This window comes from Lissotriton vulgaris, chromosome 3_1 (genome assembly GCF_964263255.1).
Source record: "Lissotriton vulgaris chromosome 3_1, aLisVul1.2, whole genome shotgun sequence".
Lineage (NCBI taxonomy): Eukaryota > Metazoa > Chordata > Amphibia > Caudata > Salamandridae > Lissotriton > Lissotriton vulgaris.
In genome coordinates this window covers 542,109,625-543,039,092 of record NC_141689.1, presented here as the reverse complement: position 1 = coordinate 543,039,092, position 929,468 = coordinate 542,109,625, and the positions used below count along the sequence as shown (strand labels likewise).

General features: G+C 45.9%; 2 protein-coding genes across 2 annotated transcripts; one reads left to right on the top strand and one right to left on the bottom strand.

Annotated features, from left to right (window-relative positions):
- Nucleotides 1-60,500: 60,500 nt before the first annotated feature.
- MRPS27 (mitochondrial ribosomal protein S27) lies at nt 60,501-454,007 on the bottom strand. The gene is made up of 11 exons (XM_086960802.1): nt 453,906-454,007; nt 396,780-396,857; nt 366,554-366,624; nt 361,928-361,986; nt 276,384-276,498; nt 269,664-269,742; nt 211,935-212,050; nt 179,186-179,288; nt 143,625-143,767; nt 106,465-106,650; nt 60,501-60,921 (listed from the first exon to the last, which is right to left on the bottom strand). The coding sequence occupies exons 1-11, from the start codon at nt 453,988-453,990 to the stop codon at nt 60,673-60,675; spliced, it is 1,284 nt and encodes a 427-aa protein (XP_086816928.1). The 5' UTR covers nt 453,991-454,007; the 3' UTR covers nt 60,501-60,672.
- A 92-nt stretch (nt 454,008-454,099) lies between these two features.
- Nucleotides 454,100-648,065, top strand: PTCD2 (pentatricopeptide repeat domain 2). The gene is made up of 10 exons (XM_086960801.1): nt 454,100-454,330; nt 466,711-466,803; nt 498,760-498,889; nt 531,602-531,719; nt 543,774-543,852; nt 552,744-552,835; nt 553,446-553,559; nt 568,276-568,350; nt 580,922-581,035; nt 645,938-648,065. The coding sequence occupies exons 1-10, from the start codon at nt 454,228-454,230 to the stop codon at nt 646,160-646,162; spliced, it is 1,143 nt and encodes a 380-aa protein (XP_086816927.1). The 5' UTR covers nt 454,100-454,227; the 3' UTR covers nt 646,163-648,065.
- Nucleotides 648,066-929,468: the final 281,403 nt, after the last annotated feature.

The window sequence follows — 929,468 nt, the reverse complement described above, 5'->3', positions numbered from 1 at the left end:
GCCCAGAGGAAATCTGCTGTATGGCCTCAATTTTTGCTACAGTCTGCTAGATGTCAATATAGCACTAAAGGAAGACAAGCTCCAAGCATATGGAGGTTTACTTTCTGAACAGCACTGAAGTAGTTTACATTTGTAAATTCTATACTCGTGAATGGTAACCCTGTTTTTTTAACGTATTTAATTAATTTCTTTAATTTAACATTGCCAGTTTTTTTCTAAATATTCACAATCATATGTTTGCACTATGAATGTTTCCAAAGTGTTTTTATTGTACTTTTGCAAACAATGTCCTGTAAGTTTGGAGTTGTTTGAATTATTTAATGCTGTGAATTATACTTCTGAACGGTGATTAGATGAAAACATGTTTACTTTTAATTTTGTTAGGAGTTATATTTATTGCTTGAGCTTTAAAAGCATCAAAACCTTTTCCATGACAGAATCATACATAGTTTCATTTAGTTAGGTCACTTGTTATTTTTAAATTCATTTATGTTGACTTTGCATTTTTTTAATAGAACTGCCAAGATTTTGTATTGAGTAGGTTGCAGGGAATCTTATTGAACATGTTACCATTTCCGGCCTCCTTTGAATTAGAAAGTTATGTTAAAGTGAAAAACATTTTCATGAATCTAGAAAATATATACATCATCAATGGTATTAGGCAAACTTTTCATAGGACCTACCACTGCAAGCCAGTTTCTGCTGCTGTCGCGTTCAAAGTAACTGTATCCAGGCAGGCAGTGTAAAGAACCCACAAAATTATCTCTGAAATTATTTTGAAGTCAGCAGTGCGACATCAATCAAAAACAGTTAAGTCATTGAATCTAAATATTGCTGCCCCCAAAAAGGTTTGCCTAAATTATATTTCAAATTCAAATTTGCAATTATATTTATTTATGCTAGCTAGTTAAAACAATCGCATAAAACATCATGTTAAAAGCAAAATATTTAATAATGTATGCTTCTGATGGCAGTGGTTGGTGAATGATATACAGCTGCCGTCATTTACTGACAACATAGTCACTATCAAGTATTAAAAATGTCATGCCTGACGAGCACGAATTAGCTCATATGAGTCTTAAAACATTGCTCAACGTTAATGCAATATTGCAGCTTACGGTTTTGCATGTGTGCTGCTAACATAGGTGGAGCAAAAACGTAACATATGCAGTCTCCTAATGATGCATAATTCAGGCGTACATTCTTGTTGTGTTACCAGTGAATGCACACACATCAGTTCGACAAATAATGGGCCAAGATGGTGCAATGGATAAGCTTTTGAAGTTGCACAGATCACTTTATAAGAAGGCTGTGAGACTTTAAAAGATTATAACAAGAGGTCCAATTAAAGGAATAAACCCCTGTACTTTTTCATGTTTAGATCGAACTAATATGGCAACAATCATACCCTTCGAGTATGTCTTGCACGCATACATTCACACATACAATAACAACTGAATTGTTAAAAATATTCTTTGCAATAGCATTCTATCAAGCTACCAGCTCCACATAGAATAAATAAACTAATCGTAAGACAAACCATGCATATTGGTATGCATTGATCTGGATGGTGCCCAATTACCTTGTCCATACTATGAAGTCACACATCTCCGGTTACATATAATGAGCCACTAATGAGTAAGTATACAGCTACTTTCACAAACCAATGAACACCCCCTCAAAATGCTGTTGATTTTAACTTAGGAACATAAAGGAAGACAATTCTTAAGAAAAGTCAATGAGCCATCTTTGTCTGCCAAGTATAGAATGTTAGTGTTAGTGATTAAATGGTTTTATCTATGAAAGTGCACAGCTTATGTAGTATTTCAGCATCTAGTTTCAGATCCCGAACACTGAATATTGATGTATTTGTAAATAGTGATTAGACATGCCACAGTATTTTGAAATTTAACTTTTATTATAGCACAGCTCCACCAAATGATGTTAGAGTGCTTTACAGTGAACCGTTAGAAATATATCTGACCTTAAAGAACAAAGGGATGTATGAGATGTTAGAAAGGCATTATCGAAATTTCCTGGACTCCGGTCCAAGTTTTAAAAAAAAACAGAAAAAAGGAGTCTATGTGAAATTTCCTGAACAAAAGAAGGGAGGGTTAATACGTTCTTATGTGGACTGCCACTGAGTTCCGCAAGCTAGTTGAAGTGCCAATAAAAGACGGAGTTAGGAGCAATGGGCGCTTCTGCTTGATATACATGGGGGCAGGTCTGGGACTATGGTGCCTCTTCACGTTATTGGTATTATTAATCAGCATGTTTATTGTGACTTTCATGGCCTAAAATCTACATAGAGTTAAAATATACAGAAAGGCAGATGGTGACATTGAATACATAATAGAAATATTCATCACTTCCTTGCAACAACTGCCAACTTAGAACTGGTAGCGGACTTACAAATGTGAAAAAAAATCAATATTTTAACTAAGTTCATTAGGACGGATTTCCAGATTTTAGTAATTGAAATAAAACAATGTGAATTAACAAGTAAAGCAACTGACCCAGTGTGCCAGAACCTGTTGCTAACTTATATGGCAATTTAAGCATTTCAGTTTCTCTTTGTCTTGTTCAAAATGTTAATTACTTATTAGTGGCTGAGCCAAAATTAAAATTTTGAGCCAAATACAAATAAGTTTATCAATCAAGGAAGTGACACTCTTAGTTTATTTCATTGTGGAGCATGGAAGATAGTCTAGATAGCGCATGTGAATCATCCTAAAATGAGGAAAAGGGTTTAGTTGCAAAACTAATCTTCATTTCAAGCTCCCTAAAAGAATATAACACTGAATTTCACGAGGTACGGTACATATCTAGAAATGGTCTACACTAGCTCCAAAAGGATGCAAACTTTGTGAAGCGCAGTTGACCAATGTTATATTGTAACTTTACCCAGAAATGTCAGTTTTAGTGGCCTTATTGTTTCTGAAATGCTGTCATATGCATGCCAGTCTACAATCAGTAGTCACCGAAGACAGTCATCAGCCACATTTGTGAGGTAAAATAATGCCTGACTGTAGCATCTGGAATAGCATGTCTGAATGAGAGTGTGATTGTATAATGGAATTTGTCAAAACACAAATGAACAAAGACACAGAAGAAGGAGAAATAGTGCAACACGGTTACCATGTCAGGCTGATAAAATGTATCTAATGCTTAAATTATTTGTTTAACTGTTAAAACAATATATATTATGCGAACAAAAAAACGCCGACCAAGACGTTTTGAAACGGAAGAACGCTTCTCTGCACTGCTCCAGCTTCAGGCTCCCCACTGCAGGAGCTGAGCGTAGCCATCAACCAAGCCTGAGTGTTGTAAACCACCAGATCACATTGGCAGCTGTGAAGTATGCTTTAACACTTTTGCATGCATCCATGTATCTTGCCACCTATGGAAAGGAAGAGTCTTGTTGCTGGCCGAGAAGCACCTCACAGTCCTCTCTCTTGTTCTGAATGGTGTTTGTGTCAGTCTGCAGCTGTGTATGGTATTATGTCTTATAACCTTGCATCACCTTTAGTCTACCAAGTCATATCTAATGTAGAGAAATAGTTTCCAGTGAGAGTATTATGTAGTGCTTTTATGATATTTGTGTGCAATATCCCTCTCCCATGGAGGGTATTTGATGTTATGGAAACAACCCCAGTTCCACAATAAAATACTCAAGTGGTAACATGGCGATATTGTGAGGCTTTTTTGTCTGTGCATGCATGAATGTTCTCTCAACTGACCCAGAAGAATCTGCTGAACAGCCAGATGGTATCACAAAACGCAACCAGGAGATGGTACAAAGCCAAAGGGGCTACGTTTGTTAGTGAAGTGCTCCTGCAAATGAATGTGTTCATTTATAGGTTGTTAGTATAGTGTATCTGCCAAATTTCGTATTATCCATCGTTCCTACACTTATCCCGAAAAAAATGATGCCCCACGTGTGTGGGTGGGTCTAGCACCTGCAATAGCACACAGCACAAAAGGCAACATAGACACATCCATATTTTCCACTCAGAACCAACCATTTCTTTGCATTTTGGATAACTGTATTTTGGGCCATAGCTCAGTCTTCACCCTAGAAAACCTACCAATTTTTCACATTTCGGAGGGAGTCCAGGGCAGTGTGCCTTGTGTGGATCTCACAAGGTTTTCTTACTCAGAAACACTTGCAAATCTCAAACCTTGGCTAAAAACACACATTTCCTTATTTATGAAAGGAAAAGACACAAATGTCCTACCATCCAGCGTTCCAACAAGTCTCCAAATAAAATGGTATCTCACTTGTGTGAGAGGTCCAGGAGCCCACAACAGGAAAGGGCCCAAAACTAAACATTGGCACATCAAATTTTTCGACTCAAACCAATCCTTTTTTTTTTTGCAACGTGGGTACCTGGGATTTTGGCCCAGCTCAACCGGCACCTAGGGAAACCTACTAAACCTGCACATTACTGAACACCAGACGCCCGAAGGTGTCCAGGGTTGTGTGACTTGTGTGGTTCTCTCAAGTGTTCTTACCTAAAAGCCTTTACAAACATCAAACTTTGGCTAAAACCATGCATTCTACTCACATACCTGAGACGGAAAGTTTCAGATTTGCGGGGATCCTGCTTCCCATGTGTCTCCCAGTACATCCCACTTCTATTGGTTATCCTAGTGGCAACAAAAGAAAAGGCCACAAAACGCATCATAGACACATGAAAACCTACCCTTTTTGGCAATTTGGTTAGCTGGGGATTTTATGGGTCGTACTTCAAAGGGCACCCAGGGAAACCTACCAAACCTGAAAATGTATGAAAACTGAACACCCTGGGGAATGTTTTAGGGGGGTGTGACTTGCCTGGCTCTCCTGAAGTTTTCTAACTTAGAAGCCCTTTCAAACCTCAAACTTTGGCTAAAAAACACATTTTCCTCAGGCCTAAATAACTCAGCTACCGCTATCACTTATCCCTCCAAAAATATATATTTTTTAAACAAATGTTATTGTGTCAAGCCACAAATATTCTGCATAGCCATGAAACCAAGAGAACATCTGCCACATACACAATAAAATAAAAGCATTGAGGTTTATGCTTTACAAATTATAAGGCAACATGTAATACCAACAAAAGACAAGTAATAAACCCCCCACCCCAATGCACTGTCAATATACCCTCCCCCAGCATTTGCAGCTCATCCCTCACAGTGAGAAACAAAATCACAAGGAAATACAGAGGAAGGCCCCGGCCAAGCGAAGCCACTCCCGAACTACACTGTAACATACCATCTTCAGTGCGCGACCATACCAAGTGAGGTGGGTTCTAACGAAAGTCCTCTATAATCAGCCCTCCAAAAAGTATTTTAGGCCTTGTATGTCTGAAGCTCATAGCTCACCCACACACATGGGGTACCATTTTTTATGAGGAGACATGGGGATGCTGGGTGGTAGTAAATATTTGGATCCATAAACATAAAGTGTACACTGAGTCCTGGGATGCACAAACTTTATTCAATTTTTTTTTTTATTTTTAAGAAATTCTTTATTCAAGTCTTCTTCAAAATTGGCAGTTTTTCAATGTAGCCAACGCGTTTCGCTTCTTTACAAGAGACTTCTTTAGAGCAGCGTTGGTAATGCCTAACTACCACATCACATAAATCATATATTTTTCTTAGTCTCCAAAGTATCTATATTCAATGGAAAGTTCTTGACATCTATTCAAGACATGTGTATAAATGTAGCTTTTTCCATTAGATCAATATGGCTTAGTTCCAAGTGTCTCTTATTGCTGTATAGGAATCCCGCTCACCGGGTCAGGGGCTAATTTTCTAATGCACATGTATCAAGCCTATGCTGGCATCTGAGATCGTACAAATGGTGAACAGAGCCTTGTGTGTACAAGTGGTTCAAAAACCATTCGTACACACAAAACGCTTCTTGAAAAACATTTGAATCCCGACAGATTCCAGAACTTTTCATCAGAAAAGTGTGTAAAATGTGTTTTCTAACCAAAGTTTGAGGTTTTCAAGGGCTACTGGATAGGAAAACCTTGTGACATTCATATAAGTCACACCACCTTGGACCCCCCACACTCCCCAGGTGACTGTTTTAAAAAAAATTGCACTTTGAACAACAGAGTGCTCTGATGTGTTTGTCCCATCCTGTGTTATGTGCAGTGCTATAACTGTAAAGCACTTGGTAAAAAGCAAACAGAATAACTACAATTTTTTGACGGAGGATGAACACTGCAAGCAGACCACTAATATGACCCATGTGTGTAGTGCTGTATTCATGTTCTGTGTGTCTCTCGTACCTTAATTACCTGCCTTCTACCTATGTGATATATCTATGACAGCATTCCTAGGCTATGCTTTTCCTACCTGTTCTGACTAATACAACGTATATGCAGAGTGAACATTCAGTAACACCTACTGTGGCAGCCACCTGAGGCCCAGGAAGGTGTGTCTTTCATGTACCTTTATCGCACTCGCTGTGCTAAATCCAACTCCTTTCAGTTTGTAGATGTAAGTTGTGGGGTGTCCGATGATGCCTTCGGGACTAGGCCTACATTTCTCAAACTTTGTGAGGATGGCTACCTTTGAAACTAAGATAACCATGCTGAGGAAGACTATCTAAGTTTCCTATAGAGCACTTCAAAAACATCTAAGAGCTTTAGGTTTTGCCACACAGGGTACACATTGACAGCGTAGTGCATGTTCCGTTCATTGTTATGTGCAGTGCTGTGACTGTAATGCACTTGTTATACAGCGAACAGAACATCTACCACATTCTGATGGCAGATGAAGGTATCAAGCAGGCCATAAAGAAGACCAAGATGTGAATGACTGCTGGCCTAATAAAGTAGTGGCCTATGGAAGGTATGTATCCATGTACAGGCCGCTCCTGGCACACAAGGAGCACCGGCACCTTGCTGCTCAAGCGAAAGAAATTCAATAAGCTTAAAACCTACAATCGTACATTCTCGGGCACCGCCCCGAGAATCTGGAACGCCCTGCCAGTGGAGACAAGGCTTATTCCATCCACTTTTACCTTCAAAAGGGAAGTTAAAGCTCTACTAATGAACAATGCACTGATCTAGAAACTTTGCTTCCCTTACCTCGCGACTTTTTGGATATCCTAAATGTTACCTGTCATCTGTGGCAACCTATTGTTGCCTGCCATAATGTCCCTTTAGTTCTTGATGGTTATTGTCCTTATCTTCTGGCTACCATAGCCTTCTCCCTATTTCCCGCCATTATGTAATTTTTGCTCTTGTTGCACATTGTCCTACTTGTACCTTGCATTGTCTATTTGAGCTGTGTGCCTATTTCTCCCTCAACTTATGTAGAGCGCTCTGATACCCACTTGGGTCATGTTCGTGCTATACAAAACTTATAAATAAATAAATATACTATCACTAGGGCAGCTCCACTTCTGTCAGTTTACCAAAACTTCAATTTTCTTATGGTCAAAGTGAAGCAAGTGGGAAATCATAGGCCTGGCAAAGATGGGCACAGGAGACAGTAATGCACACTCTCCTGACTATTTCTTTGCTTGAGTCTTTCTCACTGTTGCAGGAAGCGGTTGACAAAGGCCAATCCTGCAGTTTTGACATTTCCTCAACAGCAGATGAAGTAGAGGCTGCTGCTTCTACAGCAATAAGACTTTCAACGATGGCCAACTGGAAGTCAAAGAAAGACATTGGTTTCCATAGGTGGTCTGAAGGTAAACTACATATATATTTAAAGATGGCAACGGGATCAGGTGGCTAAACAACTTTTTATTCCATATGCAAGTTTAATGGGTCGCTTTATATATCTGAAGGATCTTGTTCTTCCTATCCACTACACCCATGTACTTGTTGTAATCAAGTAAACAGTTGGGCTTGTGAACTTCTGCCAATTGACCTCAAACTGTGACCAGGAAGTGCTCTCATCCTGGATTTTTGTGAGCATGTATACATCCCGCCTATCTAAGAATTTGAATGCAAGTAGTTCCTTGGAGTGCAAAGCATTGCTCTGTCTTTTTGGGAGATTTTGACAAACAAGCTCCTGCAAGAATCCTTTGCGGCAAAATAAAAGTGTACCACATTCCACAGTGCCAGCTTTATATAGCTCACTGAACAACTCAACTCCTGTATAAAGGTTGTCAACATACAGGTTATAACCTTTATGAAGGCGTGATTGGACAAGCTCCCATACAATCTTTGAAGTGATTCCTAGCATGGAAGGGCAACCTACAGGATTTAAAGCGGAGTTCATTCCTGTATATATTCTCAGTACATAACCAGTACAGCTCTCCCACATGTGCATCTTGATGCCATAATAAACTCTTTTGCTTGGTAAGTATTGCCTGAAGAACAGTCCCTTTGTATACAGGATTAAGGACTCATCAATGTCTATATTCTTTCCAGGAGTATAAATCTCTGGAAACTTGACACACAAATTTTCCATGGCAGGCCAAATTTTGAACAACCTGTCATAGTCTGGAATGTCCCGGAGCAATGCCTCGGAATTATCATTAAACTGCAGTGTGCTCTGCAATATAAGAAACCTATCACTGGTCATGACCGGCGGGTAGTTAGGTAGTGTCCAAACCATGCTAGAAGATAGGTAGGGCTGTACACTTATAGGCATATTTACAATGCCCCAGCTGCACTTTTATACCACTGGAGCATCACTTTTGTGGTCCGGCCCATATTTACAAGGCTATGTAAAGCCACCAGGCTTTTGATAGCCTTGTTAATATGGCCCCTTTGGACGTATTACTATGCGAGAAAGGGGAGTTCCATAGGTGTGTCTTCCCACGCAACATCCATGGAATCTGACGCATTCCCAGATTTACAAGTCTTCGTAAACCTGGGAATGCGTTAGATTCTAACGCCTCCCCAGGAGAGGCATGAAAGCGGTACAACCGAGGAGAAATACCTTTCTGTCTATTTGTTGTTTGCTCTTTCTATGTGAGCTGCATTCAGCACCACACACAGAAGAAGGAAAACACCAACAATTATTGTTTTTGTGCAGGAAGGTGTACATAAACTATCATTCCTGCAGTGCAGGCACAATGGTGCAAGGGTGTCTGCGTTGGCACAAGGCAGCCAATTGTGCGCCAGCGTAGAAAAAGCACAGGGATGCGTCGTATTGCTGTAAAGACGAAGCATCCCTGTATTTTACTAAATACGCAGCTCAGGGCAGCAAGATGGCTTGCAGTGCCACCCTGCATATTTTTTTAGTAAATATACCCCTTAGTTTGTGCAATATCACTATGTTGAGCATATGGTAGACATTTTTTCAACTCCCCAAGTGATGTGCATGTAAACCAGTGTGCCCTACAATGAGGCCTAAGAGTGCCTCCATGCTCCCTCAGAAATTGTCTAGCACACAAATTTGTTTGGTGCACAATTTTCTCAAGGAAGTCAACAATCAGCAAGAGATAGATGTATCCACGGGTAAAAACCTTCTGTATTGACTTTACATCCAGTGTGCAGTGAATGGGGAAATTTGGAGAGCTACCAAGGGAGAACTTGGTCTGTGCTTGCTGCTGCTGGTTCCTGTTTTCTGGATTCAGCTACCCTTCTACTGTTTCTCCACTGCACAGATTGTGCTTGCAAACAGATATCACGACTACCATGACCATGTTCCTCAAACGCACTGGAAGACAAATCATCAAATTGAACTCCGCCGTCTGAAAAATCACTTTCAGATTCTGCTCCACGTTTTACTCCCTCTGATGCGGTCTCAGTATCTGATCCTACCCCAGAGTTGTCCTTTGTCACTCAAGGTAGGGCCTGGGCAGCAGTCATCCACTGGGAAACAATCTCTTTGGACTATCTAAAAGCTTCCTTCTGAAACACTGTGTCCTTTGTAGCAGCAGAAGTATTCTTATAAAAGAGAGAGAGAGGGTGTGTGTGTGTGTTAGATCAAAGTGGAAAACTAAAAAATCACTTAGCTTCTCAATGCTGCGATCTGGAGAACTCCTTCAACGAACGTCTGCAAAGTAGATAACTGAGACAAAAATCCAACATTTACTTTAACTTTCCACATTCACAATACAACCGCATACTTCATTGGATATGGGGTGAATCCATACAAGACACTGTTTATTTATTATGGCACTCACATGCAGTATAGGCACTTTTAGGTCAGACAGCTAAAACCAAGCCATATTAGAGCCAGACAAGGACAGAAAGTAGGCCTCCTGGCACAACAATATAAGTGCCCTCCATTCACAAATCCATGTCAGTAAATATCTTTATTGTGTATGGTTGATTAAAACCATTACCATTTTTCAAAAATAAAAGCACGAAACATGCAAAATAAGAGAAACTCTTGGCATGAAGGAAGAACACACCGATTTAAAAAAGTACAATACAGCTAGGACGATTATTACTATGCCGCATCACTTATATCAATCAATCACTGATAAAATTTGTAAAGCGCACTACTCACCCGTTAGGGTCTCAAGGCGCTGGGGGTGAGGGGTGTTGCTACTGCTCGAAGAACCAGGTCTTAAGGCGCCTCCTGAAGCTGAGGTGGTCCTGGGTCAGTCGTAGGTGGGTGGGGAGGGAATTCCAGGTCTTTGCTGCCAGGTAGGAGAACGATCTTCCTCTGGTGGTGGTTCTGCGGATCCGTGGGATGGTGGCGAGAGCGAGGTTGGCTGAGCGGAGCTGGCGGGCGGGGGTGTAGAACATAAGTCGGCTGTTGAGGCATTCCGGGCCCAGGTTGTGGACTGCTTTGTGTGCGTGGGTGTGCAGTCTGAACGTGATCCTTTTGCTGACGGGGAGCCAGTGGAGATCTCTCAGGTGGGTTGATATGTGGCTGTGGCGGGGGATGTTAAGGATGAGTCGTGCGGAGGCATTTTGTATTCGCTGGAGACGGTTCTGGAGTTTGGTGGTTGTTCCAGCGTAGAGGGCGTTCCCATAGTCCAGTCGGCTGGTGACAAGGGCCTGGGTGACTGTTCTTCTGGTTTCGGTGGGGATCCATCGGAAGATCTTCCGGAGCATGCGCAGGGTGTTGAAGCATGAGGAAGGGACGACGTTGGCTTGTTTGGTCATTGTGAGCGACGAATCCAGGATGAAACCCAGGTTGCATGCGTGGTCTGTGGGTGTCGGTGCGGTGCCCAGTGCCGAGGGCCACTAGGAGTTGTCCCTTGCTGAGGGGGATTGTCCGAGGATGAGGACCTCAGTCTTGTCCGAGTTGAGTTTGAGGCGGCTGTGCTTCATTCAGTCAGCTACCTCCCTCATTCCTTCCTGGAAGTTTGATTTGGCGATGGCTGGGTCCTTGGTAAGGGAGAGTATCAGCTGGGTGTCGTCGGCGTAGGAGATGATGTTGATGTTGTGTTTTCTTGCGATGGTGGCGAGGGGGCTCATGTAGATGTTGAAGAGTGTTGGGCTGAGAGAGGATCCTTGGGGTACGCCGCAGATGATTTCGGTTGCCGAGGATCAGAAGGGGGGAAGGCGGACTCTCTGAGTTCTGCCGGTGAGGAACGAGGTGATCCATTCCAGAGCCTTCCCCTGGATGCCCGTGTTGTTGAGGCAGTGTACTAGGTTGCGGTGGCATACGGTGTCAAAGGCTGCAGAGAGGTCCAGGAGGATTAGGGCGGCTGTTTCTCCGTTGTCCATCAAGGTTCTGATGTCGTCAGTGGCTGCGATGAGGGCGGTCGCGGTGCTGTGATTTGCTCGGAATCCGGACTGGGAGGGGTCGAGCAGGTTGTTGTCCTCGAGGAAGGCGGTCGGTTGTTTGTTGACGGTCTTCTCGATGACTTTGGCAGGGAAGGCGAGAAGCGAGATGGGCCAGAAGTTCTTGAGGTCCCGGGGGTCTGCGGTGAGTTTTTTCAGGAGGGCGTTGATCTCAGCGGGCTTCCAGCTTTCTGGGAAGGTGGCTGACATGAAGGAGCTGTTAATGACGTTCCGTATGTGGGGTGCGATGGTGGTGTCGGCTTTGTTGAAGATGTGATGAGGGCACGGTCTGCGGGGGAGCCGGAGTGGATGGTGTTCATAATGTGGATGGTGTCTTTACTGCTGATGGGGGTCCAGGAGTTGATGGTGGTGGTGGGGGTCGTTGGGCTGGTGTCCGGGGGTGGAGATTTGGGTCCGAAGCTGTTGTGTATGTCTGTGATCTTGCGGTGGAAGAACGTGGCGAGGGAGTTACAGAGGTCTTGCGAAGGGGTGATGTCGTTGTTGCTGGCGTCAGGGTTCGAAAACTCTTTGATGATGTTGAAGAGTTCCTTGCTGTTGTGGGTGTTGTTGTCTAGTCGTTCCTTGAGCGAACTCCTCTTGGTGTTCCGGATCTGCTGGTGGTATTCGCGGGTGGCGGTTTTGAGGGCTGTCATGTTCTCCGATGTCCGTTCCTTGCGCCAGGTCTTTTCGAGGGTGCAGCAGGATTTCTTTGCGGCTTTGAGGGCGTCTGTGAACCCTGAGGGTTTTCTGGTGGTGGTCTTGCTGGGGGTGTTTTGTAGTGGGGCGAGATCGTCGGCACAGTTGGTGATCCAGTGTGCGAGGTTGAGTGCTGCGATGTTGGCGTCGGGTGTGTTGGTGTCGGCAGGTGGGATCTGGCTCAGTGATGTGGTAAGCTGGTCCGTGGTGATTTTGCTCCATCGTCTGTGGGGGATCCAATGCGTGTGGTAGTGAGATGTGGTTCTCTTGAATGTGAAGTGTACGCAGCTGTGGTCGGTCCAGTGCAGTCCTGTGGCGTGGTCGAAAGTGAAGAGATTGCTGGCTGAGAAGATGGCGTCAAGGGTGTGGCCGGCGAGGTGAGTGGGGGAGTCCACTAGTTGCTTGAGTCCGGGGCTGGCGAGGTTGTCGAGCAGTGTGGTGGTGGCGTTGTCGTTGTTGTTTTCTAGGTGAAAGTTCAGGTCTCCGAGGAGGATGTAGTCTGGTGAGGCTAGGGCGTGCGGGCTGATGAGGTCGGTGATGGTTTCGCTGAATTGTGCGCGCGGGCCTGGGGGTCTGTAGATGAGTGTTCCTCTGAGGGTGGTCTGGGGGTCGGTGTGGATCTGGAAGTGTAGGTGTTCGGCAGTGGGTATGGTGTCTTCGGTGTTGGTCGTGACGTTGATGGTGTTCTTGTAGATGATGGCGATTCCTCCTCCTGTTTTGTTGATGCGGTCCCTCCGGGTGATTTTGTAGCCGTCCGGGATGGCTATCGCGATGTCGGGGGCTGAGGAGGTGTTCATCCAGGTTTCCGTGAGGAAGGCGACGTCAGGTGTCATTGTGTCGAGGAGGTCTCAGAGGTGGATGGCATGCTTGTGTACGGAGCGGGTGTTGAGGAGGATGCACTTGAGGTGGTTGTTGCTGCTGGGTTTGGTGGGCGCGGAGCGGTTATGGAGGCAGGTGAATCTGCAGGCTTGACAGGTGAAGGGTCCGTGGGTGCGCTTGGGGGTGGCTTGATAGCAGGCGGGTGGTCGTCCGGTGTTGAGAGCGTTGAGGTTGGCAGTGTCGTATCTCAGTTGGTTGGTCTGGGTCTGGCGAGTTCCAGGGGTTCTGGCGCTGGGCGCGGTCCAGGCGTGGACGGGAGTAGACGGGCTTGCCTTTGGCGCGCCCGCTGCACGTGACCGCTGCTCCTTCTCGTGGACTCCGTCATAAATGGCGAAGAGGGAGGGAGGAGCAGCTGGGAGGCGGGAGCGGGGCGGCAAGTGGGAAGGGGAGAGGGTACAGAAGAGAAAGGGGTGGGGCCGCAGGGGAGCAACGGCGGGGAGCGGGGGGAGCGAAGAGCAGGAAAAACAGTCCCAAGAACGGGCGGCGAAGGACAAAAACACAGTCAATAAGCAGTGACACAGAATAAAAAACACAGTCAGAAATAACAGGCACAGGATAAAATTACAGGGCACAAATACAGTTAAGCACTGAAATACTTATCATCCGGGGGCAGAGGCGAACTCGCGGCAGCAGCGGTGAAAGGCTGAGCACACCTGCGGGGAGCCGTGCGGTGCGTGGAGCGACCGGCCCTGACCAGGGTCAGAGGTCACTGTTCACCACCGCGCGGTCACTCACTAAGTATCCAAGAGAGGGAGGAGCAGCTGGGAGGCGGGAGCAAGGCGGCAAGTGGGAAGGGGAGAGGGTACAGAAGAGAAAGGGGCGGGCCGCAGGGGAGCAGCGGCGGGGAGCGGGGGGGAGCAAAGAGCAGGAAAAACGGTCCCGAGGACGGGCGGCGAAGGACAAAAACATAGTCAATAAGCAGTGGCACAGAATAAAAAACACAGTCAGAAATAGCAGGCACAGGATAAAATTACAGGGCACAAATACAGTTAAGCACTGGAATACTTATCAGCAGGGGGCAGAGGCAAACTCGGGGAATCAGCTGTGAAAGGCTGGGCACACCTGAGGGGAGCCGTGCGGTGCGTGGAGCGACCGGCCCTGACCAGGGTCAGAGGTCACTGAGGAGCAAAGCACTAGAAAAAGGAGAACCTAATAAAGGCGATAGAGACATTAATACAGTAAATAAAACATGCAATTGTTCAAATTTGCCAAGCACAGAGGCCATACAAAGTTTCTGGAGAAGCACACATCACTGATATACTGAGAAAAGACATCTCGTAAGAGCTAGTTCATTGGATATAGAGGCAGATTGTTGCTTAAAATGATCATCATCTGCATTATATCACACTAAAATCATTTGGCATATCACTTTAACTTGAAAGATCAAAGTGCTGGTGCAAGGAAGCACCTAATGAGGAAAGTAAGGTCATCAATACATTAAGTAAAAAAGTGCAGTCAAGTCAGCTTAGCGCAAACGCCTCTTAAAATGTTGTGAAGAGATCCACCTCATTGATGTACTAGTGAGCGATGTCCCACAGGGACTGATACAGATGGAGTAGCAGCAAATTATTCATAAAAACAGTCATCATCAAGGTAATATCACACTACAGTGAAAAAAAATGCAATGACTGTTTAAATACCAGCATTACTTCAAAAAGAGAAATAACGGGGGGCGTGGCTAGCAGCCAATGGACATGGACGCACTTTAAAGCGGCTGCGCAGCCCTCGCCGTTTATCCTTCAGACATCCGGCACAAATCCTGAATCTACCCCCTGGCGAAGGGGTGTCCCGGCCCGACATCCCAGGGAGCTGACTTTGGGCAAATTCTGTGTGGATAAATTGAGCTCCGGCGGAGCCCCTCCAGTGCGGCTGGAGCTCCGTGTAAGCAAATGGCGGCGCACCCTCGCTCCACCATTTAGAGTGGTGGAGGCGTAAAGGAGCTACTGGCAGTTTGACCTTCTGCGGAGGCAACAAAATAGACCCTCAGCGTCCTGCTGGTCCCGTCGAGCGCCTGCAGGAGTCAGGGACCCAGACGTCAGACGCAGCAACGGCAAGCTGTCCGTGTTTCTACCTGAGGCCCCGGCTTCAGGGGGCTTGTGGGCCGCAGGGCTGTGTGAAAGGGAATACCAGTAATGGCCGCTCTCTGCCCTGGAATGAAGCAGTAAGCTGTTTGTTCGTGTGAGGGTGCAGACGGGCTTGGGGGAAGAGCAGCGTGCCTCCTTATGGCCCTGAGACCTGGCAAACGCAACGGACAGCGGAGGAGTGTGCTGCCCCATTGCGCTGGGGGGGGGGACTTTTGGAGGTTGTGCCTCACATCTGGTGCGCGGCCTCGGTGTCTTCCAGTCAAACATCTTGAACTACCCCCAGGCAAAATGAAATATGGGGCAAGAAAGTGCAGTAAATTTTAACTGCGACAATATAAGCCTAAAGACAGGCTCTACACCTTTCGACTATCACCTGGGGTGCAACTGCTCTGTTCTGCGCCTCATCCTGTTCCCTCCCCCAAACTGCAGAGCGGTCGGTTGACCAGGAAACCCGACAGGCCGGCAGGGGACGGTGGATTCCCCTGACCAGGCAGCGGCGTGTACTGGGACGGCTCTCTGGAAGCTCCGGAATACAGTGATCAGCACAGGGTAACCATGGCAAGCGGAAAAGGAAATAAGACAACTGCACAGAGCAAGCTGGCCTGGTCAAAGGCTGGCGGTGATGAGAACACTGCATCTCAAGTGGGGTCAGGGAGTCAGCAACACCAGACACCCAAGCAAGACTTGACACTTCAGGATATCATGGAGGCCATTACGGAAGTGCGGACCTCCCTGGAGACTCAGATTGACTCTGTGAACATTGAGGTCTCCCTCATAATATCCGACTTTAGGAAAATGGATTCCAGAGTGAAGGAGGTGGAGGATCTCATCACAGTTTAGCCCTGCTAAAACAGCAAGTGTGCCAGTTGAAGGATCAACAGACTAGAATGGAGGGGCTGCTCGATGAATACGAAGGCAAGGCGCGCAGGAACAATTTACGAATCCTGGGAGTTCTGGAGCAGGTGAAGGGTCCTGCAGTGGACCTATTTGTTGAGGACTTAATTCTGAAACAACTCCAATCGTTAAGATTGTCAAGCTATATCTTCATTGAACGTCCCCATCGGGTCCCTGGGGGGGGGCCTAAACCAGGACCCCCCCGCAAGGCCAATCATAGCACAAGTCTTCAACTTTAGCTACCGTGATGTTATACTTCAGACTGCACAGGTTAACCCACCGATTAAATTGGATGACAGTATGGTCACCTTTTTCCCAGACTTTACTACCAAAGTTCAAGCTCAACGACACAATTTCATGGCATTGCGCGATAAAGAGATGAAGTATGCCATGCTCTTCTCAGCGAAACTCTGTGTTGAATCCGAGGGGCTTGAGATTGGCTGGTGGGTTGGAGGGTTGGCGCCGGGTGGAGAAACCAAATAAAGACTGAAACGGAGGACCCCGAGTTAGCAAACCGGACAGCAACACCAGATAAAGAGGTAAACTTGTCCAGAAAGAGACAGACTCAACATCATGTAGCTAAGGAAGAAGGTGCTTGTGGTGCTAGTATGAACTAACTTTGCTCCGAATAGTGACTCTGGGATAGGACTGTGGCAGAAGGTAACGGGGTAATCTCCACCAAATCATGGCAGGCACTGTTGACCTGATTATAATAATTCAGGGCTGGGAAGCCTGTTGTGTGGCACATCAGGGCTGAAGGCGGAAGAAGGGGTCGGGACCTATCCCCGATAGTTTGTATACCATGCAACCATCCTTAACCCCTTCGCTGCTCATGACGAGCTCAGCTCGTCATGAGGCACAGTGGAGCTGTGCTTATGACGAGCTGAGCTCGTCATGAACAATGGAGCTCTCCAAAGATCAGCACAGGAGGGGAAAACCATTAGCAGCCAAGGTGTTAATATACGGCAGGGGGGAAGGCTGTAAACCAAGTACCTGAAGTGGCAGGGAGGGCGACAGGCACTCTGCCTTGTTGGGGAGGAGCAGGTGGGAAGCGAGTTTTCAGAGTTTGTTTATTTGTTCGTTCTCAGATCGCACAATGTTAAATATCAGGCTTCGGCAGTCTTGTCCTTTTTTTGAGTGCATGGTATGCGATTTTGTGGTTCCTGGGAGTTACATGCTCAAATGTCATTTCATGCCCATAAAATTGGTTGCAGTGCTGTTGAGTTTAACAATTGCCCCCCCCCCCCAGTGGATCTTGCATGCTCCCTGCAAATCTCTCATCATAACTTACGATGGGAAGTACAGTAGAAACATCATTATCTATTTTAACGTGGAATATAAACAGGCTGGGGGACAAAATAAAGCGAGGAGTGGTGCTACAGTATCTTAAGGGACAAGCTCCAGACTTAGTCCTGGTGCAGGAAACACAATTGGTGGGTAATAACTGTAAGGCCCTCAATAGGTAGGGTTACAAACTCCTGGTCCACGCGGGGTTTACCCCAGGTTCAAGGGGCACCGGTATCCTAGTTCAGAGAAGCCTTGCACTTACTCCCACCTGCACATGGGCAGATCCTCAAAGGCGGTTTGCAGTTGTGGCGGCCAGTTGGGAAGGGAAAACGCTTAATGTGGTCTCAGTGCATCTTCTCCCGGAGCTGGGTAAGGAGGCACTTAGTGACCTGGTAAAAGTTCTGGTACATCTCATAGGCACTTTAATGCTGGGAGGGGATTTTAATATGGCCGTGGCTGACCGCATAGATTGGCATCCCCCAAGGCCCCAAACAGGCCCTAACACTCAGAAGGAGGAATTTACTCGGCCATGGGACTAACAGACGTGTGGCGATCTCAACAACCAGACATGACATATTATACTTACTATTTCAACGCACACAAAAGCATGTCCCGCATAGACTATTTCCTTACACATCTGGCAGATATAGGCCATTTTAGATATCCACGTGGGCTGCCACGAGGTATTTCAGATCATTCCACAGTATGGCTCGAGCTTAGCTATCATCATAAAAGGCAGGCACTGGCCCTAAAGTTGGGCTATATATGAAAACAAAACCAGCGGCTATCACAACTGGAGAGTGAACTCCAGCAGCTGGCGGCACAAAACAATTCCTCACCCAGTAAGGCCACCACACACCACTTAACAGTCAAGCAAATGGAATATAAAACTATGGCGCAAGAGAGAACTCGGGCTAGTCTATTGCACACATGTCATAAGATTTACGAACTAGGAGACGGGCCCGGAAAATACTTGCTTGGCTGGAGAGGAGGGAACAAGGGGACCGCTGGGTACCCACATTCTCCATTGGGGGCAGAGCAGATCTCAGATCCACAAGACATCGCAGAGGCATTTGCAGACCATCTAGAGGCGGTTTATACCTCCTCAACCATATATACAAAAACGAAGACTCCCGGCAATTGTTAGCAGATATGCACCTACCTACCTTGTCGGAGGAAGACAGAAACATAATGGAGGCAGATCTTACAGAGGATGACATTTGCAAAGCAATACACAGTATCCAATCAGGGAAGGCAATGGGGCCTAATGGGATTCCCATCGAATTCCTTAAATCCATGGCCTGACCAGTCGCACCCCACCTTAAAAACATGTATAATGAAAGCTTTGAGAAAGGCATCCTGCCAGAAGACCGACGTCCTGCTACTGTTGTAGTCATCCCAAAGCCCGGAAAGCCAGCTGACAGCTGCGGCTCTTATTGGCCAATTTCCCTAATTAATGTTGAGGCTAAAGTTCTGGCAAAGCTCACGGCTTCCCGTCTGGTGTCAATAATCCCTTCATTGGTCCATGCTGACCAATCAGGCTTTATGCCGGGGCTCACAACAGCACTGAATATTTGCAGCATTCACAATGTTTTGGGGCGTCAACACTGTATAGATGAAGATGCAGTGGTGCTCTCCCTTGATGCCTCCATGGCATTCGACTCTATAGAATGGCCTTATCTTTTTGAGGTGCTGGGACACCTGGGCTTTGGCCCGCAATTCCTGGGGTGGATTAGACTACTCTATACGGAGTTACAGGGACAAGTAAAGGTCAAAAACAGCACATACCAAAAATTTACATTAAGTAGAGGCACTAGACAAAGCTGCCACCTAACTCCCTACTTTTCACCTTGATGCTGGAACCACTGGCATCCTGGTTGAGACGGGACGTAGTACTTTGAGGGCTGAAATAAGAGTGAGGCATTAGGACAGGATATCATTGTATGTAGATGACATTCTGCTCTCTCTATCGTCCCCCTCTGCCTCAATATGTAGACTTTTGGATATTTTTACGAATTTCAGCAAATACGCTGGCTATGCCATCAACTGGACTAAATCGGTGCTGTTTGTTCTGCAGGGGCCCGTTCCCAAACTTCCCCAGGGATGCGAGATTGAGGTAGCCCTAGATGGATTCCACTACCTAGGGGTCTTTATTACCCCAGACCCCAAACCTTCTATGACAGAAATTTGGCTGTCCCCTTAAATATACTCCACATTGATGTTAAACATTGGAGATCACTTCCACGTTTGTTGCTGGGCCGTGCCGCCCTGTTTAAGATGCTGACTCTTGCACGATTTTTATATATCCTCTAAAGTTGCCCCAACCAGATTCCTGACTCCAATTTTAAAAGCATTGAAGGAGAGGTCCGCTCGTTATTGTGGAATGGGGGTACGCCTCGCATGGGGTTGCACAAATTGACTAAAGTTTGGTATGAAAGGGCGATTGCACTTAGTAGTAATAAATCACTGGCTGTACCCTCCTCTGACGGGCCCAGCATACAGGTTGGACAGATATCAAATGGGACGAGGGGTGCCTGGGAGCCCTATACACGAAGATCCGGAAAGGGAGGCATCTGGGCCCTATGGTTCAAATGGTGGAAATTTGGCATCAGGCGACTAAACGTCTGGGCTGGTTCGGGGTGCGGACTCAGGCCACACCCTTGTGGTCCTCTCAAAGACTGGGGTTACTGTGTCATCAATTAGGTTTTGATAAGTGCAATACAATTGGTCTGTCCACCATAGGGGATCTAGTTAAAAATGCCAAAATCCTTACATTCAGTGAACTACTAGAGAAATACAAAATGGTGCAAGGGGAGATATTTCGCTATCTACAGATTTGCCATGCACTCATGGTGGTACTCCCAGACATAAGAAATGTGCCGCAGTCAGCTCCCCTGGAAGACCGGTTGCTTTCTGAGCCCATCCCAGACAAAGCTATATCACTAACATATCGTACATTGTGCAATAACCTGCCAGATCCCTTTCGAACTCTTTGAGACCACTGGCAAGCTGATATCGGACACATTGAAGATGATGACTGGCAAACTGCACTGATGTCCCCAAGGAAAGCAGCCATAACTCATCGATTTCGATTGATCCAATTAAAAATCCTACAGAGAACATACCTTACCGGGGTTACCTTAGCTAAAATAGGAACAAGACAGGATGCGCTATCACATTATGTGGGACTGTCCCCAAATACGGCCCATATGGGACAGGGCAACAACGCAAATGTAGGACGCACTAGGGAAACAAATAACTTTAACACCACCAATGGGGCTTCTTAATATTTGGGAGGACACCGATCTTACGGAAGTGGAAAAGCAACTAGCCAGCCTGGGTTACACTATAGTTAAATGAGCAATTGCAATGAAATGGGGGGGCAGCGGAAAGACCATTGATTAAGGTTTGGGCGGCGGAAATGTACAAATGTATGATCGCAGAAAAAGAAGTGTATCAATCCAGGGGCTGTCCTAAGAAATGGGATAAAAAATAGAGCGGGTGGAATACACATAGAGGAGAACTGTGTGTCTCCCCAACTGTGGAGATGGAAATGTCGAGAAGGGAGGGACATTCATTTGAAACAATTAGCTGAGTCATTGTGCACTGTTATGTTGTAACTAACTGTTATATTCAATTTGGAATGCAGACCACTATCTGTGATTATTGAAGTCTAAAATCAAGAAAAACATTTTACAAAAAAAAAAAGAGAAATAACTGGCAAAGTGCCAGTGCAGTGAAACAGCACAATAGTCATAGAATATATTTCCAGGGTGGACCTAGTGGGAGCGTACCAGGGATGGGAGCAGAGCCCCTCATTGAAGTCCCTGAATGACTGAGCCTGTTAAATGCAATTGATACAAATTTAATCAGCTAGATATTTTGAGAGGTATTGTCTGAATTGAAGGCTGCACAAATGGCCTTGTGTATACGAGAAGGCTGTGAGAAAACCTTTTTTCCAGTGCCTATAGGGTTGAGAAGATCCGAAGTCGGAGTACAACCTCTCACATCAAATTGTTAGACCTCGAATAAATACTCCAACTGACCACAAAGTGGTCAATCAAAATCGCACTTGAATGGGTAGGGGCGAAGTATGAAGTGTGAGGATAGGTGTATGACTTCACGGTATGGTGAGCAAGAAAGCAATTCCTTTTTGTTTAGTTACCCTCACACGCCTTAGTGGTGTCATGCTTTATCATCGGGTCACCCCGACGCCTATAAGTCGGGGTGGGCTCAACCACAGTGTTGGGAGCGGAAAGCCGGGGACCGGAACCGAGTATGTTAACAGGTGGGGCAGGACTCTTGACGGAGGTTTGACTACAGAGCTACCCCTATATCAAATGAGGAGGAGGGGAGACGGAAGAAGCTGCAATCGATTTGGCTTCCTTATTTGTATACCAAAAAATTTAATTGGGGAATGGATCACTTATCCAGAGTAACCAGGGTTTGTTTATTTTCGTATAATGTACCGATAAAAAACCCTCATTCACGTACAGAGGCTGGGGTGGCGGTATATCTTGATTCTCCGCTTATCTAAAAACATGACAGCATCATCATAGGGTTAGTCCTCATGCTTCCTCCACCCAGAGGTAAACCACTGGTTAGTGCAATAGTGATCAGTGATAGTGGATAACAGTGTAGAGGAAAAATAGGTTAAAAAGCTTGTATAGTCAGATAAAAAAGTATTTTAATGGGTCTGGGTTCGAGCTTCTTTAAAATTGCTTTGTGCATAGGAAGGGAGATTAGGAGTCTTCCGCACTATAAAATGTCCATAAGAGGTCGACATGTTTCAGCCCTATTTTTTGCCCAAGGGGGTCAGGGAGGCTTTGTTCAGGAGCTAGAAAAATTAGTGATAGAGACCATGTGTTGTCAGGGTCTATTTAGGTCAAGATGTGTTCACAGACTCTTTTAAGGCTATATAGTACCTTATTCCATTAGTGATTTTGCATCAACGGGCAGCTAGGGGATTTGGTTCCTGCTATTGCGCAGGTGTAGCACAACTTGTGCTGACTCTACCTCTGGGGGCCCGGTACAGAGCTAACCCAACAGGCCGAACGGTCCCCTGAGACATGGTTACTCTCCACAATATGGATGGAGAACCACACATGACAGAAGAAGTATCTGTTACACACATAAGGAGCAGCTACTCTACCCTTCACTCACTGACAGGATAGGGAATCCCTTCACTGTCCCCCAGGGTAGATGCCCTGAAGAAAGTCCAGGACCTTCAAGGCCACATATGGACTGAAACATGTTGGCACCATGGTCATAGGACTATAATACTCCCATTGACCCGTTTTTTAAGATTTTTAATAACCGGACAGACCCAAGAATAAAGGGAAACTGGGGATCTGTCTGAGGTTTTTTATCTTTAGCTTCCCCCTGGTCTTCAACTATTCCAAAGGGCTTCCAACATTGTGGTTGAACCCACCTCGACTTATAGGCATCGGGGTGACCCGATGATGAAGCATGACACCACTAGGATGTGTGAGGGTAACTAAACAAAAAGGAATTGCTTCCTTGCTCACCATACGGTGAAGTCATATACGTATCCTCACACTTCATACTTCGCCCCTACCAGTTCAAGTGCGATTTTGATTGACCACTTTGTGGTCAGTTGGAGTATGTATTTGTGCACTACTGGCCTGTCAACAAGTATAAACTCCCAATTTGTTCAAATTTACACTCATTTAACAAGGCTGGGCAGAGGCACACAGCATTTTTTGAGAGATTCTTCACACTGTCCACAGCCTCTATAGAATTTCCCTTCTTGGGGTGACACCAGTTGGCAAGTTGCTTCAAGAACGGCCACTCCCCCAACCTGAGGGCCTTAAATCTTGCCTTCAGATAATCAGAATGTGTACAGACAAGATATGGGGGATCCTGGCTGGTGCGTATTAACTGCCCAAGCATGCTTGTGCTTGGCTAGGATGGCTCTGTCAGAGTGGTATGACTAGAGGTGGACATTTTCTAGTACCAAATTTGAATGCTGATTGACTCAGATTGGTGTCCCAAAGTTCATTCACCTTCAAAGGGTGCTGACAGTCCTCGAGGAAGAGATGGTGCACTTGACCCACCAGAGTTAATTTCAGTCCATAGCAATACCTTCGAAAGCCAGCCCTAGCTCCCCGTAGCGCCGGCTGATCAGGAAGACCCAGTTTCAACCTAATCTGGGCAGTGGATGAGAACTTTGGCAGTCTGAGAACACATTTATATATTCATGTGATGAGTTTGTTTAATACACTGCTGTCCTTGCCAAGTAAGACTTCACTACCATAGGTAAATGATGGGGAAAAGTTGGCCCTCCTAAATTCCACCCGGAAAGAAAGGCTTGGCCCTATAAGTGTTTTAGTTAAGGTCACCCTGAGGGTCAGGGTCTTTGCTTCAAATCCTTACATTGCCTGATAAAGGAGCCCCTGGCGTCAATATGTACCCCCAGGTACGTGTATGATTGTTCCACCACAATCTTGTTGCTGTTTAAAGCCAGCCACCTCCCCGGTACATTTTACTACCAAACGTAACCATCTCCGTTTTTTGCAAATTTACCTCCAGATTATTAATAGTTGTGTAGGTATGCAGATGGTTTAGTAGGCGTTGTAACCCTACTGTTGTGGAACTAAATAGAGCAAAGTCATCAGCAAACAGCAGGTTACTGATCCGTATGCCACCAATTTTGGGGGTGGGAGGTGAATGTTGATGGAGTCGATGGATTGTGACAAGTTATCAATGAACACATTGAAAAGTATGTGGGTGAACATGGACCCTTGCTTTACACCCTGTGAGGTGGTGATTTTCCTGTATAGATGGCCACCGTCCCCTAGTTTTATGCAAAACCAGATGTTGGAGTGTAACTGGATACTGGGCTCCAGGAGTTTTGAGGAAATTCCCCACTTCTTTATGTTGGACCAGAGAAGCCCCCTTGGTACTCAGTCAAATGTCACATTGAAGTCAACAAAACAGCAGTGCAGCAAGGAGTGTGAAGAGGTTGCCTTGTCCGTCAAGACTGATATTGCTAACAGGTTGATTAATGTACCAGATTTTGCTGTAAAACCTGTTTGGTTCCTTGGGATAAGCCCCTTCGATTCCATCCACAGCCGTAGATCCTCCAGCGAGCTGGCTAGTTTAGTATTTGGCCTCATTTTCAATAAGCTCAATCGACCTGTATTAACTCGGATCTGATCTAGGGACCCCTTTATAAATGGGGTGGATTATCGCCTGACGCCAGGATTCTGGTTTAATTGAACTCCTCAGGCAGTAATCAAAGAACATAGAGAGCCATCCTACCCAAAGCGGAATATTCTGTTTGAAAAGGGCCTGAGGCAAGCCACTGAGCCCGAGGGCCCCGTCCTTCCTTGTCTTCGATATTACGTGGACGAGCCGACTTGTCAGGGGGAGCATTTCCATGGCTGGGGAGAGGAAGCATGCTTGATCGTGGGGCAGGATGAGAGTGGAAATTACATTTAGACTTTAAATGCCCCTGTCCGACAGACAGTCTTATTTCTTGCTTGTCAAAAAATGCTTCGGGTGGAAGAATGGCCATTCCGACTTGATGATATTCACACAACACGGCCCACAGGTTATGTTCATTTGTCTATTCACTAGGGCCCAATAACTCCTGGAATCTGGATTCTTACTTGCACATAAGAGAGTTGCCCCGAAGTGTTGTAGACATTTTCGCCTCTCTGAAAAAATTGCCTGCCTTTAGGTATTCTGTGCCAACTTAAATACAGCAATAAACTCCTTTGCTCCAGGATACTTCCAAATGACCCTCAGGGCCCTGTTATGGGCTTTCTTTATATCTTAAATCTGTGTTGTTGCGACAATTAGCTTAGAAGAACTGGGCCATCAAGCTGGTCGAGAAAATTTGAAGAGGAATCGGGTGATGAGGCTTGTCCATGCTGTAATTGGAGGCCCATTACCTGCCCCAACTCCAACTATAAACCATGATGATATCACTGACAGTGTCACTCCAATTAAGGCGCTTAAGATTCTCAGCTGGTATTCCTTCACAAATAATGCTGGCGGAGGCGAGATATAAGCTGGAGTTTATGGTGATGATCTGGGGGATTATCACTCTCTATACTTGGAGCAATACTATAGTTTTCACCACAGCCTGACTAATGCCGGCTTCTGATGCGCCTCGTCGTTCTTCTAGCTGACTTCTCTCTCCCACGAAACCCGACCAGCAGCTTTTGGATTATCGCGATTCAGAGCGATCTTTCTTGTACCTTGCAGGAACCCCTGGGACTTCCAGCCGTCCCTTCCAGCAGAGGCGTCCCAGGTCTTTCTCGATATGTTCCAGGACCCTGTCAATCTACCAATTATTGTCAGTTGCGATACGTCCCCACTGCCATATAAATAACAGTAACCTGGTCCTGATGATGGCCTAAACACTTCTACAGGCCGAAATGCTGTCGACTTTTACAGCGATAATTTCAGTGCTATTTCCTCAAGGATACCCTACTTGACTCCTTTTATATATATTAACATTTATTATTTGGCTATCCCAATTATGTAAATCTCACTCTAACTTGTTCTTTGTTGCGCCCCTTCATGTCGCTGTACATACTTCCTCACATGTCACTTGCGCCGTTACAATTTTTCACTAGCACTTGTGCACAGTATTCCACAGGTTCCATGCCATTCAATGTAACGCAGTGTCACCCTTCCATATGTTTGAATATATGAAGTTAAATATGACAAATACATGCATTTATTAAAGTACATTGTATGTTACCAAAAATGTTGTCTGCCTGGTTTTCTCTTTCTCTCCTTCCGTTCTCAGCAATTAATTGTGCTGCCTGAAATTGACCTTTAATTAACACCCTTAGAGACATTGTTGCATGTTACAGATGTTCGCCCTAGTCTCTTTAGGGTTTATGTTATGTTATGTTATGTTATGTTATTTATTCTTTTGTATAGCGCACGGCTACTCAAAAAGAGTGTCCCGGCGCTTTATTGGAAAAGGGAAGGCTGCAGCATAATAACATAACACCGATAAAAGAAAGGAAGAATACCAAAAAAAATACATACAGGAAAAACAGACTACTGGCTAAGCAACCAGGTTTTTAGGCCTTTTCTAAAGGCAAGTAGGCTAGTAGCTCCCCGCAGAGCGAGCGGCAAAGAGTTCCACAACTGTGGCGCCAGCAATCCAAAAGAGCGGCCTCCCAAACGCGCTCTCTTCACGCGCGGGACAACCGCCAAAAACAGAGATTCCGACCTCAAAGACCTGGTCGGTTGATAGAAAGCCAGTCTCTTTTGAAGGTATTTTGCTCCCACCACGTGGAGAGCTTTATAGGCCAGAGTCAAAGCCTTGAAAGCGATCCGTTTCCGGATAGGAAGCCAGTGCAAGGATTTCAACAGGCCCGATGCACTGGCCCGTCTATTTAATCCAAAGATTGCTCTCGCAGCAGCGTTCTGCACCACTTGGAGCCGCTGCAGCAAGTACTCTGGTAGGCCCAGGTAGAGAATGTTGGCATAATCCAACCTGGACCCAATCAAAGCCTGCACTGTCAGTTTCCTGTGCTCCTCGGACAGCAAGGGAAGGAACCTCCGCAACATCCTAAGGATGCCGAAGCAGGTGCCCGCCACCCCAAGGATCTGAGATTTCAATGTTAGCCCCTTATCCATCTTGACCCCCAGATTCTTGGCGACTTGGGATGAACAAGACGGGGGAAACATAGTAATCGGCCACCAGGCCTGCCAGTCTGGCTCTATGTCACACCCGAAGAAGAGTACCTCGGACTTATCGGAATTGCACTTGAGGCTGTTCAGTTGGAACCATTGAAAAACAGCCCCAAGGCAATCCCGGATACTTTCCTCATCAAAGTCTCCTCCTCTCTTACAAGAGAAGAGGAGCTGGGTGTCGTCCGCATAGGATACGATCTGGGCGCCATACGACTCCGCCAACGCCGCCAATGGGGTCATAAAGATGTTGAATAGGGTCGGGCTCAAAATAGAGCCCTGTGGGACCCCGACTCCCAGAGGCGGCATCACGGCGGAGTCTAGCGACGCCCAGACCGTTTGCCGGCGGCCGGCTAGAAAGGAAGTAAACCAGTCGAACACCGTCCCCGTGGGCTAACTCCTGTAGTCTGATACTGCTTTCTACAGAAGAAAGCATATTCATATGACAGATCGTATAATCAAGGTGGGAGCAAGTTTTTCCATGGGTTCTTGTCCAGTTTGGTGGTATTTCTTATGAAAACCAACCATTCAATACTTATAGCCCATACTATTAAGTTGAAGAACAAAGAGTTTGCCTAAGGTGCTTAGTGAACAACCCCTTGATCTGGATTGTTCAATGATGTTCTGCAAGTTCCCTGGAAGAGACCCATCAAAGTCCTTGTGATGATCTTGGAAGAGGTTTGTGTTAAAGTCCCCGGTTATAACACAATCTGCCTGGAGAAAGTCCTTAACAAATTTGCATAGGATCAGTATTAAACGATTGAGTTCTGACCTCTTTTCCCTTGTACAGGGATTGATGTAACCATTGAGCAGCAGGAGGGGATGCTGTTATCTCCAATTGATAATTTTGATTCCTAACAACAAGCGCTCTTATAACATCAATAGATCGGTATTCCCTAGCAATTTAACTGAGGTGTATACAGATACACCACTTGTTGACATACCATACTTGTGGCTGACTTCCAGTGAGCTGGCTTCCAGTGCTCAGTGAAACCTGTTATCAGACAATTGAGCTCAGCCCAAGTTTCCTGCAAAGTGAAGATATCATGACCATTTAGACACGTGATTAGATTCGGAGACGGTAATTTCTGCGGAAGGCCATTAATGTTCTACGAGCACAGGAATAGCAAAAGTGGCTTGGAGCACCTGGGTGCCCTGGGGCCGGTCCAGTCAAAACTTCTGCAAGCCAATTCGATTCATTCCTTAGGGGATTGGTGACTGTCACTCTTTGTTCACTCGAAATTGCAACGGCACCACCCTGGGCATTTTTTAAGATTGAAGAAGGTTTCTTCCTGCCAGTCTCAAAGGGTGTCTGGTTTCGCCAACACAGCTGGATAACCAGTTGCTTTGAAGGGGCTGATCTCAATGCCCCATGCGTTCAATGTCTCCAATCTAGATAGCACTGACGAGGCAAGAGTAGGTGAAGTAAACGTTAGTAATGTAGCTTCTGAAGTTTGAAAAGCCTTAGTGGGGAGAAATTCAATTGTCACTCATTTCAGGAATAGCCCACAGTATCCTTAAAATGTTCCCCCTATTTTCAATCTGTTGGCACATAATCTAGATCATGGGTACTCACAAACTTTCTCTCGGGGGCCAAATTTACACTGTGGTTTGTTTCCGAGGGCCGCACCGGTGGGGGCGGGGTCAGTGGGGGAGGGGGCGGGGCTAGATCAACCAAAAAACCTATGACCATGAGGTTGATCACAGGTCCCTGCAGCGGATACCTTCGACTGCGCCACCACACCCGGCATACACACATCTATCTCCCGCCCTCTCTCGCTCAGTCTCCCTCCATCCCTCTCTCGATCCCTCTCTCTCCCTCCCTCGCTCTCGCTCCCTCTTTTTCTCCAGCCCTTGCTACCTCGCTCTCTCCATCCCTCGCTCCCTCCCTACCTCTCTCCCTCCCTCTCTCGCGCTCTCTCTCCTTCCCTCCCTCTCTCGCTCTCTCTCCTTCCCTCCCTCTCTCGCTCTCTCCCTCCATCCTTCTCTCCCTCTCACTCCGTCTCGCTGCCTCTCTCCCTCCCTTGATCCCTCTCTCCCTCCCTCGCTCCCTCCCTGTTTGTCTGACTGTCTCTCTCACTCCCTCTCTCTCACTCCCTCCCTCCCTCCCTCTCTCTCCCTCCCTCTGTCTCCCTCCCTCTGTCTGTCTCTCTCTCTCCCTCCCACTCCCTCCCCCTCTCACTCCTGCCCTCACTCCCCGCCCTCACTCCCCCGCCCTCACTCCCTCGCCCACACTCCCTCTGTCGCCCCCACTCCCTCTGTCGCCCTCACTCCCTCTGTCGCCCTCACTCCCTCTGTCGCCCTCACTCCCTCTGTCGCCCTCACTCCCTCTGTCGCCCTCACTCCCTCTGTTACCCTTACTCCCTCCGTCACCCTTACTCCCTCCCCCTCACTCCCTCCGTCACCCTTACTCCCTCCGTCACTCTACCTCCCTCCGTCGCCCTCACTCCCTCCATCGTCCTCCTCTTTCGCCGCCCTCCCTCTGTCTCCCTTTCTCTGTCTCCCTTTCTCTGTGTCCCTCTCCCTCCCTTTCCCTCTCCCCTCTCTCTCTCTCTCCCCTCTCTCTCGCTCTCTCCCTCCCTTTCCCTCTCTCCCTCTGTCTCCATCTCTTTCCATCCCTCCCTCTGTCTCTGTCCCTTCGACCTCCCTCTGTCACGCTCTGTCATCTCACCCTGCCTGTGTTTCAGCCCCGGGTGAGACAGCTTCCTGACACACACACAGCCGCACCCAAGCACTTCACAGGTCGTTAAAGGCCATTTGAATGCTAATGAGGCTTTGTTGTCTTCCACCTCTTAGGCCCATGCAGCTCCACTCTGGCTAAGTGAGAATCGCCCGCCCCTGGCCCCCACAGAGCAGCAGAGACTCTCAGAGTCGCGCTGCAGCAGACAATCTTTTAAAGAAAAAAAAAATACATTGGTAGGATGTCTGCAAGGTCCGCGGGCCGCCAGGGAAGGCTTGCCGGGCCGCCCCTGGCCCGCGGGCCGTACTATGAGTACCCATGATCTAGATGAAGCAAGAATCTCCTTACTATCAAAAGGCCTATCATTTGTCCCACGTGCGAGTGCAAATAGATTTGAATTATATCAAGACATACATTCATTTTTTAGAAAAATTAGGCCACATAGATTTTTTGAAAATGACGATAACATAGATAATCTACAGACTACCAACAACATAGTATCACTACCTTCTACCTTCACTCCGAATTTAGAAAAAGTAGGACATGAAGTCGAAATATTCGAAAAAGTAGTCCTAAATTGGTTAGATCAAGCCTTACTCTACATTCCCAAACCACGATATAATATCAATAAAGAAGAATTTAGGTCACTCAAAGCTCTTATTTAAAAAAAACAATCTGTGGTAGTAAAAAGCTGTGCCAAAGGGGGAGGGATCGTTGTAGTAAATTCTGAGGATTATGAAATAAACATGCAGAATATGCTCAATGATCAAACATTTTACACGAAAGTAAAATCCAACCCCATACCCCCACAGAAGCAGTATCTAAATATATAGATAACATTTTAAGGCCCTTTATACCCTTAACCAATTCCTATATCAAGGACACTTGTGAAATGATCCAAAAAATATAAAATATACAATTTGACCCCCATAAAGACATCCTAGTAACCTTAGACATAGAATCATTATATAGTAATATACCGCAAAAAGAGGCATTAGAAGCAGTTATCTGGTTTATAGATATAATATTCCCTGTTCGAAAATATTCATCCTTGAAGGTCTACACCTGATTTTAACTGAGAATATATTCGCATTTGGAGGTACTTTATATCGCCAAACAAAAGGAGTCAGCATGGGGGCCTTGGTAGCACCATCGATAGCCAACATCTATATGGCTCATTATGAAACTAAATTCATCGATAATGAGATAGCCCCTTTCTTTGAGTCTGTTTCCCATTGGTTCCGATATATAGATGATATATTCTTTATCTGAACCGATGGGGAACAGACCCTGTAAGAGTTCCTTATTTGGCTAAACTTGACAAATACAAACTTAAAATTTACCGCCCATACTAGTAAGACACAAGTCGAATTTTTAGATATAATTTGTTTTTTAAATATTTTTTATTAAAAGTTTTTCACACTTATCTTGCAATACTTTTACATCCAAGCACAGCTTAATACAGTATATCTAAACCGTCAGTACTTATATACGGTGTATATGTACATTGCAATTGAGCTTCATTACAATATACTACAATAATATAAACTGTCTATATTTGTCCAAAAGGGATCGGGCACTCCAACCTGGGAACACTCTTATTATATTTTACAAAAGAAAAAAAAGTAAGGAAAGGTTAAAAATAGCCAAAAATAGAGAAAGGAAAGAAAAAAGAAAAGAAAAACATACACAAGAACAAGTATATCCATCAAACAGCAACGAGTTCAATTATTCCATCACTCAGGACAGTTCCAATCCCTCTTTCCATCTCCTAACAGGATCCCATATTCTCAGCCCAAGCTGCCTCCCTCTCCTACCTTTCCGTGCATAGATTGATTTTTCCAAGTTATAGGCAGCCAAGAGGTTTGCCAGCCAAGTTTGTAATACCGGGGGGCTTTTATCCAGCCAGGCCCTGGCTATTCATAATCTATAGACTGCCATAGCTACAAACAAATTCCCGCTGAGGGATGTCGATTCTGGACTAATTCCCAATAATATCCAGGTTGGTGTAAGGGTTATTTGAATGCCTATTGATCTAGCTAAGAATAACTCTATATCCCTGATAAGGGTATGCAATTGGGGGCAGGTAGCAAAATGTGTACAATATCTGCTTCTGAGAGAGTGCAACGAGGACAGCAAGTCCCCGAGGTACCGCCCCATTTTGCTATCCTTGCCGGGGTAAAATAAGGAGAATATAGCGTTTTGTAGTGTTGTGCCAGCAAAGGTGCTGCACAAAGGATTGTACGCCCCAGGTCCAATGACTCCTGGAACCAGTGTATTTCGACGCTCAATTTCTCAGCCCATTTAGTACTGTATTTACCTTTATCATCTGGTTTCCCTGCAGCTAAACTTGCATAGAAGCTACGGACCGTACAGTCACCCCCTTTCCCTATTTTATCCAGGATTTCATTACTGCCAAACCCTGCAGGCCCACCCTGTTTAGGATTAAAAAAACTCCTAACCTGTAGGTATTTTAAAAAACTCCTAGTGTCTATACCGTATTTATCTTTTAGTTCAGTGAACTGCACCATCCCGTCCAAATCCATAATATCACCAATCTGTACTACCCCATTATCAGCCCAGCCTGCCATAGTTGAATCCGCGAAGACCACCTCTGGGAATGATCTATTCTTATACAACCTTGTGTATCTATTATATCTGCCTAGACCATATTTTTTCAAAAAGGCAGTCCAGATTCTGATAGCGGCACTAACCGTCTTGAACCTCGTCCTCTTATAATATACGAAATCAGTGCAATTTAAGAAACAATTTTCCACCTCCTCCCCAAAAACCGCTGCATATACCTCTGTGGAATTATTAGTAATCCTTTGATCTATACCACCACCACCAATCAAACCCTGCATATATTGCAGAGCCGCCGCCCAATAGTATAGCCTAAAATCCGGGGCGCCCCACCCACCTCTATCTCTGGGGAGGGAAATAAACCTATATGCCCGCCGTGTTTTACCATGAGCCCAAATAAATCTATTCAGAATTGCTTCTAAAGCATTAAACAACCTAGCCTCAAAATATAAAGGAATGGCTCTAAAAAAATAAAGAAATTTAGGCAAAACTAACATTTTGATGACATTGGTGCAGCCAACAAGGGATAGATGTAGGTTATTCATTCTCTCTAAATCTACCCTTACTCTAGCAATTAGCGGAGTCATATTGTTCTCCACCACCTTATCCAGATTTGCCGAGATCTCAACCCCGAAATATACTGCAGAGCTAGTGATCCGTGTATCGCTGCAGCATGTGTAGGTATTTTTAACTATCTGGGTCTTAGTTCTGTTAAGCCTGTAGCCTGAGACCTAATCGAAATGCTGAGCGTCAGCTTCCACTTCCCTGATAGCTATAGTCGGGTTAGATGTTAAGATGGCCACATCATCCGCGTAAGCCAATGTTTTTACCTCCCTGCCATTTATCCTTATTGGTGGGATAACAGGATTAGCTTCTAGGCTACGCAGCAATGCGTCCAGGTATAATGCGAACAGCAAGGGGGAGGAGGGGCAGCCTTGTCTTGTCCCTCTGAAAATATTGACCCCAGTTGAATACCCTCTATTAGCCCTGATCCTGGCTGTTGGTTCTCTATACAAGGTCTGGATAGCCTTTATGTAGCCCTCTCCTATACCACACCACCTCATTGCTGCCCACAGATAATCCCAAGAGACCCTATCAAACGCCTTTTCCGCGTCTAGGGTCTCCTGGGACTCCCGCCACATCAAACATTGTGACTACCTGTCTGACATGCTGAGTAGTGTCTTTGCCAGGGATAAAGCCATGCTGTGACGGGCTTACCAAACTCTCGATAATCCTAGCAAGTCGTTTTGCTAATATCTTAGAAAAGATTTTCGCGTCCGCATTCATTAATGTGATTGGCCTATATGACCCGGGTGCTAACGGGGGTTTCCCTTTTTTTAATATTACTATGATGTCCGCCCCCCCTCCCCCCCATGAGTTAGGAATCGATTCCCCTTGCTGTGCCTGCAACATAATGTTAAACATATCAGAGACCAGCACTCCTTAAAATACTTTATAAAATTTTACCGGGATCTTATCCGGGCCGGCAGCCTTGCCCGAAGGAAGGCTGCCCAAAGCTGCAGTAAGTTCCTCTAGCTGGAGTGGCAAATCTAAAGCCACCTTTTCTTCCTCAGGCAGGCTCGGGGGTTGGATGTCTCTAAGGAATCTCGCTATATCAAACAAGCCCCTCTCACTATCTGGAGTATGTAGATTCGTGTAGAATTGCCTAAACACTTCCCTCACCATATCTGGTTCAGAAACACAGTTGCCCTGTCTATCGGTGATATCCTTAAAATCAGATGAGGCTAGTCTCTGTCTGGTACGGATGGCTAATATGTGGCCCACTCTCTCACTTAGCTCATAAGCAGTTTCCCTTTTGGTAAGATAGTGCTCTGCGGCTTTATTGGCAATGCATTCTGAAGCTTCTGCTTTGAGCGCCACAATTTTAAGTAAGTAAGTGTTGTTCCAACGGGAGTTGTTGCTGGATATCTCTGGTTAACTCTTCTTCCGCCTTAAGCAGATTTTTAGTCAATTCCTCTGCCCTAGTTTTTCCCTCTTCTGCTTATGCAATGAGAAACTCAGTGTCTCTCCCCTAATCCCTGCTTTAAGGGCATCCCACACCATGCCTGGGGATGTTGACTCTCTATTTATTCCCCAAAAATTCCTAATCCATACTTCCATATGTTTAAAATATGCCTCATCTTTCAACAATGCCCTCTCAAAAGTCCACTGCGTTTCCTGTTTTTGTGCCTGACCTATTTTAATCGTTAAGACTAGTGGGCTATGGTCTGAGATAACCCGGGGTTGTCTTTCAATCTGGACGCCAGGAACCAGAGAGTTGGATATCAAGAAATAATCCAGCCTGACCATGACTTTGTGGGGAGCTGAGAAGAATGTGCTGCCATCTATATACGGGTGTATCTTCACCCAAGGGTCTACCAAAGAATTATGCTGCACCATGTCAGACAGTGCTCTATATGTTTTCCTCTTCCTCCCTGAGTACTGTCCCCCTACTTGTGTGAATGAACTAGTGAGGTCGTGAATATTAAAGTCGCCGCAACAGACAATTGGTTCAGGCCACTGAGCCAACTCTACGTCTAAAAATTGGAAAATATCAGGGTCGACCTCAGTGGATCCGTAAATTGTAGCAATCGTAAACTTCTCTCCTTTATAGGTTATTTTCAACAGCACCCACCTACCTCATTGATCCTCTTTATTCCTAACAACAACCACATCCCTGCTTCTGCCCAAGACTGCTACTCCTCTGGTTATTGACCCCTGTTTAGTGTTTGCAAGTAGTGAGAACCCCAGCTGCTCCAAGAGGTACCCTTTTGCACCCTCTATGTGCGTTTCTTGTAAGCAGAACAGGTCTAAACGAAGTGTTTTAAGAAGTGCAGCAACTCTAACTCTTTTGTTCACGTCATTAAGTCCACAAATGTTAATCGATGCAATTCTGCATGTCATTAGAATACATCAAATGCTTTGCCAGCAAGTAGAAACAGCTCATTAAACATAATAAAGCGAGAAAAAAAGACAATTATACTGCATTGTGCATACTAAAAAAGCTGTGCAAACTGTGCGTGCTCCCCCTTCCCGACCCCCCCTCCCTTCAGCTGTTGAGTGCAGTAGCCGCAGCCCCCCCTCCTCTTAATTTAACCCTCCAGTAAACCTTCCTTCTCCTGACCTCACTTAAAGTATGACAAAGTAGGACCAACCCAGATACCATACATCCAAACCATACTCTAGTTATCCGCCCTTCTTATCGCCCAGGTCCTTAATGTATTGCTGTACTGCTAGCTCAGAGGTAAACATCCTGACATTACCCCTCACCATAGTTTTGAGCCTTGCTGGGTACAGTAGATATGCCTCATGTCCCAGATTTTGTAGGGGTGTAATCAAATGTCTAAGCCTCCACCTCCTCTCCACTGAGGCATGGCAAAAATCTGGGCACGCAAAAAAGTAACCCCTTCAAATGTACGTCTTGCCTCTGGTCTCGCCTTGTCCATGATGTCCTGCCTAGCCAAAAAGTTACCAATATATACCAAAATTGCTCGGGGTTTTGAATCTCGTGCTGCTCCGTAATTCTGCATCTGAACCAACGGAAAGCGGTGCGCCCTCTGCACTTCGGACTCCCAGATCCAAGATGTAATGTCCAGAAATGCCCCCTTTAGTAGCTTGATTACATATGCCCTTGCGTCCTGGCCTTCCATTCCCTTCGCAACCCCCAAAAGCCTTATGTTGTTTCGCCGCTGGCGATTTTCGAAATCTTCAAGTTTCCATTGTATATCAGAGGATATTTTCTCTTGTGTTTCTTTAAATTCCTGCCAGCTGGTAACATCATCTTCTAGTCTACCAGTCCGTTCTTCCACGTGGGACACCCTGTCTGCCATCTCTTCGTATAGCTTGTTAATTTTCCTCATGGAGCTCTGCATCTTTTTAGCAGTCAGTTTGGCCCGCCGACTCTCTGATCGAGCCTCAGATTGCATCTGCTTTAGGGTCGCATATACAAGGTCCAGTGAAGTGGCTTGAGGTGGACTACCCCCTTTCTCGCCCTCCGTTTGCAGGCCCCCATCGGCTCCCTCGTGGTATAGAAGAGAGGTTGCTGAGTAGTCCCAGCATAATTTCGTATTTGAGCTTTGTGCTGATGGACTATTTGAGGGATTAGATGTAGGTTTAGATTTTTTACGTATTTTCTGTAAGTTATTATGGCCTGGCGGGGCTTTCTGAACCGATGACTTCCTTGCAGATTCAGATTCAGAACAAACTCTCATCTCCCTCCTCACTTGAGAGATAAGAGTCAGAATCTTCATTTAGGGAGAAAAAGCAGTCACCTTCAGGGGTACCAGGAATTCCGGGGACCCCCCTTCTGTCAACTACTGGGGCATTGCCATCCCCCTCCTCTGAAGCGATCCCACCAGTTGCCCCTTTTATCGCTAGGTCGCTACCCTCCGAGTGTGCTTCTTCTAAGAGGTCACCAATTACCCCCTTAGAGTGGTTTGCCTGGTTTCGACACCGGCTCATTGTAATCTCAGCCCCCTTACATGGATTTTGCTGATTGAGATCTTCAGGGTTTTCGATCCTCACTGTCCCGTGTTTTTCCACTGTCGGAGCCTCCGCTGCTTTAGCTGGCGTCCCGATAGCCTGCTTGTTCTGCCTCCGCTCCTGCCGTGGCTGTTGCCCGGCAACCGCTTTCCCGGCGTCTCCAACTGGAGATGCCTCGCGTCCTGCCAGAGCCTCCGGGGTTTCAAGGAGAACGATTCTTTTAGGGTTGGTTGGCGCAGTGCTGGATCTCTCGGGTCCTTGAGCATTCTCGCCGTCTGTTTTGCTGAGGCACTGTCATTACCGTTGACCTTGCCGGAGTCCCCGATCTTTTCCTTCGTGATGCCTCCGCCGCCATTGCCACGAGACTCCAGTTGCCTTCCAAGATTTCTCGCATGCTGGGCAGAAGTCCGTGATGCCGCTGCTGCTACGGCATCCTTATCTCCACTCAGAGGCACTGGGCGTTTCAGAGGGTCCGCATCTTTCTGCTGTCTAACGCCCTTCGGTGCCATCGGTCTGCTGTCCCTGAAATGACGAAGCCTTCAGTGCAGAGGATGCTGAAGCTGATCCCTTAGTTCTACGTTAATTTTACTCAGCCAGAGAAGCAGACCTGCCTTCTGAATAAGGTAAGGGAGCACAATTATTCCAATCATTCCGTTATTCCATTATTACAGCATCTCAGAGGCCAGGTTTCTCTTTTGGGAGGAGAGTGAGCTTGCTGCGACTGTCCGCTGCAATCAGTCAGCGGCCATCTTGCCCAGCTCCTAGCAGCTTCTTCCGTACATTTGAATTCCTGTCTCTGTAGCTTCAAGTGCAACACCGAATTATTAGATATCATAATCAGACATAACTCAGGTAAACTAGAAGTAGATCTATACGTAAAGCCGACAGCCAGAAACACTCTATTACATTTCCAAAGCACCCATCCAAGATGTCAAAGACAAGGTATCCCATTTTCCCAATTTTTAAGAGTCAGGCGTAACTGCACAAACCTCAAAGACTTTGAAAAACAAGCAGTTACCATGAAAGAAACATTCCTAGCCAGAGGCTATCCTCACCATCTGGTGGGGCAGTCATATAAAAGAGCACAGTTTTTTGACAAAGACCATCTTTAGAACACAGATAAAACCTAAAATAAATATTCAAAATTAGTCTGCATCACAAAACATTCCACCCTTAACTCAAAGATTAAACAAATCCTCAATTCTAATTGGCACTTATTAAATAGTAACCCTGATCACAGAAAAATTGGCAAACCATTTTTTGCGTATCGTCGAAATAAAAATATTAAAGATATGACAGTGCATTCCAGATTCACTACCAAAACAACTGACCGTCTGTTCATACAAAAGTCCATTGATGGAAGTGCACCTATTAGAGGTACAATCAGATGCTCTGCACGTAAATCTTGCACTAGCATACTGCCTGGAGAAAAAATTACTGTAAATACCTTTGAAATTACAGCGAAAGGACTATGGAATTGTAACACCCAGAATGTAATCTACCTCCTTCTCTGCCCCTGTAACCTAGCATATGTAGGGGAAACCTCCAGAGCTGTCAAAACTAGGCTGACAGAACGTAGGTCAGCCATCAAAACCGCAAAAATCACTGCACCGCTGGTCGAACATTTTAATGAATTCCACCATAAGCCAGAAGATACCAGATGGTGCATAATAGAAAAAATAAGTACCCCAGAAGAAAAGGGAGGACATCAAATCCGTAAAAAAAGAGAGGTTTTTTGGATGCTTTCCCTTAACCGCATCGCTGCAGCGGTTATTTTTCCCCTACGCGGCTTTTTTCTAAAAGCCGCGTAAGATGACGAGCTGAGCTCGTCATCCGCACACGCCCCCGTGGCTGATGACGAGCTGAGCTCGTCATAAGCATCGAAGGGGTTAATACATTCAAACAAGGCTTGAACAACGATCTTCCATGGGAAAATGTAAATATTTACATTTCCCCATGTTGCCTTCTTGCGATCGGAATAATTAGCAGTCTTACTCAAGGCACCATAATAGATTATGTCACAATGTCCTCTGGCGACAATATGTGCTGTCCGAGAGCAAAACAGTTAACAATAATGGGCATATAGTCTAAACAACTATAAATTGAAATAGTCAAATTTAGATATATTTACAACAAGAACAGCCTCTAATAACGATGTACATAAAGATACAAAGCTGACAAAAGAGGCTGGAATTAACTGCCCTATTTATACATTTAGACACCATTCATCTGTCTATACCCCATGGCCACAAGATAAACTCCCTCATTTAAAAAAAAAATAAGAATAATAAGAGTAGCATCAATAATATTACTATTCCCCGAAAACCTTCGAGGATACAATAAGGCTATGTCCTTATTTTCATTTTATTTACCTGATACTAGTAACAAACTTCTGCTAGCAAACATAAAAAGAAACAACAGATTAGCTGCCCGCCAATGATAATCCATCACACTAAATACAAATATGTCAACCCCTTTAAGCAACAAAACATGTAACACCAAACACCCAGTTAGACACTTGTATTTAAAGAGCTCCTTCAAACACTGCTAGTTGGTTCAACGAAATCGAGGCTAGTATCTGCTCCACATCGTTTATTAATTCGGGGGCATTCCTCGCCCCACAGGTATGCACCAAACATAGGGGCCGATTAGGATTGCGGTGATTCCGCATCCTCCGGGCCGGCGGAAGCCACCGCCGGCCCGGAGGATGGGGAATCACAGCAGCAGTGCCTTCAAAGATCCCCCGCCAGATTAGGATGGCTGGGGGGTCATCAACGGACGGGAAAACCGCCCGCCGCATTTCCGCCGCGGTCGCCTTCCGACCGAGGCGGAAAAGCTCTAAGAAGGTCTATCAGACACCGCCAGCCATATTAGGATGGGGCAGGAAACATGCTTTTCAACTGCGGCTTTTCCGCCGTGGAAAAGTATGTGGTCTTCTGAGTTTTGGGGGCCGTTGCGGGCCCCCAAGGTGTCAGGGGGGTGGGGTGCACATGGGGGGTACCTATGGTAGCCCCCTGCATTTACATGCAGGGGGCTACCGCGCGGTGCCTGCCGCTTTGTGCACGTAAATGCAATACTTGCATTTTTAGGTCGAGGGACTATAGGGCTTGGCCGTAGGCCAAGACCGGAAGTCCGGAGAATTATTGTTACTTAGTAGGGCTGCTTTATCCCGCCTCTCTTTTTGTCTCTCCTCCATTGGCTGGCTTCCTAAACGGAGGCCAGCCATTGGAGGAGAGAGCCGTCCCTCCAAAGAAGCTCCGTCTTAGTAGCGCTGTAGAACCCGCCTCCCTGCCCCGTATCTCCTCCATTGGCTGGCTTCCTAAACGGAGGCCAGCCATTGGAGGAGAGATGCGTCACTCCGATTTAGCCCCGTCTTTTTCGGATTTGGGGGCGTAAGTTTTGCTGTTCTTTAGACAGTGATGTTGTCTGTCACTCATAACAGCAAAACACGTCCCCGAATCCGAAAATTTTCAGAGTTGCCGGCCGCCATTTTTTTTCACCGCAGTGAAGGTGAGCATCGAGCCTCTGCCCCCGTTTATGCCGTTTTTAGTGCTCCTGCACCCCTGTTTGATGCTCTATATCTCTTATGCTGCCCCCACAGTCCCCCAGCCCCCTCTCTGCATGATGCGCGTGTTCCCCTCCCCTCTAGTACTGCATCTTCGGCTTTCTCCTTCCCGCCCCCACCTGAATGCTCCACGCTCGTCCGTCACCCCGTCTCGTCTCTGTGTCTTGTTTACCTCTGGCATTTGTAACATGTTGCAGGACAAGTTCCAAATGCCTTCGCAAAGGTGCGTGTCACCTGGGTACCAATAGCTTCGGCTGCACGCTTTGACCACAAGGTTCATAATGTGCGTGTGTTTTTGTAGCTCTAAGAGGCCTGGTTCTTTAGGCGCTAGGCTTCAAGGATTCACTTAACCTTTATTTCCTCAATAATATCCCATGCTGTTGAACCCTCCCTGCTTGAACCGTGTCCAGATACGAGTGAGGTGTGAATGTTGCCATTTTAAATGTAGCCTCTTCAACGACCTGCGCGATAGAAGGAAAACATTACTTTAGGAAAAACATAAAACTTAAAAATTTAAAACAAATAGATTTTAGCTGAAACCGTTCTGTAAAAAATGTGTGGATTTCCGCTCTCGTTCATGTTCACAATGTGCAACAGTTCCAACATTTTGAATGACCTCGGATCAACATTGGCGTGTCATTACCTCTCAGGCACTGGGGTACAGAGTATCCGGGTATTATATAAATATGTATAATTTAAATGTGAATATGTTGATGCTGAAGCTCTCCAATAAACTGATGAAAGGAGTACCCTCGGAGCCAACCACAGGGCCTGGTGCTCTCTGCTCACTTTCTGCTGCTGCCGCCGTGAGCTCGGACCCTTAGGAGCGCCTGCCCCCAGGGGCTCAGAATGGGTGAACCCCTCCAATGCGCGGATGAAAGGAGTACCCTCAGTGTTTGCTCTCTTTCTGCAGCCGTCCTCAGCTCGGACCCTTAGGAACGCCTGCCCCCCGAGACACAGAATGGGTGAACCCCTCCATGCGCAGATGAAAGGAGTACTCTCAGCGTCTGCTCTCTTTCTGCTGCCGCCGTGAGCTCGGACCCTTAGGAACGCCTGTGTGGGGCCCACTCTTTCCCTTACAACACTCCTTTTAGAGGGGACTCGCTTTGTATGGGACAAACACCTGTGTTTGTCAGGCATGACATACACAGGCGTTGGTCCCATACGAAGCTCCCTATATGATAATCTTTGCATATGAGTGTCCGGGTGTTGCTATAGGGGATTGCCCACGGTCCTGAACACTCTTCTGAGGCGACACGACCCTCCCACCCCGGACCGTGCGTCCTTCATCGAGGGGGCTCGCTCTGGGGCTGGGTCAATTTTGGGTACCTCGTGCCCTCCCTGAGGTACAATTCAGAAAAGGGGGTGGTGATGGACAGAGTATCTGAATTAAGCAGACCACTCCTACCCAGTCCAAAGATCAGGGCTTGATCCATCACCGTTTTTTAGCTCACTGCACCATCCCAGCTCAGAACCTGGCTACATGCAAATTAGTCTGTCCCTGGCCCAGTGCATCATGGGAACAGGGCAGACCAAACTACCAAGCCAATTCCTTTACTGGAAAGGAAACAAGCTTCCGGGGACCGGTTTCTGGCATTACAGCCGTCTTCGGCCCGGCTTGCTTGAATCCTGATGGTGCAGTGAGCAAGGGACTCAAATCTGAGCATACCCTTCCACGCTTGTGGTGGACAAAACGATTCAGAAAAGGGGGTCTTCAATTTCAGCACCCTGTCTTATTGCAGACCATGTATCCCACTTCGTAGTTCTTTTTAGGTCGAGGACCTAAAGGCTGTGCTTGCGCAGTCTGGGGTCGGAGATTTAATGTGTCTTAGTAGCGCTGTAGAACCCGCCTCCCTGCCCCGTATCTCCTCCATTGGCTGGCTTCCTAAACGGAGGCCAGCCATTGGAGGAGAGATGCGTCACTCCGATTTAGCCCCGTCTTTTTCGGATTTGGGGGCGTAAGTTTTGCTGTTCTTTAGACAGTGACGTTGTCTGTCACTCAGAACCACAAAACCACGCCCCGATTCCGAAAAATATGCAAGCTTGCGGCCGCCATTTTTTTGTCACCCGCAGTGAAGGTGAGCCGTTCCTCGCACATGCCCTTACTTCCCTCATCATTTCTCTCCTCTTTCCCCCTCGCGTATCTTTCTCTCCACAAACTCTCCTTTCTCCGTTGCACAGCCCTCCCTCCCCCTGTTTATTCTCCCTGCTCCTAGGCCCGCTCCCCCTGGTTCCACCCTGGTTCCACCCTGCCCGGCCGCATCTGCCTCTTCTCAGCGCTGTAGATAGTTGGAGATTAAGTGATTTGTCCAGAATCACATATGTTGTGCAGACGCCGAGCTGGTTCCCCAGCTCCAAAGTCGCGAGCTCTGGCCGTTGCGCCACATCCTCCTCTCTTCTGCCTTTCGCCTCACCCATGCCCTTACTTCCCTCATTATTTCTCTCTTCTTTTCCCCCTCGCGTATCTCTTTCTCTCCAAGTGCTCTCCTTTCTCCGTTGCACGGCCCTCCCTCCCTCCCCCTGTTTATTCTCCCTGCTCCTAGGCCCGCTCCCCCTGGTTCCACCCTGCCCGGCCGCATCTGCCTCTTCTCAGCGCCGTAGATAGTTGGAGATTAAGTGATTTGTCCAGAACCACATATGTTGTGCAGACGCCGAGCTGGTTCCCCAGCTCCAAAGTCGCGAGCGCTGGCCGTTACGCCACACCCTCCTCTCTTTTGCCTTTCGCCTCGCCCTTACTTCCCTCATCATTTCTCTCCTCTTTTCCCCATCGCGTATCTCTCCCTCTCCACGCGCTCCCCTTTCTCCCTGCACGGCCCTCCCTCCCCCTGTTTATCCTCCCTGCTCCTAGGCCCGCTTGCCCTGGTTCCACCCTGCTCGGCCGCATCTGCCTCCAGGGTTGTGAGAGGGGGTCATCAATCTTAGGGCGGACATTTGAGGGGGGCGCTTTCTGGATCTTGAGCCTGAAATACTCGCTATAAGGTACGGATCATCCAGGATGGAACAGTAATGCAAATCTTAAAATGTGACCGATATTTGATGAGCCCCACAAAGTGGAACTCTCTCACTATCTCACTCTCTATCTCACTACCTCACAACTTCACTCTCTCTCTCTAACTCACTACCTCACTCTAACTCACTACCTCACTCTCGCTCTACCTCACTACCTCACTCTCTCTCTTTCTATCTCACTAACTCACTTTCACTCTCTTTCACTACCTTACTCTCTCTCTATCTCACTACATCACAACCTCACTCTCTGTTTCTATCTCACTACCTCAGAACATCCCTCTCCCTCACTACCTCACTCTTTCACTACCTCACTCTCTCGGTCTCTCACTACCTCACTCTCTATCTACCTCACTCTCCATCTACCTCACTCTCTCTCTCACTACCTCACTCTCTCTATTTCACTACCTCACTCTCCCTATCTCACTACCTCACTCTCTCTATCTCACTACCTCACTCTCTCTCTGCTAATGCAATAGGTCTCGCATATGCAAGCAATTAAGCTATTGCCAATATAAATGACAATGCCACTTATTTAGGGATACAAAAAAAAAAATAATAATAATGAGCAATGCCAATAGCTCTACCTATAATATTGCCAAGACCATTGCATTGTAAATGCTGGTTAACCTTGCGGCAGGTGCTGCTTCAAGCAGCACCCGCCGCAAGGTTAAAGATACGGGATGTGACCGCCAGGGTGGCGGTCACATCCTAATTGGCATGGAGGGCCCGCCGCTGCCCCTGCGGACGGTCCCTCTACCTCGGGGGTGGCGGACGGACGCCATCCTAATGACCCTCATATTACGCCGGCTTAGAATTAAGGCATCGATTGTAAACGCATGAGTTCTTGCTCTGTTTTCTATTTTCGTTCCGTTTTTAGATTACAACGATATCGAGCATACAACAAAAAGCCGTCCCGTGGGTGGTTACTCATTTAGACAGAGAGCCGCAAACGAAACCGTTCAAAACCACAAACCTTAATAGCGCACTCCACGCATTTGGAGGCTCCTACGCCCCACAGGTAACCGCCGTTTACAATCACTATTGCTTTGAAGTACAGCTTTTTAAATAACAAACATGAGTGCAATCTCCATGCATGTTCATTTTCTCCCCTGTCGTTCAAATTCCAGACGGACACCCTAATTGCCTAAGAACGTTTCTTTGCTTCCACTTCGAAAAAGAACACATTAATAATCGGGAGAGGGACATTTAACGAGCTCACCCAGTCTGTAGAGGCCATACCGCCTGAGAGGTAACTAACGATGAACCGCTTTTCTCCTTATTATGTGCCCCTATAGATTACTAAAGAGATGTCGGTTTTGTCGTACAAATAAATATGTTTAGACACTCTAGACATAAATAGACGTTGTATTACAACAAGCGAAGTGTATTACCTTTAATTGAGGTCCTTCCTAGAGCTAAAATGTTTTTTATAATTACCAACTAAAAGATTACTTCATTGTAATGTTTGCAACATAATGACTATAATATCATGTATGCCACCCAACAGATTTTCATTTTCGCAGTCATCAGGACATGATATCTATCAAATTGTCTACAGACTACATTCTTGTAGCGAGCATAGCATAACGATACACATCATTATGTGCGTTTCAGCTCCACATATGAAGAGAGCTCGCTATCACATCGGTTGATAGACATCCATCCTAGCTTGGTAGATCGCTGAACCATTACACTACCAAGTAGGTCGCAATCCCTCATTTTGAAACAACTACTTAGCCAAACTTATTGTCCTTCAATATATAACATATACTTATCATCTCTCGCTTTACAGAGCATCATTGACCAGTATATATTTTTAACTACTCAAGCGTGACGATTCACCTTCATCTTTACAGTGTCATAGACAAGTAAGCGCAAATGTTGCCGCATTACAAAAACTTATCCCCTTCCTTCATCTCACACCATTGAAGGTTTTCTACACCTTTTCATCCTCTCATTCTGTACCTTCTCTGTTTCCCTCTTCTTTCTTACCCTGGTAGATTTTCTTTTAGATTCCCTTTTCTTTCTCCTTTCCCTTCCCAACCACCCCGCCAAACCCCTCCCCTCCCGGCCCTCTGCTCCTTCCGTCCCTCTCTTCCACCTTTTCTCCAACCACTTCCCTGTCTTTACCCCTCTTTCTCCCCCCCTTCCCCTCCCCTCCCTCCCTATCCACCATCCTAAACCCTAACCAATCAATCAATCAATCAATCATGACACTTCTATAGTGCGCTACTCACCCGGAAGGGTCTCAAGGCACTGGGGTGGAGAGGGGTACGTTACTGCTTGAAGAGCCAGGTCTTGAGTTGCTTCCTGAAGGAGAGATGGTCCTGGGTTAGCCGGAGGTGGATGGGGAGGGAGTTCCATGTCTTGGCTGCCAGGTAGGAGAAGGATCTTCCACCGGCGGTGGCGAGGCTGGTCGGGTGGGCGTGTAGAAGGTCAGGCGGTTGTTGAGGTACTTGGGGCCCAGGTCGTGGAGAGCCTTGTGTGCGTGGGTGAGGAGTCTGAACATGATCCTCTTGCTGACGGGGAGCCAGTGCAGGTCTCTCAGGTGGTCGAAGATGTAGCTGTGTAGGGGGATGTCCAGGACGAGTCGTGCGGAGGCGTTCTGGATGCATTGGAGTCTTTTCTGAAGTTTGGCTGTGGTTCCGGCGTAGAGGGTGTTTCCGTAGTCCAGTCGGCTGGTGACGAGCGTCTGGGTGACCGTCTTCCTGGTTTCGGTGGGGATCCATCGGAAGATCTTTCGGAGCATGCGCAGGGTGTTGAAGCACGATGATGAGACGGCGTTGATTTGTCTGGTCATCGAGAGGGAGGAATCCAGGATGAAGCCCAGTTGACGTGCGTGGTCCGTTGGCTTGGGAGTGGTGCCCAGGGCAGAGGGCCACCAGGAGCCGTCCCAGGCGGAGGAAGATGATCCTAGGATGAGAACGTCCGTCTTGTCTGAGTTCAGTTTCAGGCGGCTGTTCTTCATCCACTCGGCGACATCTTTCATCCCTTCGTGTAGGCTGGCTCTGGCGGTGGCTGGGTCATTGGTGAGGGAGAGGATCAGCTGTGTGTCGTCGGCGTAGGAGACGATGTTGAGGTTGTGTTTGCGTGCGATGGCTGCGAGGGGTCTCATGTAGACGTTGAAGAGGGTGGGGCTGAGTGATGATCCCTGTGGTACGCCGCAGATGACTTTGGTGGCCTTGGATCTGAACGGGGGGAGGCGGACTCTCTGGGTTTTTCCGGCGAGGAACGAGATGATCCACTCCAGTGCCTTCTCTTGGATTCCGATGTTGCTGAGGCGTTGCACTAGGGTGCGGTGGCAGACCGTGTCGAACGCTGCGGAGAGGTCCAGGAGGATGAGGGCCGCTGTTTCCCCGTTGTCGAGCAGGGATCTGATGTCGTCAGTGGCTGCGATGAGGGCGGTCTCGGTGCTGTGGTTGGCGCGGAAGCCGGATCGGAGTGGTCGAGGGATCCGTTAGTCTCGAGGAAGGCGGCAAGCTGTCTGTTGACGGTCTTCTCGATGACTTTGGCAGGAAAAGGGAGGAGCGAGATGGGGCGGAAGTTCTTGAGGTCGGTGGGGTCCGCTGTTGGTTTCTTCAGGAGGGCGCTGAGCTCGGCGTGCTTCCAGCTTTCCGGGAAGGTGGCGGTGTTGAAGGAGGCGTTGATGATGTCCCGGAGATGGGGTGCGATGATGGAGTCGGCCTTGTTGACGACGTGGTGGGGGCAGGGGTCGGTTGGTGATCCGGAGTGGATGGTGTTCATCGTGCGGGTGGTGTCTTCGGTGCTGACCGGGGTCCAGTTGCAGAGGGTGGTGGTGGGGGGCGTTGGTTCGGTGGTTGAGTGCATGGTCTGTGCGCCGAAGCTGTTGTGTATGTCGGCGATCTTGCGGTGGAAGAAGGTGGCGAGTGAGTCGCAGAGGTCTTGCGACGGTGTGATGTCGTTGTTTCCGGCATTGAGGTTGGAGAACTCTTTGACGATGCTGAAGAGTTCCTTGCTGTTGTGGGTGTTGTTGTCCAGTCGTTCTTTGAATGTTGTCCTTTTGGTGGTGCGGATCAGCTGGTGGTGTTTGCGGGTGGCGTGCTTGAGGGCAGTCATGTTGTCTGTGGTTTGGTTGTTGCGCCAGGCATTCTCAAGGGTGCGGCAGTTTTTCTTGGAGTTCTTGAGTTAGTCGGTGAACCAAGGGGCTTTCTTGCTGCTGTGTTTGCTGGGAGGGGTCTTCAGTGGTGGGAGGTCGTCTGCGCAGTGGTGATCCATTGTGTGAGGTTGCCGGCTGCTTCGTTGGGGTCCGTTGTGCAGGCGGGAGGGTTCTGGCTGAGGGAGGTGGTGAGCTGGTCAGCGGTGATCTTGTTCCAGTTCCTGCAAGGAGCCTGTTGCGGGTGGTGGTGGGTCGTGTTTTTTCTGAAGCTGAAGTGGACGCAGCTGTGGTCAGTCCAATGAAGTCCAGTGGAGTTGCTGAAGGAGATGTACTGGCTGGAGGAGAAGACTGGGTCCAGCGTGTGGCCGGCGTAGTGGGTGGGGGTGTTCACCAGTTGCTTGAGCCCGAGGTTGGCGAAGTTGTCCAGCAGGGTGGTGGTGTTGCTGTCCTTGTTGTTCTCCAGGTGGAAGTTGAGGTCCCCTAGGAGGATGTAGTCGGCGGAGGGGAGTGCGTGCGGGCTGATGAAGTCTGTGATGTATTCGCTGAATTGTGCGCGTGGTCCCGGGAGTCTGTAGATGAGGGTGCCTCCGAGTGTGGTCTTGGGGTCGGTGTGTATCTGGAAGTGGAGCTGTTCGGCGGCGGTGAAGGTGTCGTCGGAGCTGGTCGTGATGCGGATGGTGTTCGTATGGACGATGGCGATGCCTCCTCCAGTCTGGTTGACACGGTCCCTCCGGGTGATCTTGTATCCGTCCGGGATGGCGATGTCGGGCGCTGAGGAGGCGTTCATCCAGGTTTCCTTGAGGAAGGCGACGTCTGGTGATGTTGTGTCGAGCAGGTTCCAGAGTTTGACGGCGTGTCTGTGGACAGAGCGGGTGTTGAGCAGGATGCACTTGAGGTGGTTGCTGCTGGTGCTCGGCTTGGTGGGTGCGGTGCAGGTCCGCAGGCAGGTGTATTTGCAGGCTTGGCAGGTAAAGGGTCCGTGGGTGCGCCTCGGGGTGGCTTGGTAGCAGGCAGGGGTTCGGCCGGCGTTGAGTGCGTTGAGGGTGGCGGCGTCGTAGGTCCGTCGTGTGGCCAGACGTCGGCGGGGGCCAGGGGTCCTGGCGCTGGGCGCGGTCCAGACGTGGACGGGCGTAGACGGGTTTTCCTTTGGCGCGCCTTCGACGAGCCATCGACGAGCCCGCTGCGCGTGAACGCTGCGCGTGCGCGCGGACTCCGCCATAAATGGCGTAGTGGGAGGGGTGGAGTAGGAGGGAGGAGCAGCTAGGAGGTGGGAGCGGGGTGGCACGGGCGGGGATCGGGGTACAGAAGGCAAAAGGGGGGGTAGGGCCGCAGGGGAGCAGCGGCAGGGAACGGGGAGGGCGAGAAAAGACGGCGAGAACGAAACAAAAGCAAGCACTGGAAGCGAGCAGGTAGAGGCAGGTAGGGAGACCGGGCACACTTACGGAGAGCCGCGCGGCGGGTGGAGGGACCGTCACCGACCAAGGTCAGGTATGGTCACAGCTCCCCGTTGCGCTGGAACACCTTAAGTATCCGGAGGGAGGGAGGAGCAGCTGGGAGGCGGGAGCGGGGTGGCGCGGGGAGGGGATCGGGGTACAGAAGGCAAAAGGTGGGGCAGGGCCGCAGGGGAGCAGCGGCAGGGAGCGGGCAGGTAGGGAGACCGGGCACACTCATGGAGAGCCGCGCGACGGGTGGAGCGACCGTCATCACCGACCAGGGTCAGGTCAGGCCACCTAACGATACATGTAGATACCCAATGTTAGCAAACTAGTCTTTTTGTCCCCTCTCATCCTCATAAAACGAGGGTTTTTATAAGCATTACTCTAAGGGTGTCCTTCCAGGCAGAGTTGCTGTTGACTAGGGTGGAAGGCCTAGATAGTTCAGGAGGAAAGTCCTGGTTGGTCAGCTGCCCATTTTCACTCAGACCTGTGCTAGTAGTCCTTAATGTTGCATGCATCTTGTTGCCTGAGCCATTGACTCTGCCCATTACTGGGAGGGCCTTGTGGAGCGTTAGTGCCAGCAGACGCTGGGTAGTCTTGGTGGATCGGAGATGGATTTTGCAATGACTGTTGAGGTCCTCTTTGCTCGCCATTAAGTGGAGCAGGCTCTGATTTTTTACTTATGAACAGCAGAAACAGGTTGCGAGTTGCGGAAGAGGCATTGCTAGTTGTCTTGTTTCATATTTTTCTAGTCTTTTCCTTTCCCTCTTACTGAGAGGACGTGATGGCTGGAGTTAATCGGTGACCATTTTTCCAAGGACAGGCTTGATTGCTGGGGTAGGAGCTTCTGTTATAGGCGGTGAGGACGGTACCCCTGACAGTTCTAGATTCGTGGTGATTAACTAAATGTTTGTATTATTAGGGGGGCATGTTGTTTGTAGGTCATCTGAGGCAATTTTTCCAGGGGGGGCAGGTTCCAGGCCAGAACTAGAGTGTGCATCTGATGTTTTACATCCACAGGTATTTGTTGGGGGGTTACGCATGTGTGTTGGCCGCAGCCACTGGGAAGTCCCTTAATTTGCATCATGACAGTGTTAAGAAACATCAAAAGTAGAGTCCGGCTGCCTATGATGGGAGAACAGCAGCACACAGACTGCACAAGATTGGTGGTTCATTGTGCTCTACGGAACACTTTATCTTGGAGAAGTGTGGCTCAATGGTTAGAGCGGTAGTCCCTGATGCAGAGGTCTGGCCCGGGACCAGGGTTCAATTCCCACCTCGGTGGGTCTTAGGCTCAATTTCCTCGGACCTGATAATTCTCGCCTCAGTGCCTATTCTAATCATGGGTCCCACTCTGCAACTCTGGGCAATAGCTTGCTTAATCTCCACAACGGCCCCAACAACACTGGGATGCCTGGCTTCACCTTGGGGGTGCCCAGGAGTGGACATTTCACAGGGAAAACCCAGGAAGGGTTCCACAGCAGTATTCGTTATAGCGCCAGGACACCCCAGTTGGGGTATCAGTGCGCTTTACAAGTACAAATTACATCGCATGTAGATTGTCAAGCTTGTTGTCTGCTCCTGCCATGAAAACAGCTAATGAGTTCAGGAGTTCCACTTGTACATCCAATTTATCAGCATTATTATTTAAGGCATGGACAGCATTTGTAGTGTTTGCAAGAGTTGTGACTAAATTGTGCTGGGGGAAGCTGTAGTTATGTCAGGAGCAGATTTATTTCGCGGGCCAGGGCTTTAAGTGGACCCTATAAGGAAGAAGGACAGTTCCAAAAGGGATTGATCATTTAATTCCATGTCACCAGATCTGTGAACACAGTTTTCTGAACTATCCAAATTGGGGGTTTTCGTAGGTGAAAGTAACATTATATTTCTTTCAGGAGCCCAAGTCCACTGGGCAGCCGGTGGACTGATGATGCCTTGGATCTGGCAGAGGGCCCGCTGCTGGATTTAAGTAGCCTCTGGTTTGGAAGCATTGCACGTCCTGATGAAAAGGCTCCTTAGAGAAAAGAACAGCTTCTGAGGGAACAAGAGGGAATGCAGCTGTTGGTGAAAAATGATAAGGGGATATGGCGCCCAGGGGAAAAACTGTTGACCAGACTGCTGTTTGCAGAAGCTCAGCAAGTTCTTTCTTGGGCTCTGCCAGCTGGGCTCCAACACCCTCGCCCACCAAGCTGCGTATGGTCCCACTGCAATCAGGAACAGGCAGAATTAACAAAGGAGAATTTAAAGGTCAAAATGTAAACATCAGATGCCTTTTCTTCGACTGTGCCGGACTAAGTAGAGTGGGGAGATCAACCTTGCTTCCTGTGGTGACTCCAGCGCTGTCTACTGTAGAGGATTTTTTTAAATAATCCCGGAGGGTTGTCACACAGGGGCCTGGAGTGCCAACTGCTCTACTGCTGTGTAAAGGAGTGGTCAGAATATGATCAGAGGCTTTGGTTGAGTCTGAACATTTCAAGATCATAGGAGCAATATCCCATGCAGGAGACTAGGATGGTATAGGCGGTAAAGAGCATTGTTGACTGGGCTCTGGGTCCGACGGGAGAGATTTCCTGATCCCGCGGGGAGTCCCCACACTCCTCAACTGGTTCTTCCTGTGCCAGGGGGCAGTTAGGGGCTCTTGTTGCCCGACCTTATTGCTCCCAAGGGCAGGGACCTCTTATAACGCTGTCTTGCCTTCCCTCTGCGGTGGTCTTCAACCGGATACAAGTGAAGAGAACGAGTACGGTATCTTCAGTGAACTGGGGTGCCTTGTCCAATACTTTGAAGACAAGGGGGCACAGTGTTCTCAAAATGCACTTACTCATGGCTGCCTGCTTGTTTAATGCTGCCTGTTGTTGCATTAGAAAAGAGGACTGTCCAGTGCTTAATTTGAGCAGGTGCTTTCAGGTGCTCAGCACCGGCGCTTCTTTCACAGGGCTACAATTTCTGACCCTGCAGGTGGTGGTCTCAATATTAATTGTTCAAATTAAAAATAAAAAGAATAACATACATTGCATGGTGACTGGCTGGTAGATATTCATTAACAGGCCAGCATACCCTTGTCCAGGCAGGCATGTGTATCACCACGTTAGTGATGATGTCATCACGCTAATCACAAATCCAAGAAGTCATCAACAAACTATGGCTTGCATTATATTCCCAGAGTCTGCTGCACCCTGCCACTGCCTGAGCCTAAGCCTAAGCCTCCCATTGGATAATTGTAGCTGGGGGCTGGCTTATGACAGAGTTGAGGCAAGGAAGCTGCAAGAGCGCATTTGGAACTTGGGAGTGAGGGCTCTTGAGGAAGAATATACGAAAGTAAGTGTGGATTTTCAACTTGCTGCGTAGCCAGAGTAGCATATCCTGCAGCCCTGCATTGCTGCTATCCTCAACGTGCTCGTATTGTGCACCATGGCGTCACCTGTAGATTCTGTGCGCTGCACCCCAGCATGGTAATTGCTGAGTGTGTGAGTCCAGTAGGCACCACAGCCATACTTGCCGGCATTGGCAGCATTACGGCTGGGGACAATGCCTGTACTGGAGCAGGCAGCGTCACAGCAAGCTGAGCAGTAGATGCTGATGCCGTCGCCATCCCTGGACCTACTATTTACAGGCAGCACTAGCAGTGACATCACCTGCTGTGCTCGAGCAGCCGTCTGTTCCGCAATAAACCCAGTCATACCGCACTGATTAATATATGAAAAAAAAAGCATTTTCATTTGATGTACATTTTGTTTATGCACTCGGTGTAGATAAAGTAAAACACACCATCTTCCAATTCTTTAAGAATCACAACAGGGAAACGCAGAGTTCAAAATAGCAGGGACATGTACATGCTGACGACAGGGGTCACAGGCAGCAGCAGTGTTATAGTTGAGAGAGAGTGCAGGAGTAAAGAGGAGAAAGAAACAACAGGAGAGGAGATAGATAAGACGGAGTTAAGTAGAAGAAAATGAGAGCAAATCAGATACAAAGAGAAAGTTACCATGAAGTGAAGAAGAGAGCATTAAGAAGAGAGAAGATAGAATGAAAGGACGTAGAGGACAGGACAGCGGAAAAAAAGCAGACATATGATAAAACAGAGACACAGCTAATCACTGCTAGAAGAGTGATAGTAAAGAGCCAAGATCGAGGGGAGAGAGAGCAGAGCATGGATAAAAGTGAAGAGGAAAAAGGGCAGGGCTTGAATAGAGGGCAAATCAGAAATACAGGGAATAAGGTAACACACCAGGTGTGACAAAGATGATAGAAAACAATTAGAGAGGTGAGAGGATAGACTCAGAGCAAAAACCTAGGGGACAGACAACAGATCAAGGTTAGACGATAGAGAATGAGGCAGTGAGAGTGTTGAAAGTGGGGCTCACCGGAGGAAGAAGTGAGCTGTGGCCTCCTTGCCAAAATCTTCAGCACCTGCACTTCATTTTTTTTTTACAAATTAAGCACTGGGACTATCTATTTTTGACTGCATGCAACAAGCAGCTTGGCATGATGATGAGCTGGATAAGTATTGTAGAATAATCGCTGCGGGTCCTGTGATAAAAAGCCTCTGGGAAACAAGCAGGTGCTGGCCGCCACCCCGACGTGCAAGCCGCACCAGCCTAACGCTGGCTACTTCTGCACAGCTGATGGTCATGGCGGCGAGCCAGGTGTCAAGCACCATCCATTGGAACCAGAGGGGAACGTCGTCAATCATCCCATCTGATCTGGTCTTGGCCTTATTCCTGATCTGGGTCGCTTTGCATGTGCTTTATTAGTGCTCAAAGCCATGTGGAGGAGATCTTTGGGCTTCTTCTGGGCTAGCGGTTACCAGCAACCAACCATCAGACTCCCGCAGAGCCTTGATCAGCAGACTCCCACAGAGACCCTTGAGCCTCGACAGACAGGTGAACACACTGGTGGTGCAGCGCAAAAAACGCTGCACTGCGATGCTGGCTCGCTCACTTTGCCCATAGAGCCCCTGAGATTACTGCAAGCCACGGGTATGAGCAAACAAAAAAAACCTTTGGGCTACGGTCCGAAGCAGTCACTCGAAATCCAGGAGACCGAGCTAAGTCTACTGCGCCGCCGGAACCCGAAACCACGCTGCACCTCCTTCCTCTTTCTTGCAGCCTGCACAGCGCGTGACATCAACACAACATAGAGGAAGTATAAATGAAAGGTGAATGAGTGATCATCGGGGAGGGGGATCACTATTAGCAAACCAGATAGCTAAACAACCATTTGCAAAGCCAATTGGCCTGGCGTCCAGTGCCAGCCTTTTGGCTTTCTCAATGCATGTTAAGTTTTGTCATGGCTTTAGCAAAACTGTATTGTTGGGGGGAGCTGCTGGGCCTTCGACAGTATAAAATAAAACTGTCTGAAATCAAAATTCTGGCTTTTGTCTCAAAAAGCACACATTGTTATAGTAGCCTCTGGAATTGAAGAGTCCTCGTTTGTGTGCAGAAACGTTCCTTGTGAAAAGGCAGAATACCATCACTCAGAGTGAAGTGGGCTGACCCATTGTCCCATGCTGTATGCTATAATTGTTGGAAAAAAAAGATGTGAATGGCACAAAAACAGATCAATGGATGAAGAGGGCTGGCTTGAAGTCCCTATAACTATTTCATTTCTACATAATTAGTAAAATCAAAAGGTCAATAAGAAGACACAACCTAGCAAACACATCGATAAGCACCTAACCAAACTCAAGTTTCACCCTTCTGTAACTCACTTCACTCATTTCATTCAGCTTACTTAAACGATAAATTTTTGGGGAAAAACAAATGCTACATAACAAAAACCTACCCATGTACTTGACTGTTAAAATAAGCTGTTTCAACCAGATGTGAAAAAATGCCTCTAAATATAGTCTTCACCCACATAAAAATTCTATCAACTATATAATTATAAGTGCATACACGTACACGTGCTTCATCTGAACTAAGGTATTCCACTTATCACATCGCAACCTACTTATTTACAGAGCTCCTATCTTCTCTAGCAAAATTCGAAGCCTAGGATGCAAAAATCTTAGCAGTTCTCTGTATTGGAAAGTCCAAGAGAGAGGGGTGTGAGTTATCAACCCCAGGGTCCAAAGGTTTAGACAGAGTAGTAAGGAACTTTCCCTGGTCCACATTTGGCACATATATGTTAATCAGAGATAGGTCGCGTCCCTCTAATCGGCCAGTGACTATCACATATCTTCCTTCTGGATCTATCAGGTCCCCGTATGCTGGAAAGGGACACCCGCCAAGATTAGCACCCCTCAGGTGTAGGCTGAGTACGAAGTATAATAAACCTGACCTCTCCATCGTCTTTGTAATGCAGCCCCCTCTTTAGCAGTTATATGTGTCTCCTGCAGCAATGCCACTTGTTTACTCCTCCTATTTAGGAATGAAAACACCTTGTACCTTTTAGTCATAGTGTGCATTGCCCTGATATTACATCAGAGTATTTTGTAATTCAAGGGGGAAGCCATTGCGCTGCTTAAATATTACTCCAAGGTCTAACCTGGCTCCAAAGCGATCCTCCCCATGGTTTCACAACTCAAATATGGACTTTCACCCATATTAACGGCGAGGTGCGACTTGTGGTTCCCCTATTAATTAATAAATAATCGTCATCCCAACTCTCCTCATGAAAAAGAGGCACACCCCCCACCCCGCCCCCACCCAAGGCACACACGTCTTTTCTTAAAAAAAAACAATATCAAAGAATTCATGCAAGGTTAATTTTGATCCTCCCTTCCGGTGATCAAATCAGCTTACTCTTGGGAGCTTAATATTTTTCTTTCGAAGCCAATGGGTCATTTTTTTGAACTAATTTAGAAAGCGTGTAAGATGGAAAAAGACAGCATTACTATCAGCCGTTGTACTTCATAGGTGTACTGGATTTTCCAAAGATTTGATGCATGCGTTTAGGACTAGCAAGCAGCAGATAATGAAATTAGGAAGGCTGGAAAGATGCTTAAATAATTGCCATGTGTACCGACGCACCACATTTCCAATTTCTGTATCCCAACTTGAATTACACAACATTCAAACAGTAGCCATTTGTGAAAGTACGGAATGCATGCCAAGTTGCTGCTTTGCAGATACAAAATGCCAATGGAACCATACTCTTGGTGAAGCTTGCATATGCCCCTCAAGTGAACGGCCAAGTGAATGGTGTCTGTAGTAAAGTACCCCTTTGTGACATGGTCACTCCCACTTTTTGCCACTGGTACTGATGTTTTTCGACTTATGTGCACTGGGTCCTGCTAACCAGGCCTCAGTGCCAGTGCTCTTTCCCTAAAATAAACTACATGTTCAATTGTAAAACCAATTGACAAGGACTTTAGCACCCCTATAAGTCCCTAGAAAATGGTACCCCTGGTACATAAGGCATGGGCACTAAAGAGGGTCCCCCAGGGCTGCAGCCTGTTTTGTGCCACCCTAAAGGACCCATGCCTAAATCCATGAAGATTGCCACTGCAGGCAGCTTGGAATTTTGCACACCCTTGTGAAAACACGTCATGACATCCACACTGCATGCAACATATGTAAGTCACTTCTACAGCAGACCAAAAGGGTGCATTCTACTACATGTGAGGGCACATCTGCATGAGCAGATATATATCTCTGTGATGTTTAGTTCCAGTGCTAGATATTACAAGTGATCAGGGAGCCATTTAAATATATGTGCTGGGCAATGGCCATTACAAGTTACACAGCTACATACTGACTTTACTGAATATAACAGTGTTTAGTATCAAACACCTTGTCTTACCAAATCCATACTGAAGCCAGTTTCGGATTTGTACTGGCATGCACCCAGAGGGTACCTTAGAGGTGCCCCCTGAATCTACTAGTCTCTTAGTGCACTGGTTGACTGGTATCGTCCAGCCTGCCACCACAGACCAGATCCGGACCCCCCTGAAGGTGACAGCCCATACTCTCGGAGGTCAGGAACAATACCTGCCTTGGAGGAAGGTTTTCACATCACCTCCAGCAGGATGGCTAGTGATTTAGCATATCAAGGCCAAAGGCTTCGAAGCCTCTACCACCTTTGATCTACGACCCCGGCTTCCTCCAAACCTGGGTGATGCCCCCCTGCTCTGAGGGCCATTTGGCACCAGGGAATGCAGAAAAATTAGCTAGTCAGAAGGCGTGTTCACTCTCAGGCTTGTCACACCGTTAAGGTGGGATACCTGAAGTTGACAATGAAAGAAGGTTTCTACCATCTTGTTTTTAGTGGAACTAGGAACTCTGGGTCTGATGTATGCCCACTCTCCACAGGAAGTGGTCATATAGGGGATGTAGAAAGCCCAGTAGCCCTTAACACCCCTACGCTCAGTATTTAGATGGCCCACTGACACCAGGAACTCAGATTATTCTACTGGGAACAGTAGGAGGACCAAGAAGACTGACAAACCCTCCCTGCCTGCTGCTGTCCTAACAATTTCAAGGACCCGATTTGTCCAGCAGCTGTGCCCCCTCCCAAAGCCTTGGAGGGCTGCCAGCACTTCGCCAACCAGTCAGCATCTCCCTTGAAGTGGAGGAGCCACTTGTCTGCAGGCACTGACCGCATTTACCAGGTTCACTGAGGAAACAGCACCCCAGGAAAAGGACTTTGTGGCTCCCAGAGGTCAGCCCCGGCTCCCCAGCGCGTTTCGAGCTGCTAGACCCTCTAGGAGCCTCCAAGCACCAATACCTTGGATTTCGGAACCCGTGCAGTAGCTAAGGCTTGTTACACAGACCCTGAGAAGACCGACTTAGCGATGAGGGACATCAGCATCACCGATGCCATCCCTGAGAGTGGCCCTGCTGACCTGTTTGCCCCCATCATCAGGTCAACACCAAGAAGCAAGAGCCTCGAATGCAAGGGACTTGCCGGACACAACAGCTCTGCATCCAAGCCCCACAGCCCGAGTCTGAGCCGATTGACGGTGTCCCCTTGCTCTAGAGACCTTAAACCCCCCCCCCCCCCCCCTCCACCCCCCCTGGGATTCTGCTGGACTTGTCTTTAAGTCCCCACTTGCAGCCTTTTTATTGTTACAGGTTTCATACACCCCAGGGCAGGTAAAAGCAAGCTGCTAGTGGTTCCTTGGCCCCTAAGCACCTTAATCCAAGAGATCAACCCTAACAACCGTTTGCAAGTATAACTATGCAGTGCAAGTTTCTTCCATAGGATAACATTACTGATTTTAAGGCTCTTGCCTCAAATCTGACAGCTTTCCCTATTCTACTGTTTTTCTATAAAAACAATAACTCCTAAAGTACTTACCTGATTCCAATGATCTTGGTGACTAAATTATTATAAAAATCTGTTATTTTTCTAAATTGGTGTCAAATTTCTTCTTGAGTGTGTGTCTCATTTACTGACTCTGTGTGCACAACATATGCTCAACACACCCCTTTGATAAGCCTAAAGCTGCTCGACCACACTACCACAAAATAGAGCACTTTGGGATTGTTAAAGCAAGCTCCTGTAAACCAATAAGGGTGACCTGAAGTTTCTGCACAGTGTACCTGATTTTGGTACACTATATAGAAATTCCGTTTTCTACAGACTCCACACTTGATATTGGAACAATTCAATACGGGATGCGATCTACTGAAAGATTCCTTGGCATGACCTATAAAGGACTGGGTGAAATAAATTACTGATCAGGCATTATGGTACTGTCAAACAGAATTTGAGAAACTGTTTAGTATAAAGAATGCAGAGATCTTTGTGCTGGAGAAAAAGGGACCTGAAAGAAAATATGCAGGATTACGGAGAGTTGGATTTAGAATTCTGTAGGAAATTTAAGAATCAATCAGGGTTTGAAGAAATTATGTATCATTTCCTCTCCGAAAATGATTGAAAACATTTATTAAAACAAGCTCCTTTTTTGTATTGCAAAAGCCCTCTCCTGAGTGATACAATTTAATTGTGGGGTTTGATTTAATCAGGACTGCCCATAAGCCAAACATTGGTCAACCACCATTCTTCACATCAGCCCTTACGTCCGATGGAGGTTCTATTACTTAAGTAGTCTCTTCATAGGCATAGCAAAATGAGTTGTCAAATGCCTCCATGGCCAAATAAATCAGCTGCCCATCTGGCAGGATGAAGAAATAAGCATAATAATTTCTTGAATATTTTGAGTGGGTCTCTGAGAAAGTTAGGTTTAGGATTTCCTGACTGAAATACAGACACTCATTACACAAAGGAGCCAAATTTTCGTTCTGCCTGTGGGTAAGTGGGGTTAATACCCGGCAGAAGGTCCCACCCGTTATAGAAAAAGATCTTTCCTGATGACCATCCTGGTGGTGAGAAACGTCTGCCAACAGACTTCCCCACTAAGCACCATGGATAAGCAGGAGACTGATTAAGTGAGGCCTGATTGCATTACGCCTTGCAACCTACAAATGGCAGCAGAGTACACAAACGCTGAACTTCATACTGTGAGGTCATATACCGTCCACACTTAGAGCAGCATTCTGATGGGATATATATGTGAGGTTTATGCAAGGGGTGCTGGTGGGTCTCTCTAAGACCGGCCAGCATCTGTGGTGATAATAAGGTACCCCTTCAACCCTTGGGGAGGGTGGGAGGGAGGCAGAGGGATATCCTCCTCCTTGGGGGAGAACCACAGGCATGTAAAGAATAACTGCCTGATGTACCTATGCTAACAAAGAGTTTCAGAGATACATGTAGTTCAGAACTCTCTGCTCTAATGGCAACAAACTGCTTCGCACCAACCCAATGAGCTCCATCTATCCATCAGGGTTAAATGAGCTTCAAAGTCCAAAATGTTTCCTGGAAAACGAACTTTCACCATCACTGAGATAAGAATATCCTGACAAACCATTTACATCCCCTTGGAAATACTTTATGTTTCAGCACTACCTGACCTCCCCCGGTGTTTGGCTGAAACATGTCATGGCCTCCATGGTATGAGACTAGAAAAGACCCACTTCTAAGTTACCAGACCGCATTATGCTGCTAGGTGAGAAAAGGTGGAAGCGATCTGGAAACTACAGCAAGCTAAAGCTTCTAGAACAGCTAACCAGTGCCTTAAATGGCTCTATGGTGTCTAGGAAGAAGACAGTGCCTAGAGTGAAGGCTTTTGGGAACAAAGCTATATTTTGGCTAGAAAACAACATCCTACGACTTCCTAGAGAAATACAAGATCATTCCAAAGGTCTGGCAGACACCTCGGAGGCCTACCTGGAAAGGAAGTAAACAGGTTACAAGTGTGGACATGGTGACTGAGATCTGGAAATCTTAGGTAATACACTAATATTTAAAGCTAATCTTCTGTAGCCGAATAAGGGAGCCAGAAAGAGCTGTAGCAAAGGCGTCGAGCTAAAGAGAAACATCCGTGTAATCCATTTACATTACACATCTTATATTATTTTGATTTAATTAATGTCACATAAACAAGATAAACACGTATACTCAAACACACATGCACACTTAAGTAATTTAAGACATGAAACCTCTTATTGAGAAAAAGGTGTGTTATCTTTATTTATCTACAGGTAATTCTGTTGCAAACAAGAACATTGTATTGGATATACCCCATGAAAGGTGCAACCAACTGTATATAAATAGGTATAAACCAACAGACAGTTTAATTTTTAGAAAAAATGGACAACCTCAAGTTGAGCACAGGAGCTATGCTGTTTGAGTCACACCTTTAGCCGCAAGTCTGATTTCTTGCTCCCGTTTGGCTATTTCTCTCATCTCTTTTTCTCTCTCAATCAATTTTGCCTGCTCTATACCCCAATCTTTCATGCTCTGCTCATAGGTTGCAATGTCTTTCGCCTCAGCTGCAGGCAGTTTTTCTTGCACAAGATGGTTGATGCAGGTCAGAAGACTCTCAGATTCAATTTTCCCGGATGAACACAGCTTAGAAGATAGTTCCTGAGAAAGGAGAGTGAAACAAAGAAATAAAAAGAAATACAAATCAGAGTACTTCTATATAAAGGTGAAACTGGAAGATCATTTAACAGTCATAGTTTCTCACACAACTAAAATAGTTTAACCGAACAGTTAAATTATGCTGCACAGCACTTGAATTCTCATACTTTTTAGAAGAACTCTTTGCCTTTTAGGTTTCATGCGAGGCAACTATTTTTAATTATTTTACAAACAATCGACATAGTTTAATACAAAAATGTAATGCAACAACTCCCAACTAGCCTGCTTTTGAAGAAACTAAAATGACATTGCCTGTAAATAAAGGACAGTAACCTGGTAGAGACTCGTTCTAGCTGCAGATTCCTTACCTCAGAATATTCCCCAGGCATCAGACTGGATACGGAACGCTTTCTGAGCATTCTCCTTTGTGCGCCAGTAGGTGCTTCCAATTGGTGACGCATCTGTGTCATAGGCATTGTCCGTGCCAGAAGTGACATACAGGGTGCAAGATAGGTGCTACCCCAGATTGCTGACCTCAGTTTCATGACTACTTTCCATGCCAGGAGCACGGAGCTTTACTGAGGTAATGTGACCAGTGTGCTAAAGTGAAGTACCCACAGACCTCTTTGGAAGGAAGCTGCAGCTTGTACAGCAGGGTGGATCGGCAAGGAATCTGTGGCTAGATAGAGTCTGCAGATTTCTTACCTTATATTACATACAGGCAATACCTCCCCAGAAGAGGGTCTGCAAACTGGTTAAACTTGAATGTTCAGGAGGACCGAACAGGTGAAATGTTCATCACGTCAGACCTGACTGTATAAGCAGTAGTGCTTCCTAAATATGTGCAGTAAGGCCCATGTGGCTGTCTGACAGATATCCAGAAAAGGCACTCCACAAGCTAACACAGGCTCTGGTAAAATGAGCCTTCACGCTATCAAGGGGTTGCTTCTTGGCCAGTGCATAGCCTATCTTGACACAGAGCACAGTTCACCTGGAGATGGTTCATTTGTGTACTGCGTTCTCTTTTTTTTTTTTGCTCCAGCAAACCCAACAAAAAGTTGATCACCCACCAGGATATCTCATGTGATCACTGTGGGCCCAGCTGGTCCTGATCTTCTTCAGAACACGGGGTAAGAGTGGTATTGGTGTGAAGGCATACAGAAGTCCTGAGCTCCACTTGAGATGAAATGCGTCTCTGAGAGAAAGCTGCTTTGGAAATTCCAAAGCGTAGAAGTGCTGGTATTGCGGATTCTCGTCAGTTGCAAAGAGATGTAGTAGGTTCTTCCCAATCGTCAACAAGACCGTTGACCACCTCAGGGTGAAGATGCCTTTTGTGATGTGCGAGGCACTGGCGGGTGAGTTAGGGTGCCCTGGGGTTTAAGGATCCAGACAGATGCTGCACAACCAGGAAAATGTCTTCATGTACCAGCCATGATTAGAGGCGTAGACCTCCTGGCACAGGGTTAAGGACCCCACTCTGCCCTATCTGTTGCAGTACCACATGGCAGTGGTGTTGTCCGTGAATACCTGGACCAGCCTCCCCTTGATTGATAGGAAGAAGGCTTTCAATGCCAAGCGTACCACCCTTAACTCCAACATGTTGATGTGGAGTTGAGACTGTGGCAGAGACCAGAGACCTCTGATATCCACCTCTTCCAAATAGTCACTCCAATCCAGAGTGGACACATCTGTGATCACTGTGATTTCCGAGTGGCGAAAGGAGAGAAGTCTCTGCCACAGATTCAATCTTTGTTCGTCAGCCACCGCTGCAGGTCTTTTGCATTTCCCTCGAATATCAGGACCAGATTAGAAAGATTTTCTTTATGGTGAATCCTGTGGAACATCAGGTCCCACTGCAGACCAATCATATTCCAACAGACATGCTTTACCAGCAGGATGCAGGAGGCCATGAGACCCAGAGGCCTCAGAGTTAGTCTTACATTTGAATCATAGCGGGATATCCTGAACTCACTGCTCTGTAGGATAGGCTCAGAAGTGTACTGTGTAAAGTGAGCGTCTGAGCGGGAGTCAGGTGTGACTTCAGCACACTCATAAGGATTCCCAGCAAAATCAGACGGTAGTCCATAGACTGGATGTGGGTGATGACTGTCTAAGGCAAGCTTGCTTTTAACAACCAGTTGTCCCGTTAGGGGAACACTAGAACCTCTAACCTCAACAGGTAGGCTCAAACAACCATCATCCCTTTCATAAACACCCAAAGAACACTGGTAGGTCGAAAAGAGAGCACGGTGAACTGGAAATACTCGACCCAGCATGAACGGCAGGTAACGTCTGGCAGTATCAGAATATGGAAATATGTGTCCTGCAGATCCAGCACTACTATACACTCTCTGTGATCCAAGCCAGGGAAGACCTGAGCCAGAGTGAGCATTTTGAACTTTTCCTTTTTCAGGAAGTAGTTGAGAGGGTTTACGTCTAGAACAGGACAGCGGCCTCATCCTTTTTTTCAGAACCAGAAATTAGCAGGAATAGCAACCACAACCTACTTCTGATATTGGCATCTTCTCTATGGCTCCTAATGCCAAAAGAGCCTGTACTCCCTGTTGCAGGAGCAAAAGGTGGCCCCCGTCAGCCAATCTGAGGTGGCAAGGGCAGTGGAGTTTATTGTTTGCCACTGAGGCAGGTAGTGACAGATCCTGCCGCCAGCCAGCTTCTCATTATGTTGCGAGGGCATATTAAAGTGGCTTTGACGTTGCGGCTGCTAGGTGGACCTCTGGCTATGGGTCTCAGAAGGTCTGTGGGAGCCCCAGACACAAAAGCCTGATGGGTGGGATGGCTAGGGGGAAAGGACGCAACTCGTAGCCCCTACTGTAGCCACGTAAGGAGCAAACGGTGTGGCTCTCACAGGGCCATCGTGACCCCCAACAACCTAGTTGGAACCATGCTATCCTTGAACCGCTCAAACACTAAATCTGCTTCGTTATCAAGCAGGCGAGTGCAATCGAAGGACATGTCCCCTGAAAAGCCAGTTGATCTCAGCCAGGTGTGGCCTCTAAGCAATCGCAATCGCTGTGCAAAGAGAGTTGCTTGTAACCAGTCCGCAACATTTGGTGAACTTTGCTGTATGTCTGACATCAACAATTCCTTGGGAGAGTATGGTTCAGGCCTTCTCTGAGACCATGAGCAGCACTTGCGTAGCCGAATCCCATACCACATGGAAGTGTGGCCCAATAAACATGTGGTGTTAACAGACCGCAGTGCAAGGCTGGTGGAAGAGAAAATACTCTTCCCAAAAGTATCCAGATTCTTGGATTCCCTATCTCGTGGTGTGGTAAGGAATGCACCAGGGTTAACTTTGGTCATAGAAGTTTGGACCACAAGGCTCTCAGGGGTATTGTGCTCGTTATTAAAGGCTGGGTTCCTGGGCGCAGGGCAATGGTGGCAGACAAGGAACCGGTGCATGGACGTGCCTGTGTAGGGCTTGGCCCAAGCCCGGAGCAGGACATCAGTGAGGGCTTCATTAAAGAGGAGTAGAAGTTCTGAAAGGGATAACCCGGGTTGAAGCCCCTCTGCCAAGATGTCGGTCTTGACCTCTTCTGGGGGCAGCGTGAGCTTGAGGACCTCAGTAGCCTGTTGCATCTGTAGCCACAGTAGGAGAGGAGACCAGAGTCTGATGAGCTATTCAGACCACTGGCATCAGCCAGTTCCTCATACCAGTTTTCCTCGGCCACGGTCTCTTCTAGAGGTTTGAGATAACCATATGGATTCTCAGATTCCCGCCAATTATAATCCTCACAGGGTCTTTCAGGAAAAGAAGTCCCTGTCTCAGAATCAAACTGTCTGGATCCAATTGACGTAGAGCCAACTCCATATTGGAGTCAGGAATTACAATGGGAGCAGCGCCAGGAACGGCGCCACTAGAACGAGCCACGGTGGAAGTTGTGGATTCGCGACTCGGACGGGACCGGATCCATGAGGCTAGATTGGCACCTCGGGGGAACCCGCTAGCAGAAATCCAGTTGGGGCCCCTCTCTGACCCATGAGGCTTGAAGGAGCTCAAAAATGAGATGCATGGCCTCATGAAATTCTTTAAGTTGGGGAGAGGTCGCTGTGGCAAACTCGTGGAGGTGTGGAGCAGACCCAGTCCAGGCTCCATGGGAACGACCTGGGAGCGGGTCGGTCCTTGACTTGTGGCATCATTCCGGCAACTTATCTGGTGACTTGGACAAGCACGAAGAAGTCAAAGAACGCCTTGCCTTGTTTGACTTCTTTGTGTGGGACTTACCCGACAAAGTAAGGGATTGTGACAATGACCAGCGTGAACGACTCCAAGAGTGACCGGGACTGTAAATGTGCGGAGTCATGTGATGAGTGACTAGGAGCTTCATGGCTTGCTCTTGGATAACCTTCGGATGCATGGTCTTGCACTCCGTGCAGGCACTGATGTTGTGAAAAGGCTATAATGAATAAAGATATGCATCCTGTATCACAAGATGCATTCCATCCATGCACTCCTTTTATCTTTTCATTAAATTTTCAAGAGATCGTTTTTCGTTGTCATGTGATTTATTTATTGGTAACGAAGATTTTCAGTATTTGCATATTTTGTTTCTGAATATTTTATATCATATTCCAAAATATAAGCATATAGCCCTTCTTCAGGGGACTTCAATTATATCTAGAAACAGTGTGATATGTCAGTAATGGGTAACATAAATTCACAGAGAAAACAAAACAATACATGATGTATTACATTTTTATAAACGTCAATAGGCATTTTTGGATAAACTACCTTTGTACTCTACAACCAAAGGGGCTCAATGAAAGGATGGATCTGCATTGTTATCTATAACCCACGAATCAGAATCCTCTGAGTCTGCCCCACTTTATTCACAGACATCTTGTCCAGCTCATATGAACTTCTAGACATTTATACACAGACATTTCTATGTGTGTATTTACGATTCAATTTTGATATGTATTTTCTATATATTTTCTACATATTTTCTTCACTTGTTTATTTGTTTTATAACATTATAGGCACACTGTGAGTGTTCCCCAGAGTCTTACTCCATCATCTACTCCATCATCTACTCATATCCCCGACACCCGGAATTTGCACGTAGTCATGGTTACCTTTAGCAGATACGTCTTTCACGACGTCTTTTATGTTTGCGACGCCTTCGCATCCCGTACCACGTGATTACGGACTCGGATTCTAGAGTCACATATTTGCATTCCCCGATTTGTTTATCAACACCGTAGGCACATCATATATACATACATGTTCCCGAGAGTCTTTAAGTACTAACTTATCGCACAACCTCGACACTCGGAATTGGACTATAGTAATGGTTACGCATAGTACACACGTCCTTCTGACGTCTTTTATTTTCATGATGTTTCCACATCCCGTACCACGTGAACACGGACTCTGACTATAGAGTCGCGAACCATAGAGCACCGCATTACAGAGCGTTGCACGCCCAGAGTAACGAGGAGAAAACTACCGACTTACTTTCTCAGTAAGATTCTATCTATTTACCTGGTAAGAACCGCTCGCCTTTAACCTCAACAATGCCGAATTATGAGTTATTTAGTTGTACTATTATCTTTACAGCACATCCACCGCGCTGTAACAAACCCAATCAAGGTCAGTCCATTGCAATTTTTTACCATTATTTCTGTGTACCTACGTTATTTTTGTGAACCACGTTCTTGATACCACGAGTTCACACGGGGCTATAAGGAACAATTACTCTCTCAAATTGTTCATTCATATAAAATGCTTGAAATGACACATTATATGCCTATTGACGTTTATAAAAATGTAATACATCATGTATTGTTTTGTTTTCTCTGTGAATTTATGTTACCCATTACTGACATATCACACTGTTTCTAGATATAATTGAAGTCCCCTGAAGAAGGGCTATATGCTTGAAATGCATTGGGCAACAAAAATATTTTGGAATATGATATAAAATATTCAGAAAAAAAATATGCAAATACTGAAAATCTTCGTTACCAATAAATAAATCACATGACAACGAAAAACGATCTCTTGAAAATTTAATGAAAAGATAAAAGGAGTGCATGGATGGAATGCATCTTGTGATACAGGATACATATCTTTATTCATTTACTTACAAATCTTGGCAGCCCAGCAAGATTACCACCACATGCACCAACGAAATATAATTACACAATCATATATTTAGGGTTTCCTGTTTTCAGTTTCTATTTTTAGTAAATTCTGGTGGGGGGTTTTCAGTGTTTTCAATGGATTTCAATACCTTACAAAACAGTGTTTATCAGTGGCTACACATTTTCGCTCCAGTAAAAACTGCAGAAATAGTGTTTTTCCAGAGTTTATGGAACGTTTACTTTTATTATTGCTTGCTTTTTGAACTGATTGAGGTATATAGACAGTATACGTACAGTGCATACGAGGTCCAAATAAATTTTTACAAATCAAACATATTGTAGTATGCCATACAATACTTCTTCAGTGGGTCTTTGGTCATGCGCACTCGCTCTTTCCTTCCCATGTAAGCTTTTATCCATGAAAAGGCCCTCTCAACATTGGCACTAGAGACGGGCAATGCCAAAACAGCCAGTGCACAATTAACTTGCTAACTCTGGCCATTGACATAGCTTCCATGGCAATACTGGCGCACCTGAAGATTGTGATTCTCTGGGACAGGTTCTGCAGCAAATGCTTTGAACTGGGGGCATATGCCCTCAGAGTTATTGAAGCAGTCAAAAATTAAGCAGCACTTTTGAAAATCCAGAGAAAATTCCCTTTTAGGGCAGGGATCTAGAACTTGTGCAGAGTACCACAGTGAAACTTCATGGACTTCAAATGCCATGGCTTGTGAAGGGACATTTCTATGCATTGTTGCAAGCCATTTTTCATACATTGTAAAACAAATCCTGACTTGCTCCTCAGCATTTCTTTGCTTACCAAGTGACAATAACTCCAACATGGAACATGTTGTAGTGTCAAACTCACTAAAAGTGTCTTCCAACCTACTCTCAAAGAGATGTTTCACATCTACACCAATTATGCTGAAAACGTGGTACACAAGGGTGTTTTCAGACTGGATTTTATTTTATTATGTCTACTACAGCAGTCATGTTTTCCTGTAAAAATCTAAGAATGCATTAGTGTACTTTTTTTAACAGCACTATCAATATGCAACCGAAGACCCTCATATTTCTTGCCTTTGGCATCATCGCTCAGCAAAGATTCTGTAAACTGTTGCCACATGGATAATATAGCATTCACGACCTAAAGGACTGAGAACCACCAGCTAAATGACACAGTTAGGCAGACTCTTTTCTGATGTCACACAAAGCACAAAACTAAAAATATTTGCTTTTGAGTTCCCGTGCATAAGAAAACAGTGCACCAGAATGGACTAAAACATCAGTAGCATTCTTCATTAACTCTGAAGATTGTAAAGAGGCTGTCAGCACACCACCTAGCAAGTGGCAATGATCTCTTACAGGGAAGCATTTAAGCTCTGCTATTGATTTTGGTAGATCCTCACACAATTTTTTCATGTACGTAGCTGAATCACTGCAAATACAAACAATATCACTCCAATCTTTGTTGAACTTGGTAAGAACTTATTGCAGCAGCATTCCAAGTGACACTGTGTTCTCTGTTTTCATGTATTCACCACTATCCCAGATGCTTGGTTTAGAACAGTTTTTACATTTACTTGTCACTACACCTTGCATTGAATATTTAAAGACTGTGGTGTTTGGTATTCACCTACTATCAACACTGACTAGCTAGAAAAGGCAGCTGATGTATCAAGGAGGTTTAACCATTCTCTGTGGGTAAATGTGATGGTACATATTGGGAATGATTCTTATGAAACCAGCCATTTTACCTATCAGTGAAAAAAACAAATGTAGCCAAAATACCAAACATGATCTTATTTCCTGATTCTCTACAGTTTATAAAATAATTAAACAGGACCTAAAGCATGCTTCTAAACCCTGCATCTTTAGACCAAAGACCACAAACCTGAAAAAAGCAAAAGGAAGAAACAACATTTTAGTGACATACCTAAACAACAAAACTCAAGCAAAATAATGTTAGCCCAGTCTTTCTTACTGCTACCTTTTATGACAAAGTTATGACAAAGTTACATTGCTTTGACCCCTTCAGGAAGAAATAAAAAATACTCCTTCACTCTCCATTTCGTTTCTTTGAATAGAATTTAGTTTGTGGTTGTGCAGGTGTTTTTTCAGTGTTATATATATTTACACTGGCGAGGGCTATTTCCCTTTCGGTGGGGTTTTATCAGTTATTACAGGTTTAAACCTAAAACAGGTCAGCCTACGTACATTGTATTTTAATAACTTTAGCACACTATACTTTTATTAAATATGAATGTTAAGTTTGACAAACAATGTAAAGTACTGTGTCAATACATTTTAAAAGCAGCATTTGAGTTACAAATTTCCATTTCTGAGCTGAACCTGTCCCTATTTTGAACTTTCTCACCTTATAAGACGTGTACAACATCATAAAACTAACAATGACGGACACAAGGCTCAACACGTAATGTTCGTAGGTGTCACCGGAGGCCTTAAAAACTGGATTTCAGGGTCTGATAGGAAAATGCTGATTTGAAGAATTTGGATTTCCATGTGGGAAGCATAGTTATGTGAATAGGAAGCCCTCATACCTTTGCAGACATCAGTAAGCCAGAGTATGGGTTAGGAAAGGAGGAGTGTGCTCTTGGGGGAAGCAGGTGGGAGACACAATCCTGCACACATCCACACAGTTGGAGTTTCTCTGTGGAAACACTTGTAAAAGAACTCCTACAAAATGTAGGAGTGTGTCAAATTATATACTGCTGTTTTTGGGAGAGTATTGGTAGGATGAAGTTGGTGTAAGCAGTAACTTTCCAGATTTTTTGGCCTTAATCTTTGAAAAAGGTGGCCATTGTTCAAAGAATGTCTTGGCTAGGCTGAGGGTAGCTGGCAGTAGAAGGCCTAACCACATAAGATATTAGGTAAACAGTTGCAAAAAGAGGTGAACAGAGAATCAATAAATCCCAAGTTTAAGGGAGACTTGCTTGAACGAAAACTCTTACTTGGTTCCAGTGGCAAGCTTTATCAACAGTTTGCTACTCACCAAGATCAAATTATTAATACAAAGCGTGCTCCGTTGGGAGCTCTTTGTGAGGGAATATTAGTTACTATATCGCAAGAAATTACATCAGGAGTCGATTCTTGGAGGAAGGCATATGGGATTACCTTTACAATGTGGTTCTTTACATCACATTGCATTTACTTCGCAGATAAGGTGGTAAGTATTACTTCTAATCTCATAGATAGAAACACACACACACAATATACATACATACATATTTGTATGTTTTCATGTGTTTTAATTCTAAAAAATCTAATTTTGATTTAAATATAATAATATTTTTTCAATTTCACTATTATTTTTAAACTTAATATAATGTAATTTTAATTTATCCATCCCTGAGGGTTGTGTGGGTTAGGCAGCCAAGATGGTGGTTGAGTGTATAGATTGGCTATTGCAGCCCAACAAAATCCAAAGACATCCCACCTGACAGCATAATTTCACACACCCCCTGGCTTCCCTCAGATATTGCGACACTCCTGCAGACCATCAGACCCCAACCGGGGCTCAGGCTGAGGCATCTGAACCCTAAAAGGCAGCTCCGAGGGCTGGGCTCAACATGGTGGTCACTGGCGGTGAGGTGTAGCGACCACTGGAGACTGGGACCATCAGTACCCTGCCTTTACACAATGAGAAGGGAGCATAGAGAGTGGCCTCAAAGCCATCACACACAAAGGGGTAAGGCCTGTGATGGGGCGCCTGATGGCGCTGTTGCCAGCCGGTCCAGCTGGTGATGGGGTTTGCCCTCAGGGAGCCAGATAGGCGGATGCTGTGACCCGGACGGGCGGGGCACAGCACGGACATGACTCCGGATTACCTACTCTTGCAGTAGCCCCTCCTCTTGAAGACCGACACTGACCTCGTGGGGCGATGAACTCCCCCTCCCCCCGAGCAGCTGATGGTGTGGGACAATCAGCAGCCTTGAGCTTTCCTGTGCCCCTCCTGCACTCAAGCTCACCTGACACTTGACTATCCTTGGGACTGAAATGGCATCCCGGTACCCCTTGGGATGCCATTTCAGCGGGGGTTTGTGCCTTATGGAAAAGACCTTGCCTGGTCTGGGGCACACACAGGAGCCGTGTCACTGGGTTGTATGATGGTACAAAGCATGTCCCAACAAAGCATGCCTGAACCACGCAGTCTCAACCACGACCGCTCTTTACCACGCATGCCTTCACCACAGAATTTCATGGCAAAGACATGACTGGTAAAGGGACATGTATGGTAATGATCACACCCCTGCCCCAGGCCTGAAAACTGTCTTTTTTTCCCTGTTCCACATAGAGCCCTAAAAATTTACCCCACGCCCTAAAAATGACCCTGACCCCAGCCCCCTGCCCTGAGGCCTAAAAACTGTCCCCCACACAGTAAACTACCCCGGCTCAGCCCCTCCCCCCTAGACCTTTGGCTACCCCCAGCCCTGAAAACTTCCCTTTCCCCGCCTGAGCCCTAAAAACGACCTTGCCTCGCACCCCCTGCAATATATATATATATATATATATATATATATATATATAAACATACATACATACATATACACGCACACATACATACACACATACATACTACTGGCAGTCACCAGTAGGTAGTTTAGATAGGACCATGTTTCCATAGGAAGAGCGTTTTTTGACTTGCCTAGATCTTTGATGCCAGTTGACAAATCTTCACGCAATTTTCCAAATAAAGTGCCCTTGTGATTCTTCTAGTACATGGAAAGTTCTGGGTGATTCGGTAGCGGGGATAGAGAAAAAGGTGGGGGGAGTCAAAAAACATACTTTCCCATTCAAATTCCCATAGGAATTTTAGACACGACTAGAGCCCGAACCGCTGAACGGAATTACAACGAATTTGGCAGCAAGGTGGCTGTTGGTCCAGACAGTGACCTTTTTGTGAATTGGTGTAAATCTGTTCAGCAGTTATGGAGATATTAAAGGAAGGAAGATGCTACTTACCAGTATGCATCTGTTTGTGGCATGTAGAGCTGCAGAGTTGCACACCGTGCATAGATCGCCACCTAGTGTCGGGCCGGGATGTTTGCAGTGTGTTGTTGTCCTGAAAAGTTCTTTGGAAGTCATGAGATAGGTGACTTCTCCTTTGGACCACATTGTGCATGGGCATCGGCTCCATCCCCAGATTGTTTTTCGCCATTAGGGAAATGATGGAGCTTTGCAAGAAATGGAAGGATGCCCATGTTATTTGCATCTAATTAAGATAATACTGGAACAGACAAGGGTAGCCGGGGAGGGGGTGGGCGTGTGCAACTCTGCAGCTCTACATGCCAAGAACAGATGCATACTGGTAAGTAGCATTTTCCGTTCGAGGCATATGAGCTGCAGATTGCACACTACGCATAGATTGTATAGCAGCACCCATCCTTAGCGGCGACCACCCCTATCTGTTGCAGTAGTTTGGAATAATGTTTTGAGAACAGCCTGGCCCACATTAGTTTGTTGCTTGGTTTGCACATATACACAATAGTGTTTTGTGAATGTGTGCGGTGTAGACCATGTAGCTGCTCTGCAGATGTCATCTAGGGGAATGTTCCCTAAAAATGCCATTGAAACCCCTATTTTTCTGGTAGAGTGGGTTTTAGGAGGAACAGATAACTGAGAATTAGCACGTGTACTACATTAGACACTACTAAAGAGTCTAATGGTGCTGGACCTTTAATATAGACTGGATCTGTACTGGCAGCTTTATATTTTTTCTCAATTCGAGGATTGAGGACCCTAGCCCTGACAGGGTCTTTAAAAACCTTTGTTGCATGTTTGATTACACCCTTAAGCATTGGTAAAATGGCAGTAGACATTTGTTTGTTATCAAAAGTGTCTAGTAGGAAATCTTCCTCCACCGCATCTGTGTGTAAGTCCACCCCATGATATTGGGCAGCTCTTTGGACTAGTAGGTTAAACCCTATAGTGTCCTCTGGTGAGGATGGTCTAGAAGGGTATATGTCGTCTTGTGGGACATTAGGCACATCAGGGGTGTTGTAATCATCCCATGGATTAGGTGACTGAGGGGGACTATTGATCCCTGCTGGGTCATGTGCACCTCCATCTGCGTTATCAGAGTCTGTGTCTACATCATTTTGTGGATCAGGGGATGGTGTGGGTGAATGGTGAGGTGGAGTATTTGTAGGAGGGGGAACAGTATGGGGAGGTGGAGGAGAAGGCACCCCCAATGGAGAGGTTGCCATGCCTCTCTTCTTTGGAGGAGGAGGAGGAGGAGGTGCTGGCGCATCAAGTGGTCTCTTTTTGGAACTGAGAGTCAATTGACCAGTCTTAGGATCCTTGACAACAGTTTTTTGGTTAGGATCAGGTGTGAAAAGTTCCTCTGAACAGGGCAGATCCTTCGGTGTCGAGGTTTTCGGCTCCGTAGGTATTTTCGGCACCGAGTCGCTGATTTCGGTTTAGTAGTGTGCCCTTTTGAAGTGTCCTTTACCGGAACCTGTTTCTTCGGTTCTGGGTGTTTTTTCGGTTCCGAAGCGTGTGAATCTGGAGCTTTAGGCGTTTTTTTTGTTGGCATCGATGAGCCGCTGCCAGTCTTCGGTGCCGTGTGCTTTGGTGTCGGAGCAACGGTCGGCGTGGTTGACGAAGATGGCTTTTTCTTCGGTGTCTGTGTAGGATCGGCACCGTGGATAGGCTGGTTCGAGCCCGAGCTGCCTGAAGGCTTAATGGGCTTCTTTGCCGGGCCCAAAGGCGGGGCGTCGGAAGCAGTCTCTCTGTGTGCACCCGGGCCCGAAGGTGAGGGTGTGCCCGAAGGTGAGGGTGTGCCCGAAGCCTTTATAGAGGGTGTCGAGGAAGGGTTGGGGTCGACGATCTTACTTACGACCTGTTGAGCTGGAGTGACTTCCTCGACGTCGGAGTCTTCGGTGTCTGAGGAGCTGGTACTCTCTTCGGCGTGCTGGTGTTCTGGCACGTCGACGCCCTCTACGAAGATGTCGTTGGGGATCGAAGCTGACGAGCGGGCCATTGTTTTTCGATCTCGCCGGTCCCGGATCGTCTTCTTGGAGCGGAAGGAGGCACAAGCGGAACAGTCTTTATCCTCGTGCTCCGGTGAGAGGCAAAGGTTGCACACCTCATGTAGGTCGTTGTGGGGAAACTTCGACCCACATCGAAGACCCTTCTTGAATGGCGTCCTTTCCATGAGCCAGAAGTAAGGCCCAGGTAGGCCCGAAGGCCTTCGTCGACAACCAGAATCGAAGACTTCGAAGGTGAAGAATTGCGTTGATGTGTAGCGCGATCGAAACAATACAGTCGAACAGGGTGAGGATTGCGTGCCGAAGGAAATTTCATTCCTAACCGAGGAGCAGGAAACACATCCGAGCCCGATGGCGGAAAAAAACAATCTGGGGATGGAGCCGATGCCCATGCGCAATGTGGTCCAAAGGAGGAGTCACCTATCTCGTGACTTCCAAATAACTTTTCAGGACAACAACAAACTGCAAACATCCGGGCCCAACACTAGGTGGCGATCTATGCAGTGTGCAATCTGCAGCTCATATGCCTCGAACATTCAATTATGTTTATGTAAGGACACGACTACTCTGCGAACCCTCCCGATCTTGTCCTGAGATCTGATTGGCTGACAACACCTCTACCAGCTAGTGTTGGGAGCCATCTTGGGACTCTACTTCAGCCAAGTACCTGAAAAACAGTAACAAACAAAAAAAACGTCAAGTTGGCGAACGCGAGCGAGGAAAATCAACCTACCGGCGAGATTTTTCTCTCATTTGCGATCGTTACGTGGGTGGGGGGTCAGGTTTCTCACTGCGAGAGGTAGCATATGATTGCGACGAGAAACTGCTTGGTTGCGTTGAGAAAGCTGCTGCTCGAGTAAAAATCTACTTGAGCAACAGAAAAGAGAAAGAAGGGACCGCTTGCGCTGTGAAAGGTGCCATTCGCAATGATTGCACAGTGCGGGTGCACCTTTTAAAATGTGCACCTAGCGCAATCAAGGAAAATGCGCCGTATTAGGGTGAATGCACTGCCCTCAGCACATTCCAGTGAAAAACAGAGCGGCTGCTTTGAAACTGCTCTGTGTTTTCACAGTGCAGGTGGCAACCAGCCTGCACTTTGAAAGGAGATTACAGATCACCTTCGGGAAGGTGCAGTGAGTGACTGGACCTGCCAGCAAGGGGATGTCTGGGGTCCATTGGGGTGCAATCAGTGCACTCCAGCAGGCTGCAATCATGGGGCACACTGACAGTGTGCCACCTTATAGTTGGTGCACTGTCAGTGTGCCTCCTGAGAGCTTCCTTGCCTTCGCGCCCACATCTGTAATACACCACGGGTGCAGGGGCAAAGGGATTTCCTCATTTGCATGGGGCACGCCCCCACGCAAATAAGGGGACGCATTCTAAAGTTTGTGCTGGTGCTTTATGTGTGCCAGCGTTATTGGTATTGCAGAAGGGGCTGCACTAGCATCTGCTGCCCCTTCTGTAATACCAAAGTGGGGACCAGGCAGAGCGGGCGTAAATACCCCTTTGCGCCCCCAGAGCCCTTGTATAATACGGCCCCAGGAAGGATACAATAGGGTGTCTCTGGACATGAAGGGTGAACCTATATGCTACCAAATATAATGCCCAAATTTTTCTCAGGACTCCTCTTTTCTCTGCAAGGTGATAAAGATAGTGATTGCAGATGAAGCTGGGCTTTTAGTACTATGGGGACGTTAACGAAGGTTGGAACGCTGAGGTGGACAGATCATGCTCAACACCCATAGATCACAAGCAATACTGAAGCAACAAAAGGCCTTTTTACAGAACAGGAACTAATATATAGTCGGAGGTACTTCCATCTAGAGGACCAAGATTACTCCTTGTACTCCAAGGCCAATAGCTTTTACACAAGAATAGACTACATATTTATCTTGTAGGCTCTGTTGCATAGGTTCAATAGAGTGAGCATAGCAGAGATATCTATCTTGGACCATGCCCAAGTGGGAGGCAGCAAGGCCCGACATTTTGATAGACAACATAGCTGAACTAGTGCAGGCAATTCAAAACTATTTCACCATAAAGCATACTTCAATTGTTGTTTACTGGGATGCCTTTAAGACAATGGTTAGGGTGGTGGCAACAGCTCTGACTGTGAGGACCAAAAGGCAGAAGCAGCTTGTGGATGAACGATTAGTTGTAGATGTTAAGGAGGAGAAGTGGATGGCAGGTTACAGGCTTTGTGGTTATGGGCACACAGAGAAAAAGTGTACATATCCTGATTAAGAAGCACTGCAGGTGAGATACAGGAAGACAAAAATGGGAATAAGAGCTGTTCCACGCCCTCTACCAATGGCCTTACTTCTGGGAGCAAAAACATCGATGGAATTACTGACCTCTATGCAGATGATATGGCTATGGGCCGACAGGGTCAGGGAACTGGACATGCCAAATGAACCCCAAGAAACACAACAAGCAATTAGTAGCTTAATACCAAACAAGTCTCCAAAACTTAAATAGCTTTATTGCGCCATTTTATAATACTTTTACCTGGAAAGTAGGTAGACGACTGCAGGTTCTACAGAGGCACAGCCCTGCTCAATTTGGATGTTAAGATCTTCACCACTGTACTTAGAAACAGGCCCCAAAGGGGTTCCCCTACCTGGTTGGTCATATCAATCTGGGTCTGTCAGGGGCAGGCAGGTTCAGTATAATATTTGGAGAGTGGCTAACTTACTTTAACACCATCGCTGCTTGAGAGAAATTTCCTCCGGTGCTGACTTGTTGGAAATCCCATTGTTCATGACGAGCTGAGCTCGTCATAAGCACAGCTCCACTGTGCCTCATGACGAGCTGAGCTCGTCATGAGCATCAAAGGGGTTAAAAGAGGAAGGTAAAAAAAAGTCAGCTCTCATAATGGGTTTAGAAGCTGAAAGGTGTTTGATATGATTTGCTGATATTTCCTGGAGGCTGTAATATGGAAGGTGGGCTAGGGCGGTTGATGATGGGGAGGATCTTGGCCAATAACCAGGCTCCAGAACCACGCATTATAATTAAGGGGAGCAGCGGGGTGGGGTGGGAAAGTCAGCGTAAAGTTTTGGTTTTCATCTTCATTTTTCTATAAACAAATTGTACCCAATGATATTGTCATATTTGGTAATTTGTCAGTATCTTGTCGCATAATGATATAGGTCAGGCAATTTCCCAAGTGGTACTATAAAAATACCATTAAAATGGGTTTTCAAAAAGAAAGAAATTAAGGAGAGGCTTATCTGACATGATGACATTACAGTGAGACACTAAGCAGGGCTGCACCGTCACATGTTATTTTTGCCTTGGTTATAGAGCCCTTCAAAGCGCTGGTGCAGGAGTGTCCAGACGTTTAAGGTGCGATTTGGTGAGCTGGAGAACAAAAATAGCTTATTTGCTGATAACGTCCAACTTACCCATGACTGAGCTGGGTACCTAGATTCCAACTATCTTGTGAGTTACTGAAAAGGATTACATGGATGAGAAAATCTAGGAGGTTAGTACATGAGAGTATCCAAACTTAGACTTTAAATCACCCGCAGATTCACCAACTGCAAGGGAAGTACAGAATCTATTGGTGGCAGGAGATTTTGAATCAGCTCCCACAGTCAATATGGTGATGTAGTGAGGGAGGAAAGGGAGCTGACCTTCAGGCATGCCATGGCAAGGTGGTGTTGGTGGCCGAGGACAAAGGAAGATGGGAACACAGCAGGTTCTGGATTCATAGAGAAAAGGTCAGCAGTCCCTGCCATCAAGGAAGCTCTGGGGAGTAAGGATGCTCAGCCAAATTTTACACACAGCAGAACTTCCATTAAAGGAGGAGCCTAGAGGTACCAACAGGAACTCCACTAGAACTAGGAGGAGGAGGAGGAGTCACGTATTGCCGCCACTGCAGCTGTCCTTGTTCGCTGCTTTCACTCCCGCGGCTCCCTGCTGCTGTCAACGCCGCTCCCTGCTGCTGCTGCTCCCCCCACGGCTCCCCCCGCGGACTACGGCCCGCCCGGGCTCTGGAGAAGGATTTTGATTTGCGGGGGCGCGAGCTCCGAGGCCCGGTTCTGGGATCAGAAGCAGGCAGTAAAGGGCAGTACAGCGCTTGGCCGCGCCTGGAGAGCGGTGTGCGGCCGGTTTGAGCTCCTGGCGTTGGAGCTCCCGGCGTTCCTGGCATCTCTTGCCATTTCTTGGTATTCCTGGCATACCTCCAGGCCCCCCTCTGCTGAGGTCTGCACACAGCTGCATGGTGAGTCCGAACCTTCTACAAGCCACGTTTTTTAAGCAGCTAAGCTCACACAGACAGACAGAGCACTAGACTCGTACTAGACTTGCATAAGGCTTTGTACAAAACTCATGAAATCACAGTACCTCCTGCAGTTTCTCCTGTGGGGTATAGCGCCTTTCCAGCAGAGAGCGGCAGAGAATAGCGGTGCCGAGGAGATTTTCTGAAGCGACGGAAGCAACTTGAGCAGCAGCCGCCGCAGCCGCCGCAGCCGCCGCAGCTGTGGTGTTGCGCCAGTGTTGCATCAGTGTTGCGTCGCTCTGGCAAACCTGCCAGCAACTTTAAGTTTCAAACAGACCCTGGATAGCCCATGAGAGCGGGTGGCGCGGTTCTGGTAGTTGTGTGTGTGTATAGAGCCAGACACATACAAAAGTCATACAAATCAAATACAGCTATCATACTTCAACAAGGAGGCTCACCAGCATCAATCTACATCGCGCAGAGAAGAGCCCCAGTTTACGGCACTTGAGGATGACTCTTAAAAAGATCCAGTCCAGTACGGAGGAGGAGGAGACGAACCCTGAATGCTCAGCACAAAGAAGGATAACAAGGAGCATAAGCTCTCCTAAAACCCAGGAAACAGTTAATGACAATTCCCTCCCACAAGGACTCATCACACATTTTTTTCAGGCCTCTAGTGGCTCCACTGCCTGGGATGAGAGACAACGAGAGTCTGAGAGCGTCTCCACACCGGGGCCACCAACGACCAATCAGGACCAGAGGGGTCTCAAGTCTTGCCTGTTTGCCATCATTGAGAAAACCGGGAATCCCGATGCATGTCTTCAGCCTGCCGTCAGGGCGAAGAGCCCGTTTAGGATCACAGCCGACATTCATCGCGAGACCCACAGTGGGGGAGAACGTGGAGAAAGATACAGAGGAACAAAACGAGGTACTCGCGGCCATTTCCCCAAAGAGCACAGGCAAGCGACTGAACACAATGGAGACAATGGAGACACCCCGGGTAAATCAGAAGACAACCTCCCCGGGAATGGACGCACTAACAACATAATTTCTGCAAAAATTAGAACAGTCCATTGAACGTACACTCGAAGCAACACCTATAAATCCAGGAAGAATTGATGTCCTAAGAACAGCACAAACGGAGGGATGGAGCCCGCTGGGCCGAACACATCAGCAAGACGTAACTGAAGAAGTCACTTTCAAAGAGTTAAACCTGTCTGCCATAAGAGAAGTTCAGGACACAATGGCCAGGGCGCTGCTAGGGCAGTCCACGAAGATGGAAGTACAAATCGACCTGCTGTACTCAATTGCCCAGCACCTAGTGCGCCAAGATGATAAGTTGGCAAAACTAGAGGCTCTATTCGACGCCCATAACGCCAACGCAGTCAACATCAACTCCTGCGCTGCCATAATTGAACAAGCATTTACAATGCAATGGTTTTGCCTTTGTTAAAGTTAGAGCTATTGGCATTGCTCTTGACATTATTTTTATTTATGTTTTTCTTAACATAAATAAATGGCATTGTCATTTACAATGCCACTAGCTTTATCTATCGCAAATGACACACAAACACACACAGAGCCCCCCCACACAGAGCCCCCCACACACAGCCACTTAGAGCCCCCCACACACACGGAGCCCCCCACACACACAGCTACACAGAGCCCCCCACACACACAGCCACACAAAGCTTCCTACACACACAGCCACACAGAGCCCTCCACACACACCCACACAGCACAAGCAGGCAACAGGGGCACACGGAGGCACAAGCAGGCAACAGGGGCACACAGAGGCACAAGCAGGCAACAGGGGCACACAGAGGCACAAGCAGGCAACAGGGGCACACAGAGGCACAAGCAGGCAACAGGGGCACACAGAGGCACAAGCAGGCAACAGGGGCACACAGAGGCACAAGCAGGCAACAGGGGCACGAAAACGGAGGCACAAGCAGGCAACAGGGGCACGAAAACGGAGGCACAAGCAGGCAACAGGGGCACGAAAACGGAGGCACAAGCAGGCAACAGGGGCACACGCAAATATATTAACCACCACCACAGTTGTCTTATCAGTATTAGACCCTGAAACGTGGTGACTCATGGGTAGCAGGACCTGGATCACCCCAAACTAGATAAAAATAAAACCAGCTTGTGACAAATTAGATGAGCCAAACAGACTGACCATCAATTTTTTTCTTGTTGTCAGTTTGTTTGTGGCAAGGTTTGGAGAAAAAAATAATGGACAGGTTGACGGTCATTCACTCCGATCTGCTCCGTGCTGCTCCTCAACGCACCTGTCACACCCCCCAAATTAGTGTTCCTCGTAGTAAATATTTTCTAGCCCCTCCTTCTATCGCTTGCTCTCTCTCTCATTCTCAGTTATCCGCTTTTTCTCTGCTTATCCCTTAATATTGGGGACATTTATATACCGCGACTAGACAGAGTCGTCTGAGGAGCATAGCAAAGAGCTTGCCGTAGACTTACACTATGCAACGTTATCATCTTTATTCAGTTCCAAGACCATAAAAGCATACAATCCATCGTAAATTACGTCTCAGAAATGTTCTAGATTCCATTGCAGTGGATAAGCACCAACTCACAACCGGTCATGTTAGGAAAGAACAGGCCTTTGTCGATATTAAAGTGCAAAACTGCATTGTGTAAATTTAATATTTTGGGAGTAAGTATAAAAACTGACTTACACAATAAAATGTACAGAAATTATAAAGTGCATAGTGCATTATAAAACATACCCTGTGCCACATGTTAGTTTGAAGGGGAGTGGGTAGTGGGTGTTGTGTTTTTCTGGGGCAGAAAAAATGTCCTTGGGGCAAAAAGAGAACGAAGAAAGCACCTAGTTACTTTCTAAATTGCTATACATAGAGTGGAGCCTCTGCAAGACAAAGGGGCTCTTCCAGCATCAGGGTGCCGGTGCATAAAGGGTTAAGGCTTGTTCTCCTGTTTGTTCCTTCTATACCTTCTTGTTCTACTCTTGCTGAGTTGTTTCACAAGTCTAGCTAATGGATTCTGCAGCTGTTTCATTTTCTGCATATCATAACATATCACATGCTGCATAATTTGAATATTTTAACTTTGTTTCTAGCTGAAACAAATCAAACGTTACTTTAAAAATTGCATCAACTGGTGCTGTAAAGTAGTAAACCCTTTGCAAAGTTTACCTTGTCACCTTTGAGATGGGGATTGCTGTAAACAGTTCTAAAAAGAATATTAAAGGGGTGAAACGTTTGTCCATACAACATTATTTTGTGTGTTAAATAGCGCAACGCTATTGGCAGAGAATTATGTTGCCTATTTTTTTTGTTGTCAGCTTTAGTTAGGGCCCCTGAAAGACAGCACATCAGTTAACAAAGAGGATACATGCACTTAATGTTCCTCACATTTCTGAAGTGAGTGCTGTGATTTGAGTTATTTTGTGCCTCAGCGTGGATGCTAATAATAATCCGACTTCTATGTCTGTGGAACGTGCTGGTCTTTGGTTTTCAAAGATGTGGTGGTCGCCCTGCTCATTTATGTTGCCATTTTCTCTCTCTCGTTATCCTTTACTTCTCTCTCGTTCTTGTTGTCTCTCTGTTCTCCCAGGTCTACTTAGAGAGGCCCACTTCCAAACTCGATTCTTGTTCTTTCTCCCTTTCTTCTCCACAGCAGTTTTCCTTTCACAATGTTTAAGTATACCTCCCAGTCGCTACCCCCTCTCGCTGCCTCTCTTCTCTTCGCCTGGCCCTCCTGCCTCCCTGTGCCAGTCTGCGCTGCGTGACATACAGTGGACTGAGGTCCACACATACACGATCCATGCCTAGGCGACCCCTCTCGGAGTCCATCATCCCGCCCCGAGTCCCTTCAGCCTCCTTGTCACTCGTCCAACACTCACCCCAGCTCTGCGCCTCCTATTCACCCTCCTCTCCGCCTGCAGCACCCAGCCTATTACTCCCGGCTCGCAGCAATTCTCTTGCCCATCCCCGAATTACCATAATCCTTTACCCTATACATTTTCCCAAATCCCCACTTTAGCCACTTAACTTGGACATTCACTCCCTGCCTGCTTTTCAGCACACTCACTCACCCCTGTACCGTTCAGCACTCAACCCCTTTCCGCTGCCCCCATCCTTTCAAACTTTCCCCTCCCAGCCCCCAAACGCGGCCTCTCATCACCTCCACAGATGCCATCCCATACACTCACTCCGCGGCCCCAGGTGTCGGACACTCACTCCGTGCTTGGCCTCCTCCTCCGCCTTCTTCCTCTGCAGGCCCCGGTCCGCCAGGGTCATCAGGTAGGCCCACACCTCGCTCCTCGGCCGGGGGGCACGAGCAGGCCCTGAGGGGCCTGGAGCGGCCCGGGAGAGGTCCAGGCGGAGCCGCTGTGTCCCGCCCGCCTCCATGGAGCTGTGTCCAGGCTCAGCCTCCAGGAAAGAAGCGGGAGGGGGCGGGAAAGGGGGAGGAGAGAGCTGACGACGGCCGGCCGGAGCAGAAGGCGGGCACCAGGAAACAAGCGGGAGGGGGCGGGAAAGGAGAGGCCGGAGCAGGAAGGCGGGCATCAGAGAGAAGCGGGAGGGGGCGGGAAAGGGGGAGGAGAGAGCTGACGACGGCCGGCCGGAGCAGAAGACGGGCACCAGGAAACAAGCGGGAGGGGGCGGGAAAGGGGGAGGAGAGGTCGGAGCAGAAAGGCGGGCATCAGGAAACAAGCGGGAGGGGGCGGGAAAGGGGGAGGAGAGACGCTGACGACGGCCGGCCGGAGCACGAAGGGCGGGCACCAGGAAACAAGCGGGAGGGGGCGGGAAAGGGGGAGGAGAGGCCGGAGCAAGAAGGCAGGCATCAGGAAACAAGCGGGAGGGGGCGGGAAAGGGGGAGGAGAGACGCTGACGACGGCCGGAGCAGGAAGGCGGGTGCCGGCAATGCCGGACCAGAATCGGGGGCGTTCCCGGCTTTCGGCTGACGTCGCGTGACGTCGGCAAAAGCCAAAGAATCTCGGGAACGCCCCCGTGTCTCTTCCGGCATTGACGGACAGGCCCCTCGTCCAATGGCTAGGCTCCATTTATGGAGCCAGCCAATGAATGACGAGGGCCGACCCAAACCCACACTACAGTACTCATTAGGTTTTCGCCTGCGCGAAAAAGCTGCGCAGAGCGCAGCTTTCGCCAGGCAAAACCTAAAAATGGGCAAGTTTACCTGAAGTTCTAAAGGACATGATGGCACTAGCCAAGGGACAAGGAGAGATGATTTCTCAAGCATATGACCCACAAAAGTTATCAGCCTTGACGACTGTGGTGCTGAAATGACCAACCATCGCACTGCGGTTAGCAGCCTACCTAAGGAGCTATTGGTAGGGCCTAGCAATAACATCACTTTTGTAGGACAAGGGAATGGGGACCGTGAGGTCTTGGATCTCCTCTTGGGATCCCTGCTGTCCTCCCTGGCTGATTCACGGGCCCAGTAGGATCACACTCACCTCCTCCCCAGGCTCAATCAGCGGCCGCCATCTTGGGTGAGGGTTAGGATAGCGCGCTAGTTGCCTCGGCCGATTTGGGGCCAGAGGACTATAAAATGGACCACACCTCCCGTCCGCACAGCGGGCGCGTCTATGGCGCGCCTGAGGCGCGCCAGAGGCAAGCCCGTCTGGGCCCGTCCGGCCACTGCCGGGCTCAGGGCGAGAATCTATGCCCGTCTCCAGATAGCCCCATTTGCTATGCCCGAAGTGAGCTCCTTTCTTTGAGACCACGCAAGAATAAACACTGTCATTATGTGCTTAAGTATGAGGACACCTACACGCCCTGTGATCTCTGTAGATCAGACTCGTTTGCATCACGGCACCACTACCCAGTAACCACTGACTTACGTATGGCCTCACTGAACTGCAGGTCCCTCCCAAAACACTCTCTCGAGATTAACCTCCTGCTCCAGGATCTTAACCTGGACATCCTGTTTCTTACAGAAACGTGGCTATCCACCAACTCTAAGGCCGACATGGTCTGGGCCCTTCCCCCAGGATATCTCATCCATTCACAGCCCAGACCCTCAGGTAAAGGGGGCGGACTAGCTATTCTGTACAAAAACCATTTAACGGGCAGGATGAAGGATGGCGGAATCTCGGATCCTGAAAACTGTCATTTTTACTTCCACCTCTCCCCCACCTCTTCGTTTACAGGCCTCCTTGTTTATCGTCCCCCAGGGAACGCGGGTCTTTTTCCCAGTTCTCTCCTAGAGACGGTCACCGTCCTAGCCTCATCCGCCCCCAACTTCACCGTTCTAGGTGATCTAAATTTCCGTTTTTGACGAATCCCTAGACAAAGTAGCCGCTGACCTGCTCCTCGATCTTGCGTCCTACAAGATCCACCTCCTGAACACAGGAGCTACACATCACAAAGGCCATCTTTTAGACCCGATACTGTCTAATATCAGGTCACTCCAAACCATTTAATTTTAATTTAATTTAATTGCGGGTTTATATAGCGCTAGGATCGACTCCCAGAGGAGTATCTCCGCGCTTCGACCGCTGGGGAACCCGTCCTGGCTCACCCTGAGAGATGGTCCCTAATGGGTATCTCTAAGGTGCCACCAAGCATCCCCGGCAGTGTGGGGGGGCCGTTGTGAAGATGAGGCAAGCTAATGCCCAGAGTTGCCGAGTGTGGTCCCTGACTGGAGTAGGCACTGAGGCGAGAATTATCGAGCCCGCTGACCCTGGTCCACGACCCTGCCGCGTCGGGAATCGAACCCTGGCCCCGGGCCGTCCTCTTCTTACGGGTCTGCCGCCTCTAACCAGTGAGCCACACCACTCCACTCCATCCCTCCGTCCCCCCTTCCCTGGACAGACCATTTCCTTCTGACCTTCATTTCGCAGGTCGACCTCAAACCGGTCCTAACGCCCTATACCTCCACCCATGACAGAATGTGGTCGAGACTTTCTGTGGAGAAGTGGACTGACACCCTAGAACGCTCCCCCCTACCCCTTGCCTCGGACCCCATGGTAGCTGACACCAACTTTACTAAATGGCTCTCCAAGTCATTGGATCTAGTCCTACCAAAAAAAACTCTGCGGAAAAAGCAGACTAGAACGGGCTCTGCCCCCTGGTTCACCCCTGAGCTCAGAACCCTAAGGCAAGGTTGTAAAAGGCATGATGAGCGTATCTGGAGAAGAAATTGGGATACTGCTAGCAAAGACACTTACCGCAATGCGATTAGAGCATACAAAGTCGCCCTTAGAAATGCCAAAACCACTTTCTATGATAACAGAATCAAAAATGCCTCTAACTCCACGAGAGAAACCTATAAAATCATGAAAGAACTTCTGAAGATTCCTGATCCTCCGGTGCCCCAAGACCCCTCGGGGTCCAAGTGCAACAACCTAGCCACCTCTTTTGATCAGAAAATAAAGAACATCTTATCATCTCTTCCCCAAACTGAAATCCCCTCACGGAAAGATAACGAGAATGAGAATCTGCCCCAGGATCCGGGCCCTCAGTTGAACGCCTTTCATCAAATCTCCAAGAGGATTTCCTCAAAACCTTAAGTAGTATTAAAAGTGGTTCCCCCAGCGACCCAGTTCCGATGCGCTTCCAGAAACAGATAGCTGCCACTATTTCCACCCCGGCAACTGAGCTCATCAACCTCTCTCTTTTACAGGGCACTGTGCCTCCCAGTTGGAAAAGGGCCATTGTTAAGGCCCTGTTGAAGAAACCCCAGCTTGACCCTCTAGAGCTGGCCAACTTCAGACCCATATCTCTTCTCCCCGGTCTCAGCAAGATCGCAGAAAAAGTGGTGAACCACCAACTTTCCCACTTCCTGGAGTCCAACGATCGGCTGCGCAACTCCCAAACCGGATTCCGCCCAGGCCAGGGAACGGACACCGCCCTCCTCTTCGTTATTGAGGAGGCTAGGCGCATTATGGACTCAGGAGGATCAGTGGCAGTGATCCTACTGGGCCTTAGTGCGGCCTTCGCTACTGTGAATCACCGTATCCTGATCCAGCGCCTGGCCGAAGCAGGAATACGTGGGTCCGCCCTTTCGTGGCTAACATCCTACCTTTCCAATCGGACCTTTCAGGTCTGGGAAGGTAACTCACAATCCGCTTTAATACCCCTCCAGTGTGGAGTGCAGCAGGGCTCATCCCTGAGCCCCACATTGTTTAATATGTGTATGGCCCCCCTGGAGGATGTGGTCGCCCCTTTCGGGATAAAAATAGTCAGCTATGCTGATGATACCCAACTGGTCGTCTCACTTTCGCAACTCGACCAATGCCCCGATAATTTCCATCAGTGCCTGACTAAGATCCATGCCTGGATGAGTGACTCCTCACTCAAGCTAAATGGATCTAAAACAGAAATCATGAAGTTAGGCCATAAGGCGGCTACTATGCCCTCCTCCATCTGGCCTGCCTGTCTAGGGGATCCCCCCGCCCCAAAAAAAGAAATTAAAAGTTTAGGGGTCTGGCTCGATCAGGAACTTTCGCTTAAAACACAAGCGAATAAGACAGCAGGTACCTGTTTCGGCCTACTCCGCTCTGCCTGCAAAGTTCTCCCTCTCCTTCCCCTTCACTCCAGGAGGTTATTGATTCAAGGTCTAGTTCTTTCAAGACTAGACTTCAGTAACGCAAATTTCCTAGGAGCCCCTGAAGCCACAATCAATAAATTGCAGCAAACCCAAAATGCCACTGCCAGGTTATTAATGGGTATCCCCCTTAGATCATCAGCTAAACCTGCTCTCAAAGCGCTTCATTGGCTCCCCGTGCGAGAGAGGATTATCTTTAAATCTCTTTGTATTACCCACAAAATCATGCAAGGCAAAGGACCTCCGATTATGAGAAGTCTAGTCACCCCCTACAAACCCAACAGACCCTTGCGCTCAGACAAAGGGTTCTTGGCCTCGGTGCCTAGAATTAAGAAAGCTCGGACCGGAGGCCGCCGCTTCTCGGTGAAGGCGGCCTCACATTGGAACTCCCTCCCACTGCAATTACGCGCTGAACCCGGTCACCTCCTCTTCCGAAAAACACTAAAAACCTTCCTCTTTCCCAATTGATTCTCTGTCCTTTCCCTCCTCCCTCAGAGTATCTCTCAATTCAGCGCTGGGATGCCTTCTGGTAACCACGCACTTTACAAAAACGACATACAATACAATACAATACAATACGATCTTGAAACCACAAGTGATGACTCATTCATCGCTGCTCCTCCGGCGGAGAAAGCTGAAGGCGCACCGGCAGGTGCAAAGTCTCCGCTCTCAAGGAGGGCCAAAAAAAGAAATCCAAAGCCAAAAGCAGATATATACTACCGGTAACACAAACCTCTGGTGTTACAGAAATTAAAAGTAGCCCAAAACCACTCTATCCAATTTTCCTCCCCAAACAGGAAACTAAGGCCAGGAAGACCAGAGACGCACCTCCCGTCATAGGAGAGGCCCAAAGACATCAGATCCTCCTCTGGGAGGGTCAAACCAACTGGGAATATAGTGTGATAGATAACCATACACTAGAATAGAATGTATGTCTTTTGTCCAGCCGGACAAGAATTTATTTTCATAATATTTTTCAAAAGTAGTATCAAATAAAACATTTTGAAAAATATTATGAAAATAAATTCTTGTCCGGCTGGACAAAAGACATACATTCTATTCTAGTGTATGGTTATCTATCACACTGTATTCTCCCTGAATAAGGACCACTGTTCTCTATAACATGAAATTGCCCAAGGTCCCTGTCTAAATTTCCTTTGGGTTCCCTTGTTTTGTATAATAGGGGGACATATTGTGCATTCAAAAGACCTGGGCGAGGACAACCACTCCAATAGGCGGCTTTTACGAATACTTTAAATCAGCAACAATAAGGACGATCTTTGGACGCCCGTCAGGGGGCCTTTCAATCTTCGTAAGCTATGCCTGTAAACTTAAGATCACTGAACTAAAATTGGTGTCACCTGATCTTCAAGCCATCACAATAGAGGGGTTGAAATCGGGCCAAAAGTCCTGCCCTCTATTACTAATCAACTGTTACATCAATCCAACCAAATATCGAACACTCGAGGCCATGGAACCACTCACTACCACACTGGAAGATCTACTCATAAGCCTGGCGCACCATGATGTAATAATTGCGGGCGACTTCAACACAAGAGGCCTGGGTCTGACCACTGTTGCACCCTCAAGCAAGAAGATGGGCCCTTTGATTGACTTTTTCTCAAATTTCAATCTGCAATCAACCAATGGAATACAAAAAATGAGCCACCCCGCATGGACCGCTAAACCGACTTTTAGGACTGTCTCCACCATAGACTATATTTTAACCAATGAAGGGCTGGCTCACAAACTTTGCGACTTCACTGTGGACGACAGAGATAAAAGCGACCACAGGCCCCTCCGCGCAACATTTAATCTTGCACGGGAACAGGTGGAATCTCAGGTATTAATCGGAACAACCACAGGTGAAGAACATCATATAGTTATCAAAAGATTTAAATGGTCGTCCAGCCTTAGCCACAGACTGTTGACTATGTAGCCAGCAGGGAGGCAGAACTCAGGTCACAAGATATAGAGAACATCACACACCTCTGGGAAAAATTGACCAAGGATTTATTGAAGTGCCTGGGTAACACCAACCAACTAAGACACTGTCACAATAACACCAAGCCAAGACGCTTAATATCTCGGAGTTTGACACAGAGCAAGCGCGCACTTAACATGGCAATCAGGGCAAAAAAGAAAGGCAATCATTTGCCTGGGAGGTCTTCAATCTCAGCCCTGCGAGACATCCATAAAAAGAAACTCTGGGACCTGAAAAGGCAGCGGGCAGAACAAAACTGGCTGACAGTGTTTTCCTTAAACAAAGAAAAAGATAACAGCAAGTTATCGCGGTACATCAACAGCCTGACCTCTAGTGGCGTGCACAAGGAAAACAGTGTTGCAGGGAATGTGTGGGAACAATATGCTAAGGGGCTGTACACCTGCGAGTCTAACCGGGCTAACCCTGGCAGTCTAGAGTGGTCCAAGGCGGCAGCTGTAACCATCGAAACTCAAAGCGCGCCGATTGAAGTCCCAACACAGAGTCTATCCGTAAAGTACACAGAGGAGGAGGTTTTAAAGTACATTAAGGCCATCAGAACCGATGGAGCTCCTGGCCCTAATGGAATCCCCGCCCAGGTTTTTAAAGCCGCCTCAGCCTTTTTTGCAACCACACTTACCCCCCTATTCAATCACTCATTCGCTACTGCAATTCTGCCAACCTCCTACAAAGGCTCAGACTTATTCCCCATTTACAAGAAGGGTGACCACTCGAACCCGGCCAACTACAGGCTCATAGCCCTTTTAGATATAGAAGCCAAGGTATACGCCCGCCTCCTATTAAGGGACTTGGAGGCCTGGGTGGATAAGAACGGCATTCTCCCGCCCTCACAGACTGACTTCAGGGCTAACAGTTCCACCCTGGATAACATCACAGCGCTTTCCTACCTTGCGAAGAAGGCCAACACGAGGAATAAGCCGCCTCTGTACTGTTGTTTTAGATTTCTCCACGGCCTTCGACCGAGTGAACAGAAGTCGACTATGGGCAAAACTGGAGTCCTGGGGGCTTCCCCAAGCCCTGCTAAAAGCCATAAAAGCAATCTATGAGGGGACATGGGTCCAGGTGAAACTAAGTCAAACAATTACAACAGCAAGAATTGACACCAACTCTGGACTTAAGCAGGGGTGCGTCCTGGCCCCCCTACTTTTCAACTTGTATACTGCGGACATGGGGCAAGCTCTGAAAGATGCCAACTTAGCACCTCCAAGATTGGGGAAGCTGGTCTTGGGCACGCTCCAGTACGCTGACGACACGGTCGTCATGGACCACACTAGGGTGGGTCTTCAAAGAGCCCTAAACAGCCTGGCAACGTACAACAAGGAAAATGACCTACGGATCAACCTGAGTAAGACCAAGATAGTAATCTTCGGCAAATATCACCGTAAAAAAGAAGCAACATGGGCCCTGGGGGAACACCGAATCATTACTGCCTCATCCTATAACTATCTGGGAGTCTGGGTGTCTGAGAGGGCCACTGCGGTCAAACACCTAAAGGAGCTAAAACCAAGAATAGACAAAACAATTCTGTCTTTAAGACGCTTAAGCTATCGCTTGGCCAGTCCTTCAGTAGAACCGATGCTTACAGTACTTAGGGCAAAACTGCTTCCCTCCATCACGTATGGCCACATTGCCTATCCAGGTGCATTCGAGAAAGTGGTCAACTCGGCCCAGGCGAAAGCGTATAAGATGGTGCTACAGGCCCCTAGACATGCAAGGAACAACAGGCTACGGCTAGAATTAGGCCTGAATCGACCAGAGATGGCACTACTGGGGGACCTGATAAAATATTACATCAGAGTACTGAGAGCGCCTGAAAACACCCTAAAGCTCTCCTTAAAAACTATATTTGGTGAAGTGGGCTCCCCTTGGCACTCCAAGGTGGCACTAGGCATTGACCTATTGAAAATCGAGGGCAAGAGCTTGCCCCTTCACGAAATTCCATACTGGGCCCAAGCCATAAAGCGTCAAGTCCAGACCACCTTGTTCGAGCTTGACCTTTTATCATTACAGCACAATCCATTAACTCTGGCCCTGGATAAGTCCTATATTCCTGGCAAACCCCAACCATACCTGCAAGACTCACTAACAACCCACGCGAGAAAGAAAATCCTGTATCTGCGCCTCTTGGCCCTCATGATCGCGGACTTTAACCCAAAATGGGCACGAATGGACGGTGCAATCGCCTGCCGATTATGCAACTACCGCAGAGAGTCTTGGCTACACCTGCTGTGTTACTGTACAAAGTTTGTCAGCGACCGTCATCGTTTGCTGCGCCCGGCCTTCTGGAATCTAGGCCATAGAACATACAGAGAGGCCTCGGACTGGTGCTTCTCAGAAACTACAATCTGTCTTTTGGCTAGGGTCGGCAAGTTCACCCATCAAGTCAAAATGGCACTCGATCTCCATCAAAAGGCTAAAGATCCTAAGGGTCTCGACACTGTGCAAGGGGCGCCATCCGGTGTCCTAACGATGTCAGCTTACAGTTAATTTAGGGAGTTCTCGCATAGTAACTGAACCCAGAAATTAATTCAGGGTTTGACAAAGGTCCAATGAAGAACTCATCCACTGTGCAGTACAGTGAGAACGTTCTTGCCGAACTTCCACACTTCCCCTAGACTCTAGAAGTAGTGAAGTTAAGGAACAACAAAACCCTTTTTCTTCTTTTAACAGAACTTTGATTGGACCAAAATTATTCTATTTTAAAGTTGTATATATGGTTTTACTGGGTAATGGGTGCGCCGGGGGTGGGGGGGCTGGGGGGTGGATATTTTTTGTGTTTTGTACTGTAAAGATTTTAAGTAATCGCGCAGTTTAATAAATTTGATCTGATCACTAGAACCAGTGGAGGAAGGGCCCTACTTCCAATAACTTAGCACAGCGTCCAGAAGAGTGGGGTCCTCCTTCTCGGGCGTGAGGTAATGTCTATCTTCCAATTGTCCCTCACACCATCCATTCCAACTCCCACTTCTCTCCAGCTATAGTAGGAAAGTCCTTTCTGGTATGGTGGAAGGAGGCATGCCTCCAGGCAGTTATGGCTCCTGGCAGCCAATGTCTAGTCTTTCAGGGAATGCAAAAAAGAATTCAGGGTAGAAGACACTGACAGGCTGCAGTACTTGCAGCTGAGACCATGGGTGTTTAACCCTTCCAATAAGGACGTGGCCATCAGGCCTCTTACTGACTGTGAAAAGCTCATGACTACTTCTGATGGGTCAAAAAGACGGATATCTTTGAGTATATGCCGTAGTCTTGAGCTGTAAGGTACGACCGCACTGGAAATGAAAAGGGAAATAGGAGAGGGGTGTCGGCAGGCCTGTTGAGATGATGAATGGCAAAATATGCGGGGAGATGTTCACAGATTTTTTTAAGAGCATCCTTCATATAATGATGTTACGTCAATTAACATAGTATTGTTTTCTGACTCTACATCGCCTGCACCCATTTTACCCAGAGGCTCAAGAGAAGTGTTGGGGGTGTGGTAAGGAGACAAGATTAATGCTGCACCTTTGGGAGTGCAAGCACATTAAACGTTTCTGACAAGAAACACTCGAGCAAGTAGGGAAGAGTTGGGATATCCTATCAGTTGACTCTTGTATGGCTCAGTTACAGTGGAAGCAAAGGGATCAACCAAAGGAGGTAATGAGGACCACCGGCTGTGGCACACACTTTTTCTGGAAACTAAACAAATATACAAAGAGTTGCCCCCAATAATTATCTTTAGGTACGGTAGAGGGGTGATAAGACCATTATATCACCTGTATTCCTTCTGTTCCTGAACACATCAACTGATAATCACTGACATACTAAAAATATACTTTTTTTTAAAAAAAATGTAAATTTCTTTGTCACAAATGTAAAAATATTTTCAGTTGTTATAACATTTTAATTTCAAATGTATAGTCAACAATACATATCATACATTGTAGTTATATTTTACAATTTAAGGTACAAAATGCAATCCATTAGTCACAACCCCTAAAACAAATCTAAAACCCTCACACACATAAATCAGGACACCTCATACATACTCATAGGCACTCATTCACAATATCCCCAACCGCTCCTTCAACACCACAATGAGGAGATTGTCATTTATATTATCCACAATTGTTGGACAGTGGTATGGGACTTAGAAACGGTCCAAACCTTTCATGTAACTTGAAGCAACAATGGAAATGGTTCAATAAATTTGGGCCCCATTGTTGCAGTATCTGATGAACATCTTCAGGGAATATCCCCCACCCACCCTTAGACTTAGTGTGAGGCAACCATTTCATTAGGGCCCGATTAGAGCAAAAAGGAGCACATGCAGGGGAAACGTGACCACGCGGGTATAGGTGCCTGGTGCCCCAGATGCCTCAGGTGTGCCCTCCTGCCTCGCTTGCTACCTTCCTTTTTGTTTTATCTGCTTTTTGCTATGTTTCCTTGTGTGCTGTTTGACCTGCTTTTTGCTTTGGTTCTGTGGGGTGTTGCTCACACTCCAAAACTTACAACCGTTTCCAGTCCGCCTCCCGAACTCCGCCTCCTCCCAGGAGCTACTTATGGTAGCTGCAGCATGACCCCATTGAGTAGGTGTCTGGTGCCCCAAGCTGGCTCATGTACGCTCTGCTGCCTGCCTTGCTGATACATTACTTAACTTTTTTGTTTTACCTGCATTTTGCTCTGCTTGCTTTATGCTTTGTTTTACCTGCTTTTTGCTTGTTTTACCCGCTTTTTGATTTTGTTCTGTGGAGTGCTGCTCACACGCCACAACTTATTGTCATTTTCAACCCCATCTCCCGAGCTCCCCCACCCCCAAACCCTACCTAAGGCTGCAGCGTGCAGCGACCGCACCAAAGGCAAGTCTATCTGAGTCCGTCCACGCCTGACCACTGCTTCCACGGCGCACCCCAGTCAGGCCCTTCTCATGCTCACATTGCCACTTGTCATCTCACCCACACCCGAGCATCCAGCACCATACCCATCCACCACCCTTAAGCACCCACCATTCACCACTCCCATACACCCACTAGCCGCCACCAAACACTTGCATGCTTGCTACTAAACACCCGCTAACCTCAACAAATATGCCACTGAGGTTTGGATCGTCATCCACACACATGCACCAGAACTTGCTTTCCTTATGGAAACATAGCTTAGCCCATCATCTGCCCCTGACATCGCCAACACCATCCCAACAGGATACAAGGTCCTGCACTAGGACAGACCTTCAAAGCCTGGAGGAGGTGTCACAATAATTCACAAAGACAATATAAATTGCACTGCCAACAATGATCCAGATATGATCTTCACACAGCAGCTCCAGCTCAAGATCCAGATGGACCGCAAGTCAACCACTAAGAGTTCTCACCTACCTAAAGAACTCTTTACGATCATCAAAAGATTCAGTTTGTCAAGAGGAGGGAGAGCGATCTGTAGATCAATTGGGCACCATTTACCACTAAGGAAAGTGGAAGGTCCAGTGTCAGCTTGCGCCCTCAAGTGTATATCAACAAGACTGGGTTGCTGAACTGTTCCTTAGATAAGGGATTGTGTGTATCTGGCGTGACCGGAGGGGTGGATGTGATCCCTTTGGGTATCCATTTTGTTGGAAATATTTGCGTCACACACCCTTGCGAGTGTCATGCTTCATCATTGGCGTTGCTCCTCGTCGGGAGGCGGTGCAATCCCCGACGGGCTCACCTCAAAGAGGGGCTCTTTGGCGGAGATCTTTTAAATCCAACAGCCTTATGGTGAAGTGAGGGTATGCGGGTAGTGCAGTGTGTAGCCTAAAGGTGATTTAAAATGTAGTGGGGGGTACCGAAAACTACTTTATTAAGGGGTCCCCTACTACAGATAAAAACGTGGATCTAACCATCCAGGTGCCAACGAGTTAAGTGTAGTGGCCCTAGATTAGATATGAAACGACAATGGTCAACATGTTTCTCGCATGGGTATAGTGCCCGCGATTCATCAGGACCTATTATGAGTAAAAACAAGGTCTACAAACGTGAAATAGCATGCTAATGTTATGTGTCAAGTGCCCAATTGTGGGATATTTATTGTTTACCTCTGTAGCTATGTCCTATACCTAGTAAGCAGGAGCTAAGGGCCACAACAATACTCGGCGGGTATGTGCAGCAGGATGGAGCCTTCCGGTTTAGCTCTCGATCTCCGCGCACTGGTATTGTCACCTACCCATCGTCGCCGAGCTCGGGATAGCTTTGGTCGCAGCTGCCTAATGCGGAAGCACAGCTTAGGGTACCACATCCCAGGTGCCCTCAGACTAACAGGGGAAGCAAGGGTTTGCCACAATTAACGTGTTTACCCCTGAATGCATGTAGGTCTTAAGTCAACAAAGAGGATACAGTCTTCACTTTGAAGAAAGGGAAATGTATGCAGTAGAGTAGAATGTGGCCTGTTTCGTCAGTTTAAAAACTACTAGGCACAGCCTTCACGATATACGTAACAAGAGGATATATGAAAGGAATGACAATAAATGACCTGACATTGTCTGAGCAGCAGCTATGCTCAATGTGTAAGAGGATTCAGGGCAAGCAGGGCACCTAAATGCTTATGGGGAGGCTGGGCTGTCCACTTCGGTAGTAGCGTCAGCGGGACCATTGAGACCTAAATAGTCACTCTTTGGAAGTCAAATGGCTGGCGCAACCATCATAAAAGTTTCAGTAACTATGTTTTTTTCAAATAAAAATAAAATACCATTCTCCTGCATGCCAAAACCTGAAAGAGGAAGCCATGCAAAAGAACAGAGACATCCTCCTTCTGCTCAGGTAGCGACACTGCAATATTTACTTTTCACTGTAAGATTGTGTTACATTTGCAGTAATAAAACCACCTGTGATCAGTGGTGTCTCAGCCAGTGGGGCACTAAATGTAGCAGAGCAGAAGGGTAACTGGAGATAAAGACGGACTATCAATTCCCCCTGTAAGACCCGCTGTGATGGCCATGTGCCGGCTAAAAATACAAAGATGGGGAAAGCACAGTGGGTCTCGAGTAAGAAAAAAGACTCGTCACAGGCCAAGGGAACAGCAAGGTGCAGTATGAAAGGGAGGCAGTGAGAGACAATTAGAGGGTTCAGATAAAGGCAGCAGTCACTGACCAGGGTACGTTGATATGGGCTGCAAGAACTATGCATCTCAACACAGCCTCCTGGGAAAAATTGTAAAGACCATAAAGAGATGCCAGGCGCTAATGCCTGTTGCGACTCTGGGGCACTTCTCTAATATGGCCCCAGGTCCTCAGCTTTTTGTGGAATGGCAGATGTGTAAGCACTTCTTTCAAGTACACTATCCGCGCCAGACACATACTAACTTAAAAATAATAGCTGGCAAAAAAGGACTGCATTTATATCTCAATGCCAAAAGTCAAAAGTCAAAAGTTTTTTATTTTTGTCACGGTACTCTATTGAGGACCACAAAATAAAAAGTAAAAATATACACTTTATACATTTCATTTAGTGCATTTTCAATGTGATTTTCATAAACTTAAAAATTCTGTAACAGACATATTCGTTGGGGGGGTTTTTACATACTGATAAAAAATCCTTTGAGTTAACAATCTTACAGGACCGATAGATGGGCTTAAGACATGTTAACCTTGCGTTTACTATTTCTATATTTGGGCATATAAAAAGTAAATGATCCAAATTCTGGATGCCCCCTTGACAAAGGGTACAAAGCGCAGAACTGTCTGAACTCCAGGAAGAAGTAAAAGTTTGTACCGGGAGTGTTCCTAGGCGCAACATCATTATTGCGCGCCTTGCACCATGTTTAAGAGTGTACTCTAAATAGGGCTGGCTTTGTTTATATTCCTGGGAGTCTGCATAGATCTTATATGAGGGTAGTTTATCGCAATGTAAGTGATCAATCTCGTAACTCAGTTTGGGGGTGAGGTTTTTAAGAAAAAGTTTGAGTTGTGCGGGAGACCACATAGACAGAATTTCCACGCTGACTTTTGCCCGCTGAAAGGCCTCTCGCATATTTTTTGAAAAGGTAAAATTGGTAGAGTTGATATTGAATGACTCAACTTTTAGTAGGTTTCGTAAAGTGCCTTCTTTAGAATGGATAAGGTTATAGGCCCACCTTATAATACTAGCTACAGCTGTAGCATATGTACTTGTGATGGTACATTCCAGTCTCAATGCCTGTACTGGGGTAGATGTAGATATATTCAGTAGTTTTTTTAGTATTTTTCCTTCTGCTGAGTCCATATATGTCCATTGTTTGAAAGGAATATATTCCGCAGCATAAGACAGGACCGGTGTAATCTTAGCTCGGTAAACTTGAATTAGTGCAGAAAAATGCCTATGTCCTGTGGCCGAATATAGGCGAGACAAGGCTCCAGCATGTAGGTCACTTTTCTTTTTTAGATGATTGATTTGATTGATGTTGCTCATATTTTGTGTGAAAATTCTGCCCAGATATATATACTCCTTTACCTGTTCTAACTTCTCACCTCCCAGCTTCCATTCGTACCTCACCCTTTTCTTATGTTTTGAAAAAGCAACCACTTTTGTTTTGTTGATATTTGGATTTAAAAAGTTATTTCTGGAATATTGGTGTAGGATATCTAGAAGATTTTGTAGTCCGAATGGTGTTAGGTCAAACATGACTATGTCGTCCGCGTACAGCAGGGAATGAATACATTCAGTGGCTATCTTTGGGGGAGTGCATACTCCCTGTTGTAATTGGGACGGTAAGTCACTTAAATATAAAGAAAATAGAATTGGAGCCAAGAGGCACCCTTGTTTCAGGCCATTTGTTGTACGTATTTTCTTCGATAGGCCCTTATCACCCCCCATTTGGACACGGCACCAGGTGTCACTGTGTAGGTTCACTATCAAATTTAATAGCTGTTCCGGGATGCCCATTCTTCTTAGCTTTAACCACAAAGTCGGTCTATCCACCCGATCGAAGGCAGTCGAGTAGTCGATGAACGCTGCATAAATTGATTGTTTTTTCCCTGAAACATACTTATCTAGAATGGTTTGGAAGATTGCTACATTGTCAGTGACTGAGTGGTTTGGACAAAATCCAGACTGGAACTTAGGAATTAGACCCAATGTAAATGCCCAATTTTTAAGCCTGTCCAGAATTTCTGCTGCAAAAATCTTCCCGGCAGCGTCGATGAGGGCAATTTGCCTATAGTTTCCCGGTGTGCTTCTTTTTCCTTTTTTATGAATCGGGATTATGATGCTTCCCTTCCAGGAGTTTGGCATTTTGCCACTGTCGAATATATAGTTAAATAGTGGCGAGAGCAACAGTCCCCACTCTTTGTGGTCAGTTTGATAGACCTTGATAGGTATCTGATCGGGGCCAGATGCACCCGTACTCCTTGCCTTTCTGATATTCATAGAGACTGACTCTGCCGATGTTTTGTTGATTTTAGTATCATTTGTTCCCACAGTTTGTTCTTTGACCTCGTCATTATTATTAGACTTGTTCGGTTTGTATAGCTCACAGAGGTAAGTATCCCAGTTTTCTTCAGAAACAGGAGTCGCTTCCAGCTTTTTTTTGGATCCTGTCATTCTCGCAATCAGGGCCCAATATTTGCGTTGGTTGTTTTGTTTAACTGCTAGTTGGATTTCGGTCCAGTTAAAGTCCTGCTTCTGTTTTTTCTGTTTCATTTTTCCTCGTCTTATTTGGTTCTTTAGTCTGTTAATTTTTTTTTTGTTTATAGACGAGAAGTTCAGATACTGAGCTCGAATCAGCCTATTGAGTTGTTTTACGACTGGTTGGTTCCAGTTTTTACTCTTACTTCTCCATTTGCTTTTTTCTGATCTGGTGTATTCTAGCTTACTTTGTAAAGTTAGTCGGAGTTTATTTGTTAAATGTTCAAAGTTCTTAATAGGGTCATCCGAGTATATGGTAGTCAACAAATTGGTATCGGAGATTAATATCCTCAGATGGTCCAGATTTTCAGTCCCCCAATAAATGCGACTCCTCATTGTGTTAACTTCCGTTTTAGTTGTTTGAAATATTGGTTGGTTCTGAAAGGAAGGCTGTGTGATCCAATGAGTTGATAAGAACAAGAGGGCGTGATCACTTTCTTCCTTAAATAAGATCGAAAGTTGACTCATTTGTTCCTTTACTTCAATATTACATATAAGATAATCAAGGATAGAGGGAGATCCGTTTCCCTGCCTTGTATACGATGCTGGTTTGTCTCCGTTGATGTTACCATTTAATATTGTCCCGTTAATACTGGGGAGAAGTGATAATAGTGCACGTCCTCTTTTATCTGATTTAATTCCTCTTGGGAATTCAGGAAGTGGTGTTTCGAAAGATTCCTCTTTGAAGAGACGAGCCCATTTCTTTATCTCGCAGTTTGAGATCTTAGCATTCAGATCTCCCATTATGATATATGGCAAATAGAACTGATCTTCAATGGTTTGAGTAATGGCCTCCATTTGGCGGTCAAACTGCGGATCACTGTTGTTGCTAGGGGGTGCATAGATATTAAAAAGTAATATTTTTTCTGGTTTAGCGGACATTTGAGTCTTAAGTGATACTTTTAAGCATAGTAGATTATCCGTGTTTGTGTCAATTATTTCCTGTGACCAAGAGTGATCTTCTTTTAATAAGATTGCCAGACCACCCTTGGCATGACCCCTTCTAGATCTCTTTGCCATAATTTCATATACGTAGTATCCTTTCTGTGTAAAGGTATTAGTTAACCATGTTTCCTGGAGGGCGATGATATCTGGGAAGTCCTTAGTTGCATGTTTCATTTTTATATCAGTTTTCCCTGCCAAGTTCCAGGACAGAAGTGTCAAACCTTTGCTAAACTTGGTATTGTTGTGGATTAACCGTCTTTTTGCAGTTTAATGTTTCTGATAACCATGCCCAAGATTTTATTGAATTCTCAGTTTTACTTGAGCTTGAGTCCCGGGACCATACTGACCTCTCACCTCGTATTACTTGTATTTTGAGAGAGTCTTTTCTCAAAGTGTTTGTTGCTGGATCTCCCCAATTTGAAGTAATGTTTTCTTTTCTACTATTAATTTGTCCTACTATACCTTTGTTTTGATTGTTGGTTTTAGGGTCTACTACAGAGATTATGTCATAGCCATTCTTGTGTAGAATTTCTTTCTCTCTAATTATTATTCCAGGCAGAACTGGAGAAAAAAAGGATACCTGTACCAATTTATCATTTTCTTTTTTTGGAAAGAGTACTAGGTCGATTTCTTTGCTTGTCAGAGAGTTGAGGGATGGTATTTCTTGTAAAAGATTAATTATTCTACTCCGGTTAAACGGCATCTGATCAGTGGGGAATAATTCTTCTATAATTATGTGTTTAGATGGGATTCCTTCCCATGATTGCGGATTGTTATCATGTATTTCTTTTATATCCGAGGAGTTTTGCAATGTTGTTCTATTTTCTGTCTGTGGACAAAATTCGTCTGCTTTTGGATTTAAGAATTTTATCGATGGGGTTTTTGGGATTTCTGGAGAGCTCACCGTGTTTAAGGGGGTGAATTTTTGAAATTTAAGTTTATTCCCTTTTTTCCTCTGTATTCTTCTCAAAGGTTTACCCTTCTTCTTCCCCCGTCTTTTTTCCCTGGTATTACTTTTTTCAGACTTTTCTCGTTGGCTATATTCCTGCTCAGCAGTGGCTCTCGGTGACTCTGCTTTATTTTCCCCTGTTGTTTGATCTGGGTTAATGTCAAGTACTTTATTCGAAAAAATAGGATAGTGCTTAGTTTTGTTTTCGGTAATTTTATCCGGATCTTCATTGAATAGTTTTTTAAGAGAATAGGTGATAGGATGTTTTTCCCTATTTCTTAGTTCCTTGGTTTTGGTCTCTATTACTACATCGTTCGTTTGTGAACTTGCCTCCTGTTGATTTGGAGTCGTACTTCCTATTTTATGGAGGTCGATTATTTGTGGGGAGTCGACAGCTCCATGTTGTTTAGATGTAATTTTAGTTTGATCTTTTTTCTTCTTTTCTTCGACCAGATATTTAAGTATTCCTATTTGTACGTCTAAAGTATCGTCAGAGTTAGCTAGTATTTGACCAAGGTGAGTTAGTACTGATTCCAGGATTTCTTGCAATGAGAAGAGTGCTTTTGACAGGGGAGAGGTAGTGTTTCCAGGATTTAAGTTTATAAAATTGGGGTCAGTAAGGTTGGCATGATTAGAGAAAAGATTTGGTGACTTTTCTGGTGAGCTGGTCAGTGGATGCTTTTGACTTAATAATAATGATCCTGATTTTTCTTCTTCTATCATCATGTTATCGTTTTCAGACACATCGAGAGGTAAATCATTTTCATTGACCTGATTTTTTATTGGTGTTATAGATGTGATTTGAGACGTATCGAGAAATGATTTTTGACATTCTTCAGAATGAAAGATATTTACCAGCTTACTTTCTAGTGATGTTTGTCCTTGTTTATACAGTTTTTTATCAGGGAAGAGTAACAAGTCACCTTCAACCTTAGTTGTTGAGGGGTCCAGCTTATTTTGGTCATCCATTGGATATGAAGATGGGATCTTTTTCTTGGAGAGAGTAGAAAAAAATTCACTTATAGCTGGAGTACTTGATATTTGTCCAGGTTTCAGTGCTTTGTCCACAGATTTTCTGACAGCAGCATCTGTCCCCATACGCCTCATGTAAATTGTTCGAGATCGTAGTTTTTTTAAAGCCCTCATATTTGGAGTCGAAGATGTTTCACCGTTTGTGTTTAGGGGTTGATCAGTAGAGATAGGGATATATTTTCAGTTCAGGTTCAGAGTATGACTGGATAAGATCCACTGATATTAGACGTAAGTGGGGTGGCCCGTCCCGTCCTCGGTCGCCCTCGGACGGCCTCAGACGGCCTCAGACGGCCCGCCCTTTGTCCGGGCTTCGTTCCGCGCTTTGTCCCGCGCGCGTCCCGCGTTGCGGGAGGTTTTTTGCTTTTTCTACGTTTCGTCGATGGGCGTGACCGTGGGCGTGTCGCCTGGGGGAAGAGGCACCAGCTGATCCCAGCTGGGGATTCTGGTCCTCGCAGTCCCCCGGGCTAGGCGCGCTGTAGTTTATCTCCCAGCCTCGACCCTTCTGACTCCAGCTGGGAGCGATAGGCAGAGCGTGCGGATTGCAGCTCTCGCTCACACCAGCGAGTCAAGGGGAGGCGCTCCACGGAACGATAAAGGCAAAGAGCGTCAGCTCAGGCACAGCAGCACAGAGTTCAGTCAGCAGGTTGGGATAGCAATCCCTCGCCAGGCACGAGCAAACAGCAGTTCAGCAGATCCTTTTTCAATGAGTGGCGCCCGCGAAGCGGGTGTCACGAACCTTTGTCCTGCCTCGTCGATGGGCGTGACCGTGGGTGTGTCGCCTGGGGGAAGAGGCACCAGCTGATCCCAGCTGGGGATTCTGGTCCTCGCAGTCCCCCGGGCTAGGCGCGCTGTAGTTTATCTCCCAGCCTCGACCCTTCTGACTCCAGCTGGGAGCGATAGGCAGAGCGTGCGGATTGCAGCTCTCGCTCACACCAGCGAGTCAAGGGGAGGCGCTCCACGGAACGATAAAGGCAAAGAGCGTCAGCTCAGGCACAGCAGCACAGAGTTCAGTCAGCAGGTTGGGATAGCAATCCCTCGCCAGGCACGAGCAAACAGCAGTTCAGCAGATCCTTTTTCAATGAGTGGCGCCCGCGAAGCGGGTGTCACGAACCTTTGTCCTGCCTCGTCGATGGGCGTGACCGTGGGCGTGTCGCCTGGGGGAAGAGGCACCAGCTGATCCCAGCTGGGGATTCTGGTCCTCGCAGTCCCCCGGGCTAGGCGCGCTGTAGTTTATCTCCCAGCCTCGACCCTTCTGACTCCAGCTGGGAGCGATAGGCAGAGCATGCGGATTGCAGCTCTCGCTCACACCAGCGAGTCAAGGGGAGGCGCTCCACGGAACGATAAAGGCAAAGAGCGTCAGCTCAGGCACAGCAGCACAGAGTTCAGTCAGCAGGTTGGGATAGCAATCCCTCGCCAGGCACGAGCAAACAGCAGTTCAGCAGATCCTTTTTCAATGAGTGGCGCCCGCGAAGCGGGTGTCACGAACCTTTGTCCTGCCTCGTCGATGGGCGTGACCGTGGGCGTGTCGCCTGGGGGAAGAGGCACCAGCTGATCCCAGCTGGGGATTCTGGTCCTCACAGTCCCCCGGGCTAGGCGCGCTGTAGTTTATCTCCCAGCCTCGACCCTTCTGACTCCAGCTGGGAGCGATAGGCAGAGCGTGCGGATTGCAGCTCTCGCTCACACCAGCGAGTCAAGGGGAGGCGCTCCACGGAACGATAAAGGCAAAGAGCGTCAGCTCAGGCACAGCAGCACAGAGTTCAGTCAGCAGGTTGGGATAGCAATCCCTCGCCAGGCACGAGCAAACAGCAGTTCAGCAGATCCTTTTTCAATGAGTGGCGCCCGCGAAGCGGGTGTCACGAACCTTTGTCCTGCCTCGTCGATGGGCGTGACCGTGGGCGTGTCGCCTGGGGGAAGAGGCACCAGCTGATCCCAGCTGGGGATTCTGGTCCTCGCAGTCCCCCGGGCTAGGCGCGCTGTAGTTTATCTCCCAGCCTCGACCCTTCTGACTCCAGCTGGGAGCGATAGGCAGAGCGTGCGGATTGCAGCTCTCGCTCACACCAGCGAGTCAAGGGGAGGCGCTCCACGGAACGATAAAGGCAAAGAGCGTCAGCTCAGGCACAGCAGCACAGAGTTCAGTCAGCAGGTTGGGATAGCAATCCCTCGCCAGGCACGAGCAAACAGCAGTTCAGCAGATCCTTTTTCAATGAGTGGCAATATCTCAATGCTTTCTGACTTAGTTCTAGGATAAATTCCATACCAGTCAATTCGCAAGCATGGCGTGAGTAGTTCCAGGCACACCTTGTGATCTGCACTTTTTCCGTTTACCACATGAGGCAACTTGTTTTATTTAATTGATAACGGGTGACAGAACTCTAGTTAATTAAACATATGGATAGTCACGTGCTATTTTGAGGTATGCCAAGAAGAAAATGCTGTAGTGCTTGCCATGCACAATTCTACACATGAACCCTGGCTTTGCTGTCGCAATCTCTTGGTGGGTCAGCTCCAGAGTCAGAAAAGTCATGCGCTCTACAATGTTTCCTAGATCTTCAGTGGATTAAATTATGGGACGTCTGTGAATATCGGATCCAGCAGCTAGTAATGAGCTAGTTTGTGGATTCGGCTGGCTCAACTGGAATATGCTGAATTTGTCCCGGTGTAAATTGCCGACACCAGGACACAGTCAACAGCGCCTACATGTTGTCTGCTTCATGTTGAGAGCAGCAACTTGCAGGAGAAAGGACTTTCGCATTTTCATTTCCAGCCAGGACCTAAACAAAAGGCTGATTTTAAGGGCCATCAGCTCTCCTTTTGTTCAAGTATCATCCTGGGTGGGAGCCATTTAGAAATTAACACCTTAACACCAATGAAAAGAAGGGACACAATGCAAAGCCGATATGTTAGAGATATGTTTGGACTGTGAGAATGTCAGCTATATCTGCCTGCATTATTAGTTACACAAATAACGATTTAAATAGCATGTATTCATTTTTTTAAATGTAATTATTTTATATCCCTACTGATTCTAACGTAGGATGTCAGAGCGCTTTACATGCATCAGTGGAGGACCAAATCATGTGGCAGGGATAATTGAATTATGTGGCAATAAAAGGCAAATTATGCTGCATAATGCGGCACATTATGGAATAGTATTACTTCCTTATTTTGTCATTGTCACACAGGGTAACACTGGGCAGTGGCGGCTTCCCCATTAAGGCGGAGGAGCATCACCCCACTTCTCTCTGAGCAGTGCAAAAAGGAAAAATAAAATGATAACACAATGTTATCATTTTATTTTTCAGTACTGAGCCAGTTTAAGGTGAGGCAGAGCTGAGCTATCATCACGAAGCAGGGAGGAGTGGTGGTGGGCACCATAAGTGTGCATTACAGTTTGGTCGGCCATCTTAGGATGACCAAAACGGACATGCGCACTTAGCATTTCTCCATCCGGCTATACTGCACAGCTGGGTGGAGAAAAGGCCAAGGCGCTGTCTGTACGGCAATCACAACGCTGCTTTGACAGCAGCATTTTGATTGGCTTAGGGGAGACTGGGAGCCTGTTTGCCGTTGGGAACTGACAGGAACAGAAGAAGACGGAGGAGGGGCGGCAGCCGGGAGGTAAGTGATTTTTTCTTTTTTTCACCCCCGCCCCACCACCTCTGTTCCGTAGCAGCCACCACTGTGTCTGAGCAAAGGTTTCACACCAATAGTACCAGCTTAACACACAAATAAAGCATTAGGCAATAGAAAGGACACCAGCCAACCTTTGCAAAGGGTCTTCCACTGAGTTGCAACCAAGTTTTTATTAGCTTATGATTCATTTCAGTAATACATTTTTTTTAAATAAAATATGCAGATGCGAAGCAGATAATGGATTATGTGGCAAATAAGACAAATCCATAAGTATGTGGAAAATGCCACAACCGCAAAATCGCATAAATCCAGTGGCCTTGACTATGGGCTATAAGTGATTGGTCCAGAGGAAAACAAAGTCATGGTTTAAAACGTAATAGAGCGATTGGGATTATCTGTACTAATAAAACTTTGTTGCTACCATAAATGAACCCTTTTGAGCAGTCCGAGGATAATGACAGATTGAGAAAAAAAATCAAGTTTCTAAATCCACGCCTTGCAGTTTGCATGCTGCTCCTCTATACTGGTTTTTAGCTCACTGTGCTATATGAGGTGGATTGCAATTTACGACAGTAACAAAATGATCTCTGTGTCAAAAGTAGTATTCCATTTACCAATCTACATAAAAGACGAATCTGTGATCTAAATGTTGCACAATGTTCTTTGCACACCCTATGCCACCTTGAATCATAACTGTGACTAGACAAAACACAGCTCTCTTTAATAAGTGCATTACGCACCAGAGTTATCTTACCATTATTATTTTAGTTTAAAATGTAGCCCGTTTGTTTCCAATTAAGCCAGAACACTTTTACTGTCATTGTTGCCCTTGCTGCCAATTTCTTTGCAGCAGTATTTTTAGAAATTAATGTATAAACTGACTGTGAGACTCAACTTGTCGTGGCTCCCTCCCCTCTCAGCTGCCACACCCCTTTACCCCCTACTTTGGGGTGCCCGGAGTAAAGTGTGTCATTTTCCAGCAGGGACTGTCCCTGGTTTCACTTCTGAAAACGGAGATAAGGATGGCGCTTAACACCGTATCCAAATTATATAATGTCAAGTTTCTTAAATTTATCTCAGATTGACACAGTTAGCTCACGCCGCAGGCTGCGCTGTTGCTAGGCGCTACAACACTGGATGCCCAGTTAATGCACAGCACGTAATCATTTAGTCTTATAGGTGACTGGTCAAACTAGGCATGAAGGAAGGAAGATTATGCCTTAAAACAAGTGAATACGATAAACTCTCCATTTGAAGTGGCGATCTGACCAGCCAGGGTATAGGGCTGCAGTGAAAAATCCACTCTGGTAAAGAGGGCTCTTATCTGTCAGCAGGCTGTCCTCGAGATGCAAGTACAGTCCCAGAGGGCGAGCAAACACAGATGGCCTTGTCCTCTTCAGGCTCATTTCCTGTTGGAGGTAATGTAATTGCATGACGTCAGCCTAGTAACAGCACGCACGCACGCGCACACGGCCTACCTTGAACCGGTCGCAGTACTCGGGCAGCCGGGGCCGCTCGGTGTCTTCCTCGGCCGGCTCCTGCTCCTGCTCCTGCACCTGCTCCTGCTCCTCGCCGGTCGGTGATACGAGCTCGGCCGTGTCCAGCGGCTGCGGGTCAGCCGGTGGTGAGGCCGCAGCGTCCAGCACGCTCCCCAGGACATCCACCTGAAGAACAAACACAAAGATTAATCATGGCCACCTGCTTCCTGGCACCCACCCAACGCCATCCCCAGCAGACAGACTGAGACCAAAGAGGGACAATATAGTGCCGTGCACTGAGGCGGGCTCGGAGACACGAGGACCAGGGAAAGAAAACTGTGAAGCAAAGCCTGCACGAGGCACCCGTCACTTCCGGTTATCTGAGACCAGCCCTATGCACCCAATGACCTTTAAACCCCTCCACACACGGACCCGTGTAAAGCACTGCTCACAACACCGCTGCCTCCCTCTTTCACTCTACCCAGAATGCTGCTGCCCAGCCCCTTAATACCTTTTATATATGTCACCGCCTCTTTTGCAAGGCCCACTCCAATAGTTCAAACACCATTTTTTAGGCAATGCCTTGAACGCCATTCGTTCCCCTGCTCCTCCTTGGGTCTTCTCTGCAGCTCCTCTCTCCTCTCATTCTGGCCTCTTCAGTCATCTTCACAGGATGTTCTGGCACCCTCCCCCTCACCTCCATCGCTTATTCTGCTCCTCGGCCTCGAAACTCCTAGCCTTTCGGAAGTTTCCACTTTGACTTTGTCAACTCCCGCCTCTGAAGCTTCAGAACTGACCCCAAACCTCCCCCCTCATGCTTTCCTGTACGGGCCTAGCATTGCTCGCCAGCACTGCTCCTTACCGTGCACACATGAACACACCCACGGTGTAAGAAGGCAGGTGTGCTGGGCGAGTTCACAACTACTGCTGAAGCAGAGAGGGTGAGATTCTCGCGCAGGACTGTTCCTGGGAGAGCCCCTCTAACACTATAATATCACGGACACTGACTATGTATAGGATATGTTTTCTGTCCGCCCTGGAAAGGTTGCGCGGCAATGCTGTGGTGTCTATTGATAATATAAAGAAACCCCTCTTCTGATACATTCTTGTGTCTCATATGTACTCTGCATATTTCACTACTGTTTTGTGTTTATGTAACATAACAATTGAGAAGCTATGACATTCGGTAACCTATTTTTTTAATTTCAGGAAACATGTTGAAAAAATTAATAACAACAAAAAAATATATACACACTTTTCTCTATCAGGTCTCTCTTCTGTGTGGAAGCTCGTCAGGTTCACAATTGCCAAATTTCAAACAATGCTTGAAAACGAGAATTTATTCATTTAAACAACAATGAATTGACGTAAAAACATGTTGTTCCACAAAATGAAACAATTCTAAATATCTCAATCAATCACCTAGCAAGGTGGTTCAGCTCTTCGACCACTATCCTTACCCATGAACCAGTGTAGGGCTGACAAGGCAGCACTAGAGGATTAGCTTCTTTCACATTTCTCCCCCAAGAACAATATCATTCACCCGGTTTAGAGTTACTGCATCAATTCCCTAGATGGATAGGAGTTGACCTCAATGACCAGAAACAAGCGTTCACACGTAGCACCACTGTTTTAGACTGTGCTTCTACATTGCAAATCCTGAGGGCCATTTTACTCATGGCATTACATTAGATGTTTTAGCTATACCTGATCAGCTCAGGTGATCATCAAGTTGACCAGGTTCAAGTAAGCATTCACCCTGTTTAGTTACATTAGAGATTGTCCCATACATCTTAGTTTACCCTCCTAATCATAATACAGATCTTTCAAATCTAATGCTCATCATTAATTCTCCAGCATTAACGCTCTTCTTCCTGGCCATCAGTCTTTCGGATATATTGAAGTTATATTAGCTTGTTCATGCATTATTATTAATAATGTAGTTTATGCATTACAGAGTTTAATGATCCTGGTTACCCTGTATTACTTTCCACTTTCTCTGAAATGACTGTAATGTGGACGACTAGCAGAGTCTATGTCTAACAAAGGATATGTAGAAACTGTAAAAAAACTTTACTGCAGCCCTTTACCAGTAAAAGCATGAATATTTCATGCAGCAAAAAGCCATTGCCATCCCTGACTTAACAGCCATCATCAAACAAGCATAAGCTCAACATGGGAGTCTTATGACTGATCACCTAGCAAGGCACCAATTGAGGTTCAAGTATGAACAGACACCAAAGTGCTCATTATAAGGGACCTCGTTTTAGGAAGCATACTTGAAATAGCACAACAGTGAGCAGCATTGGCACTTGTAGGGTACTAAGCAGCACACATATTACACTGAAAAAAGTATTAAATCCAGTTGCACAACGATTAAGGCCTGAGGATACATGGAGATAATCGAACAATCTGTACATTCCGCCTTTAGATTTCTTTGTCTTAAAATACCACGCATAGAAAAACACATTAATGCTATTTTTTTGTAAAATCAAATTTCTTTCCTGGTGTAAATATGACTTTTGTTTACGTCTCTAACTTCCAACACCTTAAGATGGAGAAGTTCTGATCGTGACCGATCTGGGAGGGGGGAGGGGAAGGATCCACGTGCATTTCAGTGCCTTCATCATTGTAATAAGATATCACGTCCCATTGGTACATTTCAGCATGTATGAACAGCTGTGTGTAAATAAATACCTTACAGCACACACAAACTCTAAGACACGTAAGAGTTTCAATTTAGGGGAAAACAAATAGGGCAAACAATGGTTTCAGCAGTAAAGGGAGGCAAGGATCCAAAACGAGAGGTGGCAATTTTCCACAATCTTAGGACTAGGGTACAGAAATCATCCCCCATTGCTCGATTTGATGAGAACTATAGTAATTCCATGTTTCCCTATACAAAAAAATTTCTGGTAAGTTCTATGCCATCATTTAGAACGCATCACTTTGATGACTGTGCTTTGCTGCATGCTTGGCATCGGCTTCCCAGTACTGTCATCTACCACCCACGCCCAGTTGTGGCAACCATCCTAGACAAGGAAAGTCCAACTTAAAAGAGGATGCAGGGGAAAGTTGTTCCAAGAAGCAACTATAATGCTCAAGACACATCAGAATTGTCCCCGTCGGGGTCTTCGTGGGTGGATAGTACCAAGGACTGTGTATGATCTTTCTGCCTACGTCTACATCATCCTGCAATTCACAGCACCAATGTCAGGCATGTCAAACAATGAAATGTGTCCTAAGACTAGCGCCATCGAGATGCAACTTTATAGATGGATAGTCACTATAGACGAGAATGCACACTTATAGCAGTGGTGGTATTATGTGCAATTTATCAACATTTAGACAGCGACAAACTATTTTCAATCAAGGGAGAGGAGTTGGCCTAACGGCTAGGGGGGTCGACCTCGAATCTGGGGAACTGGGTTCGAGTCTCGGCAACGACGCTGAACATCCTGTGATTCTGGGCAAATCACTTAATATCCCCGTGCCGAACAAAACAAGCATTGAAAATGCAATCGGTCTCACCTTAGATTAAGTTAAAGCCATTTGCTTTGCTACTGGTATTGTATAGCATAGCAAATGGCTTCGTAGGATCATCTTGTGAGCTGCCAGGCTCTTGATAAGTAGAAAAAAAGGTTGCTTTTCAAGCTACTGATGTGGCGTACCCTTTGTTTAATCCAGGTACTGCAGTGCATTTAATAAACCAAGATTTTAATGTAGTAAAATATTTTCTTAATCCACGGCTCTCTGCTCCTGATAAAGTGTCGCTAAAGGTGTCATATGTGATGCATGCATGCCAATGCACCCGATTCGGGCGGGAGACTCTCGATTTGTGATGCAACAATTAGCTTTACTTTTGCTGTCTCCTGCCTGAAATTGCTTCTCCTTCCAATTTGCTCCCTAAAATGATGGCATGTTGCTCAAAGGTGCGTGCTGTAAACTGGACAGGACAGCTCCAGGTTCAAGAAAGAACAATATATTTCCAGGGGCAAAATATTTCTTTACAGCTAAACATTTAATAGCATTTAAAAATCTCACTTTAGAGGGTCCTTCCCATGATCTCTCTCCATCAAAGGGTTATATCATGGCCATGCTCCAGAGAATTGAAAGAAATACATTCAAAAGTAAAAAATAATGAAGATAAAATCAGAAATGCTTTACACAAGTTGCATAGCAGATGCCAGACTCCAATGAGGGAGCCACAAGGAAACAGGAACGACTGGGCCGCAACTGTAGTGGTTGAGGTGGTCTGCGACTGGTATCCTAGGGTCCACCCTACTATGCTCTGCAAATTGAGCAAAGTACACCCTTCCTGTACTTGACTCTCAGGGTGTCGAAGGTGAGTAGTCAAATGCTTTTCAGTGTACTAGTGCAGGGGGCAGAGACTCAGAACTCAACAATCAAACAACAGACACAAAAATCACTGCCCAGGCCAGTGCTTGTGTTTTTAGTAAGAGAAAGTACATTAATATCGCAGCAGTATGTATTTCTACACTATTAGATAGGGGTATGGCTACATGGTTAAACAAACTCTCCCAGGGGCTCTTAAAGCACTGCCCCCTATAAGGTGCCCTTCTTCACACTCTATGGTGTCCCCCAGGGTCTGCGGTGACCTCCACGCAAATTGAGTTTAGGCAAGATTAGTCACAAGTGCAAGTTTCACTAAGCAATCAGCACTTCGTAAACTTGTAGGGCAGTTCATACAGTTCTTAGCCCAAATAGCCTCACCAATCAGGACCCTTCCAATTGCAGCTTACTTAGGTTCGTGTCACAGTCTTTCAGTCTCTGGAGGCTGCGCCTCACGGTTACCTATTGAGCTGAGGCGCAGCCTGGTCAGTGCCAGTGATCACAATGTGTGACGATGTTCGGCACCAACACTTATTTTCTAAACACCTGCACTTATTATTCAGAGTCTACTAAATGGTGGTGCTGTCTACCATATTCTTTGACCAGAGCACATTACCACATCAATGTACTCTTAAAAATATTATACAACTAGCACCACCACGCCATCCGTACTGAATGAGCAGACCTGGACAAGTTGGAGATGTTGCACTTGTAAGAGTGTGGCAGTAAAAAATCTAATGCTGGCAATCTGCAGCAGTGGCAGGAGTTGTGGATGGTGCAAGCTACTGCGAAATGTGAAATACCTTGGGCCCTGGCGCCTACATTTTTACAAATTAAGCACTCGTTGGCGCTGGAAGGTTTTCATGTTGCCTTGCACGGTTGGCCTCTTCTTCAACATCGCTTGATCACAGCGCGTCTCTCTTAGACCACAGAGGTTTCAGAGTAGCAAGCCAGACTGGTGGATGCGCCTATTCTTCAGCAGTTGCTGCCTTTGGGCAGGACTGGCCGGTGCTCAACTTCTTCGGCATTTCCAGGTTCTGGGGTGATCTCGCGAGCGCTCAGTTTCTTCAACTGTAGCAGCCCCCAGCCAATATATCCGGTGCTTGGCTTCTAGAGCGATAATGGTGGAGCAGACTTGTTATCCTGAAAACAAAATTGAGTCTTTAGAGAATTTTTGAAGGAAGTCCTATCCTGAGGGCTATTAGCTTTCCCTTAGAGCTGGAAGTTTGTCTCAAGATGGCTTTTAGATGCCTGTCACCTTACCTAGATGGTGCTACAGTGAAGATTTTCAGATGCTTTAGATTAAACAGTAGGGAAGATAATACTGCAAAAGGAGGGGGTCAGAGTGGACCAGTGTTAATGATTCCATGGCCACTGCCACAACTTGGGACCCTCCCTTTAAATACCTTGCATTTTGGAAATCTTAAAAATCTCATTGTTTCTCCTTCTTACCAGCCGTGATCACCAGTTATTGGCTTTCGGTCCTTCTTTTTGGTGCTAGAATCAGGACACCCTTTTCCTGGGTAACAACGCACTTTATTAAAAAAAAATCAATTTAAGTAATACTAAGGAGAGGGTGGTGCTTCTGAAGGTAGCTATAACGAGAGGTCTGTTATTTGGCAACAATCCAGGATCCTGTTATGTCCTGACGGGAGCCAGAAAACAGATCAGAGATGAGGAAGAAAGAAAGGCCGAGGTTCAGCGTTAGGCAAATAGGGGCAACAGCGAGCCTGCTGTTCCCAGCATACCTGACAATTACCATGGGGTGAAGAGATGTTTTTGGGTGAGATGGGCGATGCAAAGACATTGCTATGTTCTTGTGGCACACTATCCCAGAAGGATGTGGTGAGAGGCATGTTGGGGTTCAGAGGTGGAAGAAGGGGTGCTGGAGTGAACGTGTGCAAGATGAGGGATGAGCTGCTAAAGTGGCCATTGGGTTGAGGGGGTTGTGCTTATGCTAGACTGATGTATTTTTGGGTGCCAATACAAAGCAGATTTCTGGCAAGGAAGACGATAAAAATAGCAGACATTGACTACATGAGGGTGTCATAGTGGGCATAAAGGGCTTTAGATAGGCGAAGTATTTTCAAGTTTAATAATTTCACTTACAATTTGTGAACTTTATTAGGTATCTATTTTCGAACTCTAAAGTATACTTTGTTTTGCTATTTTTCTTTGCAAATTAACATACCCAAATACACTTTGGAGAACTATCATGGTAGCAACTGATGTATTTTTATAGGTTATTATTGTGTGGCAAGGGGATGGCTGACCTCTGAAAATTATTTTGACATTGGTTGTTTATATATTATAAACAAAACCTGAAAAGTCTAAAACAAAGAACAGTTATAATCTCCTAATGTCTTCTGTTGAGGCCAAGAGTCTCGGTCAGCAATTTTCTTTGCATATTGCATGCAGTAGACTAAGGATGTGATCAGATTATTTCTAGTTTATACAAAATCTATTCTGCTAAATTTAATATGAAATGGATAGATTCAGGTGTGAATTGACGCATGGTTTGAGCATATGCTTACCGAAAAGTTCACAACACTAAAGAGGAAACAGGCTATGTACCAATGAATGATAACGCAGAAAATGTATAAACGGACATAAGGGAATGTTTTCTTGTCCATTCCGTAAGTAAAATCCTAGACCAAGAAAGCTCACTTCCATTTTGTTGCTTACACCCCTGAGTGATGTTTGGAAGATTATGTTGATACCAGTTTCTGAGTATGAGAGTAAGGAAGAAGCTGGTCTTTAAAAACTTGTATGGCACCCTTCCTGACAAGCCACAGAATGCCCAAGAATTAAATTCTCTGTTTCAGTGATAGCGATTGGTTGGTTCACAGGTGAAATGCAAGATGATTTACTTGCTGAGGCCCAATACCTGTCTGACTGCTGCATGTTGCATTATCTGCAGGTGAATCATAAGATACTTAGGAAACATGTGATACAGGACATTTCCATGATCAAGGCGTGACCATAAAACAATGACTGTCTGGAGCATACCTTTGTAGGAATCTAATCTTAAAAAGCAGGAGGATATAATCCGTTTAGAACGGGGTTCACAGCATAAATCCTAAAACCCAAATATTCAACTAGGAGAACATGTTTTGGGCACACACTTATCCAGCGAGAAGGATGAACTACTCTTTTATGAGTGGTCATGAACCAATGAACTTAATTGCTGGATCCTGAGAACACAAAGGCATACAAAATATTTTGGAAGGCAATAAAGAAAGAAAATTGACTTCCTCAAGCAGATGAATGCAATTGTCTTGTTTGGAGTGTGGCAGTAAATGAAAGATTAGAATTCAATGTAAAGCATACCAATTTGGCACATGAGCAAGGCACTGGTAATCATCTATACAGAAATCAGACAACCCCTTTCGAGAAACATATTTGGCATTTTAAAATTATAAGTTACTTAATTTTTTATGGTTTCTCTTATCATTTGGATTGTAGCAGTCCAGCTTTTGTTGGTGACCAAGTAGTTCCAATTAGATTGGAGTACCACAATGTATTTATTGTTTTGTGTCACAAGCATATTGCTGCATTGTGATGTTGAGGGAATACAGCACCTTCCCCCTCAGGCACCATAACCAAAGTAAATAGGATAGAAAGGGACAAATTTGCTGATTAACAATGGGAGCAGATAAAAAATCCCTTAGGTTGGACACAATGTAATGTCAGTACCCCCCACAATATCTATGAAGGTACACAGTAGTCAATGTGCTGAACTATTGATGGGGGTAGTTAGACCTCCATGAACTGCTACCCTACTACAGGAGCTCTGCACAGTGCATTGATTAAATACTGGACACAGACCCTCTATCACACGCAAACATCTCTCACTTGCTGCCATGAATAACTACTGCCTACATTAGACTTCTGAAAACGTGTTTACTTACGGTTGTTTTAATTGAGTTTAAGAAGTGATGCATTCTGCTAAATATGTATAACAAACGGTGCACTCTTGAGAACGATCAGGTAATTTGACTATCTATTGACTTGTAAAGCATTCTAAATAAATAGTGTAAACAAGTGATACATGAGTTACAGTCAACCTTTCTATTTTAAATAGTGTACTGATATTGACATTGAATTTGAATTGCTTCTCTGCATGTGCAGTGCCTTTTCATGCACTTTCAACTAATGAAGGATGGTTAAAAACAAACATGGAGGGGCGTGGCCAAGCTGACGATTGAGTGAGACGTGCCTCTCTGTGCCTCCGCTCCTCCACAGCCTACTAAAGCAGATCCCTCAGCTTCAGGACCCGCAAATCTGCCACAGGGGCCGCCCTTACCCCCAAACCGCTGCTGGCTGCTGAGAGAATGAGCGGATCAGCCGCCATTGCAGAACAACGGACTGGTTAGCTGTGACCGTAGGGTGACCAGATTCTCAAAACAAACAAGCATTTACAATGCAATGGTTTCGCCTTTGGAAAAGTTTGAGCTATTGGCATTGTAAATGACAAAATTTGTATGTATGTGTTGGTTTTGAAAACAGATAAATAAATGGTATTGTTATTTACATTGCCATTAGCTTTATCTCTCGCAAATGTGAGACCTATTGTACCCTACGGATGAGCTCAGCAGACAGCAATTACTACCACACACACACACACACCCAGAGCCAGCCACACACACACCCAGAGCCAGCCCCACACACACATACCCAGAGCCAGCCCCACACACACATACCCAGAGCCACACACACACACACCCAGACCACACACAACCACACCCAGAGCCACACAGCCACACACACACACACACACACACACACACACACACACACACACACACACACACACACACACACACACACACACACACACACACACACACACACACACACACACACACACACACACACACACACACACACACACACACACACACACACACACACACACACACACAGAGCCACACATACACACTCAGAGTCACACACACAAACACACCCAGAGCCACACACACCCACACACCCAGAGCCCCACACACCCAGAGCCACACACACACACACACATACATACACACCCAGAGCCACCCAGAGCCACACGCACACACACACACCCAGAGCCACACACACACCCAGAGCCACACACACACCCACACACCCAGAGCCACACACACACACATCCAGAGACACACACACACACCCAGAGACACACAGACACACACACGCACACACCCAGAGCCACACACACCCACACAACCAGAGCCACACCCACCCACCCAGAGCCACACACACAAAAACGTCCCTAGTTACAGTTTAACCGGCTTGTATATGGCTTTGTACTAATGGAATATGTTAATGTAACAACTCACGGTATGATGTTTCATTGGTTTCTCTGCTCGTGATGCATAATTCTGTCCTCAGTCAAGTTACCGGAGCATTCAAAATACCGCGATCGTCCCCAGCAGTGACAAAGCCAACGCTTTGTCTGTACAGCACTGGCAAAGTAAGAACGATTGGCTTTGCCAATGCTTGTTTGCTGTATTTGTATCACTGGGAAAACATTTTTCTCCCCAGCACCCGAATCAGATTAGAGGGTTCCTTTTCCGCCCTTTAGAAAGCAACAGCATCTATTTGGAAAAAACCTCTAGAAATTAGATGAGGACCAGTCGAAAAGTGAAAGTTGTTTCTTGTTTCTACTGAGTATCTAGATCTGAGTTTTAGCACCAGTCAGGAAGAGCTAATTCTCCTTTACCCAGAATTGATATTACCTTTGTATACCGTCATGCTTTCCTTTCGAGCGCTGATGTTGGTGTCATCTACATCCATTTGGAATTGAAGGTTCCCATGACTATTTTATTCCTTTTATTTCCCACATAGTAACAACAAGAAAACAAAATAGGCAATTTTTTTAATGAAGTAAACAAAAGAAACATTTGGTCATGAAAAGACAATTGCTGGAAAAAAACAGAAAATTTGCTGACCGGACAAAAGTCGATTGTTGCAATACCTCTTCTTTCAGTTATGAATTAATTCTATTAAATGAAAGGCTTTTGGAAGGCGGATATGCTTGGCTCTGTGTGTCTTGTGGTGAGTTTAAAATCTTGGCTTCTTATTATGGTCTGTTGACCAAATGCTGTATGTCAGAGCACGTAAAATGTCAAAAGAATGAGTGGTGTGCTGTGTAAACAGAAAAAAGCATGCTACATCTTGTGAAAACAGAAAGCTGGACATTAGCTCCAATAAGTAAAGCCCACTAGCCTCATTTAGAGTCCTGGCTAAAATCAGAAATTAGTCCCCTGTAGTGCCGATTACTTACCTACTGACTTAGAGTTTTGCTGTACACATTGTGAAACTAATGGCATGTCATGGTGTTTTTACAGTCTTTCGTTGGTGATCACAAGCCATCTATTTTCCATGCAGCGATGTGGTATTTTCACATTACTGATGTAGTAAAACAACACATGTGAGGCAGTATTGGCACATGCCCTAAATGTGTGCACACAGCTGCAAGCACTAATAAGGCCAATCACCAGCTGTTGTGCCGATGGCTTCCTCGATGACGTAGGTGGCACTGCGTGTACAAAGAGAAGGGAAATCCAGAGAGAAAATGTCTCTCTTCAAAGGCTTTCCCTTCCTGCTACAATGCTCATCTAAGTGACATCACACGCCTTAAGCAGTGCAAAGAGAGCATGCGCGTGCATGTTCTAACGGAACACTAACAAAATACCAGGACATTTCTATGTTTAACCCAGACACTGTTCAAAAACCGGGACATTTCATTCACTTGGAGAAAAGTGTCAGGACACTTCTCCAAAAACGGGGACCGCCCGGGGAAAACCGGGAAGTCTGGTCACCCTACGTTACCGGGGATGTGCCTGCAGCTAGAGCCACTCTCTTGATGCCTACGATGGGGTTGCCTGCTGCTCCCAGACACCCTTGTTGGACCCATTCCCCATCTCCTGAGCCCTCAGACCCGACCTGCCTCCCTCTGCTACGGAGGAAACCGACTGACCTCCTTTTGCCCCCCCCACCCCCCCACTGCCCCTGAGATCACTACCACACGTACTTAGGCTGACTCGCCCGCCATCTTGCAGCCTCTGACTCTACTGGCGGATGCTGCTGGAGACACTGTTGGGAGCATACACTGCCTGGTGGCCCCTCCGGGATCACTCGTCTGAAGCTGCGACATTCCCGGCCGAGATCTCTTACTAGCTGGGGAGTGGCGTATAATCTGCAACGTTACTGAGGAGGGGCGGCCCACCTGGGAGAGGCTGTGATGCCTAGACTGCTTGCCGCTCGACCTTGCAAAAAGCCTTGACTTTGGGCCTGCGGACTGACTCCGGATCCCTGGGCGAGCCTACCAGTTCCTGCTTGTGGACCACATGGCGGCCTACCCCACCGGACTAGACCCCAACTAACTCACAGTATACTGCGGTCTCCCAGTTCCTCCTTGGACTCCAGGGGCACGCGATTTGAGGATCCCTGCTGTCTTCTTGCCTACCCCGCCATTCCAGGCTGTCACTGGCAGGGATAGCAAGGTCTGCATTGCACTGCACTCCCTGACACCTCCCCGGGTCAACGGCCTACCATTACAAAATCTATTGGCGGCCCCCGGCAGTGGCGGGGAGGTATGGGGGACAGCGTCCCTTCACTGGCCCTGGGAGAGGCAATGGGGAACCACGCCTGAGACCTTTCTTGAACCAATTGCCCGCGCTGTGCCAGCCCCAGCAATGGACCTGATGTGACCAGATATCACTGGACACCGTGGCTTTGCAATAGAGGCAAGGGGTGATCAGCTGCGACACCTTGCAACGGGTTTCTCTCCCCCACCCCCTCATCTGGATTACTGTTCCAGGCCCACTTGAGAGGCCTCACTGCACCCCTACAAATCACAGAGCCTTGGCTGTTGGACATTCGGGTGTTCCTCCCCGGGCGTTCCCCCTCCCCCGCTATTGGGATCCTACGCCTTCGTGGTCTTCCGGGGAGTCTCAGGGCCCTCCTGGCCCTACACTCTGGCTCCGCTCCAACACCGCCAAGGATCGCTCTCCTTACCCTGTAACTCCTCCTGATTTGCTCATGGCATGCCGCTGGGGCCTACTCCGAGTTTTCTACACCCAAAGCCTTCTTGGGGGACCAGTGTGCCTGTCTGACCCCCTGTCTGACCCCCTGGCCGGACTGGGCTCCAGGGAATCCTTTGCTCCTAGGATCCTCATCGGGGCCTTCCAACACACGATAATTTGAGCCAGCACGAGTGCCCGGGAGGTCTGAAATGACCTAGCCCGCAGGGGGGGGGGGGGGGGGGGGCTCTACGCATTTGGTACAGGCAGGGGAACTATCCTACATTATCTCCTTGATTCCCCACATTTATTACCTGCAGTTACTCTGAGAGGATCGCTAGCCAATACAGGGTTCCCACCATGAGAGTTTCGGACCATGGCTACGCTCCTCCTAATATGACCACCGGCCTCACCACAGCGCCCTCCTGCGGCTTTCACTAGTCGCTCACAGACCACGGGGCTCCCCCTTGGCCATACCATGAACCAAAATTGGCATAGATACTCCAGCCGCCCCCTCCAGGGACAACCTGGTTGCTTCCATGTGGCTCAAGTCAGGCCCCCCGGTCCCGGCACCCACAGACCCCACTTAAGCAATGGACCCCGGCGAATTTACGACGGTCCCTCTCACACAGGCCAACATGAACAATTTAGTTCAGGAAATAAAATCTGAGATTGGCTCCCTCAAGACCGAATTCAAGGCCTGCGTTCACGACCTTAGAAAGGATGTTGTTAAGATTGGGGGACAGGTCGACGACCTGGAACGTACGATGGACGCACTCTCGGAAGACTAGGAGAACTTGTGGTCTAGAATGGCTCCTATTGAGGAGGCAACAAATTGACCTCCAGCTGAAGCAGGAAGACTTGGAAAATAGGAGCAGGAAAAACAACCTCCGTATCAGAGGGATACCCAAAGGGACTGAAGGCTCAGACATCATGGCGTTCACGGCAGACCTACTCCAGATAATTATAGGCAACGGAGACGCCTCACCACTGGCCTTGAACAGAGTCCACTGAGTTGCCATGGCCCAGGGTTGCTCGGACTTCATCCCTGACATACTCTCACGAGTACACTTCTTCACTGAAAAGGAGACTATCCTACAGGCCGCACGAAGCAAAGCGGAATTGGTTCACAACAGGCACACTATCCAATTATTCCAAGATATTGTTCCGGTGACGTTGCAGTGTCGTAGAGACTTCAAATCCGTCACAGACAAACTACGCAACCTCAACATTAAATATCAGTGGGGACACCCCTTTGCTTTGAGCTTTAAGTGGGAGGGCAAACAACGGGTGTTCTGCTCCTTGCGGGATGAAAACAACTCTTGTATCTCCCAAAGGGATCCCGAGACGCCAGCCCATCTCCTCCTCATGCCTCATCCAGAGAAGGTATAGGCCCTGAATGGTCTACAGTGTCCCCTCCTAAGCACAGAGTCCACGCTAAAGAACAATCATCTTCGCAAGCCAAACAAGACATCATCCAACACCTCCGCTCCATGGACGATGCACACTCCCCAGTCTGATCTTGTGCGGCCTCTAAGTAACTGCCAGCCCCCTCCTCTCTTGGCTTGGATCCGATCTGACCCATGGTTTTATTAAGTGCAGACCGCCAGTGCAATGCTATCCCGGTCCCTGCGCACAGAACAGAGTCAAAATGAGGTGGCACACATCCCAAGACTGTTGCAGGACATTTGCCCATGCTGGTCTCCTTAAAGCTTGCCTTTTCAACCCCTGCAATGGACCACTAACGGGGCTTCCTTGTCACTGAATCAGGCTCTATCGAAGGGTTCTCCCAAGCCCTCACGTTCACAAGCTGTGGAGGCCGGAGACCAGAAGATTTACGGAACTTTCTTCCATGCCTCCCAGCTCAATTTGTGCCCTTGGAGAGTGACTTTTGCAGAATGGCCCTTGCCAAGACTAATGGGCCATTCCAGGACTTGAATATAGTTTTTAAGCCTGGTTGGCCTTTTATTGTCTATGTTATTTCTTCCCGACAGTGCTTCATTTGCATCCTAACCTTGGGGAATCTCGGATTGGAGATGGGTCTTTCTGGGCTCTTCTCTATATCAGTCCAACACTAGGGGAGGCTTGCTACTCACCGCAAATGCCGACACAGCACTTTGACTTCTTTGCTTCTTCCCCCCCTTCCCTCCATCCCCTAGGAATGGGGGCACTATCTTGAAATACCACACATGCCCACCAAGACTTTTGGGTCCGGATTATTCCATACCTGGAATGGCCACTCTTTCATACTGGCTCCGCCATAGCAGCTGACTTTCTTGCTGGTTTATTCTGTTTACACAGCACACCACTCATTCTCTCTGGTTGATGTACCATACATTAATTCCTCTCCCTCATTGTGAAGGGACTTAATGCCCCTAATAAGCAGCACCAGATCTGGCGCTACCTACTCATACATGACTCGGACATAATTTTCTTACAAGAATCACACCTCTTACAATCTGATACAATCACATGGACACCCAAAATACCAGATTCAATATTAGGAGTCCTCCTCAACCAAGACGGGCGGGGGTTGCAATCCTATGTAAAGCAAGATTCTGCTCCAAGGGATCGCAGGTGGTGCAGGACAGGGAAGGACGTTATAGTAAAATTAGGGTCCAACACGATGCACAGCCCCTCACCCTCCTCAATGTGTATGCGCCCAATCAGTCACAGGATACATACCTCAGAACCCTACTGAAAGAACAGGTGTCACAGGAAGGGGAGCGCTTAGTCATTGGGGGGGGGATTTTAACCTGGTCTGGGATACTGGACCCCAGCACTGCTTCTTTCCAGGCTACGAGGCGATGTCTGCTGCGTTGAAGAGGGACTTTACCGACCTGGGCCTCACAGATGCATGGCGGTACAAATTTCCAGACACTCAGGACTATTCTTTCTTCTCTCATGTCCACAGTTCATATTCACGTACTGATTATTTCTCTCTCACACTCGCTAACGTGAACCTTGTAGTCGGCGCTCATCTCAGACCTCTCTATCTCTGACCATGCCCCTTTGGAGTTGGTCCTATGAAGCCGAAGCGCTACACCACGCTCCTCTCCACACTGGTGGCCTCGCCCCATAGCCTCTGTGATCCAGTCAACGATGACGAGGTACGAAGGGAGTTTTCAGCCTACTGTGAAGCGAACGCTCTCCCTGAAACCCCACAATTTATCCTGTGGGATGCCTTTAAGGCGACCACCCAGAGTGTCATTACCTCAATTGTAATCACCAATATCCGGGAGGCACAGCTGGTTGAGACTCGTCTGGCTAGGGACATTAAGGCCCGGGAAAGAATGGACCACTCAATGCCCTCTGGAAGACAAAAGAAGCAGAGGGGAGATACAGTGGGATCAATCTTGGCCTGCCGACTTCGCAGCAGGCGACTCAGGCCCACACTTGAAGATTAAAAACAAACGGTACATTGGCTACTTCTGAGCCTGATAAGCAACAGGTGTTCCACCATTCTTTCTACAATACTCTCTATAGAGAGGAAAGCCACCACCAGAATGACATTAGCTGTTTTCTAACCTCTTGCCTGTGGACAACCCTCGACCCTCACCATACACAACTTCTAGAGTCCCCAATTACATTAGCTGAACTACAGCATACACTTAAAGATCTGCCAGTGGGCAAAATCCCTGGCCCAGACGGCCTTCCGGTATCATTCTATTGCATGTTCTTGCCCCAACTACAGGACCACTTATTACGCCTCTTCAATTCATTCTCTGAAACCACGGGGCTCACCCCTACTATTCCTATGGTGGAAATAGTTCTCATCCCTAAACCAGGAAAGGAACCCTCCTTGTTCGCATCCTACCGCCGTATTGCACTGCTAAACACCAATGTGAAGATTTATACTAAAATCCTGGCAAATCGCCTGGAGCCGTATCTACCCGGCCCTGGTAGATCCAGATCAGGTTGGGTTTATACGCCAGCGCCAAGGCGCAGATAACATTTCTCGGGAAGCCCACTTAGCCTTAGACCGGGTTGGTTAGGTCTTCTTCCACGCAGTCCTGCAGAAAGTCGGCTTAGGCCCAACTATGACATCCTGGATAATGGCATCTTACGCTACTCCTATAGCACAGATTTAAGTTAACGGTCATCTCTGCTCACCCATACAAATGGGCACTAGTCAAGGCTGCCCGCTTTCCCCTCTGCTCTTCACCCTGGTGGTGGAACCACTGGTGATATCCAGATGGCGGATATCACGGGTATCCCCATTGGTGGATTTAAACAAGGTTGGGCTATTTGCAGATTACCTTTTACTTACACTGACCACTCCTAGAAAATCCCTGCCCACACTAGTACCTCTTCTTCGATCCTTTGAGAAGCTCTCAGGATTCAAAATGTAATATGGCCAAATCCCAGGCGCTGAACCTATCGATCCACCCACAGGATGTACTCTACCTACAATCACTTGCCCAAATGGGCTCATCACTCGCTCCGTTACTTAGGTCTGAACTTGACCCCATCCCTGTCCTCGTGGTCTCATGCTAACTGGTCGGAATGTAGATCCGGTCTTGAAGACCTGCGACGTTGGAGACTGCTTCCTATGTCCTGGCTCAGCCGTCTCAATGCGGTCAAGATGACCATTCTACCGAAAGTTTTAAATTTATTCCAAACCCTGCGCACACCTATTCTGCATGCGGATATTCTATGTCTTCAACGCGACGTGAACTCCTCTATCAGGGGGAGGAGACGCCTGAGATTCTCTAACAAACTTCTCATGTTGCCCAGAGGGGTTGCTAACTTGTCCCAACCTCTTGGAGTATTACCGGGCATCACCCCTCCGATACATATCGGAATGGGTTGTTCACGAATGCGAAAAACATTGTTTACATATGGACCGCGCAGTAGCTCGTAGACCCCTTTGGGACCTGGCCTGGCTCTCGAGACATACTCAGCCCGAAGTATGTACATAGCCACCCCTATGGAAACAGTCCTCGACATCTGGGATAAGATCGCAATCTCCACGGGTCTCACCTCCTTCCCTTCACCCAAAACCCCATTGGCTCGTAATTCTAGCTTCCCTCTAGCCTTGCAGCCGCAATCATGCTCAGCTTGGGGTGAGGGCAAATCTGATCTCTTTGAAGGGGATGTATTCAAACCTTTGACCAATGCAAGTGAGATTTTCTCCTTAAGGACGCATCTAGACTACAATACTACCAACTTCAGCACTGGCTGCTCACACCACTGAATGCACAGGGGGCAACAAGCCCACTCACTCCTTTTGAAACACTGGTAATGCTCTTTCGACAGCACGCAGGGATGATCTCTCATACATAACAGGTGTTACAACACTCCACCTCTATCCACCTTCATACTTACCAAACACAATGGCACACAGAATCGACAGAGGATATTTCCCCAAAACACTGGGAACAACTATGGAGCGATATACCTCGGATATACAGGAGCATGTCCCAACGCGAACCCACCTATAAACTTATGACCCGTTGATATTATTTCCAGACACATTTACAGTAAATGTTCCCTGCCCCCCCCCCCCCCCCCCCCCCCCCCCCCCCCTTTGCTGGAGCTGTCAATCAGCAACTGTTGATTTCATCTATATTTAGTGGTCCTGCCCACTACTCACTTTATTCTTGAAGGAAGTCCTGAACCACATCAAAGACACTGTAGGTTTCCCCATACTGAGCTCCCCCACAGTGGTCATCCTGGGTATCGGGCCACAACAGCTCTTAGCCAGGATCCTCTCCAATTAGCGCCTCATCGCGCATGTTGAGGGCAGCCAACCAATACTTGCTCTCCACCCCACCCATTTCCTTGTAGTTCATGCTCCTCTGGCATGTCATGGCAATGGAACTCTTAACATGCTGGATTACACATGCAGAACCCAAATTCACTAATTCTTGGCTACCAATGATTGATCACTTCTCCAATTTGGAATACTCCTGTTTCACTGACTCCGCGCCCTCCAGCTCTTCGAAGATGTCCAAAGTCTGTGGAGCTGAAACTCCATTGTGAGATGCCCAATCCCATTACATGGGAAATCTGCTACTCTCCTCCTAACCTCCAATCTTTCTAAAGTTACCAAGTAGCCCAGGTAAATGTGGGAGCGTCCAATTGTGCTTTTTAATCTTAGAAACTTGTAAAAGTCAATATCAGGGAGGTCGGATTATGTGCGTAAAGTAGAAAGCAGGATTGGATTAAGCCGAATATCCAGGTCTCCTACGGTATTTATGCCCTTAATAGCCTATGACTCCCAATACAATGTTTTCTCATCTAGTTGAATCTTATGATTATGCAAAAGAAAGCCATATCTAAGCCACTCAACAGTAGGGGAGTTATTGTATCCAACATTAATCACTATGAGTGTTCCAGAGAAAGTCTTGCTATGTTGCGTACAGAGAGGGTGGAGCTACAAAAAAAAAAAAAGGTTTGAGCTAAGTGGACCTCTATGTCTAGCCATGGGGAGGAGCAGACATCCTGCGTTCTAAACAACCAGGAGCCTCGAGAGGTCAGGAAAGCCTGTGTAGTGGGGAGAGCGTACCTCCCCTAGATGACCCTCCCTCTTGCTCCCCACACCAGGACAATGCGGATCACGACTCGCGGTATTTCTGGCCAGATGACAACGCAGGAGACGGCTCCTTTAACTGGAAGTCTGTGATGGAGGAAGCCACACCCCGGTCTGACGTATTCACCACCGGATTGGTGAAAAGAGAGGAAGCAGAAAGGTTGGCGTGTGACATCACCGAACGCCGGTCGGAGAAGGAACAGCAGCTCGAGTGGAAGTGTAAGGACAGGACAGCAAACGTGGAAGACGCGAACACGGAAGACGGTGCATACGGCACAGAGGCGGAAGAAGGAGAGAAGACCCAGCCGCTGCTCGAGCTAGAAGGAAAGCCAGGAGGCCAACAGCAACGCGAGCCGCCCAGCCACACTCACCAGGGAGTGTGGCTACACCAGGTACGGCAGAGCGTTACTGGGTGGCTTGAGAGGCGGGCAGACAACGTCTAGTCGAACCCGCTGTATAGGACGCCTGTTAGAATAATTGTACCGGCACCCTGCACACTAGAAAGACGTGGCATGTATCACGGTGATCCCTGCACCCCCGGGTATTCCTGATGGGAAAACACTCCTTAGTTCATTTGCCCTAACGTTAGTCCTCTTTTTCTTTCTTTTCGGTCCCGTATGAACTTTGGTGGAGCAACCGATGAAGACCTGGACACAGAGCAAGAAAGCAGCACCCCACACCCTAAGCCAGGAAGCAGAGGAGTCAACCCTGCGATATTTGCGAGAGAAAGAACTTCCCAGAGGAGAAAGAAAACGTTTATAAAAATAAAGCCCTATATACCACGCTCCAGTCTTGGTGCCCCTCATTCTCCCCCTTCACCCCCGCCACAGCCTGTTGATATCTTGGAAAGTAAGGAAGGTTAAGTCCCCTTTGGTCTTATTAATTGTCAAAGTATTCTTAGAGATCCTGGTTCTCTTGCCCTTCCATAGGAATTCAGATATGTGTTTGTCTACGGTTCTAAAAAGGAGGGGGAAAGAGCGACTGAGAGCACACTGGACAGGAAATTAACCAGTAGAGCTATCATCATTTTAGCAGTCTGAGCCAGACCCCACCATTTAACATTTTTGGGGGACCTGGGTCCGTATTACGCGAGTGCCCCGGGCTGAAACGGGCGCATGCGCCTGCTGTGCGCACCCCTGGAGCACCCTGGCGTTATAGAAGGGGCCGCAGACGCTTGTGCAGCCCCTTTCTGTATTACCGACAACACTGGCGCACGTAAAGCATCAGCGCTATCTTCAGGGGGCATTCACTCATTTGCATGGGGGCTTGCCTCATGCAAATGAGGGAATCCCTTTGTATCTGCACCCGCCCTGTATACACAGACACAGACGCAGAGGCAAAGAAGCTCTCTGGAGGCGAGGCACACTGTTAGTGCGCCCCCTGATGCCATCCCTCTGGAGGGGGGAAAAGGGGTCCCATGGATCCTCAGACATTCCTTTGTAGGCAGGTGCAGTCATTGACTGCACTCGCCTGCAAGCAGATTTCTAATCCCCTTTAAAAGTGCAAGCGGGTTGACGCCTGCCCTGTGAAAACACAGAGCGGCTTCAAAGCATTTGCTTAGTTTTTCACCGGAATGTGCTGCAGGAGCAGTGCATTCTTGCTAATACGGCGTATTTTCATTGTTTCTGCTGGGCGCATCTTTTAAAATGTGCATCCGGCGCAAACAATGATAACGCGCCTTTTAGCGTAGTATGTCCACAGGCTCTCAATAGATACTTTAATTTGGTCAGTATTTGATTTTCGTTGTAGGTTTTTGAGTTTTTCAAGTCTCAACTAAACCAGATACCTAAATATTTCAGCTCTTCTAGCTGCCATTTCAAACCCAAATTGCCTATCACTGATGGAGTGCAGTAGATGTTTAGTGGGAAGACCTCAGTTTTGTCCCTGTTAAGGGAGTAGCCTGACACCAGTGAGTACCTCTCCATCTCCTGCATAATGAGGAGAATTACCCGATAAGCCTCCTCTGTAAGTAACAGAACGTCATCAGCATATGCAGCTACCAACTGCCTGCCAGCCCTGGAGATAATACCCCTAATATTATGATTACACCCAAGTGTTGAGTGCAATGGCTAAATAATCAGCGAAAAGATGAGTGAGGAAAGCAGGCTTTACTGACTGGTACCCTGCAACAGTGAAAATGGTTGGGAGAGGTGACCAAAAACCCTAACCTTCGCTATCGGGTTCTAGTACAGCGCCATCGCCATGGGGATAAAATCTTCCCCCAAAAGATATCTGTGTAGTGTGGCATAGAGAAGGCCCAGGAGACGTTGTCAAAGGCCTTTTCTGCATTGAGCACCAGTGCAGCTGTTGGAGATTGCACAAGCTTTGCTTTATCCAATGCATGGAAAAATAAGCGGATGTCAGCAGCGAGTCTACTTTAGCAAAGCGGTTTGCGAGGGAGAGAAAAGCCTTAGTATAACTGACTCCAATCTATGCGTGATAATTTTGGCATGTGTTTTGCAGCCGAGATTGATGAGGAATAGGGGTCTTTAGTTTTGAACATCCAAGTGGTCCCTCCCCTCCTTCGGAATGACCACAATCGTGGCCTCGGTTGCAGACTCCGAGATAGATCCTGAGTCTGCATACTGATGATAAACGGCCTTCAGCGGGTCCACAACCAGCTCTGCATACGTTTTATAAAACCCACCTGAATATCCATCCGGACCCGGTGCCTTCTAAGTCTACAGATAGCTGACAGAATGTCCCCTTCCACAATGGGTGCATTAAGCGTAAGCAGGGCTTACTAGGATACGCATGGGAGAGCACATGAGTCTAAGTATTCATTGTTTATATTCATAGGGACTGTTTGGCTGGAATTATACAGGTTGGAGTAGAATGTTCTAAAAGCATCCAGAATGCCTGAGTGGACGATACAACCTTCCCATTCCTTATTGCTGGTATAAGAAATTAATTTTATGTATATTTCAGATAATTCAGCAGCGCTTTCCTGGCCCTGTGTCTGTTATACAATTTGCCAGCTGCAGAGATCTCCACCCACTTTTGTGCTCTTTTGCTGTACTCATACTGCCAGTTGCTTAGTTTCATTAGATTAACCGAGCCCTTAGAATGCCTGAGTTGATGAATCAGCATCAGTATTTCAAATTCCAGATGGCTGTTTGGACATGGATTTGTTTTTAATTGACATTAGGTGAATCATGAGACCTCTAAGGGTGGCTTTGAGCGCTTCCCATTTAGTGGTGGGATGAGTATCGTCCACCTGATTTTCTTTCAAAAAATGACCAATCGCTACCACATCTTCTTCCCTACTTGCATCCTCGTAAAGAAGGTCATTGTTTAGACACCAATGCCTAAAGGACGGAGAGGAGTAGCCAATTTCGAGGCCAAGGGATACATAGGCATGATTTGACATTACTATTGGTTCTGTTTTAGAGGTATGAGACATAGAGAACAGTCGTTTACTAACCATTATGTTATCAATCCTGGAAAAGGAGTGATGTGGTGAAGAGTAGAATGTGTAGTTGTTACCTGATGGGTTATGTAGTCTCCAGACATCAACTAAATAGTTATTTTCACAGCATGTTCTCATTTGTCGATGCGATCTATTACCAAAAAATATATGGGACAACAATCTGTTCAGAGTCCCGTCCATCGGAAGGCTAAAATCTCCTCCCCAGAATTACTTCTAGGTGGTCAGGCAACTCTGCTGGTTGTTTATCAAGCTCTTTCCAAAATACCACTGAGTTGTCATTCAGGACGTAGACATTTACTATAAAGAATTCTTCATTCCATTTCCTTGCTCTGGATTTAAGTCATCTGCCCTGCTGATAGCATGTGAATAAGATAGTACAATGATTTTTTTAAATTTTAGATATTATAGTGAGAACCCCATTTTTTCTGTATTGCTGGGGAGAGCCCAATATCCGCTATCAAATGACTGTAAAATGCAGCATCTCAAATGGAGTAAAGGTGCATTTCTTGTAATAGTATGAAGTCACCTTTCAATTCATTACAGTAGTCCGCTATCGTTTTGCATTTGATAGGGTGATTCAGGCCCTTGGTGTTTAGTGAGAGTATTCTAAGGGACGAGGATATTATGGATCTGTATGTTGAGATGCATGTGCAAAATATATATACCCAAAATATATGGGGTAGTGTTGCTTTCGTCCCTTTGTGTAAGCATGCATTGGAGTGTGAGTCAAGGTGAGAGATAAGATGTGGGAGTAGTTAATACATTTGTGAGAGACATTGATAAAGACAATGTCGCTAACAAAAGTAGGATACCATCTATTGAAGTAATGTAATGTGGTAGTTCCGCAATATTCTGTAATGTAGAGGGAAGAGAAAGAACAAAGTTAAAAGGGATTGAGAAAGAAGAGTAGACACACAAATGGTAACAAAAAACCCCAAAAGAAACCCATAATCAGCTCCACTCCCCACTTTACCCCAGAAATGCGGCAATCTCACATTTCCCCACCCTTTAACTAGTTGGGATGTGCTGGTCCATGAGTAGACCAATCCTAATACCGTCAATCCCACCCAGATGCACTAAATAAGAACTTATTTGGCTCAGGTAGAAAAGTACAAAGCTTAATACCCCCTGTTGCCCAAAAGCAACAACTTAAGTAAATTCTGCCTATAACAGCAACTGTAAACACAACTATCAATCTGGTTATTAATGAAAAAAACATTCTGAGTGTTCTAATCCAGAGAGGAATAAAGCATGGTATACACTCTCTGCAAACAACATGGGGAAAGCCTGTATAACCAGTAAGATATTTGCTAACAACATCGACGTAGGGAATAAGATGGACAAGCAAAAGAAACAGGAGGGGAGTGGGGGGCATCCTCGCCAGTAGCTACGTTACCATGTCTGAAAGAGTTGAAGAGTTTATGAACTATTGCAAGTCCACTGGGTCAGTAAAGATCATTGTTTTCCCCTTGAATACAATGTGGAACTTGGCAGGACATGCAACAGTGAAGGGGATGGAGAGATCTCTCAATGACTGACAAATGGCCAAAAAGCCTTTCCGAATGGATACTGTTTCTTTAGAGTAATCCAGAGCAATAGTTATCTTGGAACTATTCCATTGTATGTGCTGGATTTTTTTATGTGGGAAAGGATCGTTTCGGTGTGATGATAACCAACGCATGGGTCTGAAGATTATCATTCTCGGGTTTTGAGAGGTGTTGCCAGGGTTAATCTGTTGCTTGCCCATAGGTCCCTCTCTATTTTAAAGTCTTTTTCAAATTTGATCCCAAAGGTACGTGGTATCCAGTATTCCAGAAATTCAGCACACGAATTTGCATCACCTTCCACATTCTCAGGAAGACCAAAGATCTGCTGGTTGCCTCTACGACTGCGGTCTTCAAGCTCAGATAGCTTTCTCGTGTCCACCTTATGGGTTGTCATATCCGCATGTTTCTTCCTTGAAATGGCGGAGTCCTCAAAGGCACCGATTCGGGATTCCACTTCAGTGAATCTGCTTGCCAAGCCCTTAAGATTGTAGAGCAATGTCTGTATGTCTTGATGTACATTGTCAGTGTTGGTCTTGGTGTCTTGCGCTAGATCATGCAGAGCGCCAAGTCCTTGTAGTATAATGGCCAAGCTTGCATTTGAGTCAGTTTTGGGCTTAACTGGTGAGTTCGGTAATGGTAGCTCTGCCTTGGTACGTTTCAGGGTGGTTTGGTATCTTTAGTGTCTCTTATATATTTAGACTCTTTACTTCAGTGATCTACTATTATAAGTAATCATGAGGACAGACAATGCGAAGGTTCCAGCAGAGAGGGCTAACAAAGGCTTTGCAAAGCATACACTATAGCAGAGACTCTCATGAACTATTGCCCAGGTGAGTTAGCACGTAGTGGTGTGGGCAGCCCCGGGAAAGGGATCTATCAATATATGCCTGGAAGGATGCAGCCAATAAATCATCAAAAGCTTTCTGTGCGATGTTCAATGACATCACCAGAATTGGCTCATTTAAGGCGTTAAAAGACTTCTGGGGTCCGAAGGATGGATGTGGACAGGTCACCGAGCCCCCAGGGTTGCCCTCGCAGAGATCACGAGCATAAGAGGTAAGAGCCGGCAGCTGTGATGAAAGCACAGGTGACTTGTGTCAGTCGTCTGCACAGTGGTAGTATTGTTGTTTACTAGGGAGGATAAGGCGGGGTCCTCTACTCAGGTCCGGTGTTTAAAACGGGAATCCTGCAGAATTCTTATAGCCGTCTACATGGCTGTAGTCCTCGGCAGTCATTGCAAGCATCAACAGCACCTATGGTGGTCACCTTTTTGTTTTTGCCCGGGTACAGGGGGGAGGCAGGGAAAAGCTGTTGGAATCCTCTGTATCTGGGTAAATTGGTGAGCTGTTAGTGTGGGCTTGAAAAGTACAGATCGTCCCCTTGCAGCGATAGTCCTTATCATCCGTCAAAGGTGTGTGGGTCTAATGAAGCAGGGATCGGGTGCAGAACAGTTGGATCAGATTGGCATGGCGCTCTGACGCAGACTACACCCCCCTAAGGCTTGTTGGGCCCATAAAAGCAGAGATTGGGCCCCCCTAAGGCTTGTTGGGCCCATAAAAGCAGAGATTGGGTGCAGAGCAGTCGGATCAAGCTGCCATTGTGCTCAGACGCAGACCACGCTCCCTGAAAATCCGAAATCCTTAATTTTATTATATCATCAGGCGGCCTACAGCATTGAAAGCATTTACCCCATTGGTACTGGCCAAGGCATCAAATAGATACTTAAGTCTAACTATTTCCATCTCTATTTCAGACTGGATGGGACTTAACCAGCGCTGTCTGAAATTTCAGATCTTCTCAGATCTCTCGCAATGGAAGGGACTGTTTGTGTCATGGATGGCCAGAATTAATGTTTGTAAAATGAATATTCTTCCCCACCTCCATTACCTGTTCTTGTTTTGGGTCCATTTTGGGCTGTAGTGTAAGAAGTTGGTCTGGCATATGATGTCCACTATTCTAGTGGGCACCTTGTACCAGTCCAAACGACCCTTATAGATGGTAGGTTTAAAGTCAACCTTTATAGAAAGCTATCCTAGTGGTAGCTTTGGAGAGCAGCATTCAGGCTAAGACTTGGAGGCGAGTTAAGTTAGTTGTTTTACCAATTATAATCTCTTGAATTATCAAATGAAAGCACACCACACAAGGTATATATCAAATATATATGTATTTATTCTAAACACAACCCTTCTGGACTCTTTATGAGGTCAGAGGTAAAAGTACAATACAAGGAACTTAATTAGCATACGATAAGTTGCACAGTATCCATTATGCCCTAGGAGCCTCACAAACCATATACTAAAATAGTGGCATAAGAACCACGTGTGAGTTAGAAATTAGGCCTAGGGCCTGTAGAACCGCTGGGGCTACCTATAACCACCCAAGGTTAGGATGTAGGAGGCCCACAGGGGCGCGTGCAGTGTCTAAACACAGCCTCGGATCACCATTGACTTTCTATGGAGAACAAACAAGTTACAATTTTAAAGATTAAGGGAACCTAGAGGTGAAATACGATGGAACCGTTTTAGACTAGGACACTTTGAGAGTCAAGACCCATGGGAGCACTGGAGTACTCGTGTTACCTCACCCAGGGAAGCCGGGTGCATAGGTGTCTTTTGGTGTCAGGTTTCGTTGTCGATTCCTATGGAGAGCTGCGAAGAAATGCTGCAGGTGACCAGAGGAAAAGTGTCCGGTGGATCACAGGGTGGATCGGAGATGTGAAGAACCTGAAAGCAGAGTCTATTCAGTGACCAGGATGGCGAGGAGAAGATGCCAGCCGATGTCGGGTGATTTCAGGTAAAAAAGGTGAAGCTTTATTCTTCAGCCACGAGGACCAGGAGGTGTCAACGATGACCAGGAGCAGGATTCGAGTTATCCCACGAAGGATCTAGCTTACTGCGGTGTCGGAATCCGGATTGTACCCAACAAGCCTTGGCAACAGCAACCCACGCAAGATGACAAGATTGGCTTCGGTGCAGACCAGCAAGGTCTGAGAGACTCCTCCTTTGGAGAGGAGTGGAAGCACATCTGGAGCAACCAGGAAAGCTCAAGAAACAAAGGATTGGCCTTCGTGGGGACTCACTAGCCAACGGACTAGGAACCGCGAAGGCGCCTCGAGCTGCGGTGAAGAAAGGGGATTCAAGGGACACTCTTGGAGTGCTGGCCCTTGTACTTCGGTGCAAAAGGAGCTCGGGGCAGGGGCTTCAAATACCCCAATGCACAACTTCGGGATACCTCAGGAAATAGGTGCAGTTGCATAAATGCAGGATGACCAGGCGTTCTGGTCCCATGTCTCTCGTGTCAGCTACGGGTCTCAGCTTTGCTGGGAGCTTAGGTCAGCTTCAGAGATGTCTGGAAGTCTGTGTCCTGTGTCGTAGATTCTTCAGGATCCGGTGGGAGCCTCGAAAATGCAGACCGGCAAAGATGCAGTTGGTGCTTGTTTGAACAGGTTGGCCTCTCCTTGACTACAAGGGAGATTTCTTCCTTCTTCCAGTTGATATGGAATGTCGAAGGTCCAAGATATATGTTGCAGAGTTTGGTCCAGGGTAATCTAAAGTCCTAGGGACTGGGGTTCTATACTTATAGTAAGTTTAGGGGTTGGACTAACTCTAATGTACCTCCTATGGGTGGACCTAGGGAGGGGGTGGTTATACCCCTTCCCCGTTGTCCAGTTTCGCGCCAGAGCTGGGGCTGAGTGCCCCAGCAACCGGTTTGAACTACTGGGAAATGCAAAGGCAGTGTCTGAAAAGCATTCACTGAATGCAACCCACCTTGCCCCAATACACCAAAGCCTGTCTGGGGAGGTGCTAGCACCTCCCTGGACAGGAAACCTATTGTCCAGGCCTCCCCTACCGGAGTTTTGTCCAGCAGCAGGAAGGCAGACTCGTGTCTGTGGCAGCAGCATCCATTTTGTGATGATGGGGCTCTGTTTAACTTTAACAGGGTTTACTAGTAACTACATGTCTTCTCCCTCTAGAAGGGTGGAATGCTACCCCCGCCGCCAGAACTGGCGAGGGGGTGGGGGTGGGGGGTGGAGGGTAGTATTCCAAAGTGTTTGACACCTTGCACAACATGTTTTGATAAAGCCAAACTAAAGTTAGCATTAACCGCAAGGATTATAAAACACTTAAGAGTATATGGTATGGCTATATCATAGAACAGCTATAAGGACATGGTTCCGAAAGCTGCAGAGGGGCTCAGCTCTTGCTAGGGCACCCTCACAGAAAATCAAGGACTCTGCCACCAGGATTGTCAAGGCCAGCCATAGAAGTGACTTATAGGTTACTATGTGTTTATATATAAAGGTATTTATAGGTACACTATATCGAAGTAAAGGGTGCTTACACCACCTTACCCAGGCTTCAAGTGCAGACCTGTGGTGTCAGTTTGGAAGGCTAACCAGGGCTGGCACAATACATGCTCCAGCCCCTGGTAGGCCTCTGGGGTCCCTATGCTCTGGGTACCTAAGGTACCATATACAGGGGCTCACAAGGGTGACCCAGTAACCAATCTGGTATGTACCTAAAGTACATGGTATCAATTTAGAGAGAGAACAGCTAGGCTGTGGGCCTGATTAGCAGGGCCACAGCCATACTAAAGTCGAAAAATCTGTGAAACACAGCAAAAAGTGGGGGTAACCATAGGAAGCAGACCCTACTCTCCTACAAGTAGTAACTGTACAAGTGTACTCGGTGAAAAGATGTAGGATTACTCTTTTGAGGATGGGTTGCCATTCCTCCCTAACCCTTCCCTGAGCATCCCTTAACCACTACCTATTGCCCCCAAACCTCTTCCCTTCTTTTTATTCCTAGGTATTCCCCATTGTCGAGCCGCAGCCATGTGTCTCCTACATTTATTTCTAAAAAATATTCCTATGGGTGTTGAAACTCTGCACATATAGGTATAGAAGAGAATGAGGCATAACCTCCGCAAGTAGGTTTGTGAATATCATTTTATATGTTTTGTAGTACTACAAAATGCTGTTTGTGAACGGACCCCACACAGTTTATCACTGAACAAGAGCACTGACTGGTAATTTGGTTCTAGTGAAGTAATCATTCCTGGTTGGCAGCACCATGCTGATATAATTTAGAAACAGTAAGGCAATACACCCCATTTAGAGGAAATTATTTTTAGTACAGCTTTTTACTTAATTTACATAGTTAAAAAAGACAAAAAAATTAGACTAGGTTCAAATTGCAGTAAAATCAAACAACGGCAACAGCAGCTATGCCTCAAAATGTAAAAGTTCTTGGGGAAGTCCAAGTGTGATTCAAAGTTAAGTAATAAATACAACCATTGTCGCAAGTATTATTCAGGAAAAACAGCAAGTTATACGGAGTACATGTCCATTGCCACTTTCTTCACTACCACACAGCTGTCATCTGCTGCAGGCTGATGAGGTTTGGAGCTAGTGAAAGTATATCAGAACCAGTTTTACTTTTTCTCATAAAGGTAGGCCTTCAAGGCAAAGGCATTAATTTCTGTTCTCGAGACAGCTTTAGTTTAAGATTTCCGTGAACATACAGTGTGGCGTACACGTTAACACCCATGCGCATGATGGGGCTGCAGCAATGCGGACTGTCCTTCAAGGTTTAGGTACAAAACCGTATACTTTTAGGAAGTGTGAAGAACCGGGTTTTAGAACCCAGCGGCGCCAGGGGGACGCCCAATGTCTTCGAGTTCACCTGTCTTAGAATACAGAGACACAGGATACTTCTCGGTGACGTCAAAGATCAAATTTATTGGCTGAAACCAGGAACAAAAGTCTACGAAGTACGACACAAGTAGGTTCGCTAGAGACTGCTCAATTTTGGTATTGCGAGACATCGTCTTTTATGCTAAAAATCACATTCCTGACAAACACCCATTATTTACGAATTGTCCAATCATAGGTAACATTGCAAAAGGTATCGCATGACGACAAACCCACTTTTCAGTTGTCCAGCCCACCATCAATTACACGGGTAACCCAACATTCCTGATCGAACAGGCCGGACGAACCCACAGTAAAAGACCACAACCCAAACCATAAACAGACCATAAAAGAAGGAACAGAAACAGATGAGAAGCAAGATGTGATGTGATATGATTGGGTTCTTGTAGAGCGCACTATCACTCCGAGGAGTATCTTGGCGCTTAAAACTTCCTGTGTCTAGCAGATGACAATGTCTAGACCGTTTGAGAAATGGAGAGGATCCTATTAGGGTTCGACATACTGTGTCTGGTAGTGAGTAAATCCAGGTTTTTAGTTGTTTCCTGAAACTTATTTCTGTGTTGGCAGCACGAAGAGATTGGGGGAATTTATTCCATGCTTTCGATCCAATCACGGATAAGGATTTACCACCTTTCATCGTCAGCCTGAACTTTGGGACGGTGAGCAGATTTAATGAGGATGATCTCAGTTCGCGTACAGGATGATATTGTTGAAATTATTTTTGTAGATAGACTGGGCCTTGGTGGTGGAAAGCTTTGAAGGAGATTGTCAGGACTTTGAACAGAATGCGCTTTTGTATTGGGAGCCAGTGTAATGTATTTAGCGCGGCAAAGGCTGAAGATGTTCTTGCCCAACCTAGAACAAGTCTGGCTGCGGCATGCTGTACCATCTGCAGTCTATGAAGGGCAGATTTATTAAGCCCTGCATACAGACTGTTGCAGTAGTCTATCCGGGATGTAATCAGTGCCACTGCAACAGTCCGTCTGGCACTCAGAGGGAGCAGTTTGAAAAATTTTCTTAGACCTCTGATAATATTGAAACAATTTCCAGCTACCTCTCTGGTTTGTTGGTTAAAAGACAGAGTATTGTCGAATTTAACCCCTAGATTTCTTGCAGCATTGATAGTGTTTGGTGGAGCCTCTGCCTCCTTAGGCCACCAAGATTGAGGGGAGAAGCAGTTGTTAGGGCCGAAAGGTATTATTTCTGTTTTGGCAGAATTACATTTTAGATGATTGTTAGTCATCCATGCAAATACTGCCGAGAGGCATTCTTTCAGGGTGATTTCGGCATTCGTCATATTTTTATCCAATGTTAGAATTAACTGGGTGACGTCAGCGTAAGCTATAGAGTCAATACCAAACGTGGAGATAAGTTTGATCAGGGGGACCATATAAAGGTTGAATAATGTGGGGCTCAAACTTGAACCCTGCGGAACCCCTGTTGTCAGCATTCTCTCTTTGGAGCGGAATTGACCTAGCATAATAACCTGACGCCTGTGTGCCAAAAAACTTCTGAACCACTCGAGCACGGTTCCTGCTATGCCTGCATTAGCTAGGAGGTGTAAAAGGATAGCATGGGATACCGTGTCGAATGCTGCAGAAAGATCTAAAAGGATCAGGACCGCCCTCTTGCCCTGATCCAGTGCAGCACGGATGGTTTCGGTGGTAGAAAGTAGGGCTGTTTCTGTCGAGTGGTGTGTCATAAAGCCTGCTTGACATGGGTGGAGGATTTCATTCTCCTCCAGATAAGTCATCAGTTGTTTATTTACGCAGGATTCAGCCAGCTTACATAGAATTGGAAGGAGCGAGATGGGGCGTAGGTTGGTAAGAGTGGCTGGATCTTTCATAGCTTTCTTTTGTAGGGGTCTAACTGCTGCTACTTTCCAGTTGGACGGGATCTCGCCTGTGGAGAGAGAGGCATTAATGATGGAATTTATTCCAGGGTTTGTTTCATTTACTATTGCTTGCAGCAGTGTAGGGGGACATGGATCAAAAGGGGATCCAGATTTCATAGTTGATATTGCCTTATGCATATCTTCCAGAGTGATGGGTTCAAAGGTGCACCAGCCGTGTTTTTGAGAGCTAGTATTGGTCTCGCCATCGGCTTTCTCTTGCTTGAAAATTGGGTAGTCTTTCGTGATAGTGTCTATTTTCTGGGAAAAGTAATCAGCTATCTTATCGCATAGATTTTGAGACGGTGGGATATCTTGCGTTAATGCCTTGGGATTTCTGAAGCTGTTCACAATATTAAATAATTCTTTTTGTTTATTTCCTGTCGCTTCAATCTGTGCCGTATAATATGCTGCTTTAGCATTTTTGATAGCGGCATGGTATTGTTTCCGTTCTGTCTTATAAATTCTTTGATCCTCTAGTTCATAGTGACACTCCCACTTTCTTTCTAGAATTCTGACATTGGTTAGCATATCTTTGAGCTGACCTGTGAACCATGGTGCCGAAAACTTTCCTTTGTTAGATTTAGAGCCTGTTCTTGTGGTTGTGATCTTATTTCCTATCGTATTCATCCAACCTTCAAAATTCTGGTTGTCAGTGAGTGTATTTCCTGTGTATTTCCTGTAAAGATAGGTTTATTGTCTTTAGCCCAGTTTTGCAGGTCAGGATGTTCGATAATTTTGCCCCAGCAGGGTACCCGTTTATCCTTAATGTCCAAAACCTTCTTCCTTCTCTCAGTTTCATTAGTGCTAAAGTTGAATTCTATGAATTTGTGATCCGTCCATAATTGTTGTAATGGGGATTTTACATTCATCATCTCAATATTGGTACCAATACAGTCGAGTATGTGTCCTGCAGAGTGAGTGGGTTCCGAGATGTGCATTGAAATCAACACGCAGCTGATTTAATTGAAATCAGCTGCGTGTTTATCATTGGGATCGTCTAGGTGGAAGTTTAAATCTCCTAGTACAGTGAGGTTTGCGAACCTGAGAGTTTGGCCACTAAGTGCTTCCCCTATAGTTTCTAGGAATTGCTTGGCATATCCTGGGGGCCTATACAGTAGTACACCCGCGAAGGAGAAAGGGTCTCCTATTTTAATGCAAAAACTTAGGCTTCCTGCTCCTAAAATGTCAGTCAGCTCTGTTGTTGTGCATTTGATGGGTGTGTGTGTGTACAATAAACTCAACTATGTCCTGCTCTTTGATCTTTATCTGGCCAGCTACCGGACAAGGAACTGGCTTAGCAAGGTTAGCTTCAGGCAACGGGGTCAGTTCGCTCAGGTCATCTAGAAGTCAGCTAAAGGTGTACGTGTCCCAAAGACTCGTTCGGCCGTAGTCATCGGCCTATGTGAGGGTAACCACAAAATGGCTGCCGTACACAAAATGGAACCCGAGGGTTCAGAACAAAATCCCCGAATACATAGTGAATCCATCGATCGAACATGACGAAAACATTCGTACTCGCCATTTACGGTTCACTACTACCAAATTCATGGCGATACCATAACCTTTATGAAACGGGTTCAGAATTACGGAACCTCAAGTGTAGTATTTTAAAACGGCTCAAGAAACAAAATAAGTAGCTCAGTACTAGGACATCGCTTTATGGACATCCAATGAGGATAATGGCTAAGAGAATATCTGCAAAACTGGAACAAGAAGAACACAGTGAATACTAGGTCAGGATACCAGCTTTAAATGAGTTACTATTGCTTTTCCAAAACCTGAAGCCATCAGAACAATGTCTGAAACGAAATGCCATCTGCTGAAGGAGGTAGAGCTCTTGTGAGACAGGCAAGGCCTCTTTGGCAAACGAATCAAGACCACACCCCTACACAGCAGTTAGATACTAATTCTCAGTATCGAAGAAAGTGCTGTGTTCTCTACAGGAAAGATTTTACAGTGTGTAGACTATGTCAGATCTTCCAGTGCGCTGCTTGCCTTTTTCAGAGCAGGACTTGCTTGAGGGACCTGTGCTGTGTGACCAAATATGGAGATGTCCTCAGTTGGCATCAATTTGGTAAGTTTCCTAGGTCGACCGGGCTTCCGGAGGAGTTCTTGAAGTGAATTTTTACAAATATTCTTTCCTTTCATGCATTTATTTTGAAACAGACAGAAAATGTCTTGGAAAGAAACAGTGATCATGGTGGTGGGAAGTATTACAGACAAATGACCCTTATGAACGTAGTGGCAAAAGTGCTAGCCTAAGTGCTGGATACTAGAGTATTAGACCCCTTCATACAGCCTGACTAAAATGGTTTTGTGTCGGAGCACTCTACTAATATCATCACCTTCACAATGTATTAGCCCTAACACATAGGCTGCAGGGTTCTCTATAAACATAGAAATTGCATGTTTCGTACAGGATTACTTGTTCGAAAAATGAATTTGGCGCTACATTGCAAACATATCGTTGGCTTCTGTGTAAGGCACCAATATCAAGGACTCACACGAACAGGACATGAACTTGGCCAGAGGAAGCAATATCCTTTGTCAACCTTGCACTTTGTCTTGGTCATCAAGCCACTTTTTCTTGGATCAAATGAGTCAGGCAGGCAGAGTGAATTGGTTGGCGGAACAAATATCATTATATGGAGATAATCCTATTGTCTACCTCAGTAACCCAAAGCTGGCCATGTGCCTGAGTAATGTTGATTCTGGACAGGTTTAAGGAATATTCATGTATCCTCTTTAAATAGCTGGAATCTGAAATATATCCGCTGCATGGGGAATAACTAAATTCTGCTTGGACACAAGCCATGTGCATTGAGATGGATGGATTTTTATATCTTGGGCGTGCATTACTAGAACAGAACCTTATTTTCTAGTAAAGGAACATTTCACTTTACTAGATTCTCTAAAGCACAGTCTGGATCACCCTTGGAATCTCTTCCTGTGATGTTCATAGCGAGAACGGCATTAGTTAAAGAGGTATATTTCTCAAGGTTTTAGTCCCTTCAGAACTGGTCGTATCAATTATCCTTTTTTATCTGAACATTAGGTGTCCTTGCTTTGTGCCTTTTAAGGGGCTATTCAATACCAAGAATAAGAATCTGACCTATAAATCACTTTTCCATGGGGACAGAAAATATTGTGGCAAACTACTGTGTATCCCACTAAATGGTTATAAATTATTTGCTCTTTGGAGAAGGTCCTCCAATTTCTAGATTAGAACTGTGAGCACCGGGACAAGCATCACCCATATGCTTCACTTTCATTATCAATGGTATCAACCAATATATCGCTAGGCAACATAAAACGTGTTTATATTGCGGCAAGAAACACTAAACACTCTTGGAAGAGTAAACTGATCCAGGAGACACCATAATGGGATGATGTTAGAGTATACCTCTTAGGCAGGTATCTGCTTAGGTGGGTTTTAGGAGCATGGAAACCCTGGGATACCAGAACTGGGAGACAGACACTGCTGTGAAATATTTCTCAGACGTACAGTTTCTGCTTGGCCATTACAAGAACCAGTTATATAAAAAAAATCTTGTATCTCGCTCTTTCACCTCATATTGTGTTATATTAGTGTACCGTGGTAAGGTACAAAAAGGGTCCACGCTGGTTCCAGGAGATAAGATTTATTAGTTGCCTCCACTACTCCACATCACAAACAGCTTGCTTGCCTCACAAGAACAAACCCAACATTCTAAGGCAAGCTCACAGTCCAAACTGTAGGAACATTCTAAGATTCTAAGGGGAGGAGGGGAGAGGGAATGTACCAAATGGGTAAATAACCAGGTTACAACACATCTTTCCCTGAAAGAATAACAAGCTTGAGTCTACAAAGGAGACTCTTACTTTAAAGGTGATGACAAGAAAGAGAGTGAGACCCCAAGGCTGGGGTCAAACCACAGGAGAGGGAGGGAACCCAGAACAGAAGGAAAGAAGAAAAACCTAGAACAAAAAGAAAAGACCATGGAAAACAAACAAGTTCATGTGTTCATTGTGTAGTCCTTGTGCCATGCAGGCCCTTTGATTTGCAGTCTAGAGGTATTATTTCTCCCATGGTCACTGCTCCCGCTTGGTCTGAGGAGCTCCCACTGGAGGGCAAAGACTGAGAGTTATGGTGAACCAGTATGTCCATACGCCAACACTGCCCATTGTCCATTATGGCCACATTCTGTTTAGTGGTCGCAATATGCATGGGTTCCAAAAATTTAGACTCACCACCGGCACGACCCATCCTTTCTTTTTACACACACTCAGTAATCAGCTGGCCACAGTTGACATTTAGTGCTATGCTTGACATTATAATAACTCTTACACCTTGCTTGGCGAAGGGCGATTTTGTCTTTAACAATTGATGATTCATGCTTTATTCTGTCTTCCCCTCCCAAACAAGCTGGGAAGAGTTTGGTACTGGGTTTCCTGCCCTTCAAAGTTGAGAAAGGAGATACACCTGTTACAGAGCTGGGAGTGGTATGGTATGCCCACAACATTTCTTGTATAGCATTCTCAACCTCCAATTGATTTATACTAGCTAATTGGATGCACTCTTTAAGCATACAATTGACTCTCTCTACTAACCATTGGCTCGGGACAGTACAGAGCAGTTTTGAGATGAATTAGGTTGAGATGAAAGAGGAAATCCGCCATTGCTGATTACGTCAATTGCACCCTATTGTCAGTAACTAATGTGGTAGGGATGCCTTCCCTTGAATGCTGATTCATCTCATATTGCAAAAACTGATCCCCTCCCAGACTTCCCCCATGGAAGGCAAGCTAACTAATCAAGTGTCAGGCTATCCGAACATCTTCTTAATATATAAATCCTTACTTTTTAAGACACATGCTTCCATAGCTAAGGGCCTAGGAAGGAGTCATCAGAGCTTTATCAGACAAAAGTAGGAGTGCATTAGGGGCTCCCATCGAGGTAGCAACTTTCTCCTGTGTAGGTTAGATCAGCTTCGTTATCTACCTTGAATATACTAATATACTACACTAGAAAGCTTCTATGGGTTATCGCATGTGAACACTTCTCCGATCACTTACTGTATCACTTGGAAGAAGGCAGATTATCTGCACATGGTCTAGGGTTGCAAAATTATAAAGTGTTTTGGGGTCATGGTGGGAAATATCCTCTCAGGCATTCTGGGATGGAGACTCACTGCCAAAATTGCTCGATGAAATGCTTTCAAGGACAAAGTGGGTACACTAGTGCATTTATTAAGCGTTGGGCCATCCCAAGAGGTTTGAGAATATTTGGAGTGCATGGCCATCACATTTTGGATTAACAAATATTTGGTTGTTGAGAGGTGGCTCTCTGATAAGAGATAAGCACTGAAACTGAATTATAGTCTTAAAAATATTATTTTCTTCTCCTCAATTTGGATTTGGATTGGCTGTATATTTTGGATTGTTAGCAGGTCGGTTTTGCACATCAATATTGGCCAGAATGTTGAAAGTGCTGCTAAATTCAAACCAAAAAAAAAGCCTGGACAAGCCAGAGATGGGATGCAGGTTAAAGAGAAGCATGAGAATCCATAATAAGATCACATGTTTGGCAGCTGTAATGATCAAATGCTGGCCTGAAGTAAGATGCATATTAATTATATGCGTACTCACACTTGAAGTTAACGATGACAAGCTTTAATTAGTACTTACTGCTTTCTGGCATAGTTTCAAGTCTCCAGGTAATGTTAAAACTTTCTCCATCACTTGTAAAGCTCGGTCCAAGTAGCCTGGGTTCCACATCAAAGGCATTTGGTGGTATACAGCACGCAAACCTTTGGAAGTTTCCACTTTCCCTGCAAATGACAACAAAATACCATTTCATTCATAAAAAAGATGATTTGCCAATTGTAGACACCAAGTGACCTTATTAGTTTCCACACTATCAAATGAAACATAATAAGCAAAACATATGTGTAGAATACACAATAGAAGTCAAAAAAGTATGTTTCTTTTCTAGGATTTATATCTTTTTATTGAGTTCTACATCATATTAACAACAGCTGCCACCTACATCCAATGGCCGGTGGGGAATAGCAACCATTGTGAAAGTAAATACCTCAACAGGGAAAAGGGGCATGAGGGGTTGAGAGAGACTGGGAAGAACGCATTCAACAGCCGAGAATAAAATGCCCCTTTAGAGGGATGTCGAGGCCAGCGACTGTATAACATTCACATTCCATTTGTAGTGCCCGAGTGAGGTGGAGTACCCGCAAGTATTTCAGACAGGTTAGTTCAACAAATACAGTCGCTAAATAGTGATAGTGGAGCCCCATGTTTTGTCAAAGTGTGGTAGGGTGTGTGTAACACTAGCTATGAGTTTCTCCATACAAGCGAGATCCCATATTTTATATAGGCAATCCAATCGTGACTACGTCAGTGCCCCAACGGGATAACAGGAGCTGTTTAGCTGCGCCCAACGCTAAGGTAATAGCTTTCCCACAGCAGGATCTTTGGGGATAGGGCAAAACATTAGGCAGACCCAGTAATATTCAATTTGGGAATCTGGGTAATTCAGTCTCATAGAAGGTATTGATCTCGGACAGGACTGCTGCCTAGAACTGCTGGATTGTAGTGCAGTCCCACAGTAAGCCTTCCTGCTCAGAACCACGCCAGCAATGTGGATCACCACCGGCCTTCCAGCGAGCCACTTACCCTGGGGTGTAATACCAATACTGAGCAATTTTGAGGAACATCTCTTTGCCCGTCGTCTTGTATGAGGAGGCCCTTTGGACAATATTCTACCATTCTTTGAGGGAGAATTCACGCTCACATTCAGATTCCCACCTGTGCTGGAGTTTTTGTATGGTGAAGCGGTGTTGTGAGAAATGAGTATATGTCTGAGAGTAGACGTTTATCTGACTGGCGAGTGATAAACCAATTTTCAAAGTCTGTCAGGGGTCTACCTGACAGTGGATACACCTGGGGTTATGTGACCCAGAGTCAAAGGGCGAGGTATTGCCAGTCCTGGGGTATGCCGTATCCAGTGAAGAGCTAGGTGAATTCCATCACCCCAATTCGTCAAAAAGGTCCCCAGCCGCTTTCAATTGGCTTCTTGCCATTTAATGAATCCCTCACCATTCAGTGCCGGGGGGAAGTCCCGGTGGCCGATGAGTGGAGTCAATGGTGATGTTGGTGTGGAAAGGTGACTTGCAACTTGTACCCTGTCCCATACCCCCACCGTAGCCCTTGGTACTGGGGAGATATATACTACATCAGGACGGTGTTTCTTTGGCAGCCAAGGGACTTTCCAAATATGGATCCCTACCACTGCACAATCGATAAAGCACCAGTGTTTCTCAGACCCCATGCAATACCATTCTACCATATGGTGCAATTTGGCGTGCTGGTAGTATCTTTCCATAATGGGGGGCTCCAAGCCCTCCATCCTTCTGTTTGAGTTATGTCTGCCGCTCGCTTAGAGGTTTGTGTTGTTTCCAGCATTCCAGCGTGATCCCAGCCCTACCTGACCTCGCTACAGGAGTAGCTGCCTGCTGACAAGAACTCTGTGTCCCTGAGGGAGGAGACGTGTGGCCGCAGAGGAGGTGAGAGGCGCGGCCCCGGGACTGCGAGGCACAGCGTTTCCAACACCAGCTGTTTCCTCTTCCCGCGTGAGCCGCGCCCCCTCCCAGTGCCCCGCCCCCTGCAAGGCGTACTTAACCTCTCGCGGCCCCCGCTTCGCGGGTGCCGCTCGCTTAGAGGTTTGTGTTGTTTCCAGCATTCCAGCGTGATCCCAGCCCTACCTGACCTCGCTACAGGAGTAGCTGCCTGCTGACAAGAACTCTGTGTCCCTGAGGGAGGAGACGTGTGGCCGCAGAGGAGGTGAGAGGCGCGGCCCCGGGACTGCGAGGCACAGCGTTTCCAACACCAGCTGTTTCCTCTTCCCGCGTGAGCCGCGCCCCCTCCCAGTGCCCTGCCCCTTCCTTACACTTCACTACAATTATAAAAACAGGGATAACTACGCGCACCGCGGGACGCGCGCGGGTCGACGCCCGGGCGAAGCCCGGGCCAAGGGCGGGCCCGTTTAAGCCAGGGTAAGTCTGGTCTGGGCCAACCCTCTTTCAACCGTATCTTCCCGCCTTGTACATTACCATCCGCACTGGGAGTCATCCACCACTATTGTTTTAGCTTTACACCCTAAGGGTGTTTCTCTGCTAACATGACTACCAGGGCTATGAGGAACAAAACGGCCCATGGAGTGGGTGAAGTAATTGGCCCAATCGACCAATTTATTACCAAAGCTAACGACGCTATCAATCAGGGAATTGTTTTGCTTGAAAGACGCGTCTCCCAGGACCTCGCTGCAGCACGGAGGTCTTCTATGGGCCTTCTCGCTCTAGCCAAAACACCCATCCACCAGGAAACCAACGCTCCTTTATTACAAGAAATTCGTGCTGAACTTCACACCATCCCAATGAGCGTCGACTTATCAGTCACTCATCTCTCACTAGGGGAAGCCTCTATGGATGACCTGGAGAAAACTCCTACTCTGGTGATCAGCCCCACTCAAACCGTGTCTTCAATTCTGATAGAGTCACAACCTCAGCCTTCACCCTTAGCTGTAGCCTCACCCCCGAAATCCGAGAAGGTGTCCAAGGAGGGAGCCATTCCCAAACAAACCAGTGTAAGGTCAATACCTAAGTCTAAGTTGCACTGTCCACCGAAGCGCACTAGGTCTAAAAAACCTCCACGTACCAACCTTCCAAAGATATCTAGACAGTCATTGCCTGACAACGTGGATGACTCTTCTCTTTTGGCCGCCTCGACGGAGGAGACTCACAGGGGTCATGACACTGTTAAATCTAATCATCTAGAACTCACCGTACAAGTTTTTGACTCAATTAAGGATTTTATAAAATTGCAATTACTCCCAATCGAGCGAACGCTAAATAATATTGAGAAGCAGCTCGCTAGACTAACAAACCAGGTTAACCATCTCAAACCTTCTGTTACCACCGCAGTGCCACTAGCCTCTACGACCACCAAACATGTCCAGGCTGTTACTTTACAGAAACCAGCGCCTCAACCTACAATGCATAAAGCTCCCCCACCTATAGAAAAAAAACCAAAAACTCCAACTATTAACCAAACTACTTCTACAGACACTAAGGGTTCCACCAAACAAGTACAGGGAAAACCAGCAACAAGTGTAGACCCCACCAGTAAGAACTCTAAGCCCCCATCACCTAAACCCTCGGCCACTCAACAGGCTGCTGAAGCACCCAATAAACCAGCTGGCCCAAAGAGACCAGTCCATCTTCCCCCTGAAGCAAGCCCCTACACCGTGATCCTTACAGGGGTACCAGAACTGGAAGAAAAGATGAGTGAATCCACCTGGTCATTAAAAAACAAAGTCATGCAGTGGCTCCAGATTAACAGACCCCTTCCCTCACACTGCAAAAGTAGACTGTCCATGGTACGAAGAGTCCCGTGGATAGGGGATACAAGGAAAAGAATAAAAGGGGATTGTATCATCATCAATTTTGATAACCCAGAGACAGTGAGTTATATATGTTCCTGGTCAACCCTGGAGAGAAAGGGAAGCATAGACACCAACCGTCTGTCCTTCTTTTACCCACCAAGGTTTCCACGTGAACAAGATTTCCCCCAAAATTGGGGCCAATCCCCAGGCTGGAGTTGGTCTCAAGTTGAAACACGTAATAGGAGGAGGGACTGGGATTACCCGCCCTGGAACCCAAGAAGAGATCATCCATACGAAGAGGGGTGGAGAGGGGTCCCAACTAGTAACTACTTTTCAAGTTTAGAAATGGTCGACTGACCATTAAAAAATTATTTACCGTTTAACAACAAGCCAAGGTCCCCCAGGTATCCTGCTAGCCCAGGGATGACCCCAAGCAAACATGGAAACCTTGCCCCTCCCCAACCCACTGAGGACTCCCTTAACCTGGCTCTGTCACACGGCCCTTCTGAACCGGAAAGCTCACAAACCAATGACTCCCAGATTTCTTTTTCAATCCCAACTTCTGACCTGAATCACCCAAACTGCACCCCAACACATTCCATCGAGGACAAATATCTCTCTATTTTATCTTGGAATATAGCCGGGCTTTCAAATAAAATAAATGACCCAACCTTCCTGAATTACATACACACTTTCGACATCTTAGCGTTCCAGGAATGTTGGGATCTGACGCCCGTAAATCTGGATGGTTATAGCACACATTTCACTCCCTCTACTCAGTCCCATAGAGGCAGATCCTCTGGAGGTCTTTGCTTGTACGTTTCAAATAGATTAAACGCATCATTAGAACGCGTTGACCTCCCGCAAACTGATCATAGCCCAAAGTCCTTTGGCCGCCTACTTCAGGCCTTTAAAATATCTGGGAAAGAGGTTGTCAACTCTCTCATAATTAATCTATACAACGGTGCACAGAGAGATGATCAAACAAAATTCATGGAGTTTCTTTCTACAGTAATAAAGAAGGGTATGGGAGGGTCCTCCTCAGACCAGCGCTTGATCATTCTAGGTGATTTCAACTGTCACTTATGCCCATATAGTGGAACTAGGGTTTGTGATCAAAGAGCCCCAAATGGAGAACACACCACCCATTTCGAACATTCAACCATGGGTACCCAATTGAATAACTTATTACACGAGTGGGATCTGGGTTTCTTCAACGATCTAACTGTGCCCCCGACTGATTTTTTACCCACATTCCATGGAAGGGGATCGCTCACGACAATAGACTTTTTCCTCTTGTCCCACACTCATCATGGAGACGCTTTAGAACTTAATAGAGAGGAGTTGGTTCTGAGCGATCACTACCCCATCAGCATTAAAATATATTCCCCCTCCAGTGGTACTAAGTCTAGGAGCATCGTGGAAAACCTTTTTTCACACATCATCTCACTTTCGTCAAGAAACGGATACACCTTAAAATGGGCTAAAATTGACACCTCGAAATTTCTTGAAAATCTGATCAAAACGGCTCCTGACCTTTTCCGGACCTGTTTAGAACTCCCACCCAACCCTTTGGAAATTATTTCTGCCTTCGATCAAATCGCCTCACAAATTAGAAAAAACTTGACCAGAAACAACAACAAAACCAACGCCCCTAAGAGCCAAAGTTGGTTCGATCACGAGTGTTCTAACACTCGCGACATCTTGAAGGCCAGCCTCAACAAAACTCCAACAAACCAGGTGGAAATCAGATCCGCCCGTGCCGCTTACAAACAGGCAATTAAGAACAGAAAAAAGGAACTGAAAAACGCGGCCTGGGAAGCTCTGTTGAAAGCCAGCACTTTAAGGGACAACACGGCATTCTGGAGGGAGGTGAACGCCCCTTTCTTTAGTGACAGGACAACCGACTGCATAGAAATTGCCATCACCGAAGATGTCTGGATAAACCACTTCACTGATCTCTATAAACTAGATGACCGAATTGAACCAATGGAGAGCAATGAATCGCTAATCAATAACCTAGAGCCGTTTCCACTCTCCATCTATTTTAACTACTCGGAAGTGGAACTGGCTATTCTTGAAAGTTCAAATGCCAAAGCGCCCGGCCCAGATGGAATCCCCATAGATTTATTCAAAGACAACATCCAATTATGGGCACCTATTCTTACCAACGTCCTTAATTCCTATGCCCGTAAAGGATTCCCTACAACATGGCAAGAAGCGATTATAATACCCATTTTCAAAAAAGGAGAAAGAACGGACCCAAAATGTTATAGACCTATCTCTTTATTGGACTCCATGATGAAGGTGGCCGGGAGAGTCCTTTTAAATCAACTACAAACATGGGCACAGGAGAATAACATTTTATCTAAATTTCAATATGGGTTCGTTTCTGGTCTCGGGACAGTGGAACAATGTTTAAATCTAGCTCTGATTATTGACAAACATGTGCTGGCAAAAAGAGGCAACCTATATATGACTTTTGTGGACTTAAGCTCTGCTTTTGATTGCCTCAACCATAGCTTACTCTGGTCTACCCTCAACAACATGGGCGTTGATCCAAACATCTTATCATTCATAAAAGAACTCTATCGTGGAGCTGGGGCCAAGGTTCGATATGGGAAGGACGGAGCATGCACCAACAAGTTCCCTATTAGAAAGGGGGTCAGGCAGGGCTGTATCCTTGCCCCCTTTCTTTTTAATCTGTATATCAACAGCGTCGCCGACTGACTGGCCAAATTAGATGTGGATTACCCAAAAATAAACGGCCTTGCGGTTCCAATTCTTTTATACGCGGACGACGCCGTGATTATGTCCAGGACCCAACTAGGGCTTCAAAAAGCGCTGTCCGCCTTTTCTACCTTTATGGACATGAGAGGTCTCAAGATCAATGTAAGCAAAACTTTTACAATGTGTTGCAGCAACAAAAAAAACATCACTTGCAATACATACATTGATGCTAAAAAGATCAGTCTCACAAAAACTTTCACCTATTTAGGTATACTTTTTAGCAGGATAGGCACTTGGAAGAATGCTGTACACACCCGAAACCTGGTCTTTACCAGACAAATCGGAGCCTTAAAAAAATTTGCGACCAAATTAGGTGGGAAACCAGTAAGAATCCTGCTGGACATATATGCTGCCAAATGCGTCTCCACCGCAACATACGGAGCAGGTATCTGGGGCATGGCGGACTGCGGAGAGATCCAAATCAGTGAGAACGCGTTTTTAAGATTTCTGTTGGCTGTTCCCCGATCTATTTCAACCACAGTCTGCCACAATGAGTTAGCACGAGTATATATCTCTGACATAATTAAAACCGCTCCAATCCTGCTATGGCACAAAGTCTGGTCCTCGGATAAAACGGTGTTAAACCAGGATATAATTAAGGACTGTATGGCCCTAACCAACTCAAGGAAAATACCCTGGCTCGCCTATGTACAGAAATTTTTAACCTCCCTGGATCTAGCTGATATGTTTACCAACCCCACAACGTGCCAAACGATTTCCAAAAAAGACCTTAAAGCTCGCTGTTTAGGCTTACTTACAGACAGACGTTCCTATCTTGAAGGTAACAAACAATCGATCGCTAACCACAACCTCTTACTACATGATGACGGCATCCCATCCTATCTTTCCCCCTTCATCACCCCCTATACGAGAATGCTGCTGACAAGGATGAGGACAGACTGCTTCTTCCGCCTACTAACATTTCCCACTGTAAACGATTGGTCGGTTACACCGGCGGTCTGTCCTTGTGACAATGTCTCCAAACAATCCAACATTCACGTTATTTTATTCTGTAAATTTTATGACTGGGGTAGAAGGAAACATCTTCTCCCGCTTCTTAAATTGTGGGGCTTAAGACAGTGCCGGCCAGCCTTACTTAAGCTATATATGCTGGAAGACGAACTTGCAATCAATGCAGCTAGTAGCTTTTTGAAATTTGCAGTAAGGTGCAGAACATCAATGAATTAACTGTCTTCTGTTCCCCACCACCCAAAAAACTTTACATGATTCTTTATAAACCTAAACTTTTAACCTGTTTTTAATATGTAGCATGTTTTTCGATCGTATTTCATAGTCATTTTATATTGTATTATATGTGCTTTTATGGTTTTCTCTGCAAAAATCGAATAAAGCTTTATTTGACTTGACTTGACTTGAGTTATGTCTGGTGCCGGGCCATGCGGGGTCGTTTGTCTGATCAAACGAAATCCCCAATAAGGTGCTGCAGTTAGTGAGAGTCGATGTAGGGGGTCGCAGTGGTGGTATCTGCATAATGTACAAGATTCGAGGGAGTAGGATCATTTTTACCGCCACCAGCCTGCCAAGCCAAGACCGTGTGTGTTTCTTCCAGGCCGCAAATTCCGACCTCGCAATAGCGATTGAGTAGGTGTAGTTGTCCCTGGACGTATGTTCCAGTGTGGGAAAACTCTGTATTCCCAGGTACAACACCCCTTCAAGTGCCCAGGTGAAGGGAAACAGAGTGGTCAGGCGTGTTTTGTCCTCACCGGGAATAGCCAGGCTGAGAGCCTGTGTCTTCTGGAGATTAGCTTTAAAGCCAGACACCGCCCGAACTCTGCCGTGGCTCGCAGCAAGGGAGGCACAGAGAGGAACAGCTGCGTCAGAATTAATATCACGTTGTCAGTGTAAAGTGAGATTTTACGCTCCCTGTCCCCCATGCAGATCCCAGTGATGTTAGCCCGTTGCTGAATTCACTCTGCAAATGGCTGCATGTACAGCGCAAATAACTGGGGTGATAAGGGGCATCCCTGTCGTGTTCCACGAGAGACTTGAAAGGTGTTAGATGATGTTCCGGTCATGCGGACCTTCGCTACTGGAGAGGTGTAATTACATAGTATCCACTTCCGGAGTCTCTGTCCCAGCCACAATCTAGCTAGCACTGCTTGTAGGTAGGGCCAGTGTACTCTGTCAAAGGCTTTCTCTGCATCTAATGACAAGAGTAGGGCTGGTATTTGGGTATTTGACTTATCAAGGAGGTGGCACAGCCTCTGGGTGCCATCACTACAACTCCTCTTGGGAATGTTTCTATTTAAGAACCAAATCTGAAGGCTTGAAGTGTTCTATAGCCGCAAAGGAAAATTTTAGGGTATTAAATGAGTACTATGAAAAGTAAGTCATCCCCTTTCGAATTTCAACGTGCCCCGTTGTGTGTTGCACACAGTTATTAAAGCAATAGACCAAATGTTTGGGGGGCTTTTTGCATCCTGTAGCCAACTGCAACAAAAAAATGCTCATCGAATGTTACTGAAAAGTAACATTAAAATCTGCGCGTGCTGTCCACAATGGAGAAGGTGAGACACAAGTTGATATACTTTTTCCTCCAACCATGAGCTTGTTTTTGGTACTAACACTTGTGATCAGCAGCTTGTTCCTGGTGCCATCAGTTTTTCTAAGATATTCTGAACGGAAACTGGCAATATTGCACCTTGCACCCCCAATCGCATCCCTTACCCATCCGTTATGCCACACGCACACCCCTTACTGGGCACAGCCCTTGTTGGGCCTTAACATTTAATTACTCACTGGAGCAACCACTTTGGAAATGGAGGGTCAGGGATAAGCACTGACTGCTTAGATCCTGTTGCCCTGGGAATGAAGAGGGCCGGAGCACCTCTTAACCCATTGGCAGAGTAAGGTGAGAGCCCTGTCGTCTCAGTCCTCCCACAAGCCTAAACACGTTATGAGAGACCACTGGCGCTCCATTAGCTCTCTCTCTTTTCAACAACCTCTTCAAATTTGGGCTCTACAGAGTTATATATTGATGAATGAGAGAGAACAGCAAGGTCCCCCTGTTCCTGCAGTCACCTGGGTAGACCTCTGAGAACACATTGAACAGACTGCCACCCGTCCAGAGACCCCAGCAATCAATAGGTTAAATGTGTACATGACTCCGACAGAAGTGGCTGTGCCAATGCACACAGCGGAGCTATCTCTCTGACGCACACAGCAGACTAAAGCTCACTTATCCCAAACTGCAGTTGTTCCTCACTTGCCACAGACAGCATACAGCTACTGATCAGAGATATCCCTTACTGGTTACAGACAGTAAAGCCATGCCCTGGTTCCCTGCTCTATCTCTGCATATCTGTGTACCGGTCTGTTTGATTATCTGCCTATCTGTCGACAAGTCTGTATCCATCCATCTATGCAAGGACCTCTTGGGACATACTGCCTCAGGCAATGACTCTTCAGCAGAGACGGGGGAAGGAACAGGGCACCTGGAGGAAAGGGTACGCTAGACAACTGTGGTAGGGCCGGGAAAACGAGGTTGGGAAGTATGAAGTAGCAGGAGCAGATGCTCTAACACTGAACAACTGTGTATTGAGAAACACAAGACAAAACAAAGGAACGCTGCATTCAAGAACAAAAACAGGGCAAGAAAAAGGGACAGAAATGGCTTACCTGCAAAAAAAACAGGGGAACACTTATCAATGGCAGCAGATTTTCATTAGAACAGAAACAATAAACCCCAGATGACGCCACACAATGGACTAACAGACTGAGTAATGTGACCACATACATTGTTGGGAATGGCACAAGGCCCATTGCACCTGTATGAAAACCAATGCATAGCAGGCACAGATGAGGTGGATGGTCAGAAGACCTGAACCACTCCTCCAACCTATCTTGTAGGAAAATGTAGGTCATCAATCTGATACATTCTGGCTAGGCTGGAGATCTATCCCAACCTCCAATGTAACACTAGCCCAGAGAAAGCCCACCACTTAAAACCACAGCACCCTCTCACACATGGAAAGACAGACAAACCCAAGTCCCACAGAGGCCCTCTATTGGGTAAGCCAGCCCAAGAGAAGGAAATCTTCAAGAGGGCAAGTTGATGATCGTTGGGCTATCCAAAGACCAGCAACAAAACATTTGTAAATGTAGAGTTGATAGCAAAAGGTTCAAAATAATAAAGGTTGACAGATATACATACCATAGTCTTCCACTCTTTTAGATGGCAGCACATACAGCGGTGTGGATCTAGGCTACATTTGAATAAGATGCTGCTGAGGTGTTTCAGTTACATGGCTAGGATTAAACACTTTCACAAGCCCAGGGTAAAACAGCCTTAGGTACAGCGAAGGCAGTTTGGGACTTGCCTATCCAGCCTAGCATTTTTCAATGTTTTGTTTGTTTTTCTTGGTATCTATATTGAGGGTTAAGGTGACGGTGAATACGGATCACTGAGCGATAACAACACTGCTTTGGCTATTCCAGGTATGGGTGACTACACTTTTGGAGATGTCATTTCATTGTTCCCTTTTCTCCAAAAATAACGGTTAGAACTGGCTATTTCTGGTTGGCTAAGGCTGACGCCAAAGCTAGGCAGAAACCACCATTCTAGTCAGGGCAAAGGAGTCACACGCCAAGATAACCCCTGCTCTCCCCCTGGTAGCTTGGCACGAGCAGTAAGGCTAAACTCGGAGGCAATGTGTAAAGCATTTGCGCCAGCACACAACAGCAACAACATACTAGGCACACCACAAAAGGAACTCCACACAAGGTTATTATAAAATAACTTTTGTATTGTAAAAACACATCAGATAGTATCACACAAAATACATGGTGCCAACTGGCACGGGCAATATTCACAAGGGATTATGTACAGGACAGGGCCACATGGGCCACTGTCAGAATCAGAAATAGCACTTTTAGAATAAAGAATAATAAAGAATAAAAATCATAGTAGCACAAATTAGCAACTATGGCACACAACCAGTAACCACTGGTAACATGAACCAGGACTTCACTAGGACCACCTGTACTAAAAAGAACAACCACCTAAGTATCACACAGTGTTTAGGGGTATAAACAAGAACACATTACCCATGATGCATAAATATACATTCAGAGGAGTAGTAAAGGAAAAACACATGATGCCTAACAACATTCAGAGGTGTAAGACAAGGGAAACACATGATGCCTAAAAACATTCAGAGGTGCCAGAACAATACAATAGCGCAAAAATCACATGATGCCTAAAAACATTCAGAGGTGCAGGAATAACACATGATGCAAGAAAACACATTCAGAGGTGCAATAACCATACAATTGCGCAAAACCTACATAAGCCACCACCTGTGACAGTCCCTAGGCCAACTGGCCTTGTTGGGGCTAAGATGCCCTGTGTCTCAATGTCAGGGGCCTAAACGGTGCAGGTGCCCACTAATTGCTGGGCACCTGTAGACAATCCCAAGCGCCTAAACGGTGCAGCTGCCCACTAATTGCTGGGCAGCTGGGAACTTCAAACTGCGACAGGGTCCTCACTGACCCTAGGACAGCACTGTGCCAACTATGGGAGCCACACAGACTCTGAAACCACTTGTGTCCCCCAAGAGCCTCACGGGGCTCTAAACATCCATGTGGGCGGGGAACCTCTCAGGGCTCTACAAACAATGGCACCTTGAGCCTTGCTGGGCTCGTGAAACAATAATGTGGGCAGGGAGCCTTGGGGCTCTACACAAAGAAATGCCCCCTCTGAGCCTCCGTGGCTCTAAACAAGGAAATGCCCCTCCGGGCTCTACAACGGTGGGGCGACCCTCTGCCAACCGGGGCCGCCCTACTTGCCCAACAGCATCCGGGGCCTCGCGCTGCACTTAGCACCCGCCCGGAGCTTCCCCCAGCAGCCCCTCACTCACCAGGCTGCTTCTCCATTCGCGGGGCTCCTCCGGGCAGGCAGCAGGACACCTTCTGCGTTCGCGGTGGGGGCAGGCACCGGCAATGTGCCTCGCGCCCCCTCCGCTCTTCTTCTCTCGGCGGCGGGTATCTCAGGTCTCCCTCTCCTCACGGGAGACCGGAAGGACACATCCTGGCTTCCCTCTCTCGGGGCTCCCTCTCGGTCACGGGAGTCCCGCAGCGGCTGCCGCCATCCTCTTCTCTCTCCCCGGACAGCTTCTAGCCCACAGCCAATCAGAGCGCGGGTCTATCAGACAAGCCTCCCGCAGCCCGCCTATGACAGCGCAGCGCCGCGGACGAGCTTCGTACCTCCAGCCAATCCCTGCGCGGCGTTGCTGAGGGGGCTTGTCCTTCTCAACCAATGAGAGGACAGTTTCGCCGATCTTCGTTCTCCGTAGTCCCGGCGAGGCTTCTCAGGCAATTTCAGGCCCCGGGCTGCGGCGGTGATCAGCGACCCGGCAGTTTCGAGGTCGTAGGAGGCAGCAGGGCGCTCGGGTGTCATAAGGACCTTTTGGGCACTACCTCACGAAGAGGAGCACCACGAGCCCCCGATCTGCAGTCAGAATGTGCCGATGAGCACACCGATCTCCCACACGGCCACCAGTCATTAACCACGCACCAAGCAGTGACGGAGCACCTGCCTGGATCATAAAAGCGCTCCCCAGCGCTATAACAGCAGAAAGCACTCCCAGGTGCTTAGGACAGAAAAAAACAGCGCTCCCAAGCGCTAGAAGGTAAATCAAGCGTTCTCTGCAGGAAAATGCAGCTTCTCCATGGTGCTAAAGGTCCTAGAGATTCCAAGGGGCAAAGCAAAGTCCCCCCCAATGAGCCCATGCAAGGCAGAGGGGTCCCCCAGAAGTCCTCCAGGCATCCAGGAAAGTCCATCAGGTGTCCAGGGGCTGGGCAGGGCCCAGGGATTCCCCTGGGCCCAAGCAGCAGCACACCCCTGGTAGGATTCAAGTCAGAAAACAAGAACAAATTGGAAGGGGACACAGCCCCTTCTTATACAGAGAAAAGTCTTTGAAGTCTTTGTGCAGGCAGTGTGAGAACCAGCTAGAACTGGTTTTATGGAACTCTCTTCAGTGTCGGGGACAGAGGTGACAATCGCCCAGCGGGAGGTGGAGCCAGCATTGTGGTCAGGCAGGCACAGCCCTAGTCACTCCCAGGTGCCATCTCCTCCCACTTCCCTGGCAGCAGATGCAGCCTTTCATCCACGGGCTGACTCAGACAACCTCCAGGGGCTCCCCAGCCCCTGTCATCCTCAAACCAGACAGTCAATCCACAAGCAGGCCCAGGCACTCCTGGACCAGGCTCACCAGCCAATCACACGCCAGACACAAATTACACAAATATGCCAACTTCTAAAAGTGGCACTTCTAGACTAGACACAATCATGCCGCATATACCATTACGCAGCATTCAATCTCACGAGTTCGCACATATCAAACTCGCCCCTGCACTCCCCACACATCAGAAACTACCATGGGCATACATATTCCCCCTTCATTCCTATGGGAGGGCAGGTCACTCACCACACATACACAGAGAGCTCAAGCACTTTACACTGTACCACAGTGAAAAAGTGCGCAGAGGCCTAAAATCACCACCACCAGGTTCCAGAAACAGGCTAGGAAAAAGTAAAAAGTCTTGGGGTGAACCTGCCAAAAGGGCCGGGTCCAACAATAACTAACAGGATATCCCTTTTCTCTAAGATTACAAGTGATTTTGAGTAGTAGAGGAGCTGGCTTCATCTCTTACTAGAGAACGCAAAATGTCCAAGCTAATGTGAAAGAAGTTTTAGTTCTATTAGGGAAATGGATACAAAGATAATGTTATACTTTCTCCGTGTATTTCTCCAGCAGCAGTTATATGACAAACATACCCAACTACATGTCACATGGAACTTCTAAAAAAACAAAACAATCTCATAGCCAATCATCATACTATCTCCTAAAGAGGCTCCATAACTTTCTGTGCCCCCTCTTTCTCCACATGAGAGCCATCATGGATTCCTGGTCATGATAGTTAACTAGGTTAATCAAAATAGAATATCATTAGTATCCAGAAGTAGCGCACCCATAACATATCAAAAGCTAAAAGAAACATTACCATCAAATCCCATGCACAATGTTTCCAATACATTTATGAAATTGGTTAGGCGAGAAGCAGCTGCTTATAGGGAATAAGGATACCTCGGCAAAGAGGCAAATCTCCACTCATTATTCTAAATCCATATAGGGTGGGTAACAAATTATGCGACAGCCAGAGGAAAGGATAATCCTCACTTCGGTGTCCTGAATAGAACTAAAACGTCCCTTTGTGTTAGTTAGGACCACAGATGAGGAGTATTGTAGCTCAAAGCTTATTTACCACCAGCAAGGTCACGTCCACAATGGGTTTAAAGTAAAATCTCTTAAAGGTAGAAACTGGAAATCAGTCTGCTGCATTCATTATGTGTTCCAATCATACCCCAAAAGCAGAATAATTAGATACCATAGTTCCCCCAGCTGAGAGGGACCCAAAAATGTTAACATTGATACCAGCTTCGTGAATCAATTAGCTCTCTGTTGTAGGAGAGGAAACCCCCTTAAACGGTCTCTTCAAATTAATCAAGAGTATCTTTTACCATGAGTCCGATCCTCCTACGTCATACTCTCAAAGGCATTGATTCATCCCAGCCTGGGCAACTTCAAAGTATGCTGGGGAAGAAGTTACACTGGAATGTGATTTTTTTTCTCCTAGACAAGTTAAACGGGACACCTTCTGGAGTAAACATCCTATGATATGATATGTCCAGCGGCCTAACATCTGACACCCTTCAGAACATCACTCTGCACTAGGTACAAAAACATTGCTAATGTACTTGAAATTTCGCTCTGGGAAATGTATCTACATGCGTGCCAGGACAAGAACAAATTCAGCACTCTATTCTATTCCCATCACTCTGAGTATGTAGGCTCAGGTCGCAGGGAGAGACAAATGCTCCTAAAAAGTTCCTGACCATGGAATGCTTCACTACTGAGGTTCTCTCTAGTGGAATGTACCCAGCTCATATAGCAGTTGTATGGATTATGTTACTGAAGCCTTTGTTTGTGGCATGTAGTGCTGTAGATTCAAATGCTCTGCATACTCCTGAAATCTAATGTTGGGCTCAGACGTTTGCAACTTGTTTTTTTTTTCAAAGAATTCTTTTGAATCACAAGCTATTGAGACTCCGCCTCCCTGTGGCAATGCGAATGGTCATCGGCTCCATTGTTAGATTGTTTTTTGCACATTGTAGGAGAATGCTCGATTGCCAGATCTGTTTTCCCGTATGCATGAGATGTGTGCAAGCAAGAGTTCAGACAAGCAGAGGTGTCTGGAAGTTTGTGAATGCAGATGTAATTGTTGAGGTACGGGGGGCCAGCTAGTGTTATTTGGTGCCTTCGAAAGTGTGAAGGAGGAATTTGAATTGTGCTAATTCATGTATGAAGAGCCAGTGGAGCTCTTCAAATGTAGAGTGCTGCATGGTAAGTTGAACGTGATTCTAGCTGCAGAGTTCTGAATGGTCTGTAGCCTTCTGGTGAATTTTTTGTTGATCCTACCATAAAGAGCATTCTCCTAGTCCAGCTTGCTTGTGACCGGGGCATGTGTGACGTTTTTATAGGTGCTGTCTGGAAGCCATTTGAAACTCTTCCTCAGCATCTTCACGTATGGATTAATGAGGTGTTGATTTGGGCAGTCATGTTGAGGTTAAGGTTGATGACAATCCCAAGTGTCTGGAGTGGAGACCACTACCACACCCTTTGTTCCTGGGAGGTATACAATTGGTAGCGTCAACTTGAGTCTTTAAGCAGAAGCACCAGAAGTTCTTGGCCAATTCTGTCATGACCTTCAATCTGGTTCCACCTACGTGGTTGAGGTAGCATACCACCAAGATATTGTTGATCTACAGCTCTACACTACATTGCACTTTCCCATTAGTCCAACACAAAGGATCTTGCTAGGAGTTCCAGGCAGTAGATATACAGACCCAGTTCCTGTTCTAACCATTTCCCTCTATTAGACAATCCTCTTCATCTTATGTCATAGCCCTGCATATTGGTGTCAGACTATCACTAAGCGTGGATTGGAACGGACATGACTATACCATTCCACGTTTCTATATGTGATAGCTACCAGCTATTATCCTCTTTGGCTTTACATGACAGAGGTACCATCTCTGAATAAGAGAGCCTTGAGCCCCCATAAAGTCTCTTGGGAAAGTTGATGTTTAGGAATGACAAATTGATGACAAAAGAAGACTGACCAATCATGCGATCTGTCACAGCGAGGGACTAGCCTTGAACAGGATCCTCCATAATTTATGATCTATCCTTGCCACCTTCTTCGATGGGAGGCTGATGCTTTATTTGACTGATTCTATAATGAAACCTAAAAATGTTAAATCTTGAGAGGGAATTGTCAACGTCTTAGTTCTATTCATAATGTATTACAGTCCCTTCAACAGAGAGACCGTAGTTCGCAGCTCGTTGCTTAGCCTCTTGGGGCATCAATCCATTAGCACGATATTATCTAGATGCATGATGAGACGTAGCCCCTGAGGAGCTCCATCACCAATTTTAGGACTTTTGTAAAGCACCAGGGCTCCAAAGAAAGCCAGAAAAGAGAGAGTCATGAATTCAAACACATGCTGTCTCCAGATGAACTGCAGAAACTGCAGTACAGTCTCAAGATGGGGACGCATCTCTGAGGTCCAAAAGCACCACACAATACACTTGTCTCAGAATGCCCCCGAGTTGGTGTATGGCCTCCATCTTAAAGTAGCGAAAAACCGAGCAGTTGTTGAATTCTCTGAGATTTATCATCATTCTTTGGCCATTGTCCTAGTGTTCTTCAAGGAAAAGATTGATAAGGAAACCCCAGGGACGCAAAAATGTTCAGGATATGGCCAGCTTCTCTTCCAGGCCTGCACATATCAATCTATCAGGAGAGATTCTGTTTTGGAGAAAACCAGAGGCAGCGGATGACCAAAATAGCTTGGGGACCCACAGAACACTATATTGAAATCTCCAATGGTGTGCAGTACCCATACAGCTGAGGTAATCATCTGCCAATAATGCACACATGTTGCCTGAATACCTCCTACTCTTACATAGGAAGAAAGTTGGGCACTTACCAGAAAACCATCCTGCATTCAAGTTGGTTCTACCCAATTCTCTCTCCATTTTCACTATTCCGACTCCTTTTTTTGGGGTGGGGGAAAGAGGAGGGGAGAATTCTCCAAAGCAGGTCAGATCCTGCCCTGCTCTCTTTTGGAGAACCTGCCTCTTTGAGGGGCTTGATTCTGGAAGCGACTGGTCCACTGCCCCATGCCTCATCTGGCCACAAAGAAAAGCTTAGGGGCAAAATCTATTTTAATGAATGCAGGTGGTTTGTCCAAAGATGTAATGGTTGAGACGAAGTAACCCAGCTATTTTCGGAAAGGTATGCTGTACAGTTCTCGGGATACGATAAGCCCTACCTGCGAAGAGGCCAAGTTCCCCAAATTTGGATCCACTTTAAAGAGAAAAGACCTGTGTCTCTCAGTAGAAATCGCTCAATTGGTGTTTCCTAAAATGTTGATGGCTCTTTGGGCCCAACCAGTCAGAAACTCTCTGGGAAGATCACTGAACTCAATTCCTTGGCCTCCTGAGTCATGTTCAATATCTATCTCAGGGGTCCTACCCCATTTAGGAGCTTGTCTTGGCCAGACTGCCATGAGCGGTTGAGACCCTTTTTGGGAGCCTTGACGTATTATGTCAAAAAGGTGGCAAAGTTGCTATGAATATTGGGGATCACTGAAACCTACCCTTCCAGAGTTGAATGTGGCCACTCGACCCAAAGAAAATTTAAATCCTCCTTGTCTAGTGTTTTTCTGAGGTGATAGGCTATAGAGGAGGATTCTTTGGCCACTGGGACTCAGATTCTGGACCGACAATGATATATATCCTCCGGATCCAACATGTCTGATGGAAAGCAAGTGTATTGTCTTCAGTGTTTTGTTTTAAATTCGTGAAATTTGATATGGGGTGCCATGGTCTTGTCACCTCTTCCTCCCCTTCTGACTGAGTCGTAGCCAAAATTGTGATCCTCATCATCAGGATGGAGCTGCGGAGAGGCAGGGCGAGAGGAATTCCCTGTAGCCTCTGCACCCTTACTATCTGGCCCCTTGCCGGAGAAGTACTCTCTGGATAGGAAGGCCAAAAGCTTATCATAGTGTCCCCGTCTACAGATTGCTCCTTTTAGTGCTTAGATTTTGCCTTAATAAGGAGTCGTGGTAGTACAAATAAGAGTTTTATTCAGAGATCAGATTCCCTCAGGACACATTTCTTAAGGATTTTCTTGTCTAGGCTGTGTCCCCACTGAAAGAATGGAGCTCTGAGAGGGTTGTACTGATCCTGGGTACAAGGTGTCAAGCTCCAGGCCCAGATGGTGGTACAGTTCATTGCCCCTCTCCTATCCATCAGTAGAGGTGCCTGAGTGGTTGGGATCTGCGCTAACAGAGCAGGAGGGAGCACAGGCCTCGGTAGATCAACAATGGCACATGAAGCACAGGTACCCTCCAGCTGTCGGAGGACTGCATCATAAAGGATTGCGGCTCTGCAACACCACACAGGCATGGCCTCGGCTGGCCCTATAGCATCCTGTAAGGAAGGGAAAAGTAAGTTAAGAGCAACAAAATGTTAGTTCACTTATAACCGTCTACCAAACTAGCGTGAAGGACCACCAAATTAACTCTGATGAACGCAAAGCAGAAGTAAAGAGAGCACATATCTGCTGCTGGAGCTGCAAAAAAACAGAAGAGGCACAGAAAGTGAAGGGACCTTCTTCAAAGAGTATGAGGATGATGACTGGATAAGAAACGGTTGTTCATTTCCTGAGTTCCATGGGGAACGTAGTTGGATATGTTTGTTATCCAACTGCTGCTGGAGAAATAAATGGAGAAAATATGGCATAATCCTGAGCTGACATCAAACCAAAGGTTCCAGGGGCTCTTAGAAGCTATTAATTGGCCTGGAAGTGCTAGGCACGTTGAACTAATGCAGTGGATATGTGCTTCTGTTTTAGCGTAAATCATGACAGTGTTGAATGCTTTACCACAATTGTTAAGTAAACGTAAATGGTCTCTAGTACGTCAGCAGTATCTGCAGGCACTTTAAAGATGGAGACATTGTTTTTTTTTTATTTTGACATCATGAGTGATTATTACAGATACTGATATGCTGCAGATTTCCGGGCAGTAGTTGCAATGTAGCCTGGCGAGGACCAGATACAAGTATTTGGTCTACTCTAGGTTATTTACAACGAGTTCACCAACTGGGATTCAGAGGCCACTGTTGAGAAGCAGCTGGTGTTGTGCACTTGGGTTTACGTTTTCCCAAAAGCACATACAATTTAGGAGTCAATATTGCTTACTGTATCCGTCACAAAACAGGATTTTTCTGGCTCAAATCACAGCTTCAATCCCTGAGGGGCAGATATACCCCTAGACCCGACAGAGCACCTTATACCTAAACTAATCAAATATGTATAGGGGGTACACAAGCTATACACCTAAGGAAGATAACTGCCTGATGGATTAGGAGGAAAACGTCATGGTTACTACTTAAATTGTTGGTTCTTTGAATGTACTGGACAGGTTTTTTCTTTTCCCTGCAAAGGGTCAACAGACAATGATGGCAGAGGGCACATGAAGGCCCACTGTAGATGCCAAGTGAGTCTGAAAATGGAGGAGGGCGAGTGAAGGAGTACAAGGAGTAGAGTGGAATAAAAAAAGTATAGCCTGTGGAAGAGGTAAATTGGAAGAAAGAAAGGGTCATTATTGTGGAATTACATTTTCAGTAGGAAACATAATACTTTGTAACGTTATGCTGGATTAGAATTAAAGGAGGGAGGATAGAGATTACAGGAGGGATGAGGAAAAGAGAGCAGAGGAGAGGTTTGCTGGGGTCTTGTAACATTCTCTGATTTAAGTTCAATTAATACAGGCAATGGCTTTTGCGAGAGATAAAAGTGTTTTAGCTGGTGGGGCCTCTGGAGGTCTCACATTGTACGTCTAGTGCTTGCCAAGGCCTTTTAAATTTACTACAGTTATATGTATAATATCCTTATAAGGGCGTTCAGATAGCCCTCTTCATTAATTGATCCTTCCCCTGTTGACTCCGTAAAGAGCCTTGGTATTACCATCTGCAAGTATCTCTCTATGAGGGCACAAATTAACTCAGTTATACCCATCTGCTTTCATCACTGACGTCGTATCGGCAAAATTAGAAGACTCCTCTCTCACAAGGCTCTTATACAGGTCATTCTAGGACTCGTGATCTCACGCATTGATTATGCGAATGCCCTATACGTGAGCATACCAGCATATCAATCCAAACGCCTTAGGCTTATTCAGAATCAGGCAGCCAGGCTGGCCTACGGCCTGCCAAAATTCACTCACACTAAGCCCCTCTTAAAGAATCTTCATTGACTCCCTGTTGCACAGCGTAGCCTCTTCAAACTTGGCTGCCTGATCCACAAAGCTTTTTCCTCCCAGGGACCATCTTTTATTTCTTCCCTCTTACACCGTTATGTTCCTCAGCGCGACCTTCGCTCTTCTAGTCACAATCTTCTCACTCCCGGTCGTTTCAGCGCAAAAAACACAGTGGTTTGCGGTTTTCCACTCAAGCCCCTCTCTTTTGGAATTCTCTTCCCCCTGCACTCCGCCTCCTCCCATCCTATGCTCAGTTTAGAAAATCTTTTAAAAAACTTAGCTCTTTTCATCAGCTTACAATTAGCCCACCCCATCTGCACTGGCCAGCCTTCCCACTCCAGCGCCAAGAAACCGTAGGTGTACGTGCGCTTTATAAGTCCTCTTTTCATTCATTCATTGATCCCTCATTGTGTCATCCATATTTGTATTTTGCCTACTATAGCATAGAGCGTGGGGGCGATGGGTCAGCCCTCTTCAGCTATTGGCTAACTTCAATGTGTGTGGTGGCATTCTTCCCTTTCACACGAGCACATCCACACACAAAGTAGTTCCTTTCAGTGGTAGGTACTATTATCAGTGTGTGCTTTCTGAGCCCAAAATAGTTTTACTTTTTTAGCCAATACTTTCTTTAAATTGATGAGGACGCAACAGCTTCCTGGCACAAAAATTTTCTAGAAATCCATGACACAACAAACATTGACAAAGCCAAAAGGCTGGCAGCCAATGCCCAACCTAATGGCCTTGCTATTGGTCGTTCTGAATAGATTTCAATCCCCACCCTAAGACGGGCAGGGTCACGGCTTCTTGCTAGCAGGTGTGCCACATGGGATCAGTGATCAACTTGGCATTATACAACACACATTTTCTGCGATAAGGAAGGGAACTGCCTCGAAAGAAAGCAAGGCTATTGTCAAGATGACTAGCCACACTGCAGTCAAAATCGTCTCAATGTGATGTGGTCACTTTTTAAACATGTATCTAATTTGCGCCACTGACTCCCAGGGCCCATTCTTTCAAGTTTGTTTCTTTATAATTAAAAAGAATGTTGAGTGGCTTGCAGCAATATAGTGGCTGGCCGGGACTGTTCTAATGCACCGGTATTCAGTTCTAATGCACCGGTACTCAGTTCTAATGCACCGGTACTCAGTTTTGCTGCATCGGCAGATGATCTTTCGCCAAAGAGCGCCCCACTGACACAGCGAGGACCTCTAACTTGGGGGGCATCCCTCTGATAGTGGGGGGCGAGGGGGGGGGGGGCAGAAGAAGAAACTATGGTGGCCCAGTGGACCTGCCGACCCACCTCTATCAGCAATACTCTAGCCCCTAAGAGTTTAAACTTGGGGGCAGCAGAAATGTCCGTGGTGGGAGATTTTTAACTAGAAAGTACGTATTTTTTAATCAACAAGTACATATTTAGATTATATTACTTGGTCAACTGGAGGCATATCTGTTCCATTAAAAATAAAATGGCTCCGGGGCTGGGGCACAAAGTGTGAACGTATTCCCCTCCCTTGCACATGACGCCGTCGCACAGAATGCACAGTATACAATTCGCAGACAGGGTTATTGGCAGTGGATACATTTAGCCGCCGCAGTGCTGCAGGCCAGGCCGCGGCCACAGACATCTCTCATGGAGGTCAGCGCCGTTAGTGCTCGCTTGTTCCAGGAAGCATTACTGGCAGTGCGCTGCTCTTAGGCAATGAGTGTCAAAGTCATGGGGTGATTGACACGTGGTTCACACGGGCAGACGCTAAATGTGTTTCCGGAAGAGCGAGGCCTTCGGCCATTTCATCTGGAGTTGCAGGCCACGATGTGGAGCGAGAATCAATATCTGCGTCGGGGTCAGGCGTGGAGGTCATTGGTCAGCTCCGTGCATAATGAGTGCCTTCAAAGGGCATTCCAACCTTCCTGCCTGTTCAGACAGATTGTTCTGTTTGACTGGAACAGTCAGACGAAATCATCATCTTTAGGATGTCACTGTGCAAATCTGTCTGCCTCATCCGTCCGAGTGCAACCGCAGGCTTCTTTGCACCCTCGACCGTCCACAACCCGGACCGCTCTACGGAAACTATGTAGCACGGAGGCCTTTAAACCATCATTGGCATGACAGCAGGGCTTTAAGTGGGCTGGGCCTCCCCTGTGCTGAGCACCGGCAGTTTTTTAAGGGAGGCCTCGAAACAGGTCTTTATCGGGCTCTGTTTTGTGCCCTGGCACAGGCGGTACATTTTTCCCCCGACTGTAGTGACAGCAGGCACATCGATGTTCGCGTGCTCATACAACTCACTTCTCACTAGTGGAGACGTTACGGCATGACGTCATGCCAGGTGAGCGTTGTAGGGAAAGGGAAATCCTTTAAAGACAGTCATGTTCTCTTTGGATTCCCCCTTCACGTTTTGAAGCTCAGGAGCAGCAACATTGTCGTGGTGTCACGCGGGCTTTAAGTGCAAGCTTTTCAATATTATATACATGCCATAGTTACTGCTTATTTATCTCAGTAGTTAACAACCATCGACAAAGCCAATAGTACAGTCTTGTTGTAGGTATGATGTTACTTGTTGCAACATCTATCTGCATGCAATGACAGAAACCGCAAAATACAAGTCCGGCGACACACTATGCTAAGCACAGGTTTTTGGCTTAGGTGTTTCTAAACCACGCCCTTTATTAACATTGCCCACGCCCAGTTGAGACCTTCCCATTTTTTTCATCCCACTTAAAGCCCTGCATGAGGGCTATCACATTAAAGAGGAATATATTCTGTTAACCCAGTCATTCCAGCGACAGGGAACAGGGTCGGGCTAAGACAGAAAATAGGCCCTGGCCCCCAAATAAAAGTGCCCCCCCGATTTGTGCATTAAATAGCTTTAAAAGTGGTCCTTGTTTGTAAAGGCATGACGTGTAAGTAAGTGTATGGGAGACAGCGTGGATTTCAGCTTCTGACAGGCAATGTGTGTTTTAATATCAAAGAAAGCAACAGTAAAACCGGCCCAGCAGACCATAAACAAGCCACAAACAGCAGAGAGAGGGCCTGCACAGTGTCTGTCACTGCCTATCTCAGTGGCGGCTGGTGACATTTGAAAATGGTGAGGCGTAAAAGTTGTGGCTGAGTGCAGTATGGCGATTGAGCCTAGCCAGCGTGCCAGACCGGCATAACAGGGGTTCGGGGGTATCTTCCCCGAGAAAAATGTGAAAGAAAGGGTGGGCAAATGGTGCATTTTCAAGCAAATTTGAGAAAACCAGAAGGTTAATTAAACAATTGTGAAAGAGCACATACATAATCATGGCCTTAACTACTTTGTAAAAATAAAATAGTATCAGTGCCCTTCCTTATACCTCGAGGTTGTGAAAAGCAGAAAAGGAGGTTTGGTTCTATGCAACCCCTCTCTGTCCAACTGTCCAAACATGTTCACTTCATCAGGCTGTAACAAATGCAGAACATGAAAATAGATGCAACAGTCCATGGTGCACCCAGGTCTGGTTTAGAGCTGCACTCATGCATCCATTTGCTTTTCAGACCGACGTCGTACCCGTATTATTCTCTCTAAATGCATTCTGCACTCCACCTCCCGCAACAGGATCAGTTTTGCAAAGGTATGTACAGGGGGCTCGGGGTTAGCTGAGGGTGGCAGGAGGGGTTGTTGGGGCTCAATGGCAACAGTATCTGGGCATGCTTTCGAGCAAGGGCTCCGCCGCTGACCCACATCTCTTCCAATTCTGCCAGCTCACGGACATTTTCTTTTGCAGGGAAAGAGTCCAAGTTCGAATGGATAGCCAGGGATCCCCCCCCCCCCCGCTTTTCACCCATACGTCCCAAGTTGATGACTCCCTGCTAGGACCTTCCCAAGATGCACAGCTGAAGGCAGTCATGGACCTGATAAGGGCAAAGGGGGTGGCATGGGCCAGCAAACTTTTGAATGCTAACAATCCCGGGGACTCCGGGGTCGGCTTGTCGCCCCCAGCAGCGGAACAGGAGATAACAGAGGAGGTTGGGCCTACCAGGTCCAAGAGAGTGCGGAAGACAACAGTGAAGGACTTTCCCGCGGACCCGACACCTGCCAAAGTCCGCGCGCCAGAGCCAGCCAGAAATGTTATCGTGCATGCGGCCGCATCCCCTCCCGCTGCGGTCAGGGTGCCCCCCCCACCCCCCCTCTCGGCGGCACCTGCGCCCACCCCGGACTTTGCCACATGGGAGGACCTTGGTAAGCTCACCAGCACCCTGGCAGACTTTATGTCAGAGGTCAGAGCAGGTTTAAGGACACCTTCCCTCCCAGCGGGGACAGCACCTGTATCTCCCGGGGTAGGGACAGTGGCACCAGCGCCGGCACCTCTGGCCCTGGCCGAAACATTAGTTACACAAGTGTGGGGCGGGTCCACAGCTCAGGGAGGAGCAAGCACCAGCAGCGCAACGGTCACCTCTCCAGAAGTTCTTGTTGACCCGGTTGCTTTGGGTGTCCAGCTATGCGCAGCGCCAGTCACGCCTCCTGCCCCAGCATTGCCCCCTGCGACCCCATCCGCCTCTGCCTTGCCCGCGCAACCTGCAGCGCCTCTCCCCCCCCCAGCACGGCCTCCCCGGGGGTGGCACCCGCCTCAACGTCACAAATGACCATGGCCCCCTTGCTGTCGGGCAATTGCTCCCTCGCCTGGCAGGTGCCTCAAGCGGCTAAGGAAGGTATCTGGGGTAGGGAGTTTATAGATATTTTCTCCTTCCTCATGCTGGGGGCCGAAGGGGTGGACATTAGGAAAATGGGGGGCAAAGAGGAGGACAAGAAGGTCCGCTTCCAGGCTTGGCCAGAGAAATCTATTAAGACTTGGAGACAGGCGTTCTCCATCCTAGCGGCAGTCATCACGGAACGCTTTCCCGAGCAGGCCCAGGGGCTTTTCCAGTATGCGAGCGTCATAACGGAAGAGGCTGAAGCAAATGGTGGCATGGGCTGGTACAGATACTATTGCGAGTTCAGGAAGAAAATGGCTGTTTGTCCAGAGTTAGATTGGGACCAAATGGAAGTGAGGGTGTGGATGCAGCACATGGGCAAGGGTAAGGCAGATGCTATCGACAAAAGTAGCTCCAATGATAAGAAGGTTGAGGCAGGTAAGGGCCAAAAGCAGGATAGGAAGGGGCATCCCAAGCAGTCCTTTCGAGGGGCTGAGGTGGAGGAGGCTTCCACAGCGGCCCCCATCCCGCCACGTCATGCGACAAGCGCGATTCTCCAGCGGGCCCGGCAAGGGTCCCCGACAATAGGTCACCCATAGATTTCCCCACCTTACAATCCATGCTAAATGTCCTACAAGCAGTGGCACACTCGCAGTTCGAGGCTTCCCTGTTTGCGGCGGCCTTTTGCCTAGCCTTCTTCGGAGCTTTTCGGAGCAGCGAGATAGTGGCGTGGACCAGGAGCGACAGCTCGGGGGACGCCCTGGGGCTGGCAGACATAAGGCGTAGACAGGAACCTAACCATCACCCTCAGGAGGTCTAAGACAGACCATGTAGGGAAAGGGGTAGTTATCGTGCTGGCCCCCCTGGGGGACCGTAGATACTGTCCAGTTGCAGTTTTACAGGCCTATCTCGCACAACGCCCAGCAGCGCAAGGATACCTCCTGATTCATGCAGACCTAAGCCCACTCACTAAGTACCAAATGGACAAAATCATATTGGCATGCCTCTCCAGAGCAGGACTGCTGGGGCAGAATAAGAAATTTTCCAGCCACTCTTTTAGAATAGGGGCGGCCACCGCGGCCTTCAAAGCTGGCATGCAGCCAGCAAGTGTTCAAAAGGTGGGACGCTGGGAGTCCCTTTGCTACAAGCAGTACATCCGCCCACGAGGGGCATGTGATGCCGCAGTTGCAGTGCAATTTCAACTGTAAATATTGGTGTGCAGTGTTTTTAGTGAGTTGTGCAAACCGTAAGTCAATAAAGATAAGAAAGTGAATCCTGTCTTGTTTTGACAGGGTCAAGAGTGTGGGTCGTGGGGCATTCGACCGTCAGCAGGTTGGGTCGGTGGGCAGCGATCAGGAACTGGACGAAGGCTTTCTCAAACACGGAATGTGTGTGGTTGGGTTTCCCCGGCATGCGCTGGAACAGCCTATTGTACAGACTAAGGGAATCGCTAACAGCATTGGGTGCCCCGCCCCATTACTTGGTCATACACCTGGGGGGTAATGACCTCATGAACCTGGGAAGGTCTACGTTATTGCAGAAGATAAAAATTGACCTGGGAAAGTCTGCAGACTAGTGGGGGAGTGCGAAATCTGGTGGTCAGAAATTGTGCCACGCAGGGTGTGGCAGGGCGCTAATTCAAGTGAAGCAGTAGACAGGTCTAGGAGAAGAATCAACAGTGCCATGAGGAAATTCACCCAACAGAGGGGTATTGGTTTCATTAGGCATGAAATGATTCAGGACAAGGTCAAGGGCTACTTTGAGGTTGACGGGGTGCACCTTTCTCCAGTCGGGTTAGACTTGTTCCTTTTGGACTTACGAGAAGCTCTGGTGAGCAAAGGTTGCAGGTAATCTAGGTAGCTAAGTGGTGGGGGGCCCGGACGCCGACGGTGGCCGGCGGCCGGGCTGTGGCGGAGTTACAGGGCGATCCGGAAGCAGAGAGGTGCAGCACTGTACTTCATCGGGCACATAGGGGTGCCAGAGCCAAAAACCTGGAACCTCAAGGGAGGTCCGGAAACCGTGTCGGCGCCACAGTAGTCCTTCGGGCAGTTGTGGGCCTGTGCAACCGGGTGCTTGCCTAGATTGGCTCCGCCCGCAAGGGGCGTGAGTATATTTATTACCATAATAGGGCAGCACATAGGTGGTTCGCCACGGTGCTGCTTGGCTCATCAGGCGGGCAGGTGGCGAGAATGCGGCCTGCCCTTGGATCGCAGTAAGATAACCCACCATGATTACATAACGTTGTATGTAATAAACCTGCAGCAACTTTCCCCAACTTAACACTGGTGTCTTGTGTGTTATTTGCGGGATGTTTGGTTATGTGTGGGGCCGGAGGTCCTGTTGCCATGATGTGACTATGCGGCTGCCCGAGGCCACCCGGTGGCCATCAGGAGGGCGGCCCGTAGTCGCAGAGGGCCTGCCCCCGCCCCTCTTGCCTTTCGGTCATCCACTCCTCCCTGGGCAGGTGGAGCCCCGGCAGGAGGGTGGGCGGGCCAGTGATGCGCGTCCGGGGCGGCAGGCAGGGCGAGGGGTATTTAACTTCCCCTCGCCATTTTAGAAGCCTCTTTGCCGCTCCGGACGCCGCGCGTCGTTTCTACAGGGACACTCTTTTCCCTCCCTACCTCTTACCCTGAGTGTCAGCTGGTGAGGGGGGACTGTCGGAACTTTTAATGTGTACTTTTTTTGTTGCAGGCGGAGTTACAGGGCGATCCGGAAGCAGAGAGGTGGAGCACTGTACTTCATCGGCACATAGGGGTGCCAGAGCCTAAAACCTGGAACCTCAAGGGAGGTCCGGAACCCGTGTCGGCGCCCCAGTAGTCCTTCGGGCGGTTGTGGGCCTGTGCAACCAGGGGCTTGCCTAGATTGGCTCCGCACCACAAGGGGTGTGAGTATATTTATTACCATAATAGGGCAGCACATAGGTCGTCCGCCACGGTGCTGCTTGGCTAATCAGGCGGCGAGAATGCGGCCTGCCCTTGGATCGCCCGTAAGATAACCCACCATGATTACATAACGTTGTATGTAATAAACCTGCAGCAACTTTCCCCAACTTAACACTGGAGTCTTGTGTGTTATTTGCGGGATGTTTGGGTATGTGTGGGGCGGGAGGTCCTGTTGCCATGATGTGACTATGCCCTAGGCATCTATATGCACTACAGACGCTTCCATTACATAGTATGCATACCCCTTACAAAAAACACTCAATCCCCACATCTGTCACATCATTGACTAAACAACAGCCACTGTTGTTGGTCCATGGCGTAGACTTTATTTGACATAAAAGTGTTCCTTTTCCTCTTGATCATCTATACCGCATAATTACAATATCACTTGATTAGACCTTCAAACAATTACATGATATAGCAAGGATGCAAGATATGCAGAAGATTAGGAGCGCGGAAACTGGTTTTACATTCACATAAATATTGCATTACACATCGAAACACGCTCATTGTGTATAACACAGTGCTCGCTGTGCCAGCAGGCCCCAACTTGCACAGGCCCCTGGGTACTCCCCCACAGGCATCCAACAGCATAGTAGTGTCACATTGACCAGGAGACATGGGTAGCAACTATACCAACCTCTATCCCAGAGGCCACTACCACACCAGGGCGCTGCATAACGCATTTGCCCCACCTTGGTTCCTGATCACAGGTGCTCCCCCAAAGTCCTTTAACCACAGGCATCTCGGGTAGGGCGAGAGAGTCCAGGACCACTAGCAGGTCAGTCCCCCCTTCCGCCAGCCCGAAGCCCCCACTGAATGCTCTCCCTGTCCAAGGGGTAGTCATTCCATACCAAAAAGTCCACATCTCAATATCTCTGGCTACTTTTCCTGGCAAGGACACCGCCACAGGGCGGCGCACTCGCCCCCTCCCTTAATTTGGCCACAGTTTACCTGGTCAATGGCCCATTGAACAGTCTGGACGTAAAGTTCCTGGCGCTTGGGAGACAAGTGCACCCCTTCTTTGTGGTAGAGCTCAGCCTTGGATACCTGAATCTACTTGTGCCTGATCGTGCGCATTGATGAGCCAGCCAAGATTTTGGAGACTGCGTGGTTCAACTTCTTAACTGAGTCGTTGACTGCCTGAATGGGAGCACCCCTAGGCCATACCTGTCGTGGTATTACCTCTGACCACAGAATGATGATAGTAGATGGCAACAGAGTCCGTTCCCGAGACAGCGTGGAGAATAAAGCCTCCTTTACTCCTCTCCGTCCCTAGGGAATCAGGTCATTGACCTCTGCATGAATAATAAGGCCGTTCAGGTTCGGCACTTCACCGATTTTGATAGACTTTCGCAAGTGATCAAGGAGGTCTTTAAACCGCAGCCTGCCAATGCCCACCCAGGGATGCCTGAATCCTGCCTCCAACTGTGCCCTTTCCAATTCTCAACTGCGAAATGATGCGTCGCTCGGCACACAATAGAATGACCACACCAACATGCTTGTGTCTGGGGACGCCACACCGCTGCAGGGGAAGAAAGACAAAGGGGGGGGGGGGGGGTTACCAAAAGGTTATGCAGCGGGGGAGAGTAGTAGTGGCGCCAAGAACACCCTACCTACTTATGCCTAATGGGGTCTCACATAATGCACGAAGCACAACAACTTCCACCTGCCCACCCTTTTGATCGCCTCTGGTAACAAACCCATAGCCGCCGCGGTTGTGGCCGCCCCAAAGCAGAAGGAATAGGAAGTGAACTGCGACGGCTCCTCGCCCAGTAGGGTCAGGGAGCGTTGGTATATGCGTGTGAACTGGAATCTAGTCAGAGGGGAGCCATCAGAATGCAGCAACAGACTCTACTCCACCCTCCGGCGGCATCCGTAGGAATGCCTGTGTCAGGGCCTCCGGACAATAAGGGGCCCCCCGGAGCCGCACGCAAACATACCCATGCCCCTTTACCCGGCAGGTCTGTCTTGGATCTCTTAACTCTGACCTGTAAGGTGTCCCCTTTTGATAGCGCTAGGAGTTCAGAAATTCTGAATGCCCCAAAGAAGGTGAGAGAATAAGCTAGGCTGGACAAGCACACCTCATAGGATGATATGCAGACCTGGGGTAATATCCTCAAAATATGGGACAACATAGCCACGTTAATAGGCCTCCTGCTGTCATCAACCAATGGGTCTAAACGCTCCCATCCTTTCATGGCCCGGCGCACCCTAGGATCCTTGGTCGGGTCGGCTACCCCTTCCAGCCCTGCAAAGAAGACAATGGCTGATAACTGTTTGCATGCTAATGACAATGATTTACGAGATCCCCGCTGCTTAACCAAGAATTGCAGTACCCCTTGCGGTGTAACACAGCTATCCACCCCCGAGAGACCGAAAGATGCCACATACACCTGCCATGCATGCTTGTACATACGCTTTGTTTTGGGGGCCAATGGAGCCGCTATCGAATCGGAAGCAATGGGGCATCAAGCTTACACAATTCTTTGGGAAATTCAGTCATCTTCCTGTCTGCATGAGGCCACCGCGCTCATAATTCTGTCAACTTAGAATGTGACAGGGCATCAGCTACCGCATTATCAACACCTGGCACATGCCTAGCAGTAAAGTAATCATTACGCGTGAGGCAGCAACGTATGAGCTCCTTCAGCAAACGAAGCACCAGGAATGAATGAATGAATGAAAGTGGATTTATAGAGCACATGGCTGCCCGAGAGCATCCCAGCGCTATAGAACAAGGAATGCCAGGGACAGTACCAGCGTCTAGGGATCCTGGGGAAACAGAAAGGTTTTAAGGAGTTTTCGGAACTTCGGATGGCTCGGCTCCATCCGAATCCTGGATGGGAGAGCATTCCACAAGGTCGCTGAGTTCAGTGAGAAACGGCGACCCCCAGTCTGCGTCTGCCTCACTCTCTGAACAATTGCCAGATTGGCATGATCGGAACGGAGCGATCTAGTGGCCTTGCAGGGGCGAACAAGATGCCCTAAAATGGGGGGTCCGTTCCCCTGCAGGGACTTGTGAACAATACATAGCGACTTAAATTTAACCCTTTCACGAATTGGTAGCCAATGGAGCATTTTATAGTCTGATTATTGATCACTAACACTGCAGACATGCTGTCTGACCAAAACACTATTCTTTTGTTAGCTAATATAGGCCCCCAAATGTGCAACGCTACCATGATCGGAAATAGCTCTAGGAATGTCTCATTGCGAGTCAGCCTGGAGGACACCCACCTCGTTGGCCAATGTTTCATGCACCAACTAGTGCCACAGACTGCGAAGAACCCTACGCTGCCTGTTGCGTCCGTATAGAGCTCGATCTCCGCATTGGACTGTGCTGATTGCTGCCACAGCAGTGTACCATTAAAATTGGACAAGAACCCCTTCCAGGCGAGCAGATCCTCCCTTACCTCTGAAGATAATCTAGTGTGGTGGTGTTTTGCCTGCAACCCAGTCATAGCCCTCGAAATGTTCCTGGAAAAGGCCCTGCCCATGGGTATCACCCTAAGTGCAAAATGTAGCTGCCCCACTAACACCTGCAGTTGAAGTAAGGTAACTCTCTTGGCAATTAGACAGGAGTCAATGGAAACCCTGAATGCTGAGACTTTCTCCTGTGGGAGCCTACACACCCCGGCTACTGTATCAATCTCAATACCCAGGAAAGCCATGCAAGTGGCAGGACCCTCTGTCTTATCCTCCACCAAGGGAAGTCCTAAGGGCTGAGCCAATTGTCTGAAGCCCAGCAGGGCCTTCTCACAAGCTGGTGAGCCCAGAGGCCCCAAAAACAGAAAGTAGTCCAGGTAGTGCACTATGTCCTTGTCTGCACCAGATCTTTAAGCACCCACTCCAGGAAACGACTGAAAGAGCAAGAGATAGAACACCTCATTGGTAGGCATAGATCAACAAAAAAGCACCCTTCGAATGTAACATTCAGAAAACGAATGCCGTCCAGATGTACCAGTAAAAGGAGGAAGGCGGCCTCAATATCAGGTTTTGTCATCAAGGTCCCTTTCCCCAACCCCTGCAGCGTGTGGATAGCAGTGTCAAAGGTGGTGTACCGCACTGCACAAAGACCGGGATCCAGCATGTCATTGACTGGCGGTCCTGGCAGGAAAGATAGGTACTGCCGATCCGTCTTCGGTAGTCTCTGGAGGTGACAAAGAGGACCTGTTCGATCTTTTATCTGCATCTGGGAAGCCTTGCACACCCTGATGACGTCACCGACTGCCCCTCTTCCAGGAACTGCTTCCAGGGCACCAAACAGAAGAACGTAGCTCCCACCTGAGATGCAACTAAGGGTGCCACCCCCCGAGGTGGGGGTGGTGCCGACTCAGTTTTTCCTACGCAACAATAATAACATAAAATAATGCAAAGTCAAATGTAAACATATTCTGTGCATCACATAATATCAATGGAACAGACTGTCTTAAAAAGATGAATCCTCTCTAGAAATAGAAATGACTGCTCACCCTGACAAGGAGAACCGTTACATACAAGGATATTGTGTTAAAAAAAACCTTGACAAATTCATGTGCAGTATCTGGATGACTAGTGATTTAACTTATTTGCACCTTATGACCTCAGTTAGAAGTGTGTAAGACAGACAGATGAGACAGAGCATTGCTAGCCAATATAATAATTAAACCTATTCTGTATCTCAGGTTCTAATTTAAAATCACTTTTGAGAACAGAAAAGACACAGCTTGGCATCGCACACATACACAACACAATGCACAACACAATGCAAGAACAATAGCACATTTCGACAGGGAATATATACTAAGACTCAATAACTCAATTCAACATATGATAGACGGTCATGAAAATAAACCACAAGAACAGCCCTCTTAGATCAGGAAAACCATTCCATAAGACCGGAGAAGGGCGAGCAGAGAGAGTGTGGTCAGAGCTCCCAAAACACATGTAACTACCCCACAATAAATGATACATTCTCTGGTCCTGTAGATGAGCCACTTGAAATCATCAAGAAATAACGCAAGGCGAGCCTACCAAAAGGGCAAGTGCCAGCAACAAACTACAAAGGAAACAACTCTATGGGGAACTACCCTGGGCACTCTCTCCGCAGCCTCAGGAGCGTGTGACATAAGAAATTCACAGTGGCACTCTGGTTCAGAACTCATGTAAACACTACCTCCAGGTTTTAGCCTCAGTCTTGTGGTGAACGATAGGGGACACAGTACACTCTGGGAAAAAAACTATCTTTGGTATCCTCAGTTCCTGCCTCCCAACAATATTGCCTGGGTTAGGGTGAGGGACTGATGAGCCATCACTCCAGAAGAGCAAAGGTCAGACTTCCTGGCTGCAGCCCAGGTCCCCATTTTCCTCTGTCAATACGACCAGTAATGTGCCCTAACTCAACTTTCTGCCAAAAGAGTCCTGATGACTCTATATCGGTCCCGTGTCTTCTTGCTGCAAAACGTGTCGTGTATCTTTTCTATTTTTGAAGGGGGGGGGAGGGGGTGTCTAAAGCATTCTGAGAGAGATGCTCCAAGTCACATTCATCAGGGACTCTACTTTGGTTTCAAATGGCTTGAAGAACATTTACCGTTTTCATAATTATTTCAATAATCTGACATCAATATGGTGTCTAGCTTGTCCCCCATCAACACACAAACCAGTCCCTCACGGTTGCTCGTGCCCTTCTCATTTTCTGTCCCACAGATCTTAAACTGCTTCAGCAACTTCTTCACAGCCACCATTGTGACTGATGTTACTTAGAGGATTTTTGAAGGTCACTCAATCCTGCCACCATCATCTTTCCTACAGAAAATACCTTCCCACCAGTTTCATGTTCCTCGTGGTGCTCGTCAAGTGCCCCTTTGATGTAAAGACATTAGGAGTGCGGAAATCACGTTTCTCTTTTTCTCCCCTTAATTTATTTACCTTCAGCAAATTATCATCAACTTTGAGCGTTTTTCACTGTTTGTAAAGAAAAGGACGACCTACTCTTCGGCAAGAAGAGAAGTCTTTGGATGCCCACAGCCATCAACGCATTTGTCCCTCTGTGTTAAAGCCAGAATTTACCAAGAAGACGTTGTGCTGAGATTGCAGAATGAAGTCGCTCGCAGCCTCGCACTGTCGTCTTTGTCGGATTCTGCCTCAGCTCTTCCTGTCACCACAATCCGCCTGGCACTGCTAAACACCTCTCTGTGCTAGTATTCCAAATGGCCCAGAGACTCTCTTATGGCTGTGATTTTTCTTTGCCTCCAGTGATGTTGATTACCAGCGTGTCACTACTATAATGATATAATTGTAGTCATAGGAAAGGGGTGTAGAACTCCAATCAACCAGGTCAAGCATGTGTATTTCAGTGCACTGGTAGACAATCATACCGTGGGTCCTCCATTTCAACCAATCAGAACCTCTTAGAGCCAGACTTATTATAAACCTCAGCATTCTATCACAGCTCCAGACGAGGAGCCCTGCCACTGCCACTGAGAATGACAGACATTTAGTGTGTGGCTGGCTCCACCCCCAAAAACACAATATCTGGTAAGGCACAGCTGCACTTGGCATGACTCAATACAATCCCACAGCAGACAGATTGTGGTCACATCAGAACCAGAGGTGGTGGAAAATTAGACAAATAAAAACCTATCAGGATCAAATGGGCAGGGGTGGGAGAGTGAGCTACAAGAAGGGTAGTGCGAAACTAAAGTACAACAATCGGACTATGGTTTGTGGTTATTTTTCGAAAAGATCAGTGCTAATGAGTGATTCTGTCTTAAAGACCTTCTTGTTCATATTTTAGGAAAAGGGAAGGGGCAATCATTTAGATGTTCTATGAGCCTTTTCTGGTGGAATGTGATTACTTCCTAGTAGCCATGCATGTCGAGATCTAGCCCAGGCCTTCAAACATGGTCCTAAAGACAATTTCCGAAACGAGAGCTTTGACAGTAGAGAACAGTATGTGACTTAGAAATGGTTTAAAAAGAAAACAAAAATTAAAGTTTTTGATCTGTAACTTACCAAGGAAAGCAAGTCCATACAGTTGGGAGCTATAGCCAACTGTATTTTCCTGTTCCAGGCCTGTGAGAAACAAAGATGCTCCAATATTCCTCTCATCTTCCCACTGAAATATATGTAAAAGAAGAGAAAAGAGCTAAGCACATGCCATGCACGATTATAAAGTACACTCAGAGTATAAACTCTGCATGGGCTTTACTTAGGCTTGTTTTCAGGAGCAAAAGGGGAGAGCAAAAGGGGAGTACATATGGGACAACCTGATGGAAAGAAAAACCACTACTTAGCTGTTAAACCAGTTCTCAGTCGTGGTTACCTCCGTTAAATTGATAAACCTTAATATAGTTCTGCAAACATGAAGGATGAAGAACGAAATTCAGGAGAGAGAAAAAGGTATTTTCGGTAACAAAACAAACAGTGACTCTTCTTTACATAATTTTAAAGAAAAAATATGAAGAAAAAACCCCCCCAAAAAACGAATATGAAAATTGCCTAGAAAGCAAAAGCAGAAGCACTGAAGCTCAAACATTTTTTATTTTGCTCTCAATAAAAGAGAAACAATTAAAGGGAAAGGTTGACATAGGCAAAACACTTCACATAAAGCAACAATTGCACAGTGGCAGTTCCTCAGCTAAGGCGGAGGAACTTCGATCCACCGCCAAAAGGAAAACTGAAATGATAACCACTGTTATTATCATTTTAGTTTTCCTATTTCGTAACTGGTGGGCGGGGCTGGGTTGGTCAGAGCAGGGGGAGGAGTGGTTTACATTTCCTAAGTGCATAGGACTGCTTGGCCGACCCTCTTGCGCCAGCCAAATAGTCCTGCGCACTTTGCATCTTCCCCACCAGGCTGCATTACACAGCCTGGTGCGGTACATGCAAAGTCTTCCGTTTCCGGTCTGAGCACCGAACCACGGCGCTCAGACCAATCACAACGATGCATTGCAGTGTGTGATTCTATCAGGGGAGCTTGGGAGCCCGGGTGCTTCCTGTTGCTGGCCGGGATTTCAGCAAAGGAAGGAAGATAACAGAGGATGGAGGAGTGGCCGCGGGCGGCCGTTACAGGTAAGTGCTTTTTTTATTTTGGTTTTTTGTAATCTCTACCTCTCTCCCTTCCCCCACCAACCCACTCGGGTCTGGTAGCAGCCGCTACTGCAATTGCTTAGTGGCATTAAGGCAATAATGACCACCCTATCGTGCATCGAAGCATGCCACACAGTGGTAGTTGATCCTCGAGTTTCTTTTAACAAACTAGTTAAGGGAATAAGGTGACATTAAAAAACTGCTTCTTATCCCATGGTTCTAATAGGGAGGATTGTGAGTTGGTTCTGAAATTAACGAATAGACCCATCACAGAGAATGCATGTTACAGGCAGCTAGGCTTTTCATCTTCATCAGGGATCTTCTTTAATATTCAAAAACATTAGACAAGAATAGCAAGTTGATCCCTTCAAAGGGGGGCGAGGAGGCAGAAAATGGGAACATTACCCAGGATAGATTGAACAACTTTAGCATGTAGTTAGCAAGGAAACACAGATACCTGCAAGACAGATTCTGAAGAAGAGATTCATGAACTAGAGTCATGCTATCTTAATAACTAACTCTTCTCTCTGCCCTTCTGCAAATTATAGTCTCGAAAAATCAAGGTGCTGTAACTCATCTACAGATTCTTTAACCACTGTACACATCCGAATCCAAGGAGCTGATCTGTGGAGTCCCTCAGTGTTCATTACTCAGGCTAACCCTGTTCAACATCTACATGACCCTCCTCACCAACTTCATTAGATCCAAAGGCATCACCACCAAATCCTACGTCAATGGAACCCAACTTATCCTCTCTCTGACAGAAAGGTCCCACCACCACAAGAGCCAACTTCTTCAATAGCATGATCAACGTAGCGGACTGGAGAAGGTCTAACTGCCTGAAACTTAACTCCGACAGACCTCCATGAGAGACAGGGGAGTCTCCCGTCCCTTGCGTACCATCATACCTGATTAAAGCCAAAAACAGCGGTGGCGCATATTGCAACCTGCCTAATTAATATTCATTAGACAGATTGTTATGGGACTCCATGTGCATGGTTATTTTGTACACTTGCCAAACAGAACATAGGTCATTTCCCAAAATCGGAGTCCTTTTGCCAAAAGTCAATGCGCAGTTTGCGACTGGACTCTTAGGACATCAGGCCTAGATCCTTTGAGCCGTGACCTTTGAGGCTGACCAGGATAAGTGAGATGCCTCCACCCATACGGAAAAACTGTAGAGAAGTGTGAGATGAAAACGAATGTAGCACGTTACAAAGCGTGCTTTTACCACGCGGTAGGTAACAACGCGGTTGTTACAACGACCGCGTTGTTACCACGCGTGGCATTACATCGCAATTCGTTTCAACGACTTGCGCTAGGTGGCTCTGGACTTAGGAATAGTATAAATTACTATTCCTACTCCAGTTAGCGCAACAGAAGGGAAATCCAACACATTCCTCGTTGTTGCATGCCACCTAGTTCAAGGAGTTGAAACGCCTTGTGATGTAATGCCACACGTGGTATTGACAGCGTTGTAAACGCGGTTTACCGATGAAAACATCCTGAGCCAGATGAGAACCAGGATCTGCACACTAGCAGTGAAAACGAACAATGAAAAGCACACAATTGCATCAAAGTTTGGACAGAGTAAAAAACAGGCTGAATTGTCAGTCAAACTTACAAAGATTCAAATAGTGTCAAGGGGAAGACATTTCTTATTCAGTTACACATACTTGTCCCTTTGTGAACATGAAAAAAATACATATTTTCTAAAAATCATAAGGATTTTTCCCCTGTATATGACTGTACAACATTTCATCATTTCTTCAGAACAGTCTTTGCCACTCAGTCAACAGAAAGGCTAAGTTATGCTTTTATTAGAAGCTGCAATTTGAGAAGGAAGACGTTCATGTGAATAATCAAACATCTACCCTGCCTTTGTACAAAGATTTGTCTTACACAAATAAACGTCCTGCGATTTGTAAGATGGAGGCCACAAATGTATACATTGCTCCTTCCACTCCCTATTACCTAAACTGATAAAAACATACAAAATAAAACAAACATTTACGTGAACAAAAAAATTGTCTGTCCCTCCAGACAAAGAGAGCAGTCACTTAACTCTGGCTACGGCAGTACCTCTGGCCGTCCACGTGGACTTTCAGAGTATTTTGAGGGAAACAGCCACTGCTCTACACTTAGGCCTTGTAAAGGAAGGACAAATTGATTTATTCTGGGATCCAAAAACAGGATTTAATCTTCTCTCTGTAGATGAAACAAGCATTTGCAATGCAATCGGGCTCGCCTTTGCGACCTTATATGTATTTAGCTATGAAGCACATTAGCCTGGGTGCTGAAACAACTATTGCTCTTTAACATGGAGGGAAAGTAAGCACTAAACTGCGTGACACGTCGGTATGGGATCACATGGAGAGAAATATTGCCTTTCAGCAGGAAATGGTATAGTCCAAAGCTCTGTTTTTAATATAAAATCAGGGTCTTCGGTTGTCATATTACTGAAAATACAAGATTTAAAAAAAATATTATTGTCTACGAGTGCTCGTGGAAGACAATTTCTATGGACTGGAATCTAGAGAATGCTAAAGGGATTCTGGTATTTTACTGACCTCTGTTGGTCGTTTTCTATCAAGAAAGTTAAATAGAGGCAGTTCCCAGACAATAAAAAAAAGAAAGTCCCTCAGCAGAAAGCAATTCTGGTATTTTAATGACCTCTGCTGGTCGTTTTCTACCAAGACAGTTAAATATAGGCAGTTGAATAGAAAAAAAGTCCCTAAGTGGAAGCAGACAAGTCCTAGGGATAATCTCCAGAGCCCACAAAGTACAAACACATATAAGTATATGCTAAAGTATATACTAAAGTATATACAAGAGGCCTCGAATGCTAGACCTAAATATATTAAGTATATACTAAAGTATATACAAGAGGTCTCGAATACTCGACCTAAAAAAAACGACTGTTCTACTCTGTACCGATACATTCTTAACCACAACATTGAAAAAAGGGAACTCAGAGGAACATGAAGGCACTTCAACACTCATTTAGTCTCAAGAGCCGAAATAAATGATTCTGGAAAACATGTAAAGTATAGATATACATTCACTTTGGTGGTAGACTGTTCCCATAGCACTCAGTTAAACCACACCAGGCTCCTCTTCTTGTTCCAAGAAGAATTCATGTCAGCACCTATAGAAATATATGGAGCCATTCTGCCACCTATTTCAAGTGAGCGCTCAGCTTTACAAAATAGAGGCTGCCATTTGCTAGCAATTGTTAACTGACATTCTGTGGCACAGTAATTGAACATTTATGTTCGATGGGCACAGTAATTACAAAATATATAGCCTTAGAGTATATATTGATAAATTAAACGGACATGTAAATGGGCATTATTTCTGTCAAAATACTTCCAATGGTCCGGTTCTTCGATATGTTTATTATATGGCCATTCATTATACCTCCAGCTACAGGTTCTATGAGAGATTATATCATCGCTGATACGACTTCTAATTTACAATATTTGTGCTACAGAATTATTCTTTCGATAGAACTGACTTCTACAGTGGCACAAACATCTTCCTCGTCACTTGAGCATTTACATAGTACTATACAACCGAAGGCCTGGTAGTCAAAATAATTGCTACAATCCATTAACATATCCCATTTAGAACCAGCGCAGCAAACATTTGTCAGGGGTCATCACTCCCAATTCCAAATAAAAGTGGTAACCCCTCAGTTCAGTGCTTAATTTGAGCCGGTGGAGTCCACCAGCGCTCATCTTTCCTTATCAGACATTATAAACAAGCATTTACAATGCAATGGTTTCTGCATTATTAAAGGTGGAGCTATTGGCATTGCTCATGACATTTTTTTTCATTTTTTTTTAAACATAAATAAATGGTATTGTCATTTACAATGGCAATAGGCGAGCATTAGAGAGTAGTAGAGAGTATTCGCGGACACAGAGCTACATACACAGACAGAGCCGCGCACACACACACACACACAGATAGAGCCGCGCACACACACACACAGACAGAGCCACGCACACACACACACACACAGAGAGAGCCACACACACACACACACAGACAGAGCCGCGCACACACACACACAGACAGAGCCAAGCACACACACAGACAGAGCCACACACACAAAGCCACACACACACAGACAGAGTGTGTGTGTGTGTGTGCGTGGCTCTGATTGTGTGTGTGGCTCTGTGTCCGGGAATACTCTCTAGTACTGTCTAATGCTCACCTATTGCCATTGTAAATTACAATACCATTTATTTATGTTTTGAAAAAAAAGAAAATGAAAAAAAAAGGTCATGAGCAATGCCAATAGCTCTACCTTTAATAATGCAGAGACCATTGCATTGTAAATTCTTGTTAAACTTTTTGTGTGAACGGTTTTAAATTACAAGAATGCATGAATTCCCTGCAACATCAAAATGTCCCTATTAACTCACAATATATTCTCCTAATGCAACGGAAACGTTTTGAAAAAAACCTTCCGTAACAATAATTGTGTAATGGAGGAATTAAAAAAAACACAAAAATGATTTTAAACAAATTAGAAATAAAAAGTTCATTAGAACCCAGTAATTTTGAGGGTCATATGTCCTTTTGATACTAGGAGAACTCAAGGTACTTTTCATATTTGTAATGAACTGGTCCGTGTTTTTTTATATCACAGTAATGTGTGCTTCCCCTGGGTGTGTTCCGAATGTGTGTACTGTGTGCGTTCGTTTTGGGTGTGTTTTATGCATGTGTGTTTTCGTGTACGAGTATTTACTTCTGGCCCTGGCCATGTGCATTTCCATGTGCGTTTGTATGTGTGCTTCAACGTAATCTAGTTTGAATGACTTTGTGTGTTTCTGCGTTTGTGTGCTTCTTTGTATACGTAAGTGTAAATTGTGTGTTATTGATTGTGCTTCCCTGTATCTGTGAGTGTGCCTAACTGTACCTGTGTGTGTTTTTGTACTTCCTTTTATCAGTGTGTATATATATATAATTTATGTGTGTGCACTTCTCTGTAAATTGTGCACGGGTAGGCTTAACTGTATCACTATGTTAGTGTGCGTGCTTCCGTGTACCATTGTGTGTGTCTGTGTATATATGCCGCCTGTACCTAACCCGTGTGTGCATTTACTCCTCTTTATCAGTTTGCCAGTGTGCTGGTCTGTGTATTTATGATTCTCTGCATCAGTGTGTGTCTGTGTGTGGGTGTGCGTGCTTCCCTATACAAGTGTATAAATGTGCCCGCGTCTCTGCTTCTGTGTATGTGTATGACCCTTGTGAGCGAGAGTGCACTTCCCAGCGCCCACCGCTGCTTGTCTCACGGCGCGCTCGAGCCGCAGACACTAGCTACGTGCGCGCATCCTGGCTTCTGGGAGCTAGCGGTCACAGGACGAAAGCTCACTTCCACCCCAGGCCAACACATGACATGTCACGCTAATGCGTTTTATTTCACGGATTGCTGACCATGTGCCCCACACACAGTCATACGACCTCACAGGAAATGTGTAATTCCACAGCACTCCCCACCTCACAGAGAACACCACAAATGCAGAACCGTGAGGTCAGCAAACATTTCAGAGGCCTTAAAAGGGAAGCAGTCTCTTCCCCGGTACATCCATTCCGATAAAATAAGAGTTCACTTATTTACCGAGCACCGGCAGGACAAAACTATTCTTCAAATCCCTTGTACATATATTCCCGTGTGCCGTGTCTCGGCAGTGTGTACTTTCAGCTCTTCGTTGGGCAGAGGGGAGGGACAGCGCCACACAGACTGTATTTGTAATAATTTTCAGTCACAAAAGACATAGCTTTAACGCCTGGTGCCCGCTACGGCCAGTCCGGCTCTGGTTAAAGGTAGCGCCTTAAGTGGTAGTAGTTCAGGAAGTTCTTCTGGCATAGAAGTTCACACGTTTTCATTAGGTATAATAAGCAGAGGACAATGTTTTATCGTGTTACTCTCCAGGTGACTCGTGATAATCTCTACCCACAGCTCTGTACAGCGCTTCGATGCATTTTACTTGGTCGGCGCTATATAAATCTACCGACATATACATGTACACATCCGAACACGACCCAGAAATCACCCAGTGCGCTCTGTCACTGAAGCACATGTCGTTTCTGTGTGCGGCAGGCTCCGACAAGGGGAGGGGGAGGGAGGAAGGAAGGGGGAGGCACCAGAGGGAAAGAGAAGAGGTGGGAAGAGACGGGGCAGGAGGAGGACACCAGGGGAGGGATCGTGAAAGAGCCCCCTCCTTTTCAGACTGGGGGGGGCGTGTTTTTTGCTGAGTGACGGATGACGTCACGGTGAGAAAGAACGCAAAAAACACGCCCCGGAATCCGAAAAAGACGGGGCTTAAAGAGAGTGACGCCCCTCTCCTCCAATGGCTGGCCAGCATTTACGAGGCCAGCCAATGGAGAAGAGGGGCGGGTTCAAGCCCCCTCTAAGAAACATTAAATCTCAGAGCTCTGCCCACACTGCTATGCAGTGCGACGCAGTCCTCGACCTAAAAATGAGAATCTCAGTCTTATCATTTAGTTTGAGAAGGTTATGGCACGTCCTGGTAGAAAATGAGGTCATACAATTGTTGAAGTTGGACCGTGTAGAGGCAAGATCTTTGGTGATGAAATAATGATCTGGGTGCCATTGGCATAGGAAGTTATACAGAAACCATGAGATCTTACCAACTCTGTCCGAGAGGCCATATAGAGGTTTAAAAAAAGCTGGGCTTCGAGAGGAGTCCTGTGGCACCCTGTACTGTGAGGACAATTCTGAAGCCAGAAAAGGAGTGGGGTAACTACTTGGCTTCTGTTACTAAGAAAGGAGCAGACCCACTTTAAGGCCAACTTTTCTATGCCCAATTCCGTAAGCCTGGTGTGCAGAAGGTGGTGAGAGACAACACCCAAGGTGCGGTGACATCCAGCAGGATGAAGGCTAATAACTGATGTGATAGACAGGCATGCCAACTATCCAATAGTTTGTTGCCATTCCCACAATATAGTAACTGAGGGGCCCAGCCCTACAATACCGATATGTACCATCACTAACTAGCACAAGGGACAATGTATAGACCTTGGCTTACAGTGTATGCTAATAACAGCGTAGAGTTGTAATCCAGGTCAGTCATACGAGTCTAGGGGAAACTGATCTCATTGCCATCTTACCCATCATCTGGTCGAAAAGAAGACTTCAAATTGGTTTATGTTTAGTTTATAGACACTGTTAACAGATTTGTCTACTCTGGAAAGAATTGTGTTTCCCACCCTGTGGGAACCATCTAAATTTTCCCTTTACCCACTCAGTCCCAATGTTTGAGCTCCTTTCAGACAATTAGATTGCAAAAGTAAAATTCGATTTGTGTGCTGGTACACCAGATAAACTGGCAAGATATCGATCTTTTTTTTTTATTCACTAAAACCATTTAACTGATTCACCCCTAAATAGGTAAAGGTACTTTGCAATCACAACTATTGTCTCCTTTCTTGATTTGTGGCATTTCTAATATTTATATGTAGGGGATAGCAGCATGTTTTATGGGAACTCGACTAGGATTCACAATTTTAACATATCCCTTTCCCCCTTGGCCAATCAGCAAAAAAACATTACAGGACCAAACTTGTTTGCAAGTATATGTTTTATTGTACGTTTATGCAGATTTCTGGTTTCTGTAAAGATAGATAGATAGATAGATAGATAGATAGATAGATAGATAGATAGATAGATAGATAGATAGATAGATAGATAGATCAGGCAGAAAGTAATAATTGCGTGCTGTGACTGAGGGAGAGATGGGCAGATAGGGATGGGGACTCAGAGGCGGCAGGAGCCCTGCCCTGCAAATACAGGCATCTGGCCGCGAGGCCTGTGCTATTAAAAGGCTCAAGGTGGCAGAGCTGCGGTGCTGGAAGCTGCCATATGATGTAGGTCTGTGTTCTAGTGAAAGACTTTCTGCCAGAGAAAAAGGCAGACGGGGTGGAGGGGCGATAACTAGGAGGGATGGGGAGGGGTAACTGGACGTCAAACATAGAATTACGAATGAGCAAATGCCAACAAAGAGGTTGTTATCACACTGACATCCCGAGTCACATCAAAGGCCACAAAAGTGAAGCACGAACAGTTTACGGCAATCAGAGAGACACCCCCATGAATTATACCGGCCACTCACAGTGGCATTTGCAGGTCCACTCCGGCCTTTTAGCATCCTATTTGATGAGCATAAAGGGTGACCAGAGGTGTCACGTGAGAGCCATGAATTAGCATACTTGCCCTATCGCCCCTCACCTTACAAAGCACCATTCAGTGTACCCTAGCATCACTCCGCACCTTCTAACCTCATCCCTCAAAAACGACATTCGCAAGAAAGCCCGGTCTCTGTCCAGTCACACCCTCCCCCTCGGTGTCTCTCACACAGCCGCATACTATACCTGATTAGTTTTCACCACCCCCTATCTCAGTCACAGTTCTCACTTCCTCTCAACTAGCTAGCTCCTCTTCTTTTAGAGAAAGCATCGACCGTCAGCACCTTTGTCAGAGTGACAGGTCTTCCCACCCTCAAAAGGTCTCCACAGACCCGGGGGAGGCAGAGGAAGCAAGACCACGCCCCACCCTGACTGGAAGGTACAGCTGCTCGCGCCTCCCCCCCCGGGCCCCTTGACAAGTGACATTTATTTATTTAATGCGTTTTTATATAGCGCAAACTGTACCCGAAGTTGTCAGAGCGCTTTACAAAAGGACCAGATACACATTACATTACATTCAAGGCTGTAGTGGAAGGGTGGCTCCGTAGAGTTGCACTCTGGTTTGGACAATGTGCCGGCACCAACATCTCCACTTTTCTCGGTTCTGTGAAGACCTGGTGGAGACATTTCTCCACAGACTGAATCGGGCACAGCCTGGTCTCTATGGTTACAATAGGAATCATTTTCGAAAAGTAGTCCCCAGACTTTACCAAAACCGCTGCCACGCCAGACCAATGGAAGAATGCGCATCATACACATGGCAAAAATAAAAACATTAACCAAAGCGCGCGAGAGGCGCAGAAGCAAAAATGCATGCACGTGATGACCTTGTCTCCCTTTACGAAGCCTGCAGTGAAAAACGAGCGGCGCAGGGATATCTCTGGAGAGAGCTCCCTTTTAGCGCTGCTCGGCGGGCCGCGGATATCAGGTGGTTCGCCTTCAGCCTTAGCAGTCCGAGCTGTTCTTCAGGGCACACGTGACGGGGAGCAAAGTACCGCACACCACTGAAGAAAGGCCAACGGGGTCAACCGGTCCTGAGAGCCGTCAACACGGCTTGACAGCTGAGCCATTGACGCCGAGGGAAGGGGAGGAGAGCGGAGGCCGTCGTGAAAGAGCCCCGTCCTTTTCAGACTGGGTGGCGTGTTTTTTGCTGAGTGACGGATGACGTCACGGTGGGAAAGAATGCAAAAAACACGCCCCCGAATCCGAAAAAGACGGGGCTTAAAGGGAGTGACGCCCCTCTCCTCCAATGGCTGGCCAGCATTTACGAAGCCAGCCAATGGAGAAGAGGGGCGGGTTCAAACCCCCTCTAAGAAACATTAAATCTCGGAGCTCTGCCCACACTGATACGCAGTGCGATGCAGTCCTCGACCTAAAGGGCAAAGAGGGGAAAACACACAAATGGCAAGAAGAAAGAAGAGAAGATGGAAAAACCGCCCACAGGGGAGAAAGCAGGAGCCTGCCAGGGTGAGACGAAGGGAAAGGGAGTGTGTGGCATGAGGTGGATTCTAGACTAAACAGCCTTGGTTTTCGGCATGGGCACTGCCGATTAAACCCTGTGGGGGCCCCAAGTCAGTCGAAATTTCGGACCCCCTCAAAAAGTATCTCCTAATACCCAATGCACCAGATATTTTTTTTCACAAACTGGCAGCTGCCAGAAGATGGGCTTTTAAGAGAAACTGTTATGTAAATCTGATGTCTCTGGTTTATGTACTAAGTTGTATTTTGATCTGTTGTGGCGGGGCCCTTCAAAGGAGTGGCGCCCATAGGCCGGTGCCTACTTTGCCCTTTTGGTACTTGTGCAACAGGGCTCGCAGACATTTAATAGCAACAACCACCATCTTTTGAGCCATGCTTTGGGAACCGGCACTCATTATGTTACAAATTAAGCACTGCCTCAATTACACATATCAAAACCAAAGGGGATGATGGACGGAGTGTAGAACATTGTAAACACTCACCCCCAGTCAACTGATCTAGGTTTAATCCATCATCATTCTTTAGCTCACTCCGCCACCCCCTTTCAGACATGGCCATATGCAAATCAGCCTGACCCTGTGCCTCATAGCAACAGTCCAGCCCGAACTGCCAAGCCATGTCTTCCCTGGACCGGAATTAAGCATCCTGGGACCGGTTTCGTGTTCATAATCCTCATCAGCCAGGCTATCTACACATATAGCAACAAAGTGTACACGCAAACAAAAAACAATAGGAACGGTGTGAAGTGCACATGAGTTGTATGTTTATGCCTGTTGCCAGACATAAGTATTCTGAAGAGAGAGATGATAAATGGTAAGGTAAAACAAGCATTGTCAAAGCCAATAAGTCTTGCCTATACAAGTGCTATTTGATTTCGCAATGTGGATTTGCAATGTTGTACACCAGTGTAGCTGCTATTCAGCATGGCTAATAGTTAGTGGTGTGGAATGTCCTAGACTAAAGTGGGAGAAGTACAGTGTCACAGACAACATTTGTTGGATTAGAGTGGAGTGGAGAAGGGGTAGAGTTCAGTGGCAGAAAGTGTCGTAAAGTACAGTGTTTAAGGGGGTTTGTTGTGTGGAATGGAATAGGGTGGAGTGGGTTGGAGTGGACTGAGGTAGTGGGGTGGATTGGACTTGAGTAGATTAGGGCGGATTGGATAGGGGTAGCGTGGGTTGGGTGGGGCGGGGTGGATTGGGGCGGGGTGGATTGGAGTGGGTTGATTAGATGGGGTTTATTGGATTGGACACAAGTATATTGAAATGGGGTGCGTTGGATTGGAGTAGAGTGGGTTGGGTGGATTGGAGTGGGTGGACTGTATGGAGTGGATTCAAATGGAGTGGGGTGGATTGCGATGGGGTGAGTTGGATTGAAAAGGGGTACATTGGGTGGATTGGAGTGAAGTGGATTAGATTGGTTTGGGGTGAATTGGGATGGGGTGGACTGTATTAGAGTAGGGCGGTTTGGCGGGGTGAATGGAGGGGTGGATTTGATTGGGGTGGGGTGGATTCGATTGGAAAGGGGTGAATTGGGGGTGGCTTGAAGTGTGGTGGGCTGAACAGATTGGATTGAGTGGGGTGAAGTGAACTGGGGTGCGATGGACAGAATTGGACTGGTATAGAGTGGGGGGGACTGGACTGTAATGGGGTGGATTGGAATGTGGTAGACTGGATGGGGCGGATTGGCGTGGGGTGGAATGGAGTGGGGTAGATTGGATTTGCGTGGGGTTAAATGGATTGGACTGCGGTGGATTGGCTTGGAATGGGTGGGTGTGGTGAGGTGGATTGTATTAGAACTGGGTGGGGTGAGGTGGATTGGGGCAGATTGTATTTTGGGTGGAATGGATTGGGGTGAGGTACTTTGGACTGGAGTGCATTGGATTGGAGTGGGGTGGGGCAGACTGGATTTGGGTGAGGAGAATTGGACTGCGGAAGATTGTTTTCGATTGGAGTGGGGTAGATTGCTTTGGGTTAGAGCTGGGCAGATTGGAGTGGGGCAGATTGTTTGGGTTTGGGGCAGATTGTTTGGGATTGGGGCAGATTGTTTTGGACTGGAGTGGGGCAGATTGTTTTGGATTGGAGTGGAGCAGACATGGCTATGAGGCAATTGTTTTGGATTGAGATGGGGTGGACTGGATTGGAGTGGCGTTGGGTGGATAGGGGACGGAGTGGGGTGCATTGGATTAGGGTGAGGTGGGATGGATTGGAGTGGGGTAGATTGACTTGGACTGCATTTGGGTGAGGTTGATTGGATTTGTCGGTTGGAGTGGGTGCATTGAAGTGAGGTGGATTGTTTAGGACTGGAGTGGTGAATATTGGATTGGGGCAGAATGGAGTGGGATGGATTGCAGTGGAGCAGAATGTTTTGGAATGGAGTGGGGTGGGGTGGATTGGAGTGGGGTGGATTGGAGTGGGGTAGATTGGAGTCGGGACGATTGGAGTGGGGATGATTGGAGAGGGGATGATAGGTGAGAGGATGATTGGAGAGGGCAGACTTTTGGATTAGATTGGGGCAGATTGGAGTGGGGCAGGATGTTTGGGATTGGGGCAGATTGTTTTGGACTGGAGTGGGGCAGATTGTTTTGGATTGGAGTGGAGAAGACACGGCTATGGGGCAATTGTTTTGGATTGAGATGGGGTGGACTGGATTGGAGTGGCGTTGGGTGGATAGGGGAGGGAATGGGGTGCATTGGATTAGGGTGAGGTGGGATGGTTTGGAGGGAGGCAGATTGACTTGGACTGCATTTGGGTGAGGTTGATTGGATTAGAGTCGGTTGGAGTGAGGTGGATTGTTTAGGACTGGAGTGGTGAAGATTGGAGTGGGGCAAATTGGAGTGGGATGGATTGCAGGGGAGCAGAATGTTTTGGAATGGAGTGGGGTGGATTGGAGTGGGGTAGATTGGATTTGGCTGTATTTTGGTGGATTCGATTGGAGAGGGGGTAGGGTGGATTGGAGGACAGATTAGAGTTGGGTGGATTGGAGTGGGGAAGATTGGGGTGGGGCAGATTGGAGTGGGGCAGATTGGAGTCGGGATGATTGGAGTCGGATGATTGGAGTGGGGATGATTGGAGAGGGGATGATTGGAGAGGGGATGATTGGAGAGGGGATGATTGGAGAGGGGATGATAGGAGAGAGAATGATTGGAGAGGGGCAGACTGTTTTGGATTGGAGCGGGGCAGGCTGTTTTAAATTGGAGTATGGCATATTGTAGTGAGGCAGATTGTTAAGGATTGGAATAGGGAAGATTGGAGTGGGCAGATTGTTTTGGACTGGAGTGCAGCTGGTTGGAGTGGAGCAGATTCTTTTCGAATAGAGTGGGGTAGAATGTTTTGGATTGGAGTTGGCAGAATGTTTTGGACTGAAGTTGGGCAGATCGTTTTGGGTTGGAGTGGGGCGGATTGGAGTGGGGATGATTGGAGTGGGGATGATTGGAGTGGGGATGACTGGAGTGGGGATGATTGGAGAGGGGATGATTGGAGAGGGGATGATTGGAGAGGGGATGATTGGAGAGGGGATGATTGGAGAGGGGCAGACTGTTTTGGATTAGACTGGGGCAGATTGGAGTAGGGCAGACTGTTTTGGATTGGAGTAGGGCAGACTGTTTTGGATTGGAGTAGGGCAGACTGTTTTGGATTGGAGTAGGGCAGATTGGAGTGGGGCAGATTGGAGTGGGGCAGATTGGAGTGGGGCAGATTGGAGTGGGGCAGATTGGAGTGGGGCAGATTGGAGTGGGGCAGATTGGAGTAGGGCAGATTGGAGTGGGGCAGATTGAAGTGGGGCAGATTGAAGTGGGGCAGATTAAAGTGGGGCAGATTAAAGTGGGGCAGATTAAAGTGGGGCAGATTGGAGTGGGGAAGATTGCAGTGGGGAAGATTGGAGTGGGGAAGATTGGAGTGGGGAAGATTGGAGTGGGGAAGATTGGACTGTTTTGGATTGGAGTGAGGCAGAATGTTTTGGATTGGTGTGGAGCAGATTGTTTTGGATTGGAGTTGGGTAGATTGTTTTGGATGGGAGTTGGGCAAATTGTTTTGGATGGGAGTTGGGCAAATTGTTTTGGATTGGTTTTGGGCAGATTGCTTTGGATTGGAGTGGGGCAGACTATTTTGGACTGGAGTGGGGCATATTGTTTTGGATTGGAGTTGGGCGGATTGGAGTGAGGCATATTGTTTTGGATTGGAGTGGGGAGGATTGTTTTTGATTGGAGTGCTGTAGACTGGAGTGGGGAAGATTGTTTTAGATTTGAGAAGGGCAGATTGGAGTGAGGACGCTTGGAGTGAGGCATATTGTTTTGGATTGGAGTGGGAAAGATTGAAGGGGGTGGGTTTGGAGGATTGGAGTTAGAGGATTGGATTGGTCTGAGGTGGATTGGATTGAGCGGGTGGATTGGTATGGGGTGAAGTGGATTGGTGTAGGATGGAGTGGGGTAGATTGGAGTGGGGTGGACTTGGCTAAGCTGCAAGATTATGTGTAAAAGCATGATTTCAGAAATTACACATAAGAAAGAGACAATCTTGCTTTGCAATAACATAATCCTAATTTTTTGAGAACAGCACCCACAATTAAAAGTAAAAGAGAAGATGAGTACAGAGTGATGAAAGAAGACTTGCCAAAATATAAGAAAGTTAACTATAGAAAATATATCCTTGCAGTTTTGTTTGTGCTGGATGACACCTTTTTGCCAATCACATGTCTTCTGTATGCAGGGCACTAAAAGTTGAAAAGAACAAAATAGTACCTCAAACATGTCGAGAACAGTGGACATGCACTGATTAAGTTGAATCAATCGCTGCTTGGTCCCTGCTCCAGAGAGAGGAAGGGAAAGGGTAGGTCTACGACTTATAAGACAAGCCAACAAATGGTAAGCAACGGGAGGCTTTCCAAGGCCTTTTTTGCATGCAAGAGTGTCTGACAAGTGAGACATATGCGCTAGTGCATTTTCTCACAGGCTAGACACTAAAAAGACAAGTAAAGTGTATTCACAAAACCCTCCATGTGTTTTTAACACATTTCGACAACTACACATTAGTAAACCAGTCAAAATGTATATCTAGACAAAATGCAGAAATTAGTCCTTTATGAGCCTATTAATAGCCAAGCATTACGTTTTTGGGCCAGGAGACATTACATCTGGCTCTTTGTCCATTAAAATGTAAGTACTTTGACTTGCCAACGCATTTTACATATTTAATCCCTACCCCTGGGTCGAAAACAACAACATTTGAGGATATGCTATGTTTACTTCGTTGGTATTGCTTCACCATGTAGGTAAATGAGTATGTATTAGATTACCGGAAATGGATCGCCAGCACTGCATGTCTCGGTGCAGTACCGCAAGCTGCTCCTAGAAGTCCCTAGTGAGCAAGGCACCAGCACTGCATGTCTCGGTGCAGTACAGCAAGCTGCTCCCAGAGGTCCCTAGTGAGCAAGGCACCAACACTGCATGTCTTGTTGCAGTACCGCAAACCGCTCCTAGAGGTCCCTAGTGAACAAGGCACCAGCACTGCATGTCTAAGTGCAGTACCGCAAGCTGCTTCTAGAGGTCCTCTGAGTGAGCATCATAAACTATCTAAGCGAAACAGTACACAGCTGCTTGAAATATGACCAATTATATGTCTTAAGGCCATGGGGATATTAATGGACAGCTGACGATCCACTATAATAAAACAAGCACACCCATGTCAAGGTAAAAGAAAAGCACATCTGCCATTATCCTATCTAAGGCGGGTGTGCTGCTTACATTTTTTTTAAAGTTTTGTGAAAGAGAGAGTGTGTCCTGCCTGCAACAGCAGGTAGAGGAAAGCCAATTAAGAGCACTTCCAGGCTCTAATTAAAGCATACGTGTAACAACCGAAGTAGAAGGGCCGGTCCTCATGGGAGGTTACAAATGAAGGCAAGGCAGTACTAAGGAGGGACTAACAAGCCTATTAACCAATCAGAAGCCAGCATTTACGAAGGACAAGGACAATGACAAAAGCAAATGACAAATATGGACGGAGAGTGGCCGGCGCTACAAGTACATACTGCAATACACCATGCCTCGCAGAGCAGCGCATGCGCGCAGACTGTAGGCTCAACCTAAAAAAGCTAACGTAAAAAACATTGTCATTTTCAACGCCAACAGCTCTAACTTTAATAAATGCGAGACCTATTGCATTGGAAATACAATTGGTCCCACATTTGTTGGAGTTACTGACATTATATAAATGCCAATGTTTTTTAACTAGCCATGTTGCAGGGTGCAATACAATTTGTGGCTAAAAGAGGTCCCCATTTGGTACTGCACCCTGCAGAAGATATCCACCCTATCCATAATGCATTGCATGCAAAACAGTACTACAAGTACATGCAAATAGCTATGTCCATATATACAATTAGTAGCTTTGAAATGTGATAAAATAATCATTACATTAATTTCGGATTAGGTTGAACTGTGTATGGAGCTGATGAAGGGAAATTTAGAGACGGTCTCATATAAATATGAGATGTTCTAGTGAGTGAAGTAACCACTGTCCACCTAGCTGCGGACCAAGTGTGTGTCTGGCCTGAAGCCTTTTCAGAAAATAGTGCCTCGAGGCTGTAATTAAAACCTAGGGTGTAACAACACATGTAACAGAGGGTGTCCTCCTGAAAGGTTACAAGAAGAGACAAGGCGGTACTAAGGAGGGACTACTAAGACTATTGACCAATGAAAAGCCACCATTTACAAAGAACAGGGACAGGAGCCAATAAAAAAGATGGGCGGAGCTTTATGCCCATATCCTGAATACAGCATGTCTCGAAGAGACAGCGTAAACGTTGCCTAAGTGAAACCTAAAAAGTGCAACATGCATATGAAATGTAAATACAGCATGATCAAAAAACAATAAATAGCTAAAAGTGAGGCACTATTATATCAATAAAACAGACATTGTTACTCTTCCATTGAATTTCTGGCTCTAATTGCAGCTTTAAGAAAAGCACTCACCCTAAAACAGATAATTAGTGTATTCAGACGTTGTAACTTGTGTAGGGCCTGACCAAATCTACAGTACCCTAAGGTTTTTAATAGAGTGTTTAAGAAAAAGTCTCTGCGAATAACTAAAATAGTTGCAAAAGAACATATAATACAGTAGTGATTGCTCCACAAGGACAAGCCTGGGAAATTCCTACTAGGGCATCTGTAAGTTTTCTGAAGCTCATGAGCTGCCACACTGAGCGAGATCTAAATCGGAAAAGAAGAGACCTTTTCCATTGCATTAATACTAAAGAAAGGTAAAAAACAGGCTCCGGGATAGAGAGTCTGATGATAACTCATCACAGTACTTTTCACCAATTATTTTTGCAACATTTTTTTAGCGCAAGATTCCAAGAACAAGCTCTTTACCCCCTTGATTTATCTGCTTTCTTTAAATTTATAGGGGACAACAACAAAGAAGACAACTCCAATACCTGGAATGTTGAGGGGGAATGTTCCAGCCATGGGATAGAGCCACAATTATTCAGACTAAGACAACCTACAGAACTGCGCCAGAGGGTTTGTCCACATTTTGACCCAGAGTAACAAAGGGGCCAATTGGGCACTGCTCTCAATATAGCACTGATTTAACTCCGTGTGTAAGATAAAGCCAGGCGTGGCAGGAGGAAGCAGTGAAAACCTTCAGCATATGCGATTTTCCTCAAGCTGAAGGGGGGAACATGTATGAAATCCTCATATCCCCGCCCCGTACGTAGCAGCTTGGCTGCACTGGGCAATGTACATTTTTAGATTTTTGATTTGACTAATTTGAGGATGGCTCCGGCTGTCCTGCTAATTTTAAGGCAAGAACTAGACAGTTGGGACTGCCACGTACCTGAGGAATTAAAGGTGACGCCTAGATAACAAAAATCTTTTAAACTATGCAAGGGCTAATCCTTTAAAATAATTCTAGGGGCGTCAATTCTACCTGGTCCACAGGCCATGATGTGGGATTTGCCATAGTTCGTGGCTAGGTCGAGGCAATCCATGAACTGGACGACTAGTACACGCAGCGTTTTTGGGGTCTGAGCAAGTAGGACTGCATCGTCCGCGTACAGAAGTGCAGGCACCAGGGTGAATCCAGGGGTGTCAACCTGACTAGAGGTCAAGAGAGGACATTAATATATAGAATAAAAAGTATGGGGTAAAATACGTTCTTGGCGCACACCTCGCTTGAGGCTAATTACCAGGGACATTTCTCCTTCTGGGCTTAAACGCACTTTAGCCACCAGAAGAGTATTCAAGTTATATAATCAATTCATAAAAGATGCTTCCACACCCTTATCCAAAAGCCTTAGCCACAACTTGGACCTGTCAGCAGAGTCAAATGCCGTTGAAAGGTCCATAAAGGCCATATAGAGAGGAAAGTGTTTGACTGAGATGTACTCATAATTATTAGGCTCAAATTTAAACACTGTTCAATTGTCCCCAATCTTGCACGAACCCCAAATTCCTGGGCCTATGCGATTGTAAATAACCCTACCAATGATTTTAAAAGTGCTATCTAATAAGGAAACAGGCTTGTAGCACTTTGGGAACATCGGCTTTCTTAAAAATAGGTACAATTATTGCCAATTTCCATGATTGTGGGATAGGAGTATTTAATGAACTGTTAAAAACATTAGTGATCAAGGGACCGCTAAGAGCAACATTATATCTTATTAAATCAATTGCTGTCTCATCTGGGCAGAGGGCCTTACCGCCTACACTCGCGAGTATAACTGATTTAACTTAAGGCAAAGAGGGAGAATTCATTAATCTGTTGTGTAAGAGACCAATTGCCTCTACATCTTCTTCCAGATGGTAAATATCAAAGAAGTGAGAAACGCACTCAGCACCAAGATTATTGCATTGTAGCAAAGGGTTATCTGGGACTTTTCTTGACCTAATTTTTTTAACGGAGTCTCACTTTTCTTTTACTATTATTGCCAACCGCAGCTGTTTCCATGATTTACCAGTCCAGCTTATGGAGTGACTTCTTTCTAGCTTTAAGTGCTAGCTTATATACTTGATGAGAAAGTCGCACATCAGAAGGCACTCTGGGGGAGACAGTTAAAGCTGACCTACGGATCCTGTTTTCCACTGAGCAATGCGTGTCAAACTAATGGGAGTCCTCTTTATCTGCCCATACTGACTTGGAAAGAACATGTTTGATGATCTGAACTAGTCCAACATAGTGATCTAGCATGGCACCCCCATAGGCTTCTGATAAGCAATTCAGGAATAAATCCTGGGACTGAGTTAAAATGGAGCCATGTGTGATTAAGCTGTCTTTGAGGCACCAGACCAGTCTAAGCTCATCTCTAGAATACTGGGTGGGTATAACATTACTCGTCGGTTGAAGCCTCCTCAAGGGAAGCAACCCAATAATAGACAGTGCATTGTGGTCCCTCCATTCTGTAAGCACGACCTCCCCTTTAGTGTAGTGATCCGCTAACTTCCAGGTTACAAAAATGTAATCAATGGTCGATTGACGACCATGACCCTTATACGTTGGCAGAAGGCACTTATCTTCATTTAAATGATTAACTAGCTCAATGAGATTGTGTAAATCCACATATTTTACCAGCTCGATCCCCCTAGCTTTGCTGAGCTACCTTGGAGATCTCCCCTCCAGGATCCCTCTCCAGCTATTTTTGCATTAGAATCAAAAGATATATGGAGGCTGCGACTGGACATTATCTATTGGAGATTTTAAATTGGACAAAAAGTTAAACAACTGAGCAAAGTTAATACATACAGAGTTAACAAAATCTTTGTTATAAACATTAATTATGCAAAAAATAAAACAAGAAGATCGACCCTCGACCTTTATGATTTGTAAAGCTGGGGACCTGGTGGTAATAGGTGTCACATCCACACAGAGATTTACACAGACCCAGGTTGCAAGCCCACCTATAGCCCTACCACGAGGAGATGGAGCTGTTTGGCACGAATAACATGCATAACCATCAAATGAAATAGGAGTGGCCTTCTAAGTTTCCTGCACAATAATAATATCAGATATGTTAATAAAAGTTCACCAGCCAGGATTGTTTACTTTCCCTCTGAGTCCTGCAGCATTCCAACTTAAAAGAGAATAAGAGCACACAGTATTATGGACCACTAAGATTTTGTCTGAAGTGGCAATAATCTGGCTACTAGCAGTGTTGATGGGCATGTGTGCCACGTGTGTGAGTCAATTGATGTCCACAAGCGAGTCAAATCTATTCACAGTAGGGATTGTGAAAAGCACAGTGGACCACTGTGGGTAGTTGCAGGACCTTGAGAAGAAGCCCCAGATGGCATTCTGAAAGTGTGCAGGATGAGTTGGCTAAAAGAAGGCAAGTGCTGAAAAGCCTCAGCAACTCTGGGTCCATTTAATGGAGGACCTATAGGGCTAAATCTGTTGGGATGATAAACAATTAGCAGTTTATAAAAGAAATCCAGTGGCGTAACAACTATTCTCTGGGCAGTAGGCAAGCAAAAACGAAACAAATTATAAACTAAGAACGGGAATCTGAAATTGATGATTATAAAGACACTATTGTGGTCTCCCGGGTCAGGTCTAATCCATGTACATCTGCGCACCACCTCTGATATCCTTCGGGATCAAATAAAATATCTGTTGCAATGATTAACAGGAATCCTTTGTGCCGTACTGATCAGTCCAGAGTTTTATTCTATAGTTCCTCGTGAGCTTCAGATTGGTCTATGCTCAGAGGAGGTAACCCGATGAGCACGGCCAAGTAAGGACAAGCTGCAGGTGGTAGATCAACTAAGGTTTGGTCAGGCACAAGTTTGTGCCCTAGGGGACCCGTGGCCAGCTTAAGGACCTGAAAAATCATAATAGGATGCCAAAAACTAGTGGCTGGCACAGAGCTAGTACAAAAACAACAGGAGTATAACCCATAGACCAGGTTGAGATCTCCTCCCCATAAACAAATTCGTTTGTTCTCCTTTCAATTGGGCAGGCCACGCTGCCCTTTGACTCCCGCCTCCTGCATCCTTCAGGTAGGCTACTCTTCACCCACCCTTGCGCAGGCTCCACTCTCCAATGCGCACCATCTCCTTGATTCCAACCCTCCCTGATCTTTCCCCTTTCCTTTTTGTACAGATGATCCTGAATAAATAGTATTGAAACGCCGTCGACCATTCAGCGCAATCTGCGGCGCACATTCAATTATGGTTTGCATAAAATGTCTAACCTAACCTTGACCAACTATTGTAAATAATCTTTGATGAACCATATATTTCTGTATATATGTCACTTTGCGCCTTCCGCTGCTTTTGTGTCACGAGCGCATTAGTGCACCAAGTTCATTTAGGGTTGCCCTTTCAATTCTTGCACACAGTGCTGATACAACTGTTATATATAATTTGTTCTTTTAAATATATGATGCCAGGAGCTCTTTCTAAAACTTACCACGAGGCTCCCTTCTCCTTCTTGTAATGTCTTGTACATGCATATATACTTCCCTTCCTCAATGATACCGGTTAAGACATTGTTAGTTTTGCTGGCACAGAGCTAGAGCAGGTATCCTGCTGGGTAATCCCAATTGCCCTAGTCTTCATATGGTTTTGACTGACGTGCTCCTGATGTGGGGGGTTCCGGACTTGAGCTGATCTAGTGGGTGCCTCACTATTAGCTACCAAGACAGGTACCTCGCTTCTAGCCAAACCAGTGATTATGCATCCTAGGGCAGCTGGGTGACAGGCGTTGTCTATACAAGTAGAGGCTAAAGAGCAATCACATACTGGGGCAGACGCTATTTTGGTTTCCAGTGTGTCCAGGTCTAATAACAAGGGGGAAGTTCTGACTTAAGCCATGTCTTAAGCTGATCAAAAAAGCCTTCCAATTGCAGAGATAATTTATCGCTGGCCGCATGCTGAGGGCCCCCCTTGGAGAAAACATACAGTGGGGGAGAAGACAGGACCATAATTCATCAGTATGAGAGGAGATTGACTGTTGAAGCCGGATCAGGGATAATGTCCTGGCAGCACTGTATATGAGCTCCCTGTTTACATTTTCTTGCTGGCACTGCTACTTTTAAAGAGAATGGTTAAGCGACTTTGAAGAATTCTGGCTCAAAGGGGGCACATATGGTGGGATACCCGGCGTGCCCATAGCTAAGGGAGGTAAGCAATCCACCGAAGGATTTGACCGACTGGGTCCAGTACTACACTTCTGATAACCAGTGCTTATGAGCAGCCTTCACTCAGACAGCAAAACCTCTCCACTCACAACGCTGATCGCCTGCTCCATCAATGGCAGTAGACTTTGAGGGTGGAGTAGTGGTAAACTCAAGACCAATGACCTTCTTTTTCCCAAAGATCCATGGTTGAGGCGCCTGAGCAGGTGGAAGTCTGGGAATGGGGTCCGGGCTGCTCATGCTGCCCTTGGAACCATCAGTATTTGCATCAGATCTTCGGACCACAAGGCATTCTTGGTGATGCTGTGGGGTCCCAATCCCTACCCCCAAGGAAAGACTACCTCGGAGGTCTGGCAGTTTCCAGTACCTGTGGAGGTTGTGGAACTTCACACTGGAAGCATGTGCCAACCCTGGGGCAAGCAGGTCTGGTATCCTCCACCCTTCCCTTGACTAGGACTGGCGCCGGAGGGCTCCTGCAAATCACGAGGAGAGATTTACTTCCATGGCTCCCGGAGGCGGGGGGGGGCAAGGAGGCAATCCCTGCCCCCCTCCACACAGCAGGAGCACCAGGGCTGCTAAGGATTCAAGTGAGGAGGTGAAGAATAAGGTGGGAGAGGTGTGGATCGACGGCTCTCTCCGGCACCAAGACCTTCAGAACGTACCCCAATGTTCACAGAAGCAGAGACCCACTTTTCCACAATGGAAGACCAGGTGGTCACCCTTAAGAAACAGGTCTCCAAATTACTTTCCTCTACGGTGGTCCTGGAGGCACACGCTGAGATGCAGAAAACAGATTGCGCAGGAATTACTGAAGATGCGTTGGGTTCTCAGCTGCACGGAGGCCTCAGATGCTGAGAAATTTCTGGAGAACTGGCTGCGGTCCTGGCTCCCCACTTAATCTATTTGAGGTGGCGCGGAGGATGGGAGCTTTCCCCAAAACTTTAACCATGTGAATATAGTGGTTATCCCTGGGGAGAGGAGACCGTCGAATCTTTGCTCTTCCTATAGATGCATTTCCTTGCTAAAACACAGAGTAAAATTCTGGCCAAGATCCGGGTGACTCGACTTATAGGGGTGATATCTCTCTTGATACATCCTGATCAGACAGGATTCATGCCAGGTTGAGCAACATGGTTAAACCTTCGTCAGCTGCAGTTGTGACTTGACAAGGTCAAACCAGACAGAAAACCTAGAGTGATACTGTCTCTAGACTTTGAGAAAGCATTCAAAACCATGGACTCGAGGTACTTACTAAAAAAATCTAAGGTGGTTCAGATTTGGGCCTAGGTTCCGTTGCTAGGTGTCCCTTCTGCACACAGCACCCACCGCAGCAGTGTGTGTGAAGGGGACGGTCTCGTAGTCCTTCAAGCGATGGTACAGTACGGGACAGTGGTGTCCATTGTTGTTTGGTTTTGCCTGGAATCGCTGGCCTGCTGGGTCTGCTGTAGAGCTGATATACTGGGCACCCTTTCCTTGAACCGAATGGGCAGGGCCGCCCTGTACAAAATAATCACCCTACCCAAACTGCTTTTAGTGTAACAAAACACCCCATTTTCAGCTTTCAGCCTCGATAAAACACTCCTAACGTTGTTATGGACTGGGGCACCCCTGGAGTGGGTCTGCAGATGCTGTACTGCTCAGTCTACAGTGGAGGCATAATGTTACCTGACATGCAAGCATATCATAGGGCTGCCAGCTACAAATCATTAGTGCATGGAGGCATAGCCCATTGTCTAATAGCCATATAGGGTGGAGAGGGCAGCGATGGGGGTGACGACTCATGTACACTACATATATGGGAAACAGCAGAGGCGGCCCCTGCTCAAGCCCACCAGGACGAAATTAAGGGCTAGGGAGGAGGCAACGTGATACCTGGGCTGGAAGGGGACACTCACGGTGGCTACCTCAGTGTGGAGAGGTACACACTTGTCCAAAGTGAGCATATTCACTGGCTTCCACAATTGGGAAAGGATCGGTATAGAGACATTGGGGGGGATGTGCTAGCGGGGGAGAGCTTAAGTCATTTGAGGTACTCCAGCGGGAAAATGCCCTGGCTCCTACACAGCAATTCTGATACATGCAGCTCTCCCATGCCTTGAGAGCAGAGGGGACCTAGGGGAGGAATTCCCAGAGGGTATCCCCCTAGGGACCTGGGAAAAGATCTTACTCATAAGGCGGTGTCTCAGTTATGCCATGTTATCCTTAATAATATCCTGGCTAACCTTGGGAAACTCCGGGAATGGTCGGAGTCCAAAGTTGGGTCCCTGGAGGATATTGACTAGGATACGCCCTACGCTGCGATTAATATAATTCAACATCCTACACCGTTCTTGCTACAACAGGCCCTGTTGCACAAGATGGGAAGAGCTGGCAGTATTGCATTTCTCCGGTGCAGGGTGGCAGTGGGTACCTTCTTACATACGGTTTACGACTGCCTCAGAGTGAGTCCTCTTTCGGGAGAAGTTGTTACCGGACTGGAAATGGTATTGGCATTAAACTCCCAAGGACACCCCAGCTGATGATCCTAGGCATACCTAATGACATAGATATCCCTCGGATGCAATTGGTATTCTGCATGCTGGAGTTAATTGTGGCAAAAACAGATGTGGCCAGATTATGGGGGCGGGATCAGACCCCCATGAGGGCCGAACTGAATAGATGCTTGGAGGTGGAGCGGGTAGTGTATGAAAGTAGTGGATGCCTAAAAGTTTCAAAAAGTGTGAAGAAGGTGGAAGTTTGACAGAGGATACGACTGTCGCAGCAGAGGAGGAGATCTCCCTTGGAGAGGGGAAAAGGGAAGACTTAGATGGGCGGGGGGGGGTGAGTAATGAGGAGTTGAGTGTCAACAGTATGTGCAAGTTTACCTGTTATTGTGCCATTTTAGAAATGAAACTAATGAAAAGATATTCATTAAAAAAAATCCCTGAGAGAATCCCCTGGGTAACAAGAGGGGTTCAATGGAACCCATCAAAAGAGGCTAAGGCCCTAATGGCCCTAATTGAGGGAGGGATGCATAACCCAAAGGTGTAATTGAAAATATTGCTAATAGCGTAATATTTCCTACACTTGTCAAGCAATTTTATTCCTCCAATCCCCCTGGTAAAAACATGTCGGAAATGGCCTGTCATTCCCCTTCTACCTAAAATGTATAATTATCTCTCTGCTCGGCTATGTAAAAGTCTGGGTTTGCATTATTGTCTTTTTCTAGTTATCTTTCCTTTTTCTGTCCTTTTCTCTTTCTTTCTTTTTGTCTTTCTCGCCTTTCTTCTCCTTCTTTCTCTCTATTTCTTAATTTGTTTCTGTTGCTTTCTCTCACTTCCTCTCATGCATGTTGATTTTGTTTCTTTGCTTCTTTCTTTTCTTTCCATCATATTTCTCTCCTTTCCTTGCCTCACTCTCATCCTTTTCCATTATTTCTTTTATGTCGCTTCTTTTCTTTGGCCAATGTTTCTTTTCCCTTTTTCCGTGCATTTTTGCTTTTTCCCCTTTTGCCTTTCATCTCTCCATGTCAAAATAAAAAAGGGAGTTACCCTAGTTTAAACTAGGGACCGGGTAGCACAGTTAGACAAGGCAAAACGTCCCTATTCAAGACAAATATTGTATGGAGCGGAGTGTTCTATACTTAGGGGAGTAAAAAGTCCCTATTCAAGACAAATATTGTATGGAGCAGAGTGTTCTATACTTAGGGGAGTGACTTGATATGGATCATGTGCTATATTCGTAACCCAATCTAGAGCACAGACATATTTTGAGGGAACTAGACAGAATACACAAATTAAAAACAGCTTTTAGTTTAAAGGTATGCAAAAACAAGATTATTGCAATATAAATAAGAGTATTTTATATTCAATAAAAATTACAGGTTTAAAAGTACAATATACACAAGGTTAAAAAACAATCTTCTTCTCATGGAGAAGTATGCAATTCATTCTATGCAAAATACCCAATACAATTGGTTTCTTCTACAGTTAGAAGGAACACAAATGATTTGAAAACAGATACTTATCTAAGTATAGAACACTCTGCTCCATACAATATTTGTCTTGAATAGGGACTTTTTAGCGGTCTTCTCTCCTTGTGCCATTTGTTTCATTTCTCTGTTTAGCCTCTTCTTAAATTTCCTTCCTTCCTCTACTTTCTTGATTCATTCGTCACCTTCCTTCATGTTATGTTATGTTATGTTAAAATCAATTTGTAAAGCGCTCGTACGCCCGTGGGCTTCATGGCGCTATAGGAAGTATGAAGAGTCCGAACAACATAACACTAAGCTGACAGAGGTTAATGGTAGGCTTGAGAGAACAACCAGGTTTTTAGTCCCTTGCGGAAGGTGAGCAAATCCTTACTCTGCCTAATCGGTAAGGGGATGGAGTTCCAAAATGAAGCTGCTAGATGGCGAAAGCAGCAGCCACCCTGTCTCTTCCTTTTAAAGCGAGGCACCTCCAATAAGAATTTTTGAGCGGAGCGCAGGCTTCTAGTGGGAATATATTTAGAAACCAGGCTGCGAATAAAGGCAGGGCCTTTATCTTGTGTGGCCTTGAAGGTGATACAGCCAGCTTTAAAGGCAATGCGTTGGGAAATCGGAAGCCAGTGTAGCTTTTCTAGTCCTGGTTTGATAGAAGACCATTTTGGCTGTTGTAGGATGAGTCTAGCCGCCTGGTTCTGGACTAGTTGAAGTCTCTTTGATAGGCCCACTGGGAGTCCCAGGTAGACGCTATTGGAATAGTCCAAGCGGGACATGACCAGGGCAATAGTAACCTGGATTAAGGCAGACTGGGTGAGTAAGTGAGCAATTTTTTTTATTTTCCTCATTTGGAAAAAGCTTGCGGAAACCACAGCACCCACCTGGGTTTTTAAGGACAGGTCCGTATGGAGCATGATCCCTAGGCTCTTTACAGCAGCAGACCTTACAGGAGGAGTGCCCAGGTCTGCTGGCCAGTAGTTGACACTCCAACTGGATAAACTGTTCCCGGGCAAAAGTAGTTCTGTTTTGCCCGGGTTAAGTTTTAGATGGTTTTCGTTCATCCAGCATTGGATGTGTCTCATGGTGTTCTGAAATTCGGACACGGCATCAGGGATGTTCAGTTGGAATAATAGCTGTAAATCATCCGCATAATTGAACACCGTGACTTTAAATTTCTTGAGGGAGTGAAGAAGAGGGCGGAGGTAAAGATTAAATAATAAGGGGGATAATGACGACCCCTGCGGGACTCCACAGGTGGATGTGTGCCTAGTGCCTGTAAAGCTGCCAAGTTAAATTGCCTGAGTCCGGCCCTCAATAAAGGAAGTAATCCAGCTCAATGCTGATCCTCTCAGGCCGGCCTGTTCGACACGGTTGAGCAAGATGTCATGGTCAACCGTGTCGAACGCAGCCGAGAGGTCGAGCAACACCAAAGCTTGGTGTATGTCGGCGTCCGCATTGGCTCTTAGGTTGTCTTGGAGCGCCAGGATCACCGCCTCTGTTGAGTGACCTGGGCGGAACCCCGCTTGATTAGGCTCCAAATAGTTGGTGGTCTCGATGAAATTAGAGACACTCTTAGAGACATGGGCCTCCAATACCTTTGAGAGGTAGGGCAACAGGGAGATAGGTCGATAGTTTGTAAGATCCGAGGGATCCTTCCCTTGTTTTTTTACTAACGGTATAAGGAGGGCTTTTTTAAAATCTGTGGGGACTCTGCCTTGTCTGAGGGATTCATTGAGAATAGGCAGGAGTGCATGTGGAAGAAATAAGCCTAATTCTCTAAAGATGGCAGGGGGGCAAATGTCATTGGGTGACCCAGATTCGATCCGTTGAAGGAGTTCCGACAGTTGTTTGGGTTCAATCGGAGGAATGTGGTCTAAAGTCTCTGGATTCTTGTAACCATCCTCAATGGTGTTGCTGGCAGGGTGTAGTGGTATGCTTTGTTTGATTGTGATGATTTTATTAATGAAGTAGTTGTTCAAGTCATCACATAAAGCTTGAGAATGTGCGATAGGTAGTGACGTACGCTCGTCGTTACAGAGGTCGTTCACTATTCTAAAGATGTCTTTAGTTTGATTGTGAGAATGCAGAATTATGCCTGAAAAATAATCAGTCTTCCTCTTAAGAATGGTTTTTTGGTAGAGACGGCGACTAAGGCAATAGACCTCTTTATCTTGTGGAAGATAATTTCTGCGCCAAATCCTCTCTTTTTGCCTGACCTCTAGTTTAAGTTGTTTGAGGTCCGCAGAGAACCATTTATGAGCCTCTTTGTCGCGTGAGCGTGAGAATTTTACACTAGGGGCATGAGTATTGGCAGCGCTTTGGATCCATAGGAAGAGCGCTTCATAGATTGCATCTACGTCTTCCAGGTTGTTAAGTGGTGGCAAAGTAGAGGCCAAAGTGTCCAGAAAGGCAGGAAGATCTATCGACCCCCATTTGCGAGTTTCCCCTCCAGGCTGTGGAGGAGTCTGATGTTGTCTCGTTACTTGAAGGGAGAAGTAAACAAAATAGTGATCAGACCAGATGCAGGGCTGAATCAAGATAGACGTTAGTGGGAGATTATGCGACCATAGTTGGTCAAGATGATGGCCTTTGTCATGGGTGGTAGACTGTGTGAATTGGATCATATTGATGTCAGTGAGTGAGTCGAACAGTTCTCTGGCTTGGGTGTCAGAGTCAAGGTTGTCGAACCACAGATTAAAGTCTCCAATAAGGATAGTATGAGGGTAATTTGTGGTGATAGATGCTAATTGTTCAGCAAGACTTGAGGGAAAGGTGGGCATAGGTTGTGGGGGGCTCCTTCCCATCTTTCCCCCGGCTTTTCACCCCTCAGTCCTCCTCCAACCTTTTTTTACTCTCTTTTGTCCCCTTTTTCTTTCTTTCCTTTTTTACTTCTTTCCTCGCATTCCGTTTTAATTTCCTATTTATTTCGATCTCGCTGTTGCCTTTTCCTTCCTTTCTTAATCTGCCTTTTTCTTTTGTTAAGTGTACTTAACACTCTAAAGCAATCTTTTAATCAATGAACTGGTCTTTTGTTTTGCCTCAGAGCTATACTCACAAGTATGGGGATGGCCACAGAGATGTTAAGTTGTACAGCGCTTGTAGAGATATTAACTTCTAGAGCCCTATCAAGGTTGCATGGCCTTAATTGTGCATCATCAAGGCACTACGTGCTTCTGGACCTCAACTAATGAACTTTATGGCAATTAGATAATGGAGTCTTTAGGGCCCTATCAGCCAATGAAAGTAGTGCCATCCGAATGACGACGAGGCAACAAACCCCAGTGAGACACTCAACTTTCACTGCTGGTTCAGAAAACGACAGGGTGCAAAACTGGTCCTTGGGAACCACACAGGTAAACCTTTCTCGATACAGTACCACTGCCATTAATGATTTATGCCAGTGTTTCCCAAACTGTGGTCCGCAGACCCCCAGGGGTCCCTGACACATTCCCAGGGGGTCCGCAGGCAGCAGTTTTAAAAGCACTGTAAAGTATCTTGTTTAATTAGCAGTTTTCAAAGAACAATAAAAGTGTCAAGATAACGCCAGTGATTAATGTCCCTGCTGGAGAGAGAGGAGAGTTCTGTCCAGTAACAGCTTTGACTTATCTAATGTAGCACAGAGGGTTAATATGCCAACTGCAAAGAACGTGTGCCATGAAATTAAAAAACTGTATTTTATATGCATAGGTCAGTGGGTTACTGCTTTTGTCAGAGAGATTCTTTTGTGAAAGTGAAGTTCATAAGTGACAATCGTAATCGAGCACAGTGACCTATAAACTGTCATCAAACAACTGCTTGCAAACTGCAAGGTACAAGTTCGTGACTTATGTTTTTTCCAGTCTTTCTTTATCCTGATGCTGCTAAATAGGTTTATTCAGGTGGAAATACATTTTTATTGTTAAAGTCAATGCTAACCACGTGTTATGTTCTGAATCTTGAGTTTGTGCTTCTCCAGACCAAATACTCTTTACAAATGCCTACCAGTATGAATGACATGTGAGTTCTACACCTTGTAGTCCCCTTTGCCTTATGTAACATTTTCTATGCACTGATTTACACATATGATTCACTGTCTCTTTATGTCTGTGATGTAAATTGCTCTAACATACTACAATGGTATGAGAGATGCTATAAAAAATGAAATGCACATGACAGAGGGGCTATGGAGAGATGAGAAGCACTGTTGGAAGGTGATAGAGGGGGAATCATTGAATAACCCCGAGAAAGATTTTCGTATTCTGGTGCATAGTCAGGTCTTCATTTACTATTCTTTAAAAGCTCATACAATTCAATATATAATGATAATGATAAATGTGTTGTAGACTGCACCATTGTTTCTTAGGGGGAGAGTCTCCCAAAGCCCCCTTTGTGGTGGTCAGGCTCACTCACTGCCCTTGGTGTGCATGTATGGGGACTGGTCTGAAATCATTTGCCAGGGCTGCTTTGGGTTTCCAGTCTGGCCCTGGCAGGAGCCGGGGCCTCGTACTACGAAATAAATAAAACCAACCATTGAAAAGTTGGTCATGGAGATGCAGGACCAACCTTCCCATTAACCTTTTTCGTTTTCTTGCAAATTCTTTCAATATAAAATACAACAGAAGTGGCGGAGAGTGTTGTAAGCCTTCTCGGCTCAACAACACACTCCGTCACTTCAGAAATGCAGGGCTGCACCATATGTACAAGAATATGGTGCAGCCCTGCATTTCACCTGCGCTGGCGCTACACTTAACAGGGGAAGATTGTTTATGTACAAGAAGGTCCCCCTTCCTGCACATAAACAAACTTGAAATGCTGTTTTGTCACTTCTATGTGTGCTGCTTAATGCAGCCCACATGGAAGTTACAAAATGTCATTATTTTAAAGATTGTTGATGTGCAGGAAGGGTCACCTTCCTGAAATAGACAATCCAAGGCGGCTTGCAAAAACGAGTAGAAATGAAGCATTTCACCTTGTTTTGCCAAGCTAAGACCATGTTTTCCCTGGCCTTAATTTTGGTGCTGCCTCTCATTTACGCTGCTCTTGTAAATATGGGGCAGCGCCAAAATCAATGGGTGTTGCAGGGGAAACGCTCACTGCAACACCCACTGCCCACCCCTTTCACGCTAAGCATTGGGTGAAAGGGGGTCTTATTTACAAGGCAACGCTAAGCCACTTTAACCTCTTCAGCGCGGCACAAATTCCCGCGCTGCGCTGAACGTTCTATTGGGCTTATGGACTCATGACGGAACGGTTCCGACATGAGCACAGGCCAACCGACGCTCATGACGGAACCGTTCCGTCATGAGCATCGAAGGGGTTAAGTGGCTTAACGTTGCCTTGTAAATAATGTGAAGCCCCTTTCGCCACAGGAACGTCTCTAAAAGTGATGTTCCCATGGAGATAGGGGCTTGGAAATATGCCCCTAAAAACATTAGTAATTCGAGTATTTGTTTTGTGTGAACACGTGTTAATTTTTTTCGAATTACTGTTTTAATGTTTGAAATTTAAATCCTACAAATTGCTTCGGGGTCCCCGGCTTCCAGTGGTGGTTCAATGGGGGTCCTCAGGAGTCAAAAGTTTGGGAACCAATGGTGTATGCTAACTGCAGCAGGACTACATTTTGTGCTGGTATCAAATACATATATTATAAGTGGTAGGGTAAATTTGAGCACGATAGGACATGGAGGTGGCAGCTACAAAAAGCTTCCCGACGCGCCAATATAAGTTGATACAGCCTGCTAAGAAACCATTTTTATTTGTTGATTAGCTCCAACAATCTATTCCAGGTACTCGTTGGGGATATTAGTTTCCTAGTAAAAAACTGGGTACTTAAAATATAACTTATGGATAAAGACTTTGACTATGATGTATTCATCATTTGTCAACCATTTTTAATTCAGGATTTACCTTAAGATTAGGCTTGGCTTCAAGGTATTTAAGCAAGGCATAGAAAGAGAGAAGCTGTGTAGAAACCTCATCAAAACTTTCCTGAAGCATTATCTCCGTTACCACTAAAACAGCATCTGGTAAGAAATAAAAGAGAAATAAATAAAATACAAATGAAAATTTAAACAGGATGTCAAATAGACTGTATTCCGAACATAACAATTATAAGGCAAGATTATATTGCTAAGCAAACAAACCTGAATACTGCCTGGAAATCTGAAACCAGGGTCATGAGACAGTTGCTTAGCAAAATTCACAAGTAAGCAAGTGTAACAATTAAATAAAAAAACAGTGGACAATTAATAAAAGCGTACAAACTGCAAGGACACAAAATATACAATTCAATTCAAAAGTGCTTTATTCGAGTAATTACTCATAAAAGCAAGACATACAAACACATTAAGAAGCAATTAAATGTACAAGTACTCAGAAAATACAAAGCACTTACAAATCCATAAAACCGTTATATAAAACAAACCACAATGTTAATAAACAATTAAGAAGGTGTAAAAGTTCATTATTAAAATCTTGATTTTAAATGACCAAAGTTAAAAACCTTAATATACATTTCATGGAGACACTGTCAATACATAAGCAGGGAATAGTCAATTCACTAGCAATCTCTGCTTGTCATCGGCAGAGAATAGTTACATTACTAGCAGTCTCTGCCTGATGATCCAAGCCCACCCATGGTATTTTGCAGCGGCAATTATGATCCATGTAAGGGAAGTTGTACATAAAATACGCAACGCAACTCTACTACATGTGGTACCAAGGTTTCTGCACATAGGTGCCAACCAGACTCGTTTAGGAACACTATACACTTTGCAAGAAAACAAAAAGTGTCCGAGAGATTCACTACCTGAGCCACAAGCAGGGCAGATAGTGGACCCTCCAGAGCCCCATTTTGCTGTTAGTGATCTTAAGGGGAGTGAACCAGCTCTCATTTGGAACAAAAGTTTCCTGTCTAAGGGTTTAGATATAAAATCCCAGTACATTTCAAATACAGGAAACAATTTGACCTCCAGAAAACCAACAGCCATGGACCCATTATTAGAATTACTCAAACTGACGTTAGCAACATATTCCCAATACATGTTCTTTAAGATTGACTTGGACGGAAATAAAGCTCCTGATGGGTCAAACCACAACTCACTTAACCCGAGCTCAAACAACATTAGTTTTAGCTTTTTAAACCAAGTAATCTTATGGAAACAGTCTGCTTGGATAACGTCAGTAAATCCTTCCGCATAGTGGGCGAGCTCAGGGGTAGTCCAGAGCCTACGCCAGTATAAGATTGGCCGTAGTCTGGCTAAGTCCACAATTTGCTTCCTGCCAAGATCGTATCTCAAGGGCAGTAATGGAGGGCTATTCGGGGTACCAGTAATTAACCTCAAAAATGTATTCTCAGATATTTGGAGCGCACTCAAATTTTCATAACCCCACATCTCTGCCCCATAGAGCGCAGACCCGATTGCCTTGGCTTCATAAATCATCAAAGCTGGTTTAACTGGTTTAGTCAAAGACTTCTTATGTTCCAGATTGATAACACCAGCTAATTGTTTATGGAGTAGAGTTGCTATATCAATATGATGACACCACCTATTGTTATCCGCTATGTGGATCCCCAGGTAGGTGAATGAATTCACCACATCAAGAGGACGACCACTCATGACGATTTTGGACTTAAAACTACGATGTGGATTAAATATCATGAGCTTCGTTTTAGACACATTCACCTCCAAACCGTGATCCACACAGAAGGTATCAAAGATGGCCAATGCATGTTGTAAACCACTTGGGGTTTTGGATAAAATTAACGTGTCATCCGCAAACATTAAAATAGGAACTTTTACACCTGCAAGAGAGGGAGCATCCACTGACTGAGATAACATACGTGGGACAATACCGTTGATAAATAGGGTGAACATGGTTGGGGCCATTGAACACCCCTGCCGAACCCCGCGCTCAACGGGAAATTCAGCAGTGTCCTTTCCATAACCCCCCCACTGGATTTTTGCATAGGTTAACTCATGAAGTCTCATGATCATAGTCAGAAGAACCTCAGGAACCCCCAGAACCTCCAGAACCTGCCATAGTTTTGCCCGCGGCACCAGGTCGAAGGCAGCCCGTAAATCGACAAAAGCCGCATAGAGACTGCTTCCTCCTAATACCACGGTCCTCCACTGGATCAATTGAAAGCGAAAAACTTGATCCACTGTGCTGGTTGCCCTTCGGAAGCCAGCCTGGCAAGGTGATAGGATGTTATTATCATCTGCCCATTCAAGCAATCTATTAACAATCACTCGGCCGACTATTTTTTGTATAGTGTCGATCAAGCTTATTGGGCGATAATTACTTGGCTGAGCACGATCTCCCTTTTTGTGCACAGGAATAATCACAGCCCCCGCCATGATGCCGGAATGTCAGCACCCATAGCGATGTGGTTAATAAGCAGATGAATGTATTTGCACCATCTCTCTTTATCATTTATACATAAAACAGTAGTGTAGCGTCTTTCTAGCCGGGGTACCCGCAATGTCTACGCCACACATGGAGCTTGGTATCACATACCTTTATTCGCCTGCGTGTAACTGCAAACTCAACATTCTAAAGCAGCCTTCACTGTAATACACTCCATTCATTACATCATAGCTCTACAGAGTTCATTAGGAGTCAAAAGGGTTTCATCGCTGTTAACTCGCAAGACACTACATCTCCCCTTTTGTTAAACAAAAACTTGCCAACTTTGCAAAAGATATGCACATATATACATTTAAATCTCTCCAATTAGTCTCTTTGGTGCTGTACTTGTTTGACCTGAACGTGTCGAGCGAAGTTGAGACCGGACACCAGCATGATCCAAGAGCCTCTGGGATAGTGAGAAGACAGCAGCAGTTACAGGTGCTTCAGAGTCAGTCTCTTCTTCACCATTGAGATCTGGTGAACTATGAATCAAACGCTGAAAGTGAGAAGAGTTTCTGGAAATGGACTTACCAGGGCACCGGGCAGTCACCATATGTCCTTTGGTCGATATTACTTGGGAAGGTTCAGCATCACAGTGAGCATCAGATTTTCTTTTCCACATCTTCCATGTTTTTCGCATGTTGTCTTCGGTCAACAAATGTTTTCATCTTTTGTTTCTTAACCAGGTCCCTTGGATGAGTTGCCGTCTCATCTCTTTCTCTTTGATTGGTCCACTGGGGTATCTTGGTAGTTATTGCTCTCCAAAACAACAATGTTGCCGGACTCGAACTGTTTGTAAATTGAGCTTTCCAGGTGTAGCACGCTGCACAGCTTTCTTTAGCATACTCATAAATCTTTCAACCAGTCTGTTGGTCTGCGGCCACAGAGTAGAGCTATAAAAAGTCTTTGAACTTGCGACTATTAAAAGGCGGGCCATTGTCAGAGTTTAGTAAGGCTGGAAGACCCCATGTCGCAAACATGCCATCCAGTTTCTCTATGACTTTTTCTTGAGTGGTGGATGAGAGATCCTCGTTAATGGAAATCGCGAGTATTCATCCATAATCACCGACAGGTTCTGTCCTTTGTCGATGGGACTGAAAAAGTGAATGGCTATTCTTTCCATGCATGCTTCGGGAGTACTAACATGTTTAGGGCGTGTTGAATAACTTTTGTAGATAGGCATTGCATAGATGACAGGCCTTTAATTCCTACCTAACTCGCTCATCGAGATATGGAAACCAGACTCAGTCTTGCAGAACTTGTTTTGCAGTAACAATTCCCCTATGTCCTTTGTGGACCCCTTAAATACTTTTCTGCTGGAGACTCTACGGAATCAAGATTCTCGACCCTCGCAATACAACTCCCTCTTGAGGTATGAACAGTTGATCTTTAACATTTTTGCATTTTTGATGTTAACCCTCACTGGTAAGAGGTCAAGTGTGCCACAACTGATGTGTAATTATATCTTTCAACTTTAGCATATCACTATCATGGCTTATGGCATGGAAAATCTAGGCTAAAGAAATGGCAACTGGTGTGTTTGATTTTACGATGAAGTTGATATTAGCTTCGGCTGGCTTGGATAGAGTGCCTTGACCTTGAATAGGTACTCTGGAAAAGTAGTCAGCAGAGTTCTGAACCTTTGCTGGCATATGCACAATGGTATACTTGTAATCTTGTAGCCGTAGTCCCCAACGTTCAAAGCAAGGAGTCATCTTGGCCTTCGGAATGCCAAATATTATTAGTAAAGCTTGATGATCTGCTACCAGCATAACAGGCTCTCAGTACTGGAATACATGGAAGGGTTCACACGCCATACCATTGGTAAACTTTCTTTTTCAGGTTGTGAGTAACTGGTTCTGGTTGGGACAAACTCGAACTTGCATACGCCACAATATGTCTTTGCGGTACAAAAGGGGGTGGTCAGACTGATTTGCATATAGCCATGTCTGAACTGGGGTGGCAGAGTGGGCTAAAGAACGGTGATGGATTAAACCCAGATCTTTTGACTGGGTGTGAGTGTTTGATTGGTTCAGATGCTACGTCCGTTAACACCCCCTTTTCTACCGCTTTTGGCTGCATAAGTGTGGCAGGGTATGCTCAGACGTGAGTCCCTTGCTCACTTTGCCACTGGATTCAAGCAAGCCGGGCTGAAGACGGCTGGAATGCCAGAAACCGGTCCTCGGAAGCTTGTTTCCGGTCCAGGGAAGGCATGGCTTGGCAGTTCGGGCTGGACTGTTCCCATGAGGCACACGGTCAGACTGATTTGCATATAGCCATGTCTGAACTGGGGTGGCAGAGTGGGCTAAAGAACGGTGATGGATTAAACCCAGATCTTTTGACTGGGTGTGAGTGTTTGATTGGTTCAGATGCTCCGTCCATTACCACCCCCTTTTGTACCACAATATGTCTTTGAGCATGGGGGTGTCCGCTGTACTGTGCAAGGATAGCACCTAACCCCAGTGGGCTAGCATCAATAACAACCTCTGTATGGAGTAATAGATCGAAATGAGCCATTTCAGTAGCATTCTCAATGGCTTGTTTGAGTTTCCTAAAAATTGTTATCACATTCATGGACACACTTAAATGAAACATTCTGTTTTTGTCAACTCTCTCTATGGAAGACTTCCAGTGGCAAAGTCTCCTATACATCTAGAACAGTAGCTAGCCATGCCAAGAAATGAACACACAATGGAAACATCTTGTGGGTGATCAGCATTTGACAGCACTTGTACTTTAGCAGGAGGTAATGTCAGAAAAGATAGGGCCAAATAATATTCTCTTTGTCTTATGAAATTCACATTTGTTTGCATTCCAAGTTAATCCTGCTTCATCAAGTTGAGATCTGGTGCAGCCTTCCTTGTTTTACATAATTCATGACCGTTGTATTGTCTGTACGTATTAGAACTGCAGACTGCTGTATTCACGGAAGAAAAGCCTTCAAGGCCAGGTGAATCGCTCTGAGCTCCAGCAGATTGATATGTAGAAGACGATGTTGGGGTAGCCAACGGCTCCTTACATGAAGGTCCTGCAAGACTGCTCCCCAGCCCTCCAGCGAGGCGTCTGTAGTTATTATCCGAGGAGCAGGGGCGATCCTGAAGGAAAAACCCTGAGAAATGTTTTCCTCGCTCGTTCACCATGATGCGGTGTCCCTTATCGCCACGGTAACTGAGACCTTGTCGTCGAAGGATCCGTCGACTTGGCGCCACTGCAAGTTCAACTCCTCCTGGAGAGGATGCATCCGCAACTTGCAGTGAGGGATCGGAGGATGCAGGAGCAAATGGACCCTAGGAGGGACTTGTAGAGACAAACTGAAAGTGACTGTCTTTTTAACAGCAGACGGGCCATGGCCATGAGCTATTCTTGCCTCTCCAGGGTCGGAAAAGCTTTGTTGATGGAGATGTCCAGAATGGCTCCCAGAAATCTGGCTGTTCTGGATGGAGAGAGATGGCTTTTCTGTGTTGAAGTTAGTCCAAGATTGTCGAATAGGCATGTGCACGCTATGACTGAATCTTTTGCTGCATGCTTGGTAGGAGCCTTCAGCAACCAGTTGTCTAGGTACGGGAAGACCTGATGCTGTTATTTTCGTAGAAAAGCTGCTACCGGAGCTAACACCTTTGTAAAGATCTGCGGAGCAGATCGGAGTCCAAAAGGTAGGACCTTGAACTGAAAGTGGCTCTTGGCTACTGTGAAGCAAAGAAGCCTCCTGTGGGCTGGATGTATGGGCACGTGAAAATAAGCATCCTCTAGATCCAATGTGGCCATGTAATCCTCTGAGTTGAGAAGATGAAGGATGTCCTGCAGAGAAACCATCCGAAAAGATTGCTTGATGAGATAGGTGTTGAGCTCCCTCTGATCTAGAATAGAGCGCTACTTTTCTAAAGGCTTCCAGACCAGGACGAACCGGGAGTAGAAACCTTCTCTGTGAGATAGGGACCGGTTCTATCACTCCTTTGTGGAGCATTTGAGGGACTTCTAATCGTAGAAGACGGAGAAGTTTTGACACAGTGGCGCGATGGGGCTTGGAAGGTGGTGCTTGGACAAACTCCAGAGTATGGCCGCATTGAATGATCTTCAGCACCCAACAGTCCGATGTTACTCGTTGCCAGTTGTGGAGGTAATGAGATATTCTGCCTCCCACTGATGTTACAGGAGGAGAAGGGACAGGAGTAAGAGACAGCAAGTCGCTATTGACACTTCAAGGAATCTCTCCCCTGGCGTCCCTGTCTTTCTTTGTTTGACGATCTAGAGAAAGAGGAGGATTGATTTTGCCGCTGGTTATAACTCGGCCAGTAAGATTGCGAATTAGATCCAAATGAGGATTACCATTGTTGCTTGTACCCTCCTCTATATGTGGCATTACCTCTCCCTCCGGCTCCACGGTAGGGGACCTTGCGGAACTGCAGAGTCCCTAAGGATTTTGCAGTCTCTGTGTCTTTTTTGATGCCCTGGAGCGCATCATCAATAGGTTTCCCAAAGAGCGCTTCCCCATCAAAGGGAAGATCCAAGATCTTGTTCTGGACCTCATGACGGAACCAGGTAGCCCACAGCCAGCCTTGACAGCGAAGGACAGCAGCGCCCGCAAGGGAGAGGAACGTCGTTCATTGTCTATTGCACAGTCAATCACTTCAGCCAACGTTACTTCTCCTTCCTGCAGAATCTTCTTAGCCTCTTTTTTCGCATCTTCAGGCAATTGGTCCAGATATGGCGGAGATCGCACCACATCTGGCGATCATAGCAACCAAGTCTCGCTAAGGCGTTAGCAGTCCTGACCAACAGACTGGACATGGACGTAAACCTCTTGCCCGCATTATTTAGGCGTCTGCCCTCTTTATCTGGAGGTGTCGTGAGGGGAGCTGAAGGATTTCTCGACTTTCTCTGGGCACCCTGAGAAATGACAGAGTCCAATTTAGGCTGACTGACCAAGCAGGCCTGACTATCGTCTGGAGCCGTATATTTCTTCTCAAGGCCAGGCAAAACTGGAATCACCTTAGCAGGATTCTTCATCACCTTCAACCCCTACGTCCCACATGTGACCAACAATAGGGATAGAGCGAACTGCTTTCCTGTAAGGCTCTTTGAAGTCATAGAGGAAGCATTCAGACTGCACTATGTGCATGGGCAGCTCAAACCTCTTTGCGGCCCTCACCATCAAATTATGGAAACCCCCTATGTCTGCAGAGGGAGAATCAACAGGTGCTGGGGCAGGAGAAGACAGATCAGGAATGACATAGTCATCCCACTCTTCGTCTAGATCTGGTATTGTGCCAGTGCCCTGGTCCTCATCAGAGGTGTCTTCGTGAACGAGAGACACAACAGGTGGTGCGTCTTGAGTCATAAGCATTGGTTGAGGCGTTGGCAATTGGGGGGTAGCAGGCTGAGCAGGAGGAACAGCAGCACCTGGTACCAAAACTGGAGGTTGCACTGCAAATATCCTTCTATAGCCACAAGCATAGATTGCAAGTCCACTGTAAGGAGGAAGGCATGTAGACCATCTCCTGCATGTAGTCCTCTTGATAATCAGAGGAAGGATCATAGTGCTGCTCCCGTAATCCCCCTCAGAGTCTGTGTCCTGACACTTTACGTGTAATTGAGAAGGGCTATTCGCATAGGCAATAGGACCATCATCTTCTTCAGATCCTTCTTCTTCCAGGAGGAGTGCCGGAGGTAGAGGAGTCACCCTCCTGGGGGACGTCATGTCAGGCGTAATTTGGCCCTTTTTGAGAGAAATAAAAATGTTTTCCACTGACGACGATGAAAGAATAGTCGATGAGTAAATGGACGTCGTAGTCGACGTTGTAGCAGTCATCACTCTCATAGTCGATTTAGTCAACACCAATGATGACAACACTGGTACCACCGGCGTCGAAGTCGTCGACACGGAACTCTGAAACAGTGCCAGAGATTACGAAATTCCAGAGATGAAGGAGAAGACTGTACCTTTGATGATTTTGTCGACGGAATCATTGACAGCATAGTTGACGATTGAACTTTCTTCACAGATTTGACCTCAGAAGAGAGTTAGGAGGGCTTCTTGAAAGTCTTTGGAGTCGCTGGAGGAACAGAGCTGGATTTCCTCTTGATAGAACTCCTTTTGACAGTCCTTCCCTCTCCTTTACACCTCAGTGAGGAGATTTGACAGGACTACGCCCTTCAGACCCATGAGAGGTCTTTAAGGCCATACCAGGACGTTCTTCAGAAGGTGAAGGGGAGGCGCTACCCCTTTTTGCAGACCTTCTACATGATGCAGCAGAGGATGCCTCATTTTTTTTGTAAATATCTTTTTATTGCAGCAAATTAGGTGGTACAATCAAAACATTTGTGTCATTCCCACTGTTGTCCATTATATATATATGAATCTCCATTATATGTGCCACACAGCCATTTAGCTCACACCCCGGAGGTCGAGCGGCGCAACAGCGGAGAAAGTTCTGTGCTGGAGAATACAGCATGGCTCAGCGACAACCAGTCATTCGGGAAATGGCAGTGCTGCTTTTCAGTCCTCTCATTCCCCCCCATGTGCGCAATGTCCAATAGACCCAGTAGTCCCTCTTCTCCATTTCTGATCAACAACCCCCTTCCCGCCCATCCCTCCCAACCCCTCCTACCCCCCTCCCCTCTCCTAGATCTACTACCCCCGCCCCTATCTCTGCTTCCCCCCCTCCCCCCCCCCCCCCCCAGGCGTGCCAGAGTACCACCAGTGCAAGTCCTCATCCATCCCGACTAATGCAGACCCGAAGTAGACCATCAGGAGCAATCAACAAACAACTGTCAGTCATCACATAGGAAGTAGGGGAACAAGGGAGGGAGCCTAGGCCACCATCTCTCCAGGCGGTTGTTCTGCCGGAGCAGGGCTATGCGCCGGGGTGTCTTCCTCATCCAGGTCCAAAAGTGTGAGGTCTAAGACCAACCTCTCCCACGCCCTGGCCCTCTCCAGAGCCGCGTGATTGCCTGCTCTAAGCGCAGACTGCATACGGAGCTCTCCCTCACACCGGGCCCATTTGTGAAGCTCAGCCTTCCATCTCTCCACCGTGGGGCCCCTATTCGCCTTCCATTGGGATGTTATGGCCCGCTTCGCTAGGAGTAGACCAAGGTCCAGAAACTTGCTAGTAATCTTGTTCTTCGATGTGTGTGGGAACCAGTGTAGGATGCAGTGTGCCATGGTGAATTGCAAGTCCCTCTCCGTAACCTCCCTCAGGCTATCCACTACCTCCCGCCAAAAAGAACACAACTCTGGGCAGGACCAGAACATGTGCTGGAAATCAGCCAAGTCCGCCGGGCATCGCGGGCAGGCCGCCGGATGGGCCGGGAAATATTTATGTACTTTGTCAGGGGTCAGGTAGGCCCTGTGCAGGACATAAAAGTGCACCAGCTGGAACCTAGCGTTGCGCGTCCCGTTCCGGGACCGTTCCACTATGCTAGTCCACGCCTCCTCAGGGATCTCCGTCGCCAGGTCAGCCTCTCATCTCGACTTCAGGGACAGCAGTGGGGCGACAGTCTCCGAGACCATGCGCCTATATAGGCACGTGACTGCCTTGACCGTCCCCGCCATCATCACCACGTACTGGCAGCCCAGAGACAGAGCCGGCTCCGTCATGCCCGTCTTCCAGTGCTTGCGGATCGCCGTCGTTAGTGCCGCATGAAGGAGGAAGTCCCCCCCCGCTAGCTCAAAGCGGTCTCTCAGAAGGTCAAAAGGCAGCAGCACCCCGTTCTCATAGAGGTCCCCCATGGACGTCAGCCCCTGCAGCTCCCAACTTTCTAGTCCGTGCCACGAGCCCCCATGCGGTAGTGCCCCGCACAGCTTGAGAGGGATCTCAGGTGCATATGGGACTGCAATACGGCCCCTCAGGCGATATCTATTCCAGCATTTCCGGGCCGTCGCAAATTCCTGAGTGAGGTGGAAATCTCCCACCGGGAGCCCCAGAACAATCCGGGATAACACCTGAACCGGGCCCGCCGGCTCCCCCCATCCGTCCTCCCCTCTCCTGGCTCTCGCGACCCATTGTGTCAGCCATTGCAGCTGTGCCGCTAGGTAGTATAGCTCGTAGTCTGGCACCGCTAGTCCTCCTTCCGCTCTAGGGTGGAGAAGTGTATTGTGTGCCCGCCCCCCACAGAAAGCCGATTACCATCGACCTCAGCCGCCGGAAGTAGCTCGCCGGGATCCAGATCGGGAGGGTCCTGAAGAAATAAAGCAGCCGCGGCAGGGTCACCATCTTAAGAAGCGCCACTCTCCCCATTAGTGACAATGGGAGCGTGCTCCAAAAGTCGAAGTTCACTTTTAGCCGACCCAATATTTCCCTCAAGGATATCCGCCTTATCACGGAAGATCGAGGTCCCTAGGTAGCGAAGACTCCTCTCCTCCCACGACACCCCCTCCATGGACTGTGGACATATTCTTCGTGGGCGAGCCGGGAACAGGTAGGACTTCGTCCAGTTCACTCGGAGGCCTGACACCCTGCTCAATGATTGTAGGAGGGACTCAGCCCCACGCAGAGAGTCAGTCGAGTCCGCCAAGAACATCAGCAGGTCATCTGCATACAATGCGATGTGGTGTACCTGTTCATAGACATCCAGCCCCTGATATGCCCGACCCAGCCGGACTCGCGCCGCGAGGGGTTCGACAGCTATGGCGAACAATAGGGGGGAGAGAGGACACCCCTGGCGGGTGCCCCTACCCACTGCACACATCTCAGAGATAACTCTCCCAGTTCTGACCCTCGCCGTCGCGTTCCGGTAGAGCAGCGCCGTCCAATCCATGAAGCCCTCGCCCAGGCCCAGCGTGCGCATGACATGGAAGAGATAAGGCCATTCCAGGCTGTCAAAGGCCTTCCCCATGTCGACTGCAAACAACACCGCCTCATCGCCGCCATAGGTGTCAGCCTCCAATACATGCAGGAGCCGTCGTACGTTAAGCGCCGTGTTGCGGGCCCGGATGAAGCCGGACTGGTCCGCGTGGATCAACATGGGCATATGGGGGAGCAAACGTGCCGCCAAGATTTTACTCAAAATCTTATAGTCCAGATTGAGCATGGACAGTGGGCGATACGCCGCCCTGTCCCACGGCTGTTTGCCCGGTTTTAATAGGGGGACGATAAGCGCTTCACCAGTGGTCACCGGCAGGCTGCCCAGCCGTTTCGCCTCATTGTAAAGCCACATCAACCGGGGCGCAAGGAGGTCGACATAGGTGAGATAAAATTCAGTTGGGAGCCCGTCAGAGCCCGGCGTCTTGTTCCTCGCCATACCCTTGATGGCGACTCTCACCTCCCTCTCCTCAATTTTACCCCCGAGCAGCTTTGCGTCCTCCTCCCCCAGCTCCGGCAAATCTAGCCCCTCCATGAAACCCTGGAATTTGTCCACGGACGGCAGGACCCTGCTGCGGTAAAGCTCCGTGTAGTAATCATAGAATGTCTCATTAATCCCCTGTTGGTCAAACCGCGCCACTCCAGAGTGATCCCTGAGCTCAAGGATGACCGAGCTCCGGCGAGCCGGATTGGCCAGCCAGGCCAAAAGAGCTCCTGACTTATCCCGCTCCGAGTGCGCACGTGTGAGGTAGGCCTTGTAGTCGAAGCACCGGAGGCACTCCACCGTCGCCGCCACCACTTCCCGCGCCTCAAGTAGGGCCTCATGTGTGTCCGGTCGCTCAGGCCTTGCTCTCTCCAGCCCCCGTAGCTTCTCGTCCTCCCTTGTGATGTCCTCTAGCAAGGTCCTCCTAACTCCAGACGCCGTCGCATTGCATTGCCCCCGCACCACTGATTTGAAGGCGTCCCATTCAATGGCGGCTGAGCCCGCGTTGCCCGCATTGACCTGAAAGTACGCCTCGATGTTCGAGGCTATTGTGGTTCGGAAGAGCTGGTCGTCTAGCGCCTCTGGGCGCAGCTTCCAGGCAGGGACTCGCGGGCGGCACTGCGACCAGCGCAGCTGCACAAGTAGCGGGTTATGATCGGAGATCGTGCGCGTGAGATACTCACTGTGGCACACCTCTGCATGCACGTCCTGGGAGCACAGGATGGCATCGATGCGGACGTGTAATTCATGGAGAGCGGAGAAAAACGAATAGTCCCTGTCCGACGGATGGTTAGTCCTCCACGAGTCGACCAGATCCCATTGGCGTTGCCAGGCAGAACGCGCAAGTGCCAGTTTGTCAGCTGGTGCATTAGGTAGGGGGGTGGGGGGGTGCGATCTGTCCAGGGCAGTGTCAGTCACGCTATTAAAGTCCCCGCCAAGGAGCAAGGGTTCCACCAAAAACGGGGCCAGCTTGTTGGACAGCAAGGAGAGAAATGCAGGTTGGTCTACATTCGGGGCGTACAGACAACCCAAGGTAAGGTCCCTCCCATCCAGTTTGCCTCGCACCATGACATACCTCCCCTCTGGGTCAATTGATTGCTGTGTGCATTGGAATGGTACACCCTCCCGTATCAAAATGGCCACCCCCCTAGCATATGCAGTGCGATAGACCTGCCCCCTCCATCTCCGTTGCAGCGCCTTCCCCTCCTTAGCAAGTAAGTGTGTTTCCTGGAGGAAGGTGAAGTGAATGCCTCGTCTGACTAAATAGGAGTGGATCTTGTGGCGTCTATGCATTGTATGCATCCCTCTTACATTCCACGTGAAACATTTGTAGCCTAAGTCGGGTCCCATTGTAGAGCCCATCGTGCTTCGTCCACTCTCTCAGCGACTCCCCTGGCACGCCCGAGTCCCACCCCCATCCCCCCCAACCTGATCAATTAAACTTCCCCAACTCCCACACCCCAGGACAGACAACCAACATGGAATCCCCATCCAAACTCAAGTAGTGAAAGTGTATCGCAATAGAATAGGGCTAGGGTGGCCATGACGCCGACCCAAACAGGCCTGAAGCCCCCCCTCCCCCCCCAGAACATTCAGGAGGAGCCCCACGGCTCTTCCCCCCCCCCCCCCACAACTCAGTGATAAGTCCCAGGAGGCATCCACACCTCTCCGCACAGCGTCCGAAGGCAGCCTCAACCCACAACCCAGTACCTTACAAATGTGTCCAGTGTCCTGCGGTCCACATCAGCCAAGGATTCCGTCCGCTGTTTGGGGAGTCACCACCGGCAGGTCCGTCTCCGAAAGATCGTGCCCACTACTGGAGCCAGGACTGGGAGCACTGACCTTCGACTGCTCCGACGCACTACTGGAAGGGCTGGCGTCTCCCTGGCTGATGGCCACCACTGCCAGCACCGCCTTAGCTCTTTCCTGCTGCCATCCCGACGGGGAACCAGACCTCCGCGTCGGCGTCGTCCCAGTAGAGCGCCTCCCAGGCGAGGTCTCCGGAGGGGCATCTGCGCCCGACTCCCCCCTGGCATCTAACCAGCTCCAAGCCTCCTGCGGTGTGAGGAAAAAGTAGGTGCGTCCTCCAGCGATGACCCTCAGCCGAGCCGGGAACAACATAGCATAGGGCAGCTGCAGCGACCTCAATTTCCGCCTGACCGCCAGGAAAGAGGCCCGTTGTCTTTGTACGTCTCTGGTGAAGTCCGGGAAAACCATGACCTTGCTATTATCAATTCTCGGGTCCGGCAGGTCCCTGACCCTCCGGAGGATGTGGTCTCTATCTCGGAAGTGCAGGAGGCGCATCACTATCGGCCGCGGCGGTCCTCCCGGCTTGGGAGGGCGCGCCGGGACTCTGTGGGCCCGCTCTAGGGCAAAAAACGGGGAAAGTCCTTCTGGAGCCACCTCAGTCCGCAGCCATCCCTCCAGGTAGGAGACCGCATCCTGGCCCTCCACTTTTTCTGGGACCCCCCACGAGGCGGAGGTTGTTCCGTCTGAAGCGCCCTTCACTGTCCTCGGCCCTGAGCTCCAGCACCCGGACCTTCTGCGCCACCTCCGCCAATGATGCTCTCAGAGTAGCCACATCCCCAGGCAAATCTTTCAGGGTTACCTCCGAGGTCGCCACCCACTCCTTCAGCTTCCTGTGGTCGTCCTTCAACAAAGTCAGGTCCGATCCGATGGTGTCTATTCGCTTTTCAAGAGCTTCCCGCGACGCTACTATCGCCTGCATGATGTCTCCCAAGGATGGATCTCGTGGGCGGGTCGAGCTTCCCGCTCCAGGCGCCGGCGCATCTTCCTCCACGAGATGGCCCGGGTCATCCAGTTTCAGTGCGTCAAAGCCCTTCTTTCTGCCTCCTCGCACCATTCTGCCGGGTGGCAAGACTTGCGTGCCTCTGCGGTGGCCTCCAGTGAATCAAGGCACCCTTGAACTCCTCTCCGGTCCCGCCGCAGTCGCTCGGCACCTCTGCACCTACGGGCCCTTGTCAGTCGGGGCTCCAGTCCGTCAACCAACTCAGGGAGCAGGCCTCACTCCACCAGGGTGGCGGGGCACCAGGGTCTTCGCTCCAGGCGCTTGGCGAGTCCTCCCCCTCCGGGGTGCCACAGACTGTTTTTGCGCCTCCGAGCGCCAGGCCTAGGGTAGCTTCTGGCGCGCGGGTGCCCAGCGGTCCGCCGCCCCTGGCCAGGAAGCAGCCCCTCACCGCTATCAGCCCGGGTGCCTCTCTGAAGTGGATGACAGGCCCCTCCGCTTCTGCGCGCCCCACCGCTGAAGCCCGCTCACCGCTAGTCTGCGGTCAATGCAGGCGCCACGCTTCCCAGAGCGGGGGGCACCAGGATTACCCCCGCAGCAGTAGGGTGGGTCCAACACACCACGAGGCCTCAGGGTTTCCACTGCCGGCAGCTAGGGCAGCCTCTGTCACGCGGGTGGCGCCATCTTGGGGTCAGGCAGTCTGTCAGCCCCTCGCCCTCTGGTCTCACCTGTGCCGCGATACCAGGCGATGTCTCCCACCTCCTACAGTCCCGAGGGACCTCCGCTGCCGTGTGGGCGATTTTCCTTGCTCCTCTGGGCTCCCCTCCACTGTCAGTTCGTGGCCGTCAGGCATATCAGGCAGGGACAGCTGCCGCCATTTTGGATGCCCGCTACTCCGGTCACCTCACCTCCCGAAAAATGTTCGCCGTAGGCAGCTGCCGGGACTCCTGGATCGCCATGTTCACCCCTTGTGCTCCCTAGACCCTCCTATGTGTGTTTGGGGGTCCGGGGATCGAGCCGCGGTTCAGGATATGTTGCGGTGCGAGGCGGGCGCGTTGGAGCTCCGGAGTCCTGCTTCCACCTACATCGCCGCCAAAGCCACGCCCCCCCAGAGGATGCCTCATCACTGTCACTGGAGACTGGTTCCTCTTTTGACTTTAGCATCTGGAGCCAGGTCAAAAGATGCCCCTCACGGTCTCACAGAGTCTTTGTAGAAAAGTGCGGCATATTTTACAGTCTCCTACCTTATGGTCTGGGTACAGACAGTAAATACAATCCTTGTGCTTGTCCTCCACCTATAACCTCTTCTTAGCACAAGTAGCACAGGCTTTAAAGAGGGCCTTCTTCTCCATATCAAAGGTCCTGAAGCAGTTGTTGAAAAAAACAGGTGAAAAATCTGTAGAAATAAAGTTAACAAAGTGCAGTAGAAAATCTGAGGTCCTGAGCTTCTCTCAGGAGGGTTCTATGGGGTGAGGCTAATCAAATTGGTTGTTCATTTTTTTGGGTCTCTTTTACAAGAAGTGGTGGATAGGCTGCAAAACAAGAATGGGCCTAGGCCTAGGTTCTGTTTTGGTGATGGTTTCTACTGCTATTTTATGTATACCGGGGACTCACATCCTGACGATGGGGAATGATACAATCATGGGAATCTATGAAAGTTCCAATACTGGAGTAAATGTATATAACATTCAAGTGCGTATAGTGCAATATGTTATATTTACAGTGATTGTTCAGAGGCAATGAATGATACTGATAAAGTTTAAAGGGGGTCAGGATACCACGGTTAAGTCATGATAATCCACAATATTGCACATGCCATGGAGCAGCAAGTGACCTTCCACCCTTTTATGGTCCTTCGTGGGTCATGAATGGGTGATAGTATAGCACCAGTCATCCTTGCATTACAATTAAAAATACCCTACACCTTTCGGCAAGCTGGAGAGGAGAAGGGCATTCACTACACCCTTACCGTTATGCAAGGCAGCATGGGGAGCAATACGACCACTAATGCCATGTACTTGATGTGGATTATACTGAACATCTTGCCCTTTCCAAGACAATTAAAAACAAAAACTTTGCCAATGTTGGTCAACAGCACAATAGGGCTTGCAGGAGCAAGGCAGGCTTCCACAGAGAGTTGTGACTCGTTGCAAAGGACAGACAACAGAGGGGCTGCAGGATACAGGAGTGGCGCACAGAGAAACAGCATGGGGCGTACCAGGATGGTACACGAGATGCAACAAAGAAGATTGAAGGCTGGTGTAGGCACACAGAGAGCCCCACAGATCAGAGATGACGCCAGTCTGCAAGGAAGAGTGGGGGGGGGGGGGGGGGGGGGGAGACAGTTGGACAGAGAGTATCTTGAGAACCGTAGTGGGCATACAAAGGGGCTGCAGGGGGTGGAAGGCTCCTCAGAGGGGCATCAGGACAGGTGGGAGCACACTGAGGGACTGCTGTGGATCTAGGGGTAACACAGAGGGGCATGCATGGGTAGCATAGGGCTACAGTTTAGCCAGGCACATAGATAGTCTATAGGGAGTTGACAGCATATAGCGAGCAGACGAGGGACATATACAGCTGATATAGAGGGGGAAGGTTAATGGGGTCTACAGATGAAAGGCAGAGAGACACAGAGTGTCTGCACAGGAAAACAGTGGTTCCTAGAGGGAGGGGCACTTAGCAGCGTCAATGTAGGTGGAGGGTAAGCAGATGACGTCCGGTGACAGTAGCGCACAGAGAGGGCCAGCATTGGTGGAACAAGACAGCATGCATGCTGTAAGGAGGTACAAAGCACTCTAAGGATTGCGGGGGGAGGGTCATATGTCAACACATCAACCACCACACGTCAACACATCAAACATAATAAGACACCATATCCACATCATACGTCCAAACATCTGACATCATATGTCAACACTCCCACTACACTATTCCAGCACCCACTATTACTTGCCATCAAATACACCAACACAACCCCCATCATGCATCTGGATATCCAACCTCATTTAAAACACAAAGAAACACTGAAAAATGAAATTACCTTAAAACTGAAAGGGATTTAAAGTTGACTAAAATATTAACAGTGGCTCTGTCATAAAAACGACAACGTTATGCTCCAGATGACTGAGTTTCAGTGAGCCCAAATGCACTTTAACTGATTTAGATTTGTTCCTGTGAGAGGCTGTAGAGGATATTTGTGGGGCCTGAACGAAAGTTCTGTCCCTTCCTGAGGATTGCTGATTGGATGCTTCTCACTCTGTAGCCCCCAGTGGATTGAAGCGTCCGTGCATAAGGCATCCCGCTAACAGGGCAAGTAGATGGGGTCAGAAGCTCTGGTCAGTCTTCCGCGGAAATTACCATTGTTGATGTTTTTTTATTTTGTTACTCAAATTTATATTGAATCTTTTTCTTGTATGATTGTTTGGGTGTGCGGTCACGTGCCTGTACACCAGAATGCTCAATGAAACGTTATTGCCTTTGGACACTTTGAAGGGGAAATGGGAGGTAGATGTAGGGAAAGCCATTCCTGATGCGGCCTGAGCGCAAATAGTGCGGAGGTCCTGGAAAAGTATGAGAAACGCTAGGTTCCAATTAGTACACTTCTATAATATTCACCGAGCATACTTGACACCAGGGAAGATTAAGAAATTCTTTGACGTAGAGGAAGCAGCGGGCCCAAGGTGCACGGGAGTAGGGGTGGAGATGGCGCATATGCTATGGACCTGCCCAGAGGTGGGTCCATATTGGAAAGAGGTAGGTTGCACATTAAATGCGATAACAGAACGGCGGCTAGATTTTGATATGGCCGTAAGTGTCTTACACTGGTTCCCTCACTCATCCAAGAATAAGATTACGAGCAAGTTTGTGGATATGGGGCTTATACTGGCGAAGCGCGAAATCACAAAGCACTAGAAAACAACAGTAGGCCCCAGCACACACAGATGGAAGAACGAATTTCTCAAATGGGCTAGCAGCGAAAGCACGTTACGCTATCAGCAAGCGCAGGCTAAATACTGAGAAAATGCTAGAAGCAGCGACAGCATGGGAGGCATTGGTGCAGGCGCTACGAGAACATGGGACACCGGATAATGGTGTGGAATAGTTCTCTGATTGAGGTATGACCGTAGACCATGACAGGGCATCATGTAGGTAAACACATTCAATCCTGCGCGTATCTATCAAGAAGATCGGACACTACTTCTGGCGTTGGTGACGGGTTTTGGGGAGGAGGGAGGGGGAGATGGGGGATAGATTGAAGTATGTTGGGTTAAAACATTCGAAACCTTGTTTAAATGGAGATTCTGATGGTAAGAACTGACATATTTTCATGGCATATCACCACAGGGGTTGGGATAATGAGTGCTTTGTAACTGTCAATGTATGTTTTGTGTAGAAAAACAAACTATGTTTTGAAAAAAAGAAGAAAAAAATTATTGTTTGGGGGTTGCACAATCCTAATAGGAAGTAAACAGTCAAATAAACTCGTAAAAGCGCCAGACAGGAAATCATTAGGTCAAGTTAGTGGTAGTGTAGACTTTCTTAAGGTGGGAAAGGGAAATTATTGTATTAAGAACTATTGTAAACCAAAAGGTGTTTCCTGAGCTAACCATGAGTTGTCAAAAAGTTGTTTCTGCCCCTGGTGAGTGAGATTGCAGCACATGCCCACAAAGCACTGGAACAGAAGATTGGAATTCATGGCACAAATAAGTCCAGAACTTGCATCAGCATCTGATAAGACAGATTGCATAACAACAATTAAGCCTGTGGTGTTAAACCTAGGTTTTACCACCACATAAAATAGATTTTTTGAGTGTAACAAATTGGATTATTAGTTGATAGGGGTGAAAACTCACTTCAAATAATAATCAACCAGGCCCACTTTATGGAGGTACCACCTATGCAGAGCACCTGGCGCTGAGCTCGAAAGGGGGTTCAGCCATAGACTACGTAATTATTGCTTCTGGTCTATTATCATTAGCTTCACGTATGATAATACTTTATACAGATTTGAGTGAGCATAATTAAATTCTCGGCTCAATGGCTCTGTCAATACAAGACTTGCCCCGAAGAAGAAGTATTAATCACAAAAAGTAATGGTAGGGTATAGTAGGGACAACACTCAGTCAGTCAGTCAGTCAAATTAACTTTATTCGATTTGATAAAATCATACAAAGTACATAAAACAGTATTATTTACAATTAAAAAAGAATTACACAATTTCATGTGTAAACAAGTTAATTTGGCCAAATGGATGCATTAAAATATTTAAAAAACACGTTATGTACATCAGTTTTCGAAATTCATGCTCCTTCTGGCTCTGGTTGCTGCCACAAGGAAATTGGCCATGGCGAAAGTAATACAGGTGTTGCCCAATGATTGTAAATATAGCATGGCTGGTCTCACCTGGGAGAAGCCCGCTTCTCTTAGGACTGGTAGCAGGTATTTTTTTCTTTGGGCGGAGAAGAAATCACAAAACATAACAAAATGTAAACTGTCTTGAACAGAAAAATTGTCACAGGTGCAAGGGGGTGCTAACTCAGGTTTCGTCCAGGTATTAAGATTGCCCAAATAAAAATGGATAATGTTAAATCTGAATCTTGTTAACAAAAATCTGTGGAAGGGATTTGTGACAAAACATAAATAAAGCTCGATTGCAGGTGACTGGAGTGACAAGTAATGCATTCGGACAGATGGTTTTGATAATTCAACTTCTTCTCGCAACATGTATGCCCTAGACATAAACTGTTTTTTTATGAAACTCACATCCTGCTTTGTGATACACGAGGGAGAGGTGAATAAATCTGGGCGTCCTAGTTCATTAAAAGACAACACTCAATAATGCAATTACATTTTGAAAATCGATGGAAAAAGGTTGTGTGTATTTTAAAGGGAAATTTTACTGAACTATGATCAACTAATTTAATGCCTTTTTGAAAGCACTTCCAAAAACAAAGTTTCAAGCAATTATACTAGAGACTTGGCTGCATCTGGAATTGCTGCATCTAAATCGAAGAAAGAAATAATTATTTGCAGGACTCTAAATAAATTGATTCGTTATCAGATTTTGGAGAATAGAGATAGGTATGCTACAGAGATAGTGCGCTTTAGCAAGCGTTTTCGTAATCCCAGACGAGTGGTCAGAGAAATAAAAAAGCAAAGTTTGATGGCTGTTGGCCAGGGTAGCGACAGCAAATAACAATGGAGGGAAGAAGGGGTTGAAATTTATGGCATCAAATACACACAAGACCTGTTCCCTAAGGCTTAACTAGTCACAAATGTGGTCATAGAATTATTTTCAAATCAAAGGTAGTCGCAAAAACACATAGGGTGTGTTTTTTTAAATCATTTGATTATTTTTTAGGGGACACTTATAAGTTATAGCAAAATGGTTGCCAATGATGAAAAAAGTGAGCTTAGCTGGTGAGTACCAATCAGCAAGCTCGACTGGTGGTGCGCACATGAGGTGCCATTTTGCTTTTATCACTAGTTTTGAAATATTAGAACACATTTATGGATGTGTTTTTTTGGGTATATATACCGGGGTTGCCCGTCTAAAAGTTGATGGGTTATGACTGTCACTTGACAAAAGAATCAATTTTATAAACAAGGCAATTGAAGTGGTGTGATACTACCTTAGAAAGTAGGAAGGGGTAACCGACGTAGATAGAAAGAAAATAATTCTACGACCACATTTGTGACTAGATAAGCCTTAGGGATAAGCCTTAGGGAACAGGTATTGTGTGTATTTGATAAATTGAGAGGAGGGCGACCTGTGTCCTTTGTTCCCTCTACAGCTCCATATTGTTAGAATAATTGGAATTTATGGGACAATGTTTCAAAAGTCTACAGTTCCTATTCCGTAGTGAGAGTGGGGCAATTATATTTCAGTAATATATCCCAGAAAAGGGATGAAATCATTTACGAAGGCAGGGATTGCAAAATTGCTCCACGTAAGATGTGATTCTTGTCCCCTCGTATGATTACAAAAAGTATTAGAAGAGCAAGATACACATTGCGCAGGGCCCAGATGGCTTGCCCGTTACAATATTAAAACAGCATTCGGAACTTTCGGGAACATGTTCGGGGCCCCTGTGTGCTAACAGTTATAATGAGGGTATAACATTCTTGTAAAGGTGGCATAATAACGCCCATGCCCAACAAGCATTTACAATGCAACGGTCTCGCCTTTGAAAAAGTTAGAGCTATTGGCATTGTAAATGACAACATTTTTATTTATGTGTTGGTTTTGAAAACAGATACATAAATGGCACTGTCATTTACAATGCCAATAGCTTAATCTCTCGCAAATGCCACACACAAACACACAGACCCACACAGAGTCCCACACACATACATACCTACAGAGCCACACGCAGAGCCACACACACATACAGAGCCACACACACACACATACACAGAGCCACAGACACACACATAGCTACAGACACACACACAGCTACAGACAGACACACACAGCACCCACACACACTTCATCCACCCACACACACTTCATCCACCCACACACACTTCGTCCACCCACTAAGTCCATCCACCTAGCCACCACTCAACTCCATTCATCCACTGATTCCATCCACCCAACCACACCTTGTCAGGGGTAGTAAGCACTATATAAATACAGTTACAAAACAATACATAAAACGAACTTGTGCAAGTACATGACACCTTAATGAATCACAATCACTTGCTCTGCCTTGATCCAGGTTTAAAAGCAACTTAAACAAGATAAAATCTTTGTAAATGAACCCCATTGTAACCATCGATTTGCCAGTCTCTCCCTTCCTCATTGCTCTTACTGCCAACTTTACAATAATGATCCTCAATCAGAAAAGAGAAGTATATAATTGAATGGCACAAAACAGACAACTGCACGCTATATAATATTTCACAACAGATACAGGTGAGATAATGGCATGGGAAGATGTTTTTACATTAGCAGTTATGTACACAGGTGACGCGGTGCAACAACACTATGGCAGCTCCCACTATCTGCGCCCTGCTCTTCTTGGGTGGCGTGCTGGTCACGCCCGTCCGCATGCAGTCAGACCCTTGCAGCACAGCAAACCCCACCACCTCCAACATGCCTTTTAACCTGACAGTGACGCAACCTACACAGGTAAGTTGAGGCTTTGCAATCATAAATGTACATACGCATGGTCCTTTACACCGCAGTGTGTGAAGATTTGTATTCCTGTGAAAACAAGACGTTCCTCTCAGTCGCAATCAGTGACCTTGATTTGCAATTGAGTGTTTAGCGCTTGCTATTTCCAATAAATAGCGCTGTGTGGAACAGCTGCCACTCTTACTTGTGCAGGTTTTTCAAAATAGTGGTAAGTGAGAATGCGTTTTATATAGAACTCCACTTTGCCAAATGTGGCGCTGTGGAAGCAGGCGCAATTATTACTACAAATCAAAGGAGATGCTTTTTAATAGTGATTATGGAATAATAATATATTCTTTTATTGAAGCGTATGCTTTTGAACAATTTAAAGCATTGTTAACCAAGCTTAAGGGTATTATTTTTTAATATAAGAATACCTTTATTAGTGGTTGCTACTAGTTTTTAACACATCGTAGCGTCGCTAAGTACAGGTGGTCATGTGCCATAAATGTGTGTGTGCATGTTTATACATACATACATATATATATACATATATATATATACATATATATATATATATATATATATATACATATATGTGTGTGTGTGTGTATATATTTGTGTGTGTATATATATATATATATATATATATCGAGAGAGAGTTCCCCAATATGTGGCTCCGTGAATAACAAGTGCAGCAGTTATGTCATGCTGTAGCATGTTTTCCCTTAATAATAACAATCCACCTTCTCATCATCATATTTTGTTTTATATAATGCTTGCTACTGCACTTCTGTGTTTTTTTACCTATTGGTAGCACCGTGAAGAACAGGAACCTATTGTTTCTATGACAAAAGGCTTCTATTTTTATTGACCTTTCGAGGTCTGGAGGATGAGTCAGCACTGCAGAGATTCAATTCTGTCTGGCTCCTCTTCTGGTGACGTGTTCCTTCATATCTCTCTACACAGCGCCCGAGTAACGGTGCTCAAGTTGGCATAGCGCAACACTCCTCTATAATGCGTGTTCCAGTGTCTTCAGTCTTAGCATGTGGGCTTACATCGCCCTCCATGCTCACCCCTAGACCGAGGTGCCCCCAGTCCTGTCCGCATAGGTGCATGGTGCACAAAGGAAGTGCCACATGTGTACACACCGGTTCGAGGAATTCGACAAAATGGAAGTAGAGGGGGCTTTACTGGTCTATCATTTTACACAACGACGTGGAAACACGCGAACCCAGAGGTATATAACAGGCTGTTATGGAGGTACAGCGTGGTCATCACAAGCAGATCCCCCCGAGCCCAACATGGCTCTGTGCTCCCCTGGGTGCTCGCTGTACACTCGCTGCCAACGTGTGAACGGAGATGCACGACATTCATGGCACACTTGGTGTTAGCACTCGTACAGTGAGGCAGGGTTAGACAGAAAGCGGCACAGAAGAGACACAGACATGCGGTGTACACATGATTTCAGTCAAATACTGAGCACTGACGTATAGACTCTCCGCACAGAGGTACGACACGACGAGGTACGGGCAGGTTGTTCCCCAAATATACACAGCCACTCACTGTACATTAAGATACAGTCACTTACTGCACGTAGATATAGGCACAGAATTACGAGTCACGGGCATGCACGCAAGCACAGACCCTTGGTGTACACAGAAATAAATGCAGGCACATACTGGGTGCATGCACTCACTGTGTTCAGAGATACTCAAACTTGTAGAAAGCCCCTCTTACAGTGCACATAGATATGGACTCTCGGAACGCGTGTACTCAGTGGCTCTCTGTACACAGAGGGGCTTATTTACATGTGCCTTGCACCGCCGGTACGTCACATTTTTGCCATATTAAAAGTGACGCACCGGCGGCGCACAGGGCTTGTAAATAAGCCCCAGAGTCTTTCATAGTACACAGAGGCGCATGTGGCTCTTAAAGTCCGGTACACTCAGACGCAGAACCTCTGACGGTACACATGGGCCCAGGATTCCAGTGTACACAGGTGCTCCCTGTAGGTTTACACAGTCAAATCATCGCCAGTTCACGAGAGACAAGCACACGCCATATGCAAACATCCTCCGCTGGCCTTCTCTTACCCCCGGTTCTTTCCGCTACCTCCTGAGGCTGAGCACACATCCTTCTTGTAGGCGGATAGGACGGCCTGCAGGAGATGCGCTGTGTTCTGTTATTCTAGGATGTCTCGGTGCTTCTCGACACGGTTATCTCAGGGTAACCACTCCCTCCACGCTCACTTGTTAATCCACTCTATTGTGTTGGTTTTTCACCTGTGTCTCTCTCTCTTTCCTTTTCTTTCCACCTCTTCCCTCCCTCTTCCTCGCGGGCGCCATTTTCCAAGTCGATGATGTTCGAACCGTTATTTCTTGTTAATGATATATTATCATCAAAACACAAGACCATCATTTTAAGGCTGGAAGTTGATTGCTGTCAGTATGCGAAGAGTCTCACGTGTGATGGCAGGGGCGCAGGGGCGAGGCTATCAATGGTACAGCAGGTGCAGTGGTACCGGAGCTCTGGAATGATATGTGTTATATTTTGCCATTCAGCAAGTGTATTATGTCCATTCTCCGCCCCAGCACCGGGGCACGTGTCACCCTTGCTCTGCCACTGCAGGAGCATAAAGTGAAATAGATGTTTTCTCCGTTGTTGGTGAATGATGTATAGATGGTCTCGGCAGTCAGTCTTAAAGAGCAAATTCAGAAATACATGAATGACCGAGTCTATTTTCACCACAATATGTGTGCACCAGAGCTCGCAATAGACCAGTTCTATGTGCCAGACCCTCAAGCTGGCCAGGGTTTATCGTTGCATCTTGGTACTTGTAGTCCATTAAATCTTGGGACCAGAATGCAGATAGAAAACCGGTAATAGATGAGGACCTCACATGTGGAAAAATGAAAAACAAAACCTCCGCATTTTGGGGCGGTGAGTCTTGCATCCTAAATTGTATCTGTATATCTGAGAACTTGAGGTAAATGGGTAGCCAGAAACAGGATGTTAGTGGAAGGAACACGGCTTCCATATCTTGTTCCCGCGCCTGATGTGGGTTTTGCATGCTGTAAATCATGGACGACACTGGTACATTTCTTATCTAAATTGCCAGTAGGCTGTGCAGAGGGTGAAAGGCGCTGCAGGGAGTCAGAGAGAAGTATGGTAGCCAAGGACGGCCGTGAGCAGAAGTATCGCAAAGACAACAAGCCGCTCTAGCGGACCGAACGCTCTGCTTTCACATCAACAATGGCGGCCGCAAGCATCCTGAAAAGAAAAAAAAAAGGAAACGCCCACCTCTCCGTGACGGCAAAAAAAGGGGCGAGATGAAAAAAAAAAAGCGCCGGAACGCCCACGAATCGCCTCGGACAATGACGGACGCCTCTCTCTTCCAATGGCTAGCCTCCATTTATGGAGCTAGCCAATGGAACAGAGAGGCGGGACAAAGCCACATACACTGTTCTCAAAAGATTTCGCCTGCGCGAACGCTGCTGCGCAGCGGATCGCCAGGCGAAACCTAAAAACTGGTGGCCGTGGAGTGCGTCTGAATAACAGCCTGTGTGTGGGGGAAAGTTTAGCTACAACAGCACCTCTATATAACCTGTGCAGAGCCAAGAAATAGTGCTGAGGAAGCAATATTAGAGCCAGGACCATGCAAGCAAGGATCGGGGGGGAGGGGGAGAAGTCCAGGTTTTTACTTTGCATTCTGGGACGATTACCCAAGGGTTTTTAATACTACAACAGGCCTACAGATCCCAGAATGCAAAGCAAAAACATGAGCTAATTAAGCATTAATATGGATAGCGCAAGCGTTCCGCGAGCTATTTGCCTTCTAACTATCTAAATCGGTCTACCTTGTTACTATGCTACGTGCATGTTTGTCTTACTGTTATCTTTCTCTGTTTAAAGCTCCCTCCACAAAAAGATTTAGGTGCTTAGTCCTCGGTCACCATCTGATATATATATTACCCTATTTTGTACATAGCATAGCATCACTGGCCTATGTAAAAAATGCCAGGTAGAAACGACATGTATAGCTAAATAAACGAAAAAATAATGCCTCCATAAACTACCCTGCCTTCACAAAGAATCAAATTAAAGTGGCGCAGGGGGCTGCCATGGATGGAAACGTGGTAATCCAATGACAGCAGGTCACTGGGCTCTGAGGGGCGGTATGGCTGGACAAACAACGCCGACATTATCAGGCCTAGGTGAGGCTCTTTCTGCCTCCTTTGAAAGGCATCATTAAGTCACAAAATCTCCAATTTTACATACTGGCCGGCTGGGAGAGGAACTGGTTTACCGACTTTATCTCAATCGCATCGATGCATTATACATTTTTTCCAGGAAATAGATTTCTACAAGACGCGTCTTGGTTTAAGATTCGTGTCCAGCTGACTATTTTCTCACGTATCTGGTGATTTTCAGAATTGTGGTGCGCTGCTCAACACGATCACCCATCAATATATGAGGCAAACCTGATAAGAACCTCGCGAGGGGTGGTCATGTTTGTGTACCGATCGGGGCTCTGACTTTAAGGACTACTATGCGTGTTCAGTTACCTGGCCTGTTTCCTAGGAGGCCCCACTGTACACAGCGTAGCTGTCACTTGAGCAGCAAGTAGGGCACCGACCACATCAGTCCATGCCATTTCAGACAGATTCCATTCTTGGGCTTTTGTGTCTCAACTTAATGCATTCTGGGTGTTCTAGTCCTGGTTTGGGTCTACTGAACTAATTAGACAAACAGTTGATAGGAGTGATTTGCAGGTCAAAAGTTCAAAACAGGAAGCACTGCCCATGGTGATGTGGAGTGAGGTATACACCCTTGAAGCAGTATCTGGGTGTTCTAGTCCTGGTTTGGGTCTACTGAACTAATTAGACAAACAGTTGATAGGAGTGATTTGTAGGTCAAAAGTTCAAAACAGGAAGCACTGCCCATGGTGATGTGGAGTGAGGTATACACCCTGGAAGCAGTATCAGTGGCACTGAGGCCCCTGTAAAATGCCCACTCCACTGCCTTCGGGTTAGGTTTGTGCCATAGAAATACCCCATACACATGCACCCCAATTAGGACTGCCCGTTACTACCCAATAATCAGGACCACTGGTATTGTGCAGCCTGGGATGACCAAGTTATGTGGTGGGGAAGGCCAAATTATGTGGCAAAATTATGCGGTGTAAGACAGCACACTGTGTGATAGTGCTTACGTGTAATAGTGACAAAATAATGGGGTAATACTATTTATTTATTTATTTATTTATTTTTGATATTTATAAAGCGCAGCATATACCCTAGGGCGTCTTGGCGCTAATAAAACCAGTTACTTGTGGTAAGAAACGTGGGGTCGGAGGAATCATTGATCGAACAGCCAAGTTTTTAGGAGCTTACGGAAGTGAAGGAGGGAGGGGCTCTGCCTGATGTTTAGGGGTAGAGTATTCCAGAGCGTCGGGGCTGCCACCAAGAAGCGTCGATCACCCCAGGATACCGTCTTTGTACGAGGAATGACCAGTTGGCCGAGGGTAGCTGAACGTAACATTCTGCTAGGTTTGTACGGTTGCAGCTGCTCTTTCAAACGCTTTAAACTCACTAGAACCAGTTGGACGCCTAGATGCGGCAATAAGGAATAGAAATGTGACAGGTCAACCCTTCCACCTTCAACATGTGTTGCTGCGTTTTTTGTAACTTTTGAGCCTTCTGAGATAGAAAATGTTTTTTTAATTCTTCAAATAATGCTGTATGTATAGCCTTTAGGAAGGGTATCTTGGCGCTAAAGAAGGATCTGCATTGGCCGACTCAATGCTGGTGCTAGGTAAAGAGCCCCGAACCTGCCTGCTGTGGATGATGGATCATATGACAAATCCATATTTATGCGGAAAATAACAACCAAACCTCAAAATTCCGGTCGCCATGACAATAATTGTGGGCTTACCTGTTCTACCACTGATTTTATAGTATATTAAACTACAAGTACAGAAAATGAATCAACCGGGAAGGAAGTCGATATTAGAACCCCGGCCTAAACACGAATGTAACTCCGTGTTGGCAGCTCTTATGCGCTTAAAATAAAAGCCGAGTTCGGATATAAACCGGCCACCTGCGTGACATCCACAGATCTCAGCAGCAGGCGCTTGCCCTCAATGAGCCATCCTGTCGGCTGATTGCTTTAGAGCTTGGCAATATTTATCAGATTTCTGAACCCAAGTGCCTGGCAGTAAATTAAGCACAGAAGGGAAACACAAAGGTAAAGAACTGGAACTCACAAACAGAAGAGCTAACAGAGACAAATCACAGGATGGGTTGGGGAGACAGGAGCACGACTTCCCTCCCTTGCTATCTCTGGTGGCGTCCTGAGTGAGGCCGGCTCTGGCCCAGGCTTGTCCCTTCAGAGTCCATTGTTACTGCAGGGCTCTGCAGACTTTTAAGAAGGGGGGGAGGGGCCTATGCATAGGTGTGAGAGAGGGACCTGAAAGGATGTGTGGAATGGTCTGGGGCTGCGGTCTGGGAATCAAAAGGAGTTTGCTGAGCCAAGGGATTTCAATTTAAGAAGATCAGATGATGGCAAATGGGAGGGGCTACGCATAAGCAAAGTGCATAATATTATGGGAGGAACGAAGGGGAGGGTGGGTCAAGTGAGAGATCCATAAAATGCCACCACGACACAAACATTATGCTAATCATAATGCCCCAATGTTGCTAGACTAGAGGGGGGTACAAAATGCTATAGTTGAATGCAAATCCATGCTAAAATGGTCCCTAATAATGCCAAACTAAGGGACCCAATGGAAAACTAAATTAAAGGGCCCTACGTTTCGCCAAACTGTGGGACTCAAGAATGTCAGAGTGGGCATCATACTTGGGAGGGGTAGAATTGAGGGGGGTGGGGGTCATACTGAAGGATAAAATGGGGTGCTGAACAAAGGACCCCAAAGGTGCCAAAGTGGGGACCTAGGGAAACCTGAGAAGTCCCAGGAGATGCCGAACTCGGACCACCTAAGAGATGCCAAACTGTGTTACCAAGAGGAGTCCAATGAAGCAAGGGTTCGATTGGACGACAAATAGAGTAAAAACAGATGCCAATGGAAGTGCCATTACGGTTTTCCAAGTGATGTCACGTTGTGGTACCAGATACAAGGAGAACAAGAAATGCCCAATTCAAGGATCACGTGCTGTGAGGCCAAATTCGTGGCCTAAACTGAAGCAATTGGGTGGTAAAAAGTGTGTGGAATTTACAATCCAATTAGGGGAATTAATGTGGACATGTGTAAGTGACAATCGGGTCGAGAAATGGCACTTCAGTCACTGGATATTTATAGCTAAGGAGAACATTTAGCGGGGTTGGTAAAGGAGACGATTGACGGGGTCTAACTAATATTGCTTATTTTGGGGACTGTGGTTACCCTGCAAACAAGCCTTGAGTTTTGCATCAAGTGAACAGTGGTTTAAAGGGGTAATAAAACAGAGCGCGAGACTGAGTTTGGGGCAGGGGTCCAGATGTTAAAACAGAGGAACATAGAAGTGGAGTGAAGCGGTCCCACACACTCACCCGCTGGGGGTACACCTACTCATCTGCAGTTCGTAGGACTCCTCCTCTTTCTCACCATAGTCCCTCCTCAGTAGGGTGAAGCCGTGCCTGCAGCACACCAGCCAGCATAGCCCCTGAAAAGGCATTCAATCCGCGCTGGGCCCGGGGCGGAAGCGCCCCCTGCACCCCGGCAAGGCCTCTCGGGGTGCTGGGCTGCTGCTAACATCCGAGCGCAGCCCAGCGCCACTGCTTGGAGGTAGGGTCACTGAGACAACTGTCCGAGGGGTCCTGGGGTGCACAGGCTGCGGAGAGGTCGCTCTAAGTTCGGGGACACAACCATAGTACAAGATGGTGAATATTTAGGGCTCCATGCAGCAGAACAGCTGGAAAGTCTGCGAGGTGCTGGCGCAACGCGTGCAACAAAATCCAGGGAACAGCAGTAGTCAGATGGGAGAGACGTCGTGCGCCAAGATGCAGCTGAAGTACGTAGGCAGAGCTAACACCAGGCACTAGTGAAATGTTCTGGTCTCCCAGGCTTCATGCCCGTCGTTTCTAACGTCCAGTCGTTACTCCTAGTGGTCGCTGGATCCTCTATCAGGTATCCAACCCGCTGAAGGCGGTAGATGGCTGCTTGAAGTGTATGACCAAACTCTGGCTGCAAGGCCTTCCGACTGCCGGTCCCTATACAAAGTGTACTGCCCGGCGCTGACGGCAGGCGTTAGTACAAGGTGCAGCCTGCCGGTCTCTCTAAAGTGCAAGGGTCGGTGCCAGCTGCCAGGGGCTGCCGGTCACTTTTCCAGATGTATGGTCCGATGCGGGCCGGTTTCCATCCTGAGCGTATGGCCTCCCCCTCAGGTAAATGGTCCGGCTGATGCCTCTCGGTCTGTCCCGTGTGTCGGTCTGTCCAGGGGTGGTATGGACTGGTGCACGGTCCGGACTCCGCTCTTCCGGTTCCTTAAACCGCTCATTGATGGGCGCTTGGCTGCTGCGGGTCTCCCATGCACGGCTCTCCAGTCCTACTGCGTGCAGCTTCAGACTTCCTGCTGCCCAGGAGCACGGGGGAGGGCTGAGGTGGGCAGCCAGCTGAGGGGCTTGGACTCAGGCTTCACAGATGGAGGCGGGAGGCAGCCCGCCTACCGGCTGGAAAGTTGCCAGGCAGCTTGTGCGAGGAGGTGGGAAGGCAACTTTGGTGGTGGCAAGAGCCAGGCATTTGTGGCGGAAATCGGGAGGTGGGTAGCCAAGTGGGAAAGACGAATAGGCTGAGGTCGGGTAGCCGTAGTGGAGGAAAAGGGGACCCTCCCAAATTCGCGCATTTAACACCCCGCGCTACCGCTTAGCGGCCATACCAGAATTAAGAGCGATGACGCAGTCTTTATTTCACTTTGAAAAATAGTCAAAGCAACAATCAGTGGACCATCAAATATCATGGTGCCTAAAATAGAAAACCAAAAGATGTGCTCTGCCAGGAATCTTCCCCTTCCCAAGACCACTCGGTAGGCAGTCACCTTCTAGTCGGGCTTTGTTCACCACCGATGCCCTTCAGTAACAAGCGAAGGATAACATTGTGAGCGTGCACCTCAGCTGTACGGGCGCACACACAAAGTCACGCTGGGCGCGTTTCCATGTGCCGTGAGCGTGCACATCGGACGTCTAGGAAACTCGTCATGGAGAGCCCCGCCTGCTGCCGAGCCTGAGCCGCTGACCCTACACACCTGAGGAGGAAAGACCGGCCTGGAGTGCAGCGGGGGAGTCCTGAGTCAGCCCGGTGAGTAGGGTTTTTTTTTTGGTGCATCAGGCTAGCGAGACTGGAGATGGGCACTTCGAGTGTGTGGATGCGCGTGTGTGACTGTTTGTGTGAGCCCGTGAGTAGATGGGGGGGAGGGGGGGGAGTGTGTGTGTGTGCAGTGTGTGTGTATGCCTGCGTGTGTGTGCGCGCGACTGAGAGAGGCATGGCTGACTGACTAAGATGTGCACGGCTGGGGGTGGGGGGAGGGGGGCTGGGCGTGCTCGCCCACGATGGGAAATCGGCGCTCGTGCAACGGCCTATCTCCCTTGAGGAGCAACTCGGCGACAATAGGTCGAGAGAGCTCGACCTAAAAAGGACTTCAAAACGACACCTGAAAATATAGCTTGCCAGCTCCTTTCTCGTTTTTCCTGTATATTTATGTTCTACTCAAGCTACCACATTCCTGCCATAAATTCATCACACCTTCGGGTGGAAAGAAAATCAATATCCTGCTTCATGCAGACGATGTTCTGATCATGGATCTAACTCCTACTGACCTGAAGTCGGCTCTTGCAGCTTGGCATTAACTAAAGGTCAATAGAGAGAAAATTAAGTTTGTGATTTTTCATAAACATCAGAAGAGTAATAATTATTGGTGACATCAGAATAGAGTAGGATTGGAAACAGAGTCTAATAAAAGGTGTTTGGGTATTGTAGTGCACCATGGTCTTAAATCTACTTTACTCTTCGAAAGATTTTTCTTTAAAAATTATATATTCGGTGTTATTGTTAACTGGCAATGAATTTAAGGATGGCGGAGTGATATTCATTTTAGAGAGAGATATTAAACATTGCTAAAACACGGGAAATAGTTCATATTGATGCAGAATTTAAGATAGCTCGCTTCTCTAATCATGAACTGCAAAGGTTAATGATAAAGCTCAGACACATGGTCTCTGTTTGAGGTACAACTATGCACAACGGCTTGGCAAATGTTATGAAGTTTCTATGTGCTAGACTTGCATTAGTGGATCCAGGATCTTAAACATGTATTGTTTGTCCTGCCTTCGCCGCCTTCCGATGCCGATGTTTATGCTCTCATTTATTAGTAATAATGTACACACTGCAGCGGACTACCTTAATTTTACATATATCACGTTGATGGCTGTGACAACTGTTTATTAGAATTATAAAATTTTAAAGGCTTTTTATAGTTGTTAATGTTAGGTGTTGATTATGTTTTATGAAATTTGTTTGATAGAATTGTCTTGAACTAAATCAAACTTAAATAAATAAAAGTCATGAAATTCTCAAGTCAACCATAACTCAAATCTAGAGGATACCGTTTTTTCAAAGACACACATCCTTCAAACCAAAAATTATGTTTCACAATATAAATGATTATTAACTACATTTTACACCGGGGGGGCGTGGCTTAGCAAGCCACGATGGCGGCGGTGTTTTGCTGAGGCTCCGCTATCGGGCTTGCATCTCGCCCGTTTCCAGGGATCGCCGTGAGCCTCAGCCAACACAACAGGGTCCGGCGGAAGCGACAGCACCGGGGCTTCCTTTGAGAGAGCCGCGCCCGCTGCAGAGGCATCCAGGGAGGAAGACTCGACCACCGGAGCAGGGAGCCGGACTGCAAGATGGCGGCCGCGTCCCCGGTCATTTAGACCCGAGGCGTCTGCACCCTCGCTGCCGGACCGGAGACCCCGGAGGCCGCACACACGGACCGGAGCTGCGGGGCCCCTGGCAGATCGGCGCACCTGACTCCCGGAGGGGGGTTGGACACTGGACCCGCTGCGGCGAACGCGCATCGGCGCGCAAGATGGCGACCCCCGGACTGGGGCCTCACCCCACCAGCGTTCCTGCCCAGTTGGCTGCCGGCCCGACCACCATGCACTGAGGACGCCGGCGAGTACACTACCAACGTGGTGCCCGGACCCTACTGCGACGGAGAAGCTCCCGTCGTGCGGTGAGTGCCGCCCCCCCCCCCCCCCGGGGGCCCTCATCGCAACCCCCCCTAGAGACTTCCGACCCCCCCCTGAGACCCCCAGCGGTTATCCTGCACCGCTCTTCCTGGACAGGGGAACGAAGCAGCACAGACACTCCTGGCGCAGCGGACAGCTCCAATGATCGGGCTGCCTGACCTTAAAATGGCGCTCGAAAGGGCTTAGATACCAGGCCTGGTCAGGGCCTTCCCACAACGACGGCGACAACGACGACCCCCTCCCCGGGACGCAGCAGAGGCGCGCCACAATAAGGCCAGCTCCTCATCACCACGGTTCTGCAGGAGCCCTCCACCCGGCCCGCCCGGTCTCGACTCCAGCCATAGCCCATTTACAGCCTCGAGGGGAGAGGGGCGCAGCCCCATATCGCGCCAACTGCCTGCTGCTGTGAGCCTGCAGACGCCAGCACAGGCCCCACCACCGACCCTGAGAGACCCCGAGGCGAGCCCGGGGGCACCTCGGCAACCACAAAGACTGCATACCTGATCCCTACAGGATTGGCCCCCGCCCCAACAACCCTTGGCTTCAGGACCCCACGACGCCACGGCGCCCCGTCCCGCAGCCCAATGGGGAAACCGAGGGGCACGCAGACGACAGCCGTCCCCGAAACGGCCATTGAGAAAATGCCGCATACAAGGACATGGACTCAGGCAAACACGCCAAGCGCGGATCCCACGCTATCGGCGAAACTGGACCAGGTACTGGCGGCGATCGAAATGTCCCGGCTCTCTATGGAGGAACGTCTGGGCGCCCTGACAACGGACATCAGCCTAATCTGTGACGATCACCGCAAACTGGCAGACAGAGTGAAAGAGGGAGAGCGAAACGTGGCAGCGCTTCAGCCCACGGTGAAAACGCAAGAAGCAGACATGAAGGAAGTCATGCGCCGAGTGGCGGCCCTCGAGGAGCGCACAATCGATTTGGAAGGACGCTCAAGACGATGCAACATCTGCGTCCTGGGACTGCCGGAGGGGATTGAAAACTCGGACCCGCTGACCTATATGGAATCATGGACCAGATCGTTTACCCCCGAGTCGGAGCGGTCAGCGTTCTTCTCAATCGAAAGAGCACACAGGGTCCCCGCCCGGAAGCCCAAGCCGGGCCTGCCTCCACGCCCTATGTTGGCCAAGTTCCTACATTTCCGGGACCGGGATGCGGTGCTTCGCGCGGCCTGGGTGGCGGGCCCTCTGCAAGTGGAAGACCAACAGGTCATGGTGTTCCCGGACTATGCCCGCGAGGTACAGCAGCAACGCTCGACCTATCTGGAGGTTAAAAGGCGTCTCCGCGAAAATAATCTACAGTACTCCCTACTGTTCCCGGCCCGCCTCAAGGTGCTTCATAACGGGAAATCCATATTCTTCACCACGGCGGAGGAGGCACAGGACTGGGCGGAGTTCCACTGTCCGTTGATCCCTAAACCCGGCCCTCAGCAGAGACAACACAACGACTCACGACGGTCCAGAAGACGAGGCATGAATCGCACCTGGACGGGCAACTCCAAGAGTCAAGCGCCCTCTCCCTCGGGCTCGCCCGATCTCACACAAATTATGCAGGAGCGACGGGACGCCCTACGAGCGGTGACCGAACTGCACACCTCTCCCCAAGCCTCGGACCTGGAGAGCCAGCCACACCTGTTCACCCCTGAGAAGGCCCGGGACAGCGACGGCACGATGTCAGGATTTGGTCCGATCTCATCTCCCCTCCTGGTGATGCATACCACAGACACTACCCAAGCGGGCCAACCAGGCCCCTTTTCAGGATGAACAATTGGACAATTGCTGTATCCTCTTTCTTTATAGTTGTTGCTCGCGCTGTGCGAAGTCTGCGCGCCAAAGAAGTTCAATTAGTTGGCTGCATATGCACATGCGCGAATGTCACCTCTCCTACAATTGCCCGATCTGCGAATAAGCCCGGCAGTAACACTCGCTGCCACCCCCACAGAATTTTGTTATATTTCTCCCCTAGTGGGACACTAGTTTGGATATGCCACCCTCGGTGATATATCCCTGGCATTGGGACTGTTACCCACCTTTGTTTCTACCTGTTGTAGCCCCCTTTAGACCCTCCCCTACACATACGGAAGCATGGCGCGCAGGTGCACACACGAAACACAGGACCACACGATCCATGGGAGGTACAAGGGTTCCCCACTCGCAAGCACAAACTCACAGCAATGGCGACTTCATGGTCAGACGTTAACGTTCTCACGCTGAATGTACGGGGTCTCCACACACCTAGCAAACGCTACTCCGTCTATTCCTACATTAGGCGTATGTCAGCATGCGTAGCACTGTTACAAGAGACACATACCAACGCTGCCGAACTGGGCCGATTGTAGGCCAAATGGCGAGGGACCTTCTGCGCCACGACCTACTCAGCGTTCGCTCGTGGCGCTTTAGTGTGGGTTAGGCCAGGCACCCCTTTCCGAGCACTTAGACGGGTGGTTGACAGGGAGGGCAGATACGCACTGTTAGAAGGAATCCTAGATGGGCAAGGGGTCCTCCTGGGCAGCATTTACGCCCCTAACACTGACCAAGATAAATTCTGGGATCACCTCACAGTAGTCCTGGCCCAATTCACTACCATTCCATGGATTTTGGGAGGTGATTACAACTGCACGCTGAACCCCGCCCTGGACAGATCACACCCCCCCCCCCCCGTAGGCTCCCCAACCCCCCGACAGGCGGAACTCTTCAGAGCCTGGACCACACACTGGGCACTCACTGACGCATGGCGACACCTACACCTGCTGGCCCGTGTCTACTCGTTCCACTCGATTCCACACAACCTTCGGGTCCGTCTGGACAGGTTCTTATGCTCTGCACCTATCCTCCCAAAGGTAACATCCTCGGACTACCTGGGTCGGATCCTCTCGGATCACGACGCTCACATCTTACGCCTGGTCTGGCGCCCCCCACACCCTCCAGTCCCCACCTGGCGCCTCCCTAAGGACTGCTTATCAGACCAGGTCTTCAGGGATACACACAAAACCAGCATACAGGAATACTTCCTAAACAACGTGGAATCGGCATCATCGACGTTGGTGAAATGGGATGCATTCAAAGTGGTGGCACGGGGGGACTGCATACAACAAATCGCAGGGGTTCGCCGCGTACTAGAACAGACACTTCTCACGTCGGAACGGCGCCTGGCCGCGCTTACGAAACGAACCGACGACTCGGAAGAGACTGTCACGCTCACGGCCGAGGCGAAGTCGGTATACCAAGCTGCCTGCGCCGATCTCCGGAAATACAATTTCCGGGCCTATGCCTCCAGGGTACACAAAGACCGGGACAAAACGGGGGCAAGGCTTGCCTGGATGGCTAGGCAGGACACCGAGATCAAGCCAATTACGGATATCATCAACACGGAGGGCATACTGGTGCGATCCCAGGCCGAGATCCTCCGGGCGTTCCAACACCACTACGCACAGGTATACGAGGCCCCAACCCGCTACGCTCCGTCATGCGTGGATCGCTTCCTCGATTCACTGACGCTGACCGCGATATCAGACGTTGATAAGCGCACGCTCGACACTAAAATAACGCCCTCGGATATCACTCAGGCGCTGCGCGCCCTGTCCCGGAATAAAGCCCCGGGACTCGACGGCTTCCCACTGGAGTACTACTCGACGTTCTCTGCCCAACTGGCTCCCCGACTGGCTCGGATGTTCGCGGCAGCTCTCCATCTGGGAGTGCTCCCCCAGTCACTCCGGGAATCCGTGATTGTGACCTTCTCCAAACCCCACAGGGACCCTTTACAATTGGGATCGTACCGTCCTATCACGCTCTTATCGGCGGACTGCAAAGTCCTCGGGAAGATCTTGGCTGACAGGTACGCCCAGGTCATTTGCCCGCTGGTCCACCCTGACCAATGTGGGTTCGTCCCAGGCAGGAACACCTCACAGAACATCCGCCGCGTCTTCCATGTCCAGGATCAGGTTCGGGACAGATTCCCACGCGCCGCTTGCCTGATTATGGATCTGGAAAAGGCGTTCGACACTCTCACTTGGCCGTACTTATTCGCGACCCTGAGTCGTCTCAACGTTGGCCCGACACTCATGGCATACACTCGCCTCCTGTACACCGGCTTAACGCGAGTGCGGATTGGGAAACACATCTCCTCTGCATTCGAGGTCCGCCGAGGCACAAGACAGGTCTGCCCCCTGTCATCCCTGTTGTTTGCCCTAGCAGTTGAACGGCTGGCGGTCAGACTGCGTCAGGAGGGAGTCCATTGGGGCATCCCGCTGGCGGACGGAACGCATTGCGTCTCTCTGTACGCAGATGACCTCCTACTATATGTCCGTGACATAGAGGCGGATCTGACTCCCATAGGAGTGGCGCTGACAGAGTTTGCGGACGCCTCGGGACTCCAGGTGAACTGGGACAAGTCCACGATCTACCCCCTCCACCCGCACTTGCCTCCCCGGAACGTTGAGCTGGGAACCCATAAAATCTTGTGGTCCGCGGAGGCTCCTCGGTACCTCGGTGTCCGCTTGTACCACTCTCCGGCAGACATCTTCGATGGCAATCACCGGAAGGTGCTCGCTGACCTACGTCCGACTGTAGCCTTCTGGAACAAGCTCCCGCTGGCCCCGATAGGACTGATAGCCCTGGCAAAAATGGTGATGCTCCCCCGCCTTTTCTATCACTTCACAAACCTGCCGGTGGTGCCGCCCAGATCCTTTTTTCGAGACCTCAACTCTCTCCTAGGCACCCTTATTTGGGGCGCGAACCGACACAGAGTGGCCTTGAAAACCCTCCAACTCCCCACAACACTAGGCGGACTCGGAGCTCCTTCCTTCGAATCCTACTTCCTGGCGGCACAGCTTCAATGGCTGTCGTATTGGACAGCGGATCGCTACACCCAAGAGACTTTCACCCCGACCGGTAGAGTCCCGACCCCGGAGCTCACCCGTCTCCTTCTCCCGGGTACCAAACCCAGACGAACATACCCCCACCAAGTCGCGATAGCGCGCCAATGTATGATGCGGATCCACCGGATGGCCCCAGCCAGGACCCCATACTCCCCGTTGCTACCGCTGGCGGGCTGCCCCAGACAGGACTCCTATTTCTCAGCGCCGATACTGGCTGAGTGGACGCGTTGCGACATCACGGATATGGAGTCGCTCTTCGAGGAGGGACAGCTGAAACCAATCACTCAGATGGCTGCAGAATATGACCTTCCCCCAGGTCAATTTCTCAGGCATCGGCAGCTACTCGAGGGATTCCGCCCCTACCATAATCTCAGGGCAGGAGAACCAGACACGCACCCAGTAATACATGCTATCTTAACCATGGGAGTGGGACGCCACCTGGTCACCTGGCTGTACAAATCAATCCAGGAACTCTCGCACACCCCTCTGACGGCCTTGCGAGCCACCTGGGAGGAGGACATCGGTCGCCCACTACACGACTCAGAATGGACCAAGGCGCTCGAGGCCCCGAAACGCGTCTCCAGGAATGCCCGATTCAAAAACATCCAATACTACATATTACATAGGGCATACCTTACACCGGCGCGCCTACAGCGGTTTTACCCATCCACGCAATTCCTTTGCCCCAGATGCCGATCCCCCGATGCAGATCTCCGTCACATGTTCTGGGACTGCCCCGACCTCCATCCCCTGTGGAAAACAGTGCACGACACATTGACAGATCTCACGGGCCTCACAACACTAGCCTCATGGGAATCCAGCGCACTAGGCATCCTACATATCCCTAAGCAAGAACCTGTACACAGGCGGTTCGTGTCCTTGGCGTTGCTGTTGGCAAACAGATGTATAGCTATGCATTGGCGATCCCCGGAGGGCCCCCCTATAGCGGCCTGGAGGGGAGCGGTCTGTAAGTGGGCGGCGGCGGAGGAGGATGCCCTCAGGGAAGAAGAAGCCAGGGGCGCGCGTAAACATCCCATCGCCATGGAATGGGCCATGCTCCTGCACAGCTTCCGGCAGTCCCTGCGCACAGAAGACCCACCTACGGCCCCCCCCCCACCCCCCACCCCCTCCCTCTCCCGAGTGACCACATAGCTCCTAGCCAAGACCCTGACCCCACGCTAACCATTCCACTAAACACTAACATGGTATGCCCCTGATCCCTGACTACGCCACCTTGACATGGGCGCACTCTGAGGGAACCCCTACTCTCCCAACATCCGACACCTGCTCTTCTTCTACCGTCTGCCTGCTAACGCCTATATGCTCCCCCCCACAGTTGTGTTTCCCCAGTTACTAGTAAGACAGTTATAGGAACTGTACAGACCCCGATCTTACGCCGCCAAGGCGGGCATTCATGTATCCACTAATATCCTCCCCTCTCTCTTACGGAGCACGATTATAAGACCCCAGCCTGGGAATATATCTGATTGATCTGTACTGTTCCACAGAAGAAATGTCACATTCCACAAGTTTCTACACAGAAAAGTTGCGCGCACGGCTGACCGCGGCTGAATGTTGAAGCCACGCCAGCAGCTGATTCTCTCTATGTGATCAATTATTATGATGCAACAATAAAAACAAATTAAAAAAAAAACAAAAAAAACAAAAAAACTACATTTTACACCAACACAACCACCATCATCATATACATGTCTAAAAATCCAACATGTGAACCCGCCTTCATACTGTGTATCCAGTGCCTATCATATGCATACCACCACACAAATTGCATGGCTGCACCAGCATACACACACTCACTCACTCCCTATTAGACAACCACACAGCCATGTTCGTACACTTATAACCTCAAAAAAATGTACTTACATCCATCATCAGAAGCCCACGCATCCACCATTGTACATCAACACATCCATCATTTGCCAACACACTGCCATCATATATTCAAACACCCACCATAGGACAAGCACAGATCCACCAACACACACAATAGTGTATTAATGCAGGCGAGATTGCTCCTGCCATTAAATCAGCCATCACCTATAGCTAAGCAAATAGCCTGAATATATCTAATGTAATCAATTCAGCCAGAAACAAAACAAAACACACACACACACACACACACACACACACACACACACTGCAAGTGTGTGTACATAGTGACTTCACTTTAAACACAAACTCACAAGAGTCGTCGGGGCTCTGAGGAAGGACTAAATGGAGGGATCATCAAGAAAGGCAGCAGCAGAATTGCCAGTGCTCAATGCATGAGTTTTTCACCCGAGCTCTAGCAAAATCATGTTGGAGTATTAATCTCCTCACCACCTTTGCTGACTGATTGTAGACAATGACCAGAAATGTCTTCTTGGTACTGAAGAACAAAAGCATAATTATCAAGTGATCAGCAGCACACATCAAATACTTACTTAGATGATCGAAACAAGAAAGTTGTCAGACAGACTTAAAAGCAAAATGAGTCCAACTTTCCAATGTGTAGTAGAAGTTTAGCCAAGGGTTTTATTCCTAACAATCTAAAATATCTCTCTCCGGCCTGCTTCTTTTTCATTTTAAGTACTTTTATCAGCAGCATGTTTACCCAGCCAACGGAACAAACAAGAGCATAAGGGCTGAAGTAGAAGCCAAACCAGAATGGTCAAGATCCATATAGGCTTTGTGCACCATATAAAACATGTCACCCGCCAGACAACTTCACTCGGCTCAACTTGCCCTGGCCTCTGACCCAAGGATCCACAAGACCAGAACCGGGGGAAGATCCTTCTCCTACCACGCCGCCAAGACCTGGAACACCCTATCCCTCCACCTCAGGCAATCCCCGTCGATTACCTAATTCAGGAAGGACTTCAAGACCTGGCTCTTCGTCTAAACCTCCATGCCCAGACAGATCAGCAGCCCCAATTCTCCCCCCGCAGCGGCTTGAGATCCTCACAAGTGAGTAGCTGCGCTATATAAACTCCTGATTGATTGATTGAAGTGGATCTTCTGTTCTACAGGCATGAGACACATGATCGTTCTTCTTCAGATGATAAAGCAGATAGACGGCTACATTTTGTATCACTGAAGTTTGGCCAGAGCATAGTCTGGTAGCTCCAAGCAAAGTTTTTTATTTTATTTTATTTTTTTAACTTTATTTATGATTTTAAGTACATTACAGTAATACAATGCAATATAGTACACAGTGATTCAGAGCATATCATTGGTAGTCTCTGCAAGTGCACAGTCCGTCTTCAACACCATGCATAAGGTAATACAATAATCAACATAGGTCAATGAGTGGCAAAAAAAAAACAGTGACACAGGACTCTGGGGATATACAATGCAGTAGTATATTCGGAGTATCTCAGGGCTGAGACTCAAGATACATAGGCAAACACCCCTCTTCCATTGCAGTAATGCTGGGTTCCTCTTGTCTGAACTGGAGCATCAGGACAGGCATGCACGAGAATTAAACAAGGGATGCTTTGGGAAACACTCCTCAAATTATTCATTCATCATTAAGTGTTGTGGTAGTAGTGTCTTCGGGAGTCTGGGATGAAAGATACCCTTGTAGTGGCCCCCATATGTCTTTAGGTTTAGAGGCTCGTGGTAGTAACTCGGTATATGTGGTTGTCTGCTCCTGACAATATATTAGGTCCACTAACCCTTCCTTGAACTTAGGGGTGCGACCCCTCCTCCATCTACATGCCACTCTCCGCTTTGCCAATAACAACGATATAGCAAGGAATTTCCTATATGTTTTAGGTATCTGTGCCGTGTATCCAAGTAGGGCAAGTAATGGATCTTGTACCAGATATCATTTTTTCAAGTGCCACAAATACGTGGTCCCAAAATTCTTGTACTCTCCGACACCTCCAGGCCAGATGTATGAATCCCACCCTGTTGGCATCTCTCACACCTGTCATTCTCAGTAAGCTTGAATCTGTATTTCTTCATCGGGGAGTAGTATAGGCGGTGTAAGTACTTATAATGTATCACTCTCAGCCTACAGCTTGCCGAGATCTCTGCTGTTTGCAAACAGCAATACCGCCACTGCTCATCAGTGATTTCCCGCCCTAGGTCTTCACCCCAATGTGTCCTCGCTGGATTGGGAAGTCCTACCCTGTGCATACGTATAGTGTTGTACAAACCTGACACCAAGTGTTTTCCTTCAGTGAATCCCAACATGTGGTGTGATGGTATCAAGTGTTCTGGCTCTTGTGGGAAGTCAAGAAGGATTGAGCGCATTCCCTGTCTCAACCGTATATACAGACATACGTCTAATGGTGTGTATTGTACCCCTTGCAGGAAATGCTCCAAAGTTCGAAATGTCCCCTTATGAAATAGGTCTCCCCATGTATCTATGTGAGCCCGCTTACACAAGTCTCGAAATCCCTGTTCCTGTAGTAGAGCTAGACTGGGATGATGCGACAATGGAAGTCGAGGGGAGTAGAGGAGAGGCATGGTCATGATAGTGGTTATCTGGTTCCAGGCATATATTGTGCTGGTGATAGTAGTAGGTGGCGTCGTTCGGGAGCACATATGTCCATGTATCAGTCCACTTGGTGGAATTGGATCCGCAAGCCAATCCTCTACAGCTATTTGCGGCATGTAACGAGGGGGGTGCACCCAATAATAGGTGTAATGTGCTTGCGTGCTTAAATAATATGTCTCAAAATCAGGAATGTCAAAACCTCCCAGCTCATACGGCGAGGTTAATATCGATCACTTAAGCCTGGATTATTTCCCTCCCCAGAGCTGTCTAATGAGTTCAGAGCATAACGTCATGAAAAAAAGTCATCCTGGGTGATATGGGATGTTGAGGAATAAATAAAGAAACTGTGCAAGTATGACCATTTTGATAAGGGATGCTCTCCCCGCCAACGAAAGGGGTAAGGGAATCTACTGTGTGACCTTAGTATTTAGTCGCTTTATAGCAGTTCCATAGTTCGCTCTTATGACTTCGTCTCTAGCCCTAGTTATCTGTATGCCTAGATATCGTAGGTCTGTAGTGCACCATTCTAATGGGAAATCTGAAGGGAACTGAACCACTGCCAGTTTGAGGGGGAATATCTGAGATTTACCCCAGTTGATGCTAACTCCAGATAATCTGCCAAATTTTATAAATTCTCGCAATAAGGGGTTTATATTATGCTGAGGATCTCGAACGTACAGCATCATGTCATCGGCATATAGTGATATTAAGATATGCCTCAGACTACAGCGAAATGCCTTATTCTGGTGTAACTTGCGAAGTCTGGCAGCCAGCGGCTCCACAGCAAGAGCAAACAATAGAGGGGAAAGCGGACACCCCTGACGGGTACCCCTGGAGATGACAAGTGGCTGGGACACGTGTCCATTTATCAATATCTTGGCAGCGTGTTGATGGTACAATAATTTAAGCTAGGATAAGTATAGGGGCGGGAACCCCATCCTCTGCAAGATTCCAAATAAATAATCCCACTCCACTGAGTCAAACGCTTTGGACGCGTCAAGGAATACTGTGGCAAGTGGGAAATCGGGAGCCACGGTCTGGATCAACAAGAACAGGGTCCTGAGGTTATGGGATGTGGCTCTGACCGCAATAAACCCTGATTGGTTGGGAGCAAAGGTTAGTCCATTAGGAGGGTGAGGCGATTAGCCAGAACCTTCGCCAATATTTTTGTATCACAATTCATCAGCGATAGTGGCCGGTATGAGTCGCAAGATTCAGGGGATTTCCCTGGCTTTAGCAAGGACGTAACTACGTCTTCCCTCATCGAGGGGGGAAGCAGTCCTACCTCTAGGGATTCCTCAAACACCTCCTTTAGCACCGGTGCCATGATGTCGATGTAACTTTTATAAAATTCAGCTGTCAGGCCATCTGAACCTGGCGCCTTCCCATTCTTCAGTTGTATTATGGCTTCTCTAATCTCATCTATTTCAAATGGGATATTAAGAAATTCCTGTTGCGTATCTCCAAGCCAGGCAAGTGCTACCTCACCAGTAAAATCATCGAGGTCAAGGGTGCCACTTCTCTGAGATGAGTACAGCTTCCTGTAATGCGTGACAAATATGTCTAGTATAGTTAAGGTATCATGTTGCATCAGGCCGTTAGGCCCCTGTATCTCTAAGATGTGTGAATTGAAATGGGGACATTTCGTCACTTCTGCTAGCGCTCTGCCCGGCCGTTCCCCTTCCCTATATCTGCAGGCCACCCAATAGCGTCCCTTAAATTTTGACTCCCTCTGTGCCGTGTCTTCATACTCAGAGATTTTCTCCCAGAAGTTCTTTAGTACTTGTCCTGTCTTCCCCAGAGTCATCCGTCTCTCCAGGCCTCGCAAGTCTTGTTCCAAAGTCTGTAGCGTGGTCCGTATATCTTTCGAAACCCCAAAAGTATTTGAGATACAGAATCCCCTTATCGTCACTTTGAAAGCCTCCCATATCAGTTCGACACTTTTCACTGAGCCCTTGTTTCTAATAAAGAAATTTGTAATTTCCTCCCCCAATTCCGCTTGGAAGACTATATCTAACAGGGCTGTGGGCTGCATCCTCCAAGTCGGCCTAGGTCTATTATAACCCAGTGGGGTGAGCGATACCTTTACTGGACAATGGTCGGAGAATGTCCTAGCCAAGTGCATCACACTTCAAATATCTGACCCCAGACCCCTCGAAAGTAGACAGTAATCGATCCTCGCCCATGACCCTCGGTGGGATGTGAAGTGTGTGTCTTCCTGTACTTGCGGATGTGTGTGTCTCCAGCTATCAATCAGCCCACCTTCCTCAATTCTGCCCCGTAGCGCCTCCTATGCATTGGTATAATGATGTGTAGCCACATTGGATCTGTCTTGCTGCGGATGTAATGCAATGTTGAAATCCCCCCCAAATTATATGAGTGGAGTCCACCGTCAGAATCTTGCCTCACATTTCAGTAAAGAAGCTGGGACTGTCCGTGTTGGGACCATAATAGTTTGCAATTGTCACTGAATCTCTACCCAATATACCTGCCATGCGAATCTTCTATCGCTCCCACCAGTTCAAACCGGGTTTGTTTGTTTTTTTTTTTTTTAATTTTTGAAAACCTTTATTGTGCAGTGGTAAAAGTACAAATACGGGCCTACAACCATAAGGCCGGCCACGAAAACTGTTGAAGCACTGGCGCATGCATTACGGCGACACAATAGCACATGAGGGTCATAGGCAAACATTGAGAGTTACACTGTAAAACAACGTGGTATCGTGTCTCAGGAGCATTGAAGGTTAATTTTTAAAGTTTTTTTGTTGCAACCATTTAAGTCCGACTTTCCTGTTTTAATGCAAAATCAAAACTAAGGTTAGAGAAGCAGGGTCCGTGTAGGTGTAAGCGTAACAATAGCGGTACTTCCACCATACAGTTCAACAACCCAAGAGTCAAGTTCCCGCAGGCGGCCTGGGGGCTCAAAATGTGAACAACAGGGGTAATAAGACTCACAGCCTAACAGACGTTCACCTCCACCCGCCCGCTCTCAGTCCCAACACAGACCCAAGATGGAGTAAAGAGAAAAATAAAGAAAGAAGAAAAAACAAGGCACCATAAAAACCGAAACTAGAAAACCAAAAACCCCTCCCCCAACCCCCACCCTACACGCATGCAGAGGCTACGGCCTACCCCCCCCCCCAGCAGTGTGTCTGTCGCCCAATAAACCCGAAATTTAGTACAAGAAGAAGAGAAGAAAGGAAAAAAGAAGTGCAATAATACCTGAAATATAGAGAGTAAAAGAAGAAAATCCTAATCTAAACTCCCATAAGAAACATAAGCCCGGAGGAGGGCCAGGAACACTTAAACCCGGACTCCCAGCCCGCACCAAATCTACGCCCCATCAATTATAACCCACAAAAAAACAAGTCAATTGCAGCCGTAGGTGAGGAATGATAGCACTACTATAGGCTCTCAGTGCATCCAAAGAGTGATACAGTCCAGGTCCTAACCAGCAGAACAAGTAAAACATAGTGGAGACGTCTCCATCAGCACTTACCCCCGGACTGCCTGTCCACAGGAATCCCCACCCCATAGACATGAGTCAGCAACTGTGCCCATCAGTTACAGCCTTATGTGGGGAAAAACATTACACAGAGCGTATTAAGAAATTCCAAGATAATAGTCCAGTCCGGGTCTCCGCCAGCCAAGCAAACAAAATCAGCGCAAAGAATGCCGTCAACCCTGGCCTGAGCGTTGAAAACCTTCCAAACATGGGCACCGCTGAAAGCAAGCCGAAAGCAGAACAAAGAACCAAGATGGCCGTCCCCGATGAAGAAGCAGCATAAGAGGATGGAATGGATGCCCCCATTCACCAGTAAGTCCAGTGTCAAAAAGGACGAGCGTATCAACGCTTACAGGAGGAAGCACACTTAGTCGATGAAGAGAAGAGGCTCCGGGGGCAAGAGCAGCAGGGAGGACCAACAGCCAGGGAGTCAGCAAGCGATGTAAAGGCAGCGACTGCAGAGGCAGAGTCTCAGGTCTCGGGGTGGGGAGAGACAATGTAACCGAGTCTCCATCGATGGGTAGATCCGAGTCATTGTATCCAGGGATCGCCCGCTTCACTGTATACGCTTGCTGAGACACAGTATCCATTTCAGGAGTATTTGTAGGCGGCAGGGAGCCAGATCGCCTCAGGCGCCCCAGTGCAAATGTCGCCTCGTCAATCTTGCGACCCAGCTTTCGAGCGTTCTGCTGCCATGTAGTCCTTAAGTCCGCAATGGCCCCCAGAATATCACCACAATTCAGGACCCGCTGCAGTCCCGTACAAAACGAGCCTTGGGTCGACATCGTCGGTCCGTCGTGGTGGGCAAGGGCAGGCGGGACAGGGCGTACCGGGGACAGAGAAGCGCTCTCCTCCCCGTCTTTAGAGACCGGCGCCATCTTCACCACCTCAATAGGATCACAGTGGAGGGAGAGGGGCGACGTCGGTATCAAGAAGCATCAGGCAGGGGCGCCGGTAAAAGCCCGGCTCACTGTTCAGAACGGTGCACAATGAGCGCCCCTTCGCCGCCGGACCATTAGGCCGCTCTCAGGCAGAGAAGGCACCGCAAGATGGAGTCGACTCAGCCCATCAGCAACACAACAAAGAGAGGCGAAGGGGGAAGGGATCCTGTCCCGCCAGTACACATCGCCACCAAGCAGGGAGTCCCACCGGATCGGGAAAGGGCCACACCGTCTCCCTCTGTAGGCAGCAGCGCTACCTCGAACATCGGCGCCTCCACAAGCCGTCTTACCGACACCGGTAGAGCAGGTGCAACAGCGGCGATCGGAGCAGGGTCCAGGGGTAGCAACGGCAGCCGGCTTGCGCAGCGAGTTCTCCGTCCAAACAGCCAGCAGAGACCTCGGAAGAGCGTGGTTGCAAGCAGCGCGTTTAATCCATCGTGTCACCGCAACATATATTCAGGATTAATAGCAGGATGCCGGTGCGGGAGTGAGAGGCTCGCGGAGCCGGGAGCCTACACGTCCGTCCTGTCGGCCATCTTGGCTCCTCCCCCCCGGGTTTGTTTTTTAAACAGTATGGCTGTGCCGCGGGCATAGGAGGAGTAAGAGGAGAAGAGCCGCCAACTCGCCCATTTGCTTGCAAAGGTGGTTGTGACTCCGGGATTAAGGTGGGTTTCCTGCAGTAGGGCTATATTTATTTGCTGCCTATCTAAATATGCCAGCACCTGTCTCTGCTTCCTCGGATTTCCCAGGCCCTGCACATTCCAAGACAACACCTTTATCATGGTGCTACCCTCCTGTGCAATTGTACCTTCTTGTATCCATCTCAGGGATGCATTGTGAACTTATACATACCCAATTTCGCATAATGTGAGAGACATATACATGCAAGACAATACTTGCATTTGAATCACTGTAACCTTGTAACTCCCAGCCCTTCCCTCCCCCACCCACTGAAGCATCCCAATCATGCCAGTTATTAATGTCCCCCCTCCCTAAACTCCCTCAACTCTTCTACATACTCAATTAGATCTAACCTCTCCCATTTCGAATTTGAGAGGAAGATCTAGAAAAACAAAAACAAGGTAAGAACAATAGTGGGGTATTCCCAGGCGGGGTCGTGCAGCTGGGTGGCCAACGAATACCTCTCGTCAGACCCAGTATGGTTCATCGCGTTAATGGTCCCTGGATCGACTATGAGGGTGGTCAGTTACAGAGGTAACTCAGCCCCCATACGTGGGGTCAATCAGTATCAGTTCCATTGTCCTCATGTATACAGTTTCGTTATCCAGCAATCATATACAGTAATTTAGACAGAACTATAACCATGTGCCGTGAGACATCTCCCTCCACCGGCTAGAGTACTCCTACTGCAGTGCTCATTCCACTTCCGGAGAGTGAGAGCGAAGTGAATCCTCCGGCGTTGGTTGTTGTCTTCTCTATTTGCGAAGCTGTTTGAGAAATTCCTCCACCTGTTGAGGCCTTGTGAAAAACGTTTGAGTCCCCTGGTGGGTAACAAGGAGACGAGCTGGATTGAGAAGGGCGTAATCGATTTGTGCTCGTCTCAGCTTTTGTTTCACCCCCAAAAATGTACGCCTTTCATCCTATACATGCAGGGTGAAATCAGGGTACATTGTAAACGATATCCCTTCATAGTTCAATTGTTTTTCCTGCCTGGCCACCCGTAAAGCAACATATCTGTCCCTATAGTTGAGCAATCTGGCGATTATGGGCCTCGGAGTACTCCCCGGCGGCGGTCGTGGTCCAAGGACTCTGTGTGCTCTTTTGACTATAAAATGAGGGGATAATAATCCCGCTCCCACCACTGCTGCTAGCAATTTTTCTATATACTCCTCCATCTTGCCCGTGTTTGTGCTCTCCGGAATTCCTAAGGCACGAATATTATTTCTTCGACTACGCGCTTCTACGTCCTCATTCTTAGACGCTATAATTTTAAGCAACTTATCGATTTGCGCCATCGCTGTCTGCACCTGGTTGGTGGTGTCTTCAACACTGGAGATACGTTGTTCCGTCTCTTTTATGCGCGTCTCCTGGCCCTTAATCCGGCGGGCTATTGCATCCATTCGCGTTGACATTGTATCCATTTTATCCGTAATGGTCGCAAATCCTTGCCTCACCTCCAGCAATATCGATTTCAAATCATCTCCAGACGTTGGCTGGTGTTCCTGTTGTGAGGGTGCTCCTTCGAGATCTACTTCGGCTTGTTGCTGTCTCGTGGACTACCTAAATTGAGCAGAGCACCAACCACACGCCGTTCTGCGTCTGGGTTCTGGCGTGTGCCGCAACACCCTAAAGTGTCCAACACCACACAATCTGCAGCACCAGTACTTTACCACTGCACAGTAGGATGGTCGTCTATTATTCACCTCCCAACGCAGAGATATCAGTCTGGGTTCCCTACAGGGGAGAAGGCGTCCATGCTATTCGGATATATCTACCCATACAGCCTCCAGTGGTGGTTAGCGTCTTCCGTAGTGTACCCTTGCGGTGTCTCTCCCCCAGGCCAATTGCAATGGGAAATTAGTACTTAATACCAGCCCTTCAACACCACCGCCACGCAGGCCCTGAGCATGCCCAGCACACTCTGCCACTGCCCAATATGTAGAGCTGATCCAGCATGCCCCTATTCCCAGCAGGGGGCACCAACAATAGTATCTGGCCACTCCGCGCCCTTTATTATTACTAGCACACCTCTACGCAGTCAAACTTCCTCTGTGAAAATTCTCTCAGTGCAGGGTGCCAGTCGCACAGCCATGCAGGATGAGGAACTCCCCTGATACCTTGTCATGTCCTGCAGTACAGATATTGTTTATAGAAAGTGCCCTCTGCTGCACACATTTTTCTCTTGTCTCTCTTTCACATGTGCAGAGGGATGACAGCGCACATCACTTCCAAAGCACCATGTTATACAGAGCACGGGTTGTCGCTGTATATTCGCCTACCCTGGGGCGCCGCCGACAGGCTAAATCCAATTTCAGTTGCTGGGCCAGTGATGTGTATGGACAGAGAAGGACCAACTCTCTGCGCCCGTCACTGACTTGGCCGCCTCCTCATCCCGTCATGGCGCTGTCAATCTCTGTGCCCCATAAGTCCTCCCCTGTTGTTTAGGTGGCGCTCCGCTCACCTCTCTGGCGTGTAGTCGCAGTCACCGTCCATCGATCTTCCTTGACGGGCAGACACTCCGGGGCGTGGGCGCCGCTCACTTGTTGCCTCCGGTAAAGCGATCCGGCCTGCCCTCCACGTGGGGACCCCGGTCCTCACGTAGTCTGTCTTGCCGCACGGGAGCTCCAGGCGCGTCTGTCACCAACGCTGATCCACAGCACCAGCCATTATTTTTCAGCACCAGACACCTTACGCTGCTGACAATGCCACACCGCTGTGTTCCAGAAGGTGGGGGGAGCTGCCCCACACTATTTCAAATGTTACACCAGTTGGAGCAGGATAAATGCCATATAGAGAAGCCGACCTGCGGGAGCCTCATGTTGTGACAGCCATTCCGCTCGTGCGCCACCTAGCACCCCTTTGCTCCAAGCAAAGTTAACGTGGTGCTATTAAGGATATTGTCAAACCCCGAGATGCACAGATACACAAAATTATTGTTCCTATCTGCATTAATGCCTCAAAGGATGCATGAGGCCCAGCAGCCTCAGCGTCATTCTTACCGAAATCTGGGATAGAGGCTGAAACATTTGTATCATAGCCCAAATATCCCGGACTCACTGCTCGATTGGGGTGGGAGGGGGATAGAACCGAAACTGCACATTGGTATCATAGCCAGAATATCCGGGACTCGCTGCTCGATTGGGGTGGGAGGGGAATAGAACCGAAACTGTGCAGTGTTCAGAACCGCTCTGATGAAAAGGAGCTTATAACACAGAATCAGGTGTGACTTTGGCACGTTGACTGTGAACCCCAGCGAATACAGGAGGTCCGCCGTAGTCTGGAGGTGGGAGACAACAGCCTGGGGCAGGCCCGCCTTCAACAGCCAGTAGTCGAGATTTGGGATGACTGGAACCCCTGATCTGTGCAGATGAGCTGCAACCACTTTCGTGAACACATGTTGGCGCTGATAAGGCCAAAGGGGAGCACGGTAAACTGAAAATGCTTGTGGCCCACCGTGAACCGTAAGTAACACCGGTGGGCCAGGCAAGACGGGGATACATCCTGCAAGTCCAACACTACCATGCAGTCTCCAGGGTCGAGGGCAGACAAGACCTGAAGCAAGGTTAACATTTTGAACTTCCCGTTCCGGAGTAAGCGGTTGACGTCCCCGAGGTCAAAGATAGGATGCAGGCCTTTGAAATTCTTGGGTACCAGGAAGTAGTGGGAGTAGCAACCACGACCTACTTCTGGCACAGGGACGCTATCGAAAGCTCCCTTGTCCAAGAGAGCTGTAACTTCATGGTGGAGAAGGGCCAAGTGATCCTCCGACATGCGATGGAGTACTAGTGGTATTAAGGGAGGGGTAGCTGGGTCCCACATCCCCGGCCACGCAGAGGCTGGGTAGCTTGCACAACCCTATGGCTCTGGGTGAAACGTGGTGGGGCACCCCTTCCCAAGCCATGAAGGGGGCGAAAGGCAGACTGTATGGGGCGAGACGTTGCCCAAGGATCTGTCCATAGCCCTGGAGTCATTAAAATGCTTGTGCGTGTTGTCCGCCTTATCACCAAACAGTTGACGGTCATCAAAGGGCATGTCTAAAACGGCAGATTGGACATCCCCAGAGAAGCCAGATGTTCTCAGCCAGGCATAGTGCCTCAGGGCTACCGACGTGGAAACTGTTCTACCCAGTGAGTCCGCGGTATCCAGCCTACACAGGATGGTGAACTTTGTTGCATCCCGACCCTCTGCAACAGCGCAGGTTAGCATGGCCCATGCCTCCTTCTGGCACTGTGACAGCACTTGCACGACCGTATCCCACACCATGTGTGTATAACGGCCCAAGAGAGATGCGGTGTTCACCGACCACAGTCATGAGATGGCAAAAGAATACATCTTCCCAAGATGGTCCAGCTTCTTGGATTCCCTATCTGGGGGAGCAGTAGGAAATGCGCCTTTTTAGGATGAGGCTTGGACCACCAAGCTCGCAGGGGTAAGGTGTTGGGAGAGGAAAGGTGGGTCGCCAGGGGCCGGGCGGTGGCGTCGGGTAATCAACCTGTCCACAGGGGCACCTGTGCTGGGCTTGGACCAAGTGCCCAGAAGGATGTCAGTGAGGGCCTCATTTAAAGGCAGCAGGGGCTCCCAAGGCCTCAGTCGCCCTATGCAACACCACAGAGTAGGAAGCTCCCTCCTCCGTAGCCAAGGTAGAGGGAGAAAGCATAACAAGGTCTTGGGAGGTGTCCAGACCACTGGCATCACCCAACTCCTCTCTCCAGTCCGGTTGCTCAAGTTGGTCTGCAAGAGGGTCAATAGACCACTCCCAGACCTCCTCACCCTTCTCTGGCTGCCACTCAGGGCGGTAGGGAATGCCAGGTATGAACAGTGGGACAAAAGTAACCTCCGGCGCCGGTACGGACGTCGGTACGGCACCTTGTCCACATCGGGGGTAAGGCTGGGGTCGAAGCCAGTTGGGGGCACAACTGGCGTTGGGGGAGTCGGCACTGGAATCAGCGCCAGGGAAGGTACCGTGAGGTCAACTGGCACCCATCCGGATCCAGCGTGTTCCGAGGAAGGAGCCGGAGAGCGACGACACTCCGGGTCCCGCGTTGTGTCAGCTGACGGACAGGGAGAAGGTGAAGAGCAGCAATGCTTCTTCGCCTTCTTCTTGTGCTTCGACTTACCGGATGAGTGCGAAGATTTCAATGATGAGTGGTGATGGCTCCACCACCAGTCCCGCGACCTTCCCCTCGACTGTGACCACAAGCGGAGTGAACTGCCGACCTCCAAAAGCTTTCGGGACCACTCCCGCAAAGACTTTGGGTTCAGGGCCCGGCAGTCAGAACATGACTTCGGGTCTTGGTCATGCTCCAGGCACCGAAGTCACATGAGGTGCGGAACGGTGACCAACATCAACTTGTGACAGGAGTCACAAGGCTTGAAACCGGACCGACTGCTGGACATAATCTTCGTGCACCAGGAGTCCTAGGACTCAAAAGCCGTTAACAAAAAGTAAAAAAAAAGGTTAGTCAAAATGCAACTAATGGGCAAGCTCTCTCCGGATCTGCCCTGGCTGGAGCGGAAAAAGAAAGAACTAACGTCATCGTGCAGGGGCGGCGTCTAATTAGACACCGCAAAGTGTTCTCGGCGACCACGATGCCATCAACAGACGTGGAGTCGATTGGTGCCACCTACCGACACACAGGGGAACTGCTAAGAAAGAATTTCTCCTGAACCAGTCTGACGCCTGGGATTAATTCTAAGGTCAGGAATCTATAATGAATAGTCTCTCTTTCAGATCTGGGTTCACAAATAGGTATAATGTTTTTTGAATTTGTTTCCACACTTGGGGTGGGTGATATAGCATTAGGTCCCCTCTTCAAATGTAGCTGTAATCTATATTCTGCACAGGTATAGCATTATATTGCAGCTAAGCCACTGCCAATGACCTCAAGCTGTCATCAATACCACTGTGCACTGTCAATGTACGCATGTATTTGGCATTTATGTAGTAAATTGCTAGCCAAAAGGAAGTGGAGAGATGATTATTACCGAAAAAAAAGCAATTGAAAAGGCGTTTTTTACAGCTGCTTATAAATTGGGTCTTGTATGACTATTCCTCATGTAATTTCCAAAAAGCAAAGTATTTCCATCCAAGTTTGATATTGGAGAGTTGTTTGTAGGTCGGTAAAAGGTGAGTAGAGGAATGTTTCCTTTAAACTCCTAGAGCAAAAATCAGAAACCCTCTGTTCAAATGTTATAACCAGTAGGTTTGGGGAAGGGAGTAGGTGTAAGGTAACACTCTACAGTCAGAGACTGCTGTGCTAGGGTGACCAGGCGTCCCGGATTTCCACGGACGGTCCCCGTTTTTGGACCAGTGTCCCCGTTCCGACATTTTCTCTAAATTGTACACATGGCCTGGGTAATGTCCTGGTTTTTAATGGAGGGTCGGCTGAACCTGCACGTTAATCACAGTATGTGCAGGCTCAAATTTCGACCGGCTCTCTTAGGAACGGGGACAGAGTTCAATTCTTTAGACTCCTGCTGTGCTACTTCGCCTCATTTAAGCAGCACAGCAGGATTTAATGAGGTGTGAATCCGGGCAGCAGAGGCCAAAGGGCAAGTCCAGGCCCACCAGCAGCCGGACCCTGGAGCTGTGGTAAAGTAATGAAGTAAAGTGAAAATATTATTATTATAGAACATATATATAATATAAATAAATATTATGTATATATATATATATATATATATGTATATAAGAAGCCCTGAGACTTAAGAGACTTTCTATGCCTATGCCCGTCCCGGTTTTTCATTCTGAAAATCTGGTCACCCCATGCTATGCGTGGCTGATAGCCATATAAGTTTGCGATAAGGGAAGTGGGTGCATGTGAGGTACAGTCTGAGGGAAAAGGGGTTTTAGCTTTGGGCCTGCTCTTATCCCAGAACTTGCTATACATTGGTCGAATGTGTATCTGTGGCACTCTTTCTTCTCTTATCGGCCCTAATAGCAAAGCAGTTCAACGTGGGTAAGCTAAAAAACATAAAATACGATTTACAAGTTTAAAGTCCCAAGATTGATTCAGAAAATAGGGAATGGTGGAACTTTACACCCACAAAGGGCATTTCTGAATGTAGAAATACTGTCAATAAGGAATGTTGTAATTCCCAATGTGCTATGGGTGCAGGCTCTGGCCTTAAGACAGGTCCTGCATTCGTCAGATCTACCCCTAATTACCACTGAGCATTACCCTCAACTATGTCCACTGACCTATAGGTGTTGAGACTGCCCTTTGTAAAGACGCTGCCATTAAGACCTTTGCCACAAAAGTTCCCTGGGTGTACACTTCTGCTTTGCTCGGTGAGCTCTAGATGAAAAGCCATACACCCAAGGTCTGTCTTTAACATCACTTCCCCGAGAGATCAATATATTCATGCTTTAGTGATGCTCAGTACATTCTAGGTACAGGGTCTGGCCTTCAGACAATCCCCCTACTGCCTGCTCAGCACATTAAGCATCACGTCTGAGGTCATCAGCAGCACATCAGGGGCTAACATGGTTACTTTGTTCCCATAATTGACTGGAGTCATATTTAATTTCTGCATAGTAACAAAAATGCTCCATCAGCTGAGGTTGTTTAGTGGAATGTCTATATATTTGTACAACTCATTTAGATCTCATCTTCCATTTAAGAAAGTATTTTCTGATAACATCTAGGTTTTTTCGCATCATGTACTTTGGCCCCTGTGATCTCCGAGCAAGGGAGGGCCGGATGCTATCTCTTGAGCCCTTTCACTGTACCCCAGAGCCCACAGCTCATAGCCTAGTCAATGCACAGCAGAATCTGGGGAAAACGTATGCACTCCAGCTTAACACAGGGCATGGGTGAAATCCATGCACTGTGCTCACTACACTCAGGTCATGGCTCCCAGCAGCATGCTTTACATGCTATTACCAGTAAGTACTCAACACAGGGCAGGGGTGAAATCCATGCACCGTGTGCACTACACTCAGGTCATGGCTCCCAGCAGCATGCTTTACATGCTATTACCAGTAAGTACTCAACACAGGGCAGGGGTGAAATCCATGCACCGTGTGCACTACACTCAGGTCATGGCTCCCAGCAGCATGCTTTACATGCTATTACCAGTAAGTACTGAACACAGGGCAGGGGTGAAATCCATGCACTGTGTGCACTACACTCAGATCATTGCTCCCAGCAGTACACCCTTCATGCTACTACCATTAATGACTGAACACAGGACTTGGCTAATGAGGATTTCCTGGTCATATACATACAGGTTATGGTCCTAGGAACAAGTATAACGCCCATGATGTACTTGTCCCACAGGACATGCTCTGCACAAATGACATGCATCACTCGGCCATAGACCATAATCTGTGTATACACCACACCTGCATCACATTGTGCACAATACATGACTGCAAGCACAGTCAAGGCGCATCCTTACAAAGGCCATAAAATTAGCTGAAGAACCTCATGAAGGGGTGGGATATTTCTTGAAATGTACTCTTCCTGCTTCAATAAAAACCTTTCTAATTCCAAAAACATATAGGGGCTCAGCAGAAGACCATGCTCTATTCAAACTGGACTCATTAGTGATACCCTTGGTGAGGATATATTTAATGCATCACTGATGTTGCAGGCCATGTCCACTTTATGTTCTGAAGACGGTACATTAAAGTAATACGCGGTTTGTTTGATGACATGACACGTGATGTCATTATTAATGCCATTTATGATGTTATGTATGAGGCCAGGAGCATTTCATGGGGAACGATGTAGCACAAGCGAGTGTCCAGAAACAAAGAACCGGGAAGTGTAATTTTTGATTGCATACTTCACTGTTGCAAGGACTTCTTACAATATATGTTTTTTTATGAAGATATCCAGGAGTGCGCATTACAATTTAAAGAACGAGGACGCACTGAAAGTGAATAGCTAAGGTAGGATGACTCACTTGAGAAGGCTTACTGGTTCTTAATTATTGAAGAAACGCATTCTCTGCAAGACGAAGAGAACAGAGCTGCATTACTGTGCCTTAAATGCACGTCTGAGAAAAAAAGCAGCAGTAAATGAAATATCTTTCTCAGAATAAAGGAGATACTTTCAGTGAATGAGTGAATAACATTTAAATGACTACTTGTATGAGTATTTTAAACAGCATTTAGAGAAAGAACATTGTAATAGTCGAGAACGGTATTCAGAATGACTGCAGTAGATTTGGCATTGGCAACTATGTTATTCTGGCTGTTTTCCATTGTAAAGGCTGCAATGAAGAAAGTGTTTCTAAGCATCACTAATCAACAATAAAAATAAGTGTAGTTGTGTGCGTTTTGTTCTTACCTTTATAATTTTCACTCTTTATAAAAGAATCCAGCAGCAAATTGAAAGTAAAGTTATCTGGGAAAAGTCCATATTGTACCTGTAAAAGTTATAGTTCACACTTAAAAGCAGTACACGTGTCGATCAGCAATTACATCAAAAATGTTTTCAAATAATCAGTGAATGCAGCAAAATACTATGAGCACGATTTAGAGGCGGGTGGTAAGTGAAAACCCTCCTGTTACTGGTGGAAGTCCTGAATCCAGAGCAGAATTCACTAGTCAAATTTTCTGAACCAGAAGAATAAACTCGAGCAAGAAACTATAGACTTGATTTAGTGGTGGAGTATGCTTGCCGCCAAAATAACTGTCGGCCCACCAGATTTAAATTTGGGTGGACCACTGGTGTAACCACAGCGGAGACTACTCCATCTTTACAATTGTTATCCCTCTCGGACGGCCTAATGGAGTAAGGACCATCGGAGACTGACCTCTATGTGGGCGTATGGACTACATACAGGTCAGTTTTCTTCACTGCCTGTCACAGCCAGGAAAACCCTTGCAGTATGGGGCAGTGATAGCGGTCTAAAGCGTTCCTCACCATGGGCGATAACTCTCATAGCGAGGTGGGCATTTTTCTTTTACCTTCAAAAATAAACACCCGCTTACAGATTTTCTTTTTGGAAAAATAAAGAAGTGTGCCGGACGGCTCCGTCATGTTGATGGAGCTGTGCGTCAAACTTAAATAGGCAATGACAGGTACCGCCGTGACAGCGCCTCCTGCCAATGCTTTCGAAATGATCGACGGCTTGGTGGTCATTTCTAAATTCGGCAGACCGGGACTTTGTTAGGGCACCTAAGTCACTTATTCCATAGGTCTGACAGAGTAAACTATGGCCGTCAATATATAGATGAAGCTCTATTTCAGTTGCTTCTCCTCCAGAATTAGCACTTCATCTACAAAGAGGATTTTCCATTACCAGCCAACTCTAAATCAGTAATGATGTTTGTATTTGTTGATCCCTTCCAACATCATGTTGCATTACTGATGTGATCACTAAATATAGACATTAAAAAGGTCATCTCTAGGGCTCTTTTGGAAAAAAAAGAAGATTATATTTTTAACTCTGTATAATCTAGTTACAAAATTTGAAGCTCCCTAGGAAGTGATGGCATATGAGCGAATCAGACATTCTGACTGACAAAAACAAATGGTTACTAATGTTCTATTCAATATTGATGTGGACGTCCGGCAATTTAGAATTTGTATTAAGAGTGCTCATTACTCAGGTCAAGTGGAAAAAAGAAATATTGCTGGCCCACCTCTTTATTTGGTCTCACTATGAGTTTAAGAGACAACAAACAAATAACAACGTCTCTTTGTTTGTATAGGGAATTTTATTTAACCCTTCTGTTCATTATTTTTAGGAAGATTTAACCAATCGGTAGGCGAGAAGAACACTCCATACACCTATGTACAAATACAAAACATTAAGACATATTTTACAAGTGCTAACAAATATCACATAAATAATAAATCAAAAATTCATCAACAAACTCCTCGTATGGAAGATAAATAACAATTCTATGTACGCAAATAATTAATCTTTGCGAGATAATCAGCAACCGCTATTGAACCCAAAAGGTTGTAAAAGATTCGACAGACATCAGAAATTGATCCATAGTTAGTTTTGACCATCAGAGCTGCACCCATCAAGTGCAATTATTTAAAACTCTCTATCTGTCGTTTGCCTTGCCAACGCGTTTCGAATCTGTCAAGAATTACAGATTCTCCTCAGGGCTCTCTCAATGTTTTCAATCTAAACAAAAAAATAAAATGAAGTTTGTTTCAGTATTAACACCTTATTTACAAAAGAACGTTTTTTCAAAGACCCCCTAGAGCTGGCTTGACTTTGCTGGACTAGTTACCTCTATGGAGACTGCGGGGGGCTCTCGTGGTTCAATTTGTTCACGAGGGAGTGCCGCAGAAATCACTGATAATGGAAGATATTCTGAAAAAATAATAAAGACTTAAAAAGCCATCTGGGGCAGTGCCAAGCGACTGCAACAGACCTAATGCAAAAACGTTCATACCTTCTTCAAGTGTTGCATTGAATGCGGTATTGAGTTCTCCGTATGCTCCTTTTATACTTTCTTTGCGACCTGTAAAGTATGAAGGTCGCGCTCAGTAATGGCATAAATTGTGGTTACAGAACGTTCGTTAAGTATTGCGGGAAAAGCTTAAAGCCACCTACCCAATTTTGTGGTAGTAGACACGGGGCGTCAACCGCCATGCCGTGTGTTTATTGTCTTAATCTAGCTTAGTCAGTCGCGAAGTCGTGTTCCTCACCGTTATATCAAGAAACGTCTCGCTCGCGCTGAAAGGCAAAAACGGGGGCCTTATAGTCACTAACCCAGTACAATGTGAGAGCGCCGCAGTCTCACGCATCGGGAGTATCACGTACGCTCACCTTCCTTCAACCGGAGCGAACCAGGAAATGAGAACGCAGGAGCAGCCGGGAGGCTGTCCAGGGCTCCTACATCATTGCGAGCCTCCAGCTAGGCATTGTGGATATTGTAGTTTCTGACCTAGTGGGTGCATTACAGTCTCGAAATTTCAGAGAGTGAGTTCAACCCAGTTTGGGTACTGTTGAACTTAAGTATTAAATAAGCCTCTTTTTTCAAAAGGATCTGATCTATGTTGATCCCCGTTTTTGGTTGATTAATACTAAAAAGCACTGTCCAAGTAAAATCATTTTCCCCGTGTTGTTTTTCGGAGAAATGTTGGACAAGGGGCGCAGTTAACACTTTCTTTTTAATGCGTGACCTGTGTTGTGTCATGCGTACATTGACCTGCTGATTGGTCTTACCAATATAAATTTTTTGGCAGGAACAGATTATGGCATAAACGACATTTTTTGTTTTGCAGTTGCTGAAACTGGTGTGGGACCAGGACATGTTAGAATGTTGAAAAATCGTACCCTCAATAGTTGAGTCGCAAGCGATGCAATTTCCACACCTATGGTGTCCCTCAATGGGTTTGAGACCCCATTTTGATAACAGGTCACTTTTAGGTTTGGCCAATCTTACGTCCGCACGGACTAGTTGTTGGCCAATGTTCTGGTTTCTTTTAAAAGCGAATATAGGACGGGGAATGGGTGTCTCTAATTGTTCCAGTAGATGCCAGTGTTTCAAGACCATTTGGCGTATGTTGTGGGTTTCGGGACAGAATGTCGTCACGCAGACCAGATTCTGAAGGTCACGTTTAACTTTTATTTCAAGAAGGGTCTCCCTCGGTGTGCAACGTGCTCTTTTAAAAGAATGCTTTAGAAGCTTTTTGGGATACCCGTGTTGCGTTAGTTCTTCACAAAATTTTGATCCATGTTGTTCAAATTGTGCCAGCTCTGAACAATTTCTCCTGATTCGCAGGAGTTGTCCATATGGTAAATTTGCTCTCAGATTTCTGGGATGTGAACTCCCATAATGGAGTATGGTATTCCTGTCTGTTGCTTTCTTAAAAAGTGAGGACTTCAAGGACCCGTCAATACCTCTCATTTCTACGTCAAGGAATGTCATTTTGACGTTACTTGAGTCAATTGAGAATTTTATGTCCCTGTGCCTATTATTGAGCCACTGGTGGAAGTCACCCAACTCAGCGCGGCTCCCCTCCCACAGGGAAATTACTTTCGCTTCAATGACGAGTATTACATGCAGGTCAAGGGCACCGCGATGGGGTGCCCTTATGCCCCAGAAATGGCCGTATTATATATGGCCGAATATGAGAAAAAATATGTTGAGTCAGACAACCCTTTTGCACATCATATTGTGCACTGGTATCGATACATCGACGACGTGTGGCTCCTGTGGGAGGGGAGCCGCGCTGAGTTGGGTGACTTCCACCAGTGGCTCAATAATAGGCACAGGGACATAAAATTCTCAATTGACTCAAGTAACGTCAAAATGACATTCCTTGACGTAGAAATGAGAGGTATTGACGGGTCCTTGAAGTCCTCACTTTTTAAGAAAGCAACAGACAGGAATACCATACTCCATTATGGGAGTTCACATCCCAGAAATCTGAGAGCAAATTTACCATATGGACAACTCCTGCGAATCAGGAGAAATTGTTCAGAGCTGGCACAATTTGAACAACATGGATCAAAATTTTGTGAAGAACTAACGCAACGCGGGTATCCCAAAAAGCTTCTAAAGCATTCTTTTAAAACAGCACGTTGCACACCGAGGGAGACCCTTCTTGAAATAAAAGTTAAACGTGACCTTCAGAATCTGGTCTGCGTGACGACATTCTGTCCCGAAACCCACAACATACGCCAAATGGTCTTGAAACACTGGCATCTACTGGAACAATTAGAGACACCCATTCCCCGTCCTATATTCGCTTTTAAAAGAAACCAGAACATTGGCCAACAACTAGTCCGTGCGGACGTAAGATTGGCCAAACCTAAAAGTGACCTGTTATCAAAATGGGGTCTCAAACCCATTGAGGGACACCATAGGTGTGGAAATTGCATCGCTTGCGACTCAACTATTGAGGGTACGATTTTTCAACATTCTAACATGTCCTGGTCCCACACCAGTTTCAGCAACTGCAAAACAAAAAATGTCGTTTATGCCATAATCTGTTCCTGCCAAAAAATTTATATTGGTAAGACCAATCAGCAGGTGAATGTACGCATGACACAACACAGGTCACGCATTAAAAAGAAAGTGTTAACTGCGCCCCTTGTCCAACATTTCTCCGAAAAACAACACGGGGAAAATGATTTTACTTGGACAGTGCTTTTTAGTATTAATCAACCAAAAACGGGGATCAACATAGATCAGATCCTTTTGAAAAAAGAGGCTTATTTAATACTTAAGTTCAACAGTACCCAAACTGGGTTGAACTCACTCTCTGAAATTTCGAGACTGTAATGCACCCACTAGGTCAGAAACTACAATATCCACAATGCCTAGCTGGAGGCTCGCAATGATGTAGGAGCCCTGGACAGCCTCCCGGCTGCTCCTGCGTTCTCATTTCCTGGTTCGCTCCGGTTGAAGGAAGGTGAGCGTACGTGATACTCCCGATGCGCGAGACTGCGGCGCTCTCACATTGTACTGGGTTAGTGACTATAAGGCCCCCGTTTTTGTCTTTCAGCGCGAGCGAGACGTTTCTTGATATAACGGTGAGGAACACGACTTCGCGACTGACTAAGCTAGATTAAGACAATAAACACACGGCATGGCGGTTGACGCCCCGTGTCTACTACCACAAAATTGGGTAGGTGGCTTTAAGCTTTTCCCGCAATACTTAACGAACGTTCTGTAACCACAATTTATGCCAATACTGAGCGCGACCTTCATACTTTACAGGTCGCAAAGAAAGTATAAAAGGAGCATACGGAGAACTCAATACCGCATTCAATGCAACACTTGAAGAAGGTATGAACGTTTTTGCATTAGGTCTGTTGCAGTCGCTTGGCACTGCCCCAGATGGCTTTTTAAGTCTTTATTATTTTTTCAGAATATCTTCCATTATCAGTGATTTCTGCGGCACTCCCTCGTGAACAAATTGAACCACGAGAGCCCCCCGCAGTCTCCATAGAGGTAACTAGTCCAGCAAAGTCAAGCCAGCTCTAGGGGGTCTTTGAAAAAACGTTCTTTTGTAAATAAGGTGTTAATACTGAAACAAACTTCATTTTATTTTTTTGTTTAGATTGAAAACATTGAGAGAGCCCTGAGGAGAATCTGTAATTCTTGACAGATTCGAAACGCGTTGGCAAGGCAAACGACAGATAGAGAGTTTTAAATAATTGCACTTGATGGGTGCAGCTCTGATGGTCAAAACTAACTATGGATCAATTTCTGATGTCTGTCGAATCTTTTACAACCTTTTGGGTTCAATAGCGGTTGCTGATTATCTCGCAAAGATTAATTATTTGCGTACATAGAATTGTTATTTATCTTCCATACGAGGAGTTTGTTGATGAATTTTTGATTTATTATTTATGTGATATTTGTTAGCACTTGTAAAATATGTCTTAATGTTTTGTATTTGTACATAGGTGTATGGAGTGTTCTTCTCGCCTACCGATTGGTTAAATCTTCCTAAAAATAATGAACAGAAGGGTTAAATAAAATTCCCTATACAAACAAAGAGACGTTGTTATTTGTTTGTTGTCTCTTAAACTCATAGTGAGACCAAATAAAGAGGTGGGCCAGCAATATTTCTTTTTTCCACTTGTAAATTGGGTCCAGCTGCCCCCCTGTCCCAGGACCAAACTCCGTTGTTGCATTACTCAGGTCAAGCATCTTAAGTTAAGCTATATGACATCAATAAACTAGGACCCACTGATTTCGAAATATAGAAAATCATCCTTGTTATAAGGGGCTAAATGCAAAACGCTAACACCATTGCACTATGAAGATTACGTTGGCTTGTCCTGTAAAAACCTTTTGAGATGATCATAATAGATTTAACTATTTACTGATGTACTTAGATTAAGTGGAACCTCTTAAACCATGACAGAAAATCCCTATGGAACTTGCCATTGACCGGATCTTTGAAATTAGGAAAAACACAGAAAATTTACACCCAAACAGAAATCTGTTTCTATCTATTCTATCCTACATCATTTACAACCAATAAAATATGTGGGCATTATGATGCAGTTTACAGTACATTTGAATTAATGTTTAACAAACTCATCAGTGGGAATCTATTTTTCTCTAAAATTCTAACCTTATTTCGTAACACATACAATGCTTTGTCCTCAGCACCATATCTGAGGCAATGTCGAATCCAGCTGTGGATGGTCCAGTCTCTCAAGTAAAAGCAATTTGGACTATGGCGAAACCTGAAACACAGACAAAAGAAAAACATTTGTGATAACCATTGAACCAGCAAGCGAAACACACACACACACAAACAGTTCTATACTGGCAATGTTTATCAGCCATTTTAAACGCAGATTATTTAAAATGTTATGATTGCTAGATAGTATAATGCTCAAATATATGGCTGTTAAATAAACAGTGCCTGAGTGACAAATAGACTTACCCCACTAAATATGCCTAAATTACAAATACGTAATAAAGTGTGATTTGGGAAATTAAAAGAGCCAAGTTATATGTATGTGTCTATTTGAACATGTGAATATTACAAATGGGTGTGAAAAGTTGGCGCATCAGAAGTAGCACATTGAAATAAGTGAATTTGGCAGATAAAATGAGAACCATGGAGCAGGGTCTCAGAAGTGACTAAGAGAAGGCTATGCAATTGACAGTGCTGGCTATCAACTAGGCAAATGACACATCGCATTTGGCAATTTCCAAAATAAAAGGCACAGATTTGTTTAAATTACCATAGGTCATTGCTCACAACAAAATTAGGTAGGTATAAGGTAGGCAAGTTACAAGTTCGAATTCTGTGTTTTGGTTTCATTATTAATGCAAGAATAGCACAAGACTGCTTACATCTTATTGTCAATATGCTCCTCACACGGAAGTTTCCGGCTGCTCATTATTTTCATAAGCCTTTAATCAGTGATGCTGCCATACCCAAAGGGGAGACTTAACAGGACCTTCATTAAATGCGTTCCTATTCTCTGGCCTTGGTCCAGTCTTATTATGACTGGTAATCAGAGCTTTTTGGGGAACAATATTAAGTATGGATACCTGGATTTCTCCAACGCTAGGGAACATTTTAAATCACCAAATTAAAGACGTTCTTTATAGTTGGAGTATTGTACAGCTGCGTGCACGTTTCATGGTATATTGACACGCCCGAGTTTTGGATCCTTACAGGTCTACTCATGTGGCTTTACTAGATCTCTTATCTGTGCCTCTTCTCATGCCATGGGTTTGAGTTTAGGTTCGTTCAAAATGAGTGTCTACCGGTCAAGTGGGAAACATTTTGATTGAGTAATGAGATACTTATAGGATTGTATTCCATAAAACTGCAAGAATAGGTCCCCTCCCTTTACACTTCGCAGTTCACACTGGGCTCTGGATCCCCAGGGGGTTCCTTGACAGCCTATTTAATCCGCTTAGAGCTAATGCTTCCTGCGACAGTAATTATTAAGCAAAAAGGGTATAGCTCTTATTAGGTTTGGCTTAATAGCACAGCTGCCTGCACGACCAGTGGCCACCAAATATTTTGAATACGCCTTGGGAGGGCATTTGTCCACCGAGATAAGTGTTTTTCTCTTAATTCATGCTATTGGTTATTTAATTTATCATCCCGCCCTCAAGGAAGTGCTTTCATTGGGATGCAGAAGGGACTATTTTTCATTTGAAAAGTACAGTCAATCATCAAGTCGTTTCTAACATTTAATTATTTATACCCTATGCACCTTCTATACAGAAACCAACTATTTCTTCTGCAGCATTGGCAAAGCAAATGAGTCTGGATAATTGTGCATTTAACTCCGGAAAAACACGTGTGCACACCGGAGTTTGCATGAATTAGCTAAATAAAGCTAGCTCTATTTGCTTTGCTAATGCTTGGATCATTTATGTTCATCCAAGGAGCAGAACGTGACACTACATCTAGTGTTATTGGTTTCATTACTTCCGCTAATAACAGGCTTCACAAAGCTAGAAAATAATGAACACGAGGAAATACCATAATGTAGGCCCAGTTTTAGAGTTTGGTGGGCAGGGTACTCCGTCGCAAACATGACTGTTCCTTTCATTGTACAGAAGTGACCGTTGACCCGCCAGTCATCTCTGCATGTGTCCTCCACCTTCCGACGAACACCACTCCGCCTGTCAGACCCTACTTCAGTTGCAATGCCGAACACTCTTTTGATCCCTTGTTCAACCATTGCAGCCTAGAGTACCAGACTGATGCATAGTTTAAGCCCTCTAATTCATAGGAACAGAACCATTTCTCTTAGTTGATGTTCATTCACAACAGAGCAAACAGTAGTGTACTGCCTTTTCATCAAAGTGGAACAACAGAGAGGACATTTTAAAGTATTGTACCTCCATTTTAATTGGATCCTACTTTTTTCTATACGTTTCTCATGCTGTAGAAGACATTTTTCCCAAGTTTTTTTTGTAAAAAGCAGAAGGGCTGCTACTAAACATATCAGTGAAATAACCAGCCAACTAGGAATGGTAAAAAAAAAGGTTTTCTTTAAAAGGTCTACTTCGAATTAGATGTTCAATAGTTCAAAATGGCTTAGTTTCATAATACTACATTAAAAATGAGGCTTAATTGTAGTGCTTAATTTGTAAAAATGTAAGTGCCAGGGCCTTTCTCAGGAGACCGTGCAGCTAGCGTCAACCATTGCCCATGCACCGCTGCCAATGACAGTACTAACACAATTACTAACCATCACACTCCAACAATTGTAACAATTGAGTCTATTCCGGGCATCCAAAAGCTATCAGATTTGTGTGCGTGCCAGTTATCATGAATTTTTAATGCATATTGAATAATTAAAAACTGTTGTTGTGCTCATCTCAAAATTAGACAGCGCCGCCATGTGATAGATAGTCATTAGTCCCGGTGTTGAGAATTAAGTGCTGGTGCCCAGCACCAGAAACCACAGGCTCAAATTAAGCACTGCTTAATTGCTCGTAAACTAACTTCTCACTAAAAAGACTGAATTGTGTCTGCACAGATTTCTACACTATCGATGGAATACCTTCAGCAAACTCTGATTTACAACACACACGTATCCTAGCTTTATGATTTCATTCCACATATACTGCTGAACCCACTATGTATTCGTTCTGGATTACATATCCTGCAAAGTGCTTGAAAAATGCAGACCTTTAACAAATGTATAGTTGTGCACATGTCCCAGACATTATTTAATTCAACTTTATTTCTTTTTTGATGATCACTGTTTAGGTCTCATTGTAAAAGAAATATAATACATAGATAGCTCAGTTGACACTGCAAAACTTTCTTAAAAATTAACGTCAAGTAAGCATTGGCCCAAGTCTTTAGGATAAATTCAGCTGTTTCCCTCCTAGAGTAGTTAAAGTCACTCAGATCTCAATACCAAGTCCACAATGGAGAGGAACCTTTCAGTATCACTGTGGCATCACGGAGACCTCACCAGGATATGCATGAAATGCAAACAACCTAGGACAATCGAATTCTATGTCGGGACTGGAGGCGAGGATTATGCTCATCTTTCTTCACTTTAATGAAAGCAGCCCTTCTAAGTTAAACAAAATAAAACCACTATTCCCATGAACCATAGGGAATAATAATGCAAGAAAAATAGAGTGTCCATGGATAAACAGTCCTCCTCCAATGCACCAATCACAGGGCTCCTGGGAGTATGTAGTCCTCTGTTACTCTCCATTCCTCCTCTTTGCTTCTTTTTAGGGCTCGCCTAATGTTGCAGCGCAAAGCGCTGCCGCCAGCGAGCCTTATTGTTATTGTGTTGCCTCCCCAAGTGGTACAGACCGGTGCACGAGCAGACTCCGGTCTGTGAACGCGCTTCTAAGACGCGCTTCCAAGAAACGGGCGAAGACTACAGGCGCCGCCACTGGCACGAGCTGCAGGGAACGCCAACGTGCACGCTCACGGCGTCACGTTCCTGGCCTCCCGCGTCTCTTCTAAGGCTGTTCTGCGCTCCAGGCCGACTTGTTCGTGCAGTGAGTAGATCGTATTAACGCAGGTGTGGTGTTAGTATTTGGTGCAGTGTTGTTTTTTTTACTCGTTTGCTTGTTCTACAGTGATTAAATCAGTTTAATTTATGCGTGGGCCACTGCAAGAGAGGAGAACCAAGTCTCTATGGAATGAGGAACGGGAGCTAGCTGCTGGTGTTGTCACTCAAATTACCGTAAGGCAGCAGTTCGGTGAAGGATTTCTTAGAATGACTGTAGTGATTCCTTGAGCGGCTGTGTCAGAGGCAGGAACAGAGCGTGCAGGAACCTGGAGTGTCAAGTGCGACGTCACGATGTGGAGCAATGACGATTTGCATCACGTGACATTGGTGCATGTCACGAATGTTCCTTGTTTATGAGTGTTAGGATAAGGTAGAAGTGCGTCACAAACAGTGCTTGGCACAAAGCTCCGCCCCTCCGACGACCCGCCCCCTCCACTCACACAGTGAAAATGTCGAGAAGTTAGAGGTCTGAATAAGCTAAATGTGTCTCTCGTGAGGCTGCTTTGAGTTTTTGCAGAGCCATGGACCCGATCATAGAAACTGCCAAGAGGAGGCTAATTTACACTGGAGTGACACCATATTACACACTGTCAAGGACTGCTATTTCGCTTCATTTATTTTTCATGGCTGTCAGTGCCCGTCAGCCAGAGCAGAAATCATGCTCTTCGCAGATAAAATACAAATATTGTTTTTTCCTGCTGATGAACCGCAACAGTGGCAAAAAGAAGTCTATCGAAATAGCATCTCCCTGAAAAATGCAATATAGTGCTAAATGCCTACGTGGTGCAAATAGGCATCACTCGGGCATATCTTCGCAGTGACCATGCAGTGGCAACGATTGAAGATACAATTCATGCCATTTGAACTCCTAAACACATTCACCTGTTTCATGGCACAGGCTGTCTATGCAAGAGAGGCAGGTTCCAAGTTGGAAGGATTTTATTAGAAATCGGATGTAAACATAAACACTATTGTTAAATGGTTCTTAGTGATCTGTACTTAAATATTTTTTTCCCAAAAATGGAGAAATGTTGGTGCTGTTAATTTTACGTCTTTTTTCACAAGCATGTTGTTATTAAATATTACATATACTTAGAGTGGCCTTTGGATCAGCCTCTTCTTCATGATGAAATGGCTTTGTGGTCTGTCTCAAATGCTCTTGATTTGATGGCTTTTCTCCCTGTTCTTGTGTTATCTCGCCTAGGATCATTTCATGTTCACAGTTCTGATTGATTGAGGTCTATCCCTCCACTGCTGATTTTAGGGGGCTCTTTTTTCTTTCCATTTTAGCGCTGTGTGAGAGAGTAGGTGCATTCTTGATCCTCCTGACATCTCTTCCACACTGCTCTCTGTTTCTCGCTTTCAGGTTTCTCCGTCCACCTCCTACTGTTAAACTCCCTCCGTAGTCTAGTCACACAGCCACTACCCATGAACTCTTTATTTTGTATCCCCCACAGTTCTTTCACACAGTGTCCTCCGTTGCTCTCTGTCCTTCTTTTCATGCACCCAACCACTTGCATGATGTCTACTATTCCCACTCTGCTCATCCTTTCATCCCCTGTGCTACTTTTTTTTTGTATGAGGACCTGGATTCTGAAAAGTGCTACCGGTCATTTGCTAATAATGCAACTTCTAAAGTTACTAGAGCTATAAAGGACCTAGAACAGTCATAAATGTTCAGCACCACAGATGGCCAACCACCAGTACTGGAGCACCACCCCACAGAAAATAATAGATTCAAGGTCATAAATAGAACCCCATAGAAAATAAGGTTATCCGTAATAAACGTATTTTGATGTTTTTAACCCCTTCCATGCGGCCGCGATTCCCCTGGTGTGCTGTAAACAGCACGAACAGGGGCGGGCCATGACGAACCCCAGCCGTCATCAGCACACGAGCACCGTAGTGCATGACGGCTGGGGTTCGTCATCAGCATGGAAGGGGTTAAAAAATAAATATAGATCTTTGTATTACTGCATATTATTTTTTAGGTCGAGCCTAGACAGCGCTTGCGCTGCTTGGAAGATCTGTTGTATGTATTTTGTGGGATCCGGAGATCAGTCCTGGGATTTGCCTGCTTCTGACTTTGCTTAGGGACTTTTTTTTCTGTTCCACTGCTTCTGTTGTCTTGATAGAAAACGACCAGTAGAGGTCAATAAAATACAAGAATTGCTTTCTGCCTATTCAACTGCCTCTAATTAACTGTCTTGATAGAAAACGTTCAGCTGAGTTCAGTAAAATATCATAATTGCTTTCTACTTCGGGACTTTCTTTTTTTCATTTTTCTGGCAACTGCATCCATTTAACTTTCTTGATAGAAAACGATCAGCAGAGGTCAGTAAAATAGCAGAATAACTTTAGCATTCCCTAGATTCCAGGTCACAGAAACTTGTATTCAACGAGCACCCGTAGATGATAATATTTTTTTCAAATCTTGTATTTTCAGTGGTATGACCAACGAAGGGGATGATTTTATATTAAAAACAGAGCTTTGGACAATATAATTTCCCACTGATAGGTAGCATTCTCTCCATGTTAAACAACAGTAGATGTTTTTAAGCACCCAGGCTAATGTGCTCCATAGCTAAATACATATAAGGTCCGAAAGGCGAGACCGATTGCATTGCAAATGCTTGTTTCCTCTCCTCATAACTTGTAGGCATTTGTGCTGTTGTAATCAAGAATAATTTGTTCTCTGACTCGCGGTAGCGTGCTCGCGCTCCGCTTTATTTTATTACTGTTGTGCCCTTTGATGTTCTGTGGCAGTTTACTTTTAGCGTTATTGTGTGGCGCCCGCCGCTTCGGCGCTTCTTTTTGTATAGTTGTCCTGTTTCTGCAGTGTTTCCGTCTGAAGTGTCTTATTGGTTTTAGCGCGGTAACCGCTACTCTGTTCCCCGTGCAGAACCGTGGGGCACTCTCACTCCCTAACGGCGCGTACTGTGGTGCTGGCTCGCGGCGCTCCCTCCCTCCGCTAGAGGGCGCCTGTGCGCGTTCCTCACTCGACGTGCGTCTCCTGGCATACCGCGCATTCCTTTGCCAGAGACGCATCGCCGATCTGAGCTGTTGCCTGCCTCTACCCCTGAGTGGTCTGTTCCTGTCGTGAGGCAGTTATTTACTTTGCTCACGTCCCCGTGAATGCTCGCGCATCGACGTAAGTCTGTCCCTGCCATTAGGCAGTAATCTAGGTTTTTTTTTCCCGCCTCAGGGGTCAATATTAACTTAGACCTTCATCTCACGCTCTCTGGGAGAGTCAGTATTGGGACATTGCTCATTGGCAGGCTGCCCTTTGTTCTCAATGCACCAGGGCTGATTGTCCCATGGTTTGGACTCACGCTTAACGCGAGCACGGCCCGCACCTGATCTAGGCTGATACCCAGCCCCCCGTATTGTGAAGTCACCCCTCTACACGAATTCCCACTTACCTGTGTGGCGCTCCGCCTTCCTGGTAGCATGGCAGTATACAATGAAGAGCCCTACAAGGATGATCTGTGGGAGGAGGATACCCTCCCACTGATCATGTCTCAGTGCCTGTCTCGCAAAATTGAGCAGGCTTGTGAGAAACTGGCCAAGGCGGCGCAGGCTCTCCCAGTTACCTCGTCCGGCTGGCGGAAACCCCGCCGAGTCTCAGCCCCCACCTGCTAAACGCCCTAGAGACTCCGGAGTGGAAGAGGACGCTTTTTACAGCCTTAAGCAGACGTTCCTAGTGAGCAATCTCAAACCAGTGACACCCCCTTCGCCAGGGGACACCGATGGTGAAGCGGACGATGAGGCTGGCCCGTTCCGTCCAGGGCACCCGGCCCATCCGGACTCCGTTCCAGACGCTCAGAATCTGTGTGCGGACATGCTAGACCCTGATGATGTCCTACACCCCCGTTTCTCCGACTGGGCCCCCTCAGAGAAAGTGGCCCAGTACGTCACCAGCAGAATCAGCCAGCCGTTAGAGGCCACAGCAAGGAACTGTCTCAAGGCCGAATTCCCTGACCTTCCCTTGCGGGGAAGGTGGCAGCTACCCCGGAGATTGACCCCCGTATGGCGAAGTTTCTCCCGAAGTTTGTTAAGGACCCCAAGAGGGGTATTGACAGATCCTGGCACGCATGTCAGGACAAGCTCCTCGATGCCCTGGGCCCCATTATAATAATATTACATATGACGGAGGAGGCCAAAGTGTCACGCTCTCTGATATCCCCCGATAACCTCTTGTCCTGGGTCCAACGCGTGGTGGTTTTCTTAGGAAACCACAAATGCGCACTTTCCACGGAAAGGCATTGGAGCTTGTTGATCAAGGTGGACCCCAAACTCAGGGACTTGGCTGACTCGGAAGCAGGGCCTGTGGCTCAGGGTGGTCTCTATGAAGAGCCCTTTATCAAGGAGCTGGGAATATTAGTCAGTAGGTTCACCTCCCTAGACAGGGCCCAGTTCTCCATTAGGAAGGTCTTCCGCCATAGTGTTTTGGGGGGGCCAGACGAGGCAGGGGCCGCTCGTCCGGCCGTCCAAATCCGGGCAGAGGGCAAGGCTCCGGTAACGGCAACTACCAAGACCAAGAAAGATTCAGAACCTTCTATCCGCCCAGCGGACCTCGAGGGAAAGGCAAAGGCGGTCGAGGCAACGGAGCCTCCAATTCTTCCGGTGAGTGTTCTCCCTTCTTCCCTTTTAAAAGTGGGGGGCCATCTGGCGTGTTTTTTCCAGGCTTTGACTTCGGTCACAGGAGAAGCTTGGGTGTTGCAAACTGTCCAAGGGTTTCATATAGAGTTCCAAGGGGAGCCCTTGCAACTGGTCCCTCTGCGCTTTCTCACCTTCTCGGCCGCCGACGCGACGCTAGTTGACCAGGAGGTCTTCTCGTTGCTCGACAAGGAGGCGATCGTGGAGACGCTCCCTCATCCCCGTGGTTTTCTCAGCAATTTGTTCTTGTTGGACAAATGGGACGAGACAAAACGACCGGTCATAAACCTCTGAGAGTTCAATGGGTGGCTCATGTTTCGCCACTTCAAGATAGAAGGAATCCATCTATTGCGCGACCTCCTCAGACCCAACGACTGGATGGCGCTCCTCGACCTCACGATACCCATTTTCCCTCCTCACAGGCGGTTCCTGCAGTTCCCCTGGCGGGACAAGGTGTACAAGTTCACCACTCTTGCGTTTGGTCTTTCCTCTGTGCCTTGGTGTTTCACCAAGGTTCTTCAGACGGTGATCGAATGCCTGAGGGCGTCCGGAATGCGTTTGATAGTATACCTGGACGATATCCTGCTCATGGCACAGTGCCCTCAGGCCTTATTGTGTCAGCTTCAATCAGCGATCACCCTTCTTCAGAGCTTGGGCTTCATTATCAACAAAGCAAAATCCACTCTGGTTCCGGCCCAGAAGGTTGTGTTCCTGAGTTTCAGGGTCGACTCAGTGGCGTCCACACTCAGCCTTCCGCCTCGAAAGATGACGATGATCTGCCACAAAATCAGGAGGGCTCTGGTTCATCCCCGCCAGTCTCTGTATCAACTTGCCCGGATAGTGGGTCTTCTGTTGGCCTCCATCCAAGAGATCTGTCTGGGCCCGTTGCATTACAGGGCCCTCCAGCACCTAAGGTCTGCCACCTTCGCATGGGTCTTTCCTACTCTCAGAAGGTCACCCTCTCGGCCAAGGCCAGGGAGGCACTCCAGTGGTGGCTTGCCAATATGGAAGCCAGGAATGGGCGGGCGATCTTCGGCTCTGCGCCCAATATCGTTATCGAGTCCGACGCCAGCAGGTGTGTAGAGTTCACTACAGGACGTGTGTGGTCTCCTCAGGAGCAACGGCTCCACATCAACTGCTTAGGGCTCTTAGAGGGCTCCATCGTGATCAGACCCTGGATCAAGAACTGGGTCAGGTCTTGCGTTCTCTTCAAGATGGACAACATATTTGCAGACCAGTACGTCAAGCATCTAGGGGGTACCCGATCGCGGGCTCTATCTGACCTGGCAGCGAACTTCTGGCAGTACTGCCTGGATAATCACGTCTAGGTGACAGCGGAATACCTCCCGGGTCAAGACAACCAGGTTGCGGATTTTCATTCGAGGCATTTTCAGGTTGTGAGCCAGTGGAAGCTCCATCTGGGTGTGTTCACAGACCTCCAGCACCTCTGGGGCCCGTTCTTGGTGGACCTTTTTGCCTCCCGTTTAGATTTCCATCATCCCCGGTTCTTCAGCTGGAAGCCAGATCCTCTGGCGACTGGCACAGATGCATTTCTGCGGAACTGGAGAGAGGAGGCGGGTTACGCCTTTCCCCCGGTCGCGATGCTGTCCAGGGTCTCGGTCCATGTGCGTCGACAGAGGGCAGATGTGGTACTGATTTCGCCGATTTGGAGGTCTCAAGCGTGGTTTCCGGTTCTTCTGGAACTTTCGTGGGATTTTCCAATCCTACTCCCCCGCTTCCCGACTCTTCTATCCAATCCCGACTGAGCTCCTCATCCACTAATCGCTCAGGGGTCCCTTGCACTGATGGCATGGTGGATTACCGGGGACGATGGGTGGACCCAGGCCTTTCAGGAGCAGCTGAGAAGTTCATGTCGAAAGCCTGGGCCAAGACAACCAGGTTGCGGATTTTCATTCGAGGCATTTTCAGGTTGTGAGCCAGTGAAAGCTCCATCCGGGTGTGTTCACGGACCTCCAGCACCTCTGGGGCCCGTTCTTGGGAGCCTTATTGCCTCCTGTTTAGATTTCCATCTTCCCTGGTTCTTCAGCTAGAAGCCGGATCCTCTGGCGTCTGGCACAGAAGCATTTCTGCGGAACTGGAGGGAGGAGGCGGGTTACGCCTTTCCTCCGGTCGCGATGCTGACCAGGGTCTCGGGCCATGTGCGTCGACAGAGGGCAGATGTGGTACTGATTTCGCCGATTTGGAGGTCTCAAGCATGGTTTCCGGTACTTCTGGAACTTTCGTGGGATTTTCCAATCCTACTCCCCCGCTACCAAGACTCTTCCCCCCCAATCCCGACTGAGCTTCTCATCAACTAATCGCTCAGGGGTCCCTTGCACTGATGGCATGGTGGATTACCGGGTACGATGGAACGATGGGCGGACCCAGGCCTTTCGGGAGCAGCTGAGAAGTTCATGTCGAAAGCCTGGGCCGATACGTCACCAGCAGGTCAAGAGGTACCGCTCCTCTTGGAGACGATGGGTTCGTTGGTATATGTGATGGACTCTCGATCCCGTGGCAGCAGATGTGACTTCGATCCTAAATTTCTTGGCCACATTGGCGGAGGACGGGTTGGCCTATAGAACCATTAATACCTTGGTGGATGGTTCTCCCGTGGGTGAGCATCCTCTGGTCGGTAGCCTCCTTGGGGGCATTTGACTCTCGCTGCCTCCGGAACCTTGCTATTCCCAGTTGTGGGATGTCAATCAGGTCTTGAACCTGTTTCTGTCATGGCAACTGAACCGTTACCTGTCCAGGATGGAACTTTCGGCCAAGCTGGCCATGCTTCTTTGCCTTATATTGTGAAGGCGAGTCTCGGACGTCTGAGCACTGAACATCTCCGGCAGGGTCTTCTCCCCCTCCGGGGTCACCTTCACGATCCGGAGGCGGACGAAGTGTGGGACAACTTCTATTTCATACCCGGCCTTTCCAGATTCTCCTAAGCTCTGAGTTGTATCTTGCCTCAAGGCTTCTGAGGAGATGTCAGAGGAATTCCTTCCTCCTGGGAGCGTCAATTGCTCATCGCCCTCAAGAAACCCCATAAGGCGGTATCCTCCACCACGATAGCCCGTTGGGTGATGCAGGAGGCTGGGATCAATCTCCGGGTCTTTGAATCCCATTCTACTAGGGGGGCCATGATCTCGAAAGTATTTACCCTGGGAGCTCGTCTGGAAGACATTCTCAATGCGGCAGATTGGTGTTCGGACTTTACCTTTAAAAGGTTCTATTTTAAACCGGTGCTAGATATGGCACACTTGGTGGTTAGTAAGCTTAAAACAAGCATAATCCTCGCCTCCGGTCCTGACATAGAATGAAAAATTTCCTAGCTAACGTAACGGAAAATTTAAATTCTATTAAGGACTCGGAGGCGAGGATTATCCCACCCAGGGTACTAGTTGCATTGTTACCTTCCCGCCCTCGTAATGGGGTAAGTAACTGGTTTTCAGGTTTCTTGCTGTTCTCCTGAGTAAGCATGGAATGTTTTGGTGTCTTCTTTCCCCTGTAGGGTTAAACCTTAGCCTCTACAATCGCTAATAATGTGTCTCTTGAGTGTAGGCGACTCTGGCAAACAAGATTCGTGAGGATCTGGGATTGGCTGGCCTAATGCAACGAAAGAGGGGCAATGGAGAGTAACAGAGGACTACATATTCCCAGGAGCCTTGGATGAGGACTGTTTATCTATAGACACTTATTTTGTTTAACTTTGAATGGCTGCTTTCATTAAAGTGAAGAAAGAAGAGCATAATCCTTGCCTCCGAGTCCTTAATAGAATAGAAACTTTCCGTTACCTTAGCTAGGACATTTTTCATTACACAAACCTACTTTCAGAGTCATACGTGCAAAGATGATCTAAGCGCATATCTGGCCTGATGGCACACCCAAATCTTCCCACAAAGAGCGCCTGTACGCTATGCACCTCTCCAACCACACATGCGGCGACATCTTGCAGTCACTCACAGAAAAGGTAGCAGTGCTACAATGCCACAATAAAAGCAATTGCCAGGCATAAAATATGTTCCCACATTTTATATGCTCAAAGATTTTGTGCAGATCTTGAGCTTAAAATTCGCCATTCAGTATGAATGAAAGAGATTTTTGTAGCGTGCAACAACCACCCACTCTTTGCTGTCCCAATACTGAAAAAAATGCAATATAAAGCCCAGAAATAATGTAAATTAGAACATTGGAATATTGAGAGCTCCACTGAAAACAATGGAGTGTTCCGGGCTTCTAATGACCGGTAGAAGCCTGGAGCTCCAACATTCCAATGTTAGTTCACAGCTACTGCTGCGAACAAAAGGCCTCTCGGAGCCTGAGGGAATTTCAATCTCCTCAGGCCCGATGAGGCCTTTGTTTTATAAATTAGAACATTTTGCCCTTTAGGGACAGATTGTTCTAATAGCCTAAGTGCCCTCTGTAGTGGACTCTACTGGCCATTAATGTCCCGCTCCCTTGTTAAAGGCCCTCGCCTTTTTTTTTTTAAACCTTTATTACGAGAAAAGTAATACAAATACAGACCTACAACCACAGGGGCCGGCCAGTAGCAGTAAATATCGAAATCAAAAATAATACACAGCTCATCAGCCGACAACCCGGGGGTTCGGCAGCGATATAATATGCCCATGCGACGTTCTTGTGCTGGTAGGAGGATAAATGAAAGGTTTCACATTTTACATTTTTTTTAAACAAACATAACAACAAAAATCCGAGGTGATATATAATATAAGTGGCTGTCTCAGATAGCAGGGGGAGCGACCCAGCTAAAAAGCTGATGTGAAAAAGGATAAGGAAACTCAAGGAGGGAAGGAAGGGGTCGTGAGCAGGCAAGCAAGTAATATACAATAGGATATAGACGTATGGAATGCTCGGTCATGGGGACAAAGGAATATCATTGGTTTCTACAAAAGGGGGGGGTGCAAATCTCTCCACGATACGAGTTCCATTGACCCCATATCCTCCCCCATTTCTTGGGCCTCCCACGGGCGATGTATACAGTTTTTTCTCTAAACATGCACCAATCCATGTTTTCCTTCCAGGTTGAAACCAGAGGTGCCCTTTGAGACCCCCACAGCTGGGCTATGTCTCTTTTCGCTATCATGTTGCCGAGGGTGGCCATTGAGTCTGCGCAACGCTGTAATCATTCAGCTCCCAAACGTTCAACAGGCACCTTCTGGCCTCAGGCAATAATGAAACACCCGTAACCTCTTCCATAACCTCATGCACTCGTCTCCAGTACACCAGGACATCCGGACATTCCCACAAAATATGGAGAAAAGTAGCAAGCATACCGCAGCCGCGTCTACACAACCCATCCATAGAGTAACCCATACTCATCAGGCGTGGACCCGTGACATACACGCGGTGTAGAATCTTCAATTGCACCAGCTGGAGACGCGCCGGAATCGCGACTTCCTTAGGGGATGATATCGCGGCCTGCCAATCTTCGTCATCCAACTCCAGCCCATCACCAGTCCAGGCCCCACGAAGCTGTACAAGAAGATCCGAGCGGTCATTGATGAGTTTTTTATAGATGAGAGAGATGGTATTATCAGGGACATACCCGTCAAGCACTCTGTCTTCCAGGGGAGAGGACTCTGGGTTAGCGGTACCAGCCTCTCTCGCCTCTTAACGCTGAAGCAAGCCTTTAATGGCCGGTAGAGCACGCTACGGCGGCCACTAAGGCTATATCAGAAATAAAATGCCAGGTTTTGAGTTTCTTGTATAAGGCAGAAACAGATATAGCATGACAATGTTCTCCAAGGAGAGACTTCTGATGCATAGTGGTCAAATATGAGAAAAAGTGTCTGCCTCATCTACCATGTCGGATACGGGGAACTCTGAGTAATGTAGTCCCATCTGATCTTAAAGACCTACCAGGGGAATACTGATGCACTAAGTTACGAAGGTACGTGGGACCAGAATTATTCAAAGCTCTAAAAGGAAGCACCTTAGATTTAAACAAAACTCTTTTCTGAATAGGGAACCTGTGGTATCCAGCATTTTGAGCAGCTTCAGCGGATGTTTACCACGGTTCCGGGTCTGGCACTTCTTGAAGTTCCACCTGAATGTTCCAAGGTTCTAAAAGTTTTGCTTGTTTTGAAATTCTGACATATGACTAAAGACTGTGGCTTAGGGGCAGAAGTTCCAGGTGAGGAACTGCAGGACATTATGCAAATTACAAGGAAAGTCGTATGCGAAAAGCAGTTTGAAAATCTGTAGTACAAAAGGGGCATTTCAGCAAGTGCTGTAGATGTGTGAGTAAAGAGGCCAAGGTCTCTGAGATAGTTAAATTAGATGTAATCAAAATAGCTAATATTGAGTATAATTGGACGAAATGCCACCCCAATAATGGTATTAAAATAAACTAAGAACCTGTTGATGTTATAATAGAATCATTGCTCCAGTTAACATCGACTTCTAATGATATATTGGACAAGCAGTTTAGAGGGGTGGTAGGGTTGGTATACCCTAACGTGACCCTTCAAGATTATGAGGTAAACCTATTGAGATTTTGGGCTACATTGATATAGCTAGCCAAAGTAGGAGATAGCACGCTTAGTTGGTCACATCAGGGTGTCATGGGCATATCTCTTGATCAAGGCTGATCTAATCCTATCAATCTGGAAGGTGAATGAGGGGGCCATGCATGCACTGTCCCTGATAGACAAGCAGGTCTAGAATGTTGTTTTACTAAGAATAGAAGGAGTGTCGTTCTTGATTTTTTTTATTGAATTACCTTAAGTTTTTAATGATAAATTAGGATGCCTAAAACAAATCAGGTCCTAAAATTTGACTGAAGGCAGGTTCTGTATCAATTGAAGGCAAAGTTAGAGGGAAGCCCTTCAGTGTGAGAGATGGGGTGAGAAAAATACTGACTGATTTAGATCACACTGGGAAATGCATGGAAGGGTTAGTGCTGTAGTTGTGATGCAGGAGGCCTCATGTGTTCGGTGTCTGTGCATTGATTTAAGGGCTCTGAATAAATGTGTGACTGGGGATAGTTTTCCCTTGCCAAGTTTTTCTGAAATGGTGTCATCTTTGGCTGGTGTGATACTCTTCATAACACTAGACAGCACTAGCACTAGACAGCACTACCCTATCATCAGATTACGCTGTACATCAAATCAAAATATTTAGCTGCTTTTATCACCCTGTTTGGCACTTTCCAACTTGCCAAAATGCCATTTGGATTATTGTCAGCCTCATCATTCCAACTGGCGATGTGCAATTCGTTGAAGGGCATTCTTGGCATACACTTCTATGAACAGGTCATTCTGATGTGTGGTAAAATCAAGCCTGAGCTTGATGATAGAGTGAGGCAGGTACTTGAGGTGTTGCAAAAGAATAGTTTGATGTTGCAAAAGAAAAAGCGCACATTTGGTAGTTAGGAAATAGAATATTTATGACATGATCAATCCTGATGGGACGAAACCTAAAACTGAAATGGTCAAAATCATAAATGATTTTAAAGACAATGATTTGAAGCGTTACTGGATTGCCAAAGTTGAGATAGGTTTGGAGTGGAAAATGGTAGTTCACAGAGCAAGGCCGAGTCCTCCTATATCGTCTTGGGGGAGGTTACTGGTCTTTGTGCATGATGGTCGCCAAGCCATTAAGAAGACTGAAGGAAGGCTTTGATGGGATTATTGATGAATAAATGGTTTTCTTAATCAGTTTCGAAGCAGGGAAGGCTTCCCCTGCAGTCTACTTATGGATAAAGGGTCTGAAATGGTATAACAGAACATGGGAGATTTTCTGAACAAGGAGCTATTTTGCATAAGAAATGCACAATATATCACGCAGAGTTAAACGGTCTGGATGAGCATTTTTATAAAGCTACATAGCTAGGGATTGTGACAGAGTGTAGAGAGAAAAGACCACAAAGTAGTTAGTGGCATATATAATGACACTACAAGCAATCACCTGGAAGGTTTCTTTTGAATTACTTAAAGGAAGGAAGGCCAATATCTGACTTTCTCCAAGATGGTGGAAGGGTAAAAAAGACAAGACTGCTGTGGGATGCTGATGATTTGAGAACTCAGGAAGTGTTTAAGTTGAATGAGATGTAATCTTACTATAATTTAAGCAAAGCTGTTTGTGATCCTTGTGTGGTGGTGGTGGACATGGCAGTTGTAAAGCTTTCGACTGCAAAACCATTATCTACGTTTTCGGCACCCAGGACATTGGTTAAGTTATTCAAAAGTGGAGTCAGGACAGACGATGGGTGCATATGGAACATGAATTGCGTGTCTTTGTGTGGTTATTATTGTGGCTGTTATGATCCACTGTTCTGTTTGAAGTATTTCATGCTAATCTTGGATTTCTTGAAGGTTCCATCTGTGTTTTCCAAGGTTCAGAAGGCGTTGCTTTTTTTATACTGACATTTAATTTAAGACCGTGACAGAGCTGCAGAATAAAGGAGTTACTGAACCCATACCCATCCTGCGTATGCTTTCTCATTTAAATTTCACAGAGCCAATGGATCTTTCTTAAATGAGAAGAAATAGACTGATGTCTAGAGAAGTTCAAAATAACTCAGACCACAGCATTTTGAAGAGTTTATATGCAATAAACGAGATATGTTGGGAACTCTAATAAAGTAAATTACCGTTATAAAATCTATCCGCAATCCTGTCATGAACTGCTTTTTTATGGATCTAGGGAGTCGACTGTCAATCGCCTGAAATTTTTCAGTCAACAAAAACAAATGGTTGAGAAAGTAGCTACCTGGAGTCTAAAGATTGGATCTCAGTCAAATTAAATTCCAAAGTTTCTAACCAATTTAGAGGAAGCAGGTAGACTAAGCTGATCCTGATTGTCAGGCTCCTAAATTGATGAACATATTGAACTAGGCTTGTCAAAAATTAGTATCTCTGTTTTTTCAGAATTAATCTTAACTGGTAAAATTATGTAAATCCGAAAAATCACCACCACTATAGGATGGCAAATATGTTCTTAATTAAAGGAACCACATATGTTTGTTTCTACGATAAAGAGACTATAGTAGATCTAATGAATCGGTTTAAGAGCGGACATAATAGAAGCTTAATGAAATCTCAACACAAGATAGAAGGCTGCAGAAAAGTATTTACAAAAGAGGACATTTCTTGAAGCGAATTGGAAGTGGCTAATTCATCTACGTTCTATGTAGCACAAGGTTTCTTTATGAGGCAGTGGTAGTTTTCTAGAGCTGATCTGTATATCTGTTCAGAACGTTAGTCAGATTTCATTCTCCCTAGTTGTCCACAGCAATTCATGAGTACTTTGGTTTAAATACAGGAGCAGTGAGCTTGCACGCTACACTGTAGCGTGCAAGCCTATGATAAGGGGTGTATGTATCTACAAGCAGGCAGGGGTAAATAAACTACCAGTACACAACTTTGAATGGTGGAGGATAAGTTAAAACAGCTGGGGATAGAGTGGTCCTGCACCCCGATGTAGATCTATAGACAGAAAAGCACTCTACATTGCTACCATGCAGGGAAACAGCAGACAGGGAAGCAAATATTCGGAGGGGGGGGGGGGGGGGGGGATATAGGGCGCCGGCTCACTAATATTGTGAAGGGAGTTACCCAGTAAAACTCTGGCATGGCTGCTGTAGGCGAACACAAAAAACAGTACAATTCCCAGTATCAGAGATGAAAACTGGGAGCTCAGATTGGCAAAGGATGAGGTTGCGTAAGTTTTCAATCGTTACAACTCTGACCCATGTACCTCCAAGATGCAATTTACAGACACAGGTCTCTGAATATCTACAGTACTTAATAATGGCGTGGCTAGAACAAGGCGACTAGCTGCCAATTAATGGACCCATATAATTAGAAGATGCCTCAGAAGCTGTCAAAGGTACCGCCACTAGTAAAGCCCCTGGGTCAGACTGCCTCACTGCCAAATTCTATAAGGCTTTCAGCGAGACCCCTCTCTCCACATCTCCTTGAGGTCTATAATGAGGCCATAACAGATAACTGCCTACCGCCCTTGATGAGGGAAGCCATAATTATCACTCTGTTGAACCCTGAGAATGATCCGCAATCTATCAAATCCTATCACCCTCTACCCCTCCTCATTATTGACAGTAAGATATTTGCTTACATTATTGGAAAGCAACTTGTAGGATTTATTAAGGGCCTAGTACTGCCCGATCAGACCGGGTGTGTGCCAGTCAGATCCACCACACACAATCTTCGTCTACTCTTCACCCTGATGCATCAAGTTAAATCACACATTCCCATTGCAGGAGTATTGTTGGATGCGAAAAGGCTTTTGATTCTGCTAAGCGGTCTTTTTAGGTCGAGCCTAGACCAGCGCGCATGTGCTGCTCCAGGAGAGGGCCTTTAGGAATTTGTCTGCACTTTTCAAGCACGAGTGCTTGTGGCGGCATCCACCTTGCGGGAGAGAGCATTGGCGCGGCCACGTTAATTACAAACAGATGGCCCCTGAGCGCCGCTGCTCGCTCCCGCAGGGTGGTTGCCGCCACAAGCATGAGTGTTGAAAAGTGCAGATCACTTGTTTTCGCTGGTATGTAGTGTGATCTTTTCATGCTGTTCGGACATAGTGGCTTTCCATTGCGCTCTATGATGTGCTGCTGCATTCTGTGAAGAACTCCGCCTAGGAGGGCAAAAACAATTTGTTTTGAGAAGGGTAGCGCGATAGTGCACCTTCACAGTCCCATATATTTGAACAAAGCCCTCAAAATGTATTGGGGACAGGCCGCATTTTATGTTGCTAATGAATGCGAAGATTTTGTTCACCTCATTAGCAAACTTCAGCTTGCTCAGAACGGATTGTCTCACACAATATACCAACATCAAGCAGCAGGTCCAAACTAACCTTCCCCCATCCCACTACAGTGATGAGCTATTAGTAAGAGAGGTTTGTTAAAAATTCATAAAGTGGTCTGCAGACTTTTGCCAAAATCTCTTCCATGGTAGTGTATCAGGAGATAATACTAGGTTAAAAGTCCCTGCTCCTTCCACATCTAGTTTTAAAAAATAAATAAATATGCAGGCTTTCTAGTTCACTGGTTATTATTGTTATTGTATGCTTTCTTTTGGTCACATGGGTCAGCAAACACGTTGTGACATTTTATCTGACGCCTGAATCAGGCATTCTTAATATATTGATTCCGTATGTGCATTTCGGCATGTTCTCTAGACATAACAGAAAGTGCACTGCTTTTAAATGTGTCGCTTGTTTCAGGCTTCCAAAAGAAGCCATGTTGCTTCAAGGTTTATAAAATGAACTTTTGACTGCGATTTTCACAATTTATATGCTTTAACATTTTATTTCAAACTGGAGTTTCTGGTCGTGGCATTTCTGACATTCTGCTGTTGTTTTGTTTATATTGAATGTTTTTAATTATTATTCCTTTAACATGTTTTGTTACATAATGTAACATTGATTTATTTACAATTTAAGCTGGATGTTGTCCTTATAGGTAAATCGCTTTCACACTACCCCAATTTCTTTTTTCCATTTACTGATTCATACTGGTTTGGCACAAAAAAGAGGTGTCATACGAGCGTGCACACATCCGTGCATAGCTAATTACATAAGCGTGTGATTATGAAAATATGCTTTTTGCAAGCCATGACGCGTTTTCGTTTTTATTTTGGCCAATGATGCACCACCTTGGCAAAAAATGCTTGTTGCCGATTCTATACAACATTGCCCAAAAGCAAAACCATTAGTCCTCAAAGGCGAGACCTATTGGAGTTGCCAATGCTTGTTTACATACTGTCTTGGATCAAATAGGCCTTGGGTATACTCTATTAAGCACGATCACTCTATTATATATGTCCCCTGGGCCTCAAACGGTATCACACGATATCGAAGATTTTCAGAAAAATAGAGCTATTTGTTATAAGAAGTACACAGTATATCACCCAGAAGGTTATGTCTTAATGGGTAAAGAGTTTCCCTGTATTGCTCTGATATTATTTGGATTGCAGTAATGCTGGTTTATGCTACTTAAACGGACAGAGAACTACTACAAACTCAGCCAGAAAGGGTAAGGCTGGTCAACTGATCTATAATAACATTAAAAAACAAAACAACGAACGAACAGCTTTATGAGTGGGGCTAGAAACTAACTGCAAAATGTAAAGCATATACAAAAACTAAGACAGCGGTAGAGGATGGATGTTGATTTCATTACGTTTACACAATCCTATATGCCAATATATCTATAAGTCCGGTCATAAATGCTCAATAACTAACACTCCGTGCCACTACCTATGTTATAACTGCTCTCGACGTTTATACAATGCACATTATTCCACAGAAGAACAAGCATTGGAAATGCAATAGGTCTCGCAGCATTAGAGTTAGTGCTTTTAGAATTGTTTATGGTTTTTTTTTGTAAATCTTTAGCATTTTTGTTTCCTGTAGCCAATGCTAAAGAATTACAAATAAAAAAAGCCATAAACAATTCTAAAAGCTCTAACTCAAATGCTCCGAGACCTATTGCACTGTGTGAGGGTGAGGGGTTGAGGGTGAGTGAGGGTGAGGGTGGGTGAGGGTGAGTGAGGGTGAGTGAGGGTGAGTGAGGGGTTGAGGGTGAGTGAGGGGTTGAGGGTGAGTGAGAGTGAGGGTGAGTGAGGGTGAGGGTGAGTGAGGGTGAGGGTGAGTGAGGGTGAGGGTGAGTGAGGGTGAGTGTGAGTTAGGGTGAGGGGTTGAGGGTGGGTGAGGGTGAGGGTGAGGGGTTGAGGGTGAGTGAGGATGAGTGAGGGTGAGTGAGGGGTTGAGGGTGAGTGAGGGTGAGTGAGGGTGAGTGAGGGTGAGTGAGGGAGGGTGAGTGAGGGTGAGTGAGGGTGAGTGAGGGTGAGTGAGGGTGAGTGAGGGTGAGTGAGAGTGAGTGAGAGTGAGGGTGAGTGAGGGTGAGTGAGGGGTTGAGGGTGAGTGAGTGAGGGTGAGGGGTTGAGGGTGAGGGGTTGAGGGTGAGGGGTTGAGGGTGAGTGAGGGTGAGGGGTTGAGGGTGAGTGAGGGTGAGGGGTTGAGGGTGAGTGAGGGTGAGGGGTTGAGGGTGAGGGGTTGAGGGTGGGTGAGGGGTTGAGGGTGAGGGGTTGAGGGTGAGTGAGGGGTTGAGGGTGAGTGAGGGGTTGAGGGGGCACAATGTTCATTCTTTTTCAGCATACTGTAAGGGTTTGAGCTCTGTATCTACTATTACCTTATTTGCATGCAAAGTGAAAAGTAACAAAAGGCCATGTTGTGAAATCCTTTGAAAGATCTGCAAAAGTTTAATTATTTAAATGAACCATAATCCCTTGAATGCCCCATCATGCAAGAAGCTGTGAACACTGTGCTCAACTTTCAGTTTGCATTAGTGTACGGTTATCATTATTTCTCTCGCTGTTCAGTATATCAAAAGTATTCGCTCTTGTGGCACAAGCATTTGTATGCTGATGTGCATGATTGCTTTTAATGAGCATAGAATGTTTTGATGCACACATACAGGTCTACTGGTGCCGAGGCCTGATGCTTCGAAGGTGCTCCGTTGAATCCCAAAAACTGGATGAACTTACCTGCCCCATAGAATAGTACAGTTACACAAAGCTCCTTAACCAATACTTCAAGTGTGTCATGGGACCCCAGTGTAAAGTAGCAGTGAGCCAGGAAGAGGTTAGGTGAGTAGTCCGGCCAGTGCAGCAGAATTACATAATTCCAGTGTCCCTGACTTTAGACAATCGTTTTCACTGCCTCACATAGATGTGCAGGAAGCAAAATGAGCAGGAAGGCAAACAAGTTAGCATAACCTGGAGTGCACAGCATTACATAATCAATATTCTGAGAACAAAGTAAAACGTTTTATTTTTAAAACAACTTTTGATTTTGTGTTTTAACAGTGTCTGCCTCAACCCTGGTCAGTTCATAGCATTGCATTTCTCACTGAGTGATATATATGATTGTTGGGTAGATTTCTTTTAAAGTTCATAAACATTTCTGAGTGCGTGTATGTGTTTATATGAGTGCATGCTGGTGTATACATTTTACTTCTGCGTTTACAGAAATGGAAGAGGGCACATATCTTGATATTAACATTTATTTGTTATTCAAACGTATTTGCGTTTAAAGCTTTTAGCAGTATCTTGTGGTATTGGCGGGGTATGCCAGGGAAGCCTGCCTTTCTAAATTCTGAGATAGGGAAGGTCAGGAACGGAGCGCGCCTCCGCGAGACTATAAAAGCGTGCAGCGCGGGCCTTCTGATGCATGCTGCTTTCAATCTGCTGCGTGCCGGCGGGAGGCGCTGGAACAAAGTAAGATGGAGAAAAGATAATGCTGAGAAATGATAGAATAGTTGTGACCTCCGCGCGCGGGCTGCAAATCCAAGACATAGATTTCACTAAGCATTCCTGCTGCGTTCCCCGGCAGAGTTCAGTTGTCATAAAAGGACAGGAGTCTGCGGTAATGGCGGCGGCGGATGATGGACACTTCACGTTGGGTGTCCACCACACAGGAGTTGGGGGTGCGGGGAAGGGGAGATTACGTAATGATCATGACGTCCACAGGTCACAACTTCCACGGGCTGTGGCTAAACCCTTTGTCGAGGCTTTCCAGGCCAGATAAGAAGTAGAATAAACGTGAATGGGGGGAGGAGGGAGGAGAAATGCGTCTCGGCCGGAGCAGGGGGCGGAGCAGGGAGAGCGGGCTTTGGAATGTAATTGACACGGCCGGCCGGTCATGAAACTGAAAGCATGGCCGGCCGGCCGTGAAAGCCTTTGATGCGGCAGGGGAAATGCGAGACGGCGGGAAGGGGAGGGGGCGGAGCGGGTAAACAAAGACGGACGTGCACGCGCTTTTAAGCTCAATGCGCATGCGCATTGAGCTTAAAAGTCACGGGCACTGCAAGGAATCGCCACGATTCCTTGCAGTGTGGATAAAGAGTGGATAAGTCCCAATACTCTCGCTTGCTCGATGCGCATGCGCATCGACAGGCGAGACCTAAAAATGGACCTTTCAAATGAAGCTCAATTTGAAACTTTTAGCGGATTAAGAATGCATATTTCACAGACATGCACACCCAATATGGTACCACTTTCAGCACAAATGATAAATAGTAGTACATAAGGTACGAATTCAGAATCAGATGCATAATTTCTACCCTCCGAATCCGAATATTTACAGTAACTCCAACTATTAACCTCACCACGCTAGACGCGATTGCTCCTAAATGGAATGCTCACCATCAAAATACAATGTCAGATATTGAACATAGACGTCTCTCCGTTACTTAGTCTTTGCTACCATTACAAATCTCCTGTTTCATCAAGAATTGCAAACACTGGAACAGAACCCTCAGACAGTACATCTCACCATCTCTCTGTACATGATAACAAGAATCCTTTTTATAGATCCAGGCCTCGTCTGAGTGCCAACATTGTCACCGAGATCTTCGCTTAACAGCTTACCATGGATACCTGTCACACCGCTCACTGTGCTGCAAAAACGTCGATTCAATTTAGGAAAGGGCTGAGGACTCGCCTCCTTAATGAACACTGCATCGCAATGCTTTAGCTGTCCATAACCCAGCTGCCTTACCTATCACTTGTTGACTTTATGCTGCCTTATCCATCACTTGTTGACTTTATGCTGCCTTATCCATCACTTGTTGACTATATGCTGCCTTACCTATCACTTGTTGACTTTATGCTGCCTTATCCATCACTTGTTGACTATATGCTGCCTTACCTATCACATGTTGACTATATGCTGCCTTACCTATCACATGTTGACTTTATGCTGCCTTACCTATCACTTGTTGACTTTATGCTGCCTTATCCATCACTTTTTGACTTTATCCTGCCTTACCTATCACTTGTTGACTTTATGCTGCCTTATCCATCACTTGTTGACTATATGCTGCCTTACCTATCACATGTTGACTATATGCTGCCTTACCTATCACATGTTGACTTTATGCTGCCTTATCCATCACTTGTTGACTATATGCTGCCTTACCTATCACATGTTGACTATATGCTGCCTTACCTATTACATGTTGACTTTATGCTGCCTTACCTATCACTTGTTGACTATACGCTGCCTTACCTATCACATGTTGACTTTATGCTGCCTTACCTATCACATGTTGACTATATGCTGCCTTACCTATCACTTGTTGACTTTATGCTGCCTTACCTATCACTTGTTGACTATACGCTGCCTTACCTATCACATGTTGACTTTATGCTGCCTTACCTATCACTTGTTGACTATACGCTGCCTTACCTATCACATGTTGACTTTATGCTACCTTACCTATCACTTGTTGACTATATGCTGCCTTACCTATCACATGTTGACTATATGCTGCCTTACCTATTACATGTTGACTTTATGCTGCCTTACCTATCACTTGTTGACTATACGCTGCCTTACCTATCACATGTTGACTTTATGCTGCCTTACCTATCACTTGTTGACTATATGCTGCCTTACCTATCACATGTTGACTATATGCTGCCTTACCTATTACATGTTGACTTTATGCTGCCTTACCTATCACTTGTTGACTATACGCTGCCTTACCTATCACATGTTGACTTTATGCTGCCTTACCTATCACTTGTTGACTATACGCTGCCTTACCTATCACATGTTGACTTTATGCTACCTTACCTATCTCTTCCTGAATTTATTCTGCCTTAGCTATCACTTGCTGACTTTATGCTTCCTTACCTATTACATGTTGACTTTATGCTGCCTTACCTATCACTTGCTGACTTTATGCTGGTCTTCGACCCTGTACAGCAGTCCTCTCTCTTTTGGCTAGGTTTGTATTATAGAACTGCCATATATATAACATAAACATATATTATTTCCCAATTTAAGAGTTCAAAGTTCAGAGATGTGTATGATATTCAGTACTAAAATGAGCTCTACTCATAGCGGTAAACAATGGACACATATTCAACAAGGTTTCCGACTACTTATACAATGAATGGGACACGTTTTAAAGTACCTTATGCCCTACAGGCATATCAGTATCCAGGCATAGATAACTACTGATCTCCAAATGAAGCATCCTCTTTAAGAAGTGTAGCTGCTGGCTTCTAAAACCAGTTTTCTGATTCTCAAGAGATCACCTCTGGTAAGCCAGCTGAATTGTTTAGCATGCAAATATTATCGTAAAAGTTGCTTTACCAATATTTACTGACTTTCATGGTCAAGGGAATAAGTATTAAAATCGAGGCCTGGTTGGGAAATGTAGGATTGTTTTTTAATTGCCTGGCCTCCATCTGTTGTAAGCCAGTTTCACTTTGTGTTTTATTGAACGCGTTATTAATACCTTTAGTAAGGTGGTGTCAGGCAGAGAGGGGTGATTGGGGGTCAGGAAAACGATCAGCCATGTTCTGACTGTCCAGTCCATCTTGGCTGGGTAGTGGGGACTGTAGCTCTGTCTGACTGATGCTTGTGTTTTGGCGTTTTGGTGTCTCTTGGTGGAGTTAAAGATCACAGGCATAATGGAAGACAAAAGTATTTGGTCTTGAGTTCTCGCCTAACTTTGACATCCGTGCAGAGGAAGAGAAAGGGGTTTTCGTATGGTGCAGCACTATGTATGTAGGAATCTTTCCCCAAAACATTTGTAGCTCACAGTATAAAGGCACCTTATGCGTAGGGGATTCACCGTTGGGCATCGTGGGCTTTATTATACATAGTGCAATTGAATCCCAATGATCTCTTTAGCCCACTGTAAACACACCCAGGACATTCTGGGATCACAGAAGGGGCTGTAGACGTATCCGCTGACCCTTCTATAACATGAATTGCGCTAGCAGAAACTTTTGTCCTCTATTTGCATGGGAATGTAACTTAGGAAGCTTTTTTTCACCCTTGCCGTATTGCAGAAGGGCAAATAAGTTGTTGGGGGGGGGGGGGGGGGGGGGGGCGCACTGCTTTTATGCCATATATGAAAAGCCATTCAGCTAATGCACACCCAAAAGGTGCCCCCAGGGAGGGTTTCCCAGGATTCTTCTGCATCTGCTTCAGATAGGTGTATTCGCACACTGATTTCCACAGGCTAAAAATAGAATACATTATATTCTTTTGCTTCTATGCAGTTTTTTCCCAAGGAATGACAAAGAGACCTGCAAAGCTCACATTACAAAAGTCAGGTCCATGGCGTAGACTAGTGTAATCTTGCAACAGGGAGACAGTGTAATATTGTACACTCCTTCAGACGGGCACAGGGGGCAGGTGGAGTCTTCTGCAGTCTTCCTGGGCTTTTCTGACCAGGAGGGGAGGAGTCTTCCGGGACACCTTGAATCATGTCAGGCCTTGGCGCCATGAGGTCCTTAGGGCGGTGATAGAGATCAGGGGAAGTAGTGCTGTGTTAGAGCTCAGGGAATGGGCACCATGTATGCCCCCTCCCCATCCAAAACCAATAAAACAAGGATGCACTGACCGGGGGCTTGGTCCCCCCCGGGGTGAACATCTTGAAGGACAGCAAATAACTGTGCGCTTTGTTTTCCATCCAGTCCCCGAGGGGGACCAGGTTTGTAGCCTCAATTTTTCCCTCTCCGTAGGTGGAATGAAACATTCTTGTGATCGTTTTGCTCCTGGCTGCAAGCCATAGCTACCAGGTCCTTCTTACCCAGGCCTCTTGGCCTCTCAAATTGATTTTCATGTCGAGAGCTGTTCCTCAGAAGGCACAAGGGGACCAGCAGGACATGCCCTGGAGAGACCCGCCCAAGTCCGGGGAGTCCGCTAGAAGTAAATTACTTAATTTCATCCTTGCAGTAGCATCAGGTTGCTTCTACTTGCAGTTAGGCATCCTTTGTAATCATTACTCCCAGGTCCAGTGCCATCTGATCAGTCTCTACCTTGTGAAGAGGTTTTACGGTCAGGGTGAAAAGTTCTAGATGCTGGGAACCCCTAGCATATCCTAGGGTACCACTTCATCATTCCACCCCTGTCCAAACCTACTCCAAAACATTCTGGGACATTCCAACTTGGGGACTCCAAGTGGTCTATGAAAAGCTTCATCTCACCTCCCTACTGACACAGCTGCAAGATTCTTTCCCACCTTTCAATTTCCTCCCTACCATTTCTTTTCCCAGGAACTGGGTAAAACACTGTTAAATGTTAATAATCTGGGCCAGGAACGCTGCCCAATACATTATTTGTGAGTTCCCACCTTTGATCACACCCTCCGCTGCAATTATTGATATTTATTTCTGCCTAACCTTACTTATAACACGCTACTTACTCGTTACATTGTACGGTACCACCTGTGGTAAACTAGTTTTATAATCACTCAAAATGTCTAAATCTAAAACACACCAAGCTGTTAACACTCTTGATAATTACCTAGTTCAGGTTGTTGCAAAAATAAATAATGATAGGAGATCCTCCTTGGGCTTGAGCCTCTCCCCTCCATTGCCATCAATTGAAAATGTGCCTTCTGACATACCTGTTCTTGATACTAGCAATGAGGTTTTTCAGCAGTCCATTCATGAGAGTAACTCATTAACCCAGCTAATAGTAGCCTTAGCGGAGTCAGATGCTGATAATATACCCGACGAAGAAATAGTATTACTAGAAGATGAGCTCCCAGCACCAGTACCAGTACCTAGAGCTGCTAAGGGGGGGATAAGAGTCTCCCAAAACGGGGTGGGCTCCGTTCAGGTAAAAAAAAACCCTGACACCTCTCCACCTAAAAGGGTTGGAGAAGATGAGAGGGGTATTTCTGGAGGGAAGTTACTACTGGACGAAGATCAATTTAAGAGATTAGTAAACGCCCTAGACACTAAAATTAAGAACATACCTAAACCTCTTCTGACTAAAATCGACCATCTCACTGAAGAGGTGAATAGGTTAGGGGGACTCCTGCAAAAAACATTACAGGAAGTGGCAAATATCGCCAAACAAGAGACGCTCAGAGTTGAGACAAAAGAAACTCAGACAGCGCGCAGGTTAGAACCCATGGTTAATACACCCCCTACTTCCACGATGAGCAATGATCTGGGAGGCGGGGTTACTGGGGGACTGGGTGTAAACAGTGGGGCTTATGAAGGGCTGGGGCAAAGGGACAGGCTCATAGACTGCAACATTCAGAAGGGACCAGTAGAATTAATTGTAGAGGCTTCTCCTCTAGTATTGGTTCGCGCTAATGTCCCTCACTTGGAATGTGGGCAAGGAGAGAATTCATCTTCCCTGATAAACAAATCACTGCATTGGCTTTCACGTAATATGGCCTTTTCTCCAGGGGGGCATGGATCAGCTGGCACAAGAGGTAGTAAAGGCAAGAAGAGTAGAATGGATCGGGGGTGGTAATAAAAAATTTAGAGGGGACTGTGTGGTGTTACACCTCTCAGACCCCAAAGTGTTGCCAAATATTTTGGCTAACATATATCATCCCCAGCGTAGATCCACTGAGATAGTTCCTTTAACATTAGACTTTTTTATGCCAGGAAAGGTAATACTCTAAATCCCACAGTATTGAGAACAAAATGGAATACTGTGGTAAAGAGGGGAAGTCCTTTGGTATAAAAAGTAACTGGGGTTTGCCCTTGGAAAATAGATTCTCTGCCCTATCTGACCTAAATGAGTGTGACTGACTGAATGGGATGGAGGGTGCTGCCCAAGATCGAATAGGCGGTACGCTACTTGGCGAGATTGACATTGCTGAGAAGAGAGTTACTTAACATAGTTCGCTTGCTGTCATCAAATCTCACGATGGGAGTATATATTCTCGGAATAGGATTGAGCTTAGCACTGCAAGGTATCCGGCTCCTACTACTTGTTACCTTGATAATAGTTGGGCAACCAGCCCCTCACCTAATCTGGCCCAACCTCCCTACAGTCAAAATGTATTGCTATCACAAGAGAGGGCGGGTCCAGTTAAGGAGGGCCTTAAACTCCTATCATGGAATCTGGCTGGAATTATGAACAAATTAGAGTCCCCAGAATGGTGCGAATTTATTGAGCTCCATGATGTAATCATGCTGCAGGAAACTTGGGCAGTGCTCCCTGTCTATCGGCAAGGGTTCCTAAATGTCTTTACCCCTGCAAAAAAGAATACCAAAGGGCGGCCTTCAGGGGGGCTAATTATATGGGTAGGTCAATCACTGCAATGTACTATAAGAGCGAGATCCGTTATTAGCTGTGATAGATTGCCAATTGTGATCACTTGGGCTGATGGCCACGAGATGGTCCTCTTCAATATATATGCCAGGGGAGTAGTGGGGGGGGGTAAAGCCTCAAAGGTGGTAGCTGCATTAGACAATGACCTGGAACTCCTCTAACCGCACATTACAATTTTGGTGGGGGGAGACATGAACACCACATTCGAACCACTGGGCCAGGAGGATAGTGAAATGTCCCAAGAGGAGGATGCAAAATGGGGAGTTCCTCAGCTAGATTTGTCCCCGGTAAAGAAATGGACCGAGGTGGCAGTACAGATAAAGAGCATGTGTCTGGCCAGGGGTCGGAGGGCAGCAAACGGACGTACCCCGTCTGACCAACGGGGGGCCCATACTTTTGACAATACAAGGGCAAGTAGTCGGATAGATTACATCCTTGCTAGTAGACATGAGGGTTACATCTAGATTGGAGAGTGATCACAACCCGTTGTGCTGGCTCTTCCAATTAAACCAAGGAGTAATAGTGCCAAATTCGGGAAAGGGTATCACGCCCCTGGACATTATCTCTTCTAATAACCAACGCCATGTTAAGTGGGCAACAGTGCTAGATAAGCCAGAGAAAATGCAAGATCTAATGGTGGCTGTGGCAAGTGAGGTTAGTAGTTTGTGGGATCATTGTAATGAGCCCAATTTTAACAAACAAATTGAAGAGTCACACCCCAAGTTTTTCTCAAAACTACAGGGGTTTTTCTTAAAGCAAGGTAACCAAAAAAAGGGTGCACATCCCCTAACAAAGAAAGGATGGTATGATCAATCCTGTAGAAGAGCACGACAGAAACTAAGCTTGGTGCTGAGGAGTAAAAACAGAGAAGAAGTCCTGAAGGCTAGGGATGATTATAGAAAAGTACAAGCTAGGGCAAAAAGGTTGTGGGATGAAAATCAGTGGCTGGATCTAAAAAATGCCTGTGCAGCCAAGCAGCAAAAATAGTTTTGGGCAATTATAAAATAGGACAGGGGTGAAATAGCGGAATGCCCAAAAAACCACGTGGCAAAGGAATCTTGGATTGATTTCTTCAAGCCGCAATATTCTTGCAGCCTTTCCCTCGGGCTGCAACCCCCCCCCCCTATGGCATTTTATAAAGATGAAGTATTTACACTAGGGGATGCAAACGTAGCATTGGATGGGGTGACAAGAGGGAGGGCCCCAGGTATTGATGGAATACCGGCCGATATATTTCTATGTGACAGGGAAAACTGGTGCCAATATTTTGTCTGGCTTGCAAATTCCATAGCACAAGGAGCCATAATACCGGTCTCGTGGAAGGGAGCGGAGATCATCCCAGTTTTCAAAAAAGGGGATAAGGCTTTACCAAGTAATTATAGACCCATCAGCCTTATCGATTCGGCACAAAAACTGATGGGTAGAATGATACAAAATAAAATACAAGCCTGGATAGATGATAAGGATGTTCTTTCCCCGTACCAAGCTGGTTTCCGCCCCCTAACCAGCTCTATTGACCAAGTATTTCACTTTCTAACTCTTTACTGGAAAAATGTGACCCTGGCAAATGGCCCATTGTATGCCGTTTTTGTCGACCTAAGGTCAGCATTTGACCTAGTGCCTCGACAAAAACTATGGATTGTCCTTAGTGAGCTTGGTATAAGCCCCGAATTATTGACATTGCTAGTCCGTATGCACGAAAGCAACTACGCCAGGATTCGGTGGGGGACCCAGGGCGAGGTCACTGATTCTTTCCCGGTGGAGCGTGGGGTGAGACAGGGATGTGTCCTGGCTCCCACCTTATTCTCCCTCTACATTAACGGAGTAGTGGACTATCTCAAGAAATCGCCAACTGATGCCCCAATACTTGGTGGGGTGCGGGTCCCAGTACTAATGTTTGCTGACGACACGCTTCTGCTCTCGCGAACCCCTAGTGGCCTGCAAAAGACAATCGATGCATTTGGGGATTTCTGTCGGATTCGGGGCTTAGAACTAAACACGACAAAGACCAAGTTCATGAATATGAATCCTGCTAAACAATTTAAGGGCACAATAAATTTTAATGGGGCAGCGCTAGAAGAGGTGGATGCCTTCACGTACCTTGGTATTTCCTTACAGGGCAACATAAAGTGGAAATCTCATATTGATTCTGTGGTCTTAAAGTTCCATCAGCTCTCTGTGGCCATAGCACTGAAACATAAATCTTCTCTAACTAAACCTATCCATCCTGTTTTGGAGATTTATGGTATGAAAGTGCTGGGTGCATGCCTTTATGGAGCAGAACTGTGGGGTTTCGCCAATGTTAGTGTATTGTCAACTGCGGAGAATAAATTCTTACTTCGGTTGATAGGAGTCCCGCAGAGCACTCCATTGATCCCACTCCTATATGACCCAGGGAGGAAAAAGATTGGGTCCAAGCCCCCATGCAAATGAGGGAACGCCCTCTTGAGGAAGAGCTGGCACTGTATGTGCGCCAGCACTTTCAGTATTACAGAAGAGGAGAACAAGCGTCTGCGGCCCCTTCTGTAACAGGAAAGTGCCCCGGGGGCAAGCAAAGTGGGCGCAGACACCTGTTGCGCCCCCAGGGCACTTCTATCATACAGGACCAGATGTGCAATGTCGCTGCCACCAATCAGTCTTTGTCCATAAAGTAGATTGCAATCAATAGCGATGAAGGTAACAAAAAGCTCTGAAAAATCATGGCTTGTTCATGACCATGACCGCTAGAGTATGGAAAATCCATTGTGATGTTCAAGAGAGTTCTTCCATTTTTTGCGACACAATAGGTTGAAGCCTTAATGGAAGTCGAGCACCAAGACATTTTGTTAGACACAGAAGCTGAGTGGAGTAGAGACGACCAAATTGAGGGTCTCATTCATGCAACCTTAGGAAGAGCTGGAAGTTTTGTAAAGGCTGATGGTCAGCATCAGGTTCATCAGCAGGTGATTGATTATGACCGGTCAAGGCACTGAACCTTCTAAAAGTGGTGTGTAGGAACTAAATGAAGCAGAAAAGGATGGTTATGCAATAAGCACAGTGAAATGTCAAAATAATGGCATATCTATTTAGCTTAACTAAATTACAAGCATCAAAGCATCTGGAATTACACAAAAAGTGTACAGATGTGCGATTAGTGAACACAGGTGATTTATGGCTCAGAAGCATAAATCTGGGCTGTTCTGGATCACACAACTTTAAGATGCACCCGAGAGGCTGAAAATATACAAATATCCATGCTCGCCACGCACTGCAGTCACCGCTTGAGACTGTGCAGATGCTGGCAGTGGCAGCCCGAAGGCAGCCTCCTCCGTCTCTGGCTGAAGGCTGGAGCGTCCACCCGAACGAGCACGCACTCCAGAACATTTATCCGATTATCACAGCCACCGCCCTTTTCAGAGCCCCCCCTCCCCTTCTGCCACCAGAGCCTATCCTTCTGCATTGTACAGTCCGTCTGACCGAAGGCAGCAGGCATTGAAACGAAGAGAAGAGTCCGCTCCATGATGTCTGCTGCATTATGGCTTTTACAGTCCCGCCATGAGCCGCCAGCAAGGAATTTAAACATACTTGTCTATTAACCGTAACAGACATTTAAAGGGGCGCTCCTGTGTGGAAATAAAAAGGAGTACTTTAAAAATACCACCGCGCATCCTCTTTGTCAGCCTCCTGCGCCTTGCCAAATGCGTTATGTTTTTTTGCTTACATTTTCCTGCGCGCTGAGAGGCGCCTCCCCTGCGAGTTTCACCAATACATTTGGCAGACTTTCACTTGTTATGTTTTTCATTTGATCATAAATGTGGCTCTTCTTGCAGCTCACTAGGAACATCTGGAGCTTTCGCTGCGCCGCTGGGATTACAGTCCAAGAGGCAGAGTGATTGAAAATCTCCATGCATGCTACATGCAAACACCAATCTGGAAACACGCGAGCGGTACATTCAGCAGTAGAAAAAGCGGGAATAATATTTTACTATTACTTCAATTGGAATGAGGAGTAATAAAGAGAACATCAGAAAGAAAAAACGAGAAATATGTACAATGATCGCTAAAAAAATCGGTTTAATCGACAGACAGATTTGGTCCCATAACAGATGTGAGAAGGTTATAGGGTTTTGGTTTTCTATGCATTTTGCATTTCTAGCACCATAACACAAAGAATAAAACAACAAGCAGCAGAGTACTGGTGAATGCATAGAAAACAAGCAGTTGCAGTGCAATAGGTCTTGCATTACTGATAGTTTGAGGTATTGTCGTTGCAAATAATGCAACACCAATAGCTCATACTTTCAGTAATGCAAGACCTAGTGCATTCCAAATGATTGCATAGTAACCCAGGAACCAGCATTGGAGGTCTCACTGCAGTACCACACAGGCGGGAAACTAGAGCCAAATTTCGGAGGGGGGGGGGGGGGGGGGGTTGGGCTAATTCTACCACCACAGACAGAGTGGCTGTAAGAAGGGGTGAACACACAATAAAAGCCTCATTTACAAGTAAATGGTCTTTTAAAGACCTGTTAAGTACTCGGGTGCGGCTGCAATTTGATGCTTGCCAGCCCGCGAAGCTATCTTCCCTGGGCTGACACACACGATGCGCGGAGGGGGGCGGGGGTGGGGGGGGGCGATGCCCCGTAAGCCCAATGGGTGTTGCGCGCCTGGTACCACAAGCTGCTCCTATAGGTCCCTAGTGGATGCAAGGCAGTAGCACTGCAGTTCTCTGTGCAGTCCCGCAAGCTGCTCCTAGAGCTCCCTAGTGAGCAAGGCACCAGCACTGCATGTCTAGGTGCAGCACCGCAAGCTGCTCCTAGAGCTCCCTAGTGAGCAAGGCACCAGCACTGCATGTCCAGGTGCAGTACTGCAAGCTGCTCCTAGAGCTCCCTAGTGAGCAAGGCACCAGCACTGCATGTCTAGGTGCAGCACCGCAAGCTGCTCCTAGAGCTCCCTAGTGAGCAAGGCACCAGCACTGCATGTCCAGGTGCAGCACCGCAAGCTGCTCCTAGAGCTCCCTAGTGAGCAAGGCACCAGCACTGCATGTCCAGGTGCAGTACTGCAAGCTGCTCCTAGAGCTCCCTAGTGAGCAAGGCACCAGCACTGCATGTCTAGGTGCAGCACCGCAAGCTGCTCCTAGAGCTCCCTAGTGAGCAAGGCACCAGCACTGCATGTCCAGGTGCAGTACTGCAAGCTGCTCCTAGAGCTCCCTAGTGAGCAAGGCACCAGCACTGCATGTCTAGGTGCAGTACCGCAAGCTGTTCCTAGAGGTTCCTAGTGAGCAAGTCACTAGCACTGCTTGACCAGGTGCAGCACCACAAGCTGCTCCTAGAGGTCCCTAGTGAGCATCATAAACTTTAAAGATATGGTAAATCCACCATATCCGATAATGCATTGCATGCAAGACAGTACATTCAAATAGCTATGTCCATATATACAATTAGTAGCTTTGAAAAGGGGCAAAAGAATTATATTAATTCCAGATTAGGTTAGGTAGGTTAGGTACTCTATGCAGAGCTGCTGAAGGGACATACTTAGAAGGTCTAATATAAATGTGAGATGTGGTAGGTGCGGTACTGCAAGCTGCTCCTAGACGTCGTTAGTGAGCAAGGCACCAGCACTGCCATTACCGCAAGCAGCTACTAGAGGTCCCTAGAGAGCAATGCACCAGCACTGCATGTCTAGATACAGTACCGCAAGCTGCTCCTAGAGGCCCAATTAGTTCCATTGAAATGTGACAAAATTATTATTGTATTCATTCAGGTACAGTACCGCAAGCTGCGTCTAGAGGTCCCTAGTGAGCATCATAAACTTTGAAGATATGGTAAATCCACCCTACACATAATGCATTGCATGCAATATATACAATTAGTAGCTTTGACATGTGACAAAAGAATTATTACATTAATTCCGGATTAGGTTATACTCTATGTGGAGCTGATGAAGGGACATTTATAGAAGGTCTAATATAAATGTGAGATGTGCTAGGGAGTAAAGTAACCACTGCCAACCTTGTTTAGGACCAAGTGAGTGTCCTGTCTGAAGGCCTATGAGAAATTAGTGCTTTGAGACTGTAATTAAAATCTAGGGGGTAACAACACATGTAATAGGGGGTGTCCTCGTGGGAGGTTACAAAAAGAGACAGGGAGGTTCTAAGGAGGGACTACAAAGCCTACTGACCAATGAAAAGCCACCATTTACAAAGGACGGGGACAGGAGCCAATTAAAAAGATGGGCGGGAAGTAGGCAGAGCTTTATGCACATATCCTGAATACAGCTTGTCTAGAAGAGACAGCGCAAGCACTGCCTAGGCGAGACCTAAATTTTAGGACTGGGGGGCCTATGTATGGCTGACATGCGAAGACTTTAGACCTTTGCTAATGGCGAGACCATCACATATGATTGTCTTTTACGTAGACACACTTACAAAAGAACCTTGTACATTCAAAAACACGTTGGCAGAAACATTTCAAGGCAGGTGAATGTCGCTGAAAAGCTGGTAGGGATTTTCATGGGTCTCAATGGCGCCTTCTGGTTAGATTCGACATTCATTTTTAGCCACATCTGAGAGCCACTGGCAGACACACTAATGTCGGAGTAGCCCCAACATACCATCACATTTCAGGAGCTATGACCAACACCCTCCTGTCTGAGGATCCTTCACTGAAATCATCACATCTGATGCACTCTAGACATTTGTCTGAAAGGGATTCTCACCAATACCCACCTCCACACCCACACTCATAAATCTGAGGGGTCCTACCATAATTTTCAAGTCAAGACCCTCACATATGAGGAACCTTGACTGAGACTATCGCACCTGAAGAGCCTAAAACACTGACATCAAGGATGGCCTGACCAGGAGTCCAACAAGCAGGGGGTGTGAACCTCCTAACCCCTGCCCAGGGACATATTGTTTACGGTTCAAGGACAATAAACCAGTATTTCAATGATTTATTGCAGTACATTTGGTTTGCATTAGTGACACAGGGACTCCACATTAAAAAGAGCGCATCTTTGCAAAATCTAATAACATGCGTCTATAGCTAATGATATCAGAATGTTCGTTGATTATCTGCAGATTTAGTTGAGCTGAAATAGCCCCCAGAATCTCACAGCATTCTCTGAAAACCTCAAATATCAAACTTATTTTGTAAATATACCTTGGGTACAACAGCTTCAAAACAATGCAAGCGAGTTTCAAATTAAAATCCATTCAACTTCTGATGAAGTTTATAGGCACCTATTGCGAAATGCTTAAATTCCAGTGTATATACATTTCACAATGCTTGACTACCGCAGTATATAACATTTCAGAAATGTATCATAAAATAAAATGTGTTTGATTCATGCCAATATTTCTAAAATAGTGGCATGGTGGGTAAAAAATAGTGTACTGGAATGTGACGTCGGGTAATTGCCAGTTCCACCCAACACTTGTTTGTATATTTCAGTCAATATTTTTGTGGCAATATTCTTTCCAGTCAGAGTTTAGAATTTAGTAATATCAAGATGGTGGACACGTGCTCAATGATTTTTCTATAGTACTCTGCATATAAAAATCTATGCTTCTTCGCTTGAGTATGTAAACTGCTCCTTTTCTCATATACTATGAAGATTCTCATAATAATAATAATAATAATAATAGTAATAAATACCACTGAACTGCAGGCTCTGATTTTATAAGAGTCTGAAGGGGCATATAGCAGTTTCTTCTATCACTAGGCCCTAAGTACGTAACTAGAATCACATTCAATCATTATACATGCGCGGTAATGAATGATTTATAAATGTTAAAGTTAAACCAAATTTAAGGCAAAACACTTAAAAACAATAAAGAACGCAGACAAATATTTGTGGGAGAGCGATACAAAGCAATGAAGACAGAGACGAGGGATCTGGAAAAGGCACACTGGGATGGAGACAAGGGGAAATATTAAGGGACAGATGGGAAAGCCGCCCTTCCTCTTTATTTGTACTTTCATTTTAGTTGGAAAGGAATGAAAAAAGTAAACCATGATCTATCAAGGTACTTAAAAACTCATAGGCCATAAGTATTTCGTAAGAAGTACTACATTAAAAAAAACTCATTCAGTAGAGAGTGTGTATAGGAAGGATTTACCAAAAGACTGCTGACACCAGAAGTGAAACTTAAGCAGGAGAAAAGTTTTAGTTTGTGCTTTCTTCAATAAAAAAATTACTGGGAAAAAAAAAAGAAATGTTGCGACTTTCACAAATCAGAAGGGTTTCAACTGGGGGTTCCAGATGTTTTGTACATGGAGTTAATCGATGCACGACTGATGTACTAGGAGTGACTCAAGACGTGCCGGACATGCCGGACATGCCTTGTAAGGAATACAAACCACATTAACTGGATCAAATGCTTTTAGAGATGGCGGGTGTAACACAATGAGATACTGGAAACCTCATTGAAATTATAAGAATTAAACACATATCAAGGATTTGAAGCAAAAACACATTTGAAAAAGGATGTAAAATCATTTTGGCAAGCCGCTCTACCATCCGCCATTGTGTTGCTACATATGACTGCATAGAAGCTATAGAATATGGAGCAAAGACACAAAAAGAAGAGCTTGTTAATAAAATCAACCTAAGCTTGTTTAGAAATGGGGGCATGAAAGGATAGCTGAGAATTGAAAAAGCAACCCATGGTTTTGAAAGTGGTACAACACTGGGAGACAAGACAACAGCCAGAAGCGGCACGCTACAGTGCCAGATTGAATAAACAGTAGAGCTTTGGCAGAGAACAATCCTCAAGAATTTAGTGCTGCTGGAGTTGAATTTACCTTCTGTCCATCAGAGTAGACATACAGACAAGGACCATGTTTCGCCACTCCTTTCTCTTAGTTAAGCAGCAGTGAAGACTCCACCACTAGAAAACATAGTGGCTGCATCAATAGAGTTTAGAAAGTTTGTCAATTTTCAGTCTGCTATATAAAGGTTTACTTAAATTTGTCTTCAGCATTAACTTATCCCAACACGATGGGCCTTCATCAAATGCCTTTAACAACCCTCTTTGTTTTCTTTATTCAGGAGTTTCTGCTAACAAGGACTGCAGAAGTCTAACCCGGCAACTCCTATTTCCTATATCAACCACAAAATATTTAAAGAATCAATATCCTTGGACTGTTATTATCCCACTTCCTCTAAGCATGTCCACATTTCTTTGTTTGTCTTCACACACTCTCCTTTATTTCAATAAAGTGAAATCCTCAAAAATCAAGAAGACCTAAATTTGGCTGAGGCTTAGAGGAAAAACAACTTTACAGCATTTAGGGATTCGTGAAGTAACACTGTTATTTTTTAGTGTTTTATTTTGATGAGCTTGGAATCTGATTATGAACAGATTCTGTCATTTTACCAAATTAACCAAATTACAGATATAATCATGATATCATTTATTAAGTTAATATGAACACCTTCAATAAAGTTCCCCAAACAAACATTTTATAAATTAAAAAATATTTGGGCTTGTTACAGAAACTCGCCGAAGTCAGTTTTGCATAACAATGATCTTAACTCACACCAGGATCTGCTAATGCTATTATAATGATGGAATGGTTTCCGCCATGCTGGAGGCAGACTAAAGAATATCCAAACTAATGCCTTACATTAGACTATCCTTAGACAGAATAAGCTTAGAATGAATCAGAAAAGGCCCAGCAACAGCCATTCACAGGAGCAAATTCACAAAGCATTTCACTAACACCAGTTGAACTTCGGAACACAAAATTACAGTGGTGGTTCCATAATATGAGCGCCAGGGCTCCACCATGCCCCGCCCACTATTTATTTCCTTTCATTTTTACATACAGAATGTGGAAATAATACATTATGAGATCACTTGGCTCCTCGCTCTAAGCGAGTCGGGAAGTTTCTAAGGCAAATGCGCTGTTATGCACTGGACACTGAGGGAACCCTGGTAAAAGTCCAAAGCAGGAATTAACACTCCACGATCAGCTACATTACAATGTGGTAACAAGCCATGTGTGATCCGAGACAGATGGCTTTTCTCCACCACCTTGGAAAAATAGAGACAAACATGTTATATATGGAATGAAGAGCTTCTACATTATATGGTGGCTGCTTTGCAATACCACAAGGAAAAGCAACTATGGACAATCTTTGGACAATAGATACTTCAGATAATCCATGGCTCAGAATATTTCCATTCGGTTACTGCTGGGATACACATTGCATGAAGCATTTGTTGCAGCCTGCCAGATATTGCAAAAATGTAGAGCGTGCACCTGTGATCATCCACTTGTTCTTTTGCCGATTCTGTCCCTGCATAATTCATTCAAAGTCAATAGTACTCCATCACTGTGCAGTTCTGTTGTTGCTCAAAGGTAGCAACAAATATAACCCTGCACAAGAGGAATGTAGGGTCATTCCATTCCAGGAAGCCAGCTGGACCTGTGCCTCTCTTCAAACAAGACTGAGATTCTATAAGAGTCCCACAGATCATATGTCTCTCGTTGATTGTTCATTTAAAATCTTTGCCTTCCAGGCTTTCAGAAATACGAGACATTTCATTTAAGCCCCAATCTGTACCTCGTTGCCTGGAAGAATCCCAAGCGTTCTGAAATGGTGGTGTTGGAGAAGAGTTAACAACAAGGTACAAAGCTTTCCAAAACTGCACTGAGGGATACAATTGATCCACAGCGGTTATATGTATACGTTCAGTAAAAAGAAACAACATTAAAATTAACTATGTCCTTAAGGGGTATCCCAGAGAGAGACATTCCCTTCACTGCGTAAAGAGACCATATCACTTCTCCTACTCACCGAACAACAGGGTCTACCTGAAGTCATTTCTTAAAAAATGTTTTGTTTCAAAAGAAGACAAACACGCATGTAAAACAAGCCCCTTTCATTTCACAAGCCAAGTGTGCTCAACTAGGAGGTAAAAAAATGCAAAACTGACTGGTTACAAACTCCTGGCGGGATAATTAAAGGTCTTGTAAGCTCACAGGGTAATTGGTATGATAACAAAGCTGGATAATTAAATAACAAGCTTTTGTGTTAAACCTGTTAAACCATTCTGTATTCTAGGCTCAAACCACATAATGCACTTAGTGTAATGGCTGTAGGCTTGATTCACAAAGCCCACCATTTAAAAGTTGCATGTTTTCTCCCAATAGACTGTTTCTACTTTTAGGGATTCTCAGAGGATACCAGGAGTACTCCAAGGAATATATGACAGAGCAAAATTTCCCAGATTACTCCAATACTTAGCATTTACAAAAGCATATGTTAAATGTGCTCGCTTAAAATGAATGCAAAAGTGTATGATACAGTGTTTAAAAAAAATATATTTTTATTGAGTTCTTGGCAAAGATTCAATAACATAATAATTACCAAATATCCGACAACTAAATTTGAACATAATGAACTAAGATACATTGAAATCGCCTAAAATAAGTGCAGAACAAACAAAGAATTTGTATTTAAGCAAAAACATGGTATTCCAGATATCCAGCACTGAACATTTTTCTCAATCAAAATAATCTTTCCAGATTCTATTAAATTTACGTAAAGCTCCGATCCTTTTTGCATACAAAAAATCACTGTTTCTGACTCTCTTAATTTTTTGAAAACACTCATCTGCTGTTGAAATTATTTCTGTTTTCCAATATTTAAGAATAGGAGATCTGGCAATTGCAACAATGATATACAAAAGCTTCACTAAGGAATCTTCCAAATTAAGCTCTGGATCAACCTCAAGTATAATTAAATTATTATAACTAACAATCGTAAAATGTAAATATTGAGGCAATATAAAAATATACTGTCCCAAAAAAACGTAATTTTGGGACAAAGGGCAATGATATGCGACCAATTAGCCAAATCCGGTTGAGTGCATCTAAAGCAATTAGACGACGCATTACTATACATTTTTGACATAGCTGCAGGCGTATAATACAATAGCCATTTGCTAAAGAAAAGCATACGTCTCCAGTTGGCAAATCGAAGAACCGTGAAATTTAATTTATTTAGGGTTTTCCAGTTTATTTCCTTTAAGTTGAAGCTTTCATGCTTCTGCCATTTTTTAATCGCTTTGGCACTTAAATCCTCCTCCCTATTTTCCGCCAAACTTTTCCTCCATGCTCCCGCCCTCTTGAATACTGGGGACCAACAGATATCATTTGTTAAATTAGAGATCTGACTTATTTGTGTTATATCAATATAACTCATTAACCTATACAGTACTACGTATGAGCCCATAAGGAGAAAATTACCACGTATTAACAATGACATCTCATCGAGAGTCAACCAAGCTCCAATTTTAATAAAATTAGATAGTTGATGAACCCATATCTCGCCCAAGTGTGTGTAATATCAGATTCTAATCTGGTCCCCAATCCAAAGACAGCCTCTCTTAATGGAGTTACTAAGGTCAGGAGAGAAAGTGAGTACCTTTTCAGCATAACATCTCGCTTTTTGAGAAACCAACGCAAAGTCTTACATCTGACTAATTTGGGTGATTTGAAAATCGTGAGTGGAGAAGGTATTTTTGATTCTTTACAAATTAAATCAAAAAAGAAATTAATAAATAATACATCTCTAAGTGCTGGATATTTAAATCTCGAGAGATACTGTACAAAATATGCATAGTAATAATCTTTCAAATTTGGTAAGCCCAATCCACTGTGTTCCTTATCTGCATATAGGGTTTCTATAGCTATTCGTGGGGTCTTTTTGGCCCAAACGAAGGCTGAAAAAAGGGATTCAATCTTTGAAAAAAAAATAGCCTGGAAGGGAACAGGAAATGGTAGAAAACAAAAAGTTAAATAGGGGGAGTATTGACATTTTAATTAATGCCACTCGACCTAAGATGGATAAAGGCAGTGCTTCCCATCTTAGAAGCATATCAAGCACTTTCCTAATTAAGGGTTCAAAATTGAGCATATATAGATCACGTACTGAAGATGTAAAATAAACCCCTAGATATCTTTTGGGTTTATTGTTTATGCATCTCTGAATATCTGGATGCAAATCCGGATTGATATTACCGCAAATTATGATCTCAGTTTTCCGTTTATTAATACAATACCCCCCCCAATGCTTCAAATTGTGAAAAAATAGAAAAAACTTGTACTTGCGACTGCATCTCAGATTTCAACAAAAGCATAATAGCATCTGCGTACAGTTTGATCTTATCCATACCATCTATCGGCGGAGAGATATCTTTACTTTTTCTTATTGCAGAGGCTAAAGGCTCAATAAAGAAAGCAAAAAGAGTAGGGGAAAGAGGGCAACCTTGCCTCGTTCCTCTTTGAACTGGGATTGACCCTACCATCGATTTATTAATTAGAATATGGGCTTTTGCTCCCTGGTACAGATTTTTAATTAAATCAATGACTTGAGAAGGTATACCAAATCGATATAAAATGAAAAAGAGAGTGTCCCAAACTACTAAATCAAAAGCTTTTTCTGCGCCTAAAAGAAGAACTAAAGCCGATACCTTACGTGTTTCAAAAAATCTAGTGCCTCTACTAAATAATGTGTGTTAGAGAGCAGTTGACGGCCAGTAATGAATCCATTCTGATCTGTATGAATTAACTGTGACGCAACCTTATTAAAACGGATAGAAAGCTATTTTGTAATAATTTTGTAATCAGAGTTTAATAAAGTTATAGGCCTATAAGAATTTGGGTCTTTTGCTTCTTTTCCTTTTTTAAAAAACTGACCACTGTACCATCATGGAAGGATGTTGGGATCACTCATCCCTGAAGCATTGAATTTACTAATAAAAGAAGTACTTCAGAGAGACAACCAAAAAATGTGATAAAAAATTTGTCCGGAAATCCATCTGGGCCGCAAGCCTTACCGTGTGGCAGATTTTTAACTACCAACTCCAATTCGTTAATAGAAAAAAAAGACGCCATTACTTCTTGATCCGTATTGGAAAGAGATGGAAGGGAGTATTTATCTAGGAACTCATTTAAACTAAATTGATCCAAAATATGGTAAGAAGAATAGATGTTCTTGTAATGGGATAACATAATTGCCCCTATTTCCGCCTGATCTGAGGTATCTACTCCGGTAATTGGGGATTTTAAAGATCGAATCAGGTTAGCTGCGGCTTGTTCTTTTACTTGCCATGCCAAAAAAATTCCGGTGAAATTACTATGCTCATAAGTTTTTTGAGCTTGCCTATAAAAGATTTCCTCAATTCTTGAAAAATTGTGAGCACTCAGTTCACGTTTTGCAGCGCTTAGTACATTTTTTAACTCAGCCGAGGGATTATAATACTTTTGATGAACTAAAGCCTGTATTTTTTGCTGTAGCTGGTTTTTTGCATCTCGAAATATAGCTGCTTCCCTTGCATCCCTACTTATAACGATGCCCCGAATAAACGCTTTCAAGGTGTCCCATATAATATGAACGGGCGCTGTCCCCATATTTCGTTCTAAAAATTTTTTGATCTCCGCCTGGACAGACATAACCCAAGGTTCATCATTCAAATAGGTATTGTTAAAGACCCAACGTTTCACAACATTAATCCTTTCATCTAGCTCAATTTCAAAGACAAGCATTGCATGATCGGAGAAGCCATTATGTAAAAACTTATGGTCCCGACTAATCAGTAATGAAGAAATTAGGAAGAAATCTATATGAGAAAATGACTTGTGCCTCCCCGACCAGCATGTATATTCTCTTGTATGAGGGTTTATTAACCGCCAACACTCAGCTAGATCAAAAGTCCTAATATTATTCAATATAGTCTGATGAGATTTGGGTTTAGGCTGCTTTTTTCCGCCCAAGGTTGAATCAAGTTGTGGGTTCATCAATATATTAAAATCCCCTCCAATAACCAGATCTCCGTCGACCATAAGGAGAGACTGAAACATTTCTTGATATATTAAAGGGCTATTGTTAAAGGGAGCATAGAAACTCACAAAAGTAATGGGTGAAAGTCTATTCTTAATTTTACATTTAGCCCAGCACCAACGACCCTGTTAATCTGCTTCAGTATGAATTATTTCTGCCTCTAGTTTCTTATTAAAAAAGAGTGCAACCCCCCGCTGTGACTCTGAAAAAAAGGAGAACCCTCGATAGTCAGCCCAGCCTTTAAACATAGAAAATGTATCTGCTTTAGAGATTGCGATATGAGTTTCTTGTATCATAATGACTGCAGGGTTCTCTGTCCAAAGCCATGCCTCTATTGCCCTCATTTTCTTCTTATTATTGAGGCCATTAACATTGAAAGAAATAATTTTCAGACCAAGCTTAGACATAATACAGACATATGATTAGAACACATACCGTAATTTTCATCCCTTATTTCCCCAGACTTCTTAGAACCATCTGCTCCTTGATTGAAAAACATATTAATCATCAAACATAGACAAAATGACAAAGCAAATCTCCACCAAGAACACATTTTTAATTTTACACCCACCCCCCCCTGCCTGTGGCACCCTACTAACTCTCTATCCTCTTCCCCCACGCTTGCCACAGCACCCCTTCCCTTAACCTTGGGGTGTAGTGTTGAAACACCCCCTGACCCCCAGACCCGTGCTCCTCCCTCCCCTCCCAAAACCAAAGACTATAGCCATGATGGCGTTAAGATACGCTGATATGTATATTCTTCAAATTAATACACTGAATAGAGAGGAAAATAAATAAATAAATAAATAAAAAGAATTAATTTGTCTATCACCATTATACATTTTGTATTTCGTGAAGAAGATCCTGTGCTTCCTCGATATCGGATAGCAGATAGAATTTACCTTTAATCAAAACTCTAAGTGTAGATTGTTGTGCTATCATCGCCTGAGCACCTTGAGCCTTAAATAGCTGGAGCATCTTTACACTTTCCTACGTCTGGCCGCGATAGCTGACATATCTGAGAATATTCGGCATTTCACCGTAGCATTCACAGGGAATTGTCTTTGTTTGATTGCCCTAGACAATATTTGTTCCTTTACCCTAACATCTGCAAAATTTAGTACAATAGTGCGCGGAAGGGTAGAGTTCGGAAATGGTCGAGCAGGAACCCGATGGGCTCTTGTGATAGTGAGGTCTCCTTTATATTCCGGTATCACCCCCTGTTGAAGAAAAGAGGTCACCCATACCAATGTGTCTGATCCCTCAATTCCCTCAGGAACTCCTACAATACGTAGGTTGGACCTCCTATTATAGTTTTCCAACTCATCTAGTTTTAGTTCAAGAGCCTTTGTAGTTTTTGTAGTCCCTTTAAAGTCTTTTTAACTTCGACCATTTGATCCTCCAAAGTTGAAATCCGCTCTTCTGCTTCCACTATGCGGGCTGGAAAAGTAGACACTAATTCCTCAATTTTGTCCATTTTATCCAGTCTCTGGTGGATTGCCGAAAGTTCTGCATTTTGCGACCTTTTTATTTCTCTGACTTCATCCAGAATCAGGTTAAGCATATCTTTCACGGACATCTGCATCTCTCCCTCTGTTTCCGTATTCATCTCGAGCAGAGGTCCAAGGGGGTCTGCCACTCCCCCACCTGTCCCCCCTCCTGCCCCCATGTCGGTGACTTGAGGTGGCACCACTGCTGCAATTAATGTATCTTTCGTTTTGTCATCAGAAATATCGATTGTCTGCTTTGAATCACGTGTGGCATTAGTGAGTGGTGCCAAATTTGAAGGAGTAGCAGCTGTACTCGGATCATTTGAAGTAATTGTACCATTTGATTGATTTTGTACTGCGCCCAAATTCAGCGAATTATTTGAGGGGACCAGATTAGGTGAAAGAGGTGAGACTTTTTTTGCAAACAGGGGGAACTGCTTAGCCGCAGAAGGAAGAGGCGGAGGCGGCAAAGGTGGATGAGAGGACTCATGAGTATGGGATAATTCATCGAGGCGAGGTTCGGTCAAGTTATCTCCCATTTGCGACTGAACCAGACTGTCTGTACGCAAGTCCTCAACCTCAGAGTTGTCAGATGAGTGTGCTGAGTCGTCATCCTTCAAGGAACTTTCTTCTGTTGATTTAGCTACTGCCTCCTTTGCCTGCTGTCGCCGTTGTTTGGCTTTAAGACGAGAATTAAGTAGTTTCCCCATTGTGCTCAGGCTAGTGGCTTTCAATGGGGATAGTAAACTAAGTCTTTAGTTAGTCTTTGATTTATTATGAACAGATGGGAGCTGAAAAATCGAACAAAACCCCCCTTTGCTTCCTTGCTTGGTTCAACCCAGCACTACAGGCTGCAGCACATGACCAATTACAAAGAAAAAAAAGGAAAACGAGAAAGGGGCTTACTGTTTTATGTGTCCGAGCCAGTTATTATAATCCCAGAATATGCAGTGTATATCTGGTAAGAATCCAGATTCGTTTTTCACCACACGGTAAATACACTGGTCATTTCTTTGCTTCTTCTTCTTACAGAAAAAAAAGGAAGAAAGAGCGCACAAAATCAAAATAACACGTCCCAGCTGGCCGTTTACAGCTTTTACAACCGCCTCCTTCGGCACTTCAGCTATCAGGTTGCCCCTAAACAGTCTTCGCAGCCTCGGCAAACACCTGCGGCAACGCACGCAGGGAGATGTTCGTGTTTGAGACTTGAGTGCACTCTGGATTTCAAAAGCGCTTCAGAACGCTTGATACGCGTAATAGCAGCGCTCCGCCGTTCCTGACGTCAATCTTGCCGTCGGCTACAAAACGAAGACAGGGAATCCAAACGCCGGCAGAATAGCAGCTCTCCGCCGTTCCTGCTGCCAATCTGGCCGTCGGCTACTAAACGAAGACAGGGAATCCGAATGCCGGTGGAAGTAACTGCCCGCTCTCCGTGTCCGCCGCCATCAGGAACAACCTCGTGGAGGGGAGGAGTCACAGCACGGCTCACAGGTGCTACGTGGAGGCGTGGAACTCCACCGTAGCGGCACCCCGTGTATGATACAGTGTTAATAAATATTAGAGAATGTTTCTGCTATGCTTCGATTAAATATGGGGGTTACTGGTTGAAACCTCACCTTTGCCACCATTGGAAATGTGAAAACTACTTATTTGGACAGGTGCGGATTTAAACAGGTTTCCAGGGTGGGAAACTATCTTCAAGTGGAAAGCAAATACTTGTGATTTAACGAGTTTGTTTATTCGCCTGGTTTTGCAAGCTGCCTCGCTCAGCAATGGCCAGAATCTAGCACCGTACCATAAACTGACGGATATGGTAGTCCCACCATACTAGCACTATTTGCGCATTCATAAGTGCACCTTACATATGCAAAATTCCATCCGTTTTGGGAACTCAAGTTTTACATTTGCAAAGTGTTCATTTTGTAATGGTTGCTGCTGAACTTTGAACTTGGTGGGGCGCAAGCAGCAAGCATGCGTTACTACAACAAGAAGGCTTGACCAAGTGCGGGTCTCTCCCAGGAAAAGGCGTCTGGTAGACTTTCCACCTTAAAAGGAGAGGTAATTAAGCAACCCTGTCAAATATCAAAGTTGTTCCACAAGACGGACACCAGAGCCCAACTTTTCTAGTCCTGGGCTAGCTTAAAAATCAGTGTTTTCTGGTGTGCTAGTCCAATAGGTTTAAATCAAAACTGTACAACCCAGAATAAACAGATGTGCTTCCTTTGTCACAGTAGAATATCTCCAAAAACAAAACGATATCTTAACAGAAGTCAGGTAGAAATGTGCAGCTTTTGGGCCACAAAACATGTTTTTTTATCTAAGCGTTTTTTTGAGAGGGGAGTTTGTGCCAAAAAATCCATAATATTGATCCCAGAGACCTAGTTTACAGAGTAGTAATTCGCTACTACAAAATATGCGCACATATTCTGACTGGATTGTCATGCTGTTAGTTAGAAGCTAAGAGCCAGATGTACGACCATTCTGTTTTGCGGGTCGCAAATTGCAGTTTTTTAGCGACTTGCAATTCCCAACCAAATTTGGGACCACTGCCGGCTCTGAAAATTTTTTAGCGCGCTACTCACAAAGGGGAAGAGGTCCCTAGGTCACCCCTTCCCGTTTGTGAATGGCTGTGATTGTTTTGCAACCGCATTTTCGGTTAGACATTTTACTTTAGTCAATAGTGTTTAGAGTAGTGGTTTAGAAGAGACAAGTCTATCTTCTGAAAACTCCACTGGGTGATAAGTGAGTGTTGTAGTTGATAAGATTACAGTGAGATCTCTGCTGTACGTCTCTCACCTTCCTTCACGACTAATGCGTGAGAGCAGGACGGAGCGCACGGAGAGTCAAGCCCGTTAAATGCCAGTTTTGGGGCTTCACCTTTATACGAAGATTAGAGATTTGTAACAACTTCAGGTTACTGACACCCTTGATATCGGAAACCTGCTGGTCCACTACTAGCCTTTGAGGCTGCCACTCATGCATAATGGCTTTTGGGTGCCCGACTCCGCCCACCACTTCCCTAGTCCTGATGAAGACCCCACAGTAAGGCATCAATCAGCCTACATAATCCAGGGGTCGAAACGTCGACTTTCGTAACGATACCTACCCACGATCAACAGATTACAATTACTGTGTTCCAATTGGGATAGGATTTTACCATTGTTAGAAATGTATGGGGCTAAATCTATACGCCCATGTGATGTCAACATTGAATGTCTTATGTGACCACATCTGCCTTTTGTGAAACTGTTCTACACACCCCTTATTCCTCACGAACACGTACCTCTCACTACCCCTTCCTGTTCTTCTCCTCACTCTGGGCACTTGTTTGATCTGTTTAAAAGCATATATACATGAAATGTATACGTAACGAGGATGTGAATAAACCACATCACTCATTTCATTTGTGCTTTGAGTCATATGTATTTGACTGTAGAATAATTCTTGTTTTTTGAAATACGTTGACTGGGACTTACCCTTTTGCAATAAGTCTCTCAACTGTCTACTTTTCTTATTTAAAAAAAAAATCAAATGGCATTTTATGAAGCATATTGAAGTTTATTTTGCTGGATGATGTCATCAGTGATGTCATTTGAGTAATGTAATATGTAAAGTCATAAGCAGTGCATTGCGATCGCGTGAGTTAGCTCAGATAACTAGAACTGCTGAATTTCTTTGGTTCTGAACCCAACTATAATGTTCCTGTAACCTTCATTTTTCCAGTAAATTTCTAAGGTTTTTAATGTTGTTTCCTACCTATAACGTCCCTGTAACCATTAGTTTTTTAGTGAATTTTACAGTTTAAAAAAATATATAAATTGTACTACAATTTGACCTATGAGTTCAATTAACTAATATACATTTTCACAAGTTTTTAAATCCATTTTATTCACACATTCATTCTTAGTATATATTTTAAAACAAAAAATTACGGTAAGGTTACTTATGTAATCTTTATATACATGGAATGTACCAAGTCTTTTTTTTTCTATGGAAACACAGATCCATTCTCAAACAAAAGCATACATTCAATACTAAAACATCAACACATTTAATACAAACATACACTATTGCAATTTCTGTAAGTGTATCACTGTGGTGGTGTGAGTGACTGTGTGGGTGTGTGAGTTGCTGTGTGGGTGTGTGAGTTGCTGTGTGGGTGTGTGAGTTGCTGTGTGGGTGTGTAAGTGGCTATGTGGTTGTGTAAGTGGCTATGTGGTTGTGTAAGTGTGTAGGTGGGTATGGGAGTGACTTGTGGGTATGGGAGTGACTTGGGGGTATGTGAGTAGGTGTTTGAGTGGCTGTGTGGGTTTGTGAGTGGTTTTGTAGGTGTGTGAGTGGGTGTGTGAGTGGCTGCATGGGTGTGTGAGTGTGCAAGTGGTTTTGTGGGTGTGCAAGTGGTTTCTGGGTGTGTGAGTGGTTTTCTGGGTCTCTGAGTGGGTGTGTGAGTGGCTGCAAGTGTGGGAGTGGGTGTGTGTGAGTGGTTGAGTGGGTGTGTGAGTGGATGTGTGGGTCTATGAGTAGGTGTGTGAGTGGCTATATAGGTGTGTGAGTGGATGTGTGAGTGGTTGCCAGAGTAGGTGCATGAGTGGGTGCATGAGTGGGTTTATTAGTGGTTGAGTGGTTGAGTGAGTGTGTGGGTGGTTGAGTGGGTGTGTGAGTGGTTTTGTAAGTTTGAGTGGGTGTGTGAGTGGTTTTGTGGGTCTGAGTGGGTGTGCGAGCGGCTGTATGGGTGTGTGAGTTGCTGTGTGGGTCTGTGGGTGTGTGAGTGGCTGTGTGTGTGGGTGTGTGAGTGGCTGTATGGGTGTGTGAGTGGCTGTGTGGGTGAATGAGTGGCTGCATGAGTGTCTGAATTGGTGTGTCAGTGAATGTGGCAGAAGATGTGTGGGTCTGTGAGTGGGTGTTTTTTTAATTAGGAGCTGGATCAGTGAACATGCTGCGGAGCACAGAGGGTCGCGCGGAGCGCTGCAGTGGATCTGTGCACCCTTGTGCTAATGGGGTCAAGGTACCTCTACACTGGCCCCTTCTATCACTTTTACATTTTATTTTCCCTCCTGGGAACAGAGTCCTGATGCACAAAATGGCAGGTACAAGTTTCCTCTCAGGTTACGGCCAGCCAATCACGACATTGCTGTTTGCGCATAGCTCGATGGATACGCCTCGGTAGATATGCATCTCTAGATATACATAAATCTTTTTACTTTAATAACTCAAAAACTACTGAACAGTTTTACACCAAATTACAAAAAGCACTATTTCTGGACTAAGATCTAGCTTTCTGACAAATTTGGTGGAATTCCGTTCAGCAGCTCGGAATGTAATAGTGTCTAAATCCCATTGGGGAAATTGCAGGGGAAAATTAGGTCCTAACTATAACGAACTACTGGTGACTACCAGCAGGTAATACATAGATGCATACAAAAATTCAGACATATATAGCCCAAAACTCCTTCATAAAAAAAGGACGACAACGCTGTGTGTGGTTGCTTTAATTTATTGATGTCTGGCTGCCATCAAACATGTTTTGGCTTAACACAGCCTTGCTCACCGATGCCGAGGCGCCATTTGCAAACCCTTTTTCTTTCTTACAAATGTGACGTGTGCTAACAACAGGTGAAAACAGACTTCAACTTGTCTCCAAAATAACACAGAGTTACCATCGTCTTTCTTTCAACTTGCCACAGTACTGTAAGGGGGAATTCATAATTGCAGCACATCCACACATTGTGAGGTAATCTCGACGCTCTGCAAAATACCATGGTATATAATTGATAATAAATTAACTTTGTGTCACATTAGATATGCAAGCCAAGTGTGCTGAAATACATTCGGTAGTTGTGTATTCCTGCCTCTCAAACTCCAGCACACGCTTGCATATAGTACATATAGTTCATTCAAAATTAGTATTCATTTTGTTTAAAGTTATGGGAAGGGGGCATGCGGCCCAATCCCGTAACATGCTTTGTCCCTGGGGACCCCTTATACCAGGGCTGGCTCCTTGACGGTGTCCCAGGGAAGACATTCACTAAGACACTGTATTTTCCATTCATGCGAGAGCATGGTCATGGAAGTCTTCTTTGCTCTTTTGTGGAAGCACAAATGTTTCTCACTGACCACGTTCTTGTGGAGAGGGAAACCTAGAATTGCTTTCGCCTGGCGGGAACAGAAAGAAAAGATGCTCCTGCCGGGTGGGAAGGAGCAGTGCTGGCTACCGCCACACCCAGGCTGGGAGTTGGCAGGGGAGTCAGGCGGGGCTGTGAGGGCTGTGGGGCTCCCTCGTAGCTCCCAACATCAAAAATGATGTGGGAGGCCACAGGTGGGCAAGAGGCAACTCAGGTTTGGTTTCTAAAAAAATTAATAAATATAGCGTTGTCAAGTCCTGCCTTTTAGACAGTTAGCAGGGCCACAAGGGCATTGTGGCTCCCCAAACGGCCCCAACATTACAACTGTTGTAGGGTGCCCTGGGTGGGAATGGCGCCACCTCAAGTTAAATTAAGAATTTAAACAAATGCTGTGGCTTGATTCTGTTCAGCCCCTTTGAATCGAGCCACTTGCAGAGAGCCAGCAAGGCCTAGGGGCCATGGGGCTTCCACCGCGGCACACTACAAAAATTAAAGCTGTGGGTGTCCCGAATGGGAACAGGACATCCACAGAAATAAACAAAAAACAAGCATTGGCATAGCTAATAGGTCTTGTCTTTGGGCCGTTATAAGTGTTTAGACATGCAGCATATTACCCTGGCTGCTGTGCCGTCATATATCTGGATGCAACAACAGAAACGGCAAAATACAATTCGGGCGGCACACTATGCTAAGCACAGGTTTTAAGCCACACCCCTTTGAGAGACCCCCCAGATTTTTTCATGCCACTTAAAGCCCTGGGTGTAGATTCTGGTATTGATCTTTTTTCATGGACTTTATTGCTTGATTTTACTTGTGAGAAAGTGTCACTCCAAGTGTCGCACATTGGTCGTTGAATTTCACTCATAAATACACCGAAACTATGAAAATGCCAAACATTAGCAATCTCAAACTTTGGCAGCTACAAGTGAACTGAAACGAGAAAACGATTTGAAACACCGGAAGTGACCCGAGGAAAATGGGTATACAAAAAGCCAACTTGTGCAACATGGCTTTACAAAATATTTGTACATTGCTCAACATTACTGAACAGAAAAAGGATGAATGTGTTACCTGTAAATGGAGAAACAGCCGATGCCAAAATAATGCAGAGGCAAAGAAACCCAGCCATCTTCCAGCTGCACCGCATGGCTACTGAAACCAGGAAGTGGGCGCATTCTACACAGTTCAGTGACAGTCACATGATACTCTAACTAGCAAGGTGAAAGTTGTTGTAGTTCCCTGTCTAAACGCATCCAGTGAATCATACGAAAGAAGGAATACAAACAAGCATTGGGATAGCCGGTAGGACTGGGCTTACTGTGCTACCACATGCAGCACTGGAGCAAAACATGAGTGAGACAGTCCCGGTGTTGCACAATTCTTGTAGCCCCCTCGAAGACCCAAATTTCGACTGTTTTCGGAGACGAAACTTCGCCCAAGCAGCAGTGTCAGGCCGAGCAGCGGATCTTTTCTCAGGGTGAGTTAGGGGATCCGATTCAAGGGGAAGCCGAATTCAACTTCAGGTTTAAATTAACGGACACTTATTGCATTTGTTGTACTGCAGCGGGCTACTGCGGCACGAGTACAGACAGGCAGAAAAGAGCGCTTAATGCAAAGAATAAGAACACATGAAATAATGGGCGATTAAATGAATGCATGCACACAGAGAAAGCAAGGACAATATTTGATGGAGAAAATGACATCATATATGAAATAAACACAAGGGGAAGAGATCGAAAGAGAAGGAAAACAATGGCAGGGGTTATAATAGAAACAAAAGCAAGTGCGGCCACGTGGCAACCGCGCTAATTGGAAACATGATCCCGAACATATGTCGCCACTGCTCGCTTCTGCAAGCTGTAGGCCGTGGGTGGATACTTTTACTGGGAAAGGTGGGACATGCACCCGCCTTTGCTCAATTGTGTGCTGTCTTTTTGGAAAGACGCACGCAAAGCCCAATTGAAACAATGCTGAAAAAAAGCCACATGCACGAGCCTGTGAAAAGTCCAGAGTGATTCCAAGAGACCCTCTCCGAGCGCAGCGCATGCACGCTGTGCTAGGCTCGACCTAAAAACTGAAAGGGAAGACTAATAAATGAGCGACATTTAACATTTTTTATTCCTGGTGGTACTCTTAGAAGGGTCACCACCAACCATTTTTTTATGTTGTGAGGGGCTGCAGGGAGTGCAGCAGACTCCAACAACATTAAAAAAAAAAACAGTAAGTCTACAGGGTTATAAAATCCATGACCCCAGGAGAGCTTACTTTATTTTATTTTTTTCGCACTCTGGGATGGAGCTGTATGCTCTTTAGCTGAAGTGCATAGTTCTATTGTGGTACAGTCTATGGCTGCACTGAATGGCCTGAAACTGTAAAAGACTCAAAGACATGTTGATTTTTAAAATGACAAATCACTTTTATTAAACATTGCAATGTATGAATTTATATAATGTACATTTGATTCTAAATTATTGCTAACTTTTGACAAAGATAATAGGTCTTCTTTATAGATGTTAATATGCCGACCCCTTCATAAAGCCAATAGGCCCACTTTTTATATTTTGGTGTGCTGACCCTAAGAGAAACTCAGTAGGTCTGCCTTACCTAAAATGGAACATTTTACATTGTAACATCAAAATCAGCCGTGCCTGTCAGCGGGGTTTTGGGTGCTAATGGGGGGTTTAGCGCCCGAGGGGATTACCGCGCAGGGGCTGCCTGCCGGCCATGTGTGTCAAGGTGTCGGGTTTCAGTGTGGGGTTGGTAACCCCAACCCAACGCTGTGCACATTGATGGACTTCTATCTTACTTTATGTTAAAAAACCATAGAATTTCACAACAACAACAAAAATCAAAGGTTAAAGTGACGTTATAGTTAGGAATTGTAATTATATCTTACTTTACATTAACAAAAAAAACCTTAGAAATTCACTGACAAAACCAAAGATTAAAGCAATGATATAATTAAGTACAAATGGCAGTTCAATCATACCGTTTTAAACAAAACCATTAATCTTCACCAGTACCTTAAAGTAACTATAACTCGCCCCCTTCCCATGCACTGCTAATTATTTCCCATATTATATCGTTCATGACAAGTTTTATAACATCATTGATAACATTATTGCAATATCGGAAATGGCGTCATTGATGAAAAGCCTGTGCGTGGCGGGAGCATGATGGCCTGGGGAGGCCCCGCTTCCTTCCCACCCCTTTCCACTGTCCTCCATGCCATGGAAACTTGTAATGTTGAGTAAACATTAGCATTGCTGAAGCTAGCGTTGCCTCATGGAAGTGTATTCCTGCAACCCAGGGAACATCGAATGATTCCCCAATAAAGGTGATTCAACACATTGGGAACATTCAGGAGTCTTGTATGTCTATTTAAAATCCAACTTTATTCAATATTTCAATACAAAGGAGTTATCCATTCAGCCTAGCCAACATGTTTCGCCCCTTTAGGACTTCATTGGGATTGAGTATTACATTAGTATCAAATTACTGATTGGTGTATGATCTTCTCCTCAATCCAGTGTTCTTCACGGAGAAACTTCATGGTTTTGGGTGGTACATACCCCCTGTTCTATCTTCCGTCAGCGCCGCTTCTGCAGGAACAGATGTCGCTGGTGACAGTGGAATGGTGGCCGGACCGAGCTGTGTATGTGCTTTCCCTGATGGAAGATAGAACAGGGGGACATACAAGACTCCTGAATGATCAAAACGTGTTAAATCATCAATATTGGATTTCTTTGGAATAGTACACACTTGTTGATTAATAGAATGAAACTTTTTGTTAGTAAATCCAAGCTCCTATTCAGTTTATGAAATTGTTGTAACAAATGTGTAATCTGGGCTGCACTATATGGTGACGTAGCAGTATAATAATCAGTTACTGGCCTCTTGCTTTAATAATAATGAAGCTACAGTAAGTAATTTTTCAAGTTTTGCATTCTTGAATGTATTAGTATTTGATCAGCAGAACGGCATAGCTCCTTCAAGTGGCGGTGAGAATAATTCAAAACCACAACATTTACTTCTTTCAAATGACAGCATGATTTTACAAATCTAATTGCATATATTCCATTCCAACTGCGAGAAGACTTCTTATTCTTCTTGTATTATATCACCCTATTTCATTTCATATTGAACAGCCCTCAAACTAGAGCATGATTATTGATATTGAAACTACCCCATGGAAGAGGCATGTTACACTAGGCCTCTCATGCAGAGTCAAAGGAGACAATTCATAATCTTGTACCAAGCCCAAATCATATTTTGAATCTCTATTGCTTAAAGCTTGTTGCTTATCAGATATTCCATGAGAAAAAGTCTATTTATAACATTCCATGCCTGTTGTGTTTTTAGCACATGTAAAAAAGATTGGAAGTTTGTTATAAAAATATAGCTTTGTATTGCTCATGTTTCTTTCTGTAATGTTCACAATTGTACATGCTGGTGATGTCAAGTCGGACACTGTATACAATGTTTTATTCAACATTCTGAGATCACCATCAATTATTAGAAGTATACTGTTAAAGTTAATGCCAAGTTCCCGGATTCCTTCAGCTACCGATTTGGCAGACCTATGATATTTTTTGCATCAGTGCCTTGAATGCAAGAGTTATCAGATCTCTTTTGGATCTCTTCTTTTAAGGATCTGCAAGAAAGTGAGTTACATTCATATTTTTCTTGAATAAGTCAATATATTGTTTAACCACAGCTAAAGGGTGTTCCTTAGACCATTCTTAACAAAGTTCCCCTACACTGTATGTTTTAACTTGCACCGGACTATTGTGCTTGCTTCTTTGCTAGGGGAATGTGTGAGAAGTTGGCCTGGCATATGCTGACCACAAGTTATAGTGGGCACCTTGCACCAGTCCAAACAACCCCTTAGAGGTGACAGGTTAAAGACAACCTTTATTGAAAGCTATCCTAGTGGTAGCTATGGAGAGCAGCCTTCAGGCTAAGTCTTGAAGGAATGTAAAGCAGCTTGATTTACTAGTCTATAATCTCGTGAATGACCAAATGAAAGGAGAACCACACCATGTATATATATAAAATATATGTATTTATTCTAAACACACCCTACTAGTCTCTTTAGGAGGCTAGAGGTCAAAACAAATAAGTTACACTTAATAGCACACAGTAAATTAACACAATATACTATGAGCCCTAGTGGTGTACCAAACCATATATTAAGAAAGTGGTATAAGAACCACGACTTGACTAGACACATGTCCTAGAGCCTGTAGAATCGCTGGGACCACAAGGAACCACCTAAGGTAGTGACACAGAGGACCCAGGTGGGACGCGTTGTGCAGTGTGAGAACACAGCCGCAAATCACTGTTAGCTTCTATGGGGAAAGTCGTAGATGGAAATTTAAAGATAAAGGACACTTGGAAGAGGACTTTGAGCAAGCCCCTTTAGACTTAAGGCGTTCTAGGGCCAACACCCACGGGAGCACCGGAGTACTCGAGTTACCTCACCCAAGGAAGCCGGTGCATAGGTGTCTTTTGGTGTCAGGAATCGTCGTTGATTTCAATGGCGATCTGCTGCAAAGTGCTGCTGCAAAGTGTTGCTGCTGTCGAAGAAGAAAGTGTCCGGGGTGATCCAAGCCTGGATTGGAGAGGAGACGAACCTGAAAGCAGAGGGGACAGAGTCTGGGTCACTAGCCAGTGACCAGGGGCACGATAGACGAGTGCCCACTGATGTTGTTTGATTTCAGGTTGAGGAGGTGAAGCTTGTCTCGTCAGCCACGCGGACCAGGAGGAGGTGTCCACGATGACCAGGATCTGGAATCGAGATGTCCCATGAAGGATGTCGAGTGCTGCGGTGTCGGTGCCCGGATTGGACCCAACAAGTCTTGGCAACAGCAACCCACGCAGGAAGTCAAAAGATGCTTTGGTGTAGACAAGCAAAGTCCGAGGGACTCACCACGCGGTAGAGAGTCAGGGCACGTCTTGAGCAACCAGGGAAGCCCAAGGAAAATCAGAGTTGCCTTCACAGAGACCCACCAGTCGACGGACCAGGGATCGCGGAGGGGCTTCAAGCGGAAACGCACAGAGCTGGCTCACGGAACACTCGTGGAGTGTAGGCCAGCAATCTTTAGTGCAAAAGGTGCTCGGGCTTGGGCTACACGTAACCCAAAGCACAGCCTCAAAGAACGTTGAGAAACTGATGCACTTGCAAATGTGCACAGTGTTCAGGAGTTCCGGTTCCACGTCACTCACAAAGGCTGCGGAACTCAGCTTTGCTGGGGACTCGGGTCGGCCTCTGAGAAGTCTGGAAATCCACCTCCTGGGCTGCAATTACTTTGTCGTCCGGCTGGAGCTTCGGCAGTGCAGATGGGCAAATGCTTCATTGGTGCCTGTCAAGCAGGGGAGTAACTCCTTTACTCCAAGGGAGATTCTTCAGCCATCTAGTCGTGTAGATCGCCGAAGTTCCAGGATATCTGTAGCAGAGTTTTGACCAGTTGTAATCTAAAGTCCTGTAGTCAGGGGTTTCTTTCTTATACCCAAGGAAGAGGTTGGACATACTCTGGGGACCAACCTATGGGAGGGTTTGGAAAGAGGGGTGGCTAGGCCCATTTCCTTTCTCCAGTATCGCGCCACAGCAGTGGCTAGTAGCCCCTGCAACCGGTTTGAACTGGGCTATGCACAGAGACACCAAATGTGCCCCTAGTGCAGACTTCAAAGCACTCTAAGAGTGCCCCCACTCAGCCCCAGTCCACTAAGGCCTGTCTTAGAGGTGGTTACACCTCCCTGTGACAGTAAACCTATTGTCCAGGCATCCCCCACCAGAGTTTCATCTAGCAGCAGGAGGCCAGACTTGTGTCTGTGGCTGCAGCATCTATTTTGTGATGCCAGGGCTCTTTTAAACTGGTACCGGGTATACCGGTCTGTACATGTCTCTCCCTCTCAAAGGGTGGAATTCTACCCCAGCCGCCAGCACTGGCAGGGGGTGGGGGTAGGATTCCAAAGTATTTGACACCAAACACATGTTTCCCTGCAGTCATTCCAAAGTTAGCATTTACCGCAAGGTTATAATGCACTTAAGAGTATATGGTCTGGTTGCATCATAGAACAGCCCCAGAGAATAGGTTCCGAAGGCTGCAGAGGGGGCCTGCTCATGCATGGGCACCTTCTCACACAAAACCCAGCAGCCTGCCTTCAGGATTGATAAGGCCTGCCATAGGGGTGACTGATAGCTGTATGTGTGTAGTATTTAAGGTAGATAACGATAACCTATATCTAAGTAAGGGGTGCATGCACCACCTTACACAGGCTGCAGTAGCAGTCCTGTGGTGTCATTTTGGAAGGCTTCCCAGGGGTGGCATAATACATGCTTCAGCCCCTGGTAGGCCTCTGGGGTACCTATGCCCTTAGTACCTAGTGTACCATACACTAGAGACTCACAAGGGAAATCAAAACAAGCAAGTAACCTTCGCTGTTCTTCTCTCTGGCAGATACACTATGCACATGGAATGGGAAATACATCTCTGGGAGAAAAGAGGTCTTGTCAAAATCATCAAGTTGCCCCTAAAGAAGGTGATATGCAGAGGATGCAAAGTCAAAGCTTGTATATCCCTGACAACTTAGCTTGGAGATGGTCAATGTGTTGGTTTTCACACTAGCCCATAAACTTAACCCAATGGCTGGAATAGGTAGACTTGGTAGAAGAGCAGCGAGCCATCAGGATCATATCCACCACTTCCAATAGCAGATTAAATACACTTGATTCTGCTCGCTCTCCACTTATGGAAGTGTAGATTGTGGTGGCTCAGATGTATAACCCTTTCCTGTTGCTAGGACAGCAAGTCTTTCTGAAGAAATTGCCAGAGAAAGGGAGAGATGTCAGATTTAGCAGTTCAACGTACCAAACTCCTGGGCAATCAGGATGAACTGAGCCTTGTCATTCCTGACCTTCCTCGGGACACCAGGAATCCGCATTAGTGGCAGAAATGGATAGAAGAGGCCAGACACCTAATGTAGATGAAACTTGTCGCTCAGTAAATCCTGACGAGAAAACGCTATAATGCAAAGGTGAGTCACCAAGCTTTCATGGCATTAGTGAAAAGAACTATCCAAGGCATACCCCACTGGGCAAACACATATGACCCGCCTCTGGGTGGAGATACCATTTGAGATTGACAAGAGGACCCCTCCTGATACTGCATACTCTAATGTTGAGAGAGCCCACCAAGTCACTAACTGTCAACACTATCTTGTGAATGTCTAGCCACTGGCAAAACCTCAGCACCCCCAAGTCTAGTATTTGATACCCTACCGCACCCTGCTTATTACAGTACTATATGTCAATCGTATTGTTCCTCAGAAAATCTTAACAGACCTGCAACTCATTGTAGTCAGAAAGGCTTTAGGGCAAATCGGATGGCAGCAGCTTCACAAGGTTGGTCTGGTTATTCTGCTTCTCACCTTGGGAACACCTTCTATCACCTACTTGGTGATTAGCATCTGAACTTCTTTGGTTAGTATAGCAGCATGGTCCACCGACACATGGCCACAAACTGGAGGAATGTTGGGAGGTGCGGACAAAAAGGTGAGGGTATATCCAAATTGAACAACTTGCAGGACCCATTAGTCGGAGGTAATTGCACACCAGATATATATACAAACTTCAATTTAGCTCTGCACCTGCCACATATGACAATTGGAAAGGAAAATAAAGCAGCTTGATGGCAGCCACAGCAGTCGAGGAGGAGGAGGAGGAGGACAGCAACATCTGCTAGTGGCCAGGGTCTCTGCCATCACCTCACCTTTTGGAGCTGCAAAAAGGTTAGGTGGGCTTCTGTAGAGGCTGGAAGTGCAGCCTCCATCAGTAAGTCAAGCTCCAGAATTGCCAGCACTGTTGGCAGAATTGACGGGCAGGAAAGATCAGCAAGAGCAAGTGGGCCCTGGCCCGACTATCCTTAACCACTCCAGGGCTGAGTCTGCTTTCTCGCTGAAGAGCCGGGAGCTGCCAAATGGCATTATTTATTTTATTTAAAGAGTTTAAAAGTGCAAACATAAACCAAGAGATCAGAGCAATGTACATAGACAAATCCACCCCGTTACAAAACAAGTATAGTCTGAAGAAAAAATGTTTGTCGTCCGTGATCATTCTATGGAGGCTCAATCACGAGAATCATGGTTAAGAGGGTGTCGGGCGATCCCTGGGAAAACCCTGGTCTCAGTCGTTAAGGTGTAAATCCGTTTAGTAGCAACCTTTTAATCTCTTTCCTGAAAGTTACTGTTAATGGGTTCGCTCAAATCTCAGGTGGGAGAGAGTTCCAGATCCTTGGTGTGGACTCCGAGAAGGGGCAGGAATAAGTCTTTTTTTTCTAAATCTTGGGGGTTTCAGCCGTAGGGAACTGGCACTCCTTCGGGAGTAGCTACCTTCTGAGATCGTGAGTTTTTGTTTGAGGTGCATTGGTGAACCATTTTGCAGGTCTTTGTGTGTTAGGCAAGCCATTTTCTGCTGGATCCTTGCTTCGAAACAGAGTCAGTAGAGAGACCTCAGAGATGTTGCGACGTGGTCAAAGTTGATTTTTTTTGTTCTCAGTGTTGCCATTTCATTAAGGGTCTCCTTGAGTGGAGCTGTTTGAGATTTCGGAAAACCCACCAGGGTTGCACTACCAAAGTCCAGTCTAAATATAACTAGGGATTGCACTGTCATTTTGAAATCAGGAAGGGGGGTGAATGGCTTCAGCTTTCTGCGCAGGGTTGAGTTGGTGAACTGACCTATGAGTGGATGTGCATATGTATTCTCGCATGTTGTGCTTTTAAACCAGGATGATTCGGAGAGATTTCATTGATTCGATGATGGATTTGATGATGGTTAGTTTGCATTTGCGGGTGTCTAGGTGGTTGATCAATTCTGAAATGGGAGTGGAGCAGTTGGGTGCGGAGAGGAGGAGGAATTCTGTTTTCAGGGCAATGCTGATTCTCATATGTCTAGTTAGAACAGTATTATTGTTGAATCCTAAGAATTTTTAATTCAGGTAGCTCAACCCTATTTGCCTATTCGAAACAATCTTGCAACCCGGAAAATCGGATAGTCACTCTATCATTTGCATCAATGCATTGAGTGATTATTTAGGTCATGAAAATACCATCAGTTCATCTTACGGACTTTACTTTTCATATTTTTATTTCGATGTTTGAATCTTTTTAGTCTTCGAACTTTTCTCAATGATGTTCGACAACAATTCCAGCACCAGCTCAAACAGCAGGGTTTGTTAAGGGGGACGCTGGCAGCTTGTAATGTGCCCTTACCGCCTAGTTGCTTACTAGTAAAAAATAATTCAACAATACTACTGCTGACACAAGTTGTGAAATACATATTCATCACCTTAACCCTTTTTTAGGAGTGAATCCTCAACACTGATCCATCAAGGGTTGTGAATTAGTGCTTGATTTGGACATAAAAACATGTAAGTGCAGGAGTCTACAGCTTTTTTCCGGAAGTCTACCACAGGGTTTGCCAAATACCATGACGATCTAGATTTGATTCCACTAATTGGCATTTCCTGTTTGTTTCTCTCCCTCTTGCAGGTTCTTTTTCATTAGTGCTTTTTATTTTTTTGGAAAACCTTTATTTAACAGTATGTGCAGACAAATACGGGCCTACAACCCTCAGGCCGGCCTCGACAATAAAGGGCACATCAGCAAGCAATTATACAACTCAGCAGCAAATCAGTACAACAACGAATAGACCAGGTTACGTTATACACAATTGTGCCGCCAAGCGCCAGGATAATGAGGTTTAATTTTATATAAAGTTCTGAAATAAGTCCATAGCAACAGGTCTGGAAGGATCCGAATCAGAGCAATGCAGTTAGGACTATAGTGGGCAGCGATCACAAGAAGGGTCAGCCAGCATTATCCGTAAGGTAATCAATCGCACTCAATGAAATCAGGATAGTAAAGAAGCATATCACATGGCGATCTCCAAACACTACCCATAAGTACCCACTCCTCCCATAGACCCAAGAAATAAGAAAGGAAGGAACCAGCTAGAAGGGTAAAGAGTAGAAAGGGAGAAGAGAGAAAGAGATAAGAAAGAAAGAAAAAAGAGGCCCATAGAAAGAAAAAACCAACAAGGAAATATACCCCCCACCCTACACGCATGCAGAGGCTACGGCCTACCCCCCCCTAGCAGCTTGTCTGTCGCCCCAGAAGAGTACCCGAAATATAGAAAAAGAAAAAGAGAAGAAAAAGAAATAGAATGTCACGGTTGATCGGAGGAGGGCCAAGGATCTATTCAAGCAAGCAAAATCGTTACCCGCGGTCACCCAACCCCAGGCCCCAACCTAACACCCATGCTACATGTACCTCCAACAGTCACAAGTCCCAGCCCCAGCCTTATACGTTCCAATGTGCAACAAGAAAATCCCCTTCTTCAGCCTTGGCCCCTTCGAATCTGCAGTCCAACAGAATCCAGTAGCAGTACAGCCAGCTTGGACGAAATGGACCACCATGGAGTCCGTTGCAAAAGTCGAGGTGCAAGAGACAAGACAAACTGGAGTGAAGCTCGATAGTAAAGGACCAAAGAATGCGCCATTACCATGCTACGGCTAGAGCAACAGGGAGCAGGACGATGCACAAGATCCAAAGTAGCGGCCGGCCGATGTACAGGAAGCAAGTCCAGGGGGACGCTCAGAAACGTGGCACCAAAGGACAAAGGAGATGGGCAAAGCGGCGACTGAGACACGAGCTCCGGCCATACCAAGGGAGCAGTATTGTCAGACTCCTCCAGGGTAGAACCGAAGAGTACCGCAGCGGGCTCTGGGACACGTCCCCCCGTCACTGCCACATACCCCAACTCGGGTGATCCACCGACAGTCGGCTGAAGATGTGGCTTAACATGCCGCACTGGAGAATCATCATGGCCAGCTGAAAAAGCCCCATCAAGCCGGTCCCCCAAACCGGTGGCAAAGTCGCGGAAGGCCAACCGCAGGTCCTCCAGTGCAGCCAGGATGTCGCGAAGCCCCAGCGGTGGATCAAGGATGGAGGGTGCTGTTGCGTCCGCCATCTTAGGCAAACAACCATCGAGCGCCCCGGGAAGCAAGCCCCCTTCACCAGCCATCGGTATCTGGAAAGTAATGAACTCTCTGCGGGGCCCTGGTGGTGCAGGAAACGTGGAGGCAGCCAGTCGTGGAGAGGTTCCAAGGACAGGAGAATCTGTGGTACAGGGAAACCCACCGGCAAGACCAGGGCGTCCGATGCGGAAGATGGCGACCGCTGCTGAATGCTGCAACAAAGAAGCAACCCCGGCCCTCTCCCAGCTGGGCCGGGATACAGTAAACGGGAGCCTGATACAATGTTGCGAGCGAGTCGCGCTGGGCAGCCGAGCAGGGAAAGGGCTGCTGTGAGAACTCCAGCGCCGCGCTCCAGGTCCGGTGCACCGGCTCCTCCCTCTCCGCAGCGGCCACTGCTGTTGTTGTCGCTGCCGGCCGTCCCCACCAAACAACGGCCCGGCTGCACCCACTTGAAAGGCCGGAATGGAAACCGGGGCTCAACTCCGCCGGGGCAGCTCCGTTCTCGACCGGAGTCACAGCAACGTGGTCAGGAGCATAGCACAGGTAAGCGTAGGGCTCGGAGGCACAGGATTTTTGCCAGGATATCGGCGAAGGGCGCAAGGGCCGGCGGAGCCGAAGAGCTAGGCGGCCATCTCGGCTGCAGGCTAGGCTCCTCCTCCATTAGTGCTTTTTAGGTCTCGGACCGTAGGCTGCGCTTGCGCAGTCTCGCTCCGAGATTTATTGTTTCTTAGTATGGGGGCTTTAACCCGCCCCTCTTCTCCATTGGCTGGCTTCCTAAATGGAGGCCAGCCATTGGAGGAGAGGGGCATCACTCCGTTTAAGCCCCGTCTTTTTCCTATTTGGGGCGTCTTTTTTCGCTTCTTTCTTGTTTTCTTTCTCTCCTCTTCCCATTGGCTGTAATTTGACCTTCCAGCCAATGGGAAGAGGAGAGAAAGAAAAACACGCCCCTGAATCAGAAAATGACGCTGCTTTCTCCGAGGCATTTCTGCCTCGCCTCGGAAAAAGATGGTTGTGCTGCTTGGTTTCCCGCCCGCCTCTCAGCCACAGGATTTCACATCGGCAGCCTCCCTTCCCCCCCCCCCCCTCCTGAGCCGGGAAGTTTTTTTTCTTGCCTCTGTTTCCCTGATTGTGCCGGTTTTCTTGCCTCTGTTTTCCTGCTTGTGATCTGGTTTTTCGTGCCTCTGTTTCCCTGCTTGTGATCGGTTTTTCGTGCCTCTGTTTCCCTGCTTGTGATCCGGTTTTCCGTGCCTCTGTTTCCCTGCTTGTGATCCGGTTTTTCGTGCCTCCGTTTCCCTGCTTGTGATCCGGTTTTTCGGGTCTCTGTTTCCCTGCGTGTGATCCGGTTTTCGTGCCTCTGTTCCCTGCTTGTCTTCTTTGCAGCTTATTTCTGAAAGCACGTCAGACAAGCTGCAAAGCGAATGAATGCTGCGTCAGGGGTAGTAAGCCATATATAAATACAATTTAGAATTTCTGCCAATGATAATGAGCTTTTCTGCGAAGTAGTTGCTACACAGTTGTATTTCTACGTTTATGTCTTAGTGCATGCCCTGTTTTTGATTTTCACATTTTGGTCAGGGCCGCACTGGTCTGGGGCCACTTTCAGAGCAGGATTGACCCCGCTTGACCCGTCCATGCCCTCGCGACTCCATTCAAGCCACGGCTCCTCTGGGTGGGGGTGGTTTGCTAGGGCTGAGGTTGGTTTCTCATCAGAGGGTCTGTGCTATGCCGCTTTAAGAAAAACTGTTTGGTTTATTAAACCACAGGAAAACACAGGTGAAGAAATCCTCAAAGCAAATGCTGAAGAAAATAGTTTTGAAAACAAAACCGCAGTTCAGTGATGTATGCATTGTTGTTCAAATAACCTGTTCTTTGTACCTCCCAAACCGCAGATGACACACATAGAGGTGCGCGTTACACTGTGTTCTGAACCTGCTAAGGTCCCTCTTCCGTCGTGGAGGCATTTCTACCTTACTGCCAGCCGCCGCCCATTCCCTGCCCCACTCATTTACACCCCTTCCCCCTCCATGTGTTTCTGAGGGATGTCACACAATCTAAAGAGCTGTCTTCGGTGTTTGTTAGAAACACACACAGAGCCTTTGTTTGCCCTCAGAGTCTCAGGAGGGCAAGGTAGTGGGACAAGTGAGTGCTAAAATATATCCAATTTCCAGGTCCTTAGCTGTGATCGCACCTTCTCTAGGACTATCCCGTGTTGTTTTTCCGATCCCACGCCTCCGCTGAACCACAGACAAAATATCGCGCACAAAAGGGCTGTCTCTCTTACTTTCAGTTCTTCATGGAGCCATGTTAGGAATTTAAGCTAGGGTTACCAGGTGACTCAGGGTTACCGGATGATAAGTTTCCAGAGCCCAGTTTTCTTTTCCCAAATCATTGCTTTTAGGTGTCAGCCACATTTAACTCAACCACCCCAGACCAGTCGTTCAGGAGATATCCCCATTAGGGGATTTTGACATTCTTACATGTCCTTTCTTCTCTGCATCTTTCTTTCAGTCTTTTTTTCCAACTTTCTTTCCATCCTTTTTCTGTCTTTTTTCCATTGTGCTTTCTTTCCATCCTTTCTGTAAGTTTTGCTATTCATCCACCTTTCTGCCTTTTCCATCTACCCTTCCTTCATCTTTCTTTTTATCCACCTTCCTTCCGGTGCATCCTTCTCCTCCCTTCCTTCCCTTTTCATTCCTCTTCATTCCATCCATCCATCATTCATTCCATCCACACATCTCTCCATTCACCCATTCAGCCTTCTCACCATTCACCCTCCTCACCATCAGCCATTCTTCTCCACAACCATCCTTTTCTCCATGCATCCCTTCACCCTTCTCTCCAGCCACCTATCACTCCATCCTTCCTTCTGTCCGTCCTACTGTCTCTTCACCCTTCCTTCTGTCAGCCTACCGTCTCTCCAGCCTTCCCCCCTTCCACTGCAAGAGATTGTTTCTACGAACTTCATTGAGACCTGAGTATCCAAACAAAGTCAAAGAAGCCATTAAAAAGTACATTTTTCATGTTACACAAAATGGCCCTGTGATGGCCACCCCCCAGATCAAGCTGCTTAAGTGTGTGAGTGTGTGTGTGTGTGGGGGGGGGGGGGGTTAATGACACCCCATCGCATGGCAACCATAATTTGCACCACTCATGTTCCTTTCCACATTCGACATAAAGCACTTTTGTGAAAGCGCTACACAAATAACGGATTTTTATTTTAATAAAAACAAAAGGTGCGGTGTGCAACACCTGCTTGTTTTCTGCTTTTGGGAAGCAGGTGCGATTGAGCAAATACATCAGTTATTTAAGAGTTCAAAAATGTGATGACATGCTATAAAACAAGCACTGATTAAGCCAATAAAACTGGCATTGGCTGCCACCCTTTTGGCTTTGTCACTGCTTGTTTTGTTTTATCATGGTTTTTCGAAAAGGTTATTGTTGGGGGAGGATCTGGGCCATTGACACACAGCCCAACCAACACTTTTTTCTGACAGCTCTAAGAGGCACTAATGACACTCGATGACCGAGCGGGAATGGTTGCCCACCCCCCTCCACCCCCCCCTCCCATGGTAGTCAACAGACTCTGCATCGGCAGGAGTTGGGGTGGGGTAGACCTCGTCTGCAATGGGGAGGTTCATGTGTTTATTTTTTTATGCGTTTACACTCACCCTCACACACCCTCTCCCACCCTTACCCCTTCACCTTCGCACACCCCCTCACCCTCATACCCCCTCACACTTTCATCCCCACACCCTCTCACCCTCACCCACCCTCTCACAGCCTCACTCACCCTCTCACAGCCTCACTCGCCCTCTCGCCCCTCACTCACCCTCTCACCCCTCACTCAGCCTCACACACCCTCATAGACATTGCTTGCCTGGGGTGACGACTTCCCTGGTTCCTATGCTTCAAGCCTTTGCTGGCTCTTGGAATTATGCTCTGGGGCTCTGTGTATGTGGTGGTGTGTGTGTGTGGGCGTGGGTGTGTGTGTGTGTGTGTGGTGCTGTATGTGTGTGTGTGTGTGGTGCTGTATGTGTGTGTGGTGCTGTGTGTGTGTGGTGCTGTGTGTGTGTGGTGCTGTGTGTGTGTGTGGTGCTGTGTGTGTGTGCGGTGCTGTGTGTGTGTGGTGCTGTGTGTGTGTGGTGCTGTGTGTGTGTGGTGCTGTGTGTGTCTCTGTGGCTGTGTGTGTGTGGGGCTGTGTGTGTGGGGGCCTGTGTGTGTGTGTGGCTCTGTGTGTGTGGCTCTGTGTGTGTTGCTCTGTGTGTGTGTGGCTCTGTGTGTGTGTGGCTCTGTGTGGGTAGCTTTTTTTGTAGGTGGCTCTGTGTGTGGGTGGCTCGGTCTGTGTGAGGGTGTCTCTGTGTGTGAGGGTGTCTCTGTGTGTGTGGGTGGCTCTGTGTGTGTGGGTAGCTCTATGTGAATGACTATGTGGGTGGCTCTGTGTGGGTGGCTCTGTATGTGTGTGTGGGTGGCTTTGTGTGTGTGTGCAAATGAAATAGGTCTTGCATTTGCGAGTGATTAAGCTATTGGCATTGTAAATGACAATGCCATTTATTTATGTTTTAAAAACCAAAACATAAATAAAAACAAGCATTAGAAATGCAATCGGGCTCGGATTTATTTGAGTTTGAGCTAATGGCATTGTAAATGCCAATGTATTGTTGCTATGTGTTATGGAGTGTGTTCATGTGGTGTGTACTGCCAGTGATTTCATTGTGAGTGTGAGAATATTGCACCGTTACTGCCTGTGTTGTCCTTCTTGTGAGTGGGAGAAGCTTGCACCTCAGCTGCCTGTGGTATCCTTGTGAGTGTAACAAGCTTGCACAGCTGCTGCCTGTGATGTCCTTCGTGTAAGTGTGCACTGTCATCGGTAGCATGTAGAAATGCACTATTACGCTAACCTGTAGATATGCTCTGTCAATGCTAGCCTGTAAATATGCACTGTCATCGCTAGCCTGTAGATATGCATTGGCTTCAGTAGCCTGTAGTTATGCACTGTCATAGCTAGCCTGTAGATATCCTCTGTCATCAGTAGCTTGTAGATATGCACTGTCATCGCTAGCCTGTAGATATGCATTGGCTTCAAAAGCCTGTAGATATGCACTGTCATCGCTAGCCTGTAGATATGCTCTGGCATCGGTAGCCTGTAGATATGCATTGTCATTGCTAGTCTGTAGATATGCACTGTCATTGCTAGAGAGAGTGGAGAGTGGTAGTGGAGAGTGGAGAGTGGTAGTGGAGAGTGGAGAGTGGTAGTGGAGAGTGGAGAGTGGTAGTGGAGAGTTGTGGTGGAGAGTGGTAGTGGAGAGTGGTAGTGGAGAGTTGTAGTGGAGAGTGGTAGTGGAGAGTGTTAGTGGAGAGTGTTAGTGGAGAGTGTTAGTGGAGAGTGTTAGTGGAGAGTGTTAGTGGAGAGTGGTAGTGGAGAGTGGTAGTGGAGAGTGGAGAGTGGTAGTGGAGAGTGGAGAGTGGTAGTGGAGAGTGGTAGTGGAGAGTGGTAGTGGAGAGTGGTAGTGGAGAGTGTTAGTGGAGAGTGTTAGTGGAGAGTGGTAGTGGAGAGTGGAGAGTGGTAGTGGAGAGTGGAGAGTGGTAGTGGAGAGTGGAGAGTGGTAGTGGAGAGTGGTAGTGGAGAGTGGTAGTGGAGAGTGGTAGTGGAGAGTGTTAGTGGAGAGTGGTAGTGGAGAGTGGTAGTGGAGAGTGTTAGTGGAGAGTGGAGAGTGGTAGTGGAGAGTGGTAGTGGAGAGTGGAGAGTGGTAGTGGAGAGTGGTAGTGGAGAGTGGTAGTGGAGAGTGGAGAGTGGTAGTGGAGAGTGGAGAGTGGTAGTGGAGAGTGGAGAGTGGTAGTGGAGAGTGGAGAGTGGTAGTGGAGAGTTGTAGTGGAGAGTGGTAGTGGAGAGTTGTAGTGGAGAGTGGTAGTGGAGAGTGGTAGTGGAGAGTGTTAGTGGAGAGTGTTAGTGGAGAGTGTTAGTGGAGAGTGGTAGTGGAGAGTGGAGAGTGGTAGTGGAGAGTGGAGAGTGGTAGTGGAGAGTGGTAGTGGAGAGTGGTAGTGGAGAGTGGTAGTGGAGAGTGGTAGTGGAGAGTAGAGAGTGGAAGTGGAGAGTGGAGAGTGGTAGTGGAGAGTGGAGAGTGGTAGTGGAGAGTGGAGAGTGGTAGTGGAGAGTGGTAGTGGAGAGTGGTAGTGGAGAGTGTCCTTCTTGTGAGTGTGAGAAGCTTGCACAGCTGCTGCCTGTGAGTATGAGAATATAGCATTGTGCATCTCTCTGCAATTCCTGTTTTTCATTGTTGCGAATGTGGAAGTTTGCATCTCTGCTGCCTGTAGTCTCCTTGTGACTGTGAGAAGATTGCATCAATACAGTTTGTCATGTCCTTCTTGTGAGTGGGATAAGGTAGCACCTCACCTGCCTGTGGCCTCCTTGTGAGTGTAAAATGCTTGCACAGCTGCTGGCTGTGATGTCCTTCTTGTGAGTGTGAGAAGCTTGCACAACTGCTACTTGTGATGTGCTTCTTGTGAGTGGGAGAAGATGGCATCAGAGCTGCCTGTGGGCTCCTAGTGGATGTGAGAAGTTTGCACTGCTGCTGCCTGATGTATTCTGCAGGGCTCCTCTGTCTCATCATCCTTCTTGACTATGCAAAGAACAGCTGCCTGGCACTGAAGCCTGATCTGTGCTAATGTAATCTGCAGGGCTGCTCTGTGTCTTCATCCTTCTTGCGTCTGCAAGAAGCAGCTGCCTTGCACCACAGCTGCTTGTGATGTCTTTCGTGCGAGTGTGAGAAGCTTGCACGTCTGAGTTGGAGAAGATGGCATCTGAGCTGCCTGTGGGCTCCTAGTGGATGTGAGAAGTTTGCACTGCTGCTGCCTGATGTATTCTGCAGGGCTCCTCTGTCTCATCATCCTTCTTGACTATGCAAAGAACAGCTGCCTGGCACTGAAGCCTGATCTGTGCTAATGTAATCTGCAGGGCTGCTCTGTGTCTTCATCCTTCTTGCGTCTGCAAGAAGCAGCTGCCTTGCACCACAGCTGCTTGTGATGTCTTTCGTGCGAGTGTGAGAAGCTTGCACGTCTGAGTTGGAGAAGATGGCATCTGAGCTGCCTGTGGTCTCCTAGTGGATGTGAGAAGTTTGCACTGCTGCTGCCTGATGTATTCTGCAGGGCTCCTCTGTCTCATCATCCTTCTTGAGTATGCACGCTGCCACTGAGCTATACGAGGAGCGCGGGACATTAAAGGAGGCACTTCAGTGTGCTCTGGCAAAACAGCCAATATTCGTTACAGCTATTGCAGATTCTGCAACGTTCGGAGTTTGAGAATTATGGTATAGTCCAATCGGAGTTTGAGAATTATGGTATAGTCCAATGAACAAAACATGTACGCAAATGTTAGCAAAGCAATTTGGGTATTGCGATGTATATGAACGGAAGTGACTGGCTACAAATTAACTATAGTGTCACTGAAGAAGCTGGCAGCCCTCTGCTTGAAAGGTGTTCACACATGCAAGATGTTTTAACCAAAATATATGGGGATGTGTGAGGAAACCACATAGTGAACAAATCATGTAATATGTGGTTTGTTAAATGCTATTTCAGGGAATACATTGATCAAATATAGCACCTTTGCTATCCTTATTAATACAATACTTTATATGGTGTAATGTCATTGATGAAGTTGCCCAGAATCCGTAAAAAAATATTTGTCCCGTAACGCAGGTCGTTTTGCATGGCCGATCCTCGGCATGTTTCACCTCATGGTGCTGCGCCTTTCTTTTTAAACCTGTCCTGTTTCCTGCTCTCCTACCGTCAGCATAGGCAGAACAGCTGACTGTGCGGGGTATGCAGGGATGCGTGATCATCTACACAAACAGCTTCACATTCACAGGCGCCATGGTGAGCTCGTTCTGTGGTGTGTTACATGTTTACAGCAACAGCATTCTTTCAGAGGAGCATCAAACAATTTTGCGAACATTACTGTTTGAACGCAGCAGCCTATTCCACCAGAAGCAACATATCTTCACAAAAGCCATTAGATCTGCACTGACTGTAGCAGCCCAGGAATGCCATGAAAAGCAATTAGCAGCATTTAAGGTGGAAGGGGGGAAAGCCACTAATAAAAGCACAGACAAAACGCCTACCATTAATTTAAAAACAAGAACGTTTGCAATCCACATTAGGAAGTAATTTCCTGCTACATAAGAAATACTACAGCAAATTGAAGAAAAACCTCCAAATTGCAGCATGTATGCCAAAATAGCAAATGGGGAGAAAAAAGTGTAGCCTCGGATGAGTGAGGCTGATGAAGCCCTTTCCCGGCCTGGCATGCAGCAGCTGCGCGCTGAGTGCTGCTGAATGGTGAACGCGCCCGGCCATCTGCATTCACTTACGGAGGCACCATGACAGCTCCTAATTATAATTAATGTACTTCTTTGCGCGAGCACGAACGAAATATGCACAAAATGGCGGAACAAAACTACATTTACCCTATCACTTCAAGCCTATTAAAACGACAGCACAACGAACACGAATAACTGGCCAGATGACAGAACATGCAAAGGAATGTGTGGAATTTGGTTCGGCCAAAGCCCTAGGAGATACTTTTTTTTCTTCTTTAACATTAGTTCTCGAAACTCCTCCCACTTTTCAGTGGGGAGGAGTCCGAGCCCTAATAATGTCATGAGCAATTCCAATAGCTCTAACTTTAACAATGCCGAGGCCATTGTATTGTAAATGCTTGTTCTCTTTGTCACTGTCTTGCAACTTTTTTCTTAGTCTTTTTCGCTCTCTTTTTTCCCGGACTTTTATATAGCGCGAACTTGAACCGAAGGTATCAGGTATCAGAGCGTTGTACACAGGCACCAGTTGCGCTACATGAGGACACATTCATTTTTTTTAGGCACGGGGAGATTACGTGATTTGCGCAGAATCACAGGATGTTGCGTGTCCTTGCAGAGACTCGAAACAGGTTCCCCAGATTTGAGGTTAACCGCCCTACCAGTTAGACCACATCCTCTCCCTCTTGGTCTGAGTCAAAGTCTGATGATGAAAAATAAGTCTTGGTACCAAAAAATGGGTGTAGGTGCCCACCATCTGCAGCAATCACACAAATATTAAGCCCTGTTCTGAAGGTGTAGTCCTGTTCAGTTAAAAAAATTTCTTCTTCACGTCTAGCGATGATATTAGTACAGGATTAAAACAAACAAAAAATATATAACCACCAAAACATCAAAAAACTTTTAAATGTTTTGGTTTTACCTGTTTATTTTGCATATGTGACATGGATAGGTAAAAGTACTACATCAGTGAAAAGGGAGCTGCATGTAGTAGTTGCAATTATTACAAAGAAACAAGCAGAGTCAAGAGAAGGAGGAATGTGTGGAAGTGGCCAGAACGGGGTTTGGAACTCAGCCCCTAGAAACAATGAATAAAAGGAGGTGTCTCTCCAGAATTATTAGGAATACACACAGCAGAATTGTAAAAGTTATATTTTGGAATCAATGTGCTTGATTTTCGATGCTTCATATTTCGGCTGCCTCTTGATGTCCTACGTTGCACAAATCTAACTTTTGACTCTCAAGAGTAAGGGAGCCTATTTCCCATTGTTTGCAAGACCTTTGTCCAAGTCTGCATTTATTAGGGGGACACGTCTACCACTGTTCACGCTGCCGCCTCTGTCAGAGTTTGTTTGGCCTCTGAGAAGCGCCACAGTACATTCTTTCATTACCTGAAATGCATTGCCACTGGGTGTAGCATTGGGTCCGAACTAATCCTGAGAAAGTGGAGGGGGTACATGAAATGATGAGACGTTCTTAAAAGTACTTGCTTTCAAAATCAATTTAAAGGCACAGCTGTATGCTCACAAAATTGCACTGAAAAGCCCTGAAAGTGCTAGCTTAAAGGAAGTCCAAAAGTGACTACTACTTGAACTTCCACTAGTCTTTGTAAAATGAAAAGAAGGTGATTGCGCATTGAGAACAACAGTGAGGCCTGGCTGTAGATGAGGGCTCTTTCAGTGCACACACCTTAAAAATTGTGGAGACTAGATTACCTCGCAGTTCCAATCCACACAGTTTTATTTTATTTCGACTTCCAGTCAATTATGATAATTAACATTTCTGACAATTAGACTGTAGCCCCACTCTTCCTGAGTTCAGAAGTGTGAACATATTTTAAAAATATGAATCTTTCTATATCTATATACTATTTTCTAGCGTATTAACTATGTCCAGCACACAGAACCCATAATAACAACGGGAAACTGTGAATGAGACAAACATGACCCGTTATTTTAAAAGATCATTCTCAAACACCACTTGATCGGGAAGCTTAGCAGATGCTCAACTGAGGAAAGTAAAACGTGTGGTTCTCATGTTTTCAGCTGCAATGTAGTAATGGGCAATCGAGCAGGCTTTTCTAAGCTGCTCAATGGAAATCCTAGAACCCATTACAATAAAAAGAATAAAAAGAGGCCCCTGGATAAACCTTCTTGTAAAAGGTACAGAGGTTTGAATATTGGAATGAGGAAACATCCAACAAGGGCTCAAAATTGAGCGGCTGAAAGTTAATCTTCAATGATTGAGCAAGATGAGTTCATTTGGAGTGAAGTAGCATGCATTTCTTTAAAAATCCTTTACATCCTTATTCGTGCTATAACTATAAATAATCAGCACTACAAATAAATTATTGCAAACAAGCATTCTGTTTTTTCTTGTGAGGTGGTATACTTCTAGAATGTTTCAGGGTACAAATCCAAGATGGCACCGATCATTCGCACCGCTTTGTTCCAAATGGAAATGTGTTTTTCACCAAGAAATTCCACAGTAAGTCAGGAATAAAGAAACACTACTCATAAAAAAACTTTCTGAATAGCCCCTAAAAGTCTGAGTCTGGAGTGGATAGTCCTAGAAACTGTGTTGTGTGATTTCAATGTGGATCTAGACAGTCGTTGAAGCACTTTTTATGCAGTGATGTGACACTTCTGACCTATCAGGCTAATGGAAATCAACAAGCCTTTTCCTCAAGGTTGGCTGAATTCCTTTGCCAAATAGTTAACACCAAACATAACAGGAATTAGCAACGGAAATGCTGGGCCATAAATGCAGAAATGGAATGAAATTAGATCTGTTTAAAATGAAGAGTAAAAGTGGCTCCTTGGCATCTCCTATAAAATACAAAGCTTTTCCTAAGTGTATATCCATATCCATTACTATACACCAAGGTTTGTAGAAAGGAGTTTGCTCTACTTTGCTGGGCCCAGAAGTCTCAACAGCAATAGTGCACAATGATTTGCTTTCCCAAACTCCCTTTTGTGAAATTTCATTCACCATGATTTACAAATGAGATGCTGCAAATTTTGAATTCGGAAACCGCATGTGCCAAAGTGGCGAGATGCCATCTTTTCCCAGGTGCAGGAGGAGAGGAGATGGAATCGGCCATCTGTAAGGGATAGTGCCTCTGCGATCCCTGCGGTGCCTGAAGCATGGCGTCCATATGGCCACGCATCCTTCTCCGCACTTCATCCCTGGGCTTCGTTATTAGACTGCATGGCACTCTGCAGACGCGCTGCAAGCTACCACAAACAGGATATCAATGCTCAGCTTCAAGTGTTATTCAAAGCCCGCCATGCGCGAGCCAAGCCAACCTGGCTCCATCTCGCTGGAAGAGCGACATCAGATGCGGTGTATAAAGGGCACGACCTCAGGAACTGCAACAACTGTTACCCATGCTCGCAAGCACACGCCACACTGAAAAGAAAGCCAGACCAAGAGCAGGACACAAAATGAAGGAGCAAACCAAGACAAAGGAGGATCCTAGATCGCTCCTTGAGATGGATGGCTTCTGCATAGCTGGCAAGTCTTTAGCTAGTTTATGAGTGACATTCCAGGTTTTTAGAGCGTCCTTGTACGACATTTCAATGCATTATGTGACACTAGTACAAGCAAAACAGTAGGAAAGTCAGACATATCACTTTGCTGCTGTCTACTGGTCTAGAAATGGCATAAAGCACTGAAACGGCCTTGAAGTGTTTTGCAAAGAGGTCTTGGTTAATAGCCGGGATGGGCTAAAGATGTCAGTTATGTCTTGGACTTACGACTTCTATATCCTGCCCCCCTACATGCATTGACTGATGATGTACAGTCCAGAAAGTTCCCTTTCCACCCCAAAATATTTTAGTTCTTTTATATTCCGATTGTAGCTGGAAGCAAACATTGACACCATAGTATGCGCTTGAGAGCACGGGACTATCTGGATTATTCTGGTCTTTGCACTGTAGGTATGTATATTGAAGTATGGTATTTCGCTTACTAAAAATTCCATTACTTATCATTAAAGTTCTTAGGTTCTGCATGTTTTCCTTGCGATATAGCCAGAAAAAAAGACTTGTTTAAAAAACGTATAATTTATAAACTCATTGACAAGTGGAGCAGCAGAGTGTGGAGTGGACTTCTTACGGTGCATGGCATTCAAGATGGTGCGGTGGTGAGGCAGGCTGGTGGGGGAGCAGCCTCTGTGCTCTAAATCACGTGGAGAAAGTATTTCTCTAGCGCTGGCAGTGTGAAAGTAATTGTCTTTATTAAATCAAGTGAGCAATTGTAAAGCACAACACTGTTGACCCTAGGGGTATCTGGGGGCTGGGGCTGCGTCTACATCGAAGAGCTAGGTCTCTAGTCTCTTTATGGTCTGTCCCCGAGGGGGCTGTACGGAGCTGGGGGGGTGGGTGGTCGTTCCAAGTCTTGGCAGTTAGGTATGAGAAGGAGGGGCCACAGCTGCAACGGATGCAGTGTATGTGTGCGAGTGCCTGGTAATAGGAGTGCAGGTGTTTAGCAGGTTGGTGGAAGTTCAGTCAATGGTTGAGGTAGGCAGGTCCTAGGCCATGGAGGGCTTTGTAGGGGTGTGTGAGGATCTTGAACTGATATATTTTCTGGATGAGAGACAGTGGAGGTCTCTCAGGTGTGAGGGGGGGGGATGTCCAGGATGAGTCTGGCTGCTGAGTTCTGTATTTGCGTTCTTTACTACATGGACCAAGGCAAAGGTCTTTTTATGTTCATGCCGTGCAAGCAAAACGGTGTGATTTATTAGCCCAAATACCTCCGCGTCTGTCAGTTCTTAATTAAAAAAAAAATAACAATAATGATAATAATTGCTAGAGCCCTCGTCTGGAGACCACTGGCACTTGCGTTATCCATTGCCTCAGTCAGCGGTGTCAACAACAGTACTAACCGTCTAACCATCACACTGCCATAAGTGTGATATTTCCTAATATTCCAGGTCCCCAAATCTATAACAATGGCTTAGGCGATAGGTATACGTCATTTTTATGTATATTGAATTAATAGACAACTGCTGTTGTGCTTGTAGCCAAATTAGACAAACATCGCCATCATGTGGCAGACTGTCAATAGTGCCGGTGTAGCAAATTCAGTAGCAGTGTGAGCACTGGAAACCACTGGCTCAAATAAAGCCATGGCGCCTGTCCCTTTCAAGCAGTTGAGGAAGAAAGGGAGAGCAGTTATTTTACTTAATTTAGCCCTTCCAAGTAATATTCCATTATTACGGGATGTGGATAAAACACTAACTTGCGTTAGATTAACCCGAGATGGGTGGCACTTGGAAGGGCTTATTCAGGCCAGAAATATGACCTGAAGCCATTATTGTTCGGCCTCTCTGGTGTGACGTAGCTTTGAATTGTTGCAAGAAAGCCCTAGTTTTGCTCTTATTGGTAGCTGCGTTATTCCTCCTTATCTTCTCCCCTAATTTTCCGGGGTGCTAGTTAGCTGTAGAGCTGAGGGGTTACCTTTTCTAGAGGTGGACTAAGAAAATGTTCCTAAGGGGAAAGGAGCTTTATTGGCGACATGTTTTTATTTATTTAAGGTCTGTTAACTTTGCGTGTTTCAATTCTTCGAACTAAACCGTTTAGACAAAAAAGGACAATCATTTGCGTTTCTCCGCCTGTTCTCCAAATAGCTTTTCAAGCTTTCTGACAAGATACTACCACGATGCATGAGTAAGGGATATGATTTTTTTATTCGCTGTGTGCATCTTCTTCTTTAAAAAGCAGGCTAATGATCAGTGTTACAGGATGTGATCAACTCAGCAAAATGAGAAGACTGCTGTGGTGAGCGGTTGCCATGGAGACCGAGTAATAAGATTTTCTCTGCTGTCTCCTCAGTCCCCACGCAGCCATTTAATGCAGTCTAAGGTACGCCCTGCACATCTATTAATGACACTGCTCCATTGTTCCCGAAAGCAGGCAGTCAGCCAGGCACAGTAGATGCCCTGCGCTCCATGCTTTACAGGGCCTAAAAGGCACACGCTTTCACCCAAAAATACCGCCTTCCATTAAAAAAAATGACATTTGCAAACTTTCTCCTCGTGTGCGCATTACCCACTTCCAAAGTAGAAAGCAATCATGAAAACCACACCATCTCTGCGGCCCTACCCACAAATATACAGCTGCATCGCGAGGATGTGTAGTTTGCACTGTTTTTAAAAGTTTTTTTATAACACGTCACACAAAGACAACGCCAAGAGGTCTGCTAATATATTTCTATAGTAACACATCCTTCAGCGATGAACTTCCAGGAGCCCAGGGCAACAATGGACTTTGGGGAGAGGATGTGGTCTGAGGCTAGATTGATGACTTTGGTGTTGGAAACCAGGGTTCGAGCCTTGGGGTCTCACCCACATCCCGTGATTCTGGGCAAATCACTTGATCTCCTCGAGCCTGAATGCGTCCTTGTGCAACGTAACAGGTGCTCATGTAAAGCGCTCCAAAACCTTCGACTCGAGTACGCGCTATATAAATCTACATAACATTTTTTTTTTAAATGTGGTTCAAGATGGCTGCCTCTGTTAACTATAGCATCGAATGCGATGAGGCACATGGCCTGGACGTGTCACCCCTTGGTGGGATCCTGGGAAGAGGAGGAGGCGGGCTCAAACAGGCAACAAAAATACCCCTCAAATAACGTCACATCCCTGCTGAGCGTTGTGCCGAAACCTCACAGGAAGAAATGCCTCACAGATCCCAACCCTGGGCCTCCTAGGCCCTCGCGGAAGACCTCCGATTATTCAGGACTCCCTTGTGAGTGGGTGGAGATATTAAATCGGTTGATCTATAATTTATAGAATAGTCCATAATGAGCTCTGCCACCGAGACTTGTGTCAGCCGGCAAAATGCGGCCTGCAATCGGGGGCGCAGGTACTTCCGGGGACCCCGGGCGGGAACGTTTGGATGTCCGTGTGCCTCCACTATGCAAACTCAACCGAACTATGTGCATGAGTTGTTCTCTCTATAGCATCTTTCGCATCAGAATGCGTAAAAATGAAGGATTGGTGACATTAGAACAATGTGTTTTATTGCTAAAGGAAGTCCAAGGCCACCAGAAACATTATTCCCACAGAAATATTGCTGACAGAATGCTGTTCGAGGCGAGGTGTGCCACCTAAATGGATAACAACTTTGAATATATTCATCGTTTCCTGTGAGAAGTAATGCCGATTAGACCCCCCCCCCCCCCCCCCCCCCTGTGGGATAGGGCCGATCCGGAGTAAGTGCACGGATTACGGTGAGCCTCAGACAGACGGTGCTCGGTAATTGCCAGCTTGAAGGCTCAGTGGGCCCCGCACCTGCTAATTAAATGTTTGAACCCTGGAAGAGGGGCTCTGGCGCCTTCCATCAATCAAAGGACCAGAATGTAGGCTGGTAATCGAACACAAATTGAGAACAGTTCGACGCCACAATTCAGAGTGCACTATAAAAATAACAATATTACGTTTTTGTAGTTTAAATACTGGAAAACACCAGGCTGGGAGGAGACTGAAAATTTTCTTTAAATGATTCATCACAATATTCTAAGATAAGAAATGCACGCAGTCAGGATACTTTGCCTGGAACATTCTGCGTAGTTATCTAGATACAATCTCCTCATAGCAAGGGCATGTGTGCACAATCAAGTCTGCCCATAAAGCACAGAGACAATTAATATAATAATATAACAAAAATGAGCCCCATAATATTAATGGCACGCGCATTACAACGGCAAAAATAAATTATGCATCATATTATGTCACGAGCACATTATCTAAATTGTATGCCATGGCGGACAACTTATAACTGCGTTATAAGTAATTAATCTTCTTACTGGGCCAAGTGATGTGGGCCCCAGAATATATCACATAGTTCCTTTTCTAAGGTAAGTGTCAGGAGAGGCACGACTTAGAAAGCGCACCATGAGGCACATGCCAAGACCTTTGGGCGATCAGACATATATTTTTATGTAGGAGATTTACATTGTACTAAACATAGCCTCATGATGACTTCCGAGGGCTGTACAGATCAGATTGCAAGTTCCAGATTTGTGAGGTAGTGCCATGTGACCGAATGCAGGGGTGACCACTATGCAATATTCCTTAGTTACTACCTGCAAGCCTGTGGTATGATGACGAGCACTAGCCTACACTGAAGCCACTTCTTTATCCAATCGTGTCTCGAAGAGTTCAGTATTCCTGAGCTTTCTGAAATGGAGGTGACTGGGTTCTTGCCTTCAGACTGGAATGTAAAAGATTTCAGAGTTTGAGGCCAATTAATCCCAGAGATCGGTTTGGTGTTGTTTCTTTGATGGTGCATTCTTAGAAGAGCTGTAAGTTGACTGTTCGTAGGTTCCTGATGGTGGTGTAGTGTGGTGCTAGGCTTTCAAGATATCTGGATCCTTCGTCTTAAGAAGTCGTGTGAATGGTATAGGGCATCTTGGATTTTATCCTGGACTCCACCGGGAGTCACTGGAGTGCTTTTAGACTAATTGCCGGGGTCACGTTTCAGAAAATTGAGGCATAATGTGGCTGCTTCAGGTTGTATCATTTTAGGTTCAGTGAGCTTTCGTGGGAGCCAGTGTGGATTATACTCCCATATGCCAGATGGCCTGGTACTAAGGATCTATCTGGTCAGCGCTACTCTGAGGTTAATTTGCTTAAAGTGAGGGTATTTTCTTGAAGAAAGTTGAAAGCTCATACCTTTGACCTACTGCACTGAGTTGTGGTCAGTGAAATAGATCTGTATGGAAAATGATCTCCACATTTCCTGCTTTTTCCTCGTCTTTTGGGGGGTCTGACTAGGTTGGAATGAAAGTCAAAGTGGAGAGGGACCTGAACTTCGAGGTTTTTAGGTGAGCATTTTCAGGTAATTTTCTCATGGAATTTCCATACGAAACTGAGACCAAATATTTGTTGACAGCCTGGATAGGGTGCCCAAAAATAGGCCGTTTAAGAGGCGTTATTGGAGAGGAACAGTAGGAAGAACCTCCTTCAGAAAGTAGGTATTAGATACAAAATTAAAAGCAATTAGAAGAAAAGACAGAGATGATGCATAATTTTCTCCAACAAGCTTGTCAAGATGCAATGGAGGCACAAAGGTTAAGCAGAAAGTGTTTATCTGGTGTAAATTAGCAAGATTCCAAAGGGTACGTCAACACCGAGGGGGAGACAGTATTAGTGCGCATTATCATCACTTGTGCCCTCAATAATAACATTTCTAATAATTTAAATATCTAGGAAAAAACGAGGGTTAAATGGTTTCTTTCCGATTATGAAAAATAAGCGTTTGTCAGTAATCTTGTTCCTAGTGACCCATTTCGCAGTTACCTCGGGCAGAGGGAGTATCCCCATTCTGAAGATAATAACCGGTTTTAGATAATGGTGCGGCTTGATTCAACTGAAACACCTTTCTCTTTCCTCACATTTCAATCTTAAAATTCACTATGATTAATTACTCCTCTAGACCTTTTCCCATTCATAGATATATCAATGTCAATTTTATTGTTTAGTTACTAAAAAACATAACGATTTGTGCCCATACAATACTAAAATAGCCATCCAAATACTAAAATTGCTAAAATTAAGAACCATATTGTAAGGTTTAAAGAGTGTTTCCCAGATCTCCCCGCCGATTTAAAGGACAAAGTGCTTCCTGTAGAGCAGAAAGTGGAAACTCTTGACAGCAGGCACCTAAGTGTAAGCACAGGGATTGCAAGACCTAAGTCCCTCCTGGAGAAAAGGTGACCCCAGTCACCAAGGACACAAGGTAGAAAAGGGTAGTTAAAAGCCAGAATTAGCAACTAGTCATCTCAAACCTCTGTACTCTAAGTAGAGCAAGGAGGCAGCAATTCATGTTGATGATTTCCCCTCTCTTGCATCCCATGCCACAATCAGACCATGCAGCAGTCTTACCAGCTTTTGGTAAAGCTATTTCAACAAACCTCTCTGTAGGTCTTTAGCCATTTTAAAAACTAGTTTTGAGTTATTGTGTCTTGTTCTGACCAGAAATGCCTTAGATCACAGGACTGTAGAGACGTCTGGTAACCCTGCTACCCCCTTCAACTTACCTTTATAATGTATCAGTGTTGAAATCAACCTTATCTTATTTAAACTAGAGTTAGCTTAAGGGCTGCCTCAAAATCTATTCCAGGTTCAAAGGGCAGTTAGATTCATTGTCAGTATTCCCCAGTAGATGCTTTAAGAATTTCTACTGTTTTGTTGTTCAAGTTTATACTTCAGCCTAGTATGAGCTTGCTGGCCGGCCACACTTGACCTTTATATCAATGCTAAGGTTGGCCCCAAGGTGCAACTGAATTCTGCAGTCCTGTTTTTTAGTTGGCCGAGTACAGAAACTGGTCGCAAAGATCATCTGCTGGATGTAGGGGAACCGGGATTCAGTTGTACCATTCAGCAGCATCTTCAAAACAGGGACCTGTTTAAGACCAAGAGACAATATCAAGTGGTTCCTGAATCAGGGTGCACAGCAGTTAACTGCCATAAGACCTAAGAAGTAAAGAATAAACTCAATGTCCTTCCAAGGTAGGTTGAGGGGACAGTGTGGGCGAGTATACGGGGGTGGGGGGAGCATCCAACCAAAATGTAACTAAACTTGCAATCCTTAAATGATCTCAGCAACTCCTCAACCTCCCGGATGCTACAGTATTTCTTAGGTCGTTTTTGACAAGGTGGCTGCAAAGTCCTCATGGCAGTTCACTCATTTAGGAAAACCTTCAGGCGGGCTTCAGCACTCTGGTCCTTGCTCTTTTTCCTCCTTGACAGCGAATGGCTCCTCTCTACACAGGGTGGTTCAGCTTCCCTTTCTTCCAGGGCAGGTTGGAGCGAAAGGCTAATTCCCATCCTTCAAGGAGAACCACAACCTGCTCCTGGTTAATGCCTCTCTATGCCAGATCAACACAGTCCGTGGAATCCAAATCTTTTATAAATGTATTTATCCTCCTTAAGGGGTAATGAAGGAAAGCTAGGGCCTACTATAGTTCGAACTACTTTCACAAAGTAAACACTCCTCAAATCTGCATAGGGCATGTCTTTCTGGGCCTCATGGAGATTGGATCGGCCTGGCATCAAATTGGACAGAGAACAAGGGAGGAAGTCTTGACCAGTGAAAAACGATATCTTTTTGGATGGGGCCTCTCCTTTGATAAGTAATGATTAAAAGTGCAGAGGGGGTGGGTGGTCAGTTAGGGCAGTTATTTGCTACAGGGCCGATGTGCAAGATCCAACAAGAAAACCCAAACCAACCAGGACCCAAGAGGGACAGAGATCATGGGACAGCTGCAAGCAGGGTGTTACATTCTTCAGGAAGACAGAGACAATTTGTACGGGAACCACCATTTTATGTAGGCACCACATATGTCAGCTTTATGAACCCATTCACTCTATCCAATCTTTTTCAGCCAGCCACGCACACTCAAGTGCATCATTCCACATATGTGGCACATAACACATAGGGCAGTGAGGACTCCAGTTACTGGGGGGCGGGGGTGGGGGGGGGGGGGTAACTACAGAGAGTTTATAGGATTGCTGGTAGAACGTGTCTTTCCTGGAGTACAGAAAAAGAAGATCAATGCCCGAGTTAAAATCAGCTGTTACCCCCTTCTGGTTCCATCTAGTCCTGGTTAAGGAGGCAGTTATTTGCCCCCGACCAGAAAAAGAGTGCTCCAGGTGCTTCTCCAGACTACAAATACAAGTGTTCTGTGGTCAGTGTAAGAATAATTGTGGAGAAGTAAAGAAGGAAAAGTAAGATAGGGATAGATTAGCACAGCCTTCTTGTCAAGGGATGAGCTTTAGCTCTAAATGCTGTTTTATTGTCTCGAAATGCTGTTTTGAAGAGCTTGTGATCATATGTAAGTATAAAGCATCGGATACATCACCCCCAACAGTGGAGTTTTTCTCCATTCCTCTTCCATGCTGTGCCTTTCCCTCCTTATACGGGCGAGGCACGTCCAGAAAAAGGCGTATTTGGTGACCTCTGATTTATTTCTCATGTATGCAGTACAACGTAATATTTAAGTCATAAGATATGGAGAGGAAAACTTGATACTGAATACTTTTATGTCAAAAAAACAATACTGCATGCATATGCAAAAGTAAAAGGTGACAAGTTTTCGCCAGATCATACTGAACTATTTTCATTGTTAAACCTTTCTCCTACTATTTGGCAAAGAGGTTACAGTAGTGAATTGTCTATATAAAATTACATTTTTGTGCTAAAAGATAAAGCTGTTTTTTTTGTGGCTGCAGTTTTAAATAGCTCAAACTCTACCCGAGCGCTTAACATGACCACCAGTTACATTACACAAGGACACATTCATTTTTGGTAGGCAGGGGGAGATTAAGTGAATTGCCCAGAATCACAGAATGTTGAGCCAATGCCGAGCCTCGAACTTGGTTCCCCAAAACAAAGTTGGCAGCTCTACACCACATCCTCTCCCCTGTTGGTCTGCATTTCTAACAATTACTTCCATTTTACTATTTGCATGGCAAAATTCGAACAACATTTTTCACGAGGGAGTACATTATTCATGAGGATTTTTACATTAACAAATGTAATGGAATTACGAAATCATGTGATAACATCAAAAAACAATCACAATTTGCTTAACATTATCCATCATACATTCTATAGACTCTAAAGCATACGTGGACTGTCCAAATTGGTAACCACATTATCTAGTAATGGTGTGGTGTGGCTCACTGGTTAGAGGCAGCAGACCCGGAAGCAGAGAACGGCCAGGGTTCAATTCCCGGCGCGGCAGGGTCGTGGACCAGAGTCAGCGGACTCGATAATTCTCGCCTCGGTGCCTACTCTAACCAGGGATCACACTCGGCAACTCTGGGCATTAGCTTGCCTCATCTCTACAACGGCCCCCCACATTCGCTGGGGATGCCTGGTTTCACCTTGGTGATACCCAGTAGGGACCATCTCACAGGGAAAGCCAGGACGGGCTTCCCAGCGGTCTACAGCGCCACGACGCCTCAGGGCAGCAGTGTGCTTTACAAGACACATACATTTACATTTAGTAAGCATGAGTTCATAGCAAGGATTGGAGTTACTCATCATAGTGTGTGTCGTCAATGGAAGATTAAAAATGAAAAGATCTCTTACTTGTACAAATAATATTCTGCTTGGTCTATTTCTTCTCGTGAGGTAATGCTGTCGACAAACTGAGAAAGAACGAACATTAGATTAAACAGAAGCATACACCTCTCTTATTACGATTCAAGTGGATCTAGCCTGAAACTTAAGAACATGAATCTCTCATCCAGTACTGGCATACATTACAATTCAAGACACAAATTAAATCGAAATCCTCTGTGTGAAGGCATGAGTGACAAGGATAGTTGATCTAATTACGCCCAGAAGATCAGGCAGTCTAAAGGCCAGCAGAAACATCAGAACTTTACATGGAGAAACTAGTTTGAAGCGTGGAGACAGAGAAGGCTGGTGGGGAAACTGGCATGATATAAATGAGGAAATTCTGTTTTTGTTTTCGTTGATACAGTTTGACCAAATCTGTACTCCAATCAGCAGACACTGGCTTATTCACACCTGGTTTATTGATCCACGTGCGGTAGGTATGGGTGGAGATTATCCGTGGGATCAATAAGCTACCAGTGGGAATCCTTTCTTGGAGGGGTGTATAAAAAAATCATCATTCATGGTTGCGCTCTGATCGATCAAAAAGTACTTGACAGAATTACACCAGATATTCTATCAGAATAGATGTTTTTTCGTGGACTGACAAAGCAATTCAGTAGACCTTTAATTATTAAAGAATAAAAATTGCTGTTTTTTGCAAAATGAAACATATCTGCACAGTTAAGTTTGCATAAGCGATCGAAAAAATCTCTTCATTAAAATGGCATATGATTTATTGCGATGACTTTACGTTTGTGATTTCATAGGGCCAGTTCATAAACCAAGAAACAAATGACAAGGCAAATAGGCTTGCGCTCTTTGCATTAACCCGGTATTATGTGGTTCATGAATCAGACACAGTGGAAAACGGCCTCATTTCCCACAAATACAAATTTCACAAATTGAAACAATATTTTCAGACAGTTGGTGTATCAAGCTTGAGGATGTTTAGAGTATCATAAACATTTCATAAACCATAGTGCCAAATTAAACATAGTCTGTAAACCAACATATGGTCAATATAATTTTTCAATTTTCTAACCAGAAAACTTGTAACACTGATCATGATCAGTTGCATTTTGTAAACCGGCAACCTCAACACGCAAAGTTATTAAAAAACAGGAACAAAAAAATATGGTGACTGCAAAACGACAAATAAAAAAAAAATGAAAAAAGTATTAACTTTATAATAATCATAATACTTAGGATAAAACTCGAAAAACCAATTTGATTGGCTAGGATGCTTTATTTGCACCACTGGGAACATAGCATACCCACGGTAAAACTTAAAAGAGGGAGGCGTGGATTTGGTGTACTTTAGGGTGCTTGGGATGATAAACCACTATTTCATATGTGTTTTTTGAAAAATATTTTTGCCTCAACTATAAGATACTTTTAAAACTGTTTTTTAAAGATTTAATAAAATATGCAAATACATGTATGGATAACTTCATTCTTTAAGAGAAAAAGAGAACAAACAATGAGAAGAAATCGAATTAATAACACTGGACAATTAGTGGGCAGTTATGGCCATTTACTGAATTCTACATCCTAACTTTCCACGATGACACACATTCTTAAGCAATAGAACATAGTTAAAGGGATATTCACAACAAAACACTTCTGCTGTATAGTTTCTTACTCCTGATGATGATGTTGCATAAAAAAGTAACAACCTCATAAACCCACTTATATGAGTAACGCAGGCAAGGGGAGAGTTATTATTTGCAGGTACCATAACTCGGGGTAATTCACAGTTATTTAGACTTTGCATTATAATATCACTTTAACTGTATTTTCCTTTTAGTTCTCGCCTAGACAGCACATGCATTGTCTCTTCAAGACCTTCTGTTTTCTATCAGTGGGCTGAGAGATCACCGATATTACCATTGGTTGGCTTAATTGTCATTTCTGTGCTTGACCCGCCCCCTTGGAGCATGGACGCATCATGTGTGTCCTTCCACTGCTCCTTTTTTAAGCACTACTTTTTTGTTTGCATAAAGCATTCTTGACTTTGTGAGGCAGCTGACAGGGATACCGCCCAGGCGTTGGTGCTTCTTGACCTTTTGGCGGCATTTGACATGGTCAACCAATATATTCTGGTGGACCGTGTCAAGGCCTCCAAGGCAACGCACCAAATTGGATTATTTTGTTTCTGAACGACCGGTCGCAGGGGGTCAGACTCGCCACCTTCTGCTCTCCTAAGGTCAGACTGACTTGTGGTGTTCCTCAGGATCTTCCTTGTCACCCTACATTTTCAATCAATACATTCGTCCACTGGTGGATGCCTTGTACCAAATGAAGGTCAAAGACTACAATTACGCAGACAATCTGCAATTGATCTTTACTATAGACAACTCCTTGGAATGTGAAACTTTTTTCCGAAACACAATGCTATGTATCCAGGATTGGATGAATGACAATAAGCTCAAGCTGAATTCCGATAAAACCGATATTGTCATTACCAGAAACAAACATGACCCGTGAAGGTCCACATTTTGGCCTGACACAATAGGCTCTCCTTCTTTGCCCAAGTAATCAGTTAAGGGCCTTGGAGTACTGATTGGTGCCAATCGGTCTATGAAACCTCAAATAGGGACTGTAATCTCTTCCTGTTTCCTACAACTCTGCAAAATTTGAAAGCTCAGTAAACTCCTTTCCTTCGAGGCTCTCACTCAGGTTATTATTGCATTGGTCATCTCAAAGTTAGATTATGCTAACTCTCTTTACTTAGGCCTTCCTAGGGGTCTGAACCGCAGACTCCAACTGGTCCAAAATCAGGCAGCCAGGCTACTGTACCAACAACCTCGAAACTGTCATATTACCCCCTGTTGAGGAAACTGCACTGGCCACCTGTAATACAGAGCTCCATCTTCAAGGCTGGTTGCCTTAGTTTTAAATCATTACACACTGGTAGTCTCGTCTTCATCTCTGCTTGCATACTAAAATACACCCCCACTCACAACCTGAGGTCTATGCATTCAAATTCTTGTATCATTCCTACCTTAAAAATAAAGACACTCGGCAGTTCCAGATTTCCGGTACTTGGCCCCCGCATCTGGAATGCCCTGCCATCTGAAATCAGGTCCACCCCGTTATACTGTGTTCAGGAAACTCCTATAGACCTGGCTTTCCAGGCTCGCTTATGAGTAAAGATCAGTTGTTTGCTATGTTCCAGTTGCCATATCGCCATGAAACCGTTTTCGGTGTACGTGAGCTCTAGAAATATACGTAACACAACATGTTACGTGCCAGAGTGTGCCTTTTTCAGGTGGCTCCTTCGCACACTTTTCTCTCCCCAGTGCTGAGTTGCCCCACCTGCCTTCTGTTGTCATGCCTCCTTGTCCACATCCTCCCTCCTGTTGTCAGTGCTGGCTTTCTGTTGTCCGTGTTGGCTTTCTGTTGTCCGTGTTGGCCTGCTCTCACAATCCCTCCTTTAGTCTGTGTTGGCTTGTCCCCACCTTCCCTCCCGTTTCCTATGCTGTCTCACCTGGAACGTCCCTCTTGTTGGCTGAATTGCCCTGCTTCCTCCCTTCCTTAGTCCGAGCTTGCTTGCCCCCATCCTGCATCCGGTTGGCTGTGCCGGAATGCCAATACCCTCATGCCCATTGTCCGTGCTGCCCAGCCCCACCTTCCCTTCGGTTGTCCATGTTGCCCTACTCTGTCTCAACCTCTCTCCCATTGTTCATGTTGCCCTGCTCCCACTCTCCTTCCCGTTGACAGTGTAAACTGTCCAACCTCTGTCCCTCCCTTTGTAAGTGTCGCTCTCCTACCACCCTCTCTCCTGCTGTCCTGCTACACCTGCCCTGCAGACGTCTCTGTTTCCCTGCTCCTACCCACATTAAAAAAGTGATATGATGCGGAGATCGTTGCAGCTTCATAGTACCTCCCCACTCCTTCCGTTATCTGCGTTGTGCCTCCCACCTACCACCCATCATAAGAAAAAAACTATTAAGCGGACACCACTGGCAATGTCAGAGCGCTGTTTTTACCCCCACTCACTCTCTGTGTTGCCTCATGCCCGCCCGCCCTCCCTCTCACTAGCAAAAAAGAATAGAAAAGCGCTACGATGGAGCCACCATTGGCCACGTCACATTGAAAGTAAAAAAAATATTTTTTTATTAAGCAGCCTCCCTGGTTTACAAAATGGCGAAAAGCATTTAAAAAAGACAATTGGTCCTGGACAATGCTTGTTTATTTTCTGAGAATATTTGGTTTTGCATTCTAACTATAATGTCGCTGTATGTCTAGTTTTTCATGAAAATTCTAACATTTTCATGAACAATAATTCATTTTATCACGTAAAGGTAACGTAACAGTCCTTTAACAAAGTATTTTTAGTATTCATCTGAAACATTTGAGATCGATTCTACAGTCTACTGAGCCATTCACATTTTGTGCATTTCTTTCCAGTACAAACATGTGTGAATCCCAGCTTTCCGGTTTCAAAAAACGGTGTGATCTTGGCAAGATTAGATTTATGACCCTCTATCAAAGCTCCCTGCCTTGTCAAACAGGAAAGAGTGCATAGAGTGTGCACTACACAAAAGAAAGCACTCATTTATTAATCATGGCTCATGATCCTTTTCTTACCCGAGATATAAACAAAGAGCTGACCGGGAGCTTTTTCTCATAGGTTCTGTCCATTAGCATGGCAAGGTCAGCTGTGAAAACAAATAACAGATCAGAAACACAGCATTTATTATAACAAAAAAATATTCAGTAGATGTAAGAACTGGCATACCACAAAAAACATTGTTCTGAGGGATGTTCCACTGCCCAAAGATCAAGACACCATCAGCCATACTACTGAGTAGACCAATATATTTGTTTCATCAATTGACTTTACCTAGGATTCATAAGCATTACTTAAAAGTCTAACCAATATTGAATAACCAGGAGCGTTCTCTCTTTTTTTAATCTGTTCCTTTTCATTTCGCTCTTTCATCTTTTTGCTTTTCATCCTTCCTAAATTCGCAGGACGGCAAACATTTCACAATAGTGAATTTGATAACTTCTAAAGTATTAATGGATTCAATAGTACCTTTCTTTCACAAATAATATTATGAACAGCATGGTGTCTTGCTTTTTACTCTATGATGAAACTGTGGCTTTTATAACAAAACATAACATAACTGGTGTATTTGTAAAGCGCGCGTTCACCCCAGCAACGGGGCATCTTGGCGCTGTAATAACAGATGTATATTGTTACCAAACTCAATGGTACTAATTTTATCGACCTCAAATGGATGAAATGCTGAGTGGAGCTGAGGGATTTGAACCTGTGACCATGAGGTCGAACACATGGCCCTGCAGTGGATGCATTAGTCCACGGAGCCACCAGACCCGGCTATTTTTGTCAATGTATTAATTGTGCCACCTATTGGGACTGTAAGGTGGTCCATTCAATGACAGGTTTTGATTAAATTCCACAAGTAGGAAATGTTTTTTTGAAATGCTCTAACTTGCTATTTGTTTTTTCCCTTTATGTTTTATTCTGTCTTTTATGTACTTGATACTGGTTTTGGTCGCTTTGTGTTTGTGGCAACATTATAATTTAGTTAATTTACTGGCCCTGATGAAGCAACAATATAGTCGCAAAACAAGTGTTGGTTTCCTTTTGTTTCATATGAGATTGGCTGACCTCTTGGAATAATAAAAACTATTAAGACCTAGATAAATAAGAATTAACCCTTTGTTAACAACTAAAAAGGACAGTGAATAGAAAACATCACATTCATTATTATTACTTAATCCTCAGACCTCAAATACTGTCTGTTTTTGTTATTTCTATGTATTAACTTCTACACATAGGTATTTAGTTTCATGACATCTCACAAATTACCTTTGCAGGGAATGGTTTAGGTGTTGGTTACACCTTGTGACAAACCCTAGGGGTAGAAGATGTGCAGTGTAATAATTGCTGCTAAACTTTCTTCGTAATGCCTGAGGCTCCGCAGTCTACCAGGATCTTATACTAAAAACATCATTAAATAATACATCCATAAGTATTACATCTATTTATACACACAGAGATACATAAAGTGTCAGCTCTCTTCTGCTATTAGTGTCCTTTACACTCTGATCCATCCATGACAGCAGTGGGGTAATAGTTCTGTCTATAGTCATTGGTTCTCTCGCTCTGTGATTAACAGCATTTTCTGATCACTTATTCCCATCCACCTGAAAAGAAGTGCGCTTTATTATCAAGGCTAGTCGGACATCCCTTTAGTTTTCTTTTTATAGTTTCCCTTTCATTTCTTTGCTTCTCCTTTTTTACTTTCATTTCTTTTAAGAAGATACTACAACAGTCCAGTCAGTACCTAGGGGTGGCTGTTCATATTGGTTCTAAATGTGATAGATATGCTGGTACTTCAGAGCAACAAGAGACTATTGACAAAACCTCTTCAAGATGGACACCATCTACTTTGTATTTTGTTATTGCAAGCATATGGGTTATGTCGGTTGAAAGGGGATGCTCCACAAACAAAGTAGTTAACAGAAAAAGGATTTATTCCTTAAGATAATAAAGTCAGCACTTGGGCCCCTTCTGCGACACACCAGAGAATGAACAGAGGAAACCGTCCAGCCTGGAATACCCCCTAGGGACGCTTATGCAATAACTTTCCAATCACCATCACATAGCATCAATCTTAAACACAGAAGTCACAGTATAAATACATAGATAATACATAGAATAATATGACCTACATATATAAAAACATAACACGACACAATGCCTACCATTTTTAAACAGCAGCATGTGTTTTTGTTTGTGTGTATTTTATAGCAGTTTTGACAAAAGGTTAATGCAAGTATGAGTCCTGGATGGGTGAATGGATACATGAGCGAAAAGATAAATGACAGAGGCATGTATGTAGACTTTTTGAGTGCCTAAATTCATCAGTGACACAAAAGGCACTTTTATTCACAACACAAGCCAGACCATTTGGCCTTGCCAATGCTTTTTCATTGTGTCTTGCAGACGAGCCCTGTCTATTGACAGAACAGTGAACGGAAGTACTTAACTTGTTCTGTGTATTAAATTACTCATTTGATAATTCACCTGTTCCGAGAGGAGTCTATGAGCGAGTGGAAAAGCTCATGGTGGACACATTTTGAAACCTCGCAAAAAGGAACATTTCACAAACATAAAAGAAGGAATCCAGTTTTCCATCACCAAAGAACACAGAAGACTTAATTGACAGCGTCACCAACACAGAAAACAGAAAATGAGGTTAACAGGAAAAAATAGATGCAACATTTGCACACAGTATAACCTGTGTTTACTAAATCACTCTTCTGATATATGCCCGGCACACATCTTACGGCAGATTTATACTGTCTGCCCTCTGCCTCCTCTGGGTTTCCTTAACGACTCACTGGTTCGAGGGGTTGTCACTCCATCGCTAAAAGCCGCTTCCATCGTCCCCATCTTGAAAAAGCCAGGAGCCGACCCCTCTGTGATGGCCAACTATCGCCCCATCTCCCTTCTCCCGTTTCTGGCGAAGGTGCTTGAGCGACATGTTACATCTGCGCTCAGCTCCTTTGCCGAGGAGAATGGGAGGCTGGCTCCGTGCCAGGCTGGGTTTCGGCCCAAGCACTCGACAGAGTCAGTGGTGGTGTCAGTATTAGACACCCTCAGAGAGGGTATGGACATGGGCAGATCTCAGGCGCTGGTACTCCTTGACTTGTCCGCCGCTTTTGACACGGAGGATCATTCCATCTTGCTTTCCCGTGTCAAGGCGGCGGGCATAGGAGGCTCAGCCCTTATCTGGCTTTCATCCTTTTTGAGGGACCGGACCCAGGCGGTTCACCTTGGGGAGTTTTCAGCTACCCCCTGCCAGGTCCAGTGCGGTGTTCCCCAGGGCTCTTCTCTCTCTCCTTTACTATTTAATCTTTATATCGCCCCTCTTATCTTTGCCCTACAGCAGCTGGAGGTCACGGTATATAATTATGCCGACGACCTCCAGCTCATCTTCAATCTGTCTTCTACCCCTGACTCTATCTCTAACTTCCAATCTATCCTATCTTTCATCAGGGACTGGATGAATTTCAACCACCTGAAACTCAATCCCGATAAAACGGAACTTGTGGTGACGGGTGGTTGCTCCAGTCCCTGGAATTCTCTCTTTTGGCCCTCCTCCTTTGGTTCTCCTCCTACCCCTGTTCCCTCTGTTAAGACTCTTGGCATCAAGCTAAATGATAAACTCACTATGCACTCCCAGATTGGTTTGGTGGTTTCTTCCTGCTTTCTTATTCTCCGTACTATCCGCTCTATCTCTCGCTTCTTTTCTTTCTCTGCACTTAAACTAATTATGTCCGCACTGGTCCTGTCCCGCCTGGACTACGGGAACATCTTGTTCAATGGCATCCCTCAGTACAGCCTGCGTAAACTGCAACTAGTGCAGAACCAGGCTGCCCGCCTTGCCTTCGGTCTTCCCAAATTCCATCATACCTCCCCCCTCTTGAAAACCCTCCACTGGCTCCCTGTGCGGGAACGCGCCTTGTTCAAATTAGGCTGCATGGCGTTTCAGGCCAGGACTGGCCTGGCCCCCCTTTTTATATCCTCCGCCATCAAGGCCTATGTCCCTGGCAGAGAGCTCCGCTCCTCGGCACATCTTCTTTTAGCAGTCCCTCCCTACCGGAAAAAAAACCAGGGTGGCTCGAAATTTTCCACTCTTGCCCCCATGTTCTGGAACTCTCTCCCCTTCCATCTTAGGTCCCTCACTCAGTATTCTAGTTTCCGCAAAGCTCTGAAGACCTTTTTATTTTCTCAGGCTTTTCTACCGTAAGCCCTGCCTGCCTTTCCAGTCGACGCCTTAGCAACTGCTCTTGCCCAGCTGGCTGCCTGCTACTTTAGCGCCAAGAAACCGCCCAGGTGTACGTTGCGCTTGATAAATATTTTTAAACTTAAACTTCTAGGGGCAGCAAACTCATTCTGTGCTGGTACACAGGAAAACTTGCCTCCTCCTGTTTTCAGTTTATATATAGGTGGGTTACCCAAACATAGTCACTGGGACCTGGGTTCAATAAGTACTAGGAGGAAGGGGTCCCAGTGTGAACAAAGAACCATTTAAACAATTTGAAGAATTAATCAAGAACAATTAGATCCACAAAGTTTTATTCACTAGGGGATCAAATGTAATGCATACAAATAGCAAACAATCAACTGTATTCAAGGTCATACAGTGCCCCGGGAAGGGAGAAGTGAAGTGATAGATGTGAGGATAAGGGAGTGATAGGGTTATGTGACAGTATAATCAAACATTTAGAAACAGATTTGGCTATAACTTATATAGCAAAAACAGCCATAATAATAGTGGCAACCATCACTTGGAAAGGCATACTCCACAAAGTACAGTAACTCTACACAATGTTGGTGTGAAGTTGCCACAGGAGAAACAACAGTCGACGTTTCGACCCTCTCATCAGTGCAGGGAAATTTTAGTGTCCTTGCTGCGGTGTCTTCATCAGGACCAAGGGGTGGGGCAGGTAACCTGAGATTAATCAAACATTGGACATAAGCTGAAGTTCAGTCGCGTGTGTCCCAAGAGAAATGTCACCGGGTAAGAATCCTCAGTAAGGTCAATGAGCACTGAGCTCTCCGATTCAATCGGCCCTAACGAATTTCGGATTTATCTCCGACGAAGCTTTAAAAAACGGGTCCAGCACCGCACGAGTGCTCTTCTTTCAGATCGGTGCTGCCTGAATATTGATGACGCTATAACCATTGACCTTACTGAGGATTCTTACCCGGTGACATTTCCCTTGGGACACACGCGACTGAACTTCAGCTTATGTCCAACGTTTGATTAATCTCAGGTTACCTGCCCCACCCTTTGGTCCTGATGAAGACCCCGCAGCAAGGACACTAAAATTTCCCTGCACTGATAAGAGGGTCGAAACGTCGACTGTTGTTTCTCCTGTGGCAACTTCACGCCAACATTGTGTAGAGTAACTGTACTTTGTGGAGTATGCCTTTCCAAGTGATGGTTGCCACTATTATTATGGCTGTTTTTGCTGTATAAGTTATAGCCAAATCTGTTTCTAAATGTTTGATTATACTGTCACATAACCCTATCACTCCCTTATCCTCACATCTATCACTTCCCTTCTCCCTTCCCGGGGCACTGTATGACCTTGAATACAGTTGATTGTTTGCTATTTGTATGCATTACATTTGATCCCCTAGTGAATAAAACTTTGTGGATCTAATTGTTCTTGATTAATTCTTCGAATTGTTTAAATGGTTCGTTGTTCACACTGGGACCCCTTCCTCCTAGTACTTCCTCCTGTTTTCAGTCAAGCCTCTGTGAAACCGGGACATGGGCTGAAATGTGCCAGGACAGATGGTGACAAATAAGGAATTTCATTACAAATCTAGTACTTCTGGTCACCAGAGGCCTGTTGACACAGGCACTGCTGCTGAATGAGGATTTTAAGTGTGGTATCAGAATAGCACAGCCAGGAACTGCGTTTGGCAAGTGATCATGTCTACTGAATAAGGAGTTATCGCTGTGTGAAATAGTGACTGGGCTGGGACTGGGTAGTGAGTGAAAAAGGTGTGTAGACCAGGGATGGAGTGAGTAATCTCGATGTGTGCACTAGAGGTTGAGGTGTCCACATTTTTGTAGAAATATACAGAGGACGCAGGGAGTGACGGAGCGCTAAAGTGCCCGGCAGGATTTTATCCATCAGAACACAATGCACCCGGTTCCTTGAGTGCAGAAACTGCACCGTGGGCCAGAACAGGCACGAACACGGACTACAGTCTGCATTTCGTGAGTTTCTCCCCAGCACAGAGCTGGATTAATGAAGCGTGTCAACAGGACGCGAGTCGGGGGTCCACGCGGGTGGACGGCGTCCCCCCACTTCTTTCACAGGGTGGATACCGTCCACCCTGCCAAGAAGTTGGGTCCCACTAAAAAAGATGCTGAAGTTGACCCGATGTAATTTCCAAACACCGGGACACATTCAGCAGTGCCTGCACGTTGTTGTCTGCTTTCGATCACCACAATGGGGCTCTCTTATTTCTGACTCCTGCTGGGATACTCGGCCATAACAAAGGCCTAGTCCCAGGGGTCATCAGGCCTCCTTTTGGCAGCAGTCAGGAGCCTCACGCCTGATGCAAATGCAGCAGAGGGGAAACAAAGGCTTTCGCCTTGTTAGCACTTCACACAATCTTTGGAGAGGCAGCTTTTCACTTTGTTAAGGCTCTGTTTAGGAGATTTGCATGCATTGTTAGAACGTCAGATGTGTTCATCTTTCCCAGTATTTGCACAAAATAAATTGCATTTATATATGCTTATTACCCTTGAGGAGGCGTTGTAATAATTTAAACATCACAATTTCTTTTAAAGCACTATGGTTATAGAAAGCTTAACCCTGACAAATGGTAACATTGTTTTATGTGTAGTGTACAAAAGTGTGAATCTTCTGCCTAAATCAGGAGGGTTTGCGAGTATACTCGAAATGTTCTCAAATGTACTCATGATGCACCTGCTAAACATATATGCGAGGGCTTAAGATCTGATGTCACTTTTGCGATGCCAGTACCTGTGATGTCACGCGCCTCAATGTCACACGCTGCAATGACACTTGCATACTGATTAACTAGGTTAGTCCCTCCACTTCTGTTTTTAGGGCTCGCCTGCTGATGCGCTTGCGCATAGCTGGCGAAGCTCTATAGTGGCTTATCCAGAGTTTAACCATTCCATTCCATGCAGTGCATGTGCGCTTATTAGGTCATTGCGCAAGCGCAAGCCCTAAAAAGCGCGTGCACAATGCCACCAGCCGCCTGCCTGCCTGCCTCGCATTACCACATCAAAGGTAGCCCAGCCTCCCTCCCACAAGCTTCTCAGCGTGCGCTCTGCATTTCTCCTCCCAGCGCATTTCTCATCCCCTAATTATTCACGGCCGGCTGGCCGTACTTTCAGATTCACAGCCGCCAGGCCGTGTCTCTTTTTATGCTTGTTTTTTTTTTTTTACATGTTATTAAATTCCATTCTGCGCCTGTAAACACTTTGCGGAAGAAATAATAACATTACTTGGATAATCTGATATAAACAAAGTAAAAAAAAAACAACAGAAATAGCTCTGAGTTAAAATAAAAGAACAGGTTTGATTTATTCCAGTCTGTGAGAAAGAAATCCTGTCCTCTTGAAACTGAAAAATCTCTGATCAAGGGCTCAGCCGAACAAGAATGAATACGTGATTTGCGGCAAATAATGTATTTTGTTGAGGTTTCATTCAGTAATTCATGTTGCTTTGAATCGTCTTGAATGTGTCAAACAGGAAGTGCGTTGCACTTGGCGCATGTGAGCCTGGCTTGCCCTTACCGTGGTGTGTGCTGGAAAGCTTGTGCAGCTGCGATTCGATTCAGTTCTATAGGAAGCGTTACGTGCTGGTTTCCTTTTTTGTCTTTTTGAAGTATTGTGTCTGCATTGTTTCAAAGTCCGTTTTTGTGGCTGTGGAGCATTTGTGTTTATGCATTTGGGAACTCTGTTTGTGGGTGTGATGGTTTCTTGCTAATCATGCTGGTGTGCTAAAGATCATATTTTTTAATACGTGGATGGGCTTTTTGTTTTTAATATATGCAATCAGGGCAGTTGGTCTCCAAATTGTCGCTTTAGTTTTGATGCGCCTTGGATGTCTTTGTGTGGACTTCACTTGTCCCCTGACTTTCGGATTTTTTCCTCAATAGCTACAGAAATTGCAAATTGTTTTCGACCAAGACCCTTTTGCCAACTGCTTGTTTAGGACTTTTGCCCTGCGTGTCAGGCGAGGGCAGCAACACTGCTCCAGGCCGTGCTAGAGACAGGGCTCTTTTAGTTCATTCCCTCTTCTTCGTTTGCGCTCTTCACATAGTAAATACATAGGAATAGTAGTCAGGTTCAGCAAACGGTGAGCTAAACCTTGCGGTTCACTGTACCCTGCCGGATAATGTATTGTTGATTTTCACCCGAAGAACTGTTCAAAATAAGGTTGATGGTCAGTATCTATACACGCTGAATACAGATCCTATTGTGTGCATGCACACTCTCTCTCGCCATGCAAATGTTGATAGCAAGTCATAGCAAGGAGAAACGAACAAGAAACCATGTGAACTGGACCCTGAACTATGAAACTTAAAAATAAGTTTATGTGGGTTTGTCTCGTATTTGGGTGCTCTGTCCTGTTGCCTGCATTCATATTAAACAGATGCTAAATTCCCCACTGTTTTGCTGCTCACAGCTAACTCCTTAATGGGGCACCTCACACTGGCAGGGTGGCCTCATCTATTTCTATGTATGAGCTATGAAAGAGGTGCCTGTACGTGGCTGGGAGGTGTAGTGTCTTGCGAGTTAGAAGGACGGAACCCTTTTGGCTCCAGATGGACTCTGTAGACTGATTGCCTGAAAGTTCAAATGTTGGGAAGGGAAGACCGGTTTAGAATGTGGAGTTAGCGTTTACACGCTGAAGAATCAAGATGTGTAAAATTACCATCCGTGTGAAGTGCAGTCATTTACTAGTTACCAGGCTGGAGAGAACGTTACTGGAGGGAGGGCCTGTAGCACAGGAGGGGTCCTGAACAATGCAACTTCAGGGACAGGTTCACCTTTAGAGATGCTAATTGGCAATGTGTAAAGCTACAGTTCTACAACCCTGAACATGTGAATGAAAACTATGCTAGGGCATACCTTGGGAATATGCTTTTAGTGTTTATTTCTTGCGTTAACCTCTTTCAAGTTGCATATATATTGTCAGATCAGGGGGCAGGGCCAGAGAGTAATATTTCTCCAAGATCAAACCGTTTGGTAATGCTGGAGATCCGAGATTGTAATTTAGTACGGTTTGTTCTAAAGGCTATGACTTGAGCACTATATTACATATCACCCCTTCCCTGAAGGACTATCCAGTTCAGTTTTTTTTTTGTCAAATGCTTATCAACAGCTCTTTAGAATTATTTTAAATACTCTCAACCGTGGAGAAAATTGGGGAAGAGGAATAAGTTAGATGATGATTGCTAAAGAGCACACAATTTGGCCAAATAGAGAGGCCGGGATTAAAAACACGCATTGGCAAAGCCTATATTTCAAGCCATTTATAGTGAGACGTACAGCCACCGGCAAGAATTTTCATATTTACTTTAATTTACTATTCCAAGATGGCCAAATAACATTTTGGAATGGTGAATGCAAAAAATTAAGGTATCCACAGATGACTGTGTAAACTGAAAGAAGCCACTGTGAAGCCCCTTCATAAGAATTTACAAAACATATAGCAGGAGGATGGGCAGGGGAGCAACGTCATTCCGTGTTATGGTGGTTTCAAAGCATATATCAGGTTATGTCACGCCATGTTGGGTTGGCTTTCAAACATATGTTGTATTATGAGGTCTTTCAAAGTATACGTTCTGAGAGCATATGTTATTTTATTTAGTTTTTCAAAGAATAGGTTATTTTATGTTTCCTTTCAAACATATATTATGTTTAGTTATGTCATAGTGGTTTCAAATCCTGTGATGTCGTAGTGGCTTCCAAAGCATATTATGTTTATGTTCTACTTGACGGTGGCTTTAAAAGCACAGTTTATCTGTGTTTTCAAAACAACTGTTTTGTAGGCTTTTAAAGCATGTACTACTGCATTAAACAGTTGATCAGCTCTTTCCAACTCTTGTGGGGATACATTTAATGAGCATGTGTGCTGGACCTTAGCTGGACGCTCCTTATCCCTTCTTATTCTCGTTGACCTGCAATGCCAGCCAGGGTCTTGTTCCTTCCCTAGATGCCTCCCTTTCTGGACTTCTTGGAGCAGATACTCTCCTCTCTCCCACTGGCATCCAGAAGCACAACAACTGCAAGCATGTCAAGTCAAGTCAAGTCAAGAGATTTATATAGCGCGCTACATACCCATAGGGTCTCAAGGCGCTTGAAGAAGGGTGCGGAATTACTTGTCGAATATCCAAGTTTTAAGTTGCTTTCTGAATGCTAGGTGGTTCTTGAGTAAGGCGAAGGTGAGTGGGAAGTGAGTTCCAGGTTTTAGCTGCCAGGTAGGAGAAGGATCTACCTCCCATGGTGGTTTTGTTGATGCGAGGTACAGTGGCAAGGGCTTGGTTGGAGGATCGTAGCTGGCGGGAGGGGGTGTAGAAGGACAGTCGTGTGTTGAGGCATTCGGGTCCAAGTTCGTAAAGTGCTTTGTGTGCATGGGTTAGGAGGCAGAAAGTAATCCTCTTATTTACGGGGAGCCAGTGGAGGTTTTTCAGGTGACCAGAGATGTGTTCTTTACGCGGGATGTCTAGTATGAGCCTGGCTGAAGCGTTCTGGATGCGTTGGAGTTTTTTCTGGAGTTTTGCGGTGGTACCGGGGTATAGGGTGTTTCCGTAGTCCAGGCGGCTCGTGACCAGTGCGTGGGTGACCGTTTTTCTAGTTTCGGTGGGGATCCAGCGAAATGTTTTTTTGAGCATGCGAAGAATGTTGAAGCAAGATGATGAAACGGCGTTGACTTGTCTGGTCATCGAGAGTGAGGAGTCCAGGATGACGCCCAGGTTCCGTGTGTGGTCCGTCGGGATGGGTGCTTTTCCAAGGGCCTCTGGCCACCAAGAGTCATCCCAGGCGGAGGGGGAGGTGCCTAAGTTGAGGACTTCTGTTTTGTCTGAGTTCAGTTTCAGACGGCTGTGCTTCATCCACTCGGCTACTTCTTTCATTCCTTCGTGTAAGTTGGTTTTGGCGGTGTTAGGGTCTTTGGTGAGTGAGCGGATCAGTTGAGTGTCATCAGCGTAGGAGATGATGTTGAGGTTGTGTTGGCGAGCGATGGCCGCAAGGGGGCTCATGTATACGTTGAAGAGGGTGGGGCTGAGTGACGATCCTTGTGGCACGCCGCAGATGACTTCAGTGGCCTCTGACTTGAATGGTGGGAGGCGGACTCTCTGGGTTCTTCCGGTGAGGAACGAGGTGATCCATTCCAGTGCTTTTCCTTGGATTCCGACGTTTCTGAGGCGCTGTAAAAGGGTGCTATGACAGACTGTGTCGAAGGCAGCGGAGAGGTCGAGGAGGATGAGGGCGACTGTGTCTCCATTGTCCAGTAGAGTTCGAATGTCGTCTGTTGCTGCGATGAGGGCGGTTCAGTGCTGTGTTTGGCTCGGAAGCCGGACTGTGAGGAGTCGAGGGATTTGTTGGTTTCGACGAAGGTGGCGAGCTGGTTGTTGACAGCATTCTTGATGATTTTGGCCGGGAATGGAAGAAGCGAGATGGGGCGGTAGTTTTTGAGTTCGGTGGGGTCAGCTGTGGGTTTTTTCAGAAGGGCGCTGAGTTCTGCGTGTTTCCAGCTTTCCGGGAAGGTGGCGGAGTTGAGGGAGCAGTTGATGACATCTCGGAGGTGTGGTGCTATGATGGAGTCTGCTTTGTTGAAGATGTGGTGAGGGCATGGGTCAGTTGGGGATCCTGAGTGGATGGAGTTCATCAGGCGGATGGTGTCCTCAGTAGAGATTGGGTTCCAGTCATTAAGGATGTTCAAGGGGGGTGAAGGTCCTGCAGAAGGTTGGGTGGGTTGGTCTCCGGGTCGGTTGTCGAAGCTGTTCTGGATGTCTGCGATTTTGTTGTGGAAGAATGAAGCTAGGGAGTCGCAGAGGGCTTGAGAGGGGGTGATGTCGTTGGAGTTGGCTGATGGGTTGGTAAATTCTTTGACGATGTTGAATAATTCCTTGCTGTTGTGGGCGTTGTTATCTAGTCGGTCTTTGAATGCGGCTTTCTTGGCAGATCGGATTAGTTGGTGGTGTATGCGGGTGGCGTTTTTGAAGGCGTCCCTGTGCTGGTGTTTGGGTCTTTTTTCCAGGCCTTCTCGAGGGAGCGACAGAGTTTCTTGGATTTCTTAAGATCATCGTTGAACCAGGAGGCGTTTTTGCTGCCTAGTTTGATTTGACGTTTTTTCAACGGTGCTAGGATGTCGGCACTGTTGGATAGCCATTGGGTGAGGTTAATGGCTGCTTGGTCGGGGTTTGAGGAGTGGGCGGGGGGGTTTAGAAGAAGCGATGAGGAGATCTGGTCGATGGTGATTTTGTTCCAGTTTCTTCGCAGAGTGGGTTGAGGATGGTTGTGGATTGTGGTCTTATTGTAGATAAAGTGAACGCAGCTGTGGTCCGTCCAATGAAGAGCTGTGGTGTGACTGAATGAGACATGTTTGCTGGAGGTGAAGATAGGGTCGATTGTGTGACCTGCAATGTGGGTGGGGGTAGTGACAAGTTGTTTGAGTCCGAGGTTTGCGAGATTGTCCAGAAGGGTGGTGGCGCTGCTGTCATTGCTCTTTTCCAGGTGAAAGTTGAGGTCTCCCAATAGGATGTATTCCTCAGAGGGGAGGGCGTGTGGGGTGATAAAGTCAGTGATGTCGTCACTGAATTGTGCACGGGGTCCTGGAGGCCGGTAGAGGAGGGTGCCTCTGAGTGTGGTCTTGGGGTCGGTGTGGATCTGGAAGTGAAGGTGTTCGGCGCTGGCAAGGTTGACGTCTGAGCTGGTTGAGATGAGGATGGAGTTCTTATGGACGATAGCGATGCCTCCTCCTGTTTGGTCGGTGCGGTCCTTACGGATGATCTTGTAGCCTTCCGGGATGGCAATGGTGATGTCTGGGGCTGATGAGGCGTTCATCCATGTTTCTGTTAGGAAGGCGACGTCCGGGGAGATGGTGTCTAGTAGTTTCCAGAGGTCGATGGCGTGCCTGTGGACCGAGCGGGTGTTGAGCAGGATGCATTTTAGGTGGTTGGTGTCGGATATCTGTTGTGTGTTCGTAGATGAGGAGTTGTTCTTGGTGCCGTCGAACTTGCAGGAGTTGCAGGAGAAGGGTCCATGGGTGTGTCCAGGAGCGGCTTGGACGCAGTTGGGGGGACGGCCAGGGTTAAGGGCTAGGAGGGTGGTGGCATCGTAAGTAATGCGGGAGGGGTGGGTGGTACGGGGGCCAGGGGGTCTGGCGCTAGGCGCGGTCCAGGCGCGGACGGGCGTAGACGGGCTTACCTTTGGCGCACCTTCGGCGCGGCCGCAGCGCGTGGACGCTGCGCGTAGGGACATGTGGTATAAAAGGAGAGTGGAGGGGGCGGAGCGTGGGAGGGTCAGCTGGGAGGCGGGGAGGAGACACGGGCAGAAGTAAATAAACACAAAGATGGCCGCCCGGTAGCTAAAACGAAACTGGGGCACAGCCGGAGTTGTAATGTTCCTCAAAAAAGTATACTGTAATGCCTATCGTGCAAATGCAGTCAGTCGCTCTACAATAGTACCAATGCAACAAAGACAATGCCAGATAGAGACGATGCCAAGCGCCAACAAAGTAGCAAGTACAGCAATTAAAGTGCGAGATGAAAATAAACGATACCAAGCGCTGTAAAGTGAGCAACAATGCGCTGTGTCAGGGCAGGCAGGCAGCAGGACTCAGTGCAGGCAGGCAGCGGGGAGCAAAGCGTCCGATGTGCGAGCAGAGTGCTGGGTGAGCGACCACCAAGGAGGGAATCCAGATGAGCAAGTTTCCTGCTTTTGTTGTTTTGGCATTCAGAGGTCCTTCATCAGGGGACTCCTCTTGGTTAACGCCTGCCAGCCCAACTTCCCCACACACAAATAATTCCAGTTAAAAAGACATATGCAGTAGCATTTACACAGAGGAATCTAGTAGGTATCTCCTCCTGAAGGAATCAGGGAAAAAGGTCATCCTGCCACAACTGCCAGCCCACAGAGCCTTTATCTGAAAGCGAACTCCAGGGTTGCAATCCAGTTAACAGAGATGACCCTAAATAAGCCCATCATTGTAGAACTCGCTGGGATTTAATAACAAAAAAAGACAGAAACCTAAAGAGACAACAGGGCATGGTGGCACAGTTCTCCTGTGCCTCACTGGAGACTTTGCATATCAACACACGGAAACACAGCACATAAGCCATGGTGCCTTCAAGCCCCTCACTCCCAAGGTGCAGCTCAGAACAGCATATGTACTGCGCTGTTGTGAACTCCTGAACTGTTGCGTCTACCTGAAAAAACGTATTAACTACAGTATTACTAGCATGTTGCGGTGGCTGAGGCCCGTCACCAACCTCTGAATAGATTACTCAAATCTTTTCTTTAATTTACACCAATGGGAAGAAGCGAGGCGCAGTCAAGACGAGGAACCCTGCTTAAATACACAAACGGCTCTCAGTGTCCACTTGCTACAGTAGTTTGAGAAATGTCCCGAGACCCTGGGATGGAGACGTTTTCCATCGTGGAAATAATTTCATGCATGGGTCAGAGGAACCTGCAGTGGCTGAGGTGACTCTACCGTCGTGAAAGGCTTTGGAGGAAACATATGAACCAAACATTTGAGGAAAGTAATCACAACAGCTGATTTGAACAAGCATGGCTGCTCCGGTACCCATAAAAAGGCAGAAAGGGCCAAAAGGTAACCGGATAGCTTGGACTGCAATGGGTCCGTGGTACGGACGCGACCCCAAGCATCAAACCTGTCTCATCATTCAGCATAAACAGATCCTACAAAATCAGTTGAAAGCCACCTGGCTGCCAGGGTGACATCCACTGCTTTGCGAGGTAGACCGAATGCAGTCAACTGCCACTGCTCAATCTCCACTAACGGAGATGTAGATTGTGTAGGCCAGGGTCAGGGTGCAAGACCGAGCGTTGCTGCTGTGACAGATGATTCTCCCAAAGAGGCAGCATGACCGGAGAACTGATGCTCATGCCCACTTGTCACGTATACCACACTATTCTGGCCCAATCCAAAGCCACAAGGAATACTTGGGCATGGTTGTTTCTGATCTGCTTCAGAACTTGGGGCAGGAGAGGTAGCAATGGGTAGGCATACAAGAGTCCTGTGCTCTTCATTAGGTGGAATGAGTCTCCAAGACTAAGCCTTCTTGGGAATTACTATGTATAAAAGTGTTGACACTGCACATTCTCTACAGTGGCAAAGAAATCAAGGCAGGGTTCTCCCCATGGTTAGAAGACGTGTCAGTGCGAGGGCACCCTGTGAATATTCGATTAAACTACAGCTATCCACAATTTTATCTCACCGACTCGAGCGATTCTTACATTCTCGACAACAGGACAACACAGATCCTTCACTTGAAGCGCGAAAGCGTTTGATATTCTCTTACCTTGTTGACCCTACGCCTTATGAAAACCCCGGTTTACGGGCCACAGGGGGCGAAACACGTTTTGGCTGTGCCTCACAAAAGTTTCTTTACCATGATCGTTCATGACCTCAAATACATTTTGGAGCAACCAAGAGAAGATACGAGTTTCCAACTTCATTTCTTATCTAGTACTAAACTAGATTCTGATTTTGGCCTACAACGAACTTTTCCAGAACAACCACTTGCCCTGGGGCACTTTTTTACATACTACCAGGATCTCAGGAGCAGGAGGTTGTGTGAGAAAGGATGTGTGACCCAGATAGGTTCAGGGGCGATGTGCCACCTCTCTGTGCACAGGTAGATTTATCCCAAGTGCTCATGGGGGTGATAATCAGGGCTTCGTTGAACGGTGTTAGTGCTTCTGAGGAGGTTTGTCTGGGCTGAAGCACTTCTTTGAGGAGGTTGGTTTTTTCCTCAATGGAAGGTAACTGTAAATCTAGCACTCCACTCCCCGTCTAATGACCACGGTGAATGAGGCAAAGTTGAAGGGCAAGCGGGAGAACCCAACACAATGTCAGAGGAAGTGCCCGGCCCACTGGTCTCTAGTAGGTCCATATAAAGATTGCCACCATCATATTGTGGGGAAAAGTCGTCCCCACTATCACCATCATCACCAAATGTTTGTTGGCTCTCATCAGAGCATGATACAAAGAGTTGCTGGAGCACTGGGGGCCAGCTACTGGGCAAAAGCATGGTCTTATCAGAGTAAGATTGAATTGGGGCTTGGTGCGTCAGGACTGTGACAGCATGTGGCTTTGACCAAGGTAGGGCATGGAGTTGGCTCAGAGGGCGAACCACCGGCTGACTGGATGATTCTACAGATTTGTTGGGTCTGAAGGGGCACCAAAGGAGACCAGCAGAGTTCCAAAAATGTGGAGCCTGGCTACCTTAAAAGCTTAAACCTGTTGTGGCATCGCTGACAGACCTGGGAATTCAGGGTGCATTGGAATATGCTACGGAATCGACCACTCAGTAGGGGACAGGGCATAAGACAAGGGGGCACCTTGGCATCCTCATGACTCAAATGAAAAGTGGTGAGGCTGGGACAAGGCCCACTTGGACTTCTTGTGCTTCATTTTTATTTGGACTTACCGGAGAGCGGGAAGTTGTTCGTGTCCTTGACTTTGAGCAAGAGTCGATATTACATGATTTCCTGTGGTGCCCAGCTTTGTACAGCTAGGATTCGTGGTTGCAGATCGCGTGGTTGAGATTCATCAGGCACACTCCCCGCAAGACTTGAAATTGTGGATTGAACCCAAACAAATGTCTCGGTGGGATCTGGGTACAGACATTTGTTTGCAACAGTCCCTACAAGACTTAAACCCGCCATATTCCCTTCGGCACTTCGGTCAGAAGTTTCCACTAGAACTAAAAATCACTGAAACCTACAGCACACAGCATTGAATTGGTCTCAAAAACATCTTCAAAAGTGCAATAAATCTATGTATGCATCATTCAAAAAGAACATAAGTCCAGTCTCTACCAAAAAACTTGGTCACAGACCGCCCAAAAGACAGGTGCTCCAAAAAGCACAAAACCTTCAGGCACCTGAATGTTGATCTCTAACTTTGCATACATGTTAGAGTCTACCTTGTCCGTGGGGGACACAAAGATACTTCTATCAATGATTTCACAGTAATAAAAACACAGATGTAAAGTATTACAATGCGCATTCAAATCATTACATTGTGTTTTTTAACCATCCTTCCCCAGAAGCCAAAGATCTATGCAATGCTCCAACTGATGTGATTAAGGCTGTGCTGCCACCTGGCGGTGATAAAGTAGAGAGCTGTCCTTTCAGAAGGCTCTGAATTGAACTTGATGGAGAGTGGGAGGACTGTACACGCGTCTCAGAGTGCAATGAGTTTGATGTTGTGGTTCAAACAGAAGAGATTACTGAAGTCAGTGACGTTGTTCCTATCAGTGTTTAAGTGTTGGGGATACCATATGCCTGCATTACTGCATGTACTTATCAAATAATACAAAAAGTTAGGAGTTTCCTTCTCCCCCTTTAATCTGAACACTGACTTGTAACGTCGAGAGCCACAACTGAAATCTGTGAATGACTTTCGGAGGCAGAAAAGTAAATGGAAGATTCAACATTCTGCTGGTTCCAGAGACTGCCTTCTCCTCAATTGTAAGATTCATTTAAAACAAGAGTGCGGATTCAATGCCAGCAGGGAGCTGTGGCAGAGAGGAGAACTGCAGCTCCTGCATGCTGAACCGTGCCGCAATCGGACTTGTCCTCCTCGCAGCGCGTGCCGGTATACAGCCAGAGTTCAAAAATACAATGAAACGGCAGCCCGCAGCAGTCGAAGTTATGTTACTTTCTGTAACCGCCATGTGTACTTCACGTTCACTGATTACAACGGATCCGCATTACTCTCTTACATTGGTCCAGACTCCAGTTCCCTTCTGATCTGGGCGAGCAGTGATCAAAGACCTCTGCAGGTTAGAGGAAGGGGTGTTTTCTAAACCATAGCATCCTCAGCATAACCGCACTTTACACGAAAAGGCGGCAGCTGGGGATCTTACACAGGTTCCCGATATTAGGAACAAGATGGACTACATTTAGAAAATAAACCGACAAGTACTGGCAATCAGACTTGCATCAAATTGCGTCATAACCACTTGTCAGAGGTGAACTAAATCATAGAAAAAAACTTAGACACGGCGGGATTCCTTCCTTATCATGTGTTTGGAATTTAAATACTTGTTAAATCAGCATCTTAATTCTCCATGCAAATACATTTAGCAGAAAGTACACAAGCCTGAGTTATTTCCCCCCAGGAAGACCAACTATGGCACGTATTAGCACGTCAATGGAACACATCTCAAAATAGGTGCATATCTATTTGGAACCTTTGGTACAAAACCTTCAGGAAATATATATACAGGGCACTAATTTTTTTTAACAAACTGGTTGACATCATCTGGCATTTGTAACCTTGGATGTCTGCTCTCGAACACAACGTCTTATAGCACTACAGAAATTCCTATTGTGGAGGGATGGAACACTATTAGAACACACTAACATGCTAGTGGACACAGTCTCCATTATTTTAAAGGACAGTCCATTTTAACATAATGGCCAGTGGTTTCTTCAGTCCTGGAGGGTGGCAATGGGTTCCATTATATATACAAGTCAGCTGGTTTTAAAAGTCGCACATTTGGACATGGAACTATACAATTTCTTGGCAATCAAAACAGCCCTAACAAAATCAAAACTAACCAGGCACAAACCCTCAATCTTCCACTACATGGAAACCATAAACAAGACAGGCCATCAGGTCTCACACCTGTACAAACTCCTGCGTCCTGTATCCACCAGACTCAACAACAAAAACACCGACTATTGGGAAACACAGCTAGGTTCTAAACTCACTGAACAAGAACTACAATCCTTTTGGGCAGCCCCATCGAAAAACATGATATTGCCGGTGTTAGCACAAACGAAATTCTGGCTCCTACACCAAGCATACTGGACACCAGCGCGTCTAGCATCGATGGGCCTGAGAGATAACGACAGATGCTGGAACTGTGACACAGAAAATGTTGACCTTGCACACCTCATCTATCACTGCAGTAAGGTCAGCAAATTCTGGGGGAAAGTGTTCAGCTTCATCAACAAAACCATATGCTGCACTCTAGATCAAACATTCGTCACAACTACCACAGCTCACATCACTGACGTAGCAACACAACAGGACAGAAACCTCCTGGATTTCCTCCTGACAAGAGTAGTCAAAACCGTACTAGCCAAATAGAAAGATACCACCAAAGCCACATTCAAAGGGTGGCTGAATTGGGTGACATTTCTTAGAGGGGCAGAGAACACTACACTGAGGAACACACCATGGAAGAACCCCAACAGAGGCATGTGGCCAAAACTAGACATATTCCTAAACCCATACAAACCGCCATGAAGAACACAAAATCCTGAACCTAACCAGCCAAACAATTCCACAACGGCCCTAGAACCTGACACCAAACAACCGCCCAACAATTCTATGTTCTGTGTAATGTTTTATGTATCAACCAAACACGCGACAAACCGCAATAACCTAAATGTTCAATTTATATGTGCCCAAAACTGGGGGACAGACACGAGAAGACTGTAAAACCAACCTCCCATACAGAATCTAACACAACCACCACCAAAAGCCGCAATGCCCTATGTTAATGCCTGATAAACTTGTTATTTGTTGTATGTCACACTGTACTCTGTAACATGTAAATACCAATAGAAATATACTTAAAAAAAATAATAATAAGTCGCACATTTGGACCCATGGTCGCTTTGACACGACAGAGCATATCCTCCTACACTGGGAAAAATTCATTGATGAGGATATTTTATTTTGGACAAAAGTTAGGACTTCCTTCTAGACTTTATTCAATATCTTCATGTTAGCACATTCAATAATTTATTAACTTCTATAAATAAAATATGTTTTATGGATGTGGAACTTTATGTGGAAGGGAACACAATTGCATCAAAAACATAGAAAACTTACGACATGTAATCCTCTGTTGTGCCATATATAGCACCTTCTTTGGGTATCCTCTAGTCAAAAACCTTTCTAGCCTCCCCAGTCTAGCGCAGAGGAACGCCCGGAGACACCGACGGATAGAGCGGTGCTCCTCAATTACCTGAGCTGCAGCCAGGTGAGGTGAGGCGCTATCCCCACAGAAATTGGATTGTGGCGGAGGATCTGTACCTGACGAACAGGTGATATGATTCCTTTTTATCATTATTTTGTTCACTATATTTAACAGCAGTAGCAACACCTAGGTCCTGATGAATGCAGAGGTGCTTTTCCTCGTATGCAGAAACATGTTGACCACTCGCTGAGCGGATATTCTGTCAAATCTGCTATCACACTATTGTTTTTATGTTTAGGGAGCTGAGAGAAAATATTAAAGCCTTTACTTCTACTCAGTCACACCTAATTTTATTCACTTCACCTAATTTTATTCACTTCACTAATTATTTCACTTGCACTGCTTTTTTCAGTTGTAACATCAAACTGACACCACTCATTAGATAAAGCGTAGAGTCTTCTTACTCTCACAGTCCTCTTTTCCAACTTGTGTGACTGTGTGCACACTAACTCCTGGGTAAGGAGAACCCAAATGATGTAAAAGTGGTGGAACAGATCGACAACTGATGGGAAAATTCTCACCTTGGGTATGTGTCGCACGTGCATTTGTTTATATGGTATCACGTGTTGCCTTAGTTCAATCTAATATTTAGGTCACAATCCCTTTTTGTCATGCCAAATGTTGTCTGTGATTAGAATGTGTTTTTGACTCCTGGATACTTTTTGTGTGAATCAGGTTATTGTGAGGGGCGTGTATCCAGTGTGGAGTCGCTAAACTAGCCCTTGGACCCTCTTCTAAGTAGTGTGTGTTATAGTCAAAAATATTGTCCCTGTTTGAGGCACTTGAAATTTCATCTGCAACAGTCCCTCAAAGATTATTCTTGTATCCTTAGAATGATTTAACCTCTCTCAGTGCTGTCTTCAAAGGCCTCAGGTTAGTTATAGCTATGGGGAGCTTGCTATTACTTGTTTGGGCTCTGGGCCTCTGTACTATCCCCTGAACCAACTTAAACAAAGAATTACCATAACAACTGTTTCTTGGGCCACAGCAATGCTATATTTGGAGCTGTGGAGCATTAAAAAATGCGAAAGGACAGGAGAACAAGAACAATCTCATGACAATTCCTTTTGGTCCAACAAGATAATAGTATTGTGCCATTGATTAGTTTAATGTTTACCAAAGTGCATCAGCTACTACAGTAAATCTTGTTTACGCGTTTTTCCTGTAAAATTGTACCATTTATGTGAAATCCATTGTAAACGGAAAAGACTGTGTGTGTTTTAAGTTGATGTAAGCACAGAGGGTAACAGTAGTCTTGTATTCTGTACAGTACAAAAAAGCTGGCACTCGCAAGGGATTGCATAAAACCCGAGAGGACCTCCATCCAAGGAGTTGTGGGACTACAAACTGATAGCAACTCTTGTGTGCAACGGTAATCGAGTTTGTTCATGTAGGGGTAGTTTCTTTCTTCCCATTTGAGTGGTTTAGGGGTTGTCCACTCGCCGTCTTGCACCTTAATAATTAGCAAGTCTATACTGGTGTGCGTATAAACGGGCAGTGCACCCAGGGCCTAACTGATTAAAAGCCCTTCAAACTTGTAGCAACTCTTGTGTGCCTTCTCTCATATCCCTATCTCCCTTCCACCCTCTTCGCTCTCTTTGCAGAGTGCAGTCTTGGATGCCCTCAGCACTTTCAATAGGGAAGGAGACTGGTGGGTTACAAGAAACATTCAGATCTTAGTGGTGACTTGAGTCTGACACTGCATACTTACACAAATTTAAGTTAGGCAGGCAAAGTACTGTTTTTGATTTGCACATGGTTTAGAGACAGCAGTGTATACTCTGTAGTGTATGAGAAAAGTGAGGTATACTTAGGGAACCAATGCATACAAAGCCCTGCACGACGAAGGCCCAGCATCCATCAACAAATGAAAGACCATCCACCAACCAGCCAGACACCTGCGATCCGCCTCCCTTTTCCTCACAGACACCCCCCTGGATTCGCCGATCCAACAGCGTAGTATGCTCCTTCTCTCACATGGAGATCAAATTCTGGAACTATGATTCTCCTGCACCTCAGGAATGCTGCATTGCTCCGGGAATTCAGAAAAGGACTCAAGGAAACAGCTACCAACTCCAGCGCCTTGAGACCCTCACAGTGGATGAGCCGCACTTCTTAATCCTGATTTATTGATTGATTGATTGATGCAAGACAAGCAGCACAGAACACTGCAGGCTCCACAACTATCTGTGCATAGTGCCAGATGTGCGAAAGCAAACAGTACAAAAACACAGTGTAAAACAAGTACTTCAACTATGGTCTAAAGGTTAATATGAGAGTGCATGGGTGCAGAAGTAGGGGGGGTGAGAGCAGCAGACATTTTCTATTAGTAATAGTTCATCTGGTGGAACAAGCTCAGTGGATTAAGAGGTACCTGTTTTAGTGCCCTCTGCAAACCACACAAAGCAGTTCTTCCCTGAGCACCACACTCCCAACACATTTCACCTGTTATCGCCTGTCCAGTGCAGGCAGACAGTGTCTCCTTTGAAAAAGAGAATATCCTGTCTCCCTTTCCGGCCCAGGCTGTGTAGTATGAATGTTACAAATCCCATCGCTTTATCCCTTTCATCTTGCTTCCCTTGCACCTTTTCACTGCCTCTGTTTTCTTTAGAAATCTTTTCTTTTGATATCCCTTTTGACGCCTGCAAAAGCATGAAAGGCGGAGCAACTATATAGTCGGCAAAGTTAAGCATCCCAGCCCCCGCATTTCTCCTCAACCCTCAGCAAAACTAGAGACTACGCTCAAATGTTATTATTTGAATACTAGGTCAATGGCCAAACACTATATGGACATATTTCTTCTGCTACGAACTGAGCAACCTGATATTTTGCTCCTCACGGAGACTTGGCTCAACGCAGACTCCTTACCATATATTCTGGCGGCCGTTCCTTCTGATTATTATATTTTAAATATCAATAGATCTGCTGATAAAAGGGGCGGAGGAGTTGCAGCCATTATCCGCAAAACTTATAAGTTTTCTTTACTATCATCCCTCGACCTTACAGGGTCAGAGAATATTGTTTTTAAAATGGTCACTGACAGTGGATCATTACTAATGATCCTCATCTACCGCCCCCCTCAAATTATGCCTACGTTTGCTGCATCATTGGCAGAACAACTAGCTCCCCTTACAATCAATTACAAAAAAATTGTGTTGTTGGGCGATTTTAATCTTTGGTTTGATGCCAGTGCCTTAGACACTCAGGCAGCTGAGCTGAAAGAGGCATTATTAGATCTGAACTTAATTCAACAGATTCACTTGCCAACTCATGAAAAAGGGCATAGCCTTGATCAAATATGGTCCCAGAATATCCCCCTGGTTATTTGTTCCATTACTCCCTGCATTTGGACGGATCACTTTCTGATACACTTTACACTTGCCATTGTGAAGAGTAAAAAGCAGCCTTTCCAGACTGGTGGGAAAGTTAGAATATGGAAGAACACTGACATCTCAGCTTTTCTGGATACTCTGGCGTCGTCTCTTCCCCCCATGGCCCAGGACATTGATGGCATCGAAGAAGCCTATTCCAACTGGTTACGTCAAGCAGCTGACATACATGCCCCTTGTTCTAATATTCCCCGTTCCCGCCCTAATGACGCAAATAAGTGGTTTACCCCACACTTGAAGTCTCAAAAACTGGAAGTCCGTCAAAAAGAGCGGAAATGGCGAATTGGTTATTTGGCACAAGATAAAGCCAACTACTGTAAGGCCCGCAAGGACTATCAGAAACTTGTCCTAAAACATAAAACTGACTATTTCTCGGAGAAAATCCTGAACTCTCATAATAAATCAAGAGAACTGTTCAATATTGTAGATGGTCTTAGTGGTAGTGACAGAACTACTCCATTGGTCACTCCTACTCAGGACCTCTGCAACTCATTGAACTCTTTTTTTCTTAATAAAATCTGCACCATAAAACAAAGCATTTCTACTGCTCTGCCCCCCCCCCTTCTGGATGATGCGTACCATAACTCTTTTACGCTGGAATCCTTTCCCCCTATCGATGGTAACACCCTGTCCAAGCTGTTTACCAGGGTCAAATCGGGTTCACCTGATGATATCTGCCCCCCGCACATCTTGAGAGAGGTGGGAACAGTTATCCCTGAGGGTGTGCTTCCTTTATTAAATGGATCACTTCTACAGGGTAAAGTTCCCAATAACCTTAAAAAGGCCTTACTTATCCCCCTGATTAAGAAAGTTGGAGCAGACCCGCTTGACCCGCTAAATTATAGGCCTATATCATTGCTGCCTCATAGTGCTAAGTTACTGGAGGCTCACGTCTGTGCAAACATGTCTAAATTCATAGAAGAAACAGAATACCTTGAACCCAACCAAGCCGGCTTCCGTTCGTGTCATTCAACTGAAGCAGTCATCTTGGCGGTACAAAATACCCTGAGGCGGAATGCGGACAACGGAATTCACCAGGCCCTGGTTTTATTGGACCTTTCGGCAGCATTCGACACGGTTGATTATACCATCTTGGTCAACCGTGTCGAACAAGCTGGCCTCAGGGGGCCTGCGTTGAGCTGGATCCATTCATTTATTACTGGCCGCACTCAATCCGTAAGACTGGGCCCTTTTACAGCCCCCACTATTTCTACCACATGTGGAGTACCTCAGGGCTCATCTTTGTCACCTTTACTTTTTAATTTGTACCTGCGCCCGCTACTGTACTCCCTAAGAAATGCGAAAGTTACCATCTTTAACTATGCAGATGATCTGCAACTCATCTTCCCTTTGAACACCAAGGACTCGGTGGAGGAATTCCAAAACACCATGTCACATATCCAGGGTTGGATGAGTTGTAACCATCTGAAACTCAACCCAGGCAAGACTGAATTGGCCTTGCCTGGGCAGAGCGTATTAAGTTGGAGCCCATGCTTTTGGCCATCTAGCATGGGGGCTCCACCTTCTAGATCGCCCTCAGTTAAAAGCCTGGGAGTATTAATTAGCGAGGACCTCTCTCTGAAAAGACAGGTAGGCGCGGTAGTTTCCTCCAGTTTCTTTCAATTAAAAAAAATAAGAAAAATAGCCTGCTTTCTCTCACAGGCCGCCCTCATCCAGGTCATAATTGCCTTGGTCCTGTCTCGACTGGATTTCTCCAATAGTCTCTATTTGGGGCTCCAAATTGGAGAGTTAAAACGTCTTCAGCTGGTCCAGAATCAGGCTGCTAGACTGATTCTGGGACTTCCAAAAAGGCAATCTATTAGACCTGGGTTGAAACACTTACATTGGCTGCCTGTTGCGCAGCGAGTCGCATTTAAAACAGGGTGCACCCTATTTAAATCTTTACAAGGCCCTAAATTTACAAAGATCTGTTTCTCAGATATAATCCATCCCGAAATCTTCGTTCCGCTCAAAAATCTTTACTGATTGTTCCATCTTACAAAAGGAAGCGCCTAGGTGGTAGCTGCTTTGACCATCTCGCAGCCACCTTTTGGAATTCCCTTCCCCTTCAATTGAAACTGAGCGGTAACCTTCTTAGCTTCCGACACTCCCTTAAAACCTGGCTATTCTCACAGGCTTATTGCTGAGTTTTATTATTACCATCTTTTAACTGCTGTGTTGTGTTCTCTTCTATAGCGCCATGAAGCCCCCAGGCGTACGAGCGCTTAATAAATACATACTAACATAACATAACAAACCCTCCTAGAATTCTCAATTGTGACTTTCATGTAGCACTGAGTTCTATAGAGAGTGCAGCAAAAGATAAGCAATCTTTCCAGTCCAAGCAGAAATATACATCTCCATAATGGCAATCTGTAGATCTGATCAAACATTGAAAAAAGGTGTAAAGAGCTTATGTCCAGCACTAGGTGGTCTCTAAATGATAGTTACCTTACTATCATTACACAAGTAACTATTATAAAAATCCTGCAAGAGGCACCTAAAAAAATCTAGAATGCAATTCCATATTCTCAAAAAAGACCACTTCATCAGGATGATATACCAATGTTAAGCCTTATATTATACTCATTCTCATTCGAAAAGGTATGGCGCTTGATGAGTTCATCGATGGTGCCAGTGTAAAGCTTCACTGTATCTTCCCCAAAGGAAGTTTTGTCTTCAGTGTTATACAAATCCTCATTCCAAGCATAACTTTTTTCAAACCACCACATGAAAATATTTGTATATGAAGGCGCACAGCAAGAACCCAAAGCAGTCCCTTTCATTCGTGGTACAACTGGTCTTGATAAAAAAAAAATGTTTAGGAGCACACATTTAGTCAAATCAATAAGCATCTGTATATGTTGCTAATAACCAGCTTATTTCATATACAAAAAACTTTCTAATGCTTTGATGCCCTGATCATGAGCCATAATCGTATGTAGAATCTACTCATCCATAGTAACCAGGATGTAGGTTGGATTCCATGGAATGTCATACATTTTCTGAAGTAGATCCTTTGTATCTTTAATGTACGTAGGTTAACTACAAACGAATTTCAAAATATGTATTTTTATGTATTCCAAAACTTTTTCTGTACTTGAACCAATCCCTGAAATCATCGGACAACCAAGAGCCCCGGACCGGCAGAGAATACATACTTGCTGATGAACTTTTGCTACTTTATCTAAGAATCAGAATCTAACTTATTTTCATGTTGCCCGCAATGGTTTTAAACTGATTCTTCAATATTAATCTTTTTTTTTTATTACTGGCATGTGTCAAACACCTTTTACTAAATAATTCCTCTGAGAAATGGTATTCAAAGTTGCTCAATAATTTAACAAATCAATTTTTCACGTGGCATTTTTTAAATGTACATTTTATTTTGAAAGTAAACTATTACAAATGTTGTTTTCACGCGTATGCACATGTTTGCATATATCCTGGAAATATTTTGACGGCAATATAAATAGTTTCAAGTTGTGTAATTTTGCAAACTTGTGTATGTTTTTATACTGAACCCCCTCTCAGTAATGCAAGCAAACTCAATGCATATCTTTAGTGTGCTTTCTCTGACAGTGAAGGCTTTACATTAATGATTCATATATAGAAAATTAAACAACCTACACATATGAGGCTCTACGCATCCTCGGGACAGATACAAGGCCACTAATAGTATGTGCAATGGCCAAATTCCTGGGGAGATTTTGGTTCATTAGGAGGCAGAAGCTAAAATGAATTGAGCATATCATCTGACTAAGTATTACTTTTCATAAAGTGTTTAGTTTGCACCGGATGTGTTATGATCATGGAATTTTATGACCCATGTACATACTATAAAGAACTGAGCTACTTTGCACTTCTAACAATTATGCACCAGCACTTTTTGTATTTTCTATGTGTTTTTAGCTTGTATGGTTTGAATACCTCGGAAGCCAGTTTTTAAAATTTGCTTATATTCCTTAATGGCTCGGGTTATAATATGCTTGTTGTTGTATGAATAATATCATCTATTTTAGCTTACAATTTTATCATGTAAAATGTTGTTTTATTTACCATACTTTTGCACGCTTATGCACTTTGATGGTCTTAATGACCGAATAAAGTTAATGATGATGATGACATATGAATATAAGCCTTGCCTTAGTGGCAAACAATATTCTTTCACAGATCCATACTGTTGTACTATAAACTGTCAGCCAAATAGTTTGTTTTGCCCAGTGGCGTAGGAAGGGAGGCGCTGTGGGTGCGGACCGCCCCAGGTGTCTTCATTGAGGGAGTAACAAAATGGCAAAAATATGTGTTTTAAACACATATTTTTGCGAAGCCGGGGGTGACAAGTGAAATCACAGAGGGGGTGACAAAATGGCAAAAATATGTGTTTTAAGCACATATTTTTGCAAAGCCGGGGGTGACAAGTGGAATCACAGAGGGGGCGACAAAATGGCAAAAATATGTGTTTTAAGCACATATTTTTGCCACTTTGTCAAGCCGGGGGTGACAAGAAATTTTCTGCACCGGGTACCACCTGACCTTGCTAGGCCACTGGTTTTGCTGGGGGTTAGAACTACTTCTTTAGTGGACAAAATAAACGTGGAAACTTGTTCTTGATGTCAAGCAGCATTTCCTGGAGGTCGGTTGATAGGAATTCCACACTCCTGAATACCTAATGCTTGTGACTTTAAGTCACACATAAAGCAAGCAATCCACTAGATGAGAGGAGGAAACACTTTGACAATTTAAAGTGATTTATCTGTTCCCCGAGGTTTTAATGAGTTCATGTTGTGCCTCATAAATTAGACATTTGTTTACCTATTTTAAAACTAGGAGTGTGGATAGTGTTATAAGTGTTTTTGAAATAGACAAACTCCACTAAAGTGACATTTCTTGACTATTCAGGCTGCTGTGTTCGAATCCAACTCACTCTGCAATAAACATATGGATACATATTTGATGAATTCAACAAATATTGGCTCCTACTTAATGAGACCTCGTTTTGGGATAGTATGCTGCCTAACATCTATGAAATATTGAGAACAGGACAATTCATTTAGTACAAGACTTTGATATTCAAAAATGTGCTTAATAATTTTCCCCATGCTTTATAATGTACATATCAAAATAATGGTCTCACCTGTTGTTTTTATTTAAAGTCAAAATGTTATTAGCTTTGAGCTACAAAGTGCGTCCACATACATCATCTTTGTGTTATCAGAGTTGTAAAGATGGTTCTCCACCCACCCCGTGATTATCGTTTTCCAGCACTTGGGAATTTGGCAAGATAATCTTCACACTATCAGTGAAGTAGTTTAACCTAAAGCTTTTCCTATTGCTCTAAGACGAACTAAGGTAACTTCAATTCCCCTGCAAAATAAATGCACTCCACTAGACAGAGCAAGAGTCATCTCAATGGCAGGGATAGAAAGGATTTCTTATAAAAATGTTTCAATTTGAGAGGACCATTATGAAAGCCATCGGTACATGGAAAAGATACAGAAACATCTGGTTTTATATGTCCTATCTCAGTTAAATGTCAATCTCTGGAACTGAAATAGGTGAATAGATTGGCATTAGTGACTGTCGATTTACTATGAACTGCTCTTTATACTACAACTGTGCTACTTGCTTCAGGTTGCCTCTCTATCTCATTATCACATACATGATAAAATATGTTTAAAAAGCAATGCCCTTCCACTTGGGATCTACAGCTTACACTAATTACTAATCCTTCTCAAGGCTGTCAAGTCCTTCCTGTTTATGTAATTTGTCGTCTGACTTCAGAGTAGCCAACCGATCTGGTGTTTGTCACCCTTCTTGGCCTACCATACCACAGCCATCTCAAAGTACAAAGTAGATAACTCTGGAGAACACGTAGACCCGTAGAATGATGCCTGAGAACAGTATGTAGGCAGGCCTACTTGGAGTTGCCAGGTACAAGACTACGAGGTAGGCGGAAGGTTACTGGAGTGGTTGCTGAGCAGACAGAGGGTCAAGATAGGACTACCAGGAGAAAGGGCCCCATCTTCAGAATTCAAGCAAAACCGTGATGTGGGCTGTGGAGACAGAGAGGTGTTTCAATGTCAGGGTATTGTAGTGTCTAAAGAGAAATGAGGAGCAAATAAAAGGAAAGGTGGATTTTACAGTTTCCCTGGGGGGGGTCTTAATCAGTTATAATCCAGAGCAACCATAAGCTAACCATGAGACCTAAGCATCCCTCAGAACAATCAGAACTGCAACACTTATTGCCTGGAAAGGAAATTCCGCAAAATCGATTCCAGGGAGGCAAAAGGTAGAATTAAACTCTGCTGGGATTTACCCGTAGACCAAAAATTACCCTGGTCACAGGTAAAAAAAACAAAAACGGACGATCTGCTTAGCAAGGCAAAAGGGGCAGATGAAAATCTTTCTCAATACCAAGGTGCTACCGAAGTTCGACCATCCCTTGTGTAATACAGAACAGAGCAGATTACATTTCTACATAAATAAACAACTCATTTTTATCACGGAATAAACTAGACCACCCAAAAAGGACCACATATTTTCAAATAGCTTTATCATCTTCTTCCCCTCAATCAAGTATCTAACATTTGAGTACAGCAAAGCAAGCAATAGCACCTACCTAAATTATGGAGATCCTTTTCTCTTTCCTCCCATCTTAGAGGATCACCATATGCAGACGACAGAAGAAAACGTTTGCCTAAAAGCACAATAAAAAGAAGTTAGTTGCAATTAATGTTTCACACATAGCAAGCATTGACATGCTGTACTTCAAGCAATCACAACATGAAACTAAGCTGGGTATTTCTGTCAACTGGCTTTCCTATAAGAAGCTTGGCATATTTGTCAGGTAAATTAAGATTTTTAGTTTAGAGAGATTTTATTTATTCGTTTATATTTTTATAAATTATTTAATGTATTTACTTAGAACTGGACTACAGACAGCCTTCTCCAATAAATGACATACACTTAGGGCTCCGGGTCTGCCCCATTACCATTATTGGACAGCTTGGTTGCTTATCTAACTTCGCTGCTTCCTAGTGGATGCCTCTCTTCCCTGTCTTTGTGTTTGGCACGTCCAGGACAGGAACATTGAGGCATTACGCTATTCTGATGGTTTAATTTATATCCTGCCTCTGGACACAGTGCCTCTACAATACGAGCGGGTATAGTTTGTATCTGAAAAGAACACTCCCTCATCACACTTTTGTTTATCTTTTACATGCCTTGTAAACGGAATGCAATCCTTTTGTAACTGTTTTCTACGCAGGAGGCTTTTTTATGTTTTTGAGAGGCCTCAAGGTGGGAGCCTGACCTTAAGATGGCCGTTCAGCACCACCGGCTCCAGCCTTGTTAATAATAGAACACAGAGCACCCACGCCCTATCAGCTCGGAGGGTCTAATTCAGTTCGAAGGGATTATTACATTCAAGTACAAAGTGCACATTTTCCTTTTTTAAAGTATTCCTGGTAAGTAATCTATTTGGACCTTTTTTGTTATTGTGTAATGAACATCTTGTGGTATAACTCTTAACAATCGGTATCACTTCAATATGGTAAACTCGGTGCTTTGACAGGGACTGTACATTCCCACAGGCCAGGTGCCGGTTTCACTTATCTTGCAGCTGTTGCCAGTGTAGAGAAGGTGTAACCTGTGGTGTGCGCTCTAGTCTACCGGCGTACACGTGATGACGCGTGACGCCGTAGACTAGAGCGGAGTAGTCGCGCATGCGCAGAAGCGGGAAAAAGTGAAAGGCGCAAAGAGAGAAAGACGGAGCTGGCGACCGGAGCGCAAACTGTTAGACGCTCGGCGCCCTTAGCGAGTAACTTGCAGAAATAGAGATAATAAACGGAGTAAACCACCTACCTGTGTCAGAGCATCCTGTGGGGGGAACATACAACATTACAGTGGCGACGAGGCTGGGACCCGGACACCACCAGGTGCAGGGACGACGGCAAGGAAAGCAAAACTCCCCACAACCACGGCCACGAGCCAGGAGGGCACAGGATCTGCAAGGAAAAGCAAGGGCGTGGCAGCAGCGCAGCAGCACGACCAGGAGCTAAACACCAACAGCATTAGCCAGGTCAGTGTGAACCAGGACACCGGGAGCCCCCAGGCAGCAACCTGGCAACCAAGGGAGACACCCCTAAGTCAGAAGAAGGGGGGAGAACAGTGCAGACAGCGCACACTACGAGGGATAATACCCCAGGTAGCCCAAGGGGTCACGGGGACACGGCAGGGAGCGCAGGAGCGTCCGGTGAACCCACCCAAAGGGCCCAGGAGGGAGTACCCAGAGGAGAAGCCAGAATGGCGAATCAGGCATCAGCCCTAATGGCACCGGTCCCATTCCTAACCAGGCCAGGGGAACCCCAACTTAAATGGGAAGACTGGAAAGAATATTTCCTCAATTACATTGAAGCCCTGGAGGATGAGAGCGAAGGGGAATACAAGCCGGAAAGAAAAAAGAGGCTGTTGCTCCACAACTTAGGCCCAGAAGGGGTCAGGGTGTTTAAGAATCTGGTGCCCAAAGAGAGGGGTGCAGACGAGACGGACGTCTTTGTGAACGCACTGGACGATCTGGACAGTCATTACCGCCCAGCAGTTTGTGTCTCAATAGACCGCTATAACTTCCAACAGAGAAAACAGGAGGCAGGAGAGTCCATTGATGACTATGTGGCAGCACTCCGCCGGCTAGCAATCACGTGTAGGTACGGGAACCTGCAGGATGAATACATCAAGGACCAAATAGTGATGCACACCACCAGTAGAGCAGTCCAAGACAAGCTGTGGGCGATGAATGAAACAACCCTGAAAGAAGTGGTAGCAATGGTCAAGAAGGCAGAAATGTCGAAGAGGGGCGCAGACGCGGCGAAAAGAGAAAGCGGGCCGAGACCGATGATCAACAAAATCGACGAGGCGCCACAATCCAGCAAGCCCTAAAGCACCTACGGAGACCCGAAGAGGGACACAAGAGGGCCGGGGAAGCAGTTGCCTCGCCCCAGCCAGGGAACAAAATTTGCGTGCTACCGATGCGGCAGTGCAGCGCACGCGGCCCAGGATAGGCGTTGTCCCGCGTTTCGCGCCAGGTGCTCATTTTGCGGGTTGAACGGTCACTTTGAAAAGGTCTGCCGAAAGAAAGGGACGAAGTCCACAGTCAAGTGCATCGAAGCGGCCGCAGCCAACGTGAGTGAAGAAGAGGACCAGGAAGAAGACGATCTGGTACTATGCATAGAGGATCAAGTGCTGGACGTATCCGGGAAGAGAAGGGATAAGCCACGCACCGATATGCGCATTGGGGGCGTCAAGGTATATGTGGCCGTGGACTCTGGATCCCCCTGGACCATAGTGCAAAGATCGATATGGGAAGAGGATTTCGCGCCGGTATTAGGACCCGATCTGGAGCCGCCGGACATCAGACCCATCTCGTATACCGAGAATTCCATTCCATTGGTAGGATGCAAAGACCTGGAGTTCGAATTCAGAGGAAGATCGGCCACGTGCACCCTGTATGTAGCGGAAAAGGGCCCATCCGTCCTAGGATGGAGAGACGCAGGTGCCCTTGGCATAATACTCAATCCGGGAGGGAAAGAACAGATCTTGCTCACAGATGAATGGCCCCTCTCGCGGGAGGAAGACTGGAAAGCAGCATACCCCAAAGTGTTTGAAGGCACGGTTGGCAAACTGGACAAATTTGTGCACAAAATAGTTCTTAAGGAAGGAGCAGTGCCGGTAGTGCATAAGGTCCGGAACATACCGATATCCACAAGTGAGGCAGTGCGCCAGGAACTACGGAAGTTGGAAGAACTGGATATCATCGAGCCAGTGGACAGTGCAGAATGGCTATCGCCCTTGGTGGTGGTAAAAAAGCCCAATGGCAAGGTCCGGCTCTGTGTGGACCTGAGGGAGCTTAACAAAAACCTCATAGTGGAGAGGTTCCCGCTCCCCAGAATAGAGGAGATGCTAGCAAAGACAAAAGGTATTAACCATTTTTCCACCATAGACCTCACATCTGCATACTACCAGATAGAACTCCACCCGTCGAGCAGGAAGTACACAGCGTTCATAACGCCCTTCGGATGCTACCAATTCAGGAGAATGCCCTTCGGCCTGGCGTCTGCTGCGGCCGTTTTCCAGAAGCTGATGCATAAATTGTTTAAGGACATCGCGGGAGTGCAATACTTCCAAGACGACATCCTAGTGATGGGCTCCAACAAGGGAGATCACGACAGAAAACTACACCAAGTGCTGGGAGTGCTGCAAGGCAAAGGAATGACGGCAGAATGGAGCAAGTGCAGGATTGGGTCTCGCTCAGTGACCTACCTTGGGCACGAGATAGGAACACACGGTATCTCGCCGAAGGAGCAAAACGTGAGGGCAATCAAGGACGCCAGAGCCCCAACTACCAAAGAGGAAGTGCGGTCATTCCTGGGAATGGCCGAGTATTACAGCAAGTTTGTTAGACATTTTGCCACAAGAACGCACAGGATGAGACAACTGACCAGGCACAATACAAAATTCGAATGGGATAAGGAGGCCCAGGCAGAATTTGAGTCCATTAAAGACTGCATCAGCCATGCAATTCCACTGCAGGGGTATGTCCCCACGGGCAAGACTATGGTAACGACAGACGCAAGCGACAAGGGCTTGGGGGCTGTCTTAGCGCAGGAAAGGGACGACGGAACAAAAGAAACCATCAGTTTCGCATCCCGGGCGCTGTCCCCGACGGAGCAGAGGTACAGCGTGATTGAAAAGGAGATGCTGGCGGTCACGTGGGCGTTGAGCAAATTTCGCCAGTTCATATGGGGCACGAGATTCAGACTCCAGACGGATCACAAGCCTCTCATCAAAGTATTGACGTCATCTGGTCACGACACAGCCACCCCGAGAATAGCAAAAATGACCCTGAAGCTGCTTGATTATACGTACGACGTGGAATACCTTCCAGGTACGCAGAATAGGGTGGCTGATTATCTCAGCCGGGCATCGGCCATGGAGGAAGCGCCGGGAGAGAGTCCGGACACAGAGGAGATGGTCGCTAGCATGGAGGATCATGAGTCATCCATCAGTGCGCAGGAATGGCAGGCGGCTTATGGGCTCGATGAGGAGAAGATGGACGTAAAGAGACATCTCACCGAAGGGTGGCCGGACAAGAAGAAGCTATCGGAGGGCGTCCGACGGTTCTATGAGATGAGAGAAGAATTGTCCCTGAGTGACTCGGGGATATTCTTGTACAGAGGAGAAAGAGTGGTGCCACCAGTGACGCTGATACCCCGACTGCTGAAAGTGCTCCACGAGGGGCATCTGGGCATAGTGAAAACCAAGGCATTGGTCAAACAGATGTATTGGTGGCCAGGAATGGATGCCCACATCGAGAGACAAGTGCGGGAGTGCGGACAGTGCCAAGGAGCGGACAAGGTACTCCGCCCTCTCAGACCCGCTCTGGGGAAGTTCGACACCCCGCATGGCCCTTGGGAGGATGTGGCAATAGATATCCTGGGGCCCGTCCTGGACAGTAGAGGAGTAAACAAGTACATCTGTGTATTAATAGACAAATACTCCAAGTGGCCAGAGGTGGACATACAGGATGCGATGGACACAGACACGATCCTGAAGTTCCTGACTGGGGTGTTCCTCAGAGAAGGAATTCCCAAAACAATCCTCAGCGACAATGGCCCGCAATTTGTATCGGACAAGTGGGGAAGATACATGAAAAGGAATGGGATCGAGGTGAGACACACGGCCGTGTACCATCCGGCCTGCAACGGCCAAGTCGAAAGGTTCAATAGAGTGCTCATGGGCTCCATCCAGGCAGCCATATCGCAAGGAAAGGACTGGGAGATGGAGATGATGAACATGATTTGGGCCTACCGGATAACGCCCTCTGTAGTGGGGTACAGTCCGTTCCAAGTGTTGAGAGGACGGCACCCCTTCACCCGAGACAACGTGGTATGGAGGGAGAAGACCATCACCAGCAAGTGGTCCCCAGCCGTGGTGCAGCACAATCTGGAGAAGGCCCAGAAGATTTACGCAGCACACTACAACAAGAGACGCAGCGTGAAGGAAACGGCGCTGGAGGAAGGGGAGTGGGTTAGGATCAAACTCCCCACCCTACAGAGGAAGGGCGAAAGCAAAGTCAGGCAGCCGCTACAAGTCAAGGAGGTGCGCGGCAGGGCGGCTCTCCTCAGTGACAGCAAGGTCTGGTCGCAAGACCGCATGGCCAGGGTCAACAAAATACTGGTCTGGCCCAAGGCCGAGGAAGTCGAGAGATGCTTGGATCACCAGGAGGGTAGACCTCTTCCTGAGTTCGACTCGGACAACCAAAGGGAAGATGCAGGTGAGGACAATGAAGAGGCCCTGAGAGCCAGGCCGAATGACGGAGGAGGAATACAAGCTACGGCGGAGCAGGGAACAGATGTGAGAGAAGCTGGGGTGTCCCATGGAGAGACGGAGGCGAGAGAGAACATGCCGGTAAGACACACCCGCAGCGGAAGGGCAGTTGTGGTGCCCTCTCGTTATAATGACTTTGTGATGGACGGACACTAGCTTGGTGCCAACCCCCGGTGCCCCACATAGACTATGTTCACAGTTGGAGGACACTGGGTTGGGGGGAAATGTTTTATGTGATGTTTGGTAAAGGGGGGAGATATGTGGTGTGCGCTCTAGTCTACCGGCGTACACGTGATGACGCGTGACGCCGTAGACTAGAGCGGAGTAGTCGCGCATGCGCAGAAGCGGGAAAAAGTGAAAGGCGCAAAGAGAGAAAGACGGAGCTGGCGACCGGAGCGCAAACTGTTAGACGCTCGGCGCCCTTAGCGAGTAACTTGCAGAAATAGAGATAATAAACGGAGTAAACCACCTACCTGTGTCAGAGCATCCTGTGGGGGGAACATACAACATTACATAACCATTCACTAGGTTCCAGAACAGGTACACAGAACCTACATGTTGCATGAAAGTCCAAGCCTTGGCATACAAAATCAGCATTTATGCCACTGAGGGGTGAGTGAACTGCTGCAAATGTAATGCAAATGGACTGCCGAAGAAGATGGGAGTTAACATACGGGGGACGGTTCTCTTAGAAAACCCCTGCATGCAACTCCCTAAGAAAGGCACGCATCACAGTTACTTTCAGCAGTGACAAAAAAATCTCTGTATTGTTAGTGGTGTATAGTTCCCCCCTCGGTGACTATATGGAGACCATGCTTGCCACTCACCCTGGTGCTTTGCAGCGCCTTTTAAAATCAGTGAAACGTCCATCAAGTACATCACTTTGTAGATCATTCGATGTGCCTTTTATGTCCACTAAAAGGCAAGCCTTTCAATAGGATCATGCTCAGAATGTGCAATTAAAAAAAGGCCTGTTTCATTCGTACCATCTAATCAAATTAATCGTATTGATGGGAAGGTCAATTGGAAATTTTTTTTTGATTTTATGTGTACCAAAAAAATTCGTTTTCATGTTTTATGAAGAGGTATCTAAAACATAACAATGTTTTTTTCACATAATATAAGGATACAAAAGTTTCTTAAAAGATACGTGTGTACAATGCTAGTGAGTGGATCAGCACATTTAGCAAAACACTGAACAGCATGGCTCACTTTGTACTAGTGTTTGGCTACGGGGCACATACTGCCACTCGCTGTATGATGCAATGTCTTTCTGTCAGATCAGCTCAAAGCAAACCACGGTGTATGGAGAGAATACCTTTATACTGGTCTATGTATGGTGTATGCCAACAAGTAAAGGCTAAGCACGCTCACTGCACACAGGTGGAAGCTGACAAGTGTGAAATTTGTTTCCTTGGCATGTCACACGGTGTGGTGATTAACAAACAAAATGGTTCTGTTGGGTAGTTAAAACAATTCCTTTGGAGGAAGCTGAGAACAGCTCCTAGATATACAACAAGCAAAACACTCTCTGATATGTAAAGTTTTTATATGTATTAAAAACATGAAAAAAGAGACAATATACTGGAATTACTTCATTCCACTACATTACTAGTAAACACTTTAAATTCGTGAATGGTGACAGTAGTGATTAAAGTGACAAGTGCAATGTATATAGTGACACTTATATACACAACAATTATTTACAATAAAACCACACAGGGAGGGGACCGGGGGTAGGAAGAGAACGAGGTATTTTCTGTCGTTTATGAGGCCAGTCTTTTTAGGTTAGTATTCCAAGGAAAACCAAATGGTTAATGTCCAGGTTCCTGGAGTTTAGCTTGGCCAAGGTAAGAGCGTCGACGTTTCGACCCTAGTTGCGCCCTAATTGGTGGTCGCGGCGGGTCTTTATAAAGACAAAGGGGAAGGGAAACGGTCAAATGATGGGTTATTCCAGAGGGTCGCCCGTTGGTCAACCCTCGAAGTGGTATCAAACGCGGTCTTAATCCGCGGTGTGGTTCAGCGTTCTGCACACGAGCGTCAAACAAACTGTCCGTGAGTGATACTCGAACTAATGGGTTCAGGCTGGAAACGCTAACTATGTTCGTAACCAGGCAACCCAAATCGGGATTGAGGCTGGAGATGTTGCGGCCAATCAGAGAAGAGGCGCCTCTTCTCTGATTGGCCTCAACATCTCCAGCCTCAATCCCGATTTGGGTTGCCTGGTTACGAACATAGTTAGCGTTTCCAGCCTGAACTCATTAGTTCGAGTATCACTCACGGACAGTTTGTTTGGCGCTCGTGTGCAGAACGCTGAACCACACCGCGGATTAAGACCGCGTTTGATACCACTTCGAGGGTTGACCAACGGGCGACCCTCTGGAATAACCCATCATTTGACCGTTTCCCTTCCCCTTTGTCTTGATAAAGACCCGCCGCGACCACCAATTAGGGCGCAACTAGGGTCAAAACGTTGACGCTCTTACCTTGGCCAAGCTAAACTCCAGGAACCTGGACATTAACCATTTGGTTTTTCTTGGAATACTAACCTAAAAAGACTGGCCTCATAAACGACAGAAAATACCTCATTCTCTTCCTTCCCCCGGTCCCCTCCCTGTGTGGTTTTATTGTAAATAATTGTTGTGTATATAAGTGTCACTATATACATTGCACTTGTCACTTTAATCACTACTGTCACCATTCACGAATTTAAAGTGTTTACTAGTAATGTAGTGGAATGAAGTAATTCCAGTATATTGTCTCTTTTTTCATGTTTTTAATACATATAAAAACTTTACATATCAGAGAGTGTTTTGCTTGTTGTAGATCTAGGAGCTGTTCTCAGCTTCCTCCAAAGGAATTGTTTTCACTACCCAACAGAACCATTTTGTTTGTTAATCACATATACCCAGGTTCTGAGGGACACAGGGTCACCCCTTTTTGCTAAATCACACGGTGTGGTGATGGCAACTGTCCTGACAACAATAAACACAATTTATAAACTTGAATCCACCACCAGGCAATCATCTGCAGAGTAATTTGTCCCGGTCGGAGCCTCGCAGCAGCTCATTACAATAAACTCTGCATGGAGCACTTTTGCTTCCCGTGCTCTTAATGTTTGCTTGTGCACATTTTCCCCTTTCCTGCACGGCAACAGGCCGCATAGCACTGGGTCGACGTTACCCGGCCACCACTTCTAGGCTTTGTAAGAGGCTTATTATCACTTCACATTCTTTCGACCTGAGTTGCTGCCATAGAGTACTAAAAACACTTTTTATTTCTGGCCTCCTTATGCCTTCTAACAACTATTAGAGGCACAGCACGTAAACTGCATAAACCTCTTGTGAATTCAAAGGATGTTAATATTACATTTTGAGCGCAATCAGATTTGTATTTGCTTTGAAACTTTAAAACAATAAATATTAATTCACAATGCCTTCGTTTCAATACGTTTGTCAAAAATATCACTACAAAAACTATCAAACTGTCATGGCAAGACCTACTGGCTTTATCAATGTTAGCTTCACTTCGCATTTAGCCCATGCTTTACCATGAGCTCTTCCCCAGTTGTTTGTGTGACCTCTGCATGCTCTATTTATACTGCCCCCCCCCACTCCTCACAAAGTTTATTTAAATGTATTTATTTATATATTTTTTACAAAGGCATGGCAGGCAGCAAAGTGCTGCAAGGCCACAATCTGTCTTTACTAGAACTGCTTTTTTTGTGCTTTGCCAGTCTTGTGTGCTCTATTTTTACCCCCATACAAACCTAAGGTTTATTTCCTATTTTTTTGTTGCCCACGCACTCCGTTTTTCTCCCCTTCCGGTTCCTCAGATGATCCCCAACACCCTCCCCGTCACTCTTTAATTTTTTATTTTATTTTCAATTATTTTTTAGTATTAAATCTTTTTTATTGAGCAACAAACAGGAGGAGCATTGCACCTCATACAGCCATCAGCGCCAGCCCGTGTACAAGGCGGTCACAGACAGTGCCAGTGTGTGTTCATGACCATCGGGAGTATCGACCGCTACAGTTAACACAGCAAGCCGGCTACAACCCAATCGGGCCGGGCCCGTTATAAGGAGTGCTACGGAGGTGCAAGCGGAGCCGATATTGAAGCGAGAATGAATAAAAAGGACAAAAAAAGGCAAAACAACCCCTGCATTCCCACCCTCCGGTCACAGACAGTGCCAGTGTGTGTTCATGACCATCGGGAGTATCGACCGCTACAGTTAACACAGCAAGCCGCCTACAACCCAATCGGGCCGGGCGCGTTATAAGGAGTGCTACGGAGGTGCAAGCGGAGCCGATATTGAAGCGAGAATGAACAAAAAGGACAAAAAAGGCAAAACAACCCCTGCATTCCCACCCTCCGGTCACAGACAGTGCCAGTGTGTGTTCATGACCATCGGGAGTATCGACCGCTACAGTTAACACAGCAAGCCGCCTACAACCCAATCGGGCCGGGCGCGTTATAAGGAGTGCTACGGAGGTGCAAGCGGAGCCGATATTGAAGCGAGAATGAACAAAAAGGACAAAAAAGGCAAAACAACCCCTGCATTCCCACCCTCCTCCCAAAACCACCCCTCTCCTTGTCCATTAAGCGAGAATAGAAACTATAGTCTATCACTTTCTTACTGTGGGCCAACCGGTATAGTGCCTGCTGGGGCTTTGCGTTTGCGTGGCTGCGTTCTAGGCTCCGGGAGTGGGGTGTCTGCAAGACGCAGCAGTCGCAAGTAGCGGGGACAGCTTAACTCCCGGAATTCTCCGGTCAGCAGGGTCAGAAAAGGTCGCCAGACTGCTGCAAAGTCTGCCCCCATCCCTGCCTTGGCCAATGACAACTTTTCCATTCCTAGGATCGCCCAAAGCCGATGCAGCCAGCCCAACTGTTGTGGGGGTTGGACGGCCCTCCAGTGAGCCACAATATTCTGAACTGCTGCCCCCAGCGCTAGCGCAATAAGTTTCCCTCTCCAGGATTTCAAGGGGTACATCAGGGCGTTAGGAAGACCTAACAGAGTATAAGATGGAAATCTAGGCAGCTGCGTGTCTAGATGAGAATCTATCAGATCAAGGATTGGGGTCCAATAGGGCTGGAGTCTGTCGCAGCTCCAGAGCAGGTGCTCCAGTGTTCCGAGTTCCCCACATCCCCTCCAGCAGCGGTCGCTAACTCTGGGGTCCCATCGATGTAGCCTTTCGGGTGTATGGTACCAATAGGTGGCAACTTTGGTCATTGTTTCGGTAAGACCTGTGTGGTGTGCTGAGTGCCTAGCTCTATAATACACTCCCTCCCATTCCTTCCTTGTGAGTTGACGCCCCAGGTCTTGCTCCCATCTGGCCCTCCCTGCGTTATAGGTGTGTATGTTGGTGAGGAGTAAGTGCTGGTAGAGGTCTGAGATTAGTTTTTTGTCAGAGGTGCGGGTTAGCAGCCACTTCTCGTATGGGGTGAGGTGTCGCTGTGCCCCGGGTTGGATCGAAGGGTGCAGAACCCAATGGCGGATCTGCAGGTAAGGCAGGCGGTCCGTCTCAGAAATACCGTAATTCTCTTTCACCTTGTGGAAAGGGAGGATGCCCTTGAGGTCGAACATGTGTCCCACGTCCCTGCAGGAAGTCGCCCTCCAAGATGCATGGGCCTTAGAGTCTAGTGCCGGTGTGAAGTCCGGATTGTCGAAGATTGGAGTCATCGGTGAGGGGAAAGAGGTGAGCCCTTGGGCTACGGCCACCCTGTCCCACACCCCGAGGACCGTGCTAGTGACCATTGAGGCGTACAGGTTGGGGGGTCTATGACCACGCGGCAGGAACGGGACGCCTTGTAGTGGGCGACCTGCCACAGCCTGATCTTGAAAGAGCCAGTGTTTGCCTGATTCTAGTTGGTGCCACTCCACTAATGTGCGCAGTTGTGTCGCCTGGAAGTATAGTGTGAGATCTGGCAAGCCTACTCCCCCGTGTTCAGGCGGTAGCGTGGCAATAGTATGTTTAAACCGTGGGCGTCGGCCGTTCCAGACAAAGCGTGTTAGTTCCGACTGTGTCTTCTGAAGCCCCCCTGCTGGCGGACGCAAGGGGAGGGTCTGGAATATATAAAGAATCTGGGGCAGCAGGGTCATCTTTGCGGCCGCGATTCGGCCTAGCCAGGACAGATTGAGGTGTTTCCATCTCCTGAGATGGTCTCGGAGTTTCATGCTGAGGCTAGAGTAGTTGGCCTCTGTGGTAGCCTGCACCGTTGGCGCCAAAAGGACACCCAGGTAGGGGATGGTGGACTCAGTCCATTGCACGTCGAACTCTGCCTTGGCATCCTCCAGGACCTCCGGTGGCAGCGATATATTCAGGGCCTCTGACTTAGCTACGTTGATCTTGAAACCCGACGCCAGCGCGAAGGTGTGGAGCTCTACAAATAGAGCCCGTAGGGACTGCATCGGGTTGGTTAGCGATAATAAGATATCGTCAGCATAGAGACTGATCTTATGTGTGTCTCCGCTAAAGGGGATGCCAGAAATGAGGTCGTGTTGTCTCACTCGCTGTGCCAGTGGCTCCATATAGAGCGCGAACAGGAGGGGAGAAAGTGGGCACCCCTGCCTGGTCCCCCTGCCAATTTCAAACCGCTGGGAGGTGTGACCATTGACCCATACTGCTGCATTAGGTTGGCGATAACAATTAAATATGCGATTGCGGAGGACCTCTCCCACTCCGAAGTGTTGTAGCACCCGGTCGAGGTAGGGCCAATGCACCCTATCGAATGCCTTCTCCGCATCGATGGTGAGGAGCATACAGCCCGGTCTCGTGCGCGACCCGCCTCGATGAGATGAAGATCTCGCCTGGTATTGTCGCTAGTCTGTCTTTGTGGGATGAAGCCCGCTTGATCAGGCTCCTCCAGTTGCTGCATGTACGGTGCTAGACGACTTGCTAGGATGCCAGTGTAGAGCTTCAGGTCGATGTTCAACAAGGAGATTGGCCGATATGAGCTGCAGCTAGCTGGGTCTCGCCCGGGTTTGGGGATTACTGAGATGGCCGCTTCTAGAAGGTCGGGGGGAATGGTGCCGGGCTGGTCAAATGTGTTGAAAAGGTCACGCAGCAGAGGGGCCACTTGCGGGCAGAAGGTCTTATAAAAGGCCACTGTATAGCCATCCGGGCCTGGGGATTTCCCCAATTTAAGGCGGGAGATCGCAGAAATGACCTCCTCAAGGCCAATGGGGCGATCGAGAAACGCCGCCTGCGCCTCGTTTAGGGATGGGAGTGCCGCGCCTTGCAGGTAGTCCAGGCTGGCCTGCGGGTCTAGGTGGTCAGCATCGTAGAGGGCAGCGTAATAATCGCCGAAGGTCGCAGCGATGGCTGCATCCTCAGTGATAAGGGCGCCTTGGGTAGACCGGAGGGATCGTATATGTTGTCTCTGGCGTTGTTCTCGTAATCTGCTCACCAGTTGCTTCCCGCAACGATCTCCTCCGGTGTAGTACGCATGTTTGAGGCACATGGCGGCGTATTCCGCCAAGTCTTGGTCCAGGACTGCCAGCATTTTCCTTTCAGTGCAGAGTTGGCGCCACGCCCGTGTCGCCCCGGTGCGTTGGTGCATCTGCTCCTGTTCCGCCACGCGTTGAGTGAGTTCGGCCCTCTTCTGCGCCCGTTCCTTATTATTAGCTGTAGCTATCAAGATGAATTCACCGCGGAGGACCGCTTTGAGGGCTGCCCATTGCGTGGCTTTAGATGTGTCCTCGTTGGCATTATGCGTCAAAAACTGAGCGATCGCCGTTTTGAGCCGTTCCTGCGTGGCCGAACCTCTGGCCAGAGCGGTCTGCTGTGTTGTGAAACACTAAGTTGAGGTCACCTCGGAGCAGGAGGTGTGGGTGTGTCGTGGCTGTGGATGCTTCTAAGGCTGTGTGCAAGAATTTCTCCTGACCCTCATTAGGAGCGTATACAGTGCCTACCAACAACGTTTGGCCCGCTACCTGGAAGCGATGGACAAGCAGCCTCCCCCTAGCCTCAGCCTCCTTCTGCAGGACTCTCCCCCCAAAGGATTTGGCCACTAGAATCGCTACCCCCGCTACTTTTTTATGGGCAGACGAGAAGAACTGCCAGGGGAAGGATCGAGACTTTAGTCTATGGTGATCCTTAGGTACTAAACGAATTTCCTGTAAGAGGCAGATGTCCGCCTTCGAGTGTTCCAGAAAGGATAGCACCGCTTTGCGCTTGACCGGGTTGTTAAGGCCCCTCACGTTAAACGTGAGTACTGTCAAGGGATGTGTCATCGCGAGTGGGTTGTAGGGTTAGCTAAGCGCAGCATCTGACCTGCAAATGTCCGTGGCAGGGTCTTCCCCTGTCTGACGTGGACCAGCCCATCAAAACCGGATGGCGGAGTCAAAATCCCCTGGACAAGGATAGCCCTCCCCCCCTTCCCACACCCCCAACACCCCTGATACCCGAACTCCCACATCACCCTCCCGTGCTCCCCCTCCCGTACCCCTACCCCAACTGTGGAAGAGTCATTAGCGAACATTGTCCCAGGTCCAGTCAACAGTCCAGCTGGTCCTGTGGTAAGGTGTATCGATGATGGGTAGGCAATGGCAATCACAACCTGTCGGCTCCCTGCCCCTGCCCCCTCGCCGCGCGGCGGCCATGCTCGTCAAGGTCTCGACCACTATCGCTCATGGTGCGCTGGCAGTGTCTTTTGACACCTCTTGGATAGCGGCTGCGTGTTCCAGGGCCACGGTTTCGGGGTCAGGCTTATTAATCTTCTTCTTGGGGCGCTTGTGCCTCACTTTCTGCCAGCCCCCTCTGTCGCCTGATAGGAGCGTCGCCTGTGATGGGGGCGCACCTGAGTCGTCTCCCGAAACTTCCTCCTCGTGCAGGATGCCCAGTAGGTCACATGTGTCGTTTAGTGATCTGAGTTGCAGCAGGGACCCGTTCCATTTAAAAATGATGCGGAATGGGTGTCCCCAGGAGTATGGGATCCCCTTCTCTCGCAGAAAGGCCGTAACTGTTCTGAAGGCCCTCCGCTTTTGAAGAGTGATTGCGGACAGGTCCTGGAAGAGTTCCACCGCTTGGCCACGATAAATGATGGGTTGTTTTTGCCAGGCCGCCTTCAAGATGCGTTCTTTGAGCGGGAAGTCCGGGAGGTAGGCGAGGATGTCAGGTGGGGGGTTGGTTGCTCGTCGTGGAAGGCCCACCCTGTGTGCCCTGTCGATCCTGATCTCAAAGTCGTCCGACTCCCCCAATATGTCTCTGAACAGGCCCTGTAGATAGGCCGTCACGTCCCCCCCTTCGGTCTTAGAGGGCACGTTCCGGACGCGTAAGTTATTGCGTCTTGAGAGGTTCTCCAGGTCCTCTGTGTGCACCAGCAGGTCGATTTGTTGCTCCTGGAGTCTAATTATTTCTTGTTGCAGGACATGCACTTCCTCGCCTCTGGCAATGTCCGCTGTCTCCACTTCTGCTACTCTTTCTCCAAGTTCATCCATATCTCTTCTCAGTTCTTTGTATCCCCCAGCCATCTCATGCTTCAGGGTCTGAATATCTTCCTTGAGGGAGGTGAATAGCGCTTCCATAAAGGACTTTGTGGCTGGCGCTTCTCCGTCCGCTCGGTCGCCATTTTTAGGTTTAGCCATCTGTGTCGGTTTGTCGGGGCTCTTATCCCCTTTGGTCGCACCCTTCACCAGCATGTCGGTGATCGTGCATCCAGCACGGCGGTTGGACGAAGACATGGTCAAGGCACGGCCTCTGGCTGAGGGTTCTCCGCTTTCCGGGCTGCCCGGGAACCCGCGGCGGTATCGTCGGTGGCAGCTGGTGGCTGCGCGGCGTAGGCCCCGTCTCAGACCCTGGGACACCGCCGCCCCGCGTCTTGGTTCACCGCCCTAGGAAATGGCAGGCCTATCCCCCCGGTCTGATTTCCTCACTGTCCAGGTAGGTTGGAGGCGGAATGTCTGTGGCGACGCTACGGTCTCCGCGCCTCAGGGTGATCGGCGGATATTGCTGGCAGCTCAGGTCTCCGTTCTCTTGGGTCGGTGGGCTACCCCTCCGGGCGCAGAAGATCCGTGGGTGCTCAGTCTGCGGCGGCAGTCACCCAGCCGATGCTAAGGATTCGCTTGTGGGATGTCGCCGCCAAACCCTCTCGTGACCGGCAGCCTAGGTTGCCATGAAACAACAATGTCGATCACCGGGGGCTCGATTGTGCCCCCCGAATCTCCCGACTGTCACCCCCAGGATCGCTCCTCACCTCCAATCTTCTGAATGCGGCAGCTCCAAGCCGGGTGGGGATCCCCGTTTCCCGTCCAGCCACCTCTCCCACTGGTTCCCGCCTCGTCACTGCAAATGGCGCCAACGAGGCCGCTCTGCCACTCGGTCCGTCCCGGACGGGATCCGGGCTGCTACATACACCTCTAGCCTCCGCAGGTTGTGCCGGTCGCCACACAGCCCCGGGCTCTGTCCGCCGGGGTCCGCAGGGCCCGTGTTGTGGTAGGCCCGGGAGCCGGGGCCTCGAGTTTCACGGCACCGCGGGCGTCTCTCTTCCTCTCGGACGGGCTGCTGTAGGGGGAGGCGGAGGTCTGGGTCCTGGATGTGGTCCCTTGGTTGGAATTTGCAGGTTGCAGGACCCTCGGGGATAACCGGCGGTGAGCCGACCGGTACTCTCTCTACGCGGGTTGCGGCGTCTTGTTAGTGCAGCGCCGGCGGGCACACCTCAGCGTCTGCCATTTCCCTCCGCTGCGATCTCGGATCTGCTTCGCCGTCGATCCCCTCTTGGTCAGGCAGGCTCCAAAGCCGTGTCAGCGGTGCAGTCCGCAGCAGCGAGCAGGTGAGGGTCAGTGCTGTGGTCATGAGGCCTTAATTGGCCGTGTTAAAGTGCTTTAAGCGAGGACCGGGGCAGGGAGCCACAGAGACCTGCGTCCGATCAGGTCGCCATCTTCGCCACGCCCCCTTCAATTATTTTTAATGAGGGCATCATCTTTTTGTTGCACTCACTTGCACTTATTTTTTAACCCAGTCTACCATGGCCATCCACAAGGTTAGGTCGCAAAACGTAAACAAAAACGTAACAATGCAACGGTCTCGCCTTTGCAAAAGTTAGAGCTATTAGCATTGTAAATGACAAATTTGTTATTCATGTGTTGGTTTTGAAAACAGATAAATAAATAGCATTGTCATTTACAATGCCAATAGCTTAATATCTCGCAAATGCGAGACCTATTGCATTTGCACCCACACAGAGACACACACACAGAGCCACAAACACACAGCCACACACACACACACACAGCACACACACAACGTGCAACGATGCATCTTCAAACTTGGTTGCACTATTTTCAAATCTCTTTTTGTCTCTGCTCCCGCTTTTATTTCTTGTTGCCTACACCTTTATGTTCCCCCCGACACCTTAGATCCTCTGCCCACAACTTGTTGGTCATTCCCAGGTTCAGACGCAAGAAGCAAGGTGGTGCTGGCTTCTCTTTCCTTGCCCCATTCACTTGGAACTCCCTTCCCCTCCCAATTCGGCTCACTCCTGATTACCCCACTTTCCGTAAATCTCTGAAAACCCACTTGTTCCGTCTTGCTCACGGCTAGTCGCCTACACTCCCTGTGTCCTATTCCATGGTCCTGAGCGCCAAGAAACCAATTGGTGTATGTGCGCGGTATTAAAAAGTTTTAACATAACACACACACACAGAGCCACACACACACAAAGAGCCACACACACACAAAGAGCCACACACACACAAAGAGCCACACACACATATCTGAAAAGTTGGGGCTAATGTTTAAAATGGTGACTCATGTTTAAACTAATTGACGATCTGATCTGGTTTTCAGTGAACAATAGCCACCCGCTTTTAAATTACTTATAACAAATTGCTTCAAAATTGCTGATTGGTAGTGTATACCACGTACATATTTACGTTTGCTCCATCCTCCTGAATTAAATTCTGTCTTTGCAGTGTAATTTAACCCTCATTTTATAATGTATTGAGTGCGCGGCGTTTGTAGAGAAGCAGAGATTCTCATATTGTTTTTAATCTAAGTTTATACATGGTATTTGTTTTGTGGTGCAGTTATGTTACATTGGTCAGCAGATGGCATGGCTTGGCTGACAACCTTATCACACCAACATTAGAAACACAGAAAACAATAGGGAGAACCCTAAACACACCTACCGATTTTGAAGATTTAGTATGCAATGTGGACGGTAAACTTGGCATTTGGGAAAAAGACGTTTTCCATATTTTAAAAGTTTTACCGTATTGTGTTGATGATAATATGCAAATGCCCGGGGCACAGCTTCTAGGCGTAACATATGTTAAACGAAACACAATTCAGATGAACAACAAGGCTGTAAAAAAAAGGAGAGAGTAGCACTTGTAATGAACAGAAAGACTTTGATTCCGAGTGATGGCTTTAGAGGAGGGGGTGTAAAACATGACGAGTCGGTTTATGAAAATAGAATGGGAAAAAATTGATTTTTCATTAGCAGGTACCTTCAGCTGTGAAGTCACACATGCTGTGCGCGCGTCGACTACAGTGAATTGCCAGCTAGCAGTCTTCAAGGAACACTACATTCGGGTTCCAGCTACTAAAAAGACAAGTCGTCAGGTCAAGGGTCATGCGTCCGTTTTATGGGGAAAGAGGGAGGCCATTGGCAGGGAGTGTTGCAGAAACCAGTGGGAGGGCTTGCTTTCGGCCAGCAGGCCTGTCGACGCACTCAATCACTGCCTTTCGTTTCTGACTAAGTCAAATCTGCCTTGCTACTCTGTGCAGACCTTTGAATTACGGATGATGTGCGTTGGCCTCAAACCATAAGGAGAACGCATCAGAAGTAGCTTTCTTTCCAAATGTGGCAAAAACTCATTTTTTTTGCGGACAAGTTTTTACTTTGTAGTTACAGTGACCAGCCAATATCGATAACGGGGTTAGAGGCGAGTGCGGGACGGAGGAGGCCTGTGGGCAGAGGGAAGGGGGGGAGGCGAGGTGAGAGCGCAACGGAGGAGAGCTGCGGCAGAGGGAAAGGGGGAGACGAGAGCGGGACAGAGGAGAGCTGCGGCAGAGGAAGGGGGGGAGGCGAGGTGAGAGCGGGACGGAGGAGAGCTGCGGCAGAGGGAAGGGGGTAGGAGAGGCCAGAGCGGGACGGAGGAGAGCTGCGGCAGAGGGAAGGGGGGAGGCGAGAGCGGAATGGAGGAGGGCTGCGGCAGAGGGAAGGGGGGAGGCGAGAGCGGAATGGAGGAGGGCTGCGGCAGAGGGAAGGGGGAGACGCGAGTGGAGCTGAGCAGCTCTGGAAACACCACCATGTTTCTCCGAGGCCAAGCAGAAATGCCTCAGAGAAACGCACAGTCATTTTGGGATTCGGTGGCGTGTTTTTCTTTCTCTCCTCTTCCCATTGGCTGGAATGTAAGATTCCAGCCAATGGCTGGCCTCCATTTAGGAAGCCAGCCAATGGGGAAGAGGGGCGGGTTCAAGCCCCACACTAAGAGACATAAGATCTCGCCGGCGAGACTACGCAAGCGCAGCCTACGCAGACAGAGACCTAAAAATGGCTGTGAAGCATCACAATAAAGGTGCACGTATCTGCAGCAATGTTGGAATGAGATTTCTTTAATAAAAGTAATTGCGGAAATGCCAGCCATGCATGCACATGTGCTACAGCCCTGCTTTGCATTCATAAAAAAGCATTGGCAAGACCAATAGTTTGGCCTCTTGCATCAAAACTTGTTTTGTCTATTTAGTCCACATTTGCAGCTCCATTTATAAGAAGCACAGACAAAGTCACAACAGCTGACTTTAAAAAGAGAAAGCTTTAATTTGTTGAGTAACGTAGTTGGCGTAACAAAGAGCAAACATGCTCATAGTGATGGGGCTAGCAAGGGACATTTTAAACTACAATGATAAGAAGAGTTTTTACATTTAAAGCCATAAAAGAACTGAAGACTAGTTAGAGTCTGCGGTATTGTTGCAGGTAGGGAAACAAATAGACTACATTGGCCAGATTTATGTCTCACAATATATATTAATATTCCAACACAAGAACTTCCGAGAAATATTTCACAATGTCTAAATAATGATTCTAAACAAACGCTGTCCCCGCAGATGCAAACTGCACCATTGTTTATTTTCTCTTTGAAGGTTTCCATGTTAAACAATCTTCCCTTTATTATTATTATTATTTTTTTTACCCACGCATCTCCAAGTGAGACCTGAGCTCAGCATCCTTCCATAAGGACTGCTCCAGGTCGTTACCTAGCAGACAATCTACAGGCATGGCAAGGCTCACAACCATCCTCAAGGGACCTGAGGCCCCCCCCCCACTCAAAGGCAACCTGCGCCACCAGACACTGGCGCTCTGAATTGTCCACTGCAATTACTTGGTGGAATGCCACTGGGACTACCTGCTTCTCAGAGACCAGGTGACACCAGACTGAGGTCACACTGGCTCCAGTATCTCTGAGAGCCTCTACCCTTTTCCCATTGATGGTCACTCAGATGCTGTATTTCTTTGTGTTAGGGGGCACCAGGTTTCCTGGGACCATCTCACTGTCCCCTAGTGAGACAAGGGTCATTTATGCGGGGTCTCCACCCTCCTGTAGGTCCAAGCGCTACACTAGTCAACACCTTGGACTGCCCACCAGTGGGTGTCTATGCCCCCTTTGGGCACTTGAGGTCCCCCTTCATGTGACCCACCTGGTCACATGCAAAACACTTGCGGGCCGGTCTCAGCATGCTTCCTGACGAGATCCCTTGTTTCTTATCTCCGGGGAAAGGGAACCTTTACCCTGGGTATCAGTTTGGGGCCCTTTAGAGAACTCCTGTGTTTTAACCTTCTCTCCCCCACTTTTCTGCCGGGGACCCTGCCCACCTTTGGCTAAGTCTTCCCATACGCTTTCCTGTGGACCCTGGTACTCACCCAGCGGTTCGCCTTCATAGCAAGCTTTCTGGGGTCAGTCAGCTTACTATCAACTAGGTGCTGGCGCAGATCTGCAAAACATAGACTAGACAAGTGCTCCCATGCAATCAAATTGTAGCGCCCCTGAAAATCTGTCACATTACTGCCCTTCACCCAGCCATCCAGTGACCTGCAAAACATATCTACACATTCCAACCAAGTATTGGCATCGGACTTGTTACTGCACATGAACTGATCCCTGTACTTTTCAGGAGTGAGACCATGCTTAGTGAGAAGAACGTCCTTCATGTCTGGATAGGTGAGGTGATACCCCTTACACAAAGCTATTAAAGTATCCCTTTGCTTTTCCTGGGAAGAGAGACTACAATTACGCTCCACAGTTCTCCGCAGAGACCCCATTCATGTGTATCGCTGCCATATAACCCTGAAACCACCTTTGTATGTCATCCCCCTTCTTGAATTCTTTGCCTACATTCTTAGGGATGTGCACAATCCTGTCTGCCTGTCTTTTTTTTTTTGTTGTAAATCTTTTTATTGAGAGTAAAAAAAACAACAGGCAATAAACACAATACAATAGGATATCAGTCCGAATGTGGAAGGAGGAATAAGTATCATACAACAAAGTATACAAATCATATTAGGTGATGGGAGCAGGGGAGAAACGAGTTAAAAACAGATTACATTTATTACAGTACGAGGAATGAAAGGTCAGGGAGAAAGTGGAACTTCAGGTATATCCACAAGAGGAGGAGTGCAAATATCTCCCCGGTAAGTGTTCCAATAACCCCATATCTTACCCCATTTCCTGGGCCTCCCTCTCACCACATAGACCGTTTTCTCCCTAAACATGCACCAATCCATGTTTTCCATCCAAGCCTCGACCGTGGGTGGCCTCTGGGAACCCCACAACTGCGCAATGTCTCTTTTAGCCACCATATTTCCCAGGGTTGCCCACTGTGTCTGTGCAACATTATTATCAGTCGGTTCCCAGACATTCAGGAGACAACGTCTAGCCTCGGGAAGCAAATAAATACCAGTAGCCTCCTTCATCTTATTGTGTACCCCAGCCCAAAAGGCAGCTACTGCAGGACACTCCCAGATTAGATGTAGAAACGTCCCGAGCAGCCCACAACCACGCTTGCAAAGACCATCCTCTGAATAACCCATTCTAATCAAGCGTGGGCCAGTCACATAGACTCTATGCAGAATTTTAAGTTGCACAAACCGGAGACGGGCCGGAATTGTGACCTCCTTGGGAGAAGAGATCGCACACTGCCAGTCCTCATCATCTAATTCAAGACCGTCTAGGGGTCCATACCTCCCAGAGGAGCACTAACAGGTCAGTCCTACCATCGATCAGTTTTTTATAGATTAAAGAGATAGTACTATCTGGCAAATAACCATCTAGTACTCTATCCTCAAGCGGAGAGGACTCCGGGATCTCCGCACTATCAGTAAAAACCGAATGCAGGACATGATGGACCTGAGCGTATCGGAAATATTCCCTGTCACTAAGGTTAAACTCAACCCTTAATTCCTCAAAGGTTTTAAACTTGCCTTTTACCCATAGGTCACCCACCTTACTGATACCGGTCTTTCTTTTTCTACCCCTGCTGCCTGATTTGAAGCCTCACCTCTCAGCACAGCGGCCAGGCTTGGCTCTGCCATATTCCAGCAGAGACCGACCGGCCGGGCTTGGCTCCGCCGGCCGGACTACATCCCCCAGCATCCCTAGGGGGGTAGCGACGACGCCAGTAAGCAGCGCGCCAGGAGGCGCATAAAGCACCGGCAGAGGCCGAGTTCCCCGTCTTTCTTTTTCTACCCCTGCTGCCTGATTCGAAGCCTCACCTCTCAGCACAGCGGCCGGGCTTGGCTCCGCCATATTCCAGCAGAAACCGACCGGCCGGGCTTGGCTCCGCCGGCCGGACTACATCCCCCAGCATCCCTAGGGGGGTAGCGACGACGCCAGTAAGGAGCGCGCCAGGAGGCGCATAAAGCACCGGCAGGGGCCGAGTTCCCCGTCTTTTTTTTTCTACCCCTGCTGCCTGATTTGAAGCCTCACCTCTCAGCACAGCGGCCGGGCTTGGCTCCGCCATATTCCAGCAGAAACCGACCGGCCAGGCTTGGCTCCGCCGGCCGGACTACATCCCCCAGCATCCCTAGGGGGGGTGGCGACGACGCCAGTAAGCAGCGCGCCAGGAGGCGCATAAAGCACCGGCAGGGGCCGAGTTCCCAGTCTTTCTTTTTCTACCCCTGCTGCCTGATTCGAAGCCTCACCTCTCAGCACAGCGGCCGGGCTTGGCTCCGTCATATTCCAGCAGAAACCGACCGGCCGGGCTTGGCTCCGCCGGCCGGACTACATCCCCCAGCATCCCTAGGGGGGTAGCGACGACGCCAGTAAGCAGCGCGCCAGGAGGCGCATAAAGCACCGGCAGGGGCTGAGTTTCCAGTCTTTTTTTTTCTACCCCTGCTGCCTGATTTGAAGCCTCACCTCTCAGCACAGCGGCCGGGCTTGGCTCCGCCATATTCCAGCAGAAACCGACCGGCCGGACTTGGCTCCGCCGGCCGGACTACATCCCCCAGCATCCCTAGGGGGGTAGCGACGACGCCAGTAAGCAGCGCGCCAGGAGGCGCATAAAGCACCGGCAGGGGCCGAGTTCCCCGTCTTTCTTTTTCTACCCTTGCTGCCTGATTCGAAGCCTCACCTCTCAGCACAGCGGCCGGGCTTGGCTCCGCCATATTCCAGCAGAAACCGACCGACCGGGCTTGGCTCCGCCGGCCGGACTACATCCCCCAGCATCCCTAGGGGGGTAGCGACGACGCCAGTAAGCAGCGCGCCAGGAGGCGCATAAAGCACCGGCAGGTCCCTCGTCCCGCGAGGACGCACGCGGGACGCGCCGGACGAAGCCCGGACTAAGGGCAGACAGTCTAAGACAGTCCGAGACTGTCAGAGACTGGACTGAGCCAGTTACTCTGCCCGTAACTCTAAGGTGAGACTTTCCCAGTGCTCGAGGCCGAACCAGGACACTATTTGCCATAGTCTTTGTATGAATTGTGGCTAAGTTGCCTTGAGGGTTTGCGGTACACATTGTCATCGCATCTACACAGTGTTCTTGGGAGGGTACTGCATATTGGTGTGCTATGTCTAGTAAAAAGCTATCCCCGGCAACAAATACCATGAACAACTACCTAGTACACTAGTTGCTAAAATCAATAGTGAGAGGAAATCCTCACTTGGGTTGGGTGTATCTCCTAAATCACCTACATCCATTCTGTCGGCACCTGACCCAGCCCAATTCCCTGACTGCCTGTCTTTTTTTTTTTGTTGTAAATCTTTTTATTGAGAGTAAAAAAAACAACAGGCAATAAACACAATACAATAGGATATCAGTCCGAATGTGGAAGGAGGAATAAGTATCATACAACAAAGTATACAAATCATATTAGGTGATGGGAGCAGGGGAGAAACGAGTTAAAAACAGATTACATTTATTACAGTACGAGGAATGAAAGGTCAGGGAGAAAGTGGAACTTCAGGTATATCCACAAGAGGAGGAGTGCAAATATCTCCCCGGTAAGTGTTCCAATAACCCCATATCTTACCCCATTTCCTGGGCCTCCCTCTCACCACATAGACCGTTTTCTCCCTAAACATGCACCAATCCATGTTTTCCATCCAAGCCTCGACCGTGGGTGGCCTCTGGGAACCCCACAACTGCGCAATGTCTCTTTTAGCCACCATATTTCCCAGGGTTGCCCACTGTGTCTGTGCAACATTATTATCAGTCGGTTCCCAGACATTCAGGAGACAACGTCTAGCCTCGGGAAGCAAATAAATACCAGTAGCCTCCTTCATCTTATTGTGTACCCCAGCCCAAAAGGCAGCTACTGCAGGACACTCCCAGATTAGATGTAGAAACGTCCCGAGCAGCCCACAACCACGCTTGCAAAGACCATCCTCTGAATAACCCATTCTAATCAAGCGTGGGCCAGTCACATAGACTCTATGCAGAATTTTAAGTTGCACAAACCGGAGACGGGCCGGAATTGTGACCTCCTTGGGAGAAGAGATCGCACACTGCCAGTCCTCATCATCTAATTCAAGACCGTCTAGGGGTCCATACCTCCCAGAGGAGCACTAACAGGTCAGTCCTACCATCGATCAGTTTTTTATAGATTAAAGAGATAGTACTATCTGGCAAATAACCATCTAGTACTCTATCCTCAAGCGGAGAGGACTCCGGGATCTCCGCACTATCAGTAAAAACCGAATGCAGGACATGATGGACCTGAGCGTATCGGAAATATTCCCTGTCACTAAGGTTAAACTCAACCCTTAATTCCTCAAAGGTTTTAAACTTGCCTTTTACCCATAGGTCACCCACCTTACTGATACCGGTCTTTCTTTTTCTACCCCTGCTGCCTGATTTGAAGCCTCACCTCTCAGCACAGCGGCCAGGCTTGGCTCTGCCATATTCCAGCAGAGACCGACCGGCCGGGCTTGGCTCCGCCGGCCGGACTACATCCCCCAGCATCCCTAGGGGGGTAGCGACGACGCCAGTAAGCAGCGCGCCAGGAGGCGCATAAAGCACCGGCAGAGGCCGAGTTCCCCGTCTTTCTTTTTCTACCCCTGCTGCCTGATTCGAAGCCTCACCTCTCAGCACAGCGGCCGGGCTTGGCTCCGCCATATTCCAGCAGAAACCGACCGGCCGGGCTTGGCTCCGCCGGCCGGACTACATCCCCCAGCATCCCTAGGGGGGTAGCGACGACGCCAGTAAGGAGCGCGCCAGGAGGCGCATAAAGCACCGGCAGGGGCCGAGTTCCCCGTCTTTTTTTTTCTACCCCTGCTGCCTGATTTGAAGCCTCACCTCTCAGCACAGCGGCCGGGCTTGGCTCCGCCATATTCCAGCAGAAACCGACCGGCCAGGCTTGGCTCCGCCGGCCGGACTACATCCCCCAGCATCCCTAGGGGGGGTGGCGACGACGCCAGTAAGCAGCGCGCCAGGAGGCGCATAAAGCACCGGCAGGGGCCGAGTTCCCAGTCTTTCTTTTTCTACCCCTGCTGCCTGATTCGAAGCCTCACCTCTCAGCACAGCGGCCGGGCTTGGCTCCGTCATATTCCAGCAGAAACCGACCGGCCGGGCTTGGCTCCGCCGGCCGGACTACATCCCCCAGCATCCCTAGGGGGGTAGCGACGACGCCAGTAAGCAGCGCGCCAGGAGGCGCATAAAGCACCGGCAGGGGCTGAGTTTCCAGTCTTTTTTTTTCTACCCCTGCTGCCTGATTTGAAGCCTCACCTCTCAGCACAGCGGCCGGGCTTGGCTCCGCCATATTCCAGCAGAAACCGACCGGCCGGACTTGGCTCCGCCGGCCGGACTACATCCCCCAGCATCCCTAGGGGGGTAGCGACGACGCCAGTAAGCAGCGCGCCAGGAGGCGCATAAAGCACCGGCAGGGGCCGAGTTCCCCGTCTTTCTTTTTCTACCCTTGCTGCCTGATTCGAAGCCTCACCTCTCAGCACAGCGGCCGGGCTTGGCTCCGCCATATTCCAGCAGAAACCGACCGACCGGGCTTGGCTCCGCCGGCCGGACTACATCCCCCAGCATCCCTAGGGGGGTAGCGACGACGCCAGTAAGCAGCGCGCCAGGAGGCGCATAAAGCACCGGCAGGTCCCTCGTCCCGCGAGGACGCACGCGGGACGCGCCGGACGAAGCCCGGACTAAGGGCAGACAGTCTAAGACAGTCCGAGACTGTCAGAGACTGGACTGAGCCAGTTACTCTGCCCGTAACTCTAAGGTGAGACTTTCCCAGTGCTCGAGGCCGAACCAGGACACTATTTGCCATAGTCTTTGTATGAATTGTGGCTAAGTTGCCTTGAGGGTTTGCGGTACACATTGTCATCGCATCTACACAGTGTTCTTGGGAGGGTACTGCATATTGGTGTGCTATGTCTAGTAAAAAGCTATCCCCGGCAACAAATACCATGAACAACTACCTAGTACACTAGTTGCTAAAATCAATAGTGAGAGGAAATCCTCACTTGGGTTGGGTGTATCTCCTAAATCACCTACATCCATTCTGTCGGCACCTGACCCAGCCCAATTCCCTGACTCAGTTAATAGTAACTGTCCTGCTGTAATACCTGATCTTGATGATAATGCTATTTCGGTTCAGACTAACTGTGTACTGGATGTTAGTGATAGTGAAGATGAGGTTGAACTACATCCAACTGAGGAAAAAGGCCCTACCCCAGTGCCTGCGCCGCGCACTACTAGAGGAGTTAGAAAGGGTCAGCCCAAGCGCGGAGGGCTTCGTTCAAGTCGGAAAAAGCCTGCCTCTCCACCTAGTAACATTGTGGTGGAGGAAGAAGGGTCAATTGACGAAGTCTGCATGTCTTTAACTAATGAGCAATTTAAGAAGTTGTTGGGCATGATAGATACTAAGATTAAGGGAATTGTAAAGCCGTTGGTAGGCAGGATAGAAAAGCTCACTAACGAGGTTAACCGATTAGGGGACCTTCTGAATAAAACCTTAGATGAGGTAGATAAATTGCCTGTTGAAGTCGCTAACAGGGTTAAGCTAAAGAAGGGAACCTCTAGATCGGAGGGTGGCGGAGGAGTATTCCCCTTGTCTAATCATCCTGTGGCTCCTCAGACAGTCGTAGTGGATGGTGAGCAAGGGGCAGTTGTTCCTCCAGTTGTACCCACATCTCCGGAACCTGTGAAAGGCTCGGTTGAGCTTATAGTTGAGGCTTTCCCTCTAGTCCTTGTTTTAGCTAATGTCCCCACACTGGCTCCAGGGCAGGATGAAACTAACTCATCACTGCTGTCCAAGGCTTTACACTGGCTGACTAATAATATGGTGATAACTCCCTGGGGTAAGCAACAGCTGGCAGAGGAACTAGTTATGGCCAGGAGGGTGGAGTGGATTGGAAGCAGTCCAAAAAGATTTAGGGGTGATTGTGTTGACTTGAATTTTTCAGACCCTGAGGTATTAACCAACATACTGCCCAACCTTAAACTTACCATCAAAAATATAGAGACTAGCCACAATGACATCCAGTTGATCAGGGTAACTAATGATGTATCAGGATCACTTGATATATACAATATATATGCTAGGAGTGCAAAGGGTGGTCGATCTGATGTTTTAATTGCCTTGGGTAATTTTCTTGACACATTTTCCCACGACAGCAATGTTATAATAGCAGGTGATCTGAATCGGACTTTTGAGCCTCTGGTCACGTGTGAGGCCTTCCTTGGAGCAGAAGAGGACTCCCATTGGGGTATCCCTGCGTTAGATCTGAAGCCAGTCACACGTTGGACCGAGGACATAATAGATCTGAATGCTATGTGCCTCGAAAAAGGTCTGAGAGCTTTGAACGGATGAACAGCATTGGACAAAAATGGCTCTATGACCTTCGACAATGGAAGACACAAAAGCAGGATAGACTATGTTATTTGCAGCATAATGCTGTGGCCATCTGTCTGTGACATGGAGGTTGTCGTGAGACCCGAGAGCGGCCACAACCCCCTAATTGTGGAGCACAAATGGTAGTCCGCCGGGACAAATTTAACCTGCCCGAATGCTCTTGTTCCACCTTTGATCATCCCAGACAATAACATGCGTAGGCTTAAATGGGCTAGTGTAGTGACCAATCAACAGGCTATTGATAATATCAATTATGAAACTGACAAAGCTATAGTAGCTTTGGAAACAATTAGCGTTTCTCCCTCTGGCCTGGGGGATGTAGTTTATATCCATGATACCCTTTTTGTTAAGATCAAAAAACACTTCCTGAAACCTGCTAGACGCAATGGGGCTAGAGTTAGTAAAGATGCAAAATGGTATAATGCCGAATGTAGGGCCGCACGACTTGCTCTGGGCCAGGCCATCAAAAAGAGGGTGACCAAAACTATCCGCCTAGCCAGAAAGGGTTATAAAGCCTGCATAGCGAAAGCCAAAAGAGCCTGGGATGAGCAACATTGGTGTAAATTGAAAAAAGCTAGCGACAGAAAGGATTCCAGAGCGTTCTGGAATATTGTCAAATGGGGTAGTGAGAGAGTAGAGGAACCCCCTAACAACAACGTACCTCAAGAGGCCTGGGTAGAATTTTTTAGCTCAGAGTATGCTCTTAACACTCAGATTACAGGTGAGGACAGTATTAATATGTCCTTTTCTTAAGGTAATCTTTTTACTTATAAAGAGATTATGATTGCTATAAATGCTGTGAATAGAGGACGTGCTCCTGGTTCAGATGGCGTCCCCGCAGATATTTTTCTAAATGACAAAGAGCGGTGGTGTAAATATATCCATTTACTTATCAATTTCATCGCTAAGGGTGCTGAGGTCCCGGCTTCTTGGAGAGGAGCAGTGATCATCCCAGTGTTTAAAAAGGGAGACAGTGCACAGCCGGGTAATTATAGGCCAATAAGCCTTATCGACACCGTACAAAAAATAGTTGGCCGTGTGGTTGTAAACAGGCTCCTTGACTGGGCAGAGGACAATAACATCTTATCACCCTATCAAGCGGGATTTCGAAGGGCAACAGGTACGGTGGACCAAGTATTCCGCTTTCAATTGCTTCAATGGAAGACTGTGGTGCTGGGAGGAGGTAGCCTATATGCGGCCTTTGTCGATTTGAGGGCTGCCTTCGACCTGGTGCCACGGGCCAAATTGTGGCAAGTCTTACAGAGTCTAGGGGTCCCTGGGGAACTATTGACCTTGGTAATGCGACTGCATGAGCTTACTTTTGCTAAAATTCAGTGGGGAGGTCATGGTATGGTCACAGATGACTTTCCCGTAGAAAGAGGGGTTCGACAAGGGTGTTCAATGGCTCCAACCTTGTTCACTTTGTACATAAATGGTGTTGTCCCCCGCATGGTAACAGCTTCAGTAGATGCTCCCTCTCTTTCAGGGTTAAAAATCCCTATATTAATGTTTGCGGACGATACGCTTACTCTGTCTAAAACCCCTAGTGGCTTGCAGCGTGCTCTGTCCATCTTTGGGAATTTCTGTGGGGAACATGGATTGGAGGTGAACGCCACTAAAACTAAACTCATGACTTTTAAGCCACACCGCAGCTTTAAGTCTAAAATTGTCATGAGTGGGCGGCCTCTTGAGGTGGTAAACTCATTTACATATCTGGGAATCCTTATTGCAGATAACAACAGGTGGAGTCAGCACATAAACATTGCTACCCTGCGACATAAGCAATTATCGGGTGCCATTAATTCGGAACATAGGAAGTCTTTGACCAAACCCGTTAAGCCAGCTTTGCTGGTTTACGAAGCAAAGGCAATTGGGTCCGAACTTTATGGCGCGGAGATGTGGGGCTTTGAAAATTTGAACTCTTTACAAGGTTCAGAGAACAAATTTTTAAGGCTACTCACTGGCACCCCGGAAAGTACTCCACTGCTGCCTCTAAGATATGAGCTTGGTAGGAAACAAATCAAGGACCTAGCCAGACTACGACCAATCTTGTATTGGCGAAGGCTCTGGACTACTCCTGAGCTTGCGCATTATGCTGAAGGTTTTATTGATGTCATAAAGGCGGACTGCTTTCATAAAATTAGCTGGCTCAATTCACTGAAAGCAATATTGTTTGAGCTTGGGTTAAGTTCTATATGGCTTGATCCAGCAGGTGCATTATTTCCTACCAAATCTGTTCTAAAAAATATATTCTGGGAAAATGTTGCTAGTAGGAGCCTGAGTAATTCCAGTAATGGGTCCATGTCTGCGGGTTTCCTTGAGGTCAAACTGTATCCGGCTTTGGAGTCGTACTGGGATATCATCTCAAAGCCGGGTGACAGGAAGCTCCTATTCCAATTGAGAGCTGGAGCCCTCCCCATAAGATCACTGACAGCCTAATGGGGCTCAGGGGGGTGTGACACTTGTTCAGTCTGTGGAACGGGGAAGGAAACTCTTGGTCATTTTCTGTTCTCCTGTAAAGCTTACTGTGTTCCAAGGCGCACCTGGCTAGCACCTATGTGTAGGAACCTTGGGACCACCTGTAGTTCTGTTGCCCTGCGTATTATATGTTCAAGCCCACTTACATGGATATTAATAGCCACAGCAAAATATATTGGTTGGGCATGGGCGATCAGACAGAGACTGCTAGTTAATTAACTATTCCCTGTCTGTAAAATCTGACTCTATGAATTTGTTGCTATTGCTTTTTAGACTATTAATGATTTTGTAACCAGACAGACACTGCTAGTTAATTGACTATTCTCTGTTTGTAATACCTGTTCCCATGAAATTGACACTATTGCTTTTTAAACTATAAATGTTTTTATAATTTTGCTATTTCTTAATAATGTATTAATCTAATCTCTTTTTAATCATTTAACAAATACTGAGAGAATCTTTCTTAATTGAATGTATTTTATGGATTCAATAGTGCCTTGCCAACATGTTTGACTGTAAATTTAATTCCTTTTTAATATTTTTAATATTATGTGTATGTTTTGCTTTTATGAGTAACTACTCGAATAACGCACTATTTGAATTGAAAAAAAAAAAATTGATACCGATCATATCCCATTTCTCAAATCCTTTCATTCTCCATAAGTTACTCAGCTTCTCGGAAGCAAAAAGTGGGGTCGCACGAGTAAGTCGATCCTTCCATCCCATAGCATTGTTTGCACAGTGCCAAACCTGTACAGCAATCTTTGTGGGCCCGGAGAGCTTCCCTCTATCCAATCTAGAATAAAGCGCTCTATAATAATCGCCCCCCGACAACAGCCACCTGTCCATGGCAAACGCAGGGTTCAATCTGGGACCATACATTCCATGATTAATGGCCCCCAATTGAGACGCCCAATAATACCGTTTGATGTCAGGGAGAACGATACCACCGTCATACCATGGGAGCGTCAACCTGGCGAGAGCGATACGCGAACGCCCATCCCAGATCAACTTCCTCTGGAGACCCTCAATAGTCCGAAAATAGCTTGCGGGAATTACATGAAAGGTGTTCTGAAGAGCATACAAAAAGCGTGGAAATGACATCATCTTAAAGAGCGCTGCACGGCCAAGCGGCGAAAGCGGCAGCTTGCGCCAGCGCAGCACATCCAGCTTGAGCCAGGTCAGCGGCGGGAGCAAGTTCTGTTCATATCGGGCAGCCGGGTTCAATGATACATAAACCCCGAGATGTAACTTTTTAAGTAGCTTTGGAAATTGTAATCGTTTAAAGTTTTCATCAGGGGGCCTGGCCAAGATGGCGGCAGAGTAGGGCGCCTTTCCTCGTCTCACCTGCCCATACCCGGACCAGTACACCAGCAAAGCCGAGACTGGCTCGAGAAGGCGGCACATACAACCAAACCCGTCGAAAAAAACCCAGGGCACCAGAGCTGAGCAGCAGGAGGCACAGGGGCCGGGCGCGGGACCCTGTACAGCATCTGAATCGCAGCTGGCTGCACTAGCGGGTCCAGAGGAGAAGCCTGTGACACACAACCAGACATTGAGCCCAAACAGTGGAGAAGACAGCGGGAGCAGACGTCGGACTGATATTATACTGCGACAGGCCAGAGAGGTCTGCAGCCGTGGGCTGGTGGAGTCGTCTACAACCGCGTGGAGTAGAGCATGTGCACTGGAGCCAGGCTCAATCAGAGAATCACTGGTTATTCCAGTACAGGGTGGTGACCAGCACATCACTCTTGAAAGTTCCCCTTCTAAAGAAAATGTATAGCCCCCGGAATCTTTACATGTCCTCCATCACACAGGTGACTATGATAGCATGGGACCGGGCCTCTGTTCGATGCAGACTGACTTCCTTTCCCTCACTGATGACCCCACTATTGAACACCCCGGACTTCGGCCCTGGTATGGGACCAGGGACTTTCGGGAGATGGCGGTAGTCAAACTGTCGCTCAATGGAGCACTTATTCGATGAGGAGGGACAGCTCTCTTTTACCCAAATGCACACAGATTACAGCCTCCCTGAAACTGAATGCCTCCATTATATGCATTGGATAATGCATCCACATTGTAGGGCTAACGCACAGCGTCACCTCACCCAGTACGAGAAATGACTGATCCCTAAAATATTGGATAAAAGACATATCTGAGATATATGCATTTCTGAACCAAAGTAATAAACACATATACAAAGCCAACAGGCTAGATGGGAAAAGGACCTGGGGAGACAGCTTAGTGACAGAGAATGGGAAGATATATATTACACAGCCAGGCACATAGCCAGCGATGTAGCCCTCCCCGAAACACTCACCAAAGTAATTACGTATTGGTAGTATACTCCTGTATCCCTACATAGAGTCAACCCAGCTCGGAGCAGAGCCTGTTGGTGGTGGTGTGGGGCGCAAGGGACCCTGGTCCACCTATTGTGCGACTGCCCGCGGCTACTATAATACTGGTCACAGGTACTCCATGATATAGATCTACATCTTAATACACGATTGCCAAGATTTCCTGCTTATACACTAATGGGGCTGCCCAACCCCTTAACGTACCACTAAAAGTCCAGGCATGGGATAGAGATCGGCTTGGCACTAGGGGTAGCTATCCAGAATATTCTTCTGCACTAGGGCACTTCGCAGAGACCCACCCACACTGGATGGCTCCATAGGCTATGGCACATCCCAGGTATGGAAAAGATTTTGCTCACACTTACTAATCAGGACGTCTCCTTCGGGGACCTATGGCGCTGCCTGAGACTAACGGAGACGGACACGCAGTCCCAACTGAATCACCAGGCAGTAAGAAACGGTTGTGGTCAGCAAACGCTTTTTTAACAATATGAATCGAGTGGGGGGAGGTGAGAGCGGGTTAGGAAAGGGATATGTCTGCCAAGCTATTGCTTTTCTAGATAGGATTGCTTCGAGGAGCGACCTCTCAGGTTTTTGAGAGGTCAGTGTTATTGATATTGGCACTGTATTGAAACACTAATAAAAAGATTTGAACCATAAAGTTTTCATCAATAAACAACTATGATATTTTAAAAATATAGCTTACCTTGATGTTGTAATGCTTAAAAGCTGAAGGATAGGCAGACATAAGGACTGTGGGACAAGGAGTGCCTGGGGTGAGCTGCTCAATTCAAATAGTACAGTTGTTTAAATTAGAGCAATTTATTTTTCTGCTCACTGTTAAATTACGGATATGGAAAACCACTACCAGTTAAGTGGAGGCAGCGAGGGTGGCAGATAACCTGCTATGATAATTCAGACCAGACTCAGGGGGACTGGTCTCTATTCATTCTTTCATCTCGCCAAGTCAGATGTATGCTTGCAAGTCAGAATACAAAAATATCAACATCCGAAAATATAACCGAAAAATCTGTACAACCAGAATATCGAGCGGTAAATCATATGTTGGTAAGTACAGATTTACTATCCTTAACTCCATGGCTATATACCTTTTTTTTTTAAACAGATTTTATTAACCCTTTTTCAAAAACAGCATAGTATGTCAGCAATTCACAACATAGCATTCAATATGTGTTCATTCAACATATTTACTAATGATGACATATTAGAATGCTCCATAATCACAGCTCATGTTGGATCCACAACACCTCCTTATCCCACCCACCTTACCCATGAATCGCAAATGTAATGATTGTGTCTTGGTTGCAGGGATGCAGTCATGGCAAGCAGTTTGGGTGCATTCGTAGTGTGTTGCCACACAGAGGCAGTGTATTTGTCTGTGGGATCTGTCTGACATGGAAACTATCCGGGTAATGTTGGTTCTGGCGGTGCATATGTGTCAGGGGGTGGGCCCTATGGGTCTACTCCGTCCTCCTCTTGGGCCTCCTCCTCCAGGCGCTCTAAGTCATGCATGAGGGTCTCCAAGGCTCTGGCCATCTTAAGGTTTGCAGGCCCCCTTTAGCCTTCCTCATCAATATTCGCCCCTCACATCCACCTATTTCAGGAGTTCTTTTCTCCAGGTGGTCAGATTAGGGCCTCTTGTGGCTTTCTAATTCATAGTTATCTAGCACTTCGCCAGCACGAATGCCAGGTCCTGGAACTTACTGGTAACTTTGGATTTGGTCGTATGGGGGAACCCTCCCAATAGACAGCGTGCTGGGGAGCAGGGGATCTCACTATCAACGACCTCATCCACAGTTGGTACCACCCCCTCCCTTGAAGTATCCTCATAGTTGGGTGCAAGTCCAGAACATGTGTATAATATGTGCTTGTGCTTCGCCGCATCGTGGGCAGGCAGCTTCTTCTGTTTGGAAAGATCTGTGAATGTGCTCAGGCGCCAGATAGGCTCTGTGAAAAATGTACTAATTTATCAGCTTGAATTGGCAATTTCTGGATAGCTTGGGTATTCCAACTAGGATATTGTCCCAGTCCTTCGTTGGGATTGGTGTGTCTAAGTCCTCTTCCCACTGGAAGCGGAGTACCTCCAGCGGACGTAGACTGTCCACATGGAGCACTCTGTACAGGCAGGATACTGCTTAGATAGTTCTTGCTAACAGTGCTTAATATAGCAAAGGTACATATATGTGGAGTTAAATAGATGCTCTCTGGTCGCAGGGTCGGGGGAGACACAAGAAAATAAATATTGCCGTATCTGGACAGCCTTGTGTACGTGCCTTCTTCACTCGGAGCAGGAATATATATATATATATATATATATCCATACCACGCCCCTCTCCAAAGGAAAAGTACGAGACACACCTGTAGCAGGTCAGAAACGCACTTTATTAAGCATTCCGGGCATGACGCGTTTCGTCGTGTAGACTTTCTCAAATGCCCAAATCAATTAGAAGTGCTTTCATAAGTCCACCTTTTACCCAGCTGGCCTCATTACGATTGACTGACGCCTGCTGGCCGGCGCTAGGGAGCATCACACAAACTCGGGCCTCTGAGTCTTGCAACAGGCAGTCATGTTACGTCAGTACTCCCCCCAGTGGGCGGTGACTGCCTTCAGTCCACTAGCGCTGACATCTTGATGGCAAAAGCGGCTGTCCTGAAACAATCACCCACCCGCAGGGCACATCTGTAGCCTAGGAACGACACACCAGTGCCAGACGCTCCCTCGTGTGTTCACGATCCAGTCAATTGGCAGGTCACAGCAGCGCAATGCGGTGCCTCGGCAGCATCCCCAGTCGATGAGGTAAACCAAACTTTTGGCACTACTGCCGCCGAACAGCTTTGTTGGGTGGGGGGCTCAGTGTGCTGTGGCCGCACACAATATCTCCATACCACGCCCCTCTCCAAAGGAAAAGAACAAGCCACACCTGTAGCAGGTCAGAAACGCTATGTGTATATATATATATATATATATATATATATATATATATATATATATACACACATACACACTGATCTCTATGTACTTTCCTGTGAGATATTCTTCCAGTTGATACTCTGATCACAATGTTTTTGTGTATCAATGTTTAAAAGTGAGTCTGGGGTGTGTATATCTCACTATTCAGACCCACAGGAATGAGGCTGCACACTGTCCTTTTAATACTGGTGTTTTTTAATCGCTCACCAACAACAACGCGTTTCAGCCATACATTTCCAATTTCATTACACAGAATTGGCATTCTTTAAAATCCGATGGAGACAAATAGGTGAAACGTTTACATTATTATTTTTATGTTCTCTCAATGGGTCTTTACTTGATTTTACATATTGTTAATCATGTGTATGATTCTGAGAATGTGCGTACTAGCAATATGTATTACAGCACTGTGAGCATTAGCAATACAATTTGCATGCCTGCGTAACTTTTCTATTTCCAAGAATATGTACGCTGTAGGACGGGCAGCTCAGATCGCATCCTGGCAAGACTCAAATAGAATTGATTATATTTAATTGTATAATTTTTACGTTTCACCAATTTGTCTCCACCTGATTTTAAAGAATGTCAATTATATGTAATGAAATTGGAAGTATACCGTTTCCTATCGCAATGTATTCATGCACGGAAACGCAAAGTAACTCGTTCATGTCCATCATGACGTTCAATGGTTAGAAATGTCTGCCTGGTAACATTCTGGCAACTTGACAACGGCTGTTTTACAGCTGAAACGCGTTGTTGTTGGTGAGCGATTAAAAAAACACCTGTATCACAAGGACAGTGTGCCGTCTCATTCCTGTGGGTCTGAATAGTTCTTTACATATTGTGGTTACAGCTGCCATCGCAGGCACCGTCACCTTGGGCAGGCGTGCAGTGTTCAGCGGACACTTCTTTGATATATATATATTTTGCTGGCTTGGTCTCCGTAACATCCAGATTTCTCTTCCAGAAAAAGACGAACACGGACCCAAGGTTTCTGGTGCATGAATACATTTATTTGCTGCCCCGCATCGCCGCCATTATGCATTTCGGACTCTCAAAGTCCTTGATCACAAGATATATATATATATATATATATATATATACACACACACACTGATTTCACACCCAACTAATATTTCAGATGGCAAAAGAAGAGAAAAAAGATAGCTCATTCTCTTTTTTGGAATGTCCACAGCATGAATAAATTCTGCTAACACTGGGAATATCCTAACCCTTATTAAAAGATGTGGGATTAATGCGATGATGCTTCAAATTTCTCAACTTTTCAGCTGCACAATGAAAGACTTGAAAATGATTTGGAAATGACGGTTAATGTACGTCATATTTTGCTCACTCATTCAAGAGGTTTAAACAGATTAGAATTATGTTTCACGGGTAACTGATAGCACTGCAAACATTGTTGCAGGCCTTCAAGTATCACGCTTCAGGTGTGACTAACGCATTTCAGTGCGGTGATCCGCATCACCGCACTGAAATGCATTGTCACATTTATAGCGCCTCCTCTCCATGACAGAGCCTGCTAAATGAGCACCACACGGAGAGTAAAGCTCTAAACTGGCAGCGCGTCTATGCACTGCTTGCAGCAGGGTTGGTTGGGGGCTGGCTCGCTCAGAGCGGTCTGGACCTGCTACAAATGTAACTTTCACATCATCTTGGCATGGCAAATCGAGATTCACTGATTGACGACATCACGAGAGTCAGTAAACTCGAGCGCTAATTTGTCCAATCGCAGCGCGAGGCCGGAGGCACAGTTTAAAAGTTTAGCAGTCTAAGTCACTGTGCAGCCGCCGGGAACCTGCTGCTCGCACCACGTTGTGTTCGTGCCGGCCCAAATCGGGGCCTAGCAGGCGTAATGGGTGCCTCACCCTCCGGTACCTGAGCGCTGCTTGCACCGCGTTGTGCTGTGGTATCATTGAAACTGCCGCGACAGGAGCCGACCCTCACCTTTCCAATCCACGCCCTGTACAGCCAGGCCTCCTGAGCCTCGGACTTATGCTGGCCGGTGTTTGCCTCGGCCGGGAGTCGTTGCGGCTTTAAGGACGAGGCAGCCTGCAATTGCCGCTCAACAAGTAGAGTAAGTGAGTGCCTGTTTGAGATATTGGATTCTTTTTTTTGCGCTAGCCGTAGCGTGCAGTCACAGTGGACTGGTGTTTCCAGTCGGTGCAATAAATGACAGTCAGCGCGGCTGCACATACAGCAGAAAAGAAGCACTAGGTCTGTAATATCCTTCTGGTGTGTTCGCTGGGGTCACTGTCTTGAGTGCGGGGCTGGCCAGATGAACATTATTTTCAGGCAGGGAATAAATACACTGATGTGCAAGCAGAAGGTCTGCACCTTCTCACTGCCAAATTGCGTGGCTTTCCATAGCTGTGTGTCTTGTGCAGGCTTGTAGCATGCACAACACAGAAGCACAAGCCTAAAAACACACACAACTGCAAAAAAATAGTTCCTGAGCTACAGTTCAGAGCATTCATTTAATATGTTGCAAAGGAAGTTTGTGATATTTGTACAATTTTAATTATATTTACTTAGGCATGAGTATCATAAATGTAAGCCATGTAATCATTATTCCTTACTGCTGTAGCTGAAATGGGTGTAATTTCTGATATTTACGTTTCCCCATTCTTCATAGCGTGATTTTGCGCGCAAGATTGTGTCACTCAGTCGTTAAAATGTCACTCATCATTTCTCTGAAATTATGAAACTGTCACACATAATCTGAAACCTTGGCAGCTATGTTGTTGGACAGGATTAATTAGCTCAATTAATTTTTTTGCACAATTATTTTGCATGTTTTATTATGAATTGAGTTTGAATTGGTACTTAAGCCAGATATCAACTTGTTATTGCATACAAGTAAATGTAATTAATATAGCTAAAATTGAAAATCAAGAGTAAATGTAATTGGCAGCAGTGATTCATTGAAAGAATTGGTCATAATATCGTGCATGGTATTTTTATTATGATATTAGGAGGCGCAGAGAACGTGACACCTCCCTGCCCTCCTTTCAAACAATGGAGATGGTACAGAGGAGTGGTGCTTTTGGCAAAGCCTGAAGAGGCAACTGAAACTGATGTGTTTTAACAACTTGTGCCAAGGGGCTACAAATCTAACCACAGAGTGAGACTCAGTGTTTCCGCCTTATTAACAAGAATTCTACCTCAAATAAAAGGGAGATGGATTAATGTAAAAGGTGAAGCTAATACTATAAATGATGTTTTTGTAGATATTTTGACCAACTGGATTATTTGGTGATGTGACATTAAACATGCCCTTCTTCCCTGGACAGTGCAATGTATTACTATACCGAAGGGAGGTGAGACAGAGAAGAGAGGGACCAACCTGACGGCTGGGAGTAGACATAGAATATATGCATGCAGTAATATGATCAGGTCTATGCCTACACGATTAGGGTTTTATGGAGTAGGGAACATACATTTTAGTGTTCAGCACGTTTCTCAAGCATGATTTATTCATATTTTGTGTTTACTACGACAGCTTTTTGGTGTAGTTCAGACTGAAAATATTCTCATACATATTCAGTCACTGCCACATTAAACTAACAATTACACTGGCTGGAAAGTTGATAAAAAGAAGCATCCTGGTTTAAAGCTGTTACATTTATTAAATGCAGCCATTTGATTGACTGTAATTAAGTTATATTTTTGCCAGATGTATGGACTTTCTTCCTTTGAATATAAATACATTAGATGAACTATATATTTTTGGCGTAATGTGTGTTCATAATATAACTGACTCCCCACTACCCTTAATGTATTTGCACATCAATGCCATATTAAACTAACAATTACACTGGCTGGGTCAGGCCTGGCCTAGAAACGAACTCCACTTCCGCAACAGAAAATGCAGTCCCACCAGTACTGTTTACTAAATGGCAGTGCTCGGAATGAACTCATTAGCGGCCCCTTGCTTACAAAGTCTTCATGGAATTTTAAAGGTAGGCCTGTCTCCATCCTGTTGACTCTAGTGTTTGGGTCTCCACCGTCCACCTACAGGATTGCAGGCAGTACACTTCCCCTGTCTGGGAAGTTGACCTCATCATCCATTTTGTGCCATGTTAAACCAGAGGCAACCAAAATAGACCCCACTAGCCCAAAACACTCTCACACAGAAACCTTCTACCATACATGTGCTACACATGCACCGCACGTACACACCCACTCGACAAACACACAGAATGTCAGTACAAGGTTCTGGGTCTGAACTTCACATGAGAGAGGTCAGTACACCTCACTCTTTGGCATAGGAAAAGGTACAGTCAGATTATAAATCATGAAATATGGTACACTACTAACACCGCTTTACATGATGCACTCAGGACAGGAACAATAATCCATCGTCTTTTACTACAGTTCCTTAAACTCTCACTGCCAAGGACAGACCTAAACCTCTGGACTAATGCTAGATTAGCACAATGTCAGGGTTTAAATAAAAAATCAGGATACCAGTTTCACACGCAGTTGGGCACTCAAGGCAGGGGATTCGTCCATTTGCAAGGCAAGGGGTATTACTGTCCCAACAGCCTACCTTCCCCTGATCCCCCACCCCCAGTTCAAACTACCCAGAACCTTACTGGTTGAGACGTCTGGCCATCTGTTGGGCAAAACTTGCAGGAAATAGAGCGAGCACATCAAGACTTAAGTGAGTCGATCAATTGATGCAATAAAAAGAGTTCAAGAAGCTGTAAAGTTCTTGGTGTGTAACACCGGTTTTAATGTTCCTCTGTACTGGCCAACACGTGTTTCATCGCAGGGAACAGACTGCGAATCTTCAGGGCTGGGTATAGATACAAAAAATGCATTTGTAACGGTGTTTAGCACGAAATTAAAGTTCAAGTGGTATGTGTGACCGGGGTGAAAAAATGGCATGCCTTGGAGTGACATTGTGTCAATAGTGACTTGATACAGTAGGTGACTGTAGTGGGAGTGAAAAGTGAATATGATACTGTAAAGTATCAGCAGATGTATATTCGGATAGTCACTCAAGTCATCCGGGGGTGCGCATTCGATATAGATATATACACAAACACCCACTATTTACTCCGTCACCTTCACGTTCTCTCACACTGGTCAGTGTCAATACAAATGTTTGTAGACTCGCAGAATACAGTCACTTTTTCACCATCTGCTGATACTTTACAGTATCATATTCACTTTTCACTCCCACTACAGTCACCTACTGTATCAAGTCACTATTGACACAATGTCACTCCAAGGCATGCCATTTTTTCACCCCGGTCACACATACCACTTGAACTTTAATTTCGTGCTAAACACCGTTACAAATGCATTTTTTGTATCTATACCCAGCCCTGAAGATTCGCAGTCTGTTCCCTGCGATGAAACACGTGTTGGCCAGTACAGAGGAACATTAAAACCGGTGTTACACACCAAGAACTTTACAGCTTCTTGAACTCTTTTTATTGCATCAATTGATCGACTCACTTAAGTCTTGATGTGCTCGCTCTATTTTTCTCATTGATACTGTAAATCACTAAGTAATTACTGTTTGTCTACAGTGCAAGGGCTTTGTTGTTATTGTACAATTAGTGTGGATCCCTGGGGTCCCACCTCGAGCGGTTACGAGGGATTACCGCCCGCCCTTCTTTGCCTGGACTGCTGTACTCTGGAGTAGTATATACCTTGCGGTTACTCAGGTGTGCGCCTGGTCATTTCTGGAATAACCCCAAACCCTCCCAGTCGTTTTCGGAAAACTTGCAGGAAAGCCCACCTGCATCTTCATGATTCTTTGAGGCCTTCTGCTCTACTGAGAGAGCTAGATCTTGTAACAATACAGACCATTTCAGCAACCTGGGAATCTCGCCCTTCATTTCCATCCATCACTTGTGAGGTTTGTAATCTTTCTTGAGCACAAACTTCAACAAGTAAGGCGGGAACCTCCTCAAAGCTTGCCATATCACAAAGAATTATTTTTCAAGGGATACTCAGTTCTGTTGCCTAGGAAGCAGTCTGAGGCTGATATAGGCCACTGGAAGTTCTCTACCCTTGTCACCATCCAGCAAGTACCACTCCAATTCTTTTATCTGAGGTGTAAGTCTATACAATAAAGGGCGGGCCATCGCATGCACAGTCAACACAGATGCATTGTAAAGAGTTGTCTTAGGGTACTCAAAGGCCTTCTGACACTCAGCCGTCTAGAGCACTTTCTTAGACTGTTTCTTTATATCAGGACTGTGATGGGTGCAGCTACTGTGCCATAGTTGGCCACAAAGTTGCTGTATTAGCCAGAGTCTTAAAAATGGTCTCACTTGGGTCTGAGTGGTACAACATCCCACTCCAACACAGACTGGATCTTCGCATCCAATTGGTGAATATTCCCGTTGTGAACTTGATGACCACTGTAGATTTCAGAGGACTGGCCCACATGCACTTGATTGCCTTGATGGTCAGTTTCTGTTTTTACATCCTGACCAATACTTGTTCTATGTGCATCAGAGGTCCTTCAACGAACTGCTAAAGATGGCAATGTTGTCACTGTACACCAATCACAACTCTTCCAGCTCTGAGAAAACATAGTTCACAAGGAGCTAAAAAGTGGTAGGAGCATTCGTAAGCCCAAAAGGCATGACCCTAAACTAGTACAATTCCGCTGGCATGGAGAATGCAGTTTTGGCACTAGGTGCTAACTCGATCTGCACTATAGCCAATGGTTACCTCAATGATATTCACTCAGATAGCCCCCAGCTTGTTCTACTAGCTCATAAGCTCTGATGATCGGGTTTGTGTTGGTCTTGGTCACCTCTTTGAGGGTACACAAAAACACAAGTCTCTGGAGCCTTGCTTGAGAACGAATACCACTAAACCAGGCCAAAGACCACTGGAATGCTCGATCACCCCTCAGTTTAACATCCCTGCAACCTCCACCGAATCGTACTCCTGGACTTAGGCAGGCATTCTCTAAGCCTTGCTCTTCACTTGGAAATTATCCCTATATCTATGCATGTACACAGACAGGTGTCAACCCTGGAGGGAGCAAAAGGAGATGGCATAATCGTCCCAGCACTTCTCTACACTGTCTTTTCTGATCATGGAAGTAGTTAAGGGGCAATCTGTACAGCAGCAACAGAACCATACATCACATCACTATGCAGTAGATCAGAAAGCGGCTAAAGGGCTTCCTTAACCTCACCTGTGTCATCGTATGGAATCCCTCAGTTCTATTGAGGCATGTGTCCACCAAGTAGTTAACCTCAGAAACCTTCTGCACTACGTTATACAACGCACATCATTTATCCTTCGAAGCTCTTGGACAAATGGTTTTCAGCACCAACACCTCTTAGTACTACATGAGCACAGTTTTAGGGGATTTCATTATCAGCTCTCGGCTCAACTGAAGGTTTTTCTTTGCCTGACTCCTCTACTGCTTCATGAATTTCCTGAGGCAGGCCAATCACAGAGTTCAGTACATCCTTCTAAGAGGTCTCCAAAGTTTATTCCCACCCTTCTGTGGCTAAGTTGATCGGACCAACCACCAGGAGCCCAAATAGAGGTTCAAAGTGACTTAACACAACTCCTTTCTGTTGAATGTATCCATAGGTGAACCAGGGATAAGTCATAAGGGTTATGTCAGAAGGAGATCTCACTTTCTACTGAGGTTCCCGGTTAAAGGTCCCATATTCATCTTAAGGGTCTTGTAAAACCTTCCCACCAACCCATGCTCTGTGAAGAAGTGATACGGCATACAAGGTCACTCTGCCACCTCTTTCATGTAAGAAGATAAAGTCTTTTCCACTGTCTTAGGAAATACAGCCCATGAAAAGATCCCTATGAGTGATTTTGCTACTTACCTTGCTTCTCAAAGGGTACTGATTCTGGATTCCTGGTGGCATGATATATAACAACCAAGATATATTTCTTTCCTGATAGTGAGGGGGTTAAATGGACTAATGTTGTCAATTCTCACCTGCTCAAACAGATTACCTACCACTGGCACGAACTGGGCCATGGGTTTATTTCCACAGGTTCCACTAAATCGGAAAGTAGGATCTGTTCTACAGAATCTCTCTGTATGTCTGCACGTCACTGGCCAGTAGCACACAATTCAATTTGTGCCTGAGAGAATTGTTCACAGATACATACTCCAGCAGAAAACAAACCCTGCCCCTCTGACAGTGACCAGACTCCAATACCTTGTCTGCAGCGGCAATGGGTGCCATGGCCTGTGCCTTCTCATAATCTGTTCTAATCTGCTTACTACGTTTCTCTGGACCTTAGGAATCTAGGACAGTTCCTGGTCAACATAGCTGACAATCTAAGTCAAAGAAGGATTCCGAAATGCATTGGGATTGAGTTAATGGATATACATGAATGAGAACCCAATTTTGGATCTTATATTTTGGATGAATATATGAATTGGTGATTAAAATCAAAGAATTTCAATAAAAAGCATTATTGAAGAAAATGGATTAAAAACTTTATTTCATAAGAAGAATTCTTTTGGCAGTGTGAGAACTGCATATTGAGCCTGTGTCCAGGGGACACCCACACAACCCAGTGTTGGTGCAACTTAGTCAGAGGTAAAACGACATCACAAGTTACTCAATTAGCATAAGATAAGTTGCACAATATACAGTAATGCCCTAGGGGCCTCACGAACCATATACTAAGAAAGTGGTATAAGAGCCACGTTGGAAATAGAGAGTAGGCCTAGGGCATCGCTGGGGCTACACTAAACAACCAAAGGTTAGGAAGTAGGAGGCCCACGGGAGACGCGTGCAGTGTCTAAACACAGTCGCGAGTTACCATTGACTTATAATGGGAAACGGAGGAGTTACAAAGTTACTGTTTAAGGACACTTCCGGATGGACTAGGATGAACCCCTTTTAAAATAGGACACTTCGAGAGACAAGACCCACGGGAGCACCGGAGTACTCGTGTTACCTCACCGAGGGAAGAAGGGTGCATAGGTGTCTTTTCGTGTCGGGTTTCGTTGTCGTTTTCTATGGAGATATGCAAAGAAGTGCTGCAGGTGACCAGAGGAAAAGTGTCCCGGTGGATCCAAGGGTGGATCGGTGATGTAAAGAACCTGAAAGCAGAGGGGACAGAGTCTGGGTCACTAGCCAGTGATCAGGAAGGAACCAGGCGATGTCGCGTGCTTGAAGGTGAAGAAGGTGAATTTGTCTCTTCAGCCATGAGGTCCAGGAGACATCGACGATGACCAGGCGCTGGATTCGAGCTGGATCTAGATGACTGCGGTGTCGGTGTCCGGATTGGACTCAACAAGCCTTGGCAACCGCAACCCACGCAGGATGTTGAGATTGGCTCTGTTGCAGACCAGCAAGGTCTGTGGGGCTTCTCCTTTTCAGGGAAGCTGTAGCAACCAGGAAAGCAAAGCAAATTAAAGATGGCGTCTTCAGGTGGCTCACTAGCCAACGGGCAAGGAACCAGGAAGACGCGTTGAGCTCAAATGCAAAGGCGGGACCCACTGGACACTCAGGGAGAGTGGGGGCCTGGGTGCAAATGGTGCTCGGGGCTGGGGCTTCTCATACCCCAATGCACAACTTACTGAGGCTTCAGGAAAGGAGTGCAGGTAGCAAAATGCAGGATGTCCTAGATGTCCGGTCCCACGTCTCTCGTGTCCGCCACGGGTCTCAGCTTTGCTGTGGATGTGGATCGGAGTCAGAGAAGTCTGGAAGTCTAGTTCTTGAGTCGCAGAGCCTTCGGGTTCTGACGGGAGCCTTGAAACTGCAGACCGGCGAAGTTGCTGTTGGTGCCTGTTTGCACAGGGTGGTCACTCCTTGACCACAAGGGGGGTGTCTTCCGTCTTCCAGTCAGAATGGAATGTTAAAGGTCCAAGATATGTCTTTCAAAGATTCGTCCAGGATAATCTAAAATCCTGGGGACACAGCTCCTATACTTATACTAGGGATGGGGGCTGGATTACCTGACTAGGTCCCTCCTACGGGTGGACCTGAGAAGGGGGTGGTTACACCCCTTTCCCTTTGTCCAGTTTCGCGCCAGAACTGGGGTTGGAGTGCCCCAGCAACTGGTTTGAACCGCGCTATGCATGGAGCACCTTGTGTGCCCCAGGCAGTGTCTAGATGCATTCACTGAATGCAGCCCTCCCTGCCCCAATACACAAAACCCCTGTCTGGGGAGGTGCTGGCACCTCACTGGACAGGAAACCTATTGTCCAGGACGCCCTTGCTGGAGTTTCCCCCAGCAACAGGAAGTCAAACTCGTGTCTGTGGCAGCAGCATCCATTTTGCGATGCTAAGGCTCTGTTTAACTTTACCCGGGTAATGCAGTAAGCTACATGTCTTTTCCCTGTAGAAAGGTGGAATGCTACCCCCGCCGCCAGAATTGGTGGGGTGGGGTAGTATTCCAAAGTGTTTGACACCTTACACGGCATGTTTTGATAAAGCCAAACCAAAGTTAGCATTAACCACAAGGATTATAATGCACTTAAGAGTATATGGTATGGCTATATCATAGAACAGCTATAAGGAGATTGTTCCAAAAGCTGCAGAGGGGCTCAGCTCAAGATAGGGCACCCTCTTACATAAAACCAAGCACTCTGCCTACAGGATTGTTAAGGCCTGCCATATGAGTGACTTATAGGTTATAGGTATACTATATCTAAATAAGAGGTGATTACGACACCTTATCCAGGCTGTGTGAACAGACCTGTGGTGTCAGTTTGGAGTACCAGCCAGGGGTGGCATAATACATGCTGCAGCCCCTGGTAGGCCTTGGATGTACCTATGCCCTGGGTACCTCTGGTACACTATACAGGGACTCACAAAGGTGACCCAATACCCAATCTGGTATGTACCTAAAGTACATGGAGTCCATTTTATAGCGAAAGCAGATAGACTGGGGCCCTGAATAGCAGGGTCCCAGGCCAACTAAGTCGAAAACCAGCAAAACACTAGACAAAAAGTTGGGGTAACCATATAGTCAGATATCCACCTTCCTACATTGGGGTACTCCATGATTTTGCTAATGGCTACCAAACCTATGTCATTGGCATCAGGGAGCATCTCCTAAAGTTTGAGATATTTCTCTCAAACATAGCTCTTAATATCTTCCTCCAACGAATAGTTGCTGCCAACAACAACAAAAAAAAACATGATGGATGGATGTGCTTAAGACCTTCTGCATCTCTTTCCAAAATGTCCATGATACTAGGATGAGTACAACAGGGCCCTCTTGGGTCGCTTCACTCAAAAACAACACACTTGCTATCATGAGTGTAGCTGGACTATTTCACCTGACAATCTCTTTTGTAAGGCCTCTCCTTGTGACACCAATAGCAAGTAATCACTTTAAGTGTGGAAAAACTTTCTAGTTTTCTCTTCTCCTTGTATTTCTGACTTAGAATCGAATTCTTTTTTTGCTTGTATCCTCATCTCCTTTGGAAATGACCCAGGTTTTAGACATCCACTATCCAGTATGGGCCGAAAAGCAGTACAAATGTCACTTTTTAGTAATGGTATTTCAGCAAAAAAGGTGGAAAATGCTATTACTCGGGGCATTCGCCATACAGTGCCTGGGCTAGATAAGGTGCCTTTGGATTTTTTTAAGGATAATACAAGTCTTTGGGCCCCACTACTAACAAATGTTATTAGAGCAGCTATTGTTGGCCTTTTACCTGGTTCTTGGAGTGAGGTAATAGTGGTTCCGGTTTTTAAAAAAGGGAACAAAAATGACCCAGCCTGTTACAGACCGATTTCATTGACTGACTATTATAAATGTTTTAGGAAGAGTCCTCCTGGTTCAATTAAAAGATTGGGCAGCCAACAATCATGTATTGTCAAGGGTCCAGTATGGTTTTCGGCCAGGATTGGGCACCACAGAGCAATGCCTCAATTTGTTCTTGTATGTTAGTAAGTACACTAGGTCCATGAAGAGCTCTTGCCTTCATAGACCTATCAAGCGCTTTCGACACTGTCAATCGGGACAAGTTGTGGCTCATGATGGGCATCATGGGAGTAGAGTAATTACTTGACACCTTATTACGTAGATTACATTCCAAGACAACAGTGAGGATTTGGTATGGCCCAAATGATGATAACAACGAACTCCATAACATCAATGAAAGGAGTCCCACAAGGGTGTACTTTGGCACCTTTTTTATTCCTTATTTATACGAATGGTTTATGCCTCACTTATCTTTTTTTATACATGGGGTGTGGAATTTACTAAAATATCTACTTGTCCATGGAACAGGTTGCTTTCTAAATCTACTTGTCCTGTAACAAAGTCCACTTGTCCCTTTGAAGCCATGTAGTGCAGCGACAAATTATGGCAGCAATCGTATTATATAAGAGCTCTGATATGGCCTCTCTGATTATGCCAGGGCTCGTACCATAGTAGTGTTTGAATAATTGCAATCCCCTTATGTTGCCATGTTTCCGCAGATCTGCATACTGGGGTTGAAGGTAGTGTTAAGTAATAGTTCCAGGGTTAGAATGCTCTTTTGAGTCTGTGCAAACCTAATAACTCGCATGATTTAAGGGTTTTCAACAACTCTTCTCTAACTTTTTCCCATATTGAGAAATGTTGGAAATGTATTCCTGACAATGGCAGATGTAAACCTTCTTCCACAGTTGGGGAAAAAAGTGGTTGGAGGGAAAGTGAACTTGCAAACACACAGATTTTCGTAAGAGATAATCTACACATGCACATTTGCTCATGCTAAAATGCAGTTAACAAATATTTTTTAGGAGTATTATTTCTTGTTCTACTTCTGTAAATTCTCGGGAATTCACGAAAGGTGTATAGCTGCACATAATGCAAGGACATATACCAAGGGTGCCCTTTTGAAACTTTCTTTAATAATTGGGCCGCTAATTTGGTTTGTCATTGACCATCACCTTTTGCGTTCATTAAAATTCTCTCTCTCTCTCTCTGTATCGGCTGGCTTCACTGTGAGTGACAGCGTTCTGCTCTTTCACAAGGAGCATATCGGCACACAAAGTAGTTGTGTTCACTGACAGTAACTACTGTGGCAGTGTGTGCTTTTTGAGACCAAAAACAAATTTTGATTTTGCCAATGTTTGATATAATGGTGAGGGCCTGGCCGCTCCCACACCAATAAGATTTTACAAAACCCATGTCAAAACAATTCACACATTGACAAAACTAAAAAGCTGAACACCAATTTCAGACCTACTGGCGTTGCCAATGCTGGTATATTTGTGTTTCCCATAATCTTAATGAAACGGATTACACTGATTTTCCATTATAAATATTTTCGGGAAATACTAGCATACATCATTACATGTTACTAAATGATGCTACAAAGAAATGGTACCTGAAATTTTACAGTAGTTTAGCTAAATGTTTTTTTTCCGGCTTTCATTTTTTTAAGAACATTTTATTTTGAAAGCACAGAATCATCAATCTTGCTTTCAAGCTTCTGCAACTATTTGCATCAAATCAGAGAGCATTGTGGGAGCATTATACATATGTACAAGACTGGCCCTCAGGGTACTCCCACAACAAAAATTATCCAATACAACAACAAAATATATAAAGAATAATGAATAGGCACAGTTCTCAAAATGAGGAGTGAGGACGTGCTACTACCACTATTGGGAGCACAACCTCTTTGTTAAATTACCCTCACACACTCTAATAGTGTCATGATTTATCATCGGGTCACCCTGGCTCCTAAAGGCCAGGGTGGGCTCAACCATGTTCCAGGGAGCTCTCATGAGAAATGGCCAGAGGGGGGGTTAAAGATTAAAAAAAACACCATCCACTCCAGGTATCCCTTTAATAAGGAGAGAGGGTAGTTATTAAAAAGAAAGGATAGGGAATTCCCAGGATACAATGGTCCTATGACCCTATATCTGCCAACATGTTTCAGCCAGTGACCGGCCCTATGGGTCCATGGCTTTCATCAGGGCCAAATGTGTATAATATCCCTCCATGAAGGTATCAGAAAAAAGTTGTTTATTTAAAAATTCTCTGAACAGCACACATACTTAACGCTTAATGGATATACTGATACTTGAGGAGGCGTTCCCATTTCTAGATTGTTCAACCAAATTGTGGTGGACTAACCGCCTCTCACGAGTGCAGAGAAGAGGGGTGGTCTTGTAGTCAAACAGTCTTCAAAGATCCCGATCCCGCTCTACTACCAAATCGGTTCTGCAACTCCGGCGTGAGCATTATACATAGCCTCATATTGCTAAGCTTTGAAAACGTATGTACACATTTTTATACTGGAACCACTGTCAGTAGTGCAGTCAGAGCTTACAAAATGTACTTAGAGAACTCACCCTAATAATAAAGGCTTTTATTTAATGAACCATAAATACAAGTTTGAACAGCATTAACATATGGACAAAAATATTAGCTTAATTGCAGACAGTGCTCTTCCCTGTGCCATAATGCGGTACTGCAAACTGGCAGCCAAAGGGTTTGTGCTGCAGGGGGTTGGGCCTACTTGTTCCAAGGACAAAATACACATGAAAATCTGTTGCCCTTGACCCCAAACAATATGTCCTGGGCATCAGGCCATAGGAATTCCACATCCCTGTATACTCAAATGTATTAGTTTTAATCAAGCAAACAAATAAACACGACTGTTCATGATAATGGATCACCCCCGTTTGACACCGACCACATCTACTATGCCAGGCTGTCATTCCTTTCTATACAGTAGGAACACATGGCAATCCTGCAGTAAGATCAAGGTTGTAGTTCTCTATATCCCACCCACGCCCCTTTAATCCAACAGTCCCAGCCATTTATCCCATACCAGTTTATATTTGGCTGGACAACCCCTTGCCTCATATACAGGTTGTTCATGTGCAGTACACCAGTCCAGTCCTCTCCCCCACTGGGTGATTGTAGGGGGGGGGGGGAGGGTTTGGTCACTTTGACCCTATTGGCCACCATAGTTGCCGTGCCCAGAAATGTTTTGTCCGCTCTGGAGCCTCCAATGCCATCCAAGACGAGTACTTTTATCCTGGTTCCCCTCAAAGAAACGGGGTCCTCACCCTGTACGTGATCAGGCCCTCCTCCAGGGCGATTAGAGGGGTGAGATAGGGCCTTCTTCCGCCCCAGATGTGCCGGGTGCACTCTTCAATCCCTCTGAGGCACTCGCTGCGACCACTATGATTCACACTTGCACCTAGGCCAGCTCGTCCGGTGGGAGCTGGCCACCAGATCTGGGTTTTTGGTGGGACACAGGTAAAGGGGGGTAACGCCACCCGACCGCCCCGCTGCTCCTACGGTCTCATCATGTCCGGATGTCCCCACCGCCGCAAGACAGGAGTGGTCCGACATCGGCTTCAGCCGCCCCTGCTGCTCCTCACCTGCAGGGACAGCGATTCGGGAGAGTCAAGGCTCTGGCCGGACTGCTGCTTCTCCAGCCCCCTCGTTGTTGCCCTACAGTGGTGAGGCCCATCACCTCTTCTCTTCTGGAGGCCGCAGTTTCGGGTGGCAGGTTCTGCACCTACTAGTCCGTTTTCCTTCAGGGACCTTCGTCCGCCTGGCTCCTTCTTGAGCCTTGCCGCTCCACTGCGGAGGGGGCCCTCGCTGTTTCCAGACCATGGCACTTCTCAGCTGTGACGTCCTTTATCCGACGGCAGGCGGGCGGCCACCCGGTGCCACAGCTCGCCCCGCCATTCGCTCTCTGATTTCTCGCTACGTATCCAAGAGTCAGGCGACCGGGTTGACTTGTGTCACCGATATTCAGAGCGGGCAGGATAGGCTCCCGTCAGACTTTGTTCTATCGCTCCCGATATGCCGGGTGCGGCCCGCACGGTCTCCAGGCCAGAGTTCACCACAGCCTGGGCACCGCCATTTTGCGCCTGGGCCGCGTTGTCTCTCCGCTGCGGCCGCCTGGCTTCTTGGTCGCAGTGGTGGCTTGGGACAACCCAGTGCCATGCCAGGGCACTCATGAACGACTGGGGACAACACCAGCTCCTTGTCTTTGGGCTGGATGTGAGAAGATGACGGAGGGGTCGGGAGCACTCTCAAGGTGCGACCCCTATCTAGACACTCGTGGCCACCAGTGCCCTACTAGTTGAAGGAAAAACTTGACTATCCCAAAGTTTGGAGTGAATTTATCCCTACACTATTATATGCGTACAATGCTGTCCTAATAGCTAGGACAGCAAACAGTTTACAGAAATCCTTTGATGGCTTTGGGGTTTTTATGGAATCTCTGGACGTAAAAGTGAACCATAAAAAATTATATATTTTGGTGTGCTGTCCCAAGAGAACTAAGTCCAAAATATTTGAGGTACAGGGCATGGTGGTCAAGAAAGTTTCAAGGTTCTCCTACTTGGGAATAGTTTTTAATTCACAGGTGTCTTGGGATCTTCTACTGCCACTAAGAGCTATAGAGACGACCAGAGCTATGGAGGCTCTTTTCTGTTTTGCTGCCCATCTGGGTCATAAACCTGTTAAAGAGATGATTAACTTATATAGAGCAAAATGCCTTATGATTGCCTCTTACGGGGCAGGAGTCGGGCTACAGTAATTGTTCCAAGCTCCAGGTGGTAGAGAACACTTTTATCAAAAGGCTTTTATCAGTACCCAAAGGTTCATCTACGTCCTTATGCCACCAACAATTGGGCTTAGGACACATTGAAGACAAGCTTCATTTGGCTCCCTTACTGCTATGGGCAAAGATCTGGCTTACCTCAGAATTAGAATTTACAAGGTCCATTATTCTAGATCGTCTTTTATCCAAAATGTATTTTATTCCCTGGTTCAGTTATCTTAAACGTACATTTCAAGAATTGGACCTAGCTGATTTTTCTCTCAATACTTCTAATCTACCCCAGCAAGTAAAATCTATTCTTAAAACAGCTTATGAAAATAGAGTGAGTGCAAAGCATTTACAGTTGCTGAATCAGTAGAGTTCTTTAAGTCATCGGACTGTGGGTGAGTGGGTTACGGAACCTCAACCATCTCTTAGTTTATTTACAAACCCCCAACATAGATTTAATCTGTCTAGGTTCCGCTTGTCCTTAATTCATTTTCTGGTCGCCTTCCCGCAGCAGAGGATGGGCAAATAATCTTCCATTGTGCCCATGTCATAACATGACAAAATAAAGCACTCTGTGCTTTACTTTGTTTTGTGCCCTGCATAAGACAGAGAGAGAGAGAGAGAGTTCTGTTACCTCTATTGAGGGCTCATCTCTTATATTGAAGGTTTTGGGTTTCTTCTTTCTCTGGATTCTCCTGCTATCTGTTACTGTGTCCTCGATTTTATTAAAGAAATGATAACAGTCAGAAAGAGTTATGGATTAGAGGGAGAGTTTGTGTTTTAAGTCAGTATGATATATAATTTTGTAATTATTTATTTTTCAGAATATCTTACGGGAGAACTGTTTTAACCAAAATGATAATGTAATTTTATATAAATCGTACTAATTGTGAAACTGATGTCTGTTTAACTGTAATGTTTTATGATTCATATATGAAATTGAATAAAGCGTGTTTGGCTTGACTTGACCCTGGCCCTTACCCGCAGTTTGGAACCAGTCGGTTGAGAATTATTCTCTCCCTTTGGTTTAAATTCATGCTGTTCCAGAATAAAAAGGAATACCTGTCCTTATGTATACTCTCGTTCGTTGTGGATTTGGAGCTTATTGGTGCACCATTCCAAAGTAAACTCAAATCTCTGTTCCAGTCTTTTGTTAACCCCTTTAGCTAACCACTTGTCAAGCAACACCGCAAGCTTCTCTGGGTCCTTTCCTGTCAAGTCTTACAAGATAAAAACTTGGTTTGAAGAGAAAACCATCCGCTCTCTTGCTGGCTTTAAAAATCTGAAAGTATGGAGTTGTCTTCAGCCCAAACCATCCAATCATAGCTTCCTTCATTTGCTCAGAGCTCATTTCATCAGATACAGGCATTCCCCCAATGACTGCTGTACCTTCAACGGGCAAACAAACCATTAAAGGGGTAGACCTAGACACATCAGGCAAAGTCTACGTTCAACAAGAAATTCCATAACTCACAAAATATACTGGCTTTCTACATACAATTTACAAGCTCTTTTGGAACATTGGTTGGTCCTGTATTGCTAAAGATGGAATCGCCTTTCCCAGTTGTAGCTGTCTCTGTTGCTCTGTTGCCAGTACGAGTTTTTCCTTCGGTAAGGCTAGCACCTCTCTCTCTTCCTTTCTTTTTTATACCTTTATTTCTGCCTCTCCTCTCGACTCCTTTTACTTTCCTCACAGGCTCATTCCACCTGTCTAAAAATTTTCCATCTCAAATTCCTTGGCTTTCTCCTCTTCCTCAGATTTTGGGAGTTCCAACAGCAAGCTCAGGATCTCAGTCAGTCTTAATCCACCCTCATGGGAATAGCTCCTAAAATTGGTTACAGTAGAACAATTGAAATGAGAAATGGGGTCTCGGTGGGGTGGGGGGGATTATCTTCAGTAAACAAATGGACACACTCGGTGTGTTTGAGGAAAACCCCTGTACTAAGGGACTAAGAGAGGCTGAGGCTGCATCACCCCCTTCAAGGTGTCAATCATAGCACCCTCTCTAGAGTCCATCACAGTTACTTCCTTATCACATTTTCTATAACTACTCCTCAACAAAGCAAACAAAAATATCCCTATTGTTGTTTCAAGAAGCCCTGCACATTCTCTCCAAATAGATTGACATCTAATCCCACCAACTTTGTATCTTCCACTGTATTGTATAGGTAATGCTGTGCTTAACGTGGACTTCTTGTTTGATTGAAGACAACTGGAACTTGCAGATCTCACACACTTGCCACCAATTGTCAGACCCCGTTCAGGGGCTGTAGGGCAGGCAGGGGCTACTGGGCCCCAATCATGATGGTTAAGGTTGTTTTGTATTGATTTTCTGGGGTTTGTCCTATTATGGTTATGCAAACTGGACCAAGTAAAACCGCTTCCGCACTGGACTCACAGGGTCGCAAGGGCAGGCAATTGACAGGCGTCTCATGTAGGTGGGGTAGCAAAAATTTAGAACTCAACAGTAAACCTACAGATATAATACCTCAGAGCCCAACCAAAGGCTTACATTTTAGGTAAGAAGAATGCACTTTAATCACACACCAGAACTAACAATTACACAATTCAAATGGATTAACAAACACTGGATTATTGTCAACATTACACTGTTCACCGAGTGCCACACTGATATTCCCATACTATCTGCCTGCCCTAGAAACCCTATTAGGTATAGTTCATGATATATTGTGGGCAGAGGCATGAATCATCACAGGTGCTAACCATTTCACTTTTACCCCTGCAGTTTAGGCGCACAACTCAGTTTGCACGCTTGATATCAACTTGGACAGAAAGGCTCAAGTCCTCATGCTTCATTTCTCAGTGAGTATTCAAGTCTCTTATTCCAATTGTAGGCTAAGCCCTAAATTAATATTGTTATTCATCAATGTGTCCTATGACTAATTTATTCAATCTCATCTATCGGCTCTAAAAGTAATCGACTATATGTACCACTCTCTGATGCAGACTAATCAGGCTACACTACAAAACACTGTACGAAAAATTTATTGCTGAGATGCCCAATGTAATCAACTGAGCTATCACCCACTGAGGGAACGTTTCCTGAAATTTGGAGTGGTCAGAGAAGGACTCCTGGTGTTTGTGATCAGAGACTAAAAAATGTGCTACATTCTTTAAGAAAATTCAAATTATTGAAGTAAATTAGTTGAACAACAATGTAATTTATAGTAACAAAACAACATTTTGATTAAAATTGAATTCGTTTCAACTCTTGACATGAACAACATTTGCAAAACGTGTATTATATATGAAATCTCATTATTACAAATTCTGAAACATAACATGTCACACAATACTAAATGAATGCTTTCCTGAATTTGAACAAGAGTTATTAAAAACTAAAATACAATTTAACAGTTGCCGCCTCCTTTGGTGATAGAGGTTACAAGCATGGGCAAGTATACACTTAGCACGGGAAACAACCTTTACAACGCAACTTTTACAACGCACTACCATTACAACAAAACTTTTACAACGCAACATCCATTACAACGCATGCCATTACACCGCAACCATTACAACGCATGACACTACAATATATACCACTACAACGCATGTCATTACAACGCAGTCATTACAACGCATACCATTACAAAGCATACCATTACAACGCATACCATTACAACGCATAGTACCCTTACGCTATCCAACACTTACCCTACTGTTGCACCCCCTGGAGTTAGAATAGTAATTTTTACCCCTACACTATCCAATACTTACCTTACATGCAATGATGTTATGCGTTGTAATGGTATGCGTTGTAAAGGTAGTTTTTAAAAATTCGTTGTAATGGCATGCGTTTTAATGGATGTTGTGTTGTAAAAAATGTGTTGTAAAGGTGTGCGTTGTAAAAGTATGCGTTGTAACGTCATACATCCACTCAGCACCATGAGCAATGTGAACAAACGGTTTGAAAGCAGTGCCACAAAGAATGGTACCCAAATAAGCATAGTCGAGCAATGTTACAAAGTGGAAGCAGAGAATCCAGAGCTCTACAAAACATGAACTCAAAAGAAAAACAAGTTTGTACTCTAGACTATGGGTGGGCAAAAATACAAGAGTCCCCAGATAAACAAACAAGCACTGTCAAAACCAATCAGTGTGTCCTTGCCTGCCTCTTTGCCAATGTTTGTTTTTCCTTGGTTTAAAAAATAAAACATTGTTGGGAGAGCTACCCAGCCCTCGCCAACATTATTTTTTTTAAGTGTTATTTGTTTCAAAAAGTATACATTGCATCAGAAGTCCCTGAAACAGAAAGGAAATACATTGTGTGAGTGTGCTTGCTCCTTATTAAACAGCAGAACGGTGCCACTCACGGTGAAGTCAGCCGATGGCAGAAGTGGATTGTCCGTTGCTCTATGCTATAGTGGGCAGAAGAATGTGAATGACACACTAGACCCATTAAGAGGGCTGACACATAGCCTATAGAAATACATTATACACACGCACACTGAAACGAAACAAATGTCAGAGCTAAATAGAACATAAATAAAACAACGTGAGCACTCCTTTTCAGCAATTACAAAGTAAAGCAAACAGAAATGCACTCTTTTCTCAATAAAGTATGACAAGGGCGCTGGGCCAGCGATCATTTAATCGGTCTCCTATGCAATGGACAGGAGTCGCGCAGATGTCGTTTTTGGTCACCCAGTAGGCACAGTGGCTGCTTGTGGTGAACCGAAACCCGTTACCTGCACACAGAGGACGAGGGGCTGTTATTGCAGCAAAAGCACCCCTGCTTGACAGCCAGCACCGCCGCACCATGGAGGCCGCCATCTTGGAATGTACTAAGTGCCCACGTGACAGCGGAGGTGCAGGCTACTTTTCTGAAATTCACGTGGGAACTTTATTGACACGTATAAAGTAGTTGCACGGCTTGTGTTTAGAAAAGTATAGCGGGCGTAGTTATCAAATGCAATAAGGGATCACAGGCGTGCAGCTAGTCCGTGCTCTCGCGTGTCTCAGTCCACCCCCCTGAAAACAGTACTGAGGTAGTCCGCCCAGGGGGGCAGAATGGCGGCTGCACGGTGGGCGTGCGGCAGCCGTCGGGCGCTGCTGGGGTGCGGGAGGGGCACCGTGGAGGTCAAGGACAGTTGTTGGAGGTGGCCGCATGGAGGTAACAAGTGGGCAGTGAAGTGTTAGTTGCGTTGTTAAGCCGTGACCTTTCACACTGCAAAGTTTGAAGAAACGTTTTTGCAAACTATTTGGTATGGTGAAAGCATCGACGGATAGCCCCGTAACTCCTTCTGTGACTCCACCTTTTTAGTTTTGTTTGCTACGGAACTCTGCACGATGTTTGCACTTGTTGGACTGGACCATGCTCACAATTTCTGTAATATTTGCTCAGGAGTAGCGAAGGCTCAAATGTTGTTGGGACTGACCTAGTGCTGAATCCGTGTCCACTACTCGGTGTGTTAACTGCAAAATAGCAAAAGCGATACTAAACCGAGGGACCTTATGTACTCGTTCGCCAGGCGCGTTTGCACTGTACCGTGTGCTTTAAATGGAAATATAGTAGTGCAGGTACTTACTAATCAGAGTATCTGTTTGCTCATGAGAAGTGCCTGTTTTTCTCTTCCATTAATTGTATTGCAGAAGTAATGAGAAGTGTAAGTCCCCTCCCTTTCAAATTAAAGAATCGCAGGTACTCCGTACCGGACAGTACCTGCCCATTTTAGGCGCTGACTGTATCCTATAACCATATGTAACTATTTGGAATTGGCATGTCCTGTTGAAGGAACGGCATCAACAAGCCGCATCAAATATATAATACGTATACTGTGGTTAAAAAGATGCTTGTGAATACTCGGCCGTTTGAATATACTTTTACCCCTTGCATGGAATTCACAAAACATTCAGTACTGTGTCTGTAATGCTGCACTAGTACCAGCTTTCAGGCTAGGTGTAAAGAAGCCATGGAGTCAACAAATATATAACAATATTTATTTAAGTGCCATAAAACAACCCACTGGTGCAAGAGCCAAAGCGTTCAGCTCTAGCCAACTCCAACCGCTTCTGCCACAATTCAAACCTAAGCTCTTACATCAGTGAATTCTAAGTTATCAAACATTACATCAGCGAATTCTACATAACATAGATCAATTCCAATGACACAGATAATTCCATGTTATTTAATAAACATAAAAGACAGGGTAAGGATACAATAACCACATGCATGTTTTTTTAAATGTATTTTTTATAAAAAGAAATCACTTTAGAATATAATCAATCTTCTTTGGAACTCTGGTGCTTCTCTTTTGTAACACGAGATTACCCTCATCAGAAGAACCCTGTAGAATACTTCCTTCCACAGTAGGTTCAACCTGATGAGCCTCAGGATTGTTCTTACTTCCACTGGAACTTTCAGCAACCATACCAAGCCCAGTGAACCAGGAGCAGGAATACACTTTACTCCATTCTCCTCAAACCACACATCAGCATCCACAGCCTTTTCCTGTTCAAACAAACATTCCTGCCCAGGTTTGAGTACAACTATAGAGCTTTTGTTCCACCAACCCTTGTCCTTTAGTAAAACAGCAGAATCAGTCACTCTCTACACTTTGAAAGGAACAGTGAACTTAAGACGAATCCTTACACTTCAATGAGGGTTTGATAACACATACCCACTCACCCACTTCAACATTTTTGCTTTTAGCCTTCTGACAGGTGTCATGATAACATTTTCCATAAATGTGTGAATCTGTTATGTTACTTATGTCTTTAGCAATGCAAGACTCTAAAGTGTCTGCTTTTGCACTCTTTCCAAAAAGAGGTCTCAAGAACGTTTTGACTTGCCTACTTCTCATCAAAAAGTATGTAGTCACTCCAGTGCAGGCATTTGGAGTAATAATATAACTCCAAACCTTTTCTTTCAAAAATATCAAGTTTGCTCTCTAATGCAGTCTGGATCCCTTCTTTTATGAACATGTTGACCCTCTCCACTTGACCCAATGGCCCTAGGACAATACAACGGTGCCACCCCAGAATGAACACTAAATCCACTTTAAAAATGTAACATTATTGTAGAAACAAATTGCACTCCGTTATCTTACATAAGAATCACAGGTGCTCCTTCAATTCTGAAGATATGTTCTAAAAAGAAAATAACTTCATCAGTATTGGGATGTTCAAAAAAAGTGTAATACATCCATTTTGAAAAATTGTCAATGACAACAATAAAACATCTACTTTCCCTGCCTAAACAATCATATGGTCCTGAGAAATCAATGGAAACATTCTCCCAAGGTCCCATAGGAGCATCCTGAACAGACAAAGGCTCAGTGGAAATTTTCCAATGTTTGTCATCCGTGAATACTACATGCCATAGACCAATTCCAATGGCTTAGATAATTCCATGTTCTTTAATAAACATAAAAGACAGAGAAAGGATTTGATTACCACACTAGGGTAACCACCACCAGGGGGCGCAACTAAACCCGAATTTCGGGGGGGGGGGGATTGAGCAGTCGTCTTTAACACTGGTGGCGCTGTGTGCGACAATGTCTGTTGGCTCCCCTCCCTCCCGCCAATGACAACCTCTGTCGCGGATTTCATAGCTACCACCCATTAACAGTTCCCCTCAAGTCTCCATATACTGTTTCTCAGATTCATTTAGTTTTTTTAGCACCACTCGTTCTAGTGTCAGAGCGCTTTACACCACACACACATTGCAAAGAGACAATCATATGTGTGTAATCAGTTTGTAGGAAATGTTACATCAGACAAGACTACAAGGTGTAGTGTAGGAGTGACATGTCAGCGATACTGGTAGCCAATATAGTTTGAGTCCTTATTCTGGAAAAGCATAAATTCTGATTTTAAAATGTAGCATCATTTTTAGGGGTTCTCTTTAATAATAAGAAATGTTTTCTACCCAAATGAACCCTTTTGGCAACATTAGGATAATGAAAGACTGAGCAAAAAACATATAGCTATAATATATTCCTTGCAGTTTGCATGCAGCTCTTTGACAGTTAATGGCTCAATATTCTATATTAGGATTTTGACTTATAAACGACAAGTAACAAAAGGAGGTCTCTTATAGAAGCAGTAACCCACTGACATGTTTACATTATATGCACTTTGTTATCTGCATGGCACACTGTGCTTAGCAACAGGCATTTTAACCCTCTGCGCTACCTTAGGATGAATCAAAACTTCCACAAGACAAACATTCGGTCTCTTTGCAGGAAGTCAAGTAATGACAGGAGTTATCTTGACGTTTTAATTGATGCCTAAAAATTGCTGATGGCCAGGAACGTAGTTGCAGGTGCTTTCAAAATGAGAATATACTTGCAAAAATGACGCCCCCACCCCAAGTCAGCGACCGGTGCACTGGCACCGATCGTACCGGCCTAGAGCCGGCCCTGGAGGGGAGGTGGGGCTGCTAACACTCCCAGCCTGGGCCAGTAGTGCTGTTGCTACAGTTTTTAATGGTGCCCCCTACCCTATGACCTTTTCCCTGATTTCCCTCACTACCACTCACCAACACTGCACCTCATCTCTCTATAACCTCTCTCTGACAATTTTTTTGAAAACGCTTCTTATATTTCGATTACACTCATTTCTGTGACCTGCATGGTACATATTCTTTGCAGCAGGAACATTAACCCTCTGTGCTACTTTATGATGAGTCTAAATTGCCACTAGAAAACATTCGATCTCTCACCATTAGGAACATTAATCACCAGAGTTATCTTGACATTTTTATTGTTGCTTGAAAACTGCCGGATGCACAAGAAAGTTCATGTGCTTTTAAACCAAAAGTAATTTTTAAGTACAATGCCCTCCACCAAAGTCAGCACCAGGTGCTCGCCATAAAGTCGACACTGCTCAAAGCAATGGGGCAGGACACACATTTCTAGAAATGAGGTTGGAGCTAACCTCATAGCCATTATATGAGGACGCAGTGTGCAGGTTAAACATACTGGACAAACCTGATAGTATACTAGTATTTCACACATATCTTGGTAGATTTTACACTGTACCTAGGGTTCACCTCATTGCAAGTCCATACAAATGCTTCTGACCTATTGTTGGCTGAAGGTACAGTTTTAGTTTACCCAATGAGATGTAAAGTATTCATGGGTAAGGCAGCCCCTATGTACAGGTATTGGAATATTACACTTAGTAGCAGTGCTCAATTTGAGCCGGTAGTTGAAGGTGGAGCCTGCTGGCACTCATTTTCAGGTTCCCACACACATTTTCCTCCTCAGACTCTGTTACAGAACAAAAGAGAGAAAACCCAAAAGTGGAACAGGAGAAGGATGGCAAAATTGTGACCAAGGAATAAAGCAAAGATGAAAAATAACCTGCAAGAACTAGGAAAAAAAGCAGAGGGAGTGCCCGGTGGTGGTTGAAAGTGGCACACGGTAGACTCACACAGAGGCAGTCTTGGTATTTGGCTCTCACAACATTTGAAATTGCCGGGTACAGGCTCCTAAGCAAGACTTTGGGCCCTGGCATTTATTATTTTACACAAAACTGCTTAGTGGGTTACCACTCGTTACGTTGGGGTATGTGACTGGTAAGTCACAGATTCAGTTACAAAAATACGATTAATTCATTCTGGGTTAATTGTGCGTAATGAGTTGGCAAGATTGCTGCGTGTAAATGCACAACCACACACCTGTGCTACACTAATAACAAATCCAATAGTTATTGTTACTGTGTCACATTGAGTAGTTCCCATATAGAAAACATATTAAGCCACACCCATGCAGGAATGCACCAGGCTGTTATTGACAAGCTGACAAAAAAAGTTTGCTTGAAGGGAGTATTATGGGCAGAGGTGCCCGCCCCAATTGTAATGTTCTAGTTAGAATACAGATGTAAACTTATTTATTTAGGAAGATTGGGCCAATTCCCAGTAGAGATGAAAAGAATCAAAGGCAAGGGAGAGGTCAAGGATGATGGGTAATCTGGTTCTCAATTTTCAATCTATTTCAGTGTTTAAGTAATCTCGTGTGGACGTCAGGGCTGCTTTTGTGCCACAGCCATACCAGAATCTGTTTTGGTAATCTGAGCGAAGGTTGCTTTCTCAGCTGAATGTAGATACTTGTCTTGAAGCCGCTCTTTCAGTCATTTTGGCTAGAAACAGTTGGTTATTGACCAGAAGTTCCAAGGAGCCTTTGTTTGAATCTTTTTGATTTAGGGAGTTCTTTTGTGAATAAACCTTTAGCCAAGGAGTTGATCATATTTCTAGCTGGATCAACTGCAGAGCTATTGGAGGAAGGTAGGGTCTGCTTTCATGGTTACCCCTACTGTTTTTGCTGGTGTCTGTATGTTTTTGTGACGAGTCTGTCTGGGATCCTGCTATTCAGGACCCCAGCCACTATGCTTCCTCCCTAAATTTGCTATGGTAAGTACTTTGGTATCTCCACAATTGGCTACTGGTGTACCCTTGTAAGTCCCTAGTATATGGTACTAAGGTACCCAGGGCATAGGTATACCAGGGGTCTCTCATGGGTTGCAGCATGTATTATGCCACCCATGAAAGACCACTCAAAACTGTGACTACAGGCCTGCGATAGCAGCCTGTGTAAGCTGGTGCTAGCACCAATTATGACAGATATACGTTTCCTTATGTATGATGTCACTACACTTAAAACCTATAAGTCACCCTTCAGGCAGGCCTTTCAATCCTGAAGGCAGGGTGCTGGGTATTAAGTTTGAGGTTGCCCCTGCATGAGCAGGACACCCCCACAAACCCCTGAGTCAATTCTCCAGGCTCTGTAAAGTGGTTAGCCATTTTAATACATATAGTGGACATCAGTCATTACAAGATGTCAAACTATATTGTGGCTGCACTGAAACTGGTAATGTTGGGATCATACCCCAACACTGATTCCATTGTTGGAACTGCAACAGCCACTTTCCCATTGACTTCTATTGAGTACACAGCTGTGTTCCCACTCTGCACACAGCCTCAGTGGGGTTCCTGGGTACTTACCCCAGCTCTTACGAGTCTCCTGGGCCAAGTCCCAACTTCGGTCGCAGTTCACATTTCACTTTCCTAGTATAGTGTTTGGTCTCCCCCTGGAGACCATTGTTTATTGTGCTTACCTACCTCTTGCAATTGGAGTATTGTTTTGTATTTGTATTGATATCTCCAGCTAGGATATATACCAATGTGTTAGTGAGTGTTGTGTAATAAATAGACATATTTTTATACCTACACTGTGTGGTTCTTTTTCGTTTAACCTACTCTACATCATTAGATCAAGTAAAATAAGCTGCTTAACAGTCCTGGATTAATTCTAAAGCCTGCTTTCAGCAGCTATCACTTAGAGAGCTTTCTACGGTTGTCTAAGACCACTAAAACCACCATAAGGGTTGTCTAGATTAGTGCAAGGTGCTTCACCTAAATAAGTGTACACCATATACTAAGCTAGCCTCCTACACCTAGCAATAAGGATATTATTGTAGCTAGGAACAGGACATTGGCCTGCCGGTGATCATGCTGGCCTCCAAGATTTTGCAGCATTGATGAAATACTGTGTGGTCACAGGGCTAAAGGTGAGTAACTGTGGTTGTTTTCATGACTTGTTTTCTAGTAAACTGTACAGCACTGCTTGCATTGTGATTGGGCAATAGAGAGGGAAGCAGGAGGTCATAAATGATTTGAAGGATTGGAAGGAATGCAGGTGTGATAGGCACACAGCATAGGCAAGTGGTGAGACCTTCTACTACACAGTAAAGACATCTGGATGTCCAAAGTCCCTGTCGCTTCAAGTTCAGTGCTTGGAGGACCCTTTTTTCTGTGAATTATTTTAGCAGGTCTGTTTTTGTGACCTTGAGGTCCATCATACGATCTCCCATTTCTGATCTCCTGCCTCATGTTAAGGTCTCTTAACCACTATCTACTCTTCAGGCCACAGTTCAGCTTTCCAGGACATAGGGCAGGTTATTCTAAAGTAAGGTATGCATCCGGTATCATGGCGTTCCTGGCTCCAGTCAGGTTTTCCTGCTATCTACTCCTGGGCTATTCTTCCGAAGAAAAGAAAATTAAACCTCCATGCTGCTCACCATATAAAGGTTGAGCAGTGGTGTTTGCTGTAAAGACATGGGCAAATATTGGAAAGCATGTATACCAAGTTCAGTGATTTCACACTTAAGCACATATATGCATCAGTTTAGTATCCATGCAATGACACATTTAATGGAGTCCACTAAACATGTACGGAATGAACAAACACTAAGTGAGCCAGTATTAATTTAGGAAAAAAATAATGTTGCATGATTATGCCCTACTGGAATGGATACATATTCTGACAAGACAACTGTGCACTACCCAACTCCTGGTAGTCCCTGGCATTCACTTAATAAGATTTCAATGAACCAAAGTCAGAATGGGTGCAGATAGGAACTGTGCAAGATTATTGGCAATAATTGAAAACAATGTGATTTTTTAAAAAATAAAACAGTGTAATAAAACCACTGCACTGCTTCTGGATAATGACTAAAACCCTGCAACCATTGACATAACTCCATGCATCAGTCTGGGAAAGTTAGATACTTGTATAGTGTTGTGATACACTTTTTTTAAATTTAAAACACCTTAGTTAACACGTGCTTCAGAACTTCTAAGATTCAGAGTTTAACTTTTTAGGTCTGGATGCATATCACAGCAGTCACCTGACCATATGTGATCAACAGAAAAAAAAGCTTTAAGAAAACTTGCCCTGCTGCTTCTGCTATACCTGTCTTGCCTTTTAATTAAACATAAGGAAAACATATTTTGTACACGCTAATCCAAAATAATAATATATAGCCTTTTCAATGTTTTTTGCAGCAGAATGATGTGAATGAAAAGTGGACTTCCTTAAAATAACTTTACAGGGTTTATATATGGTTTCACATGTGGCTCAAACACTTACCGTATTGGAATTGAACAAATCCACTTTCTAACCTGTATTATCACAGCGTCCAACTGAACTTATGAAATGCTTGACTTCTTCGGCAACCATAGATTTTATCCAGTAGCACTTTGCATTTTGGGATTTTCAAAACCAATTTACAATGCAAAAAAATCTGGATGTCCCGGAATGAAGTATTGTGGTGAATGGAAAGCCAGGACTGACTGAAGGTGTCACACAATCCTCAATCCAGCACCCTACCACTCAGCCCTATTCTTCCTCCTTGTGCCATCCCACATTCTCAGTCCATTCTCCCTTCTTGCACCAGCCCTGTTGTTTCAAATGGAATTAAGTAGGCATCTAGTGCTACAGAAAAAGTAGGTATTCTGTGAGTGGCTTTGTAGAAATATGTGTATATTCATGAGTTGTGTAATTTTTATATTTGCAGAGTAAGAGGAGTGCTCTTTTACCTGCCGAGTGATGGCGAATAGTATGAGTGGTGCGAGTGTAGGGTGAAAAATGTGCTGATGTGAGTGTCTGGTGAGCTGCATGAATGCAATGTGAGAGGAGGGCCCATGTAAGTGTCGGTTGAGAGGATGTGTGTGCAGAGTGAGAGGAGTGAGTGCAGGTAGGTAGTGTGCCTGTGTGTGGTGCAGTGGGAGCGGCAAGAGTGAAGGATGATCTGTGAGAGCGACTGGTGAGTGCATGGTGAGAAGAGTAAGTACAGGGTGATAGTGTCCCTATGAGTTCCGGCAGACTATTGATCATGTGTGCAGTCAGGGTGAACAGAGTCCCTACATGAGTGCAAATTGAGAGGAGGGAGTGCAGGGTGAGTGATATGACTCCAGGGCAAGTGATGTGCTTGTTTGCATGGTGAGAGTGCAGGGTAAGTCAAGACCCTATGTGAATAAAGGGTGAGCTGTGTGAGTGATAGGAGTGCATGGTGAGCGACGCAACAATGTGAGAGTAGGGTGAGAGGAGTGACTGCAGGATGAGTGATGTGACCATGAGTTTGGGTGCAGGTGAAAGTGTAGGGCGAGACGAATGAATGCATGGTTAATGATGTGCTTGTTTGAGTGAGATTGCAGAATGAGCAGTGAGAGTGACAGGTGAATGAAGTGTCACACAAGTATAGGGTGAGTAGTGTGCTTGTGTGACAAGGGTGAATACAGGGTGAACAGCACAAGTGCATGGTAAGGGGTGTGAGTGTGGTGTGATCACTGTGAGCGGTGTGCTCATGTGACCGCAGCATAAGTGGAGGGAGAGCGGCGTGAGTTCATGGTGAGTGGCGTGCTTGTGTGTGCATAGGGTGAGAGGAGGATGAACGGTGTGAATGCAGGGTAATAGCGTGTGCGTGGTGAGCAGTGTGAGTGCAGTATGATTGCTGGGAATGTAGGGTGAAGAGTGAAAGTAAAAGGTGAGTTGTATCATGTGTGGGCAGGGAGAGTGGTGTGCTTGTGTGAGTACAGTGTAGGAGGAGGGTGAATGGCGTGAGTGCATGGTGAGCAGTGTGGTCAAGACGGCAGAGGCTAATGTCTGCCTGATCGCACCGAAACTCCCACCAACTCAAAGACGCTGACCTCTATAGGTTCCTAAAGATCAAAACAGCCATCACAAAATCCAAGATTACAAATACAAAGCCATCAATATGCCAATTTGTTTCTAACATAAACAAACTAGGACGCCAAGCCTCACGCTTATACAAAACCCCCAGCGCACAAAAATCGAATATCAATGATAAAACTGAAAAATACTGGAACGACTGCATACACCTGCCACTGGACGACCAAGAGTGGAATACTCTATGGTCATCTGCCACACAGACTAAGGTTACCCCAGTGGTCGCGCAGACCAAACAATGGCTTCGGCATAAAACATTCTGGACCCCCGGCCGCCTACACAAACTAAGGCTTAGAGACAACCCCACTTGCTGGATTTGCAACACAGTCAAAGGTGACCTTGAATACCTGATCTTTCTGTGCCCGACACTCAATGGGTCCTGGGGGAGGGTTTTTGACATTATAATGAATGTGCTCAAATGTCAAATAATAAGAGACTTTGCCTCAATAACCACGGCCTGTATCCGAACAGAACTCCCCACGGAACGAGAAAGGGAGCTCTTCGATCTCCTCCTAACTGCTGCAGGCAAGTCAGTACTATCGAACTGGAAAGACACTTCTATAACATCTTACAGGGGGTGGCTCAACTGGATCACCTACCTAAGAGGAGCCGACTCCCTAGCGATAAGATACTCCCCTTGGAAAACCACCTCCAGGAACCTATGGGAACCACTGGACAAGTGCTTGGACTCTTTTGATCCACCGTAAAAACTTTGAACTTAAGAATGATCTTCCAACAAGGAAAAATTCCGATTCTTGACTATGAGCTTGCTTAAGCTGTTGGAGCTGACATCTAATCTCTCTCTCTCTTTACTTATTCACATTTTCCTCTCTTCCTACTTTACTCCCAACCTACCACTATTGTATAACCAGCTAAAGGGGGCCATCCAAAGTATCCACTATGTATCGCTTACTTTGCACCACATAGGACGGCCACCCTCACAAAGATATCCCTGTGCACTGTATGTTATGTATGTGTATAAATACCCCCCCCCCCCCCCCAAAAAAAGTAAGAATTCCACAGTTTTAAGATTATAGGGCTTCAAAGATTGTATCTGTGTAAACAGTCTAAAGATAATTTCACTTAAATGACGTGTAAGGATAGGTGCTCTTGAAAACTGTCACAGGGTTGTGATGAAAGCTCTTTGTGTATTCTTGGATCAATAGGACAAGGTATGTGAGCTCATGAGTGGATACCTTCAGAGCTCAAGTTATAAACTCCAGGACTGTGGTGTTGGAGTTTACATCTGCCAGGAGAAAACGGAGAAGCTTTTCTAATGTAGTCCTCCAATATTATTCTGTCAGGTGAATAAGGTTAGTTAGTGTTGCCTGACTCCCAGTTGTTGGCCAGGAGCAGATGATCAGCCTGTCTTCCGTGAAGAACAGTGTCCAGAAGTGGATTTTGCAGTAGCAAAGCTAGACATAGCACTTATGCACAACAGGCTTTTCGTTTTGTAATGCTTGGTACTGACTAACCAGCCAGTAGAAATGCATCTAGGTATCCGAGTCTTAAATAGTATGTACCTGCTTAGAAATTTCCTGGCTAGAACTGACCAACAATCATGAGGTGAACACTGTTTTTATTGATCCACTCAGTGTGCTGATGTGAAGGGAACATGTCAGCCAAAAAGCTGTTACGTTCTGTAAGGTTCATGATGGGAATAGCTTTGATTTCCTGTTCTTTTTCTTGAATGTTTTTCTGAGTTGATGGTGTGACGCAATCTCAACAACAGTGATCATTTCATAGTCAACAGTGGAGCCTACAGTCTGTGCACAACTTAGTGAGTTTTGGTAAGGTTTTCATGGCACTGTGGGCCCCAAGTAACAGCAGACCTAGTGTGGTGAAAGTATAACTTCTCTCTAGCTGCAGTCTTGGAGTTGTTCAGCAGTGCTTGCGGCTCCCAAGGATCTCTTCCTTTCAGACTGTTTTGTGGAGCAACAGCCCTCAGAGGAGCACCCAGGCAGCCTGCATAAGCTTACCAGGTTATTGTTTCAAGCAAGTTAGAAAAGCAGTTTTGGTAATACAAATGATGGAGACTGGTAGTACAGTAGGAAAGAGATACTAATCAATGTTCACTGCAAGGATAAGAGGTAACTTGTAGCCAAAGGTGGTTTCTTGTAGTTTGCAAAATCTGGCAGCGAAAGCCCCATAACCATGCATGTGTAGCGATGTGGCCTATAGAACTGCCAACCCAAGCCTGCTCCTGTGCTAGTGGGACACACCTATTATTCGTATGGCATGAGCCTGGCATTCCTATGGCCTGACACCCAAGACATATTGTTTAGGGTCAAAGTCAACAAGTTTTCATGTTTGGGCAAGTAGGCCCAACTCCACTGCAGCACAAACCCTTTGATATATGGATATTTCAAAGAGAATTGCCTGCCATTTAAGGCAACATTTAAATCTGTTTGCATAAGTTGCTCAAACTTGTATACGTAAATCATTAATTCTAAGGCGATTATTAGTAGGATGAGCTCTTAAAGGAAATACAGTTAACCTTGAGCTTATCTTGCCCTTATGTTTGCAAATTGTAACGGGTTGAGCTTTCATTTAATGCTTCCGAAGTGTTCCCGGATTACATGCAGAAGCATGAACGATTATTTATTGCAAAACAAAACATATACAAACTTTGTGAATTAAAAAAAAAATGTTTTCCTAAACTTTTGTGCAACAGAAAGTACAGTTTCGCTGACGCATCATTTAGCAAAACATACTTGGTCGCCATTGGATAGTGATTGTTCGGTGGATGTAGACTACGGAGCTTTCAACTCGCACAGCCATCTTTCTCGGACATTAAAACATCCCCCCCACCCAGTATATGAGTTTTATTGTAAGGCTTAACAATGGCGCACATGTTTCTGCATGCTCTCCAGTACTGAGGGTTAGCAGTGAGATAAAGGCGTCTAATTCACATTTAAAAAATCCTTAATATATAAATCAAAAGGTTCCGTGTACGATTTTCACGTAGTGCACTGGGTATTGTTGCATCTCACCTGTGTCTGTTTTTTTTGTCTTCCAGCAATTCGCTACCTACTTACAGATGATGTACTACGACTGCAAGAGTTTCAAGAGAAGAAAGTAACAATTGCCTATCAAATTTATGGTAACAAAGGTAAGCATTTATTACTTTCCTGAAACATATACCTTTGCTCATTTAAGAGAGCAGTCTTCAATAAAATATATACAAAAATCATCACTTTCCCCTAATTATTCCCCAGTTATTAAAGTACTTCCACACACAGCTTTTATTACTTTTCTCACAACAATAGGCCCTAGACACTCATGATGCTCGTATTTATTTGTTCGGGTCAGACTGAAGTCCTGTTTTCAGAGAGGCTGGCAACAACAGCTTATGGAAAGAGCGGAAATGTGCTGTCAATGTGTGTGCTTTGTTTTTTTGAAGTTTGTGAGTCTGTTTTATGGTCTTGTTTTTATTGTTAATTTCCCTTATATTAAAACAAACATTGCCTTCAGCAACCTCAAATCCCTGCAGTCTCTGATACCCTGTAAAACAGTTATACAACATTTCTTTACAAGTTCAACATTTCCCAAATTTGCAAACATGGGCCACTATTTTAGCGATCTAATTCACGCATGGGCCCACTTTTATGTTAGTGCCCGGGCCTATTTTCTGTCCCAGTCCAACCTTGTTGTTTGCTTACCAATGTTTTTGAGTAATGGGAGGTTTGTCCAAGGTTGGTAGCTGCCACGGTCTTTGGCCTTGAGGTTTGCTTTTGTCAAGTAACAGAGGATTGTTTCACTCTTGATTGCATTAAGAAAGATTCCTTCTTCAAGTGAAGCTTTGTCTTTATTGAGGGGTGCAAGTGCGTCTTTGGAGACGGGGTTTAATGATGATGGTTACAAGAGTGTCATTTCTATATGTGGAGGATGGTATGGTTGTTTACAAGGTCTGTTTGAAGAGGTGAATTTTAGGGTTGCTTAGAGGAGGCAGAAGAGCAATCAAATTAGCTTGCTCCATGCTATTGAGATGGGGATACCTATTTAATGATTGTTTGCACCACCTACTAACACTAGAGGCAGCTAGCCATTTTTAATGAATAATTGACTTCAGCAGTTTCCAGTTGGGGTCAGTATCACAAGAGCAAACCGGAACCCACAGGCATTCTGGCACTCGGAATGGAGAACTTCAACAAGTGGATCACCAACTGCACTGACACTGAAGCCCTCATGAAATAAAGAAACACAACAAAAACCAGAACACAAGCCAGCTGGTACACTGAAGACCTCAAAATGACCAAGTAACACTGCAAACAACTGTACAGTAAATGGGAAATCAGGAAAGGGGAAGTGGAAACAAATGCTTTCAAAGATGCCCAGACGAGGTACCACCAGCTCACCTGAGAAATTAAGGGATGGCCAAAGTAGGATGAATAAACTGCAGCTCTAACAGCAGCAAAGAAATCTTTACAATCAACAAAGACTTCACCACAGCTGTCACCAGAAACATCAACCCATCAGAAGACCTGTGCAATCTTATACAGCAACTTGGCCTTGCACCGGACCACCCTGGCCATCTCCACAAGTCACCCAGTGGTGAAGGAAGTATTGTACTGTATTGTAATTGTAATTGCATTTATATAGCACTTACTACCCCTGACGAGGCGTCAAAGCGCTATAACGGCGAGTAGCATGCTACTCCGGGACCCATAGAGGATTAGTGTTGAATTAGTATAGTGAAACATGCTAGTACATCTTAAGTGGTGGATAGGTTAGTCAGTTATAGGTTAGTCAGTTATTTGGATTTGGATTCAGACAGATAGCAGAATCTTGAAGCACGCTGCTCCGGAAACCCATTAAAGATTAGTGCTGAATTAGTATGGTGAAATATGAAAGTAATTTGAGCGGTGGATTTTAGACAGTTATTTGGAGTGAGAAGGGCAGAGGAAGGATAAAAGGGAAGAAAGGTTTGCATTCATGTAGCACCTGTTACCCCTGATGGGGGTTGAAGCGCTTTTCTGGCAAGTAGGACGCTACTCTGGAACCCATAAAGGATTAGTGTTGAAAATGAGTATAGTGAAGTATGAAGTAATTTGAGTGGTGGATATGTTATTCAGTTATTTGGACAGACAAGGGTAGGTTGTGGGATAGAAGAGGGAAAGAGGTTTGTATTTATATATAGTGTAGGAAGGTACCTCCTGACTATGGTTGCCCCCAACTTTTTGCCCTGTGTTTTAGCTGGTTTTTGACATAGTCGACCTGGGGCCCTGCCAATCAGGACCCCAGGCCTACTGCTCTCTCTGTAAAATGGATTCCATGTACCCTAGGTGCATTTCCAATTGGTACTGGGCCACCCTATCAGACCCTGTAACTCAGGGCATGGGTGTACCCAGGGCTGCCAGGGGCTGAAGCATGTATTATGCCACCCCTGGCTGGCCTCCTAAATTTGACACAACTGGCTGCATGACAGCTGGGGCAAAGTCGTGTAATCACCCTTTGCTGTAGATATAGTATACCTATATCTAACCCTAAAATGGACACACAGATTCCTATCAGTCACTCCTATGGCAGGCCTTAACAATCCTGAAGGCAGAGTGCTTGGAATCGTGTGAGATGGTGCTCTGGCATGAGCTGAGCCTGTCTGCAGCTTGCGGAATCAAGTCCTAATAGCTGTTCCATGATATCGCATACCATATACTCTTAAGTGCATTATAATCCTCGCGGTTAAATGCTATCTTTGGTATTGCTTTATCAAAACATGTCGAGTAAGGTGTCATACGAATTGGAATACTAACCCCTCGCCAATTCTGGCGACGGGGTTAGCATTCCACCCTTCTAGAGGGACACGACATGTATGTAACTGTGAACCCCGGTTAAAGTTAAACGAAGCCTCAGCTCCACAAAATGGATGCTGCCACCACAGACACGAGTCTGACCCCCTGCAGCTGGGAGTCCTTCCAGCGAGGGGAGCCTGGACAAAGGGTTTCCTGTCAGGGGCGGTGCTAGCACCGTCCCAGACATGGTTTTGTGTATCCTGGGTAGGCAGGGCTTTACAGGAAGGTGACTGCTGAGTGGCACCCCGGTGCTCACTACGCATAGGCCGGTCAGAATCAGTTCCAGGGGCACACCAGCCCCTGGCCTGGGGAAAGTCCGGCATGGCAGAGGGGTGTAACCACCCCCCTCCTAGTCCCACCCATAGGCAGGACCTAGTCACCGGGTCAGCCCCCTTTTTTAGTATAAAGATGGGAGCGGGCCCCCTGTTCAAATTAGATCATCTTTGGAATCAAGACACGACTTTCTTCGAAAGGACATCAAGATTTCTTCTTCAAGATTCTCCCTTGTGGCTAAGGAGTAGTCACCCTGCATCCGCAGGCACCATCCTAAGAACACTGCGGTCTGCTGCAAGTCCTTCTTCATGAATCCGACGACCCAGCTCGACGAGACCTGGCTTCCCTGGCACCTCTGACCTCTACTCACCTCTACAGCAAAGCTGAGAACCGTGAGTGCGACGAGACCTCGAGGGACCGACGATCGCCAAGACTGCACGACTTCTTTACAACAAGCCCACCGAGTCTTCCACTGGTGAGTGCTTTGGGGTCCGAGAAGCCCCAACCCTGAGCAGCTCCAGCACCGAAGATCAGCCCTCCAGCATCTCCACGATCTGCGTGGGGCCCTTCTGCTTTTGCGTGCTCACCGCGCTGTGTGGCTACTAGCCGGCTGGCTTGTGGCCTTCTTCACGACGCCCGACGACATCACTGCTGCTGGTCTGGTTGCTCCAGACTGGCCCTTGCTTCCTTCTTCAAGAGAGGCACCCCGGACCCTCCTGGTCCACTCCAGACGCCATTTTGAGTCCACCGCGTGGGCTTGAATTTGCCAAGGCTTTGTTGCCCAATCCTGGGTCCAGCGACGCCGACAGCTTCATCCATCGTGGGACAGCTCGCTCCTCCATCCTGGTCGCCGACAACGCCTCCTGGTCCGTGAGATCTGCGAACACAGCGTCACCCACTCACCTAGTCGAGGTGGCTACCATCCGGTGCCCTCCTGGTGCCCACTGACTACTGGCTAGTAGTCTCAAACTTGGTCCCCTCTGCTTTCAGGTGTCATCTTCCTTCGATCCAGGCTTGGATCCATCGAACTTTCTTCACTGGTCGCCTGCCAGCAACTTCTTTCTTCCAGGCTCCTGGTCAGTTAACGAGGATTCCCGACGTCTTTTGAGACATATGCAGCTGCAGCCCCTGGGCTAGGTAACTTCGGCATTTCGGTGCCCCAGCATAGCCTCACTATCCAAGGGTCAGGATCCACTTTCGTTTTCTCCCTACCAGGTCGGGTTCGCCCGAGAACACTAACTTTGTCATTACTAGCTACCATAGACTTTGTCCCGCATCACGCGTGAGAGTGCACACTCTGCCCCCGAGTCCCCTAGGCCTCCTAGAAGTAATCTGAAGATTCTATAGTGAAGTCCTAGCGATTCCTAAGCCTATTAGTACTGTACTTACCTGCTAGTAATTTTGCATTCCACTTTCAGAGTATATGGTTTTCCGTGCCCCTCGGGCATTTGTATATACTGTGCTAACTTTAGTATTTTCATAAGAGTTTTGGTTTGTGCTTAGTACCCTGTCCTCATAAAGAGTACAGGGCTGTTATGATTCTTAATAAATATCTTGTTTATTTTCATAACACTTGTGTGGTGTCCTTTCACTGGGTATTCAAGGGGTATATGTGTGGTAAACAGCTGCGTTAACACGCCCTCTCGAGTCTTTAGCCTTAGACTGCTCGTATCCATGCTACTAGGATAGCTGGTCTATAAGGTTGACTTACAACCAATCATCAATAAGGGTTGCTGGACTGATACATAGTGTTCACTAGAATAGTGAGCACTGCATATCAGGCCACCTTCTCACATATAGCGCTTGCTACCCCTTGATGGGGTTATGAGGAGTTTCATTGGCGAGTAGCACGCTACTCTGGAACCCATAAAGGACTAGTGGTGAATTAGTATAGTTAATATGGAAATTGAGAAGTGAACATGTTAATCTGTTATTTTGATTGAAAAGGATAGTGGAGGCACAGAAGAGTGAGATTTAAAAAAAAAAAGTTTTTGATGTCATAGCAGTAGGAGTAGGCTTTTGAATATGTAAAAAGGGGTTTTTGAGGACTATGGGTGTCTCTGGCACCCCCAACAATGGATGGTTGGATGAAATCTATGAGTTACATTGCTAATGTGGATATTTCGGATCAGGGGAAAAAGAAATATGAATTCTGGACTCCCTTTCGGTCTACGAGTTTACGAGTGGGGAACTCGAAAATTGGTCCAATGATTAAGCCTTCTCCTGCATCTACTGGTGGTAGTCTTTTGCTGCGTGAGTAGAAGGACATGGGGAAGGGTCTGCGTTCGATTTAAGGAGAAGTCTCTTTGTAAAGTGGCAGGGATGCTGTTTTGGGAGCCTTCACCTTATTACCCCTCTTTTCCAGTGCATGAGGTTTGAAAACCCAGGGTTGGCCTCAGCGGAGCCCTGCACTCACCATGCCTTTGACAAAGGAGGAATTCCCATCATGAGCTCCACACCCCTAGCCTCAGCACAGCCACCTTCTGATGACCATGGAAATGGACAGCTGTCAGCACCCTCCTAAAGAAACCCTTGGCTAACTTGACCAAACTCGCCAATTACCAGGGGGGCGTGGCTTGGGCGGCTGCAAGATGGCCGCACTCTAAGTGGACTTTGCCGGCCAAGCTAATAATCCGGCATACTCCGCAAGCTGACAGCACTTCCTTTGTCATTCACCTACTGATCCTGAAGCAGCAGTCCCCTGTGAGCCGTTTGGTGCCGTTTCGACTCCCGGACGGCCTGTGTGATTCGTGATTTGCGGTCTGCCTGCTTCCCGAGGCCTGCTCCTCGCGGTGGGCCTGGTCTGGCCCTTTGCTGCCTGATCCCCTGATTGCCATCTGAGAGGTCCGTGTCTCCCGGAGGGCGCCGAGGGCCACTCCGCTTCATGCTCCGGTGAGTACGGCTGCTGCTTGGGCTGTTTGTGGCGGGGTTCGGGGTCCGTGTGCTGTACAGCCCGGCCCTGCCGCGACTCTAATTCCACCTTGAATTCAACGGCACTCTCCTGCGACCGTTGGATTCCGGCCCTGAGGGTGAGTGTGGCGGACCCCGGCATCTCCCCGCCGCGATTTCTCCAGCTTGGTGCCTGCTGCCAGTTGCCTCCTGGTGAACCTGTGTGGGGCGGCCTGCGAGAGACTGCGCTCCGGCCACCTCCTTCCACGGCCCGACGTGCCCAGCCCGGGAGGCTCCTCGCAGTTTGGGGACAGCCGCCGCTCCGGCTCCCCTGCAGTGTTGGTCCTGAGCCTCGGCGGCAATTTCTACACTCATTGGGCTGACGGCGCACATCCCCTGATCGGACCGACTCCGCACTTGCTGCTTCACAGAGTGCGAGGAATGTCTGGCTTGACTCCCTGAACTTGCATCCTCTCCCTGCAGCATCTCTCCGAGCGAGGCCCTGCACCTGCCACATTGCCTCCTCTGTAGGTACCTGGTGCCCCTCCCGTGTCCTGGACTTGCCCTGCATTGGGCTGCTGTGGCTCCCATAAGCTGCGATTTGCACCTCTCCCCTCACAACATACAGTGCCACTCTGGACCTGAAGCCTGTCAGACACCAACAGTTTGTATTTCAGTGTGCTTTCTGGACAGCCTCATCACACGCTGGGGATTCGCCCCTGTGGCGCCACGCTGCTGCTGTTTTGTGGTCCCTGGGAATACCCGTGCATCCCGCCGCTGCCCTTAGACGCCCTTCGACTGGCTGATGCTGCTACTCGGCGCTAAGCTCTCTGCCGGCTCTTTTACTCGGTCTGCCCTACCTGTGATGTGGTGTCCAGCCTTCTGTCCACTGCGCTGTTGCCCCTCCTGATCGCAGTTCAGCCTCTCTGCGCCTTGTGGGCGCCTCACTCCGTTGACAGTCCGCCATGGGGAGGACTAACCCTAAACAGCCCAAACTTGCCTTTGACCAGCGTAGATCGACTCGACAGGATGGTTCAGGGCCGGACGGGGGTGGCTCTGCGGCCAATATGGAGGCTTCTCCGGCACGTGACGACGACCTGAAGGTGATCCTGCTATACGTCAAATCAACGGTCACAGGTATCACGGCTCAACTCAACCAACTCTCCGCACGGCTGGACTCGGTTAAGGGCCGGGTGGACTCTCACGACAATCGCCCTCTTCACGCAGAGTCCCGGATCTCGGACATGGAGGACGCTGCCACTCAGTATCGACAGAAGGTGCTCCAGATGGATAAAATTCTGGACGTTATTCGAAATAAGAATGAGGATTCGGAAGCGCGCTCCCGCCGGAACAACCTCCGCATCACGGGCGTGCTAGAATCAACCGATTTCTCTCGCATGGAGTATTTCGTGGAACAGCTGGACCGGGAACTTTTTGGGGACATCCTTTCCTCAGTCTTCATTGTGGAATGTGCCCAGCGCTTTCTTGGTCCCCGCCCTGGTCTGGGTCTCCCTCCTCGCCGCATTATTGCGAAAATATTGAACTTCAGAGATCGAGACACAATCCTTCGTGCAGCACACTGTAGTGAGGCCTGAGCCTGGTTGTGCACATTGCTATGTTAGCACAGGCTTATTAGAAAGTTTAAACGCCATTTTACCTTTTGCTGCTTTTGCACACGAAACTGCATATAACTGTTGTTGTAAGTTAGGCTGCGTGAATTGCTTCACATGAGAAAGACTTGTTTTCGGCATCCCTGGACTTACATTGCGACCCAGTCTGCACAGTGAGTGCTAAAGCCTCCAAGGTTATCATAACAAAGTGACTGTTGTTCAGGCTGATCGGCTCACGTTTTAGCCATAACATACATGCAGCTGCAGCCAACGTGATTCTGGTGCCTTTAATATTGCACTGTAAGCATGATTTCAGACACTTGGAAGAATTCCGTTTCCAGAGAGAAAGAGCTTTTGCAGATACTGATGTGATTCATTCCTGCTGATCTTAGAGGTATGGGGTCCCCCACACAAGCCTAAGAGATCTTCTATATTTTATAAAACATAGTTCCTAGCAAGGGAGGGTGATTTATCAGGCACTATAATACCTGTTTTCACCATCATTGTAATATGATTTCTCCTTTTGTGTTTTATGGAGTTGTAACCATGCTGATCATATTATTTCTAGTCCTATGTCTGCTTATGTTAGCAAAAATACTGCATCTTAGAGCACGTCCTTAAAATAAATAATTTAGCCTTTCCCGTGTCTCTTTTTACTCCTGTTGTGGACTGGTATGAGAGTAAAAAGATAGTGTTCCTGGTTGCCACCATTCCTGAGTATAACCTAAGTCGCATGTTCTGGGTTGTCTAATCATTGGTTCCTTTGCTATAGGACGAAGAGCTAATGTGACACTGATGCTAGCTGGGGTTTCTAGGTACTTAGGTGAGGTTTTTGGTCCACCACAATTCACTGAGGTCCTGGGTCTCTGTGCACAGTTCTGTGTTGGAGCAGAATCCCTGCAACAACTCGACAGGGGGAAAATCAACTATCAAGGAAACTCGCTCTCCTTCTTTCCGGACTACACTATGGCAGTTCAGGCCGCTCGACGTGAATTCCTCCCAGCAAAACGGATCCTTCAAAAACATGATGTGGCTTACTCATTGGCCTACGCGGCAAAGCTGAGAGTCCGGCAGGGTGCCAAGAAGCTCATGTTCCCTGACCCGAGGGATGCACTTGCATTTGCTGAGAAACTTGATAAATCTTCACGCCAGTCACCCTCCGGCTCCCAGCACGCTACATCCGACAACCTCCGTGACAATTACTGATTTGTTCTAATGTATTGGTGAACTCTTATTAGATTGCTGTCTGCTGTCTCAACAGCTTGGCCACCCTGCTTTATTGCGGGGGTGTACGCTGAGCCCTGCCATGCCCTCACGGGATAAGTCCCTTTCTTATTGTTGCTTTCCTCCTTCCCAGTTGTGGGTCCCTTGGGTGGGTCGGGGAGGTATCTCAGCCTCATTTGGGGGTTGGAGTGGGTGTGCAGGTAGTGGGTTTTCTGAAAAGGTTTTTTGGGTTGCGAAGGTGGGGGGTTTGGTTTGGTAGGGAGGTTCTTGTAATGCAGTTGCATGCACTTTGTCTGTTTTTATTCTGGCAGATTCTGGATTCTAGACCACAGACGGTTTGGTGGAACGGGTGGGGCCGGGGTGGAGGGTCTTACGGGTTTGCCTTGTGTTTTTTTGGGGTTTATGGTGTTGTTGTTTTGTCTTTACCTGCATTTTGTAATCCGACTGCATCACTTTAGCGCTATTATTGCCTTTCTTTTTACAGCAAGATTGTACACTACTTGCCACTATGTACAATGGGCACTGCTCCCCCTCCCCCCCCTTTTCCCTTTTTTGATATTTGCGCATTTGAGGTCTCCCCTATACCTGGGCCTGCTCGTATTGCAGGCTTTTCACTAGTCCACGTATCGGCTAAGGGCAGTCATCCTACTCTCCCTTTGTTAGGAACCTTGCTGTTTCAGCGCACCAACTGGCCTTATTTGATGTCTGCCTTCTTACTCTGCACCCCATTTCACCTTGGAGCATCAAAACATGACTGACACCATTTGTTGGACCTGGAACATCTGTGGTCTTAACGATCACTGAAAAGCCCGGCCCATCCACTCTCACCTGCAGTGGCATAAAGTAGACATTGACTCACCTGCTGCCCGAGACCTCCACCAGACTTCAATTGCGCTATTGAGGTGAATCACATTCCTCGTGCTGTACATCAGTCTGCCCCTTAAAAGAGCACAAGGACAGAAAACGTATTTGCAGTCTATAGTGCAAACTGATCCATGTTTGGTTCTGCAACTATCCTCTGATGTTGTGAGTTAGGGGATTCAAGGCTTGTCAAAGGGGAATGTACAGAAATACTGGAGCTCACTACAGGAGGCTGCGCAAAACTATGAGCTAAGTAATCAACCAGCTCTCTAATGTCAAAATTGAACACCACACAATCCCCAGTTGCCTTTGTCGGACTTTGGCCTACTCAGCCCACCGTCCTGGCCATCAAGATGTGCTTGAATAATAGTGTGCCATCAATATGTTGTACTTTATTCTTGTGTCCAACTTTATTAATAAGTTGCCAACTGGGTTCCTTATGCCCCTCGACCAAGGAGGGGACATTAGTCAAAAAACCATTACAAAAGGTTAGACATATGGAGGAAAGTCTAGGACAGCTTTGCAGGGGGTAACATTTGAGCTCTGTTGTAAGGTAAAATGAGAGCCATTGGTTTCCATTGTGGGAGCCCTTGAGCTCCCATCCTTGGGGGGCAGCACAGAGGATCTAGATAGAAACAGTTTAGTGCCCACTAAAGTATGACTTTGGGTTGGCTTCCCTCTTGGCCTTGTGAGTAGCAGATAAAGAAGAGTTACCTCTTTCCCTGTCAGGTTGCAACGGAAAGTTGACTTGTCAAAAGTCTGAGGAAGAGGGAACCCTATTTGAAAGAGGAGGGGCAAGATGACTTCCAGGTTTATGAGAACTTGCTCCATAACAGATAGTCTTGTCAGAACAGTGTCAAACATGGTTCTAACATTACATTCCAAGTTATCTAAGGCAGTAGAGATAAATTGATCTAGGCGAGTCATGGTTTCAGACACAGCTTTATCATTACTAAAGAGTGCAGGATCAAAACCCATCTCCTGCTGACGTTTGATGCGTTCTATTTTTGTGTTTACAAACTGATGGGTCCAAGTCCACAGAGGATACTGTCATCTCAGGATGAGTATCAGCAACATTCATACTGATGAGTCCTGTAGTTTAATTGGAGGGCCCCTTGCACTGACGCTCCCCTGGCTACTCCTGAAAGGAAGTCCGGTGGAAGAGAATAAACCAAGTTCCTCCTCCACAGTAACGATCTCCTCAGAAAGTGCCCCAACCGCAGGAGTTAAATATGACATAATGGATGTTGCGTTCCTAGAAGCACCCCATCCGTCAAGCTCTTGAGCTAAGAAACAGCTATACTCTTTACCATGTCAAAGTCCCTTCTGAGAAAGCAACCTGGACCCGACCTCCCCGCTTCTTCCTCAATGCCAGTGAAAGAACAGTGCTATGGCACTACAACTCCCGTAAGACTCTAATAGAATAAAAATGACCTGGAGTTCACTTACTCCACCAGCACAGTCCTCTGTAAAACAACAAAAGATGGAGGGTCCAGGCCAGCGTCCTTCTGGCTTGGATGGGCGCAGACTGGCCCGATCTTGCCCAGGAATGCAGCCGGTGTGTGCCGCAAAGCAGGCTTACCTGCTGCCTCTTATGGTCATGCCTCTTATAGCTGAGAGTCTCCAGCCTCCTGGGAGGTGAGTGAATAATGGGCAATGGAATCCCACCTCCAGCCCACAGCGTTGTAGAAAGTGTGTCCCACTCTGCAGTCTTGACATCTGCCTCTTTTGCGCCTGCCTGGTGCTAGCTGCATCCACTGCCACCTGGTAGGTGAGGGAATTATGGGCAATGGAGTACCACATCCAGCCACAGCACAGTAAAAAGCGCATCCAGTGCCACAGGCTTCACTGCTGCCTATTATTCACCTGCCCAGGGCTAGCTCGGAGTCCCCCACCTCATGGCAGGTGAGTGAATTATGGGCAACGGGGTCCCACTTCCAGCCCACATCGGTGTAGAAAGAGTGTCCCCAACTCAAGTCTGATGCCCATCCTGTAGTTAAACAAAGTCGGTAGAGTACCCTTGATGATTCATCCAGCATTGAAGAAAGAACTGAACCTTTGTGTGAACAAGGAGTGATAGAACCAATTGAGAACTCTGATATCTTATCTCCGGTTGTTCTAGCACAAAAGGCCAGTGGTTAGTTGAGTATGTGTGTTAACTTAAGGGATCTAAATGTCAGTATTTAGGTCAACAGGCATTCTCTTCCAAACCATGGAGAAATGTTGACCATTCTGTAGTGTTCGAATGTTTTCACAATGCTGGATATGGCATTCGTATATCTGGTAGTCTTATGCAAAGAGTCTCACCATCTTCCATCATGCCTAAAGATGTTTTCATTTTAAATAGATAGCTTTTGGTCTAGCTTCAGCCTCTACTATTTACCAAAGAATCATGGCATGTATATCTAAAACAGTTACTGGCATCATTTGTTTCCAGAATAATGTGTTAGTCTATGTAAGTACTAAACAAGAGCATGATGAAGGTTAGCATGCGTGTTATCGATCTAACAAGAGAAAGGTGTTACTTTATAAGACAGCAAGTGCAAGTTTGACGTGGTTCGTGTTGAATATTTAGGTCAATTGTTGTCAACTGAGGGTGCAAAACCAAAGAAAAGCCTGGTATGTACGATATTCCAGTCGCCTGTGACCAACAATAAGGATCAAGCCAGGGCTCTCTCTTTTTTTGGCAGGTTTGTTATAGTTTAACTCTATAGTCATTCCAGGATGTGCTGATATTGCATGGGTAAACATCTTAATAAAGATTTGAAATTTTTGTCCAAGATTGTGAAAGTGAGTTTTCTCTGATTAAGAGAGACAAATCATGCACAGTGCCCTTTAAACATTTTGATACTTGTTATCCCAAAGTATTAGTCAACAATTCTAGCCAACATGGATTGGGTGCAGTTTTGATGCAAGCAAGAGATGGTAAAGATGAAGTGGTGGCATTTGTTTCTAGGACTTTACGTGGTGCAGAAGCCACCTATCACGTAGTAGAACTCAAAGCTCTGGCCTATTGATGGAGTGTCAGTCATTTTCGCAGTAATCTTTGAGGGACTGAATTTGAATTATGTATGGGTCATAAACCCTTGGTAGATATGTTAATTACCGAGGATGCTAGGAAGACAACTCCCAGAATTGCTAAGAGACAGCCTAGGTTGCAGGAATTCCCTTATCACATTAAGGACATAGCGGGTATTAGGAAAAGTTTTGCTGATTGTTTATCTAGGCTTCCAATAGCACCCTTTGTTTCTGACAAGAAGGTAGGTAGCGCTGATGAATACATAGTCTGTGCATTGGGTGGTGTGACCCAAAGAGATGTATTAGAATTGGAGTAGTTGGAGGTAGTGGCGAAAGATGAAATATTTCAGCAAGTCTCTATACATATGAGGACAGGTTAGCCTTTGGCTAAGAGAATACACAAGGAATTAGGTGCATTCCAACATGTAGCCTAAGAGTCATCTTTAGTTGACGGTCTAGAGGGATGAGACAATTTTTTTTTGGTTTCTTTGAGTCTTCATCTTTGTGGGAAAATGATACAACTTATGCATAAAGGTCATATAGTGATGAAGGTCATATAGGGATAAGAGCTATGAAATGCATGCTCAGGGAGTACTTTGTCTAGATATAAACTATGTGTAAGAATGTTTTTCTTGTACTGTCAGTTATAAGTCGCAAGTGACTGTGCCGAGCCCGATGTAGCTTGTAGTAGTTCCAGATAAGGCGCAGTCAAAATTAAGTCCTGATGTGATTGGTCTATTAAATGTGGTTATTAGCTAAACCAAATATGATGTTGTGGATTATTATTCTAGGTGACCAGAGGTGACATTTGTTTCTAATGTAAACACAACCAGTGTTATTGAGTTTTGGATTCTTTGCTTCCAGAGAAGGAATGCCTGACGAAATTGTCACATATAACGGAGAGCAATTATCATCAGGGACATTTTCAGACTTTTTATTTAATCCTAATGCCAAACATATCACTGCTTCCTTGTATCATCCGTAGTAATAGGTTGGTGGAAAGGTGTAATAGAGTGATCAAGTACAACGTGCAGTTATCGTTAGCAAATAGTTTGAATTGGTTAGTGAAGCTGAAACTGTTATTTTTGGCCATATAGATTACACCCAATCCTGACACTGGTGACTCGCTGTTTGTATTGTTGAAGGGGAGGCTTCCTGGTTCCAAGATCAGTAGGTTATGGATGGGCTATAATTTCCCAAGAAGGATGTGGAGGAGGTGATGGATTAACATTTTGTGCTTGAGAGGTATGAAGACTGTTATGCCAAATATGTGTGCGTTCATTTGGGTCATGTGGTAAATATGAAACTTCTTGATCTTTGTCATAGTAGATTTTTTTCTCCAAGGAGAGTGTCGGTGGTCAAGTAGTCTGTGGTCAAATTAGAGGATGGTGAATGTTGTAATAAGGAGAAGTTGTTGGTTTTTCCGCATGGAAGATGTGTTGAGGTTCCTTCACCTTGTGTTTTCTGCAAGAGCATGCAACATTGAAGGTATATTAAGGGGACTTCACCTTGCATTTCTTGCAAAAGCATAAACTCATCTCCAGACTGGTTAACAGAGCATGCAGGTGTCCGGCACAATTCCCCTGGTTCCAGTGTTGGGGTTTGCAGTTCTTCTCTTATATTGAGGGATTGCCGGTGTGTCAGTGAGGGTGGTTGATCATTTCTCCCTCTGCCGTTCATGATATTGAAAAAATTATTTCAAACTAATTAGATTGTAGTCTGTGTTTTCAATACGGTGGTGTGTTCATGTTTGGTGGTGTGTTGTGGGTAATGGATTGTTTATTTTTTTGAACGTTTGTTATGTATGGTGGAAGTTGTGAGTGGATCGTTGTTGGGTTTTGTATTCTTTCATGGCTCTTGCATGGCACACACCAATGTTCTAAAATAAAATGTGAGAGATTCAGAATGTGGAAACGTAATCACAACAATTGCTTTCTGCCCATGGTTCTGCTGGTTGCGTATCTCAGTGTTTTAAAGTAAATATACCTGTTCAACTTGATCTTTGTCTGCGCCTCTTTCCATTTGAGAACTTTGGTTTTGCATAGCACACCACCAGAGTCATGGAGCAGTGTGAGTATTGGTATCCTGTTCTGTGATCAGATTGACTAAGTGGAGTAAGGAAATGACACTGGCTTTGCAGTTAGTTGTGATTACAACGGAAGTCTTTTCTTCAGATTTTTATAGTACATGGCTATGAAGATGTATTACCTAGGTTTGATGGTCTTTGTTTGACAGCTGTCGATGGTTGGTGTCGATTGGTGGGCGATGTTCGGAATGATGGTGTGGTCTGACCAATCCAGTGTCGTTTGTAGGACTGCATGGTTTTGAAGAACAGATTAATAATGCTAACTTTAGTCTAAATTGGTTCAATTAATTATTTGATGGTCCTGATGTCAAAAAGATGGAATACTGCTTCTTTCAAAGTCTTGCTAGAAGAGTTGTTTGGGACTTTGTATTTCAAGAGAGAGTTTTGGATTGTATGATGAATGAGATGCTAATGAGGTCTATTATTTCCTCAGTGAGGTTTTTCTTGGGACCTCATCTGCAGATCGTGTGAAATGTGGCTGTATGAGAGGCTGACTGGGGAAGTGGCTGATAAGTAGTTTTGATAGTGGGTTTCTAAAGAGTACATGGCCAGAACAATGTGTATTGTAATGCATAATAAACCATTAGAATGGTGCTTATATTAAATACAGTTCTAATGACACTCGGTGCATTGATTTGTAAGAGTATTTCACTATGAAAACTAAGCGTTTTAAAAAGTGTTAATAGGCATTATTTTATCTTTCCTGAGACAGAAAATAGCTTTGAAGTTGGTGCGTTTTCATGCAAAGGGGTGCTAAAAAAGCTACTGAAAATAAGTTAGGGATGCAAAGAGGGAAGAAAGTAAGTGGCCAAAGTAGGTCTCATGTGTAAGCACTACAGTGGAAAACTGAACAAGCCCTTATTGTATTAAATAATATAATAATGTATATATTTTAAAATATATAGGCATTAAGCAGCAAATATTAAGCCAAGACAGAGTTATTTCACTCTTTTCAATATACATTTTGAGTTTAGTGTTCATCTGTTTCAGAAATAACTCGCAGTCCACAGGCATTCATTCCTAAATCTTGAGTTTATATGGTTCTGGACCTCGCAATGCCTATTTAATTTAACACCAGAGAAAAGTGTTAAACCCAACTTCTATTGTAAAACAGAATAAAACAGAAGTTTAATTATTTCAAAACTCAAAGAAGCATAACCTGCTAAGCAAGTTAGCTAACAGTCTTGCAGGTAGAGATGTTTTCTCTTATGACTAATAGTAGGAATGCCCTTGCTGCTAGCTAAACTAAATCAAACTAATTGTACTTTGCCTTAGACTCTGCACGCATATTTTCTTTCAACACCCTTGAAAGGTGTTTGCCAAGGACAGACCCAACCTGTTTTGCTGGTAGGAATGGCTTCCCCTAGAATCGCACCTTCCTCTAACCCCCCCACTCCCCCCCCCCCCCCCCCCCCCCCAAGAAGATGAAAAAGATTCTTCACAAATAATAAGAGGTCCCTTGCCTGCATAAGTGCCTTAAATGTGATATTATTTTTAACCTATGTGGTTAATATATGTTTTGTTAGAATTGTAGTTCTTATTCTGTACTACTTTGCGTACTGCTAAGTGTCCAGTCTTCACCCTTAGAGTTGGCCGTTGTTGTCCCACTGGATAAACCCTTTTCACTTTCCTACCTTTTCTATTTCCTCTTGCAGCACCTCTATGATCCCACCCCCTTCTCGAAATGTTTCTAGACTTTTCCCACTCTCAAAGATAGATTTCCTATCTGTATGGCGAGGTTTGAGCTAGAGTGAATTTGCTAAGTTACTATCAGGGATGATCTCGGAGTGTAAAATCATTAACTACATGCCCCTCTACGATCTCTGCACATACTGCATCTGTTGACTAATCAGTTAAGGGCAAGCAAGACCACAAGGTATTGGAATGCAAGCATACATTTGTTAGACAACATTTGCTGCACTGACATTCGGTTGACGGGTACAAAGAAGGAACTGCTTCGTAGTGCTTCTAAAAACTGTTGCAATTGAAACTTTAGAGTTGAAAAGGCTAATAGAAACTTCATTTTCTACATACTATGCTCCTTATAGGGGAGTGCAAACAAAGCGGGAGATCTTGCGGCAGTGGCCAAGTGGATGACTGCTAACTGCCTCCAACTGAATTCCAACAAATCGGAGGTATTGAAGTTAGGCAGAGACCATGGTCTGTGGAGTGACCTCTGGTGGCCAGCAAGTCCGGGCATGCCCCCTCCCCTAAGCTAGTAGTAAAGAACTTAGGGGTTTGGTTGAACTCCTCTCTAAATTATCAAGCCCAAACCAAAAAAACTGCAGGGATCTGCTTTGGACTTCTACATGCAGATGAATGTCCTTAAAATCTTGCTGAATGATGTAATGTCCTCTAGTGTGCCAAAGGACGTTGTTTGGGTCATAACCTAGCTGAACTAGCTATCCCGAAGTATTGGGGATATTCGCTTAATTGCATAGCCAAACTGTTTGGCCTTTCTATATTGTTCGGATAAATAGTGGGATTATCTCCAAATTGTATTAGGCTAGATATGCACTTTATGAGAGCCATTCTTTCTCCATTTCTCCCAAGCTTGTATTTTTTAATTACCTTTGACTGGTTTGCCTATAGGTGAATCTTTTTTCTTTATTATCTCAAGCATTGGATGCCTTTTTAAGTCAACCAAATAATTATGCCTTTCCTATGGCCTAGCAGTAGGCACAAAATTGGACATCTTAAGAGTGTTTACCATTATCGTGTCATGGAAGTGCTTAAACTTTTTTCGTAAACTTATAGAGCTACACAGGTGTAAACAGTTGTACTTCAGCACAGTTTTTACAGTGCTCTTTCCAGGGACTCATTGTCGGTAAAAGATCTGTGATCTTCTCGACAGCACCACCCTGGACATAGCGTTCTTCACCGAAACATGGACCAACACCACCTCTGGACTGGACATCACCATTGCCATTCCCCAAGGATACAAGATCTCCAGGAAGGACCGCCCCACCCGCCCGGGAGGAGGAATCGCCATCGTCCACCAATCCAACCTCCGCCTGAGCACACTCCCTGACGGGCCCACAGACCTCACTTCAAGATACTGGCCAGCCCTGCCAGCACTCTCCAAGGAACCCTCATCTATGGACCCCCTGTGACCCTTTTTGCCAACTCCATCACAGACATCATCTCCCCGCAAGCCAAACTACACCCTACTGGGAGACCTCAACTTCCACCTCGACAACCAACTGGACCCCAGCACGACATCCCTCCTGGACAACCTCCACAACATTGGACTCTTCCAGATAGTGACCGAACCCACGCACTCAGCAGGACACACCCTGGACCCCCTCTTCACAACAGGTAACTCCATCACCTTCAGCCACACCACCGAACTCCCGTGCACTGACCATCGATGCGTCCACTTCATCCTCAGAACACCCACCATCCACAGACACCTGCACCTGCTCCCAAAATGAAACTGGACCAGAATCACCGACCAGCTAACCTCATCACTCAGCAACTTCACTCCAACCATTGCGGAAAACGATGACCCCAACACCGCAGCCTGAACACTGCACAGATGTATCTCAGACAGCACCAACACCATGGCCCCCCTCAAGAAAAACAACACCCACGCCAAGAAAGCCATATGGTTTACCACCGAACTTCGAGAGTCCAGACGCACTTGCCGCCACCTCGAAAAAGGCCTGGAGGAACACCAAATCCACTGAAGCCTACAAAAACTTCAGAGTCGACACCAACGCCCTCCACCAACTCATCAGAAAAAAATGAGGAAAAAAGCGATGGAAGACAGAATCTCCACTCACGCACACAACAGCAAAGAACTCTTCAACATCATCAAAGAGTTTGCCCAACCCATCAGCGAGTCCACCCAAATCCCTCCCTCACAAGACCTCTGCGACAAACTCGGCACCTTTTTCCACCACAAATTCAAGAGCATCTACAACAACTTTGACGAAGACAACCAACACACTGAAACTTCACCAACCACCGACACCCTGAAGCCAGCGATCGACAACTGGACATCCATCACCACCGAAGACACAAGTCAATCCACTCCGGAGGTCCCCCCGAACCCTTGCCCCACCACATTTTCAACAGAGCCGCCAACACCATCGCACCCATGCTCTGCTACACCATCAACCGCTCCCTGGCAACCGCCACGTTCCCTGACGACTGGGAACACGCCTAGGTCAACCCCCTCCTGAAGAAACCCTTGGCGGACCCCACAACCTCAAAAACCACAGACCCATCTCCCTGCTCCCATTCCCAGCGAAAGTCATTGAGAAAGCCATAAACAGCCAACTCGCCAATACCAATGCTGATATGCAATTCACACTTTTTTTTCCTGGCACATTGACTTAAAACGATGTCTCCACACAACCTCATTTTCTGTATAAGTTAATCAAAATGTATTCAGAAATTCAAATATGTAAATTAGAAGCAAAAGATTTTTTACATTGAAATTTTTTTTTCTCTTCACACCAAACTTCCTACTACCGAAGCTTACACTATTCAGTACATCCTAAAACGTCCCAAAACATTCTTTCACACCACACCGCTTCATACTCTTTACCTTTCTTCTCAGACAAACCTACTATCACTCAACTAAGAATCCAGCAGTCCAACAAGCAACCCAGCGCTCAATCATTCAAATTTGAACCTCTACAAAAAATATGATAAACACATGGGCCAAACAAGAATAAGTTTCCAATTCGCCAAATTTCTAAATTCTAGAACAATAATTTGTTAACTTGGTTTGGCCACCACAAGGTCGAAGTGTTTCGAACCCCCCAGATTCCGGGGTTCTCCTCAGGACCAGAAAGCTGGAGAACAAAGACTAAATCTTAATTGTATGCCATGCTAGCATGAATGCCCTCTTACTCTAGAAAACCTCCTCTCCAGGAGTAAGCTTACCGTAGTTCCTGTGGCGAGATCAGCCGATCTCTGCTGCACTATATACAGCCAGTCTATGCAACCATCCTATGGGTAAGAATGAAATCACAGTAAAAAAACGGGGTCCCAAAATGTATTAATCCCAGTCGAATAGTCTGAACTAAATGCGTGAAAGTCTCTTACATGTTTTTCGGCAGTCGGTCCATGGCCGAGAGCCGTTGTTGCTCAAGTGTGTAGTGAAGTATAAGGAGGGAGTCCTAAAACACATTGGGGGAACAGCAGAAAAATTCCCTATTTAGTTTGGAGGTGGAGGTGTAACTATCAAATTTATAAGGTAAAAAGGAGGTATTGACCTACTTATTGAAAGTTTGTAGAAATCCAACACCGTTTTCCCATGTGCTCCGCGGTTGACTTGTTCTTTAAGGAAAAGAGGTCGGATTTTAGTCTAATAAAGATATACTGACTGCAGTCTGCTGTATAATTAATTCAACACATAAGCGTGGTCCTTTGTTTGAAATCCGGGCACGGTGTATCGCCGGTTTCCATATGATGCACGATCCCATAGTTACACTACTACGCAAAGCGTGTCCCGATCCTGTTATTAATGTTTGGATCCACAGTGTGGGTCCATGTGAATATGCAAGCTTGGTATGTCGCTACTTGCCATTCTAACGAACTGCACAATACTGTTTCTATACAGCCGGTGCGAGCGCGCCCCTTTGTGCTGCAGTCATCTAATTGCTTTTCCCTTTAACTCAAGGCCGATTCTAGGGGAGTGTGTCTTCTTCACTTGGCGCCGGGTAGTTTGCCAATCCTGCTGCCGCCGGTTAGTGTGGCAGTACCAGTGACGAACGCGGAAGGGGTTTAAGTGGCGGCGCAGCTTGTACCCATAATTTGTCCCACTGCACGATGGGAATTGTAGTCTAAGTGGTCTCATTTCTAAAAGACCAATCAGAGCTCGTCCCTTTTCCGCTTTTGACTTGAAATATTATAAACCTCTTTTAAGGGGTCTTCTCTCACCATGGGGAACTATTATTCACATCGTTTGTCCACTTTGAATCGCCTGCTAGTTTAATAGTGTCCGTCAGCGACAATGGAAGTCAGTTCAATGGCGGATCGGTCTCTAGCCAAACATAGTTCTATCGGCACCGGGAGTTGTAGTTTCCACTCTGGAGGCCTCCAATCGGGCCAGGGGGATGTGAATCTAGGAAAATTGGCTTGCGCTTCCTGAAACATTCACCCTAGTGTGCATGCCTACTGCTGGTTCAGGAGTCCTGAACGAGTCGGCGCCACAAGTTGAAAATCGCTTATCTTTTTTGGTCTTATAGGACCCTCCATCTTGAGGTGAAAGCCTATTGGTAACAGGGGTTCATCGTACTCTCTCAAAATGTCAATTGATGGAATGGTTGATCATATGGTGTCACTCAATTCCTCTTAATTTATAAATCTTTGAGAGTTCATTCAAACCATCCACTGCTGTAATAAATTTCATGATCAGCATTGCCTCGCGTTGTGTTAGTTTTAATTCCAAATCTCCTCCTCTGAAATCCTGTGCCACTTTGGAGATCACTGTCCATTTCAATTCCTTTTCAGTGTGTGCGTTCAGCTTCCAATGATTAACTAGTGGTGCTGTTTGGACGTTTCTCTGGATCCTTGATTTGTGTTGTGAAATTCTATACCGGACTTCCTGGTTTGTTTTTCCTATGTATTGTTTCCTACATGGACAGAGAACTCCGTAAATCACGTTTTTGGATTTACAGTTCGAGAAGGTGTCATGTTTGCAATGAATTGTGAGCAAACAATGTTCCTTCTAAAGTAGAATCACAACACACGCATGTACCGCATTTGTGATGTCCAGATACTGGAGGCAGACCTATAAAATCCCATAGTGTACCCGTCCTTGGTTTTTTTAATGCCACTCTAACAACTTGATTCGCAATTCTCCTATCTTTTTTTAAAAGCAAATAGTAGAGCGGAAGCCAAAGACTGATACAAATTCTTTATCAGGTGCCAATTTTGATGGATAACCTCTTAAGCCTGTTGAATTAGGGCAGAACGTTGATACAAAGACTATTCTTTCTGCTGGCATTTTTGCTCTTTTCTCTAACAGTGTCTTACGTGGAGTCCACCACGCTCTTTTCATTGCTTTTTTGAGCAATTTTTTGGGGTATCCTCAGTCTATGAGCCTACCTAACAGATTGTTAGCATGTAGGACATACTCGTCTTTAAAAGAACACTTACGCCTTATCCTTAAGTATTGACCGTAAGGTAAATTTTCTTTTAAGCTTCTAGGGTGGTTGCTCGTGAAATGGAGTGCTTTATTCCTGTCTGTTGTTTTCTTAAATAAAGTTGTTACTAGACCTCCATCTGCTGCCTACATTCCCACATCAAGAAATGACATTTTCTGTTGAGAGTGGTACATACTGAATTTTATGTCCGCTGTCCTGCTGTTTAGCCAACTGTGGAAAGAGCAAAGTTGTTTCATAGATATTTTTATGGTGTGTACAGGAAATGAGAATCGTACCCAACTTCCAATGAACTGCACGGACGGGTTGTTATGACAACAAGTTCATCTATATTTTGACATATAGGGCACTGCCAACTCTGGGGCGAAGGAACACCCATTGCTTCTCCTTTTACTTGGAAGTAAAATTCTCCATTAAAATTTAAGTTGTTTTGCTTCAAAGCAAAGCGCGCCAATTCAACTATAAATTCTGTGGGTACTAGAACCGGTTTTGTTCTGTTGTCCAAAAAGGTAGATAAAACTGCTATGCCTTCATCCTGAGGTATTTGGGGTGTATAATGACACCACGTCCGATGTAACTTCATAGAATCCAGTTTATTGATAAAATCCGTAGTATCTTGGAGGAATGACTGAACTTCCTCCATGAAAGGTTTTAAAAAAAAGATCTACAAATTTTGAGATGGGTTCCAATAAGCACTCCCATCCCGAGACTATTGGTCTTCCTGGCAGGTGGGTTTAATTTTATGCACTTTTGGTAGTACACTGGAATCCTGGGGTGTTTGTTCTGTAGGTAATCGTATTCTTTTCTCCCCAAAAAACCTTGTTCGTATCCAGTTTTTAAGATGTTGAAGAGTTCACCTTGTAACTCCCTTGTGGGATCCTTAGCAATTCTTCTATAGCATTCGGGGTCTCTGAGCTGTCTCATAGCTTCAGCTGTATACTCTGGGGTGCCCCAAACCACTATGCAGCCCCCTTTATCTGTCTGCTTTATTATCATAGTCTGATCATTTTTCAGGTCTAGAAAGGTGTCTTTGTGTGCCTTAAATATATTTTGTTTGACAAATCTTTTCTTTTTTCCATTTCAACGATCGCTGACAACATTGTTCTTTCAAAAGTGACTACTTCCTTTGGAACTTTTGTAGATGGTGGACAGAAAGATGATTTTTTCTTAAGTCCTGTGGCTTCCATGCAATTGGGGAATGGATTTTCTGCAAAAAAAGTTTTCAGGTGAATGTTTCGGCAGAATTCAATTACCTCAAATTTTATTTTAACAAAGTCCATACTCGTAGTGGGTACGAAAGATAATCCTTTTTCTAAAACACTTTTCTCTCCATTAGTCAGGACTCTTTCTGATAAATTGTAAATGGGAGACACTGCTAGTTCTTATAGTTCTGTCGTCTTGTTGACATCTCCAATGGTTGATTGTTGAAACTTGTTCTTTCTCGTTGCTACTGCTGGCCTCTTCCTAGAAAAGAGGACTGTTGTTGTTGATAATTGCCACATCGGTTTGAATTGGAGCGCCCTTCATTGTTTTCTATCTCACTTCCACTAGATGATACCGATGTTTCTGAAAATGAGATGAAATTATTTTTTGATCTCCCCTGATATTCTGGAAGAAACCTGCAAGCTTCAGCTCCTGAATAAAAATCAGTCTGCAGATAAGGGTAGACCTTGTCCAAAGAAACACTCCCTTTTTGATTTGTAGTATAATCCTTAAATTCCAGTATTTCCTTTTCTACTTTATCCGGCAGTGCTTTGGAATCTATTATGGCTTGATTTCCCTTGATTTCTGATTCCAATAGAGCAACTTGCTCCAGTTGTTTGGAAATCCTCTGGGCAGTCTCAACCATGAGGACCATCGGATCTCTACTGCATTTCGTTTCTATCTAGCTATAACCCTTCTTATAGAGGGGATCATCTGTGGTAATTAATGCGACGTTACGTATTTGTAAGCCTCCAGGTATGGTTCCTACTTTTAAATGTTCAACTAAAAAGTGGCCATTCAGATCAGTCCTAATCTGTTTTTTCTTCCATCTAAGAAGCTTTTCTGATTCGTTTTGGATTTTTGTTGAGGCACTCAGAGAGGCCGAGACAAAAAGAGGAGAGGCAGTAATTTGGAAATGGTCCTCGCTGTAAGCAAAAGTGTCACGTTCTGTCATAGTCCCAATCCAAACTGAATACACAAACCTATATCTTGACACCCTAATGCATACATACAAAAGGACACTGACTCAAAGCAACCTGCGATTCCAGGTCCCGCCTACAAACCGACTTTTTCTACTTAATGACAGCTTTCTCTATCAGACCAACCTCGCTGGTGTGCACCCGCTAAATAACCAAGAAACAACAAGGGGTTTAGGCTCCAATCAGCAAGGCTGAGCCCTATTTGAATGAGAAACAACAAGAGCACAACATCCTCAACACCTCCCAATCCAGCTTCAGAAAAAAACACAGTACAGAAACCGCCCTCCTCGCTGCAACAGACGATATCCGCACCCTACTGGACAAAGGAGAAACAGCAGCCCTCATCCTCCTCGACTTCTCAGCAAAGTTCGACAGTCTCGCACCGCACTCTAATAAGCAGACTCCACGACGCAGGGATCCAAGACAAGGCCCTCAACTGGATCTGCTCCTTCCTCTCCAGCAGAAAGCAGCTGGTCAGACTGCCCCCTTTCCTCTCCGACCCTACACCTACCACCTGCTGAGTCCCCCAGGTGTCCTCTCTCAGCCCTACACTCTTCAACGTCCACATGGCTCCGCTCGCCCCCATCGTCAGAACCTACGGACTCAACATTGTGTCATACGCAGACGACATCCAACTCATCCTCTCCCTATCCCAACAAACCCAATACCGCCAGATACAATTTTCGAGAAGGCATGGAAGCCGTCGCCAAATGGAAGAAAAACAGCTTCTACAACTAAACACCAACAAAACAGAAGTACTGATCATGGGCCCAAACCCCTACACATGGAATGACAGCTGGTGGCCCCCGCCCTCAGAAACCTGCCCACACCCACGAACCTCGCACGCAACCTGGGAATCATCCCGGATTCAGAGCTCCAAATGGACTGCCAGATCAACTACGTCTCGTTCTCCTGCCTCCTATGTTAGACCTTCAAATGGATCCCCTTCGAACACAGAAAGACCGTCACTCACACCCTGGTCACCAGCAGACTCGACTACAGCAACGCACTCTATGCCGGAATAAACAAAAAGCCCACCCGCAAGCTACAGAACATCCAGAACGCCGCTGCAAGACTGGTCCTCGACCTGCCAAGACACTGCCACATCTCCCAGCACCTGCGCACACTCAAATGGCTACCCATCGAAGCTAGAGTCCCCTTCAAGATGCTCACCCACGCCCACATGGCCCTCCAGTACACCGGACCAGCATACCTGAACAGCTGACTCAAATTCCACGCACCCCAGAGGACCCTACGATCTGCTCAGCTTTCCTGCGCTATGGTCCCCTGCACTCGAAAGATCAGATCGGGAGACCGCGCCTTCTCCTTCCTCTGCCAGAGCCTGGAACGTTCTGCTGCTCCACCTCAGACAGACAACATTGCTCCCCATCTTCGCAAGAAACCTCAAAACCTATCTCTTCGACAACCCCCCCTTGATGGGTTGGAGCCTGCTAACCCCCCCTTCCCCACGCCTTAAGACCCTTATGGGTGAGTAGTCGCGCTTAACAAATGCCTGATTGATTGATTGATCTACCTTGCCCTGCTTTCTGCTCGAGACTTGCATGTGCTGAATTTAGATGTTTCCTCATGTAGAGTGCTGGGGATTCCGAGACCAGGATAATATCTCATGGAAGATGCAGAAGTGCTGCTACTATCACAGTTTGACTCCTGTGTATCTTGTTACAGGTTGGTCTGACAAATTCCATCCAATGTCTGTTGGGCAATTTCATTTATTGGGAAGTATACTTTATAGACCAGCATTAGTAAATCAAACAGCTTGGCAGTCACATAAAAGGGAGACCTATTGACTTTGCCAATGCTTGTTTAGTTTAATCAAACGGCCTTCACCCGCCCTGTTGCTTATTTCCACCCCTGCCCTCTCCACTGTTGTCTACAGCTCCTAGCTGTCTTTTGGCAAATATCTGTTGACTTCCACAATAGACAGCAAGGTCTGTAGGGCACCCTCACCAATTTTGCATCAAAAAGATTTTGGTGTTTGGTATTGACTGTGCCAATGCTTCTTTTCTGTTGCATTATGCACGTGTTGTTCATCTCACAGTAACCGATTGTGCTAAAAGAACAGCACCATGCGTGCACTGAGGTGCTGTCTTTGCACTGTTGGCTTCCAATCTGAGGAGCCGTTACCCTGATCCTGCTGTTCATGTTTTGGGCTTGAGCAGAGGACATAGCTTGGCAATATTAACACACTGCAGGCCACACCGCCGGGCTGTATTTCCGACTACTCAGAGATAATAAGTAATCCACTTTGTTCATTGTGAAGTTCCCCAGGACCAAAAGGCAGAAAAGGCACCAGCTGTGTGCAACGCCAGCCTCCATTTGAAACCAGGCCTTTTAGTGAGCACCATTAATTATAATGGGGTGACCCAGTGACCCTCAGAACCTGGGTATTACGTGATATGCAAATAGTGGTTCTGTCGGATTGTACACAATCTCTTTGATTAAACAATTACTTGACTCACTATGTACTTTTTCATAAAAAACATAGAGATACTTTAAAGAAAAATGCACACACCAAACGTTTTTTTCTTGTACGCAAAGTTGTAATTATTCAATCACTTTGCAAAAAGATTTTTTTCTTTTTAGATATTAAAAGATCGGTTGTTCATATACATTGAAAATATAATGACAATAAATAAGTGCTGTGGTGAATAAACGTGATCTGTGACTAATGGTGACTGTTATAGTGATACAGTTTCGTGAAAAATGCAATTAGATACACTGGTCCAACAATAACTTCAATTTCCTCAAACCGTATTGTAAATCATATTTTTCTGTTGAGATGTAGTGAGGACCAATTGGTGGATTAGCGTCGACGTTTCGACCCTGCGGTATGGTGTCGGTTTATTAGCAACCGTTTCAGGTCTTCATCAGGACAAAAGGGGGGACAACCTAAAATTAGATAAAAGGTGCCTGTTTTAGTGATGGGTGTGTGCATGACTCATCCAAAAAATGGAGAAGCACGGCGGGACTTGCTCACCTTAAAGAAGAAGACAGAGGTGTCTTATTCATAACCTCCGTGGGATGATTGCTCTCTCTTATATCGAAGCGTGGTATCTGTAGGTTATTAATATCAATAAATACCAGCTCTACATGTTATTTAAAACAGGGGGGAGGGGGGAAGGGGTGGACATTCGAGTTACCGGTACACGTACCTTGGTAAAAGAATTTCTCACCGTCCGGTGACGAATTCGGGTTTGAAGTGCCGCAGCCGCGATCACCTAAACAATGAACATGCCTTAATTAGTCAACTTCCTATGCGCTTGGGTAGGAATAACAGAAGGAGGGGTGCGCCAGGCACCATACCGGTGGCCATGTCACTTACGGTGACCGCACTGTACCAGCCTTTTGGGTTCATTAGTTGAGGACTTACTTGAGGAGCATGACAGCAGACGTCTGTATTTCTCTCCCGTTCACGAGTCAATGGGTGGGGATCGCGTCTGATTACCTGTTAAAAGCCAATTGCGTCAGCGTGGTGTGCACGTCTGGGGAACACGTCACGTTTATTCACCACAGCACTTATTTATTGTCATTATATTTTCAATGTATATGGACAACCGATCTTTTAATATCTAAAAAGAAAAAAATCTTTTTGCAAAGTGATTGAATAATTACAACTTTGCGTACAAGAAAAAAACGTTTGGTGTGTGCATTTTTCTTTAAAGTATCTCTGTTTTTTATGAAAAAGTACATAGTGAGTCAAGTAATTGTTTAATCAAAGAGATTGTGTACAATCCGACAGACCACTATTTGCATATCATCTTTTAGTGAGCACGTCAAATGTTTAGTGAAAGTTTCATCAGATGACCGAACGCAAAATGAATTTGAAGCCAAATGGAAGGAAAACGCTGCTCTTCCTTTGACAGAGAGTAAAAAACAGTTGGTACATTTTTGTTTTCCGAAACCTGTGTTATGAAAGCTGATTTCACAGCATTGTTTGGTGCTGGTACTCTGCATTTTTCTGGGTGTCTCTCTGGCTGGTGGCTTTGCTCAAACTTGGAATGTCTGACTAATTATCGACAGACAGAATATCGATATACAAAAATATCGCTACGAAAATATCGAGGGACAAAATATCGGGATGCTATCTTTAAAAAGGTAAGTACCAAAATATCGGGGAAAAAATATTGAATGTGAAAAATATCGTTTTTTGTAAAATATAGTTATATTTTAATTAAATAAAAATTTTATATTAACAAAATAATAATTATGTAATAAACATGTTTAAAAATATAATATATTATAAAATATTAACAATTAATGTAAAAAAAGAATTATTAATAAATGTATAATACATAGTATATTTTTCATTAATAATAACTCTAAATTAATTATTTTAATAACTTATAAATATATAAAAATATAATAATATAACAATAAATGTATATACATACAATAGTAATATAAATTACAATTAATAACAACATAAAAGTACTAAAAAATACATACATTAAATATATATAAATAATTTTATAAACATAAATTAATATTATAAATACCAATTAATAACAACATAAAAGTAATAATAATAAAATTATAAACATAGATACCGTATGAGTACAAATTACTATTCCAACTCCAGAGAGCGCAACAGTAGGGAAAGTGTTGGATAGCGTAGGGGTAAAAATTACTATTCCAACTCCAGAGAGTGCAACAGTAGGGAAAGTGTTGGATAGCGTAGGGGTTAAAATTACTATTCCCACTCCAGAGAGTGCAACAGTAGGGAAAGTGTTGGATAGCGTAGGGGTAAAAATTACTATTCCAACTCCAGAGAGTGCAAGAGTAGGGAAAGTGTTGGATAGCGTAGGGGTTAAAAATACTATTCCCACTCCAGAGAGTGCAACAGTAGAGAAAGTGTTGGATAGGGTAGTGGTAAAAATGACTATTCCCACTCCAGAGAGTGCAACAGTAGGAAAAGTGGTGGATAGTGTAGGGGTAAAAATTACTATTCCCACTCCAGAGAGTGCAACAGAATGGAAAGTGTTGGATAGCGTAGGGTTTAAAATTACTATTCCCACTCCAGAGAGTGCAACAGTAGGGAAAGTGTTGGATAGCGTAGGGGTAAAAATTACTATTCCAACTCCAGAGAGTGCAACAGTAGGGAAAGTGTTGGATAGCGTAGGGGTTAAAATTACTATTCCCACTCCAGAGAGTGCAACAGTAGGGAAAGTGTTGGATAGCGTAGGGGTAAAAATTACTATTCCAACTCCAGAGAGTGCAAGAGTAGGGAAAGTGTTGGATAGCGTAGGGGTTAAAAATACTATTCTCACTCCAGAGAGTGCAACAGTAGAGAAAGTGTTGGATAGGGTAGTGGTAAAAATGACTATTCCCACTCCAGAGAGTGCAACAGTAGGAAAAGTGGTGGATAGTGTAGGGGTAAAAATTACTATTCCCACTCCAGAGAGTGCAACAGAATGGAAAGTGTTGGATAGCGTAGGGGTAAAAATTACTATTCCAACTCCAAAGAGTGCAACAGTAGGGAAAGTGTTGGATAGCGTAGGGGTATAAATGACTATTCCCACTTCAGAGAGTGCAACAGTAGGGAAAGTGTTGGATAGCGTAAGGGTAAATATTACTATTCCCACTCCAGAGAGTGCAACAGTAGGGAAAGTGTTGGATAGCGTAAGGGTAAAAATTACTATTCCCACTCCAGAGAGTGCAACAGTAGGGAAAGTGTTGGATAGCGTAGGGTTAAAAATTAGTATTCCAACTCCAGAGAGTGCAACAGTAGGGAAAGTGTTGGATAGCGTAGGAGTTAAAATAACATACTTATAAATAAAAAATAACATTTATTAATCAAAAAATAAACTATTAAATAAATGATTACCAATTATTTAAAAATAATTACCAATTAATTAAAATTATTTAATAATTCCTACAAATTAATACTTTAACATAATTAAATTACTTCCCACCCTATTCCCCTATTAACTCACAACCCACTACAGAACATATTTATCAATTAATCAATATTTATCGATTAATCAATTAATTAAAATTAATTACCAATTAATTAAAATTATTTAATTACTCCTACTAATTAATATTTAATTTAACATAATTAAATTACTTCCCACCCTATTCCCCTATAAACCCACAACCCGCTACTGAACTAAAATGCTAAATTTAATTATATTACATAAATAAATACTTAAAAACATATTATATACATTATAATATACAAAAACATTATTAGAAAATCGATATTAGTAACATCGAAATTATTTACATCGATATTACTACACATCGATATATTTAACTTCGATATTACTGATATCGATATTAAATAGTGTTGATATTACTTACCTTCGATATATTGTGTTACATCGATATTTAAACTTCGATATAATTGTATATCGATATTTAAATTTCGATATTATGTCTGTGTACCCAAACTTGACATGGCTTTGTGCCTCGATGGTTCCAACTCTGCTGTGTTCTCAGGCGGAATTATGATGATTTCTGACCCCCGCAAGGGCTTGTGTTGACCCTTTCCCATGTAATCTTACAGTATTGTCTTATGATGCTGCCACAATTACTTGGCCATTTCTTATGAAATTAACAGTTATACAATTAATTCTTATTGTGCTTTTGCACTGAATAACGAACGAGATATTCGCACGAAATTATATTATTATACTAATTGGCTGTCCTTGTAATTGTTAAATTTCCCTCCTGCAGACCTCGGTTAGTGTTCACAGGTCCGAGCTTACTGACCAGTGACTAGTGCATAGCTGGTTAGGTTGCACAGGTGACACTGCCCGCATTCACATTCGCTCACCTTGTCCACAAGTTGTGTGGGCACTCCTGCTTTTCCATACAGAAGCCCATAATGATGGGTCACCTTTCACTTGAACGAATATGACTTGTGGAAATATGAAGGCAAGAGTTCAAATGTATGTTAGAAAATGAACAGATGTATTTTTATCATGCAAAATCTCCCCTCCCCTCACCTCACCCCGCCCCCCACACACACACACCATTTTCTGGGTTGTAGTCCTCAATAATGGAGCAGGTACAGTGGCACTGAGCCAGAGATCTGAGAAACCCAAATATCTTTTACTACTGAATACTTAAACTTTGATTTTGTTAATTGATCCTTTTTGTTCACAAAAGGCTTTTAATAAAACACACAATAAGGCATGATACACTTAACCGGTCGCACTTGCACAAGTGAACCATGACTGCATACTGAGCTTAACTGGAATTTCATGTAGAACAAGTGGTATACACATTATTTGAGGGAAAGATATAGATGTTGAAATGACAGATAAGAATCAATACGAATGAATAAATATTTGAGTGTCCATCTTTGGCTACATGACGTACTATGATTAACACAAATTACCCATATGAGGAAAACAGTCTTTGAATGGAAATTATGTTTAGAGACCCTAAAGGAAAGTGTAAGCAATATATAATCTGTTGCCCTGAGGAAGCGGCATTATAACAGCTAAACTCAGTTTGGCTGTACCCCATAGAATCGGCTACACTGTGGAATAATGGTCCTTCTGTAATAAGTATGAAAGAAACCATCAAGAACATAGTATGTATGTTTATATGGTAGATTCCTCTTCATCATATGTACTGTCATTATAGGGTGATTTTATGAGTGGACTTTAAGAGAATCTTGCATTATATAAGGTTTATTCAAAGGTGATTTTGAATAAATAAGGATCAATAAATAAATCGGAGTTTGAATATTTCTTTGTAATGCTTTAGCTCCCTACTGAATCTTAATGTATTTTGTAAGATATATTCTAAAAAGAATATGGACTTACTGGGTTAAGCAGTGGAGGGCCTATACTGTCAGTTAACCCACCCCCCCTTTTCTTGTTGATCTTTCACTACGCAGCCAATGGCAGCTTGGACCCAATCTATGTGCTTTCATTAAGGCCAATAGCAAATTTGCTGCACCACTGATCATTTTAGTGGTCAGAGTCTAAAATTGTTCGCAGTTCACAGCTAACAAACTTTTTCTTTTCTCTTGCAGATCTGTACTTTAGGAGAATCGAAGACAAATTAAAGAACAATGAGCTTGTCCAGAAAGATGAGCTCAAAAAGTTCCTTCATTTGTGCCAGACTGCTGCTGATGTAGAATTGGCCAAAACTCTTATTTACAGGTACTCTCTCATTTGATTTACTTTCTTTAATTGGCAACCCAAATGTAACTTGAAATCGCTTAAATAGTAAGATTACAAAAGAGGTTATTAGCATAATCAGCTGAGATTTATGAAATAATATAAGGAAAGCTCAATGTCGATTTATCTGCAGGGGAGGAAACGTAAGATCTGTTGTGAGAGGACAGTTTCAGGGATTTTATGCATTGGTTTTAGAATGTTATTTTCTTTATGAAGGAAGTGAATCCAACTAGAGGACCTTAAGCATGAATTGATTTGTTATCAAAGTGTTTGTGGCGAAAAAGTGTTAGATGGCCAGGCTTAGAAGTCCTGTCAGTCACAAAGGCCAAAGCAGTGTGAGATAGGATGGAGCTTAGCTACGAACAGTCTTATGCACAAGACAGAAAGACTTCAACTTCCTCCTTTGTTTGAACAGAGCCTATGAAGTGTCATCAAAGCAGGAGTAACTTGGTTAGTTTGCTTCAGACAAATGCAAGCTGCATCGTTCGGTCTTCTGTGCCATTTAGCCACGGGTTGAGGGAAGTGCCTAACATTTATTCTTTCTCAGTAGTATATTCTGGAGCTCACAAATCCAAGGTCAAATGAAGTTCCTTGAGGAAGAATCCAGATCAAAGGAAGGTTATGTAAATGGCAGAAGGAATTTTTGGCGCATTGTCCACTTGAGCGGTAATGGGAAAATTAGCATTGAGACTTGCACATAAGTAGCGTACAGTTTGAGAAAGAGTTGGTGGGGACCAATGAAAAAATGCCAATCCAATATGAAGTATCCAAAAAAGCGAAACTTTCGTCATATAGGAGAAAAGACACAGAACTTTAAGCTGCAACCAAATTAGACACTATCCAGACTTTCCAGGACTTTTAGCCGTGCTTTTGAGATTATTGGAGAGTTTGTTGTGAATTTGAGTGTCACACATATGATGGCCTAAGTTGTAGCCCTCAAAAATATTTGTAATAAAATATAGTGATGTTAAAGAGGATTAGAGAAAAGGCCAATTTTTGAATGACCCCACAGGTGACATTGGTTGAACACTTAAAAAAAGGCCAAGTTTGCATGGTGTGATCTGCTAGCCAGAAACCCGGAAAGCCATTTAAGTATATCTTCCGGGATGTTGAAGATTGAGGTCTTATTTTCTTTACACGGGTGCAGCTAAGAAGAGGAAGTCTCCCAGGAGGTTGTGCTTTTCCACATGAGCTGAATGTTGGGTGATCACCACAGACTCAGATAATTCATCCGGAAAAACAGGAGATTGGGCAATGGTTTGTAAGAGCGATTTCATCCAGATTGGGCGTCTTCAAGTTGTGGAATACTCAAAGCATTTTAAGAACCATTGTGTTCCTAACTTTGACCCTTCATCAAAACAATTTCTCTATTTAGGAACCCAGATATCATGATCGTTGGTATTGGAATATGAGCAATTTTTTGCAATTCCCTACGCTTAGTCTTGTGTTCATCACAGGAGCTTGCATTTGTGAGTGATAGAGTGGACATTCACAAAGACAGTCTTGACCAGTGTTGGACCTGGCCCTTTTTGCAGGGTCACCCCAGATGTTTGCCTTCCTCTGCCTTCCCTTTATTGGACCAATTTGTCTAGCTTTTAGGTCTCTATGCTCTTTTGCCCTGTTAATCAGTAGTAAAGTGCTTTTGTTCCCTCCTTTAAACAAGGTAAGATTGTCCCAACCCTCATTAGTACGTTTAATTTACGTGTAAGTCCCTAGTATGTGATACTGTATGTACCCAAGGTCTGTAGGTGAAATGCTACTAGCTGGCTGAAGCACCAAATGTGCCATCCAATTAAGTAACCATTTTAAAACATGTCTCCAGCCTGTCGCTTTATCATGTAGTGCAGTTTTAAACTGCCATTTCAACCTGCAAAAACAAACTTTTTGCCAGGCCTCAAACTTCCTTTTCAATAAGTCGCCCTAAGTTAGACTCCAACAACTCCTAGGGCAGGGTGCATGGCAATTAAAAGTAGGACAAATAGGTTTAAGTTTTACATGCCCTGACAGTGAAGAACTCCTAAAGATAATTTTCACTGTTATAAGGCTATTTCTCCCATAGAGTAACACTGGTAACATTGGGTTGGGAGCAGATAGAGAAATGATGTTTACATTCCAGTGAATTGTAATTTAAAATCCTCTTTAATGGCAAAGTCGCAGTTAGTTACATTTTGGATAATTACATTTTTTTTAAATTATCCTTTTTTGTCCAAATCAACTGTGCCTTTCTGCCAGTGTCCTGGGACACATGCCTGTGAGTGAGCAACATGGGACCAAAGAAAGCATGGGTCTTTCTGACAGGAAGACTGGGGAGGAGTTGTCCTCTGCCCCGATTACACTTCAAAGAGCTCTGCCTGGAGCAAACACAAAGGAACATTACACCAGGTCTGTACTACCTTTTGTCACCATAGCTTTGAACCAAACCCAGGGAAAGGGGAAGAACTGACCAGAACCAATGGCTGGAACCAGGTATAAAAATGGGACCTTCAGAAACATTCATCAGAACACTCTTGCACCTGTGGTACATTCAAAAGAACTGTCGTGCTGTCTGAGGAAGAGGAACTGCCCTGCTGACTGAAGAAAGGGTTGGATCTGCTTGCCTAGAAACTAGGCTACCGAGAATGACTCTGTGTTCAGTTGCCTGGCCTCCTGCTTGAGTTACAGGCTCAAAGGAGGCTGCCAGGTACCTTCCTTGTAGAAGACCAGTACCAACTGGACCTGCCTGAACCCTGCTGCTAGCCTCTGCTGGTGTAAGTCCTGATCCCCAAGATGAGCGCCCCATGTCCTTGACTGGCATCAGAGCATACAGCTCCCTGTCTAACTGAAGTGACTCTGGGTGAGGGCACAAAGTCTGAATCAAAGGCTCCATTGCAACAGCCGGCAAGCGACGCAAGGCCTCACAGTCCATGCCGCACTTATCCTGTCTGAGAGCTGCACCAGATCTAACGCAGAGTGATGCCATGCCCCACTGATGCCAAACTAAGGTTGTATCGGAGTTCCAAATTCTCATTAGGCAGCCGAAAGCTATATCGGCCCCAATGCAGAGCAACGCCGCACAGACCTTGCATCTAGGATTTATGGCACCACTTCCAGCAGGCCGATCTCCGTGCTGCACCCAGCTTGCACTCCATTGCCGTCAGCCTTAACTTCTGACTTTGATTTTACCTAATGTAAGAATTAGGCAGATTAGACCTCATAGGCTTCTCCTCATTACCTATGACTCCATTGCAGTATTCTCTGTCTGGCTATCTAGTCAGCCTCACCATCAAATTGAATTATATGGCACAAATAGGGAGTGCTGAATGAGCATACAAACTGAACATTATAATTTGTGCGTGGAGTCATAGCGAAAGATATGTGCACATGTGTGTGTATTTATAATATTCGGGTGTGATATATGTTCCAGCAATTCTCCTCGACTTGCTTCCGCCCACAGGATTGACAGACAGTTTAAACGATGCTCCAAAGAAAGTTTATTGCTGTTCCATAAACACCGTTTTGCGTTTCTGCCGCTGCCCTACAGCCTTGATTAAATAAATGCAGCACTGCCATTTTACCTGTTATTTATTGCACTTTGTCATGGAAATAGACATGCTACAAAGTGATTGATACATTCGCAGTGCCTAAGTTGTTTTATATGTCCTTCAATTCATTTAATGTTCTTAGAAACAAAACTCTAAATTTTCTACATGAAGTATACTATAATTTCATTAAATTGCATTGCACATTAATTAATTCATAATGTCCCAATATACTTTTCAGTGAAAAAATCTTTTTGGATTGCATTGTACTGAGCAGACACGGAAAAAAAATTCAAACCATGCATTAAAGTACATGTTCCATACTTTTTTATTTTTTTATTTCTGTAATTTTTTATTGTAGAAAAATATAGCATAGAATATACATGGTTGGTGGAAGAGGGAAAGAGAAAAGAAAAACGCCCGGGGGGATGGGGGGGGGTATAAATCATCAGGCATGTACTCACTCTTGTAATAATTAAGACCACAGTGGGCTAACGCTCAATCCGTTAAACGGTTTATCACATTCATTTTTCACAGGTATAGCGGGTGGGGGACGGCTTCTTTGACCACAATATGCATTGCAATGCAAGAAGTAAACAAAATGAATGATATATTATCCACTCTAATATATATATATATATATATATATATATATATATATATATATATATATATATATATATATATATATATATACATACAAAGTGATCCCTCAGCCCTCTGGACGCGCTCAGCAGTGTGTGCTCTGCCTAGGGGTCGGATCCTGACCCAAGCAAGGAGGCGGCACAATCAGGATATCTTTTTTCAAGCCTTATTTATTTCAAGACTTTCACCCCACCAACGCGTTTCAGCCTTACACGTGAGCAAGGCCGTGTAAGGCTGAAACGCGTTGGTGGGGTGAAAGTCTTGAAATAAATAAGGCTTGAAAAAAGATATCCTGATTGTGCCGCCTCCTTTGTTTTCTAAAAATATATATAGATATATATATATATATATATTCACAGAAAAAACCATAGGTTATAGTGGATATATAGTTAGGAATTTGCATTTACAAAACCTTGAAAATTCAATGAAAAAACCATTGGTTTTAGGCCATATATAGTTAGGAATTAGCATTTACAAAACCTTATTTTACTCGCATAAAACCATTGAAATTCCATATATAGTTAGAAGCGCTAACTATATATCGCGCACCCGCAATCCACTGCTGATGATGTCACATATTACATCATTCATGACATGGTCAGTGACATCACTGATGACATCACTGATGACATCTCAAATGACATCACTGATGACATCACTGATGACAACATCCAGTGATTGTATGTGTCTGTAAAGTTTAAATATGTTTTACATATTGAAGAATGAGTGGATGTATAAGTGTCTGGATGAAGAATTTAGTAGGTGCATGACTGACTGTATGAAAGAGTGATTAAATGTGTCTCACTGAGTGCATGGGTTAGTGACTAAACTGTCTTAATTTGTGCATCAGTATGTTTGTTGTTGTGTAAGCTGCTGCATGTGTTGATCAGTAGCTATAAGAGTGGCCATATGGGTTATTGATTGGTTGCCCAAGTATTTGAATGGGAGGCTGAGTGTGTGTGTGGGTGGCTGGGAGGTGCGTGACTCTGTGCATAGATGTGTAAGCAGTTGATTCACTAGGAGTATGAGTTCAAGAGTGCATGTGGAAACAGCTATATGGGCGGTTGACTGTGCATGGGTGTGTTGGTGAGTGAATGGATTTCTCATTGCTACATGTGCAAGTAAGTACGTATGTAAAACACAATACATGTGAGAGTTGACATATATAAATAACTGAACATAAGAGCCAGTGAATGTGTGAGTGGCTGTATCGATCACTGTGAGCTTGTATCAGGGATTATATAAGAGAGTAAATATGTGTTATTATATGTTTGAATAAGTAAGATGTGTATAACTGTATAGTTGAGGAAATGGAGGTGTGATTGATTCTTTGCATGACTGACTAGGTGTGTGAGTAACTCCATGGATGAGTGACAGTCTGTGAGTGTCTGTTTATACTGAGTGTATGTAAGGTTATATTAGAGTCTGAAGAGGTTCATTGTATTATCACATGAGTGATGTGATCAGTGATGACAAATGAGATGTCATCAGTGATGTCATTTGAGTTGTCATCAGTGATGTCATCAGTGATGTCATTTGAGATGTCATCAGTGATGTCATCAGTGATGTCATTTGAGTTGTCATCAGTGATGTCATTTGAGATGTCATCAGTGATGTCATCAGTGATGTCACTGACCATGTCATGAATGATGTAATATGTGACATCATCAGCAGTGGATTGCGGGTGCGCGATATATAGTTAGCGCTTCTAACTATATATGGAATTTCAATGGTTTTATGCGAGTAAAATAAGGTTTTGTAAATGCTAATTCCTAACTATATATGGCCTAAAACCAATGGTTTTTTCATTGAATTTTCAAGGTTTTGTAAATGCAAATTCCTAACTATATATCCACTATAACCTATGGTTTTTTCTGTGAATTTCATTGGTTTTTTAATAGCAAATATGAAAAGCTTTAAAATGTAAAGTACGTGATAGATAAAAACATTTTCGTATTTATGCACGCTGATGTGCTTTGAACGCTGCCCCCCTCCCCTCTTTTCTCTTAGTAGTACTCTCTCTTTGCAGATAGTGAAGAGTAGTTAACGCAGGCCTTTACCCCCGTTGTAATCCGTCCTGCCTGCTTGTCTCTCCATTTGATTGATTATTATCCAAGCATTTACTTTTTTTCAATTGATTCTCTTTGGTTCATTCTCTATTTACAAACAAGCACAAAGTCGCAATACTCTGTTTAGTCTTTGCAGATCGTGAAAAATCGTGTAAAAAAAATAAAAGTAATCGAGCAAAATCAGTAGGCCACTAATTGGATCTCTTTTTGACCTCGCTAAAATAGAAATATTATAAACAACCCTTCATGAGAAATACGAAAATAGTGAGATGAACTGAGCTCCACACCATGAGGGCTGCAAGACAACTCGGCTCCGTCACCCACCCCGCCCAAAATAACGACAAACCCTATGCAAATATTAAAAATATAGACAACACACCAGCAAAGAAACAGGGTAAAACATTTTATTAAATAACTATTTACATAACGTTGGTTTATAAGATGATGTCAGTAGTGGACCGATGTGTGAATAGGTCGGAAGCAGCACAAGGCGCCAAGATCCGGATGGAAAGTCCTGGATATTGGGTGCCATAGTTCAGAGTTCTGAGTTTGAGCCTTTTTCAATGCCTGTGCTTTGTTGTTTCCCCTCCATCAAAAACAAAAAAATATATAAAACTGTGCAAAAATACAAAAAAAACAAAAAATGTTTACAAAAGCAGTGCTTGTAAGACTGTCTGAAGCTTATTTCCACCTACTGCAGCTTCACTATTCCAAAGTAAGTGAGGGTCGTTTGTGGACCTGACTGCATTTGAAAACAATGTTATATGGTACCTCCCTAAACCGCTTGACGGAAGCCCCCGAGGGGCGGTGTGATGACACGGACTCGGAGAAGACGCTTGGCTCCGACCCCCTCCCCAAGTCTTATAGCACTGGTGTAGCCTGAGATCGCCCCCGACATAGGCGGCCGGCTCCCGGGGTCCGGCGGAACTTTTTGCCTTTTGATGACTCTTCTATTCTGGACTTTGTCCCACAATCCGTTTGACCTGAAGACACGCTGTAGTGGGGCGCCCCTTTACCGTTTCAGTTGCCATTCCGCCCGCTTTTGCTACACTGTGCCTCTTCCGCCATTCAGCTGTTTACCGCCCGCTCTTGCGACTACAGCGTCTCGCTCACCATGTAGTTAAGTTGCTCCCGCTCTTGCGGTGCAGCGATAGGCGGCTGCCACAGGACTCTCAAAATGGCGGCCGGCTCTTCGGTTTTGGGCCTGGTCCACTAAAATGGCCCTGGGACACCTTTGAACTCGGACGCTTCCCTGATAGGGCTTGGGTCCCATTCTCGAAAAGCGTCCCCTCAGCCGTGAAGATTCTACAAAAGTCTTGGGGGCCTCCGACTCCCGCAGGCTTCTGGTGGGGAGCGGCTGCCATGATTGCTCATGGAATGGCCACGACGGAGCTACGAGATGGTAGTGGTCTCATGCTGACGCCAGCTTTAGTCTGAAACATCCAGAAACACTATAGACTACCAATTCGATCAGTTCCGGTAGCGCCCCAACATGACCCGGAAGAGAAGAATTTGCCCTCCCCTCTTTGACTGATGGTTCTTGTTGCCTGTCCCCTCTGTTGTCATTTAACAGAACTTTTTGGACTGCTGAAAGGGGTTGTGTTCTTAACGCTGGTTGGTGGAGACATTTAGACTATATTCTTGACCTACGTTGTCGCGTAATGCGTTTTATGACACGCCGCGTTAGCGCACCCGGAAGTGATCCGAGGCGCGGCGCGCAGCGCGTAACGTAAGCATAACAGGTCATGTGACTTGTTAATAAAACTTTTCATTGGTTCATTTTACTTTTGTTAATTTAATGATGAAAAGCTTGGTCATATGACCTAAAAATTACGCTTTTTATTTTTTTCGAACATTATTTTTTTTTCAAACATATGTTATAATATTCCAGGCTAATGTACTTTCCCGGAAAATTTACAACTGTCCTGCAAGTAAAATATATTCCTTTTTCGAGAAAAAGGGCGTTTCTTCGTTCCATGACGGAGCCGTTGAGTAAGAGAGACTCGGCCTGCTGTCTTAGTCGCCGATACGCCTGATTATCAGATTCTTATCGATCACTTTATGTTGCAGAAATGAAAAACACAACTGCCCTTGACCATTTATCTTTACTGCGTTCCTACATATTATACCTTTTATCCGTCATGTAATTGGACTGCTTTATTTCACTTGCCTTTTACTGATTCGAAAACAGTGACTAAAAGTAAAAACTTTACCAATGTAAATACTACTACCGTGTTTTGTTTTAAAAACCTTTATTGTGAAAATATCAGTATACAAATACGGGCCTATAACCACGTGGGCCGGCCACGGAGCAAACTGAAATCGTATATGATGAGGAGACATTTACACTGTAGAGGAACGTAACGAGCGGGCCATTAGGTTGCAAGAACTAAGGTGTCTAACAGTTGCGGAATCGGTGGACGTACATTTTGTAATTAAAATAAGACAGGGCCACTTACAATAACATTTTCTAGATATACATTTGCGGGTAAGGAGTTACGAGTCCCATTTATACCGGCGCCATTTTGGGCGAGGCCGGGCAGGTCCAAGATATAGTCAAAATGTCTTCACCAACAATCGGCCAGACCAGAACCCCTTTCGGCCCTTTATGCTACAAGATGGTGTCTTCCATTCAGAAAATATTGTTGGCAGCATTTTGAAAGGAAAGATAAACAGCCGTTCTCCTAGTGAGTCTCACATTGTTACATTTAGGAAGAATGTTGAAGAGTAATATGTGGAAAATCTGAAGCCATTTTTCTACAAACTCTCAATCAGCCTAAGTCATGGGCGATCTTTGTCCACACCAGGGCAATAGTGAAGCTGCAGCAGGTGCAAAGGAGCTTCAGACAGTCTTACAAGCACTGCTTTTCTAAACATTTTTTTGTATTTTTGCACAGTTTTATATATTTTTTTTTGTTTTTGATGGAGGGGAAACAACAAAAAACAGGCATTGAAAAAAGCTCAACAGTGCAGGGCGCCTTGTGCTGCTTCCGACCTATTCACACATCGGTCCACTACTGACATCACCTCATAAGCCAACGGGGCACCCCACACTGACTTTCGGCGCAGCATTGTAGGATGGCCACACCAGTGCGGCAACTTGCTGGACACCACCTCGGTGCCATCCGGATCTCGGAGCGTTCGAGTCACTGTACCGCAAGAGTGACCAGAACTCAGCTGGTCACGCCGTCTTTCGGCGCAGCATTGTAGGATGGCCACACCAGTGCGGCAACTTGCTGGACACAACCTCGGTGCCATCCGGATCTCGGCGCGTTCGACTCACTGTACCGCAAGAGTGACCGGAACTCAGCTGGACACGCCGTCTTTCGGCGCAGCATTGTAGGATGGCCACACCACTGCAGAAATTTGCTGGACACCACCTTGGGCAACAGTGAAACTGCAGCAGGTGCAAATAAGCTTCAGATAGTCTTACAAGCACAGCTCAGAACTCTCAACTATGGCACTCAATATCCAGGACTTGCCATTCGGATCTTGGCGCCTTGTGCTGGTTCCGACCTATTCACACATCGGTCCACTACTGACATCACCTCATAAGCCAACGGGGCACCCCACGCCGACTTTCGGCACAGCATTGTAGGATGGCCACACCAGTGCAGCAACTTGCTGGACACAACCTCGGTGCCATCCGGATCTCGGCGCGTTCGACTCACTGTACCGCAAGAGTGACCGGAACTCAGCTGGACACGCCGTCTTTCGGCGCAGCATTGTAGGATGGCCACACCAGTACGGCAATTTGCTTGACACCACCTCGGTGCCATCCGAATCTCAGCGCGTTGTGCTGCCTTCGGCCTATTCGCACATCGGTCCGCTACTGACGCCGCCTCACGTGCCAACGGATTTTCTACGGTTTTTGTAGCCCTATGCCGCATAACAGGTCATGTGACTTCTTTATAAAACTTTTCATTGGTTCATTTTACTTTTGGTTTCCTAAAGATGGAAGGCTTGGTCATATGACCTAAAAATAACACTTTTCATTGGTTTAGAACATTTTTTTTTCCCAAACGATGAAAGCCCCACCTTGTTTCTGGATCATTCAGACTGAAGCTGGCGTCAGCATGAGACCACCACCATCTCGTGGCTCCGTCGTGGTCATTCCGCGAGCAATCATGGCAGCCGCTCCCCACCGGAAGCCTGCGGGAGTCGGGGGCCCCCAAGACTTTTGTACAATCTTCACGGCTGAGGGGGCGCTTTTCGAGAATGGAGCCCAAGCCCTAGCAGGCAAGCGTCCGAGTTCCAAAGTGTCCCAGGGCCATTTCAGTGGACCAGGCCCAAAACCGAGGAGCCGTCCGCCATTTTAAGAGCCATGTGGCAGCCGCCTATCGCTGCACTGCAAGAGTGGGAGCAACTCAACAACATGGTGAGCGAGACGCTGTAGCCGCAAGAGCGGGCGCAACTCAGCTAGATGGCCGCCACCTGGGGAGGCCCGTTCACGCCGCCTCCCCAACGCCCCCCCCGGGCCGCCGCACGCCAATTTTCGGAGTAGCATTGTAGGATACCAAAACCAGTGCGGCAGTTTACTGGACATCACCTGGGTGCCTGTCGTACATGTTGTGTCAGCCATGTGACACTGGACACAGACCGCTACTGACGAGGCCTCCCCCCGCACCACCCGGGACGCCCCACGCTGTTTTTCTGTGCTGCATTGTAGGATCCCTAAACCAGTGCGGCACCCAGGCGACATCACCTGGGTGCCGTCCAGAACTCTGCACGTTGTGCTGCCTTGGGACTATTCGCACAAAAGACAGCTTCTAACCATTGTTGCTTTTTGTGTTGAGAAATGTTTAAATGTTTTTAGTTTTTGTTCCGTTCGTTAAAGTTAATAGTTAATAAAGTTTTATAACCTTACTTTGTTGGAGTGTTATCTATTTTTTTAAAAACGGGTGAATGGGGCCTTGAATCGGGTTATTGTCATGTGTGGGCTTTGGAAGTGTGCTGCTGCAGGATCGGACATTTCAAACTCAAATGCACGTTCTTTTTCTTACCTTTCCGAAGCATGGAGCGCAATAGCAAGCAGAGAAAGGGTGATGCACGTGTTGAACACTACCTGACCTAGCAAGTTGCTGGCAGTGCCCACCCGCCCGCTCCTGAAAGAGGAAACACACACACCGCCGCTCCGAGTACTTCACAAATCTTTAAAAGACCATGCGCTTGTTCATGAGGCTTAAAAGGTTTATCACCTCTTCTAGAACCCCTGCATCGACCCTCTGACGTTTCCTGGAAAAATTACCATGTAACACAATACCAAGCCCTGTCAGCTGAAACCCCCAAGGAATCGTGGGCATATTATCAAGGGGGTTTATCTCTGCTTTTTTGGCTTTAAAAGCCTTGAAAGCGGAGATAAAATTATCTCCCTATTACCAAGCTGTCGCTAACACCAGTTAGTGACAGCTAAAAGGAGATAGCGACCATCTTGGGCCCCGTTTTGCATGTCAGTGATACTTATCACTAATGACATGCAAAGTGGCGTGCCAAGATGTTAGCGACTGGAAACAGTCCCTAACATCGCTATCTCCTATTACCAACTTTTGGAGATATTCACGCTAAGCGCGAATATCTCCAAAATCTAACACCTGCCCTGAGCAGTTCTTAGCCATGTTATCCAATGGGAGGTGGATAACATGGCTAAGAGCATTTGCTCGGTAATGCATGAATATCGCTGACTTTTCTGCGATAATAGCAAGGTTTATCTGCGATAAAAATCGCCGATGTACGGCGATAATTTTTGTCTCTAAACAAGTTAGAGACAAAAATTATCGCTAGTTGTTGGTAATATGTCCCCGGGTTTTTGCTTGCAGAAATCGGGAGGCGGGAGACTAGCACTGAAATCAGTAGTCTCACGCCTGAATCGGGAGGGTTGGCATGTCTGAATTCTCTACAGCTGGGGCCATAAACTACATCCGCAGGGTTAGGTGATAGCCTGGGACCAGCCTGGCATCTAAAATGGCTGCCGTGCACGACAAAATTGTGGCATTGGAAAAAAGGCAAGATGGCGCAGCCGCTGGAAGAGATGTATCAACATATATGAGCCTCCTCAGCCACCCTCAGGAAACATAGGGGATTAGGATACGTCTCCCGCACCCCCTTATACCTAGTAATTTAATTAACGAAGCACAAAATGGCGAATTCCCGTTTCGCTACCAGTTTGCGGCCCAGTTCGCGGCCCGTGAAGCGCTTCTACCGTGAAAAATCATTTTTTTTTCCTTTTCCCCACGGGACCCTTTAATAACCCCAACAACATTCCTAGGGGGTCAAGAGGGGGATACCTTGCCCCCTTTCATTAAATTCGCCCTTAGTTTTTCACCTCTTCTTCTCTCTCGATCCTACCGAGACACAAGATGGCGGCCGCTCCGGACTGTCACGCAGCAAAATAAAAAAAAGCTCACGCACAGCCGCTGGAAGAGATGTATCAACATATATCAGCCTCCTCAGCCACCCTCAGGAAACATAGGGGATTAGGATACGTCTCCCGCACCCCCTTATACCTAGTACTTTAATTAACGAAGCACAAAATGGCGAATTCCCGTTTCGCTACCAGTTTGCGGCCCAGTTCGCGGCCCGTGAAGCGCTTCTACCGTGAAAAATCATTTTTTTTTTATTTTCCCCACGGGACCCTTTAATAACCCCAACAACATTCCTAGGGGGTCAAGAGGGGGATACCTTGCCCCCTTTCATTAAATTCCCCCTTAGTTTTTCACCTTTTCTTCTCTCTCGATCCTACCGAGAGACAAGATGGCGGCCGCTCCGGACTGTCACGCAGCAAAAAAAAAAAAAAGCTCACGCACAGCCGCTGGAAGAGATGTATCAACATATATCAGCCTCCTCAGCCACCCTCAGGAAACATAGGGGATTAGGATACGTCTCCCGCACCCACTTATAACTAGTAATTTAATTAACGAAGCACAAAATGGCGAATTCCCGTTTCGCTACCAGTTCGCGGCCGCGCTTCTACCGTGAAAAATAATTTTTTTTTATTTTCCCCACGGGACCCTTTAATAACCCCAACAACATTCCTAGGGGGTCAAGAGGGGGATACCTTGCCCCCTTTCATTAAATTCCCCCTTAGTTTTTCACCTTTTCTTCTCTCTCGATCCTACCGAGAGACAAGATGGCGTCCGCTCCGGACTGTTTAGAATGTTGACAGACACCGGAGAGCCAATCAGCTTTCTGCGCGCAAAGTTCCGATAAGCGAAAAGTAAGCGGACCGGATCGCTGCCCAGAGCGCTGTTACAGATATATATCTTGGTTTGAACGTTAATTTCTCAAAAACTACTGGAGCACATATATTGAGACCTAGCAAAGGCACATCGGGCTAACAGTCCCTACAATTTTGCCAAGTTTCGTGCAAATCCATTCAGCCGTTCGAGCTAAAAGTGAGTCCAACCGCCCTATGGAAAAATGAATGGAAAAAACGCGTTTTGGGACCCCCCTTTTTTCTCAGCCCCCCCTTGACGAAACTCCACCAAATTTTCAGGGGCTGCTCGGAATCAAAATGTGCCATTTTCCTGAAAATTTCAGCCGATTCCGTCCACAAACGCCAAAGTTATTAGACATAGAATTTTCAAAAGTCCCATAGAGAAAAAATTCTAACTATATATACCTACTGGCTATCGCCAGTAGGTTATATATATATATATATATATATATATATATATATATATATATATATATATATATATTTAATTTCAATATGGTTGTGATGAGTGCAGTTTTAAAAAAAAATGTGTAAATGCACTTCACTGTTCAATTCATTGGGGAAATTAGAATCCTGGTTTAATATGTACATCGTTTCCAACTGGCTTAATGCTTTGATTCGATCACACCCTCGCTAGTTCAGTGGGACTGTATCAATCACAAACAATGTCATCAGTGACCCACTGCTGTTGTGGACCTTGGCGCAGTGTCTCGCAACTGGGTAAGTATTGTCTGCTTTGGAAATGGCTTGCATTTGCTGCAATACACGTTTGTGAGCCTGCAGTACCATGTTGCCCACGTATCTTAAATTGCAGCTACACGTCAGCACATATACTGCATGATCCCTTTTGCAGTTGAAGATTCCTTTGCTCTTCACTGGTCTCTCAGTAAAAGGTTTGTGTGGTAGTCGCTGGTGTAGATACCAATAGTACACTCCCTGCATTTAGAGCACTTTTGGAAGCCCGTTCTACCTGAAAGTCAGTTTTTAGATATGGCAATTTCAGGGTTGGTTTTCACCCAGGTGTCCCTCATTGACATCACTCTGCGATATGGGACATGTGAATTTCTGGGCACCAATGCACACATTACTGGGTCAGAGCGTACATGGTGCCAGTTTCTCCTGACTAATGTTCTCGATTCATTACCCTGCTTACTGTAGGTAATTCTCCCAGCCCCTTTCTCTTGATTCTTCTTTGGGTTGGAAAGAATATGCTCCCTAGTTAATGTGTTGACTTTGTTTTGTGTTTCCCTTAGTATTTTACCATTGTACCCTCTTAGTTTGAACCTGCTAATCCTTTCATTTTGATAAAATGTTATATCAGTGTCCAAACTACAGTTAGGCTTGGCCTGGAGCATTTCTCCATATGGATATATGGATATATATATATATATATATATATATATATATTACCTACTGGCGATAGCCAGTAGGTATATATAGTTATGATTAATTCCCTATGGGATTTTTGAAAATTCTATGTCTAATAACTTTGGCGTTTGAGGACGGAATCGGCTGACATTTTCAGGAAAATGGCACATTTTGTTTCTGAGCAGCCCCTGAAAATTTGGTGGGGTTTCGTCAAGGGGGGGCTGAGAAAAAAGGGGGGTCCCAAAACGCGTTTTTCCCATTCATTTTTCCATAGGGCGGTTGGACTCACTTTTAGCTCGAACGGCTGAATGGATTTGCACGAAACTTGGCAAAATTGTAGGGACTGTTAGCCCGATGTGCCTTTGCTAGGTCTCAATATATGTGCTCCAGTAGTTTTTGAGAAATTAACGTTCAAAACAAGATATATATCTGTAACAGCGCTCCGGGCAGCAATCCGGTCCGCTTACTTTTCGCGAAACGGAACTTTGCGCGCAGAAAGCTGATTGGCTCTCCGGTGTCTGTCAACATTCTAAACAGTCCGGAGCGGCCGCCATCTTATCTCTCGGTAGGATCGAGAGAGAAGAAGAGGTGAAAAACGAAGGGGGAATTTATTGAAAGGGGGCAAGGTATACCCCTCTTGACCCCCTAGGAATGTTGTTGGGGTTATTAAAGGGTCCCGTGGGGAAAATAAAAAAAAATGATTTTTCACGGTAGAAGCGCTTCACGGGCCGCGAACTGGGCCGCAAACTGGTAGCGAAACGGGAATTCGCCATTTTGTGCTTCGTTTTAATTGTTTAGAGACAAAAATTATCGCCGCACATCGGCCACAATGCATGAATATCGCTGAAAAGTCAGCGATATTCATGCATTATCCAGCAAATGCTCTTAGCCATGTTATCCACCTTCCATTGGATAACATGGCTAAAAACTGCTCTGTGCGTGAGCTTTTTTTTTTTTTTTTTTGCTGCGTGACGTTTGTTAACGTTCGATTCGATGGAAATCAGGAAGTGTTGACCACCATTTTGTCACTGCGAGTAAATATTTTGTTATAAATGAATCCTTATTGATAAACATTGTCTGCGCCATCTTGCGTTTTTGTCCAATGCCACAATTTTGTCGTGCACGGCAGCCATTTTAGATGCCTTGACCAGGGCCACTCTCTGCACGCCGCCGATCCTCAGCATGGCTCCCCACCCTCGCAAGCATCTCCCCCACGCACTGGTCACCCCCGCTCTCTCTCTCATGCATGGGACATATACTTCCCCCCCATCTGCGCTGCTCTTCTCTGAGAATCACACCCTGTGCCCGCCCGACACCTCCCTTTCACCCTATTCACTACCGCACCCTCTGACACTCCTCTTCCTCTGTGTCCGATTGTCCAGGCCGGACCTAGGCTATCACCTAGCCCTGCGGATGTAGTTTATGGCCCCAGCTGTAGAGTATCCAGACATGCCAACCCTCCCGATTCAGGCGTGAGACTACTGATTTCAGTGCTAGTCTTTCGCTTCCCGATTCCTGCAAGGAAAAACCCGGGGGCATATTACCAACAACTAGCGGTAATTTTTGTCTCTAACTTGTTTAGAGACAAAAATTATCGCCGCACTTCGGCGAATTTTATCGCACATAAACCTTGCTATTAGCAAGGTTTATCGCAAATGCGATAAAAAACGGCCGCAATGCATGAATATCGTTGAAAAGTCAGCGACATTCATGCATTATCCAGCAAATGCTTTTAGCCATGTTATCCACTTCCCATTGGATAACATGGCTAAAACTGCTCAGGGCAGGTGTTAGGTTTTGGAGATATTCGCGCTTAGCGCGAATATCTCCAAAAGTTGGTAATAGGAGATAGCGATGGTTAGGGACTGTTTCCAGTCGCTAAAATCTTGGCACGCCCACTTTGCATGTCATTAGTGATAAATATCACTGATATGCAAAGCGGGGCCCAAGATGGTCGCTATCTCCTTTTAGCTGTCACTAACTGGTGTTAGCGACAGCTTGGTAATAGGGAGATAATTTTATCTCTTTTTTTTTTGGCTTTTAAAGCCAAAAAAGCGGAAATAAACCCCCTTGATAATATGCCCCATGATTTCTCGGGGGTTTCAGCTGACAGGGCTTGGTATTGTGTTACGTGCTAATTCTTCCAGGAAACGTCAGAGGGTCGATGCAGGGGTTCTAGAAGGGGTGATAAACCATTTAAGCCTCATGAACAAGCGCATGGTCTTTTAAAGATTTGTGAAGTACTCGGGGCGGCGGTGTGTGTGTGCGCCCTCTTTCAGGAGCGGGCGGGGGGGCACTGCCAGCAATTTGCAGGCCAGGCAGTGTTCAACACGTGCATCACCCTTTCTCTGCCTGCTATTGCGCTCCATGCTTCGGAAAGGTAAGAAAAAGAACGTGCATTTGAGTTTGAAATGTCCGATCTTGTAGCAGTACACTTGCAAAGCCCACACATGACAATAACCCGATTCAAGGCCCCATTCACCCGATTTTTTAAACATATATAGCACTCCAACAAAGTTAGATTTTAAAACTTTATTAACATTTAAATATAACGAACGCAACAAAAACTGTAAATATATTTAACCATTTTTTGAAATTAACCAGAACTATAACGATAACAACAACAACAACAATAATATAACTTTTATGCCTAAATTACGCAAACATTTAGCTAATCTGCTAAAGGGGGGAGTCGCCATTTCTTTACAATAATCAATAATGAAAAATCCACATCAATAGGGTTGCCCGTTTTCTCGATGCAGCACTATAGTGCAACATACACAGCACCTGGGGTGTCAAGAGTGAACAGGTCTTTCTTTGTTCCTTATGATGTTATCTGTGTCAACCTCTTTCGAGAATGCTGATGCGTTAGGATTTCCTTGTGTTTCTTAATAGCATTGGTGTCTGTACACTTCTTTGTCAATTCTGTCAAGATGATAACTGCTTCATAAACAGACGATATCTTTGTTTAGTCATTAGTGTTAAGTGTGTCTGAAACTACAGTGCCCTTCTGTTTTTTTTTCTTCAGACTCTACAGAGTTTTGTGTGTTGTTCTTTTGAGCGACAATTATTCCAGAGGTTTCAGGTTCACTTGTTTTGTCCTGCAGTGAGTTAACAGCTTTAGAGAGTTCATGTTTATTTGCTATGTCCTGCTGTTCGTCAACTGCTTCAAAGACGTCAGCCTCATTTGTTATGTTTCAGTAGATCCTGGACCTGCCCGGCCGCGCCCAAAATGGCGCCGGTGTAAATGGGACTCGTAACTGCTTGTTGTGTACTGGTTGCCCAACCTTGATATCACGAGATACATATGCAGTTTTGAAGCACATGGCGGAGGCTTGTCTGCTGTAGTGGGCGCCCCTTTATCGTTTCAGTCGCCATTCCGCCCGCTTTTGCTACACTGTGCCTTTTCCGCCATTCAGCTGTTTAGCGCCCGCTCTTACGGCTACAGCGTCTCGCTCACCATGTAGTTGAGTTGCTCCCACTCTTGCGGTGCAGCGATAGGCGGCTTCCACAGGACTCTTAAAATGGCGGTCGGCTCTTCGGATTTGGGCCTGGTCCAGTAAAATGGCCCTGGGACACCTTGGAACTCGGACGCTTGTCTGCCAGGGCTTGGGTTCCATTCTCGAAAGCGTCCCCTCAGCCTTGAAGATTGTACAAAAGTCTTGGGGGCCGTCGACTCCCGCAGGCTTCCGGTGGGGAGCGGCTGCCATGATTGCTTGCGGAATGGCCACGACGGAGCTACGAGATGGTGGTGCTCTCATGGTGACGCCAGCTTCAGTCTGAAACATCCAGAAACAAGGTGGGGCTTTCATCGTTTGGGAAAAAAAATGTTTTAATCCAATGAAAAGTGTTATTTTTAGGTCATATGACCTAGTCTTACATAATTAGGAAAAGAAAAGTAAAATGAACCAATGAAAAGTTTTATTAACAAGTCACATGACCTGTTATGCTTACGTTACGCGCTGCGCGGCGCGCTCTGGATCGTTTCCGGGAAGCTGCGCCTTGCGCACCGGAGCACTTCCGGGTGCGCTAACGCGTCGCGTCATATGACGCATTACGCGACAATGCAGGTCCGGAATATAGTCAAAATGTCTCCACCAACCAGCGGTCGGAATACAACCGCTTTCAGCAGTCCAAAAAGTTCGGTTAAATCTTAAGAGCGGGAGCAACTCAACTACATGGTGAGCGAGACGTTGTAGTCGCAAGAGCGGGCGGTAAACAGCTGAATGGCGGAAGAGGCACAGAGTACCAAAAGCGGGCGGAATGGCAACTAAAACGGTAAAGGGGCGCCCCACGACAGCGTGTCTTCAGGTCAAACGGATTGTGGGACAAGTTCCAGAATGGAAGATTCTTCAAAAGGGAAAAAATTCCGCCGGACCCCGGGAGCCGGCCGCCTATGCCGGGGGCGATCTCAGGCCTCACCAGGGCAACACGACTTGGGGAGGGGGCAGGAGCCAAGCGCCCCCTCTCAGTCCGCGCCATCTCACCGCCCCTCGGGGGCCTCCGTCAAGCGGTTTAGGGAGGCACCGTATCATATTGTTTTCCAATGCAGTCAGGTCCACAAATGGACCCCACTTACTTTGAATAGTGAAGCTGCAGCAGGTGCAAATAAGGTTTAAACAGTGTTACAAGAGCTGCTTAGAACTCTGAAGTATGGCTCTCAACAACCAGGACTTATGCCATTTATGTAAGGCAGTGACATGGAAGCAACTCAGGGACAAAAAGCATGAACGAACATTCACGTATGAAAATCTTATTTGGAGAAGGGGTAGAATCCAAACGCCCCCTGCCAGTTCGCGCCACTACACCGTATGTGGAAAATCTGAAGCCATCATTCTACAAACTCTCAACGCTTGTTATCAGTGCATGAGTTTCATGCTCGATCGATTAGGCTAGCCGGATCGGGCAATAAAAAGTATAAAATAGTTATGTAAATAGTTATTTAATAAAATGTTTTACTCTGTTTCTTTGCTGGTGTGTTGTGTATATTTATAATATTTGCATAGGGTTTGTCGTTATTTTGGGCGGTGTGGGTGGCGGAGTCGAGCTGTTTTGCAGCCCTCATGGTGTGGAGCTCAGTTTATTTCACTATTTTCGTATTTCTCATGAAGGGTTATTCCTAATGTTTGTATTTTACCGAGGTCAAAAAGAGATCGAATTAGTGGTCTACTGATTTTGCTCGATTACTTTTATTTTTTTACACGATTTTTCACTATCTGCAAAGACTAAACAGAGTATTGCGACTTTGTGCTTGTTTGTAAATAGAGAATGATCCAAAGAGAACCAATTGTAAAACAGTAAATACTTGGATAATAATCAAATGGAGAGACAAGCAGGTACGACGGATTACAACAGGGGTAAAGGTCTGCGTTAACTACCGTTCACTATCTGCAAAGAGAGAGTACTACTAAGAGAAAAGAGGGGAGTGGGGGGGGGGCAGCGTTCAAAGCACATCAGCGTGCATAAACACGAAAACGTTTTTACCTATCACGTACTTGACATTTGACAGCTTTTGATATTTGCTATTAAAAAACCATTGAAATTCACAGAAAAAACCATAGGTTATAGTCCATATATAGTTAGGAATTTGCATTTACAAAACCTTGAAAATTCAATGAAAAAACCATTGGTTTTAGGCCATATATAGTTAGGGATTTGCATTTAGAAAACCTTATTTTACTCGCATAAAACCATTGAAATTCCATATATAGTTATAAGCGCTAACTATATATCGCGCACCCGCAATCCACTGCTGATGATGTCACATATTACATCATTCATGACATGGTTAGTGACATCACTGATGACATCACTGATGACCTCTCAAATGACATCACTGATGACATCACTGATAACATCTCATTTGACATGACTGATCACATCACTGATGATATCATTCATGTGATAATACCATGAACCTCTTCAGACTCTAATATAACCTTAGATACAATCAGTGTAAACAGACAGTCACTCATCCATGGAGTTACTCACACACCTAGTCAGTTATGCCAAAAATCAATCACACCTCCATTTTCTCAACTATACAGTTATACACACCTTACTTATTCAAACATATACTAACACATATTTACTTTACTCTCTTATACAATCTCTGATACATGTTCACAATGATCCATACAGCCACTCACACATTCACTGGCTCTTATGCACAGTTATTTATAGATGTCAACTCTCACATGTACTGTGTTTTACATATGTACTTAATTTGACATGTAGCACTGAGATATCCATTCACTCACCAATACACTCATGCACACAGTCAACCGCCCATACAGCTGTTTCCACATGCACTTTTGAATCTATACATATAGTGAATCAACTACTCACACATCTATGTACAGAGTCACACACCTCCCAGCCACCCATACACACACACTCAGTTTCCCATACAAATACTTGGACAACCAATCAATAACCCATACAGTTACTCATATAGCTACTGATCAACATATGCAGCAGTTTGTAGAACAACAGATATAATGATGCACAAATTAAAACAGTTTAGTCACTAACCCATGCACTCAGTGAGACACATTTAATCACTCACTCAATCAGTCAGTCATGCACCTAGTAAATCCTTCATCCAGACACTTATATATCCACTCATTCTTCAATATGTAAAACATATTTTAACTTTACAGAAACATACAGTCACTGGATGTTGTAATCAGTGATGTCATCAGTGATGTCATTTGAGATGTCATCAGTGATGTCATCAGTGATGTCACTAACCATGTCATGAATGATGTAATATGTGACATCATCAGCAGTGGATTGCGGGTGCGCGATATATAGTTAGCGCTTATAACTATATATGGAATTTCAATGGTTTTATGCGAGTAAAATAAGGTTTTCTAAATGCAAATCCCTAACTATATATGGCCTAAAACCAATGGTTTTTTCATTGTATATATATATATATATATATATATATATATATATATATATATATATATATATATATATATATATATATATATATATATTCAATCTCTGAAAAAGCAAAGGATAAAGTGACATAGGTGAAAATGTTAATTAAAGCATACCATTTTAAACCAAAAAATCACTGAAATTCACCTGTTATATATAACTGGTGATTATAACTCATTCCCCCGCCATGCAGTGTTGTCACCAATGATATCAAGTGTTGTCACCAATGATATCATGTCAGAAGTTGGACTGATGGTATCAATGATGTTACTGAATGTCATGAGTGACACTCCCCACTAAACAATACCGCCTCCTATTATGAGGTTCTAGTTAGGGATGCTGCTTACCATAATTAACCAAATGCATAAAGAGCCTGTTGAAGAGGATTTCCTCTTTGAAACTGTATCCTCTGCCATTCACTCCATTCAGTAATCTGCCCATGCTGAAAGGGGTGCTCAAGCCCACTCGTGACATCTTCAAGGAACCTGTCAAGGCCTGGGTTATTACCTCACGGGTTGACCAGAAATAGAAAGCCGTCCCTTCAGATCCCATTTATTTTAAGGGCCAACTCCCACCAGATTCCTTAGTGGTTCATACTGCTCGTAAGTGAGCAAATGCTCTGGGCACCGGCGATGCACCTCTGCCGGACAAAGATAGCAAAAGGATTAATGTGGCTGATAAGCACTTTGCAGCACAGCCTGTCAACCACTTCCACATTGCCAATTCCATTGGTCTGCTCTTTAGGTAGGACCGGCACACTGGGATGAAATGGAGGAGCTCCTCCAACATCTCTCAGAGGAGCACTGTAAGGGAGAACGTGAGATGGTCACAGAAGGCAAACTGATTTCCAATACAATAATCAGGTCTGCCCTGGACTCTGTGGACATTGCTGCTCGAGGGATTAATTCCAGCATTCTCCTGGCTCTGTGTCTCCAGATTCAAGCCAGATGCTTGAGAAAATTAAGTAGGACACAGATATAGCAAAAGCCACGAGCATCCTGCAGATGCCTACCCTGCATGGATCCTTTTCGCTGCTCAGCATATCACACAGAGGCTCCAAGACCACCTCCCCAGAAGCCTCCATGTCCTTTCAACAGTAGCCTGCTCAATAAACCTGCTCAAGAGGCTACTCAGAGGTGTCTGCAGTGGAAACGGTGCCAAATGAAGAGGTAAAGGTAACTTCCCCAAAGGAGCTGTCCCAGCCGAACAATGACTTGCCACTCCTCCCCTTGACCACACAACACCTGTCAGTGGATGGCTTCAGATGTACTTCTCTGCTTGGCAACACATCACCTCAGACCAGTTAGTGTTCGACATCATTCAGCTCGGTTACTGACTGGAGCTTCTCTCCACACCGCCCAACATACCACCCCACCGACATGTCCTCACCCCAGAACACCAACGCCTGCTTCAGGAAGAGGTCCAAGTGTTCCTTCTCAAGGGGGCCATGGAGCCTGTGCCACAATATCTACAGGGCTCAGAGATTTGCTCCCTCTAATTTCTCATTCTCCAAAAGGACTGGTCCCTAAGGCTCCTTCTGGACCTCAGGCCCCTGAACGAGTACACCCTGTCAGAACATTTCCACGTGGTCACTCTTCAGAAGGTCATTCCTCTGCTACAGCAAAGCGGCTTCATGGCTGAACTCAACCTCAAAGATGCCTACTTCCAAATACCAATTGATCTGGTGCATTGGTGCTACCTCTAGTTTGTGGTAAGTGGTTAACACCACCAGTTCAAAGTGCTGTCCTTTAGGGTCACTACCACACCTCAAGTTTTTATTAAATGCCTTGCAGTAGTAGCTGCGACCCTGCGAAGACGTGGCATCAATGAATTTCAATACATGGACGTTTGGCTGATAAAGACCACAACGCAACAGTAGTGCCGTGTTCACACTCAAGCCAGAATACACCTCCTTCAAGAACTGGGCTTTAGCATCAACGCTGTAAAGTCTCTTCTTCAGCCCCTTCAAATTTGACCTAATTTGGGAGCCATACTCAATGCAGAGGTCGGAAAAGTCAATCCCAGACCAGCAAGAGTCCAGTCCTTCCATGAGATGCTCCCTCTTTTTCAGCCAAGTCAACAGGTCACAGTCTGAACAGTCAATGGCTTCCTACACATGATGGCCTCTTGTATCACCATAGTACCCCATGCAGGATTGCACATGGGCCTGTTGCAGGAATGCTTATCGCATCAGTGGTTTCAGGTGTAGGGTCATTGGGAGGAACTTGTGTTGCTCAGCTGCCTTTCGCATCGCTCACTTCAGTGGTGGAACACCAGCAACTTGTTGCAGGGGCAGCCCTTGCTAGACTCAGTTCCGTAGAGCACCATTTTTCAGTGGGTGGGGGCACCTTTACAAAATCAGACTGCCCAGGATCAGTGGGATCCCAGTCACAGGGGCATCCTAGCGTTGTTTGCTGTCCATCTAGCCCTCATGGTCTTCCTTTCCCACATATGGGCAAGGTAGTCCTTGTCTGGACGGACAACAGGACAGCCATGCATTGCATAGTTAAGCAGGGAGGTAATCCAGTTTCAACTCTCTCTGCTCGCTTACTCCATCTGGCGCTGGGTTCTCACCCACAGGACCCACTGCTTGCAGACTACCTACCAGGGTGGACAACAACATTGCCAACCTTCTCAGGAACATGTAGTAACAAATCCACAGGAGTCCTACTCCGGTACTTTCTCACTGGGGAGTTTCCAGACGTGGACCTCTTCGCCACAGCAGAAAATGCAAGATTCCCAAACTTCCCCTCCAGATACCCACAGTCCATGGTAATGCACTGTGGATGAACTGGTCAGGGATATTTGCCTACGCTTTTCCACCTCCATTCCATTTTTGGTTCAGAAGATGCATCAAACCCCTCTCACCCTCATCCTGTGGACTCCTATTTGGGCCACATAAACCTGCTTCTCCACTCTCATCAAGCGTTCTGTGGTCCTGCGCAAGAGGATCCCATGCACACCAAACCTTCTCACGCAGAACCATAGAGAAATAAGGCACCCAGAACACAAGAGCCTCAACCTTGCAATTTGGCTCTGGGAGCCTTAGAATTTTGTTACCGCACTCTCCCTCCGCAGTCTATGAACATTCTTTAGGATGCAAGCAGACCCACAACTCATGACTTTCTAAACTGCCAAATGGAACGGTATGTTTGCTGCTGCCTTTCAAATCAGATTGAACCCTTGCAGCCACAGTTCACACCCTCGTTTGTTACCTACTGCACCTCCAAAGCTGATGTAGAATTCACCTCCATTCAGCTGCACTTGGCGGCTGTGGCTGCTTATCTCCAGGATGGGCAACATCTCTTTCTTTCTTCGGGGTTCCAGTCATTAAAGCTTTTAAAGAAGGACTCAAGAGTCATTCCTTTCCGGGTGCCACTGGCCGCAGTGGGGAATCTTAATAATGCCCTCACCAGACTTATGGGTCCCCCGTTTGAGTCCCTCCAATCATGTCCCTTGCAATTTCTCTCTTGGAAAGTAGCTTTCCTAGTAGCCATCACCTCACTTAGACGTGTTAGGGAGCTCCAGGCTTTAACCTGGGAAAAACCTTTTTATCGTGTTCATAGAGGTAGAGTGGTCCTTTGCACCACCCCTAATTTTCTTCCTAAGGCGATCTTGTTCCACCTTAACCAGTCTATAGAACTCACAGGTTTTTCCCACAACCTGACTCTGTTGCAGAAATGGCTCTTCATACCTTAGATGTCAAACACGCTTTAATGTACTATGTGGACAGAGAGAAGCCCTTTAAAAAAACCTCAAACTGTTGCTTTTTCTGAACCACACAAAGGGGAAGGCCTTATCAAAATCAAGCATAGCTAGGTGGATAATGAAATGCATCTAAACCAGTTACACAAAAGTTAAGAGTTTTCCTTGCTCCTTCTAGGGCCCACTCTACCAGAAAGAAAGGGTCCTTTCTGTCCTTCCTTGGGAACCACCCAATAGCGGGCATTTGTAAAGCAGCTGCTTGGTTTACACCGCACACTTTCACTGAATACTACTGTATGTACGTATTCGCCCACCAACAAGCAAATGTTGGTCAGGCTGGACTTCGTGCCATCTAGTCTTCTGCAACATCCACAGGCCAGGAACAGCTTAGGAAAGACTGCTTTACAGTCTATGCACAGCATGTGAATCTGCAGCCACATGTGCTTTGAACAGAAAATATTACTCACCCTGAAAGCATCTGTAGTAGTATGTAGTGCTGTAGATTAAAATGTAACCCACCCTCCTCCCCAGGCGCCTCCAGTTGTTGCAGTTATCACATCTTCTTACCTCTCTTTTATGGTCTTCTTTCTCTATCCTGTGTTGTTTTGCTTCAGTTTCATCCTCGCCTGCTGTGCGGAAAAAAATCTAATAGTGAAGCTGATGACAATGCGCATTGCCAGCAAGAGGTGGAGTCACAGTACTGTGACTCCATAAGAATTCTTCAAAGAAAAACAACTTGCACACTTCCAGGCCTAACAATAGATGGCAGGAGTATGCACAGCATGTGAATCTACAGCACTACATGCCACAAACAGATGCTTACAGGGTTAGTAACATTTTCGTTGGGCTGCCATCCGAATTATATAAAATCTTGGAATCAGAAATTGTTCCCTTCCTCACGATTTTGTTCAATCAAATTCTAGTAGAAGGAGTATCCCCTCCTTCATCTTGGGACAATGCCTCATCACCCTTATTTTAAAACCTAGTAAACTTAAAGAGGCTTGCGGCTCTTACAGGCCAATTTCCATCTTGAATGTGGATTATAAAATCTTTACCACAGTTTTATCAACTAGACTGGCCTCTATCGCCTCTTCGGTTCTTCATACGGATCAAAAGGGGTTTTTGAAAGGGAGACAACTGTACGAACTAACTTACGACCTGATTGGAGCCATAGATATCGCAACAACAAATAACCTACCATTAGCAGCCCTTACGCTAGACGCAGCCAAGGCTTTCGACAGGGTTAATTGGGGATACCTGTCGGAGGCCTTGACTAAGTTTGGTGTAGGGGAAAGGTTCCGTAAGGCGATAGCTCTCCTCTATAGTAATCCATCTGCCTGTCTCCTTGTTAATGGTGACCTGTCGAGCCCTTTTTCCATCTCTAGGGGCACCCGGCAGGGGTGTCTGCTCTCTCCCTTGCTTTTTGATTTCTACATTGAGCCCTTTGCGCAACATCTAAGGGAGGAGACTGCCATTAAACCTTTTTTCTATCAAGGCTGGATGAGAAAGGTAGCATTATATGCCGATGATGTGCTTATATTAACATCTGGGGTCTCCACTGCTCTTCCGGCAATTTTGAAACTAGCTAACACATTTGGACAAATCTCGGGCTATGAGATTAATGCAGCGAAGACGGAAATGCTTATATGGAACGATGAGAATGCTATAACTGAGTTGCAAGTAGGCAATTCATTGCGATATCTAGGCTTGACGATAGTTAAGGATATTAATAAACTCGTCCAAGTAAATTTATCTTCAGTTCTTAAAGAGTGCCGTCACATCTGCCCCTTTCATTACTGGGTAGTTACCCTCATAAAAATGTCCATTCTACCCAAAATTTCTTTTTTATTTAACACTATTCCTTTATACTTTGATCATACTACCTTAACTAAATTCCAATCCAACATCTCATCCTTTATTTGGAATAATCATCTTCCACGTATTGCCTGGAAAAAATAGACTGAGACGCGACAAGGGTGGATTAGCGGCACCAGATCTAAAAATGTATGCATGGGCCTTTCAATTATCCCACTCACAAATGTTGCTGAAGGTTCCTTTAGGTTCTGGGGTAGGCCTTATGTACGCGGCCATGCTGGATGGGGAAAAAATAATCGTTCTGGTTTTCTTTTTAAGTTTGGTAACCCTAAGTTCTTTAAAAAAATTAAATTGAAGACTCTACAAGGTCTGGCTAAAACTTGGGCTGAAGTCACGAAAGTTATAAAACTAAATTATTTTTGTGAAAAAACTCTGTTGTGGGGACTGCCTGAAAATCCTACCTGGCTTGATGATACTTTAGCCATCCCTCTCAGACAGGCAGGTCTTGAAGTCTGGGGATACCTCTTCTTCGAGGGGGATTCACTTTCATGGGAACATTTGCAAGCTAAGGTCGGCCCCAATCTCTCAAGATTTAAATACCTACAGATTCATAGTTGGACTGTGGCCTATAAAACCTCTACTGCTAATAGGAACAAACCCAAACTTGGAGGGCACAGTCAATTTGTTTCTGATCTAGTAGTCTGCGAGCCAGCAAAAAAAGAAGTATCTAAATGGTATAACCTTATTTTGTTGGAATCGGATGGAGACTTTATTCTACCGGAGTCAACATAGGGCTCAGTTCTGATGGATCATAACTTACAAAATCTTTGGATAACTTCTTTTGAACTCTTGTGGAAGATTGTTAAACCATCTTGGCTTCGCAGAAACCACATCTTTACCCTCCATAGGGCATATTACTCCCCTCTTAGGTTATCTAAGTTTGTAGGAGGAGAGCTAGTGTCTTGTGCTAGATGTGGATTGACTGCTGCATCAGACACACATATGTTTTTTGAATGCCCACTATTAACTACATACTGGGAGGACATCAGAAACTATCTTACAGAATCACTGGGTAGCCCTGTTACCATAGATCTGCCTTTAGTGATATTCGGGGTATCTGAAGGTCTACAAAACCCAGCTAAGTTTCTAGTATTCTATGCTATGCTGCTCGCAAGAAGGGAGATATGCAGAAAATGGAAGGACTCTTCACCCCCTACATTTAGAGATTGGCAATCCTCAGTCTTGCAGACCTCCCGTATGGATTTGGCTAGATCCGGCAATCATAGCAAAAAGGCGTTTTGGTATCTACTTTCTTGGCTTCATTGATTCATCCTGGGTTTTTTTTTTTCCCCCGGGTCCAATGATTGATCTCCTATGGTACTTAAATATTTTGTGCCTATGGAACAGCCGCTAACCGGTTCATGCCCGGCCCCACTTGGCTGCTAAATTACCCCAAGGTTTGCAGCAAACTGGTAAATCACAGACCTCGTGCCTACTGGGATTACGGATGACAGCTGAGGGAAAAATGGCCCCTAGAAGACTCGTGTCCCTTCCAGTTTACAAGCTAAACTGAGACCGCTGTTTTTGTAAATTCCTTCTGGTACTTTGTCTATATAGTGGTTATGAGGACACAAAAAAAAAATACATTTTCGTTTTGGTATTTTGGCCCATAGGGGGAGGGCTCCTTCTGAGACCACCCCCCACACTCGGGGGCTAGATTAACCTTACCCTGCCCCCTGTGTGTTTTACGTTTTTTCCTCCTACGACACAGAGACCTCAGGTCCTTAAATGGCTGCCAAACATCATTGTAGATCTTGACAGCACCCAGTTGGATCTTATATTTTGATCTTCCAGTCCTGGGATACTCCCCTATCTCCAGATATCTACAAACCTGAACCTTAATGTGTCAAAAATTACTGAATAGATTTACACCAAATCACAAAAAGCACACTTTCTGGGTAAAGATCTAGCTTTCTGACAAATTTGGTGTAATCATGTTCAACCGTTTTGGCTGTTCAAAATGTCTATAGAAAATTGCATGAGGAAAACGGGTTTGGGAACACCCTTTTTAGCTCTGCCTGTGCTTGACAGATCATACTGAAACCTACCAGGAAGGACCTAAGTTTGCTGAATCCATTTTTTTGTGGAAAGTTTTGTGAACATTTGTCATAGGGCGCAAAAGTTATTAGCAAACCAAATGTTCTATGGTAACCTGCTATACGGGGGCTTGAGCTCGTCATCAGCCACGGTGGGCGTGTGCGGATGACGAGCTGAGCTCGTCATTATAACGCGGCTTTTAGAAAAAAGCCGTGCAGCGTAAAAATAACCGCCGCAGCGATGCGGTTAATTAATTAGCATTAGCAACTTAGCCACAACGCCACCAATGTGTTTCAACCATTACGGACTTGCTCACAGTACCTGAGTTTGTTTAACAATTGCATACTGTGCTCACATGCCTTTTAGTTTTATGCCCATAGACATTCTGGGCCTCGTAGTCTGATTAATGTTGACCTTCAGATCAATGCACGTGTTCGTGAAATGAAAGACATCCTTTGGAGATCTAATCATGCTTTAAACATAGAGGAGTCTCGGCATTAGTCCTTTTAGCACAGTGGTAATGCACTCCTCCGTTTTGAATCTTCCTGATTTCACTTTAAACGGTACATGCGTTTAATGTAACACCTTTCACCAGCAATACTCCAGTTAACAAAGAAGTTAATTTATAAGTCACCAGTCTCTCTGATTAGGCGCTCGTAATTGCCATTCATGCCATGGTGATACATGAGGCTCCCGGGCACCAACCAATTATGGCTTCTCATAGATATGAAAGGTAATTGCGCCAAGAACACACTCACCATGTTCCATGAAGCTGTTTATTTATTTATTTATTTATGCATTTAGAAACGTTTTATATAACGTGAAACGTGACCCTAGCGGGTATCCGAGCGCTTTACAGTTAATCAGAGAGCAGAGACAAATAGAACCAACAATAATGTCATAGTCTAGAAAAATGCAGGATATAGTAGCACCATAGATAAGGGAGGGTACAACACAATGTCAGGAGCAATCGGTTCAAACGAAAACAAAACACTGACAGGGTAGCAGTAGTCATAGGACTGATTAACGTATCATGAAAGGAACGAAGAGAGAAGATCCTAGAATCTATGGCAGAAATGTGTTTATAAGTAGAGGTTTAACTTCTTTATTGAAAAATGCAGTTGCTGGAATCAATCTGAAATCAGGGGCAAGGCGAGGAGATTGTTGTTGGCATTTAACCAGTTGCAGCGGTTCCCAAGACAAAGTGGAAGTCCGTGCCTATCCGGGCTGTCGCAGTCCTGCAGTGTGTAGTACACACGTGACTATATGTATCGCTTGTTTGGCACTGGACCTATTTGACTCTGAAAAAGCAATGTTCATGCCGGGCGCAACCGCTACTTAAATCCATGCAACAATGCAGTCGAAAAGTGGTGCGCGTTTTAACTGCTGTGCAGTCGTTGGGATAGGACCACTATCCCCGAACTATGTGCAGAGACAAGTGAAGTGATACTACACACAGGAAGACTGCCACCAGGGATCTCCTCATGGGAGACAATAAGCATATGTCCTGGGTTAATTTCTGTGCTTAATTTGTAAATAAATAAGTGCTGGGGCCTTCCCAATGAGGCCACCGCAGTTTGCACCACACATTGCCAGTGCCAGCGCTGCCAATAACAGAATTTACACAACTATTAACCATCACACTTCTACAAGTGTGAGATTTCTGACTCGTCAAGACCCCCACGCTTTAACAATGGTTTGGGTGGCTGGTATTAGTTGTTTTAAACATGTATTGAATTATTAAATAATTGTTTTCCTACTCATCTTCAAATGAGCAGCTGTTCCAAGTGCCAGTGCCTGCAATTACGTGCAGGTGCCGAGCACTGGAAAGCACCGGCTCAAATTAAGCACTAATTTACCTTTCAAATCTCTGCTACCTTTCAACTGATTTAGTATCCAGGAGATCGGTGTCCCAGGTCTTCGCGTGACAATTTTGGTATATTAGCATTTGTAATCACTAACAAAAGAGACAGGGAACTGAGAAGTATCTGTGCCACCCACCTCCGCCTTACTCAGAACCACATCTCTTTCAGAAAAGAACTCAAAACCTGGCTTTTCGACAAATAATGAACCCCTTCCCATAGCGCCTTGAGACCCTCTGGGGGAGTAGTGCGCTTTACAAATGGCCGAACTCGAACTTGAACTTGAATGGAAGCTTTGTTGTTGAAATAATTGAGGACAAAGCACCCATTGTCGAAATGCAAAGTGAGAGATCGAGCAAATGCCAGGAGTGTTGTAGCACTACCTTTTCAGAACACCAACACTGTGCTATATGGATTGTTAGTGCGCTCCTTTGAGATGTAAGACGAAAAATAACCTGTTTGAGTTGTGTTTTTGCTGTATAGTTTACCAATAACTGCAAATCCAGTAATTGCTTTCAGGTACAATATTAATTGGGCGGACCACAAGTTCCAGAATGCCTGTCAATGTTTAAAAGACATGAAAGCACAAACTAAAATCGCGAGCAAGACTGATATATAGACGAAAGTCATTGGTGGAATGCTGTTGATTTATCAAATACATTTCGAAACACAGCCCCCGGGAGTGCAGCGTCAACATTTTCTGTGTCTGCATTATTTTGGGGATTGTGGTCATAGCCCAAATGATTGCACCAGCAGTTAGAGCACGCTATATGATATATAATATGCCAGTGGGCTTTTATTGCAGAAAGTGAAATTGAAGATATGGGACCTATGAAGTATTAAACATATTTCACTGGTTCCTGTGGAGTGAGTTTTATCTTCATGACCACTCTGCACATCTTTACGGTTGTCTGGTTAAGCTAAATTGTATTTATGAATGGTTAAGAAAACCAGATCATCCCAATTCCAATCATTGCTATCGTTCAGCTGCATTTTGCCTAAAAAGTCTCTTCTACAGACGCAATTCATTTTTCAGCATATCAAAGGGTGTTTTTATTTTGCAATTGTACACTCTCAACACCTTAATAATGTTTTTATATTTTTATGGCCGAGCAGTGTAGTCCAACATCTCACAATATCCATTTCTCCATTTGAAAAAGAGCGCCTTTTGCAAACTGACTGCCCCAAAATAAATCTGTAATATAAAAAAAACTACTGTTACAGGATCCTGCTTTTATGTGTTGCCATTTTAGAGTTAAACACACATTTCCAAATCACTTGGTCTTTGGCCTTATGGTTTATGATGTCACCAGAACCCCTCAGTGGTATATATTGCATGTACTCGTTATTTATCCAATACATATGTAATATACATGGATATGCCTCTTATATGTGTTTGGTTTTGTCCTTCTGCAAATCGTTTACATATCTGTTTGTGATTCACTTCTTAGGTACCATTCAGAGAACATAAGTAGGACGTTTGGCGAGTTCAAATTTGGGCCCCTATTTATCAGGTTATGCTATGAGTTGGATCTGCCTGAAATTGCATTGGAACTAATCCAGGATCAGGTATGTATCTTGTTTAAATTGTTGCCACTGCTGGATGCATGAACCTACACTAGCCAGTTTCTCAGTTCACCATAAGTGTTACTCATAATTTTACCTATGTCTCAATGTAACCAGGTTGGGGTCTTAAGATGCTAAAGTGTAGATACTCACAAACATTTTCCGAGGGGGCGCAAAGTATGGTCTGTGGTGAGCCAGAGGGCTGCGTTGAAGCTAGCAGGATGGGAGTGGGGCTTTGTGGGCGGTTAAATGTTGCAGGCTACTTTAATATATTATTTTCCTTTACTCTAGTTAGCTTTTAAATAAAAGCGTCCCCATTTATTGAACATCTTTCTAAATGTCAGTGCTCTCTGAAGTAAACAGCAGCCCAGTGCTGCTGTTAACCCTGGGGCCACATGTGAAGGCCAGGAGGGCCACAGGCGGCCCCCGGGCCGTACTTTGAGTATCGCCGATCTAAAGAGTCCTGCTTTTAATAATTTTATCTGAACAAGAACAATTGCATCTCAGAAGTTATGATGGGCTGAGCTACGATTTTATGTCAGGAAAGTGAAGATCTCTCTGGCGAGGTGGCCAAATTGGAACTCAAAAAACACAAGAACCTCTCCTAGATCATTAAATACCTTTAGGTAATATATCCATTACTTTTCAAATACCATCATTGTCCCACACAGCAAACAATATTAGAAAAACATATAGTTTATTATCTCCAGTCAATCCTAAATTCTTTCATAAAAAACATTCCATATATATGTATACAATACAATTTGATCAACAGAAACACATCAACTAAACTCATACATTTAGACATCCTCTCAGTCACCCACACCGTCATACACCAAAACAAATGCACAGTACAATATTAACAGGACCATGAGTTACAAAAAAAGAACAAGGGCAAATATAATACAAGCAAAGACATGGCGCCGATGCGCGTTTCGGAAAGGACAAATATCCAAAAGTTCCTTCGTCGGGCGCAAGGAAAATTATAAAAGTTTCTCCACAGTCGTGGATCTGTTGAGTTTTCAATAAATCAATCTTTTCAGGGCCTGATGCCAAATATCACAGGGGCTATATCCAGATGCTGGAGATAACAATTATATATATAATCCGAAATGTTTGGGTGGCGCCCGCCACTTAATACAGAACAGTCGATCGCGATCTGGATTTCAAGAGGTGATGCCCTCACGAGCAATCTCGGTGGAACACCGTTGGTACAAATGCCTTAAATATGTAGGATAATTTGAAAGGAACAACGAAGCCAAAAATAACTTGAGGGATATACAAAAAGAGTTTAATTTCCCTTCTCCTTTTCGGGGGTCCAAAGAGAGTACAGCCACTTTCCCAACACAATAAGCGGTCTCAGGTGGTAACCGCTGATAGATTCCTCTGATGTAAATACAGGGGCTGAGAATACAGCAGGAATTCCCGAGATAAGCAACCGTGTAAAGTCACGGCGCAGCAGCACGTCTTTCTCTGATGGGCTGAGCTACGATTATATGTCAGGATAGTGAAGATCTCTCTGGCGAGGTGGCCAAATCGGTAAAGTTAAATATGCATCATTGAGATCTAACCTCATTAGCCAATCTCTTTCTCATTAACGCATTTTATTTATTTATTTAGAAAGCTTTCTATAGCGCGAACATGACCACCGAAGGTAACAGATCGCTTTACAGTTTATACATCAAGAGTGATATAGGCAGTCAAAACAGAACCAACAAAACGAAAGCATCACAGTCTTGTAAAGCCAGGCATTCTCGGGAGCCCTGGCAGCTGGGCTACAAATCTGCGAAGGTGACCTCAATATCCAACGTAATAGCCATTCTAATGCAGGAATTTCTTGATCAAGAGACTTTGATTTCCTTTTTGAAGAGGACAAAAGAAGGATTCACCCTGCCTTCTGGGGGCATCTCCTAACAAATTAATTCCCTCCATCTTGAAGTGGTGATATCCAGCCAACTCATTCAATTCCTTTAGATTTATCACTGGTCACATACCTTGTCTTTCTTCTCGACCAGGAGTATATTGCTGATAAAACCTAGACTAACATCTGTGACCTCCTGAATGGTCTCTTTTGCCAATACATACTCTACCTCTTGTGTCACCAACTTTGAATCTGCCTCTGAGAATCTTATCTCCCAAGATTTCCTGGTCTGCACTGGGGTATCCATAAACTCCAGTTTGTATCCCTTAACAGTTTCTAAATCATAGGGATCCTGTGTCACCAGCCTCCAGTTCCCACAAAACTGGGTCAACCTGCCTCCTACCTTTTATAGAGGTATCTGAAACACTTTTACCTGCTGATATTCCTCTTGGTCTCTTATCTCCTCTGGAAGACTAGCCAAGAAATCTTTGTTTCTGGGGTAGAAATTTTAGTAGGATCCAAAGCCTATCAGGCTGAACCATGTCCCAAGTAGGGTCTTGATGTAGGTTGTCTTCAGCTGAGGAACCAACCCTACATTCTCCCCGCCCTACCTATAACCCTGTCCTGAAACACCTTTTTAATATCCTTTTGGGACTTTTATATGGAGCTAAACACTACAACACATTTGGCCATACCTGTGATAAAATCATCTCTGAAGAGGGGGGTCCCAGAGAGGATGGACCATCTTATTTGCCAGTTCAATCAGTTTTGGATTGATCTTAAGGAGTATACACGTCTTTCTCTCATTAGAAAGAGCAGTGCTAGCCAAATGGCTCTCTGGGCACACTAGTGTAATTCTTTGGCATCAACTGGAATCTCCTTGAGATTGGCACCCTCTGCCATTTCAAACATTTTAGTCAGGGGACCAATCCCGTCCAACAGACAGCCCTGGCAGGATTTCAAGCCTCTATCTTGGCCCTTGCTCTGGTCTTTCCTGCTCTTATTAATAAACACCACTACTGCGGCATCCAAATCTGGGTTCATATTAAACTTATCAGGAAGAGAAGGGCGTGGGCATTCGAATCTCAGCCAAGATCTCACCTCCTTAGGTATCTCCATTCTTACCCAGAAGGAGATGTAATCAGCTGCATGGTGTGACGGTGCCCATAAAGGGGATAGAGGGAATTTTATTGAAAGAGGGTCGAACATTTATTTCCCCCCAAATTATCATCTATGTCCATCTTTGACCCTGCGGGGACAATCAGTGCAGTGGTTTGCTCTGATTTGCTGCACCGAAGGATTATCGTGGTGACCGCTCAAGATAGTTGAAGATACCTCAGATGCGCGTGCGCTCTGTAGCGCCACGCACATGCCCAACAAGGCCTCATTTTGTAAAGGGGATCGATCAACCACCCCCTGGGGAAAATAATTACCCACCTAGATTGTAGAGGATGGTGAAGATCGCCTGAAGACACGAATGCAGAAAACCAGGGGCACATTCTCTCACCTGCAGTGAGTACAATTAAACTTGAAGGATAGTAAGTATAACAGAAATCAAATATTCAATCTTAGCCTCCATGTCCTTGATAACATCCAGATTTTCTGCCTACCAGGCTGTGAAAAATCTACGTTCTTGTCTACACAAACTTTATCTTTTATATACTCTCAGATAACTCAGAAGCTGCAGTGGTGCTCCAGGAACGAAGCATTGACTAGGGACGGGCAGTCTATTAATATCCTCTCAATTTGCACTGCAAATCTGCAGGAACCTTGAATTTTCATAAACTGGCAGTTTCATAAAACTCCCACATAAAAAGCTGTCGGTACCAATGTGGATTGCAGCTAGAAAAGTCTTTACAATTTAAGTGAGGGCTAAATGTTTGCTGTATCTATCACTTGTTCTACTTTCTGCGTCTTAAGTAGTTGCCTATTAATAATCAATTATTGGTGTGATCTCTGTTTTTATTAAGTTTGAGTTGTAAATTACATGACTAGGACCCAAAAGCTAATTGCTTCATGTCCATTTACGACAGTACAACGCTTTGCTAATCTCAGACATGAAAGCATTTTTACAAGGAACATCTTTAAGGTTACCAACACCCAAAAAGTGCTGCTTTATTGTGTTTTATAATCTGTAACCCTTGATCAACCAGTATTACTAACTCTGCAATGGGGTTTGTCTTTTTAAAGATTTTATGGGATCCCCTCTGAAAACTTGAATCGACTGACCGTAAAGCTAGTAATTACCACAAATATTTGAAAGCAAAACAAAATCCAAACAAAGCCCGGGCTTTACCTCCTTGTCCACAGGGCTTAACAGGCAGCGCGTTCGTAAGGTGGCATTACATTTGAACACCTTAATCAGTGCTACGGTGCATTTAAACCCTGATACGGGTCCCAAGTTGCTAAAGCTGCCTCCTTTTCCTCCTGGTGCCTTTGTAGCACGAGGGCCTAACCTAGTTTCACCCAGGGCCTGTTTGTGCTATCCCACAGACCACTGATGTCATTGAATCTTAAGCACCACATTTGTATGATCATTCTAAACCCCTGGGACGTGCAAACCCTAACTCTCACTGAAAATTAATCCCTAGGACAATAACGTTTTACTTGTGGGAAATAGCAGCCACATTTGGAGTGCACCTAGCAGTTGTCATTGGCTGCAACTCCAATAGTGAATTATAATTCAGCATTACCTTTGTGCCGGATGCAATTGCTATGGAGACAAAATAGCAGGTGGCATTGATTGAAGGAAAGTGACAGCTGATTGTATATAAGTGGGCTGTGAAGTGCAAGCAGCCGATCCCTTTACTGCACCGCAGCCGAGTCCCCTGCCTCTTAGTATTAATACTTCTGAGAAGGACAGTGTACCTGTTTTCTTTGGGTAACAGTAAATGATTCTGGGAAAATCACTTAATCTCCCCATGCCTAACAATAATGAAAGCGTCCTTATGTAACGCAATTGGTGCTCATGTAAAGCGCTTAGATACCCGATACCTTCGGGTCAAGTTCGCGCTATAAAAAAAACCCCAAAAAAGGTATAAAACACTTGAAGGGCTTTCAGGGCGAGAAGTGTTGGCAGGCAGATGACTGTCCAGCAAAGGAGAAGGTAGGATGCAAAGTTAGGTTTAGGCTCAGGGAAGTGAAACTCATGCTTCATAGCCTATTTCTTAGAGAAGGCCAATTGAGACTAGAAGCCTAGTAGGGATGGGTTTGAGTTAACGTTGCAGAGAGCATAAGGTTCTGGACATAGTCTACAGTACACAAGGTGAGGGCAGGTGCAGGGACAATTTCAGAAAAACCCTCTTCCCCCCCCCCCCCCCTCTCCCCTTCCCCCTGACACCAGAGGTGTTAAGGGCCTAGACAGATTAGACTGGGGCATCACTATCTGCCTCTGTTCTCCTTTGGAAATAGCCACCGCACAAATAGTGTTTAAATTGGTCAAACCATTGTTGTTTGTTGGTGTTGCTCTTGGAGCATAGCCATTTCCTTTTCAGAGTTCAGTACAGTTTATTTTCTGGAGATTACATGTTCAGCAGTAAACCATTTGGTGTTTTGTGTCTATTCTGACGGGGAGACGGTGTAAATGGCTTCTGAAGTCCACAACGCACGTTATTTACCGGTTCCATATTTCCTGTTGAGGTTGCGCATGGGTGTGATTTCTACTAGGGGTAGAGTCTACAGATATGATGAAAGTCAACGCACAGATGCGTGTGGATTGGTTAGGAATACTTCGAATGCTGAGCATATGCATTAGAGGATGTGATGTTTTTGTGCTCTGCCAGGCTGCTGTTAGTTCTAGGACTTCCTTCCCGAAGATTATCAAAGTGCTGTGACCATTTTTACCAGGTTGAGTGTTAATTTAAAAGTGTTCTGAGTAGAGTCTCTAGATTCTCAAAGAATGTATTCTACTCCCCCTTGTATAGCGATCAGTGCTTAATTTTGCCGCAGGTGGTGGGAACCAACAGGCTTGTTTTGGGGACCAGGACTTGTTTTTTTATCATCAAACTTTGTCCCAGAGCTACAGTGAGAAATAAGCAAGAGAAGGGTAAGAAAACAGTGACAAAGAGAGAAAGTATGGATAAAAAAACCTGCAAGAGCGAGATTAAGAACCAGTAAGTGTAGGGTGCTGGAAGAGTCGGCAGGTGAACTCAAGACTAGGCAGCCTTGTTATTCAGCACCCCTTGTTTTTCAGCACCCCTCACATGGCAGCACTGCCACCGCATGTCTAAAGAAAATCTTTGGGCCTCTGCACTTGACGATTCGCTGTTGCCTTTTTGTTTTGCTACTGCTTTATCTGTTGTTTCTGAATGAATGTGGGTCTGGCAATAATCTAGTTGTATGTGTGTGAGAAAGAGTATAATGGAGTATAGAGGATTCATCATTTGATTCTATTTCTGTGCATCTGTGGAGCATCTTTTATGGGTGTGCTATAGTTTCAGGTTTAATGAGGGTCAGATTATTCGCCAAATCCTGATTCATTGATCAATATATCTTGTCAAAGAAGCTGTGTCGAGTTAGTCATGTATGCGGTCTGTGATTGCCAAAGGATCTGAAATTTGTGAGAAGGAATGATACTGACTCTGGCTTGTGCTCATTTGGGAGATTCAGACCGATGTTTTTACATCGGTGAGGGAAGCGAACGGAGGTTTGGTGATGTGTAATTCATACAGGGATGTTATTTATTTTTTGTTGTAGCCGTCTAATTCTGTGTTTGTGATTCCTGAAAATTTAGCATGTATCCGTGTTAAATGATTGGTGGTGGGGAATGTTCATGATGGTGTTTAAGGATTAATAAAGGCTATTTGTGAGTGGGTGTTGGACGAGGGAAAGGAATTTGAGTTCTGCCTTTTCAGTTTGATATTGCGCCTTTTGATTTTGCACCTTGTGGCTTTTGGTTTTCACTGTGCTGGTACAGTTGATTAGTTTATTCATGTCTCATGATATGCTACCCATGTTTTTTAGGGCTCGCCTATTAATATCCCGCAGGGATATAATAGGCGAGCCCTATTGGGATGAAACCAAGAGCTAAACTAAGCTCTCAATCAAAAAGCGGATTTCCACAGGTGCACGTCCTCGTGCACGAGCTTGCTCGAGCCTTCCGCCTGCCAGCAGCATTTCTCCTCCCCTTACCATTTGCTCCTGTGCTTCCCCGCCCACTGCTTCACACTTCACGGCCACCAGGCCGTTACTCGCATTCTCCGAGAGCTTCAAAGCTCCCCTGGGCTTCTTCCTAGATCAGGATTATGCATGCCGCTCCCCCTTGTTCATTATTTTCGCATCCCTTCCTGTGTGCAATTGAGCGTTTCTACCTGGAAGACTTTGTTGTAGGTTTAGGTAATTCAAGCGCAGGAACGCAACCTTTCTCTGCCACACACAAACATACAAATTGGGTATTTGGGGCGAGAACTGTACTGACAGGCGGCTGCAAGCTTATTTGTGTTTTGACTTTTCGTAAATGGTCACAAGATACGTAATTCATTGGTTTGTCACAGCTCAGACATGCTATTAATTGTTCATGTGTCAGGGCGAGTGTTGAGTTGTCTTCCCTGCGTCTGAGATTTTTACGCTGATTTATTTGCGGAGAAGAACTGCGCTGCTGTATGTCACATCCCCCATTCCCTGTATGCAATCCCAGTCAGGAAAGTGCCCTACAGATGCTCTCGCTGGCGTAACCCGGTTTGTTGATATATAGGGCGAGTGACAACCTCACATTTCCTTTCAGGTACAATTGACTGCAGTTCGCTAATCTAGCGCCCCGGGGCCAGTAGAGTTTTCAATATACCCGTTACCACATATTTTGAAGTGCCATACTCAGGCTTTGGCAAACGAGAACACAATAAAGTTTTTAAATATGGTGTCTCATTATTTATTTATTTTGTAGGTTTTTTTAAAAGTCAAAATAAGTTTGGCATTTTTTATGGCAGACCGACAGCAACTGTTGGAAATAATGGTACATTAAAGACAAATGTTTTAACGCTGCACAGTTTAAAGAACTCCATCTGCATTGTTCAGTTGGTTTATTTCTAGTTATATTCCGTCCTTGTTTAACTTGTGGCCTTCTGTCCGCTATCGTAGTTAGTTTTCATTGTGCCACCCCTCCTCGCAGTTCCTTTAACCTGTAATAGTGTTGCTTGGTCCCAACTTTCACGTTATTGGGAAGCCCAGCTTGTTGCAAGACTTTATTTAGCCATTGAAGCTCGCCTTCTGTCTCTGCCTCACTAACGCTGCCAAATAAGCCCGACCACGCCTTCTCCTCAGCCCACCTGGAAGCATTTACAGTCCTGTGTGCTTTCACTGCCAAATGCCGCTCATTTACACACAATCACTGCATACCCCTTTGCTGCGAAATACCATGGCTTGCTTGAACACTGTGTCAGTGAGGCTTTGAACTAGTTAGGCACATACCTCCTTTTACAACCGGCACCTTGCTTACTACTGGTAAGTTTTATTGAAGTAAAATTTAGGTAGCGCTTTCTGATCTTGATGTGGTGCTGAAGCACTTTGCCAGCGGACCACATTGTTACTCGCTTGCTGCTTCTTTATTTCAAAAAGGTATGTGTTGCAATTATAAGGCACAATACGTGCGATAGTCAGCAACGTGGGTACTATACTAAGCAAATATATACTATAAATTATGGCAAAAGAGCTGCTTACACACAGAAAGAAATGTTTTGCACTTACACACCACATTGTGGGTTCTTGTTGTGCCTTTGTGCCTTCTGTTAGACTCGGTTTTTGTGCCTTTCTGCCCTCTGTTAGACTCGTTTTTTGTGCCCTTCTGCCCTCTCTTGTGCCCTTCTGCCCTCTGTTAGACTCGTTTTTTGTGCCCGTCTGCCCACTCTCACTTTAATTGCAGTTCCCCTGCTACCCAGCTAAGCGGTATGTGGCTACAACACTTATTCATATGTTAGGATACTTAGCACTAATTTTGTCTACATACTGTTATTTGATTCTGATAGAGACTGTTAGTTATAGATTCATTTCTCTAGAGTTTCCCCCAGGTGTCAGTCTGGATTGGGAGATTTTTTCTTCAGCAGTACCCCTACGCATGCATTAGTGGCGTCTGTCGGCTTCGCGTCCATCGTCAATGTGAATGACTGATGCTGCTGGGGTTCATGGCCTCCTGCACCCTGCTGGTGGGTCATGCCAGATGGCTTAGGCGGGCTCTGCAGTGGGACTTGAAGTTCCAGTGGGCGCAGCATCAGGGAAATCTTTCAGACTACGTCCAGATCTCGGAGGGAACTACGCACCAATTGCAGTGGTGGCTCATGAACCAAGATTGGGTCAGAGCCAGATCCCTCTCCATTCCCCAACCAGATCTGAAAGTGGTGACTGATGCGTCACTTCTGGCACTGGGCCGTCACGTGGGAGAGTCTGGTCTCCGGTGGAGTCCGACCTCCATATTGACATTTTGGAGCTTCAGGCAATCAGACTGGCACTGAAGGCACTCCTTCCCTCTGTCGGGGGTAAAGTGGTGCAAGTGTTGACTCGCTGATAACACCACCGCAATGTGGTGCTGCAACAAACCGGGTGGAGTGGGGTTGGGTCGTGGACCTTTTGTCAAGAGGCTCTCCACCTCAGGAAATTACTGGAACATCAGGACATAACCATGTAAATTGAATGTAAATTGATACTTGTATAGCGCACTATTCACCCGCAAGGGTCTCAAGGCGCTTGTACGAATACCGCTGTGGAACCCATCCTGGCTTTCCCTGTGAGGCCTCCACTCCTGGGCACCCCCAAGGTGGAGGCCAGGCATCCTTAGCGTTGTGGGGGCCGTTGTGGAGATTAAGCAAGCTATTGCCCAGAGTTGCAGAGTGGGACTCCATGATTGGAATAGGCACCGAGGCGAGAATTGTCAGGTCCATGGAATTTTTGAGCCCAAGACCCGCAGAGGCGGGGAATTGAACCCTGGTCCCAGGCTAGACCTCTGCATCAGGGACACCATTGCGGACTAACTCAGCCATTGGTGCTTAGTTGATCACAAATGGCACCTCCATTCGGAGGTGGCGCAAGGTTTCTTTCAGTGGAGGGGAGAGCCTTGGTTAGATCTGTTTGCCTCCGATGAGAATGTGCAATGTCAGCAGTTTTGCACGTTGAAGTTTCTACGGCGGCGCTCACTCGGCGACGCTTTTCATTGCGAGTGGAGCTACGGCCTCCTGTATGCCTTTCTGCCTGTACTACTACTGCCCAGAGTGCTCAATAAGACCAAGTGCGACTGGGTTCAAGTCATTCTTGTAGCTCCGGACTGAACAAGAAGAGTCTGGTACCCCAAACTTCTGAGCATCGATCCTTCAATCAGACTGCCCCTTTGGTAGGATCTTCAGTCGCAGCAGCAAGGGACAGTTCTTCACCTGAACCTGTCCAGTCTCCACCTTCTTGCGTGGAGATTGAGCAGCAGCAGTTGACAGCTTTTGACCTCCTGCCCGAAGCCTGTTATGTTATCTTGGCAGCCAGGCATCCACTAAAATGGTATATGCCTGTAGTTGGAACAAATTGGTGGAAATGTGCATAGCAAAGGCTGTGGACCCCCTCTCTGCTCCTCTATCTGAGGCCCTTTTGTATATTCTTTCCTTGGCCCAGCAGGATTCTGCTTTGGGCACTCTTAAAGGATATCTTGCAGCCATCGCTGATTTTCTTCGGTTTCCAGATCAACCTTGGTCTTACAAATCTGTTCCCTCCATCTCATTTTGTAATGCCCCAATGGGACTTAAATCAGGTTTGCACCTTTCTTATGCGTGCTTCCTTTGTGCCTCTTCATGGTTTTCCCCTGGGGTTGCTGACTCTCAAAAAAATCCCTTTGTTGTTGCCATCACTTCTGCTCTCAGGGTGAGCGAGCTGCAGGCCTTATCTTCGAAGCACCCGTTTCGATCTGTCTATCCAGATAAAGTGGTGCTTCGGACCAAGCCTTCATTCCTTCCTAAGGTCGTCACGCCTTTTCATGTGGGACAATCTAACACTCTGTCCATCTTTTATCTACCTCCGCATCCCTCCAAGGAGGAGGAGAGACTCCACTGGCTTAACCTAATGCATGCAGTGTATTTTTATATTGATCACATAAAAGACTTCCAGATGGATGATCAATTTTTCGTCGACTATGTGGGTGCCAAGAAAGTCCTGGCAGAAACAGACCATCTCCCGATGGGTTGTCCTTGGCATCAAAATATGCTGTGCTTTCGCAAAGAAGGGCCCTCCTATGGGGTTGCGTGCTCATTCCACCAAAGCAACGGCGGCGACCACAGCTTTAGCGCATGGAGTTCCAGTCCTTGACATCTGTCTGGCAGCAACATTGACATCCTTGAACACGCTTACCAGACACTACTGCCTGGATAGCCAAGTCCGATGGATTGGGTACTTTGCCCGTTCGATCCTCTAGGACTTTCTGGTTTGATCCTGGTTCGCAAACTCTCCTCTAGGGATGGTATTGCTGGGGTGTCTATTCTAAGATAAGGAATCTTCTGCTTCGGTAACAATGTATCTGGTAGAGACGTATGTTATTTTTAGTTTCTTACCGCTCGGCCCATCCTCCCCGCAAACCTATTTCTAGAGATAGAGACTCCCCTAAAGGGCTCTTGTTTCGAAGCACCAGTGGTCAGTGTCTTTCAAGGCTCTGCGATTGTGGCCTGGAAAGTCGTGTTAAGAACTGACGTCCGTGCGCAAGTAACATATGTCTCTACCAAATACATTGTTACCGAAGGTAAGTAACTTCTTCATATAACACATTTATTTTTTGTTTGGTACTCCAAATATTATGTACAAAGTCAATTTCTTGTTTCCTATTTAATATATGTCTGAGATATTTGCTTTTTCTGTGGTGTGAATTAAATGTCAAGGAGTCATATTATACATTGCTATGTAATTATGTGCTGTAGGGTTTGCCATAATTTAATGTCATCTCTTAAAAACAAACAAACGAAGGGAGTGATGAGATTTAATCAAAATATGTCGATTTTTAGATGGATGAATGTTTGTTTGAAATTCAGAGTATCAAATATACTGTTGTGCGAATTTCCAGAATAAATCTAGATGAGTCATATGCTTGTGCTTAATTATTAAGAATATATTTTGTGTTAAAAATCACTGGACATGATGAAAGGCCTGTTTCTTTTTTAATGAAATTTATTGAAGTACATGTATCAAGCTTGTTCGCCTTCCCTCCTAAAATCAGTTTTGTTGTTGTTTTGTTTGGAGCCCAGACTTTGAATGGTTTCTTTTGCGACAGTACATCGTTCAACATTTTGATGGACATGTTATTTACAAAAGGTCTTTACGAAAGTGAGTACTTGCATATTATTCTATACCCTTTGTTTCTAAAAGAAATCCTTGCTATCTTTTCATTTTGGTAACAGCTGAAAAGTAAAATAGTTTGAAAGGAACAATTAATACCTGTAGAGATAGAACTAAGGCATAAAATAAGGAATGAATGCTGGAAAAATACATAAATATACCTGCTGATGCCAAGCTTAAATGTGAAAGAAAAGCCCAATCTAACTGTGCATCTCAGACTTAAATTTTTCCATCCAGAATTAGTCAAGGATAGGTTCTGATCATTTTGTATGTCTTATGTTATGTTTCATTCAACCACTTCAGCCGCCTCGAGTACTGCAAGAAGGTGAATTCCAGAGGGCCACTGATGAACATGGATGCCAGCTGAGGCCTTGCAGTGACCCAGCCAGCATAGAAAGCTTTAGCACTACTCCGAAGCATGTTTCGGTTTCAATAAGATAGCGTCAGATTTTTTCTGAGTTGGTGTTGCTTCCGGGCGGATGACAAAAGGTTAATTAAAAAAATGGTCTGTACTACTATTCAATGTAGATACATGTAAATCCCATACATGTGAACAAGGACAGAAAAAACAAGGAGCATCTACATTTAGTAATGATTAAAATGATCAGAATAACCATCACTGTGTTAATCCAATTCTCTTTTGAAGTTAAGCAGTGCAAGTGTATCTGTGAAATTAAGCCAGCTTGCACCTTGATGCTTGATTTTGTCCCCCATGCTGTATATTGTGTAGTGTTCAGTTAAACTGTGAATAGTGCTGCAGTCATACTAGGCTCCCACACCAGCCAGATCCTTAAGAATCAACAATGGGATAAAACACACACATCAAGCTCTTATCTTCACCTTCGATCACTCAATCAATCAGCAGAATTTGTAAAGCGCGCTACTCACCCGTTAGGGTCTCAAGGCGCAGAGGGGAGGCGCTACTGCTCGAACAGCCATGTCTTGAGTTGTTTCCTGAAGGAGAGGTGGTCCAGGGTCAGCCGTAGGTGAGTGGGGAGGGAGTTCCATGTCTTGGCTGCCAGGTAGGAGAAGGATCTTCCTCCGACGGTGGATTTGCGGATCCGTGGGACGGAGGCGAGGGCGAGGCTGGTGGATCGGAGCTGGCGGGTGGGAGTGTAGAATGTGAGGCGGCTGTTGAGGTACTTTGGGCCCGTATCGTGGAGAGCCTTGTGTGCGTGGGTGAGGAGTCTGAACATGATCCTCTTGTTGACGGGGAGCCAGTGCAGGTCTCTCAGATGCGCAGAGATGTGGCTGTGGCGAGGGATGTCCAGTATGAGTCGGGCTGAGGCGTTCTGAATGTGTTGGAGTCTTTTCTGGAGTTTGGATATGGTTCCAGCGTAGAGGGTGTTTCCGTAGTCCAAACTGCTGGTGACGAGGGCCTGGGTGACCGTCTTCCTGGTTTCGGTGGGGATCCAACGGAAGATCTTTCGGAGCATGCGCAGGGTGTTGAAGCAGGATGACGAGACGGCGTTGACTTGCTTGCTCATCGTGAGGGAAGAGTCCAGGATGAAGCCCAGGTTGCGTGCGTGGTCCGTTGGCTTGGGTGCGGTGCCCAGGGCAGGGGGCCACCAGGAGTCGTCCCAGGTGGAGGGAGCTGGTCCGAGGATGAGGACTTCGTCTTGTCTGAGTTCAGTTTCAGACGGCTGATCTTCATCCATTCGCCGACGTCTTTCATTCCTTCCTGGAGGTTGGCTTTGGCGGTGGCGGGGTCGTTGGTGAGGGAGAGGATCAGCTGGGTGTCGTCTGCGTAGGAGATGATGTTGAGGTTGTTTTGGCGTGCGATGGCTGCGAGAGGGCTTATGTAGACGTTGAAGAGGGTGGGGCTGAGTGAGGAGCCCTGCGGAACGCCGCAGATGACTTTGGTGGCCGTGGATCGGAACGGGGGGAGGCGGACTCTCTGGGTTCTTCCGTCGAGGAACGAGATGATCCACTCCAGGGCCGCTCCTTGGATCCCGGTGTCGCTGAGGTGCTGTGTCAGGGTGCGGTGGCATACCGTGTCGAAGGCTGCTGAGAGGTCCAGGAGGATGAGGGCAGCTGTTTCTCCGTTGTCGAGCAGGGACCTGATGTCGTCGGCTGCGATGAGGGTGGTCTCGGTGCTGTGGTTCGCTCGGAACCCGGATTGAGAGGGGTCGAGGGATCCGTTGGTCTCGAGGAAGGCGGAGAGCTGTCTGTTGACGGTCTTCTCGATGACTTTGGCTGGAAAGGGGAAGAGCGAGATGGGGCGGAAGTTCTTCAGGTCCGTGGGGTCCACGGTGGGTTTCTTCAGGCGGGCGCTCAACTTGGCATGTTTCCAACTCTCCGGGAAGGTGGCGGATGCGAAGGAGCTGTTGATGATGTTCCGGAGTTGGGGTGCGATGATGGAGTCGGCTTTGTTGAAGATGTGGTGTGGGCAGGGGTCGGTAGGGGAGCCTGAGTGGATGGTGTTCATCAGGCGGGTGGTGTCTTCGGTGCTGACAGGAGTCCAGGTGCAGAGGGTGGTGGAGGGGGGTGCAGGTTTGGTGGATGGGTCCATGGTCAGTGTGCCGAAGCTGTTGTGTATGGCGATCTTGCGGTGGAAGAACGAGGCGAGGGAGTCGCAGAGGTCTTGCGAGGGTGTGATGTCGTTGTTGCAGGCGCTTGGGTTTGAGAGCGCTTTAACGATGCTGAAGAGTTCCTTGCTGTTGTGGGTGTTGTTGTCCAGTCGTTCTTTGAATGTTGTCTTCTTGGTGGTGCGGCTCAGCTGGTGGTGTTTGCGGGTGGCGTTCTTGAGGGCGGTCATGTGTTCTGCTGTCTGGTCGTGGCGCCAGGCTTTCTCGAGGGTGCGGCAAGCTTTCTTGGAGTTTTTGAGTTCGTTGGTGAACCACAAGGCTTTCCTGCTGCCGGGTCTGCTGGGAGGATTCTTCAGTGGTGCGAGTTCGTCTGCGCAGTTGGTGAGCCACTGTGTGAGGTTGCGGGCTGCCTCTTTGGGGTCCGTCGTGTTGGTGGGCGGGTTCTGGCTGAGGGCGGTGGTGAGCTGGTCGGTGGTGATCTTACTCCAGCTTCTGCGGGGAACCTGTTGCGGGTGGTGGTGGGTATGGTTCTCCTGAAGTGTAAGTGGACGCAGCTGTGGTCTGTCCAGTGTAGTCCGGTTGAGTGGCTGAAGGAGATGTGCTTGCTGGAGGAGAAGATGGGGTCGAGCGTGTGGTCGGCGTAGTGCATGGGGTGTTCACCAGTTGCTAGAGTCCGAGGTTGGCGAGGTTATCCAGCAGGGCGGCGGTGTTGCAGTCCTTGTTGTTCTCCAGATGGAAGTTGGGGTCCCCTAGGAGGATGTAGTCCGTGGAGGTGAGGGCGTGCGGACTGACGAAGTCAGCGATGGCTTCGCTGAATTGTGTGCGTGGTCCCGGGGGTCTGTAGATGAGGGTGCCTCTGAGAGTGGTCTTGGGGTCGTGTGTATCTAGAAATGAAGGTGCTCAGCGGCGGTGAGCGTGTCGTCGGAGTTGGTCGTGATGTGGATGGTGCTTCTGTGACGATGGCGATGCCTCCTCTGGTTTGGTTGACGCAGTCCCTCCGGGTGATCTTGTAGCCCTCCGGGATGGCTTTGGCGATGTCGGGGGCTGAGGAGGCGTTCATCCATGTTTCTGTGAGGAAGGCGACGTCTCGTGATGTTGAGTCGAGGAGGTTCCAGAGTTCGACGGTGTGCCTGTGGACGGAGCGGGTGTTGAGCAGGGTGCACTTGAGGTGGTTGTTGCTGGGGCTCGGCTTTGCGGGTGCGGAGGCAGGTGAATTGGCAGGCTTGACAGGTTAAAGGTCCGTGGGTGCGTTTCGGGGTGGCTCGGTAGCAGGCGGGGTCACTAAATTGTTTTGGCCAGTAGAAGATATTTGGCAGGCAGAAAATCTCCTCCAAAATGAGAAATAAGGCAAATCTGAATAAGACTTCAATACGCAATACAGAGAAACAACAGAATCCTGCAATCCACTTGCAACTTGCCTCGATTCAAATGAGATAACTAGTTGCAAGAAAGGATTCAAACAAGGTCAGGATGATAAAGCGCTGTCTCCTTTGAAAACTCAGAAAGGCTTATGATGATGTCTTGAATATTACGTCTTTTCTGTTCTGGGTATTACCCTTCTTGAATTAAAAGTATCAATCACTCAAGAGTGAATATGTGTGTAGAATTCACATTTAGGGGGTAATATTCTGTTCTTCAAAGTGAAAATCAAGTGTGCTTGAATATATTTTCGTGATTAATCTAAACGCTGCCTGTTCTTTTTCAAATTATTTGCTATTGATTTCTGAAGAGTTTCTAAATGGTTGATAACTGCGTGCCTCATTTATTGTTTATTCTGAGACTTTCAAAAACAAAATGGTATAAAAGCTGAACACAAAGATCAAAGAGTTAGAGGGGAATCTTCACTCCAGGTGACAACTGGGCAGGCCGTGCAGAATCAAATCACCCATTCTGACTGGATGCTACCAGGAAGGTAGTCACCTAGCCTTCGTTCGATGAACTTATGAGTGCATCTGGACTCGCACAACAAGAGTGCAGGACTTGATATTATGTTGCAAAGAAAGCCTTACTGTTAAAATATGCTGATGTGAACCATCTCAATCTAAAAATGCGATGTATTTACTGCTGTGGTCGAATTAACTAATGCTTTGAAGGAGCAGAATGGAGATCTAATTATTATAAATATGTTACAAAATAATTTTCTAATCTCTCTAAACCCTTCCAACAAAAATCACCCTAGGGGTTTAATAGGACTCTTACCCACTAGGGTCAAGAGTGGCATGTTTTATATTAGAGTCCATGTCCACATACCTAGTGTGTCTGGACAATCTCAACATTGAGAACAAAGGGAGCTCTTTGGTTGTTATGAGGGATCCTAAAATTAAAATTGTCTGAGGTGCCCAGAAATGTATATTTTTTCAGGGTCACATTGATAAGGAGGAAAACAGGTGGGGACACTCAGTGGGAGTGTTAGCTCTAGTGTCCCAGGCTCAACATGTTTTAGCCAACACACCTGCACATCCACAGGTTCATTGGCATTCGTTAGGACCTATTGAGGATCATGTACAGATTCCTGTCTCACACACTCTTTGTGAGAATATTTGTTGTGAGATACTTATCCACAATTTTCAAGCATGACATACATACCAACCTATCATGTTACCTATATTTTAGTTCATCTGTGGGTATGACACCAATTGTGTTGATGTTTTGCTTTTTGTTCACACTTTGGTGAATGTCCCTACTCCAATTTCATTTGTCTTTATTGTAGTTACAATTCATACTGTATGCACTAGAACAGGGTTTATGTTTAACCCCTCCCATGCTCATGACGAGATCAGCTCGTCATGCTGCACGGTTGCGCTGTGCTCATGACGACCTGAGCTCGTCATGAAGCCGTGGCGCTCACACGGGGGTATAATTTCCCTGCTGTGCTGAACGTTCCACGAAAACGGGTGTGGTCATGACGAGCTCAGCTCGTCATGAGCACAGCGCCACCGTGCTGCATGACGAGCCGAGCTAGTCATGAGCACCGGGGTGCTGTGTGAGCCTCCCTCCCCCTAATTCCCCCCGCACTGTGGGGGAATTACCCCCACGGCGAAGGGGTTAAAATCTTAAAGATGTCTCCTTGATGTTTTAGTGTTCTGACTGTATGACACTAAGTATGAGTGACTCACTGTGAGATTGCATGAGATTGAGTAGGACTGAGTTGAATCGGTAGGGCGAGGGAGTTATAGGAAGGCTAAAGGAAACTAGGTGGGAATGAGAGACTAAATGGGAGTAAGTGAGTTAGAGCGAGACTAATTGAGACTGAGTCAGTCAGAGTGAGGTTGTGTGATTCAGAGGAAGATTGTGTGAGTCAGAATGAGTGGGACTGGTTGATTGAGTGAGTCCCAGTGAATGAGACTCAAAGAAATTAGGTGAGAATGAGTGCTCCAAATAAGGAGTTCCAGTCACACAATTTTTTAAGTTGTGGGCATCCACTCAGAAACTTTCAACTCTCTGCGGACGATTTATTAGTTATTACCTCAGTCCCAGAATCCACAAATTAATTTTTAGATACTTTAATAATGTGCTGGAAGGTTTCAGAGTATACAATCGATATCGTGAAATCCGGAGCTATGTTGAGGAACATTCCACCCAACAGGATGTCCCAACTTCCCACTTTAGTTGGGATTAGAGAACAAGTCAAATATCCTGGTCTGCAAAATCCCAATAAAATAGAACCGTTTTATCAGGATACTTACCTAAATAAATGGACAGAGGCTAAGCAGCAATTGGATCGGAGTCTGATTCCTCAGAAATCAATTATTGATAGTCAACTACACATTGAAATGATTATTCTGCCCAAATAGCTTTTTGTTTCAGCATCTACCCACCCATGTATATTCCAGACTCTCTTTTTTGTGGTCAGATTAGAAAGATAAACAGATTGTTTTATTTGGTAAAACTAAACGTCCCTAATCTCCAGGTAAACATTATTATAGATGTATAGAGAAAGCAGCCTGAGCCGTCCAAACTTAGTAGTACTACTGGGCGCTGGATTGCTGGGTACTCACTATTTGTTTGAAACCATATAGATATGACTATGCACATTTGCCTCCCTCAAGGAAATTATTTTCCCTAGCCCACATATGGCTTTTTAACTAAATGCAACAGTGAAACAAAAAAATAGTTAAGAATAGTGCAGGGTCTCGTACTTCTTTGGCGCAATAGACCATTACAAAAAATGAAATATCCAAAATTTCCTTTGCAGACAGTACTTTGGAATTAGAATACATTTGCCTTACTACAGATCTCTGCTCAGTCCAAAATCAGAGACAATTATTTAGTTATCGATGTGTTGGATGAATTGCAGACTTTCAATAAATTTCAGTAGGTAAGGGAAGAGACATGCAATTTATTTTCATTAGTACTATATTCTAGGCTGAAAGTGATGTTCACCCGTCGTAAGATCTGTGGTTCATGGGGAATCCTGTTTTTAGTGCAGTATATTCTTTTGAGCATCGTTTTGTATTAAACAATTATGTAAAAATGTGAAATACAGGGAGACTGATTGGATCTAAAAAGTAATAATTTGATGGTCTACTAAAGACATTAATGCTAATAATGAACTATGGATAGAAATTGTATTTCTGATAGATGGCACTTTTTCTTGAGTACAATATTGCTGACAGTTTTTTATTATGCTGCATCGTTTATATTATACACTAAAAAAAACTGCCACGAATGTATCCTAATGCTATGCACCGATACCCAGGGTGTAGGAACCAGAGCATGCACATGTTTTATCTGTGTCCAGCATTATCATAATTTTGGTCCCAGATCAGCAGAATACTAGCTAATATCTCTGGTGAGTAGATAACATGTGATCCGATTCTGGCCCATTCGGGGGCAAAAGGGCAATCTGATGACTATCCAAGTTTGAAGAAAAGAATGTTTGTTAACCATATAGATTTGTAAATAGTAGACCATGGGGAATATAGAAATGTTGGTTGCTACTGAACCTGGTTCCAGACTGTTATCCCCTCTCCCTACTACTACTTGCTCCAACGAGACCCTATTGTCACATACCAGGGGGGAGGGGAATGTGAAATGCCCTGGAGTGCAACTCCCTTCAAAAACTAAATTCTTCCCTCTCTTCGGAGACTCCATTTTACCATCAAGTGCACCTTCTCTGCAAGCACAAGCCTCAGCCCAAAGCTCCTGAACTTTCCTCTGATCTGGCCTGGCTCTGAATATTTACAGGCTATGATCGTACTCCCTAACCATGTGGACATACCTTCCTGAGACATCTATGCGATAGTCAGCTCTTCCCTCCCCAATGAGTAGCATTCCACCACCAGTAAAATGTTCATCATGTACCTTCTAAAATACATATTCCAAGATGTTAAATTAATGTGCCCCTGTACAATTGCAGCAGGATCTGTCATCTTTCAAATCTTAAACATCTGCATTGTGCAATAGTAGGTGCTCTTAGACCCCACTCATTCATGTTTGGTGTCTCGCTGAAAATACACTTGCTTGGTTCCTAGCATTTCTCGTCTTCTGGAGTGCTCAGTCCACGGTTGTCACCATCGGTTTCTGCTTTTTCGGCTCTGAGTCTGACCTGGGAACAGAAACCATTTATTTCTGTGATTCCAATCCTTCCTCTCTAACCAGGCCTACTCTTATCACTTTAGTGTTTCTTGACCTGTACTGTCATTGTTCACTGTGGCATCCACTAGGGTTCTGCTATCTTGTAGCTGTTTAACGTGTCTCTCATTCCAGTAGCACATTTCCCTAGGGCATAACCAGTTCACTTCGATTGTCTTGCAAGTTATTTCAATGCACGATAAGTGGACCTAAATTAATCAATCCAAATCTAAAATCTTTCTCCTAGCAAAAGCTTTGGTCTATTATGACCCTCCTTTTTAAAATTTTCATGGAACCAGTTATCACTTGATGGAAATCTCGTCACTTACTAAACTTAATATCATTGTTGCCGCCGCCATCTTCAAACTGGAAACCCTGCGAAGCATCATCCTTTCCCCTCTGTCAGATAATTGCTACTGTTCTATTTAGTTGCTTGGCTAATGCACACTATTTCAGTGGATTATTTCACCATTTCTGACTGTAAACCTTAGTTCTGCAACTATTGAAATGCACGGTTTGAGTGTTGGCCACTGACACAGTTCAGTGGATGAAAAATTACCCTCTGGGGTTCAGCACCATGAAGATTTTAATGTACTATTAGGTATTTTCAGTAACACTGAAGTATTTTGGATTACGATAAAGGGTATTCTTTACTTTTACAGTCACAAAATTCCATGTACATTCAGGAAGATGCTGTACAATCGATTGCAATAGAAGTAGTACAGTATTTGCATGAACACGCATTGCCTCAATGACTAATGCTCCTTCTCTGTGCAGGTGCTTTGGAGGTGCTAGTGGAAATGAGGAGGCAAAACATTAAATTCAGCAGAGAATCATACATACTTGGATTTGCAATCTGCTACAAGCTGGTAAGTGCAGGTCTACTCACGAAACGCAAGTCAAGGGTTTGGAAAGCAAACATTTGAAAGGATTTGTACAAAAAGCTTCTGGAATTTGGTGGCTCAAATACCAAGTAAGATAGTTAATAAACCTTTTCCAAAATGTGCTACAGTAACTCTCATGTAACACTTCTGAGTTAGACGATAATCTCTGCTCCAGTATAATTTGCAAAGATGTTGCTTTTGGAAATGCAAAAGCCTTAACTTTAGATAGGTATAGAATTTTCCTTGGAGATCAAATTGCTTGAAGAAATATAGCTTAATATTGTGTGCAGTTATGCAGAATATTTTATAGCCACCCTTCTGAATTGGCACATATAGAGCTCTTCAGTTAAAAACACATGAAATCAGTTCTCTTCCCACCAGTCCTTTGTCACCAACATTAAGGATTCCAACATGCCCCTTTGTTTTATGTGTGGTTTAAGAGCTTCAATGCAACAAATGTCCTCTTTGAACAACTTTTAGGCCCAGCTGCTATAGCCATGCTTTCACTAATGTAGCAAATATGATGGCATATTTATGTGCTGCATAATTTTATTTAAACATGTGATTACCCTTTTTACATTTTTCTTAATTTCAGAATAGGCAAGAATCTCGCTCGGTCTGTGGCTTGCTGCTGGATGAAATAGACATGAAAGCGGAACATATACCAAGGCAAGCGTTCTGCTTTGCTGCTGCATTGGCTCTGAAACGGGTATAATCTGGTTCTCTTTTTATTTTATTATAAATGTATGAAAGCCAATAGGTCTTGTCTTTATGAGAGCTTTTGGCTTTTTCATTGTCCTTTAGCCATGTTTTAAGTCCGTGCATGGCCTTGTCTAGCATGGCTGAAAGTTAGAAAACATTAAGTTCTATGATGCAGGCAACGCTTTCCATGTCATAGAGCTTTTTTACCTGGTGGGACCATAGGGGGTAAACAAAATGTGGGACGAGACGTGACAGCAACAACAGGGGAGTGGCAGCAACAACAGGGGAGTAGGCGGAGGAGAGGTAAAGCAACAATGCGGGATGGGGGAATGGGGCGGGGCAGGCAACAAAGAGGAAGGGGGATGGGAAGGATATTTGGTAAGCAACAATGCAGGACGGGACGGACGGTGGCAGGCAACACAGTGAGAAGGATGGACAAACACTGCAGGAGGTGAGCAAGCAGCAATGCTCAAAGGACAAGGCAGGCAAACAAGTAAGGAGGGCCGGGTGCAAGTAAAAGAAACTTTAGTATACTTTATTTGGGCAATAGCCATAAAAGCAGATAAAAAAATACATTAAAACAGTACAACTATTGCATCTTTAAAATCATAGCACATAAGGTATTTAGAAGCACACAGGAAAATATAAAGCAAGCAGCATGTCAAAGGATAACACTAATAGTGTTTGAAACATGATCTAGAGAGCCACATTCATAACTCACAGACAACATGTAATTTATAAAGTTGCAACCAGTTGCACAGTACAACCATCACAAGCACAGGGGCAATGCCACTTTGCAGTTAATGTATAGAGTGGCAAGGTCCTAACGCGAAACTTAATATAGAGTGATCTACCAACTGGAGGCTCAATAGGATTGATGTACGTTAACAGATGATAGATGTCTTTAAATTCCATAAAAGCCGAGGTAAGGGCCCCTTCCCCTCCCTCCCCGCCACCCCACCATCCTTCCCTCCCCTTTCCCCCCTCTCTCTTCCCTCCGGTCCTGTGGGGTCCACCATCTGCATGTCTCCAATACAGCTCCTTAAGCATGAACTTGGACGAGCCCACATATTCTCACACCCAATCTCTACTAATCAATGTTTGATATACCCCAGCGGGATTCTAGCAGCCCCAGGGAGTTTTGGGGATTTCTTTTAGGCCCAACCGACAGGGCAATAAGTCCACTGAGCATCAGATCCTCCTCTAGTACAGGACAGGTCTGATTCTTACTCTGTGGACAAGGGGTCGGATGCCAAGTTCCTGCAAAGTGACACGAGTGAGGTGCTGGAAGGGATATTGGCGAGGAGTCTTATAAAATGATTCTCTGTCAATTCCATGTCATTGACTTTGTGCCCCCAGAGGTTCCCCACCATAAAAGGACCTCCCCCTCCCCCCCCCCCGCCCCCCAAAGCTTATAAATTGTAGATTATGTGAAATGCTGGGTTTGTCGGTCTAAAGCTAAAACCATTACATTTCCTCGAAATGCCACCAATATAGTGTTCTAGTCTAAGTTTGCACTTTTGGAACAGGGGAGACCAATCAAAATGCGAATTCAGGGTAAACCCTGGATATGCAAATGTACGGACCCTCTCCAGTGGAAACCTGTTTGGGACTGGGTGCGACCGGGTCGTATGACAAGGATTCAATACCATATATTTAGTTGCGTTGAGGTGGATCTCGGAGCCCTTTCTGTCTGCAGAAGACACCGAACTGGCCCAACCGATTTGAATGTCCATTGGGCATTTCGAGACCAGCAGGGTTTCATCTGCAAACAGGAGTGCTGGGACCTTCCTGTTAGACAGACACGGGGCATGGTGCTTGCACTGCTCCAATGCAGTCACCAAATCATTATTGCATAACGAAAACAAGGGAGAAGCTAAAACTCATCCCCGTCTTATACCCCGGGACACTGGAATGGGATCTGTCCGCTCCTCAGCAGGACCACACCTAACCTGTGCTTAATTGTCCCGGTGTAATCTCCTGAACACATCAATCAAATATTTGGGAACACCCATGTCAGTCAGAACCTTCCACAAGGCCACCCTAGGAATAGGTCAAACGGCAACCGACAAAAATTGCATAGAGACACCACCCAGTAGCGTACTTCAAGTAAATTAGTTGCAATTGAAGCACTTGATCGGTGGTACTGGTCACAGCCCTGAACCCAGCTGCAACACTCCTACGTCCTTTATCCAAGCTTGCAATCTGCTCAACAAAATACGACTACCGCCCTTCCTGGAGCTGTCGGTGAGGCTAATAGGGTGAAAGTTGGACGGAGAGGACCTAAGGCACTTTTTATAAATTGGGACAATTTCAGCCCCTTACCAGGTCTGCTGCATGGTGAGACCATTCATAATATTATTAAAACGAAAGGCAAGATATGGTTTTCAAACACTCTCAACTTTAAACCGTTCCCCCAGTACCTTACCTTTTTTCCCTGGGGTAATACAATCAATAGCCACGGCCAGGGGCGTAGCTTGGTCAATAAGATTGGGGGGATGAAATTCAGATTTTCCAACAATCAGGCTTGCACATAACATTTCAGTACATTATACGATAAGCAGGGTGCATGAGAGGAACCTAAGGGGCAATAGGATTGGTAGGCGTACTAATAGAGAACCACAATATTTTGTAAAATATCCAATATTTTGAGGAGTTTCTAAAGAGTGTGTGTGTGCATTTTTGTCTGTGAGTGTAAACATCCCTGGTGAAGTCTGACTGACATCTTTCAATACCCGACTGAAAGCATCTGAACCCAACTATTTGTTGAAAAATATATTTATTCCCATCCCCTTCACCCCAAGAACATACAGCCCTGGATCCGGCAACTTGACTCACAATCAGCCTGATGGATCAGAACAACCGCAGACGGGCACTGGTTGATTGGCCTTCCTCAACCCGTTTCACTAAGTCTGCCAGACCACCTAGAGGACTGGACAAGGTCACATCAAGTGCCCTGCTGGCAGAACTCATTGTAGTGTCAGCAGGTGGTGGTAGGGCTAGCTCATTCAACCCCACATGACATGCGTACAGACCTGTGAAGTGATAAACGAAAGCTGCAGCTGCTATATTATTACACAGCGGGGCTGGAAAATCTAGGCCCTTATTAGCCACTATTTGCCAAAAGGAGTGGTGAACCTTCCCCTTAGTTTGCAACCAATAATGCCTCCCATTTGGCCACTTCATGATCTCGGTTGGCTATCTCCAATATAGCTTTATAGGAAGCTGTAGCTTCCTGGTTTGCAGCTCTAGTCCCACCTTTAATAGCAGCCGTTAGGGCCCGCCTGGCTAACCGGCATTTCTTGGTATACCTTTTGAGCTCATGAGCCCGTTTTAGGAGCTTCCTAGCCTCTACCATAAAGAGCTCCTTTAAGGAGCAGAACAAGGAATTCTGGATGGCAGTGTAATCCTCTAATGAGGACACTGAGCGGGAACTCTGTCCAAGAGCCGCCAGTATTGCTTCCAAAGCTGTAGAAATAACCCTGTACAGCTGTGCCTGAATGATTGGGGTGGCAGTGGCAACACTCCATTGGCAGTACACATAGGTGACTAGTTGGAAGTAGCCTCCTATCAAATTGTTCAACATCTTGAGAAGGTCTGCTAAGGCCCAGTGAACTTAAGGAGAGGTCCAGGGCATTATGACCGCTGCCCTGCCTTGAGACCAATTACTTGCAACCACAGCCTGATGCCCATCAATATGTAATCTATATGGCTGGTGCCACCCTGACGATTGAAGGTGACTTTCCCCCCTTTATCTGATAGGGTTCTTCATTACAGGCTCTCAAGCCATTACATTATTAAGAATAAAAGCGTTTAGTTGCAGGGCTGCGGCAGATGATTTAAGCGTAAGCTCCGAGTTTGCCCATGCTTCATCCTCCTCCCCACTAAGTGTCGGTGGCAATACAGAGGGGTTCGTAAGTAGAATTAAAATACCCACCACAATCCTAAAAACACCAACTGGGAGAGATGAGAGGTGCGTATCAATTATTGCGCATTAATTATGTCAATGACAGCTAAGCTGGCCGTGTTACCTTCGTGCCAACAATAGACATTGTAAAAACGCAACAGAATTCCAGCAGTAAATTGCAGTAGTACACACAATACGTCAGCTGAGGTCAATGGCTTTGTAAGTACAAACCAGGGTGATTCTCAACCAGATTGCAAGCCCCACCTAGTGGCCTACCTTTCCCAGAGAAACGAGCAAGCTAGGAAGCCCAGACCAGAAAGGGGGCGTAACTGCCCAGGTTTCCTGGTACATATATAAACTAAATTGATCGACACCATTCAGCATATGCCAGTTTGTTTTTAATACCGTCAAGGTTCCAGGAAACAAACTTAGTAGGGGGAGCTGCCTAAAGGGCACGATCACAGCCAGTGTAGACACGAGGGGCAACAGATGCAACACATTTACTACTATTAGGTGCATAGGGCTTCAGCATATGATCATGGAGGAGGCTAGAAACTCGAGATGGAGATGAGGTGGGTGTCACAACTACATGATGCGCAGAAGCACAGAGCCAATTTAGGCCTGCCTGGTACTCGAAATCCCAGAGTTTAAGGCTAGAACAAGTCAATCATTGGCATCCAAACCTCAGAGTGGCATAAATCTGTTAAAGGTGGAGATGCTAGGAGCACCTAACAGTTCTGATCGATGGTTCACATTCTCCTCCCCCCTCCCCACCTCTGCAAGTCAGCCAGATCAGCTCAGTGAACTAGGTGGACTGGGTTTATAGAAATAGTCCAGCAGGACAAAGCTAATGGACGATCCTATGCAAATAAACCTGGACCTGAATTTAGTCAGGCAGTGCCCCAAACCTAGATTCCCACAATTAATGGCCATGCAGTCCCCCTCAGATGATTTCAGTGAGTGGCCAATCCACCCACTTCTCCTCACCATTAATGTCTTTATGCTCTGGTATGGAAAATGCAGTATTCTGTGAGAGCTAATGGCAGACTTAGTTTTTTAGTGCTAGGTACGATTCCTCCATGTCAGCTGGTAAAGGCGATTCTCATACCAAAGCTGCTTCATAAGGGCAACATTTGGGTGGCTGTTCCAGGGACTGCTCTGTTCGTACCTGATGGGGCACAGTAATGCCACCCTCAGGCCTCATATGCCCATGTTTGACAGTTGCCCGACTAGAAGGGAGAATAGTCACTGGCCCTATTGCTGGAGATGGTAAATGTTCGATAGAGGCAGTTATTTCTGCAGTGGTCAAGCACGTCTGGTCAGCGTTGCAGTTGTCAAAGGAGGTGCTAGAACCAGCACTGGTAGGTGCCTGTGTTAATGAATGGGAATAAATTGGTGAAAACACATGTCTCAAAGTTCAACTAGTGTAAGGACGTATACTGAACAAGATAGCAATACTTAAGCCTTGCTCTATTGGAGGGATAAACACATAAAGAGAAAGTGTAGCCGGCAAGAGAAAATGAAATGAAATAAGCCTCTTGTAAGTAAACAAAAATGTCTTGCAAGTGATAGCATATATACTCTCAGGCGAGTCCAAAACGATGGACTTGAAAAATTATCCCCATCCACCAAGTGCTAATAGCATCCGCACTCGATCTCAATCTCCGCACGCCTTTACCAGTGGCAGCTCCTCCGCTAAGGCGGATGAGCATCGCCCCATTGCTTTGCAGCAGTGAAAAAAGGAAACATAAAATGACAATAAATTGGTTATTATAATTTTATGTTTTCCTACTGCTGCAGGTTTGTGGGTAGGGTGGGGCTGGGCTGCTCCGATGACAGATGAGCAGGGTGAGGAGTGGGTTGCCCACTCCAAGTACGCATGAATGTTTGGCCTGGCCAGCCCTTTTGGGCCGGCCAAACTTTAATGTGCACTTTGCATGTTATCCACCCAGGCTGCATTACAGCCTGCATGGAGAACATGCCCAGGCTCCCTTTCCCTGGCTGAGCACCGAACCATGGTCCTCAGACCAACCACAACACTGCATTACCATAACCATTCCCGTTCTGGTCCCGGGGAGAGAGATGGTGAAGGAGAGACGAAGGAGAGGAGATGCGATCAGGTATGTTTTTCTTTTACTTTTTAAACCCTCTTAACCCCGCCCGATCCTTGCCGGCCGCCACTGACCTTTACACTGGAAAAGCAGCCAATTTAAGTATGACTAGATCACTGAAAAGTTCTCTTAGGTTCCATGGATAAATAGCTCCTCAAACACCCTCTAGAAAGGGCACTTGGCACCCAATCTCAAATTGACCATCAAATGCTGAACATGATGCCTTCCAGCTAAACAAAATTCGTAATAAGTCAGGCCAGTGTGTTAATAGTTTTGCTACATAATCGGCACATTCTAGCCTCACTGTCATTATTGTGCCGTACCCCGCTATCCCCCCAAAACAGGATAATCCCCAATATGAATAATTTATTTGTGCATGTAGATTTGTGGGAGTTTGTCACCTACAGATTTGGTTCAAATATCTTGTGGTTAAAATTACAAACACACCGTGAAGGAAGGTGGTCCATTGGGAAAAGTGTGACCTACAAAGACCAGCATCCTAGGGTAATTGCCTGAAGTGTGTGGACTAAGACTATCCTTTTCAAAATACGGTCACAACTTCCCTCATAATGAGTGTACGCAATCTGGGAATGAAGGGAAAAGATGGAAATAAGTAGAGGAAGAGCAAACCACAAACTATGGCCCCTTCATTGGGAAGCAGAAGCAAAACCAGGCACAGGAATGCTTCAGATTGGTTTACTTAAAAGGTGTTGCAGTTCTTTAGGACAAACCAGAAGAGAGACCTTGGTATTGAGAAAAACCTGTAGTGAGGGGAACCGCAAGTAGTCCACTATGACGTAGAGATCTGGACTAAGTACCCCTTACTGCTGCAACGAGACCTTGGTCAGTATGTTTTCTATGTAAACCATCAACATGTCTTTGCCCAACACAACTGGAAGAGAACATGAGGAGCAGAACAATAGCGGGTCCTTTTTTCCAGTGGGACTAGCAACCTTTTTTCCACAAGAGAGCACATCTGGTAAGAGGCATCGCTGTGCCATGTCCTGAGAGCAAATCACTGAAATAGGCTGAATTGTCTACAAGGGTCTCTGAAAACAGTCATCTCTATTGCACAGCACTCAGACAGCCCTTGAACCCACCACTGATGAATCCCTAATCCCTAAATCCTGAGAATGAGAGACTTCTGATTAGCTAGCTGTGTGAAATCCCTGGCTAGCAAGCTTCAGTGATATTCCTGTCTACTTTGCTTCTGCCAGTGTGCGACGTCTTCCAAGGGCGTGCAGAATTATGCTTCTTTTAGGTTACTCTCCTTGAAAAAAATATGGAATTAGTCTAGCAGTAGGACTCTGTGAACGAACAAATGAAAGTCCACAGTTTCAACATCTAAATTGGGATATAAATATAAACCTAGTCCTCTAGATCAAGACACCATGACTCCCCGGCTGGAAGAGTGCTGTTATCCATTGAAATGTCCATTGTGAAATGTTTTCCACATATAGAGTGTTCTTATTCAGACAATGTAGTATACCATCTGTATTATTTTACCGTGGGGAGTAGAAAATGTATTTCTAGTACCCTGTACGTCACAGGGTATTGCCTTCAGGCAGGATTTCTTGTAAATAGCAGTGGAATGAAACCTGAATCTCTGGCAACAACAAGTATTCTTCCAGTATTCTGGCTTTATTATTTTCAGAGCCAGTCTAACCGGTTCCGAGATCGTTCAGGCCTGCACAAATTGTTAAAGCCCCTTTCCCTCACCACATTAGCTGTTTCTGAGGCCCTTCCTTGCCAGGTTTCCTTGCCCCTTCCCTAAAATGTTGCGATTGAACCTGCCTCTGCTTGATAAAGTGAGGACTCTTGGAGGGCTGCTTGAAAATGAGGACTAGGGAAAGCTGGGTTTTGTTGTCTCCGAAGTGCCTGCTACTTTGTTTTGTGCTTTGCTTTTTTGGGGGAGGAGCGGTGGGGGGTGGCGAGAGGGGGATCTGTCAAATATGTATAGTTTCGCATATTTTCAGGAAAACTACACTCAAGTGCGTGAAATGCAAAATCAGCATTTGGTGCAGTGAAGTGCATCTCTGCATCCATTTTGAACATGGAGACTTCTTTTGTGCCCAAAAATGCTGCAACATCAACTGCTTGCGTTTCTGTCATCACATTGTGGAGATGTAATTTTATTACATTTGTGCAATAAATGGCAAGTGAAATGCAAAATTACTCCAAGTACATGAGATTACGCCGGTGTAACCGTTTGTCTGAGCCTTCTTTACTTTTTTTTGTTTCTTTTTCTTAATGCTTTGCCTGATGGAATCCAGATTCTGCCTTCATCAAGGGTGATAAGCGAGCCCTGAATTGTTGCCTCTTATTTTCTTCAGGCCATTCCAGTCAGGTCTCCGACTGCCAAGTTTGGACAGTCAGACAGGGATACTAGTGGAAGAGCTGATCAATGCTTCTTGGTTTATAACCTTCATTTGCAAAGAGAAAATCCTGATTGGAGATGAATCCTCTTTCTTTTCAGAGTTGGTAAAAAAAAAAGAATCCACCCTCATATTCTTAGTTTTATTATAAATACATACATAAATGTTTTCCTTTTGTAGGTGTTAAATAGGGCGCTGTAAACAGTTTAATGTACATTTCTGTGATAGTTTTATTTTTCGAGTCAATATTATTTTTGGCTTCAATGCTCCATTATATTACTTTGCCTTATTCAGTAAATGTTATCAGCTCCTTGGTGGTTTGCTGCCTTTTGTCGTTGCTAAGACCTCTTGTCCTTTTGCCGTTGCTAAGACCTCATCAGGACAAATTGAATTATTGTCAAATAAAAATGAACGTAAAATCAATTTTTGGGACCGTTTCATGACACAGTTCTTAGTCCATGTATTCGACCCTGTTGGACCACATCACCAGCATCTCCTAATTCACAGAGGTGTGGCGTCTGCAGTGGCAATTAGTTTTTGGATCATATCAGCCCCGGTGACTAGATCATCTGTTACTCGATTGTCTCCCCTCCTAGCCCAGTCTGAGACTTTTCCATTCTATTTAATCTTTTTCCCATGCCTTCTGTGTTGGACCCTGGGGATGTGGCCAGTGAATTGAAATCTGGCGTATATCTCATCCTGCCTTTTGGTTTGGCGAGGATTCCCAATATGTATAATCATGGGGATGGGGGAGGCAGAGTGAGAATCCTTTCAGTCTCCGTAGTTAACTTTCTTAATCAGAAGGGGGAAAGGATCACTTGTCCTGCTTAAACCCTGGGTTCACAAGTCGAGGAACTGGTATCTCCCAACAAATATGACCCTCATACACGTGTATGTTGGTAATTTCTCTTCAGCGGTATATACTGTGTCCCCGCTTTTCTACACGTGCGTGCGTAATCATTGAGTCATTTTTTGTCTTGTGCACCCTCCACCAGGAGGTTTTGGCTTAGGTTTAAGGCAGTAGTGATCGTGGAAAGTGGGGGGTCTAGTGGTGGTGTCGTTATTAAAAATCCGGACAGCCAGACAGAGGCAATTTAATAAGTCTGGATTCGGACTATGAATAAAATTTCTGGTGCACTCTTCGAATTGGTAAGGGATTCAAGTGCACTATATATATAAAGTTTAAAAAGAGGTCAACATGTTTCAGCCTTTGGTAGTCAGAGGATCTATAGGCTTTCGTCAGGACCAATGGGAGTGAGTAAGTAGTGAAAAAATTGTGAGAAGAATAAAGGATTATTGACCTGAATCTTCGTGAGTTAAGGTTTCATTGTACCTTATTATTTCGGGAAATTGCTTCCTCGGGGATTTAGGCTGATCGAGAGAGGCCTTACTTAGTGCCTTCTTACTCGGTCCTGGCAGCATGTGCTGACTCTGCCTGTCGTCACCCGGAACTACCAATATTTGTTGGGAGATACCAGTTCCTCGACTTGTGAACCCAGGGTTTAAGCAGGACAAGTGATCCTTTCCCCCTTCTGATTAAGAGAGGATTCCCAATAAACAGTGCTTGATGGAGGTCTCCATTATGATGCCTATTATAGGGCACAAGCTGGAGATGACACTTGCGTAATTCAACCCGGGTCACATGCATGAAGGAGGCCTCCATCTCAATGACCCTTGGACAGACAGAGAACCTCCCTGCCTATATTTCCTTTAGTTTCAACTCTGTCAAATCGATATGGTGCAGTTTGAACCTCACATTACTTGATACTTTTTGACCTGGAAGCGCTCTACCTTACACTCCCTATTTATTAGGGGTTTCATGGCATAGTCCTCCCATTGCAGCGTTATCCTTAATGTTTTTTCTTGTCTGCTTTATCGAGACTTGCTTGTACTTACCTTGCTCTGGATCTAGTACTGCTTTGAGTATTGTGGATGCTTTACGTGTATTTGGGAACACAGTCCATATCTCTCTTGCTGTCCTAGCCAATAGGTCATATTGATGAACTGTCCAGGTCGGACACCAACCCGCATGTCCTTCTATAAAAGAAATAAGGGTCTCTTCCACTGTATGGCTCCTAGGGGGTTCAAATTTGTCTATTTGAGTCTGCTTTGTGTTCTGTTACTCCCAAAGGTCTGAAATTGCCTTGTGTGACAATCATTTTGGAGATGAACTACCATAATGTCCTTTGTTTCAGAAAGCAGCTTGTACGCAGATGTTCTATAAGTGAACTTAATATATTTACAGGATTTTCTTCATACTCGAAGTTGTTAATAAAAATCTAATCTTCATTTTCAATGGAAAGGTAGCAACTATTTGTGGATAGAATGAAAGAAATTTCCTCTTTGTTCCTTGAATGACAGGATTGTATCCTGGTAGGATAGGGCAACTGGTCTATCATTTTGCCCCAGGTTCTGTGTCCTCCTCTTTCTCTTAATCGTACTAAAGTGGTGTCCAGGAAATCTAGGGTAAAAGATCAGAGTCTCTCGGAAGTTTGATGCCGGGTTTCCCCAGTTCTTGGTCATTTTGTACAGTGCCAATAATGCCAATTTCGCACGAGGTGTGTAGTCAGCGGAGAGAGGTGGAGCACAAGAAGCGATGCTGGACTTCACTGGAAGCGGAGTTCATTGAGTCCTGGGGAGGGAGTGGAGAAGTATGCACTTCCTGAACATCCAGCACAGCGCACCTTAATGATCAGGTTTGCCAAAACGAAATCTCAGACCCCTATTCTGCTAAGGAAGGTACTGTACATGTGCCTACAGGAAACCTTGACAAAGTAGCACCTTGATGTGACTGTGCTCCTGCCAACTGCTCACATAGCACACTATTGCTCGTGAGTCAATGGGGAAGCCGCTATAAAACGTGCTTTTGATAGCCCTGGTGTCTCCCTCAGGCTGCTCTTATGTCCTAACCATGTTAGTATGGGCTTCCTACCCCAGTTAAAACTTATGGCTACTCCATGCTCACAGGGATAGAGACGCGCAATCCAGGGAATGTGACCCTGCACTCTGCTGTATTGTGTCTCTCGTCTCCACTGAAGCAGTAAATTGTATGTCTGGCCCATCTGCCTGTGTATATACACCCTCCTCCGACATTGCCCATGGACCAAACCATCTAGGCTTCAGCAGAGGAGTGCCTGAGGTCAAACAACACCAGTCAACTGTGCTTCTCATTCCTTCCTTAGTTCACGCTGGTCTTTCTTTGCTGGGCCATGTGGTGTTTTTCCAGCAGAGGCCCTGCATCAGCTCTGAAGTATATGTCCAACACCAGATTACTCAGAGGGAAAGACTAGGAGAAAAAATAAAAAGTGACTTTCATGTAGTACCTACAGAGCTTGCATCGTTGAGCCAGACAAATACGTGGTTACGGTAGTCCTGTGGGGTCATCCGCAGAACTGTAGGGGGTTATATTTAGTTTGGGCAGTGGCTGGGTTTCACAAAATGTGAACTCATCTCACAGAGTAATGATTGAGACAGTTAAGAGGATGCCTTCTGATATCGGGTGACTGCTTAGCTAAAAACGCATGGATACGCTTATGAAATGTTTACCTGACAGAAATAGGCAATGTAATCTCAGGTCCTGAATGCTCAGGAGAGGTTGCTTGTGCTTGTAAAAGTTAGGTCTATCACCCGTAATTTGAAACCATTAGCATTACCTTAAGGTTGAAAGCACATAGATATACACCAACGGTTAGTGGTGAACTGTACCTGCAGATAGATAATTTACTGAGTATAATGACAGTGTTCATTTAGCTGTCTACATTTTAGCATTTCTTTGATATCACTGGCAGATAAAAATCCACAATTTTGGCATATATGGATAATAAAAGAAGCATCTTTAAAACCAATAATCAATGCTATTTGATGTTTTTGCAATTAGTTTGATATTTCGTTTCCATACATGATCGATTGCTGATGTAACACATTGTAACTTTTCCTTTTGCCTGGCACTTCGGAATTGTTTTTTTTTTTTTAATTTTTGGAAGACCTTTATTTACAAAAGGGTGCACACAGCTATTCAGCCAAACATCCCGGAGGCATGGCAGCAAAATTAGAGCATCAAACTGTTTCAGCACACCCAGGAGAGCTGCTCAGGATAAGAGAGGTCAATTTTTTAAATTAAAACAGGATATACACGGTAAATACGTAATACAGTTCCATATGTTAACGAAAAGAAGAGAGAGAAAAGAAGACAGGAGGGGGCCGGCTACGGGATCTAAAGTAGATACAATCACCGGGTGGGCAGGAAAGCACGTCCAACTGCAGAGACACCCACATTTTGAAGCGAACAATATAAGCAAGCATACATTTCTGAAGACTCCAGACTAATGCACCACCCGATGAATCCAATGACAGGAGAGGCTGAGCAGCCACAGTCCCAGCACTGCCCAAAAAGTCCAAACAGTAACCCGACACACTGACCCCCCACCCAGGGAGAGAGGAAAAAGGAAAGTCCAGTCAAACTAAAAAAGAGAAAAAGGCCATAGAAACAGAGAATGGAAAAACAAAAATACCCCACCCCCTACCCCCCACCCTGCACCCCTGCAGATGGCTACGGCCTACTCCCCTAGCAGCGTGCCTATCGCCCAGCAACCAAAAACCCGAAATATAGTAGAAAAGAGATTTATAGAGGAAGGAAACACAGAAAAAGAATGAAAAGTAAAGGGAGGAGGAGAATGACACAATCCCGGTCACACTGCCCCCCTCCTGCGACGTACAGTCCTGGTCATTAAACAATAAGCAACAAAGCAAAATAGATTCGGTAGAACCCAGGAAAGACGTCCTACCCCGCCCCGCCCCCAATACAAGAAAATGGCGGATCCCGGGTCCCTCACAAACCCCTAGCATCCGAGTCGAACACCAGTCTCACCCTTGACCTCTACGAGTGTTCACCATGAGTTCCGCACACCGCATCCGCCTATTCACAGGATAAATCAAAAGTCCAGCCAGTCCACGAATCTGTGCGGCGAGTTCAACGGATATCCACAGTCCACCACAATCCTCAGCCGCCATGACACTCGCCACGGTACGACCAGATCCCGACCCTCCCATACTCCACCACACTGCACAGCTCACACGATCAATAGATGTTCGCTGTTTACGTCGGGTCACAGTTTCAATAAAGTCATTGGGGGACGAGCTCGTGAACACAACCACAGGCGGACTCTTCATCGTGGGCGGGCGATACACCATGGCGGCGGATTCAGCCGCACACTGCGGTACAGACATTGCTATCCATGCTTCGACACCAGATGGGCCTCGAGTCGTAGATTCCGGGATCAAAGTCGGGGAAACGGCTCGCTTAGGGGGACCTGACAGATCAGTCATTATGCGATCGGGCAGTTTCGGTGGCATCCGCGATCGACTTATGCGAAAGAGCAACCATGTAGGAGCACAGACCCTGAATGGCGGCCATCACGGTTCGCAATGATGGCTCTTCTTCACCCCGCACCGCCGCGAACTGATCGACTCCAGACATCAGTGCGCCCTTCGGGTCACCCGATTCTCCCAGGGACCGAGGTGCGATGAGGGCAGGCGAGGGCAGGAGGCACACAGTCCAGCAGAGATAGGGCCACTCGGACGGGGGCCCCACCCCGGCGGGAAGGGAACGCCGACAAGGGGACCCCCGGCCACTCAGCCACTCACAGGATCATTACACCTCCTCAATGCGGGTAGAACCGCAGGCTCGCCACCAGTCCAGGGGCAGGTTGCTCTCCACTTCTATCGACGGGACCGTGTCTGGGTCCCCCGGCCGCCGTTGTTGCACTGCAACCCGGCATGGTCAGCACTCGAGGTCCCGGCACTCGGTCAGCGTTAGGCCAATAACTTCCACTCGATGTAACTCCGGCAATCCGGGTCGTAAGTTTCCCAGGACCACACCGCCAGTATCAGCAACGGGTCACCCACACGGGGGCGAGGCGAAAAAGCAGGATTTGTAGCAGGATATTCAAGCAGCAGGAGGTCGACGGAGCCGAGAGCTTATGCGGCCATCTTCGTTCGTCGCTAGGCTCCTCCCACGCACTTCGGCATTGTTACCAGTGAAAAGTGGTTAGCAATGTGCACGTTTCAAAGTAAGTTACTGCAAATCTGATGCTAGTAGCATATTTTGTGTCTATTAATGAGGGTTTCGCATTTTAGCTGGTTGCATGCTTGTGGACAGGTCAATAATGCTATAGAATATTTGTTCATAGGCAGCTGCACCTTAAGACAACAGTCACTTTTGTAATATCTACTCTGTTTACCATAAATGTATCAATTGCGGCCCTTTCTATGTCTGTCATAATCATTGTGATAGGTGATTCATTTGACTTTTTCTCTTGTGTTTTCCCTCAGAATAATATTGCGAAGGCCAAATCCATATTTTCACGCATCATGAACACAGACAGCAGAATATGTAATAATCTTAATGTGAGTATGAGTGAGAATGTGAGTATGCTGCTTAAGCTTTTCTTTGTTCAGCCTACCCAAGTGCTAGTGTGGTTCTCTTGATCCAAGGATGTTTTTGCTGTATAGTTTATAAGTGAATGCCATTTTGTACTAACCACTGGTTACCAACTGTCCTGTGTTGTGCGTCACATTGCATTGCGGGTACAGACGTGCCAATGTACGTTTTGTTAATTTTGTCGGAGATCTCTTATCATTTACAGTTTAAGCTAAGTAATAAATAACCATTGACGGTGCCAGTAGGTCTGGTCATAACTGAACCCCCTCTTCATTTATTGGTGAGTTTAGCCACTCAGCTTGTCAACATACATGCAGTCTATTGCTCAACCTTGACTCTTTTATCCGTTCAGTCACTTACTGACCCATTCTTACGTTCAACGTTTTTCAGTAAGGTGGATGTGATGGGGTTTTATAATGAGGTCAGCACACTTTCTCCCCAGACCTTACGTAATACATAAGTAGGAGTGCTAAGTGGAGTTTCTACTGTAGAAGCAAAATTATGCAGTCATCGGATTTTCCTTTTGCATTTATTAATTTGCCATGCACAATAAAATACACACACAAACTGAGAAAGAATATGCAAGATAAATTAAAAGACTTGTAGAAAAAAGAGCAACTCCCCCTGCCTAAGAGCAGAAACTATCTGGAAATGGTAACTGTAATGTATTTTAAAGATCCAACATAGCAACAACTTGTAGAAGCAATGCTTTAGCCAATTAGAAGCAGTAAAACAGTACACAATCCAAAATACCATTAGAAGATGGCCGCTCATTAATCCTCAAATTTGGGCGTATGTCTTGGAATCGTATTGTGTATTATTATTGTACTGATCCTGAATGAGAAACATAATCCATCTAAATGTGGCAGCCATTCTGGAATGGTAGAACAGTCCTGTTGTACAATGTCTTTCCAAAAGAGCTGCTTGTTTTAGAAGCAGCGACCTTGCAGGATGAGGCAATCTCCAGATGAAATGGGAGCAAGTGGTTGGATAGCACTGCTTGGGATCACTGCCTCGGAAGAAGAAGATGAAATAAAATGGCCCCTATAAAAGAAAGAGAAACTGGTAAGGCCAACCAGCCATAGCACTGGTGTGCACTTAGACATATAGATACACATGATCAGGCAAAACCCAGTCACTCAAAGAACAAAAGTTAATTGTTGAAGCATGTTTTCCCGTTGTGTCTGTGGTGTACGCTGTCATGTGGAAGCAACATGTGAATCACACAAGAACAGATGATTGACAGAAGAGGGCAGACTCAAAACAATCTATGTATTTTAATGTTTGTATAATATTTGTTATTAATGTGTTCTATTACCAAATCCAGACAGACAACTAAATCTGTCAGGCCCTCCTAAGCGGGTCTAGCAAGGATTAATACAGTGCAAATCTTCTACCTCCAGAGTTTTTCAGATGAGTGTTAATTCATATCAAGGTCTTTGCCTGTTGCAGTAATCTGTGAAATTCCATTTATCATATTTGTTTACAGGCTTTAACACTGTCTGGGAACAATTCCCTCTTAAAGACGAATTAGCTTTAACTTATGCTTTTCACTGTAAATGTAAATGTAAATGTAAATTGATACTTCTATAGCGCACTACTCACCCGCAAGGGTCTCAAGGCGCTTGTACGAATACCGCTATGGAACCCATCCTGGCTTTCCCTGTGAGGCGTGCACTCCTGGGCACCCCCAAGGTGGAGGCCAGGCATCCTTAGCGTTGTGGGGGCCGTTGTGGAGGTAAAGCAAGCTATTGCCCAGAGTTGCAGAGTGGGACTCCATGATTGGAATAGGCACCGAGGCGAGAATTATCAGGTCCGTGGAATGTTTAAGCCCAAGACCCGGCGAGGAATTGAACCCTGGTCCTGGGCTAGACCTCTGCATCAGGGTCTACCGCTCTAATCATTGAGCCACACTATAGGTCAGGCCTACTGGCTTGGTCATAACTTTTTATTAACGGGTCAGACCTATGGCATCTTACAAAAACTCTTTCCAATACCCAATCAAGCCTTTATCTTTGGCTTGTCTCCATAATCCACTCCGTTCTGCTATAGGCCGCATAAGCTATTCTAGAAGGCTTATATCTGACTTACAGTCATAATATAAAAAATATAAACCCATTTATAGTTAGCAAAACAATATACAAACCCAGTTAAGAGACCCTAACAACTCATACTCTCCCTCTCGGTCAAGACCCAGAAATAAGTTCTCCGCCTGCATGACTGAAGTCGCTATTTCTAGCTCAACACTGACAAGACAGAAGTAGTGATCCTAGGCCAGAACACCTAACCATGGTACTTAAACTGGTGGTCGGCTTAACTCAGACCCAGGACCCTGGCCAGGAACCTCGGAATAATCAACAGCAAACTTAACATTATTGCACAAGACAACACCGTCATTGCATCCTGCTGCCACACCCATAAGATGCTGAAGAATGTCTTCAAATAGCTCCCAAGAAGACCAAGAAATATTGTCACCCGCACCCTAGTCACCAGCAAGTAGAACTATGGGAACTCCATCTACACCGGGATCACCAAGCAACTCACTAGAAGACTAAAGACTATCCAGAACTCGGCAGACAGACTCATCCTCAATCTCCCCTACAGAATTCACATTACATGATACCTCAAGGAAATGTACTGGCTACTGATATACAAACACACTTAATTTATACTCCTCACCTTCAAGGCCCTCGACAACTCTGGCCCCACCTACCTGAACAGTCGCATGTCCTTCCATCAACCGTTCAGACACCTCCACAGGACTCCTACGCGCTAACATCCCACGCATATACAGAAGAAGACCAGGAGGACGAGCATTCTCTTACATTGCTCCTAAAGTGTGGAGTGACGTACTTCTCCTCATCAGACTCTCTTCCTCTCTTCTTGAATTCCATAACAAGCTGAAGATCTGGCTTTTCAGTTAAGCAACCAACCAGTAATCGGGCTAGGTTCACACTTCTACCCCGGGGTTTAGCAGAGCTGGTGACCGACAACAAAATCTTTTCCTGCAGAAGTAATATTTGATATTCCAAATAATAAAATACCTGACCATAGGTTTTAACACATTGTAATAACAATGCACTCTTAAAAGACTGTAGCCTTTAAAAACATTTTTTTCACCATCAATAGGTTAGGCCCACTGCCTTTATTTAAGTTTCACAGACCCTCAGCATCTGACTTAACTGTTTCCAAAGAACCAAACTTGCCAAAGGACTTCATCATTGACTTATCTGCATACCCAACTAGGTATGCTACACTGCACATTTGCTTTCCAATAAGACAACCAGCTGGTATGCAGTCTTAAAATGACACATACAATATCAGAGTTGGCAAAACAGCACACAACCCCTCCTAAGATGGCCTACTAAAGAAACTCCTAGTGCAAACCCTAGGATCTGTCAGGGTAGTGGCCACCAACACTAAAACTTGCTACTACAATAATCTGTCAGATTCCCTGAAACAAAATGTTACTAGCATGTGTGGCATACTCCTGCCGTCCACTTTTGGGCCCGGATGCTTGTCATTGGTTTTCTTTGAAGACGTGTGAGTCAGAAGACCTGCTGTAACTCCTCCTTTGGTGCAGAGTACATCAGCACACAGGTTCCACCTCAGATTGTTTTCTTTCGCCATTAGGCCCGGATGTTCTGTACTCTGCTCCAAAGTTGAAGCATTATACGCACCAGATTACTTTCGTTTTCAGTTCCATTTCAGAATTTACGGCTCCCTTTTCCACTCCAGTGACAAAAACAACAATATTGGAATCAAAAGTTTTATCAGAATCAACCTTTGATGTCAGACATACCTCACCACACCGTGGTCTCGACTCACTTCTTACCTTCGAGGTCGGTCAAGGTTTTTCTCGATAATGCAACTAGGACCACATAATGAAACACGCTCCGTTGCATTTCTCTCCTAGGTGCAATGCAAAATACGCTTGGGTTGACCACCATGAGGTCTGTAATCTCTGCCTCTCCCTGGACAGCAGAGAATCCTCCTACTACACTTGCCTCTCCTTCTGTTGTTAAAAAAAAAAGATGTCAGACACAGGAGAAAGAGAAAGTGGGTGTAGTACAAGATGCAGGGCCGAGTCATCAACAACGGCTAAAGAGCCCTTGCTGAGAGGAGGAAGGCGCTGGCCCTTAGGCCAGATGCAAGAAGAATCTGAAGCCATCTTCTCTGAGGCATATGACGTTGAGAAAGACTTTGAATTCCTCATGCCAGCACCACAACAGAAGCCAGCTTTGGGGCCAAATAACAGGGTCCATCACTCTCAACGGCTGCAGCTCAAGATCATTCTTGAACCCCTAAGCTACCACTCGCAGAGGCATAGCGCTGCTCCCACCAGAATCCAGCATTCAGCCCAGAGCTGGGAGAGAAAAAAGCCTAAACACTCGGTCCACACCTCCAGTTGGGATGTCCTGGACTCCTGAGGTTGGCTCGCCGTTGGGCAAAGCCCCTACCAAGGTCATAGATCCTCATTCTTCTACATTGTCTGTTTGGCACCCAGGCACAGAAAAGCCTCACTCAGTGCCAAAGCCCACAGCCTATTTTGAAACCAGAGCCACCTCCACCTTAGCCCCAAGTCATTGACACACCCCACTCAGAGCTGAAGTTAACACCAAAGAGCCAACACCCAAAGGCCTTGAAGTCAACGCCAAGGTAGGACATCTCCGACTGGGTGATTTTTCAAAATCTGGTTGAAGCCGTGGGCGGAAAGCAAACAAAATAATTTATTCACCTGAACACTGGATTTATCCCTATTCCAAGAAAATGCGCCTTTACTTCAAGGAAGAACACCCACACCTCCTCCCCCACTACCTCCTTTGCTTCCATGCTACCCACCACCTGACACATAGGACATAGACTCCGATGTAGGTTGTCCTTCGTAACCACAGGACACATATGAGGAGCTTTTTTAGGACTCAGGTGGGACCTGATCCTTGGAAAGAGTATGTAGTCGACCCACAAAAAGACCAGGATGTCAAGTGATTTCCTTCGGAATAGCCCACAGAATTATACTACTGCATATCTTGCAGTAATACAGCAGGGTGCTTAGCATCACCAGATCCAGCACCATCTTGCGGATGACAAGAATGACTTCTGATGGAAATGTTGTCCAAAACTGAGCAGTTCGTTAGGTATCGTCCCTTTCTGAAGGGTATGCTAAAATCCACCAGTAAAACTCTTAAGACTGAGTAAAGACCAGGGTGGACACCCACCATCTCGAAAAGAAATATATACCTGCCCCAGAAGATCCAGCTAATTTTCGAGGGGATCATTATCCAAGATTATTGTTACTGCACACTGCTCATCAGAGGGCCTCGCCACAGGGGATACTCCTCCCCTTGATGAAGAATCAAAAAAGATGATTCTGCATGAAAAAGGGTAGCCTTTAGGCAGCCACACTCTGGCGAATTGCCAACTCTGTAGGCCTCCTCTTAGATACAATCAGTACCACTGAGAGGAGATAGAGGCGGACATAAAGCATCTTCTTGAGGCTCACCACAAACTGGGACAAGAGCTGATTGTAGATGACAGAATACTTAATAGCACTAATCTAGGTTGTGACCTTGATGCAGCAGATACAGTGGTTAGAGGGATAAACACTAGTGTCCCTCATAGACCTTCAGAGCTGAGGGTCTCGGGGTTTAAGCAGAGGTTCAGCAACCCTCTCAGTGTCCCTTTTGATGGTGTGCATCTGTTCGGCACTCAGGTCAATCAGATGCCCAAGAAAACCAAGAAGGATACATACATAGCAAAGTCTACAGGTGCCCTTCAAGCTCCCATTTCAAAGTCTGCTTTTCACAAGCGCAAAAACAACAGTTGATGGACAGAATGCAGAACAATGTCATACATTCACCCCAGTACAGAGATCTGGGCCTAAATCCATCATTTTTTTTCTCACCATGGCATTCCAGTTTGAACCCAGCCATAGGCAAATCAGTCTGGACTCTGTGCCTCATGGGAACAGTCCAGCCGAACTGCCAAGCCAGGTCCTCCCTGGACTGGAAACAAGCATCCTAGGACCGGTTTCGGGGTTTCACCCCTCTTCAGCCAGGATAGCTTGATTCCAGTGGCTTGTAGAGCACGGGACTCACGTCTGAGCATACCCGTCCCACTCAGGATGACAAAAGCAAAAACAGCAGTTGATGGACAGAATGTAGAACAATGTCATACATTCACCCGAGTACAGAGATCTGGGCCTAAATTATCGATTTTTTGCTCACCATGCCATTCCAGTTTGAACCCAGCCATATGCAAATCAGTCTTGACCCTGTGCCTCATGGGAACAGTCCAGCCCGAACTGCAAAGCCAGGTCCTCCCTGGACTGGAAACCAGCATCCTGAGCAAAAGAATGATGGGTTTAACCCAGATCTCTTGACTGGGGGTGAATGTTTTGATTTGTTCTGCATTCCGTCCATCAATTGTGTGTCTTTTGCTTTTCAGAAGCAGCACACCTGGGAAGGGAACAAGCCAGCAGGCTCAGGCCAGAGTTCCCCTTCTCAGCTGCAGATGTAGCAACAACCCTTTATGGACCCTCAGCCGCCCAGCTGTTTTCAAAAGGAGGCTACTGAGGAAATGGGCAGGGAAAGGGTAGGGGTGGCCGTGCAAGGGACTCCTTTGCTACAAAGCAATGACTCCCCTTCCCTTTCTCCGATCACAGTACACCAGTCAGGGGAAGAATAAACACTCTTCATGTCACTTTGGAAAGGATTACATCAGATCAGTGGTTCCTTTCCATTGTGCGGGAAGTGCAGTGCCTCAAATTTGATACACCCCCTCCAAACCTCCCACACCACCATCAAGTACTGTGTTCAGACCAACTTCATCTCCTAGAAGAGGTGCATGCGGTCCTTGCAAAGGACACCATGAAACCCTTACCTTTACACCAGCAGAGGTGTACTCCCTGTACTTTCTTATCCCCAAAGCTTACTGATCCTCAACCTCCAACCACTGAACATTTTCATCTCTTCTGCATACTTTTACATGGTGGTGTTACAAGATGTCATCCCTTTGCTACACCAAGGTGACATAGCAGCACTGGATCTGGAAGACACATACTTTCACATCCCTATACAGTTAGCGCACCACCAGTACCTTTGTTTTGTGGCAAGTGGAAATGCTACCAGTTCAAGGTTTTACCCTCTAGGGTTTCTGCAGCCCCTAGGGCATTTACAAAGTGTCTAACAGTCATCACAGCCTATCAGCACTGAAATGCTATTCTTGTGTTTCCATACTTAAACGACTGGCTGATAAAGAGCAGCAGCAACCAACAGTGTGTAACATACACTCAGCAATCAGTGTCTCTACTTCACAATCTAGATTTACCATCAATCCGAAAGTTGCATCTCAAGCCCTTCCTAAGCGCGTTGCTGAATGCCGAAACGTGCATAAAACATCCAACCAACAGAGGGTAATGGTATTCCAACAGCTGCTGCCTCTTTTTCACACAGACCTTCCCATCACTGTCTGTATCGTAATGAAACTGTTGGGAATGATGGCTTTGTGTATAATTATTGTACTACGTGCAGGTTACACATGCACAATTGCAAGATTGCCAATTCCAATTCCAAAAATTCTTTATTTCGGCCATATAGGCCATAAAAGATGCAATAAAATACAATACATACATTTAAAATACAAAATTAATACATATAAAAAGTCTCTACTGGACCAGCGAGGGATAGAGGCTGCAAGACAATACCAATTCAGGGGGACATTTTCTTTCTGATTAACCATGCTGCCATTAAGAATTTGGATACGGCAAACACAATGTGGCCCAGAGTGCTGGTTTTCATGACCCTGTATGCCTGTAAGTACTTCCTGAACCCCAGGTTTCTGCAGAGCGGTGCTATCCAGTGTTTCCTGGGTCTATGGTAAGCATGGCATACAAACATTATATGGAGGTCATCTTCCTCATGGGCGTTGCAGCATGGGCAGAGTTTGTCACCCCCTATGGACCATTTGCAAGTAAATGTTTTAGTGGGGAGTGTGCCGAACCTCCATTGCACGAACAATTTCCTCGCCAGGACAGGAAAGATAAAATCCATGAAGGGTTCAAAGACATAAGAATTTTTGGATTCCATAAAACGTGCCGTCAGGGTGCCACTAATATAAGCATTTTCCATGTGAGACAAGTTCTTATTCTTATACATCTGGGCCAGGGTTTTGCGGGTAACCCTTTGACAACCTTGAGCTGGATCGTCCCATAAATCTGGCAAATTCATACTGAGCAATTCCGTCTTGATGAAGGCGAGCCAGGGGATTTAATTGTTGCCATTCAAGCTCATTACGTGAATAAGGTCCTGTCTGTAGTGGTGCAGTTCATCAGTGGACCAAATCCGGTGCCAAAACTTCACGGGCTTTGACAGAAGATCTTCAGCAATGGAGGGAAGACCCATGTCTAGTCTTAAGGGCAGAAGTGGCGTGCCTTGTGGGAGACCAAGTAGGCTTCTTAGAAAACTGTTTTCCACTCCTGCCAAAACTTTCCCTGCTTTATGGCCCCATAACTCACTGCCATACATGGCTGCTGCCTTGGCTTGAGACCTATATGTTTCCAGAGCCGGGCTTAAAGGCTTAAAGGTGGACTTATTAGCCACCTTCAAAATTGCACCCGATAGCTGGGACAATTTTACCCTTGATCTAGCTATCTGGCAGTCCCATGAGAGGTTTTCCTGGAGTGTTACCCCCAAATATATAAAGGTCGAGACCCTCTCAAGACTGGCTTTTCCCAATGTGGGGTTGGGTCTGGTTTTGGTGGGGGGATTGAAAATCATGAACTTGGTCTTTTCTGTGTTCACCTCCAACCCGTGTTGGCGACAGAAAAGGCCAAAACCGTTCACGGTCCTCTGAATCCCCATGGGGGATTTGGAAAGCAGGAGGGTATCGTCAGCAAACATTATTGCCGGGACCCTCCTGCCTGCCAGGAGTGGGGCATCATTGTCCTTAACGTTATCTAGGTGCAGTATAACGCTGTTAATGAAAAGACAGAACAGGGTCGGTGCCAGGACACAGCCCTGCCTGACTCCTCGGTGGACCGGAAACCTGGACGAGAGCTTACCATCCCTCCCACACCTCACTTGTGCATAGTTGTTCTCATGCAACCTGATTATAATGCTGAGTAATTGAGGGGGTACTCCTAGCTTTTCCAAAACCTCCCATAATTTCCTTCGAGGGACTAGATCGAAGGCTGACTTCAGATCCACGAAGACCATGTACAGCCTTCCCCCCTCTAACGTCACCGTCTTCCAATAGAGGAGGAGGAGGCGGAAGATCTGGTCCATGGTCGACGTGTTCTTTCTGAAGCCAGCCTGGAGGGGGCTCATGATGTCGTTATCCTCCACCCAATCCAGCAGATGGTTAAGAATGAGGCGCGCAAAGAGCTTTTGGGGTACATCTATTAGGCTAATCGGCCTATAGTTGGCCGGAAGCAGAGTAGACCCCTTCTTGTGAATCGGTACAATCTCTGCCCCCAGCCAAGAGCCGGGGATCGCCATACCTCCTAGAATGGCATTAAAAAGAATAAGGAGGTACGGACCCCAGATGTCCGGATGAAGCCTAAAGAGATCCCCCGGTAACTTATCCAGCCCCGGCGCCTTCCCCAACGTTAAGTGCTCCAGAGCAGCCTCCACCTCCCCTAAAGAAAGTTCCAGGGCCGAGTCCGGGGTGCTTGTGGGCACTGACAAGACTCCATCTGGCCAAGTGTTAGTGTCTTGATAGAGTGCCCCAAGATTGCCTCTCTCGATAGTTGGCACAAGCGGAAGGGTATTGGGAGGATCTAGTGTTCGTAACGGCTAGGGCCAAGCATTCTCTCCATTGCTGGAACAGCATCAACCTGCTGCTCAGCTCAGCCTTTCTAGACCCCCTCCTACAGGTGACCATCACAGCAGATGTATCTCTTGTGGGTTGACTAGCTCACCTCCACCAGATGACAATTCATGATTTTTGGACTCCTCAACACCAGGTTCATCATACCAATTAGTGAAACGTTTAGCCATCAGGTTAGCCCTCACATGGTTTTTCTCCTAAATACAGGGAAACAGTACTTCTAAAGACAAGACAACATGATGGCCATGTTCTACATTCATATCCTCTCACCACAGGTTGTTCTACTGGCACAGGAGATTGGCACGTCGCCACAGCATTCACCTGTTGGTGGAGCATCTGCCAATAGTGGAGAACGATTTTGTGGAACTGCTTAGCAGGACGTACCAATAGGTACACATGAGGTAACTCCACTCACTTCCAACGATGGGGAACTCCAACAATCGACCTGTTTGTCTCGCTTGAAAACACAAAATGCTAAAGCTTCACCGCCAGGTACCCTCACCTACCGTACCATGACAGTGCTCTAAGGGATGGACTGATCAGGGATATTTGCCGGCGCTTTTCTACTGCTTCACCTCATCATGTACTTGGTAGGTAAGGAAGTTGAAGAAAGCGTCTGTCACTCATCCTAGTTGTACCAGCCTGGGAAAGACATCCATGGTATTCAGAGGTCCTTGAGATGTCAGTCCCACAAGAAGCTTCCAATCAGGCCAGGCCTTTTCGCTCCGCATTAAGGTCAACTCAGACACCCAGACCCCAAACACCTCAATCTAGCTAATTGGCACCTGGGTTCCTAGAGTTTGACTACCTTAATCTCCCACTGGAATACATGGCTGTTGAACGAGAGGCCAGAAAACTCCCTTCTTGTGCCTGTTAGGCATCTAAATTGAAAAGGTTCTTCCACTACTATATTGTTAAACCGCTGGACCCTTTTACAGTCCCGTGCAGGAGTTTGTTTTCTACAGTGTACACCTCTACAAGGCAGGTCTAGCTTACATTTCCATGAGCCTATAGCTATCTGTAGTTGTCAGGGTACCGGTAATTAAAGCTTTCATGTAAAGATTAAAAAGGGTAATTCCTCCAAAGATACCTGCTCCACTGGTATGAAATCTGAATGTGGTTCACACACAACTTATGGGTCCTCTTTTTGAGTCTCTCCACTTGTGTTCCTTAAAATTCTTACTTTGGAGGGCTACCTTCCTAATAGCAGTAATCTTACTCGGATTTGTCAGTGAGCTCCAAGTTCTTACAATGTGAGAAGCATTCATTTAGGTATAGGTATCAGGAAGATAGTCGTTTTTCATACTAACCCTAACTTTTTGCCTCCGGTTGTGTCTCCTTTTCTCACATCAACCAAACTATTGAGCTACCCATGTTTTTTTTACCCACATCCAAAGTCGGTAGTTAGATGGGCGCTTCACACTCTGGACATTAAGAGCTCTCTTTTTGTAGACTTTGCCAATCGCTACAAGTGGTGTGCTATTTTCAAAGCTGGCATTGCTAGGTGGCTAGTTATGTGTATTCAAATCTGCTATGCTAAAGCCAAACTCACTCTGCCTGTACCTCCAAAAACCATATTTTCTCTAAATGCAAAGAGAGCCACATCGGCTTTTTTAGGTGATATCCTGCTCATGGATATCTGTAAGGCTTCTACTTGGGGTCAATGCCACACACCTTGGAACTTGAAACACAACCCGGAGAATTACACGGCAACGCTGCACCGCAGACCTGAATCGGGAATTCCTCTTCACAACGAAGCGAGTCGTACCCGACTCTTTACTACTTAATAGTAGCATGAAGCCACGAGAGACTTTGAATTAATTTTTACTAACGCTGGAACTCGCCTTAAATGAAGTTGTCGTTGTGATCCAAATCTATAGACCAGGACATCCGACAATTGCCTTACACAGGGGTCGGCTGCTTCTTCTCTGATATTGCTTTATCTACGGTCACGGGCCCATCTGGGTCGGAAGTATCACCAGCTAAGCGACCTTCTGGTGTAACACAGCCATATATAGCCCTGAGGATTCGCAATAGCGATGAAACACGTGTCGGCTGGCTGTTGTACTAAATAAAGGACTCCTTTGGACCACTCTCCCATTGGAGATTCCTACATCTCTCTGTCGCTTTGTACTTTGTATATGTGTCTGAATGTTACCTTACATATGTTTTACTTTTGAGTACATTGGGTAAACTTGTAATTCTTGTTTTTTGGCAGTTTTACTACCGAACATTGAGTGGTTCCAGGGCTCTCCATTCACCCAGTTGCACCGCATTATATACTAGCGAGTATCAAGTGTGTTCACTGTTGGTTGTGCACCCAGTGTTCTTTGCTGACCAAAAGCCTTTAGTTTCTTTCCAGCACTAGTTAGCAGTGGTAAGGTGCACACAGTCCTAAAATCCAACAAAAATGTGTTCAGCAAAAAGAAGGGTGAAGGCTAAATGTTTGGGGATAACCCTGCAGAGTGTGCCAAGGCCAACAATGACTAGTTACCAATAGGTATTGTCTATCTTAGCTGATTTATACGCTGTTAGGGTCTTAAAGCAAGACTTTGGAAGGACATAATATAACAATAGGACAGGAACGCTCACCTGCTTGAGTGGAAATGACAGCTGTTCACTGGGAGCGAGTACACTGGCATGCAGGAACATTCAAAGAGACTTTTAGAAGATTAAATGCACTGACCAGCGTTAATTGCATTTTTTCAGATTCTTATTCATATTGAGGCAGGCGCAATGGAAGATGTCTTGCAATTACTGGAGATAGCTCAAGAAACCGTAGCTCCACACTTTGTGAAGAGACCAGAGATTTCCGAAGAGGTGGTAAGTTAGTCTTGAAATGTTTGCATTGTTCATCACCAGGCGATTAAAACAGCCAACTATACTTATAACTGTGGAACTAAGTGTATCAAAAGTAAGAGACCTAAAAAGTGGAGACCTAAAAATCACTGTAGTGTATATTGCTGTTATTAACTATACTCAGGTTTACAAGTTTATTGTGCTACATCCTTTGAGGTTAACATTGTATATTTCTCTCGGATATCAAGTGCATATGAATCGATGTAGAACAAAGGTTGAAACTGTGTAAATAATGTAGAATCTGTTAATGGGATAAAAAAAATATTGCGCTATTGGCATGGACACAGGCACTCCATTTGCTGCTTCCTGTGCATGCATGCATGCAGAAAATTAAAGGGGTAAATTGACAACAAAGACATTGACAGAATGATCAATGCAACTGAAGGATAACCCTATGTGAAAGAGTAGTTAGGCATAAGACAAAAGCAGAACAACTTCAGTCCAACTAACAGATCACTACCTAGAACTATAACACATACATATAGTTCTGCTGAAAATCTCAAGTACCTATAACTTGTGCCATCTAAAGAAACTAAATCATCATCGAAAATGTCATGAATGATATAAAATGTAAGGTAATAAGCCGTGCATGGTGAGCGCACAAGTTATAGTTACTTGAGATAACTATCACTGGTGAATTTCAGCAGTTTTGTTAGTTTAAAACATTATGATTTAATTGTCATTTTCACCTAACTAGAGCAACCCTTTAACCTTTTGAATTTTTAGTGTATTTCTAAGGTTGTTTTTAATGTAAAGTAAGATATTTTTATAGTCCCTTACTAGAACGTCGCTTTCTTTGTTTTTTTCAGTTAATGCCTGTGTTTTTTTTAACGGAAAGTAAGATGTAGGTCACCATGCGTGGTGTGGGGTTGGTCTCGCAGGGCTGGCTGAAACCCTCTGTGGGCACCAAACCAACCTGTGCCTAACCCCTCGCCACCACATACAGCTGAGTATGTCATATAACAATATAAAAGTCATCATATTTTTTTTTTTATAAATTTTTTTTATTTTTAGTTTAGTAGAAGAACAAAGAAAGAAACAGCGGCGAACCCGCACATCATCCCACGCAGGGGGCATAGGCAAAGGCAATGGTAATATCAAAATTGCAAATGGACAGGCAGCAAGCCGATGTCATATGGCAAGGGAGCAGATTCGGCATGTAGCTGCTTGTGCCCAAAGAGTTATCCTGTCCGGGTTGAGAGGCTTCGATCATCCATGTGGGTGCCGCAAACAAGCAATTAACAAAACACTACAACCCCCCTCCCTCCGCCCCCCCTCCCTTCCCACCCCTCCAGTGGTGGTGACCGCAACACTCATCAGTCATACATGAGGACCCTTTATTAGACCTGAAATAGGTGGAGTGATCGTATGGAGGATGGTCAGACCGCAGAAGGTAGGCCTTTTGAGAGAAAGCGAACCAAGGGACCCCAGCGGTATTGGAAGTTTTTAAAGTTGCCTAGGAAGATGTCCGCCACTCTTTCCATGCTAAGCAGTTTCCATAGCTTTGTGTCCCATAAGGAGATCGCCGGTGCCTCCGTTTTTTTCCAGGCGGCGGCCAGAGTAAGTTTGGCAGCTCCAAGACAGAGCCACAAAATCTATTTGTCCGCACGCGTCTGATATTCAAGGACGGGGTCTCGGAGGCCCAGCAATACATAGGCCATAGAGTCCGCCACCGGATAACCAAGTATTTCCTTGATGTGAGAGAGGATCTCCTCCCAATATGGGCGAATAATCGGACAGTCCCACCAAATATGGCGGAAATCCCCAAGCAGACCACAGCCCCTCCAGCACCTGTCAGAGGCGGCCGGGAATATACGATGGAGTCTGGCCGGGTACAAATACCAGTCCATGAGCGTCTTAAGGTGGGCCTCCCTCAGGTCCAACGAATGATTTTATGTAGCAATATCGCGCCACAGTGCCGACCATTCTTTGTCCGAAATATCCTGCCCCAGGTGTTCCTCCCATTGTCCCATGTAGCGGGGACGAGGCGCCACTGCCGAGGTAAGTAGTAGCTGGTAAAGAAAGGAGATGACACCTGTCATGGCAGAGGTCCGGAGGATGAAGGCCTCAAAGGGCGAAGGGGGTCTTGAAGCCGCATCGAAGACCTCAGGCGACATGGCCCAATGGAGCAGCTGGACATGGTGAAACCGTTCCGACGACGGGACACCATAGTCCCTCGTGCATTTATCAAAGGAAAGCGGAGTATAGCCGTGAAATAGGTGGGTCAACGCTCTACAACCCCCCTCCCTCCACACTCTGAAAGGGCCCTCTTGTAGCGCCGGCAAAAAAGCCAGATTAAAGTGTAGGGGCGTGAACGGAGAAGGAAATGTGGTCCAGCGGTCATCAGCGGCCAGCGTATCCCAGACCTTCAGAGTGGTACTGGTTGGAGTACTAATGTAGGCGTTCTGAAGGCCTGTCTTTCTTGGGTTTCCAGGCCAGGTCCCAAATCGATCTACCTGCGATACTCCTGTCCATGTGTAGCCAGTGTTTCTCTGATGTTTGTTGAGACCATTCCACCAGCACTCTTAATTGTGCTGCTTTGTAATACAGATGCATATCTGGAAGGCCTACACCTCCTTCCCCCCGGGGTCGTCGCAAAACTGTGAAGGAGAATCGCGCTCGGCCCCCCTGCCAGACAAATCGGAGCATTTGAGTTTTAAGGCGGCGAAAGAAGTCTACGTCCAGGGGAATAGGGAGCGCCTGAAAGAGGTACAGGTATTTAGGGAGGAGGACCATCTTAATGGCATGGATTCTGCCCAACCATGATAAGTATTTGGGCTTCCACTGATCCAAGTCCGCTCGGGTCTTTGCTAATAACGGTGGGAAGTTTGCTGAAAACAATTTCCCAGTCGTGGGTGTCAGATGAACCCCCAAGTATACGATGGAGTTGGAAGCCCAAGCCAACGGAGTTAGAGGCCGCACTTGATCCACCTCTGCAGGTGAAAGCGTAAGATTTAAGACATAAGATTTGTCATAATTGACCTTGAAGCCGACCACCTCCTCAAACCGCATTAAGACCTCCCGGACATGTGGCAGAGAGTGTACTGGATCCATGACAGAGAGCAGGACATCATCCGCAAATAGTGTAATTTTATGCTGCTCTCCGGTAAAGGGAAGACCCCGAATCTCCTCGTGCTCCCTCACTGCTATCGCCAGAGGCTCAATGCTCAAGGCAAACAGCAGGGGGGAGAGAGGACAGCCCTGCCTGGTGCCGCGGGAATGTGAGAAGAATGCCGATAGGAGGCCGTTCACTGCCACTCTAGAGCGGGGGCTGCAGTAGTTCGCTTTCACCATGGAGATGAATTTGTCCGAGAAGCCAAAAGCAGCTACAGTACGGAAGGAAGCCCCAGTTCACGCGATCGTAGGCCTTTTCAGCATCAAGTCCTACGAGTACCGCTGGGATTCTGAACTTATTAGCCTTTTCTATCAGGTGGACAATCCGCCGTGTGTTATCATGGGTCTGACGCCCCTTAATAAACCCAGATTGGTCTGGATGTATGAGCGCTGGCATCAAATCCCGCAGCCTGCACGCAATGATCGAGGAATAGAGCTTGGCGTCGATATTGAGGAGGGCTATCGGGGGAAATGAGGAGCAGTGAGTGGGGTCTTTCCCCGGTTTAGTTAGAATCGATATTACGGCCTCAGCGAGCGAGCCGGTTGTGGTGCCGGATTCAGCCATGTCATTAAAAAGGGAGACCAGAAAGTCGCACACCTCAGTGGCATACGCCTTGTAAAAGAGGGCGGTGTAACCATCCGGTCACGGTGCCTTGTGGAGTTTCAGGTCTTTAATGGCCTCAAGTACCTCGCTGCTAGTAATCGGGCCGCAAGCAGCTCGTTCCATTCCCTAGACACTTGCGGTATGGGCAGACCCCGCAAGTATTCCCGCTGGTCATCGGCATCGAGCGTTTCCCCCGCATAGAGGTCCGCATAGAAGGGTTCCAAAGATGGCAGCCTTAGTCTCGTCACGTTGCTGCAGCTCACCCGTCGAGTCGCGAACCCCTCCTATATACTCCCGCTCCCTCTTGTTTCGCAGTTGGCGAGCCAGGTGTCTCCCCACCTTATTCCCATGGGAATACGATAGGCGTCTGTCTCAACAACGTGAACTCCGCCCTGTTGTTGTAGTGGGCCCTCAAGTTCCCCCTAACCGCTGTCAAGGGGCGAAGGGTCAGCCTCGAAGGATTCAGTTTGTGGGCTTGCTCAAGAGCTGCCAGTTCTATCTCCAACTCCTCCCGCTCCCGTCGCCGCATCTTATTGAGGTGAGCATTAAGAGCTAGGCAAGTGCCCCTGGTTGACGCCTTAAAGTTGAGTTCAAAAAAGTCCCTGATAGCCTTCCGCAACTCCTTGCTTGAGGGGTCGTCCCTGACCACTGAGGCTGGGAAATACCACTTCCGTGGTCCGTCACCCGCTGGTGACCAGCGCAGACCTAGCACGAGTAGACTATGGTCGGAAACTGATAGCGGTAATATTCTAGAGTCGAGGACATCTCCCCTGAGGGCTTGACTTAGAAAAATGTGGTTCAGGCGAGAGTAGGAGTGGTGAACATGGGAGAAAAAGGTATAATCTCGGGACAGGGGGTGTATGGAACGCCAGCTATTGATTACGCCCATCTCCCCAACCATCCGTTGTGTCTCAGCAGAAAAAAGTCATCATTTTAAGTAAGGCTACTAGCTGTGTCAAAAGGTCTGACCACCAAAATATAAAAGGCGGGCCAGTTGGCTTTATCAAAGGATCAGCACATTAACATGTATAAAGCAATCCTATTGGCCTTGTCAAAAAGTCACCAATAACTATGATCAAATGTATATTTAATCAATTCAAACAATGCAATATTTAATAATAGTGATTATTGCAAAATATTTTCGGTAAATTATTATTTAAAAAACACATTTAACATCCGTTTAGGCTTTTTTTAAATCATTTGTCGGGCCATGAAGTGCAGCCATACAACCAACCAGAAGGGGTCCGTGCACACCAGCTAAAGAGCAGTCATCTACAGCTTGGAGTGCTTTTACAATATGATACAAATATGACTACTGGGGTGATGGATTCAATAGCACAGGAGACGTGTTTGTTTATTATTTTTAATTTTGTATGTTGCTGGGGACTGCTGTGCTCCTTCACGACATGCTTCTATTGACAATTACGAATGTGAAAACCTCATTAGAACCCAAAACGCCCTGACCAGTGAAGTCAGCATTAGCAACGATGTGGCCTTCTGTGGCTGAGCTGGAATCACATTTTAAGGACCTGCAAAGCGAAGTGAGCTTCCTTTGGGTGAAATCAGAAGATACTGATGGCCGATCAAAATATAACATGCGAATTATAGGACTCCCAGAGGAGGCCGAGGGGCCCAGCATGGAATTGTTCCTTGAGGACTGGTTATTGAACACGGTGTTCGAGGGAAAGCATTCAACCTTCTTCTCTGTGAAACGGGCCCACAGAGTACCGAACAGAATGCCTCACCTGGCCAGCTGTTGCAAGACTGTTAAACTGCTGGGATAGAGATTGTATCCTGCAGGACTTTAGGAACAAGGGCCCATGGCATGTGGAAAATGAAAGGTGACCATATTCCCAGATTATATAATGAAAGTCCAGAAGTGACAAAGATCGTTGATGAGGTCAAAAGCAGACTTTGCCAGTTGGGCATCAGATATTCTCTCATGTTTAAAACCAAGCTTTGGATGCTGAGAAAACGGTCTTCTTCACAATACTGGCAGAAGCCTGTGAGTGGTTGGGATCCAAGGGTAGGCTACCTCGACGACTTTTCATGTATTGGAGAGTGGATAGTTGACGCAGAAAACTTGACAGCGCCCCCAACAGAGGTGCAAGGGGCAGGCCAACAAAGGAACGGGCAGCAAGAGAAAGGGCCATGGTGGTAGCAGAGGTGGAAATACGCAGCAGCCCCGACACACAGATCTGCAGCAGAGCTCCATAGAGAGCAGAAGATCTTGCCATGGAGGACAATTAATTGGCACTGAGGGCTAGCTGGGATGTTATTTATTTATTTATTTATTTATTTATAGTCTTATAGCGTGCATGAATCAGCCCCGAAGGGGTATCTCTGCGCGTAGCTTCTGTATAAGTTGGACAAACTATATTGAGGGGGTGACAAAAGGAAAGGCTAAATTAATCTTGTGTGAACAGGTAAGTTTTTAATTTCTTCCTATTTTTTTTAAAATTTTTTTTTATTTATTTGGCAATTTTTAAAGCGCGCAAATACCCTTGGGTGTCTCGGCGCTGTAGAAGCAGAACTCTCATGGGGGGGAGGGGTAGGGAGGTTTAGGCAGGGAACAACCAGGTCTTTAGTTTCTTTCTGAAATTCAGAAGGGTCGGAGCACACTTGATGTGTAGAGGGAGTGTGTTCCACAAAATGGCTGTTGCCACTGAGAAGCGTTTGTCGCCCCAGTTGGCCCTTCTTGTACGGGGGACCATGAGTAAATGTGCTGAGGATGACCGCAAGGTTCTTGTGTGTTCAAGCGGTCGGAAGGCTCTTCTTAAAAATAGGGGTCCGTGATCATGGATAGCCTTGTATGCTATGCATAGTGCGTTAAATTTGATACGGCTCCTCACCGGTAGCCAGTGCAGCTGTCGGATGTAGGGGGAGACCGATGCAAACTTAGGGATGGATAGCAGTGAGAAGAGGTTGGAAATTTGTCTTCGCTGAGGTGGGAGGGAATTCCACAACAAGGGGCCTTTAAGGGAGGGTGCTCGACCACCCTGTCTCGCTCTGGTAACTTTAGGTACATACAGCAACATGGTGTTGCTGGAACGCAGAGCACGTCCGGGAGAGTAGGGAAAGAAAATATCTTTTAGATATTTGGGACTAGACCCATAGATGCACTTATGCATGATGCAGCAGAGTTTGAAATTTACCCGCTGTTGCACTGGAAGCCAGTGAAGGTGGGAAAGGAGAGGACGGGAGGGGGTGCGGGGAAGGACATTCAGGATGAGTCTTGCCGCGGTGTTCTGCACCACCTGCAGTCTACGTAGTTGTTCATGGTTGGCGGAAATGAGTAGACTATTACAATAGTCTACCCGTCCAAGGACTAGTGCCTGTACCAGCGTTTTCCTATAGGTGTTTGGTAGGAAAGGGAAGATACGCCGTAGAAGACCAATTGTACGGAAACACGTTCCCGTGACCTGGCTGACGTGATCTTTCATAATCAGAGTTTGGTCTAGGCGTACCCCCAGGTTTTTGATGGTTTGTTTGGGCGCTGGGACAGGTCCTAGCTCAAGTGGCCACCAATCCGGAGACCAGAGCAGGGTGGCCCCTCCAAACAACATGACCTCCGTTTTGGTCACATTGCATTGGAGGAAGTTCTGGGCCATCCAACCTGCCACCGCTCTCATGCCATTTTGGAAGGATTGCATGACTGCAGGTGTAATGGTTTGAAAGGGAAACAACAGCTGAGTATCGTCAGCGTAAGAGATTGGGGAGAACCCGTAAGATCTTATAATCTCTGCCAAGGGGGCCACATATACGTTGAATAACGTGGGGCTCAGACATGAGCCCTGTGGCACACCCTTGGTAAGCTTCCTGCAGACAGATTTATGGGAGCCTAGTTTGACACCTTGTTGTCTGTCTTCAAGAAAGCTTTCCAGCCACGCAAGGGCGGTCCCCTTTACTCCCACTCCCTTCAGGCGGTCGAGAAGAATTTTGTGCGACACCGTGTCGAAGGCAGCGGACAAATCCAATAGCACCAGAATCACTGAGCTCCCCCTGTCAAGTGACATTCTGATGTTATCTGTCACTGACAGGAGGGCTGATTCGGTGCTATGGTAGGGCCTAAAACCAGATTGCGAGTGGTCTAGGCCGCCCGCTGCCTCGATGTAATTGGACAGGTGTGCGTTGACATGTTTCTCGACCATCTTGCTGTAATAAGGCAGAAGGGAGATGGGACGGAGGTTGGGAAGCTCCGTCCACGGGAGAGCCGCGTTCTTGCGGATGGGGTTCACCACTGCTCTTTTCCATTCAGTTGGTACTTTTCCCTCTTTAAGAGACTGGTTGATTACATCCTGAATGTGGGGGGCTAACAGGGTGCGGAGAGGGGTTAAGGTTTTAACAGGGATAAGGTCATCCGGCGATCCAGATTTTACTTGGGTCATTATTGTATAGAGCTCTTCAGTGTTGATAGGAGGGAATGTAGTTAATGTGAAGTTGATATTTTCGTTGGGGGAGGAAGCATTTAGGGAATCACTGTTTGGTTGGGATACTAAGATTTTTCCATAGATGGATTCTATTTTGTTTTCAAAGTATGATGAGACTTCTTCACATAGACTTTGTGAAAAGTCATCTGGACTTATACAAGCCGTAGGTTTTACAAATGTTTCAAGAATCCTGTACAGTTCTTTAGGAGAGTTACCGGCTTCTATGAGCTGTTGAGCAATGTTATTTTTACGGGCAGCCTTGATATGTTTATAATAGTTGGTTTGAGCTGCACGATGTGCCTTTTTGTTATCCTCAGAGTGTGATTTCCTCCATCTCTTCTCTATCCTTCTACATTCTTGCTTCTCTTTCCTGAGAGCCTCGGTATACCATTTTTCCTGTTTAGCCACAGGAAATTGTCTAAATGTTTTTAAGGGGGCAATTTTATCAATGGCTGCAGTTAGAGATTGCTGAAACATAGTTATGTAATGTTATGCAGATTTGTCTAGCACTCTTTTGCTCAGCAGGGGTATGCTGGCGCTGACCAGGTCTAAGTCTAACCACATCAATGGACTCATATGCTTGAACTTGATATATGACTCTGGTTCATTATATTATTTTCTTCATCATTGCAATGGTGCTATTTTTATGTGTATATGTATTGTGTTGCAGGGAAAGCACAAGAGTGTATGATTGAAATATTGGGATGGGCCTGTGGATGAAATAAAGAAAGGGGTTTTCATGAATGTTACAACCTTATAAGCTGCACACAATTGTTTCACTCTTAGTTCCGAGGTGGAAAGGTTTGATAAACAAGTATTGTTAATTGGTTAGACTAGTCATTATCATCCTGACCTAGGAGTAGAGTAGAGCTTGGCACCTAGATGGTAAATGCAGCAGATTATTGGTACTACCAAGCAACTGGTTCTTACACAGTATGGGAAGAGTGGGGCAACAACAACGTAAACCACAGCAGTTACACGGAACAGGATATTAAACAGGTGTACTCCTGTGTGGTGGCACAAGATCTATTTAAGACATAGACAGGCGCACATTGATATCAGCAAGAGTCACATCTGACCTCAGAGATTCAGGAGCTATCAAGGAGAGTGCAGGGGCCAAGTCATAAGCACCATCTTTTCAGCTTATGCAAGGGGTATGCTGATTTTGATATCACCTGCTGTCCCTGTTGTGATTCGCCATAAAATAATAGATACTGTGTGTAGTTGTGGTGGTGGAGGTGGGGTTGTATGGCGAACCTTTATAATTAGTGGCGATATATGCCCCCACACAGTAATCACTTAGTTTCTAGATGAACGTCTGCCTACACTTAGCAGCATCAAGAATGTGGGGTGGGGATTTTAACTGTGTACCGGATGTTGATGTTGATCTTGACAGGTAGACGTCGTAGGAAGCAATGATTATTAGGAAATCATGCTGTTTCTTCTCCTAAACTACAGACAACTGCATGACATTTGGAGCATTATGCATCCTACTAGAGCAGATTACTCATCAGTACACCTATGACATGAGACGTTCAACACACAAGCAAATATTAATAGGAATTCTGCAGAATACTATGGTGACCTATACACAGCCAGAGATGTGTGGCATTCTTGTAAAGAAATGATGCTCATTCCATGCATACATCTGCTACAGTAGCTTACCTTGGATAAACTGCTCACAAAAGATGAAGTTCAGGCGCAATTGATCAAATGGTACATAATAAAACCATGGATACAGATGGATTCCCTGTGGAGTTCTATGCCACAATAAAACTAAACTGGCTTCAGAATTTCTCCAGCTTCTCAAAGACTCTAAAGATGCTGGGGACCTGCTTGAGAGGCACTGATAGTGGTTCCCCCTAAACGGGGTTGGGACCCGCTTGATGTGTGTTCCTCCAGACTGCTGTCACTTATTAATGTTGATTCCAAAATTCTTGGAAACGTGTTAGCCAATAGATTTACTCTGGTAATTGAAAGCCTGGTTCAAAAGAATGGTTTTATATCTGGAAGGAACACATTTCTAAACCTGAGACAATTATTTTGACTCATGGATGCAACCCTCGAACGAGGACCCTCCCACCAGCCAATGTGACAATGACATTGAAAATGCATGTGACACCCTAGAATCACCTTACTTGATGAAAGTGTTGAAAAGAATGGGGTTGGCTTTGTAAATTAGGAACTGGATAGGGATTGCCTGGTCTGTTGGCTTGGTGGACTAATGTGTCCACTGTAGGGACCTGTGTTCGACCTCCGGGTCACCGGTTAAAATCCTGGCAGGTCCACTCAGCTTTTCATCCTACTGAAGTTGATAAAATGAGTACCATTGAGTTGGATAACAATAAACACCTGTTTTTTTAGTACCAAGATACCCTTGGGTGAACGTGCGCTTTACAAATACACATGTTATGTTATTCCAGTCCGAAGACCACAGTCCGTATGGAAAGAATCATCTCTGACTCATTACATGTAGGTAGGTAGGGGCATCAGTCAGGGGTTTCCATTATCGGCAATAATATATTTGGCTATGGAACCTTTGGTGGGTCTATTCAGACAAAGAGGTTCCGATTGGGGATAGAAAGTTATAGTGCCTGGGAGATTACCTTGCTCTTCGCAATGACGTACTTGTTTGTTTGAGGAATGTACAGTGTGATCTCCCCTGGGGGATGGAGGTGCTGAATTAGATTGGTACAGTATCTGGACTAAAGCTCAATTAGGCTAAATTGTGCTTGTTCCCACATAGACAATTGATAGAGGGAGCATGAGAAGGCAATGAGCAGAGTAGGAATAGCCAAGATGTTGGTGATGCCCAGATGATTGTATCACTTCTCTGTCCTCGCAGTGAGGGATTCTTCAAAGATCTCAATAATGTATTATCCAATCTCAAATGGGGGACAGGTAGGAAAATAGCCCTGCACAAAGTATATAATTACTTGGACAATGGATTATAGAGAGAAGGTCCATAATGAGTTCTATCTTACATCAGCACAGCTGCAATGGCCTATGAGATGGCTATTGAACTCCTAGCCCACAGAGGACAGAAATTATACAGGAGCTAGGGGGACACCACTTAAATGGTTGATGGGGCCACTGGATAGGACTACACTAGCAAATACTGGTGATGGGTGCAATCTGTTTCAGACTCTTTAAAATCGAAGTATCATCCCCAAAAAGGAACCATAGATTGAGTACCCATAGGACAAGTCACCCGAATAAAGATTCAGGTTAAGCACCAAAAAGAAAAAGCTTTGTCTGGAAAAGAAACAAAAAAAATAGAAACTCACTCCTATTAGAGAACGTGATAACAACCACCTATTTGCCATGCAGTACTCCAATCTTCACCTTGGCTTGGTTCAATGTCAGGAATTGGTGGTAAGTAAAATCATTTAAGTGTTGCTCAAGGTATTTATTAAAGTTGGGAGCATAACATGTCATTATTTGGACGAAAACACTTCTCAGTCCTACAGCAGAGGCCTTTGAAACCATACTTCACATGCGGATCTAGTGACTGCCGTCCTCTACTTTCCTTCTGGTGTGTAATCCTCAACCTGAGATTAAAGCCTCAAACCTTAAATGAGAACCAGAATGGTTGTGCATTCCTAAATTGCACTCTCCCTAAGGCATAGAATAAATGCTGTTCCACCTCCTTCAAATCTAAGGTGCAGGGATGAGTGGAAAATGTTCTTCAAACTCCTTTGAAGCACCATTCCTACAAACTAGGAATGGTGCAATAAATAAAAGCCAAACACCTACTAAAACTTAACGTTCTCTGCCAATCCATTGTGGTAAAGGTGAAAGGACTAGAAAGCCTTATTGGATATATATATATAGATATATATATTCACTGAAAAAACCATAGGTTTCAGCCACGTTATAGTTGGGAATTAGCATTTAAAAAACCTTGCAAATTCACTGAAAAAACCATATGTTTCACACATGTTATAGTTAGCTGGACATTTTACTCCTACAAAACCATTGAAATTCCCCTGTTATAGTTAGTTCAGCTAACTATAACTCGCGCGCCCGCAATGCACTGCTGATAACGTCACATATTACATCACTCATGACATGGTCAGTGGCATCACTCATGACATCACTGATGACCGAAAATAAGATGCCATGTACTGATTAATACATGCATTTTCTGCATTTTAATTGTTATTTTAAATATAACATATGTTTGTAACATGATAGTCTCTTTTAACAATATTTTGTCACCCATATGTATTTGTAATGTAATGTGATTTTTGATGAACTTTTATGATTTTAAGAAATCGATTAAAGTGGTTTTGACTGACTGACATCTCAAATGACATCACTGATGACATCATCCAGTGAATGTGTGTCTTTCTGAAAAATAAATATTTTTATATATGTATATCTAAAGGTTGATGGAAGAATAAATGGGTAAATAAGTGCCTAAATGTTTTTTTTGTAAACTTGATTGTATAACTGACTTATTAAGTATATCTTAGTGAATACATGTATTAGCGAGTAATGTTTAAATATGTAAATATCTGTATCAGTGTCTCACTTTGTGTATAATTGGCTGCATGGTTTAGTGAGTAGCTACATGAGTGTCTATATGAGTTATTAGTTGTTTTTTTTAGTATCAGAATGAGTGTCTGTATGGTTTGGTGGGGTGTATTACTTAGTGCACAGATGCATGAATGACTGACTCACTGTATGTGTTTTGAAGACAGCATGTGTGCAGGACTGTATGGGCTGAATGAGTGTGTGTATGGGTGTTTTGGTGAGTGAATGACTGCCTCAATTGTGTCTTTATGAGTAAGTACATATGTTTTAAACTAGTATATGTAAGTATTGATGTATATAAGTAAGGATATATGACAGTGACAGATTGGAAGAGTTCCTGTATAAATAAGTATGTGTTTCTATAACTGATTGTTCCACACTCATCAATTCACACGCAATCACTCCTTAATATTGAACTCCTCCTTTCATCCCTCGTCTTGGAACTCTCTTCACTCAGAAACGAGATATCACTCCTTTCTAAAGCCCACCCCTTAGCTCACGCCCACACACTGATCCCCCCACAATACACCTGTCTATCCGACATCAACATTCATACCAACCAACCCTCTAACTGCTCGCTCAACTAGTGCTATCTCCAACATCAACACTCCTCCTCTCCCTAGTATTCACTCGTCCATACCCGCTCAACCTTCCTTAAGCGTCCCACCCTACACCAACACTACTTTCCCGCCCCTACCTGATACCTACCCGATAACCTCGGCAGTTAACTCGCTCACGAAATTACCTACCTATCCCTCTCCTTCCTCGTCCCCTATCCCCCTTACTCGTCAATCTACGATCCCAGTTCTCATAGGAACGAGCAGACTCCCCCTTCATCCACCTTCACTTAGGCCACTCCAACAACTTAGACCCATCCCCCCCTGTCCTCCCTCCCAACTACCAGACCCTACTCCCCTCTGCTGCATGTTGATCAACTGCCGATCCGCCTCCTGCCACGCAACTGAGATTGCGAAAACCATTCTCAGCTAAAACATAGACATCGCATTCCTAACCGAAACCTGGCTCACCGCCCACTGGACCGCCATCCTCGACTTGCTCATTCCCCCAGGTTGTGCTATCATCAAGAAAGATAGATTCGAGCAAACAGGAGGATGCCTTGCCCTAATCTTCAAAGCTGAACTCAACATTTCTCTTATACAGCTGCTAGACCCCTCATCCTTTGAATACTTCTGCACGATCTCATTAATCCTAACTCCCCCTCCATTCGTTTGCACACTATCTACCACCCCCCTGGGAATAGTATCTCTTTTACTGAAGAGATGACTGATCTTATTGTTCAATCATCGCTCTCCCACTCCAATAATCTCTTCCTTGGTGACTTCAACATCCACTGGAACAAAAAGGATGAACCTGCTGTCATCTTATTTAAGTATGCCATGGACATCACCAACCTGACCCAACTCTGCAATTCCCCTACTCATATCAAAGGTGCCACCCTTGATGCTATATTGACTAGCAAGGATCTTGCCTCTCTCTCTAATATACTTCCTGTCAACTGGTCCGACCACCACCTTATCCTCTTCACCTTGAATAGCTCCATTACAAGCCCTGCCCCCATCAACACTTTACCTTTGAAACTAACACGCAACCTTCACCGTATCCCACCTGGCGAATTGGAATCCTCTATTAAAACATGCCTACTTCACCCCCCTCTCTCTGACCGCACCAATGACTTAACCAAGCAATATAATAATTCTATTCTTAAAGCCCTCGAACAAATTGCTCCAATTAAACTCAAGCAACAAAAAAACAACCCTCCCAAGTCCTGGTTCAATTCTGAACTCAATAACGAAAGACAGGCACTCAGACAATCTGAACGTGTTTGGAGGAATCATCCCTCCCCTGATAATCTGGCTCTCCTTAGAACTGCTAGAGCCCACTACAAAAAACACATCTTCAACGAAAAAGCCTCCTTTCTCCAGTCACAACTTGACCAGGCTAGAAACCGCCCCAGAGAACTCTTTAACATCGTTAAAAAACAAACATCCTCTGGCCCTCCTAAAATATTAGCCTCTATGGAAAGATGCAAAGAAATTGCCAGCTTCTTCTTGAACAAAATCAACAAGATAGAACTATCATTCTCTTCCCCCCCTCTCACTCCAACCTCCCCTCAACCAACACACACTCACCAACACTCCGAACTCTCTCTCCTCCTCCTCCTCCCTTCCCACACTTCACGACCCCCCTCAATCCATCCCCGTTCTCCCACAACCTGACCCTTCTCCCAAGGTCCACCCTGCTAAAAACAAAGCTTCATGGAGTGAATTCAGTCCAGTTTCTGTATCCACGATTATCAACATAATTTCCAAACTTAAACCCTCCTCCCATACCAAAGACCCTCTCCCCGCCCATCTGGTTCAAGAACTCAAACACATTATTGCCCCTATCTGGACCAATATTATCAACTCCTCTTTTTCCTCTGCCATTGTCCCTGCCTCCCTTCAACTTGGCCAAATCTCCCCCATTCTTAAAAACACCTCGACTGACCCTAACAACCTACGCCCTATCTCCAACCTCCCTTTCCTCTCTAAGGCCCTTGAAAAGTGTGTCCTGTCCCAATTAGAGAACCATATCCTCTCCTTTAATCTCCTGGACGTTTTCCAATCAGGTTTTAGAAAGGGATGCAGCACCGAAACTGCTATGTTAAATATCACAGATGATATCCATCGCTCCCTAGATAGAGGTGAATCATCACTACTAATCCTACTTGACCTCTCAGCTGCTTTTGATACTGTCCACCATCTCACCCTTTTCAACACTCTCAAAAATCGATTCGGCTTTGAAGGCACTGTATTCAATTGGTTCTCCTCGTTCCTTCAAAACAGATCACAGCAAATCAAGCTCAACCACCACCTCTCTAATCCACAACCTGTCTCACTCGGTGTCCCTCAAGGATCCATCCTATCCCCAACCCTATTTAATCTTTTCATGGAACTACTCACTCTCATTCTCAAACAAGCCAAAATCAATTACCACCTTTATGCTGACGACACCCAACTTTACTACAAGATCAAATCTCACAATGACATTCTTCACCTTAATGACACCTTGACTAGAGTTCAAGCATGGTTCCATCTGAATCATCTAAAATTGAATCCGAAAAAAACTGAAATCATCCTTTTCACTCCCAAAATCAATTCCCTTCCCATTCAACTCTGGATCAACGACATCAAAGCACTTAATTGATCCCTCTCCACCTCGAACTCTGTTAAATCCCTAGGCATCAGCATCGACCAGAATCTTAACCTCATCCCCCACATTAAAAATGCAGCCAAAAGTGCTCTTTACACCCTTCACCACCTCAAAAAAATCAAACCTTTTATTCCAGCTGATGATTTTAAAACCGTTGTACAATCGATTGTCCTTTCCAGGATTGACTATGGCAACGCCACACTTGGCGGCACACCTAAAGTCCATCTTGCACCGATTAAATCTGTTCTCAATCTAGCCGCTAGACTTATCTCTGATTGTAAAAGATTTGACCACATCTCCCCCATCCTCAAAAACCTCAATTGGCTCCCAATTTAAGGAAGATCCACCTACAAGATTGCCTGTATCACTCACAGCGCTCTTCACCAAAACACTCCCTCGTACCTTGCAGTCAAACTACAGAAAGAAGGGTGCTCCAGGTCCCTGAGGAGCACTAACTCCCTTGTCCTAATCCCTCCAAGACTCAAATGTCAAAAGACCCAATCCCAGGCATTTTCTGGTAATGCTCCTACGATTTGGAACTCTCTCCCCAAAGATCTTCGCTGCGACCCCTCTTACCCTCACTTCAAAAAGGAACTCAAAGTACTTCTTCTCAACAAATATTGGTGTACCTAATGACTTTGATCCTGCACTTGCTCACTCTTTACCCTTCCCCTACCCACTCCTTCCCCACACCATCTCCACATTTCATTCTCCCTCCCCTCCACTGCACCCCCCTCCTTCTCTGATCTTGAAAACCTCATCTTCCCCTTTAATTTACCTTTCTTTCTTTGCCCTCATTGCTCCTCTAAATGTATTGCTAACCCCTTGTAAATTCTCTGCACACGGTTAACTGTTTGTTATTCTCTATTATTATGTTTTACCTTCCCTGTAAAGCGCTCTGATACTCTTGGGTCCAGCAGCGCTATATAAAACCTTTGAAATAAATAAAAATAAATAAAATATATAAGAGCGTAAGTATGTGTATGTTTCTGTAGAAATAAGTGTAGTGGTGTGTGTGTAGAGCTGTATATGCAAGTAAATTGATGTTTGATAGTTTATTTGCATGTGAGTATATGTGTGAATAACTCTATGTTTAAGTGTAGGTGTGTAACAGGATGTATAGGTGTATGAGTACATATGATGAGTGAGTACATGTATGAGTGACTATATAGAACTATTGGTGAATGAGTGGATGTGTATGTAGATTTTGGAATTACTGAATAGGTTTGTTTTAACTGATATTGGTATCTCCATTTTTTGAAAATGTTAGGTTCTATATTTGAATGTGTGTTTTAAAGGTTATATTAGGGTGAGAGGAGGTCTGCCACTCTTTCACAAGGAAGATGTCATCAGTAATGTCATCAGTGATGTCATTTGAGATGTCATCAGTGATGTCATGAGTGATATCACTGACCATGTCATGAGTGATATAATATGTGACGTTATCAGCAGTGCATTGCGGGCGCGCGAGTTATAGTTAGCTGAACTAACTATAACGGGGGAATTTCAATGGTTTTGTATGAGTGAAATGTCCAGTTAACTATAACGTGTGAAACCTATGGTTTTTTCAGTGAATTTGCAAGGTTTTTTAAATGCTAATTCCGAACTATAACGTGGCTAAAACCTATGGTTTTTTTCAGTGAATTTCAAAGGTTTTGTAAATGATAATTTTTAAATGTATTAATTGTTATTTTTTTATACTAATTTACTACATTGTTTTAAAGTATTTATTTTTAGATATTTTATTTTTTAAATTACATTACATATTTTCAATATACATTGAAAAACATGTTTTTAAAAATATTGAAATTGTAATATTAATTGTTTTATTTAATATTTTTTAATTTATATATATTTTATATAGCAGGCAATGATATCCTATGGAAGCAAATTAAAGTTACTGGTAAGTACAGTTAAATTTACTTCTCAGGAATAGTAGTGAGCTGAAAGATGCAGCACTGAGGTATCTCCTGATAACAGGTGAGTAAATTGGAATTCGTAGTTCGACTGCTTTTTGAGGAATTTTTTTAAGTTCCAAAACTCCACACTTAGAAAAATTTCCAACGGAAACCAGTCAAGGTTAGCCTATGGAAGGAAATTCAAGTTACTGTAACTACGATTAGAATTACTTTTCAGGATCAGTAGTGGGCTGAAAGATGCAGCACTGAGGTCTCTCTTAATAACAGGTGAGTAAATCGGAATTCGTAGTTCTGCTGATCTTAGAGGAATTTTTTAAAGTTCCAAAACTCGGCACTCAGAAAAAATTTCCAAGTGTAACCAGTCAATGTTACCTATCTTAAACTACAGACACGATGTGGGTACTCTGATCGTGTGCACAATGGGATATTCCACAGATTAGTTGTACAACTCTTATCCTGGTATTTCCTGATGCTCTACTTGTAGCAGCCCACCGTGTAAGCTACTAAAACATCAAATAAACATTAACCAAGGAGCATCAAATGTGCAAATAATATTTAAGCAATTGTTTATGCTATTAATCAAGAATCAACAATCCAAAAATTCCAAGCAGGCTTCCTTCTTCTTTTTCACATTGTAAGTTCTTTAATGACGATTTCCACTATATCAATTTTCATTTGCTTTTGACAAACAACTGTTGCATAGTCTATACAATATCCACAGCTACAGCCTACGCGTTTCGTCCCATCAGAGACATCATCAGGGCTTAAAAAACAATTATCCTTTCTTCAATCCAAAATGTTGCTGAATTGAGTGTTCCTCAATACTCTTCTGCCTGGTATTGTGTTGTGCGACTATTCATTAGTGCCTATCAATGGACATGCGTGAGTTTATCCAAATGATAACGTGCTGGCTACGGGTCATCACTGTTTACTGTTTGCTTGTTTAGCATATTTAAGTTGTGAACGCTCCGCATTGCTTTGATATTTTATTTTATTGAAATTGTGCCCGTGTGCTCCACCGTCAGCTCGCATTACCCGCATTGCCTCCTGAGCACAATCGCTACCTGATTGCGCCCATAGCGTCCTGTTGTCCTGTTGTTGTCTCGTCCATTTTGTTGTGCCTGCAGCCCGTCCCTCCCCCTACGCTCCCGCCTCCCAGCTCCCCCTCCCACCTACTAGACACCAGGAACGGCCCGGCTGGGGATTCTGTGACCAGCCTGACTCCTTGTGAAGCGGTTGCTCCACCCTTCCTCCTGAACCCGTAGCGCTGATACTGGTATCGTAGCGCTGCTCCCCCCCCCACTGCCAAACCTTTAATTTAATTTAATTGAATTTGCACCCGCTCTGTTGCGTAGCGCTCCGCATTGCTTTGTTTGTTTAGTATACTTAAACTGTGAACACTCCGCATTGCTTTGCTTGTTTAGCATATTTAAGTTGGGAACGCTCCGCATTGCTTTGATATTTTATTTTATTCAAATTGTGCCCGTGTGCTCCACCGCCAGCTCGCATTACCCGCATTGCCTCCTGAGCACAATCGCTACCTGATTGCGCCCATAGCGTCCTGTTGTCCTGTTGTTGTCTCGTCCATTTTGTTGTGCCTGCAGCCCGTCCCTCCCCCTACGCTCCCGCCTCCCAGCTCCCCCTCCCATGCTCCGCCCCCCTCCACTTCTCCATTTATGTCAGATGCACCTACGCGCAGCGTTCACGCGCAGCGGGCGCGCCCCATGCGCGCCGAAGGTGCGCCAAAGGTAAGCCCATCTACGTCCGTCCGCGCCTGGACCGCGCCCAGCGCCAGACCCCCTGCCCCCCGCCTCACCCAGCCCACTAGATTCACGTATGATGCCGCTACTCTCCTCGCCCTCAACCCCGGACGCACACCACAATGCTGCGAAGCCTCCCCAGGACGCACCCACGGCCCTTTCGCCTGTCACACCTGCAAGTTCACCTGCTTCAGGACCCTCACCAAACCCACTTCCTCCAAACATAGCTCTGACTCTAACCACCTGAAGTGCATCCTGCTGAACACCCGCTCGGTCCACAGACACGCAACTGAACTCTGGGACCTACTCGACACTGCGTCACCGGACATCGCCTTCCTTACAGAAACATGGATGAACACATCATCAGCACCCGACATCGCTATAGCCATACCGGACGCTTACAAGATCACCCGAAAAGACCGCACCCACCAAACAGGAGGAGGCATCGCCATCATCCACAGGAACACCATCAAAATCATGACCAGTTCCGACGGTAATCTTGCAACCGCCGAACATCTCCACTTCCAGATCCACACCGACCCTAGGACCACACTTAGAGGCACCCTCATCTACAGGCCTCCAGGAACCCGCACTCAATTCAGCTATGACATCACGGACTTCGTCAGCCCACATGCCCTCGCCTCGAGAACTACATTCTATTAGGAGACCTCAACTTCCACCTTGAAAACAAACACGACAGCAACACCAACTCCCTTCTGGACAACCTGGCCAATCTCGGACTCAAACAACTTGTGGACACCCCCACCCATGTAGCCGGGCACACGCTCGACCCTATCTTCACCTCCAGCAAGCACATTTCCTTTGACCGCACCACAGCTCTCCATTGGACAGACCACAGCTGTGTCCACTTCAGCTACAAATTCTTGTAAATATCAAGGACCCCCCTGATGAGGATACGACTCCTGGGTCAGGGACAACAATTTCTTGTAGGGATAAATACCCAGGCAGACTGAAAGAATACAAAAGCTGGCTGACTGTACAGATAGTGTTAAAAATAGCAACAAAATTAATACACAAAAATGATTTAAGCAATGGACTGAAATGATATCAAAATATACACTTTAATATAAATATAGGGTAGACATATACACAAATGATAAACAAATTACACAATAGACATTTCATGAAGTTCATTTGTTTGTTATTAAAACATCTTCATAAAGTCGTTCTTTTTAAAATTCTTTTCTTTCAAAACATGGCTGTATATCATGTGTCAACGCGTTTCGACAAAGTTTGTCGAAACGCGTTGACACATGATATACAGCCATGTTTTGAAAGAAAAGAATTTTAAAAAGAACGACTTTATGAAGATGTTTTAATAACAAACAAATGAACTTCATGAAATGTCTATTGTGTAATTTGTTTATCATTTGTGTATATGTCTACCCTATATTTATATTAAAGTGTATATTTTGATATCATTTCAGTCCATTGCTTAAATCATTTTTGTGTATTAATTTTGTTGCTATTTTTAACACTATCTGTACAGTCAGCCAGCTTTTGTATTCTTTCAGTCTGCCTGGGTATTTATCCCTACAAGAAACACTTCAGCTACAAAACCACCTTGCCCCACTACTGCCCACAACCTATTCCTCGGAGAAACTGGAACAAAATCACCTCCGACCGACTCCTCACATCACTCAACCAAAACACTCCCACCCTCTCATTGGACCCAAACCTAGCGGCCACCAAACTCAAGCAATGGATCACCCACAGCGCTGACGAATTAGCACCCCTGAAAAAGCACAAGATCAATTCATGCAGCAATAAAGCTCCCTGGTTCAATGACGACCTTAAAAAATCCAAGAAGCTATGCCGAACCCTAGAGAAAACATGGAGAAAAAACCCAACCACCAACAACATGGCCACCCTCAAGGACGCCACCCGCAAACACCATCAACTGATTCGATCCACCAAGAAATCAGCCTTCAAGGATCGCCTCGACAACAGCGCCCACAACAGCAAGGAACTTTTCAACATAGTCAAAGAATTCACCAACCCCGCCACAGCATCTAACGACATCACTCCCTCCCAAGACCTCTGCGATGCGTTATCCTCCTTCTTCTACAACAAAATTGCCGACATTCACAACAGCTTCGCGAACACTCCCGGCGAACAACCCTCCCCACCCCCCTCAGATCCTACACCGCCAACTAACATACTCAGCGCCTGGAACCCAATCACCACCGAAGACACCATCCGCCTAATGAACTCAATCCACTCTGGCTCGCCAACCGACCCCTGTCCCCACCACATCTTCAACAAAGCAGACTCCATTATCGCACCCCACCTCCGTGATGTCATCAACTGCTCGTTCAACTCTGCCACCTTCCCAGAAAGCTGGAAACACGCCGAACTCAGCGCCCTCTTGAAGAAACCCACAGCAGACCCCTCCGAACTTAAAAACTACCGACCCATATCCCTCCTCCCCTTCCCCGCCAAAGTCATCGAGAAAGCCGTCAACAGCCAGCTCGCCGCCTTCCTTGAATCCAACAACTCCCTCGATCCCTCTCAGTCCGGATTTCGAGCCAAACACAGCACCGAAACCGCCCTCATTGCAGCAACAGACGACATCCGAACACTTCTGGATAACGGAGAAACAGCGGCCCTCATTCTTCTCGACCTCTCGGCCGCTTTCGACACAGTCTGCCACAGCACCCTTATACAACGCCTCAGGAACGTCGGCATACAAGGAAAAGCCTTTGACTGGATCATCTCATTCCTCGCCGGGAGAACTCAAAGAGTCTGACTTCCCCATTCATCTCAGAGGCCACTGAAGTCATCTGTGGAGTACCACAAGGATCATCACTCAGTCCCACCCTCTTCAACGTTTACATGAGTCCACTCGCCTCCATAGCGCGTCAACACAACCTCAACATCATCTCTTACGCCGACGATACCCAATTAATCCTTTCCCTCACCAAAGACCCTAACACCGCCAAAACCAATCTTCACGAAGGCATGAAAGAAGTAGCCGAATGGATGAAACAAAGCCGCCTAAAACTCAACTCAGACAAAACTGAGGTGCTCATCCTAGGATCCTCCCCCTCTGACTGGGACGACTCTAGGTGGCCTTCCGCTCTGGGCACAGCACCCACACCCACAGACCACGCACGCAACCTGGGCTTCATCCTAGACTCCTCTCTCTCGATGTCAAGACAAATCAACGCAGTCTCATCCTCCTGCTTCAATGTACTTCGTATTCTCAAAAAGATCTTCCGCTGGATCCCCCTCGAAACAAGAAAGACTGTTACCCACGCACTGGTCACGAGTCGACTGGATTATGGTAACACACTATACGCCGGAATCACAGCAAAATTACAGAAAAACTCCAACGCATCCAAAACGCATCAGCGAGACTCGTATTGGACATCCCTCGCCAAGATCACATCACCAGACACCTAAAAGACCTCCACTGGCTTCCCGTCAACAAGAGAATTACATTCCGTCTTCTCACCCACGCACACAAGGCCCTCTACAAACTAGGACCCGAATGCCTCAACACTCGACTGTCCTTCTACACACCCACCCGCCAACTTAGATCGTCCAATCGAGCCCTCGCCGCTGTCCCGCGCATTTGAAAATCCACCATGGGTGGCAGATCCTTCTCCTTCCTGGCAGCCAAGACCTGGAACTCACTCCCCACTCACCTCCGCCTTACTCAAAACCACATCTCCTTCAGAAAAGAACTCAAAACGTGGCTATTCGACAAAAATTGAACCCCCTTCCCCAAGCGCCTTGAGACCCTCTGGGTGAGTAGTGCCCTATAAAAATCCCTGAACTTGAACTTGAACCCAATATTAAATATCTGCAACTTCAGCCCAGCGACGAGTCAATGTTAGCCTATGGAAGGAAATTCAAGTTACTGTAAGTATGGTTAGAATTACTTTTCAGGATCAGTAGTGCGCTCAAAGATGCAGCACTGACGTTTCTTGTGATAACAGGTGAGTAAATTGGAATTCATAGTTCGGCTGATTTTACAGGAATATTTTGCTCAATAGTGATGGAAGGGGGCGGGGTCCGAGGTAACATGTGGCCCCTGTGAGCCAACTAGCCCACTAGGTACCTCCAGTATGCGCCAGGCAGCTGTGTTGCACAGAGGTGTTCAGAGGGCACGCCCCCTTTTTACAACACTCTGCAACACAGCTCTGTGGCGCTTACTGGAGATACCTGTTGGACTAGTTGCCCCCTAGGGGACCTCTGGATCGAAGAGGAATTAATTCCCCAACTTAAAACACGCCACAGGGCTTGTTTGCACTCACATCACCTCAAGCCCCGCCCCCTTCCTTCACCACTTGCATACTGGGGGTCCCTGGGGGCCAACTAGCCCACCAGGAACCTCCAGTATGCGCCAGGGGGTTGCGTTGCAGAGAGGTGTAAAAAGGGGCGTGGCCTCATTACACCTCTCTGCAACGCAGCCCCCTGGCACGTTTGCAGAGGGGAAATTAATTCCCCTTGCATACTGGATGTTCCTGGGGGCCAACTAGCCCACCAGGAACCTCCAGTATGCCCCAAAGGGCTGCCTTGCAGAGAGGTGTAATGAGGCCACGCCCCTTTTTACACCTCTCTGCAACGCAGCCTCCTGGCACGTTTGCAGAGGGGGAACTAATTCCCCTCGAATACTGGGGGTCCCTGGAGGCCAACTAGCCCACCAGGAACCTCCAGTATGCGCCAGGGGGCTGCATTGCAGAGAGGTGTAATGAGGCCACGCCCCTTTTTACACCTCTCTGCAACGCAGCCCCCTGGCACGTTTACAGAGGGGGAACTAATTCCCCTTGCATACTGGGGGTCCCGGGGGGCCAACTAGCCCACCAGGAACCTCCAGTATGCGCCAGGGGGCTGCGTTGCAGAGAGGTGTAAAAAGGGGCGTGGCCTCATTACACCTCTCTGCAACGCAGCCCCCTTGCGCGTTTGCAGAGGGGGAACTAATTCCCCTTGCATATTGGATGTTCCTGGGGGCCAACTAGCCCACCAGGAACCTCCAGTATGCCCCAAAGGGCTGCCTTGCAGAGAGGTGTAATGAGGCCACGCCCCTTTTTACACCTCTCTGCAACGCAGCCCCCTGGCACGTTTGCAGAGGGGGAACTAATTCCCCTTGAATACTGGGGGTCTCTGGGGGCCAACTAGCCCATCAGGAACCTCCAGTATGCGCCAGGGTGCTGCATTGCAGAGAGGTGTAATGAGGCCACGCCCCTTTTTACACCTCTCTGCAACGCAGCCCCGTGGCGCGTTTACAGAGGGGGAACTAATTCCCCTTGCATACAGGGGGTCCATGGGGGCCAACTAGCCCACCAGGAACCTCCAGTATGCGCATGGGGGCCTGCATTGCAGAGAGGTGTAATGAGACCATGCCCATTTTTACACCTCTCTGCAACGCAGCCCCCTGGCGTGTTTGCAGAGGGGGAACTAATTCCCCTTGCATACTGGAGGTCCCTGTGGGCCAACTAGCCCACCAGAAACCTCCAGTATGCGCTCAGGAAGGTACAGAGTACGGTACTGCGTACCCCGCGATTTAAAAATAAATATTTGGGGGTCCTTGTGGGACTCCCTGAGCAGGCCTAGGGGATCAGGGTGTTTCTACCCTGCCCCCTTTGCGTGTTTTGCATGTTTGTTTCACTGCTTTCTTGTGCCTCAGTTCTACTGAGGCACAAGATGGCTGCCAACACTTCCTGGTTTGAGTGTTGACAGAAAGTTGACAGCCAATGACCATGCAGCTCGTGCTCGGGAAGGTACAGAGTACAGTACAGAGTACGGTACTTCGTCTCTAGATATCACTATGATTTTACTTTTGATTTTAACAAAAAGCACAATCTGCGAACCAAACTCTACCTTTTTGCCAAATTTGGTGTAATTCCGTTCAGCCGTTCGGGCTGTAGCCCTGGCTAAAGGTCCCTATGGAAAATTGCATGGGGAAAACACGTTTTGGGACCCCCCTTTTTTCTCAGCCCCCACTTGACGAATCACCCCCAAACTTTCCGGGAAGGAGCAGAGCGGAGCAGGCCATTTTCTTGGAGAAATTCACAAAGATTCGTCCACCAGCGCCAAAGTTATTCCTAATAGAATGTTGTGGATTTCCTGTGGAAACTAGGTCCTAACTATAACTACCTACTGGCGACCGCCAGTAGGTACAATATATATATATATATATATATATATATATATATATATATATATTACCTACTGGCGGTCGCCAGTAGGTAGTTATAGTTAGGATTATTTTCAATGCGGTGTTCTTGCCTCTTGCGTGCGATGAGCTTGATGCTCTGCTCACCATAGCAAAGCAGTTCATCGCATTGCTTGCACTTTACAGTAATGTCACTAAAAACAGGTTGAATGTTCGGAATCATCTCCAATTCCACTGCACGACCTCTCCCTGATGTTGTGGCTCCTCCTGCAGATGTAGAGGCACCATCCCTTGGGGGATTACGTGCCAGGTCTCGGACACTCTCCCGGGCATAGTTCTGGGGGTGCCTGCGTTGGACGTGGCGAATCATTGTCGAATTGCCAAAACTGTACTTCCTTTTTGGGTCTCCTCGGGAAAGCACAGTTTGGCAGATTTTGCATTCTACTTTGGGAGGATTCACCTTTTTTAATCCTTCAGGTATTGAAAAAAAATTCCAAATAAAATGCTCCTTGATCTTGGGCTGAGGAGGCTCTTCCTCAATGAAGCCATCTGAGTCCTCACTACTGCTGGATGGTCTAGCTGCCATTCTTTGCACAAAATCGTAGAACAGAAAAAAACAGGTCTTGCTGTCTCCAAAGTGAAAGAAGAAATGAAGGAAATGGGTTGGGTTTTCATTAGTTGTAAAAAAAAAAAACTGATAACAACCAATGAAAAGTTATTTTAAGGTCACATGACCAGGGCTTTCATCATTTGGAAACCAAAACTGTCCTGAACCAATAAAAAGTGGTATTTTTAGGTCACATGACCCGATGCGCTTACGCTACGCGCCCCGGGGCGCGTCGCGTAAGCGTTTTGGATGCTTACGTTGCGCGATCGTATTCGCTCGAGTGCTTCCGGGTGCGCTTACGCCGTGCGTATCACGCGGACGCGGCTACGCGATACGTCACGATGATGTTTTCGTTCGCGGCAAAAGCGCTAACGGGACGCTCACCCGTGCGCGCCCCGGGGCGTGCCAGAAAAGTGCGCTTTCAGGTGCACACACAGGGGCGCGCACCGGGAGCGCACCAGGGCAAAAAAAATTAAAATTAAAAAAAAAAAAAAAAAGTATTATATAAATGTACAATATAGGATTCATTATAAAAAATATTACATTTCATAGGTTTGAGGCCCTATATATAGTTAGGAATTAGCATTTAAAAAACCTATGAAATTCACTGAAAAAAACCGAGGTTTCACACCAGTTATAGTTAGGAATTAGCATTTAAAAAAACCAATTAAATTCACTGAATAAACCATAGGTTTCACACCAGTTATAGTTAGCTGGAAATTTTACTGACCTAAAACCATTGAAATTCCCACGTTCTAGTTAGTTGGACTCACTATAACTTGCGCGCCTGCAATGCACTGCTGATGACGTCACATATTTGAATGCCCGGACTATGCAAAGCCCAGGAGCTTTTGGTTGAAACCTCTTTGCCGAAACATGGCCACACGCAGCTACTTAGTAGCCTTACGCATCCTATTGACGGACACATCCCCCCCAGTTGTATGTGGAATAGCTAAATTTTTAAAACAGTTTTGGCTTATTCGTTGCAAGAGACTGTCAGTAGCGGTTTAATCCTTTTTAGATAAATTATTATGGGCATTCCATGTCCTTTTATTCTTTTTTAACATGAGTTTCATACTGACTTCTTAAAGTGATGTATTTATTGTACAATGTCAATGTTTGTATTGTATATGTGCCTATAAGATATCTTGCATATCGAATAAAAGCTTATGACTGACTGACGTCACATATTACATCACTCATGACATGGTCAGTGACATCACTCATGACATCACTGATGACACCATCCTTGTGACAGAGTGACAGACCTCCTTTCAGTGTAATGTAACCCTTGAAAAACATATTCAAAAATGGAAACTAACATTTTCAAAAAAATGGAGATACCCATACCAGGTACAACAACCAATTCAGTAATACCACCATCTATATACACATCCACTCATTCAGCAACAGTTCTATATAGTCACTCATACATATACTCACTCATCATATGTAGTGATACACATATACATCCTGTTACACATTGACAGTCTTCCAAAAGTTACTCACACACATACTCACACATGCAAATAAACTATTGAACATCCATTTATTAGCATATACAACTATACACACACTACCACCTTACTTCTAAGGAAACTTACACATACTTACTCTCTTAAACAATCACTTATAGAAACACATACTTATTTAAACAGGAACTCTTACAATCTCTCACTCTCACATATACTCACTTATATACATCAATACTCACATATACTAGATTTAAAACATATGTCGTTACTGATAAAGACACTAGTGAGACAGTCATTCACTCACTAACACACATATACACACTCATCCACCCATACAGTCCTGCACATATGTTGTGTTTTTAAAACACATACAAACCGAGTCAGTCATTGATGCATCTATGTGCTAAGTCATACCCCCACCAAAACATACAGACACTCATACTGATACTAAAAACAACATCTAATAACCCATAAACACACACATGTAGCTACTCACAAACCCATGCAGCCACTTACACACAAAGTGAAACACTAATACATATATTTAAATATTTAAACATTTCTCACTAATATATGTATTCACTAAGATACACTTAATAAGCCAGTTAACCAATCAATTTTTTTAAAAATTGCCAGGCAGCCCCACGACAACAGAAGCAAGTTCAGCGATTTCTTTCTGCCAGCATATCCTGACGCGTTTCGAGCGTCTTAGCGCCCTTGTTCACAGGTGTTGGCCCATGAGTGTAAGCAGTATTCCGCACCTCAATTGCCCATTAATGTAGTCCCGCCCATCTGGGCGTGTCAGCATAGTGCATGTTGGAATTTGAAGTCTTATCACAAGGTAAATCTTTCAGTAAATGCGGCCGCCATCACACCATCAAAATAGATACCACACTGGGTTTCTGTACCTTGTAGGGTTGCAGTAAGGCTGTTATGACCCTGAGTAGGAGACACAAAAGCTCCAATTTAGCGTCTGTAATCACCACGCTGGACCCGCTGTTCATCGGTGGGGCAACTCCGCGACCCCGGTAGGCCGCAATTAATTCCTTCATAGAATAAACACCAGACTTGGAGAGCCACACACCATGTGCCAACACCTGTGAACAAGGGCGCGAAGATGCTCGAAACGCGTCAGGATATGCTGGCAGAAAGAAATCGCTGACCTTGCTTTGGTTGTCGGTGGGGCTGCCTAGCAGGAAATAAAGTTACACATGGCGTGTGGCTCTCCAAGTCTGGTGTGTTTTTTTAAAAACCTTAGAAATTCACTGAAAAAACATAGTTTTTAGGGGTGTTAAAGTTAGCTGGAGATTTCACTCGTATAAAACCATTGAAATTCCCCCGTATAGGAATCTGCATTGAAGAATGAGTGGATGTATAAGTGTCTGAATGGATTTAGTACCACTGTAATTGACTGTGTAACTGACTAACTTAAAGTGTCTCACTAAATATATGGGATAGTGATTAAACTATGTGAATATCTGTATCACTCTACCTCTTGTTGTGTAACCTACTACATAAGTTGGTTACTAGCTATGTGAAAGTCTATATTAGTTATTAATTAGTTAAGTGAGTATTTGTATGGGATAGTGAATGAATGTGTGTGGTTGGGTGGGTGGGACATGTATGACTGTCCAAAGATGTGTAAATTGTTCATTTAGTAGGTATATGAGGTTAAGAGTGTATGTGGAAACAGTTTTTTGAGTGAGTGAATCTCTTTAAGGGTGTGGTGATGAGTAAATCTATTTCTGAATGACTAGAAATATAAAAGGCAGTGAATGTGACAGTTGTTGTATATAAATAAGTATACCTAAGACTCAGTGATTGTATGAGTGACTGTATGGATAACTGTATACTTGTAATAGTGATTTTATAACACACTAAGTATGACTTTCTAACTATATGAATACATAAAGTGGTGTTTGTGTAAGTGTGTAGCTTAGTAAATAGAAGTATGATCAATTGTTTGCATAAGTTAGTAGGATGTCTGCCTAAATGAATAGGATTTGTGCTGGTGTGTAATGTTGATGTAGGTGTATAAGTATATTTAATAGTATTCTATTGATCTTTGTTAGCATGTATGACTGAAAATGTATACATAAGTGTTTAGATGTGTGTGTAGAATCACTAAGTGGGTTTTTAGAAACTTATATTGGTGTGTCAATGGTTTCAAACATGATACTTCATATTTTATAATGAGTGTTGAAAGGTTATGCTACTGTATGATGAGGTGTATCAGTTTGTCACATGGATGATGCCATCAGTGATGTCATCAGTGATGTCACTGACTGTTGGACCCGGCCCTTTTTGGCAGGTTCACCCGGAAACTTTTTGCTTTTTCCTAGCCTGTTTCTGGAACCTGGTGTTGGTGATTTTAGGCCTCTGCGCACTTTTTCACTGTGGTACAGTGTAAAGTGCGTGAGCTCTCTGTGTGTGTGGTGAGAGTGACCTGCCTCCCCATAGGAATGAATGGGGAATTTGTATGCCCATGGTAGTTCCTGATGTGTGGGGAGTGCAGGGTCGAGTTTGGTATGTGCGAACTCGTGAGATTGAATGCTGCGCAATGATATATGCGGCATGATTGTGTCTAGTGTGGAAGTGCCACTTCTAGAAGTTGGCATATTTGTGTAATTTGTGTCTGGCGTGTGATTGGCTGAAGCTGGCTGGTGAGCCTGGCTCCAAGAGTCTGGGAGGGTCTGCCCCGGTGGTGAATGGAGTGTTTAGCATGCTGATGTGAGGGGAGGGGTGCACCTGGGCCTGAATGGGCTGGGCTTTCCCTACACAAAGCTGGCTCCACCCCCGTGGTGCGTCTGATGTCCCTAGCCTGGCCTGTAAAAGGAGTTCCCTATAACCAGTTGTAGCTGGTTCTCACACTGCCTGCACCCTGCTAGACAAAGGATTTGTCTGTATAAAAAGGAGCTGTGTCCCCTTACAAAATGTTCTTGTTTTTGCTAACTGGAATCTGCCAGGGGCTAGCTGCTGCTGGGGCCCAGGGTAAGGCTTGCCTCCCTGGGCCCTGCCCAGCACCTGGATTGATGGAGGACTCTGCCTTAGTCCTGGGACCCCTTTTGCCTTTCTTTGCAGCCCTCCAGGACCTGCTGGAAGCGCTTGATTTTACTTATAGCGCTGGGGAGTGCTGATTTGTTCCCTAAGCGCTTGGTAGCGCTTCATTTCTCCCCTAAAGCGCCTGGGAATGCTTTATCTGTCCTTCTAGCGCTTGGCAGCACTGTTTTCCTATCCTAGCGCTGGGAACGCTGTAATTGCTTTTATAGCGCTTGGGAGCGCTTTGTTTGCTGGAGGCCGGTGTCCACCCGACATTTGCCCAGGATTGCGTGAGGAAACGCGAGTGCCCACCTCGCTTCATATTTAAATTAGAGGGAGCCTACCCCAGGTTATATCGCGGCTGCCCACACCGCCTATTCATTTTTTAAAATTATTTTTAATTAAAGAGGGAGCCTACCCCTCGGTCGAGTCATCCCCCGCCTGCCGTGCCCGAGAAGGGCCGCCGCTCTGCCCGCGGCGACCCGAAAGTGGTGGGCCGGCCGGCCAATCACAGCGCGGCCTGGCCGGAACCCCCGCCCGCCGCCGCAGAGAAGGGAAAGCTGCCCGAGAGAGAGGGGAAGCCGGTGGATCTGCGCGGGGCTCCTGTACGATGGAGCGAGCCCCACGCTGAATGAGGAGATGCCGCCTAAAGAGAGGAGCCGAGGTGTTACGGGCCGCGTGTCCTGGAGGGAGCCCCGGCAGGAGCCTGCGTGTGCAAGTGCGGCCGGAGAGAAAGAAGTCCGGCCACGAGGGTGAAGGGAGCCGCCGCATAGATGAGCCACCGCCACAGCAGCCCGGTGAGTGTGGGGTGCTCAGCAGTGGTTCAAGAGCGGCCCCGGATGGCAGAGGGCCGCTCCAAGGGGCATTTCTGAGGAGTGGAGCCCCGAGGCTCAAGGGGGCATTTTGGTTGCTTTAGAGCCTGCGAGGCTCCCCCATCGTTTTTGGCGTTATGGTTCCTTTTGAGGAGCCCACGAGGGGCTCAGGCGCTACATTTGTTAAGGAGCCCACGAGGGGCTCAGGCGCTACATATGTTAAGGAGCCACCGAGGGGCTCAGGCATTACTTAGTTTTAGAGCCAAGAGAGGCTTTTGGGGGACACAAGTGCTTTGCGCAGAGCCTGGAAGGCTCCAACGTTGTCCCCCCCATTGTTACACCAGTGTTGTCACAGCTGCCCAGCACTTAGTGGGCAGCTGCCATGTTTAGGCTTGTACTTTGGCTGCCTGCAGCCTGCCCTGACATTTGGGACACAGGGCGTCTTAGCCCCAACAAGGCTAGCTGGCCTAGGGACTTCCACAGGTGGTGGCTTATGTAAGTTTTGCGCAATTGTGTGGTTTTATTACACCTCTGAATGTGTTTTCATGCATCATGTGTTTTTGCGCTATTGAGTTGTGTTCTGGCACCTCTGAATGTTTTTATGCATCATGTGTCTTCCTTGTTCTTACACCTCTGAATGTGTTGGTTTATGCATCATGTGTCTTCCTTCCCTGCACCTCTGAATGTGTTTTTGATGCATCATGTGCCTTGTTCTTACACCCCTGAATGTATGTTTTATGCATCATGTGTTTTTCTTCCCTACACCTCTGAATGTTGCGATGCATCATGTGTAATGTGTTCTTGCTTATACCCCTAATTGTATTGTGATACTTAGGTGGTTGTTCTTTTTAGTACAGGTGGTCCTAGTGCGGTCCTGGCTCCCTGCGTGACATTCTCCTAAGGTGGTTAGGGTTGCGTAGGTGGTACTTACCTGTTACCAGTGGTTACTGGTTGTGTGCTATATTTGCTAATTAGTGCTACAGTGATTTTATATCCTATATTCTATGTTCTAGAAGTGCTATTTCTACTAAGTGCTGATTCTGACAGTGGCCCACATGGCCCTGTCCTGGTGTACATAATCCCTTGTGAATATTGACCATGCCAGTTGGCACAATGTATATTGTGTGATTACTATCTGATGTGTTTTGACAATACAAAAGTTATGTTTATATAACCTTGTGTGGAGTTCCTTTTGTGGTGTGCCTAGGATGTTGTTGCTGTTGTGTGCGTGCGCAAATGCTTTACACATTGCCTCCGGGATAAGCCTGTCTGCCCGTGCCAAGCTACCAAGGGGTTGAGCAGGGGTTATCTTGGCGTATGACTCCCTTGCCCTGACTAGAATGGTGGTTTCTGCCTGGCTTTGGCGTAAGCCTTGGCCAACCAGAAATGCCAGTTCTAACACTGACCATGTCATGAATGATGTAATATGTGACATCAGCAGTGGATTGCGGGCGGGCGAGTTATAGTTGGTACAACTAACTATAACAGGGGAATTTCAGTGGTTTTATACGAGTGAAATGTCCAGCTAACTTTAACACCCCTAAAACCTATGGTTTTTTCAGTGAATTTCTAAGGTTTTTTAAATGCTAATTCCGAACTATAACATGTCTGAAACCTATAGTTTATTTTTAGATATTAAATTTTTTTAATTACATTATACATTACATTACAAAATATACTTTCTCAGAATGAATTACTTTAGTGTAAATACTCTGCAAATAGGCAATAGTCTTAAGTATAGTAGTTACAGTTGTTGCAATGGGCAACTCAATTTCCAACACAATGCAACATTGAGGTCAATGTGAATATTTAGTTAAATGCAATTAATTACTTTTTGGATTACTTTTCTAACCACATGACTGGATCCTAAATACAGTCCTGAGACATCTCCTGTAAACCGTTGAGTAAAAGGGTTTTGGGTACAGTAGTGATTTTTAAGGAATTTCATTGTATTTTAAAAGATGACACGTAGAAACTTTTTCACATAGAATCACTAATGTTATCCTATGGGAGGAAATTCACTTATCAGGTAAGTAGTGTTAACGTTACTTTTTCTTACTCGGTGGTGGATGCTGGTTCCAGCACGGGTGCATCTCCTGTAAACAGTTGAAAGAATGCGTTTAAGTCATACAGGCAATTTTTAAGGAATATTTTTCGTTTGTGAAAATAGACACTTTTAAATTTTTCTGTTGAGAACCAGACAATGGATTCCTATGGAAGGAAATACAAGTTACTGGTAAGTACGGTTAGTATTACTTTTCAGGATCAGTACTGGGCTCAAAGAAGCAGCACTGAGGTCTCTCATGATAACAGGTGAGTAAATCTGAATTCGTAGTTCTGCTGATTTTATAGGAATTTTTTAAAGTTCAAAAACTCCACACTCAGAAGAATTTCCAAGTAAAACCATGGAAGGAAATTCAAGTAACTGGTAAGTACGGTTAGAATTACTTTTCCTGATTAGTACTGGGCTCAAAGATGCAGCACTGACGTCTCTCCTGATACCAGGTGAGTAAATCGGAATTCGTAGTTCAGCTGATTTTAGAGGAATATTTTGTACGTTTCAAAAATCAACATTTAGAAACTTTTCTGCTGAAAACCACACAATGGATTCCTATGGAAGGAAATAAAAGTTACTGGTAAGTACGCTTAGAATTACTTGTCCGGATCAGTGCTGGGCTAAAAGATGCAGCACCTGGTTCTCTCCTGATAACAGGTGAGTAAATCTGAATTCGTAGTTCGGCTGATTTTAGAGGTATATTTGTACAATGGTGAAGGAAGGGGGTATTGGGACCCCCCCACACTATTTTTTAAGAATGCCCCGGGATTTGCCCCTCCCCCCCCCCCCCCCCCCCCCAAACCCCCCCCCCCGGGGGCAAATTACTATATGTTCCACGGGAGACCACGTTTCTTTTTTTTTTTTATCTCGCTAGGATGCGCGTATCCTACAAAAAGAAATTAAAAATTGGGGGGGGGGGGGGGGGGGGGGGGGCCTGGGGGTCCATGTGGGACCCCCTGAGCAGGCCTAGGGGGTCAGGGTGTGTCACCCTGCCCCCTTTTCGCTTATTGCGGCATTAGTTTTGGGTTTATTGTGCCTCTGTTCTACCGAGGCACAAGATGGCTGCCAACACTTCCTGATTTTCACTGTTGACAGCCAATTAGCATACAGCATGTGCACAGCAGGGTGTGTGCAGGCTCGCTTAGGGTACGCGAATAGATACACGGATCCACCGAGCTCATAGATATATATAAATGACTTTAACTGTCATTTTCTCAGGAACTACTGCACTGATTTACACCAAATACGCAAAAGGCAAAAGGCACGAGTCTGAACCAAGGACTTCCTCTTTGCCAAATTTGGTGTAATTCCGTTCAGCAGTTCGGGCTGTAGCTGTGGCTAAAGGTCCTATGGGAAATTGCATGGGGAAAACGCGTTTTGGGACCCCCCATTTTTCTCGGCCCCCGCTTGATGAATTATCGTTAAACTTTAAGGATAGGAGCGGACCGGAGCTGGCCAAAAGTTTGGTAAATTTCGCGTAGATTCGTCATTCCAAATAGAATGTTGCGGATTTCCTATGGGTAATAGGTCCTAACTATAACTATCTACTGGCGACCGCCAGTAGATAACATTTATATGTGTATATATATATATATATATATATATATATATATATTCCAGCAACCCCTCCACACGAGAGGGTAAATGAGTCGCGACCTTAGTCCAGTTTTAAAAATGCATTTATTTTTCTTTTCAAAAGCGGCATCGTTCTGTTTGGCTCCAATGCATTTCGCTCACCACTGTGAGCTTCGTCAGGGAGAAGGCGCCGCAGGAAAGGGTGATTACAGCTCACACACACGGCCAGGAGTATGTCGGTGCTTCCGTTTGTTAACCCCTTGTTGGGTACCGCATTTCAGCTGTTCTTTTCAATGCTGCATGCTGGGCCATGTGGTTTACTGCAGCCTTCCGTGCGTGTTGATTTGAGATTTTGCGCCTTCAATGCCACCCGGAAAAACCCTGACAATGTCCTTTTCTAACATCATCTGGGACCCTACCATAGTCCAGTCTATGGGAGCACCTCACGCCCTTCGTGCTTCACACGTTCCGCAAGGCGGTCCAAGTTCGGGTGTGAATGGCGCTCTTTGAGGGCGGTGCGTTTCTCTTGGGCCGGACCTTGGCCCATATGTATTCCAGCAACCCCTCCACACGAGAGGGTAAATGAGTCGCGACCTTAGTCCAGTTTTAAAAATGCATTTATTTTTCTTTTCAAAAGCGGCATCGTTCTGTTTGGCTCCAATGCATTTCGCTCTCCACTGTGAGCTTCGTCAGGGAGAAGGCGCCGCAGGAAAGGGTGATTACAGCTCACACACACGGCCAGGAGTATGTCGGTGCTTCAGTTTGTTAACCCCTTGTTGGGTACCGCATTTCAGCTGTTCTTTTCAATGCTGCATGCTGGGCCATGTGGTTTACTGCAGCCTTCCGTGCGTGTTGATTTGAGATTTTGCGCCTTCAATGCCACCCGGAAAAACCCTGACAATGTCCTTTTCTAACATCATCTGGGACCCTACCATAGTCCAGTCTATGGGAGCACCTCACGCCCTTCGTGCTTCACACTTTCTGCAAGGCGGTCCAAGTTCGGGTGTGAATGGCGCTCTTTGAGGGCGGTGCGTTTCTCTTGGGCCGGACCTTGGCCCATATGTATTCCAGCAACCCCTCCGCACGAGAGAGTAAATGAGTCGCGACCTTAGTCCAGTTTTAAAAATGCATTTATTTTTCTTTTCAAAAGCGGCATCGTTCTGTTTGGCTCCAATGCATTTCGCTCACCACTGTGAGCTTCGTCAGGGAGAAGGCGCCGCAGGAAAGGGTGATTACAGCTCACACACACGGCCAGGAGTATGTCGGTGCTTCCGTTTGTTAACCCCTTGTTGGGTACCGCATTTCAGCTGTTCTTTTCAATGCTGCATGCTGGGCCATGTGGTTTACTGCAGCCTTCCGTGCGTGTTGATTTGAGATTTTGCGCCTTCAATGCCACCCGGAAAAACCCTGACAATGTCCTTTTCTAACATCATCGGGGACCCTACCATAGTCCAGTCTATGGGAGCACCTCACGCCCTTCGTGCTTCACACGTTCCGCAAGGCGGTCCAAGTTCGGGTGTGAATGGCGCTCTTTGAGGGCGGTGCGTTTCTCTTGGGCCGGACCTTGGCCCATATGTATTCCAGCAACCCCTCCACACGAGAGGGTAAATGAGTCGCGACCTTAGTCCAGTTTTAAAAATGCATTTATTTTTCTTTTCAAAAGCGGCATCGTTCTGTTTGGCTCCAATGCATTTCGCTCACCACTGTGAGCTTCGTCAGGGAGAAGGCGCCGCAGGAAAGGGTGATTACAGCTCACACACACGGCCAGGAGTATGTCGGTGCTTCCGTTTGTTAACCCCTTGTTGGGTACCGCATTTCAGCTGTTCTTTTCAATGCTGCATGCTGGGCCATGTGGTTTACTGCAGCCTTCCGTGCGTGTTGATTTGAGATTTTGCGCCTTCAATGCCACCCGGAAAAACCCTGACAATGTCCTTTTCTAACATCATCGGGGACCCTACCATAGTCCAGTCTATGGGAGCACCTCACGCCCTTCGTGCTTCACACGTTCCGCAAGGCGGTCCAAGTTCGGGTGTGAATGGCGCTCTTTGAGGGCGGTGCGTTTCTCTTGGGCCGGACCTTGGCCCATATGTATTCCAGCAACCCCTCCACACGAGAGGGTAAATGAGTCGCGACCTTAGTCCAGTTTTAAAAATGCATTTATTTTTCTTTTCAAAAGCGGCATCGTTCTGTTTGGCTCCAATGCATTTCGCTCACCACTGTGAGCTTCGTCAGGGAGAAGGCGCCGCAGGAAAGGGTGATTACAGCTATATATATATATATATATATATATATATATATATATATATATATATATATATATATATATATATATATATATATATATATATATATATATATATATATATATATATATAAAAAGAACTGCTCGCAGTTGGGGACACCCACGCAGTGGTCAATTTCACCTTTAATGTTAGTGCTGCAGCAAGTCTCAGGAAAACGCCTCAGGACGGTGCAAACGTGTGCCTTCAATGCCATACGCGTTTCGGAGAGTCCTTCATAAGTGGCAAGGCATTCTGGGGGAATGTTCTGGGAAAGGCGTTCTGGGTGTTACCAATGTTTTTAAGGTCTCAGTTCCGCCCTTTTGGGGGCTGGTGTGTTCGCCATGTATCCTGGGATTAGTAGTCCAGGACAATCTTCTTTCCGTAGTGGATGACGCTTTCCCTTCTTCCCTCCTTATTACACTCCATCGGGGCACCGCATCAGCGTAGCACAGACACCTGCTTTCTTCCGCCTCACCAACGGGTACACTGCTCCATTCTTCGCGCCCCTCGTGTGCAGCGCATGGACCCGCAGAAGCAGGGGGGTAGTCCCCGTGACCTGAGCGTGGCCACTGATATATAAAAAAAGAACTGCTCGCAGTTGGGGACACCCACGCAGTGGTCAATTTCACCTTTAATGTTAGTGCTGCAGCAAGTCTCAGGAAAACGCCTCAGGACGGTGCAAACGTGTGCCTTCAATGCCATACGCGTTTCGGAGAGTCCTTCATAAGTGGCAAGGCATTCTGGGGGAATGTTCTGGGAAAGGCGTTCTGGGTGTTACCAATGTTTTTAAGGTCTCAGTTCCGCCCTTTTGGGGGCTGGTGTGTTCGCCATGTATCCTGGGATTAGTAGTCCAGGACAATCTTCTTTCCGTAGTGGATGACGCTTTCCCTTCTTCCCTCCTTATTACAGTTCTTTTTTTATATATATATATGTGTATATATATATATATATATATATATATATATATATATATGTGTATATATATATATATATATATATATATATATATATATATATATATATATGAATTCAGGCAACAAACCATCTCAATATCCAGATTTAATCTGGATATTGAGATTGTTTGTTGCCTGAATTCTTCCTGAGAGTGTACGAAATTGACTTTTGGTTGGGATATTGAGTACCGGCACGTTCCGCCGGAGTGTACGCCACCCTTCGAGGGTGCCAGCATTCCAGTAGGAGCTACTCGTAAGTGTATATAATGCATTTTGGCAATTACTGCCTTCTTTGGATGCCGCTGCTACCAGGGTGTAGCTCCAACCTCGCCTTCAAATGTCCGGCGGCTCTCCCATTGGTGGGAGTACTCTCCACCCTTGATGACCTCATTGCATACCAGCTGCAGCGTGGGAAACACTACAGCTCCCAGAGTTCTCCATGCCTGGGTAAGTATTGCGGGAGAGATGGAGGCTAGTTGAAAATTAAATGTAATCACAAGCTGCTCCTGGCAGCCTGCCCTGCTCTGGCTCACACTTGGGGTTGGCTGGAGCCTTCCAATAACTTGGACGAAACGAAAACTGCCACTGCAGAGCCAGTGATGCTCCAGCCTACTTGCAAGACAGGGCCTCTTGTCGCACCTCTGGCTGGTGCGCTAACATCCACCAACACCAAAATTAAATCCTAATGGACTCTGCAGGGCAAGGCGTCAAGTGTCGGAATGTTGAGTCCTGGTTTGTTGTATGTCACAGGGCTTCCTCGGGTCCCCTCTCATGTCTCAGACTCTCGTGCGGGTGTCAGCCCGACCGCGAGCTAAAATACAATGAAGATAGCTCCTTGTGTAATAACAAGCTGCTCCTGGCAGCAGCCCCTGCTCTGGCTCACACTTGGGGTTGGCTGGAGCCTTCCAATAACTTGGACGAAACGAAAACTGCCACTGCAGAGCCAGTGATGCTCCAGCCTTCTTGCAAGACAGGGCCTCTTGTCGCACCTCTGGCTGGCGCGCTAACATCCACCAACACCCCTCCTCTGGAAAGAGGCAAGAGGCAAGAGGCCACATAAGGGGAAACCTTTAGTACGGCTTTATTCGACAACTTGGGCATAATGCATTTCGGCAATTACTGCCTTCTTCGGATGCCGCTGCTACCAGGGTGTAGCTCCACCCTCGCCTTTAAATGTCCGGCAGCTTTCCCATTGGTGGGAGTGCTCTCCACCCTTGATGACCTCATCGCACACCAGCTGCAGCGTGGAAACACTACAGCTCCCAGAGTTCTCTGTATTAGGAGAAACTGTTCCTCTCTGACCAAATACAGATCTGAGGCCCAGCACCTGCAACACAACTTACAAGATAGAGATTACCCAACCATGCAAATCAAGCGCCCCTATAAAAGGGCCATGAATAATCCCAGAGAGACACTGTTACAGAGGAGGGTTAAGGAGGCCACTGACACACTCACCTGTGTTACATCGTTCACATGCAACTCGAGCCTAATCAAGAAAACAATAAACAGACACTGGGGTATAGTGAACACAGGATACCTAGACATTCCCAAACCCATGTTTGCGTTCAAATGCACACCCAACCTCAAAGACACACTAGTGTGTCAGAGGGCGGAGGAGACTGTTTACAAGGCATGGGGTTGTGTAAAGAAATGAAGAAAGGTCTGTGGTCACTAGCACAAATACAGAGCTCAGAGAGGGGGGCGGGACAGGACTGATAAGCATTGTTGTTCTATGACACTGTATCGTTTGCTTTCAAGGGCGGACTGTGTTGTTATCCTTGCACATACCATGTATACATTGTTGTGTATTTGCTGAGTCACTGAGCAAAGTTAATAAAAAGATTTTTAAAAAAAAAAGACACACTAGTGCATACCAGACCCCGGATCAGGAGACCTGATGTCCAAAGAACTCTCTGGGACTTACCACCTGTGGTCGGCCACAATCCTTGTGGGGGGGTGCGCGGTCTGTAACCAGACTGCCGCATGCAAAGAATTGCGATTCTCTGACACGTTCACTTGGCATCTCAAGAGTCGCACAAATTGCAAGACAGAACAATGCATCTACCTTCTGACTTGTCCTAGTGACAAGAAATATATTGGTATGACCATGAGACAGGTGAGACTGCGGATTACTGAACACAAAAGCAATGTGAGATGCATGAAAACCACTACCAGACTGTACACACATTGTAAGGAGCTCAAACATAAAGCGGACAAGCTCAAGTGGGTGGTACTTGAGGTACAGGTGAACATCAAGAAACAAACCTTATTCAAGATTGAGCAGAGGTGGGTGCACCGCCTTGCCACTGACAGTATTGGCTTCAACGATAGAATACCCTGGGCAGCTTTGGCCACTAATTAGAGGGTGGTGCGACACGTCACCTTGTTCAGCCCCTCTTTCCACTCCTGATCACTGACCACCCGGAGTGTCCATGGCTTATGCATGTGTCTGTTCGCTCTTCTTCGCTTTGGTCCAGTTAGTGCGCACCCAATGGCTTGAGAGTCCACATGCCCGTGAAACTCCTATCTCCCTAACTTAGACTTACCTTACCACGTTCACGAGGCACTTCGTCAATATTCCCTTGACCCCGCCTCTACACCCAGGGGTTTATTTTGGTTTATTTTATTTAGTTTATTTTATTTTATTTTGTTACTGATTCGGTTGGTGTATGGCCACACGCCACAACACATATGGGTACCTTGCACCGACCACCAGCCTTCATCTTCCCCTGTTCTCAACCCGTATTAGCCCATGGGATCCCTATTGGGGACACAATATCTCCGCCTGCCCCCTTACTATTCTGAAACCTGACATAACCTACACTGAGTCCTACTTTGCTGGGTTAATTTTTCTGTACAGGGCATACACTCTAAGATGGCGGCCTCTCTGCGGCTCCCCACCTATGTAGACACTCCAGGCCTCCGGTTTACACCACATGACCGACGTAGCCAAGACGCTTGCTGTCTCGCGGGAGTTGGCGCTGGTTCCGCTTTCACTTTAAAATGTCATTCGCATGGACGTTTGACAGCACCGTCTCCCTGGACTTAGAGCGTGGGTAGGTCTCTAGCGCTCGTCCTACTTGGAACAGGTGAGTGAGTGCGTGGGGTGTTGTGTGGCGGGAGCTGCCCGGACTACCTACGAGTCTGTACAGCACAGCCATGGAGTTCCTACCGCTCACGGGTGAGTAGAGCAGGTGGGCTTGCCTTTCACAGAGAACCCTTGGCGTGCCCTACTACGGGTGGCGGGGGAACGATCACTTTCACTGGCTCAGCGATCATGCACAGCGTGGCTCAGCTCGGCGCGTGTCCTCTCCCACAGAGGGGCTCTGACCTGAGCCGGCCCACGATATCATCATGTGGGTCATTGTTTAGTGAATCTACCCCTCCTGCGTTATCGAGCTACGCCCTGCGGTATCTCTTAAATGTCTGGTGAGCTAGTCACAGCCTACGCTTAGGGCGTGGGACCCACGTACTTTTTACCTTTATCTCGATCCTGCTGGAACCAGCGCCATGCGCCCATTGTCTTTCCTATCTGAGTCTCACCAGTGGGGTACTTTATTACATCTTGCTGGTACCTCTCCATGTTGAATCTATCTCCCTTCCTCCAGGACAACCACCGTGAGGTGTCCGACGCCGAGGAGACGACAGGAGCAAGCGCTCCAGTTTTCAGGGTGAGACAGGCTCCACCTCAATATCTTTTACACTTGTGTGGTGTTTTTAACCAGTCATTAGGCCACTTCCTTGACTTGTCTCTCCTCCCCCCCCCCTTTGTATGATCTACGATTGATAGAGTAAAAGTTTTACTGTCTCTAAACTTTGATGGATAAACCTTATTGTGTTAGTAGTTTGACATAATTGACCCTTTGTGTACTATCTGTTTGTCATCCCCCTCCCTTAGGTGTCGACCAACCTGGCCAGGAATACGCACTTGCACCCTTTTGATACAGTGGGTAGGCATACTTCCACCCACCAGATTTAGTGTAGATAGTCTATAGGTCCTGATGAATTGCACTGTATCGCTTGGAAGTTTCTTGCATGAAACATGTTGACCATGGATATAGAGTAGGGACCCTCAAGCCAGAGAGCCTCCACTCTGTTTGTTTTTAGTAAGGTGGGTTACCACTTTATTCAAGTTCCTCTGTGGACTACCCAACCTTTTTTTAAACCACTTACGCACATCTACACACACACTCAGAATCCCACTTCCCCCCTAGGGCCCTCACACCCACGGCATCAGGAACAAAAGATCTCTGCTAAAGAGCCCCTTTATGGGTGCCCGTCGAGTATTGCACCGCCGACCCGACGAGGAGGGAGCCCATATGATGAAGCATGACACCTAGCTTGCTGGGTGTGTGAGGACTCTAGTTCCAACAAGGAGGACTCCTCTCCCATTTGCCTTCCACCCACTTTGGTTCATCGGTCTTGTTTTTTCGCCCTTTTTATATTTGGGGAACTGCGTACCCTCCTTTTTGGAAACACTACAGCTCCCAGAGTTCTCCTGACTGGGTAAGTATTGCGGGAGAGACGGAGGCTAGTTGAAAATTAAATCCTAATGGACTTCGCTCTGCAGGGCAAGGCGTCCAGTGTCCGAATGGTGAGTCCTAGTTTGTTGTATGTCACAGGGCTTCGTCAGGTCCCCTTTCACGTCTCAGCCTCTCATGCGGGTGTCAGCCCGGCCACAAGCAAAAATACAATGAAGATAGCTCCTCGTGTAATCACAAACTGCTCCTGGCAGCAGCCCCTGCTTAGGCTCACACTTGAGGTGGGCTGGAGCCTTCCAATAACTTCGACGAAACGAAAACTGCCACTACAGAACCAGTGATGCTCCAGCCTTCTTGCATGACAGGGCCTCTTGTCCCTCCTCTGGCTGGCGCGCTAACATCCACCAACACCCCTCCCCTGGAAAGAGGCAAGAGGCCACATAAGGGGAAACCTTTAGTAGTGCTTTATTCGACAACTCTGGCATAATGCATTTCGGCAATTACTGCCTTCTTCGGATGCCGCTGCTACCAGGGTGTAGCTCCACCCTCGCCTTTAAATGTCCTGCAGCTCTCCCATTGGTGGGAGTACTCTCCACCCTTGATGACCTCATCGCGCACCAGCTGCAGTGTGGGAAACACAACAGCTCCCAGAGTTCTCCATGCCTGGGTAAGTATTGCGGGAGAGGCGGAGGCTAGTTGAAAATTAAATCCTAATGGACTTCGCTCAGCAGGGCAAGGCTTTAAGTGTCCGAATGGTGAGTCCTGGTTTGTTGTATGTCACAGGGCTTCCTCTGGTCCCCTTTCCCGGCTCATTCTCTCTTGCGGGTGTCAGCTGGGCTGCGAGCTAAAATACAATGAAGATAGCTCCTCCTGTAATCACAAGCTGCTCCTGGCAGCAGCCCCTGCTTAGGCTCACACTTGGGGTGGACTGGAGCCTTCCAATAACTTGGACGAAACTAAAACTTCCACTGCAGAGCCAGTGATGCTCCAGCCTACTTGCAAGACAGGGCCTCTTGTCGCGTCTCTGGCTTCCGCGTTAACATCCACCAACACCCCTCCACTGGAAATATATATATCGGGTACCGTCTCTAACTCTTCAGAAAATAGCTTCTTGCCAATGGAGGCTGTTGCAATAGCGCAAGTGCCCACATGTATATCCTTATTGTCTGTTCACTGCTCATTCTGCTTAGAGAAGTGAATAAATACCTCCAAGGATTACACAAACTAAAGTTACTTTGTAATATTCAATAGCCGGGGCACACTGGTACTTTTTAGGGTGAAGACCGTGAGAGCCTGCGCTAGCGCAGGCGTCTGACTTGCGAAACGTCATTTATAAACAAGCATTGAAAATGCAATAGGTCTCGCCTTTGATTAAATTAAAGCCATTTGTTGTGCTATACAATACCATTAGCAAAGCAAATGGCTTTAACTTAATCAAAGGCAAGACCTATTGCATTTTCAATGCTTGTTTTGTTGTACATAGCACAACCTCGACCAGAAGATATTGGAGCGCTTTACATGAACAAATGTTTTGTTTTTGAGGCACTGGGATTATAATAAAATTGCTCACGATCACTGGATGTTGAGTTAAGGACGAGACTCAAACCTGGTTCCAAAGTCAGCAGTTTTAGCAATAACAACACATCCAAGTGAACTTAGTTGTGTTACCGCGTCCTTAACTCAACATCTAGTGAACGTGGGCAAATTTCTTTAAATCCTAGTGCCTCAAAAACAAAATATGTGTTCATTCAAAGCGCTGTTGCATTGCAAATGCTTGTTTAAGTGTGCAACAATCATAAATGATAAGTTAAACACAGTTTGAATATTGCTCAGATGTAAAATCAAGAAACCTTATTAAATAGTCGAAAGCACTATGATTTTTCTTTCCCTGCTCTTTAAAAAACAGAAGCAATCTATTTATCTTTGCCAATTTGTAATGCTCTTTGAGTGTCCATATTGTTGAGGCTTCCCTGTAAATTTTGGTTTAATCTGCCAGATGGGGGGAGAGAAAACATTCTTGCACAAGAACACCATATGTTTACTCACCCGTTACACTATTTTCTGTTTCTGTAAAACAGGGGCAAACTGCTGAGCCACCTGTCTGGCCCGTTCTTTTATTTAAAATGTTTATTTTGTCAAAAGGTTGCTGCGTGTGCAAATCAGACCAGCTCGTTAGGATCATGTCGCTACAATATCCATTTCTTGTTGCCGTGTGATTGTGCAAACATCGCACATGTTTTGTTTGAAGCTTTCTCTTTAATGTAAAGCATGTGTCACATGGAAGCGATTAGTTCGCGCTATATACAACAACAAAAAAACAAGAAGGGAAGCAGAAATGAGCACCCTGGGAGGATATTCAGCAAAGGTAATGAGATGTCGAGGGATGAGCGAGAATTAGGGCAGTGTAGGCTCCCGTGATGTGTCTTTGTGGATGGCTCACAAAGAACAGCAGAGCGACTACGGAGAAACCTGTGATATGGGCAGGCTCTTCTGGCAGGATGGTAGAGCGGAGGGAAAGAAGAGGCGGGTAAGAAGACACAAGGAGCTGAGGGGAGACCTGTTTCGAGAAAACCAAGGTGATATGGAGAGAATATAAGGGGTGCCGGATTGGAGGATATGAGCTGCTCTGCGATTCCAAGGGATCGGCTGAGTAAACAAGCGCGGTTTTCGCATCGCACTTTCACTTTAAGTGAAAGCGCGATGCGAAAATAAACACGCGTCTGACTTTTCCAAAGCCGAATGAGAAGAAAGAAGTGCGTAGGGACTAATGAAAGAGAGTGTGTCACGCCGCCAGTAAACGATCCAATCACGGTTAAAAGGAAACAAGGCGGCAACAAAGGAGGGACTAAGAAGCCTCCTTTTCAATTGTGAGTCTGCGTTTTGCATGGAGGATGACTTCAGCGAATGAAGAAGATGGGCGGGGCTTCAACTCCGCCCTTGAGAGCTTCGGAATCTGTATTGATTCCAAGAAGCATTTGTATGACGAGAGCAGCGCATGCACTGCTTTCGCCAGGCCGAGACCTAAAAAGGGCTTTCCCGCCCACTGTTTACAATTTGTTGGCTTCCTGTCGCACTTCATTAAAGTCTTCTTAATTGGCCAGTACTTTTCCTACATATTTCTGAGCCGATTAAATCACTGAGGCAACCCCTGTTTGGTCCCATTCGCCCATTACCCTACAGGGTAAACTGGCAAAAATGTTAAAGTTGTGAAAAGACAATAAAAAATACTGTTATTACTGTTTTTTTGTTCTTGCCCTGATGAAGCCAACCATTAACCTCACACGTGCTAAAATATAATCAGCGATTATTCGTCATTGCCTGTATATGTTGATTATCTAGCTCTGCTAAAAGGTGTCATTCTATAATGCTGTCTGTATGATTTTGCCTTGCCATAATGTTATAGTAATAATCAGACATCGCACCTTTTAGTTTTAGAGGTCATCAAGGATTTAAGAGATGTTTGTGGTATGTCTGGATATGCCACTGTCATATCTGGTCAGAAAAACAGTTTTATTGGATTCTTGTATTTTTTTTTTTTTAAACACATTTTGGATTTGGGTCTGGAGGGTGTGACTCTATTTGATGAATGCAAAATGGTGTGAACAGGACTTTGAAGATAATTTGTAATATCCACTAGAACCCTAGTGAACACTGTGATTTGAACATATGCATTTAAAAGTGATTCTTCTAGAGTTTAGCGCATACATTTTCAATTGCTGTTGCCTGTTTTGCTTTCATGGTAAGTTATTAGGTTTTCACAAAAATGAATAAATGACGACTCTCTAAAACCTGGCACCAACTCTGAAACAAGAATCGAAGCACTACTGGAACCCAGTGTAACCACAGAAAGCAGCACTACTTGTATCCACCTACAAGAGATGTTGCAAATATTTTTTTCGAATTTGTCATTTTATACTCTGCCATGGCTGGCATATTTTCTTGGCACTAGTATATCTTGGAAATGTTTAATTAATGATCTTGGTTTGGGATTTTGAGAAGCCTTTTCTTGATCTGACCTCCATCTTGGATTAGTCCACTAAATAGATTTGAATTGTACAAAGCCTGTCTGGGTCAGTTGCTGAATGCAACAGCTGTCCAGCATCTTTGTATCTGCTTCGAAAAACCCTCCCTTAGTGCCTGCCAAGAAAGCAATAGCTTGTGTGTCCCTCACACTCCATATATTGTCCTGCTGTGTAATTATTTGACTCAAGGGTCATTCCCTGGTAATGAGCCTGTGTCTCTTGTGTTGCTAGCTTGTTATCACAATATGCACTAGAAGGAGGACCGAAAACTACCTCTTAAAGCTATAACATTCACAGCTTTGCCTACTCTATGTTGCATAAGTATCCGGGTGCATAAGCAGCCACATTGCCTTCACTGAAACAAAAGTGTGCCTTGCGTTCTTTCGATAAACATGTCTTACTAAAAATTGCTTCGGTCTCCCTCAGCAGTTCCACTGACCAAAACTCTTCAATTTCTCAGGTTTTTGTGTGCGACTTTATTAATCCTTACTCAGCCATTCATGTGTCTACATAGAAGTATATCACTCAATTTTGTATTCGGCCTCATTAAATCAGGGAGGGCAACCAGTGTACTTAGAGGTCAACTTCCCATTAATCAGGGTAGGATCTTTCTTAGTGATCAGTGTCTTCCTCTTTGGCCTTCATTGTTACGGGGACCAGATTGGCTGTAACCTTAAGGACAAACTGAGGATTGGTATCTAAAGCTATCATTGTTTTGTTATTATATTCAGATATGGTTTTATATGGTTATATAAAAGGGCGACTTTATGTGGCTTTACTTAGAGACACTGTGTAAAGTATTTGTGCAACACTTTAAAAAGTAAAACCATGACAACACACCACAAAATTAGCCCACAACAAGTTTGGAAAATAGAGTACGTTTCAATAAAACATGACCAAAACGACAAAAATCCAATTAGTAGAACTGCATATATTGAATTTTAAAGTTTATATTGAAAATAGTCCCTAAAAGCAGAAAGTGTCAACTGGAGAAATCTGGTCATGCCAGACTGGGGATAAAGTCATAAGTTCAGGGCGACCGTGATGGATCACGGACCGGCTACAAGGATACAGTTAGGCCCGCTGGACATAGTACGTTAAATCCTGGTTGTGGAATATTGCATAGATCTGGGTCGATTATATGACGCACAATGAAAGCAATGCATCAGATCTGATGTGCAATAAGGCTGCGGTGCTAGTTCCTGTTGCCTCATCATCGGGTATGCCCTTGGCGGGGCTTGTGATGCAAAATCCACATCTGGAATGTGGCATTCATCTGGCAATGCGTTGGTCCCGAGGAGCTGCGAGGTTGCGATGTGGAGTCCGGTGTCTTTGTCGGGGCAGCTGTCGACGATAGGTGCAAGGACCTGGACTGTAGATACACCGCCAGGGTGATTTGCCAGTTCTGAGAGCTGCAGCGGGTGATGCAGTTCTTTTGAAATGTTTGTTCTGCTCGGGGATCGGCCACTCAGCCAAGTAGATGATTCGGTTCTGCTCGGGTAATCGTCGCTCAGTAGAGTTCCACTGACAAGCACTTTACGCCCACTTCCAAGGATCCAGGACAGCTGTGGCACCACGTGACAGGGCAGACTCCTAGATGGCAGAGCCCAGGTGCAGGTGCAAGATGGTTGGAAGCCTGTTATGCCACTGATTCTTTAGATCCGGAGGCCAGCTAACTACCCCTTGGAGTCTCCAGCCCCCACAAAAAAACGCCCTCAATTCATCTGGATGCTAAACAACAACCTATTGACCCAGGTGGACACATATAAATACTTGAGGGTACACCTTGATCGCCAGCTGAACTACAAGCAACACCTGGACCTAGGGCAAGCTAAAGCCAAACAGCTTCTATTGGCATTAAAAACCTTGCAGAAAAAACTCTGCAGTTGCTCAACAAATTACCTACTGAAAGTCATAGCAGCAAAATTCCTGCCATCCACTTCGTATGGGTCAGAAATGATCAACATAAAGGACTCGACAGTTTTAAATTTAGTACAATCTAGCCTCTTTAAGAAATGTTTTTCAATCCCACGCCATATTTCACAAGCACAAATAAGACTGGAGTATGGATTAAAAACCAGATACCAGCAAGACGAGGAGCACTGGTTAAATATTATTGGAGAATGCGGGCAGCAAACGAAAACACTCTAGCCCATCATTGTTGGCAGGAGATAGAAAAACAATCCAGGTTAAGCAAGTCAGTACTTCCGGTCTTGAAAGTATCGCTTTCCGCCCTAAGGCTAGACGTGGCCTGACTCACAACAACAACCTATTCCGAGTTTAAACACCTAGTAAACAAAGTCATCAAGCAACAATCGCTGTTAACAGACAAAGCTGCCTTGGCCCACAAATCGCACGCATGGGCCGTGCTGTCATCTTATAAAACGCGCAACCTCATCCTTATCTGTTAGAACACTTTTCATATCAACACAAGCTGAACCTGACCCTATTGAGGCTGGGATCATACACCTCGAAAGACCTCACTCCAATATGGAAACGGACTTGTACAACAAAGGAGTGCCGCGCCGCCTTTGTTGTCCTGGAGAGGAGTCATTGCTACATCCCTTATGCATCTGTCCTGCGCTACTAAGCACTTGGACAATCCTCCTTCGGGAAACACTGAGGAGTGAACAAAGAAGGGCCTGCAGAGCAGCCGTTATAAATTGTCTTGAAGGCTCGTCCGTTCTGTCTTGCAAACCAATAACATTTTGGAATCTAGCGGCAAAAGAACTAGACAAGAATGACTGATGAAATGAACCAGGCAATGCAGCATTGCCTTGTTCATCTATTTTAAACCCTGTAGTCCATATCCTCTCAGCACTAGCACTTTATTACACTTTGGAGAAGCATGTGAAAATGTGTATAGTTCTAATAACTTACCAAAAAAAGTTAACTCTACTCCATACAAATATAATTGTAATTCATGTGTTCATTGTAATTTTAACTTAATGTTTCACCAACCATGGTTATCTGTTCCACTCTTTTATGATTATAAAGAACTTAAATAAAAGTACTCATAATCACATATTTTGTTTGTTTTTTGCCCCATCTATCACTTCTAAAAATGGCGCTCATTTGTGAAGCTACCAAAAGCTCTTTGTTCTATGCAGAGCAGATTCTGTTCCTACGTGAAAATATTCGAAAGGCTAATCAAGCCGGAAGAAGCTAGAATGTAATTTCTCAGTAGGTTGCTTTGTTGAGATTGAAATACACTTTGTCACCACTAGATGGCCTCATGCGTGCAGATTTATAGATTATTCTTTAATATTATTGTTCTGGTTCCGTTGAGCGAATGCGCTCTCGATGCTCATCTTTATCGTGTTGTTAGCAGCAGCTCTTCATTCTTACCTCTTGGTGTCTTAACTTATTCTGTGCCTGTGAGCCACTCTCCTGGGAACAGCACCTTTGCATTATTGGATGTCACCGTGGCTGCCATCTAGAAATAGAAACAGTAAACGTTCCTTTCTGCATGTTAAGAGAAATATGTTTTATTTTCTCTAAGCCCCAGGTGCTAGCGGAAGGAAAGCTTTGTGCGCATTTGTTACTTGGGGCCGATATGGGCCCCCGGTAACAAAAAAACCTCACAGGGGGACTAAAACCGCCCCCACCCTGGCGGCCCACCGGGGAAACGCCCGCTGCCAGCTACAGTCAGTCTGCCCTGTGACAGATGAGCTACACCTGTCTCCCTTCACGTCTGTACACATTTCTGTTTGTTTCGCTTCCTGCCGTGATACTAAGGCGTCTAATCTTATAGGATCAACTTCTAACAGCGTCTTAATATATTACTTTTAGTTGCGGTCTTTTGTTCTTGACTTAACTGAACCATTGCTGCCGTTAAAGTAGTAGAAATGTAGTGTAGGCAAATTCGTTGTATGTACTTCCTGTTTGGTGGAGTTTTCTTTCGTTGTCTGTTCTATCCATACATTATTACATAGAGCAGCAAGTGAACTCGCCTGTGGGAATGATTGAAAGCACAAAAACAATTTGTAGTAGAATTACATACACGGAATTAAGCCATCTTGTTATCAATACTGTCCAAACCATTCGTGGGCTGTGTGCCCATATTCGTCTGTTTCTTAATCATAAATACAAAGTAGCTCATGTAACATGAGGCAACTTGCACCAGCTCAGATGTAGAGTATTTGTAGCTCAGATATAGAGTATTCGCAGTGTGCTGATCTTGAGGCAGCTCTCTGTACGACAGTGAACTTAGAGCAGACGGTAAGGGAAGGCTGCTTCCATAGTGGTCATTTCACAGATCCCCACGCAGTGACCCTACTGTTGTCAAAGGTGTGATCTCCCTGGCATCTGCTGGCAAAAGAGCTACTCAATCCTTTGAAGTGCTCTGCAAGTTAGGAGTATTTTCTAGTGCTTGTAGGTTAAACTGGGGTGTACAAAACACCAGAAATGTAAATGGACGTGCTTGTGGTTTGCTCTACTCTACCAAAAATATATCATAAAAATCAGCTGCCCTTTAATCAATCCAGGCATCTCATTTCACAACATCCAGGTCTCCCAACTTGTCAAATTTGAAAACTCTGAAGTCTGTCTTGGACTCCTAAGCTTTTGTGGAGCCGCAAATTAATGGATTGCCTGGCTTTATTCTTTGTACAGGAAATCTTCTGAGATGCAATAGTGAATTAAGGACCCATGGGGTCCCTACTGCAGTGTTTCAGGGGTGGGCGGGGTACAATGGATTCAAATCTTTAAACATAAGTTTATCACTATAGTTTCAAGACCTGTTGTATGCTTTGCTGATGAAAACTACCATCATACAGCTTTTGATGGGTCCTACCTGAGCAATATGACACGATGTAACTAATGCCAGATTAATGACATCTGTCTTGACAAATGCATTTTATGTAAAAAATACACTACCAGGCTGTCAAGTTATATCGTATTTCATTATTTATGAAGGAGTCATGTACTTCCTCTTGATTTTACCGCTCATCCTTCCTCGCTTCCCTATTTCCTGTTAATTTGCCCTTTTGACCCTCTTGACCTCCTGTCCCGCCTCTAGGTTTTTAAATGGCATTTTCCTTCTCCTGCCTGTCATCAACTCAGTACATCTTATTCTTATGTGCCCTTTGTAATAGAGAATTAGAACAGCAGATTCCTCACTTTTGAATATTCCTCCAAGCACCAGACTGGATCCAGAAAACTTTGAAGCTGTGCCCCTGCACTCTGAAAGCTCTTGCCTGCGACTCCGGATCAACTCTGTCTGTGCCAGATGTGATGTGCGCAGGCCTACATAGCCTCCACCCACGTGCGCTGACATAATTTATTTTCTTTTTGTGGCGACAGACGCAGATTTGGAGCTAATCCTGGTGTCTTGGAGACTATTTTTCCTCATACCCGATCATGCTCCCACAAGCAGTCCCAAGAGTAGTTGTTGATGTCGCACTCCTATATTAAGTTCAAGAAGATGTGATCTTAAGGGGGCTCCTAGTCTCCTGAGAAGATTCTGGGCCATTAGGCCTGCTCCCAAAGCCAATTTCCAGCACAGATACCAGCCTCCACTCTGAGCCAGCCAGCATTTTCCGGGCTTGGGCTGACTCCTTATCAACTCCAAGAGTTTATGGAGGCCATGATGCACTTGTTTGCTCAACCGACTCACTCTGGAGCACCTATGGAGCTGAGAGACCTCCCAAGTGGGACTCCGCTGGCAGGACCTCCCTCTGCACCAGTTGGACCCTTTGGATCAGCTCCGAGTTCCAGAGCTGAGCCTGGCACTGATGCCGCTGCTGGCACCATCACCCATGCCTAAGGTTCATGGTGTGCCACTAGCATTGTCAGTTCGCTGTTCTTCTGTTTGGCCTTACCAGCGCCCCTCAGTGTTTTCAAAGGGGCTGGCGGTGGTCTCAGATGTGTGGAGGTCTGAAGTCCAGGTCTTCCCCTACCTCGATAAATGATTGTTGGCTTGTTCCAGGTGGTTGACAGCCACCTATTGACTACGACCAACCTCCTCCTATCGCTGTGTTCACTTTAAACATGCCAAAGTTACACCTGACTCCTTCCTAGTTGCTCTCTTATATTGGAGCCAATCTGGTCACTGTGCAGTTTTACAACTGTATCGCATAACATAGAGTCCAGGACATTGGAGCTATGATTCCTATGTTTCAGCCTCGGTCCTGGATCTCAGTGATGTCGACTCTGAGGTTTCTGGGGCTGATGATCTCCTGCATGCTGCTGGTCAAGCACACCAGATGGCATATGCCGGCTCTGTAGTGGGATCTGAATTTCCAGTGACAGTAACATCAAGGGGACTTCTTCACACTAGGCCAGATTTCAGAGGAGTCTGCAAAAGACATTCTGTGGTAACTATAGGACCGCGATTTAGTCAGTGGCAGACCGCTCTATGTTCCCCACCGAGAGCTGGCATTGGTGACAGATGCATCGCTTCCGGGCTGGGGCTGCCATCAGGGAGAGGTGGAGATCGGAGGCCTCTAGTCTCCGGCAGAGGCTCAACACCACATCAGCCAGTTGAAGTTACAAGCCATCCGATAGGTGTTGAACGTCTTTCTGTCATCCATTCAAGGGAGACCGGTTCAAGTATTTACAGACCATACCACGGCCGTGTGGTATTGTAACAAGTAGGGCAGGGTGGGGCCCTGGCCCCTGTTCAAAGAGGCCCTGCCCCTCTGGGCGTGGCTGCAGCACCAGAAGATTTTCCTGATTGTGCAGCATCTGCCTGGCTCCTTGAACGCCACAGTGGATGAGCTCAGCCTTCAGTGCCTAGCAGATAACGAATGGCAGTTACACCCTGAGGTGACGCAAGACTCCTATGCAACTAGGAGGACCCATGGCTCGATCTGTTCGCTACTGTAGAGAACGCACAATGTTAGCACTTTTGCGAGTTAGAGTTTCGTGTGCGGCTCTCGCTGTTAGACACATTCCACGTCTGGTGGAACTGTGGACTGCTGTACCCCTTTCTGACGATACCTCTCGTGGCCAGAGTTCTGAAGGTCAAGACCACTAGGCCGAAGTCATCCTAGTAATGCCAGACTGGGCAAGGAGAGTTGGGCACCCCAAACTCATGAGTATCTATCCTCCAATCAGGATACCCCTTCGGGAGGAACTCCTGTTGCTGCAGCAGTTGGGAAGAATTTTGCACCCGAACCTTCACATGCTCCACCTCCGTGCCGAAGATTAAGCTGCAGCAGTTGAGGGCTTTTTACCTTCCTCGAAGGTTGTGAATGTTATTCTCGCAGCCAGGCTTCCATCTACCAAATGGGTATACTCCTACCATTGGGATAAGTTTATGGTTTGGTGTGGCACCAAGCAGGTCGACCCGCTTCATGCCAAGCTCTCCGAGGTTTGGTTGTTTACGATGTCCTTAGCCCAGTGAAGCCTTGATTCGGGTACAGTTATTTGGCAGCTATATGGCCGTTTTGCGTTTGCTGCACCAGCCATCTTAGTTTAAATAACCAGTGAGGCCTTTCTTCAAAGGGGCTCCAGCATTTCTTTCCCATCTCCTTTTGTTATCCCCCAGTGGGACTTGATTTTATTTTGATCTTCCTCATGTGTTTTCCCTTTGAACCGATGCATAGCTGTCCACTCAGGTTGCTCACCCTTAGGATTGTGTTCTTGGTGTCCCTCACATCTTCCCAGAGTGAGCGCAAGCTTCAGGCTCTTTGTTTGGCTGCTCCCTATACTGCCTTCTGGCCGGACAAGCTGGTTCTCTGGACTCGTGTGTCCTCCTTTCCAAAGGTGATTATGTTGTTTCATATTGGCCAATCCATCTCCCTGATGATGTTATTTTCTCCACCTCACCCCTCTAAGGAGAGGAGCGTCTCTATTATTTGGATCCGAAGAGAGCACTGAACTTCCCACAGAACACCAGTTGGTGGAAAGAGGTGCAGAAGCGGACCATCTCCTGTGGGAACGTGCACTGAATCAAGATCTGCTAAGCTTTAGCTAAAAAGCTGCCTCTAGAGGGCTCATTCAACCAGAGCAAAGGCTGCTACTACTGCATTGGCATGCTGTCCTGGACATCTCCCAGGCTGTGATGTGGAAGTGCCTCCAAAGCACTACTGTCTGGACAGTCTGGTCCGGTGTAACAGGCATTTTGCCCATTTGGTCTTATAGGACTTTTGGTCTGAGCCAGTTCACAGACCCACCTCCTAGAAGGTACTGCTCTGGTATCTATTCTAAGATGAGGAATCTGAAGTTAGAAGCGTCTATCAGAAGTACAAGTTTGTTACCTTTGATAATGTCTTTTCTGGTAGAGACTATTTTCTAACTGCAGATTCCTCACCAACACTCCCATCCGCCCGATCTGTGAACTGGATTCTTTCACCTACAGAGATCCCATCTAGGAATCTGCTCACTGGTCATGACCAATGTGATTTAGGCTCTGCGTCCGAGTCACAAAAGCAACTGATTTCAGCGTGCATGGGCGGCGCCTATAAAGGCCAATACACATCACATCTGGCACTATTGATATCGATGTGGAGCAGCAGATGCCACCTTCCAGTGCACAGGCGTACTGCCTAGAAGTTTTCTGGATCCAGTCTGATGTCTCGGGGAATATTTCAAGGTGAGGAATGTGTAGTTAGATATTCTCCACCACATAGTAAGTATCTGTTTTTTTTTTTTGCTTTTACTTCTGCTCCCTCACCCTATCTAGTACCCTGGTCGTCCTTCTTCCAGTATGTGTTGTGAAATACATAGAACATAGTATTTCTTGTGGGGTTTTTAGGGAAAAGAGTTTGTCCCAACATCCTCTTGTCATTGTTATTTTTAAATAATTATTTTCACAGTTCATTATATATTTTTTAATGGTTTAAAGGGATTCTATGCTGGGACTGGTGTGTGTTTTGTCAAACATTATCAGGTTTTCCACGAAGAGACCTCCTCAATATTTGGGAACCCAATGACTTATCGAGATATGGGCGACCCTAGGTCTCATGGTAGCCAAACGAAATGTGGTGCAGAAATGGGGATCAGCCGATTTGCCTTCATTGGAGGCTTGGTGTAGGGACATGGACACTACCATGGTCACTGAAAGAACTATTTATGTAAATCGGAAGTGCCCCCGAAAGTGGACTAAAATTTGGACTGCATGGAATACTTACAGGGGAGATATATGTGACCCCATACCTGAATCTGATGACAGCTCAGATGATGAGTCCGATGACGACCGTTGAAATGGAATGGGTAAAGAGTAAAGGGGTTTATTTTCTGATGAAGGTGGGAGGGGAGGGTAATGTCGTGATGTTTTGCATTGCTGGCTTGCTAATCGTAATTCAAATCTTCATAACTGCACACTGTCTTTCCGATGACTGTTCTTATATTAATGTGGTTTTTTTTTAATGAAAACTGTTTATTATCAGGTTTTAGTCAAAATCGTTGTTCTGTAACTTAACAATTCACCAAGTTGGAGTTGCAACAGTTTTCATCAAACTAAAATTCTCCAACGTGGCCACAATAACTCTTTAAATCTCATCTACACTCATAATGAGGTACCTTCATTTTGCACTGCTAATCTGTACAGAGTGGCGTGTCATTTTAATAGTTTATCTTCACTTGAAAGTTCCATACTACCTGAAGGAGAATTTAGAATCTAGATGTCGCTAATAACTTCAGGTCTATTCACTTTCTTTTAGACCACGTAGCAAATCAGTCTCCCATATTAGGTTATGGCACAGCTGAAAAATAGACATTGTTTCTAGCTTTATCCTCCTGAGGTTGTCTTTAGCACTTGGATGCCCTTTACACCGCACTTCCGTGGCCAGAGACCATGACAACTCAAGGGTAGAGACTGTTGGCATTGGTTTTAAGTGTATCTCCACTCCTACCTCCTCACAGTGTGCCTCTGACCTCTCAGCGGTAGAGTCCTTGAGGCTAGCATATCCTCATGTCAAGGCAATGGAGGTGCCGAAATGGAGGCTGATTGCTTGCAAACCAGCTAGCCATCTCTCTAAACACGGACAAGCAGTGATCATTGGTCCGGGGTGCACAGTATTGGCAGTACTGAGACCAAATCTTTAAACTTTTTAACACCTTCGAGGTTAGCCGGTACCTGCTTGTAGTGCATTAATGTTGCTTCATTTGTTGAGCCTCTCTTGACTTGGTGTAGCTGTTGTGTACCAGTACTGCTTCCCTTCCCGCTGGGAACTTCTGAAGGAATTGTACCAGCAATATTAGTAAACACTTGTGTTAATTATAACTATGAAAGGCTTTTCCTTCATGTTTGCTCCTAGACTCTTTGTGTCCGCCAAAAGCAGGACGTGGCCACCGATGGACTGCGTCTCCCTTTGGTGTCCAGGAAATTCCCTGTGGGGACACATCTGCACTTCCCTGAGATGAGACTCCCCTAGAACAAGGGCCGGGTGGAGGCTCTCCGTGGGAGCCAGCGTGTTTACATCCTTCAATGAAGGGCAGTAGTGAAGCAGCTGACACAGAAACCCCTTGCACCGTCGGAGCTGAGCATTGCTAACTTAAAGATCCTACTCATTTGTATGTTTGGGCAGTGTGTTTATTTTCACTGCATATTTGTACGCCATATTAGGATGTATGGTAGCAAACCACCAACACTCATAAAATTCTGATTATCTTAAAAATCAGCCTGTTCGGTGGTGGCATGTAACTGTGGTCACAGCATAGATGAATGGAATCTAAAATGTCAGGTTACAGTACAACTCTTATAAGACTCCAATGGCGGTTAAACAGTTAAAAGCGAATGAGCCCAGAAATGTAAAAAGTGCGGATGAAGTACCACCTTCTGCCTTCTAAACAAGTAAGAGTACACCACAACCTAGATGCCATGGCGTCATGTAACAAAGAACATGACAGAGCGGAAAATCTAATCAAACAAAATGTATGGCTTTTACGTCCCACAAATTTAAGACGAAGGCAGCTGCCGGTTACAAAATAACTGTTAATGTCTATGTAAAGAGTTTTGCCTTGCGGGTACCTTGTTGGAAAGCTTGTTTAAAGAATGAAAGGCACGCACAAAATGGAGACACTGCTGATTTGCTTCTAGGTTCCCCATTGAGCTGTTGTGCTCCATCACATGCTAGTGGAAAGAGGAATAACAGCAAGAGTGGTAACCAAGAAGGTAATAATATTAGCTGTTTGTTTTAGACAGCTGAATAACAAGAGTCGTTACCAATTTTGTCAGCAGTGTAGGATGATAGGCTGAGTAGGACTGCCGCTTTTGAACAACAGACCTGTATGGGCCACACAGACATTCAGCCTGGTGGCCTATCGTCCTGCCATCAATGGATGAATCTAGTAGGTAGGTAATAACATATATATCCAAACAATAAAACCTGGTCTAAAAGCACATCTTACGTTGTAAAATACATACTGGAAACTTATTTGAAGCAGAGAATCCATGATTTCAATGAAACATAATTTCTGTGTGGGGCTGGGGGGGGAATGGTTTGGGACACCTGCTATGACAGATGACATCATATATATATATATTTATATTTATATATATATATATATATATATATATATATATATATATATATATATATATATATATATATATATATATATATATATATATATATCTTAGAAAGTCAGCATTGTATATTTGTTGTATTTTATAGTTTGATACTGTTTTCAGTTATTGCCCTTCGTCAGGGCCGTGACCCTCACAGTTCAATAAAGTAGCAGTATTAAAGTAATTCATTTAGTTCAATAACCTGCTTACCCATTGTTTTGACCTTTAATCGGACCAGGTCCAGCTCCTGAAACCACCTTCAGATGTTTACCACGCAGACTTTCTACAGCAGACTGGAGACAGCCCCCAGTGTTTTCTGAGCGCCTTTTCTGAAGATCCATCAGGCTGAGATCCGGGGGACCTCCCGGGTCTCAGCTCCTGCAGGAAGGGCTCAGACCTCCGAAATGAAGTATAGGCTGAGACTGATCCATCCTTTGGACGTAGCACATTTGAGCTGGCAGTAGTCGCCAACTCCTGGAAAGGCTCAGTCCTGTACCTGCCTTCCAAGAAGGGTGCACTTGAAGATCCTAAACACTCCTGGATTATTGCCCTTCTCCATTCCAAGGCGTATGCTGGGGTTCTCCTAGAGGTTAGGGTGGAAGATAAATCTCTTCCCCCCCAACCTCTCGCTCCTGTTTTACTCAGGCTTTCGACCTTAATCCAGTACATAAACACATAAATACCACTATTGCTTTAATTGTTATAGCACACCAGTAGGTCTGTGGCATCGGGGAAAGAATGTTTCTTTCTATGTTTTGCTGATTATTATTCAGCCTTCAGCAGAGTGCCCCCCTGGAGCAAACTACATACGTAGGGACTCAACCCTGTTTTATTTAAAGTAATTAAAGCGCTGTACAGCAGGATGTGGGTCCAGGTAACCTAGGCAGCGAACAATAAGATTTACACAAATATGGGATCAAAGCATGGTTATTGTTTGTCCTTCCTGCTTTTCAGTCAACCCATCATTGACTTCATTTGGCAAGAGGGAATAAAGGTCACACGTGAGAGCATTTCCAAAACAATGTCTGGACATCATATAAGTACAGTATACGATATAGACTGTTTTAGGCTGCAACTGCGTCGACTTCAGACATCCCTCTTTGATCTGGCAGACTATTACTGCAGAACCTGACTTGTGGTTAGCAGTACAGTGACAAGTTAAAAATATATATTTGTTTAAATAGAAACCATAAAACCGGGTACAGGTAGCCTGTGTAAAGTTACATGATGAGAAAATATATACAGTTTTAATCTTTGCACTCAGTACTTGTATTGTAATGATTTAATTAATCGGTATGAAAAACATTTTATAAATCTATATTTATAAGTTAACGCTCAGTCAATAGAAAAGGTGGCAGCTATTGTTTGATCGTCCCGACAGTGTTTACCCTACTCCCTCGCGCTCTTAGACAGAGCCCCAACCGATCCAGATCCCACTTAGCCCTAATCTACCCTTACAGCTTCTTATACAATGCAAACATACATGTTTGTGATTTTTCTTCCTAAGTTCATTGATACAGTCACATCTTTAGTAACCTAGTCTCATAAACTAGTGATAATGGGAATTTTGAACTTTGGTTTTACATATCTTGCTCCGGTTTTCCACATGCGCTCCAACTCTAGCTCCTGTTTACTAATACTTCGGGCGAACCCTTACAACTCGACATTCTAGTTGGAGAAATTGCTTATTTTTGTTAACATCTCTCACACAGCATCAATATACGGTTTTGATCTGCAAACCGTTAACCAAAACGAATAAATACAATATTGCATTTGCCATGATTGGCAGTACCAACTCCACTGGAACACAGTACTGTCGACTGAGAACAACCCCAACCTTCTCACCGAGGTGTTGGCCCTTACTGAGCTGTTGGTGAAGCCTCTCTCCTAGCGTATGCTATGGCAAATGCTTTAAAATGAGATTAGGTGCAGTTCAACATATTATCAGGGTTATATTTATGAAAGCTTAAATGTTTGAAAGTCTACATTTTGAGTCTCTTTTTGCAAAACATGTTTGTTTTAGTTTTGATTGCACTTGTAATGAGACACTGTTCATGGATGTGGGCATAAATATTTTCAAGTAGTGTCTAAAAATGGCTTCTACACATACCAATAGGCTGTGCTGGAAAAGTAGATAGCTCCCAAAAGTATTTTAAGCATTCCACTCTTTGGTAATAGCTTCATCTGCAAAGGAATCCACTACCAGTTTCATAAGTTCAAAGGATACAACTTATCCAATATTTCTAGGCTTTTGATCATGGAACAGCAGCTCCTTAGATTCTGGCCGCTGCAAGGAAAATTTACTAACAGCAATAGTGGCAGATGCAGCAATGTTCTTACACATCCCCTCCCACAACTCTATACCACCTTCATAAACTCATTTAGTTTTATTCTTTATTTAGAGGTTTTGTAAATTGCTGTATGGCTCATTTGGAATACATCAGAGCTCCAAGGTGCACAGGTATGCTTCTGAAGGAAAAAAAGGTTGGTTAGAGTTCTATCTGGGTAGATTGATATTCATGTCCAATATTCTGCAGTTGCGACTAGTGTTCTTTGCAGAGCTCATTCGAATGTCTCTGTTTTGAGAAGTTTTAGGAATCAATTGCATTTGGGTACAGATCTCAGGATTGGGTTTAGAAAATTCCACAATCTGGGGCATTATACTCCTACAGCTCTTCTTTTGTGTTTCAGCCTCTTGGAAGAATGTTTGTTAAACAGATTAGCAGTCTCGTAAGAAAGGTTTCAGTTTCTGCAGATATTCAAGTCAGTGACCTTTATAAATGGTACAGAAGACCTTCATCCGAGCCCTTTTTCCATTGGAACCCAGGGAACTCCTTTGAGGGCCGATTTGTCATGGACATGTTTATGGAGGTTAAACCACACTCGACTGCCTGCCTCTGTAAGCATTAAAGCTTTGCAGTGAGCTAATTAAAGAGACCAGCATTGATGATTGTACAGTAGTCCAAGCATGCCAAGAAAATGTACCTTTTAGCGCCACCCTTTGAATTCTTTAATTTATTTATTTATTTATTTATTTGCATGTTTTTATGGCGCTGCGAATCGACTCCCGAAGGAGTATCTCCGCGCCTTTGGCAGCAACTAAAGAGCAGCAACTCGTCATGATCCAATTCATAGCCCTAAACCAGCTAATGATTAAACAGGAAAGTTTTGAGTTTCTTCCTAAAAGGGAGATGTTCCCTGCATACTCTGATTTCCTTAGGGAGTTTAATACAGGGAATATTTATTCTTTGTAGTATGAATGGAGTGGAATGTTGGCAGAGAAGATGTTCCAGTCTGTTGGCCGTGGAGTCACTCATTATGTCCATTTTGCTTCAAGGATTCATATGGGTCTTCACGTGATAGGCATGGAATACTTTTCAGGACGTCTGGGGTGAACAGCTTCTGCTAGTTGTTGAAGATTTTCTGTGTTTAATTGGATGCCTCAACAATGCTTTAATCAAAATAAATAAGCCTATTTGGCCTTATACATCACCGTATGGTAACCTGTACTATGCTTCTTCCATTTGATTGTTTCATCTTCTGACCTAGACTTGCATCATTATAATTCCAGCTTGTGGTTGGCACATTTCAGCATAGCTAGTTTCCCACGGTTGATTTGATTTACAAATTGAGTGTTCTCATTTTGGCTGGCACTCAAATGTTTTGTGCAGAAAATACTTTCTGATGCAGATTACCAAACAAGTTTTCAAGGTTGATCGAATTAGGTTGCTTGTCTTGGACTGAACTGTAGGATTCCTCTAACTTAATGTCTGTGATGTGAGTAAAAGGGAGGATAAGCGAGCCATTGCCGCTTTGAATGTAGGTTTTATTTGATATGGACTAAAGAATGGTCAGACCATAGCTGTAGTTGCGCCTCCATTTTGAGGTTGCAAGATTGTGGATCAGCCTAAACTTTGTGCTTAGACCACTCACCACATGCATGCTGTTGGATTTACTACATATGAAAAAAAATACCTAAGCCTTTAGTGACTTCACTACACTTATTCATGTGAAGTTAGATGAACAAAAACGAATACGTTTACCTTAGCAGTAATTTCTGCCTTTTATTTCATTATTTTTTAAATTAATATCTTTGATCACAAAAAGAACACATAGTCAACTAAATGAAATACCCCATTAGTACTTACACAGTCAAAATGAACAACCTGAAAATGTGTTTTGACATACAATTACAAAAAAACTCATAATAATCAAATAGCAATACAAACGAATGAAATGTCACAAAGAACAATCAATATATACACAATACCAAATACAAAGTTGTCATCCACAATGATAAATTAGACAACTAGCACCCTTATATTTGGGATAAATCAAATCCTCTGAAATATCAGGGACACAAGGGGGTGTATTTGCAATATTTAACCAAGGAGTGGAGTTCCTTTGTCTGCCAGGATTTAAGCATGTTAGTGAGGGTGTCCATCATAGATTTTGAATTAGGACTCTCAGCCTGTTGTGATCTGCAGTTGGAGTGCCCCTTTGAGGAATCCAGAAAAGTAGTGGACTATGAACCACTGCTGTGATAATGAAACTCTTGGGATTGACAATGCGGCTGGCACCTAGGCCCTCAAATTAGAGTGTGCTCAATCAAACATTTCCATGAGGTTCCGGTTGTGATAGCATATGTTAGTGCTTCCCCTCCACCCTTCTTATGCCTTCTGTTCTCGAGGATGATTTTATGGTTCATGAAATTTGAGTGGTTACGGAATTCTCTCCAAAACATGCCTGAGTGAAACTGTTACATAGTGGCCTTCAGCAAACAGGTTGGGGGTATCCAAAGTATGCTTCAGGTTGAGTGGGTGATCATTAAACCTAGATTTAGATGAGGACTCGTAACTACTGGCACACGAGACTTGGTTACACACTAGCGTTCTCCAAGGGATGATCTGGAGAATTGAATAGTAAGATGGGGAAATCAGGATGGTAAGTGGTGGTACGTAATCTGTGTTGGAGGACAGTTGGCGCAGTGCTAGGGGGTTCCATCATGTCCACACTGTAATCCCCCGCATATTCTGTTGCCCACACTCACCAGTTCACATTACTAAGCTCAATGCAACACATTTCAGCATCACTCAGGCACCAAGGTGTTCACACACACACACACACACACACACACACACACGCACACTTTAAAAAACAATCGCTTGCATCATTCACTCACTTTGTCTTTTGCAACATCCATCACTCACAGGGCCACTTGTATCTCACAATATGCCCTGCCCACAGAACACACTACGCATCCAGCCTCTCAAAGATGGGCAGCATTCTTCACCCGTACACCGCAACTCGGTCACCCACATGCTTATATCAGCACTCACTGTCGGTCAGCCCTGTGTGTCCTGTTAGACTTATATCTGCAAGGATTGTTGAGGGCCCAGGGATGTAAATCTCTTATGCCTGAGTTGATACCTGTGAGCGTTGAAATTTGCATCGCTTGACGTCTACTTTGCTGTGTACCGTAACCTGTTAAATTATCACATGAATGACAGCCGTACTGTCCAGCGGCAATTGTTTTTTCTTTGTTCTTTGGATATACTCTGTCCTCTCAGTTATAGCACCCACTTATATTCGCCTGAGCTTGCCTATGTGTTATCTATTTCTTTGAGTCCCTTACCTGTCTTTTAGTTTTCTGGTTTTGAATTCAGTCATATACAGCCATTACAACAAACACCATGTAACGTAGGCACCGGCTTTGCTGTGTGTTTTTGACTATGTTAATTCTATGGAACTTCTCACAGTAAGGTTCATTGGTATCCATTAGTCAGCTTGCAGTTTTCTTGTGTTTGTGTTAGCCCAAGGCAATTTTAAACCTGCTTAGTTGTTTCCGCATGAAGTAATGATTGAGACTGGTAAGTGGTGCGGGAGGCTAATTGCCCGGATTCCTTACCCATAGTCTTTATTGCACTGAATCCATTTCTGCGTCGCCTCAGCCACTGCTGGTGTCAGTCTGTAGAAGATTCAAAAAATCCTCCATTACTTGCCAGATGTGGAGCTCTATGCACTGAAGTGATCAGTGGAGGGCTCAGTCCAGGCTGCAGTTCTGGCCTGGAGCTTAGGCCATAAACAAGAGCCGCAGGGGCGGAATAATCGCTCTCTTTGGGGTGTGTCTAGAGAAGGTTATATCTATTTGTAATTGTCTAATGTGTCGTCAACACCACTTGACTTCACTTAACTGACCCTGGGAAAGGGTATAACTTTACTTTAACTGTTGAAAGCCGCTCATAGGGAGAACTGATTTGAAGTCCTTCTTTAAAGCAGCTATTCGGCTTTTATGGAAATATATAACTTGAGTAATTCTGTTACTGCAGTATAATGTGGCTGCTGACTCCTCAGTGTATATCTTTTTGTTTCATCCCTTTAGCTTGCTGCTGTCCGCGAGAAGGTGAAGAATAGCCCAAGACAACTGGCCAGGTTTGAGTCCGTGTACAGCAAGCTGCAGGCCTCAGGACAGATCAGCGCTCTCTCCCTGGATGACATGCTGTGCCAGACCCCTCACCAGAGAAAGCCCCACCCTATACCCCTAGAGCAAAGGAAGAGAAACCCTCGGACGTTCAAGTCGCTCCAGTCCACCCTGCTCTCCGAATAGCCGACTCTGCGAGGGTAAATATTGCACTTTTGAAGTGAGCGTCATCGCCTCCGGAAGAGGGCAAGCGGTCTCCAGGACCCCAACTTTTTCCCTGAATAATTTCAAACAAGGGTTTATGGTGAACGCTTTCAGACACTTCTTGGGGGACAGTGAATGCTTGGTTGGAAGGTAACTCAAGGAAAGTGGAAATTCTTGAAAAAAAGAGTTCCCCTGAATTGTTTTAATGCTGTGGCATTTTGGCTGTAGATGCTGGGATTTTAAAGCAATTCTAAATCCTGCGTGTTCCTTTTTTGAGCAGAAATTGTTGTTCCATCAGCGGAGGTTGCCTATACCTTCTGGACACCAGCCTGAATACATTGCTTCCCCGACGGTGCAAAGCAGCAGATTCTAAAAACATTTCAACGATTAAAGAAGCCGAAGTTTTCTGGCAGTGCTGCCTTTAACCCAACAAGGCATTAACAGGTCTCTTACTCCAAGGCATTTGTTTCTGTTGCAAACCTGAAGTAAATGCAAGAACTTTGTAAGTACTTTTAATCCAACCTGTTCATAGGTAGTGTTCTTTACTGCACCTAGTACCCACGGAATCCCACTAGTCCAAACAATTACTGTGAAATTTCCTTTCCTCTATCCTGGGACACTCCCTCAGTATTATGTCTATACCTATTGATTGCTGATGTGGTCAACCCAGAGCATTGGATCCATAAAATTCCTTTATTGGGTCAAACATTGCTCAAGTAAGGCTTTCACTGTCAATCTGTTTTATTACAGTGTGCATTAGACTGAGCCCGCCTCTCTGTCTTTCTCTCCCAAAATCAAAAGAAATGAAAAACACCATCTATTTATGTCTCACTAGTGTAACCCTATCTCGCCACATGGGCTTCACATTCAGTGATGTGACCTCCAGTCCCATGGTTAAGATGCTTAAGTTGCAAAGCAGTGTCTCTGCAATATGGTCAAATAAAAATTGAAATTTTCAGGTCTCGGTGCCACGGTTTGCAAGGTTAGTCAAAAGTACTCTTGTGATTTCTAAAGCCAAGCAAGGGTAAAACACTACTTCTGATACAAACAACATGGGGAGTATACTGTGTTTATAAATTGAATTCACCTGAATTTGCACATTCTGTATACTTATAGGTCTATGTTGTCAAATGCGCACATTAGTAACATTTATTTTGAAAATTTCAGTTTGTTCCGCAAGAAGAGTAATCCTAATAAAAATATTTTCTCTTGAATTTTTTTCTGATCTCACTAAAAACGAAAAATCCTGGTAGTTTATAAATGCATTCCTGTAGTGGTGATTGTGATGTTGGTTGCAATGTCAGTGTTTTATTTCTGAGGTTTTTATATCTTTGTCTTTAATTAAAAAAAAATGAAATTGCCTGATCCATGATGCTCACTTCTCGCCTAAAAAGACTAAAGTGGCATTTGTGTGCGCTACTTGAGAAATGGATAGAAACTGGTAAAGCCATTTAGAACATATTTCACATTCATCCTCTGTCTGGAAATCTACAATTGCATTACATCTAAGAACGATAAATGAGGTAAAGTGCCTTAAACTATTTGGTTACCAGACTAGTGCTACTCATAGAAGTGGCATGCGGGTGAGTTCCGTTACAAGTAAACCTGGACTTCAATACTCCGAGATACCTGAATTTTCAATCCTAATGAAGTTTCAACCTTGCAGACAGATTCTTTGAAAAGCCACACCTTATTTGCAGTGTTTCTGAATCATTGCAGAGAGGAAGGCGATGATTGCTTATTGTCTTTTGGGATGTTAATAAAGATTGAACCTGCTTTTATCAAGTAACATATTAGACAAGACTTTGGAGAAAAAATGCTTTGTATTTCTTTTATTGGAAGATAGAAGTCAGAGTTGTTGTAATAAATTATTTGAAAGACTGTATACATACTTGTTTTCATTATGTAGGCCTTTGTGGCAGACATCTGGTTTTGGCAGGGCAAGAGTATGACCAGCACACGTAGAAAAGCATGCACTCTAATTATAATATATACAAACGGTTCCTGTGATAGCGTTCTTGTTTCTACAGAAACCGAAAGAAGTGAGAATATGGCATGTTGAACCACTCTTGTTGCTTTATTCAGATTTGTAAATTCGAAAAGCAAAAACCAAGGTTCCTCCATTCAACACGTTACGCTTGTTTTACGTTTTAGTATGTTTCGTTTCTGTGAGCTTCTGTAGTCTGTAATTGTTTTTGTGTTCCCACTAAGGTGCACAATTTGTAGAAGGAATATAAATGCATACAGAAGGGAAAAACATATATATGTTGGTAAACATTTGTTTGTAAAATTATTTTTGATACATACTTCGAACTACAGGTTCTCACGTTGGAGTACTCCAGAGGCGCCAGACTGGAACCAGAAATGTTTCTCTTGCAATGCTCCTGTGCACCGGTAGGTGTCACCTTGTGACTCTACTGCCCCAGAAGTGACGAAGCACAGCTGCATTTTGTGACAGTAGAAAGCAAATGTCTACCACGGATCTGCACAAGTTCAAGTTCGAAAATTTGTATAGCGCACTACTCACCCAGAGGATCTCAAGGCGCTTGGGGGAGGGGGGGGGGGTACTTTACTTATCGAATATCCAGGTTTTTAGTTGCTTTCTGAAGGAGAGGTGGTTCTGTGTAAGGCGGAGGTGGGTGGGGAGAGAATTCCAGGTCTTGGCCGCTAAGTAGGAGAAGGATCTTCCCCCCATGGTGGATCTATGGATGCGCGGAATTGCGGCGAGGGCTTGATTGAACGATCGTAGTTGGCGGGTGGGGGTGTAGAAGGACAGTCACGTGTTGAGGCATTCAGGTCCTAGGTCTTAGAGGGCTTTGTGTGCGTGGGTGAGGAGACGGAACGTTATTCTCTTGTTGACAGGAAGCCAGTGGAGGTCTTTCAGGTGACTGGAAATGTGAGCTTGACGAGGGGTGTCTAGTATGAGTCTGGCTGAGGCGTTTTGGATCCGTTGGAGTTTTTTCTGTAGTTTGGCTGTGGTTCCGGCGTAAAGGGTGTTTCCTAATCCAGTCGGCTTGTGACCAGTGCGTGGATGACCGTCTTTCTTGTTTCGGTGGGGATCCAGCGGAAGATTTTTTTGAGCATGCGTAGGATGTTGAAGTATGATGATGAGACGGCGTTGGCTTGTCTGGTCATCGAGAGGGAGGAGTCCAGGATGAAGCCCAGGTTACATGCGTGGTCCGTAGGTATGGGTGCGGTTCCCAGGGCTGGTGGCCACCATGAGTCGTCCCAGGCAGCGGGGGATGAACCTAAGCTGAGGACTTCCGTTTTGTCCGAGTTCAATTTTAAATGGCTGTTCTTCATCCACTCGGCTACTTCTTTCATTCCTTCGTGTAAGTTGATTTTGGCGGTGTTTGGGTCTTTGATGAGGGAGAGGATCAGCTGGGTGTCGTCTGCGTAGGAGATGATGTTGAGGTTGTGTTGGCGTGCGATGGATGCGAGGGGACTCATGTATATGTTGAAGAGGGTGGGACTGAGTGATGATCCTTGTGGTACGCCGCAGATGACTTCAGTGGCCTCTGATCTGAAAGGGGGGAGGCGGACTCTCTGGGTTCTTCCGGCGAGGAACGAGATGATCCAGTCCAATGCTTTTCCTTGTATTCCGACGTTGCTAAGGCGTTGTATGAGGGTGCTATGACAGACTGTGTCGAAGGCTGCGGAGAGGTCAAGTAGGATGAGGGCAGCTGTTTCTCCGTTGTCCAGTAGAGTTCGAATGTCATCGGTTGCTGCGATGAGGGCGGTTTCGGTGCTGTGTTTGGCTCGGAAGCCGGACTGTGAGGGGTCGAGGGATTTGTTGGATTCGAGGAAGGCGGTGATCTGACTGTTGACGGCTTTCTCAATGACTTTGGCAGGGAATGGGAGGAGCGAGATGGGACGGTAGTTCTTAAGTTCAGTGGGGTCTGCTGTGGGTTTCTTTAGAAGGGCGCTGAGTTTGGCATGTTTCCAGCTTTCCGGGAAGGTAGCGGAGTTGAAGGAGCAGTTAATGACGTCACGGAGATGGGGTGCGATAATGGAGTCTGCTTTGTTGAAAATGTGGTGGGGGCATGGGTCGGTTGGCGATCCCGAGTGGATGGAGTTCATCAAGCGGATGGTGTCTTCAGTGGTGATTGGGTTCCAGTCGCAAAGGATGTTAGAGGGCATTTTTGGTTCGGAGTTGGGTGGAGTGGACTGGTCTTCGGACTGGTTTCCAAAATTGTTATGTATGTCGATGATTTTGTTGTGGAAGAACGAGGCTAGGGAGTCGCAGAGGTCTTGGGAGGGAGTAATGTCGTTGGTGCCGGCGGTGGGGTTGGTAAATTCTTTGACGATGTTGAATAGTTCCTTGCTGTTTTGGGCGTTGTTGTCAAGACGATACTTGAATGCTGATTTCTTGGTGGATCGGATCAGTTGGTGGTGTTTGCGGGTGGCGTTCTTGAAGGTGGTCAGGTTGTCGGTGGTTGGGTTTTTTCTCCAGGCTTTCTCGAGGGTACGACAGAACTTCTTGGATTTCTTAAGGTCATCGTTGAACCAGGGGGCTTTTTTGCTACCTTGCTTGATTTGGTGGTTTTTCAAGGCTGCTAGTTCGTCGGCGCTGTGGGTGATCCATTGTGTGAGGTTGGTGGCTGCTTGGTTTGGGGCCAATGATTTTGCAGGAGGGTTTTGGTGAAGCGATGTGAAGAGCTGGTCGGTGGTAATTTTGTTCCAGTTTCTTCGGGGAATAGGTTGTGGGGGGTTGTGGGTCGTGGTCTTTCTGTAGTTGAAGTGGACGCAGCTGTGATCAGTCCAGTGGAGAGCTGTGGTGTGATTGAAGGAGATGTGCTTGCTGGAGGTGAAGATTGAGTCGAGCGTGTGTCCGGCATAGTGGGTGGGGGTATTGACAAGTTGTTCGAGTCCGAGGTTGGCCAGATTGTCCAGAAGGGTGGTAGTGTTGCTGCCGTTTTTCTTATCCAGGTGGAAGTTGGGGTCTCCCAGTAGAATGTAGTCCTCGGATGGGAGGGCGTGTGGGCTGATGAAGTCGGTGATGTCTTCGCTGAATTGTGTGCGGGGTCCTGGTGGTCTGTAGATGAGGGTGCCTCTGAGTGTGGTCTTGGGGTCGGTGTGGATCTGGAAGTGAAGGTGTTCGGCGGTAGCGAGGTCATCGTCTGAACTGGTCGTGATGCGGATGGTGTTCTTATGGACAATGGCGATGCCTCCTCCTGTGTGGTTGGTGCGGTCCTTTCGGATGATCTTGTAGTCGTCCGGGATGGCTATGGCGATGTCGGGAGCTGATGAGGCGTCCATCCAGGTTTCTGTAAGGAAGGTGACATCCGGCGATGTAGTGTCGAGTAGGTTCCAGAGTTCAATGGCGTGTCTGTGGACCGAGCGGGTGTTGAGCAGGATGCACTTTAGGTGGTTAGTGTCGGAGCTCTGTTTGGAGTTAGTGGATTTGGTGTGGGTCCTGACGCAGTCGAACTTGCAGTGGCAAGTGAAGGGTCCATGTGTGTGTCCTGGGGCGGCTTGGTAACAGTTTGGGATTCGGCCGGGGTTAAGTGCTGAGAGTGTAGCGGCGTCGTACGTTGTGCGGGAGAAGTGGATTTTGCGGGGAGCAGGGGGTCTGGCGCTGGGCGCGGTCCAGGGACGGACGGGCGTAGACGGGCTTACCTTTGGCGCTCCTTCGGCGCGCCCACTGCGCGTGATCGCTGCGCGCAAAGGCATCTGACATAAGTGGATAGTGGAGGGGGGTGGGGCGAGGGAGGAGCAGCTGGGAGGCAGGAGCGGGGTGGAGGGACGGGCTTATGAGGCACAACAAACAAAATGGCAGGAATACTAAAGCGAAACAGGGCGAGATTAGTGTGGGATGTCGCTAAGATGGAGGCACCGGCACAATCAGATACAAAGGAATAATCGAGCAATGCGATCTAATGTGCGATAAGGCGCTACGATACCAGTCAGTCCTACAATGCAAATACAGGCAGTGGGAGCAATGCAGACCAAAAGCGCAATGAATCCACAGTTAACAATGCAGGCGATGCGATGAAGCAGTGAAAGCAACTTCAATTCAGCAGTCAGCACAAAGATTGCAATAGCGCTACGATACCAGGAGCCGGGAGCGTGGGGAGCGACCGCTTCTGAAAGGGTCAGGGTGGTCCCAAGCGCTGAAGTGGACGGGACGATACTTCACTATCTGCGGGAGGGAGGAGCAGCTGGGAGGCGGGAGCGGGGTGGAGGGACGGGCTTATGAGGCACAACAAACAAAATGGCAGGAATACTAAAGCGAAACAGGGCGATATTAGTGTGGGATGTCGCTAAGATGGAGGCACCGGCACAATCAAGTACAAAGGAATAACCGAGCAATGCGATCTAATGTGCGATAAGGCGCTACGATACCAGTCAGTCCTACAATGCAAATACAGGCAATGGGAGCAATGCAGACCAAAAGCGCAATGAATCCACAGTTAACAATGCAGGCGATGCGATGAAGCAGTGAAAGCAACTTCAATTCAGCAGTCAGCACAAAGATTGCAATAGCGCTACGATACCGGGAGCGTGGGGAGCGACCGCTTCTGAAAGGGTCAGGGTGGTCCCAAGCGCTGAAGTGGACGGGACGATACTTCACTGTCTGCGGGAGGGAGGAGCAGCTGGGAGGCGGGAGCGGGGTGGAGGGACGGGCTTATGAGGCACAACAAACAAAATGGCAGGAATACTAAAGCGAAACAGGGCGATATTAGTGTGGGATGTCGCTAAGATGGAGGCACCGGCACAATCAAGTACAAAGGAATAATCGAGCAATACGATCTAATGTGCGATAAGGCGCTACGATACCAGTCAGTCCTACAATGCAAATACAGGCAGTGTCTCTCTGGTGTCTGGGCTCGTTAGTCAACTCAAAGGTGTTTGATAAATGTGCCCTCATGCAACCAACAGGCGATCTGGGACTGAGAAGAGAAGCTGCATATTGCCGAACATAAGAAAAGGTTATGGCCCTAAGTGCTGCTCCGTGCCACAGGCTCGTGCTCCTGAGGACGTTCCTGTGAGATGTACCTTTGTGGTAGAAGTTCTCTGGTAAATCCAAACATTAAAAAGAGAAGCATGTCTTAACACCTTATCGCCAGTCTGTATCCAAAGAGAAGACACAAGGGCGGCATGTGAGCCGGACTTCCACTCGCTCTCCAGTCGAGGAACAGATTCCCCAACTGATCTTGGTATGCCCTGAATTTCCCAGCCCATTGGTGATGTCACAGCAGATTGAAGCCTTTAAGGAGGCCATGCTGTAGATTTCTGGCACACTTAGGGCTCCAAGACCTTTCGGTTGAGTTGCCCTTCGATGATTTGTCTTGTGCTGTCTGACTCCTTGGGACCCACCCCGGGCTCCTACCGACTCCAGTACATACTTATTCTCTGGATCCAAGATCTACATGTGCCCGTACATGTTGGCGGCGGTGTCAACATTATTGGTGCCAGAAGATGATCCAGTGCGGATTCTTATGTCGGACACTGCAGTCTGAGCCTGACTCTGAACCAGTTCCTCTACCTGGACAGACACACCAGCAGAGGCTCCATTATCTTTTTGACTCTGAGCAACGTGCTCACTAGGATGGAGTTGATGGTTATAAGGAGGGATGTGGTTTTCTCCCCTCTCACTATATAGATAACAACTTTTATATGGATTTAATAGAGGCCCTTGAGCTTTTTTACTTGCCCTTAAACATGGTTTGACATGTCACTCGCACCTCCAATGGAAGAGTGCATATCATTCGCAGAAGTGGTCTGACTGGCAGCTAAGGTCCTGGATTTGCAGCTACCTTCTGTTTTTTTTTTGTTTAAATATATTTTATTGAGAATACAACATTGAGATATCACATATAGCAACCATTCGAGAAGGATAGCAGAAAATGTTCTCATGCGAGGCATTGCAGTATGCATGTACAACATTGATACTATACGGCGTAATAATCCTATGCCCCGTTTATTAGTGCTGGAATGAAGGGATCACAGAAATCTCACAATATTTCCTCATTTTCGCAAATTGAGTGATTGTTTGTTATCTCTACTGAGTGATTTGCCAATTTTAGTGAGGGTGATACCTCCGTTATAGCTGACTCGCTACATTTATTGCATAGTTGTACCCCATTATGTAGTGCGTGGGCATGTCTGGCGGAATATCAGAGCAGCAGATGCATTACTAACTCCTTTGTGAGAGCAATGCAGTGTGGTCATGTACATAGGTAAGCTTCCCACGCCATTCACGCCGTGTCTCGCATTATCTCTGCAGTTGGTTCCAGTGGACCCTTTGCATGGAGCACCTCTGCAGCCGCTAGTGTGTGTATTATCAGTCACTGACAATACCGCTGTGTGCCTATGTCTTGATCGTTAGTCACCAGAGTAACTAAGGTGTCCCGATATCGATTCTCTACTTAACATCCAACTAGGATAGCTGGGAAAGGGGATCAAGATTAAAAACTGAATATGATTAGGGGGGGGGGGAGAAAATAACATAGGAGGAGGCACGAAATAAGTCCCCCTGCAACAAATAACAATGAACAAATCAAAAGGGGAAATACGCCAATGAGGTGTGTCCGGTGGATTACATAATCAGGTGCCATGTCTGTGTGCATCAGTGCGGGTGTATTCTTGTGTCCGATAAGTTGAAGCTCAGTAATCGAGGAGGGCAACCCCGTCCGGGGCAGGGGCGTGGTACAGCGGCGATACTTGATGGTGTGTGTGGGGGGAGAACGATTCATCGCATATAGGCAGTGGAAGACAGCCGGTGGTCGCGTCGCGCGCGGGGCATGCCGATGTTTCCCAGTGTCCCATCATGTCCCCCAGGTGCCCGCCCTCATTACGTTGCTGTCATATTGATGTCGCTAGGTGAGGGCGGTGTCTGAGTGGCGTCTCGGTCAGTGTATGCCTGGCGGAAAGTTTGCAAGACATCCCCCCAGAGCTGCGCTATCGGTAATGCCCTCAGGCCCGCCGTTTCCTCCCTGCATAGGGTCACTTCCTCTGCCCAGTTGTTAAAAGAGGTGTACCAATGCCGGAGGTGGGGTGGATCTTTATTTTTCCAATGTTTGGTGATTAGTCGCTTGGCGGTGATAAGCCCCAGATCCCAGAATCTGGAACGTTAGTCACCAGAGTAACTAAGGTGTCCCGATATCGATTCTCTACTTAACATCCAACTAGGATAGCTGGGAAAGGGGATCAAGATTAAAAACTGAATATGATAGGGGGGGGGGGAGAAAATAACATAGGAGGAGGCACGAAATAAGTCCCCCTGCAACAAATAACAATGAACAAATCAAAAGGGGAAATACGCCAATGAGGTGTGTCCGGTGGATTACATAATCAGGTGCCATGTCTGTGTGCATCAGTGCGGGTGTAGTCTTGTGTCCGATAAGTTGAAGCTCAGTAATCGAGGAGGGCAACCCCGTCCGGGGCAGGGGCGTGGTACAGCGGTGATACTTGATGGTGTGTGTGGGGGGAGAACGATTCATCGCATATAGGCAGTGGAAGACAGCCGGTGGTCGCGTCGCGCGCGGGGCATGCCGATGTTTCCCAGTGTCCCATCATGTCCCCCAGGTGCCCGCCCTCATTACGTTGCTGTCATATTGATGTCGCTAGGTGAGGGCGGTGTCTGAGTGGCGTCTCGGTCAGTGTATGCCTGGCGGAAAGTTTGCAAGACATCCCCCCAGAGCTGCGCTATCGGTAATGCCCTCAGGCCCGCCGTTTCCTCCCTGCATAGGGTCACTTCCTCTGCCCAGTTGTTAAAAGAGGTGTACCAATGCCGGCGGTGGGGTGGATCTTTATTTTTCCAATGTTTGGTGATTAGTCGCTTGGCGGTGATAAGCCCCAGATCCCAGAATCTGGAACGGACTTTGGTGTTTCGGCCTCTTAAACAACCCAAGCAGGCAGGCCTCCCATGTGTGTGGCAATTCAATGCCAGTCCCCTTCGTTAACAATGTCACCACTGCTGCCCAATAAGTATATAGCCTGGGGCAGGCCCAAAGCATGTGGAGTATATCCGCATTCACCAGTGAGCACGTGGACACTCCGATGTACCTATGGCAAAATATTGGTTTATTCTGTCTGGTGACAGATATGCTCTATGCATAATGTAATATTGAATGATCTTAAAGCGGGAGTTGCGTGGGATGTTGCTAGGGCCCTCTAAGATTCTCTTCCATTCTTTGTCTGACCAGTCCCTGCCTCTATCTATCGCCTATTTGTCTCTTAGTGATTGGAGGGTGCAAACGGTGTGCGTGAACAGTGCCTGCGTTAGCCAATGTATTACATGTGATCCACCTCCCATGATGTGTAAGTACTGTATTAATAGATGTGGCTGCGGCTCTTCAGATATGTCTCCCCAGGCTGCCTTGTATGTACGTACTATGGATGAATGTAACAGGAACTGCCCAGCCGGTATGCCTGAGTCAGCCCTTAACCTTTCAAAAGGGAGCAGGGCACCATCTGCATAGAAATTAGCCATTGTTTCTATCCCTGCTTGTTCCCAGTGTTCTATTGTAGGCGCCGAAATGGCCCCTCTTTCTTTGGGGGTACCCAGCAGTGGTAAGCAGGGGCATAGGGTGTCGTCTCCAGTGTGAGCCATAAGCAACGCCTATAACAGCGATACGCCACGGCTAAATGCAACTGTGTCGGGCGAGGTGCCTTAGTCAGGGGGTGGAATAGTGTGAGGACCTGAGTGTGCGTCCGAGGTCGCGTCCTCCAGGTTTCTCCCGGCTAGCCAACCGACCGCCCACTGCAACTGCGCAGCAAGGTAGTAGAGTTCCTGGTAAGGGACCGCCAGTCCCCCTGACTTTGTTGGGGCATAGAGCTTCCGCTGTGCCACTCTGGGTCGTCCCGCGTTCCAGGTGAGTGCCCTGACCATGGTTTCCAGCTCCCGGAAAATGCGATTAGGAACATAGACCGGTATGTTGGAGTAGTAATATAGGAGTCGGGGTAACACAATCCTCTTTGTCAGGGTTACCCGACTTGAGACATTCAAGGGAAGTGTTTTCCAGAAAGCCATCTGCGCTCGTTGGGAAGAGATGGCCCTGACCAGGTTGCCCTCCAGTATATCTCCCGGGTCTCGGTAAATGTGTATCCCTAGGTAGCGAAAGGTAGTGGTGTGCCAAGTCAGTCGTTCTCCGCCAAGTCGTACCTCACATTCCCGCATGTCAGGGCTGAAGGATACACTCCTGACTTACCCCAGTTAACTTTAAGTTCAGAGAGGACTGCAAAGCCACATAATGTGTCTGTGAGTCCTTGCGGTATCTTTGTGAGGTCCTTCATGTATAGTAGCAGATCATCTGCGTATAGCGAGATGGCATGGGTCCCATCCACCAAGGGGACACCCCATGCCTCGCCCTGGCCTCTCAGCAGCTCCGCCAGCGGTTCTATCGCTAGGGAGAAAAGCAGTGGTGACAGCGGGCAACCCTTTTGTGTGCCTCACCGTACTTTTATGGCCGTGGACAACAGATTTCCGGTGCGGACACAAACTATCTGCGCCTGGTATAATAGACTGACCATGTCCGTGAAGTCCTCTCCTAATCCGAACTTCAGCAATACTTCCCTGAGATAAGGCCTTAGCCAGATCAAGCACCAGGCACCCCGATCTCGGCCAGCGAGTCATTGCGTTTTCCTGCACTCTACACAGCCGGCGGATGTTGTGGGAGGTGCTGCGCGTGGGCACAAAACAGTTTTGGTCCGTGTGCACCAGGGTCATGTGAAGGGGGCCAGCCTCTGCGCTAGGGTAGACGCTAGGATTTTATAATCGGTGTTAAGGAGGGCCAGTGGCCGATACGACCCCAGTCCATTTCTGCCAGGCTTTAGGAGGGAGATTAAGGTAGCCTCATTTAGTGTGGGTGGGAGGACTGATTCTTCTATTGCCGTTTCATACATCGGGATCAGCAAATCTGAGAATGCCTTATAAAACTCAGCTGGAAGGCCGTCTGGGCCAGGAGATTTGACATTGGAGAGCGCAGCTATAATCACTTGAAGCTCTTCCGCCAATATACGTGCCGATAACTCGACGCGTTGTGCATCTCTCAGTGTCGGCAACTGTATGGCCGCTAAGTAATCAGCTATGTCCGGGGTAGAGGCCTGCAGGTAGGAACGATACAACGCACCATAGTTGGCGGTGAAGGCATTGTGAATTTCCTGTTGTGCGTAATGCATGTCGCCCCCGTCAGTCTGTATTGCCGTTACCGGGTGTGTCCGATCTTCCCAGCTTATCAACCACGTTAACAGCTTGCCAGGCTTGTCACCCCTGTGGTGTGTTCGCGCCGAATGAGCCGCATAGTTAAGGCATCGTAGTCTCTCCAGGAGCCTCTCATGTTCTGCCCGGGCCTCTAGTGCATCGTCCCCTTCGCCCTCAACCGCTATCTGCTCCTCTCGTAGGAGCTCTGTCTCAATCTTTGTTAAATCCATCTCCAATTGTCTCCTTATATTAACCTGTGTGCCTAGACAGTGTCCCCGTATCACTACCTTGAACGCATCCCACTCCACCTGGGGGGTGGATTTGCAGCTACCTTCTGTTAATACTAAAACAAATCTCCTTATGGAAATTTTGCTATCTGAGCCCTCGCTCCCAGTTATCGAGGACCTCAGGAGTACCTTAATGATCACTTGGTCAAAGCCTTGTTCCTGCCCACCGGTGAATACGCTGGTGACCAGGCGCCACTCACACCTCCTCCACATAGGTAGTCCCGCAGGATTGAGGTGTTTGGCAAACATATGTTCTCCTCTGCCATCCTGGCATTGCAGTCAGTAAATATTTTATTGTGTCTCTACACACATGCCCACGAGACATGGCCAATGAGATCTTGCCGGTTGTCCCGAAAGATCCTTGACCTTTTTGGCTCAGTCAATTCATGATGGGCAAGACATGGCCAAATATGTGATTTGTGCTGGCCTGATTCCCAGGGAAGGGTGTTTGACTCCAGAGTTATGCTCTGCTAACACGTGGATACGTTCCACACAATTTTCTCATGGATATGCCTTTCAATGGCTCACAACTTTTTCAGTGAAAAAGACGATTCTGCCTTAGAGTGGTTTAAAGAATGTAGAGTCATGGAATGCTCCTTGGGTCTTTTGGCTCTTACCAAGTAGTTCCCACATTAATTCAAAAAGTTCAGCGGCTTCACCAAGATCTGGTATATAGACACAGGTACACTCCTCAATCAATACAGCAGTCACCCAAGTCCTTTAGAGGCCGTAAATGTGTGTTTGGCAGGAGCCACGCAGGTCAACAAGGACATCAGTTCTCCCAGTCTCTTGCCCTGCGACAACAGCCACCAAGCCGCTTTAGTTTGTATTTAGTGATGCATACTCATCCTGTGAGGAGCAGGATTTAGCATTTCCTCCTACAGTGGCGATCCATCACGTCTGACAGATGGGTCCTACAAATTGTTCAGCATGACTTTACCCTATTCTTTCTTTTTTCCTCCAACTCTTCCACCCACACCAGAGTGTATTTCAAAGGAGCACTTGTACATTCTGCTATAGGAGGTGCAAGTATTTTCTGATGCTGCAGTTATACCTTGACTTGATCTCGAAATTTGTCATGTGTGGTCCCTTTGACCCGATGCATAGCTACTTGCTATGTGTCCACCCTTTAAAGACTTTCTTCCTGATTGCATTTACTTCAACCTGACGCAGGAATGAACTTCAGGCATGGCCAGTGCCACTGCCCTGTACCACTTCCCTCGGACAGACTGATGCTGAGGACTCAGGCATCCTTCTTACCTAAGTTTTGATGACCTTCTACTTTGGGCAATTCATCACCCTTCCTCCTTTCTTTACCCTGCCTCACTCCTTGAAAGAGGTTCATCAGTTGGGCACCAAAAGCTTTAAGATTTTATATTGGTTGTACTGTGGAACAATGTGCGGACAATCCGCTTTTTGTGGGATTCTGCAGGGCGAAGAATGAGAATGCTATGCAGAAGAGGAATCTGTCATGGTGGATTGTCCTATGCAGTAAGATCTGCTTCACTCTGGCACGGAAGCAGCTGCCGGAAAGTCTTGGAACCCTTTCTACCACAACTGCATTGGCACAAGGAGTTCCTTTCTTTGACATTTGCCAAGCTGCAACTTGGTCATAGGTGCATACATTCAATGAGCATTACTTCCTTGACAACCGGGTCTGGCGAGAAGGGTACTTTGCCTGCTTGGTCCAGCAGGACCTTTTGGTCTGAGTCCTGATCTTCAGCAGACACACTGCCGTAGAACGACTCCTGCTGGCTGACTGAGCTCAGACCCAACCCTACACTAAAAAAACAAGCCTGCAACCTCAGCATCGTACTAGACAGTGAACTCTCCATGAAATGCTAAGCCAATGCCGTCACCTTGGCATTCTTCCTCACATCCACATGCTTCGAAAAATCTTCAGGTGGCTCCCCATCAGCACCAGGAAAACGGTAACTCGGACACCAATCACCAGCTGCAAAAATGGATTCAAGGAACGCAATGCACTCTATGCTGGCACAACCTCCAAACTCATTCAAAGACTCCAGACAAACCAGAACACAGCATACAGACTGATCCTTAACCTGCCCAAGAGAACACACATCTCCCAGCACCTGAAGGACCTTCACTGGCTCCCCGTCCAGAAGAGATGCTAGTTAAAGCTTCTGACCCACACCTGCAAAGCCCTCCACAACCTAGGACCACACTACATGAACCACTGCCTAACCTTCCACCAATCATCCAGAAAAGCTAAGATCTGCTCATCTTGCCCTCGCACCAACGCCACACATCCGCTGCAGCTGAACCTTAGGGTGCTTCTTTTCTCACCTCACCACAAAGCCTGGAACAACCTCTCTCTCCACCTTCACACCTCTCCCTTGCTCAACCACTTCAGAGACGGACTCAAGACCCGGCTCTTCGGCTTAGACCTGCAGCACAGCACCTGGATACTCCCCTGGGGTGATAAGTCATGCTATACAAATACTATTTGATTGATTGATTGAGCCTACGCCACAGACCTTCCACCTGGGGACATACTGCTTTAGTATCTATTCTAAGGTGTAGTTAAAAGCATCCATCAGAAGAAAAAGTTACTTACCTTCTGTAACACTTTTTGTGATGGATACTTGATCTACCCATAGATTGCTCACTGCCATTCCCACATTCCCGTTTTGTGGATTGGACTCTTAACATTTAAAAGGTCCCAAGATAGGAATCTGCACACTTCTACCGACAGTTGTTCATGCTCCGCGAATGATGGTGCAAAAAGGGAAAATAAGAAACTGATGCAAACGTACAGAGGGTAGTGCCTTTATGCAGCTCCACTTTGTCACTTCCGAGGCAGTACAGAGCCATTAAAGAGCCACATGGAAAAATGACTGGGGGAATGTCCAGATCCAGTCTGGTGTTTGGGGAGTATTCCAAGGTGAGGAATCTGTTGTTAGTTAGCATCCAACAGAAAGAGCATTACCAAAGGTAATTTACTTGTAATTAACTAGTGTAGTAGTGTGTATATAATGAATTAAAGACGAGCTATGTGCTATCTCGCCTTAGAGAGTTGGCCAGTAAGAGCAAGCCAGTGTTATCCTTATGCTTTTCTTACTCTAAACAACAATTTGCTGTAAGTAGGCAGAGTCAAACTTTACACTTTCTGTGTTGGCGAGTAAGCAATACTGCATTTGATTTCTGAAATATACAGCTTAATTTGCCATTTAATCTGTGAACTATTCCAAGTGTCTTTCACAGACGTTTTACGTTGGCCCTTCATTTTTGTGTGTAGTTACTGATGAATTTAGTTTTTTTTTGTTTTGTTTTTTAACTTTATTTATAGATTTACTCATACAAATGTTACTTGACTATGCCATTCTGCTTCAGTATATTGTCCAGTTCTAACAGTTATACGTCTCCCCTTACCAACATCTCAACCCATAAACAATCCCCCCTCCCGCCTTTCCCACCCTCTGTGTTCCTGAATCCTTACAATAGCTATTCTCCGCGAGTCGAATAGAGTCTGGCAGCAAGTCCATAGTATAGTCCAGAACGTGAGTTCCGCATCCTGGGTGCCAGCGGGCCTCTATTACATCTTAATGTCCACCTTCCTTCTCCCATCCCTGACTTGAAGTGTATCCTCCAATCCCCTTGTACGATCCACCCCTCTCCCTTGCCCCCTCCCGATCCTGAGATCCTGAGAAATACCTTCCCTCCTCTCATTCCGCATTGTGTACTTCCCCTTCCCCCATATCGCTTGTGTCATCAGCAGCCCCCTGCTTAGCAAGGTAAGTTATCAATGGGGCCCATATATCCTTTGGCTGAGATTTTAATGGTAACTGCTCTGCGTAGGCATGTAAATATTTCTGCCAATTGGACATATCCAGTATCCAATTCTTAAATTTGGGCGCCCTCCCTCTGCCCCACCTACATGCCACTTGTCTACGTGCTAGCATGATGCCCATGATGAGAAATTTGCGATGTGGCATCTTAATATCCGCCACCAGGCCCAGTATGCCCCTAGTGGGAAGTGGTTCAATTTGGATCCTCAGCATCTCAGTGAGGCCCCCAAAGACCTCCCCCCAGTATTCAGCCACTCCAGGGCAGTTCCAGGCTAAGTGCATGAAGTCTGCCGGGCCCTGCTTGCATCTAAGGCACTTGTCGTCATCCCTGAGGTGAAGTCTGTGAAGGCGCGCCGGCGTGTGATATATTCGGTGCAAGAACTTAAAATGCAACACTTGTAATCTGCTACTCCCTGACACCAATTCCGCCTGCTGACATGCCCCTTCCCATTGCTCATCAGTGAGCGATTCGGTCAAATCTCTGTCCCATTCTGCCCTAGCTCTGACTTGCGTACTAGGGGGTACTGAGCGTACCCGGGCATATAGCATTCAGGTGACATGCACTGGGGTATCTGTTTGTAGTATCAGATGCAGTGAGGTGTATACCTCTGGTTCCTTCGGGAAATCCCGGCTTGTAGCTCGTACGCTCTGTCTAAGTCTGGTATACAGAAATAGGTCCATAATGTGCATGGGGCTTCCCTGAAGAATTGATCCTTAGTACGGAACTAGTGCAATCTAGTCAGCAATTTTTGGCAAATTGTTTGTTGTTGATTCAAGCAAGCCGGGCTTAAGACGGCTGGAATGCCAGAAACCGGTCCTCTGAACCTTGTTTCCGGTCAAGGGAAGACATGGCTTGGCAGTTCGGGCTGGACTGTTCCCATGAGGCACAGGGTCAGACTGATTTGCATATAGCCATGTCTGAACTGGGGTGGCAGAGAGGGCTAAAGAACGGTGATGGATTAAACCCAGATCTTTTGACTGGGTGTGAGTGTTTGATTGATTCAGATGCTCCGTCCTTCACCACCCCCTTTTGTACCGCTTTTGGCCGCCATAAGTGTGGCAGGGTATGCTCAGACGTGAGTCCCTTGCTCACTTTGCCACTGGATTCAAGCAAGCCGGGCGGAAGACGGCTGGAATGCCAGAAACCGGTCCTCGGAAGCTTGTTTCCGGTCCAGGGAAGACATGGCTTGGCAGTTCGGGCTGGACTGTTCCCATGAGGCACAGGGTCAGACTGATTTGCATATAGCCATGTCTGAACTGGGGTGGCAGAGTGGGCTAAAGAACGGTGATGGATTAAACCCAGATCTTTTGACTGGGTGTGAGTGTTTGATTGATTCAGATGCTCCGTCCATCACCACCCCCTTTTGTACCGCTTTTGGCCCCCATAAGTGTGGCAGGGTATGCTAAGACGTGAGTCCCTTGCTCACTTTGCCACTGGATTCAAGCAAGCCGGGCTGAAGACGGCTGGATTGCCAGAAACCGGTCCTCGGAAGCTTGTTTCCGGTCCAGGGAAGACATGGCTTGGCAGTTCGGGCTGGACTGTTCCCATGAGGCACAGGGTCAGACTGATTTGCATATAGCCATGTCTGAACTGGGGTGGCAGAGTGGGCTAAAGAACGGTGATGGATTAAACCCAGATCTTTTGACTGGGTGTGAGTGTTTGATTGATTCAGATGCTCCTTCCATCACCACCCCCTTTTAGTCCCCAGCCACCGGATCCCCTCCATCCCCCTAATACAATAAAGTAATTCTCTGGATGATGGACAATCAGCTGGTCGGGTCAGACAAAATGCATCAAAAGGGTTTTGACAAGTCCAAACCTTGTCCTCTGGCAAGATCAGGTTTCCAATAGTCCTCCACTGTGTGGTAGGATATTTGTGGTCAACTCAGTATGAGATAGCAGACCACCTTAAGGACTCCCTTAGATGGGTGAAAAGCATATGCATGCCTTCCATAACACTATGAAAGGTTACCAAGATGTGGCAAAGCTGTACCATGGAAATCCTAGGTTTTTGAGGGAAGAGAATGTAAGGCAACGTGTCTTGACCAAGAAGACGAAAGAGGCGATAACAAACCTGAACTAGTGTCAAACTGCTGGGCAAAGACTCCCAGAAATCTTGAAGTCAATGTACTTGCAGCAGGCACAAACAATCACACCACTTAGTCCATAGCTAGAAGCACAACCAGTAACGGCGAAACCTCCCAATTCACTTCACTACTCTCTTAGCACATCAGTCATTCTAACACACATTTAAACTCACTCTTGCGTGCGCCATTTGCAAATGCAAATTTGTAAAAATCTAACCAGCGAGTACTCTTTGAATGCAAAACATTACAATACTTAACCTAAACTGTTTAAGTATTTATGGATTTGTTGCCAAGTTAAGTTTTTATTCTGTGATCATATAACATCCATATACCTATACGCTTCACAGTCATGTCAGACAATTGCATAATAGTACATGCACAGCTATCTATATCAGAAATTTCCACAATACATCACCGACTTTTCATCTAGATTTTGTATGCTACTAATCTAAAATATATTGTTTAATTTTTTATATGAATATAGCGTGGTCCTTGAGATAGTGCAAACATTTTTTAAAAAACTATTTCTATTGGGTATAAAAATAGGACAATATAATAAAAGTCTTATCTAACAAGTCCAAAAACATAGTTAAAAAAGTCCTTACGGTGCACTTTACCTGATGCCTGAAACAGCCCTGCTTGTTGGGATTCCTCTGTGGACAGAGAGGGTTTTTGAGATCTCCACTGCCTTACAGTCAAAAAGTGGATTACCTTAAAACTACTTTGCATGGTCTTCTGTGCACTTCATCACAGAGCATCAAAGCATCTTAATTCTCTCTTTAAATGGTATCTGCCTCGCAGATCCCTCAGATCCTCTTACCGCAGAAAGGTGATTTTTCCCAGCTATCGCAAAGTTAGATTGGGACTGAGGTCGTTCCCTTTCGGTTACAGCACCAAAATTGTGGAATATGCTGCCTATCTATATTGCAGAGACAGATTATTTTTCTTTGTTTAGGAAAAATCTGAAAACATGGCTGTTTTCGTCATAATTCTTGACCTTGGGTTTGAGGTTTTGTAGGAACGGTCACTCTTTGGCTCAGCGCTTTGACACCTTTGGGGTTAGTGTGATTTACAAATATGTTTTTAATTTCATATGTTAAAATGAAAGTCAGCAATCCAAATCATCAATAAAGTCACTCCCTTAACCCAAATGGGGCATCAGAACCATGGGCCAAAGGTACTAACAATCAATTTGGCGAAAGTGATTGCAAATTGTGCAGTAACTTCTACTGAATCAATTCTGATTTTGCAAACCAACCTATGTACAAATAGGTCGAATCACGATATCACCATTCACACTGGATCGCAATCCAACCTATCTCATTAATCTGCATGAGTTAGGTCACAAATTGCAACCCACTACGATTGTCTACAGTCTGAGGGATGGTGGCCGCTGCGCTCACCAGACCACCATGTTTGTGATTGCATTTAAATATAGTAATATTTTTTTTTAATGCAGCCACGGCCCAAGCTCTTCCCCTTTGTGAATGGTCCGTAGTCAGTCAAATATTAATGTTTTGCAACTGGATTTTGATCGCAAAGCATGAATACATTGCATTACTAATCGCTATTTGGAGCACCCTGAACATCGCCCCTTCATAATAGCAATTAGGTATATAGTTGCAAACCCAAATTGCAAATCGGTAAACAGTGGGTGACCTTGGTGGAAGGGATTAGAGAGAAGTGTGCAGGGAGTATAACCTGGTCTCCAAGGTCAAGAATCATCGATCTGTAAAAACAAAAAATATGGGTTATAAAGAAGGATGCCAAGAAAGAAATGACATATTTAAATGTATCAGCTATTTAGGATGGCATCAACCAGTAAACATTCTGACTTTTCTATATTTCTTTGAGCAGCAGTAATTGCACTGTGGATAACTAATACCATGAACATATAATGTGAATATTTAATGTGTATACATCGCAGATTTTAAAATATATGGCTCAATGTAAATCTTATCTGGAAGGGAAACACCAGTTCCAGGGATGTGCTTGTTCTTTTGTACTTGAAGAGAAGAAAGCAGCAGGGGGGGCCTCTGGTACCATGCACTATTTCCGGGTTCTTTTCCAAGAACCCGGTGAATAGTGCATGGTACCAGCGGGCCCCCGCTGTTTTCTTCTCTTCAAGCATAAAGCATCTGTGTTGACGGCGGAAGCAGTACCATAGCACCATTGATACGTTTTTTAGATAACTTTATCATATAGCAATCTACATTAGGTGTGCACCTTTACCCATTTCTACTGCTCTTTTGTACTACCATGTAACACATCGGAGCAATGTGCACCTAGCTATGGAGTGGATTTAATTTATATACTTATGTGATTTTATGTAGCATAGACATGGCCTGGAGGCATCAAAGCGCTAACAAGAGAACAGTCACAACAATCACAGTGTAAATACATTAGGGATCCAACATAGAAAGAGTTAAAAGCAGGTAATTGCGAGTAAGTGGGAGATAAGCTGTGCATGAGTGCTGTTCTTAAACAATCAGTACAGGCAGTGGCATAGGAAGAAGGGTGTGGTGGGTACGGGCCGCCCCCGGTGTCATCTTTGAGGGGGGTGACAAAATGTCACTGAGTGGGGTGACAAAATGGCGAAATTCCGTTCACCCAACCCTCACCTGCCGTCTTCATTGTGGCACCGTCGCGGGGCAGCAATCCGTGGATTCGCCAGCAACCCCCACCCCCCCACACACCCCCCCCACTCAAGGAGTCCCACCGCAGTGTGGCAAAAGCAGGTACTGCCTCAGGCTGTCTCAGGTCTAGCTATGCCACTGGGTACAGGAGTAAATGTAGGCAGATTTTGGAGAGCAAGTGGGAACAAAAGAAATTTGACCCATGTGTTTTTCAAAAAGAAAAGCTTTGTGATCTTTGTGAAGTGAGCATGGCAAGTAGTCATATTAAGGGAGGAATTTCCAATATTCTTGTGGGACTTCCAGAGAATGACTGGCTCATGAATTGCTGTTGTTTGAAGGTTGGGTCTCCAGGAAAAGAGATTGGGCGTTCCTTGAATCCATTTTTGCACCTGAAATGCTTAGGGCCCGATTCACAGAGCTAACTTACGACAGAATCCTAAACTTACTACTCATGGTATTCACAGAATGCACTTACAACTGTCCTAAGTTTACGTTTGCACTCGGGAAGGAATTTCCGCATCCAGAGTGTAAGCTTCACACCCAGAGTGGAAGCTCCACCCCGGAACGGAATTTCCACCATCTGCCGGAATCTATGCTTCCGGGCCGGAATACCCACAATCTGGTGTAATTGACTATTTCTGATGCATTGTGGGTATTCTGGCCTGGAAGCGGCGATTCCAGTCCGATGGTGGAAATTCCGTTCTGGAGGTAGAGCTTCCACTCCGGGTGTGGAGCTTCCACTCCGGGTGTGGAGCTTACACTTTGGGTGCGGAAATATCCTAGCCCGAGTCGGACGTAAACTTTGGACAGTTGTAAGTGCATTCTGTGAATACCATGAGTAGTAAGTTTAGGGTTTTGTCTTAAATTAGTTCTGTGAATCAGGCCCTTCGCTTTCCAGTTAGGTACGTGTGTGAAGAGGAGTGCAGTGCTCTGAGTGGCATAGATGATTTTAAATTGGGTTTTCGCCTCTACAGTTAGCAGGATACGAAGGATGTGGTAAGATTTTGTGTGACTGGTAACAAAGCGGACTGCAACATATAGGACTGCTCTGAGCAAACCTAACTTTGGGAATCCCAAGTCTGAAAAGAACAAGCAACTCTACAGCTGATTTTATTTAGGTACTGTTCTGCGATGAGTTGCCTGATTCCCTAAAGCAGCCTTAGTGGGAACTGGGTGCTCTTGGCCATGACTGCAATATGATTCTGGAGCTTGCATCGATTGTCAAGGGTGAAACCAAGGACCTGACAGTCTGCACTATGGAAGGTTGGCACTTCAAGGCAGGAAAAAAATCAACCCATTCTTGCATAAATTGAGAAGCTTTCTTCTGAGATGTAAGAGGAATTCTGTTTTTGCATGGTTAAGTTTGAGGTGGTGATATGCCATCCTAGCCTGAATTCTTACTAAGGTGTTGGATAGGAGGGTGAATCTGTCCGAGGATGCAACCTTCAGGTATATTTGGGTATTGTCAGCGTAAGGTGGAAGAGAATCCCAAAGTTCCTATGTGTCATACAGAGAGGTTCAGGACAGAAATTGAATAGGGTTGGAGAGAGGGTTGAGTTTGGAGAAACCCTTGCTGTAGGCAATTACCTTTGATACAGAGTTCCCAATTGTCATTACTTTTGAACAATTTGTTAAACCAAGGTGGACCAGTTAAGGGCTGCATCAGGATGTTTATCAGAGCCTGGTGGTTGACTGGGTCAAGGATAGGGGAGAGGTTGAGGAGAATAATAAGACAAGAATTCCCAATGTCAAGGATGTGGAGACTGTCATCCACATTCTGCCGAATTGCAGTCTCTGTGCTGTTGCACTTTCTGAAGCCAGTTTGAAGAGTGTTGAGGAGGTTGTTTAAACTCCTGTGAAGCTTTAACGAAGAATATTCCAGCTAGGCAGAAAACAGCAGCTACGATGAATTACTTGACTTATAAAATTAGTGTAACAATTGGATAAGGTTAGGTATTGCACACAGAGTACTGTAAAGCTTGGGGAAAAGAACTACACTTCGAACTATAAACACAGGACATAGCTCCCAAAACATAATAAGTAATCAAAATGAGCATGTTTCATAGATCTCTTTTAGAAACGTAGTTTTTATGTTTTAGAGTAGTTTCCAAGAGTAGTGATACAGAGCCAATGGATTTCAGTATGCTTGACACCTTAAACAATTCCAGTGAGTGAAAGTCTCTCAGTGATATCTTAATCTCCAATTACTCCCACTGTCCATCATCCTCCACCATAACATCAAATGGCCCCTACCACACTGATTGACGTGAGGAGACAGCGATGTCAATACCCCACCACACAACTGCAATTCCATCAAATGGGGGTAGCCATGCCTCTCCATTCCCCTCAAAAACAATAAATACAGGACACATCAATCACAAATAACCCAGGTCAAAAAAGGAAGAAGTACCAGCAAATTATAATGAAGGCTTAAAAATGCCTCAGAAGGAAAAAAGTTTAAAGACAGAAGGTCTCAGAAAACAACACTTAAAATAGAAACACACTTAAAACCCAGTAAACTAATGAGAAAAATAAACAACCCAAAAGAAAAGAGTCTTATTTAGGCTAAAAGAAAGTAAAAGTTCTCTTAAAGAAACAAAAACATTCCCTTTCCTAACAATAGATACACAAAACAAGCATTTTCCTACGGAAACACACCAAAATAAATACTTTCATAACAGAAACACACCCAAAAAAAGAAGTGCTCGCAAAGCCAAAAGATGAGATTAAAACAGTCATTTTTTGGTCTATTCACGGGTAAGGATCCTAATTTTCCTTTTTTATTTTAATTTTTACATAGACGGAAATCATCTAATCCCTTACTCGTTTCTAAAACAATCCTTTTGTCCTTTTTTACAGTTTAACACGCTGTCATTAAGACATCCAGACCAATGAATCTGCCAACGGAGAACAAGAAAATGTAAAACAATTGGTAATGTCCTTCCACTCAGCCTGTCGGTGCAAGGATTAAAATGTCCTTTCCATTCACCTTCCATCCTGATTAACACCCCTGGACTCCACTGACTGTTCTGTTTTGGTGAAGGTAGATCGAGACGGAATGTGTTTGTTTAACAAAATAGCCTTATTGATTACGCTTGACGTGTTCCTATCAAGGGCTTCGTGGATCAAGTGATTTCTGTTTTATTGCCGGTATTACTTAACTACCTTCTCAGCCCCAGACTCGAGCGCTCTGCAGTTTGGTGGGCAGTGTGAGTGGCCACTTCCTGCCATGGAGGGCTTCATTCCCGTGGTGTTAATTCAGCACCTTTTCCCTGCGCTCTGATACTCGCAGCACTCGGATACCTCTGAGGTTCACTGCCAGAGAAATGCAACAAATTTTTTTTAAATTTTTTTTACAAAACGACCATAAAACATTCTCAGATTGTGTACCGGTACTTTGTATTGTACGAGACTAACCAGGTATCCATAGGCTTTTGGCACATGGAACAAAAAAACATAAGTGTACGCAGATGAAGTGATAAACTATAATGAAAATGTCATTACAATTAAATACCATTAAAGCAGAAGCCTTACTCCTATTCATTGCTAGGTGAGCATACACACTACTGTAAACAGTATTAATGTAGCACTAAAATAAATGTTACAGTTTCATACATGCCAACATTTTAGAAGAGAAAGTGGGAGGATAGACAAATAAATCAGAAAGAGTTATTGATACATTAAGAGAGGAAGGAATAAAGATGGGATAAAGAATTAAATGGTGATCTATCCTTCTGTGAATATGCCATAACGTAGAAGAGAAGAAAAAGCTGAAAGGGCATCTTAGTCAAGGATTTATGTATATGTTTCAGAAATGTTCTATTGTTGGAAGCTCCAACTATGTATGTATGTATGTATATGGTATTGCTGCAGCGCAAACCTAGCCATAAGACAGCGCAGCTCTGTACATGGTCAAAAACAATCAGAAAGTCAACAACTAATAGGAGAGGAAGCTTGGTTGTACACGTTTAATGCATTGTGATGTACAGGTTTAATGCACTGTGATGTAGTGATCTTTAAAGAGGCGAGTCTTCAACTGTTGCCTAAATTGGACCAGCGTTGGGTTGGTGCTGATGGACACAGAATGTTGTTCCATATCCTGGGTGCATAGGTGGAAAAGGACTGCTGGCTTGCTTTTTATTTTTATATTTCTTATTCTGTAGTCTGATAGTTTCCTGGCTATCGGTGTGCCAAGAATCTCCAGAAACAGCGAGCTTGTCTGCAAAATAAGAGGGGTTGCTGGTCAAGAGGGCTTTGTGAATGACACAGCTGGGTTTGAAGATGGTGCGAGCAGTAAGAGAAGCCAATGGAGTTCCATCAGGATGGGGGTGATGTGATCATATTTCTTCAGGCCCTGGATAGAATGTTCTGTGGCATGTAGGATGCCCCTAAGGCAGAGGTCTTCAAACTTTTTGATGCCGAGACCCCCTTGTAAAACCTTTTTAGGGGTAAGGACCCCCTTCTGACAAAAGTTTCTAGAAACTGGTACTCCTCCTCATCATCTTTTGACAACCATAAATGCGCCTGTTAGACCTCATCACATCCATCCATCATTCATCCACCCACACTTTCACACATCCATCCATCCTTTCATCCTTCCATCCATCCATCCTTCATCCATCCACCCTTTCATCTATCCATCCTTTACCCATCCACCCTTCCATCCATCCACCCATCATTCATCCACCCACCTTTTCACACATCCATCCATCCTTTTATCCATCCATACATCAATCCACCCTTTCATCCTCCCATCCATACATGCATCCTTAATTCATCCACCCTTTCATCCATAAGTCCATCCACCCACCCTTTCATCCATCCATCCATCCACCCACCCATCATTCATCCTCCCACCTTTTCACACATCCATCCATGCATCATTCATCCATGCAACCTTTTATCCATCCATCGGTCCACCCTTTCATCCTTCCATCCATACATCTATCCTTCATCCATCTATTCTTCACCCATCCACCCTTTCATCCTTACATCCATACATCCATCCTTCATCCATCCACCCTTTCATCCTTCCATTCATACATCCATCCTTTACCCATCCACCCTTCCATCCATCCACCCATCATTCATCCACCCACATTTTTACACATCCATCCATCATTCATCCATGCAACCTTTTATCCATCCATACATCCATCCACCCTTTCATCCTCCCATTCATACATCTATCCATCATCCATCCACCCTTTCATCCATCCACCCACCCTTTCATCCATCCATCCACCCATCATTTATCCCCCCACCTTTTCACACATCCATCCATGTATCATTCATCCATGCAATCTTTTATCCATACATCCATTCTTCATCCACCCACCCTTTCATCCATCCATCATTCATCCCCCACCTTTTCACACATCCATCCATCATTCATCCATGCAACCTTTTATCCATCCATACAATCATCCATCCTTCATCCGTCCACCCTTTCATCCTTCCTTCCATCCACCCTTTCATCCATCCATCCTTCATCCGTCCACCCTTTCATCCTTACATCCATACATCTATCCTTCATCCATCTATCCTTCACCCATCCAACCTTTCATCCTTATATCCATACATCCATCCTTCATCCATCCACCCTTTCATCCTTCCATCCATACATACATCCTTTACCCATCCACCCTTCCATCCATCCACCCATCATTCATCCACCCACCTTTTCACACATCCATCCATCCATCATTCATCCATCCACCCTTTCATCCTTCCATCCATACATCCATCCTTTACCCATCCACCCTTCCATCCATCCACCCATCATTCATCCACCCACCTTTTCACACATCCATCCATCCATCATTCATCCATGCAACCCTTTATCCATACATACATCCATCCACCCATTCATCCTCCCATCCATACATCGATCCATCATCCATCCACCCTTTCATCTATCCACCCACCCTTTCATCTATCCACCCACCATTCATCCCCCCACCTTTTCACACAGCCATGCATCATTCATCCATGCAATCTTTTATCCATCCATACATCCATCCACCCTTTCATCCATCCATTCACCCATCATTCATCCACCCATCTTTTCACACATCCATCCATCATTCATCCATGCAACCTTTTATCCATCCATACATCCTTCATCCAGCTACCCTTTCATCCTTCCATCCATCCTTTCATCCATCCACCCTTTCATCCATCCACCCTTTCATCCACCCATTCATCATTCATCCACCCACCTTTTCACACATCCATCCCTCCTTCATTCTTACATCCATCCATCCACCCATCATTCATTCACCCACCTTTTCTGTGCCTTTCTCATGTGGGAGGGGAGTCAGTATCTCTCTGCGTGTTTTTCCTTCTTTCCCGATCATGGGAGGGCATCTCTGTGCCTCCCTGCTGGTGGCGGGGGATGTGTCACGGGACCCACAGCTCCAGGCGCGCAATATCCATTGACCTCAAAGGGCAGGCTACACTACAGCCTGCTCCCCCAGCCCCCCTCCCCGACTTCCCCCAGCTCGAAACGGCTTCAGGGACACACACAGCCACACCCGAGTACTTGACAAGTCTTTTACTTGTTAATGAGGCTTCGATGTTTTTCACACCTCGGTGTGAATTAGGCCTCGCCATGAGCACCCTCATCAGCCCAAGCCAGGGACAGAATCTGCGACCCCCTTCAAAGGACTCCACGGCCCCCCTGGGGGTCGCGCCCCACAGATTGAAGACCTCTGCCCTAAGGGGAGCCACTGTGGATTCTAAGAGGACAAAGAGTAGGGCACTACCACTATGCAGATACAACAGTATGAGTGATTGAACAGCAGTGAAGTCACTTTCTGGAAGAAACGGTTTGGCTTTCTTTAGAAGAGAGAGTAGGTAATAGGTCTACTTTGTTGTCTTTCAGCAGTGTGTTCCTACTGGATGAGATTGGTGTGCGGAGTATATGTGAGTGACCTAGCATTTAGTGACAGTTAGGATTTCGAAGCCGATAAGATTCATGTCTTTGAGCCAGTTTTTTACTTTATTGTTTTCGACAAAGAACAAGAATTTTGTCCTGGTTGAACTTCAGGTAGGCGTAGGGCACCCAGGTCTAAATGATGATGTGCAATCAGTGTTTGAGCCATTGGATGTCTGTTGTGAAGGAGACTTCCAAGTAGGTTGTGTATAATTGGCATATAGGTGGATCTTGATGCGGTTATGTCTCTATAGAGTAATAAGTGGCTCCGTGTAAAAGTTGAAGATGACAGGAGAAAGTATGAAACCCTGGGGGACTCTATTTGAATAGGTTCCTTTTGTGTCATGTAGGTGCCTATGTGAACCCACTGGTATTGGAAAGATGAGAGGCGAACTAGTGAAGGTATTGCAGATGAACCTCTTTCAAGAGTTCAGGGTGCAAATGAGGGTGGGATGGTCAACTGTGTGGAAGTGTGTAATGAGTAAAGTAGCGATCTGAAGCCAGACTAGTAGTCATGCAGGAGATGGTTAGCATTGATGTGAACTTGGTGTTGAACATAGACTGCTTTTTTTTAATGACCTTGCCAATAAACGGTAGGTTAGTGATGGACCGGTAGTTGGCGAGGTCATTAGCGTCCACTGTAGGTGGCTTTAGAAGTGGGAAGATGTGTCCTGTCTTGGGAGCTGCTGGGAAGATGCCAATGATAAGTTGGGGTAAGAGAGCATTCCTAGAGCGAGCTTTGATGCAGGACGATGGGAAGACAGACATCATGTTCATAAGAAGTGACTTTAAGGAAGTTGAGTAAGTGAGATCTGGGAAAGGTAGAACTTTGAAGGCTAGCCATTGCAGGATTCTACAAGAATGGGTGGGTGTAACAGATGAAGCAGGCTTGATGTTACTGATGTGCTCTTGAGATATCTGCATTTTTTCACTGAAGAAGAGGTTGGTGACAATGCACTTTTCTGTGAAGTTAAGAATAGGTGGTGTTGATGCTTTGCTTGATTGTATTGAACAGTATTATTCTGCTTCGAATAGTGGCCTCATTGATGGTGCTGGTATAGTACTTTGCTTTGGCTGATGTGATGAGCAATGTTTGAATTATGTGGAGGAACTTCATTATCAAGAGGATCTTGCAAGTTTTGTTTTTCTTCCATTATTATTTCTGTCTTTAGAATACGAGGGTGCTGAAGCCTTTGGCTTCTACTTGCATGTCCTAACTGGGACATGGATGTTCACCTATCATTCAAAAAAAATGTTAGTTTGTTTATAATGATGTTGGCATCGGAGGTGGAATTGACAAGGTTGGAGATGAGTTCAAGAATTAGGTTGTCGGGGGAGGAGCCAAGATGGCGACCGGAGCGGACGTGTAGGCTCCCGGCTCCACCGGCCCGTGAGCCCCGCATTGCTATCCTGTCTGAATCCTGCTCTATTTTCCCGGCTATCCGACCGGGGAATATTTGCTGACTTCGCCGATGTCCTTCCGGAGTCTCTGCTCGTCCGGAGTGCGGAGATAGCCTACTAATCGCTCCGATGCCTTGGACCCTGATGTATACCGCCGTTGGATGCCAGGCCTCGCTGGAGCGGTGATGGCCGGCCTGCCTGCATGATGCCCGGAGCCTGGGAGGAGCTGCTCACTACTGTCTCGCAGACCGCTGCGCACAGATTGCCTTGGATTGCCGTCTGCTGCACCTATCTCACGCCTGGAGGGTATAACGCACAGAAAGTACGGTCCCTTTGTTCGGCGCTGGGTGAATGCTGCTCTAACATCGCTACGGGGCTTGCCCGGAATCGGTGGTTTGCCCTTTCGCCCTGACTATTTGTCCTTCTGGTGGCGCTTGGCTGCAGCTGATGGTGACCGGGGAAGAGGCAGCTGCTGTTTTTCTGATGCATCCCCCATATTCCTGCGACCGGATTAATGGCATGGCGGACATATTTGCTGAATTGCGGGGAGGAGAGGATCGCCCACCCTCGCCCTGGGACTGCGGCGCCATGGTTGGGCTGGGAATCGCATCGACTATCCCCTCATGTGCTCCAGATGCTGGAGGACCGCAGCTTGCCCCTTCCTATGGCGTTATCCTGACTGCCCTTGCTGATCTGCGATCGGCGCTATCTCATGGCTCCCACAGGCTCAGCCAAAAACTAGAGGATATAATTTTCGATTCAGGACAGACGCAGAGGGACTGTTCCCAGCAGCAATTGCAAACTACCTTGTTGGTGCCTAAGTTCGCTACTGTGTTACCAACTCCCATCGACGGTGATGAGACCCGGGACGATTTGGACGCATTTGGATGGCCGTCTACCTACTCTGCCTGTGATACTTTGTTTCCCCCTCCGGGAACTGCTACTTTGTCTTCACTGCCGCTACCAGCGACGAGACTGCCGGCTGCGCGATTCCTGACCCTCTCAACGGCTCTTCCATTGAAGCCTCCGCTTTCCCAGCTGTTCTACATGTATCGCCAGGAGGACTCGAAGGCCCTTTTTGCTGACACCGACGAACTTTTGGATGTTTGGTATCGTTTCCTTTGGTTCTGTGGGTCTCCCCCTCCCTCTTGGCGCCCATTTTGTCTCTTTGTTACGGAGGGGGCTGGCGGTCATCGAGGGGTGTGCTCGGAGATCTATCCGAGATCGGGCCAGGGTTAGGCAGTCTCTTTATGGTAATGCTTCTTGACTTGCGGGGTTTGGGTGGTGATCTGCAGGGCAACGATTTACTGTATTGAAAATGCGGTTCCTGATATGTGTTGACCCTGATCTGGACTAGCAATGGCCATTTTGTCCCTGGGCATTTCTTCATCATTGAGAGCGGCCATTTTGCCTCTTTGTTCTCACTGGAGCTGGCTATCTTCCTTTCTCTGACGCTTTCGGCTCCTCATGGGGGGCGGGTACGTGGGGCCGCCCAGGATCGGGTCCGGGCTGGGCGATTTCTTTACTGAGATGTACACATTGACGGGCGGGGACCGGGGTGGGACTGCTTTTAGTCTGATTTATTTGCGCATTTTGAAATGACTCTCCCTACCTACAGACTTGCTTGCTTCCTCTGTAGTGCTGGTGATACCTGGGGTGGGGGATGTTTACGGGGCTGGTGGAGACCGGGAGTATATTGAACTTACCTCCTCCCGACTTTTCCGAGGGTTGGAGACTGGGATGGTCTTTTCTCACTCTCTCTACTCTCTTTCCCACTTGGGGGTTCTCTAGGGGCGACAGGCATGCCTATTGGGGGGGGGTGGGCCGTGGCCTTCCGCTGGTATGCAGGGTGGGGGGATGGGACGTGTTTTATGTTTTTCTTTGTTTCTATGGCCCTCTTTCTTTTTCTTCTCTTCTCTATTTACCTATTTCCCTCTTCTTTTCTCTTTTGGGGTCGGGGTTCCGTGTTCCTTGACAGATAATAGCTATCCTGGTCAGATATTATCTTTGACTCCTTTCGTAGTTTTTCAAATTGAATTCAACAAAATCATAAAATTAAACCTTTCCTATCCTTGCGCTGTGGTTCCAGGTTCCACGCGCTACTTTTTGTTCAGAGACTGCTTTAACGAAGTTCTGCCTAATCGGATTCTTTCTTATCCTTTTACCGTATGTCATAGCGGCCGGCCCTGCGGGGTTGTAGGCAGACGCTGTGTATTGTGTTTTTTTATAAATAAAGGTTTTCAAAAAAAAAAAAAAAAAAAAAAAGAATTAGGTTGTCTATGGAGAAGTGTTTAAAGGCTATGAAAATTATGTCTTCTCCTTTGTGTTGAGAAGGGTAGTTGTGCTGTAGGGAATAACATTAATATGGAGGAGTGGAGAAGAGTTTGGTGCAAAAGTGTACAGTAGATAAAAGTGTAAGCGGGCTTGCTGTAGTTCCGAAATGTAAAGTTGAGTAGGCTTGTCACCATAGTAGGAAAAGATAATTTTGTTGGTTGATATACAATTTGTGTTAGTGTAAAACAGTTGTTAGAAATGGCCCTTTTTAGGGTGATTCCCCTCGACTTTTTGCTTTTCTCACTTCCCAATTTTCCACTGCTCTGGTTGCTAGTCTTAGGATGCCTGCATGTTTGGCACTGCCGTGCAGTGTCAAATCTCTGAGCTCATTGTGTACATACTGTTGATCAGTGTATATATGATTGGCTAATTCAAGTTAGCTGTAAGTCCCTTGTCATGGGGTAAGACCAATATCGGGGGCATGTAACTCAAATGTGCCTCCGTGAGCCTGCCGCGTTGGTGGTGCCATCCATGGAGGTAGCTTATTAATTGTGCCACATTTTTTCCCTGGTGGGGCCTGTGTGCATGGGTTACTGTTACACGGGTTGGCATGTAGAAAGCTACATGCCAGGTTCTGCATGTCTCATGCTATATCGGAGTTCTCCCTAGTGATAGGGTGCAGTGTTGGGAAGAGATAGGGCAAGTGTGTGCATGTGTCACAAACTATCTCACTGTCTGCACAAGTTCGTAAGGACTACATGGGGAGAGTCAGAGACACATGCAAGTGATCGAGCTTGGGACATGTAGCGTCCTGACATACAGCATCACTTTGCTGTGCAAGGGGAGTATGTGTGCAAAGATCAGGGGCCATCTGAGGTGGTGCTGGGACGTGAGGAGTTTGAGGAGTGCGGGGGAATCTTACAGAGTCCGGAGGACCCGTGCTTGCAAGTAAGGGGACCTGTGCTTGCTTGTGCTCCAGAGCGTGTGGTGTCTGAGACGTGTTGGGGGAACCTGAGCCGGGAGCTGAGACTGTCTTTGGCCTCCAGATCTGGAGGACAACAGTGCTTGCCATCGCGGCCTCTGTCGGAGGTCGTATGCTCCCTCTCCCTGGACCCACGCCTCAGGGTGCTTTGTTTTGGAAAACATTGAGATGAGCCCCGAGGGGTTTTGTGTGCCTTGTGAGCATCTGCAACTGACTGCAGGGGGTCTACGGCAAGTCACACCTTTGCTTCGGGGGAAAACATTTCTCCAGACGGGGAGTGCACCAGCTTCCTGTGTTGTGTTCTATCTAGGACCCCGATCAATATTGTGACCTCATGCCCCTATACGGCTATAATCAATAGGTATCAATAGGTATCCCTATAATGGCATAAACGATCAGAGCCATATTTCAGTAACTCGTCTCTGCAGCTCATTACAGTACATGACACAGCAGAAGCCACTTCCTAAAGATTCTTAGATAACACACCGAGTTCTTTCAACAGATAAAAACCACCAGCAACCTGGGAAAGCCCCGCTTGCTTTGTTTTGATTAGTAATAGAACTCTAACGAGCACTGTAAGAATGACCAGTTCTTAGTGACATCTTTATTGACGTCTTATGTCCAAAAACGTACGTCAAACAAGGCACCTTTCAGGTATAAATAATACCAACGTTGCCTTAAGCAGACACAGCGGTGGTGGTGAATATAGGAGCAGAACAGCTGTCCCTTGCAGAGCCCAGCAGATGCGAGAAGCCCACGGACGCTGTCCCTCCTCCTTGACGCGCTGAGGAAGACGCTGTCTTTTCTCCTGCCGAGAAAATCCAGCTCCGGGGTTTCCAGCCTACCCTTGCGGGTGACTGGGATATCGAGTCCTGAGAGGAGATACCAGACCTCCAACATTCTATTTCAGAGGTACTGTGCTGACTAAACCCTTAGAGAGAATTCTTGAAGCAAACCCTTGGCAAAACCAACTTAACTTAAACTGCTACTTACTCCCTTCCATGTATTAGGCTTAGGTCAGGTACACTGTGGTAGGCGTAGCTAGAAGCACCAGTTGAGTACGTTAGCCAAATGTATATATGAATGTATATATTTTATTCATTTTAACTATCATATGGCTAAGAAACCATATCCATGCTTTTACAGTATTATTTCGCAATACTCCTTTTACTGTACGCACTTTTCATAATTACAAGTCTTGCAATTGTGGCAATTCATTTCTCTTGTACGAGAAGAAAGACTGTTCAATAAATAATACCTTTTATTGAAACCGCCCGTCTCTCTATTCTCTGCATAATGGTGAAAGTAATCTTGCACAACTGACTGAGTGAAATAGCTGTCTATTGTTTCACACGACTCTAGAGATTGACTCTTATTCTGAGGAGCAAAGTTGTCATGTTAATGCGGTTGTTGGAAAACTGAATCCCTTCTTGTCTGAGCCAGGGAAGCTGATCACTTCCTATTCAGTCAAGAAAGTTTCCAGTGACCTCTGAGCTAGCTGGTACAAACCCAATTAAGTTTAATATATTCAGTAGAGACCTAGAAGACCGCACTTCTACGCCTACACTGCTGGTTATGTTATTCCAATGCGCAGGGCCTATAGGGAAAATAGGAACTACACTACATAACGCCCAACGTTTGGTAAGGCGATAAAACTAACGCAAGACGTTAGAGTAACTCAGTCGTGCTTTTTCACACAGACCCTTTCTCCCATAAATACTCCAATAGACGTCTGGAGTGGGTGAAAGTTTAAAATCCGCCCGAACTTAGTAGGAAGAGATTCCTATGTAGAGTTTCTGGTTTATTCAACGTTGAAGGATACAGTGTTCCAAAATATTGTGCACCTAATCTTTGTCTCCTTGGAGACCTGCTCTGCAAACCTTCATTTATACAATGTCAAATAATGGCAATGACAACGGAACCGCTGATGCCACAGTAAATGCGACTCAACAGGGTCCCGATGTTACAGGAATTAATGAACCGGGTGCGATAATCATCCCGGTCAACATAAGAAAAACTATAACGTTAAAACTTATAGAAAACGGACTGACCACACAAGGTGGCACAGTCGTCTTCGTGATAGAGGCACATGAATATCGGCAGACAGAGGTATTTTATTGTTGGATAAAATTTCCAGCGGTAAACGCTACAACACACGAGTTCCACTATTACAAAATAGAGGATCCACCGGATGAGTACGCTCCTTTCGATGAGATTGAAATCCCATTAAAATACCAAGAGCACCTGCTCTGGTTTAAAGGCGCCCTAAAACACAATGATCATATTACCAGGCTTGGTACACTAGGTAGACCAGGAGCAACGTGGCCGGTTCTAGCCAGCTACACACCACATCCGGACATTGAAAAATGTCTAAAGAAGAGCTGTTAGTACAGCTAAAAACATTAATTAAAATACATAGACAGTTAGTCCAATATGTAATGTGGACTGCAACAGTCCAAACAACTGTTAATGTTCCACAGCTGACCCCTCATCAGGGGAACACAAATAAAATTACACCACAGAACATACAATCATGTCTTGGTAAAACACCCATAAAACGGGAACAAATTCCTTTCTGGTTAGCGCCGAAAATTACTCAAATAGAGGCAGTATTTCCGAATACTACCCCTATTGAGAAATACAGAATTCTGACTATCTGACTATCTGCCTTCCAATGGGGTTGCACCACACGTGGAGGACTGTGACACCTGGGGTACAGTCTTTGCTTCCATTTACACAAAAACACATGGTGTTCCGTCAATGGCGGTAATACCAGATGTGCTAAAACAGATTCAGAATGAATACGTTCCATAACCTGCTTTAACTCTTGGTATGAAATTACTGAAAGACTTCAAACAGGTCTCGGCTATATTACTAGCCAACATAAAAGGAGAAGCAGCATCTGTGGCGATCCGCCAGAAATTGAAAGAAACAGATATAACAGATCAACCAATTGAGCTTGCCAGAATTATAGAAAAATGATATGAAGAATTAGGTAGAGACAGCTTGGATGGGAAACCAGTAAAACCCCAACTACTCGAAAATCCTGAAAAATTATTTATTAAAAATAATCAAAATACTCCAAAGAAAAATTGGGATGGAAATAAACAGTCCACTCCCAAGGAAAAAGTTTTCCAGTCCAGAGGAAGGTCTCCTCCGACTCGAGAACACCAGTCTCCCCAGAGGGAGCACTCTGAGAAAAGATACAACCTTAGAAATAGGGATAACTTGAAAAAGCCTGATAGATATCAAAGTATTGATACATATCCCTCTCGATCTTTTTCACAGAAATCGGAAAGAAGAGGACGGTCAGACCCAGGAGAGCACACCAAGTTCAAAGACAAGGAACCTGCTCAAAGTAAAAAATTACAATTTTCAAGAAAGAAGGTAGCCAGTATTAGAGTAATCGAACATGCCGAGAATACTGAGGACACAGCTGAAAAACGGGGAGTGGGCACAGACAATGCTAGACAGTGCAGCAGAAATCACCATAGCTCGCAAGATCCTGATGAGTCATCTGGAGACAGTGGACACGAATGAATACATTTATTTATTTTATTTATTTAAAACACTTGTAAAGCGCGACTGTCGCCTGACAGGTATCCTGGCGCTGAAACTCGCTCCTTAGGATGGAAAGAGACGGGAGGCTGATTAGGGAGTTAGCAGTGAACGGGATTGGGGAAGAGCCTAGTTTTGATTCGCTTTCTGAAAGGCAGAAGTAGTGGAATTTGGCGAATGTCGACCGGCAAACTGTTCCAAAGTTTGGCGGCGGCCACTCTGAAGGATCTTCTCCCGGTCCTTACCTTGTTAAATCTGGGTACCAACACAAGGCAGGCTGAGGTGGATCGGAGAGTTCTGGTGGGGGTGTACCAGGAAAACATTTTTTGTAGGGATCTGGGGCCCGTTCCGTGTAGTGCCTTGAAGACAAGGCAGAGTGCTTTAAAAGCTATTCGCTGCTTCAAAGGGAGCCAATGTAGCTCGGCTAAGGCCGCTGTGGCCGAGGATCTCCTGGTCCAACCAAGGGCCAGTTTGGCTGCAGCCGACTGGACTCTTTGGAGTCTGTCCAGTAGAACAGCTGGGGACTCGAGCAAAAGAGCATTGCAATAGTCAAGGCGACTAAGGATAGTGCACCTGACTATTAGTGCTCGGGCCTGGGCGGGGAGTAATGGCATGATTTTTCGTAAGGAACGCAGAAGGGCCGAGCAAGTAGAGACTGTTTTAGTTACCTGCGTTTCCATGCTGAGGCTGTTGTTTAGCATAACACCCAGATTGCGGACACTAGTGACCGGCTGTGGTTTTTCTGGGTTTTCCGGGGGCCAGAATTCTGTAGGAAATAGGCGAGGAATCCGGCTCCCAGAGCAGAACAGGACCTCGGTCTTGGAGGAATTGAATTGCAGGGAATTCATGTGCAGCCAGCCGGCTGTGTCTCTTAAGCAGTCATGGAACGATTCCATGGGGATTGAATTGTCCCCCTCCCAGGAGAGGATGAGCTGGGTGTCGTCCGCGTAGTTTACAGTTTTCAATCTGTGGGATTTGATTAAAGTGATCAGTGGTTTTAGGTAAACGTTAAAAAGGATCGGGCTAATGGACGAGCCCTGGGGTACACCGTGAGGTACTGGGAAAAAAGCGGATTGAAAAGGGGGGAGGGACACAGCCTGTTTCCTATCTCTCAGGTATGAATGGAACCAGAGCAGGGCGGTGCCGTCGACCCCTGCCTCTCTAAGCCTCTTCAGCAGAATCACATAGTTAACCGTATCGAATGCGGCAGACAGGTCCAATAAGATCAAGGCCACTGCGTGGCCCCTGTCTGCACGCATCCGAAGTTCTTCCATAGCTGTAAGCACAGCCATTTCAGTGCCATGGGCTGGGCGAAAACCGAATTGGAAGTCGTCCAGGATGTGATTCTGCTCAAGATGTGTCGAAAGACAGGAGCTAACCCAGCGTTCCAGCACTTTCGCTGGAAAGGGTAGAAGCGATATAGGTCGAAAATTGGATAGACACTCGGGGTTCAAGGAGGGTTTTTCAGCAGCGGGGTGATGAGCGCTTGCTTCCAGGGGGTGGGGACAAATCCACAGCACAGAGATTGGTTACAGAACCTGCGGAGGGTGTGGAATAGTTCAGTTCCGCACGCTTTCCAGGTTTTAGGGGGCAATGGGTCGAGGGGGGACCCAGAAGTGATTCCGTGTGCCAGTCTCTCGAAATCTGCTTCGGGAATAGAGGGGAGAGCCTGTAGGCATTCCCTTGGTAGGTGTCCTGGGCTCGGCGGATCAAGGTTGGTAATAGCTGCTCTGGGGGAGTTTAGATTATCTTGCAATGGAGGAATTGCAAGATTCTGAATGATTGTCTCAATTTTGTTCGTAAAGAACTGTGCGAGATTATCGCAGAGGGTCTGTGAAGGGGGGATGGTTTTCTTGGCACAGTCTGGGCGGATAAGGTTATCAAGGGTCTGGAAGATGCTTTTGGAGCTATTTGCGGCGTTGACTATAGTGGAGCAGTAATAGGTGGATTTGCTCTCTGCGATGGCTGATTTGTATTCAAGGAGCTTGTTTTTCCAGCTAATTTTGTTTGAGTCGCAGTAGCCTTGTCTCCACTTCCTCTTGGCCTGTTTACAGGCTAATTTGAGGGTTTTCAGGGAGTCGTTATACCATGGGGCTGGTGCTCTGCCTTTAGATTTGCATCTTTTTAGTGGAGCAATAGAGTCCGTGGTGGATACTATCCTCGTGCAAAAGGCTCTATAGTTGTCTTCAACCGGGTTGATTGGGGAGAAGCCATCTTCTACGTTGAAGACAGTGGTGGTGGAACTCAGTTTTTCCAGAGCTTTCCAGTCTCTATAATTGAATTCGGATGGGGCGCTATTATTCAGCTTTCTAGTTTTGTGCTGGAAATGTAGAATTTGATAAGAGCATGATCTGTCCAGCTCATGGGCAGAATGTCGTTCAAATGTATTAAACCATGACTGCAAAAGATGAGGTCAAGTCGGTGGCCTGCTGAGTGGGTAGGTTGCTTAACCAGTTGGTAGAGTCCCATGCTTTCGCAGGAGAGCAGGAGGTTTGCTAGACCGGTGTCTAGGCTCCCGTTTGGCCAGAGGTTGAAGTCCCCTAAAATGATTAATTTATTGTGGGAGGTTGCCATGTTAGTGAAGGTGGTAAGTAGCGCTTGCTGTTGTTGGGAGGTGAAAGACCCTGGAGGTCGGTAGCAAATAATTGCCGTGAAGATATCTCCGGAGTGGCAGTTTATGGAAAGGCCGAGGAGCTCAGTCCCTGCAACTGAGTCCATGTCTATGGTGTTAATGTGCCAGGAGGCTCTGTATATAACGCCTACTCCGCCACCCGCCACATTCAAGTAGAAACTGCCGACACCAGAGTTAGCGAACCTCATAAGATATACGAAATAACACTGCGTATAGAGGGAGATAAGACAAAAAAATAAGGGGTCTATTTTGGCATAACCTCTCAAAAGGCTATGACATCCTGTTAGCGGAAAAAGATTGGCCCCCGGAGTTTGTCAGGGAGTGCCCTCATGGCGAAGAAATGATTATGCCTGCCTTCTCGAATCACATTACGATTCACACTAAATATATATATGCAAGGAAATGGGCAGTAGCCCAGGCACCAGCATTATATAAAAATCATGTAGGATGGGATGAGGACTCTCCTCCTCACAAAATCCAGTTAAAATGTCAACCTACTGCACAAAGACAGTACCCAGTTAAGCAAGAAGCTAAAAAACAGGTCAGGGAGATTTTAGATCAACTTGAATATCAGGGGGTGATTGAAACATGCACCTCTCAAATGAACAATCCTTTGTTTCCTGTCTTCAAACTGGACGATTCATATCGCCTAGTCTTGGACTACAGACACCTAAACTCATGTTGCAAAACATTTGCAGTACAAAATTCGCACAGTGCGGCACTAATGAATAACATAGTTCGGAAAAAATATAAAACGACATTAGACATATCTAATGGGTTCTTTTGTCAAAATATTGCACCTGAAAGCAGGTACTTGACCGCTTTCTCAATAATGGGGTCACAGAAAAATTTCTGTAGGCTCCCACAGGGATTCAAGAACAGCCCAGGACTATTCTCAGCCAGAGTAACAGAGTTACTAAAAATATATGATGATGAGGCATTATCTTATGTGGATGATATCTATCTCACAGACGACGACTTGGATACTCACTTGAAAAGGGTGAACACCATAATACTTGGTTTTGCAGCAGAGGGTTACAAATTCAACTTTAAAAAGTCTCGAATTGCCCATCTTACAGTACTATTTTTAGGTTACGAATTATCAAGTGAAGGCAAAAGCCTAGCGGACAACTTCTTAGAGAAGTGCGCTCTGCTCCAAGCACCACAAAACGCTGAAGAACTTACAATCGATTCTAGGCTTCCTGAATTTCGGAAGAACATACATATTGAATTATGCAGAGAGGATTAAAACTCTCTACGAATTAATAAAACCTGATTTTAAACCAATCAACTGGACTCAAAAACACACAGAAATTTTGAGATCACTGCAAACAGACATGTTAGCAAAAACAAAATTAGAAACACGTGACAACACACGCAACCTTGTAATCCGAGTCATCCCAGGAAGATGCGGATTCACGTACCTGACCTCTAATGAGGGAGAAACTGTATCAATAGCTTACAAATCTCACTTGTACCCACAAGCAGAAAAAACATTCAGTCTCACAGAAAATACTGTGAAAGCAGTACAGACTGCTATAGCTAAAGAACGAGAACTAGCACAAGGCAAAAGGATCACTGTTCTCACAGCAGACTCAGCCTTCGAGGCACTATTCAGCCCAGTAAACCTGCCTACAGTGTCACTGGATCCGAAATGGATACAGTGGGAAAATTCTCTTGCTGCGGAAGACGTGAAATACTATTTTGCCCCGCACATGAAAAAACTGAATGATTTAAATTATGAAAAAGAATATCATCTGCCAATCGAAATTCTTCCTCTACAACAATACTCCTGTATAATCTATACAGACAGATTTGTACAGCATTACAATGTAGAAAATAAATCCTACGATGCAGCCTGTGCGATTGTTAAAGGTCGCTGGCTGTGCGGTAAATTCAGACCGAAAATAACAAAAACTGAATCATTGAGAAAATGTTCGGCTCAGCGAGCTGAAATCAGATCTTTAAAGATGGCGCTTGAAAATGCCGAATGTGAATTCCCGACACTAATCGTGTGCGATTTGCATTTTTGCGTCAACTCATACAATAATGATTTACAGAGCTGGATTCAAAATTATTTCAAAGATGACACAGGTGCCACAATCAAGCATAAGATGCTTTGCAAACAAGTAGTTCTTTTACAGAAGGAACTACAGAAGACTCACGTGATACACACTCTGAGTCATCAACGTGATGGCGTTCACGTTGCAGGGAATTCATTGGCTAATACAGCCATACTGGAAGCAACTAAACCGGCTTCCGTAGCCACAAAAAAGCGTTCAGAAAAATATATAGACAGGGAAACCATGCTGGCAGTAAAATCGTCCTTAAAAGGCGACTGTGCAGCACTACCCGTAAACTATCCACTCAATTATGCATACGTAATTGATGCAAACTCGGTTCCTTTTGCTCGAATCCCTGGAGTGGGGGATAGGGTAATTCCAAACACGAATCGGAGAAAGTTATTAATAGCAGACGCACACATGGGTGAAGGTCCAAGGCATAAACAGACGAAGGAATCTCTGACTGAATTACAATCAGAATACTGGTGGCCGGGGATGAGCCTGCACCACTATAAATATGTAAAGAACTGCCCGGACTGCGACAGAGATCGCAGCAATGAATCGAGCGGAGTAATGCCATGGCCTTGTATGAGTGTAGCATAAAGATATCTACACATGCAATCCAGCGTCCTATTAATTGTTTAAGACTACATTCACTTTAAAATATGGCCCCAGCGCTCGGCTGACGCCAAAACTGTTATAAAAGATCTGCGAGTCTTTATCGGCACATACGCAATTGCCATGTTCCATTCTGACCAGGGTCCTGCTTTCATCTCTCGAGCTTATAAGGAGGCCATGGCCAGTATGGGCATTGGGTTGCGGTTCTCTTGTCCATTTCACCCTGAAGGAAACAGTGTAGTGGAAAGAAAAAACCGAGACATAAAGCAATCTATAACAGCAAAGGTATTAGGTTCAGGTGATTGGTGGGTCAAACATTTATTAAGTGTCCAACGTAGTCTTAATAATTTGCCAAGAAATTCTCTAAAAGGTTTCAGCCCGTACGAACTATTGTTCGGAACTAGAATGCATGTTCAGGATCTTGATAGTCAGGCTTCAGTGGTAAAAGATGAAAATAAAGACTTTGGCATCAAAGCTCGTTTGGCTATTTTACAGGACCTGAATGAAACAAGAAAATCCTTAAGCAACATAAAAATAAAGCAACAGCCAACTACCACTGAAGACACACCACCTGTCCCAGCAAGGCCTGTCTGGATTACAAAGATTGGGGATCTGGTCAGAGAGAAAATAGCGGTGAAGAAGGAATTTGGGCCTTCTTACAGAAAAGCAGTCCCTTTCTTAGCAATCAATGGAACAAGATCAGTAGTACTACCGCCCCTTGCTGGTAAAAAGGAGAACCGAGTTGTATCAATCGACCTGGTAAAACCACAAGCATGTGGCCTATAATAAACAGTAGGCCAAGTGGACTCCCAAGAAATAACAGAATACCCAAATTTGCAACAATCCAAGAAGTTCAAACTGAAAGACTAATCACATTTGATAAACCTGCAGTGCACAGAGAAGGACTATGCAATAATGCCATGGAACTCATGCCTCTTGAAACACAGATTGAATCAGTTCATCGTGAAACACCAGTCTACAATGATGTGGCATCAGAGTGTGCTAATGAAAATCAGAAGGGAAATGCTATTCCTACAATTGACAGAACTGCCTCTGGTTACTTCATCAATTTCAATAACTTTTCTGAAGATCAATGCGACCCTGAAGTTACACCAGAAACAAAGACTTTTAAAGAAAAAGCAACAAAACTCTTTCATCGAATCAAAGAAGTATATCTAGATGCACCATTGATTGAGCATTGGATTATTTCTGGGGTACTTTTACTCCTACTATGCCTAATTTTAGTTTTAATTTTAGGAAAATTCATCACAGTTCAATGGACACAGCAAGTCAGAACATCAACTTAGTTCTGAAACCACACAGATCATCCCACGTGAAGAAAAGAGAACTATCATCAGTAAGTGTAACAGCCACTTCAATACCCGGCGGGGTAGTTTGGGACAAGACTGACTATGAAATATATGGCCCGGTCGAGATCTTGAAATATCCTCACTAGTTCAAGGTTTCATTAAGTGACTTTGTAAAACCAAGTACATTCTCTGATGATTGAGATTTTAAAAGTATAAATAATATGATGTCTGATTTAGTGTTGTCAGCAAAATTTACAGAACATGATTATTTGCAAGGTTCATCTAATTATGAACAAATGTACTGTTTCTCACATTACACCGACCATTACTTACATAAATCTGCTCAACCTAGAAATGTTTTTAAATATAACCAATGGGAACATTGTGCTACTCCACCAAAAAGCAGTTCAAAAACGTTTTTTGAGAAATTCCAATACTTCTCAGGGTTCAACACAAGTAATGCAGAAACATTTTATTATAAACTGTTGGATAAAACAGGGACGAAAACCATGCTGACAAATACTAAATTAATATATTCAGAAGCATTTTATGAAAAAATGATGACATTTGGTTTTGATTTCTGGAAAAACAACATTGAAACAAAAACCATCTGGGGTACAAAAGATTGGCAGGTGCAAGGCCTAGAAGCATTATTTCGAGCCTGCATGATCCCAGAACAAATATTGTTCTTAAATGACACAATTCACCAAACAACCTGTCTTGGCCTAGCTAAGATTAAAGACCTTAACAAACCGTCTATTTCGAAGCCAATACCTGATAATGCAACCACAGATATTGAAATAGACGTATCAAAATGTTTACATCTAAACAGAACACATCCTGATTGGAAAAAGTGGTTAATCTGGCCTACTGGCACGAATAACTGTCAAGATAGATTCCTGAATAAAACACAGGGGTTAGCAATGACCAGACCAGACCCTAGATACTCCCAGAGACAACATCCAGGGATAGTAACAACATACAGTGTAGGGAAACTCTGCCTCGAATGGCTAGAAACATCCACACTGGCAGAAATTAAGCAACACTTATCTTTACTTAAAGATGGTGCTGACTTGCGTGATTTCATTATGAGACCACGCAAACAGCGTCAAAAACGTTTCATAGCGGCAAGTGTATATGCGGCTTACAACGAGGCTTGGAAAGTAACACAAATTGAAACAGCAGAAAAAATACGAGAAATTGATCGTATTAATTTGGAAAAATCACTTTCTGTTGTGGACAATGGGCTAATGACTCTGTCCTCCAGAATATATTCACTGGACAGTATTGTATTATCTGCCATAGATATAATAGATAAAGACTTGCTAATGTTACAACATGGCCAGTCGCAATTACGGTCTATTGTACAGTTAGGCTGGACGCTGCAAAACCTTCGTTCAGGCTATGTGCCATGGCGTTTAATCAACACAACGTCATTGTTTTCCATCTTTAACCTTACTGATAAATAAATCAGCTTGGCACAGAAAGGAGCAGACTATACAATCCTGAGCATCGAAAAACTTGAGAGATTACCATTGACAATGTCAGAAAGACCTATCATTGAATGGATAATACACGGGATTATCACAATTCCGATAACAACTTTCCAATTTAAAAATTGCCTTGAGTATATACCGACTGGCCAGTATGAACGATTAGGTAAAGGATACATTAAGTCATCATGGAAATTACCATATACACACACATGCTACAGTGACAACAACAAAAATGTATTTCTTAGTGGTAATAACTGCAAACATTCACTAAGCGGTATACTTTTGTGCCAGGGTATTAATTTACATGGGGCCTGTGAAGGGACTTCAAACAACCTTTCATGCCACCAGCACGTCACACCTGCAACACAGATAGAGCCTTTCTTTAAGCAACTTTCTAACGGGAGTTACATTCTAATAACGGATCACAGCTGTTGTGGCTTGGTGCCAGGGAAAGCATATCTCGTAAGCGTAACTTCTATGGTCACTTGCTGTATGCAAGCATTGTTTCCAAACGGCCCTGAAGATTCAGAGACGCCGATTTAGCCTCCTTTGAATGTCTCTTCTATACGAATTGATACTTTAAGCAGAATGAAGTCTGTCCTTTTACAGACAACAGTGCCCATCACGTCATCGAAAGAGACGTATGATCCCCAAGTTGCAAGGACAGCATCGGAGATACATGACCTTTTATCAACAAATTGCCCCGTGCATTTCACAGAAATGCTTAGCCAAATCCTAAATATGTCGGATGCCGTAGGTATCTCAAACGTATTTAAGACCATTTTTTCGGGACTGTTAACACCCTTCAAAGCAGTCCTGGGCATAATTCCAAATTTTGTCCATTCAGTCTTTGGCGGCATACCCTTAATTTTGGGACTTGTAGCAGGCATTTTATTTTTGACCCTCCTGCTCCGATATGGCAAGCCAAAACACAGACATGACTCCGGCAAGGATGGAAGAAACGATCCTAGCAGTACGCCACCGGGACCGCATAACTAGAGTCCTTGGATTGGCCCGGCTGAGAGATCTGAACATGACCTGGTTTCTTTCATTCAGACCTATATGGCAGACCTGCATCTTACCTGTGCTTCGATGTATGCTATGCGGTGAAGTATGCGTGTTAGACACCTGTCTTGCACTACCATCAGCAGTACCAATGGATATCGATACTTTGCTAAGTCCTGTAACGGCTCATGCATCGTGTTGTCCCCAGCGGCTACCAATCCTGATGACGGCATTCGTTGAGACTCCTACGCTACGACTAGGTGGCGGCAGTGAAGCGGTAAATGAAAGGAACATCACCCAGGTATGGCCTTCTGAGAGCATTGCTGATCCAAACATCGCTGATAGCAATCATTCCCACAACTGCCAGGTTACTGCACTATCGAACCTGGTCGAACTGTCACCTGAATATGTAGACCTATTTTTTAAGAGCCTGTCTGATATGATGTTCTCCCCTGAACAGCAACAATGATTTTTTGGAAAAAACATTTCGGTGCACAGCGTTCCCATGAACTCTGAATTTGGCCTTCAGTTTTGATCAACAAAAACTACTGAAAAGCATTTGGAACTCTATTCCCCCGTTCACCACGATAATTTTTATTTTTTTCCGAATTGAACATTTTTCACAATATTTACCCTATTTTTGGCACAAATACCTTTTGCTTAAAGTAGAACTATTCATAAAGAACAGAACTTCTATTTTTAGTAGATCTAGAGACAAAAACTTTACCTCAGCCTCTAGCACATTTTACAGCAATTGTATTTATATGTGATGAAATAGTCTCACTTTTTATTCTGTATTTAGAGACATTTCATGTGTAATTTTTTCGTATAATCGTTCAACTGATTACATATGCAATATTTTTTGAATGATTACTATGCTTAAAAAACGTACAGTACCTATGTTTTCATGTATTTCAAATACACCATTTCAAATGCGAAATGTATTTAGGGTGGGTAGGAATACACGCGCATCCTATTGCTTTAGTTTTTAGTAATTTGATGGACATAAAATCGTGGAGTGGGTGTTGTATTCTATCTAGGACCCCAATCAATATTGTGACCTCATGCCCCTTTACGGCTATAATCAATAGGTATCCCTATAATGGCATAAACGATCAGAGCCATATTTCAGTAACTCGTCTCTGCAGCTCATTACAGTACATGACACAGCAGAAGCCACTTCCTAAAGATTCCTAGATAACACACCGAGTTCTTTCAACAGATAAAAACCACCAGCAACCTGGGAAAGCCCCGCTTGCTTTGTTTTGATTAGTAATAGAACTCTAACGAGCACTGTAAGAACGACCAGTTCTTAGTGACATCTTTATTGACGTCTTATGTCCAAAAACTTACGTCAAACAAGGCACCTTTCAGGTATAAATAATACCAATGTTGCCTTAAGCAGACACAGCAGTGGTGGTGAATATAGGAGCAGAACAGCTGTCCCTTGCAGAGCCCAGCAGATGCGAGAAGCCCACGGACACTGCCCCTCCTCCTCCTTGACGCGCTGAGGAAGACGCTGTCTTTTCTCCTGCAGAGAAAATCCAGCTCCGGCGTTTCCAGCCTACCCTTGCGGGTGACTGGGATATCGAGTCCTGAGAGGAGATACCAGACCTCCAACATTCTATTTCAGAGGTACTGTGCTGACTAAACCCTTAGAAAGAATTCTTGAAGCAAACCCTTGGCAAAACCAACTTAACTTAAACTGCTACTTACTCCCTTCCATGTATTAGGCTTAGGTCAGGTACACTGGGGTAGGCGTAGCTAGAAGCACCAGTTGAGTACGTTAGCCAAATGTATATATGAATGTATATATTTTATTCATTTCAACTATCACATGGCTAAGAAACCATATCCATGCTTTTACAGTATTATTTCGCAATACTCCTTTTACTGTACGCACTTTTCATAATTACAAGTCTTGCAATTGTGGCAATTCATTTCTCTTGTACGAGAAGAAAGACTGTTCAATAAATAATACCTTTTATTGAAAACACCCGTCTCTCTATTCTCTGCATAATGGTGAAAGTAATCTTGTACAACTGACTGAGTGAAATAGCTGTCTATTGTTTCACACGACTCTAGAGATTGACTCTTATTTTGAGGAGCAAAGTTGTCATGTTAATGCGGTTGTTGGAAAACTGAATCCCTTCTTGTCTGAGCCAGGGAAGCTGATCACTTCCTATTCAGTCAAGAAAGTTTCCAGTGACCTCTGAGCTAGCTGGTACAACCCCAATTAAGTTTAATATAGTCAGTAGAGACCTAGAAGACCGCACTTCTACGCCTACACTGCTGGTTATGTTATTCCAATGCGCAGGGCCTATAGGGAAAATAGGAACTACACTACACCTGGATCACAACTTTTTGTCTCCAGGGGTGGGGGGGAAGTCTGACAATTGCATATAACAGTGAAGTGTATATACAATGTATGTTTCATTCTGATTTCAATAGAGGTGTTTGCCAATTGTGTATAACTGTTGAGTGTATATACAATGTACATCTTGTTTTGATTTCAGTCTGTGTGTATGTGTGTGTGTAGTATAACGACAAGTGTTTTTATACATACGATGTGGAGTCTTTTTGTGGCGAAGGCAGTGTGTTGCAATGGTGGTGCTGTGATAACACTTTACACTCAAGCCCTGAAGATATGCTTGATTGCTCGGTGCCAAGCTATCAGAGGGTGAGTACAGGTTATTGAACAAGCGTATTGTACTCATTCTAATTGGAACAATGGGCTCTGACTGGCTGTGGTGCGTCTCAGCCAGCCCGAAACCGCTGGGTCTGACATTTGGTGATCAGCGCTGTGGATAGGACAAGGGTTGGCACAAACCCTAGCAATACATTGGTTCGCTACGACTCCGGTGTACAGTATCATTTTCTTGCCTTGAAGTATTGTTTTTTTCTGTGGTTTGCCGTTCTAGTTTAGAAACCTTTTTCTGTGTTTACAACCGTCATGTCTAAGTCTGAAAAGACAGCAGGAGTACTTGTTGTGGGGCAGTTTGAGCCGGAATGGGAATCTGGGGATGTGACCCAGCTCAGGAGACTCCACACAGACCCACGGTGTTCTTTTAAAGGCGACCGGGGAAGGGGAGCGCTGCAAAAGTCAATTAGGGCCTGGCTGGAGGCCAGGAGTGCTGTTGGAGATTTAAAGGAGAGTGAGGTTTTGGATGATGAGGGAGAGAGTCTGCCTCTTAAGGCTTTCCAGACTCAAGAGCTGTAGGGATGGGGTGTGGCGCCCCCCTGGGCAGGAAGCAGTGTCCCCTCTAAGTGTCAGTCCTTCAGGGAACTGGGGGGCAGGTGGGGAGAAAGTGGGCTCACGATGGAGCCCAGTAGATTCCACTGGGAACGTAGAAGGGCGAGGGCAGATAGAAGGCATGGCTTGGGGGCAAGAAAAGTAATTTTGGCTCTGGGGTTGGGCCTGGTCGGATTTGCAAGTCAAGAGGGCCAGGTCCAGCCCAAGTTTTGGTAGCATGTCAACTGGGTCCAGGGTAGAGGCTGGACAGGCACTAGGAGAAGAACCTAATCTGGGTGGCTCCGGTGATCCCTCAGTGTGGGAGGTACAGATAAGCGTGGTTGGGGGGCCCTGTACCTCTGCTCAGCAGAGAAGGAAGGGTAGAGTTGGTGTTAGATTTAAAATGTCATTTCCGTGATGCACATGATTAAAGTGCTCTATCTGCTATGTTCAAACCCCTGTTCCGTTAGGTTAGCATGCATGGTGCCATCTGTATTTATTTATTTTAAACTCTTTATTGGTTTTTTATTATCTGGGTAGTACAGTCATTAGGTAAAGTGTCTCATAGCATATACATGAACATTAGTCTTTGCAAATAGAAACACCTCAGTACATCATACAGGCAACTTTGTGCAGAATAGACGTATAATGAGCATATCATCCGTGGGTAGGTAAAGTCCATCAAGTGAACCCATTTCTCGTGCAGTGTCTCTGGTTGTAGTACATATGTAAATCAGTGTCATCAGAGAAAAGTTAAACAGTGACCCCTCACTCTCCCCCCTCCTCCCTCCGCTCTCTGCTCCAGTGCCCCAGTATATAAGAATGCCTTGACTTTCCGAATTCATGGGCTAGCTTCTACGTCAGACAGTGCTGGCGGAGGGTCACATGGATTCCCCCGGTAATCATTCCATTTTCTCCATATTCTTGACCATTTTTTGGAACATCCCCTATGAATATATACCGCTCTTTCAGCCACCATTGCTGCATCCATGTCGTGTTCCCATTGTGTTCGTGTGGGTACTATTCCCGAGCCCCAGTTTTTGGCAATATTCCGTTTTGCGAGCGCCAACCCATGTATTGCCCAAGTTTGTAATCCCCGATTGAGGTCTGTGGGTTTCCAAATGTTTAATAAGCAGCATCTGGGCTCTGGCTGAACCTCCACCTCACTCGCTTCGGATATGCAATTTAGCACACGCTCCCAATAGGTTTGTATTTTGGGAAAGTCCCATATTATATGGAAGTACGTGCCAGTGAGACCGAATCCTCTAAGGCATCCGGGATCTAATGTGTGACCTAATCTGTGTAATAGGGTGCGAGAATAGTATACTCGGTGTAATATCTTGAGTTGCACTAATTTGTGCCATCTTTATTGATGCCATATTGTTATGTAACAGAGATTGAGTGTCTGCCTCATAGTGCTCATCTCCTCAGAAAGGCTGCCCTGCTCCTCCTGCTTGTACTTCCCAAGTTTGAAGCTTTACCACACTAATGAATGTACTATCCATTGTTGCATACCTTTACCGTTAGATACACTCTTCCCACAGCTTTACATGGTAGAGAGCTGCCGAATGGCCTGGGAACTGAGATAGCATGTTCCCTGACCAGTGGCACTGCCCTTCTCGTGTTCCTTCTTTGTTCGCCGTGGTCTGAGCTGAAAAATTCCAGTTTGGACGGGACTCTAGAGGTCTTGGAATTGTATAATTTGTGTTACCATGTGTAAGGATACCAGACCACCCAGCAGTAATCTAAGGAGACTGGTCAGACTTGGCTCCGCCACAGCGTATTCTCTACTGCCTGATCGACTCTTCATTCATTGGGAAGGCATATAGGTGGTTGTGAGTGACACAAGTGACCCTAAATTGGGCCACTTCCTTCATATGGCATCCGAACAGGGACTCCATCGGTTGTCCCATCCTCGCCCGTAATTGGGTGTAAGGAGGACGGGGCTGCATCTGGTCGGATGGTCGGATCAGGGTGCCCTGCACGATAGAGCCTCACACTCACAAGTGCTCTGCCCATCTGCTCAAGCGGTGCCTCGTCTAGTGATCATCCCGACTGGAATCCTGAAAGGTGAAACCCTTGGAGCAGACCGTTTGGTCTGAAGGGTTGGCAGTGGGCAATAACTTTGTTCGACCTGAGTGCACCAGGTGAGTTTGTCTTGATTTCTGGTAAAATACAGCGCCGTGCTGAATAATTTTGGATGTGGTCTGGAGACCCTTCTCTTTGATTTGTTTGTATAATTGACAGGTCTTCGGACCATTTTGGAGGTACAGGGTGTCTGTGTGGACCCTCTGCCAGGCGAATTGGTAATTTGGTTGTCTTAAAAACGCCTAGGGTTTGGTTAGCGTCTGAGACACGCGATGCGGAGTCTAATTGGAGGAATTGGTGAGGTCTGGTGACCGATTTTTGGGTTTTGAGCATTTTTTTTTGGAAGGATGTAAGTAGTGAATTTGTTTCTCTTTATTTTTGAAGAAGATGCCTTGTTTTAGCAGGTTTTGATGTTTTGGATGCTGTTGTTGCGCTGCTGATGCTCAATTGGAAGAGAGGCACCCTGCGCCTGCGGAAGGCACTCCAAATTTCGACATGTATGTTAAACATGACCTTGGCCCTATTATGTTTAGTACACTATGGCACAAATATATGAGGGACAACGCCGAGTTACAGTGGCCTTTGACAGGTGCTTAAGATGAACAAATATTGAATTTCCTGCTGGTTAAATTGTCTGCAAGGAGAAGTAGGCAGTCTATGTTTGACAACCTTCAGGTATGGCAGACGAAGGCTAAGCAGAGACGGATAAGACCAGAGAAGAAGGCCCGTAGAGGAAAGACACAGACCGTCACGCAAAAGACTATAGCGTACAAGAGGGAGAAGATAGAGAAGGGCATAGAGTGAGCTGATTGAAAATTTAGGCTGCAATGTGATGTCTTATGTTACACGTGAGGAAGGGAATCCTTTTGTGGAGGATCGGTTAGATGTTCCCCCCTCTCCCATATGCCCCAAAGGGTATATACAGTAGTCCTGCCAACACTTCCTGCTGCTGCCCCTGGCACCTCTGTCCCTAATCTGGCTGCGTTCGATGGTGCAACACACGCTTCCTCTTTGACTTCTTGGGCCGAGATGGTGGGAATCATGGGCCGATCTGCCGTGCCTGTTGTCCTAGACTCCGTCCTATCTCCCTCGCATACACTCCCTCCACCGGCACAGGTGTCCCCGGTTCTGGCTACATCAGCGAGCGTGTCCTCTATGCTTTTTTACCCCATGCTTTCGCTGTATGCAGTGACGCCACTGGGAGGAGAGAGTGATGGGACTCGAGAGGCTGCTGTAGACCAGATGGGGTGAGGGTTGATTCGGTCTGACGTGGGTGATGCAGAAAAGAAGATGGTGGCTGATCAGGTCTCTCAGTGGGCTCAGAGTCTGAGTCCGTGTGGAAGACGTGTGGAGTGTGTTGAAAGATTATGAGCCATTTGTGCAGCAGCATGCCTATAAGCATATGTCAGCCACTTTTATGTGGGAACAGTGTTTTAATGGTGTTGCCCCCCAAATTATTTACGACATCTGGGATAGTGTGTATACAACTGGTATGTCCCCAAATGATGTTTTAGCAAAGTTACCATGTTGATTGGATACCGAGGTAGGTTGAGTCAAAGGAGTCCGACAGCAGTGTCTCAGTTCCCTATGAGAGAGGTGCATCCCATTTATCACCCTGAGATACTGAAGTTATGTAATGGACAGAATGAGGTCATCAGGCAGTGGGTGAAACGCCTTTTTCAGGAACAGTGGGTTTATACTCCTTTGAAAAGGAGCAAGATTTTTTCTCTTAAGACACAGTTGCCCGACCCTTGAAAGAATCCAACTGCCTATTATAAAGAATTGACGGATGCTGCGTCCTCGACGGTGATGACGCTGGCTGACATCGAGATGTTTGCGGTTTACTGGTGCCTGTTGATATCTGGTGGCAGGTGCACAAGCAGGATCACATAGTGGAGTTGGGTGGCACTTGGAAAGAGACTGGAGCATGAGATCAGGAGAGGAAGCCCAGTGACCAACCTAGAGCTGATATACCTGCCTTGCCGGGCCGGATTATCTCGTACATGCACTCCTTAATACCAGGAAGGCGAGTGGATTGGGCTAAGTTGACAGCATGTTGCCAGAAGAAGGATAAAAGTGCGTCTGCTTTTTTCACCAGGTCGAAGGGTTGGATTTTAGCGGACAGGATCTGTCAGAGGAAGGAGGTATTCGATTGTTTGATAACAGGTTTGTTACGAACCTGCTTCCCGAGATTGCGTCTCGGTTGCAGGCTTTTGGAGAGCACGTGGACTACCTCCTTCCCATCAGTCATCTTAGGCATGGCTCAGTATTATGAGCACAAGGAGAACGAAGAGAAGGAGAAGGTAGAGAAAAAAAATAAGAATTTGAAGATGAAGGTGTTGATGCAGCAGGTGTCCCGGGGCAGTGGTAGAGAGCACGTGGACTACCTCCTTCCCATCAGTCACCTTAGGCATGGCTCAGTATTATGAGCACAAGGAGAACGAAGAGAAGGAGAAGGTAGAGAAAAAAAATAAGGATTTGAAGATGAAGGTGTTGATGCAGCAGGTGTCCCGGGGCAGTGGTAGAGGAAGAGGGATTGGTCCGGCCCGGTAGTTGTCCCACACTAGCACACACGTGGGACTAAATCAATGTGTGTCGTACTGTAAGGAGGAGGGGCATTGGAGTAGCGAGTGTCCGAAGCTGTTGAAAAAGGTTGTGGCTCCGAGAGGAAGGGGTTCAAGAGGGAGAGGCAGAGGAGCAGTTGGATATGGCGGGAAGTGAGGAACAGCCAGGGCGGTCCTAGAACTATTTTGATGATCCAAGGGGGCGGCAGTACTACCATGATGACTATGATTTGGACGAAGCAACAGGACTTAACTACGGCTAGGACAGTCAGGGACAGGGAGGGGGATCAGTCCAGATCCCTGTAGACCAGCGAGGACCCTATGTCACCGCTGGTCTGCAGGGCTCAGCAACGAAATTCTTGGTGGACACAGGCACAATGAATAGCTCTGGTTCGCGTTCACTGGTCCCCGGGCCAGCCTTGTCTGGCCAAAATAATGTTTCAGTAGGCTTTTCAGGCATACCAGTTATGAACCCCATCTCTGAACCTCTGGCTTTGACTATTGGTCCTTTTATGGTAGACACCAAATTGTGGAGAAAATGTAATGGGTTTGGATCTGTTGAAGAAGTTACATGCGACTATTTTGTGCTCTCTCGATGACATCTGTATGATGATCTGGCCCAATGTGGTGAATCCCAAGCAATGTTTTTCAAAAGACAAACCTTTTCCTGCTCAGTTTAGGGAGATGCCAACGACATTATGGGCTACGGGCAACACAGACGTGGGGCTGTTGCAGATACCTCCGATTTCCATCAGAGTTAAGGATGGTGCTGTCCTGCCTCGTCTTCCACAGTATAAGATACCACAGGCAGGGGAACGGGCGCTACTGTAGATTATATAGGACTTGATTGTATCTGTTGTGGTTGAGGAGACGACTGCTAATGTGTGCAATATCCCTATTCTTCCCATTTTAAAGAAGGCACCTTCAGGCTCCCCCGATGACCATCCTGATGTTTATCGTTTTGTGATTGATTTGCATGCTGTGAACAAGATATTCGTTCCCCAGTTCCCTGTCGTTTCTGACATCACTGCCCTCCTGACGATGATTCCCCTTACTGCTATCTATTCTCCGTCATCGATTTGAAGAATGCTTTCCCATCCATCCAGATAGCAGATACTCGTTTGCTTTATCCATGGCTGGCAGAAGTTTTAAATTCCGTTGAGCTCCTCAGGGCTATACTGAAAGTCCCAGTATATATAGTCAAGCCTTGAATGCCCAATTGGGCTCCCTCACTCTCCCCTGGGGTAACATATTGCTCCAGTACGCGGATGACCTTCTCAATGCCTCTGACACTGAAGAGGGATGCAAACAGAGTACGTTTCAATCAATCAATCACAGACATTTATATAGCGCACTACTTACCCGGAGGGTCTCAAGGCGCTGGGGGGGGGAGTGCTGCTACTGCTCGAAAAGCCAGGTCTTGAGCTTCTTCCTGAAGGAGAGGTGGTCTTGGGTCAGGCGCAGGTCGGGAGGTAGGGAGTTCCAGGTCTTGGCGGCCAGGTAGGAGAAGGACCTTCTTCCTGTTGTCGTTCTCCGGATGCGGGGGACGGCGGCGAGGGCGTGGTTGGCTGATCGGAGATGTCGTTTGGGAACGTGGAAGTTGATGCGGTTGTTGAGGTAGCTCGGGCCTTGATCGTGTAGGGCTTTGTGTGCGTGGGTGAGGAGGCAGAAGGTGATTCTTTTGTTGACGGGGAGCCAATGCAGGTCTCTCAGATGTCCGGAGATGTGGCTCTGTCGTGGGATGTCGAGGATGAGTCTGGCTGAGGCGTTCTGGATCCGCTGGAGTCTCTTCTGGAGCTTGGCGGTGGTTCCGGCGTAGAGGGTGTTGCCGTAGTCCAGTCGGCTGGTGACGAGGGCCTGGGTGACCGTCTTCCTTGTCTCGGTGGGGAAGATCTTCCGTAGCATGCGCAGGATGTTTAAGCATGACGAGGAGACGGCGTTGACTTGTCTGGTCATGGTGAGGGAGGAGTCCAAGATGAAGCCCAGGTTGCGTGCGTGGTCTGTCGGTTTGGGTGCGCTGCCCAGGGCGGGGGGCCACCAGGAGTCGTCCCAGGCGGAGGGCGAGGAACCCAGGATGAGGACTTCCGTCTTGTCTGAGTTCAGTTTCAGGCGGCTGGTCGTCATCCACTCGGCTACGTCTTTCATCCCTTCGTGAAGGTTGGCTCTGGCGGCGGCGGGGTCGTTGGTCAGGGAGAGGATCAGCTGGGTGTCGTCAGCGTAGGAGATGATGTTGAGGTTGTGTTGGCGTGCGATGGCTGCGAGGGGGCTCATGTATACGTTGAAGAGGGTGGGGCTCAGCGAGGATCCTTGAGGGGCGCCGCAGATGACTTCGGTGGCCTCTGACTTGTACGGTGGTAGACGGACTCTCTGTGTTCTTCCGTCGAGGAAGGAGATGATCCATTCCAGTGCCTTCTCCTGGATTCCGACGTTGCTGAGGCGCTGTACTAGGGTGCGGTGGCAGACAGTGTCGAAAGCCGCGGAGAGGTCTAGAAGGATGAGGGCCGCTGTTTCTCCGTTGTCCATCAGGGCTCGGATGTCATCGGTGGCAGCGATGAGGGCGGTCTCGGTGCTGTGGTTGGCTCGGAAGCCAGACTGTGAGGGGTCGAGGGATCCATTCGTCTCGAGGAAGGCGGCCAGCTGCTTGTTGACGGTCTTCTCGATGACTTTGGCTAGGAACGGGAGGAGCGAGATGGGGCGGTAATTCTTGAGTTTGGTGGGGTCCGCTGTAGGTTTCTTTAGTAGGGCGCTGAGTTCGGCGTGCTTCCAGCTCTCCGGGAAGGTGGGGGTCTCGAAGGAGGTGTTGATGATGTCCCGCAGGTGGGGTGCGATGACCGCGTCGGCCTTGTTGAAGATGTGGTGAGGGCAGGGGTCGGTCGGAGATCCGGAGTGGATGGAGTTCATCATGTGGATGGTGTCTTCGGTGCTGATCGGAGTCCAGGTGCGGAGGGTGGTGGTGGGGGGCGGTGGTTCGGTTGTGGCGTGCGTCGGTTGAGTGCTGAAGCTGTTGTGTATGTCCGCGATCTTGTTGTGGAAGTATGAGGCGAGGGAGTTGCATAGGTCTTGCGATGGGGTGATGTCGTTGTTTCCGGCGTTGGGGTTGGAGAGCTCTTTGACGATGTTGAAGAGTTCCTTGCTATTGTGTGCGTTGTTGTCCAGCCGGTCCTTGAATGCAGTTTTCTTAGTGGCGCAGATCAGTTGGTTGTGCTTCCGGGTGGCAAGCTTGAGGGCGGTCATGTTGTCCGCTGTTGGTTCCCTTCTCCAGGCTTTCTCGAGGGCTCGGCAGTTCTTCTTGGAGCTCTTGAGTTTGTCGGTGAACCAAGGGGCCTTCTTGCTGACGGGTCTGCTGGGCGGGGTCCTCAGTGGGGCGAGTTCGTCCGCGCAGTTGTTGATCCACTTTGTGAGGTTGTCGGCGGCCTGGCTGGGGTTCGCTGAGCTGGCGGGGGGGGTGCTGGCTCAGGGAAGCGGCGAGCTGGTCGGCTGTGATCTTGTTCCAGCTTCTTCGAGCAACCGGTTGCTGGTGGTGGTGGATCGTCGTTCTTCTGAAGGTGAAGTGGACGCAGCTGTGGTCCGTCCAGTGGAGTCCAGTGGCGTGGCTGAAGGCGATGTCTTTGCTGGATGAGAAGACGGCGTCGAGTGTGTGTCCGGCGAGGTGGGTGGGGGTGGATACCAGCTGCTTGAGTCCGAGGTTGGCGAGGTTGTCGAGCAGGGTGATGGTGTTGCGGTCGTTGTTGTTCTCCAGGTGGAAGTTGAGGTCCCCCAGGAGGATGTATTCGGCGGAGGGGAGGGCATGCGGGCTGACGAAGTCGGCGATGTCCTCGCTGAATTGTGTGCGTGGTCCCGGGGGTCGGTAGATCAGGGTGCCTCTGAGGGTGGTCTTCGGGTCGGTGCGGATCTGGAAGTGCAGGTGTTCGGCGGTTTTCAGGGTGTCGTCGGTGTTGGTCGTGATGTGGATGGTGTCCCTGTGGATGATGGCGATGCCTCCTCCAGTCTGTTTGACGCGGTCTCTACGGGTGATTTTGTAGCCCTCTGGGATGGCGATGGCGATGTCGGGCGCTGAGGAGTCGTTCATCCAGGTTGGCGTGAGGAAGGTGACATCAGGAGCTGTGGTGTCTAGGAGGTTCCAGAGTTCGATGGCGTGCCTGTGGACGGAGCGGGTGTTGAGCAGGATGCACTTGTGGTGGTTGCTGCTGGTGTTCGGCTTGGCGGGTGCTGGGGTGGGGCAGGTCTGGATGCAGGTGAACTTGCAGGCGTGGCAGCTGAAGGGTCCGTGGGTGCGCCTCAGGGTGGCTCGGTAGCATCCAGGGATCCCGCCGGTGTTGAGTGCGAGGAGTTCGGTGGCGTTGTAGGACAGTCGGGTCGTCTTCCGTCGGTGGGGGCCAGGGGTCCTGGCGCTGGGCGCGGTCCAGGTGCGGACGGGCGCAGACGGGCTTACCTTTGGCGCGCCTTCGGCGCACAATCGGCGCTCCCGCTGCGCGTGACCGCTGCGCGTTCGCACGGTCGCCATATATGGCGAAGTGCGAGGGAGGGCGGGGCAGCTGGGAGGCGGGAGCGGGGAGGGTACAGAAAGAAAAAAGGGGGCGTGTTCAGCGGCGGTGGCGGGAAGCGGGTAGGGAGGAGACGGGGGCAAACAGGCAAACAGGCAGGAATACAAACAATTTAAACAATTATACAAAATTACAATAAAGTACAGATAGTGCTGAGGGGCACACGGTGAGATAGCGGGGTCAGGCGAGCACAGCTCTACGCCGTGGGAGACCACGCCGCTCGGTGGAAGGGGGCGTGGTCAGACGGCGGCGGCCGGGGCAGCGAGGTAGGCAGGCGGGGAGGCACACGCAGCAGCTGGTGGCCGTGCGGCGCGGGGGGTGTCCTAAACTAGGTAAACTAGGTTTAAATTGCTGCAACATTTGGCGCAACATGGACATAAAGTGTCCCTTTCTAAATTTCAATATTGTCGACAGGAGGTCACCTATTTAGGTCACCTACTGTCAAAGGAGGGTAGGAGATTAACGCCTGAGTATGTGGCTGCTATAACTAAGATGCCCATCACTAAGACGCAGCAGGATGTGAGAGCATTTATAGGCATCTCTTCGTATTGTTGCCACTGGATTCCTAATTTTGCTTTACTAACAAAACCACTTTTGTAATTAAGCACTAAAGATGTACATGAACCCTTGCCTTGGACGCATGATTGTAAGCATGCTTTTGAGCAATTAAAGATAGTGCTTTGCTCTGTACCTGTGCTTGGCACCCTGGACTACCGGAAGCCGTTCGTGTTGTATGTACACGAGACGGCTGGCTGTGCGCTCTCTGTCTTAACACTGACCTTTGGAGGTAAGCAAAGACTGTGTGCCACTCTGAACCCAGCCACGCTACTACCCCACCCTTCTGAGAGTGAGGAAGCGGATATGCATAATTGCATCTACTGCACGGAGGAAGAGGCTGACTGATGTTCCCCTATCTGAACCCCAAGGGGAGTTATATGTCGATGGCTCTTGTTTTAAATTACCAGATGGCACAACAACTGCAGCTTATGCCATCACCACTCTGCGCACTGTGGTTGAGACACCACAAGTTCCCTACCAATCAGAGCAAACTGCAGAGCTTGTGGCCCTTCGTCGTGCCTGTGGTTGAGTGAGGGACTGGCTGTCAATATATATACTGACAGCCAGTACGCGTTTGGCGTGGCTCATAATTTTGGGTGGCTTTGGGCAGAAAGAGGGTTTTTGACGTCTCATGGCATGAGGATACAAAATGGCCCCCTAATACACAGACTCTTGTCAGCCTTTATGCTCCCTAAGAGGCTAGCAATAGTGAAGTGCAATGCTCATAAGGCAATAACAGATGATGTCAGGAGGGGGAATGCATTTGCGGACCAGACAGCAAAGGAGGCAGCTCGGACTAAAATGAAGAGGATGTTTGTGGAGGGTCCAGCTAGATAGGTGCCTGAGAATGGGATGTTCAAGGATACCCTAGAGAATTTGAAGGAGATCCAAAGTGAGGCAACAATTGAAGAACTAGCAGTATGGCAGGAGAGTATGGCTACCTTGAACGAGGGTTTGTTGGACTGACAAATCTGGATGCTGCCGGATGAGTATGTCCTCCTTGTGGTCACCATGGCAAATGGGCCAGTGCACATTAGAGCGTAGGGTATTTGTAAACTGCTAGACCCTGTATGGCAAAATGACAATATTCCCAAAGTTGCAGCTCACCTAGTGAAGTATTGCATGGTTTGCTTAATGCATAATCCTGGAAAGGGTACTCCAACTTCTGTTGGCAATTTTGCACCTCCTTCTTTCCCTTTCGAGGTTCTCCAAATGGATTACATCAAGATGGAACGGGTCAACAATTTGAAATACGTATTGGTGGTTGTCTGTGTGTTCAGTAAATGTGTTGAGGCTTACCCCACAAAAGAGAACACTGCCATGGCGACGGCGAAGGTACTCTTGAAAGAGTTCTTCCTGCGTTTTGGTTTGCCCCATTTGATTTGGAGTGATAATGGCAGCCATTTTAATGCCTGTGTGTGTGATGGATTGCGCATTAGGCAGAAGCTCCATGCGGCTAACCAGCCCCAAGCCGCAGGCTGATTTGAGAAGTACAACGGTACTCTCAAGCTAAAAATGGCCAAGATCATAGAGAGCACAGGATTGAAGTGGCCTGATGCTCTGCCCCTAGCATTAATGTCTACAGAGTCACGGCCCACTATAGAACCGGATTGTCCCCTTGCGAGGTTTTTTTTGGCGGCCCGGCAAATGTCTGGGGCGTCCCGCGATCACGTAATTTCTCTGAGATAGAATACCCCCTACTTATCGATTATTTTCATGAATTGACCAAAACTTTGCGTTCTATTTACCAACAGATTGCTGAGACACTACAGCAGCATCCAGAGGTTGCTGGTCACGAAATTTGGCCCGGAGACTGGGTACTGTTAAAGTATTTTCAAAGGAGCAGCTTGGAGCCATGCTGGAAGGGACCCCTTCAGGTCCTTCTAGCCACCAGGACCGCAGTGAAAGTCGACGGTCGGAAAAACTGGATACATAGCACCCATTGCAAATGGATGCCACTTCCGCTGCCCTATGACCAGTGGGTCGCGGACGGGATTGGGGACTGTGAGGAAGAGCAGGTGCCACAGTTCATTCCTTTCTCAGACACCTGGCTCACATGGGCACCGTCAGAGGAAGAGAGTAATGCAGTGCTGACTGAAGCGGTGCCACCTGAAATTAAGACCATCCAGTAGCCCCAGCCTGTTGGCCCATCTTTGGTTGAAACTCGTTCAGCTGAGACCCACTCTGCCAACCTCCCTGATTCTGCCTCTTTGCTCATTGGTCTCTTTAAAGCCGACCCCTTGTTATTAGACGCTTCTGTGCCTGGAGTGTCAAGATACGATTTGCGTCCCCACAAGAAGAACAGTGCACCAGAGGGACAGTCCGGTTAGTAGGGATGGACTGCATTACTGAAGAATAGAGTGCGTGTACCTTGCCTGTGGTACCAATGATAGTTTAGGAACAGAGTCATTGCTGCATTACTCGGACACTCACCGAACAGGGCAAGTGGATGGTGTTTCCGAGGAGAAGGTGCTTGCCCTGCAACTTGGGATCCAGATCCGGGCTGGATGAACAGCTCCACCGCCGGTGCTCAAAAGCACCAACGATCTATGAACAATATACTGCCAAGGTTTCCTTTTAATTTTTCTTCTCATTCCTGCTTGGCTCCAAGTGTAAGACTCTTCTGTTGTTGTTGTGTGAATAAAGGAAAATATACATGTATCCCTTCTGCCGCCCCATTCAGGAGGAGGGGCAGATTTCGCAGCTCCGCGTCTTGAGCAAAATGGGCCTGTTTGGTCCACCTGGTCTGTTAAAAGCAAGGTTGTGTTTGTACTGATTATATGGATCTCTTTGATATTGGTCCTTGGGGTGACATAATTTCTTGAGGAGAAATATCCTGCACATGCCCTTATTGGCACTACACCTACCCCCTCTGAACATATCTTTGTTACTTTGACACCCCACAAGGAAGAACACAGTAAGTCCTATAAAGATAATGTCTTCATTCAAATGTTGCATCAGACGCATGCTGCCTACAATACAACAAGTGCTGGGTATGTGGACCACTGCCCTCAGTAACTCATAAATATGAGAATTTGTTATCCATGCCCTTATTGTATGTTAAAAGTTGTGAGGGGTGGTTTGCTTTGCTTAGCATGGTCAACTCTTTTTACCAGGCTGATACATTAGAGTGAAAGAGTACTAGCTTTTGTACCCAGATATAGACTGTGCACTTCCAGCATAGAGTTCTCCCTGGTGCTCCCACAGGCTGAGAGCCACTTGGCAGGTTATTTTTGAGCTCTTGCATGCAGGCATACAAGGGGGTCAGAGGGGGGAATTGGTCTCAGGTGTAGGAAGATAATATACAACAGTTTAACTCATCAGAGTATTACCAGTCTTTCCAGGCCCACAACGTCACCGAGGACAAACTGATACCCTTATCAGTGGTGGATGTTATGGCTCCTTTCTGTATCCAGGGGATAGGAGACATAAAGGTGGGGGAGAGCAGATACACATTACTTATAATTTGAGAACAAAGAAAAGTCCACCCTTGATACCGCCATGTAATGTTTATTTTGTTTGTGGGCATCCTGGTTATGTTTGGCTACCTGAAGGGTGGTCGGAGAGGTGCTACCTTTCCTAACTCCTGCCACCTGTGTACATAGCCCCTCTAAATTATCATAAGGACCATCGTTTGCAACGAGGAGAGGCCTGTGTGCCCTGGACTAAGAGGATGATTAGCACAGATGACATTGCAACAGTTTGTGGATGCCATGAAGGGTATCATAACTATATGGGGCCCCATAGCTAATAGTCTTAATATTAGAAGGCTTATTTGGGTAGTGGAAGGTGTCATTAACACGACTGCAGGAATATTAAACATCGCAATAGAGGTCCAGGCTTAGAGACTTGTTGCCCTTCACAATCGTATGGTTTTAGATGTTATTCTGGCTGACCGGGATGGGGCCTGTCGCATTATTGAAAGTAGCTGTTGTGAGTATATCCCTGACCACGCTCCCACTGTATTCACTACCATGTTGAAATTACATAAGATAGCATTAGAGATACACCAAGATAATGGTACTTGGTCATTCAAAGGATGGTTTTGGAATTTATTCGCCACTTGAGGTTGGAAGATCCTTACTTTCCTCATTGCTATAGCTGATGTAATTCTAACATGCCACCTGTGTATACACTGCCTCCCTGCTTGTTGTGCATGCTGTGCCTCAATGTTCAAGCCGCATCCCAAGTCCCCGGGGCGACATTCAGACGAAAGAGCAATGATGGTGCAAGGTATTCAGGATTTATTAAATATAGACAAAGGAGTATTCGAATACTGAATGCATGAGTGCATTTTCCCCTTTCTCTCAGTTCTAGAATTGTAAAGACTTTGAACTGATGACGCCAAAAAAGCTTCTTAGCATGCATGCTAAAAGGAGGGTCTGTTAGATTTGAAATGTTATTTCTGTGATGCACATGGTTAAAATGCTCTATCTGCTATGTTCAAATTCCTGTTTTGTTAGGTTAGCATGCATTGTGCCATCTTTATTGACGTCATATTGTTATGTAACAGAGATCGAGTGTCTGCCTCATAGTGCTCGTCTCCGCAGAAAGCCTGCCCTGCCCTGCTCCTCGCGCCTGTACTTCCCAAGGTTGAAGCTTTACCACACTAACGAATATACTATCCATTGCTGCATACCTTTACTGTTCCCACAGGTTTACATGGTAGAGAGCTGCCTAATGGCTTTGGGACTGAGATAGCATGTTTCCTGCCCATTGGCACTGCTCATCTTATGTGCCTTCTTTGTTCACCGTGGTTCGAGGTGGAAAATTCCAGTTTGGGCGGGACTGTAGGGGTGTTGGAATTGTATAATTTGTGTTACCTTGTGTAAGGAGACCAGACCCCTCGGCAGTCATCTAAGGAGACTGGTCAGACTGGGCTCCGCTGCAGCGTATTGCTAATAAACTAATTTGTTTGTATTCTCTACTGCCTGGTCGACTCTTCATTCATTGAGAAAGCATATAGGTGGTCATGAGTGACCCGAATGACCGTAAATTGGGCCACTTCCTTCATTGGACCAAGGTCCAGGATGCCTCCTACTCAGCACCAGGGTGTGGTGTACTCCAGGGGGAGATCCTGAGAAGCAGCCAGAGCAGGACCAGGAGGTAATAAATGGAGGGTCTTCCGTAGTGGAGGAAGAATGAGGGGGGCCATTTGACACCCACATTCCAGATGGGGTTTGTGCCAGCTTCCTGGGTCACAACCTTTTGTCTACAGGGTGGGTGGTAAAGTGGATAGCGATCCTGCACTTCTGCAGCTGCAGTCGGGCACCTGGAGGTCTAATCCGGATGGAAACTAAGTAACTGTTCCATCTTAGGTGGTTCCGACTGTCTCGTCAACAGGGCACCAGCAGGGGCAGCGTGTATTGTTGGCTGGTCGAGTCAAGAGACTAAGGGGCTGGGTCACGAGGGGAAACAACCGTTACAACGCAACCATTACAACGGACTACTTTTACAACGCAACCACTACAACGCAGGATCCTTTACAACGAATGCCATTACAACGTAAGTATAGGTAAGTATATCATTTTATTAAAACATTTATTTAATTAAAAAAAAATATTTAATGAATTAAAGATTAACAAAAAAATAAATATTAAAAAATAAAAATAATTATTTATTAAAAATGTACTTTAAATAAATTAAATAAATTAATTTAAGTAATTTTAATATTTATTAAAAAAAGTTCTTAAATTAAAAAAATATAAGTAATTTTTACCCATACACTATCCAGCACTTACCCTACTATTACACCCCCCTGGAGTTAGAATATTAATGTTTACCCCTACACTATCCAGCACTTACCCTACTATTACACCCCCCTGGAGTTAGAATAGTATTTTTTACCCCTACACTATCCAGCACTTACCCTACTATTACACCCCCCTGGAGTTAGAATAGTAATTTTTTCCCCTACACTATCCAGCACTTACCCTACTATTACAACCCCTGGAGTTAGAATAGTGATTTTTACCCCTACATTATCCAGCATTTACCCTACTATTACTCCACCCTGGAGTTAGAATATATTTTTTAAACACCTAGACTATTTATAAAAAATAAATATATATATTTACAAATACATTAAATTAAATTAATAAATAAAATTAATTTAATATTTAAAAATTACATTTTTATTTTAAATTATATACTTACCTATACTTACGTTGTAATGGCATGCGTTGTAATAGTATCTGCGATGTAATGTCATGCGTTGTAAAGGCATTCGTTGTAAAGGATCCTGCGTTGTAAAAATTGCGTTGTAATGGTATGCGTTGTTAAAGTATGCGTGGTAACGTCATACATCAGGTCACGAGGTGTAGTCAGAGACTGGTGACTGTTTGACCTTTCTGCACTGGAAAAGTCTGACAATTGCAAATAACTGTGAAGTGTATTTACAATGTCTGTTTTGTTTTGATTTCAATAGAGGTGTTTGATAATTGCTTATAACTGTAGAGTGTATATACAATGCGTATCTCATTTTGATTGCAGTGTGTGTGTGCGTAACATAAAGACAAGTGTTTTTATACGTACGGTATGGAGTCTTTTTGTGGCGAACAAAGTGTGTTGCGAGGGGGGGGTGTTGTACCAATACTTTACACTCGAGCCTTGAGGATATTCCTCACTGCTTAGTGCCAAGTTACCAGAGGGAAATCACAGGTCATCAGACAAGTGTATCATACTCCTTATATTTGGAACAGTGGATACTGACTGGCTGAGATGTGTCTCAGCCAGTCCGAAATTGCTGGGTCTAACAACAGTGAATAATAGAATACATTGTGTGTATGGCTTCTTGTTTCTTTTGTAAGGATTATGCCTAGTATAATTTGCATTATGTATATGTCTTTAGGACATAAGTGTTCATTCTCATATCAACTGTATCTGTCATGGCTGCCCAAGTCCACAGACATTTGGGACACGTAAAATCACAGAAACAGCCCGGGATCCCCTGCAAACATCAACACTTTACCCCAGGGGACATTCCCAGTGGAACACACATTGGAAGGGACACAATAAATACAGAAGCTTGAGGCCTTTTTGGTTGTTGGCTGCGGTACGGGCAAAGGATGGCATATAGTTTAGTGGAGGGAGTTCAGGGCCTCAATGCCAATTTGATCCTCTGTGGGATGTACTTGGATTTTGAGAGAAGAGCAGTGTTTGCTCCTATTTCAGTGGCATCTATTCTCACGTGAGCCGCTCCCGCAAGAAATCTTGCAAGAGTTTGAAACTTACAAAAACAAGAGCGATTGGGGGTGCGGTCACCAATACAATGCCATGCTCATCTAACTCATGTACCTACTAATAAGGGCTTACCTATAGGCGTGGTTGGGTCGTGGGGGTGTTCCTGCCTCTCTCAACTCCTTGTCTCCAGTGGCCTTTTCTTCCCTCAATGCCTCGGATCTAGCATCTTCAAGAGGCATTGGCGTTCTCAAGCTGCAGTCCTCTCCTGTTATGAAATCCAAAAAAGAGACAAGGACAACAGCATTCCTTTTATTTGAATGGCCTGGTAATGCGCAAGTGTGGAGCACAACAAACAAACGTACTGTTCTTCGGATGGCTCGCCCTTACATTAGTACTTGATTTGCTTCATTAGTACTTGATTTAGAAGTGCCTTAATCACCAAGCTGAGATAAACCCCTCCGATTTCTGCAAAGACACAAATTTAGTAAGCGATTAGAAATTTGCAGGAATTATCCAAAAGAGATAAGTGCCTCCAGTTCTAAGCAGGGTATTGTGCACTATCAGTGACGATTAGGAAATATTTGGACAGGTAAAGCCATATACCCTTGAATCCACTGTAGTGGTGAGGTTACAAGGAATGGCAAGAATTCCTGCCTACACAACCTCAACCCACTGACTTTTATCCCACACAAGGTATTTGATAGGGAAGGAATAGGTAACAAATCACAGTAAGGTTAATCAGGGCATCAGATAACCTTTGTTCTCCCCTCCCATTCATCCACAATCCCCTACTCACTGGCAAGTGGGAAAGAGGGAATGGAGCGATAAGATCAGTCGTTACTAGATTCAGAAGTGGAATTAGTTTGATCAAGGGGATACCAAACACATGAACATTCTAATACTCTTTCTTGTACCCTTACAGCTCATTAGGCACCTCCCACCACTGACCGAAAGCCTCAACTGACACAGAGAGCAGCACATACGAAGAGACCAGATCAGTAGAAGACAATGCAGAGGAAGTCTTCATTTCTCCTCTAAAATCCCCTTCCCCTTTCCCCCTAGTGGTTGATAGATTTCCAAGTCACCTTTTGGTGTTGGGCCCAGTTAATCAGGGGAGGATTTGGGAGCTAATTCTGAAACTTCATCACGCCTCCATGAGATCAAATGTCATAAAGGTTAGTGCTCAGCACCCTGACAGTATCTTGCAATATTTTTACTTGTAAGAATAGTTCCTGTATTTCATTGGAATGGTAAATATGTGTAGTTCTGCACATGATATTTTTGAGAATGTCACCTTTAATTGCACTGAATTTTCATTCTATCTTATCTTTTCCCTAGTGATTCAATTACATATTCATACTCTATGCTGTGTTATGATGTTAATTTTTGTGGCAAAAGCTAGGAGTTGGACTAACTCATGAAAGAATGCCTGGGATTTTTAGGGTACTACTATTTGGAATAATTCTATGTGTTCCCAGCCACTGCAGCTTGTTAGTCCAGAATGGACCATATTCAAGGGGACTCTAAGTCTTGGATGTTCAGGAACATCCAACAGAACAACATCCAACATCCAACAGCACAACATCCTCGCCTCCTCCCAATCCGGCTTCAGAAAAAAACACAGCACGGAAACCGCCCTCTTTGCCGCAACAGAGGACATCCACACCCTACTAGACAAAGGAGAAACAGCAGCCCTCTTCCTCCTCGACCTCTCAGTGGCGTTCAACACAGTCTCTCACTGCACCCTAATACACAGACTCCACGACGCAGGATTTCAAGACAAGGCCCTTGACTGGATCCGTTCCTTCCTCTCTGGCAGAACACAGTGGGTCAGACTCCCCCCTTTCCTCTCGGACCCTACACCAACCACCTGTGGAGTCCCCTAGGGGTCATCCCTCAGCCCTATGCTCTTCAATGACTACATGGCTCCACTCGCCCTCATTGTCGGAACCTACAGACTCAACATTGTGTCATACGCTGACGACACCCAACTTATCTTCTCCCTATCCAACGAACTCAACAACGCCAGACACAATTTTTGAGAAAGCATGGAAGCAGTCGCCGAATAGATGGAAAACAGCTGCCTTCAACTAAACACCAACAAAACAGAAGTACTCATTATTGGCCCACACCCCGATGCCTGGAACGACCCACCCCCATGGACCTCGCACGCAACCTGGGAATCATCCTGGACTCCGAACTCAAAATAGACCGCCAGATCAACGGCGTCTCGTCCTCCTGTGTTCACACCCTTCGCCTCCTATGCAAGACCTTCAAATGAATCCCCCTCGAATACAGAAATACCATCACTCACGCCCTGGTCACCAGCAGACTCGACTACGGCAACGCACTCCACGCCGGAATAAACAAAAACCTCACACGCAAGCTACAGAACGTCCAGAACGCCGCTGCAAGACTGGTCCTCAACCTGCCAAGACATTGCCACACCACCCAGCATCTGCGCACACTCCATTGGCTCCCCATCGAAGATAGAGTCACCTTCATGATGCTCATCCACGCTCGCAAGACCCTCCACGACACCAGACCAGCACACCTGAACAGCTGACTTCAATTTCACGCACCCAGAAGGACCCTACGATCAGGCCCAGCTCTCTTACACCGTGGTCCCCCACACCAGAAAGACCAGATCAGGCGGCCGCTCCTTCTCCTTCCTCGCGGCCAGAGCCTGGAATGCCCTCCCTCTCCACCTCAGACAGACATCTCTCCCCATCTTCACAAGAAACGTCAAAATCCCCCAACACCTGCACTGGTGTCAAGACCTGGATAGAGCGCTGGTGGCAGAAAAGGCAGTATTCATACACAGAGGGTGTCCAAATAAGTGGGAGCGGGTGTTGGGCAAGTGGAATTCGTTCCGCGGCAATATTTGTACCCCCCTACGGAGGAATCAGACCCAGATTTAAGCGAATAACCCACACGAACTATCATAGAACCGCTTACATGCCCGGGATCAGGGATCAATATATGGTATGATATGATATGACACCTAGGTTTGTTATGTTCTGGAGTAAGGCAACTGTGTATAACGTCTATTACCTGTCAAACTACCCTTTAATAAGTGTAACATACCAATGGACGTTGGTATGTGTAATCAGCACTGTTTTGAACTCATGATGATAAAAATATATTTTTAAAAAATGCTATGAATTCATTTATTGGTTTTAACTAAATCAAGGTTTTTGCAATATTGACTGAATCTCTTGTAAATTATCGCATATGCATGTATTGCATTGTTCTTATCAAACATGATGCAAAATTGTATGCATGCTTTTAATGGCTTTTAATTGAAATAAAAGATATGACTGATAAAAAAAAAAGAAACGTATAAACCTGGCTCTTCGACAGACCCCCTCCTTGATGGACTGGAACCTGTGAAACCCCCCTCCCCCAGCGCCTTGAGATTCTCACGGGTGACTAGTAGCACTTAACAAACACGTGGTTGATTGATTGAGGAACCTGTAGGAGAGTAGGGTCTGCAATCCTATGATCACCCAGATTTTTTGCTTTTCTTTCACTGGTTTACGACTTTCTCTGGCTGTGGGCCTGCCAATCAGACCCACAGCCTAGCTGTTCTCTCACTAAATTGACATGTGTACCTTAGGTGCATTATCCAATTGGTACTGGGCCACCTTATCAGACCCTGTAACTCGGGGCATAGGTGTACCCAGGGCTACCAGGGGCTGACGCATGTATTATGCCACCCCTGGATGGCCATCTAAAACTGACACAGCTGGCTGCACGACAGCTGGGGCAAGGTGGTGTAATCACCCTTTGCTTTAGATATAGTATACCTATATCTAACCCTAAAAATGGACACACAGATTCCTATCAGTCACTCCTATGGCAGGCCTTGACAATCCTGAAGGCAGAGTGCTTGGAATCGTGTGAGATGGTCCTCTGGCATGAGCTGAGCCCGTTTGCAGCTTGCGGAACCAAGTCCTAATAGCTGTTCCATGATAACGCATACCATAAACTCTTAAGTGCATTATAATCCTCGCGGTTAAATGCTATCTTTGGTATTGCTTTATCAAAACATGTCGAGTAAGGTGTCATACGAATTGGAATACTAACCCCTCGCCAATTCTGGCGACTGGGTTAGCATTCCACCCTTCTAGAGGGGCACGACATGTATGTATCAGTGGAGAGGTGTGGCTCACTGGTTTGAGGCGGCAGACCTGTAAGCAGAGAACGGCCCGGGACCAGGGTTCAATTCCCGACACGGCAGGGTCGTGGACCAAAATGTCAACGGACTCGATAATTCTCGCCTCAGTGCCTACTCTAACCAGGGAACACACTCGGTAACTCTGGGCATTAAGCTTGCCTCATCTCTACAACGGCCCCCCACAGACGCCGGGGATGCCTGGTTTCACCCTGGAGATACCCAGAAAGGGACCATCTCACAGGGAAAACCAGGACGGGTTCCCCAGCGGTCTACAGCGCCAGGACACTCGGGTAGAGTAACAGTGCGCTTTACAAGAATCCCACATTTACATTTACATTTAACCCCGGTTAAAGTTAACTCAAGCCTCAGCTCCACAAAATGGATGCTGCCACCACAGACACGAGTCTGACCTCCTGCTGCTGGGAGTCCTTCCAGCGAGGAGAGCTTGGACAAAGGGTTTCCTGTCAGGGGCGGTGCTAGCACCATCCCAGACAGGGTTTTGTGTATCCTGGGTAGGCAGGGCTTTACAGGAAGGTGACTGCAAGTGGCACCCCGGTGCTCACTACGCATCTGCCGGCTAGAACCAGTTCCAGGGGCACACCAGCCCCTGGCCTGGGGAAAGTCCGGCATGGGAGAGGGGTGTAACCACCCCCCTTCCTGGTCCCACCCCTAGGGCAGGACCTAGTCGCGTACCCACCCCTTTCTTTAGGATAAAGGCAGGAGCGGGGACCCTTCCAAATTAGATCATCTTTGAATCAAGAAACTACTTTCTACGAAAGGAACTCTCGACTTCTTCTCAAGATTTCTCCCTTGTGGCTAAGGAGTAGTCTCCCTGCATCCGCAGGCACCATCTAAGAACTCTGCGGTTTGCTGCACGTCCTTCCTCAGGAATCCGACCGACCAGCACGACGAGACCCGGCTTCTCTGGCACCTCTGACCTCTACCTACCTCTACAGCTAAGCTGAGAACCGTAGGTGCGACGAGACCTCGAGGGACCGGCCATCATCAGAACTTCATGACTTCTATCCAGCACGACCGCCGAGGGATCCTCTGGTGAGTGCTTTGGGGTCCAAGAAGCCCCGACCCTGAGCAGCTCCAGCACCGAAGTCCAGCCTCCCAGCATCCACGAGATCTGCGTGGGGCCCTTCTGCTTTTTGCTGCTCACCGCGTTGTTTGGCTACTAGCCCGCTGGCTTGTGGCCTTTCTAACGACGCCCGACGACATCAACGCTGCTGGTCTGGTTGCTCCAGACTGGCCCTTGCTCCCTTCCAAAAGAGGAGCACCCCGGACCCTCCTGGTCCACACCAGACGCCATTTTAGGTCCACCGCGTGGGCTTGAATTTGCCAAGACTTGTTGCCCCAATCCTGGGTCCAGCGACGTCGACAGCATCAACCATCGTGGGACAGCTCGCACCTCCATCCTGGTCGCCGACAACGCCTCCTGGTCCGTGAGACTGCAGAGCCCAGCGTCGCCCACTCACCTGGTCGAGGTGACTTCGCCCGGTGCCATCCTGGTGCCCACACAATCACTGGCTAGTGATTAAAAAACTTGGTCCCCTCTGCTTTCAGGTGTCATCCATCTTCGATCCAGGCTTGGATCACTCGAACTATCTTCACTGGTCGCCTGCCAGCAACTTCTTTCTTCAGGCTCCATAGACTGCAACGAGGATTCCCGACGTCTTTCTAGACCTATGCAGCCGCAGCCCCTGGGCTAGGTAACTTTGGCATTTCGGTGCCCCAGCATAGCCTCACTATCCAAGGGTCCAGATCCACTTTCGTTTTCAGCCTATCTAGTCGGGTTCGCCCGAGAACACTAACTTTGTCTTTACTAGCTCCCATAGACTTTGTCCCGTATCCCGCATGAGAGTGCACACTCTGCACCCGAGTCCCCTAGGCCTCCTACTAGTAATCTGAAGGTTCAGTAACGTAGTCCTAGCGATTCCAAAGCCTATTAGTACAGTACTTACCTGCTAGTAATTTCGCATTCCACTTTCAGAGTATATGGTTTTTCGTGCCCCTCGGGCATTTGTGTAAATTGTGCAACTTAAAGTATTTTCGTAAGAGTTTTGTTGTGTGCTTAGTACCCTGTCCTCATAAAGAGTACAGGGCTGTTGTGATCTAAATAAATACACTGTTTATTTTCATAACACTTGTGTGGTGTCCTTTCACTTGGTGTTCAAGGGGTATATGTGATGGTATAACAGCTGGCTTAACACGCCCTCTGGAGTTTAGCCCGAAGACTGCTCGTATCCATGCTACTAGGATAGCTGGTCTATAAGGTTGACTTACAACCAATCACCATAAGGGTTGTTTGGACTGATACAAAGTGCTCACTAGAATAGTGAACATTATATATCAGGCCAACTTCTCACATTGGTGAGCAGCGGTTGGGATTTGAGCTTGCTGTTGTTTTACCACACGTATCCTAAGAATATCTTGTGAAAGATCACATAAGTACTTCAGGTACATATAACTTAGCTTAGAATACTCTGAGTTCTACTGAACCAGCTGTTGTAGCTCCTCAAGGCTTAGCACACCTTGGCTACAACTCTTAGCAAGGGATCAGTAGGCAAACATATAGTGTAGGTAGGTGCATCACTTACACCACACTAGACTCAGCATGTCAGACAAAGGAGGAAACTCTGAGTCTCCCCTTGTGTCAGTGGACCCTCCACAGGTCACTTCCAGATATGCTGCCCTTAGCTTCCAGGAGATGAGACAAGTGTGTACCTCCAGGAAACTAGAACAGGGGTCTAACCCCACAATCCCATTCCTGATTGGTCTCTTAGAGACTTATGATGCCAGGAGGGCTGGTAACCCAGACCCTTCTAATCCAGATGGGAACATGCCCCCCCTAGAGGGAACCTCAGGTGACCCTGACCTTATCCATCTCTCTGCAGAAGGTGAAGAGGAGGATGAGGATCTAGAGCCATCTGAGGACGAGGCAGACAAAGGTTCAGAAGTAGTTAGCCAGCTAACTAGGGACAACTTAAGCAGGGATGAGAATGGTACTAGGAGACCCCTGGGGCCCCTCTCAGGCCAGCTTAACATTGGGAATGGACGAGTTAGGTCTCTATCCAGAGGCTTTAACAGATCCATTCGAACCAATGGCTCTCAGGGCTCTTCTCAAAGAGGGATGACATCCCCTCAGAGGAGAGTGTATGAAGCCAAAGTAAGGGGAGTCAATCTGAGGATTGAAAGGGAAGAACTTGCCCTGGCCAAAGAGAGACTTGCCTTTGCTAGAGAGCAAAAGTTAAGTGGACAAGATTCCACTGGTGGCAGCATTCCCCCAAGGTAAAACAGGAGTTCAGATACTAGGCACCTGAGTAAGATAGTGCCCCCCTTTAAGCAAGGGGGATGATATCCACAAATGGATAACTGCTTTGGAGAGGGCTTGCACTGTACAGTGTGTCCCCCAGAGTCAGTGGGCAGCTATCTTGTGCCTCTCCTTTGAAGGTAAAGGTAGAGACAAGCTCCTCACTACTAGAGCTGAGGGTGCTAATGATTACCAAGTCCTGAAAAATACACTGATAGATGGGTTTGGCCTAACCACTGAGCAGTACAGGTTGCTGTTCAGGGATACCCAGAAAACTCAGTCTCAGGATTGGTCTGACTTTGTAGATTGTGCCACTAAGGCTTTGGAGGGCTGGTCGCTGGGCAGTAAGGTTGCTGATTACACAGGATTGTATAATCTGATCATGAGGGAACAGATTTTAAACAATTGTCAGAACCAGCTGTTGCATCAGCATCTTGTTGACTCAGATCTGACCTCTCCCCAAGAATTGGGAAAGAAGGCAGACAGATGGGTCAGAACAAGAGTTAAGCAGAACCAGGGCCAGAATCAAGGTGGTCAGAAGAAAGCAGACCAGAAGGGTAAAGATACTAAAGGTGAACAAAATGACCAGAAGTCTTCGACAGGTCCCCAACAAACCAAAGAGGGTGGGGGTCAGGCTTCCCAGAAGAAGAAGACTCAAGAAGGCCAGTCAAAAAGGTGGTGCCAGTACTGTAAAATTAAAACTCACTGGTTTAGTGAGTGCACCAAGAAAGGAGGGCAGACTCCTACTACTGCAGCCCCTAAGGCACCTGTGCCCCCTAGTACAGCCAGCAGTAGTAGTGCACCTCCCAAGGGTTTAGTTGGGTTAACCTTGGGTTCTGAGGGGTATGACAACTTAGTTGGCACACTCACTCAGGCTGTCCTTGTCTGTACAGGGGATGTGGATATATCCCCTGATGTCAGTCCCAATACTTTGGGCAAATACAGACAGACACCTTTTATCAATGTCAAAATGGCTCAGGTCTATAGGGACACTTGTGCCAGTGTCACAATGGTGACACCTAACTTTGTGGACCCTGGACAGATCATGCCAGGTACAGATTTCCTGGTGACCAATGCAAGTAATGTCACTACCAGTCATAGTATGGCAATTGTTGCTTTCTCCTGGGGAGGGGTAATTGGCCAGAAGAAGGTTGTAGTTAGTGCAGACCTCCCAGTGGATTGTTTGTTGGGCAATGATTTGGAGTCATCACAATGGTCAGAAGTGGAGCAGAGGACTCACATGGAGATGTTAGGCTTGCCAGCACATGTGCTTGCTGTGACTAGGTCACAGGCCAGAAGATGCCCCACTGAACAGGTGCTGGATCCTGGAACAATGGACCAGACACCTTCCAAGAAGAAGAGCAGTAGGGTTAAGGCATTGCCTTCCCCCTTGCCCCAGGTTGAGGATCAAGTCTCAGAGGAGGCTGACCTACAGGAATTGAGGGAAACTGAGCCTAAAGAATTTGAACTTGATGAAGTTGAATTTCTGGGCTCAGGGGGACCCTCAAGAGAAGACCTGGGGAAGGATCAATTAGACTGCCCTTCCCTTGAACCCCTCAGACAGCAGGCTGCTGCTGAGGCTGCTGGGAACGCCACAGGTACCCACAAGGTATACTGGGATGATGGACTCCTGTACACTGAGGCAAGAGACCCCAAGCCTGGCATGGCCAGGAGGCTGGTTATCCCCTTGTCTCAGAGAGGTTTCCTTCTTACCTTGGCCCATGAGATTCCCTTAGCAGGACACTTAGGCCAGACAAAGACTTGGGACAGGCTTGTCTCACACTTTCACTGGCCTCACATGAATGAGGACAGCAAGGAGTTTTGTCGCTCCTGTGTCACTTGCCAAGCCAGTGGTAAGTCAGGTGGCACAACAAAGGCCCCCCTTATACCAATGCCTGTGGTGGGGGTACCCTTTGAAAGAGTGGGGATTGACATTGTTGGTCCAATGGAACCCCAGACAGCATCAGGGCACAAGTTTATACTGGTGGTAGAGGATCATGCCACCAGGTATCCTGAAGCTATTCCCCTTAGGACCACTACAGCACCTGTTGTGGCAAGAGCCCTAGTTGGAGTGTTCTCCAGAGTGGGCTTCCCTAAGGAGGTTGTCTCTGACAGAGGTGCAAACTTCATGTCAAGCTACTTAACTGCTATGTGGAAGGAATGTGGTGTCAACTACAAGTTCACTACACCCTATCATCCACAATGCAATGGGCTTGTTGAAAGGTTCAACAGGACCCTAAAAGGGATGATTCATGGACTACCTGAAAAGCTCAGGCGTAGATGGGATGTCCTGATACCCTGCCTTTTATTTGCTTATAGAGAAGTCCCACAAAAGGGGGTTGGCTACAGCCCTTTTGAACTTTTGTATGGACATCCTGTAAGAGGACCCCTGTGTTTGGTGAAGGAAGGATGGGAGAGACCTCTCAAAAAGCCTGCATCCAGCATAGTGGACTATGTACTTGGTCTCCGCTCCAGGATGGCTGAGTATATGGAAAAGGCATCTGAAAACCTTAAGGCCAGTCAAGAACTTCAAAAAGCTTGGCATGACCAAAAGGCTGTCCTGACTGTTTATCAGCCTGGACAGAAGGTGTGGGTGTTGGAGCCAGTGGCCCCAGCAGCACTCAAAGACAAATGGTCTGGATAGACCTTTTGAGACGAGGCAAGATGGCGGCGGTGTTCTAGACCGCTGCGAGACGCTCTCTGACCAGTTCTCACCCTTCAATGAATTGAGAGAGAAATGCTTCTCTGCGAAGGAGGGGGAAAAATGAAAATTACCGTACCTGAATGGAGCTGATGGATGATAGGGAGACCCTGACTCGGCGAAAAGAACAATAATAAGAAAGATATGCGACCGGATGGAGGGGCTCAGACGATATACTGAAGACCCAGCTGATGCACCGGAGATTTTGGCTCTACGCTCCCGCTTAATCTGTTTTTCCTCGGTCATAGGGCTTGCAGTATTGAGACTTGTTAAAGACACCCAAATCAGCAAAATCATTTTTAAAATCATCTTTAAAAACACTTCTGACAATCTGCAAACTAACTTTCCGGCAGTGGCAGTGACAGTGGATAATTTTACTCTCCCATTTAGCGCTGACTCTGTGTCTCAAGGCAACTGTGAAGGGATGGCCCCTAAGAACGCTGCTGCAGCGGCCGCTGCTGCCTCAAAAACCCGAGCGGCAAAGCAGGCTCTTCGTGATCGTGAGCTAGCACAAAAACGAGGAGGTGTGCCGAGCTCCGATGAAATTCACAGTCCTGACAGAGCCCCGGCTCCAGCTCCGACGAGGCAAAGTAAGCTCTCTAAGCAAACACAGGCTACACCCGGACCGGGTCCCTCGGTTGTCGAGCTTTTGCGGAGAACGCCCTCTGCTCTTCCCTCTCCCTCTCCCGCTCTCACTCACCTGTTGCCAGATCAGCCCTTAGCGGTGAGCCCCTCCTCTGCATTGGAGGCTCTGGGAGAGGTCGAGGGAGGGCGGGCAGGAGGGCTGTCAGAAGGTGGTGCTCACTACAGAGAGAGGGAGCCGACTAGAGAGCTTGGAGATTCACCGCCAAGAGGGAGTTCTTCGGAAGTAAACAAGATTAGTCATCCGAAGACTATGATAGAGACGGCAGCAGACTGTGAAGGTATTGATTCTCAGTCTTCAGTTCATGTTTTGCCCTCTTCTGTCCTTACTACTGCAGACACTGTGTCTTTTCCTGCACCTGTGCCTTTAACAAGCTCGGATGTGCAAAATCTTAACGCATCATCCAAAGTTTCATCACTTCAGATAGATACATTGATAGCGCCTAATGAATCTGAAGTTGAAGCTGCGCAATCATTGATGGTTCCCTCTCTCGAAGTGGGGGTGAGCTCTGACATTACTGTTACAGCTTTGACTAGTGTATTAAATCTACCTCAGAATACGGCACAAAGCACGGTGCAGTCTGTCCCTAGGGGGAAATCTCGCAGCGATTGTGCTGCATCTGATTCGTTAGACACTGATAAAGACCCTTCTGATTTTTACTCAATATCTGAGGGCCCTGAAGATCTTAGGTGGTCACAAGAATCAGATCTAGAATCAGAGATCAACACTGGCTCTGATATTAGTGCAACAGAAAGTGATAATGATCCAGCCCAGGGTGAGTAGTCCAGGAGAACCGTGCTGAGGAAGAAAAGGAGTCACCATGGTGCATCAGAATTAACCTGGTATTACTCTCCAACACCAGCTCTTAACCCTCAGGGGCATGCTTCCGCTGCTCATCCTGATCTATCTGCCTCTGTAGACCAGCAAACCGCTACATTGACTACTGTAATGGACACAGTTCTTCAGGCTATCGCCTCTCATCGGGAGCAGACTTCAAGGGATGGTCGTAGGGCACAAGCAGCTCTGCATAAAGTACAGGGGGTAGTCCGAAAACTTTCGAAAACTGTAGCGGCCTCTAATATGAGAATGACTGAGATGGAAGACCGTATAGTGGTTAATGAAGCAGAAACCACAGTTATCCAGGAGCAAGTGGAAACCCATGAGGAGCAGCTAAAGGATGTTAGATGGAAGCTGGAGGAGATGGAGAATCGCCTACGACGCAATAATCTCCGCGTCCTTGGAATTCCTGAAAAAAGTGAGGGCGAGGATATACGCTCGTTCATTATCCAGTTATTCAAAGACACACTCCCGGAGCTTGCCTCTTGGAATTGGGAAATGGAAGTCCAACGAGTCCATAGAGTTCCATTTACCCTGAAGGCCTCTTCATCGCAGGGAAAATTCCCTCGTGCAATGTTGGTGTACTTTGGAAATTTTCTTCTCCGTCAGGCAATTGCTGATAAGGCGAAACCTGAAGCTCGGCGCACCAGAGACTCCATTTCTTACTTTGTTAGACCGGATTTTTGCCACTCTACAGTGGAGAGAAGATGGCGTCTTCGCCAGCTGATCAAACCCTTTATGGATAAAAAGGCTCAGGTTTATCTTAATAACCCTGCTAAGTTGAAGGTTATTTACAATGACCAGGTGAAATTTTTTACCTCAGAGATAAAAGCTAAGGAATTTTTAGACAGTCTGACCTGATTTTCTGCCATTTTTATAATAGCCATTTAACTGATTGTATAAAACATGCGGAGATTCTTTAGTGATGGAGTTTCTACAATGAATCGGGGATGGCTATATGGTAGTAGTAGAGGGTCGGTTTGTCCTTATTCCTTATGTTAACATTGCCTTTTTTCAATTTTTGACTAGCTATTTTATAGTCGGTCATATGGTAATATGGCATTATTGCATTTGACAGCTCTACATTTTTTCCTGTGGTTTTTCTTCTTTCTTTTTTGTATTGCTTTTTCCCCCCCTTCTAACTTCTTCTAACTTCTTCTAATTATCTCTAAATTCCCCTTCGACCTCTTCTTTTTTTTTTTTTTTTCTTTTCTCTTTTCTTTTCTCTCTCTTTATTCTTCTTTTTATTTTTGATTTATTACTAGTGCATTTCTGTCATCTTTACCGGTTTTTGAATATATAAGGTTATTGTTAGAGGTACTGGTCAGGGAACGTCTCACCATCACCACAGACTCTATTAGAGTCTAAATGCCTCAGTGGTTGGCGTGTGGGGGGAGGAGGGTTGTGGGTAGGGGGAGGGTTAGACTTATAAAAATGAGCAACTACAATCAAATAAGACAATGTCAAGCATTTTTTTGTGTGCGGGATCATATGATTGGAATGATGAGAAATCAGATTATGATCTGCTGGTTTGGTAGCTGTGGTATCTGTGGTAATATGTTGTACTTTGTTTGGAAGGCCAGGTCCGGAATTTACCACCCTATATGGGGAGATTAAAACTCTGCAGCTGGAATATCGCAGGACTTAACGATAGGAATAAAAGAGTACAATTATTTCAACTTCTACGGCAAGATCCTGCTGATATTCTCTGTCTACAAGAGACCCATATTACAGAATCTGATAAAGAATTGCTAAAGATACCGGGGTATAATATGATCGTAGCTACTTCTCAAACATCTAAAATTAGGGGGGTTGCTATCCTAGCAAAATCTGCACTTGGTGTTCCTAGACGTAAACTGGCTGACAAACATGGCAGATGGGCTATAGCTCAATTAGAATCAGGTCCCACTATTTGTACAATATACGGATCAAATTTAGATGAACCTTTATTGTTTAGAGATTTAAACATAGAGTTGGCATCTTGGCCTGGTCCTCTTATTTTATGCGGAGATTTCAACATTTCTTTAGGGACCCTGGTAAATAATCGACTACCTCTAAAATATACTGGACGTAAACCTAAGGTATATAGGGCTGTACGCCAATTGATGGATAGTCATAACTTACAGGACGTTTGGGGCTTGATGAAAAATAATGATTCTGGATTCACTTTTTTTTCATATCCACATAACAAATATGTCCGAATTGATTATATTATGACATCTTTGGCGGACGTGGATTTACTGGATATAATTAAATCCCCAAAAACAATCTCTGATCACAATGCACTTACTCTTATTTTTGACTTGCCCAGTTTTACTAGACCTAAGCCACAATGGTCTTTCGATAGAAAGCTTCCTGTCAATTTAGAATATATAACGCATATAACATCTTGGGCCCAGGGGTTCTTTGACTGTAATCAATATAGTGCGCCCAGATTGATTGTCTGGGACTGTTTTAAAGCAGCATTAAGGGGCGAAACTATATCTTTTGTTGCTAAGAATAAAAAGATAGAGGATAATATTAACCTTGGGCTTAAGCGAGAATTATCTAATCTTGAGGCGTATCATGCCACCCAGATTCACCGTGGAGACTTAGCCCCTGACACTCTTCATAAAATATTAGTGTTGAAGACTGAAATTAATAGCTCCCTAATTCGGAAAGCCGCAGAAACCTATCAAGCAAACAAAAGCAGCTTATATGAATCTGGAGAAAATGTAGGTAAGCAGTTAGCCCTCCGAACACGCCAAAAACAATCTTATAATAATATAAAGATGATTGAATACGAGGGCCAGCAATACACCTCATCACATGATATTGCAGAGGCTTTCCGAAAGTACTATCAAAAGCTATACCAAAATGAGGATCTATACCCCGATAGCGATTTAAAAACTTTCATTATTAATTGGATGGCGGAGACGGAACCTAATTTTCTGATTGAGGAGTCAGTTAAAGAAGAACTTGAAAGAGAAATATCAATTACAGAGTTGGAGCTTGCATTAGCCGAGCTCGCAAACGGTAAAGCCGCAGGCCCTGACAAAATTCCCTTGGATTTATATAAGATACTAGGTAAACAAATACTTCCTTATCTATTGGATCTCTTTTTAGGGGTTCAATATCATGCAACACCGCCTGAGTCCTGGAAATATACTAATATTGTGATTTTTTCTAAAAAAGGCAAACCCCCCCACCTTCCATCCTCATACAGGCCCATATCTCTTATAAACTCCGACTCAAAACTCTATGCCAAGGTCTTAGCTAATCGGTTGAGTCGGGTCGTCGAGCATCTTGTCTCCCCGTGGCAGCATGGCTTTATTCCCGGAAAGGGCACTATAGATCATACCCGGAGAGCCATTACCCTCTTTGACATCATGGGAGCCACGGGGGGCGAGATGTCGATGATCCTTCTCGATGCCGAGAAGGCATTTGACCGTGTCTCTTGGCAATTTTTGTGGAACATCTTGCAACTTAATAATTTTGGGCCTAGACTAATTAAAGCCATAAAGGCTTTGTACATAGATCCAAAGGCAAAACTTTCCATCTGTGGTTCTGAGTCGGAGTTTATTGAAATACAGAGAGGTACTAGGCAGGGTTGCCCTTGCTCCCCGATTTTATTTGCCCTTTATATTAACCCTCTAATTCTAAAATTACTTTCATCACCTATTATTCAACCTGTCACCGTGGGCCTGTTTTCAACGAAACTTCTGGCTTACGCTGATGACGTGGCTATCCTAACTACAAATCCAACGGAGGCAATTCAGGAAATTGAACATGTTACCCATACTTTCGGCTCTTACTCAGGATACTCTCTTAACAGAGATAAAACAATGGTCCTGTGTACAAATAATACTATATTTGAGAGCCCTTATAAAGTAAGACAGGCAACTTATTTAGGTATTTGTATGTCTTCTGATGTGAATGAAATCAATCATCTTAATTACACTCCTCTGATTAATAAAATAAAAGATGATCTCAGGAGAGTTGATAACTTACACCTCTCTATAATTGGTAGGGCTAATTACGTAAAAATGAATGTCTTTCCAAGGATACTCTACCTGTTTCGAGCAATTCCACTATTGGCTGAAGGTAGTTTCATTAAGAAGCTTGACTCCTCCATATCTAAATTCATTTGGAGTTTTGGGAAGATTAGAAGAGCTTTACCATTTCTGACTTTACCTCTAGATAGGGGGGGCTAGCTGTTCCTAGCCTAGCTTTATATCTTTGGGCATCACTTATTCAACATATGGGTCCTCTGTTAACTAGTAAAATGCCCAATATAACCTCCAGGGTATGCTATATCCCCTCCATTTATGAGTTGAGTATGGGGACTAAATGTCAAGGGCTACTTCTAAGGCAGGTTGAACCATCGTATTATAAAAAAATCAAAATAAAAGTAGTTATTGATGCATGGAAGGTTTGGAAATTTGTATCTAAACAACTAAATATTCCGAAATTTACAAAATACTCCCCCCTATGGAATAGCTCCATCCTCCCGGCTAGCCTTAACGATAGTACCTCTCGGAGGTGGGAAAATCTAGGCATTAACACTGTAGCAGATTTTATTGGCCAAGAGACTTCTACCTCCTTTGAGTGGTTGCAGCAGAAATATAAAATTCCAGCTACTGATTTTTTAAAATATTTTCAGGTGCTTGCAAGTATTCGTAATTGTATTCCCAGAATAGAATTGGATAATATACATATTTTTTCAATCATTGGGAAACGATCCACTAGTATAGGTAACCTATATCGGATATTGATTGAAAATGTTAAGGATGATTTGGAACGGGTTGAGCAAGCTTGGGCTTTAAGGCTGGGTAATCCAAATATCGATATTAATTTTTCCTTGGCCCTCTCATCAAAATTGTTTATTGCTTCCAATCTTAAAGCCCAATACTATAGAGTTATCTACAATCTCTACTATACACCAGCAAAATTGTACTCCTGGGGTTTACGGGCTGATGACAAATGCCCAAGATGTGGACAATTCCAAGCAAATTTAATTCATATGTTCGCTGAATGCCCCAAATTGGACCAACTAAAGTCTTTGATCATGGGATTTTGGGCCCAGGTATTTGGACGGAATATACGAGACTCAATAACCCTCTATCTGATGGGTCATGATGACTCTCTCGGTCACAGTATTGAGGAACAAAGGTATATTTTTCTAGCTACTGCAATTCTTCGTATTATTCTTGCTGCCCGTTGGAAGGATTCAGAGCCACCTACATTTCAGATGTGGCTTAGTCGATTTCTGGCCACCTATAAACAGGAGACTTCAATCTATGCTACTAGAGGTAAAAAAATTAGACTTTTTGGAGCTCAGATATGGGCCCCAATCTCTAATTGGTATTCTAATATGAGGCTCTCTTCTTTTCTTGGCTCGGTCTGACCTGAGCGGATTACTGTTATTTAAAGTATTCAATATACAATATAAGTAATTCTGTTTTCTTTTTCCTCCCTTTTTTTAAATTTTTTTTAATATATATATATATATTTTTTTTCTTCCCTTGTACAATAATTATGGATATGCTTGTCTATTTACATTTGATAATTTGTATTATTGTATATTGTGAATGTATGTTGCTCAATAAAAAAAAAAAAAAAAAAAAGACAAATGGTCTGGGCCCCACACAATTCTTGAGCAAAAGGGAGAGGTCACCTACCTGGTGGACCTTGGAACTCCCAGGAGCCCCCACAGGGTGCTCCATGTCAACAGGCTCAAAGCATATGTCGACAGGAAGGACATGAGCTTGCTCATGGCCATAGATGAGGGACAGGAGGAAGAGAGTGACCCTCTCCCAGACCTGCTCACTCAGAATCCTGATGATGGGTCAGTAGATGGTGTTGTCTTTTGTGGCAGCCTCTCTGAACATCAACAGAAGGATTGCAAACAAGTTCTTCAATCCTTCAGGCATATGTTCTCTCTAACACCCAGTCAAACCAATTGGTGTACCCATGAGGTTGACACTGGTGACAGCTTGCCAGTCAAGAGTAAAATCTACAGGCAGCCTGATCATGTTAGAGACTGCATCAAAACAGAAGTGCAGAAAATGTTGGAGTTGGGAGTCATTGAACCCTCAGATAGCCCTTGGGCTAGTCCAGTAGTTCTAGTGCCAAAGCCTCACACCCAGGGTGGTAAGAAAGAGATGAGGTTTTGCGTACACTACAGAGGTCTCAATGCAGTCACTAAGACTGATGCCCACCCAATACCAAGGGCAGATGAACTTATAGATAGATTGGCTTCTGCCAACTACTTAAGTACATTTGACCTGACAGCTGGGTATTGGCAAATCAGGTTAGCTGAGGATGCCAAGCCCAAGACAGCATTTTCTACCCCTGGTGGGCATTATCAATTTGTGGTAATGCCCTTTGGTTTGAAAAATGCACCTGCCACCTTCCAAAGGCTGGTGAATCATGTTCTCACTGGGCTGGATGACTTCTGTGCAGCATATCTTGATGATATTGCTGTCTTTAGCTCCACCTGGGAGGATCACCTGGTCCACCTGTGGAAAGTGTTAGAGGCACTGCAAGCAGCAGGTCTCACTATCAAGGCCACCAAGTGCCAGATAGGGCAGACACAGGTTGTATACTTGGGCCACCTTGTAGGTGGAGGCCAAGTTCAGCCACTGGAGAGCAAGATACAGTCAATCAGGGACTAGGTTCCTCCAACCACCCAGACTCAGGTTCGAGCTTTCTTGGGCCTGACTGGTTACTACAGAAAGTTTGTCAGGAATTATGGATCAATTGTGACTCCACTTAATGAACTGACAAGTAAGAAAATGCCAAAAAAGGTTCAGTGGACAGCAGGCTGTCAAAAAGCATTCGATGACCTAAAGCAGGCCATGTGCACAACACCTATCCTCAAGAGTCCAGACTACTCCAAACCATTCATTGTCGAAACAGATGCTTCTGAGTTGGGTGTGGGAGCTGTTCTATCTCAACTGAATTTTGATGGTCAAGACCAGCCCATTGCTTTTATAAGCAGAAGGCTGACCCCAGAGAGAAAAATTGGTCAGCTATAGAGAGGGAGGCCTTTGCTGTGGTTTGGGCCCTGAAGAAACTGAGGCCATACTTGTTTGGCACTCATTTCAAGATTCAGACCGACCATAAGCCCCTCTTGTGGCTAAATCAGATGAAGGGTGAAAACCCCAAACTGCTTAGGTGGTCCATTTCCCTACAGGGGATGGATTTTACAGTGGAGCATAGACCTGGCACTGATCATGGCAATGCAGATGGGCTCTCCAGGTATTTCCACTTAGAGCAAAAAGACTCACCTGGTCAAGGTTAGTTTATTGTCCCAAAGTTTGGGGGGGTCATGTAGGAGATTAGGGTCTGCAATCCTATGATCACCCAGATTTTTTGCTTTTGTTTCACTGGTTTATGACTTTCTCTGGCTGTGGGCCTGCCAATCAGACCCACAGCCTAGCTGTTCTCTCACTAAATTGACATGTGTACCTTAGGTGCATTATACAATTGGTACTGGGCCACCTTATCAGACCCTGTAACTCGGGGCATAGGTGTACCCAGGGCCTACCAGGGGCTGAAGCATGTATTATGCCACCCCTGGATGGCCATCTAAAACTGACACAACTGGCTGCACGACAGCTGGGGCAAGGTGGTGTAATCACCCTTTGCTTTAGATATAGTATACCTATATCTAACCCTAAAAATGGACACACAGATTCCTATCAGTCACTCCTATGGCAGGCCTTGACAATTCTGAAGGCAGAGTGCTTGGAATCGTGTGAGATTGTGCTCTGGCATGAGCTGAGCCCGTTTGCAGCTTGCGGAACCAAGTCCTAATAGCTGTTCCATGATAACGCATACCATATACTCTTAAGTGCATTATAATCCTCGCGGTTAAATGCTATCTTTGGTATTGCTTTATCAAAACATGTCGAGTAAGGTATCATACGAATTGGAATACTAACCCCTCGCCAATTCTGGCAATGGGGTTAGCATTCCACCCTTCTAGAGGGACACGACATGTATGTAACTGTGAACCCCGGTTAAAGTTAACTCAAGCCTCAGCTCCACAAAATGGATGCTGCCACCACAGACACGAGTCTGACCTCCTGCTGCTGGGAGTCCTTCCAGCGAGGAGAGCTTGGACAAAGGGTTTCCTGTCAGGGGCGGTGCTAGCACCATCCCAGACAGGGTTTTGTGTATCCTGGGTAGGCAGGGCTTTACAGGAAGGTGACTGCAAGTGGCACCCCGGTGCTCACTACGCATCTGCCGGCTAGAACCAGTTCCAGGGGCACACCAGCCCCTGGCCTGGGGAAAGTCCGGCATGGGAGAGGGGTGTAACCATCCCCCTTCCTGGTCCCACCCCTAGGGCAGGACCTAGTCGCGTACCCACCCCTTTCTTTAGGATAAAGGCAGGAGCGGGGACCCTTCCAAATTAGATCATCTTTGAATCAAGAAACTACTTTCTACGAAAGGAACTCTCGACTTCTTCTCAAGATTTCTCCCTTGTGGCTAAGGAGTAGTCACCCTGCATCCGCAGGCACCATCTAAGAACTCTGCGGTTTGCTGCACGTCCTTCCTCAGGAATCCGACCGACCAGCACGACGAGACCCGGCTTCCCTGGCACCTCTGACCTCTACCTACCTCTACAGCTAAGCTGAGAACCGTAGGTGCGACGAGACCTCGAGGGACCGGCCATCATCAGAACTGCACGACTTCTATCCAGCACGACCGCCGAGGGATCCTCTGGTGAGTGCTTTGGGGTCCAAGAAGCCCCGACCCTGAGCAGCTCCAGCACCGAAGTCCAGCCTCCCAGCATCCACGAGATCTGCGTGGGGCCCTTCTGCTTTTTGCTGCTCACCGCGTTGTTTGGCTACTAGCCCGCTGGCTTGTGGCCTTTCTAACGATGCCCGACGACATCACTGCTGCTGGTCTGGTTGCTCCAGACTGGCCCTTGCTCCCTTCCAAAAGAGGAGCACCCCGGACCCTCCTGGTCCACACCAGACGCCATTTTAGGTCCACCGCGTGGGCTTGAATTTGCCAAGACTTGTTGCCCCAATCCTGGGTCCAGCGACATCGACAGCATCAACCATCGTGGGACAGCTCGCACCTCCATCCTGGTCGCCGACAACGCCTCCTGGTCCGTGAGACTGCAGAGCCCAGCGTCACCCACTCACCTGGTCGAGGTGACTTCGCCCGGTGCCATCCTGGTGCCCACACAATCACTGGCTAGTGATTAAAGAACTTGGTCCCCTCTGCTTTCAGGTGTCATCCATCTTCGATCCAGGCTTGGATCACTCGAACTATCTTCACTGGTCGCCTGCCAGCAACTTCTTTCTTCAGGCTCCATAGACTGCAACGAGGATTCCCGACGTCTTTGCAGACCTATGCAGCCGCAGCCCCTGGGCTAGGTAACTTCGGCATTTCGGTGCCCCAGCATAGCCTCACTATCCAAGGGTCCAGATCCACTTTCGTTTTCAGCCTATCTAGTCGGGTTCGCCCGAGAACACTAACGTTGTCTTTACTAGCTCCCATAGACTTTGTCCCGCATCCCCCGTGAGAGTGCACACTCTGCACCCGAGTCCCCTAGGCCTCCTACTAGTAATCTGAAGGTTCAGTAACGTAGTCCTAGCGATTCCAAAGCCTATTAGTACAGTACTTACCTGCTAGTAATTTCGCATTCCACTTTCAGAGTATATGGTTTTTCGTGCCCCTCGGGCATTTGTGTAAATTGTGCAACTTAAAGTATTTTCGTAAGAGTTTTGTTGTGTGCTTAGTACCCTGTCCTCATAAAGAGTACAGGGCTGTTGTGATCTAAATAAATACACTGTTTATTTTCATAACACTTGTGTGGTGTCCTTTCACTTGGTGTTCAAGGGGTATATGTGATGGTATAACAGCTGGCTTAACACGCCCTCTGGAGTTTAGCCCGAAGACTGCTCGTATCCATGCTACTAGGATAGCTGGTATATAAGATTGACTTACAACCAATCACCATAAGGGTTGTTTGGACTGATACAAAGTGCTCACTAGAATAGTGAACATTATATATCAGGCCAACTTCTCACAGAACCTACCGGAAGATATAGTCTCTTATTCAGTCTATGTGGAGGATCCCATTGTAAAGGTGTTTGAAGGGACCAGTAGTTTCTTGGTGGGCAATAAGTGGCCAGTGTGTCATCATTAAGGGATATGAACCCTTTGGGCAAGTCACTGGGCACTGAGGGAAGATTCGACTACAAATGAGGATTCTTCCCACATATGGGACCCACAGCCATTGTCTTACGGCTCTGCATTTTCAATCTAGAGATCACTGGCTCTGTACGATCTGTAGATGGACCAGAGGAGGATATTATTCCCACACCTGCCCACAATGTAAGTTGAATAGATGTAAGATACTTCTGAAGATCACTACTAGAGAATTGGGGTGCCTGAGTCGGGAATGGGGTCGAAGGAGAACTGTTACCTCACTATTATGTGAGCCAAGAGAATGACAAGTTAGAACGGAACAGAACAAGTGTATGTGTACCATGAAAGTATCCATACAAAACTTTCTAGAGAGCTGTGGCTATCTTTACTTGCATTTTGCCCATCAGTCAGGGGGTGTAAATAAACGTCATGAGTATGGCACCCAGACAACTTGTGATCATGTCCTCTGAGTTACAATGTAGAAGGTGCTTTGGACTCAAATCCAGAATTAGACACTTAAATTCATATGAAGTATGCAATGTCACTGTAGCATACCTACCACAACCACTTCATGTGCCTGCACCTGTGCAGCGTATCATCAATCAGATAAACACAGAGAGCGATATCACTGCAGGGGGTTTCACATTGTAAGAAACTGTGAATAAAGAAAGGTTTGCATCCTGTACAATCAAATATTTCAACTGTATGTATCACACCAATTAATTTTGATCTGAAAACCTATAGCATCTCCAGAATTACTTGAACTGAACTCCATGGCTATGCAATGCACTTAAGCAGCAAGGGTGGCTCCTCTGTTATGGCAGAGGAGAACTGACCCATTGCTGAAAGGCAGGAAATGAAAAATAAAATGATAATAAGACTATTATATTATCATTTTATTTTTCACTTACTTCAACTCAGCCGAGCCCACCGAGTCTAGGGAGGGGCGGACCATGCGTCAGTGGCAGCCAGGCCCAGGGAGGAGGAGTGGTAGGTGCACTGTCAGTACGCATTTCGGTTTGGCCGGCAGTCTTAGGTCGGCCAAACCAACATGCGCACTTACATTTCTCCAACCCTGCTGTCTTGCACAGCTGGGTGGGAGAAAACGCACAGGCTCCCTGTCCCTCACTGAGTAACATTTCAGCCCACTCAGACCAATCCCGGTGCTTCTCTCATGTATGAGAGCAGCGTCTGGATTGGGTGAGGAGGGGAGCTGAGCAGAGCGGAGCACCGAGTCGGCTGGAGCAGAGAAGCTTCGAAGATGCATTCAGTAAGTTATTTTTAAAAATTATTATTACCCCCACCAGTTCTCACCTCCTTCGATGGTTTAGTGGCAGCAGCCACCACTGTTAAGCGGTCTTAGCTATAAGAGACCTCAGAATGTATATTTCTGATAATCACAGTTAAAATCCTGTGAGGCTGCATCAGACAGAATTTCCATGAGTTTGAAGCAAGAAATCTTGTCAAACACCATTTTTATGTGTAAAACGTTGACAAATAATGAACAATTCCATAGCTGATAGAACATTATTATAAACCAACTGCCGCAAAAGGCTTGGTCAGTTGCACCTACTCCTGTTTCACCCTGGCTATCTGAATCATTTATTCATGATTCCATCCAATTTAAAAATAATTTATTATGTAGTGTTCTGGTGCTAACAAAGGAGGACCAGGACTACTTGAAGAAAGGCAAATTTGCCAGACCTTCCAGAAACAACAGAAGCAGTGCTTTGAACTCCATTCTGGTGGAGCAAGTGATCTGTAAGGCTTGGTGGTCGATGGTGTAATAAGTTAATTATTTCCAATGGGAAGACACCACAGATTAAAACAATCATTGGCAAAGCTAATAGGTCTAGTTTTGGCCACCAGCTTTTTGGATTTGTTATGTATTTTGCAAAACGGGCCCTAATGAACCTAAAATAAAATGGCTCAAAAAGCACATATTGCCCTAGTAGACCTTGCAGTAAATCATTTTATTTTTGTTTGTGCTCCTCGTGAAAGGGCAGAATGCCGTCAATTACAATTAAGTTAGCCAATGGCTGAAGTAGGCTGACCCCTTGCCCTATGGTATATACTGTAAAGGACAGAAGAAATATGTGAATGACACAATAACACACCAATGAATGAACAGGGATGTCTGAACCTGTCAGGAACTTCAAAACGGCATGGATCATTTGTGGTCAGAGTTGACAAGTTTTTGTCAGAGGGGGTCAATTAAGGTAGATGGATATAGAAATTAGGTATGCTTGTACTTTCTCACATTTTTGTTATTCAGAGCATTATATCTTGAAGTCTGTTTTCATGTAATTAATATTGAATGCAGATTTAAGTGACTTTCTAATAAGATGGAAGCCGAAATGCTGTCAGTCTGATATCTTTCTCAAAACAAGATGGTGCTCCCATAATGAAGGTCTTATGTCTAATGAGCACAGTGGTGGCTCCTCGACCCACTTATTTTTAAGCAGTGTAACTAAAGGAAAATTGAATGATAATAACTCTAAGTTATTATCCTTTTTTTTGCCTTGTTGCAGCAACTTTGCGGGTGGGATGCGGCGGGGCTGCTCTGCTGACAGAGCAGGGGAGGGTAGGAGTGGTTTGCACTCCCTAAAGTGCGTATAAATGTTTGGCTTGCCCTCATTGTGATTGGCTATTCGTAGGCTGGGAGCCAGGTGCATCCTACTCCCTGCCCTGGAAGCGGGCAAGAGGACCGAGAGGAGGTGGCGGCAACGGCGGGCAGCAGCCGCAGACAGGTAAGTGTGTATTTTTTTTTAATGTAATTCCTCCTTCACCCCCATGAACCCACCCGCCGCCTTCAAATACCAGTCACCACTAAATGAACACAAATGTGAACAAGAGTGTTGTGGCCATCCTTGAGCTCTAATATATCAGGGCACTTACCTGGAAGAACCTCACTTCCCAATGGCCCCATAATTGTCTACTTGCATTCGTTTGGTTGGAAGACTCATTTGTGCTAAGATTATCCAGTGGAAACTTCTTGTTGTTGGAGTTCCACCATCAGCTTTCATATAGATTTGGAATGCTTCCTAAAAGGTGGTATTGTTCGGGATCATCTTTACTGAACTAAAATGATGTTGTTTACTTGGAGCGATAATCTCTCGTTCCTTGTAACGGCTTTCAACTATGTATTGATTTGATTTTCTGAACGTTTTGTAAACTGCTTGTAGTATTATTCAAGGTAGTTGAAGGGTTAGTTTGCAAGCATATATTATCACTCATAAGCATTAGACCTTAGACTAATATATTCTTTTGTATGATGCGGTGAACCATTTATATTCATAAGCATGCGTAGCAGCAGAGTGCTACACAACTAAAAAAAGTATCATATACATTATGTTATATAGTTCATTTCAGGGCAATAAGCACTTTTGTTCGTGGTTTAGTCACTTTAGACGTCTAACTCAGGAGACAAATCCATACCAGACCCAAGAGAGGGTGGTACGCAAAGATATCTTTTTTTCCCAATTCCTCTCTTTGCCTGTGTACTAAGGAGTGGCTTTTAGCTTCTGTGAAGTACAAGGTGGTTGAAACAGAGCAGCATCGAAGTCCTGTAGTCTGACAGAAAGCCTCTATAAGTTAGTATATTATATATACAAAGTGTATACGTATACATATAATTATAGTAATATCAAAAGGTCTTGGCTAACATCAGATCTAAAGAGAAACACAATTAGAGCATTTAATTATGGAAAAGCCGTGGCACAAAGCCATAAACCAAGGCATGGTTTGGTATATTTTGTTATGTAATCAGTCATTCATTCTTTAATTTCTGATTTGTTGAGTAGTTGTTAGATCACCCTTAAAAACAGTCTTAAAATGCCACAAATACTCAATTTAAAACAATGCCCTTTGATATATTATAATTTTGGAAAAGGTTAAACTTCTCTAGAATAGCTATCCCGTCCAATCCCATTCAATGTTAAAGATAATATGAGATGAATGGGAGAATTTGTTATGTAAAATTTATCTTATGGTGCTAAAATCAGAAAATTAAACAGCAATAGCTTAGATGGAAAACATGCATGTCAGGCGAAGGTGAAATGGCAGCAATCATGCTGGGGAGAGTAGTGTTTTAAGGAATTTTGTAAAGTTTAGGTACAATCAAATTGTCTATAACTCCGCGGGTAGTGTCTTCCAGACTGTAACAGCTAGTATATAAGAAGCCCAGCTCCTGTTCAGACTGTCTGAAATGTTGGAACTGAGAACTGGTGTGGGGATACTGATTATAGGGATCTTGGAGGTTGGTAATACATTGAAAAGAGTAGAACTTGAGAATTCGTGACCATAATCCTGCTGCCTTTGAATTGGTAGCCGATGCAATGCCTGAATGCCCAGAGTCAATTATTCCCAATGTCTCAATCCCCCAACCGTTCTCTCTCCTGGTTTTAGTAATGTTCAGTCACAGTTAATGTTGAATATCAGTTGAAATCTTTCAACTTCAGAGTTATCCCCTATTTCATCTCACAATCAATAGGCTATGGCTAGCACATATTGTTTGAGTTTGGGATGCATGTGCCATCCTTAACTTTGAGGGATTTAAAGTTGTAGTTAAAGAAAAGTGGCAATATTTCAAATCCAACTTCAATACCGTACTTACAAGGTTGTTTAAGCTGATGTCACACCTCAATGAAGATTCCCATCTGGAGGAATGATACTCAAGGAATGAGCTCAAGTCTGGCAGGTCTCTTACCGTTCTCAATCAGAAGCATGTAGCCTTCTTCCTTTCCGTATCTCACTGCACAATTGCTGCCATTGCTGCCTTTTAAGACTCATGCGCCTACTTTCTGTGCTCCAACCACCACAACAGGCATAGGCTCAGCGACCACCACCCCATGCTATTGAGGACTTGAATTTTACAGAGAACACTCTGCGCTCTTTCACAGTTACAAACACAATGCTTGATAGAGCCTATCACAGCATGTTCTGAAGAAACGTACGCAGGTGAATAAATCGTGGGATTCTGTGGGGCAGATTTACAAGCCCCAAGGAACCACATTTACGCCGCCATTGCCTTACTTCTGTGACGCAGCGGCGGTGGCGTAAACCATGCGCCACGTTGCAACTTATTTACAACGTGAAGCATCTAGGGAGATGAGTCACGTTATAAAGCCTTACACCACATGAAACTTGCATTAGGTTTCATGTGGGCATTCTGGTGCAGGGTGGGCGTTCTGGCACAGGAACGCCTCGTAAAAGTGACGCAGGAAAATTTACAAGATTTCACTGAGTCACTTTTACATCCATGCAACATTAAAACCCTTCGCCTGCTCGAAGCAGGCGTAAGGAGTGACGTAGCATGTTAGGCATAGGGCGTCCCTGAGTAATTTTGGAGCCTTGTCGCGCTTGCGACACGACTCCAGCAATGCGCCACCCTTACACCACAGGATTCGACACCCATCACCCTATCCTTGCACCACAGTGCCACGCATTGTAAATGCGACGCATTTGTGGTGGCTCAGGGAGGAAATTGCGTGTTGCATCTTTTCTGGCGCATCCCTGCTGATTTGCAGAGATGCGCCGGAATTCGTAAATCTGCCACAGTATATCTTAGAAACTGGATAACTCCATTATTAATCAAGGAGCAATATTTCTCAACCTTAGCTTTTGAGATTGAAAACTACAGCTGACTATAATATGATTAAATCATTTAACTACTTTAAAACAAACTGTCTCTTTTCAGAAGAAAATGTGTATCAGTAGTGACTGTGAAAATGTGTAAGCAACGAAGAATCTAGACTTTTGTTTCATACAGGATAACATTACCACTAACCACCAGGTATAAGCCAATTATCAGGACAGAAGAAGAACCTAAGAGGAACCGGTGATCACTTCCTTCCCAACAGAAGAATGACAGAAACTGAGAACTGAGATGGAATGGAAAGGTATATGAATGGAAATGTAAAGCCCACAGTACTAAAAGTTTCTGGGGAAGTTTAGGCCACAAAAGACGCATCCCACTGCACACATATTTTCATTTTGTTTTAGTAAAAGGAGAACCGGGTTTCTACAAGTGACAACCTAGCTTAACCATATCACGAAGTTCATTTCTATCCGTTTTTTCTGTGTTCCTCTTTTACCTATTGCGTATTGTTTAGGGTCTAATTCACAAAGCCATTTGCACATTTAAGTTCAACTGTCATGCACAAATGTGTCGCTTTTCAAGTGCAAGGTATTCACGTAGGTAACCCTGTCCTCCTAAACCTTTTATTCATACATAACATTACCCATTGATGATGTAATATTGCGTGCAAGTAAATTGCACTTAAAGTGTGGTAAATAAACGTCCAATATATGCTGCGCATGATCAGGAAGATCTTTCCCTATCTCCCCCAGACATCCCGCAAAACGGTTGTCCAGGCACTCATTACGTCACATCTTGACTACGCCAATAGCCTATATGCCGGCGCCCCACTTTATCTTATAGACCGATTGCAGATCGTTCAGAACGCGGCAGCAAGGCTTATTGGAAACATCCCCACCCTTAACTCGGTCAGAGCCTATCGGGATGAGCTACACTGGCTTCCCATTGCCCGACGTATTGAGTTCAAAATCCTGATCCTTGCCTTCCGGGCTATTCATGGAATTGGCCCGGCTTATCTGAGCAAAAGACTCAAGATATCATCTTCAGTAAGACATCTGAGATCAAACAGCCTTCGCTTACTGATTGTTCCCAGATTTAGGCTTTCCCGAAGTGGCGGCAGAACGTTCACCGTTACAGCAGCCAAGCACTGGAACAGCCTACCTCTGGACCTTAGGTTCATTGAGTCTGAGCAAATCTTCCGACGTAAACTAAAAACCTGGCTGTTCACCAAACGCTAATTAGGGGTGCCTCTGCAGCCCCTGGTTTTTGGATGGTTTTGAACCTGGCAACCCTCTCTAGTGATAAACCTGAAACCTTAGCGCCGGGACACCCCCGCTGGGGGTAGCCACGTGCTTTATAAGCTTCTTAAATAAAAAAATAAAAAAATAAAAAAATAAATAAATGAGGGATTTCTATGGATAGTTTAGAAAAAGCCACAAACTTGAGAGTGTGTGGATATTCTCAAACCTTTCTTTCACCCACGCCCACCATAGAAATGGTCATATATTTAGTGCTAAAAAGGAGTAAATCTCCTGCTAAGATGTAAATCCCTTTCCACACCCACCAAATATGACGTAAGTTTAGGATAGGAGTTTATCCAGGAGAATTATTACCATATGAAGTAAAAAATACCACTGCTTAGCGGAAATGTCATTTCCACATGTGCATTATGTACAATGGCGCTTGTGGTAATGCCTCTGCATGGTCGCAATTGCATATTTACTAAGGACCTGGTTTAGAGTTTAGTGAACAGGGTACTCCATCAGAAACATGTTGGAGTACCCTGTCTGCCAACCTCTTGGTCCGCCCGCTCTATTTAGAGTCAGCAGACCGCTATCTGCGGTACCTCCCTTGGCTCCGTCGTCAGTAAGGTAACTATGGTGACCTGATGGAGTGCTGGCCTCACCACCCACCCTTTTTGGGTTGAAAATATGGTGAGCCTTTTTTCTGTCAAGAAAGAAAAAGGTCAATGGCCAACAAGGGAATAAATTGTAGAAAAATATTTGGGAATGATTTACTTGAATTATCTGTCCAAAACAGTTGCAGAAGAAACTAAATCAAAACCGAACTGTAAATATAGTTGACAGAGGAATTAATCCTACAAAACAAGCGCACGCAAAATTTAGATAGAAGACAACTCCAAGTATTCAATATATATAATTCCGGGGTACAAATCACGTAATTCCATACAAACATTGACCTTGTAAATCAGATCAAATTCTATGTCTAAATGGTAAAATCAAAGATTAATGTATGTAGAGTCCACTCTAATTGATATCCGATGTCCAGCAAGACTGAACCACAGAAGGAATAAGGATGTCCCCAGATTTAAGACGTAGGCCCTCATTATGAATTGGCATAGTAAGTTATGGCCCCTCTGCAATTACCTCTTAGCATAGGGATGGTAATTATACATTTGTGTGAGTATACCGAGCCACAGACACGTCTGTCAGCAGACCGCTCCAGGCATGAGCAACCTCCAATTGTCAAAAACCTTTCACTTTTCCTCACATTTAACCTATTTTATTTTTTTAATCTCCCCACCATTTTGTGACATCTAGGCCCTTTGGGTTTTTCCAAGTCCTAGAACTTTTTTCACCTGGCCAACAGCAGCGTTATGTCCAATAAACTGCTTGTATCTCCATTGGCCCTGGTAAATAATCCCAGCAAACATATTCCTGGGGTATTCAAAAGTTCATGTTCTATAGCTTCGTCAACCAATTTTAGGACCCCCTTCCAAAATGATCGTAGCGTTTGGCAGCTCCATATCATGTGATTGAATTCAGCCCCTATTTATTTGCATCTGAGAAATCCAGCAGTTGCTGTAGGAAGCATACCATTTATACATTTAAGTCTCATGTAAACATTGTGGAGAAGTGTGGCTCAGTGGTTAGAGGCGGCAGACCCGGAGCTGGGATCGACCGTGGACCAGGGTTCGATTCCCCGCCTCAGCGGGTCTCGGGCTCAAAATTCCACGGCCTCGACAATTCTCGCTCCGGTGCCTACTCGACTCACGGGGTCTCACTCTGCAACTCTGGGCAATAGCTTGCTTAATCTCCACGACGGCCCCTCGTGGCGGGATGCCTGGCTTTCACCCTGTGGACACCCTGTTGGGGCCTCTCACAGGGGAATACCAGGACGGGTTCCCTAGGCAAGCGCCAGGATGCCCTTTGGGTGACAGGTTGCGCTATATAAATACACCTACATTTACATTTACATTTACATTGTGCATGTAGTAATATTGAATGAATTTGAACATGCCTTATGGTAAATCCTGGGGGCGTTATATAGTACATTAATCCAATCTCCCTCACTCAACAAATATCCCATATCCTCCAAACAATTTCTCACATTGCAGTCAACACATTTTGGGGATTTCATTATAATGCAACCAGGTGGTGTGTTTGGACTTCCCATCACATGTTTGTGTATGTCTAGGAGCAGGCTGGTATAACATGAATACAGTGCGCAGCGTAATGTGATGGATTAAAAAATATAATAAATCACTCAGTGGCTTTTTTCTGTATAACTCATACTATTATGATTGCCACATAACATTATCTAGAGCAATATCAGTGTAACACAAATTCATGGGTTAAAAATGGCATTTTGCAGGGATTGGGGGAGCAAAGTGAGCCTGGCAGTATCAAGATGCTATAGCGGGGGTGGCCCGATGTATGCCATCTGCAAAAACGATTTACAAAGACAGAGGCTGCCCTTGGAAATTTCAGAAAATCTGGGGAGCATGTATGATGCACTGAAGCCTGAAAAATCTGGGTGAGAATGACCAACCCCTCCCCCCTCAAATGGTTCCATCACCCCCCCTCTCCCCCCACCTGCCATGCAGGGGCTGTGTGAAGCTAAGTATGACCGTTGCATTTGGTTGGAAGCAAATAAGTAGAAGCTACAAAAAGCCCATTGGTTAGATGAGACTACGTACCTGTACTGTATATGTCACTGCGCTGTGGACACAACTGGCTTGGTAAATCTGGTGTTGATTTGCCATTAACAAAAGGAATCCTACTGGGGGTGTACGTGAAGTGTTCGCCACAGTGGTATGGGAGCACTTAGTGAATTGTAAAATACCCCTCACACACCAAAAGGCCCCTTGGTGTCATGCTTCATCATAGGGGTCTTCGCACCCCTCTAACGGGATGCGGCGTGCTACGACCTACGACGACGCAGGAGCACTTACAGTTATGGCTATGCGAACATTTCCTCCACACCCCCAGTAGGATTCCTTTTGTTTATGTAACTAAGTCTGTGGAGTAAGAATCCTGCTTATTACTCTACCTCCCCCCTCCTGTTTATTTGTTGATTTGCCATTGCCAGTGCTTCACCACCTTATACCTCCTGAGTATGCCCCCACCCACCTAGATGGTGGTCACATGGAGGTGAAGGTGTGGTGATTATAGATTTGACACATGGTATAAAGGTTGGAAAATGATCAATTATTTATATTCAAATGCCTGTCAAAGTGAAAACATTAAAAATGAAGCCCACATTATTCCACACAATTTTTCAGCAGATTAGCAATAAACTTTTATTTTCTGAACAAATGATGGCGCTCACAGTAGAGAATCCAGTTATGTTTCAAATAACATCTTCCTGGAGAACTTTAACCGTCACAGGAGAGATGTGAATGACACAGTGGCATTGCACTTGTACTTCTTTCTGCTCAAGAACTACTTGAAACAATTCTGATCAGATTTTACACATGTGAAAGGATGGCTCTTAACTGAATAAAAAAAACACTGGTATTGAATGCAAAACACCCACACCAGTGGACCGGTTGTACCACTTCCTTATACCTTTCTCTCTCATATGCACCAAAGCATGACCCTGAGGTCTGATGAAAAACTGAAGGTTTGGGCCCAATTCTTCAGCAAAACAAACTTGTCTACCTTATAAAATAATCTTATCTCAAAGATAACAAATCACTCACAAAAGTTGGCAGCAAACTCAACCAGCGATAGCTACAATGCAGCCACAACAGAGGTTGTAGATAAACTTGCCCCAACAGAGCAAGAAAGTTATAGGAATTCCAACTCTAATCAATGATATTAAAATGAACGATTTGAAAAGTCAAAAACTCTTGATCAAACTCTTATGGCTTTAAAACCTTTCTGAGTAGAATCCTAGATTTCTACATAAAAATTACAAAGAGTACAAAATCAATATCTTTTGAGGCCAAAGCAACTTTTCTTAGAAAGGAGATTAATTTCACAAAACAATCTTCCCAGGATGCAAATTCAACACTGTCAAAAGACCAATCAACCCCAAGCGCTCATGATTTTTACATTACTAAAGAGAACTTCTCCCACTTCTTTGACAACAAAATAAAAAGAGATATATTTTATTTTCTTTACGTCATTTAATACACAACAACAGACCTTAAACAACAAACCATCAAATGTGTGTGTACCTTTTAATGAGACATTGCAAACTGACTTGGTTCTGCCGTCAACAGTCCAGGCAATCTTTTCATTTTGATGATCCTTTCCTAGAAAAGATTGTGAAGACACATTTGTCCTTCACTCCTTCCCTGACTAAAGTGAGCAACACCTCCCTGACACAAGGGGTGTTCCTTAACTGCTATTAAATTGGATAGGCCTCTTCTCAAAAAGTGGGTAGCAGACCCCAAAGACATAAATTACTTCTACCTTCTTTCAACCTTCCCTTTGTAGCAAAAACACTTAAAGTTCAGTTAGGATGCAGCTAAAAATTCCCTGAAGATATAATTAGAATGAGAATTGCCACTCGTGATTTAGGTCCTTTTGCACTACAGAATAGGTGGTGCTGCAAAGAATGGTTAAATGTACATTTTACACGAAGGAGAGTCCTGCCTACTAATTTTTCTTGACTGTTGGCTATGTTTGACACAGTCAATGAATATCTATAAAAATCTAGGATAAATGTATTGGGGAAGAGGGTCAGTTCTGACGTGGCATTTGAATCATACCTTATCAGTCACTCTAACCAAGGGACATTGTTGAATCCTCTCTCTCTTCAACAAGGTGTTCCACAAGGTTCCATGCTTTCCTAAACACACTTCCATATGTACATGGAACTCCTCTGCTCTCACCTGAGGATATCTAACCTCTCTTGTCATCCATACAACATTCAGCTGTATGTTAAAATTCCATCGCTCAAGGTCTTTGCTAAACCTACATCAGACAATCTAGACTACATCAGACAATCTAGACTACATCAGACAATCTATACTCAGTCTAATTTAAACAAGACGCAAATAATCCCACTCAAGAGGCGTCTTGTACTACCTAGCATTGTGAAGAGATTGCTACTAATAATCTAGAAAATGGTCCACAATTTGAGAAATGGGGCATTGAATCAAGGAAATGTGATGACAATCAATACCTAACTTTATTAATTCCGAAGCAAGTGTCAAAGAGCACTGCTCTGTTTAACCCCACGACAAGTGAAACATGCTGAGGGCACATCAAGGTCTTAAAATGAGCCATAGGTCCATTATTCAATACTGCATTGTCCTCTGGGATCAAAGTTACAAGTTGTAACTCGGCTTACGAGTCTGCAAGAAATTAAAGAAAAATCCAGTATTTAGCGATGACTGTGCTTGACTATTGAAAATTCTCCCTAAAGGGAAAGCTGGAGTGCATGAATGTTGCCTAAATAGCTTGATCAATACAAATAAATCTATTAATATTTGTTTATGGAACACTCATGGCCTGGTAAAACTCCTTGAAGATCAAGATACAGTAACTTTTATACAGAATTGTGCAGTTATAATGTTTCAGGAAACCTGGAATATGTGTAAAGAACCGTTAATTGGATATCAGGAGTATGCAAACCTTGCATCCCTTTTGTCTGCCTATGGTATGGTCATGCAAGAGGTGGGCTATTTACCTATGTGTCATTGGACCTGGTTATTAAGCACTATAACATTGATTTTCAGTTAGCATGGCTGTTATGTATTAAAATAGATTTTAAAAACCAACAATATTCTTAAACGTTTATCTAAGCACAAAGAGAACAGTTAAAATATCCCAAAGTACTGGGCTTTGGGAAATAGTTAAAGCCCTGAATTATCAATCCCTGCCACTCTGTTAATTATTTCAGGAGACTTCAACACGCATGTGCTCTCTGAAAATCGAGCTGACAAACCACGTAGAGGTTTAATAGAGATGTTTTGTTATTACAGGATGTTAACCAAAATAATATTGAGAGCATTCCAACATTTAAAAACTCACAGCAACATACTATTATTGACTACACCATTATTTCAACGGATCTTGTATCCTCTCTCCCTGAATATCAAGTGACCCCCAGAGTAGAAAGTGATCATAATCCACAAACAATGACACTGGTGCTAACAGCTGATCATCTGCCATAGTCAAGGTCCATGGTAACAGGATTAGCGGCTTACAATCTGAAAAGGCTAGTGTGGGACACAACAAAAGAAACAGAGATATGGGCATTTATAGAACCTGCAATAGAATCAGCACTATCTAAGAGCAGACAAGGGAAGTCAATGGTTGAAATCTGGCCCACTTCCGGCCTAAAATACCATCAAGGGGATACACTACAAGGCCAAAAAGGTCAGGACATTGAATTGTGATGAATTGTGCCTTTAGAATTTCAAAATAGTGCAATTTAAAACGCTTGGGAAGAATATAAAAAAAAATATGGAAAGCAAAGCATACATATTATGAAAGAATATTGACATAGCTGCACTTTGCCAGCAAAACGAAAAATCTGAACGCTTTCTGGGGTCTAATTAATAACTTTGAATATTGCAGTAGAAGAGTCAACAGTGCCAACATACCCGAATGACATATCCTTTATTAATAACCTATATGGAGCCTCTTCAGTTACTGTTTTAATCTACAACATCGTTCAGCATATATCAAGTCCACTGAGTAACAGAAATAGCGGGAAAAAGTTAAATGAATATTATTATAATGAAGTCAAACCACTAGTAATGGAGTTACGGCAAGAAGACCAAGTTAACATGGCAACAAGCAGGATTAGATCAAATGGAGCACCAGGCCCTAATGGGATTCCAAACTCTGTTATTATTGCAAAAATAAGCCTTTGGTCAGAAATCCTGACGCCATTGTTCAGTGGCGTTGTAAAATTAAAAATGTTTCCTGAATCATGGCTGGGAAGTATTATCCAGCCAATCTATAAACGTGGCCCTTCACACAATCTGGCCAGCTACAGGTCTGCTTAATGACTTGGAACAATGGGCAGTGAAAGAAGAAATTATACCAATATTACAAACTGTTTTTTCCAGGGGCCAGTCAACGATCACAAACTTGACTTCAATGGCCTTACTGGCAGAAAGTGCAAAGCATAAAAGGCAAAAGTTATGAGTCTGTTTTGTATTTCTTAAGGCTGCTTTTGATTCCGTTCCTTGTAATTTACTTTGGGCAAAGTTATCTGCATGGGGCATTCTAAACCAACTGTTAGATATGATTATATTACTATATTCTAATACGTGGGTCCAGGTTAAAGTGGGGGATTGCAGTTGTACTACTTGCCGATTTGAAACACATAGTGGTCTCAAACAAGGTTGTGTCTTAGCCCCATGTCTTTTTAACCTTTTTATGGCTGATTTACCATCTTATTTTAAAAACGTTATTGCTCACTCGCCTATCCGTGCAGGACAAAATATAAAATATTTACAGTATGCAGATGACACTATATTGTTAAGTCCTACTCCTATAGGTTTACGAAGATCAATAGAATCATTTAATACATATATTCTAGCTAATGGTTTATTGATGAATAAAATAAATTAAAACAATAAAGATGATAGGCTCAACTAAATCAGATATGAGAGTAAAGAATATCAATGGGTTAAAGATTGAAACAGTAAAACTTTATAAGTATTTAGGTATCACATTTGATGACAAACTGTCTTTTAAACAGCATTTTATAAATTTAAAAGCAAATGCTACAGCATTGTCTTTTGCTTTTAGAAAGTTGAGAGACACGTTGGTATGTCTGAATCATGAGCATTTACTCAAGGTAATGAAATCAAAGCTGATTCCCTCCTTGGCTTATGGGTCAGTTATTTTTCAAGGTACATACTAAAAAATTCTTGATCATTTACAAATAAAAGTTTTTAAATTGGTCTTCAGGGTTCCAAGGAATGTCTGGTATGCCGACGTCAGATTGAAATTTGGTTTGAAAATACAAAATTTAATAAGACAACCTGTCTTTTTAAAATCTATATACTCGTTCTTTTACTCTGACCCAGGCACACTTTAAAACCATTGCTGGCAGGTAATAATGAGGCATGAGTATGCAAGTGGTTGAAGATCTTATCTAACGGAGAGCCTAAATAATTCTAAGTCCCAGCCCTTTGACCACATAGGTAGAAAAATGCTGCATTCAGACAGACATTAAATCAATCAGCCAACTTCCAATCGATTATATTGAATAAGGAGGAATTTCCAAAAAAAAAGGCATGCCTGGTCAGTTGTTAATTAATTTAATAAAATTTAAGCCACAACCTTATCTTATTTCCCATTTAAAATCGTTTATAAGAGATAAATTCTTGTTGTTACGATTTGGGCGATATCCCACAAAGTATGGAATTCCCTCATGGGTACAAAACTGGCTATCAAACGGTTGTAGATTATGCGGTTTTTATAATGAATCATTATTGCATATTGCATCCATTTGTCCTCGATTGTTACACGAAAGGGAAAGCCCTGTTAAAGTCCATCCTTAAAGAAAATGGGGTGAGAACATGTCACCAAGCAATTATTACCTGCCTTTCTGGAAAATCTCCTTGCTTGATTACACAGTTTGTAAAGTTTATTCTCATTGCAGAAAAAAGATAACATCTGAGTGCCACCCCGGTATTAGGGGTAGTCAGTAACGGCTAATAATCTGTTTTGTTGATATTCTAACTATTAATTGATGTTGTGAGACCTGAACACGCTGATCGTCAATTGTAATCCCCCAAAAATTGGTCTTGAAGATGCATGTATGGCTTAGGAGCAAAAATGGCATATGGTTTTAATTGACTGTAGTAATTAGTAATAACTTTAATTATCAACTACTTGATCGTCTCGGTGTAGGTTGAGAAACATTTTATTATTTTAAATAATAGTATAGAATGTTGTTTTAAGCAAAAAAGGCACTTTCTGAAGGAAATGTATAATGGCACCTTAACTATGGCACTTTTCTTCAGAAGTTTAATAAAGTAATGTAGCATTGGTAGTTTTATGGAAGATTTTATTATTTTATAAAAAGAAGCATTGTTGTATGTTGACCTCTGTGCAACACTCTATTTTGTTACATTATAACATAGAACATTGTTTTAAGCAAGAATGGCACTTTTGGAAAGAAAATATATAATGGCACTCTATCTATCGATCTTTAATTCAGGATTTTAAAAAAAATGTAGTATTGATAGCTTTATGGAAGATTTTATTAATGTACAAATATGTGTTGTTATAATAAGGAAAGACAAATGAATTGAAATATAATTTTATCTTGTAATGAATTGTCATGCCTTGTTGTTTGAAGAAAACACAATTGTTCGACTATGTTTATATAATCTTTTTTTCCTTCAAATTAATATATTTATAATACTCTTTGGTTGCAATGATTTTCATTATTCAACAATAAAGATTCTTCTTCTTACAGATACTCATGGAAATGTTCAATGTGGATATCACTTCACCATCTCGAACCTCCCTCTCTGCACACTTTTGAGTAACCTGAGTGCCACAAAATGAAGGGGTAGAACTAGAGGGGAAGTTTCTTCCTGTTGCAACTTGTTGAGAATCAAGAAAATGGAAATTTGCACAGCTTGGCAAACATACATGAACTACCAGATGTTTCATCCAACGAACCTTTCCAAGGCACTGGGGTAAGTTGAAGGCATTACATATTTTTGCAGTAAACCCCAAATTTACTTTCAGAGTCACAGTGCATAATTCTTTCATTTAGACTGGAATATGTGAAGGTGGTTTGTGCATTCATACCCTTATGTGTTTGCTATTCATCTTCATTCTGAACTAATGTTCACTGTTTATTTCACTTCACACAGTCAAGTACTCTGCTGAGTGGAGGGACACGTATGAAACATAAAATTGGACAAATACAAAAACAAAGGTTAATGGACAGAATGCAGAACAATGTCATACATTCACCCCAGTACAGAGATCTGGCCCTAAATCCATTGTTTTTTTGCTCACCATGCCGTTCCAGTTTGAACCCATCCATATGCAAATCAGTCTTGATCCTGTGCCTCATGGGAGCAGTCCAGCCTGAACTGCCAAGCCAAGTCCTCCGTGGACTGGAAACAAGCATTCTAGGACCGGTTTTGGGGTTTACCCCCTCTTCAGCCAGGATAGCTTGATTCCAGTGGCATGGAGAGCACGGGACTCACGTTTGAACATACTTGTCCCACTCGGGGTGACAAATGCAAAAACAAAGGTTGATGGACAGAATGCAGAACAATGTCATTCATTCACCACAGTACAGAGATCTGGGCCTAAATCCATCGTTTTTTTACTCACCATGCCGTTCCAGTTTGAACCCATCCATATGCAAGTCAGTCTTGACCCTGTGCCTCATGGGAACAGTCCAGCCCGAACTGCCAAGCCAGGTCCACCCTCGACTGGAAACAAGCATCCTAGGACCGATTTCCGGGTTTCACCCCTCTTCAGCCAGGATAGCTTGATTCCAGTGGCATGGACAGCACAGGACTCACGTCTGAGCATACCCGTCCCACTCGGGGTGACAAATGCAAAAGCAAAGGTTGATGGACAGAATGCAGAACAATGTCATACATTTACCCCAGTACAGAGATCGGGCCTAAATCCATCGTTTTTTTGCTCACCATGCTGTTCCAGTTTGAACCCATCCATAATCAAATCAGTCTTGACCCTGTGCCTCATGGGAATAGTCCAGCCCGAACTGCCAAGCCAGGTCCTCCCTGGACTGGAAACAAGCAACCTAGGACCGGTTTTGGGGTTTCACCCCTCTTAAGCCAGGATAGCTTGAGTTCAGTGGCATGGAGAGCACAGGACTCACGTCTGAGCATACCCTTCCCACTCGGGGTGACAAATGCAAAACAAAGGTTGATGGACAGAATGCAGAACAATGTCATACATTCACCCCAGTACAGAGATCTGGGCCTAAATCCATCGTCTTTTGCTCACCATGCAGTTCCAGTTTGAACCCATCCATATGCAAATCAGTCTTGACCCTGTACCTCATGGGAACAGTCCAGCCCGAACTGCCAATCCAGTTCGGGCTGGATTGACAACATTTTATTTCGTCAAAGAAATTCAACAGAAACAAATGGAAATTTTGACTCTGTGAGCTTCTCATTTTAATCTTGTGCATACAGTGATGTGTACACTTCAAACTCCTACATATAGTGGTTTACACATGTGAAATTTTCATCAGTGATTGCCACAGTTAGCTCTATTTTGTCCTTATTTATTAATTATAGTACTGTGGATCTACATTTTATTCTAATTTTTTTGTCATTTATTTTACATTAACATGTCTACTTCATCTGAACCTCCTCATTTCTTAACTGAAAAAGGTGAACCTGTGTTACCTTGGAAAAGATGGAAACTTATTTTTGATTCCTACATTATAGCTATAGGTGGAGAAAAATGTTCAGCCTGTCGTAAACAAGCCATACTTTTGCACAACCTAGGCATTGAAGGAAGAGGTATTTATGAAAGTCTTGACTTAATTGAGATAGGTAGTGAGACTGGTGAACCTAGCAATGTTTAAGACATGTCTTTGTTAACCCCTTCCATGCTCATGACGAGCTGAGCTCGTCATGAGGCACAGTGGAGCTGTGCTTATGACGAGCTGAGCTCGTCATGAACAATGGGGATTCAAGGAGTTCAGCATCCAAGGAGAATTGCTGCAGCAGTCAAGGTAATAATGTTAGAGAGACATTTTGGTTCACATATGAATATTGTCCTGGAGAGACATAAATGATTTTCCAGGGTGCAAGGTAAGACAGAAAAGATTTCCAACTATGTTGCTGCTCTCAAGACACTAGCTCGTACTTGCGATTTTGAGCATCTGACCGATTCATTGATCAGAGATCAAATCATCAGGTGCACAAATAATGTTAAGTTCAGGAAAAGCCTTGTTTGAAAGATGTAGTTGCTATAATTGAAGGTATGGAAAACACTACTATGTGGGTATGTGAAAAGAGATGATAAAAACAAAGATAGTACTGCTATCACTAAAGAAGATAGTAGTGAATCATCTGTTAATGAGGTCTACAGAGTAAATAACCATATTGAGAAGGACAATGACAAAACTAATTGTGATATATCTGTAGTATCATCTAACAAAGAAGTTGAAAAGAAATGTTTTCCTTCTTCTGATACTAAATCTAATGGTCTAAAATGTTACAGATGTGGCAGGGATGGACATTGGATAAATAGTCCAGGATGTTTTGCGAGATTTGCATTTTGTAAGATTTGTGGAAAAAAAGGTCACTATGCTCATGTGAGTAGAGGAGCAAAACAACAGAACATAAATTACATTGGTGATGATATTAATGTTGTTTCTAGCATACGTGAGAATGGAAGTGTAGATGTGGATCCTATTGAAATGCCTGAGTGTGAAATAACAGTGGGTGGTCGGAAAATAATAGTTTTAGCAGATTCAGGATCACCATATACAATGATTGGTGACAAAAACTGGGACACCACATTTGGATGTGAGAATGAAGAATTACTACCTTCGGACATTAATCCAGTAGGCTACGGTGGGGTCAAAATTGATGTACTCGGATTTTGTATCAAGAAGACTCAATTTTCTTATCGGGAGACTGTAGGAAAAGTTTATGTAGCCAAAAGGGTTGACAATCTCCTTGGATGGAGACATCAAAGGGATATGGGAATTACACTCAATCCTAATAGCAAACAAAAAGTGTTGTTACTGGCAAAACCTGATCTACCTTCAGAAATTTTCATGAAATTTCCAGAAGGCTTTAGTGACAATCTAGGTCTTCTGAAAAACTTTGAACGCAAGATCATCTTAAAAAATGGTGCTGGAGGAGGAGCTTCGCACGCATCCAAGATGGCCGCGTGAGCTTAGGGCTCTCGAGACCCCGTAGCCCCCCCGAATATATCCTGTTGTTTATCCTGGTCACTGTGAAGTGATTCTTGCTGCGTAACCGAAGGAGTATCGGATACTGAAAACCGCATCCCGAACGTGCCCCGGAAACCGGAGTTGGAGAGTTGGAAAGTTTGAGGCCTGTCTCTCTCGGATGGCCGGTACTTGGGTTGGCATTGTGCCCGAGGGGAAGTGCGACAACAACGGCGCTGGGTACCGAAAGTGGCCGGCCAGGCCTCGCAACTTAATTTAGTTTCACTATTGATTTGGCCCGGAGCGCTTTGTATCCCCGCTGGAGTGCACTCCAGACTATCAGAGACCCTAGGCGCTGACAGTGGGCCATATTGTGAGGACATTTCGACAAAGTGGAGACCTGTGGAATCGAAACCGAAGATTTTGGGTATACGTCGTGCCAGTGAGGGCGCTGAGGCCTGGGGACTTTGCCGATCAATGGGCACAACAGAACTGCAGATGGTTAGCAGACTATCCTAAAGAGTCTAAAGCAACGGATTCGATATTGGTCCAACTACAACGACTATAGAGCACTGCCGCCCCGAATTGGACGACGAACATAGGATTGTCCCAAAATGGCGACCAAGCCAGAGGGGGATAAACGGCAATCGAAGAACACTAGGGTATCAAGGTATACCCAATCTAACAACATGGACCGATATGCGCAAACTAAAGGATCGCCTAGTGGACTGGGAAAATCACAAGAAGGGGCAAAAGAAACCTCTGCCATGGAATCTGAGCCGACGCTACAAGACGTGATGGCCGCCATTGATGGGGTGAGGTCCTCTCTCGGGCAGAAGATGGAAACCCTGGCTCATAAATTGGACACTGTGTCTATTGAGGTTAACTTGATCCGAACAGACCTCACGAAGACGAGTGAGAAGGTGAAATCTCTGGAAATTAAGACAGCTAGTCTTGCGGATGATGTAACAGAATTACAATCGGAAGTTCGGACTCTGAGGGCCTCAAATGAACTGGTTATCCGGCGACTGAAGGATTTTGAAGGTCGGGCCCGATGAAATAACGTACGTATCATTGGAGTGCCGGAAAAGGCGGAGGGGCAGGCTGCAGATCTCTTTGTGGAAAAAATAATACTCAATCATCTTACACCCAAAGGCCTGAGCAATTTCTTCGCCGTTGAGAAAGCACATAGAATTCCCTGAGGAAGACCACGTGTTGGTGCCACGCCCCAGCCTTTGATAGCGAGGATATTCAATTTTAGGGATAGAGATGCGATCTTCCAGGCCTCCAGAACGGGGGCCCTTTGAAGTATGAAAACTCGTCCATCAGTTTTTTTCCGGACTTTACGCAGGCTGTCCAGAAGCAGAGAATGAGCTTTGTGGGGGTTAAACGGAAGCTTCGTGATAAGGGACTCAAGTACGCCATGCTGAGAAGAGAGGGCTTACTTCTTTGATAAGCCAGAGATCGCTGCAGATTCGTTGGACACTATAACTGCTCAGCAAGAGCCCCATGGACAGAGTGGAGATGAAGAAGGGGGTTCCCCAGAACAAGAATAAGTACTGTTATCATGGGAGCAGGGGATGTTTAGGGAACGGACTATTGTTGTAATGTTTCCGACAAAATGTTTAGCTTAGTGAATATGGGGGGTAAACGGGCTATCGGTGGGTCTCCTTCCTCCTCAGACCTACTTTTTTGTAGTTTAGTCTAGATGTTGGGGCGACAGGCACACTGCAAGTTGGGGAGGCTTGATAGTCGTACGCAGGGGTGCAGGGTGTGGGGTAGTGTAACGGGAAGTTCGGGGGGGGAGTGTTTATTTTTTGTTTTGTTTTTGTGTTTTTTGTGTTTTTGCAAGGCATTGCACTTCAAGATTGCTCATTAATGGTGCAGGGATCAGGAGAGGGTTGGACCTTCTTTATGTTCCGTGATGGGGGGTAGGGGTTTGAGGATATTGAGGGTATTGAGTTGGAATGTGAATGGGTTGGGGGATAAAATCAAGCGCAGTGTGGTTCTGCAGTTTCTCAAAAGGCATTCCCCGGATGTGGTCCTCCTTCAGGAAACACACTTGGTAGGGAATGCATGTAAGGCAATGCATAGAAAAGGCTATAGGCTGATAACTCATGCAGGATTTACTTCGGGGTCTCGGGGAGTTGGGATCCTTCTTAAAAATTCTCTCCCATTTGTAGTTGACTCTGTCGCGGATGAGAGAGGTCGATATATAGCGGTGTCAGGACGTTGGGAGGGATACACTCTCTCCTTGGTCTCGGTTTATGTCCCCCCATGTCTGCAAAATACTACTTGTACTGAGTTGGGGAAAATTGTTCTGGACCTTCCCAGCGGATTGTTGATTCTGGGTGGAGACTTCAATGCCGTGGTCTCCGGCACCATGGATAGGTATCCGCCCCGTGACGTGGGACGGGCACAAAGATGGCTACCTGACTTTATGGAGGCTTTGGGTCTAGTGGATGGCTGGAATTTGTTTCACCCTAGTCAGTGACCTTCCACTCAGGTACTCATGGTAGTCTTTCTCGAATAGATTATGGTCTAGTGCCGGCTTCCCAGGCGTCGTATATTACTGAAGTGAAGCATCTGGCTAGAGGCAGTTCTGATCACTCGCCGCTTTGGCTCAGATTTGAAATGACCTCTCAGGTTCAAGTGGTAGAGTCGCCCCCATTAATCCTTGGTACTTGCGTAATCCTAAGATTCGCAAGGATTTGTTAAAAGCGTTGGAGCAATATTTTCAGGAAAATGAGGGTTCGGTTTCCTTGTCGATCTTGTTATGGGAGGCAGTTAAGACAGTGATTAGAGGTCAAGCCTTGTCCCTGATCACAGGAGTAAAAAAGCAGAAAGAGGAAGAAGTGGTGAGAGTTGAATCGGAAATAGCAAACATCGAAATGGAAATAGAACAGGAGGTGTCCCGCACTAGATTGCATGTTTTACAACTTAAGCAGCTTGAGTACAGGAAGCTAGTCACTGATAGTGCTAGAGCCCTGAGCCGGGAACAACAAGGGCGTCTATATGACGTGGGGGACAAGGGCGGTAAACTGATTGCCTGGCTGGATAAGAAGGATAGAGCGGATCGGGTGGTTCCTGAGATTGAGACAGAGGAGAGGACTTGTATAACTGACCCGCAAGGGATAGTGGATAGTTTTGCAGATTATTTTCGTACGGTTTACACTTCCGTCTCAGATAGGCCGGAGGAAGATTCATGTCTATTACTGAGGGATATTCAACTTCCATGCTTGACTGAGGAGGATCGTGACTTCATGGATAGCAAGCTTACCATTGATGAGATAGCCCTGGCGATACGCTTTTTGAATTCGGGGAAAGCGATGGGTCCCAATGGTCTTCCAATTGAGTTGTACAAGCTTATACCAGACAAGATTGCCCCTTATATGAGAGATATGTTTTGGAAGCCCGAGAATGCGGGGTGCTGACCCAAGATCATAGACTGGCCTCGATAGTGGTGATACATAAGGAGGGGAAGCCGAGATCCAATTGCGCTTCGTACAGGCCGATCTCATTGTTGAACTTGGAACCTAAAATATTGGCTAAAGTGTTGTCTAATAGATTAATCAAAGTCATTAGTGAGCTGGTACATCCCGACCAATCTGGATTTATTCCGCACAGAAATACAGCTTTGAACCTGAGGCGGTTACACGGGGTGTTGGCTAAATCGCATGCCTTGCGAGAGCCGGCCACAATAGCATCACCGGACGCAACAATGGCCTTTGACACGGTGGAGTGCACTGGCCATATCTATGGGCTGTTTTGGCTAAATTGGGTTTCGGTTCTTAGTTCATTAGCTGGGTGCGTCTATTGTATACTGAGCCTCTTGCGCAGGTTGTTGTAAACAATCGGGTCTCTGCGCCATTTTGTTTTGGGCGGGGCACTAGGCAGGGTTGTCCACTTTTCCCCTTTTGTTCAAGAAGCCTCTGGTGGCTTGGATCCGCTGGGAGCCCTCGATTAAGGATATTCGTTGGTCTCCACAGTTCGAAGACCGAATCTCTTTATATGCTGACGACATATTACTTTATTTGACCTCGCCCAGGAAATCCCTTAACGTTCTCTGTAATGTATTGGCTTCCTACGGTAGGAATTCGGGATTGATAATAAACTGGACGAAATCTTATCTTTATGTATTATGTGGTGACGTCCCCATCCTGCCTCGGAATTGTCCTATTCAGATCTCTAAGGAAGGGTTCAAGTATCTCGGGATTTATATTTCAATGGATCCCACAATTCGATATGATAAAAACCTTCTCCCTCCGCTAGCTCGGCTGAAAAGCGATGTGACTGGCTGGAAGAAAAATCCGCTCTCGCTGTTGGGACGGACAGCTCTTTTTAAAATGATGTCCCTACCCCGTTTTCTTTATGCCCTCCAGAACACTTTAGATGTGGTACCAGGTAGCTATTTTCGAGCAGTGGAAGAAATGCAGCGTAGCCTACTATGGGAAGGCAGACCACGTATAGCATTGGCTAAGTTGACGCTCCCATGGTATGACGGAGGAATTGCCCTCCCTGATATCAAGAGATACTATGGGGCATCGCAGTTAGGAGCTATAAATCATGGTACCTACGGTCTAATACGGATCCGGGATATGCAATGGATAAATGGCTGCTCCCTGGGGGTAATTATAATAGAGCATTGTATACCAGGTCCGTAGAGAAAAGTCTGATGGGACCTACCAGAGTGGCGGTACGTATATGGCAAGATGTTTCTAGCTCTCTGGGATGGAAAAACCGCCTGACTTTGGCTACTCCGTTATTTGGATCTGATAGGTTGGGCAGGCTATGGAACACGAAAGGTTTTGACAAATGGGACTTGATAGGGATTGCTACTGTGGGCGATATTTGGGCAAAGGGGAGGGTTAGGTCATTTGCTGAATTACATACTGAATACGAACTAAGTGGAACTGAGTATTTCCGTTATGTGCAAGTGAGACATGCATTGATGTCGGTATTCCCGGAAGGGGAAGAGATACCTGAGGCATCCTCATTGTAAGATAGAATACTAGATGGGCATCTGCCTGATAGCACCATTTCTCTCATCTATAAAAAACTGATAAATCACAGAGCGGATCTTTTAGTAGATTTGAGGGACAAGTGGACACGAGATGGTATTGAAATTGATGACGAAGATTGGCAATCTGCAATTTCTTCCCCTAAAGAAGTTGCGATTCCGGCGAGACTGAGGCTCGTCCAGTTGAAAATACTACATAGGGTTTATGTCACTGGTCCACGTCTGATTAGAATGGGTTTAACGGAAGAAGGTCTGTGTAAGCGTGGATGTGGTCAACTGGGGACGTTTCTACATATCCTTTGGGAATGTCGATATATGGTAGACTACTGGGGTACTGTCCATGATGTTATGCAGGAAGTAATGGGTGTGGCTCTCTTGCCGGAAGCAAGGAGATGTCTCTTGAATATTTGGGAACCGACAGACCTGAACTCTGTACAAACTCAGTGGGTTACTCTAGGGGCCATGATAGCTAAGCGAAATATAGCACAGCATTGGGGATCTGCAAGACCGCCTACGATAGAGGGGTGGAAGGAAAGTATGGATTGATGTATGTTCCGTGAAAAAACTGTTTATCTGGCAAGAGGTCGCCCTCGGAAGTGGAATAATGTCTGGGGTCCATGGAACCAGTACAGAGGAAATATTTGTGTACAGCCTGCAACTGTTGTTTTTGATGCCCCGCTTTCCCCATGATCCATACATGGTAACATGTTTTATATCTGTGCTCCCTCCCCCCCCTCTCGCCAATATTTATTGTATCACATTTTGAATTTGTGAGTGATCCCCCTCTGTATTAAGCACCTGTGTATTTATTGATGCCTTGTTTTAATAAAAAGAAATATTTAAAAAATGGTGCTACGCCATTTGTGTCAAGTGTGAGGAAAGTTCCTCATATGATGATGGAACCATTGGAACGGGAGATTATTAAACTCAAGCAGTGAGGAGTAATTGAGGAGATTGAGAGTTCTGAGTGGCTGGCTCCGGTGGTTTTGGCACCGAAGGATGGTGTAAAAGATATTCGTCTATGTGTGGATTTGAGAGGTTTGAACAAATTTTTCTAGGTTGATAGGCAACCTGTGCCGAATATAACTGAGAGTTTGGCTCTCATTAAAGATGCAAAGGTCTTTAGTGTGATGGATTTGTCCTCTTACCACCAGGTTAAGCTACATCCGGAGTCTAAGCACTTGACTTCCTTTGTCACACCAGTGGGGGCTTTTCAATTTTTGAGGATGCCATTTGGACTTGCTTCCACTGCCGCATGTTTTCAAAGAATAATGAAACAAGTGTTACAAGGATTGAATATAGTGTTATTTTTCCAAGATGATATTTTGCTTTATGGTAAGGATGTCAGTGAACATGATGACACTTTATGGAAAGTGTTAGGAAGGTTATAGTCTGCAGGATTAGTGATTAAAAAAGAGAAATGTAAGTTTAGAGTGACATCTGTAACTTATCTTGTTCATACAATTTCCAGTGAGGGATTAGCCCCAAGTTAGAGTTAGCTAAAAGCATAATAGAAGCTCCCAAACCAGTTAACAAAGACCAGATACGTTCATTTCTTGGTTTAGCAGAATTTTGTTCTAAATTCATACAAAATGTTGCTTCTATTTCACAACCATTGAGAGCTCTTTTAAGAAAAGGATCTGTTTGTTTGGTCCGATGAATGTGACATGGCATTTAATGGAGTGAGAGATTGCAATGCAAAGTTACCTACATTAGGTTATGTTATGTTATGTTATGTTAGCTGTCTTTGTACCGCGCAAAGCTGCCCCAGCAAAGGGGCGTCCTGGCGCCCAAAGAAGGTAAACACAACATTGCAATAAAGCCGCAGAATCAAAGATTTTTATTAAAAAGAAAGGTTTTAATGGCACGTCTGAACTGGAATAAGTCTTCCAGTGCTCGAATTTTAGCAGGAAGAGAGTTCCACAGTTTTGCGGCTACTACTCGGAAGGAGCGACCGCCAGTCCTACTCAGCAAGAAACGTGGGACAACAGACAGGTTCTGACCCATCGATCTCAAGGATCGAGAAGGAACATAAGGGGTCAGTAAATTCATCAATATAGGGGGGGCCGTGCCTTTTAAAATTTTAAAAGCCAGGCAAAGCACCTTAAACTCGATCCTCCGAGCAACTGGCAGCCAATGGAGCGCCTGCAGTGCTCTTGAGACCGAACATCGCCTAGGCAGTCCTACCACTGCTCTTGCTGCGGCGTTCTGCACTCGCTGCAGCCGCATGAGTTCCGCCTGGTTTGTTCCTGCTAGCAGTGCACTGGCATAGTCTATCCTAGATAGTACTGAGGCCTGGACCACAAGCTGTCTAGTGGGGGCATCGAAGAATTTAAGTACAGGTCTGATGCCCCTGATAATGCCAAAACAAGAGGCAGCCACGCTCTTAGTATGGCAGGTGAAACTAAGGGTTGGTAACTTCGATGTGAATAAAAAGACTATTTTATCTACTGATGCAAGCCTTTGCGGTTTAGGTGCTGTACTTTCTCAGGTTGTCAATGGTGATTTGAAGGTTGTAGCTTTTGCTTCACAAGCTTTTAGAGGGGCAGAAGAGAGATACTCTGTCATTGAACAAGAAGCATTGGCAGTATTTTGAGCAATTCTTCATTAAAAAAATTTTTGTGGGGTATACCTTTTGTTGTAAGATCAGATCACAAACCACTTTTCAAGATTTTCACTTCCAGGGATATAGACAATCTTTCTCCGAGAATTTCTCGTTGGGTTGATGGGTTGTCCAACTATAATTTTTCAGTTGAGTTTGTTCCTGGTTCTAATAATTGTATGGCAGACTGTATGTCTAGGTTACCAATTCAGTGTGACTTAGTCAGGGTAGATAACACTGTAATAAATTGGATTTGTGAATCTGCTTTGGAAGATAATGAGTGGACTGATGCATGTGGAAAGGATCCTGATTTTTCTATGCTGAAAGACTTTATTGTTAATAGTTGTCCAGAAAAAAAAATATTGTCCACAAACATGTCCAATTATTTTTGTTTTAAAGATGAATTGAGCATTCTTGACGATAAGATTTTGAGAGGTAAGCGTTTGGTGGCTCCATGTGATCTGAAATCCAAACTAGTCAATTCGGCTCATGAAGGCAATTTAGGCTGTAACAAAACCAAAGCAAGACTTCATGAATGGTGTTGGTGGCTTGGAATGGACCATGATGTGGAATGTGTGGTGAAAGATTGTTGGCAATGTGCCAATAATGACAAGTCTAAAAAAACCTTTTCTACACCTGTTTCACCAGTTAATATACCTGCAGAACCATGGACAAAATTAGGTCTCGATATTGCTGGTCCTTTTGAGTTGCTGAATCATGATGAACGTTTTGTTAGAAGTGTGGCTCAATGCTTAGAGCGGCAGACCTTGATGCAGAACGCTGGCCAGGGACCAGGGTTCGATTCCCGCCTCGGCGGGTTTATGGCTTAAATTCCTCTTACCGGATATTCTCGCCTCAGTGCCGATTCTAAGCATGGGTCCCACGCTGTAACTCTGGGCAATAGCTTGCTTAGTCTCCACAAAGGCCCCCTGATACACAAGGGATGCCTGGTTTCACCATGGGATGCCCAGGAGTGGACACCCCACAAGGAAAAGCCAGGAGGGGTTCCCTTGTGGTAGGAGTACAAGCGCCGGGATGCCTCCGGGTCACTGTTCGCGCTATACAAATACGCCACATTTACATTTACATTTACATCCTACTTGTGGATTATACTTCCAAGTGGGTGGTAACAAAATGTGTTTCATCAGTTAATTCATGTGTTGTGATTGAATTTTTGAAAGATGAGTTCTCTAGAGAAGGTGTTCCAAAGACTTTAATTACTGATAATGGAGCACAATTTGTCTCAGATGAAATGAAACAATTTCTCACCAGTCTGGCTATTGTTCATTTTAAAACTGCTCTGTATTCACCGCAAGCGAATGGATTAGCCGAGAGCATGAATAAAATTGTCAAAAGCTGTGCTCAGAGGGTAATTTTAAATAAGGTGTCATTGTAAACTGCTTTGAGAGAAACGTGGTGGGCACATAGAGTAACACCTAACAGCGTGACATGTGTGTCACCATTTGCAGTTCTCAGAGGGAGGAAACCTCATTGCAAACTAAATCCAGTTTGGATGGGATTTGATACTTCTTTACATGACCAACTTTCTTTCTCTGAAATAAGTGTACGAAGGAGAAATTATCAAAATAAATATACATTTTTTTATGTTAAACATTCTACTAAGCAAATTTTGTGGAATGTTGGGGATATTGTTCTTGTGCGCAAGCCTGGTATTATAAGGAAAGGGCATTAAAGGTTCATGGGTCCTTTTGTAATTTCTGTTGTCAAGAAGAATGTGGTGGTTTTGGATTCAGGTGATGTTTGGAATACATCTAGTTTGGTCAAAGTTTCTAATCAACACTCTCGACTTTCACAGCGAGTTGGTATGAATCATCACGATGATGTTACTGTCAACTGAGAATCCGGCAGGTTGGCACAATGATTATTTTTCGAATACTCATTAATCACTGAATGTATGTTTCTTTTTTCCTTATGTTAAAAAAGTCTAGATTTTTATGTTCTCTTATTGGAAATATAACTGAGTAATATATATATATTTCCTTTAGTCACCTTTCTTTTGTTATCATTATAGGGTAGGAGTTGTGTTATGGCTATGTATTTTTCTGAGCTTACCATTAGGTCATTGGTGGTGCATGTATGTTCTATATTCTACCACTGGATGTTCGTCTTGGAACCTGATCTGGCAGTTAGTGCTGGATCAAGGTCCGTGAGGATTGTAATTTATTTACTCCAGAAAATAAACCCAGATTTCAACTTAACTGACTCAGGAAATCTTACTTTGTATCCTATACCTATGCTTACCGTGTAGTAATCAATTTTATTGCGTTAATGCCGACTTGCTACCTTCATCTTTCCCCATAATGATACCTGCAGCCTTCATTTATAATATACTTCGCTGCACCAGAGTAAGCTATATCAGTATTTACTTTACAGCAGTTTGCTTTTCTGCCCACTCAAAAAGGGGGCTACTCCATAAGTCAGCTGCATTTTTATGCTTTTATTTTTGCTATTTGCTCCTCTCCTCTGCCCCACTTACATTGTGCCAGTGAGCGTTCAAAGTGGCTTCTGACATCGATTAGGCTTGTGGGCACAAGTGCTATTGCTGTGCCCTTCTTTCTTTGCCTGCTCTTTTTACTGGGTTCTGTGCTACCTCGGTCTTCATGCAATACATGCAAACCACAAACCTGTGTAGCATAAAAGGCTACTTTATTAGGATGGGCTTGTAGAATATTAAATCATTTACAAAATTACATTCAATAAACCATCCTTACCATAACATAAAAAACTCCTGACATCCCCATCCCTCAAACTACAAAATTGTAACATTCCTAAACAGAAGTCCAATTATCCCGTGACCTCATTTTTTTCCTCTTTCATTCGCTGTCCTTCCCTTGTATTCGCAATCTCTCCCATATCCTACCAATCGTCCACAGGCATAACTCCACTTTGTCCTGCTCCACATCCTCAAACCTAGTCTCCCCCTTCTTCTCCCCACCAAGCTCCTCCTAAGAGGTAGATATGCCCATACCGGACTCTTCATTCCCCCCCAAAACTACTGCCACTCAGGAAAAGCGTGTAAGGCATTTTCCTGCCCACCTGATAGTCCCTGCTACCTAGCTTTAGTTATCTTCTCTACTGCACCATAACCTTTCGTTCTACAATTTTACCAACAAATCTCTCAACTTCAGATATAGAATGCATTGCCAAACCTTGATAAATGCACCACATCTGATTGAAACAAATATTCTCCCTCTTCCTATATGCTCGGTTGTGCCAAAGCTGTAATCCTTGCACAAGTACAGAAAACCTGCATTGCCCTGCTCAGCTTTGGCCGGGCTTTGTCCATAGGTGCATGCTACATTTCCCCTCTCCAGGAATAAGATACAAACACCATTAAACTCCTGCAAAACAACAGCAATGTGCACAAATAGTCCCTCACTGCTGTCGTAATGCGTATACTCTGATGAGGCAAACTCCGCCCTGAAATCACAAAACGTTTTGGATCACCTGTAACTCCACCTTTCTCATGCCAATGACACCTGCCAAACAGTTGTATTTTCTGCATTTTGCTGTCAGGCAGCCTTGCCATTATGAGTACTGTGTTCAGATCCATATCCGAAAAAATGAAAGAGGTTGTTGGTCTGTTGGCCTTTTTTGGGCTACCTCCACTCCCCGTTTGCTTCTTAGCCTTTCAAAACTGCCACGTTCTCTTGCCCGGCCTACAAATAAAAAATCATCTGAATAATGACATACTAATCTGGGTCCACTGCTCCAAGTGAAAGCCCACTGTAAATAGCTGCTGAACGTTTCAAAAAGAGGGCAAGATATCACGCAACCCATCTGCAGCAGTACTATGTCCACAAATATTGCCTCCACCCTGCATCCCTAGCAGGGTGGAGCAGCTGGATAAATTGGCAATAAGGGCCACGGGCGCTTTTTGCCTCCGTCAGTAGTCTTCTAGAAACTCTGTAGACCCTCAACTCCCCCAGCAGAAAGGGCGGACTTCAGGTGCTGTTCCCTGCCCTCTGGGAGACTGACTGTAAGGTGCCAGCTCTGGTTGCATAGTAGCTCTTCGAGTACTCTGCGGAGCACTCCTTTCCTTGAACCTTGGGACTGGAACAAAGTTGGGTGGTTTGGATCTCTCCTTCATACACACTTTCCAGACTGATGATGTAGAACCTAAGTCTCAGTATCTTTCTAAAGCTGTTCTGCAGACACAGTTTTTGTATTAAGTGATATTTCACTGGGGCCGGGTCCAAGCAGAAGCATCCTATACATGAAGTGTGATATCTTTGCACCTGGCTGTCATTAGCCTTCCTGGTGCAGTAATAAGAAACAGGCAAAAGTGTGGCCTTGTCTATAAACGTCTTCACTTTGAACTACAGAAATTTCAGTCCCATTCTTCACCCCTACCATCCTCCAAATGGCATTTCTCAGTAAGAGCTAATTAGCAGCCCCTTGCTAACTCTCCAGTCAATGGAATGCAGCCTATTCATTTATACAGTCAACTTCCAATGAGCAAGCTGTCTTCATCCCCCTACCTTGTTCCATTCTAAACCAGAACAAAATGGATCACATGTGCTACAGTAATTAGACCCATACGTTCACACATACAGGGTCTTGATACTATGCAGGTATTCTACACTCACTGTTCACAAACATGCACTCAACATACACATGAGATGTCAGTGCAAGGTCCTGACTATTCATATAACAGCAAAACTTTTCACAAGAGAAGTCAGTGAACCATGAGCACAGAGCACAAAGGTCTGGTGACATTATAATAAAAATCATGGTGCACTACCCCCAGCATTTCAGGCAATGCACCCATGACAGTGCCAGTAATCCACTGTCTTCTATGAGGGCACACTTAGCATTCCCTTCCAGGTCCAGGCCTATGCACTCAAGCTAGATGAATGTGACGCTAAGGGCAAAAGAAACCAGTTTCACATGCAGTCTTGGGGTACACGCCTGTTTACCATGCAGGGAACAATCCCTTCCTAACAAGAGTGCAATCATAAACAAAGTAAAAAATACAACTCTTAGGATTAGGCCAAAGGCGGATTGGAAATGTGTGGATCCTGCCTCATAGTTCTGGATCCTTCAGTATCCTGAAATAATAACCATATAGTCTACAAATAAACAACGCTGGGAGGACTGCATATGCGACCCCCCTGAATAAGGGTTTACAGTGGACAACATCAACAGTCACTTTGTCCCTAAGTGAATGGTGACAGGGTGGTTTTCTGAATAAGGAGCATTCGCACTGTAGGGGCCCCATTTCTCCCCTCCTGGGAATGATCAATCTAAGCCCTAGTATCTCTACTGTCCCTGCATCCCCATGGCCAACCTCAGTCTGCACATGACCATGGGTACATTTAAGCATCTACTTGTTTTTACTAGACGTCTATATGAGTGCCTGTTCCACATACATGTTTTTAAAATGCAAAGAATCTTTTATACCTTCAACTTCACACTGGGAGAAGCAGCCACAGTGAGATAGAAATCCAATTAATGTAGGTTTACGCATGTTTTGGTGGTCTTGCTGATATTGTAGTTTATATTCCCTGATTATATGGTTCATAATGCTTGTATGTCACCATATGTGATACAGAAATGTTGTCGGATATCAAAATTGTGTTATAAATATTGTTTACAAACATATCATACCATTCGTTGGGGATTTACTAGTATTAACTCAAAAGAGGCGATATTTTTTTAGATGATATTTATGGCAAGTCGTATTCTGACAGCGATATCCTGTTACTCCATCCTTCCTAGCACATTGATGTATCTTCGAGTCCATACAGTGAATTGGTTTATCTATTCAAATAGTACAAAGGAATGGAAGCGACGTCTTAGGTGTTTAAAGATAGACTTGGATGATGACATTATTTACAAATATTAGAATATCAACAGCAAAAGGGAGCCGGCAAGCCCATAAAGGCTGCCAACCACCATACCTGCTGCAAGATCATATACCCTACTTTGACCCCCCCTTTAGAGGTCCATAGTAAAACTAGCAGTAATATCCTGCTATTGTGATAGCATCACCACTGTTGGGAGGAGTGATCTGAAGTCTGTATTTAGCGTTTTTTGTACATTACTTAAAATCCACCGAATGAGTAATTATGTGCAGTAACTGGATTACAGCATTTTTTCCAATTACTGAGTCACTTAGGTGCGAACCTAAGCGCCTTATTTAGAGTTTGGTATCCCTGGAAAAAGATTTGCAGAGAAATTGGGTAACCTGGCATTGATGGATTTTCTGTGGAAAGAGAATCTCCCAGTGGTATTCCCTCCGCAATAAAAATAGTTTTGCATATGTAATACTATCTGAGGACTTCCTCTGGAAGCACTTTTTTAACAGAGGATTTACCACTTTCTTGGGTCCGATCAATTAAAAAATTCTAAGATGAAATGAAAACAAAATGTATAAAGCGCTCTAATACCCGGAGCTGTCTAGGCGCTGAGTGCTTAATCACAATGGCATCTTGCACTGTTACAGATCCTGAGGTACTTGTTTGGCATCTTCACTTTACAGATTCCAAAATCCAAATAATTGCCATAGTAATTTGATGGGAGGCTCTAATCGCGAGGGTGGAAATGGAGATCAAGGCACGCTAAGAGAAAAATGTGAAACTCAACTGCCCTCAAAAAAGAAAAGTGAAATACAGAACTTGAAGTGAGATTGATATATATAAACCATGTTACAAATGCCAAAACTAGCAAAAAGGGAACTGAGCAAAAACGAGTCCACACGTAAGGAAAAGTGAAATTCTTTTTTATAAATGTCATACTATTCAAATGTGCAGACACAGACTCGTGGCATCAGGGGAATAGTGCCAGCAAGCAGCTGCAGAAAGACAAATACGGGCATGTTAGGGTTAGCGAGAAAGGCTACAAAGAGGGTTTTTTACACCATTCCACAACAATGGTTCAGCAAAGTGTTCAACAAAGTTCTTGCTACACTACTGTGCACAGCTTCTCTGATCTCAGTTGTTAACATTGACTTATTCTTGAAAACTTGAGAAGTGCGTGACTTTATGAGCCTTTGTCAGCAACTTAAACATGTTCTGACCATCCTTAGAGGGCTTCGGTAAGAGCAAATTTGTTCGTACTTGGCTTACTCCGCATTTCTGCTACTACCCAAAATTCTGAGAGGAGCAGCTATTGTACGTCAAACCAGAGATCTTGTGACTCATGATAGCCAGCAAACAACAAAAAGACAGGCAAAACAGAGCCATTTTCTCGTTGTTGCCGGTCCTTGTTTGTGTGCCTGCAGTCCTGTTTTTGGGGTGCTGGCCGGTTGCTTCTTGCGGTTCCCGCTTTCTGTGCTCCCTTGGGTTGCTTTGTTTGGTGTGGTTTCCTGGGTGCGCAGGCTGGTTTTCCTGCTTTGGTATTCTCCACGTTGTCAATGATGGGACAAGGGCATAAGGGACCTGGGGGTAATGCTCTACTTCTTACCGGTAATCTTCATTACTCCGGGTCCCGTTGTCCTCGTCCCATTCATACGCCCCTCCCTCCCTCCCAGACGGCCGGCCTTCCTGTGTGGGCTTGGTTGTACAGGCGGGATGCTGGGTAGGTACTGCTTATGTACTCCCGGTGGGAGGGGCAGTATTAGGGTCCCAGCATTCCTCTTGTCTTTTTTCCTGTCGGTAGATGGTTATCTCCACATTGTCAATGAATGGGACGAGAACAACGGGACCCCGTTTAATGAAGATTACCGGTAAGTAATAGAGCATTCACAAACTTCATTTTGATAACATAAAATAGTGCTGCTACTACAGTACCACTCACATACTACAAGATGTTATTCTGAAACCTATGTGCAGAGATGTCTGCCTCCATCTCGCCTATCCTTTCTGTGCATAGATCTCTGCCAGGCACACATAGGTAAATGTGTTCCTAGTAAATGTGAGAGGAACCAAGAGGAGTGGCTGGAAAATGGGAAATACTACTACATGGGGGTAGTTTAGGGAAATTTAAGGAGATGCCTAGAGAAGAGTAGGGGTGTTAGGCAATGGCATGATAATATAAGCACCCACCCTCAAAAGAGAAGGCATTGCTATTCACAGACTACACATTTAAAGTTACTACATCCCTAAAGGTCAAACAGCAGTAGAAAATATACTCCATCCTAACACTGGAGTAAGTCTAGTGCTGCACATCGCCACTTACAGGTACTGTAGCACACTCCCATAGAAAATGCTAGAGGATAGGACTGAATATAACACACGATAGGAGATAATGTTAAAATAATGTAATTACCTCACCTTTAAATATTAAAAGTTATACAAAACGAATTATTAAGTATTTTATTATTTACAAAATTAGTAGCTAATGTATTTTAAAACATGCAATTGTATATTTAAACTTTTATTAAAAAGTATAATTTAATTTACATTAATTAAACAAAACTTTCAATTAAATGTAGTAAATATTATTTAAAAATTAAAATGCTAGTGAGTTTTTTTTATTTTACTTAATTACTTTTGTTTAATTTTATTACTAAAATAAATGTATACGTTGCAATTATTTAAATATAACCCAAACAATATACCCTAATTATGATGTCGGGCAGACTTGAGTCCGCCCGACAACCGTTTTGATGTGGGAACCGACCAACCACAAGTCGGCGATTCCGAACACCGCATTATGATGTGACCGTACATGGTGCTGTCAAACTCCCATTTCTCTATGGGAGCTTGTGCTGCGGGCAGTTTCCAGAGAAATGGGAGTTTGTGCCACAAGGTGCCAGGATTTATGGGGGGCGCCCTAGGTGCCCCCTCGGCCCCCAACCGGAGGCCACAGGGAGAAGGGGACCCTGCTTGGGGCCCCCAAAGTCACTTTCTGACCGAGTTTTCATGTCGGAAAGACTGACATGAAAAGCCTATCAAAAACTGACATCATAATCCCGACGGTGGAAATGCTGTCTGTTGGGATTATGATGTGCTTTCCAGCTGGTCTGGAAGCCAGCCGGAGTGACTGGTCTGTTTCCCTTTCGACCACCTACATTGTTATTAGGCGGCCGGATGTCAAACTAGGGATGTCGGTTGGAAAACTTCCGACCTGCAGTGAACAGTTAATGTGCTTTGACATTTTATTGTATTAGTTGTAGGGTAAAATAATTATTTTAATTTATTTTAGACGTATATTTTACTTCAAAAGTTTTGTTGTAGTTTGTTTAAAACATTAATATTAATACACTTTGTTAATTTTCCTGATATTTTCTCTTCAAAGATCTTTGACAGGGTGGGGGAGAGCTCCACTTATGCATGAAAAATTGGTAGTAACACATTTACACTGGTGAATTCAGATTTAGATGTCTCCACCCTCTGAATTGAGTGTGCGCAAACATGCAAGTCTACACTTAGTTGTAAATCTACATTTGGAAATGGTGAACAGCAAAACAGTTTAGACTTACAATTAGATGCAGGAGTAGATCTACACATAAGTTAATCTTTGCATATAAAGTTACTTTTAGAAATAGGGCCCTTAATTTTACCAACCTATGCCTAAAGCCAAGCGTGGGCAGTGTTCCTGTTGGAATAATGCATCAGAGACCCCAATAGATGCTCTAGTGTGCATCTATCCTCTGCTGTAGCCTACAAATGATATGTGCAGTCATGCATCTTCCCTGAAGGCTCATACTATGGTGACCACTGTCCCTGAAGGCTCAGAAGTGATAAGACTGGTCAGCATTTCTGTGAGGGCCTGGCATTCGAGGCCTGCCAGTGCAGCAGCTGAGCTTCACTCTGCTCTAGATGCTTACTACATATGACAGTGATGCAGGGGCTCATCAGCTGGTATCACAAAGGAGCAGCACAGCAACTTTTGGACACTTGCCAGCACATGGCCTGACCAATACCACATCATGCCAGTCTGCTAATCGTAAACTGTTACCTCCAAAATGCCAGATGTCTGTGTGGCTACCTTCTTGCCACTGTGCCAGCCTTTCCTATGGGGAAAAGCTGAGTGGGGTGGAACTATGTACTAGGGGCTGGTCACTGGATCTGATGCCTGAAGTCCCAATTGATTTTAAGTTATTGTCGGCCATATTGGATCCTGCCAATGATTTATCTCAGGAGGGGGAGCCTTTTTCGTAAAGCTAAATCACTCAGCTGATAATGGATGCATCTGTAATAGGTAACTGTTCTGTATGAAAACTGCAACACTTTGAGTCATATAGCCCAGAGACTGAGATCATTACTAACTGGATTAATACTGAATTGGTGTGCTTTTTCTATCACTCTGATTCATAACTCTCATTGGAGGCCTTAGTTAGTTATGCTGCCCAAAACTCTGGTGATTGCTCACGCAGTTGGCAACGTGAGGCGCTCCTTTCCCTCATATCACCCACCTGGCAGAATCAGGTACTCGTATCACTGGGGAAACCTGATGAGGTTTACTCTTGCCCCTGCTGCAATTTCTCTCTCATCACCAGACACGATTATATGCGGAACAAGTGATTGAGCATGACCCTTCCAAAACCCCCAGACCCATTGGCCTAAAAGCTTGCCTCATTAACTGTAGGTCACTGCCAAAGCACTCCCTTGACATACATCAATCTCTAGTAGACCATAATTGGGACCTTATGTTCCTGACTGAGACATGGCTACGTGAAGACTCTAACCCAGCTGTAGCTTCAGCTATCCCCCTGGGCTAAGGCATAGTTTGTGCAAATAGACAAAACAATAGACCGGGGGTGGGGGATTAGCGATCCTCCATAAAGACACCTGGGAGATCGCTACTTCCAACTTTGGGCAGATAGGCAATATTGAAGGACTCCCTTTCTGTATCAAACTATCCACCTCTGCCTCCTGCTCGGGGCTCCTCTATAGACCTCCGGACTGTTGCCATAGTTCCTCCCTCACTCTGGCTGACTATATTGCCCAGGTTAGCACGCTCTATTGTAATTTCACGATTTTGGGCGATCTTAATCTTCATGTTGACGATCCTTCCTCCTTGCATAGCACAAATTTTATTTCAGCGCTTGCTGGTTGCAACTTGGTCCAACTAGTCTCTTCACCGACACATATAGCAGGTCACATACTAGACCTTATATGCTCAGACCTACCGGACATTACAGTTCACACCCCCGATCTGGTGGTTTGGACGGATCATTTCCTGATCCCGTTGCAGTTACACCTGAAGGGTGGGTCGAGGGCCACTTCCTTGCCGAAGGGTTTAAGGAGGAATTGGAGTAGGGTTTCCCCTGAGTCCCTTACCCTGCTTCTGAAGGACTCTGAGCCCTCCCTCTCAAATAACCTTGATGATAGCATCGCAAACCTGAATGCCTAGGTCAGTGATGCCCTTGATACAATTGCACCTCGGAGGCCTGTCAACTCCATGAGAACTTCCCCTTCCTCACCCAGGATCTCAGCGGATATATGAGCCAAAAAAAGTGATTGCAAAAGACTGGAATTCAAATGGAGATCATCTTATTCTCAGGAGGACAAAATTGGATATCGAGCAGATCTAAAAGAGTACCGTAAACTTCCCATTGAAAACAAAAGAGATTTCCTGGCCGAACGCATTGCCAATGCCAAGAACTCTTCTAGAGAAGATTTTAAGATTGTGAAGTCCTTCACTAATCCATTTGCACTCACACACCTGATTACCCAGTCACAGGAGTTATGCAACAGGCTTTCGATTTTTTTATGTCTAAATTTCTTTTATTGATTTCAAAAACATGAGGTAACGTATATGTCCAGCAGAAGCTATATATCTCGAAATATAGCCCGAAAATCGGACAATCTCGAAGGCCAATAAGAACTAGATACAAAGAGAAGAAAAACAAAGAAACCCCCCCACCCTCCCCTACACCCTCCTCCCACCCCTTCTCCAAACTTCAGGCAAAACAAACCAAGGCAGACGTTTCCTGGGGCCTCTATTACAGCCGTCGACCAAGAATACTTAGGGAGGCACATGGCCGTCCGGCCGTCTAAGAGTGGGTGGATCTGCAAGCCGTAAAACCCTCAGATATTTTGGGCAGGTAAGCTCTGTAAACTCTGCAGTCAATAATGTGAGAAAAGATTGCCACAGATCACAGAAAGAGGCCCCCGGGCGTGTCAAAGTGAGCAAAATCTTCTCCATCCCCAAAATTCCCTGGAGTCTGTGGAGCCACCACGGGTAGGTCGGAATCTTCGGAGTACCCCAGTGGGAAAGGATCTGCTGTCCCGAATGAATCTATACAAATCCGTCGTCAGGCGGGCGTCCGTGTGTCTCGTTAGGAGCCACCTCTCAAAAGGGGTAAGGAGTCGCTCCACGCCTCCACGAACCTCAGGGTGCATCCCCCAATGCCGGATCTACACAAAGCGGAAATGCACCGATTTTGGAAGGTCCTGGTCTCTGCGAAAGTCAGAGAAGGACCGATGCCGGGTTATGTCAAAGAAATTCCCAATGGAGCTCCAGCCCTCCTTGGTTCAGTGTGTGAATCCCGCCGAGTCTAACCCTGAGGTGAAATCTGAGTTCTGCACTATAGGAGTAATTGTTAATGGAAAAGTTGGCAATCCCCGGGACAATGCCACCTGGCCCCATTCCAACAAAATGAGATGAGTCACCTTGGAGAGATATAGGTTCCGGGGTCTGGCAGATCAAACAAGGAAGGGAACGCCCCACAATGGCTGTCTGGTCAAGGACCTATCCATAAACAGCCAATGTTTCTCAGGGTGAGACCATTCCACAAAATGCGAGCATCTGTATCGCCCACCAGTACGCCTGTAAGTTGGGGACACCTAAACCCTCATCCAGAGGAGCCCTGTCGCTGGGCCTGCCAGATGAAGCGCTCCATGTCCTTTTGAAGGGAGAGAATAACTCCCATCCGGGGTGCAAATGGAAGCGTTTGGAACACATAGATGATCTTGGGGAGGATCGTCATTTTTTTATGGTTGAGATGCGGCCCAGCAATAAAAGCGTGTTGGGCTTCCATTTCCGGAGGCAGTCCCGTACATGTAGCATGATCAGAATATAATTTGTGGTGTTATTCATCTGAAGAATAGTGGAAAGCCGCAGGCCTAAGTACGAAATCGTACCTTTTGCCCATTGAATACTATGCGACTGCTGCAGAAGGGCCATGGTGTATAGGCGGAGGGACAAGTTAAGAGCCTGTGGCTTATGCACGTCGATCTAAAAACCCGACGCCAACGCGAACCGGTCAAATTCAGCCAGCAAAGCAGGAAAAGAGTCCTGGGGATTCTCCAACGTCGTCACCACATCATCGGCATACAGACAGTTCTCATGCCTGTCACCTCCGAATTGCACCCCGGTGATGATGGGATTGTCCCTGACCCATTGAGCCATAGGCTCCATATATAAGGTGAACAGAAGGGGTGACTGCGGGCACCCCTGCCGGGTTCCTCACTGAATGGGAAAGGCCTGCGAGAAGAGCCCGTAAACCTGTACGAGGGCCGTAGGGGTAGAGTAAGCGCTGAGTACCCATCTAATAAACCGCTGTAGGAAGCCAAAATGGGCTAGGGTCTCCACAAGATAGGGCCAATGCACTCTATCGAATGCCTTCTCAGCGTCAACGGAGAGAAACATCCGCTCGGCCGGAAAGCATTCGGACCTATCAAGAAGATGTAGCAAACGCTTTGTGTCTTAAGAGCATTGGTACCCAGCGACAAAGCCGGATTGGTCCGGGTCTTTGAGTCCAGGGAGATGAGAGGAGAGACGCTGAGCCAAGATCCTGGTAAAAATGTTGAGGTCTACATTCAAAAGGGCAATTGGGCGATAGGAAGCACAATGCCGTGTGTCCTTACTCGGTTTGGGAATCACTGAGATGAATGCTTCTAGCATCGAGGGTGGGAGGGGCTTGATGTCCCGATGGAATTACACACCCTTATCAATAGCGGGGCCAGAATCGCGCAAAAGGTTTTAAAAAAGGCGGAAGAGAAGCTGTCCGGCCTGTGGATTTATGATGCTTTAGTTTAGATATGGCCGATATGACCTCCTCTACCCATATAGGAGCTTCCAGCTCCTGAGCCTGACTCAGAACCAACTTGGCTGTGGCTACGCCGGCAAAACATTGGGCAGGGTTATCCTCCGGGAGGTCCTGTGCCTTGTCGAGAGTCACCTAGAAGTGCCAGAAGGCGTCAGTTATCTCCAGACATGTGGACCGCTCCTGGCCAGAGTGGTCTACAACCCCGATGATATGGAAGGCTTGCCTCTGTCCACGCAACCTATTGGCCAAACGCCTCCCACATCTGTCCCCTACCACGTAAAAAGCATGTCGAAGCCAAATGCGGCGTATTTCGCACTTACAGTATCTAAGCCTACCAGTTGCGCTCTTGCGGACTTGAGCTGATTCCAAACCCTAGGAGCCCCTGTTCTATGGTGGTTATGCTCTAGCTCAGTCACTGCTGTTGAAAGCTACTCCCTCTTCTCCCTCCTGAGTTTATTATACGTTGCAGAAATCCCAATGAGCTCTCCCCGAACAACTGCTTTTAGGGCATCCCACAGGGTCGCCACTGAGACGCCAGGGGTGTCATTAGTAGTTAAGAAATCAGAAATAGTCTTGGTGACCTGCTGGACCACAGAAGGGCGCTGTAGCATGGGCTCTCTAAGGCGCCATAGGCGATGAGGGGATGGACCATGTGGCAGAGTCAACAACACCCGCATTGCTGAGTGGTCAGAGAGAGGGCAAGGGAGGATTCCTATGTCATGCGTCAATTGAGTGTCGGAGGTCAAATATAGTCTATCTTAGAGTAACATTTGTGGGAATGTGAGTAAAAGGTGTATTCTCTAGACGCTGGGTGACGTGCCCTCCAGATGTCCGCGAGCCCAACTTCCGCCAACAGTCCTCTCCCTCTGTCAGTGATATCCCCAGTCTGTCCCCATTGCTGGAAGGACCTGTCCATAGCGTTGTCAAGTATCAAATTAAAGTCTCCTCCTATTAGTAGTGATCTATCGGGAAGGCTAGTCAGCTCCTGGACTGTCCCCTGTATGAACCCCTCCTGCCCCTCATTAGGGACATAAACCGAGGCCACTGTAAAAGCGTGAGGGCCTAGTGTGAAGGAGTAGGCTAAAAGTCAACCCTTGAGCTCGACCTACTTGAGTCCTATTTTACCCTGGAACCTTGCAGCTACAAGAATCGCCACCCCTGCTGTTTTATTCGACCGCAAGGAGAAAAACTGATGGGTGCCCTAGACTGCAATCTGGGAGTGTCTTGTAAGAGGAGGTGGGTCTCCTTAAGGAGACAGATGTGGGCAGAGCAGTTTTCTATGAAGGACAGAACAACTCGCCTTTTAATAGGGTTGTTAAGGCCCTTGACATTGAGTGACAGGATTCTAACCTCAGTCATCATCGAGGTAGAGACTGAAAAGCACCTTGCTTTCTGGGACTCCCAGGACCACTTAAACAGCTCAAATGATCAGCCCAACCGGCAGCCTGAACCAAATGTCTAATTGTGAATGGCGGAGGAGAGGAACCCATTACCCCAAACAAGAAACTAACGATACAAAACTGTAACTAGAAATGTCCATAAATGTTCTGAGGTGTGGACCTCATGGTGTGACGTGAGAAGTACAGCAGGGGCCTCCCGTAGCTCCTGCCTCCCCCCAGTCCCAGAAGCCTAAGAAGATCCCATAATCAAGCTTCCCCTGAGAGGCCAAAACCTATGTTCCTCAGTCCGCAGAGTCTTCAGCCAAGGATACTATTACGGCCTGTCGTTCCTTGGCCACAGTCTCAAGGTACGGGCGAAGGCGCGATGAGTGCCCTCCAACCCGCTGCCATTATTCCATGCCATTGCGGCGGTCCCCCGCCTCCCCCGGCGACAGGCTATTCTTCTCCACATCCAGCAGCTTCAGTAAAAGCTGAGCTTCCTGTAGGGAGCGGATTTGACTAAGCTTGCCCTTCCATTTGAAGACAATACAGAATGGGCGGCCCCAGGAGTATGAAATGCCTACATCGTTTCTGCAGGGGGGAGGCAGACAAATCCTGAAATAGGAGGGGGCTGGAAGATTGGAAGTCAAGTGGATGTTTCGCTCGCGCTGCCCGCAGGATTCGTTCCTTAAGTTGGAAGTCATGTACACACGTTAATTAGTCTGGCAGAGGGGGGTGGGGGGGGGGGGGGGGGCGGACGCAGATCTCATAATCCCCACGCTGTGTGTCCAGTCCAATTTAATTTGAAAAAGACAAAAGAGACCCACCACGAAAGCCTCAATGTCCTTCCCCTCAAGACCCTGTGGGACCATCCCCGGGCGCGGGCATCTGATCCACCACGCGCACAGAGCGCGTCCTTCAGTAGCAAGGATCTGGCAAGTGCTCGAATGCGGCACCGTCGAACCCCGGCCCAGTGGCTTGGGGCGTTCCAGTGCCGGAGGGCCTTGCACAATCACTGCTCCCGGCTGACCCGGTGCTGAGGTGGGGGAGGGTCGATGCCGCAATCGGAGGATCCACACTGTGCACCGAAATCAGGTGAGCTCTGACACTCCAGGAAGGGGCGCGGATGCAGCCCCGAGTGCAGCCAGCCGCCTCCGCCCTCTCAAGGCTCGGAAGCTCAGGCCCAGCAGCGCGGATGTGGCAGGCGCCCCCGTACCACCCACGCCAGCATTTTCTCTATCCGCACCGATGCAATTGCAGGAATTACAGAGCGGGGTCAGGCAGGATCGTAGTGGTATTCAGCACCAGTTGATGTCAGCTATGTGAAGCTATAAGGCCGAGGCCCAGATGCGAGGCGGAGCGGCGAGCAGGCACATACTACTCTGCCGCCATCTTGGCCATGCCCCCCCTTTCGATTTTTTTTTAGGAGAAATATCCCAGATATATGCGGCTTTCTGAGCAGCACCCCATCCTTTAGGGGTGCACAAATCTAGTAGCATCTATGCCATTTAGCCAGTGTCCTCAGAATTTGCTATGATCCCCATGGAGGCATCCCTGGCTGAGCTCCAGAAATGTAAACCTGGGTCACCTGGTGATCCCTGGCCAGCGGAACAAAACAGTGCACTGGCTGATTGGCTTAATCCCCCACTTAATGCCATCTGTAATTCCTCACTCAGACAGGGGATCTTCCCATCGGCCTTAAAACATGTGTTTCTTCTCCCTATATTGAAAAAAGCTAACGGTGACCCTGAAGTCACCAGTCATTACAGGCCCATTTCTCCGCTCCCTGCCCCCACTAAAGTTTTAGAGAAATTAGCCCATCAGCAGTTTGCGGCTTTCATTGAGTCCAATGGTCTACTGCATGAGTCCCAGTCTGGCTTTCGCCCTGGCTTTAGTACAGAATCCGCGCTGATTGAGATGCGTGACTCCATTCGCTCGGCGGTGGAAGGAGGCTCCACGGCCATGTTGGTTCTTCTCGACCTTGAACGGATTGGCATCCAGGGGACGGCGCTGGACTGGATCGGGTCTTACCTACATGACCGAGTACAACAGGTCTCGATCCACCCTTTCACCTCCTCCGCAAAAACATTAAGATGGGATGCCGCAGGGATCATTGCCCCCTACTTTTTAATATCTATTTAACACCACTGGCAGAGCTCATTGCCAAAACTGAGATCAAGGTGACATTCTATGTGGATAATACTCAACTAATGTTCACCTTCAGCGGGGTATCAGCATCTACCTTTGACTCACTAAAAGATTGCCTTAAAAGCATCTCTGCCTGGATAAGCAGCAACTTTTTAAAGCTTAACGCTGACAAGAAGGAGGTCTTGTTTTTTAACCAAGCTGTACCACCCCCGACGGCCTTATGGTGGCCAGCTGAGCTGGGATCTGCGCCCAAACCTAAGGACTCGGTCAAGAATCTAGGAGTCAGATGGGACAAAGACCTTTCCCTCGCTACCCATGTTCAACTTGTATCTGCGGCCTGCTTTGCCAAAATGAAAACTGTCGGAAAATGTATTGATTTCTTGCCAGAGTCAGCTTGCAAAACTGTTGTCCATGCGTTAATCACCTCCCATCTCGATTACATTTATGGACTCTACATGGATCTGCCGATCGGCCTGATCCATAGGCTTCAGTTAATACAAAACGCGGCAGCTAGACTTGTCTGCAAGGTCCCGCTCTGCCAACGTATTTCTCCTCATCTTAGACAACTCCATTGGCTCCCGGTAGCCAAGCACATCAAATTTAAGGCCCTAATGTATGCCTTTTGGGTGTATCAGGGCAAAGGGCCCAACTACTTGAGGAACAGACTGCACCCCTATCAGCAGGACAGATGCCTAAGGTCCAATCACAAACTATACCTCACCACCCCTTGTTTCGGGAAGGCAAGAATGGGGGAAGGACATTCAAAGTGGGTACCACTAAATGCTGGAAAAACCTACCTGCTCAATTATGCACAATGCATTCTGAACAGCAATTTAGAAAGGCCTTGAAGACCTGGCTTTTTAGTCACAATGACTAGATGTGTACATACCACTACTTTTGCTGCTGTCCGTATAAGCGCCGGGACACCCCATTCGGAGTAGCTGCGCTCTCTATTCCATTAGGAAGTCCAACCATAAAACTCCATTTAAACAGGTTTATGACATCACCACCTCTAGTCTTTCTTTAAAAAGCCACCTGAGGGGGCGTGGCCAAGATGGCGGGCTAATCGGACGTGCCTGCACTCGGCTCCCCGGCCCTATGCCCTACTAGCCTTCATCCCACAGCAGTGGCCCCGAAAATCAGCGCATTTTAGCCCAGGAGGGGTGTCCGGACCCTGCCAGCTTGGTGCGAGCCCGAAGACGAGCGAAGACGGGCAGGTTCGGTGTGGCTGACGCGCGCCCGCCAAGCGCGGAGAGACATCGGCAGGGGCGATCCCGAAGCGGGAAACCGGAGAAGCCCCCGCGGATCAGCACACCGGTGGGGAGGCGCGCTGAAGCCGGCGCCCCCTCCCGCGGTGGTCTGCGGGTCCCTGGAGCTGGCGCGGGTGCAACGCCCGTCCCTGAGGCAAGGAGAGAGGGGAGGAGCCGGCGTGTGGCGGTGCAGCCACTAATCGAGGCCCCGGCTCGGGCCTACGGGACGCCGCAGGCCCGCACACGCTGCGGCGGCAGGAGATTGGGCCGGAGCTGAGAACAGGCCGGGAGCCCCACACAGAACCCTCGGGCCCCACACTTGAGGAGGGGCAGTGACAGCAGCGGGGCGGATCTCCGCCCGGCGCCGCGGCGGCGTCCGGCCTGGGGCGCGGCCCTGGTATCGGGCCTGGTGGAGGCCGCGAGGAAGAGCAGACTGGGGCAGCGGCGGCCCAGCTCAGGTGGTCGGCGGCTGCCTGTCTCAACAGCGGTGGCGCAGGACGGCAGGAGCAGCCCCCGGGAGTGCCCTACCTCCCGCGAAGTGGTCACTGAGGCCCAGCCCGACAGCAGCGGTCACAGGTAGGCCCGCACGTCCCTGGGGCCCGCAGCGTCAGATTGAGGGCACTTGACAGGCAGCAGGGGGCCCCGGGGAGTGTGGGTGGGGCCCAGAGTGGAGCAGCGGGGCCGCGACCTAGGGGATTAGACTGTCGGACTCCTTGATCGCTTGGCTGACCGGCCACGGACAAGAGGCAAGCTGCGGCAGCGGCAGAGGGGCCCAGCCCTGCGAGGCACAAACGGGGGAGTCTGAGGCCCCGTGCACTGGTTTGGAGAAGCTGACCCCCCCGCCGGAGCATTGAAGGTGGGGGGGAGCCGGCAACGGCAGAAACCGGGTCACCGGCCGCGCGGCCGCGAGCAGAGTCCGGGGTGCTGGGTCTCGACGGCGGCAAAGCGAGACGGACCGCGACTTTCGGGGGGCGAAGGAGGCAGGAGCTTTGTCAGCAGGGGCTGGCGGGCCCTGTGGAGTGCAGTGGCCCCGAGGTACCAGTAGGAATAGGCCGGAGGCCGCAGAGGCTCTGTCGGTGATCTAGCGCCAACCGAACGCAGCGGGGAGCGGGCCCCCATCCGGAGCGGTCCGAGTCCCGGACCTGCAGCAAGGGGAGATATGGCCAACTCGAGCCGCAGAGCCAACCACACCATCACGGACATGCTGGCGAAACCCACTAGTAAAGGCGGGAAGGCACAGACGCCCCCCCCTACACCTGCAGCCGCGAGTCCACAACAACAGGAGGAGAGGGAGGCTCCCATCACGCGCAATTTCCTGGAGACGCTCTTTAACACTCTGAGAGATGACTTCCAGGCTCTCAAGCAGGACATTGCGGGGGAGCAGAGGGAGCTACGCCGCGACCTGGATGGCTTGGGAGAGAGGGTAGCGGCGGTGGAGGAGTCCGGCCACGCTCGCAGTGACGAGCTCGCGCACTTGCAGCAAGAGGTATCCTCCTTCAGGAGCAGCAGGTAGGCCTCCAGGCTCATGCGGAAGACCTGGAAAACCGCTCCCGAAGAAACAACATTAGGGTCCGGAATGTGCCTCAGAGCGCCGAGGGGAACAATGTCACTGGCTACCTGCAGGCCCTCTTCCGTGCGGTGTTGGGGGAGGCGGAGGACTTCCCTGTCCGCATTGATCGCGCACACAGAGTGGGTCCACCACGACGCGCGCCGCCCCCCCCGCCCGACATACTGGCCTATCTCCCGGACTTCCGGTTAAAGGAGCGGATCCTACAGGAGGCCAGGCGACAGCAGCCTTTGCAATTCCGGGGAGGGACTGTGGCGCTGTACCAAGACTTGTCTGCCATCACGCTACAGAAGCGGCGCGAGTTCAAACCCGTAACCGCCTTTTTGCGCGAGAAAGGGATACCTTACTCCTGGGGCCACCCGTTCCGGATCATCTTTACCTGGCAGGGGAAGCTGCACCAACTTCGCTCCTTCAGGGACACCTGCTCTCTTTTGGGCATTGACTTGCCGGATCCCTCAGACTCGGACGATGACGCACACCATGGTTCTCAAGAGGGGTCGGGGCTGAGAAGTCAAGATGGCTGGCGGAAAGTCAGACGGAGACGCAAACGGGGGGCTCGCTTGAAACCGGACCCTGAAACGATTGCCCAGGAACGGGCGGCAGCCTACAGGAAGTGGAGCGAGATACCACTGTAGCCCCGTGAGCAGCATAGGAGGGCCACTGCTCATACCTCTCTTTGGACAGGGGGGGTTGGGGGGCCGGGTAAGGGCCGCCACTGTCACGTTTCCCATTGACAATCATCCACGGACCTGTGAGACAGGACGGGACCGGGACTATGATTCAATTCACCAGGCTCCAAGTTGGGGTTCCCCAGGGGGGAGATGACGGGGGATATGGGGGTGGGGGTGCGGGGTGGGCCCCCGGGATTGGTTGGTTCAGTTGGGGTTTGGGGGGATCGTTCGGGATTGCTGGAGGGGGGGGGGGTGGGAGGGCGGGAACTCCTTGTCCGCATTTTTCTGCGCTATTCCAGGGACTGCCTGGACTACTGTGTGTGCCTAGAGCGACGGCGCAGCGGAGGGCGGGTGCGGGCCTGGAGCCGCACATAGGGAGTTAGGATGTCACACCACTTAACGATTCTCTCACTCAACGTGAGAGGGCTCAACAACCCCGTTAAACGTAGGGCGATCCTGTCTTTGCTGGAACAGTCAGGGGCAGATATCTGCCTCCTACAGGAAACCCATCTGTTGCCCAAAGATCACCACAGGCTAAAATCCCGTGCCTTTCCCGGACAACTTTTCTCCTCTGCTAACAAGAAAGTAGCAGGTGTGGCAATACTGGTGGCCAAGACATTTGGGGGGAAAGTCATGCAGAAAGAAGTGGAGATCAGAGGTAGGTTGCTGGTGTATCGTTTCCAAATGTCAGGGCAGACACTACTAGTGGGCTCCATCTACGCGCCCAATGAAGGCCAGGAGAAGTTCCTACACATGGCACTAGAGACAGCCACGGCCAACACGCATCCACATCTACTGATTGGGGGTGATTTGAACTTGGTGTTCCACAACACATCGGACCGCCCCGGCCAACGGTCCGGCCAGGTGGGGGCACTCTCGGAGGCGGGGCACGCACACCTTGCGGACCTAGATCTCGTTGATCTGTGGAGACAGCTGCACCCACGGTCGACGGCATACACCTACTATTCGGCGGCCCACAAAACATATGCACGCCTCGACCACTTTCTGTGCTCTTCCCAGCTAGCGCGTCAAGCACGCGATGTAGAGATCCTTCCTGCCTCTTTGTCAGACCACTCTCCGGTGGTGGCATCCTTCCGCGTGTCGGCGGCGCCTAGCCGGCAACGACACTGGCGGTTGCGCGATAGCCTTCTCCACCTGCGGACCACTCAGGAACGCATAAAAACGGCGCTCGCCCAATTTCTCGCCCACAACGCCAACGGGGACACCTCTAAGGCGACGCAATGGGCGGCCCTCAAGGCGGTTCTCCGCGGCGAATTCATCTCCTTGGCAGCCGCTAACAACAGGGAGCGTGCGCAGAAGCGAGCCGAGCTCTCCCAGCGGTTGGCGGAGTTGGAGCAGATGCACCACCGCACCGGGGCTGCGAGAGCGTGGCGGCAACTCTGCACGGAACGTAAGATGCTGGCAGCCCTGGATCAGGACGTGGCGGAATACGCCGCCATGCACCTCCGGCATGCGTATTACACCGGGGGTGACCGTTGCAGGAGATTGCTGGCAAGCAGGCTGCGGGTGCAACGGCAGAGGCAGCAGGTCCAGACGCTCCAGCCTAGCACTGGCGACGCCATCACGGACGACACGGCTATCGCCGCGGCCTTTGGCGATTTTTACGCTGATTTATATGCAGCGGACGATCTCGAACTGCGGGACGGTCAGAGCTATTTGCGGGGTGCGACCCTCCCGTCGCTTAACGAGGCACAGGTGGCCTTCCTTGACCGCCCCATAGGCCTGGAGGAGGTCATCTCAGCAATCTCGCGTTTGACTCTTGGGAAGTCACCGGGCCCGGACGGGTATACGGTGGCCTTCTACAAGACTTTTTGCCCACTGGTGGCCCCGCTGCTGATGGAGCTATTCAATACCTTCGACACGCCTGGCGCCATCCCGTCGGACTTATTAGAGGCGGCCATCTCGGTAATTCCCGAAGACGGGAAGGACCCCACGCGGTGTGGCTCATACCGGCCGATCTTCCTGCTGAATATCGACCTGAAGCTCTACACGGGCATCCTGGCGAGTCGCCTTGCGCTCTATATGCAACAGCTGGTGGAGCCGGATCAAGCGGGCTTCATCCCCCAGCAGCAGACTAGCGACAACACCAAGCGGGTCCTCCACCTCATCGAGGCTGGCTCTCGGACGAGACAGGACTGCTTTCTCCTCACGATTGATGCGGAGAAGGCCTGCGATAGGGTACACTGGCCCTATCTCGAGCTGGTTTTCCAGCGGTTCGGACTTGGGGAGACGCTCCGGACCCGCATATTCAATTGCTATCGCCGCCCGAACGCTGCGGTTCGGGTCAATGGTCACACATCACCGAGATTTGCGATTGGCAGAGGGACCAGGCAGGGGTGCCCTCTCTTCCCACTTCTGTTCGCGCTCTATATGGAGCCGTTGGCATGCAGGGTGCGGAACCACAACCTTATCACGGGCATACCGTTCGGCGGGGACACGCATAAAATTAGTTTGTATGCTGATGACATCTTGCTCTCCCTGATGAATCCGATGCAATCTCTCCACGCACTTTTTATCGAGCTTCACGCCTTCGCGCAAGCCTCAGGTTTCAAAATCAATGTGGCCAAGTCAGAGTCCCTGAACCTGTCTCTGACACCGGAGGTGTTGGAAGAGGCCAAGGCTGAATTTGACCTGCAATGGTCGGAATCCACCGTCCCTTACCTGGGAGTCTTGCTGGCCCCGACAGTACGGGCCTCCACAGTTGCGGATTACGCCAGGCTCAGCTCCCGACTCCGTGACACCCTTAGGCGGTGGAAGCATTTGACTTTGTCCTGGCTAGGCCGGATTGCGGCCGTAAAAATGACCCTGCTGCCCCAAATTCTTTATATATTTCAGACCCTTCCCCTGCGACCTCCGGCGGGATGGCTTCAAAAGACCCAGGCAGACCTCACTAGCTTCATCTGGAATGGCCGCCGCCCACGGTTCAAGCACACGATAGCCTCGCTACCCCCCGATCATGGTGGCGTGGGTGTGCCTGACCTTACTCTTTATTTCCAGGCGACGCAGCTGCGCACCCTGGTGGAATGGCATCAGCTGGAATCTGCCAAACACTGGCTCTTCCAGGACCAGGCAGTCGCTGGTCGCACGCTTCAGGGTATCCCGTTTCTGCCACACAGTCATACGCCTCCCAATCTCTACGCCTCCCAGATCACCAGTACCGTTCTAGATGTGTGGGACAAGGTGGCTGTCCGGCGGGACCTTACCTCCTTCCCCTCCCCCATGACACCAATTTTTGATAACCCCGATTTCTCACCGGGTCTCGACCCTCGTGCCTATGGGAAGTGGCGGAAGACGCAATGTAGAGACGTGGGTCACATGTTCGACCTGAAGGGCATTCTCTCCTTCCAGAAGGTAAAAGATGATTATGGCATTCCCGAAACGGATCCTTTGCCCTACCTGCAGGTCCGCCACTGGGTTCTCCACCCGTCCATGCGGCCCGGCGTGCAGCGTCCCCTCACCCCCTACGAGCGGTGGCTGTTGACTCGCACATCTGATAAGAAGTTAATATCAGACCTCTACCAGCACTTACTCCTCACCAACATTTACACATACAATGCAGGGCAGACCAGGTGGGAGAGAGATCTGGGGAGACAGCTCACACGCAAGGAATGGGAGGGGGTTTACTACAGGGCCCGCCACTCCGCTCGCCACACGGGTCTCACTGAAACCCTGACCAAGGTTGCCACTTACTGGTACCACACTCCCGAGCGGCTGCATCAGTGGGACACCCGGGTGAGTGACCGATGCTGGAGGGGGTGCGGGGAGGTGGGCACGCTGGAGCACCTGCTCTGGAGTTGTGATCGCCTGCAGCAGTACTGGACCTCGATACTGGACCTGGTGGATTCCCATCTAGACACCCAGCTGCCCAGGCTTCCGGCATACGTCCTCTTGGGCCTCCCTAACGCACTGATGTACCCTCTTAAATCCTGGAGGGGGAGGCTCATTGCGATTGCGCTGGGGGCGGCTGTGAAGAATGTTGTGGCGCACTGGAGGGATGTCCAGCCGCCTCTACAGTTGGGTTGGCTACATAGGCTGTGGACGATACTGGGGATGGAGAAGTTGTCACTGGCGGGGGAGGGGAGGGCGGAGGAGTTTGCAGCACTTTGGCGGCCGTTTCTGTCCCTACTCACGGGGGAGTTCCGGGAGCTGAGCTGTCCCCGCTACCTGCGGCTGTTGCGCCTGGCGGACACTCCGCTCCCTGAGCCCAAGACGCGACCATGCAGTCGCAAGGCGCCGGAGAGCCGCACAGACAGTGGCCTCCAATGAGGCGATGTTCCCATAATTTAACAGTCTCTGCATAGCGGACAAGGAGTGGGGTGGTTGTGGGCGGGGGGGGGGAATGTTGGGGTTTGGGTTTGCTTTTCCTTCGTTTTTCCCCTGTTATTTGTGTAGGCTTATCCTCGATTGTCAAATTGCCTACACATGCATCTCAACTCTTCTAACGCGGCCGGCCCAGCTGGGTTGTAGGCGGCTTGCTGTGTTAATTGTATTATGTAGACACGGCTACTGGCCGTCCTCGCGCTCTTGCACTGTGCTTGGCCTCTGCGTATGCCGATGATTGAACTTGGATTGTGAGATGTTGCGTGTCTTTGCTCAATGCTGCACATTAAAAAGATTTAATACTAAAAAGCCACCTGAGGTAGGATCTATTTTCTTTCCAAAGATCTGCGCTTGACTTGTAAGTGCCTGGATGGTTTTGCCCAGAAACATATAGTAAAGGTCTGTCATCTAAAAATGATGCCTACAATCACCCACAACTTTTCCTGACAGTATCATCTCTTTAATCAAATATAAATGAGATCTCTGCTTTGGGTGTGTAGCCCCCTAGCTATGAAATCATTGACACTGCATATTCGTTACCAGCTGACCATCATAAACTTAGGTAAGAACGCTACGTCCTCCTCATGTTTTTCTTCTCTTGTTTCTGGCTCTGCCCTATCTTGAAAGAGTTTAGCCTGTGGTGGTCTGTGCTGTACATCGTAATAGCCAATCTAAACTAGCTGGGCTTCAGCTAACAATCCAATTGACTTTATGTAAATATGGATTGTATGATTTAACAACTACTGCCTGAACCACGACTTCTGGAACAACAGAAGCTAAACCACGAAAATCACTTTACCACTACCTTTTAAACCACTACCCCCTAAACCACGAAAAGATTTGATTTAATGCCATTTTGTGTAAATCAAAGCAACACTGCCATCTCCTGTCATAAACCGGTAATTTTACTGTAAACCAATTTCTTCAACAATCGTTGCTGTTTTTTTTAACTATTTCGTTTTTAATCTTTACGTATATTTCTATCTTTATATATTTTTTTACTCGTATTTGTGGGGGAGTCCCCCCACACCCCCATCTACCCTTTTAAACGTTTTCCTAGCATGCTCCGGTGTTCTAAAAGTCGTGGTTCCATCCTTCGCTGTTCCGTCGTTCGTGGATGTTACCTTCGTGGTTCAGCCCTCTTCGTTGTTCACTCTTCGTTGTTCTAGTAAGTCGTTATTTATAAATCGTGGTTAAGGATGTTTCCCCTAATACTACACATTTGGACTTTCTGACCCATAGTAACATGGATATCTGGGGAACAAGGATATTTAATGCATAGATATGATAGATCTCAATTAACTGGTTAAATACATTTGAAATCTCCCAATCATTATTACCAATCATTTTATTTTTAAATTAATATTACTCTTATGAGGATAAAATCACTTTAAAGATTTTATAAGCAATATCTGATATTTATTTAGTCTTTATCGTATATTGGATGATGCTTATAAGAAAAAAGATAGAATGATATGTCACATGCTTTATGGCAGGAAGCTCCAAAGACTGCAGCTTTGTGATAAGGACCAAAGGTAAAGTTAGCAAATCAACTATAGGTGTCCAAGAGATCTAATTAAATAAACATAAGGGTTCTAAGACTCTATTGGCTCACTCTGAGCTGATTTTATTAAGGCACATTCGGTTTGTCACAATTTACAGCTATTGCATATGACAAATGTTAAACCCTGATAGATGCCAGCTTTAAAATTGAAAGTCTATAGCAGTGACAAATAAGTAGATTGTTAGAATCGGCCTTGAAAATGGAGATAGAATATATGAGTATTATCTGTTTAAATACATTTCTGAAGTAATTAGAGACCTAAATTAAGTCCAAGATAATTTGAGCCATTTTTAGAGATATTTCACAATCTTAAATTTTAGAAATACATCTTCACAGACAGTAGGAGTGTAGCTCTTTTGTATGATGTATTTTGGTACTAGCAGATGTTCTTGAAAATAGGATTCAGTTCAATGAAATAGCAACTGCAACTGACACTGAAGCTTAGTAAGTGTCCAGGTACTAACAAACTCAATAATGGTTTTTATAAGCTACATAGAGACTGAATTGGCCCCCAGCCTGGGGTGCTTTGTAACTTGCTTTACCTTTCTAGGGTACTTCCGCTGTCAATATTAAAGGGGGAACATCCTTTTCGATGCGGATGTTACCCCGCAGTACTTTTACAACGTGTCCGTTACAACGCAAGTCGTAACCACGACTTGCGCTGGAGGGCGCTAGAGGATAAAGAATAGTATATTTACTATTCCAACACCTTCCCTAGTATCCATGGGGACTGGTGTTAGAATAGTAAATTATACTATTCACTATCAGCGCCCCCCAACACAAGTTGTAACGACTTGCGTTGTTAAAGACGCGTTGTGACGGTACACGTCGTACCGTCATACATCCATATTAAAGTACAAGACTGTTTTCTTTTGCAAAAAAATGGAAAGCCAAAACATTTTGTAGTTTACACCGGCAAATGGCATTGACATATATTGTTAATAAGAATATGCTATAATATTGAGAGCTGGAAAACAAAATCTGCCTGCATATCTACTACAGAATGACCACATTACTTTCATTACAGGTGAGAATGTTGACTATAATTTATGTGGCAGTGTTTAGTCCAACTGATGATGGTGAGCATGGTTGCTGTGAACATTGCAAGGCCTTCAAAAATGTATTTGGGATTACCTGGGAATTGGTTTTGAGTTCCTAGATTTCTGACCTCGTTTTATAAAATCTTTGCAATCATTCAATTACTTTACAGTAAGACAATCACTTGAAAAAGTGGATATAATTTTATGTCTGCACTGATTAAGCACATTGTTATTCATCTTTAGCTTGTCAGGATTCTATCGCCAGATAAAGACCACCACATTTTACTGTATGCTGTTATTTTCTGTTACAACATAAATACAACATACAATTATTGTCTAGATTTCATGTTTATTTTTTAACAATATCTGTGATAAGACACAGATTCTATTTATTAGTAGCAAAAAGAAGCACAAAGTTCCCAAGTAGACTACTGGGAAACTTTGTGCTTCTTTTTGCTACTAGTGACTTGGACATGTACACTGGACCCCGTTAAAAATTGTCCTCCCAAAGTTCCTTTCTGTGTTACAACAACAGATTCTTTTTATGTCTAACACAATTATTGATCCCTTACTATCAAATGATCGACTTTCTTTAAGGAAACACTACAAAATGGTGTTCATACTAAATATCTAAGTCAGAATATTGACGGTACTAAAAATTGAGAACATAATATCAAAAAAAATATTGATATGTAAGTAAGTCTATATATTCTATACCTAACTCCAACTATAACTACCTACACAGCACATTTATCTTCAAGGTACATAGGTGTGGAGTTAGGAACAGTAAATATTTACCTCCCTATATGCATTTACCTTTCAATGTTTTGTCCCTCAATATTCTGTTCTTGATAATCTTGTATCACAATATTCTTCATATCATTATTTAATAATGAAATCCTACAACATAGTTGAATGTAATGCATATGATAAACTATGTGGAATCCTAAAATAATCTAAAATCTAGATAAGGCTGAATTTACACTTTTTTCTTAAATAAATGTTGTAAAATGGGTATCCTTGCCCTCAGTGATCATATATGTATATATATGTTTATCCTGAGACGTATCACACTTAATATAATAAAAAATTGAATAGTGCCTTGATAGGATATTTTGTGGGACCATAATACTAGTTGCACATTTCATAACATATTAAACAGTCCTGTACATAAATCTATCACTTCTATATATTGAGAACTAGTGGCAAATAGCATGTGTAGCTCACATACCTGTTGCATTAGATAGTCCCCACCTGGTGAATTATATTGTTCATAAAGGAGATCATACACCTGCCACCCGGATAATATCATAGGACTTGCTATACACTCAGTAGATTATAATAACATGTGGGGGACATAAGCTGTCTACATAATATCTCATTGGCAATTCTGAATCTTGACTGAATATACTGTGTGCTGGGCAGGTCGAAGAAATATGGCCAACATCCTCATCCTCAACCTTTGCTGGAACTGATATTAGCCAAGAAACATCAATTTCCTACAAAACGTAGTTTGAGATATCTTTAGGTGCACTTGACTATTGTCTATGTTTATTTACCTTACTTTCAACCTTATTTGACTATTCACTATGTTCATTTAGCTTATTTTGTGCTCAGTACAAACCTTAATTGCTTTCTAGGATAGAATACGTAGCAATATAGTGACTGCTATGAGTTAATATACATGCAAAGTGTAGGAGATAATAGGAGCAGTTCTGTGTAGTGAGCATGTAGCAAGTGGCATAGATAAATAGGATACATAGACACACAGAGAGCATAACTATATGGGTTACAAAGTGGATAGAAAGTTCAAAGTATGTGGCACAGAGGCTTGGCCGTCAATGATACACAAACCAAGTCCAAGATGCAGATTGGCTTAAACACATAATACAAGCAAAGCAAGTTAGAACATGGATGTTATACAATGTACATGTAAATCTGAATGAAAGGTGTGTGAGGGTGGAAGGGGTTCATAAATTGAAACCAAGATTTAGTACATATGAGTCTTTAGTCTCGATCAGACCTGCATCATAGATTTGGAATGGCAGATTTGACAGAGCAAGTTGTACCGGGAGTGAAGTGCTCCTACTGGGAATGTTCAGTGTTTCCATCAGGGTGTGAGGGTGATTAGGAGACATTAGTCTGAAGAGTGCAGGGTGTATGTAGGGTGGCATAGAGACATGAAACCTGCAGACTCTACTTGGATAACAGAAGATAACTTTGAACAAGGAAACAGTTAATAGATACAATACCCTAGAGTTATCAAAACATCAAATTGGTTGCAGCAGTGGTGGGAACAACTTCAGAGACCCACCATATTTGAAACCCATCAGAGTCGTCTCACTGCCTCCCCCCTTAATATTTACAGGGCAGGATGTTGCTGGAGTAGGGAGTCCACAAATGTGCGAGAAAGTTGTGTTGCGGCTCTCACGGACCAGTTTGCCTGTGGACTGGAGATAGGATGATGGCAGCCCCTGCCAGAGAAATCCAGATTTGCCTGAGATTGGGGCCTCCTTTCCAGTTGATTCTAATCCTTTTGCAGATGGGACAGCACAAGGCTGGCTTTAGCATTGGTGGCGCTCGGTGCAATAATCCTTGCTGGCGATCCTAAGGACCTCCTTCTCCATGGGTTACCTCACTACCACCCTCCAAAGGTGCCCGTCATCTCTTAATAGCTCCGCTCGCACACATATTTAATTTCTTATATAGTGCTATTCATACCAATGTATGGTGTCAGAGCACTTTATGTTACACTCACATTACACAGAGACAATGAATCATATGAGTGTGTAAATTAATATAAAGGAAATGTTACTTTAGACAATGAAGACTACAAGGTGTAGGAGTCACCTGCCATCCACATTGGTAGGCAATGTACTTTAGGAGTGCTTAGTCTGGAAAAGCACAAACTCAGGATTTAAAACATACCATAACACAGTGGTTGGGGTTGGCTTCTTTAATTAGACCGTATTTCTACCTAAACAAACCTTTTATAGCAATTATAGCTTTGTGATGCCTGTTCATATCTCACTGTGCTACATTAGCAGGGTTGTACTTATAAGCTGCCTGTCACAAAAGGGTCACTTTGACAAAAGCAGTAACAAACTGAGATATATGCATAAAATACAATTCTGATTTCTTCAAGTTATACATCCTTTGCAGCAAGTTTATAATCCTCTGTGCTACTATATATGAGTTAGAATTGCTACACAAAACTTAGACCTCTTCATCAGGTCATCAGAATTATCTTGACATTGTAATTACTGCCTGAGAATTGCTGGGCACACAAAGAACTCTCCATCAACTGCTCTTAATACCTTAAGATATTTCACAATGTAGCGCCCTCAAGGTTGACACCAGGTGGTGTGGCACCAGTGGCACCACCCTAAAACCGGTGGCCCTGGGACCGCACAAAGGTGGGGTGAGTCGGCTTGGCGAAGGAACGTGGAGTTCTTGGAAATGAGGACACCACTCATAAGGCTAGATTATTGTCCTTCGGTATATGGGACTGCAAGAAGCAGTGGGTGAGGTGCCCTGGAAAATGAGGTCAGTTCTCATGAGGAGGAGCCTGGTACCCCCTCCTAGGACTGGAACGGATTTTGTCTTATGTGCTGGGTCTGAACAGAGCCATCTGTGGGTGTCTTTTCGCATTCGTCCTCAGGGTTGCCTGGGTCCCCATAGATTGCGTGAGACCCTCGGGTAGGGAGTAAGACAACATCTTGTTTTCCCTGCAACACTTTATCACAGAGACTTCATGTGCTGCTCTGACTCATCTAACAACAAATGCACTGTCAAAGATCTGTAGCCAAACCTACCTAATCTTGTACTATATTGCCAGCCATTTTTGAAGAAATAATGTCCATATGCTTCTCCTCCAATGTCTTTAACTGTTGTTTTGTCATCTCTCATAGAATATAATGTTCTATGGTTATATGTTCTTGTGAAAGACATTGGCCTAGATATACGAAGCCATTTAGCATTTCTTAACGGACCGAATCACTATTTTGGCCTGTTAAGAAATGCTAAATGTCCTTTTCAGGTGTACAAAGTGCCAAAACCGGTCGTAATTTGTGAGTGCTACCTGTTAGAAATCGCAAATTGATACCACGATTTAGGAATCGCAAATAGGGATTAGCTATTTGCGATTCCTAAGGCACATGTACGTAGCATTTCGTAAATGTGAATTGGACATTTATGCACTGCTATTACCATCGAGTTGAGGTCGATGATAATTATGTGCAAAATTAAACAATGCATTTTCAATGTGACTTGAAGCAAAATATGCCTAGGGCATAAATGCACTTACATGTGCATTAGGATATTCGGGGTGCCTCCAGGAGGATTCCGACTTTGTAGGAATCGCTATTATGAAATCGCAAATTTAGTACATATCCTTTTGCATTTCTTAAATAGTGATTCCTACGGAGTAGCTTTTAAAAAAAATCCAAACGGGAAGCTTTGTACATCTGGGTCCTTGTGTTTTGTAATAGAACTGTGTAATTTTGTTTTTGTAACTCAACCTGCGCAGCTGTTGTCATGTAAACTGTGGTATGTAGAAGTCATTATTCTTTTGCAAAGTGCTCGAGGGTCTTGTTCACGCTATATATATAAAGTTGATAAATAAATAATCCACGTTTACAAAAGTATAATACATAGAAAATGAAGATTCCTACAAATGGGCACAGACAGTACACAAAATTACGAAATCAGCACTTGGCTAAGAAATAGAATACACAACATAAAGAAAAGGAGAAGTAACCTGCGTTTTTGAAATCGCTTTGTTAAACATTGGCCAGATGTACGTAAAACATTAAGGGCCATATGTATCAAGGAACCATTTTGCGATTCTGTAATAGCAATTTTTAAGAAATCGCTATTTGAGAATCGCAAAATGGTATGTATCAAGAAAAATGCTATTTTTTTGCGATTTCTTGATATTCCTTAATTGCGAATTCGCAAATTGTAAATTTGCAAATAAGGAATACTTCCCATTCATTTCTATGGGCCTCCGGGCCCATAGAAATGAAAGGGAAAATTGCGATTCCCAATTTGCTAATCGCAAATTGAGAATATTTCAAAGGGTGCAGGGGTGTCCAAAGGACACCCTATTGCACCCCTGAAATAAGCATGGGTGCACATGTGGTGCACATACATGCCCTAAGGGCATGTATGTGCGTCACATGGCACCTTGAAAAACGCAAATATTTGCATTTTTCAAGAAATTCGCACATTACCACCAACTTGAAGTTGGTGGTAATTTGCGATTCCTTAAAGCCAATTTGCATTTTTTTTTTTGACTTCTTACATTGCATTTAAGGAATCGCAAAATTTGCGATTCCTTAAATGCAATCGCAAAATAAGGAATCACAAATTTTGCGATTCCTTATTTTGCCTTGATACATACCTTTTTGCAAAATTGCATTCGCAAACGCCGAAATTCGGCGAATTTCGGCGTTTGCGAATGCAATAATGCTTCATACATATGGCCCGTAGCATTTCTTAAGTGACCAAATCGCTATTTCGGGCCATTAAGAAATGCTAAATGACCTTTCCAATTATACAAAGACCATTTGGGAAACCTAAAATGCAATTTCTACGTAGTAGAAATTGCACTTTGCGATACCCAAATAGGATATTGCAAATAGGGTTTTCCTATTTGCGATTTCCTAAGCACATGTACAAAGCATTTCCTACATGCGAAATGGGAATTTAGGAAATGCAATTACCATTGACTCCAATTCGATAGTAACCATGTGCAATTGAAAAAAAGCACTCCAAAATGCTTTTTTTAAAGTGCTATAAAGCGCACACATGCCCTTAGGGCATGTGTGCTCTTTACATTTTCACCACATTTTGTCCACTTTTTGGGGGTTCCTCAAGGAGGGGTCTTGGCCGATAGTCAACCTTGATTAGCATTTCTTAATTTGTGATTTTGTATTAGGAAATAACTAAGTAGGAAATGCAAATCCATTCGCACCTATCGCCTTTAGGCCCATAAGAACAAACGGTTTGGTATTTTCTTAATAGTGATTTCCTAATAGTGATTCCAACTATGTAGGAATCGGAATTAGGAATTCTCTATTTTTGTACATTTCATTTTGAATTTCCTAAATAAAGAGTTCTTAGGATTCGCAATTTAGGAAATGCAAAATTGGAACTTCGTACCTCTGGCCCATAATAGCACCAAAGCAAGCAGCAGGCAGGCCGCCTTTCTAAAACTGCAAAACAAATATTTCTGCTAAAGTATGTGGAGACCAGAACACTGAAGATCATTTAACTGGCCAGTACAAACCAGAGGTTTTCAGTCATATAGTGTAATCTGGAGCCAATAATGCTAAGCACGGAGGTACGACTGCTGAGGAAAGCATCAGGTACGGTTTCACATGGACGTCATTTCTGAAGTGCTTTTAAATTGCGTGACAATGCGAAGCACCTCACAAGCTTTCTCAGCTAATTGAGGCGATGGCCAGATCTTGCCCACACTTGTTTTAGAAAACATACCACAAGAAAATGAAAGAAACCACATCCTCTTTGATCCTAAAAGCTGACCGCACACTTCTTCCAAAGCACTTCTTTATGTTTCTGCTTCCCTTTTCTGCTTTCCTTTTACATTTCACTTTCTGGGACTGAAAGGCAAGAGTCAACCTCTGAGTAAATTCTGACAAAAGTTCTTCTTTGTTTGACTCGGTAATACTCCCCAAAATCTTCTAACGCTTGAAAAATCAAACAAAAAGTTATTTAGGAGACAAACATAAACATAAATCATAGCATATAAATCTGGTAAAGGATATGTTGATTTTCGTGGTTTAGCTTCTGTTGTTCCAGAAGTCGTGGTTCAGGCAGTAGTTGTTAAATCATACAATCTAGTATTAGATTACACAGTAGCCCCGTTACTATAACAAATTGTACGTAAGAGTTCCTATTGAGGATTCTTTAAGTAGGAACAGATAATGTCATAATCCACTCTTTATCCCAAGTAACCTAACATTTAAAGACACTAACTGCTGGCATTTCTATTAATGGCATAACAATTATTCTATTTTACATCCTATGAGTCAGAACTAACGTCATTAAACTTCTCGATATCCATGGAAAATATATGTAGTGGTAAATCTTTATATAGTAAAATAGATGTATCATGTAGATAAGTAGAAGGCATTTAATAGATCTTAATTACAGCATTAAATATATTTTGTTTTGAAGAATCACTACTTATACACCATATCACTTCAGTAGGTTATATATCGTAGATTGTTTGTGAGACTAGTTAATATTAATGTTGGAAATAGACATTCATATACACTGTATCATAATGTGTATCTCATATCATCAATCAACTGATTCATACTACAGTCACCTTTAGAACCTACCCTAATGGGTACAGACCACTATAATGTCCAAACTATTCATGGAACCTGACGTTCTTGCTGTTCTGTAGAGAGGAAACACTGTCTCTCTCAGTTCGATAAATTCTCTTGTGGGTCTCTGTAATTGTTGGATTTATTTATTTTAAAAGTTTTATATTGCGCGATAATGACCCAAGAGGGTATCAGAACGCTTTACAGACAAGTTGCGGAACACTTAGGGTAGACAATTGTGGGAGAAAGGCAGCGATATATACAATGACAACAGGTACGTAGTGACATAGTAGAGGCATGTATTAGGACCATAAAATTGCCAAGGAACAAAGTAAGCAGCAGTGCACGACAAGGAAGACAGAAGAACATGTGAGTAGAATATAACAAGAAGAGTCATTGTGACACTAGCTGAGGAGGAGCATGCTGTTGGGCTTGAAGGAGCCACCAGATCAGTCTGGTAAGACAAAAGCTTCTAACGTAACGACGTGCTCATCAGTAAAGTTTTCACCTCCTTTTTGTGTTAACTTTGTGTTTTTGAGTTTTAGACAATAAAGAAAACACAGTACAAGCTTCATAGAGTGCTGTGTAGGAATGGGAGCCTCCCTCCCATCCATGCCCTACCACTGAACAGCTTCGTAAAGGAATGCTAGAGTCCGTCTGTGCAGCAAATGTCCAGGGCTCGCCAACAGGGCAAAGGCCTTTGCCAGGAACCAGAAAAAGTAAACTCAGTTTTAAAAAAGAAATTGGATCCAACAACCCCCTACCCCCCACAATCCACCCCCTCCCGGAACCAATATGTCTAGGTGATTACAAGGATAGGCAGAGCGCCCTACGGAGCTGATAGGTCTATGCCCCAGTAGTGTCCTCTGGTGAAGAGGGGTCCGTAAGCCTCAGCAGGTGGAGATATTTCGGGCACGCGACTTCATTAAATTCCATCGCCAGTAGTGTCAGCAGCGGTTGCCAAATAGTAGTAAAAGAGGACTGCGATTGGGTGAGGGAGGCCTGAATGCGCTCCATGCCCACTATATACTGTTGTATCTTAGTAATACCATAATCTGTGGAGCCACCCTGTGTGTGCCGGGCGAGTCCGTGTACCCCAGAGCTACATAATATGTTCCACAGCAGCTCCCATGGCTAGCCCCATCTGTTTTAGCAAAACTGATTTCAGAGAGAATGTAAGTTTATTGGGAAGTCCTACGAGTGTGTAAGCTGGGAATCTAGGGATTTCCATGTCGAAGTGTGTGTTAATTTCATTAAGAACCTCTGTCCAGAACTCCTCTACCTCCCGACACCCCCATAGCAGATGAGTCAGAGTCCCCTCCTCGTCACATCCCCTCCAGCAGGTCGGGCTACGGTCGGGGCTGCCCCTACTTAAGGGGACCGGGGTTAAATAACAATAAGTTGCCACTTTGACCGCTGCTTCCCTACTCGTCGTATTCCTAGCCATGTGGTTTGCTCTGTAGTATATAGCTTGCCATTCTGGGTCCTATAGAGCTCTTCCCAGCTTAGGAGTCGGTGGTCAGAGCAACCAGTAGAGCTCAGAGATCAGTGTTCGGTCTGTGTCTTTGGTAACGAGCCACTTTTCGTAGACCGTCAATTTCCTACCCACGAGTGGGCGTAACTCCGGGTGCATCAGCCAATGTCTGAGTTGGAAATATTGGTATCTCTTTGGGTTGGGGAGATCATAGAACTTTGAGAGCCTAAAATTTAAGAAAACCGTCGAGGTGGCATAAGTGGCCTGTGGATTTGCACGCCGAGTCGCGCCATGGGGAGAATACGTATCTGTCCATCCCAGGTTCAAATTCCGGGTTGTCGAGCAATGGCGTCAGCGGGGAGGGGAACGAGGTGAGCCCCCTACTGCTCGTGACTGCGTTCCATACTCTCATAGTCGTGCAGGTTATGGGGGATCTATTAAGATACTTCAACCTATCTGTTTGCTTCAGGAAGGGTATCTTCCATAGAGCGGTCTGAGCCAGCGCCCGGTCCTGAAAGAGCAATCTTTTCTCCGATTCAGGCCGGCTCCATTCCACTAAATACCGAAGTTGGGCTGCCTGATAGTATTGTAGGACATTAGGGATCCCTAGCCCCCCGTCGTCTGGAAGCCGATGAGACAAATTCCTGCGCATCCGCTGCCCCTTCCGTGCCCATATGAAATGTTGGATGGCGTCTTGTAGCCTACAGAGTGTTCCAGGGGTGGTCTGACAGGTATGGTTTGGGAAACGTATAGTATTTTAGGTAATATGGACATCTTCATTGCTGCGATGCAGAAAAGAAGTGACAGCGGGTGTTGTTGCCAACGTCTCAGGTCTCCCTGGATTTGGGAGGTGAGTGTCGCGTAATTCAAAGAGACTGTCTGCTCTGTGGACGGAGTTAAAGTAATTCCCAGGTATGGGATCGAAGGGTATGCTTTAAGATCCCCATATCCCGGAGGTAAAGTTGTGGGCATAGGGTTGTTGCTCCCCAGGGGGAGAAGCATTGATTTCCCAGTATTAATTTTAAAGCCTGACACTGCGCCAAAGGCCTCTATTTCGTGCAGGAAAGCAGGCACGGACTTTTTAGGTGTATCTAAAGCCACCAGTATGTCATCCACGTACAGACTGACAGTGTGACGCTCCCCACCAAAGGAAACCCCCACTATGTTGGGATGACTCCGGATCCTCTGGGCGAGGGGTTCTATGTATAGCACGAAAAGGATGGGCGATAGTGGGCACCCCTGCCTCGTGCCCCGCTGGATGTCGAATGGGCAAGAATTTGTACCATTCACTCAGATCGATACCCTTGGCTTGTCATAGCAGCTCGCGACCCAGGCCCTGAAGCGTTCCCCAACGCCAAAATGTACCAACATTTTGTCGAGAAACCCCCAGCCCACCCTGTCGAACGCTTTTTCAGCATCGATCGACAGTAGCATGGCATCCATCTGATTGCAATGCGCTTTGTCAATTAGATGCATGAGGCGTTTAGTGTTGTCGCTGCATTGGCGGGTCGGGATAAAGCCGGATTGATCAGGCTCTATGGTGCCAGGCAGCTGTGGACCCAGTCTGGAAGCACGGACCCCGTGAAGATTTTTAGATCTAAGTTGAGTAGGGAGATAGGTCTGTACGCGGAACATTGAGTAGCGTCTTTCCCCGGTTTGGGTAGCACAATTATGTCTGCCTCCAACATATCTGGTGGTATAGAGCCCTGTCCCTTGAAAGAGTTGAAGAGTCTGGTTAAAATCGGTGCTAGAAGCGGGCAGAAGGCTTTGTAGAAACCCGCAGAGAAGCCGTCTGGCCCCGGGGATTTCAAGGGTTTGAGACGGAAGATCGCTCCGATCAACCCCTCAAATCTTATGCGTCTAGAGCAGCTGCTCCCGAGGCGTTGAGGAATGTGGTCGCTGCCAGTAGGAGGTAGGCCTCGCCGGCAGTGTCAATGGTCAGGTCTCTACTATAAAGAGAGGCATATAAGTCCCTGAATGTTTCTGCTATCTGGTCGTCGTTCACTACTGTCTCGCCATGTGCATCGCTGATGGCGGTAATCTTAGTTTGTTGAATACAGGCTCTGAGTTTGCTCGCGAGGAGGTGTCCTGTTTTGTTTCCACCGAAGTAATATGTGTGTTTGACCTGTAGGGCCGCATACTCAGCTTGGTCCAGGTCCAAGCCTGCGAGCTGTGCACTGGCCGCCTTCAACTGACGCCAGATCCTAGGGGCTCCCGTGCGGCTGTGCACTCGTTCAAGCTCCGTAACATTGGCTGCGAGCATTTCCCTTTTGGCTCCTTGGTTTCCGCTGCCGAGAGAGCTATCAATTGTCCTCTCACTACCGATTTGAGGCCCCCCCACAGAGCCGGGAGAGGTGTGTCGGTCTGGTCGTTGGTCAAAAGATAGTCGGTGATACATTTATGGAGCTGCTGACTCACCCCCTTCCTATGTAATAGGGATTCCCGTAGCCTCCACTTCCTTTTAGATGTATGGGTGCGATGGACTGTGAGAGAGAATGACACTGCCTCATGGTCGGAGAGCGCGGCGGGGACTATGTCCACCTCGTTGACTAGTGCGTTAAGTACTGAGGACCCAATGAAGTGATCTAACCTGGCATATGTGTGATGCACGTCTGAGTAGAATGAGTAGTGCGTGGTCTTGGGGTGGGCCTCCCGCCAAACATCCAGAAGCCCTCTCTGCCTCAGCCAGTTCCTCCCCTCGGGTGAGATCGTCCCTGTCGATCCATATCGGTGGCCTGATCTATCCAGATCTGAGTTCATAACGAGGTTGAGGTCCCCACCTACGAGAACAAACTTTTCCTGGAATTGTAAGACTTCAAACAATGCGCCCTTGAGAAAGGGTTCCTGACCCATATTAGGAACATAGAGAGACCCTATCACCAGAGTCATACCGCCCACCCTCACTGTGTGTGCCAGGATTCTGCCCTTAATCTCTGCCACCTTATCCCCCACAACACCCTGAAAGTGTCTAGCAACCAGTATGGCAACCCCTTCCTTTTTATACGCATTGGAGGAGTAGTATTGCTGGGGAAACGCACGGGAACGCATACTATGCCACACTCTAGACAGTAAGTGTGTTTCTTGTAGGAGACATATGGAGGTCCTGGAGTTCTCTAAATATGACAGGATGGCTCTACGCTTGATGGGGTTATGAAGCCCCTTGACATTGAGGGTAATAACCTTCAAAATTGGTCTCGACATAGTGTCAGGGTGGAGTGAAGCCGCATTTCTTGGGGATTTCCATTGCTGTGAGATGCCCTGCTGCCCCCCCCCCCCCGGTGACACACCGGTTCCTCCCCTCCATCCCCCCCTTCCCCACCATCCCTGCCTCAACCGTCCCCCCTCCAATCCCCCGCCTCTCACCCCCCCCACCCGAACTCCTTCTACCTCACCCTAACCCCAACAAAACAGACCCAAAAAACCACCATTGTCCAGTGCCCGCTGTCCAAAGGTGCCGGCACTTTGGAAGAGTCAAGAAAGTAGGGTCCACGTGCAGCCTGGTCGACCTCGGTTCCCCCTCCCCTCCCCTCCCTTCCCAGCCATGACTCAGTGCTATGAGATCACCATTTGCATCGCCACAATCACTCCAACGTTGAAGTGTCTCGCTTCACTGCGTCAAGGGCCGAAGTTCTTTCCTACGATAGCGCTACTGGGTCCGGCTTTGTTCCGGGTTTGGTTGAGCATCTGCGCCCCACTGTCTGGAAACCGTTCCCCGATGGCTGCTGCGATGAAGTAGGGGAGGACTCCGGACTGCGGCCCGCTAAGCCCAAAAGCTCGCAGGTGTCTTGGAGTGATCTCAACTGTTGTAGCTTACCGTTCCATCGAAAAATTAGGCGAAAGGGATGGCCCCATGAGTACGACACCCCTGTATCTTTTAGGTAGGATGTTTCTTGAAGGCTTTTCTTTTTTGCAATGTTATGGAGGCATGGTCTTGGTACAGGGCTATGGGATGATCGTGATACTTGATAGGTTGTTTCTTCCGGGCCTCCTGCAGGATGCGTTCTTTCAACACAAAGTCCGGTAGAAAGGCTAGGATGTCCGGTGGTGCGGCCTCCCAATCCCCACTCTGTGCGCACGATCTATACGAATTTTAAAGTCCGAGGCCTCGCAGAGAATGTCTCTTTAGAGGCCCTGGAGGTAGCCAGTCACGTCTGACCCCTCCTCTTGCAAATGACCCCTCTGATGTGGATGTTATTGCATTGAGACCTATTCTCCAGGTCCTCAGCATGCGCTTGTAGGTCCACTTGTTGGTCCTTGAGGCGGATGATTTCTTGTTGCATGGACTCGATTTCTTCGCTCTTGGAGCGTTCGCCGTCCACGATAGCTGCAACCCGTTCCCCCAGATCGTCAACATTTCGGCGGATTTCTCAGACCTCGCCAACCACCTCCTCTTTTAGTGGCTGAAAGTCATCGCGGAGCGTGTTGAACTGCGTTTCCAGAAAGTCTCTGGTGATAGGCATGTCTTTAGGTGACCGGTCAGGGTGGAGTTGGGAAGCCGGCTGGGTCGGGCCCTCTTTGTCCACTGTTGTAGGAGATTTAGTGAGCATTTCTTTGAGCGTTCTCTCCCATTTCCTTCGCATGCCAGCCATCTTGTTGCCCCACAAGAGCCCTATTGAACAGCTATTACTCTCGACGCAAGGGTTTCTTGTCCGACCGCCTCACTTCAGAAGGGACGTCTGTCGGTTTCAGCTGTCCCTTCGTGCAGCCAGACACGTGCTGACGGCTTGTACAGGCCCCCACGTGCGCTCCTTTAAAATGTTGCTTGAGTGGGTTTGGGTCGATATATAGCCCCAGCCGCCAACCCAGACTCCCTCAGCTGTTGTAGTGCAGGGTCCTGTGTGCATTTCGGGCTCAGGCCACAGGTGTGCTGGCGTCAGGGCCTACCCACGAGGGCCACCCTCCGGTTGGATATATGCCTTCCTCTGTCACCAGGCCTGATTGCTCTCTGACCACCAGGACCGACCAACTGCACCCCCAACTACTGTTCCGTGGGCCACAGATCCACCTCTTTTTTGCTCCTGGAGTAAGTGGGGGCGCTTGCTCACCTCCGTGTGGGCACCAGTTAGGTGATTTGATCCCGTTCCCGCTCAGCCGACATCCACGTGTTGGGCCTACCTTGCGCACTGCCCTGCTGGGAGTGTCAGTGCCGGTGCTTCGCTTCGACTCTTAGCAGCGCCCAATGGGGCCAGGTGTGCCCGGTGCCAAGTGCATATGCGTGGGAAGGTGAAGGCCCTACTGCCAGGCCGCTCTTTGACACCACGCACCCAGGGGCCTCACTGCTGTGCCTCGAAGTGTTGGGCAATGGGCCTCCCTCTCTCCGCTTCTCGAACTCCCTCTAAGGAATGGCGCCCAGCTGCCTGGGTTATAATGCGTCTGCCCCGAGTCGCTGAATCCTCTTCCCGCTCTGCTGCCACGGTGCTTCCCGCGGGGTGTCACGCTCCAATGTCTTGCTGCCGTTTGCTTCCACACCCCCCTCCGCTGCAGATGCGTGGCGGTACCTGCTTTTTATTCTGCTGGGGGTCGGGTCCACCTCCGCGTTGCTTCTGCTCCGGGATGTTCCCCGGGGGACCGACAACGGACCCTACAAAGCGCCAGGGAGGGCTGCATCCAGTCGTGGCCCCATAGGCCCAGGAGCCCAGGCCTCAATTTTCGCGCTCCCATCGAGGAGTGATGCACTTTTCAGAGCTGCCGGTGCTCCGCTTGGCCCTCGGTCTCACCGCCGCACCCCCACCACTGCTCTCCCGCAGCGTGTCAAGGCCGGGGGGCGGTGATCACCGGGGCACAGTTGATGCTGAAAACTCCCACCGCTCAGACTTGCGGAGACCTTCTCAGTAGATTGTCGTGTTTGACAGTGCCAAAAGAGGATGATAAGTCAAGTAGGATTAAGAGGAAGGATTTCTTCTGGTCAAACATTGTAAGAGCGTCGTCGACAGTATGGGTGATGGCTGTTTCTGTGCTGTGACTGTGTCAGAAGCCCGTTTGGAATGGTATTGCACCTTTACATCGCAACTTTTACAACGGGAGTCTATTACAATGCAGCTTTTACAACGCTGGTTCCATTACATCACATGCCTTTACAACGCATGACATTACATAGCAGATGCTATTACAACGCATGCCATTACAACGTAAGTATAGGTAAGTATATAATTTTTTTATTTTATTTAATATTATTTAATTAATTTAATTAATATTAATTATAAATAAATATATTTATTTATGTTTTTTAATATTGTAAATTAAATATATTAATTTAAGTAATTTTTAAAATAAGTGGAGTATAGGAGTATATGTTTTGGGGTACTGAGGTATATGTTTTGGGGTGTTTGGGTATTTTGATGTTTTAGGGTTTGGTTTGTGTTTTGGGGTACAGGGGTATTTTTAGGTTTTAGGGCTGGGTTTGGGTTTTGGGGTACAGGGGTATTTTTAGGTTTTAGGGCTGAGTTTGGGTTTTGGGGTACAGGGGTATTTCTAGGTTTTAGGGCTGGGTTTGTGTTTTGGGGTACAGGGGTATTTTTATGTTTTAGGGCTGAGTTTGGGTTTTGGGGTACAGGGGTATTTTTAGGTTTAGGGCTGGGTTTGGGTTTTGGGGTACAGGGGTATTTTTAGGGTTCAGGGCTGGGTTTGGGTTTTGGGGTACAGGGGTATTTTTAGGGTTCAGTTTTTTTAAAAAAACGACTTTAAATAAATTAAATTAATTATATTAAATAAATTAAATTAAATTAATTAAATTATATTATTTACCATTTATAAATTAATTAAATTACATTATTTCAATTAAATTAATTAATTAAATTATTAAATTAAATTAATTACAATTATAAAATTAATTTTATTAAATAATTAAATTAAATTAAATTAATTATATTATATTAATTCCATTTTTAATTAAATTAAATTACATTAATTACATTAATTTAATTAATTTAATTTAATTACAATTTTAAAATTAATTAAATTAAATTAAATTATATTAATTAAATTAAATTAATTACAATTTTTAAATTAATTAAATTAAATAAATAGAATTACATTTATTAAATTAAATTAATTACTATTTTAAAATTTATTTAAATTAAATTAATTAAATTAAATTAATTTAATTAACTTAATTACATTTTTTTTAAAAAGATAAACTATCCTATACTTATGTTGTAATGGCATGCGTTGTAATAGTATCTGCTATGTAATGACATGCGTTGTAAAGGCATGCATTGTAATGGATCCTGCGTTGTAAAAATTGCGATGTAACGGTCTGCGTTGTAAAATAACGCGTTGTAACGTCATAGATCCGTTTGGAATTGATCAAGAAGTTGGAATTCCTCAATGTGTTTACACAGTTGTTCATGAACATATTTCTCAAGGGGTTTTGCCAGAGTAGGCATGTTTGTGATTGGTTGGAAATTATTCAAATCTTCTGGGTCAGTCGAACGTTTTTTTGAGAATAGGCAGAACCAGACCGGACTTCAAGCAGTCAGGGATCTCACCTTGAAGAAGTGAGGCATTAATAATGTTAGTCCAGAGTGGTACTAGTGACCTCAACATTTCTTTAAAGAAATTGGGGGGAAGGGGATCATTGAAGTGATTTTAAGGTTTCAGGGTTGAAAGAATGAAAGAATGTTAAAGATGAATGTGTTGTTGAAGGGTGAGAATTGACTCCAAAACGCATTGATTTTTAGGGGAGCGACAAGGCACAATAAGAGACTGCGAAGGTAAGGAGGAGTCTGGAGAGAGTGATAGATCGATCAGGGCAGACCTTAGTTCAGATTCAATCTTGCTAGACTTTTCAAGAGAGTCCTAACAGTTTGGCTGTGGGCAAGGAGGTGAATGGTGATTGGTTGGGAGTGTTATTGGATTGTAGTTTAATCAGATCAAATAGCATTTTGAAGTAATTTTTGGCTTCGTCCAGTTGGCTTCTGAAAGTCGCTTTTGCCGTTCGTGGACGTCGAACATGCACGCAGGAGGAGGTAGGGACAGATTGCAATGAGATATGAGCTCATTTACTTTTGCATTTTGCAGCACTCTTTTTCAGTGTTTTTGTTTCAGGGGTTGGAATCTTTTGGTGTACCATCTTTCTAGGATTAGGAAGGTAATTTAGTGATGATCCGACCAGTCACAACGGTCAATCAATTCCAGTTGAATGGAGTTGGGATTGAAGATGATTAGATCTAGGGTCGAGTCTAAATTGTGCGTTGGGCTGTCACAGAATTGAGCCAGGTTGAGGTCAGCTAGGAAGTTTTTGAGACTATTCACAGCCTGATCATTCGGGTCATTCCAGTGTAGATTGATGTCACCCAGGAAGATCTGGGGGCAGTGGAGACCCAAGTTGGACGCAATGGTTTCCACAGTTTGTTCGACCAGAGGGAGGTTGTCTCCATGTGGTTGGTAAAAGATGTGCAGGTTGCATAAGGGTCTATGTTTGCTGATGATGAATATGCACAGAAATTCACAGGATGAGAGATTCCCAATGTTTTAAATCTGCACTGTAACCCTGTACACAAAATGATGAATTGCAAACAAACAATATTGGGAATGACACATTTGTTTAATGTTAGAAGAAGTGCACTCAATCTAGTGATGTATGCAGTCGCATCTCCTAAGGGGATTATGTATTCACAGAGGCTGGCAGGATTTTAATCCACCGGGCATTTCACCGGTGAGCTGGAGACATTGAAGGCTGTTTTTTTAAGCCCAGTGCCTGTCTCCCCAAGGTTAATTGCAGCAGGCACAAGGGGCTTCAAGAGAGAGAGAAGGAGAGCGAGGGGGTAGGGAGAAAGCGATAAGAGAGGGAGAAGAGAGAGAATGGATGGATGGAAAGAGAGAGAGCAAGAGAGCAAACTGATTTGACCATTTTTACCAAAACTAGTTTTGGATCCCCAGTCAGGCCCTGCATGTATATGTTCTATTTTAAATTCATAATCTTCAAATGAGCTCTCTTCTAGTATCTCTGTTTTGTGCTGTTCTTTCTGCATAGAAAACAGCATGGTATTCACATAATGGTTTGACTAATGGTGTTTTTAGAATTGCCTGTTGAAATTGAACTAGTTCTTGAATTTCGAAGCAGGATTGTATTGAAATGATATGCCTGAACTTGTTTGACTTGCCACACTTTAACCCAGACAGTAGTGCTGAAATAATATTCAGAGCGCGGGTGCAGCCATCAAAGTTACATCCACGAACTTGTAAGAAATGTGTAAAATCAAGCGTCACGCAAATGATCTATGTACATTCGACAAAAGAGTGGTGCATTTTGAAGCACACTGTTGAAAATAAATGACTAAAGCATGGTGTGGTTAGCACACTGTCATTTACAGACATCACATTCTCCATTGAAATGTACACTAACTTTGCAAAGACATGCAGATTAACTGATAAAACCTTATAGCACACAAACATAATGCTGTGGAAGTCGGGTGCCAGTGGATGCCAGTCATCTGCGCATCACTAAGTAAAGTGTCTTGATTTGTTCTGGTCCTAGGTTACATCTTTGCTTCCATCACACTTCAGAATTACACAAAAATAAAACATTTTATTTGCATTTTCCTAGTTGCTGATATATTTTGAAATATTTACACAGTTCATTTGTCAGAATTTACATTTTCTGGTTAGTTAGAAAATAATGACACCCTGCAACATTTCCTTTCACACCATCATGATTGTCACATAGTTAATTTTACAAAACCCTCTAATTGTGCAGTCAAGGAAAGAAAAGTAGACACCTATTTCCATATTAAAAGAATAGGCAGCAATTTGTAAGACATAGCCTAACATTGGACCTCTGTATTTGAAAGTACAGCAAATGTGACAACAAGAAAACAAAATCTCATCTCATCTGTATTACTTATTCACCTTCAGAACTCCAGCATGTTTATTTTGGGGTTTGTTGCAGCACCACGCACCCCGACTTCCAGCACCTATGAACCCAACAAACATATAAGACCATAGAATTGCGTATGCTTGCGTTAGAAGCAGCCTCTAATGAGAGCATAGGTGAGACTGCGAGTATTTCAGTGCTTAATTCCAGCCGGTGGTTTCCGGTGCTCAGCACCAGCACTTAATTGTTTGTGACAACCTGCCACGAGGTGATGCTGTCTGGCTAATTTAGAGACAACCATAACAAAAGCTAATTATTAATGCAATATGCTTTCAAATGACTCTTACCTGCCACCCAAGTCATTCTTATAGCTTTGGGGGCCTGAAGAAGTCTGAACTGTTACACTTGTAGGATTGTGATGGTTAGTAGTTGTGTTGTTGCTATCATTGCAGCATGGCAGATGCAATGTGTGGTGCAATCTGCAGTGGTTCCTAGAGGAGAACCCTGGCACTTATGTTGTTTACAAATTAAGTACTGGAATATTTGTGGTGGGTCTTTCTTTAACGATTGCTGTTTGCACTGCCGGAGTGAAGCGCCCCTCTGCGGAGGAACGGAGGGGTACTTCGGTTGCACTCGCTCCGGTTTTGCTACAAAGGGCATTGAATCTTACTCTTGTTCAGATTGTAGGAAGTACACAGAGGCTTACTGTTACAATATTTCTTTTCTTTCATTCACAATGGACCTTGCTAGCTCAATTCTCCTCGCAGCCACATTTCGATCGCCATGTTTATGAAAGAGCTCCAGAGAATGGAAAATGTCCCTTCCCTGACATGTTAACACGAGCCTCAGAAAACATGGCAATCAAGTTTATTGTTTACACAATTTGATTGGATCCTTATGAAATGCGGTCAATTCTAGATATAATGCTTTCATCACACACTCCAATGCATTCAATGCACCAACAGTTAGTTGTATGTGTATTTGATCAGCAGAATATTTTGTTTTTTATGCTGGACACGTGTAATTCAATCTACAAAAACCCAAATAGCAGAGTTGGATCTGGATCAGTAGCAGCCATCTGCAACTACCCAGATGAAATTTCACCCGGGACGCGCTTTCCAAAAACTCTGTCTTGTCTTAGGCTGACACTGTCAGGCACTGTTAGCTTCAACCCAGCAAAGCGCAGTCAGTTTTGCCTCGGTTAGTAAAAAACTAGAATAGCAATGGCAGAAACAGGAACAGGATGAGGTGTGATACTCTAAATCTAGGCTCGTGAGTAAAGCTAGCAGGCAGTCTGAAGATAAAACAAAAGTAGAATAGAGTTTGCTGTGAAGAGAGCAGGAGGAAAAGACAGATGTTGCCTCATCATAGCCTCCTTGATCAAATGTGTCAGATTCATCATCACGCATCCTTCTTCACAACTTCTGGGTCCACCAAGCTGGGAGAGGCCTCAGGCATGAGGCCTGTTACCATTGACCTCTGTGCATCATTCCACTGCAGGGGGAGCTCAAAGCAGCCCTTGCAATTTTGTCTGACCGGCCCGCTGGGAGTGTGTGGAGGAGGGGCAAGTGTGAAGCACTGCTGATTTTGTTACTGGGGGAGGCGATATTGCAGCACCGTTGCAAAACTGGCCCCCAGTAACAGAACCGGCCCCCACAGCTAAACCGCCCCCACCCTTCAAGCCTCCCGGGGAAAAACTCGATTCCTGCCATGGTCAGTCCGGGCCCTGACCATTCCACTTCTGTTGGAAGGTTGCAGATGGGTTTAAGGCGTTTGTCCATCACAGCCCCCAAGATCTCTAAACACTCGTGCTCCAGCACTTTGAGTCCTAGGCCTAAGCTTGGACTGAGGGTGGGATAGCCTGTCATCAGTGCCCAGTATGCCATCGGCCACTTTCGCAGAAGGCGGTTAGTATAAAATAGTTTAATTCACTTGCCTAAGGGCAGGCTGGGGGTGGGGGGTGTTTGCAGCCTCACCTGCCTTGGTGCAAGCTAACAGGCCAGGTCTTAATAGCTCACATACAGTTCTAGTGAGTGCCATGGGTCAGCACAGGATGTCTAACTCTCCACCTCCCAGCATGGGGGAAAGGTTTAGTAGAATTTCTGATGGTCTGATGGGTCTCTCATTGCATTCCATGCTGTTCAGGTTTTAGCACCTGAGTGGGTAGCCATGCTAATTTAGAACCTGGCCTGAGTCCAGTTAGAGGTCTCGCTCTTTCATAGGTGGAAACATAAATGAGATAGGGCGCTGGCCCTGAATGTCTCCTATTACCATGTGATCATTCTTACTTCAGGAGGGCACCACACCGCTGGGATGATCCGTGTGGTATGGACGTTGACTGCTAGTCTTTTGGCCACTGCTCCTGCTACTCTTCCTGGGGGCACGAGGGTGTAACAGCACTGTGGGGCACATGGGCTATTATGCCGATCTTCTATTGATAATCCAGTGAGGGAAGCTTTGTTCCTGCTGTTTCTTTCTGTTTCCGGGGGCTATCTTATGCTGGTGCCAAATGCATTAGGGGTGTATGGGAGGAACAAGGACCTCTATGTTCTGATGAGGTCCCAGGAACCATAATATGATGGCGGCAGGTAGTTTGAACAGTTATAGACATCACACTATGCAGTTGTTGGCCTTTACACACTACACATACGTTCATTAAGTGGCTCTCAGAGAAGTATCCAGAATCACATAATTGTTTGGTCAAGTGCCAATGCTTCTACACAGAATAAAGTTCATGTGGTAAGCACCCTATCCACATTGGGCAACTTGTCAATTTCTACACATAAGACAAAATGAAGGGCGGAGAGTGATAGATGTTTATTCAGATTTAGACAAAAAGGTTGTGTGTGGTATGTTAAGAGAATTGAGGAAGTGCACCTCTTGAAAAGAGGTGTTTTCAAAATACTTTCAGTACTGGTGGAGATTTTGCTGGGAGATTTCTATCGATTGGAATCCACTTTTGCAATCCCCACTGTGACAATACTGGTCCTCCCTGGACTGGAAACAAGTATCCTAGGACCGGTTTCGGGCTTTCAGCCCTCATCAGCCAGGATAGCTTGATTTCAGTGGCATGGAGAGCACGGGACTCACGTCTGAGCATACCCATCCCACTCGGGGTGACTAATGCAAAAACAACAGTTGATGGACAGAATGCAGAACAATGTCATACACTCATCCCAGTACAGTGATCTGAGCCTAAATCCATCGTTTTTTTGCTCGCCATTCCAGTTTGAACCTAGCCATATGCAAATCAGTCTTGACCCTGTGCCCCATGGGAACAGTCCAGCCCGAACTGCCAAGCTAGGTCCTCCCTGGACTGGAAACAAGCATCCTAGGACCGTTTTTGAGCTTTCAGCCCTCCTCAGCCAGAATAGGATTACACCCAGATCAGTTGACAGGGGGTGAGTGTTTGATTTGCTCAAACGCTCCATCCATCATGTCCTTTGGTATCGCTTGGCAGGGTATGCCCAGGCGTGGGTCCCTTGCTCACTTTACCACTGGATTCAAGATAGCCTGGCTGATGAGGGTTATGAACCCGAAACCGGTCCCAGGATGCTTGTTTCCGGTCCAGGGAAGACATGGATTGGCAGTTCGGCGCTGGAATGTTCCCATGAGGCACAGGGTCAGACTGATTTGCATATGGCGATGTGTGAACTGGGGTGGTGGAGTGAGATAAAGAATGATGATGGATTAAACCCCGATCAGTTGACTGGGGGAGAGTGTTTGATTTGCTCAAACGCTCCGTCCATCATCCCCTTTGGTATTGCAGCGTACTTAGATAGGCATAAGATAGATTTGTGTTGCCTGCAGGAGACACACCTCACTGAACCAAGAGAGAAGCAAATACGGGCAAGGTGGGCCTCATTCAGACTGACTTCGTCCTACTCCTCATACGCTAGGGGTTTCCTGATATGGGCCAAACGTAATGTACCCTTCATGCTTATAAAATCTGTATGGGACGACCAGGTACATTATGCGATATTGCAGGGAAGCTTTGGGGGCACGGTGTTAACAATTGTAAATGTGTATGGCCCGAATAACGATGATCCCTCTTTTTATGCACAAATCTGTTCACAATTAAACGATCTCCAACCCGGCACACTCCTGTGGGGCAGGGACTTTAACACATGCCTAGACCCCACACTGGACAGATCAACTGGTACCGATAGATATGGTAAGCAGTCGGCCAAAGTTATAAGGGAAGGGATGTCAGACTGGGACAGAGTGGACATATTGAGACAAAGACATCCGGAAAAGAGAGAAGGCAAGTGCTTCTCATCGACACACCTCACTTGGTCCAGATTTGACTACTGGCTAGTATCACACGACGTATGCACGTGGACTACTGATGTAGTGCATTTACCTAAAACACTATCTGATCATGCCCCAGTTCGAATACACTTAGAAATACTGACGCCTATCCCAAGACAGTTTAAATGGAGACTCAGACAAACGGCGCTGCAAGATCAGGTGTTTCAGGAGGAGCTCCGACAGGCAATACTACACTTTTTTGACCAATATACAGGATCGGTCCAGAGTACAAGGACCATCTGGGAGGCTTTCAAAGTCACCATAAGGGGACACTGTATAAGGAAACACGCAGGCATACTAAAATATATAGAGGAATGGTTGGAAAGAATTGAGGCTGAAATTAATAGATTGGAGCGTGAATTTGCTGAAACACAAAATGACGCACTACTGGCTGAAATTAGAACAAAAATTGACAAATATAACGAATTTGCAGATGATGAGGTGAAATACATATCGCGCAAATACATAGCTAGGAACTATGGAGAAGGGGGCAAACCTGACAGAGCTCTGTCGTATAAAATCAGACCCACTCACACTGTGGCGTACATTATGCAGATCCAGGACGACCAGCGCAAAACGGTGTACGACACCCCAGCCATACTAAAATGCTTCACTAAATACTACACTCAATTATATACTGCCCAAACGAAGTCTTCCACGTCAGACATAAGAGACTATCTAGACGACACAGCAATGGCCTGGCTGTCAGACACTCACCGACAGTACTTCTGCCTCCCTGTTTCAAGGGGCGAAATAATAGACGCCTTTAACTCCTTTAGCAATTATAAAGCTCCGGGGCTAGATGGCCTCCCGGGGGAGTTCTACAAAAAAATCTGAGATATACTGATCCCGCACTTTGCAGAAATGCTTGAAGAAGCATACGAAGAAGGTGCACTGCCGGCTACGCTAAGCGAAGCACTCCTGATAGCACTCCCGAAACCGGGTAAAGACCCGACTTAGTGCGACTCATACAGGCCCTTATCCCTGATAAATATAGATGCTAAGATCTTAGCTAAAATAATTGCGAATAGAATACAGCCACTTCTTTGTAATCTAGTACTACCGGACTAGGCAGTCTTCATGCCAACACGGTCTACCACTCACAATATATGCACCATCTTTTCACTCTACCACCAGCTAGACCCGGGCGTGCCAGCAGCCGCGGCTCTCTTGGATTCCGCCAAGGCGTTTGATTCGGTGGAGTGGGATTTCATGTTTGTCACCTTCGCAAGATGGGATTTTCCGAACCTTTTTTGAAGTGAATTTCCCTATTATATGCAGCACCCAAGGCACGGGTCAGGATAAATGACTACACATCCAACCCCATAGAGATCACACGAGGCACTAGACAGGGCTGCCCACTGTCACCAATGCTTTTTGCTATAATTCTAGAGCCGCTGGCCTGTAAAATCCACCAGAAACACTCCGACACAGCCTTACAATTTGGCCTCCGGCCAATTGGAATAGCACTGTACGCAGATGACATGGTTCTCTACACCACACACCCGGTTAGGAACCTAAATCCGCTCATTAGAGAATATTTAAGATACCAGCAATAGGCTGGCCTTCGAATAAACTGGGATAAATCTGTTGTGAAACCACGCATCACAGACACATCGGAACCTGACCTGGACTTCCCTCTGAAGTGGCGAACTGACCCAGTTAAATACCTAGGGGTCTGAACTCACCTGGACCCAGAGCTAGTCATTAGGGAGAACTATGGAAAAGCAATGGCGAGACTAGAAGAACAGGTAGACAGATGTATAAAAATGTCCTTCTCAATGGCGGACAGGATAGCCATACAGAAAATGATAGTATTGCCTAGGTTCCTTTATCTGTTCTGGAACATACCAATATGGCTAAACAAGGCCTTCTTTGACAAACTATGCTCTCTGCTGCAGAAGCTGACATGGGCTGGTAGGCAGGCCCAGGACCAGTTGGAAAGTACTTACACAACCGTACCACTTGGGTGGTTTTGGGGCACCAGATTTTCACTTATACTTCCTTTGCGCTCAAGCACAACATGCACACTACTGTATGAAACCACAGGCATACATACCTCATATCGCGGTGAAACAAGATAGCATTTCTCCTATGCCACTGACGGCACTATTAGCTGACCCAATAAGTACACGCCAAGGTATAAGATACACACAGCCAAGTGCACCTCGAGGACATGGCACACGCTGGCACATAGAGCACATAAACTACCGGTATACGCACGAGCACTGCCCATGGCGAGACACCCTAACCTCACCGTGACTCAAGAAAAGAACACACAAACGTTGCTTATGGAGATGGGACTAACTTCTATGGGACAAATATTCATCCATAATACATTCATTAATTGGACGGACCCCTCCCTATGTGCACACCAACTCCCCCTGAAGAAATTTGCGTATTTACGATTACGCACGGCAATCAGGTCACTATACACTACCTTTCCAACTGAACCCGAGCAATTTAACACACTACAAATATTGCTGACGGCTCCTACCCGGAAAAACCTGGTAACACGATTACACAACGCAGCACAAGATGAGCAGGCTGAGAAACCTACAGCAGCGTTAAGCAGGTGGGTTCGAACACTGGGCAAGCCAATCGATGAGCAAGACTGGCAATACAGCTGCACACAACTCACGCTCCTCACGTCTAACTGCAACGTACGTATTATACATTGCAAGTTCATTCACCAGACATATTACACACCAGCCAAACTGCACAAACTGGGCATCAGAGAGAAAGACACCGAGGTGCAATGCGCTGAACGTAGACTTCACACATATGTCATGGTCATGTCCACAACTGCAAACGTATTGGGGCGAAGTCACTACCACGCTCACTGAAATGCTGTCAGAACAGATTCCTAATAACCCCTTGGTATGCATTTTAGGGGTCAAGTAGCTCAAACATGCTAAGCACAGGAAATTCTTAGCAGTAGCACTCTTACTTGCAAAAAGACACATAGCAATAAGGTAGGGAAGCAAAAGACCACCCAGGCTTAAAGACTGGATCACAGACATGACCTATTGCAAAGAAACGTTAGAGACTCACGCAGAAGACATTCCACAAGCTTCGTGACCCAGAGATTTCTGGGAACCACTTGTTTAATACTTTCAGGCGATTACGGAACCAGAGACATGAGCTGATTAATATCATCAAAGACCCTGTCACAACACCTGGTTGAGTGACACACACAGGGCTAGATGAAATGTGAAGCGCGCAGCAGCAACGCCGGCTGGGATCAGATATCACATGGAATTAAATTACGATCCGTTCCAGTTGAAATGGAGAAAGTGATAAACGCTATGTGTATAGTCTATATTGTAACAACAAAGTGTCATAGGCAACAACATGTTTATTACCTAATGTCTTATAAACTATGTAACTGCTGTTTGGAAGGAAAACATAAATATAGTGTTTTTATGCAACACGCATATTCAATCATTATAACATGAACATCATAAACTTTGGGCATAAAACGCATTTAGAAATATTACTAGAAATACTAGACCCACTCGTATTGTTATGATTTCAATAGTACGCACACTGTGAACAATTCCTAATCTCCCTTCCCACAGGGAGAGCACCCTAATGCGGTGCGACACACTGTGCACCCCAGGCCCACCCTAACAATCCTGATAATGCAATCCTACACAGTTGTAAGGGTCACCCTGGGTCACAAAAATATCAAATGATATGTACATATATGAAACTAGAACACTTTTCAGCAAAACGGAGGCACGTGGGTAAGCCCAATGTCAAGTGTATTATGCTTTTGGGATGAAATCAACGTGTAAAGCGTCACAGTCGGCCAGTGTTGTGAAGTACATGTGGTTTGCAGACGATCACTCCCACTCACACACACTCACTCCGCAACACTATGCGGTAGGACAGGTACCAGCCCAGTCCGTACAGAATGCTACTACACACATGCTCACATGCGGTGATTCCGGTCCAGGGATGACATGGCTTGGCAGTTCGGGCTGGACTGTTCCCATGAGGCACAGGGTCAAGACTGATTTGCATATGTCCATGTCTGAACTGGGGTGGCTTGGTGAGCAAAATAACGATGGATTAAACCCAGATCTGTGACTGGGGGTGAATGTTTTGCCATTGTGCAACATTCCGTCCATCATCTTGTTTCTTTTGACAGGTCTGTGGCTTCCCATACATTCAGTAAACAAAGCTGCAGGGAGATAGTGATAGCTTCCCCACTCACCCTCGCCAGCTCAGAGACTATTTTCCCCCAGTAAGACTGTAACAGCGAGCACTCCCAAATTATATGAAAGAAGGAACCTTCAGAAGCATACCCCCTAAGACAACTAGAGTCAGGTCGATGGCCCATCTTTACCAGTGTGTGTGCAGCCAGATAGTGTCTATGTAAAACCTTGAGCTGGACCAGCCGGAGCCACATGGGGATGGCAACCACCCGGGGGGAGGAGAGGATTTCCTGCCAATCATTGTCCTCTAAGTAACCAAGGTCTGTTTCCCACAGTTGGCGAAGTTGAAATAATGGATCAGGTTGATTGTTCAAAAGTTTGGGGTAAGTGAGCGAGATCGCCTTACTTATCAGGGGGTCAGTCACCTCATGGGAGATCTTTGATGTCCCTGAGATCACCAGGAAAACAGGAGGCCCACAGACGGGCCCTTGGAAAGCACACTTCAGGACAGCACATTCCAGCAGGTCTTTGACCCAGGCCAGTCACTATTCAGAAAGGGGTTTGCAGTCCCCTTCAATGGCAGTAATCCTCCATGTGCACAACAGAGTCCTCTGGCAATGTGCACCACGCAGTCTGGGTTCTCTGGTCCCACATCCCCACAAGCGTATCTCACCCCTTGCTGAAGGATGGCACTAGTAGTTAAACTGTCATGTGTCTTTGAAGTTAGGGGTGGTTTAAGAGTTGTCCCTTTGAACCACAGATGTCTCACCTAAATTGTAAGCCTGTCTGCCATAGTGCCGTGGAATGTAGATCTTACAGTCAGATTCATGAAGGTGAATTGCGCTCGCAAAGGGCCAGATTCTCAGAATCTGGCCCTTTGCGAGCGCAATATTTGCATTTGGGATTCATCATCCCAAATGCAAAAATCGGTAAAAGCGAATTCGCAAATTTGCGAGGAATTACATTTAAGGAATCTCTATTTGAGATTCCTTAAATGCAATTCATCATCCATTTGCAAATTGCGAAATCGCAATTTCGAGCCGCTATTTACCGAGAGGTCAAACCTCGTGGTAAATAGCGAAAACTTAGAAAAATGCTTTTAAAAGCATTTTTCTAAGTTGCATGTTGCACACGCACATGTCCTTTGGACATGTGTGTGCGCAACACTAATGTAGATTCCGTTTCTGGGGTGCTACAGGGTGTTCTTTGGACACCCCTAGCACCCTTTAAATCGCTATCTTATTTGCGATTAGCAAATTGCTAATCGCAAATAAGGAATACTCCCCATTCATTCCTATGGGCCTTTTGGCCCATAGGAATGAATGGGGAGTTATTCCTTATTTGCGATTAGCAATTTGCTAATCGCAAATAAGGAATATGTAGGAATCGCATTTTCTTTTGCCATTCCTACATGAATCCCGTTTTGCGAGTCTGTAATAGCGATTCCTTATGAATCGCTATTAAAGACTCGCAAAACGGGTCTTTGATGAATCAGGCTGTTAATCTTTAGTGGGACCATGATCCGGCCCCTAGAGGTTAAGGGTCACAATATTTATTTATTTATTTATTTACGAGTTTATATAGCGCTGGAATCGACTCCAACTGGAGTATCTCTGCGCTTTTGGGCCGGTTTGCATACACAGGGGAGTGAATACTGCTAGAGTTAGATCTCGTTTTTAAACAACAGGGTTTTAAGGTGTTTTCTGAATTTAAGATGTTCAGTGCATAGTCTGAGAGTCAGAGGGAGTCTGTTCCACAATGTGGGTCCTACTACAGACAGTGCTTTGCCTCCGTGCCTGGCTTTTTTGGAGCGAGGTACTACCAGTAGGTGGCTTTTACTGGATCTAAGCGATCTGGAGGGGATGTAGGGAGTGAATTTCTGTTCCAGGTAGGTAGGGCCTTGTCCGTTTACGCTCTTGTGAATAATACAGCATATTTTGAATTTTGCCCTTTGTCGTATGGAAAGCCAATGTAGTTTGGTTAAGAGTGGTTTAGATGCTGTTCTTGGAGGGACATTAAGGACTAGGCGGGCCGCCGTGTTTTGGACTACCTGGAATGTAGCCAATACTCCCTCGTTAGCGGAGAGAAGCAAGCCGTTACAGTAGTCGATTCGACTCAAAATAAGGGCCTGCACTAGAGTTTTTCTGAAGGAGTCGGACAGCAAGGGAAAAATTTTGCATAGCATGCTAATGATGTGAAAGCACGAGCCTGCAACGAAGTTACTATGTTGTTTGAGTGACAATTCCTGATCGAGGCGGATCCCTAGGTTTTTTACGACCTGTTTGGGTTCTGGAACTTTACCAAGATCAGATGGCCACCAATCCGGGGTCCATAGTAGTTTGGCCTCTCCGAATAGCATAACTTCAGTCTTGCTGACGTTGCACTGTGGATAGTTGGTAGACATCCACTGTGCAACGGCCTTCATGCCTGCGGAGAAGGAGCTCTTTAATTCAGCGGTGAGAGTTTTAAAAGGGAAGAGGAGCTGCGTGTCATCCGCATATGACACGGGGATGAAACCAAATTTGCGCATTACTCTTGCCAGGGCACCCCTTTCGAAATCTCTACCTCCGCTGATCGATTTGCACCCATGGTGACAGTCTGGGTGCGATCGGATAGGAAACTCCTTAGCCAGGCAAGGGCTTTGTTCTTAACTCCTACGTTCGACAACCGGTCAATAAGGATGTTATGTGACACGGTGTCGAATGCTGCCGACAGATCAAGTAACACTAGGATCACAGAATAGCCTTTGTCCTGGAACATGTGCAGGTCATCAGTAACAGACAGGAGGGTGGACTCTATACTGTGTTTCGGCCTAAAACCAGGTTGGGAATAGTCTAGGCCGCCAGCTGTTTCAATGTAGCTGGATAAGTGCCGATTTACGTACTTCTCTGTAAGTTTCCCCAAAAACGGTAGCAGGGATATGGGCCTCAGGTTTGCTAGTTCGGTCCATGGTATAGCAGTATATTTCCTAATGGGCCTAACTAGTGCCTGCTTCCATTGTCTGGGGACAGAGCCTGTACTGAGTGACAGATTGACAAGTTTTTCAAATGTAGGACATAAGGCTACCAGTAAAGTGGGCATAAGTCTGGCTGGAATGATATCGTCAGGGCTGCCACTTTTGATCTGTATGGTGAGTGCTGACAGCTCCTTTGAGGTGATAGGGGGAAAGATATCTAGAGTGTGAGAATTTTGTTTGTATTCTGTTTCGTGAAAGGCCAGACCCGCGTCACTGGTCATGGTATTATTAGAGTTGACTATTTTCTTGTAGATGGTATCTATTTTGTTTGAGAAAAATTGGGATATTTTGTCGCAGAGCTATTGTGATGAGATGTCAGTGCTTTCACATGCTGTTGGTTTGACAAAAGATTGTAGTACTTGGTATAGGACCCTGGGAGAGTTGTCTGCAGCCGTGATAAGGGATGCTATGTGGGTTTTCCGTGCAGTACGGATAGCTTTATGATAGATGGTTAGTGAGTCCCAGTAGAGGCTCCTGTCGGTAGTTAGGTGGGAGATTCTCCATTTTTTCTCGAGCTTCCTAGCTGTTTGTTTTAGTGTCCTAAGGTCGTCAGAAAACCATATTTCTTGTTTGTTAGCTGACCGGGTCTAAATTGTTTAAGGGGCGCTATATTGTCTATGGCAGTCTTAAATTCTCTTTCAAATTTCTCGAGGGCATTTTCGATGTTTTCCGAAGTGGTAATGAAGGGTTCAGTGAATTTATCTGAAAATTTAGTTTCGTTGACTTTATGCCACTGACGTCGTTCGCTAGGAAGGGAATTTGGCCCATGAGGGGTAGGTTTGGGGTGAGGGGTATAGAACTCAATGATAAAATGGTCAGTCCAGCTGACTTGGGTGGGAGGTAGACAGGTGACTGTGGGGAAATTAGCTAGTATTAGATCTAGGGTATGCCCAGCCTGGTGAGTTGGGCCCACGTTACGTTGTGTTAGCCCCAGTAGGGAAAGGTCATTTAGAATGGATTGTGCTTCCTTGCAATCTTTCTGTTCACTGTGTATGTTAAAATCTCCTACTAATAAGAAGTCTCTGTCATTGTAAACATAAGGTGCAAGATTCTCAAGTAGCATGTTTGAGAAGTTCGTGCTGGGTCCTGGTGGGCGGTACACTAGGGCACCCATCCTGATTTGTTTGGGGGAGAGGGCAGATCTGAAGACAAGTAATTCAATGTCGGGAGTGCTTAGTTCTGCTACTATGGTACAGTTGATTTCTTGTTTATGAATGATCGCTATCCCTCCTCCTATTTTTGTGGGGCGGTCTAGCCTAATTATTTTATAGCCGATTGGAATTGCTAATGTGATGGAGGGGGTCGAGTGAAGTTTAAGCCAAGTTTCGGTAATGAAGCACAGATCTGGCTCGTTGGTGGAAATAAGGTCCCATACTTCAGAAGTGTGTTTGGGTAGTGACCTTATATTGCTGAGGATGTTTTTCCTTCCAGTGAGATTAGGGGTCTTAGTGTTATTGTTATTTTTCCTGACTTTGGGGGAGGGGATATAAGCTGTTACATTTCTCTTAGTGCAGGTTACCGGGACTTGGGTGGTAAACTGGGCTCTGCAATGGATGCACCTTGCTCTCTCCTTCCCTTAAATATGGTGCATTTGATTAGTTACACATCTCACATGTCACAATATAGTTTTACAGTCTTGGGAGAACGTTTTATTGAATTCCATGGAGTACATTTTTGATGCAAGATATGTCACATGTGTGTGTATTTCCTGCTCTGGATGAGGCAGATTTTGTGAAACCTTTTGGAACAGAGCCTCCAGCAGGTTGGCGAAATTCCAGAGACCCAATAAAGGGTTTTCTGCTGCTTTCCAGAACTACAAATCATTGTATATTGTACTATTGCACCAAAATACTTTACTAGAAAATTATTTGTGAAATTTAGTAAATCGTACATTACCCTCCAGCTTTAAATTATGTCCTAGATTTATAGCCGAATTGCTGGCCCATTTTGTCCTAAATCTGGATAAGTTTGCTGGCTCATAAGGCCTTTTATCCAAACAACAGCAGGTGAGAATCATCTTGGGGGAAGCCTTTATTGTTATTGGTGGTGAACTTTTTTTCATAATATCCAGAGATCTGCACAATAAACATGTTGGTAAGTTTCTAATACAAACCTCAACTCCTGCATTAGCGCCGACCAAGAAGCCAGGTCTCACTAGCTCTATGTGAGACTTCTCAGTGGGAATTTCACAAATGTTATAATGACGCTCTTCTTCAGAAAATGGGGTAAACAGTGGCATGCAGAGACTAACCTAATTCATCCTTCAGTCCTAATCTCTTGAGAGCTGTATCTTCTCTCTTCATTTCAAGGTTTCCAAACAGTGTGTCCATTGTGGATATTGTCTTTTAGGGTAATGAGACTGAATGAACAATTGGCATATAGCTGTGTCTCGCATGCAACACTATGAGGAAAAACCTATTATAGACAGTCCAAGTTGCCATTTGATAAAAAGCAGACAGCTGACAGCGGGAGTACTTGCCAACGCCATTGAATGTTGCTAATGGCAACGTCACTCTGTTGCTGCGGGAAAGGCTCAGATTTATAGATAGGAAAATAGATACTTTGACAACGAGAATAAACCGCTCTCAGGAACATGTTGACAGCCAGGATCAGCGGCTTGCATAGGCGAGAATGAGTACGCAGACATCTGAGGACTCCCATGCTTTCATAAGCAAATAGCTAGCTCGCATTCAGCCCTCAGCAGCAAGCTGAAAATCAAGAAGGCAAAAATGAAGACCCGGAGAGATGCTCTCAGCGCAATAATTTTAACATTATTGGAATTGCTAAAGCCACAAATATTACCAACATAAAGTGTTTTGCAGAGAAATTATTGAAATCCCTGTTTGGACGTAAGGCATTCTCTGGGACTTTTATAGTGGAAAGAGCTAATTGATCTCTAGAGCACAGGACTCACCCCGGTCTAAGCTGAAGGCCGATAATGGCGTGGCTGCTTCATTATAGAGATTTAGATTAAATCCTGCACCTCAACAGAGAGAATCTTGAGTTGCAGCACGCCAGTGCCCCAATTGCCTTATATCCTGACTTTACACCCACATTGCAAGAGGCCATAAGTTCATTTATCAAAAAGCACTCTGTGTGAAAGTAATTACATACTTAATGCTCTTCCTGGCTAAACTCGGGGTTGAGTACAATAGGCAGGCTTTCTTCCAGATAAAGCCTGAGGTGAGATCCCGCCAACTCAAGCACTTTATAGAGCTCTTGGAAATGCCCCTAATTCTCTGCTATCTCTATTCTCTTGAGTTAGGTGTGCCGAACTTCAGCTGTTCATTAATTGAGCAACAAAGTCAGACATGGCCATCCTTACCTTGGGCTGTGAAGAGCTCCAAGGTGCACCCCCACAAGTTCAGCACACTTGCAGCAACCACAAAAGTTGCTGCTTTGGCTGTATTATTTTTGTTTTTGTTAATGTTGTATTGGGTATTTGTTGAAGATTGGGTTGGAGTGGGTGGAGGGAGGTGATTCTTGTTGAAATGTGACTGATTCAGCGTTCCTGATGTGCAATCCCAAGATTGGATAAAGAGCATACCCCCTGTCGAAGGGCATTCATTGTGCCCAAAATGCATTGGGGATGAGCTGCACCCTATTCTTGATGCTACATCAGTAATGAATATAACGTTTCAACATAAATGATGTGGTGAATTCATGAAATTGAAAGACAATCATGGTGAATCAAAATAAAAAGTTTCATTGAATCATCATACCTGAGTTTTGATCAAAGTAGATTTAAAAACATTTCCAATTGGATATAGGCAGTGCACTTGAGGGAAGCTTCCCAGTGGGGAAGTGCAACAGTTGTATCCCCAATTGTCACATTTAATTTACTTATAAGTCCGCAGTAAAGTGGTACTGCATGTACCCAGAGCCTGAACATTAAATGCTACTAGTGGACCTGCAGCAGTGATTGTGCCACCGACTTAAGTAGCCCTTTAATCACATCTCATGCCTGCCATTGCAAAGCCTGTGTGTACAGTTTTAAACTACCATTCCCACATGGCAAAATGAACCTTTTGCCAGTCCCAACGCTTCCTTTTTAATACATATAAGTCATCCATAGGGTAGGCCTTGGACAGCCTAGAGGGCAGGGTGCAAGGTATTTAAAAAGTAGGACATGTACTTTTAAATTTTACCTCTCGTGGTAGTGAAAAACTCTTACATTCATTATTCCCTCCTGCAAGGCCTATCTCTCCTGTAGTATAACATTGGAGTTGCTGTATTACATTTTATAATCCAATGAAATTCAAACATTGTTGTCTAAGTACACCAGTTTATTCCAAAAGTAATCCATAGTCATCCATATATTCAACCAGACGTTTTCATGGTCCACATTTTTCAAACGTTCAACAAGTGCCTTTATAGGCTTTACACATGGAGGTTCATAATTCAATGTGATAGTTATAGTCCCAATGCATTTCGGGCATGAGATTCCCTTCTTCAGGGCTCACTGTGATGGAAAAATCAAAATGAGAACCTCATATTGCCAGCACACAACTCAAAAACTATTTTGCCAAAACAAGTCAATAATGATTACGTACAAATCATACACTCCCACGTTTAACTACCATGATAGAAATCAGTGACCCATGCACCTTAAACAACTTCTCCCCGCAGAACAACACTTACATAAAAGTGTGCACAATCCCCCACGCTTCCTACCAGTGCTTTATGAGTATACGTCATGCTGTATGTGCGTTATCTCTCACCTTAATGTGCACTATACAATAAACATGCTGTGAAAATGGCATGTATATCCAAGCAGTGCCCCCAAATTAAAAATGTGTTTAATGAAAAGATAGTACTTCAATATACTAAACATACCTTCACCAAGTCAAAACGCCACACATTCCCAACCATTCATGCGTGCTCTGCTAAAATACAAGTGTATTGGATATTTAAAGGTCGTGTCACATAATAAAGCCTTATCACGTGCAACAACGTTCGGTGCAAATATAAACATAATACTAATATTTTCCCTATGTGTAAACTCAAAACCATTCACTCCAACTTATATGGATAAATATACGTGAACCAAATAAATAAACACTGTGTGTCTGCCACATGCACACAAACAAAAAATAAACCAATTAAATATATGGCATGATTACTTTTTGAAAGGTGGCAATTTCTTGCCTTAGCCTCTCTCATGACTAGCTGCAGGCTTTGTGTATTCCTCCTAAACAGCCACACACAATTGGAACTTAGGTGTGACTGGATGGGAGGGAGGAGCTGGGCACAGCCTAACTTACACCTGAACAGGCGGTGTCCTGTTTCCACACAAAGGGCTTTTTGTGCCAGGACAGGGACGGCAGGACATCTGTGCACTTCAAATCCATGCTCTCTTGAAGCTTCTCCACCACTGCAAAGGCAGAGTTGGATATAAATACTAGATCTCAGACACCAACTCTTCAGTACACTTCGGGACCTGTGGGTACTCTGCAAAGAAGATGAACTGCTGTGTTGCTGAAGGACTGCCACTCTGCTGGACTCCTGCTTTGCTGCTCTGACCTGCTGCTTACTGCTTTCTTGCCTAGGTGAGAAGGACTGGACCTGCATCTTGTGAACCCACAACTCAGAGGGACTCCAAGCGCTAGATGGATGACCTGCTGATCTGAAGCCTCAGGGATATAACAGGCTTCTAGCAACCTTGCATCTGCACCTGGACTCTGCCATCGGTGACCCTACCCTGCCAAGTGACACCTCCCCTGTACTAGACCCTTGTAAGTGGGCTTAAGGTGCTTTGCCAGCCTCGTGTATCCAGCAGAACCGACGAATCATCTCTGCTGTGTGACCCCGAGCAGAACAAATGCATCTTCACTACTGCATGGATTGGTCCGATCTTAAAGACTTTAATCGCTGCTGCAGCCCGCATTTCTTTCAGAGCCACCACTATACAATGCATACTCAGTGCAGGCCCTGGCATCTCTCGTCGTTGCCAGCCTCAACGGCGACTCTGGACTCCGCATTGCAGCCTTGCAGCTTTTCAGAACCAACGCATTTTCCGACTGCATGACACTTCGCATCACCGTTGACCCGACAGGACCTGACAGGACCTGACAGGACCTGCACTGCAGCCTCACTGCTTTTAACCACTATCTTCGATGCAGGTGTACACAATGTTGCTCAAGCCAGAATTGAAGGTACTTTTGTTCAACTGGCCTAACTGGGTCCCTGTAGCCGGGCCGCACTCAATTATGGTCAGCCTGACCTTGTGACTTTGTCCGGTGCGACCAGATTCCATAGTTGGTGCTTGCTTTTAAAACCTTTTGGTGCTATTTCCTCTAAAAATGCAAAAAATTCAGTACCTCAAGTTGTACTATTTGGATTTTATAGTTTTGGTCTTTTTTTATTAATTAAATTAAGCTCTATTTTTATAATCCTGCTGTGGGCTCCTTTTGGGGTGTGTTTTCACTATGTTACTGTTTGAAGTGTTGTTGAAATACTTTATACATTGCCTCTAAGTTAAGCCTGATCGTTCTGTGCCAAGCTACAAGGGTAAGTAAGTAAGTAATAACTTATTGTTCAGGTAATGAAAATTCACAATATAAAAACATAACCGTCACATTTAAAAACCACATTAAAAAAACATCCTTCTCTCAATTTCTGCAGCAAATTATAAATTATATCAGAATGTGCAGTCTTTAATATTGAGCTTGCTGATAATACGGTAGGAGTGGGGGACCACGCCCAGTTCTCAATCCTGATATCATGTTGGGGCCCAAAAATCATGTTGATTTTAAAGTGCCAGTGCTTCAGGATGTAAACAAGCTACTAGCGTGCTGAGCACAGTTTCATTTGGGGCTTGCTTGTGCCTGACCCTGACACAGATTGGAGTTGCTGCTTGACCAGGGCTCACATCCCAGTAAACCAGCAACTCAATTTCTTACAATGTTTTATTGTCTATTAGGCATTACAGAGCTGTACCTATGCTTTATCACTTTAATGTACTGTGGAGTACTTTAACACTGTCTAGTTGGAAGTCAGTGTGGAATTGGAGGCACTGCTGTATACATTGTACCCTGACTACTACTGTAACCTGATATGCGACCACTAATAAAACTCTTTAAAAAAACAGAACCGACAGCGAGGTAATAGTGTTCTTCCAGAAAGCTCACCCCAAGGCTTTATAACATACAACAGCTAAATAAAGGACAGGTGGACTTTATTATTCCTCATCCTTTTTTAATATTTGTTATTCCCAACACTGGAAAAGAATTACAATTACAACCTTCGTCTCACATCCTGGGCGCCATATTGTGATATTTTTATTCTCTAACATCTTACATTACCATGCCAAATACTAAGAAGCTACCCTGGCGATCAATTACCCCAAAAATCTAATATAAGATTTTTTCCACTATTTCAAGACATTGTCATAGGTGCAAAAAATATTAGATGGATGTGCTTCACACGGTAAGGCCATGTACAGTAGAGGAAAAATTGTAGAAGAAAGTGGTGTCCACCTGCAGTCAACAGTAGGCACTGTGATTGGAGTAGGTCAATGCATACTTCGCTTATACCCGAGTTCCTCAAACAATAAGTGTTTGAAAAATGTTGTTGGGGGTTTGGAATTTGTGTCACATCAATGCTAATGATCTCCTGCATGATTGATCAATTTGACTTGGATCACCCTGCAGCAATGCAACCCCTAACTTGCACATCATGGACTGCACCCTACTGATCACAGATAAAGATGACCCCTGCCTCCTCATATTGCTAGAAGTCTCAGCTACCTTTGTCACAGTCAACCACCCAACCCGCATTCTTACCCTGGTGTCTCAAATTGGATTTACTGGGAATGTCCTTCACTGGTTCTCCTCCTACCATTCCAACCGAAGCAAGTTTATTCATATGGACACCTCCAGGGTCCAAATGATCTCTATCACTTGTGGTGTCCTCCAGGGTTCCATATTGTCAGCTCCCTTCTTCAACCTCTTCAGGGAGCCCTTGGGGCTCCACTCATAGATAACATTATTAAGATTCACCAGTATGCTGATGATACAATCAATCAATCAATCATATCATTTGTAAAGCGCACTACTCACCCGTGAGGGTCTCAAGGCGCTGGGGTGGGGAATGCTGCTACTGCTCGAAAAGCCAGGTCTTGAGGAGTTTTCTGAAGGTCAGCAGGTCTTGGGTCTGCCGTAGGTGGATGGGGAGGGTGATCCAAGTCTTTGCGGCGAGGTGGGAGAATGATCTGCTGCCTGAGGTCGCTCTTCGGAAGCGGGGGACTGTAGTGAGGGCGAGGTCGGCGGAGCGGAGCTGGCGGGTGGGGGTGTAAAAGCTGAGTCGTCTGTTGAGGTACGTTGGTCCGGTGTTGTGGAGTGCCTTGTGTGCGTGGGTGAGGAGCTTAAAGGTTATCCTCTTGTTGACTGGGAGCCAGTGCAGGTCTCTCAGGTGGGGTGTGATGTGGCTGCAGCGAGGGATGTCGAAGATCAGGCGTACAGAGGCATTCTGGATGCGTTGGAGCCGTCTCATGAGTTTGGCTGAGGCTCTACACAACTCTACCTGAAAGTCTCCTCTGACCCTGACATCCAACGTCTCAAATGCAGCCTGCTCCTCATCCAGACATGGTTGGCCAACTCCTACCAGAAGCTTAACCCAACCATGGTAGATTTTCTTTTTATTTGGCAAGAAACAATACAAACCAGGCTCATGACATGAAGCACAATAACTTTGAACCTCAACTTTCATTGAATGCAAAGTCACTTGGATTCACCTTGGACACAAGCCTCAATCAATGAATCAGGGATTTGTAAGTGCGCTACTCACCCATGAGGGTCTCAAGGTGCTGAGTGTGGGGGTATGCAGATCCGTTTCAGCCAAAAAGCCAGGTCTTGAGGGTCTTCTTGAACGTGTTCAGGGAGGAGAGGCGCCTGATGTCTGTTGGTAGCTCGTTCCAGAATTTGGCTGCCACGTCGGAGAACGATCTTCTGCCTGCTCTGGCTCTGTGGATGCGTGGGGTTTTGGCTAGTGCAAGGTTGGCAGATCGGAGGTTCCTCTTGGGTACGTGGAAGTTTATTCTGTTGTTGAAGTATTTGGGTCCACTGTTGTGAAGGCATTTGTAGGCGTGGGTGAGGATTTTGAAGATGACTCTCTTCTCCAAGGGGAGCCAGTGAAGTCTCCGCAGTTGCTGGCTGATGTGTTTGTGCCATGGGATGCTGAGGACGAGTCTGCCACAGTGTTCTGTATCGTCTGGAGTTTTCAGAGTAGGGTTTTGTTGATGCCGGCGTAGAGAGCATTACCATAGTCGAGTTTGATGGTGATGAGTGTGTGGGTGACTGTCTTTCTTGACTCAGCTGGGATCCATTTGAAGGTCTTTTGGAGGATGCAAAGGGTGTTGAAACAGCTGGAGGTGACGGCGTTGACCTGTTGGATCATGGCGAATGATGAATAGAGTAAGATGCCGAGGTTTTTGCCATGGTCTCAGGGGATAGGTGGGCTTCCGAGGGCAGTGGGCCACCAGGTGTTGTCCCATGAAGATGGGGTGGTTCCGAGGATGAGGACTTCAGTTTTTTCGCCGTTAAGTTTTAGGCACTGTTGGTCATCCAGACTCCGACGTATTGCAGCGCTTTCTGGAAGTTGAGTTTTGCGGTGACCGGTTCCCTGCTGAGGGAGAGCATGAGCTGGGTGTCGTCAGCGTAAGAAATGATGTTGAGGTGGTGATGTCTGACGATGGCAGTGAGGGGGGCCATGGAGATGTTAAAGAGGGTCGGGCGGGGGGGGCGTGGCCTGGAGCCGTTGATGGTGGACGTGTAGCTTGCTAGCTCCGTCCTATGCCCTGAACAATAAGCTGATTATCCTGTACTCCCCTGCCTACGACCCACTTGATCTCCGCACATATTGCCCCAGGGAGCAAGCGGAGTGAAGCGGTGCAACTTACCCCCCCTGGAACCGCTCCTTGGGTAAATCCTGACGACGGTGTCTGTTGCGGCCTGCGGATCGAGACGGAGCCCCGGCCTCAAGTGATTGGCCTGGCCGGCATACCCCCCACCTCCTTCGCGGTCCGATCGGGACCCGGGACCGGACTTCCTACATTCTTCACGCTGGACCCGCGGATCGAGGTACTGAGTCCCCGCCACCACTGTGACCCCGTTACCTCCCCTGCTTGGCCGCACTGCCACTGGTCAGCCACATCGCCACGCAGCCCTTTCGGGACGCGAGACCACTACAGCACCGCCCCCCCGCCAGCCCACGAAGTTCAGGGGACTCCGGCGTCCCGCCGGTGGAGGAAGGGTACGATAGAGGAGACAGCGCGTGCACTCCTTACAAGCGCCGAGGGTCCAGCTTCACTTCCCTCTGCTCAGATTGCCAGCGCCATATCGCGGGACGGCCGGTCCCTACCAATACCTTGGCGCCATTTTGTCACCACGTTGGGACCTGGTGTAGAACTCGGGGCCTGGTAGGCTCGCCTTGCTGACCACGGAGCCGCCGTAAAGCGGAACGCATTACAGACACGTGGACCACAGGTGCCGGGGTCTGGAGTGGGGTAGTGCGCCACGCGCTTTAGCGCCTCTTTACAACGCTGCAGCCCTTTTCCACGCTCCCGCCAGCCACGGCACACTCACTCTGTGGTGGCCTGGATCTCATCGCCTCTCCCCCCTCACCGCATCGGCGGTCCTGGGAGTATTCCTACAGACGGGGCACCAGTGGCGCACCGACCCACCTTGCATCGCTACCTCGCCAGGATAGTCCGCGCTACCCATACCAGCCCAGGGGTCTTCACTACATCCGCCCCTGCTCAGTGGACATTGGCCCATCCACGCCTACTGCATACCACTCGGAGGGACGGCGGCGGGCTGCTGCGTCCACTACAACGCCACCCTGCTAACACGAACCATGGGCAGAAACAGGGGCAAACCACAGGACCAGGGCACCCGAGCAGACGTGCAGTCTACGGGCTCTGAGGACCCACTGGCCTCCTCCAACATGGACATCATCCCGCCGACCGGCAAGGGCTCGCAAGACGCCAAGCTGGATCTGATCCTGAATGAAATACGCGCGACGCGCAAAGCGCTAGAATCGCGCATAGACAGTATGGCGACTGGCCTATCCCTACTTAAGGCTGACCACAACAAGTTGGCGGATCGAGTGGCAGAGCAGAAAATAGCGCTGGACGACCTGATACCGCAGCAGACGGAACATTCCACGAAATTAGAAAACGTGGAGAAGCAGCTGAAACAACTGTGGGACAGAGTGGACGACGCGGAAGGACGGGCCCGCCGCAACAACGTCCGCATCCTTGGTATTCCGGAGAGAAGCGAGGGGAAGGATCCCACGCAATTTGTCGAGGGTTGGCTAAGGAAACTGGTGGGCCGGAGAGACCTCACCGCCCTCTACAGTGTGGAAAGGGCCCATAGGATGCCATCGCGGCCCCCGCAACCTGGGGCGCCCCCTGATCGCTCGGCTCCTCCACTTCAGGGACCGTGACACTGTCCTGCGGGCAGCAAGGGAGGAAGCGCCAATACGCTTTGAGGACAAGACTATATCGGTCTACCCCGATTTCACGCCCACTGTGCAGCGGGCCAGGTCCAACTTCATGGGGGTGAAACGCAAACTGCGGGACAGAAACATGAAATATGCACTTTTATTCCCTGCCCGGCTTAAAATCCTACATGGCAACAGGTCCCATTTTTTCGACTCACCCGAGGAAGCGGCAGAATGGATGGAGATCACCCTGACCCCACCGGAGTCGCAGGACCCGTTCGCAGACCACCACAGTGACACCCGCAGAGGCTCGACAGACCGACGGAGCGACACTCACAGCCCCAGACGTCATTCACCACACGGAGCTCCGGCGACGACGCATCCCTCTGGACGCTGTCGGACCACAACCCCGTGGAGATTACATGGCAGTGGGGTAAGACACTGGCTCCCATTCCGACTTGGCGGCTGTCTCCTGATCTCCTCAAGGACTCGGTCTTCCGATCCTCTCTGTCCGACACTATAGATACCTACTTCTCCACCAATGCACACACGGCCAGCTCCCGGCAGGTAGAGTGGGACGCTTTTAAGGTCTGTCTTAGGGGGGCTGCAATGGCTCTTAGGGTGGGAAGGAAACGGGAGGTGATCGGTGAACTGAAGGAGGTAGAGGGCTCACTTGCATCCCTGGAGAATGAGGCAGCGGGCACCAATGTTCCCTTCACGCCACTGCAAGAGGCACATATTAGACATGCGGAGCTCCTGGAAGAATTGCGGATTATAGACTACAGGGAATACACGAACAGGCAGCATACGCAGGCTGACCGAACCGGACCCCTACTCGCCCGCCTCCTGCGGGACTCCCTGATCAGCCAACCCATTCTGAGGGTTTTCGACCAATATGGCCGCTCAGCTACCACCCAAATAGGGATCAACACGGCGTTTAAGGACTACTACACCACATTGTATAGTCCCCCACAGCCCCTAGCAGAGCCCGCAATTGCGGCCTTCATGGAGGGTCTGGCCCTCCCACAACTTACTGTCGCTCAGAATAAAGACTTGAAGCGTACTATACCGGTGGCGGAAATCAGACAGGCGATAAGAGCCCTTCCGAAGGGCAAGGCCCCTGGAACAGATGGCCTGCCAACGGAGTTCTACGCCACATATATAGACCTTCTGGCCCCACGGTTACATACTGTTTATCTGGCAGCCCTACGTACAACCTCCCTACCGCAGTCATCCATGCAGGCCCTGATCACATCCCTCTTGAAACCGGCCAAAGATGGTCTGCAGCTGGCCGACTACAGGCCCCTGTCCCTTCTCAATACTGATTCTAAAATACTGAGCAAGGTACTGGCGTCAAGGCTCGTGCAATACGTGCCCCAGCTGGTCCACCCAGACCAATGCGGTTTTGTAACGGGCCGCAATACGGCCATGAATCTTAGGCGCTTGGCTCAGCTCATGCTCGGAGACAATATGGAAGCAGGCCCCGAAGGGTGCATTTCTTTAGACTTAAAACAAGCTTTCGATTCCCTGAGGTGGGACTATATGTTCGCCACCCTGTTAAAATTCGGGATACCACCCGAATTCCTCGCTTGGATCAGATTACTATATACCAGCCCCACTGCCAGGGTGCGCACCTCCAATCAAATCTCAGGTCCTATGGCCATTGCCAGAGGCACCAGGCAGGGCTGCCCGCTCTCCCCTCTCCTCTTTGTCCTTGCCCTCGAACCCTTACTCTGTAGGCTCAGGTTGATGGCCCCCCACTATGGCATACGACGCCATGGCACGGACCATGTTGTATCTGCCTACGCGGATGATATCATATTGTATCTCCGTGACCTTAGAGGTGATTTAAGCCCGATTTCTCGGGTTTTCGAGGATTTCAGAGAGATCTCTGGCCTCACCATAAGCGAGTCTAAGTCCTACGGGTTCACCTTTGCAGCCACAGAGGGGTCGGCTCCCCTGCCCTTTGCCCCTCATGCATTCCAGATGGCTGACACTACCTTCCGATACCTGGGGATCCAGATATACAGAGAGGCGAGCATGATGATAGACGGCAACCTAGGGAAGGCCATTCGGGCGCTGAAATCACAGATTCAGTTTTGGCTTACATTGCCGCTCTCAATACCCGGAAGGGTGGCAATCTCCAAGATGGTGATGCTCCCCCGGCTTATCTACTACTTCACCAACTTGCCGTTCCTGATCCCAGCGGCGACATTTAAGACCCTCGACTCGCTGCTAACCGAACTTGTGTGGGGAAATGGCCGCAGGCGCATAGGTCTGGCCAAGATGCAACTCCCCTCCGACTCTGGAGGCATGGGATTACCGGACCTCAGGGCTTATAATTACGCATGTCAGCTGCAATGGCTAGCTTACTGGGTGGCGGGCCGTAATCTTCACGAGATTAATTTAACAGAGGATGACCGTACTAAGGGGAGAGTGCACACCTTGCTCCTTCCTGGCTCGGACCTTCCCAGAACCGCCCCGCCACTTCTCAAGCTGGCGATCACATACTGGCGGAAGGCACTGAAGTACACGTCCCTCGGGACTCCATATGCCCCCACGATTCCACTATTGGGCATACCACTGGGTTCGGGCACACTCACGGCGACCCTACTGGATCCCTGGCATGACGCAGGCGTGACACACATGGGTGACCTATTTGCAGAGGGACACCTACTATCTTTCGAAGACTTCAGGACTTCACAGGGCGTCCCCGGCGGCTCCTTTCTCCTACACGCCGGACTCCGACACTACATTTCATGCAAATGGTCGCCTGACGGGCGGGAGCCTACTACGAACCCTCTTATTACAATGCTCTACCTCATGGGAACGGGCGGCCACCTGACCAAGTGGCTCACATCTAGCATTAAGTCGGGAAGGGCACTCACACTATCACCACTACGAGCGACATGGGAAGTAGAAATCGGAAGACCGCTGCGAGACAAGGAATGGGAGCGCATACTTCAGTTCCCCAGGAAGGTAGCTAGGAACCCCAAGTACAAGTTCATCCAACTGATGATATTACATAGAGCCTACCTGACACCGCGCCGACTACATGTGATGTTCCCTGCGACCAGGCATAACTGCCCCCGATGCGATGCGGACGACGCATCACTAGTACATATGCTGTGGCAGTTCCCCAAACTAGGGTATTTCTGGAGCACTGTCCATGACTCACTCGCGAAAACGGGTACACTGCCCCGAATACCTACACTGGAAAATACACTTCTAGGGCTGGGACCATCGACCCGCACCAGAACCGTGGCGGCGCGCTTCTCTGATCTGGCCTTGTTGCTGGCGAAGCGTGCCATCACGATGAGATGGAAATCATCGAGACCACCCAACCCCGATATGTGGCGGGCGGAGGTAGTGCGCTGGGGGAAAGCTGAGGGCGTAGCACTACAAAGGGAGGAGAATAGGGGCCTCCGGAAAACGCCGATCTCACTGGAATGGTTTGACACATTGGGGGTCTTTGAGGCTGGCAATGACGACGGTGATGAGGATACTAGTGAATAGCCATTTGGGGTATTACCGTGCCCCGACTCACTCTCCCATGCACGACCACGACCACCACTGCCTACGGTGCACTACGATGGGGACGGGCAGCCCCGACCCATCGCTCACACTACCCCATCTTACCTGTGTGATAGCCTTGCGCTTTGTATCATTACATTGAGTGTGACCCACATGTCGATATTTCATTTATGTGCCTACTAAGAGAGTGTCGGGTGGGATTTCGTAGGGATGGAGGGTGGGACCGGTTGTGAAAGGGTTTTGTTAGTTTGTTCCAATACATCGACAAAATGAAAAATTGAATTCACTATGTTTCTATATATGCTTGGAGCAACCGCATACATGTACCTGCGGAATTTACACTGAGACTATATGAATGAAGTTGTATGCTATTACTGCTCACAAAACTATGCTAATAAACAGATTTAAAAAAAAAAAAAGAGGGTCGGGCTCAGTGATGACCCGTGTGGGACTCCGCAGTTGATTTCAGTAGGGGCGGAGAGGAAAGGTGGTAGTCTGATTCCTTAGATTCTTTCCATGAGGAACGATCGGATCCAGCTCAGGGCAGTTCCTTGTATGCCGGCGTTATGTTGCCTGTTGGTTAGCGTGCGGTGGGAGGCAGTGTTGAAGACTGCTGATAGGTCGAGGAGGATGAGGGCTGCGGAGTGGCCTTGATAGGGGAGTGCGCGGATGTCGTCTGTGGTGGCGAGTAGGGCGGTCTCAGTGCTGTGGTTGCTTTGGAATCTGGATTGGGACGGGTCGAGGATGGTGTTCTCTTTGATGCAATGTGTCAGTTCTCTGTTGACTGTTGACTGTTTTCTCTGCCACCTTGGCTGAGAAGGGGAGGAGCGAGATGGGCCGGTAGTTCATGAGGTCGGAAGGATGGGCTGGGGGCTTCTTGAGCAGGGGTCTGACTTCTGTGCGCTTTCAGTCATCAGGAAAGGTAGCTGTTGCAAACATGGTGTTGATGGTCCATTGTAGTTTGGGTGCGATGGCGACCACGGCCCTGTGGTAGATGTTCAGGGCAGCGGCCGGTGGGGGCCCCAGAGTGGATACCTTTCATGTTCATGGCGGTGTCCCCGTCGTGATTGGTGTCCAGTTGGAGATGGTGGGTTGGCTGGCGTCTCTGGGGGCGAGGAGGCGGCTGTGGTGTGTTGTGGGTGGTCGATGAAGTTGTCATAGAGTGTCTTGATCTTGAGGTAGAAATAGGGTCCAAGCTTGTCGCAGTGGTCTTGGGACGGGGTGATGTCTGTGGCTTCGCTGCGTGGTTTGTTGAAGTCCCGAATGACACTGAAGAGTTCCTTGGAGTTGGCGAGAATTTTGTTGTGGAGGAATTTTCTTTTGGCTGTTCTGATTTGGTTGTGGTAGTCCGTGATGGCGTAATTGTAGGTGGAGTAGTTGTCGGAGGTCTTGGTGTTTCTCTAGTTCTTCTCCAAACATCTGTAGGTGCGCCTGGTTTCTTGGAGGTCGTGGTGAACCAGTCGGCCTTCCTGGGACGCTGTTTTCAGGGGTTGCGCAGCGGGCGAGCTTGTCCACGCAGCTGGAGATCCAGGTGTGGAGTCCTGTAGATGCAATGTTTGCGTCGAATGTCCCACTGGGCGTGTCCCGCAGGGCGGAGTTCAGTTGCTCATCAGTAACCTTGCTCCAGTTCCTTCGTGGCAGGCGGGGGAGTGGTTTTGGTGCCTTGGGTTTGTTGACGGTGAAATGGACGCAGTGGTGGTCGGTCCAAGGCGGTTGCGTCACCTCACATCTCACCTCACACTCAAACAATACTTTGCAAAAAAACTTAAGTCAGACTGGTACCAGCTACCTCATTGAAATAAAGTGAAACCAGTTCATCTAGAAAGTGACTTCAGAGCTGGTGTTCAAGGCCCTGCACTGTTGCATCTAGTTGGTGGTAACAACCTGCTTATTGGTCTCCTAGACTCTTTACTGGCACTCCTTAAAGACATCCTAAATGCTGAAGCTCGTCTCTTCCATGGCCAGAAGAACTAGAATTGCAGCGCTCCCGTCATGATCGAACTCCATTAATTCTCCTTGCCAGCCGGCCCCATCTTCAAAATCAGCTGCATCATTTACAAAGCATCATGACCAGCACCTCCTCTTATCTTACCGACAAGCACGCCATCTCTGGTGGCATTTGGCACACTTGAAGCCAGGACACCATCTGACTTGGTCTAAGAAGTGTAAAAAGGAAAAAAGGCAGCAGGCCTTTTACCTTTAGGACCCGGAAAAACACCCCCATGTCATATGGACAGCCCAAACACTGCTCCAATTTAGGAAAGAGTTGAAAATACTTCTCTATAAAGAACTCGGTATTCCAATGGAGTAACAATCACTTGCTGACTATATACTTGCCTTTGACTGTGTACAGCTCCCCTCTGGCTAATCAGTTAGATGCGTGACATTGAAATGCTACATATAAATATACATACTTGTGAAAAGACACATCGCAATGCATTGCCGCAAGTGAAGTTCCCCATACATCAACTGTGACGCGAAGACCTAAATGAAAGGATGCTCGCCGAGGCGATCCGTATGTCCACCATTAGAACGGTTTATTTAACTAATTGATGATATCGCTGACTGGACAGTACTGTGTGATATACTTAAAGGCCAGTTGACTGCGGAGTGACTGGTGTCTCTACCTATTCAATAGGAAATCTTGTCCATGTTTGTAAATGTGTTGCTCACGTGTCTGTACTTTCTATGTCTTTACTACTAATATGCCTCTCAACCTTGACACCTGCTGTTTAGTTGTGTTTATTCAAATATTAAAGTACATTTGAAAAAACTCATAACTATTGATCCTTTCAAAATTATCATTTTGGTACTATTTTAGTCATTAAATGTTAGATCTTTTTTATTTTATGAAATTGGTTTGGAGATTTTATGTGTTTTGTGTCTCAACTTTAATGTTGGGTTGATGCTGCTAGAAAAGTATTCATGCATTTTCTTTGAAGGAAGCCTGCCCCATACAGCTATTGCTACCAGGGGTAAGCCACGATTCCTCACTGAAACCTGCTTCAGTTAGCAGGGCATTAGACCGCTATCTTTGTGGAAGTTCATCCTCTGCCCTGGTTTGTTCCTAGTTATTAATACAAAATTTTCCAGGTATTGCAGCAAGAATTTTAGATTCTATTAAGGACACGGATAGCTGGAAAATGTTGTATTCTATAGCAGGACCGGAGGCTTCTGGTTATGCTGGTTCAAAGCTCATCAACAACAACTGAAGCAACATGAGATGTAGGCTTATAATAGAAAACCTTAAACATAGAATCAGTAGACCAATCAGTTGCCTTCAGGATATCTTCTAAACAAGATACCAACATGTAAGCTTTGGAGGCCATAGCTCCTCTCGCAGAATGGGCACCATATACTGAAATATCAATACCTGCTTCTGGCATTACCCAACTAACAAATCTAGCTAATGTGGCAGCAGAGGTTGGTTTGAATGGTTTCTAAATTGATATTAACAACTGACTCAAGGGGTCAGACCTGTGTGTCAGAGTGTGTTCCTCATAACATTTCAAGCATTGTAAAACACATAATCTATTATTATGAGGGAAAGAAGGATACTCCCCCGAACGTGGCATAGTTTTCATCCGTATCGTGATCACGAAAGAAACACCCTGTGGAGAAAACATTCTGCCTGCTAGATCCAAAGCTTGTACATCAGACATCCTGCGACAGAAGATTAGACATAGCAACATGATAAGTTTGGTAGATAATTGTTTCAATGAAAGCTCTGCGTTATTCGGCCAAGATTCAAGAAGGGAAAGGACCTTGGAGACATCCCAAAGGGTAGAGTACCTGGGACGAGGGGGATTAGCCACCCTGACACCCTTAAGCAATTTGCATTCCAGGGGGTGCATCCCCACTGGTTTGCCATCAATATGATCGTGGCCTGCTGAGATGGCGGGCCTGAAGTTGTTAAATGATCTGTAGGCAAGGCTTGATTCCGCACACTCAGAAAGGAAGTTTAAAATCTCAGTCGCATCTGATCCCACGGGATCCACCTGCCGTTGAAGGCGCCACTCCACCCATCTCTTCCAGGAAGCTGAATATCGCTTACGCTTGTATGGAGCCCAAGCCTGCTGTCTGAATCCGGCAGCTGCCTGTGAAAGGCCTGCAATGCTCTCATGTCTCCTGAGAGCATCCACACCATCAGCGTTAGTTGGTTCATCGGGACCATTGGGTGGCAGGCCCCCCACTGGGTCCTGGAGAAGCGTCGGGAATAGCGGGAGCTGAAACGGAAGCTCCACAGACAACTCCAATAGAGTGGCAAACCATGACTGAGTCTTCCACAACGGTGTCACGAACACTATTGAAGCCGCCTGCCGACGGACAGAGGCCGCTACTCTCGGGATCAAGGCGAACGGAGGAAACGCAAAGTTCCTCTGCCCCCAATGGTGCAGAAACGCATCTGTTCCCATCGCCATTGGGTCTGGTCTCCAACTGAAGAACAAGGGGAGCTGAGCATTGAGGCGAGAGGCAAATAGATCTATTTTGCAGGGGCCTCACATACTCATGATCTGGGCAAACAGAGTGGGGTGAAGCCTCCAATCACTGTAATCCCAACGGAACCTGGAGTTCCAATCCGCTACCTGATTGAGCTTCCCCGGAAGGTATTCTGATATCACAGTGATCTTGTGATCCAGGCAGAAATGCCAGAACTCCTACACTATGTTGACCAACAGATGGGACTTCGTTACCCCTAGGCGGTTGATATGGTAAACAGTCATAATATCTATTCCAAAATATAGAATGGACATAATATCGAGGTAAAAATATAGAAAGGACAAAATATCGAATGGACACAATATAGTGGTTAAAAATATCGAATTTAAGGTAAGTAATATCGATTTTCAAAATATAGAAGTCAAAATATCGAAATATACAATATAGGCATTAAATATATCGATTTTTTAATATTATCAATTTTTTTAAAGTGTTTTGTATGTTAGTATATGTGTGAAAAGTGTATATTAATTTTTGTAATGTATGTTTAATGTATTTTAAGTAATGAATTTTATGTTATTTAATTTTTGCGTAATTTAATTCTGTAGCGGGTTGTGGGTTTATAGGGGAATAGGGTGGGAAGTAATTTAATTGTAATTCATTAAATATTTTTATTTATTTATTGGTATTCATTTTGAATGTATTGTTATTTTGTAATTGGTAATTAATTTTTATTAATTGCCAATTAATTTGTATTAATTGATTAATTGTTAATTATATTAATTTTCTAAATTTATTTTCTGTAGCGGGTTGTGGGTTTATAAGGGAATAGGGTGGGAAGTAATTTAATTGTAATAAAGTAAATATTTTTTTTCATTTATTCGTATTGATTTTCAATTTATTGTTAATTAATTTTTAATTGGTAATTAATTTCTATTAATTGGCAATTAATTTTTATTAATTGGTAATTATTTTGTATTAATTAAATATTTGATAATTATGATAATTGTAATAATGTATTTTCTGTAGTGGGATGTGGGTTTATAGGGGAATAGGGTGGGAAGTAATGTAATTGTAATTGATTACATATTAAAAATACTTTTTGTGTATTGATAATTAATTTACTGTTAATTTTTAATTGGTATTAATTTTTATTATTAATTAGTTTTTGTTATTTAAAATTAATTCGTTGTTGAATAATTATGAATAGGTTATTAATTTTTAATAACTAATATGTAGTTGTATTTCTAATTAATTATTACATAATATTAAATTGGTTATTAATTTCAATTAATGTTTTATTGGTATTGATATTTAATTTATTTTTAATAATATATTAAATCATTACTTTCCCTACTGTTAAACTCACTGGAGTGGGAATAGTAATTTTCACCCTCCCGCTATCCAACGCTTTCCCTACTGTTGCACTCTCGGAGTGGGAATAGTAATTTTTACCCCTACCCTATCCAAAGCTTTCCCTACTGTTGCACTATCTGGAGTGGGAATAGTAATTTTCACACTCCCGCTATCCAACGCTTTCCCTACTGTTGCACTCTCTGGAGTGGGAATAGTATTTTTTACCCCTACGCTATCCAACGCTTTCCCTACTGTTGCACTCTCCGGAGTGGGAATAGTAATTTTTACCCCTACGCTATCCAATGCTTTCCCTACTGTTGTACTCTCTGGAGTGGAAATAGTAATTTATACCCTTCCAATATCCAACGCTTTCCCTACTGTTGCACTCTCTGGAGTGGGAATAGTAATTCTTACCCCTACGCTATCCAACGCTTTCCCTACTGTTGCACGCTCTGGAGTTGGAATAGTAATTTTTACCCTCCCGCTATCCAACGCTTTCCCTACTGTTGCACTCTCTGGAGTGGGAATAGTAATTTTTACCCTTATGCTATCCAACGCTTTCCCTACTGTTGCACTCCCTGGAGTGGGAATAGTAATTTTTACCCCTTTGCTATCCAACGCCTTCCCTACTGTTGCACTCTCTGGAGTGGGAATAGTATTTTTTACCCCTACGCTATCCAAAGCTTTCCCTACTGTTGCACTCACTGGAGTGGGAATAGTATTTTTTACCCTCCCGCTATCCAACGATTTCCCTACTGTTGCACTCTCTGGAGTGGGAATAGTAATTTTTACCCTTACGCTATCCAATGCTTTCCCTACTGTTGCACTCACTGGAGTGGGAATAGTATTTTTTACCCCTACGCTATCCAACGCTTTCCCTACTGTTGCACTCACTGGAGTGGTAATATTAAATGTTACCCTCCTGCTATCCTACGGTAAAATATTGTACATTTTTTATTAATAACTTAAATTAATTATATCTTAATTTTAAGGTTATTTGAGTATTTTTAAGTATGTTTTAGTTAATTATATTTATTATTTCATTAATGTTAAATTACTTTTAAGACATTTAAAAAAATTCGATATTTTGACTGACTATATTTTTTACAGACTATATTTTGGATTCGATATTTTTGTACTTACCTGTTTGTAGATAGGAATTCGATATTTTGGCATTCTATATTTTGGTGACTATATTTTGGTAAGTCTATATTTTGTCATTCTATATTATGTCAGTGATCCGGTTGATATAGCTCACCGCTGACACATTGTCCATCTGGAGGAGGATGCAACAATTGCTCTTCAGAGGGGAGATTGACCTGATCGCAAATGAGCCGGCTAACAGTTCGAGGCAGTTTATGTGTAACTTCTACTCGTCTGCGGACCAACGTCCACCTGTGGCAAAGTCTCCACAACAAGCGCCCCAGCACCATCAGCTGGGGTTGGATTCGACGATTACGTCTGGGGCAGTGCCAAAGATCGCTCGGCTATTCCAAGCCGACATGTCTTCTAGCTAAGCATGGGCGAATTTTGCGAATCTGGCGTTCGCGAATTTGCGAACTCGCAATCCGCAAAATCCGCGAATTCTCACGAATTTGCGTATTTTTATTTTTTTGCGTTCGCAAGGGTTTCTGCCAGTTCGCGAGGGTTTTGTACCAGTTCGCAATTGCGAACTTACTTGCCGGCTCGCAACAGTCGCGACTATGTTGTTTCTACGTCTGGTTCATCATCACAGGTTCCCAGCACCCTCTGTTTCACCACTGCCACCCTCTGTTTCACCCATGCCACCCTCTGGTACATCAATGCCACCCTCTTGTTCATCATCACTGTAGATTATGGGGGGAAAAGCAAACACACCTGCCCTGCTTCAACTGACATGAATTAATTTGGGGTTGATTTGTCAATGTGTCACTGTTTTAAAATTCCAGTCTGGCACCTGCTTCCTTATCTGTAATTTGCTTTCTGTTGCAGTGCAATTTTTTTTCCAGGACCTTTGTGGCCTACTTGTAGTTCAAGTTCAAAACAACTTTATTTCGAATAATAATAATTCATAAAAAGCACAAAGACACAAATACATAGTCAGGGGAATACAATTACATAGAATTGATGACACTATTAAAATTGAACAGTTAAAATATTTACAAATTTTAAAAAGTAAGGGCAGATTTTCAGTGATTTCATAAGATATCGCCAATGGTGTTATGTTGTCTGTTCCTGATGCGTTTTTTAAGGCGAAAGGCAGACACCAGAAAATTAGCAACACTAAACATTATTAGTGGGGAGTCTAGCTGTTTTAGGTAAAGGAGAGCTGGTTTGGCTTGGACAAACCCCTTGTTTTTGAGCAGCGGGATAATATATTTTTTCCTAGGCAAGGCATAGAAACTACAGAAAAACATAAAATGTAAAGTATCCTGCAAGGAATAACTATCGCAATTACAGACGGGCAAATCCTCGGGCTTAGCCCACACCTTAAAATCATTTAACAAAAGATGAATCTGGTTAAATCTTAATTTAGTTAGTAACCAGCGGTGTAACGGGATTGACACAACCGTTAAATATGGTTCGATAGCTATGGTTGTCTTGGAAATATAGTGCTCCCTCACTGTGGGTTTCACAAGCTCACCGCTCTCCCGCTCTAATTCTCTATATTTAGTAAAAGTCGTTTTGAACCATTCCAGGTCAGCTCTAACAATACATTCAGGTTTGCAAAATAAATCAGGGCGGCCCAAGGAGCTAAGGGTATTTTTAATGTATGCTAACCACGGGATATTTTTCATGTTGTCCAACCGTAGGCAATCCCTTAAGATTGTATGATTCAGGGTTAAGTTGGGGTTCAACCAAGTTCTTAGCCACATCAAGATTGGGGACTGATTAATAATGTTGCTTATGTACCCCTGGCCTAATTCCGTATGGACAGAAAAGGTAGCCGTGGATTGTGGCAAACCTAAAAGCATACGGAGGATCTTGTTTTCCTCTACCTGAATCGCTACAGCGTTGTTGGTGTAGCCCCATATAGAAGCCCCATACCTTGCTATTGCAATTGATTTGGCTCTATAAATTGCTAGCATTGCTTCTGTAGGTTTCCCGCCCAGTCGTTTTGCAAAGCCGGCGATAGCAGCCGCAGATCTTTTCATGACATTAACTTTTACCGATATTTGGGGTACCCAGGGGCCATTTTCGTCATAAACCACCCCTAAATAGGTAAAGGTTTTTACACTGGAAATTGGTGTGTTGGCACAAAAAAAGGACTTCAAGTTTTTGTTCTCCCGCCCACTGACATGACGTGTGATTTGTCTGTGTTTATTTTTAGGTCAAGGGAGGTCATAAAGGCGTCAAAGGACGCCAATAGTCTCTGTAGTCCAAGAGGTGTGCGTGCCACAAGCACGGCGTCATCCGCGTAAAGGAGGACCGGGGTGGACAGCCCTCCAAAACGCGGGATGTCTAATGTCGCCAGACCCAGTGTGGATTCGAGGTGGTTTATATATAGTGTAAATAACTCTGGGGCGAGGATGCAACCTTGTCGCACCCCTCTAGTGGACTTGAAACCAGCGGTGCAAGCTCCCCCCTGTGTCATCCTGATAGAGGCTTCTAGGTCCCGGTGTGCTTCAGCCAAAAAATGTACCAAGGAATGGTCCATTCCCAGGTCCTAGAGAATTTCCCACAGCCTGGACCTGTTGACCAGGTCAAAGGCTGTGGACAAATCCATGAACCCTAAGTAGATTGATCTACTAGATGCCACTGTATACTTTCCTAGGATCAGGTGTAGGTTAAGGCACTGATCCTCAGTCCCCCTTCCCCTTCTGAACCCATATTGGGCATTTGATAGAATATTGTTGCTAGCAGCCCACTCATCGATTCGTGCCAATATCACTTTCCCCAAAATTTTAAAGGAAGAATCAATGAGTGAGATGGGGCGATAACACCTCGGGTCTCCCCGTTGGCCTTTCTTAAAGATAGGTATAATGGTTGCGTGTGACCAGGAAGCAGGCAAACTATGGTTGGTGGCAGTGTTAAAAACATTGGTCAGGATTTTGGCCCAAAAGGGGGAGTTGGCCTTGTACATGTCGGCTGGGACACCATCCGGGCCTGTAGCTTTTTTCCCATCGGTGTTAATAATGGCCTTTTCAACTTCTTCCACGGAGAAGGAAAGTGCCGACCTGGGAGGATTAGTTATAGAGAGAGAGGGAATTTCGCATACGTGGTCGCTCCCATAGATGATTTTAAAATGTGCTAACCAATCTTCCTCACTGATATTGGCCTCCAAGTTGTCATTATCCTCACCGGAAAAGAGGGGGTTATTTATTATGGCCCAGAAGCTAGCACTATCTCTTAGTGTTGCCTTTTCCATTAGTGCAGACCAAGCATCCTTTTTAAGTGCATCTTTACGTGCACGAATAGTAATTTTATATTCTTTTCTTAATCTGGACACTTCCCCCTTATCCCTTGGTGATTTTTTGAGTTCTGCCAAGAGGCAGCTGTGTGCTTTTGAACAGGCTCTGTCAAACCATCCCTTATGTGGCTGTGCATTCTTTCTGGATTTGACAGTAAGTTCTTCAGAAACTAGTGCATACATGTTAATATAGGCGGGGATCACTTCCTCCCCCTGTTTTGAGATATCTAGACATATATCAATTTCTTTGCGGGCTTTGCATGTTATACTATTAAAAAAGTCTACAGGAACTACTTTAGACCACTCCACCCTTCTACCTTGGTCTGTGGACCGCACAGCCGGTACTACCATTTTGTTAATTCCTTCCTTAAGCAAACCAACAGAGTTAGCAAGCTCGAGGATGACTGGGTTGTGGTCACTAAACGCAGCCACAGCTGCGTTATAAAAGAAAACCAGACTTAATAAACCAGGGGAAACAAAAATATAATCTATTATTGATTCAGAGTTTCTAGCGATGTATGTCATCACACGATCGCTAGTGTCATTGAACCCCGGTTCATAAAGATCAGCAATAGATAAGAGATTTTCAAGAGCATAACCTTTTGGGCTGTGTTCAAAATGTTGGTAGTGGGCTGAAGTGCGGCAATCAACATCTTCTATATGACAAGAGAGCCCGCAGAGATGAGTGTTAAAATCCCCCATGACTATGGTGTGCGTAAAAGTAGTTTGACGTTCTGTATGGTTAATCATAAAATGCTCTAAGGAGCGAATGTGCTCAGTTGGGTCTCCGTCTAATACGGAGTTATGAAAATTAATAGAATGAATTTGAGACCGTTAGCTAAACTGATCTCTAAACATAGGAAGTTGGGGGAGCAGGTGGTTATTTGTTTAGCAGTTCCTGCCAGATGAACGGTGATCAGGATCATAAGGCCCCCTTTATCCCTACCAATTGGGGATGTAATAGCTGGGACAAAACAGGATGTATACCCAGGGACCCAAAAATTACTATTGCAGTCCCAGGTTTCTTGCAAGGCTATAATGTCGTATTGGTTTAAGAAATTCAGCCATGCACTGTCCTCCCTTTTTGTGCGAAGCCCGGCTATGCTCCAGCTTACAATTTTAAGCCTTCTACTAAAATTTCCTGGCAGGGGATTGTCCGCTAAGGGTAGAATGGGCAAAGGATCATTGATGGCTGGGCGTCAGTTGTGGTCAGCTGCCCAAGCCAGGGGCGTAAATCTATTGTGCAAGGGTATGGGTCTGTTTGAGGTCAATGGTGTATATATGCCAGAATTAAAGTTGTTCGGCCTATTTCTCATGGTCCAGCTATAGTCAGGTTCCTGGGGAGTGTAGGCAGGTTGAGTAGGCGGGGGAGCTATCCTGTTGTATTCCTTACCATGAGCGTAACCCTTGTTCAATGTTAAGTTAGGTTTAGTAGTAGGGTAAAAGAAGCCCAAAGGAACAGCTCGGGCCCAGCATCTAATCCCTCCAGAGGCGAAGCGTCCCATAATAATCTGCGAGCCTCCCCAGGATTATTGAAGTTTATTATCACACAATCGCCCTCTACTGATTTGTTGTGCGCCCTATCCAGCCCACCCGCCGGGCTGAAAGAATCGCACTGGATATATCGTTGTCTCCCGAACAGGTCGTGTTTGACCATGACTTTGCCCTGGCTAACAGTTGGGGCGATTGTTCATACTCTCCTGGCTTAAGTGGAGGAACATTAACCAGAATGGCTACAAAGGGCGCAGCCTCAGGGGGCAAATTCATTATAGGTTGACGTGCCGGGTTAGGCAAAAGAGATGACTTCTGTTGTACCGGAGTCTCATGTTTAGAAGACAGAATGTTCCCCCCTGCTATTTTGGAAGCGTCTACCCGGGTGGTGGCTGGGCCACTAGGAGAAGTGGCTGCCGCACTCTTGGCTACTGGGGATTCTTCCCTAGGTCTTTTGCAACCACTAGTTAGCTGAGTGCATGAGGATCCTGATACCACCGGCGTGTTCCCTTTGAAGACAAATGTAGCAGGTTCAGCAGTTTTTAAGCATACATTCAAGCGCTCACATTTCCTTAAGATACCATCAACACACTGATGTAAAACGTCAATAATGCCTGAAGCGATTTTTGTTAGTGTGGACTCTACCTTTTCAGTAATAGCTTTTTTCACCATGTCTCTAATTGCATTTTCCAGTGAACCCACAGTGCCCTTTCCTCCTTTAGATTTATTTGTGGTCTTTTTCTTGTACTGTCTTTTGAATTGCTTTGGGCGTGCAGCTGTGCTAACACCGGCAGCACCAGAAAGGTTAGGGATCACCCCAATAGTTTCAACGGTAGCAATGGTAGGAGGTATAACTCTCTCCTTTGGCGGGGCAATAACAATCCTTGGTTCAAGGGGGATAGTTGTAATACCAGTCTGCGATTGGGTAATACCCCCCTTGTTAATCGCCGATGGTTCTAATCCCAGTTTGCGTTCAGTTCTAGCAATTTCTGTGGTCAATTTCCCCACCTCCGTAGTCAAAAAGGAGAGAATACTATTTGAGTTCCTGGGTGCTTTCACCTTTGGGGTCCTACCAGCGTCAGGGGAGGGTAACTTTCTCTTACCCACTTTGTTCCAGAGTCCAGGTTCCTGGGCGAAAGGGAGATGGCCCGTCCCGTCCCTCGTCGGCCCCGGACGGCCACAGACGGCCCGCCCTCTGCCCGGGCTCCGCCCGGCGCGTCCCGCGCGCGTCCTCGCGGGACGGGAGGCGTTCCCGTGTTTAATAGCGCCCCCGGGCGCAGGCTCTGACGTCACCGGTGCGCCGGTGAGCCCCGGGGCACCTGGGAGTCGTAGTCCTTGGCCGTTGCCCTCACGGCGGTGCAGGGGGAGCTGTGGTGTTTTCTGCCGTTTCCCTCACGGCGGCAGCGGCGGCAGGTAAGTGCGCTGTTTATTTCAGCCGTTCCCCTCACGGCGCGGTCTTTGCCAGCTGTGCCTGGTTAGCCTTGCCCCCCTCAGAGCGCTCGGCGGTCCCGTGTTTAATAGCGCCCCCGGGCGCAGGCTCTGACGTCACCGGTGCGCCGGTGAGGCCCGGGGCACCTGGGAGTCGTAGTCCTTGGCCGTTGCCCTCACGGCGGTGCAGGGGGAGCTGTGGTGTTTTCTGCCGTTTCCCTCACGGCGGCAGCGGCAGCAGGTAAGTGCGCTGTTTATTTCAGCCGTTCCCCTCACGGCGCGGTCTTTGCCAGCTGTGCCTGGTTAGCCTTGTCCCCCTCAGAGCGCTCGGCGCTCCCGTGTTTAATAGCGCCACCGGGCGCAGGCTCTGACGTCACCGGTGCGCCGGTGAGGCCCGGGGCACCTGGGAGTCGTAGTCCTTGGCCGTTGCCCTCACGGCGGTGCAGGGGGAGCTGTGGTGTTTTCTGCCGTTTCCCTCACGGCGGCAGCGGCGGCAGGTAAGTGCGCTGTTTATTTCAGCCGTTCCCCTCACGGCGCGGTCTTTGCCAGCTGTGCCTGGTTAGCCTTGTCCCCCCCTTGGCCTACTTGTAGCTATTCTATGAGCCTGCTATTAGGGTCAGAGCAGGGTCATACAATTGTTGCAACTAGCAACTGAGCCCTGGAGGGGCCCCAGTCAGGAAGCACTACAGGGAATGGTTACTAATGATGAGTTTGAACTTTTGCACCTGCTGAGTGCTTTCAGTTTTGCAAAACTCGTTTTTCTGCAATTTCGCGTGATTCGCGGGGCGCGAACGTGCGCGAGATCGAATTCGGAAGCCGCGAATTCGTGCGAATGTGCGATTTGTTTTTTTGCGGCGTGTTAGTTCGTAAGGTTTTGTGCGTTTTAGCGAGCCGCTTGTAGCGCAACGGCCCAAAGTTACCCTCACGGTCGTTCACGGGCACGGCCATCTTGTTTGCATGACGTATTTCCGTTTCCGGGCGCGATGTGTAATCTCGCAAAGTGTGCGGCTCGCTAGTACAATTTTGCGCGTGTTCGCGAGGAAAATCTTGCGCGAACGTACCCATGCGGTCGTGAACGGGCGCGGCCATCTTGTTTCTCATTCATTGCTATGGTTCTGGGCATGCTTTTTCTATCCTCTATGAATCTCTGCTATCCTTTGCTTGTTTGAAGTTTTTTTATCTATTTTACTTATTATCTACCCCTCTATTTTTCTAGCTCTATATTTTTGTGTTTTCCGCTACTTTTGGTTAATTTTAAACCACTTTTTTAAACTCTTTTCTTTTCTTCTCTTCCCTATTCTATTTTCTTTATTATTCAGCTTCCTTTCTGCCCAGACCATGGTAAAGGGAGCCGGTAAGCATCCCGAGAAGGGGAAGGGTCCCGCACCCCGTGCCCGGCTCCCGTGCGGGCGTTTGAGGGGGGAGTAGGTCGCACCCCGGGAGATCTTCAGCCCGGAGGAGGTGGCTGCACTAGTTTATTCTGTTCAGCACCGCCTCCCCAGGACCATCATGGCAGGCGGCAGGATCGCTAGCGGGTACGGGATCCAGGAGCGCCGGAAGCAGTGGGAGAAGGTGTGCCGGGCCATGTACCAACACTCTCGGGTCCGGCGCACCTACAACCAGGCCACCCACCATTGGACGGATCTCCTGGACCGGGAACGCGATCTGCTCGACCTGCTCGGCCTTGAGATCCCCGGGCTTGGTGAGTAGTAGTAGCTATCTCTTTACTATGTTTTCTCCTGCTCTGTGTGTTATTATCTTGTAAATTTTTGTTTTTTACCAAGAGCAATAATGCTGCTGATTACATTGTAGGTAAATTATATTTCAAAATCTTCTGTGCATTTCAGGTGCACTGCTCTTCTTCTCAGTAGTGCTGCTAATATGCTTATTTGTTTTCGATTTTGTGCTCATTTCATTGGCCTGTGAAATTATGCATGAGTGTAGTTTAAAGAACTGCCTAATGCTAGACACTAAGGGTCAGATTTTTAATTACTGGCGCACCCTTGCAAAGTAGCAGGGATGCGCCAGTAATTGTGCGCCACGCCACCACCACCCATGGTGCGCCGTATTTACAATGCGGCGCACCATGGGCCCAAAACGTCACCAAAGCGTTAGGCATCTGTGCCGTAAAGGCGGCGCATTGCTGGAGTTGCGTCGCAACGATGGCGCAGCTCCAGCAATGCTCTGGGGTGCCCTAACTCCACAATGCTACGTCAAGCTGTACGTCTTCTTGAAGCAGGCGCAGGGTTTGAGTCACGCATCATTGTCCTCAAAGTGACTGATTGAAATCTTGTAGATTTCCCTCAGCCACTTTTAGGATGCGTTCCTGCGCAGGAACGCCCTCCCTTGCGCCGGAATGCCCCCTGATGGCGCAGGGCTTTACAACGTGATGTATCTCCCATATGCGTCACGTTGTTAATATACGCCTCACCATGGCGCCTCTTTTGTTCTGCCGCTGCATCACAAAAGTCACGCAACAATGGAGCAAAAGAGCTGCAAGGGGCTTCTAAATCAGCCCCTACAGACTCAAGTCCAGTCCTTCCTTTGTACACATGGCGATAAGAAGAAATAGTGGTGGTGGATTGATAGTTTGAGTATTTTAATGACTGGTTAATGTAGTAGGAAACTTTAGTGTTGTCGCTGATCTGCAATCACGATGGACTTTGTCTGTCACTTCGCGTGCTGCGGACTGCTGCCTGCCAGTCCTAGGCAAACCTTTTTAGTACTTTGTTTAGTGAGTTACATAAGAACTTTCCAAGTCGACGGTCCGCAAATGAAGCAATACTAATAACGTAGTAGACCACATGAGATCGGTCAATATATCCCGTAGAATAGTTGTCTATTTGCTATTTCGCCAAAATATTTTGTTATTGTTCTTTTGAAATGTTTGATTTGGTTGACAAATATCATCCCTATTTTCTGGTCTTTCTTTCTTTCATGTTGTACATCAGCTCCCCCCAGGAGCAAGAGGACACAGGAGGAGGAGGCTGCTGTTCGCCAGGATGCAGGCCAGGATCGGGCAGGCGAGGGCTCCTTTGCTGGCCCCGGTAAGTTTTAATTTTAATATAGAGTACCTATTTTTTCCTAGCGTTCCTCATTCGATTTTTTCTAAATCGTCTTTGATCTTCTTGTAGACTGGATCTAAATTCTTATCCTGCCTTGACTATGACTCCCTGTGGTATTACTAGATTATTCTTATTAGTCTGTCTGTGTAGCTAACTAAGATTGCACATTTGGCAATTCCATTGGACTCCCATTCTAGTCAGCACTGAGTGCAGTTCTCTGGGATTGTCCATCCTGTCTTTTCAAGTCTTCTAAATGTTTATGCTTTGACAATTGCCAACAATAAAAAGGTGAATGACCACCAAGAAAGAATAAGATACTACTTTACTTTTGGTTTGGATAGGAGGACAATCCATTCTACTACTGTTGCAGGGACAAATCTGCACAAACAGAACTATGGACACTAAATAATGCATTGCTTTGCTTATCAATTATAATAGGCGCTGTTGGAATTTCTACATACCTCAGTGATAACAGACTTTGTAGTTGAACCCCCAATCTCCTTACTGACTAGATAGTGTGGCAGAGTCATTTAGCTCCCAAAGTCACCGATGATTGATCCCCAATGATGATTAGATTATCCAACGCAGGACAAGAGTACGGAGTCGGAGTCAAGAAGTGTCAGAGGCACGGACTCATGCTTGCAAAAATTCTAAAACCTTTAGCTCAGCCACTCTATTCTGGAGGACCAAAAACCACAGAGTCTATTTAAGTTTAAAAGCTTTATTAAAAGTAAACACATTTAATAAAATCAAGTTTGTCATAAAACTAAACGTTTAACTGAAAATGGAAAAGTGCTTAGTGCTGACGATTAATTGGACACATTTCTTGTGGTCGAGCCGAACTTTCACCTGGTTTGAACTTGATCTTGCTCGTGTTCTTAAAAGTCAAGCTTCTGTCTGTTAGAAGAAAAAGTGGTGCGTGTTAAAAATAAAAAGCAAGCATTCATCAGTTGTGCCAAAAAGTGCAGCAAGACAACAGCCTTCCCTGGAAAAAGGGACATTTTTACTTTAGAGTAGACAGCCACAAATTATTACATTGTTTGCTGTTTTTTTAACATTTCTTTATTCCTAGACCAAATATTATATAGTAGTGAGTGGTGTATTCTAACATTCTTAAATGTACTTTGTAGGTGGAACATCTGGTGGAGGGGCCAGCGCGGAGGTGGTGGTGGTGGATGAGGGGAACACTTCTGGGGAGGATGCGGTGCAAGTGCCGGACGACACCAGTGTGCCTGTGAGGGTTCACACGGTGGTGGCGGGCAGAGGTAAGCTATATATTCCTTACTTATTGAGATTGAAGACTGCAGAGTGTGCTTTCTGCACGGGTGTATTATAAATCAACCAGGTAGTAGCCTCCTCTAAATGTACTTCGACTTAGCTGTGAAGTTTTTGGCGAGAAGAATCCCAATCAGATCTGAGATGAACTTGATGGATGGGATGAACGAAAAGCGAAAGAAGGGTGTAAGTAAGTGTGGAAGGACGAGAAATTTAATGATGACTGGCAAAGAAGAATGATATGTGTTTGCTTGGTCCACAAGGTGGCTGGGAAGGAAAGAATATGGTATGGTGCATGGCTGGGTGAATGATGAAGCAAGGATGGGTGGAAGGAGAACAGCCTGGGTGGGTGAAACAGAAACTGTATGTGTGCATATACTTTGAATCGATGGATGCCTGATCATCTGACTCTTAGATAGCATATGTGTATCTAGAGAGAGTAGACGGTCACTGGATGAACTAAGTGTTACTTTGAAGAGCATGTAACACCGCACCCGCACGTCCGTTCCAGTGTAGGAAAGGCAAGGAAAAGAAGTTGTAATTTTGTCCAAATACTACCATGAATAGTAGCAGTAGTTTGTATTGCAACTGCAAGCACAGCATATATCCGGTTATTACGGTGGACACTCCCTACCTCTCTTAATAACTTTATTTTAGTAGTAGTACGTCATTCATGTGTGGGTGTATCACTGTTCACTCAATAATAAGCAAAGCACCTAAAGTCATCCCATATGTAATCAAATACATCCCATGTGAAGTGATAGATAATCAGATTATTTAGCTTCTTCATTTTCCTTTTCTAGTACTCATTTGCACTGTAGGGTGAAAGCTAAATTAATTAAGCAGTAGCCCTTTTAACAGAGTATTCTCAGTGCCACCCGTAATAGAAAAGTAAGAGCTTCACCACCTGCATGTACTGGACTGGTACAGTAACGCAAGTCTGTCTCACTCATCATGGTGTGCGTCTGTTTTTCTCAGTGCAAGTTCACTGCGCTGGCATTATGCCGGCTTGCATAAGATAACGTTCCAATTTTCCTAAACAAGAGAGAAGAATAAGAATAAGACTGATGTACTGTCATAGTCGACTGTAATGGAAGTCCATTGTGCTCATAGAATTTGTTCCTTAAACTCCCTCTAATGTTAGAGCAAGGATGAAGAAGTGGGAGGTTAGATAGATACTGTCCTCAATAGTTATGTACTGTGCTTTCAATTCGCTACTTGTACTGTGACACAACTTTCTGCTCAATCATTTTGTGTTAATCTTAAGGAGCATTGGTTACATACTATGTCTTTCTTTCTTCATATAGTTGCTCCTTCCAAATCAAACAGACCATCAAGGAAGGATCTGGCTCGAATGGCCCGGCAACGGAGGCTGGATGCCACTGTCGCCGAATATCGGCGGCTGGTGGCCCTGGAGGAGGAGGACACGCAGTCTACCGGTACAACATCCACTGGGACAGCTGCATCCTCCTCCGGGCCCCCACGGGCTGCCAGCCAGCGCAGTGCTCCAGCTGTACGGAGCCAGGCTACCAAAGCCAACCGCCACCGCCGAGCAGCAAAGACAGCAGCTGCCCCCCACAGGAGTTGCAAGGCACGCCAGCACCGCTTATGCCTCAGAGTGTCATACCTAGAGCAGGAGGTCCTAACGTATAAGACCTTGGTGGAGGGCCTTCGCTCCGACCATGCCACCCTCCGCAAGGAGTATGATGCCCTGGCCGCAAAAGTGAACAGCAGCCTGCCGTAGTGTCCCTTGCCCCTTTTTTAGAGACTTTTGGGGGGTGGGAATTGGGAGTTGGGTTGTTTTTGGGACTTTTGAAGGACAATCGTTGGGGTTAGGGAGGGTCTTGCGGGAGATTATTTTGTTAGGGCTACAAAAATATACTTTTTGAAACTTTATCTGAGCATACCTGTTTTTTACTGCTTTTGAGTCTGGTGGGTGGGGGTTTAACAGAAAGTTTGTGCTCCTGAAACTTAAGTTTGTGTCATTTTCTTCCTTTAAGTGTAAATGGATAAATGCTTTCAACACTAAGTGCCTCTCACAGAGTAAGTGAATTCAAGAGTCCTAGGACTTTAGTAGTACTACCGTCAATCTCTCGTCTCTCCTAATACTCCATTATACTACCTCCCACCAAACGCTTATCTTACCTGTAATTTGTGTTTAAAAGTAGAGCAAGGCCCAGGGCTGGCTCCACCGGAAATCGCGATTAAGGGTGGGAATCCTGGGCGGATGAAATGTCCTCCTCATTGCGGTGGTACTAGTGGTGTGACACAGTGGCAGTTGCATGCCTATGGAAAAAAAGAAAATGAAACCTGGTTTGTCCTTACTGTAGCATTACAACGGTGCGATAGAGAATATAGCAGGTGACAGTACACTAGAACAGTTCCACAATGTAGCCTAACAAATAGTAAAGTATTGAAAGTATAACTAGTACTTGTGTTGAATTTCTTTGACATTGGCTACTACTACAAGAAATAGTACTGAAGCTGAGTAAGTCTAGACTATATCCTCGGATTCCTTCACCAGCCTGTTGCTATGACCTTATCCTCCCCAGCAAGTGTGTGGAATTATTGATGTCATTTAGTCACACATCAATCAAAACCACACAGCCCGGGGGAAGAGGGTTAGGGTTTGGAAAATGGATGGGAATGGGGGTTTCTTTTTGGGTAGGTTTTGTTGAGAGAAGAAAAAAAGAGCACAGCATGGACAAACAATAATTGAAGATAAAGAAATCTTTGGGTACAAAGCTAACCATAAATCTTTTAAGTGACATAAAGGAAGTGCATGCACTACTGCATGCATTGTTACTGAAAAGTAAGTAGTTCTTTCGACAACCGTGAATGACAGAATGCGACAGTACAGGGCTGCAGTGTTTTCACTTGCCTATCTCTGCACTCAGAGAAACACTTCGTACATTAAATTAGGTTTAAAAAATAGCCGAAGTAAAACCTATAGAATGGCTGTAGGGATCAATTTAGAAGCAGAGAGAGATCCAAGAAATGCAGTCACACTCATAGAAGAAAACAATGGATACTGTATCTGTATGTTGTTGTAGTTGTCCTGTTGAATTTGGTAAGTAAGTTGCACGCATCAAACATTTCCTCTTATTAGTGGCACTCCTCCATTCCAGCTGACGCTTCATCCATCAATGTTGGTGACCAGAAGACACCCTGTCCACTGCCTGCCTGGCGGATGCTGAATTGCGGCTCGCTAATGTGAAGCCTGACTCCATCCTATTTTTCCCATCGCACAGACTGAAACCCGGCCTGTAATTATTGACGGAAAAACAGGAAGTGATATTAGAACACCACTGATAAATAAATATAAGGTATGTACGCTGTGTAGTGCAAAAAGTCACACTTTGAGTTTCCTAATAGACAGTACAATATTTTTGAAAGTGCGTACTCTGTCTGAGTCTCTTTTTGAAGGATAAATAAGTATGGGCAAATTAATTTAGCGGATCTTTCCCCTCAAGCTAGGTGTACTGTAAACTGTGTTTTAGAACAAAATTAGACCTTCCCAGCAGTGCTCCCACCCAGACCCTTACTAAACCAGTCGCAAAAATGTAGAAGACCCCCAATCAGATCTCAAAAAACGAGGCCTAGTAGAAAACTGGTGACAAAACTTACTTTGAAAGTTAAAGTAGGCCCAAATACCCCCTTACCCACCGTGGATTGTATTCAAACCACTTGCAAGTAAGCAAAAATAATAACCAACATCGCTCCAAGACTCGCAAACCCCCCCACCCAAACACATGCAATACAAATAATGCCAACCCTAACAAGCCCTAAGTTAAGAATAGTGGCAAAGGCTTTCTTTAACTATGCCAAATCCCCCCTTTCCCACCATGGATTTTCTTCAAATCACTTGCAACCAAAATTATACTTTCCCACGAGTGCTCTAAGACCCCAGAACTCAGTTGCAAAAAGTGTAGAACACCCCGAAACACATGCAATCCTGCTGCTAGGGCTAACCCTAACGAACCCTAAGTTACAAAAAGAGCCAAAAGGCTTTTCCTTATGGATTTTGTCCAAACCACTTCTATCCGGTATTAGACCTTCCCAGCAATGCCCCAAGACCCGCCAACCCACCCGCAAAAAAGCACAACACCCCCAAACAGCCAAAAAGTTAAATCTCATACTTACAATATTTATCGGCCTTCGGTCCAAACGCGCTGTGCAGCTAGGTCATAACTCCCGTTTTCCACCACGGATTTCCTGAAAAGCAAATGCAATCAAAATTAGACTGTCCCAGCAGTGCTCCCAGACCCCAAAACTCACCCACAAACACCCGTAACCCCCCCAAAGAGCACCTCAAAGGCAAGCAAGTCAGCAAAAACGCAAAAAAAATTCGCCTCCGATTTGGTCCAAACCACTTTTATCCGGTATTAGAGCTTCCCAGCAATGGCCCCAGAGCCGTCAACTCACCCGCAAAGAAGTAGAACACCCCCACAAGTGCAGAGTCTTTCTTCATTGGGCGTAATCCAGCCCTCTGCTTTGAGGGAAATAGGAGTCTGGAGGAGGAGGATAGAGGAGCATGCTCTTGTGAACTTGTGAATCTGAGGAATGCAGACTGCGGCACCTTCAAATCAATAAGCAAACAAGTGAAGACAGTTCTGCTGATGGGCTTGTTTTTGTGATTAGGTGATTAAAGTTTGAATTATATTAACTGTGCAAAACAAAGAAAGACACACAAGAATAAAAGTTAATAAGGACGAAAAAGAAAGTTATTGATTCATTGTCTCATTTTCAGGGCTCGGTGTCAGGGAATAAGAATAAGGCTTCGTCATCATACTCTGCGAATTCAGGCAGGATGAGGTCAGTGTCACCTAACAGAGAAGAAATTCCCTCATCTACGTTGCTGTCCTCCTTTTCTTTAGCCGGCGTGCTTTCTCGTACTTTGTAATCTGGTGGTATGAGGTGCTGATTCATCTTGATCATTGTTAACCTCTCCACATTTTTGGGCGAGAGGCGGCTCCGTTTGGAAGTTACAATGCCACCAGCAGCACTGAAAACACGTTCAGAAGACACGCTTGCGAGTGGGCAAGACAAGTATTTTATATCCAGGTTGGAGAGCTGTGCCCCCAATTCTTTTTTCCCATGCCAATACGCCAATGGGTCAGCATTAACATAGACCTCTGTTGAGTCATTCAGATAGTCCTGCACCATCGACTCAAGGTCCTCCAAGGTTCCTCCACTTTGCTTACTTTTTGCTGTGACCTTTTGAGAACCAAACCCAAGCCGAGTTAGCCAATCCTCTTCTGCATCCAATGTTACTGTTGTGTCTGGTGCAGATGATCCGGTTGCCGTTGTTGAGAGGTCACTTGTGCCACAGCCACAGGTGCAGAAGTGGATTCTTTTGACTGGGTATGGCCTGCTGATGCTGATGTACTGCTTTTTCCTTCAATTTGCTGCCGTTCTCTTTCAAACCTCTTGGCTGACAAGGCTAGCCAACGTTTGTACTTTGTAACATTTTCATCATCAAAAGGAAAGAATGCTCGGCCTGCCAGCGCCTTTTTGTAGCGTGGATCCAGAATAGTAGCACAAATGTAATGCTGTTCTGAGTGGATCATTTTAAGACGTTCATCACCACGTAGGCGCTCTAATAATTTCTCTGCCAAACAAAAGTGTCTTGCTTTTTTTCATCTCTTTGAAACATAGAAGATACCGCCTCCAGTTGGTGCTCCAGCATGCGCAACAATGGGATAGCTTTTCCCAAATTACAGTCCTCCTTGCTGACTGCACGCGTGAAGACCTCAAAAGGACGAAGCATGTCTGTCAGGCTTTTAACTAGGTTCCATTGCGCCGCATCTAGCCTCAGGTCCTTCTGGGCTTTACCCAGTGTTAAGAAATAGTGATTGAGTACCGTATACTGCTCATACAGACGCTCAAGCATGTAGAAGGTTGAGTTCCAACGTGTTGCCACCTCCTGGATGAGTGCTTTCACTGGCATTCGACGTTCATGTAGCAGGCTCCTCAGATGCTTCCGGGCCTTAAAAGAATGGCTGAAATGGTTGCACATTCTTTGGCAGGTGGCCACTAACTCGCACGCTGGACTGTCTTCATCACTCAAGAATTTTTTAACAACCAGGTTTATACAGTGCGCCAAACACGGCACTCTGAAATATTGACCCAGCTCCATGGCCTTAACTACATTGGCGCCATTGTCCGTGGAAACATAACCAATCTGGCGTTTTTTCGGGGACAGCCAGTGAAAGACCTTTGTGTTAAACTCATTCAAAATGTTTTCTGCTGTGTGACGTTTCTCCAAGCCAAACCTGGCTAGTGTTGCATGTTTCCGAGCAGATTTAAAAACTTGGTCCGGGTCAACACCTGTGTTTAGCTTTGCTTTAACCCCTGAAAAAGAGACCCAGTGTGCAGTGATGCATATGTAATCAGCGCCTGCGCCACTGGTCCACATGTCTGTTGTCAGATGTATAGTGTGAACAGCACTCTTCTGCAAAGCTGCCCCAATCACCTCCAGCACATCTTCATGTAGTGCTGGAACCGCAACTCTGGCAAAAAAGAACCGGCTAGGAACCTTCCATTTAGGGCAGAGCGCTGCCACTAATTCTAGAAAACCAATCCCTTCTACAAAAGAAAAAGGGAGAAGGTCCAGAGCTAGCATTTTAGCCAGCTTAGTGTTATACAGACGCGTCAGTGGGTGGTTGCGTTCATATGGCGCTTCTGTAAACAACATGGTTCTAATGTTGCCCTGGACCAAGCACTTACGGGATGATGATGATGATGACTTCTTCAACCAAGTTACGCTCGCTGATGAATTTTTTCGCATTGGTGTCTCACTCTCTCCCACACTCTTAGTGTGGCTCCCATGGGGTGTGCTGCTGACAGGGGTACTGGGTGTAAGTGAAGTGTTTGAAACGTCTTCTTCCTCCTCGTCATCATCAGATGAAACATCAACGTTTTCTTGACTTGCAATTCGGGCTTCCTTGATCTCCTTTAGGTGCGCAAACCATTGGACAGCGTGCTGTCTCTTAAGATTACCTCTCTGGCCTCCGGTACCATAGTTGGCACCAAACTTACCACGACTAACTGCATGCTTACAAATGCTACAAATGGCGAAGTTTTCCTTTTTTGGGCAAACACTAAAGAAGTCCCAAACTGCGGACTTGAAATGTCTTTGGGGGCCGGAGGAGGCGGCGATACTGGTGGTGGTGGTCCTGCTGCTAATGCCAGATGAAGTGGAGGATGTGGATTGCCGAACTTTAGTACGTTTTGCACTTTCACCACCACTAATTGAGGTTGAGGTGGATGGAGGTCCCTTCTGGCGAGGAAGAAATATGGAAGCGGTAGGTGTTGGTGTACTAGTTAACTCCAATGATTGTTGTGTTTCCATTGCCTCCTCGTCGACAACATCATCACGCTCAGCAACTTCTGGGGCTAGGGTCAAAATGTCTGTTTGCTGCATGCCCGCTGGGGCTGCAGTGACCTTTATGATGACTGGGTCGTCGTCGTGAGAGTCTTCATCAGCAGCAGTATCCGCCACTTCTTGTTGAGCCTCATCACACTCCATAACTATGAGACTTTTGACGAGCTTCCTTTTACGCTTCACTACCTTTGTCAGATCATGGTGTGCCTCACTCTCACACGGCAGTGGTGCTGGTTCCCAATTTTGATCCATATCATCAGAAGGAGGTGTGCTTGAAGAAGATGTAGACACCACCCTTAATCTTTTCCTTGCTAGGGATGAGGAAGACAATGAATGATCAGGAGGAGTGGCTTCCTCAAATGATACCTCGGCTTTATTGTCGATTTCCTGATGTGCCCCTACTTCTGGAGGAACAACTATTGTGGGCACTTGTGACCCTCCATGCACCTCTGCTTGCGCATCTCCTTGCGCTGCCTCTCCTTCCACAAGTACTTGGGCTTGTACTTGCACATGTGGTTGTTGTTGTGGTTGTTGTTGCGGCTGTGGTTGTTCAACACTCGTCAGATGAGTTACAACAACCTGTGTTGATTGAGGGACATTGCTGCTACTTTCTTGCGATGAGCCAACATCACTGGTCGATGGTGATTGAACAACTAGACTAAGTGCCTCTGCAGCACTCAAGGGCTTGGACTTCAGTTAGCATGGTGGTGGTGGTGGCATTGAGCCCAATGGAGCGGGGGTGCTGCTCCCAGCTTGCTCCCCAGCAGATCCCGCTGCAGGCGTACTTTTTTTTTTACTCCCAAAAAATGTGGCGGGCGGCATACCAGTCTGCTTGGTAACTTGCTTCTTCTGCTCCTTACTGGCAACTTTCTTGCTAGAGGAGCTACGGGGAACTTTTTTGGGGGCCATCTTCTTCAGAGGTCAGAACAGCAGGCCGCAGTTGCACGAGTTGCAGAGTTGTCTGTGGCCAGACGTGACATCGCGTGACGTTATGCTGCACACACACACCGCTGCAGGACTTCTTCCTGGCACTGGTGGTTCTCTTGAGTCTTGTGCACCTAAAAGCAATGGAAGACAGAGGAACATCAGTTCAGTTATACACCCCAAAAAATCGAAAAACACAGAAAAATCAGCACAATCCCATGCCATCCATGATGTTTAAATTCAAGACACCCCACAGAAAGACTAGGCCCATGCACCACTTACTACCCCTGGTGAAAAGGCCACAACAACAGCCCAAAAAAACGAAAATCACAGAAAAATCAGCACAATCCCAAGCCCTCCATGATGTTTAAATTCAAGACACCCCACAGAAAGACTAGGCCCATGCACTACTCACTACCCCTGGGCATAAAGGTTGAAAGCTAGGCAAAATGGGTGCAGGCCTGAGAACACTGCCTGCATTCAAAATGGCCCCTTGCCTCCCAGCACATGGCCAGGGCCTACCTGTAGCAGCACTCAAAATGGCCCCCACCCACATGGCCTGTCCCCATGAACACCCCAAAAAATCAGAAAAAACACAGAAAAATCAGCACAATCCCATGCCATCCAGGCCCTCCATGATGTTTAAATTCAAGACACCCCACGGAAAGACTAGGCCCATGCACCACTCACTACCCCTGGTGAAAAGGCCATAACAACAGCCCAATAAATCGAGAAACACAGAAAAATCAGCACAATCCCATGCCATCCAGGCCCTCCATGATGTTTAAATTCAAGACACCCCACAGAAAGACTAGGCCCATGCACCACTCACTACCCCTGGTGAAAAGGCCACAACAACAGCCTAAAAAAACGAAAATCACAGAAAAATCAGCACAATCCCAAGCTATCCAGCCCCTCCATGATGTTTAAATTCAAGACACCCCACAGAAAGACTAGGCCCATGCACCACTCACTACCCCTGGGCATAAAGGTTGAAAGCTAGGCAAAATGTTTGCAGACCTAAGAACACTGCCTGCATTCAAAATGGCCCCCTGCCTCCCAGCACATGGCCAGGGCCTGCCTATAGCAGCACGTAAAATGGCCCCCACCCACATGGCCTGTCCCCATGAACACCCCAAAAAATCGAAAAACACAGAAAAATCAGCACAATCCCATGCCATCCAGGCCCTCCATGATGTTTAAATTCAAGACACCCCACAGAAAGACTAGGCCCATGCACCACTCACTACCCCTGGTGAAAAGGCCATAACAACAGCCCAAAAAATCGAGAAACACAGAAAAATCAGCACAATCCCATGCCATCCAGGCCCTCCATGATGTTTAAATTCAAGACACCCCACAGAAAGACTAGGCCCATGCACCACTCACTACCCCTGGTGAAAAGGCCACAACAACAGCCTAAAAAAACGAAAATCACAGAAAAATCAGCACAATCCCAAGCCATCCAGCCCCTCCATGATGTTTGAATTCAAGACACCCCACAGAAAGACTAGGCCCATGCACCACTCACTACCCCTCGGCATAAAGGTTGAAAGCTAGGCAAAATGTATGCAGACCTAAGAACACTGCCTGCATTCAAAATAACCCCCTGCCTCCCAGCACATGGCCAGGGCCTGCCTATTGCAGCACGTAAAATGGCCCCCACCCACATGGCCTGTCCCCATGAACACCCCAAAAAATCGAAAAACACAGAAGAATCAGCACAATCCCATGCCATCCAGGCCCTCCATGATGTTTAAATTCAAGACACCCCACAGAAAGACTAGGCCCATGCACCACTCACTACCCCTGGGCATAAAGGTTGAAAGCTAGGCAAAATGGCTGCAGACCTAAGAACACTGCCTGCATTCAAAATGGCCCCCTGCCTCCCAGCACATGGCCAGGGCCTGCCTGTAGCAGCACTCAAAATGGCGCCCACCCACATGGCCTGTCCCCATGAACACCCCAAAAAATCGAAAAACACAGAAAAATCAGCACAATCCCATGCCATCCATGCCCTCCATTATGTTTAAATTCAAGACACCCCACAGAGAGACTAGGCCCATGCAACGCTCACTACCCCTGGTAAAAAGGCCACAACAACAGCCCAAAAAAACAAAAATCACAGAAAAATCAGCACAATCCCAAGCCATCCAGGCCCTCCATGATGTTTAAATTCAAGACACCCCACAGAAAGACTAGGCCCATGCACCGCTCACTACCCCTGGGCATAAAGGTTGAAAGCTAGGCAAAATGGTTGCAGACCTAAGAACACTGCCTGCATTCAAAATGGCCCCCTGCCTCCCAGCACATGGCCAGGGCCTGCCTGCAGCAGCACTCAAAATGGCCTCCACCCACATGGCCTGTCCCCATGAACACCCCAAAAAATCGAAAATCACAGAAAAATCAGCACAATCCCATGCCATCCAGGCCCTCCATGATGTTTAAATTCAAGACACCCCACAGAAAGACTAGGCCCATGCACCACTCACTACCCCTGGTGAAAAGGCCACAACAACAGCCCAAAAAAACGAAAATCACAAAAAAATCAGCACAATACCAAGCCATCCAGGCCCTCCATGATTTTTAAATTCAAGACACCCCACAGAAAGACTAGGCCCATGCACCACTCACTACCCCTGGGCATAAAGGTTGAAAGCTAGGCAAAATGGTTGCAGACCTAAGAACACTGCCTGCATTCAAAATGGCCCCCTGTCTCCCAGCACATGGCCAGGGCCTGCCTTTAGCAGCACTCAAAATGGCCCCCACCCACATGGCCTGTCCCCATGAACACCCCAAAAAATCGAAAAACACAGAAAAATCAGCACAATCCCATGCCATCCATGATGTTTAAATTCAAGACACACCACAGAAAGACTAGGCCCATGCACCACTCACTACCCCTGGTGAAAAGGCCACAACAACAGCCCAAAAAAACGCAAATCACAGAAAAATCAGCACAATCCCAAGCCATCCAGGCCCTCCATGATGTTTAAATTCAAGACACCCCACAGAAAGACTAGGCCTATGCACCACTTACTACCCCTGGGCATAAAGGTTGAAAGCTAGGCAAAATGGTTGCAGACCTAAGAACACTGCCTGCATTCAAAATGGCCCCTTGCCTCCCAGCATATGGTGAGGGCCTGCCTGTAGCAGCACGCAAAATGGCCCCCACCCACATGGCCTGTCCCCATGAACACCCCAAAAAATCGAAAAACACAGAAAAATCAGCACAATCCCATGCCATCCAGGCCCTCCATGATGTTTAAATTCCAGACACCCCACAGAAAGACTAGGCCCATGCATCACTCACTACCCCTGGTGAAAAGGCCACAACAACAGCCCAAAAAAACGAAAAGCACAGAAAAATCAGCACAATCCCAAGCCATCCAGGTCCTCCATGATGTTTAAATTCAAGACACCCCACAGAAAGACTAGGCCCATGCACCACTCACTACCCCTGGTGAAAAAGCCACAACAACAGCCCAAAAAAATGAAAATCACAGAAAAATCAGCACAATCCCAAGCCATCCAAGCGCAGCGGACGAGCGCAGCGGGCGCGACGATTGCGCGCCGAAGGCGCGCCTAAGGCAAGCCCGTCTGCGCCCGTCCGCGACTGGCCGGGGCTAGGGGCATGTCACTCTGCTCCGCGTATCATCTATTCCCCGGACCAACTGCGATGCCTCCAGGGTCCTTGGCCCATTATGTCCTCTACACTCTCTTGCATCTCTTCTCTTGGTCTCTCCCCCACCACCCCCCTCCTTATTCCCCCTCCCGCTGTTGGGACCCCCCTCCCGCCCTGTTGCACTGCCCCCCAATCATCCCTTAAAGCCCTTAAAGTTCTCTATCTTAACACCCGGTCGGCTGTCGCCCATGCGCATGAGTTGTCGGTCCTGCTAGATCTTCATGCCCCAGATCTCCTTTTCCTAACGGAGACCTGGTTCTGCGATGACTCCCTCCCCGCCCTATTGTCCACCCTACCGGCCACTTATTACGCCCTTAGGGCGGATCGCCCTCATGGCAAAGCCGGGGGCGGTGTAGCAGTCATCGCACGTACAGACCTACCTTTTCAAACTTTATCCTTGCCTAACATCGCGACCTCCGAATTCTTGGTGATTCGTACTACCTCCATTTCTCCTCCTTTGACTTGCTTTCTTACTTACCGTCCTCCCCAAACCCCGCTACAATTTCTCTCTGATTTCTTGGATGTTCTGGCCACAATTACAATCAATAACTCCTCTATTCTGCTTCTTGGAGATTTCAATTTCTGGCCATCTGACCCCGCTGAATGTCCATCCTCCAAGGAATTCTCTGAAACCCTCCATTCCCTTAACTTTACATCCTTTGTTCAATCACCCACCCACATCAAAGGTCACACGCTCGACCAGATCTGGTCTCTGAATTGCCCTGTGGAATCTCTCTCAATTTCACCTTGCCCATGGTCTGATCATCACTTGATTTCCTTTTCTCTTCCCATCCACTCCCCTACTAAGCCCCCCTGCCCCAAAAACACCTGGGTAAGATCGTGGGGCCGAGTTAACCTAGACAGTTTTTCCTCCCTTCTTAGTTCTTCCCTCCCTTCCCTGCACGGTCTCTCCACTTTTTCCCAGGTGGATGCCATAGATAAATGGCTCTCCTCTGGCCGCGACTCCGTTGCCCCGCTCAAACGCATCACCTCCAAACGGGAGAAGGACGCCAACCGATGGTTTACCGTCGAGCTTAAGACCATCAAACTAAAAGTACGTCGCGCAGAACGGGCTTGGAGAAGAAACTACTGCCCCACTCTTAAATTGGAGTATACCAACACTCTTACCCAATATAAAAAAGCCATCTTGGAGGCCAAAACATCATACTTCTCCTCCAAAATCCTAGCCGCGGAAAACCAGTCCAAGGAGATATTTACAATCGTTCACAGCCTGGCGTTCTCAGATAGAACAACCCTCAAGCCTGCCCCGTCTGAAGAACTCTGTCTTTCCTTGAACAACTATTTTATTAACAAAGTTACCACCATCAAGGCCAACATTCCCCCCCCCCTCCCTTTTCTTTGTGGACCCTCAATGTCCCCCTCCCAAGGGCGAACTCACCACTCTCCCACCCTTCACTAGAGAAAGTCTGGTCGCCCTAGTGCCTCTGGTCAAGTCTGGCTCTCCTCTTGACCCTTGCCCAGCCCACATCCTCTGTCACATCTTTGCTACCTGCCCGGATCCCCCCTCCACCTCCTTAATAGCTCCCTTGCCCAAGGCGTAGTTCCCAATTCTTTGAAATCAGCGGTAATTGTGCCCATTCTAAAAAAACCTGGGGCTGATCCTTCCGTCCCTGCCAATTTCCGCCCCATCTCCCTCCTGCCATTTCTGGCTAAGGTGCTCGAGCGTCACGTCACCTGCGCTCTGAGCTCCTTTGTGGAGACGCATGGAGCCCTTGCCCCCCGCCAGGCCGGTTTTCGCTCCGCTCACTCTACGGAGTCCGTTGTCATCTCGGTCCTGGACAACCTCAGGGAGGGTATGGACACCAATCAGCATCAGGCACTTGTGCTCCTCGATCTTTCAGCCGCCTTTGACACGGTTGACCATACCATCTTGTTGTCACGTGTCGAGGCGGCGGGGATCGGGGGGACCGCCCTGGTCTGGTTGTCCTCCTTCCTGAGTGACCGCACCCAGGCTGTCCGTCTGGGTGATTTCACGGCGGACGTCCGGGGAGTGCAGTGCGGGGTTCCCCAGGGCTCTTCCCTCTCCCCCCTCTTGTTCAATCTCTATCTTGCCCCTCTTATCTTTTCTCTTCAACAGATGGAGGTCGCCATATTTAACTATGCGGATGACCTCCAGCTTGTTTTCAACCTATCCTCTTCTCCCTCTTCTGTGCTAAACTTTCAATCTGTCATGCTCCATATCAGGGACTGGATGAGCCACAACCACCTTAAGCTCAACCCGGACAAGACCGAGTTGGTGTTGACGGGTGGTTCATCCAGCCCCTGGTCCTCTCTCTTCTGGCCTCCCTCTCTTGGCACTCCCCCTGCTCCCTCCTCCTCTGTTAAAACCCTAGGTATAAAAATCAATTCGCAACTCACCCTTCACTCCCAGGTTAACTCTGTGGTATCTTCCTCTTTTCTTTCCCTGCAAACTATTCGCAGAGTGTCTTGCTTCTTCACTTTTTCTGCTCTTAAGCTCATAATCCTGGCCATGGTGGTGTCCCGCCTGGATTACGGCAACGCTTTATATGCCGGCATCCCCGCCTACAGCTTGCGGCGCCTACAACAGATTCAGAACCAGGCGGCCCGCCTGGTCTTCAAGCTCCCTGAATTCCACCATTCTACCCCCTCTTGAAATCTTTACACTGGCTCCCTGTGGGTGCCAGGGTCCAATTCAAGCTTGCAACCATGACCTTTCTGGCCCGACTTGGCTTGGCTCCGGCCTTTATCTCGTCCGAGATTACTCCATACATTCCCACTCGGGAACTACGCTCGTCTTCTCAATCCCTCCTCACTGTTCCCCGTTTCCGGAGAAAGAAGTGGGGAGGATCTAAATTCGCTACCCTTGCCCCGACCCTTTGGAACTCCCTTCCCTTTGAACTTCGTACCATCACACAGTACCCTCAATTCCGTAGGCACCTTAAGACTTACCTGTTCAAAAAGTCTTTTGATTAATTTTCCCCCACCCCTCTCTGCCTACTAGCTTTGGATCCAGTTAGAGTTAGCGCCAAGAAACCGCTGGTATACGTGCGCTCTAGAAATAATTTTAAATCAAATCAAATCAAATCCAGTCCCTCCATGATGTTTTTATTAAAGAGACCCCACAGAAAGACTCAGTCCACCCACCACTGAGTACCCCTGGGCAAAAGGCCCCAACAACAGCCCAAAAATCGAAAATTCCAAAATTGTAGTTGCAGCAACTGTAATGCCCCAAACAAACTTACTTGTGAAATTTCTAATCCAAAAGTGATCCAAAGAACGTCAAAAAGGCCTCAAATCCAAATATCCAGCAGCATCCACAAAAAGTAATCCTTCCAGGTGAAGAATCCGAATGAAAGTGACCAGCACATGAAGAAAGCACTGGGAGGAGCATGCTGGACAGGAACAGGAAGTTGGAGACTGTGGGGCACATCCTTCCCCCCCCCCAAAAAAATGGACTCCTTGCAAAAAAAAGTGCAGGCAAATGTCAACCTGAGGAGTTATTCTGATAAAAATCATCATTTCCAGAAGGTTTATGCTGCTTGCTTGTGGATTTCTTGTGCAGAATTGCAAATTTTGTAATTTCGCGAGTGCGAGATTGTTGCTGCCCGCCGCATCTACGTGTTCGCAATTGCGAACTTCCGCGAGACGTGATCACGGCGTACTCGCGTTGACAAACTCTCGCTGTGCAAGGTGGCAAGCCGCGATGACGTAATCGCGGTCGCCGAACTCCCGCGGGATCCCGCAGCAAGATCCAAAATAGCGCAGCACTTGCAAAATATCGAGAAAAACAACTCGGCAAACGCTGAATGACGGTAAGTTAACGCCGCACGCCGCAAAATTGTATCACCAAGAAAAAAAAATCCGCTGAGTGCGAATTTGCGGATTTTGCGGGAAATTCGCGAATCTCGCGGATTGCGAATTTACTGAAAATCCGCAAAATCCGCGAGCGGAACGGATTTTCCGCCCATGCTTAGTTCTAGCCACCAACAAAGCTCCTCTCGAGCTTCTGGGCACAAGGGAATGAGATGATCATAGTGAAATTTCTTCTGGATGTAATAAATCTTGAGTTTTTGAAGGGATCGGTAATGGAAGAGGCCTGGGAAGATGGCTTCGATCGATGAAGCCAACAGGCCCACAATTCTTGCCAGAACTCTCAAAGAAATCATTTGTTTGGACTGAGTGGATTTGATCTCCCTCCTGATAGACCTGATCTTGTTCACGGGTAGGAGAAGTTGGGCTGAAACAGAATTTATCAGGAACCCAGAAATTCTGACGAAGCCCAGATCCTGTATCAGGGACATCGTCCACTCTAAGGCGGTGAGGAGAAGAGTCTGATCCTGCGCCAGAATTAACATGTCGTCCAGGTACACAATGATGCGCATACCCATTTCCCGAAGGCGGGAAACTACTCGTCTCAGGAGTTTGGTGAAGACCCACAGGGCTGATGACAGACCAAAGGGGAGAGTGCGATAGCGGTACCACTTCCCTTTCCATTGAAACTGCAAGAATTTTTGATGTGCGGGGCAAACTGGTACTGTAAGATAGGCATCCTTCAGGTCCAGCCGGACCATCCAGTCCCTCTCCAGAAGGAGATATCTCAGAAGATGGATAACTTGCATCTAGAAATAACTGTAGACTACATAAAGGTTGAAATCTCTTAAGTTCAAGTCTAGTCGCTGACCTCCTCCCTTCTTCTGAACCAAAAAGACATTGCTGCAAAATTCTCTGGGGATGAAGGGTCCTACGGCAATAACCTGTTTGGCCAAAAGCTCTTGCAGTTCGGAGTCTATAAATATCTGCTCTTGAAGGAAAAAAAAGAAAGGACGAGGGGGGACACTTGACAGGGGAAATCCAGAAGTTCTATCTGATAGCCCTGAACAGTCTGAAGGACCCACATATCTGTGGTGAGACTTGACCAGTTGACCACAAAGTGCAACAACCTTCCCACTAGGGGGATTGATGGACATACAGGACTTACCAGACGACTGGGAGTCAAAGTTTTTTTTAACCTTGGTTAACACCTCTGTTGAAGCGACCCCTGTACCCATGAGACCTGGAGGGGTAGAAGCCGGCCTGCTCTGGTTCCTTGGTGTAACATCTGCGTCTGGGGTGAAGCCTCTCTGAGGACTTGAGTTGGTGTAGCGGCAGGTCGAGCGTCCTCTGCCACGGCCGGCCCTCCCAGAGACCTGATGGAGCACTCTCTTAAGGGAAGCTTGTGATTTATCGAGGGAGGCGAAGGTGCTCACAAATTTGAAAATGTCCTTCACAAACTTTTCACCAAAGAGTTGTCCTTGAGTCAAAGGGTCCTGTTCAGATGAGGCCGACTCGATCAATTGAGGGTCGATTCTGAGCAATACAGACTTGCGCCGTTCAGAGGCCAGAGCGCAGTTAGCGTTACCTAACATACAAATCGCCCTTTGCGCCCAACCAGCCAGGACTTTAGGGTGAATAGCAGCCCCTGTCTCATGTGCCTGGAGGGCTAACTCAAGAATTTTGGCTAAAGGGCCCGAAAGGTCAAGAACCTTATCTTGGCAAACCCGAAGGGTGCGATCAATCCCCTTCTTAGGGTCTTTTTTGTACTTCTTTAAGAAGGTGGTCATAGCAGAGTCTATGTCCGGGGTTAGTGCCACCTTGTGAGCCAAGTCTGGACGGGTACATTCCGATTTCAGACGAGCTCTAACATCCTTATCAAAACCCTTATGTAAGTGAGTTTGCATGTATTCTGCCACAGCTGGGGGAGGGATCCAGTCGGAGGACCGCGGGTGGACAGTGTCTGAAGGATCAAACAAGAAGGGAGAGGGTTGTACAGGGGGACAGGGGAAGAAGAATGTTTACGCTTTTTAGCGTATTTGCGAGGTCTAGACTCCTGGGATGAGTCTGTGTCTGTGTCTGTATCTGTAGTGGTATCCTGAATAGGAATAGGGGAAGTTCGTGGTGGGGGGAGGGCAGAGGCGCCATCTTGGGTGGTCTCCTTGGACTTGCATAGCTTTGAATATGTATGTGTATGAGGCCAGGGAAGAGCCAGGAGTTCAAAAGAAGGGAGGGGGCCTGGGACCGAGGATGACCCTGCAGGAGGCAGGGTAGGGGTGTAGGGGGAACCAGAAGTTCTAATTTCTGTGTTATTGGCAACAGGGCAGAAGAGAGAGCTTTATCTAACTTGGCATCCAGCTTTTTATCAATAATGTCCTCCATGGACTCATTGCAATAGTATTCATCATCGTCACCCTGTTCCTCACAGGCAGCAAACTCCTCTTGGTAGAATTCGCAATCTGGTGAATATGGAAATTCAATCAGAAAATTCCCCAGAGGGAAGCTCAATTATCAGCCCACAGTAAGCTAGGGCGTCGGGTGGGAGTAATGCTGGGGCCCAGGAGCCAGTAAATCAGTACCAAAAAGTCAAATCAGCAATATAAAGCCCCACTCTAGGACTAATGGAGGGAATAACCCCTAGTTGCAGGCAGAATAGGGGCACCAAAAAATGTATTCCTGAAAAGGCTAATCTCAAAGCCTGAAAGTGTGCTGCTTATCTGTTTGAAAAACGGCCCACACTGGCTCCTGGCCTTGCTGCGTAGGACTTCCCGGTTCAGCATGGGGCAGGGCGTCCATCCGGTATAGTGCCAATATCGGCCCAGCCCCAGCCCTTTCATCATACAACACAACACTCCACCAATAACCGACACAACACAAGTTTGATGGCGAAAAGTTGTTGCAGTTTTATTAGCATATACATTATGCGCATGTTGGGTTATCTTACGGGTCGATCCAGAGCAGGCGCCTCTCGCGACCTGCCCACCTGATGAGCCATAACCTCCCCGGGGTGTTAACCGCGGGGGCGTTGTCAGTTTGGGAGGGAAGGTCTAACCCCTCCCCTCGGTGGACCTCTATTCTGCCCCTTGCCCACGCCCCCCCCCCTCGGGGGGCGGAGCGTTGTGGCAACCCCCGATTGCTCAGGTCTACAACCGCCCGAAGGACTAACGGGGCGGCGTCGCTCCTCCAGGGTCCAACCCGCGTGGACCTCCCTGGGGATAATTCTGCTCTCCCACCCACCGGTGCTCCTGTAGAGGGTACCCCTCTGTACCCTTCTGCATTGGATCGCCCTGTAACTCCGCCATGGCTCTCGGTGTGGCCGCCGCCGTCCCAGAGTCCCCCCACCTACTAGCTTCCCATTAGTCCAACCTGCTGCTCCTAGTGCTTTCCGCTATATCACCCCAAGCTCGTCATATCAACTTCGGGTAAATGCACCCTGCCTACATCAAAGCACACAGTGCATTTGGCAAGTAGCTACCCAAGCCTGATGAAACAAGTTCTCCTATGCTTCAGGCTACTCCCAAGTTGTCGGGCGACACTATCCACCTCTCATTGGCGCCAAGGACCTATTGCATTACAATTGCAATCACCGGCCCCCTTCAGCTCAGGCAAGGACAAGTCTGCTCTCTTCCTCAGCACCGCCAAGCTGGCACGCAACCAAACTTCCTTCTCACTTCTGCCGCCCTCCGGACAGGGAGCTGTGCCAGTGATGTCCATGAACTTCCAAACTAACTGCCTACTGTGCTGTGCGGGTGTCCATCAAGTGTGCCATCTCCCAGACTGTTCCTATCCTCTACCGCTGGCTGACCAGCAACCAACAAGCCCCTATCAGGTAAACAACACCACTGCCACTGGCATGGTGTCCCCTGTCTAGAATGTGGCCTTACACCCTTCCTTAGACCTACTGGGGACATAATCACCATCAAGGTCCCACCAGGCGGCTCACTCCCATGACGCCGACCCTACTGTAGGCTAAAGAACTCCTCGCGTGTTTAGCCTCACTGGAAAGACACGTAACTTTCAAACCCATGGGAACCTAATTGTGAGACCATCACCTCTCAACTATGCCTGCCACTGCATTCTGGTGTCAGCTTAAAATACTGTGTAGAGGTTCTTCTCATGTTTGACACTCGTACATGACGTCCCCCTGTGCCCGGCCTTCGCTGGACCCTATGAAGCTTGAACGAAGCCGCCTATACAACTGTATATACAAGTTGTGCCACTAAGTGAACTAATCCTTCCTCGCTCTTACTCCCTGGCATGTGCAACGGAATCCCTACTTTAGTACCTGAACACACTAAGTAAATCATATCTAATCATAACTAACATCTATAGGAAAACGCTGGTACAGGCACTAGTCCTTGGACGAGTGGACTATTGCAATAGTCTACTCATTTCCGCCAACCAGGAACAACTACGCAGACTGCAGGTGGTGCAGAATACTGCGGCAAGACTCATCCTGAATGCCCCTCCCCGTACCCCTTCCCGCCCTCTTCTCTCCCACCTTCATTGGCTCCCAGTGCAACAGCGAATAAACTTCAAAATCTGCTGCATTATGCACAAGTGCATATATGGGTCTGGTCCCAAATATTTAAAAGAGATTTTTCTTCCCTATTCTCCTGGACGTGCTCTGCGTTCCAGCAACACCATGCTGCTGCATGTTCCTAAAGTCTCCAGAGCGAGACAGGGGGGGCGAGCACCCTCCCTTAAAGGCCCCTTGTTGTGGAACTCTCTTCCACCTCAGCTGAGGCAAATCTCTAACCTCTTTTCCTTTAGAAAAAAATTAAAAACTCACCTGTTCGCACACGAATAATCTGGCCATTCTCTCTGTCACCCCCCTCATTACAGTTTGCCCAACTCATGCAGAAGCTACGCGCGGAGATACCCCTTCGGGGCTGATTCAGGCGCGATACAAGACTATAAATGAATAAATAAATAAATACTATCTAGGTGAAAGCTTACCCGAGCACCTAGCCACGGGCCCTCAACTGCGTGTCAACCCCTGTTGTTGATTTTTAGCTGTTAAAATTGCCTGCCCACTACCAGACCCTTTGCGTAAAACCAGCCAAACCAATCCCATACCTGGCCACAAAAGTGCCAGCCAGTGTCCCATGAACAACAAGTTAGAGGCTTACTGTATCAGCCTGATCCAAAGTGGAGGCAAAGCTGAGAGGTCTTAGCGGGATCAGACTGGGGGAGGTATGTGTGTGGCTAATGCAAGCCCAAAATTCTGTGCAACTTGATGATGCATCCCCATAGTGCCAGAGTAAAAGAAACTGGCAATGCTGTGGTACAAGTATGTGATTGTCTCAGCGTGGGCCATGATGCAGCAGTTAATGTGAGGCTTATGCAGGCCCCACTACTATGCAGGGCTATCCAGCTTCTTCAGGTAATGTACTGAATATTGCCTGGTATATAGCCGTTATGCCAGTTGCCTCCCTGTAATTTACAAAAGGAGCACTACACTTACAACAGTTGATGCTGCTTAGTTGCCCAAGGTAAAGAAGCTACAGTTAAAGCCTTTCTTTTTTTTTTTTTTGCATAGCTAACCACGAACTATCCACCCCCTCAGAGCTACAAGCGTAAAGCTGCATTCTCCATTATGAGCTGCTCCCCAAAGCATCACCCAAGCACTGTCCTCGCCGACACGAGCACAGGACAGTAATGGTGCGGCAGCGTGCACCGTCCTTAAAAACCATAAAAGCGCGGGAGATAAGGATTTGTCTAGAAACACTGATGACCAATGTGGGAACTGTTATGCAAGTGTTTTAGAGAAAGAATATGAATGTGAGAGAAAAGACAGAGGCTCTGCACACTAAACTGAAAGATCAACTTGGCCATGTGTTGGATCACATTAATAATGTCTTGTACTCAGAAGGTCTAAGCACCTGAAGTCCGTAGGCGCTGTATTGGCATGCACTGCCATTAACAAGCATTACTCACTGGAAAACACAATTTATTTATTTATTTATTTATTTATTATTATTATTATTATTATTATTATTATTTATTTATTTTTTTCCCATACTCGCTCAACCGTGCTGGGATTCCAACACCATGTTGGAGCATGCACCCTCCGAGCTATCTTGCCAGCAAGAAGCAAACAATTGGTGGAGTAAATACTGACACGTAAGACCCTTCATTTTTTGCGCACCCGATCTAATAGGGCTAGGTAATCGAATAAATCTTAAAAGCAATCTGAAGGCGGTGAATATCTGTAATAAAAGCAAAAGAAAAGTAAGCCAGTAGGAGCTAGCCTCACACCTTGCTGCCAAAGCAGAGGTAGAGCCAGACCACAAATATCCAGCACGAACTCGACCAAAGTATTGGAGCGCTTTACCGATCACCGTATTTAAATGACACATTCAGGCACGGGGAGACTAATGGATTTGCCTGGGCGTGCTCCCGAGGCTCGAACCCCGGTCTCCCGCATCACATCCGGCAAGAAAACCAAACAAGTAGCGTGGGGCCGGGGCTGTTGGACTATGGCAGCGGAATGACCGCTGCTGGTTGGGACCCCCGCAATGTGCCTAGTGCTTGAAAGTGCCCCGCTTTCCACACAGGCTGTCCCTGGGACCCGAAGCCACGGCTGCATAGCTAGCAGCTCTGGGTGCACAGACGCACCCCCAACAACCCGAGCAGCATGCTAGATGGGATCCCCAATGAAACAAAGACATAAACATCCAAGGACACTGGACTGTTGGGAGACGGCATATTTCACTAACAGGCATCTGTTAGCTCCTAGGAAAAACAACTGTGCATGGGGGGGTAGGGAGTTGCAAACTTTCATGATCGGACGGGATTACTGTCTGTGGTCATAACATAGGCCATACACAGCTAGTTAGACCGTAATGTCCTCCAGGACTCGCCCCAACACTAAGCGCCACTATAGCCATGCCCACTGCCCACACCTCAGAGCCAATCCTGGAGGTCGTGTCCGACCCTGTTGCTTCCGCAACACCCACCTTGCCTGGCCAGGGCGGCTTAGGGGCCATAAAATGGCATCAGGTGACGCCATCCTTTGTAAGGCGCTTGTGTTCCTTGAGCAAAAAATGTTAATGCAATATCATTGTAGGAAAATCTGGTGATGCGGAGCCATATGAAACACGGCACTGTAACTGTAAAACGGTAATCGGGCTAGTGAAGCTGCCAGCAACTACAAAGCTATACATAACTGCCCCTACTTCGACAAGTGCGTGCCAACTTCACAGTAACAATTCTGGATGTGCTGCTGCTGCGCTTCAGTTAACCCAGCAGCATGGCAATGCTAAGGCACATCCTTCGGCAAAAGAAGGCATCCTACAACCATCAACGCCGCCGCGCCTGAGTTCCACTCGGATTCCATTGCTGCGGATAAGTTCCACTCCGATTTCATTGGCCACATGGTGAACACTATTGCTCCCTATTCGTGTGGGGCTGCTCACCCGCACTAATACATAACTTGTTTTGAATGCAAGCTGGTTTTCCCCTGGCACTGCAAAGCAGACTCGTCGGCTACCCACACCCCTGTCCTGCTGCACTGGGGCAATATTGCCCTGGACTGGTTTTACGGGGGCGGGGTGAACGCGGGGCTGAACCCCACCACGCCCGACCACAAGGAGAGCGCCCGTGGGCGATAAGAAGATGCTGCAGTTCACCCACCACTTTGCAGAAGCTGGGACAGAGTTGAAGTCTAACCGTTAATCGCTAGTGCTAGACTGAAATTGTTTGCAGCTGCCACTCTTCGTGTTATTGGTCTCAGCCCCGCCGACCTTACAGATATTCCTGCGGGTCTTCCTACTGTCACTACTGTGCACACACACCTTATCACTACGATGCAGAACTGTGCTGAAATGAGACTAGGGCGGAATGCAGTACCACCTGCTGGGCAACCGCAGGAGTCAGTAGATAAGAGGTCGCTTTCAAGAACACACTCTATGAGCCAACACATCTAATTCAAGAGACACTGCAACTCGCTGCTCAGTGCTGGACTTGGCCTCCCAGCGTTGGCACGGTTATATCCATGTAAGACCAGCTTGGAAATCCTACCGCACGTGCCGTGAAAATATGCCAAGGCTGAATCTAAACAGCAATAACGGAAATTTATTACAAATACTGCTCGCTGTTCTACCTGTGGGGAACAAATCCGCATTCTGCCAGTCACACAAGAGATGCCTTCGGTCTCTATATTCACAGTAAAGGGCGTGGAAGTAGCCAAGTTACCAACTGATCCACATTACTTAAAGCAAGACGTACACAGAGACTGTGAAGCCAACTGACAGAGCAGTAACGTCAAAAGGACACATACATTTTTTGTCAGGCACGGGGATATAAAGTGGCTCGCCTAGACGCTTGCAGCTTGAGAGAGAGGCAACAAGCCATTAAGATTTTTCATTTTAACGCATGGTTGCGAGCGTGCTTACATACTTACGCTAAACACGACTTCCAATAGAAAGCGCTCCCTATTTCCTAGCAAGCATCCATGTTACAAAAACTGGACTTTTAGAAATAAAATAGTGTCCCAGGCATAACCTAGCCATGCCATGTATCGTGACCTTCAGTGCAGTCTAAAAGCGTCTTATGCATGTATGATTACTTGTATTTCCTGTACATCCAATAACCGGCTACGGGCATCGCCACGCATTAATACCTGCCATGACTCAACTAATCGTTGGTCTCCTAGATATTTAATGTGCCAGTTCTAGACATTCCCCGTCGCCTACGGGGAGCAAATAGAGGATTTTCCTAAACGTGGTCTCATCGCGCTTCTAGACCTAACGTCGGATATTGTACACCCCCCCCCCATGTGCATATGGAACGGGGGGGCGGAAGAAATGCTGTTGGCTGTACCTGAAATCAACTAAAATGAAAAACATCTGCTGCCTGCCCCGCCGCACCGGAAAGGCAGGGGTAGCGCGCCTGGCAGGAGCAGGGAAAATGAAGCGCCCCCCCCCCCATCGCCATGCAAACGGATCGGAAGGTGACATGGAGGGGTTGCGAGGCTGAGGCGCCACGAGCAGTGAAGAAAGCTGTGTACCGGGGAAGGTACCGTGGACCAGTCGCGTAAGACTGGGATGTGGGGTTGACCGAAAACTGGTGCCCTCCTTCCCCCCCGGAAAAGTCCCGTCTTGCTCCTTCGACTCATTCCAGTACAACGCCGCGCCTCACCCCCGAGAGATAGGCGAAGGTTGAGAACCCCGAAAGTGGCCTGCCGGTGGGGGCCGTGTCCCAGGTGAGCACAGAGTAATAGACTCCTTCTTCCCCTGAGTCGAGACAGCCAAACGGAGCACGTGAAACGTAACTGCCCAACCAAAGTGTGCCCTACCTCAGCTACTGTAGGCGGAGGTGGCGACCTGCACTGCTGGACATGCACCCCAGTGATCGCGTCATGTGCGCGATCCTTAGGGCCTGCCGCCCACTACGACCGTACCCACTTGCCCCTCCCCCAGACGGGATCCACGGGAATGCGGTGCCTATGAGGGCCGCATACCAAACTTGTAGCACTAGCAACCCCTCAGATAAAGCCCCGCCAGAGTCCAAACACAGGACACGAAAACGAAACTCTGTCCCCTGTGCCAAGCAGGCAGCACCGCATTGGCTATCCTCAAATGCTCCAGAGCCCGTCTTACAAAGAAGTCAAACGCGGCGCAAATTGACCCCGTGACCAACAGCAGTGGTGACCCTGGGGTCCGAGTCGGGCCTCCCTTCTGCCCTGGGCTTGATAGATAAACAACCCCAGAGCGCTCTCCCGAGCCTCGCGGGTATGCCTGGTAGGTGGGGGGGGGGGGGATATCTCCTTGACCGCAAATCCCTCCCCCACGCTGACAACCCTCCTGCCCAGGTCAATGCATCACGCACTGTAGTCGGGTGGGTGTGGGGCTTCGAAGCTTAACGTTATTGCAGCCATATGAAAGTGCCGGCGAGCGAGCCACGAAGGGGCGTGACTAGCGTGAACCGCGGGCCCCTTACGCGCGGTCCTCAACACCGATAGTACTTCCCCCTGCATCGTTGTGCGAATCGCTCACCTCATCACAGCTCTAAATAATTATTCATACCCGCACTCTAGGCATCTCGTGCCTTAGTCCCCTGCTCGAGAGCCATGTACCTTCGATCGACTCCTATGCTCTATGTCCGCGTGGCCTCGGCCAGACCAACACCCGATGTGCCCATGCTTACAAGCCCCTCTCTATTGCTGCCCCCCCCCCTTTGCCGCACGACTCCCCCACGGACAACTTCACCTCCCCGTGGTCACTGACCACGGAGCCCTGTGCAACTTGGGTGTTACCCAAGGACGGGGCCCGGGGGGAGGCGATAAAGTGTCCCGCTTACCTCATACACGACGATGCTCGACGAGGGGAGATGAAAGGGGATCTAAGGGTCCGGGACGGGGAGGGGGACTGACTACGGCCGGAGCGGCTGTTGAGGCCTGGAAAAGGCAACGGGCAGTACCCGCTCATGGTCCAGGCCTGGGAGGGCGAGGGTCAGCGCAAGCAACGGCCAACGCACAAAGAGGGCGCTTGAACCTCGCCCCTGGGCTATATAGACACCCCTCCCCTCCAGACACAGGAAGTGACATCACAGGGGGACCAAGATCCCCCCAACCACTAGACCGCTCAGGGTCTGTGCCATCCTATGGCACTAAGGGTGGCCGCCCTCGTAGGTGGCCACCTTTGGTGTCCCGGGGCAGCCAATCAGAGAACAGGTGCTGCACGCGCACAGGGGCACATGCGAGCTTCTGAGGCGCACGCTGGAGGCCCAGCCGGGCTCCGACGTGCGTCTCACTCCCAGCGGGGGGTCGGGGGGGGCAAACCCCTCCGATAGCGAGCCTCGATCACAGACAACAGAGAGCTGGCGGCAGCGATATCGGGCAGGACAAGGGGCACAGCCTACAGTGCAACACGTGCTTGAAATCTGGGGAAGTTAATCGACAATGAGCGTGTCTGGATCCGAGCGGACCAGCGCTCCAGTAAGGCAAAAGTAACACAGTCGGGCTGCAAAGTCAATAACGCGCCGCACTGCAAAGTTAATAACGCGCGTACAAAGGCACAATTAACCAGTCTTCACAATACTTTTGAACTCAATAACAATTAAATCATAAGTAAAATCACGTCAGTAGTGCAAAGTAAACAAAGTAGAGAGGCACTTATCTGGGCTGCGGAACAGCACATAAAGAGGAAGACAGGATGGTGCCTCTCTATTTTGTGTACTTTGTGATGTTGCCATTGGCTGTGATATGGCTGCATGGTTCAAAGCCTCATGGGTAATGGTGTTTTTACTTTGTGAAGTTTTACTTTCATTGGCTGCTGTGAGATCAGGAAAGAAATGGAGACAGCATAATCAGAAGCCTCCGGTCCTGCTATAGAATCCAGTCTCTCGCATGGATAGTAATTAAGACATACTCTGTTTTTATTGTCCTATGTTTAGCTTCAGTTGTGTTGCTTCATATGTCATCAGGTTTAATGTCATGGGGTATCCTAATCTCTGATGTCACTGTAGATCAATGGACACGTGATGTAATTTTGGTATTTGTCATACCACGGAAATTGTGTTAAATTGACGTCTAGGGTGGGGGCATATTTGGAATTGAAGAAGGCTTTGGACAGACACCTAGGAATAATCAACTACTGAGCAGAAATTAAGGTGAGTGCACCATACGACAACAGGCAGGGAGATTGCAGTCTAGATAGAACTGTGGCGTTTTAAGGTATTGACATGAATGTAATGTGCTTGTATCGAAATCTGCACCTAGACAAAGCATTTGACTGATGGCTGCTACATGCTAAGCTACGTATGTCACATACATGCGTCTAAAATTGCATCTAGACAAAACTTTTGACTGATGGCTGCTACATGCTAAGCTATGTATGTCACAAACATGTGTCTAAAATTGCACCTAGACAAAACATTTGGCTGATGGCTGCTACGTGTTAAGCTATTACTAAGTGTGTCACACACATGTATCTCAAGTTGCACCTACACAAAACATTTGGCTGATGGCTGCTACGTTTTAAGCTATTACTATGTATGTCACATACATGTGTCTAAAATTACAGCTAGACAAACCATTTGGCTGATGGCTGCTGTATATCTTACAGTAACTTACCCTGCAGTTCGGTCCACGTGGCATGATGTTTATCTGACTGGAGTCTACCATTTTTCCAAAGCAACTTTAGATATGTAGTCAAGCAGAAAACTAGTGTGCAGGAGCTGAGCAAACAGACGTATACAGCTTTCAGTTTGCATGCGTTTGGCTTGTGAACTGCAATGCCTCGGCACAACTTTACCCGGTGCCGACGAATATGTGCACATATTGCGTAGCAGAGAGGATTGATAGCCCGTCGTGCCGACAGCACAGCAGAGCTTCGGCCTCTTGTTACTGGGGAACAACACGTTCACCTCAGACACACTCCCTGCCTGGCCTGGCAGCCTCCTGGCCGCGTGAAGCCCGTTCGCCCCCCACACACTAGGTAAGGACGTTTCCCACATCCCACCGCGCACTGTTCGAAACCCCGGGGGGGGGGGATCACAAGAAACATTTTCACTTCCACTTCCTCTCGGCCGTTTGAAGAATCGAGGGAGCAGTTTCACATTCAGGAAAAAAGGAATCTAGGAGAAAATTATGAAAGGTCTCAAATGGAGCATGGAGAGAAGAGGAAGCGTGGAGAGCCACTGATACCGGGCCCCCTGGGACCGAAGTGGTTCACTCCCAGCCATCACACAGAGAGGCCTCTCTCCACCGGGGCTCTGGCCCCTCAGTCTCGGAGGGAATAGAGAGGCGCGTGCGCCCGGTCAAGAGAAAGCTCAAAGAGCAGTCATTGTAATAAAAACAAAACCAAGTGATGAAAGGTCAGAGAGTGTACCCATGTCAGCACACATGCTGGACCACACCGGGTATCAACCACACCGGGTATCAACATGAGCCTTAGTGCATTATGGAAAACTACGAATTTGGTTTCTATTAATATCGGAGGCAATCCAAGAATTAATTAATGATAAAGCTGTACTTTTACAAGCGCACAGAAAATATAATTTCGTACTAAGATAGAATAATAATTGCAGCGCTATATCCAATTTATAGGAGCAGTTGCAGGGAACTACAGGATCAAAAATGGACTGTTACTGCAATATGATAGAGGGGCCTATTTACACAGGTAAGCGTGTAAATGTATTCCTATGATATAGAGTAAATTTACTACTTTTGGCTATTCACCATTTCCGAGTGCAAATTTACTTCAAAGTGTACACTTGCATGTCTCCACCCTCTAAAACTAGGTGGTGGAGCAAAATGTAAGTGTATATAGTTACTACTTGTAACTTTTTGTTCATAACTGGACCTCTAAACCTTCTGGGTGGAGATCTACGTTGCTGTGGTAAAGATCTCCCTTAGAAAAGAACAGGGAAAATCACTTAATAATTTCTTTTAGAAAACTATTTATTTTATTTTATTATAAAATATAAATGTAGAGTAAATTAAAATAAATATTTTTGCCTGAGAAATAATAAACAAAGTGCTAGAGGACCTTACCACTTCAAAATAAATGCTTATGAAACAAATAATTTCAATATATTTATTTATTTCATAAATATTATTTTTTAAACAAAATAAAATAAAAACACCCTACAATGCAGATTTATTTTCATGTAATATTTAGTCAATGGAATTAAAAGTTGTGTTTAATGATTGTAAATTAATATTTTATGTTTAATAAGTTAAATATTAGTTTTTAAAACTATAAAATATTTAGTTAATTATTTTGCATAATTTTCAAGACTAAAGCAATGTATACACACATCAATTCAAAGTCAAAGTCCCGAGTAAGTACCACCTTGAGGGTCATGACGTGGAACGCCAACAGTCTTGGTAAACAAAATCAAACGTAAAATAGTTCTGCAGTACTTTCAGTGAAAAGCACCAGACTTAGTCCTCCTCCAGGAGACACGTTTCAAGGCTTGTCATTATAAGTCGCTCAATAGATTTGGGTACACTCACCTAGCACATGCGGGTTTCACCTCTGGTTCCAGAGGGGTGGTCATCCTTGTTAAGACAGCAATACTCAGTCACACCTGACATGATTCCCTTGGCAGATACATAGCACTGACTGGCACATGGGAGGGTCGCACGCTTAATGTAGCTCAAAATACATACCACCGAGGCTACATGCTGAGGCTTTTCCAACACTTAGCGCTCTCCTGCTTGACATACCACCTGGCATCCTCATACTTGGGGCCGACATGAATGCCACAATGGACCCAGAAAAAGTGTCTGGTTCCGGCCGTGGAGCCAGCCCAGAACCACGAGGGCCTTTATAGACGCCATGGAGCTGACAGACCTTTTGAGCAACCACAACCCCGTAGCGCGACAATACACGTACCTATCTGGCTCATGCAATAGAGACGCAGCGTATGCTCTATGATGTTGAGGACATAGCGAAAACATTTATAACCTGGATAGAAAAGAGGGACAAAGGGAGGAACTGAGTCCTTAAGCTTCAGAATCCTGAGGGGCCAGTGCACTCGACTGGGGCCAATATAGCTGAGGTTTTTGCGACCTATTATTAGACACTGTATATGTCGACTTCTGAAAGGACAGGCAACAACTGCGCTCAGCTTCTTCGGGATCTCCCTCTACCTGCTCTGTCTGCTGAAGATAGAGGGGAGCTGGAACAGGACCTGACAGTCAAAGAAATCGAGGGGGCTATCAGCAATTTGCAATCTGGTAAGGCTGTGGGCCCTAATGGTCTGCCTGTGGAGATATATATGGGCATAGCAGACAAGAGAGCGAAGCCAATGCTCAATATGTTTCAAGCGGCCAGGAAGGAAGGCTGCCTACCAGCTGACTAGCGGTTGCCAACTATTGTGATTATTCCCAAAAAAGGCAAACCTCCAGAGGAGTGTAGTTCATATAGGCCCATATCTCTTGAATGTAGAGGCCAAGCTGCTGGCGAAGGCCTTGGCAAACAGACTCAGAACAGTAATATTCTCTGTGGTTCATCCTGATCAATCAGGATTCGTGCCCCATAGAAGTACTCAAAATTACCTCAGATGCATATATGGCGTACTACACATGTCTAAGGCCCAAAGTGCGGAGAGGGCGGTATTGCTCTCGCTCGACGTGTGTATGGCATTTGATGGTATTGAGTGGCCCTATCTATTTGCTGTCCAGAATAAATTGGGGTTTGGCCCATGATTCTGTAACTGGATCAGACTTCTATATCGAGACTCAATAGCGAGAGTGCGGGTAAAAGCTAAATTGTCCCAACCATTTGCCCTACTCAGAGGCATGAGACAGGGATGCTCATTGTCCCCAATGATATTTGTGCTCGTGCTTTAGTCCCTGGTGGCCTGGGTCTGCCAAGACCTGCTAGTAAGGGGTATAGTAAGGGGTATAGCAGTAGAGGAAGGCAGGAAAAAGCTAATCTCCCTATACCTACTTGACATACTGATGTATGCTTCGCAGCCCAGTCAGATGGTTGACAGGCTGCTGCACATTTTTCATTTGTTTGGTAGTCTAAACAGGTATGGAGGAAATGTCGTCACCAGTCTGTGGGTCTTCTCTCTTTGCTCTTCCCTCACAAAGGTTCAGGTGGGGACCTGCGCACAAGTGGCCAGATTCACCACACTTTTGTTGTTTGCCCAAAGCTCTCCAGTGCAACCCTTCTCTGATTTTGCATTTTTGTTTCAGGTCTGTTTTTATTTTTCAGGCAAAAACACATAACACAGGTCTACTTGCTACATAGTGTTAAGCCTACAACCCTATACAAGGCCGGCCGCGTAACTGGACATTTTGCTGGTGTCGTTAGGACTCGATGTAGAAAGCAAGTTTGTACACAGCGTTTCACCTACAACCCCTGAGGGGCCGGCCGCGTCACATGGTGTATAATGTAATGCAATCTGGGCATGTGATAAAGCAAGACTCCAGAGGTCTACTTCTATAACGAACAGGCAACCGACCCAAAATCAGCAGTCGGCCCAACAAGGCCCAATAACCTGAGGAGTAGCGGAGAGAGGAAAGAAGAAAGAAGAGGAAAAGAGAGGAAGGAAGTAGAAGTGTGAAGACAGCACAGCATGGTTAGGAGTGGTGTGAGCGGGGGGCGAGTGAGGGGAAAGGGAAGAAGGCCTGGTCCAGCACTAATGCTGACGGGGTCCCAATGCACGGGGCGACTACGGGAGCAATCTACCAGGAGCAGCATCCTGAGCCTGGTAGGCAGGTGGCGCGCATGTTCAACAGCACAGAGATATTTAACCAGAGGTTGCCAAACAGCCTTAAAACGTGTGTTGCGCTTTCAATCGCGAGGTGAAGAGCTCCATCATGATGACATGCCATAAACGCACAAACCAGGCTGCCATTGGGGGGCTTCGGTTTTTTACCAGTACAGGGTTATGAGCTGTTTGACCGCTCCTAGCATTTGGAGCGCCAGAACCCAATCGCTCCGGGTGAGTGCCTTCAGGCTAGCAGGTTTCAATCAATCAATCAATCAATCAATCAATCAGATTTATATAGCGTGCTACTCACCCGCTAGGGTCTCAAGGCGCTGGGGGGTAGGGGTCCGTTACTGCTCGAAAAGCCAGGTCTTGAGTTGCTTCCTGAAGGAGAGATGGTCCTGGGTCAGCCGTAGGTGGATGGGGAGGAAGTTCCATGTCTTGGCGCCAGGTAGGAGAAGGATCTTCCTCCGGCGGTGGCTCTGCGTATGCGTGGTACGGTGGCGAGGGCGAGGCTGGTCGATCGCAGCTGGCGGGTGATACCTAATAGGATTGGGCTCATGGCTTCAGGCAGAGGTAACCCCAATACCCTCTTGATGTGGCTAAGTACCTCTTTCCAGAACAGGGTCAACGATGGGCATGCCCAACAAACATGAATAAAGTCCCCAGATGCAGACTGGCACTTCCAACGCAGAGGAGAGGATGTAGGAAACATCTTGTGGAGACGCTGGGGTGTGTAATACCATTGAGTCATGAGTTTATAGGCATTTTCCTTCCTGCTGTGGGATGCTACAATAGATTTTGGGGATATGCTGCCATAATCGACACCACTGCGAGGGCACAATGTTCGTGCCGGATGTCGACTGCCATTGGTGTTGATATGGGTGAGAGGGCGGTGCCTTTGGGTGCTGCAGAATCTAATAGATCCGAGATATCATCCCCTTTGATCCAACAAAAGAGCGAGCCAGCCGTTGGAAGGGGGTGAAGGCGCGTGTAGCCGCCTGATACATCCCCCCCTCGGACACCCAGTGCCGCAGCTGGGAATATTGCAATCTTGCTTCCAATGAGACGCGAAACTCCTCCCTACATTGGGCAAAGGTCTTGAGTGTACCCCCCTCATATAGATCACAAATCACCCTGCAGACCCCTTGTGTCCATTTGGCAAAGGCATGTATGCGATGGGCCGGCGGGAAGAATGGATTCCCCTCCAGCGGGGTAGACGGTGAGGGAAATGTCGTGAGGCCTCTGCGCACAGCTATTTTATCCCAAAACCGTTCTTTTGGGTACCGCTATGTAGGCACTCCTAGAGCATGCCGCCCGATGAAGCATACAAGGTCCCAAATGGTTCGCCCAGTCACTGTCCGATCCATATGCAACCATCCCTTCTCACTCTCCTTCACCCCCCACTCCACCACAAATCGAAGGTGTGAGGCCCAGTAATAATCCACGAGGTTGGGGCAGGCCAGCCCCCCCCACCATCTCGTGGCGTCATAAGGAGCTTTTGAGAGAACCGAGGTTGCTTCCCGCCCCAGATATAGGTGGTGAGGTCGCGTTGGAGGCCTCATATATAATGTAGCTGGATAGGTGTGGGGTGGCATTGAAATAGATATAGAATTTTAGGGAGGATCGACATCTTGATGGCATTGATTCTGCTCAGCCACGATAACACCCGGGGCCTCCACCTCCGTAGATCTTCAAGGACCGTCTTCCCGCCAATTTACTTGTGTCCATGTGTCCAAAGAGAGGGTCAACTGGAGGCCGAGATAGCGAATGTGTTGGAAGGCCCATTGATACGGCACAAGTTTCTCCAGAAGGGGAATCTCCTCTTTCGGAATGGTGAGATTGAGGGCCCAGGATTTGTCATGGTTAATCTTAAGGCCTGAGGCCCGCTCAAAAAGGCACAGCACTGAGTGCAATGCTGGGAGGGACACCTGGGAATGCATTAGAGTGAGGATAAGATAATCCGCAAACAGCGCCACCTTATTCTCACGTCCACCAAGGGGGATACCATGGATATCAGGTGCCTGAGGGATCATCTCTGTTAGGGGTTCAACTACAAGGGCAAACAACAAGGGTGAGAGGGGACACCCCTGCCTTGTACCCCTATGGATGGAGAACGGCGCAGTGAGTTGCCCATTAACCCGAATCCTGGCCTGCGGGGCAAGGTATGGTGCCATGGCCCTAGTGATCATATTTTGACCTAGCCCAATCTTTTGCAGAACCGCCTGAAGAAAGGTCCAATCCACCCGATCGAACGCCTTCTCCGCATCTAGCGACAGGAGGCAGGCCGGGAGCTTCCAGTGGTGTGCTTTCCCCACTAGATGCACGATTTTACGCACGTTATCCACCCCCTGCCGATTTCGGATGAAGCCGACCTGAACCGTTTCCACGAGTCCCGGCATGTAGGGATCTAGGCGTTTTGCTAGCAGTTTGGTGTAAATTTTAAGGTCAGTATTTAACAAGGTTATGATGTGGTAGGACGCACAGAGCGTGGGATCCTTTCCAGGCTTCGGGATCAGCGCTATCTCCGCCATACCCATGTCGGATGACGGCCCTTCTGTATCAGTGAAAGAATTGTACAGTCTCAGAAGGTGGGGCCAAAGCTGTGACTGGAACATGCAATAGAAGGACAGGGGTAGGCCATCCGGTCCCGGTGTCCTCCGAAGAGGGAGATCCCTCATGGCTGCTGTTACCTCATCTTCAGTGATAGGGCTCTCCAGGGTCTTTGCATAATGTGGGTGTAACGGCGTCCCCGTATATCTACTCAAAATGTCCGCCACAACATCCGGGGATGGTGTTTCCACTTTATACAATGCTGTATAGTAGGCCCGCAACTCCTCCCACCTATCCCTCTCCGGGGTAACCCTCGTCCCGTCTGGCAGCTGAACATTGGCTGTATGAGCCTTGGCTGCACGCGCCCTTAGTCTCCTCGCCAGCAGCCTGCCCACCTTATCCCCGCCCTCGAAATACCGCTGTTTCAATGCCAGCAAAGATTTTTCTGCCCTGTTGGTACGCAAGAGCCGATGCTGCCCTCTAAGGTTGTCAAGCCGCCGCCTAGACGCCAGAGAAGTGTGTTCCTGATCCCATTGCTCGGCTCACTTTATGTCCTTCGCCAGACTATCCTCCAGAGTCCGAGCCTTGCGTGCCCATGCAATCGAGAGAGTGATAATGTGGCCACGAATCGTGGCCTTGAAGGCATCCCACACTACCGGGAAGGGCGTCTCCGGAAGATCATTACTAGCAAAGTAAGAGTCAATGGCAGCCCAAATGCTTTCTACGTCGGCTGCATCCCGGAGAATACTCTGCGGCAGGTACCACCTCACCTCTCGGGCAGGGGAAGCGGCCGGGTGCAGCAGGAGCAGCTCAACATGGGCATGATCAGAAAGCAAAATATCAGACATGGAGGCTCCAAGCATATCTCGTATCAGAGCATGCAAAATAAATAGATAATCGATACGGGAGTGCGACAGGTGAACGTGGGAATAGAACGAGTAATCCATCAGCCCCGGTAAGTGGTAACGCCACGTATCCAACAGCACCAAATCTGTTATCTGCGTGCGTAGTGCTGAGGACATGGCCCATGTTCCGCTGAACGAGGTATCACTGCGATCCGCTTCCGGGTCCCTGGTTGGGTGCATATACATTACACAGAGTGAAAAGGCGCCTTCCAATCCCCACATTTACTTTAAGAAAGCGCCCATCTCTGCTCCTAAAGGGTTTGGCTTCCCCCCGCCTGATGCCATCCCTGCACAGTATCGCCACACCCGCCGTTTTAGTATCCGCTGCAGCCCAAAATTGGAGGGGGTATTTAGGGTGTGCCATGCGCCTCACATCAGCTTGCAACAGATGGGTTTCCTTTCAAAATATGATGTTGAGGTTCTGCTGGAGGAGATAACGCCATGTTTGCCTTCGTTTATTGGGGGAGTTCAGGCCCTTGGCGTTAAGCGTTAAGACCTTTAAGGGGCCAGGCAAGTTCGCAGTCATGTTAAGGTCCTGACGGGGCACGACGACGCCCTCCCATTTTGCCTCATCAGCCGCGGGTCCCCTCACCCGACGTACACAGAAAAGGGGAAAGAGAAGGAGACCAGTAAGAGGCAAGAAGAAGGAAAGAGGATCAAGAAACCCAAAGGTGGCCAACCGGGCCCCACAGCAGTGGATATCAACAACGGCCAACGGGGCCACATTATTCTGTCCTAGTCACAGGGCATCCTACACCCAAGGGTTCGGATACACTCAGAGATGTCACTCCTTCAGGAACAGTCAGGGGTAGGCCTGGAGTAGTCTCCAAAGTCATCTAGCGGGAAGGTCTCAGTGTCCCCCACCCCACTGGCCGGGAGCTGGAGTGTAGATTAAGGCATTGCAACAGACAGCAGATGCAGGGAGGATAGTACATGTTCAGCAGAGATGTGTTTCCTAATACATTGCGGATATCTACTCAACTGGTCATGGAGTTGAGGGGCGCGAGGCGGGTTCTTCCCGATCCCCTTTGAGGGATCGAATATGCGCGATGATGTCATGTTTGGCCTGTGAGGCAGACCGCTCGTCCATGGGAAGTGAACGTCGGTGGCGAGGGACAGTGGTCCAAGATGACTTGGCTGGGATCCGCTCCTGACGCCGCAGGCGAGAAGGGCTTGTCGGCGGCGACGCCGGCAGTCAAAGTAGCTGTCCCGCCTCCATGTAGTACCGTATCACTTTCCGCTTGGCCTCTCATTGGAAAATAAGGGCGAAAGGGTGGTCCCATTGGTAGGAGATGCCCATTGTCCTCAGCTTCTCGGTCACTGGCTTGAAGGCCTGGCGTCTTCACAAGGTGTTGGGAGCCAAGTCTTGGAAGATCTGTATCTTGTGCCCCTCGTAGCTGAGATCCGGCTTGTTCCGTGCCGCCCTTAAGATGGCCTCCTTCTCAGTAAAAAAGTGGACCCTTGTCAAGATGTCTGGGAGGAGCCCCGGTCTCTCCGCGGGCCTGGAGACCCAGTGGGCTCGATCCAAAGCCGGCGGAGAAGCGTCTTCATCACCCCAAACCTCGTGGAGGAGTTGCGCCACATAGGTCAAGATGTCTTTCCCCTCCGCACCGAGAGGAACCCCCGGATGCGGAGGTTATTCCGTTGACTCCGGTTCTTCAAATCCTCCTGTTTTACTTGTAGCTCTATGTTTTGCTCCTCTAACGCTGCCAGGCGTTGCCACAATTGCTCCTGGTCTTCCGTACAGGCATCCACTGTCTTCTCCAGCCCATCAACCCGATCTCCCAGATCAGTAACCTCCTTCCGGAGTTCCCGCACGCAGGAGTGCACCTCGGAGCGTAGGGAACCAATTTCCATCTTAAGTTCTGACATGAAAGAGGTCATGAATGCATGGGTCACCGGCGTCGAGTCTCCGGCGTCTTGGGTGGCCCCGCAGTGGGAGCTGACGCCCCCGCCCTGCCCCACATCGCCACAACAGAGTTGTCCCTGGGGGCCACAGCCGTGTCGGCCTTTCCTCCCTCTGGAACGTGTCATCGCCAGCTCCGAAGCATTTTGTTGACAGCCAGGCAGCGTGCTCTCTATAAGCCAGGTGTATTGTACCTAGAGAGGCCCACTTCCCAATCCCCGCCACTGTGATTCGTGTCGGGCAATGTCTAAGGTTACAACATAGGAATAGGATGCTTAAGGGCCGCCTCCCAACTCTCAACCCGCCAGGGCACGAGTGCCGCCTCCCTAAAGGCCACTACCTGCCCACCCTCTCCACAATTGGGTCTATGGGCAGAGTGCCGCAGATGCTTGGGGGCCCACCGCCCCGGGTCAGTGAAGTCAAGTGACCGCTATTGAGTTGCCCGGCCCTTCAAAACAAAACTACATATACCATTCTTACCCCCCCTGCAACAGGTAATATAGGAGCTCACCAGAGCCAAGGAGCCCATTCAAACCAGTCAGTGTACTGCACTACCCAGCCACTCCTCGTTATCTCTCCCCTGCCTTGGTAGATTTGCCCTAGTCTTCCCCTCCTTCAACCTAGGCAATGTGGTGCATCTTCCAGGCCCTGTCAGTGCCAGAGCAAGCTGCCCAGTGTTCCCAGTCCGCCTCACTTAGAAGCCCCAAAATGGCGCCATGCACTCCCGGTGCGATGTGTCCCCTCCCCTGACACCCGGAGGCAGAGGCACCACAGGTGGCACAGGTAGCACAAGTCCCCCAGGTGCAACAGCACGTAAAATCCAATGTCCTAGGACCACTCGGCAGAGCGAGGTTGAAAATGGAGGGGGTGCGCTTATCTCACTTCGCCCCTCACTGGCCGCTCCTAGCCTCAGCCGCGCCGCACCCAGCTCGCAAGTCCCAGAGGGCAATGTCCACTTACCCTCCTCTCATCTAGCCAGGACGGGGTAGGGTGCAGGCCATCGTTGCGCTGATGCTGTACCCCTATAGGCTCTAGGCCGCCCCGAACGGCGGCCTCAAAATGGCGGCCGATACTTCTATTGCGGGGTTCTCCCCCCCGTCATCCTCCAGCAGCCGGGCAGCAGCAGCCGCCCGCAGATTCTCTCCGAGCCCCCCAGGTAGTGGTACAGGGGAGGGCGGAGACTTCAGATGTGGTACAGGTCCCATGGGGCAGCAGCTCGCAGAGTCCGGTGTTCCCAGGCTGCCCAACGCGGGAATACAAAATGGTGGGGGAGCGCGCGTCCGGCCTCACCGCTCACCTGCCGTCCCCTCGAAGGCACACCACCTGCTGCGGGGCCCAATAGGCCCAGGGGACAGGGTCCGCAGGCCCTGCAATCGGGAGCCCTGCCGCCGATACCTCTCCGGCAAGCTCCGCAGGGCCGGCTCAATTTAGCTGCTCCGTCGACTCTTCCAGTAGCCCCAACGCGGGCCGCCGGAGTCACCAATGTATCGCCGGCCGGCGAGTCCACCTCCAGACGCCGACGAGCAATGTCCCCGCCACCACCGCTCTGCTCGGCCCTCCACTCTCCGGGGCCAAGGGGGGGGTTCCACCAGTTCTCAGGGGGCTGCCTCCGAAATCGTCAACCTGGCCTCCACCTCCCGGCCGAACACTACTCCGCAGGCCACTACCAGGCGCCACAGAATCTCCACAAAGGCTGGATGGACGATGCAAGCTTTGCTGTCACTGGCCCCCCCCGGTTGTCACCGACCCAGTCTCCGCTGTCACCTCCCTGCCTCCTCCAGATGCAGCATCGCTCCCCGGTCCAGGGGACCTCCAGGGGCCGGCTAGTTACAGGGCGGGCTTCGATGAGGGGTTCTCAAGATGGCGGCCCTCGCCTCTGGGCCTAATACCACCTCCCGTCGTCCGCCCGGGGAAGCGATGCGGGACGAAAATCCGCTTCACAGCAGGTGCCCCTAGTCGCTGTGGACAACATCCACTCCCGGGGTATCCATTTCAGCACCCCAGCTCTGCACTAATAGCTGATAATGGTGACGGATTACCGGAGCTCCCCAGACATACGTCTCAAAGCATCGCTGGTAAGACCACGCCCCCTGATTTTGCATTTTGAGAAAGGTCTATCTCATCCCGCGCTTTGCCCTGGGGTCAGATTTGGGCCATATTTTAAGAGGTTCCTGGTGATCGTGCAACTCTGGACTGGGATTCATGTGGCAGCCACCATCTCAGGAGCTGTGTTTTTAGAGGTGGAAAAGGCTGCATGATACTCCTTGCTCCGATGCGGTCCCTTTTCGTCTTTCCATCTTCTATCTTGGGGTAATGTTGTCCTGCCCAGCCACCTTGCTTTGGAGTCAGGTCTGGGCCATTTCGCCTATGTGGTCTTTGGCAGCTGTGCATCGATGGGCTGGTGCTTCATGTAGCACCTGCTATGTCAGGAGCTTCCTATTTGTATTAAGTGAGGCAGCAGGATACGTGGTGCTTTTTTTCAGTGCGGCCCTGGAACCAAAGTGCTCAGTGGGGGCTACTGTGACCTTGCAGATGGTCTCAAGAGTGGGCTAGCGGTTGGGGTGTCTTTTAGAGCAAGGGTCTGATGAAGGGGGGCACAAACCATCTTATGCCGCTACCATCTTGGCTCCTCCCCTTGCATACATTAATCTGCAACTGCAACATCCAAAGTCCCTCTGCCAATCCCTCACATTTCTGGTGCCAATAAAGTCCTCAAAATCATACACAACATGATTGAAACACAAAAATTCAAAGCTCATAAAATGGCATTACAATTATTTTCTGGAGCAGGCCCTTCCACTGCAATTCCCTTCCTAGTCGATATGAGAGGCTGAGAGATTTCAATTCAGCCAGCCCATGTGTCTATTTGTTTAGTCCCTACTTATATCTTATTTCTCTTTTAATCTCCTCTTTAATCAGTCTGCCTCATTGATCTGTTCTAGTCCTCCTCTCACTCCCACATTTGCCTCCTCCCTTGCCCTATGCGGCCATCTGTTTTTCTGTCTAGGTTTCTTTTCTCTTTAATTTAATAACCTCTTTCTCTAATTAGCCACTCTGTGTTAATCATCTTTCTCCTCTTCCATCTTCTTTCCTCAATACTCACTTTACTCTGACAATGTTATTCTCTGTCCACCTTCCCACCTAGATTGTTCCATCCTCTGCATCAACCGCAAAGTCTAAATGTTAAGCCTTATTTGATGGATGATGATTTTGGGATTGCATGTTTATGTCTTTGGTGTTACATATCAGGGTTCTATGTAAGTGATGCTACATCTCAATTGTTTTTTTTTTTGTTTTACATCTTTCTATGAAACAATTGCTCAGTATATAGGGTCAGGTACATACTTGGAAATCATGATCAGCAGTAGAAAATGTAAAACACACCAAGTTCACAATATCTATTAAAGTCATGTAAAACAGGGAACCATTATCATATAGTTTACCCTTCTTCACACAGGTCAAATCACCACTCAGACCTCATTATTAACATGTCTGTAGCCCCTTGGAGGCATCATCCAAATGGCCCCTAAACTCCCCCCATAGGCCTGTATGTTTTTCCATTTTCCTGGGCCTTCCTCGGCTCTGATACACAATTTGTTTGGCCTGCTGATACTAATCTAGGTCTGCCTCCCAATTTGCCACTCCAGAAGGGTGGACCGCACACCATGCTCTCGCTATATTTCATTTTACCACCTCAGCTGCCAACATCAGCCATGTTTTGTGATATTTGGGCCAAACCTCCTCCCCATCACACATAGAACATGCCCCTTTTCTTCATTGGGACATCTAAACCTGTAACTTTGGTCTTGACCTGCGTTATCTCCCTCCAATACTGCTAAATTTTGGATAGAATGTGAAAAAAGGACCCCACTGCCGCGCAACCTCTGGCGCATACATATGTGTCACCTCTCCCCAGGTTGCACATGAGTGATCTAGAGGAATAGGATCTGTGCAGAATCCTTTGCTGTACCAGCTGGAAGTAGGCTTTCATAGCTATCTCTCAGGGGGGGACTAACTCTGTTGCAGAACCGATTCCTGGGACACTCGCCACTTGCCACACGCCGCCGCTGGGGCCCAAACGCTGCCGGTTCCCCCTGCCGCCAGTGATTTCCAGCTTCACGGCCGCCGGGGAACTACAGCTCCCAGCAGGCCAAGCGGGTCACTTCCTGGTGAAGCGCGCCCGGAGGCGCAGAAAAGGAGGAGGCTCCCACTGAGGAGCGGGGGGACTAACTCTGTTGCAGAACCTACCTGGGATTCCTGGGACACTCGCCACTTGCCACACGCCGCCGCTGGGGCCCAAACGCTGCCGGTTCCCCCTGCCGCCAGTGATTTCCAGCTTCACGACCGCCGGGGAACTACAGCTCCCAGCAGGCCGAGCGGGTCACTTCCTGGTGAAGCGCGCCCGGAGGCGCAGAAAAGGAGGAGGCTCCCACTGAGGAGCGGGGGGACTAACTCTGTTGCAGAACCTACCTGGGATTCCTGGGACACTCGCCACTTGCCACACGCCGCCGCTGGGGCCAAAACGCTGCCGGTTCCCCCTGCCGCCAGTGATTTCCAGCTTCACGGCCGCCGGGGAACTACAGCTCCCAGCAGGCCGAGCGGGTCACTTCCTGGTGAAGCGCGCCCGGAGGAGCCTCCCACTGAGGAGCGGGGGGACTAACTCTGTTGCAGAACCTACCTGGGATTCCTGGGACACTCGCCACTTGCCACACGCCGCCGCTGGGGCCCAAATGCTGCCGGTTCCCCCTGCCGCCAGTGATTTCCAGCTTCACGGCCGCCGGGGAACTACAGCTCCCAGCAGGCCGAGCGGGTCACTTCCTGGTGAAGCGCGCCCGGAGGCGCAGAAAAGGAGGAGGCTCCCACTGAGGAGCGGGGGGACTAACTCTGTTGCAGAACCTACCTGGTATTCCTGGGACACTCGCCACTTGCCACACGCCGCCGCTGGGGCCCAAACGCTGCCGGTTCCCCCTGCCGCCAGTGATTTCCAGCTTCACGGCCGCCGGGGAACTACAGCTCCCAGCAGGCCGAGCGGGTCACTTCCTGGTGAAGCGCGCCCGGAGGCGCAGAAAAGGAGGAGGCTCCCACTGAGGAGCGGGGGGACTAACTCTGTTGCAGAACCTACCTGGGATTCCTGGGACACTCGCCACTTGCCACACGCCGCCGCTGGGGCCCAAACGCTGCCGGTTCCCCCTGCCGCCAGTGATTTCCAGCTTCACGGCCGCCGGGGAACTACAGCTCCCAGCAGGCCGAGCGGGTCACTTCCTGGTGAAGCGCGCCCGGAGGCGCAGAAAAGGAGGAGGCTCCCACTGAAGAGCGGGGGGACTAACTCTGTTGCAGAACCTACCTGGGATTCCTGGGACACTCGCCACTTGCCACACGCCGCCGCTGGGGCCCAAACGCTGCCGGTTCCCCCTGCCGCCAGTGATTTCCAGCTTCACGGCCGCCGGGGAACTACAGCTCCCAGCAGGCCGAGCGGGTCACTTCCTGGTGAAGCGCGCCCGGAGGCGCAGAAAAGGAGGAGGCTCCCACTGAGGAGCGGGGGGACTAACTCTGTTGCAGAACCTACCTGGGATTCCTGGGACACTCGCCACTTGCCACACGCCGCCGCTGGGGTCCAAACGCTGCCGGTTCCCCCTGCCGCCAGTGATTTCCAGCTTCACGGCCGCCAGGGAACTACAGCTCCCAGCAGGCCGAGCGGGTCACTTCCTGGTGAAGCACGCCCGGAGGCGCAGAAAAGGAGGAGGCTTCCTCCGCGTCGCGGAACGCGCGCGGGACCGCGCCGGGCTAAGCCCGGGCAAAGGGCGGGCCCTCTGTGGCCCTCAGAGGCACGAGGAGGACGGGACGGGCCACATCTCTTGGCTCCAACGCTAAAGAAGTGACACGTAAGGGGGTATACGAACTTTCCATACTACAGCCAGAGAATGGAAAAACTTATTCTGAGCTATGCATCACCCACCACTATTTGTGAAATGGTTATTGATGATGGTCGTCAACTGCTATCCCCGTCACACACCCCTGTTAATCTGCCAAACTTGCCCTTTTGGGAGGAACTAAATGCACTGTGCGGGACTAACTTTATTCCAATAACATCCCCCTCCCCCATAAAAGGCCCTAGTATTAACACTCCACCTGACAGACCATGTGAACTTTCCCTACTACCTAATAAGGATAACATTGAGGCAACCGCTCTATCGCTGGGCCAAAGTGCGAAAAGGAAACATGAAGGGGCAAATGATTGCGAACTACAACCTAAAATACAAAAACGCTGTACTGATCCCCCATCGCCTGTTATAAACTCTACCATACCCAGGGGGGTCAGTGAATATTTGGAAGACAAAGTATCATCGTTGCAATTGCGACTACTGCCCCAGCTCGAACAGTTGTTAAAGTCTGTAATAGCACCCTTGCTAGAACAAATTTCCGCTTTAGGGGATAGGCTGACAAGTGTAGAGTCCGCCATAAAAGCCAACTCTTTACCTGTTATAAAGATGACAACATCCAACTGCTCTATTCCACGATTTGTACCTGAAGTGCCTTTGTTAATTGACACAACAAAAAATGTTCCAGCCCCAAGTAAATTACCTCCATCTGTTACTAAAACAGCGCGCAAACCTTTGGTACATACAAAAAAGGTCCAGATTGATAGACAGCCTCCTAAGAGTCAATCCCCACCGGTCACTAGAGTTGCCCCCAATCCTTTGTTAACAAATCACTCTGCTATTAGAGCAGAGTCTAACAGAACTGCACATATAGACCTACCTCCAGAAGCCGCCCCCTTTGTGCTAGTTCTTTCGGGAGTTCCAGCTCCCGCTCATAGGAAACCCGAGAGATATCAGGACCTTTTGTATAAGGTCATTTTCTGGCTAGATAAAAATAGACCCCTGCCACCAAATATGGATGGTGGTATCCTGAGTGTTAGATGGGTGGGCTGGTTAGGGTCACTAGCCAAGGACATTCCGGGAGACCTAATCCTTGTTAAATTTAGGAATAGGAACATCGTCCCCTACCTAAGATCCTTGCAGCCCCATGAAGGTGACGGTCCCATCTCCATTTGGGATTTGTATGATTTTTATCCATGTACCCCACACATCCCCTTATTAAGATCAACAGCAGTATACAATTGCTTCCTAGAAAGGGGTGATATTAGCCCTTCAGCCCCCCATAGACACGACATACCCTATTAATACTGCAATGGTTGAATAGCTGTTATTAAGGGTCTAGTTTATATTTTACCTCAGTCAGTAATGTGGTCTCATGTAGTATGTTCTTAGACCAGGTATAGGCTCCTATAGATTGGGCATATGTCTCTTTTTAACTTGTATTATATGTAATTACGAAGTGTTAATAGCTAAGTGTCTAATCTGTTAAACTATTTTTTTTCTGGGAAGTATTCCTGAATAGACCATTTATATCTGTATTAACATTGACACTAACGTCTTTCTATGCAATTTAATTGTTTTTTTTAAACAAAATTCTTGAAGGAATATTTTAATTGTCTGTATAAATCTGTACATATTAGTTGTGTGTTTTGTGTATGTATTTTATATGCCTGTCTTTTATGAAGAAGAACTTCGAAATAAAGACGTTAAAAACTGAAACTGAGCTATCTCTCAGGGGCTTTGGATTGCCTCCGTCCAATCATCCATCATCTTCCGGTAACCACAGATCTGCCTCCCACACCTCCCTTAGGGTGCCCAGTGGGTCTGGTAAGTTGTTCATGAGTTTCCTATAAGTTAGGGCGGTAGCTTTGTCTGTCATTGGGTCAAGCAGTAGTCGGTCCTCTAAGGGTGTGTATTCTTGCAGCTATTCCCCCACTAGAATGTGGCATCACAATGCATGTCCCAGTTGTAAGTAGCAAAACCTCTCATCATCAGTCATCTGGTACTCAAATTATTAAACAATATTAGTGCCTAACCTCTCCAGACGTCCCCAGGTAATTAATACCCAGGAGATCCCATTTGTGGAATCCCTGTAGTTGATTTCCCACCTCCTGCAGAAAATCGCTGTCCCAGAGAGCAATGCAGCATTGTGATTGGTCTGTGCGCCGTGGTTAGCTCTCAGATGAGGACTGAGGGCCAGGGCATATTCTCCCTGCAGGCTGTAATGCAGCCTGTACGGAGAACATGCAGAGTGCGCATAACTGTTTGGCTGGACCCAGAGGGCCGGCCAAACAGTCATTGCGCACTTGGAGTGGTCAAATCACTCCTCCCCTGCCCTGCAATGAGAGCGGAAAAAAGGAACAAGGGAGACCCTACTCACAAAGGAACCAGGGCAATGCGTTTATCCAGAAAAACAATGGTTCCTGTGGAATATCACTTTATATAAATATTCAGTAGATGGGGACTTAATACCAATCTAGATATTTGGAGAACGGGTGGCAAAAAGGAGAGAGAGACACTATTATATCTGTTTTGAACCGTTTTTTATATACATTTTCAATGAACAATTATAATAGAAATTACTTTTGACTACAACATATACTACAATATATACAGTGCAATGTGTCCCCAGTGATTTGTGAAGTAACCAACGAAGACAATGTGTAACAGTGAAGTGGACTATACAGGTTACAATGGTGGCTATTTACAAGAGAGAGACATGACTCAGAGTAATTTCTTTTAAGAAACAATTTTGAAACAGCTGCTATACAGTCATAGACACTGTGTGAGTCTTATTCGCCTCCAGCTGCGTCGACGGCGTTTCGACCCTTAGAGTGAGGGTCTCGTCAGGACAAGGAATGTGGGACGTCTACAAAACATAATATATAGTGTAAAATTGTAAATATGTGTAGTCACCTTGAATATATATGAATATTCTAGGGGAGGTGAAAGATTTACCTTATAGTGGGCTAAGAGAAATATAACCCATGCATGTGGAAGTAATACAATTTTACTTACAGTGAACCCAGCCGGGCACTGTCGGTGGCCAGACAAAAAAGGAAGCATAAGGTTAGCTGCAGGCGAAAAAACACGCGAAACAACAACTAAGGTCTGTTTAATGCAATACCGTGGTTGCCACTTACCACTGTCTTAGACCCCTTTGATGTGGCAGTCTATCTGTTTTTTACGGAAGATGCCGTCCTTGCGCGATTTGGCCAGAATGTCCGTAATTTTAAAGGTAGGTATCTTAGTATGTTCTCTGTCAAATGAGGTACTAAAATTACAATCGGCAGGTGATCCGCACTAAAAACTAAATTCGTGAAGCCTACCTGTGCGCATTTACCACTGGCTCGATCGCCGACTTCCTGGATAAGTGTGGTAGCTGGCGGGTGACGTCACCGCGTTTAAAAAGGCAAAGCCGGCCGTACGCGCGTAATGAATACTAAAAAAGGACTAATGTGCAGTGTTAGCAATACGCGGAAGAGTAATTCCATGTCGTATTGCGCAAGGTTTTTTATGAAGTGTGAAAGAGGTTGTCGAAACGGGGTGCAAAAATTATTGTCCTGGATAAAACCAAATTACGGAGTAACACATCGTATTTACATCCATATACACATTTCATGGTTTGCAAAATACAGTTGCTAATTGTGGTTTCAATCACCTGTCACATAAGATATCATCTTATCTACAGTGTCATAAATTAATATCATGAGAGGAGCGTGTACACGAGGTAAAAACAATAGGCAGGTTAACATTTGCATACAATTATGTAAAAATACATTAGATAATCCTAATTTCAGGGCAAAGTCATACGATCAATTGACCATTATATACTCCATAGCATCCAATGTCACAAATTAATGTTTGGTTCATGTTGTCTTACCAAAAAGGAACATGTACAGTTCGCTACCTCTTAGAGCAAGTATACTAGCTAATATGTACCCATGGTGCCAATCTCTTATTACAGTATGGTTAGCAAACATGTTAACATTTTGGAACTTTCTCTTGATGTAATACACAATTTTAGATATTACAGTTCTTAGAGACAAAATGAAAGCATACTGACAATTATAGATCAGGTCAATGTAGAGACAAAACCCCTCCATTCATCAGCGGAGTTCAAACCCTCGTTAATTGAATTGATTTTATCTATCCAATGGCATTCACGGCGTTGTAGAATCTGAGTGATATCTCCGCCTCTCTCAGGCAATGTCGCAATATCTACAACTTGCCATCGCATTTCATCAGCAGAATGTTTAAATTCTAAGAAATGTGTGACAAGGGGAGCTGTTAGGACAGATTTCCTTATGCGACTACGGTGTTGTCCTATTCGTGCTTTTATCATTTGTGTGGTCTGCCCAATATAGGGTAGACCACAAGGACACCATATGCAATACACAACATTCCGTGTATTGCAATTCGAAAAGAATTCAAGCTTGTGATCACAATTGCCATGTTTGAAACTGATGGTTTTACAAGTTAGTGGGCAGATCACGCAATTACCACATGGGTAGTGACCAAGGATAGGGGGAAGATTCCAAGACGTCTCAAGGGTGCCACTCTTCTTGCCTGCTTTTTCAGTGGATGACCTCACTAGGTGATCTTTTAGATTTTTTGCCCTTTTATATGCAAACAAGGGTACATCAATTGAAGGGTCAATACTTTGGATTATGTCCCAATTTTTCATAATTGTTTTGCGAATTTTATTGGTATTGACACTGAAAGTCGTGACACAAACAATTTTGTTCATCTCTTTTTTTGGTCTAGTGATCAATAGTTCCTCTCGTGGGCAATACCACGCCCGTTTGAGTGATCTTCGCACTAATCTGTTGGGATAACCTCTCAGTATTAGTTTATTCTTCAAAACTCCTGATTCTCTCATGTAGTCCTCCCGTCTAGCACAATTGCGGCGGATTCTTAAAAATTGCCCAAAGGGCAAGCCATCCCTCAACGCTCGCGGATGTTGACTTTTGTATGCTAACAATGTGTTTTTCTCCGTGGGTTTTCTATGGAGGGATGTAATCAACTTGTCATCTACATTCAAGATGTTTAAATCTAGAAACGGAATTGTCTCTTTATGTGTGGTGGAGGTAAAGGTTAGATGAGTTTGAACAGTGTTTAGATAAATGATAAACTTGGTAAGATTCTCTTCACTACCCCTCCAGGTTAAGAAGATATCATCTATATATCTATACCAGCAATTAATGCTGGTATAGTATGGATTTTGATCATTCAGACGAAGATTCCTTCCACGTGGTTCATATAAATATTTGCCAGATTCGGGGCAAAAATTGCGCCCATACTGGTTCCACAGCATTGTTCATAGAATTGTCCATTAGAGACAAAGTAATTTCTCTGAAGTGCTATTTCTAACAGGGAAATAATGAATGAAGTGGGCACATTAAATGGTTAAAGTCTGTAATAGCACCCTTGCTAGAACAAATTTCCGCTTTAGGGGATAGGCTGACAAGTGTAGAGTCCGCCATAAAAGCCAACTCTTTACCTGTTATAAAGATGACAACATCCAACTGCTCTATTCCACGATTTGTACCTGAAGTGCCTTTGTTAATTGACACAACAAAAAATGTTCCAGCCCCAAGTAAATTACCTCCATCTGTTACTAAAACAGCGCGCAAACCTTTGGTACATACAAAAAAGGTCCAGATTGATAGACAGCCTCCTAAGAGTCAATCCCCACCGGTCACTAGAGTTGCCCCCAATCCTTTGTTAACAAATCACTCTGCTATTAGAGCAGAGTCTAACAGAACTGCACATATAGACCTACCTCCAGAAGCCGCCCCCTTTGTGCTAGTTCTTTCGGGAGTTCCAGCTCCCGCTCATAGGAAACCCGAGAGATATCAGGACCTTTTGTATAAGGTCATTTTCTGGCTAGATAAAAATAGACCCCTGCCACCAAATATGGATGGTGGTATCCTGAGTGTTAGATGGGTGGGCTGGTTAGGGTCACTAGCCAAGGACATTCCGGGAGACCTAATCCTTGTTAAATTTAGGAATAGGAACATCGTCCCCTACCTAAGATCCTTGCAGCCCCATGAAGGTGACGGTCCCATCTCCATTTGGGATTTGTATGATTTTTATCCATGTACCCCACACATCCCCTTATTAAGATCAACAGCAGTATACAATTGCTTCCTAGAAAGGGGTGATATTAGCCCTTCAGCCCCCCATAGACACGACATACCCTATTAATACTGCAATGGTTGAATAGCTGTTATTAAGGGTCTAGTTTATATTTTACCTCAGTCAGTAATGTGGTCTCATGTAGTATGTTCTTAGACCAGGTATAGGCTCCTATAGATTGGGCATATGTCTCTTTTTAACTTGTATTATATGTAATTACGAAGTGTTAATAGCTAAGTGTCTAATCTGTTAAACTATTTTTTTTCTGGGAAGTATTCCTGAATAGACCATTTATATCTGTATTAACATTGACACTAACGTCTTTCTATGCAATTTAATTGTTTTTTTTAAACAAAATTCTTGAAGGAATATTTTAATTGTCTGTATAAATCTGTACATATTAGTTGTGTGTTTTGTGTATGTATTTTATATGCCTGTCTTTTATGAAGAAGAACTTCGAAATAAAGACGTTAAAAACTGAAACTGAGCTATCTCTCAGGGGCTTTGGATTGCCTCCGTCCAATCATCCATCATCTTCCGGTAACCACAGATCTGCCTCCCACACCTCCCTTAGGGTGCCCAGTGGGTCTGGTAAGTTGTTCATGAGTTTCCTATAAGTTAGGGCGGTAGCTTTGTCTGTCATTGGGTCAAGCAGTAGTCGGTCCTCTAAGGGTGTGTATTCTTGCAGCTATTCCCCCACTAGAATGTGGCATCACAATGCATGTCCCAGTTGTAAGTAGCAAAACCTCTCATCATCAGTCATCTGGTACTCAAATTATTAAACAATATTAGTGCCTAACCTCTCCAGACGTCCCCAGGTAATTAATACCCAGGAGATCCCATTTGTGGAATCCCTGTAGTTGATTTCCCACCTCCTGCAGAAAATCGCTGTCCCAGAGAGCAATGCAGCATTGTGATTGGTCTGTGCGCCGTGGTTAGCTCTCAGATGAGGACTGAGGGCCAGGGCATATTCTCCCTGCAGGCTGTAATGCAGCCTGTACGGAGAACATGCAGAGTGCGCATAACTGTTTGGCTGGACCCAGAGGGCCGGCCAAACAGTCATTGCGCACTTGGAGTGGTCAAATCACTCCTCCCCTGCCCTGCAATGAGAGCGGAAAAAAGGAACAAGGGAGACCCTACTCACAAAGGAACCAGGGCAATGCGTTTATCCAGAAAAACAATGGTTCCTGTGGAAATCACTTTATATAAATATTCAGTAGATGGGGACTTAATACCAATCTAGATATTTGGAGAACGGGTGGCAAAAAGGAGAGAGAGACACTATTATATCTGTTTTGAACCGTTTTTTATATACATTTTCAATGAACAATTATAATAGAAATTACTTTTGACTACAACATATACTACAATATATACAGTGCAATGTGTCCCCAGTGATTTGTGAAGTAACCAACGAAGACAATGTGTAACAGTGAAGTGGACTATACAGGTTACAATGGTGGCTATTTACAAGAGAGAGACATGACTCAGAGTAATTTCTTTTAAGAAACAATTTTGAAACAGCTGCTATACAGTCATAGACACTGTGTGAGTCTTATTCGCCTCCAGCTGCGTCGACGGCGTTTCGACCCTTAGAGTGAGGGTCTCGTCAGGACAAGGAATGTGGGACGTCTACAAAACATAATATATAGTGTAAAATTGTAAATATGTGTAGTCACCTTGAATATATATGAATATTCTAGGGGAGGTGAAAGATTTACCTTATAGTGGGCTAAGAGAAATATAACCCATGCATGTGGAAGTAATACAATTTTACTTACAGTGAACCCAGCCGGGCACTGTCGGTGGCCAGACAAAAAAGGAAGCATAAGGTTAGCTGCAGGCGAAAAAACACGCGAAACAACAACTAAGGTCTGTTTAATGCAATACCGTGGTTGCCACTTACCACTGTCTTAGACCCCTTTGATGTGGCAGTCTATCTGTTTTTTACGGAAGATGCCGTCCTTGCGCGATTTGGCCAGAATGTCCGTAATTTTAAAGGTAGGTATCTTAGTATGTTCTCTGTCAAATGAGGTACTAAAATTACAATCGGCAGGTGATCCGCACTAAAAACTAAATTCGTGAAGCCTACCTGTGCGCATTTACCACTGGCTCGATCGCCGACTTCCTGGATAAGTGTGGTAGCTGGCGGGTGACGTCACCGCGTTTAAAAAGGCAAAGCCGGCCGTACGCGCGTAATGAATACTAAAAAAGGACTAATGTGCAGTGTTAGCAATACGCGGAAGAGTAATTCCATGTCGTATTGCGCAAGGTTTTTTATGAAGTGTGAAAGAGGTTGTCGAAACGGGGTGCAAAAATTATTGTCCTGGATAAAACCAAATTACGGAGTAACACATCGTATTTACATCCATATACACATTTCATGGTTTGCAAAATACAGTTGCTAATTGTGGTTTCAATCACCTGTCACATAAGATATCATCTTATCTACAGTGTCATAAATTAATATCATGAGAGGAGCGTGTACACGAGGTAAAAACAATAGGCAGGTTAACATTTGCATACAATTATGTAAAAATACATTAGATAATCCTAATTTCAGGGCAAAGTCATACGATCAATTGACCATTATATACTCCATAGCATCCAATGTCACAAATTAATGTTTGGTTCATGTTGTCTTACCAAAAAGGAACATGTACAGTTCGCTACCTCTTAGAGCAAGTATACTAGCTAATATGTACCCATGGTGCCAATCTCTTATTACAGTATGGTTAGCAAACATGTTAACATTTTGGAACTTTCTCTTGATGTAATACACAATTTTAGATATTACAGTTCTTAGAGACAAAATGAAAGCATACTGACAATTATAGATCAGGTCAATGTAGAGACAAAACCCCTCCATTCATCAGCGGAGTTCAAACCCTCGTTAATTGAATTGATTTTATCTATCCAATGGCATTCACGGCGTTGTAGAATCTGAGTGATATCTCCGCCTCTCTCAGGCAATGTCGCAATATCTACAACTTGCCATCGCATTTCATCAGCAGAATGTTTAAATTCTAAGAAATGTGTGACAAGGGGAGCTGTTAGGACAGATTTCCTTATGCGACTACGGTGTTGTCCTATTCGTGCTTTTATCATTTGTGTGGTCTGCCCAATATAGGGTAGACCACAAGGACACCATATGCAATACACAACATTCCGTGTATTGCAATTCGAAAAGAATTCAAGCTTGTGATCACAATTGCCATGTTTGAAACTGATGGTTTTACAAGTTAGTGGGCAGATCACGCAATTACCACATGGGTAGTGACCAAGGATAGGGGGAAGATTCCAAGACGTCTCAAGGGTGCCACTCTTCTTGCCTGCTTTTTCAGTGGATGACCTCACTAGGTGATCTTTTAGATTTTTTGCCCTTTTATATGCAAACAAGGGTACATCAATTGAAGGGTCAATACTTTGGATTATGTCCCAATTTTTCATAATTGTTTTGCGAATTTTATTGGTATTGACACTGAAAGTCGTGACACAAACAATTTTGTTCATCTCTTTTTTTGGTCTAGTGATCAATAGTTCCTCTCGTGGGCAATACCACGCCCGTTTGAGTGATCTTCGCACTAATCTGTTGGGATAACCTCTCAGTATTAGTTTATTCTTCAAAACTCCTGATTCTCTCATGTAGTCCTCCCGTCTAGCACAATTGCGGCGGATTCTTAAAAATTGCCCAAAGGGCAAGCCATCCCTCAACGCTCGCGGATGTTGACTTTTGTATGCTAACAATGTGTTTTTCTCCGTGGGTTTTCTATGGAGGGATGTAATCAACTTGTCATCTACATTCAAGATGTTTAAATCTAGAAACGGAATTGTCTCTTTATGTGTGGTGGAGGTAAAGGTTAGATGAGTTTGAACAGTGTTTAGATAAATGATAAACTTGGTAAGATTCTCTTCACTACCCCTCCAGGTTAAGAAGATATCATCTATATATCTATACCAGCAATTAATGCTGGTATAGTATGGATTTTGATCATTCAAGACGAAGATTCCTTCCACGTGGTTCATATAAATATTTGCCAGATTCGGGGCAAAAATTGCGCCCATACTGGTTCCACAGCATTGTTCATAGAATTGTCCATTAGAGACAAAGTAATTTCTCAAGAAGTTCTTTTATGCAGTTGATACTCTCTTTTTGGGGAATGTTCGTATATAAAGGTAATCACAAAAGAAGGTTTGGATGAAGGCTTTATCACAAAAAAGGAGTTTGACTTTTTGAATTCATCCAACCCTAGAACGCCCGTTCTATATACCCTCCCCAAGGTCCACAAAAGTGTAACACATCCTCCGGGTAGACCTATTCTGTCTGTATGCGGTTCGATTTTGGAACCGATTGGGAAGTATATTGATTTTTTCATTCAAGATTTTGTTCCTCTACAACAGAGCTATGTGCGGGACACTATGCACATGATTAACTTAGTTGAGACAATACCATACAACAAAGATACTGACTGGCTTGCCACCCTTGATATATCGTCTTTATATACGAACATTCCCCAAAAAGAGAGTATCAACTGCATAAAAGAACTTCTTGACACAAGACCAAGACCATTTAATGTGCCCACTTCATTCATTATTTCCCTGTTAGAAATAGCACTTCAGAGAAATTACTTTGTCTCTAATGGACAATTCTATGAACAATGCTGTGGAACCAGTATGGGCGCAATTTTTGCCCGAATCTGGCAAATATTTATATGAACCACGTGGAAGGAATCTTCGTCTGAATGATCAAAATCCATACTATACCAGCATTAATTGCTGGTATAGATATATAGATGATATCTTCTTAACCTGGAGGGGTAGTGAAGAGAATCTTACCAAGTTTATCATTTATCTAAACACTGTTCAAACTCATCTAACCTTTACCTCCACCACACATAAAGAGACAATTCCGTTTCTAGATTTAAACATCTTGAATGTAGATGACAAGTTGATTACATCCCTCCATAGAAAACCCACGGAGAAAAACACATTGTTAGCATACAAAAGTCAACATCCGCGAGCGTTGAGGGATGGCTTGCCCTTTGGGCAATTTTTAAGAATCCTCCGCAATTGTGCTAGACGGGAGGACTACATGAGAGAATCAGGAGTTTTGAAGAATAAACTAATACTGAGAGGTTATCCCAACAGATTAGTGCGAAGATCACTCAAACGGGCGTGGTATTGCCCACGAGAGGAACTATTGATCACTAGACCAAAAAAAGAGATGAACAAAATTGTTTGTGTCACGACTTTCAGTGTCAATACCAATAAAATTCGCAAAACAATTATGAAAAATTGGGACATAATCCAAAGTATTGACCCTTCAATTGATGTACCCTTGTTTGCATATAAAAGGGCAAAAAATCTAAAAGATCACCTAGTGAGGTCATCCACTGAAAAAGCAGGCAAGAAGAGTGGCACCCTTGAGACGTCTTGGAATCTTCCCCCTATCCTTGGTCACTACCCATGTGGTAATAGCGTGATCTGCCCACTAACTTGTAAAACCATCAGTTTCAAACATGGCAATTGTGATCACAAGCTTGAATTCTTTTCGAATTGCAATACACGGAATGTCGTGTATTGCATATGGTGTCCTTGTGGTCTACCCTATATTGGGCAGACCACACAAATGATAAAAGCACGAATAGAACAACACCGTAGTCGCATAAGGAAATCTGTCCTAACAGCTCCCCTTGTCACACATTTCTTAGAATTTAAACATTCTGCTGATGAAATGCGATGGCAAGTTGTAGATATTGCGACATTGCCTGAGAGAGGCGGAGATATCACTCAGATTCTACAACGCCGTGAATGCCATTGGATAGATAAAATCAATTCAATTAACGAGGGTTTGAACTCCGCTGATGAATGGAGGGGTTTTGTCTCTACATTGACCTGATCTATAATTGTCAGTATGCTTTCATTTTGTCTCTAAGAACTGTAATATCTAAAATTGTGTATTACATCAAGAGAAAGTTCCAAAATGTTAACATGTTTGCTAACCATACTGTAATAAGAGATTGGCACCATGGGTACATATTAGCTAGTATACTTGCTCTAAGAGGTAGCGAACTGTACATGTTCCTTTTTGGTAAGACAACATGAACCAAACATTAATTTGTGACATTGGATGCTATGGAGTATATAATGGTCAATTGATCGTATGACTTTGCCCTGAAATTAGGATTATCTAATGTATTTTTACATAATTGTATGCAAATGTTAACCTGCCTATTGTTTTTACCTCGTGTACACGCTCCTCTCATGATATTAATTTATGACACTGTAGATAAGATGATATCTTATGTGACAGGTGATTGAAACCACAATTAGCAACTGTATTTTGCAAACCATGAAATGTGTATATGGATGTAAATACGATGTGTTACTCCGTAATTTGGTTTTATCCAGGACAATAATTTTTGCACCCCGTTTCGACAACCTCTTTCACACTTCATAAAAAACCTTGCGCAATACGACATGGAATTACTCTTCCGCGTATTGCTAACACTGCACATTAGTCCTTTTTTAGTATTCATTACGCGCGTACAGCCGGCTTTGCCTTTTTAAACGCGGTGACGTCACCCGCCAGCTACCACACTTATCCAGGAAGTCGGCGATCGAGCCAGTGGTAAATGCGCACAGGTAGGCTTCACGAATTTAGTTTTTAGTGCGGATCACCTGCCGATTGTAATTTTAGTACCTCATTTGACAGAGAACATACTAAGATACCTACCTTTAAAATTACAGAAATTCTGGCCAAATCGCGCAAGGACGGCATCTTCCGTAAAAAACAGATAGACTGCCACATCAAAGGGGTCTAAGACAGTGGTAAGTGGCAACCACGGTATTGCATTAAACAGACCTTAGTTGTTGTTTCGCGTGTTTTTTCGCCTGCAGCTAACCTTATGCTTCCTTTTTTTGTCTGGCCACCGACAGTGCCCGGCTGGGTTCACTGTAAGTAAAATTGTATTACTTCCACATGCATGGGTTATATTTCTCTTAGCCCACTATAAGGTAAATCTTTCACCTCCCCTAGAATATTCATATATATTCAAGGTGACTACACATATTTACAATTTTACACTATATATTATGTTTTGTAGACGTCCCACATTCCTTGTCCTGACGAGACCCTCACTCTAAGGGTCGAAACGCCGTCGACGCAGCTGGAGGCGAATAAGACTCACACAGTGTCTATGACTGTATAGCAGCTGTTTCAAAATTGTTTCTTAAAAGAAATTACTTTGAGTCATGTCTCTCTCTTGTAAATAGCCACCATTGTAACCTGTATAGTCCACTTCACTGTTACACATTGTCTTCGTTGGTTACTTCACAAATCATTGGGGACACATTGCACTGTATATATTGTAGTATATGTTGTAGTCAAAAGTAATTTCTATTATAATTGTTCATTGAAAATATATATAAAAACGGTTCAAAACAGATATAATAGTGTCTCTCTCTCCTTTTTGCCACCCGTTCTCCAATATCTAGATTGGTATTAAGTCCCCATCTACTGAATATTTATATAAAGTGATACTGCAATGAGAGCGGAGCAGCCCCGCCCACAAAGCAGCAAATTAACTTTGTTATTATCATTTTATGTTTCCTTTATTTATACTGCTTAAAAGCAGTGGGGTGACGCTCCTCGGCCTTTGCGGAGGAGCCGCCTCTAATGAGCCTGTAAGTTCAGAGCAAAAATAAAAAGAGATAGGATACAGTCCATCCAGGCACACAATAGGCCAGTGGCAGGTAATAATGGGAGCATAGCTCAAGCTTTTCACGAATTCCACTGTAAGCTATATTCCACAGGCAACAGCCCCTCGCAGACATTGCTAATTACCCCAGGATCCCAAGCCTCCCTGTCTTCACAATTAACTAAAGAGAAATCTTTGAGAACCCCTTCATTTTAGAAAAGGTTGTTTTGGCTATAGTCTGACTTCAGCTGAATAAGGCTGCTGGGTTCACCCACATATTTTATAGAGCATTTTTCCAAGCCCATGCCCTGGTGCTAACAAGACTCTTCAGTTTCTTTGCTGACATCTGCACTCCATGGTTGAAGCTGCCATATTAGTTATCCCGAAGCCCGGTAAAGACCTCATGCTTTGCTTATCATATAGGCCCATATCATTATTAAACACTAACACAAAATTATTTATTGGGATAATTTTGTATTGTGGGGATTTTTTTTACAGGGAAGGAATTGTAGTCACAATACCAAACACATACTATGTGTGAGTGACACTTTAAAAAAGAACAGAGAAAAGCGCACTATTTTTGTCTCCTGGTGCTGAAAAAGTATTCGACATGGTACACTGGCCTTATTTGGATGAGACAGTAAAAGTGTTTGGCTACGGCCCACAATTGTGACTTGGGTGTTGAATGGATATACACAGCCCTTTGCTAGAGTCAAAGTGAATGGCATATCCTGAGAGCCAATCCAAAGTCGAAGAGGCTGAAGCACGGTTGCCTCTTGTCTCTATTGCTATTCGTTCTGAATATGGAGCCCATGGCTCAAAAGGTGAAGCAGAATCCGAGCATTGAGGCAGAGTTGAGGGAGCCATCCACAGGATTTGTGTATGTGCAGATGTTAGTCTTTTGGAATTGACTGACCCAACCCATTCTGTCCTAGCAATCTTGGAGGAGCTGGACAGGTTCAGGTGCATGCCAGGCTTTAAAATAAGTACTAAAAAAAACAAATACTAAATATCATCACCTCTCCAGACCACGAAGAGGAGATACAAAGAAGGTTTCTGCTTCAATGGGTGAAAGACAATATCCAATATTGGGGCCTTTAGATTGCAGCCATTCTAGACAGAACAACAAAAATTAACATACTATAAGCTCCTAGAGGCAGCCTTAAAGGACACGTATGTTGGCAATCAAACGGCCTGACGTGACTGGGCAGGCTAGCAGCAATTAAAATGACTACCTTGCCCTGAATACTTTTTTTGATGCAAACGCTACTCCTACAACCCTCACGAGGTTCCCTAAAAAAACGAGAAGAAATAATGATGCGGGGGCAGGGGTCCGTGGGGGCTCCTGAGTGGATGCCTTTCATGGTCAATGCAGAGTTTTTAGTGGTGACTGGGGTCCAGGAGGAGATGGTGGGTTGACTGGTGTTTCTGGAGGATGGAGTGGTTTCTGAGTCATGTGTCTGGTCGTTGAAGTTGTCATAGAGGCCCTTGATCTTCAGATGGAAATAGGAGCCGAGTTTGTTGCAGAGGTCCTGGGAGGGAGTGTTATCCATGGTTTTGCTGGGGGGTTTGGTGAATTCCTGGATGATGCTGAAGAGTTGCTGGAGTTGGCGAGGATCTTGTTCTGGATGATGGTCCTTTCAGTGAATCTGATGCGTTGGTGGTATTCGGTCATGGCGTTCTTGTAGGTGGTCCGATCTTACGAGGATTTGCTCTTTCTCCATTAATCTCAAGGCATCTGCAGGTGTGCGGCAAACCGGGTGGCCTTCTTGAGGCACTGTCTGTCGGGGTTCCGTAGGGGTGTGAGCTCATCTGCGCAGTTGGAGATCCATCTGTGGAGTTCTTTGGCTGCGAGTTTGGCTTCAGTCGGGGTGGCGGGGTCATCACGGTTGAGGGCGGAGTTGAGCTGCTCCTCTGTGATCTTGCTCCATTTTCTTCATGGGGACGGGGTGTAGGATTGGGCGCCGTTTGTTTGTCGACGTGGATGTGTACGCAGTGGTGGTCCGTCCAAGGGGGTTGCTTTGTGTGGCTGAAGTGAATGTTGTTACCTCTGGCAAAGATGGGGTTGAGAGTGTGTCCCACCTTGTGGGTGGGGCTGGTGATGAGTTGTTTCAGTCCGAGGTTGTTGAGGTTGTCCAGGAGGGTGGCGGATTGGGGTCATTCCACTAAAGAAGTGGGAATGACATCTGAAGAAGAAGTAAGGAAACTTGCTCAGAGCTGGACAGGCTGCTGCCACTTGCTTTCTTGCTATTAGAACATTTTGGGCCTCATCCTGTGATTGGAGGCTTTCCGACCGACATCCAAGGTTTGATTTCCGAACGCCTAATAACTATGTAGGCGGTAGAAAGTCAAGCCAGCTGGTCCGCTTGGCCAGTCGGAACCAGCATGTAATCCCTTAAGAACAGCGTTTCCGCCATCGGGATTATGATGTCAGTTTCTCACAGGCTTCTAATGTTGGGCTTTCCTGCATGAAAAGCCTGTCTAAAAGCAACTTTGGGGTCCCCTAGCAGGGCCCCCCTGCTTCTGCGGGCTCCGGTGGGGGCCTGTAGATGCCTCCCTTTAAATCCCTGCACCTTGTGGTAGGCACTGTGAGGTGCCCTGCCACACGGTGCAGGAATTCACACAAACTCCCATTTCTCTATGGGAGCTTGTACTGCAGGCAGAAACCGCCTACAGTACAAGCTTCCATAGAGAAATGGGAGTTTGGTGCGGTCGCATTATCATTAGGTGGTCGTAACCACTGACCTACAGTCAATATGTTCCAACACCGCAGCGGTGTCGGGCAGACACAAGTCGGCTCGACATCGTAAAAAGGCCCTTAATGTGATGATGATCAAAGGTAAAGGCTAATAATGAGACAGGTATAGTGCTGGTGACCATATCTTACCTGTTGAGCATTAGCATGAAAGCCATAGCTTTGTAAAAAATATGTATTCTTTGCATAACTGACTAGGTGTGTGAGTAACACCAGTGGCAGTGTGTGAGTGTCTGTATAGGTGTATGGGTGCATATGATAGTGTTGTATTGATGAGTGACTGTATGTATGAGTGATTCTATGGGTGAATGTGTGTGTAGACCTAGGAATCAGTGAGTGCGAATGTAGTAACTGGTACTGGTGTGTCAATGGTTTCAAGAATGGTAGTCTGTATTTAACACTGGGTGTATCAAAGGTTATATTAGAGTGTGAGGAGGTGCATCGTATTATCACATGAATGATATCATCAGTGATGTGATCAGTGATGTGATCAGTGATGTCAGTGATGTCATCAGTGATGTCATTTGAGATGTCATCAGTGATATCATCAGTGATGTCACTGACCATGTCATGAATGATGTAATATGTGACATCATCAGCAGTGGATTGCGGGTGTGCGAAATATAGTTAGTACAACTAACTATCTAGGAGAAATTTCAATGTTTTTTTAAATGCTAATTCCAAGCTATATAAGGCCTGAAACCTATGGTTTTTTAAGTGAATTTGCAAGGTTTTTTAAATGCTAATTCCTAACTATAATACTATATAAGGCCTGAAACCTATGGTTTTTTAAGTGAATTTGCAAGGTTTTTTAAATGCTAATTCCTAACTATATAAGGCCTAAAACCAATGGTTTTTTCAGTGAATTTGCAAGGTTTTTTAAATGCTAATTCCTAACTATATCAGGCGTGAAATCTATTTTTTTTTTCAATAAATTTCAAAGGTTTTGTAAATGCTAATTCTATTGGCGGATAACGTTTATATATGTTATTATCCTTCTGGGACCACCTGAGCAGCCATCTTGTTTCTCAGGAGAAGTGAGGCACAAGAGAGCACAAAACAAGAGTGGAAAACGCGAAAAGGGGGCAGGGTAGAGACCCCCTGACCCCCTAGCCCTTCTCAGGGGGTCCCAGAAGGACCACCAAGTGCAAAAAAAATATATATTTTTTTAAATCGCGGGGGACGCGCCCGGTACGCGTACCATAGGCGTACGGTGTGCGTACCCCTCGATTTTTTTGAATTTTTTTTGCTTTTGGGGGTCCATCTGGGACCCCCTGAGAAGGGCTATAGGGTTGGGGGGTCTCTACCCAGCCCCCTTTTCGTGTTTTCCACTCTTGTTTTGGGCTCTCTTGTGCCTCAGTTCTCCTGAAAAACAAGATAGTGGCCAACACTTCCTGGTTTGGACAGTTTGGAATGTTGACAGTCGACTGCCAGCCAATCAGAAACTCGCTCGCGCACGTAAGGATACGTGCACGTACGTGTACTGTACGCGTACGGTGCGCGTACCGTACACGTACAGTGCTCGTACGGTGAGCGCATATAGATATATAATTTGCTCAAATTTAATTTTCTCAACAACTACCACAGGGATTTTCACCAAATATAGAAAAGGCACTACTGCATACCTGTCCCTACCATTTTGCCAAGTTTGGTGTAATTCCGTTCAGCCGTTCGGGCTGTAGCCGTGTCTAAAGGTCCCATAGAAAATGCCATTTGAAAAATTTCAAATTAAATTTTCTCAAAAACTACTGGAGGGATTTACTCCAAACATACAAAAGACACTGCTGCATACCAGTCCCTACCATTTTGCCAAATCTGGTGTAATTCCGTTCAGCCGTTCGAGCTGTAGCCTTGTCAGAATGTCCCTACGGAAATTAACATGGGGAAAACACGTTTTGGGACCCCCCTTTTTTCTCGGCCCCCGCTTGACAAATCCCCCCGTAACTTTCAGGGAAGGAGCGAGGCAAATTTAAGGAAAATTACAGGCAGATCCCTCAATCGGCGCCAAAGTTAGTCCAAATAGAATGTTCGGAATTTCCTATGGTAACTAGGTCCTAACTATATATACCTACTGGCGACCGCCAGTAGGTAATATATATATATATATATATATATATATATATATATATATATATATATATATATATATATATATATATATATATATATATATATATATATATATATATATATATATATATATATATATATATATATATATATGTATATATATATATATATATATATTTATATATATCTTTATATATATATATATATATATATATATATATATATATATATATATATATATATATATATATAATTTATAAAAGATAGAATTCCTTTGTTCTTTACACATTGCTATGTAAGAAAATATTTATTTGGTATGTTATATAGCACTCATCTGTCAGGAGGCTATTTCAAAAGCTACTAAAATATAACATTTTCAAGACCTGATATCCTTTGATATAAAACTGCATTTGTATCCTATAGCACTCTTTCTCTTATTTATCTATTTAGTTATAGTTGTTGGCCCTTTTCATAAATTAGGTCGGAAAAGTGCACATTTTCCTGACTTTTTACTATTTAGAAATGTTCCGAAGAGTGCTTCTAGAGATCTCTGCCAGATGTAGGCTTCTATAGTAGCAACTGCAGTCTCCAATCTGGTATCATTCCCAGAGAAACAATAGTAGTTAATATATTTAGTCACCATATTCACTAAATGGAGAAACATATAAAACAATAAAGAGAAAAAAACGAGGGACCATGTACACTGAAATACATACTCCTATGTCAAAGAAAGAATGGCACACACCGAGTACACAGTGAATAAACAGGTAAATCTGTATATGCTCAGTGTGAGAAAAAGAGGTGAAACCACAGTGCCAGTGAGCAAAGAAATCTGCCTAAAAATTAAGATCACAGAAACAAATATGGTAACAGACTATATATATATATATATATTGTGCCCAAGATCTCGCCCGAGATGGAAACGCGTCGTTTTCTGTTTGCCGCATAAACCCGCAAACTTTCTCAACTGCAACCTGGTGTGGCCCGTCTTTTCTGCGCTACTCGCAGGGATCTTTGTTGTGTATATATATATATATATATATTCGAACACTTTCACTCCAGTAAGGCTGAAAATAGGCCAGCACACAGGTCTCCGATTTTGGAAATTTTATCGTAACCCCGTCACCCTTAACAGACGCGTTTCGCTTAAAAAAAATATATATATATATATATATATATATATATAATATATATAATCCTCATTTTTACTTGAGCATTCTTTGCCCCTTTCTGAGAGTTGCGTTTTCGGAAAGACTCCTTAAGTCAAGTCTTCAATACTTAATAAGAGATGACGACGCCATGTGCAGATTAAAGATTTTATTTTCTTGCCGCAACCCAAAGGTGTTTCAACTGCTCTGCAGTCAAATTCAAAAATATTTTTATTTCGATTGTTTCATCATAAAAGATAGTGCCATGCTAAAATACATCGTTAAAACTTACAAGTCATAAAATGCATTTAAAAACATTTTATATACAGTTGAAAATGTACAACCAATCTAAAATGGTGTTACGAAACCGTTGTAGTGCAATCAAGAGAAGTCTCTGTAGGGTCACTCAACAATATCCTATTTGACCCTCAAAATCCACACCCATCCCAGAAATTTGGCTACAGCTATAACTATCGGTTCACTTGTGTCCGACCTAAGAATCCTTAAAGCCTCACACCCTACCCTAGTGGACATATTACGACAGATTGGTTTAAGCCATTTGGCCCGTGGGGCTGCATAAGCCGGGCACTAAAAAAAAATATGGGCAATGGACTCTTAGCGGTCTGGACACCAACGACAGGAGTCAGACTCCTGACCCTTCCACTTTTTTGTAAAAACTCTTGTTGGCAAGGAGCAGACCCTTAGCTGGTGGTAGAGTTTCTGTCGCTAGACCTGGTAACTGTGTCCTAATAATCTTCTAGGCGGGGGTCTGTTTTGAGCTCTAGAAATAGTCCCGACAGTGAAGGGGAAGACACTTGTCGAGCAAGTTTCTGATATATTGTTGACCAATAAAGGCTTTTGAATGCTTTTTTAGGGGGAAACGGGTTGTTGACAGGATCAGACCACAGATTACCCAAACCCATGGATTCCAGGGATATTCTAATTTGTTTGAACCATAAGATGTTACCTGAACCCATGATAGATCTAACATCCATGATAGCCTTCGCAAATGGGGCAAGTTCGGGAATGGTCCAGATTCTCCTCCATAGGGCCAATGGCTTAAATGAGCAAGATCATCTATTGTGTGGAAACCAAGGTCCAATGTTAGCGGCAACATGGGACTGGAGCAGGGAAGGCCTGTTAAAATTTCTTTAAAACGTATTCTGAATTTTAACCAGCTAAGACAAATCTGCAAACCCCCAGAGATCCGCACCGTACAGGATCGCTGAACCATCCTGGAGTTGTAGACCTTCATGGCTGGGCCTATCCTTTTAGTCTGTGACTTTCTCTGCTCTTTAACCAAGGACACTGAGAGCTGGGCAAACTTTAGGGATAGGGCTTCAGTCTGTGGCTTCCAACTCAGTTTGCACTGGAAGAGGATTCCAAGGTAGGACATGACATTAGCCAGCTCTAGTTTTGTATTATTCATAGTGACATGGCCTACCATTGGTCTACCCTTATTGAGAATCATGAATTTTGTTTTGGACACGTTGACCTGCAAATTGTGGTCTTGGCAGAATTCCTCGAACTTATTCAGAGCTGCCTGCAGGCCCACCTGTGTTTGCGATAATAAAAGGGTGTCATCGCAAATATTAGTAGCGGATATTTTATCCCACCCAAAATAGGGGCGTCGGTCGGGTAGGCCGCATAGTACTGCACAACCCTGTCAATGTATAACAAGAACAGGGTTGGCGCTAGGACACACCCTTGCCTAACACCCTGAGGCACAGCAAATCTATTAGTCACCTGCCCTTGCTTACCCCAACGAACTTGTGCAAAGTTAGCCTCATGCAACTTTATCACAATGTTCAGAAGCTCCTGGGGCATCCCCAAGTCCCTTAGGACCCCCCATAGTTTACCCCTGGGGACTAAGTCGAATGCCGACTTAAGGTCGACAAAGGCGGCATAGATAATTCCACCACCTAAGCTGACTACTTTCCAGTAGAGCAGCTGGAACCTAAGGACCTGCTCGATTGTGTCAATGTAGGATCTAAACCCAGCCTGAAGCGGAGATAGTATGTCCTCCAACTCGATCCAACTCTGAATTCTTGCCAGGACCATTATAGCAATGGTTTTTTGTATAGAGTCGATCAAGCTGATCGGTCGATAATTCCCCGGGCTTGAACGATCCCCCTTTTTAAAAATTGGCAAAATCTCGGCTTACTGGGGCTACCAAACTTGCAAGTCCTGTGGGCCCTATTCTTAATTCCACCCTCTGGCATCTTAACCGTCCCTGCCCATGCCACTGCCCTTAGTATTGTAGAGGTTTGAGGGAGCAAGATGGAATCGTGAACACCATTAGTGGAGGCAGAAACAGAAAGAGCACTCTTTCTAGTTGGAAGCTGGGAAAACAAAGAGGGAACTGTTAATGGAACCTCGCTATATTCCCTAGGAGTCACCCCGTTTGCAATGGTATTGGATAACGTCTCAACTTGATCTATTGTAGTTGTTTCCTTACACCTGTTGGCGAACCTTTCCCTTTGTTGGGTACCCAGTCAATCCACCCCCTCCAGACCGTAAAATGGCTGAAAACGATTAGTCAGGGGGAGGCGGAACTCCAGGCTGCGTGTGATGTGTCGAAGTCTTGTTATTGTTTCCCACCCATTCAGCTGGTCAGGGGTCATTCGGCATGGTTGGCTTGGGTAAAAATAGCTCAGGCTAAGGGATTGAATTCCGTTTGTCCCCCAATTCTCCCAGTCATAACAAATATACTTAACTGCTCTGGTGTCCCTAAAGTTTACGATAATACAATCTCCCTCTAAATCTTTCGGTCTCGTTCCCAGCCAGCTCACCCTTCTTACATGTAAGATCTCCGCATTCACATGGGGTGGGAGCGTTCTATTTCTGTTGAGCCAGAAAGTCACCTTGTTCTTAAGTTCATTGTGGGATTCTAGTTTATCGTGCTGAATCCCTGGGACACCAGCCAAGATAACAGTGTATGGTGCTGATTCCGGGGGTAGGTTGATACTAGGGAGCTTCATTTGCAAACCCTCCTTCATAAGTTTGTTGGCCCCTCTAGCTTTTGGTAGCGGACTACTACCAGCGGTGGCCGGCTTCTTAAGACCTTCGCTACCAGTTGCTTCAGCACCCTTCATAGTGTGATCACCAACAGATGCCTGCACTGCGCCATTTTCAGAGGCAATAGGACCTAATTGGGTATTTAGGTTAGATGGTAAGACCTGTGGGGTTACTGTTGGAACACTCTTGGGGTCAACAGCCGTTCTTGTGGGCAGTGAAGTCCCAGGGCCACCGGGGGACTCCAATGCTTTGACCAATAATACTGAATTGTCCTTAACCGCATCTTCCAGTTTCACAACAGTCTCATTGATAAGTTTGACCCTCTCAAGAAGTGGAAGGAGCAAAGATTTAAGTAGTTGCTCTAGGACTACGAGCGTACCTTTGGATAGTTGATTATCTACAATCAAAATGGCTGATTTTTTACTTGGCCTATCCCCGTTAGCAGTGATAGCCGGTTGGTGTTGCTCTTTGTGGAGGGATGTTAGGGGTAGGGTGTTTGGTTTTGTTACTTTGGCCCTTCTACCCTTTTGGGTCCCACCCCCACGCTTTCGCTTTCCTACCAGAGGATGCACTTTTTTGGCCAATCACAATTTTGGAGCATTTGGTGCTTTTGAGAGGGGCATGGGAGTGTTAGATTCAGCTAAGCTGTTCGCTAATATAGATATACTATCCGTGTTAGTGTCTATGGAAGTGCTAAGGGTGGTAGTATCCATGGCGGTACTAGTGCTGGTATTAAGAGACCCATACACTCCCGCCTGCTCCCCACTTGTGCCAGGGCATGAAGTGCCATTGGCCTTATGATGTTTTGGGGAAGCTGCAGCCATAATAGTGCCCAGGGAAGAGCGTTTTGATGATATCTCTAGAGACAACCTTTTTTCGGTGAGCAATATTTCTTTTTCGAGAACATTTGCTGCTCTGGAAATAAACTGGTCCAGAGTTCCGGACACAGAACCCCCAACCCTGCTTAGTGTAACATTCTTCCCATTTCTGAGACGGAGCGCCATGGCTAAGTACACGGGCAAGTCAGGAACAGATTTTACTCCAAAACGGGCAGTGAGACCTAATAAAGAGACTAAAAATAGATGAGATGATAGACAAAAACAGGGAAGTACAAAACAAGGCTCAATATTAATAGCACATGTAAGGAGGGGAGGCCCAGCCCAGCCTCGACCGGCCTCGACCGGCCCCGGATGGCCACAGACGGCCCCGCCCTTGTCCCGGGCTTCTCCCGGCGCACTCCCGCACAGCGGGTGCTTTAGCTCGATAAGTAATGAAATTGGACTGTGGGCTGAGCTCTGTGGCAGATGCAGGTGAGGGCCAACAGCAACTCTGGAACTTCGAGTCCGATGTTATCCGATTTCACCAACAGCCCCCAGCAGGTAACAGGAGTCTTTACCACTTCGTGCTCCTTACACAGGTTCCTCGCAGCAAAACAAACAGCCTCCATGAGCGACGCGGCACCCGCGAAGCGGGTGCAGCTAGGTTAACTTATTGTCTCTGTGGGCTGTGGGCGGAGCTCTGTGTCAGTTGCAGGTGAGGGCCAACAGCAACTCTGGGACTTCGAGTCCGATGTTATCCGATTTCACCAACAGCCCCAAGCAGGTAACGGGAGTCTTTACCACTTCGTGCTCCTTACACAGGGTCCTCACAGCAAAACAAACAGCCTCCCTGAGCAACTCTGCAGTCTTGTTCACTGGTAAAAGAGCCAAAGGCGCGCGGCCATTTTAAAGTGCATAACGTGACTACAAAAATAGGGCAAGTGAAAACAGTATAAACAGCAATAAAGTTTTCAAGCTTCAATATAATGAATTCATGGAAATAATCTCATAGATGCTATGCTTAATGGACAATTTACCAAATGACTTTCTTATGTCAAAATCTTAAATACGTCCATTTAGAAAACGCGGTACTTTAAAAGTGCAAACGTTGTATCATTATAAACAACGATCATTTCGGCCCTATTTTATTGATGGTTGCAAGGTAATCACAACAGTTACAGTTCATTACGCTCAAGTTCGCTTTCTACTGAATGTTCCGCTTTTCATCTCAACAATAATGCCCAAGTGGGCTGGCACCCTAAACATATCGCATTCCAACATCTATCATTTCCATCATGAGTCTGTTATAAATAAATGTGAAAACAAAAATAAAATATATAAAAAAATTAAAACCATTTTCTTACTGATTTTATTGCTGTCGCTAGATACTCGCAATTCTTTTATAAGTGTGTATGAAGGTCTTCTTCCATATTCAGGCCCCCTGGTTGTTTACAATTGAGTTCAATGATTTAACGGGACTCCAACTTCCTCAACTACTTTGTCCTGTTACCACCCCTCACATTCTTTTTCTCTGAATCAATTACATAGTAAGACAGGCCTTTCACATCTTTAGCATGGGTCTGCTCAAAGTGTCGGGCAACTGGATATGTTCTATCCGCATTCTTAATGGCCCTTAAATGTTGTAACACGCGTTTGTGTAACTCTAGGATGGTGCTCCCTACGTACCGCAGGCCGCTGGGCACTGCAGCAAGCACGTAGATCGCGTAGTCTGTTTTGCATGAATATTTTCCTCTTATATTCATCATCCTATTGGTCAAGTCTAATCTACACTGATCAGTATTGACCCCATGAGTACACGCTTTACATTTATGACACTTGATAAAACCTTGTTTCTTATTTAACCAGTTAGTTTTTCCCTTTGGTTTTTTGATAGTATTACTAACCAGTGCCTGTTTAAAAGACCTTACTTTGCGAAAAGTGATTTGTGGTCTCTTTGTAACTTCTTTGCCCAGTACTGGATCATTTTTGATTATGTGCCAATGCATTGGCACATAATCAAAAGGGAAAAACTAACTGGTTAAATAAGAAACAAGGTTTCATCAAGTATCATAAATGTAAAGCGTGTACTCAGATGTAATAGGATGGAGTACCAAAAAGAATTGAACTGCCCGAGATTGGCTCACATTCTGAATACCTAATCAGAATACAAATAGGCCTGTAGAATCCCATTTTTTCATGATGAATAAACTTTTAATGACATAAATTCATTGCATTTTTCAATGGCATTCATTTTTGTTTAATATTAACTGTAGATCACCACCTCTAGTCCGTAGTGTGACTTGTTCTATTACAAGCCACCAAAGAAACTGCTATGCTCAGTATTACTGCTGATATTCATCGCTCTCTTGACAAAGGCAAATCCTCCCTCCTTATCCTCCTTGACCTCTCTGCCGCCTTTGATACTGTCCACCATCCCACCCTTCTTAATAATCTCAAAGACCGCTTTGGGTTTGAGGGCATTGTCCACCAATGTTTCACCTCATCTCTTCAAAATAGATCCCAACAAATTAAACTCAGACACTGCCTCTCCAAACCCCAACCTGTCTCACTGGGTGTCCCACACGGTTCTATCCTTTCCCCAACCCTATTCAATCTATTCATGGAACCACTCACCCTAATTCTCAAACAAGCTAATATCAGGTACCACCTCTACGCTGACGACAGGCAACTATATTACAAGATCAAGTCTCACCATGACATCCTTCACCTCAGTGATACCTTGAATAAAGTCCAAGCCTGGTTCCATCTTAATCATTTCAAACTGAATCCCCAAAAAACTAACATCATCCTTTTCACTCACAAAAACAGTTCTTTGCCTATCCAACTCTGGATCAACGATATCAAAGCTCTCAACTGCTCCCTCTCCACCTCTAACTCTGTCAAATCCCTAGGCATCAGCATTGATCAGAATCTTACTCTCATCCCTCACATAAAAAATGCGGCCAAAGGTGCTGTCTTCACCCTTCTCCACCTTTAAAAAAAAAAATAAACCTTTCATTCCTGCTGATGACTTCATAATCGTTGTCCAATCTCTTATACTTTCCAGAATTGACTATGGTAACGCCACCCTTGTAGGCACCCCTAAAGTCCACCTTGCCCCGAATAAATCTGTTCTCAACCTGGCTGCCAGGCTTATCTCTGACTGTAAGCGATTTGATCACATCTCTCCTGGTTTCAAAAACCTCAACTGGCTCCCAATTAAAGGTAGATCCACCTTCAAGATGGCATGAATCACTCACAAAGTCCTTCACCAAAACACCCCCTCCTACCTCTCTGACAAACTACAAAAAGCTGGTTGCTCTAGGTCCTTGAGAAGCACTAACGCCCTTGTCCTCATCCCCCCCTTAGACTCAAATGTAAAAAGACCCAATCACTTGCATTCTCTGGTAATGCCCCAACGATTTGGAACTCTCTCCCCAAAGATCTTCGCTGCAACCCCTCCTACCCTCTCTTCAAAAAAAGACTCAAGGTGCTTCTTCTCAACAAGTATTGGGGTACCTAACGTCGCTGTAATGACACTGTCCTTATTTTGTATTCTCCTCAACACACCTCCTCTTTCTTTCTTCTCCTACTTTCTCTCCCCCTCTCCTTCTTCCCTTCTCTCTCCTATTTATCAACCTTCCTCGTCTCCCTTATTTATCTCTTAGTTACTTTCTTTCCTCATTGCCCTCGTCTAACTGAAATGCCTTATCCTATGTTAGTTTAATTCACTATGTAATTTTGTCTCTATGGACCTATCTGTAAAGCGCTCTGATACTCTTGGGTCCAGTAGCGCTATATAAAACCTTTAAAATAAATAAATAAATAAATACATAAAATAAACCCCTAGAATCCCATTTCTTTCATGTGAATAAACTTTTAATGACATATATTCATTGCATTTTTCAATGGCATTCATTTTTGTTTAATATTAACCGTAGATCACCACCTCTAGTCCGTTGTGCGACTTGTTCTATTACAAGCCACCAAAGCTCCGTTGACAGATCCGAAACAGTGTGACACTATGGTACATTTTCTGTTACCACACTGTATCCTGCTACCATGTTAAACGATACGTTTGATTTAAATATAAATGAGGTTGCAAAGAGTTAAAAACTGCGTAAAATGACATATGAATTTCAATTGGTATATTGTGCCAACATTATAGTGGTGTTATATTTGAATACGCTGGTTTGCATGGCGCGGCAACAAACAGAACAATTTCAGCATTTGTAGCATCCTATCGCTGGGGGCAGACACCAGACGTTCATAGGAGTCTCATTTATAGACTTGCAGCGCATGGCTTTGGCCAAATGGTTGCTTCGATTTTTTAATCTAATCTCATAAAGCCACCTGTCAACTAGACAGACCAGCATGTTTTGATAATCTTGGTGACCTTGTGTAAGTAAAAGTGGTGATTCAAGGGATGCAAAGATTATCTGCTCAGATGTGTGGGGTAAGAAATGTATCCCGTGGACAATGCCAAGGACTTTTGAGTGATCTAGAAACCACACATTTGGGGTATCCCATGTCACTGAATGTTTTAGAGAGAACAGAGCCTTCTCAAAAGTAATCAGCCTTCCATTTTCAGTTTCTGAAGACAAATACAAAATAGCCTTATTGTAAACCATCCCCACCCTAGGTTGCTTGCGCTTGTATAGTAGCAATGTATTGCATTCAATAAGTTTACAGCTCAAACAGGTTACAAGTTTACCATCAACAAGTCTGACAATAAGGTAAAGGGAGGGTAGACAATCCTTTTTGTAACGAAGAGTAAATGTGAAATGTTCAGGAATTAAACCAGTTAAAGGGAGTAAGGGTATCGTTAGTGCACCCCCAGATCAATAAAATATACTCGATGTATCGCTTCCAGGAAAATATTTTTGGGGAAGTAAGGGTCCCACGTAGGTAGGTTTCAAAGTATTCCATGTACAAAATGGCCAAAATTCAGTACAGGGCAGGCGCCTAAGGATACACCTTTCTTTTGTAGGTAGAATATGTTTTAAAATAGGAAATACTTTCTTGTTAACAGATTGTTTAGTAGTAAAACAATAAGTGTGGTAGTTACCCTAATGGGGAATAATCATAAATCAAAGAGTCCCATATTTTAAGGCTGTTATGTTGTGGAATATTGGTGTATAAGGATTCAATATCAAAACCCACCAATATATCTGATGATATTAACATTAAGGCCTTTTATCAGCTGAATGAGTCGACGCTATCCCTCTCATAAGTAGTTGTAAGTGGTGCAAATTGTTTGATGAATACATCCAAATATTTACCTAATAGTTCCAGAACATAGCCACATCCAGAAACACTTAAAAAAGATACACTCTCTCTTTACACTAGTTTTTTAAATATCTTTCCAGGTTTGCTGGTGTGTTCCTGGAAAGGACATGTGACTTTTCAATCAGGGTCCCATTCTCCCTCTACAAAGTTCTACGTAGTCAAAAACTTCACACAAGAGGATATAATCGCCTATGCAAAGGCAAAATGCTTTCCATAGGATTTTTTTTTCTATGTTGAGAAAACCCTGCACCCCATCAAATCTGGGGTGGGTCCATTCCCTTTCGCACCCTGGAAAACGATTTACGCTAGGCCCTGGCTGGAGTAACACTCCTACCATTTCGAAGATGAAAAGGATATAAGAAGTTTGTGAATGTCCATAAACACACTTGTTTGTTGAACTAATGAACTTCATGAACTTTCATGGCCACCACCGACTACATCAGATGCAAACACAGCAGCCCACAACCTCCTCCGCTGGATCACAAACTGTGCTAACACACTCACCGCGCTCAAGAAAGCCACCAGAAGACACAGAAAGAAAGAAAGCTGGTTCATTCCTGCACTCCAAGAATTCAGACGCTCCTGCAGACGATTCGAAAAGACATAGAGGAACAACAAATCCACGAGGAAGAAATCTCTCCAAGACAGAATCCTCACCAACGCACACAACATCAAAAGAGCTCTTCTCCATCAACAAGGAATTCACTAAACCCTGCAGTGAAACAACAGACGTCTCACCCTCCCAAGACCTCTGCAACAGACTCAGCACCTTCTTCCACTACAAGACCAAGATGATTTACGACAACTTCGACAACCAAGACCATCTCACCGCTCCAGCTCCCCCATCATGTGACGCCACCCAACAGACCCTGCTCAAAAGGATCCCGCTCACAATAGAAAATACCTTTAAGACCATGAAAAGCATCCACTCCAGAGCACCCTGAGACCCTTGCCCACACCACATCTTACACAGAGCCACCTCGGACACCATCTCCCACCACACCCTAGCTACCAGACTCCACGATGCAGGCATCCGCTGCAAGGCCCTTGACTGTATCCACTCCTTACTCACCAGCAGAACTCAGTGCATCTGACTCTCTCCCTACCACTTGGAAAAACCAGAGATCAACAATGAAGTGGACCAGGGCCCCTCCATAAACCCCACCCCATTCAATCATCGTCAGGAACCACATGCTCAACATCATCTCCTACGCCGATGACACCCAGCTGTCCCTCTCCCTCACCAATGAACCCAACATCACCAAAAACAGCTTCCAAGAAGGGATGAAAGCCTTCGCCACCTGGATGAAGAACAGCTGCCTGAAACTCAACTAAAAAAAGACAGAAGTCCTCATCTTTGGCACCACCCCCTCCACATGGAACTACTCCTTGTAGCCCTCCACCCTCAGAAATCTCCCAACCCCGAAGGACCACTTACAAAACCTCAGCATCATACTTGACTTATCGCTCACAATGAACTGCCAGATCAACGCCGTCTTCTCAAGCTCTTTCAACACACTCTGCATGCTTCAAAAGACTTTCAGATGGATCCCAACCAAAACTAGAAAAACTGTCACGGACGCACTCATCAACAGTAGACTGGACTAAGGCAATGCTCTCTACGCCGGAATCAACAAAAAAACTCCTCTGCAAACTACAGACTGTCCAGAACGCTGCAGTTGGACTAATCCTTGACATTCCCCCTCAAAGCCACATCACCCAACACCTCCGTGATCTCCACTGGCTTCCATTCAAAAGAAGAATAACCTCCTCATCCACACATATAAGGCCCTTCACAACACCGGGCCTGCATACCTGAACAGCCACCTCTCCTTCGAGGCACGCTAAAGACATCTCACATCAGCCCAGCTCTCTCTGGCCACCGTCCCATGTATCAGCAAGACTGTAATGGGAGGAAAGTCCTTCTCCTACCTTGCAGCCAAAGCCTCGAACACCCTCCCCCTCCAAATATGGCAATCTCCCACACTGCTCCAGTTCAGGAAGGACCTCATAATTAGCTTTTCGGATGACCCCAGCACTCAACGGAGCTGCCACCCTTCCCCCCTCCAGTGCCTTGAAACCCTCACGGGTGAGTAGTTGCACCTTACCAACCCCTGATTGATGATTGACTGATTACCCCTTGGATTGTCCTGGAACTCCCCTTTTCAGACCCCTTGAGTAGTATATATTGGTTGCATATACTTAGACATAAATGTTTTGCGGCACATAATCTCTGGTTTTCCTTTATTTATTTTTGATGTCTGTGGTTCTTCTTCAGTTCCTAGATAGTTGCTTCCCTTCTTTTCTGGTGTGGTCAGTGACCACTAGGATATGATGTCTGCAATACGCAATTTTCACTATTTATTTATTTATTTATTTTATATTTATTTATTTATTTGTAAAACTTATAGAGCGCAACCTATCACCCAGAGGGCATCCTGGCGCTTTGAACTTCGGCGGAAACATAACTCACTGCTCAGACAATTTTCGGAAACAGATGCGTCTTCAGCGCTTTCCTAAATGGTAGGTAATCCTTGTGGCTTCTCAGAGAGAGAGGCACTATTTCCATGGTTGTTTGCAGTTTCCTGTGCATTAGACACGTTATGATGGCTTAGATTTGTAATGGAGGCCAGCATTAAATTGTCTTGTATTTCGTTTTGTTTCTGATATTTTCCATTCTGCTACCTCCCTTAAGGGTTGCATGTTGTGGGGTCCTCTGTATTGGAAGGTGTTGCTAAGGATCATGTGATGTTTTGCTTTTACATGTGGCTTAGGCACTAGTTTCTAAGTGCGGGAGACTGCCTGTATATATACATTGGCTGTCTGGTCATTTCGTTAGCAGAAAAACCTGTGGCAGTCGCGAGAACGACTGACAAAACCAAAAGGGCTACCATAATATTTTTATTTATATATATATGTACACTTTAGTGGCCTTTCGACTGCTATCACGATTTATTATGACACATTTCCTGATCCAGGTCTGGTCAATTACCTTGGCACTGATATAAAAGCAGATAAAGCACATGGATGGATTGATCAAGGCGTAAAGCTTTTGTGCTGTAACAATTACTGGAAGCCTACTGTATTCTCAAAAATTGCACAGTTATGAAACATGAGATCTAATTAGGAAGACAATCAAAGGTTTTTCTTCTTGACGTTTGTCTAGTTCGTAGTCTGTAGTGTAATTTGGTATTGTTTCCCAATTGGCCATTTGTTCTCGTGGTGTCATCAGTTAGTTCAGTGCCTTCAAGGAATTATAGACCATTTCTCTTTTCAATGAGTAACAAACAACACATCCAGGAATGACCAGCTTTCGATGTGCGCCTGTAAACTCAGAGGAGTTTATCATTCAAACTGTTAACTTTACCTATGTGGGCGTGCAACTGCTTAGGAGTCTTTAGCTAATTAGGGTAAAGTTTTTGAAACTATCAGCAGTGAATGTTGTGTATGTGTGTTTGTGTGTGGTTTTGTGGGTGTGGGTGTGTGTGAAAGAGACAGATGCGCTATATATCACATACTAAATACTAACTACACAAGCCCCAGATGGGTGCCAGTGGTATGGTTATGTCACGTTTTATGCTCTTTTGCAAACATTGTTTGAAGTAAAACTTTTTTCATTTCTTGGCGTGGTACCAGAATATTGTAGTCAGAATATTGACTGACATAAACATTGCACCCTACATAATTTGTACAATGATGTTGCCATTATTTGAGTTAATAACAGAAAATCCATACCAAATGGGATGATGTTACATCAGAAGCTTAACCGTAGTGGTATGTGTTTGGGAAAATACAGTGCGCATACCGCGCAGTAAGACACATTGTCTCTGACTCCACACCCAGTTTGCATATGGGCGTCCTTGCTGCCTGGCCTGCATTTTACAGGGGCGGCTCCTACGCTAAGGTGGAGTAGCAAGCCTAACTGCTTTACAGCACTGTAAAGAAGGAGAAATAAAATGATAATAATGTGATGTTATTATCATTTCACTTTTGCAGGGCTAGGCTGGGCAGTGCAAGGGGGAGGAGTGGTGGCACTCTCTAAATGCACATGATTGTTTGGCCGGCTGTCTTGGGACGGTCATGCGCACTTTGCATGTTCTCCACCGGCTGTATTGTACAGCCTGGGTGGTGAAGATACCCAGGCTCTCAGTCCCTGTCTGAGAGATGAACCACAGCGGGATTGGCTTAGCGGAGCCTGGGTGCTTCCTATTTCCTGTTCAGACAGAAGGAAGAGGACGGAGAGGACGGAAGAGGCGGCAGATAAGTGATTTTTTTTCTAAACCCCCCACTTCCTCCCAACCCCACTACCACTGCCAGGAGCAACCACCACCGGCATATTCACAGTTGCATTCATCCAAAACGATCCTTTGAGACTTGTGTAGATCGTCAGTGAGGAAGAGCAGTGGTTGTGGTGTGGCAATTTGCTTCCAGGGACAGGTGTCAAAAGAGTGGATCTTGTTTTTATACCTAGGGGTGTGGCTGAGCCCTATGAATAGCCCTTTCCAAGATGGTGGTCTGCAGAGAGACTACTGCCTGAACTTTTAAATTCTGAGGTACTGGGTTTTTCAGAACTGGTACTGATCCGGTAACCCAGCGGTGTCAGGGCAACACCCAAAGACCTCAAGTCCTTTCCTGATTCAGACCACAGAAACACGAGTCTTCTAGGTGAAGTCAAAGATCGAATTTATTGGCTGCAACCAAGTAACAGGCGTCCTAGAAGTACAACAACGCTGTGTGTATATTCTCAGGAGACTGCTCGTTTTTACAGAGCCGGCCTTCTCTTTTTATACATGATATTACACTTCAGGCAGAAATTCTCTGTTTTACAATTCGACCATGAACATTTTTCACAATAAAGAAAAAGCAAAGTCATGATGGCAAGCCCATATTTTCGTTTGTCCAGTTCGTGATAGATTACCTGGTCAGGCCCAGAACTTCCATCAGATATCGATGAAACCCCAATAAAATCGTGCCTCTCCTCCTTGTAAAACTAGCCATAAAGAAGAAACAGGGACAGGTGTGTGTATGATAAAGTGTGGTTTGTATGCAGTAAATGGTTTATGACATGTTGTGCCTTGATGCTAATCTTGCTCGGCCACTGGGTTGGGGACTGCCCGAACAGGTTTGGCTGGAGGCAGTGAAGGCAGCTCGCCCAGGTCAGAGAGGAGTCAGGAAAGGTGGACGTGTCCTTTCAGCTCGAATTCGGCCTGGGTCAATTGACTATGTAAGGGCAATCCACAAGATGGATGCCGCTCACAAAATGGAACCCGAGGGTTCAACACAAGAAGTGCGATTTAGGGGTGTTCCCGTCACTCAATCGTGACGCAAATGCACAGGCATAATGTCCTGATCATTACCGGTCTGCCGATACCAAATTCGTCATGGTATGATGATATTTTCTGACACGAGTGTTGGGCTTCTGTATATAATATAGCAGGATCCAAACTTTTCAGAACCACAATTCAAAATTGAGTTGTCTTTTCCTGGGATGTCACTTCTTGTTGAACCATACATAACAAGACATTGACAAATAATGGCAGTATCACAACGCAATCATTGCCTAATTTTTCCTCTCCTTCAATGCTCGCTTATTCCTAATTTTGTCACTGCATTCTGCTACTTGCAGTTGGATTCTTCTTGAACATTTTTGCCTAGCTCTTCTTTTTGCCCTGTTGTTCATGGGAATACATACCTTTACTTTTCATTTGTTTCAAACGCATGCGATTACAATGCGGTTGTTACAACGACCAAGTTGTTACATCGCAGTACCATTACAGCGCAAGTCGTTACAACAACTTGCTGTAGGGGGCTTGCTGGATTTAGGAATAGTATTATTTACTATTCCTACTCCAGTGTGTGCAACAGTAGGGATGGTATTGGAATAGTAAATTATACTATTCCTTAGTTTAGAGTGCCCCCTACAGCAAGTCATTGTAACGACTTGCGTTGTAATGGTACTGCGATCTAACAACGCGGTCGTTGTAACAACCGCGTTGTATTCGCATAAGTTGTTACGCGTGCGATGTGATGGCTGTTTCCCGTTCAGGGAGGGTATGGTACCTTGTGTATCAACTTCTGCATTAACCATTGCCTTCTTCAAAAGCTACGGCTTGCTAAGGCGGTTTTGTCTCCTTTTGTGGCTTTCTTTATCTTTGACAACTTTCATGTGTATTATTCTGCG

What these genes read in the sequence shown, in the direction of transcription:
- MRPS27 (XM_086960802.1), bottom strand. Translation starts at nt 453,990, where the DNA reads ATGGCGGCCTCCATGGTGCGGCGGTGCTGGCTGTCAAGCAGGGGTGCT. An exon ending in TGTATGTGTTACGAAATAAG is followed by an intron (nt 269,743 to 276,383) that starts GTTAGAATTTTA and finishes TAACTTTTACAG; the next exon opens with GTACAATATGGACTTTTCCC. An exon ending in GTATGGACTTGCTTTCCTTG is followed by an intron (nt 143,768 to 179,185) that starts GTAAGTTACAGA and finishes TGTCATTTGCAG; the next exon opens with GGAAAGTGGAAACTTCCAAA.
- PTCD2 (XM_086960801.1), top strand. Translation starts at nt 454,228, where the DNA reads ATGGCGGCTGCACGGTGGGCGTGCGGCAGCCGTCGGGCGCTGCTGGGG. An exon ending in TTGGAGGTGGCCGCATGGAG is followed by an intron (nt 454,331 to 466,710) that starts GTAACAAGTGGG and finishes TTTGTCTTCCAG; the next exon opens with CAATTCGCTACCTACTTACA. An exon ending in TTGCAATCTGCTACAAGCTG is followed by an intron (nt 552,836 to 553,445) that starts GTAAGTGCAGGT and finishes TCTTAATTTCAG; the next exon opens with AATAGGCAAGAATCTCGCTC.